This window comes from Peromyscus eremicus, chromosome 22, assembly GCF_949786415.1.
Source record: "Peromyscus eremicus chromosome 22, PerEre_H2_v1, whole genome shotgun sequence".
Lineage (NCBI taxonomy): Eukaryota > Metazoa > Chordata > Mammalia > Rodentia > Cricetidae > Peromyscus > Peromyscus eremicus.
Genome location: NC_081437.1, coordinates 7,648,948 through 8,802,380, shown reverse-complemented (window position 1 = coordinate 8,802,380; position 1,153,433 = coordinate 7,648,948). Strand labels below are relative to the sequence as shown.

At 45.6% G+C, this 1,153,433-nt stretch overlaps 3 protein-coding genes, 2 long non-coding RNA genes, 1 other non-coding gene and 1 pseudogene across 8 annotated transcripts; 3 read left to right on the top strand and 4 right to left on the bottom strand.

The window, feature by feature from the left end:
• Positions 1–219,301: 219,301 nt before the first annotated feature.
• On the bottom strand, positions 219,302–394,454 carry Srbd1 (S1 RNA binding domain 1). The gene is made up of 21 exons (XM_059248492.1): positions 394,406–394,454; positions 388,305–388,384; positions 384,684–384,861; positions 381,471–381,845; positions 373,705–373,871; positions 371,539–371,656; positions 369,954–370,092; positions 366,156–366,252; positions 364,094–364,229; positions 360,452–360,555; positions 352,498–352,605; positions 349,061–349,218; positions 344,439–344,529; positions 343,744–343,851; positions 297,291–297,382; positions 292,805–292,887; positions 243,853–243,959; positions 242,196–242,372; positions 238,599–238,754; positions 223,094–223,278; positions 219,302–220,140 (listed from the first exon to the last, which is right to left on the bottom strand). Exons 2-21 carry the CDS (start codon positions 388,382–388,384, stop codon positions 219,851–219,853), a joined length of 2,949 nt encoding a protein of 982 aa, XP_059104475.1. The 5' UTR covers positions 394,406–394,454; the 3' UTR covers positions 219,302–219,850.
• A 28,487-nt stretch (positions 394,455–422,941) lies between these two features.
• Prkce (protein kinase C epsilon) lies at positions 422,942–935,301 on the top strand. 3 transcript variants are annotated; one of them, XM_059248231.1, is made up of 15 exons: positions 422,942–424,045; positions 614,599–614,662; positions 738,367–738,526; positions 740,455–740,489; positions 741,746–741,831; positions 746,278–746,407; positions 759,473–759,615; positions 762,098–762,194; positions 764,790–764,989; positions 768,007–768,180; positions 837,757–837,911; positions 895,432–895,570; positions 901,453–901,641; positions 907,516–907,662; positions 932,009–935,301. In XM_059248231.1, exons 1-15 carry the CDS (start codon positions 423,698–423,700, stop codon positions 932,156–932,158), a joined length of 2,217 nt encoding a protein of 738 aa, XP_059104214.1. In that variant the 5' UTR covers positions 422,942–423,697; the 3' UTR covers positions 932,159–935,301. The 3 variants fall into 3 exon arrangements, with proteins under 3 accessions (XP_059104214.1, XP_059104216.1, XP_059104215.1); XM_059248233.1 differs by lacking the exon at positions 422,942–424,045 and adding an exon at positions 592,425–592,641; XM_059248232.1 differs by lacking the exon at positions 422,942–424,045 and adding an exon at positions 606,347–606,427.
• On the bottom strand, positions 663,256–663,927 carry LOC131897354 (uncharacterized). Its single transcript, XR_009375659.1, has 2 exons — positions 663,693–663,927; positions 663,256–663,429 (listed from the first exon to the last, which is right to left on the bottom strand). It is a non-coding gene; the product is annotated as an uncharacterized LOC131897354 (long non-coding RNA).
• LOC131897355 (uncharacterized) lies at positions 741,413–752,797 on the bottom strand. Its single transcript, XR_009375660.1, has 3 exons — positions 752,745–752,797; positions 741,921–742,000; positions 741,413–741,804 (listed from the first exon to the last, which is right to left on the bottom strand). It is a non-coding gene; the product is annotated as an uncharacterized LOC131897355 (long non-coding RNA).
• Positions 935,302–1,032,712: 97,411 nt separating the features above from the next.
• Positions 1,032,713–1,115,983, top strand: Epas1 (endothelial PAS domain protein 1). The gene is made up of 16 exons (XM_059248373.1): positions 1,032,713–1,033,311; positions 1,078,258–1,078,448; positions 1,087,193–1,087,344; positions 1,087,768–1,087,852; positions 1,092,582–1,092,700; positions 1,092,819–1,093,024; positions 1,100,542–1,100,648; positions 1,106,005–1,106,152; positions 1,106,732–1,106,946; positions 1,107,970–1,108,157; positions 1,108,857–1,108,967; positions 1,109,914–1,110,419; positions 1,111,223–1,111,349; positions 1,111,512–1,111,629; positions 1,111,834–1,112,007; positions 1,113,810–1,115,983. The coding sequence occupies exons 1-16, from the start codon at positions 1,033,286–1,033,288 to the stop codon at positions 1,113,959–1,113,961; spliced, it is 2,625 nt and encodes an 874-aa protein (XP_059104356.1). The 5' UTR covers positions 1,032,713–1,033,285; the 3' UTR covers positions 1,113,962–1,115,983.
• Positions 1,115,984–1,122,300: 6,317 nt separating this feature from the next.
• LOC131897737 (protein SET-like) lies at positions 1,122,301–1,150,351 on the top strand (annotated as a pseudogene).
• Positions 1,145,605–1,145,677, bottom strand: Trnak-cuu (transfer RNA lysine (anticodon CUU)). Its single transcript has one exon. It is a non-coding gene; the product is annotated as a tRNA-Lys (tRNA).
• Positions 1,150,352–1,153,433: the final 3,082 nt, after the last annotated feature.

The window sequence follows — 1,153,433 nt, the reverse complement described above, 5'->3', positions numbered from 1 at the left end:
ATTTTTGCATCAATAAAATTGTTTCTCCAAAATGTCTCCTTAAAAGGCTCCTGGTGGATCCCGCTAGAACCTTGCTGACCTGCTGAGCCTGCAGTTCATGCTTGTGTGAGAGAAATAGACAGGTTTTAAAACCGCTTGGAGGAAGCGACTCCATTGGAGTGATTGCTTCTAATCGTTCAAGTGTTAACCTGAATTTGAGAACTGAGAGCATTTCTACTGTGAAACAAAGGTCTCTACTGCATCTTCAGGAACAGATACTCAGTCCTTCTGGGAATACTCTTCACGGTCCTTCTTGATCCTCCAGTACGGTTGCAATGGGTGTGACTGAAACATAAAAACTAGCATGTTGCACAAAGCAGCAGCCCCAAACTTGCTTTTGTTTGTTGCTTCAATTACCTCAAAAGTTCAGACAGTACACCACTTAGGAGTTTAGCGCTTAATCGTTTAGGGTATAGCTGATTTTAAGTTGTTTCAGCATAATGCAAAAACATCAGGATACAAAGTGAAAAATTCAGTCTGTCACCCAGCTTCCAGATGTTTGGTGCTGTATAGACAAAACATCAGAATGACTGGCTGGCTTTTTTCTCTCTCCACAACCCAGATGGTGTAGTGCTGGCACTTCAATAAGGAAACATAGTTTCCTTTCTCCAAACATTACATCCTACTGTGGGTATCCCACGCAAGGCATGAATTACACTTTTTCAACTACAGAACGCCAGGCCTTTTGGAATGTAGCAGAGCAATCAGCAAATGAAGTGCTTAAGTACATGTTTTGGTAAACGTTGTCCAAGTCGTAGGTGTGCACTAAGGCCAGGGGGTAGAACAGAATGGGATGCTAAAAAGAAAGGTCTTTGTTCCGTGGGAGAATGGTGCGGCTGACAGGACATGGTTTTCCAAAACTCTAGTCTGTGGGATCCCATAATCTTAAGTGGATAAAGCATAGCACCAGGCAGCAGTTTGTACAGTGTGCATTTGCCCCGAATGGCACGGCACGATGATCATCACTGCACAGTGAAGTCCTCTCTCCTCCACTCTTCTTGGTGGGCCGTTCTCAAACATGTGGATGTGATACAGCATTAAAACCACACAGGAACATGATGTGGATCAAGCAGGTGTAAATAAATCTATGTTTAGAAGTGTGTGGGGGAGTGGGGAGGTGGGAGGTGAGAGAGAGAGAGAGAGAGAGAGAGAGAGAGAGAGAGAGAGAGAGAGAGAACAGTCAAAAAGAGTCCATAAATTTGAAAGAGAGCAAAGGGATGTACGTGGGAGAGGTTGGTTGCGTGGAGGAAAGGGAAGGGAGAATGATGTCATTGTATTTTAATTTCAAAAACTAAAACAAAATGATTAAAGAGCAAAGGCTGCTGAGGGCCCCAGCTCTGGGTGGGAGCAGGGTTTTGTTTGACAAGTCAGCAGTATGGTGACAACCAGATTTCATATAGAGTGTCACTATATTTTACAGCTATTAAGCTTGGGGTTGATGGCAGGCAGCACCATTTTTTTTTTCCTTCCCCCAAAGTCCCAGAGATTTCAGATCATGAGTGGAGTCAGAACTGGTCCAAGCCTCTGCCCTGCTTGAGGAAGAAGGGCCCTACTGGAGAGGCCTTCCATGGAAGCAGCAGATGAAATCAAACCAGAACGGATTCCAGGTCGCTTATCAACCTCACATTCTCTGACTACAGGAGACTATTTAGATAATGAGTGTGATGAATGCTGAAATGTCATAAAACCTACCACTTGACAGTTGCTGAAAGGAAAACATACCGTTTAAGTGGGCCTTCCTACAGCTATGAATTTGGGCCTCGGATAAGAAGATGCAACATTTTATACTGGCCCCAAACCAAGTTTTCAAAAACAGTTTACAGGAATCTAGAAGAATTTCATGGGTACACATAATGAATAGTTAAGAGATTGGAGAGTCAAATGGGGATCTTCAGCACCATATAAAACAGAATCCCATTTGTTTTTTTCTGGATTGCTATAACTGGATATCTTAATGACTTTGTGTGTGTGTGATTCATGAACTCGAATACTAAAACAACAGAACTGGGCTGGTGAGATGGCTCACTGGCTAAAGGGGCTTGCTGCCAAGCCTGACAACCTGAGTTAGATCCCAGAGTCCCAAGATTCTAAGTTGTCCTCTGACCTCCAGATGCCATAGCATCCATTTCTTCCCCCCACCCCCACCCCATACAAAATGTAATAAAAATTTAAAATAAATAAATAAAACTGACAGAGTTGGAACAGACCAAGAGAGCATCCAGATCTCTTTTGCTCTTTTGTGGATAAGTGAATTAGGGACCAAAGCGATGAACTTACATCTCGGCCCTCACAGAAGTTAGAGGAAGCGGACTCATTGAGCTCCAACTGTGACTCACAGAGTCCAAGCCTCTCTCCAGGGCAGCTTGCCTTTGGAATTACAGCATTGCTCTGAGTTATAGACTCCCCGTCACATCCAAGATTCTGACAGCAGTCGCTACAGTTAAAAAGAGCTCCAGAGGATTCGTTTGCTACACATCTAAGAACTATAAAACCAAGCCAGCACGGAGCGGCGTTTCCCCCTCTTTGCCTCTGGAGGAAGACAGACTATTGCAAAAACAGAGCTAATAAAACTGCCTTTTCTCCAGCCGTTCGGCCAGTGGGCCTGATGGTGACAAAAGACAACTTAGCTTTTTATAGGGAACTTACAGTGCTTGGAAGAACGGCATGTGCAGAATGTCGCGTTCATTTTTCTCTGAAGATAACAAGTGACTTTAGTGGGGGGGAGGGGAGGGGGAGAGCTGCAGACACCCACCTCTAGTCATTACTGAAGACGTGAATGTCAATGGTACGCCACCCAATCCAGAGCATCTTCACTTCCAACCCCAGTTGCCTTCGAGAAGTGACAGGATGCGAAGGAAGCCGGAGGGTGAAGGACAGAGGTGGCCAAGTCGGGGAGATACTGTTTTGACAAAAATGTGTACACCCCCAAGTTTGAGCATAGGGTACCTCCACAGGCCTTCATGGTATGAGCCAAGGAAGTGGACTCGACTCGACACACATAGGATGTTACCATACACTTGCATACTCAATCTCCTATTTTATCCAGTGTTTTGTTTTTGTGTGTTGTTTCAAACAGGCTTTCACTATGTAACCCCAGCTGACCTATAACTTGCTATGTGGACCAGGCTGGCCTCAAACTCACAGAGATCCACTTGCCTCTGCCCCCTGAGTGCTGGGATTATAGTTGTGCATCACCATGCCTGGCATATTCAATGCCAATGAGAATGGAGGGACATTACTTTTAGGGGAGGGTGGTAACTGTCCTCCATGGGCCTTTGGCTCAAGCAAGGCAAAGGAATGATTAGAAGAGATAAGAATGAAATCCAGACTTAGCACTTGGAGTTGAGACAAAAGAATAGATGCGTGTTTGATTGGCTTGGAGGGAGGCGGTCCTGGCAAGGGCTTTCCTTCAAGCTAATTCCAGGTCAATGCCCTCTAAGAAGCAGGATCCGGTTAGAATCTGGGGAGGAGGATGCTGGCAGAAGAGATCTGACAAGCTGTATTCTTCATTTGAGATGCTCAGGAGAGTGACCAGAGCTGGGCAAAAGTTAAACCAAACAAAACCCGAGTGCCTACTTACCTCTTTAATTTACTCTCCCAAACAGATCATCATTCGGGCTATTCCCCTGAAGTCAAGCATGAAATCTATTTAGCTGGATAGCTACCCATTTCCTCTGACCTGAGAAAGAGATGCCCTATTCTTTTAGAATCTCCGGAATGCCAGAATCCAGGGAAAACTGAAGCCACATGCTTGGGCCCACAGAGACACCCCACCCCCCACCCCAGAATGCCAAAGGCGCGCAGCACTACACAGAGCGCACATGCAGCAGCACCCAGCCCAGCCCAGGCCAGGCCTGTTGCTGCCCGGTCATCAGCGTGGCTCGCCCACTTCGTTTGAAATGGCTGTGAGTGTCGGAGGACCCTTGAGCTGTCCAGAATTTTCTTTTAATTTCTCTTACACCTAGGGCCTTTTGACAAGTTTGAAAACACATGGACGGTTCCTCAGAATAAAGTGTTTGAAAGGATAAATTAGAGTAAAATAAAGTTACCAATATAATTTTAGAAGAAACTTTACGATTTGATGCCTGTATTATAGTTGCTTCTTTATTAGCACATTAAATATAAAATCTAGCAATGCATCTAACATCTATAATATGGAATCAATGGTCAGTGTGGATAACAATTTAAAATAATGATAATACATTATGAAGGTCTTCAGTTTCTGTTGCTGGTCAAGTCAGGGGTGTTGCTATGTTACAATAGTTTGCTGTTCACATAAGTTAAAAAAATATTAATTTTTAAACAAGGCTTGCAGAAATGAAGATGTGCGTTTTCTACACCTAAACTTTTGGACTTCCACTGATACTTGATGGTTAGAAGAACCCCTTGGAAAGAGGAAGAGCAGCCCTGCTGACTGTGCCTTTGATGGGGGAATATCTTTTTGTATTCTGTGAACATGTGTAGCTCTGACTGGTTGATAAATAAAATGCTGATTGGCCAGTAGCCAGGCAGGAAGTATAGGCAGGATAAGCAGACAAAGAGAATTCTGGGAAGAGGAAGGCTGAGTTAGGAGACACCAGTCCACCATCCAGAGAGCAGCATGTAATGGCACACAGGTAAAGCAACGGAAAATGTGGCGACATATAGATTAACAGAAATGGGCTGAGTTTAAGTGTAAGAGCTAGTTAGTAGCAAGCCTGAGCTAATGGCTGAGCTTAATTATTAGAAGCTTCTGAGTGATTATTTTATAAATGTGGCTTGGCAGGATCCAGAGAAACTTTCTGGCTACTTAGGGGTAGGCAATGAGTTGACATGACTTTTGATTGGATGATACTGGACCCAAATTTGGAGTGTAAATGTTGAGCCTCTGCTATAAGACCTTGTCCTTAAGGTGGAAGTAACTCTATACTGTAATCCTGGAGAGTTCAGAGCTTGACAAGCATTCTCTTACATTAAAGATACTGGAGGGGTGTCAGGATCTCCTGTCCCGCAGGGAGTGGAAACCAGAGCCATGAAGGACTTGATAAGGATGCTTGATAAGGATGAGCTGGTTACCGAATGAGCCCAGAGTGGATTCAGACCCCAAAGTGCACTTTAGATAGATCTAAGGAAGGAGACTGGCCCACTACCCGATAGGCAGGGCCCCTCCCTTAGGAGCAGAGCAGAGCTCCACTCTCCAAGTTCAGAGAAAGAATAGTTCCCCTCCAGAGAAAAGCCCAGCCTCAGCTGCTTTGCAGGGACCCCAAGTGAATGAGCAAGTCCCCGAGGAGAACGGTACAGCCGAAAGAGAGGAGGCAGCATACAGAGGTCGGCTAGAACAGCCTGCAAACGGTACTGCAGGAGCATCCTGAAGGGTAGGCAAGGTGGTAACTGATGGCTGCACCTTATCTCTAATATATCCGACAGAAGAGCCTTTCCCAGAACATTCAGAGCTCTCATAAACAAAAAATAAAAACACAAAGATAAAACTGTAGTCTGAAGCTTATTGATAACCAGAAGACTCACCAAGAGTTTCTTAGAAGCGGATGTCAAAGGCCATCAAACATTTAAAGACGATGAATGTATGTAGTAGTCAGTAAAAGGTCCACTGATACATACATCACACAAGATCTAAATTAAAACAAAAATCATCTGCAATGTGAGTTTAGGAAAGCATGTAGAACCACAAAGTCCCACACATGGTATGTGTGGAAATGTAACTAGACACTAGCATAATATATAAATACACTCATTTTTGTATTATCTCATTCTTGATTATATCACCACGTTGGAAACAAACAACCCAAATTGCAGCATGTTTATACAACAGATTATCGTACAGCACCAAAACCAGAATAAACTGTAACTGCCCAGAGAGTGGATGAACCTCATAAATATATTGCAGAGCAAAAGGAGCCAGACACAGGCGAGCACACCATACGCTTCCAGTCCTGTGAAGGACAAGAACATGCAGGACGAATTTGTGGTGATGGTGGTCTGAACAGGACTTACCTTGGCAGGGTTGGGTATTGATTGGGAGGAGGGGCAAGGGCACCTTCTGTGGTGGTGAATTGTAAATATTATTGACCGTTGGGAAAGCCATTTGCAAGCGCAAGTCCAGTAAAAGCAGCCCATATTGCTATAGGTTCCCTTTCTGCTCACTGCGGTTTTATGTTACAAAGATTACTCTCGGGCCGTATGCATGAAGCGGGCACAAGAGAAAGCTGCAGACGCGTAGATTTCTATAACAGATAGACCTGAGATACAGCTTGTTAAAAATATACAAAGGGCTGGAAATGTACTTTGCAAAAGAGGACAGACAGATGGATAGGAAGCATAGGGAGACCAGTCACTCCAAGGGAATGCAAATTAAAATAAGGACACAATGCTGATACATTCCCATGAGAATGACTGGCTCTAGAGGAGGTGGCCAGCATCCTGGGCAATGGCACTCTCCTCTTGTCCTAGTCAGGGTTTCTAGTGCTGCAATGAAACACCATGACCAAAAGCAAGTTGGGGAGGAAAGGGTTTATTAGGCTGACATTTCAGCATTGCTGTTCATCACTAAAGGAAGTCAGGACAGGAATCCAAACAGGGCAGGATCCTGGATGCAGGAGCTGATGCAGAGGCCATGGAGGGATGCTGCTTACTGGCTTGCTAATCATGGCTAGCGTAGCCCACCTTCTTATAGAACCCAGGACCAACAACCCAGGGATGGCACCACCCACAATTGCTGGGCCTTCCCCATTGATCACTAAATAAGGAAACAAAATGCCTTAGAGCTGGATCTCAAAGAGATACTTCCTCAGCTGAGGCTCCTTCCTCTGATGACTCTAGCTCGTGTCAGGTTGACACACAAAACCACCCAATACATCTATGCTGCTTCTGGGACCACAAAGTGGCCAAAAGCATGGTCAAATTGGGGGCCAGCTGTGTTCACTGAAGCTGAAAGGGTTCCTTTCAGGCTGGGGCTCTTCTAGGCTGGTTTAGGAACCAAATTAAGTAAGAAGAGGGATATTGTCTCATGAGGCTATCCAGCTCAGGAAGCCCTCTTCCAATTGGTTGGGATTTTCCTTGAGTTTCTACATAGTTCTTTACGCAAAGCCCTAGTGTTATCCTGGTTTAATTAGAGGGAAAGAGGAGAGAGAGCTGATACACTGTGGTGACTGCGGCAATAGCAAACTGTGTACTGGAAAGTTTAAAGAGAGTAGATTTTGAATGTCTTTAATCACAACACACACACACACACACACACACACACACACACACACACACAAAGAAAGAAGGAGGGAAAAACCAAAAACAAAAGAAAAGAAAGAGGGCTGGAGAGATGGCTCAGAGGTTAAGAGCACTGGCTGTTCTTCCAGAGGTCATGAGTTCAATTCCCAGCAACCACATGGTGGCTCACAACCATCCATAATGAGATCTGGTGCCCTCTTCTGACCTGCAGGTGTATATGCAGACAGAACACTATACATAATAAATAAATAAATCTTTAAAAAAAAAAGAAAAGAAAAGAAAGATAAGTTTGTGAGGCAGTGTATTTTTTAAATAACTTAATTTGGCCTTTCTACAATGTATACATATATCAAAAGTGTGTGTGTGTGTGTGTGTGTGTGTGTGTGTGTGTGTGTGTGTGATTTTTGTCAGTTAGGACTTTTTTCTTTTTAAAAATAATATAGTCTTTGAAAATTTCACACAGTTATACAATACATTAATGTATTTTTTCCTTTTATTGACAAGAGTCTTTCCTTACATAATATATCCTAATTATGTTCCCCCTCCCTCTACTCCTCCAAGTTTTCTCCACCTTCCCCGTCATCCTGATCCACTCTCTTCCTGTCTCTCATTAAAAAGGAGTAGGATCCTATGGGATAACAACAAAATATAACACGATAAAACAAAAACTATCACATTGGAGTTGGACTAGTCAAACAGAAGGAAAAGAGTCAAGAGAAGGCACAAGAACCAGACAACCCACTCGTTTGCACACTCAGGAATCCCACAAACACTAACCTGGAAGCCATAATATGTGTGCAGAGGACCTGGCACAGACCCATGAAGACCCTGTGCATGCTGCCTCAGTCTCTGTGAGTTCATACGAGCTTTGATCATGTTGATTTAGAGGGCCTTGTTTTCTTGGTGTCCTACATCCCCTCTGGCTCTTACCCTCTTTCTGCCTCCTCTTCCACAAGGCTCCCTAAGCTCTGAGGGGAGGATCTGATTTAGACATCCCATTTAGGATCAAGTGTTGCAAGGTCTCTCACTCTCTGAGCATTGTCCAGTTGAGGGTCTCTGTATTTGTTCCCATCTGCTGCAGAAGAAAGCTTCTCTGATGATGGCTGAGCACTGATCTATGAGTACAACAGAATGTCATCAGGAGTCATTTTATCACTACATTTTTTTTAGATCAGTAGCATTTGGACCCTAGGTCCCTGGTCTATCTTGTCTGTGGCTCTTGGTCACCCAGGCAGTGTCAGGTATGGGTTCCATCTCGTGGAGTGGGCCTTAAGTGATAACAGATACTAGTTGGTTACTCCCACAAACTTGGTACCACCATTGCCCTAGCATGTCTTTCAGGCAGGGCACCATTGTCAATCTGAGGGTTTGTGGCTGGGTCTGTGTTTATGTTTCTCTTTTGAGAGTGTGCAAGGACTTCCTGTACCAAAGACTCTAGAACACAGGGCTGAAGATTCTATGTGGGCACCAGCTCGTCTTCTTCCTGTTCGGCAAGTTGTGTGGGTGTTGTCTTCAGCAAGGAGGCCTTGCTATCAGTTTGTGGAGAGCAAACTACTGTCTTGGCAACAGCCTGGGTTGTTTGGGGATTCCCATGGGACCCCTTTGGCCAACAACTCAATTAGATGTAACCCAATCACGCTACTGGAAGCTTCATTCGGTGATAAGAGGTGTCCAACTGGGGCTCTGTCTTCCCTAATGTTTGGCCATTTCAGTTAGATTGCCTTCATACATGTGTACATTTTAGGAAACTTCTACTTTGTTAAGTTTCCATACTACCCCTCAAATGGCCCTTCATTTTAGCTGTCTCTCCACATATTCCCTCTCTCATTCCTCTCTCCCATTCCCCTCCTCACCTCATGCTCCCATTCCAGCCCTCCATCCGTTCATAAACTACCTATTCTATTTCATTTTCCTACTGAGATCTATCTGTACCCTCTAGTCCCTAACTGTATACCTACCCTCTGTGGTTCTATGAATTTTAGTTTCGTTATCATTGACTTAGCACCTAATTTCCACATATAAGTGAATATATACCATATTTGTCTTTCTGAGTCCAGGATAGCTCACTCATGATGATTTTTTTCTGAACTAAAAATCCATTTACCTGCAAATTTCATGGCATTTTTTAAATGGCTGAGTCATATTCCATTGTGTAAATGTACCACATTTTTTCTTTATCCATTCTTCTGTTGAGGGACAACTAGGTTGTTTTCAATTTCTAGCCATTATGAGTAGAGCAGCGGTAAACATGGTTGAGCAAGTGTCTTGGTGGTAAAATGAATTGTCCTTTGGGTATATGCCCAAAATCCAGTATAGCTGGATGTCTACCTTCCTGAGGAACCACCAAACTGATTTCCATAGTGACTGTACAAGTTGGCATTCCTACCAGCAATGGATGAGTATTCCCCTTACTCCACATCCTCACCAGCATGAGATGTCACTTGTATTATTGACATTACCCACTCTGATGAGTGTAGGATGAAATCTCAAAGTAGTTTTGATGTGCATTTCCCAGATGCCTAAGGATGTTGAACATTTCTTTAAGTGTTTCTCAGATATTTGAGTTTCCTCTATTGAGAATTCTGTTTAGATCCGCACCCCATTCTTAAATTGGATTACTTGTTTTCTTGAAATCCAATTTTTGAGTTCTTTATATATTTTGGATATAGCCCTCCATTGGATGTGTAGTTGGCAAAAAGCTTTTCCCATTCTGTAGCCTACAGTTTTGTCCTAATGATGGTGTCCTTTGCCTTACAGAAGCTTTTCAGTTTCATGAGGAACCATTTATTAATTGTGGATCTTAGTGCCTGAGCTACCAACACTCTTTCAGAAAGTCTTTTCCTGTGCCCAGTAGTTCAATGAGTTCCACACTTTCTCTTCTGTCAGGTTCAGTGTGGTTTTATGTTGAGACCTTAGATTCATATGGACTTTAATTTTGTGCAGGGTGATAAGTATGGATCTATTTGCATTCTTCTGCATGCTGACACCCAGCTTGACCAGCACCCTTTAAGGTGTTTTCTGTTTTCCAGTGTATATTTCTGGCTTCTTTATCAAAAATTAGGTGTCCATAGGTGTGCAGATTTATATCTGGGTCTTCAATTCGATTCCATTGATCGACATGTCTGTTTTTGTGCCAATACCATGTTATTTTTATTACTATAGCTCTGTAGTACAGCTTGAAATTGGGGATATTGATGCCTCCTGCATTTCTTTTACTATTCAGTATTGTTTTAGCTATTCTGTTTTTTTTTTAAATGTTTCTATGTGAAGTTAAAAATTGTCCTTTCAAGATCTATGAAGAATTGTTTTGGAATTTTGATGGAGATTGCACTGAATCTGTAGATTGCTTTTGGTAGGATGGTCATTTTTTACTATATTAAGCCCCAGATCCCTGAGCATGGGAGATCTTTCCATCTTCTCATATCTTCTTCAATTTGTTTCTTCAGAGACTTGAAGATTTTATCAGACAAGTCTTTCACTCACTTGGTTATCATTACCCCAAGATATTTCATATTATTTGAGGCTATTGTGAAAGGTGTGGTTTCTCTGATTTCTTTCTTAGTCCATTTGTCATTTGTATATATGGGGGCTACTAATTTTTGTGAGTTGATTTTGTATCCAGCTACTTTACTCAAAGTGTTTATCAGCTGTAGGCATTTCTTGGAAAAATTTTTAGGGTCCTTTATGTATTCTATCATGTTAGCTGCAAATAAAGATACTTGGACTTTTTCCTTTCCAATTGGTATCCCCTTGATCTCCTTTGGTTGTCTTATTGCTTTAGCTAAGACTTCAAGTACTGTGTTGAATAGATACGGAGAGAGCGGACAGTCTTGTCTTGTCCCTGATTTTAGTGGAATTACTTTGAGTCTTTCTCCATTTAATTTGATGTTGGTTATGCTCTTACTGTAAACTGCCATTATTATGTTGAGGTATGTCTCTTACATACCTGATCTTTCCAGGACTTTTATCATGAAGGGGTGTTGGATTTTCTCAAAGGCCTTTTCTGCATCTCATGAGATGATCACGTGGTTTTTGCCTTTCAGTTGATTTGTATGGTGGATTGATTACATTTATTGGTTTCTGTAGGTTGAACCATCCCTGCATCTCTGGGATGAAGTCTACTTGATCATGTGGATGAATTTTTTTTTGGTGTGTTTTTGGATTTGGCTTGTAAGTATTTTATTTAGAATTTTGCATCTGTGTTTGTCATGATATACACACATATCAAATCTGTGTGTTTGCATGTGTTATTTCTGTCAATTAGGACATTTAATTCCATTTAAAATTTATTTTTTTTATGTGTATGAGTGTTTTGTCTGTATACATGTTTGTGCACCTGGAGCATGCCTGTTGCCCTAGCAGGTTGGAAGAGAGCATGAGAACCCCTGGAATTGGAGTGACAGACAGTTATGAGCCACGATGTGAATGCTGGAAACTGAACCCGGGTCAGCAACAGGTGCTCTTCCTTGCTGAGCCATCATGCTAGCCCCTAGAACATTTTTAAAATGAAGAAGGGAGGGAGGGAGGGAGGGAGGGAGGAAGAAAGAAGGAGTTTGCCATGCCATTTGGAAAATTGAGACAAAAGAAATCCACTGCAGATGATAGCCGAGTTGACCAGGACTCCCTTCCCCAATATCCTGGAAACTATGAAGAGAGTGGGTGTCAGGACGGTGAAAGTTTTCCTGGGTTCCGGGGGAGAAGACCACCTTCTTATACAGCTGTCCAAAGAAGAATCTTTTGAAGAATCTGGCACTCTCAATGGCAAGATTCACAGATGTATCCTTGAACAACATCTTTGGGGCAGCTGCCCATTTCTCCCTGCAAGTAATGGGTCAGTCCTGCAGGGACTGACTTGTGAGCCCAGCAAAAGGGTCAAGAATCCAGTTCTGGAGGGCAGGATGAAGGTGATGGAGGATTAGCAGGGGGAGGCGATAAGTCAAAGAGGAGCCGGTGGGAGTTCAAGGCCCACTTCAGCTGTTGTCTTCCAAGCCCACTATTTAGCAAGGACTGCTAGCCACACCCCGGTGCTTCCCAGGAAAACTGGTGTCAGGATGGGCCAGGCTGCAGTGTGACTCTTGACAAACAGCACACAGCAGAAAGCAGGGCTGGGGTTCGACATCTTTTCCACAGTCTGAGCACGAAACCTCTCTCCCTTAAACGTTGGTGGATTTTTTCTTTCTGGCTCTAGAATTTTCTCAGAAGATGCAAGTAATGAATCTGCTGCCCTACCATTTCCCAGGCTATGGGTAAGAGTGCCAGGTTTCCGTTACCTCGTGTCAGCTCACAGGATCAACATAGGACAGTACAGGATTCTAGCCTTCTTGCAAACAAATGAAAGTTAATTTTAAGAAGATACTCTTGAGCTAGAATTCTATCCCTGTTCTTGCTTCTGTTCCCTTGGCTTTGAGACTTGAGGGGACTGCCTTTCCAACCTCCTGCTCATTGCTAGCATCATCCACAGTTCCCAATTAGATAACTCCTGTGAGTAGAACTGTGTTTATTGTAGCAGGGCTGTGCAGGAACTCATGAGCACTTTCAGCAGAAATGGCCCAAGTCTTGACACAAAACCCCAAGACACCATGAATTCATTCAAAGGACGTGTACTGAGTCTCCACCAGGTGCCTGTCACCATAGAGCTGTGGAGGACACAAAAGAGAAGAGAGGCCGTCGCTGCTGTCCCCAAAGATGCTTGGAACCTTTTTTTTTTTTTCTTTTAACTTCGATTTATTCTTTGTGGCTTTCACATCATGCATCTCTACTCATTCATCTGCTCATTCCTCTGTATCTTCTCTCTGCCCTTGTAAGCATTCTTCCTGGGTCATCATCCTTCTGAAGCCCCCAACTACCTCAGGGACACTGTGGTTGAGCTTTGGATGAACAGGGACACCCAACAGAATATCAGTTCTCTGTACTGTAAGAGTTTTTGTTTGGTGGGGGAAATGGACAAAAAGTCTGCAGTCTGCTGTGGCCAGAGACAGCTGCCCATGAGCTAAGAGACCCAGTCACTGGAGGAAGACCTACGAAGACCTACAGGGGTATTCTGGGTTGTGAGGGTGAAGCGTAAACCTAATTAATTTTATCAATAAAAACCAGGAGTCAGATACAGGGGTAAAACCTGAAAGATCATAGAAGCAAGGGAGTAGCCACAGTCACTTCCTACCTCTCTGGATCCTCTGACCAAAAAGGCCAAGATCCTGTCTCCGCCCCACCTTATCACTTCTTGTTCCTCTCTGTACAGACCTCCAGACCTCTATGGTTAACTAGTGGCTAGCTCTGCCCTCTGACTCCAAACAAGCTTTATTTATCAGAGTACAAATAAAATACCACACAATGTGAGAGTCTGCTTAGGCCCAGATGGGGCTGAGGATCCCCAAAGCAGACATTAAAGAAAAGATGGGATTTGGGGTGAGGTGGGAAGTGTGGGATCTGGGTGACTGAAGGTAAGGAGTTCTTCCCGGGTTATCTCTCACCTTGTCCCACAAAGAAAAACAAAGGACGAGAGTTTGGCTGATGTTGCTCCTAGTGGGTGACAGACAGATGTAGTCACTGTTCCTGGCCAGCTCTGGAACATCTTCCTGTGTGGGGTCTGATTCTTTCTCTCAACAGCCTTGAAAGTAGACAAGGTTAGCCATTTTACAGACAGAAAACCGAGGCCTCGTTGGCACAGGTACACAATGTAATGATGCAGTCTGGAAATGATATGGTCTAGGGGCCTTGACTGGGTTCATGTTCTCTGCCAGGTAAAGAATTAAAAGGCAGACAGGCAAAAAAAAAAAAACAAAACAAAAAACCCAAAAAAACTCAAGTATTAAGATGTTGTAGCAGAGAAATCTCACGCCCCGAGGTCAGAACTAGCAGTTAAGAAAGGCATTTATTGGGAGTGTGGAAACACACACATGCAGCAGACAGAGAGAAAAAGACCCTCTGTGAAAAGGAGGCGGAGCTCGGGAAGCTGAAAATCCAGTCTCTTGTTCTCAAAGCCCCATCCATTAGCAGGTCCTGCTGGCCACACATCACTGCTTCCTCTGAACACTGGTGTCAGGATGGACAGGCTGGGGGGTTTGAAAGCCCCGAAGAGTCTTCCTTCCATACTTTAGGGTTGGTCAGTTTGAAGACAGAGAGGAGGGTTGATTGGTCACGTCAACATGCCAACTGTTGAGAGTTCAGGCCCTGACCTTGGTGAGCCAGTCCATCAGCAGGGTACCTGCTGGTGGGAGACAAAAGTTGCCAGGCTTTTGTCCCAAGTCAGGAGGTTGAAGAAGCTGGCAATCTTGGGAATTGCCACCTTTATTTCTTAGCCATGGCCTCTTTCCCTATATGTCTGTCCACCAGGGAGGCTGTCTAACTCCTGGTCTCTGGGTACTAAGTGGCAGAGGGACAGTTGAAGCCTTGTTCTTCCCACAGGTACAGATTCATATTTGCAAAGCCATGCCACCAATAAGCCCCTCCATCACTGAACCCAGAAGAGAAAGTTTGCGTCAAACATAGCAAACATTACTGAAGATGCCCTGGGTGGGAGGCTTGTGTTCAAGACCTGTCCAAGTGCGCTAAAGAGAAGATGGGGTCAGGGACAGGCTCTGAGCCTTCCTCCATCCCTACATTCATGACACTGTGTGATTCTCTCCCACAGGTAGAATGAGACAGAGGGATTCCTGCTTCTCAGACTGCGCCAGTTTTAGGCACCCAGGAAATAACATAGCTATATATCATATGATTTTCACTGTTGGGGTAAGCTATAGTGGTTCAGTCAGCAACTGTTTTAGGATTTTGGGCCACATGCAAGTCTCTATGACTACTACTTAACTGTTGTTGAGGCGTGAAAGCAGCCACAGATGTGTGGGAATGAGTGGGCGTGGCTGGGTGCCAGCACTAAAACGCCTGTCTCCATGTTCAGATCGCAGAATGTTCTTTTGTTGATTTTTATCAACCTCTAAAAGTGTGAAACATCAGTCTTAGTTTGTGGATCATACAAAACAGGTGTTGGAACCATGAGCTGTGGTTACCTGTCTCCCTGTTGGAGAAGAACAAAGAGATCTCTCAGTCAGTCCCACGCCACATATTGGGTACCCGGAGTTCCTCTACACATACTTTCCCCTTCTGTGTTAAACTGGACTTCCTAGTGTTTTCTTTTAAGAAAGAGGCATTCTGGGAAAGAAAAGCCTATTAAATTCCAACACATCCATCTTGACGTTGGTGAGTTCAAACTTAAATTCCATAGGGCCCACTGCCTTTCATCAGCCCTGCTCACTGTGAAGTTCACTGTTACCAGCCTGGCCAATAAATGAAATTTTAGCAATAGCCTGTAAATACTGATGGAATGGATAAGTGACCTTTCATTCTCACTTGAAACACCAAGGATACCAGCAGCAGAGGCTGGGACCAGGCCTGATAATGAGACCAGAGCAGCAGCAGAAAGACGCTTGTTGGCCTCTAGACCAGGTTGGTGCTCAAGTCCACTCATGCCTTGTGAAGCTGGTGGGCTTGAAACAGGAAGAGCCTGGGGTGTGCCAGTGTCCTGTGGAAACTGGAAGAGGCCCAAAGCCATGCACAGCACCTGGAGAAGTAGCATCAAGGCCCAGTGGACTCAGCTGATCCATTTCAGCGAAGCTGATCCATTTCAGCGAAGCTGATCCATGTAGTTCTTGCCAAGGAAAACATTAGGACTTGACAAGATCTGGCAAGCCCCCGAGACATGAGTTTGTGTGGTGTAAAGTTAGAAGGGCCTTTTGGAAGACAGGGTGAATCTGAACAGACCGTGGAAAAGTGTGCACAGGGTATTAAAAGCTTCTTCTTGTACAGAAGTGCCAAGGGAAGGCTGAAAAAGGGGAAGAAATAGAGACCCCACTTTCTGCCTAGTCCTCCTACACTGGTCCGGGTTTCCTAATCAGGCACGTCATAAAACAGTGTAACACTCGATGATGTGGAATATATTACTAAAAACAATTCAGGTTTGCCTTTGTGATTACAATGAATGTATCAACTAGAATGCTTACTGCATGGACAAGTTTCTGGAGATAAACTAGCCAATCAACGGGGCTCCAGCCTTGCTCTCTTGCTCCGAGTTTTTCTGTACAGAGAAAGATGAACAACTAGTCACTGATTTGGTCTTCATTTCTTGCTTATGGACATTTACATTAGACTCAGTGGATCCCAAAATTGCACATGGAGGTACCAAATCAGTAATTTAATCTCTAGTTAGATACATCAAGCTGGGGTTTTGTGAGATCTCCTTAATGATAGTATGGCGTGTGGGTCCCTGCCATACTTGCCCCAGGAGCCCTAACATTAGCAGGAAGTCCTGAGACAAACTTAGTTTCCATTCAAGTTGGGGTGCTGTACCCGCAGCAGTCGGTGGAGGATCACATCTGGGGCCAATAAGAATTATCTTTAGGGAGGGCTTGAGAAGGATGGAGAAATATACTCTGTCCCTCTCCTGAGTGATACAGTATCACAGCAGCCCAGGACTGAATCCCAGACCTTGATCCTAACCCCCTTTCTGTGTTCAGAAAGTTATTTTATCACCCACGATATGATTTTACCAGTCATAAATCAGGGAGCCATATGCATTTCATTGCTTTGTTGAGGGTTAATTGAAATAAAATGTGTAGTTCAACTATTACATTGTAGTGGTTAGTTGCATTACAGGACACCACACGCCAGTGTCCTGCACTGGAAATGAGTAGTAAGTAGTGTTTGCTGTTATTATATTTCAACTACAGCTTCATAAAACTATTTCTATCTGCTACTTATTAGCAAAACTTCTACTTTCCATTGTCCAGCTTCCTGTTTCCTGACATCCCATTCATTCACTCCTCAAATTAATATATGCAAGTTCTCAGTGGATGCAAACAGGTATCCAGGTGGGTATGGCCCAGAGTGTCATCAAATTGCTTTGAAGTTTTAGCTTTAACCATTCTTGGCAACTTTGCGTTTTATTCCATAAAATGTTTTTGTGAATGAAATCTTAGAAATTTTTCCCCCCACGAATTTCTGAGTAACTTCAAGGCTCTGAGAAGCATTCAGCTCAAACACACATCTCTGCTGGATCCTAGACTGACAGGGCTTCCGTTAAGGGAAGTTAGCAGGTGAGGGAGGGAGGCTTGGCATTCACCCCTCAGGGAGGGCTTTAGGAAGACAGTGAGGTCTGCGCTGGCCCGGCGGGCCTTGAGCACATGGGGAAAAAAGAAAGAGAAATGTCTTGAGTAGAGGTCTGGAGGTGGGATACATAAACGAGGCTCTCAGAGAACCTTGAAGAAACTTGGTTCTAGAAACGATAATCAAGGTTCTTTCTCCCCTGAAAGTCACTGGTCTTCGCATCTTATTCCGTTCCAACCCCAATTCCACAGGAGCCAGATTCGCCATCCCAAGGCCATCAGTCACTTTCAGCAGCCCCAAGTCTCTTCTCACCCTCCTCCCTCATTCCCTACACATTTTCCATCTGGACAGGAGCGCCTGTGTGAGCTTGGCTGGCGCCAGGCACTGCTCACATGCCTCCCTCAGGAGTTATGGTCATTAAGAGATTCTCATAACTTGCACATCGGCTCTAAAGCACCCAGCCTTGCCTGCCTGTCTCAGCGGCCAGCCTTCAGCCTCCACCCTCCCTCATCTCAGACCAGGCACCTTCCTACTGTGGGAACTGCCCTGGCTTCCTTCCTCCTCCTCCTCCTCCTCTCCCTTCCTCTGTGGGCCTTCCTTTCTGGAAGTCTAACAAGGGCTCCGGGCCAAGGGGAAGATGAATTATAATGCTCAATCAGTTCTGCTACATAAAGTGTGAACTGCCTCAGCGTGCTGACCTAACATGCTTCTTACCACTAGGCACGTCCGTTTTCCTTTCTTAATTTTTGCTCTCTTCTTTCAGGCTCACATAGTGACTTTCAGAGTGAAGGAATCCACTAGGAGGGGGACTCTAACCACACACACACCCTAGCCCTGCCCATTTGCTTACCACCACTGAAGAGCTCCAACTTGGGGTTCAGTGGTGCATGGTGGTTCTTTAGGACATGAATTCGCTGGGTACCTAATGGTTGTCCTTTGAGGTTTGTTATGCATTTTAAAGTGATAACCAGAGCCTCTGGGGCTGGGTGCTGAGACGACATGGCCTGTGGATGTCTTACTGTGTATCCTAAAGCAGTAGGTGAGGAAGGGTCTCTTCCCATGGTCTCCCTTCAGTGAAAGTCTCAGTGATGCTTGATAAGAATACTACTGGTTTTCAGCCAGTGTGTTGAGATTTGTCCTCCTCCTCACAGCCTGACATGGCCCGTCAGAAGAGGAGCACTACCTCTGCAGTTTGGAGACAAAGGTTGCTATAGGGCAGTGCATGGTGGTGTTCAGGTAAGCAGTAGATGAACACAGAACAGTCTTAGGCTCCAACCCGATCCAACAAGTACACCCTGAAACAATTTAGCCAAAGGTTTAGCGTATCACAGAATCCTAATAGTTTACCTTTTCCACTTTTCGATTGGTCATCGTGTTCAAATGGTTGAAAGTAAATGCCTCACCTGGAAGCTAAGGAAAAATAGATAGGTGTCTCCATTAAGACAGTGGTAAGTCACATTAGGACATACACTGTTCAAAACTACATGGAGAAACCCTGTCTCGAAAAACAAAACAAAACAAAAATGCTACTTGTTGAGAATTTCATTCAATATATTTTGATCATATTCATTCCCCTCTCCCAAGACATTTTCTTTTCTTAGATGTGGTCCTGATAGAGGATACAAAGAGCACGTGGAATATTTGGGTATATCAGGATATCTCATTATCTGGACATACTCATGTAGCTGTTTCCTTGGTCACTTAGTCCATTCTTTGCTTTCTGAGGCTGTGATGGACATCCCTCATGGTTTTCTTCCCAATCCCAAGTGTCTCAGCAGTCAGAGCTTCTAGGACAGGCAGAGCTTAGGGTTGCTGAAACCGTGGAGACCTTTCTTGGGTTTTGGCCTTCTTGTCCCTTCTCTGACAAACTCACACCACAGCATACACTTAATGTTAATAGGACATAAAGAAAGGCTTCGAAGCTTTCCTTAGGGCTTTGGGGAGGGGGAATGAGATATTTGAAGAGGACAAAAAACAAACAGAGCCTACGGAATTCCTACCTCTTGATAGTAAGGTGAATCAGGGTAGATGGCTCCCATGCTGTGAGCCTTTTTCTTTCCTAAAACACTAACATGCTGCCCACTCCAAGCAGGGGAAAAAACACTCCTGGAGGCCATTTAACCTGAGACCAGGATTCTCTATACATGTGACATATAGTCCAACAGTGTCTACTGTCCAAAACCAAATGATAGCAGTGGTTCTCTTTTAGTTTTAATAAACTTGACTGAACATCAACAACTAATCAAAATACCAACAAGGCAAAATATATAGTTTTGCGGAATCAAACCTTTTAGTGAGGTTGTCTTTTATTTATTCATTTTTAATTATTGTTTTTAATATTTATTATTAATTATTATTTTTAATTACTTTGTGGGGGGGCATGTTTCGAGACAGGGTTTCTCTGTGTAGCCCTGTCTGTTCTGGAACTCACTCTGTAGACCAGACTGGCCTCGAACTCACGGAGATCCACCTGTCTCTGCTTGCTGAGTGCTGGGATTAAAGGCCTGGCTTTTAAATTACTTTTATTCACTCATATATGTGTGCAAGTAGAGGTCAGAGGACAACTGTAGGGAGCTGGTTTCCTCCTTTTATCATGGGGGTCTCAAGGGTCAAATTCAGGTCATCAGCCTGGCAGCAGACACCTTAACCTGCTTACAGCTTGTCTTTAACAGCATCTTTGAGTGTGCAACCACCTTCCACACAGACACCAACATGGAACAACACAATAGGAACATCGATTCAGTCTAATCTGGAGACCAGCGTTGCTGAAAGGCAGCGTATTATGGTGTTACGGACAGGCAGTAGATGGAAAACAGAGAAGCCTGGGCTGTTCATCAGAATGCAGCTGAAGGAAGGCAGTGAGGAGCAATGATGTGAAAAGTCTGACCTGATGACCCAGATCACACAGGAAACCCCAAAGGGAGAAGAAAAGCAAAAGGGGTTCCTTCTCCACCTCCTAGTTTACAGTCCTCTCCGGTGGAGGCATACATCATTATGTAAATAGATGAAGCTTACACATACCATCAAGGAAGCCCCCTGCTGCAAACATCTCCAAAGAGAGAGACAGGAAGAAGAAAGGCAGAGGCAGGAGAAAAGCCAGCCTGCCGCCCAAGAAGCAACATGCCAGCAGACCGGTAACACCACGGAACAGGTGGTGAAACACAGATGAATGGAAATGGGTTAATTTAAGATATAAGAGCTAGCTAGCAAGAGGTCTGCCATAGGCCATACAGCTTGTAAATAATATCAAATCTTTGAATGATTATTTTATAAGCGGCTGTGGGACCTTGGGGCCAGGCAGGACCGGGAAAAACTTCTGGCTACATCAAGGTTTATTAATAAATGCACAAATAGATTTCAACACCACCCCTCAATGATCCACCCCAGTCCTCACAGTTATGGACTCTTTAAAAAGTGCCAGTGGTTTATGAAGACCTTTGTAGCCCGCTAAACAAGGGCTCCTATGTACCCCACCTCAACTCCTCAGTTTTATTTCACTCCCCCCATATCCATCACAAATACCTTACCTCCATTCATTTAAGACTGCCAATCATTTTCCTTTTCTTGAAATTCTATTCACCTTCTACAGCTCGCCACTTCCATGAAACTTTCTCCCATTTCTCCAACACAGACCACATAGTATTTTGTTTGTAGCTGCATCACAGCACAAACTTCCTCAGGAAGCCAGTACCTTTGGGGAGGCCTATACCTCCCAAGAGCCTAACATGCCCTCATACAGTAAGAAATCATAACAACTATTATGTCTGGCAGGCTGACTGCAGGTGATTGTGCCCATGTTTTTTGTATATTAGTTTCTTAGGATTCTAGCCCAGACTCAGCCAGGCCCACTCAAGTGACCCTCCAAAGTCACTCCTCACTGTTTTCCTTCCTTCTGGGGATAGGCCTCTCTGCTTTTTCACAGACGAGGTTAAATCTTTGCTTTTCTCATTAATCTACTAGCTGCTGTTTAATCAAGAAACCTCCCCTCCTATTTTTCAGATACAAACCAATTCTTTGTTTGTTTGTTTGTTTTCGAGACAGGGTTTCTCTGTGTAGCTTTGTGCCTTTCCTGGAACTCACTTGGTAGCCCAGGCTGGCCTTGAACTCACAGAGATCCGCCTGGCTCTGCCTCCCGAGTGCTGGGATTAAAGGCGTGCGCCACCACTGCCCGTCCGCCTCACAAACCAATTCCCGCCGCTAAGGATGGACTTCACCTCGCCTTTGCTCGAAGTGAGTGGTTATCTCATTTCTTGTGTCTCCTTTTCCAAGGACATCCAAAGCCATAGAAGGCGATGCTGGAGTTTGGGAAATGGATAGGACAGTCCCAAGGAGCTGAGAGCCTCCCTTGTGCCTTTGGAGTCATAATTCCAAATTCGGGGAAAGGGAAACACACCACAGCCCTTCCACCAAACCTGGGGCTGGGAGCAGAAACACAAGAAAGGCAGTACACTTGTGTCTTGGCCTGCCCTGATCGCGAGTCAGCTGAGGGGTTTAAACTCTCCCACTCTCACAACTCAATTCAGGTTCCAGTTCTCTGAGAAGGGCAGAACAGGTGTCTCTCCCAACAAAGGGCCATTTATCCACAATGTCCTTACATTCAAAGAGGTGGCCTGAGCCAGCCTCACAATGTCTCAAGGACAAACCCAGCAGCCCCCTTCTGAGTCACCTCCAAACTTGCCCAAACTTGTGCAGATGTGTCCAAAAATAATAAGACTAGCCGGGCTGAGGTGGCACACGCCGGAGGCAGAAGCAGGCGGATCTCTGTGAATTCGAGGCCAGCCTGGTCTCCAAAGCGAGTTCCAGGAAAGGCGCAAAGCTACGCAGAGAAACCCTGTCTAAAAAAAACAAAAAACAAACAAACAAACAAACAAAAAAGATAAGACTAATCCTCAGCCAATTAAAAGTATACTAATGTAACTGCTGCTTGCTTAACCAATTACGTTTGATATGACCTAACTGCTCCTGAAATTCCCCTAGCTGTGATTAAAGAGATCCTGCACGCTCCTCTCGGGTTATCGCCGTTTTGTACAGGTGAAAGACCCACATGCACGCTGGAATATTAATAAACACTCTTTGCTCTTGTATACTATTTGAGTCTGGAGTCATCCTTCAGCATTTCCTCGGACCCTACACAGCATTGGAAGAAACTGCTGAGCCGCACACCTTGTGAGCAGCCATGGAAACAGATGATCCCAACTTGCTTCTTCTCCACAGTCCCCAGACGGCTTGTTGGCCTCGATCCTGCTCCTAGCTTTTAACGAGGGGCCCATCACAGTCCAAAGCACCCAGCAACCATCCACGAACGTTCCTCAAGAGCTCCCAGCAAACAACCTTCCGATAGGAGAGGGCCTCGGGAATCTTGGGGTCCGAGTCCCATACCTGTGCAAGCGCACTGCCCACTTCCGGGCCACGGGCGGAAGTGGAATTAGCATCACCACCTTCATGCGGGTTTCTGTTCATGAGGCTAGCAGTGGCATGAGCCTGGGCGCTGCACGTTCTAGCTGGGGCTTGAAGTGGTTTGCACTGAGAGAGCGGAGTTATGTCATAGCTATTCTCTCTAATCCATATGAGGAGTTTTCTTAAAAAATTTAGCTGTCAGAGGAAGTAAACAAACAAACAATAACAAACAAACAACAACAACAACCACCAAACTTAGGGGCAGCCTTTTTGCTGCCTTCCTGCCAGGGACTGAGGAGTTGGGGCAGCCAGTCCTTTCAGAAGCGCAAGACAGCTGCAACGTTTCAGGTGAAAAGCCAGCTGATTTCCACAGGCCCGGCTGCCAGAGACCACAACAGGGTTCGAACAACGGCTCACTTCATGATCCGTGCAGGTGAGCGTGTGCGCGCATGCGTGCCTGTGCGTGTGCCTGTGCGTGTGCATTCCTCTTGGAAGAAGGTGAAGGCGGGAGGGTGGACATAACGGGAGCTGAAAAGTGTCCTCACGCGGCCAGCCGAGCAGGCAGGGGTGTACTTACAGTGCAGATTAATGAAAACGTTTCGCGGGCAGGAGGGGTTTGATTGCCCCCGCTGCAAAATTGCTTGCAGATTCGAAAACAGCATGTTTCATTTCAAGCCCGTTCTCTCGCCGTACATTAGCACTTGTCAATGTAACCATTAAGCGCAGGCCGTGCAGAAATTTAATTACAAAACCATTTATTTTATTGAAAGAAAAATAAACCCAAGCTACCTCAAATGCATTAGGTGGGTTCAAAACATGTTCAGCTGATAACACCCAAGGGTAGGGAGGCTGCTGCAGGAATAAATGCGTCTTTCATGTGTGCTGAGGACTCGATATTAGAAACAGCTGCCTACAGGTCGCTCTTTATTTACGTTCAATTATGAATTAAGAAACAGCTGATTTAATGAAGGGACTTTTATATCTGAAGTCACTGGGCTGTGGTATCCATTCTCATTCCATTTTTTTTTTTTGCCTCCCTTTTTAATCACTGGAATTAAAAATGTTAATGAGGCGAACAGAACTTTTTTATTGAATGGGTTTCCCCTCCCTAGCCCACCCTCCACCCCCACCTCAGGCTTGTCTTTTGTTCCCTAATGGTGGAAAAATGCAAGGTCTGTGGTATTAAAGGAAGTCACAAAAAATGTGCTAAACACATCAAAAAGTCTCCAATCTGTATCTTATTTATGCCTCCTTCCCCTCGTCCCCACGCACGGCTTCTCCGATGTGCGAAAGCCTGCAGAGTGCAGCTAGCTCTCTGGTGAAATACTAGATTTGGGTCAAGCGGTGGGCTGATGTCACTGCAGAGCGCCTCTCCTCAGCGCTAATGGGCTGCCAATAAAGAGTCTGTTATACTCTCCTGCTGGAAGTGGGGGAAAGAGTTATAGGCTCAGTGGTTTGGACTGATTTGTCGATTTAAAGCCTCCCACCCACCCCCCAACCTCCCACCCCTGTCTGAGATATCTACCCACGATTTTGTAGACATCTCTTCATGCAATCCACTCAAAGGAGGGATCTGGAAAGAGAAGTTCCCTTTATTTTAATTTCCCTGGTGACAATATGAACTTCTAAGATTTCAAGGAGGCATCATTTGCTCATATGTGGGGGAGGGGATTGAGGGGCTTCTACTGAACATTTTTAGTTCTTTTAACTAAACTCATGTACGGCAGCAGACCTTTTTTGACATTGTCCCAGTGATGGTCCAGCATGTGCCCTTACCTCCTAGGAGGGCTTTCTGGTCTGTTTCAGAGAGGGGGCTTGGTCCTCTGGAGCATCCTGGAGAACCACTGCCAGTGTTCAGTGACACCAACATCACAACATTGCACTAAGATGCCTCCCCACTAGGAACAAAGAGACAGTCATTGTCCAGGTGGCTCATAGTGATACCAACTCTCACCTGGACAATTGGCCGCCTCTGGCCCAGCTGGCCTGTTCTGTTCTAAGACCCTAGGAATCTGGGGCAGGACAAAAGCATTTGGAAATAGAGCAACTCACCACTACAGATAGACAGCCCTTAACCAACATATAACCATTTGTTTGGGGGAGGAGTAGGACAGCAAACCAAAGAAGCCCCCAAGTCAAGAGATCTCCATCAAGAAGGCATCACCCTAAAAATAAAGGGGAAAGAACACTGGGGGGGGGGGGGAGCAGTGGTTAACACACTAATACACACCCTAAGCATAGTTAATGCACTGCTATAGACATCCTAAGCATGGTTAATGCACTGCTGTAGACATCCTAAGCATGGTTCATGCACTACTGTAGACATCCTAAGCATGCATGGTTAATGCACTGCTATAGACATCCTAAGCATCATATTCCACTCAGAAAAAGTGCACACCAATTCCACATGGTCCTGCTGATGTCTTTTCCCACTTCAGCTTGAGGTGCTTGAGAAGTGCTTCTGGGGTTACAAATCCTGTTACATGTACATTTTCTATATGTAATATTTCCAGGCCTGGGTTTCAGGTGGGGACATTAAAATATATATCCAAACTTTAGAAATAACATAATAATATTTTTTTAAACTAAGTAATGCAATGGATTATTTAAGAATGACTCTGTTGTTGTTTTGTTTGTTTGTTTTTTGAGACAGGATTTCTCTTTGTAGCCCTGGCTGTTCCAGAACTCATTCTGTAGACCAGGCTGGGACTCCAACTCAGAGATCCACCTGCTTTTGCCTCCCAAGTGCTGGGATTAAAGGCATGCACCACCACCACCCAGCAAAAATGATTCATTTTTTATGGTCTTCATGGGTAAGAAGTCAATTTCCAGGGAACAGAATAGGTTTCTTCTCATAAGAATGTTGTGACAAAGAGAGTGAAGCAGGCAAGTTCTTCCAGAACATTCTGTGGCCCACAAGCAAGAGGAAGGGAAGATGGGATGAGCCTCCATGCACAGGACCTACTGGGGAGTGTGAGAGGAGAGCGTGCCCAGGGAACAGGGAGGTAAACATTTTTTTTTTTTTTTAGAGAGGTAAACAATTTACCTAAAACATCTACCTCACAGTCAAAGACACTCCTTTTCCCTAAGGGGCTTTCGAACCTATAGCCTGGTCATGAGAAGTCCCCCTTTTTCAGGAAGGCTAGTGGCAACAGGGTCAGTCCTTCAAATGGAGCGTTCTCTCTACGATCTTCCATCTCTACTCATCTCTCTTCTTCTGGGATCCACAGAACTGAGCTGATAACATAATTTTAGTATTTGGTTATAGCTGTTTATTGACAGTGGTATCTTGAATATTTTCTACATGCTGGGCACTATGCTTGCATTGAAAGGACAGTCAAGAAGAGGACAGCTTTTTAACTATGTTATATTCAAAATCATGGTATTTTTAATATCTATATATCTTATCACTATAGATGTCTGCTGCACTTAAAACCCAAGTTGTAGCCTTAAGTTTGGATGGAAAATAGAACATAAATACGTTCTTCTAATGAACGGCTGAGTGAGTGAACTGGAAGATTAATCAACAGAAATTATCCTGTCCAAAGACAAGAGACAAAAAAGACTAGGCAAAGAAAAAGAGCAACCTTCCAGCACATGTGGAACAATGTCCAAAGTATATAGTTAATTACAGTTCCAGATGGAAAGGACAGAAATAATGAGGCAGAAATATATTTGAGAAAGTACTGGCTGAAAAGCTTCCATACTGAAAGATGTAAATTACACATCCCAAATCACAGTGAACCCCAAACAGGGAAATTATGAATAAAGCATCAACATCATAATTAAACTATTGAAAACTAGACACAAAAAGAAATCTTTCAAGGAGCAAAAAATAAATAAAATGACACATACAAGGCAATGATGCTTCATAGTTCTGTGGACTTACAGTAGATGTGAAGGAATGACCGTTATACTGTACTGTTCCAGGTTTTACACTCTATGTGATGAGATCCAGTATTAACTAAGAGCACTGGGGAAATCCAAGGATGTTAACTGGAATTACCAGGTCATTTAAAAAGGAATTCGAGATGTTATAGCTAAAAAAAAATTAGGATATAAGTTAAAACAATATAAAATATGTTGAAGCCATCCAAAAGAAGTAAAAAAGGGGTGTGGATAGAGGAACTAAAAGCAGATGAACTAAAAACTGTGCTGCTAAAACTTCAATCGTAAAATCATATGAATAATTACATCAAATGCGGGCTTGGTGTTCTTGTGAGACTCCTCACTGTGGGAGCCAATGTGTCTCTGACTCTTTGGCCTGTTCTTGAAACTCTTTTCCTCTTATTGGGTTGCCTTGTCCAGCCTCGATAGGAGGGCTTTTGCCTTGTCTTGTTGTGTCTTGTTTTGTCCTGTTTGGCTGTCGACTCTTGGAGACCTGCTCTTTTCTGGAGAGGAAACAGAGGGGAAGTGGATCTGGTGGAGAGAGGAATTGGGGGGAGGTCCTAGGAGAAGTGGAGGGAGGGGAGACTGTGGTTGAGATGTATTGTATGAGGGAAGACTCTATTTCAATAATAAAAACAAGAACAAAAAAAAACCCCAAAATATTCAAATAAAGGGACAGATTTGTTTGTTTAGTTATTTATTTATTCTTCTCTCATACAATACATCCTGACCACAACCTGCCCTTCCTCCACTCCTCCCAGTCAGATTTGTTTTTTAAAACACAATCATTAATATACTGACCAAGGGGATTGACTTGAAGAGTCACTTAGCAAGGAAGCATGATCATTCCAAGAGCCCATGTGTCTAAGGGCCTGGTGGTCCAGTCTCACATCTTAGCTACTTGAGAGGCTGAGATGAAAGGACCCCCGAGCACAAGGCTAAGCCTGGGTAACTTAGTGAGATCTTGTCTCAAAATAAAAGTTCAAAGAGGGTTTGGGATATAGCTCAGTGATAGAGGTCTTGCTAGCATATGTGAGGTCCTGGGTTCAATCCCCACTGCCGGGGCTGGGGGATAATGAGCCTCAAAATACATAACCTAAGCAAAAGTTGACAGAATAAAAAGAGAAGCTGAAAATATTTCAAGTCTAAGTAGGATAAAAATGTTGCAAATGATACAACACAGGATAAAAATCCATTGAAGTCATAGAGGATTTCAGCAGCTTCATCCACACCTTACCCCAACTGGTGTCTAGAGAAAATAACCTAAGAACTGGCTAATATGCATTCTTTCCAATTGCACAAATCCATCAAGAGAGATTCTGGACCAGTAGGCTCAAAGGATTGAAACAACAGTGTTATGTATCTGTTATCATAGTGTGCCTGACAGTTTTCTGGGTGCCGGCAGCTTAATGAAAAACAAGAAGACAAGGTCCTCGCTGTTATGATTTATACCCCATCAGGGACAGCAGACAAGAATCAGGCACACAAACAAAAGGCCACAGATTGTTAGTGCTTTGCACGAAATAAACTGAATATTGTGATGGGGAGATTCTCATGTAAGGAGGGTCTGTCGGAATAAAAGAGGGAACAGAAAATATTCCAAGTATAGTGGGATATTTGAACACCCCCTTCTCTCTCAGAAGCTATCTAAGAAAAAATACACACTTGCAAGCAATGTATATGCAAAAGAAAAAATTAGAAGTTATAAAGTATTTAAAACTCAATGGCAGTGAATATACAACAAAAATTGTAAGATGCAGCTAGAACTACTTCAAAGGAATTTTACGGCTTTGAATTTTTATGTTAAAAAAAGAAAGGTGTAAAATTAATGACATTTCACCCCAAACCCAGAGTAAACCCAAGTGGACAAATAAAATAATAAAGGTAAAAACAGTAACAAAATCAATGTAACAAAGAAAATTAACACAAGCTATTGTTCTTTCCAAAGAACTCTACCCTCTTCCTAAAAAGACACATTTGTAACACTCCTCAAAACCAGAGGACACAAATTTAGTAATATCAGAAACGAAGAGGAGTCGTCACTACGGACTTTTACAGATCTTAAAACAATAGAGAACATATGAATACCACAAAGAACTTTATACCAGTAATTTCCACAAAACTTACAAAATGGAGACATTTAAATATATATGTCTAATACTAATACTTGTACAAAATGAAACAGAAAACTTGAATTCTGGACTCTAAACTTTATCAACCATTCAAACAAGAAATAATACCAAGTGTATACAAACTCTCTTTTTAAAAAATGGAGCCAAACAGGATACACTTTGCAATTCGGTTTATGGTACAATCAATATTCTAGCACCTAAATATAACAGAGATGTTATTTTTTAAAAAGAGAGATGTCAAGCTAACCCCTGTCATGAACACAAACAGCAAAACATTAACAGTGTGAGTAGATTAAATCTAGTAATATATTAAAAATAATAATATATCACAATTCAAGAGGGTTTACCCAATGAATGCAAGGTTGGTTTAATATTCAAAAAGCCAACCAAGGTAATTCACTACAGTAACAGAAGGAGAGAGGACCGCCATGCAATCATTTCAACACGCACAGAAAAGCCGTCTGACGAACATGTATTTAAGATAAAAGCAAAGAACTTTAACCTAATGAAGGTAATCTTAAATGATATAACACTGAACACAATTTTCCTTGCAGGCTTGGAAATAAAGCAAGAGGGCTCTCTCATCACACCTCTTCACTCTTGTACTGGGATTCTTAGCCTTTGCTCTAAAAGAGCAGTGGTTCTCAACCTTCCTAATGCTACAACCCTTTAATAGTTTCTCATGTTGGGACCCCCGACCATACAATTATTTTCATCTACTTCATAACTGTAATTTTGCTTTGCTACTGTTATGAATCCTAATGCAAATATCTACTATGTTGTATAGCTGATATTCAACTCCGTAGGGGTCATGACCCTCAGGTTGAGAATCATTTAAAGACCGGAAAGTAAAGGTGTTTTTATTTGTAGATGATATGATTTCTTATGGAGAAACAGCTAAAAATTTTATAAAATCACCACAAGACCTAGGAAATGGTTTTATTAAGGTCCTATGTTACAAGATGAATATAAAAATTAACTATATATTTTATAGATTAGGCAGTAAACATTTAGAAAGTGAGATGTAAAGACTAGCTTGTAAGTGACAAGAATGCTTACGAATTTGACAGGAGGAAGAGTAAGAGACTCTGCTGTCACTCTCTCTGCCTGGAGCATCGTCAAAATTGAAGATGGAGGATAGATGTAAATATAAATGAAGTGTACAGTATGTAGGAGACACAGGGGAAACCTTTTATGAACTTGGCAAAGATTTTGTTCAACTGTGGCACTAAAAACATAATCCATGAAAGAAAAGATAAACTGGCCTTGACCCAAATGAAGCAGGAAGCTGAGCAACATGTCATTAATAGCTTTAAAATTTATGGTCACACAAGTCGCACAGCCAGCGAGGGGCCGAGTCTAAAAGTGAACTGAGAGAAGTCTGTCTCCAGAACCTGCAGTTGCATGCACAATGCTCTAGAATGAATTATGCTCCAGTTGCAAGCTGCCACGCATGGAGCAGACTTCAGTAACACCGCTGCCTTGGGACTAATCAGTCCGGGACGCCTTCAGCTGTCGCCTCCTCCAGGATCTGGGGCAGCCTGAGTGCAGGAGCTTCAGTGACGTCCAGCTTTCAACAAACTCAGCAATGCTTCATCACCAAAGAAAAATGTTATGACGGAGGTTATGACAGGCTGTCTCCCCCGAAGCCTGCTAGCCTAATCTTGATGACTTGTTTCTGCTACAAACAAGGGCTGTCCGTGGGATGATCCTCAAGTGAATACAGTTAGACAAGAGCCTGCCTCCTGGTCAGGGTAGTTCTTGGAGGCTCGGATGGGGTTTGGTTTTGAACTCAGGCAGTGTGGGCCCTGACCAGCTGGATCTGCTCTCCCTCCCTCTTCCCCACCATGTCAAACTCAGGACAAAACTCATAGTAGCTTTCAATTAGATGCTATTCTGAGTATTTCCTATTTGTATTTCTAAACTCCAGACCTCAGATGACAACAATATCTTCTGTGTTCTCTAAGGCAGCACATACAAACCTCCTTAAAATTAAGGCTTTGCCCACTGGCCTCTGTGAGCATCTGTACTCACATATTCATATTTACACAATACGCATAATTTAAAAAAGGAAGGACGGAAAGAATGAGAAGAAGAAGGAAAAAGAAGAAGAGGAGAAGGAGAAAGAGGAGAAGAAGACATTTCATTTGGCTCATGGTCCAAAGGTACAATCCACCATGCTGGGGAGAACTCGGTGATGGGAATGTGAGTCAGCTGGTCATATTTCCTCTAGAGCCCAGAATCAGAGATGAATACTGATGCTCAGCTTGCTTTCACTTTATTTTAAATTACCATTCAGTACAGGACCCTGGCCCGTGGATCTTCCTCAGTTAAACCTTTCTAGAGATGTGCTCATGGACACACCAAGAGCTGCGTCTCTTAAGTGATTCTAGAATTCTAAATCACATCAAGCCGGTAATTAAGATTAAGCATCATATAGTCTATAATGACTGGTTTGTAAGTTAGGATCATTATGCCAAAACGTCGGTTAAAGATGTGCTCGGAGCTAGCCAACATGTGGGTTCAGAGAAACTCTCCTTGAAAAGAGGATGTCTCCATTGGAGGAGTTGGCCAGGCTCAGAGGGAACAGAAGAACTGGGCTAAAGCTCTGAAGTGGTATGTAGCCAAGGTCAAATTCTCTGCCCTTCCCCGCCAAGATACAATCTCACTATGTAGCCCTTAGCTGGCCTGGAAGTTGTCATGGAGACCAGGCTGGCCTTATACTCACAGAGATCCTGCCTGCCTCTGCCTCAGGAGTGTTGGAATTAAAGGCGTATGCTATTTATTTATTTAAAAAAAATTAAGGCTTTGCCTCAGTAGATCTGCCCACACTGGACCACACTGTGACTGGCAAGGCCAGAAGACGTAAGTTCCCAGGCACAGTGTCTCTCTTCCTTCTGAGTCAGATACTCAAGAAGAAGGAGTTCTAATTTGTTCTCTCCTGGGAAGAAAGCCTTGCCTAATTTCTTTTTACTCCTTTGCACATTCATTTGCTTTTGAAAAAGTAAGCAAGAGCATACTGAGTCTGTAGGAATGCCCCTAGGCCAGCTAGAGAACTTGGATTGCCAAGATCAGGCTCATCACTTGCTGCGTGGCATGGTCTGAATAATTGTGCTCCTGCCGGGATCATATGTTGAAATCTCATTTCTTCTCTTCCTTCCCACCTTCTCCCTCCTCTCCTCTTCACGGGGGTAGGTCAGACATGAAGGCAAAGCCTTCATCCAAGGGATTAGTGTTTCTCTAGAATGGGCCTGAGAACGATCCCTTACCTTTTCTACCGTGTGAGGTCACATGGAAAAGGCACAGTCTACGAACCAGGTGGACCCCAGACACCAAATACACCAGTACCTTCATCAGGGACTTTGCAGCCTCCGGGATTATGAGAAATGCTTCTGCTGTTTTTCGTCAACCCAGTTTGTGGTGTTCTGCTGCAATAGCCTGCGCAGACTAAGAAGAGCTCTTAAACAAATTGAGGCCATGGCAAGTTTTGCCTGGGGAAGATGAAATAGCCCAGGCTACCTTCTGCTGCTCAAACTTGCAACCTCCTGAAAATACTGAAAGTGTCTGTTGAATGTCCTCCAAGGTCTCACACATGAGATTTGTGGAAGTTGCTGCTATCCTTCCCAGGCTCTGCAAAGAACCCAATAAATTCACAGCTTCCATCTTGGTATTTGCCCTAGACCACCCTGGGAAAGGATTGCCTGTCTACCTTTTACTCAGCTGTATTTTACTTGCTAACACTCGACTGAACCGTGCACTGGGAAGAGATACTTTTTGCTTCCAGCAGACTTGCTGCCTGCTCAGAGGCAGAAGGCCTGTAGCGAGGCAGGGGGACTGTGTAGTTAAACCTTGGATTGTGCTTCGTACACTATGACCAATGGGTGAGTAGAGTCAGGGCACTGCAGCCTGGAGGAGCTTCACGGAAGGGGCTGGGCCAGGTTTGATGGACAGGAACATAAGGTGAAACCAGACAGTGTGACCCAAACTCAAGGAAGAATACACATGGAAGCCTACAGGTGGTCAGGAGGCAGCTGCCTGGGTTTCAGAGCCTTTCCAGCTACATGCTTCTCTTACTAGTGCCTGGCCAAAAGTTCCACAAAACTTTTCCATCTTGCTGTCAGTCAGGTTGGTGTAGCTCCTCCCACCAAAGGGAGGAGCCAGAGGATTGGACCCCAGTGCACAAGACCGGGGTGGAAACAAAACAAAACAAAAAAACCAACAGTGCTCGAACTTTTCCTTCTGGAAAAGAACACAGCCATCAGCAACCCGGAAATTAATAGGACAGCTGCAGAAACTAGACTAGGTGACCTGCGAAGCATCTCCCATCATCCCCGGGAGAAAGAGCTGGGGCACAGCCTTAAGAACTGGGGTCTGCCTGCTGTTGCTGATGCTAGGGCTAAGCTCCCGGCCTTCTGGCCCATGAAACCACAGTGACACTGATTCCTGTGAGTTCCTGCCACTCTTCTGCCTCAACAAGCCATGAGATCATATTTATTAATGTGTTTGTGGAATAAAATGCCTTAACTATTTGGCAGAAGATAGGGGAACACGGAAGCAGGCTGGCTGGAGCCCTCCTTTGTGATGGGATGCTCTTTACAAGAATTGGGAGGCGGAGGTCCCCTTAGGGTCAGCCTCCAACTCAGGGCAGATGCTCAGAATCTCTACCTGGTAGGTAAATTTCCTCAGCATTGCAGCTGAGCCATGCATGACAAGGACCATGGACGCGTTTGCAGTAACTGTAGAATCAGAGCCACACTACAGGCAAGCTTCCACAAGGGACAGCCAGGAGTTCACTCACAGCTTGGAGCTTCTGCTCAGCATGACTTTGAGGACTGTTAGCTGGGTGGCATTCGGATTTAGGGAACACATTCCAAAGGCAGGAACAGCATTGCAGTCACCTGCCATAGATTCTGAAGGCTCATGGGACATATTACTAACCCATAATGACCAAAAATTCGAGGCCTTTAAAATCTGTCTGCTCACACTAGCTACTCCCTTGCACAACATTCTATAGGTCTCTGCAAGGCCACTGTTACCAGTTCCCCACTGCTATCCACCTGGGCACCTGTCTTCAGCCCTGCCTATTATCTTCAAGACCTATGATGCTTTCCAACTCTACAGGTTCACGATAAGCTGATACTGTGAACCTTGGTAGATTTAACATAAGCAGGGCATGGGCAGGAATACTAAACTAATCAAAATGGAAAAATATGACCTTCCTTGTCCTTTTTTTTATTTTATTGCTTTTTTTTTTAAACTTATAAAAGGGGCTTATTTTTTTTTCAAGGCTTAAGTCTCCCAGTTCTGAGCCTAGCCTGTCATTCACTGATCATCCATCCATCGGCACTCTGTCTCATACATAAGGGCTTCTAATTGTGTCTTAAGTGTGGTTGTGTAACCATTCCGTTTTGATTCTCAATAGATCAGAGTCTTTTTCAAGGCAATCATAAGTCTTGTGCATGGCTAAAGGATATGATGCATGGAAAGCCGTTGGGATAGAGCCTAGCACATAGTAAGAGCTCAATACATGTTAGATATTGCTATCATCATCATCATCATCATCATCATCATCATCCTTTGCATCATGCCAGAGAAGGGATTTTTATTTTCTTCAATTACTGAACACAGGCAATGGATAGGAGCTCCATAAGAACTTGTTAAATTTTATTGCAATAATACAGTGTCAAGCCATCTGAATGGAGGACTGGAAAGTGCCATAGCATAAAGGTTAAAGGCAGAGTGTCACTGTGGCCTGGTGGCACAGGCCTGCAATCCCAGCTACACGGAGGCGGAAACAGGAGGATCTCCAATTCAAGGCTGCTTTGGATAACTTAGACAGACCTTGTCTCAAAATAAAAGAGTTTTCTTTTCTCTCTGTTTTTTAGGCTGGGGATACAGTTGAAGTGTTGGAGCACTCGCCTAGCAGGTGTGAGTTCCTCAGTCCTCACGACTGAACACAAGCAAGTGAGCAAACAGATAAAAAGCAGGGACCCACAGACACCGTATTTGGGGTTCAAATCCTAGCACCGCTGTTTGAACCAGTTGTCCGTCCATCCGTGGGGGACCCTTGCTGCCTTGACTGTTGTGTCTCTCTTGACAGATTTGTGGTGAGAATTAAGGGGGTGGTTACCCGATGCTGCATCCAGCTGTACCTGGGCTGCAGCAAGTCTCACAAAGATACCTTAAATGCAAACGCTACCAAGTAGAACTTGGTAGAAATTTACCTTAAGGAAAAATAAATCCCAACAATATCAAGAAGTCTGGTGTTATGTTTTAATAGACGAAGTTGCCCTTTTTGAGGGGTATCTTTGCAAACAAGCTTCCTGTGTTAATTTTATAGTCTTGCAGCTCTTTTTCCCAACAGATGCAAGACTCACTTTAAGGTCTGGATATTTATAGATATTCAAGCTCTCCCCTCCCTTAGTTGTAGGGAGTTTGTGGGGTGCCTCCCTCATCCTTTTCAGACCAGTGTGAGCCCTGTAGAGGTCAGCGCTCATCACAAGTCTGCTGCCAGCTGGACAGCTCTCAGGGATAGCTACATCCAAAGTCAGTGGCTGTCGAGAATAGAAGCCGATGAACTTACCCCAACTTGGGACAACTCTGCAGATGACTTGGCCCCAGAGTGCCCTATGAGGTCAGCGCAGACCACTGACGGGAGAGCATGCTGACCAGCAGCTCTGTGTGGGACCCCTCCCTCCCAGTTGGGACTGTTAGGGATGTTCCCTCATAAATGTCCTGCACACTAGTCTCCACCCCAGGAAACTCAGCATGGGATACCAACTGGGGAAAATTCATTTCCTTCTACTCATTCTGATTTTTATCTCTAGTGTATACTTACCTGGATTCTGTCTACACCTAACTGTAGTCTGGCTTTCCTGGGACAGTCAGTGACTTTAATTACTAAAATATTCCATTGCCTATAGCAGTGCCGTTTACTTTCAAAATCTCCCAAGTTTGAACAATAAATTACACAGGACACCCTCATGTCCCCAGGCGTCATTGACGGTGAGGAGAAATGAGATCATATTGGCATAATCTGAGTTTCCCCAGTTTGGAACTCTTTAGAAACATAACTTTGAGACCTCAGCATCCTTGAAGGCTTTATGGGCTGGCCCAATCTGCCTTCCTCCCCAGGATATCTGTATGACCTTAGGGAGCCAACCCACTCTCACTTGATCAAACTGTAGCTCAGCCCTGCTCTTAACCTGCTTGGAGCTGTTGCTCATAACCCAGTGTTGATGGCCTCCTCCTCATCCCACACCTCTTTAACTGCACAGTCCTACAGTTCATGGGCATCAGGTGACCTCTAAGTGCATCACCACTGCCACGGGCCCAGACAGCCGAGGGAGGCAGCCTGGATGCTCACCCAGCCTAGGATTTGCCTCTGTATTTCAACTCTTTCTTCAGATATTATAGCTCATGAAATAAAGAAGGACATTCACCGTGTCCAGTACCTTCCCTAGGCAGAAGAGTAGACCCTGTTTGGGTGTAATCTGCCTCAGTTTACCTACAAAGCTCATCCTAAGAGCCTCCAATTATATCAGGAACACTTACATCTACCCATCATAATGGCTCAATTTTTCCCCCAGAAGTTTCCTCATACACTGAGTTGTCACAAACAGATGTAGGGAAATTGTAATGTAACTCCACCTGAGCCAGGTCTGTACACAGGCAGATCTTGCTTGGCACAGAAGTGCAGGGACCATAAAAGTGACTGGGTAATTGAAACCATACAAAGCAACCTTAATAATCAGGAGGGGAAATCACAATTGCCCTGTGACCTTTAAAAGTTTTTGTCAAAACATTAAAAAACCCCTCGCTGTTGGTTATAAATGCAGAGGGAAATGAAAAATTAGTAAAAATAATGATGATTTTATTAGCCTATAACTTAAAACATTAGAAACACTGATAATTAAAGTGTTTTATTTCTGTGTAAAAAGCGTATCAAAGCTAGTTTGAACAACCCTCGCCTTCTTCCCCTCGGTGTACACCACGGTACCGAAAGCAAACATGTCTCTTGCCCCACGGAATGGCCATGCTTTGCTGCAAGTCTGGATCAGCCTCTGAATTCTAGTTTTGGCTCTTGGGTGCCATAAATTCCCCCAAAGGAGTCACTAAACTATAGTCTTCTGCTGGCTTCGCTTTTTTTGGGGACCACTTCATTTTTCTGGGATCTGTGCTTGCCTGTACTCGACACCCACTAATCCACCAATTCTGAAACTATGGAACCAGCTTTGTTTAACAAGGTTCTTCCTCCATCTGCTTATCACCACCATTTTCTTTCAGGGTAGCCACTGATTTCACTGGTCAAACTAATTCGTATGCTAAAATACCCAAAGTAGAAGAAAGCACCCCATTTTGACCTCTGATTTCTACTCCCATGGTGATGTAAACTGAGGGCTGCTGAGGTAACGGCATCTTGTTATAGTTATTGGGCTCTTCAGATGTGGCTGGGACCACACCTTCACGTACGTCTTTTTCGTCCGAATTTTGCTCTGTTATTCCCATTTCCAAGTCTTCTTTTTTGTTTGTTTGTTTTGTTTTTCGAAACAGGGTTTCTCTTTGGAGCCTGTCCTGGATCTCGCTCTGTAGACCAGGCTGGCCTCGAACTCATAGAGATCCGCCTGGCTCTGCCTCCCGAGTGCTGGGACTAACGATGTGCATCACAGCTGCCCGGCTTCCAAGTCTTTTAATCACATCCAATTTCTTTATCAGCAGTCATCAATTTGTTTCTTTGTTGTATACATCATATACATTAAAAAAAAACCTTCATATGCCTTATCACTGGGAGAGACAAGGTGGTCTTACCAGCTCACATTTTGCTGTCTGTACTGGAACTAAGAGATGTGCCGCAACCAATGGCAGACAGACTCAGAAAGAAGTGACAGAATTGGCCAGGCCCTGGTGCGCTGACACCGTTCGCCTCCTGGTCTGCAGGCTGATGGCGAAGCAAACGGTTAACATTTATAACACAGACTTTCTTCGCACGGAGGGATGTGTGTGGGTTTCAGATCGGTGCAGTGTCAGTCCCTGACAACTTGGTTCAAACTGCAGCAGCGCAGGTACGTCATGCAATTGCAGTTAATATACTGCAGTGGCTGCAACCGGAGCAGCTGGTTGGGAGTGATAGTAGTTGGCAAAGCTGAAACGCACGCCTGTCGGTGCTGGCGAAGCAAGGCGTGCTTTATTAATATTATTTACCAAACATCTGGCAGTGTATTCACAGGGCTGCAGCCTCCTTGTGGCTGGACGGATCAGCCCTGCTGATGGAGGGTGAGCAGAAGTTACACATAACAAGGGAGCCCATCCGAGGAGGACATGTAGTTCTCTGAGCGGCTCCGATGAGGAAATCCTCACCAAGCTACTCTACAATAGGTAGCACGAGCCACGAGCAACCCTTTGCTTCCTGGTGCTAGGGTATTGGGGTTGTTTGTTTCTATAACATAATATCCCATTCACTCAATTGATAGGAAATGCTTAGGAGAGACTCCAAAGAGAGCAGGAGAGAGCCTGGTGGGATTCAGAACCCAGACCACCAGAGGTTGTGAGCTGAGAATCCCCAAAGCTCCGAATTAGTGGGAGAGGGCTAGAAAAAGAATTGGAGTCATATTGTTAAAGCAAAAAAAAAAAACCAAAAACCAAAAACCAAAAAAAACAACTTTATGTTAAAATGTTAAAAACAAGAAAAGGTCTAATTACAGAAAATAGTTCATAGTGCAATAAAGTATAAAAAAAAGGAAAGCCTTGTAGCTTCCATCCAAATCGAGAAATAAAGCTCAGCCACCCCAGATGCCCCAGGTGTGCCCTGTTCCTCCACAGCCCTCTTCTCTGTCCACGAGTCACCCCTTAGTGACAATACTTCCCTTCCTTCCTTTACTATTTATTTACTTTTGGTTTCCAAGACAAGGTTTCTCTGTCTAGCCCTGGCTGTTTTGGATCTCGCTCTGTAGACCAGGCTGACCTCGAACTCAGAGAAATCCACCCACTTCTTCCTCCCAAGTGTTAGGATTAAAGGAGTGCGCCACCACGCTCGTCCCCTTCCTTCCTTTATAGTATTTACCAGTTCCCATGCGCACCCTTTAGTGTTGTGGTTTAATTTTCCTTTGCAGGGCCTGTGCATCCCAGGCAAGCACCATATCACTGAACTATACCACCAGACTGTCTTATTAAATTATGCTTTTAGGTTTATTTGTTTCATTATATGTGTATGCATGTTTTGTCTGCAAGTATGTACGTGCACCACGTTGTGGAATATTACTTTAACTATGTAAAGATGTGTTACATTTGCTTATGCTGCATTTGTTTAACAATGTAAAGATGTGTTGCTTTGCCTGCCTGAGGCACCTGATTGGTTTAATAAAAAGCTAAATGGCCAATAGCAAGGCAGAGGAGGGATAGGCAGGGCTGGTGGGTAGAGAGAATAAGTAGTAGTAGGAGGAATTTAGGCTCGAAAAGAGGGAGAAGAGAACGAAAGAGAAAGAGAAGGAGACACCAGCCCATCAGACACAGAAGAAGCAGGAAAAAGTAGGGCCCACGGAATGAAGGAAAGGTAAAAAGCCCTGAGGTAAAACGGAGATGAAGAGAAACAAGTTAAATTATGTTCTGAGAGCTAGTGGGATGAACATAACAAAAGGCCGATCATTCATAATTAATAAGCCTCCGTGTCACGATTTGGGGGCTGGTGGTCCAAGAAAGCCTGCCACAGCATCACCTGTGTTCCTGTAGCCTTCAGAGGTCAGAGAAGGTGTTGGGTCCCCTGGAACTGAATTTATGGATGGTTGTGAACCACCATGTGGGTAGTAGGAACTGATCTTGGGCTGGCTCGCTCTCTCTCTCTCTCTCTTTCTCTCTCTCTCTCTCTCTCTCTCTCTCTCTCTCTCTCTCTCTCTCTCTCTCTCTCTCCTCCCCCCTCCTCTCGGAGTGTGTGTGCCAGTGTAGGTGTGCATATGGAAGCCTGAAGACAGCCTTAGGAGTTGGTACTTATGTGCCATCCATCCACTCTCTTGAGGCAGAGTCTCGTTGGCCTGCAGCTCACCAAGCAGGTCAGGTTGGCTGGTGGTAGAGCCCCAGGGATCCACCTGTCTCCACCTCCCCAGTGCTGAGATTAAAAGTGCAGGCCAACACAGCCTGTTTTTTCTTCCCTCTGGGGAGATTAAACTCACATCCTCATGTTTGCAAGGCTACCACTTTACTACTTACACTATCACCCCAGCCCACCAAGGTTTAGCTATCTCCTTCACCCTACTTCTTTCCTTTGTGTTTGTTTATTTGTGGGTTCATCTGTAAAGATTCCCACCATTAAGATTTCAAAGTTTATATCCCCAGCTGCTATCAGTGTGTTTCCTTTATTTCCTATACATTGCTCACTGGATCTATAGGCTAGGTCCACTTTGGATCTGATTCTTTTGGGCAAGATGATCTCATAAATGATGAGGTACATAATCATCTACAACACACACACACACACACACACACACACACACACACGTATTATCACACTCACTAATATTTAATTCTAAGATTCTGCCCAGATCCACTCATTTCTTGGGCTTTCCAAATGGTGAAATTCTGATTCAAAGCACGTTCTGTTCACTGTTACAGTTAATCCAGGAAAACTGAGGTGAATGCTTGATTTTTCTGCCCTTGAGCTCCAAGCTCTGTCATACTCAGGTAAGTTTCTGAGGCCAGAATTTGGCAAAAATACTTAATCAAGGCCAAGACATTGTCATTAGCCCAACCTTCTTTCTCTACGCCCTCTTATCCTATAGAGATTATGGCAGGCCCTGGGCATCTTCAGTATTTTTCCCCACCCCAGTCCTTATCAGTGTCTGAATAGTAAGGCCCCTTTCTCCAACATCCCCTCACACTATCCTTTCGGGTTGCAAACAAGTCACCTCAAGCTCAAACCCACCCTGCAGGAATGTCTGGCTTGGGCCAGCACAGGGTACTTTTGCTTGCTGCTTCCTTTTGTTTTTAAACTCAATGGGACTGCAGTTAGGTAGGGGCCATATTCTCCAGAGGTAGCTCGGCATCCCCAACCTCTCCCGCATTGTGTCTGCCCTGACCTCTCCAGCCAGCCTTGCACACATTGAAGCCCACATTCCCTTTTCTTTTACTTCATGAGGACAACTCAAGGAAGCATGGTAAAATGAGGCCTAAGATAGTATTTGGTAGGGAGGAGTTTCTAATTTTTGATGGTCTGTTTGCATTACAGGTCAGGCAACAAGGTGAAGAAAGACCCCCGTGGCAGGCTGGAGAAGCACAAGGCCAAGGCCAACAGCTGGAACTAGAGGTGGCTTCCTTACACTTCTTTTTAGAAGAGATTTCTTCTTTCTTTTACCTGAGGCTCTCCAAGAGAAGGAGATACACAGGTGAAGAGATGTGAGGAGAAGGAGGAAGTTGAGCAAGCCAGAGTGGGGTTAGCCATAGGAACATGCTTCCCACTCCTGGAATGAAAACTCAGCCAGCCCCAGAGCCGTTGGCCAGTCATCTGCTTCTCCCAATGACTGTGCTAACCATAGGCAAGCAAACCGTAGCCTAAGTGTTTGCCTAACAGAAAGTTGTGTGGGAAACCTGAGAGAAAAAACAAATTAGAGCAAGCTTGGGAGATGGTCTCAGAAAGAAGACTGAAGCTTTTATTCTCACACTTGACTTCAAAACATATTTCAAAGCTACAGAGACCCAAACGTTATGGTGGTGACACAGGGAGGGTCACACTGGGCTCAGAACAGAGAACCCAGAATGGAATTCACACAGAGACAAACGATCTTCAACAAAGATCCCACTTTGACAAAAGTGACCACTTACCAGAGGGTGTAGGAAAGCCTGGATCGTCACACACACACAAAAAAAATAGTTACAGAACCTTTATGCTATACTGTACACAAAAGCCAACCCAAATGGTTTAAAGCCTTAAACATAGGACCTGAAGCCAAGAATCTGCTGGGAGGAAATGTAAGCCAACAAACAAAAATAACTTCATGACTTTGGACAATGAGGCAATCTGTACAACAGCAGAAAATCTTTTCAAACTGTATATCTAATAAGGGGTTAATTAACCCAAAATATGTAAGGAGGTCCTGTGACTCAACAACATTAATACTATGATTTTGCAAGGAACTTCACTCAATATTTCTCCAAAGAAAACATACAAATAACTACCAGTTATAAGAAAAAAAATCCTGTAATCAGTAGTCATGGGGAAAACCAGGACCACATGAGATATCATGTGATGTCGCCTGTTAAGATAGCTATTGTTTAAAACATACAACCACAGAAATGGAAAATAGCAAATGCTGGTGAAAATGTGGAGCAATCAGAACCCGGAGCCCTCAGGTGGGAATGTAAGCGCAGCTGCTCTAACAAAAGGTATGGCAGCTCCTCAGAAAGTTAAATGAAGGACTACTACAGGGTCCAGCTATCCCCTTCTGTGTGTTTATCCTAAAGAAAGCATGACCTCACAGAAACATCTGCACCCCCATGTTCACGATAGCATTGTTCCCAGAAACAGACAAGAGGTAGAAATAACTCTGGGTCTACAGAGGAATGGACAAAGGAGCTGGTATATATGTATTCAGAATCTGTTCAGTCTCTAGAGAATCACGTCCCATGCTACAATGTGGATGAAGCTTGAAGACTTGAAGACATTGTGCTAAGTGAAATAAGCCAGGCACAGAGAGGAATCTGAGTTAGACATCTAGAAACAAAAAGCAATGGCTAGAGACTAGGAGGTGGATGCCCTAGGGAGCTACTGTTCAGTGAGAGTACATTTCAGTTATGCAACAAGAGAGTTCTAAATAGCTACTGCACAGCAACATATATGGAAGACTGAATTTGTTCAGAAGTTAGATTTCATGTTACTCATTTTACCGAAATAAAAATATATTAATAGAAAAAGATGGTGCTGAAGAAGGCGTACCACCTTGTGTCTCTTGGTGCCATGTTGGGTTCTTAGACAGAGGGACTGTGGCCTATTCTGGATCAGGAATTATCCCAGACTTTTGTAATTACACACAGACCAAAGCGTGGGCCTCCTGTTCCAATAGCCAACATGCTCTTTCCAGTCTGCCAGTAGAGCTGATGGGCTGTGACCAGAAGGTAGATCACAGACATACTGCAGGGGACAAGTGCAGTCTCTAAACTACATAACCAGTCTTTCATTCTTCAGGGATCAGAAACTGGGGCAAAACAGGTCATCAACAGGTAAATAAAAGAAACCCCTAGAAAGAAACCACAGAGGATGTTGCCCATCCTGGCCCCTTCCTGCAGCCACTTTCTGACAGAGCACTCTCACTTCTGGAGGGAACCTGGCCAGGCCCAACTCTCCACTTCGGATCCCTGCTGGGCACATGGGCCCATCCAACCCAACCTGTGCTCTTGGTAAAGCCAAAAATGAGCCATGCCTCAAAGGGTCCCCTGGTGGAAAGGGTCCTCAGCCCTCAGCTCAGGGAGGGCACAAGGTCTCCCCAGCTCTCCTCAACCCTCTTTATCAGGTGGACAAGTGTCTAGGAGACAAACCCAGGGCAGGGACTTGGGACCCAGTCAACACAGTTCCCTCCCTCACAGGAAAGTGCCAGTAGACAACATGTCACCCACTACCCCAGCCTCAGCTGCAGTAGGAGCCAGGAGAAGTGTGGTAAAGCTTTATTTTCTTAGAGGAAGGAAACACACACACACACACACACACACACACACACACACACACACACCCCACACACACGTTGACAAGATTCTGTCGGGAGAACATGGATCATATTCTTGTCATATTCTTTTGCAGCTGTGTGGTCCAGGGTAATCTCTCCAGGCCTCGCTGTTCATTCTGATGACTTGCTATCAGTTGCTCTATGGAACCCTTACAAACCCCATCTCTGAGGCTTATGATTCCCTCAGTGGCCAATACAGGCCAAATCTCCACTCTGCCTAGTGCTATGGAGCATAGGAAAGTGCTGTCAGCAGTGAAGGGCACTACCCTGGAGCTAGGAGTCTGTGTTTGCTTCATAGCTCTGCTCCTCCCATGCCTCAGTCTCCTCGTGTGTGAGAGGCACAAAATTCCTGTCCTGTCTGGTCGAGCTGTGTGCAGATTTAATGAAATGAGTTAGATGCAGGCTCTCAGAGCAAGGCCTGGCATTTGCTAAGTACAGCCACTGTTGGGTCTGTTGATGCTTGGGGTCCCACAGAGCTCTCAAAAGCAATGTCTGAGCTAGCAAAAAGTCCAGGCTGCAGATCCCAAGGATGTTACCTTGGGAAAAGATGCATTTCTGGTCAAGCTGGGGCCAGGAAGAGGTGGACTTGGATGTTCTTGCCCTCACCCTAGAAGCTGAGAACTAGTCCTGCCTTGAAGATTGGACTCTCCGTGTTCCAACTCCAGGGGCTTTGGGAACTGTGTTAGTCCTGAATTGTCACACTCCTCACTTCCCCGGCAGGTCCTGACAGGCCGGATGTGGCCTCATTCTCCAGTGAGCTCATGCCAGGCGCAGCTCGATTACCGTGGGGTCTGTTACAGAACTTCTTACCCTTATCAGCTTCTCACTTTCAGCTGCCAGATGAAGCAGAAGCCTTCCCTTCCTCCTTCATTCCCTCAACCTGGTGTTTGCTTTCAGGGCAGCCTGGCCTGTAGAGGTGACTTATCCATCCCTGTCCTCAGGAAGGCCCTGTCAGACACACCCAGACATCACCGCTTACCGTCATCCCCAAAGGCAGACTCCCACCTCCTCCTCGAATCTCCACAAGAACCCAGCTTAAACAGACACACAGGGAGCTGAGGGGGCTCTGCCTAAGTCTTAAGTGTCCAGCCCAGGCGACAGCAGTGTAAGTCTCTGAAGGAAGTATCTTTTCCTGACTAGCGCAATGGGAAATATTAAAACACACACACACACACACACAAACAAACACAACAACAACAACAAAAAAAAAACAACAAAAGAACCAAAGGAAGTAATAGGAATGAAAAGTCAAAAGCAAAGGTTGCCCTCAAGTTAGAGACATTAGCATTACCAAACTGGCCACCTTCCCTTCTACTCCCCTCCACCATGGTGTGGTCCCCCCTTACCTTGCCCTTCGCACCCTCCTTAGTGGCTTGCTTGGTGCTTCTCCCCAGATGGAGCAGGGGGCCTCAGGTCTTTCCCATCCCTCCAAGCTCAGAAAAACTCCCTTCTGCCAGACCAGTGCCCTAGAGTAGACACAGGGGAAACTTCATCTTTGAATAAACAAATCTCTCTTTCACTCACTGAAGAGCTCCAGAGCGAGGCCTTCCAGGGGGAGGTGACCTCTTGGTAGCTGATCCCTCCCTGTCCCCTCGGTTCGCTGTCCTCATGACACCACTCAGCTTTCTCACTGCCACCAAGTCCCCTTGTCTGCCTTGGTCTCCTGGCCAGGTGTGGGGTGCACCCCTGCTGTCCCCTCTAGCGGAGTCCAGACAGGCTGGAATTCTCCAAAAATAAACTCAGAGAAAAACCAGAGAAAACAAACAACAGACCGGCAGAAGGCTTATCCAGCTTAGGTGCCAAATCCTAAGACAACCAGAGCCGCTCCACCAATGGGCTAGTTCCGGGTCCCTTCTGCCCACTCGTTGCCCCTGCCGGAAAAGACTTCTATGCCATAGTTTGTAGAAATGTCCCAACTCCCTAAGCAGTCTTGAGTGGATATATAAGCAAGGTAGGTGGTATCCAGAGCACAGGAAATAGCTGGCATGTATGTGAGGCAAAGCCAAAGGGTAAAGGACACTGCCCTACTTTGCTTTTTATTACTGGGACCAAAAGCAACTTGGAGGACAGAAGGGTTTTATTTTAGCTTACGACTTCCAGGTCCCAGTCCATCTCATAGGAAAGTCACAGCATGAACTCAAGGCAGAAACTGATGCAGGGGCCATAGAGGAGTGCTGCTTACTAGCTTGCTTCTCCATGGCTTGCTAAGTTTGCTTTCTTATGTACCCCAGGACCACCTGCCCAGAGGTGGCGCAGCCCACAGTGGGCCCAGTCACATCAGAACATGCCCCACAGACTTGCCTACAGGCCAGTCTTACAGAGGTATTTTCTCAGTCGATATTCCCTATTCCAAGATGACTCTAGCTTATGTCAAGGTGACACAAACCTAACCAGCACAGGCCCCGCAGCTGCCTGAAGGGAAAAGAAGGCAGTTGAGTGTAGTCTTTGGAGAGAGACATGTTAGCGGAGGAAGCCAGACTTCAAGCTGAGGCCAGCGGACACCGGGCACAGGGGCCTGGCTACAGCTCTGCTTCTGCCATTCTGGTCCCTCTCCTCTGGGCCTCAGTTTCTCCACTGATGAAGAGAAGAAGTTTGAATAGGTGACCTCCAGTGTTCTCCCTACCTCCCCTGTTCTCTACCTGCTCTATGCTCCACCTTCAATCACCAGTTCTCAGAGGTCAGAAAGTCCAGTCTCGCTGTTCATGGCAGCTCGGTGCATGAATAAGCTCCCAACACAATGGCTAGCCTTCCTGAATGTTGAGCAGGCACCAGAAACCACTGGGGCTGCTTTGGGTGAACTGACACTTCTCCTTCGTGCAACAGCCTGAAACCCAGCAGCCTCACGGCACAGGTGAGAGACTGGGACACCTGGGACAGTGAATGGAAGGACAGGGCCTGAGGCAGTATGTCTCCAGGTCTGGGCTCTGACCTCCCAAGTCAACTATCTAGTCTCTGATGTGTGACTCCAGGATCTGTAAGACACAACAGCCCGAACAAATGCTCATCAGATAAATGCTTTATCAAAGAGATAAAGTGTGGTCTGCACAGCCCATGGAACGCCATTCTGCCTTACAAAGAATAGAAGTTTTGATATAGGGTGTAACACAGATGAATCTTGAGGACATTACTCTTGCTTGAAATGGGCCAGACATGAAAGGATAAATCCTGCATGACTCCACTCTGTGAAATACCTGAATCATCTCAATTCATAAACAGGCTACAGAGCAGTACACACAGCAGGGCAGGGAGGATAGGATGGGACAGTTAGTGATTAGTGGGGACACTGGTTCTGTTTGGGATGACGAAAATGTTCTAGAAGTGGATCATGGTGATGGTTACATGGATAACATTGAAAGACTAGATGCAATTATGAAGCACCTAATAAGACCCTATTATACTGAGTGCTTTGTAGGTCAACTTATTTGACCTTTACCACAGTCCCATGGGGCAGCTGCCCTGTCAATGTACCTACATTTTAGTCAGGAGGACAGAGGCTCAGAGAAGCAAATCTCTCAGGGCTTGCAAACAGTGAGTGGCGGAGCCGATACCTAAGCCCAGGCAACAAGGACAGTGAACCCCCAAGAAGAGGGTGGAGGGAAATTTGAGAAGGCCCAGAGCAAGCTGAGACAAACCAGGCCAGCGCCCACCTCCACCCACCCTTCCCTGTGCCTGCCAGGTACCCCAAATTCCACGTTTGCCCCATCTCACATTTCACCCTGTGTTTATGCCTTCGTTTTACATCTAATCCTAATCAACACCTCCTTCCCCCATTTCCTTGTGTGAACATCATCACCTCTGCCTTCCATCTGTCTTTACCACTCTCCATGCCACCCAGCCTCTCAGGGCACTCTGGTGGGAGCCGGAGTTTGGCGGAGGGTTCGGGATCTGTGAAGGCTCGTTAGTGCTGAGGGAGAGAGGCTTGTCGAGACCTGGAACGAGCAGATTCCACCAAGGTCCTACCAGGACCTGGCTCATTATTGATAGTCCCCTCCAAAGACCCCATGCTTGGCAAATGATTTTATGGGGTACCTTCCAGGCCTTGGTGGGTTCCTAGTCTGTTCCAGTATCAGCTCACCACCCATGAAAGTAAGTCAAGGCAGGGAGTTTTCTTGGCCTCTTTTAAGAGCTGAGGGGCGTAGTGATATTTGCTCCGCCCATGACCTTGGGCTATACGGACCAAAGGAGGTGGTGCTTCCTGCCATTATATGTGACTTCTGATAAGGAGTTGGAGAAGGGGTCACATACATGCCTCTGCTCCCTGCTCCTACCTGCGAGGTGGATTAGCTCTCGGTCAGATCAGAGGATGACTTTTGCTGTCTACTCTGTTCTGTAATCGTGAGTGTATTTCCTCAATTTATATCTTAATAAATTCTATTATTCATTTAATAGACTCACATGGATTGATTGTAATAGAGGGGCATTGACTGGTGTTGAGAGAGGACAAGCACATCCATATCTACGCTCAAATAGAGTGAGTGTCTGCACCTGTCCAGGTGCAGTTTCTGAGACTCTGGACTAGATCTGAAGTCTTTGGAAACTCTTCCTGGAGAACATCACAGGAGAAATCACAAGATGCCACAGTGCTTTCGACCTGTGCCCAACCCGCTCTCCCTGGCCCTGCATCCCCTGGCATTTTGATCCCCAGCACCTGAGCCCAGGTGCTGGCTTTAAGTCTCCAGAAGATTCTCCTGATGAGCTATGACTCCTCTCGCAAGACCCTGAGCAACTGACACCCCCCCCCCAAATGAAGCCCACGGGGGTTGCAACCACAGGCATAGTGGAGGGGAGAGATTTTTAAGTGAACACCCCTTTAATCATATCCAGGAAACATGATCGCTACCAGATGGTGGATTCAAAGCACAGGCCCCCATGCTCCAGGGAGTCACTACTGACTACCAGGGAGGATGCTGGTGTCTGATGCCTGCTACTAGCTGACTGCCAGCTGGGTGATCTTAAGCAACCTGTGGCCGATCTCCCTCACTGAAACTAGAGATGACAAGGATACCCACCTCCGTGTCAACCGAGGCTATATTTTTCTTAGCTTGGCATTTGGTGGCCCTGAAGCTGGGGCCCTGGACTTCTCTGGTTCTGTACCTTATTCATCATGGTGCCAATACATCGGAGAACCAGAACTGGCCCCCGAATTTCCCCATGCATGGTTTTAAACAGCTTGACTGGGACATGACTCATGCCCTGCATAATTTACACCCATTAAAATGTATAGTTCAATGGCATTCAGTGTATTCAGAATCCATCTCCATCATCAATTTTAGAATAGCGTTTTCATAACCCTCCAAATCAAGACACTATTTAGCCCCCTCCTCTTCCACCAGTTTCCCCGCCCATCACCCCTCTAGGCAGCCATGCATCTGTGTCTATGTACTTAATTTAAGCAGAGGCATATAGTGCATGATCATTTGTAATTGCTTTATTTCACATATAATGTGGGGCGTACATTGTTTTCAAGTTTCACCATGGCATAACATGTGTCGGGACATTTATTTTTATCGCTCAACAATTTTCCATAATATAAATATAGCACATTATACATATCAGTTCATCAACTGATGGACTTTTGGGTTAGGACAAATAATGTTATCAATTTTATTTTTGCTTTTGAGACGGAACTCCACCTGGCCTCAGACTCGCTATGTAACCCAGCTTGACCTTGAACTCTCTATCCTCTTGCCACAGCCTCTCAAGTGCTGGGATTACGGGTGTTCAGAATCACACCCAACATTGTGTGCATTTATATTCTTGTTTCTCTCAGGTAGCTACCTAGGGATTGCTGTCAAATAGCATAACTCATGTTTAGATCTTTGAGAAATGTCAGAATGACCTCACCCAACAGCACTATTTGAAATACTCCAGCAGCACATGACGGTTTGATTTCTCAACATTTTGCCAATGTCAGTTATTTTCTGTGTTTTTGATTATGCAGGTATAAAATGATATTTCACTGTAGTTTTGACCTGCATTTTCCTGATGGCTAATGACACTGAATCTCTCATCAATGTTTATTGGCCAGTTGTGGGTCCTCTGACAACACTATCTATTTGGATCTTTTGCTTAATTTTTTACTGTTTTTATTGAGTTAATAGCATTTTTATACATTCTAGATTCATATATTTAGACTAAATATATGATTTGAAAATTTTTCTCCCTTTCACCTTCCAATAGTATCTTTAATTTTTAAAAATTATGTGTATGTGTCTTTGTGTATATGTGTCTACATGACTATGGGTGCCTGCAAAGGCCGGGGGTGGGGGCGGGCAACAGATCTCCTGGAGTTGGATTTCAGGCAGTTGTGAGCCACCCCCCTTGGGTGCTGAGAACCTAACTCCAGTCATCTTCAAGAACAGAAGTGCTCTTAACCACTGAGCCATCGCCCCAGCCTTCAAAATGTTTTAAATTTGATGTCATTATAAGTAACTATCATATGTTTGTTTGTTTGTTTGGAGGTTTTTGTTGTTGTTGTTTGGTTTTTTGAGACAGAGTTTCTCTGTGCAGCTTTGGAGCCTTTCCTGGAACTCACCCTGTAGCCCAGGCTGGACTCAAACTCACAGAGATTGCCTGCCTCTGCCTCCTGAGTGCTGGGATTAAAGGCATGCGTCACCACCACCTGGCTTAGTAACTATTATATGTAATATAGAAGTCAGATACAAGACTATCATAACTTAAAGTAGCATTATTTCATATCTTGAAACCCCAAGAGAACCTGCTAAAAATCTGTTGTAAACAAGAAAATTCAGTAACAAAATTAGCCATAAATAAATGTAAACAATAGCCTTTATGCACACTACAGTGTTGCAAACAATAGCCTTTATGCACACATACAATGTTGTAAACAATGGCCTTTATACACATATACAATGTTGTAAACAATAGCCTTTATGCACACATACAATGTTGTAAACAATGGCCTTTATACACACATACAGTGTTGTAAACAATGGCCTTTATGCACACATACAGTGTTGTAAACAATGGCCTTTATACACATATGCAATGTTGTAAACAATAGCCTTTATGCACATATACAATGTTGTAAACAATGACCTTTATGCACATATACAATGTTGTAAACAATGGCCTTTATGCACATATACAATGTTGTAAACAATGGCCTTTATACACATATACAATGTTTTAAACAATAGCCTTTATATGCATATACAAATAAGAACCAGTTAGAAGGCACAGTAAAGGTCTTAGAATCAATGTTTACTAAAATATAAAATGGCTAGCGATAACCCTGATGATGTGTAAGAAATGTATGAAGAAAACTTCAAAACACTCCCAGGGACAAAGGGAGACTAGAAAAAAGGGAAAAGTATATCATATTTCAGACAGGAAGAGTCTTCATCATGGAAATGTCAATTCAAATCTCTCTGCAGATATCTGTAGGACCCTTTCTGTGGAACTGGAAGAGCTGGTTCTAAAGTTCTATAGAAGCCAGATGTGGTGGTACACAGCTGTGACCCCAGTACTCAGGAGGCAGAGACAGAGGACCACTGCAAGTTCCAGTGAGCTGAGTCTACACAGCGAGTTCCAAGCCAGCCAGAGCTACATGGTGAGACACTGTCTCAAGTAACCAAAACACAAATTAATTAGTTTAAAGAATGTTCATTAAGAAAAACCAACAGTGGGGCTGGAGAGGTGTTTAAGTGGATAGGGGCACTGGCTGTCCTTCCAGAGATCCGCAGAAAAGTGAGAAACCCAGAGCAGAAAGAAGAAAAACAGGGACAGACAGCATACACTACAGGCATCTTAGCATTCGAGTCCACTCTGAGAGGGCCAACCTCTTTTAGCTTATTATTATTTTTTTAAGCACACATTTAAGCAAAGAACCCAGAGGAAGGTTCAAGACAAGCCACCAGACTGATGTGGAATTAAGCCAACCAGCAGCTTCATCTGTGGAAGAAGAAGAGAATTGGTACCCTGGGGACTGGCTGTAGTTTTTGTCACTCTGATGGGAGCAGGACAATTTGCACAAGAGGAAAGCGAGAGGGTGGAGAGATGGCAGGGGTATCAAGAGTGCTTCCTGCTCTTCAGGAGGACCTGAGTTCGGTTCCCAGAACCTCAAGGCAGCTTATAAACAGCTGGAATTCTGGTCCCAGAGGAACAGACACCCTCTTCTGGCTTCTGCAGGCTCACTGTCTGTGTCTCTCTGTCTCTCTCTGTCTCTCTGTCTCTGTCTCTGTCTCTGTCTCTCTCTGTCTCTTACACACACACACACACACACACACACACACACACACACACACACAGAGATAAAAATTAATCATAAAAATGAAGGAGAGAAAATGGAAAAACATTTCTGCTCTACCCAGCCAGGAAAGACTTTTTTGGGAAGGCCAGATAAAGGGTCCCTTGAAGGAAAGGGAAGTGGATGCTTGGCAGAAGCTGTTACAATGTTCTTTTCCCAAAACCCGTGGAAGACGTGGGAGAGAGGCAGGAAGAGTAAGAAAGCAATTAAAATTAGCCTGCATGTACAGACAAGGGAAGAGAAATGCTGGCCCAGGATGGACGAGCCCAGCAGAAGGTTCTGCACCTGCCTGGATAACACAGAGTGCATTGAACAACTGCTCCCAGAGTGGGTGGAGCAGTAGATCTCTACTACAAGGCCCTGTCTGGGAGTTCTGGAGATAACACCCGGGGACCCGGGTCATTCCCTATGATAGGATATATTGGGCATCTGGAGGACTCATGGTCTAACCACTTCCCATCACACTTCACCTAACCTCAGAAATGCAAGTTTGGGGTTGGAAAGAGGGCTCCGTGGTTAAGATTGCAGTCTGTTTTCCCAGAAGACCTGAGTTTGATTCCCAGCATCCACGGCAGGTGGCTTAGAATCCCATGTAACTCAAGTTCCAGTTGATCCAATGCCTCTGAACACCAATGGCACCCGCATGCAAGTGGACAAACCCACACACGTGTACACATAACTTTTAAAAGAGAGAAACATAATGATGGTATTATGTTGGCAGTGGTCGGGCCATGGCGTGTGTGCAGGTCAACTGAAGTCATCACTGACTCCTGCTCTGAGTTCAGCCTCGTGCTGACAGCAATGGTGAGCAGGAACTTAAGCATGAGGGTCACCCTTGCTGCTGGGAAGTTTATATCTGCCAAAGAATTCCATATTGAAAGTTGTATGATGAATATAACTCACCCGAGTCTAGAAATAAATATAAACACGTGAGAAAGAGAGAAGGAAGCAAGAGTTTGGAGGGACAAGGGGGCACCATGGGCAATGTAGAGCTTGGCCCCATTATATACTTCTGAGTGAAGGCACCCTCCCTCCTCCCTGGACCAGGCACTGGAAGGCTAACCCAGAGGCCTAGGACTGGAAAAAGCAGTTGTCTTCTAGAAGCTCAGAGGCGAGGCCTTCAGTGAAATCTTTCTCCAGTCCTATCTTTTCCAATGCTGATTGTTTGAAAAAGGAACAATTTTTTTCCCCTGTGATAACAGCCAAAAACCCAGAAAATAAATCAAAAAAGGAGTGGTAAGGATGGGCCTGGAAATGAAGTTAGAGCAGCTAGGCTGGTTGATGATGGTCGGCATACCACGCCGCTCTCCTCCCAGAGGCTGCTCGGTCTGGGAGGGCGGGATGGCAGAGGCAGCGGCACAAGTGGATCTGGGGACAGAGCTCCGCTCTGACACCCCACCCTTCCCTCTTCCCTCTTCCCACCGGTGCTCCAAAAGCCCTTTTGCAGATGGAGCCTTTCAGTTCCCAGAACCAGTCTGGAGCAACGATTAAAAAACCGCAATTCCAAGAACCCCCTTCCCCTCCTTCTCGGCACTTTGGCAAACACACTGCACTAAGACCCAGTGAATCATTTAAGAGCAACCGTCATGATGCCAGAGACGAACTAAGGACTCTGCTGGGAATGGGGCCAGTCCTCAGAAATGCGGTAGTTTGAGGGAGAAAGATAGGATTCTGGAACATTCTCTTTGGGGGACTTTTCATCCCTGTAGGCGCTCAGGCCTCCCTCCTGCCTTACTGTTCTCTCTTTCATTCCCCTTTTCCTTAGATGAGAACCATTTCCCATTTCCCACATATCATAGAGTTATAATGTCGTATGGAAAAAGAAGTGGAAGCCTTAGAACTTTCTAGAGCCAGATGACCCAGTGTGTCTTCCCTACAACACACACAGCCCCATCAACAGGATGCTCTGGATCTTTTGTCATTTCCATCTTTTATGTTTTTTTTAATTTTATGTGTATGTGTGTATGCATGTGTGTGTATGTATATATATACATGAGCACCACGTGCATGTAAGAGTCCTCAGAGGCCAGAAGAGGTTGTCAGGTCTCCTATAACTGGAGTTACAGGCAGTTGGTAGCTGCCTGAAGTGAATCCTGAGAGCCAAACCCAGGTCCTTGGTGAGAGCAGCCAGTGCTCTTAACTGTTGAGCCATCTCTCCAGCCCCTCGTGGTTCTGTTGTCTATTGAAAAGCTCTCTAAGAATGTAGAGGGGAAGAAAAAGATTTTTTTAAATGATTAGAAAGACTCTAAGTTCATGAAAGAAAATGGGACATCACACTTACTAACTGTGTGTGATTTGAGCAAGAAACTCAAACAGCGAAAGCACTGACTTAAGAGATGGAGGCTAAGGGCAAACGCTTCTGCATCCCACTGTATTAGTTTCCTATTGATGCTATAACAAAGCATCACACACAAACAAGGAATGACAGAAATGTGTTCTCTCACAGTTCTAGAATCTAGAGGAACAAAGTCAACACATCAGCAAGGCTGTTCCCTCCACAAGCTCTGTGGAAGAAGACTTTCTCGTCTGGTGGCCCCAGGCCCTTGTCTTGGGCCACAGGCATCGGGATAACCCCACTCTGTCCCCCATCTTCACCTGGCTTTCTCTGTGTATGTCTCTTTTTCTCTCTCCTTTTTCTTTCTGAGGACACTAGTCATTGGGTTTAGAGCTACTGTAAGCAAGGATGAAAGGATGATTTCAATGCAAGATCTTTTAGCTAATTGCAGCTTCTAACAACATACTTCCAAATAAGGTTACACTATGAAGTCAACATAACCCAGCATTTGCTAGTATGGCTCCAAACGATCAATAATTGTGCATATTTCCTGAGCTCTGACTTCAACTGGTCAGCAAGAGCAGAATACGCTTTCCCTCGGGGGCTCCAGCCCCACGTCTGACTCACAGCAAATACTTGGCGAGTAGCGTCCATCCTATGTGAAATGTGGGGGCCAACACAGTCTTCCTGCAGGTCTGGCCTTCCTGCCTCTTCGTGTTAAGTCAAGTGGTCCTGAACCAACATAGAATACATGACCAGATGTGACCCAAGATCTCCCCAAAGCTATATGAGCACAGGTAATTTCAAGGGAATCTAATTCCAGATGTTTCAAAGTCCATAACTTTCTTTTTTAAAAACATCTGCCTATGAGTACCTCTTAGTGAAGGCTCCTGGATTTTCCTTTCCCTCTTCCCTTTTACAATCCCACTTTACAGAAGAAAGGGATTCCTCTAATCTCTTCTGAGCCTGAATTACCATAGTATATCCATTTCAGGAGATTAAATCCTTCAGAGTACACAACACAGGGGCACTTTAAAACGTATTTCATTTAGTATCAACTCTTCCGCCCCCTGACTATCATGGTCTTCGCTATGGAAGGGTTCCCGAAAGCAGGGTAGAGAGAGGACCAAAAGAATATCTAAAGGTGACATGTTGTCACATTGCTGTATGTAACAAGCCTGTGGCAAGCCTTGGTGCCTCACCATCTACCAGGGGTGGGACTCATAAACAAGACTGTCTCGAGGAAGCATGATGGAGTGCATGGAAGGATGATTCAGCGGCTGAGAACACGTCTTGCTTTTGCAGAGGACCTCAATTCAGTTCCCCGAACCCAGTTCAGGCAGCTCATGACTGCCTGCAACTCCAGCTCCAGAGACTCTGGCATCCTCTTCTGGCCTCCATGAAAACCCCCACACACTTGGTATACACTCACAGACACATACATGTCAATAAAAATAAAAATAAGGTTTTTGTTTTTTGTTTTTTGGTTTTTTTTTTGTTTTGTTTTTTTACAGTGGAGTCTGATCTTTTCTAACTGAAAGACCCTCTGATTTGGCCATTTATCTTGACAGTGGGTTTTGGATTGTCTGAGTCAGATAACGAGGGTGGAAGGCAGATATTCAGGAATGGGAAATGAATGGCATGGAGATGCATGATGTGAAAGACACAAAGGTTGAATAAAAACAAGGTTTAAAAAAGGTAAGCAAGAGCCGGGCGGTGGTGGCACACGCCTTTAATCCCAGCCCTCGGGAGGCAGAGCCAGGCGGATCTCTGTGAGTTTGAGATCAGCCTGGTCTACAGAGCGAGATCCAGGAAAAGCGCAAAGCTACACAGAGAAACCCTGTCTCGAAAAACCAAAAAAAAAAAAAAAAAAAAAAAAAAAAAGCCCAAAAAAAACAAACAAAAAAAAAGGTAAGCAAAATTCCCAAAACAAAGGAGCTTAATTTGTAGTTCCAATAATGTGTATTTGAGTTTTCTCTCTCTCTCTCTCTCTCTCTCTCTCTCTCTCTCTCTCTCTCTCTCTCTCTCTCACACACACACACACACACACACACACACACACTTTAGTTAAAAGAACTCTAGAGCCAGTAAAATGACTCATCAGTTCAAGGAGGGGCTTACCACTAAGCCTTCTGGTCTGAGCTTGATCCCCAGGACGAATAATGAGTGGAAGGAGAGAGAACCAACTCCTGAAAGGTACCCTGTGGCTCCACATGCATGTCATGGCGCATACAGATAGGCAAAATAAATAAACAAATAACAAAAACGTAAAAAAAAAAAAACCACTTTGCATTTGCAAGATATAGTAACAACATTTTGATATTTTTACCCTTTTCCGAGCATATTAGGTAAATAGGATATTTCTATACTAGAATAAAGTGAGTAGATTTAGCTAAGTTGCAGGCAAATCCTTCCTTGAGACTTTTGGATCTAAATGGTGCAATGGCTACAAATAACTTCCTAGCCATCCAACCAATTTTGCCTCAACCAGTCCTTCTAATTGGATCAGCTATAGGTCATTAAAAATTACATTTGGTGTGGTTTTGTTACACAACTGGGGAGGAGTTTAAAGAACTGATCATCACTACTATAACAAAACTTCGTTTACGCCTGTCATAGCTCACAAACACAGTTTCTCAGTCTGTACAGTACTTAGGAGGTGCTAGGACCGAGCCACAGCACTGTCTCAGGCTGACATTAGGCAATACTGAACTGTGGTCAGGACAGCAGACTGACAAAAGAAAGCTTTCCTGTGTAAAAAGCAAATATATTTCAAGAGGCATTCTATTTTAATTATTTGTTTAATCTTCCATTATATTTATAGTATTTTGATCAAATTACAAAAAAAAATAGTCTTATTTGATATTTGGTTTAAAAAAAAAATTAACCCAGAGGGCTATGGAGCACAAAATATTTGTCTAGTTAATTTCACTAAGTACACATATTTGTGTTACAAAGAGTATAAAAACCATAAACATGTTGCAATGACATTGTATGGGGGAGTAGCTATGCAGATTTAGGGACAAAAGGAGCTACTATAAGCTGGAAATGAAAGGACTTGTCCCTGTGTTTAAAGAGGTCGTGGTGGGTTAATATGAAATCTCTGTGGTATTCATAGCCCATTCAAACAGAAGCACTACAGTTTTATTTCACAACTGAATTTTCAATAAACCAGAAATTCCACCTCTTGCAATTACTATTTAAGTTTGTGATGAAAAAACAAAACAAAAACAAAAACCATGCAGCAGTCAGTCTGTGTCTGCGGCTCTTGGCTTTGGCCATGAGCTTTACCCACAACACTCTTCCTCTCCTGCCGCACAATGAGAGGCCAGGGGCCCAACACTGAGGTGACCTAGTGAGACCAGGACTCATGAGCAACGTCAGAGGATGAGAGACATGGCACCCCAGCTTTGACAGTATAGCTCACATCCCATGGTCATCCAAGAACCAGCTACAGCAGGCATCCCCACCCCACCCCACGCCCAGGATAGCTACAAGCAGTGTCCAAACACATGAAAGGTCCCTGTGTTTTTCAGGCCCTAGGCCCCTCTGGTGTCCTCTACCTTTGTCAGTGATGCTGGGATTTCTCAGAGAAGTAGGCTGAGGGGGTGCTGGGCTGGATATAGGCACTACATACCACACCCACCATCTACCCACCCACCTCTCTGTGTTTCCATCCACCTGCCCATCCATCCATTCCCTGCCTGGCTCACCTGGTCCCCCAATAAGCACTGGATATGTATTCTGAAGAGAAAGAGGCAGGACTGAAACTCTCACGTTGCTAGAGGAGACTGTTCCCATCCAGGGTCTAGGAGGGGACCCCAGAGACCACTGCCATCCCTGAGTAAAGGGCGGAAGAGCTGATGCTTGGAAGAACCCAGCTTCCAAGCTATCCCCAATGCTCTGCAGGGCCAGTTACAACAGAAGGAACTACCCATGTGGGTTGCAAGTCTGTGTTAATAAAGCAAGCAGCATTTTAGGGAAAGGCAACCCTGGAAGGCTGCCTGGAAGGGTGATCTTCAACCTACTTTTAAAAAGAGATCTGAGTCTCACCAGGCAGTACTCAGTAACCTTTCCAACATTTACCATCTCTGTGTTAAAGACTTCGAACCTCTAAATGCCAAAGGTCAGCTGGGACAGAGGCTGAAGTCTGGGGAAAGGAGGTGAGAAGAAGGGAACTAGGAAGAGAAGAATACAAGTCCCATCTCAACTCCGGCCCCGCCGGCCTGTTACATTTCACTGCTGCAAACAGGCCTTATGAATGACGACACTCTAGGCTGAAAGGCGGTTCCCTGGGAACAGCATATCAGCTGCCGTCGTAATTACAGACCTGCTCCCTGCCTGCCTCCAATGCCCATCTTTGTCAGCTCTGTGACCAGGCAGAACCTTCCACAGAGACCGATGACATCTGGCTATGAAAAGTGTCAGGGCTGCACAGCTCTGGGCCTCATTTGGCAGCCCTGGCATGGGACCTCACCAACGACCCACAGTCCTTGGTCCCGCCAGAGCTCAGGGGCAGGAGGGCAGAAGGAGATATTGAGGCCTATGGCTCATTCTCCCTTCCTTGGGGAGAGAGTCGTTGATGTCCATCAACTGTCGGATCCGACTGGGCTACTCTCTCCCAGGCACCGTAGGCCGAAGCCTAATTAAGCTGCTCTCTCTAGCCTGCGTCTGTGTCCCGCCTGGGCCACTCCAGAGGGTGGAAAGGGACATCTCTTTAGCAGAACGCAGGCCAGCAGTGAGTGACCACATGGTCCAGCAAATAGCACTCAACACCCAGTCCCCGGACAAGGCTTCCAGGGAAAGGTGAGCAGGCTGTATTTTATCTATCCAGAGACCTGGGAGGTCCCCTAGAAGCCAAGATTTCTGCTGGCCCCAGGGGAATTCAGGAAGAACATTCTATTCACAGGCAGCAGGTGGCTCTGAACTTTCTGAGAAGCCAGTGAAAGTTCTAGATGCTCTCCCAGGAAGTGCACCAAGAAAGGTGCAATATGTGGCCGTTTTTCAGTTTCGGGAGGCCCTCTGGTCTCAGAAGTCCATCATGGAGCCTGGAGGGCAGCTTTGATCTAACAAAGGGCCCTTCAGTGAGGCTGCTGGGGATGAGCAGAGGAAAGAGGCTCAGTGAGTGTGGAGAGAATGAACTACGGCCTTGAGACTAACCAGCCATGGGAGTCTAGCCAGGCCGTGGTCCTACTAATGCTTGCAAACCGCTGTTTCTCCTAGTCTTGGAGATAGCCAGAGGGGGCCAGAGCCCACCTATTATTCAGGCGGAAGAGGTAGCCCCCTGCATAGTGGCCCCCTTTGGTGTCACTGTGTCTGAAACACTACAACCATCACCATGGCACTCCCCAGGGGTTCAGGACAAGTGTGGAGAGAAGACAGAGAATGAAGGTACAGGGAACAGCACAGAGACCTCCCCACTGGGCCTTGCCTCCCCGGAAGCAATGTTCACACTGTGAAGACATGCCATGTCCTCAAGAACTATGTCAGGTCGAAACCCTGCCCTGGGATCACAGAGAAACCCAAGAATATTCTGGAAAGTCTTCTGAGACTTAATGAGAACTGGCAAGCACCCTTAGCTCCCGGGAAGTCTTGCGGAGAGACACGGAGGGACATTCATCGTGTCCCGTCTACAGGTGGTCCATCCAGAGACCTGGGCAAGAAAGTACCCTTTTCCTTATTAACAAGCGAGGAAACTGAGGCAAATGTGTTTAAAGTGGCAGTGCTGGCTGGTCACAGGTTCAACTTCAAGATTGTCAAGTGTCGAGGCTGTGAGCCTCCCTGACGCAATGGAGGGCGTTCAGCTCTGCTTTATTCCAGGGTAGGACCCAGAGCAGGCCTCTGGTCACTTCTGCTGGGCTCAGACTTTGCAGGATTCCAGACGATGTAGGACAGACACCTGCAGGGATGCTGTATCTGAGATCCCAAGAAGTCCAACCGCTGAGGCTTCCAAGGAGTCCACTATCTATAAACTTTATAGTTGAAAAATATATATTCTGGGTAAGTTTTGTTGCCAGCACGCTCATTATCTCAGTAATTTATTTTCTCCTTAGAAAGAATCTATTTGCTTATCTGTTTCTTACAAAACAGGGGTGTTCCCAAAAATGTAACTGTCGCTGGAGCTGCTGAGGCTCAGGAATTCCGCAGCCTAAAGACCTATGTCCTACAGTAGACAACTCTTTATGGGCCTGCAAGGCAGCCAGCTCTGAAGCAAAGATCATTGTTTCTTACATAATAAACAATTTTAATGTTTGTTACATTTTATTCTTGGATGTTGCTCATTCCCTCTCATAAATAAATTTGGGTTTAGCGAGATGTTTTTGAACAAATTATTCTCCTATTGACCCAATTAGACAAGGAAAGACAAGCCAACCGGGGTATCTACATGCACATAAATATTTTTACACACCAAGATGATGAATTTGAAGCCTACTTGGACAGATTTCCAAGATAAAAGCCATTTGGGTAAACTTGAAAGAAAGAACTCTTTTCTCACTTAACAGAAGGTTTTACAGAAAACATTTTTGGCACCTCAAGTTGTCCCCTTGCTAATCAGCTATTATTATAGGGGTTTGCCCCAGCCCGTGTGCCAGAAGTTCTTTGTCTCAGTTACATAAGCAGATTGGTATTTCAAAACCTCATTTTTAAAAGGCATTAGTCACCGCTATAACAAAACACATGCTCTGGACCAATAAAATTCAATGTCAAATAAAAAATACTTGTTTACATGCATTTATATTCGCCTTTATATAAAAGAAACCATGCTCTCCTAAGATGGTCTCCTTAGATCAGCGGGTGCTCTCTGCCACTTCTCTGCTGAATGTGAAACCCACCCATTCCCCTTGCCCCTGGAGAGAAGGGGGGCTTCCTGGAGGGCAGCAGGGTAAACTCAGGAGTGGACAGTTATGACCCGAAGCTTAGCGTTGACTCTCCCTCCCCTCTCTGCTGATGAAGTCAGTGGAACAAAGAGAGAGAGAGACTGCTGGGATGAGACTTACATCTCTGCCCAAGTCTCACTCCCTTGTGGGCTCCTTGCAAGAGGGTCCATCCCTCGATACTAGGAGTGAAATAGTTGCACATAAATCGTTGAGACCCCTATCCTCCATCCACACTCCACCCCTACCCCATCCTATATCCACTCTGAGCCCCTCCCCTTCTGGCTAGAATCGAACTCAGGGCCTCGTGTTTGCTGAGTACACACATACTTTACCCCTGGGCTTCACACTTAGACACCATTCCTGTTCGAATGTCCAGTCCAGAAGAACTCTCCAGCAAAACAATTGATGCAAGGTCATGCCATTTAAAACTTCCAGCATGGTGTAGGGGAGGGCCTCTAGAGACCCCACCCCTAGCTGAGGAGCTATTAGTGGTTGATTGTTGTTGGCACAGAAAGGGCCCCTTTACTTTGTGGTGTGGGCAGGGGAGAGATCCCCCCATCCTGTGCCCCTCATGGGTGGGAGAGATGGTCCTGAGGTCAAAGAGTGGGAGAGCTGTCCCTGCCCCTCACCAGCTGCAACACTCAGGAGAGTGGTCCCTTCACCTCGCCCGGGCAACGCAGTAGAACTGACCCTGATGGTCCAGTGTGGGAGAGCCTACCCCGAGGGCAGGGAAAGCAGGAGAACTGGCCCTACCCCTTGCTCATCCCTGCAAGGGGTGAGCTAGCCAGGACAATGCTGGAGAGCTCACCCTGGTGGTGAGGACAGGAGAAAGCTCGGGCGCTGACCAACCCTGCAACTACCCGGGCCCAAGAACCAGCGTTGTGAGTTGGCCCACCCCAATAGCCACCCCATCTATGATCTGTGGGAGCACATGAGGGGGCTGGTCCCGCAGACCCAAAGCTGCAGGATCTCCATGACACAGGGCAACAACAGGATATCCAAGAGGAGTCCAGTGAGGGCCCAGCATCGAAGGTGTAGCAGAAACCAGAGGCCTCGAACCAGACCAGTGACTCTTCGCAATGAACACTTGCAAGTAAAGATATAGACAAAATGTGCGGGGGTAGGGGGTGGAGGTAGGGGTGGGTGGGGGAGTGGAGGTGGGGGGTGGGGTGGGGTGGGGTGGGGATGGGGTGGGGGAAGGATTCCCCTTTCTTCAGAAGTGTGGTCAAGGGTAGGTCCCTCACACCCCAGTGGGAGACCCCATGCCCATGCACATGTGGGAAGCACTAATTGTCCTCAGTGGGTGAAATAATAAATATGAAAGAAGACATGAGTGGGAAGGGCGATGTGGTGTGTGTGTGTGTGTGTGTGTGTGTGTGTGTGTGTGTGTGTGTGTGGTGTCCTGGGGGGAGTTGGAGGTGAGGGAGTGAGTGGTGGATGTGATCAAGATGTCCTTTTCTCTTGTTTGTTTGTTTGTTTGTTGTTGTTTTCTTGTTTTAATTTCCCTGTTTGTTTTAGAGAAAGAGAGAGATGGTGTGGAGTTGGGTGGGTGGAAAGGCAGAGAGGATCTGGGAGGGGATGGGAAGGGGAAATTCTGTGATCAGAATATACCGTGAGAATTTTCAATAAAAAGATCCATTGTATATATGTATGAAATTTTCAAAGAATAAATGAAAGTTTAAAAAAAGGGAAAGGAAACATTGCACTTTTAACTTTTTACTTCATCCAAAAACTAATGAGACCGCCAGGGTAGAGCACTGCTCACTTTCAGACTCAGGAGCTCCAGCTAGCATCTTCTGGCTCGACTCTCCCTTCCATCCACCTTAAACTTCCCGCTGAGAGTCCTGGGCTCGCAGTCTCTGATTCTCACCCGATACTGGGTTTGACGTCTTTCTCACACGCACACAACATAACACTGTAAACATAAAATTGGATCACTCATGGACTGATAATGCCTAACAACAGTTTCTTGGGGATACTTTTCTGTTTGTCCTATTAAAAAAAATAATTAGGAGCTTAACGTTTTATTCAAGAACAGTTTAAACAATTCATTAGGCTCATTGAGTAGACACTAAAACCTTAAAAAAAATTAATTAATTAAGCTCCCCAGTAACGGACTGCAGCGGCAGAGAAACGCACCCTGGAAGGTATTTTCGTGTGTGCAAACAAGGGTAGCCGCTACTAATTCTTTTCCTTGACTGGAAGCCTAGCGAATTCTAGACAACCAACTTCTCTGTCAGGGTTCAAAAAGTGAATGAAGAAATAAAACTAAACTGACACCATTTTTTACCCATGATGTCATTTTCTGTCTCCCAAAGCCCGTGGGACTGATTTTGATGTCAGGGTGCGTAACTCTGCAGTGACAGTCCCAAACGCATTTGAAGAGGAAAATAACCTTCCAGCTCCACGGCGCTCATTTTCCCCCCGTGCAGACAAATATAGCTTGGGCTGAAATCACTTAGTGTCAATCAAGGTAACCAGATCAGCTCAGCGTTAATAATGAATTTGATCACGTGCCCCCGTGGAGCGAAAAGTGTGAGCTAGCTGAGCGTGGCTTCCAAGTGACACCCACCAGCTCCTATGTCAGAGCACGATTCTTCCAGCCCAGCTGGGAAGCAACAGAGTAATTGAATCTGCCACCCACTCTAATTGCTGAACTGAGAGAATTATCAGGGTTGCCAGAGAAGGGCCTTCGGAGCACTGGGTCCAGGCTTGGTAGGTAGCCTGCAAACTGGGTCATTTTGAGAGGTACACTCAGGGTTTTCAGGGTCTAAAGCTTGGACAAATTGAGATTTCTCTTTCAGGAAAAGAAAAAACCAACCAACCAAACTGCAAAACCGTAAGTGAGAAGCCAGACTTCAAAGGGGCTTCAGGCAGTGAGAAACCTGCAAGCTTAAACTCCCTTAGCATCACTGGGAAGCCACCTCTGGTTGTCATGGAAACCAGGAGTTCATTAGTCTCCTGCCTAGACCTTAGATTCTGGATTGCCCGCTTCCATGGAAGTGTAGTTCTCTCTTGTGGAACTGCTTGTACTTTACTACATTTTCTCAGGTGAAGAAGAATTATACCGTCTTGGATCATAAGTTGAGCTACGGCCTATCCCTCAACATAATGGCCTGTGTTTCTGACAGGCTCCAATCTCCAGTGGGTATGATCCAGTTATCCCTGTGTGACATTGACTTTTAAAAGTTAAGGATGCATTCCAAATACCCAAATTCCAAATATTCTCCTTGTAACCTCCAACATTCTGAAGAGAATGACCGTGGATCCTGTCACCAAAAGCCAAATGACAGAACAACGGAGTCACTGGAGGCCAATAAAACACGCAGCTTTTGGGCAAATCAAATACTATCTGTCCGGTTTAGGATTTATAAGCAAACTAAAATCACTCTCAAAACCAATGAGAGAAAATCAAACAGAATGTGTTTCCTAGGATGTCATATTGGGTCAACATTTCAAAACAGTGTTCAGCTAACAAACTAGAAAGAGAAAAATACATGATCATCTCAACAGAAGCAGAAAAATCATTTCATGAAACGTAACACCCACAGCAGAGCAACTCCTACAAGCTGCAGAGACTTTTCTCCCTGAGACAGAATGGCAGCTAGAAACTTGAGCAAATGTCCCACCCAGAGATGAAATACTGTAATTACTGTTTCTGGTGTTCGCAATGAGAAAGAACATCCATTATAGTGAAGTCATACTGACCTGGATGGGGGTCCTGGACAGCTCAAAGATGAAAAAAAGAAGCAAAAGATCAAAATTTGGAACTAAACTGCTACTATGGGCATGTAATAAAATTATATTCCTAGAAAGCTTGGGAGAAGCATCTGGAATGCACTACGATGGGTAGAGTTTGTTTAGTTAGAAGGTTGAACATGAGGTTAACATGTGAAAACTCCAGCTTGCTTCTCCTCTACAAGTCCTACAAAACATTATGAAAAAGACCCACTTGGGAAAACACGACCACTGCAAAACACCTCAAAATACTCAAGATCCAACTGAAGAAGAAAAATGGTAAAATCTTACCGAAAGATATACAGGAAAGCCCAAGTAAGTAAAGAAAGTATTTGTGTATCCACTTAAAAAGATGCTCACTGTCCTCAAGTCACTCTATGAATTCCATGGGCTCAAGATCAGCTCACAGCTGGACTTTCCAAAGGCCCTATAAACACAGTCTAACATTCCTCTAAGGAGAGGAAAGGCAGACTACCTAAGGACATTTGGGATGAGCTCTGAAAGAGAACATGCTGTTCCCAGTTTCTGAAGCAGACCTGGAGAAGCTGGCTTGAGGGTGAGTGAGAAGGACACACAGAACACACACTTTATGACTTTAAATGACACAAGATGGCATTAAGCATGGAAGCATTTTTGGTGTTCCCTAACTCTACCGTGAGAACGAAGCCTGAGTGCCCGCCATGGTGAACTGCTGCTTCCAGGACATAGGAAGTCCTCAACAGAGTTTTTTTTGCAGCATGGAAGTCCCCAGCCACAAAACTGCCAAACTTCAGGATGATTTTACAAGCCACATTATCCAGACCACGATCAAGTTCAATTTCTGCCACATTGCTATCATGCCCCCCTGCTGCACTAAACACTAAGCAAATGACAATGAGCAGGCACCCCACGCCTGGAGGCACTAAAACCACACAAACAGGCCATATGGGACGCCTGGCTCTCATCACCATTCCAACTCATGTCCATCTTTTGCTGGACTACACGAGAAAAATAAAAGAGCATGTTCTCTCCTTTTGAGCCCGTATTTTCAAAACGTCAGACACAACCATTCATCCACCAAGAGGAGCTGATGCGGGACGAACCTGGCCATTGTCTGTCACAATATCAAAACAAAAACACAATATGGAACAAAACATTGCTATATTGGTATAAGGAGTTAAAAGCAACTCAACAGAATAGAAAGAAGAGCCTAGCAGTAGAGCCATGAAGATACGGGAATGCGTCGTACCACAATCGGAATGTCACATCATTGGGGAAAGGACAGACAATTGTCCATTTGGAGAGATTAAGTCACATCACTACTTTTAATTATTCAAAAATGTAAGTCCCAAAGGACTAAAGCTAAACACACAATGCAGAGCTACAAAACATCCTAGGAACATAGAGAACGTGACTCAGGGAAAACCTTTGTGAAACCAATAAGGAAAAGTGTTTCAATTTTGCCTTGTCACATTTTAAAACTCCGTCAAACAAAATTGCCATAAAAGTATTTGAAGAAATTGAACGGATTAGGAAAAGGTATTTGCGCCATTTCAAACAAAGAGTTGGTATTCAGAACAGCTAAGAAACTCCTTGGAGAAAAAAGAAAAACATAAGTGGTCCAACAGAGAAATGGGTGAAAGATATGAATTGGTCATTTGTATAAGAAATCTTATCCAGAAAAGAAAATAAAGCATGCACATAAAATGAAAATATGAGCTGGGATAGGCTAAATATCAAATATAACTGTCGCTAAAACTCAGGGGAGTTGATCCAGTAACTGAGTGAATTCCCAAAAGAGGTGACTGTGAGAGAGACCCCGCAGAAGTCATACCAGAGGGAAGAGGTCACTTCTACCAGGACGGAAGTCAGACACGGGAAGAGTAGAGAAAAGACCAGTAAGGCTTGAGTGAAGGCTGCAAGTTAAGCTGGCACCCTAACTCTGGAGCGGGCTGCAAAGTCTCTCACACCCGCTTAAAGAGCTGGGTGTTTTCATTCAGGATGCAAAAAGGAATTCCTCGGTGATTTCAAGAGGAGTGGAGATAAAAAGCAGAGCTTCTAACTATTTTAACCCAAGGTCAGACAAGACGGGAGTAAGTGGGAGAGAGCCATGGCTACCAAGGAAGCCACCCTGGCGATCCTCCAGCATGTGTGAGTAGATGGGGCCATGTGCTTGAGTGACCCCTCTGCCAGCCTGAGCCCGTGACTGTGGGGACAAACACTGTGATGTACAAAAAAGCAAAAAAAAAAATCATTTTAAACAATTTCTTTCCCATCTCACCTTAACAGCCGGGAGCCTAAGAAACCAACAGGAAGAGAAGGGAAGGAGACCTTTGGGCAACTCTTCTACTACTCAAATAAGCTCTTAGGGACATCCCTGCTGTGGAGGTTGGAGAGAAACTTCGTTTGCGCCAAGGCCAGGGTCCTCCGTGGGTTGTAGTGGATTCAACCGTAAGACAATTTTCTTGCTAAAACCTTTTCTTTCCAACTACAAGGTCAAAACTATACCAAAGTTAGAGGAGTGAGGTTTTCATCAACAACAACAACAACAAAAAAAATGTCTTTTAAATCGAGGCAGGTGGGGGAGATCTGCAAGCAGAGTTATTTCCCCCACTCTGCAGTACTTTAATTACAGTAACAGTGTGACAATTTCTAACACCTTTCATGTGAAGTGATCAAAAGCCGTTTTATCACACCCGTGCTTTTATTTATATGAAGAAAATCTCTTCAGATTTCAGTGAAGAGGTGAGATTTATTACATATTTGCATCAAAGCTACCAACTCGTGCACCCGACAGCAAGTCATATTTTACCAAAAATGAAGCCTTAAAATTTTACTGTCATGAGGGTCCCAGTCCTCGGCTGTATTTTAGCATTCCTGCCAAGCTTGCCAAGAGGGAACGCGTCTTGAACTTTCCTGACCCGATTGTGTCAAACACATCTTCCATGTGCTCCATACTTTGCCTTGCTTCTTTTTGACAGTCATGTCTGAAGTTTAAGAAATTCTCCACAGGAAAAAAAAAAAAAAAAATCCTCCAAATTCGGCACACGCCTTCTCTCACATCTGGATCGAGGCACAGACTCTGCACCCCCGGCTTGGCTGCCTTTTCCTGAAAAAAAAATGAGGGAATGTATGCCTCCCGACCAGGAGCTCACTCTCCTGGGCCCTGGTCTTTCCTTCCTTCTTATCCTAATTGTTATCTGCCCTTTAGAGCTCTCTTCTCCCTTGTGAGGCTCAGAGTCCTTGAATATACTAGAGTTCTCGGATAGACAGAGAACCCCACAAATATTTCATCAATCAAACTAGTTTGCCCAGCAGGGTTCAGGGGGTGGTGACTTCTCTCTTCAGGTCCCTCCTTATAAAATCAAATGGCGCCAAGGAGAAAGAACAGGGCTATGTTCAATGCTGAGGCCCAGAGGTGAGTGCCATTTTGAAAGCAGCTCAAGCATTTCTGATGTGCAGGTCAGGCTTCCGAATCGCTGGTTCCATGGCCTCTGACGTGGTTCATCCAGACAGTCCACAGCTGACGACTAGTGAGTTACAGGAGTCAACCTCCCTCTCTTCTTTCGGTTGGCTACACGAAGCGTGATGGCTAGTTTTGGAATGGCAAATGTCCAGAGCTCTGGGCAGCTGTCTCTGGGCAGAACGGGAAAGAGCTGTGGTCAACCAGCAATGTCCTCCATGAGCAATGAGAATGGGACTCCCCTCAGCCCGTGCTAAGGCAAGGAGGAGACCCCACAGGGAGAGACTTGGCATTGGTATGGAACAGTCCTGTTGGTTAGCATGGACAGGATTGTTTAAAAGACATCCGTAGATGAATTTCTAAATGGTCTTATTAAATAAAAAACATGGAGCCAGATATAGGGGTGAAGGCCTGAGAGAAATCGGAAATAGGGAAAGCCACAGCTAACCTTACCTCACCAACTCTGCGCTTCCAAATGCTAATTACTTCCTGTCTACCCACGCTTATATGCTTTGCTGTTCTGCCATCTGATTTGCTCTCTCTGTCCAGCTACATCACTTCCTCTTCCTGCCCAGCTCTGTCACTTCCTGTCTGTCTGTACAGACCTCCAGACCTCCATGCTTAACTAGTGTTAAAATTAAGGCGTGTGCCACCACACCTGGCTCTGTTTCCAGTATGGCCTTGAACTTACAGAGATCCAGACAGATCCCTGCCTGCCAAGTGATAGGATTAAAGGTGTGTGCTACCATTGCCTGACTTCTTTGTTTACTTCTAATGGTTGTTTCTATTCCTCTGATCTCCAGGCAAGCTTTATTTATTAAAGCACAAGTAAACTATCACCATATTTCAGCACAAATAAAATATTACCACCAACATCTACTCTTCTCTTTTCCAAATGGTGTTAAGGTGGAAAGTGTGGTTAGCTCTGGAAGACCCAAGATGGTCTCCCCTTCTCATGACTGGCACACTGGTTGTTGGAGTCCAGAGTTAAGGCCCAAGTGGTAGAAGGGTGGAGCTGGGATTGGTTCTCTGGTCTGTCCCTTCAGCAAGTTAGAATTCATCAGTTGATGGTTCAGATGCTTAGAAGGGAAAAAATAAGAGCTTCAGACCTTACAAGGGTCTCTTGCAAAAAGAATTCTTTAAGCCATAGCAAATAAAAATGGCAGCCAGGTTCAATGGGAGAAGTAGGCTTAATTTCTTAAAATGTGTGTGTGTGTGTGTACATGTATGTACATATATGTGTATATGTTTTAATCAATGTATTTATTTTGTGTGTATGTTGGGTGTGAGAGAGCATGCTCACATGCTGTGCCTGAGAGCATGAACGTGGAGATCAGAGGGTCACTTGTGGGAGCTGGCTCTTTCCCATGACCATGGGAGTCCCTGACATTGAACTCAGGATGGCAGGCTTTTGTGGCAAGCCCCCTTACCTGCTGAGCCAGCTTGCAGGCCCCAGGCTCCTCTTGATGGAAGGTCCAACCTACACACTGAGGGCCACAAGGAATGGCTGGCCACCATCTTTGCAGAGAATTTGTCCTACTCTTTATTCAGTCCATCTGACGATCTGTAAAATTGGTCTGAAAACTCCTATTATGAAATAGGTAAAGGGATTGTTTTGACATTCCTGACAGTTCATCCCTAATTTAAATTGTTTATATACCAACATAACTGCGTACACATCCACTCAGTTGTATTCATAAGCGCATATTTATATTCCTGCATTAGTTAATATCTAAATGTTGTTGAATGTGATCATTTGTTAGATTGCTGTCTGTGCTCGAGACTATCAGTAAATGACAACGTTAGAGGGATTTTTATTGTTGTTACCTTTGAGAATGCAACTGGAAGTAGATTGGAAATACAACGAAAATGGCAGTTTCTCTCCACAGCTCTCTCTCCCCTTAAACCAAAGCTGGCAAATAGATAGGCTCCTGGGTCTCATTTTTCATGATGCGGTGCAGAGCAGTGAGGGGCAGAGAGGGAAATTACAAGCCTGGCCCCATGAGGGCCTCCTGGGTGCTGCATATACCAGCTCGCTGGCTTTCTTTTTCTTTCTTTCTTTCTTTCTTTCTTTCTTTCTTTCTTTCTTTCTTTCTTTCTTTCTTTCTTTCTTTCTTTCTTTTCTACTACTTTCCAGACAGAAGCCACCAACCTGGACTCTGTTCTTGAAACAATATCAACAACCATGTGACCGAGTCCACAGCTCAAATGGAGAGACTGATAACCAGTTGAGTTCACTTGTGGAGCTCTGCCATGTCCAGAAGATACTCTTGCTCTGGTCTTCTCTGACCACCGGTCTTACAGTCTTCCCCCATTCTCTTCCTCTATGGTCCCTGAGCCTGGTGTGTGTGGGAGACACAGATGTCTCCCCTGTGACCGAGCACTCCACTGACACTCCGCACTTTGATCAGTTATGAGCTCAGAGGCCCCAGGAGTAGACCCACTGTTACTGTTCTTTTAAATGGACGTAGTATCAAGCTACCATCCAAATTTGTGTCTCTATACCCATAACTCACTTCAGCTCCTCAGATCTTATCAGAGAAGTTTCTGTATCCAGTGAAAGGTGGTTAGCAAAGAAAGGCCTCCGTGTTTTTAAAACCACAAGACAATTCATGTGTTGGTCACCAAGCTATAGTTAGCAGATTGCTTGCCATGTGACGTTTACTGAGGGGAAATGTTGGGAAATATTATTTTAAGGTGTGTTATTGTTGTTTATGTTGCATTTGTTTAACTCTGTGAAGCTGTGTTACTGTGCCTGTCTAAAACATCTGATGGTCTGATAAAGAGCTGATCGGCCAATAGCAAGGCAGGAGAGAGAGAGAGGCGGGGCTGGCAGGCAAGGAGGATATATAGAGGGAGCAATCTGGGAGAAGGAGAAGGAAGTAGCCAGAGAGAGAGAGAGAGAGAGGAGGGGCCAACCACCCAGCCACGGAATAAGAGCAACATTTACAGAAGTGAGAGAATGGTAAATACCCAGAGGCATAAAGGTACCGGGATAATTTAGGTTAAGAAAAACCGGCCAAAAAACAAGCCAAGCTAAGGCTGGGCATTTATAATTAAGAATAAGCCTCTGTGTGTGATTTATTTGAGAGCTGGGTGATGGGTCCCCGAAAAGACTAAAAACAACCAACAACAGGGAAACACCACGAACGAAGTCACAGACATCACGTCACAGACTTGACTCTGTAGATGACGCCAGTTGTTACTCCAGCGTGTGTACTGAGAATGTACTATGTCCCTGACACGGTGTTACATGCTGGGGAAACAGGACAGCAGGATACTTTTCCAGCTCTGTAAGTCTAGGCAGGGGAGGAGGATGTACAATCTACTATATTACGCTACATTCTCCACAGTACGTTCTAACACACAGTAATAAGACATTAGAAATAACAAACAATATTTATGTCACACTTACAAATAAGATAATGTTCCGAAGCTTCAGCTTAGCCTAACTGCTCAGATTAACTCCAGGACACACATTCTTTTGAAAGACCCCCAGCCTCCCCGCCTAACATAGCTTAGCTCGGCTGTTTTTGAATAAAGCCTGAGAGGTACTGAGGAGCTCAGTTAGCCACCTAGCCCCAGAGCGAGGAACTAAAAGGTCAGAAAAAGGTCGGGAAAACACCCTGTACCCTAGACAGAAGCTAGGCGTGGGCGAGCTCGGGGAGAATCCACGAGCTGACCTGGGTTTGAACCTGGCCTCATTTGCATCATCCAATCAGAACTGGCCTCATTTGCATCATCCAATCAAAACCCTGTAACCAGGCTTCTTGTTTCTGTACCCGTGCCCAACCCTATAAAAACCCTCTGCTCCAGCCCGTGGGCGCGCCAGTCCCTTGAGCTTCTTGAGAGACTGTGTCGCCCCAGGTACCCGTGTTCCGGAATAAAGCCTCTTGCAGTTTGCATCTGATTCGTGGTTTCGGTGTGTTCCTTGGGCAAGGGTCTCTCCTGAGGGAAGACTGCCTTCTGGGGGGTCTTTCACTTTTATTATTTCTGCGTTGACAATGGGGAAACTGAGGCACAGAGAATCCAGCCAGATGGCCCAATGCCTGTAGGCTGGGATTGCCACTTTCACGGTCTGGTTCTAGAGGTCATCTTAATAGATACAATATGGCAGAGATGGCAACTTACCAGTGTGGAGGAGCTGAGGACAGGCCTAAGGAAGAGTCCGAGATGTTGTCATTGACAAGGACGAGAAGAAGACACATTGATGAACTGAGGACAGGGCACTCCTGAGGGCAGTGAGGTCAGCTGGGCTGATAGGACTCTAGCGTAGGAGGGTACTGAGATGTGAAAAGCCCAGTGTCTTCTGATGACACCGTAAGGGACAGTCAGCTTCCGCTATTCAGAGACCTTCCCCCTAATTCAGAATTATGTCCCCAGAGCTGACACAAATGGAATTTGGAAATGTGAGATGGGAAATCATGGTCATAAAGTCCCCTTGTGACCGCTTCTATGTTCTGGTTGTCTGAGTCCTCCTGCACCCTCCTATCAACTCCCCCCATGTTTGACAGTAGTGAGATCAGAAGGGTCACTGGGCTGGGGAGATGGCTCAGTCCAAGAAAGGAAAGAGTGCTTGCTGACAAAGCAGAAGGACCTGAGTTCAGATCTCCAGCACCCACACAGAAAGTGAGGCACTCTGGCAAGGCAGAGACAGAATCTCTCAAGTTCGCTGGGCAGTCCTGATGAATTGGTGGGATACAGGTTCAGTGAGAAACCCTGTCTCCTAAAATAAAGTGACGTGCAATAGAGGAAGATGGGCAACATCAATCCCTAGCCTCCATGGTCCTGGGCACGCATGTATATAAACACACTTGTATGCACATTGTGTATTTATAAACATGCGCACACCACAGGGCGGGGGAGGGACGGAAAAAAATCAGAAGGGAGGGAGGGGGAGAGAGAGATTATCTGGTAAATAAACCTGTGGTCCAGATCCAGTGTCTGAAGGAATAACACAGTCTATCCTCATCAGTGAACTCTCAAAGATGTCCCAGTGTCCACCCTGCTAGTCCTGGGTCCACAGTCAGTCAGACTGTCACACAAAAGGACAGTGAAGCACGTTTAGAACCCTGGGGACTCCAAATGAGGCAAACATTCATCTGCCATTCAAATGGCATTGGAGTGAGAGCCACTGTACTTGACATTAAATCTCATCGTCATCTCAAAGTCACCGGTAGGCATTGGTACCATCACCTACGAAAAAAAGGAAGAGTCAAGATGAGCTCCAAAGGGCCCTTGCAGCTGGGACCTCCCACTAGCAAGACCGTCTGCACATAGTGGGTGCCTGTTCTGTTCAAAGCAGGGCTGAGCCGGCAGGCTGTGCTATCAGAGCTGGAAGCTGGGCATCCGGTACCCAGCTCAGGCATGCCTGTATTCCTGTGGAGCGTCTGGCTTCTGTTTAAGCATTTCCGTGCCTCTCTGTAGGGTCTGCTTTGTAGCCTGAAATGAGACACCTGTCTCTCTATTAATATCCTCACACTGTCTGAACGCATTTTCAAAGCTCACAGAGCTGGGCAACCTGTAGGCCTGGCTTTGTTATTGTTGGTTGGAGTCTTGCATATTTGACTTAAAAATTAGCACCGAATGTGGGCTTATCTGACCAGGAAAGCATGACATAGAAGGAATGGGTAAATTTCCTTTGCAAAACAGACAACCTCAAGTGTGTTTTTCAGGCTGGGGATTTGCATCAACTTGAATGAACAGCACCGGTGGTTCTCAGCAGGAAAAATGAGTGGTAATGAGGTCGCAGGGAGGGCAACAAAGGAAAGGGGCATGGGGCAGATGCCACGTCACTTGGGTTCCCTGGTCCCTTCTCATCTCTGCATGATTCTTCAGTTTTTAGATCCTCTTATTTCCTATCTCATTCTATTATCACAGGGCTGGGTAGATGAATGGAGCATGGATCGTTTGGTGTAAGGACAGGAAGCTGAAGAGATGGGAGGGCGGAGCTTCACCACCAGCACCACCAGCACCACCACCACCACCAGCACCACCAGCACCACCACCACCACCACCACCACCACCACCACCACCACCACCACCACCACCACCACCCAAGTGCCTTCATCTCCCTCCTGCTGAAGCCCCTCCCTCCTGCTGAAGCCCCTCTCCCTGATGAAGCCCCTCCCTCCTCATGAAGCCCCTCCCCCTGATGAAGCCCGTCCCTCATGATGAAGCTCCTCCCTCCTGCTGAAGCCTATGCGGGGATTTAAACATGAACTTTCAAGGGCAGGCTGCTTTGCTCATCTATGTGGCCTTGGGGCTTGGCAATGCAAATTCTAAAATATATGTTGTATTTCCTAAACTCTAGCTTGACTAATGAAAGAGACTGGCCTTTGTCAGTTTACTCAAGTAGGGACAGAAAAAAAATGTCAAAGTCGTCCCAGTACCCAAGGGTCCCGTACAGTCTATCTTCTGTTAGGTTACAATTGCTTCCTCCACTCGGGCCACTCTGAACTGCTTCTGTTCCTTGACTATGCCAGACACACTCTTCCTTAGGACCTTAGCACTGATGATTTTCTCTTCCTAAGACACTCTTGCCCCAAGCACTCTGGTCTAACTTTCTCCTTTCCTCAAGTCTTATATGTTTGTCATATTACGAGCATGTCAGCCACCCTCTACTCCAACATTTATAATTTTGCCATCTCTGTTCTACGCAGCGACATTTTGGCCTTTTGTACACTCTCATTATGTTGTATGATTATTATTTATCATCTGTCTATACCTACTAAAAGGTAAGAGTTTTTAATTCACTAATATTTCTCAAGGACTTATCACCATGCCTGACACTTACCAGACAGTAATAAATGTTACTGAGCAAATGGATGGCAGACAGTAATAAATGTTACTGAGTGAATGGATGAGTTGGTGAATGGATGTTAGTGATTGGATGAATGGATGGATGAGAAAGTTTGCAAAGTCACAGCAAACTCTTATTTCATGGAGACATTTTGTTTTGTTTGTTTGTTTATTTGTTTTCTGGCATATCCAAATGTATCCAAAGTAAAGTGAAACCAGATTGCTTATTGCTGCTGGGTCACTGAGATCAGGGACTATGCTGTCTTTGTCCAGGGGAAGAGAAGCTATGGCTTGGGTGAGTGATCCTGCACAGGACCTTTAACTCCAGATGTGGCTCCTAGAAACAGGAACAGAGGGAGGAATGTAAAACAGAAAGGCTTGTTTCTCATGATAGATATTCAGAGGGGCTCCCCCACCCAATCAGAGTGAGGGTGCTATACACAGCAACCCTAGATGTCGAGGAAGAGTCAGGCCATGTGCCCCCAGAGCTGGTAAAGGACCAGCACAAGAGCTGAGTGGGGATGCAGGAGCAATCTAATGAGCAGGTGTCTTAGTCAGGGTTTTTATTGTTATGAAGAGACATCATGACCACGGCAACTCTTATGAAGAAAACATTTAATTGGGGTGGCTAGCTTACAGTTCAGAGGTTCAGTCCAGTATTATCATGATGGGGAGCATGGCAGCATGTAGGCAGACATGGTGCTGCAGAGGTAGCACCTCTACATCTTGTAGGCAACAGGAAGTTGACTGAGACACTGGGCAATATCCTGAGCATAGGAAACCTCAAAGCCCACCCCTACAGCGACACACTTCCTCCAACAAGGCCATACCCACCCCAACAGAGTCACACCTCCTAATAGTACCATTCCCTAGGAGATCATGGGGGCCAATTACATTCAAACCACCACAGCAGGTGTGGCATCTTCTAAACCCAAGGAAGCACTGAACAGGGGATGGTGGGTGGGATAGAAGGAGGGATTCTCAGAAGCTGTGGAGTCTCAACCAGGATGCTGAGGCCAAATGCAGGCAAGCTGGGAACATCTGTGTGGAGCAAAGCCTTGGCTGACGGGAGCCAAAGCTCTTAGGCTGGTCAGCTGGCAGCATCCAAGAGAAAAGTAGAGTCAGAGCCCAGAACCAGGTTAGCACATCCCCAGCAACCAGATGAGCAACAGAGGAAGACTTAACCGAACACCTTCCTTCAACATCTCCTACCTAGGCCTGGACTGGATGGAAACTGAGGAAAAGGAACTGAGGGAGGCAGCCAGATGTGGAGAGAGGAGGACCACAGGGCAGAGCAACTGGGCAGGGCTGACTCAGATATGCAAACACTTCTTCTTGGAGAAGATGGCCAAGTCGGAGTCTTCCTGATTTGGCAAGGCATTGCAGAGAGCCTGGACGCAGGCTCTCTCGGAGCTGCTGATTTAAAGTTGGGTAAGTCATTCCTGTATCAGTTTCCATTTCTTTTCCATCCTGGAGAAACTGAAGGAGAATGCGGGGTGGGTGCAGGGTCAGGGGCGCGCTGAAGCTGATGCATGCCCTGTGGAGACTGCAGCAGACATGCGCACTGCAGCTCCCTCCTGCTCCATTCCCCATCACACTGGTTCGCTGGAACTAAACTTCAAAAATAAAAACGCAGCATCCCCTCCCCTCTCCTTCCATTGAGCTGGGGGGGGGGCGGCATGTGTCCACCCCGCCAGCTGCGGCAAGAGCACCCTGTGTACAGAGATCCTATCAGCCCCCAAGAAAGCAGAAATATTAGACGCAGCTAAATAAGAAAACACAGATTATTGCTGGAGACCCCTAAGGCCTACTTTGTCTCGGCAATAGTTTGTTTTGCTTTTCACAGAATTTATTTTGGCTGCAGCCAGATTGATGGTGATTATATCTGAAATCCCTCCCACATATCTGTCACATAAACACTTGGTTTAATTCAGGTTTGTAAAAATCTACAGGCCAACTGGGAGCCGGCTTTTGGATTAATTAGCAGACATTAATCCTGGGCATCTTGTCACTGAGGTCCAACCTGGTGACTTTCTCAGGAGTTTGAGCCTGTGAGCCGGATCAGGAAAACCAAGGAGAGAATAGAAAGGGAAGAACAAGCCACTCTGTGTCTGGCCTGACTAGGGAAACCAAATCCTGTACGCAGAGTGGACCAAAATCATCCATCCTGATCTAGCCAGAGGAGGGATATTCATAGGCGTTTTGAAGTGGATACAAAATAAACCCCTGCTTCCTGGAAGGTTCTGTTGATACCATCGCTAGATCCAACACCTCCTGGGAGGGGGAAGGGCCTTAGGGGCCAGGGCTGGGAGGGAGGCCCCTGATGGAGCAGTTTGAAGGGAGTTGGGAAACTGGGACCCCTCACAGCAGTGGCTCTGAATACAGCGAGCCCTAGACCCCTCTCCCCCGTGGTTACCCTGGACCTGCCAGCTATGGGCAGGATTTCCTTCTGTCTGAAGAGATCGTGCCCCTCACAGGCTGCACATGCCCAGCAGCTGCTACCTTCCTCCTGCCAGTACTGGCCAAGACAAGAAAGGCTTTCTTTCCTACTGGCTTTCTAATCTCCAGGCCCCCTGACTCCGCAGGCCTGCTCTGGGCATGGTTACTTAGGGCCTCTGGGGCCAAATTCCCGCTTGCTTAGAAAGGGCTCCTTTCTTCTCCCCCGGCCATTTGCTTTCTATTTAGGGCAGGGCTCCTCCACCAAGGGGCTGTGCTGGAAGCCTGTGGGACATCAGCAGAGCTGAAGTGTAGTTCTCAAAGGCTTCATGAACATTCTCTCTGCCGTGCGTGCGTGCGTGCGTGCGTGCGTACACATCTGCTTGTGTACGGTGGCCAACATCGGGGTTTCCCCCCACTGCCTTCCATCCTAGTTTTCTGAGACAGGTTTTCTCACTGAACCCGGAGCTCACCAATTGGCTAGGCTTGCTGGCCAATGAACTCCAATGGTCTCTCTTGCCTCTTCCCAATGCCGGGGTTACTGATGCTTGCTTCTAAGTGCGTTTTGAGCATCTGAACTCAAGTCCTCATATATGTGTGTGCACAGGCACCACACCAGCTCCCCAACTCAATTCATGTCTCCAGCTGAGAATAAAAATTATGGAATGCTGAAGCCACTGGACCATACGTGCATTGTCTCGATTAACCCCAAATCCTAGCTACTGAGCTCTCTGTGGGTCCATTTCACAGAGGAGAACTATTAATGGTGAGGTTGAATGATCTACAGGTTCATCTCGGTCTAGAAGGATCCAAAATAGGAGGTGAGCCCCACCTTTGCTGGGACCTGCTTCGTTACCCCACCCTGCCGCTGCCCCTGCTTTCCCGAAACCTGTCACTCACCCTGTGTCAGTAAGACATCAGACCAGAACCAGGTCCCCAGGCCTCTGTTTCCCTCTGTGTAAAGGAGAAGTGTGCGGCACTGCCCTGGGCCCTGGCTCCTAGGGCTGCATCCCTCGATTCCACCTTCAAACAACCACAAGAACTAGGCCATCCCCAAGTGCTCAACCTGCGGAGGGACCGGAGGCCAGAAACCGCTTCCAGCCGTATCCAGTTACTAACCAAACACTTTTCTTTCTCCCCAGCTGAAACTGAACGTGCCTGTCTGTTGCTTGGAGTTCTTCATGAAGAAAGCTAATTTTTAACCCTTTACCAACGCAGGTTTTTTTTTTTTTTTTTTTTTTTTCCTACAGCATACAAAACACAAGGCACCAATTTGTCTGGCTGACTGTGCACAGACCTCAGCTGGGGCTGCCCCTTGCAAGGAGAGAGGCTTCTGGGAACCCAAGCAGAACACGCCATTTTTTAGCTTAGCCTGCCCTAAATTTTCACTCTGTCCTTTTTCTGTACCAGTCACTTTGGAAGTGTGATTCTTTCACCTCCTCTTCAAACAAAGGGTGCCATTGTTAAGAAGCCGGGCAAGGGGCAGCTAGTTTGGAGGTTAGAAGAGGGCAGGGCAGGGTGGGGAATCAGTGTCAGGGGTCGTCTTGGTGCAAGCATGGGTATTCCCCAAGGTGGACACCCAAGTGTGTAGAGTGCTCCCATCTAAATCTTTCGCAGGGCTGCGTGACCATTAACTCCTTGCCCCCAGACTCTCTTCTAGGGAGGAGACTGGCTTAGCATTTTGTGCTTCTGACCAAAGATTTTTAGAAGCTATCCCCACCATCCAAACCAAACCAAATGAAAAAAAAAGGCAACTTCAGGGGATACTATTGTAGCAACAGTGAGAACCCCAGTTCTCTCCACCCCAGGGTTGAGGACATCAGTGAAAGCGAAAGGGTGTGTCAGAGGCCCAGTTATCAGACCAGATTGCCAGATGCAAGCGCTCTGCCTTCAGCACAGACTTTTTCTATAACGAACCCCACTTTGGGGTCATCCATCATTACATAAGTACACACCTGAGAGATGGGGGACAAGTCCCCATTTTTCTGGCTTTGTAAATATGGAACTCGTGTTTCTCCAATTGGCATTTGCAAAAGAATGATCAGTCGGAGCACCATTCCTTCCACGGCAATTTGAAATAAACTGGTGCGGACCCCTGACCCCACGCCCTACAGAGGAAGCAAGCTTCCCCTGCCCGCGTTGTCTTCCTCTGAATCCTGAGAGGTGCTCCAGCTACAAGATTTCCACCCAGTGAGGGGAGGAGAGGAATGCATAGACTCTAGTTTATTTACCACTCTGCAAATCGGGGGACCAGCAATCCAAGACACAGCACCAAGGTCTCCCTCGACCAACAGAAAGAGCGTGAGTGCGTGAGACCACTGCTGGGAGGCCTCCTCCTGTCACCAGCAGTGGAGACCACAAGCATCTCTGTGTGCAGAGCAAGGAGAAGACTGTCGGAATGAAAAGATTTGAGAAGTCCGCTAGCGCTGCTGTCCTGTCACGTGTTGACGCCTCAGAGACGTGTTCCCTTGAGTTAATGTCTTTTTTTTAATGATTTATTTTTATTTTATGTGCATTGGTGTTTTGCCTGCGTGTATGTCTGTGTGAAGGTATCCGGTCCCCAGGAACTGGAGTTATAGACAGTGGTGAGCTGCCATGTGGGTGCTGGGAATTGAACCTGGGTCCTCTGGAAGAGCAGCCAGTGCTCTATAACCATTGAGCTCTCTCTCCAGCCCTAACTTATTCTTACCAAGGCTGCTCTTTCTGGAACAGATGCCCCAGGTAGGAAAATATTCTTTGGAGTGGATAGCCCATCCAACCCTTCCCACACAAGACCAGAAGGAAGTCTGGCATTGAACAAACATGGCTTTTACTACATGCTGAGCATGATGCTAGATAAGTTGTCTACGACTGTGGAGCCAAAGCAGCCATGGCCTTGGAGTCCATGAGCCTGTAGTCTGTCTCCTAGAGAAGATGTTCATAGTCACTACCACTGTGACAGGACAGAGGGCCTCTGAGAGCCAGGAGCAAGGTCATGAAGACTACCTATCCTGCCTTAGGGAGGTGTGCTGGCTAGTTTTATGTCAACTGGACGTAAAGCTAGAGTTATCAGGAGAGGAAGGAGCCCCATTTTGAGAAATGCCTCAAACTTGAGCCTCAAATTGAGAAAATGCCTCCATAAGATCAGGGTGCAGGCAAGCCTAGGCCATTTTCTTAATTAGTGATAGATGGGGAAGGGCCCAGCCCATGGTGGGTGGCGCCATCCCTGGGTTGGTGGTCCTGGGTTCTATAAGAAAGCAGGCTGAGCATGCCATGAGGAGCAAGCCAGTAAGCAGCACCCCTCCATGGTCTCTGCATCAGCTCCTGCCTCCAGGTTCCTGCCCTGTCTGAGTCCCTGCCATCACTGCTTTTGATGATGAAGTGTTCTATGGAACTGTGAGTGAATAGACCCTTTCCTCACCAGGTTGCTTTTGGTCACAGTGTTTCATCACAGCGATAGCAATCCTAACTAAGACAGGAGAGGAGGCTCAGGCTGACTCCCGAAGGATGAGCTGGGGGGGGGGTGCTCCCCGGAAAGAATGTCATGAGGAAAGGTCATGTGAGGTGAGGCCCCAAAGAGTGTTGAAGGGAACGGGAGTTGCTGGAGCAATGTTGACAGACTGTGATAAATAAGCACCCAAAAGAGACAAAAGAGAGAGCTGCTATGTTAGACACCCCCACCCCACCCCACCCCCGACATACAAGCCCCTCTGGTGGCACAGTCTCCACATCCAAGAGGCAAGTGTGACAGTGACCTGTGGGTAATTCTGCAGAGTAGCTGAAACTACCTGGGTTGGGGACCACCACCCTGAGCTTGGAGCAAGAAGGGGTCCTATGGGACCAGGGTGTCCAATGCTCCCCCGGGGTGGCTCTGTCTTTGGGGCTGCTCCGTAGCTGCCACCTTTACCTGCTGAAGTTTCTGGCTAGAAGCGGCTGCTGCCTTTCATTTGTGGCTGACAGAGAAGCACATACCTGGAATAGCTGGGCTGAGGGCCCCACTCCGGCTCCCCCACCCACCACCTCAGGCAGGCAGCACACTTGCAGTTTGACAGGCCGCTGCAGCCTTCCGCTTAATTATACTGTCACACCGGCTTTCAGAGGTTCCATGGAGAGAGTTTTCTGAACGAAACTTAATTCTCCTCCCAGACCATTCACTGGCTCCACTTGCCCTCCCCTTAACACGCACTCTCTAAAAGCTCAGGAGAAAGTTCTTTTGAGTCAGACTGTTGAAAGAGGGTGACAGGAGGAGCCCCCCCCCCCCAGTCACGACCACCCCCTTGTTGTTCAGTCACTCAAGGCTCAAGTTTCTATTTTCTGGGGCTGTACAAAAGGACAGAGGCGGAGGAGCCACCATTAGCGAAGTTCTGGAGAGAAGCATTTTGGGGCGGTGGGGTAGGGTTGGAGGCCTGCTGATGCGTGGGTCCCTTCTATCTTCAGGCTTCCGAACCCTTACCCATTAATCATCAGGACCCCCAGGCCCCTTAATCTATAGGATGCCTGATGTTTTGAGGGTCCCCTCGAATGTGATCTATTATATGACCTGCTCCAAGTCCACAGACCTCCCCCAGTGCTTCTCTTGATTGCCTAGGCAGTGGTTTAGCTCTGTCACCATTTCTTGAACCCAAACTTGTTTGGGGGGGAGGCCCCATTTACACTCATCCCTTCGCTCCACACTTGCGGTGTGGGACAGCTTTGTTGAAGGTGCCTGCTACTCCCCAGTTTTAATCCCGGGACACTTCCTGAGTCCTCTGGTCCTGCTGCATTTGTTCCTGCCCTCTAGCTCACCCTTATCTTCTCCCCCACCCCCAAGCACATCTTCTCACCCTCCCGCTCCACCTCCCCGCATCCCACCTCCATCTCCACCACCCCCTACCTCCTCCCAGACCTTCCCCAAGGTCACTGCCCACTGTGCTAACCCTCCCTGGACCACTACCCTACAACTGTTCAGGGCTCTGACCTTGACCAAGCCTTCGTTTGTAAAGCATTACTCAGTAGCCGTGGTACCCCTGAAATAAATGCCATTTACCGCTGACAAAAGACACCAGCTCCACGTGTGTAGAGATAAAATATATGTGCGTTCTGGCTCCAAGTCATTGTAAGTAAAAATTACCACAACACAGCTTAGCTATGTGAACTTTTTTTTTTTTCAATCAATACTGCCTCCAGCTAGCAAATGAGGAAGGAAATCACTGGGAAATGCATTATTCATGAGCTCGCCAGAGCGCTGATGACTGGCAGCGATAAGAGCCCCAGCGTGAGCTGAGCGCGGGCTGATAGCTCCCTATCAAGTCAATTTATCCAGCTTGCTTCCTGTTTTCCGAGCAGGAGATCGGCTCTCATCACTCCTCTCTTCTCCTTCATTTAGGAGAGTGGGCCGTGCACCTGTGGGAACTGAACTTGTCTACTGCCGGGGTCACGACACGAGGTGGGGGAGGGGTGGGGAGCAGGATGGAGCTCGGGAAGGAGCCACTGATTTCCTTCAGGGGACGAGCTGATGGGAGCTAATTAGAGCTCTGCCTTGCAGGTCTTTAACTCAGTCTTCTTGTTAGCATGGGAGACGCCCTCTCAGTGTCCGAGAAGTCCCACGAGGAGCTGAACTCTCTGGGTATTCATCAAGACGGAAGGAGCACTTCCCTCCGTGGAATTTTCGGAAAGGGCCCCAGAAGCCTGAATACAGAGCAAAGTTTGGGATGCCTTGTGCACCCGATTCAGCAGCTGCTAGAGGAAAGAGGATGAAATGGGGGGTGGGGGGGAGGAGAGCTGCAGGGCAAGGATTCTTGGGGTTAACCAAGATTTTCTGCTAGCTAAATTACCTGAGGCGGGGGCCCTCTACTCCACCTGGGCTCAGAAGTACCCATTTCCCCATTAAGACAGAAAGTGAGGAGGTCACGGGAAAAGAGACCCGGATTATTTCTGAAGTGCTGGATAACGTACAGTGTAAAGGGGGAAACCGAGGAATAAGAGAATCTGTTGGGTTGAAATTGAATTCTAGATCAGTCTCATGCATAATTTATATACACCTGAGAAATATGTTATGTAAATGAGCCCAGCGTTCCGGAGTCAGTCAACACAACACCGTGTGCGTGCCCAGTGCTTGTGGATCCCAGGACCGAGCACGTAGATCACAGACAGAGATGCTTGGTAGGGCCTTTCTGACTCTGCTAAAACAAACAAACAAAAACAGCCACATCCATGTCTGAGGATCTCATCTGCTCCTGAACTTCTAGCAAGCTGGGTGGTTTGCACTGAGAGTGCGGAATTCATATCAAAGTTCCATAGGTAGGGTTCCAAACCTAGGGGGCTAGATAGGACCACCATCAAAGATCCCACCCTCCATCCTCCTCTGTGGGATTAGAAGAGAGCCAAAGCTGTCCCCTCACTTTTCAGCCCTGGGGAGAGGAAAGGTCTCAGGTGTGGGTGAGTCAGAGCGCTGTCAAGGCAACACGGGGCCAGCAGCAGTGAGTGCAACATGAAAAAAGAAAGAACTCAGTCCAGCCACGGCTGGGGAAACCCCAACTTCTCCACTCTCTCTTTTTCATGCCGGGACTAATGTTTTCACACACAGGCAAGGCTTAGGACAAGGACTGAACTGTAGCATGAATCTTAAAAGTTCTTATTAATAAAATCAAACCCGAGGCTAGTTATTAGGGTCAATGCTGGTAGATCAGAAAGACAGAACAAGCCACAGCTATCTTACCTCGCCGGATCCTCGGCTGGTCTTGTTTCCTCAGACTGGAGGCCTGTGAGTCCTCATCCAGAATGGGTCTCAGCTGAACTTCTGCTCAAAAGCTAAAAGCTTAACCAGCTAAAAGCTTAACCAGCCAAATGCTTCTAGCTTCTGGTCCTCACGCCTTATATACCTTTCTGCTTTCTACCACCACTCCCTGGGATTAAAGGCTTGCTTTCTTGGATTAAAGGCGTGAGTCACCATGCCTGGCTGTATTCTTGAACACATAGATTTCTGCCTCTGGAATGCTAGGATTAAAGGTGTGTGCTACCACTGCCTATCCTTTATGTTTAATATTGTGGCTGCTCTGTCTCTGACCCCAGATAAGTTTATTAGCATGCACAATATTTGGGGGAATACAATACCACACTGAACAGTAGAAATGAGATCCTGTCTACCAAACATAGGAATGGTTGAATCAAGTCCACACTCCTCAAGCTGGACAAGGGTCCTCTTGTTTGATGAGCTACATATCAGCCTGTCATTAATTTACACCACAGCAGTCACCTGAAGAAAGGTCAGTCTTACAGGAGAGGCAGTCCCAAAGAACCAGGACCTCCCCATGGGCAGTGACAGCAGTATCAGAGAGACAAGTAACTTCCGGTCAGCCCATGCCCCGTGTTCTTCCAAAGACACTGTCCTCCAGCCTCTTGCCCAGACTCAGAGCCTGGCGGCATGCCTGACCAAGGCATCTGGGACCCATGACAGTCCACAACCCAGGAAGTCCCTGGAGATGGTTCTGTTGTCTAGTTCCTTTGTGGGTCACAAAGTGGTCTATTTTGTGTTGGAATGAAAAACAAGGACCTCCCCTTCCCTGAGTAGTCCCAGGATACATGTTGTGCTACAAAATAGCATGGGATAACAGAGCTGTTAAAGTTAGCCTAAAATCATCACCACCACCCTAAACCTACACATAGATTTCCCAGGACATTTTTTCCCCTAAGAACTGTGCATCAGCAGGATGCATTAAAAATAATCTCATTTCCAAATAAGGCTGAGAAATTTGTAATATTCCTCTCATGTATTCAGTGCACATTGAGGTATTGAAGGCACCGAGAAGTACTGTAATAAATGAACCTTAACTTTGCTATATCCAGCATCTAATGTTTACTGAAGGATGGACATTTTTTCTCCTCGCAAAGCAATATCTGCAAGACTGAGATTTTAGTTGAACATGTATCAGCCTTCCTTTTAACCACTTGTTCCACTAAACTTCCTTTCCCTCACCTCACCGAGATAAAATTAAGACCCTAAAAATGTTAGTTGAGTGGCACAGATAAACCCCTCAGAACAACTGTTAGAATTCCTAGCCACTCCCCTAGCTACATGACCACGAGTGCGCTGCCCAGTAGCCAGGCAAGATGCTTAGTCATCCTAGGGCCTTACGTCCGACATAATCCATGTGCTGCATGATCAGGTAATCTGCATGCATTGTGATCACGTAATCTATGCACACACGTGGCGTAGCTATGTAAGCCCATATGCACGTGTGTGTGTGTGGCGGGGGGACCTATAAAATCGAGTTCCATCTTCTGTCTCTTCCTGTATGGTTATTCCATAGGTCTATGCACACCCTTTCTATTCCCTTCCCTTAATAAACTCTTACAGTGGGTTTTGTTGTGCCTCATGGTTTCTCTCACATGGTAAACAACACCACTTAATAAATAACATTGTGCCACTTAATAAATAACACCTGCTTGACTTAAGCAGCTTTTAGCTTTGGATCATAGTCCTAATGGCCTCAGTTTGTCCCTTAGCCGTGTACCCTAACCGTTCCATCATAACTTCGCAGGTTTTCTTATTCCTTGGCTTACAGAGGCCTATCTCTACCCAACTCTACCTCATGTGCCTGGGTATGTCCAGCAGAAACGACAGTGTGCCAGTTCCCAGGCTGAGCTTCAAGGGCTGGGTGGCTCCTCTTTCTCTCTTCCTCCTGTGCCGTTGTCCCAAGACCATTCTCGGGCTGGCCCGTTGACAGATGAAGTGATAGGCAGAGCAGAACTGAGTCACCCTTGTTAACTAGAATGAAGCCACCCTGGATCAGCCAGTGACTGTCAGCCCACCACTGGACATATGAATGAGCCTAGGAAAGTGGCTGCTGGCTGACTGAAAGTGAACCCCAAGGGGTGAGCAGTGTGCACTGACTGATGAACGGCCCTTGTCATCACCATGCGGCGTTATGGAGGAGATAGGTAACTGGTATTTCCTAATAGAAATAGCAAGGGCTGGGGAGTTAGATCAGCTGTGTTTAAACCCACCTGCCTCGCCTGTCGACTGCGTGTCCCTGAGTACATCAAGAGACTCCCTTTAGCCTCCGAGCTTTTATCTATTGAATAAGGTGAGCATCAGAACCAACTGAGATAATGCATGAGGGCATCAGAAGAGGGCCTGTCACATAGGAGGTAATTGACTTCCTATTGTCTGGATTGCCATTTAGCTGAGTACAGAGAGTTTTCAGCTATGGCGGCGTTTATTTTGGATTCTTCATTCGTAGATGTGAAGAACCTGCAGTTGGATGCACAGGCCTGGTTGCCAGAGTTCCTTGGAGTCCATGTAAAGGTAGAAGGAGAGGACCAGTCCAACAGAGTTGTCCTCTGGCCTCCGCACAAACACTGTGTCAGCACATGTACCCCATCCTGCCCCCACATCACATATACAAGTAAATAATTACTGTAACTAAAAATAAAAAAGTATAATACATGATTGAGATCAGAGCCCACCCAGATTTACCATGAGAAGAGGCCATCCTGATGCCCCAGTGTCAATATCAATGGTCTTCTGTGTCCTATCTAACAGCCACAGGGTGGTACACCAAATGTGTACCTTTATATCATTTTTCCTTTACCCGAAAGAGTAAGTGTACATTAAATACTGGGATAGACAGCATGACAGTATTACCTATCTTTTCTTGTCACTGTAACAAAATATCCAATGGACAACTTCATAGAGGAAGATTTATCTTGACACACAGTTCGGAGGGATACAGTCCATCATGGCGAGGGAAGGTGTGGTGGCTGCGGGTCCATCCATGGCAGCTAAGTTATGAAATGACTTATCCAGAAGTGGGATGGGCTGAGAATCCCCATGGCCCCCTCCATATGCCTAGTCCACTGTAACCGACCGTAAGAGCCCCACTAGCTGGGGACCAAGAGTTCGAAGCCTGGGGGGACTTTCCACATTTAACTGTAGCAATGATGTCATTGTGAAACAGCATATAATGAAGACATGTACAGCCAAGACAGCTTTCAAAACTGACATGCAATATAATAACTCTACACCATCGATGAATATTCCATTTCCTAAGTCTCTGCGGTGACGGTTGAAGAGAAAACGTAAGTAATATCTTTTTAAAAGCTGCAGGTCTCCAATGACTAAGAGAGAAGCTTCGTTGCCTAAAGGAACAAACAAAAACGAAAGCGTTGTCTGAGAAGTGTCATTTCTGAGGGGTGCCCAAGCCAGGGGGCTCCACTTTACCTGTAGACTCCAGAGAGTCACCATGTCTCCTAAAGCTGCAGAAGTCCAGGTTTTCAGACTGGTGACACTGGCCTCCTTGGTATCCCCCACTCCAGTCTATTTCTTATTCCTGGTGTCAAACAGCCAGACCCTGTCTGGCTTGGGAGAAAGACTTCTGCCTTCCCCTCCGCGGCACTGGAAGCTTGCAGCCCCTCCACAGGCCACTTCCGGTTCCTGAACCTCTCAGTGAAAACAAAGAGGGAGTGTGAAGCAGCCTCTGCCAACCCGTCCATCTGAAGGCGGCCACACGCCATCGCCATCGGCAGGGAGCCCTCGCTCATAGAGGAAGTCATAGGGTCCTAGAGCGGAAGTCCATTTCCAGTGATTACCGCTAGACAAATGGATTTTAAATTACACCCTAAAAGGCTAACAGGCCATTTGTCTTTGCAAGTAATGGCACAGAAATACGGTGCCACTGCTGCCCCCGCCCTGCAAAGGGGAGGGGGTGTGGGGTGCAAAACACCCCAGAGACTGCAGTCAAAAGGAACTTGTTGCTCTTCTGGAGCAAGACTGGGGCGTGAGGTAGGGGCTAAACCTGGAAAAAGAACTAAGGTACCAAAGCTGTGGAGAACTCGAGCCAAACCCTGGGATGGGGCAGAGAGCTGGGCTAAGGAACACTAGAATGTTGAAGAGCAGGCCAGAAAAAGCCATATGGTAACGAAGACTGCCTCCCAAGCAGGTAGGCAACCTGGACTTTAAAAGCCTTAAAGGTTCAACCTTGAGGGCCAAGGACTTCCCGGCTAGCTCCCTGGCCAGCAGAGGGAGCTACCCAGACTCCCAGCTCAGCCTTTCTCCTCATCACACCCGGGAATTGCTACCCTGGCAAGACCAGGCATTAGCTCTGTGGTTTGTTATGAACAGAGAAACACTCAAGAGAGAATTCTAGCATTCCTCCTCCAAGCTCTAAAGCCTTTGTTTGCCTTATTAGTCGAGGTCTGTCAGCTCCTCAAGAGCTGAGAGGTCTAGAAGGTGAAGGGAGCTGTCAGTGCAGGGTTTCCTCGCTGACGGTCTGTCTCAATGCCATTTCAGCACATAGCCGGCATGGAGGCACCAAGTCAGGGCCCATCTTTCAGATCGTGGCCTCCCTGGGGCACAGCAGGTCCGGAGCCCCCAGTCTGCAGCCCAGAGAGTCATTCTGAGGGGGCCTCTGAGAACAAAAGCTGCCGACTTTCAGGGATGAAGTTATCATTGCCTCGTATTGCTGGCTTCACTTACTACCCCCCAGGGGGGTGATGCATAAAATCTTTCCCCTCCTTCTTGCTTCCTTTCCTAGAAGGATCCCACAGGAGCAGTCAACTTCCAGCTGTTCAAGACACTCCATGTGCTAACTTCAAGTCCCTCAAACTGGACTTCCATGGATTCACAGATATGCCCAGTATACAATGGATAACCATTATGTGTGTCAAGAAGAGCTGATGTTAGAGAAGACATAGATACATTTAAAAAAAAAGGGGTGTGTGTGTGTGTGCAAAGTTTTCATGCATTTGCCAACAGAACGCAAGTCCAAGGTAGGCAAATGTTGTGGAAGAAACCAGGTCCCTAGGTTCTTAGGGATCTGGTTCTACACTCGGCAGTTAGGGCCACCTCAGTGAAAGCATAAGACACACTTTACTAACAAGACAAGTGCTAACAGATTTGGGAAGTCTACAGAATAAGTTTCTCAAATTCTTGATAACAATAAGAAAAATGGCATTGATGTGTTTGGCTCCATGGCTAAGCCCTTCACTCGGGTTATCCCCTTAAGCATGGCAACTAGCAACTACCCATTGAGCAAAGACTAATACTATAGGCTCTATCAGAGTTAGTGGGACATGCCCAAGGTTACGTAGCTTCAGAGTGCTGACACTAAGATCCAAAGTCAGTAAATATGACATTTGAACCTGCTTTTTCCGCTGGTCATCTATACAGACTAACATGGAGGAGCTAGGCAAATTATTTCAGAGGTCTTCAGCTACATGCTCTCAGAGCTAATGCACGAGGCACACAATAAGACAAAGAGAAATTATCTCAAATAAAAGTAAATCCAAGATGATTCACTCATAGATATTCATACGGTATTTTTGTTTTTGTTTGTTTGTTGTTTTTCTGAGACAGGGTTTCTCCGTGTAGTTTTGGTGCCTGTCCTGGATCTCGCTCTGTAGACCAGGCTAGCCTTGAACTCACAGAAATCCCCCTGGTTCTGCCTCCCAAGTGCTGGGATCAAAGGCGTGTGCCACCGTCGCCCGGCTCAAATATGGTATTTTTGTAGGTGGAAATTTTGAGCTGAATTTCCCATTAGAATCAAGTTAGGCACAATGGAATCTGAGGAGTGTTCCAGAAGGAAGCCTTGGTATAGGTTCAGAGGGCATGGACCTCAAGGGTTGTGCCATGCTGCCACAGCGCTGTGGCAGGACCCATGTCTATAGAGACAAGTGGCTTCTCGATGGGCAGCCAACGAAGAGATGACAGTCATGTGACAAATGTGGTTTACAATGAGACACACAACTGAAGAGTGGACCCAAGAGAAATCCCGTTTTCCCATCACTTCTAAGGGGCCCTGGACAAAGTGGCTGTAAAAGACAGGAGTCCACTCTCGCCTCCCAAAGCTACTTCCTGGTGCAGTATGCTAGTAAGGCCCTGCCCGCTGAAGCTGTCTTTATATTAAGAAAATAGAGGTTGGTTTGACCCACAGGGTCAAGGGAGAAGGTAACATCCATGCAGGAGGTCTAAGAGAAGAGAAGACAAGAAGAGGATCGTGATACAAGGTCAGGCAGCTTTGGTGGGAAAATGTATATATGTGTTAGGGAGAGACCCCATCGTTCCCATGGTCCATGGACCGCTGTGGACAACAGGCCAAAAGTCCCTGGTTCCATCCCTGAGAACATGGAGCTTCTTATCAGCATTGACCTGAGCTTTCTCCGCTCACCTGTGGCTGAATGCTCACCACCCCCACCAGTAGTCATGTCTACCTTCTTCTGCTCAAAACTCCCTTAAATCCACAGCTCAAAACGAGGCCCCCATAGTCCAGGGTACCACTTAACCAAAAACAACATGAAGAAAGGAAGACTTTTAAAATACTGTAAGCATTGCGATGACTTGGGTGCACCCACCAATCAGAACAGGGCTCCATCACACGCAGTCACTTCTGCCTTTCCATTTCAACCTGAAGTTTGTCCTTCCGTGTTGGACAAAGAGCGTTTCTCAAGCATACCTGCTAAGAACTGCCTGCATTGGCAGCACCAGCCTTTTGGCCCTCAACCCCTCGTCAGATCTCATGTGCTTCTTCCAACTCTTAGGTCCTCTAGCACAGGCCACCAAAGGACATGATCCGGAATCGCTCATTCTCCGTCAGTGTTCACATCCCTCCCAGGATGACCACTGATGTCATGAGGTTCAGCTCCTGCCTGCACTTAAGTGTGCTTTGGACTACTTCAGCCATCAGTTCTCCTGCCCACACCTCTGAGGCTGGGTCAGCAGGAAAGGCAAGCTCTTCTTACAGTCCCACCCAGCAGGGAAGGGCTGAGCACTCTGCAGGTGTTCAAACAAATCAACAGGTGTTTGACTATGAGTTGGGTCCAGACACTGGCAGTCTCCTCTAAAGATGGGGCCTCGGCTTCCTCATCTATATAAGGAGAAGCTGAACTCTAGTCATCTGTCCAGCATTCCACTAGACTCGCCAGGGAACTTAGTCTCAGCAGTGAGGGATGCTCCAGGGATTCTGGTTGGACGCAACATGGATTTTCATCTATTGTTTTCTGTTTCATTTTCTTATCTTAAGCATTCCAAGTGAATTCAATGTGTAGACAAGGCTTGGAACTGCTGGGTAAAATCATCAAAACAGTCCTGTGGGATTTCATGACTCTTGGGTAGAAATGACTAAGATCGCCATCTCCATGAAGTCTCCGAAAGAAAGTCTAGTTTGGAGCCCTGGGACACACGGGCATGTGGGGGCTCCAGAGGAGGCTGTGTTGAAGCTTGTATCAACACTCAGTCCTGGCTGTCACCAGTGCTTGTGGCGGGTGCTCCAGGGCTCTGTCCTGAAGTAAGGCTTGTCTCCAAAGGACTCTCAGACCTAAACGAAAGGGTTAAAGCTTCCCACCAAATCAGTCACTTCCCCACAGCCCACAACACATTACGTGCTCTTTAAAGTGTCAAGGAAAGTTCAGGATGGCTGCTGGCAGGTTGTGCCAAAATTCTTGCCTGAACATATTGGATTATAAAATATGTGGGTATGACAAGCGTATCTGACAGATCGGATGCCTAGTGCTAAGATGATGTTTTAGAAGAAAGACATGTTTTTTCACTGTTGTGGTTTAGGGTTTGGGTTGTTTTGTGTGTTTCCTGAGTGTTTTCATTCTGCGCTCCTTCTTAAAATACTGTCCTGACATTGAGTTGTGACATCAATTAAAAACTAAGCTCATAAAAACCCTAACCCCATGCACAGGGACACATTAAAGACCACTTAAGGAAGCTGGCTCCGGCTCCTTTTCAAAGGCAGCTCCCAGACACCAGACCATGCCGAGTTACAGACCCGCATTATTCCCCGGGTCTAGAGTCTTATTGTAACCCTCACTCATTGTGGGGTTCATAAATGGGGCAAATTCATATTCTCTCTCTCGTTTTTTTTTTTTCTTCTCTCCCCTCCTGCCCTCTCCCCAACATGTTGAAGCAAGCACAGTAATTGCATTACCAGATTTTCAGGGTTAGCTTCAGGTGCCAGGGAAAGAGCGAAGTTTGGGCTCAGATCTGTAATTAGCGTAGGAGGGTAATTAGTGGCGCGCGGCAAGCACCGCCTCTCTCTACAAGGGGCCCTGAAGACAGGTCTATTTGTTCGGTCTCATCAAACAGTTTAACCAAACACCGAGTGCTTTGCTCAGAGGCTTCACAAAACAAATATTTGCTGATTGACTGAGTCATCCAACAACTGGTCAGTTCAGTTAAACCAGCTCTTTGCTGTCTGGTAAGCCAAGGAAAGAAAAATAATTGACCTAAGTTTTGCTTTTCAGATGGCTGGCTGCTATGCTGCGGAGAAGCTCGGGACACACTCTTTGCTTTCCCCTGAATGTCTTTCCGAAGTAAATAGAGTCTAAAAGACAATAGGCTACACAATGGAGTTCAAGAGACAGAGCTACAAGAGCTGTGCATCACTTGGTGGCAGGCACGAAGGCTCACACCCGAAGCAGTGTGTTTCCTGGGCGACTCCCTCATGAAAAGTATGAAGACTGTGTACCCCTGCCGCAGAGCAGCCCCAGACCCTGAGGCTTGCTCTCTGGGTGCCTAGGCAAAGATGCAGTTGCCTCCCAAGTGTGGACAGGATGCCAACATCTGGGTGCAAAAGGGACAGCAAGACTGTGTGCTGTCTGGCCATCTCTGCTGCCTCTGCCACAGTTAGCAGAGTGCCAGGGCCTGCCTGGCTGGAGGCTCCTCTCTACCCTTGGCAGAAATGCCCAGTGGGGAGCAGAGTGTTTCGACACACTTTATTTTCCATTCTGGAGCCACTGACCAAGAATATTTGTCTCTGTTGAGGCCAGAAGAAAGCAACTTGCCCCACAGCAAAGCAGGACTCCAGCTGCATTCAGAACACCTGCCTGGAGGCTCTCTGCCCAGACTGAAGAAAGACAGGGCCACGGCTCTTCATAAAAAGCAACTTAAAGTGGCATGATGTTCAAATCCAGGAGTCCAAAAAAAAAAAAAGGGCAAACAACCCATCACCTGTAAGTGATCCCCTGAGCCGGGCACATTTTTGAGAAATCCATTTCACAAATTTCCTAGTGTTTAACTTGAAGACCATTTGTTAATTGGGTAAACACGGACATGATATTGATGATACTTCCTTAATCCAGGCAGGAAGGAAGTATCTTGTGTCAGGCAACTCCAGGGCCTCTCCAAGTCCTCCTCACCTGAGGGCTGGCTGGGGTGCACCTGGGAGTGACTGGGAGAGGAGGTGACAGCTTAGACAGAAGGTAGAAAAGCCTGGGTCTGTCCAGGGGCTGCTGAGCACCCCACCCCCACCCCCGCCGCCGCTGCCGCTGCCGCCACTGTACCAGCACTCTTGCCTGGGGGTACAAGGACAGCCCACAGAGTCCCTCACATTGGGAGAGAAGCTTGCAGAACCTAGAGGATTTCTCCGATTTCCTGACTAATTAAATCTCCAAGCCTGTCCACTGGGACCAGCTGCGATGATTAATTTTATATGTCAACTTGGCTGGGTATAGTGCTTAGATATTTGGTCTAACTTTCTGGATGTCAGGTGAGATTAACGTTTACATCTGAGTAAGGCAGTATACACTAGAGAACCAGGGCAGCCTTGTCCAATCAGCTGAAGGCCTTAGAGGAGCAAAGATTCATCCTCGCCAAGGGCAAGGAACTCAGCAGGCAGACTTCCTTCAGAGCTGCCAGAACTCTCCCCGAGTCTCCCGCCTCCTGGTCTACTCTGCACACGCAGACTGTTGGCTCTATCTTTTTGGAAAACTATGAGAAATAGTGGGTGTTTCCTATCTCGTTTTACCGATGAGGAAACAGGTTCCTGAAATTGGGTGCCAAGACCGGGCCACTGTGCCACACATTGGTCATTTGGAGACAGCGTGATGAAGGCATCCATACCCAAGATGACATCATCTAAAACCAGAAAAGGCCAGAGCTCAGAGGTCAAGCAACTGTCTTGAGGATGTCCCTCTGTTCTTGGAGACTCTGAGGCCCTTATCTGCTGCCAATCCCTTTTTCCGTGGTGTCTCCCCTGACTGCTAATTGGATTTCTCCTCTCTCCTCATTTTCCTCAGTTCTACTTCCCATTCAAGGGATTGAAATGTTTGGCTGTGTGGAGGTCAGTCTAGAAAACCACAGCTGCTGAAAACCCAGAGCTGTGGAGCCCAAGCTCAACTGATCCATCTACAATTTAAGCCCTGCACCTAAGGCTCGGGGCTCACTGTAGAAGAGGGTGGGGGAAGACTGTGAGAGCCAGAGGAACAGGAAAGTGTGCCCCGAGACTGCACTTCCTAGACATTTCAGACGCTATACACGTAAACATGGCTCATCAACAGAGCTGCCTAAACATGATCTGAACAAGAATAACACCAACAGACATGCCAACATGAAACGGGGAAAAGCTCATGAGGCTTCAACCCTAGACAAAGAACTACAGGCAACTGAGGGATGCTCAGAGTTGGAGAAATAGTCTTCCCAGTGAAGGACACACCAGTTGATTATCCAATACCAAATGATCCCAGTCCTGAAAAAGTCACACAACATAACGTTATATATAAATTATATATATACATAAAACCTGCAGGTTGAATATATGTATATTCATATATATTCAACCTGCTTAGTATATATAATACCATATATATATATATGTGTGTACATACACACACATACATATTTGGGAATACACACACACATATGCACACAGGCGTATAAGAATAAAGAAAAAGAGGGATACATGGGAGGTGTTCAAGGGAGGAAAGGGAAGGATGGAAATGATGTAATTATAATTTTAAAAAATAAAAAAATTATAAATAAATATACAAAGGTAATAAATATAAATTACCTAGCCTCCCCCGACACACACACCAAGAAAAAGGAAGATGTCTGTCTGTGAAGCATCTGGTAGCAGCTTTTTAAACGGCGCATGGCACAATGCTCTCAAACAACAAATGAAGAGAATAGTAAAGCAATTTTCTCAGTGGCTCCCTCCACATATGACCTGGGATCTGTGAACTCTCAGATGCCCCGCAACGGTAAAGGGCTGTCAACCTTGTTATTCAGGTTGTGGAGCTGAGTGACATTGAGAGACACAGTGGACAGGCATAAGAAGCCGATCCCAGAAGGTCCAAGTCTAAAGCTGAGGTGACTCCAAGCTAACAGCAAGTGTAAGTGAGATGATACAAGACTGAAGACCCTGGCATAAGTAAATAAACGTCAATCATCATACCCACTCTCATGCTTCCGATATGAGTGTCCCCAAAGGCTCCTGTACAAAAAGCTTGGTTCCCTGGTGTAGCTAGCAGTGGATCAAACCACTGAAAGGTAGTGGAAACTTCAGGATGTGGGCCTTGCTGGAGGAAGTAAGTCCTTCAGGGGAAACCCTTAAAACATGCCAATAAGAGCTGAGTATTGAGCTGGGGGGGGGGGGAATGAAGATGGAGGGAGTGGTCGGGGGTTGAAGGGTGGCGGTGGTGGTGCACACCTTTAATCCCAGCACTCGGGAGGCAGAGGCAGGTGGATTCCTGTGAGTTCGAGGCCAGCCTGGTCTACAGAGAGAGTTCCAGGGCAGTCAGGGCTACACAGAGAAACCCTGTCTCAAAAAAAGAAAAAGGTGGGGGAAGAGCTGTGTATTGTCCCAGGCCCCCCTCCATGCTTTGTACACTAGGCAGCTGTGCTCCACACGCACTCTCCACACGCACTCTCCACACACACTCTCCACACGCACAGTGATAAGGTCAAACGACCCTACCAAACTTCAGAAACCATGAACCAAAGGAACTCCTCCTCCTTGGGTTGTTGAGGATTTCACGTTGGCAAGGGGATGCCCCGTGATACACTCTCTAAATTAAACCCTTGAGTTTTCTGTAAAACATTATTAATTTAAAAAACTTAAATTTATTATTGGGGTGCATGTGACTGAGTATAGGTGTACACACACACACACACACACACACACACACACACACACACACACACACCATGGCGCACACGTGGAGGTCACAGGACAGCTTTCAGTCTTCTCTTTCCACTGTGGTTCTAGGGGTGGATTAATGTCAACCTAGTGCCACAAGCGGTTTTACCTGCTGAGCCGTCTTGTTGGCCCCAGAATTTTCACAGAAAATAAATGATCTCCTCTTCTCTGTTAAGAAGGACTATTTTTTTTTTCTAGGTAGCCTCCCTGGAGTTGTGAGTAGCAGTCTAGTCATCTTTGTTTTACATCTAGTATCCTCCTATGAGTGAGTACATATCATGTTTGTCTTTCTGAGTCTAAGTTACCTCACTCAGGATGATTTTTTCTAGACATATCCATTTGCCTGAAAACCTCATGATGTCATTGTTTTTCTCTGCTGAGTAGTATTCCATTGTGTATATGTACCACATTTTATTTATCCATTCTTCAGTTGAAAGACATCTAGGTTGTTTCCAGGTTCTGGCTATTACAAACAATGCTGATATGAACATAGCTGAGCAAGTGCCCTTGTGGTATGATTGAGCATTCCTTGGGTATATGCCCAAAGACCCCAAGAAAGACACAGGGATCACCCAATGACAGAGAAATGGATGAGATCTACATGAATAACTTGGACGTGAGTGGGGGTAATGAAGGGCAAGGGTCGAGGGAAAGAGAGCTTGGGGGAGCGGGAGATCCCAGCTGGATCAAGAACAGAGAGGGAGAACAAAGAATAAGAGACCATGATAAATGAAGACCACATGAGAATAGGAAGAAGCAAAGTGCTAGAGAGGCCCACAGAAATCCACAAAGATACCTCCACAATAGACTACTGGCAATGGTCAAGAGACTGACCTACTCTGGTGATGGGATGGCCAAACACCCTAATTGTCATGCTAGAAACCCCATCCAATGACTGAGGGAACTGGATGCAGAGATCCACGGCCAGGCCCCAGGTGGAGCTCCAGAAGTCCAATTGGTGAGAAAGAGGAGGGTTTGCATGAGCAAGAATTGTTGAGACCAAGATTGGAAAAAGCACAGGGACAAGTAGCCAAACGAATGGAAACACATGAACTATGAACCAATGGCTGAGGGGTCCCCAACTGGATCAGGTCCTCTGAATTGGTGAGACAGTTGATTGACTTGATCTGTTTGGGAGGCACCCAAGCAGTGGGACCGGGTCCTGTGCTCAGTGCATGAGTTGGCTGTTTGGAACCCGGGGCCTATGCAGGATCGCTTGGCTCAGCCTGGGAGGAGGGGACTGGACCTGCCTGGACTGAGTCTACCAGGTTGATCTCAGTCCTCAGGGGAGTCTTTGCCCTGGAGGAGATGGGAATGGGGGGTGGGCTGGGGGAAAGGTGGGGGAGGGAGGTGGGAGGGGGGAGAACAAGGGAATTCGTGGCTGATATGTAAAATTAAATTAAATTATAAAATAAAATAAATAAATAAAAATATGTATGTATGTATATATATATATATATATATATATATACATACATACATACACACAAGAACAACAACAACAAAAAAAAGGACTATTTTGGTTGTGAGAAATGAACTCAAGATAAAAGTCTGTAAGTTCGAGTCTCCCGGAAACTCAAGGTGGGAACAGTTGAACTCATGAGGAGACAAGGAAATGGAGGCCATGACAAAGGCAAGGAATGGATTTTCTTCCTCTCCAGTGGCTTTATTCGTGTCTCTCCACGAACTCAGTGCACACAGTAGACCAAGGTCTCCTCTCTTAGCTTCTCCTTTGTTCAAGAGTCTAGCCGAGAACGAGGTTACTAGGTTCTTATTATAGACTTGAAGGTGAACAGTCCTGAGGGTGGATGTTTAAACCAGATGCCATGATCTTATTCAATCATGGTATGGGGGTGACAGCAGTATTACCAATATGGTGGCAGGCAGAGGCCTACCCTTGTGGCCAATGGCTGGAGGATGGAACAGGAATGTCAACCCCCAATTTTCAGAAACACGGCTGTTTCTCACATGTAGCTCTGCTACGGAAATCCCACAGAAGCCCCAGGAAATACATAACTTCCCTCCAAGACCCTAGACCAGGAGTGCCATCTTTCTCTGTTCCCTGGAATGGGCTAAGAACAAAATTAGACAATCAGTGCACTTCACAATAGCCTCCCCAACTCTTCCACACCCACCCCTCCACTCCATGGTGCTGTGCGGCTGCTGAAAGACACTTGGACACGCAGTGCCCCTTAAAAGGTCCATAAGTTGAAAAGTTGGCTCTCAGATAGTGGATCCAGTCATTGAGGGGATCATGAAGGCCTTGATCTATGCAATGGATTCCTCCCTTGATGGATTGAAATCTAGTGGCATCATTGGAAGGTGGTGGGAAATAGGAAGTGGGATCTTGGAAGAAATAGGTCATGGGGGCATGTCTTCTGGGCTGTCTTGTCCTGTGGCTGTCTGTCTTGCTCTCTGCTTTCCGGCTGTCGTGAGGTAAGCAGCCCTGCTCCACTATGCCCTCTCTGTAGTAATGTTCTGCCCCACAACAGGCCCACAGCCAGGCGAGCAAGCAACCATGAACCAAAACCTCTGCAGCTATGAACCAATGTAATGTCTTCTTGTGTTTTTCGTAAGGTTTTTTTCTTTTTTTTTGGGGGGGGGGTTAGTGGTACTAAGGATTGAACCTAGGGCCTCACACTTGCTAGGTCACTGCCCTACCCCCAAGCTGCTTACCCAGCTATTTTCTTTTATTTTGATAGGGTCTTACCAGGTTTCCCAGCTAGCCTTGATCTCATTCTGTAGACCAGCTAGGTTTGATTTAACTGATGAATCTCTTACCACAGTTTTCCCCTTAGAATGACTAGCCTGTACTACGCCCGGCTCCTCCTTTATGAATATAGATATTTCATCACAGCGTTGAGGTAGCACACTATTGCTAATATCAACAAGCAACGTGAGTAAGAAATGAGGACTGGCCGTCTGATGAGCCTGTACAACCCTTTGCTACATAACCCATGCTTTCCCTCTTATGTGCTTCCCACTCTCTGGTCGCCATGCTGACCGAATGACAAGCATCCCCTCCTGCCACCCTATACAAGCTGAGGACAATGACATTCAGAGACGCTAAATGGCTTGCTTTGACTTGCCGGACATCACAGTACTTACATGTCTCTCCTTCAGTTTCCTGAGGTCTGAGATAATATGCACCTGCCTGTGCTCATCCCAGCACTAAAGAAAGGAGCTTGCACAGTGAATATTACGTAATAGCAACCTGATGCTCCCTAGGTTAAACCGGTCCATGGATATCTGGATTTCCACTCAGCCAGCCCTGAGTAACTCACAGGGCCTGATGGGTCATGGGTGAACTATACGATATAGCCTCTCAGGCTCTGGGGTAGCCAGAGTCCTTGGACCAGTAGCTTCCTCCAAGTCTTCCAGAGAAGAAGTGGTCTTGTTTTCCCTAGGATGGGTGCCAAGCAATTAGCATTAAAAAGTAAAGATTCCTCCTCATCAAAAACCCAGAAGGTGGGCTGTACCCTTACCTCAAGCCATGTTGTTCCTCCAAACACAATTCTGTGACATTTGTGAAACTGTTCTTGGCCCCCTGTCTCCAGAGCACAGCTACCCAAGAGTCCTCATGAGCCAGAGGTTTCCTATCTTCAGCTAGAGAACCCCAAGGCTTCCTTCCTCCTTGTCCAGATCGCAGCTCAGGTTGGAGGATGGGGAGATGGATGTTTCCTCTGCTGCAATGATGCTAAGTCAGGAGAGGGCCGAGGCCAACAGCATCTGGCATTCCTCATATGAAACCCAGAGGCTCTAAGCCTGATGCCAGGACTCGGCAATGCCTTTCCTGCCAGGGGATTATGTTCATTTGCACAGGATCTGAGACAGAAATTCCAAAGAGATGATACTGGAAACCGAAGGTCTATATCATATTAATAATACAGACAGGAAGGCTCCCTCGGCAGCTGGTAGCAAACGTATATTAAATAAAGAAAGGAACCTGGCTGTAGCCCAAGACCCAGCAATCCAGCCAGGTCATTTTAGATTACAAATAGGAACAATTAAAGCTTATTGGGTTTATTATAGACTTTGTCTCTGGTTAGCTATTAGGTTTCTGCACTTACATGCTAATTTTTGAGCCAAGGAATCAGAAATCTCCCCAGATTAGGTATCTACCCACAACTCAGCAGGCTGCGCAAATCAAGGAGTATTTACACTTTCCCCGAATGCTCCCTGCCCATGTGGGGTGCAGCACCAAGCGGAAGCCAGTCAAGTGCAGGTCAGGTTACAAGCGCAGAGGAGAAACCTCCGGGCTGGAGTCACAGGGGACTGCAGCTGGGAGACCTGGGAAAGGCAGAATCTGCATTTGAGCCGGTCTCACAGCAGTCTACCTGGCACCTCAGTCCTCACCTTCCCCAATTCCAGTTCCCACATTCCTACACTCACCTTTCCTCAAGCAGCAGACAAGCCAGGGGCTAATGCATGGGCAATCACATGGTGAGGTAATTCGGGCTCTGATGAGGACAAGCGGAACTTGGGATCTTACATCTTTTAGCTAAGATCGGTGATGACCCTGTCTGGGCTCTGGACCCATCTGGGTTCCTCTTCCTGCTGAGGTCATGAGTTGTGTGATTTTTAGTCACTTGGCCTCAGCTGCCTCATCTGTGAAATGGGACTTCCTTCCAGACGGAAGTAACAAGATGGTGTAACTACCTCTTCTGCACATTGCTCACTCTTTCTCGTGTCCACTTTTATTCGGGGACATTTATTTTCCATTCGGGATCTAGGAAGAGAGTGCCTGTGTCTCACAGAGCAGCAGCACACCATTCTCTACCCTCTCCTCCTGGGTCCTCAGAGTGGCCCTCAAAGGGGTCCGGGACAGGCATTTCTAGGCCGTTCACAGAAAGGGAAACTGAGGCTCTGAAGCTGTGCGTTTTCTTTAAAAATACTAGACAAACTGGGCATGGTGGCATCCGCCTTCAATCTCAGCCCAAGGGGGGTGGAGGAAGGCGGATCTTTGTGAGTATGAGCCTGGTCTACATAGTGAGTTCTAGGCCAGCCAGGGACACTGAGTGAGACCCTCTCTAAAACAACAACCCAATTACAACACCAGGCAAATCTGGGCTCCTGATTCCTATCAGAGTTACACACACACACACACACATACACACACAAACTACGTACCGAGACCCACCTCATGCCGGGCCTGGCTGTGAATCTGTCCTATGGCCCATCCCAGGTATGCTTGGGGTTCCTCCGCCCTTCATTTGCCCAGTGAACCCTGGAATTTCTGGAACCAGAGTCCCGAGCTGAAAGGACTTGGCCTCAGGGGCACATCTTGAGGTTTTAGCAAATGTCTCTATATCATATGTCTAAGAAACCAGAACACTGTTCCGTGGGCAGCTCAGCCAAACAGCTGGCTATCATAGCTCCCCTGCAGCCTTAGCTTACGGGCCACACAGAATCCTCAGTCCATTTGATAGTGGAAGAAGTTTGTGGGTCTGTGAAATACCTTTGGTTTCACTGCCCTGTTTGAAAGCCCTTCTACATTTGAGTTCCTGCTAACTCAGCAAGACAAACAGAGTTCAGGTTAGGGCTGGCAGGGAGGAAGACGCTCATGTCCTTAAGTCCAGTTCACTGGCAGCCTAAGTGAACCCTAGTGGGCCCATTCATCTCTATTCTCCCTGTAAGCTCCTCGCTACACACACACACACACACACACACACACTCACACCCATATGTACAAATGCCTACCCCACTATTGAGCAATCCTCACAGTAGTGAGGCCACAGAGGTGCAAGACCTAATGAAGGCCAGCAGCCACATGGTGCTCGGCGCTCTGGACCCCTCCATCTACCCTGGCATCGCTGCCCCAGAAACTCCTCCCTTTGTAGAAGCTCTAATCACTGGCCCTGTGGTAACTGAGCTCAGACACTGGATCGGATGTCTGGAGGTCCCCACAGTAAACTGTAGGTCACATAATTCATCCTGATCCCTCACTCCAGTCTACACTTTATGTGCTTCGGGGGACACATAGCTGATGGCGAGAGAGATAAGTCCCTGCCAGGGGCCTGTGAGGTGAAGGGTTGCTCTAAAATGGAAAAAGCTACTCGGGTCCAAAGAGGAGCAGCTGGTTCAAGGAGGAGAGGGAGCCATTCCAGGGGGCTATACTCTTAAGTCTCGTTTCTCTCCTCTGAACCCCACGAGGAAGACGCACATGGCCCTTCTCTGTCTGTGTTTCAGTCAAGCTCCTCAGAACTGTGCCTGGGAGTCTTGACCCTGAGTCCTCATCTGTGACATGAGAACCACTCTCAACCAAGAAAGAAAACACCGTGTCAGTGTGCATCATGTTTCCGTGGAAACGATGACCCCTGAAGGAGTGAGAGGGTGTGGTTTGTTTGTTTTTTGTTTGTTTTTATCCAGATGACAGTGCACCTACCAAAAAAATGCTTCATTTCATTCCCAGGTGGTGAGATCTACTTAAGAGAGGCGATGGCACAGAAGGATTTTTTTTTAAAACCGAAGATGCATGGTAGTTATTTAAGAAGGCAGAGCCCTGCACAAAGCTGTTGAGAGAGGGCCTGAAACCCTAGCTCCTAGTCTGAGTGAGGAGAAGTCATAATACCTCACCTAAAAAACGAGGGACAAGTCCCTTCCACCCAGATGACACTCCCTGCTTACAACGTCAGAACTCGGGGCTCAACCAGGAGGGTCATCTTCCTTGAGGTGTCCTCCGGCCTCAGGGTGATCTGTCCCTGGGGGTATCACTCACAGTCACCACTGGACTGGGGTTCTTCACTTGCCCAAACCCCTCCTTGGCCACAGGCGCAGCCAGACAAGCTGATGGTAGGGCCGTTGCAGAGCAACATCTAGACACATCACTAAATGTTTCCAGCTGCCCCAAGGACCCTGTACTATATGAGGTGAGACCCTGCAAGGTCTCACCGTGGAGGCGAGGACAGCCAAAGGGCATTCCCTAAGCTTTTTTCTATTGTCCTCCACTTGATGAAAGACTTGTGGTTAAGCCTTTATCTTCCATAAACATTGAAAATGTGGTTACCTTGATTTCCATGTCTCATTTTCATTTTATTAAAAAAATGGCTTCCTCGCAGTAAAACATCCGATACTCTGGATGTTCTGCCGAAAACAGATGTTTCTCCATGTAATAGACGTCGGCGGGCCTCTGTGTGCCCACCCGCCCTCACACTCACACTCAGACACACTTGCACACACGTGTGTCTCATGAAGAGCCAGGGCAGGGCTGGCCCCCAAAGGGCGATAGAATCCGAATAGCCTCAAAGTCACAGGGCTGGAGCGCCTGCAGCCAGGACACCTTTGAGTCAAGAGGCCAGAGGAAACCCAAAAGCGCTAACTGAAGAGGTCAGGAGGCCCGGAGCAGCCGCTGGGGCTCAGGGCTTCTAAGTTCCTGCTCTGAATGTATGTCCTACAGCTTGGTGCCCTCCTGGGTCTTGTCAGGAGGAGGGAGGCACATGTGAACACTCCTCTGCTCTTTCTGCTTCCGGGGGAGACAGGGCAGGGTTTAAAACCAGGCAGGCAGACTAGAATACCATAAAAAGCCCACAACTATTTTCACCAACACTTCATACAGGTCCCTTTGCCCTCCTCTCCTCCCTTCTTTCCATGTCAGTCTTAGGCCGAATAGAGACAAGCTCACAGGGGCCCAGGACCTTTAGGAAAACCACTCCCCCAACACACACACACACACACACACACACACACACACACACACACACACACACACTTCCACCAGCTTTCTACTTCCGGCATTTGGATAGCCTTGTTCACTTATTTCCCCATGAGTTTGGCTCCCCATTCCTTCCGAAGGCTTCCCTAGAACTCGCCAAACCACCCGAAGCCTGTTCCCTTTCTTTATATAGATGGACTTTGATTGACACTCTGAAAAATGAAGAATTATCAAGACCCAAAGGTATCGCTTACCAACTGCCTTGGGTGTTGGGAGAGCTGTTTCTGGCAAGAAGGACCCTCCCTGATGGGGGTGGCTCTTCCACCCACATTGTGCCTGGTCAGGATACCTGGTTCCTCCTCAGCCTGCTTCCCTCTATCACTTACCCTCTCTGTCTCTCGGGGCTCACTTAAGCTGCTCATGTGCTCCCTCGGATCGTGAATGCTTCCTAAAGGCCGACATTCCTTGCAAGGGGTTCCATGAGACCATTTCCCTGGCATAAGCTTTGTTTATGTTCATATAACCTCATTCTCAATAGGATTTGTGGAAGTTTACAGAAGTCCACGTAAGACGGGCAGAGGGCAGTAGGGGAGGGGGGGCTGCTACAGCAAACAAGAGAAAACCAGGCAGAAATATAAGATGAAGCATAAATCCTCACTAAGGAGAACTATAAATTTGACTCTGAGCTTCCAGATGCTCCAGATGGGAAACAATCCAACCAGTTATGGGACTCACTGCATTGCTAAGGTAAAATACAAACCACAGCTCATAAGAATCGTGGCTACTTCCTGAAAGTGCGATTGCAAAGCAGTTCCTCACCTGGATTTGCAAAGGGAACCCAAAGGGTTGTGTTAGGCTGGCGGTTTTCATCTTGAAAGACAAAACCAAAAGACTCAGCTAGATAAGACTTCAGACTAAGTTCATTTTAGCCTGTAAAGAAATGTAATAGACAAGCAAGGTTTCCCGGCTGAAGAGCTCCATACAGTGCTCAGGACGCCAAAGGGTATGTCATCCATACCCCAAGGCCCTCAAATGGCCCAGGCACCCACTAGGCATTGCCTGGCCACTCTTGTGAAATCTTTCCAGAGGCATGAGTCCCCAGAGGGCTGGTTAAGTCAGAGATCCCACAGCCTGAAGCCAAAAGGCTCCTGCAGAATCTTCATGACAGAGAGGGAGTCTGGCGTGTGACCCCAGGTGATCTCCTGTCCAGGCAAGCTTTGGAAAGCAGGCCACACACTAGCACCTCACTCATCTGGCTAGGCTGGGTGGTAAAACTCTGTCCTGGGTACACAGTCTTCATTGAAAGTGGGGCCCCCGGTGAATGGCTCTGACAGGAGGAACAGTTGGGAACAAGAAACCCTCAGCTGTGAGCTACAGGAATTTGCGAGTGGGACAAAGAATGCCCCTGCCTCCTCCCCAGCAACATGTCTTCCACCTCCACACAGGCTACCCTGGCTCATCCTGTCCTCTGGCTGCAGGTGAAGCAGCTCTTGCTGTCTTCCCCTCAAAGGAGCCAGGTATCAATGGCAACCCCACCAGGGAGCGGAGGGAAGGGCGAAGCTCCACAGCCGATTGGCCATCAACAGTGCAAGGCTCCTAGTCCAGCCCACGCCACACTTAAGCCAGCACGGCTCCCACAGACCCTGCTCTGGGCAGATGACCTGCACTCTGCAAAGAGCCTGAGTGACCTGCCGTGCACCAAGCCGTTTGCCAGCTCATCTCATGGATAAGAGCTAGATCCTGGATTCAGACGCTGCCACTCCTACATACAACCTGTGTGTCCTCGGAAAGTTCTCGACTCAGTCAGTCAGTGGCCATTTTCTTCATTTGTAGAATGACCTGGGGCTCCTGTTCAAGGGTTCTGTCAGGCAACATATGCTGCATTGTACAGCAGTAATAAAGAATCCCAAGTGTCCTAAGATTAAAACAAAGGTTTATTGTTTTTATTCAGGCAAAGCCAGATCCTGATCCAGCGGCCTCCCCAAGGCAAGTGTCCTCCGCACGAAACCTCCACAACGTAAGCTGTTGCAAGCATGTGTCTGTCACCCTGTCCACTGCATGCTTCCTGGAGACCGCTCAGTGCTTTAGTCCAGACATATCACTTCCATACATCAGCCATTGGCTAAAACTAACCGCAAGGTCCTGCCTCCAACAAGGGTATATTCAAGGAGAGTTCATAGAAAAGATTTAGCTATCAGGAAGCATTAAACATGGTGATGTTGAATGAGGTAATGAGAATAAAGAAAAATAATAATAATTGGTGTAAACCCATAGCCTGGCTCTTGTCGGAAGCTGGATGAATGTCCATCTCTTGCCTTTTCTTCTGCTCTGGTTCTGGTTAAGAAGCCGTCCCACTTCTTAGCCTGTCGTTTCTTCCACTCAGGTTTTGCCGCCTATAATTTCTCATTTCTTTCTTCTTTTCTGTTTTTGTTTTTGTTTTTGTTTTTTGAGACAGAGTTTCTCTGTGTAGCCCTGGCTGTCCCTGAACTCTCTCTGTAGACCAGGCTGACCTCGAACCTGGAGATCCGCCTGCCTCTGCCTCCCGAGTGCTGAGGTTAAAGGTGTGCGCCACTGCCGCCACCACCAGGCTATCATTTCTCGTTTCTGTGATGCTTAGATGCTTAGTACTGCACCATGAGACTCACATCAGCCCCTTCTAGAACACTGGATGCTTCAATGGCAAGAGGTCAAGGAAGAGCCGTCACCCAGCACACCACCACACACAGCACATTTAGGCTTGTCAGAGAGCGTATTCCAGAGGTTGGCCATCAATGCTTTGTCAGCACCACCATCAATGAGAAGGGAGTACTAAACACAGAGAAAAGAACGTTCCACAGAGAATGAAGCGCTGGATCTCGATTCCAACCCCACTATCTTATACGTGTGAAATGGTGCCAACTCTCCTGCTGAGCTTGCTGGACTCTGGATGGGACCCTGAAGAAGGGCAGGACCCTGGCCCTCTGCACTACGCCATCCTAATACCTATAATGGTTAGGCAGTGTTTTAGGCTTGGGCTAAATGCTGACAGGTGCCAGATCCTTTGGTATGTGTCTCTAGGAAAAACTCACCAGCAGAGTCTTTTGAAGATCTCAAATGATTCTCTCTGCCCCACAGGGTTTCTCCCTTCAGAGGTCTCTCTGTCCCCTACCCCCTAATTCTCATTACATGAATAATGGACATACCAGCAGAGTACACAAACCTATATCTTCCTACCTCCAACTCACTGGAAAGAAGCTCACAGATGCATCTGGGGTCTGCATGGCTTCCCTGGGCTTTCCCACTGCAGCCAGAGCTCTGGGGAACAGCTCATGGCTGCACTAATCATAACGAGGCCCCTTCCATCATTAACCCCCTTTAATGCCAGCTTTTATGTGGGCATCTGGGGATGTGTGTGCTTAAGAGCAATTTGTAATGAAAAAAAAAAAAAAAAAAAAAAAAGACCAACCTGTAGTGGAGCTGGGAAGAGAGGGACCCAGAACACCAGGAAAGACAGGCCTCTTCACAGAGGCCGCCCCGGGCTCTGGGGACAGGGCAGCTGCCCTGGGATGTTTAAGATGCCATTTGATCTCTTGTTACGTCCCACATGGCTTCAATTTCCATGTGCTCTGAAAGAGAATGGAATTACGAGCCAACAGATCCACTATGTCTTTCATTAAGGTTGGGCCCTTAATCTAAAAGGAGAAGGAGAAAGGGGAATTCCACTCATGTAAAACCTACTATGTGCTAGGAACATGCTGAGAGCTTTACCATCTCAAAGAAGCCTCCCGGTAACCCACAGAAGAGCGCTTCATTATCTATTCTATTCTGGCAGATTGTAAAAATTAAAATTAAAAAACAAAACAGCTGCAGTGTTTTGTATCATGTCCCATTAAAAATTGGAGTCAGTTTCTCCATCTTTTGGATCAGGGTTGACCGTCTTTCTCCGGCCGGTGGGACATTCACCAACACCATGCAAGTGGAGTTTTGAACATTTTGCCTGTATAGTAAGTACAAGGTGCCTTCTTACAGAATGAATGGCCAAAGAAAAGACAGTCCAGCTAGTGTAGACGAATTGCTAAATGGTCTTACTAATAAAAAACTCGGAGCCAGAAATTGGGGTTAAAGCCTGAGAGAGATCAGAGGAATAGGAAAAGCCACAGCTAACTTCATCTCACCAACCCCACAGCTTCCAAAAGTGAGCTACTTCCTGTCTACCCACACCTATATGCCTTTCTGTTCTGTTCTCTCATTTGCTCTCTCAGCCCAGCTACGTCACTTCCTCTTCCTGCCCAGCTCTGTCACTTCCTGTCTGTCTGTACAGACCTCCAGACCTTTATGGTTAGTGCTGGGATTAAAAGCGTGTATCACCATGCCTGGCTCTGTTCCCTATAGACGAATTTCTAAATGGCCTTATTAAATAAAAAAACATGGAGCCAAATATAGGCGTGAAAGCCTTAGAGAGATCAGGGAATAGGGAAAGCCACCAGCCAACCTTACCTCACCAACTCTGCAGCTTCCAAATGCGAGTTACTTCCATCTACACACGCCTTTTATTGCCTTGCTGTTCTGTCATCTGATTTGCTCTCTGTCTAACTACATCATTTCCTCTTCCTGGCCAGCTCTGTCACTTCATGTCTGTACAGGCCTCCAGAACTCTATGGTTGGTACTGAGATTAAAGACGAGTGTCACCACGCTTGGCTCTGTTCCCTAGTGTGGCCTTGAACACACAGAGATCCTGCCTGCTGAATGATAGGATTAAGGGCTTGTGCTAACGCTACCTGACTTCTTTATTTACTTAAAATGGCTTGCTATTTCCTCTGATCTCCAGGAAAACTGTATTCATTAGAACACAAATAAAATATCACCACATTTCAGCACAAATAAAATATCACCACAGTTCCCAGTGTGGCCTTGAACTCACAGAGACCCAGACAGATCCCTGCCTCCCAAGTGATAGGATTAAAGGCATGTACTACCATTGCCTGGCTTCTATATAGTGCCTGGCTTTTCCCTCTAATCTCCAGGCAAGTTTTATTGGGAGATACAGTATATTGAGGGACACAATACATCACCACAAGCTAGTCCAACAATCCCAGCTAGGGCCATGGGCATAGGAGTAGGCTATATTGGACCACCAAGCACCATTGATGATACCCAGGCATTACACATTGCCTACTCAACCTACAGAATCAAAGGAAATACTCCATGCTTATTGTCTTAAGCCTGTGTTTGGGGGAGTTCATTCTTCATCACAGGCTGCTTAATGCAACCCTTGTGGTTCAAATAGCCTGAGTCCCTTCTCGCTCCCTCAGTTAGAAAGGCATCAGAATGGGGACTTTAACTTGGGTTACACTCCATGCACTGGACTCCATGTTTCAATCTACAACATGCTGGTAATGGAGGGGATTCCTGGGAGAAAATTCCCCTGGGAAAAAAAAATGCTAACTCTCGAACAACATGGTTACCATTCCATATTGAAGAACACTGGAACTCTCTAGTCCCCTGAAGCCATTGCTGCTTGGGTGGACTTCGCTTCTTACAAAGGGCACAGCACAGATCTACAAACTTTTCCCCAGGTAGACTTTTCATAAACAGAAATGTCTCCATCATTTCTCTTTTAAGAATTCTCTGTCCTTACCTCGGAAAGTTTTTTTTTCAAAGGGCTGTGGCAGCCATTCTGGGTCCTCTGGTCCTCAGACAAGAGACCCAGCTCTGGTCAGGTCTCAAGTAGTTCAGTTAACCTTCAAGTGAGTCTGGGACAGTCCTTGCTTCATAGTTAGATTGAGGAGAATCACTTTGAACGTCTGCATTTACCTCCTGAGGAAACTCTGTCCTTTCCTGACATCATGCCCTAAGAAGAGCCTATAGGAGCTTAGGTTTACCAGACTCAAGGACATCTCAGGCAGCCTTGGCACTCTCAAATGAGCTCCAGACTTAAGGCCGGCATGGCCTTTATCCTGATGCAAGGGTAATTTTAAGCAGAATCTGGAAAAAAAAAAAAAAGTATGTGCCAGGACTTCTGCTCTCCCTTTCAAGCTCCTGATTTCCCTGCTTTTGAATGGGCACTGGCTCTTCTCCCATATCCCTGGCACCCAAGTGCTTTGTGCTCTGAAATCATTTTTCCCTTGGCATATAGACTCTTCTGTTCTCCTCATTGTCTAAATGGGCAAGACCTCCATGGGGGCTTCCTTCAGCTACCTCCATTTTGGGGGTTGGTGAAACAGCCTCTCAACATAGCCCAGGCTGACCCCAAGCTCACAAAGAGAGTGCTGGCTGGGATTACAGGTGTAAGCCAGCATACCCTGCTTTGTTTCGTTTTAATTATTTCTCATCCTCCATTTACACTAATCCATACACAATGTAAAATTGGACTCTAACCATGTCTGGAATGTTAGATATAAACCCTCTCATCCACAGTGAGAAGGAAGATTGTACACTAGAATATTTCATTACTTAAAAGCTGAGGTCTGAACCTGTTTTAAAATGCATAAGGAGAAAGAAATCTTTTGATATGATTAATGGGATACATATGGAGCCTGGGATTTATGCTTGAAAGCAATTGTGCGCAAAGAAATTAGCAGCTACTAATTGCTTTCGGGAGAAAATTGCATCTTATTACAAACTATTGGATTTTTTAAAATGAGCTTCTCCCCAGCAGTGTGAACATCTGGATTCCCAGGAGCCAGAAGCCCTGCCAGAGCCTCCTTCAGTCCAAAGACAGCTTCTGGTTGTCAATAGCTTTGTGTAAGGGGCAGTGCAGACGGAAACTTGTCTGATATTCGATTATGCATCACAGAGTGAGGCCACAGAGGGCCAGTGGGAGCAAGCAGTCCTTTAAAATTGCTACCACCAGCCTGAGCTCAGTGTGGCATTCCAACTCTGTAAAGCCCGGACCTGGCGGCCTCTCTTCTTACCACCTTCTGGTGGACCCCCACCTGGTTCACGGCGAACTCCTCTACCCTGGAACCTCTCTCTCCCCATTCTCCTCTGATCTAATCCCGCAGCCTTCAGAGCCCCCCACAACCCAACCTCTTCCCCACCCGCTCCCTGCAGCTCTCACACAGTAAGGCCTGGGCCCCTCCCCAGCACCAGGGTGGAAGAACTCTGGCTGGATCTCCTTGGGCCCGCCTCCTGCTCACCCTAAGGAAGAAAAGGGTGAGGCTAAAAAATCCTCCAAAGTGAAGACAGCTTCACAGGCAGCACCACATTTGGGATGGCCAGCAGGCACCCCACGCCTCTGACTGACGCGTCAGGTTGAGGACAGTGGGGTGTCCAGAACCCCTCCTGGACTCTGCAGCATAGCAGGAAGCCTTGCCTGTCACCTTCAGTAACACTGAATGGAACATGAGTGGTCTCTGAACTGGGCGGAAGGGCCCAGCCAGCTCCGCAGCCTTGGGTTTACTGAGAGGAGAGAGATTGTGAATTGCAGCCAGGCAGAGCGAGCGGTTCAAGCACAGGAGAAGCGGCAGCCATGAAGGAGGGGTCTTCTGTGTCACAGCACTCCACCTCTCCTCCAAACACAAAGAGGGACAGACACTGCCAGTGGCCAGTGTTCTCGGCCACTTGGGTACCCACCGCTTCTAACTGGGACTCTGCTGGCGCAGAAGAGGGGACTTGCCTTCCCATCCCTTGAAGGACTAGTGGACACCCCCAGTCTCTCTCTTCTGCTCATGGGAAAAGCATGAGTTGTCCACACCGGACCGAAGAGTTCTGCCCTAAAGCATGCACCCCACCAGAAGGGCTGTCACTTGGGCCTTTCACAGTCCTAATTCAGGCCAGTGGACAGAGCTTCCAAGTGCCTGTGGTCACATTCTCTCTTCTTCCTGGAAGTTTATGAGGCCCAGGCCACACACTGGAGGCCCAAGCTGCGGGGGGGCATCCTGGACAATAACTCTAGTCAGCGGGGATCTCCTCCCACCTGCAGAGGAAGGCAGGCTGGACCTCCACAGAGACCCCACCTGAGCCCTGCCTGGGGCACATCTACTCTCAGACAGTCCATGAGGAAATGCAGAGACTGAGGGAAGAGCCCTTTTCCTCCCTGACGTGCTCTGTAGGATAAGTGAGTTCCCCTAGGGGATGTGGACAGTGAACAGTAAGCGGAACTGTAAGGCCCACCCACTATTTTCCACACTCCGGTGTACCTTCTGTGCCCAGTGCCCTACCTGCAAGCCTGAACCCCACAGAGAACGGACCCATTCCCAAGAGCTCAACACACTCAGCCAGAAGCATCCTCTCTACCACGTGCTCCAACACTGATGCTCCCCTAAATGCTGCTGGTACCCCAGTTCTCCTTCTGATCATATCCACAAAGAACCGAATGTGGGTCTCAATGAGAGATCTCTGTGCCCATGACTATTAGGACTGTCATGCACAATACTTCAAGGGTGGCAGCAACCAAGTGCCCTCACCAAATACCAAAAGCGCTGTTACTCTGAGGGTAGACTCCCCAGACTCTGAAACTTGGAGAGATTCATTTTTTGTTGTTGTTTATGAACCACCCAGCATTTTGTAGTTGGTTACAGTGGCCCAAATGGATTAAGATAGGTCTGCATACACAATGGAATATTATACAGCTTTAAAAAGGAGGGGAATTCTGATACTTGCTACAACCCAGATAATCCTTAAGGACATTATGAAAAAAGACAAACATTGTATGATTCCATTTATCTGAGTAAAACTAACAGAAAAAAAGTAGCTGTGCTTTCAGGGAGTAGAGGGTGGAGCTGAGGAAAAGGGAAATCTGGGAGTTCTGTTTAATGATCATGAAATTTCAGTCCTACAAGAATTCCACAGATTGGATGAACAGTACTATAAGCATATCTAACACTACTGAAGTCTACGCTCCAAATGAAGATAAACAATCAATGAACCAATGAGAGCTCTTTAGAGCTGAGTCTCCACACCACTACTTCCTGATGGCCACACCCACAGCTTGTGTTAAAGCCATCCCCAAACATGCCTCAGGCACCATGGTGTGTTCACAGTACACCCAACTGCTACCCAGGATACTGTCTACTAAACACAGCAGCAGGAGCAAGCCCTCAAAATGCTCTCCATCAACTAGGGTAGAGAATGGCTGACCACATCCAGTGTGAGGACATCGAGCACCTGCGGACCCCTCTCCGCTCTACCTTGGAAATCCCCATTTTATGCCTGATTTGACACAGGCTTTTGATTGGAAATGGCTGTTCCACCAAGAGGCCTCCCTTTGGGGTTTGTTTAACTTCAGATAAAGCATGAGTCATATTTAGTTTAATCATGTCCCCAGTATTGCACAGGACAGTGCTACCCTCAAGACATTCCCATGAACTCGAGGATACCGTAGAATACAGACTGAGCTTGTTAACGGACAATGTCGGGTTCAGGAGATAGAGCCTTCTAAGATGCCTTCATTTTGAGGAGCCTCTGATTTCTTACCCACAAATGCAGCAACGGAGGGCACAGAATACAGGTCAGCTGCGGACCCCGAGGCAAAGGGTTCCTACGTCTCTACCTTCAGCTCCTGATTCCTCTCCTACCCGCTAACACTGACCGCTGTGACCCTGACTGTGGTATCACCCACTTCAGCTCAGGAGTCTGAAGCCTTGCTCCTTCCTCAACATTGCCTCCTAGCCAAGTGTTTCCAAAGTGACCACCAGCTTGGGACACTAGCCTGCCCTCCACATCTCTCTTACCTGCTCTCAAGGGTGGGTCCTCTCCCCCTTCCCTAGCGCCATCCTCTGATGCCTCTGGTAACCACCGTGCATCCAAGGCTCTGCCAGAGCACCAGGCTCCCGCCAGTTCAGACTCACCTTGAGTAGCCTCAGGTCCCCCAAACCAGACTTTCTGTCAGAAAAGTAAAAAAGGGAACCCTGTAAACAAGCAGCTGAGATCTTCTCACCAAGTCAGACCCAGCAGACACCTTGTGAGTATCTCCAGCTCCGTGAGATACAGACCAAGGAGGAAAGTCGAGCTGGACCAGGGACCCATGAAGTCAGGGGATGGTATGGAAGAAAGAAAACAGAGTCTGAAATGCAGGAATGTTCTCCAGCTCTGGGAGACAGAACTTGCTGAAGGAGGCATGCCAATGATAGAAAGATAAACACAAGCTCGTCTTACCCTCAAAGCTGAAAACAAAAGAAAAGAAATAGAAACACATCGCACAATCCTCTCTGGTTCTGCTGCTTCTTAAGACAGAGGCGAATAGTGTCTCATTAGCATCCACTCAGATAATAACATACAAGCTGCATGTAGATGGATGGACGTGTGGGGGTGACTGCCTTACTAGAACCCCCTCTTTGCTTGGAGCCAAAACAACAGCTCAGACCTCAGCACTGTTCCTAATCGTGCTCTGACCTTGAGGAGGTGTTGACTCTCCCCCAAACCTCGGTCTCTTGAGCTACCCAATGGCATCCATAACTACCAGCCTCACTAAACAAGAAACGCTGAAACACAGGACAGAGGAAGGAGTTTGTAAGCTAAAGCTGATGTCAGACGCAGAATGACAGAAAGTGCAGCCTTCCCCTCAAACAGTTAACCATAGTCCCATGCCGCCCACTGCAGTAGCCACTAGCCGCTATGATTTTTGAATTCCTGAAATATGACTGATAGAAAATGTTACCTGTGATGAGTATAAAATACACTCTAGGGGGCTGGAGAGATGGCTCAGTCGGTAAGGTTCTTGCCGTGTAAGCATGAGAAGCTGAGTTGGGATCCCTAGCACCCATCTGAAAGGCAGGTGTGGTGGCACACTTCTGTAACCCCAGAGCTGAGGAGGTGGAGACAGTCTGACCACAGGAACGTGTTGGCCAGCAAGTCTAGGCAATGAGCAAGCTCCAGGTTCAATGAGAGACGCCATCTCAAAAAATAAGGTGGCTGGGTAGTGGTGCATGCCTTTAATCCCAGCACTTGGGAGGCAAAGGCAGGCAGATCTCTGGGTTCAAGGCCAGCCTGGTCAACAGAGGGAGTTCCAGTACAGTCAAGGCTACACAGAGATACCCTGTCCCAAAAAATCAGAAAAAAAAAGAGAGAGAGAGAGAGAGAGAGAGAGAGAGAGAGAGATGAAGAGCCATAGAGGAAGACATCTGACAATGTGGGCCTTTGGACTCCACGTGCACAAGCACATGGACACACAGACACACACACACACAGTTATGCTGGGAGTGTGTGCGTTTTAATATAACCACCAAAAGACATAAAGACATCTTGTTTTAAAAGAGTATATAATATTGTACTGAATAAAATATCATTAAAACGTCTCAGGGTTTTTTTTTGTTTTGTTTTTTGTTTTTTTTTTTTGCATCTCTTGGTGTGGCTACTATGACATTTTAAATTGCATATTATGGTATTGTCCCCAGACAGTGTTGGTCTAGATAGATCACAAGACACAGGAAGTCAATAACCATACAACAATAAAGCGTTACAAAGCACAAAGTCAAGAGCGGGTCGCAGCCCTTCATGACTGCTTGCTGGTTGAGATTTGTTGGCACACAAACACTGGTAAGCCTTGAAATGCGAACTCTATGCTCTTGTCTCCCTGAGCCTCTTCTCCTGAGAAGAGCCAGCACACATTCGGAACTCCGAGCAACTCCCAGGAAAACCCAACCCAATGCTTCATCATTTTTACCCCCAAAAGAAGAATGTAAGGTTCAGAGAGGGTTGAGACTCAGCCAAGATCACACAGCATGAGCATTACCCAATGTTCTCCATTGCACCAGTATAGTTTTTAGAGCTTGTCAAAAAGCCCAAATTACACTGGGCATTGGTGACACGTGCCTCTAATCCCAGCATTTGGGAGGCAGAGCCAGGTGGATCTCTGTGAGTTCGAGGCCAGCCTGGTCTACAGAGCGAGATCCACGACAGGCTTCAAAACTACACAGAGAAACCCTGTCTCAAAAAACAAACACAAACAAACAAACAAAAAGCCCCAATTAACTTCCATGCCATTTCTGGGAAGTAACCACATCTACATGAGACAGGTGAGAAACTGAGGCTCTACGTGACAAAAAGACATGATTCGTGACATCTCTGGGGTAGCCGTAACTCTGACCTTTCACCTCCTGCTCTCCTCCCAGGCCAGGTTTCCTCCTCCAGATTGGAAGGACTCGCCCCACCCCTGGTGTGTCCTCCCACCCTTGTTCAGGAAGAACTGCCCATGAGCATTCTTCACCTAATTAAATAATGGAACCACACTGATCCTTTCTTCAAGGTCAAGGGGCACTGTTTCCTCTCTGCCCCAGATTTGCTTGGGAATGTTGATTTTGGAAAATGGAATGAAAAAACACCTCAGCTGCAATTTTCAAAATCAGCTGCAATTTTCAAATCAGAAACAGCCTCCAAATCCTCACTTAGCAGAGAATAAGAGGCCTTGGAAGGATCATAGAGCCTAAGACCGTTTCTCCCGAGAGAGAGAGAGAGAGAGAGAGAGAGAGAGAGAGAGAGAGAGAGAGAGAGAGATCATCAACCCACTTTGTCTGCAGATGGGTACCAGCCAGGTGTCCCAGGATGCAGACGACTGAGGTGAAGTGTTACTTCTCGGTCGTTCCTCGTCTAACATGGGGAGAAGATGTTGGCCAGGCTGCTACTGCCAGGCCAGAGCGCATGGGTACCACACCAGGAACTCAGGGTGGAAAACAATAATCCAAGCCGGTTTCCTTGAGGAACGGTCTGACTGGGGGTCTCAGAAATGTAGTCTATCTCTGGCAGAAAAGTGAGATCATGCCAACCTCTGAGGATGTGTGCCCTGGCCTGGCTGCTCCTTCCTGGGGCTCCCTCAGGCTCTCTGAGCCCAGCTGTTTCAGCAGCCACAGTAACTCCCTTCCTTTCTTGGTTTCTTCTTCAATCCACAGTACAAGCACCCCAGGAGACAGACCAGGCAAATATCACCACATTCATTCTCCAGTTCAGGAAAGCCACTCTTAGGAAAGTTAGTGTCCTGACTGATGTCATCCGGCAATATCAGGGAACAATGTCCCAACCCACCTGCATTCTGCAGTTTAGCTCTGCTCCGTCCTCACAGCTCAGCAGCCATGCATGTGAGGCCACAGTTTTCTGTACCCTCCCCTTCAGCTAGTGCTGGGTACCACTCATGGGGCATCTTACATGTATGACTGTGCCCTGTGTCTCTGATCTCAAGGCCTTTATCTTATCTCCCTCTCACAATACCACCCACAGTGTTGGGCACACAGTAGGTGTTCAGTGACGAACAGGCAGACCAATACAGAGGTAGTGTTACAGAAGAAGGCTGTGTTAGAGAAGGATTTCAAAGACCATCGTCACCATGTCAATCCATAGACACTCTCTCTAGAGGTCTTCCACCAGCAGGGCTAGCCTCACACATTGTCCCTAGCTTTAGGCCTTCCACCCATCTACACACACCTTCCCACGTGGCTACATGGACTGCCTTAATCCCCAACTCCCCTGCCATCCTAGGATTTGATTCTCAGAATGGACAGAAGGTGCAGGGGTCTGTCAGACTGGCCTCGAACTCAGGGATCCACCTGCCTCTGCCTCCCGAGTGCTGAGATTAAAGGCATGTACCACCATGCCCAGCTTCATTAAGCTGTTCTTAACTGAGATGTGTAAGTATAACATACACACCAGATTTCAAAGACCTAGTCCAGAACAAAAGAATTCATTAATTTTGAATATATGTGGAAATGATAATGTTAGACATATTAGGTTAAATAAGTATTATTACTAAAATTCATTTTGCCTACCTTTTACTTTTATTAATAGAGCTATTAGAAATAGTTTAAGGGACACAAGTGACATTTCTTTTCTATCATTCTGACCCCTACAGAGGTCTAATCTGGAAGGGAAAGGATGTGAACAGGTACCTGAGTAAGTCCAATGCATGGGGAGCTGGGCATCATCCTAAACTTCTGTCTTGTGTATCTTCGCTTTTTCCCATAGTGTCCACATTTTATCCCTTAGTCTGTCCAACCCAATTATGATGTTTTAAAAATATTCCCTACCTATAACCAATCCAAGCCCAAGATTTTTATAACACAACACAGGAGCAGCCTTTACCCACATCTGCTTGTCCCCAAACATCCTTTAACAAGATCTGCTTAGCTGCCTGCTGCTTATTTTTCCCAACTGCTGCCTTACTAGCCCTGGTAGAGCATGCTGGTTATAGGGTGGTTCCCAGCAGTGGGAATGCGTGGTTGACTAGTTCTGGTAGGGCATGCTGGTTATAGGGTGGTCCCCAGCAGTGGGAATGCGTGGTTGACTAGCCCTGGTAGAGCATGCTGGTTATAGGGTGGTCCCCAGCAGTGGGAATGCGTGGTTGACTAGCCCTGGTGGAGCACACTGGTTATAGGGTGGTCCCCAACAGTGGGAATGCGTGGTTGACTAGCCCTGGCGGAGCATGCTGGTTATAGGGTGGTCCCCAACAGTGGGAATTCGTGGTTGACTAGCCCTGGTAGGGCATGCTGGTTATAGGGTGGTCCCCAACAGTGGGAATTCGTGGTTGACTAGCCCTGGTAGAGCATGCTGGTTATAGGGTGGTCCCCAACAGTGGGAATTCGTGGTTGACTAGCCCTGGTAGGGCATGCTGGTTATAGGGTGGTCCCCAACAGTGGGAATTCGTGGTTGACTAGCCCTGGTAGAGCATGCTGGTTATAGGGTGGTCCCCAGCAGTGGGAATGCGTGGTTGACTAGCCATGGTGGAGCATGTTGGTTGTAGGGTGGTCCCCAGCAGTGGGAATGCGTGGTTGACTAGCCATGGTAGAGCATGCTGGTTATAGGGTGGTCCCCAGCAGTGGGAATGCGTGGTTGACTAGCCCTGGTAGGGCATGCTGGTTATAGGGTGGTCCCCAACAGTGGGAATTCGTGGTTGACTAGCCCTGGTAGAGCATGCTGGTTATAGGGTGGTCCCCAACAGTGGGAATTCGTGGTTGACTAGCCCTGGTAGGGCATGCTGGTTATAGGGTGGTCCCCAACAGTGGGAATTCGTGGTTGACTAGCCCTGGTAGAGCATGCTGGTTATAGGGTGGTCCCCAGCAGTGGGAATGCGTGGTTGACTAGCCATGGTGGAGCATGTTGGTTGTAGGGTGGTCCCCAGCAGTGGGAATGCGTGGTTGACTAGCCATGGTAGAGCATGCTGGTTATAGGGTGGTCCCCAGCAGTGGGAATGCGTGGTTAACCAGCCATGGTGGAGCATGCTGGTTGTAGGGTGGTCCCCTTTAGTCTTGTGCCAGCGTATTAGTTTCTTTCCTGTTGCTATGATAAAACACCATGCATGAGACAACTTGGGGAAGAGAGAGTTTACTTTGGTTTCTGGTTCCAGAGGGCTAAGAGTCCATGATGGCAGAGCAGAGGTACAGTGGCTGGGGCAAGAAGCTGAGAGGTCGTATCTTCAAACTGCAATCATGAAGCAGAGAGAGCAAACTGAACATAGGAGGTGGATTTTAGCTCTGAAAGCCCAGACTGAGAGAGGTACTTCCTTCTAAACCTCCCCAAACAGCACTACCAACTGGAGACCAGTTATTCAAACACAGGAGCTTATGGGGGCATTCTCATTCACCTCTACAGCTGTAGTTTGTATATTGAATGTCCCTGCAAAGGCTGATGAGTTAGAGGCTTGGTCCTGAGTCTGGTGCTACTAGGAGGTGGTAGAAGTTTTAAGGAAATCTACTGCTGGGGCGGGGTGGGGGTGGGTATCTACAGGTCATTGGGAGCTTGTCCTCGAAGTGGGGGGACATTGGGACCTTAGCCACTTTCTCTTTTCTCTTTTTTTGTTTCCCAACCACGAGGGAAATAGTTTTGTTTCTGCCACATGCTCAAGCATGATGGGCTGCCTCACCCCAGGTCTAAAAGCAAAAGCGCACACCCACCCTGGGTCTGAACCTCCAAAACTGGTCCAAGTAGTCCCTCAACACGCTGATGACCTTGAGTGTTTATTATATTTGAGCTCCCAAACCCAGGCAAACGTGGCACCTACTCCCTCTACCCATATCTCCAATGAACTAGAAACTCAGTCTGAGGCCTGAGACTAGCTTTTAAACTCTAGCAAATTAACTGTCCCGAGAAGATGGGTTAATTGGCCATTTGGAGGATGTGGGTCTATACTTAGACATCTTTAAAAGAGACTTTTCTTTTTCAAGACAGGTCTGTGTGGCTTTGGCTGTCCTGGATCTCGCTCTGTAGATGAGGCTGGGCTTGAACTCACAGAGATCCACCTGCCTCTGATTCCCAAGTGTTGGAATTAAAGGTGTACACCACCACCTCCTCGCCTGAGGGTTTGTGTGTGTGTGTGTGTGTGTGTGTGTGTGTGTGTGTGTGTGTGTGTATGTGTGTATGTGTGTGTATGTGTGTGTGTATGTGCGTGCGTGTGCATGTGCGTGCGTGCGCGCATATGTGTGTGTGTGTGTGTGTGTGTGTGCATTTTGAGATTGGCACCAGGATTTCTAACTTCCCCTCTCCACTCCTGGTATTCAACAACATCCATTTAAAATAAAATCATTCAAATAAGATAACTTCAAAGGTTGACTGACACACTGGGAATTCCTCCACTGCCGGTCAAGGGATTTCTCCTTGTTATACGCTCGGCCTAAATTGAATGACTCTTCTCCATGGTAACGAGCACTTTAGCCTAAGTCTTCTGCCAGGAACTTCTACAAAAGTAGGTATTGACCGAGGCTTGCTCACACCACATCAACTCCTACACCAATGAACAGGGCTGTGAGAGGACCCAGCCAGGGCCAGGAAGTCAGACAGGGCTGTGAAGGCTGTTGTGTACAATAGCCCTGATGCTACTGACATTACCCACTAGGTCCCCCACTAGAAAGAGCTCACAGAAGACAAAGACTTGGTTCCCCAGGTCCTGCAAGCCAGCTGGCCAGGATATAACCTTAGCACTCCATGTTCTGTGCATTCTGGGTGGCCCTGGCTCTGGCCCGTGGCTTCCCAGAGAAGCCTCCTACAGAGCCTCCCATTGTCTCTACTGGTCACTGGTGCTTGTCACAGACTACCTGAAAGGGAATGAGGAGCTTTACTTTTGCAGTGGGGTTGGGTTTCTCTGCCTCTGTCACCACAGGCTGCACTCTTTCCTGACTCTTGGAGTTTCCTTGGGGCTCTGTGTACCATTGTCCAGCATGGCAGCCCCAGCCATCAACAGAGTGATTAGTACTTGAAACAGAAGAGACCTAGAGTTAACAGAGTGATTAGTACTTGAAACAGAGACCTAGAGTTGGGTTCACAGGTCCTCCCTGGACCTCAAGGGGTCCACTGAGAGCAGCTCAGGAAAGCCAGATGCAGCTCTGAAATCAGGCCTGGGAATCTCGGACTCTCCGAATGGAACTACAGTCCACCAGTCCATTGTCACAGCTGCTCCAGGCTCCATGGGTCCTAGGGACTGGTTTTTATTCCATATTAGACACCCCTTAGTGTTCGGACATTTCTCTCTTGGCCTTAATAGTCTCTTTCATCCAGAATGTAAACGGCCAGTTTGTCATAGGGCTGAGCCCTCACTACTGTCCCGAAGCCGCTGAAGGGGTTTTGAGTCTTCATCCTTGAATCCCTTGAGTTTTATTTAAGGACATCAGTGGAGTCAAGTCCCTGTACCTGGGACAGTCTGCCCGGCAGCTGGCTCACTGCTCATACACTCTTTGCCACACTGTCACTGAGTTCTTGAGGTTCCTCCAGAAAGCTAAGAGGCTGGAACTGTATAGGTCTGTTGCTGGTCTGTCTTAGGATTGTTCTCCACCATTCCCAGGGTCTCATAAAGCGCAGTGTGAAAGAGGTCATACACTCTAGGGAGAAAGAACACAGTGAGCTACCGCTTACCTTCTTGGTGGCATCCAGGAGGCAGGGTGCTGTCTCCTCCGCAGATGCCCACCTTGCTTTGTGGGACCATTCCTGGGTGTGTACATGTGTAGCCATAACGGCAGAGGCAGGTTTGAGCTCACAGCATCGATTAAAAAAGACTGCCATGTTCCAAGTATACATGTGGACATTCTGGATAGTTTCTGGGGCAGCCACAGCTGAGTAATTATTAATACATCCAAGAAACATGAATAACGTGGACACTCTGATTTCATTTGAGCAACACTTTGCTCAGTGTGCAGGTGGTACATAGTTTTGGACTTTTTTTTTGTTTTAAACCTATGGTCTCTATGTAATCTTGGCTGTCCTAGAACTCATTTTGTAGACTAGGTTGGCCTCAAAGAATTCACAGGGATCTGCCTGCCTCTGCCTCAAAGTGCTGGGATTAAAGGTATGAGCCACCACACCCCATAGCTTTGGAATTTCTCACCAAGGATTCTGTGTTTTACCTCCTCTTGGGGCTAAACTAAGACAAAAACATTGGGAACCTGGACTTTAGACATCATCTGCAATGTTAAAAGCTGAATACCATTGAACTTAACTGCATTCAATCTTTTGAGAACAGGAATATGCCCATATATCTTGTATCCACTATTTTTCCCTCAGCCAGGTAACTGTAAAAGTTCAATGAAAACTTGCCGGTTAATAACACATCAGCTCTTACATGAATTTATTAGGGATTGACTTGCATGATCTGATACAGGGGTGCCGACAAATAAACACCCATTGGCCATGAGGTGGGCCACATTTGTGCCGCAGGAGCCCAGAACACAAGTCAAACCTATAGCAAGGTGGGCAACAATGCCGTGTGAATGGTCCGTGCGAGCGTGCATGCGCGCGCGCCTGTGTGTGCATGCATGGGTGTGTGTTGGAGGTATAGAAGGGGGGATGTCAGAGGTCCAAACCCAGATATCCTCCATGGCCTGAAGGCTTCTGATTCTGTACTGGAGAACAGATCCAACCATCTATGGATCCAATACCAGAGAGGCCCCTTACCCAAGACAGACCCAGAGATACTATTGTGGCCCCATGAGGGACCAGAAGGCTGCTCAGGGTGGGGCTGCAACACCGTGTAAATTGGATCCCTGGCAAGAGGAATGAGCAGACTAAAGCTCATAAAACACAGGAGACAGTCCAGGTCCGAGTCCTGAGCAGAACCACCCCCCTCGGTGGCCTGATGTTGTGATTGTCCAGAGCCCTCGGTTGAAGCAGATGAGTCTAAACATCCAGCTGGGACTGAGTTTAAGACTCAGGACCTCCCTCCATCCACAGTGTTAGCAGGGAGGTGATGTGGACACGGAGCCAGCATATCCTTCCCACAACCAAATAGAAGTCACTTAGTTAACAGTGCCTGGCCCTGGGACATTGATGTGCCTTCATCCCAAATTCTGAGGATGCCTGGCCCATGCCATCATCCTGCTAATGGGACACACAGACTTTCTACATTCCTGCAGCCTGGTCTCTCGGATGTCCTTGAGTTTTAGGAAGGTTGGCACCACTTTAGAAGTGTGAGTCTGCTGATGTGTGTGGGCACACACCTATCTGAAGCATCAGAAGGGTGTGCGTGTTTATGTTCTTTACTGTCCTCACAGGCCTTTCTACTGAAGTTACATTTTTCTAACGTTTTATTGGAAGTAAAAGAAACATATGAATGTGCAGTGTGGAGTCACCGGCATGTTCAGAATATATGGGGACATTAAAGGCATGGTTAGGATCTTATGACAGCTGCCAAGAATCTTTTTAAGAGTCATAAATGAGATAAAGTAATGAAGACACCATAAAAAAAATCTGGCATAGAGCAGGGACAGGTGTTTCCCCTGTTGGAGCTAATGACCTGAGGGAGTCTGCTGCTGGAATCATGTAGGCCTGGGGCTCAGGGGCTGTAGGGCCACAGAATGCCTCCCTACTGATGTCCATCCCTACCTATACATAATTTCCCAGGATCGTATCCTGGCCTGGAAAGCCTCCTCTCCCGTATTTCCAGCTGTTAGAATCCCTGCCAATCTTCAGCTAGAGCCCTTTCATCCCCAGAAGACTGCCTTACTTCCCCTCCCCTCTCCCTCCTGATGTGCTCCTGGCTCACCCTGTTTCCTACTCCATGCTTTCTACCAGTGGGTCCCTGATTGCTTGGCCAGCAATGGAGCATTCCCTGGCTCCACAGCCAGGAACTCGGCTCCTTCGGGGACATGTCAGTTGCACTCTTATAAGTGCACACTGGGGCTCAGCACTATGGTTTGAATGTCTCTGCCAAGACTCATGTTAAAACTTAATCCCCATTGCAAAGAACTAGGGGGTAAGATGTGTAAGAGTAGATTAAGTCATGGGGGCTCTACTCTCCTGAATGGAGTTCTCCATTTAGGGGTCCATAGACTGATGGATTGGTTATCTTGAGACCACGGAGAACCAAAAGCTAAGTTTGCTTCTGACACCTGGGTGTGCCTCACCTACCATGTGACATCCTGTGCTGTCCTGGGATTCTACAGAATCTTGCTCTTCCACCAGCAAGAATGCCTCGCTGGATGTAGCCTCTCAGTGCGGGACCTCCCAAGCTCAACCACTGTGAATGGAGTAAGCCTTTATTCCCTATAAATTGCCCAGTCTTTGATGTTCAGGTACAGCAATAGGAAATACACCCAGACTCTTCCTGGATGAAGAGGCCAGGTCTTACAGGTACTGCGGCCTCTATCATTATTTATTTACCAACTACCCTCTCTTCCAAAAGCACTCCATTCTGAAACTTGGAGTCAAATTCTTCTTATTCACGACACATCCAGACTGTTATCTCAATGGTGACACCCAAGGGAGCTGAATCACAAAGGCTGTGTGTTACATAGAGAATACCTTACCCATCTGTGTCTTCTCCGCCCACTCGACTTATCCCTGCCACGCCTCATGTTATACTACAGGGAATTGAAGGGGTGGGGGTGGGCAAGCAAGGGAGAAGGGTTGTTTAGTGCCTAGCCTGAAGTCAGCTTCCATGGGGCAACACTCAGATGTCCTAGGAAACCACAGGGACATAACTCCTCCTCAGTACCCTCCCCTTGCCCTGGGGGCTGAGATGGGATTGGAAGCCTGTCTACAATCCCTTCTCCTGCACCAAAAGCTGGTGAGGTAGAGAGGGAGAGTCTCTGAGGCCTGGCGAACATAGAGCCCCTGCTGGACGGATCCAGAAACAGATACAGGGCTAGCCAGTCTGTGGTGAAGACCTCACTGTCTAGACGGCTCCTGCTCCCCTGAGAGAATGTTAGGCCCCAGCTCTCAAGAGCATGAAGACCAAGCCGAAAGTGGTTTTAAAGGCCTCTGGAAGAAGCATGGATTCATGAACGGAAACGTACCTCCGAGTTTTCAACCACAGCTGGAGAACCCACAGGTACCGATGTTTGAGAGGAAGACATTCAATGGTGGGAGCCCTGGAGTAATGCTTAAGACACAGGGCCGCTTCTGCACAGAAGACAGGACAGCTTCCCCCAGCTTTTCTGTCACTGAGGGTACCTGTCTGTGTCTGCCTCGGGGCTGGCCTCTGCCTGATGGTGCCCAATTCAACTCTTCTCAGTGCCCCACAACCGCTGTTCTCCTACTTACACCCTACACCACTTGCTGTGAAGCGCCCTGCAGACCCAAAAGCCTCTCCAAGCTTCTCTCCTCCTCACTGAAGTGTGACAGGAATGGCAGGGGTGATTTCTGATTATCCCGAGGATTTAGCTAGCAGAAATACCCAAGCACTGGCGGCCAGGCGAAAGCTGTGTCCTTATCCTTGAGAGGTCTGGATTTTCCATCCACGATTCCCTTTTAGGTGCAATTGAGGGCCATCAGGGGCCTGGAACCCGTGTGGTAGAAGCCGGGGGGGGGGGGGGGAGCCATAGCCTACCTTGCTGATGCTGGCATCCCAACCCCCATCTCCTGTGCACTAAGGACACACCCAGTAGTGGTGTCTGCATGTTAGACATCTAAGAGTGTCCTGAGATCTGAGCGTGGAACAAGGGCCCACCCTCAGTCTCTGTACATATCTGAGCTTCTCTTTGGTACCCAGGACCACAATACTGCTGTCCCAGGACCACCATTGGCCTGTTTGGGGTGTGCCTTGATGCTTCTGTGACCATCTGGCAGATAGCCTCATAGTTCCCCTGAGTGTGAGAAGCCTGGAGAAACCACTCACCCCTGAAGTCTCTGGCAGACATTGTACAACCAGAGGATGGCAGCACAGCCTATCATAGTTAAGTCCAGCCATGTCAGCATCATGAACTGGCCTGAGATAGGAAAGAGGCAGACATGAAGGTAGGTGGGGAGGGTGGAGAAGGCAGGGCAGCCTAGTCTGGAGACAGCCACCCCAGCCTTTCCACAGTCCACCAACACTTCCATCATTTTGTTCTTCTTCCCTCCTCCCCATCCTTTCTGATTCCTCACCAGCCATCTTCTTGGTTTCCTTCCGGTATCTTTCATTCTGTCTTCATCTTTTAAAATGTCTGAACAATGACAAGGCACCCTCCCAAGATCAGCACTGAGCTGTAATAGCTCCTCTCTTTGAGATCAAGGCTCTGCAGACCCCTGGAGGGTGACTCCTCCCAACAGGTGGCCTCCATTGCATCTGCCCAGACTAAGACAGAAGTCTTCCAAGTCTGCCTTTCATTTGGCTCCTCGTGCACGGAAAACACTAGACCCCTGCAGACGTCTGTCCCATATACCCCAGGGCTTGTTTTTAATGAGCATAGAGCATACTCTGTCTCCAGGAGCAACTACATTATTCTCCCCGCTGGAGCAAGTCCTCAAGAGCCAAGAGAGCAGAATAGAATAATATCAATCTTTTACTTTCTTAGATGAAAAAAGAAAGTAGGACTAGAAAAGGAAGTCTAGATTTATGCAAACTAATTAGGGAGCCAGAACTGAGAGAATACTACCGTATAGTTTGGAAATAATTTTTTCTTACTAAATTTTATTTTAGAATAATTCTAGATTTGTAGACTTTGTGAGAACAGTGAAGAGAGTTCCTATCTACCCTTCACTCAGTTCCCACTGATGTTAACATTTTATGTAAATAGAGTATATATGTCAGAACTCAGAAATTCACGTGGTTATATTTAATTGCAATTAATTAAAATTTATATTTTATTTGTATTGCACTAATGTTTCCACTGAACTTTTCCTCTCTTTTCTCTACGATCCAATTAGCCAAATAAATGGCTTTAGTAATTCAATCTAAGTTGTATGGAGTACTTTAGATGCTGAAGGCCATCATTGAAGAACTATGGTATTGAAATGCAATTTTGTTTTGTTTTTGAGATGTGGTTTCTCTGTGTAACAGCTCTGGCTGTTCTAAAACTCACTTTGTAGACCAGGCTGGCCTGGAACTCACAGAGATCCACCTGCCTCTGCCTCACGTGTGCCGGGACTAAAGATGTGTGCCACCACCACGCATCGAGATGCAATTGTTTTTTTAATCTGAAGAACTTTGTGCCATAGCACTCTGTGGGTGTTTAACCTCAGAGCTTGCTCTCAGACAAGGTGACCGCACTGACAGCCATTTACACTTGTCATGCAAAACAAGCACACATGCTTCCAGGGAGGAAGATGGAAGAGCATTCCTTCCAGACTTGTGTTCCTGGGAAAACAGTGTTACTATGGCTAGCTAACTTACCAACCAGACAACTCTATAGCACCATGTCCTTGTTGGGATGATCCACTTCTCCAGATAAAGAACAGGATATGGTTGATACTTAAAGTGTACCCCACAAAAGACTCATGAGCTGAAGTCTTGGTCCCCAGAGGGTGGGGTGATAGATGATTAAATTGTTAGGCAAATGATTGTTATAAAATAAACTTCTTTATATTTGTGGTGGTTTAAATAATAGCCTCCTATGTTTGAAAACTTAGTTCTAAGTTGGTGGAACTGTTTGGGAAGGATTAGGAGGTGTGACCTTGTTGGAGGAGGTGTATCTCTGGGGGTGGGCTTTGAGATTTCAAAAGCCTCATGCAATACCCATTCTCTCTCTCTCTCTCTCTCTCTCTCTCTCTCTCTCTCTCTCTCTGCCTTGTGGTGTGGATCAAGATGTGAGCTCTCAGCTGTCCATCACTCCACCATCATAGAATCTAATCCTCTGAATCAATTGGCAAAATAAACACTTTCTTTTATAAGTTGCCTTGTGTGTTTTATCACCGCAATAGACAAGTGACTAGGACAGCAGCTGCTTAGGTGTAGGCCACATCAGTCAGAAGAACAGATGAGTGACCTGTCTCCCAGCTGAACAGCTCCACTCCCTAGATTCTGTTCCCAAAGACCCACTCTACCTCCCACCCCTCCCACCTCATCACCAGTCTTGAGGCCAGGCCCTGCCCTCAACCCTGGGGAACTTCTGCTGCTGAGGTACAGGCCATGCCAGTCAGAGGAACAGAGACCCTGCTGCACAAAACTAACCACCAGAAGGCCAGCTCCCAACTTGGACAGCGACTCCCTACTAGATCAGAGGTCACATAGGCTGCCAGAAATCCAGGCCACAAATACTAGAAGACCAAAGAAAAAACAGAAACTATTGAACAAAAAATTCCTCCAACCAAGACAAACTCAGAAATCAGGACCTAGGCCTATAATTATCCCAAACCCAGATACCTAAAAGCCAGTGTAAGAACACAATCAGCAACAGCCAGGGCAATACAACAACATCAGAGCCCAACAATCCCACCACAGCAAGACCAGTGCAGCTGAGGCATAAGAGAACAACCTTAAAAGTATTTTATGAAGATGATAGAGGTCCTTATAGAGGAAATGAAAAAGCTCTTAAAGAAATCGAGGATTTGAAAAATTGGAGACAATGAAAAAATTGGAAGAAATCAATAAATCCCTAAAGGAATGCCAAGTAAAAACAAACAAACAGGTGAAGGAAACTATTCCAGACCTGAAAATAGAAATAGGAGCAATAAAAACAACAATAACACACACTGAGGGAAATCTGGAAATGGAAAATCTGGGTAAGCAAACAGGAACTACAAAAGCAAGCATCCCCAGCAGAATACAAGAGAAGGAAGAGAGAATCTCAAGCATTGAAAATATGATAGAAGAAATAGATTAATCGGTCAATGAAAATATTAAATCTAAAAAACTCCTAACACAGAACATTCAGGAAATCTGGGACACTGTGAAAAGATCAAACTTAAGAATAATAGGAATAGAAAAAGGAGAAGAATCATAGCTCAAAAGCCTAGAAAATATATTTAACAAAATCATAGAAGAAAGATTTCCTGACCTAAAGAAGGACATGCCTATAAAGGTACAAGAAACTTACAGAACATAAAATAGATTGAATCAGAAAAAAAAGTCCCCCAGTCACATAATAATTAAAACACTAAACATACAAAACAAACAAACAAAAAGGATATTAAAAGCTGCAAGGGAAAAAGCCCAAGTAACATATAAAGGCAGACCTATTAGAATTAAACCCGACTTCTCAATGGAGACTCTAAAGGCCAGAAAGGGCCTGGACAGATATTTTGCAGACTCTAAGACCATGGATGTCAGCCCAGACTTCTATACCCAGCAAAACTGTCAATCACAATGAATGGAGAAAACAAGATATTTCACGACAAAGTCAAATTTAAACAATATCTATCCACAAATCTGGCCCTACAGAAAGCACTAGAAGGAAAACTTCAACCCAAGAAAGTTAGCTGCACCCACAAAAACACAGGCAATAGATATTCTCATACTAGCAAAACTCAAAGAGAAACACAGACACACACACTACCATGACCAACACAACCACCAACAAAATAGTAGGAATTAATAATCATTGGTCATTAATATCTCTCAATATCAATGGACTTAATTCCCCAATAAAAAGACACAGGCTAACAGAATGCATACAAAACCAGGATCCATCCTTCTCCTGTGTACAAGAAACACACCTCAACATCAAAGACAGATATTACCTCAGAGTAAAGGGTTGGAAAAAGATTTTCCAAGCAAATGGACCTAAGAGGCAAGCTGATGTAGCTATTCTAACATCTAACAAAATAGACTTCAAACCAAAATTAGTCAAAAGAGATGGAAAAGGACACTTCATATCATCAAAGGAAAAATACACTAAGATGAAGTTTCAGTTCTTAACATCTATTCCCCAAAGGCAAGGGTACCCACATTTGTATAAGAAACATTACTAAAGCTTAACTCACACATCGAACCTCACACATTAATAGTGGGAGACTTCAACATCCCACTCTCACCAGTGGACAGACCATCCGGACAAAAACTAAACAGAGAATGGAGCTAACAGATGTCATGAATCAAATGGACCTAACAGATATCTACAGAACATTTTACCCAAACACAAAAGAATATACCTTCTTCTCAGCGCCTCACAGAACATTCTCCAAATTTGACCAAATACTCAGTCATAAAGCAAGTCTCAACAGACACAAGAAAATTGAAATAACCCCCTGTACCTTATCAGACCACCACAGACTAAACTTGGATTTCAACAACAACAGAAAGCCTACAAATGCATGGAAACTGAGCAACTCCTTGCTGAGCAACTACTGGGTCAAGGCAGAAGTAAAAAGGAAATTGAAGACTTCCTGGAATTCAATGAAAATGAATGCACAGCATACCCAAACTTATGGGACACAATGAAAGCTGTGCTAAGAGGAGAGTACATAGCACTAAGTGCCTTCATAAAGAAATTGCAGAGATCTCATGCTAACTTAACAGCACTCCTGAAAGCTCTAGAACAAAGAGAAGTAAGCACACCCAAGAGGGGTAGACAGCGAGGAAGAATCAAACTGAGGGCTGAAATCAATAAAATAGAAACAAAGAGAACAATACAAAGAATCAATGAAACGAAGAGTTGGTTCTGTGAGAAAATCAACAAGATAGACAAAACCTTATCCAAACTAATTAAAAGACACAGAGAGAGAATATCCAAATTAACAAAACCAGAAACCAAAAGGGGGACATAACAACAGACACTGAGGAAATCTAGAGTCATTAGGTCACACTTCAAAAAACTGTATTCCACAAAATTGGAAAATCTAAAAGAAACAATTTTCTCAATAGATACCATGTACCAAAGTTAAATCAAGATCATACAAACAATTAGGCCTATAAACCCCTAAGGAAATAGAAGCAGTCATTAAAAGTCTCCCAGTCAAAAAAGTCCAGGGCCAGAATGTTTTAGTGCAATATTCTACCAGACTTTCAAAGAAGAGCTAATATCAATCCTCAAATGATTCTACAATATAGAAACAGAAAGAACATTGTCAAATTCATTTTATGAGGCCATAGTCACCCTGATCCCCAAACCACACAAAGATTCAACAAAGAAAGAGAATTACAGACCAATTTCCCTCATGAACATGGATACAAAAATACTCAACAAAATATTCTTAGATTCCAAGAACACATCAAAAACATCATCCACCATGATCAAGTAGGCTTCATCCCAGAGATGCAAGGATAGTACAATATACAAAAAACTGTCAGTACAGTCGACCATATAAACAAACTGAAAGGAAAAAAAAAAACATGATCATTTCATTATATACTGACAAAGCCTTTGACAAAATCCAACACCACTTTATGATAAAAGTCTTGGAGACAATAGGGATACAAGGAACATACCTAAACATAATAAAGACGGTTTACAACAAGCCAACAGCCAACATCAAATTAAATGGAGAGAAACTCAAAGCAATTCACTAAAATCAGGAACAAGACAAGGCTATCCACTGTCCCCATATTTATTCAATATAGTACTCAAATATATTTACTCCCATATTTACTCAATATAGTACTAGAGCAATAAGACAACAAAAGGAGATCAAGGAGATACAAATTGGAAATGAAAAAGTCAAAGTATTGCTATTTGTAGATAATATGACAGTATGCATAAGGGACTCCAAAAATTCTACCAAAGAACTCCTATATCTGACCCGGACTCAAGGGGTCCCGCAGAGATCAGGGAGCCTGTAGGGGATCTGTGGCAGTTTGAAAGAAAATGGCCCTCAAAGAGAGTGGCACTATTAGGAGGCATGGCCTTTTGGAGTAGGTGTGCTCTTGTTGGAGGAAGTGTGTCACTGTGGAGACAGGCTTTGAGGTCTCATATTAGCTCAAGCCATGCCCAGTGAGACAAACCACTTCCTTTTGCCTTTGGATCAAGATGTAAGGACTCTCAGCTCCAGCACCATGTCTACATGCCTTGGTTCCCACCATGATGATAATGGACTAAACCTCTGAACTGTAAGCTAGCCACCCCAATTAAATGTTTTCCTTTATAAGAGTTGTCATGGTCATGATGTTCCATCACAGCAATAGAAACCCTAAGACAGGGTCTGACCTAGGTCCTCTGCATTTATGTTATGGCTGAGGAGCTTGGTGTTCTTGTAGAACTCCTAACAGTGGGCATAGTGGTGGGGGCTGTCTGATTCTTTTGTCTGCTTATGGGACCTTTTTCTTTCTACCGGGTTGCCTTGTCCAGCCTTGACGTGATTGTCTGTGCCTGGTCTTATGGTAGTATGCTTGGTTGATGTCCTTGGAGGCCTGCTGTTTTCTGAGGGAAGATGGAGGGAGGGTAGATCTGGGGGAGAGGGGAGGTGGGGAGAGAAACTGGGGGGAGGGGAGAGAAGGGAAACCATGGTCGGGATGTAATATGTGACAGAAGAATAAAAAACATTTTAACAAACACACAAACAAAAAATAAAAGTAACTAAGACAGTGACTTATTATCAGTAACTGAGTGATTTGCATACTCACTTTATTTCTTATATACCCAGGGCCTCGTTTCTTAAGCGAAAGGGGTCATGAGTAGAGGAAGTTAAGGAAGCCCTGCCTAGGGGGTCAGGGTGGATAGGAAGAAGCAGAGTGCAGAGGCGCTAACATCTGCTCTGTGACTGGCACGTCCTGAGGACTCCCCTTCCGGTCCACACGTGAACAGCTACGTAGTGCGGAAAAGAGCGCTGTGTGGGAAAGAGCAAGGCCAGGGTGGGCTACTCCTCAGTCCAAGGCCCTCTCCACACGAACTGCCTGGTCCAGGAGCCCTAGGCCATGCCCGCTACGTGCCCACGGTGGAGGGGGAGCATGGGAGATGATACCCAGCATGCTCCTCTGTGAAGCCTCCCACTCGGTCCTTCCCAGAGAAGTGACAGCACACCCAGATGTGCTGTGATGTGTCAACACCTTCCACCCCCTCAAACCTTCGCCGGACGACAAAACAAAGAGAAGCCACAGGGCCCGAGTCTCTGGTCCGCTCCTCACAGGAGGCCTGGTTTGTTTGTTTTGCTGAGCTGGCCAGCTGCAAGCCGTTTGGTTTGGGGCTGGGGGATTAGTATTGTTTTTCTTGCAGCATTAGATGAAGTCAGGTGAGAGGAAAGTGTATCGTTCCCCTCCGCCTCCCGCCTCCCCCTCATCCCCTTTCCCTCGCCACCCCGCCACCCTCCCCCGGGGTTGAGGATGTCCGGGACCCGGAGCCTCTTTGGACTCTGCTTAGAATTCCTCTCCTCCAACAAAGGTGGAAGATACTGTTTTTCAAGGGAGGATAATTCCTGGATACAGACAACTAGAAGTTTGGTCTGCTCCACCGGTAAAACAACAACAACAACAACAACAACAACAAAAAAACACTTAGCCTTGGGGCTCTACCCTACCCCAAAATACCCCCACCCGGTCTCCCAGTGGGAATCTTTGCCTCACACTGGGGTGGAGTGGGGGAGGTGTGTTTGGGGGGGGACCAGGCAGAATAGCAGCTCCTCTCTCTGACTGCTGGGCCCCCAGGACTGCCAAAGGCAGATTCTCTGCACAGCCAGGACATTCAGTCAGGTCTTCAAAGATGCTTTGCTCTCAAATCCATGAACTACCCCTACCCCTATACCAGCCCGCCAGTGTGACAAGGTCTGCACTTTTAATTCTAACTTAAATGAGCAGCAATTAAGTTCTGTTTAATGATTCATCCGCGTGGGCTTTTCCTCTTGATTTGATCAAGAGTTCTTTTAGAGTGGAAACATTTTCCACAACCCAGAGAACTGGTTGAAAAAATGATCAGAATGTACCTGCTGAACAATGAGGCTAAATGATGGACAGACAGGTGGATAAATGGACAGCTGACTGGCACATGTCTTTCACTGAAGGCTCTTCACAGCAGGACTACCTCGTCAGCAAATATGTCTTTACCATGTGCTAGCCGGATAGCTTTCGGTCCCTGGAATTCATTCATGAACAAAACAAAAGTCAAAAGTCACTGCCCTCACGGAACTAATAAGCAAGTGTTGGAGGCCCCTAATAATAAACATTTGAAAACAAATAACAACACACACAGGAGGTCAGAGTGGGGTGCGTACCTGTGGAAACAGCAACATGGAACAGGGCGAATGGCTTGAGGTGGGGAGGCAGGTGTGGCAAATAGGGGTGGCAGACATGGCATGACATGGCAGACATGCTCATGGCAACGGGGAACAAAGACTTGAGGGAGGGAGGGAGGGAGAGGATCATGGGAATGTCTGGGGACCATTCAAGGACTGAGGACGATAGTATAACTTGTCAGTTGGAGCATGCCTAGGGTGTTGAGGAGTTTCAAAGGTATCTGTGACTGGGGTGGAGTTGACAGAGGCAGGGTAGGAGATGAGTTTGGAGAGGTAGAGTTGGATGGCCTAGCTAGATGATCCCATAAAGCCTCAGGGAAATGGATAGCGACTAGAGGATGTTGAGAAGAATGGCATGATCTGTTTCTATCTCAAAGGACTCCCTCTAGCTGTCTTATTATTATTATTTTTTTAAATAGACTGCAGAGAGACAAGGGGGGAAGGCTGCTCAACAATCCAGGTGAGGGTGATGCTGTTCCAGCCAGGATGGTAACCACAGGGGTGATGAGCCTGGGTAACTAGGAGACCGGAACTGTACCAAGTGTGATAGAGATGGCTGTGGATGAAGAATCAACCTTCAAGGATGGAGGGAACGAAGAGGGCCAGGAAAAGACAGCCAAGAAACAGCAGTTCCAGAGACTGAGAACAAAGGGACCGTTGTCTTGAGGCCGGGGAAGGAAACGGCAGAGAAGAGAAAATGAAGTGTGTGAGACAGAGCTGAGGGGCTCAGGCACTATCTGTGGACCCAGCAAGATGCACCGTGACCGACGCCTGATGGGAACCGAGACGAAAGGCTGGGAGACTCTGTTCAAGAGAGACTGGAAGGAGACAAGGGGGTAGAAGCAAAACAGAACAATCTAGAGTGGTTTTGTGGCATCAGGAAGCACACAAAAATTTTAGGTAAATTGGGCCCCAGAGAAGGTATTTTTTTAAAACTAGAAGTCACAATTCCATGTGCGTATGCTGTTAGTAAAGAGTAAGGAGGAAGAGAACCGTTGAAGATGGAGGGGATAACAGGGAATATGGCTGGAGTGATGTCCTTGACCAGGCAAGAAGGGAAGAGATGAAAGACAGGTGGAGAGGTTGGCTTTGCAGAGGCGCATACCAAGTTCATCCTTGACACAGTCAAGGAAACGGAGGACCCTAGGACAGTGTAGGGGGGAGGGGGAGGGGGAGGGGGAGGGGAATGGTAGCTTGACCATGAAGAAGGAAAACGAAGCAAGGTTGTCAGCCAGGAGTGGTGGAGGAAGGCATTAGGGTTCTGAAGAGAGAAGTGAAGTATAGTCATTATCTTGGTGAGGGAGAGAGAGACGCGTTCAGGCCATAAGTGTGTGATAACCTGTGAGCATGAAGCAAAGACGAGAACGTTCTGTATCCACACGCCCACCCTCCCACCCCAACAAGCATGGATTAAATGAAACATTGGACTTACCCATGGATGTGGTTTTCCAAGGAGATGAGGGGCCGGAGGCGTCAAAGGACACAAAACGGAGCAGTTATAATGACTGACCGCTGAAGGTGAGTTGAGTTCGAGAACGGAGGGTTTCCGTTTCAGTAAGTGGGAACATGTGAGGTCCTTTGCTTTGCCAAGAGTGAGCTGTGGATGGAAAAAGTCTGAGAGCCTCCTTGCCCGGAGCCATCATTAACTCAGTGGCTCCCTGATGACTTCATGCGAGTGACCTGCCTCCTGAACCTGCTCCCCTAATCAGCTCGCCAAGAGACGGGATGCAGCACATGGGTTGGCAGAGGAACAGAGGTAAGGGGCTGTCATATTTTATTAAACTTGCCATTAGGCCACCTCGGAGCACCCCATTCGAAAAGAAAAAAAAAAAAAAGCTTTCCTGCCTCATCAGCCAGTCTGGCCTCACCAGGAGTAACCCCAGCAGCAGCCTGGACGTTGGCCAGGCCTCTCATTGAGCTGAAGGAGCGCCACCGTGAGGGTGTCCATCCTGCCTTCTTGTAATGGTCGACTGCCCACCCAGTCTGTCAGCCCTACCTCGAAGTTGTGTCCCCTAAGAGATGTCAGAAGCTGCCCTCCACTCTTCCTTACCTACCTGGTCCTCATCAGAGATGGACCTCGGCAGCAAGCCTCATCCTGCCAGGATTTCTTGGCTCAGCCTCATCTACCCACCGGCAGACAAGCTCTAGAATCATGATGATAACAAGAACGGTAAATATCACAGCGAAACTCTGTGAAGGGAAGAACCTGAGATCTTCAGCTACGCTCACAGCTGTACACATAGCAGCCAGTCAGCCTTCTTTTTTCTTTCTTTTCCCCCCGTATATGTGTGTGTATGGGGGGTATATGTATGTGTAAAACATACATATGTGTATGCCCATATGCATGTGGAGGTCAGAAGGTGATTTCAGGTGTCTTCCCCTATCGCTGCCCACCTTAGATATAGAGGCGACATCACTCGCTGAACACAGAGGGCGCTGTTGTGGTTAGACTGGCTGGCCGGCGTGCTCAGGGTATCCTGTTTCCCTGCCTCTTCCCAACCTCACCCAACCGCACTATGTGCTGGGATTACTAGTGGACCTCCACACCTCTGCAGCATTTGTGCTAAGGCTGGAGACCCAAACTCTGGTGCTCACGACTGCATAAGCAAATACTTTACCTGCTGAGCCATTCCCCCAGTCACTTGGGTGTTGAAGTCTTAAGAATGAACGAAAGTCTCTCTTACATATTCATCTCACTGAATTCTCCCAACAACCCTTAGTAAAAGCTGATGCTGTCCTCATATTACAGATGTGGAAACTAGGATAATAAAGAACCACAAAGCGATCACGTGATCAAAACAGAAGCCAACTCTGTCTGCTTCTGGAACCTGCTACCCCATGGGAGGAGCAAAGCCACTCTGGACCCACTAAAGACAGAACCAGAAGCTACAAATCAAAGCCACTCACCAATCAAGCTATGTTTGCGTTTGGTATGACAGATCAGGGAAGCTCTTGGCTACAGGGAATGTCTTTGGATCACCTAGCACTGGTAAGCAGGCCCCGTGGTTGATGTGCCTGGACTTCTCAGATAACTTTGCCTAAGGGATGCCAATTGACAAGCTAGAGCTTTGCAGAAGGGTTCAGAAATTCCTTCCAGCAGGGGCCATCCTTGGGTTCCCCTCACGGCACACTCCCTATGGGTTTAGGTGCTTATTTCTGATACCAAGTAGAGACTCACAAGTTGTCAGCCCAAGTGTCTGCAGTGGGTACTGAACACCGTGTGTTCAGCCACTTTAGAGGACAGTGACTGTCTGGCTAAAGCTAACGACACCTGAAGCAGCTTTTTCTGCATCCACTTCGCTGTTGGTGATGTTGCTTCCCAGAGCGCATTTGACAATGTCTACAGACATTCCTCATTGTCACATCTGGAAGATGTGACTCCTGGTATCTGGAAGGTAGATTCCAGAGGGGTGAAGCATACGACACCATACAAAACAGCCTCTTACACAAAAGAGTTACCTGGCATAAAATGTCATCAGTGTTAAAGCCGCAAAATTCCGTTCTAGATCATGCTCTCAAAATACCCATTACCTCCTCTGGCCCTTCCTTTTTCTCCTCCATTTTACAAGGTGAGATTCTTAGAGCATTCACCTTAGGTTTATTTATTAACAGAAAGCACAAATCTGAGGCCATGGCTTGGAATACAGAGTCTCTTATGAAAAGGTGTGTGTATTGGAAGTCAGTCATAAGCTCATGGATCCAATCATTGAGAAGCGATTCGAGTTGGAGAACTCTGACGTGATTGGTGGATGAATCCATGGGTTCCTAATTCAGTAGGATTTCTGGGAAGTGGAGGAATCTAGGAGAAAGCAGGTCGCTGGGGATCTGCCTCTGTCTGTGCTCCCTTACCTTTCCACTTCCTCACTCTTCTGTCCTATATCCCTGACACCATGATATTCTTCCGCACCTCAGGCAAAAAGCAACGGAGCCAGCTGGTCTTGGACTAAAATGTCTGAAATTGTGAGCCAAAATAAATCATTCCTCTCTTACTTTATATCATATAATTTATCACAGCAATGGCAGGCTAATTAACACACCCAGGCATGTCAGCGTCACTACAGCAGCCCCCGACTGCTTTCCTTGGCAACTGCCACACAAGAGAAATGACCTCTCTCGCCCGTGGCACCGTATGTAGCGCTTTTGTTAGAGTAGCTTGGGCTTCTCCACCTTGCCAAGGCCAGTCTGCATTGTCAAGTTCCTAGAACTGCAGATGCCCCTTTGCTTTTCATGGCCTGGCCTCACCCAGGCAATGGAATCTAGCAGGGCAGCAATGTGGAAGTCTCCAAATGGCTTCTGGAGTCATCAAGCGGTCCCTGCCCTTTGGCTCACTTTCCCAGAACGTCTGGTAACTGTCTGAGATGGTCTTTTATCCTAGGCACAAAGGACGTCAGATGAGAGTAACTCGGTGGAATTTCTTTTCTCCTAATCTTTTTCTTCCTCTTCCTCTCTGCAATAGCCCATGGCATGCAGAGTCATGCCCCACCCCCATGACCAATATCTACATCCCAGTCTCTAAAACTCAGCAATTCCTAGCCCTGGGAAGCAGGCCCAGTGGTTGACAAGCTGGATTCCTGACTCAGGGATGCCAACTGACCGTCTACAGCTTTGGAGAAGGGTTCAGAAATTTCTGCCGTCGGTGGCCACCCGCAGGCTTCCCTCACAGCACATCCCATGTGCTCAGGTACATGACTCAGATACTAAGTCGAGACTTCTAAGTTGTCAGTCATACATTGGCAACAGGAGCAGACACCACCTAAAACACGTGACTATGTTGTGCTACCCAGGAGAAGTATCCCTAGATTGTCCAGATAAGTCCAACGTCATCTCTGAGGTGCCTGTAAGTGGGAGATGGAAGCAGGAGAAAGGGTCAAAGGGCACAGTGTGAGGAAGACTTGACGGGCCGTGGCTGGTTTTGAAGATGAAAGGGGCCACACACTGAGATTTGCAGAGAGCTTCTAGGAACTGGGAAAGACGGAAGGGATTCTTTCCAGAGCTTCTAGAAGGAATCAGTCCCTACTGGCACCTTGACTCTCACGGGTGAGACCCACTCACCTCTGACCTCCACAACTGTAAAATGATGTCTGTTGTTAGGCACCCGATGTAACTCGTTATGGCAGCCATAGGAGAGAAGATTCACCAGATCCCCCACGTGCTTTGTTCTATTTCTCTTCCCGATGTAGCTTCTGGGGTTCTGTTTCTCTGTGAAGGTCTGAGTCAGTGTGGAGGAGACACCTGGGCCAAGCTGGCGTATGTCTGCAGCCTCCACATAAGCCCTACCGTCAGAAAGGAACTAAGACTAGAGAGAAGAAACTTCGCTCCCACTAATCAGAAAAAGGAATGGGGTCCGATGTGTCACAGATCAAGGACCAATTCTTCCTAAGACATGCTTTCCGAAACACATCGCACGGTCCCTGAGGTTCTGTGCCGAGCCGGCCAGTTGGCTCAGGTGGAAGGCTGCTCATCCCAGGGACCATCTACTTCTTCAGGGATGGCCTGCTTCTCAAAGGTGCTCAGTCCAACGCCGAGGGACCCGTCGGTGTGAGCTAAATGGAGGTGGAATTAGCCAACCCTCTAATTCCAAAGTGTTTAGCTTTGGAGCACAAAAAGTTAAACACCTTCTAGCAACACATTGTAAACATGTCAGTGTGTTTAACATGTTAACCGTGCTCTGTTCTCCTGCCCATGTGTTTAGAAAAGAAACAGGTTATGATGTTTAACTAGTAAATGGATGTATGTGCTCATAGCAGCTAACACTTTTTAAACACTTGTGGATGCTTAAAGTTATGATGTGTTTAAGATTCGAACACGTTTGCTTTTCTACACTCTTAATCCAATGAGTGCTGGCTACGCTCTTTGCTACTCACAGGACGCGTCCACCTTGCTAGGGCCAGCGTGCAGCAACTGCCTCCAGCTGCCGATGGCCCCTTCTTTTCTTTCTCTCAGCCTTTACGTCCACACGTGGACCCCTTCTCAGGTGACAACATCAGGGAGGAGAGTGTAAATAATAGTCATTCTTCAGCGGATGTCTAGAACCCTGTTTAAAAGGGCTTTTCCTGGCACCCTCTGTGGGGCCTTTACCAACTCCATTATATGATTCAGGAAATGAAAACCGAAAAGACTTCAAGTCCTGGGCAGGCCACACAAAGTATGTGCAGGAGTCGGGTGGCGGGGTGAGGCCAGGCCTCCAGATGCTATCCAGGCTCTGCACATTGGTCTCCTTGACGTGGTCCTTCCAAATCAGCATCCAGAAAAGGCCATGACGCTAACCTTTGTTCTTCTTCCTGGTATAAGCTCACACAGCAGTCATGGAAGCGGGCAGGAGGCGGTGGGTGCCTATTTCTTCCCTCTGTCCCTCTGTCCCTCTGTCCCTGTACCCCCTCACCTCAGGGCTCTGCCTTCTCTCTGAGGATTCCAGGTATCTCCCCACTTCTCTCCCTTGCCCTGTCTTGTTCATCTCTTCTCCATGCCATGCCCCTGCCTCTAGGCCTGTTGTTACATACTGACCCTAGCCACCTTTGTTTCTTGCTAATGTCTCCAGCCACCCTGGCTTCCTGTCCGTCCCTGATGTTCCCTGCTCTGCGGCACTTAAATTTTGCTGTTCCCGGGGCCTGAAAACCATTCCTTTCTTTATCCTCTCCCACAGGCTGTTTTGAATAGTGGAACCTCGGGAAAGCTTTTGGCCCAGGCCAGATCCCCCCTTTCTGTGGTGTCCTAGCCCAACACCCCCAAAGTCACCCCCTTGTAGCACCTAATTACCATTTATTTAGATTTGTTTTCCACCACCAAGCTCAATTTCCAGCGAGAGCTGGTCTGTGGCTGTCTTGTTCAGTATTGTACCCCAGCACCCAATGCCTGACACATAGTTAGCACCTAATGAACGTGTGTCCAATGGCCAGTGGGACTTCCAGCTATCCTGTTAATCTTGGAGGAGTGGAAAGAAAGGTTGCATTATGTGTTGGGGGCTGTGAGCGTAGATTCCCACCTGGAGCAAGCTGTTTAATTTCTCCAACTCTCAGCCTGGCAGCGGGCCAGGTGGGAGCTAGCTCAACTCAGTCAATGTTTATGAAGCTGGCCAAGGGATGAGGGCTCCACTGGACACTCTGGGGGGGTGGACTGGCCAAGACCGCTGGTCTTGCCCTTCAGGAGCTCATAGCTTAATGTGCAAGATAAAGCTCCAGCATGACTAACCTTAGTCCAAGGCAAACCCAGTAATGCTCCAGAGTAATTGAAAAGGGTGAGAGACTGTGCAGAAGAAAGAAGCCAATTCAAAGTCACGGAGGGGAGCTTCACAGAAGAGGGACACCCAGGCAAGGCTTACAACAGGCGGGACTTCAGCCTGACAAAATGTAGGGGCATGAGAGAAGCCTCTCAGTGATGCAGGGACTAAGGGCAGAGGCAGAGAGGCCTGGAACAGACCTCAGGCACTTGGAGCAGCTTAGAGCCCTCTGGGATAGAAATAGAACATGAGACAGAATGTGTGGCCTGGGGCACCATGGGAGATTCATTCCAAACCCAATGCAGTGGTGGCTAGTGGCAGGCTGTAACCTGGGAGAGAATGGGTGAGAGTCACATGGTAGCGTGTATCCATCACTTTCCTCAGCACTGAAAAATCTATGACCAAAGAAAGCTGAGGTGGGATACAGGCCGTCAGGCAAGGCAGCCTATTACAGTGTCTACAGTCAAGAAACAGATGAAGGCTGATGCTCAGGATCCAAGCCAGATACGTAAATCTAATTAATCTTATCAACAAAAACCAGGATTCAGACATTGGGGTAAAAACCTGAAAGATCAGAGAAGCAGGGGAGCAGCCACCAGTGACTTCTTACCTCTTCTGTTGTTCCTCTGACCCAAAGAGCCGAGATCCACTCTCAGCCCTACCTTACCACTTCCTGTCTCTCTCTCTCTACAGTCCTCCAAACCTCTATGGTTAAGTATTGGCTAGCTCCACCCTCTGACTCAAAGCAAACTTTATTTGTCAGAACACAAACAAAATATCACACAACACCAGCCTGTTGGCTGCTGCTGCCCACATGCGGGGTGGATCTTCCTTACATAGGTAAGCCTATCGGAAAACACCACAGATGCACTTAGAGGTGTGTCTCCTAAGTGATTCCAAATCTGGTCAGGTTGACAATGAAGATCAATACCTTGGGATGGTTGATTCAGTCGGGAGGGGTAATCAGCTAATAAATTATTTGGGTGAGAGGGTAGATGGCAGACAGAAAGGCAAGAGGAAAGCTGGACATGGTAGCATATAGCATACCTCGCAGGACATTGGAATAGACAGAATTCTCGCAAGCAAGCTAGCCTGGCGTATGCAGTGAGAAATAAAATGCAAGATGCTCAAAATTGTCCTCCAACCTCACAAGTGCTATGGCATGTCTGCAGCTACACATTCACACACAAACACACAGGCACACACACACACACACACACACACACACACACACACACACACAGGCATCTAGGAACACATGCACAGGCGTGCACACAGAGACTTTAAAAAAGGAAGGGAGGAGAGGAGTGAAGGGTGAGATCAAGAACTGGTTGAAGTCCTAGAAGCTGATTAGACACAAAGGGAAGCCCGCCCAACAAGAATGCCAAGGCTGCCAGCCTGGGCCATTGGGAACACGATGCTATAACACAAAAAGCAAGGACCATCGGGGCCAGGTACAGCCCAGACAGGCTCACTGCTAAGCACTGATGAAGCCATGACAAACACCTTCACAGGCAACAGGAGATGCGGGCCATGAAACTACAACTCCACACCTAGGACAAACAGAAGGCGCTTACAAAGCAGCAGGCGTTCTGGGACAGAGCAGCCGCTGGATGCAGGGAAGGCGTGGCAGTGTGTATGTGTGTTACTGTAACAGATACAAATTTTAATGTCTAAGTTAAAGATGAGGAAAGCGTGTCTAATCACTTTGTCTCTCTGCTTAGAGATTAGAGTTCCAACGTGCAGAGGCAGCCTGCTCTCCTGGGTGTTGAAACCAACCCATGAGCAAGTCCAGGGCAGTACTAGAATAAGACAGATGGCATTAAGGCCCGGAGGTAGTGACGGAAGGAGCTGAATCATCTCATGGACACAGGACAGGGAGACAGGGGAGGCATGGCTGCTCTCACCCATCCATGTACTTTCTAGGGAAACTGATAGAAAAGTTCCCATTTCTGATGATGACCCTTCTGAAAAAAAAAAAAAAAAGGTTCTCACACCTAAGCCAAATGTGCACACACACACACACACACACACACACACACACACACACACACACTCCCACACTGCTGCTATCTGCAGCCTACCTGCAGAGATGCAGCCTGGACTTCCAGTCTCACAGCCGCCTGTGAGGTTGGCTAACGGGAGTTCCGCGTGGGGACAATATACTCATGACCGGCAAGACTGAGCCCCGGATCCCCTACTAGCAAATCTGTCCAGTGAATTAGTGGACAGAGACCTGGGTCAAAGAGAAGCAACTGGGTTCAGAAAGGGGATATTTCAGGGGTGAATGATCTCAGGTTTTCAAAATCAACCTTTAAAAAACTGACACTAAGAAAAATAAAGAAGGCACTTACTTTCCGACAGTAACAGTCAATGTATTTTTATGACTAGTGATTCTCATTAAAACAGAGAGCCCTGGACAGAGTGTACCACCAACACTTTAGCATATTTGGAAGGGGCTTTCATTTTCCTCGTCCCCAGGAAGTATACAACATCTGTCCTTCACACTCACGGACATCTGGACTAACCTTGGTGGACAGCAGCAAAGCCGTACCTTAAATATGATTTAAATGCCATTTTTTTTTTTAGCTTTGCGTTTCTCTCTCATTCCTTCAGCATTGGGCGGGTGGGAGGCTGGCTCCCTGCAGGTGGCCCCAGAGGCAATTGGCTTTTGAGCGCTCTGTGTATTCTCTGCAGTATTTTGAACCAGGTAACGTCTTGGGAGGTACATTCAAGTGTTTAAACTTTAGATTGAAAATAAATAAATCATTCATTTCCTGAGAACAGCATTACTCCATGTATGGTGTGGGTTCAGATTTCAGCCAATGATGCCCGGCAGCATGGGGCAACTCTCAGCCGGGGAGTCTCAGGGCTGGTGGGAATGCGTGCAAGGCACACGAAGCGTGCAAGGCACACGGGGTAACTTGTGAGTGTAAGTTACCACAGCACACACAGGACAGTCAAGGGCAGTGCAGGGGGAACTCCACCACCGCTCTCAAGGGCACCGTGTCTGTGAGGACACTGTAGGTGTTTAAAACATGTTTACTGCATTTTAATTTATTTGTACTGTGGAAGCTGGCATGCGCACAGCCCAATGGGCATAGAAGTTAGAGGATAACACGTGGGTTCCGGAACGCAAACTTTCGAAGCGTTTGGAGGCTGTCCGCATTCCTTGACTTTTCATCTTCAAAGTCAACAGTTACCATCCTCAAATATTTTTTTCTTCATGTTTGCCTCTGCAGTCACACTGTCCTCTGAAACTCTGACCCTTATGCCTCCATCTAATGAGGACATTGGTGACTGTATGGGGCTCAGGTGGAGAACCCTGGGTACTTTTTGGGCTCCAAACACAGAACTAAATCTAGGTGCAATGCTCTTTTACTATGTGAGGTAACAGCTCACAGGTTCAGACAGACATCTTATTCAGCCTCCAGGAGACCCAGATATCTGCTTATCTCTGCTCCAGGAAATGGCCACAGGCAAAGGACTTTCTCCAAGTAGTGGCCTTCCAAACTGCCTACAGTGATACATCTTTGCGTCTGAACCACGTATGAGAACTGTTGGTGGAGATACTGTACCTAAAGGAAACACATAAATCTGGTCGCGAAAGGGAAATGTGCAAGAAAGTTCTAGAACATTCCATGTATGAAGAACATACAGCCACTGTGAATGCTTGAGACATAACTGCATAGCTAAACTTTATGATCATTTTTAAAGCAAACTGTGCATTTGAAAGATCTTGACCCCGAACCAAACACACTAAAGGGAATTGGACATGTTTACCTCAAATGTGCATGTGGGCTCTTTACTCTTCTCCTGGTGACTACGTGCCTCTTTTTTATAATTATTTTTGTACTTTTTAAACATCTGCAAAGAACCTCTGCCACCAGAAAGCTCTCCTGGTGAAAACCGGGGGGCAGGGGAGGGGGACGACACTGGAGCCAGAGTGACTGGGACATCCCAGGGAATGACTGCCTGTTCCTTGGAGGAGGGACTGTGCCAGCCCTCTGCGAACTCCTGAGGCTGGCCAGCCCTGCTGCCCTGTGCGCTCAGATCCCAGGCTTCCCTTTCTTCTGTGTACCTTCCTCGACAGACAAGTCAGGGCTTCCGCGGAAGGTAGAGAGGCCCACTGGGCCATCTTGGACAATGGGGCTCAAGCTCCAAGATGGGGTCACTGATAGTTACCCAGAGGCTCCTGTTCAAGTCGGCAAGAGATGATGGAGGCAAAGTCTGGACATGAAAAGGTACCCCATCTTCCAGTGTGGCAAGGGGACAGGTGAGAAACCAAATTCCAAGTAGGAGCTCCCCAGCCACGAAGCAGTGTAGGTCTGAGCCCACCCCACTCCTGGGACAAAAATGATTGACAGCTAGTGTGACACACACACACACACACACACACACACACACACACACACACACAAATGGGCCCTTTTGAAGGTGGCCAGCAAGTCAGAACCACGTGAACAGCAGGAGGGAACCTATCATGGAGACATCATCCATCTAGCCCAATAGTTCTGGTTGAAGGACTCCATCTTAATATAAGAAGAAGGAAAAAAGCCACAGAGTAAGAAAAGAGCCATGGGAGGTCAGGGGTGGGGAGGGGGTGTAGTCAAGGGCAGGGGAGGGGTGACCTTGAGGAAAGGACAGAGGAGCACTGTGATATGAGAGTGGAGTGGAGGGATACTAGGGCTGGAATGGTTTAAACAGGGATGGGGGGGGGGCGGTCAACCAAAACTTAGAATATAGGGAAAAGCCAAATAGAAACATACTAAATTATATTGTAACTATGAGATTTAACTGAAAAAAACCTCTCAACAGAGGTACCCAGAATGAATGGACAGTGCTGCTCTCAGGAGCCAGGTGTCTTAAACTAGAATCCCCGTGCCAAGTGTGGGCTAGCTCCTTTTCAGTGATTAGCCAGAGAGCTCCGCTCAGGTGTTTCCAAAACGACGAAGGTTATTGTCATTGCTCCTGCCTGCCCACCAGAACTGGATGGTAAGACCCCGTTGCTGATGACAGGACACCACACACTGGGGGTGAACGTACAGATGAGTCAAGCCGGAACTAAGAACGGGAACCTCCCCGCTGCTGACTGGCACTCATGGTACCGGAAGGTGCTGTGCAGGCTGCAGGGAGGGAAAAGGCATCGACCATCTCCCACAGCAGTGGGTGGTGGGTACTGAGCTGCCAGGCAAGGTGCAAGCAACCCCTTTCTCATTGAATTTGAGACCTTCTCCGCAGGAAGAAACATGCACCTGGTGCTGTACACCGAGTACAGATCTCCAGCTGAGGATGTTGTAAGACCCAAGATGGAACCACTGACGTAAAACTGGATATATACGAGCCCAACTGCCTTCTAAATATTTATGTTCTTAGACTAGCGCAGCTATCTACTCTGGACAGAGAAGCCTCTTTCTGCAATGGATGACAGGAGCTAATATGGGAGACTCCTAACTAGTCAAAGGGCAGAGAATAAATGGCTGCTGAGCTCTCGGTCCTGAACTGGACCCAGGAAACATCAGAGAAAAGGGGCCAGAAGCGTGGCAAGCACTGGAGATTTGTGTGTGTGTGTGTGTGTGTGTGTGTGTGTGTGTGTGTGTGTGTGTGTGTGTTCCTCTGAAACATCTTCTGGCTGTGACACGGCTGGATGAACATGAATGGCTATGTCTACCCACACAAGACTCCTTGCACACCCCCAAAAAAGACACAACTATAAAAGGGGGACAGTTGGGAAGAAGAGAGTCTGTAGGACTGGGAAGTGGATAAGAGAGGGTAACCTGGGTGGGTATGTTTATGATACATTATACACACATATATATGCATATATAATGTATGTGCACATATGAAATTGTCAATAAAAACCTAAATTTTACAAAAAGGGAAAAGGCAATAGTCCTCATGTCCAGATTTATGAGCTCCACTTAGTGGAATACCATCCATCCTCTAACGCTTTTTGAGAGAATGTTTAAGAAAGAGAGAATCCTTACACTGCTGTGTTTTAAAAGCAGGATAAAGGAAACAATATATAAAACTACTCCTATAGTATAATCTAAGCCCACAGCAAATAAGCAAATGTGTAATTAGATGTTCCTAAGGAAAACTATCCTGCTATTATTCTGTTCCCAAAATCATCACACAAAGCTGTTTGTGTTGATGGGACCCCACTGTGTGCACTGACCTCCTTGGCTATCTATGTCTGTGAAGCCAGGGCAGAGTGTGAACAGGTCTGCCTGGCTTCGCAGAGGCCTCGTTCCTAGTGCATCACCAGGTGCCCAGGCATGAATTTAAGCACTGAACATGATTATTTTCAGGCCAGGCTTATGGTTCACTTGTTAATTATTTTTAAAAAATACATTTGGAATCCTTTACCTTCTGGTCACCCCAACTATAAAACAAAACAAAAAACTACCACTGAAATTCATACAGAGCTAGAAGTGTGGTTCAGTGGAAAAGCACTTGCCCAGCATACACCAGGCCCTGGGTTTGATTCCCAGTTCCACAAGGAAAAGACTGCCACATGGAAAGTTCTCACATATTCGTAATCCTCACACCTGTAGACTGTTCCCGAAGGTGCTGGCTGGCAGCCTCTGCCAATGCCCCCGGCTTAGCAGCAATCACCCTGTGGCCATGTGAAACCAGTCCTAGGTGAGGAGGAAGTCCCCAAAGCCCACCTCCTCCGTGGGCTCACCACCATTGTGGGAGAACACAGGCCTGAGCCTTCGCTAAGCCAACAGCTGCTTAAACCGCATCAACCCCATGCTTCAGTTTCAGGAACAGAAGTGGTTGGGTTTTTGCAACCCAGCAAGGCTCCAAGTTGACTGAACTTCTACCTCCATTTACCTCAGGCTTCGGGGGGGCGGGGGGGAGTGGAGGGAGAGCAATACAAAACCACACACCCATCCCTCTGTCCTCGCAGGCCAGCCAACCTCATGCAAGGCTGCTCACCTTCCTTCACACGATGTAGTGAATAAAAAAAGGAACGACCCCCCCCACACACACACTGACCATCTACCTCCCCAGTCACAACCACAGGCAGCATGTGACCTTTCTTCTAAAATCAGAGTCCCATCGAGTGATTCTCTAGCACATCCGGGAGCAGTAATGGGGGCTTTTTTGCCCAGCACACCTGGTTCCTTTCTGGACAAGGCAGAACTTCTAGCAAAGCTTGCATGTCCCAGCGAAATGCTGACGTCACATGATAACTACCTGAAAGGCGACAAGCCTCTCCTGGCCGTGCACGTTTTTATAAGCTTAATTTTAAAGATGTCTCCCTCACTGTCCAGTTAGTTATACTTACTAATTCACTGCTCCATGTCCATTGAGAGCCTTTCTCATGTTAATTGTTACTTGGGTCTCTCAGTCAAACCCAGAACTTGGCAATATGACAGGTTTGGCTAGCCAGCTTGCTCTGGGAGGTCCTTGTCTCTGCTTTCCAAGGCTGGAATTATGGGTGAGACACCACGCCCTCCTGGCGTTTCAGTGGATTTCCGTCCACTAAACTCCAGTCCTCACACTTACGTGGCAAGTACTTTAACCACTGAGCCACCTCCCCAGCCCCCTTTTATCCCTTTGAGACAAGGTCTTACTCTGTAGCCCAGGCTGCCCCACACTCTTCTGCCTCTGTCTCCTGAGTAACTGGCGTTACAGGCCTGCCTCACCACACACATTTGCCATGTATCAATCATAGCCATGCCCACTCTGTCCCCTTCCCCTGCCCACAGCCTGTACTGTGGCTGTGTCCTGCATGGGCATCTGTCTTGGGTCTAGACCTCCATCACAAGCTGTTCCTCTCACCTCCCTATGGTAACTAATGGACTTTGACTGTAGCCTTGATTGATTGGGTGACAGAGTAGCCAGGGTCGGAGGCACCCTAGTGACTCTTTGCACAAGAAAAAGGAGTGCAGGGCACATTCCAACCCTGTCAGCACTGGCTTGGCCCCTTGTGGTGTAAAATCTCACGCCTGGAGCCCCGTGAGCTCCTGGTACCAGCTGCAATTTTATTGGTGGTCTGTGACTTCAAAGGCCTCTCCTTTTGCATGGCTGGCCCAGGCGGTCTGCCTAGCAGAAGGCATGTCTGTGCCAGGGCACTGGGGAATCCCCTGGGAGCTGGACCCAGCTTGCCTTACTGCTTGCTTTCATATCAAAAAAAAAAAAAAAAAAAAAAAAAAAAAAAATCTCTTTCCCGGTTCCCAATGGCCAGGGCACACAGAAGGCAGCTGCCTGCTTAGGAGACCTTTCGTAGACCAGTGTGTCCCAGGTAAGATTCTTCTCATCAGAGATCTGTTCACTGTTGCAACTAGCTAAGACACTTCCCTTTTCACATTAGAGAAAGCCCTTGCAGGGGTGTGGTCTGGGTAACTCTGGAGTCTCACATTCTATCTCATCCATCCATCCTCACAACTGTCGAGAAGTTAAATATGGGGAGCCAGGCGGCAGAATTCTCCACAGAGGGCATCGGTCAATCTATACCGTCCTCTTCCTCTCTGGCTGTTCTGAAACTCAACCAAGGATTGTACTCAAGACACACCTGATGTCTGAATCTCCAATCTGACATGCCCAGCTGTGCTCCTTTTGGGGGAGTCACCCAAGCCCTCTGTACCTCAGTTTCCTCGTGGGGATCAGTTAATATTGGTGAAACACTTCGGTCATCTCTGGTAGCCCAAGTGCCATGGAAGTGTTTGCTGTTATTGTCATGTGTCCACACCTATGTCTCCTCTTGGTTATTTATTCCACATGAGTATGTATGATCCGCCGGCGAATGAGACGGCCATCTTGCAATGTCTCTTCCTTCTTCCCACTTCTCCACAGTACAAACAAGCACACACATGCCAGGTGGGCACGGGCAGTGAGGGCATCCCCGTTCAGTCTTTGCTTACTTGTTCAGTGAACTTGAGCAAGTTTAGTAAGGCCCTGCGATCCGGTTTCCTTCTGTGTAAAGGGAGCTAACAACAACTGGGTTCCTCAAGCCCTGTAGAATTTACATGGGGTTTCAGTAAAGCTACCATGAAATATGATCTGAATGGAGCACCTGGCTTATAGTGGGCATCCAGTAAGTGTTCATTCTCCCCACGGCATGGAATATGATAGCCCAGTAAACACTTGGGAGGTTGGGGTCCTTTCTGAAGGGTACGTGTTCACCAGGGAAGTGACATCAGTGACTAGCTCCACTCTCCATCATTGCCACACCTTCCGGAGTGGCCGCACTCAGAATGCACTAGATAGGTTGATGGCAAGCACAAGATCTCTTCCTTCACACCTGGCAGCATCTGGTACAGCATCTGGTACTGCTCCGTGCAACCCCAAGACACAACCCCACAGAAGCAGCCCTCGGCCATCTGAAATCCTGTCCAAGGGAAGAGTGAGAGAAGCCAAAGGAGGCAGAGCTACCCTCCACTCTGCCCAGAATCTTGCTGGAGATGGAGACTAACAGGAATGGAAACATGACAGAGAGAAAAATCCACAGGATTTTTGAAGTCTGCCCACCTGGGAGTCAAGCCACATTGAAAATCAATAAGGCATTCAAGAATGGGAGCTCAGAGAGCTGATTGGATACCTGTTCGGGCCTCCTTTAAAGTAGGGAAGCCTTTGAAGTTGCAGATGACCAATAAAAATACAGCTGGCATTTACAGCTTCAACCCCTTTCTGCCTTTGCTTTTCCCCACGTTACTAACACTCGGCACGAAGCCACCCCAGGCAAGAATCTTGGCCTGGGACCACAGGGGCCCTGTACATTCTGGAAGCAAGGGCAGGCCATCTCTTTGGCTCCACTGGCCAGGAACTAGACTAGGCACCTTCCCAGGGCAAACCTGTCAGGTTTGGGCCATTAGAGGCAAAGCATTCTAAGTTGTGGCCAAGATGCTCAGGGAAGCAAGCTTTTGTCCTCGTGGGAGACTCCAATGTGCATTCTCAGCCACTGTCTCATTCTGCACTTGCTTAAGGATGGAGCCATGGGGACACAACAAGTAGAGAGAGGAGTCAACAAAAGCAGAGAAAGATACAGTGGACGGAGCTAGACCCTGATCGGCAGACGGACCACCAGGATTAAGGTGCTACTGGAGACTCTCTTCTCTTATTTCCTGACTCCTCCCATTCACAAGACGTTCTGTGAGCTTACTTTTCATTCAGTAAGCACACAACAATCTTTTTTATTTGTATATAACTTTACTTCAAAAAGATATTTTCACATGAAATTCTAAATGCTATGTAAAATTTTAATTTTTTTAAATTGATTCTCTGTGGGTTTCACATCATGCATCCTGATCCCATTCATCTCCCTGTCCCTTATATCCACCGCTCTTGCCACCCCCCAAAACAAAATAAAACTCGAAAGAAAACCAAAACCAAAACCAACCAAACTAACACACACACACATACAAAGTCTCGGCACCGAAGCTGTCGTGTGACAGTGATTCACATCATACACCCTTGAGTCCATACATCTTATAAATGTTCATTGTGATGCATCATTGGTCTGGTTTGAGGCCTCTGGTTTCTGCTCCTCCCTTGATACTGGGGCTCCTCTTCGATTTCCTGTTGTTGCCTTGTGTCATGAGATCCTGCAGCTTTGGGTCTGCTGGTCCGACCCTTTCATGTGCCCCAGCAGTTTATAGATGAGGTGGATATTGGGGTGGGCCAACTCATAGGCCTGGTTCTGGGCCTGGGTTGGTCAGCCTGCCAGCTTTCCTTGGTCAACACCAATAGGGTGGCACTCCAGCATCTCCCTGACTAGCTCACCCACTGCCGCAGGCAGTAAGGAATGGGGTCAGCTCTCCTGTTCTCATGACCTCAGGGCCAGCTCACGTGCACCCACACCACCGGGGCCAGCTCTACTCTTTGGCCCCGGCAGGATGCAGGGTCCGCTCTCCTGAGCACGTAACAGTTTCTTGGAACCAAGAACATGAGACTCAGAGACATAAACCACACGGGTGGAATGTGCAAAAGCAGTCCCAGAATGAATAGATGTTATACTACACAGTATATATAGGCGACGTCAGGGCTAATGAGCAAGCTCAGCTAATGTCAATAAACAGAGAACTATTAGGAAGTTCATTTATCAAGGTCTTGTTTATACTCCTATTTGTCAACCAAATTATTTGTTTGACTTGTGGCCTCCTCGGTGTCTTACGGTCACTTCTGTCATCAGCAGGGCAGAGCTGCCGGAGTTTCGCACATCGGCTTGTGGAGCTGCAGCGGTCAGCACACAGGTTAGCAGAGCTGCGGTGGTCAGCCAACTCGGACGTCTGTCTTCAGTTAACAGCCACTCTGTTATAATCCGATGACTGGCTGGACCCTAATTGATCTGCTAATCACTGCTTCCTGCTTCCAGAGATGCTGACCTCCAAACACCCTCTTGATCTTGGGGGCTGTTCACCAGAAGCAACGGCAGGCTGAAAGAGCCAACAGCAGGGTTATGAGGGGACTAGCAACTTTCTCAGAACGCCAGGGTCCTACCCCGCCGGATTGTGATCTCCGTAATGTCACCTCTCACTCGTCCTCATATGCATACATCTGTACCTCGCCTTTCTCTTTTGACTTACCCTCCCATCCTCCACGCTGAAGGTCAACCTCCTTCAAAAAGCCAGAGCGCCAGGAAGGGTTTGTCGTTCCCCGACCTTCTTGGGTCTTAATGACCATCTTCTCCACTGGCACCTGCTAGGTACGGCTTTGTACACTATTCCAGTCAACGGGACAACAGTGGCTAAGTTCCCAGAGGGCTGCCGATCCTCAATGCCTCATGGTTGGTTCTGTGTTCTAATTCTCAGCCCCGTTCATCCACTAATACACATTCATCTGTACATCTAGGTGTAATGCTGGACCAACAGAGTATGCTACTCAGTGCAAACATGACTGTCATAGGAAGTTGGCCCCCAAGGCATCCCTGCCCGTAAAAAAAAAAAAAAGTAGGGAATGATAATCGCCTTGGTAATAAGTAGGTCTTTCCCTCTCTTTCATCTCCTCAGCTAAACTAACTTCTGGGGTTTCCACCTCTCTGAGCCGGTGCTTCCTGTTCAGGAAATACATGCGAAATGATTTCTCCATTCCAAGTGACAGATCACAGTAGGTTTCTGAGTAGCAGGCAGGGGAGCCCACCTCATAAAAAGTCAACATCCTTCATTACTTTGAAGGGAAAGGGGTGAAGGGCCTTGTGGGGAGTGAGACCAAGGATCTGATTTCTCTAGAATCACTTGCGGTAACATCTATCCTCAGCAGCCACCCTATGGATTCTGACAGATCTCAAAAGAGGAGTCTGGAAAAAGCAAGCAGAATTTCTTACCTTCTGCAAAGGGCTACTGTACAGTCTGTCCCTTTGTAGTTGGGGGAAAAAAAGAAACCGTCAAGCCATCTTGGAAAAATCAGAAAGCAGATGCGTCCGTAATTGAACTTGGCAAGGGCAATAGAAACCTCGTTATGGGTGTTACAGGCACTCGCACCTCAATTAACCTGGGGGGCCGAGGGGCTGTGGGCTGCTTTGCACAGATGTCTGGGGCAAGAGATTTAGGTGCCAGAGACTCTCCACAATCTAAAGGCCCAGGACCCGTGGCCAGCCTTGGTGCAGAATCCCTTCTCCAGGCTTCAGAGACTCCGGTCCAGGAGAGTCCCCTCTCCCGTGAACCCCCCGACTGCCTGGGCCACGAGGCCCACCCCAGAGCCGACCCAGTGCAGCCCGAGGCTGGCTCCGCTCCCACAGCCACGACCTGGGCTGAGTTTTACTATCCGTCATTTACCATTCTGACGGGGAAAACAAATTTAAAACACCTGGAAATTTATGTCTCTGATGGGTCGAGTTGCACTATTCCATTATATTAAATAATCCAGGCTGTGCGCTTCAAAGGAGGCCGGCCTCCTGGAGGCTGCAGGGGCGCAGCGCCTTTGTTAGCTGAGCGGGAGCGGGTGGCAGGCCTCACCTGCGCCTGCGCCGCCGGAGCCCGGAGCAACTGGGTCCAAGTCCCTCCACTAAACAGCCCCCCACTCCCACCCCTGGCTCCGGGTCCCCCCGACTGCGCCTGCACCCTGGCTTGGGCCTGAAAGGCCAGGCTGAGGGCCAGGCTGAACCTGGGCCCAGCCACTTTGTACCTTGCATTCTGTCTGGTACCTGGCTGCTCTTTCCTGGCACCTGAGCACACTGGGGACTCGGGTAGGCAAGACCTGCCATTTGCACGGGCCTGAGTTCAAAGGCTGAGGCCTCAGCTCTCAGGGAGGCGTTTACTAGCCCTGACTTGGAGAAACGGTTTCCTCTCCTGTGTTAACGGGACGTTCGGGGCGGGCAGATGTGTGCATGGCCTGCTCCACTCCCCAGCCACACACCACGGTCTGCACACTAGCCTTCAGACTCACCTAGGGATCAGAGCTGGAGACTCAAGTGAGCTCCCGTGCAGGGGTGGGGTGGGGTGGGGTAGGGTGGGAGGGAGGGGGATGGGAGGTAGGTAGAGGGGTTGGGGAATACGGGAGTATTATTTGTTTTTGTTTTGTTTTCTAGACAGGGTCTCACTTTGTAGCCCTGGCTGTCCTGGAACTCACTCTGTAGACCAGGCTGGCCTCGAACTCACAGAAATCCACCTGCCTCTGCCTCCTGAGTCCTGGGATTAAAGGTGTGCACTGCGACACTCAGCTAACTCCTGTGCATTTGATTTGCTTTCCCGAGGTGAAAATTCTAAGAACTCAGAAAGCCCTGAAAGTGATTTGTCATTTCAGATAATGGCACTGCGGTTCCATCACCGGCAGGTGTAGACAAGTCACAAGAGGGCCAGTCCTGGCTTGGGTGTTGATTGGGCTCACTGGCCACAGCACTATGCAGATAAACTGTCTTCAAGGGAGACTGCGGAGGAGTCAGCACCTGAAGGCCACTCCACCCCTTTGCTCAGGTCTGTAGATTGTAGGAGCCTTTTGAACTCCATGCTACCCGGGACAGCGTCCCTGACAGGAAGCATCCACCTCTACATTCCTCTCTCCACAGTCTCAAGGAAGCCTTGTTGTTTTGAAGCGGTTTGTTCCGGCCACAGGCTTATGAGAAAATATCCCCCAAGTCACTGTATGGACAAAGTGGGATGGACCCTAAGAAGCACCTGGCCGTTCTTCACCAGCAAAGGCGGTGGTTGGAGCCAGAAGAGTCCAGAGAACTACTGACCCAAGCCTACTTGCAGGCAGGAAAGGTCTTCAAACCCCGGGAGAGTGCTGAGCATGGGTAGCCCATGGGTCTGCTCTAATGAATAAGGAGTATCTCTAATTAACCAGACGGTACAGATGTGTGCAGCTGGCAGGCTTAGGACCTTTTCCTATCTTAAGTAAGAATGATAATGCTTGATTATACGATTGTTTCCAATGATCTCACATGGTATGATTCTGCATCACTTTGTGAAACAGGTGGGCAGACATTTGTCCTACTGTTTTTTTAGATCTGGTACCTCGTATACTCTAATGCCAGTGAATCAGTTTTACGTGCCAGGTCTCCATTATCTTCCACAGTCTTATCCTCGCCCAGGCTGTTGTTAAGCAGTTCTTGCCCTGAGTACAAGCAAACCTTTTTATTGTTTGCTTTGTCAGCAACTTTATTTTTATTCAAGGGCAGAGATTGCATTCCCAATTATAAAGATAAAACTCGAGATAGAAGATTATGTTTGAAGTACGATTCCCAACTTTGAAAACATTTAGGCCACACTCACATAGAATAAAATCACCAAAGAAAAACATACCCAACTATTAGACTGCTGTTGCCCCCTAATTATGAGAATGCAGTTGACTTCCACCGTCAACCTTCACCTTTTCGTGTGTTTTAAGACCAAGCGTTAATTTTGGATTTTAAAATAAGATACAATTTTACAAATTGAGTTTTGGCTCAGCACAGCATGCAGGAGTTAAGATTCAGCCTGGCCCCATCTGCATCATTGTGAGTTTCAAAATGGCACCAATCCAGTTGGGGATGGCAATTACCAAGGGAGAGCTTGTGCTTTAGCACCCCAAGGAAAGCCTCAAATTAATGGCTGTTAGCCATCACAATGGCCGATTTCTCAGGGATCACTCCAATTAGGGATCTTCTCCGTGGCTTACAGCACCAGCCCTCTGACTTCAGACAAGGAGCATCTGTGGTACAGCTGGAGCAGCTGGGTTGGAAAGTCAATCACTGCCCAACAACTGTGCAACTGATGGCCCATCAATCAGAAACATAAGGCGTCCGCTCCGTTTATAAAGCACACACATTCGCTTGCAAATCTGCAAATGTGCTCAGCAGCCCCGGCACCTCCAGCCCTGGAGAAACGGCAGTACCCGTCACTGGCTTCTGCCTGTAAAGAATCAGCCTGGCACTCCTATGTGGAATGCTCCCACCTCGAGAGCCGGCCTGGCAAGGCTCCTTGGTCTGTTCACTGCTGGCCCTCAAATCTCCGGCCGTCCCCTTAGGCCGCCTGATACACTCAGACTGGCTTTGAGGGTTTTACAGACCCTGGACACTGGCCTGCTGTCATTCTGTGAGAAGCTGTCCATGCATGGAGAATTTAAGGCCTTGTAAAATGGCTCCCCTGCCTGCCTGTTTCCATTGTCTCTTCTTTTCTTCTAAAAATCCCAACTTTAAAGGGACATCACACACCTGTAATCCCAGCACTTGGAAGCCTGAGGTAGGAGGATGATGGTTTTGAGAGTAGCCAGGGCTACTCAGTGAACTGTCAAGCGAGTGAGAGAGACAGAGATGGAGGGGATCGAATATCTTTTCTCTAGATCATGGTTGAGTGGAGAACAGACTTATCTGTCGTAAACACCCATACATGAACTGATTTTTGGGGTGTATTTATTTTCTCAGACCCATAGAACATTGCTTCACACATTTAGGAAGTCCCTAGTAGGTAGACTTGAATAAAGGCATGAATGAAAGACCTCATCCAACTCTGTCCACTTGGAGAAATACCGCAGCCACCTCTGATCTCTCTGTTCCCTTACTGGCCTCTGAAGAAGGTGGGCAGGCATTAGGCTCTGGCTCCACTGGGCTGGAAAGGTAGCCCAGACCATGTCATATATGTCTCTTAATAATGAGGATGAAAATTATTGTATACTGCTTTGTGATTTCCAAATGATCTTGTTTGATTCTGAAGAAGCCGTGATTAAAGCATCATCATTCCTGAAAAATAAAATGAAGAAACTGGAGAGTAACTAAAGGAAAATAATATTAGATAAATGTTTGTTAGTGGTGTATTTGACAGTATATTAACACTTTTCTAATGTGAAATCATCTGTCCTTTGGGGCAGACTTGAAAAAGTGAAGCGCGCACACACACACACACACACACACACACACACACATACACACACACACACACACACACACGTGCACATACATACACATGCGCGTATGCACACAATGAAATTCATTTTACACAAGACGAGTTAAGACTCAGAAAGGAAAAAGAATCAGAGAAATTGTAGGCATCATAAGTTAATGGTATGTGGTGGATGAACTGGGATTTAAGCTTAAGACATCCAAATAACAAAATCTGAGAACTTTCCAACTGTTGCTTTTGTTTTTAATTGATGTGTAAAAACTACAGATATTTATGGAGTCCACATGACATTTCAGCACACGTGCCCGGTGCATACTGATCAAACCAATGTAATTCTGATCACAGCTCTGTGAGTTAAAGAGACCTACGGGAGACCTGGCAAGATGGCCCGGTGGGTAAAAGTATTTGCCATGCAATGCCGACTACCCCAGTTCAATCCCTGGAACCTGTGGCGGAGGAAGAGAGTCAACTCCCCAGAACTGCCTTCTGACCTCCACACAAGCACTGTGGCATGCACGTGCCCCCACTCACATCACACCCATACAGTGTTTTAACAGTACATTAGTAGAATAGTTGCTACCGTCATGGAAGCTCTTCTGCTTGGTTGATGAGCTGGAGCTCAGTATTTCTTTTAGGTAGCAGCAGACTGGACCAAGAATAGCCCTGTATAACCGAGGCCCAAGTTCAGACTCACTCGTTGGAATGTTTCCCATACACCCAAACTAGTGCACCTCAACCCCAAGGCTAGATTAGAACCTAAGGATTCAGGAGGTGCCAGTCCACACATACCAAATACCAGGCCATCTCTCAGTCCTCAGCCACTCACCCTGGAACTGCAGGCTGGATCTGCTCTAAAGCGGATGCTTCCTGAACCCCATCATTCCCCAGTCACACTGGCTTCAGAGAGGAAAGGCCGAGTTAGCTCTGTTCTTGCTCTTAGCAGCTCTCCCCTCGGCCGCCGGCGGCGGGCAGAAGGGAGGGGGGGGGCTGCCGTGGGTCCCGTTCCCGTTCCGAGAGGCTGCCAGAAAACTCCAGGCAGCAGAAGCAGACGGCCAGATGATAGGACTTCTGGGGAAAAGCATGGGATGAGCTATGCGCAGGGAATTTGGGTGGGTTCGTGGTGTTCAGGAATAATTGTAGAGAGCAAATGTTGAACATTTACATGTGCCAGGTGGAAGAATGCTTGAGCTTTTCCATATGGCACCCTGGGAGGACCACGGGGAGACAGCCTTCAGGTGGGTAAGGGAAGGAGGGGACTCAGAGATGTAGAAGTCTACAGGTGGAGGTCCTCCCCCTGGACAGCCTTTCCAAGTGTGGACAAGTCCTCGTCATGTTGTGAGTAGAATCACGGGACAGGGAGCAAAGGGTAAGATCTGAAGACTTTTGATGTTCCTTCCAACAACGAAGTTTCCAGAATTCTGCTTCTGTTTCAGCCACGTGCCTTTTCTCTCCTGTCCTTCAAACCAAGTACTTGCTGACATTTTCCAGCAACCCTGGGCAATCACCGTGCCTCAGAACTCACTGAAGAGGCGGGGACATGAGAACTCCTTTTCCTGTATCTTTGTGCAAATATTGGAAGCTGTTCTCCAGAACTTTCCGCCAATATGCTGATGTTTGATCATACCTGGAGGCCTCCGTGCTGCAAAAGACAATAACTTTAGCTAAAATATGAGCAAGAATACAAAGATAGAGCCCAATGGCTCAAACCCAGATAAATACCACTGTGAGTACACACTACAAAGAATGATACGCTAGCAAACAGACAACAGATTAGCTCCTGCAGGTCAGCAGGCCCAGAATGTGGTCCACAGAGGCAAAAGATACATCAAGAACCATGGTTTAGAACATCAGGGGCTGCTTGGGGGCTTCCCTACTCAAGAGTGAGGCAGAAAAAAAAAAACCTCACTGAAGAGTATTACTGCAGATTCTACTTTGCCTGGAGAGGTCGGGGAAATAATGTTTCCTGAAGTCAGGACCCAGGCCCAGTTCCCATAGGATCAGGGTAGGAGACCCAAGCCATAAATACTAGGCTTAAGGAGACATTTAGGACAGGGCACAGGACCCCTGCAAAACCGCTCAGTGGAGGTAAGTGCAAGGTTGGAGAGGGAGGGAAGGAGGGAGGGAGGGAAGGAGGGAGGGAGGGAGGGAAGGAGGGAGGGAGGGAATAAGTGGGTGGAGGAGAGGAATTGCATTCAAAATAAGCTTGCCAGCAAAAATTCCAAAATAAGAGGAAAAACTAACCCTCAGAATCTTCCTAAAAAGCCCATAAGGAAAGGAATTTACTTCAAATGAAATAAAAAAAACAATTGAGAATTCAAAGCAATTTGGAATAAATACATTTAGGTCAAGAGGTAAAAGAAAATTAACATTTAAAAACTATGTAACAGGAAGATAAACTAGGATGAGACAGAGAGAGAGAAAAAAAATGAAGAAAACCCAAAGCCTCTAGCTCACAAAATTTTTCAATTGAATAAAATCAATTCTACATGGGATGGGTATAGTTAAAGAGAAAAATGGTCAATTACAGCATGGAAGCAAAACATGTTCTCAAAATTCAGCATGTAACCAGGTATGGTGGCACATGCCTGTAATCCCAGACCTTGGGAGGCAGAAGCAGGCAGAGCTCTGTTAGTTTGAGGCCAGCCTGGTCTATATAGTGAGTCCTAGGCCACCCAGGGCTACATAATGTAAGACCCTGTCTTAAATGATAAGTCAGCATGTAAAGAAAAATAAATTATATATGCAGTTTAAGAGACCTGGAGAATAGATTGGCTAATGCAAACATATTCAGTAGGTTCTCCATGTTACTAAGAAGGAAGGAAGGAAGGAAGGAAGGAAGGAAGGAAGGAAGGAAGGAAGGAAGGAAGGAAGGCAGACTCAGAGGGAGGAGGTTCTAGAAATTTTTGAATACCAAGGAGCTACATCTCATCCGATTGAAAGTAGTCACTGCGTGCCCACAGGATAAGCCTGGACATCACTGTGGAATTGCAGGCCATTGGGCCAAGAGGATTCTAAAGATGTCTTAGACCTTGTTCCGACAGAACTCAGGAAATGACCATTCAATTAAGCCTGTGCCTAGAGGCAAGAATCCCTGGTTACTTTTCTTTTTAAAAAATTTTACATTTTATTTTGTGTGTGTGCATGGGAGGTGTGCATGTGTTATGCATGCATGTGAGCAGAGGACAACTTGCAGGAGTCCCCTTCTACCATGTAGGTCCTGGGGATTGAACTCAGGTCGTCAGGCTTGGCAGCAGGTACATTTACCCACTGTGCCATCTCACAGGCCCTAGAATTTCTTTCATGTGTTCTTAGGGTGAGGGGTATGATTAGACCCAATACCAGGAAGGAATAGGGCCAGCAAGCTGCTGCCACCAGGCTGGGGGTGAGGTGGTGGTCCAGGTGCACAGGGAAGTACACCATCATGACCTAGGTTACCCATCAGGCCAGTAGGCCCTACCTGTGCACCCAATCCCACAAGATCTTTACAGAAACTCCCAGATGCCTGATAACTCTTATTTCCATTTGCAGTGAACACAGATTCCAGACCTTTCTGTTGTCGAGTAAATCCCGACTCCTAAAGAAACAGGTCTTGTGGAAGGCATCCGATTCCTTTTCTTGCCAGGTGCTGTTTTTCTTAACTCTGTAACTTTTCATTTTTCCCACAGTTTGTCACTCTGGAAAGAATGTAGAAATGGGGCTTTTACATGTTCGAGAAAGAGAAACAACGCCTGTTGGAAAAAAACGAACTCTCCAACCTGGAGCCCCAAGAGTGAGTCAAGCTTTCCACGGTATTGAAACCCCTACTTGCAACTTGAGAAGCAAAATTAAGTTGTAATATTCCAGAAAATAGCCAGGGCCATTCAGAATTCTACTCCTGGCGTCTTGGCTGGATCGCAAACCAATGTGGAGGCAAAATTTAATTACCTGTCAGGAACTAAATAAAACGTCGGCTTCATCCAATACTCCCAGTGTGCAGGACGGCTATGAAAACAAGACCAAGGCTCAGTCGATTTGCTGTTTACAGAGGCCTAAAGAGGCACCAAGACACGTGAGCGGGATACCTGGAGCTGGAAGTTTTCACTGTTGTTCAAATGCACTTGCCAACTGTTCCCCATCTACACTCAAAGCCACTGCCTACCCACGAGAGAACTTGCATTTATGTCTTTCAAATATCCCACAATCTTCCTTTTCAGAGGTAAACAATGGCCTCTAAGGTGAGGCCCGGGGCACTAGGTTATATAAACAAGAGAACACCCACCCCTCCAGACAGAATTCTGCTATGTGAGGTCTGGTGTTTAGCATCACATTCCCCGGGCCACTCTAACCCTCAGCAGTAACAACCGCTAGAGGGTCACGGGAGAAAGAATATCTTGGTACCAGTTTGGGAAACAAAGCTAAGTTCACATCCATTGCTTTAGAATTCCATTTCTGTCTGGAATTCTAACTGCCATCGTTTAGAATTCTACCTGCCACCTGGAGGAACCTACCCTGCCCACTCATGGGGCAGTAGTGAGCCTGGGTGTGAATTGATGAATGTAAATATAAAATCTTCCCAACGGGCTCGTGTGTCGAATGCTTGGTCTCCTGTTAGTGGCCCTGTTTTGGGAGGTCGTGAAACCTTAGGAAGTACGGCCTCGCTGGAGGAAGGAGGTCCCAGGCAGTGTGCCTTTGAAGGTTGCACCTTGTCCTTTGTCTCAAACTTCTGATCTTGTGAGGTCAAGACTCTAACCATCATGATGTTCTGCCCAAGCACATAAGGTTGAGGCAGCGTAACCTGAATGAACACTCTGAAACTGTGAACAAAAGTAGATTCTTCTACCCTTACGCCAATTGTCTTAGGAGTTTGTTCATAACAACTAAATCATCACACAGGTACGAAAGACCTGGGTCATGTAGGGAGGTCTTCCCATGCTGATCAGTGTTACTTTTATTGTCTGGTGTCGAGGGTCAGAGGTCAGGAAAGCAACTACCGTTTCCGGAAGGTGGAGCCACACTTGAGAGCAGAAACGACCATTTGCACTGGGGAGGAGCTGCTCTGCACTAGGCAGGAGGCAGCAGCTCCCAGTAGAGCCTGAGCTGTGCACCACCTCCGTGAGGGCCCTGCAGAAAGCGGCCTGGCCCAGAGGTGAGCTTGACAGGGCCCTCTTCAGCTTCAGGAGAACCCAGAAGAGGTTTCAAAAGCAGCAGTTGGTGGGAAAGAAAAGTCCAACTCAAGACTAGGGGAAATAGAGTTTTTCAAAATCTTTTTTTTTCCTTCAGCCTAAAGTCAGCAGTACTTGTTTTCAGAGCTGAGGGGTGGGGGTGGGGGTGGAGGAGTGGGGGGTATATAGAGGGGCAGGGGGTATTGCTGTTACACCTGGACACACTGCTTACCTTCTCTGGGCCTGAGTTTACTTATAAAACAGATTCTGAAAACCATCATGAAAATAACTCTTGAATCATCATAATTTCAACTTCCTACCCAAGAACCTGACCCTCATTAGTCTCTCAATACTGGCTTCTTGGCTCAAGTGAGGATACCCATCAACTTAAAGACCCTGGGAACTCAGCATGAATGTTGGTAACTCAAAGCCAGTTTTCCCCATCTTTCCCCAGTCCTGGTGTCCGAGGGCAGTGTCATCATCCAGGGCAGGGCTCTCAGGATCGGAAGACCCTATGTCCCCTATCCACACTTCCTAACAGGCCCTGCAGGGGCACGACATAGCCTAGCTGAAACTAGACTTGTGACTAGGAACTACACTACCTCTACTGTCCATACATCATTGCAGTGGTTCTACCTACGTCTCCATGCCCCTGCCCTTCACAGACCAGCTCTACGCTTGCTTCTTCTAACCCCTGAAGAAGTACCCTACTCTCCAGTCTTCCTTTCTGCCCACATGCAGAAGACCCAGGTGACCTGAGCGTAGCTGGCCCTGAGCTAAGAATGGAACGAGAGACTCTACAGAGCCTTGCCTGCTTGTTCCGAGAGAGAGCGTAGGAAGACGCCTTTCACTCGTCTTTAAGGATCCGATGATCACGATGATGCCGAATTTCTAAATTGCTCTCCTTGGTGGTTTTTCCTAAACAGTGCTAATAAAATCTTAAACCCACGTGGCAGCCCCATTGCTCATCAACCATCCATTGCCCTCAGGGTGCACCAGTCTGTTTATATTATAAATAAAGACTAAAATATGCAGCTCACTCCACACAGGCTCCTTGGGGTCCATGGGAGGGGAGCCAGCCTCATCCCTGCTGCCTGCTGCCCCCAGTTGGGGGAAAGCCATCCCTACAGAGTCCTTGCCTGAAGGCAGCTCCCTTGGACGTTAACAAACCGCTACAAGGACCTGCGATCCATCCCTGGAATCCTGGTTTAATTATTTAGGAGGAAGAGAGTGTTTGCTTCCCCCAAGCTCTGCAGGCCCCCAGAGCCCATGGAATCATTGTTCAATGCTTATTACGGCTGCAGGCCCCCCCAGGCAAACAGTGTTGCAGAGACCTCATTTCAATATTTACCACTTAGATCACTTAAGGGCTGTCAGCTTTAATAACATTTTATCAATTGGATACTTATATTATTCACGGCTTCATAAAAATAACAAGACCTGCCTTGGCATTTCAATCATACCCCCGCTAATTTCGGTGACTGCTCAGGGATTTCATTTTTATTAACATTTAGATCGGAAGTGGCTGGTTTCCTTCTGAGATGCAGTGTCTGGGGCAGGCAGGCTGTGGGGAGGGAGCTTCCTCGGAGCTCTTGTGGGGAGCTGGGATCAACCAGGACTCTGGACTAGTGCTCAGTGCTTAGGATGACTTGGGAGCCGGTGAAAACGCCCTCTTCCAGACCTTGAGGAACTGGTCCTAGATTCTCTCTTTCCCACTCTTTCTGCAGCACATGTTGTAGGATGCAGTCTAGTTGGCCTGCTTCAACCCTGTCTGTCTACAGGTCCCCTCTGCTTAAGCCCTCCCCTGCTCCCTGAGCACCTGCAGCCAGGTAGATGCTCAGTGTGTAACTGTGTAGTAGTGATGAACCCCTGGCACTCTGCGTCACCCCTAGAGCAGATTCCAACGTCCTCATTTTCCTTGGGCAACGGAGCTCTGGCCTCTCCTGAGGCTGACTCGGAAGCATGGACATGCACCAGACTTCTGCATTTTGCTTTCAGAGAAAGCTGGCGACCCAATACTGGATTCAAAGGCAGTTAGTTGCTGTTGCTGGTGACTGCAGAATGGTATCATCACTTTTGCGCCTTGAACAGCTTGGCCACAGCTCCGGCGATGTCATCCCCTCAGAGGACACCCCACTTTGGGCAGTGGCTACTTCACCTCCCTTGTCTCTCGGCCCCCATCACTCATTCATTTTCTGCTCTCAGACTTGGTGCCTCCTTTCCTCTCCCACAGTGCTCTTCGGCTCTGCCGAGGAGGCAGCCTCTTCTCCCGGCTTGTGATCCCTTCTGCTCCCCCCACCCCACCCCTCAAATCCATTTGCCTCACTGAGTTCTACAGTGAGGTAGGTTCTATGCCCCGGCTTAAACTCCTGGGTACTTTACTCGCTCTCAGCACCGGTTCCGCGTTCTCTATAGAACAAGCCGGTTCCCTGCGGTCGGAGCTTAAGGGAAGTCAGTTCCTCCAAACCGCCCCCAGTGAAGGGTTGACGCATCCCAACAGCTCACAGCACAGCCAGTGCTGGGCAGAGAAGGGACTGGCTTCTCCAGCTCTCCTCTGGGAAGGTGGCTTGTGGCCCTCTCTTACCAGAGTCCCCTGACCCCAGACAGACACTCTACGGCTGCCAGACTCAGTTTACCTCTGTAAGTGGCACTGTCAGTAAATGTGTCTGTTGTTGCTCTGACTTCTGTCTAGTACAGAGATGTCAGGTGCCTCCCCGTGTGCCTGCAGTGAGGCTGCTCTGTGGTAGATTTATCCCCATACCACCCAGGATGCCTAGTTCTGTCCTCCCAAAGGTTACAAATGGCAGGAGTAGTCGCTGGACAGTCCTTCCCTCCTACAGACATGTCTTTTGTTACCAACGAGGAGGTGTCGATCCTTCCCCAGTCAACGGCTTAATTAAGCCCTTGGAGATGAAAGCGTCATTTTGACTTTGGGAGTTGATATTTATAGACGAGCCTCCCTGCTCCCCCATACTGGAGGTGTTAACAACTTGAGGGATAAATCAAATAAAAATTATAAAACTCATTTCTTCACTCTACAAAAATTACCAGCAAACACAGAACTCTCCGGCCTCTGAGTGGCCTCAGGAAGCAGTTTCACCGAAGGCACAGGTTTAGGCATGCAGTGGCTACTTGGGAAGTATTTGCTGAATTCTAAAAAAGTTATTACATTTTATTTATTATATGGGAAAGGGATTGGTTCTCTCCTCCCACCATGTGAGTTCTGGGGATTAAATTCAGGTCATGAGACTTGGCGACAAGCACCTTTCCGGCCTTGCCGGCCCCATGTGTTGAATTTTGCATGGCTTGTTTCTCTGACAGAGGGCATCGTGGGTAAGAGCCTGGATTGGGACGTGACTTGAAGTCACCTTGTCACTCACTGTCATGCCCTTGGGCAGGCTGTTTGGCATCTCTAAGCTTCCGCTTCCACAGCTGTCAGATGGGACAGTGGCACTATCCACCCACCCCTCCCCAAGTCTGTAGCACTCACTGTCGTTGGAACACAGAAGCATATTTGGCATTGGCCACTTTGAGCAGAGTGAGGACTAACAAAAAAAAAAACCTCAGGCCTTCTGTTTCTATAGAGGCCTTTGGTCGCTTTGAAGATAGTCCCTAAATGGCTCAGTTCTGTTAAGATTAAATGTTCAAGGCCCTGGGTTTGATCCCCAGAACGTTACATAAAAAGAACACGTTGAGCCAGGTGGTGGTGGCTCACGTCTATAATCCCAGCACTTGGGAGGCAGAGGCAGGTGAATCTCTGTGAGTTCAAGGCCAGCCTGGGCTACAGAGCAAGTCCAGGACAGGCTCCAAAGCTACAGAGAAACCCTGTCTCAAACCCCCCCCCCAATAAAAAGAACATGTTGAGTTTGAATTGTTTGTAGTAGCACACACCTATAATCCTAGCACTCAGGAGGTTGACTGGAGGATCAGGATTATTCAAGGCCAGCCTGGGCTACATGGTGAGAGCTTATTTAAGGAAGAAAGGAAGGAAAGAAGGAAGGAAAGGAGGGAGGGAGGGAGGGAGGGAGGGAGGAAATATTTGATTACCTCATTTGGGAAATGAAAATCAAAATCAGAATAGGTCAACGATAATAAAGGAAACTGGACAATAACAGTCTCGGCACAGCCATTGAGACACTGGAAGCCTCAGGCATTGCTGGTGGGTATGCTCAGTGGCACAGCTCCTGTGGAAAGGTCTCCTGATTTCCTCACAAAGAAACGTGGAACAGGGCATAGTGCTGCACACCCTTGATCCTGCCTCTGCGAGAACAAGGCGGGGGAACTGTGAGGTCAAGATCAGCCTGGATGTATAGCAAGTTCCTGTCTCAAAAAGCAAACAGTTAACCCTCACAGCGCTCTACATCCGGCGATTCCTCTGGGTGTGTTTTAGCCTGTTCTGACTGGCCTAGCAAAAAACGCCGTAGACTGGGAAAACACATACCATAGTTTGTAGCTCCATTTATATGAAATGTCTAGCAGAGACAAATCCATAGAGAAAGAAAATGGAGTCATGGTCACTATCCTCTTTCCCTACAATTTTAGATCACACCAATGGGCATGAGGTTTCTTTTTTATCTTTCTTCTTCTGAGACAGGGTCTAAGATCAGTCTAGACTATGTAGCTGAGGATGGCCTTGAACCCCAGATCCTCTCCCCTCCATCTCTCATGCTGATGTCACAGGCATGCACTACCATGCCCAGCTTATGTGGTGCTAGGGATTAAACCCAGGCTTTGGGCATGCTAGGGAAAACCACTCTATCAGCCAAGCCGCATGCCTAGCCCCAGACATGGAGTTTCTACTTGGATTGATAAAACTGTTCTGGAATTAGTGGTGAGTTTGTCCATAGAAGGAATTAGACTCAAAGCTGCTGAAATTATAGTCCCTAAAGCAGTGAGTTTTATACTACGTGAAGTGTATCTCAATTTCAAAAAGAATGTATTGTCCTCCCAGTGACCCACACCCAGCCTTCACTCCTGCTATACCCATGTGAGCGTGCTTGGCACAAGGCCCCCTCACCAGCTTGTTGTCTAAGACCAGAACTAAAAAAATCTTTTTAAAGGCAAAGTCTGTGCAGTATAAAACTTTTGCTAATACTTTACAATTTGCAAATCACCTTCTCATTTGGTCCCTGAGACAGCCACGAAGCCATCCATTACTGCCACGATCCTGCAGATGTGGAAGCAAATTTTGAGACGTGAAACCCCGCAGCCAGGATCCCTCAGCTAAGAGGACGAGGTTGCACTGATACTCTGGCCTTCAAACCTTTTACTTTCCCTCCAACCAGACATCAGCTGACCAGTGGAGTTTCACATCATCATAACCAGGAGCCATTTCCAGAGTCCCGAGCCCTTAGTGTCCTCCACATGCACGGCATTCCTGACTCTCTGGGCCTCCAGAGACGTGTCCCGCAGGCCAGAGACACAGTTTCACACACAGAGATTCTGAGAAATGGGTCTTCCGGTTTTCGCTTCCCCTGGAGTTCACCTGCTGCTGACCTTGACATTAACCACGGCAACACAAGGGGACAGGAAGTCCCTGTTTGTTTATGTCCGTCTCTTCCCTTTGACCTGTACGTCTGCTCTACTTAGAAGGCTTCTCGTGAAGGTCTGCACCTTTCACACGTAAAAGTGAATGAATGAGATTCTAGGGGCACCCAACCTGTTGGGTCAAAAAAAAAATAAAATTAAATTAATTAAAGCCAGATGTAAAGAAGCTGAGAAGAGCGAGGAGAGCTAGCTCTCTGATCTGCGTGTTGGGACGCGGGGTGAGAGAAAAGAGGAAGCCAAGGAAGAGCGTGTGTGAAGGAGCCGTGAGATGATCTTAGGCTGCCTGGGGTGGCAAGGACAGAGAAGCAGCAGTGGCCGTCGATTCACCAGGCCACAGGCAGCAGGGTGAGGAGGAAGGGCCATCGTGTGGGCAGTGACAAGTCATCCAGACTTCCTGAGGAGGAGCGCCAAGGTCCAAGTTGTCCGTGTGGAAAGCTGAGACAAACAAACAAAACACCTGCTCGTGGGCCTGAGACACAGTGACTGTGAGCAGCCGGGAGGCATGGAGGTCGCTGTGTGAGGAATGGGCCAGTGGCGTGCACGGAGGAGTTCATACTAAAACTTCTAACTGGGAGGTGTTAGAGAAAGATTAAAATCCAGACACCGCCCCACCCCACCCCCCAGCCCGGTCCGTTATCTGGATAGAAGGTGATCTCCTTTACAGAAATAGTGGCTTTGTATTTATTTGCTTTTTCGGTAGCACCGAATTGTTTCTTGCTAAGACTGAGAGTGACCTTAAAGTCACCAATGCTGTCCTGTGCACCCCAGGCTCCGAAGTGACACCCTTGCCAGACTGTTGTCTTGCCTCTGCCTGAACCCCAGCGGGACAACGTTGTCACCACCAGCTGGCAAAAGCCTGTCTTTTAGGAACCATATCCTTCGATAAATCAGACCTTCGGCTCACTGGTCTCATTCCACTTGGAGGGCTGTTCAGAAACACTCTTGCTCACTCTCCTTGAGGTGGCTTCTGTTTAGTCTTAACTTGTAACCTCAGCCCCTTCTCAATGAGTTCTCTTAGTAGCTCACACAGGACATGGGTCTTGAAGCTCTGAACTGTCCTAGTCATTTGCTATGTGGGCTGTGTATGTGCTGTACCCCTAAATGACACCCTCAGACCCAGCTTAGTCATTTTGTAACCCTTATAAGGTACTTTAAACATACATGTATCTATCTATCTATCTATCTATCTATCTATCTATCTATCTATCTATCTATCTACCTATCTGTGTGTGTGTGTGTGTGTGTGTGTGTGTGTGTGTGAGAGAGAGAGAGAGAGAGAGAGAGAGAGAGAGAGAGAGAGCATGTGGATGTCAGAGGACAGCTTGTAGGAGTCGGTTCTCTCCCTCTATCACATGGGTTCCAGGAACTAAGCTCACATTGTGGCCCTCATGAGGTTCTTTCTAGAGGAGCGAAAGGTTGCATTTCCTCTGAGGAACTTTGTAATGTCCGCTCCTCAGGCTAGCACCAACGCAAAGTCATGGCTTCATGTCCTCCTCACCTTCCAGGTGATCCACCTCTTTGCTCGGTCACGAGGACAGGAGAACAGGGGTAGAGCCCGGAAGTGGATGCATCAGCTGTGACACAGAAGCTCCCGGGAGGAACCCGAGTGTAACAGCGGAATGTAGCAGGCCTGGGCGCTCGCAGTAGTGATCAAGGAAATGGTTCTCCGATGACGACTGCAGGAGGGTGTTGTGGTTCAGACTAAACACTCTTAGCCCAACAGCCTTGGGCACCAGTGGAGCCATTCTCAGAAGCAGGCTTCTGAGAGGTGACTGGATCACGAAGACTCTCATCTCAAGAATGGATTTACCCGTTGATCTGGATGGCTTAATGGGCTGGGTGGTGGTGGTGGTGGTGGTGATGTTATGAGGGGAGGCGTGGTTGGAAAAACTGGGTAATTGAGAGTGTGTCCTTAAAGAGTACAGTTTGTTCCTGGCCTCTTCCCTGTCTCTCTTCTACTGTCGGAGGGAAGCAGCTTACCCCTCCATGCACTTCCAGGCTTAGCGAATCAGGTACTGAAACTTCTAAAACTATTGAGCCATACTAAACCTCTTCTTAACTGATCCCTCTATGACAGCAACAGAGCACTAACACAGGACTCCAGAGATAGACCAGCATCTAAAAAGGGCCACCATGAGACGCACAGACCATGGCATCAGGGAGGCTCTGCAGCAAGTGACCAGCAAGCCTCAGGACCGGGGTCTTTGTCTCGAGACTGGCATTCTGTGAAGACCATCAAAAACAGGACCAAAGGCATAGACAGTTGAGCCTAGCATCTGCATTTGGATAAGGGACTTGGTCCTGGCCAGGGTATATGCCACTCTGAGTGTTGGTAGAGAGTTCTGGGGCACAGGTTCTATGGCGTAAGAGTCTCCTTCCAATATTGCCCTCGTGACCCCTTTGAGTGCTGGTTCCTCATGCAATCAGGACACTCTCCACTCTATCCTTTCATTCTCTTCTTCTTCCCTTCCTCCCGCTCTCCATCCCAACATCTGTAATGGAAAGTCCTCTCCACTATCCTCAACATCTTTACATCTCCTCCTTTTCCTTGACCCAGCTGATTGGTGCTCCGGATACTGCAATCATCTAGACCGGGGATTCCAAGTTGCTGAGACTGTTTCTAGAAAGGAGTTTCATGGTTGATTACCAATGTCACTCCAGGCGTAGGAGGGAGGTGTCACAGAATATTTGTTTACACTGTAAAGATCTGTCTCTGCCTAAGGCACCTTCTGATTGGCTTAATAAAAAGCTAAATGGCCAATAGCTAGGCAGGAGAGATAGGCGAGGTTTCTGGGCAGAGAGAGGAAACTTGAGGTGAATCTAGGCGCCATTGAGACATGGAAAGCGCTGGACACACAGAATGGGAGAAAGGGAAAAGCCACACTGTAGAATGTAGATTAATAAAAATATGGGTTAATTTAAGTACTAAGAGCTAGTAGGACAAGCCTTCATAAAAGTGAAAAAAAAAAAAAAGCCGTAAGTCTTCATGTCATTACTTGTGAGCTGGAGGCCCAAAAGGAAAGTCTGGCTACAGGGAGGATTTCTGCCATGAGTGCTCAGTATTTTCAAACTAGTAGCTAGGGCTGGCATCAGAGGGGGAAGAGTATCCAATGGTACTTGAAGCTGTTGAATTCAAAGTTGGACCAGAGCTGCCTCAGTCCCTTCTGCCAAAGCACAGGATGGGGGCGGGCTGCAATATACCAGGGAGGCGCTGCCAAGCTCGAAGGAAAAGCAGAGCTCAGCTCCAATCTCCATGCTAGTGCAAGGCCCTGGCTGTTTCCACGCTGCACCCGTCCTGGGCTTTCCTCGGTTTAGATGGGAGAGTGACAGATTCAGGAAGGGTTCTGTGGAAGGGACCTTTTTCAGTGTCAAAAGGAGGATGCCACATGTCTTGCACCCCCCCCCAAACCTAACAAATACAGAAAGGGGTAGGAAAAGGTGATACAGGAGTGGATGTAGTTAGTAGAGAGACTGACTTCTATAAGAAGCAACTGGAAAAAAAAAATCTGTGAAATTTCACTGTGTATTTAAAGAGCTCCTGTCACAACTTGGACCTGACCCTGCATAGGAAACCTTGTAATAGAAACTGGCTGGGGCTTGCTATGTGTGTTCTGATTGTAAAAATACCACACCCTTAATGAAGCACTGGAAAGTCCAAGGAGGCCACCCGGATGGACCACGGCCAGGAGGGGGGCAGAGGATCTGGAAAGGACTGGAGCCTATCAAGGCATTTGAGCAGGATTTTATGCAAATATAATCAGCTCCAAAATCAAATCACAATTATTTAACCCATTATCTCTGGCCCTCAGTAATGCCAGCATGTTACCCTCACCAGCCCCTTGCCCTGTCAAGGAGAGGAGAAAATAGGAGTGTTTACTTTTATTATTACACATCCTGTTACAAACCCCACTGTTGCTAAGTAAGTACAGAACCTTTAACTAAAGAAACTAATTGCAAGCCACTTTCAATATCTCGTGTTTTTTAATTTAATGCCCTCGGAGAGACATAATTGGGCTGGAGGGAAGAATTTTCACTGAAGTCATGAATTTGCTATATAAATACAAACAAGAAAGAGAGCTAATACAGTAAGGGAATATGGGATTAATTTTGAAATTGTCTGATTAGTGGATTGCTGCCCATCAATAATTGCCTTAGATTTTCCCAAGGCCCTCTCTTTATTGGAGTTTGGCACCGCATCTGCCCACAGTCTGTCAATCAGCCTGTGCAGCTGGGAGGGTCTGGAGACACCACAATTGGAAGCCTGCTGGGACGCCTTGTTAGACAAAGCAATATATCCCAGACGTGAAAACACTCCATCTCAACTCAGCTGCTAACGTCTTTACGTGCAATCCTCCTAGGCTGGAGCCTGGCCTCCGCGGGACAAGGCCTGACTTTTTTTTAAAGGAAAGGGAAAAAATTGTCACAGTGGCCCATTTACATGTATTTTATGAGCCTGGGCTCTGGTGGAGTCTGAGGTCAGAGACACCCCCTCCTCCCCGCAGCCCGGGTGTTCAACACTGTCATTAAGATGAGCTGGGCAACAGCTGGAATTCCTAAAGTCGCAACAGCTTTGTGGGGGGACGGCTAAATGTGCCTCCTGCATTTAAAAATTAAGAAAGATGATCAGAGGGGTGGGAGCAAGTATGCAGACAGCACGTTTCTAACTTAATTAATGCTGAAAATCTGGAATGTTCTTCCAGCCCCCCAACCCTTTCCTGACTCTCATCCCTAGGCCTGAAGCTCCAATCTTGAAAGACTGATCAGAGAACGGAGAGATGCGTTTGTTGACTGAAGGCACCATAAACATCTCTTCAAACCACACTTGCTCTCTCACACACACACATACAGAGCTGCAGCCTGCCTAATGATATGTTTACGCCATGTCCATTTCCAGAAATATTTACGTCTCTCTATCTTGCCAGCAATCAGTCAAAATATACAAAATGATTCGCATGCGGGGATGCTTCCTTTGGAAGACAAAACATAAGAAGACCAAGATGGCTCAGATCATGCTTGTTTCGGTTTTGTTTTCTTGTTATCTACTGTTTGCCTTCCCTGTTTGGTAAACTGAACATTTGTTTTCGACAGGGAGTTTGTTCTTGCTAAGTAGGAAACACATGATGTGCAGCAGGGTCCCCGTGACAACAGGATGGGTTGATTAAAGCTACTCAAAGGCATCATCCTCTCAAAGTCTGGGTCCCTGCTTTGTCTGGTGGCCAGGACTAGTTTGGGGTAGCATCCTTCCTTCATCCTGTACTGTGGACACCTGCACAGTGGTGGTACCCTACACAGGGTGCCCAGGATCTAGATCTCCTCCAGCCCTGCCCCTGGCTGCTTGCTTTGGATGGACTGAGAGACACCAGGCTAGGCTGTAGGAACGTGGAGCTTATAGAAATCACCTTCCTAGGATTCACAGCTCTGGCACAGCAGAGCAGCTTTCCAACCTCTAATTGACGTTTCCCTCCAAGATGCTCCCAGCACTGGACCAGTTTCTATTGCAACTTGAAGGAAGTGTGTTTCTTCTATGTACGGTCTAGGTCCTCCTTGGGAAGTGGTGATGACTGGCTAAGTCCCTTCCTCCAGGTCCTGAGCAGTTTCCAGGACTCTACAGTGCCTTCTTCCCCAGATGTGCTCCCCCTTTCTCTACTCTGTCTCATCACCCCCGGCACAGGCAAGGTTCCCCCATTGGCCTTGCCCTTCCCTCACCTCCATTGCCTCTTTTCTTTCTTCACCACTGACTGCCTGCCTGTCTGCAAAACCCAGCTTTGATCTGATGGCTTCCAACTGCATTCCCTCCACGGTTCCCAACATCAGCCCTTGTCATCTCCTCTTCCTCCTCCTCCAGTCCTGTATCATTGGTGGTTGTAGATATCAATGCCCACATGGATCTTTCCTTTCACATGTATTGAGAATCTTCTAGTGCTGGGTACCATGCTTGCACAGATCCACATGAGAATATACACACTTATGTCATCAGCTCATATGTCCCCAGTGCCTGACTCTGTCTGAGATACTGAAAGAATGCAGCACATCTTTGCATCATTAAACAACATTCTGCCTGGTACCCAAGAGATACTCGAGGAACAGTTCCTTTGGGTTGTTTTGTTTTTGAGCCATGGTCTTGCCCTAGAGCCTTGGATGGCCCAGAACTCACTAAGTAGACCAAGCAAGCTGGCCTTGAATTTGTGGTGCTCTTTCTGCCTCTACCTCTGGGATTATAGGCTTCTGTCACCAGGCCTGGCCAAGGAGCACATGTTAAATGAGTAAATTAGTGGGTGAATAGATACGTGAATAAGCTCTCAGGAAATGCAACATTGTTCTCACTAGCACATACACAATAATTTTCATGGGTAATTAAAAAAAACCTCTGTGTGTGTGTGTGTGTGTGTGTGTGTGTGTGTGTGTAACAGTGGTTTGCCAAAGCACAGATTAATATCCTAGATCATAAAAAGAATTTTTAGCTCCCATAAATATAGGTTTTTTTTTTTTATTATTCTTTAGGGGCCTGCCACCCAGCTCCCAAATAAATACATGGAGACTTATCTTACTTATGAATGCCCAGCCTTAGTTTGGCTTGTTTCTAGCCAGCTTTTCTAACTTAAATTACCCAGTTTCTCTTTAACTATGTTTTGCCTCTGGGCTTTTTACTTTTAATATATATAGGTGATTTCTATAAGCTCCACATTCCTACAGCCTAACCTGGTGTCTCTCAGTCCATCCAAGGCAAGCAGCCAGGGGCAAGGCTGGAGGAGATCTAGATCCTGGGCACCCTGTGTAGGGTGCCACCACCGCAGGTGTCCACAGTACAGGATGAAGGAAGGATGCTACCCCAAACTAGTCCTGGCCACCAGACAAAGCAGGGACCCAGACTTTGAGAGGATGATGCCTTTGAGTAGCTAACCAACCCATTCTGTTGCCACGGGGACCCTGCTGCACATCATGTGTTTCCTACTTAGCTGGGTGACTGGGTGGCTGGTCCCTGGTGTCCTCCTCTCCTCCTTTTCTCACTCTTGCCTCTCTTCCCTAGATTTCTCCTCCTATTTATTCTCTGCCCTCCAGCCCCACCTATTTCTCTCTCCTGCCTGGCTATTGGCCGTTCGGCTCTTTATTAGACCAAGAGCTATTTTAGGCAGGAAAAATGACACAGCTTTAGAGGGTTAAACAAATGCAGCATGAAAGAATGCAACACATCTTTGCATCGTTAAACTAATATTCCACAGCATAAACAAATGTAACACATCTCAAATGAATATTCCACAGCACATAACAGAATGAAACTCCGGTCTGGTGGGACTAGAAGAGTGTGCTATGGAGGGAGGGTGCTGAACCTGCCTTTCTGATTCTCTTCCTGCAAGTCTGTGATGATTTCAATGAGAATGGCCCCCATGGCTCATATATTTGAATGCTTAGTCACCAGGGAGTAGAACTATTTGGGAAAAATTAAGATTAGTGGGTGTGGCCTTCCTGGAGGAAGTGTGTCAGTGGGGTGGGCTTTGAGGTTTCAAAATCCCATGCCAGGCCTAGTCTGTCTCTCTCTCTCTCTCTCTCTCTCTCTCTCTCTGACTGCTGCCTGTGGATCAGGTTGTAAAACTCTCAGCTACTGCTCCAGAACCATGCCTGCCTGCTTCCTGTCATGATGACAATGGATTCACCCTCTGAAACTGTAAGCAAGGCCCCAATTAAATGCTTTCTTTTTTAAGAATTGCCATGGTCTAGCCGGGCGGTGGTGGCACACGCCTTTAATCCCAGCACTCGGGAGGCAGAGGCAGGCGGATCTCTGTGAGTTCAAGGCCAGCCTGGTCTACAGAGCGAGATCCAGGAAAGGCGCAAAGCTACACAGAGAAACCCTGTCTCGAAAAAACCAAAAAAAAAAAAAAAAAAGAATTGCCATGGTCATGGTGTCTCTTCACAGCACAGAACAGTGATGAAGTCAAGTCCCATCCCTCCTAAAAGCTCTGATCCAGCACTACTTTGGCCTCAGCTTCAATTTCCTACCGCAATGCTGAGGCAGGCTGAACATCCAAACAGGACTTCATTGACAGTCACAGGACCCTGAAGGAAAGGCTTAGTCTATATGGACTGAAGTCCCAGACATTGTATGCAGGACCCAAAAAAGGAAGGAAAGAGCTTTGAGTGTGGCCTTTCTTAGAGACCAGTCTTGTGTACCTTACAAGACAGGTCGCTTTGGGGAAGGTAAGGTTGAGAAAGCAGAAGGAGAATTTTAAAATGGCATTTGGATGTGGTTGCTCATGTCGGTCTTATTCTTGACTCAGGTTGGACACAAATACCACAAGCAAACATTATGCATGGAGGGAAGAACTGCAATCAGGTCTGCCGGACAGGAAGTCTGAGGGGCCTGGAAATATGTTGCATCTCCGTTCCTACAGATCCCGTTGCTCGGAAGTCCCGTTCTCCCGCGGCAGCCAAAAGAAGATGGTGTGCGTCCACTTACTTACATTGCAAACACGTGCTGTGGCTTGTCATAAGACAAATGGTATCACCTTCGGGTCCCCCACGATCATCACTCCAACGTGAGAGTGAGGAGGAAGTCCTGAAACGAAGCTGCTCCCTAACCATACGGCCCAAACCGTGCATGTGACTGATGATAGGGAATAGAGGGTGTGGACCAGAAGAAAGCAAAAGAGCAAGTTCAAGGTAACCGGTTGCATATAAAGAGCCAGGGAGCAGACTGCATATTAGAAACAGTTTCCACTTATCCACGTGGAACCAAACAATCTGTGGCATAAAAGCAGAGTAAGATTTGGCAGGCTCACTGGGAGCCGGTGAAGAGGCACGAGAGGAGAGAATTCCTGAAAGAGACCCTAACTTAATCAATCACTCCAAGCAGGAGGCTGAAATAGATCAAAAGGGCTGTATTGGCCCAGGCATGCACACACCGTATCAATCTCTGGCCCAAGCATGGAGCCTCCAGGCTTTGCCTCACAAGCATGCCCAGAGCAGCCTGATTTTATTTGTAAACGCATGGGGGAAGGCTTGAAACATAATCCCAGGCGAAGCCTATGGGCAAGGGCCATGTGGAGCCAGAGTAAGGCCCAAATGGAAATTCCCTTGGATTTATCGTCCCACTGATTCCATTCCTGTGGTGCACATACTAAATCCATCCCCAAACGGACAAATTAGTGAGGTTCCATCTAAGAGGTGGAAAAAGGCCCAAGGCAAGAAAGCAAGGCCTGTGCCAGTGACAGACAGTGACAGAGGACTTACCTCATTGGCCTATATCTGCACGAACTCAACTCTCAGTGACAGAGACCTTTCTGGTCTCCTAGCTCAGCATTCAAGGGTCTGGCCCAACAGCTAGCCTTGGCTTACCTAACTCCCTGCACATGTAAGCAATGCCATCCACAGCTTTTTAACCTACATAAAGGGGATTCATTTTCCATGTTGCTTATCTTTTCTCACTTTATGCTGTGTACTTTTAAACTTTGGACTCTCCCTTGAAAATATTTTCATATAAACTTTGCATGCTTTGAGGCAACAATCAACTTGAGTTTATGTCTCTCTGCTGCATTCGGAATGACGTAGTAGTTATATCTGGGAAGAACTAAGAATGATTCAAGTCACCCTGACGTTGGGGTGAGAATGAATTTGAGAATGCATTCAGCATCCTCCAATTCCTAAGTAGCAAGCTTATCTTGAATCCACCTTTTCAAAATATTTTTTTTTTCTCTCTTCCCTTTGCTGCCTGGAGTAGGGTGGTCTTGATCTTAGGCTTCAGGCTCATGCTGGCAGTGTGATTTCCAGGACTCTGACGTGTGACGTCAGGTATTCAACAGACCTCGTCCCGGCACTCTTCTCTGACTCAGTCTCCTCTGTTGGGTGGCAGAGGGCATTTCTAGAATCTGGCTATAACAAAATTGAGTTGAGAACATGATTACTTGGGGTTTGGTGAGATCGTTTGCACGATTCACAGTCTCCTGTATGGAAAACTAGCTGCAGTCCTGGAAGAGCAAACGAAAGCCAAGCCCTTCACTGTACTAAAATAATATCAAACAAATCAAATAGTTCATGGGTCCTGGGAAAAAGCTGGATAATCCTAGGAGACATAAAACCAAAGGCAGTCCACCTCGACTGCCTGAGATAATTTCTTTCAATTATTTTGACATCTACTCTAACATTCTCTTGACCTTTATCTCCATGCTTTCAAACAAAATTCTAATGTTTCCTTTTTTTTAAGTAAGAAAGAAAACCAAACTTGTGGTGGATACATAAGTACTTACATAAGTAATCTAGTTACAATATAGGAAAATACCTCAATTTGATTTTGAATATTATAAAATTTAAAAATTAAGATAAGTTGTCATGTAAATATTTTATTATGTGTTTCTTGATTTGTAACGTTAGATACTATCTACTCGATTTCAGCCCATTTATTTCTTCTCTTCCGTTTTCTTTTTGTGGCTATACTGTTTTTGTTTTTGTTGTTGATGTTGTTAAATTGATGAACTTGTATTTTATATGACAGGGTTAATGTTTTTGTAAAGATTAAACATCTAACTTTCTTCTGTATGATTATTTCCAACTAGAAAGCTGATATATTTTCACCATGAAGTGGGTGTAAAAATATTCATAGCAAAGTCACTCATTGCATCCTTTTACTAAAACTCACCCGTGACTGTCAGCAGTGGAGTGCGTAAACTGTGATAAACAATTAGGCACTCTGTGTGTATGATAATGCATGAACTATTGCTGCATGCAACAACATGAATGGATCTGACAAGCATAATATTTAGCAACAGAGATAAGACACAACATAGCATGTGAATCTTACATAAATACATAAAGACACATCTACTGTATTTACTTGGAAACTAGTAGAGTGGATATTCTGAGGGAGGGGCAATTACTATAAAGAAGCCTGAGGAAGGCTTCTGGGTGCTAGAAATATCCTATTTCTGGGTGGGTCCTTTATATATAAGTACATTCATATGCTTTCCCTGTGAAATTTAACAGGATGGATATGTACAACTTCTGTACTTTTCTATGTATATTTTACTTCCATAAAATTTTAAATATAATTATAGAAAGATGTTTACATCTCTGACATTAAATGATATCATTTGACCTCCCAGCATTTAAGCTTTTATCCTATTTAAAACATGTCTTTATCCCTTTTCCCAACCTCTGCTATTTCGTTTCAAAGTATCTTGGTTTATATTTATGGTCTCTGCTCTAATCAGAAACTCAAGTTTGTTTTGATTTATTCCTGCAGTTAAATAGATCATCTTGCTGTGGTAGCTCCCCAGTTTTCTTTAGGTGATGAAAATGCATCTCTTACGCATCAATAAAGTTCAATGACACAGGCATCCTCAAGTGTGTCCCAGATTGTTCAAAACAGTGTGTTGGTTGGTTTTCACTTTAGGAATATTGACCTGCAATAGAAGTCTCAGGTCACACTTTCTTAGGAAGGTGCATTCTATCATCTTTTAGTCACTGTGGGGCGTGTCCCATAAGCCCCATAATTTAGCTTCCCACAAGTAACCTATCTTTACTTGACCACTTCTCCACAGAATTCTCTGAAGTTCAGGAGTTTTTGAGTTTGTATCTCCAAGGGGACTGCTGTGGCTCAGTATTTCTTAGTGCTTTTTCCTCATAAACTTTTAGACATTTAGGATTTTTTTTAGCTGAATTCAATCTTTGAATATTTGTTCTGTCCATTATTCCTGATGCTGTCTTTGAATAGCCTACTTAGTTCATCTCTTTTAACTGCCATCTCTCCCTTAAAGCTTTGCTACTTGGCAATTCGCTCTCATTTCATTTTGCTCTCACTTTTAGCTCTGTTAGTATCTTAATTGAGTATGTACACCCCCGAGCAGAAGCTCCTCTCAGGGATGTGCAAGCATGACTCTTTTTAAGAGGATCGATTTCTAGCCTCTCAATGTTCATACGTTTTCTTTCCAAAAAATTGATCTGACAGGAAACACATCTGAAGTTGAGATGCTCTGTGGGTTATTTTTCCCATCTCTGCTTTCACAGTCACTTACTGTCACCGGTCTTGGCAAAGCCTGCTCTAATGAAGGACCATACCCCACACCAAGTCGGTAAGATTGTCTTTCTTCACCTGTGGCCACTGTGCCTGCTTCTCCCTAGGAAGCTAAGGCCTCTTGGGAAGAGGCCCTTACTTCATGCGGTGACTGGCATGGCACATGGCAGTGCCAACGCTGCCCCTGAGGCCTTGGGCTCTGGGCTCACTGTATCTACCCTGCCCTCACCCTGCACAACTCAGATGAAGATTGAGATCCCCCACTGTCCTTAGAGCAGCTGGTATAAGTGGTGAACCTCTCAGGCCCGACTCATTTCCAAAGGCTCTGGCCCCTCTCAAATTGAGGGCTTTGTCTGCTACCCAGGGGCCGGTGGACCTGCTCCAGCAGCTGATGCTGGCTGGGCCAGCAGCAAATCTTGCTCTTCCATCACTGCAGCCCTGGCTGAGGAGAAAACAAAGGCAAAGAAGGAAGCATCCAAGGACGAGGCCCCAGGCTTTGTTTTCCGTTTCGGTTCTGGCTTTGTCTGATGTTCCCTTTTTACCAAACTTCTCTTGTAATACGGTTGTGAGAAGGCTGAACTCTGAAAAACAGAAGGAAGATGCTCGACACTTCTGCCTGAGTTGGCATATTCTGAATTCACTGGAGAGAGGGGCGGCAGGAAAGACCATGGATTTTGTCTGTGACGCTCTCCTCTTGTAATCCATGACTGTTGCCAAAGACTACATCACCCCAGGAAGAATCTTGTGAAAGCATTCAGGGAATCAATTTATACATGATCCTGCCGGGCACTGGTGGCGCACGCCTTTAGTCCCAGGACTTGGGAGGCAGAGGCAAGCGGATCTCTGTGAGTTCGAGGCTAGCCTGGGCTACAGAGTGAGTTCTAGGAAAGGCGCAAAGCTACACAGAGAAACCCTGTCTCAAAAAACAAACAACAAAAAAAATCACAACATGATCTATCCTGTCTCCATTAATCCAAGAATTTTGAGCATCAAAGTGATGTGTCAGTCTACAAGGTGCCATTTCTGAATCTGAACTTGGAGAAGCTTCCATCTACCCATCCCTGGTCCTTGAAGGTGCATCCCCCACGGTCTTGAGAAGTGAACAAATCTCACACTAACTTCCCAATGCTTGGGGCAGGTCCGTGTTGCCTCTGGAGATAGTAAATACATCTAAATTAGCATTTAATGGTTTCTTGAACTTTTATTCAAACTAATAGGGGAGGAGTTGATCTTTTGTCAATAGATTATGGAACACAATAAGCTCACTGTTCTTTGGGCGTATATACAAATATATAAATCACACGCCACTTAATTATTCTTTTCCACTGTGCACTTAGTAGATATGGATGTTAGTAGTAGTGGTATATTCTAGATTCCACTGTAGATAATGCATAGAGCAACAGTTACTAACTCTTTATAAGTCCTCTGCTTCTTGATGGCCCAGTGATCTCCACAAAGAAGTTGAAAATGCATTCTGGAAGATAGAACAGCTTCCTCTGTACAGGCCTAGGATAAAATGTTCCCTAAACGCACACTAGAACATGATACAAACTTTCTATGGCTGATTTTGCTTAATGAGGGATAACGCCTCCATCTCCATGTTGATACACCTTTCTAATCATGTCAGAATCATAATTATAAACATGCTCCTTTCAAACCATTAAGTGAATTACCAACCGATCTTGTCAAGGTTCAAACTCTCCACTTCTCTTCTTTTTAAGACATTTCAAGCTGTCTTAGGAGGCAGAGATCCAGCCAGATGCTACTTCATTCACAACATTAGGTTAATCTTTCTTGAACTCTGTGAGTGGTAAGAGATTCTTTGGAAAATAGCAAGAATAATTCATAGAGATTTGGTAAGTCTTGAAAAGGTTTGGAAGAGGGGCAAAGTAACCAGAAACTGAAACAACTGGTTGGTTCTAAATCGTGGGAAACACAATATTTTACCAGGTGGGTGGGTTCTAATTCTGGGTTTTTAACAAAATGAAGGTATCAAGTTATCAGTCACAGATACCTAAAATAATTTGTATTATCACTGTATAATTCTGGAATAGGGATGTCCAAATCTTTGGTGGCATTAAAACATTTATGTCTGTCTACTTACTCAAGTTAAAAAGAAAAAAAAAGATCCCCAGCTCTTATATCTATAAAAACCAAAAGAAAAAATAGAATTGATGCTAAGGCTGCCTCAGTGGGTAAATCAGTAATATTTAGCTATTGCTATGTGAAGTAATTGGAAAATGCTTCATCCATTATCACTAAGAGATAATTTTCTAGCCAACTTTTACTTTTAAATATAATCATTATTTAGAACATTTACTTGGCTTAATTGTACACTGCTAATTATTTCAGGAATTGGTTCAAAGGAAAAAGAATACTTAGAGGGCTTATAGATAGAAGGAATTATAAACGACTACATTTTAATTCACATGTGGATTTTGTTGCAGAGAAATATGATAGGGTGAGAAACAGTTTATTTTAAATGTAAAGATGTTGTGCTGGGATAAAATGTCACAGAAGAAGAAAGGAAATGGGCTCCAGGGAAACAGAAATGGTGTGAATGAGGAATCTCCTACAAGAAAGAGCTCATTTGTATATTTTGACATATACCAAAGCATTGTGATAGCTGATATTATTTTTGAGTCAGGCTCTTCCTACATCACCCTGGATAACCTGGAACTCACTCTGTAGACCAGGCTGGCCTGGGACTCACAGAAATCTGTTGTTGTTTTTTGGCTCTTTCCTTGGGGGGCCCGTCACCCAGCTCCCAAATAAATCACACATGGAGGCTTATTCTTAATTATAAATGCCCAGCCTTAGCTTGGCTTAGTTTCTAGCCAGCTTTTCTTAACTTTATATTATCCCATCTACTTTTTGCCTCTGGGCTTTTCCAGTTCTCTTACTTCTGTATCTTACTCTTACTCCATGGCTTGCGGCTGGCCCCTGGAGTCCTCCTGCTTCTCTGGCTGCTAGTTAGATCCTTTTCTCCCAGATTTCTCCTTCTGTATATTCTTTCTGCCTGCCGGCCCCACCTATCCTTTCTCCTGCCTTGCTATTGGCCCTTCAGTTCTTTATTAGACCATCAGGTGTTTTACACAGGCACAGGAACGCAGCTTCACAGCGTTAAACAAATGCAACGTAAGCAAAAGTAACACCCCTTAAAATATTCTACTACAGAGATCTACCTGCCTCCACCTTCAGAGTGTTGGGGTTAAAGGTGTGTGCACCATGCCTGGTGCATTGTGATATTTAGACTGGAACAGAGTCAGAACTTACGCAATTCCAGGTGGCTTTTGGATGTACAGGCCAGCCTTGTAGATATGGTCCTGCAAGGAAGCATCGTAGGTATATGCACACGTGGGAAACAGGATGGCTGTGCAAAAGACCGGAGCACCATTTCATGTGAGCTCTTCCCAGACTGACCTCAAGCTGTCTATCTCAGCTCTGCCTCCTTGGCAAATACCAGTGAATAGTCCTTGGACAATGACAACATTCGCCTGAGTCTCACAGTATATCTATGGTTTTCACGTATTAGTGTCTAAATCGAGAAGTTACCAGACACACGAAGAGAAAGAACCAAATGACCCAAACGGAGGACTACAGAAAGCTGCAGAGCAGACGGTGGAGGACACAGACCTTGGAGTTCTCAGGCACGAATTTAAAATAACAGAGGAAAGAGCATAAGAATCAGCAATGACAAAAGGAATCAGAGGTAAGATCTGGGGCTGAAACACAGCAGCTGACATTACAAATTCACTAGAATTAAAAACTGAAAGGGCATAGCAGAGACAGGGGTCCGCCCACAGGTCATCAAAAGGCGTCCAGAGCGAGGCAACTTTGGAAAAAGGATGGAGTCATGGGTGGGTGCATACAACATGGAAGTTATCAAATTGCATTAAAATGACCAAACTACCCATTCTGAAGGTGTTGCTCCTCATGTGTTGATAATTGCACAATCGGGGCACATCAGACAGTGGGACGACAGTCACTCTAGCATTATGTCACGTCCAGGGAGTAGTGTTCTACCATGTAACAGAGCAACACTTTCCACGTTCTCAGAAACACTTACTGGTTCCTAGAATTCTATGTTCAGCTTAGCAGTAAAGAGAGAGGGTAGACTAGTGATGTTTTCAGACATCTAAATCTCAAAGTATGGACAGCCATTGTGTATGTTTCAAGACATCTTTAGGATGCGTTGTGGTTAAACAACAACAACAACAAAAAGAAACGCAAAAAAAAATGCAACACAAGAAAGAAAACGTCCATTTCAAGGACCAGTTCCACCTACTGTGAGTCTGACTTTAAAAATGTCCACTGTAGGTGCTGAGAAGGGCGCACTTCAACTGGCCCCCAAAGAGTCTGCCTTCCAAAGAAAAGAGTGGATTTTGTCAAGGGTTAGTACGATAAGGGAAAAGATGCTTTAAGAGTATGGTGAATGCTATTACACTATAAAGAATGTATATAATATAAGAACCAAGAGAAAAATAAAAGGCAATTAAAACCCTGAAACACAGGATGATGTATAAGAAAGATGGCCAACTAATACATATTAACTCTCTCAGAGTGTAAGATGGATACAGTGGTGTTTGGAATGTTCTTCTCTTCAACAGTAAGTAACACAGGGTTTTGTTTCATTCACCAAGTTTCCAGTAACTGTATATGAAGCCACAGTTCATCATATTCTCACAGGCTTCAATAATTTAACCAAATGCTATTTTTCCAGTTTTTAAAACTGGAGGGAAAAAAAAACCCACAGAAGACATCTCAGCATTGTAGGGATGGCAGAATAATACCAGATGGTGCTGGGCAGAATTAGAACAAGTGAGCAAAAGAGCCGTAGGTAGGTTCACTTTCTTATTTTGCTGTGCATAAATGTGTGAGTAATTTGTACTCGAAAGGCCAGAACTAGAGGTTTAAATGAGTAGGACGCTAGAAGTAGCCAAGAAGAGAACTAAGTTGTCAGGTCTTCATTCTAAGATGGAGAGCTAAGGCTCCCCCTGACCTCTTGTGTCCTACAATCCATCCAAAACAAGATGGAGACAAATGCCATCAGAAGGAAGGCATGAACCATCTCTAGTCTTGTGCCACAGTGAAAATTAGACTGGCACTCATGTCTGTGGATCCCAGACAAACAGCATTGCCCAATTTTCCAAGTTAGTGACTTAGCCCGAGAAGCAAACGTTCTTTTTCTGAAGAAGGGCTAGGGCTATAATTTCCATTCTGGCTATAGAATTCTCCCTCCTTTGTAAAAATCACAAAGATAGAAGGCCCTTGCAAAGAGATAACCTTTAAGCAAGTAGAGAGTAAGGTTATTGAGTAGTCCAGAAGACCTACCAATTCTTGTAAGTAAAGTGTTGTAAAGTCTGAATGTGTACTTAAGATACATTCCAGCCAACTTACACACAGGGCTTCCCTGTGAGTTAGAGCTTCCTGGGGTTGGGGATTTAGCTCAGTGGTAGAGCGCTTGCCTAGCAAGCACAAGGCCCTGGGTTCGATCCTCAGCTTAAAAAAAAAAAAAAAAGAAAAGAAATTCGAGTTAGAGCTTCCTGTTGGCCCAGAGGGTGTTTAGAGCCCCTGACATACTTCCTATCCACAAGAAAAGCCCTTCAAACTTTTTCTTAAACACACACACACACACACACACACACACACACACACACACACACACGGAAAAAGAAATTAGGAATGGTCTCACAGCACTGTGAATATTATTTAAAAATCTCAGATGGTGAGGCTGGGGGATGCCTGAGTTGGTAAAATGCTTGCAACTCAAGTACGAGGACCTAAGTTCCGATCTCCAGCACCCACACAAAAGCCACATGCAGATGCTGGAAGATGTGCCTGCAAACCCAGAAGCGGGAGGCAGAGACAAGTGATTCCTAGACCCCCATAGTCAACCAGGTTCAGTCAGAGTCCCTGCCTCAGAAACTAAGACAGAAAGGGACCGAGAAAGGAACCTGCTGTTAGCCTCCAGATTCACTTGATACACTCACATGTCCATTTAGGCAAATGTGCACACATTAATACATGTGGACTCACACATAATGCACACAAATTTTTAAATTGTGTGCTTTAAGTGGGTCGATTATATTGCATGCGAATTGTGTTTCCATAAAACCTAAAAAAAAAATAAAATAATAATCAGGAGACAAAATAATTAAAGGGAAAAAATGCAGAATAGATAAGAAAACAAATCCAGCAAATGTCAGGAAAAGACACTGGAATAGCAGTTGAAAATGGTGATCAACCAGCTTTACAGAGATTTGAAGGACACAGAGATGAAGTGGCTTCTGTGGTCACAAGTACAAAGCACAGATAAAAAGACCAAGGAAAGAAACGAAGAGGCCACGAGAAGACAAAACTGAATTGAGTGAATCCGAGAAGCTACGGAAACGTTGTGACATCACAAAAGCGTAAATTATACAAACAACCGTTAGTGTTAAAAGAAGCTAAAGAAATGGAGGGCACTGAGGTAAGTAAAGGAAAAAGGAACGTTTGGAAGAATTCCAGAAGAACATTCATCTGTGTGAGAGACTGATACAGAAGAGTCACAGATGAATTACATTTTTTTTTGAAGACAGCAGAAAAAAATCAAGCACACACACAAAATTCAAAGTATAATTCAAGAAAACCTCCTGAAACAAGACACTTGAATCTATAAATTTCAAAAGCTCATCATCTCCCAGGAAGATCTAGCAAAGGTTAATCAGCACTAGAACATTCTCTAATAAAGTTACTGCACTTCAAAGATATGGTCATTCAGACAGAAAATGAAACCGCTTTGGGGAAAGGCCAAGGGATGAGGTTGGCTTTCAGCTTCATTAAAGCAATATTCTGCATTGTAGAAACTCGCTGTCTTCAAAAACCCCAGGAAAACTATGACTAAAGAATTTTTATTTCCAGCCAAAGTCTAGTTCAAGCATAAAGACAACATGTGGGTGGTTTCAAACACACAAATCTTCAAAGAGTAAATATAGGAATCCTTCCTTTAAAACTTCTTAGATGGGGCTGGAGAGATGGCTCAGCACTTAAGAGCACTCGCTGCTCTTGAAGAGGACTTGGTTCAGAACTCAGTACCCACACGGTGGCTCACAACTGTCTGTTAGTCCAGATCCACCCATTTCTGGCCTCAGGTGTACACTGGTACACCTATAGACATGTTGCCAAAATACTCATATACATAAGATAAAAATCAATCTTTAAAAACAAAACAACTGCTTTAGGCTGCTCTATTCATTGAAAGAAGAGTATAGCATGAAATAATTAAGAGTTTAATAAGTTAGAAAAAATTAGTACCCTACCTAACCTTAAGAACAAAGGATGACTTGGGAAGATAAAAATGACAAAAAGTTAGGAAAGAGGGAAGCTGTAGGATACAGGGTATTCCTAAGGAACACTAAAAAGCACACATCTAGCTGAGCTAATCAAATGATTAAAAAAAGATATGGCAAAATATTAAATATGAATATGGAGGAAAAAAGCATAACTTTGAGAACATTGAATTGTAAGGTAATGTCTTGCTCAACTTTTTGTTTGTTCCTGTATGTCTGTGAGAGACTTGTTCCAGGACCTCTGGGGGAACCAACATGTGTAGGTGCTCAAGTACCTTGTATAAACGTCATAGCATCTGCATCTCACTTATACACACATCCTTTCTTATATAGGAAAATAGTCTTTGGATGTATCCCACAAAGGCCATGCCAACAACTGTTACACTGTATCCATTGAAGAATAATGACAAGCCGGGCTATGGTGGTGCACACCTTTAATCCCAGCACTCAGGAGGCAGAGCCAGGTGGATCTCTGTGAGTTCGAGGCCAGCTTGGGCTACAGAGCGAGATCCAAGGCAGGCACCAAAACTACACAGAGAAACCCTGTCTAGGAAAAAAAAGAAAAGAAAAAAAAAAAAGAATAATGACAGCAAAAAAGTCTGAACATATTTCACACAGATGAAGTATTTTTAAAACATTTTGAATCTGTGGTTGATTGAATCCATAAATGTAAAAGCCTTAGGGATAGAGGGTTGAGTGTATATGTAATAGATAGATAGATGTGGAAATACAAATGACCAAAACTTACTCCATAAGAAGAACCAAATACAAATAGACTAATTTGTAGAAAAATTTTGCAACTGGATCCTATTGAATCTTTTAAAGGAACATATAATATTATTTAAATGGTTCCAGAAAATAGAAAGAAAAGTGCCAAAAATCTTATCAACTCAACCTCAAGCCCAGTAGAGAAAACATTAGTGGGAGATTCCAGTGGAGCCCTACTAAAATACATATCCTGATGAAGCAACACTCGTATAGAGAACTCAAAGATGGCTCAGTGTTAAGAAACCCATCATCACGGTATGACTTGCACATACATATAAGGAGAACTATCACATGGACGGACACTCCTGCCACTGCTGAAACCACATCTAATATTACTTAATACACCTTTTTACTTGAAGAAGATCAGTAAAATACTAATAGACGCGTATTCCTTAACATGGAAAATATACATATTTCATATCAAAATTCATAAAACATACAGTGAAATGCTGAATTCCCACTAAGGTCACAAACCAAACAAGGGTACATGTTACCACTATTACTTAATTTTGTGTGGACAGTACAAGTCAAGATCATTAGAGAAGAGAAAAGAAAAATATATAATAGTAGAAAAGAAAAAGATGAATACGGTTAAAGGTGAGATGAAACTGTGCCAGATAGTTTAGTAAGTCAATTAAAAATACCTATTAACAGCCGGGCGGTGGTGGCACACGCCTTTAATTCCAGCACTTGAGAGGCAGAGGCAGGTGGATCTCTGTGAGTTCGAGGCCAGCCTGGGCTACAAAGTGAGTCCCAGGAAAGGCGCAAGAGAAACCCTGTCTCAAAAAAAAAAATCCATTAACAAAAGTAAGATAATTTAACAAAGTGACTGAGAACAAAACACAAAAAAGTAATAGTTCTTTTTATAAACAATAACCTAGAAATATGATAGAAGAAAAACATGCAATTTATAGTAGCAGGAAACATGATAGAATTCTTAGAGATTAACTTAAAAGGTGTGTGTTATTGTGTTGTTAAATAAGGAAACAATGGTAATATGATGGCAACCCTTTCTAAATAAGTCTACAAACTTTTTAAATTTGAGACTAGCATTCATGATACTGGAAGATATTCCTCACACTAGCAGAAGAGAAAAGTAATCACCAGTATCACACAGCTACAATTCTGTGACCTACAACAGCAACCTGCCTGTGAGGTGTACTGGTACAATCGTGGTACAAATGTTATGGGAGTAACCAACCACTTTTTGCTTGGATCTAAGGCCTACTCCATTAGATGGAACCCATCCCTGACACCACTAAAGTGACCAAGAACCTGAGACTAGACAGACAAGTCATGGGCCTTACAGAAAACATACTATTATTGTGCTAAAGGAACAAAGAAATAAAATGGCTCCTAATGTGTGGGAGCCCACAGAGGCTCCCCAGTAGGGCCTTACTCAAAGTCAGAAAGTCTGAGCTTGCTTTGCCCAGCAGGGCTGCATAATGGGATGATTTGGCTAAAGGCAAGGGTACCAGGTGTTTTAAAAGGTCTACACTTGTTGGTACTTTATACCTCAACCTTGGAAGGGGGAGGTCTTTTGCCCCGCCCCCTGCTGATGTTTAAAAGGCCCATCATGAATAAAGTCTGGCAGCTGGGTATTGACCCAGGGCCCTCCAGAAGCTATCCAGTGTCCCTGTCTTTCTTGTCTTCTCTGCCTGTATTTCTAATACTTTCTCATTCCTCTCTCCTCCCACCAAGAACCCTTTGATGGTCGGAGCTGGACTCTGACACTAACGCATATTGCTATAGCCATAGATCAGTGCATCACTCAATCCTTGTTAGAGAAGCTTCTTCTTGCAGTAGATGGTAATTAACCTAGAGAAATCGAGCCAGAACCAAGCTGAAAACTTCCTTCCCACTGGATAGCTTTCATATTGCCAGAAGGTTCTATGCAGTCCACTTCGTAGAAAAGCTACTGATGGTATTACCTAGCAGTGAACATGCTAGTATGGGCCTGCCTAGTAGTGGACTGCTGCAGTACTGACCTGCTAGGCAAGATGTGCTCACGGGTTCAACAGTGGCACAAAGGTTATGAGGGTTTTCACTTTGGAGTAGATTAAGACCCACTCCATAGGATGGAATTCATTCCTGGTATGTAAAACTGGCCAACAGCCCATGGTTCAGGAGGTCCCAGGCCCTAGGGAGGAGCTTACCATTGTTGTCCTGTTATGTGGACATGTTGTCAAACTGCCTTCTAAATATGTGTGCTTATACATATAAATTAGTGCTGCCTTCAACCTCAGACAGAGAAGGTTCTTCCTGCAGTGGTCAGCAGTTAATGCCAAGACTCCTAACTGGTCACAGTGCTGAGAATAAATGACCACTGAATGTTCAGCCCTAAATAGAACATCTGTATCAATCCCCACCACCTCCAAGGCTCAGGGAACGTTGTGAAGAAGGAACAGAAGGAATATAAGAAGAGCTGGAGGATGGGGAGGAGTTCGTGAATTCACTGCAGCCATGGTGACCTGCTGCAAGACCAAGTCAACAAGATCAGCTGACATTCCAACGGGTGACACTAACAGGACTCAGCAGGTGTCAATGGGAAATGAAAGGAGAGGAGGGATCATGGTGTGAAGAAGGGGACTGCTGGATGAGCCTGAGAGAAGTGGGATGGAGGAAATGAAGGCGTGGAGCTGATCAAGACACGTTGTTTATGTGCGTGAAACTGTCAAAAATAAAAGGTCTTCTATTAAAAATTCTTCATTTTTTTTCTTGCTTTTGTTTTAGCATATCAAATCATCTGTGTCTAGTAATTCTGGTATGCCCAGGCTTCACTGTACGGGTCTTATTCCTGCCTTTATTTTTTCTGTTAGATCTTCCTCACGGTGGCTCTTGGATTGTTTGGGTTTGTTGTTTGTTTTTAAATTCACGACTCTGACGTCATCCCTGGAACTTGGTTGAGTAAATTCTTTCAGATTGTGTTCCTTTCAGCAGGTGTCAAGAGCACAGTTATTTTAAGCCATTTTCTTGGCTTGAGGATTCCGGGGTCACTCAAGGTCATACGAAAACCTGCAGCACAAAATGCCATTTTTGATAGGATGCATTTTTCTTCTTTTTTTTCTTCTTCTTAAAGTTGAATTTTCTAATTTTTACTTTGTTTTTAATTGATAGGATTTAAAACTTTCGATACTACTTGTTGATTTTTGTTATCCTGGATCACCTTTCTGAGCATTCTGCAAGTGAATGTTAACTACCAACCTTTATTCGGTCCTTGGTTCTCTCCGTCTAGACTAACCCCTGCATGCCGTCTCTGGCGTCACAGCTGTCACTGTGCTTAGGGGTGAACACTCTTTGTCCTTTGGTTTGTTTTTGTTTTTATTGCACATAGTGGCAGGCCTAATCCAGATCTTACAAAATTACTCCGGAGAAAAAAATTCACCGACAAAACCTCCTGGGGAGGACATCAATGATGAATGGACTGACCTGGAACAATAGAGTCTATTGAAGCAAGGCAGTCAAACCTGCTTCCTCTGAGGACAGAGTTGATTTGTTTAATTTCTGAAAGGTCACCTGCCCCGGGAAGAGGAAGGGAACTCTACATTCTCTCCATCGGTCTGTAACTTCATCCTGGACAGCTGCAGGGACACGTGCACAGGGAGCCCTGCTTCTTTGCTAGTCACACAGAACCGCTTAGCAGTGTGCTCTCATCATCGTGGCCTGGGATGGATTTTACCTGCTAGGCATCATACTCTCCACAGAGAAAAGCTGCTTTTGAGCCTCTTAAATCACCAGACCAGGCACCATTCCCTTCCTGGGTCCAGGATAGAGTTCTCTTCATCGCAAGTCCTGCTATGTGTAACTAGCCATTCCTGACTCCGAGTCAGTATCTACGCATCCTGATGTTAAAGTTGCAATGGTCTGTTCACCAAAGCAATGGACCTAGAGTATCAGATATATCAAAATGCCTTCTCGTTTCTTTTGTTCCACCAAAAACTTCAGTAGATCATCTTTCCGAGATATAAAGGAAGAGAGGCAGAGATGATAGATACGAAAGTTAATAGAACAAATCCTACAGATAAGTGCTTACATTTCTTTCCTAGTTTCCCTGATGGATATGGAATAATAACTACACCAATGTACAAATGGGTTTGTAACACATATAGTTGTAACCATCATACAATGTAATGGTACGACACAGTAAGACGACAATTGTAGAAAGGGTAGAGTTGTATGAGAGTGATAATGTTTCCACATCTCAATGAGATTAAGTCTGTAATCTGAAGTCCGTTGTGCTAAGTTAAGATGGAGATGGCAAGTGTGGAGAGACACCAAGAATATATAAATCCAAACAAAGATATTCCATGTATCCCAAGGAAAACTACAAGTCAACATCTGTTACAAATACAGATGCAAAATCCCCAACGAGCTACTAGCTAGCCAGAAGCAATAATATATAAAAAGGATCATATATCATATAAGTTTCCCAGGATTTCTGTAACAACATTTCAGAAATGGGTGTTTTAAGGATCAGTTCTGGAAGCTAAATGCCTGCACTGAATAGTTACAGATCTGTTCTAGAACTCTCTCCTGCCACGGTTCTGTGGCACATGCCAGCCTAACTTTATTATTCACACAACATTCTCCCTAGGTCTGTCTTGAAAAATCTTCTCCTTTTAAAAGAACTCCAGTGATGGCGGATTAGGAAGCACTATAATCTAATAGGACCTTATTTTAACTAATTACATCTGCACTGATCTTATTTGTAACTGAGGTCATATTCTGAGGCACTGGGGAGCAGGGCTGCAATATATAAACTTTTAGGGGCACAATTCAAAACCCGTAACATATGCCATGAGCAGTAGAATTAGAGTTGGGCTAGCATTTGAAAATCAATGTAACACTCTGTATTAGAAGCCTAGAGATCAGAACCTGCATTAATCAATCTCAAGATGCAGGAAAAATGCTGAATTCGACATCCCTTACAAAAAAATTTAGGAAAAGAAAGACCTTAAACCTCACAAAGGGTACACACACACACACACACACACACACACACACACACAGGCACACACACACTCATATACACACATACACGTGTATGCATGCACACATGTATGTTTACACACATACACTCCCCCAAACCTCTATAGCTAATATTTTACATAACAATGAAAAAAAAACCTGAACATTTTCTGATGATTATGAACAAGGCAAGAATGACTACTCTTAATTTTTTCTCAACTGCACTAGGCTCTAATAAGATCAACTGGTTCCCCCCAAAATAAACTAAAAAGAATGACTATTTCTACTCAATTAAGGTGTAGGTGTAATCTTATACATAGAGAAATACCAAGAAATCCACCAAAAATAAATGAGCTTATCAAGGTTGTAATATACAAGATCAAGACTATAATAAGTCCATTATATTTCTACATACTTGCAGTGAGTGTACAGAAATAAATATAAGAAACACCCTCGTTTATAATTTCATCACAATGAGTAAAATAGGAAAAAAGTAACAAAGATGCAAAACTTACCCTCTGTAAACAACAAAACCATTTTTTTTTTTGTTTTGTTTTTTTTTTGTTTTTCGATACAGGGTTTCTCTGTGTAGCTTTGCGCCTTTCCTGGAACTCACTTGGTAGCCCAGGCTGGCCTCGAACTCACAGAGATCCTCCTGGCTCTGCCTCCCGAGTGCTGGGATTAAAGGCGTGCGCCACCACCGCCCGGCCAAAACCATTTTTGAAAGGAATTTAACAATAAGTAAATGGAAAGACATCCCATGTTCATGATTGGAAAGCTTAAAATTGCTAAGAGGACAATAGTCCCCAGCTGGTCAACACAAACAACAGAATCCCTACCAAATCTTCAGCAGGTGTTTCTGCAGAAACTGACAAGTTCATCATCACATTTATAAGAAAATGCAAGGATCCTAAAATAGCCAAGATATTCTTGAGAATGAGGAACAAAGAGTACTCATACTTCCCAATTTTGAAATTTGCTCTAAAATACTACAGTACTCAGGGGTATATGCTACTGAGCATCACTTTTCTACAGTGGAGTCACTGGGTGCATCAGCCACACTCCAGCACAGGCCCTATGCCCAAGAACAGTTGGCCAACAGAAAATGGGCTACTGGATGGTATTTTTATGGACGTTTTGTTTCTTTTTGTCTTATTGGTCTTTTTGTTTAGATTTTCATTTCTTTGTGTTTTTGTGGAGTTTTTTGTTTCTTGTTCTTGTTTTGAGAAAGAACATGAAGTTGGGTAGATAGGGAGGTGGGAAGCATCTGGGAGAGTTGGGGGAGAGGAAAACATGATCAAAATATATTGTGTGACAAATTTAATAAAAAATAAAATGTATCAAACAAAATAAGAGGGGGTAGTATATGGTACTGACACAGTCTGTGGATTAGAATTAGAACTGGTCTATAGGATACAGACCGCACACTGTGCTCAACTGATTGTTGATAATGTCCTAAGACAAACAGGGAAGAAATATTTTTTTCAACAAGTAGTGCTGGAGTAACTGGACAGTTGGATACTGACATCCTAAAGAATCAGTTTAGGTCTCTGTCTTCTTCCATACATAAAGAAACACTGTGTTTGTGGACTAGAAACCTGAATGTCTGAGCTAAAATCATTAAAGATTGTTTTTTTGAGACAGGGTTTGACCTGTAGCTTGGCCATGTCTTTTAATTTCACAATCCTACTGCTTCCGTCTCCTGAACATGGGAATAACAGGTATAGATAGCATCACCACACCTGGCATCAAATAATTAAAATCCTAAAATAAAAGAAAAACATGGTCATAAGTCTTTGGGATCTTGGGCTAGGCAATAGTTCATTAAATACAACACCAAAAGCTCAAAGTAACCAAAAATTAAAAAAAAAAAAAACATGAATTAAATATGAAAACGAAAAACACACTTCAGAAAACATCATCAAGAAAGCGAAAGGACAGACAGTTGGTAAAAGCTGTATGTCTGAAGAGAAGCCTTTCTCTAGAATACACGAAGAATGCTTCCAATGTAGAAAGGTATCCTAATTTAAAAGAGTGGCCAGCATCTAAGCAGACATTTCTTCAAAGCAGATAGACGTTCAATCAGAAAGCACACCAAAACATGGACAATGACATTGTCTGTGAGACAAATGTAAGTTAAAATCACAATGCTGAAACTAGTTATCACAAATGTTGATGACGATGTGGGAGATGCAGCCTGTATAAACCGCTGGTAAAAATGGAGGGTGTGCTGGGCATGGTGGCATAAACCTTTAATCCCAGTACCTGGGAAGCAGAGGCAGGGCCAACATGTTCTCTATAGAATGAGTTCCAGGCCAGCCAGGACTGCATAGTGAAACCCCGTCTCATAAAATAATAAAATAAAATAAAATAATGTGACATGTCCAGAATGGCAATGCCACAGAGGCAATAAGTGGATTAGTCATTGCCTGGAGCTGGGATTGATGGTTAGATGCTGAGCAGCTGTTAACGACAGCAAGACCGTGGAGGTGATGAACATTCTGGAGAACTACTGTGGTAACAGTTGCAGAACTCTATGATACACTAAAGGACACCACTCCTGCCTTCTATTATTGTTCTGTTGTGTTGTCTTTTGAAGTGGGTCTTGCTCTATAGTCCAGGCTGGCTTTGAACTCAAGAATCCTCCTGCCTCAGCTTCCCAAGTGATGAGAGTAAAGGCATGTGCCACCATGCCCAGCTTCATTGGTAGGTACCTTTTAAGTGGGTGGATGGTATGTTGTGTATATTTGATCTCAAACTGTTAACTGAAAATAAAGGCCCAGGGTCCAGTTTCTGGAGGTGAAGCGTGGCTGCAGACTGTTTTCTTTGGTCCTGGCCCTATTTGCTGGGGCCAGCAGCCTGTAGTAATGAAGGGTTGGCCAAGGACCAAAGGAACTCTCCTGCTCTGTGCTTTGCTTTGAGCAATTTATTTTGCAATAACCCTTTGTCAAATTAGACGTACACGGTCTAGTTTTGCATATCCTCTCCTAGGGGTTTTGATGTTTTTATCTTGGGGATGGAATAGGACATGGAGAGTGTTTTCCTCTCTGAAAGATGTGGGTTAAGGGCCATTTGTCAGCTTTAGTTTTCTTGGCCCTTGACTCACATCGATTTTCAGCTACAACAGCTTCCAGTATCAATCACACAGGAGCCAAACTCTCCCCGAGCCAAAGTGCTCTCCCTACTGCTCTGAGTTCCTCATTTTCCTTCATGGGTGTGCAGCAGCTGCTCAGAGCTCTCAGAGGGCTGGGGGTGGGGGTGGGGGTGGGAGTGGGGCAAAAGGATCCAAAGGAACAGTGCCCATGGGTGGGCTCTGTGGGCTGGACTACCTGGGACCCGGAGCATGAGTTGCAGTTGAGGTCCACAAGTACAGAATGGGCACAAGGGATGATGGAGGGGAGAGGAGGGAACTGGTGTGGTGAGGTACCATAATCTACAAAAGTTAATTGTGTCGGGGAAGACTGAGTGTCATCAATGTAGCAGAGTTTGTGCTGGTTCTGTTTATGGGGCTTCCCAATGCATGTGGCCTTCCTTCATCACCTCCAGACCTGTCGTGTCAAACGGTTGCTTCATGGGCAGCCTAGATGCTACTGCAGTCACATGGACAGCTGTCTTATCTTAGCCAGGCATGAAGACAGGGAACAAGAACCAGACTCCAGCATGGTCTCCATCACAACCACTGCCAGGAGGATTCCAAGGCTTCCAGTACCCCTCCCTGCTGGTCAAACCCATTCCCTCACTTGCTGTCCACAGAAACCATAAAGGAAAGCCTAGAAATAGATGGGTAACCAGTGTGTGGTCAGGTGAGCACTGACCAGTCAGAAAGATAGTGAGTAAACACCACGATTTTTACATTTACTTCTTCCTTCCCGTTCCGAGTCACCGTCATTTCACATACCTTTTTCCAACACGATGACTAAGACCCTAAGACAGGTCCTGAGACAGGTTCTCCTATGAGACTGTGAGCAGTCCTTTACGTTTGCCTTCTGTTTCCTGGATTCTTCAGTCTTCTCTTCCTTTTCTTGTCCTGGGATGATAATCCTCAAAAATACCTTGGTCACGAGAGATTTCTCTGTGCTCTTTTTTCTACAGAAAGTAAGCTAAGAGAGAGCCCGAGGTGAATGCACCTGGGGGATCCAATGGAAGACGATGGAGAACGTACAGGTTGGTCAAAGCCAGAGGAGGAAGGGATGAGAGGGTCACGATGTCTGGATTAGCATCAATGGTAGAGGACATCCAAGGTCATAAACCCCAAGGAGAATGCAGAGGAAGACATTAACTAATCACTGTTGAGTCACGTAAGTGGCTAGGAAGTGAAGGCTGACTTTGTGGCACAAAGGAGAGCCCCTGATGGTGAGCTTCATTTACGCAGCCTAGGAGGTCAGTAAGACTCTTCTGGCAAGATTTCATCTGGGATGAGATCATCGTCCTTGGGATCTGATGGAGGAGTGGGGAAGAATGGGAAGGGAGGCTGTCCCCAGCTAAAGGAGTGACTCCAAGAAGGCTCCATAACCAGAAGTGCCATAGTTATCTTCCTTGTCTACTGGACTGGATTTAGAAATCACCTGGGAGACACACTTTTGCCAGTTTCTGTGAGGGCATTTTCAGAGGGGTAAAACTGAGAAGGAAAGACCCATCCTGGATGTAGGCAGTCCTGTCTCATGGGTTGAGGTTCCAGAAGCAACAGAAAGGGAAAAAGAAGCAAGTTGAACACCAGCATGCGTTGTTCTCTGACATGTGACTAGCCATCTCACCGTCCAGCCTTTATGCCTTCCCACCATGAAGGACTGTACCCACTTTTAAAGTATGACTCCCCAAACGAATCCTTCCTCACTTAAGCTTTTTGTTAGGCATTCAGTCTCATAAGAAACATAGAGGGTGGTATCATTTTTACTCCTGAAAGATTTCTTCCAGGCTTGACCTTCACTTTTTAAATGTCACAACCCCAAATAAATAACACATCTGTGGTGGTTTGAAAATATTCCCCAAAGGGAGTGGTACTATTAGGAGGTATGGCTTTCTTGGAGAGGGTACGCCCTGTCGGGGCGGGCTTTGAGGTCTCTTTTTTCTCAAGCTTTGCTCAGTGTGACAATCAGTCGACTTCCTGTTGCCTCCAATATGTAGCACTCTCAGCTCCAGCACCACACCTGCCTGCACACTACCATGCTCCCCATCATGATGATAATGGATTAAACCTTTGCATCTGTAAGCAAGCCACCCCAATTAAATATTGCATTTATAAGAGTTGCTATGGTCATGGTGTCTCTTCACAGCAACAACAACCCAGACTAAGATAGCATCATATTCCACATCTTAACCCTACATCAGCACACACACACACACTGTGCACACAGAACTCAGACAGACATTTCACAAAACAGTAGTTATCCTCAACCCTGGACATCTGAATACTCTTATGCTTGGCAGTCCAATACCGTCAGGACAGAGGACCAGTGTTCCCCGGAATTGTTCCCACAGACAATCCTTTTCTTACTGCTGTCACAGAACCTCTAACAGGACAATTAAGGGACAGGAGGTTTGGGTGTTTTGGCTCAGGTTTCACATTTCAACCCATTATGGTAAGGACTGCATTATGGCAGGAAGTAGCCAGCACAGGGCCAGAACCAGGGACAGGTGGAACCTTTAAGAGTCCATTTTTTAAGAACCTATTCTGTCACATAGGCCCCACCTCCTAAAGGCTCTACAGCCTCCTGAAAGAGCATCACCATCTGGGGAACAAGTACTCAGAGGGACATTTGAGACTCCAACCTGGACCCATGATGAGGCAGATATGTGGGTGTTGATATGAAGCTATCATCCATTTTAGAGAGAAAAAGCAGAAGGGTAGAAATAACCCAGCTGAGCAAAACAGCAAAGACACCAATCTATTATAGGAATACACAATAAAAGTTGCTACTTTCTACATTGCGGATGTTTTAATTTCATTATTTTATACCACAGTGTGTTCCTTTTCTTAATCAGGAAAAAGGTCATAAAATTAAGACAAAATGGCCTTGAAGTCTTCAGGTGTGTGTTAGGTAAAATGATAGCATAACTAAGAATTCAGTCATGTGGGTTATTAAAGGAACAATTTACAAATGCGACCAAACAAACATGCTGTGTTCTAGCTTCGTGAATCCCTTGGCAGTGTGAAGCAAACAATTTGAGAAAACTTGTTTCTCTAGCGCTACCTTCTTCACTACTGAGGGAACTGACCCTAGGACACATGTGTCAGGTTATTCAAAGGGACAGACACTGGGTCACAGAGGCATCCAAAGGCAGCTGCCTTGCAGTGATTCCCCTCCTTGCTGTAAGGGGTGGAAAGTTTTGTTTGCTGTGACAGTGTTTAGTCAGCATCAAGCGCACACGCGTTACTTGAACGCTTTGTAAAATACTGCAATAAATCCGGAATTGGACTTTGCCTGATTGCTTGGCTGAAACAGGATTCTCGAATTTTGGTTCTTCGGTGACGTAAAGCTACCACGTATACACCCCGCCCCCATCTCTTCCTCAGCACTGTCTCTCTGGCTGTAAATTTGCCTGCTAGGATCGGGCTGCAGAACATCCCAGGCCTGCTGGATGACAATTCTGTTACAAAAAGTTCAGTGGCATTTCTCTGGGGCATTTAGATGAATGCTTTCCTTACTTCAGTATGAGGCTTTTTCTCCTCCAAGATGCTTGAGATGTGGGCATCACCGTTTTTATCCAGAGGCCTACTCCGGGGCCAGGGAGCAGCATATCTTTTCTGGGGGTGATCTTAACGTCTAAAAAGTAATATAATTAGTGCTGTTAGGACCCAAGTCTGCCAATCCTCTCACCTAAATAAGAAACCCAGCCTGTGAGAGCCACCCTTGCCCTGTAAGATGAGTGAGTGAGAAGAAACCCCATCTTTCTTCCCATGGAACAGACGGCGTTGGCAAGGAGCCTGGTCATTCAGGAGTTCTCCATGATCTGTTAATAAAATCCAACTCATAATTATGGCTGGCTTTAGGCAGGAAGCCAAAACGAGGAGACTGAATCTATTTCTGGTTTTTCCATCCCGTCCTTCTTGCCGTTTCCAATTTGAACGCAAGTGTTAACTCCGAGGTCGGAGTTAGAAATATAGACCTTCCTGTCCCCACCTGAGTACTCTATTAATCCAGAGCTAAGCTTTCTAAAGTCTCCTGGCTTCCAGCACGATGAGAGGACACCAATATCCTACAGGGGCCAGCAGGCTGGCAAACTCCACAGTGCCCACAATATTGAACTTAGTGGATCTGACTGATATTTAAATTCCAGGTCCACTAGGCTGCAGACACACTCCAATGACACTTTCTTCATCCATGGTTCCTGGCACCTGATACTGGACCCCATCACAATGGCCTGGGAAATGTCCTTCTGAGTATAATTTTTAGGTTCACAGATCCACACTTTCCCACACTTTTTTCTTGTATTTTACACAGCTATTCAAAGGTTTTTCAAAGCTCTCATTTGCTTGTAACCTTTAGAAGAAATTTTATTCATTACATCCACCTGGAATGTTTTTATGTGTGATATGACAATATAATTTTGCCCCAATTCAAAATACCACTTGTTCACATAGACTGCATTTATTAATATTGTTTTATTGTGCCGTTTGTCCAGCCCCACTGTTTAAATGGCAGCAGCTTTAGAATATACTTTAATATTAGACATTTTCCTCAAAACTTCCAGTTGAATTATTCTTTTAAAGTATTGTGTGGCTTTTCATATAATCTTCAAAATACATTTAAACAACTAACTAACACACAGGAAAAAAAAAGCTATTTAGAATTTCGGGAAAACGTGTCTGGTTTTTCCATCCCATCCCTTCTTGCCGTTTCCAATTTGAACGCAAGTGTTAACTCCGAGGTCTATATCATCTGCTTTTCACAGGTGCTATTTCTGGAGCACCGGTGTTTTCTAATGTTGAAGAACGATCACTTTGTGTCTGGGTGCTTTGTCTGCAGGTTATGTCTGTGTACCGTGTGTGCTCGTTACCCACAGAGGCCAGTAGGGGGCATCAGATCCTGGAGCTGGAGGTCCAGAAGGCTGTGTGTCACTACGTGGGTCCTCTAGAGGAGCAGTCGGTGTCTCTCCAGCCCAGAACCGGTTTTTTCACAGCACAGCACTTACCACTCAGGAACCGGTAAACCTTAAAGCGGCTGCTCTTCGTTTTTATATCCAGTAGTAAAGTTTTACAATTTTTGTCATCTTTTATGTTGTTAAATATTTGACATTTTACAGTGTATTATTATAAACAGGAATCTTTAGGCCACTGCCTAATTAATTTTATGGTCTTATTAGATGTTCACTCATCCTTTGACTTATGGTGAATGCCTGTTACACGTGGGGCAGTTTTCTTGGTGGAAGGGATACAGCTGGGAAGAGTGACATGTATTAGGGAACACACCTAATTCCCAGTCTAAATGAACGAGTTTTGCCTCCTCTCACATGGTGTGAAGTCCAAATGAGGCAGTCTGGGGCTATTTTGGTTCTCTAAAATGCCAGGATGAAGTCCACCATCCCCACTGAGCTCTTGCCATTGCCTGGCAGCAAGCACAACCAGCACTCCAGGCAGGAGAGCGCTCAGTGGTGGCCCCTGACCTCTTCACCCCTCTACCCTTCCTAGAACCTGCTCAATGGACCGAGTCTGCCTCTACCAACTGGCCAGACCATCTCGATTGGCTACTTCTTTGTTCCTTTCCATCAGTACCCTCCTAGTACAAAAGAAATAAATTCTAGTCTTAGGGGAGATTTGAGAGTTTATGACTGAATGCCATGGATTTCTTGAAGCTCTTTTTTTGCTTTATACTCATTCATTTCACTATTGGTCTCATCCAGTCTCATAACATTAACTAGTTATAGGCTTTCCCAGAGTTCTCCTATGGACTTTAAGACAGTTAAATGTCTGTGATAGTCAGTTTTAACTGTCCACTTGAGTCATTCTAGAATTACCTGGGAAGAGAGGCTCTGTGAAACTGTCTAGATTAGGTTGGTCTGTAGACACGCCTATGAGGGACTTTCTTAACTATGTTAAGAGATGTGGGGGACTTGCCCACTATGGGCAGCACCATCCCCTGGGCTCTGAGTCCTGGACAATATGAATTATGAAGATGAGTTGAGCTAGCATGTATGCATTTATTCATCTTCTGACTACAGACATAATGTGACCAGTTCTCTCCAGCTCCCACCACTGTGACTTCTCTGCCATACCATGATGGACTATAACCTAGAATTGTGAGCCAAATAAGCCCTTTCTCCCTTAAGTTGCTTTTGTTGGAGCATTTTTATCACAACAACAGGCAAAGAAACTAAGACACTACCTAACCTAGCACATCCACTTGGATATACTCTACTGAGCATCTCAAATTTCATGCATGCCAAATGAACTCCTTACTCAAACTGTTCCTCTCACAGATTTCTCCATGTCAGTAGATACCAATTCTTCTTATGACAGAAGCCTTGGAACCATCCTTGACTTTTGTCTGTCTCATCAGGAAATCCTATTTGCTTATTGCCACCTTCCAAAAATAGCCAGAATCTTGTGATTTTTGTGCTATTTCTATCATTTTACCCAAAATTTTAAATTTTCATTTATGTATATCTATATTTGTGTCTGTAAACACCCCATGTGACCACATAGGCCAGAAGAGGGTGCTAGAGCCTTTGGTGCTGAGTTTACAGGGTGTTGGAAACTGAATTTGGGTCCTCTGCAGGATCACTAGGCATCTTCTCCAACCTCTAACAGTCTAAGTCTCCATATTTTATCCCTGCATTCCTTTGCAACCACTAAGATCTTTATCCAGATATCCCTTTCTACACACAAAAAATTGAAAGGTTTTAACTTTAACATAATAAGACTGTACACAGTAAGAATAATTTTCAAGTAAAGATTACATTCACAATATAATGATTCCAGTTCATTTGTGTTTGGCAACTTAAAAGAAAATACTCCAGTATCCATCCTATCTCAATGAATCTAAAGTTTTGTACCTAATTTACTCTCTATCATAACTAAGAAAACTTATTATAACTATCTAGTCTTCAAATCTATCAAAGGTCCCAGAAGGATAATATTATTTGAGTAAACAAAAAGCACATTGCAAACAACTTCCAAAACGCTAGCAATGACAGAGACATCTGGCTGTCTGGACACTCACCCAAAGTTCCTTCTGCAACATTGGGGCATCCATCTTCAGTCTACAGACCCATAGTATCTGGCAGACTTCTCAGTGAAGCAGGAAATTTGAAGGACTATCCTGTCTTGTATTGGTAAAGTTCATCAGTTGCATTTCTCTGTGTCCTGCAGAATATCTGACGGACTCTTCTGTAAAGCAGGAATTTTGAAGGACTGTCCTGCCATGTTTTGGTAAAGTTCAACAGTCACTTTCCTCTGTGTCCTGCATGTCCAGTCTGCACAGCACATTGTCAGCAGTCAAAGGCAAGAACAGTCTCTTTACCTAGTAGCTAACCTTGACACAATGAAAGCAAACTCCGTAAGGAGTTTCTTCAATGCCCATCATCTTCTCTGAAGTAAATTGGTGCTGCCAGGAGCAGATGAGTTTCATTGTCATGAAAAATCCTAAGTTAACAAAACATTTTAAATGCCACATTCTGTTGCTTTGAAGTATTTGAAGACCATCTATCTAAAATGTATCTATTTAACCTAGAAAACATACCTAACATATCTGCAAATTTGATTGTTATGAATGACTAACTACTGACTTATGTTTCTTGATTGTCCTATATAGTTTATAATAATAGCTTTCAAAAACTAGGACTTTACCTTACATTTTAAAATAAACTACATAGGTACAATACCTTAAACAAGAGTAGAAACACATATATAATATGTAATAACAAAAACAACCTTAAATTTGCATTGACATACAAAAACCCTTTAGACAAGAGTAGAAACACATACGGTGTAATAAAAATAACTTTAAATTTGTATCAACATACAAAAATCCTTTAAACAAAAGTAGAAATATACAGTGTGTTTTAACAAATTTTACCTTAAATTTTTATCAATATACAAAAGTCCTTACAAATACAAAATACTTGAGATCAATAGTTGTCCCTTAGTTTATAGTAGATTCAACAATCTACCCTTCTATCCTATCATTCCTATATCCTCTCTCTTTTTTTGTTCAAAGAAATCCCTGAATGTAATAACATTTGCATAATTTCCTCCCTTGCCAATACCAGTAACAATAAACAACCCCAATAAATGATGACAAGCATCAATAACTCACCAAATGACCAAAAACCACCCCACCCCCAACTCTTAGGAATGTGAACATACTGCTTCCTGCTGTCTGTGGACAAAGTATCTTTAGGGTCCCAGAGAGAAAATTTAAGATAATGGCCAAGTCCTGAGAAGACCAGCAGTAATCTTTGCTGATAGATATCACCTTCCAAGATTCAAGAGGTCTCACCTGATCAAACCTGATCCATAGTAACACTGAAGGAATCTACAGCCTCTCATCTCCTGTGAGAACAAAACTGTAAAGCATTTTTGATTTCCATTCGACAAATATATTTTTTGACTTTTTAAAAGTTAAGGCATTCCTAAAAGATTTATTTCAACAGTGCCTCTTTCAGTTTCGGGTCTCTTTGCAGCTGGTCCTTTGCTTTTCAACAATCAAAAAATTCAAAATCAACACAAAAACATATAAGATTCAGACTACCTGTGTATTTCCCATCTTATATGGCTTTTTTCTTTTACTCTCTCTTTAAAGACTTTATGTTATAAACTATTCATGTGTTTTCTATGACTATACTCTTTTTCTTTTGTTTCTTAAGCCTATGCACATTGTTAAACACACTGTAACCTGTTTAGAGGTTTTTCCTTCTAGATCTCTTTTATTGCATATCTTCAGCCTTTTTTGACCATACGAGCAAACCTTAGACTGCTAGCCTATAGTTGGGTTCTCTGCTGGTGGCTCTCAACTGGTTCTGCCTGCTTCTCTGGGTATGAAAACCAAGCATGAAACTTGCAGCCACACTGGAGGTTTGTCTGACCAGGAACTACATTCAGCCTTCCTAGAGCTCTAGAATGCCAATGCTTGCACTATGCCAGGCATTTTTACTTAGTTTATTTATTTATTTATTTATTTATTTATTTATTTATTTATTTATTTATTGTGTGTGTGTGTGTGTGTGTGTGTGTTCCTACTTAAAGTACTAGCTGTTCAAGTTTACTGACCCGCAGAAACTGTCCAGCTGAAACTCTTAAAGAAGACATATCCCCACGTTTTTTCCCCCTTAGTATTCTTAAGCCCTATGTGGAAATACAGCCCATGTTGGAATGCCAAATTGTTATTGGGGATTAAACTTTTTTGGGGGGCCTGCTACCCAGCTCCCAAATAAATCACACACAGAGGCTTATTTTTAATTATGAATGCCTGACCTTAACTTGGGTTAGTTCCTGCCAGCTTTCCTTAACTTATCCCGTCTACCTTTTGTTTCTGGGTTTTCCCCATTCTCTTACTTCTGTAAATCTTACTCTTACTCCATGGCTCACTGTGTAGCTAGGTGGCTGGTCCCTGGAGTCCTCCCCCTTCTCTAGCTGCTAGATCTCCTCACTCCTCCATCTCTTTTTCTCCTCTTCCCAGATTTCTCGCTCTATATATCCTCTCTGCCTGCCAGCCCCACCTATCCTTTCTCCTGCCTTGCTACTGGCCAGTTCTTTATTAGACCATCAGGTGTTTTAGACAGGCACAGTAACACAGCTTCATAGAGTTAAACAAACGTAACAAACAAAAGTAACACACCTTAAAATAATATTTTACAACAAAGTTCCCTTGCCACATAGTAATCAAAACACTAAACATACAGAATAAAGAAAGAATATTAAGAGTTGCAAAGGAAAAATGCCAAGGAACATATAAAGGCAGGCCTATCAGAATTATACCCAACTTCTCAATAGAGACTCAAAAAGCCAGAAGGTTCTGAACAGACATTTTGCAGAGACACTAAGAGACCATGAATGTCAGCCCAGACTACTATATCCAGCAAAACTTTCAATCTCCATAGATGGAGAAAACAAGATATTCCATGACAAAACCAGATTTAAACCTATCCTCAAATCTAGCCCTACAAAAAGTACTAGAACAAAAACTCCAACCCAAGGAAGTTAGCTGCACCCAGGAAAACACAGGTGATAGATAACCTCACACCAGCAAAACCCAAAGAAGGGAAATATACAAACACTGCCCTAACCACCATCAAAACCAAAACATAACAGGAATTAACTATCACTGGTCATTAGTATCTCTTAATATCAACTCACCTATAAAAAGACACAGACTAACAGAATGGATATGAAAACAGGATCCATCCTTCTGCTGCATACAAGAAACACACCTCAGCTTCAAAGGCAGGCATTACCTCAGAGTAAAGAGTTGGGAAAAGATTTCCCAAGCAAGTGGACCTAAGAAGCAAGCTGGTGTAGCTGTCCTAATATCTAACAAAATAGACTTCAAACCAAAATTAATCAAAAAGAATGAAGAAGGACATTTCATAGTCATCACAGGAAAAAATCCATCAAGATGAAGTCTCAATTCTGAACATTTATGCTCCAAATACAAGGGCACCTACATTTGTAAAAGAAACATTGCTCAAGCTTAAATCATACATCAAACCCTACACATTAATAGGGAGAGACTTCAACATCCCACTCTCACCAATGGACAGGTACACCAGACAGAAACTTAACAGAAATAAGGGAACTAACAGATGTCATGACTCAAATGGACTTAACAGATATCTACAGAACATTTCACCCAAACACAAAGGAATATACCTTCTTCTCAGCATCCCATGGAACCTTGTCTAAAATTGACCACATACTTGGTCACAAAGCAAATCTCAACAGATACAAAAAAAAAAAAATTAGAATAACCCTATGTATCTTATCAGAATATCATGGGATAAAGTTAGAATTCAACAACAACATAAACTACAGAAAGCCTACAAATTCATGTAAACTGAACAACTTTTAACTGAATTACCACTGGGTCAAGGAAGAAATAAAGAAAGAAATTAAAGACTTCCTAGAATTCAATGAAAATAAATGCATAACATACCCAACCTTATGGGACGCAGTGAAAGCAGTGCTAAGAGGAAAGTTTATAGCAGCAAGTGCCTGCATAAAGAATTTGGAGAAATCTTCCACTAGTGACTTAGCAGCACACCTGAAAGCTCTAGAACAAACAGAAGCAAACTCACCCAGGAGTAGACTGCAGGAAATAATCAAACTCAGGGTTGAAAGCAATAAAATAGAAACAAAGAGAACAATAAAAAGAATCAATGAAACTAAGAGGAAATCAACAAGATACACAAACTTGTCCAAAATAGCCAAAAGGCACAAAGAGAATATACAAATTAACAAAATCAGAAAGGAAAAGGGGAATACAACAACTAACATTGAGGAAATCCAGAGAACCATCAGGCCATACTTCAAAAACCTGTACTTCACAAAATTTGGAAAATCTAAAAGAAATGGACCAACAGTTAGGGAGCCTCCATGGGACCTACTGAGGCCCACTGCATGTGTGTGGTGAGAGGACCAAGGAAATGCCATGACAGGCTCCTAACAACCCAGTTAAAAACTAGGCCTCAGTTCCAGCTTCCTGAAACTAGACAAGCCATTTCTGAGGAAGCCACGAACAAAGGACAATAAACAGTGCCCTTGACATCAGGGACAAGGGGGACTGCATGTACTAAGCCTGAGCCAGCCCCTTGCATTATCTTAAGACAATGACCAAACAGGAACAGATCCTGGGACTTGTCCAAACATGCCCAAAGATGGAAGAGTTGCAGCCCTAGCCAATCAGAGATGCACTGATGTAACCTCTGCTTGCTTAGCCAATCATAGATAGGATGACCTAGCTGCCTGTAGAATTCCTTTAGCTGTGTATTAAAGGAGCCTGTGAGCTTCTCTGAGGATTGTTGCCATTTTGTCTTTGTGCCGGATATGTGGCTCAAACACACTGTAACCTTTACTCTCAAGACAATAAACACTCTTGTTGATTGCATATGCGGATGGTGGTCTTTTGTGGGACGACTCCAGGATCCTAACATTTGGTGCGTTGACTGGGAACTCCCCCAAAGACTCCCGACATATCGAGCATTTGGAAGCCTGGCCAGCTGGTCTGTCACTGTTAAGCATGTTGTTTCTCTTTTTCTAGGAAGCTCAAGCTAACTGAACCTGGAGGCCGAGGTGTGCCAGGTTGGACGCGCTAACGGCACTCACGCTGTGTGGGTTGAGAGACATCTCTGACCCACCTGGAGGGGACTGGGTCCCTTTGGAGACTCTGGAAATTGAGGTGGGACAAAGCAGGTCACTCCTGCACAGTGGAGTTCGCTTACAGTGAGATAAGCTGTCATCACGATTCTGGTTTCTGTTTCACGCATTGTACCAGTACCTGTTTGTCTGTGTTGTTGTTGTCTGCTTCTGTTTGCTAACCTCCTTGATTCTACTGAAGGAGATGGGGCAAGCAGCCTCTACCCCTACTCCTCTGGGTGTCCTGCTGGACAATCTTAAAGACTTTTGAGCCCAGGCAAATGACTTAGGGCTTGTTGTCTTAAAAACAAAAACAAAAACAAAAAACGAAAAACAAAAGACAAACAAACAAACAAACAAAAAAGATCTCCATTTTTTTTTTCAGGAATGAATGGCCTATGCTCAATGTGGGATGGCTAGAAGGAACTTTTGGCCTCTTGACCATTTATCCAGTCAAGGACATAGTCTATGGGTCACCGAAGCACCCTGATCAGGTTCCCTATGCTACCACCTGGCAATTCCTTATAGAGAAGCCCCCCTAAATTGTCAAAACCCTTTTTTCCTCCCCCAAAGGCAAATTGGCAGTAGTTGTTGAGAAGGAGGAGCCAAAAAGAGAAGGCAAGCCTTCCATGCGTTTGTACTCACTCCTTCCATCTCCAGGCAACCTGGAGGAGTTCTTCTCTGCCCCACCTCCCTACCCCAGGTCAGAACAGGGAGGTGGAGGGGGGGGACCAGAGAGGAGGCCAGAAAGGGAGAAGGGGCAGCGGAAGGGGCAGGGGAAGGATTAAGGAGCCCTCCACACACATGCACCCTCTCCTAGAGAGAGGAGCCACCTGTTGAGGCTGATTCCATGGCCCTCCCATTATGTGCTGTAGGACCACCAGATGCTGAGGGCAGGCCACAGCTGGTCCATTGGCCCTTTGCCACTAGTGACCTTTATAATCGGAAGTTACAAAACCCTAAGTTTTCTGAAAAGCCTGCAAGGCTTATTGATCTGTTAGATTATGCGATTTTTACTCACTGGCTGACATGGGATGACTGTTATCAGTTACTCCAGGTCCTCTTCACTACTGAGAAGAGGGAATAGATTCTGATGGAGGCCCAGAAATTGGTTCCAGGCCCAGATAGAAGGCCAATGTAGACCTCATAAATGCTGCTTTTCCTCTGATGCAACCCATCTGGGACTTCAATATGGAAAAAGGTAGGGAGAGGCTAAAAGTCTACCACTAGACTCTAATGGGGGTGGGGGGTCTCCAGTCAGCCTTGCACAAGGCAGCCCACAAGTTTATTCAAAGTAAGTCAAGTAAGCCAAGGGCCTGAGGAATCTTCCTGGAAAGATTGATAGACACCTACAAGATTTATATACCCTTGGATCCAGAGGCTCCGGAGAACAGATCTGCAGTGAACCTGGCCTTTGTCAACCAGTCAGCACCAGACATCCATTGTAAGTTACAGAGTCTAGAAGGCTTTGGAAGTATGAGGTTGGGTGAACTTATTGCAGTCACAGAAAAAGTGAACAGGGAGACCCCAGAAGATAGGGAAACTAAGGGGCTAAAAACAGCCCTAGGTCAACAGACTCAGGGACTCACCATGAGCCATCAGGTCACCCTGAAGCTAAGAGACAGGCAAGGAAATTGACTTTTGGGGATTCAAAACATGTAAGAAAGGGCCTAAAGACAAGGCTAGGAAATAAGGGCCTACCTTGTAGAAAGACCAATGTGCCTACTGAGAAAAATTGGGTCACTGGAAGAATGAATGCCCTGAACAACAGGGCTCAGAATTGAAGGTAATGGAATTGGAAGAAATGAGTAACTGAAGAGGACAGGGCTCGGAGCCCTTCCCCGAGCCTTGGGTAATCCTAAAGGTGGAGGGGAAACCCATAGTTTTCTGGTGGACACAGGAGCACAACACTCCATCCTAAAACAGCCCGTGAGTCATATGTCACAGAAACAATTATGGGTACAAGGGCCTATTGGGATGAATTGATACTCATGGACTACCCAAAGACTGGCAGACATAGGAAAGGGCCAGGTAATCCATTCTTTCATGGTCATCCCTGAATGTCTATACTCACTGTTAGGAGGAGACTTGCTGACCAAAATGGAGGCCCACATCCAGTTTGATCAAATTGGATCAGTGACTGATCAAAAAGGGGAAGCACTACACATACTCACCATGTCACTCATGGATGAATATAATCTGTTCATGGCCCCCCCCCAAATCAAAAAGACAACAGAGATTTGTTACAACAGTGGCTCTAAGAGGTTCCCCAAGCATGGGCAGAAACTTGGGGATCTGGGCTGGCAGCACACCAGCCTCCTATACTAATACAGCTAAAAGCTGATGCAACACTAACATATGACAGACAATATCCAATGCACAGGGAGGCCAAACAGGGCATCATGCCCCACATTAGGTGCCTCAGAGACCTGGGCATTCTGATCCCCTACCAGTCAGCCTGGAACACACTTCTGCTGCTAGTTGAAAAGCCTAATTCTAATGACTATAGGCCAGTGCAAGACCTTTGAGAGGTTAACAAATTTGCCTGATAGTCTTCAACCCATACACCCTTCTTAGTACCTTATCCCTGGAATGGGTTATCTATACTTGTGTTGGCTCTCAAGGATGCCTTCTTCAGCCTGCCACTGGCTCTAGCTAGTCAGCCCTCATTTGCTTTCAAATGGATGGACCGGAAGATGGATTCAATGGACAGCTGACCTAGACACGACTGCCCCAAGGGTCCAAAAACTCTCCCACCATCTTTAATGAGTCGCTCATGAGGACTTGGGTGAGTACCAACAAGCCCACCCTGATGTCAGCTTACTACAATATGCAGATGGCCTCCTGATAGCGTCTGACAACTTGGAAACCTGCAAAATCACTACTGAGAGGCTGCTCCTGATGTTGGGAGACCTGGGGTATTGTGTTTCCACAAAGAAAGCTCAACTCTGAGGTAACTTACCTGGGATACATACTTAAGGGGGCCAAGAGATGGCTAATGAAAGCAAGAAAAGACACTCTCATAAGAATTCCCAAACTCAGCAACTGCTGAGAGGTGAGAGAATTTCTGGGGTTTGTTGGGTTCTGTAGGCTTTGGATTCCTGGGTTTGCTGAACTGGCACATCCCCCATATGAAGCCACAAGGGGAGGGAAAGCTCCCATTGACTGGACCCCACAGATGGAAAAAGCATTTGATGAAATCAAGGCAGCTCTACTAAATGTACCCACTTTGGCATGACCAGATATCACTAAACCTATATGTGGATGAGAATAAGGGAGTTGCCAAGGAGGTACTGACACAAACCCTTGGTCCACAGAAAAGGCTAGTAGCTTACTTGTCCAAAAGACTGGACCCAATGGCCACTGGGTAGCCACCTTGCCTCCACATTATTGCAGCAACAGCCTTACTAGTTAGACTCAGACAAACTGAACTTGGGACAAATCCTTAAAGCGACTACCCCTATGCTATCAAAGGGGTTCTTAAACACTCTCCTGATAAATGGCTTGCTAACACTTGGCTGACTCATTGTCAGGCTCTTCTCTTAAACCCACTCAGAATCCAGTTCACCAACAGGCCTTGAACCCTGCCACCCTGCTTCTGGACCCAGACCTGGACCAACCTCTCCATGACTGTGTGGACATTCTGAGCCTGGGATCAGACTGGACCTCAAGGATATCCCTCTGACAAGGGCTGAGGTAACATGGTATATAAAGATGGCAGTAGTATCATCAAGGATGGTACCAAGTTTGCAGGGGCAGTGGTTACCACTGAAGATGAAGTCATACGGACAGAGGCCCGACCTCCTGGAACATCAGCTCAGAGGTCTAAGCTAAAAGCTCTGGCTAAGGCGCTACAGCTAGAAAAGGGTAAGAAACTTAACATCTACACTGATAGCTGATATGCATCCGCCACAGTACATGTCCAGGCACCATCACCAGGGAGAGGGGATTGACTGCAGAAGGAAAGACTATTAAAAACAAACAAGAGATTCTCAACCTACTACAGGCTACATAGCTACGCCAAGAAATAGCTGTTATGCACTTCCCAGGACACCAGAAAGAAGAGGACCCCATCTTAAAGGGGAACAGCCAGGCAGACATGGCAATGAAGGAAGCTGTTCTCCAGATGGTAACCATTCTGTGAGCATAACCCAAAAAAGGGTAGCACCCATGTTGCCAGACTTTCCAGCTTATACTAATCAAGAGCCCGAAAGAATTCACTCATGCATCAATGCTTACAAAGAAGAAGGATGATTTAAGATCCCGGAGAAATGAATCATTCTCCCATTTGACATTGCCACCCAACTAGTCTGGCAAATACATCAGAGTACCCATCTAGGAGAAAGGAAAATATAAGACCTTTTCAGGAGAGCCCATCTCAAGGTCTTTGACCTTAGAGCTAAGATAGCAGAAGCTATAGGTCCATGTCCCACTTGTCACCTCATAAATGCAAAGAGTGGGGTAACAAGAACTGGACATTGAGAGAAGGGAACCTGATCAGAAACCAACTGGGAAATCGACTTCACAGAAGTAAAACCAGGTCTATATGGCTAAACATATTTATTAGTCTGCACAGATACCTTTTCAGGATCAACTGAGGCCTTTCCAACCAAACATGAAAAGCTGCAACAGTATTCAAGAAACTACTAGAAGAAGTCATCCCATTGTATGGTCTCCTGGTGCTCTTAGGCTCAGACAATGGGCCTGCATTCATTTCACAAGTAACACAAAAACTAGACAAGGTTATGGGGACTAATTGGAAACTTCATTGTACATACTGTCCCGAGTTCAGGCCAGATAGAAAGGATGAATCTGACTTTAAAAGAGATTAACCCTTGAGACTGGTGGTGACTGGATAACTCTGCTCCCCTTCACTCTTTACTGGGCTTGCAATTCTCCATATACTCTCAGCCTAACCCCATTTGAAATCATATGTCAGCCTCTACCCATTCTGCCTAACCTTAATGAAGAACTGTTAGCTGAATTTGATGTCCAAAAGTTTCTCTCCTCCCTACAAGTTAGAATCTCAGGTGCAGAAACAACTCTGGCTGCAGCTGTGCCTGGTCTATGAAAAAGCGCCACTTCCTGCACCTCATGGGTTCCAGCCTGGAGACTTGATGATCATCAAAAGACACCGGAGAGAAACCTCAGAACCTGGTTGCAATGGACCCTACACCATCATCCTTAAAATGTCCACCGCCGTTAAAGTGGACGGGATCCCTACCTGGATTCACTACTCCCACATGAAACCTGTGAGCCCACATGCTGACCCTGAAAACTATGCTCCAAAGGAAGCCAACCCTGGACTTTGGAGGGCCATCACCCACCCACAGGACCCTCTCAAACTAAAAATCCAGAAAGTCACCGACCCAGCTAAGTAATGACTATGTTCATCCTTCTATCTAGCTTATACTTGCTGGGACTACCACTCTTGGCAACCCAGATGGGACCAAGGGGTTACCACAACCCCAACAAACCCCTCAACAATACCTGGGTTGTCACCCACACAGACTCCAAAGACCTCCCATATGGTTCCCCCAGGGACCTGGTTCCCTGACCTGTATTTTGACTTGGGGAAACTCAAAATAATGGTCAATGATGACTCCATAATACAGAAACACTTTCCCTACTTCTATGTCTGCCCTGGACATGGTAGAAATAAGGCCCAAGAAGAAACCTGTGGAGGGGCATACTACTATTTTTGTGCTTCCTTGAGCTGTATCTCTTCAGGACGTATCTGGTGAAAGGTCCCAAAGAATGGGGACCTTGTCCCAATTAAAAGGGCAGAGCAACAGCCAAAATGTGGCTGAGGAAACTATGGGAGGGGGTTATGCAACCCAGTGAGGATCAGATTTACTGATGCTGGCAGGAAGGCCGAAGGCTGGAGGTCAGGTAAAACTTAGAGGTTAATAATTTATGAACCCCCCAGATACGATGGGGCACTATTTACCATACAACTATTCATTAGTCAGCCCCCCAAAACTGCAGGAATCCCTGGGCCCCAATAAAGTATTAATTCCTGCTAAATCCAAACTTACTTCCACTCCTAAACCAAAAGGCACCAGACCTCTACTATCCACTACTGAAGTCCCTCACACAGATATACCCTCTGGTCCAGGGCCCTTAGGCCTCTTAGCAGCCACCTTCTCAGTCCTAAATGCTTCAAAGCCTAGTCTCGCTGAAAACTGCTGGTTCTGCCTGGACACCGAGCCATCCGATTACAAAAGGGATTGTGGTCATGGGAAACCACACTACTTCCTAGGACACACAAACATGCAGACAGCAACAACTGAATAAGGGGAGGCTCACATTGCCATTAGTGACAAGAAACAGTCTCTCCTTGGGCCAACCTCCACAAGACTATACCCACCTCTGTAATCTAACTCACAATCCAATGAGAACTGGTTTCTTGATTCCACTGACAATACCTGGTGGGCATGTGCCTCTGGTCTGATGCCCTGTGTTAATGCTCAGGTTTTAAGTCAGACTAAAGATGTCTGCATCCTGGTTCAGCTAGTCCCCAGAATAGTCTATTACTCTGATGAAAAGGTCTTCTATCAACTAGAGAGACCACCAAGACAAACAAAATGAGAAGCCATCACAGCCATCTTGGTATCCTCCCTCTTAGGCCTCAGCTTAGCTGGGACCATAGGTACCAGAACTTCAGCATTAGTATTACAACACCAAAATTATAGGATGGCAACAGACACAGATATCGCCACCTTAAAAGCTCTATGACACATTTAGAGGAATCACTCTCCTCTCTAGCTGAGGTAGTCCTCCAAAATAGGAGAGGGCTTGACTATTATTCCTTCAACAGGGCGTCTATACCTATACATGGCCTTAACAATGCTGTTTTTATGTCAACCATTCTGCAGTTATTAGACTCCATGGCCCAGCTCAGAAAAAGATGACAGGACAGACAGTGAGAAAAGGTACAAAAATGTGGGATGGTATGAATCCTTATTCAATTGGTTACCTTGGTTAACCACCCTCTTATCAGCCTTAGCTGGTCCCTTAGTTCATCTTCTTCTGGCCTTAGCTTGCAGACCTCGTATCATTAATGCCTTAATGAGGTTTGTTAAGGAATGGATCTCTATGGTCCAACAGATGGTTTTAAAACAATACAGACCTATCAGTCAAGAAGACACACCTCCAAGATTTGAGATGAAGCACGACTCAAGGGGGGAATGAGAGGGCCAAGCAAACACCTTGACAGGCTCCTAATAACCCAGTTAAAAACTAGGCCTTAGTTCCAGCTTCCTGAAACTAGACAAGCCATTTCTGAGGAAGCCAAGAACAAAGGACAATCAATCAACAATGCCCCTGACTGCATGTACTAGCCTGAGCCAGTCCCCTGCAATATCTTAAGACAATGACCAATAGGAACAGATCCTGGGACTTGTCCAAACATGCCCAAAGATGGAAAAGTTGAAGCCCTAGCCTGGCCTTGCTAGCCCTAGCCAACCAGAGATGTACTAATGTAACCTCTGCTTGCTTAGCCAGTTATAGACAGAATGACCTAACTGCTTCTAGAATTCCTTTTGCTGTGTATTAAAGGAGCCTGTGAGCTTCTCTCAGGGTCATCATTTTGCCTTTGTGTTGGATGTGCGGCCCCAGCATGCTGGAACCTTTATTCTCAAGATAATAAATGCTCTTGCTGATTGCATATGTGGACGGTGGTCTTTTGTGGGACAATTCCAGGACCCTAACATGTGACAGTTGTGTAGCTTGATCTCTTTGTAAGGCTCCTAGCAGTGAGATCAGGACCTGTTCCTGGTGCTTAGCTGGTTTTTAGGAACCTGTTCCCCATGCTGAGTTACCTTGCCCAGCCTTGATGCAGGGGGGAGGTTGGTCATGCCTCAACTTGATGTTCCATGCTTTGTTCAAGCCCATGGGCAACCTGCCTTTTTTTGAATGGAGACAGAGGAGTAGAAGGAGATGGATGGAAGGATGGACGGGGACTGGGAGGAGAGGAGGGAGAGTAAACTGAAGTCAGTATGTAAAATAAATGAAAAAATGTTATTTAAATAAAATAAAATTAAAAGAAAAATAGAAGAAATCCAGAGATCTTCTGTAAACTTCCACATTTATTCCTACCTCTGTGCTCAAATACCCCATCTCCTCTCCTACTAATATAGATGAATTCTGTATGTCTATATTTTTAAAAATTATTTTATTTTTTAATGTTTAAAAGAACTTTGAAATTTAAATATATTTTGATCTTATTCTTCCCTCTTCACTCACCCAACTTTAAGTTCTTTCTCAGAAAAACAAAACCCAATACTGTGGTGATATTGTGTTCCCCAATATATCATGCACCCTAATAAATTTATCTAGGGTCAGAGACCAGAACAGCCACTAGACATAGAGCCAGAAAATGGTGGCACTCACACCTTTAATCCTAGCCTTCTAGAGGCAGAGATCCGTCCAGATCTCTGTGAGTTCAAAGCCATGCTGGAAACAGCCAGGCGTGGTGACTCACACCTTTAATCCCAGGAAGTGATGGCAGAAAGCAGAAAGGTATATAAGGAACTAGAGCTGGTTAAGCTTTTAGGCTTTTGAGCAGCCATTCAGCTGAGTTCTATTTGGATGAGAACTCAGAGGCTTCCAGTCTGAGGAAACAGGATTAGCTGAGGAATTGGCGAGGTGAGGTGGCTGTGGCTTGTTCTGCTTCTCTGATCTTCCAGCATTCACCCCAATATCTGGCATCAGGTTTGATTTTATTAATAAGACTTTCTAACAATTCATGCTATACAACAATAGAACCCCCCAAATCAAGAAAAAAGTACAACCCACATCAAAAAAGCAAAGCAAAAAAACTAACAAAAACCCCTGGAGTCCATTGTCCATTACATGCTGGTCAGCTACTCCTGAACATGAGGCTTGTCCTGGAGTGACTGATAGACTGTGCCATTCTATAGAAGAAAACTGATTTTCCCTCTCTCTTTTTTTTTTGGTTTTTCGAGACAGGGTTTCTCTGTGTAGCTTTGCACCTGTCCTGGATCTCAATCTGTAGACCAGGCTGGCCTCACAGAGATCTGCCTGGCTCTGCCTCCCAAGTGCTGGGATTAAAGGCGTGCGCTACCACCGCCTGGCTCTGATTTTCCCTCTTACTGCAGGTAACAGTCCAGTTGTTACTGTGTCCTTATCTTAAACCATCCCCTGTGAACTGGATTCCATTGGACCCCACTCAGTCAAGGATATCATTCAGTAATTTTCCCGTCTTCTGTATCAAACTCATCTTAATTTTTACACATTATTTCTTTTTTCTAGAAATACATAGAAACTCTCTTGGCTCGTTTTCACCTTCTAGCCATTATACCTTTTCTCCCCCTCCTCTATAGCCAAACTCTGCAAAAGTATTGTTTATAGTCATTGTTTCCAACCTAACTCCAACTCTTAAACCCGTATCAATAAGAGCTGCAATGATGAATGAGATATGGACCTTCTTCTCCTAGGATGGGCTTTGTCGAGTTTCCACCACATCTGAGAGAAAAGGGGCAGAGGATATGCTGACTGCAATGTCCTCTAGGACAATGAATACCAGTCCCCTTCATGTTCATGAAGGCTTAGCCATCAAGGGTTCAGGGCTGCCCTGGTTCGTCCATCCAAAGTGCCTAGAGTGGGAGGCTCCTTCCGGAGAGTATCCTGGGACATGGCTCAGCACTCACTGCCCTGTGAACCTTGGGGAGAATTGAGTAGGAAGACCGACTAAAAATGATAACATTCATTGCCAGGTGAAAACCAGCAAGCAGCAGCAAAGCACCAGGAATGAAAGTCAGGCAAACAGGATTTCAAAGACATCCTTCAAAGGTTCACTAGTTAGAATAGAGAGCTACCAGGCAGAACTGTTATGAGATATACTACTTCCTGACTACTACCACTGGGTGACTGTATGATCTCAAACTGGGCACCCCAAGGGCAAAAAGAACCAAAAAGTCTGCAAGGATAATTAATGGGTGCTTACTCACAAAGAGAGGATTATTTGCCCAAGACAAGTCAATGGGGCCGGCCACACTTTAGTATCATCCTCCACGCACTAGCCACGGAGACGGTCAGGTCCTTGTGCACACAGACCACCACAGCAGCAGTGCTCAGTGTGGGCTCCACTCACCATCGACCCGGAACTGTCATGCAACACTTACCTTTCCCACCGAACAAGAACAGAGTCGGGGTCGCTTCCTTCACTGTTCTGGACACTTCTTATCTGATCTACGCTTAGTCTTTTCCAAGGCCATTTTTATCCTGATTTGAAGTTTAATCCTGACAGTTAAGAAAAGAATATGTGCCGCCGGGCGTTGGTGGCGCACGCCTTTAATCCCAGCACTCGGGAGGCAGAGCCAGGCGGATCTCTGTGAGTTCGAGGCCAGCCTGGACTACAGAGTGAGTTCCAGGAAAGGCGCAAAGCTACACAGAGAAACCCTGTCTCAAAAAACAAACAAACAAAAAAACCAAAAAAAAAAAAAGAAAAAAAAAAAGAAAAGAATATGTGCTGGGCGGTGGTGCACACCTTTAATCCCAGCACTTGGGAGGCAGAGCCAGGCAGATCTCTGTGAGTTCGAGGCCAGCCTGGTCTACAGAGCGAGAGCCAGGGCAGGCACCAAAACTACACAGAGAAACCCTGTCTCGGGGAAAAAAAAAAAAAAAAAGAAAAGAAAAGAATATGCTCTCTGTGATACACTAAGTCAATTAAAGTAATTTTTGAAATTTCCAGAATCTTCCCTCTTCCCCACAAGCTACACAGTTCCACAAACTACATCTTTAATTCAGTGTGTTTTTTAGCATTCACTCAATGAACACAGCAAACCAAGGTCACCAGCCAGTCATTTATTATAGGGGTCAATACACATGTTCTTCTGAAGAACACACTGAATCATTCATTTGATGGTCATAAACACATGATAATCTCTTTTACTGGTATATTTTTGCTTGGTTTGGTAAAGGAAAATAAAAATTATTATAAAATTATGAATTATGTGCAAAAATCCTAATTTAACAACTAATAAGATGGCAGGATTAAAGACTGCTAGTCCTAATGTGTCAACCAACACTATACATTTCAAAGAAAGAAGACACTCCACCCAGGTCCAAGACAGCAGATGCTAGCAGGGAGAAGTGAAGCCACCCGCCACAGACAGTGCGGTCCACGAGGAATTACAAAAGGTAACAAAACCGCTGCCATACAACGCCACGTGAGGACATCATTAGTTGTTTTCAAAGGGGAAGTCAGGATGGTGTGAGGGACACTTCTGCCCAGGACTCCCTCTCATCTGCTGTCAGGCTCCATCAATCAGCTTTGCATGTCCTTGTCCAGCAGTAGAAACGGGGGCACACACTGGTGCTTGGCCTTCGGTGGGGAACTCACAACACCCGAAGGAGGTCGAGCGAGATCCTAGATCGGGGGATGTCAATGTTGAGGACCTTCACCTCCACTCTTTCTCCAGGGCCCAGGCCCAGGCTCCTTCTCTTCTTCGTCTTAGATAGCTTTGCTTCTGTTATGCTTCGTATAGGAATCAACCCCGACTTGCCCACCCCTATATCCACAAAAACCCCAAACAGAGTGGCATTCTCCACTTTGCCGGTGAGAACTGTCCCCACCTGCAGATCTTCCAGACACACTATGCTTCTCTTGAAGTCAGGTTTATCAAAATCTGAGGAAAGAGAGCAAACGTCAGTGTAACCAAGGCACTGTACTTAGAGGACTGATGTTCATGGTGTATTGATTGATACGGATGCCCAGATCAATATTAGTCTTTGAGGGAAGAGACAAAAGGAGCTAAGGACACAGGCCTGTCTTAGAAAAAAAATACATCCTAGGAGAAACAGCTGACACAGACAATTCAAGAACAATTTCTCAGACATTTCCTCTCTCTAAAGTCCGTCTCACTAATGTGAACATGAGCACAGTCTGTAAGGCTTTGGACAGATGATCTCATTTTCTCTCCTGCAAAGGATGATCAGGGTGTACCTTTGCTCAGTGAGCACACTAGACTAAGTCACAAATGCTCAGAAAGGGAGCGCCCTGGAGACAGGAGAGTAGGAGCTAGCTTTCTGTCCCTGGATTCTTAAATTCTTTCAAGGTGGTGGAAGCTCCACTAGCTTTTGGACAAATGTGGGTGAAGTCAAATGTTCTCTCTTTACTTCTTCCCACAAACTGGGAATTCAGAAATCATTTTTTTCTATTTCAACACATTTACTCAATCAGGATGTACAGGCTCTCGATTACCTATGGCCCAGAAACCCTTCTCTCTTCTTCCTTCTCTCTCTTCCTCCAGTTCAGCTGATTGAATATTTACTGCCTTCCATCACTACCTCGTGGCCAGATGCTCAGCCTGATGCTAGATACAGAAAGATGAAGACAGACACCTGGGTCCCATCTCAATCTTTACAGCCCTTTCCTGGCCCACCCACTATATATAGTTCTGTTCACCAGCACTAGCCCTTAAAAAGTGAGACAAACGGTCAACAGTCACTATGGCTCCAGATAGAACACAACATCCAAGGCTTTGAGAGGAAGAGTTGAAGTGCGGCTTGTGAGTTATCCTGGCCTGCATTTCCCCCACGGGCTAGCCCCGTCCCTAGGGTCACAGAGTTGACTCTGAGAACAGAGAACACATTCTGGCTGGGCTCTCCTTCACTGAGCCTCACTCTCCCTCACCCCGTCCCTTCCCCTTCCTCCACAGCTGCTGGCTTCACCCTCATTACTTGTTGAGTTATCCTTTACATTTGTATTAACAACTGGTCACCTTTCTTTTCCTCCCTCAGTCCAACCACCTTAAGATCAGGATCTTTTAGAAATAAGCTCCTCAACTCCTATTAAACAAGAGAGAACCCCATAACCCCTAAACCTCACTGTCCTCCTTAAGCACACCCATGTGGGAACTAACTCTGGGATTTCACCTGATCTGAATTTCAAAGCGGGAAAACTCGGGGAATTCGACCCACACAGGTGAGGCCTCTCAAAGCCAAGTGAAACTAACCCAGGCGCTAGGGCCAGGGCAGGATGGTCCCCAGGCCCAGGAGGCAGGTTTCATGCTTGGAAACTCTCCCCATTTTCCCTGCAGAAGTCGAGCTGCTGCCAATGCCAAGGTCTCCGATCAGCCGCTCAGTCTAACTGCATGAACACTGGAGTCAAGAACCATTCAACATGTTCCCCAAGACAGCCTGGGCCACGGAGAAACCAAAATCCTCCGTTACATGCAAATGTTAACAGCTTGAGAGCCAAGGCAGCACATACAGTCAGGCCAGTGTTACCAGCTCGTTCCTTTTCTGTTTTTTTTTCCCCCCTTCGGAGCTGAGGACCGAACCCAGGGCCTTGCACTTGCTCGGCAAATGCTCTACCACTGAGCTAAATCCCCAACCCCAACCAGCTCGTTCCTAATTAAGGAAACCAACTTGCAAGGAGAACTTCAACAAAAAGGAATTGATTATGCCACTGAAAAAAACTGAAGCCTGATGAGGATAAGGAAAGAATGAGGCCATTAAGACAGGAAATACTTCTGAGAAAATAGAGAAAAGAAACATAATACAAATACCATAATATGGAAATGCTCTCCACCTCCTAAGTATGAGCCATCTGCCTTGGGAACTCGTTCAGTAGTAAAATGACAGTTCTCAACTATCTTGAAAACTGTGACTTAGCCAGGGCAAAAGCTAGTTGCCAAGTTTGCTTACAGAGACCTATTTGCAACTGTACTTGCCTCACGCTTTGTTCTGCCCACCAAGAGGCTAGCCAGGGAAGGCCCTCTGCTCCGCCGGGTTAACCGAGTGCCTCTCTTGGAGGCCCTAGTGTAACTGAGATAATCAACACCATGAGAGAAAACCAAGATGGACAGGAAAAGCCAGTACAGGCCACCTGTAGCTAAAGTATCTTCGTCAATCATCCAGGTGGTGTATAGGCATGTCACCAATCCCACCCTGTGTGAGAGACACTGATCTTAGTGTTGCTGCGAAAGACAGCCATGGAATCCCCATAGAGAGAAGCAGGGTTCTTGGCAGTTTCGTCTATGGGAACAGCCACTTTACATGAAGGACAGCTGGAAGGCTGTGATACCACTGGTCTTCTTCAGGGTTTTATTTTCTCCAGCTGCAGTTCTGTCTCAATGGGCCATCGCTCTCAAAAACTCTGGCTATTCTACTTCCTTCGCCCTCTACCTGCACAGAGAGCCAAGTGCATGCACTCTAAATCAGGAAGACGATCAACACAGAGGTATCATCCTATTTGTTCACTGTGCTCAGGGACACGGAATCCAGAAACGTGGAAGGCTGCAATTCCCGAAGAAGATTCACTTTGTGTGTGAATGGACACGAAGACAGTTTACAGGACACTGGGGAGAGCATGCCTCCGCGCACACAGCAGCACAGCACAGGACACCATCTAGCCTAGGGCACTGGCCGATCAACAGCAGGCAAGGAGTCAGAGGCCTGCTTCCATTTGACTCCATGTATCGCTTCTAGTGACTGCGCAGGACGAAAGCTGACCCTCAGCTCTCTCATGCAGAGGACTGCAGACTCTGTTCTCCTTCAGGCATTCGATGTTGTGAGGATCAAAGGCGATGATGTGAACTACACGAAGGCACGGGCTACCACTCACGTTCAACTTACCTGTTCGGAAGTCAAAGCTTTCGGGCTGGCTCAGACCATCGATGATGACCTGTAAGGTGTGTGCAGTCGTCTGTAACCTTTCTGCCGTTTTCTCTATACCTTCTTTTCCAAGAGATGAATTTATTTTCTGTTGCATTTCAGGCTTTCCAATCTCATGCAGTGTTCCTCCAATGAATGACAAAAACCTTCAGTGGGAAGAGAAGCCCAACATTTATCAGTAATATTACTTTTGACATTTCCTTGCACAGGTCATCTTCAGATTCTCTTACCTCAGGCCACTACATCGATTGATCTTTACTAAGAGTCTATGGTATGTTCTATGCTGTAATAAGTGACTTAGCTGAAGGGCATGTGGGCAGGGGGAGGAGGTGTATTTAAGCTCTCATGCTATTTTCCAAGGGCAGCACCTGCTCAGTGTCGGCCCAGAAAACATTTTACCGTGTGCTGTTCATTACAGTTTAGTGTCATGTGTATTTTCTAGATAAGTCTATCTGTATTTCCCTCATGTTTCCTACAATTAGTTAGGAAAACATTTGAATTTGGATTAACAGTCAAATACAATCTATTGATGATACCACAATCCAACACGGCACGTGTCAGCACTGCCATCTTTTAACAAAACTGCTCATGTTCCAATCCTTGCTCTATGTGTATAGATCTGAATGATGGGAGGGTGACCTGCCAGACTGCAAGTCAATGACACAAATGCCACTGAGCCACACATAAACAAAATTACCTAAAAAGCATGGAGTGTTCAACAGGAAAATAAACACCAGAAGGCAGCTGGGTGTGGGTGCATGCACGGTCAGTAACAGCACGTGCAAGCAGCATCCATGTGAGAACCTGGACACAGCCCACAGCAACAGGACAGAAGGGGGGGGGTGTGAAAGAAAAAAATGATTTTTTTCCAAAAGGAGGCAAGTAAACTAAACCATCAAAGATATAATCTAAAGGTGAATGTTCTTTATATACTTTATATACCACATAGCTGCAATGTTAGCTATCCCCTTGTTTGCACATATACTACCCAATTACTGAGCTGAGGTAAAACCATAACAACACAAAACAAAAACTGATGGTTAAGATGCAGCTCCCTACAGTTTCCCATGAGCTCCAGGCCATGGCTCCCTTTCTTGACATCCCTTGGCTGGGTATGTTTCTCCATCATTAAGTTCCATTTCCTAGGATTAATGGCACTTTACAAATGTCAACGCAGCAATCAGACAGATAGCGACACAAATGCCTCAAATTCTGGCCTCTAAGAATGCCTCTTGAATACAGGAAGGGAAGGAAACTGCTGGCCACTTGTCTCTGCATCTAGCCCACGGGGCAGCAGCTGTACTGTGCAGAACGGGTCACCTGCCATTCCCATCTTTGTGTGCACTGTGCTCAAGCAGTGCAGACCTCTTCAGTGACACTCCGGGGCTGACTATCTCCTATCTGGTGGGAAAGGCCTCTCATGTCGCATTTCACTAGGGTGTCTGTTGGGTTCAAATGTGCAACCCTTCTACATTTCTAGAGCCCTATTTTTTTTTTTTAAAAGATCCTCTAGCATCCAACAAGTTCTCTTGATATATTTTGGTTAGCAGTCTAGGAAGACAAGGAGCGATGCTTATACCCTTCTTTGGACATGAGCATCATCCAGAGGTCTGGGCTATTTACCTACTCAGTCTATGTCTACGGCTTCCCCAGCAGGTGGAGAGGCAGCTGGTGTGTTGTGTTGACTAATGAACAGCAGCACCATGGGCTGGTGACAGGGTCCAGCTGCTGGAGTTCTGTTTGACAAGGCAGATAACACAGGCAGTTTCTTCCCACAGCTAACTCTGGTCTATAACTTTTTCAATAACCCCTGCTCTTTGGACAGTCCTTTCTGGTACTCACCAATTTGGCTTTACTAGTGTGCATCTGATACTACATAGAGCACCTTCCAGGTCCTCAATACTCTGGCTCACACCATTAACCATTTGTTAAGATGCCTAAAATTAGTGGACTTTTGGGATGGATACATATGGCAGAAATCTTCCCAAAACACCCACTCAGCAGGCCACTTGGAGTCTTAAGATTGTATTGTATGTGTGTATGCACATGTGCACACACACACTGGAGAGATAGCAACTGCAACACAATCACAACCATTTAAAAAAAAGCGGCTTATAGTGACTGCGGCCGGAAGAAGAAGATTGGTTGTTTAACCTGGGAGTATATTTCACATATCATTTTCATCCTCCCAGAAGCCTGAGGGCAGTAGCCACTGAAATCAATAAGAAAGCATCACATTTGCTTCCAGCTAATGCTCTGTATCGATCAACACTATTTTTAAACAATGAAGGAACAAAGTTAAGTAGTTCTTGCATTTTGAAAACTTTCTTAAAGTTGACCAGGCCACGCAGAAAAAGCCAACAGAAGGGAGGTAAACTGGGGAGGACTGGAGCCAGCACTGGGGTGGACCTCACCCTGACTGGGTCTCAGATATGCTTGGCTGCCCAGGATAGGAGGAGATACTCCATGCTCAGGAGCTGCTCAGGAAAAGGATTCCACAGATTCCAAATTTCCCTGTGAAACCGAGAACTAAGGCCAACACAAAGCACAAAAGGAAAATGCACACTGTAAGAGGCCTGGAACCAGAATGAGACCATAACGACATATCTAGCAAGCACTGCTAGCTGCACATTCTCATTAGATCCCAGCAATCTTGAAATGCAGAAAACAGAAAGTCAGGGAGGCTTAGTAGGCTGCCATGGCCGTGCAGCTCCTCCTAGTCACTGGAGTCTCATCTCACACACAGGTGTCTGTGCCACTGAGCACACGTGAAAATCACTGTTATATTTGGTAAGACAGAATACAATGTGTTGGGTAATATCACACCGGCACAATTTAATGGCAGATCACTTCTAAACATTAGGCAGTTAACACCGAGTAAATCCCACAAAGAACTTTTTATACACGAGCTTTTAAACGGACAGTTCTCACAAGTCAATGAGTTATTGAAGCCATAGTCTTGTTTTTCCTCCTGTCTCTGGAAGGCTTTTTCCATTTGCTAAGGACTGCTGTTGGAGCTGCTGTTTTTATTTAATATGTAATTTCATCCATCTTACTTAAAGTAAGAAAGTAGCATAAATGCAACAAATAAGCACATCATGTTCTTTTAGCACACATCTGCACAAAGTTAAAACACAGAGCTTGCAGTGGAGACCATGCTTACCCTTCAAACACAAAGCCACACAAGCTAACGCTGCTGAGATTTTCAACAGAAGCTTGCAACAAAGGCCAGGTCTCTCTCCACAAAGAAAAAGAAAAATCTTTGTAAAACTTTTCCCCCAAGAGTAAGAAATTCTCCAGATTCATAAGACTTTGGAAATCGCCATTCAGATTTATGTAATCATTTCCAGCACATGGATTTAGGATTGGAGGAGTTTGTTACATAGAAGCAACATGACACCCTGCGGAGCACACAAGAACCTCAGTGATATCACACCATCACTTTAAAAAGAGCACATATGGTTTACAACCCATTGAGAGACAGAGACAGAGAGACAGAGACAGAGACAGAGAGAGACAGAGAGAGACAGAGAGACAGAGAGAGAGAAAGTGAGAGCCAGTCATGCTACTATAGCAAAGTCCATGGTTTTCAGAGACTTTTAGAGTTGTTTCAGCTCACAGGAATTTTGTCAATCAGTAAAAAACTAAACACAAGAGCAGGAAAGAGAAGGAAACAGAGAGGTGGGTCACAACTGCTGATGTTTGGAGAAATTCCATGTGGGGAGATTTGGCTTCTAGACTGGGGGGGTGTGTTAAATGGTGGGGCACTGACTCAAAGTCCGGCAATGGTTTGCTACTCTACAGACTCCAGATACTTGGAGAGATTCAAATCTATAACTGTAAAGAGGAGAGAAGAAACTTGAACTCAGTGTGGCAAAAGATCAGACCTGCTGGGCCTCTCCCACTGCCTACCCATGCTGGTGGATGCAGGTGAGCTGTGCACAGTGAGTTCAGGCTGGCTCGACGGAGAGCGTGCCAACTTGACCATATCAGACATCTTGTGATGACACCAGCTGACAGCCATGGGGACTGTACTTTCATCACTAAGAACCCTTCAAATTTCTCCTGGGTAAACCAAGACACGGACCTGGGCAGAATCCTTAAAAATCTGTGCTGGTACAAACCCCAGAAGCAGGTGAAAATCCAAGTAAAGTGCATTTATGGAAGGCCCAGAGCTGCCAACTGCTCTACAGAAGCCAGCAGAGTGATAATGGAAATGGTATTTTAGTGGGTTTTCTTAGGATTTACTCAACCACAGAAGGAGTAGAGATAAATATCCTGAAAAATATAATGGGGCTTGCTGTGAAAACTCTCCCACTCTGCCCTGGGAGTGCAGTTTTAGATGGTATGCACTTCCTGGGCCAGAGTGGGATCGCTTTGGAGTCTTTTTGTGGCACCATTTAGAATGTCTTCAGAATGTCTCCTGCATCACTGAGTAGCAGAAAGTCACTGAGAACCAAGAAGCTGCTGCCCTGGACTGAGGAATGCAGGGGTTTTTGAGCACCTGCTCTCACCTCCTGCAGACCAATCAGCCACTTCCTTCTGTTTATGGGCTGGTGAGACAATGCTCGAAGCAGAACTCACTGCATGTCATAGTAGCTACCTGCAGGGAGAACCTGTTCTCATGCCACTGTTTTAGTGAAACTTTACGCGCTTCAGCACTTCAGTCTAGGGAAGGAAGGAACTACTTCCAAAGCAGTGCCAGCTAAGTGTCTTTACATGCCGCCCTGGAAGTCCAAGCATTAGGACAATCATCCATTCAGAGATAGCTGAAGATGACACTCTCAGTTTAACCAAAGCACCGAAGACAGGTGAAGCAACAATCCGTGTCATAAACAGCATTGATCACCTATTCTTGAACAACCCAACACCTTGCTGTGAGCCACACACTGTGTAAGTATCACAGTTTGATTTAAAAGCCACACACGTACAACTGCGCAAGTGCATGCATGTGTGCGTGTGCGCGCGTGTACACACACACACACACACACACACAGAGAGAGAGAGAGAGAGAGAGAGAGAGAGAGAGAGAGAGAGAGAGAGAGAGAGAGAGATTGATTCTCACAATTTTAAAGACACTGGCCCACTTCCCACACACAAGAGAGCCCAGTGGTGGGTTAGGCAGGATGACAACGTCCTGTTTGACCAGCTCCTTCCCAGCGAGCCCAGGCCTTCTCAAATGTACATGCCCTATCTCAAATGATGACGATTTGCTAAAATCAAAGCCTTGTGACAAAGAAATGTGACAAAATGCTGAGGGCAATTAAAAATACACTGGAAAAGCATGCTTAGCTTTGTTCAGTAGACACTGATTTCATGCGGAGAGAGAGATACTACATCAAGGGAACAGAGCCTTGTCCTTGATTAAGCTTGCAGAGGAGCCGGGGAAGAAGAGGCCAGGTGGGACAGTTTCCCGTCTGTCTGCCTGTCCTCTCAGGCAGGACTTTGTGTTCAGACGGGCGCATACTTTCAAAGTGCTCAATAAAACATGCATTTCACTCTCTGGAAAATCTTATTGCAGATGTAGCTTTACAGATAAGAGAATCAAACCCCGAGAGACTGACTAGTACAAAGTCACACAGCTGAGGCCACAGGGCAGGAGCTAAAGTGAAAGTTACAGCCCTTCACATCTTCATTAATATTCAACCCCTTGACTTCAGGGGAGCTTCAGTGCAGACACAAGAGTCAGACTGCAGATAAAAGTTGGCACCCAGAACTACTGCCTGGGAGCAATTGATTATTATTTTTTAAACCAAATTTGAAAGAAAGAAACTTTGGCTCTTTTTGAGTTACTGAGTAAGGGTTGAACAAAATTAAGTTAGTGGTTTCAAAGGCTGCAGCCTCTATATAGTTCAAAAACACTGTGTTTAGAATTAATATAATTTAATTTACTGCCTGTAAAGCCATAATGTGGATTAGTGCCTGTGACTATTTGAAAGAGGAGGTCAAATAAAGCAATAGTATTCAGAAGCACACAGGCGGCTGACAGAAGGAAAAGCTGAAGCCAGCCACTCCAGTGTCACTTGGAGCAAGCCCAAGTGACAGGGACATCTAAGAGACAGCTTTTGTACCACAGGGCCAACTGTCAATGATGGTCCTTTCTGAAAACTAGCAGAAGCTTCCTAACACCCCCCATTTCAGTAAGTCTCTGGCTGCCCTCTGAACGGCTGGGGACACTGTCGTCGCGGGGAAGGGAGGTTAACACAGCTCATTTATGGACACAGAAGCAGAAGACAGTTGACTGGGGGCAGGAAGGCGAGATAACAGAGATGGAATCAATACCTTCCTGAGCGTCAGGCTCCAGACTTGAGCAAGAGGAGACAAGGAGAAGGACAGACAAATACTTGTACAGTGGAAGATTCTAAAGCTAGCACAATTCCACGGCTAGCCTGCAGCTCCCTCTCTTCTCCTCTACACACTGCAGAGAAACCGGCCTTCTCCTCAGTCCCAGGAGCTGGTATTAATATTAATTAACAATGCTAAATGTGCAAATTACATCCAGATCACAGAGGAGAACAAGACACCACCAGCACCAGCACCAGCACCACCACCACCACCGTGGAAGCTCTTGTGACTTCCCCTGCTTTTTTCTATAGCTTAGCTGACAGCACCTTCTTGATGACAGTAAAAATAACAGTGATCACTACAGACACTGCTGTGTTCCAGGAGCGAAGTATATGACATGCATTAACTTACGCAGTCACGTGAGATTGGCGCTACTATTTCACCCATTCAGTAGACAAGAAAACTAAGGCCGGGGATCTGAGGTCAACAGCTGGGGTTTGAACAGGTAGTCTGGCCTTTACTTCCTAGGCCATCCACTAGTTTTGTCAGGAGCCTAATGGGCTGTGTGCTGGAACAGTGTGTATGGTATTTCTACGAGTGTCATGGTCTGCTCATCCATTTCTTCAGCAGGCAGCTTCTCTGCCATCAGTTCCCCCTTTTGTGATGGCACTTTGGATATAACTTTTGAGCATAACTTCCTGGGAACACAGTGAGATATTTAGATTAAGTAAACTGTTATCTATTATTGGCTAGTCTTCAAAGCCCACGTTCTCTGGGGACCCACTGTTTCCATCTTCCCAAGGCTGGAATTACAGGTTGACCATTATGCCCCATCTGGCATTTACTCGGTTCTGGAATCTAAACTCTGGTCCTCACACTTGTGTGTCAAGAACTTTATCCTCTGAGTTATCTCCCAGGACCACCTATTTGCTTTCTCACACACACACACACACACACACACACACACACACACACACACACACACACTGGCTTCACTTCTAGCTGGGCACAACTTAGTCTAAGGTCACAACAACTCTACAGACAGTTTGGAGAGAGCAGCTCAGGCAGCACAGACGGCCCTCACCGAGGATGTTCAGCACTGAGGGTACGCCGTCTGCCTCACTTAAGGCGGGACTTCCAAAGAATGTCCCCAGCTGTCCTGCTGCTAGTCCACTGTGTGCCTCAGATGGAATCATTCTACTTTGGGTCTTAAAAACCTACTACAACTTCTCAATAAATCAAAAGTCAACATGGCTTAGTTTTTGTACAGAAGTACCTCCCCTTCCTACAGAAGTAGGGTGCCATGCTTCTGTGATTATTCTTGTCCTAGATGGAATTTTAAATTCACAGTTGTTGACGCTCTCAAAATACACTTTGCTGCACTGACTGTAAGAGACAGAAACAGGCAGATCTGTGGTAGCAAGGCAGCTTGCACAGCTCCAGGATTTCGGCACTGAGCTGAAAGGAAGTACTCTTTGAAGTCTGCCCACCTGGCACACGACAACGGCACCACCTACCTTCCTCCTGCTACACCAGCTCTTCTGGGAATCAGTCTTCTAAAGCTCTCCCTAATGGCCCAAATGGAAACAGCATACACTATATCAAAATGAGTGCTGAGTGAGTCTTGACATGAAATTTCCTGGCATTTTTCAAGTTAAACTGAGCACAGGAGCGTTGGAGCTTAACTATTGGCAGTGCATCGGATTCTTAACCCAGCAGCCTCTGGGTGAGTGCCAGGTCTCGTGTGATGCAGAGGGCTGAGCAGAACCTGCGGCCAGAGCTCCCTTCTCTCCTAGCTTGAGAAGGGAAATCAGATACGTGCCGGGCTCCTAGACCAACCGAAACGGTAGGACAAAGAGAGGAGGCATGGAGGGGCGGGGACCCTACACAGGCTCTTGCTGGGCCTGCTTCTACTCATAATGCAGCACTGATTTTACTTATGGCTACAGCATCCAACACAATGAAACTACTCACATGTGGATATGTAAGGATTTCTCCACAACAAAAAATGCAGAAAGAAATGGCCCCTGGCTTTCCTCTGCTTGTCCAGTCTGTACACTCTGAGAGGGCACTGGAAGCAGACAGAATGCTCTGTGAAGGTGCATGGGATTCTGTTTGGAGGGCTGAAATCCTTTCGGCACACTGGGATTCTCAAAGAGGTACTTAGTAGGTATGTGGCGAGCAAGAACACCAGGGAAGGCGTTCCCAGTGTGTTCCAACAACAGCTGCACTAGCACACTGATCTCAATCGTTTTAGACTACAGAAAAAAAAAAAATGCTAGAAGCAAAGCTAAACACTTCACCTTGCTCCGGAAAGTTCACTGGTGTGGTTTCTTGTCCTCAGTGTTCTACATAGTTCCCCTTCATTCTCTAGTCTGTCGTTTATTCCTTCAGCGACTCCATCAGTCTTTGCTGGGTGCTGTGGATACAGTGGGAAGCCAGATTCCGAGTCCCTAGTCAACTGGAACTTACAGCCCCCCAAAACTAATCTTTAATTTAATTGCCACCAGCCTAACAAATCTGATGCCAACTTTTCAGATGCATTGTTTATGTTATGGGTTCAAGAACAATTGAACTTTAACTATGCTATTACACTATGAGGTTTTTTGTTTGGTTGGTTGTTTTTTTGCCATCCAAGTCTATTGTGAATATGTAAGATAAAGTGGAGAAAAATACAGTTAAATCAAAAGAAGGTGTTTAATGACAAAATTTAAATCTAATCCTACTTTTCTTGATTTTATGCAAAACGAGTCTTTTTTTAAGACTCCTGACCTCTAAGATTAGTTTAATATATCTTTGTTTTAAAAATTTTTATTTTTACTGGCTTTTTATGTGTGTGTGTGTGTGTGTGTGTGTGTGTGTGTGTGTGTGTGTGTGTGTGTGTATGTGCGCGCGTGGTGCTCACTGAGGCCAAAAGATCCCCTAGAGCTGGAGTTAGGGGTGGCTGTAGCCACCTGATGTGGGTGTTGGGAACTGAGAGTTCTCTGTAAGAGTAACAAGTGCTCTTAATCACTAAGCCATCTCTCCATGTCCTGCTATACTTTTTACTGGTTCCAGTATTTACCACATGAGTTTTGTTGGTGATGATTTTATTCATCATTTGAGACATGTAACACACTGAAATAGGGTGTGTAGAACTAAAATGTGAATAGATGACCTATGTTCTCAGGAAGCCTACCAATGCAGGGGGATAAAACACTCAGATACTGGACTAGAGGGCAATAATTAGTAAGTGGCCATTATGAAGCTCACAAGTATCGCTAACAGTACTTGATAAGAGCTGTCTCACAAGATCGATTTCCAAGGTTTTGTACTGAGAAACTGAAAGGATGAACTGAAATGATCTGACAGGAAGAAGGTTGTGGTTGGATCAGGAGTTCAGGAGAGATCCAGCTTTCCACTTTAAACATGCTAGCTGAGGAGGTAGCTGGGTGCAGTCCGAGCTCTACAAAAGTGGTTTAAAACAAGAGTAAATTTAGGAGCCATGCACAGTGATGATCTCAAAAGCCTTGGGAGTGAAGAGATCATGGGATCACTCTGTAGCTTTTCAGCATCTCCTTTCTCTCTTCTAACAGTGAGCTTCCACTCTGTCCTCCACAAGTATCCCTGGTGTTGATATTGTTCTTGTCACCGATAACTTACGGCTCTATTCTCCAAATCCATAGAGAATGTGCACACGGTTCAGCGTTGTTGCTGCCGCTGCCGCCGCCGCCGCCGCCGCCGCCGCCGCTGCCTGGCTCTTAGCACCATCTCTTGATTTGGACACTGAACTTAGTCTGTCTGATCTCCACGCTTCTTCCTCTGCCCTACAGTCTATTCATTCCTAAGACAGCAGACAACGGCAGCCTTTTCATCTTGTCACTCGCCAGCTTTTAACCCAGCTACGATTCTCCCTAAATATTCAGACCCATTCCTTTTGGTAGCCTCAAGTTGATGGCGTCAAATATGGCAGCACGGGTAAGTGGTTTAAGGACGGTTCTGATAAGCAGGTCACTGGCTGAGAAAGCAATTTCACAAGAGGAATAAGGATAGAAAACTGAAAAGGAATCAGAGGAAGAAGAGTAAGAATTAGAGGCCGACAGTTCTAAGACACTTGGTATGAGAAGCAGGTACAATGGGCAGCAAACATCTCTGTCTCTTCCTGAGAACTTAGAAGATGTTTGCTGCTTTTGGCTCTCAGGAGAGGACACTGGATCATAGCAGTAACAAGTCTGAGCTAAACCAGTAAGCACGGTGGAGAAGACAATAGACACAGGGCAGTCCTAGAATTTCATAGTGCTAAAATTCACCTAGCTGCCCCTTCCTTCCTTCCTTCCTTCCTTCCTTCCTTCCTTCCTTCCTTCCTTCCTTCCTTCCTTCCTTCCTTCCTTCCTTCCGGGGCAGAACAGCAGGACACAGAGACCACTGCAATAGTGGACTATTAAGAGTTAAGAGTCTCCAACAGTGGCATGGAGGAAGTGAAGTGGAAACGGAATCCCAGAGCAGACTTGCTAGGGAAAGACAGGGCAGAAGGAATAAAGAGAAGGGTACAGCTACAAGAGGCTGTGGGGTAGTTTGATGCTCTTCAGTGAGGAAGGAAGTGAAGTCATCCTGGGAGTGGGAGAAGACCCGGAATAAGTTAAAGGAATATAGAAGACAGGGTCCTCAAAGGGCTGGAGGAATGTCGGTTTTCAAGCTCTAGGTTCATGTTTGTCTTCCAGAGTGTGAGTTCTTCCACCATGTTTCATTTAAATCGTTCTCCTGATCTAGCAACAACTCCTTAAACTAGCTGGAACTACATTCTCTGCTCTCCAGCCCGTCCCTCTTTTTGTCCCACCATCTGCATGAACACACGTGACAGCCCTGTCTGGAAATGAGCTCCCCCCGCGGCTCCCGAGGTTAAATCCTATTCTGTTTTAGTGTGTTCCTTTAAGGGTACATTACCTCTACTCATCTTTATGTTCCCTGGGCCCTACCACATTCCAAGTGGTGAAGAAAACCACACCAACAAAACCCATGGAGTAAATATTAGAACCATAAGGAACATCAAAAAATTAAGGAAATACCAGGCTTGCCTGAGATGAGGGTATTAAAAGAAGGGCCATTTTACATAAAAGGAAGAAAAAAATTCAGTTAATCAACATGAAACATTCCTATTTCCAAGCCATAGCATTATGAGCAAATACAAAAGGTAAACAACGGAGACTAGGTTTTCAGCTCACACAATGGGAGACTTCAGTACCCCAAGAACCCGAAAGACAAACAAGAAAGAAGCACACAAATACATAAGGAGAGCACAGCTAGGTCTCTGTACTCTCTGTATAGATGCAGGTGCTGCTGGCGAAGATTCAGTCAACACGGATAAAAAGCATTTGGGAGGCTGAGAGATGGCTCAATGGTTAAGACTCATAGGACTCTACTGCCAGTATGAACTGTCTATGTTGAGTGTCGTCTAGATGAAGTGTGTGAAAGTCAGATATGACTACTACAGCTCAGGCCTGGAAAACACACCAAGAGTAATTAGGTCATTACCCATTTCATCTCCAAAGTTTTAAGGTCAGAGGGGACTTCATGTAAAAGAAATTTCCTATGAAACAGTCTACAACTGCCTTGCTTCTGGGCAAATAGGTCACCCCCAAAGGAAGCAGAGAGAGAAGTGAAGTCACAAGATGGGCATTGATAATCCACAGGTGGAAACTGGTCCCTGTGAAAGCTGGCAGAAATGCCTGCTACCAGGGGAAATGAGGACTGCCCCGGCTTGAATCCTGCTGGCAGCATCACAAGCTAGTACATTACTTGGCAATGTATGTGAAGAGCCACAGAAGCTTTTGAGTCTTTGGCAAAGCAATACTATTTCTACGGCTTCATCACAAGGAACCACTGCTAAGAACTATTATTACTGAATTACAGATACTTACCCACAGAAAAAAGATCTAGATTTTAAATAAAAGGGATATATGCTTACAATAAAAGCAAATCGGAAAATCTTATAAACCACATCACACATAGATTAAAGAAACACAAAATGCACATTGAAAAAGACTGGTTTGTACACTATAACATGCTAATTAGGTTCCCATGAAGATGTCAGAGTTATATGTTGTAAGTATGTGATCTGTTTTTCTTTTTTTTTATTTTTGTTTTTATAGGGATTACAGTAAAGAGATTACATGGATCTTAGAAAAGACTTTGAACTTTGGACTTTTAAACATTGTTGAGACTGTGATAGATAGAATACAGGGACCTTTGAAGTTGGACTAAATTCATACTGCATTAATGTTACAAGTTAACATACTGATAATGTTACAAGCTTATGGGGGCCAGGGAGTGGAATGTGGTAGCCTGAATGTAACTGGCCCCATAATCTCATAGGGAGTGTCACTATTATGAGGTGTGGCATTGATGGAGTAGGTGTGGCCTTGTTGGAGGAAGTGTGTCACTGTGGAGGTGGGCTTTGAGGTCTCCTTTGCTCAAGCTACCCTCACTGTGACGCTCAGTTCACTTCCTGCTGCCTGTGGATCAAAATGTAGAATTCTCAGCTCCTTCTCCAGCACCATGTCTGCCTGCATGCCACCATGTCCACCATATTGATAATGGACTAATAAACCTCTGAACTGTAAGCCACTCCAGTTAAATGTTCTCCTGAATAAGAGTTGCCGTGGTCATGGTATCTCTTCATAGCAACAGAAACCCTAAGACAGCCTCATGCTACTCTTGTGCACTATACTAAACGTTTTGGTCATTGTAACAGGCAAGAAAAAGAACTAAAAACATGAAGATTAAAATTTTAGTCTATTTGCTGATCACCTAATTTATGGACTTTAGAAAACCACACTAATACATGGATTACAGGTCTGCAGGGCAGAATACTACACAAAGATCAACTGCAGCTTCACATGGTGGGAAAGAGAAGCCATAAACTAGAGCTGCATCTATCACATCATTGAAAACACCACACAGTCACACATCACAAGTAACAGTTGTACATAGAAAACTAAAAGCTTTGCTTAGAAAAATGAAAGAAGGCCTAAATAAATAGAAAAACAGAATTAGTTAACTTTTACTTTTTTGTTTGTTGGGACTCACTGAGTACTCCTAGCTGGCCTGGAACTTGATATATAGACCAGGCTGGCCTTGAATTCTCACAGAGATCCACCTTCCTTTGTCTTCTGAGTGCTGGGATTAAAGGTGTGTGCCTGCTCAACCTGTATTATTTTTTAATGGAAATTAACAAGTTAGTTCTAAAAATTATAGAAAAATACAAATAGTCTGGAACACCCACACAGATTTTGTTTGGACTTGCTAATTTAATAACATGAGTTCAATAGTAATCAAGGTAGTATATCTGTGTGGCAGTTTGTCTAGGACACCTGGTGAGCACATCTGCATGGCAGTGTTTCCAGGACACTCAGTGAGCACATCTGCATGGTAGTGTCTAGGACACTTGGTAAGCACATCTGCATGGTAGTGTCTAGGATACTCAGTGAGCACATCTGTGTGGCATTATCTAGGACACTCGGTGAGCACATCTGTGTGGCAGTGTCCAGGACACTTGGTGAGCACATCTGCATGGTAGTGTCTAGGACACTCAGTGAGCACATCTGTGTGGCACTATCTAGGACACTCGGTGAGCACATCTGTGTGGCAGTGTCCAGGACACTCGATGAGCACATCTGTGTGGTAGTGTCCAGGACACTCGGTGAGCACATCTGTGTGGCAGTGTCTAAGACACTCGGTGAGCACATCTGTGTGGCAGTGTCCAGGACACTCGGTGAGCACATCTGTGTGGTAGTGTCCAGGACACTCGGTGAGCACATCTGTGTGGCAGTGATTCTAAGAAGTTCTAAGAGCAGTGAGTTTATTTACACCAAACTCCTGGGAGTTTCAGCAGGACTGGCTTCAAGAGAAGGGAATGTTTGGAGATGGAAGCAATAGTTTTTATTGTAGTTGTTTTTTAATTTTGAAAGAGTTTTGGGTTGCACTGATATAGGTATTTTCCAAAAGTCAGTAAATATACACTTAAAATTTAATTTTATGTTAATTTTACAAGAGAAAACCCTAAGGAATTATTATATTATGCATGAAGAATTTAGTGAAAAGCACACTGCTGTCTGCACTGTTCTTATTTCAGCACCTAAATAGGTTTGTGGATAAACAGATGGATAGATATGGACAGATGTATAGAAAGGCAGCTGCAGAGATATGCTAATATCTAGATGCACATGTAGAGGAATTCTCTGCATGCGCCAATGATTCTCAATAATCAAACATAGGGGTGTGCAGACTGCCGTGGTGTTGGACAAGCTTCTCCTCTCCTTTTCTGAGTTATTCCTGTACCTTTATAATAGCAGATATTGATGAAGGAAGCAAGCCAATGATATTTACCAATGTGAGCAAATACAAATGACTTCAATGCAATCTATAGATGCCAAACTTAAAACAAACTGGTCCTAAATCTACTACTGAATAATCTAGTCAGAACCTTAGAAATTTTTGGTTATGTATCAAGTCACAGGTTTTGAACTAACTGAAAGCTTTAAAGATAACTAAACATGCAACTACAAAAGTTGTTTTGGGATCAATAAAATGGGTCAGTGAGTGAGTCTTGCTGCCGAGCCTGATCAATGACTGTTCTAGTCTCAGGACCCACATGGTAGAAGGGGACAGAGCTGATTCTTCTTGTCAGTTGTCCTCCAACCCCACTCCACACATGTACACACAAACAAATATAATAAAAAATTTAAAGTCAAAGCTTCTCTTGTACTGGAAATAATTTCAGCACTGTTCTCTGTTAGTGTGTCCCCACTAAAAGTACGTTAGACTCTAGTAACCCAAGAGAACATAATTTCTTGGAAAAGCTGGCTGTTTATGATTTCAAAAAAGGCTTTGTCTTTCAAAGAGCACAAGTTATACCAGGTACTAGTCAAGTGAGTCACACTAATTTTCCAAACAAATTGTGGAATGCCATGAAATTTCCACTAGAACCACTTCTCCCCTAGAACCAGGGCTGATGGGCTTGACACAGCTCCAGGAAGAGCAATGAAATAATGTGTGGCCAGCTCAGCAATGAGGAACTGCTGAAAACCGCTCTCATGTTAAGCATAGCCTTGTGTCTCAGCCCCCACTATGCCCATCCAAAGGCCATATGCTGTACAGAACTCACTGTGTACATACAGAGCTCTGGAGCTGGCCTCTGGCTCACCTGACTGCTAGGTCGTAGGATTCCGGATGGATGCAAGTCTGGTCCAGGGGGTTTGGAGTGAGGGTGGCATCTGCTTTGTTCTTCTTTTTGCCCAGCTTCTCACTGGTGAGTGTGGCAGCTCCCTGGCTCTGGCCTGAAGAGTCAGTGGGCTGACTACTGCAGTCGGGAAAAATCAGGATAAAAAGTGAGGAAATGGGGCAGAAAAGTAAAGAAATGTAATTAACCATGCACTTAGTCCTCTGTTATTCAAACCACACACACAGCAACCATTCACTGCACAGAAACTACCACATTTTGCTTAAAATACTATTAATACATTTTCTGTTATGATTCAGTTCACACAACTGGCATTCTTGGGGAAATGAAGAAATAAATAAAATCATCACCATCACAGTAAGATGGCAAAGATGGTTTCTCAGAGCCGATGGAAACTAAGTTCCCAACAGAACCTACTGAATGCAGAATGAGACCACAAAGATAGACTCACATCTGACACACCAACAGGATACTTCAGAATATCTATCTGAAAAAAGACAATAGCTCTCAAGAGAGTAAAATCAAACACAGTATTTAAAGATAAGGCAAGCCAAATCAGACTGGCATTGGATTTCACACTGCAAACAGGAGATGTCAGAATATAGACAAATAACCTTGAAGGTGTAAAGAAAATGCCCTGAATGCAGAGTCAAACCAGCACTCAATAGGAGGACAAACCAAAAACATCTCAACATGTAAAACTTCAGCAAAACCTATACAATAATATGCACTATAGAAACACTGGGAAGTACAGAATCAAAAAGTAACATTAAACAAATGCTTATCAATGTTATTAAAATGTATATATAAAAATCTAAATAACGCTACTGTATGTATGTATGCATGTGTGTGTGTGTGTGCGCGTGCCCGTGGATACATCTCACCATGAAGGACAACAGAGCTAAAGAGAAGCAGGCTGGGAAACTGGGGAGTCCCAAGTTTCTAGCCTTTTTCTGGGGACAGAGCTGCTGATTAAACAGACATGCGACAGGAAAACAAGGAGAGACACAAGGAGAAAGCATGATGGGAAAAAATACGAAGACAGAAGATTCAGTGCAATGAGTGAAAACAACGCATACAAATGCATCAGAGTCAGACTGAGGGAAACCACGAGAGCAGCTACGTGTTTACAAGAAGCACAGCAACAGTTAAATGCCACAGCAGGTACGAAAAGAACACCAAACACACTCTGTAGAGGCAAGCAGAGCAACAATGTGAGCAATCAGAAGATTTCAAGGCAAAGATCACTGAGGTAGCAATGGATAGGATATTCTTGTTAAAGGCATGGGTTGTCTAGAAGATACAACAGTCACAAAAATTTCAAGTACTGATACCAGTGAAAAAATATAAGGCTTTAAAACAACTCAAATGTTTACCAATAAGGCAATGATTACATTAAATTATAGCCCATCTATAACTTAATTAAAATATTACACAGGCCATGTAGAAAATGACAGGAAAAATAATAGAAACCTGTATGTAATACCTGGAAAGAGTTATGAGTAAAACAAAGTTTCAAACAGTTAATAGCATAAGCCTTCTGCTCGTATTTAGCAGTGAACACCACACACAAATGGTGTGGAATTACATTTACAATGTGGAAATACATACAAGAAACACTAACAAGTGAGAAGGCAAGGCACAGCTCACTTCTTTCTTTTAAAATACTATTTGAACTTTCTGACCAAGCTTTCAAAACACAAGCTAACAAAAAAAAGGATTATTTTATCCTCAGCACTTTTCATTTTTGGTTTCTGGGTCTTGTGTGTGTGTTAATGTGTGTGCATGTGGAGGGTTGGCTATCAGGCATCTTCCTCTATTAACCTCCCTCACTTTTCCCCATACAGGTCTCTCACTGGCTCGGCAGGGCTGCCGGCCTGCAGCAGGCACCATGTCCTCTCCCCAACTCCAGCATGGGACTGCAGTGAGTGCAGTCTCCTGGGTGTGGACGGTCTTTTCTTTTTTGGGCTGCCAGCTCACAAAAATGACACAGAGACTTATTACTAAATATGAAAGCTCGGCCTTGGCTTAGGCTCGCTTCTAACTAGCTCTTATAACTTAAACTAACCTATATCTTTTAGTCTGCGTTCTTTTACGTGGCTCAGTTACCTTTACTCTGAACTGCACATCCTGCTTCCTCAATGTCTAGCTCGCAACCCTGCCTTTCTTCTTCCAGGGGTTCTCTCTGCCTGCAAGTCCCACCTACACCTCCTGCCTAGCTTTGGCCATTCAGCTGTTTATTACACCAATCCCAGCAGCACATCTTCATCCAGGGTACAACTGTTCCGCAACACCTGAGGGGCCTTTAACGTGGTGCCAGGGCCTGGAACTCAAGTCCTCGTGCTGGTTCCGCAGCACTTTACACGTTACCAACTGAGCTGCCTTGCCGGCCCCAGCTTCTGGGTTTCATAATCTGCTTGGGAAGAAGTCCTACTATCCCGCTGTTCTGCAAGAGCTCCCATGTCTTCTGATATACATTCAGTTTCCCTCTTTACATGTAACGTTATGATCTACTTGGAATTTGCTGAAAATAAGAGTGAGTTAGGATGCCAGCATCCTCTGCATGCATCAACTTTCTGAATTACATTTTTCTGTGATTTTATATATCCATTTTCTACCAGTACATGAATGTCACCTTATCATAAGCTAAATTCCAATTAGGTTACAGTGGATTTGAGATTACTCTGTTCCACTCACTAATCAAAACCCAACCATTTCCTTATTGTGCTCATGACTGAGCCTTGCAATGCAATCTACCATCATGTGGGGCTGACATTCGCTTAACCTACCCCAGAATGAAACTGTTTCTGCATGGCCTTTACTACAATTTTGTGGAGAGAAAAACTTATGCATCAGTGAAGCAGGAATTTCCAGAGGAACAGAAGCATAAAGGCTATTCATCCCTTCATGTCCATAAAGGCTACCAAGTTTATCCAATTTCTTTGTTTTTGGGCAACTTGGACTAGAAGGGAAGGATTCGATTCAGTCCACACGACTGCTGACGGTGGCCAGTGTGAAGTCAGCAGTGCGGTGTAGATACATCAAGTCTCTACCTCTCCTGCCCCTGCATGCTGCAGTCACGTGGTTCCCTCTCCTTCTCCTGCATGCTGCAGTCATGCAATTGAGCCTTGTTTGTGAACACATTACACCCGCCCTGCCACCAATCTTCTCACACTGGACACTTGCACTGATCCCTGTGCAGCTGGCCCTTTCACTTTGCTCAAATAATTGTCTAATACGTAATGTAACTAAAGCAGCTGCTTGGCCCTCTAGGACAGTGCCAAATCCCTTCATTTTTACAGCACTTAGTTACCATCTGAATCTACTTGTTTGACTAGTTGGCTTATTGTCCTTTCCAAGCATTAAAATATGATGCCCTGAGAACAGGCGATTTTCTGCCTTGTGGACTGCTGTATTCTCAGCCGAGCACCGAGCATCATCAACCCCTGTGGGGTGAGTGAACGGACAATGGGCATCTCGAACTTAGCTGTCAGCAGGCAGGGTAACAATAACAACAGAGCAGGCTGGTGACACCACCAGAGGCGTGAGCTTTACAATCACCTGCAGAATGTTCGGATGTAATCCTGGTTGATTCTGATGAAGCCAGCACACTGCTGGAAGGATTTTGGACCAAGCCCTTTCACCTTCTTCAACTGTTCTCGGTTGATGAAAGGCCCATTCTTCTCTCGCCACTCAATAATATTTTTGGCTCTGTTGGCATTAAGTCCTGCAATATGCCTAAAAAATAAAAAGGTAAAATAAAATAAGAGAAACAAAAGTAAAAAAAAAAAAAAAAAAAAGCTCTCACCTAAAAAGATGATGGCCCAAATCACCAGCCCAGAACATCACCTGCAATGACACCCTACCAGCCATTAGTCAACAGAAGGACAGGGGAGAAAACGCACAGCAGGGACGAGCCCATCGGTGCTCGTGATGCTGGGAACTGAGGCAGCAGCAGAGCGTCTGCTCCTCTGCATGGCTCACAGTCTTTGTATCTCCTGACCCAGCGAAAGCAGAACAATCTCTGCCCAGCTTGGAGAAAGGCGTCATGTAGCAGTCCTTTAGAATCTTCTGGTCTGCTGGGTCCATTGATATACAACACTGAACTACAGAAAGGAACTTCTCTGTGAATGGCATGGTTGGCATAAAGGCGTGAAAACTGTATCAATAAGGAGTTTGCTTGGTTTCGATTAAAAGCTTATTAGTACAGAGGACACTAATTCCACCGCGCAGTTCCAAGCACAGAATTAGGACTTTCATGGCTTTGGCAGGAAAGTGGTATCTTAGAACATGGAAGGTATTTCCCACTCTCACAGTTTTGGTGAGAAGGATCCAGGAACTTCATGGCACACCAGCAGACCTGTACATCCAGAGCAAGAGTGTGAACCAAAATAAGGAAAAGGAGAGAAAGAGGAACTGTTCTCTAACTGCCAGGAAAAGAGCCAGTCAGTATTGACAGGTGACTCGTGACACACCTTGACCCTTCAGAAGCCCTCACCTTTTGGTCACCTTCAGCTTTGACAGGTGCATGTAAGAGACTAGGCTAGTGAAGGGTATCTACTCTGCAGACCACTGCTGTGGGATGTTCTGTATGGCAAATGTGTTGCTCTGATTGGTCAATAAATAAAACACTGATTGGCCAGTGGCTAGGCAGGAAGTATAGGTGGGACAAGGAGGAGAATAAAGCTGGGAAGTGGAAGGCTGAGTCAGAGACACTGCCAGCTGCCACAATGACAAACAGCATGTGAAGATGCCAGTAAGCCACGAGCCACGTGGCAAGGTATAGATTTATAGAAATGGATTAATTTAAGCTGTAAGAACAGTTAGCAAGAAGCCTGCCACGGCCATACAGTTTGTAAGCAATATAAGTCTCTGTGTTTACTTGGTTGGGTCTGAGCGGCTGTGGGACTGGCAGGTGAGAGAGATTTGTCCTGACTGTGGGCCAGGCAGGAAAACTCTAGCTACAGACCACGGCACTTTTCCATGCTAACCCTATTTAAGTTCAATCAGCAGCATTGATATAATCAGTAGTTGCCATGAACCATTTCAGCCGTGCACTACTAAAAATAATAATGTGAACTCTTGCAATTCTTTCCTTAAATGACACCTTCCTCTCTGGTTATTCTACAGGAACATATAAACCTAGAGATTTTCTATGCTGGACAACTTTATACATACGCCCCCTTCTCTTAGTTAGCAAGTTAAATGCTTGTCTCACCGTAACAGAACCTCGGAACAGATGTTGATATCCACCCCTACAAAGCTGACACATTCTTCTACAACACTGTCCAGGGTTGCCTTGAGTAAAGTCTGGGATACATCGTGCTGAAAAGACAAAGACGAAGTAGCAATCAAAATGAAGAAGACGCCATTTGTAGACTGTTTTATTTCTGCCCATATTTATTGATAGTTGACTAACACACACCATGGGAAATCCCTTTATTCCTCTTAAGGACACTGTTAACAGATGTAACAGAGCTGAAATTAAGGAATCTGTTTCCATACATTCTAAACCACGCATACACATTCATATACCACACACAAAGGGAAACAGGAAAAAAAAAAAACCTGATAGACTGAAGGTGTATTTTTGGTAATGATGCTCTTATAGATGCCAGCTTTAAAACTTCAAAATTTAAAAACAAACAAAAACACTTCTGAGTATTCCAACCAGAAAGACTGAAATAAAACTGGTGGAAAATACCAAATATTGGTAAAGGTGTGGACAAAGTATTATTACCAAAAGTGCATTGTGGATCAAATATATAAAGCAAGGCAGTTTTTATGGAGGGTTTATTTTGTGTGGTTTAAATATAACTTTACATAAAACTTAATCAGACATTTACACAATGTAAAAATTGCATTGTTTAGCCAATATAAATTAAACTACAAAGGAGTGAAAAAAATTAACAAAATCCCTAGGAACTGGCCCAAGAAGAAACAGAACACCTGAGCAGACCTATCAAGGGATTCAAACTCTAATTCCTCCAATAAAAAGATCTTGGGTCCAGGTACTTCATTGGTGAATGTGACTAAACATTTCCAAGAATAATTACTGTCAATACTTCTCAAAATCTCCTAAATTACAGGAGGGACAGCTTCTTACCTCATCCTACAAGGCCATTATTAACTTAACCCCAAAACCAGACAAAGACACCACAGGAAAACGCCGCCCCTTATGAAAATAGGTGCACATAATGCTAGCAAACCAAATGAGAAAAATGACAGCAGTTTAACCAGGAACCCTTCTTGTTCAGGGCAGTGAGAGCCAGTGTGCAAACGGTGCAGCTATTGGTTAATGCAATGTTGTGTCAATTAGATGTACATGTCTGAGGTCTTCCTCTGTTGTAGCTCTGTCCTTTTCTTTTCAATACATAGGTATATTGCCCTATAATTGTGGTAGTGACTAGGAATAAAAAAAATAAGGTATTTTTAACTTTTCAAGGAAAAGAAACCCTACTACATGCATACATATAATGCACTCAGTAAGCATGAACTCAAGAACCAGATACACACATTTTTAGATTACAAACCATCCATGACATATTTAAACTTTTAATTTCAAATTCAGAAAGAAGTATCACTGTGTACTGCTAGCTTCAGAGCAGAATGCCATCACCATCTTAAAGAGGGCACCCGGGGCTGCAGCCGCTTCTTGCACTTCCCTCTCAGCTGATGTAGTAATTCTCTGGGCTCCCAGGGTCTTTGAAGGGAATGTGCGAGGTTAGTGGGGGTCCCATCCATGCAGCTCCGAGCAAGCTGTCACCCACACTTAGGGCATCAGGCAAGCTCCTGTAAGTGAGCCTACTTAAATAAACTCACTGTTCACCACACTCAGCCTGGGTGGAAGCATTGCTTTGGTTTGTCGTTGGTGCCCTCTCTGGGGTGAATAAACATTTGCCTCTCCAGAAGAGTCCACACAAGTAAAAAGAGCTTCTTTATAGTCTTCCATCAAATAGACACTCAAGCGTGTTTTCCAAGCAGCAAGAACATTGCCACACATATTCACAACACAACTATTAAAAGCAAGAAATTTATTGGCACAACAAAATTATCTAATGCATAGCCTGCATTCAAGTTTTCTGAAGTATCCTAACCATTCTGTAAAGAACTGTCTTACCAATCCAGAACTCAACTTGGGATCATAAACTAAATTTAGCTGACCTATCTTTACACACTTTGCTAGGCAGCTTCCAAGATGGTTTCTAATGATCCCCAAATCCTATTATTCACGCCATTTCTGTAAGTTTCTATCAAGTACTGGACACATTAATGACGCTTAGGCAGATTAATTACTATTACTACACCAGGTATAATGAGTGTGAACCTAAGAAGTGGATGAACAAAGCTTGAGTGTGTCAATCAGCTGCACAACACTGCCCTCACATATTCAGGACTGGAAAAAGTTCACCAACAGCCTATCTACATTAAATCTTTTCTAATATTTGTGGTTTGGGTACTAAATATACATTATAATGCCTCATCTTATAACAATAGTGTGTTACTCGCCTTTATATCACCGTGCTGTTAAATGCCTGACATAAACAGCTTAGAGAAGGATTTGTTTCAGTTCATGGTTCTCAGTGTGGTGGGGAGGACATGAGAGAGCAAAGCAGTTCACATCACAGCAATCAGAAAGCACAGAGAGATGGAAAGGACCCAGGACAAGATACAGCACCCAATGACCCCCGTGTGCTCCCTACTTCCTCCAGCTAGGTCTTAGGTCCTAGTCTTCAGACCTTCCCAGACAGGGGATGAAGCCTTCACTACATGTGCCTTTTGCTGTGTATTTCATATATAAACCACAGCAGGTGGTAGAGGTTATTACATTGTTTTCAAGACATTTAAAAAAATTAGATTTCATTGTATAGAGTGACATATACATATTCTCAAATATATGTGTGATGGGTAACGTGACCACAATACAAAGTACATTTCCTCTGATGGGTCCAGAGGAATAAAAGCAATAGTCTAAGCCAGCCATACTAGTCCTGTTCTATTTATTTAATGATGCTAAATGAGATGTGAGGGAAAATCTGTTAGGGGCTTAGAATGAGAGGCCACTATTCCTCAAGACAGACCATTAGGAGCTTTGCACCAGGTGATAGGATGGCCTTGAGAGAAGCCAACTCACTGAGGACAGTGTACACAGAGAGACAGGAGCTCCAGAATGAACCGGCTCTGGACTCACTCCTCTGGGTTCCTGGCAACGCTATTTCCTTACTGCTTAATAAAGAATAATAGATTTCCTTACTGTTCAAGCCACTTTGAGCTGAGTCCACTAATGTTTTTCTGACCAAATGCCTTATCTAGGGCTCAGAGTCTAGCAAGAAAGACAGAGGCGATGAGAACAAGAAGCATACTACCAAACACCTTTGAACTTTTACAGTCAGGCATTCCTTAAGGCTTTATAACATCATCTAACTGAATTCTCATAACAATCGACAGAGTGTTTCTATGACTTCACATATTATCTTCACAGTGAGAATCTATTCAGGGAAACAGCAATACGAATTAAGGGTGAGTGTGCTGTTTGCATGTGTACATGTGTACTCAGATGTACAATCTAAGAGTCCCTCCACAGGGGCCTCAGGAAATACATAATAGAAAATAGAAATACACAGCGACATATTACGAGATCTAAAAAAAAAAAAAAATCAACCAACCAAATGAAAACCAGAGTAGACCAACTATTTCACCAAAATACCATCTACAAAAATGTCCATGGCAATACTGGGCTGAAATGTGTCCCTCAGCAGCTCCTTAGGTAAGAATCCGCACAAGCACTGCTGTCCCTGCTCATCATGGGCTTTGCAGATGATTTCCTCCACCTTTCTGCTCAGGAAGGGGTTAACATCCTCCCGTCTGTCTGGGGAGGAGGGAATACTAAAGGTGCCACACTGTGCCCCTGACACCAGCTGAAGCAGAGGTGTCTGCAGCTACCCGCTCTCTCCCAGGCACTGTGCTCGCAGTGCGAGGCGCTGCCAGTGCCGCCAAGTGATGTGCGTGCAAAGTCTCTCGGAGCTCTGCTGAGACTTGCTGAAAGCCGAGGTATGACACATGGCGCTACCTGCACTCACTGGTCCAAGACGTGAGGCCCCCAGGACTGACTGCTAATAATCCCCAAGGACCCGTGCCAGGAAAAATGGGCCATTCTATTTTCAGAAAGAAGTTACCCAACTCTGCATTTTTTTTGGCAAGTTATATGAATTGTATAAACAGACTCCTTCAAATTCAAGGACATACTTTTTGGGCTATTATATTTTTACATAAAATTTATGAGATTTTAAAAGAGGATTATAAATGGTCATTTATGCTAGTCAGCTTTTTTGAGGTCAGAATCCACATTTTTATTATTACTTTACCACAAACTTCTGAAGAATTGTTCATCAAACTGCTTGTTTTATTCTCTCCTGAAGCACCAAAACTATCTCACAATTATGTTTTTAAAAAGCCCTTCCAGATGCAACACTGGAGACTCAGCTTCTAAAGCAACAAAATTTCACTTTATAGGTCCCATGCTAAACTTCAGTTTCATTCCCGTGTGGTTTTCTGGCAAGTATTCTTTTAGTCTTTATTTACTATCGCTCAAGTCCCTTTCTGGCCCTTAAAGATGACCCAAATACAAAATACAGCTAGAAACTAATGTGCAAAACAAAACAATGAAACAATAGCACCATACGAGGAGGAAAAGTCACCCAATTTGAAGCAAGGCAAATTTCCCCCCTTATGTCCTCCTCTTGCATCTACTCTGCTTTGATTGACACATGGCAGTTTGAGAGTCATCCAGGGGAGTGTATGAGTGACCCATGAACGAAAGAAGAGACAGGAGAATGGGAACCATTTGAGAAAACAGAAGGGAAGACAAAGGGTTTTAGAGGCCCTGTGACAGACGGACAGAGAGCCTGGAGCCACTGGGTTCTAGCTCTATCCGATCACACAGAGTTGGTACATGCAACAAGACAAGTGATTTTGCAGAACAAGGACAAGGGCTCTTCATAAGCACATTCCTTAAAACACAGACACTCGACTCCACTGAGAAGTTCTGCGCTTTAAATGAGCCAACTGTTTGGTGAAGGACTCACTGTGCTTGTGGGGCCCTGGGATTAAGATGGCAAAGGGCACTAGTCTTTCAGCACCAGAGGGATTTTCAGGATCTGGAAACAGACTGAAATATGGCCGGTGGTCAGAAGAAGAAAAAACACCACAGAAGGAAGCCTCGGCAAATCCTCCTGGTGAAGCATATGGAAGGGATGCCGGCACCACTAACGTGCTTGCTAACACGGCAGTAAGCATGCAGCTTGCATGAGCTTTTACTATTTAGTGGGAGTCAATTATTCAAGCCAATCTGACAGAAAAATCCTTGGAACTACAACTTATTTGTTCTGCACAAGACAAATTGATTCATTTTAAAAGCCTAACCTTTCAGGGCATCAAATGAGTATCCACAGATGTTCAGGGAGATTCCTTCACTCTGTTTCCAGGACACAATGTACCTTTGGGAATCTCCATTCAGCTCACAAATCTCCAAAGTTTTTCTGTCTGGCATCATGAAATCCTGTCATATATACACCTACTATGTGACAGCTGATATTAGATAACAGGCAAGGCAGGAAGTATATTATCTGAGCGGAGGGCACTCACCAGGAAAACCTACACCTAACATCATAGTTAATGTTAAGAAACTAGGTTTCTTACTAATGTAGGAACAAATCCAATGCCCCTTCTCAACATTATCCTCTAGGACCCAGCTAACAAGAAAAAAATAGGGGTATATTAGAAAGGAAAAAATTAAATTGCCCTTGTTGAAATCACAGGAAAAATGCAGGATACAGGTAGTTTTATTAATATAAAGTTCAGTCACATTTCTATAATCAGTGAATGAATAACACCTGAAATTAAAAAAACATTACCTTTTACTTTAGCAGTCCAGAAACAAAGAATTTACGTTCAAACCTAGCCAAATACTCCCTGCCCTCGTGTGTGTGTGTGTGTGTGTGTGTGTGTGTGTGTGTGTGTGTGTGTGTGTTTTACGTTCAAACCTAGCCAAATACTCCCTGCCCTCTTGTGTGTGTGTGTGTGTGTGTGTGTGTGTGTGTGTGTGTGTGTGTGTGTTCTATGTTCATGGACGGGACAACTCAATATCGTCAAGATGTCAGTTCTTCACATTTTGATTTATAAAATTCAAAGCAATACTAGTCAAAATTGTAGCACATTCCTTTAGGGATACCAAGTTGGCCCTAAAATTTATATAGACAAGACAAGACTCAGAATGGCCAACAGAATACTGAAGGCAAAAGTAAGACTAGAGGATTGCCAAGACCAAACTTGCTATAAAACTTTAGTCATCAAAACCAATGAGGTAGCGGGAAAAACAAACAAACAAACCAACCAACCAGGCTGGAGGAGCAGAAGGCTCAGAAAGAGTCCCATGTAAGTGCATCACACTGATCTTTGACAAAGGAACAGAGGCAACACTGAAGCAAAGAGCATCTCTTCAACAAACTGTTGCTATAGCAACTAGACACAGAAAAATATTAAAAATGTTCTAGGCTCAAAACCAATTCAAAGTGGATTGTGGACCTACACGTGAAATCTGAAACTCTTCAACAATCCCATGGGAGAAATCTACGTGACCTGACTTGCAGTGGAAATAAATACAGTGACAAGCCGACTTTGTTACCTTAAAATCTGTTCTGAAAAGGAACTGTACCAAAAAAAAAAAAAAAAAAAAAAAAAGGGAAGACAGGCCACACACTGTGTGAAAATATTTGAAAAAGTTATATCTAACAACAAAAAGTATAAGAAACTCTTAAGATTCTATAATAATTATTAAAAATGGACAAAAGATACACAGATGCTAAGTAAGCATATGCAAGAAGCTTCACACTGTGTCACTTGGGGAATCCATATTAATAAGGTATGAACATTCAAATATTATATTCCGTGGTCCTTACCCAAATGAATTGAAAACTCACATCATCAACACAGAAAATTTCAGGTTCATCATAATTTCCAAAACTTAGAAGTACCAAGATGCTCTTCAGTGTATGAATGGGTAAGTGGTGGTACACCCAGATGGTAACATATTAATCAGTAATAAAAAGAAATGAGCTAGCAAATCATGAAAAGACATAAACAAATCCCCAAGGTACAAGAAGTGAATCTCAAAAGGTTACCCCACTGTATGACTCCAATTCATGTTCTGGGAAAGGCTGCCTTTAGAAACAATGGAAAAAGTGCTTACGGCTGGCTGAAAGTGGAATGAACTGGCATGGCACAGACAGCTTCTCAGGGTGGTAGAACTATTCTGTAAGACTTTAGAATACTAGATACACGCCATTGCAAATTGTCCAAATTTACAGAATAAATACCCTCAAATATGGACTTTGGTGATAATTTAACAATATGGTTAAATTATCAGTTTATCAGTTGCAATAAATACACTACTATGTATGATGCAGGATGCTAATAGTTTGAGAATATGCACTTCTATGCAGGGGAAAACACATGGGAGCCCTCTGGTTTCTGCTTAGTTTTGTTGTAAACCTAAAACCTCTCAAAATTCCTATCAGATTCTGTCTGATCAACTGCTAAGTTATTTGATCGACAGTTTGCATTGTGTCCACCATATAAAATAAAACAGGTAGGTATATAAAAAGTGCGCCAATATGATCTGTAACAGAGATCATTAGTCATTCAACAGACAACAGCCTAGGATGGAGAGCCCAAATGGCAGATAAGGACTCTAAAGAAGCTTTAAGCTACTAAGAGGCCAATATGATTACCAGCAAACAAACCAACAAAAAGCAAACAAACAGATGAAAAATAGAAGAGAAGAGGGGCATAATTACCACAAGATTGCAAAAATGTATCTGAAGTAAAATAAAACAAATAGAAACCAAGTTATTAAGTTTAAAGGTGGATTGGAGGAGAAATGTACTGCTGAACACATAGATACTAGTTGATAGATACAGTTGATACTATCCTATCGGAAAAACAGGACTCCAAGGAAGGGATGGGGTGGAGACAGCAGAGCCTCAGTGACCTGCAGGACAGAAATGAAATGGAGAAGTGTGTGTCATGGAAACATCAGAACAGAGAGTGTACAGAATAAAAATATGAGCAATCGATAAATTTTTCCAGTCCTTCTGAAAAATATTCTAGAGATTCAAGCAGTATGCTGACCCTCAAGAACGGTAGGACAACTATACCTAGGACTGTCGTAGGCGAACTCCCGAAGAACATACAGGGAGACGGACGGAGAGAGCGGTGCAGAGGAAGGGCGCATTGTACACGGAGGAACAGCGGAGTAATGGCTGAATTATCACAAACAAGAGGGACAAGACACGACATCTTCCAAGGGCAGTATAAGGAAGGAAAACACAAAAACCCTGTCAACTTCAAACTTATCTCTCAAAGATAACGGAAAAATAAAGGTGCTTTCAGACAAATGAGAACTCGCTGCCAGCAGACCTGCAGGACAAAAACACTAATGGGAGGTTTCCTGACTAAAGAAAACTGACAACAGACGGGAAATGGGTGGACACCCATAAAATTAGGAGTTTGTGTGTATTCTAACTTGACCTGAAAGATAAAGGAGCACTTAAAGCAGAAGCGATACATGGTATTTGGAGATGTATGTCACACAGGTGACACATACATACCCATGTCTGTGAAAACACAGGAGGGGCAGTGGGGTAAGCTGGCCACTGCAGACAGTAAGGATACATATTACAACCCCACCATAACCACTGAGGAAAAAACGTAGAGAAATACAGATGAAATCCAATAGAATTCAAAGTCGGAAACCAAAAACTCTTTGACTTTTCTGTCCAAAATAAGCCAGAGAGGAGGAAGAGAGGAGCACTGGGTAGAAGAGAAAACAGAAAGAAAACAACTGTAGACCTTAATTCGAAATATGAACACTCATGCTCTGGTCTAGTGAAATAAATGCTTGAATAAATAACAAATTTGTCTTTCATCATTTAAAATCTTTGTATTTTTAATACACAGGTTATAATTTTAAAATAATTTAAAATAAAGTCAGTAACTGTCTGCTATGTAAGCATGAGGACCCAAATTCAGGTCCCCAGCACCCACAGAAAAAGCCTGGGTAGTGCCGCTCTCTTGCAAGGCCAGCTAGCCTAGCCAAACTGATGAGCTCTGGTTCCATGGGAGAACCAGTCCCAATAAATAAGGTAGAAAGCAACGGAAGGAGACACCTGATGCTGACCTCTGGCCTCCCCTCCTGTGCACAGCACACACACAACTATAAACAAGCACCACTCCAACCTAAGTTTCTAAACTGTGAGCTCAGAGATCTGACTTTCTAAGCTAACAGTTGAGAAGGGAACACTGATACTCAACTCTGTTCTCTTTAGCTCAGGTTTCACAGCTCTCGAACATGTGACTGGGTGTAAAATGGAGAATTCTCTGGGGTTTGTCCGCTGGGCTGACAGTAGATGACCTCTCCAGATACTCCACACCCCTGACTCTGAAGAGAATTTTCTTCTATATAAAGTTGTTCTTTTCAGTGCTAGAATTGTGGTTGTCATAGCCTTCCAGACCCGAGAACTCAAAGCAAAGGAGCAGTTAGGTGGCCCAAGCTGCCTAGTCAGCTGAGGCTTTGCTCCCATCTCGTTTTAATTCCCCATGGTAACAGATTTAAACAAAATGTATAGCTTCTTTAAGAACAGGAAAACAAGAACAGAGTCTTCTCATGTTATACTAACTGTTCAGCACTTACATTTTAACCAACTCAGGCTTTCACTCTGTCCTGCAGCAGGTGCTCTTGTGTCCCCTAGTGGACACAGGATGATACAGGGGAGAAAAGAGAGGGGCAATACTGGCCCAGGAGAGGCCCATAAATCCTAAATGCCTGTCTTGTCCACAGACTTCTCAAACCAACGCTTTGTATGACCTATTTGATCATAACAAGGAAAGCATTAACACATCTGAACTGGACCACACCTACCTGCCCCATGTGTGGCCACCCAGCTAAAACATAATCTTGGCTCATGATATAGGCATGAACAAATGCCCACCAATTAGTGACAGATTTTGACCAGACACAATACAAAGGAGTCGACATTTCCACTGTAAATCTTTATTTTTAGCGATTTATGGCTTAGTCATAAAAGCAAACTTCAGGGGAAAAAAAGAAAGTGAAAAGATTTAGCCACAACAGAGACTTTTTCCTCTAATAAACTAAAAATAAAAGCATGTAGAAACTCTGATCTGAGACTATGGGAGATAGAGGGGAACCTCTGCAGGCACAGACCCTATGACAGCCTGCAGTGGAACTGTCTCCCTAAGGTGGCCATGACTGCAAAGAACCAATGCAAGGTTTTGTTGTTTTTGAATATGGAAATAAGGATCCCTGACAACACCTCTAAGTTCTAAAGTCACATGTTCTTTCCTCAAATGCATGTCCTATACACACAAGCGGCCACACACATCACTTGCTATCAACTGGCTTCTGCCTATTATTACTAAAGATGGCTTACTTTCCCCAGTGAACCCAAAGGCTGCTGTTGCCGGCACCGGACCCACGACAGCACATTTCTACAGAGTTGCAGCATAGACACAGAAGGCAAGGTTCCCTTTGCCTTGTGTATCCCCTTTCTCTAAGCTGACACGGCAGCACGGAGCCCAGGGGCTTCATGTGCTCTACAGTAATTCTGCAGCTCGCCTAGCATTCTGCATTGCTAGGAGTGAACAATGGGCTCCAACACTCTGCCCTCTGGTTTCCTCTGCGGAATGAACATGTCATGCACACACCTATGGGAAGTGGGTACCTGGTACCCACTGAGTGCTGAATCCTGCCATCTTCATCTGTACTTCATCAAGCACTAGATGAGCTGAGGAGGGTTTTCTGTGTTTAGAGAGCCGTGTAGACTACTCCCTGCATCTCCACTCCTAATGCCTTGCTGCCTGCTACCTGGAGAAAGGGGGGCGACTGGGGCAAATTTCTTGCCTTTCAGCCTTTGGATTCTTCTGGCAGGAGTTGAGAATTAAGTTAAAGAAAAAGAGTTGCCTCAAGTAAGAAGAGACACTGGTCCCTAGAACAGCTTGAGGGTATGGCAGTATTATGTCCCAAACGCATACTAGAAAGAAAACTTTTTTTTTTTTTTTCCAAGATAAGGTTTCTCTGTATAACAGTCCTGGCTCTCCTGGATCTCGCTCTATAGACCAGGCTGCCCTTGAACTCACAGAGATCCACCTGCCTCTGCCTCCCGAGTGCTGGGATTAAAGGTGTGCTATACTACCACCTGGCAAGAAAACTCTTTAGCAGGCACAATCAGCAGCAAACTCACAGCAAAGTTTTACAATAAAACCCAAGATGTTCTAACATACTATACTAAGACTGAGTACGGGTCCTTGCATTCCACAGTCACCAGGTCTTTAGAGGAACGGTTTCTGGGTGAGGTTCTAGATTAAAGGGTTCCTGCTAATTCCCACCCCAGTCAGAACAACATCAGGTACTTTCCTGCAAACCCTCTCGTCTTGTTTCCTGGAAAGTCAAGAAAACTAAACACCGTCTTTAAACTCACTTAGCATTTATCATCTTCAACTTCACTAATTTGACACAAATCAAGAGACAAAAGAAACTGGGAGATCTGGAGCAAAAATACATAGAAATACTACGAAGTTCTCACCTGACCAGCTCTCAAGTCAGCCTTCAGAACTCATTCACAGACACCCCTTACCATAGCCAGGGACATTACAACCCATACGAAGTAAAACCGACTCAGCGCCACTGCTAGACAGGTCAACTAGCTGTGGACCCTGACAGACAGCCGGCAGGTGCGGAGATAGTCTGGTTTCTGACATGGAAAGTGGTGCATTTATACCCATTCTTCTGCTGGGCATAGTGTGTCAGGAAGCCAGGGCTGGAGAGTCTGCAGTTCATGCCTACTCTTGACATCAAGCTCCAGTCCAGCAAGAGCAGGGTAAGACCATGTTGTCTTTTCCTCTTTTCCTTCCTTTGACAGTTCATGTCTTACAATTAACCCTTTCCCAGAATTATCTCCATGGGTCATGACATGATCAGGCAAAATCATACCCATTTGTTTGTCCCACAGAGTGATGGCCTGTAGGGGAAGGGCAGAGGTGCTCTAGAATTCAGAAAAGGAATAGAGATGTTCCCACCTCCTCGGAAATAAGGACTGAACACTGTCTTCACGGATCAGCCACGTTAGGCTCAGATACTCATTCACTGCATTCATTCAAACCACCAAGGAGACTATTTTATCAGTGTGAGGCTCAGTTTAGAGCAGATTGTTGTAAGTTTGGTTTTTAAGATGAATTTTTGCGGGTTGATTTCCGGTTTCGTTGGAGAGGCTCCCTTGTTTTCCTGACACCGAGAAGAAACAAAAGGGACAGGAACACAGTGGGCACTCTAACCCGGAAGCACTACTGTCTGGGTCACAGAGGCAGAACTGTCAGGAGCATGTGCTGTTCTGAATGGAAGATCAAGAGATCAGCACAGTTCATTCTAACGGGAAGCAGTAGTAAGCCTCGCTGTCTACAAGCCACACGGAGGACTAGGGCGTCACTTAGAAAGAGAGCATGCCTTGTTTTCACGAGGACCTGAGTTCCATCCCAACACTGCGAAAGGAAAACAAACCAACAAACCCCACATAGTCACAGGCCACCACTAAGGAAACGGAAACTCCCAAGGCAACTTTCAGTGACACACACCGCCTGTAACTGAGTCCTCTTGATTATGAGAAAGAGCCATGGTTTGCTTCTGAGTAGCATGTGGCTGTCATTCCTAGGATGAGGTGACTATGGGGTAAAGACAATGATCTAATGTTGATGAAATAAGCAGTCACCCAGGTGGCGAGGAGTTGTGGGTGGCCTCTAGGAAGAGCTGAGGCTGGGCTCAGGTTTTTAATACAGTGAAGTTTTAAAGGTTTACAGTTTTACTAATTGGGTGGATGTGTTCAACTGGGGGTGGGGGCTGAGTTCTCTTTTAGGCATAAGTCTGGGATGCCTATTAGATCTCAAACTTAGAAGCTATAGGTAGTGGGTATTTAGGTTAGGAGTTCAGAGATGTAAAGGATGGACCACCTGTCCTGCAAATGGGAAGAACATAAGGAAGTCTTAGAAGGAGGCGCAGTATAGCAGGACAAGGGTCCAGAGCATCCAGGGACCAAAGTGGAAATGTACGCTCTGTAAGCGAGAAAGTCACCAAACACCTGAGTGCAACTTGTCCTACAGTTGCTACGTACAAATGATTCTGAAAAGTCCACCTGTGAAAGAAGGGAAGGAGGTGGCATTCTACTGGTTTATAAAGCACAGCCTCCAGAGTTGGTTACACGGCCACTGGCAGCCACTGGACCAGGCGCCCGATCTGTAACGGCAGGTACTCTGTAGGTGACTGTGACAGGGCTGGATTTCCCTACGATCCATCATTCTGCTCAGTTGTTGTTCACATGAGGAGCAGAAGGCAAAGTGCTGCAGGGAACCCACACAAGGCTGCCAAGTTCACCCAAGTCTTCAGACGACCCATTTTAAGTAATAATCTAGAAAACACTAACACTGGTTACTAGTAGATGTGTACAATCTTAGAACACTGTCTGAACTCATCCCCACAATGCTGTGGTGTAGGAAACATTACTTTTCCATGTTATAGAAGGAGCAACTGAGGCACAGGGGGGTTAGGTAAATAGTCTATGTTCACACTGGTAATGTAGCTGAAGACAAAGGCTCCACCTCCGGAGCCCAGGCATTTAAACACGATGTCCCTATACAGGACTCAGAGACCCCAGCTTTTTTGCTTCAGTTACAAAGAAAACTCACTGACTTTACCTAGCTTATAATTTTTAAGTTTTAAAAATAATCATCAGAATACCTTTTTGTTATAATATTTTCTACTCATAAGACTTGCTATGACTAAAGGTTATGATAGATAAACCTTTAAAATTCTGTATTACAAATCTTACCTAAGTGGTAGCTGTGCACAATTTTAGGAGAAAAAGAAAGAGAAATGATTTCTAAAGAAACGACATGGCAACTTGCTTTGACAGGGTACTAGTCTGATCTATCATAAAACTATAATTTACTTTCTCCTGTCTCCTTCCCTCTAATTTTTCTATCCTTCATCACTAAGAAGGATCAACTGTACCATTTTCTCTGACACACTGAAAATAATTATGATTAGCCACCTAAGCAACTCAGCTATGAATGACAGATGTATTTCTTCCTCCAAGGAAACGACTACTTTGGGCCATTTCCATTACTGGTAGGTTCCTTCACAGAGGTGAACATGTACGGATGCACACAGCAGAGCCAGGGAGAAAGAGGAAGAAAAGTGTCTCACAACTGGGGTTTGTTTGTTGGTCTTTCTCTTTCTGAGTAATTACACATCTTGATGAGATTTCTAAATTTGATTTTAAACAACTGCCTTTTAAAAAATGAAAAGGGGATGTGGTGCACACCTTTAATCCCAGAACTCAAGGTAGAGACAGGGAGATCTCTGTGAGTTCAAGGCCATCATGGTTTACAAATCGAGTTCCAGGACAGTCAGGGCTACAAAGTGAGACTCTGTCTAAAAAATAAGACAATACATAATCCAAATAAAAATGGAAAAAACAGAAATTTGTAATATCCAAGGGTCTTTGTAAGATCTCAGATTTTCGGGTTAGTCACAAAGAAGAGAACCTGCACACCACAATCACAGTGTCTTCATGGGGAAGGAACCACACCTTCCATCACAAGAAGAGGAAACACTACACTACTTGGTTTAGTTCAAAAGACAACAGTCTTGTCCTTTATCTAGAAAATAACTGAGGATAAACCAAGGGCAAAGGTGGAAGTCATCAGCTGAAACTCAGCATGAAGTAAATGCCAGCTGATGAGAAAGTTGTCAGTGCTCAATAGAAAAACAGAAAAAAGAACAGTGGGACAAGTTTTTCAACAAGGTAATTTCCCTGTAAATAACTGCCATTTACTGTGTAATTATGACATCCCTGCTATTTTGATGCGAAGACAGTCCTTTTTCTTTTTCTCAAACAAGGGAAAACTTTGGAAATGCATCAGATCTCCACAGCCTCTCTGCCTCAGTTATGTACTCCTGTGTAACAAACCACCGAACGAAGCCCGGCCACTCACAGCAAGCGCTTCCTTTCTCAGGACAGAAGGCTTAGCGGACAGAGCCTCTCAGGAGGGTCCTGTGAGCTTTCCCCCAAGGAGCAGCGACAGTCAGGTGAAAGGTTCCTTGTTAGATGGCTCATTTACATAATTGTGGGCAAGAGGTTCCCCAGAGGCTGCCACCGCCATCCGAGGCACCAGTCCTCACCATGTAGGTCACTGCACGTGACTTGGGAGCCTCCTTCCCAGTGAGGGAGCCATGAGGAAGGACGAAAGCGGTGTTAACTGAGGTCGAGATTATCTTGGATAACTGGGTTTCAGAAACACACTACCACTTCCCAATGAAGTACTGGGTAGAAAGACTGGTACAGTGGAAGAAGAGATAAGATCAGGGTGTGAACACCAGGAGTCAGGGATCTCAGACAAGTATCCTGGCCACTGGAGGCCACCAAAGACTTTGAGATGTTAGTAGTCCATGAAATAAAACACCTAGAACCTGCTGCTGTGTAGCAGACACAAAGCGCAGAAGGTAAGAGAACATTAACTAGTGGTGGACAAGTCACTTAACGAGATTTTAACTTCTTTAGATAAAAGGGATGGGCTTACCAGTCCTCAGATGTCTTTCTCCATGCTAACATCTTACAGTCTGTGATTGTCTCTAAGGAGTGGTGCAGTCATCTGAACTCAAGCAGCTGGAAGACGACAGCACCAGCACTCTTTCACGAGCTATCCCCCACCTTTCCTCTCTCCATTCTGTGCAGAGCCTTGCTAAGCTGCCCAGGCTGGCCTCCAGCTCCTGAGCTGCTTGACTTAGCCGCCAGACAGTTCCTGCCACCCTATTATTACATAAATTAAAATGAAGCCTAGTAAGAAAGAGTAAGTGAAACACTCTTTAACACAGTGTCATCAGCTGTATAATGGGAGAAGAATCATCTCACCCCCACTTAAGGACGTCCTAAGAATCAGCTTCTCTTTTTCACCCTTCATTGTGGTGGCTTCAGTGGCTTCACTGAAGAAACCTGTCATCTTATCAACTTGTATAACAATGCTTTTTTATGTAATGTGAAGTTTGCCCCATGAAATCACCATGCTATTCCACTATCCAGGCAACCCCTCCTGGAAGCCTTGGAAAGAGATAAGCTTGTATGGACAACCGTAAGGCTTGCAATGGCGTGAACTTATACTAAGTTTTTAAATCATGTTTTTCTTTGTTCTCTCCTTTCCTTTTCCTTCTTCCTAAGAACTTTATTTCTCAGGGAAATTTTATGATAGCTTCATTTTTAACTAGTTCTTTTTGTTAGCAGTTTTCAAGAAAAACATCAAAGATTATGCCAATACAAAGACAAAAATATGGTAATTTTTAGAAGTTCTTATCCTCTTTGTTAAAAATAGCAAAAATAAACATGCGCTTGGCATCATATTCAGGGTGATTTCCCTTACGTTTTTCCAAATTTCCTCTGAATGTACTTCTCAGTCTCCCAAGCACACTAACATCTTCTGCCTGAAAGCATAAGCAATTCTTGGTATCAGTAAAAAAAAAAAAAAAAAAAAAAGGTCCTTGCTCTTGCTCTGTGGCTACTCACTGCACAGGAAACACAAACTTCTGACATAAAAAACAAGGCCAGAAATCAATCAGAAAGAATGATGCAAATTTTCTCAAAAATATTGTCAGAGTGGCTGGGAAGATGGCTGTGTCAGAGGTGCAGGCCACAAATCCCCATGACCTGAATTTGATCCCTAGGACCCACACATGGAAAGGGAAAGCTAACTCCTGCAAACTGTGCTCTGACCTCCACATGTGTGTGGATGCAGACACACACATACACACACACACACACACACACACACACACACACACAAATATGTGTGTAATAAATTTTAAAAAATATTGCCAGAGGACAAAGAAAAATAAAAGTAAAAGCACAGAGCAAATTGGCTCTTCGTTCTAGGAACTCAGAGCAAGAGAAAAGTCACCTTGGGCACAAAAGACAGTGCTTCTGTTGCTTTTAACTGATGTTCTAGCAAAACCATCAACGTTTAGGGCTCTAAAGAATGACAATTGTCTTTCAAACAGTTGCAAAAGACTTGACAAACATTTGTTGGAATAAATGGAATGTATCTTGGCTTCTGAGGTCAAAATTTCTGGGACTCAGCTGAACATGATTCTGGCTTAAGACTTCCATGCTTTTCAACACCCCATAAACATGAACATTATTGATGCAGATCTGCCACTTGAAATATTCTACCCATATCCTCTCCAGGAAGGAGTTCTCTTTTTACCCATTAGTCTCTGGTGACATACTTGTGGCACTTACAAATTTAAAAGGCTGTCAGAGTCTAATAATGGAGTCTTGAGGAGAGTCACGTGGGCACAGATCAGAAAGAACTCAAATTAATTTTGGAGGATTTACTGCATAGGTTAGGGGTCACAGGGAGGCGGGTTTCTCTCTATAATGTGAAATTACAGAAGCCATACTTTTTGAGGGTAAAGAGAAACCAGAGGAGGAGTTAGCACTACTTAAGACACAAAACCCAAGTTAGAAAGGCATGAAAGAAACCAATGCATGGACATGAAAAAAGCCACTCACTGTCGGTGACTTAAACCATGCCTGGGCAATACCTGCTTTTAACGATGGCTCTTACCAGGCATCAGACAAAATCCTCAACCACTGAGAAAACTCACCTATAAACCATTTGGGCAAGGACTACATTTCAAGATGGAAGCTCTAGACCTTTCCTCCAGTGAAGCTGAAGAAAACATGCAGGAGAACAAGGACACAAAGTACCAGGGTGTGGCGGTATTGTGTTCCCCAATATACTGTGTACCTTAATAAATTTATCTGGGGTCAGAGAACAGAACAGCCACTATACAGACATAGAGGCCAGAAAATGGTGGCACTCACACCTTTAATCCTAGCATTCTGGAGGCAGAGATCCATCTGGATCTCTGTGAGTTCAAAGCCACACTGGAAACAGTCAGGCACGGTGACTCACGCCTTTAATCCCAGGAACTGATGGCAGAAAGCAGAAAGGTATATAAGGTGTGAGGACCAGGAACTAGAAGCTTTTGACCTGGTTAAGCTTTTAGGCTTTTGAGCAGTTCAGCTGAGATTCATTCTGGATGAGGACTCAGAGGCTTCCAGTCTGAGGAAACAGGATCAGCTGAGGAAATGGCAAGGTGAGGTGGCTGTGGCTTGTTCTGCTTCTCTGATCTTCCAGCATTCACCCCAATATCTGGCCCCGAGTTTGTTTTTATTAATAAGAAATCTTAAGATTGGTGCTACACCAGGGTTTGTTTTCCTCACCCAATCCACTATGGTACACCTGACACTAGAAAATGTCAACAGCACAGGACAAACGTTTGCTTCAGGTCCTCAGCACTAAGTGCCTTAAGAAGGAAGTTGCAGCTTGCACATTCACAGTGGGAACAGAGTTGAGAAGGAGCTTTCTACATCAGGTAGATGCTCTCCAGAGCTCTGGCTTGGGATGTTGTCAGAGGCCATACTGGGTAAGACCGGGGCATTTATTCAAAGTGAGGCTATATAATGGTTGCCTTCCAAGGAGGGTAAGAACCAATAGGCCAAAGACTGATTCCTACTGGGCTGGCTTCACACAGGAGTCCAGCCTTTGTGCAGTGTTGGAATAGTAGCCAAGGAAACATGATGATCCTCATAGGGACCATTCCAGTCCCTGTCTTCTGTACACGGTATTCTCTGTCTATGTGTCAGGAGGACTTTGTTCTCATAAGGGCACTGGTCACCAGATCAGGGCCCATGCTAACGTATTATGGCTTTATTCTAACAAGCTACTTATCAAAGATCCTCTTTCCAACTAAGGCATGAATCTCAGCAGGAACGCTGCTCAACCATGCCACCCACAGGACTTATCCCAAGCAGCACATGAAATATTTATTCCACCTTCCTCCATCTAAGAGGAATGGGGATGCAAGCACATACACACACACTTTTTTTTTTTCCACTAAGGAGGACCTATAAAGCCATCAGAAAAAGTCCTCCTCAATGTGGCAGGTAGACACTTTCCCCTAAAGGTCCTGGTAAAGTAGAGCCTACTAATGAAGTCAGCCCTGCTACATAAATCAGAGCTCCTGTCTGCTTTGGATGACTGTTAATTCTTTGGGAATTTCACATAATGTATTTTGATCATATTCATCTCCTCTCCCCCAACTCCCCCTAGATTCATCCTCATCTTTCTACTTTAACTTTGAGTTTTCATTTTCTTAAAAAAAAAAAAAAAGGAAAGAAAAACAAAGACAAACAAACCATCGAGTCTAATTTGTGGTGTCAAACTACTCATGGGAATGGGGCCTGCCCTGGAGTGTGACCTACCAGCGATTACACTTTAAAGAGAACCAATGCCCTGTCTCCCAGCAGCTACCAAATGCCAACAGCTCCTCAGCTAGTGCTGGGATTTGGTCTGGCCTGAGCGTGCATAGCCCTCATCTATGTTGTCACAGCTGCTGTGAGGTCATATGTACAGCCAGCCTGTTGTGTCCAAATGACACTGTTTCCTGGAAGCCATCTACCATGTCTGGCTCTTGAAATCTTCCAAGAAGATCCCTGAGCCTCTGTAGGGACGGGGAGTGATGCACACACCCTCTTTAGGGTTGAGCCTTTCTCACAGTTCCTTATTCTCCATATGTTGACCAGTTGAGGTTCATGCTACTTACCATCTACAGGAAGAAGTTTCTCCAAAGAGGGATGAGAGATACACTGATCTATGGGTATAGCAGGAGTCATTTTAGTACTACAACTATTCACCAATGACTGGATTTTTAAATTGGAAGAGAACACCAGACTCCCATAAAAAGATGAGAAATATCTTCATTCTAAGAGACATCAAGATAATAGGGAGAAGGGAAAATTAAATATAATATTATAGCTAAAAAATGAGAACATCAAAAAGAGGGAGTAGAACTCAAGAATATATTTTTAAAAATTAGGAATAGGATTACCAAAATAAAGCTATTAGACGAAAAGCTGAAGGGCTCCCTAAGAATATCAATACCACTACCACAAACCAATAGTTAAACATTTATTTGTAAAAAGGAGAGAGACAAAACACATCCATATCCAACTTAGTAGAGTTAGACGATATGAAAACAGTGCCCATAACTACAGCAAAAGATAACTTCCCAGAAAGGACACTGTCAGATTCTGAGAGTCCCCAAAGAAGTATGCATCCCATCAAATGGAAAAAGACAAGGTAATGACAAGGTACAAAGAGCAGCAGCAATGTCTCATTCACGGTGATATGGCTGTGAAGACACACCATGACCAAAGCAGCTCATGGAAGAAAGAGTTTATAGTTTCGGAGGGTAAGTCCATGACCACTGTGGAAGGGAGCATGGCAGCAGGCAGCCATGCTGCTAGAGCGGTAGCTCAGAGTTCACATCTCCATCCACAAGCATGAGGTGGACAGAACACTAACTGGGAATGAATGGCATGAGCATTTGAAACCTCAAAGCCCACCATCCCATGACACACTTCCTCCAAAGTCACACCTTCTAATCCTTCCTGAAAAGTTCCACCAACTGGGGACCAAGTATCCAAATACATGAGCCTATGGGAGCCATTCTAACTCAAACCATCACACCCTGCTCCCTGGCCCCTCATAGGCTTATGGCCACATCATAATGCAAAATGTATTTAGTCCAACTTCAAAGGTCCTCATAGACTTTCAGTCTCAACCCAGTTTACAAGTCCAAAGTCTCTTCTGAAACTCAAGACTGTAAATCTCTGTGACACCAAAAAGTAGATCACACATTTCCAACACACAAGAGCACAGAATATACATTACAATTCTAAAAGGGCACAGTAAGGAACTACTTGACTAAAGCAAGAACAAAACTCAGCAGGGCAAATTCCACGTCTCATGTCTCTGCTCTTTTGTTGACTGTAACACACTTTTCTCTCTTGGGCTGATTGCATTTCCTGTATTCAGTTTTCCTTGGCACTTATCTCACAGCTCTGGCATCTCCAACATCTTGAGATCTCTAACATGATCAGGCTTCACTTTCACAGCTTCACACAATGGCCCCTCTGGGTCTCCAAGCAAGATTCCCCTGCCATCTACCTGGTCTCAATGGCTTTCCTTAACCATGGAGGAAGATTCCACAATCGCTTTCCTCCTGTATCCTACATAACTCCAAAATCAGAACCACACAGCCTATTCAGCCAAGTTCAGCTGTCTCATTGGAATGAAATCTGGCCCCTTCCTGAACTACATTTGCATATAGTTCCCTTTGTTGATGCTCTTTAGGAACAGATAATTCCTTAGCTCTTTTCATATACTGCAGGATTAGCTGGGTGGGGTCTCACTCCAAGATCACCACTCCCTTTTATTGGCATTTGACCTCTTTTTTTTTTTTTTTTTTTTTGGTCAGCACAAGCCTTGACTCCAACATTAAATTTCCTGATGTTCCTTTTTTCCTCAGACTGTTTATTTTACACTTTTTTTGCTCCACTTGCTCATTTTCATTGTAAACCTGCATAGGAGTCATCACTAATTACCAAGTGACATTCAATTTTAGGATATCTTGAAATCTCTGCCAATAAAATTAGTCTAAAACTCTTCAACTTAGCCTCAGGCAGATTCTTAGAACAAGTGCAAAAAGCAGCCAAAACATCCAGACTGGTCTCTAGTCCAGTTGCTAACATTGTTCCCTGTTGTTTGTTTTTGCTCTGTTTGGGGGGTCCAGCACCCAGCTCCCAAATAAATCACACATGGAAGCTTATTATTACTTATGAATGCCTAGCCTTAGCATGGCTTAGTTTCTTGCCAGCTTTTTTTAACTTTAGATTAACCCATCTGTCTTTTGCTTCTGGGCTTTTCCCGTTCTCTTACTTCTGTAAATCTTTTTTTTTTTTTTTTTTTTTTTTTTTTTTTTTTTTTTTGGTTTTTCGAGACAGGGTTTCTCTGTGTAGCTTTGCGCCTTTCCTGGAACTCACTTGGTAGCCCAGGCTGGCCTCGAAATCACAGAGATCCGCCTGGCTCCCAAGTGCTGGGATTAAAGGCGTGCGCCACCACCGCCCGGCTTACTTCTGTAAATCTTACTCTTACTCTGTGGCTTGCTGTGTAGCTGGCTGGCTGGCCCCTGGAGTCCTCCTCCTTTGCTGGCTACTTCCTCCTTTTACTCCATCTCTTTTCTTCTTCCTCCTCCCAGATTTCTCCTTCTATATATTCTCTCTGCCTGCCAGCCCTGCCTATCCTTTCTCCTGCCTTGCTATTGGCTGTTCAGCTATTTATTAGACCATCAGTTATGTTAGACAGGCACAGTAACACAGCTTCACAGAGTTCAACAAATTCAACATAAACAGAAGTAATAAACAAAACACCTTAAAATAATATTCTACTACAGTTCCCATCAAAACCTCCTGAGCCAGGCTTCCATAGTCCTTATTGCTCTCAGTGCTATTGTCTTCCAAGTACCCACATATAGCATTCAACTGCTTTCCTAATCCAAAGTCCTAAAGTCTTCCACATTAATCCAAAAAATAGCATAGTCAGGGCTGTCACAGCAATCGCCCACACCCTGGTACCAGCTCTAGTCTCAGTCATTTTTCCACTGTGAAGAGAAACCATGACCAACACAACTTATAGAAGAATAAGTTTACTGGACCTGTTTACAGTTTAGGGTGAGTCCATGACCATTATGGTAGGGAGCATGGCAGCAGGCGTGGAGCAGTAGCTGAGAGCTCACATATCTATCCAAAAGCATATAGTGTGTGTCGGGGGGAGCACGAGTGAGCTAACTGGGAATGGCATGGGCTTTTGAAACCTAAAGACCAATCCCCCTTCCCTTGGGACATACCTCCTCCAACAAAGCCATACATCCTAATCATTTCCAAACAGTTCTACCAACTGCGGACCAAGTATTCAAATATTTGAGCTTGGGGGGGGCATTCTCATTCAAACCACCACAAGCAACAACAAATTTCAGAAGTTCCAAGTACAGATTACTCTTCAAGGGAAATGCAAATCAAATCACCATGGATATGACTGATGGTAGATAATAGAATGTGTGCAGGAAAATCTCTAAGGAAAAATTATTTTCAATCCGAATGTCTGTATCTAGTGAAACTATCATTCAAGCATGGAAGTAAAATATTTTCAACATGCCAAACATTTACACACCTCCCATAACTCTCCACCAGGGTAGACAGGTGCCGTTTCCTTCTCCCTAATTTCCCATGTACTGAGTGGAATACTTTAATACTCTTGTATTAAACTCTTTATACAGTCTACAGCAGAGATCACTTCAGAGAGCACCCCCTTACCCCACCCCCAACACCACCTTTCCGCATGATTTGTAAATAATTACTTTTAAAAGGGTGTATTACATTTCTGAAATGGGGCTTGGAAAAGAAGTGACTTAGCCTTCATGAGGTTGTTGCAAATTTTGGAACATACTTATGTTTTGTTCCACAGAGAAGCCAATTTTCTCCTTCTAACCAGAATCTACAAAACAGCTTCTTTTGCCAAAAGAAAACCCAACAGGAATACTAAGTATGCATTTTTGATAACAGGCATTAGGCACACAAAGCTTTGGTGGTGGTAATATATCAAAGGATTACCAGAGAGCTTGCTTGCTGTCCAGGTTATGATTCTCAATATACTGCACCATACAAATTTAAAGCTAACATCACTTTATATACAGAGTAAGCACACTGTTCCTTAGTATAGACATAACATGCATATCAGGTTTTTTGCTGTAAAAAGCTTTGTTTCTTCTCTATATCTCAACACACATTGCACAACAGTCAGTTAAAAATTAAGTAACAGGATACTGGCTAATGAGAGTATAAAGAACAATACCAGGAACCTTAGGTATTGTTTTGTTTGCAGTATAACAAACAAGAAGAGCAATTGTGTTTTGTTTGCTTGGTTGGTTTTGTTTTTTCAAGACAGGGTTTTGAAAAACTATGTAGCCCCAGCTGTCCTGGATCTCACTTTTAACTTCTGAGATCGACCTGCCTCTGCCTCCCAAGTGCTGGGATTAAAGTTGTGCACCACCACCACCAAGCAAGGAGCAACTATTTTAAGTGATCTGTTCTAGGAGTATTAGCATCTATCTCTACATGTGAATTAGTTATTAAGCACACAGATTTGGATCCAAGTAGACTCAGCTTCCAATCCTGGCTCTACTATTTAAAAGTGATCTGTCCTAGGAATATTAGCATCTACCTCTACATGTGAATTAGTTATTAAGCACACAGATTTGAATCCAAGTAGACTCAGCTTCCAATCCTGGCTCTACTATTCAATTGAGTCTGCTGGGCTTCAGCTACTTTATCAGAAACTAGGGGAAAACAGAGTACCTACCTCACTGGAATTAGAAATGTTTAAAGTCCTGGGAGGCACAGAGAGACTGCCATTTCAAAGCTGCATTACTTTCATTAATAAGGCTTCACCAATGTTCTGAAATCCTTGATATTAACACAACTGGATATGGACAATTTTATTTCAACTATATAAATTGTTGGGGAGCAAAACTTGGGTAGAACACTAAAATCCAAGAATATTAAAATTCTCATGTTCAATACAAGGAATACAAGTATTCCTTACCTGCAGTTGTGCCCTCCACAGCTTTAGTTTGCTGGTTAATCTTGGCCCAAAATTTAAATGGAAAATTTCAGAAATAAAAGAAAATTCTTCAGTTTCAAATTCTACTCTATCCTGCCTGTCCCTGGACATGGATGGTTCCTTTGTCCAGGCCATCTGTGCTGTATTTACTGCCTGTCTGTTGGGTCATTCAGTGGCTATCTTAGGTATCAGATTGCTTGTCCCAGCACCTCAGTGCTTTTGTTCAGGAAACCCATACTCCACTTAGTAACAGCTAATGTATAAGAGAATTTATGCTAGCAATTTACATGTAACAAAGAGATGATATAAAGTATTTCCTTAAAGTACAAAAATAAATGTGAAATAAAGGATTTAAAGAGAAGAGCATATTCATATATTTTACAGTGTAAAGTTGGTCTGCACAACTATTATTGTTAGTCTCTTACTGTGTTCAATTTAGAATTTAAAATTTTTAACATGGGTGTGGTCAGTATAGAAAAAAATAAGGCACACATACACACATCTATAGGGTCTGCTACTACATATGATCTAAGAATCATCTAGGGTCTTCCCAACCTATCCCTGTGGATAAAAGTGGTAAGAACTACTGTATTCTCAATGAACTTCAACCCTGAACTTGACATAAGAAAAACATTAGCCACTGTATCTTAGACCAACAGTCTCAGAGGCATGCTGTGTAGCCCTTGCTCTTATTCTTATAGGTATGCATGTTTCTTTTCTAAGGGTACACCAGCAATGTTAAGCACTTATAGTAATACAAATTACGTAAGATTTCTGGAGTCAGCTATTCCAATGAAATTTCAGGTAAGCAATCTGAATCGAAAATCTAGGCTTCCAAAGGCAATCAGAAGCTGGACATGGGGGACATGTCTAAAGTCTCAACACCTGGAAGGCCAGACAGGAGGAATGTCTCAAGTTTAAGGCCAGCATGGGCAATAATGCAAAATCTTTTCAAACAAACTAACTAACTAACTAACTAACTAACTAACTAACTAACTAAAAGTATCAGGATTGATAGCGATTATCTTTCCTAGTACTCTTTCTTGACAGAAAACTCAAACTGTCCCATATAGATATTCAACGGAAGCAGCCCTCATGTAACACAACAACAGTACTTGGGAGGGAAAAAGGTTTTATCTACATTTTCTAAAAGATAGCAAAGGGCCATAGAAAAGCACAACAGACACATTTTCATATTAACCTCAGGAGAATGTCACTATATAGAGATCAAATAGAGGAGCAGGGAAAAGCCCTTAGCAGCTAACAGCTTCATGGACTGGCAGTTACAGATAATAAGACACTGAATTAAAAGTTCCTTTGAAGCATAGTTCATGTACTTCACTACCCAGTACACCGTCCTTGAAATTGTCTACTGGTTAAATAAGCAGATGAATAATACTGAACTATATTTGCACAGTATCATATACCAGATAGGTTTGTACAACCACGTGTAACAAACTTTCCCATAAGGAACAAATACATACCATAGGAGGAGTGTAATTCCAAAAGTTTTAGGCCCTTTATACCAGGAAAAGAAAAACCCTTAAAATATTTTTTTAAAATTTTTTTGTGCTCTGTAATGTTAGTTGTAAATTAAGAAGTTCTTCTCAATTAGTATTATATCTAAAAATGCAAACCTGTCCAGGTCCATTAGACGGTCAGGAGGGGGACAAGAAGATGACTATATGTCAATTAAAGCAGCTATGGAACAGAAGGATGCTGGGATGAATATCCATCAAACTCATTTTAGTACACATAAGAAGCATCAGTCTTGGAGGAAAAATAAAAGGCAAAGTGCCCTATCTTGGCCGAGCAGACTATTAAATTCAGATGCAGGGTTCTATTTAGTTTGGACAGGTCCCAGCCACAGAACAAAGTCAGTCTGTCCTAGTGCCATAACTGAATTCTACAAGTTAACAGCTTTTCATGAAAAGCTGCCATTTCAAAATGTCAATCAAATCCCAGCATAAGTGGGAACTCCTGCAGAAATAACCAGCTGCAGGTTTGAAAAACATTTTTCACTGAAAGTGGAAACACAAAAGATATTTGAATGGGATCTCTTTTCATTCCTGTAACAGTAGACAGCCATTTTCACAACATCAAGGACAGAAAGCAGAGGACAAAATTGCAAATAATGTCTTGAAAGGGTTATTTGCAGGGGTGATGACTGATTCAAGTTACAAATGACAGAATTATTGGCAAATGGGTTCTCATTAATATGAAATTGTTTGTTTCTCATTATGTGATCATAGTCTCAGACTGTGTTTTAAATTACACTTGAATGATTATGCCACATAAAATGGACTGTAGACTTAAGTTTTGACATTTATTCTCTACTTGTTTACAGAAATTGATGATGGTATCCCCTGGCTTTCTGGGAGAATAATCTACTAACTGAGGCTTATGAACATATAAAAAACACATTATTTTATTGCTCAGAATTTCAAAGACAATAAAAACATTACAAACCAATACTAAACCTGTCTTCAAGAAAGATCCTCTTGTGGGCAATTATATAATACAGAAAATCTAAAAGACAAGTTCTAAATGCACAACAGGAAATACAGTTAGGTACAAGATCTTCCAATCATGTATCTTCAGAGGTATACAACAATAAAAGATCAATCAGAAAATAATGTTTAGAGTAGGAAAAGAAGCCTAGTGGTAGTGTCTATGCCTTGTTAGTTCAAGCCCTTGATTTGATCTCCAGAACGAACACACACACACACACACACACACACACACACACACACACACACAGAGAGAGAGAGAGAGAGAGAGAGAGAGAGAGAGAGAGAGAGAGAGAGAGAGAGAGAGAGAGAACAGACAGACAGACAGACAGAGGGATATACACGCACATGCAGCACACATGAAGGGAAGAGAGGGAGAGACAGAAGAAAGGGGAAGGGAGGGAGAAGGATTTTTTTTTTAAAAAGAAATTGATAGATTTACAGATCTTCCAAACAAAATCTCTTTGTATCACTCGTCAATATTTTTTTCTTCATTTGCTGGCAGCAATTAGGGCAGTCAGTTCATAGAGATGGGGACCCCTCCAAACACCAATTGAATGGTCAGTCTGTGCAGCAGAGCTGGCCTCAATGTTAATTTTCTTTTATAGACACGAAACAAGACTGGTAGTTTAAAAGCACTACCCTACTGTACACATCCTATTAGGTCCTATTAGAATTCTGCAAGCCCCTGAGTTAACTGTTTTTATTTATTTCCAAGACTTGAGAACCTCTTTGAGCTGTATTTATATATTTAGTACACCCTATATTGGTGTCACTTAAATACAAACACAAAAAGGAAATTAGATTCTGATCTCCAAATAAATACTACAAACTACTGGAACTAAAAGATGCTTTTGAGTGGTATGGCATAATTCAGAGACATTAGAATTTGTCTTTTTTTTTTTTTAAGTTCGATTTTCTATTTTTCACAAATATGAACTTCTACTATACTCTCCACACAAAAAACTGGTCACATTAACCTCAACAGCAGACTTAATTTTAGTAGGCCTAGTCTAATTAACACTCTTATCAACTGGCCAAGTAGGGATTCTTGGGTTTCACACACTTTAGGTACTTCAGAATTTCTCTCGGGTTTATGATCAGGGACAACAGAGCCCCTTAAAAAGCACTTAATATCTACCGTATTAAACATACAACATTGATAAATCTCACTAATCTCCCTTCTTTCCCAAGAGTCACAAGCATAGTCACCATTTCAAAGTCAACAGACATGTTTCTCAACATGGACACCGGCACCTTGACACAATGGAGTCTTCTGAGTTACCTGAAGAACTTTGCACTTACTACTGTCACGTTCACAGATCATCCTATGAGAATATCTAATGTTTATTTCTGAATGCTTTGAATTCCTGTGTGTTCAAACGGCTGTATGAAGTTGCAGATCTTGTTAAAAAATAAAATTTGTCAAGGTGGAGAGCAGGAGCTTGTCACCAGTGTCACCCAAACACAGGCATTGCTGTCGCTGGGATATTACAAATGCAAATGGCTAGCGTGGCATAAACTGTATACTAAGTTTTAGTTAGATGTCTAAAGCTAGCAAACTAGGCATCCATCTGCAGTCCCTGTTTATGGGAGTGAAATATGTAGTCATTTGAAGTTCACAATATGTATACTGTGTTTGTAATAACTGCAGATTTTACAAGCACATTATTCTTTCCATTAGGATTAAAACCTCACCGAATAGCAATTTGTGAAAGAATTCTAGCAGGGCCCAGAGCCCAGAACTCTGACCTCTGATGAGATACTTGGCAGCAACAAACTCTAGATCTAGGCAAAACATCTGGTTTGAGTTAGACTTCCTGAAAAAATAGCCCCTGTACTGGGGAAACTGGTATTCACTCAGCTTTGTATATATACTTTGACTGACTTCGACATTGTTAAGGGGGGAAAAAGAGGAAGAAAAAGAAAAGACTCCACTAGATGCTTGTCAATCATGACCAAGCTCCTTGGTGGCCCCAGCGGAGTGAAGTTCTCTTCCTACAGAATAATCCACTTCATTCCACATCACTCCAGTTATTTTCTACATAACAGCATACACAGTCAATAACAATGTTAAAGTCAGTCCAACTTCGCTGCTAACCAACAATACATTTCTTTAATCAGCACAGGAGAGGAACCGGCGCATAGAATAACCTCCACTCCGTTTATGTGAACAGAGGGAAAAGGCAAAACCCCCACACTCGAGCACTCTATAGATTTCACAAGGATTAAGTTAAAAAAAAAAAAAGGTTCTTAACTAGTGTTCCTTTATCCTAAAATTTACAAACTCAATGTTATTGATGAAGTTTGGAAAGAAGTTCTACTTTGAAAATCTGGTTTATGAAAAATCACAACTCAAAACTTGTTGCTCTAATATTATAGTAGAGAAAAAAGTTCTGCATTACTGGAACACATGAAACAGCCCAGAGACAGGGCATGATCTAAAGGCTCCAGTTCTCCCCCGTTCTGCTGCTCAGTTTTAGGGGAACAAATGTGGCGATTCCCCCACTGCAATGAACAAATTAGTCTACTCCAGGGTCACCCAGGGGCGGTTTTGAAACTGTCCCATCTTTGTACACAAACACAGAGCCTTCTGAAAACATGTTTTTATATATCAGATGGGAGATGCTCCTAAACCACAAATGATGCTGTGGGCGCAAAAGCCTATCTAGGTGAACTAGCCTCTGCACCATAGGTTGGTGGGCAGCCTCAACAGGCACGTGAATATTTCAGCACAGTACTGCCTACCTTGCTGGTGATTTGATTTGAGCATCTAGTAAAAGTCAACGTGTAACCCAATTTGTCCCATTGTCACTGTAGAATCCAGGTCATATAAGACAATCATGGGAACATAATTCAGTCTGAAGGACCTGGGAGAGTTTCGTTCATCTTAGGCGGAGGCAAACTGCCATTTTACCTTCCTATGTATCACCTTAACTCAATGATTACTTCTGTGAGTAGAAGTAAAACCATATTCAAATTTGGTCTTTACCTTCCTATGTATCACCTTAATTCAATGATTACTTCTGTGAGTAGAAGTAAAACCATATTCAAATTTGGTCTTTACCTTCCTATGTATCACCTTAATTCAATGATTACTTCTGTGAGTAGAAGTAAAACCATATTCAATTTTGGTCTTTACCTTCCTACGTATCACCTTAACTCAATGATTACTTCTGTGAGTAGAAGTAAAACCATATTCAAATTTGGTCTTTTGAAAAAACAGCATGGAACAGAAAGCAAATGAACAGTTGTGCAGTTTTCTTTCAGGACAAATTAACTTTTCCACTCAGTGCCATTTGGAAGGGCCCCACTGAAGAGTTACACGTTATAAAACATCACTATCCTTCTCTGGCAAGCACTAAGGGTCTGCAGACTCCCCTCTACCACACTTAAGGGGGCAGCTTCAGAACAGTTATAATTATTTCCACTCTGCTAAAATAAAGTATTCCTGACCAAACTGAAGCCGGATTCTGCTAATGATCTTGAGCATTTGCACGATACTCATTTATCTGTCCGCGTGTGACAAACATTACAATTTTGACACATTTATAACTGTTAGTTACCAATTTACAAAATTTGTATCAGCTCAATGATATGAAAATTTTAAAAATTTATATTTCTATTACAAAGTCTTGCTTTTTTCTATTCTAACTTCAACTAAGGAAAAAAACAGAGAATTTTGCTTCTCTGAATTTTGTTTCTTGAATGTGTAACTTTTACATAAACTTTCTATTTGCCAATGTTAGGTAAATATATGTAGCTCCAATTCAGCACCTCTTACTTCCACACTCTGGAGACCTGTCTGTACACATAATCCCTGGATTGCCTTGTTCATGATAAAATTAATACCCTAAAAATACCCATTTCACTCCAAAAAAGTAAACAAAGGCCAACAAGACAAACTCCTCTCATTTGAATTTAATTTTCTGAGCGTATGCTGTGAAAGCAAAAATGCTTATTAATACTTTCCCACTTCAAAATGAGATAAAGAAAACCTATTTGATTCACTTCAGAATAAGGCCATTGCAGAAACAGCATGAAGAATGCACGCAGTATTACAAAACATGCACACGTAACCACTGCAGGTAGATGGCAGGGAGCGAGAGAGTTTCCGAATAATTATTATCCTTAATGCCCACTTCAGTTGTGTGTGAGAGATCACTTTCCCTCACCAACATGACCATGTAACTGTCTGTTCTTGGGTCAGAGCACAGACATGCCTATGACTTGACATATAAAGAGTTTTCATCATGTCTGAGGATGATAAAGAAGGCAGCCACACTCCTAGTTCTGAAAGAGGAAAATCAATTCCAGAGAAGGGGACTCCACTGTTGCTTCCCTCTAGTGAGAGTAGCAAGCAAACCCTCTCCCTGGACACTCTGCACAGTGCAAAGAGCTAGACAACACTGAGCAGAAGGAATAAGAAACAGAGCTGATTCTGTACTCTCAGGCTTCCTTTATCCTGGAATTAAACAGCCAATTCTCTTTGCAGAAGGCATAGAGAGCACACCACGGTCAACCTCATGCCTTTTTAAAGCTATAGCCACAAAGGCACATTTATGAAATAAGCCCCCACTTGTTAAAACGTAACACTGCCACCATCACTGGAGTTCACCTTAGTGACTTAAATCAACATAAACAGAGTTATAAACACTACATGTTTTATAGAGTTCTATGAACCAGGGGAAAAAGTCACCTTACTAAATAACTTTCTGGCAAATGCAAAAGGAAGCTAAATTTGGTTTGCTCATATTTTCTGAGTTCCCCAAATATAAGCAGCAGTGTGGGGAACTTAATTCCTTTAGCTGGAAGATGTGTACTCATTTCATTTTCCACACTGGCCTTTCTGGGAAGCGGGAGGGAAGGGTCCTAAGCAGGAAAGATGAAAGAAGCAGACGGGCGCAGTGAACAGAGCAACCATGACTTGGTGTGGACGGGCATCTCTCGTGTCCTAAGGAGAGCGTACCAGAGATCTCTCTACCCAGTGAAGCTGGAGGTAGAAAGAGCTGGAAAACAAGCTCTGTGCGATGTAGACACGACAGCCAGCTAGGTGGCCAAAGTGCCCAACAAGTAAGTTCCTAGATCTGCTGTGCTCAGCAAATGACGGCCAAACATTCCCAAACACTGCACTGTCTAATGCTGTCCTGGAAATGTTTGTTCAGAACAGGCTAGTAACTACCATCATATAAACAGCTTTTCAAAGATAGACTTTTCAGATGCGTTAATATACTAGTAGAGAATCTGCAAAGTTTGAATGTAATTTTCGAGTCATCACCTGAATGACATCAACAACAACACTTATTTTAAATAAACCCAAATTATATTCAGTTGAGTAAATTTTAATTTGTTTTCATTTAAGGTCTTCTAAAGTTGAGGCCAGCATGCTGAAGAAAATTATTAAACTACCTAGAACCCTGTGTCAACACATGATGCTACTGGGAATGGTAAGTGAATTAATTTTCCAAGGAAAATTAATTACTTATGACTTACAGTTGTACAAGCAAACAACGTAACTCTGGATTAGGGCACATTCAATTTCTGTTTGTAGTAGCGATTAAATTAATTTCATATAATTCATGGTATGTAATGGAAAGCAGAGCAAAATTGAAATTCTAGACAATGACTGACAGAGAAAAATGTATATATTTATGAATCTGATTCAAAAACAAGGGCCATGGATGTTAATCACCAGATAATAAGTCAGTATTTTTTAATGGCTTGATAATGATGGATTTTTAACACAGTTTTTGAGAAAGTATTACCAAACAGTTAACATCTAATACAGAAAATGAAATAAAAAGGTATAATAATATCCTGTGATATCTCCTAGCACCCTGTCACTCCCCCAAGTAGGCCATTAGAGTCAGGATTTGCACATTTTTTATTTATACCAGATTGATGTTTATCCACCTAAACTTGGAGAAGCCGAAATGAAATACAGCATTAAATGATGTGGGGATGAAGTTCTCAAAATGACAACTGGATTTACTTCCCCTGACATCCAAGCAGTAACGCACCTTTAAACGGATCATCTGTGATTCATTTGCCTGAACCGTGCACCTGAGCACTACCGATGCAGCAGGTCCAGGCTAAGGAGCCCCAGCGTGGGTACAGCTGCATGCAGGAGAAAGCCTGCCCCACCTCCTACTGCTGCGATCACGGCAGGATCAGTCTCTTGGTTTTGGATTCTAACCTAGAGGTACATAGCTAGTGTTTAAGATAAGGACTAAATCCTGATGTTAACTGTAATTAAACAGTTTAAAAGCAGCTAAAAGAAATGTCATTTTCTTGGTGTCATAAAGCTCACAAAATCAGAACGTGTCATATTCTAGTAATGACCCCCAAGTATTAACTGTCACCAGGGACCTGGTGACATCACTTACGGTCTAATTCACATTAACAGCTGCGCTCATTTGGCTAGGCAAGAGAAGAATTTTGACAAATATTTTTAAAGTAAAATATTTTTATGATTCACACTTTTAGAAAAGAGTGAACTTGAGATGATACAATATGAGCATAATGAAAATATGTACTATAAAATATGTATTTCACAATTTGACTTTTCACACATTTTAAACTAATGTGTTCCTTTTCCTAGTCAGTCTCTCACAAAAAGAATGACTATCCACTGTAGCTTTTAAAATGTGTCTTTATACAAAGAATAGTTAATTTCCATAATACCTTTCTGACCAGCGGGAGAATACTCCTGCAGGTATTTTAAACACCATTGCGATTTCAAATGTATCAAGCTAACTGCAGAGCAATGAAAGACACCCTTGAAGAGTATAAGCGGACACACTGCAGCTCGAAGGGTATTTTCTAAAGCGCCTCCTCTCCAAGAGCAACATCTAGTCTAGAGAGGTGACTGAAACTGAGCAGAAACGGTTAGGTTTTATTCTTCAGGAAAATTAAACGGAGCAGCAGCCACTCACCTTCCTGGCCTCTCTTCCTAGAGCACAGAGCCTCCTCACGTCAGATGCGACTCTCAGCAGTGCAGAGCCAAGAGGCTCTTTATAGAACAGCCTGGAAACGTTGTCGACCGTAAGAGGCACATTCAGGTTCTTTCCAACTGGTAAAGCTACCCCGGGGGCTGAACCATCATTGCAGATGCAAAGAACTTTGACTTAACTTCATTCCCGCTCATTCCTGGCTTCACCATCAGAACAGTGTTCTAGGGGAAGATGTCAAAAAGACAGCAGGCAGCAAGCAAAGATGGCCTTCTGGGTCAGAACAAATTTTTCCTACTGTCCGAATGTGTGCAGACTAACTCCATTTGTGTAAGCAGAAACAGAATGCCTTTCAGATGGGCGATGGGTCCTCAAGAAGGTAAGTGTTGGGACCTACTAGCAGCACCCTCAGAAAACATGCATAAAAAGCCCTTCTGCATCCCCTTCGGTTCAAATGTATGCCAGAAGTTTCTTCAGGCACCTTTCTTTTATTACAGCCCACATTCATATTTCAGTAGAATGACTACAAGAGAATCACTAATTTTTTTATCTAAACGGTGACGTTTGGCAAACATTATGTAACCAACTATAAATCTACAACAAGCCTCAAACACTAAAGAGCTAGTAATTACATGATTAGAAACAGCTTGATTATGGGAGAGGCAAGGCAGGCTGTCAACAAACAAACAGCTGCTTTTTATTGCCAAGGCACAAGCGGATCACGGGTCCCAGCGAACTAGGGAGTTTGTTTCTGTGGCAGTGGCTGCGTTTGTTTTCAAGCGTTCTACTCTCTTTCACTCCCACCTCCAGGAGAGTGAGTCAACTTAAACACTGGATTTGAACCACAACAGAAGAATCAAATGTACACGGATAACAAGTAAAGCACTACAGACTTGGATGAAAGTCTCTAGTTAATCACTAACAGAAGTCTCACAGGCATGCTCCAGTTCAACTCCAAACGCCTATCTCTCCCTGTGCAAGACACTCTGCCATTACTACTATTGGTGAGAGGCAGCTCAGGCCTCACTTCCTCATTCCTGGATTATGACCATGCAAGGCTGCCACTCTGGTCCTTTGTTCTGGAAGTCTGTCCTACAGCTTCTGTGGTCCTCCCTTTTGGCAGACAGGAATGAACATGTTTATGTGTGCCAGTATGAGCTGAGTGACCTTGACATTAAATGATTTTATGAATACTTGATAAGCTTAGCATATGAATAAATATGTGGAATAAAATGGACTTCAACAACAACAACAACAACAACAACAACAAAGGCTAAAGAATTCTAAAGTGCATGGAATTTATTTAATGTCTCCTGGGAAACAAAAGCACTTTCATTGCTGAACCTTCAGGCATTTTCAGGTCTACTTTTTCTTTGTCTTTTTAACATTCTTCTAGAAAACATATAGGTATCCTAATTTTCCAACAAAGCATGAAGAAGTGAAATTATTTCCCCAAGGAGACATGGCAAGGTAAAGCCATGATGCCTCTAGGCTGTGTTCTCTCCACTGAACCACATTAAAATGAGGATGGTGCCATGAGAATGTTTATGTAATTTAAGTTTAAGACAGGCTCTGTCTGTGTAAGAATTTTGGCTCTCAGGGAAATTTTGATTAAACACACCCTGAATTGAAGCTATTCAACTGCAAAGATGGGCATAGGTCAATGAACATAGTGCCCCGGATACAATGATTAACCGAGAATTTTAACCTAGAATTCAAATTTCCTTTTACAAACTTAATGATAAATGTAACATTTCCCACAAAACTTTTCCGCCTGTCTCACTCTCAAGTGCAAGGTGACATTTATTTCAGGCCATGCGCACAGAGCAGACTCAGCTGGATATAGTCTGTATTTCACTGTCAGCACCGGGCCGGGGCGGTTAATGCTGCTAACTTTTGTTACCACGTCCACAAATCTGGATATTAAAAACCCAAAAAGCTGCCTAAATTTGTTAACACAAATTTTTAAATTTTTGTAAATTTCAAGTAATAAATGATGGTGGGATCACTTCTTTAAAAAGCCTGTCTGTATTTCAAACCATATGGGGGCGAGGTGCTGGAATGAGGGGGCTAGGGGACAAACTATTCAGGAAGCCGCTTGTAGCCTATCAGAAAGAAGAACTGCAAAGACTCGCATTAAGCAAGCAGACATAGCGGGGCAAAGAGAAGGAAGGAGTGAGGGTGTGCTAGGAATCAAGTCTTCTCCAGGACCCAGGCTTTAGAAACAGCTGTGATATTCTGCACTGAGTGGTGGGGATCTAGAGAAGTAAGACTACCAGACTTCAAAAAAATTCCCAAGAATAACTGTTAAATCTCAATCTTCTACAATGTAGCAAAAAACATTATGAAGAGAAGGCCACTTTTACTAGGTTACATACTGTCCAACACTGACTTCTCCCAGACTATTTGTCCGAAATGGTTGTCTTCTTCTAGCGAGAAGACATACGAGTTGAAGAGAACCAATCAGTATGGCTAAAATAAGTTTGCCTACTATCCAACTTCTTTTAAGATTAAATCTCTATCGTAGCTGGGGCTGTGTCATTACTGACAGACATAGCAGTATGTCAACCTTTGCCCGCCCACATCTGGGTGCACGATCACCAGGACGGCTTGGCTGTGCTGCGTGAGCAGCTCCTGTCCAGGTGCCCGCAGCCTTCCCATCCACGCTTACAGACACTGCAGCCTACACTGCCCTCTATAATCCTCAAACTCCACAAATGATGTTTCTTCTGCCATTGCCAACTCTTCCCAGAAAGTATGTTATGGAGTCATCATTTCTGGAGTAAATTTAGGACTCTGAAGAGAAATGCGGTCTGCTAGCTTCCAAAGACAAGACAAACTAGAAAAGGGATTGTTATTCGTACTTCATGGATACCAGTGATGTCTCAGATATTAAATGCCTTCATTTTTCTTGTCTACAATGCCTGACTGATATATATATAGTCTATAACTGAGTGCTACTGGGCAAATCTGGAAAATGAAAGAGTCTTTCAAACATTGCCCTGGAAAGATGACCTATTTTCACTCACCTTCTAGGCAGGTTCACATCACCAGATTATGCTGGACATGGCTCAGCTCCAAAGAAAACAACCTTTCTTGGCCATTCAATGGCTGTTTATGAGTACACAACAGGAGCTTTATATGCACTGTGAGCTTGTTAGATGCTCAGGTCCTCTTCCGACCTCACTCAGTAGTACACACACCTCTGTGTGGTGTAAGGCTCTCAGCTCCTCCCGCAACCACCCTCCAGCCACAAATACACACTTGTCAGGGGCTCCGGCAGGAGACTTCCACTGTAGTTGTGTGCAGATGCTGAGTAGGAAGGGGAAGACCTCAGATGCCTGACTTACTCCTAACTCCTTCTGATTCTACACAGTTATCTTCATTTATTGAAGCCCAGAGGTGTCAATTTATTCCACCAAGGCCTCTTCTGTGGTACACACAGGGGGCCTGGAAACCGTTAAGATATGCTACCCACTTTTTTAATGGCCCCACACATGGATTCTCGGCCCCACCTTCCCCTGAGGTCATGGGCAAGGACTGTTTGGTTTAGATTTAATAAGTGCTCACAATAAAATGAAGGAAAATTTCAAGTTTAAAATTAGACAAAAATATTACAGAAAAAAAGAATTGTTTTGTAGATAAACTTCATGCTCTGGTGTTGAAAGTTAAGGTCCACAAATCAAACAGCAGACATGTCTGCAGAGCTGGGCTTTTCCACTGCACTCTCAGTGAATCATGCTGCGGTTAGTTGAAAGTGCTGTTCACATAATAAATTAACCACCTCATTTCCTTCATCACCAAAATATACATAGCACCCCCATACAGATTTGTTTTAATAAAAGTAATAAAGCAAGCCCGGAGGTTAGGGCTGTTATGACATAATCACACCTCTGAGATTTAAAAACACTCACTTGCACATCATGCCTCAGAAAGTCTATGCCCCTCCAACAAAACCTAACTGTACTCATACCTTCTGGGCCCATTTACTCCAAATAAATAATCAAACAAAAGAGTTGGACACATCAGGAGAGACTTCTCTTTCATCAACTACACATTTGAAAGCATGCAGGTTTTAGCATACAATTTTAAAACTGTATAACAAACAACTTAGGGTATTTGCTAGTGATTATTACAAAATACATTTCATCCCAGTTAACAGTGTCCTACATCAAGCAGGTGGCACTCTCACCTCCAAGCAAAGGTGTTTCCTAAAGTCAGTTGTTTAAAATGTCAGGCAACGGATGCTTTCCTTCCTGTGGACTGAAAAAGATAATCCTCTACAGTTCCTAGCAAATAAACTTTCTTGCTAGCAAATGCTGTTAAATATTGAGACTAGTTGAGAGGGAAAGAAACTTTCATAAATTCACAGTCTATTTATTGGGAATCCTTTGGATTCCTCTCTGACTACAAGAAAGACACTGCAATGCAACTATCCACAAAAGCTGGATTTGGTAGTGTCGCATGCCGCTGGTGAACTCACACTCTAACTCAGCGTGGCCAGCTCTCCTGCACTGTGTCACACTATAATCACTTTGCAGGCATAGGGTTCACGGTTCCTCTAACCCCTCTACACCCAGGTCTTTTCTATAGGAGCATGGATTTAATGTGTGCTGTCACTATGCTGATGAGACCTTCCTTTGGATGTAAGACGGAATAGAATCTCAAGTTGTTATAATTACTGGTGCTGTCTTTTTAAGGACCATGATTAACAACCCTCAGCATACAAAGTTATGATTAACATTTCTGAATGTACTAGATGCCATAAATTCAAAATATACAGTTTTACATACCCAGTTCAGAAGTGGCCTTTTTCATATTTACACATCTTTTCTCTTCTCAGTCATTAATTAACTAGTATAAATTTATAATCTTATGTACTTGTGTTTCGACTCTCCCTCTAAGGTGCTGGGAACTGAACCCAGGACATTCCACATGTGAGGCATGTATACCACTATACCAATAGCCTCTCAACCACCCCCCTGCCACCCCATGAATATTATTATATTGCAGATAGTTTTTTGCCTAAGTTAAAAATTGCATTCAAGATGCTCCATGGTATGCCAGTAACCCAGATATAATTATATCTCCAAACTCAGCAAAATAGAGTATCTATATAAATACTCAAATTGAGCATTTTTAGAGTAATCTTAAAGCAGTTTAGTGTATGTATACTATTTGTCCATATCCAACCAATTCAAGATACTAAAACTTTCTTAGGCTCAGTTAAGAGAGCCAGTAAATTTCTCTTTTGACAGACAGTTTTGCTTTAAAGTGGAGGTCCTACTGCAGTGAGCCCGCTGGGATGAAGGCACTTCTGATAAACACACTTTAGGTAAAGTCCAGAGAAATACTGACTGGCTGGTTCCTGACACTACAATGGCACTCCTCCCTTCTGTCCCGGTAAGAAGTCCTTCTGTGGAGAGAGATGAGTATTCAGAGGGGAAGAACAAAGAGGGGTGTGTGTGTGTGTGTGTGTGTGTGTGTGTGTGTGTGTAAGAACCTCACGTCCCTCATCAACAGCAACCCTTCCTTCCCCAGTCATTCTCTAAGACACAGAAAACAGAGGAGCTGGGCTGTGCAAACCAGCTCTTCCCTGTCCCAGCAAGAGTCTCTCTGGCTAATTAAGAGCAGAGAAAATCACACCTATCTTAACCTCTCTACCGATCCCTTACTCAGCCTCCACGAACTTGGCCTGATTGGAGGCAATGACGGAACAAAGAAAAACAGAGTGACCGACATAGAGAGCAGAAAAGCTGGGAAGAGGTGGTTTGGGTTCTCTGATGGTGAAGCCTTGGCATCCTGGAAGCTTAGCATGTTTATTATATGGAGTTGAACAGAGGCGAGACTACTGTACACAATGCGATAAAACATCTTCAGAGACATTTTATGACCCCAGGTTACTGGGTAAATGGCAGATTTAGTAAGGGAAGAATTACTTTCTTAAAAGGTTAATTAGTATTGCCTCCATGTACTGAACATGAAATTCTATTATGACAAAGAGACAAAAAATGTGGCATTAGTCATTCATGTCACTACCTCAGCTTTAGGACAAATCACATTTAGAGGCATGTAAACAAAGCTTTCGCAAGGCCAGCCACCTACTATGAACTAAATGCAAAGGCTTGAAATCTTCAGTGGGTAAAAAACAGCAAAACTCAAAATCAGTGTAGACCATATGTGAATGAGACAAAACATCTTCAGGTCATTAAGGTCTTAACAAATAAGGCTCTAAAAAAGGGATATGCCCAATATAACTTACTAAAATGGGGTGTGAGATGGGACGGCTATTTATGAAATATTAAAATTGTGTCTTTAAAGAGTTGACCATAATTATTCAATGAAATGAGTATCAATACTCAAGAGATGAAAGTGCTACGGTTGAAGCACCTGCATGCATGTACATGCACACTCACACCCACACCCGCCCCCCACACCCCGTGACGGTCAACGTTCTGATGGGAAATGGTTCAAGCTACAGAAATAGACCTCTGAAATCAAAGAGATGAACTAACCTGTAAAATGAACAGAAAGGAATTACATTTAAGGGTCAAAATGTAAGATTAAAGGAAAACAAGAGGATACATTTGCCTGAATGGAGTTTGATAAAATGTATCTTGTGTGCACACGTATGTGCGCGTGTGCACCTGTGTGCGTACAAGTGGCTGTGGATAGTAGAACATTTGCCTGGCATGTGGGAGGCCCTGGGTTCAATCCCTCTCATGAGCCACAACCATGAGCTTCTCAAACTCTTCATGTCCATTTCCTTTCTCAGGCTATTCCTCCTTGGATGTGTCTCCTTAATCCCCAACTTCTCCCTCCTCCAAGTCACACTTAAAAAAATACTATAGTTCTGATCTTTAAAAATCTGTAAATGTGTCTCTATCATGTACATTTCTCATTCAGTCCTGAATTAACTGTTGATTTCTTCCTCTAACACTAGTCAAACTATTCTTGTTATGGTCGGCACTGAATTTTCTTTATATTAATCTTACATTTTGAACACTTATTTGCCAATACATAAAAATGTACATATTAATGAGGTACTAGATGATGCCTGATAAATGTATATATTGTGCAATGTTGCATCAGGTTAACTCTACCTGTCTCTTCAAACATCAGTTCTTTATGGTAAAAGCAGTCAGATCCTTGCTTCTCTCCAAAGTGTGCAGTACACTACTGTTACCTGTGGTCTCCCTCTGGGCACCAGAAAGTCTTCCTTAATTTGAATGTAATACTCCTCAGTAAAGCCTCCTTCCATTTTAAACAAGAACCATGAAGATGTATCTTAAGTTAGGACCCTACTTATTTCTTGTGATGCTTCATATAATATCACTGTTTGCTTCCCCCAATGCTTGGCTTGCCTGATGAGAATTCCCGATTACCCTGCTACATTACAGACATTGTAATGTACAGTCAAGACACTAGAAGTCTTAGGAAAATCCTGTTCTGACTCGGCAGCACTCGGGTGGGGCCTGGGAGGCTTTGAGCAGGGTGTCTTGCTATGATCTGGGTGCTTTTTGGAAACATAGAATCTCATTGCCCACCCCAAACCCACTGAACCAGAGTCTGCGTTTGAACAAGTCCTCCACGGGTTACAACCTACCCAAAACACAAAGCATTAGAGACCGACCAGGGCTCCTAAACCTAAGCCCACAAAGCAGGCTGTAAGGCTCTTCCCCCCACATTTCCTATCCTATAGGTCTTGAAAGGACACAAGAATGTGCACTTTAAACCAATCCTATGGCAATCCTGAGCAGCTTCTTGGGATCCCACAGGGTCTGGATACCAGAGTCACAAAAACTGTTGCCATGTGAGGCCCAACCCAGACCAAGCAAAATCAAATCTCTGAGGAGCATGGTCTGAATCGGGTTATTTTTCATTATTTTTCTTTTTTAATCTTTCCTGCTCAACCTTAACATTTATATTTCAGACCATTTCAGAGTAGCTCTATAAAGCTCACAGTATAGGATGAGTAGTCAGATATGAACGTTACTCTGAAGAACATCAGTGGCCCAGTAAATGAATGCTAGAATCTTAACCGTCTGTCTGGGTGAAATCTCTACAAGTTACCAAGGAAGCAAAAGAAATGATGTTTAATAATAAAATTCACAGAAGATGGTGTTTATGAGAAGAACATTTTCTCAAGACAGTATCAAAGCAAGCACTAAAGACTACTGAATTTTGTATAAGATTAGGTCTCAAAGAAAAACATCTATATTAGCATTATGAAAACAAATACAACCTATGGCAGTAATTTTTTTCATTTTTCACTGAAAAATGAAGATTACTTTTCTAATTATATATTTTAAAAATCCTCGCGGGGAGGGGGGTGGCGGCAGCGCACGCCTTTAATCCCAGCACTCAGGGAGACAGAGGCAGGCAGATCTCTGTGAATTCAAGGCCAGCTTGGGCCACAGAGTAAGTTCCAGAACAGGCTCCAAAGCTACAGAGAAACCCTGTCTTGAAAATCCAAATAAATAAATAAAAAAAAAATCCTCTTAACTCTCACATGTATGAGAAATTAAAAACTGACCAAAAGTCAAGTGGCTAGGGCATGTGTAACATTTGACCCAATTTTTCTGCGTATTTTTAATAGTATGAAACACCACTTAACAAATGTTCTAGAGTACAACACAGTGGAAGATCCCTGCTTCCCCTCCATGCTTCATTCAAAGAAGCTGTAAGATTACGCTCCTGTGCGTGTCGTGTCCTTTTATCTCATCTAGCCGGAAATGGCAGTGCTGTTCGTTACATTTTAGCTTCCTGTCAGCTGTGCACTCCGGTGCCCTCCACAGCTTGCACTCTCTCTCTCTCTGTCTCTCTCCCAGTATTCTCTCTCAGTAGGTAGCTCTCACTGGGTCATTTCACTGCATACAACAGCGACCAGTGTCAGTACATTATACTAGTTTCTCTTTCCATTTTCAGACAAAGGGCACATGTCTGTAACAGTGTCTCAAGGAACTCCTTGTGCCCACTCCTTGCACCAACACGAGGGACTTTTCTAGGCTGTGCACTTCTAGCAGCAGTACTGCGGAGTCGCTGATTTCTAACCGCTCTCTAGAGGCTGCACTAATCTACACACCTACAAGGAATGAACAGGATCATCACTGTTCTCCCTGTATGTGGTCTGCCAAATTGTTTTCTGACCCAGAGACATTTTAGATTCTGGTCTAGTTTGATCTTTCCCTTTATGGTCACGTTTTAATATAATGTGACTTTTTTCAATACTCATGTTAACTAGTTTTTAAACACTGAAAATATCTTAAAGTTTTATAACCCATAGTGGATTTAAATGTTAATATATAAAAGTCAGAAGAAGTAGAAACTGGCATAAGTGTGGTTTTACTACCAAAGTTAATGACATGCAAAGGGCAAGCAAATACCAGATAAAGGAAATTAGATATGTTACTGTTAACTCAAAGTATTACTTGTAAGAGGTTATTCAAATAATACTAACACTTTACACCAGGGTACTTGGGTATGCATACATTGCCTGAAAAAAACTGAAGCTAATATTTCAGTGTAGGAAGCTTAATTTACCCAGGTATAAGAAAATTACTAAGGAGATAATTTTTTATGCATGTGAGTGCTATATCTGCATGTATGCCTTTATGCCAGAAGAGGGCATCAGATCCCACCATAGATGGTTGTGAGCCACCATGTAGTTGCTGGGAATTGAACCCAGGACCTCTGGAAGAGCAGCCATCTTAACCGCTAAGCCATCTCTCCAGCCCCAGGAGCTACTTTTTTTAAAAGATTTATTTATTTATTTATTTTATGTATACAGTGTTCTGTCTGCACATATCCTTGCAGGCCAGAAGAGGGCGCCAGATCTCATTACAGATGGTTGTGGGCCACCATGTGGTTGCTGGGAATTGACCTTTGGAAGAACAAGCAGTGCTCTTAACCTCTGAGCCATCTCTCCAGCCCTTCAGGAGCTAATTTTTAAAACTAAAATTTTGAGTAATAATGAACAAATTCTAATAGATGGCTCACACTGTTTGTCAAGGTCACTTACTCCTTTACATTCAGTAAGGTCACAATTGAGAAAGCTCTGACTACTAAGCTCTTTTAAATGTCTTTTGTAACTCTGTAAGCAGGACAGCCTGTGTCCTGCTCTAGCCAAGGGATGAGACTGCAGGAGATTTACCTATGTGTCTACCTTAGTTAGGTTTCTATTGCTGTGATAGAGACAATGACCAAAAGCAACTTGGGGATAAGAGCGTTTATTTGGCTCCGAGGGTACAGTCTATTATTAGGGGAAGCCAAGGCAGGAACCTGGAGGCAGGAACTGAAGCAGAGACCATGGAAGAGTGCTGCTTACTGGCACGCTCCTCGTAGCATACTCAGCCTGCTTTCTTTAGAACCCAGGACCACCTGCCTGTCCAGGGGTGGCCCTGCCTCAGTAAGCTGGGCCCTCCTCTATCAATTATTAATCAAGAACACTTGCCTACAGTCTTGTCTGAGTGAGGCATTTTCTCAGCTGAAGAAACTGAGATAACTAACTCTAGATTTGCATCAAGCTGATATACACCACTCAGCACAGTGCTAATGCCCTGGTTTGGGAAGTGCTCTGTTTCTCCTTTGCCTTAGTGTCAGTGCTAAGAATGATAACAGTGAAGATCTAAGCAAGTCACCCAGATAACTACGGGTAGACTCAGAAGAGTCTCACTCTACAATGACACCTTCCTTACTCAGCAGTTCCAATGTGTTTTAAAATAGCTAAGCAATGACACCAAAAAGAAGAGAAGCCTTACCTCGACAGACCTAATCAAAATCACACCTAGCAGCCCTGCAGGTTACCTGGAAGTGCTGGAATACTTTTTCCATGAAGAGCTGCCTGTTTTGTTTTGATTTATTTGTTTGTTTGTACCCAGAATCGATCCCACAGAGGGGGAGAGGAGAACATGCAAATTGCTACCTGTGAGGTTTTACCAAAAAGACATGTAGTGCCATGCCCAGGTGACTTTCCTTTTACAGTGACTCTTGGTCATCCTCAGGAGTGAGGACTAAGGATGGTTTGCACAACTATGTCATTCTGTAACATCACCAAATGATCTAACAGAAGGGCAAGAAGAGGAAAGAGGGCTGTTCTGAGTCCTTGCTACTTCACTGGTCAGACACTTTACCAAACCAAGTGCTAATGAGTGGGAAAGTGCAAGAACCTAGTCCCAAGAAGAAAGAAGAACCAGAAAATCCAACTTATTTAAACTTAAACTCAGGGTATGACAAGGCCAAGTTAAGCCATCATTCCCCACATCCCACATAGCCCAACCCAGGCAGCCCTGCGTCATCCTGCTCTCGCCTGGGAGTGTTTTCTTGGGAGCAACACCAAGCCACTTTCCAGCAAAGTCTTTAGGGGTCAATCAAGGATATGTTGTCATTCGACCACACTGGCTGCCTTGCTCTCCAGAAATAATGACAGGCATGTGTTTTTAAAATCAACTCTCCTCGTTTTCTCAGACAAGAATTGGAGTGCTGCCGCAAGGATCTTAGCTGCCATTAAACCAAAAGCATTTTAGTTTCCACTGGAATAACACTGTAGTTTCTGCTAGTTCATCTAACTTCTGTGAACACCTTTCATTTTCTCAGTCAGCAATGTTTATCTGGCTGTTCTTGTGTTTTAAGTCAGGATGAAATTTACATCAAAATCACAAAGTGGACCCAAATGAAAAGAAAGTCAGACCTACCATAATTGTACTGAAAATACATTGCATGAAGACTTAACATTACGTGGTCCATAGGCGGGGATTTAGAAATGCATATGTATTTTACAGCAAAATACATGTTCATTACAGACAATTTGAAAATCTCTCATCATCTGCCTGCTAGGTATTGTCTTCTTCCACAGACGTTCACAGCTGCATTTTGAAACTCAGTTTACTGCTGTATTACCAACTCTGTGTAACTTGAAAACATCACATCAAGAGTGAGTCCTCATGTTAATAAATCTTCCTTAAAAACCCGAGTTTTGTTGTTGTTGTAGTTGTTGTTATAGTTGAGACAAGGCCTTGCTATGGCACTTAGGGAAGTTCTGAACTCTTATGAATCATTCCAGTACCTGGACTAATAGGCACTTGCAAGTTTATGTGGTTCAAAAGCCTGAACTTTTAATGGTGACATGCCATGGACAGGCTCTTTAGATATTTTATGTAAATGTTTCAAATAAACCAACATACAAATGTTTATAAATCAGCAAGGAAATAATCCAAACTCTTAGAAGTAAAATAAGTAATTATCATGAATACATATAAAATTATGGCAAATAATTTCCCTAACACATCATCTGGTTTCAAGTTTTTGTGTTAACAAATGACTTGTATGTGTTCTGGGCTATAGCTTCACCAGGCTTTTTATTATTATTATTATTATTATTATTATTATTATTATACTATTATTGTATAATATACTGTTATTTTATTATAATTATACTATTATTCATGCTTAATATCTTTCAGAAATTCCTGAGTTCCACCTACTGATGGGACTCCTTCTTATTTTTGTGGCTACTCACAGCAATATGCATTTCCCTGGGTACAGCCTCACATGCGTGTATCTTTCCTGCTGTCTCATGGAATGTGGGGTGTGGATACCCTGGGAGTGGTAGTGCAGTTAAAGAACGCAGTGGTTCAGTCTAGCATCTCAATCCCTTTCGTTATTTGTTAAACTATGTGCACTCTGAATTAGCATGGCTACTTCTCTTAGACAAGCAGCCCCAACTTGGATATCTCCTAGGCATCTCAAACCAACATGTTCAAGGTGGAACAAATGATCTTTATCCATAAAGTGTCTCTACCAAGGCATAAAACATACAGCAGAACAACTCTTTGAACAATCCTCAGCAATTTCTCTTCCCCTACTCTAAGCAGTCCCTACAAACCAGACTCCTTTCCATGGTAACTGCCATCAGTGCTGTCCAAGCAGCAGCATCTCTCACTTGGGCCGGTTCACAGCTACTTTAATTAGCCTTCCTGCTTTTCCTTGTCTGCTTTCATTCATTCTCACCAGACTCAACAAGTCAATGGTTAAAAATACAAACCATGACATTACCTTGATTAAAACTCTCCTGTGACTTCTCGGTGCTGTTGGAATAAACTCACTAAAGACTACTCCAACCTGGAGGCTAGTCCTCTACAAATGACTAAAGACAGCTTTAATGTCAAAGATTTGGTAGGCTCCCTGGGTTCCATAAATCCGAAACATTTCTTTTCTATGACCTTGAGATGTTCCAAAACTTCATCTGCATACGTTACAAAACACTGGGTTATACGCTCTAGATACCAAGTATTTCTAGTACTCCCTTAATGACTATTGTCTCCAAATGAACAAGCCCAGTTAAACATCTTTTGTTTGTCAAACTTTCATCACTGTGAAAAATACCTGAGCAAAACTGTATTTAAGGAAAGAAAGATTTATTGGGCTCAAGGTTTACGAACTTTCAGTACGTCATGACAGGGAGAGAATGGTGGAGCAATGTGGCCCACCTCATGGGGGCTAGAAAGCAGGGAGAAGCATGCCTGTGCTGTCTGGCCTCCCCCTCCTTTCTCCGTTCATTCGTCTATACTCTAAATCTATTAGGTGGTGTCACCCACAAAAATAACACACCTTTTCTCCCTTATTAGTCCTCTCTGGAAATGTATGCAGACATAGCCCAGTGTATTACGAATCTCAAAGACCTCTCTCAACCCAATCAACAGTAAACAGCACAGGAATATAGTTAGCTCTACCGCCAGCTAGCACAAAATGCTACTACTCTCAGTGGAATCTCAGTGTGTGTGACATGTCAATCCAAACTTTGCCACTGTATGATTCTGGGGCACAGCATTTTGGCTGTGGCATATTGTTACATAAGAGGGTGGATCTGGATGACTTCTAGAGTTTCTCCCATTTCTGGTAGTTCATGACATAATATAATCCTTCTTTAGAAAAGAAATATAATGTAGCACCACTCAAATCCCATGAAAATTAGAGTGGGAAATACTGTATTTCAGATCTAAGAAGTACTTTCTTGCCAGGATTGCGTATATTTCCAGCAATTAAGAAACTGAGGCAGGAGAATTGCCATGACGTTGAGACCATCCTGGGCTACATATTGACTTCCAGGCCAACCAAGGCTACAGTAAAACCCTGTATCAAAAACCAAACTAAACAAGAAGGACTACTTAGGGGGTACAGAGGGACAAAGTCTTGCACATGGGCCAGGCTGGGCTTAAACTCAAGGACTCTTCCTGCCTCAGCCTCCTAAGTAGCTAGGAGTTCAAGTACACATCACATGAACAGTTTAGGAAAGAATTTCAACAAAAAGGAGAATACTTTTGACACGAGTCTCCCGGCCTCCATATACGTAAGCTCTCAATGCCATGCTTATGTCACCATGGCTCCAATTGGTCAAGGGTTACAGCTGTCCTCAATCATTCAGTGCTTACATGCAACCTCAAGAATTGAAAATACAGTATCTACGAAAACCACAATGATGACGGCACTGGAGCAACAGCTAGAGGACTTTAGACTGTTCTGGGTCAAACCCGAAAACTACTAATGACCAAACAGAAATGAATGTAGAAAAGGTCACAGTAAATACCAGAGGCTTCTCCCGGGAGGCCAGAAACAAGCAAGAGTTCATTCTGGTTTAAACAAAGAGCCACACAGCCAATGGCCCACACTCCCTCCATTTTTAGAACAGAGTTGAAAAGACCAGCTCTCCAAATCAAGTACCTAGTTGTAATGTTTTTACACCACCATGCCTAGTCTAATGTTTTCAAAGTCTTTAAATCTGACTACAGCTAATTTTTAAACCTTTAAGTTAATTTAAAAATAATTAAGACAAGAAAAATAAGTATTCTCTCTTTTCCTGATAGCTGCAACTTTTAACTACCTTCCTATCAACTGTACAAATTTTGAAAATGAAAATCTACTTCCAAGTAATGGTTAAATACAGTGCCAGGTTTAAACATGCTCTTTGTATTGATGGATTTCAAAAACTAAATGATCCATATTGCTTTACCTGGTACATTCCAACTCCAATGTGCTTCGGCTCAATTTTCACTAGCTCAGCTAATGGATCTTGAACACGCCTTGCTATGGAAACTGAAAAAACAGAATCAGAAAACAAGTATGACTTAATGTGAAAAGCAGTACTCAGATAATTACTTAAGTTAGTCCCTCATGATACAAACACTTAATCCTATCCCTCTAGTGCCCACCTCCAATTTTATTAAATTTCAAAGTTCTCTCTTTTTTCTATGCAAAAAGGAATGAATGTAATATTTCAGACCTAATTATATCACCAGGACCACAGGCATTATTTATTATTTTTGAGAAAAGGTCTCCTTCTGTGGCCTTGGCTAGCCTGGAACTTACTATGTGGCCATGATAATCCTCCTGCCTCAGCCTTCTAAATGCTGGGATTATAGACATGAGCCACCACACCTGGCTAAGACTCCCAGGCATTATTAAGACACACATAGAAAGGACTACAGATTTAGAAAAATATACAAACCATTTTGCTCCAATTCTCACACAATTATCTTCTCATTCTTTAAATAAAGCATAGGTGGAGTGCTTCTTGCTTTAAAGAATTTGCTTCAAATAACCTTGCATTGTTATCAATAGACATATCTAATATTCTTATTAAAAGTAGACTAGTAGTAATAAATGGATGTTAGAATGTTATAAAAAGACAACCATGTTATGCTGGCTAGTAAATACACTTGGGTGATTTAAATAGGACTGTAGGGTATACAGAGTTTGCTCTGGAATCTACCTACTGGCTCTAATCCACACCATCACAATTCATGAGCAAGAAACCTGGAGGTATGGAAACTTATTGCTGTAGAAGCTTCCTAAAATACTTACATCTAAGAAAGGAATCTAAATGGAGTCACCAGTAATAGAGGAGACAATGTGCTAAGACATCTTTTGTCACTAAGTATAACCTCCAGTGCCAAGAATGGGATTACATCTTGTTGAATCATTGGCCAAAGGGGCCCCATGGACACCTCCAAACATCACAGGCTATTGCCAAAGCTATTGGTTACTCTCCACAACCTCAGGCCCTATTGCTGAAAACAATGTGTTAAATATGTCATCTAACATGGAGAAGTCCAGCTGGTGTCTAACTAAAAGCTTGCCCGCTACTGACCAGTGTTCATGGTACTTGAAGGCACCCTTGCATGCTACTAGAGGAGAAAGGTTATAATCAGTGTCTCTCAGCTACAAACACTGCTACCTAAAACAGCGATGTGACTACAAGGCGTACCAGTGTGATATTGGCACAAGTGATATAGGAGTTACCATAAACCAATCACTCTATGAGTCACCTGAAAGCCTGGTTCCATGAGATGGAACCCACACCTGACACTGCTCAAGTAGTCATGGGCCTTGGGGGAAAACCTACTACTGTTATTCTGCTAAAAGAATATGGTATTTTCTTTACACAGTCATCTGCTAGTGGACATTGGGACAGTTTCCAGCCTTTGGCTATTGTGGTGAGTGCTGCTGAGCACTGGTATGCAAGTACTGGCTTGAAGTCTTTTTTCCATGCCTGAGTACACACCTAGGGGCAGAACTGCCAAATCATGTAGGACTTTGGTTTAAACTGGTCTCATCATTTTTTGGTCTTGGGTTATTTTATTTTATTTTATTTAGTTTTTTGAGACATGGTTTCTCTGTGTAGCTTGGGAGCCTTTCCTAGAATTCACTTTGTAGCCCAGGCTGGCCTCGAACTCACAGAGATTTGCCTGCCTCTGCCCCCTGAGTGCGCCGCCACTGCCCGGCTTTCATCACTTTTTGAAACAGACTTTCAACCAACCCTCTTCCTTTAGACCCCCCTTCACCCTCCCCAACATACTTCCGAAGTGCTCCACAGCAATGCCTGAATCAGTGGTGTGCCACAATCTTCTGGCTAGCTGACTGTGTGGTTCTATTATCTTATCATAAGATTCCACTTGGTCGGACCGGCTGGCTCACTGACGCCTCATCTGTCGGGCTTGAGGTTTCAAACCCTGCTGCTGCTCCCTCGTCTCATTCTTTTAGCCCTTGTTTTTATTGTTTCTGTCTTTTCTTTTCTTTCTTTCTTATTTTTTTTTTTTTAAGGATTTCAGATGTAAGGAAAAAAATGAAGGCAATATTCACTCTCCTGTGTTAACTCAGAAATCTACTAGTTCTATCAATTCAATGTTAACACTTCTTATGTGCAACGTATTTACTGGAGGGGACATACACATTTAATACAAGAACAACTGTTTTCAATAAGCTGATAAGGATGTCATTTTGAAGGTTATTTCAGATATCTTTTAATGCTTATAAAATGTTATAATTCTGTTATATTCTAACACAGAAAATTTATGGAGGATTTATATCAGTCTGTTTTCAGTTGCTATAACAAAATACCTGCCATTAGTTCATTAATTTCAAAACGAGGCTCATTCAAATTCAATTCACAGTTGTAGAGTTAGAAAGCCTAAATGATTTGCCTCATCTATTTGGCTTCTGGTGAGGACTGAATGGATTATGATGTGGAGGAAAGAGAAAAATATCACATGCTGAAGGGGCAAAGAACATGGTGTGGCACTTATGAACACACTCTGACGAAAATGTACTCACTTAGAAGACTGGTGTTTGCCCATTCTGAAGGTGATAGCTTTATGATTCAACCCAGGACTAGGCCCCAATTCTCTAAGGTTCAATCATCTATCAACATTGCCATGCCAGGGACCAAACTTCAATCACACACATCTGGAGAGAAATTATATCTAAAGTATAAAAGTGGTTAAAGGTAAAATCCACACCTAGGTGACGAAATGAAGTAAGAAATCATCCTGGGCACAAATTACCAGGGAACAGCAAGATTTGGGGCAAAAATAAGGCTCGAAAAAGAAGTGGGTCCTAGGAACCAAGCCTGGAGACTCCAAGCTTCTTTGACTGTTTTCCCCATGAACAAACTTTGAGGACTTGAGTGTCCTGAGAATAATTAAGTCTCATCACTTTCCGTGTAGATGCAGGCTGAGATAAAAGGAAGGCGTACCTGCAGTCCGTTACCACTGAAGACACAGCAGGTACGCTCTGACATCAGAGTAATAGGAGTAGGCAGAGCGTTGTCTTTTTCTAACTCTCTCTCTGCGGAGGGCATTGCTGGACACCGTAATCTGGCTTCACTATAATTTTAGCACACCTGTGCACCTGCATGGGCCAGTACTTAGGAAGAAACAGCAGTTTCTTTAGCAGGGGGAAAGCCCAAGGGACTATATCCTCCCAGAAATTATGGCAAAAGTATCCTTTCTAACACTCTGTTGGAAGATAAAGCCAACTTGGAGAGCTCTTTTACTTTTTTATTTTTTAAATAAATAAAACTATCATTTATTCAGAAATTGTACATATAAATATTACAAGCACACTCACAAAATGTATACCCTCTTTAAGCCTTATTTTCTCCTTTTGCAAAGTGTGAAGAATAATCTTGGTAAAGTACCAAATTTGATGTTCCCCACACACTGAGTAAGAGAGATGCGGATCAGCAGCTCCCACACTGATGACTATTCACACTGCTACCATGGCCACCACTAACACTGTTCCAAGGCAAGCAGCAAGTGAAGAAGGCTGGGCTACTGTGATAGGGGAGCCATCACAGAAGAAGCGTGATTTGAGAAGACAGTTTACCCAGGGAACTGTCTCATTTCAACAATTATCTAAAAGAAGCAACAGGGTCTTTCACATTTAAAAAAAGAATTTTTTTTAAGCTTTGGATCAAAGCAAAAATATTTCCAGGTATAGAGTTTAAAAAAAAAAAAAAACAAACCCTAAAGTCAGTGAAAATATTTAAGGACAAAAATTAAAATATTAATTTTTTAAGAAAATAGCATAACTATCCCCCATTACATAGAAAACCACTCTAAAATTTTATTTATATCAACTACTTTCTCAGGATGTCTCAAAGTATTTTAATGTTCAATTACAAAATTTTAGCTATTCCACACTCTAGACATCAAAGCAATCAAGAACAAATAAAAGAAAGGCACACTTTTTAAGGCAGTGCATTATTACCATGACAGCCCCAATCAGAGGCCGAGAGAGAATATCCAGTTGCCAAGCATTTATTTAGCAATAAAACAAAAGTCTATGTACGTTCACACACTGGCAGTGCGTTTTTGTGTTTATGCTACTTACTGCCAAGAAAATGCTATAATGATTATTTTATAAGAATTCTATTTTCCTTATTATTGACCCTGGCATTTAATTTTAATAAGACTTTTATGTTAAACACTCATTAATTCTAGAGTACTGAGAGGTAGTTAAAAACGTAAGAGCACTCTTCCTCGCGTTTTTTTCATAATTCCTGGTATTAGTATAATGCACGCGAATGTGCCAAGTCTTATACATGTGCCAAGTCTTATACTTTTACATTTTCATGGTATGTAAGATATTTAGTTGGTCACATATGCAAATCCAGACTATCATAATCCCATGCCGTGTGACGGAGCATGTCTACTCACCTGCACTTCTCAGGTTGGGGTCCAGCCCGGGCATCTCTTTGTTGGCTTCAGGGCTGACACTGTAGATGGAGGCCCCTGCTTCACTGACAATACTGAAAAGACAGAAAGTGGGGACATTTTTTCCAAACGTTCCATCTGGCCAGAGAAAATAAATGAATGAAACTAGGCATTACAAGAAAATACCAAGGCAAGTTGTTCTCTGCAGAGGTCAACAAAACCCACAGTATCGACTACTCCGCCATATAAAGCAGCAATGAGATATGTTTATCTGCATTTCTGCAGAGCAAGTATACAGGCTTAGGTCTCCTGTGTTTAGGAGGCATTTTTGACTGACATTTATGGATTCCATCTGCGTCAACCGCCCTAAGCATCTTGGGAAGCACACAGTCATAGGTGTGGTAGTTAGGTGTGCACATGGGTGAACATGCAGCAGAGGCCATTGCCATGATGCTGCAGTTGCTATTACCTGGCTCTAGTTAGCAATTTACATGAACAAGGAAGGTCAGTTAGGCTACCATTCCCTTTCAGAAGGGTCCGGAACCATCCCTTCAGGAAACCTGAAGCTTTCCCTTTAGGCAGGAATTCAAGCAGTCAGTTCATTATTTACTTAATCAATGCACCACACAGATCACCCTCTTCCTTTTTCTGGGGCTCCAAGCACTTCATAAACCACAGTGAGAACAATCTCACAGGCACCATTGTTACAGTGGTTGATGGCGTATGGTTCATCAAACATTTTAAAATGAAGTGCTTATTTATGACATAAAAGCTAAGAAACACCATCTACTTTTCAGCACCCAAAAGACCTTCAGCTCTGTCACATGACCATCCAGGTATGGGGATTCAAAGAGAATTATGTGTCTAATTTTTATTCTGGGTTCCTCAAACTCCACTTCAGCCATCTGGGACAAACTCTGATAATGTTTAACATATTGCCCTTTGCTAATAATCAACCCCTAAGAAATCAAATGGAAAACTCCTGACTGAAATGTGACAACTGTAAGTCTCTAACACTTGAGATTATTCTAGAGCTGCAGTTCTCAACCTGTGGGTATCAACCCCTTTAGGGTTAAACTATCCTGACAGCTTGCATATCAGACATTTCCATTACGATTCCTAACAGTAGCAGAATGACAGTTATGCAGTAGCAATGAGATAATTGTATGGTTGGGGGTCAGCACAATGTAAGGAACTGTGTTCAAGGGTCACAGCGTTAGGAAGGTTGAGAATCGCTCACTGCTCTCGATCATCTGAAGACAGGAAATAGGAGCACCGCTGCTGAGAAGCACAGCTGCTCTTCGAAGGGTCCTCAGTGACACCACAATCAGGACAGCATAAGAGGCAGCAAAGCAAACTTCTGCTGAAGTATAAAACCAAGTGCTCCATGGAAATAAGCTCGTGAGTCAGGTCTATTTATAGTCAGGCAATGTGTTCACGGTTACAGCTGATAAACAACTGGACTGGGTTTGTAACCTAACCGCCTGTCCCCAAGTGTGAGCTCTGGACCATCACAACTGAGGAACTGCTAAAGGACTGCACTGCTCTCGTTAACATGAGAGCCCAGTTCTGCCAGCGCCTCTCCTAAGATCCACTTTCCTAACAACAGGTTCCTAAGATCTCACACCCCCCATATCTTCACCTAGGACCCAAAGAGAAACTGAGTTTGTTTCCTTAGAATCTAAAGTATGTCCAAGATATGAAATTCCTTAATTTGAGACCAAGTTTAAACTAAAAGAAAATTGTGCTTTCCCCTCCAACATAAGATCTAGATTATCCTCATCTTCTACGTAATGATCGAGGACAGAACACAGCATTAAATAAATGAAGCGAAGGAAACACAGGCTGGTGAAATGGGTCAGCAGATAAAAGCATGTCACCAAGCTTGACGACCAACCCAAGTTCAATGAATTCAATGCCAGAACTCACCAAGAAAGGGAGTGGAAGCAGAGAACTCTGAAAATTGTCCTCTGTCCTTCACCAGCGAGCCAAGGCACACATGTCTGCATGTTCTCACAAAGTAATAAATACAATCTAAAAATGAAGAACCTCAGTGTGTGGGGAACTTCAGCTTCAGTGCAGCACTTCCCTACCTGGCTTCTGAATGGCCAGAGTGAGAGGTAGGCTTATTTAAAACTACATGTGAAATGCTTGTGTTTATGCATACCGTGCCCTAGGAACATGGGTTGGAGCTTTCACTGCTTATTTAAGGAAATCCACGGTCTCCAAAAGGGTTATGAAACTACCACTGGAGAACACTATCCAGTAACCAGCTATGGAAAGCACCATTTCAACACAACCAACACTAACCTAATGAAGTCCTTTCTAAAAAAATTTATCAATCAACGAAATGCAGCCTGGACCCATTATTAAAAGGAAATAATATTTAAAAAAATCTTTCCACAAATGTACTTTATATTATTTCCAGAAATTTCCAAAGTTATAGCTATTTAAGTGAAGGGAACTTAAATGGTAAATTAAAATTTTAATTAACTGTGGCCTTTAGTAGCTGGGTACCTGAGAATTTGCCAAGTGATTCACTGTCTCTTGGAGGTTATAATTCTCAATAAACTTAGGGGAAACTGTTGCAAAGAAAAACACTCAGATAATAAATATTCCTCCAAATTCCATACTGCCACTTCTTTTAAACAGAGGAATACAAAACAGATGTGACACATTGTACCCAAAGATCTTAGATTAACATTAATATTAAATCAATACAAAATGTAGAAAATTTCATATGCCATACTTACTGAATAGTATGGGCCCAATAAATAGTCAAGTACTAATTATGGGTCAGAAAGCTAAATAATGATGAACAGATAAACCTCAACACTGATTACTCCAATATAAAACATACATGGACCTAAGATGCGTGTATGTCTAAAATCAAAATAAACCAGACCGGTGACAATTTCACCAAGAGAACTTGCTAAGAACAAAACTATAATGCCCCTCTTCCACTTTTTCATTCCTGTTTCAAGTTTAAGGGCAGACACTCAGTAGAATGCATGTCAGATTTATCAGGCATTTTCTGTTTAATGGAAGTCTCCCAGTCAACTCCAGGGAATTATCCCAGTGGTCTGTAAAATTCAGAAATATGAAGAAAACAACATTGAACTTTGTAAAAGCATCATGTGTACGGATGTACTGAGAATTTTATTTAAAAAGTAAATTCCTCTCCAGTATAAACCAGCCTTAATATCATAGCAATCTGATTAGTTTATATAGCTGACCATAAAGCCAACAGGAGTAACCAAAACTTATTATTTGAAGGAATTTTAGGTGAGAAAGTTGCAAATGAGCTAACGCTTTAAGAATCTCAGTATTACGAAGGTCCTTTGAAGTATACAGCTAAGACAAACACATAAATGGAGACATTTGACATCTTGAGCTTGTAATATACAAAGGCATATTTTAGAAGCCGACATGGAGTTCCATTTCCCCCGATCCACATGCTAGTATACTGGTTCTCTAAAATTAAATAGGTAATTTTAGAAACATTTTACCTAAACACTATTTTGGGATCTTCTCTGTCTTTTTACGTTAAAAAAAAAAAAAATCAAGCCACACTTTTATAACCTAAAAAGTCAAACACCTATAATACAGAAACAATTACATACAATTCACTAAAAAATTTCCCCCAAAACTCTCTAAGTAAAAATGCTGTATTTTTTAATTCCTCAAGTAAAAGTCAATGATACTGTTTATATAAAACACCATAAATCAACAGCTGATTCTTTTCTTAAAGAGATACTTCAATTTCAGAATTGAAAAATCTCTCAGCTCTAACACAACAGACTGTATGTTGAGAAAGTCTTGCAAACATTTGTCCTAGTGACTCAGATTATAAAGAGAATGTGGTGCCTTTTGCTTTCTTCTTTAGAGTGAGATCTGCTTCATAAGAAAAGGTTGGTTTGTTAATTTTTCCTGAAGTTACTCACAGTTTTCATATTCATTTGAAAGGCTACACCAAGCTTCAGCATGAATCTCTTCCCCACTTTCCAAATATGAAAATAGCTTTGCTGTTTCCTCTGATTTTCAAATAAATTACTTGCTTCTTTATGTTAGTGGAAGAATTTAATTCAAAAGTAATTTATTTAAATAAAAATGTAGTTACTGAGATTTGAAAAAAAAAAAAAAAGTCAGCCAGAGTATGATTCCTCCACTAATACAGACCGTGTCTCTAAGTGTTCCTAAGACTGTGACTCCTTCTTTTGGTCTACCTAAAATATATGTATCACACCTCTGCTCCGCTGAAAAGTTCGCATTTCACTCAAGTCTTCAAACACTTTTTCTAAATGCAGTTCTTCCAAGACTGGGAACATTCGTAGAGAAACTGAATGAGCCCATGAATCTCAGTCCTCGGAAGCACTAGGTCTCTGACTCTGTGCCTTCTCTTGGGCTCTTTTCCTGATGTTTGTCTGTCTGGTCCAACTCCACTGTGTTAGCTTTATTTTATATTAATTCTATTCTATTTTATTACTATCCCTTTAAAAAAAAAAACACTAACAACATAGTGATTCCTTGCTCTGGCCATGAGGTAGTCTATTATGAAGTAGGAATGGATAGTGGTTTATATTTCAAGGACAGGTAATAAACCCAAAACTCAAGCTCCACAAACAGAAGGGGCTCTAGGATTTAATGCTTAAGACATACAGCCCTGCTTCTTTACTTAGAGGGGCTTACCGTTTCAGAGAGTTACTTAGCTGGGCATGGAAGTACACACCTGTAACTTCACCACAGGGGAGGCTGAGGCAGGAAGATCACAAGTCAGTCTAGGCTGTGAATGGAGGTACTCTGCCCGTGATCAGGAAGGTGATGGGGAAAAACTCAAACATGGGTAAGGACATTTAACTATAAAGCTTGGTGATACAATAAAAACAGGCAAAAGTTACAACCATCCCTTCTTCTTGATTAGCAATTATATTTTTAGAATTCACACGAAATAAATTAAGAAACACAAAAAAATTAATAGCCCTGTTCACAATACAGAAGTGACCAAAAATAAATGAAAATCAAAATATGTATCATTTAAAGGGTTCAATGAATGGAAAATTACGTTGTCAATCAAAATTATTATCTAAAAGATTTTGACTTCAGTAAAATATTCATGATAATTAAATGAAAAACTGACAATAAAACTATATGGCCATAAAAATTTGAGCTTTAAAACAGATGTATAAACAAAAAGAAAAAAATGTCATGTACTATGTGAATAGTATCTAAACAGAAATTATTCCTTTTATTTTCTGTTATAGCCAAGTAATATTTATTTGTAATTTTAAAAAAGCTTAAAATTTAAGTATAATTGCTAACTGATAAGGAATGGCTAATATTTTGAAATGTAACCAAATTTTAAAATATTCTATTTCAACTTAAATCTGGATAGACATATTTTGTTGGTAATGACCTCTGAACATCAGTTTTAGATTATCATAAACATAGTATTTTAATGGCTACATAAAATGAGGGTAACTGAGCAGAAAACTCATGGTATCAGTTTGACACACAGGCTGGATAAGAAGCAAATGCAAGAAGCAAACTTTTACAGGAAGGACAAGTTCCCATCATAACTTATCCTTTGTCATCACCAAGGCTCAAACCTTACAATATTAAACATGGACTCCATTCAGAAGTGTCCCAGGAAGGACAGTGCATGAAGAAAGCACTAAGGGTAGAACAAGAAAGAACAGACACCTCAGCTCCACATTTCACCAGCACAGCGGCCTTTGTCTTTAGGTGTGTAACACTAGCACCACCTGGTGGTCGGCAAGCCAGGAGCAACTCTTCAAGTATTTCCAACAATGATCCTTTTCCTGCGAGCAACATTAGCAATGGTCAGTTACCACGCAGGATCCACAGTGAGTCTGGGTGGATTGAGAGTCTACCACTCCTTAGCCCTCCATGTACTCCCAGGTGGAAATCCTATCAACTGCCTATAGAGCAATTTCAATAGAACTGAGTTCCCCTGACTAATTGCCCTGCAGTGTCTCACAGCACAGGGAATGAAAAGAACACTTTCTAGGCAAAAAGAAGCCTAAGAAGGGCAGCTCAAAATTAACAAGGGCCAAACAGAACTTGAATTTGTAGTTTGAGGTTCCTCATAGCACCAGCAATCAATCTTCTCATGCTATTCACAAACAAAACAGCCCAACAAATAAATTAAATACATTAAAAAAGCTGGACACTGTGCTCAAGCCTGTCATCCCAACACTTGAGAGGTGGGTACAAGAGACACAGGAGTTGACGGTTGGCCTTGTCAGCATGGTGAACCGGAGCCCTGTCTATGGCACGTGAGACTGTCTCTGTAGGGCTTGGAGACATGGTTCAGCGGGTAGGAAGGAGGTCAGTTCCCAGCACCCAATCGGACAGCTCACAATGCTCTCTAACTCTAGCTCCAGGGGATCTGATGTCCTCTTCTGGCTTCACAGCACCTCTCTCCATGGTATAGACACTACACCAACACACATGAATAAATGAATGAATGAATAAAAATAAAATCTATTCTTTAAAAGAATCAAACAAACACACAAACCCTGTATTCGAGCAAGGAATCTGACTCTCCTATACAGCCTCACAGGTTTCTGTTCACATACTGAACTGCAGCGACGTCTCACAATGCCTTGAACATCACACTTACATCTACTGCTGTTCGTGGGTCGAAGACTGATACCATAAGGGAGAGACCTTCAAGTGCTATTCTAGGGGAAGCAAACTGCCAAAGTGAAAGACTAAGGATGTGGAGAGCTTGTCACTATTGCTAAGTTGAGAGCCTCCTCTGAGATACCAGCAGTTGCAGACGGAGAGCAGAAACACCAAGTGCCTCTGTTTCTTCTGCATAGCTTCCACAGTAAGTACAATTCTTTCTCCCACACCTTCATCATCTTTCTTTCCGAAAAGTATTTCACCCCAACCCCCACCTATGTATGAGACCAGTATAAAATTGTTATGAAAAAGTACCTGACACCACTTTGCAAGCCACAAGGCCAGCCACAGGTCCTGCCTGCTGAGGAATGTGGGACAGGAAAAGCAGCTCAGCTCAGTTATCTGTGGAGAAATTCTAGCAGAATGACACAGCTCCAGGGTCATCACTGACACCATACAAAAACTCAGAGGGCAGGAAGCTCTGAAGGCCTGAGGATGCTCTAACTATCATTCAAATGTTCTTGAGCAATACTTTGTGATTTGAAAACATGTCATCCTACGTGCAAGTCCTCACCACACCCAAAAGTATGATGACCCTCCTTTTCTATAGTTAACTCTAAAGGGTAAATTCATATGTACTCAATTTACACCTGCTCATAATAAAAGATTAGCTGCATTTTCTTATTCTGATTGAGTTTAATTTAGAGATGAATCTGAATATTCATTGAGAACGGCAATCAAATGTTTAACTAAGGGTAAAGTCTGCTTCATTCAACCTATTTTTTAATCTTAAATGTATGTCTTGGTTAATTTTTTTTGTTGCTGTGATAAAAGTACCCTGTCAAAAGCAGCTGAGGAGTTTTTTTTTTGGTTCTCAGTTTGGGGGTACAGCCCCCTCACGAAGGGGTAAGTCGCGGCAGGAGGAAGTGGAAGCCGCTTAAGCCATCTATCTGTTGCATTCTATCAGCAGTCTGGAGGCAGAGAAGGATGGATATACACGCCCAGCGGGCTTCTATGTAGTCCAGGACCCAAGCCCAGGGAATGGCTACCCATCGTTAAGTGTGGTTTTCCCAACTCAATTAACCCAGTTAAGATAATCCCTCACAGGCATGGCCAGAGGCTACCCTTGGTAAAATAATCCTTCACAGGCAAGCCCAGAGGCTACCCTTGGTAAAATAATCCCTCACAGGCATGGCCAGAGGCTACCCTTGGTAAAATAATCCTTCACAGGCAAGCCCAGAGGCTACCCTTGGTAAAATAATCCCTCACAGGCAAGCCCAGAGGCTACCCTTGGTAAAATAATCCCTCACAGGCAAGCCCAGAGGCTACCCTTGGTAAAATAATCCCTCACAGGCATGGCCAGAGGCTACCCTTGGTAAAATAATCCCTCACAGGCAAGCCCAGAGGCTACCCTTGGTAAAATAATCCCTCATAAGCATGGCCAGAGGCTACCCTTGGTAAAATAATCCCTCACAGGCATAGCCAGAAGCTACTTTTGATAAAACAATGCCTCACAGGCGTGGCCAGAGGCTCCCCTCCTAGGTGACTCTAGATCAACCTGACAATCAGGATTTGCACAACATCAATGGGAATTTGTCTGCTAATAAGCATGATGAAATCAGATTGCTATAATCATTCTCAACAAAACTTATTCCAAAATGTTCTTTATTGTGTATCCAAATTAAAAAATAGTCAGGATCTTACAAACAGAGAATATAATACTCTATCACTCCAATAAGGGCTCAATAACCTAGTGCTGAGCAGAGAAAGCTCTGGCTGAAACAGTAAAGCAGACCCTAAGCAGATGATTGGGAGAGACACACAGTCAAGAGAGTGAGGAGACTCACGCAGTCTCAGCACCGGGGAGGCTGGGGTGGGCAATCAAGAGTGAGGGGAGGCAGCCTGGGCTACGGCTGAGACTATGTCTGAAAAACAAAACCCACGAAGTGGAGGGCACTGGAAAAGAGAGATTAAAAAGTGAGAGAGAGAAAAGGCAGAGCTGGCAGTGATAACCCAGACCTTCCACTTGCAGTTAATCAAGTCTCAGACAACAAAGGTTTGCACCACACTCTAACACTTTCCTAACTGAACTGGTCACAACCACCCACGATTCCACAGACCAAAGGACCTGAATTTACTATGTCCATGCTCTGGCTCCCACACCTCCTTTGCTCCCCTCTTTTAAAGCTGTTTTATCCCATCCAATACTTCTACTTCCCCACAAAAGGAACCTAAGCCTCCTTTCAGAGAGGTCACATGGCAACTTTCCCAACCCCCAAGAAAGCAAGATTCTAAGGACAAATTCAACCTTCCGCCCGCAGCAGTCTCCACCATCAGAATTCCTTCTGGCTACCCAGCCAATGCTGAAAAGAATCCCCAAAGCACACGCCATGTATGAGATCTCCCCTAGCTCAAACTCTCCGTAAGTGTGGATTCGGAAACACCGCCTGCAGAGTGGAGGAGGAGAGGACGGCAGTTCCGTCCAGCCGGCTGCTCCACTTACTCTTTATCAATATCCAGATCTCCACTCTGCCAGATCACTGCACACTTCTAGCTCTGCTACACTGCACTGTGTAAATATTTAGGAGAAATAATTCCTTTCAAGGATCTAAACTTCCACTGTTGTTATGGCAAATGAACCTGTTTATGCTATGTTCGTTAACTCAGGCAAGCCTAAAAGAGCACAGGAATTGACTAACATGTGGTACACAAACATTACAACCATAAAGCTTCTTGGGGGAACATATCAAGAACATGAAAGAAGTTTATTTTTACTCACATTGCCCTTTAATTTCCTTTAAGACTACTAGAACAGCCCTTAATTTAAATCTTTTTGTGGTTAGAACAGGGTAAACTGAATGCACACAAACTAGACAATACTCTACCCACATCTCCAATGAACTTCTCTAGCTCCTAGAGTAGCAATTCTCAAACTGCAGCCGGCATCAGAATCAGCTGGAAGGCTTGCTTCAACACAGGTGGCTGGACCCTACCCTCAGAGTTTCTGCTTCACAGAAACTGAGAATTTGCACTGCTAACAAGTTCATTGGCAATGCTGGTGCTACTGGTCCTACGTACACAGTTTGGGTTTTATTAAGCATACTAGTTTTCTAATGCTGTGATAAAACACCTCAACCAAGGGCTTATGGTTTCAAGGTTAGGATTCATTACAGCCACATGAAGGCTCAGCAGGAGAAGCAGGAAGCTGAGGACTCACATCTTAAACCACAAACAGAAAGCGGAAAGCAGTGTGCATTGGGAATGGGACATGGGCTTTAAACCTCAAAGTCCACTGTTATTGATACACTTCCTTCAGTAAGGCCACGCTTCCTAAGCCCCCCAAAACAGTACCACCAATTGAGAATCAAGTGTTCAAATGCCAGAGAGTACGGGGGATATTTATTAATTATGCCATCACATTGAAGTATGATTTCCATTTTTCTATCGCAAACAGATCCTCTGTAATTATGTGTGGGTTCCCTTCTCATTTGGAAGCCCCAGGTCCCCATCAATATAACCTCTCTACATGCTTCCTTTTGCACACTTCATATTGATGGAAGCATACAATGCTTGGTCTTCTGTGTCTAGCTTCTTCAGTCTGCATGTTCTAATGCCTTCTCTTATTGCTGAATAATATTTCATTGTTAGAAATACACATTTAGAGTATCTTCTCAACTTTTTACATTTTTTTTTTAATTGAAAGACTGAAGTCATGGGAGCGTTTTTCCCAATCACTCTGAGTTAGACTGTGATTAAGTTAGACTTGAGGTTCAAGGTAATGTGACTTAGGAAGAAGTAGTTTACTCAATTGCGTAGAGCCAGTCATAGTTCACCCCTAAGTTGGCGAGGTCAGAGTAAACTATTACTACTACTGATAATGACAGTAATAAAAACAACAACAATAGCAGCAACAGTCCTCTAAACTTCCACGTTTATGCCAGAGTTCAATTCCTTTCTTCAACCAGGAACCCTAAGGAACACATGAAGTTATTGCTTTTCCTGCCTTAACTTACAAACTCCTCTGTGGTCCTAAAGCGCTGAAGGACAGAAGGAGAACAAGGGGAGAGAACCCGCAAGGACCTGCAGACGTGAAGGGCACCAGGTCCACATGTGACGGTGATGTGACCACAGCGGTAACCGGCTTCTAAAGCTGCAGCTTCCCACTTAGGCTTTTGATAATCACAAGGACTGAGGAAAGGAACTCCTGTCTGAACTCTTACCATTTATCTAATGAAATCCAGAAATGATTATTAAAGCATTTCCTTGTCCAAACAGCATTTTACTGTCATACCAGAGGTCTAACGGAGAATAAGAACATAAACACACCAAGATCTTGGACAAATTCTGTGTAAGCTCTCCCAAAATAAGGGAACTGCACCACTCAGCAATTCATCCACAGACAAATGCCCTCAGCCTCCTTCAGGGAGGGGAGGATGATCAGTTCTATCTGTCTTCATCTTATCTGAAAATCCTGACATTTTCCAGCAAGTACAGGTTCCAAATGGCAGGTGTCAGAACGCCTTAGCGTCACATGTGGAGCTGGAAGGCAGGAGAAGCAGCAGCACGTGGTCATGGCAGAGCCACAGAAGCTGGCTAGAAAGCACATTCTAGAAAGAGCAAAGCTCAGCCATAGTTCCATCAGCCCAGTGCCAGATGTCACTCTCAGAACAGGCCTGTGCTGCCAAGGCTTAGCTGTCCAGAGAAACATTCAACTAAAGGCTCTTATAAGAAGGGGAAAACCACTGAATGCAAAGATATATATGCATGCATATTCTTTCTGTATAACGATTTGGCCCAACTAGATCCTTCTTAGGCAGAGAGGAAAATGGTTGGAGAACTCTTTGTTTAGTCTACAAGTGGGTATTATGTTCTCAAGACCATCCTCTGTTATTCTAAAGTAAATAATATAAATCTTTTACACTTACATAATGCAGTTTGTGTCACTGGACAACAGGAACATGTGAGAAGTATGTCAGTGAGCAACTGTCACTTCCTGAAGATCACAGATCATACCACACCAACTATAATGGCTTTGGCATCACTGGACAATAGGACTTATAGCGCCAAAAGGACTTCAGTAAGCACACGACTACGGACAGCTTTCTGGGAGTACAAGACCCACTCACTCAAACTAACATACATTCATATTCACGGCCATAGAGCAAGTATGCATCATAGACAACCTTATTTTTGAAACAGAACACCAACAAAAAGGAATAAAACCTGCATCATCTGAAACCAAGTGGTAAAACCAAGATTAAGAAAAAAAAAAAAATCCACTCTCTGGATTAGCACTCTTCCACTCAAGTCCACCCTCCCAGCATCTTTCTCCAGAATCTTCCCAAAACATAACTGGCAAGACCTCCACTATGCTTCCCCTCTGAGCTGGACCTCAGAAACTGTAACGGTGGTGGGAGGGTAACAAAAGCTTAAGACCCTGGGAACAGATACATGTTTGCTCAGGGGCGAATTCACCATCAACGCATCAGGTCAAGTCCATCAAACTGAACACACAAGAATACATTCAGCTCAGCAGTACATGGTTAATGATATAACCCATCCATGGAAAAGTAACTTCAGTATAATTTAGGATTTTGCACCCAACTAGAATCTAAAATCAGTGCCCTAAACCCACATGACACACAGCAACGCCTCACATGACAAAGCACAAACAAGAGGCGGGGTCTCCTTGGACTGAGGTCAATGATGCTTTACCATACAGAGGCTCAGTGAAAGGGCATCAGGATTCAGATGCTCTTCTAATGTGCTCATCAACTGCTTCTTTCTTCCCCTCGACACAGCTTTGACCTCCATGACTGCATCACTGACCTTCATGCATCTGCTGTACATTTGGACCTATTTTCCCACAGACACACTCAGTACAGCCTCCATTACTTCGTCTTGCTGTCTAAGCAGCTGGCAAACACGGTTCTTCAACAGCGGGCAGTTACACAAGTATCTCTTGTCATCATACTTTCAGATCTTTTTCTGAGGCTAGTTCAAATCAACGGCAGGGGAGCTGGAGAGAAGTCTAGGTAGGTAACAGCACCTGCTGTGCAAACACAAAGACTCTAGTTCAGACCCCCAGCACCCACGTTAAAATGGCACACACGGCCGCATGTGCCTGCACCGGCGCACTGAGCAGGGTAAAGAAGGGAAGATTGCCGGGAAAGGGGGCTGGGGGCTCCAAAGCCAGAAAGACCTTGCCTCAAGGGAATAAGGTAGACAGTGAAAAAGGAGAACATTCTGCCTCTTCCTCTGGTTTCCACGCAGACATGCAAAAACACACACCCCTGCATATGCATGTACACTACATGTGTACACAAACAAGCACAAGCTTATTCACACGCAAATAAAATACATACCATGAAACAGATAAAAACACCAATTATAATAGAACTGCATTCATATAATGATTAAAGATACTCTCACATGTATATAGTTCAAAAATCAATTTATTAAATAAAATTAAACCTAAATAAACAAAATAAAGGTAACTTTTCTGAATTAATTTAATTTCATGTTCACCATGTACTTTGCAGGTTTATATTTCGAAGTCTGCTGTCTTTTTTCCTATACCCTTTGCTGACTTAATTGATTCCAGACTTCCCAGAATTGCTTGTTTTTCTGTTCTACACATTAAAATGGAAGGTTCTTCTTTTCTTGCTTTCTCATGAACCTGGATAAGAACCAGTTTGTACTCGATACTGGAAGATGAATGTGGGTGGAAAGCTAGGGGGATGCTGCTCGCAGGGATGGCCACTCCTCAAGTCATGCAAATGACACAGGAGGGACACTGTGTTCTAGAGTCAGACTGATGCCCACTCCAATGACACACAGGAGGGACACTGTGTCCTAGAGTCAGACTGATGCCCACTCCAATGAGACAGAGGCAGAACAAAGATGAGCCAGACTCAAACCCAAGCCCGGTGCTGAGACACGGTCACAGTAACAGTCATCAGTTCTCCAGTTTACTTAGAAGAGCAGACAAACTAGGACACTTAACTACTGCGAGGCTAATGGCACTCACAGCCATCTCCTTGATCAAACTAAAGCACAAAACACTGTTTGTTAAAGTCATGGACATTCTCCGAAACAAAAACACACCCACAGACACTCCATTTTCCTTTCAAGCTACCAGCATTTTCTAATGTCCTTTTAGATTTTCCTGACAATCTTAAAACTTTATTTTTTTGGACTTAATTTTTGGCAAATAAAATATTATCTCAATAATTCTCAGTGCTAAGATAAAATCATAAAGTGGCAAGAAAAAAACGGGTGGGGGGCTCTGTCCAATGAAGAGGTAAACATACATCGCTGTGTAAGCTTATGTTTACCTGTCTCTTCTGAGTTTCCTACTCCAAATAGTTAAAATATGGCCAATAGACTGTCACAGAACTTTTATTCATATGTATATATAGCATTACTAGCAGAGAAAAGTATATATTCTGGAAATTAAGAAAAGGTTTTAAAATACTAGAAATTTCAAAAATTAAGGGAGGAAAAGTTACAGCTGCCACTAACATGTACTTAATACGATGTGTAGCAATCAGAGATATAACCTGACCCTCAACAATTTAAACTCAGACTTCCTGAGACCCCAGAGCTGGAGAGCCCGCCAACAGCAACCATGCACAATGGCTGGAAGAACCTGTACCATTATTTTTATTTCCCCTAAATCTGATTTAAGTATGAGTCTTCATTCCAAAGTAAATTTTAAACAACTTGATGTTGTCTCAAAAACATGACATTTTATAACTATGGGCTTCCATTAATGTTTTTGTGCTAGTTTCAAGTTTTCTAACTCAAACTTTTAGAAATTTAAGTAACATAACCTTTTAAAATAATATTAAAACACTTATGGTCATGTTCCAACACAGCTCATTTGCACATTAAAAACAAAAAAATTAGAATACAAACATCCATGAGACACTATGCTAACTCTGACTTTTTTCCTTATAGAATAGTGGCATTTTTGTGAACAATTTTAATGAATGGAATGCTAAATGTAATTGAAAAGTGACTCTATGTGGTGGTTTGAATAGAAATGGCCCCCGTAGATTCATGTGTGTGAATGCTTGACCCAAAGGGAGTGACACTATTAGGAGGTGTGGCTTTGTTGGAATAGGTATGGCTTTGCTGGAGGAAGTGTGTCACTGTGGAGGTGGGCTTTGAGGTCTTATGAGCTCGAGTCTGGCCAATGTGACACAGTTCCTTTCTGCTACCTGAGAATTAAGATACAGAACTCTCAGCTCTTCTCCAGAACCATCTGCTCTCACGATGCCATGTCCTGCAATGATAATAATGGACTAAACCTGTGAAACTGTAAGCCAGCCCATACTAAATGTTTTCCTTTATAATTGCTGCAGTGGTCATGGTGTTTCTTCACAGCAATAGAAGCCCTAACTAAGGCAGTTATAAAAATACAAGTTATTTATACCCCAAGTCTTCATGGGAAAAAAAGGCAATTAATAGTCGTATGCCTGTCACAATGGTAACCAAAGATGTTAGCCCTTCCCCCATACTTACATGGGTGAGAAAAAAAGATAAAGAGAAGGAAAACAGATAGGAGAAATGGAAGGGAGGGAGGGAATGAGAATCCATTAAAAATTTTTAACCTAGAGTGATGGCTCAGTGGTTAAGAGCACTGGCTGCTCTTCCAGAAGACATGCGTTCAATATCCAGCACCCACATGCCAGCTCACCCTCTGTAACTTTAGTTCCAGGGGCTCGAGACCCTCTGCTGGCCTCTGTGGAGACTGCATGCATGTGGTGCACAGATAGGCATGCAAGCAAAACCTCCATATACATAAACTAAACATAAATAATCTTTAAAAAATTAACCATGATATATTCAAATACCAACTAGCAATGTTTTCTAACGGGAAACAGCATGGCATAGAATTTCTATGCTGTAGATACTTCCTATCCTTCTGGGAAGCTTTCATCACAAAGGATTTAATACACTAGCTGTTCCACACATAGTCTAATACCAACAGAAACACGTCCAACGACAGAAGAGAAACTGAGGGAGGCACCTACACAAGAGCCTGCCAAGCAGCTGGGACTCGCCTAGGAAATGCTCGCAGGGACTTCCAAAGGCAGTTCCCACACTGAGTTCACAGTCACAGCTAAAGAAGCCTCCATTTCAGGCACGTGTCTAAATTTGTTCCCTGAATTGTTTCTTGTCAAATTAAAATGTCAAAAATTATTCTATCAAATGTTGTCCCTAAGGAACCCAAGCTCAATCCAAAGAGCAGCTACCAATTAGCAAAGATGGGCTTCTGAAGGGAGGGGGGTGTGCATTTCTATTAGTACGTGAAATTAGCTGGGTCCAAAAAGGAAAGTTTCATCTCAGCAGTTAGTTTAAGTGCTACTGATAGCTATAATCACATGAGGGCTGCAATTCTGACTGAAAGGCTTTTCAAATGAACAAACACAAAGGAAAAGGAGAAACACAAGTGTTTTCATGATGAATGACTGCCTAGGATTACAGAACTGTAAGAAGCCTGGGCTAGAGACCCAAATATGCTGGAGTGTTGGGAACTAACAAACCCAAGTCAAGTGAAGCCTCCTCACTCTTCTGATGAGGTCAGTGCACCTGTCCCTTGGCACAGTAACCAACTGAGTTTCAAGTTAGAGAAGGGCTCTGAGAAGATGAAACCCCACAAGTCATTTTATGTTCTCTGCTGCCTTGCATGAACAAGTCAATCCCTCTAAGAACAGCATTTTCTCTTCACCTTGTCTTACAAAAGCTGCACACTGCTCACACTACAGGGTCGAGGTGTCCACTTGCGAGCAGCCTAAGACACACTCCCTGGCAGTCAACTCACTCACAGGTCAGGGGGAGGTTTTATAGTACACTTATAATTTATCCACACAAGTACTGGAAAAAAATCTACTATTATCCACAATCTCCTCCCAAAAAGTTCTAAAATGTTCTTTTTAAGGCTTGAAAAGGCAAGCAAAGGACAAAAAATAAGACTCTCAGAGTAAGACTTTATACAAAGCATGTCCAAGTGATGCCTAACTTATAGTGTGGCAAAAATCATCTGATGCTATGCCAGATAATCAAAGAGGTCCTCACTGTGGGAAGGGACAAGGTTAATAGCAAAAACTCAAGAGTATACATTCCATGCATATATCCCTTTCATAAAAAGCCCCTTGACTTGAATTATCACACGTCTCTCTGCTGATGCCTTTTAAGGTCTCTTTCTAGGTAGCAGGGTTCCCAGCTCTGTGGCTCAAGTGATGACAAACAGACCATTTCCTATTCAATCGACTTCCCTCATCAAGACTGTGAGAACCCAGTGATGTAAAGAATTATTTTCAACAGCCACCTTCAATTACTAATGTTTGCCCCATCACAGACTTCAAGGCCAATCTCCTTTCATGTTTAAATACCCACACAAGGGATCTTTGAGATGCACAGCATGGCTGTTTCCTCTGCTCTACCTTACCCTGCAAAGAGCCTGAGGTATACTGCCATGGCCGTCTCTAGCAGGGCAGAATGGAGAACACGGCCGTGACAAAGGGGTACTCATGGTTAGGACATGGCTTTCCTAAGTGAATTTTGAAACCCAAAGGCTACTTAAAGAAAAGGGAACAACGTTTCCATGGCATTTACCCCAGTTCTCCAGGTTTCCCACCTTGGAGCATACTTTTTTGGTTTACCTTCATTTGCATGAACTATATGTATTCAGTCCTCCTGCTGAACCTATCCCAGCTGTAGAAACATTCAGTATAGGTTAAGAGAGGAAGAATAGCTACTATCCACTCAGTGACAAGACAATCTGCATCTATACAGGATAATCTCAACAACATGTCAAGTTTTATCTATCCGGTAACAAAAGATACCTTAAAAATGTTCAAGAATAACTTGGTTTTGGGACACCAAATTCGGGGATTTTTAAACTGATATGTACTGAGCTCTTTGCTATTTCTGTAGGACAACTGAGACTTTGGACTCAAATATAAGGCTTCCCTTTTATGTGTGGGGAGGTCCAGGAAAATCTACTCTTCTGAAGAATTTTCATAACCCACATTTCCTTCTCAATGCATTTTATACACAAGCTGGGAGCTCAGCAACTATCTGACTACAAAGTCAAATTTTTACAATGCAAAGGGACCATTGGTAAAGCAACTGCTTGCCTCTCTTTTCATGAGCTTTTAACTTCGGCATGTCTACTGAGAATTTATGCAAGTGAACAATACTTTTCCTTAGGCCTGTATCATATTTATGCTAATCATGGAAACACGAATCCTTCATGTTCTGTTGGGGGAAAGAGAGAGCTTACACCTTAACCTAAATGTAGCTTCTGTCCAGGAAGTGAGAAGCAGTACAAGCCCCCTGCTGGGAAAGACCAGCCAAGCACACAGCAGGGCTCACAAGCTCCCACTGCAGCACACACCTCTCTCAGGAAACACAACCGGAAAGTTAGCAGCCAAGCTCCCCTTCCAGATGCCTTCCTTGCAGGTCACACCACTATTCTGTAATGCTCAACCTCTGTTCCAGCAGAACTGCAGCCACAGGACAACACACCAGATGTGTTGAAGAGACTTCACATCTCTTCCCCTGCATTCTGTATTACATAATAGTGATAGCCCATAGGTAATCTCCAATGACTACTTCTTGACACCGGATAATATCACAGGCTCAAAAATTGTCAGGACAATGACGTGACACACAAACCTATCATACACTGAAGGCGACATTACTCTCTGAAAGATGCACTCACCCAGAATGCACAAAAGACAAAAACAAACCCAAAACTCGACCAGTTAATGAAATAATTAACTTCAAATAGCACTGAGACAAATTAGGTTTGTGTTGAATTCCAAAATGCTAAAGACGAAAGTTTCTGAGGAGGTATTACATTCTACAACCTTGATAATTTTTAAACTATGTGAAAGAGTTTCAGGATCTAAACAAAACCAAAGTCCGTCCGTATGGCCTGATGGCCACATCTCGGATCCCTTCTAGAGAAGGAGAAGATGAACTAGATCTGAAGGCATTCTGGCTCCTTTCTCACACTATAATTGAGGTTAGCAAATTTCTTACTGCCAAGAAACATATGAACTTATCTGCGCCTCATTCAGAGTTTGTTTTTGTGTTCAAAGGCAAAGGCTTTACTGACTCTCAAGTCAGGCATTCTGATCCCCACCACCACATCTGAATGGTGAAGGTGAGAAGAGGCTACAGGGTACAGAGAAACAGCTGGGATGTGGGCCTGGCCTCCAGTCTCCCTTCCTCTAGTTCTTTAATACATAGCAGGCTGCAATTCAGTTTCCTACACACACTCTGGATCGCTGTGAAAATTAAATGAGAAATGGTATATAGGTACTCAGTATGCAGCAGTACACTCATTGGCTATTACAATAAAGTCTGAATTAAAGAAATTACTAAAATCAACCTTTATTCCTCTCTAAGCACATCATGGTATACATGATATATAGATATAGATGGATGGATACACTTGACTTACTATCCAATACAAATGTTCAAGTATAAATGCAACATCATCAACTAGGGGCAAGCTTTCTGACTTTTTTAAAACCATAATAATAATTCCCAAAGAAACAAACCATCTGAAACTCATAGTAGTTTTCCAGGCATGGAGCACATGCCTGCAATCTCAGTGCGCAGAAGAATCACCAGTGTGAGGCCAGTATGGGCCATTTGGAAAGGTTGTCTCCAAATTCCCAGTGTAGGAAGTGAGACCACATTCTACATGTGGTAAACTAGTGCCGAACCAAAGAGCAAGCGCGAGTCGCCGGGGAAAGCAGAGAACGGCATAACGAGCAAGTCTAAACAATCCGGACAGAATCAATCCCCCAATTAAACGGAAATGGCTCTCAACGAGAAACCAATGTGCGAAAGAATTATCTCTCGGTTCATCTATGAGGGGAGAGGGAAAAGATTACTGTACCAATACACTTGTCTCTTAAAGTGAAAAACACAAACAAACAAACAAACACCACTCAGAAACATATGCCAACAGATACTTCAGCTGACTTTCATGGTAAAATGAGGCAGGAAAATAGTTTTCTTTCATGCCTACAATAATCTACGGCTAAGAAGAAAACAAATACGCCACACTTCTAGACTGTTCATGGTGAAAAGAAAATGACTTGGGAAAAGCTGGGATTGCCTCTACCCTGCTGGCTCTATCACTATGGAAACCAGTGAATTGTCCAAGTCTACTCAGACTTTCCAAAGGAAGTATCTGTTTTCATCGCAGTGTCTCTGAGATAAATACTTTCCAAAATGTTCCACATTTTACTTCAAGCACTTTAAAAAGTTATTAGCAACTTCTTTACACCTTACAAATTTTATAGCACTGGCAATTTCTAAAGCATTTTTAATCCAACACTCCAAGTCTGTCTTAGATGATGAATAGCAAGACTCCATTCTTCACCACACATCTTTATTCAAACCTCTAGTCTTTTAATTTTAAAGGGAATTATTTTCCTTGTCAGAAAACACACCGCTAAGCAATATGGCAAACACCTGGACATTAATGGTAGTTCAAGGAAACCAATTTGGATAGAGAAGGAGCAAGTGCAGATAAAGCCATATCCTACTAGACATAAAATGTGGAACCTCGCAGAAGTAGACATTTCCTACTTGCTACCAAGCACCAACAGTTTCTAGAGTCTACTACAATTAGACAACTAAATGATGCACTGGCTAATAAGAATACATGCATACCAATCTTTAAGACCTCCACAGCAAACCTGTCACTAGCCTCTGTCGTGAGGAAATGGAAGCAGTTCAGGTCAGGGAACTGTGAAGGTTACACCAACAGTTACTGACACAGGTACAATTTGCAAGTGTCAATCTGACCCAAGAGCCCGGATTCTTGGCCACTACTTTGAGCTGCTTGTTCTATTGAAATAGAAGATCTTGTGTGACCCACAGACTCCTGAGAAGCACGGATTATTACTTCATTTTACTAACTAGATAACTGAAGTGAGGGGAGATTAAGCATCTTGTCCAAGGTCAGCCAGCTAACAAGGCACAGAGGAGAGGTCCAAACTCAGGGCTGTACAGTGCAGAGGTCTAAGCTTAGACTATGCCATCTCCAAGGAGGCAGGGGCTCTGCACAACAGCCTCTCACCAATGGCGATGCTTACTTCCTGTCTACACCTCATCACTGACATAACAGGTAACTGTAGGGGCCAAAACAAATTCTGTGATGGAAATAATTAAGCAACATCTGAAAGAGCATGGAAATACTGCGGTGTTTCTAACTTATCTCCACAGAAAGGTCACTGCTGACCACTTAAAGAAGATGACTCCTAAAGAGGCAGGCCATACACCTATCTTCTCAGTCACCACACATGCTGGCTGAAGCACGGCCAGTCCCAGAGACACACTCCTGCTAAAGGGAGCGCCTGGGTATACCTGTGGTCTCCACAACCTTGGCCCCGTCCTCCAAGTCAGTTATCTTTTCTACCCCATTAAAACCACTCCTTCCTAGCCAAGCGTGCAGCCTCGACTTTAAACCCAGTGCAAAGATCTCCGATGAGTTCATTTCAAACTATCGGGAACCTATTATGTTCACTTCAAAAACAGGATTTGAGGATAAACTATTGAATATACAGACTACAAGAAGGATTAAAAGGAGAATCATTTACTCTTTAAAAGGGGACAAAATGAACATTCTAAATATATAAATAGGAATACAAGACTATTATTATACAACACTATTATTTTTCCAACAAAATGGGAATAATTAGCAGCTGGTTTTCTTTTGCTTGGTGGCAAAATCATGTGATTAAGCCTCTGTCAAAGAGTCCATATTAAGAAAATTAACCATAAAATAAATATAGTAAAACGCTGCTCCCAAACCCTGAAAATGTTATGTATTACCCATTAGTGACGGAAAAGATGGAGACTGCTAATGTTAAATACAAACACACCTGTACCCCAGAGGCAAATCTGGAATCCTGTAATATACATATTATACCAATGTAATAATGGCAATTACTCCTGGATGGTGGAGGACATATTAGATTTCTCTAGTGTTTGTTGGATTATTACCATTCAAACTACCTGCAGGGACCCATATTTCTTCAAAAGCAACAATAACATTTGTATTTTCTTAGCATGTATAGTACACAGGCATACCAAGATATATTCTAATTTCATCAAAACAAGGGTTGTTTTAAAATGCTAAATATATATGTGAATGTGTGTATATATATACATACATATGCATATATATATATATATATATATATATATATATGCTGAAAGAAATTACAAAGTGGTTCTGAAGGAAAAGGCATTTTACAAATATAAACACAAAACAAAATACCCTAGCACCCACAGCCCTGATTATGTAGAATATTTAGTTATCAAACAGTCAAGTGAGTTACCATGTGTTAGGCACTGCTCTATCCTTGGAGACACAGCAGTGAACATGTGGCCACGTACTCCTTTCATCTATGGAGCTCTTCATATTAACGAGTCTTCACTAGTCCTTAAGTTTACAGAAGTACAAAAGCTAACAGTTAAAGCTGTGTGCAGCCTGGTACTGATGTGCACTGTAGCTGCAGAAAAGCTCAGACTCACAGACAATGAGCTTTCCAGAAAGATGGGTGAATTCAGAAGTAAGTCACGAGTGTCTGTAGCAGGAATCTTAGAGAGTCTTATGAATAAAATCAAACTTGAGGCCAGTTATTGGGGTGAATACTGGAAGGTCAGAGAGACAGAACAAGCCACAGCCACCTCACCTGGCCAACTTCTCAGCTGATCTTGTTTCCTCAGACTGGAAGCCTCTGTGTCCTCATATCCGAATGGCTCTCAGCTGAACTGTGCTGCTAGAAGCCTGAAAGCTTAACCAGCCAAACGCTTCTAGTTTCTGGTCCTCACGCCTTGTAAACCTTTCTGCTTTCTACCACCACTCCCTGGGATTAAAGGCTGCTTTCTGGGATTAAAGGCGTGAGTCACCATGCCTGGTTGTTTCCAATGCGGCCTTGAACTCACAGAGATCCAGAGGGATTTCTGTCTCTGGAATGCTAGGATTAAAGACGTGTGCTAACATTTTCTAGCCTTTGTATCTAGTGGCTGTCTGTTCTCTGACCCCAGATAAATTTATTAGGGTGCACAATATTTTGGGGAACACAATATCACCACAAGTGTCTCCAGCCCACCAACACTCTGCAGTAGTGAATATTACTTAAATGTTTTATTAGATCAGTTCAAACATCATTAGACCATATTTTCCCCATTGCTTTGCCATGGTTATTCCAACTTTTCAATATTAGTTGTTTGACATTTATTTTATTTGTTAACCTGTACTACTTTTGTGAGTGCTTATATTGCTTTCTGATACACTTGCTTAATTTCAATTTCTCTAAGATTCAACTTTTTCCCTTAGTGAGAATTTTCATTGTGAACTGCTGTGGTTAGAGGCCAGTTTAAATAACAAGTAGGTTACAGTAGGGTAACTCAGAGCAGGAAAAGCTGTCCAGTCCCTCAGAGAAGATGAAAGCTACTTCAGAGGCAAGAGGGGCTGCTGCGACAGGCTTTGAGCAAGTCCACAGCTCAGCCTTGCTGCAGTAATTTGTCAGACATCGCCTGCTGACTCAAAGGCAAACTTCACTCTCAACCAAGGCTTTGAATACATATAGAGTTTCAAAAATAATTTGGTCGATCTTACTTTAACATTTTTATTATAAGAGTAATCTATGATAAAAATTTATGTCTAGACGATTCAAAAAGCTCTTGGTGATGAGAAAGTGCAATGACAATTTAATAGGCAGGGTTTTACAGTAGTATAAATATGGTATGTCTTAAATTAATAGCGTCTCAGATTCACTGAAATGCATTCATAAAGTTAGCCTCCAAAATAATCCTATTAGTATCGTTATCGCCCCCATTTTTACAAGTCAGAAAACTGAAGGTTAGATCATTTACCCAGGGACACAAAACTAGCAAAATACCGAGCACACAACTCTAACTCTGCTCTACTTTGACTCTGTTAATTAGCTCAGTCAACACTGCCCCTTCAAAGAGTTTCCTAAATATCTACACAATTATCACCTCTCAGTTTACTTGAACACCGCTGTTTGAGATGATCTCAAGAAAAATGAATCAAAGAACACGAAGAAACCACGTGTGGTGGTGCATGCCTGTTACATCAACATTGGCTGGGGGAGGCTGTAGAGGGTCAGGAGTTCAAGCATAGCCTTGGCTATATGGCAAAGAGGTCAGCACGAGATCCTACCTCAAAAAAAGAAACAGGCAAAACAGTTTTGTACATTAATCTCAAGCTGGAAAGGCAGCCCCTGCAATCAGTTGCTTTAGGAAGGAGAATGGAGAGGCCGGCAGAGGCTCAGAGCCTCAGGTCACATCTCTCATTTCCTTAATCCACAGCACCTTGCTGGGAAGCAGAGGGAAGGAAAAAGTAGCAATCTTCCGCTTAGATTTCTAAAGTGTGCTGCCCTGGCTTTCTTCAGAATCAAACAGGAAAACAGCCTGTTTATGTTGTGGACAGACTGTAAAGCGATAACTTGGAAAGGCACAGACTGTAAAAAATGCCCGGAAAGCCAGGCAATGGTGCGCACGCCTTTAATCCCAGTACTCGGGAGGCCGAGGCAGGCGGATCTCTATGGTCTACAGAATGAGTTCTAGGAAATGTGCAAGCTACACAGAGAAACCCTGTCTCAAAAACAACAACAACAACAAAAATGCCCAGAGAGTTTCCTATATAAAGGAGTCGGCCATAGTCAAAGAACAAAGTCTATTTAAGCACAAATGTCTGTGTGACTTATTTGACTTATGTTAATGAACCAACAAGTTACAAACAGTAAAAGTGAGCTTCTAAAATTTTTAGGTAGCATTGTATCTTTTGTCTCAAGAAGAAACAGCAGATTTGGCTTTATCTACCTACGGGTGGAAGAGGAAGAGGAGGTGGCAGCAGACTAGAAAATCGTAAAAAGAGACAAAGAATTTATCTGGGTTTTGATGCTTGCAAGTGCTGGCGTTTTAGGACTACAAAAGGTATACTTGATTAAGTACAATTTCATGTGTCCCCCACCTCCAAAGATGAAGTCGTTCACACTCTTCTTTCCTTAAGTATAGTGAACATATTTACATTACACTCTTGATCTTATAGCTCCAGTAACAATAGTGTTTGATGGGTCAGAAGAAAATCTGAGGGAGCTGAATAGGTGGCTCAGCAATTCCCAGCATATACTGTTCTTACAAAGGACCAGCGCTCAGCTCCCAGCACTTGAGCTGTCTGCTCACAACCACCTGTAACTCCAGCTCCAGAGGATCCTACTCCTCTGGTCTCCTTGGGGACTGCATTCACATGCATACCCCACCTAGAACACATACACAGAATTTAAAATAGAATAAAATCTCTTTTCAGGCCGGGCGGTGGTGGCGCACGCCTTTAATCCCAGTACTCAGGAGGCAGAGCCAGGCGGATCTCTGTGAGTTCGAGGCCAGCCTGGTCTCCAAAGCGAGTCCCAGGAAAGGCGCAAAGCTACACAGAGAAACCCTGCCTCGAAAAAAACCAAAAAAAATAAAAAATAAAAATAAAAATAAAATCTCTTTTCAACGAAAAATGTGTTAATTCTATTGACGCAATCACACACATTAACTTGAGTTTAAAGAAATACAGAACTGCTTGTTTTGGCTGGGGATATGGCTGAGCAGGTAAAGCACTTGTCGTGTGAGCGTTAGGAGCTGGCCTAGAACACATGTCACACTGAGTAATCCCTAGACCCCTACAACATCGTGGTAGAATCCTTACCTAAATACTTCATATATTTACTCCATTTTACATGTGAAGAAAATGAAATCTGTGGAATGAGATGACCAGATCAAAACCAAAAAGATAGTAAGTGCTAGATTAGGATTCAGACTTAGACAGACTAGGTACAAAAGTTATATCTTTAAATACTTCTTTGTACAAGCTCTTCCTGTCCAAATACAAGGAAAAAGGGTATTTGACAAAAGTCAGAATTTTCTCATGATATATAAATATAATATTATTTATTCATATATATTCATATTATATATTATATAGTATATATTTATATATATATTATATTTATATATTTTCATATATATAAATATACTCACACACACACATATATATATACACATATAAAACTCAACGAAGTATGATGACAAGTGATCTTTTTCAGCCAGATAAAGAGCAAAGCAAAAACCCAAAAGGAACATATTTAATAGTAAAGATTAGAGCCTTTTCCCCTAATATGGAACAAATTGAGAATACCTGTTAATTGCACTGGGGATTCAGGCCAAGGCAATTAGTTAAGAAAAAGAAAGGACATCCACATTGGAAACACTGAAACTCTCTCTGTGGACAGATATCTTGATTGTGCATAAAGCAAAGACAAAGGACGGCTGTGGAGATGGCTCAGTGGGTAAAGTGCCTGCCTTCCACAAGTGTGAGACGAGAACTGTGTCCTCAGCACCCATGTGCGGGGTTCGCCTGTGACCCTAGTGCTTGGAAAGTACAGACATGGGCCCTTTAGAAGAAGCTGGATAGCTAGACTAGTATATCAGTCAGCTCTGAATTCAAGGGAGACCCTACTTCAATACAGAAAGTCAAGAGTGATGGAGAAAATAACACCTGTGGCCTCCACACATTTATGCATACACGTGTGCCCACGCACATTCAAAGGAGCCCCCAATACACACACACACTCACATATATACACATGCAAAAGAAAAATATCAAATTTTTAGAAAAAGGGAATCCGAAGGAATCAAAAAAAACATAACATACATTCATCAAGGCTGCAAGATAATTAATCCATTATAAAATTATAACACCAATTGTATTTCTACATACTCGCAAAGAACAATCCAAAAACAAAATTAAAAACTCATTTACAACAGCAGCAGAAAAATGTTTAGGAATAACTTTAATATAAGAAGTAAAAAACTCATACTCTAAAACTACCAGGCATTATTAACCTAAATTACAGTGGATCTAACCAAATAGAGAAATCTACCATGCTCATGGAGCCTGCAGTGGAGCAAAGCACTCAGCTCCTGAGTCAGGAAACAGAGGACGGAAGAGCTGCAACCCCACAGTCCCTTCAAGGGCATGCCTCTAAGGAGCTGAGGACTCCCACCAGGGCCCCACCTCCTAAAGCTTTCACACTTGCCAAAGTCTCACCCAGGGAACTAGAGCTTTAACTCACCCAAAACTCAGCAGCGGCTGCTTAGAGACAGGAGGAAGAGAGATGGGGATCAGGAGCAGGTGATGGCAAGGGATACAAGGGCTCTTTTTAGGATGATCAAAATGTTTTCTAAATCAACAGTTGTGACAACTACATTATATGGGAATATATTAAAAATTAATGAATTGTATATCTCAAGTGTAAGTATATTGAATTGCACACTTCAAATGGAAGAACTATAAAATGTGTGGTTTTTATCTCAATAAACTATTATTTAGAAAATAAATAACTTGGGCCTTCAAAAAACAAAACCAAAAAACATAACTCAAATCTCCATAAAATAGAAATAAATAGAAAAATACAGATAGTTATTCAGGCAATACCGAAAGTGAAGAAATCACAGACACAGGCATTTATCAAAACAAATGCAAAATAATCTTCACACAGAAAATGCAAGTCCCAGAATAGCACATGGAACAGGGTTCTACTTGTAAAAAGGCGCCATTATGCAAAACAGCAAAGGAACCATGAGCACAGAACTCAAGAGAGGGAGTTCACTGCAGGAAAGATGGGAAATGTGAAGGAAAACAGACAAGGAGCTCTCAATGGGCTGATAGTGTTTTGTCTTAAATCAAGCGTTGGGCACCCAGTTCATTAAACACCACTGCTTCCCTTGTTTTGATTTCTTTTAAGACAGGATACTGAGTAGCTCAGGCTGACCTCAGTTCTGTAGCTGAAAATGACTATGAACTTCTGGCCTTCCTGCTTCCATCTCCCCAGTGATGAGCCTCAGGTGTGTGCCACCACATCCAGTTTATGTGGTATTGGAGAGTCAAACCTGAGCTACATTCCCCAGTCCCTCTATGACATTTTCAAAAACATTTTAAAATGTGTAAACAATACGAGGTTTTAACTTAGAAAGCATACCTGTGTTTTGTATCCATCATAGCCCTCTGAGGATGTCTTCACTAAAAGGGTGTGTTTGTGTGTGTGTGTGTGTGTGTGTGTGTGTGTGTGTGTGTGTAAATACACAATATATGCAGGCAAAAGAGGGAGGTAGTTTAAATGAATTCAAATGAAAGACTGCCAAGTTGGGCAAAGCAGTTACTAGTCTGACAGAATGAATCCAAACGACCCACTGGTTATAAATTATCTCTCATGTAACAGTTACATAACAGGTATAGTATAACGAACATTAGACATGAAGTGTATCAGCAGAAGTATAGACAAAATGTTGGGGAGTTTAACTGCAACCTGAAATACCTAAGAGGGTTTCATGGGGGATAGAATGTGTAAGAAGCTCTGAGGACTCTGGACAGGCTGTGATAGGTTGAGGATGAAAAAAGGTAACTCCAAGGAGGAAACAGTGGGAACAATAATATATACTATACATTTAATAAAAATAATAGCAACTCATAGTTATTGATTGCACACTACATACCAAGAACAATTCTGAGTATTTTTAGTGTCTTACTCAATTTAATCTTCAAAAACAACAGCAAAAAAAACCCTACAAAATAGATAATCTTATTATTTCCACTTCGTAGATGAAGAGAGTCAGAGGTCGAGTGATAAATGGCATCAGAGCAAAGATTATGAAGCAAAGGAAATCCTCACAGGAGACAAGGGGAGACACTGAGGGAAGTGCTTGACATGTGCTGACTTTAACCGTGGGGGAGAGGTGCAAGAGTGCACAGAACACGTGCTAACACGACAAGTCACACTGCTCGGAAGGAGGCCAGCTGAGCTGCAGAGCATGCTGTCTCAGAGGACAGGCACAGGGGCAGGGAACCAGGAAGCTAGAACAGGAGCTGCTGCTGGGCTGAAGTCCTGTGAGCACTCGACACGATTTGATCAACCTTCACTTCCACCAGCCTAGCACACAGACTGAGGTCTCAGTAAGTATTTGCTTAATTGATGAGCAGATGAATTTTGATAGTCGAAAGAGAAGGCAAATGTCTATTCTAACCAGAAGATTCCTGAATGTACTAATGAAGGTGAAAACAACAGTAACACTACAGTGAGATCTTGAACACTCAACTGTGGACAAGAATTCAAAGGAAATCACTTCACTTCTATAAAATGCCAAAAAAGCAAACTTCCAGCAAGATAGGGAATTCAAGAAGACAAATGCATTTCACATTCCCCACTGAGCACAAACCTGTCAGCTCTCACTAAGGAGAGGTAAACCAAGAGAACGTGGGGGAGGCAGGAACATGAAGGAAGATGCGCGCGAGCAAATCAAATCTGAAAGCCCTGTGCGGTCCTGAGAGAGCCGCAGGCTAGCTGTCTTTACCTACTCCTGGGGTCTCCCTGCCAAGATTCAGGAATGAGGAAGATGTCAATCCCTGATCTGAAAAGTTGAGTACGTGTCCCTAAGATAATCTTCATGAGGAAAAAGCATAGTACATGCAACAGGATTCTATCTGTAAAAAGGAGCCATCATGAAAAATAGCAAAGGAATAATTAAGAGAGGGAGAGGGAGAGGGAGAGGGAGAGGGAGAGGGAGGGAGGGAGGGAGGGAGAGAGAGAGAGAGAGAGAGAGAGAGAGAGAGAGAGAGAGAGAGAGGGAATTTGTAGGAAAGATGGGAAACATGAAGGGTCTTTCTGTTCCCAGCTAAACTCTTTAAAATCAAAAACAGTTTTTGGTTCAAATTTTACTTACTGTGTCTCCCACTGAAGTAAAAATCATCTAAACCTGGCATCTCCTAGTGAAAGGAGACAGAAACGGTCTCAAAAGGCTCCAGAGGTACAGAACCCCCAAAAGGAGAAGAGACGAAGACAGCAGGTGTCTGACTTCCTCTTGAACAAGCAGTGAACTCCAACTGAAAAGCAGCCCAGGAGGCTGAAGAGAAGAAGTCACTGAAAGCTGCTACATTTAGAAGCCATGGTTCAGTTGGGGATGGAGCATTCCCTAAGTATTTCCTGTTACTGAAGACACTGCAAAGGCTTCTCTGCATTTACAGAACACCAAGTTCTGGCAATACCAACATCTGAATTTAAGTCAGAAGCACCTTAAACACATTACTGAAAGTGACTTAAAGTGCCACATGGAAAAGGACAATTCCAATGAACGCAGCAGCACAGTTTCAAAATATTGAAATACCTAACTCAAACCTGCAATGCATGAGGGAGGCCTATGAAACCTCTTGTGGTCCTCTGCAGTCCTTAGATTCATGAAACTCACAAGCTGAAGGGAGAAATAAAAGTGATTTAAGGAACCGCACTAATTTTAGGCAAGCAAAGCAAGTAGTTTCGGGTGTGCACTTGACTCGTTCTGCAGCACTGTAGGCAATGACATGGTGGGCCTGCGAGTGACCGAGCAGGACTGACCCACAGGAATGTGGGCAGCAACGGGAAAGGAATCCACAACTGGATAGCAGGGGAAAGGAGGAAGCCAGATGAACGTGAGCATTTATCTCTCCCTCCTGACTGTAGACCCCTCATTACCAGTCACCTTCCATTCCAACCTCCACGCCTTCCAACTGCCACAATGGACCCTCGCTCCTCACACCAGAGTTGAAATAACCCTTCCTCCTTCAGATGCCTCTGTCAGCTATTTAATAACAGTGTAGAGAAATGCAGCTAAGACACCAAGTGGACATACGAATCAGCCAGAAATACACTGATAACTGCCAAGCTGATGGCTCACTCGCAAGTTCAAGTCGCTTACTTTCAAGCGGCTAACAAATACCACTTCCTGATCCATGGTTATTATAGCCCTGCCAATCTAGAATAATTCTGTAATTAATATGTCTGAATAACAACATACCAAACACTAGGATGACTTTATGTGCTTTAACTATGTTGATCACCAATAAGGTAGAATACACAAAAAATCCAGAATCTTAAATAAATAAACAGTAACCAAAAGAAAACAAATACATTCTAAGGAGCACAGATTCATTATCTATGACTATAAGTCAAAACAACTTCTCGTGAGGCATGATTGGGCACAACTACAACGCAACACTCTGGAGGCTGAAGCAACACAATCATGTTTGAGGCCAGCCTACACAGCGAGACCCTGTCTCAAAAAAACGAAAGAACAATATCCTATACAAAACAATTAGCTAGAGGTACAAGGGTTGAAGGGCAATGGGAACAGATAGAAAAAGCTCTATCTTCAGCCTTCATCCTGCTAGCTAACCTTAGCATGCATCTTTTCTTACCCCAGAAGCCATTCTTTTCAAGACAAACGAAGAACCACATATGGAAGATGGCAATGACACCCACCACTTCTACACCGCCTTTATTGGCCCGTGAGCAGGCTGTCCCTCTCCCACTGGCCTTTCTTCAGCAGAGTTTTTGACGGCAAATAAACTGCACACATGCTTGTTGGACTGGCCTATCCGCTTTCATAAAACCCAAGAAGAGACCCAGTGCTCATTTTGTGTTGATCATTACAGACGGTCAAAAATAATCGGCTTTTCTGAAAAAGGGGATTATTAAACTGCTCATGTCACTCAAGTATGGATGTCTTATATTCTATAAGCCAAAAATCTTTGGTCCAATAAACTGCCAAGACTAGGTCTTGATTGAAATTTATTTTCACATCACATATGAAAAAAATAAGCAGATAAGTGCACATAAAATTATAGAATATAAAAATATAGATATTTGGGGTTAGAGAAATGACCCTGCAGTTAAGAAAGCTTTCAGAGGACTTGAGTTCAGTTCCCAGTACCATCAGGCAGCCCACAGTCTCTTACAACCTCACTTCCAGGGGATCTGATGCCTTCTTCCAGCCTTCTCTGGCATCTGCGTGCACATGATACATATAAACTCATATAGGCACATAAAATAAATACATCTTTTACATGTATATATTATATGTACACATACCAATTTTGAAGTATTTTACTTACATACAAATACACATTAATACATACTGTTAACAAGAGATCTTGTTATAATAGATTGTAAAAGACTTACAAGTCAGCATTATGTTGGTATGTTCAAAATAAAAGTTTGAAGGCAAATAAATTTCATTTTCTAAAACAGACCATAATGTCTATTTTCTAGTCTTTGGATGAAGAAAGGCAACAGTAAGGATGAGGAGTATAAATCCTGGGAAACTGGTGAGAGCCTTAGAAGTAAACATCTTTTTCCTAGTTGGGACAAAAAGCCATCAACAGTTGTAAACTGAAACAAAACGAAAACAAGAACCAGTTCAAAACTTAGCTACAAGAAGTTCTACCCTCGGACACTTGACTCCCAAGGGACTCCAGCCTCTAAAAGACGTACCTATGGGAAATATATCCCACAACATACATGCCAGCCTTCTCTGGATCTCACTTCCTCTGTCTTTCAGACTCTGTTTCCCATGAATAAACATTCTGTGAAGTTCAACTGTTCAAACAACACTAGAAAAGATACTGACATCACCTTTTATTTATTGTCACATAAGTCTGAGGACTTTCTTTGGCCACCTTTTCAACCTTCTGCTAACCAAGGTAAGGAACATGCTTGCTCCACTGAATCACAGCAATGTTCTGATGTGAAAACCCTCGCACAGCAGAAAACATAAAATCAGACTGGGAGAAGCACAGCTGGAAAAGCATGCTCTTAGCCTCCCCTTTACTCTCCTGACTCAGTACTGTCCCCACACCACCACCACCACCACCACCACCACCACCATCACCACCACCACCACCACCACCACCCCACCCCCACCTCATCCCCTGACCACTTGAAACAACTGCTTGAAACGTTCTTTAGTGCAGCAAGCAATAGCTTGTAAAAGGACGCAAACCAGCTGAAACATTTGACAGACAATGGTAAATACAGGGAATTCCTATCAACCATTTACTTTAAAAGGAGCTTTGATGTTGGCTATCTTTCATGTACCTCTTTCATGGCACATTAATAAAGAAAACGGAGCTGAAGTAAATCAAGACCCAAGGTCACTGCCGTCTAGAATTACAGCACTGTAGGTACCCGATGAAATGCGGATTAACGCTGCATGAGTAGTGAATAAATAAAAGCACCTCAACTCACCAGTCAGGCAAGCTTTACAAGCGCTTCTGAACTTTCTTCTGCAACTAGACCTGCGACACCTTTAATCCGGAAACCTCATTATCATAATGTGAACCCAAATGTTAGGGTTCCTTCAATATGCAAGTGCCATGAAGCAGAAAAGTAATGGGAATTAAGTTGGGTGTAACCTTAGAAATGTGCGGATGTGGGGAACTTAAAAGTGGTATTTCGCTAAGTTAGGAGTACCTAATACAAAGATTTAGCCACATAAAACACATTAGAATCAAAACCCACCATACCACACCAAAAACCATAAATAAAGTGGATTCAAGAGCTCCTATTTTCAACTCTGAGTTTCTGTTCCCTAAATCTAGAAATCCTATGGCCAAATGAAAAGGATCTTAGCAAACGATTCCTGCAATTTTGAATTATTCTAACACGAGCTGCAAACAGAAAGAACCTAGTGACTCAGTGTGACCCAGACAGGAGCACTAAGAAACAACTTACATGCTTCTGAACGATCAATGGAACACTTCTTTTTCAAAAGTGACAGGAAACTGCAAGGTGTCCAATGTCACAGAAAAGAATACAATATGAATGAGAACAGGCTAAGAGCTTATCTCAAAGTAGAAATGGCTCCATTATTTACCACTGACCCTCACACAGGATTCACAGAGGAACTATGAGCAAACAGCTAAAGCTACTTACTGCATCTGCCCCCTGCTCTGCATGCCTGTGTTCCCTCTGTCACAGAATCCAGCAGAGAATGCACTGGGCTCTACAGAATGGCTGTTAAAAGTCCTGAAAGACAGGCTCTCCATCTCCTAGGATATGGTTCCCAGCACTACCAAGAATATCACCAATGGAAAGGTAATAATTCGACTCTTCTATTTCTGAGACTGCAGAGAAAACTATAAAATAATTGTTGAAAATGAGCACTGTTTCTTCTATAACCTAAAGGTTATCAGAAACAAAACTCCAAGTTCATCACTTATTATAGTCATGTTGAACACTTTGCTGTTTAATTGACATCCACATTCTGTTACAGCATGTACACTTGTCTAAATAGAACATCTGTTTTGGTTACACTACCCTGTATCTTTGGCAAGAACTTACAATAAAACTAACAAAAACAATCAAGAATCTATATTGGAACTGGCAACAAAAGCAGATTTGTAACTAGAAACCTTAAGATGCAAAGTGACCATCCCTGGGCTCCAGGCCAGTTCTAATCTAAGTCAATAAACCAAGATCTCCAGGAAGGGATGCAAGTCAAGGGTGGGCTGGAGCAACTCCTGCAGATACTTAAACTGGACTTCAAGACACAAAAACACATGGGCTACAAAACTGATAAAACACAGATTATTTTGATCAAAAACTGTCAAACTGAATTCAAATCTAAACATTATTTTGAAAAAACTCTCCCTTATTACTTATTCCTTATGCCTCCTTTCCCACTCTACTTTGCTAAGCAGACTATTTAGCTACGTATGTTTAAAAGCATCCTGGTCCTTCAACAAAAGGAACATAGATTTATTTTTAAATTGACTAAATAGCACAAATATTCTAACAAGAAGCCTTATTAAGAAGAGGCCAGTGTTTATGGCAAGTGTGGGAATGGAGAATGCTGAGATGTCAAAGGAAACAAAACTCTGTAGTGTCTTACATCTTCCCAGGCTATGAGTACAGAAAAACGCAGAACTGAAATACCACACCACCTTAACTTGTCATGACTTATAATGACCATGTTGAGACCCATCAAACAATGGAGGCCATCCCAAGTTCCAAGACTAATTCATGCCAGGCATGGTAGTGTATGCCTGTGGTCTCAGCATTAGCAGGGCTAAGGCAAGAGGATCACAAGTTTGAGCCCAGCCTAAGACACACAGTGACGTCATGGGATGTCCTTCTTAATTACAGAGAAAGCTCCCCATGGAAAGCAGGGAAGGGTAATGAGTAATGAAAAGAAGGAAGGCAACCATGTTTCCTCACAGGAAACAGCATCATGGGTTTTACACAGCCAAATACACCTCGGTTGTACAGCAAAGTTCAGTAGTTTGTTAGAAAGCAAATTTCTTTCAACTAAAGCAAGAGGAGAAAGTTCAGATGGTTTATGGTGTTTGAAAAAATTGCCCACAATCAGAAATCAAAGAAACCTTAGAAATTATTTCATCAAAATCTGCACCAAATACCCTTTCACACTGCAAAAGTCATTTATCCGAACGATAGTTCACACAGTAAGACTGTATCTAAAGTCTACGGCCTTTCAAAATTTCAAGTGTTGACTCCAGTCGATCTCAGTGTCCACAGATTTGAAAAGCATGCCTCCACATCTGACTGCAATAACCGGCCCCATGGATGTGGCAAGGCACCGCGGCCCTCACACCAGTCCTTAATCAGCATTCCTTGGGAAGCCACACAGCCACACCTCTAGTTTGTCCACAGGGTCTAGAAAGACCGTTAAAGAGTATGGCGAAGAGAGGAAGTGTCCGCTAAGTCTGCTGTTCAATTTCTAAAGCACGCTGACTACTTCCAAGGTTACTGCACTATGTCTGACAAGAGCACACCCAATAGTCATTCTCAGAACAGCAAAGTAACAGCCGTTTTCTCCAGTTCCCACAACACCTCAGCAACACACTGTGCTTTCACAGTGTAATTCATAAATCCACCCAGAACATCGGGAATGTTTCATCTGCACAAGACGATGATGTCTTGGCCATCGGTGAGGCTTACAGCAATCAGAATTACCTACACGCAGTGGGATCTGCATATTACTCTCTCTCCTTCCAGATAATCATTAAAGCCTTTTATGTTACACTTAGCACATACGAGAGCAAACGTAAAAGCATCTGGGCCTTAAGCCTTAGTCTCTAAGAACAATTTTTGATATCCCCTCTTACACACATCCTTGGCTACTTATACTTTTTTCAGCTCTGTTTATGTCTTTGTAAAAGTCATGCTTGGCAGGAAGTCTGCAGTCAGTACATGTAAATTGGTTTTCACTTTTAGTTTCTATTTTTTTTTTCTTCCTAGTGGCAAAGCCCTGGAAGCCAATGTAGTCTATTCAGAACATGATGGAATATTTGCATAGAAAACAGCATGATTACATACATAAGAGCTAAATCAGATACTAAACACTAGCAGATGTCAAAAGAAAATGTTTGAATGTAAAAGAAAATGTGTTCCAATCTTAGTTTAAGCACAGAAAATTCAAACTCTTTTACAAAAAAAAAAATTACAGCATTCTTAATACACTGCTTAAAGCAATTACCTGATACATTTTAACGGACATAAGACTTGTTCCACGAGCCAATCACCCAAACAGTTTTGGTTTTCTACAATAACGATTTTATATTCTCTTTTGAATAAAATCCTACTCCAGAGTTCATCTCAGTTGGTCTACAAGCAGCCTTTTCTCTTGAAATGAAATCACAATAAACCCTGACGTGTCACTAACCAACGTGTTTAGGAAGTGTTCTGACATGAGGGATCTTACTGAGACAATTCTATCACTAATTTAAATTTCCAGGAACCCTTAGAAAGGGTCGTGGTTTGTGGTGGCACAGGTGCAGCCTAGCTGCCTTGGTCACATACATTGTGTTTTGTGAACTACTGACCTGTTTGCTTTCATAGCGAGCATCTTTTGTCATTTTATAAAGCAGCCCAAATTCTCCTTCTAAAAACTTCCCACCTGCTCATTAAAAAGTGCTGTTGGCCAACTATCCCTCTTAGCAGCCTTCAAGGTTTACAAGCTTTTAAAGAGTTGCTGGATTCCATATAGCAATGATTCTCAAACCTGTCTCACTGTGCCAGTAAAAATAATGAGCACACTGCATATCACAACCCAGTATCTAACCCATACATTCAAGCTAAGGCGTCATGAGATGATATTTGGCCTACTGCATAAGGTACACATTTTCTGTTCTTTTCAACTAAAATGGTTTTTAGCTATCACCAATGGACTGTAATCTACATTATGAAAAACATGGCTCTAGAGAGCTCGTATAATACGGCCAAATAAGAACAGATAAATTCATACATGCCTTCCCTCAGCTTAGGTGGCTTTCTGAAGACCACAAAGAGAGCATCTCCTCTACCTGAAACTTGTACTTCTTGCCCCTCTCTATACTCTTCCCTTGCTTTTAATTCTCCATGTGGAATACATGACTAATTCATGTACCGTGTGTGTGTGTGTGTGTGTGTGTGTGTGTGTGTGTGTGTGTGTATGTATCCATGCATATTTATATGTACGCTTTCCCCTCTAGAATAAAGCTTTCTAGCTTTCTAGATCAGTGGTTTTCAACCTTCCTAATGCTGTGACCCTTTAATACAGCTCATGTGTGGTGACCCCCAACCATAAAATTATTTCATTGCTACTTCATAACTGCAATTTTGCTATTGTTATGAATTGTAATGTAAGTATCTGATGTCCAGGATATCTGATATGTGACTCCCAAAGGGGTCTCGACCCACAGGTTGAGAACCACTGTTCTCGATAGAAGGTTCTTGGTGTTGTTTACTGCTCTCATTCATAGCATACAGAACTGTGCCTGTGAGTCTGGGTGCTGAGTGACATGTCCTGACCCATCATGAAATGTGTTTGTTAGGATAAAAGCTACAAAGCAATCAGAAACATTTGTCCTAAAACATGGCTGTATCTGGGTGTTAGGGAGAGAAACTGTCTTTAGAAGGAGGATGAAATGCTGCAGCTTTGGTTACACCAACATCTCAAGGGGAAGGGCATCCCACTCAACGCACGCCATGCCAGAGGTCTTCGTGCGGACAGTATCTGAGAGTCATCGTTGTTCCCTGGACTACGGAGACCCTTACAAACATGCTTTGGAGAAGCTGACCACTCCTCCAAGGACAAAGGAAGAAAAATATGGCAGAGAGGGCAAGATGAAGAAGAAACAGATTACTGCAAGCACAAGTTTATGAGAGAGGGACTCAAAAAAGAAACGGCTGGGCTCGGGAGACGTTAGGGGCCCTCCCTCCTTTGAGAGGAGGCAAGCAAGAATGATGGAATAAAATGGGCCTGGATGGCAAAGTATGTATGTTAGGCTTTCAAGAGATTCTGTCTAAGAGTCATGAGACACAAAATGATCCAGTAAAAGCAGTCGGAAGCCTGATCCCTAAATGGGTCACAACTGGCCCAATGGAGAAGACACCAAGTTTCCTAGTGGGCGGAATCTAAGCAAACAAGCAAAGAGAAAAATTCTCGAAAATACCTCATGAAAGACCAGTGATTATATTTGATCGACCCAGAGGGCCCAAGCTCCAGATTACAACCACCCCCACTTCCTAAACGCATTTTTTATTTTCCTATCCCTGTAAATTCTGAGGCCATCACTTACAGGGATGAAGCTACTGAGACTGGAACAGAAAAGGAACACCAAGAAAAAGAGGTAAGGCCAAACGCCAATTCCTACACTAGTGTTTTCTGGAGGGAAGCAGACCTGCCATAGAACTAACTCATCAACCATGGAGCTCCAGTGATTATGGTAAAGAACATTTCAGTTGCTGACATGAGGTGGTTCTAATGACTGAGAAAGCCTGAAAAAGCTCTGCTAGGCACCCATTATTCAGCCAGGGATGACCCTGAATTCATTCAGACAAGTTAATAATGATTGGGATTTGGTAGAGGGGCTCCCTCCACACCCCTCCTTGAGTCTAGCTGATTAAACTCAAACTTGGGTTCGAAAATACTTGTAGCATGAGCAAATATATAAATAAAACAGCTAGAAAAATCTAGTAGAATATGAATGCCAATCTCTGAGTAATAGATTACAAAATAGTTTTGTTTTCCTTTGCATTTTCTGAGTTTAAAAAAACAACTTTTATTTGAACATAATTATGAAATGAAAAAATTTTAAACTGCCAGAGAACAAAAGCTATGACTTTTCTTTCTGGGCAGTATGAAAGATTACACACCCGTGTTAACCTGCTACTTAAACTAAAAGTCATAAACAAAATCCACCATCTAAAAGGCATCTATGAGTCAGCATGAAAGGAAGTCTCACACTGAGGAGATGAAGTACATGCAGAAAGGTCTCTTTCTGAAGCTTATGGCTGAGAGCAGGTGCTGAACTGTGAATTTTTTTCTGAAGCTTGTGGCTGAGAGCAGTGCTGAACTGAGTGAATTTCATGTTCTAGCTTCAGGGCTTCACAAACCCCAATAAATAGACAAAATCTGGGGTCCACCAAAGGTGCTAACTAGAGATTTCTCCCCCTAGAAAGCTGGGACCCAAAAGGGTTAAGCCCTTGGTATGATGATAAAACAGAAATTAATTCATTATATCCTGTATCCGAGATCACAGTGAAAACACTGTCTCAAACCTTGTCCCAGACATCACTGAATCTAGAGCCCTAAGTCAGCTCTCCAGTTTGCAGGCTAAATTCATGCTACCTGGGTGGTCAGAAAAAACAAACAAACAAACAACCCTCAAGCTGACCCCAACTAGCATTGTCTACAGGAGTCAACAGAAGCAAATGCAAATCTTTGAAAATACACACAATCAATCCAGGCCTCGGTGAATTCCCACAGAAAAAGCCCCTGGAAACCAGGATTTGCAGTAGAAACTGAACAGCAAAGGAAACAAAGAACCACAAAGAACCAGTAGTTAGGACAGACGGTAGAGACTGACTTACCCTCATACAACTAGGAAACACCACGCTTGCCATGACTAAGGAGACACAGGCAAGCCTAGGAACATGTTCATGAGGAACTAAAACCTGCAAGCAATATCAAGCAGGTGTGAGAAAAGTAGACCATTAGAGAGGAAACCCAGAAGTGAAATGAAAAATTAAAAATCAATTCTTTAAGCACTCAATGACAGATTTAATGACCCTTACTAAAACTAAAATTTCAGCTGGGTGGTGGCGGTGTTCGCCTTTAATGCCAGCACTTAGGAGGCAGTGGCAGGCCAGCCTGGTGTATGGAGTAAGTACCAGGTTGGCCAGGGCTACACAGAGATACTCTATCTTGAAAAACAAACAAACAAATTGATAGATTGAATTTCTGGACTTCATCAAAATTAAACTATTTTGCTATCCCCAAAAGTCTATCGAAAAGGGAAAAAAAGCCAAAATTAACATATATCTTATTAAACATACCTAATAATGGAATTTAATACTATCATTAAGCAACAGGATGTGTGTATACATGTACAAATGTACCTCAATGCACATGTGGAAGCTGGAGAACAAACTGCAGGAATTGGATCTTTCTTTCTACTCCATGGGGCCCAAAGAGCAAACTCAGGTTGCCAGGCTTGGCAGCAAGCACCTTTACCTACTCAATGAGCCAATCCATGGCATCCCAACACCCACACCAAGCTGCTCGAAACTCCCTGTAAGTCCAGTTCCAGAGGATCCAATGCCCCGCTGTAGCCTCCATGGGTACCATCACACATAAGTCACATACACACAGAGAGACACACAAATTAATTTAAAAAAATAAATCTTTAAAATTTAAGTAAGTAAACAAAATTCAAAGTATCAGTAACACAGCTAGACAGATAGGGTTCAGGGAGGCAAAAAAAGAAAAAAGTGTGTAAAGCAGCCTTGACTTGGGAGCAATGGCACAATGAGATATTTCATAATTAAAAAGAAAAAAAAAAAGCTTATTTTCTTCCGATTAGCTCTAATCCTTTGAATGCCCAAATGTGTAATGTTTCTAAACAACAGAGCCCTCGTTGGCCAGTGATTTAGGAAGAGGAGAAATGTAGTGCAGAGAGGACCTAGCACACTGGCTCTGCTGTCCCAGCATTCCTCACTCAGGAACAATGGTGAGGGGCTTCCTCAGATCTTCGTTCCAGCGCTAGAATGTCCTCGGTATGTATCGCAAGTGTATGGAAATGTCTTAAGAACAAATTCATTTTAAAAATCTTTATTCCATTACTAGAACGTGTTCCAAAGAAATAAAGGTATGTGCAAAAACCTAAGCATGAAATACTTGCTTTAGCTTCATTTCAAATGATCATAATTAGAAAACCTCAGCTGTCAAGTAAGGAATGACCACAGTTGGCTGTAGTCACACAAAAGTGCATCGGTAGTGATGTGTAAATGTTGTGGGGCATGCTGACTGGCATAGAAAGATGACAGCATACGGAGAAACAGCACAGGAAACATACAGTGGGCAATCCTTCTCATAACATTAGAAACCACATACATACGAAAAATAGAATCTAAGACATAAATTACATTTTAGGCAATGGATATGAAATCCTACCACACAGTCACATTTGCTAGCTAGTCTGTAGTAACATGTACTTTTAATTTCTTTTTTTTTTTTTTAAATTGACTTTTTCATCTTAAAGTCTTTTATTTATTCCCCAAGTGAGCTAACCTTTTAAGGCCCATCCAATTCCCTATAATTGCTAGAGTTTCTGGAAGGAACACCAACTTACCTCAAGCAAAAAAGTTATGATTCCTTAAATTATGTTTTCCTCCTGTAAAAAGTTGTTAGCCCACTGAAATGAAAAGAAGAGCGCACTTCGGTGCATGTTTCCCACGTCTTCCACCAGGGCTTTCCTCCAGTGTGATCTGGCCACTTCTGTCCCTCACTAAGCAGGCCTAGTCTACATCTAACCTCCAAACCACATCCCCAGACCTGGCTACAGCATCTCTCTTCTCCCTCCCATCACGCACTGTACTTTCTTAATCCATTCCAACTCTGGCTAATAAAAGTGCTCACTGGGAAGCAAGACTAGTTATTTCTTCTTTTTGAGATCCGCCTGCTAACATCCGTGCATACAGTAAAGCTTTTAGGACAGAGACATAAACACCAAGTCAAACAACAGCACAAACTGTTCTGCATTTCTAGACACCAGGCTTGGAGTGACTCATGTATCTGTGATGCTCCAAAAGATACACAATGCTGTGAGTTAGAGCAATCTTCAGCTAAAGCTTGCCAACTGGAGATGAAAATGTAAAACAGCAAACACTAAATATTAGCTCCAGTTAGTTCACAATTCAATTATACAACTCTACCATATCATCATTTTATTCCCAAAATCAACATCTATCTTTAAGAAAATATTAAGTCTATAAAACCCTAAATGCTCAAAAATGTATGTATTTTTTTTCTTGAGACAGGGTTTCTCTGTGTAGCTTTGGAGCCTGTCTTGGATCTCACTCTGTAGCCCAGGCTGGCCTCAAACTCACAGAGATCCGCCTGGCTCAGCCTCCCGAGTGCTGGGATTAAAGGCGTGTGCCACCACCACCACCACCACCACCACCACCACCACCACCACCATCTGGCTAAAAACATAAAATGTTTTGATGCTGACATGACACTTTATGGGACAGGTCCTGGTTAAAGCATAAGCACATTATTTTAGGCTTTGTGTATAAGGTATATGTAGAACATAAAAAAGCCTTGTGTTTGAGTCCTAATCACAAGATATGTCAATATATAGGGATATATCCCAAAATTTTAAAAACATCCAAAATTTAAACACATCTAGTCCCAAGCATTTTAGAAAAGAGATATTTCAACCTATAATAAGTCAATAGTCTTGAGATTTAGCTGATCAAAACAGTTTAATGCTTACTATTAATAAGTATGAATAAAGTCTATAACAGGCTACAGTAGGTAGGTACCTTGCTGCTCGAGCATGAGGACCTGAGTGCAGATCCCTAGCATTCATGTAAAAGCCACGCAGAATGGCACGTGCCTGTAGCCCCAGTGCCAGGCTGGATGGAGACAGGGGAATCCCAGGGATTTGCTACCTGCCGTATCCATCCCAGTGTCTAGCTCCAGGTTTAGTGAGAGTCAAAGTCTCAAAACATGGAGTGGTCAGATAGATGGTTCGGCCGTTAAGAGCACTTGTTGGTCTTGCAGAGGTCAATTCCCAGCACCCACATGGCAGTTCAGAATATCTGTAACTATCTCCGGGGATCCAATGCCCGCCTGTGGTCTCTGTGAGCACTGCAGGCATGGTGGGAGCACACACCAGCAGAACACCACACACAGAGAATTGAATGAAGAGGGAGGGAGGGAGGGAGGGAAGGAGGGAGGGAGGGAGGGAAAAAGGTGGAGAATAAGGGCAAGACCCCTAACACTGACCTATGACATCCACATATGCATGCATGGATGTGTACACACACGTGCATGCACATACACCCCCCCCCCACACACACACACATGAGATTTAGGTTTATCCAGGTAGACCTACAAGTAATGAGCTTAATATGAAGGCGTTAGAACATGATCCCTTGATTTGAGGACATGTCAGCAAAGTAAACACTTGCTGCATACACATGAACACAATGTCTCCCAAGGGCTGAGCCATTTCTACATTGTACCATTGTTATAAAAAGGGAAGCGATATCTTTTGCCAAAAAATATAGCAGTATAACATTAGAAAATAATTATGTGACACTATAACATGAAAGGAAATAAACAGTCAACATTAAAAACAAGTGCCTAGGAGACGTGGTGGTGTGTGCAGCAGAGCTCTGTTCCGTCTGCTGGTCCTTACTCACCACTGTTCACTCCTGCTGAGCAACAAGTCAGTCAGGAAGCCGAGCCACAGCCACGGCTTTTAAAGATACCAGAAAGATGCCCAGGGAACCCGAGGTGGCAATTCACCCTCAGCAGCCTCAATGTGAAGTCCTGGAGAAGCTGTGAGCCAACTTATCAGAGGCACAAAGGAGAAGAATGTGAAAGTGAAAGAAACCAGTGCACATGCCTACCCAGACACCCAGAAGCACTACAAGAAAAACACCTTGTGGGGAAGTGCTGGGGAATGTTATTTTAACTAGGCAAAGATATGCTACATTTGTTTATGTTGCATTTATTTAACAATGGAAGGATGTGTGTTTAAATATATAAAGATGTGCTACATTTGTTGCACCTTGCCTGCCTAAGGCATCTGATTGGTCTAATAAAAAGCTGAACAGCCAATAGCTAGGCAGGAGAGGGGTAGGTGGGGCTGGCGGGCAGAGAGAATAAATAGGAGGAGAAATCTAGGCTCCAGAGGAAAGAGAAAGAGGAGGGAGATGCCCGGGGCCAACCAGCCAGGCAGCCACAAAACAGACAGACAGACAGGGAAGAAGCAGGAAAGTAAGACAGACAGAAGGAAGGAAAGAAAAGTAACAAGCCCTAAGGCACAAGGTAGATGAAGAGAAACAGGTTAATTTAAAAGAGCTAGCCAGAATCAAGCCGACACTAGGCTGAGCATTCATAACTAATAAGGCTCCATGTCATGATCTGGGAGCTGGTTGGTGGCCCAAAAGAAAGCCAGGTACAGTGAAGGTTCCAAGACACAGGACTATATCCAAATGAGAACCCACAAGTGACCACTCATGAATTTTCAGTGACATGTCCAACTTTAAATGTAAGTGACCAATTGAATCCCAGTTAAATTCTGCCACTTGGATCCAGTTTAATTTTCCCCCTTGGGTAGTTACGATTTGAACCCCTGGATGATTTCCCCGGGTACGGAGAAGTATTGGGGTTTACAAAGTGTCAAGGGTGGGGACAGAATACAGGAGAGGAGGTGAGTGGTTACACAGTGTAAGGCAGGATAGAAGTCAGGGCACCTCCTGACTTGTGGCGGCACACTCAGATAAAAAGCACTGGAACGGTGGATAAGGATGTACTAGAGGCTTCACTATGATGTTCTGGAAAGATTCAAAGGCAGATGATAAGGATCTGACAAGATTACAGAAATACAGGAGGGAAAGCACAAAAAATGACAGACAGAGCAAGCACGGAGACAAATGAGAGTCACACGAGGTGAGGAACCAGGTCTCCGCAGACACTTCGAACTGGCCAATGACAACCAACTGAAATCAAAGCTGGTTCTCCTCCAGCACTCACTGTAAATTCTGATTAGACATCTGCAGCACTTAAAGATAGAGGGCTGGCACACAGATTCCACCAGAACACTAGGGAGTAACAGTCACGACAAAGAGAGCTGGCATAATAACCGGAAGATGAGTCAACTACAGGACAGACACCTCACTACCCCATACGAAGATTCAAAACTACCCATGAGTTTCCAGTTTTCTGAAGAGGGATGGCAGAAATGAAGAGGGAGCGGCACACTACAGACGTGTCAGGGCATAGGCATTCTCATACCGTGTAATAGAAGTGCACATTTCTACAGTGTCTCTGGAATACAGCTTGGTACATGAGCAACACCGCAAATCCATGTGCCTCATACTTCTACTAACTTACACATCTCAACTAGTACATATACAAACGGCTTATCATTAATTATGGCTGTTTAAACATCACTGATTTTTACTCCATCAAGTTTAATGAATCCAGATTTGTGTGACCTCGTGGTTCTTAAACATCACTGATTTTTACTCCATCAAGTTTAATGAATCCAGATTTGTGTGACCTCGTGGTTCATTTTGCCTAATACATACTAAAGTTCAATGAAGCAAATTCAGTACATATTCACTACTTTTCTCTTGGCAGTTTTGAGGCAGGGTCTTACAGATACCGTCCTGTATCAGCCTCCCCATGCTGGGATTGCTGGTCTATACCAACATTCCCAAGATGTATAGAAAATCATTACACCTATTCCTGGATATTTATATCAGATTAAGATGAACAGGTAAGAATGAAATGGGCTGTAATAAACAGAACCAGCTACGTCCAGGGGATTCAGTCAGCTTCTCAAAGTCCTGGTGCCCTTTGCAGTTTTCAGAATAAGGAAGACGTGCAGGCTGCCCAAGCCAAGTGAACAGCGGCAGAGGGGAGAGACTCAAAGGCACTTCTCAGTCTGCTTCTTTCCTGAACCACATTCCCACGGCACGCTCACTTCCCCTGGCCTTCTTCCAAGCCTGTTCGTTACCCTGCGTTTACTTCCTGGCTTATTTTGACTGCACTCTCAACACACAGGTTACTAGCCCCTCCGCTCAGCCCTTCTTAAGTGAACCCTAGAATTCTTCTTGTGGGAGGTTTGCTTTTATTTGCTTTGCTGATCCTGTCTGTGCCCTTCTCAACTGTTCTGTTATGGGACTTCTCACCAAGCAGAAGCGAGTGGCCTTAGAGAATGCCTCCTTCAGTACTAGCCACCTCTCTCTCCCAGAACTGAACCTTAGGACTCACTACCCACTGGAAGGGTAGACTTAGCTATCTGAGGCCCAGAGAGAAAGAACAAAACACTGAAAAAGGAAAGCAGAACTCTGAAATACAGGGCCAGGCCTAAGCAGCAGGAGACTAATTCATAGCAACTCCCCAGTCAACTCTCCACCTGTCTGGAATGGGAACGCTTCAGGAAGAGAAATGAGAATGAAGCATCGGAAACACTTCCATCGGCAACAGTTACCACGGCTCTCAGTTCTAGGGGACAATGGTTCAACGTGCTGGCAGAAGGGTAAGCTACCCACGGTCAGCGGTTGCTAACTTGGTACTCCACCATACTCATTAGTTAACACTTAACCAGAGTCCTCATATCAAGAACAGTCTGGGAGACTCCACGGGAGTAAACTGAGCTCTGATAGGCTGAGGCTATGAGAGCTTGCAGGGCCCTGCCCTGTTCTAGTCATTCCTGCAACAGTCCTATTAACAGTAAGAGGCAGTTTGGGAGGCAACAAGACATAGGCTTTCAAAGGAAGGGAAAACACATGACAAGGAGTCTGAGAAGTCCCCACACCCTCCAAGAAGGCAAGTCTCCTACTGTCCTCACCAGTAAACGACATCCAATGGTGCAAAATAATTCCTCATTATCAGGTCAGCAAAGTACGCTTCAGTTTCCCGGCAGGCAGTTCCATTTCCAATCACCACTGTGCTGCAGCTTCAAGGGAGAGACAGAACGAAACCTGAATGAGTTCAAGGCCACTCTGAAACCAACCCAAGAAAGTGTACGGAATGAACAGTGCTCAACACGACTCTTATCCTGCATCTACCTGTGCAACCTCTCCACTGCGCTAGACGAACATATCGCCCTGTGTTTGGGAAGAGGGAAGGAGAGGAACGGTTTACTGTCATCTTAACAACAGACAGGCAGCGGTTTTCTTGTCTACAAAAAGCCAAACTAAACAGAAGTAAACTCATGCTCACTCCAAACCATAATCAAGACATACAACTAAATCATACAATGTTAATTTCTGAAGTTCCTAACTAATACAATATCCCTTCTTCAGGGGAGAAAGTAAGGGAGGGAGGAGGGTGTGGGGAGGATTTCCCAGGTACCCACATCATCACCTCTACTGGAGAGAGGGCAAAGCACTTCCCTACTGTCTCCACGTATGAGTTGTCCACCAAATGGCCCAGCATTGTGCACCAGGTCCTTCTCCCTAGGCATTCCCCTTAACTCCACACTCCAAATTAGGAAGCTCAAAGGGACCTATGATGGCTGAGGCACTAAAGTAATTTTCTTACTTGAAATCCAGCAAAAGCCTCTTGATCTTCTCTGCCTCTCGGAAGCCTTGTCCACAGTGCAAATAAACCACATCAGTATGAAGAATCTGACCTTAAAAGGAGGGTGGGAGGGTTGTAAAAAGACATTTGCAAACTATAACTCACTACTGTTTCTATTAAGCAAGTCTCAACAGAAAATGGAACTGGCTTATCTTTTAAAATAAGGGTCTGTGAAATGTCTCAGAAGGTAAGTATGCTTGCCACCAAGCCTGACACCCTTGGTTGGATCTGGGACCCACACAGTGGAAGAAGAGAAAGGACTGCCTCAAGCTGACTTCTGACCGCCATGAACAAGTGTTGAAGCACACATTCACACAAATTAAAATGTAAAAAAGATCATGACAATGCAGTCTGAATCATTCACATTCACTCTATCAGGCTCTCCTAGGGATTCAAAAAAAGCTGTCACTTCCAAAGTAAAAGAACTCCCCTGTTGCACACAAACTATTTCTAGTTGGATACTCTGCTACAGCACCTACTGACAGAGAACTGACAATACACAGCCTCTACAGACCAGGCTCGGTTACACTATTTTTTTTCTTTTCAGTTGCTGATGGATAAACTTGTTTATTCTATTTCTTTGATCTGTGTATTTAAGAACTTCAGGCTTTTTCTATCTTGCATTATACATAAAGTGTTTTATTTTTAAATAAAAATTTTTAGTTGAAATAAAAAGTTTCTGGGTGATCACTCAATGAACAGAAATAAATGAGCTAACACAATGGGGAGTTAGTAAAAGGGTCATAGGATAGTCACCAAGAAAGTAGAGGGTAAGAAATGAGTAATACGGGCTGGAGAGACGATTCAGTGGTTAAGAGCACTGACTGCTCTTCCAGAGGTCCTGAGTTCAATTCCCAGCAACCACATGGTGGGTGGCTCACAATCGTCAGTAATGGGATCTGGTGCCCTCTTCTGGCCTGCAAGGACACATGTAGGCAGAAGACTGAATACATAATAAATAAATAAAGCTTAAAAAAAGAGAAAGAGAGAAATGAATAATATAATCCAGCACTAAGAAGGCTGAGCTATGGAGACTGCTACAAGCTCCAGGCCAGCTACCCTCACCAAAACTAGTTAATGAAAAAAGGGGGAAGAAGGAAGTGTAACAGAAAGGATCAATGAAATTTCAAGTTAAATATTTGTAAGAAACAATGCTTTCAACAGTAGCAATTAAGAAAAGGAAGATACAAATATATTACAAATAAAGAAGCTACATGACCAGGCTACAACGTTTAAAAAGAAAGGAGACTCAGAGCAAATGAAAAAGAAATTCTGAACCAAACCTTATCAACACAGACTGAGACAACATTTGTGTTTCACATTCTAGGAACAACTAAGCACAATACTGCAAACTCATCTATTGACAGGTCCAGAAGGCAGCATGGCCAAGTTGAAGTTCTCTTGAAAACAAGTGTAATCTTACATGTTCAAAACAAAACAAAATACCCAGCTGGGCCAGAATCCCAGGACTCTGAAAGCTAAGGTAGGAAGGTCTCATCTGGGGTTACATAGAGAGTTTAAGGCTAGCCTGGGCTACACAGTGAAGTCTTGTTTCAAAAATAATAAGGAAAACACCTAAATACTGTAACTTATCACAGTGGTACAGTAAGGGACAACATCTCAGTGGATACAGGAAAAATACTGAGATTGTCAATTCTTCCCACATGTGGGGAAAATTAATAACAGAAATGACAACTAGAAAAACAGAAAGCAAAACCCCACGGCTGTAATTTTCAACAAAGGTAACAATCCCCACAAAACCACACACTCAGGCGGGTGGGAGTGACAGAGCATGGCTAGAAGACCTCCACGAGAGGCATCTGAGGACCGAGCAGAGAGAGCAACAGAGGATGCGGGGGCCCAAGGAGGAGCTCCCATACTGGAGAGCACAAGAGCCAGGCTGACAAGGAGTGGACACCGGCACAGACCCGGTACAAAGGCTGCCCGGTGACATTCTGAAGACAGAAAACCTCCTCCTCCTGGACTCCAGAAGCTAAGGGAAGAGGAAGTATCAGAGTGAAAACAAAGAGCTGGAACCCGATCTACACTGGGCAAGCCAAGCTCAGAATGCAAAGGACTCGCATTGAAGACGAGAATGCAGCAAAGAAGCCCATTCCAGAACCCATCAGGTCCACTCTCCACCCCGCGACAGCTGGCTTTTCTAATGACTTGAGCAAACAGAAGAGAAAGCTGTTGTTGTTTTTCCAAGAAAGTTAGTTTTAAACACCAAGAAGCCTGTCCCGACCCAGCTCACCTTCTTGAAACTACCTGAACTGTAACTTTGTGTAAAACTGAGTGAAACAAAAGGATGATAGACAAAGTGTACACACAAATATTTTTATTTTAAAGCAGAAAATAAAAGTGTAGCATAATATGCCCACAAAACAGAGCAAGACAGATGAAAATGAGATTTAAAAAAATAATATTATAGAAACTGTGAGTGTAATACATAGCAGAATTGTAAAACCACATGAATGAAATAGCAAGAATTCATTTCATGTGGAAGAAAAAGCAAGTTCTGGACTCGGCAGCATATGTACCAACTCTGGACAACATGGAGAAGGCCAGCGGAAGAGAAGAAAGCACTCCAGAAATGGAAACCCAGCCTGAGGCCCACAGAACAGATGTCCTCGGAGAAACAAAGCAAAGAGATATAAAAGACAAAATTAAAAGTGAAGACACTTACCATAGAATTATAATGTATAACTACGTATCAAAGAGAAATTCTAAAACTATAAAAAACTAGATAAAGAACTCAAACAAATGGATTTAACAATAAATTAGAGAAGGCTGGAAGATTACTAATCAGTAGAAAAATAAGTAAAACATTAAAAAAACAGAAGAAAAAATGAGAGATATAATAATAAACTGGCATCTGAAACGGAATTCATGAAGACACTGAATACCACACAAAAACTTTGAAAATCACAGAGAAATGTTAGCACCAGAAGGAAAAGCACATTACTTTTATTTATTTGTATTCATTATTTATTTGTTTGTTTGTTTGTTTTTTGTTTTGTTTTGGTTTGGTTTTTGGTTTTTTGTTTTTTTTTTTCTTTTTGAGACAAGGTTTCTCTGTGTAGCCCTGGCTGTCCTAGAACTCACTCTGTAGACCAGGCTGGCCTTGAACTCACAGAGATCTGCCTGCCTCTGCCTCTGCTGGGCTAGGATATTCCTTTTAACGGGAACACTTATAAGATTCTGTGCTCATTAAAGAGGGTAAAAAGGTATCGGCCAAAAAAAAAAAAAAGGCAACAATATCTTTAACTACCAATTAATCAATCTAGCCATAAAAAAAAATCTTAAATGAAAACAAAAGCAACTTTTCAGACAAAAACTGAGAAAATTTTTTATCAACTAACTCACATCAAAAATGACAACACAGGCCGGGTGGTGGTGGCCCACGCTTTTAATCCCAGCACTTGGGAGGTAGAGCCAGGTGGATCTCTGTGAGTTCAAGGCCAGCCTGGGCTACAGAGTGAGTTTCAGGAAAGGCACAAAGCTGCACAGAGAAACCCTGTCTTGAAAAACCAAAAAAAAAAAAAAAAAAAAGACAACATAGGGCTGGAGAGATGGCTCAGAGGTTAAGAGCACTTGGTGCTCCTCCAGTGGTCCTGAGTTCAATTCCCAGCAACCACGTGGTGGCTCACAACAATCTAAAGTGAGATCTGATGCCCTCTTCTGGTATAAAGTCAACAAAGCACTCATATACATAAAATAAATAAATATTTTTTAAAAAAAGACAACATAGAAGCCAGCATGTGGTGGTGCACACCTTTAATCCCAGCACTCAGGAAGCAGAGGCAGGCAGATCTCTATGAGTTCCAGGACAGCCAGAGTTACACAGTGAAACCCTGCCTCAAGAAAAGAAACATGGAATTTTCAGGCAATATGAAGATGTTCTCAAAAGAGAACACAGAAATGCAGAAAGAAAAGTCACAGGCAGGTAACTATATGGGACAGGAAAAAAAGTTTAACTAAACATTCACAGCTGTAAACATCTGATAATTATGTATATGTATTTACCATGTACACATATGTAATTATCATATGATATACATAATTAGAATATATCATAAAGAACTAAAGTTGATAAGAGCTAAAAGTTCAAGTGTGAGCAGCCGGGGTTCTATATAGCTCAGCTGGGAGAATGCTGGCCTAGCATGCCCTGGGTCTGAAGCCCAGCACCACATGTGCAGGGTATGATGGCCCACCTACAGTCCCACACTCAGGAGGTAGAGGCAGAAGATTCGCGAGTCAGTGTTCTCCTTAGTTACTGAGAGAGTGCAGGGCTAGCCTGGGATATACCAAACTGGCAAAAAAAAAAAAAAAAAAGAAAAAAAGGAGTTCAGGTCTGACCCTAGTTAATGCTCAATATATTTCTCTCCACTAACACACAGGGAAAATGATGGTCTGTGAGAATTCTGATCCAGACATAAGGGAAACACCCTGATTCCCATTGCCCCATGAGAAAACAATTTCTAAGCCTCAAAAACAAACATTATTTCCAAATCTTCACGAAATTTATGAAGTGAAACTTAGGTTCAATCCCCAAAGTCTTCTATTTCAAGCTGAAGACTTACTGGTAGGAGAAATGATGGCCAGTTTGCATCCGTGTTTGTAACCAGGATCCACTCCCATCAAGGTGCGCCCTGGAACAGGACTCGTTAAAAGCAGCTGGCGGAGATTCTGTCCAAACGTCAGCACCGATTGCTTCTCTGCGTCTGATGACAGTTTGGCTCTTAGAAATGCAGGGGGGGGGGGCACAAAAAATACTTAGTTTTTCACTCATCCAAATTTTCATTCCAGAAAAAGAGCACCGTTTGTTTTGTGCAGTGAGTCCTGGGGTAAACATCCATCCCTGAGTTACACTGAGTCTACCTTTCCTAACCATGGCAGCATGACACCATCAACAATTCTGAAACAAACTGTCTGAGCTTCCTCTATCTTCTCTAGCTGCCCTGTCATACACAAGTCATGAGTTAAATATGCATGTACATACATGAAAAAGAGCCTGTAAAGATTTGCAAGTCAAATTAGAGCTTATCAGATGATTAAAAATATAAACAAAACAAGAAGGATAAGGCCTTGAGTGAGTTCCAGGAAAGGCACAAAGCTACACAGAGAAACTCTGTCTTGAAAAACAAAAAACATAGCCGGGCGGTGGTGGCGCACGCCTTTAATCCCAGCACTCGGGAGGCAGAGCCAGGCGGATCTCTGTGAGTTCGAGGCCAGCCTGGGCTACCAAGTGAGTTCCAGGAAAAGGCGCAAAGCTACACAGAGAAACCCTGTCTCGAAAAACCAAAAAAAAAAAAAAAAAAGAAAAACAAAAAACAAAACAAACAAACAAAAAACAAAAAGATTGTTCTCATCTTCTCTAATATTTCACTGTAATTATCTGATTTCTGCAAAACAAGATAAAAAGTATCATTACAAGTATTTCTAAGTCTTCCTTTTGAGCTTCATTTATTGTGAAATCACTGGTTGGCAGTCCTTTCAAGGAGTCAAAATTGGTTTAAGAGATACAAAGGTGAAAGGCCATATGGCTGCCCTGGAGACCACTGCATGATGGAAGAAGCAGAACAAAAAACGGGAAAGACTGAATCACTGGGGATGCTAGGCTTACTAGGGACCTAGCCAGGAGCAGCTCAGGTGAACGAGAGCTACACAAATAAAGGTAGCACAGTAGAGGGATGGCCTGGAGAAGACACTGCACACAACCAAAGTGGCCCAGGAGGTTCACAGCTCTTTGGAGAAAAAGAAAGTGATTTCACACTCTAAGAGAAAAAGAAATAGCAAGGACATAATAACTGAAGAACGAGATAAACCCCATGGCCCCAGGTCACCAGGCTCTTCTGAAGAGTGTCAAGTTTCCCTTGGGCACACAGACCTACATGAGGATCTTCCGTAGACAGACGACTGTGAAGTAATGAGGTAGGATTTTTAGATGGTCATGTGGGGCAGCGAGATGGCTCATTGGGTGAAGTAGCTGCCAAGCAGCCATGAGGGTCTGACTCAGGTCCTCAGCACTCACGTAAAAACCCAGGCATGTTGGCTGAAGACATGCACAGTAACCATAGCCCGGAACAGAAATGAAGTATTAATATAAACAAAACGAACAAAAACCATGGAAATCAATGTTTCTATCTTTAGGATAAATTTCTTCTGAATTAAAGAAACATACTATTTTTCTTCAAAGTCAACAGTAGAGCCATCTCTGCCTACCCTCCTCAGCTGCTGTTCCGTGGGTATTTCTAAGGAGACCCAGCTCTGGGCAATGTCTGCAAACTAACTAGGAACTGAAAGAAACTATATTGCTCTACCACAGGCGTTTTAAAAGGGGAACATGCTCTTGTTTATCCACAATGCAAATCAAAAAAGGACTGTGTCCTACAGAATCCCACACACTGCTTAGTTGAAACAAAATCATTCAAAGCAAAATGTCAAAATACCACTGGATGTTGAATGAAACATGAAAAACACCAGGAAAGAAAAAGAAGTATCACACCGAAATTTCACATAAGATTGTTTTCCCCTTCAAAATAGAATGAATGACTTGCTACATACTCATGGCGACTGAAGTTGGGATTCTAGCACCCACATAACAAGCCAAGTGTCTTGAAATGCCTTCACCCCAGCTACACCCAAGCAAGGTGTAGACAAGTATATCGCTAAGGCCTGCTGGCTTCCAGCCTAGAGCAGACACAAGCCCCAGGTTCAGGGAAAGACCTCCACCTCAAAGGAGCATGTGCAGGTCACAGAGCACACTCACCACCTTCTTCTTGCCACTGTACACGAGCACTGGCCCGTGTACCATGTATATGCACTCACACACACACACAAATAGATAAATGGATAAATAAAAAAAAACAGATCCCTTAAAGTTTATGCCACAGCAGGGAAAGCAAGAGACATTACATCACACAGATGATAAAGAGTTCCAAACAGAACAGTATCTGTAGGGGCCACCTAGGCTACAAAAACACGGAGCAACAGAAACTGAACAGTGGAGCTCATTTTTCTAATGTTCGTTCCCTGCTCTGGACAGTCTGAACTCAAAGACTTAATGTACAAGGGAGGAACAGGAAAACATCAGTCGGCTAGAAAGCCCAGTGAGCTGACCAGACAGCTTCAATACCACCATTCCCAGGGAGCCTGGCTGAAGCTTCAAGAAAAGCGAGGATCTGCCAGGCGGTGGTGGTGCACACCTTTAATTTCAGCACTCGGGAGGCAGAGGCAGGTGCATCTCTGTGAGTTCGAGGCCAGCTTGATCTGTGATTATACAGAGCAAGTCCCAGGACAGGCTCCAAAACTACACAGAGAAACCCTGTCTCGAAGAAAAAAAAAGGAGAAAAGTGATGCTCTACAGTACACATGAAGGACTGCATGAAACTGTGCAGTCTGGAACTTAACTACCAAGACAACAGCTAGGGAAAATCAAGAGAGAAAGTGAGGTCTGCGCCTCGGGCTCTTGCATCTTCTTGGCTATTCACAGAACTCCCATGAGCCCACTGGCAAGGCTCCTTCAGTCTCCTCCTCAGTGCCTGTCATTCTCATGCAGATGATTCCCACTGGAGAGGACCAGGCATAATTGCTTTCTCTCCTCAGAACAGTGAGATTGTCTCACTCTTCACAAGCTCCTTATGCTTTCTTTGGCTCTATTACCTCCAGCAAATGCTTCCAAGTAACCTCTCCATTAACTTCTCAGTTTGTTTTTCCCAAGCCAGATCTCTAATCAATAAAATCAGGTTTGGCTTGGTTGTCAAACTGCAACATCAGCAATGCAGAATTGGAAGGGGTGTCGACATTGTGTTCAGGACTAAAAAGTGTATCACAATGAAGAAGAATGCTGTGAGATCTATGCATGAGAATGAATCTACAAATTAAAACCAAGGCTCACACTGAAGACCTGGTCTGACTAAGTTGTTTGGCTTGGTTCACATTAACAAACATTTCCTCCATACTCCATGAAGACCATACCTAATGGTAAACAGTACACAGAATTAAACAGGATACATACCTGAACTCTCTACAGAGGAGAGGAACAATAAGGCGTTTAAAGGCATCATCCAGTGAATTATGTAAGATCTTCATTAACTCTGGCCGTGCGAAGCCACGTGGCCTCCACCTACACGAAGGAAAAGCTCATGATAAAAGTGAATTGCCAATGAGAGACCATGAAAGGGTACCTTGAAGAGGGGAGTTGGGGAACAGGGAGAGCCTTTATCGAAACCATATAAGGATAATCTGGGAGAGGCTGTCCTGAGGCTGTGTGTTGAAAGGTATCATCTGACATGTGGAGAGGAGCATCTCTTGAGGGGGAGATTGTTGTTTAGTTTGGAAGAGATTGTTTTGGTTTTTTGAGACAGGATCGCTTTGTGTGTAGCACTAGAGGCCCTAGAATTCACTATACAAACTATACTGCCTTCAAATTTGCTGTGACTATCCTCTCCAAATATTACTAGTGAAGGCTAAACTCCTAAGCCATCTGAAAGACACCAAAACATCCTTACAGCACTAGAGACTGAGTTTCACCCGTCCCCAAACCCACATTTGGAAGCCTAGCCCCTCCTGTGAGGCATCTATGGAGGGGGCTACAGAGAGCATCAGCATCAGATAAAGTCGTCCAGTGGAGCCTGCCCTGTCTCCCTATCCACTCTGTGACAGAAGACAGCCCCACGAAGGGCCTGAACTGTTAGCTCCTTAATCCCCGTCTCTAGGGCTCTGAAAAAAGGAACTTTTGCTGCTCACACCATGCCACTCAGTCTCTAGTGTTTTCTTGTAGCAGCTTTTCCCATTTCCTCCCTCTTCTATGAGAGCGAAAGGAGGCGGTACAGAGAACCTGTATGGACCTTGTTTCTAGGCACTTAAACCTTACATATCTCAAACTTAACACAAAGTTACAGGCAGGAGGAAGTATAGGCGGGACAAGGAGGAGAATAAAGAAAGAACAGGAAGGCAGAAGGAGTCACTGCCAGCCGCCACGATGACAAACAGCATGTGAAGATGCCGGTAAGCCACGAGCCACGTGGCAAGGTATAGATTTATGGAAATGGATTAATTTAAGCTATAGGAACAGTTGGCAAGAAACCTGCCACGGCCATACAGTTTGTAAGCAATATAAGTCTCCGTGTTTACTTGGTTGGGTCTGAGCGGCTGCGGGACTTGCAGGTGAGAGAGATTTATCCTGACTGTGTGCCAGGCAGGAAAACTCTAGCTACAGTCTCCTTTTACATTTATTGTGCGATAAACTGGTCAAGATGTTTCTGTCACTTACAGTAGGGTTTATGTGTTTAATAATCCTCACCCTCTTCTTCCCCACCTCTTACATCCTCAGATGAGGGACAGTGGTGAATGCTGTTCAAAAGCTTGACACAATGTAAAAATAAGCACATATGATAACAACAACAATAACAACAAAAACAAAACAAAACCTGCAGTGAATCCTGTTGAAAAATATTTTAAAAAAATAAATTAAATCTTCGATATTTTAGCTCAAAACCCATAAAATCAAAGCTATCCCAAGTCTACAAAGAAAGGAGAGCATTTCCAACTCTGTGGCACCATTATGAAACCTCATCTGGATACTGCTGACAACATGACCTCCTGCCCAGGTCACACTGCCTGCCCTGCAGCATGCATGCACACTGACCTCCAGTCCAGGTCACACTGCCTGCCCTGCAGCAGGCATGCACACTGAATAGAACCAATTAGACACTGGGTAAGAACAGAAAGGCAAGATCAGAGAAGCTATCAGGACAAATCTAGCCCCACAGGCTCCATGTTTCCACACACATCCAGCATTTCTGCATTTCCCTTCAATGCTCTCTTCCGCAGAAGCCATTAGCAAAGTATGAATAATTTTTTAATAAAGCTAATGTACCTTAAGGTAACCTCCTCTCCATAATTTAGGCTGGAAATGAAACTTCAGTGAACACACATTAAAGATCACACAATAGCAAATAACTGAACCCTTCCAAAGGATGTTAGGTCAGCAACATATAGTTTTGTTTTCCAATTTAAACAAATGTGCTTTTAGGCCAGACACATAACACATCATTCTCTCCATCCAAAATCTCTGCTGCTCCCCACAGTCCTCCCTACTTGAGAGGTGGGAAGGAAGTGGGTAAGAATTAGACATACAAGTCCCGTGTTATTTAAACCCACAATGTCCCCAATAGACTCATGTTTCGAGCACTTTTGCTTCCCAGGTTTGGGCACTACTTCAGGAACCTTCAGGAAGTAGGCCTGGCTGGAGAAAGGAGGTCATCTGGTAGACTTCTGACCATTGCATTTCCCGTCCTTGCCTACCCTCTGCTCCCTGGTCTGAGGCCACGAGACTAGCTCTTGCTCCCTGCCATCATAAGCAGTGTCTCTGCCCTGATGGACCAACAGTCCTTGATAACTGACCCCAAAGTAAACCAGTCTCCTCATCAGTTGTTTCTGCCAAGTGTTTTGGTCACGGTGAGACAAAGAGCAGCAAACGTCTATCAAGGAGACAAGTGTTATACCCAGGCATTGTGGTATACACTTGCTATTCCAGCACTTGGGGGCAAGAAGACTAGCGGTTCAAGGACAGCCTCAGCTACATAGTGAGCCCACCTGAACTGCATGTCTCAAAACAAAATAAATAAACACATATACAATGCAAAAGTAGAAATCTAAAAAGACAAACATGTAGAACACCCAAAAGTATGGATAAGGGCAGTACACTGTACTAGCTAAAAGCAAAAACTGAGTTAAGTGGCCTTAACTACACACAAACAAGTTCATAAGGCCAAGGTATTCAAATGATAGCATCAATTTGGGAAGATGAGGCTAAAAATATGGCAGTGGCCAGCTCATGAAGGGTCTCATATGTAATGGCGGTTTTATGTAATGGTCTCATATGTAATGGTCTACATCATGTAATGGCGGTTGGTGAGTAAGGAGAACATAGTTCTGGGTCGAGACACCATGCTAGGAGAACAGTGCTTAGACACTAGAAGACTAACAAAGTGATTTCTTGTTTAATGTAGACAACCATTGTCTAATACCTACAAGGGTGGTTCCCTTTAAGCTCCAAAGTTTTACCACTATTTTCCAAAAAAGCTAGAAATGATTGTTACCTGTCGTCTTAAAGCCACATCCCCTGGTGGAGCATTCAAGCCACAAGATCCTCCCATAGCTTAGATTAGAGTGCTCTGCTCTTCTCCCTGTGAATAGGCTGTGGGAATGTTGATATTGTACATGCATTGCACTGCTTACGCCCGCCCGCTCAGCTCACTTGCAGACCCGTCCTGCAGAGAACAGCTAGCCACATTCCACGCACTGTACAAATTCTTTTCTATTCTCCCACAATTCTACTCCTTCACTGTCTTCCTGGGATCTAGTTACAGCACTGAGAAAACTACAGTCCTGAAATAGTACGGTGAGCTCACAGCCATATTTCTTACGATAGCCCTAGGTAATAAAATATTTGATTATGGGATGCCATTTCAAAAACTAATGGTTATTTTTATAACTCAACAGGTACACACCTCTGAAAAACCTTTGCAAGACTTCACCAACCCCAAATTCCACATTCAATAAAGTCCAGAATGACAAGGGCAATCACAAAACTTCAAAGCCTGCATGGTCCAGAAAGGAAAGATTGGCAATAACTGAAAAGATCCATGCCCTGAACTGCCTGTTTTTGACAAGGAAATTCTTTGTTCAGCCATATACAAAGAAACAGCCTCCACTCTGGCAAAGAAGTATGCTTTCCTCACTTTCCTAGGTAAGATAATGCCAGGCTCTCTCCAGCCAGCCTTCATGGCTCTACATTTACATAACTGGCTACAGGCAGCAGTTTTCCTTAAACCTGTTTCTATAGGAAGAACAGCAGCACAGGTCGGACACTAGAAAACTAGCACAGGTCGGACACTAGAAAACTACAGCTCTGCAAGCTCAGAAAGGAACTGCTGCTATACAATCCAAGTCATGAGCAGGGACCTGCTGAGACCATCCCGCACACATGTTTTTGTTTAAAGAGCAAACAGAAACTTGGATTACTGGACTCTCACATCATCTGACAAGCTCAGAGTTCTCTTCACATTTATCCTCTTACCAGCAACACGTCCAAACGAGGAACTGGGCCCACACCTACATACCATGTTTAGTACTCCTTAAATCCTTGCTATTGTAATTAACTTAGTACCAAAATTTTAGTTAACCCATTCTTACCATAATTATGCAGCACTGAGCATGCTATTGCATGATGCTAGAGTGCCACCATCTAGCTTGTTCAAGTTATGAGAATGCATCAATTCTGCCCAGCCAACCATAAATTCTGCCTCCCGCAGATTGCTCAAATCCATCTACGGTTTCCCACTGCTAGCACCCGAGTCTAAGCTGCCATCATCTCCTGCCTCTGCTCTTGGTTCTTTCTAAGTAATTCTCTACAGCAGTAAATGTTATCACCCAAACTGGCCATGTTAATAGGACAAAAACAATTCTCATTATGTATAGGAAAACTGAACTATCACTGTATTCTACCTGCCCACAATCAAATAAAACTACCTATCAGCAGCAATAGACACTACAGAAGTACACAAACTCCTGAAGACTAAACAATACACTACTGAATAACTCAACCACTGAAGAAATGAAGAAGGCAATAAAAAAAAAAAAATCCTAGCACTGAATGAAAATGAAAACACAACAGATCAAAATCTTCCATGTCTGGATCAAAAGTCTCTGATTAAAGAGATCATGGGCCCTAGAGAGGAACCTACTGTTAAATGGCCACGATGTCAAACTGCCTTCTAACTCTATATATTTAAACTCATGCCTTGCTCCCAACTTTGGTCCGACAAGCTTCTTTTTGCAGAGGGGAGTGGTTAATGCAGAGACTAAGAATGGGTCAAAGTGCCAAGCTAATCAACTGTGACTGCTCAGCTGCAGGTCAACCAACTGTATTGAGTTCCCACCCCCTATTCCAGGCTCAGAGACCATGGCAGAAGAGTGGGCAGAGAGCTGAGTAAAAGCTAGAGATGAGGAGAGCTGTGGAATGCTGACTTCTGAACATGCCATGGCTGCTGCACACATCATCTCACAGCAGCTGTGGTGACCTGCACAAAATCAAGCCAGCCAACATTCTAGCATGAAGTGGGGTGTGGCCCCAACCTTGGAGGAGCTACGGAGGTGGGTGGTGGTAAGGGAGAGGCAGTCACTCCCCTTTGAGGACGTCACTGGTAGGTCATCCACATGCCAATGGACGCTCCTACACTCGTGTTCGTGTGTGAAGCACAAGTGTGGCTCAGAGGGTCACTAATAAGAACAAAGGAGGCCATGAAACTGGGAGGGAGATGGAGGAGGGGCACTAGAGAGAGCTGAAGGAAGATAATGATGGGCGAATATGATCAAAATATATTGTATAAATATAGGAAATTATCAACACATAAAATATTTTTAAAACATAATTACACAGAAAAACATAAGACAGAACATTAAAAGTCTCACATAGAGCTAAGGGGTAAACCATTTACCACCTTCTCAGATATTTTCTTCTACACACATAAGCAGATGACTCATTACCAATGAGGTGCTATTATAAATGGTCACTACAAATCACCTTTGGATTGTTTTGAGTTTGGTTTGGGGGTGGTATTTGGTTTGGTTTGGTTTTGCTTTTTTGACAAGGTCTCACTATATAGCCCAGGCTGGCCACAAACTCACAATGCTTTGGCCTCATCCTCCTGAGTGCTAACAAACTGTCTTTTTAACCTTCTGTTTCTATCTCAATTTTAGCTCCATCTCAGTGTTTTCAAAATAGCTACACAGAATGCTATTGTAAGGGTTCAGCATAACTGCTTATGCAACTTATCTACTAACACAGACCCCTATTTGACTGGATGGCTGCCTTCATAGCATTATTTGAAGATTCAGCAAGCTGTTCCTTAGTGGAATTGGTTTTAAGCAAACTGGCTTCCATCGAACTAACATAAGAATGATGTTGAGGAGAGTGCTAATTCCTAAAGAACATCTGATCTAACTTTTCAGTAGATTTCCCGGCAAGCTCTCCCAAGGGGGCTAGTAATCAGCATATACGAAATCCACAACAGCAGCAATGTGAGTCACTTTATATCTTTGCATTGGCTTTCTCAACCAAATGGTAGCTATAAAATCTGCTGTAGCAATCAAATAGGCTGTTGTGAGGCTCCAAGACATAAAGCAAAATTTAAACTAAAAGTCTTTAAAAACCTATATAAACATAGCTGGTATCTTCAAAGCTTCTATTAACAGATGAGAAGTTTAATTTTTAAAATTAACTTTTTTAACACATCTGGTAAGTTTAATCATTACTGTGCAAAGTATTTTAGATAAATATAGATATTTTAGATAAATTTGTTCAATTATACTGTAATATGATATAAATGACATTAGTGTTTCAATTTTTAGGAGATAAAACACATCAGACATGAATGTATAGGTGACATTTTTGTTAATTTGTTTTTTCACAAAGAAAAACATGCTCTATGAAATATTCAAATGGCATAACAAGATACTTTATATATCACTTAATAATAATGATGGGTTCGGAAGAATATATTAAGTGATGCTGTCACTGTGCAAACCTCACAGAGTGCACCTAAAAGAACCTATATGGATAGGTGATTGCTGGCATACTGTGAATCTATACAGCTTGTCACTACATTATATACTGCATCAAGTATAACAAAATGGGATTTATAGCCCTAAACACACTTACACACAGAACAGGCCCAGTAGCAGTATGGTATGGAGCTATACCATAGAGTGTGCTTGTGCAAGGCACTCACTCACATGGAGCTGGCAGGTCTCTACACTTCTATGGTGAGTCAGTGAGCACGAGTGATGGTATAGGTTAAGGACATGACTCAAGACTTTGAATACTGTGCACTTAGGCTGCACCAAAGTTATTAAATTTTTTTCTTTCTTCAATAAAAGAGTTTGAAATACATCAAAGCCACATGAAAATATTCTCTTTATATTCTCACTCTACAAGTTTTTCTACTTCATAGGTTTCATTTTTAGGGTGTGTTTTTTGTCGTTGTTGTTAAAAACTCACAGATTAGCTCAGGGCTACACTGTGTGAGAACCATCGGTATTGCTGCTTCTACCTCAGCATCTTGTCAGTGGAGGGTCTTCAGTGGCTCTAAGATGTGGGGAGCTGTCACCTGGTATCCCATGATAACAAGGTCTCCCTAAGTGCCTTCCCAAGAGTCTCCCGGGGACTCTAAGGGAGCACTACTGTTGGTGCCGGGATTCACACTTTCAGGCTTTCTGAGAAGCCCATTAGGGCCTACCCAGGCCTCTACAGCACTAGTCACTGGGAGTTTTCTGAGAAGCCAGTAAGGCCAACCCAGGTCTCTAGAGCACTAGTCACTGGGAGTTTTCTGAGAAGCCCATTAGGGCCTACCCAGGCCTCTACAGCACTAGTCACTGGGAGTTTCCTTGGACACTCTTTTCCCTTGTCTTGCAGCTACTTTCATTCTCACTGCTTCGTTAGTTTTGTGTTCAGTGAGCAATAGGGATTTTCAACTCCATGATAATTACAGAACCAAAACATATACAGTTGTCAATGAGCACTTTAGAAAGCACCTGACTACACTGAAGGAAAAGTCCTCTCCTCAGATACAATCATCGTTAATAATCTCTTATCCCCTGCACGGATTATTTTCTAGTTAGGTATATGTCTCAAATATACTTTTTTTAAACATTAATTTATTAGACACACACAGAGGACAACTTCTGAGAATTGGTAATCTCCCGCTAGGGACCAAACTCATTGCAGCAAGTCCCATTACCCACTGGGCAATTTCTCTGCCCCATACTTACTTAATGCAAAATGGAAAAAATATACATTGTTGTCACTTGCTTTTTTAACATAATATACATCTTTTCATATCAATAGACAATAATATCAGTATGGTATTTCAGAAAACAAATTTTATGGATAAACATAAACAGACCTGTTTTGTAAGCACCACCTACAGAATTCATTCTTCACTCCATCAGAAATGTTGACCTTGACTGTCAGTATCTTCAAATTCTCTCCACGGTTAATGGCCAGAATCTGACACAAACACATGGCAAAGACAGATAATCAATGAAACGATGATAAACTTAACCAGTCTATAGTTATCAAACAAATTAAGCACCTATAGACAAAAACAGTATCAATTTTATTTTTTTATTTACAAAGGAACATATGAAAAATAATTTGTACTTTCTTCAAATGGATCAGTTGGAAAAGTGTTTGCTACACAAGCATGAGAACCCAAGTTAAGATCCCTCAAACCCACATAAAGGCAGGGCATAGAGGCTTGTGCCTGTAATGGCAGCACCAGGGTAGCAGAGCTGGGCAAGATTCGGGAGCTTTTTGCCAGCCAGTCTAGCCAAATCCATGTGCTCCATGTCAGTGAGAGACCTTATCTCGAAAGCTAAGAAGAGAGGCTGCAGAGATGGCTCAGTGCCTAAGAGCATCTGCTGCTGTTCCGGAGGATGTGAGTTGGGTCCCCAATACCCACATCAGGCACTTATAACTGCCTCTAACTCCAGCTCCAAGGGATCCTGCTGCCCACATCAAGCAAGCACGCACACACGCACACACGCGCACACACACACACACACACACACACACACACACACACACACACACACATACAGGCACACTCCCTACAATCAATTGATATATTGAATTATGTCAATTGACTAAAAGGAGCTCATGATCATCTCAATAGATTCAGAAATATCTGATAAAATCCAGCAGCCCTTCCTGATGAAAACACTCCAACTGAGAGTTGAACCTATTTTCTTAAACACAGAAATCAGAGATTGAGGCAGAAACTTAAGCTATAGTTCTGTAGTGGGATCTGGCAGAATTACTACAGAAAATAGCAGTAAGGAAGACAGACTAAAATCAGCAAAGGAAGAAGGTCAACAGTGAGAGAAGCACCAGAAAAGAACAAGAGGGACAGGCCTCCTGGAAGAAGGAAGGCCTCCTGGAAGAAGAAGGCAAGGTCTCCTAGAAGAAGGGGGGGGGGGGGAGGAGGAGGGAGGAGGGAGGAGGGAGGGGAAGAGGAAGAAGAGGAAGAAGAGGAAGAAGAGGAAGAAGAGGAAGAAGAAGAAGAAGAAGAAGAAGAAGAAGAAGAAGAAGAAGAAGAAGAAGAAGAAGAAGAAGAAGAAAGGTCTCCTGGAAGAAGAAGGAAGGAAGGGCTCCTGGAAGAAGGCAGGCTGGGGTGTCAGTCCAGGAGCTGAGGACCGATTGGCAGAGGATGACAGCAAGAGGCAGGGCCGACTGACCTAGGGACAGCTGCCCCTTACTGTAGTGCTGCTGGCCCCAGCCTTGCGGCACCTCGTTCATCAGTCTCTGGAGGGGTTAGATGCTGACATATTTACTCAGAAGAGAAAAGGAGGGTTCACTACCTCAGAGACTAGAAACTATCTGTGACCTGGCAGCACCCCTCAGGCACGCAAGAACCTACAAGTTCTTCAAACACAAGAGTGTTTTTCAAACTAACGTTCTAAAACTACTCTGCTTTCTCAGGCTCGAGCACTGTCATCGCCAGAAGCCGGTATCAATCATAAATTTAAATTCATCTACTAACTCAGATATGACATGTACGAAACAAAACATTGCTTAAATACACACATACACACACACACACACACACACACACACACACACACACGGACAAAATATGATACCAAAGTCATTTCTGCAAAATGAATTTTAGTAAATTTATATGGTCACTGGTATATATATATATATATATATATATATATATATATATATATAGAGAGAGAGAGAGAGAGAGAGAGAGAGAGAGAGTGTGTGTGTGTGTGTGTGTGTGTAATAAAGACTGGAAGAAGCCAGGGCCTCCCACACTCTAGGCAACCACTTTTTACCAGAACTATGCCCTTAGCCCTCACTGCAGGTAGTATTACAAATCACTGTTTTATTATCCTGTACTTGTAGTCTATAACTAAATGAAATAGCTACATTGCACCTAAACATTGTAAATTATGTGTTTCATCACCTATGACAAATCCAGTAGACAAAAAAGTAAAATAAGGAACCTTAGACAAAAAGGAACAGGGCTGCAGAGATGGCTCAGGGGCTAAAAGCACTTGCAGCTCTTACAGAGGACCCAGGCTTGGTTCCCAACACCCACATGGAGGTTTACAACCATCTGTAAACTCCAGTTCCAGGGAATCCAGTCTCTTCTTCTGGCCTCTGTGGGCAAACAGGCATGTCATGTGGTGCACATACATACATGCAGGTAAAACAATTATACACATAAAAATTAAAAAGTATTTAAAAACAACAGTGAACTATTTCAAATCTTAAAGGGCAGTGGTCATGTCCTCTCCATACTCCAAAAGCCACTACAACATAAATACTCAAGAAGTATTTGTGGGGTGAATGAGGACTCTTTATGTCATGCTACAATGAGAAAAATGTTGAGTTTCATGTTTACATAACCATATTTTTTGAAAAGTACACTGTGATAATCAAATAATTAATTATCACACAAAAGGTAAAGAATTCTAACGCGTTTCCTTAGCCTCTCTACACAGGCTGCAAAATGTAGATAGGAAAAAAATACATTTTAAAATGATTTAATGAGAACTTTCGCCTTGGGAGAATACTGGCGGTCTTCTAACTCAAACCATCTCCTTGCCTCTCAAAAGAACCATAAAACCAATCAAAAGAATAAATGAAATAATATAGGACATCTTTAGCATTCATAGGGCACAGAGAATTAGACTGGCATCAGATTTCTCAAATCAAAAACAGCATTCAAATTTGGGGATAGCCGGTTCACAACACTGTGAAATCACTAAAGTCATGTACATGGTGAAGAGTGTACATTTTGTACTGTGGACGTTTTACTACAGTTAAATTTTAAAAGAGAAATGAATTATGACTCCCTAGTCAAATAAAATCTATGGGAGTCTGACTCTATTAGACCTGCTCCCCATGAAATATTAGTGTCATTAAGGCTGGAGTGACAAAACACTAAACTATAGCTCAAAGCCATATAAAGAAATAAAGAACACTGGTTATGGTAACTACTTATGTAAATAAATAAGCCTGTGCTATTTTCATTGTAACGCCTCTCCTGCCACTGTGCTATTTAAATTACACTCTGCATAGTATACAGCCTATGACCACATCTAGTAAAATAAATAAATAGATATGTAGGTAGATAAGCTGAAAAATGAAATTAGAAGGCTGAGATATGATGACTACAGTTCATAAAACCAAATGAGACCACATACACTGTATTCTAGCTCAGGCATTGGGCTGCACTTGTCTTAGGAATGACCTGTGCTCACACTTCAGCGCACGGAAAGCAGGGCAGCAGGGCTAACAGACCTCACCAGACAGGAGCAAGTCACCTGGGCTATCACACTGTCAGCTCTAGTGAAAACGTTCAGTGTCACTCACTTCTCAGGGCCTTCAGTTCTCCATTTGTGACGTCAGGAAAACATGACAGTATTTTACAAGTTTTATACAAACTAGTCAATAAAATAACATAAAACATGTAAATTCTTAATGAAGTATTATCATTATTACTACTATCAGAGGCAGTGTTCTTATTTACCTGGTGGTGGTGGATGTTTCTTATGTTGCAGGAAAAGTTCTGGTAAAGTTGAAACTTATCAACATCTTTCTCATTTACTTTTTTTGAGGATACTTTTGCAAGAGATGACTGGATAGAAATGTATCTATTTTGGCACCTGATCAGATACACAAATATCAAAAAACAAACAAACACTTATGTATGCTTTACATTTTACACATTTATATGAAATGAAGGAAAGAAAAAAAGAATTAAACCATTACCAAATGAAATTTAGTGAATGATGCCCAAATAAGAAACTGGCATTACTACCCCATCAAAAGGACTCTTTGCCAGCCAGGCACCTTTAATCTCAACACAGGGGAATTCTATGAGTTAGAGGTCAGCCTGGTCTACATAGCAAGTTCCAGGGCAGCCAGGGCTACATAGGGAAATCCTGTCTCAAAACAAATGGACAATCATACTAATGCAGACCCTGAAAATCAATTTATGCAACAACACAAACCATCCAAAATGCTTGAGTTCAGATAGTCTCTATGAACAGAAAAGACAGAAATGATTGATGAGAATCAAACCAATCATCTAGTCACCCTTCTCTAATCAGTACAGCAGCCACAGTCAATTTAAAGATAAAAAAGAAGGGGCAAAAGGAGTACCAGGACAATTTATAAAACTGGTACACTGGGTTAAGCAGTGGTTCTCAACCTATGGGTCTTGACCCTTTCAGGACTGCATATCAAATATTTACATTATAATTCACAGTAATAGCAAAATTACAGTTATGAAGCAGCAATGAAATAATTTAATGTTTGGGTGTCACCACAACATGAGGAACAGTATTAAAGAATTGAAGCATTAGGAAGACTGAGAACCACTGGGTCAGAGAGTTGGGCCAGTTGTTAAAGGGGAGGCTCACAACCCAAACCACAAATCTGGCACATTAAGGGAGGGAGGAAGGAAGGGAGAGAAGGAGGGAGGGAGGGAGGGGAAAGAAAGTGAAAAAGGAAGGAAGGAGAGAAGGAGAGAGTGAGAGCGAGGCGGGGGGGGGGGGGGGGGGGGGGGAGAGGGAGGAAGGAAGGGAGGGGCTTTAAATGAATGTCTGTCTCTGTACCCATGCCACACCCCTCTGTCTCCATCTCCTTCATCTGCCTCCCCAGAGTTGGGATTAAAGGCTTGTGCCATCACACCTGGCTTAATGTCTCTTTTACATGAGATAGAAACTGTAATCCCAAGTAGGCTCTGACAAAAGCCTATTCTAACCTCATAAAGCTAGACTGTGATGCCACGGCTGTTCTTTCCAAAGCTATGCACTTGGGGTCAGTATTTTCATCCATACCTGGCATCACACATCGCCAAGGCAACCCAACCACAGGCAGAGTGAATGGTTTATCAATTTCACTGGATTTAAACCCACCCAGGAGACTAACGAGGCACACCCAAGACACTGTGAGGGTATTGCCAAAGAGGAAGGACTGGGGGAGATCCACCATGGATGTGCGCAGCACCATCCCATGATGGGGGATGGACTTCACACAGACGGTTGAATAAAAGGGAAAAGAAGAAAGGCAGCCAGCACTGCTATCCCTTGCCCAGGTTTCTGGGCTGCCATCATGTGAACTGCTGGGCTCCACCACGCCCTCTCTTACCATGATGGCCTGAGCCTGCTGAAGCCATGAGCCAAAGTCAACTCTGCTCCATTAAGTTGTTTATGTCAGATATCTCACCACAATGACACAGGACGAACTAACACAACAGGTAAATCCCAGAAATGAATTGTAAACAGAGCACACACAGCAGAAGCAATGCTACCTACTCTGAAGGAACACGAATCCCTCTCGGACACACCGTGTCAAGCACTGGCTTTAAACTGTTCATCCGAGCCTCCGATAGGCCCCTTCCCATAATCCAATTAAAACAACTTTAACTATTTTACATACTAGGACTTTGTCATATGAACAGAGAATTCTAGTTTTTAAAAAAAAGCCTGAAAACCAGTTTCAAATGAACACTGGGTTAACACTAACCATGGGACCTTAACAGCATGAGTCCCACAAAGCAGAAAGCCACCGAAACAATTACTTACAAGTCCCGAATGAAGTCGAGTGTATCTTTGTCTTTAGCAATCATGTCTGCTAAAATATGCTGTATTCCTGTTTCGATATCCTTGAGCTCGGAAAGGCCTTTAGGAGGGTAGAAGGAGACCAGAAGCAGGAAGTATAAGATTGGCTGTAAGGTCTATAATTAGACATATTAAACTAAATTCTAGTTAATATAAAAATCTGAAATTAACAAACTTAGGACAGAAAGGCATCACGGGAGTGACCCAATTCCATCCCCAAAGAAACATGTCTCCAGAAGCAATATGCCAGCCACCCTTTCCTAACACACCATGCACTGGGGCACACAGCTTCGGAACTTTATGAGTTACAAAAATTTACCCTTTCCAGCAATTTTATTAATATTGCTATTTTAGCATGAGGCATTTCCAGGTTGTAAGTGGCCCATTTGAACTTCTCAGTCTCATAAAGACAACACTAGGTATTCATCTTCACAGTGCACCGTCCACAGGCTGTCTGTGAAATGGCTGCAAGCACTTTCCACTCACTAATTCAGACACAGCACAGCCCCTGTGTATCAACTCATACGCTGACAAGAGAGCATTTGCATTGTGTTCTTTCATTCTCGTCTTCATTATTTCATTTGCATTTTGCTTTTGTTGATTTACATCAAGGCTTGAATTACAGAAACACTGAATGTCATATGTATGTTTTTCTGTGAACATAGTTTTCATGAGTAAAAGGTAGAAAAACCAAAGAGAACAGAACAACAAACTTATTCTGGCATAATTAATAAAGATAAAAATATCTATTTGGGGGGTTGGGGATTTAGCTCAGTGGTAGAGCGCTTGCCTAGCAAGCACAAGGCCCTAGGTTCGGTCCTTAGCTCCGAAAATATATATATATTATATTTGGTTATGTTATAATAATTTGTGGTAATACTGAAGTAGTACTTACTGTAAAGAAACATGAATTGAAATTAACAAGAATTCTACTTACATTTTAAAAGAATTTCTATATGAGGAAAAATTCAGTGACAAATTACTTTACAATATGGAAACTTGTATATGCTAAGGATTTAGAATGCTTACAGCACACAGTATGCAGTCATGTGCTACTATTCTCCCTGGATGGAGCTTGAGCTAAGAAAACTACTCACTATGCACTAACACCTGGAGCCCCAAGAACCTCAGAGCATCATCACACAAGCCCCAAGCACCTCAGAGCATCATCACAGAGAAATTGAAGCAGCAGAGCGATAAGTCACTACTGAAAGTGGCCTACAATGAAAACCATTACTGAAGGCAGCGAACAGAAGGAATGGGCAAGTTTGCTACAACAAAGGGACTTTGGAAACCCTCCTCACATGGAAAAACACCATTTGAAAGTCTTACACAGGCAGTGAATCTTTATCATTAAAATTATGCTAGTCTAAGAACTGTCCTTGGGTCAAAATTGCAGATTCTCAGACAATGGTAGCATCAAAGATGATTCTGACAAAAGCTTTTTAAAATCACTGCTAAGGGGAGTCCCTGAGTTACCTCTCTGGAGTAGTGGTTCTCAGAGAGAGGTAGAAATCATCAGCCTTTCGGGCAGCTGTTTCCTATTGCATGCCCGTTTGCTCTAGCCAGAAAGACTGGAAAAGCTGTCTGCACGTTGGAAAAAGCCCCACTCCTGGTTGTTCTACTACAGGCTCCAAGGTGAGCATTTCAGTAAAATCAAGACAAAGAAGGAACAGTGAACCAGAAAATCAAATAATCAAATCTATACAGTGACAGAATCTGGGACATTTTGGAATAGTAATTGTGACTGTAAGAAGAAACTGAAAGCCAGCATTTCTTAATACTTCATCTGTAGTTAGGCCTTCTCACAGCACCAGTACCATCAGGCTCATCAACACAGGGATGCTGGGATCCCAGAACAAAGCCCATCTTCAGTACAGTATAGGTTTTCATTCAGATCGAGTTCTTAGTCTGTAGCAAGTAAGAAATGTCTTCTATTGAGAGAGAAAAAAAAAAGCAAACCAAAATATATGGTTTCTAAAAATATTTCTCTGACGAATAACGGGAATTATTAAAATATTTCTTTAGAAAAAAAACAACACGGTAATAGACTTGAGAGTGACCATGTATATGTGTCATGCATGAAGAGTAAGAGGAAGTGAGAAGGAAGAAACAGTTCAACAAAATTTAAAAAGCAGCCTGTGGTGGTTTTACAGAGAATGTCCCCCGTGGGCTCAGGCATTTGAACACTTGCTGGAAGTAGTGCTCGCTGGGAAAGGCTTCGAGCATTAAAAGCCTCAGCCTACACTCAGTTTGCTCTGTGCTTCACACTTGTGCTTGAGGGTATGAGCTCTCAGCTTACTGCTCCTGGATCCAGTCCTCAGCACCCGGCCCAGAGAGGAAACGGAATCAGACTTTGTAAGAGTGTAACTGAGTAAGGCAAGGCATAGCAAAGGAAAAACTAAAAAACTAAATGTAAATCATTGAAAATATAACTATAAATAAGTATTAAAAATTCAACAAATTTCTAATTTTAATCCACCTCTAAATTCAAATAATCCTTCACATTCCTGTCCTTTCTCAAACATATTAAAATGTATATGCTTCCGTGAACAGATAGTTTATACTTTACAGACATATATACTCAATTTTTAAGATCATAAATTGCCATCCATTGGAATAAGGCTGACACACTGTATTTCTCTATAATTCTGTACACGGTATGAGACTGCCCCCTGTTGACATGTACGTCTCCCAATTTGAAGAATCAACAGAAAGTCAAAGAGAAACTAGAAGTGGGATGGAAAAATACAGGGTAGAGTTGGAGTTAACTTGCAGTTGTACGGGCTAAATGAGCCTGGAAAGCTAACACACAAGCGTAAGGATTTCGTTCATTATATAGCATACTGGAGTTTGGCGAAGAAAATAAATTTTAGGTGCTCTTACCACCAAAAGAAGAAAAAAGTAGCTGTGTGAGACAATACACATATTAATTTGATTTCAGGTCAGTTTTGTTTGACTACAAAAAGTACTTAATTTTGCATATGTATCAAAACACTGTATATCTTAATACATATAATTACTTAAACATAAAAGAATCCATGTTTTTGAGAAATCTGTAATTTCAGTTTGAAGATGAGGCAAGAAAACAGCAAATTCATGTCCAGACTGAAAAGTAAGTCTCCAAAAAACCCAACAGTAATCTTTTAAATCTTTTTCTTGTGCCCCGTCTCATTCTCTCTCACATAAAAAGGCCAGAACACATTTGGAAGCAAATTGTAGAAAAAGTCCCCTTATTACTTAGAAACAGAAATATAAGAGCAGGCTCCAATTTGTACTTTGTGCATGCCAGAAGTATTAAAATTCTTTTTGAAGAGGAGATCTGAGTTACTTGGTTTAAAAAATAAATTAGAAATAAAACAAAGGCTTTGAAAGATAATAGGAGAATATTATAATCTTGGGATATGGAGTGATTTCAATTAACAGTAAAATGTCTAGTTATCTTAAAAGATTAATAAATTAATAATGAAACCAAGACCTTCTATTGACTAAAGAAAGAGCAAGCAGGAACTGGGGAAACGTGTGTGAGAATACACTTGCAAGTGAAGGAAGAAGAGTGCAGAGGCCTGGCAGGCAAATGACCAGAGTGGGGAGGCTGTGAGAAGCAAAGGGTTGGCCAGGACATGTCTGCTAGAATCACCTGCTCTTTACCTGCTGTTAACAGGCAGTCATGTGGTCATTAGTGAAAACATGTTTGACTTTAGTATTTGCATTCTAAACGCTACGCAGCAGCTGGGCTGACATCGTGTCGGAAGCCAGTACCTTGAACATCAGGCCTGATGTAAGACAGCAGGTTGAGCTGCCCTGGATTTTCCAGAAGTTTCCATGCTGCTCCTTCTAGTCCCAACTGTTTTGCTCTTTGGGCTTTGGTGCCTTTGCTCCCCGTTTTATACGGAGCAGACTAGGAAAAAAGGCAGAGAACATATCATAGGAGTCTATTTCAAAGCCAAAATGAAAACGAGGCTGCAGGGCTGGAGGACATGCTAAGAATGAAACAGACATCCTTCTCTCTGCTCTGCCCTCTCCCCTCAGAGATGAACTCATGTTAACTATCTAAGACTATAGAGGTGTGTAGTGGGTAGCTGGTCCAGCTTTGACCTGGAAGTACTACCCCCATTGAGGCTTCCGTAACTGTCACGCCTTATAGGCGGGGCCGAGACAGGAGCCCTTAAGACCCGAGATCTGGATTGGCCAGCGCTCTTGGTTCCCAGATCCTGGACAATGGAGGTAGATTGTGCAGAGTTTTCCAGAGAACACCACTGGACTGCACTACACCTTTCCCGGACCCTGTTACCTATCCCTTCACTTGTAAGTTACCCCACAAAATAAACCTCCCTTTTAACTACATGGAGTTGCCTTAATACTACAACCAATATCGGTGTTATGCATCATATCTTTATCTTTATCTTTATCTTTATAATTTTCTATGTAATCTTTGCTTGGATTTACTCATCTTAAAAGCTCATCATCTGGATGTTGAGTTTCCCTACTCATCACCTCATTCACAAGCCTTCTTCCTTCTGTTCCACATATCATCACCTCCAGATTCTCTTCAGACTTCTCTGATCATTTTTTTCCCACATGTCCTCTAGATTCGGCCTCCTCACTTGAATTTCAAAAGCTGCTGTTTCCCAGTGGTCAACCCTGACATGCTCATCCACAAACCCTTCCTAAAGTGAATTCTTTCAGGCTCACAGCTTCTAACAACCCTACCACAGAATCCATGAGGGACTGGCCTCTGTGAATACCAAGTCCCTTATAAAAAAACGGAGTGGTGCTTCCATACAACCTAGGTACTGCTTCCTGTAAATGTAAATTGCCTCTAGATTACTTATAACTAAGACAATATAAGTGCTATGTAAACACTGGCCAGACTACATTATTTAGGGGAGGGTAATTTTTAAAAGCATGTACCTGTTCAATACAGACAATTTTCTTCAAATATTTTCCACCTGTGGTTGACTAAGCACACAGATGTAAAACCAGCAGGTAACCACATGGCAGCTGTGCCAGCTACAGGCTACAGAATTCATGGCTTGGTCTCCAGCTGCGCCATCCCCTTTGCATTCCACGCTTGTACAATCTACTCTCCTTCCTCACGTGACTAGAAACTCCTTGAGGGCAAGAACTACTTACTACCGTATGTGTAAACCCAAGTTCCTGAGGCACACACAAAAGGGCATTCAGTAAATATGTACTGACTAAAGACAAAAACCCTGATGAATTAAATCCCAGTGGCCAATGGCTTTAGCTTTTTACAGTGTGCTCTTTCTTAGTGATAAAAAGATCCCAAATCATAAACATTCAGGCATTAAGAGATATTACATTAAAAGATAAAGTTCCTTACCACGTGCTCTAGCTCTTCAAATGTTTTACAGTTCAACAAGGCTTTTAGCAAGCACTCAGACAGCTTCCCCTCCTTCTTAATTTTCTGGATTGTACTATGAACCTTCTTTGCAACCGCCCTGGAATTAAAAACTTACATAGTATATGCGACCTACATGTCCAATCTTTCTTCCCAAGGCTATCTCACATTACAGAAAAGGTGTAGGGAAAGTAAACAAATAACACAACACTGCTTTCTCTTTGACGCAGTTGACAGTAACTTCACCCCCAAATACTTGAGGATGCATTTCCAAGAAAGATTAATGTGTAAATCACAATAAACCCATCAGTTTCAGGCAGTTAACCCTGATCTATCACTATGCTCTCCCTCGCAGACCTGAGGCCTTTTAAGGTTTCAGCAACAGTGCTGGTGAAGGCCTGTAGATTCTCACTAGAGTATAGGTAGCTGTCAGGCGCAGTCTCTGAGTTGAAGCAATGTTCCAGGCTCTCCTGGATTTCAAAATCTCTGACTTTAAAATGCTTCCTACCCATTACTTTGTAGTGTCTTCAAGTCTGGGCTCCTGGGATGTCACCTTACAGTTTAACTCTGAGGGCTCCTGGCAGGAATAGCATACAAGTGAGACTGTTCTTCTTACTACATCTCATTGAGAGACAAAAGATTTCAGTGTAGCCTATTACTAACGAAGAAGATGACACTTGTGGTTTCTGATATAGGCATTCTCCTTTTCCCTCTGTAACCAATACGTGTTTTGTGTAGGGATACTCTGAGACCATCTTATTTCTCACTAAACTTCTGATGTGTTCACTGATTTATTTATATCACTACCGACTTTTGGTTTCTTATCTTTTATTTAGTGATTATAACTCACCATTGTGATATATTTACTGCTCAAAGTCAAGCTAACCGGTATATGCTTTTATTTGCCCCTCTTACTCGCTGGGTACTTCTTTACTCTCTACCACAAGCTAGCCCCAGCTCTTCTTTTTTTTTTCCCTCCTAAGCACTGAAATCCTAAGAATGTCACTTGGACATCTGGCTCTTTTGACTATTAGGTATGCTCACTGCTACTGGAGCAATGGTGCTCAGGACGGCCACACTGAGCACACAGAACTGATTTCTAAATACTGTTCTCCACTGGCAAAGAACTGGATTCCATGGAGAAGAGCTGATTCTAGGAATGAATACACAGACGAGGCAAGAGGAAGGGCAGGCCCAGCAGTTCCTCTAATTTTCACTATTTTTTTTTTTCACTGTGAACGTGCAATCCTGCTGTGTATGTCATACTCATAATCTTACATCATTACTTGTTCTGATTTACAAAATCTACCTAGCGGTGGCATTGGTAGCATGAAGAAGCTGAGTATCAACATTCATATATTAATCCAAGGCTCTTGACTTCAAGCTCCTGCTGCCTTGATTTCCCTACAGTGATGGGTTACAGTGATGTAAAACCTGGAACTGAGAACAAAATAAGCCTTTTCTCCCTGAAGTTGCTTTTGTTGGGGTATTTATCACAGCAATAGAAGAAGAAACTAAGGCAATACCTATTTCTAAAAAAATCACTGGCAGTACTGTAGAGTATCATTTTCTTTCATGATCACATGGCTGACTGGCAGCAGCATCGTAAAAGTCACTATAGCATCTTGCCAACTCAGGATTAAAAAAAAAAAAATTCAAAATATTCAAAGTAGAATTTCTATTGAATGCTTATGGTTTTGACAATCATGAAGTTGCAAAATTAAGTCACTCTATTGTAGGTTAAAGACTAACTATACTGGCAAGAACTCTCCATTCGGGGATTCTGGAGTGGTAAGAGGACAGTGCTATGCAAGCTGTTGAAGACTTAGAATAACATGTTTACCTTCCTGTTAGCGGTCCTGATTCTGCCATTATAGCCAATCATTTCAAGGAAAAAAGATGCCGATAACTCCCATAGATATATACGCCCAAGCTAAGCATGTAGCATAGGGATTCCATGGCCTAAGTCAGAACAGACCCGACTTGCTCTGGCAAAAGAGGACTGCATTTAAATGACAGCAATTAATAAAAACAGAGCACTGGGCCCATCCAAATAGTAACTCACTTCCTCTCATTTCCCCTCATGTGCTCAAGTCTCTGTCTCCATGAGATCCACCCATCCCTCCCTCCCTCCCTTGGGTTTCTCACCGTAGCTCTTCTAGGGTTTGGCGAACTTCTCTCAAGGAATCGGCATCGAGGTTATTAATGAGCTCTTTTCGATAGCGTACAATGAAGGGAATTGTGTTGTCATCATTAAAAAGGCGTATGATGTTGGCACAAACCCAAGGTTCAATATTAGTTCTCTCAGATAAAACCTGCAAAGAAAGATAAACAGTGAGGCCTGTATCCCAATACTTGGAAGGCTGAGACAGGAGGACTACCAGGAGTTTGAGGCCAGCCTGGGCTATGAAGTAAGACCCTATCCAAAATCATCATCATCATCATCATCATCATCATCATCATCATCATCATCTGATGAACAAACTCCTGCCAAAATGTATGACAGAACTGTTTTCAAAACAACAGATGCAGTAAATGGCTGAACCCCAGAGACTATGAAGATGTCTCACCTTCTAGGCATCTTAAAAACTGATCCTAAATCTTAGCAGTCATTCTAAGGATGATATCAAATCTCTGGTAAGGATATCAAATTCGTATGTCCAAGCTCAGCTCTTCTCCACATTACCACCAGACCCAGAGCCAATTATTTAAGACAGTCTCCCAGAAACCTAATGGGTATGTCAACCCTGTGTTTGTAAAGTGATCCTCCTCTCAAACTGACACACCCTCCACTATTCCTCACGTGCTATCTACTCAAACACTAAGTCAAACTACAAAAGGCATCCACATCCAAACCGTAAGTCTGATTCATGTAAGACCAGTCAACTCCAATTACACAACATTTCTTTATTCTCTTCCCTTCTCCCACCCCACAGCATAGTCTCATTCCAGCCTATGTCACTGAGACAGCCTTTAACCTCTCTCCCTGCAGGCACTCCAGTCTCATCTATTCCCATTTCCACAAGGAGCACGGGAACACTCCTCTCAAAATGTATACTAGATCATGTCATTTAACTGGTCAAAACCATCACTGATGTCCCAAAGCATCTGGAATCCACTCTACTGTTAGACAGTTAACAGGAATTAGTAGCTTTGGAAGCTACCGAGGGCAGACCCTTCCCTCACGGTTGGCTTTGGACCCACCTCCTGTTTACCTGGTAACCACGACTTTCCCTCTTTAGGTGTCCTGGCCAAAAGAATGGAATGCCTCTGGCCCTGGGAGATATGATATTCTGATCTGATACAGAGATTGTTGCGTTCTATTGTTTCTTCCGTGAGAAGTTAATTTCAGCTGGCTCTGTCACTCACCTGGCAGGAATCTACCCCCCAAACCCCAGAAAAGCTGATTTACCTGAAAACATGGAAAGAGGTGGAGGGAACAATTAATTATTTCCTTGATAAGAACATATATTTACCCTTCTCAAAAGCCCCTATCCTACCAGGCACGGTGGCGTGCACCTTTAATCCCAGCACTCGGGAGGCAGAGGCAGGCGGATCTCTGTGAGTTCAAGGCCAGTCTGGGCTACCAAGTGAGTTCCAGGAAAGGTGCAAAGCTACACAGAGAAACCCTGTCTCGAAAAAAAAAAAACAAAAACAAACAAACAAAAAAAAAAAAACAACAAGAACAAAAAATACAAAACAAAAACAACAACAAGCAAAAAGCTCCTATCCTGATGTAATAACTTCCAGATTTTCACTGTTTACCATTTTTTGAGTTATAAAAAGCATTTCTATGTCTTTTTCAGAAAACTTAAGCCAAAGTATGTTTCCTTGATATGCTGAGCTTTCTCACTTACTCTCTGAGGCTCACCACATCCTTTAGCCATGAGCTGCTTGCCAACCTTCATTGTTGAACATGATGGTTTTCTTAGACTCTAACTCAAAAGCATCTTAGGCCATGCTAATCTGGTGATAGTCAAGAAATTAAAAAAAAAAAAATCCCAGGTGTTGCTGGATATTTGTTTACACTGGGCAAAGATGTGTCTATTTGCCTCACCTGCCTACGGCACCTGATTGGTTTAACAAAAAGCTGAATGACCAATAGCTAGGCAGGAGAGACGAGGTGGGACTTCCAGGCAGAGAGAGGAACTCGGGGTGAATCTAGTCATGAGGATTTTGCCCGTCAGACAAGGGAGGTGGTCATACAAAATGGAGGAGAGGTAGAGCCACATGGCAAAGCATACATTAACAGAGACGAGTTAATTTAAGTTATAAGAGCTAGTTGGGAACAAGCCTGAGCTAAGGCCAAGCTTTCATAATTAATAAGAAGTCCCCATGTCATTATTTGGGGGCTGTCAGTCCAAAGAAAGTCTGACAAGAAAGACCTGCTATACTCAGGACTAAATACAGCTCAGTGGTAAAGTGCCTGCCTAGGATACATAAGGCCCTGGGTGTAATTCTCAGTGGTAAAGTGCCTGCCTAGTATACATAAGGCCCTGGGTGTAATTCTCAGCACTGCAAAAATAAAAATAAAAATAAAAACCAATCCTCTTTCCAAAAAGTTAACTTGGAAAGAAGCCAGTCAACATCTGATCTCTCATGGCTCCAGGTCAGCTGCTGAGTCAACTTGTACCTGCTACACTTGGGAACCCAGGAGCTCTGTGGACTACAGTTCAGTCTATAGTCCCCAAGGGAACAGCATAAGCAGCATCTACAACCTTGGTGAAATGAAAGCTATTGGGTCCCACCTAAAATACACTGAGTCAGAAACTCTAGGGTAAGCCCTAGAAAAATGAGGCAAACACCAACAGAAAGCAGAGAGCAAGCCTGCAGGGTGTGGAGAGCAGGGCAGGGACTGTAGTCTTCACTTTTAAAGTACTCACATTAATTACGTATTTACTTATGTACTCACTTGTTTACGTAAGTAAAGCAGGTATGCGTTTATTAAGGAACAGTGAGAAAGAACTGGGGGGGGGGGGCATGGAGGAATACCCTAACTACTTTAATACTGACCTTTGCTTGTGCTGCTGCTTTATGCTGATACCTGTACTGTATAAGGCTTACTATGTTCTAAATGCTTACATACTCAGCATTAACTCACTTAAAGTATATGAGATAGAACAATATTATTCTCATTTTATACACACAAAAACTTGAGCCCAAGAAGTAAATTGCCCCAAGTCTCACTAGCCATATTCCTCTTCAAAAATTCAAAGTGTGTGCAAAGCAAAGGATTTATCAGGCAAAAGTACAAAGGACTTAAATTGTCTCTGCTCTCCTGAGCACTGCAGCAGGTAAGACAGAATGCCTTTACACTGCCCTCTAGCTGTCAGAAACATCCAGAAAGATGCCTCTTCCCCAAATGTCCCAAGAGCGCTAAAGGGGAAATGCCCATCTCCTCAGTTAAAAAGAGAACATTTGGGCTTCAGCAAATCCACTACAGCTTTAATCACCCAGCAACATCTGCACTTTAAAAGAGTTATCAAATTCAATGGCTCACTAATGAGTAAAAGGGAGAGAATTTTCTATTCAGAATCATTCCCAAGCCAGCAACTTGAACAGCTAGCTCCCTTCTGAAAAGCCGCTGATTCCTACTGCTCACCACCTGACCCAGAGAGTTCATTATGTCACTATGTCACGAATGCTATGTAAGGACGAGAGTGGGAACATCTAACATACACTGCCAGAAATCAGAAGAGAGGTTAGGGGGGGGCAGGGGTTGAAAAGGCATACGAAGAGGGATTCTGTTGTTTACAGTCTGGAAGTAGCTTGGTTAGACTTTTGAACATCCTAGGCAACCTCATATGTATATGGAATACATCCAGGTTTATTCATGTTAAAGCCTAAAACAAATGCCACCAAGTAGATTATAATAATAAAAACACTATCTTAACCTCTCCCGAGAAAATCAGCTCCATCCACCAGCACTACTGCACCTACACAAATGCAGAATGGCAGTGAGGTCGCCAGCTCGGACACTGGTCCCTTTCCACGCCACTTCCTGCCCTACTTTTGTCTTGTCTACGCGCACTTCATCTCTTACCATCTCTTCAAACAAAGGGAAAAGAGCCACAAAAAGGGTTTGCTTGCTTTCCCCCTAATTGAGCGAATGTCACTATGGGCCACAGAGCTGCTGCACCTTCCTAGGCTCGGCCCCGAAACCTGGATACTTACTTTGTGGAAGAAGGTGTGCACATTAAAGACATTTCCTTCGGGTTGATCTTTATGTAACTATTCCAGGCACCTGACCCCTAGTGCACACATAGCTGACTGACTTGGGATAGCTGATTCTGACTTGCATCACCGACTCTCCCCACTTCCATGTTCTGCAACACCTGCACTATTCTCAGCCACATTGGGAAGGTGCAATACAGTTTTAAGACAAACTATTTCCTGTCTCACCCAGGATTTTTTGTTTGTTTGTTGTTAGTGTGGGGAGCTGAGATTTACAAAGCATAGAAAAGGTAGTCAGCATAGAAAATAAGAACTGCCTGGAGAGTTAAAGTTAGGGAAGGGTTCGCTAGGTTAAATTAAAAGAAATAAGGATATAAATTCCCACTTGGTTTCCCAGGTAATTTCTCTACCTGAAATACGACTGACTAACAACACTGCCAACAGGCTGCTCAGCAGAAGTGAGCCAGCTAACAGCACCCTCCAAAATCACAGACATGGAGCTGAGACTCCCTGAGAACAGGCCTTCAGCTAGAAGTGGACATGGGCTCCACCCCAACCAAGAAGCTATCTGCAATTGATAACAACTAGCAAAGGAAAAATTCATTTTCTCCAACAGAGTCTCACTTGGTATATTAACTACATTGCAGGGTAGGTCTCATGCCCAAGAGGAGTAGTTGGCCATCACAAAACTAATTCAATGGTATTTTTGTAGACTTTCTGTCCCATTTTGTTTTGGGCACTTTTTTTTATTGGTCTCATGCATGTAGATTTTGGTTTCTGTTTTTGTGGTTTTGTGTTGGGGATGCGTTTCTTGTTTGTTTTTTAAAGAGAGAGAAAGGGTGAGTTGAGAGGATCTGGGAGAAGTTGTAGGGAAGAGAAAAGAGAGATCAGAATGTATTATATTTAAAATTTGCTTTCAACTAAAAGTAAAATCATTTCCACTTAACAGGAGGGAAAACTGCTTGGAATGTAAAGGAAAAACTAGTATATCTATATCCTCCAAATAGGCCATTGCCGTGAAATGATCCTACGGTCTTAAAACGAGTAGCCGAGTTTCCAGCTGATGCTGGGATGAGCAGTGGATGCTGCTGCTCTGGCTTGTGAGGAAGAGTCCTTCCTGCTTCTTTGCTTCTGCCCCTCACGCTGGCAGCCAGGTACCTGCTCCTCATCATGCTTTCCCTCCTCATTCTCAGCAGTTCATCCTGCCTCTCTCTCCAGCAGAGAGCTTATACTACAAAATGCCTTGTTTAATGCACTCTCACCAGCATTACAGAACTCATTAGCAACCTCAAGTAACCACTGCTAACAGAAAAGATAAAGCTGGTGCTCATGGTGGCTGCCACCTATAATCTCAGCATCAGTAATTTGGGACCAGGGCTACCTAGTTGAGTTCCAGGCCAGCCTGGGCTACGGAGTGAAACCCTGCCTCAAAGAAACAAAAATGGATTTAAAATTAAAAGAATTAAAAGTTCACATTAACACATTTCAGAACCAAATCTCTCAAAATCTGGAATCAACTTTAGTGATATCTGTTAGGAAAAGGATACAACCTATGAACTCCCACACTACGTTAGCTGTCAGTAATTTGTAACTTTCAAATGGGTTCTCTTTAGCTTCACTATACAAACAAGAATTCTCCTGACTATTCTCCTGACTATAACTGATCTTTCAGATTACCCATTTATTTCTTCTAATGCACTATGATAACAAATATATATACTAACGTGCATGGTATGGAGCCTAGCTCATGAAGTCAATTATAAATAAATGGCAAACCTTATTACCTATCAGCGATTACAGACCTGTAAGCAAACACCTGAGATTACAACAGGGTGTGTGTGTGTATAAATTGTCACAAGAGTCCAGTCATCACTGAAATTCACAGCTTTACATTCTTTATGCCTGTCTCTTGCCATACTACCTTAAAGACACCTATCTCACCTGAAGGACATCCTTTTAGGCAGCCTATCACATCATCTTCACAGAATCCAGCCTCCCTCAACACTCTAAATAAATAAATTTAAAATTATAACAGAAAGTAAGTTTTTATGCCTTGTAATCTAGGGAAAACTAGCTAGGATGGGGCTATATTCATCTCTTTTCCCATGACAAAGCTGGGGGGCGGGGAGTGGGAGGACAGAAAGCAAAGTATCCTACAGAAGGCAGCTCTTTACTTGAATGGCTTACTATCAGTCCGAAAGGTCACAGACTTCAAGGACTTTGAAGCCCTCCTTTTTGCCTCCCGAGCACCGTCAACTACCAGAGGTGGCTCGACCTTGGTAAAAGCCATCAGCTGAGCAGTGTTAACCAAGAGCAAGGCAAGGGAGGTGGGGCGTGTCCACGGCCCTGCAGCCCTGGACCAAGGAGGGAGTTTAAAGACGTTCAAGTCGCCGGGCGGTGGTGGCGCATGCCTTTAATCCCAGCACTTGGGAGGCAGAGCCAGGTGGATCTCTGTGAGTTCGAGGTCAGCCTGGACTACCAAGTGAGTTCCAGGAAAGGTGCAAAGCTACACAGAGAAACCCTGTCTCGAAAAACCAAAAAAAAAAAAAAAAAAAAAAAAAAAAAGACGTTCAAGTCTTCAGAATGAATTCGGTGCGGTGGTCTATGACCTGTTCTGTGACAGCATTGCCTAGTAGATCTGAACGAATAATGCCAAGAAGACTTAGAAAGCCATCTACCCTGTTTCTCAATGACTCTAAGCAAGGTGCATTTCAGTAAAAAGACAGAGAAATTGGTAGGGCAACATTCTGGACACCTTAGTGTGCTAAAGAGAAGAAACATGACTAAAAACTACTGGTGACACTCTATAGGTAAAAAAAGTAACATGGCCCAAAACATGTCCCTCTAAAGAACAAGAGTGCTCCACAGCCCCAGTCTTAGACTCCAAAAAGTCCTGGGCTCTACAGCAACTATTTACAGCAAGGAGTCCATTTAGAATGCCCTTAGGACATATAGGGAAATCACCCTCTTCTACTCTGATACGGCCTCAGAATGTGTTGGAGCAGACACGGTTAAGGCTCACTGCTCATGAACCTCCCTTCCAGTCTCCTCTATCATTCCCCAAAACAGCTAAAAAGGAAAGGGAGGCAGAGAGGAAAGGAAAGGAAACCTGGAGAAATCCTCAAGTTAGAATTCTTTTCTTTTTGGCTTTTCAAGACAGGGTTTCTGTGTGTAGCTTTTGGTGCCTGTCCTGGATCTTGCTCTGTAGACCAGGCTGGCCTCGAACTCACAGAGATCTGCCTGGCTCTGCCTCCCAAGTGCTGGGATTAAAGGCGTGTGCCACCGCTGCCCAGCACTCAGGTTAGAATTCTTAAAGAATTTGTCTTTGAAACATTGCTGGACCTTGTTCCTAATATACTGGACGCATGAACAGCCAATGACCTAATCATGTATACTGCTTCTATGGAGAAATACTATCCAAACTCAAAACAAAAATGTAGCAATGAGCCTTTAAGGCCTCCATCTGTTGGTGTGAAATACCTACACCATGATGTGCAAGAACATCCCATGGCAACGGCCTTTCTTGACTGAAGTCACAGTTCTTAGCAGAAGAGCTGCTGCTGATAAGCCAGATTACAAAACAGTACAGCCAAGAACAGAAACAGTGGCCAAAGCTTGATTCCAGAAATCACTGGCAAACTGAAAAAGCGAATTCCAAATGCCAGCACTCCCCTTAATGAGCACAGTCTGTGTGCCAGTCCAGGACTCCCAGCACACAAGTGACGCAAGGCTACACTCACCTGCACTATGTCCCAGTTCATTTCCACCTCCTCTTTAATGCTGTTGGCACCTTCGGCGAACTTGACAGGCCTCCCCTGAGGACACACTTCAGTCTTCACCCTCTTTCGAGGGGACTGACCAAATGTGAAGTCGTCTTCACTTTCTTCCTTCTTGCACACATCTTCACATGTGGTACTTGTTGATGGTGTCTCCATATTGCTATTTCCACCTTCTAAGGGGCTGGGTTGGCTGGTCTCCTCATCAACTTTCAACTTTTTTCTGGCCCTCTGACCTGAGTTTTTTTGTTTTTTTGCTGCAGTTTTCAGAGCCTTTGTCGTATGCAATTTGTGATTTTTCTCTTCCAAATTGGCACCAACAATAGGTACAGGGCTATTCTATGAAATCACAAAAAGAAAGCATGAGAATTACAAGATTAGAAACCAACTGCCCTGGAATATTCTCAGAAGGGAAAAGGAACAAATTATCAATACATATAAAAACAACTGCAAGGAATCTCAAGGGACCTATGTTGAGTTGTGAAAAGCCCATCCCGAAGTTACAAACAAATGAGTACATTTATATAACTTCCAAAGCAGAGCAGAGCTCGTCAGGAGTCAGACCTGAGCGAGTGGATGGAGAGCAGTGATGTAGATACTAAAGGGCAACATAAAGTCTGGGGGCGGTGGTGGCACACACCTTTGACCCCAACACCCGGGAGGCAGAGGCAGGCGGATGTCTGTGGGCTCGAGGCCAGCCTGGTCTACAGAGCGAGATCCAGGACAGCCAGGGCTACACAGAGAAACCCTATCTCAGGAAAGAAAAAGAAAAAAAGAGAAGAAAGGGCACTATGAGAGATCTTTTCAATGGTTATACAAACTCACACATGTAATAAAACTGTACAGTGCTAAATCCAAATACCCACAGAGAAATAAACACATAGGAAACCAGAGAACACTAAATAAACAGAGAATTTTACCAATGTTAATATCCTGGTCATTATACTTTACTATACTAACATAAGACACTAAAATTTACCATTGGGGAAAACTAGATAAAGGGTATATGGAATCCCTCTCTATTGTTTCTCATAATAGCATGTGGATGATTTACAAATAGTTGAATTTCACAAAACAAGTAAATGATAGGTCCACATGTGCCAGAGAAACAAGACTAAGTTATAACCATGGGTTAGAGATGCAGCTCAGTCCTGAGTATGAGCCTGCCTAGCATGCATGCCCAGCATACGCAAAGCCTTGTTTGAGCTCCAGCGCCTCATAAAAACCAGACATGGCAGCCCATGCTTGTCATCCCAGAGCTTAGGAGGTGAGGCAAGAGGAATGGAAGCTCATGGTCATCCTCAGTTATATGGACGGCCTGGGCTACATAAGACCTGACTTAAAAATAAATAAATAGAGTTGGGGATTTAGCTCAGTTGTAGAGCGCTTGCCTAGCAAGCACAAGGCCCTGGGTTCAATCCTCAGCTCCAAAATAAATAAATAAATAAATAAATAAAATAAATTGACTTGTTTAAATAAATCCAGAAACTGACAAATAAACAAACAAATACAATCAAAGTCAACCATCTAGAGGGAGAATAGCATCCACATGCTTGCGAAATTCAGCAGACTACACCTGCCACCTGCTCAGACAGAAAAATGGGAGACCGGAAACGGAGCAGCAGCAGCCAAAGGCAGGAAGTTGTCTTCTCCTTCTGTTTTGTATATTGTTTGAGATGGGGCTGCACATTATAGCCCTGGCTGCCTAGAACTCGTTATGGAGCCCACACTAACTGTGAACTCAGAGCAATTCTCTTGCCTCGGCTTCCCAAGTGCTAGGATAACAGGTGTACAGCACCATGGCCAGCATCCTTTCTCTCTGACAGGAGGCTGCCCAGCAGCCTGCACAGATGCCCGGGAAGCAATCTGTGCCACCACTGCTCCCTGTCGATGTGCCACATTGCCTGACAGCCACCTCAGCACTGGGGGTGGCAGCAATAATGCAAGGGCTGCCCCCAAGGAGCTCACAGTCACGGGCTGGCCTGTCCATCAGTCAAGCGACACAGACGGCACAAACACAACCCACAAGAACATTTCACTCAAGATTTACCTTCTATCAAGGACTTTTCCAGAATTACTGACAGTAAGTACTGAGAACCACAGTAAGGACACTTCTACCCAAGGCCAACCACCACCTGTATACTTGAAAACGCACAGTTTTCTGAGCGCTACACCTGCACTCAAAACGTAATGGATCCAAGCAGAGATAAGAAGATAAAATGACTGAGTCTACAAGTCAGATGAGTTGGCATAACTAAAGAATGCATCTATCATAAAGGAAGTCATCAAAGAAACAGGAAAAAAAAAAACCTACAAAAAACCCAGTATGATCAACTTTCTTGTATCTATAATAAAGCAAAGCAAAGTCAACAAACAGATCCGGAGTGTTTCAGCCCCCCTGATAAGAGCCTGCTGTGAGACGGAAGGCTGCTTCAGACACCTTAACTCCACACAATTAGGACCTGCAAGCGTGACTGTGATGATCGGAGCCGCAACCACAGAGGCAATCAATAAACCGAAATGGACTTGTCTAGGCCCTCTTCCCAGTCCATGCTCATCACGCACGTTTCTAACTGTTTAATTCTCTACTTCAGCCTCCAAGAAGAAAAACGCTGCCTATAAGAGTTTCAAGCACTTTTGATGATTATTCTAAGTATTAATTATTAAACCAGCACTCCATTTATATACATCATTCTTGCAGGCATGGCTGATATAAAAGTTCCCCTGAGAGGCATATCAGCTTTTGAACTGCTGACTTAGAAACCAAGTTGCATCATTCACTAGCTGTGTTCTATGAGTAAGTCAGTTAACATTTCTTGCCTCAGATTTCTTATCTATAAAATCAGGATAGTTACCACAGCCATTCCCAATGGTTGTAAGGATCAAGCAAGATCTTCAGAGTGAAATGCTGAGCATGCTGCCTGGCTAACAATATGCACAGATATTTGCTGACATCACGATCCAAACCAGCACTTCCACACCTAGCCGAGAGTGGAAGTAGCTGAGGAAACAGTTGCTGGAAAGGTAAGTATTCCTGAGACTGTGACGGGGATACCATTGCCCTGAAGTTTTTGTCATTTACATGTTCTGCCCTCCTCCTCTGTGTAAAGAAAAAGGAACAGTACCTCCCATCTGGAAAATACAGTAGCTTTCCCCACATCTAGCAACACCACCTACCAACTCCTCCTTAACAGCCACGTCTTTTGATACATCATCCATCTGAGGGGTGTTCTTCACCCGCGGCCTTTGCTTACGGTTGGATTCCTTGGAAGCAGGCTGCTTACGGTTTCTGGAGACTTTCTTCTGAGGTTCCCAGATACTGTCTTCCTTGTCATCTTCTTCAGAGCCAGATGACCTACAAGTCAATTGACAGGAGAACTTCCAGGAAAAATGGAACCAAGTGACAAAGGTCAAAAGAGGCGTATGTTTCATAAATGATAATTAAAAGTGTGTGAAAGAAAATGGAGTGATATGGGCACAGGCTGTGCACAATTATTGCTAAGAAGTGAACAGTGATCAACGCCCTCTCCCTACCACACACTACCACAAGTCTCTCCACTCTCCTTCCCCCACCTGATAAGCACACACACACCATCATGACACAAAAAATCAACCATTACCTCAAGGCACTTACTGGGTCATGTCGCACCATTGTCAATGTGAGCCTTTCAATCTTAACAGTAAAAAGCACTTAGGTTCCTAAATGCCAATCAAATCCATTTAAAATGTACTAAGTTATTCAACCCAATGAAAGGACTGAGAAATAGCTTTTAAAAACACCCTAAACTGCATAAAAAGCCATCACTAAGACCTTCAGCTAACTATTTTATTGACCCTTTTTCCTTTCACAGAATAGATTTGTGCCCTGAATAGACTGGGTCAGGGACAGCCACACTACTTGTCTAACAAGAATCAAACCCACACCAGGAGCAGAGAAAGCACAGCCCTCCGCCCATCTGGTTCACTCTATTTCTCCCCTAGAGAGGTCAGTATAGGTGGAAAGAATGACCTGAGATTAATCAATGAGGCTGTCTGAGTTCCTGAATGGTCTCAGTTCTGCCTAGAGGCAAGAACCTCACTGGATGAATTCTCACCTAAATTATGTTCCAAGAAAACGTAACGATGGCAGGCCAAAGCACTGGCATCATCAAAGAGTTCTTTTCAGAGGTCGGTAAGCAGCCTGAGACTAAGCAAAACAAAAAATAAGATCCCTCGAACAGTAGAGTCAAGGGGAACTGTCATTTGAAAACCTGTGTTCTGCCAGATAGTTCTCTGAGTACTTGGGAGTCTGAAGGCAGGAGGATCACAAGTTCTGACCATGTTTACCTATACCCTATACACACACACACACACACACACACACACACACGGGGAAGGGGAAGGAAAGAGAAAAGAAGGGAAGGGAAGGAGGAAGAAAGGGAAAGGGAGAGGAGGGAAAGAAAATAAAGGAAGAAGGAGAGAAGGGAGAGGGGAAATAGGAAAAGGCAAGGGGAAGACAAAGGACCCTAGTGTCCCCTCCTACTGTCAACCAAACAGGGCATCTTCTACCCTCCTGTCTAATCACCTATCACGCAGGACCGTGAACTAACCCTATTTCACACAGGCAGGTTGCTAAACGCACATGATTTTTTTTTCATTATTATAAAGAAAACACAAATGCCCCCAATCACTTGTTACACAGGAAGTAGCTCAAGGCAGCGAGTCAATGCTCATCCCCCGTGCCATGAGGGCTGTCACCAGTGGCTGGCACTCACACATCCTGTACAGCAAGCACATCTTTCCCACGCCTCTCCTTAGTCCTCTTGACCTTTTCCTCTCTCCCCAACCTCGAAATGTTGAAATCTCCAGTCTTTAGTCCTCAGCCCTCTCTCTCTCTCTAGTTTGTCTTATCCTAGAGATCATAAAAGGAATCTCAATTTTCTATCTCCAAGTTGACATTTCCCCTTGCACAGTGCAAAATAGAACTCTAACACTCCCCATCCCTCTAGTCTTCTCAGAAAGCCTGTAACCATCACCATGTCCTTTCTCCTCCACCTTCAGGAACATATGCCAAATTAGACCACTTCTCACCACTCCCACGTCTACACCAACCTCCTTGCTTCACCCTAATACCTCCACTCCTGTCCCCCAGTCAGTTACACCAAGAAACCCTAACGGTATTTTACATACAGAAGCCAGATGAGGTCAGATGGCTGCCCACACCCCTCCAGCGGCTTCCTAACTTCCTTCAAACACGGTCCTAGCATCTTCTCATAGACTCTCAGATCCCACCAACTCCAGTCTCATTTCCTATCCCTCTGCCATGATGGCTCCAGACTGACCACACTGCTCTGCTGGTCCCAGACACACCAGCTCACACCTGTCTTGAAGTCTGTATTTGCTGCTTTCTCTGTTTGGAACATAGTCTAAATCTCTACTCCAGTGTGCGCTCCTGTGCTTGTAAGCCTCGGGTCACCACACTGACATAACTTAACAAATAGCTCATTTATCTCTCAGTCTTGGAGGTTCAATTCCAAAATCAGGTGGCCCCACTGCTTGTGCCTCTGCTAACAACAGTAGGTGGCAAACGCAGGAACATGTGCTGAAACACATTCACACCTTGAGGTAAGAACAAAGAGAAGACAGGCCAAGGTGCTATAATTCCCCTGGAGGGCTTGCCTCCAGTGACTTAAGAGCCTCAGACTAGCCCCCAACTCTTAAAAGTGCCTTCTCTAAATACCACTACCCTGGTAGTGACCTTTGTGGGACATTTATCCAAGCCACAGCACCTAGAAAATCTTATATGGATCCTTGGCATATCCTCCAAATAATACCATACTGCTCTATCCAAAATGCTCTCCTACCACAAACACACAGCATGCTCCCTAACCCCTGACCTGCTTTAATTTTACCTTATAATACTATTATACCGTATAATACTTACATGTTTATAATACTATAGTATTATAATGCTATAATACTAACAGTAATCACTTATTTCTTTACAAATGTCAGAGGCATATACTATATGGTACTCTACTGCTGTGGAATAATCCTCTTGTACACTGTAAGGATTTGCCACTCAAATTGGTTTAATAAAAGGCCAATTGGCCAGTAGCTGGGAAGGAAGTATAGGCAGGGCGACCAAACTAAGGACGATGGGAAGAATACCAGCCAGCCAGCCAGTCAGCGAGCAAGCAGGACGTGTAGAAAATGAGGTAACAGGCCATGAGCCACGTGGCAAAGCATAAGTAGAAATATGGGTTAATTTAAATGTAAGAGTTAGCTAGTAACAAGCTTGAGCTATCGGCCAAGGACTTATAATTCCTATTCAGCCTCTGAGTCAGTTATTTGAGACTGGGCAGTCAGGACAGGAAATGCCCAACTACACTCTATAGCAAAGATTCTCAACAGAGGATGATTTGGAGCCCCTGGGACATTTGGCATTATCTAAAGACATTTTTGATTATCGCACCTATTTGGTAAGAGGCCACAGATGCCACTAAGCATCCTACAAAGCACCAGGTAGCCCCTACAACAAAAGATGACCCTACACACAGTGGCAATACTGTAAAAATTATGAGCACTATTCTAAAGCAATGTAAACAACAGCATGCCCTCCTTCAGCCTGGTTCCAGGGTAAATATTATGTAATGTGTTTAGTTAGCTATTTTCTCTCCTGGATCACAGCAGGAGTTCAAATAGCTGCTGTATGGATAAATGACAAGGACACACATTTCTTCAACCCACATGACTTAAATTTCTAAGTGACAGAATAGTCACAATTCCCGTGACAACATATTACACTAATATGCTTACAACTCAGAGAAGAAAGAAAATTCATCTTTGGATTCCACATTCTGAGCCTGTTTTTTTGCTCTTCTTGGCAATGAAGACATCTGGAAGAAATAGAACATGAAGTCAGCATGACATGAATAGTTTTATCACTTCGTTGGGCAACAAAATGATTCTCCATTCAAAACTAACGCTCCAAAAGCTTTGCTATTAGAAATGCCATAGAGGGGAGAAAAACATAAGGTTTATTCACAAACCCAAACACTGGCTTCCCACAGGATGTAGCCTGCTGATCAGGAGAGGACCCAGCAGCCTTCCAATGGCCTCAAATACCTTAGCAGTATGGGGTCATCTTTAAAAAAAAAAGACAAGATTCTACGGGGTAATAAGTTTATTTTAGAATTAAATGAGTATTTCACAAGTATCATTTTATGTTGACACTACCAGTCAACAAATTATAAGTCATCTATTAAAGTATTTGTCAAATATAAGAAATATTTTTTCTCTTCTGTATCTTCTGATGACATTATAGCAGAAGTATCTTCATAAAGTTAGGCGTTAAATGATGTCAATTAACTGAGTAAACAACAAAGTTATTCCTAAAACAAAACAAACATCCTCTTGCAATATAAATGATTAACCACTATGCCACCAAAAATATTACCATATTCAAAGGCTCAGCACACACAAAAAAATTAAGACAAATGACAAGAGACATCACAGAATACAATTAGCAAATACATTTACTTAAACTGATAACATTTATTACCTCCAAAAATGTTTGTCAAGCCATAAAAACTACATTCGACTGGCATGTTTGGAATCTCTGGACCAATGGGATACTGTAAGTCTCTGGTTCTAACACCACTCATAAGAGGAAGTAATACCACAGACAAATACTAAACCAGTTGTCACAAAGAGGAACATGATTTCCCAGCAGCTCCATCCAGTGAGTGCAGAATTATGAGGCAGACTGTGTTAGGAAAGAAACAGAAGGACAGAGGGAAAACAGTCTCCTAGCTGCAGACAGGACACTCTCCCCTCTCGTCCTTTGCTCTCTGTTAGGAATTTCTATGGTTATGGGGTCATCCTACCTCACATAAGTAGTGCTAGCTATTATCACAAGGGAACATGCAAATAGGATTTCTTATGGACAATTTACCACAATAAAAATAAAATGTAAAAAGAGAACTGAACAGGAACGTGGCACACCTTTAATCCTAGCACTAAGGAGGCAGAGGCAGGAGGATCTCTAAGAGTTCCAGGCCAGCCTGGTCTACATAGAGAGTTTCAGGCTAGCCAGGGCTGCACACTAAGATCCCATCAATGAATAAATAAGAATAAATAAGAGGAAGTTGATGGCTGACTAGAGTGCCAATTCAACCCAGGCCAGGGAAGAACATGCATTCATTCATTCACTCTGTAAATGGGAACAAGACAACAAGCTGCTCCTCTGAAGGAAAGCAAGTATTTAACTTCCACACCCTCCTCGGGAGCAAAGATGTCAAATGATTTAAATCACATGAAACAAAGCTTTAAAAGTTCTACAAAAAGCAAAGGTAACTCTTTAGAACGTTGGATAGGATGAGAAAATGCAAATGGCACAGACATACCTCAAAACTCAAAGCCAAAAAGATTTCACAGATTTTACTAGATAAAAATTAAAATCCCAAGCCAGTAACTGGGGCATTTTAGAACCAAACCAAGGTAGCCTTTAGTCTCACCTTTAAAAAAGATTTTTTTTTTAACTTTTTAAAAAGTTAGGAAAGAGCCAGATGGTGGTGGCACAAGCCTTTAATCCCAGCATTTGGGAGGCAGAGGCAGGCGGATCTCTGTGAGTTCGAGGCCAGCCTGGGCTACAGAATGAGATCCAGGACAGGCTCTAAAGCTACACAGAGAAACTCTGTCTTGAAAAACAAAAAGAAAAAGGAAGGAAGGAACAAAGGAAGATAGGAAGGACAAACAGACAACAGAAATGATTGCTGAAATTGTTAGGACCAAGGGTGAGAGATCTGGGACTGGATATCTCTGTTTGACAAAAGGATCTTCCTAGGTGCCCTAGTCCACATGTTACTAGGCAACTGACCCACAAAAAAAAAAAAAAAAAAAGTCTAGAAGTTTATTTTCCAGAACACAGTCGGTAAACTAGAAGACAACAAATGCAACTATTTTCATACAAACCATTCAAATTGAATGCTAAAACCCCCAAGTCACCAACGAGTGATAGGGATGGATATAGGTCAGTTGGGAGAGTGGCAGCTGGGCATGCATGAAGTCCTGGGTTCAATCCCTAGCACTTATAAACCAGACATGACAGGGCAGCTCTTGGGAGGTGGAGGCAGAGGGATAGGGAGCTTAAAGCTGTGCTCAAACCTCTAAATAGTTTCAGAGGCAGTCTGTGGTATAAATCTGGATCATTTATATGTGTATGTGCTGTACATATGCACATGCATGTGCGGGTGCCTGTTCAAAATGACCCTGTCTCAAAAACAAACAAACAAAAAGCCACCAGCTAGATCCTTGTCCTCCATGAAAGACAATGGAAGATGCTTCCCTGGAGAATCTGGTCCCTGCATAAAAATCTAAAGGTGCTGGAAAGAAGAGGCAAGAAAATCAGAGGTCAAGATCAGCCTGTGCTACATGAGACCCTGCTTCAAAAGAAAACAATGGAAAAACAATCTAAACATGCCAAGCTTCCCATCAAGCATCCCTCCCACACTCCAGTCACCTAACAACTATTTTGATCATCCCAATCTACACCACACAGTAATATCAGACCACCTCTATATAAAATTTGGCTTTGTACAGTTTGAGTTATCTCAGTCAACTCAAGTCGATAAACATTAAACAGAAAATTCCAAACACAAATAATCAATAGGTTTCAATTGCACACTATTCTAAAGCAGCAGGATAAAAATCTCCATCCAGCTGGGCAGCAGTGGCACACACCTTTAATCCCAGCACTCGGGAGGCAGAGCCAGGAGAATCTCTGTGAGTTCGAGGCCAGCCTGGTCTACAGAGCGAGATCCAGAACAGGCACCAAAACTACACAGAGAAACCCTGTCTCGAAAAACGAGAAAGCAAAACAAACAAACAAAAAAAAACAAAAAATTCCATCCTATTTTATCCAGCCAAGAGCACAAATTAGCTAGCCCCTCTGACTAGCGGTCATTCTGTACACACATCAGTCACTTAGCAGTCACCTCAACTGTCACATTATCACAGTGCTTGAGTTCAAGTAATCTGTATACTTAAGTGTGGCCCCAAAACATAAATAGCAATGCTAACACTTTTATTACAATATAGTTAAAACTATTTTATCTTGTTAGTAGTTGTTGACCTGTCTGAAGCACAGATAACGCATCACCTAACGGACACATTCTGAGAAACACATCATTGGGCAACTCTGTCACCTGAGCACTACAGTGTACTTAACTAAGACAGCTATATAGGTGAGACAGTCTAGAAGCACTTTCTGTAGCTGTGTGTGTTCTGCTGGCATCCATCCAAACATCATTAATTAGTACAAGACTGTACCTACAGCACCTACTTATTAAAAATCCTAATTCCTCTGTCCAGAGTTTAAGGTTCATATTTACATGGGTTTGGGGAGACAGGCAAGAGGACTGCTCACAGGGGTTGCTGGCCAATCAGTCTAGGCTCCAGCTTCAATGAGAGAACTTGCCTCTGACAGTAAGGTGATTAAATGAAGACATCCTACTTTGCCCTCGGGCTGCCTCGAGCACAGGCACCCGCACATGCATGTGCATATGTACAGCACATACACATATAAATGATCCAGATTTATACCACAGACTGCCTCTGAAACTATTTAGAGGTCTCATAGCTTCCCAAATTTGACACAACCATAAAGGGAGGGACTCTTGACAATTGTTCCCCTTCTAAAACCTGTTCCTACCCTTCTTTCCAATCTCAGTATCTATCCATTTGTTAAGCTAAAATTCTAGAGACTTTTTTTAACAGCTTCCCCAAGGAAGCTAACATAAAATACCCTGCCCATGCTTAAAATGTTCAAATCTGCTAAATTTTGACATATGTACACACATTTCACAATCAAGATGAGTATACCCATCGCTCACCAAAGAGCCACTTGAAAAGCCAAAATGGAGAATCTTTTTTTTCTCCATCTCCAATATATAGTCTATTAGTAAATAACATGAATTCTTCCTCCAAAATAGATCTTATTTCATCGGCATCTCGAGTGAGCCCCTAATCTCTGTCTGTCTTCTATTGCTATAGCAGAGGATGAGACTGGGTAATTAATTAAAACAAGTTTCCTTCTCACAATTCCAGAGACTGGGAAACAGGCCTTCTTTCTGCAGTATCCCAAAACAGAGGGCATCACATGGCTGAGCTTTCTCTGTCTCTGCTTTTTATGCTGGTGTCATCATGGGGGCCCGCCCTTATGACCTCATCTAATCCAAATCACCCTGCAAAGGTTCTACCTCCCGATCTATGAATTTGGAGGTGACATGGGACACAGCCCACAGCAGTCTCTAGCTCTTACCTAGACTGCTGCAGTAACCTCAGCGGCCCGCAAGCTCTTCCCCTCCTGCCCCACCCCCCAATCTCCCTGAGATCATTCCTAAAATGCTCTGAAAACACTCAGCGACTTTCCATCTTGTGCTTCCGCAGAATCAAAACTAAGACGTTCTTCAGGGCTGACACATTCCATTCCTAACCTCATCTACTCCTTCATCTACTTGCTTGCTTCTAATCACCTTCTTTCAGTCCCCGTACAAGCATGAATCTTTACCACATAAGGTCCACTCCACCTGAAATACTCTAATCCTATTCATACCAAACATCTGGCTACTTCTCACCCTGCATTTCTTCTAAAAACCTAAAATGGGTTTTTCTATCCTGTTTTCCCCCTTCTATCCTGTATGCAGTAGTATATAAAACGGGCTAAAAGTACAATATTCTGTTTTCTGTCTGATCCCCTCAATTTAGTAAATTCAGGGGAAAAGGAAATGCTTGCTTTACTTCAGTACCCGAGGGCCCAGAACTTAATAACTGATCTGTAAGTTTTTACTGAATAAATATATGTACAAATATGGTCTCTGTGGAGAAAATAAACACATTTTCTATCACTCTTAGGCAGTGCCATGCATAACATTCACCGCTCTTTGGAAAAGGTGATGACACATTAAGAAGGCCCCCATTCTTTAGTGATTAGGAATATTCCCTCTTCTGAATTATTTTATCTCTGCAGGGATGAGCACATTCCAAGTTAGGGGTTGTTGTGAGGTCACTGAGGAGGAACTATAAACTCTGGAAAGTGAAAATAGTTAGAAACGACCATTCACACACACACACACACACACACACACACACACACACACACACACCACACACACCACTAATATTTAAAAAGGGAAAACAGCATGTAAACTTCTAAGAGAAAAGAGTGAGAACTCAAGAGGCATCTAAATGTTTCCCTGAGGGAACTAACAGAAGTGTTTCAAATATTAGCAGAGATCCTCAAGCAATTTAAAAAAAAAAAAAAAAAGCCAACAACCAAAAACCTAGCAGGAGAGTTGCAGCTAGCCTCGGCGACGAGAAACCCCTGCTGTATTCTTTTATGAATGAGAATCTTGAGACTCAGTGGGATGAAATGGTCCTAGAACTCAGAGCCGCAAGTACCAACACTATCCTCGTTTCTCCTGGCATAGTAAAGACAAGCTGCCATGTGAGACCACCGAGGCAAGCTGCCTAGACATCTCATTCATCCTCAACTTGCTGGGGCGTCTCCGAGGTGCCCAGGGCACTTCTGAAGATGTGATTCCGAGCACCGCGATCTGACAGGGCTTCCTCCCTCACCTCCGACTCCATGGGGTAAAGAAAAAAGTTCGCCCTGGCTTTCTCACGCCTGCCATGCTCTAACAGCTTGTGCAATGAAAGGACGCGCCAGGTGACAGATTTCCCAGGTGTAGATTCTGAGACAGACCGCTGATACTACAAGGTAGCAAAACTTCGTTTTAAAAAATTGTTCCTTCCCAAACGAGCACTCATAATGTTTAAGTGGCTCCTAAAATACCGGGGCCCGGACACAGATTCGAGCGAGACCGAGGCATTACCGCCCGGGAAGACACAAAGCTCACCTTCCGGCCTGGCGAGTCAGTAGACTGGAGTTCTGTCGCAGAATCTTCCGGTTCCCGCCGGAAGTTTTTCAAATGCCGGAAGTCCCGCCTTGCTTTCCCAGAGCGGACTACCGGGGCGGGGCGGGGCAGAATGGGACGGGGCGGGGCAGGATAGAAAGGGGCGGGGCGCAACTTGAGTCTGCGGGGAATTCGAGTACGCCCTTACCCCGGGGACTGGGTAAAGATTTGGCAAACGCGCGCGCCCGCTTCTTTGTTTTCCTTTTTCTGGGCTCTCTTGGACTGCATTATGCTCTTTTCACCCATCCTTAACTTTTGCTTTTTGGGGGTTTTTGTTGTTGTATTGAGGCAGAATCTCACTCTTATAGCCCAGTTCTGTCTGGAGCTCTCCCACCACGTTGCCTCTGCTGGCCTCGAACATGCCTGAGTCCTGTTGTCTCAGCCGCAAAGCCCGACTCATCTTTTTTTTTTTAGTCAGGAATGGTTCGTTTAATTGCATCATTCATCTGTAGTGGGAAATGAAAAGGAGTTAGACAGAGAAACTTTGTCTCAAAAAAGAAAAAAAAAAAGAAACGGAGTTAGGCTCTGTTGTCACTTTAAAACGTTAAGTGACGTCCACAAGGATGTTTATAGCGTATTTCATTATTTTCTAAACTGTGAAATAATAGATTTTGCACCACGCTATGAAATGTCTGCATTTTTCTGCCTTTGGTAAGTCCTCATTCACCCCATGGGGAACCTTACTTAATGAGAGACTTTAGCTGGAGAGTCATCTGCATCTTACTCCCGTCTCAGGCAGTTTGGTATACTGCCAAGTACATCCATTTGGAAGCCGAGCCCTCTGAGAAACTTCCTAGAAGATTTGCACAAATTGCACTTTGCCTCTGGACCTGTTTCCCCAGCCCCTATCTCTATCCAACCTGTTAAAATAACCCAGCGCATGGAAATAATAGTCTCTGGATTGTTAACTTGAGACCAACACAGATCGTTCTCAGAGAGTGGGAAACTCTGCCCTATTTCACACTCAGAGTCCCATGAAAAATGCAGTGACCACAATCCTGATGAACTAGCCTCGGCACGTTCTCCTTTACATTCAATATCCCTGTTTTCCTTGCTCAAAATATAAAAATAGAGCCGGTGATTGAGCTCAGGTGACAGATAAATTTGCTTGCCAAGTAAACCTGATAAGCCAGGATGGATTCCTGGAACCCATATAAAGACAGAACCAACAACACAAAGCTGTCCCCTGACACAAAAACAGCTTCTGCCTTTTAATTAAATTAGGTTTAAATAACTTTTTGTCCACAAGGAGGCAGGTTTTTGTTTTGTTGTCTGTTTTGGTCACATCAAATGCAGAGGCTGTTGCATAGTCCCCAAGTGAATAGACTAGCAGAAGCTATACCCTAAACCACAGAAAGTTCCCATGCTGCTCTCTGGGTTAGGAAGGAGACTAATCTTAAACCCACCGTGATATCCTAAATCCCACCTTTTTTTTTTTAAGTCATTTATAAGAATTCTCTAGCAATTCTTCCTGCCTACCTTGAATACATCTCAAAGTCAGTTCCCAGAGGGAATTACAAATGACGCATCTTTTTCAGTGCCATCATTTTTACCAGCCCCACTAAACTCTAAACTCACAGAAACAACATAAGAAATCAAGTTCTCAATTAGAGAAATGAGACTGTTGTTAGTCTAGATTAGGATTTCATTCATCAAGCAGAGCATGGCCTGGAATCCCAGCATTTGGGAGATAAAGATAGGAGGATCATCCTCAGCTACATAGTTGGAGGCCAGCCTGGGCTACAGAAGATTCTGTCTCAAATAATAATTTCACAGCTCAAAAACCCATGGGTACGATGGGTGGTGGTGGCATACACCTTTAATCCCAGCACTCGGGAGGCAGAGCCAGGCAGATCTCTGTAAGTTTGAGGCCAGCCCAGTCTATAGAGCGAGATCCAGGACAGGCACCAAAATACACAGAGAAACCCTGTCTCAGGGGGAAAAAAAATGGGTGGGCTGACAAGACAGCCCAGGGAGTAAAGGTGCTTGCCACTAACCCTAATGACCCCCAGACTCCACACAGTGAGAAGAGAACCAGCCTCATCAAGTTGTCCTCTGACTTCCACACGTGTGCACCCACACAGACACATAAAAATATATAAGTGAGTAAAATATAATTTAAAAAGAATTTAAGATGGATTTGTTTTAGAAGAGTCTAGAAAATAGCTTTCTTCTACTTATCTCTCATTACCAGGGACTTTGGTAATGAAATGCAAGGTATTGAAATGATCCGGGAGTGGGTCTTGCTGCGGATCCATCCTAAGAGCATATGTTTTGCTAGATAATTTTTGTGATAGGAAGAACAGCAGGGCTCTTTTTAAACTCAGCAAACCAAATTGTGTTAAACCATTGGCCACTAGCTATAAGTTCCTGAGATTTCTTTGGAACATTTTTTTTCTTAACTTCCAGTTTTATGTTGCCTGTTGCAATTAGTTTTAGAAAATCCAAAACTGTCTGCTGAAATCTCAATCTGCTCCTCAGTTCACAGACCTGCAAGATTGCCAGAGAACACACTATTACAGGAAGAAAATGCAGGTGATAAAGTCTTAAATGTACTATTTAGTATTCAGTTTCTTTTGGTGTTGCAATGTGCCAGACACATTTAAGGTAGAGAAGATAGTAAGGATCCAGGTGAATGACTGTTATACAAAGTACATCTCTTTCTTCTGTTTGCTTGTTTGTTTTTTGACACAGGATTTCTCTGTATATCCCTGGCTGTCCTGGAACTTACTTTGTAGACCAGGACCAGGCTGGCCTTGAACTCAGAGATCCACCTGCCTCTGCCTCCCAAGTGCTGGAATTAAAGGCATGGCTCTACAAAGTATTTCTACATGATTCATTCCCTGAAGAAATTTGAAAACAATTCTAGAAACTTGATACAACCCAAGCAAGCCAGCTAGATTCGTGGCTTGAGGTAAGCAGGTAGTAATAGCCACACTACACAATGAGGAGGAGAGTGGGTGTTGACCAGCACATTGTTGAACCTCGACCAACAACAGGATTATTTGCCTTCCACATGGGATACAGAAAAAAAAATTACTCAAGCAATAAAACTGGTAAGGTTTTAGACATCAGACATCTGGGAAGAATAAAAATTGGGGAAGAATCATCTAAAAGTAAAATATGTCTGAGGTGGCTTACTCCAAAGACAAGTAAGACTATCCAAAGGACATTTCCCTTGGAATTTTGCAAGGGAGCCACTCCCACCACAAACTGTCAAGGGAAATTTGTAATCACTTAAGTACAAACCAGGCCCCACCATTAAAGTGTCTTTTCTTGCCCAATCTCTTGTTTACCTTTGGATCTTAAGTACTGAATTCCAAGAAATTCATTGGTTTAGACTCACAGCCTGGGATATTTTGGACACCCACCTGAGACTATGCAATAAAGTTCTGAAATAATTAGAACTTTTTGGCTGATTTATCTGAACGTTACTTATTTTATTATCCCAAAACACACAGCTCACCATCCCATGGTCCTCACTGGTTTGTTACCATTTGTGTGTTGTTGTGTTGTTTGGCAAATCTTTCTCTGGGTTTGATATCACTGGGGAGAACATAATATAATAACAATGTACCATTATTGACTACCCACTTTATGCATAGAACTAACTCTTTTTGCATGTCCCTGTGTATTTAATTCACATAGGAACTAGATGAGATTTTGTAATCCCATTTTTATACAAGAGAAAAAAGACAAACTAAAGAAGGCAAGATAATTCATCTCAGTTCCCATTTTGATACTATGTTGTTGACCCAGGATTCAAACTCATTCATATACTTTGCTTCATACGAAATCCATATGCCACCAGCCTAAAACAAAGGTCTTTTCTGTCTCCACTCTGGGAGCCCCTACAATACTTTGAACCTTTATACAAGTTTCTCCTGGCAAATTTCTCAAAGTTCTAAATTCACTAAATCGTCTGAAAACCAAGTATAGGAACCCAAAAGAGTTCGTTCAGATCCTGATGCTGCCCTGGCTGGTTGAGTTGCAGGGAATAGGTCAATGGCAGAATAGTGAATGGGGTTTGACTTAAGTTTGATCTAGACTAACCATAAGGGAACATATTTGGGTTTTCTATATATCTTAACTAGATTTTAGATATATCTAGTAGTTACTCTATAAATATTGAACCACTAAATAGGTCCTATCTATCTATTTGAAATGTAATAAAATTGTGTTCTCTATTGGCTTCTTGTGAACACAAATTCTTTTATTTATTTATTTGGTATGTATACAGTGTTCCACATGCATGTATGACTACATGCCCGAAGAGAGCACCAGACCTCATTATAGATGGTTGAGAGCCACCATGTGGTTGCTGGGAATTGAACTCATGACCTCTGAAAGAGCAACCAGTGCTTTTAACCTCTGAGCCATCTCTCCAACCAAACACAAAGTCTTAATTTAAGCACAGCTGGTCCACCAACTGAATTCGAAGATACATGGATCTAAAAACTAGGCCTTGATTTTTTTAACACCTGCCCCATTTCCTACCTGTATGGTAACAGATAATGTTTGATAAATAATTCTCAGTAAAATAATAGACCAAACTCTAGACCAGTGTAAAGGAAACCTTCCTCCATACTAGAAACATGGTTGAAACTCCTTCTGCACTTTAAGTAGGACTATCATTTAAAACATACTGTACTTGTGAAAATGCAAACAATTTTGTCCTTAGAGTCAATCACTTAGTATGATGACTGATCTTGCATATCCACCTGACTCAATTAACAGACACTCACTAAATGGAAAGGAGTTATTTCTGTGTGTGAAACTTAGCAGACAAAAAAGATCCTCCATATGATGTGGGTGAGCACTGCCTAATTGTCTGGGGGGTCAAAACAGAACAAAAAGGTGAAGGAAAAAGAAATGCTCTGAGCTGGGCAGCAGTGGCGCATGCCTTTAATCCCTGCACTCGGGAGGCAGAGCCAGGCGGATCTCTGTGAGTTCGAGGCCAGCCTGGTCTACAGAGCGAGATCCAGGACAGGCACCAAAACTACACAGAGAAACTCTGTCTCGAAAAACCAGAAAAAAGAAAGAAAGAAAGGAAGGAAGGAAGAAAAAGAGAGAGAGAGAGAGAGAGAGAGAGAGAGAGAGAGAGAGAGAGAGAGAGAGAGAGATATGCTCTGCTTCCTGTAGCTGGAACATCCCTTTTATCCTGCCCTAGGATGTTATACTCCAGAGTCTATGTCCTTGGAATTGTAGGACTTACATCCTTTTGCTCACCAGCTTCTCAGGTTAGATTCTGAGGCCTTTGGATTTAGAGTGAGCCATACTTCCAGCTTCCCTGGTTGTCTGGATTGTAGATCAACTATTTCAGGACAGCCTCCACAATTGCATGAACCAATTCCTCTAATAAATCCCCTGTCTATCTATCTACCTATTTACATATCTTATCTATATCAATCATTTAGGCTCTGTTTCTCCGGAGAGACCTGGCAACTATAAATTATCATAATGGGAGAATGTTTCAAGTTATACAATGCACAAATTGAAATGGGTCTTATTTCATGAATGTGCATATTAGTTCCCATTTCATCAGGAGCTCTCAGTCTCAGACAGTAAAATAAATTGGCCCAGTGGACTTCTTTGAATAATTCAGCCAGTAATTTAGAGATTTATTGAAAAAAATCTAAGAGATTGGTACACAAAATGGGACTGTCCTCTGTCTCACAAATGAGAAAGGAGTTTCTTGGTACACCATTTTTAAGTTTTGTTAAGTAAACCGGACTGAGAGATGGAGTTCTCAAACTTGGCCTGTGGCCTGTCATGTTACTCTTTCAATCAGACCAGAAGCATCAGTGTAATCCAAAAGTGATAGCCTAACGTTAAGACCAATTTTTAACCTGTGAAAGGGTGTTAGTCTTCCTTAGAAAAGAAGAAAGATTCAAGGGATCAAAATCCTGAGCCTTGATTTAAATATTAAACAAATTTGGAGGAGGCATAAATTAAACCTAAGGAAGTTAATTGTACAGCTTTTTCAAGGAACTGGGATCAAAGGGATTACATATGTTTAAATTTCTCACATGAACTGAGTGATGAGACCTACACATTGAATTATATTATAGAATGTAATTTCTATTTTGAGCCGAAAACTTGGAATTTGCAATGTGTTATCCCACTTCATTTTTTTATATGCCAAAGTATTTTGTACTGGATACAATTAGAAACAAACTAACACTCACCGAGGCTGTGGAGATAGCTCAGCTCATAGGAGCTTACTTACTGCTCTTCCAGAGGGCCTGGGTTCAGTTCCTAGCATCCACCTGGCAGCTCACAAACTGTCTGTAATTCCTGTTCCAGGAGACCCAACATCTCTTCTGATCTCGTGGGCTAATGCTCAATAAAAAGCATAAACAGTAGATAAATTACTGTACCTACTGTGGGGTCCACTGTTCCACTCACCACTTGTCTGGCAAATTCACATGGTAGGAGACATTTGGTTGGTTGCAATTAGACATATTGTACAAGTTCCTCCTGGCAAATTTCTCATTAGGGACTACCTCAAAGGCCTAACTCCTCTAAACAGTCTGAGAACCAAGCATGGAAGCCCAAGAGGGCTCATTCAGATCCTAATGCTGCCATGGCTGGTTGAGTGGCAGAGAATAGGTGAATGGTATAGCATAGTGAATGGGGCTTGACTTACGTTAGTTTTGTCTAGACTAACCATAAGGGGACACATCTGGACTTTCTATATATCTGAACTGGATTTTTAGATATATCTAGTAGTTTGGGCCCAAATTCCAGCTTAGTAAACTTAGTAAATCATTCTGAAAAACATTTACTGAAGGGACTAGAGAGATAGTTCAACGGTTAAGACCCTTGCTACGCTCACCAAGGACCTGAGTTTGGTTCCCTGCACCTACTGTTGGGAAGCTCACAACGACCTGTAACTCCAACTCCAGGGGTGTCTGATGCCCTTTCCTGGTCTCTGTTGGAACTTGCACATGTCTGCATATACATACACAGGGACACACACAAACAGATACATATGTAAAAATAACAAATCGTATTTAAAAGGTTATTTGAAAAATTGAGGAATTCTTATAGTAAAAATTTTAATACTATTCATAAAGTAACTAGAATTTCAATTCAGAAAAGCATTGTTTATCAAATCAGTCTATGTCTAAGTAAATGTGCACTTATTAAGCCAAATTCATTAAGTTATAATTTACATAAAGTAAATCTCAACTTGTTCTTAGACACAGAGTCTTTCTCTGTAGCTCAGCCTGGATTTGAACTTGTGATCTCTCTACCTCAGTGTTTTCTGAGTGCTAAACAGAAGTACATTATCATGCCAGGCTAAAATTCAACTTTTTTATTCTAACAAACACATACAATTGTATAATTATAGTTTTCCTTAGTTATAATAGAGAGCAAATTAGATACAAAACTTTAGACTCACCATGATAAGATAGATAATTAAGTATTTTCTCTAATTTTGCCAAATACAAATGGATTAGATAGTGTTACTGTAATTCTTACTTAATAACTATTTTTGTGAGCTGGAGAGATGGCTCAGAGGTTAAGAGCACTGACTGTTCTTCCAGAGGTCCTGAGTTCAATTCCCAGCACCCACATGGTGGCTCACAACCATCTGTAATGAGATCTGGCTCCCTCTTCTGTATACATAATAAATAAATAAATCTTTTTTCAAAAAAATAACTATTTTTGTTATATATAATCTTACTATGTTGAAGTTGAAACCTTCCTTTTTAATTAGACAAAAAGGGGGGAAATGCTGTAGAATAATCCTCTTGTACACTGTAAAGATTTGTCACTGGAATTGGTTTAATAAAATGCTGATTGGCCCATAGCCAGGCAGGAAATATAGGTGGAGCAACCAAACTGAAAATGCTGGGAAGAGAAAGGGCGGAGTCAGGAATTGCCAGCCACCAGAGACTTCTTACCTCTACAAATCTCAGACTATTCATACTGAATGGTGGTGATCTTGTCTCTACCTGCCTTATATTCCTGTCTCCACCTCCCTGGTGCTGGGATCAAAGATGTGAGCCTCCACTGCCTGACTTTGTTTCTTTTTTCAACCGTATAGCCCAGAGTGGCCTTGACTCCTGATCTTCCTGCTTCCTCTTCCCACATGCCGGATTAAAGGTGTGTGCCACCGCTGCCTGGCCTCTATAGTTAGCTAGTGGCTAGCTCTGCCCTCTGATCTCCAGGCAAGCTTTATTTGTCAGAGCACAAATAAAATATCACACAACAGTATAATGAACAGCATCCTTGGTCAAGTTATGAGACACTACCATCATACCCCTACATACACACACACACACACACACACACACACACACACACACACACACACACTACTCTTTTGTAATTGGGGCCCTCCAGCCAGTGATCAGTGATCTGCTCTCTATTCTTGATCATTTTGCCTTTTCCAGAGTGCTATAGAGTTAGAATCTCATAGGCTAATCATTTCAGGCTCTTTTCTTTCAGTGTGTATAATGCCTTTGGGATTAATGCATTTCACTGCATGTATCAGTAGTTCATTTCCTTTGATAATCAGTTGTATCCCGCTTTGTAGATCACTGTAGTTTATCCATTCATCAGATGGACATTTAAATTGTTTCCACTTCGTGACCATTATAAATAATGCTGCTTGAGCATCCATGTGCATGTGTCTGTGTGGACATATGTATTCATTTCTCTTGAGTAAATAAATATCTAAAAACAGGATTTCTGAGTATGTGGTATACGTGCTTAATTCTATATGAAACTACTAAATTGTTTAGCATGGTAACTGCATGTTTTTCATTCCCACTGGCAATGCATAAGAATTAAGAATGAGGATTGGGGCTTTAGCTCAGTGGTAGAGCGCTTGCCTAGCAAGCACAAGGCCCTGGGTTCAGTCCTCAGCTCTGGAAAAAAAAAAGAATTAAGAATGAGAATGACCCCCATAGACTCATATATTTGAATGCTTGGTTCCCAGTTGGTAGAACTGTTTGGGAAGGATTAAGGAGTGCGACCTTGTTGGAGAAGGTGTGTCATTAGGGTGGGCTTTGAGGTTTCAAAAGCCCATAACAATCCTAATTCTGTGTGTGTGTGTGTGTGTGTGTGTGTGTGTGTGTGTGTGTATTTCTGTCTCTCTCTGTATATCTATCTATCTATCTATCTATCTGCCTCTGTCTCCCTTCTTCCCTCCTTCTCTCTCTCCCTCCCTCCATCCTTCCATCTTACCCTCTTCCCTCAGACTATGGATCAGACGTAAGCTCTGAGCTACTGCTCCAGGAACATGCTTGCCTGCCTACTGTCATACTCATAGACTCTTAACTAACCCTCTGTAAACATCAGCCCAAATGAAATGCTTTCCTTTATAAGTTTCCCTGGCCATGATGTCTCTTCACAGCAATGGAAAAGTAATTAATATAGTCTTGAACTACATCCTTGCCAGAATTTGATATTGTCATGTTTTTGAACATATCTTTTTTTTTTTTTACCATGCCATTAGGTACTTAAAAGTATTGTCTCCTTAGAGTTTTGATTTATATTTGCTGTGGGATAATGCTCTTGTACACTGTGTGGTGATATTTTATTTGTGCTTTAATAAATAAAGCTTGCCTGGAGATCAGAGGAAAAAGTAAGCCATTATAAATAAAGAAGTCAGGCAACAACAACAACAACAACAAAAATTCCTCTTTGTTGATAAAGAAAATTTGAACATAACATAAACCAAGAGTTCTTCAAGAGAGTCACCGACAGGTGGACTCAAAACTGCCAACGTTTTTTACATCTATGACTTTCCCAACACCAGCACCACTGTAGACAATGACCCAATTTCATGGTGAACTATGATAAAAGTACAAGTTTAAAATGCATTAATTTATCAACATAAAGGACTGATTCAAAACAGTGAAAGCTGACCTTAGGAGGTGTGAATTGTAGTCTAAATCTATAATACTATAGATTTTAGCTTATCATCTAAGCTATAAGCCAGGTATGTTTAGACTAGCCCATGATCTGAATACGAAGAAATTCAGATAGTTCACCAGAAAACTGCTATTGGATGCTGAAGCTAGACGTTAGAAGAAGGAGGAATTGCATGTGTGAGGGCCATTTATAACTTCCTACTGTGAGATTTGTCAATTTGGAGACCCCAGGTCTATAGTTCCTGTAACTGTCAGTCTGTTTCCAGAAGTCATAAGCTAATGTTTCTCAGTTTTTATGCACAGAACAACCGTCATTGGAGACTCTTTCATATGGTGATTCCCTGCCCCTGCCTCCCAGCTCTTCATTTTGAATTCTTGCTACCTCCCTGACTCTTTCACTTGTCTGGCCATAAAGAGCTATTTCATGACTTATATCTTCAACAAAGGATGGACAGAAGAACCTCAAGCTGTAATTTGGTTCTTAAATTCCCCTCAAAGTCTACATGGTAAAGGTTTGATCCCCACAGTGGCACTACTGAGAGATGCTGGACCCTTTAGGAGGTGAGGCCTAACCAGAAGTCTTCAGGTCAGCAGCATATGGCCTTGAAAGGGTTGCAGAACCTCTCCCTCTCTCCTTTGCTTGTTGGCCATAGTGTTGATGGTTTTGTTCCACCACACATCCCCATAGAGATGTGCTATCTTACCAGAGGTCAACAGGCAATGGGTTCAATGAGCCATAGGTTAGAACTGTTAACTGTGATCAAAATAGACTATTTATCTTTATTGAGTTGTCCGCAATGTTTGTTACGCTATAGGCCAGGTGAGAACGTTACGGATCACCATGCATATAAGGCCATGTTAGAGTTCTTTGTTTAAACTGGAGCAGACTAGTGCCTCAGAAAAACTCTTGGCACAAAGTTCAGGGGTACAGAATTTTTAAAGCCAAAATGCACAGTGACATTATTGTCAGGTGTAGCTCAGGGGAACCTGGTGACATTTGTTTGTGCTATACATTAAGCAGATATTTTGGTCATGCATTTGGAGCATGGTCAGGATCATGGAAAGTTCCTAATGGGTTGCCAAAGTGTGACTGTTCAGGGTCAGGGACTAAAAAGCACCCAAGCAGACATAAAGTAAAGCTAGGGTAAGATCAGGACAAGATGGCGTGACTTCAGTCACTTCACTTACACTGACAGAAAGCTGGTTAACCCATGGTAGCTGTTGAATGCTTTGTACAAAAACAGCTGAGGTTTTGTTTGTGTGATTGTGTTTTAAGGACTCAGCAACACTTCCAGCAACAGTGAAGTGTAAAAAAAGTCAGCAAACCTCCCTCAAAACCCTGTAGAATGGAAAGAGAAGTCACCAGAAAGGATCATTCAAAGGCCCTTTAATACGGATTATGAATCTTTTCCCCAGCTTATCATTTGATTTTTATTTGTTTGTTTTCCTAGCTATTGGCATCAGCAGCGAAAATTTTCTTATAATCATTTTTCCATCTGAAACAGTTTGTGTTTGTACTGTTGACCTCTGAGATTCATGTCATAGTTTTAAAGGACTTCTCTTCCAGAGAGAAGGCCCCTTAGTCACTGGCAGACAAACCCATGCTAGTCATTATCTTGCATGAGTTTTCTGAGTTGTAGGTCTGGCTTCCTGATGAGATTTGTTAGCATCCCAGTGGGAAATTGGAATAATGTTCCAGTCCCTTGGTTTGGGGAAAATAAAAACCTTTAGTTTTATTAGCAGAATATTTAAAATACTGTTCTCTTGTGACAAGTTCCTCTGCTTGATCTGTCCAGATGTAGGCTGCACAGCTTTCCAAGCATACTGACATCTGTTCCACCCCCAACCCACTCACCCCCACACCAACCATCCTGCCTGAATTCCAGATCCTTTCCATAAAGGTACTTGAATCCAGGGCTCAAGGGCTCACATAGGGCAGACAAGCTTTCTAATGTGGAGCTGTACCCCTGCTACTCAGGGAATATGCCTTTTAATCAGATTCCAATGACTATGATGTGGCCCATTTACCAGACACCGCATTTTCAATCCCTGGCTTAGAGGCCATCTTTTTTTTTTTTTTTTTTAATTTGGTTAAATTTCAGCCAGATCTCCTATAGGAGAGTTTATTAGTCAGAGTCTCAACTACCACACCCAACTATATATTGATTTGTAAGTAATTTTCTACCAGCTACATTTGACTCTGATTTGACATGCCAAGTTGAATCTGGAAGATATTGAGATTGTTAGTGTTGGCGATGATATATTGGCAGAAGTGATGAAATGTGGTTTAGGTTCCATGCATTCCAGATCGGATGACATTCGGGCCCTCATGATCGAGCCAGAGTAAAAACCCCCAGCTAAACCATCTCTGGATTCCTGAGTCTAAGAACAATATGATATATGCTTAGGTCATGAGGGTTTAGGGCAATTTATTTCACAGCAACAGGAGACTAACCCAGGAACACTTGAAGGGACTTTGACAACCACAGTGTGTCCCAAGGACCATCATCAGGTGGGCAATGGAATTGGAAGCCCTGTTGTGTGAGTGTGGTGGTTTGAATGAGAACAGTCCCCATAGGCTCATATATTTGAATGCTTGGTTCCCAGCTGGTGAAACTGTTTGGAAAGGATTAGGAGGTGTGGCCTTGTTGGAGGAAGTGTGTCACTGGGGATGGGCTTTGAGGCTTCAAAAGCTCCCACCATTCCCAGTTAGCTATCTCTGTCCGGTACTTGTGGGAAGAGACATAAGCTCTCAGCTACTGCTCCAGGGCCATGTCTGCCTGCCTGCTGCCATGTTGGTCATGGACTCTAACCCCCTAAATCTGGAAGTCCAGAATAAATTCTCCTATATGTTGCCTTGGTCACGCAGTAGAAAGCTAATTAAGATGGTGGGGAGTGCACTCCAGGTGTCTTGTCTGGGATGAGGGAGTCCAACAAGGTCCCAGTTTGTGCGCGAGAGAGACTTGTAGGCTATGAAGGGCAGACCTCCTGTGTGACCTAGCAGGCAAAATGCTAGGTGGAAGCACGTTCAGACTCTCATTTCAGAGTCATTTTCTAGCAATCATAACTAACCCACATGAGAAGGGCATCCTTAGGGAGAGCTGACAGATGGGTCCTGAAGGAGGGAGGCTCCATGGTGCTCAGCAGTGTTGTTCTAGGAAGTCTGTGTGGAGAAAGAAAAGCTAGCTCCTTCAGGGCATCAGGAGACATTTTTTCCTGTTTGGGATACAGTATCAGGACACACCTACATTTTGGAGTGAATCATAGACGAGCTCTTACCTGAAATGTAAAGAAATGTTCTCTCTACACTAAACTACAAACTACTGACATTTAGGATTTCTGTCCAATATTGAGTTCTGAACAATGAAATGACAGCTGTCATCTTGGAGGAACAACATTTTTTTTTCACAAAGCTGTTATTTACATCTGCACTGGCCTCTGGAGTTTTCTATGCTTTCACAAGCCTCCTCCGGGCTGCGAGCTGCAGTGTGAGTAGGAAGCAGAGATGACTTGCTTCCTTCGGAGGACAGAAACACTGGCTCTCGGGGACATTAAGGGGTTCGCTCCAGTTCACACAGCTGGCAACTTCTCCCTGTTCTAAGAGAAATGTCATAGGGAAATTGAGCTGTAGGTGAGTAGATGGGTGTGGGAGGCAACCAGAGGAGCCTTTGATAGACTTCAAAGCTAATTAGAGCAAACAAACCACTGAAGAGGAAACCAGCCTTAACGTGCATCTCCAGAATCCTTTCCCAAACAGAGCTCTCCACCTGCCTCTTCTCAACCATGCTTAGTAACTCAAGGAACAAGTGGGTGTTTGCTTGATCTGAGGACTGAAGAGTTGGACAGTTTCCTTTCTCGGGTAAAGGACAATTATTGTCTAAAGAAGATGGGAGAGAGTTGGAAGGAAGCATAATCTTCCTAAACTGTGGGATATAAGAGAGAAATAGGTGATAACTAGGAAATTTAGGGATTTAGACATTGTGTTTCTATGGTAATATTCTGTTTGCTTAACTTTTTCCCTTTAAAGCTTAACTGTTGCTCATTGAAAATTTTTTTTGTTGTTGTTCAGAAGGGTTGAGGGAAGGGGGACTCGGGCTTGTTCCCAGTTAATCTACCCCTGAGACCTCCTGGCCCAGCACAAACACGACGGATGTGCCTTTTCTGGGATATTCTGTTTTCTGGACCAGAGGGTGTGGGCTGGGGCCTGGGGGATGTAGGCTACAAAGGGTCAAAAGCAAGAACCTCTGCAAGGTAACTTTGGCTCATACCTGTGCCAGTCACCAGACCTGGGCAGCAACAAACCCAGAACAGAGCGACCAGAAATCCCAGAGGGACCGGAGCGGCTAAAGCTGCCAGTGAGGCATGTGAAGGCTGCTGTCCTCAGCCACCTTTGACCTCATTCTAGGGACTTTTCAGAATTCCAACAGAAGGTAGCAATCCCTAATCTAGAAAACATGGACTCAGATAGAACGACTTGACTCTGTTTCTCATGCTTCGGAACTGTGCGACTGTGTGTAATTCCCGCCCCCACCCCCACCATGAGCCTTTGTTTCCATGTACACAATTACTACTTATTTTAGGTGGTCCCTATGGGATTCAAGTGAGATTTTTCTTATTCAGTTAACGTGGGGCCCAGTTAATCATGAGCTACTTGTAAAAAAGGCATCAATTCTCTGTCCCCAGCTTCCTTTCTCACCTCTTCCAGATTTTCCAGCTACCTGGGTCACCCGGGCAGGTTCAGTCGAGGGGATGAATCTGCCAAATGTGTTCTTCTTCCTATGGAAACCTGGAAGCTCGGAGCAGGGGACTCGTATCCACAACCTCCCTGTGGGTGTGATAAAATACCAGTGATGATGAAAAACTCGTGGGAGTCAGTTCTCTTCTCCCATGTGGGTTCCCAGGACAAATTCTGGCCATCAAGTCCGACAGCAAGCACCCTTATCAACTGAGTCATCCTGACAGCTCAATCTACAGTGTTCTCAAGAGCTCTTGAACCATCACTAAAATGAACTATATCCTAGATCATAAAGTAAACCTCAATTTATGTTTAAAATAATGTATTATATGACCAGGATGTTCGTAACAGAAAGATATCTGCGATGCTTTCCCTCCAAACTTAGAGTTCCAGGTAAGTTGGGGATACAGAGTAAGGGCATCTGTGTGTGAAAGGGGGTGGGGGTGGGGCAGAGCAGGGGAATTGTTGGTTGGGGAGGTCAGGGGTACCATTGGTTGCAGGCTGGAGAGATGGCTCAGAGGTTAAGAGCATGTACTGCTCTTGCAAGGGACAGGAGTTCAATTTTAGGCACCTACATGTGGTGGCTCACAACCGCTTTGTAGCTCTAGCTTCAGTTCCAGGAGGAATCTGACACCTCTGGTCTCCTCCACTCATGTACAGACCTATAATACACACACAAGTACATAATCAATTTTTAAAATCTTAAAACCTCAGCAATTATAACAGTTCGTTTTTTTAAAATCACGGATTATAAAATGTTAACATGTGATTTAAAAAAATCTGTTTTGATTAGGAGTCTACCCAGGTCTCAGCCAATAGTGGTTAGCTATCACTGCCATGAAAGAAGAGTGAAACCTGTATTGAAATGAATGTAAAGTGCTTGCTTCTCCAACCCCATCCCCCATCTATGTGCCCTAATGAATTTGCTGGTGACTTTTTCTTTTCTTTTTTAAGGTTTTATAAAATCTTTATTGACAAGCAATTCACATAGTATACAATTTGCCTGTTTGCACAATTTGATAGACTTTAGTCCAGCATCCTCATAGGCCCAGGACACCATCACCACTTTCTATTTTAGAACATCGCTGTCTTCAGTTTCATACACACATATAATGTATGGTGATTACATTCTGCTTAATTTTTTAAATGAACATAATATTTGCAATTGTAACCTTTTTTTTTTTTTTGGTTTTTCGAGACAGGGTTTCTCTGTGTAGCTTTGAGCCTCTCCTGGAACTCACTTGGTAGCCCAGGCTGTGTAACCATTTTTAAGTTCACAATTCAGTGGTGTGAATTATATCCAAGATATTAAATACACTCATGACATTCATTAATTATACTCATGATATTAATTACATTTGTGGTATTTATTGATTACATTTGCAGTATTCATTCAATAATTATATTTATGATATGATTTATTACACTCATGATATTATATCCTGATACAACTGTCCATTTGTGAGGCTTTACCATCACACAAAACAGAAAATCTGCACTTAGGAAATCATTACTCTATATTCCTTTTTTCTCCATCTTGAGAAGTCTAATCTTTCTGTCTCTATGAATTTGTATGTTCTACATATTTCTTATAATACAATTCTATAGTATTTGTCCCTTTTTTTAATGTAAAAACATTTTATGTACAACTGCAGGAGAAATAATACACAGATAGCTTGAACATAAAAACAGGTTATAATTCAAAAGTCCAGGGTTATTTTAAGCAGGAAAATATTTTCTCTGTAGAAAATAGTAAAAATGATAACATTTCCCAATAAGCCCTTTTAAGCTAAATGATAGCTGAATGATACATATAAATATTGATTAGATTCTGGGATACAGAAGAGACCTATCTTCATCTGTTCAGAGAGCTATGTTTTACTAAGTTGTGTAAGTGAGATTCCTGTTCATCTTCCCCTTCACTGTTTGATTTACGACAGACATTCTTCTATAGGCTAATCCATAATCTAAGACGATTTTAGCCTCCCCTCCTGAAAGTACAGCCTTGCTGTTGATATTTAAGTGGCATGTGCAGACACAGAGGAGAAAGAGAGAAGCATGCATTGTTTTTCTGTTCTTAGAGACAACCCACAGCCACAAGGTAAGTTGAGTGGCATCGGGCTTCATTCTTACAAGGCTGCACTCTGGTTCTGACCAGATAAGTGAGGGGCACATGTCACCAACCTGGGTGGAAGCTTAGGGATGCGAGGTCATGCCCAGGGAGGACACGGACTTGGGCTACAGTTCTGGTATTACCGCTTGTCAGCTCTGGCACCTAAAGCCCGTGACTCAGTTCACTTCTGCTGTGGTCTGTCCTGTGTGAGACAGGTAAATAACCGCTCCTTGGCAGCCATGCTAGGGACCCGCATAAGTAGGGGTTTCTGTTAGGTGAGATGATGGGGGAATTTGACCTCAGCTGCATAGGGAAGCTGGCAAGCCATGTTAGTTCTCATGTTTTAATTTTCGTTATTACACAGGTTCCTTGAATTTTTCCCCTTGCAGCTTCGTGTCTTACTTCAGGGACAAGCAGAGCAGGGGGTGGGGGCTACTCAGACTTGGGCTTGTGGCTGTCCTTAGTAGGATGCTGGGCACAAGGAAAATCCCTTTGTGTTCCATGAGTCACCTTAGGGGAAGAAGTTGCTGGCAGCTGGTGATAAAGGGATTAAGAACAAAATGTTCCCCAGGGAGGGCGTTTCCTAAGAGTTACTTGTTCCTAACCCTAATTCCACATGCCGGTCATTCTGTACAGTCTACACTTGACTATACTGAGGCCCATGAAGTGATGGGTAGTTTACTCAGGGTCCCACAACAAAGTCCCTAAGCATCCAACTGGGCTATGTTGGAGGGACAGGCACTTCAGGCCAGCCATTGGATTGCCCAGGTGACAGTGCTGAGGACTCTCTGTGAGAGACATCAGCTAAGTGGACACTAAGGACCCTCTCTCTTCATCTTTCATCTATCCAATGTTTATTGGGAGCCTAGTGTGTGCTGAAGACACTAGCAATGTCCCAAGGAATCTGACACACGGTCCCCGATTCAGGGAGCTCGCCAGCCATGGCGTAGCATTTCTGTTTTCTGTTGCTTGTAAAGGACTGTCACAGGCTGGGAAGTTGTAGAGCAAAGAGGCTTATTTGGTCTCAGAGTTCTACTCCAGCATCAGGAGAATGGGCTTCTTGATTGGCTGAATCAAGGCTTGAGGTGAAACAGAACTTCACTTGACAAGAGACAGATCAAACCTGTGCGTGTGTGCGTGCGTGTCCTTTTATAAAGACAACAGTACTAAGGTAGTGGCAGTGGGTAAAATGTTTGCTGTAGAAGCATGAGAATTTGAATTCAGATCCCTAGCACCCACATAAAGTCTAGTGTGGTGGTGGGCTCCAGGTTTAGTGAGAGAAAATAAATAAAATAGAGGTTGAGAAAAATATCTGATGTTAACCTCTGGCGTCCTTATGTACACACACACACACACACACACACACACACACACACACACAAGAAAGTGAAAAATTTAAGACACCAGTATCTAATTGGGGAATCTACCCTGACGCCTTGTCTAATCCCAACCACCTCCCTAAATTTTCCATTTCTAAATAGCAGTGCTGAATCAAGTTTCTCTCACCTGGCTAATCCCTCACAATGGGGATTCAACTCTTTACTAGCAATGTTGCTGGGACAAAATGCCTGGCCAAAGCAACTCCAGGAGGGAAGGCTTTATCTTATGATAGGGATACAGTCCCTCACAGCAGCAGGCATATCACATCATGTCCACATTTAAGAAGCAGAGAGAGGGATTCTGATGCTCACTCACTTTAGCCTTTTTCTTTAGTCCGAGACTGGCCTCATGGAATCATGTGGCCCACATTCATGGTGGGGCCCTCCTACTTAGTCAAATCCTTTGGGGAAAAACCTCTCATTCCATATAGTTAGAGGTATGTTTCCATGTTGATTCCAAGGTCAGTAAAGTTGACAATCAAGAATAACCATCACAAACTCCCTTGTGAATTTTGGAAGGGACCAACCATATTTAAGCGGGAATAAGAGAAAGGCCATGGTGGACCCAGGTTTCATGGGAGCTAAAGCTTAAACACTTTTAATAGCCCTTTTGGGAAGGTGAATACAAGAGGGGTAAAAATTAGGAATGGAGGCTGAGTCTCTAAGTCAGTGGTAGAGTACACGTTTAGGATGTTCAGAAAGGAAGGAAGGAAGGAAGGAAGGGAAGGAGGAGGGAGGGGGAGGAAGGGAGAGAGAGGGAAAGGAAAGGAAAAAGCTGTTGATTTGGTGATACATGCTTTTAATTCCATCAATCAGCACTTGAGAGGCTGAGGCAGGAGGATCTCAAGTGGAAGGCCAGCCTGGGCTACATAGTAAAATCCTGTTGCCAAAGAAAAGAAGGGAAGGAAGGAGGGGGAGAGGAAGCAAAGGACAGAAGGCGTAAACAAAGCAGCAAATCGGAAGCCAGGCCTCGGCAAGAGTATGCTCCTCCACAAGAGTATGCTTCTCCGCAAGAGTACGCTTGTGAGGGCAGTGAAGCTTCAGCCATGTTAGTGCTGCTAAAATACTGTTCTAGGGCAAAGCAAACTAGTACGCCAGCCATAACAACCAGTACACCAGCCATGGTAACCAGTACACCAGCCATGGCAACCGGTACACCAGCCATGGCAACCAGTACACCAGCCATGGCAACCGGTACACCAGCCATGGCAACCGGTACACCAGCCATGGCAACAGGTACACCAGCCATGGCAACAGGTACACCAGCCATGGCAACCTGAGGCTCCAGGGCTGCAGCGAGTGGGGATCAACGGAATTTTCAAGGGAGACCCAGTCCAGTGCCTGGGTGGTGAGGCACAATAGAACTGGCCACAGTTTAACTCCAGCATCCACAGGCCAGGTTGCAGTGGAAAGTAAAGAGAAGACCCCAGCAAGGGACCCAGAGTCAGTTCTCACCTTCAGGGCAGTAAGATGTCCCGGGAGACTCTGGATGTCGCTTAGATGAAGTAGACAAACCTGGTCCGAGAGAGAGAGAGACCTCAAGTATCTGGAGGTCTAGGACTTTCACTCACCTGGACATGGGTGATGCCAGCTCTCTGCAAAGACATTAGGTGTTCTTACTGCTGTCATCCTTCTACTGGTTAACACCCTCAGGGCTACCCTTCCTTGATGGCTCTAACTTGTGTCAAGTTTACAGGGGGAAAAAAAACAAAACAAACAAAAAACCCAGCCAACACATTGGATTAAGCCTTTTTTTTTTCTTTTAAATTTTTTAAATTAACTTTTCAGGACCGGCAAGCTGTCCCCAATCCCGATGACAAGAGTTGGAGTGTTGAGCCCCATGTGGTCGAAGGAAGGAAAGAAGCGGCTAGTGAAAGTTGCCCTCTGACTCCAACATCTATGAAATAAATGCCACAACAATTTTTTAAAAGAAAAATTAACTTTTTATGTTAGAATGCACAGTAATAGGTTTATCTTGCCACCTTCATATGCATGTGACACTCAATATTCCCTGTTTACATTTGTGCCCCTTCCCCTTCTAATTCCCTTCTTCCTGTGGTCACTTCCCTGTCAGCTTTCCTGTTTCATGCCACCCACAACCCTATTTCTCACCTCTCAGAAGATCTCTTCCTCCCTTCTCATGAGCCCCCTTGTATTTCTCTCTCTGTCTCTCTCTGTCTCTCTGTCTCTCTGTCTCTCTGTCTGTCTCTCTGTCTCTCTGTCTCTCTCTCTCTCTCACACACACACACACACACACACACACACACACACCCCACACCCCACTGGGTTAACTCTCATTTTTAGTTCTCTGTGCAGTTAGTGGGACGTTTGTCCATCCTCCCGTCCCCAGGCCCGTTTCCCACCTCTCCTCTTCCAGAGGGCCTTTATCTCGGCATTCAGCATCATGCCTGCTGAATAATGATGCACGTAAGAGGAAGGCCAAAAGAGAAAACAAAAGAAACTGGAGAGGAGAAGCCAGGTGGGGGAAAGCGTGGAGGGCTCAGATGTCATGGAAACCAGGGAGGGAGGGGACTCTACATCGTCTACTGCAGAGCACCGCTCTGTCAGGTGCAGACTACAAACCAGGGCTGAGGATGGTGGAAATGGGAGACGGGTCCGGTAAGCACCGTGGGTGGGCTGAGGGCAGGCAGTGCAGAAATGGAGACCTCGAAAATAAGGAACTTAAGGAATGGGAGGAGGAAGGACCGAGGCTGAGCGGTGGCAGGAGAGAAATGTGAAATGAAGAGTTAAAAATATTGTATCCAAAGTAGGCGAAAAATGGGCATGATGGTGCATATCCAATCCGGGCATTTTGGAGGCACAGCAGGAGGAAGATCAGAAGTTCGATCAGCCAGCCTGGAAAACTGAGTCAAGGCAGCCTCTCTAACAGAACGAGACCGCATCTCAGAACAACAGCATATTCTTGACATGGCGACTAATGGGGAAAAGAGAGGGTAATGGCGTACACGTGGCATGAGAGCAGAATTCTCCTAGGACTACGTGGTGCCCATTGCACTCTCCTGGGTTAGGTGCCTCTTCCAAAAGCCCTGGTAGAGATAAAAAGAACTCTTTCCCTTGCCCAGTCACTTTGCAGATGCTCAGCACGAGATGACAGAGCCTCTGGAACCCTCCTTAGACTCCATTCCCCAACCCGTTCATCGCTGGTTTGGACTGTGAACTGGGGTACTCAGCATCTAACAGAGAGAAGCCAGAGCAAACCAGGGCAAAAAGGGATGGTCCTCTCTTCCTCAGCTCAACTCACAGCAGCGACTGTGCCAGCGTCCACCAGAGGGCGCCGTGGGCTCGCAGAGCCGGGCATGGCATGCGGGCGGGAGCTGCCCAGAGGTGCTGCCCAGGCCCTCTCTGATCCCATTGCTGCAGAACAGGCATTTGGAGAAACAATGACGAACCTACAAGAAAGCCATTGATAACACCTTTTTTTTTTCTTTAAATGTTTCTAGAGCAAACATTATCAGTACAAAAATGTCCTTTTGTTTGAAATACAAAGAAGTCCTTTTGTTTGACTCTTGACACCCTAAGAACCCTATCAGTAGCATTATTACAGAAGAATCATTAGGATACTTGGGAGTCCCAAAACGAGTCATGCTTGAGCCTCTGAACTTTTAAACCTTTTTTTTTGGGGGGGGGGAAGTAGCAGATTAAGACAGGCATCAAATAACTCTATCGTGAATAAAGAGGAAAAGGAGAAAGTGGTAGAGAGTTCCAGAAGGGGGCTCCAGCTTCAGCTTGGACAGGGATGCCCTGTCCATGGAGGACCAGGGCCTTTACCAACAGAATGAGTAGACTTAACAGGTTCTGGTAATACATTTTACTGTGCCCGATTCTCATCAGTGATAAGCAGCAATAGTCCCTGCCCTGGAGCCCTTGTTGATCCCGAAAGGTAGATGAGAAAGTGGAAATGGATCGGCTAGATGTCCAGAGTGTGCTTGAGACAGGGAAGCCAGCGGGAGCATCTGCTACGGTTGTCCAGGTATCAGAAGCCATATGCCGACATCATTGTATCTAGAAGTGTTAGGAGTCGAGATGCACAACTATAACAAGGCTATGCCTGGCAGGGCGGTGCATGCCTTGGCTCCCAGTGGTAGGAGTCAGGAGTTGGAGGAACTCTGTGAGTTCCAGACCAGCCAGAGCACAGTGAGACTCTGTCTTGAACACGAGAGAGAGAGAGAGAGAGAGAGAGAGAGAGAGAGAGAGAGAGAGAGAGAGAGAGAGATAGATTGATTTTGGGTTAAGTCCCCCTCCTCCAGTTTTTCAAGACAAGATTTTTCTCCATGTAGCCCTGGAACTCACTCTGTAGACTAGGCTTGTCTCGAACTCACAGAGATCCAACTGCCTCTGCTTCCCGAGTGTTGATATTAAAGGTGTGTGCCACCACTACCTGGCTTGGTTTTAGGCCTTTTGATCACCCAAACAACACAAGCACTCTATTGTCCCTTTGGGCATAAGTATATTGTTATCATAATATATTAAGTACTTTGTTACAAGAATTATATTATACTAGTATAAGGTCAGTTTGATTTAGAATCAATAAATTAAGATAAGCCCAGACCTCGGGTATGCAGAAATATCGCTACTAAGGAATGAAATTAACTGACATTGTCATAATTAAATGATGCTGTACTGGTTCCAGCATGACAATGTTTATTTATTTAGCAGTAAATTTAACTAGGAGGTTTAATACTTGGGTCCAGACCTCTAATTAGTGTTTTTCTTTTGTTGTTGTCTTTTTTTTTTTTCTTTTTTGGCAAGTCTTAGATTCCTCTAGTTCCAGATTCCTAACAATAAAGATAGATAAAGTTCTCTGTCACATCCTGCAGAGAAGCAAACAAGTCCCCTCAGCTCTGTGGCTGTTTCCTTAGTTTGTCTTTGGTTCCAGTGTGGCATTAAGGGTCTTTGGGTCCTGGAGAGTGACCTATGAAGGAAAGAAGGGAGCATGGTGGGGGGACATTGGTTCCCCATGTCACCCATGTCTTCTCTATGTGGTGGCTCAGGTCCACTGGGAACCAGGCAGTCCCAAACTTGCTGTGATCATGGCTGGGACCATGCTCCACCCCCTTTATGGCACTTACCAGCTGAGCTCTTTATCTACCATGGTGGATACAGACTTACTGTACCGATTATTTGAGAGTAATATGGACAGCAGTGTCCAGGGCTACTCACTCAATCCTCCAGAGCCCTGCCTGTGCAGATGGTAGAACTGCCCAGCCCCCTTGCAGTCAGGTGAGAGGGGTCACATTATGTTACTGGTTTTAGCTATCAGCTGGTGAGTAGCAGAGACTCAGTTGTTTCCCAGCACTATTTGCCTATGGAAGACCTCCAGACGGCCCTTGCTCTGTGCCTGTCACCAGCGATGTTCAGTGAGCTTGGGCACAGGGACAAGAGTGATGCTGGTTGGGCAGAGGTCCCACCAACATGCCACATGTCTTGCCACCTGGGGATTGCTGATCATGTTGTGGCAGCCAGCAGCACATCTGAGTTCATCTAAACCAATGACGGCTCCACCCTGACTAATAAACAATTAAATGATCTAGTCATCTCCTTGGCTGAGGAGGAATTAGTCAACAACTCTTTTCTCCGGAGCACCCATCCTAGAAGAGTGTGTGTTTGGGGGGGTGGGAGGGTGGGTGTGTTCTTGAGGACTGAACCCAGGGCTTCCCACACGCAAGACCAGTACTCTACAACTGAGCCACATACCCTGCCCTCCATCCCTGAATCTATTACATAGCAAGTAGTTAGTAAAGACCTTTGGATTCGTGGGTATTTAAAGGTTCTAGACACAGCACAACATAGGAGCACATATACAGGATATTATCTCCATGTGATGTCCTAGATGGTGGGCCGTCATCCCAGGGAACCATGGGAAGCAGGTGTCAGGCTATCACTTCCCTGCATCCATTTTTTAATCTTTATGGGGGTGACCATTAATCTTTATGGGGTGACTATCTCCTTGCAGGTTCAAGGGAAAGTTGGCCTCTGAGTTACAGCAACGGAGTTCAGAGTAGAGTCAGGGCCAAAATTAGCCATGGCAGGCCAGGTAAAAGCCAGCCCACAGAGAGCCTAGGACAGAGTTGGGAGTGTGCAGGAGCTGGGATGGAGCTGGGTTGGCAAGGCCAGGGAAGGCTTCTGTTATTCTGCTGGTGCACATGCTATCTCCCCAGGCTCAGGTGGCTGAATTCTTTTCAGTGGAGCCTGCGAGGGATGGACGATAAGACCCTGATCATGGTGACCTTTTCGAGGCCCATTAAGTGCCTTTAAATGGCAAGACTTGGCCAGCAGCAGGGACACAGATATTAACACATGCCTCTAAGGTTCTGGCCCCTTCTTCCCTGCTGCCTTTAGCAAATCTAAACAGCACCCACAGAAGGTTTTGTTCTTGAGCCGAGTGCAAATCATCTTCAGTTGTGAATCTCTGGTACCCCGTTTTGAGGTGAGTCTGCTGGGACAAAGTTACAGAAGAAAAAAAACATCCATTTGCTCTCCTCTCTGCACCTCCCCACCAGAGTTCTAGGGAGTGAACCCAGGGCCCCCCTGAAACACACTAGAGAAAGGCTCTACCCTTGAGTTATACCCTTGAGTTATATTCAACTGTGTTTTAAAAGAATTTATTCTAGCAACACTTCCCAACCACTAGAATGTTCAGTGTCTCTCTAGGAAGAAGTTCAAAGCCATCTGCGTGCCCTAGGAACTGTTCCTACCCACCTTGCCTCCTGTTCCTACCTGAATAAGCCACGCTAGACACTCCTTCCCGCATGCTTCATGGTCTGTTCTCCTTGCCTCCCATGTCTTTCCCTGTCTGCTGCTGACGGAATTCTGGCTCAAAGGGCCTGGTAGTGATGCTTCCCTCAGCTCCCCCAGGCAAGGGATGCTGCTCCTATTCCTGGAACTGTTGTTACGACATAGACTGTGCCGCCCTGGGCAGGCTTGCTGCACTGTACTATTAGTCCTTTCTCCATGCCCCCAGCTTGATCGTCTTTGTTACATTCTTACATCACTGTTCTTCCTCTCTTCTGCCCTCTCTCAAAGATTATGAAATAACGAGACTATTGTTACAATCTAAAAGGGCATTTTACTCTATATATACAGTTGCCTCCCTGTCTTTTACATTTGTATAAAGAGCCAAGAGAAGGATGAACCACGCAGTAATTATGATCAGAAGTTTACATTCTAAGCCCTAGCTGGCAAGGGCCTGTTTTCCTTTTCATCTGGAGTCTGAAGCGGGTTATTTTAGATGTATCTCCCCTCCAGGTAAATTTAATAATGCTCCCTTATATTGTAGTGGCGCGTGCGTTTGATCACAGCACTTAGGAGGCAGAGGCAGGAAGATCTCCGGGAGTTCCGGGCCAGCCAGAGTGCCAGGCCAGGCAGAGCTACAAAGTGAGATCCTGTTTTGAAATCAGGGTCGGGGGAGGGTTGCTTTGACAAGCTGCTGTCTCACATATTCATAATGTCCCTGGGGAATCTTCCTGTGGCTAAGCTGGAGAGTGGGAAGTTGGGAGATTTGTTAAGAATAAGGATGTAACGAGAGCAACTGCTTTCATGAAGAGCACCGACATTCTCCCTTTTAATATAAAGCTTCATCCAATGTACTACTGTCATTTTCTTTCTTTCTTTCTTTCTTTCTTTTTTTTTCTTTTTGGCCAAGTGTTTTGTATTCCCCATGCAAAAGACCTGTAATTGAAAGCAGACTAATACTGTTTACCCTTGAGAACGGAGAATGGCAGTCTGATTGTGTACATGGATAGTCTCTTAAGAGACAGGCGCTTTTTTTTTCTCCTATAATCTTAACTAGGATGCAGGGTAACAGTATTGGAAGCATGCGGCTTATCTGTTTTAAGGTAATCATAGAGATGGCAAAAGACTCCTATATTTTAAGTCTTTAATATGTTTGCCTGCAGGAAGCAGGGTGTGGGAGGAGAGAAGGGGAGGGGGTAAGTTATATCAAAAGTTCAGAGTCAGTGCTTCTTTAATTCCAAACTTATTTCTTGTTTAATATGCCCAAAAGAAGGGATTTAGGCCAATTCTATTTGCTTGTCAGATAGGGTCTGATGAATAAAATTAGCAAGACAGTGGGAAACACCAACTAGTTAAATCAGAAACACCAACTAACTAGTTAAGCCAGGATCTCTAAGTTTAAGAAATCCTTGACTTGCTGACTGCCTAGCAGGCCCAGGACTAGGGTAGGGCAAATGAAACATTCCATTTAGGTAAAAAGCTTAATGGGTGGCAATAAACTAAGTAAAGCAAACTGTACATTTTGAACTATTTAAAAATGATCTAAAAATGGCATATTCTGTTCATCCTGGAAATTCATATTACCTTTTACTTTGAAAAAAATGACTTAAATACTCTTTTGTTTAATGAGGTTTTTGGTATTCTTTAAGCTTAGAATCGTTTTGTTGTTATTTTTGTTTTTGCTTTTTTTTGTTTTTATAGCACTGGGCCTGCTTCCTAAACACACATTATGAAGATAAAGTCTCATTTACCATTACCTTTTTTTTTAAATACTGACTGTCCTGAAAGGAAGTTTTTAAATTATTATTATTATTAAGTGTTAATGATCTTAAGACCATAATCGTCCCCAAGGCTGCATTTTTAGTACCATCTGTACACCAAGTTATCCCATGCAACAGGACCGTCTCCAACTAATATCAGTAAATGGGGGGGGGGCGTGACTGCACGTTTCGACTTTGGGAGGAGATCTGGATGCCAGTGAAACTCCTGAGCTCTTGGGTGGGGGGCGGGGCGGGGGAGGCGAGGATTGTACTGCACTTGATATGGCGTTCCTGGAGTCTGCCTCTTGCCTCGTCTTTAAGCCACAGGGAATGATAACCCTTTTTCACAGAGGAAAAAGTGGACGGGATGCAGTTTGTACATTTTGGTCTACACTTATCAGAGTTGCCAGATAAACACCCAGCTTTTCACGATCCCTACAAACAGCCGAACTTGCCTTGGCACACGAGTGAGGGCGGAGGTTTTCTTTTTCCACTCACACAGCCCGGAGCTGCTGGACCAGCCCCTTCCCGGGCGCAGGCTGGAAGTTCCCGCTGTTTCGGCTCCCGGGGCCTGGCACACTCCGCCCGGCCCTCCTAGGTTCCCAGTCCCCTCGGCTCAGGGCTGTCTCCCGCCCGCCGCCTTCCCCGGTCCCGATCCCGGGCGGAGGAAATTCTTCCCTAGCAGCCTAGGGCTCGCCTCACGTGACCAGCCGCCGCCGCCGCCGCTTCCAGAGAGAGTTTAAAGGTTACGGAGGAAATTAGCATGGATACAGCCACCGGCCCCCAGGAGGGCGCAGCCGGCTTTCCCGCAGCCCGGACGCCCGCTGTCAGCTCGTGGATCCGAGCCTCGTCCCCTTCAGGGGCACACGCGAGGTCCCGCATGTGTAGGAGGAGTCACTTTGAGAAATAAACAGACACTCGAACCGAGCCGGGCCGGGGTTCTACCAGGCTTCCACTTGTCAACAAGTTCTCGCAATCGGAGCAAGTCCGGGACAGATCCCCAGAGGGGAGAATCTCCCCAAGGAAAAGGAAGAGGCAAATTAGGTTTCAAAACTCACACCCAGCAAAAGAGCTCAACAGTCCGGGTCCCCCCTCCCCCACCGCGGCACAGTAGAGGATCCCCGGACAGCGTGACAGACAGGCCAGCTCTACCGCGGGCGGCTGGTGACCGCCGCGGTCCAGGCAGAGTGGGGAAAGGTGCTGTGTCTTCTGGGACATTGCGACCCCCTCCATTCCTCCAGCCCCGGCTCTAAAAGATAGTGTTGGCAGCAGAGTGCGCGAGAAATGCGCGGCCTCCCCGCTCTCTGGGTGCAGACCCGGCTCTCCCAGTGCGGACCAGAGGCGCACAGATTCGGCCTGCGACACTCGCCCTGGCATCCCAGCGCCGCCACCTTCCTGGGACCCTCGCGGAGTCCTCCCTCAGCTCCCTCGCGCGTCGCCGCCACCGGACCGGGCTGGCCGGCTCGCTGCTGTTTTCTGCTCAGCTCACTTTTCCCGTATTGCTCCCCCAACCGGCAAAACTTTCTATTTCCCCAAACACTGTCGCGCGCGCGCGCGCGCGCGTGCACACACACACACACACACACACACACACACACTCACACAGACTGACGTCTTTTGCGCATTTCCTGCATTAGAGGGAGGGAGAATCGCTCGCACGGCGATCGAGGGAAGGAGATCGCGGGCTGAGCGCTCTGGCGGGCGGCGAGCCGGCGGCAGCCGAGAGCGCGGACGCGGGGAGCGCGGCGGGCGGGCGGGCGCCGGCGGCCGGGAGGAGGGGCCGCGCCGAGTCGCAGTCCCTGCCCCGCCGCCGCGCTGCGCACCGCCGGGTGCCGGCCTGCGCCCCGAGCCCGAGTGGCGGCCACCTCTACCTCCCGAGCCCGCGCGGATGTGAGATCCCGGGAGCCGGGCGCCTCCCGATCGCCGACTGAGGTGCTCCACTGCTTGGCCCCGGAGGCGGCGGCCGGGCTGACTGTGAGGCTTGTGGATTTTTTAAAAATTTGGCTCCGGGGAGGACCATTTCCTCTCGACATGCATCCCTCCGGATAGACTGCACATCCTTCAGTCCACCCTCCGCCCCGCGCTGTCCGAGGCAGGCGCTGGGTGGGCGAAGAGGATCCGGGTTGAAATCTGCGCCCCCGGTTCTCGTCCCCGCCCCGTCCCGCCGCCCCCTCCCCCTCCGGGACTCGAAATTGCCCGGGGATTATGTTTCGGAAAGGTAGGTGAGCGCCGGGCGCGGCGCCTGCTTCTCCGCACACGGACCCGGAGAACCAGCGAGGCAGCCCCCGCGGCTTGCAGCGGAGGCGACAGCTCGTCTCCTCCCGTGGAGGTGTTGCCGGTGGTGGGGGGAGAGACTTGCTCCAAAAACGGACGTCTCCAGCTCTCCCCCCTCCCTGTTTTCCGTTAGGAATCCGGCGAGGAAATACATGCACTCACTGAGAATCGCCGGCGCCAGGGCGCAGCGCCACAAGGTGTAGCGAGAGAGTGGGGTGGGGCGAGAGGGGACCCAGGAGTCCCCCAGGCTCCCAGCGCGCCTGCTGCCTGCTCTTCATTCCTGCCCTCGGGGCGGACAGAGTGACCCCGGCTCCAGTTCCCTGCCCCGACCATGGTAGTGTTCAATGGCCTTCTTAAGATCAAAATCTGCGAGGCCGTGAGCTTGAAGCCCACAGCCTGGTCGCTACGCCATGCAGTGGGACCCCGGCCACAGACTTTCCTTCTGGACCCCTACATTGCTCTCAACGTGGACGACTCGCGCATCGGCCAAACAGCCACCAAGCAGAAGACCAACAGCCCGGCCTGGCATGATGAGTTCGTCACTGATGTGTGCAATGGGCGCAAGATCGAGCTGGCTGTCTTTCACGATGCTCCTATAGGCTACGACGACTTCGTGGCCAACTGCACCATCCAATTCGAGGAGTTGCTGCAGAATGGGAGCCATCACTTCGAGGACTGGGTGAGTCCAGCCCCTCCACGTCCAGGAGCCCGGGGCCCCAGGGAAAGACTTGCTGCCTCAGGATTGGTCATGAGGCTCAAGGATGTGCGTGTGTGTGTGTGTGTGTGTGTGTGTGTGTGTGTGAGTTTCCTTGAAGAGGCATGTTTCATTTCGTAGCTGGAGAGACATACACGTTAGGATAAGAAATACGAGATGTGGCAGGTGGGCACTGCCCCTTGGCCCCTCTGTGCCCTCGGGAAAATGGGCAGTACAGGGGGCTTGCAAGTTGGGAGAGCCCCAGAATGCAGGCGCATAGCTTGGCGGAGGGCACCTGCTACCTTGTGCAAGTGCCAGGTGGGCTGGCTGAGTGATTGTGTGTGGGTGAGTCTCTCCGTCCTTGGAGAGACACGTGGAGCTCAGACTGGAGGTTTCTTGTGCATCCTGGCGTTGTTCTGGGTAGCCCAGGGAGTAGCTTTAGAGATCCCTCCGGTGGAAAGCATCCTTGTTCCTAAATCACTGGTTAGTTCATCTGCTGACGTACAAGAAGGTGTGAGTCCCAGAAACATCAGGCCAGATTGTTTTGCCCATCTCTTTAGAATGCTGTATTTTTTTTTTTAAAGGGTTCTGTTCGTGGTTGTAGGAAGTCAGGACTCTGAATCTTAAGATGACATGCTTCCATGGTTTGTTTGTCAAGACACTGTAGGATCAAACACTATTTCTGAAATTGAGTTAATTGTTAACTGATTACACTGTCAAGTATTAGGAATTTGGGGAAAAAAAGGCCTTGCCAATATACCTTAAACCAAATGCATTCAACCTTGGCACTTGGACAGTTGGAGAAACCAGTCCTCCCCCACCCCCTCTTCTTGGAGGAACAGTGTTAAATTAGGAAACGAATCACTCTGTCTTCAGATTTGTTGCGTGTTTCTATCTGGAGCAAGTGTTGCTATGGGATGAATATATTTTCAAGATTCTTTGGTTTGCACAGAGCTGTCTGTGCTGCCTCCTGAAGAGGTGCAGAAGAATCGCTTTCTGCTGGAAACACAGATAACTTCATGAATATCTCAGGGGTCAGAGGGTGCACATGTCCTTGGCATATCCCTTTACAGCATATTTTTAAACATTTTTTTTCAAGGACAGGGAATTTTAGGGGGAAATAGGGGAAAAACTGCTCTTTTCATGCTCCTGGCTGTGATAGAGCCTTCCGGGAACCATGGTTACTAAAGGGGCTTTTAGGGCAACCCTAGTAAACCACATGAGTTGAGGAGCTCTAAGAGATCCGTGGCTTCCTCTTTAGACAGCAGGCAAACCGTAGAATCCTGAATTCAGCTTTCCTTCCCTTCTGGCCCCCTGTCATTTTACTGTTATCCATGGTGATGCCCAAAGGGGCATGGAGGGATCACTAACTTCAGAAACAGACTTGAGTGTTAAGCATCTGTGGTTTTTCATAAAAAGGGGAAGAACACTTTGACTCCAGTAGCAGGAAGGTGGGGCGTTTTTTTTTTGCAGGAGGCGCTGAGCGGGGGACAAACAGTGGGCTGAGGGCAGTGGAGGTGAACAGCAGGTCCGTGTTTTCCACATGCATGTTCCAGATGGAAGGCTGCTGCAGAGTGTCTCTGGTAACACTGAACTGGGGTCTACTCCAGACGCAGGGCAGAACGGGATGCTACCCTCTCTCCTCAGCTCTTCTAGGGAAGGGTTCAGTCTAGCTCGTTGCTTGATAGCCATTCTCCAATGTTCTTACATTTATGCTGGATTTGGCTCTAGACCAGATCTTCTAGTGCACAGGCAAAATTTCCAGACAAGGACATTGAGTTCCAGAGAAGCTAAGTGGGTACCCAAGGTCGCATGGCAAGCACAGGTGGGTTGGAGGTTGAGTCCTCACCTCCTATTGCTCACTGTTTACCCAGTGGGGAACAGCCTGTCTGGCCTCCCAGGCTATTTATTAGCCCTGCAGATTCATATGCTGTGGCCCTGACATTTTTATTGTGTGCGATAACGTAAAGTGCTTTCAAAATCATTATCTCTTCTGCCTTGTAGCAAGTGTGAATTGGATATGACAGGCATTGGACAGATGAAAAACAAGACCGAGAGCAGCCCAAAGAATGAATCAAACCGTGGAGCTGCTTCTGACTCAGGGATGCTGTGGCTGCTCTCTGAGATGAATATGGGGACCCCAGCAACCCCGTTCACCAGCCTGGAAACAGAGACAGGTGCAAAAGGGCCACCTTCCCCATGTCTGTCACCCAAGACAGACACCCACAGCATCACAGCTGTAGGGAGAATTTCCTGGGCTCAAACCTTTGTGCTCCCCTCCTGGAAGAAATGAAGAGACATGCCCATTTGTAGGTATGGCTCTGAAACCCGGCCTGAAGTAATCGGATGTGCAGAACATCTGGAGAGCACAAAGCGGCTGCTCCTCTCTTTACTGTGGACTATCTCAGCTGGCTCTGTACTCACCTGTCCACTGAGTTCCTCTTATGTGATCAAATCCTGCTAGCGACTCTTAACCATTTTAAGTAACCCAGGGATAAAGAAGAGGCCACAGGTTACGCTCAAGGGGCTTGCATTTCTCTAGGGAAAGGACACTAAACCGCGGCATAGAGACACTTTAGTGGTCATTTGGTTCCAAATGAGTGGTACTAAAGTAGGTTGGAAGTTTAAAACCAGGGTGTGCTAGGAGGGTTGGGAGAATCCAGGAAGGCTCCTGGAAGGAGGCAGCATGCACATTGAGTGTAAAAGTGTAGGTCATGTTCAAAGACATACCTGCAGAGGACACAGTGTGCCAAGCTTGGGCACCGCTGGCAGAAAGGCATGGAGAGCGCCTGTGTTTAGGGCTGTGGAATGCATAAGTATGGCTGAGCTGAGGACAAGGCAGAGCAAAGTTTGCCCAGTTCAAGTCTTTTCATTTGACTACCACCTGAACTATAATTTAATATTAAAAAAAAAACAAGCCTCAAACAATAAAAACCCCAAACTGATTCTTTTCCTTGTGCTAATCTTTTCCCAAGCCCCACTTTGCCTTATAGAATCCCAGGTTTGGATTTGATGGTTGCAGTTTGTTCAGTTTTCTTTGTTAACATTCAGATAAATATGGATGTGAAATAATATAAAGAAAGGAAGCTCATCCCAGTGCCTTTTGACATCCTTAGGGATGTGGGACTGAACACTGAAACTCCAGAGCAGAGGAAGGTTTAGAAGATTGGGATGGATCTTAGAATGTGAACAGCCCAGGCGCAGGGAACTCTCCTCCAGACAGCGAAGAGGACAGACACTCCAGGTTATGATGACAAAGGGGGCTGCTGTCGACACGGCTCAAGGCAAAGAGAAGGGCAGATCTGAGCTAAGTTTTTGACAAACTGGATGAAATGCTACTGACTCAGGTGCGCACAGGAGTCACTAGGGAAAGGTACCAGGAAGGTCGATTATCTGCCCTGCCCCCCCCCCCCCCAGCTCCTGATTCTGTGGCTTGAGGGAATTGTGAGGAATCTGCATTTTTAGTGGTCTGTCTTTTGAGTTGCTTGCTTTGAGAATTATAGCTGGAGTAGGAATTGTGAAGGGCTCCAGATTCTCTCTCTCTCTCTTTCTCTCTCTCTCTCTCTCTCTCTCTCTCTGTGTGTGTGTGTGTGTGTGCATGTGTTTATGGATGTATGTATGGAGGTCAGAGGACAAATTGCAGGAGCTGTGCTCTCCTTCCACCCTGTAAGTTCCAGGGACCACACTTACAGTCAGGTTCGGCAGCAGGCACCTTTCCCATCTGAGCCATCTCCCTTGACCCTACTTTATCTTTTGAAATTGAAGTCTCCTCACTAAACTGAAAGTTTGTTTCCACTGGTCTGGTTAGCTGGCGGGTCGCTGGGATCCACGTGTTCTGCCTCCTAGTGCTGGGGTTACGGACCCCTGAGGCAGAACCAGACTTTTGCGTGGGTCCTCAGGGTTGCGCAACAAGCCCCGTACTGGCTAAGTCATCTCCTAGCCCCATATTTCTTAAAACAAGACTTGTAAGGATAATTGTGTCAACTCTACATATTGGGATTCATGTTTGAGACAGAGGTTGAATGAGGGCTAAATGTGGTGGCTTTGGCTTAGGGGACACAAGCTAGGGAGAAGGCGTTGAGGGCAGCCTGTAAGTGACAGCTGCTGGCCCCTTTGCTCTCTGGGTTTCCTCACTTATTGCTTCAATCATGTACAAACTGAGCTCAGCTCTCTCTTTGACGGGCTGTGCTATGCTGGCAGACATCTTTGGCTTGTGCCACTTACTTGATTTATCTTGTCACAAGTGCATTTATTTATTTATGATGTATTTATTGGTTTTTAGGGACAGGGTTTCTCTGTGTAGCCCTGGCTGTCCTGGAACTCGCTCTGTAGACCAGGCTGGCCTCCAACTCAGAGGTCTACCCATCTGCCTCTGCCTCTCGAGTGTGGGGATTAAAGGTGTGTACCACCACGCCTGGCACAGATGCATTTGTAATAGAGCGGCTATGTCTGAACGTCATCATTCTTTGAGAGGGAGGCAGTTCTCCAGAGTGCCTGTCCTGGTTTGCCTTCTGTTGCTGGGATAAGCCATTCTGACCAAAACCAATTTGGAGAGGAAAGGGTTTATTTGCAGTCCATCAGCGAGGGAAGCCAAGGAAGGAGCCCCAGGTGGGAACCAAAGCAGAAACATGGAGGAACACTGGTCACTGCCTGGCTTCCTCCAGCTTGTACCCAGCTAACTTTCTCATCTAACTCAGGACCACCTGCCCAGGAGTGTGGCACCTCTCATAGTGGGCTGGGTCCTCCTGTTTCAATTAGCGATCATGGAGATACACCACAGATATGCCACAGGCCAATCTGATGGAGAAGAGGTTCCTTCTTCCCGGATATGTCAAAGTGACAGCTGAAGCTCACTGGGACAGCTGTGAAGGGTTCATGCAGGGGCTAGACTGCTTGGGTTTTAAGGCCACCTTTCCCCATGACCTAATTCTTCCATGACCTTTAGCAAGCCATTTAACCTTTCTGAAATTTGGTTTCTTCCTCTGTTGTTTTTTTTTTTAATGGATGATGGTAAAATCATCTGCCTGAAATGGTGGTTGTGGGGGAACTGAGTTTTATACACACAGTGTGCTTGGACCAATGCCTGGCCCTTAGTTATCTACTCAAAGAATGTTTAATAATTGCCCTGTTGAATCCCCCAGCACCGGAAAGGGTAGGCTAGTGGACTGGCTCTGCCCTTGGTCAACAAGAATCACTTCGGGGAGGTTCTTACAGCACCAGTGCCAGGGCCAGCCCCTAGCTGTTCTGATTCTGCTAACCTTGTGGATTCCGGGGCATGGCCCTGTTAAACAGACCTCCTCCTGATGGGGTCCTTGTACATTGCACAAGGACATATCTCTATCCTCTTAGGGAATTTCTGACAATTTTCAGTGGAAAGGCTCGATAATGGGGGCATGGCTAGGCTGGGAACTGTCCATCCAGGATCCCTTTGTATATGCTTTCCCTATTCCTATGATACTTGCCATCCATCTAATTCAATATGGCTTCCCTTGGTATATAGGGTATTGTATAACTATTTTATCAGTTAGTTCTTGGTCTAGGGTTAGCATATCCAGACTCTTGCTTCATGGCAGTCAAACATTAGTTAGTTCTCGTTCTCTCTCTCTCTCTCTCTCTCTCTCTCTCTCTCTCTCTCTCTCTCTCTCTCATATCTTCAACACCTAGCCACTGTAGTGAATAACTGAGACTCTCTTGCTTCCCAGGTCAGTTGCCACTGAGTCATTGAGTTCTCACTGTATTTCCCAGACACTCATTGTGATTTTGAACATGTGACTTAAGCCCTGAACGCCTGTTTCTTGGTTTGTAAAATGGGAAAATGATAATTCTCACCCCTTAAGGTTGTTGTGTGAATGAAGTAAGGAAGTTACATGAAGCTCGCAGAGAAAGATCTGGTCACATTGTGCTTTAGCAATTTTGTTAATATCTGAAGAATTATGGTCATAGATTTAGATGAACATATTAAGATGAACATATGGCCCAGTGAAGGATATTTTTCTCTTTGCTCTGTGAATGTGTTTTCATGAAAAGTCTTAGATAGTCTAGAAATGAATTTAATTTACTTATACTTAACAAATTTTTTCTTTTATTAATTTTTTGAGAATTATATATCCAATGTATTTTGATTATATTCATCTCCACAACTCCTCCCAGATCCAGCCCCCTTTCTTAACCACCCAACTTTGTGTCCTCATTTTTCAAAACTCATCAACTCCAGTCTGTGCTGCCCACCTACTCTTAGGTGTGTGGGGATCTATTGGAGCATGGTGGACCAGCCAGTGGACAGACTCTTAAAAAAAACCCTGATTCTCCTTCCCTCAGCAGTTATCAAATGCCAATCGCTCCTCAGCTTTTGAAAGCAATTTAATTACTTGTGATCAGATTGATTTGGAAAGACCTAGGAAGTATAGCTGTTGTGGACAAAGTTTCATTCCTTACGGAGGATGATTAGTGATCAGAAATAGGAGCATTTACCAGCTGGTGTTGGTTTGACTGTACCAGCCTTATTTAGTTTGAGGATTTAGACATATTTTCAACACTGTTAACTTTAGATCCTATCTCTAGATCATACCGAACTTGCAACTCCATAATTTCTGTGTAGGCTTTTCTTATCTTCAGTGACATTTGATTGTGCATGGCACATCTAAAAATCAGTGCATATGGTATTGTATGCCTAATCCCCGCCCCCAATCCAAGGTAGCTTTTTTCAGCTCAAGTAATGTCAACTCTACCTTTGTAGACCCAGGCCAGCAACCAGGAGGTGCTGTCTTGATGCCTCTCATATCCGTCAACCCCATATCCAGTCTACGGCAGCAGCATCTGCCATGTCTGCCGTGAGACTAGATCCCAAGTGTTACCATTTTCCATGTCTCTCCTGGGCCCGAGTCACTTACGTTGTGTCTGGATTATCTCAGCAGTCCCCTAATTGGTTCCCCCTTGCCTGAACTTTGTCAAAAAAATCCCTCAGGGGGAAAAAAAAAACCCAGTTCCTTCCTGTAAGACAACCCAGCCAGGCCTGTTGCCTACTGCTCTTCACCTTGTTTGTGAGTCGCTGTCACAAGGGCCCAGGGTCGCCTTAGACATACTCACCATGACCCCGCCCCAGTCTTCCTTCATTTCTCTGTCGTTTTTCTAGAGTGTTTCTTCTACAGAAAGCCTCCTGGATCAAACATCTATTCAAATGTAACTTCCCAGTAAAGCTTTTTCTAACTGTCACTCTCTTTCAGGATTTAGGATTTTGCTTTAACATTGGATTATTGTTTTGAGACCGAGCTTTACTATGTCACAAGCCCTCAATTCTTTGGCTTTAACCTTCCAAGTATGGGGATAACAGTCGCCATGCCTGGCTTTCCTGGACATTTTACTGTTTTAGTTTTAAAGGCTTATTAATCTTTAAGGCAGCACACAAAATAATGGGCTTCATCATGACATATATATATATATATATATATATATATATATATATATACACACACATATATGTGTGTGTGTGTGTGTGTGTGATTGTACTTTGATTGTATTTCTCTCCCCATTTCCATTTTATACACCCCTTTACATGGTTTCTTTTTTCCTTGTCTCCTATGCTTCGAATTTTTCTTATTTATCTTGTCTAACGTTAAGACAGAAGTTCTCTTAATACAGAAGTTTGTATTCATTTCCGTCTTTCAGCAACCCAATCAGGGCCTAGTGTATTGGTGAACGCCAATAGAGAAATGCATTCACCTACCATGCCTGGCTCGGCACAGTGGTAGATGGTGGGGTGCTGGTCAGGTGGAAGGAAGGTGTGTGTGGCACCGTTCCTGCCTCTGGGGAGCCTGAGAGCTTGACATGTGCTCGAGAAGACCAGAAGGGCAAGCATTTGAGAGGATTTCTTTTTTCATATCCTTTTTCATTGTTTGAGAATTTCCTAATGCCTATAATGTGGGTTTTTTAAATCAAATTCATCTCTAATTCCCTCCCCTCCAATGATTCTCCCACCCACCCCACCACGTTCCTCTCCCTCTCCCAATTTCACGTTTATTCTGTTTATAAACTCACTCAGTCCACTTAGTGCTGTCTGTTCATGGTTATAGAACCCTCTACTAGCGTATAGACAACCTCTTAGTGGCTGCATCCCTCAGGAAAACTGACTTTCCCTCCCCAGCTGCCATCAATTGCCTCAGCTAGGGGTGGGGTGGGCCTTCATCAGGTCCTCCCCATCATCAGGTCCTCCCCATCATTAGGTCCTCCCCTTCTATGCCAGGCTTTTGTCTTGCTTGACCATTTACAGGTCCCATACACGTAGTCACAGCCACTATTCCGCTGTAGGCGTCTACTCGATTTAAGTATTAGTAGTCATTCCTTCCTCTCTTCCAGAATGGTCCTTGAGCCTTGTAGGGAGAGGGCGTGATGCAGCCGGCCCATTAAGAGCCGAGTTTTCCACAGTCTCACATTATCTGCATGTAGTAGTTTTAGTGTGGATCTCTGTATTGATCTCCATCTACCGCAGAAAGAAGGTTCTCTGGTGAGGGTTGAGAGATGCACTAGCTTCTGGGTTTATACAAACAATCCCTTTGTACAGTTGAAAGAGAGGAGGAAGAATTCTATGGAAGTCTTTGCAGACTCTCTTACAGGAGAATGCGCTATTATTTCCACAGGTCAATTTGCACTATATCAAAGACTTTTCATGAAGTCTGAAGCTTCTAAAAGCAGGGCCTGGGTACCCTCTGGGTACCCAGGGCCTGTACAAGGTGCTGTGGTAAGAGGAAACACAGAAAACCCACTTGTCCTTATTTGCAGAGTTTAAAATCAACTTTAAATTCTTATCGGGGTTTTATCCACAAAAAAACAAAACAAAACAAAAAACCAAAAACCCTTGCAGTTGGCCGTGGCAAGACATGAAATTTGAGACCCCAGCCCCAGAACTCATGGAGCTCACTGAAGCTATGTACCTGCAGCTTCCAGGGGCTTCACACAGGCCCAAAGAACTCCAGAGCAGGCCTGCACTGTTTTACATAAATAAAAGCTTCACTTGGCAAAACACATTTCTCTCCAAGTTCCTCTGGGTATATATGGGCTTGTTAAGTAATTACGATCTATTATAATGTTAATCAGCAGGGCTGCACCTGGTTGAAATTTAGTTTTCTGACAGAAACCATGGGAAATGGCCAAAAGCCTCTGCTGGGCTGAGAGAATCGTGAGGACAGGGACGTACTGTGTCATTGTCACTCACCCATATCCAAACAAAATAGAAACTCCAGAGGGAACAGGTTTGGACTCTATAATACCCTGCCCAGAAGAGAAACTCAAGCCTGCCACCAAACCCCGGTGCTGCAATGACCTCCTGCCTCCCATCTTCCCATCCTATCTTCCTCTCCAAGGAGGTCACCTTTAAGCCAGCTGGGTCGCTGTGTGCCTGTAACCCCAGCCAGCATTTGGGAGGTGGGGGAAGGAGGAGACTCTTTCATGTGGTAGCATAGCAAACACACACTGAGTTTGCCACCTGGGAAGTATTTAAGGCCAGAAATGTAATCAACTCAAGAAGAGTTTGGAAAGAAAAAAATGGTGGGTGAATCTAGGATTTATTATTGGGGCGGGGGTGGGGGGGAGGGAGTACGCTTTGATGTTGCCTACATCCACCTTGAGTAGAGCTGTTGGTTTGCTTCTCAGAGGCTAGCATCCCTTAGTGCCAGTCTCCTTCCCAGGCAGATAGAAGCGTCTTGTGAATGGGAAGTGTCCTTTCTCGCCCATTGATGGCTCCCCAGAGTGTGAGCTGTTCAGGAAGTCTGAGAAACCCACTCACCAGTTAGTCAAATGGACTCTCTGGAAGCTCTCTCTTCCAGGCCTGTCTTGTAGGAGCGCCCGTCTGCCCATCCTGTAATCCAGTCGACTCGTGATGCACACTTAGAAACTCACCAGCTGAGCAGAAAAGGAAGATGGTGGGGGTGGTGGTTTGAAAGAAAATGGCCCCAAAGGGAGTGAGCGGCACTATTAGGAGGTGTGGCCTTGTTGGAGTGGGTGTGGTCTTGTTGGAGGAAGTGTGCCACTGTGGAGATAGGCTTTGAGGTCTCATATATGCTCAAGGTACTGTGCAGTGTCACAGTTCACTTCCTGTTGCCTGCAAGATGTTAAACTCTCAGCTACGTCTCCAGCACCACATCTGCCTGCATGCCACCATGTCCCACCATGATGATAATAGACTGAACCTCTGAAACTGTAAGCCATCACCTCAGTTAAATGCTTTCCTTTGTAAGAGTTGCCATGGTCATGGTGTCTCTTCACAGCAATAGAAACCTTAACTAAGACAATGGGCCACAAAGAAGATGCTGAGCAATGGCCGGAGTGGAGTAGTCATTTATTATTCTGGCTTTCCTTTCATCCACTGGGTGAGTGTTTATTGAATGCCTTCTGTGCTGGGCACCACGTCATGTGAGCAGATAGGAGACACCATGTTTATCAAGGAATATCAGAAATACACTGGTGTGTAAACTCACAACTGAGAGGAAGTGCTTAGTGCGACCTTTGAGAGTGTGGCAACACCTAGACCCACCTCTGCAGGGCTGGATGGGCTGACCTTTTCTTTCTCCCGGGAACTTACTGGCTGAGGAGTCAGATGATGCCTGTCCGTCAGTAGCACTGCGCTTACATTCTACATGTGTGAAGTCAGGGGTTAGCATGGCCAGATGCTCTCTGGGCCCCTGCTGACAATAGTCTTGACTGACCTCTTGAACCCTGCATTTTGGGCTTTGACTTTGCTCAGCCTGCCTCTTGATAATATTTTGTCTCTTTCATTTCCCCAAAGGTGTTTTGCTTACTCTGGAAACTGCCCAGTTTTTCCCCCCCTCTATCGTTCTCCATTGTTGTAAGACCACTACGCTACTTTTCATAGCTTGCTTCTCTATCTAGAGTCCAAGGACCACAAAAAGTGAATGTAAAATGATCTCTCTTTGTGTATTATCAAGCCGTAGAACCATCGGGGATATTCTAAAAGCAAACCAGGAAGCAAGCAGACCTTCTAGAATGTAAGATCTAGGATTCTATGCCATTGCCTTCTGCATTGGTGGTTATTTCAACCATTTCAGGTAGCCGAGAGACTCAGCCATCAGTCATTAGAGATGGAACATAGCATCAACCAGTGTTTGTCAGACTGTCTTTGAAGGGGTAGGAGCTTGTGATGTTTTCAGGTCTCAGTGATCAAAGAGGCTGGGAAATGTTGCAAAGTCAGATGCACCTTAATGTGTCAGAGACTTTAGGGCCCCAACAGGGCTGGGGAGGTGAGATAGCTCAGGGAAGTGCTTGCTGTAAAGGCATTAGAAGCTGATTGGCTCCACTAGCACCGATGTCAAATGCTGGGCCTGGCAGTGCACGCCTGAAGGCCCAGTGCTGGAGAGGGAGAGACACGAAGTCCCTAGGACCTGATGGCCCGCCAGTCTAGCCTAATGGGTGAGTTCCAGGTTCAGTGAAAGACCCTGTCTCGAACAATAAGGTGCAGAGCAATTGAGGAAGACACTTGGCATCAACCTCTGGCCTACACACACGTAACATGTATGTGTGTGTACCTGTGAATACGTGCATGGACACCACACACACACACACACACACACACACACACACACACACACACACACACACAGAGACGAGGACCCAAAGCAAAGGGAATTGTTTACCTCTGCATAGCCAGACATTTTCCCAGATGTATTTTTATCATAAACACTAGTATTTGTGAGACATCAATAATTAGCGCAGTTTATGACATGTATATATATATATATATATATATATATATATATATATATGCATATACCCATAATTAGGAAAAAGTGAACCATATTCAAGTGGACCTCTAGGGAAGTGAAGATCCATGTCCCTTTGTGAAACAGTGAGTTTGAACAATGGTGGAATCTCAAGGAGAATGGTGTGGGTTCTGCTGATTGGCAGAGGCTTCTGGGAAGCGTTTAATCCAGGCCTTGAGGAAAATGGGATCTAGACAGACAGGGAAGTGGGGCCAGAAGACAAGTAGGTTTTAGTATTTTGAGCAAGGGCAGGGTAGTTGGGATTAAAGTAGGATTTCAATGGAAAAAAATCCAATCGGTAATTAAAACATAAAAACACACATACACGGGCAAAACCAAGTTGAAACAGTAAGTAGAATGAGTATTCATCTATTTATCTATCCATCTATCCGGGCAGCTATTCAGTAAATACGTTCTGTGTACCTTCTGTGTTCTGGGAACTTTTCTAGGAGCGAGAGGTTGAAGCGAGTCACTCACTATATGTCAAAGTCTTAGCTATTAAGGAAATCTAGTGTGAGGGCTAACCTCCATCCCCCATGTTGCGTTCTCAGCTTTTTTTTTTTTTTTTTTTTTTTTTTTTTTTTTTTTTTACTTATTGATAACTTGATGGGGATGGAGGACAATTTTTTATCAATGGCACATCTTCCATAAAACTAAAAGTTGGCTGGTTCAAGCTAATGGGTCCAAAGAATGGACTATGGCCTTTTGTGTTGGCCAGTCCTGGATTTGTGCACATTTGGAACCCGGCAAACCCAGTCCCTATCACCAGTTCACTTCAGATACATAGAGACTAGAAAAAGCAGAGAGAGGCAGAACATGCATGTAACATTTCTCTCACAGTGTTACATTCTGACCTACATTACCTCCCGCAGCTGGTGGGCCTAGTGTGGTCATTGAGGTTTGAGGCTCCGCCCCTCACACTCCGTTGTCATCTAGATGTTTGTTTCATTTCTCAGGTTTGAAACATCTGCCTTCATCTTCCTTCTCTGGGTTCCTTATAGAAACCCAACCTCTAGGACAGTACACAGTGATGGCTCTGTCGTTCTGGCCTAAATTCGGGCAGCGCACACCATGCTTCATTTGGAAAGCAAAACTTGGCTTTAGACCCCAGTGCTGGACTTCCTAAGGAGCAAACACTTGAGAGGGTGATGGTACATGCTTCTGACCTCAGCACTTAGGAAGATGAGGTAGGAATGTTGCTGCAAGTTCCAAACCAGTCCAGGCTACAGTGTGAGTTGTCTCAATAAAGAACTCAGCAAATAAAATAAAACAAAATGAAACAAAACACCGTGGTGAAACCTATTACTTAAATGCTAAGCTAAAGAGTTAAAATACAAAACAAATAAATAAACAACACCAAAACATCCAATAGCCAGGCCATACACCTCTGAAGAACTAGACATTTACTTTTAATTAGCTGTTATGATGCTTGATCTTTAAGCTCAGACTTCATTTTAGATAATTGCCTGTAAGTGATGGAAATCAACAAGGCAAGTTGCTTTTCTGACTGTCATTAATGATTGTTCTTAGACGTCTGTATTTCTTCTCTTTTTTAACTATGTGAAGTTCTTTCCTACCTTCCAAGTGTTCAGGGTTTATCAGGACTAGGAGGCTGGGAATAAGAGGCTGGAGAAGGAAGACTAGAGTCATAGGGTTGGAGGAGGAGGGCTGGGGTAGGAGGGCGGGGGTAGGAGAACTGGAATAAGAAGCCTGGCTCTTCTGTTTTTGTGAGATGGAGAAAGTCTTAACTTTTTGAAACTTGTTAATTTATAGAAGGGTTAATAATTGTCTTCTTAGCTATTGTTGTTGTAATAAGAGTTAAATTAGATAAAGTTACATGACCGTACTTGGGCATTTAAGAAATATCTCTATGCCTGCCCTGCTGATGAGTCCCTGAGAACAGCCCATCCTTTGCCTCATAAATATTAAGCCAGCGCTCTACCACCGAGCTGCATCCTCAGTGCCACATCTAGGAGCAGATAAAAACAGTCTGCGATGGTTAATGTTGTCAGCCTGATGGGGTCTGGAATCACGTGGGACACAAACTTCTGGACATAACTGCGAGGGAGTTTCTACCTTAGAAAGGTAAAGAGGTAAAGAGATCCGCCCCTAAATGTCGGCAGCACCGTTCCAGGAGCTGGGGTCCCAGACAGAAGAGAAGGAGAAAGTGGGCTGAGCACCACCAGCCTTACCCCATGCCTCCTCACTATAAATGCCAGGTGGCTGGTTGCCTCAGGTTCCAGCTACCACAGCTTCTCTGCTATGATGACTGTTTCCTCCAACTGTGAGCCAAAGCAAACCCTTCCTTCCTTAAGGTGTTTTTCTCTGGTATTCTCTGGCAGCCATGAGCTCCTTTCTTTGTCTCCTTTGGCTGCCCTGAAATACCCATCTTTTTTTCTTGCAGCCACCCTGAACCCAGATTCCTGATGAAATACAGGATGCTCACTTAATATGAATTTCAGATAAACAGCGAATCATTTTTTTTTTAAACCAAAGATGTGTCCTAAATATTGCGGGTAGCATACTTATACTAAAAAAGGTATCCGTGTTCACCTGGAAATAAAATGTAGCCAGGGTCTTCTATTTTTATAGCAGTGTCCTGAGTCTATCTGTTCCCTACAGTCCTGGCAACTACTTAAGCATGGCCATGAGCAGGAATGGATTGTCATGCTTGGCATCTTGTTCCTCTGAGGACAAAGGAGGGACATTAGCTTTTTGTTAAAATAATTCTAGCAGTAATCAAAATGAAGAGATGTTTTTGATAGGCATCTCCCTTCCATAGTCCGTAAAATCACAGCGGTCATCTCTGCCATCAGATGTGTATTGGTTACTTTTCTTGTGGTTATGGCAAGAGCAACTGTCTTGGTTTCATTTCCTATTGCTGTGTTAAAAAAAAAAATCCCCCGACAAACGCAGCTTAAAGGAGAAAGGGTTTATGTGGTTCACAGTGTCAGGTTACAGTCAAGTCCTGGGAAGGGGCAAGGGGCCGGGGTGTCAAGACTATTGCCATTGGAGGCAGCTAGTTACAATGTATCCACCATCAAGAGCAGAGGGCCTTGCATTAATTCTCTGATTAATGCCTGTATTCAACTCTCTTTCTGCTTTTCAAGTCCTGGCCTAGCCTATGAAATGGTGCAGCCCACACACACTCAAGGTCTTCCTACCTCCAGGGACATAATTAAGATAATTACCATAGACAAGCCCACATTGACACTCTCTTTCCTGGATGACTCTAGATCCTATCAATTTGATAACAGATATCAACCATCAGCAAGGGGGAGCTTCAATTCGTGAATTATCCTGTCATGTGCAATGGGACCCTGCACCTCTCCTTCCACACTGACAGTCCCCAGTGGTGTGCAACGCCTGGTCATGGTGACCCTACTGGCTGTCAGTTTAGAAAGAATACTTTATTGGAGTTCAGGTGACTGAGAACTAAGTCATGGAGAAGCTTTGGAGATTAGTTATTGTATATTTGTTAGTTTACTTCTAAGGAACCCAGGGGACTTGTGTGAGATCTGTGTAGGATTGTGGTAGCATAGACCTTCCCACTCAGCGCAAGGGGTTGTCCTCATCACAGACCCCATTCTCCTTACCTGGCCAGCCCTCCAGGGCCTGTGGGATACACACCATCTTCCTTTCTCTGCTCGGTGGGTGGCCACCCTGACTTCCCAGCAGGAACTTCCCTGCTGAAGCCTGGTCTTTCATGTCCTCCTATTGCTCTGCTTTCTACACCCCCATTCCTAGAGCACCCCTCCCATCTCCCTTTTTCTGGACAGCTCCTGGCTGCAGCTCTTTTGAATCACGGTAGTGTCTATCCACTGTCTGTGCCTCTGTTTGGAAGTCTTCGTGTCTGGTAGTTTACAGTGGGGTGCTTCCTGCCTGCTGTCCAGGAGAGGCAGGGAAGATTTCTGACAGGAAGAGTCCTGCTGTCTGGTGCCATCACTTGGTGTACCACCTTGTGCACAGATGTTGGATTGGTTAGATAAAGATTTTGTGCAGCTGCTTAAGTTATACGCTCTTTAGTTATTCATGCTGAAGTGTTTTTCTTCCTTTCCTAAGAAATTAGAATGTGGTATTAAAATTACATTTGGATGCTTGTAAGCATACACACACCTTAAAATTTGAAAAGGCAAGGGTGATTTCAATCATTTATTTACAATCTAACATCACCCTTAAAGTTGCCACTATAATAATAACATTACTGTTGGCAGTGCTGAGGCTAGAATCCAAGGCCTGTGGATGCTAGGCAAGTGCTTGACCACCAGCCCTCATTTTCCTTCTTAAAGCCGTATTTGGTTTATTAAAAACTGGAGCAGAAGGCCCAGAGTGCCACTTCACTCTGCACACTCTCCTCTACTGTAATTATTAGTGTGTATATATTTTTAAACTTAAACGTTGAGAAGGGCTCAGCAGAGTGCCAAATGCTGAAGCAGGTAACTCCATGGTTACCATAGTGCCAGGGTTTGTATTAGAAGGATTGGAGTTCTAATCTCTGCCTTCTTCCCTGGCCGCTGAACCAGCGACATGACCTATGGACCAATTGCGTAACCTCTTTTATTTCTTCATCTGTAGCACAAAGCCTGTGATATCTAAGTGCGTTGTTTGGAATAAATAGCGTAGTGTATACAAAGTACTTAGAAAATGCTTGTCGGATGATAAGCACACAAAAATGTTGGTTATTAGGACTCTATTGTGAAATGTAAATTTCGACTTCTGTGGTTTGAGACTGATTATGTTGTTAAGGAGGCCATTTGACTGAATTTCTGTGTGCCTGACTATCGCGTGGGTTTAGGGGTGCCTCTCATCTGAGGGCTACTTCTTAGACAGATGGTAGCTCTCGTTATAATGAGTTGCATGGCAAATGGCTGTGGCTTTGCCAAGTTTGCCTTCGCTGCCCGCTTTCAAGCATTTATAGGCCAGTATATAGTCACCGAGTGCGGCGTTCACAGCTCGCTTGTTTATTTTCGCCAGCCTGACTCTGCTGCTCATGAGCTCTGTGACCTCCGGGAGGAGACTTAACCTCTCCGAGCGTCGAGTTCCTCCGTTGCGAAGTGGGATGGCCACATTGGGTCTACTCACATCCCTGGGTTGTAGAGCCTTAAAAAAAGAAAATTGTGTCACACACATCTAAATTCTAATGAGGGGCACTTTGGGACTTGGAGAGAGAAGTGATATATCTTCATCCAAAGTATGTAAGTGAAGGCATGGAGGCAAGAGACTTCCCCGGTTCACCGGCATTTTGGCTTCTTAGCCTGACTGTCCGCATCACGCATAGCATTGCTGGGGGTGAAGATTTAAAATGTACTTCTAGGATGCTGGTGTTGGAGAAGGCACCCTCCTCACCCCTGCAGGAGAACATGGTTTTAGCCTCCTTATCCCTACATGGCTCTTTAAGAGTTTCTCTTTATCACTGCTTATCATGACTGTGTGCAGGCGCCCGTACAGCCCGACTATTTCAGGGGAAGAAGGGAGGAAGACAGATAAGATTCCGAAACAAGCAGGGGTGGGGGTGGGGGTGGAGTCACGTGTCTGTCCCTTGGTGGGGGGATTGGCAGCTTGGGCTGAGGAAGCCTCTGTGCCTAGAGAGCAAGTTAGGCCCCCATGAAGGAGATTTATAGCTCAGATGGGTGCCCTTGAGCCCTGCCTGGTGCTCTGGCCTCATCTCCAGGCTCTGTTCTCTGTAGTGCAAGAGGGCTGGGTCTTGCTCTGTTCTGTTACAGGGATGGCACAGAGGGGACCCCCACAATGGATTATGGGGTCCACATTTGAAAAGACATTATCGGTCACAGGGAGAGCAAGATGTGAGTAGAGGTACTTCTTGTCAAGCAGTAGCTTCAAAACTTAAGATGCTTGTAATAGACACTACCAAGTCCATCTTTAAGTATCGGGGTGCATGTGTACTAGTATGTTTGTGCGCGCGCGCACGCGCGCGCGCGCGTGTGTGCACGCGTGTGCACACTTGCTTGTTTATGTTATACTAATACTCTGTAAGCTATCCATATCCCATTTGTCTTTGCTGGCAAGGTAGCCTTCTTCACAGAAAGGCTGACAATGTACGTACCTCTTTAATGGGATCTGGGTTTTAGGGAACTCAGTATCATTTATTTATTCGTTTCCAAATGTAGTCTTTCTCCTCATTCTCTTGCTGTCACTCTCTCCTGGGGATTGAACCTAGGATCGTGCACATGCTAAGTAGGTTTCTCTGTCACTTCCTGACATTCCAGCTCAAATTTAAATAGATCTCAAATGGCAATTTTAAATATGAAAATAGAATGCTATAGTCATTATTACAATGCCTTGTAGGCAGGTAAATATTGATTTCTAAACCCTGCGGGGTTTTTTTTTGCATGTGTATGTGTGTATGTATTCACATATGTGAGATGTATGTGTATGAGGGGCTGGTGTACATGTCTGTGCAAATGCATGTGGAGACCAGAGGTCAATGCCAGATGTCCTCCCCCACCTTCTATGTTGAAGAAGAGTTCTCTCACTTGAACCTGGAGTTCACCTACTCAGCTAGTCTAGCTAGCCACCTTGCTCTGGAGATCCTTCGTTTCTGCCTCCTAGGTGCTGGGATTACAGGCAGCCACCATACCTGGCTGACATTCACATAGACTCTGGGGATTCGAAGTCTGGTCCTTATACTTGCACAAGTACATTATCCAGCAAGGCATCTCCCAGGTTCTGTTTTCTTATTGTTGGTTCCAATTTAGAAAAAAAAAAAAAAGAACGTGTCCTAGAAGACTTTCTCACCCAGCCTACTTTAAGGTGAGCGAGGTAGAGGTGAGAAAATAAAGAAGAGGGGGTCCTTGCACTCAGCACCTCCATTTTGCAGCTCAAACAGTTCTATAAAGGCTGACATGTTAAGATTGTCCAGGGAGAGACAGAGAAAGGCTTCCCAGAGGGGTTGACATTGACCTTGGTCCTAAAGATCGGGTGGGGATGGATCAGATGTGCATGCATGGGCTCTTACGCTCCTTTGCCTGCCTGCTCTTCAGGACTGGATCTGTTAACAGCTAAGGATGCAGACATGCCCCCAGTGAACCGAAGTCTTCTGTTTTCCAAGAGCCCCCATCTCTTGAAGTCCTTGCGAGTGGCATTCAACATCAGATAGTGGTGTCTCTGGGTTCCTAGTGGAGCCATTGGCATCCAAGGTTAGACAGTTTAGTGTTCATGCCCCATAGTAGATGGTGGGTTTCCCCAGCACTGGCTGCATCCCAGCCAGCCCAGGACAGCTCTGCTTCTTCTGATAATTGTACAGAGACTTCAGAGAATGTGGTGTTTTTTGCCTCATCCATCATGAGACTACACAATGTTTATGCATTTGTTTAACAATATGCGTGTTCTTTTCTTATTTTTTTTCCCTTCAAACTAGTGGGGTAGTTGTCTTAGTCATTATTCTGTTGCTGTGAAGAGATACCATGACCACAGCAACTCTTATAAAGGAAAGCATTACTGGGGGCTGTCTTACAGCTTCAGAGACTTAGTCCATCATCATCATGGCAGGAAGCATGGTAACAGGCAGACATGCACAGTGCTGGAGAAGGAGCTAAGAGCTACACCCTTATTGATAGACAGAGAGATAGAAAGAGAGAAACACTAGCCCGGGTGTGGGCTTATGAAAACCTCAAAGCCCCACTCCCAGTGACACATTTCCTACAACAAGGCCACACCTCCTAATCCTTCTAATCCTGTCAAAGAGTTCCAGTCCCTGGTGACTAAGCAGTCAGATATATGGGTCATTCTTATTCAAACCACCACAGTAGTAAATCTACATTCCTAGTTTGACACTTGAGAACAAGACCCAAGGAAGTGATGGGATGACTTGGTGGCTGAGGCAGATGACCAGCACCCAGATCTTTTGGATTTTAGGATAATAATATGTAGTTAATAGGGGCTATTAGCTGCACATGCCCAGGTAGTCAAGACCTGGCTCCAGAGCTACTGATATCAGAGCTGTTGTGCATGGATTATCATTATTCAGTTATATGTGGAAGCTGTATTCAAAAGGCAGTCTAGTGGTCACAAAGCCTTCTCTCCTTACTTTCTCTTTCCCTTCTTCATTATCCCTCTTATTTCTCTTATGGACAGCCGTGTGTGGGAAATTCCCATGCATCATTTTCCTTCCAACTGAAAATGAAAAAGAACTCCATTGTCTAATATCAGATGTTCATTAACTACTCATTTATAAATGAAACAAATAGCTTGGAAGTTAAGTGGTTTGATCAAAGTAAAAAAAAAAGGATCTAGTAAACGTAGATGTGAATGAACAGGTTTCCTGATCCCTAGTGGGGTGATTGTCATGTTATAATCCATTGTATCCATCACCCATCCATCCATCTGTATCCATCACCCATCCGTTCGTCCTTATCCACCATTCATCCTTCCATCCACCCAAGTTTATTGGTGGTGAGTTAATGCCACTGACCTTTTCCAGAAGGTTTAGTACCCTAGGACTTTCACTTGTTCTTTGAGTCTGTTGCTCAACCGTGGCTGAGGCTGGCCTGAGTGACTACCCTCTGCACTGACCGAACTTGAAACTTGTCTTTTTGGTTGCAGTAACCACTTTGCCTGCCCATGAGTGGTTGGTCTCTCTATGTGAGAAGGGTGGTTAAAGCTAGCTAGGAGAGGATTTGGGTTCGGTGTTGTTTGACTTTCTTAGGTCGGCTTTTCTTTAGTTGGGTCTCTTTTGTCCTCTGTGAAGTATCAGGGTATGTTTGTTTTTTGTGATTCCATCAGTCTATTGGAATGACTTGATTTTTGTTGTTGTTCCTTGTTTGTTTTTTTTTAGACAGGGTCCCTGACTGTCCTGGAACTCACTATGTAGATCAGGCTGGCCTTGAACCCAAAGACCTACCCTTACCTCCCAAGTGCTGGGATTAAAGGCATATGCTACTATGCTTGGTCTTGGCTTGATTTCCTTGGTCTGAGTTGCAACAGTTCCCCTGGATTGGGGTCCCCAGATCGTGTCCCACATAGTCAAAGGGGTTGATGCGACAGACACGGTTAATGCTCAGGTTAGACGGGAAGGTGGTGGGTTGAGAAGCTCAGCACTCTGCAGGACTTTGCACAGCCTGCCTCTGATTTCTGCCTTCCGCAGATGACCGGGATGTGAGCAATGTTTCCAAACTCATCTCATCATGCAGCACTGTTCGGGGACAGCACTTAGAACTCTAGATGTCGTCTGGAAACACTTCCTCACAGTCTTCCTCCTGTCACTAAACGCAAACAGTCCATGCCCAGGGCTGTGGGGGAGGGCAATGTGCTAAGCAAGAAAGACTCAGTATTCTTTTCTGCTAGTGGTTCCCTCCCCTCCTTTTTATCATAAAGGCTAATGCTTGTTCTTTTGTTTGTTTGTTTTTGTTTTGTTTTGTTTGTTTTTTCAAGACAGGGTTTTTCTGTGTAGTTCTGGCTATCTTGGAACTCACTCTATAAACCAGGCTGACCTTGAACTCAGAAATCTACCTGCCTCTGCCTCTCTAGTGCTGGGACTAAAGGCTTGTGCCACCACTGCCCGTCCTGTTTTGTTTTTTAAAGTAGAGTGTGTGGTGGTGGTTGCCTTTAGTGCCAGCACTCAAGAGGCAGAGGCAGGCTGATCTCTGTTGAGTTCAAGGCCATCCTGGTCTACATAACATGATCCAGACTAGCCAAGACTTCATAGTGAGACCCTGTCTCAGAAGAAGAAGAAGAGGAAGAGGAAGAGGAAGAGGAAGAAGAAGAAGAAGAAGAAGAAGAAGAAGAAGAAGAAGAAGAAGAAGAAGAAGAAGAAGAAGAAGAAGAAAGAGGACTCCCATGTCCTGTTGCAGGCACCTGAGCCTAAGGAAAAGAAAGATTAGATTGTATAATTGTTTATATATGAAAATAGTGTGGGAAGAGTCCTGACCAGCAGGACTTAATGATATTCCAGGAGTTCATTCTTGCTGTGTCTATGAGCAGTGACATTTAGAAAGCAAAGCCAGTTCTGCCCTTCTGGAGACTGTTCATATAGAATGACATGGGCCAAGCCAGGCATCGTTCAAGCTCTGCTGTGAAGGTGGATCTCAGCATTTGGTTGCAGAGATGTGGACATGGTCCTTGGGGCTGACTTGGAGACTAACTTTAGATTTTGGTGCTTTGTCGTTTCCTAGGGCTCACCTGGGAGTCCCTCCTTCCTTGCGGCTGGGACATTCACTCACAGTGAGGGGCATGGCTCTGTCCCAGGCTGACATTGACATTATGTGTGTATGGGCGTTTTGCCTGTGTGGATATCTGTGCATCACATGAATGCCTGGTCTTATGGAGGTGCACATCCCCTGGAACTGGAGGTACAGATGGTTATGAGCCACTGTGTAGGTGCTGGGAATTGAACATAGATCCTCTGGAAGAGCAGCCAGTGCTCTTAACTGCTGAGCCATCTCTCCAGCCCCCGAGGCTGGTGTTTTAGAAGTCTTTTGCAGAGCATGTATTCTTTCTCCCAGAGAGTATTGTTGTTACATACCAGTGACAGGTAAAGATTGTTCAGAAGACTCTTGAACCAGGTCCTCACCCGTGACAGGGCTCTGACTGAGACCACATTCTATCAAGTGCTGGAGGGTCTTTACATAAACTCCGAGTGCTGGGTCAGGCTCCAGCTAACTGCTTTATGGACACATTTCTTGATTACATCACATTTCAATCTGAGGGATTAGTGCTTTTTCTACTATAAAGGAAAAACAGGCCGTAAATGACTGAGGAATTTTATGGCTCTGCCCAGAGCTCAGATTGGAAGCCAAGGAAAAAGAAAACTCTAGCTTCCTGATGGAAAATCAAATGGAAAAGAGAAAGCAGCTGTTGAAGCTGGAGGAGCGAGTCCACAGCAGTGCCGGCTCTGCTGGCCTTGACAATTCAGGGTCCCTCCCCCCTCTGCCTCTCCCCCCCTCCCCCATCTCTCCCCACCTCCTTCCCTTCTTTTCTTTCTTTGACCTTTGGCTTTATTTCAAGCCTCATTTTTTTCTTTCTTTTGAAAATTTCATACCTGAGTACTGTATATCATTTCCATTCCCTCTCCAGCTCCTCCCATGCCCCTCCCCAGTTCATGACCTCTTATTCAATTATTATTACATCTATATATATGTGTGTGTGTATATATATAAACACAGCCTGCTGATCTCATCTCATGTTGCTCTTATGTGTTTTTAGGGCTGGTTTCTTGGGATTGGATAAGTTAATCAGGCAGGGACTTGTCCTCAGAGAAGACTGATTCTCTGTCAGCAGATATTAGTAGCCTGTAGCTCTTCACCTAAGGATGGGGCCTTGTGAGATTTCCTCCCACACATGTTGGCATGTCAGCAGGTGTTGTCATTGTGCAAGTCATGTTTAGGTGACTGTATTGTTGAGATGTCATGGGTGCAGCGTCGCCGTAATATGTGGAAGACACTATCTTACAGCAGATGTCTTGGCCCTCAGCCTCTTAGAGTCTGTGCGTCCCTATTCCACAATGTTGCCTGAGCAGTAGGTGTAAGGGTTGGGTTGTTGATGGATCAGCTGGGGCTGGACACCTCATGGTTAGTTGTTCTCTGCTGTTGACCAGTTGGGGCTTTCTGTAATGGCCTCTGCTGCAAAAATAAGGGCCTCTGGTCAAGGGCAGTGCACAAATCTGTGGGTGTCAGGGTAAGTATTCAGAAATTCTATGACTTTAGGGAAATGGCAGTAGTAGATTCCCATCGAAGGTCCTTAACTTCAACAGGCACAGGTAGTTGGCTAGGTCTTCCTGATGACCTCAAAGGTCAAAATAAAGCAGACACTGGGCTTACAGTCTGGGAAATGAGTGAGAGAAGCAATTATCTTTAGTAATAAGATTTTTTTTTTTGTATGTGTGTTAGATTATGGCTTTCATCAATTCAGTCCTCCCACTACCACCACCAGTGCATGTTTGTGTGTACGTGCAGGTGCACACACCTATGCACATGTGTGTGGAGGTCAGAGGTCACCTTCAGGCACCTTTATCATTTCCCACCTTATTATCTTAAATGGGGTCTGTCACTGAACCGGAGCCCCCTTTTCCACCTAGAATGTCTGGCCAGTGGATGCCCAGGATCCACTTGTCTTTGCTCTATTCAGTGCACAAGCATGCACTGCCATACCTGGCTTTTCTGTGTGGGAGTGGAGATCCGAACTCAGGTCCTCATGCTTGCGCAGTGTGTTACCCATGATTCACCTGTCTAGTATTTCGATTTCCACTTGCCTTCAGTCATTTACATACCTGATTTTTAGCCTGGTGCTTTATGTCAGAGAAGGAAAAAGGAAGAAGTTATGATGAGAGTTCCTGAGGTTGGCCAAGCCCAGGGAAGGCAGGCAAATCCTGGGGACTGGACTCCACCGTCAATTACAAATACACAGTGCAGTCCAAAACATTATAAGTTGCAAAACAAATCAGGGCTGGGATGAGCATACATTAAGCAGTCTCCTTGCTAGCAGATGTTTCCTTGGGCCAGGAAACTCCGGGAGTCGCTTGGCATCTCAGCCTGTGCCTTAGTTCTTCTTAGCCCTCTTTTTCTTCCCGTGAATAATATGCTGGTTTTAAGTCTTTACTTGCTTTCTTTATCCCGTCTTTTACTCAAGGGTGGTAAGAGCATTTGTGTCCTCTTTCGGGAGATAAATACAGTCATTTTCACTGCCGTTTATCATTTCAGAACTGGAGTGGATCTAAATGAATCATCCCAGATGCATTTAATAAATGATTCTCCTGGGCATTAGCTAATTTTAAACCGGTCTGACAAGTTTCAAAGTCCGTTTTGGGGAAAACTCAGTGGTGCATATCCAGGTTGGGTTGCCATTTACGCCATCTAACCTTGCTCCTTCCCAGCTGCTGGTCTACTGGGCATGGTTATCACTAATCATCAAAGGTGGGGCAGAGGGGAGGATGGGTCCTGGCTGGGCTGAAGGTTATGCGTGCACCAAGAGTTCAGGCCTGTGCTTATCACCTGCCTGCACTAGGAATTACCTGAGGTGTTTGGAGGGCTGAACTGTAGCTCACAGATGGGTCAAGAATTGGGTAGGATGCAACCCTCCACCAGGAAGCCTCCAGGCTTGCAGCATGGGCGGGCTGGGGAGGCGCAGGCTCTTGGGATGGAAGTAGCTCAACATTGTCCCTCTGCCATCAGTTGCTCCTTCTCCTTCAGGCTGGAGATAGTTCTGTCTCTGGCAGTCGCTTCATGCTGAGCTTCTGCTATGACAACTCTCTGCTTGATGTCAACATCAAGGCGGTGGTGAACGGACATCGGTTGTTTTGTTTTGGAGAAGCTGAGCATCACAGTAGGAGGATCTTCTAAGACCTGAGAAGTTCTGTGAGCCCCAAGATGACTTCAGTCAACCTACCTAATCATTGTCAGTAGAAACCTTTTCTCCAGGTTCCCCCAGGCTCAGGATGAACCCTTAGTTGGTTCTCTATAGGGAACCCGTGGACCTTTGGTGGGTCACCTCTATTAATCTACAGCAGTCTGTTGCTTGCCTACAAAGACATTTAAAAAAAAAAATCAAGACAAGTACAGCCGAACAACCTGAGATATTTTAATAATACCTTCAAAGCATGTGAGCCTGGTCCCCTCTGATCATACGCAGCTCAGAATACATCAGTATGAGGAGGAAAGCTGGACCTGAGGCTAGAGCATAGATAGAGAGTATGGGGGTTCTCCTGTGAGGCAAATTCTGATCCACACCCAGAGGAAAAGCCAGAAGCATGCCAGACATCACCTTTGAAGTGCCTTTTGCAGTTGTTCTCTACCTTTGAGACAGGTTCTCACTCTGAACCTAGAACATGCAGATTCAGCTAGACTAACTGACCCGCAAGCCCTAAGGTATCCTCCCGTTTCTTCCTCTTCAAGCCTGGGATGACAGACGGGCACTACCACTCCTGGCTTTTTAATAATTTCAATATGGGTCCTGGAGAATCGAATTCAGGCCCTTGTTGCTTACGTGGCAACACACACTTTCCCCAACTAAGCCGGCTCCCCAGCTCTCTTTTGCTATTTTTATAAACATGTATCAATTACATGAATCAGTGAGTTCCGTTGTGACATTTTAATACATGTATGTGATGTGCTTGATCTGATTCATTCCCTTTCCCTTTTATTCACTGTTAATGAGACACATTTATTGCTACATTGTGACGAAAGGTTGTTACAATGTAAAGGGCTGTGGACAGCTGAGTCCTGAGTCCACTCGGGTGACAAATCCAGGCAGCACGTCCTTCTGGGGTCAGTTGCTGTTACTGAGGGAAGGAATCGAGCATTCTCAGCTCTTCTTTTTTCTTCCTACTTTCTAGATCATTCCTTCATTCAGCTTATCATTCTGGAACACCCACCATGGGCTATGGTCATGCTAAGTCCTTGGGGACAGGCTAGATATGGGCTTTGTGCATTTATGTTTAAATCAGGGAACAGATAAACGAAGGGACATATCATACAGCGTGGAAGGCACCCCATGATGTCATCAGAGCACCCCAAGGGGCACCAGGCTGGTCTTGTGGGGGGCGGCTTTTGGAGGAGACAGTTTTAAGCACAGATCTGATGGGAAAAGAAATGGGACTGCCATGAAGCGTGGGGGTCGGGAGTGAGTTGGAAGCATGAGAACAAGTCAGATTTTGTCACCTATAATCTGTCCTCCTCCCTCTCCTTTCTGACTTAACCGTGGAATCACAGAGGCCGCTTCAGGTAAACAGCAGTTGGGGAATGTTGGCTTTATACTGAGAGTAATATAGAGGAGCCAGGGAAGGATTTTAAAGCCAAGGAACAGCCCAATTAGCTCCAGATTTTATTAATTTCCTTGGAGACTGGACTAGCGATAGAATTTTTTTTAATATATAAGTTGTGACTATTTAGTTAGTTATTAATACTGTGGTCTAGCTGGAGATGTTGGTATAATTTCAGCACTTTGAAAGAAGGAAGCAAAATAATCAAGATTTCAAAGTCATCCTAGGCCATATAGTAGCTTGAGGCCAGCGTGGGCTACGTTAAACCCTGTCTCCAAATACATGCACACAGTCAGTCTCTCTCACTCCCTCTCCCCTTTCTCCCTGCCTCTGTCTCTCTCTGTCTCTCTATCTCTCTATGCCTCTCCCTCTCTCTCTCTCTCTCTCTCTCTCTCTCTCTCTCTCTCTCTCTCTCTGTCTCTACTGTAGGCAGAGTCTAATTCTACTGACTGGGGCCTGGCTTCTGGAAGGGTGCTGGTTTCTCTGGTCAGTGCTTTAGACATGGTTGGGACAGTCTGTCAGAGACATGGCTGGTTAAGAGGCAGAAAAGGAGACAGCTGGAACATGAGAGAAGGGATGGGAGTTGTGAGGCTTGGGACCTGGTAGAAGTCCGTCAGTAGCTTTTCTGTTCCTTTCTCTGCTTCTACAAGGTCAATGCCAGCTTTCTGTTGTGAGAAGCCCTGGAGTCTTTAAGAACTCAGCCCAACAAGTTGCTAGTCTGTCTGCTCATCAGGAGGTGAGCTCCATTCTTTTGCCCTATTGCAAGGAATTATACCAATTTCTCCCCTTTTTACCTATTCTCTTTTGGAGTTTGAGCTATATGTATGTGTCATGTCAAAACTTAAGGCTTTCTTTTTAAAATCTGCAGGGAAGACTAATAGTGTATCTGTGTTCAGATGTATTCAGAACATATCATGCAATTTGTATGAATTACTACATGACAATTTTTTCTTTTTTCTTTCTTTCTTTCTTTCTTTCTTTCTTTCTTTCTTTCTTTCTTTCTTTCTTTCTTTCTTTCTTTCCTCCCTTCCTTCCTTCTTTCCCTCCCTCCCTCCCTCCCTCCCTCCTTTCTTTCCTTTCTTTCTTTCTTTCTGTCTTTTTTTCTTTCTTTCTTCTTTCTTTCTGAACACACATTCTTAAAGGGTCTCTTAAAAAGCAGTAATAATAGAACAACACAAAGTTAAGACGGCAGATTTTATTTTGGCAGTGGTCCCTGATTGTGATGTAGGGTTTTGCTAACATCACTAAGGGATCAGGGTTAGGACTTTCCCCAATGTTGTAGTGTTCTGCAGACTGCAGATGTTTTGGAACTGATACGGCCAAATGAAAGACGCATTTGCTAGCTAAGGTGACCAGAGAGTTCCCAACTTTTGTCCTGTTTTATGGGCATCAGAATATACATGCGTGAGTCAAGAGTCTTAAAACAAATGTTACGCCTGCATGTTGTTTTCTAGACGAGAGCTAAAATGGCCGAAGAGTCCGTTGTCAGCAGCAGTTGTAGACAATCTTCCTTTGCAAATGGCTGACTGCGAGAGCTGCCGGGAAGTTCCCTGGGTTATCTATACCCTTTACCCCCATCTCCCTGAGCTTTAGCTCAGGCCCAGTGAACTCTGAGAGTTTTGCAAGTACAGCACATTTTTATGTTCTAGAAGATAGGGGAAGAGGAACACGACTTTGGGAATGTGTGAAACTTGAAGCCAGTACAATGAAGAAACACACATGCCTCTTGTTTGTGATCTGTCCCCATCCTGTGATCTCACATTATCAACAAGGCACATCCACAACAAATGGAAAGTTCCCGAGTCTTGAAGTTCATTTTAGAAGAAAGGCGTGCATTGATTTTGAAAGACGAAACCGTGTCATTCTGTTTTTGTTTGTTTGTTTTGTTTTTGTTTTGCTGATGCCTGACTTCTCCATGGCTGACTGGCTATTGTTCAGATTTTCAGAGAGAGAGACAGAGAGAGGACAGAGACGGAGTATGACTTATTTTGGATCTGAAGCAGTTGTGGAAAATTTTGTCCCGGAAGGATAATTTTTCACAAATATGCGAGCAGCAGCAAATGGCAACGTGGCAATGATAAAATCTGCCCGTGGCCTTCTGTAGCCCATCCTACACTGCTGAAGCCAAACGCTACGCACACCTGTCCTTTCCAAAAGAAAAATAAGGCATTGGAAGCCTTATTTATTTCCACGGGGCTGGAGGTTTGAGATCTAGTATTAATACTTGACCTTTCTTTCACATGCATTCACAAACGTTTATATAGCATGCCTACTCTGAGAAAGGTGGGGTTGCAAGGGAGTACCCTGCATTTGGTTTACAGGCAAGTGGGAGAAGGGGACATGTGTGTGCAAATCTGAGTCTGTTTAAGGGTCAAGTAGATGGTGCAGATAGGCAGCAGTCCGGACCTAAGGAGGTTGAGTTCGTAGGTCTATGGATGTGATGGTTTAGGAAGTCTTCTTGCAGTGGTTGAGCTGGAATAATGGAATGGGCTAGAATAGTTCATGGAAGCGGTATAGGTGTATTGCTTACCTGCATAGAGGGTGCTTCTAAGAGTACAGGGCCTTGGATGGCAGATACACGTTAGACCCTTCTGTGGGTGTTTGAATTGACCTCTGTAGGCACTTTGATTTTTCTTTATCTAGTTTCCCTCTGGCTGGGACAGAGAGGGCTGGTTCAGCTCAGCTCTTCCAAGTGTGACCAAAGGACTATGCGGTATGAAGGTGAAGTCCTAGTAGAGCAAAGGACAGGAGGAGTTTTTTTTCCAAATCTAGGCTCAGCCTGTTTTAGACCTTTATTTCATGAGGCATCTCCTGTATAAGGAGAACACTTTGAGAGAGATTAAAAGCTTTGAGAGAGTGGCGGAAAGAGAGACTCAGATAAACAGGGGTGTGCTTGCACGAAAGGTTAGGACATGAGTCTGGGGCTGTCACCCACAGACCAGTACTTATTGCTCTTACAATAATAAAAGTCACCAGGCAAAGCATGGGGATTGCTTTGCTGTTCATGCTATGCAACTTTATGGGGTTTGGATACTTAGATCGGCAGTCATAGGGGAGCCGGCACTAAGGGCTGTTCCCTCCAAGTTAGGAGATCTAGTGTGCCAGAGGTGACAGGATGCTGCTCCATATGTTCCTCTGGCCTCCACTGGGATCTAGGATGGAAAAACAGGGTCACGCTCCTGGTATCTCGCATAGGAGCTAACCTGGGGTGGGATGCTGACTCTTGTCCTTTAGGCTCCAGTCTGTGCCTCTGACTGATGTTTTTATGGTCCTCAGAGTTAAACATTAAAGTTGGACTGTTTACATGGTCGGAACATGGCAAGCCAAACTGGGAAGGAAAGATCAAGGCAGCCCGAGAGAGCAGAGCTGAGCTTGGCCATCGCACGCTTGCATGCACATGCAGACTTGCAGATTGGAGGCATCTTCCTGGCAAATGCTTTTGAGGAGAGCATTGAGAGCTGACAAGTGCAGATAATGTAATCCCGCCCCAGCACCTTCTTTAGCTCAGCCTATGGATAGGAGGAAGACATGGTTTGTCCCAAGGTACTTAGGATGAAAAGCAGGCTAGCCCATCCAGCAATTAGAGGGGCCATAGATCCTCGAAAGTTCTTCTGCAGGCAGCGCATCGGCTCTTCTTTCAGCAGACATTTATTGACTGTGTTCTAGGCCCTGCATTGGCTGTTAAAGCTATAATGACTTCGGTATTGCAGACTCTAAGTGTCCTTTCCAGACAGAACCTTTTCTTCATGGAATCACTCGAGCTCCTCTCCATTTGCCTATCCCTGGGAAGCGACTGTGCTGTCATGGCAAAGGCGGAGGAGCTACCCTGGGCTCTCACCAGATGCTTTGGAAATGGCCATTTGGAAATTGGTCTTCCTAGACGTGTCTATAAATAGTTCTGACGTCTCCAGAGCACACAAGCAGGAATTCATGATGTTCATAAACAGAGGTGCATCGTGTCTATTTTGGTTTTAGTGTTTATGCTGGTGAGGAAAGGCCCCACCAGATTGCTAGAGCGATCCTATCTGGGAGAGTATTCCGGAGTCCATCTGGCTCTGCTAGTTACCTCCTTAGTCTGAGGTGAGGATCAGAACTCAGGTTATTTCTTGGTGTCATACTAGCCAGGGCCACATGAGAAGACACAAAGGGATACTGAGAGCAGGACCCCAAGCACTAAGACTTGGGAGGTCTGTGCTGTCTGTACCCCGGGATCAGCATGGCTGGTGTCCCTGTTTGCATAGTCAGCAGTCCCTACTCTTGAGAGACACAGTGTCTGAGTCATTCATTTCTCCCTGACGGCATACATACTGGCTTCTCTTCCCAGCTGCCCTGCCTTAGCAGTGTGGACACAGAGTCATCCCTCCCAGAAATTCTTCACGGGGAGCAAACTTGGGTTTCATTTGTTTTTACAAAATGTGGATGAGGGCCTTATTAAAATATAGGAGTGTTTCTTTTTTAATTTGAAAAAAATGAATGAATTGATGTGCTGAATTTAAAGTGGCTCCATGAAGTCATCACTGGCATACGACAAACCATATGTTTAGTCACAATTTTTAAGTTTGAACTCGATAACTTGACTGAGAAATTCACTCCACCCCACCCCACCACAATAGGTTCAGTGGTCATGTGCATTGCCTGTCTCACAGATAGTCTGTTACTTGGGTTAGAAGTGGGGCATACCTTGGCTTTCAGATGGCAACCCAATTCTTGGTTTCTTCTGGGGTGAGATGGTTGTTCTAGCATGCAATAATGACTGTTCATTGGTAGACACATGTACAAAACCATGAAGTATTAATGGATGTCTCTCTGTCTGTCTGTCTGTCTATCTATCCATCCACCCACCCACCCATCCATCCATCCATCCATCCATCCATCCATCCATCCATCCATTTATCTAGTAGTGCTGGGACTTGAACCTTGGACCTCCCTCATGCTGGGCAAATACTCTAACACTGAGCTGTATTCCCAGACCTCTTTATTTCTTTGATTTTTTTTTTAAATGAGGGAGAGTTCATCATAGTGTCAGCAACTGTAGGCCCTTGATCCTCTTGACAAACACAGCCAAGATTTGACTTCCTGGGGGTGTTGGCTGGCTTGGGGTGGGGTCAAGAGGCTTGTCAGGGTAAGTGAGTTCATGCGCCAATTACTGCAGACTCTATCACAACAGGATCTCTTTCTCTCGGGAGTCCTCTTTGATTTTCACAGGGCTGAGCAAGTCCTACAAGGTAGCAGAGTGCCAGGGCAGCCCAGCAGAGTTTTAATTGATTCTAATTAGCACCCCTGTGGACTGGAACCATTTTTCCCCAAGCCATCCGCCAAGTGGCTTTAGGAAATGTGCGATGTCTTCCTTTGGACTCACCAAAAGGGTGAAACTGTTTCCAGATTCTGTCTCTGAAGGTCCTGCCTTCCTCTGAAACAGGGAGACAGTGAGATTTAAAAAAAAAAGCAACCCGGGGAAGGTGTCAGGCCACCAGCATCCCACTGAGGGCCTAGGAGTGCAGGGAAAGGATGCCATGGTCTTTGCTCTCATAGACTTCAGTCTCTAGTTGGAAGTAATGAGATGTGGAACACGGACTTGAGTCTCTAGTTGGAAATAATGAGATGTGGAATGTAACCAAGCCATTGCATATCTTTTCTTTTCCTCCCTTTTGAGACAGGATTCCATGTATCCAAAACCAGCTGTGAATTTACTGTGTAGCCAAGAATGACCTTGAACTTCTGATCCTCCTTTCTCCACCTCCCAAATGCTGGGATTACTGCAAACCTGGTTGATTCAATGCCAGAGATTGAACCCAAGGGCTTCTTGTATGCTGAGCAAACATTCTACCCATAGAGCTACATCCCCAGCCCATATTTTTGCTTGATTGAGAGTTTTGAGGTAGGGTATTCTGATAGCCCAGAACTCACTAGATTTGATTGGCTTGGGTTTTCTATCCTTTCACCCAGGCTCTCCAGTGAAGGGATTATGGGAATATGCTACCATTCCTGGTTAAAGTTTTGTTTCTTGAAAGTAATATTTATGGCTATCTTAGAAAGCATCCTTTTTACCTTGAATGAGTTATTAGGCCTAAGATTGTATCCTGATGCCAAGCAAATGCTGTCTAAGTGAACGGTCATCCTCTGACAGTCTTGGGTGTCCCCTCAGTCACACTCCCAGATCCAGTGTCTGCCTTTAGTGGGATGTTCCTGAGTTTCCATCCCTTGTCTGGACACACATATTTTTTCTACTGGTAGCTGGTTCTTGGTCATTTGTGGCAGGGATTGAAAGAATGTAGGGTGCCAAATGCACAATCCACCAGGGCATGATTAGCCTGCAGCCAGAGAGCAGTAGCTCAGGGGATGGGAGTGGGACAGAGGGTGACGAGAAGGGGTGACCTCTTTGTTCCCTGCTATCTGTTTAGTGATGGGCGGTCTCTGTCTGCCTGAGGAACGTGCTCTCGGGAACATCCACAGGGGCCACATAGTGTATGAGCATCAATCAGTGAGTCCCTTTTCAGAACTTTTGTCTTTTTGATTGTAGTGAATAGGAAGGTCGTGGTCCCTGGTGAAGAAAATGAAAGATGGGAGGGGAAAGGCATTGTGAGAGTGGACTGCGGGACGTCTGCATAAGTGCGCGCTTACTCCAGCACCCGGACAGGCTGGAGGCCGGGCTTTAGGAAGCTGGCCTGGACCCTGGCTACCCTTCTCCATGTGAGGCGTCTGATCTGTGTTAATAACCTATTATTTTACTAAAGTGTTGTTGCTTGGCCCTCCTCAATTATTTTCACCGCCCAGTAGTGACAGGTGATGGATGGGCCCAGCCAAGCCGAGGCTTTGGATTTCTCACACCTGAGTGTGTGTGTGTGGGGGGGTTGGGGGGAGGGACGTGGGCTTGCACCTTGGCTCTCTTTTCTTTCCAGTTGGACACTCCATTCAGGTAGTGCATTTGGCAATGCATGCAGGGAGGCCCGTGTGTCCGAGAGGAGGAGGCACAGGACCTGTGTGCCCTGCAAGCCCTTCTGTCATGAGGATAGGATGTGTGGGGCTGGCAGCATGCCTGCAATACGCCATGCAGAGCGACAGAAGGTGGAGTCACAGGTGAGAGGAGGCCAGGAGGCCAGCTGCCTGCCTGGCTCTGGTGCTGCTTCCAGAAACTAGTCCTGGCTCCTCTTCAGTGCCCCTCCCCACCCTGCTCTTGCGGTGGGAAAGTGGGTCAGCAGTGGGGAAGCTGCTGAACTGAGGTGAGAAGGCAGAGGCCCAGGTGACCCCAACTCTGCTGGGGACTCATAGGTAACTCACATGTGGCTAAAGGGAAGAGCTGGGCTTCTTTCTGTGTGCAGAACAAAGGGGATCAGTTCTGTGTTGGGAATGGAAATTATTGTTACAAAGGTGACCAACAGCTATGCCCGGGACCCAGTCAGATCCTGGGTTGTTTAAGGTGACACATGCTTATCATTCCAGCATTTGGGCAGCTGAGGCAGGAGGGTTACCATGAGTTCCAGTCCCACTTGGGCTACACAACTAGACTCTCTCTCAAAAACAAACAAACAAGCAAACAAACAAACAGGAAAAATAAAAGGAATAGGGGTAGGAAATGTTGTCTGGTGGTGGAGTGCTTGCCTAGCATGCTCAAGGCCCTGGGGTCCCCCTTGCTCTAAACTGGCTCCTGTGCATGGGTACCCTCCCTGGATCCCCCTGACTTTTCTTCTAGCCCATTCTTTAGCATATAATTCCTGAAGGCTGAGAGGACAAGACTGCTCTGATTCAAACAATGACCATTGTGCCAGGAGGGAGTGCCAGGGAGTTAATTAAAGCAAACAGAACATCTGCCAGGTTTCCTAGGGCAAGAAAAATAGTTTTCTTTCCCTCTCACGCTCCTGATAACACCCTGCAAAGCGCAGGCATTTCTTTTGTGTCCCTCCAAGTTTGTCATTAGCAAATATCTGTTGAATTTCCATCGTGACCCTAGATACTGATTCGGCACCAGGGATGGAGTGGGGTGGACAGATCCTCGGGGTGGGGCAGAGCTGAGAAAGGAAAGCTGATGTGCACACATAAGAACGGGTCCCAAACCTACCTCTGTGGTGACCGGGTAGGGTGCCACTTACTATGTACCAGTTAGAGGTTAGGGTGCCTGCCTAAAGCAGAAGATCCAAACAGCAGAAAGTTAACGGTGCTGTGTGCCCACTGTTGGCAAAATTTCAGACCGAGCGCGTGGGGAGAGGGAACTAAGGGGAATGAGGACGACATGCCGGAAGCGGTACCTGAGCCATGTGCCCGCATCCTCCAGGTTGTCCTCACCTGTGACTCCACCTCCCGCCAGCATGCTGCCAGCCCCTCACATTACTCACTGATGGAGAGTAGGTGGGATTTATGTGGTGTTCTGTGACTACATTGGGCATTTGGCGCCATGGTTTGTATTCCATCATCTCTGGGGTGTGGCCTTCATCCACAGGGTTCAAGAAGGCTGCCAGAGACTCCAGCCATCACGTAGTCTTCTTGTAAGAGAGCAGAGAGGAAGGCGTTCATGCTTGCTTTTGCTTTTTTTAAAATGTGAGTGGTGGTGATGGTGGTGTGTGTGTGTGTGTGTGTGTGTGTGTGTGTGGTGTTTGTATATGTAGGTGTGTGTGGTATATATATGTGTATGTGGTGTGTGGTGTGTGCATTTGTGTGTGGTGTATGTGTGTGGGATGTGTGTTTGATGTGTGTATGTGTGTGTGTGTGTGTGTGTGTATGTGGTGTGTGGCGTGTGTGTGTGTATGTGTGTGGGGTGCGTATATATATGTGTGTATGGTATGTATGTGGTATGTGTGTATGTATGTGCATGTATGTATGTGTGTATGTATATTCATGTGTGTGTGTGGTGTATGTATGTATGTGTGTATGTATGTGGTGTATGTGTATGTGTGTTTGTGTGTGTGGTGTATGCATGTGTGTGTGGTATGTGTGTATATGTGTATATATGTGTTTGGTGTATGTATGTGTGTGTAATGTATGCATATGTGTGTATGTGTGTGTGGTATGTGTGCATGTGTGTGTGATGTATGTATATGTGTGTATGTGTGTGTGGTATGTGTGTATGTGTGTGGTATGTGTGGTATGTGTGCATGTGTGTGTGATGTATGTATATGTGTGCATGTGTGTGTGGTATGTGTGTATGTGTGTGGTATGTGTGCATGTGTGTGTGATGTATGTATATGTGTGTATGTGTGTGTGGTATGTGTGTATGTGTGTGGTATGTGTGCATGTGTGTGATGTATGTATATGTGTGTATGTGTGTGGTATGTGTGTATGTGTGTGGTATGTGTGTATGTGTTTGTGTATGTGTGTGGTATGTGTGTATGTGTGTGTGATGTATGTATATGTGTGTATGTGGTATGTGTGTATGTGTGTGTGGTATATGTGTATGTGTGTGGTATGTGTGTATGTGGTATGTGTGTATGTGTGTGGTATGTGTGTATGTGTTTGTGTATGTGTGTGTACATGCATACACGCCAGTGCCCTGGCAGCACTTCCAGCACAAACACATGTACATGCATATGGAAGCCAGGGGTTAGTTCAAGTGTCTTCCTCTATTGTACCGTCTTATTGTTCAGGCATGGGTCTGTTACAGGAGAGAACTAGAACTGGAACTCACTGATGCTGTGGTCCCTCTGGCTAGTGAGATCCAGGAATCCCCGTTTCTGCCTTCCCAGTTCTAGGGATCCAGGTGCCACCACCCTGCCCAGCTTTTTACAAGGGTGCTAGGGATTTGAACTCAGGACCCCCTGCATGCATAGCAAGTACTTCACTGAACCATCTTCCCACCCTTTGGACTTGCTTTAATGGAAGGTTTGGAAATATGGTATTTATTCTAGATATTTATGTGCATAGTTAAAAACTGACAGTTATCAGTCATAAAAAGGGGAGGGGTGATAGAAGCTTTGGTGGATGACTAGCAGTCATTTGCCACGTTTGGTGCCCTGCTGTGGGAAGGCTCTGTAGGAGTGTGGAACATGGCTTGGGCCTTCCTGGACTGCCTGAAACCTGCACACTGCAGACAGGACCCCTGTGCTGTCTGTAAGAGAGCCTGTTCAGGACAGACCTGGCAGCTTGGTTACCTCCTACCTACGGGAAGAACCCTGACCATCCGGGAGTCTCAAGGGGCAAGTTATAGTTCACTAGGTTTTGGCCATTATTATTATTTACAAATTTAAGTACAGGGAATTTGGCAGGAAAAACGGAGAGAGTCACACAGGAAGTCTTCAGAATGCACTCTTAGCCTTTTTTTCAAAAAAGTAATTGTTTTTATATTTGACATCCACAAAGCATATGCCTGTCCATGTAATGTGTGGTAAGCTTTTTTGTTTGTTTGTTTTTGTTTTTTGTTTTGTTTTTGTTTTTCCAGCCAAGGTTTCTCTATATAGTTTTGGTGCCTGTCCTGGAGCTTGCCCTGTAGACCAGGTTGGCCTTGAACTCACAGAGATCCGCCTGGCTCTGCCTCCCGAGTGCTGGAATTAAAGGCGTGCGCCGCCCGCCACCCCCCCAACCCCCCCCAACCCCCCCCCCCCCAGTCCCCAGCTGTGGTAAACTTTGAGAGGAAAAGGAGGCTAGTAGAACCCAGAGAAAGCACGGGGGCAGTGCAGAGAGAGGAACCCGTACTGTTTTGTGATTTTCCTGCTTGAGTTCCACTATACCTGGGCTCCAGAGCAGACATCAACACCTGGATTTCCTCCTTTCTCTCCTCTCCTCAGGGTTTGTAGAACACAGAGGCAGAGAGATGATGTGAGGCTTAAGGGTGTGTTGCCACAGACAAGGAGGCATGCTATCATTGCTTCCAGCCGCAGTTCTTGGGGCTGGGGATCTATCTAGCTTCGTCGGGAGAGGGCTGTTGTAGTGTGATGAATCCTAGGCTGGATGACCCCTAGTAATTCATAGACTGGGTGTGGTGGTGCCACGTGTAAGCCCAGTACTCTGAGAGGGGAGGTGGAGCCGGGAAGATTGGGAGTTTTAAGATCAAGACCTTCTGCAGATCTGTAGGGAGTTTGAGGCCAGCTGGGATCACGTGACACACTGTGACACAAACAGCAGCAACAACAATCAATAAGTGAACAAAAGGGGCTGTGAGATGGCCCAGCATCTGGAAGCACTTGCTGGGTGAGCCTGATGACCTGAGTTTGGTCTCTGGAACTCAGTCTAGGCCACTCTAACCACAGGCTCTCCCACCGAGCTGTGTCCCAACAGTGATTGACGTGAAAACACACATGCCCGTTTCTTGCAATCCCACCTCCAAATGCTCTACAAAAATACGTGTGAGGGTGTTAGCAGGTGTCCGAATGGACCTTGTTGCTCTGGGTCGTACTGTTCATTTGGGAGCTGGGAGAAAAGGTTTCTAGACACTTGGGCAGCTCAGATGCGAGCCAGACTGCCTGGAACATGAAAGGCACCCTCACTTTAGGACAATGTCCTAGTATTTCAGGAAAGGGAAGAATCCTCAATCCCAGGAAATTACCCTGTGCCTTGAGACATGCTAGGGTGAAAAGCCTAGAGTTACACTTCACTGAGAGAGTATTGGCTTAGCATGTGGTCAGTCCTGGGTTTGATTCCAAGCACCACCAAAAAAGAAAGAGAGACAGAGAGAGAGACAGAGACAAAGACAAAGACAGAGACAGACAGAGACAGACAGAGAGAGAGAAAGACTAAAAGATGTATCATGATAGGGGCAGTCAGATCGTGGTAGTTCTGCGTGTACATCTTTGTCCTGGCGTCCAGTGCCCTGCTTGGAAACTGGGTGAAGGGGTTGCTGGCAGCCATTACAGCCCCGCCCCTTGGAGATGGAATGCTAACACCCAGATGATATGTACCCCTCCCTTCCCCCTCTCCCCACCAATTTGGGGGACTCTAGCTCTCTCCTTATGGGAATGCCTTCAGGGAAAACCATCTCTGTCATCTGGATCCCAGCAGGTGAGAAGCCCTCTGATTGGGCAGCATTACATTCACACCAACCTCAATTTGACTTGGATAATAATGCAGCCTGTTACTCAGCCCATCCACATAATTATAGGTGAGGAAATTGCTCAGAGAGGTCCCTGAGCAGTTAGAGGCCAGAAGGAAATATTTTCAATTAATTAATGAGTGGGCAGGTTAAAAAGTTTTAATATACATTAAAATTAAAAAAAAAATTCTCCAGAGTGAAATGTCAGAGTTGCTTTCTCTCCAGAAGAGAAGAAAGTAAGTTTGATGTTCAAACTTTGGTTTCTAAGCGCTTTTCTCCTTCAAAATATCATTTTAAAGTATGATTAGGTTTTATTTCTACTTCCCCACTCAACCCCAAAATCAGGTCAAATAAAATAGCTAGTTTATGAACAGTCAAGGATAGAATTTAGCAAAATGAAGAGAATTTAGCTGGGATAAATATCTTACACAGAACAAATAGAGCATCGGTCTGGGTTTGTTGATGGCCAGTGCCGAAACCACCGAACGATTGTGTTGATTTTGTGGGTTTCTTGAAAGAGACCAAGTATTTAGATGCTCCCCGGCTTATGTAACAGTGCAGTGATTGCATTGCTAGGAAGTCAGGAAGAGCAGGGAGCAGAGAACAGGCGAAAAGAAAGCTTCCAAAGGAGGTGGAGGAGCTCACTTTCTCATTGTTTGTTGTGGTAAGTTTATAACTTTACTCGTGGCCGATGCTCCTTGATCCCCGAGCCAATGTGTCATAGCTAAAAGGACTGCTGTGTCAGAAGGTGTCTGAATGGCCTGTGCAGGCACGATTCATGAGAGTCACTGCCTTTTGAGAGCTCACATTTCAAAGCAGATGGAATGGTGTGGGCAAAACCTAAGAACGCAAGGAAGAAAGAACATGGCGTCCTTGCAGGGACCAATGAATGAGCCACGGGTATTCTTTGTCTCAGGGAAACCTCATAAAAGAAATGGGTTAGAGAAGCTGAGGAAGCTGGGGGCCGCTTTCTTGTTTTACAAGAGTCAAGTGTTGGAAGCACAGCCCATGGCCCATTGGGAACAGAGATTAATTCACAAAGAGAGAGATCACTTAGATGTCAAGCGAACGCATGCCATGTAAATGAAACAGAGACCGCGAGGCCTCATCTAGAGAGTGGGTATGCATATGAGAATGTTGTGGAGGGGGAGAGGAACTGAAGGGAAGGAAGGGCCGGCAGGCCTGCCTTCAGCAACCCTTGGCCACTTGTTCTCTTTGGTGTCCTTTTGGTGAATAGAAGGCATTGGAGAGTCAGGGCCTGTCTCCTTGTTAACCATGCTTTGGGAGGTAGTGCTGAACCCGTGACCAAGCGAGCAGCTCTGGTTAAACCCAAGGGTCACAAAACAATGATAAATAGACATGAAAGTGGGGTGGGGACTTGGTGGGAGGAAGGGGCATTGGTAAGGATGGGAGGAGAAGAGAGGGTCCAGGGCTGAGTATGACCAGAATGTATTGTATATATGAAAGGAATTGTCACAGAATGAATTAATTAAAAAGTTTGTAGTATGATTTTTTGTTTTGTTTTTGTCTTCTGAGACAGGATCATATAACATATACATCATATACATATACACACACGTGTCCCAGACTGACTCACTCTCACTCTGTAGTTGAGTGAGATCTTGAACTTCTTGCCTTCACCTCTCAAATGCTGGGGTTGCAGACATAAATCACCATGTCTGGGTAATGTAATAGATTTTCAATTAGGATTTATATTGTTGAATGTATCATCAACTTTGCAATTTCTTAATTATATTTGTATTTTTAGTATTTAAAAAATTAATAAATGAACACAGTAAAGAATTCAATTGTGAACAGGCAAGTGGTTGGAGGTTAGTCCCCTTATCTCAGACTCTTCTTGTGTCCCAAGAAGCTGGTGCCTTCTATATCTCTCCAGAAATATTCTCAGCAGAGTACAAGTGCATCTTTGCTGCTTCTGTTATCTGTAGGTTCTACAAATTGTTATTACACTCATCTTGGTTTACTTTCTTCCCTGTGGTGATTCTACCCAGGGTAGCTATCCGTGCTTCAGTAAGTGGTTTTTTTTTTTTTTTTTTTGGTTTTTTGAGACAGGGTTTCTCTGTGTAGTTTTGCGCCTTTCCTGGATCTCGCTCTGTAGACCATGCTGGCCTCGAACTCAGAAAGATCTGCCTGCCTCTGCCTCCCGAGTGCTGGGATTAAAGGCGTGCGCCACCACCGCCCGGCCAGTAAGTGTTTTAACTGGTGTCTTCATGAATGTTTTGTTTGTTTGCATAGATCTTTCCTTGACTTCCCTTTAGCTCTTCATCTCTATGACTTCCACAGTGAGTTTAGAAAGATGCCAGAGATGACTGAGTGAGAAGAAATGGTTGTCAGAAGCCAGATACATAGCTCCTCTGGAGAGACACAGACCAAGATGTTATCAGTTCCTGACCACACTTAGGTGAGGAGCGAGGCAAGGCTAATTACAAGCCACCATCTGTCAGCAGACGGCTGCTGGAGGACACACACGTCTTCCCTCACGGTGGGGATGTGAGAATGAGAGCTTTCGGTCCGCTGATTTTATGCAGGGGAACCTGCTTAAAGGACTCGATCAAAATGTAGATGAAAAACTCCATGGTGAAAAGACTTTCCTTTTTTAAGGTAGTTTTTAAAAACCCCATGGGTTACAGATGAGCCCTTAAAGAAAAGATTGAGTAAGGAGCTAGAAAGGAAAGAGCATTGGGATTAGGACAGCCGAGGGTGATTGCTCCTCTGAGCTCAGAGGGTTCAAGTAGAGAGACTGGGATGCTTGGGAGATGTGAGGTAGGACATCGGAAGGCCACCAGAACATCATGCTCTTCCCAGGGTTTGGGACCAGCTTGGCACAGACTACACTGGATTTACCCCAAGGGTACCCAGTCAGGACACTTCAAACTTATTTTGGAAAGTGCTTTATGTTTAATAATTACAAACAAACTTCAAGACAGTCATCCCGAGAAAAGCCTGAACTGTGTGGAACTTTCTTCCCTGTGGCCTAGCATTAGTTTTCTTTAAAATTACTCTCATGAAGACTGTGGTATCAGAGATCATGTCTATACTCCATTAAAATTAACGGCATGGGTAGCATCACATTTCAGGGCTAACAGATGAAAGAGGCATTGGGAGCTTGCAGGGGGCTTTGGGGAATCAGGGACTTTGTCCATTACTGGCCAGGCCTGGTGGTTCTATGTTTTTACCCTGTGGAGAAGAATGCCCCATTTGCATTTTTTGTAGCAGGGACAGTCTTTTTGCCACCCTCCGGCTCTGTTTCCTCACAGGAGCGGGCTTGGTGCACCTGTTGCCGGCTGGCTGTGTCCCCAGAGAGACTGTGGATTTTTGCTGTGACTCAGACGTATTATTTATGGCCACTGCACTGGTGGAGACCAACAGACAGATTGACCCAGGCTTAGAAGTGTTTCCTCTCTGTCCATCAAAGGGTTTTCTGGAATGTTCCCCACAAGCTGGTTTTCAGCATGTGAATGAGAGAAGAATGCATGCTCTTCCCAGCCTCCTCTACAGCTGTCTTTCTTACCCGGGCTTTTGGTTCAGATGTTCTCTTGGTTGACTTGACACCAGTTCCGTGTCAGCTCTGGCATCTTGGTGTGGCATCTATGCGCCCTTCCTTTGGCATGCAAAGAAAGACTGCGTCAGCTGTCCGTCTTCTTTCCCCTTCCAGGGAATCTACCTTCTGCTGGCTGGTATTGAAGTCATTAGCTGCGTGAAGCAGTCTTATGCTAACGGGGACAAGGTCAAAGTTTTGCAGGCCAGCCACCTGCTATGTGACACTGTTTCATGAGCTGTTCGGAGGCCAGGTGAGAGAGGTGGGGGCAGGTGACTCAAAAGCGATTCAAGTCCACTTTTCCCGGATACAAAGACTAGCTCTGAGGTTCTGTTAATTGTGTATCAGTAGTCATGCCTTTAAAAAGGCGTATTTTAAGGCCCCACGAAGCTTCACTGGGTAAGGGTACTTGTTGCCAAGCCAGACAGCCTGAGTTTAGTCTCCAGAGCCCATATGGTGGAAAGAGAGAACTGACTTTCAAAACTTCCTTGTCCTTGACCTCCACATGCACACCATGGTGCACACACACACACACACACACACACACACACACACACACAGAGGCATGCACGCACACACTCACATGATGACTATTTTTTTAAAAGATGGCTTAGTTGGGTCTCCTTGTACATGTTTATAATCCGAGCTCTCTGAGCTCTGGACTGAGTTTAAGGCCAACCTAGAGAGCTGAGACACAAAATAAAAAGGGAAAAGAAGCTAGGCAGTGGTACATGCCTTTAATCCTAGCTCTTGAGAGGCCAAGGGAGGCGGATCTCTGTGAGTTCGGGAGCCAGCCTGATCCAGAGCAGTTCTTGGACAGCCTGGGCTACACAAAGAAACTTTGTTTCGAAAAACAAAAAGCCAACCAACCAACCAAAGTGAGAGGAAGGTTGGGAGGTAGAGTGTTTGCCACGTCTGTGTGACTGCGTGAGGCCCTGGGTTCAATCCCCAATATCCACCCTGGGACATACAAAGGATCATTTAAATATGAATGACACATTGAAGGGATAATTTTTATAAAATCTGCACTCATGACAAAAGTCTCTTGGTGCTCCTGGCTCATTTTGTTTACAAATGCACTAAGAAGTTAATTCACTGAGAGTTTCAAGAACTCTGTGGACACGGAGGGGTCACAAAGCAAATGTGAGCAAATTCCTACCTGCATCTGTTCCCCAGGGCGGCCATCCAAAGTGTCAGAAACCGGGCTGTTCCCAGGAACGGAAATGCATTCTGGGAAGCTGCAAGTTCGGAGTGGAGGTATGGGGAGGTCTGTGTCCCTCTGAAACCCGGAAGGGAATCCTTCCTTGTTGATGGTTGCCTCCGGTAGCCCTGGCTTTCCGTGACAAGTGTTAGCCCACCTCACCTCTGGCTCTGTCTTTGCATGGCCGTCTCCCCTCCCCGTGACTGGCTCTTCTTCTAAGGACGGGACAGCTAGTCATTGGATCTCGGGCTTACCCTAATGGCCGCATCTTCACTTTATTATATCTGCCAAGGCCTTGTTTTCACATGGGGTCACAAGCACTGGAATTGAGGACTTCTGTGAAGCGTTTTTTGAGGAGGGTGCAATACAAAATGTATCCCAGAACACTTACTTCCAAGTTAGTAGAGAAACTGATGCAAAAAGATGGATCGTTTTTAAAGAAGCCCAGGGGCAAACACTGTACTGCAGCAAGAGTCCAAGGGAGCGTTTCACATACACGTGTGCCAACAGACGGCACGTCAGCACCAAGCACGCGTCTGTAGTGCGCTGCAGAGTTGTTACGTTACGGAGTTTCTGTTGAGTTATCTCTGGCTTGTGGCCTTGAAGCATGGGTAGAATTTGGGCTATAGAGAAGAGAGCAATGAAGGGCTTTTTAAGTTGATTATGTGCACAGTCGCAAAAGCAGTGTCTATGGTCAGGCCTGGAAATCAAGAGGCTTTAAGAAGAAATAGGGTGTGTGTGGGGAGGACTAGAGACTAGTGTAATTCTTCATGAGGCCTGAGTAGCTCTGGACAGCCTGAACTCATGGACGGTGCGGGGCTGAGAAGTTGGAGATGGGGCATGGAGAAGTGGGGGAGGGGAATGTGTGTGTGTGTGTGTGTGTGTGTGTGTGTGTGTGTGTGTATGTGTGTGTGTGTGTGTGTGTGTGTGTTGCAGGGTGAGGTTGATGTAAGACAACAGTGCGTCACTAGGTGGGAGCTGGTCAGAGGACAGCTCACCCTTATCTCTGGCAGGGCTTCCTGGAAGGATGCTGGGTCCTTCACCTAGGATGAGGAGCTTAGACGGAGGGTGAGTCCGGAAGGGAAGACATTCAGTGTGCTTGCAAATGTGTTGAGATCATTACAGCCCCAGGTAGAGGTGCCCAGTACCAAGTTAGAAACCTGAGCTTGGCATTCTGGAGGAGAGGCCAAAGCTATTGGAATGGCTGCCAGTGTGACACCTGAGCCATCAGGAGTGGCCAAGGTGACCTAGAGAGAAAGTGGACAGAGGCAGGAGAGAGGGTAGGCAAGGCCTAAGCCTGGGGAAATGCAGCCAAATGGACAGGCGTAGGAGATAGTGCATGCTGGACAGACGGGATGGAGGGGAGAGGAACAGGTAGCCTACCTCATTCTAGCTGAGGAGGATGGAAAGTGAGAAGGCTGTCAGAGCTGTCTGAGAGGCCCACCTTGAGAAAACTTGTCCAGTGGAAGAGGTTAAGGGGAGGTGGGATGAAGGTAGTCAGTACTGATTTACTCTTGAGAAATACCACATCGAGAAGCAAGAAGGAACGGGAATCAGGGAAAAGAGACGAAATCCATAAGTCAGATAGACAAAAAAGAGGGTAATTAATTGATGAGGTAACTTCTAGAAAAGATGACATGTGAGACTGATAGCAGCAAGAGAATTTAATGGAGATTTCCAAGGGAATTATAGGGATACTAGATATGGGTCATTGTGTGAAAGAAGTCTGAAGGGTGGAGATTTTAATCCAAAACAATGTCTTGCCGATAGTTCTCTGCTATTCCAGAAGACAGAGGAATGGACTTGTTTACCCATGGAGCAGACATGGGGACTGAGGCTCACTCTCCAGCTCCAGAAGATTTCACAGAAACTTGGGTGTGTCTAGGACTCAGGAGTGTATCTAGGACTCTGCTTTCTGGGTAGGATTTCTGTATCCCAAGTACTAGAGTCTCAAGGAATGTGTCATCTTGGAGACAGACAACCTGGAGGAGGCTGCCCCTGGAAATAACTGGTTTCCTGTATCACCATTCAGGGCAGCACCATACTGTCCCCTTGCCTTTGCTGTCCTGTGTATAAAGTGTGGGGGCAGGAGCATGAGGGTGAGTTCAGGAGTGTTGGGGTGGACCACCTCAACCTCACTCTGTGCTCTAGGGTCCCAAAGCATAATGTCAGTCCAGCTCTATTTTGTATCTGGTAGATAAAAAGAGGAGTGGGTTTTCTGCTTCATGGGATGCACAGCTTGATTTGACCTAGTAGAGGAGAGGAGAGTTCTCTAAGACACACACACACACACACACACACACACACACACACACGTATGTATATATATTTATATATTTGTCTATTTCTTAAAAGAAGATTCAAGTCATTTTGGTAACAGTGGTAGAAAAGGCTGATGGATGGTATGGGTGGGTTTCAATGGGCTGTTAGGACAAGTGATTAAGAAATGGTATCAGGGAACATTGATATTACACCCCCTCCTCCCGAGGCACAGGGATCATTGAAGAAGAGGGAGCAGAAAGATTCTAAGAGCCAAAGGTGGTGGATGACTACAAAAAACAAACAAACAAAAACAAAAAACAAAGCCCAGTATCTTCCAGACACAGGATGGTAGTTACACAATGGTTTTGACAACATGCATAAAATCCATACAGGCTCAACTCAGACGAAAGCCCAGCATTGAAGGGGAGGTGGGCACAAAGTCCCACCCCGAGATGAAGAGCTCTTGGCAATGAATAACTACTAGGAAACGGAGAGTCAGTTTTCTGAAGGATGTAGCCCCTGGTAGATCGTCCATGCTCAAGTGGAAGGGCACACATCCAAGATATATCCACAACAAGTTGGACTTGATGGAGGAGGGGGGGGGACACACATAAAGTTGGATGAGTAGGGAAAGGCGGGTATGGATCTGGGAGGAGTGAATTGGGGGAAAGGGTGAATGTGATATAAACACATTGTGTAAAATTCATTAAGACAGATTAAAAATGAGAGAAAAATAAAAGAAATGGTATGGCAGGTAGGTGGAGGACGTGCAAGCAATGTGCCATGCTGTTGAGACAACCAGACTGGCCAGGTTCAGGGGGATTATATTTTGGTGGTGGTGGTGGGGGTCTGTGACCAGGTGAGGTTCCTGAATTGTTCAGAGATTTGACCATCAGGCTGGATTGTGGGGATTTTTTTTTTCTTGAAAGAGAGCTAGGATCATAGGTGAAGGTTGTCACTTTGGGAAGAGAATAGCCTTTGTAGACCTTCAGTGTGCCTGTGAAGTGCTAATAAGCCCTGTACAAGATGCTCTGACCACGTTCTCTGCCCTTTTGGAACTCACGGAAGAGATGAGGAATTCTTTCTTATAAGAGTTTGTCCATCTTGAAAAGTCAGGGGACTTCCCCCAGAAGCCAAGATCTATTCTTCGAGCCATGCCAAATTCAGGTTATCACAGAGCCTAAAGATTTCTCAGTCCTCCTCCTTTTTCTCTCTTTGCAACTGTGTTCTCCCACCGTGAGCCTCTAACGATCTCGGTAATGTTCCCTTTTGCATTTCTCTCTGTTCCTACAATGCCTGTAATGAAGCCCTCACCACCCCCAGAAAGGACCCAGTCTTGTACTGCAGCGTGAGGGCCGCCTACATCACAGTCCCCCTTCCCATCCCTGCAGGGAAATGGTGTCTCGTGTGAAGCAAACACATCACGGTTTCGCAGAATAACTGCCCACCAAGGAGCTCCGTGTAGAAACCCCGAAATAACAAGAATAGAACATGTGCCATGCTTGTGGGATGTAAGGGCTCCCAGGGAAGAGGTGGGGAGCAAAGAAAAGAAACAAATTTTAATGTCAGGCTGACAAGAGTTTATTATACACATCAGCAGTTAAAATAATTACCTTTTAAAAAATGATTTAAAAAAAAGGCTTTCTGGAGCCCTGTTAAATACCAGCCACAGTTCTTTACACTGGATTTGCTGGGGCCCTGACAGAGACACCTTGTTTTTCCAAATCCCCGTGAAGGTTTTGGCAGGAAGCGGTGGAGGTACACGCGTTTCTCCTTGCCCTTGTACGGCATTTCTGTCGAGGCGCTCTGCGCCTTTGCTCTGATTTCTCCATTTCGCATCTTCATTTTGGTATTCTCCTTCCCTCGGGGCTGTGTGGTGGGCGAAGAAACCAGTCGACAGGCATCATCTTTTCATTTGCTTTGAAACATGCAGGCCTTTCTTAATAAGCAGGAGACATGACAGGAGCCTGTGGGGGCGAGTGGGGGCCTGAGAACCCGGCTTTCCGTTTTTCATCCAGCTGGAAATCTCATGGGAAGCAGAGGAAGATGCTTCCCGGATTGTTCTGCACAGCGAAGTCTGGCCACCATGTGGCTTCTTCCAATATCAGACTATTAGCAGAATATTCAGAATGATTAGAATCATATAATATTCCAATAGAATCAACGATAACCAGCGTATTAGAGTATAAACTTCTAATGTTAGCATAGAAGCGCTAATGGCCTTAACCTGGCAGTTGAGGACCAGGAGGTGAGTGCTTAGGATGCTAGAGCTGGTCATGTGTTTCCTGGCTCCCACCACAGAACTCTTACTCTTTTCCTGGGTGAGATCTCTCCCCCCTCCCCACCTCTCTCCCTCCCTCCCTCCCTCCCTCCCTTCCTCTCTCTGGGACAAAGGTCAATCAACTATGGGTGTCATTCCTCAGTCACCATCCATTCTTGGTTTTTGAGACAAGGTCTTTCACTGGGACCTGGAGCTCTAAATTTAAGCTAGAATGACTGGACAGCCAGCCCCAAGGGATTCCCCAGCCTCTGCCTCCCCAGCACTGGGATTATGAGCATGCACTACCCTACCCACTTTTTTTCAGTGGGTGCTGGGGATTGAAGTCAGGCCCTTATGCTTACATGGCAGACATTGGACCACTAAACGATCTCTCTACCCCTCTTCCATTTCCTTTGTGTTTCCAGCTTCCTTCCCTGCCTTGGATTTATTTTGTACCGGTCAACAAGGCCTATCTTTGGTACAAAGTGAAAGCCAATTCCTTCATGACCACTCTTCCATGAATGACCGTAGTAATACTGGACGTTATCTATCCCTGAGATTGAATTTATCCCAGTATTACAAGTGGATGTTGCTGAGCAAGAAGCCGCCAATAAAACGGACCACTCCGATATTCCGGCAGTGATTACATTCTCCTTACCAAGAGCTAGTGCCCCACCTGTGTGCACCTGCAGCGGTAAGGAGGAGAGCGCCCCCTGTTGGCCTTACCCTGCCCTCCTGGCCGCCCAGGTCTTGTTTGCTCTTCTTCCTGGGGCACTAAAGGGCTCTGGCTCCTCAGACAGCACTGTACTATCGACCTCTTGAAATGGGTTTTTCACTCTGTCTGATTCTTGGCCAAAATGTTGGTAAAAACTATATCTTTCATGTAACCAAAATAAATAAGGACTAAAAACCAATACAACAGAGATAAAAGCCAGAGTAAAAGCTGTTGACCAGAACCTCTCCCTAAGAGGGAAGATGTGGAGGGGTGGAATCCAGCTGGTGCTCTTCACTCACTATGGACCACAAGGCACCATGGAGGTTGCATCTCTGCTTCTTTCCTTTACTTTACCACAGCGGTTCTCGCCCCCCAAAGAGACCATCAGAAAACACAGATATTTACATTGTGATTCATAACAGTAGCAATTAGAGTTACGAAGTAGCAATGAAATAATTTTATGACTGGGGTCACCACACCATGAAGAACTGTATCAAAGGGTTGCATGCAGCATCAGGAAGGTTGAGAACCACTGCTCCAGCATGATGATGACCTCACTCTTTAGGCAGCTTTCCTCATAGGTTCTATCTTTACCTGGATGTCCTAGGAGTTCACCTGCTTCCGTTCTCAGGAGCTGACTGGTAGTTGATCCTTGTTTCAGATCAATCCCTTCCCTTGAGCATCTGATTTCCAGAGTGAATGGTCTACACCAGCTCCATTGACCACCCAGTTCCTAGCAAGCTTTTGTTGCTGAATCAGCACCCAGATGCCCCTGCAGGGAGCTGGAATTTGTCCCTTGATCCTTCCGTTGTATACAGGTTGAGTATTTCTCATCTAAAATGTTTGAGACCCGGAAATGTTTCCAATTCTGGAGCTTGTTAGATTGGAATCTTTGTGTGGGCTGTACAAGGTTAAACATCCCTAATTAAAAACCCCAAACCCTGGCCAGGTGGTGGTGGCCCATGCATTTGATTCCAGCACTCAGAGGCAGAGGCAGGTGGATCTCTGTGAGTCTGAGGCCAGCCTGGTCTACAGAGCGAGTTCCAGGACAGCCAGGACTGTTTCACAGAGAAACCCTGTTTCAAAAAACAAAAATGAAACGAAACACCCCAAGCCCCAAAATGTTCTGAGTTACGCTGATAGGGAAAGAAAAAAAAGATGAATTTCAGAGCATTTTGGGTTTTCAGAGTAGGGATTCTTAACCTGCATGCATTTTTCTTTTACATCTAGAGAAACTGAGCATATTAAAACTCATGTGCACATCCATTCCAGGCAGAGTGAGTAGAAAGCAGCCATTTGACAGGAGAAAGGGGGGAGAGGGAGAGAGCGCTTCCCATTGAGTGGCTGAGCTCCTGTCCCCTCCCTGGAGATTTCCTTTCAATTTCCAGGCAGCTCAGGATGGAGCAGACATCACTTGGTGCTGGCTTGCCTTTCCACAAATGCTCCGTTGGGTGCCACATGCAAACGTCATGCTTGACTGCAGCTTGGGCAACCTATGCTCATTTTGTGGGCAAGCTTCTGGAAAAGTGGCTAAGCGGGGCTAAGTTGTATGACTTACAATTATAGATTTATGCAAAAAGTACCCAGATGAGGAGAGGAGTATATGGAAGGGCTTTGAGGGAGAAAAGAGCAGGGAGAAATGTTGTAATTAAAATACAATCTCACGGGGGCGGGGAGGTAGGGAGAGAACACAGTACCCGGATCAGGTGAATTGGTGGGATTGTTTTCTTCCAGAGTCCCATCATATTTAGAGTTTTATTTTGGCAAAATCAACAGCCTGACTTGGTACAAAATAGGAATCTCCAGTTGGGGGAGTAAGCAAACAGAAAGGACTTGGTGGGTGGGTGGGGGTAGTATGCTTGTAGCCAGAGAGGATGCTTCTCCCTGGGGCGGGGACCTGGGGTGACAGGCTTGAGTTTGCCCAACAGCTCCACTAATGATGTGAATCAACAGCAAGTTAATGGACTTCCCAGATATCTGAAATCTAGCAGCTGCTGCAAACAGCAGTGAGCCCAGGACCAAAAAAAAAAAAAAAAAAAAAAAAAGATAGAGAGAAAGGAAGAGGGGAGAGAAAGGACACACGGGAGGGTGCCAGTTATGTGAGCAAGAAGCCACAGGGGTGAGACTGGGGTTTTGAATCCAGATTCTCAGATCTGGGTATGGCCACAAATACATTTTGGGAGCCCACCTGGACAAGAAGACCATCTGAGAGACAAGCATAGGCGTGGTCCCAGGAGCCTGGTTCTCTTAGAGTTTGGTTGTGTGCATAGGGTTTGGTTGCAGCTCCAGCATGGAGGGTATAGAAGGACTGTGTGGCGGCTTCCCCTTGGCAGGAATCCTCACTTGGGATCTTAGGGAGGCAGCTGTAACAGAGGGTTCAATTCACGTGTACTAAGAGAGGGCAGCGAGTCACACCTTGCCAGCTAATGACCTCACTTTTTATAAGCTGGCCTCCATCTATTCTTACTTGTAATAGACAGCCTACAACTCAAGACAGGTGGCGTGGTTTGCTGTTCCCACAACGTCTCTCCCTTTCCCTTAGAAGCTCTGACTCAAGCCACTCAACTCCCTCCCTTCGCAGCCTTCCTGGCCCCTCCTCACAAGCCCTCCTCCTCAGGAAGGACACCTCTGGGGGCCACAGCAGCCCTTTGCATTTTTATCTTTCTTGAGAGCCTTGGTTCACCATCTCGTCCTTTGAAAAACTTTTTTGGGACAGGGTCTCACCTATAGCCTAGGCTGACCTGGGATTTTCCAAGTAGCCTAGGTTGGCCTCAGATTCATAATCCTTTGCCTCCCGAGTGCTGGGGTTACAGTGATATGCCGCCATGTATTCTATACGATTACTTTCTTGCCTGTCTCTCTTTGGGATTCGGATGCTGGCAAACTCCTTTGGGCCAAAGGGGGCCTCTTTTTCTTCTGTCCAGTGTCCCCATTTGTTGTGGCGACAGTATCAGAACTCAGGAAACGTTGTCTGACAAGGAGGGTGAAGGAGTCACAGTGAGTTATTAAGCGAAGGGAGGAGGAATGGCCAGGTGGCCTTTTTCTCTTCGGCCACACAGGGTCCCTTTGTGTGTCCGAGGGACTATCATGAGGGTGACATACTGGTGAGTTTTCCCAACAGGACCTAGTCTATAGTCATGGCTCGATAGACTGACTGTCTTTGTACACGGGCCAAGCCTGTGTTAGCCGTATGTGGAAATTACTTACAGCTGACCCAAGGCATGTGGCTTTATGGCCCTGAAGGATATTTAGCACAATTAGGCACGTGTGAGTGTGTGTATAGTGTGGTGTTGTGTGACAAAACTTTTTCTGGGGAGGCAAAACACACATATCTACTCACCCCAGAGAGGGAACTATGACATACTGAAGTATGGATAACCACCAAAGTCCAGTTTGGTGAACCAGTGTTATTGGGGTTGCATAGAGGATGAGGAGCAGAAAGGACTCAAAGACGGCTCCATCACCAAGGCCCACCCCAGCACCGGAAACAGCTCACAAAGCTGGGAATCTGGAGCCCACCACACGGCCTGTAGGCAGCTCCACAGATCGGAGAGTGTCCCTTGGCCCAAGTCTCTTCCAGGCCGCTCAGCTGGTTTCTGCTTCTTTCAGGTAGCTGCTCCGATTTCAGAGTCACCTTTACAGCTTGGCTTTGCTGGTCAGTGAGGGATTCTCAGCCTCTTTCTTTCTTCCTCTGGCACGGAAGGGCCTAGAGAATCTGGTCAGTTTCAGGAACTTCCTGAAACTATTTTTAGTTGTTTGCCTTCGGTTTAAGGAGCTTCCTGTAGGATGGAATGTTTCAGTCTTCGAGGAAACTGTTACACATCACAAGGGCTGCTGAAGATGTTACAGGTCTGACCCGGAACCCTCAGGAAGCAGGGGCTTGGCGCTGATTGTTGTTACTGTTGGTTGAATGTGGAGGGTGGGAAGGATACCGTCTCAGCTGCGTGGAAGTACTAGTGTGGCTACCTGTCCTTGGATCTGGAGTGGGAGTGGAGATCCCCCTGATGAGGGATGGAGGCAGGAGGTAGCTAGCTCTCTGGTTCTCCTGTGCCTGTTGGGTAGGGAAGGCAGTGGTCAGGTTGAGCCTGCTGAAGTGGTTAGGCACAGGACGTAAAGTGGATACCTGTAGAAGTGCTGGAGAGATGGCTCAGCAGGTAATGGAACACTTGTTGCTCTTGTAGAAGAACCGGGCTTCAGTTCCCAGCACCCACATGGCAGCTCACAACCATCTGTAACTCCAGCAGTTCTAGGAGATCTGACATTTTCTTCCGGTCCCCCACAGGCTCCAGGCAAGCATACAGTATACATACCTACATGCAGGCACTCACATATATACATTAAATAAATCTTTTTTAAAAAAAATTAAGTGGATACCTGCCATTAACTAGTCATATTGAGGTATGGAATTTGTCTTTTGAACAGCACATGCCTCTGTGTCCTTCCCAGAGCCGGGATCTAAGGGTCCCTGTAATGTCTATGTCTGATGGTGACGGGGCATCTATCCCCAAACAGCCATGTGTGATGACACACACCTGTAATCCTCACACTTGGAAAGTTGAGGCAGGAGTATCGAACATTTGAGGGTAGTTTGGGCTACTAGTAAGATCCTGTTGCAACACATCGGCAGCAGCAAAACCAAGACCAACAAAGAAATAAAAAACCCAGACCCCAGATCAACCACACAGAAGAGAATCCCCGGGGAATGGAAAACTGCAATCATGGTGATGGAGGATACTGGAGAGAGGCAGTACGCAGAGATCCTATAGCAGAGCTCTGACCTGGGCTGGGATGTCTAGGAGACCTTTATCCAGGATGCTTAAGCTGAGGTATGAGGGAGACAATGGGGTCAGTTCAGTGAAGAAGAGGTGTCTGAGGCGGAGGAAACAGCAGGAAGAGTGGGACACTAGTCTCCTTTCATGTGACCAGTTTCTTTGGGTGCTGAGGATCATGTAGAGGACGCTGAAGTTTGCTCTATGATCTTCAATGTCTTTTTTTTAAAGACAGGGTCTCATATATTGCCCAGGCTGACTTTGAACTCATAGGTAGCCCAGGCTGGCCTCAAATTCCAGGTGATCCACCTGCCTTAGTCTTGTTAGTGTTGGGATTACAGGTTTGAGCCAGCATGCCCTGATCTTCTATGACTTTGAACAAAGATTATTCCATAAATGGATGTTGACTTCTGTCCACCCCCCTCAAATGTTACGTTGAAGTCCCAACCTCCTTGGTTTCTTAATACAGGGACTGTATTTGAAAGTAGGATCTCCGCAGATATAGTCAAAAGGAGGTTCTATTAGTGTAAGCGTGAATGCAGTATGATCAACATCTTTTTCAGGAAGTGAAAAGTGAAATGTGGACAGACAGACAGACACAGGGAGAGGATGCTCTATGGCATGGAGGCAGGACGAGAGTGATGCTGCCGTCAGACACCTAGGTGTCTCAGAAGCAAGTAAGAAACTCCTTCAGAGGCTCCTGAGGGAGTGTAGGGTCCTTGGCTTTGGGCTTCTTGCCTCTGGAACTTTCAGAGGACACATTCCTGTTGTTTTGAGCCCCCTAGTCACTGGTTCTTTATGATGGAGAACCTAGGGTACTCAGACACTGCTGAAGGGATAAGCAAATGGTTGTATTGAAGACCAAATGAAGATATTTATACTCAGGACAAGGCCTGGGTCGTAATGGTCACTCTATTAATAGTAACTATTGTCTCATGGGAGGAGAAAACAGGGCAGGTCCTGTTTTTGTGTGGCGTGGGGTTTGTTTTTGTGTTTATTTTTGGAAAACCTGGAAATACTCAAAGGTTACATTGGGCACACACACACACACACACACACACACACACACTCCCAATTAAAAAAAAATGCAGATATGTATAGAAACCTGAAGATACACTAACTGGTGGGTGACTGATCCCAGATCCCTCTTCAAGGGTAGTTTTGATGTCTGGATGGGTTAGCTGAGACCCTAGCAGGTTAGTGCAGGCCTGAGTACAGAGGGGCCTTTGAGAAGGGGCAACGCAGTAGAGAAAGCAGGCTGGTTCCTTCCTCAGTTCCTTTAGGTTTAGATCCAGATGAAAGCAGCTTTTCCACATGGTCCACTGAAGTGCTGGACTAGAGAGGGCTCACCTTTCACCTGAATACTCAGAGACATTGGTAAGTCAAGCCTGTTTCCTTTCTTCTCCCAGTCTATTAAATTTTGGACTCATCATCATCAGGCAAATGTGGAGACAAAGGATACACTTGGAATGGGCATCACCTGCTGAGGATGTGGGGATGTACCAGCCTGCTGAGGCATGTGGGGATGTGCCAGACACTGAGGGGTGAATGTAGGGTTGTGGAGACTAGCCCGGTCTCAGGAGCTAGCAAGGAGGCTTTAGTGCCCGCTAGCCTTGCCTACTATTAGTTCTGGGCCTTGGGTATGGTCACTTGTCTTTCTCTCGGTGCTGAGTTTTCATCTATAAAATAGGGGTGACAAAGAGTCCTTACATGTAGTCATGACTGGACAAGACAGGGTCTGTAACCTGCTCAGGTGGTTATGTGGTCCATAGTAGGGGCTTTGCCCAGAAGAGCAAAACTCATGGATGTGTCTGTCCTGAACCTTCAAGGCTTCACGCTCACTGAAGGCTGGCTTCTGAGGTTAATTAAAGTGTCTGGGTTTGCACCTGCTTCCACACCTGCTTCCATACAGATTTGTTTAATAGCAATTGGACAAGATTTAGCCGTGTTGGTATCCAAATTACAATTATTTCTGTCAGTAGAGCTCCCCCCGCCCCCGATGAAACTCCAGAGAGGGGCAGTGTCTTGTAAATCAGAGATGAGCGTCTGTCGTTGATTGTAGGGCGAGGACCACCTGTCTCTGTCCCGCTTCCTTTTCCCTCAGATGATGTCCCAAAAGGAGCCGTTTGAATACCTTATGTTTGGTGCAGAAAGACCAAACATTGCTGAGAACCTACGTTCGAGAGAAGGGGATTGTTCTGCAGGAAGACCTCTGAGCGCCAGGGCTCCTCAGATCCACTGTGGGGGGACAGTAAACTAGGTGGACAAGGGCCTCCGCTGTGCCCCAAGTTCTATTCGGAAGCATCAAAGGTGGAATTTCTGGGCCTGAATTTCTGTGGTTTTGGCTTGGTTGTTTCTGATAACGGTTATTCTGTCTTATCAATCCGAGTTGGGGGTGTGGTGGTTTCTACCGCATTTGAGTGTCTAATGTACAAATGAAGAAGAGGCTAAGAAGCTTTCTGAAGGCAGAGGCCCTGTGTGGAACCTCAGAAAAACTCCCCTGGGAAGGACACATGGCTCCTTCTGTCCCTGGGACAGCTTCTTCTTTAGACTTTCTTTTATTGTCCTACATAGAAATCTTCATTTTTTTTTTTATGAAAATTCTTTCTTGGAACATTTATTTTGTGTCTTATTTAAAAACAATAATTGGGCTTCTGTTACATTCCTTTGGAAACTATCTGAGCTATGCAGCCTGTTCATTCTCCACCAGCAAAAAGTATTCATTTTCTTTTTTCCATATGCTCGCAGAAGGTAAAGCCCAAACAACTTGTTGTGTATTGCTGGTATTAAAATGACAAATGGGTGTTCAAATATCAAATAGAGAGCAGTACAGATTTGAATTTCACTTGGAGTGGGGGAATTATTTTGGAGAATATTATTATAACAACCATCCATCCATCCACCTACCCACCCATCCACCCATCCATCTACCCATCCACCCATCCACCTATCCATCCATCCACCCACCCACCCACCCGTCCATCATTTACTTAGTGTAAGGTCTTGAGACATATGGGTAGGATACACCTACATAGATGAAGGTCAGGGAAGTCCTGATAGGGAATCTCAAGTAATATGTGTGATCATTGGCATTTTATCTTTATTTCTTCTCTGTCATTGTTTTTCCTGGTTTTCTCTCACCCCCAGTGTGTGTAGCTAGAGATCAGCTTTGTGTGTCATTCTTCAGAAGCCTTCAACCTTGACCCTTGAGGCAAGGTCTCTTACTGGATTGAGTTCACCAAGAGGTCCGTGCTGCCAGTAAGCACCAGAGACCCACTTGTCTGCTTCCTCAGTACTGATGTTAAAAGAATCCGACATTGTGGCCAGGTTTTCTTAATGTGCATTCTGGGGAATTGAACTCAGGTTTGGAGAGTTGTAAGGCAAGCACTTTACTGACTGGTATGCCCCCACATAATCCTCTTCTCTTTTCTTTTGTTCTGGTAGGTCTGAAACTTTTTGTTTCATTTTTCTGTGTTTTGTTTTTTGAGACAGGGTTGCTCTGTGTAACCCTGGCTGCCCTGGAACTCACTTTGTAGACCAGGCTGGCCTCAAACTCACAGAGATCCTCCTGCCTCTGTTTCCCAAATGCTGGGGTTAAAGGTGTACACCATGACTGCCTTGCCTGGTCTGAAACTTTTTAATTCTCCTGCTTCAGCTTCCCAAGTGCTTAGATTACAGAGGTGTGCCACCATACCCATCTTTCATTGTTTTTTTTTGCTGTTGTTGTTTTTGTTTTTTTGAGACAGGGTTTCTCTGTGTAGCTTTGCGCCTTTCCTAGAACTCACTTTGTAGACCAGGCTGGCCTCGATCTCACAGAGATCCACCTGCCTCTGCCTCCCAAGTGCTGGGATTAAAGGCATGTGTCACCACCACCTGGCTTTTTTATTGCTTTTATGACTAAATATAGAAGAAAACATATTCGTACTTCTTTAAGTATATTATATCTCAATGGAACGATCAGCTTAATTTGTAGGAGTTGGACTTTTTGGTTTGTAGATTGGTTTTCATAGTTTCTTTATCTTGTCTTTTCTTTCTCCTCCCTCTCTCCCTCCCTCTCTCCCTTACTTTCTTCTTGAGTAAGGAGTCATGTGCGACTCAGCCTGGCTTTGAATTTTCTATGTAGTCAAAGGTGACCTTGACCTCCCGATCCTTCTGCCTCCACCTCCCATGGGCCGCCACCACTCACAGCGAGTATTCAGTAACTCTGCAACCCTCCCTCTGCAGTGACTGGGCAGTTGGAGAAGGATGAGCAAGACTGCTGTTGTGTTTTGTCAGCCATTCTGGTTAAAGCGTAGTTCAGAGCTCACATCCTAAAGTGGCATTTCTATATGAAATGCGACATGGCAGTGGGGAGAGCTTACATTGCCTAGTATTATGATGGGGTGATGTGGCCTGTATCAGCAGGTTCACTTGAATCCTAGTGTTAACTGCTAGTGACTTCCTGGGTCTCTTATCTCCTATCTGAAAAAGTGAATGTGATGTATCAGTCATGCGTGTAGAGTTTTTATAAGGAAGAAATGCTTGGTGTGGCGCCTGATGTGTGGGCGCCCTGTTAATGTCACTTTCTACCTTCCCCATTTCTTTTCAAAAGTAACAGGCAGTCGGCCTCACCTCAGTGTGATGCCTGCGACAGTTGAGTGCGTGCTGTGGATTGGATCTGTGCCCCATGTGTAAGGAGTCCCCAGTATGGCTGAGTGAGAGGCGGTAGGACCTTGAAGAGGGCAGGCAACATGGTGAGAAATGTTTAAGTGATTGGGTGTGTTGTCCTTTGAAGGGATTAAGGCTGTGATCTTGGGGTTATTTCTTCAGAGAGTGGGTTCTTAGGAAATGGAGTTGTCCCATGAACTTGGCCCCTTTTCTGTATGGCAGTTTTCTTCCTTATGCCGCCAGCTACTCTCACTAGAGGCTGAAGAAACAAGGCCACCCAGCTAACAAAACCGTGAGCTTTGTAAAATACCCAGCCTCAAGTCTTCTGTTTGCTAACAAATGAACTGTTGAGATACCATATCTTAAGACTCAGTTTAATTCTTGTGCTTAATTAAAAGGCTATCAGATTTGCCTTAGGACTACTAAAGATCTAAACAGTGGTCTTGACCTTGCCAGTAGGCTTAGAGTGCTACCTTATGTAACTATCATAATTCTCAGCCTGTCTTTTGCTCCTAATTTACCATCTGTCAGACTGAAGCCTGCTTGGTCACTTCTCCCCCCACCCCCCCAGGCAGCTGTTGAAGTACGGATGAGATAAGAGGGATGAAGTATTTTGCGATGTCTAAATCTTAAAATTGCCAGAGACTTACTATCATCCCCATTTGGAAATGTCAAAAACTAACCCTTCAGTTTCTCCCTTGAGACCATTTTGTAGGTTTGTCTTTAGTACAACACGTTTAATAATTAACATCCTTACCCCTGGATCTGTGGAGCTTAGCTCCAGGTAACACTAGGGGCCTGAGCAATCAATGTACTCTCAGAACATAATTTTATGTCAAGAGAAGCAATAGCCTTTATTTTACCTGCTTAAGACTCTGGTAGCAGAAGAATCTGGCTGAGACTTTCCAAAATAAATTTACCTTTGGGCTGAGTCCAGGAGTGGAAAATTTTAGCCGAAAGTGATACTTTGTCAGAAAAGACAGGAATGACTGGGTATGGGTTTCGGTGCCCATCAGAGAAGGCTGGACGCAACCCCACTGGCCCACCCCGGCCCTTTTTGTTCACAGGCAAAAGCCCAGTAAGTGGGAGGCATGAAAAATTTTGAGGTTTGGCTGTTTTATTCCCACTGTCAGATAAACCTCAAATCTTTGGCTTCTGGAGTGATGGGTGGGCTTGCTTTAGTGTTTTGGATTGATGGCATTTGGCTATGGAATCATTTCCCTCAGCCAAATATCCCTGAATATCCCAACACCATGCCGGTGTAGGTAGCATTCCCAGGAGTAATTCCTATAATCCACAGAGTGTCAAGAAGGTACTTATTTTCAGATCAAAGCCTCTGACCTGATTAAGCCTCTGTCTTGCTTTGGAGCTCAGGAGAATGAAATTTGTCCAGCTCCGTGGCTGCCAGGACTTGGGGCCTTTTTGAAGATGGTTCTGAGCCTGGGTGCTGAGCTGGCCTTTTATACCAGCTCTCAGATGCCGCAGGTTAGATGTCTGTGCCTGGCTCTCTGTCCCCATTCACTCTGTCCCAGAGGTCATTGTGGCACATGAAAGGATCTTTGGTCTTCCAAGTTGGTCTTTAAACATTGATAGGGTTTGAGGACTATAAAGTGTGTCTTTTAGGATTTCACCTGCAGAAACATGTTGGGGTGAAAGCTAAGGGCTTAGGTGGGATGATGGGAAAGTATGGAAGCTGGAGTAGAAAGGCCACAGCCTAGTTGGGAGATAGTGCTTCCCAGCCAGCGAGATAAAGTGTTACAGGGGATGGCCTCAGCCTCTCCGTGGAGAACCTCCTTCCTTCCAACAGAGGAAGCGAATGCACATGGATGGTGAGGAGAGGGCCTGCTTCTCTTCAGCCACATAGGAGCCCCTCCCCCCACCTGTATTTCTAGCCTCACTCTGAAGTTCTGCTCATCATCATTCATGTTCAGGGGTCTTCCAGCAGGGTGTGTCAAACAGCCTTCATTGAGAGAGGCCTGGCTACGTGGGCTCTGGCCTCGCAGGACACAGACAGATCCAGAATGGCCGTTAGCTCTCTTGGTTCTGCTTTTCATTAATTCAGAGTGTGCACCTGTCATGACCTCTCCTGTGCCATCCCAGCAGTATCCTTCCCCTTGTTGGTTTTGAAGAGGAAGTTGAGGTCGGCTCTGTGACCAACTGGCCCACAACAAATTAAATCCCGGCAGAGGGAAAATGGGAAACTGCCTTCTATATGTAAGGACGTTTGAGACTGCCACAGGGAGTGATCACCAGCAGAAAGGAGCTCCATTGGAACTGTGTCTTTCAGTTACCAAGCTGCTTTCTCGTTTCTTGTGCCTATGAGGAAGAATTTGGGGCAGGGACTGGTTAAGTATTTGGTTCACGACCCTCAACTGAGTAAATGATGATGTGCATTAATCAGGCAAACCTTTCCCGGGCCAGTGGGAAATGGAGTCCATTTCCTACTTATATTTGGGAACTAGAACGCTTTTCTTAGGGACAGGGGACCCAGACAGCAGAATTCTGTGACTTTGTAATTATATTCCTTGCATTCCATATCCACATCTGTGAGTGTTAGTCTGGCTTGTGATGGCCCTGTGGGCCACGGTTCGTTATTTCACAGGCTCATAGTGCCTGCCTGGACCATGGGTCCCGGCACCTGCCAGGCCTGTGTCCCAGTGCCCACTTGTTAAGTATGGTTGCAAATACCTGCTCATTGCTGTACAAAGAGGAAGGGTCGTTCTGGTTCACAGTTGAGGAGGCATGAGTCCATGACCAGTTGGCTCTGTTGCTCAGAGTTAGGATATCTTTGCCAGAGTACAAGGCAGGAAAATCTGATCACATTATAGTTGGGAAGCAAAAGAAAAAAAGAGAAGACCAGAGTCCCACAAATCCCCATCAAGACCCTGCCCTCTGTGACCTGCCCACCTCCCACTAGGTCTTCAAGGCCACATCGTTCCCAGTACCATCTCTTGTGGGCTTTTGGAGGGCAGTTAAGAGCCAGGCTAGAGAACCATCTCTGAAATGTGGAGGACTGCTGTGTCCTCCTCTTCCTCTCTTCAAGACTGAGTCCCAGCCAAGAGTGTAATTGTTAGCAAACATCTGAGCTCGCTGGAGAGGCAGGAAGGGTGAGTGGATAATGACACCTTATATCCCCATAGAAAGCTTTATGCTTTCCAGAACCATTTAAACATTGATTATCTCATTCTAACTTCAGAACAGCTTTTATTATCTCCATTTGACAGATGTGGAGGGGGGAGGTTGGCAGAGAGAGAATGTGTCACTTACCCAAGGTCACAGTAGCAAGTTCTCGGTTCTTCTTCTTTCCTGACTGCTGGCCTCTTCTTGGGGGGGAGGCTATGTCTGTTCAAAGGTGTCCCCCCCCCAACCCCCTCTTAGCCTCTGCTTTTCAGGAGCTTGGAGGGGGGAGGGGGGACATTGCCTCTCTGGCTTCTCCTGCCTGTGGGCCACAGTTCGTGACAACAGTGAAAAAAAATGGAAACAGCCCTTGCTTCCTTCCCACACAGGCGAGCTGAAAGTCTGCCTCTGACGTGAGAGCTAGTGGGGTTGGGGAGGTGGCTCTGACTCCCCCCTTTTCCTTGTTTTTTGGCTGCCAAGCTGGGGAGCAGACCTAGAACCCCAGGCCCGATGCTCCAGTGAGCCTGGCTCCAGCCCGTATCCTTCAGCAGTGGTCAAGCCTAGTGGCCTGCAGGTTGCCTTTGAGCCTGTTCTCCGATTCAGCGAACGCAGTGGGCCTTGTCTGTGGCAAGCCGCGTCTAAGAGTGCCAGCTGTGCGGCAGGGGCCTGGGTCCAACTCGCAGTGTGTTTCAAAGAGCGTCTCTGCCACCCTCCCTGCAAACCAGATACTGGACATGACGTGTAGGGCTGTTAGACCCCCTTTGATATTTTCCTGGGTGGAGCTGGTTGCTGACTTATGTGGGGGGCGCCGGTCCAGGACCATCAATGGCATAGAGCAAAGTCACTGTCTTTGACAGCAAAGGGAGCATATGTATCCACTGAAGCCTATCTACATCCTGAAAAGGGAGTTAGAACGTACCATTTTTCTCTCCCCTCCTCTCCCCTCCCCTCCCCTTCCCTCTCTTCTCTCCCCTTACTTCCCTTCCCATTTTTCTTCTTCCTCTCACTCCCATAAGTCCAGGTTGTCTTCACACTTTCCATTCTCCTGCCCAGACTTCTAGTGATGGGGTTTTAGGCACATGACCTGACTTAGACAATACCTCCCTGGGCTGCATGCCCAATGCATGACCACATGGCTACTTTCTGACTAGTGCAAAGGGGATGAAAGGACCCTCCCTCTTAGCCAGTCTACAGAATCTTACTGGGCTAGCATCCTGGGTGCCCTCCCCTTCAGTTGGCTTGAGTCAGCTGTCAGAGTGGTCTTGGACACGGGGTGAAGGTGGCAAAGTCACAGCAGGGGTGAGTCTGGGTCTCCAAGTCTCTGCTCGGATGGAGAGCCTTTCCCACGATGGGAAAAGCCTGTGTTTGTTACTCCAGTAGTTTCAGGGACAGAGATGCTGTCTTGAGCCAGAAACGCGCCGTCAGGGTGGGGTTTGGATACCTTCTTGAGCTGGGTCTTCCGGCTCAGGGCTCTTGCCTGGAGCCCCTTCTGGGTGTTAAAAGTATAAGGGATGAGGCAAGGACTGTGGTCCCTCACTTCTGGAAGGAAATTGTGCTGAGTTCTCTAAGGTCTTCCAGGGCTGGGTGGCTATGGACTGGCACCAGCACACTAGGTTGTCAGGGTGGCAGCCGAGTCTCACACACTGGGCTCTTGGTCTTAGTTCTAAAGTTAAAGCCAGGAGACTGATGTGTTGGACCATGCCCGAGTTCTAGAAGATCTTGGTTCTTGCTGCATTACTCATATCCACCAGCTGATGATCTTGGACAAGGTCCCTCTCTGGCCCTCAGCGTGGTTCCTTTCTTCCCTTGCAGGGTAGGGACTAGGTAGCCTTTGATATTTGTGAGCACGAGTTTTGAAAGCATTAACACAGACTAGCACACTGTGCCTGACAATTTCTGTAGCTCCTGAGGCACCCCTACTACTTTACCCCAGATTCCCAGGCTGGGGCTCTGCCTGAGGATGGCTGCTGGACCATGTGGCTGATGAGCATTTCCTTGTCCCCCCAAAACTCCAAGTCAGCGACTTTCAAGCCTCAACTCTCTCAAAGAAATAATGTCTTGGAAGTAGAAGGTGCTTCTGTTGGTGAAGTATTTGCCACACAAGCTTGGGGACCTGAACTTAATCCCCAACACCCACGTAAAAGCCTAGCATATGCCTATAATCCCAGCGCTGGAGAGGAGGTGCGAGGGAGATTCCTGAACTTGGCTAAATTGTTGAGCTTCAGGCTTAATGAGAGACCCTGTCTCAAAAAATAAATTGAGGGCCGGAGAGATGCCTCAGTGGTTTAGAGCACTTTTTGCCCTTGCAGAGGACCTGGGTTCGATTCCCAGCATCCACGTGCTGGCTCACAAACACTTGTAACTCCTGTTCCTGGGGATCTGACCCTCTTCTCTGACCTCCATGTTTACCAGGCAGGCATGTGGTATGTGCACATACATACAGACAAAACATTCATACACATGAAATAAAGTGAATAAGTCCCAAAAGTAAAGTAAGGTGGGGTGGAGAGTGATTGATGAAGTTATCCAACATCAGCCTCTGATGTCCTTATGCAAGTTCATGCCTACCCACATGTGTACACATGAACACATATGTACACATACCTGTACATGAGTATCTTTACACACCCGCACAATTTAAAAAAACATCTCATACGCAGTTTCTGGCTTTATTAACTGGGATATTTTGACTTCCTCCAGTGGGAAGAGATGGTACATTTGTCCACTGAGCCCATGTATATTATTTAATAAATACATTCAGGGCACCGCCTGGGTCCTGGGCCTTCTGTCTGGATATTGACCCATCATTCCCTGTATCAACTTGATGACGTAGCTGCTGTCTGCACCCTCATGTGCCAGGTGAGAAAACAGCCTGAAGGGATGGCAGAGGAAGGCCTCAGTCTTCCAACCAAGAGGCCAAGCTGGGATTTGACCCCTGAAAGCTCAGCTTCAGAGCCCATGCCTTGAGCCACAGGGATACGGGGCCTGTCCTCTGGGTCCCTTCAAAATCCCCACAGCCTCGTAAACATCCAGCGGATTTTGCTGTGGAATTCTGTCTTTTCAGACTCACACTCTAGACGGCCTGTGCCAGCTGAGCCCTGGCGATTCTTTTAAAAGCTGTTTCTCATGTTTTCCTCTGTAAGAGGCCTGCCCATAGATTAATGATCCTGCTGCCAGGCTCCATGCCAACACTCCTAGTCCCAAGAAGTGGCAACAGAAGGCTCTGGACAGTGTGGCTCCAGCATGGCCCAGAGTCTGCCCGAGCCCACAGCGCTGCTGTCAAGAGGATTTACAGCAGTGTTAACTGACACCTCCTCTTGCCAGGACCTATGAGAATATCAGGGCTTGACTGAGAGGGCCCTGCTGCCCAGCTCCTCCCTTCCTGTTTCAAGGCCTGCAGAACCTCACCTGCCAGGGATCAGGAGTTTCAGAGCCTGGGGCTGGCTTGGGAGCATGGTTCTTTTCTCTCTGTTTCACACCAGGTGAGGAAGTCTGGCTGGGAAGCATCCAGTCTGATAGCCCCCCGTTCGCAAACATTCTCCTCGCTCCCTGGTCCTCCTCACGGTTTCCTTGAATAAAAAGAGCGGGGAGGGCAGGCAGCAGCAGCACACATTCATTCTGCAGCCGCACAGACCAATTAGCAGTTCCCTCACTGTGCAGCTTTGGGCAGGCTACCCATCCGCTCTGTCTGCTTCCTCGTCTATAAAACACAGATTAAGAAAAAATGAAAAGAGTGTCTGCCTCGAGGAAGTACTGTGAGGACCAAAGTTACCATAGTGCTGGCATAACACAAACAAGGGGCCACGGACTTAGTGTCTCAGAACGGGGACTCAGGCCAGACTTCCTGACCGTAAAGCATAGCTCTCCCGCTTACTCCTGGAGTAAGTTCCTTGACATCTCCGTGTCCCAGTCCCCTTTACGTAAAATGAATGGATTCAAAGTCCTCAAGTCATAGGCTCATGTGAGATTTAGATCAGATTTGTGAAGGCCTTGGAGCAATGGTGCCTCAGTACTTGTTTAAAAAAAATACATGAGTGATTAATGCATATTGGCTCTCATTTCAATCATCATTCCGTCATTAATAACTTTATAATAGCTGCAGAACAAACACTGTTGTTTCACTGGGCAGGTGGAAAGTTAAAGAATGGGAAAATCTCCAGTTTAACTCCGTGTTATATGTCTGGATACTGACAACTTCATACTAGTCTCTGTGCCCTTAGGGTAGTGCTGTGTGTGTATATCCCGATGCCTGAATAATATTATGAATTGCTGTGTGTGTGTGTGTGTGTGTGTGTGTAGGGCAGAGATCAATATGGGTCTCTGCCTCTCTCAGTCTTAGTTACCTTTCTGCTGCTGTGACAAAACACCATGATCAAGGCCACTAATACAAGAAAGCATTTAATTTGGTTGTTCACATTTCCAGAGGGTTTGATTCCATGACCATCAAATCATGGTGGCGGGCAGGCAGGCAGGCAGGCATGGTGCTGGAGCAGTAGTTCAGAGCTTATATTTGATCTACAAGCATGAGGCGGAGGGAGCTAACTGGGAATGGCTGAAGCTTTTGAAATTTCAAAGCCCACCCCTAGTGAAACATCCCCTTCAACAAGGCCACACCTCCTAATCCTTCCCAAACAGTCCTACCAAATGGGGATGGAGCTTTCAAGTATATGGGCCTATGGAGGCCATTCTCATTCAAACCACCTAGGTTTTTGAGTCAGGGTCTCTCACTTAATTTGAAATTCATTTATTAGCTAGACTGGTTGGCAAGCAAGCCCTTAGGGTCTTCCTCTCTCCACCTCCCCAGTGCGAGGATTACAGAGACGCACCGCTGTGCTCGGCTTTCCTGTGGATGCCAAGGATCTGCATGAGGGTCTTCACACTTACCCAGAAGCACTGTACTGACTAAGCCATCTCCTCCCAAGACCATTGTTCTGTTATTAAAGACCCTCCCCCAATGGAGGTCTATTTTATGGGTGCCTCTCCTCCTTAGCAGGACCTGTGGAGCCTGTGGCCCAGTGTCCTGGCCATTTCTACCCATTTGCATTCATTCATGACCTGTCACCCCTCCAGAGACACATTGTTCCTACTACTTGGGAATGCGGTTTGCTTCTACTCTGTCTGGAAAGCCAGCTCTGCCCTTACACCCAGCTGTGCTGTCTGCTTTTTACTCGTATCTGCTTGGCTCTATATTTGTGGTAGGGTCCTGGTTTATTGGGAGATTTTTAACATGTCCAAGGCACTTCTCTTTGCTTGATGGGCATGGGTACTGCATCATTTATCTTTGTATCACTCTATGCGTCTCCCTCCCTGAGCCTAGAAGTACATTTGGCATATGACAGATGCTCACAGACTTTGCACGGATGGAGAGTCATGCTAATGACATCACTATCACCTTGCCTGTCATTTTTGTCATGATTTCAAAGCCCTGTCACTCTTTTTTTTTTTTGCTTTGTTTTGTTTTTTTGTTTTTCGAGACAGGGTTTCTCTGTGTAGCTTTGCGCCTTTCCTGGGACTCAGTAGCCCAGGCTGGCCTCGAACTCACAGAGATCCGCCTGGCTCTGCCTCCCGAGTGCTGGGATTAAAGGCGTGCGCCACCACCGCCCGGCCCTCTCACTCTTGATATGCATCCTGGGCCTGGTCTCATAGCTTGCTTGTAGCGTTCTCTCTCATACCCAATCTCATGGCCCCATACCTCTGGTTCCCCATTTGTAGTGATCTAAAGTGATCCTTTTCCACCAGTGTCTTGGAAAGTTGACATGAACATTGTTGTAAGAATGGGTTTGGAATGGATCTCCGGACATGTGGTGGGTACCACTGTTTCCGCACATCTTGCCCTTAGATTCATCAGCCTATCACGTTGCCAGGTGGGAATAGCCATAAGGGGAGCTTATAGTCCGAGGGAGGCTAAGAGCATACATTTCCCCGTGCCTGGCATGGCTTGGCAATGTGGTAACAAACAGCCATAAAGACTCCTGTGTCTTGTTAGCCGTGGGGGTTGTGGGTTCTCCTCCTGTGTTCCTAATTGGGCTCTGGGCTCACTGAGAGCCAGCCAGTGCGGAAACAGGTGATCCTGCTGTAGCAAACTGCAGCCTGAGGACAGAGCAGTGCCACAGCACAGGCTTGTGACTAAAACCCCAACCGGGTCTTCATTCTTTAAAGAGGAACTCATGAATAGTTATAGATGGAAAGATGAAAACTTCCATAAGCAAGAGCTTGCTTGGCAGGCCAGAAAAGGGGAAGGCAGACAAGCCTAAAGCCTTGGTACGGAGTCTTCTGACGACAATGAGACGCGAAGCTAGAACATTCCTGGAGAGGCCAGATTCCTTGGGACTAGGTGAGGGTCCTGCTGACCCCCAATTGCCAGCACCTGTTTCCGGAGCAGGTCTGTGGTTTTAACGGAGGAGGAACTCCAGAGGGATCTTCGTTTACACAAAAGGACTTCAATTCTCTACAGCATGGGTTGTAAACTTGGATCTCTTGAAGGAGGAAAATGTCTCTTGCTTGCTATCCCTGCACTCCCAGGTTGAGAAAAGAGGGGGTGGTGGTGGCCTAGAGCTGCATTCTTCTTACGTTGCCAAGGAAGAAGTAGAGAAATAAATTTACGTCCATTATTATTTCATGAGCAAATGGAACATTTACTTCAATCATTGAATATTCCTTCGCTGAGAGCCGGTGTGCCCCAGTACTATGCTAAGTGGCTGGTTAATGGCAGGCAGGGCAGGCCTGATCCCTGCACATGTATAAAAAGCTCCTTAGGAAAAGCAAGGAGCTCAAATCCAAGTGTGAAGAGGAGGTGTGACTCCTAGTGGCTTGGCTGTCCTGGAAAGGCACAGTGAACTGAAGAAGCAGGAGGAGCTGGAGATGGACAGTGTTCAGAAAGATGTGTGTGCAAGGATCCTGAGGTGGGAAGGAACCTGCACCCTCGGTTTTATGCACACTTAGACTAATGCTTATCTTTTGACCTCTTTCCTGTCCTCGTCTTTCCCGCCTCTATTTTGTCATGACTCAGTAACAGGCTTTCTTGGCTCAAGAGGCACTGTCCTGGACATCGGAAGGGCATGATGGTGTGAGAATACGAGGTTCCAGCTCGCTTTCAATGAATGCCTTCTAGGCTTAGGGACAGTGGGCCACGAGCCTGTCCGGCCCGTCTTGGAATCTCTCTGGCATTCTTGGAGTCTAATTTCTGTTTCTATCAGCACCAAGGTGGAACCGAGGCAGTAGCCACTGACCTGAGGGCACCAGTGACTTTCACATGTGAATAAGGCAGAGGAGACATCGTTGGCCGTGTGGGCATTTGGGTCAGCAGCTAGCCATTGGCCTCTCGCCTCTCAGTGTCTGGACTCCCAGTACCTGTAGTTCACCTCTCTCTGGCCTTTGCTCTTTTCTCTCAGTGATCAGGAACTTCTTCCTGATACAAAATGAGGCTGGGCCTCACAGAGCTTTGCCAAAAGTGACAACTCAAGAGTGCAAGCTGAACAAAGAACTCACTCACTTAGAAGTATTCATTACTGTTGTTGTTATCATCATCATCATCATCATCATTACCACCACCACCATCATCATCATCATCACCAGAATAGGGGCTGGAATCAAGAGCTTCACTGTGTTCTGCAGGCATCCTTCTGCGGACCACCATTGCGATCTGGTGTGGACTCGGATGTCATCTGCTCTGGCTTCTCTTCACGTGTTTGGCCTTCTTATTCCTGCCGTGTTGCTGGTGCCAGACTTAAACTCTTGTTGGGAGGACACTTCTCTTCTCCTGCCCTTCTGATGCCTTGACACCCCTGGCAGGAGCTGATGGACCTGAATCTTGTCACTCACTGCTGGCTTTTGGAGTCGCAGGGGAGCTCAGTCTTTAATGGCATGCTGTTTTCTCTGGTGAATCTTGGCTCTTCCTCTGGGGTGGAATTCCTCCAGCCTCCCTTTCATGTATGACTGTTCTTCATTGTCTTCTGAAAGGCTCCTGCTTGCCCCCTCCCCACCCCTCCCCAAAACTTGGCTTCTGTTCTAGGATTTTTCTACAAGTGCGGTTTCCATAGAAACAGTCTAGTGTATTCTCAAGAGTTGAATCTTGTCAGAAATAAAACCTGAGTGGTGAGGAGACGAAGAAGAGGTGAGCTGGGAAAGGGAGGCCTGTGGACGGGAGGACGCTGGGAGCATTTGGATTTCCTTGTACCACCTCCTCAGGCCTCACATGTCACCATTTTATGGAGTCTTGGGCACCTTACCAGGGTCGCTTGGCTTCTCATTGATAAGGCTCGGGCTTAATTAAGTCTATGTGTGTGTGTGTGTGCGTGCATGTGTGTACATGTGTGGTGTGTGTGCATACACATGTGTTGTACATGTGTGTGTACATGTGTGTGGTGTGTGTGTGTACATGTGTGTGTGAATGTGTGCACTTGTATGTCTTTGCATGTGGAAGCAGGAGGACAGCCTTGGGTGTCTTTCCTCAGGAGCTGTCTGTCTTATTTCTTGAGCTAATGTCTCAGTGGGACCTGACAGCTCACCTCTTAGGAGAGCCTGGCTGACCAGCAAACCTCAGGGAATCGTCTTATGCCTGCCTCCCAGCACTGGTGTTAACAGTGCCTACCACCAGACCTGTCTTGTTTAAAGTGTGGATTCTGGGGAATGAACTCAAGTTCTCTCGAGTGTGTGCTGTAAGCACTCTGTGAGCTGAGCATCCTTCCCTCACCCCCATTCAGGGCCTTTTGGACCCCAGAGCTGGAACCAACCCTTCAGCACCACAGTACTTCACTTCCTGGTTTGAGGCAAATGCTCACCCTGGCTCCTGATGAATGGCAGATTGGAGGGCACCAGCTGTTTGCTTCCCGCTGTGGCCCATGTCACCTTGCTTCTCCCCCCTTGTCCGCCTCCTGACTGCTATTCCAACTGTTCTTGCATCATGGCGTGTTACATACAACCTTGACTGTCTTCTTGGCCAATTCATTTGTTGTGTCTTCCTTTTCCTGTCTGGGGACAGGATGGGACTCCTACCCTATAGGACAAGTGGAATAGTGTTAGCTAGAGACAACCCCAAGTTTGTAAGGTCCCTCATTACCGAACCCCTCCTCCTCTTCTTCACACTCCCATGGTGCCTCTCATCCCCAAACACCCTGGGCATTCCCTCCCAGCTGGGCCCTCAGAGGTCTTTGTTTCCAGTGCTGTGCCGAAGCTCCCAGCTGAGCCTAGGTCTTAAACCACCGTGCCAGTTTTGAACTTCTGAAGGGACTCTGAACTCCTTCAGTTCTTCCGCAACTTTCTACACTCATCTCTTACCTTCTGTTGAACCGCAGCCAACAACACTAGGATCCTTGGCAAGGGCTGTCTCTCCCTTTCAAAGGTCAAGCCTGGTGCCATGGGGACGAACCATGCTGTCTTGAACCTGTTCAGAGCGATTGGATGAGAAGGACATAAATCCTACTGTGTTTGTCTTGGGACAGGCTTGCCCGGCCCAGCATCATGTGACTGCTGGGAAGGAGAAGAAGTTTACTAGTGCCCCTGTGGACTTCTTTTCACAGTGTCCAGGTCTGTGTGTCATCTCACACTGAGTAGCAGGGAGAGTTGGTCCTGGGAGTGAAGGAGCAAGACATAGCCATGTTTTACCCTCTCCCTCTCAATTATAGATCAATCTGTGTTTCATCCATCTTTTCTTTCTGCTTGCCTACCAGTGGGCAGATGTGCCTGAGAACAGACACGTGTGTTGGAGACTTTTGTTTGCATTGGGAAAGCTGCCATTGAGTTCCTCCTAAAACACATTTCCAGACTTAGTGCACATCCGTGGAGCCCGTGGGGCATCCTGTATCCCTTGTGTCGGCTCCTTTGACTGTGAAAAGGAAATCCCGAGGTTTGTGTCTTCACTGGGGATAATGACATTGAAGTCATGGAAGGGGCTGTGTGTGGTGATCACACCTGGCTTCTGCTTCTGTGCTTGGGGATTCACGATGTCAAGGAGATAGCTGAGGCTTCCACTTCCCACTGGCCTGGCCACTTCCTCAAACTCGTTATCACTCATTTAAACACATGAGAGCCAAGCAGCAGGGATGGCATTTGTGGTTGTGAACTGTGGGTAGAGGCTACACAGAAGATGCCCAGTCCAGAATACGAGGTCTTGTTCATTCTCTGGGGACACATTTATGCCCCAGATCCAGGGGGCATCTCTTGATTAAAAGATATGCACAGATACTGGTATATACTCCTCCACCACCCCAAGAAACCAATGACTGCTTTCCCAGAATCCCTTTAGGCCTCATTGCCTTTGTCTTCCAGGATCATCAACCTTGCACACCAAGATGACAGGTTTGCCAGGTTTGCAGCCTCAGCAAAGCTGATGTTTGGGCCAGGTAGTGATTGTGGGGCTACCCTGCAGTGTGTTGAGTAACGTCCTCTACCCATGAGATTCCGGAGCTCTCCCCCGCCTAGTTATAACCAATAGTATCTCCAGACCTTACCGAGTGACTGTAGCCCCAACAAGACTTCTCAGTTTAGGTCCACTTGGTTAGCATACGAGAGAGGCTCCAGTCTTTTGAGAGTGGGTGGGTAATGGCCACTAAGTGCTTGCCTGTCATTTTATGAAGTCAATATATCAGTTCAAATTAGACCATCTGGATTGTAGAAGCTGTTCACTAATCCACTTTGGAAGCAGGCTGTGCAGAAAGCCTGCCTCTAATGCCAGAATCAGACTTAAGGAGATAAGTTTAGTGATTCGGTAGCGTTCTAAGAAATAAATGTAAGTCCCGGGGACTGTTCACGGTTGTTATGTAATGAAAGTCCTGTGCTTCAATGAGTTTACAAACAGTGAGTTTGAAGTCAAACCAATTTCTTTATTTTGAAACTTACTGGGATCTTTGGTATGCTAATGTGGCTTACAAGGCTTCTACAGAATTGATACTTAGTGTTGGTTACTCTAACTTGTGGGATGTCTCTTGATACCATTTTGCAACAACTGTTTTATTAACAGGCTAAGAAAGCCTGGGGCATCCTCACCCTAGGACACTCTGGCCTGTAGGTAGTGTTAGAACAATGTCACTGGATGCTTGAGAAGTTCTTGACTTAGCTAATTGTCTTGTCCTCTCCTATTGAACCCCATCCCAGCCTCAAGCTTCGCTGTGATTATATATTAAAGTGTTTAATCTGATTGGAATCTAGTGTAAGTGATTGATTTTGTTTATCTGGCCACTAACTCATTATGTTCACTTTACAGTTTGGTTCCCAGAGGGCCAACTACAAGTCTGATTTTAAAGTTTAGTAGAAATTACAGTAGAGAGAGGCCCAGAGATACCCTTTCAGCCTGTATCCCCAAGGTGTCTCGAGGACCATGGTAAGGACTGTCTCCAGCTCATTCATTTTCATGGGAGGCAGTGGTGAGCAATGGGCTCTTGGTAAGCCTGGACCCAGCATGGATGGAGAGGTGATAAACCACATTTGGAAGAGAGAGTTGGGATTCTAAGTAGCATCTCAGAGTAGGAAGGATATTTCTGAGCCACATGTGTGTGCCACAGACTACAGATGTCAGATGCGCATGATTTGTAAAGTTTTATCTACCCCCTTTTGCAAACTAGATTAAATAAAACCATGATTTCCCTCTACCCCAAGACAATTAAAATGCCAAGATTGCCTATAGGGAACCCACCCATGGCTTGTTTGCTGGAGTCCCTTTCCGGGGATCATGGAGTCCACACAGAAAGTGCATTCTTTGCCTCCTTTCTGCGTTCATCGATGGCTTTAATGGGCTGTTTGCCAGAGAGACAGACAGGCTGGAGAGGTGTAAAGAATTATATCAAGGTGACCCAGGTTAAGGAATATGGCCTCAAGCCTGGGAGTGGCCGTGTCTGCACCCCTCTGGGAGTTGAGATGGAGCAAGGGAGCTGTGTCAAATGAGGGGCGCCATTATTGTTTCCACCTGTTGACTGGTAAGAGAGCTGTGTGGGGGGTTGGAGGAGTTAGCATTGCCCTTGGTAATGGTTTGGGAAGCAGCATTGGAAACCCCCCCCCTTTTTTCCCTATGGGTAAGAAAAAGAAGAGGAATTAGGATCTTGAGATCATAAAGATGATAAAATATCAGAGACAGAAACCTGTGGTATTTGGCCACATGGTCTCTTAGATGTGTCCCTACACACCGAATCTCAATAATTCTTGTTTTGTTTTGTTTTTTTTTTTTTTCTTTAAGCACCAACTCCTCTCATGGTAGAGCTGGGATTGAATTCAGGTTTTGTGCATGGCAGGCAAATGCCCTAACATTAAGATGCCCCTCTAGTTTATAAATACTAATGGTCACTGATCATTCAAAGCCAGTTAGTCAAGTTGCCCATGCTTTTTCTAACTGTCCCCATAGGAGAGCACCATTTCATTTGTTGAAACTTGATTTACTGATCCATGCATCATTCATTCATGCCTTTAATCATTCCTGGCTATGGTGGCTGTGCCATGGGGAAGAAAATTGGTTATCTTTCTATATGCCATAGCCCCGAATTTACTGTTCGAAACTGTCATCACAGTTCATTCCCAGAAAAAATCCTGAGCTGAGTGCTATTGGAAGAACAGGTAATTGCCTGGGTTTCTCAGGAAGTCAGCCTGCCCTGCCCGACCTTTTTGGAAACAAGGATACCGAGGCTTTATAAGTTGCCAAAGGTCAGAGACAGAGGCATTTTCGCAGTCCTGAATTGCCCCGGGGAAGCATGGCACACCCTCACGGAGCAGTTAAATAACAGCAGGGGTTATGTAACCCAGGATAATAGTGTGGAGAATGTCACCGACATCGCAGACATTTGTGCAGTGACATGCTAGCTGCCATAGAGAAATAGCCGTCGGAGAGTTCGGAAGGTAAAATGCTGGGCCTTCAAGGAATCGCTGTGGGCCCAGTTGGACCAGACTGTAGATAATGGACACAAAATGGTGGGCGGCTCAGATTTAGCTTCTCAAGAAACACAGATGGGATGTGAGAGCATCTTTCGTTTTTATGAGCTGATGGTTCTCAAAATCTTGGGTCTTATGATCAAAATTTAAATTATTTAAGTGTCAACATTTCAGCATTGTTGAAGACACCAGAGTTGTGACAGCTTCAGAGAGTCTGCTTTTGTGGGTGATGGCTGCCAATATTTACACATAAAATGGAAATAGATACATTTTAAAAATTAATGAAAAATAAGCCCATTGTATGTTAACATAGAGAGTGTATTTTCAAGAAACATACATTTTTTTTTCAAGCAAAGTTCACAGAAGCATGGCATTGTTTTTTTATTTTTGAAAACCCCTCTAACGTCTGGCTTATTAAGCCGGATGGATTCATAAGATGGCTTGTGCATTTGGACTGTTGTGATCTATCACCGTTCTTGTAGCCCATGGTGTCCTGATAGTGAAAGAGACAGAAAGAAATCTCTTGGAACTATTGGGAGGATGATTTTAACCTCACGGATCTTTGAAAAGCTCTCAGGGATTCCCTCCACCCACACAGGGTGCTTAATTTTTAACCAAGGCCCAAGAGGGTGTTGAAGTTGGGTGGGAAGTTGGGTCTTGATGGCTCTCCCTCGGGATAGGGAAGAAGACGGACAACAGGCCACAATCGTTCCTCTTCCTGGCCTTGTCTCTTGGGAGTCTTAGAGTCTGAGCATACTGACACCCAGTGACAGATGTGGCTACTTCCGGTTAGAGGTCTAATCCTGGCTCGTGTATGTAACAAAGGCACCTCAGGACTGTCTTCTTCAAGACCCACCATGCATTGCGGCACTAAGTAAAGAGTAGTTTCTCTCTCTCTCTCTCTCTCTCTCTCTCTCTCTCTCTCTCTCTCTCTGTCTCCTGATGGTGGGAAACATATGAGAGGCACTGTCCGCTCTCTTTGAGCCTGGTCCACATGGCTTCCATGTGTGGTTTCTCTGGCCCTGGGGATTCGCAGTAGAAGATGCTGAGAATCCTCCGTTTTAAAAAAAAAAAAAATACAACATTGGAAGTGAGGTCCCTGTGAGAGCCAGAATCCAGTTCTCCTGTGTTTGCAGGACAGTAATTAGAGGGTGCCTGTCTTTCGGGACCTGAGGTTGAAGTGTTAATTTTCAGCCCAGATGTGCTTCTGGGCTTCAGGGGACTTGGGCAAGTGAGTCCTGCTTAGGGCTGTTCACAGGGCCGGTATTCTCCATTTCCTAACCAGTTTGCCCTCTTAATGGCCATGACTCACCGCTCGCTTCTGCCCACTGTGGCTTCTCTGCTACACAGGACAGCTCACTGGTTTTGAGTTTAACATTCCAACACATGTACTTTTAATTTTTTTTCATGTTGTGGTGACATGGCCTGTTCCTTGAGGGGCTCCTTCTTATAGTTCTTGTTTTCCAGAAGCTTAAGCATTCTGGAATCTTCTGTTGCTACTGCCTGGCTTCTGATGTTGAACAGTGTTGGAACCCTAGATCTAAGAGTTTTGATTCTTGATACATTTTTTTTCTAATACAAATATTGCTGCTTTAGAGAGTCAGATACAACCTGGGTGCCTTTGGCCTCTGACATTATTGCCTTATTCGTCTAGATATCAAGAGCGCTCTCTAGGCTGGTTGTTGGAGATACGAAGGGATTAGAATCAATTCTAGATCTGACTTTGCTGCTTGCTACCTGGGTGACCTTCTGCAAGCCACTTAACCTTTCTTGACCTGACTTTTCTTTTGGGAAATGGGATTAGGAACACAAGTCAAGACTAAGTCAAAGTCTACTTGGTTACAGATTGGGCCTGAGCATTCTTCCTAGTCCATGTGCCGTTTGCTGACTAAATTTATGAGTGTTCACATGCAGTCCCTCATCTGCCCAAGTGAAGTGTTTTTTTGTTTGTTTGTTTGTTTGTTTGTTTGTTTGTTTAATGGACAGGCATATAACTTGATTAGGCAAATAGTGCAGTTGTTTTCTGGGAAGAAAACTGTGAGTCCAAGAATGGTTACTTATCCTGTTTAGCTTACAGCTACTTACTCAACATGAGCTACGTCAAGGTGCTTTGAGAGCGGTGGCCAGCCACCTTGGAAGTCTCATGGGAATGAGCTGTGAATTGAGGGTAGAGACACACTATGGCAGAATACTCTGTTTGTCCAGCCAGGGCACATGGCAGGGAGCACCTCACCTCCATCTGAGGCTGTTTTATCAGGGGAAACTGCTGGGAGGATGGGGTTTTGAACTCTGCCTTGAAAGGTCAGAGGATTTGGACTAGAATTCTAGACAGCTTAGAGGCTTTGACCAAGCTTTGATATAACATCTGCCATTCTACCCAGATGTACTGGCTGTCATGAGCCCGGTTGACTCTGATTGCTTGGCTTTGCATTGGTTTCTGCTTCCTGGCTCCACATTTGGGCATGCATTTCCATAGGGTACCGGAAGTCTGGGGAAGCAGGAAGGAAGGAAGCTGCTTTAGGTTTGGCTGGAGAAAGTGGTGTCCTGTCTAAACACCATGCCGTGCTCTCTCTGTTTAGATACATTTGGAGAAAAACGATTTCATATTGTTCTATAAAACCCATAAGAAAGCTATTCTATATGGCTGAAAGGTACTATCAGTTTTAACTTCAAGAACAGAGGTCAAGGTGAGAGAGGGGAGATGAGCATTCTCTCTCTCTCTCTCTCTCTCTCTCTCTCTCTCTCTCTCTCTCTCTCTCTCAATTTTAGGGGGCTTTTAAAAATAAGACTTTAATTGTCTACCTCATTTCTCGATGGCCAGAAACCTTCCCAGGGGCTGGTGTAGCAAAGCAAAGCAATGTAAGCAGTAACATCTGTGGTTAACCACCCCCTTCCCAGCACTCCCACATCAAAGCCCTCCCACACCCGTCACCTAAGCCCTCCAGCCTGTCGCTTCCTTTCGCAAGGGTGAACGTGCTGCAGGATGACATTTTACATTACGCCTGTGTTGGCCACACCACGTTTGAATCTTGGAATCCCCACTCCCAGGCTTCTAGAGTGTTTGAGCTTTGAGGAAATCCTCATTATGAATGTCTCACAAATAGGGAACTGAAAGCGAGGTCGCAAAGGCCAGCTTCCCTTTAGTGGGTCACATAACTTTTCAGAGTGTCAAGTTGGGTTTTCTCAGCTACTCCTTCTTGAGGCTTTGTGCTGGATGCTTCTCATGCATCGTACTGTTTATTGTTCAGAACAACCATGTGAGAACACCATCACCTCTTCCTTATAATGGATGAAGTTGAGTAGTGTTTGGATATTAAGAGGTAATTGTGTGAAGGTGTGGATTCAGGATGCAGTGGCTCCAGAGCGGGACTCCCAGACTGCTGTGCTGTTCCCATTTCCTCTTCAACTTCTGCCTGTATCTCTTTTCTCTTTTCCTTCCAGGGCCCTGACGTTCTCCTTGCAAAGGTAGGATTTTAATGGTGGCTGCCAAGGTGACTCCGGGCTCTGGAATCTATAGAAAGTGCAGGAAAGACTTGTTCTATGGTTCTAGGTCCTTATCCGGGGACCCACAGAGCTGAGGCCACATCACTCACTCAGGAGTCCATGGCTGGTTAATTCAGACAGTTGGGGCAGGGGGAGGTCCAGTGCAGTCTGTCTTTGAATTGACTTCACTCTAAGCAATAGAGTGAAGAGAGCATAGATGGAAGGAAAGGTCACTGAAACCCACCCCCAACTCAAGCATATATCCTCTCAGCAGAAGTCAGTTACTGAAGAGTGGACTCAGCCCACGAGATAGGACAGCTCCTGCAGACGTGATACCACACCAAGGGGCTCCGGCCATCTGTTTCTGTCATGTGCAATGTCTCCCTTTCAGACTGTTTTCATTCTTCCCTCCTCGTAGCAGTAGCTGGAGAATCCTACTCAGGCCTCAGGGTGCTGTGATCACAGGCAGTTTTATATAGTACCTGCCTACTGTGGAATGCATCTGCTTTTGATTATCGGCTTTCACCCTTCATGGGAGCTGAGTTGTCAAGTCTCAGCAGGAAATATTCCAAGGTTCCTCAGTCATCTCCTTGACTGACCTGCGTGCTGACTCCGAACAGGCCAGGGTGGGCCCGGGGAGTTGTTGTTGCTACCCCTCTACAAGAGGAAGTATGTTCTCAGCATCTCACCCAAGGGCTCAGTTTGGCAATGGCTTGAAATCTATGCAGGGTCCAAGTTCTAGACTCATTTGGGGTTTTATGAAAAGCATAGGTCAATATGGAGGAGATCTGGGGGTCACGGGAGAGTTTTTCATGTTAAGTCATAATCTTATTGTTCAGCGCTACTGACAAGAACGGCTGCTGGTGAGTCCATTGGTCAATCCTGAATTAGGATGGACGAGGACAGATGGGAGGCACACGTGAGAAGAACAGTCATGGTGCTGACGGTGCCAGGCCAGAGGAGCTGCTGGGACTTAAGAGCATCAGTGGCTTGACTGTCAAGGGCTCTGCCACTTGTGTTTCTTGATGTGACGTTCCTGCTAAGAACGTTTCCATAGAAACAGAAATAACAGTAAAAAATATCATGTGTCCGTTCAACAAGCAATGGATGAGAGGGAGCTGTCATTTGTAATGTGTGTGCATGCATGTGAGTGATGGTGTATGGTGTGTGTGTGTGTGTGTGTGTGTGTGTGTGTGTGTGTCCCCGTAGACTTATGTGTTTAAGTGAACTAGCTCATTTAGGCATGTGCAGAGGCCAAAGGTTGATACTAGGATGTCTTCATTAGTCACTTCATCTATCTATCTGTCTATCTGTCTATTTATCTATCTATCCATCCATCCATCCATCCATCATCTATCCATCCATCATCTATCTATCTATCTATCCACCTATCTCTCTATCATCTATCTATTACTTATTTGTTTGAGACAAGATCTTGCTGTTTCAGCTAGACTCCCCAGTGAGTAGGCCCCCAGGATACACCTGCTTCTCCCTTCTCAATGCTGGAGTTCGAAACACATACTGCCAGGCTGGCTTTCACAGGAGTGCTGGAGATTTGAACTCAGGCCCTTGCGCTTAGGCAGCACGCATTTTACCCGTGAAGCCATCTTTCCAGCCCTGTAAAGTGGAAATAAATGTTCACATTCATGGAACATAAAGTTTGGAAACCCGGTTTCATGGGTATGAAAGATCATGTGGTGGTCAATGAGAAGTTTTTGAGGTGGAAGAAACAGGGATGTGGAAAGACTAGTGGTGTTACCAGTGATCAGAGTCTGGGCCAGGTGTTTCCAGATGTTTGACATCTTATTCAAGAATGAAATGAAAGCCCACACGGAGTACAAGGTAGTGAGGAAACTTGATTTCAATCAAAGCAGTAGTAACTAGTATAAGGAAGACACTGTCAAGAATGACAGCAGTCCACATGAGGGAACATACTTTAGGACCCCAGAAGACTACCTGGGGTCTCTCTTTATGGAGTAAAGGGAAGAGAGCGGCTTGAGTGATTCTCTGTTTGAATCAATATAGACATATCAGGTTATAGACTCATTTCTCTACTGTGCATAATGCATCTGATTTTAATCATGTGCATTCCCAATTATGTATAAGTATAAGATGGCAAATGGGGGGAATCTCTCTATTGACTTGAAGACACAGTTTTTCCTTATTGCACATGTGCTCCAAACCAGCTCAGGCTGGATTGCCCTTTCTGATATTGTACCTGGACATCAGGAGAGTATGACTGAATAGAATTCGCCTGAGATTATTATTGTTAAGGGAAAGAGAAATGTATTCCAGTATTTGGAGTGGAGTATGCAGATAGCCTAATGCAATGCAGGGGAGATCCTATGTTGCCAGCAGGTTGCTAGGTACATTGTTCGGAGAGGTTGTGTGCATAGCCCAAACCAGGGGGAGTCCAAGTTGCTAAATTAATTCCTATGTTTGCCTGCCTCGGAATCTTGGGTGCTTTCTTACCAGGAAGGACCCTCAGAGAATTGCTGTGGGTTTTCTGTGGGGAGAGTACGGTAGAGACGGGTAAGAAAGAGAGTTTGGGCTAATTGATTTCTGTGAGTAGTTAGCACTTGCCTTCATGTTTTAGAGAGGGGGATGCTATTTCTAACAGTGTCAAGAGACTGAGGTGTGGTTTAACGCTGCAGGACAGTTTCGCCCGTATCGACACATGGTGTTTCCTTATCCTGTTAGGATGGCAATCACGTGTTAAAGATATTGCCTACCTTTTGAAGTTCACTTCCCGGACCAAGAGAATTCAATCCAAAAAGCCAGTTCCCTGTGGCTTTCCCATCAGTGGTTTAGGACCATCACTTCTGTGATCTTTGCAGGGTTGATGCACAAATGTGGGGCCTGGGGGAGATGCCCAAAGGCGTGAGAGGGTAGAGTAAAATGAGTTACACACATTTGTCTGGAAAGATTGTGTTTACTATAGCTCTTTTGGAAACAGAAAGTTAAGTTTTTTTAGTACTTACACGCGTTTTAAGGATGACAGAAAGGTTTAGAGACACTAAGTGTTTTGGTCATGAATATAGCAACACTATACAGGAGGCCTGGGCCTAACAAGGGAGGGTCTTTGAACTCCTGCATTTTTTTTTCTTTTTACTACAACTGGGGACTGCCGTATGTGATGCAAATGAGGCTTTGGTAATGACCTCCCCCTCAACATGGATGCTTTTCCCAGCAGCCTGTCATCACAGTCTTTGAAATTCCACCCTTAAGAGGCCTTTCCTGGAATTCAGATCTTGTTATATGGCGAAGCTTAATGACATGTGTCTCAGAGAAGAGCAACATATCTTACCAGTCATTTGAAGAGCAGCATCCATGAACCTGATGCTAGCTTTATCCTAGACAGACTATTATTGGCGGGGAGGAGAGAATTTAGGGGTTCGAGTGCACCCCAGTGCAGGCAAAGGCTATCATGTGCACATGCTGAGTACAGGTGTATCTCAAGGACTTGAGTTTCCTATCAGTGGGACCCAAAAGCCCTTGTAAATACATCTAGCCAAGCTGATAGGAAGGTATTTGGATGTGTTGAGGCTTTTCATGGGTTGGTAGCAACTTCCAAGCCACTTTATGCTTTGGAGTTCCTGTCTCACAAGCAGAGCACTGCTACATGTCTGAATATAATGCTATTGTTTATTTCACCTGTTACTTAAGCTTTTGGAATTCATTGGTATCTACTTCTTTGAAGAAAGGTTTCAGAGTCAGTCAGTCTGTATGATGTATATTTGTCCCAGACGGCTTGTTTGGGACAATGGTAGTGCTTGTAATGACATTAATACCTTAGATGTCACTTTCTTCTGCTTCTGGAATTCCTGGAGATAGATCTAACAACAAATTTGGTATTTTCCTCTTTATTTGCTTATTTGTCTCTTTCATTGTCGGTCTCAAATAGGATTCTTTATGGTTGTTGTTCTGGACCACAGAACAATAACAACAACATGCTCAACGTTGGTATGTTATATACAGTGTAGGTGAAGAGGGTGGGAGCTAATTCATTCTCATCTGTGGACATCCTGAATCAGGCATGACTACCTTCTTAGAGTCAGAAGGTAACGATTTGAAGGTTCTTCAGTTTTACCACATAGCATGAAGGCAGCCGCGGACGGTAAAAACACATGAATTTATTTTCTGAAACAGGCAGTGGCGGGGGTGGGGGGATTGGCTCCGGGGTCATTCTCACTGTTCCCTATAGCTTAGCTTTTAGGGAGCCCTCTGCCTCCAGAACCTTTCTGAGGATGTACTGGACTGGCTGGCTAGGAGTTCCATCACGACAGAATGTCTGACTTGCTTATACCTTTGCCCTGGTGGCTGGCTTAGTAGGTGCTCAACAAACACTGTTTGTTTATTCACTCACTACTCAGCAAGTGCTTATTGAGGGCCTGTCTGTTCTGGCAGCCATTCTAGGTACTTGGGGATTCATAAGAGCAAAAATAGGGAGAATCATTGTAAAACTTACATTTGAGCAAAGGAAGGCAGATGGTAACTACTAAATCATAATAATTGATAAGATAATAACCAATATGGTCGTATGAGATTCCATGATAAAGGTTATGGGCAAAGAACAACTACTGAGTGTAATGAAGTGTGTTGGTACTCTCTGGGATGGTATGAGATGGGCAGGCACTTTAATCCAGGCTGGTTAGCATCGGCCTCATTGAGAGGCTCAGGTATGAACAAGGAACTGATGGGGGTGATGAGGTCAGCCAAGTAGCTGACCTGAGAAGTTCTTCAGCTCAGCAGCTACACGTCTCAGAGAAGACTTTCTGTCCAGCTAAGTAGCTGGGAGGAATTGCTCAGGACTTAGAGAAGCTCTGCCTGGAGAGCTTGGCTTTCCTTCTGCCCTGCTGAGTCACAAGGCCACCAGGACCTGCTGACTCTTCCTTTTCAGAACAGTGATTTCCCCGGAGCCCACCACAGGGCGTTTGGGAGGCAGAGGTTTCATGAGGGCCTCTTGGGCAGACTTTCCGGAGGGCAGGGACAATCCCATGGTTTCTGTGTACCCTGGTTAGGTGGTACAGTGCGGGATGGATGATTGAAGCTGAGTGACTATGAAGTGGATAAAAAAATGTATCTTCAGGTTGTTAAGCATTCGGCTCTAGTCCAGGCTCATTGAAGAAGAGTCTAGAAAGGAAGTGTGTTCCTCATGTCAAGTGGTTTGAGTGGTGGCAGTCAGCCAGTGACAGAAGAGAAGAGACGACTTTGCGGTGCAGATTGGGCTTGAGACAAGCCTAAGGGAAGACAGGTGCTCAGGGCTGGGAGCCCTGCCTGCCTTTTTGGAACAGCAAGCCTCTTTGCCTGGACTAGCATGTGTCAAGATCACCCTGAAGCCTATGTATTAGATTCTCGGTAAACCACCTACCTCCCCCTGTAGGCCTGGAGGACTCATACTCCAGTGGCTGGGAGCGTATGCTCTACTCAGAGTACACCACTGACCCCTCCTTTTCTGAACTGTTAGACTCAGATGAAAAGAGCCCCAGACTTTGTCCCATCTGAGAGCAGTCAATGCTGGAAGATGACTTTACCGGGGTCAAAAAGTTGACCCCATTCATACCATCTGAGGCAATCCTGCAAGGCCAGCCTTGCCATGGGGCTCCGCCTTGGCTTGGCTGAGACCATCATGATGATGTCTCTCTCTCTCTCCTGTTCCTGCTTCCATCATTCCTTCCATAGGGGCTGATCCTGGGGCAGTACTCAAGAAACCCTTTGTGTCGATCTCCATCACAGTCACCAGTCCAGGTCAGCATCTGCTAGAAAGTGCCGGTGACATGGCCATATTTGTGGAGCCTGGGCCACGATACAATTGCAACACTCTGTGTGGTTCACCATTTCTGTGACATGGCTTCCTGTTTCCCTACCTCCCCGCAGCCAGAGCATTGTTCTCCTTCATGTGGGCTCACCTTTGGCTCTGTTGAGTCCTCAGGGAGTGTCAGTGCCTCATGAACAAGTACCAGGTGTTGTGGTTGCTTCAGGGGGGGCATCCTCTTTCCCGTCACACAGTCAAGCTCCCACAGAACACAGAAGGCCAAAGCCCTTCCTTCTCATTGTTATGGACATTGCCCTCCATGTAGAGGTGGGAAGAAAGAATGAGCCAGTGAGAATTAGAAGGTGGAGAGATCAGAACATGTTGCCTCCGGTGCGGCTGAAATCCACGGGGATAGGGTCAGTTGGGTGGTGGGGGAGGGGAGACCCACACTTGGGTCTTGGAGAATGGAAGTAGCTGGTGCAGGCAAGGGATGGTGGAGCTCCAAGAGGAAGCATGGCTATTCGGAAAGCCAAGAGCCACCTTTTTAGGGGATGGATGGTGGTCATTCATTTACCGCTTCTGCGTGCCGTCAGGGGTCTAACCTGGTCATGAGACTCTACTATGGGGGCCTGGACAGTTCCCCAAGAGCATGGTTCTGCCAGCCCTGCCAACTCAAGACCAAACGTTCCTCCCACACAGCTGTCTTCCACATGAAATCCTGCCGGGGAGGTGGGTGAGCCAGCGAGCCAGCGAGTGAGTGAGCGAGCGAGGGAGAATGAATTACCGTGGCCCACGTCTTGGCTGGCGTACAGGCTGCCTGCCTGCTCCAGCTTTGCCTTCATCTCTTGGAGAAATCAGGAACTCGGAACACTCCTCATGGAATCATCCTGCCCTCCCAACCTGGCCCGCGCCTGGCGGAATGAATGCCTGCCAGGCCCAGAATGCTCTGTGCTTCTCATCAGCACTCACACATGCATCACCTGTCCAAGTTCCACGTGGGCAGCCCAGGGAGACAGGGTGGTAAGCAGTGTCTCCATTCACATGACAGGAGAGCCAGTATGGGGGTGGATTTGTCTTGGAGGCTGGGCTTCTCTGGCTAGTTGCCTAGCAGAGGGCTCTCAGCTCTTCTGTGTCTTTCCTGGGCATCTCTCCCTTTCCCTCTGACACGGAGATGTCCCCTGGGATCTGTCACCCCTGGGCCTTCTCCTGCCCTGCGGATGTCACGTGTATAAATCCAGGACTCAGAATGTGAGGTTCACCCTCATTCCCCCCTCCCCCCCAGCTCTCCTCCAACCTGCCTGAGGAGCACTTGCCTTGCTTCGTTTCTAACGATCCTTTTGCCTCTCTGATCTGCCTCCCTTCTTTCTGGGCTCCAACAGTCTCGCCATCTGCTAAACCGTGTGTGTTTCCAAACGCTTTGTGGACATCATCCCAGCACCCCAAGTTCAACAAGTCTGAGAATGAACTGTGTTAGGCCGCTGCTGACTTGAACTTTCCCTCCCGTCTCCCGCCGCCCCCTGTTCATCTAGCCTCTGCTGTTTGGACTCCTGCAACATTCCTTGGCCCCTGCTCACCGTCCCTTCTTGAAGTTTGTTGTTTCCCAGAAGCCTCAGAGCCTCCTGGTCATAGTCCTCCTGCAGGGTCCTGGAACCTCTTCCTTAGACTTTCAAGAATTTCCTCCTAACTGGCCTTGGGACCACCCATCTACCCCGCCTCCAGCTCATTCTATAACTGTTACAAGGTTTACAGTCTAAATTATGTCAGTTAAAACCATTAATTAGTGCAGTTTTAACTGTGATTTTTCTTTCACTCAAATCTGCAAGATTGTCTCTGATGGAATTTGCTCGGCCATTCTGATTCAATAACCTATAGACAAAATACACCTTGGCCAAAATTGCTTATTTGCTGTTTCCCGTGTAAGCTTTCTTGGCTTCCCCTAAACGTTCCTTTTCCTCTGAATTCTATGCAGTCCAAGCCTTCCTCAGAGGCATGTCTTTGAAGACTCTTTTTCTTTGTTTTCGATTGCCTTGATGAGGAAGACAATATCTTAACCCCTTTATAACTAGTTCTGCCTTGGACCTCTTGAAATTATACTGGATCTTGGGAAGTGTCGAGGTGAGATTTTATGAAAGCCTAAGCTAATACTAATGAATCTGAGATGGCTGGTTATTACATGAGGCCTATGTGTCATGTGTACTTGCCTTTGACTTGGGAGATACTGTAATAAAGATATGGCACCTCTCGCCCTTCCTGGCATATGCAAGGCCCTGGGTATCATGAGAGAAGAATGCAGACAGGGAGGCTGTGGGTGATGGTGCAAGCCCCTTTCCCCAACTGTTTGGGAGGAGGAGGAGGGAGCCCACAAGTTTGAGGCTAGTCTGGACAACAGAGCAAGACCCTGTCTCAACAATAACAGCAGCTCCAGCTGCAGCAGCAGCAGCAGCAGCAGCAGCAGCAATGCATGGCAGCTCCTAAAGCTTCAGGGCTGGGGACCGTGTTTCTAGAGACTTAAAAGAGGTGAACATTTAGTTTCATGCCTGTGCATCACTTATATGGTTTTAAGACAACTGTTATTTTATGACCCTTACGGCACCTCTGAGTAATAAATTGCTTATGTATTGTTTTTATGAATCAAATTAAGGAACCTAATCGGTCATGTAATGGACCGGGGACAGATGGAGGTGGAGTTGGATCAACACGTTCATGTGACGTCATGTTGCTGTCTTGGCCTAGACTGCTGAGTTTTGATTGGTTATATCCTCAAGTGAGACTGACCCAGGTGCAAACAGAAATGACAGTCACAGCTCCGCCCTTACACTTAACTATTAATAGCTTAGGAACACAGAATAATAGAGGAGCCTGTCTTTCCTGATAGCCAGCAGAAGTCAATGGGAATAGCCACCTCTTCATTCACTGTGGTACCCAGGATGCCTGGTGCTCTGGAGCTGAGTATGGCCCTCATTTAACAGAGGAGAGGTCTATAGACCCAGAAGAGCTGAGTAGATATCCAAGATCTTACAGCAGACCAAAGTCCATGCTATTTGAATTACTCTACGTTGTTGTTTTGGACAGTCGGTGTCTTTTTGTATCTAAGTGACGAACCTGTTTATAATGTAGCGACAGCTCTTGGTCCCATTGCAAAGGTTGCAAAGGACATTTCTGTGTTCTTTTTTTCCTCTCCCTGATCCCTTTTAATGGCCTGAAGACTCAGTACCAAGTCCCTTTAAATTCTCTTTCTTTTCATCTTCTTTAAAAACTTGATATGGATCTCAAAAGTACTATGTGAAGTGAAAAAAAGCTACCATTAAAGGCTGCAAGCTCTCAGATCCCATGTTTGTGAAAAGACAGGATTCTAGTGTTGAAGACATGAGTGTCTGCTGGATGGGGTTGGGCCTGAGATCAAAAGAACATGGGGGAATCTTTTGAGATAACCTTTTCTTTCCTATCTTGATTGTGGTAGTCATTATAGACTATTCATATTTATCAAAGTCTTTGGAACTGTACTCTCAAATGGGTCCATTTTATAGTGTGCAATTCATACCTAATGCTAACTACCCACATGCTTAGCTCCTGCTCAGGCCTGAATGACAGTGGGGTTGACAGCTTAATGAATACCAAAACTGTAGGCTGTGATGAGCTAGAGCTTGGAGAAGCCACTGTGATCTAATATTAAAAATAAGAAGCCGAGGAGTATTAGAGCCATTCAAGAATAGATTGCCTTTCCCTGGAAAGTGATGAAGTCATCCTGGATATGAATACATGGGCAGCCCTATCACTGCCACCACCGTCCTGCCAGAGCCAGGACACTGTACCACAACCCCGTCCCCTTATGCTGGACTCCCTGGGAAATGTAGCAGCTGGAATGGATGGAGGCAGAGGGCTCAGGCACAGAACGAGATGGCGGAGCTCAGAGAAATAAAAGATTCTGGAGGAAGTTGTATAGCCTCCACTCCCATAATGCTGTGCAGTCAGTACTTCCCAGCAGCTGAGGGGATGGGAGGAGTCTGGAAAAGTCTGGCATATGTGGAACGCAACATCCCCCTTTGTCATTCTGACCCCTGCTTATTCCTCCACCAGGCCATCTTGTACATATTAGGACAAACTTAGGTGTTCTTTTCCTTCCACCCATTGTTCTGCCCCCCCCCTCTCGAAGTCTCTTTGGGGACTCCCATCTTTCTCGTGCTGGTCTTTGTATTTCCCGTTTTCTCCCACTCGCAGTCCCTTCCAGCTCATTCCAATCTGGGAATCAGGCTTTAGCGTGGAGATCCAGTCATTCACTCCCGCACCCCCAAATGCTACAATTGCTTCCTGTCTGACTCTGCTGCTACCCGGTGTCATCTCTGACACAGCTGCTCCACAAGAAAGCGAAACAGCAGCAGAACAAGAAGATGCCATGTAACACACACATTACATAGCAGTTTCTGCAATGCTGGTCTGCTCAATGCCCGTCTTCACCGCCACAGAACTAGCGGATGCTTTCAGTTGTGCGCATGGCATTTTCTGATTTAAGACACCTGATTAAAAATATATGAATTGCAAACAGTTTTATTCTTTCTGAAATAGGCTTTTAAAACAAAAAGGCATTGTTTACCAATTATTCCAAGGAAACAGGGAAAGTGCTGGGGTAGAATTAAGATGCTGGGAAGCCCGTGTCGGGGATACCAGATATGGTTTCTGAGTATGACAGTAGGGAGTCGCTGATGGAGGCGAGCAGGTTCCTGCTGAATTGCAGGTGAGACTGAAGAGACAGGGGAGGCTTTTAGTCACGCAGCAAGGACTGGAGGTTTTCTTTGAGCTGGGAACTCAGATGGAGCAGCCTATTCTGGCGGAGGGCCAACACCCTAGCTACGTACAGCTCCTGAGAAACATTTCTGAACTCTTGTTTATAGTTGGCTTCCAGCATACACAGATCCGACACTTCTCGGCTTTAAAGCTGCACACAGCGCCCCATCAGTTGTAGGAAGTGAGACAGGGTCTCAAGCCACCTGAGGACAACTTTCTTCAACTCAATGCTGAAAGACTGGGGCCTGGCTACGACAGGCAGGCAGAGGAAGAGGCCCTGAGCAAAGCTAGCAAGGACCTGCTTGAGTGCTGTCTGCTCTCCAGCTTTCGCTGGGTCCCCAGCCAGACCCCACCGATCAGCTGGGAGACCTTGCCAGCGCAGCCCAGCAGATGCAGATGGCATGTGCACATTTTGGGTTTGTGCCCAGGCTTGGCCAGTGCTGTCGACAGGCTGTGGGCTGTGGTCTCACAAGGGCAGGTTCAGGAGGTGGCTCCATGCTAATGTAGCATGTGCTGGATTCCTGGGCATGCAGCCATGACCAAGAAACGGCACAGGGCTTCGCTGCCCCAGCAACCATCCTCCCTCTGGGCCTGCAGAGGGTCTCCTATTTAAAGAGTGTTGAGCTCCAAGCTCTCTGAGAATGCTTGCTTTCTGCTCAAACCACTGCGAACGCTTGAATGTCGTCTTGTGCTCCGAGGGATGTTGGAAAGATGTGCCGTGGTGAGAATGTGCAGGGCTTCCTTCTTTCCTGACTCCAGGTGTCTCCTTCTCAGGGAGTTTCGGTCATGATACCAAAAAGCTCAAACAAGAAAAGCAAGAATGTACAAACGAGACCACATCAAACCAAAAAGCTTTCGCAGAATACACAATAAGGAACTAATACAAAAAGATTCAAGGAATTTATGCAGCCCACTAACAATAAAACAAGCAAACAAACAAAACTCATCCTAAAAATCGTAAATCTGTGGGCTAGAAAGATGCCTCAGCAGTTAAGAACACTGGCTGCTCTTCCAGAGGACCAAGGTTTGATTCCTAGCACCCACATGGTTTGTAATTCCAGTTCTGGGGGATCTGATGCCCTCTTCTGGCCTTCACAGGCACTGAATGCATGAAATACACAAACATACATTCAGGCAAAACACCTGTGCGCATAAAAATAAACAAATCCTTAAAAAAACAAATAAGAAGGGCAAACCTTAGAGCTACATGACCCCCGACCCCTGATCTTTGACCCCTGAAAGGAGGCTGTGTTCACCAAATCTTTCTAACAGGAGTTCATTGATCATCTTGTGCCACCCCACACCAGAGTTTCCATTCAGAGGATCCATGCTCTAGCTGTGGCTCCCACATAGAGTTTTTTTATACCAGAGAAACAAAATGGAGTAAGTCTGTCAAATACATACATACATACATACATCAAAGGACCTGAAAAGACATTTCTCCAAAGAAGCTAAAGAAAGGGTTAACAGGTATCCGAAGTGAAGATTTTTAGTTTCACTAATCATCAGGAAAATGCAAATTAAAATTATGGTGTGTTATCACATCACACCTGTTGGGATGCTGTTAACGAAAAGATGACATGTGCTGGCTGAGATGCAGAGAAAAGGAAGCCTTTCAGGAGTGTTGGTGGGAATGTACTTGGCAGAGCCATTCTAATAGAATGGAAGATCCTCCAAAAGTTTAAAATAGACTGTCCATATGATCCAGTAATCTCACTTCTGGGTATGCAGCCACACGAGATGAAAATCACTACTTCCAAGAGGCATCTGCCCTATTGTGTGGATACACCCCAAGTGTTGATGGATGAAGAAAATGTGGTACATATGTACCATAAAGTATTATTCAGTTTTAGAAAGGAAATCCTGCCATTTGTGGCAAAAGGGACAGACCTGGAGGTTATTAGGCTAAGTAAAAGAAGCTAATCACTGGAACATTAATTCTGCATAATCTCTCGTGTGAAGAATAGAAAAATAACGAACTTGAAGACACTGAGTAGAGTGGTAGTTCTTGGGGCTCAGGGAGTTGAGAATGAGAGATGTTCCTTGAGAACCTGTGATTATAAAATGAGTGAATTCTGGAGACCTAGTAAACAGCATGGCAGTTATATCCAAAAACAGTGGATAGCATGTTTGAAACTTGCTGAGAGAACACACTTTAAGAATTCTGACTGCAAGAAGGGAGCAAGGTCCAGCAGTGTCGTTAGCAGCTTATTGGAGGTGAGCATGTCTAAAGGTGTTGTGTTTGTTTGTTTTGTTTTTTCGAGACAGGGTTTCTCTGTGTAACAGCCCTGGCTGTCCTGGAACTCACTCTGTAGACCAGGCTGGCCTCGAATTCACAGAGATCCGCCTGCCTCTGCCTCCCAAGGGCTGGGATCAAAGGTGTGCACCACCACACCCTGGTAAGTGTGTGTATTTTAAGACATCTTAGTGTATATCCTCCCAGAATATATCACGCTGCACCTGTCAGTCATGCGTCTGTGAGGTTGAAAGGGACAGTTTGGTGGAAGTCCTTCTCCTTGCTGTCTGCCCATCCTTCACACACACACACACACACACACACACACACACACACACACACACATCTGAGAGCCTTCAAGGTCATGCTGGTGCTTTGCCGTCTTTGAAGTTGCTAAGGAGAAGGGAACCAGGAGGAGCCGATGAAGGAAGTTAGCTCATCCCTTCCCACCCAGCCAACTCTGCTTTATCTTTCAGCTCCCGCCCGGCCTGGCCACATCTGTATACATTTATTTATTCCTCACATCCGTGTTGTGGGCGTGGGTACCTCCTCCCTGCTCCAACTGCTTCTTTCAAAACTTTGCCCCCAAGCAGGAGGCTTTTTAGACTGTGTTTAGTCCAAGTAGTTTGAGCCAACACATCCATAGAGCCTGATTCCGGCTCGGGTCGAACAGATGTTTTGTCAGCTTGTGAGCCATAGACGTAGAAAACTGGCTTGGCTAGAATGACCTCATCCCTGGGCCTGGTAAAGGGCGCAGAGACCTGAATGTACAGGAAGAAGCCTGACCCTGGGAGCTGAGTGGATTGTGGATTTGGCTGTTATTGTTTTTAGATAGTGAGTGCAATAAAAATGACATAGGGAGAAGAAGCAGATGGCCCTGGGTTCAAATCCTGAGCCATATGGAAGAGCTCCTCTCCAAGCAACCTTGGGGGACTGCTTGATGTTTCTGAGATTAGATTGTTTGTCTGTGCGAGGGGATAATGATATCACTGGGCGGGTTATGAGAAGGGCCAGACATTATATTCACTGAGTTCAAGCTCAGGACCAGGACCCTAGGTGGCTCTCAGTCAATGGTAGTGATTGTTATTGGGATTCTCTTGTGAACAGTCTGCAAGGATTGTTTTCCAAAAACCTTTCCTAGAGAAGGCAACGTTTTCCTTTCGATTCTGGCCACATATCAGAGTCACGTGAAGGGCTTGAACACTGACTGGCCTGGTTCTTTAATCCTGGCATTTCTCTTTTTGGGCCACGCTGCAGAATCTGTTTCTCCGAGAGCTCCAGGAGATTGCCCTCTGGTTTAACTCAGAGGAATGAGTCGTATTGATCTGAGTTTCAGGCCGCAGTGCGCGGTGCCGTGGAGGGGCAAGGGAAGCCAGGCTTGCAGGGCAGGAGGCTCGTTTTCTGGGAACTTGAGCTCAGTGGTATCTTACCGTAGTTCCTGTCACAGTCATCTTAGAAAGCACTGCATCCTGCATGTCCTCCTTCCTGTAGCAGGGCAGGCAGAAGGCCCTGGGAAGGAGGCCCACAGAATGGATGGGCCGTCCCTCTGCACTGACAGTCCCGTGGAGCTCTCTCTCTCCATCTGCTCCGTGTTCCTTTCTCTTCTCATTCCAGCTCTAACCAGTCTTTCTTCTCTTGCACCCCGCAGGCGTCACTACCAGCCCTGTAGAGATCTGAGCTCTGCACCTGGCTGTGATTTAGGCTGCTTTGTTGTTGAGATGGGAAGATGAGAAGGGGCCGCTTCTCTGTGCTTGTGATGTGCACCCATCTCTGCCCTCCAATGGAGCTGGGCAGGATACTGAAAATGGCCTCGTTTCGCTCATAACGTCAGTCTGTTTGGTCTCTGGCAGCCGGTGGGATGCCAAGGAGGCAGAGAGTTGGGCATGACCCACCTTTTGTGTGTGTCTCCATGGACACAGATAACACGTGCTGCCCAGCCTCAAGCTTCCCCAACGTCTGAACAGCGGTGAGATGGAGAGACCCGAACCCACTTTTGTGGCTCGTGTCTGAGCATAGTGAATTGAGCTCTGTCCACACAAGGCACCACACACCTTCTCCATGGCATTCGGTGCCCTCTTTCTTGCAGCATTATAGAGACAGTTCATCCAGCTCTCACTAGGCTGCATCTTGTCACTCTTTCCTGCCTCCCCCAGTGATTTCTTTTGAAAATAAAATGTTTTATTTTTATTTTGTGTGTGTGTGTTTGGCCTGCCTTTTTGTGTCCAGTGTACCTGGTACCTGTCAAGGCCAAAAGAGGGCGCCAGATCCCCTGGGATTGGAGTTAACGATGGTTGTGAGTTGTCATGTGGGTGCTGGGAATAGGACCTGAGTCCTCTGGAAGAACAGCCAGTGCTTTTAACCACCGGGCTTCCTCTCCAGTCCTTTTCAGTGATTGCTTCACATGCCTCTTCTCCCCGAGGAGGAGGAAGACTTCCTCATTGTCTCAGGAACATGTCATCAAATTCCTTCCCTTAAGCTTCCTCTCCTGGTCCAAGGCCTGGACTGCTCCCCTCTGTCCCTGCCCGAGCTCTTCCACACTCTTCCTACCATCCCATGCTTCTCCTGCTGCCTCCTGAAGTCTCCTGCCTTGCAGCTCACCAACTACATGCTTCTCTGATTCCTCTAGTGCGGACCCATGTTGGATCTGACCCTGCCTCATTTTGCATGAACTCATCTCATTTCCTCTGAGACTGGAACCTCTGGAGGCCAAGACATTTGTTTCTTATTCTCTTACATCTTCATAGCACAAAGCAGGAAGCAGCCGGGTAGCTGTTCTCTCTCTCTCTCTCTCTCTCTCTCTCTCTCTCTCTCTCTCTCTCTCTCTCTCTCTCATTTTAAAACAATTGTGGTAAGATACACACAGTCAAAATCTCACCATGGTGATGAGGGAGACAGAGAGAAAGAGGGACAGAGACAGGAAGAGAAAGAGAGAGAATACATGTGGGTGTTCTTCACCTCCTTTGAGACAGGCTCTCACTGTATCTGGAACTCAATGATTGAGCTGGCTGGCCAGCAAGTCCCATAGAGCCGCTGGTCTCCCTCGGCCTCCCTGGCATTGGGGCTCCAGGGGTGTGCTGCTGTCCCTGGCTGTTTTATGTGAATTCTTAGGGTCCTCACGCTTGTGTGGAAGGATTTTACTCATTGAGCCCTTTCTTCAGACTCTCTCTCTTTTTTAAATAGTAGTTATCGTTTGCATCTCGCTAGTGATTAGTGGTGTTGGGCATCCCTTCATGTGCCTACTAGCCATTTGTATTTTTCCTTTGGAGAAATGTCTGTTCAAATCCTTTGTGGTCTGGGAGATGGCTCAGTGCGGAAAAGGTGCTTGCCACCAATCTCCGAGACCTACATAGTGGAAGGAGAAAGGACAAGCTGTCCTCTGATCCCCATGCCTGCTGTGGACACACACACACACACACACACACACACACACACACACACCAATACTAAAAAATAAAAAATATTCTTTGCTTTCTAAATTAGGCCTTGTTATTTTTGTTATGGTGTTGTAGGTACTCTTTATACAGCCTAGATATTAACACTTCAGCAGAAAGGTGGTTTGCAACAACTTTTGGTGTGGAATTCATTACTAACTATTGACTGAGTGTTACAATGGCAGCTAGTGCTGAAGGTGCCAGCTGGCCAGCCATCTGAACGGGTTGTTTTGTTTTTAAATCTGTAGAGAGGTGTCAGGGTATTTCCCATCCCTAGTATCCTGCAGACTTCACAACAACCCCGTAAGGTATGTGGAATCGCTTCTGTTTTATGGGTGAGAGATGTGGGCTCAGAGAAAGCAAGTGGTTTACTTGAGATTCCCAGAACCCTAGCAAGGGGCAGAGCTCAGGTGTGTGAGACTGTTCTCTGCCTGCTGGACCTGCAGGCTGCATGCGAGGGTGCGGAGGATCTTCACATATGTTGGTATTCCTTACTCTTCTTGTCTGGATTTCCTTAAAGAAACGCCTTGGCCTGGTTAACAGCTGTGGCAGCATCCTTGAGTACAACATGCCCTTTTCTAAGGGTGGATCTCAGCATGACTAGGATACCCGAGGGGCTTTGTTCAGCTTCACAGGGAAGGCCAAAGGCACTGGTGTCTTCATTCTCATGCTCTCTGCTCTCCTGCCTCTAGATCAGGCCTTCCCAGAGAAGCACATCCACATTCGTCAACTTGATTCAACAGAAGTCGGGGCAGGCCAGCCTTCATGCTGGACAAGAGGAGGGGAGGCAGTCCTTGATGAGCAAAACATATTTATGAAAGAAATAGGCTGCGAATCTTACAGTGATCTTTGGGTCATGAGTTGTCCTAGCCCCTGTATCTCCATTTACTGGGGAATTGAATGATCATCTGTGGCATGTGGCTTGGCACAGCATGGATGCCTTCTGATACAAGACATGGCCCAACTACTTGGATGGATGCCTGGCATGAACTAAGGGGCTCTTATTTGCTTTGAAGAGAGATTCCACTAGGCGTGGACATTCGAACACTGTGAATTGCCTATTTTAAAAGTTGTAGTGCGCATCATGATCACTAAATAATGAGTAGCTTTTGAACACTTTCATTTACTTACATTGTGTGTGTGTGTGTGTGTGTGTGTGTGTGTGTGTGTGTGTGTGAATGCCACAAGGTGGGAGGTGTCATGGGTGGTGAGGCAAAGCAGTCCCCCCCCCCAGTCTCAGACTTAGAGAGTTATGGGGTCCAAGACTCGATGTGCTGCCACGCTACCCCACCTTTGCTCTCCCATGCTGCCCTGGGCCTCCTTTTCATTAGAAAACGGGACACAGGTTCATCAAGGACATCAAAAGAGATGCTTTTACCAGCTCCCCCCAAGCATCCTCCCATAGACATTCGCAGAGGTCAAGACTTGTGCGGTAGCGTAAGACCCTTTCTGGGAACAACGCATCTTCCATGTTACAGGAAGCTGTACTTCCATAGCCTGAGTCCTCCTCCTAGCATGGCTGACTTTTCTAGGCTCCCAAGAACACATGATAAATAATATATATTACTTTCAATGACTCCTTTGCCCCTACGCCTAAGGGTTATCAGGCACACACTAGAGATATTTTATAAATCTCACTCTTGTCTGGCCCCGGAATATTTTCATCACCCCAAAAGGAAACCCTGCAGTTCTTAAGCAGCCACTCCCGTCTGTCCCGTGCCCAGGTTCTGAAAAGTGTAATCTGCTTTCTGTCCTGGTTTCTGTTTATGGAGTCTTAGTTTTCTGTAGATGGATATAATCTATAGCCTCACGTGCCATTCATTTAACTACCCCTGGTTTCTCTTTCCCAAGTTTCTTGTTGTTATTATTGTTTTTTTAAACTGGGATGGGGGCAGTACTACAGTCTTGGGAGCTGAGTCCCAAGACGAATCTACCTTTAAGGTCAGAGACAGTGAGCTGGGCAATTAATTACCTGGGAAAATTATGTGCCACCATTGAGCTTTCAGGGTTCATGGAGGCCCTTCTGTGATCTTTCTCCTTCCCATCTTTCATCAGAGTAGGCTTGAATATTGCCACCAGATCCGTGCTGATGAAACCACTCCTTACTTCTAGAAAGATCTGTGACTCTCCATACCTAGAGTAGAGAGCGCTGACTCCTTAGCTTGACATTGAGGTGCTGTACGCCTCTCTTGCCTTCTGCCTTCCTTTCTGGTTCCTCTTCCATTTCCCATCCTGCTCTGCATGTGCGAAGTCCCTGTCCTGTTCAGCTCTCCTGCCTTCCTGTCTCCCTGTCTTTGCTCACATGCTGCTCTCTGTTGGGAACAGACTCCCCACTCAGCCTCACCAGGCACAGCTCTGCTCCTTCCCTTCCCTGAGTCTTTCACCTGTCATAACAGTATCAAAATCGTAAGGTCTTTCCGAGACTTATAAAATACATGCTGGAGACGATACCTCATCCATAATAATATTAACTGAGCTGATGTATGTGGGTGATGTCTGGTAACTGTTCAGTGTGTTATTGCCCTCATATCATATCAGGACCATTTATACACATCTGCTTTTCTAACTAGACTGCAAATTCCTTGAGGGCATCCCATGCCTTTTTAACCTCTATAGAGTCCCATTTATGTCTAGCTTAACACCCTACCTGGGTAAAGTTTTCCTGTTATTTATGAAATGAAAATAAAATGCTATCCACCATTAACCCAGCGTGCTAAGTATGTGAATATAATATATATATTATTAGATTCCATTCTACTTTTTCATTTCACTTACATATGTTGATACCATATATAAAACCTTTACTTGCCATCAGGTACTAATTGGGTTTCTAAACAATTGCTGTGTGCTGCACTGGTCCCTTTAATCAAATCAAAGGGGACAGCTCTCTGAAGGAGGCTCTTCCATAGCACTTAACACTAGGTTGGGGAGACAGAATTTGATTAATTCCTCCCTGATGAATGTAATTGACTTGAAAATTTACCAAAACAACGTTTTTGACAATACAAAGGAGTGAAAATCTCTTGTTATTAACCTCCGGAAGTCCTCCTCGCTCTCCCCTCCAGACCATGGCGAGCATTAAAATGCGCTTCTCTTTTGTCAATAACGAGCGTTTATTGAGTGACTGTTGTGTGCTGTTAGCCCGTTTTCACTCAGATTCTACTCCATTCCTGTTGTGAGGCCGATGGTATTGTCCCCAGGTTATGAAACAGGAAACCGAGGCATGGAAAAGTTAATTCATCCAAAGCCACGAGGCTTGTAATTAGAGCATCTCCCAGCTGAAGGGTCTTAACTCTGTGTTTGGTGGCGTTCCCATTGTCTTCTTTCCCATGTCCACAGAGACAACCCACCTCTACCTCCCTCCGTGGTTCATGGCCCACCCACAACATGGGGACCCAGGGGAGCTGGGATTTCTTGCACCTTAGGACAATTTCAGCTTCGGACAAGCACCTCACCTCTTTGAGGCCATATACTTTTTTTTTTTTTCCATCTGTGAATCTAAGAGCCGGTTTCAGTGATCTCCATTATTCATCCAGTACATTCTGTGATTTTAGGATTTTAACACGAAAGCGAGGGCTGGCTTTTCTGCAGGCCCTTCTCCCTTCCCGCACCTGCAGGCATATTATTTTTCCTAGTGTGCAGGCAAGGCGGTCAAGTCACCCTGACCCAGGAACCTCCCCACCCCCACCTCAGTATGCCTGTGGAAGCTGCCAGCCAGCTGAGGGAGAGTCCTAGTGGGGTGTACTGAGAAGCAAGGGCTTAGTGGGTTATGTAAGCCATTTATGATCCATCGACTTTAATAGTGTTTGTATCCTTTGAACTGCAGGTGGGGGCCCCTCTTGTTTACAGGGCTTCCTCAAGTGGAGGTTCAAGGAGAGGGTCCCAAAGGTTTATGGATGGATGCTCCCAAGAGCATACACATTTAACCAAGGCCGTATCTTTCCCCCTTCTTCCTCCGCCAGCTTTTCTGGCTAAGGCAACGAGTGTAGGACTGAGTTAATCTGAGCCCATATGGGATGTGCCATTTGTATGTCAGGCACTGAGTAATGTCTGGGTCACCTGGCACCAGGGGGCTGTGAGCCCCAAATCACAGGAAAGCTAATTAAGACAGACTTCTGGGCTCTAGCCACCCCAGAGTTTCTGACTCAGGTTTGGGTCAGAGCTTGATATTTACATATCTAACAAGCTCCCTAGAGATTTGGAAGCACAGGCCTAGGAATGATCACATTTGGACAGCCAGGGTGTTAGAGAAGTTCTACAGAGCTCCATTCATCCCCTTTACATCACTGAACTGAGACTACGTGGAAACATTTCTGGCCATGTTTTTAGACGGAATCTACTTACTGGTATCCCAATAAACTGAAGGAATAATTGTATGTCTTTTCCATATATGGTCATAATCATGGCTGTTTGTTATAATTGTGGTTGGCTATGATTTGGGATGCCCTAAGACCACCTTAAAGTTGAGCCAATCTGATTGATTTGTTGTGCACTTTGCATTCACAGGCTTTTCCTTCACAGTCCCCCAGCTCCCCTCCCCACTTGGTGGCAGCTTGCTAGCACCCTTCCCTGCCTAGAGCTTCAATGACGACCTTTTTTTTTAATTTATGTGTCTGGCTGTTTGGGCTGTATGTGTATCCATATACCATGTTCGTGCAGTGTTCACAGAGCATTGAATCCCTGAGGACTGATTTACAGCCAGTCCTAGGGTGCTGGGACTTGAACCTGGGTCCTCTTGAAAAACAGCCAGTCTCCTCTTCACTGCTGATCCACTTTCTTATTAAAATGTGTATGCCTATAAAAATAAGGAGAGCAGAGCCATAAACGCAATATTCCCGTCAACTGGATTTTTAACATGGCTGTTTCTGCATTCTTGCACAAATGTTCCACAGCCATTTCCAGACATCTTGATACTCCCCTCCCAAGTATTTCCCACAACATGGGACACTTTTTTTGCATAACCACAAAGCCATGACCACAACTAACAAATCCAACAAGAGCGTCTAAGTGTTATTTGAATATTTACTATTCAATCCATACCCACATCTCCCCAGTTTAAATTAAAAAAAAAACAACAACAAAAAGCAATTCCAGTTGAGTTGGGAGCAAGATGCACGTACATACACATTGCCTAGGTGTTTTTCCTTGGGAAACTTTGCCTTCAAGGGTAGGAGTGGGGTCTGCAATATTGGGAATAGACATTGCTAGTTACCCAGAGCCAATGAAGTGCCTCTGATCTAGGAGCAGCAACTATGGGATTGGATAATTCTGGGGCAGGTGCTTGAGCTGATTGGAGAGGCAAAGGGGCTGGGCATATGACTTTTCCACCAAAGAGCAGCTCTCCTATATAAGAATGGATGTGTTAGAAGGTATCTGTAGAGTGGCTGTATTGCCTGGAGGAGGGGAGATCTCAGCCCTTGAACCCTTGGCCATAGCTATCAGGCCCCCCCCCCCATTTCTGTTCTCCTTCCATTAAAAACCCAGATCTTGATGAAAGCGCTGTCTTGGGTTTCAGGCTCTGAGAGCACACACTCACCTAGTCCACTTGGGTGGCCTGGTTTTTCTCCAGAAAGGATGATAAATAAGTAGTGATGGCTGTGCCCGCCCCCAGGCCCTGCCCTGCTGCTCATCCTTCACGTAGGTGTTTTGAACATGTTACAGACTCCCTGGTAGCCTCCCACTCCAAATCAAAGGTCTCTTGCTGCCATCTAAATGCCATGGTGTACCCGTGGCTGGAGCTGACTCGGATTGGCAAGAGAAGCTGTCCTGCGTCACACAGCGTCAGCTGTGCCACCATATGGCCTGCGACATGGTACTGTGTGGTGCTGCCAAGGGTAAGCTGGGCTGAGGATTAAGGCACAAAGCTGCCAGGACTTTTCTGGACAGGGTCCTGGTCGCTAGGGAGGGGTTCAAGGGGCTTTTTTTTTTTTTTTAACCACAGGTTCAAAGTGGAGACAGAGGAGGACTCTGGGTGGAGATGCTCTAAGTGGTATGGTGGGGGCCTTGGCAGCAAGGTGGGGGGGCCGGGGTTCAGGCGCTGTCTTCCATGTCTTCCAAGCACTAAGGGCTGGCTGAATAGTCCCCTTGCACTTGCATTTGGGGTCCTCCAATGTCCCGAGAGTGCCAGCTTACTGTGCTGTTTCTCTGTCATTACCTCCTTTGGATTGGAAGATCTTCAGGGATGGTGATGCTGATCATCTTGTAAATCTGGGAGACACTGGCCCTCAATAAATGCAAATATATTCCTGAAATTCAGAAAGGTGAGGGCAAGGGAGTGTGTTTTCAGCGCATTAGGTTACACATATAATAAAAAGATAAATCTGAGGCAGTCCCGAGTGCCGCAGTACATCCGACCTGTTCAAATGGTGCTTCCTGACCGTGCCACCAATGGCTGCTGTTCCGTTGAGAGACAATCACTTATCAGTATCATGTTCCTCATAGTTCTTTGCCCGAATGCCAACTCCTCCGACCATTAGCATTAGCTCAAATTTCTTATGGTCATTATTAGGTTACCTCATGATATTTCTATTGTAAACACATCTTAACTGCTGATCGGGACCTTGAGCCATATAAGTACAGCATTTGCTGATGCTCTCTTCCCATCTTCCCGACACTGGGGTTTATACATTCTAATGGATGCTCAGAACTGCTCATCCTGTGCTTGGTGATACTTCAGAAAAGGCTCAGAATGGTTCTCTTTGGGTTCAATGGAGGGAGCGCTTTGGTGCTGGATTTATTGGGACCATTTTCCTCAAGGTGGTAGGAATGGCTGATTGACTCTGGGATCACAAGGAAGGGTGGAGGATGGATGGGGAGGGGGCTGGAAAGCAGATTTCACGTAGAGAAGGTCAGAGGAGACTCGGTGCTGAGAACCAGGAAGCGGCGAGGCTGAGCAGTTTACAACTACTGACTTCTAGTTGCGTACTAGTCACAGTTGGAGCTGCCAAGGACTGTGGAAACCGACCGCAGGAGAAGGTGGCAACAGAGTCCTTCAAACATCATACTGACTGTGATCTTGGTGAATGAAACTGATGGGAATGAGTCAAACTAAGAAAGATAAACCTTTGCCTATCAAAGGGAGATCCATCTTTCTGTCGAGGCTCTCGGACTTTAGAAGCTCAAGACTCCAGGCACCAAGTGATAAAGCAGAAAGGCAGCAGAGGTTAAAGTGACTGATGCCTTCAGGCTGTTAGTGGTCTAGCAGAACAGGAAATACTGGGGTGGACTCACAAGGAGGGGAAAGTCCAAGGTTTTAGATTTGGACAGTAATGGCTGTACAACCTCCTTAGAAAGTATTTTGATAGCGTCCTAAGAAGCTAGCCCTCAACTGTCCATCTGATCCAGTCACTCTGTTCCTAGCTGTTGACTCAAGATAAACCAAAGGTGGGAACAAGCTTTTCTTAAAATCCCATCACGCCAGCGCTATCCTGACTGTAAGGTCCTCAGAGTCCTCCAAACCAGAAAACTAACTCATGTGCACAATTACTCAGTCTCTAGGGTTGCCCTTCAGAGGACTGTACAGGATTGTCCATAGCAGCTTTACTTGTAGTGACCCAAACTGGAAACGACCAACACTCATCGGGAGAGAATGAGTGAGCAAACTAGCCTGTCCATACAATAAAAATGGATTAGCCATATAAAGAAAAAAAAAAAAACGAATGTATCACAATAGGTATGGTAAATGAAAGAAGCCAGACCCCCCTCCCTCCAAAATAAACAAGACATACTTTGTGATTCCATTAACAAACTATTCTGGAAAACATGAACGAATCTGTAGGGACGACAAGTAACGCAGTGGTAGCTGTGAGACGGGAGTAGTGACAGGGGAGAGGTGACCAGGACCCTTGGGGCTGAAAGAGAGTTCACAGCCTTGAGTATGATGGGGGTGGTGGTGTGAGCATATGCTAAAACTTACTGGGATTACTGTTTAGATGCATTCAATTCATGCCGTCTCTGGTGCATTTCAAAACTGCTAACAATAAAAGTGGTAGTTAGGAGATTCAGTGCAGCTCAATTAAAACAACAAAACAGCCCTTTCTGGAAGCTCCTTGCAGCCGCCCTTTGACGACCCCAGGGCCTTGGTTCCATGACCCCTGAGGGTACCAGAATCTAAGAATGCACAAGTCTCTTGCATGACACGGAGCAGTGTTTGCATAAAACAAGTGTTTATCTTCCCGTATGTTTAAAATCATGTCCTTTCTGCCACATATTCTGCCTCGCCTTGTGTCAAAAGCAGTGGAATCAACTGACCATGGACTGGAACCTTTGAAACCGTGAGCCCGGATAGATCTTGCCTGCTCTTTAAGATGTTAATGCCAGGTGTTCCATCACAGTGATGAAAACCTAGCAACACAGTATAGGTGAAAAACATTTTAAGAATAATTTTGAACTGTGGTTGGTTGAATTTGCCAGCATGGAACCTAAGGGATACACACTGACTTCACGTTCCTACTCCTAAACTATAATTCATTTATTTCAGTGGAAATGAGAAGAAAGGGGAAAAAAAATCAAATAACTTCCTGGAACTAGGGAAGACAGGAAAGGACGACATTAAATCTAAGCTTGCTGAAGGAAGGAGACTGGATGGAGGTGGAGCTGAAGGAACTGGAGGAGGTGCCTCCTCCGAGGGACCAGTTGGAGGAACAGCAAGGGTGAAGGGTGAGAGGTGGCCTTCAGTGAGCAGAGAAGAGGAAGGAAGGGGAAAGACAGACCCACTGAGCGGTGTCAGCGGACAGAGAGGAGGCTGGTGTGGAGAGGGTCATAAGTGCAAATGGACCAGAGCGAAACAAGGCCGGAGTCTGGACAGGCTATGGTCAGGAGAACGGGGCTGCCTGACTGTGTCCCAGGTGCTGCACGTAGGCATCGGGCAACTTTGGGGTAGATCACCTAACGTTTCTGTGTTTCTCTTTTTTCCCACCTATAAAATAGGAATGATAACCATGGCATCTTCATAGCCGTACAGTGAGCAAGTTCTTTGCTTGGCCCTACCTCAGGGCCTGTAAATTCATCACCACACAACCTGGAGCAATCTTTCTTAAGCTGTCCATTGGCTCCTTCCTCTCACACATTTCAGAGCTCTGTTCAAATGATGCCCCATTGTGGAAAGCCTTTGCTGACCACCAAATTGAGAACGGAGGTCCACTCACCTGCTACCACATAGCAACAATGTGCATCCCTTTATTTGTGTGGGGTTCCCCGACTTCTTCCTGCTAGAATGTCATTAGCTTTGGAGACTCCATGCTGATAGGGGAGTCTGTTGTTTAGTCCAGAACACTTTGTGGATTCTCATGGATGCTTAGGACATTTTGCCACGCCTGTGGTGAGCCATGCGACATTCTTGGGCCTCAATCTTTTCCTCTGTATGTCATGGAATCATGTACCTGAAGGCCCTGAGGCTTTTGTGGGGCGTCAGGGAGTGACATGTTGAAACAAGCCAGGGGGTGGGGTGGGGGTGAGGGTTGGTATTAGATCTCACAAGATGGGTGTGTGAGAGTTTCCAAGAAAAAGAGAGGAGGCTGTCTGTGGCTGTGCCTAGTGGAACCTCAGGAGATGTGGCAGCGATGACAGTGGATGAATTCTGTATACAGTCTAGTTCGTTTAAGATCTTCTTGTGTTAGCCTGGAATATTATGGGATTCTAAGGGAGAGAGAGGCTAGTTTCGCTTTACATTGCATTTCTAAGCTAGTGTCTTAGTCCGTTTTCTGTTTCCGTAACAGAACACCTGAGGTTAGATCATGTACAAAGGATCGAAGATCATCTAGCTCAGAGTGTGGAACCTGCAAGTCCAGAAGCATGACCACACGCTCAACCTCTGGTGAGGGCCTGCTCGCTCGCTCGCTCGCTCGCTGCCTGTTAAACATGGCAAGGACTTCATGGGGAGAGGTGGCAAGACAGCAATTGGCCCCTTTCCCTCTTCTGTGAAAGCCGTTAATGCTGATATAGGGGTCAGCCCTCATCTATTCCTAGCTACACCCCGAAGATCCCATGCCCGGAAACCATCAGCACGCTTGGGGATTCCAGTGTTAATACATTGGCGAGGTTACCATCACAGGCGAGGTTACCAACACAGCCGCCGTTGCTCCACTGGTCGCCCCCCCCCCATTTTTAAAAAAAAATTTTTAAGATAGGGTTTCTCTGTGTAGTTTTGGTGCCTGTCCTGGAACTCACTCTGTAGCCCAGGCTGGCCTCGAACTCACAGAGATCTGCCTGGCTCTGCCTCCCGAGTGCTGGGATTAAAGGCGTGCACCACCACCGCCCGGTGTCCCCCTCCCTCCATTCTCAACGATACAACACACACACAACAGCTTTATTGAGGGACAAGTCATGTAAGGTAGAATTCACCTGTTTAAAGTGTGCCATTTGGTGGCTTTAAATGTTGTCACAGTTACGAACCTATCACTCCCGTGTGTACGACTTGTTTATCGCTTCAAGGAGGAGCCCACACCCAGTAGCAATCCTTCATCGTCCATCTCTCCCCACCCCTCGCCATCCTACAGAAATGAAATCCTATCTGGCTTCTTTTGCTTAGTATGTTGTCATATTGTGGGTCAGGAGAGCGTGAGTCCTTTTAGTGGCGGTGCCTTATCCTGCTGCAGTGAAAATAGTGTGCTCTAGTGATCAGTTCATTAACCTCTGGATAATTATTTTCTCACGCTGTTTTGGAGAAGTCCACTAGGAATGTCCACATGTAAGTCTTTGGCCTTTCATAGCGCATGCCTTTGGAGAGGTAACACACGCCGTGCCTCCCACACGCTGCCGACATGAGAAAGCAGTGTATTCTTTAGTTGAAGGTATCTCTGAGCAGGACTTTCCCAGATCTCCTCTCAGCCCTGGAGCACTGCACTTTCTCCGTGCCCCTGTCCCACATTTTGAATCTCTGTTCTACAGGCACGTGGGGAAGGAGACACACCGGGGCAAGACAATGTTGATCTGTGGCAAATGAGTGGGATGTGGCGTCTGTCATTTAATATGTCGAGAGCAGTTCCACGGTGAAGGGCGGCCAGCCCCAGGTTCTGTGCAGAAGGAGCATATTAGGCTGAGGGGGCGGGGAGCCCAAGAGAGGAGCTGACACGTGTGTCAGAAAAGGAGCCAGCCACATGGCTCTGATTTAGCCATGCCAGAGCAGGGCTGGGTGGCTGCTTTGCACCATGAGGCTTCCTGGACTGCCTAGTCCTTGGGGACACTTAATAGGCCCTCCCCTTGAGCTACTGAGGGAACCAGGGCAAGAGGAACTGGGAAGGGTTGGTGGTCCCCCAGTTTCGCAAGCAGTACCACCTCTGCAGGGCTCTTCCTTTTCATGTAAAATGCCAGTTATTCAATTCCAGAACCAAGGCGCCCGCCTCCTTTGATTCAAACATAGAGGCGCCTTGGTTATGATCTCGGGAGTAAGACAGAAATAGTTAGTTGGGCTGGCGAATAACTATGGAGGGCTTCTGTGAGGAGCTTCCTTGAAAGTCTGAGCCCATGCTCCTGCACCGCTTTGAAGAGGAAGGGAAGGATTTCTTTAGGAAATTCTGGGTTAGGCATCCTCACAGTTCCTGTCCAAGGCCACCTAGCAAGTAGCTGCTACTCTTTGAGTCTCTACAGTGGGACTCTTTAGATCTCTTGGAGGTACCGACACCCGGAAGCACCCCTGCAGCACCTTAGGAGGAGCAATAGCTGTGTAGAGATGAGCTGCAGCGGCTGGTATCCAGGAGGGAGGGGTGATCTGGGGAGGTTTCTTGGAAGAGTCAGCATGTGGAAGGTAAATACACTGGGAAGTAGAACGTTTCGCTTTCATGTGGACCATGGCTTCCTTCTGTCTAAGGTTGGGGGCACCTTGCTGCAAGCCACTTTGTACATTAAAGCCAGCACACCTACATAAAAAAATTGAGCCTATAAAAAAATGGATGAAAGAAAGAATGAGAAAAAGCAGCTAATTCCACTGGCCTCATTCAACACTGGATTTTGTCTCCGTGTGTTGGCAGCCGGGATGAAATGGATTCCAAGTTTATTTCACAGATCACCTTATAAGGGGAAACTCTACTACTAAAGAAAGTCAAAATGATTTTTTTTTCTACCATCATTTTCTTGTGTGCGAATTGACTTAAAGGATGTATTGGCCATAAAAGACGCATCAGCAACCAAAGCCCTTAGAAGCATAGAGGCTCAGACACGGAGGAGCGACACACGGAAGCTAATTCAGATGGTTGCTAAGCTGGTGAGGTCTGGAATCTGGGGGCTCTGGCTTGATGGAAAAATGAATCAGAAGAATTTTCTAGAAGAGTACACAGGGGACACATTCCTGTCAGGAACAGACCTGTAAGGAGAGGGAATCTCCGTGGATATGTGACCATAGTGACATTATACCTAGGTAAAGGATGTGGTTCCCTGCTTTGTACTGTGTAATTCCCATGTCTGGATGTTGGATGTGGGATGCTGAGTATCTTGATATTCAAAGGCAAAGAAAGAAACACCTGTCAGATGCCAGAGTTCATCGCTGGCTTTGTCTCTGTCACCAGTGCTGTGTAGAGTGTAAATCTTTGACCTATGTTAATTGAGACACTAAAGCACATGCTCTTGTCCCTAACAACTTTGAAAGCAATTTGAAGTCTAAGCTTGCAAAAAGAGTGATCAAAATACAGAAAGGATTCCACACCAGCGATTCCTCGTACCAATAGCTGTCATTCACAGAACTGACAGCATTTACTCTGTTCCCAAGCACTTCATCAGTGGGATGGCTATGTTGTTCATACAGCTTCCAGAAGCATGTGCTTGTTCTCTGTATTTCTTCACAGGAATGGGGAGGGGGTGTAGATACACTCTGAAGCCCCAGCCCAAGGGAGAATCTAGCAAGGCGTCTCTCCTCTTGGGTCCTGTCCCTCTCTTCTGTCACTCTCCATGGTGGTTGGGATGATGGTCCAAACCTCTCTTGGCCTCCAGCAAGCTCCTGGACTCTTGCATGAGATAAGTACCTCCCTGTCTCATTGCAGACCTTTCCTGCTGGGCTTCAGGCTGCCATGTTCTGCCCCAGGGTCATGGTTTTTGTACCCTTCCTCCTGCAGACAGCTAGGGCTGTCTACAACCCGTAAGTCCTTTCCAAGAATCATAAAAGCCGAGTCCAGGTCTCCCTGTTTTTAAAGCTTGTTTTCCCTTCAGGACCACCCAGCAAGTTCCTGTTTCTCATCTAGGAGATCTGCACATCAGGCATCTGGGGGGGTCAAGGTTAGCTGGGCTTCCAGCGTGCTAGCTGACCTCTCACCTGGCTCCTCAGATTAGTGTGTGCTCCCCACAGTTACACTCCTGGGGAGTAGCTGCCAGATTCTATTGTGTTTTGCCATATCAAAAATACTATACAAATATATTGAGGTTTGAAGTCTCATTAATGGAGGAAAAGAAGAAGAGGAGGAGGAGGAGGATGACTCCGAAGGATTTGAGACTCTTGTCACCTTTGGCCACTAGGCTCAGCCTACGTTTATTTCTGTTGGGAGAGATTGTGTAATCTGGGGGTACTGCCAAATTGGTTCCACTGTGTTGGAAAAGCTGGTGACCAGTTGAATGAGGTTCGGATTTACACCCCAATTCCTGCCTTTGTCCCTAGTCAGTCTAACTCTTTTGCCTCCAGCTGACCTGGGGAATGGGGTTGGATGATCTGAGCAGCTTCAGAGTTGCATTCCCATGGGCTTGGAGGGAATTCACCTCTCATACACCAGGGTTTTCTCTTATCCTCTGTTGCTTTTGTAGGCTCCCACTTGAGTCCTGGCTGTATCTTAGGGCTGACCTGCAAAGGGAAGGAGGGGGCGGTCTCGGAGATTCAGTGTGTGTGGCTGTGCCTTTAGCTAGCACACCTGCATGGATAGTTCTGTCTCTTCTGTCTACCTAATAGATGTCACCGTGGAGCCCTCATTTGATGCCAGGTGCTGTGTTGGGCAATTATTAGGCAGGTCTGCTTATTTAATCTACCCCTCAGCCTACGAGACACCTATCAGTCCAATTTACACAAGAGAAAGTGGCTAGACTATATTGGGGATCCCCTGTACTGTATTGGGGGCTCCCAGGCTATAATGCCAGAGTGGTCTTGGTCTCTTTGAATGGACGTTATTATTATTTTTTTTTAGCCAGAGTAGATCTTAAATGCTTTGCCTTGGGCCGTTCGGCAAAATCTTTGCAGGGACCTCTCCACTGGATAACTGAGGCCAAGTTTATACTGAAGGGAAAGGGCTGAAATGACTTCATAACATTCCTCATCCGCACCAGCCAAACCCAGACCTGCTGCTGTCCAGCAGAGTTCGGGAAATGTGTAGGCTTTGTTAGCCCATAACTCTCTCTCCCGAGAACTTTTCTCCAAACAACTTCAGCCCTTGCTGATTTCTCCTCTTAAAAGTTCTCGGCATGGGATGCTGTAATAACTAGCTCGAAGTTGGTTTTCCAGCTGCCCCTGGTAGACTACCTCCAGCTGCCCCTGGTAGAACACCTCCCCTGGGCTTCTGGTACCAAGGTCCTCCTTTCTTTCTCTTCCTTTCTGCTCAGACTCAGTGAGTCTTGGAGTCAGGAAGGATCCTGGGGAAAGATGTAGTTTAATTCAGTTGGGGAGTGAAGAGCAGGTCTTGGATCTCGTTCATAATACAGAGAAAACTTTGTATACCCGTTGAAAGAGTCTTAAGCTGACGCTGGGCAGATAGCTTAATAGAGCACTTCCCTTTTAAGTGATGAGGGACCGAGTGTGATACCCAGAACCAAAGTTTAAAAAAAAAAATCCAAATAGGACATGGTGATACTTGCTTGCAATCCCAGCCTTTGGGAGGTGGAGACAGGAGGATTCCTGGGCTCACTGGCCAGCCAACCTACCCTATGTGTTGAGTTCCAAGCAGTGAGAGACCCTGTCTCAAAAAAAAAAAAAGGTGCACAGCACTGCAGGAACAACACGTGAGGTGGTCCTGTGGCCTGCACACATGAGCAAGGAGGGATCTAGGCTCCCACAATCCCGTTCAAGGGAATGCCCCCCAGTGACCTCCCAGTGTCCCCACACTAAACCTTTTTCATTCCTAGTGGTGGCACACAGAGGACCAAGCCTTTAGCACACAGGCTGTTAGGAGACTTTCAGAATCTGACTGGAACAGTGAAAATATTGGCTGCACTTAAGTTCCATTCATTTGATACAAGATGGGTGAAACCCTAACTTATCTGAAGACATTCAAACACATGTTTTACTAAAAGCCCCTAAATGAAGGCAGAAGATTTGAGTTCCAAGGAAGACGTGCTTACGGCAGACAATTAAGGCCAAGGTAGGGCCTTAATTAAGGATACATTGATTAAGCAGTTACCTAATTAATCTTCTAACTGGTTTCTTTTGCAACCAGAGTTCAGTCTTTGAGCATGGCCCACGTGTATACAATCTCATGAAAGCTTGTATCTACATCTCCGATATACGGAGGAAAGCTGTAGGAGCGGAGGCTAGAAGGAGGAGTGGGCCAGCCTGAGAATGCCCTTTGATCTCTTAATGCCAGCGAGAAAGTCCCAGGGTGTGACAGCGTGAAAGTGCCAGGGTGACAGCAGATCTTAACTCTAAGTTTCTCTGATTTTTTTTTCCCCTCTCTTTTACAAAGTTGAGAAAATTTCACTGGTGAGTAAGCAATCCAGAAGTAAAGTTAAATAATTACTTCTATGCCAGAAGCTTAACGTAAGGGTCAAGATTGTCTTAGGAGTGGAAGGTAGTATTCAGTGTGTTGGAATAAATGAGGCTATTTTTTTTAAATCAATGTCAAGATCAACACTTAGATAAACACTTACAATTTCTTCCTTTAGATTGTTTGTGATTTGCTTACTTCTTGCCTCGTGATCTGTCTTGAATGCCTGGGAGATGAAGGAACCTCTGGCATCTCTCAGATGTCTGTAGCCATAGGAGCAGACATGATGAGGATCCTGGACCCCACTGGAGCCACACCCTTCTTCCCTGTGGCTCTGGCCTTGGGCCATCCCAAGGGCCCGTCCTTGAAACCCATCCCTCACGGGGCTTGTTTTCTTCAAGCCTGGATGGGAGAAATGCCTTACTCTTCATAGATTCTGGAGCAGTGGGAAATGTGACGAGAAATCCACCCACATGTTTCTAATTCAGTTTTTACTTAATGCTTCACTGTTTTGTTTGCTTTCGTTTTTATTTTTTAAAGAGGGGTGCTGCAGGCTGAGTAAGTCTAGAAAGCAGGCTTCCTGAAGAGATTTTCTTGACAAAAAAAAAAATCGGAATGCCTATTGGAAGGTGCGGCTAGAGAGTATGCATGTTGGGTTATAGACATGAGGTGTGGTGGACCTCAGGGGATGCTTCATCTGGACCTCCTGATGCAGCAGAGCTGAGGGTCACTACCTTTGAACTAGCCTCTTTCTCGAATTCTTTCTTCTCCCCAGAAGGCTGGTATGTGGTGCGGCAACACCTCTCACGGTCTGCTTCTAAAGGTCTTCCTTCAGTAAACAGAGTTCTCTGCAAGAAACTGCCATCCTTGCTCACTTCTTTCTCCCACTTCCCTTTCCCTTTTATTAGGGGGCAGGGGAAGGGTTTACGAAAAAAGGTCAAGTATCTTGGCTGAAGTTCTGATGATGCTGGAAATACAACTTTGGACCATTGACCCCCACATCCCACTCTCAAAGATGAGGCCACCCAGCAGGATCCTGGGCTCCCATACAGCTCTTTCCCAGAACCCGGCTCTTGGCGCAGTTTGCCTTTTAAAACATTAATGCACAGAAGGGGATTTTCCCCTCTTCTGGACGCCTCCCGTCTTCTTCCAGAAGGTTCTACTCAAGTTTGGGAAATGGAATGACATTGGGTAATTGGAAGTTGCTGAAAGAACTAAGAACCTTATTGCAATGAATTTGCAGTTCCAGGGGTTGCTTCCAACCTGAGCCCCCCCCACCCCACCCCACCCCCCGACCCCTACCTCCAGGCAGCAACTGGGAAAGTTAAGTACAGGAGATTGGGAAGATACTCTGGCAAACACAGCAGTTCCCTTGTGGTGCTGGCTGTGCCCCAACTGAACCCATGTTTATGGGGATTTGAAGCCTTGAGCTGCAACAGATAGAAGCGAGGTCTGTAGACCGTTGCCAGTTAAGACCCCCGAGTGTTCCCCCCACTCACAGGCCAGGATAATCAGCCAGAAGAAGGAGAAGCATAGGTTGTTTGCTAGCTGAAAAACACATGTTCTGATTCCAGTCTCGTTCTGAGGGCTGGGCAGAACACCATCAATTCCGAATGAAGACTTGAGCAAGGAGCCACCCTGGGACTGTCTCCTTGGAGCTGTGAGATCAAAATGCATTTTCAAGTTGGTCCCATTCTTCCTTCTGGCCTCCTCTCCTAATGCTTTACTTTGTGTAGGGTCTTGGAATGGTTCTAGAGCATTAACAGAGACTCAGAGAGAGGCAGAAAGGGAAATCTGTTGCAGATCACAGTGCCATAAAGAAAGAACCAGCGACAGCATGGCACAACCCCAATATTAGACTTGGGGATGTCATCGCAGACCCTTGAGTAGCCGAATGGGTCAGGGTACTTTTTGGTTGGAGTGAACAACTTACCTTGGGCTTTTTGAGTCCCACATTGTAGGTGTCTTTTCCACTTCCACTCATATCATGACAGTGTCACGGAAGACGAAACCACAGGACCTGTGGGAAGTGCATGATCGTGTTTACTTTGGTCTTTGGATTTGCTTCCCGTGCACATGTGCTTTTCAATTTAAAAGGAGCTGCATGAATAATTACCGAAATAAGATGGAGATAGGTAACAGTTTTCTCAAGTCATCCTCTCTTTCTGGAAGGAAGGCGGTGAGGATAGGCCCAGGTCCCTAGCTGGAGGCACCCGTGCGCTTTGTAGCTATTTTACACAAGTGAAAAATCTACACAGCAATGTCTCCCTTTAGTCAATCCCTTACTGAGCAATTTCCAGCACTTTCAGAATTCAGAAGAGTGTGTATTTTAGCAAAATGCATTGTCTCAGCATCCTTATTTTGCTTATTCAAAACTTTGGCTCTTTCTTTTCATTCATCCTCAGGGTGTTTAATGTAGGACAAGAACATGCAGTCAACCCGACTCCTGCTGCAGAAAGAACTTATCTGCTGGTGTAGCTCTTGTAATATTGAACTCTATTCCATACAGAATTGATATCCAGAAATGTGCTACAGGGGCACTTTCCACCCTCTAGTCATATCAAAATTTAATTGAGGCTCAGAGGACTGGGCTTACAAAGCATTTGTCTTCACCCTCATCAGGGTGTCTGCGGCTTTGTTGTCATTGTGGCGTGTGGGTCCAGGTGTAGATTCCTTCGACAGACCGTTTTACTGGCAGAAGACTTAAGGCTTTCTTTTTAGGAGAGATTTTTTGTTTTGTTTTGTTTTTTGAGTTAGGGTTTCTCTGTGTAGCTTTGGAGCCTGTCCTGGAACTCACTCTGTAGCCCAAGCTGGCCTTGAACTCACAGAGATCCGCCTGCCTCTGCCTCCCCAGTGCTGGGATTAAAGGCGTGCACCACCACCGCCGCCCGGCTTTAGGAGGGATTTTTGATGTGCAATTTTTGATTGGTTGATTGTTTTGCTCTGTAGCCCAGACTAGTCTGGAACTTTCAACAGTCCTCCTGCCTGTGCCTCCCAAGTGCTGGGATTCCAGGCTTGTGCCATCGTGCCCAGCTAAAGACCTTTCTCACTCTTCAAACATCATAGGATGAAGTATTACCAGCTCATGATGAACTAGCGCATCGTGCCATAGGGAACTTCTGTGGCAAGCATAGATCCAAAGAGCCTGATTCCAAGCAGAGAAGTTAACACGACAAGAGCTGGGGCCCAGGAAGGTTCTGGAGAGGAACTGTTTGTTGGCAATACTGCCAGTGCCCTGGTGAGCGGCGAAATTGTTGGCCAGGCTTTGTGGACAGTTACCCAAACCCAGATGCCCAAGATCACGGAGAAGGAACTTGGAGGAGGCCCAGCTTTCCACACCTTCCTCAGCCAGATGTTTCCCAGTGGGTGGACGTGACCTCACAGTCAGTTCGACAATTCTGGTAGTGGAAGGAAGCGAACACAACAAAAGAGCCTCCTCGGCAAGCTGCTGCGTCCCTAACTCTGCACTTCGGGAAGGCTTTCTTCCTGTGCCCTAGCCTGGTCTGACTCTAATTATCTCCGGTGACATCTGACTGACTCCAAATGACACGGTCTGTGTGTGTCCCATGGGGGATGGTTTGGGAAGGGTCCGCGGAGAACATATCACATTTCATGAGTAGGGCTTTCATGGTACTATCCAAATCAGTTCAGAAATATGAGTTCTCTCTCTCTCTCTCTCTCTCTCTCTCTCTCTCTCTCTCTCTCTCTCTCCTTCCCTCCCTCCCTCCCTCCTCTTTTCTTTCACAGAAGCCTAAGTAATTGATAGTTGGCTATGGGGTAAAGAGGATAAGAAAATTAGCAGGGGGCGTCAGCCTGGGAAGTGACATGAAATAGTTCTTTTTTTTTTTTTCCTCACTCAGAGCCCCATCTGGATAATGGGCCAAACAGATGGATAAGAGAATAGGCGTTGAGCCATTACGTGATGCTTTTCTTTGTGTTTATCCAAGTCTTGTTTCCTTCGTATGCCAGATGAAGGACATCCTATCTCTACCTCTAGTGATCAATCCCTTTTCTGAATATCTACACCAGTCACAGTAATGACCAAGCAGCTAAATACGAACTCCACTCCTGGTTATCCATTGCTGTTTCGCAAACCTAAATACTGTGTCTTCACCGAGGCTATTCGATGTCCAGATTGGACCAGACTTCCTTCTATTTCCGTGTTTCCAGGGTGGAGCTTAGTTCCAGGTATTTATTGATCATCTGATCAGTCTCCCACAGACACATTCCTCTCATCAGAACCTCATTTTAGTGCTTGGGAGATTCTGGGCCACTTTGGCAAGGGAACTGTGAGGACAAGATTTAAGATTTTTTTTTTTTTTTGTCCCATGTATTAGTGAACTGGGCAGTGAATCCAAATCTAAAATTCTCTAATCAGATTAGCCCATTTTTACCCAGCTGGAGACTGGCTGCATTTTGTCTGTATGGGAGCCAGCAGGGCCCAGGCACTGGTTACACTGACTTCCTTCGATCACTGCGGATGGTCTTTTCATTTTTGCCCATCTCTGCCCTAAGCCCAGCTCACCCCAGGGAGTCCCTTCTCCTTCTTCCCCTGGGAACTTTCCTGTCCCTGTTGTGTCTCTCTGCCTTCTCTGTTAGCTGTTAAGGCTTCACAGTCAGACTGTCTCGCCCTGTGGCAGAGTTGGGAGGGGAGTGCGTGTGAGCGTGTGTGCCTGTGCTTAGAGCTATAATGTGTACGCACACACCCATGTGTAGCATATGTATGCAGACTTGTGTGTGTGTGTGTGTCTGTGTGTGTGTGTGTGTGTGTGTCTGTCTGTGTGTGTGTGTGTGTGTGTGTATGCATGACTGGTTGTGCATGTCTGCACCCATGAACAGTTGCTGGTGAGTAGTCTGTGAGGGATGACTCCACCACGTCTGACTGGTGTTCAGCAAAATCTCTTTCAATCCAGCAGTTTACCCCTCACTGACATTATGTTTGTTTGCCCCATGATGTGGTTATTTTCTTTTCACAATGTGTGTTTGTCAGCTTGCTGGCACTATAATGAATTGCTCAAGATAATTAACCTCGGAGAGAAAGGTTTGTTTTGGCAGGTGGTTTGGGGGCTCCCGTCGATGATGAGGCCGATCTCCCATTGCCTCTGGGTCTCTGGTGTAGGTGCTGGATAGCAAGGGTGAGAGTGTGCAGCAGAGCAAACTGCTTATCTCATGGCCAGGAAGCAAGAGAGGATGAAGAAGGGGCTTCGGCCCCACGGTCTACTTCAGAGGCACGCTTTCAGTGACCCCAATACTTCACGGGAGGCTCCCCAGCCCAAAGATTTCACCATCTCCCAATGGCTCCATCCCTCTGAGGGCCATTTCCCATTCAGACCCTAGCCATGGGCTTTTGCTAGTTTGCCTTTAGCCTGAGATTTGTCTAACGTGCATGCGTAGTCTGCTGGGCTTTGCATCTTAGGGTTACAGTGCAGGGGCCAGGCCCAGATGCCGATTAACTTGGCCATTTTTAGAACTTGCTAAGTGCATGCTGGTCTCTAAGTCCTCCAGTTCCAGCTCTGTGGTTAAGAGAGGGGTGGTGGTGGTGTGGGGGCCCTGGGGTGGGGGTGGGGGACTTTCGAGAACAGATCACTCCAACCTGAGACACTCGACTTGGGTTGTCAATCACTCACGTCTGTTCTCTTGGACGCCCAGGTGACGTGCACGCCGTGCAAAGGCGGGAAGGGCTGAGAAGCGCCTCCTAACACGGTGTGCACGCCCTGTGTGAAAGCCCTCCTGCCTCGTATATCTCTCGTCGCTTAGGGGTTTCTGGAGGAGTGGGTGCTATCAGAGCAGTGTGCACCCCAATCCTCTCTCCAGGACTACAGCTGGGTGAGTCGTGTTCTGTTGTCCCCTCCTTCCTGGAGTTGCCTCTCTTCCCTGACCTCAGGCGCAGCAGCGAGGGCCGGCCGAGAATGACTATCCGGATTCATAGGGCAAGTGGGGGAGCCAGGCTTCCTGTGTCTGAAACGCGGCATTGGATGTGGCTTTTTCTATTTTAGGGGTGTGATGTTGCTATTTTGTTTCAGAAAGACAGATTTCGCCTGCCTTTTCACACTCAAGTAAGATTATAGTGCTGGGGCTCAGTTCGGCGAATTCAGATGCATGCCGTTCCTTTTATTGTGTTGCCGGGGCTTGAGAGAGACCCCTGTTTTCCCAACTGCATGAAGATCACTGGAGTTTTATACCTTCCAAGGAGGACCAGGCAGGGCACAGGGCGGTGCCAACCCCCAAAACCACACAAACACCCTGTGATTTAGGCAGGCAGCAATTAAGGTTATCTCTCCATCTTAGGTGGATGATGAAATTGAGACAGGGCCACTGGTGCTCTTGACCTGTAAGCCACCAGTTCCATCCACAGCGTATTACTTCCTCCTTCCTAAAGCTCCAGGCTGCTGCTGCCACTGGGAGACAATGAGGTCCTTAACCAAGGGTGAAAAAGACCAGCTGAATCAAAACAAACCCAGGCTTTCTTTTTACACATTTCTTAGGAAGTCATTAAGGAATCATTGAGCTGATTAATGTGGGTGGAAAATATTTAAGTTTGGCTATTGTTTAAGCTGGCTAGGGTGACTGCATTGGGAACCGGCTTGAACTGTCCCTTCCAAGTGTCCTTTTTAGCTCTGGGGTGCTCACATCAGTGACCTCTAGGTTGAGCAATGATGCCGGGTGTGTGTTTGGGGTATCCCCAGTGAACGATGAACATGGGGTGGGGGGGTTGATGAGTTCACACTTCCCCTGCCAAGCTGTCTTCCTTTCCTGTGTTGGCCCAGATGGTGATGACCTAGGTGGTTTGGGAACTGCAGGAAAACAGAAGGAAGGGCTCTGGAGGAAGGCAGGGCAGCGGGAAGGAGCAGGCGGGATGTGTTTACTTGGGCTGCGAGGGGCCGGCTTTAGGTACATCCTTGTTCTGGCAGAGGCTGCTGGCTGTCTGCTGGGGAAGAGCCTCTCAGACAGCTAATGAGAGGTTCCTCTGACTTGGCACTGCCATTTCCCTCCCCAGTGGGTGGGGACAGGGAACCTGTTGGCCACAGGTTGACCTCTCTCTCACCATGGTCCCATGCACGTGTCTGTGAGATGCAAGCACAACACAACACATGCTCCGCTCTGCTGCCCAGAGAGCCGCTCCTTGTGATGGGGACTGAATCCTGGCCGTCTTGCCCTTCCTTCTCCGGTGTCTTTTCTTAGAACTTTTGTTCCGGTTTCTCACTTGCCTAAGATACAAGGGAGGATGAGTGACGTTATGACATACTCCTGTGTGTGTGTGTGTGTGTGTGTGTGTGTGTGTGTGTGTCTTTCTGTCTGTCTGTCTGTCTGTCTGTCTGCCTGTCTGTGTGTGTGTGGTGTGTGAGGACGGAGTACCTTCCACCAGGGCTGATTGCCTGTGCCTCGCTTGTCCTCTCCAGACTCCCTAGCTAGACAGATTTCCCTAAGGTCCCGAGACCTGCACAGCCCGCTTGGGGCGTTGAAGAGGGAACTGCCGTGTGTGTAGCTGCCTCAGCTTCCTGGGTGACTTGCTTGGTCACTGCCCTGAGGGTCAAACTGTAGTCCCCAATTCTGAATGCACACCGTAGGCTGGTGGGGTGGGGTGAAGGAAGGGCAGCCACCCCTCAGCATTTCGTTCCCTCAAGAGCTGTTGGGGGTATGATTGTCCCCATTCGACAACAGGGCCAGCTGAGCACAGGAGAGGCTGAGTGGCTTGCTTAAGCCAGGAGAAGCAGTTACTGGGTGGCAGAATCAGGCTAGCATCCAGAGACCTGGTACCTAATTCAGTGTTTCTTCTCCACAAAGCCAGAGAACACACTAGAAATACCAAAGGTGGGGGGGGGGCAGGAAGTATTGGGCAAGAACGGAAGAAGTAGTGGAACTGGGGTGGCAATTGTAGAGGGATGTCCAAGAGTCACCATGAGCAAGAAATGCGGGAATGCATTTCCTACCAAAGGCAGATTTTATTACCCCTCCTTACCTTTCTCAAATGGCCTCCTAGTAGGTTGACCTTATTCTGGGCTCTCTGCTTGATGCAGGCTCTTCCCCAGCAAGTCTGCAGCCACTGCCTGATGACCGTGCTTGGAACAGTTAAGTGACAGCAGACAGCTCTCTTATTGGCACATGAGTTGAGCATCTGTCACGTACTCACGTTCCCGTAGGACCGATCTGTGGCTTCCCCAGAATGGGCTTTGGGAGGAGAAGGCCGTGGTGGGGCTTTGGGGGTAGCAGTCTGGAGAATAAGGATGGAGCTGAAGAAGACAAGTGTCTCGACCCCTGACTCCCTGTGTCCCCCCAACTCTCCCCCACCTCACCTTGAACTGGAGAATTACAGTGAGCATAGTTGCTCCAAGGCCTGGACTGAACGCTTCCTTGTTAGGTGTTCAGAGTCTGACACATCTGTGTGGAGTGCTAACAGCTGGCGGCTGTGGCAGTATCCAGGCCGAAAACCGGAAAGGCTTTCTGGGATAGGTGCAGTGTTCTTTCCTGGAAGGCCAGAGCTTTGCAGCCTAGCTCTGCTTTAGATCCACGCTCTCTGTGTTCAGGCTTCCTTGTGCAGGCCACAGGAGACTGCACAGCCCCAGAAGATCTCTCAAGTAAACCTTTGAAGGCCATCATGATCTCAAGAAGATCTGCCCTGGCCCCCAGGACCTTCAGCTCTCCAACTATGCTCTCTGATAGCTGGAGCCAGCTGGAGGCTGTGTCACTGTCCCCAGAAGGACTGCCCAGCTGCTAAGGATGAAGGTTTGTGAGAGTGGGAATTGAGATATCATCCATGCTTGTTCCTCTTGGGCAGTCATGTGACTTTGGGTGAAGATGGAGTCAAGGTTGCAAGAATCACTGCCCATTAAGCTTGACCTTCTGCTCAGCCTCTCCAAAGCAGGCATTGATGCCCCTGGTCCTTCCAGGAGCTGAGGAGAAAAAACTGTCTCCCTTTGTCGATGAACATCCAGCATGGGCAGTCATGAAGTGCCAGGAATGGACCACAGTCTACCCTCCCTCATTGCAAAAGCCTTGCAGCAAATGGAGCATGCTCTGTTGCCTCCCCGGGAGCTAGCTTCTCTGTCCTAGTTTGCTCCTCTGCTGCGATTAAAACACTGAGCAAAAGAAATTTGGGAGAGAAAAAGGTTTATTTGGCTTGTAGCTTCTAGTCCATCATCAAGGGAAGCCATGACAACTCTGGAGGCAGGAGATGAAGCCGACTTCATGGAGGCCTGCTGGTTACTAACTGACTTCCTCTGCTACCTTCCTGAGACAGCTCAGACCTACCTGCCTCGGGATGGCACCACCTAGGAAGATGGGTTCTCCTACATTAATTAGCAATCAAGAAGATGCCTCACGGGCATGCTCACAGGCCAATCTGACGGAGGCAATTCCTCTATTGAGATTCTCCCCAGGTATGTTGAGGTTTGTGTCACACTGACAAAAACTAGTTGTCACGCCCCCATGCCTCTTCCCTCTTCTTACCTGGAAGATCAGGACTTAAACGAATCGACAGCTTGGGTGCTCCTTAATACAGTCCTAGAAGTCTGGAGAAGGACTAGTCCCAAGTGGGCTTTGGTGTTGGAGATGGCGATGTTCCCGAAATGCTGGGGAGAAGACCTAAGTGATTTCACTCCTGTGTGCTCTAAGCAGCCTGCCGGCTCTGCTGTTCGGGCACTCTCCTTACATTGTTGATGGTACCCAACAACAGGCGGATTGCTGGTGCTGCTCATCCAGGGGACCTGTCTGTACTGCTTTGGAGGATGGAGCCCTCTTAGAAAGACCCAGGGCTAGAAGTAACAGCATTTTGTCTGCCTGGGCAGTCCAGGGGGTAGGGTAGGGTCCTTGCCTGGGTTGTATTTCAGTGAGTACCCTTTCCTTGGTTGGGGTTTTGATTGGCTCCTGTGCTTTGAAGCCTCATGGAAGGTGAGTTGGAGTTGTCCTGGCCATGATGAGGGTGGCATTATCGTGGCTATGTAGCTTCTAAGCTTCCCCTTCCGAGGTGTTTCATAAACACTCGTTAGGTTTTTAACACAAGACAGTGCAGAATCCCATGGGAGAAGGGCGGGGAGGGTGAAGGCGAGCTTTGGCATGGCCTTGGTGATTGCGTTCCTAACTTTCCTGTCATCCGCTCTCTTCCCCTCTCTCCTGCGCTTTGTGCCAAAGCACCCCTTCTCTCTTCCACTCACGTGGCTCTCTCTGATCTGGAGAAGGCTGAGTGTTAGGAGTCAGGCATGGCCCTCTCTGTGACCTTACAGAGCAGGCAGTATGAGGAATGGCACCCAGCCAAGGCCGTGTTTCCCAGTCCCAGGCCCAGGGAGACAGTCAGGCCTTGGCTTCTGGAACCATCTGACCTCCAGCTCTGCCTCCCGATCAATGAATCCAGCCAGGATTCCTGGTCACCCTGACTCTGACTCCCTCCCAGAGGGCTTCTCCCAGGTTGCACAGCCCCTAGAGCCTACCCTTTCCCATGGGCCTCTGGGCCCTGGCCCAGCTCCTCCCATTCCTGAAGCTGTCTCCAAGTCCAGGGTATCACATTGACCAGAGGAAGCACAGTGACATGGTCCCAGCAGGGTGTGGTAAGGGAAGTTGTTTTTCCTAACGGTAAACAGGATAGTAAAAGCAACAATGGGAATGGGGACACTTCACGGTTATCCACAAGTGGATCCCTCTGAAGTCAGCGTGGTCTGGTGGGAGCGAGTTCCAGGAGCTCAGCACTGGAGAGCAAATGATGTTTTCAAACCGTCCTATGGGGCAGTCACTTTACCCACTATTCCTTCATATGGCTGTCCTTTGATTCTCATAATTGGAATTTATAACCCCTATTCACACATGAGGAACAAAGGCTTAAGTCACTTGTGGTCCCGTGGTAAAGAAGTATGCTAATCAGGCTGCTGGGGGTATGTCTTGCTACAGAGGTGGCTCTATGGGTATGTGCATGTCTGTCTGTCTGTCTGTCTCTATCTCTGTCTCTCTTTGTCTCTCTCTGTTTCTGCCTGCCTGTCTTTCTCTGTGTGTGTACACGTGTGTGTGTGTGTGTGTGTGTGTGTGTGTGTGTGTGTGTGTCCCCCCACATGGGACAGATGTGTAGACATGGATTCTGTACAGATGTTCACAGCATTTGAGGCTAATGAAATTCCCCTAAGAGCCAGAGTCTCTTCATATATCCCCCCCCCCCCCCCAGTGTGTGTGAGCATTCTGTGTATGTTTCTTTGTTTAGTTTTGTTTTTGAGACAGGGTCTCATGTAGCCTACGCTGACTTCATGAGACTGTGGAGCTAAGGCTGGCTGGGAATGCCAGATCTTCCTGCCTCCTCCTCCTCCTATCTCTGTCTCTCTGTCTTTGTCTCTCTCTGTCTCTGTCTGTCTCTGTGTGTGTGTGCACGTGCGCGCGCGCGCGCGCGCGTGTGTCCCGAATCTCTCTGTGATTGTTATTTCCACATCTCCTTGGAAGGTGGAAAGGGAGGACTGAAATGATTCCAGTTTGGGATGCAGAACATCGAAGGAAGATTTGAATCCAGAGTCTGACCCCTTCTCCCCATTTCCACGTCTTCAGCCCAGTTCTGTCACCTTCATGGATAATGCTGTGACCTCCTAATTGGTCTCTGCTTCTCCCTGTGACCTCTCCCTGTGGCCCCAGCTGCCATGATCTTAGGTTACATTATTTATTAGCTTGGGCTCCTATGGTGTGCCTTCATTGAGAGTAACAAAACAGAACCTTTACAACAGCTTCTAAAGCGGGGCCCGGCTGGGCCGAGGGTTGGGGGCCACTCCCCAACCCTACGGTTTCATCTTGTAGCTTTGTCTTCCAAAGCTGTTCTACTGAATTCTTGTTCTAGGCAGGTTCCTGATTTTAAGGTAGCTCTCCTCTCTCTCAGGGTCCCTCCTACTCTGACTCCTCCCTTCAAGGCTTTGTGCCACTCTCCCCACCCTAAGCCACACCCTGAAAACTCTCCTAAAAACCACAGTGTTCTTCTCCCATTGTAGTCCTCCTCCCAGTGCTTATCACAGTCTAAAACCGCAGTTCTCAACCTGTGGGTCGTGACCCCTTTGGCAACCCTCTGTCTTCAAAAATATTTACATTATGATTCATAACAGAATTGAAATTACAGTTATGAAGTTGCAACAGAAATAATTTTATGGTTGAAGGGGGTCACCACGACATGAGGAACTGCGTTAAATGGTTACAGTGTTAGGAACATTGAGGACCTTCTAAGATATCTTGTAATTTGTTTATTTATGGCTGGCATGCAGGCTCTCCAAGGACAGTGACCTCTCTCGTCCTTGCCCTCCAGTGTAGCCTACACAGAAAGGATCTGGCACATAGCAGACATTTCAAACGTTATCAATAAATGAGTGAAATCACCTATATCCAAGAGGAGGTCAGAACGCAAGCCCCAGGGTTTCAGTCCTGCCTCTCAAGTAAAATCAAAGGTTGACGTGGATGTGGAAAGCAGGAGGACTGTCATGTATTGGGTATGACACTTAGTCTGTCCATCCTCCTTCCCTGGGGAAAAGGCAGCCTCGGAGAAGACATAACAATGGCCCCAGCCATTCAGTGACGGAGCTGGGTTAATCTCAAATCTGTTCTTAAAGCCAATAATTATACCTCCCTGGGGATAAAAAGAGCTGCTAATTCAGGTGTTTGTCCCCTGCCACCGTGCCAGCTGTGTGGAATCCAGGTGGTGATGTTCAGCTCAAGTTTTCAGCCTTGTCCCTCTGCCACAGTACCAGGTGAGCTGGGTCCCTGGTCTGTTCTTTCTTTCCTGGGAGGTTTGGGTGATCATGACAGCATCTACCTGGTCTTTTCCTTCTTAGTCACATCCCTGCCATTTCCTAAGCTTTAGCTTAAGCAATGGCAGAGTTTAACTAGCCGCTGGGGGGTTGGCGGGGTGGGGGTAGAGTGGGGGTAGGTGGGTGTGTGCACTTGCCCGCTACTGAGTTCCAGAGCCTGTTGTAGAATATTATTTTAAGGTGTGTTACTTTTGTTTATGTTGCATTTGTTTAACTCTGTGAGGCTGTGTTACTGTGTCTGTCTAAAACACCTGATGGTCTAATAAAGAACTGGCCAATAGCAAGGCAGGAGAAAAGATAGGCAGGGCTGGCAGGCAGATGTAGTGGGTAGCTGTTCAAACTTTGACTTGGAAGTACTACCCCCATTGAGGCTTCCTGTAACTGTCACGCCTACAAGGCGGGGCCGAGACAGGAGCCCTTAAGACCTGAGATCTGGATGTGCAGGCTGTCTTGGTTTCCTGGATGCTGGATGTAGACCAAGCAGAGTTCTCAGAGAACACCGCTGGACTGCACTTCACCTCTCCCGGATCCTGTAACCTATCCCTTTACCTGTAAGTTATCCCACAAAATAAATCTCCTGAGTCCATTTGGTGGTACTGCTAGGTGGATGGCTTAGTGCTGACCATCAAGCAGGCCTCTTAGAACACTGGGTTCCAAAGACACTTGGGTTCTGGAGATTTCTGTAGGGACAAAGTTAGCCCTTCTGCCTCCCGTGTTCCTTCGGGAATATGTCATATCCCTGCCCATCTCAGGTGCTGAGGGACCCAGGGTCTCTTCCCTCTACAACGTTGGGTTTCTCATGGAACCCAAGTTGAGTCAGTAGCGAGGAGTTGGTACACATTAAAAAGAAGAGATGCTGAAAACACTCTCCCCCAGGGCTAGGATTTTACTAACCAATGGAGTTTTATAGATTTATAATTTAGCCTTCCAGGATTAATTAAACAGTGAATTCCACATATAACAGGGGCTTGAGAGAAGGTCTTGAGACAAGACAATCTGCCGGAACCCCACTTAAACTCTTTATCCCTTTTGAACCATTCTTCAGGCATTCTCCTTGAGGTTAGGGGTGAGGCATTGTTTGAAGCCTTCTGTGCTTTAGCGTGTGTCCTTCATGAATTCAGCATGCTTGTTGACCTAGGAGGGCTGAAATTGCCATTTCCCACGGGACAGAGTGGGTGACCAGGAACATGCACATTAAGGGGTGAGGAAGAGTTCTTTTTTAATTAAAACATTTAAATTTTATACACAAATACTATATTTACATCTTTTCTATTCCTTAATCCTCATCACTCCCAAATTACCTCTCAAATTAATAATTTATTTGTTAATTATATATATATATATATACATATATATATATATATATAAACACATTTGAATACATACACATAACCTACTGAGCCCCTTTGGTGTTGCTGGTGTGTAGATGAGTTTAGAGCTGACCACTTGGGATAGGATGTCTTATCAGGGACAGCCTATGGACATAAGCGATTCTCCCTCTCCTCAGCAGCTATTGGCTGCCTGTCGCTCTTCATTTAGGGGTGGAGCCTTGTGAAATTTCCACTTCCACCCTGGCATATCAACTGGCGGTGTCACCATGAAGCTCTTGCTCAGGTAGACATATTGATGAGGCTTCATGGGTGTAGCCTACCCATCATGTCTAGAGGATGCTCTCTAGCAGGTAAGGGTTCTGGTCCCCTGGCTCTTACCATCTTTCTGCCTCCTGCATGTCCTCTGAGCCTTAGCTTGTAGGGATTGCATTGTTGATGTATTCTTTGGGGCTAGGCACCCCATAGTTACTTACCCTCTGCATTTGAACCTATGTCCCTGTTGCATAAAGAAGCTCCTTTGATAAGGAATGAGAGCTATACTTATCTGTGGGCATGTGGATAAATATTAAAAAGGAAGTTGGAAATTCTACTGGTTTAGGAAAGTGACCATAGTAGGTTCTCCTCTAGGCTGCATGGACTAGCCATGGGTCTTGGGTTGAGTTTGCAGTACCAGTTAAGAAATCCCTCCTATTGAGCATGCCTTTGGTCCCCTGGACAGCTAGCTGTTGGTTCCCCCCAAGATAAAAATGTCACTGTCACATTCTTGATGACATCTTACTGCCTAGTCACTGTTGTGGTTTGTAGGCTTCACAGCTAGGGGGGAATGTCCATTGCTTCTCTCCTTTGACAAACTGCACAGTATTTTCCAATCCTATGCGTGTGACTTCCCTAGGGTGACTTCCCAAACGGGTAAACAGACTGCGTAGACTCTCACTCACACCACCGAATAAGCTTCTTCTCAAAGGGCTTCATTCTTGAACTCAGGATTTGCTGTAGGTGGTCTGCTTGCCAACTTTTTGCTGTTAATCAAGACCTGCCTGTGAGCAATATTAACTCAGATGACTCAATCAAAGCCACACACAAGGCTTCAATGATGACATTCAGCCCCCTGATCCTCCTCTTAATTCTTCTCCCATCTTATTCTGGTTCTATTTAAAGAAGCCCATCTGTGAATTGAGGGCTGGGGAGGAGCTTCCAGAGGAGGCCAACTTCACAGTCTTTTGTTATATATCACTTTTGAACCAGAATTCTCCAAGAAAACTCTTCCCTCTCAATGCTAACTCTCCTTCTGATGTGAATGTCCTCTGCATTCATGTGAAAATTCTCCGTGTGTTAGATAGGATCAAAGAGGCCTCGGGACAGTGTGTCTTAGTTGGGAGAATTCAGCGTCTATGGACTGGATGGGTACCGGGAACTTCTGGGGGATGTGTATTCTGTTTCCTGATCATGGTACTGGCCACACAGGCACCATTTTCTGTGGGCATATTCTACTCTAGTCCAAAGCAAAAAGAGAAAATCCATGAGAGAGTAAGTGCAGATTCAGGGAACTGCTTGCCCGGGGCAGGGCAGACTAAGGACAACACCAAAGAAGCAGGGTGGGTTCTTCAACACTGCCTTCTAGGGTTTTGGTTGGATGCCCAGCTCCTTGGAATTCTTCCTGTTACGCTTCATCACTCACATATGTTTTACAAATATCCTTTTGTACGCATCAACTGTTTAATATTAAGCTATATGAAGGCATAGATGGGAGTTCCTGAAGGATCTGTGGTCAAAAGAGAACAGGGCTTAGACTCGCTTTCCTATTTTACTAGTGCTATGGCTTCTGAAGGAGGAGTCAAAGCTCTCGGAACCTTACCCTGCTTATCTGGGAAATGGGATTGCCACACAGAGTTAGCAACTGAGCTGAGATTTGGAGTGTGTATTTCAAGGTATATGGTTGTGAGCCCGCCAACACAGAGGCCCTTGACTACATTGAAAACGGATGAGGCAGGAATGGGGGCATTAGAACAAACCTCCACGAGGAGGTCAGATGTCACATGGGTGTCGCTACTCCATCAATTTCTCCCCTCTTATGATTAAGTAAGCCCTGGAGGAAATGTCTGAAGAATGTTCCAGGGAAGTGAATGATTCCAAAGTCTCAGAGAAACTCTGGATAGCCCCCTTTGCCTACCTCACTCTTCCTCCACATTGCCACTAAAAACAGCAAATCCCAAGAGATGATGTGACTTGCACAAGGACCCATCTGACGAGTGGCAGAACTGAAGCCAGAATGCATGCCCATAATGTGCCCACTGCATGCCCGACGCATCCTGGGGCCCGGCATGCATGATATCTAATCACTAACAACTCCCCGCAGTAAGTACTTGGTTTTTCAGATAGAGAAACTGAGTCCTAGAGATGTTAAGTAACCCCATTAAGCCCATATAGACTTAAGACTGGCACGCAGGCTCATAGCAGAGCTCTGCGTGCCTCTCACAATGATGGTGCCCTTCCATTCTACAGAAGTTCCGCTGAACATTGCCCTTGCCTCACAGAGCTGTGGGAAATTTGGGGAGGAAAGATAACAACAACCCAACACAGGTATCAAACTAAAGGTGCTGGACACGGGACAGAGTTCTGAGACACGCAAGCAGGTGTGTTCATTTACGCTGTATGGATAGGAGAGAGATGTGGAAGGTGGTTTTGGATATAAATAGTGAAACGGGTAGCCTTTATGCTTCATCTTCTTCACTGGCAACACTGGGGGACGACGGGTCAGGACGGGAGAGGGAGGGGTGTGTTGTGCAGTGTTTTCTGAGGCCCATGGCAGGTAGGAAGAAATGCAGCTTTGGTCTTGAGGCGTTGGGGAGCTGGGAAGAGGCTTTTGAGAGGAGGACATGAAGAAAAAAGTATTGCTTTAGAGAGGTTGAGCCTGACCACACTTGTCATGTTTCTTTGGAGGGTGACCTCCCCAAAGGATGTGCCTGGCAGAGAGTAGGTTCCCGGAGTTTAAAGGAGTCCCTCCCAAGAGCTCCATTTCCAGTAGTCATATGAAGGTTGCTTTTCAGATGTGGGAAGTTGAGCCATGGCTCAGGCTTCTAGAGAGTTCTCACTTCTGGCTGCTGCTTCTTTGAGTCAGGACCTTCACTTTCATCCGGTGGTCCTTCTCCTCTCCTCTCCTTTGGTGTTCAGAATCCAACCCCACCCACTTCAGAGAGACCAAGGATCTCCATAGGACTCCATCCTCAGCACTGTGGCTGTCCTGTTGGTACAATGCCCCAGGCTAACCTCCATCCCACTATTATGGGGTGCTAATGTGTCATCTATTTCAGAGAGACTTTTGTTTGCCCTCTGGGTGGCCTTCCCCTTATTTGCATAATGGCAAGAAAACAATACTGCCACCTAGTGGGAGTTCAAAATGTGACCTTGGGTGCTCCTCCTCCTGACCTCAGTACATACTTGTCTCAACAAATGGATAGTGCTGAGCGCTACCGTATGCGTCTGAGGGGCTGTTTCATGTGCGTGTGACTGAATTTTGGAAACAGGTTCAGAGAATCTACTTCCACTTCCTTGACAATGCCTTACATCAGTCCTGTGATGTAGGGACCTGCATCCCCACTTTACCAGTGGGAGAGCCAAGGCTCAGGGTTAAGTAACTAGAGTGTCATGGAGACCTAACACGTATCCTGCATTCTGGGCTCCCTGAGTGCTATGAGGATTACCCCGATCCGATGACAGAACATTATCAAGTCATGGCCAACTTGCAGTAGAAGGGAGACCCTTGTGCATGGAAGTTGCCGGCAAGACCTCTTGGCTGGGAGGGAGGGTCTGGATCTGGGGTGTGGAAAGTTGCATGGGCAGAAATGCTTGGTAGGTGAAGTGGACTTGGAGGAGGCCCTGGTACAGGTGTGTCTCTGCAAGAAAAGGCCTGTGCTACAACAGGTATCATGGGGGAAAGGACCGGATCAGGAGCTCCTGAAAGCTAGCTGTGGGACTCTAGGGGGGTTATTGTGACCGTTCCTGGGATCCATTGGTAGATAGAGGAAGAAGATGTGCTTGAAATTTAGAGGGTGCAGAATTGACGAAAAAGCAAGCCAGTGAAGGAGGGAGGGAGGGAGGGAGGGAGGGAGGGAGGGAGGGAGGGAGGAAGGGGGAAGGAAAAAGGAAGGAAGGAAAGAGGGAGGGAGGAAGGAAGGAAGGAAGGAAAGAGGGAAGGAGGGAGGGAGGGAGGGAGGGAAGGAAGAAGGAAAAATTCCCTCTGGTTCCACCCTTCACCAGAAAACAGGATGGATGGTTAAAACTTTGGGATATTGATAACCCCTAACCTCAGACTTTTCAACGTTATGATGATATGAAAGTGATGTACATTTGGTAGAAGACCTAGTTTGAATTTTGAACTTTGATCTTCTCCTGGGCTAGCATTATCTCCAATGATCCTGTCTCACAGGGCTAGTCAGGGGCAGCAGTCATAGCTCCCAGTCAGCCTCACATTCATGACAGGAAACAGCCAATATTCAGTGTCTCGTGTGGCTAAGCTGTGATGCTGGGCAGCTTAGGGAAAGCAAATATTTTTTGATTTATGGTATTCAACTCGGGGTGGGATATAACTCTATGATAAGTCAGAGAGCTCTGTAAATGCTCCAGAACTTTCCCTACATTGGTAAAGCTATATAGTTACACATACCTAGTTGTGTGTGTGTGTGTGTGTGTGTGTGTGTGTGTGTGTGTTTACATGGCAGGTGTATAATACACATTATGGATTTTGATGTCTTCTTAAAGTCTCTTAAAACTTACGGCTACACGTCTCTGAGGGGAAATTTCATGTACACCTGACAGAATCTTAGAAACAAGTTCAGAGTCTGCTGACTTTTCCTTAATGATGTCTCACAGCAGTCCAGTGAGGCAGGAACCTAGAATCTAAGTTAGTAATTAATGATATAAGTCAACATATATGTGATTTATTTTGAACAGGATTTTTTTAACACTCTTATAATTTGTCATAAAAAGTCAAATATCAATCCTCTTTTAGCTTAAAAAATACTTTACTATGGACTTTTCTTCTTCTTCTTCTTCTTCTTCTTCTTCTTCTTCTTCTTCTTCTTCTTCTTCTTCTTCTTCTTTCTTCTTCTTCTTCTTTCTTCTTCTTCTTCTTCTTCTTCTTCTTCTTCTTCTTCTTCTTCTTCTTCTTCTTCTTCTTCTTCTCCTTCTTCTCCTTCTTCTCCTTCTTCTCCTTCTTCTCCTTCTTCTCCTTCTTCTCCTTCTTCTCCTTTTCTTCTCCTTCTTCTCCTTCTTCTCCTTCTTCTCCTTCTTCTCCTTCTTCTTCTTCTTCGACTCAAACCCAGGACTTTACACCTGCTAGGCAAAAACTCTACCACTGAGCTACACCCCTAGCCCTTGATTTTTTTTTTTTGAGACAGGTTTTGGCATGTAACCCAAGCTGGCTTCACAGTCAGTTTTCCTGCCACCAACTTCTGAATACTGGAATTACAGGCATGTGTAGCATGAATTATTAGAAGGTCTTATTAATAAAAACAAACCTGGAGCCAGGTATTGGGGTAAACGCTGAAAGATCAGAGACACAGCTAACTTCACCTCACCAGTTCCTCAACTAATCTTGTTTCCTCAAACTGGAAGCCTCTGTGTCCTCATCCAAATGGATCTCAGCTGAACTGCTGCTCAAAGCCTAAAAGTTTAACAGACTCTAATTCCTGGTTTTCATGCCTTCTATACCTTTCTGCTTTCTGCCATCACTTCCTGGGACTAAAGGTGTGTGGCACCGTGCCTGGCTGTTTCCAGTGTGGCTTTGAACTCACAGAGATCCGGATGGATCTCTGCCTCCAGAAGACTAGGATTAAAGGTGTGTGTGCCACCATTTTCTGGCCTCTGTGTCTGTCTGGTGGCTCTTCTGTTCTCTGACCCCAGATAAGTTTATTACAGTGCACAATATATTGGGGAACACAATACCACCACAGGCATGCACCACCATGCCTGGCTTACTATGGAACATTTTGAATATATACAAACAGAAAAGTATAATAAATCCGTTTCCTCAGGCTTCAGCACTTTTCAATATGTGCATGATCTTATTTTATGTTTATTTCTTGCCATTGATTCTCCCAAATGGATTATTTTAAGTGAAGTTCTAAGCAGCCCACATTGCTTCTATAAATATATCTGGATCTACCTCAAAAGATAAGGATGTGTCCAAAAAAGTTACATGAAGCCATTATGGCATCATCACACTTTATAAAGCATGATTTCCTTTGTATCTTCAGTCTTTAATATGTGGTCAAACTTTCCCAATTGTCTTAAAAACTTTGAACATCTATTGTGCTTAAATGATGATTCTTCGTGTTACGTTGGATTGTATTCTCCAAGTCTCATTTTACCCATCCGTTTCTACTTCTTCCCATTCCTTTGGTTTCTCCTTTCTTTTCCTTCCATTGAAGAAGCTAGTCATTTGTAAGGATCCCCACATTTTTCATTTTGCTGATTACATCCTCATGGTGTCTCTGAACCTATTTCTCTGCCCCTGTGTGTCTTATATAGCAGTAGTTAGAGTCAGGACTGGTGCCACTCAGTCTTGATGTCTTAACCGAAAGGCTGGGGCTCCTTGAGTCAGGGCAGGATGGGGCAGTCAGGAAAGGTATCACCAGAAAGCTGTTCTTCCTACTTCTAAGCCCATTCAGCTATGGACACTGCTGGGCCCCTGAGAACAACTTAGCTGTCTCATGTCAGTTTACATGAATGGCCAGAGCACATGACAACCTTTCACCCTAACTCCAGTGGAAGATGACTTAATTTAAAAATCCAATCTCTGACCTGGCATTCAGCACCCCATGGAGACCCTGGGAGCCCAGCTCCAGCTGTGTTTCCCCTGAGAGATCATATTGAGTTTTTCTGTGTCTTTGATTAGCCTCCTTCCACCTTAAAATGGAAATAATGTGCTTGCTGTTTTCTATTGATCCAACACTCATGCCTAGGGCTGCTCACCACTAGCCCATACATAACTTCTGCACTGACATGATAATAAAACAATTAGGACTGGATCTTCTCCAACGTCCCAGCTCAGGTGAACATGTGATTTTCTTTGGACTTTCGGGAATATTAAATATGGTTCTCCCTCATCACTTTCCTGAGCTCATTGGAGGCTAGAGTACCACAGGGCCAGGTGTATTTTTATTAGATGTGTCAATCTCATTGTTGGAAAGGATCACACGTTTTTAACACCCCTCCCTCAAATCCCCTTGCTTAAAGACAATGTTCTCAGACCTAGATGGATGATATCCTTTCTCTGAATCAGCAGTGAATGGAAGTGAGGCTGGGGGCCAGTCTTTGGTCATATCTGTTCTTACATTCCATATGAGGACCCCACAGAGAGAAGGACACAACAGAGCGCGGGTATCTTCCTATAGGCAGCCAGTGAGGTGGCTCGTCCCTTAAATTTGCCTTCTTGTAGTGTTTTCAACTGAGCTGTGGGAGGGATAATGTCTTGACTCAGCTTCACCCAGCCTCCTCTTGTCCCCTGACACTAGCCCATCGAGAAGTCACAGGCTTCGCTGGCCACTTCCTGGCAGCAACATTGATCTTGGAGACTGTACTTAAGGTCTTTCTTAGAGGCAGTGAAATATAATGAAACAAATGCTAGACGGACTTGGGTTCAGATCCCAACCTGATCGCAGTGTGATGCTGGGACCCTGGGCCTCTGGTTCTTTATCTTGTAAATGGGCTGACAGCCCCTACCCAGAACCCGCTTGGTTATTCTCAATGGTGCAACTCTAGCCTGTGGCATGCATGGCATGTGTAATCAATGGTGGCCATTGTGTTTGGGGGAAGACAGTGTTGAATCTGGTCTCCATGGAAGAGGGGATGAGTGAGATTTAGGATAGAAGGCCAGTGTTTGCAGGATAATGCATGCTTTTGTTTGTCCCGTAGGGTAGAGAAAGATGGTTGTTTTTCATGAAGTATTGATTTTTCTTTTTCAGAAGCTATAAACAGCTTTGAGATAATCAACTCTCTGTCGTAGAATCCTTTGAGTGTGTTTTCGGTCCACTATGTTATACATACATGGATATGTACATATGTGTGTATGTGCATGCACACATGTACTTCTGCACCTAGCAAAGGGGAAGAAACTCTGCAAACCTCAGCTGGCATTTGATTTCTGGCAAGCCTTCAAGCAGCCATAGTTTCCTCCTGTCTGAGTCAGGAAAGCAGAGTGGGTGCCCAATGGTTCATGAGAAACATCCCCTCAGATGACCCGTGCAGGTACTTCCTCTTTATTATGTCATTACTTTTTGTCTTGGCGAATTTCGCTCTTACGGTTGCAAGATAATCAATTTATTCTCATATGCCTTCCCCATCCAAATCGGATTACAAATATAAATAGCCGTGTTGCTGGCCCACTGGGCAGCATGCTCTCGAAGGCCAGTGCTTGGCAGCCCTGGTTTCCCCCACCCACCCACCCCAGTCGGGCTGGGGCTGTTTGTTTGTTTTCAGTGGAAGCTCTGAGTGCTGGAATGACTTCCACCTCCTTTACACACAGCCATCTCAAAACCTCCTTTGTTCTCTGGTGGCAAAGGACAAATGCTTGAGGTTTTCATTAGCTGTGGTAAGAATGCCAGTTCCCTTGGAGGCATAGTCCGGAGCTGCTACCCCATGGTTAGTCTTTTAATGTAAAATTTCAAGAACAGCCGTGTTCTTGTGATGCTGTGTCCATACACACACACACACACACACACACACACACACACACACACACACACAAACACATACACACATATTCATACCCCCCACACATACACATACACACAAACACATACACAAACACATACATGTGCATGCATTCACATACACCCTCCCTCCCAAGGCTTCAGCATATTCCTTTGCTGTTGATTCTACTTCTAGAACCAGAGAGCACTGCTGGGTGGTGCTATTGGGAAAGCAGAACGAGGCCTAGGTCAGTAACCGTGGCTTTCTTTGCTCTACCCTGATTATGACCTCACACAGAATTGGCAGCACGCTCTACTTTTAAACTACACTATTCACCTCTGGTTGCAGGGAGGTGGTTTTCTTATTCAATGCTACCTCCAGTGGTGGAAGTACAATAAACTAGAATGCAATTTAGGCTTCATGCTAGCCAGGATCATGGTTTTTGTCTTAGTCTTTTAGATGTGAAGATGCTCAATATCCCACTTTTTACAAATGTTCTCATCATGCACTTCCCTTGGTGTGGGTGATGAGCTACAAGTATTAGTGTTTTTCAGGAGTAGGGGATGCGCAAGCTTTTGAATCCTACTCCAGACTCGTGAGGGCCCAATTGCTACAAATGGGCCTAGGAATCTGAGAGCAGAGTTGCAGAAACAGCATGGGTCTGCAGATGAAATGTCATCCTGTAGCTGGGCACATTGAATCAGCACTCAGGAGGCAGAGGCAGGAGGATCACTATGATATTGAGACCAGTTTGGGCTAGAAAGTAAGTTTCAGACTAGTTTGGGCCACAGAGTGTAACCTTGTATCAAAACAATACCAATCAAAACAATAATGGGAAGTTACTGCTGCTACTGTATTCATTTCTATCTTGCTTTTCAGGCTGTGACTTTGAACTGTGTGAGGATCCAATCAGGAAGCAGTTTTCATTTTCTTTTGCTCAAATATCTGTTCACCAGCTATTATTGTCCTGCTCTCAAAATCTTGTCCTCCACGTCAGGATAATGTTTTGCTTGCCCTCAAGGACCCAAGGCTCTACTTGACAAGGAGATAAGGTGTACTTATAGTAAAAGAAAGAATGGGCACAAAGCGAGGAAGTCCATGTGCAAACGTAAAGCATAAACTTGGTTTGGAGGAGTCGGGGCTTCTGGCATTGGGTAGGTTCCGGAACCGGAAGGTGGCAAGGCTGGAGGCAGACGAGAAAGCAATCTCTGTGGGGAGTCCAGGGTCTGTCGAGGAACACAGCGACTAGCCAAGGAAAAAGGAAGGATTGGGCTGGTTATGAAGGACTATTACTCCAGATTTCCTTTGGAGGAGATTAAACGATAATCAGATTAATTGGGATTTAGTGAGAAGAAAATCGGTAAATGAGCATCCTGTTGGGATTTTTTTTTCCATCCAAACCCAGCTTCCTAATGGGAAAGACAGTGTGGTGGATTGAATGAGAATGGCCCCCATAGGCTCGTATGTTGGAGTATTTGTTCCCCAGTTGGTAGAACTGTGTGGGAAGGATTAAGAGGCGTGTCCTTGTTGGAGGAGGTGTGTTGCTAGGGATGGGATTTGTGGTTTCCAAAGAATTTGAGCATTCCCAATGTGTCTCTCTCTCTGCCTCCTGCTGACAGATCAAGGAGTGAGCTCTCAGCTTTTCCTGCTGCCTTTGCCCTGCTGCCGTCATGGACTCCAACCCTCTGACACCAGGAGCCCGGTTAAATGCTTTCTTTTATAAGTCGCCTATGTCACGGTGTTTTATCACAGCCATTGAAAAGTAGGACAGATAGGCTCTCTGTAAGATGTAATTCCTGGGTGGCCTGAAACTTGCTATGTAGACCAGGCTGGCCTCAAACTCACAGAGATCCATATGCCTTAGCCTCCAGCTGGGATTAAAACTATGCGCCACCATGCCTGGCTATTTAGAAATAATACCTTCCCATTATAAAATTTCAAATACCAAAGTGTTACATGACCAGAACTTTGATTTGTCAACGAGGGAACAAAACATTCTGTGAGCCGAACAGGAAGTTCAAGAGCAGATCAAACCTGACGGGTGTGACTAGCATTCAAAATGGTGGCTGCTCTTCACTGGGAGAGAGCATGCATAGACACAGGAAGGGACCCTGGAGAATGTTCTGGAATGACGACACTGCTCCTTGTGTTTACTTTTACTGAGGTTTGAGTTACATAGGTGCATGCATTTGCCACACTCGGAGAACTGTGTTTAGGTTTTGGGTATTGTATTGCATGTGATTATGCCTCCAAGATGAAGTTCTCTTTCCCTCTTTCTCTCCCAGTCTTCCGGGTAACATCAGGGAGAAATGCTCAGCTTGGGGCTCAGGTACCATTAACCTCTAAGACCTGCTCATTCCCCTTTTCAACAAAAGCGGGCAGCCCCCGAATAATAATATTTTGTTTTTATTGTATCAAAAATATTTATGGCTAGTAATACTAGTTTCCCTAAGTAGTAATGCACTTCCTTTCAAAGAACACTATCTAGGTACAGTGATGTACACCTTTAATCCCAACTCTCCAGAGGCAGGGGCAGGGTGGGTCTGTATGAGCTCAAGGTCAGTCTGGTCTACATGGTTCTAGGCCAACCAGGATGCCCAGTGAGACCTTATATCAAAACGATAAAACAACAACAAAATTTACCACTATTTAAGAAAGAAGAAATAGAAGCCACGGGCATATACTAGCCAAGATTTGAGAAAAGCTGGTAGAGTGAGTGAAAAATACTTTAAGGAAGGTCTATGGAACTCACACATGGCTCACTCAAAGTTGTCTGGACATTATGTGAAGTTCTTCTTGGTTTCATTTCCCCAACACATAAGGACGAATCTCCTCAGAGTCAGTGCATTAAGTGACAGGGTCAGAGGTCAGGGACCTGTGGTGAGGTCTGTGGTGGCCTAGAGCTCAATCAGTCCATTCCAGGAAATGGAGCAGATGCGTGCTTCCACGAGGAAACCAAGCTCTGACCTCTGCCTTCCATGTAGCCATGGACAGCTGGGAGGCAGCCAGTGGTTCCTGCTGGACTGAGGTAGAGACAAAGGATCAGGAGGCAGCCTTGAACCCGGTCCCTTGATCATTTGTGGCAGTGATCCCAATACCTTCTAGGGAGCTGCCGGTGACAGGTAACAGCCAAGCTTGAGGAACATGCATCTCCCAGCTCTCCTGGTCACTGAGGGACGGCTAGACATCTCCTTGTTCCCAGGTATCTGTGCCTTGCACAGACACACTCTGAGATCTTTGTATGGAGCCGGCAATGTTGCAGGGGCCTGGATTGCAGTCTTCTGATGTTTTTTTTTTTTTGTATGTACCGTGTTCCTCTTTGCCTTCTGCGCTGTCTAGCATTTCCTGTTATGCCTAGTGAGGTCACCCAGGAGAATGTGCCCCAAGACTCCAGGAGGAGTTACAGTAACGAAACAGTTCAAGTGACAGTTGCTATGTAGCAGCCTCCGTCACCAGGTTCCAAGAAAACTGTGACATCAGTGAAGTTTGTATTCTCTACCCCAACTTCCGTTTCTGGGCCTGCCCACTCCTTTTCTGGTGTCTGCTTTCAGCCATTTTATCTTTAGACTCCATCTGCACACTGCCTAACTCACTGCAATCAGACAGGCCGACCTGGAGCAGCCCAGGCTCCATTTCTGAGATGTGGGGACAGGCGACAGCCCCCCGAGGCTCAGTTGGGAAAGAGGCTAGCCTGTGTGGGAAGAGGTGGAGTGAGGTGGCGGGTGTCCAAGTGTGTTAGGAAATAGCCTTCCTGGGGGTTCACTGTAGAGTGAGTGGCCCCGCACGCTGTTTGTGTTCTCGAGGTGCTTAGTCCTCTACACAACCTATAGATGAAGCCACTATTTTTAATTAATGGTAATTTACCTAGTTAGCTAGCTAGTTAGTGAGTTTGCAGAACTGAGGAATGAAGCCAGGGCCTTGTGCGTGCTTGGCAAGTACCTTGCCCCGGAACTACAGCTCCAACTCAAGGTAGCCACCATCGGTAGTCCTGTTTTACAGACCGGGGAGACTGTTGACACGCTATAGCTTGTGTAAAATCACACAGAACTAGGACAGTTAGGAGTCGAACCCAGGCCAGCCTGGTTCCGGAGCCTACCGCTTGCCATGAAGCTAGTATTTCTCAAACTCGTCCAGTGAGTCACACAAGACTTTGGTTAAAGTCCAGATTTCCAGCTGAGTGGAATGGCTCACACTGTAATCCCAGACTCAGGAGACTGAGTTGGGAGGAGCAACAGGAGCTACCCCCTCACCTCCAACCCCCCTACCCCACCCCACCCCCACCCCGCTGCTGCCGAGTCTAGATTTCTCAGGTGTTACCACCTGACCGGAAGAACCTTAGGTTTGGGAACTGCTCATGGAGCAGAGACTCGGAGGGACATTTTCCTGCTGGCGGCCATGGGAACAGCTGCACTAGGCCATAAAGTGAGGTGCTGTACCCCAGACTGGGAGAAGCAGGACTTCTATTAAGGTCCTGCTGGGGAGCACTGAGCCTCTGCCATGAGCTCATGAGCCTGGACCACAGCCCGGGCTGAAGGGCTTAGCCCAAATGCAGTTCTGGGCACGGCTTGGTGATTGCACCCAGACTGTTGCTGGAATGGACTCGGAGAAGAAATAGAGTGACCAGGGGAATGAAAACGTTATGAGAGGCAGAGAGGGGAGAGAGCCAAGGCAGAGTGTCCGCTGAAGACTCTAGGCCAGGCATAGTGCTGGGCAAGATGGGCCAGATAGTGGGTCAGAGCCTATTAGGCCTGAGAGGTCAAGTTCAGCACGAGCTATAGGGTCATGTGGTTTCCTACTCGGGTGTTTCATGGGACTTACTGGAGGATCAGCTAACAAGATAGCTGCATAGGAGAGCATTCTTCAATAGGCCGCTGAATGAGGGATGTGGTAGAAATAAACCAGTATCAGAATTTCTCAGGGTTGCAGTGGTGGGGTGGGGGAGGGGAGGGAGACACATAAGGAAATCTTCAGGATGTGCAGCAAACACACACACACACACACACACACACACACACACACACACACACACACACGTTCCTGCCTCTGATTTGGAATCTCAAATTTACTACTAGGGCTTGTGGTATTTTTAGCCTTGTTATCAGGGCACAGAGCGGGTTTTCAAGGGTTGTAGGACGTATCCATTCCAGTGTCCTATGTGACCCAATGGCTGCTCACTGGAACATTTTTGTTCCACCAAACTACAATGAGGGGAAGTAGGGCTGCAGGAAATGGCCACCCTATCAGGGCCTCCATCGTGGCCCAGGGCCCTCCAGGATTGCCCGGGTCCTGACCATTGTGCTATCAACCTCGGGTAACCCTCTGTGGTGGCTGCTGGCTTTCATCTTGGGTAGACTTGCTGTGGGACTGTTGAGTGACTCGTGAAACTCTTGGAAGTTGATTTTTTTGAATGTATGTGCGCACTGTGCTCCAGTATCTTCCACAGGTATTTTCAAGGATGGTGCCTCTCTAGCCAAGCAGCTGGCAGCCTGATTTCATGGTCCCAGTGGTGGTGGTGGTGGTGGTGGTGGTGGTGGAATGGGGAATGTGGTGGCCTAGCTCTGGAGAGATCTGAGGCCCGTAACTCATGGAAAGGCCCGAGGCCAGTACCTCCTTTGCAAAGGAGACAAAGCCAGTGCCTGTCAGGGTCCCTCTAACCCCCACACATGGCCTCTCCTCTCACTTTGGTGATAAAGGGAAAGAGTGGCAGTTTCTGAAAACCATACCTCTGATGAGTCACGAGCCCCAAGGAGTAGGGAGAGTCGCTTGCCTTCTGTTTCATCTGACTTAGCCACACAGTTCCCGTGTGTCCTTTTAATACCCAAGGTGGTCCAGAAAGTGTAATAAAGTCCCTCTGCCCAAGAGTGGAAGCCAATAACAGAACACTGCCTTCCAGTGGGGGGGCAAGTACCAGCTCTGCTCTAGTGGGGTTATGCTCCCTTCCAGCTTTAGGCACCCCTCAACCAATGGGATCAGCATTTCTCTCTTTTCATACCCTCCCTCCACCTTCTTTTCTTGAGGCATGGGATCATCTGATTGATCCAGAGTTCTGAACTTAATGAGCCTGACTTAATACTTGCTGAATTCAATCGTGAGAGTTTATCTGACCCCAGAATCATAAAGGGTTGCATTTTCCTTAAAAGTGGCCGTTTCCAGATTCTAGCTTAATGCATTCAGTCTGCCTTGCTCTCCCTGGCAACTAACTGTCGCTCTCGGAGCTTGAGACCCGGCACTGGATGAAAGTCCTGCTCTACCAAGTACAGATGATGAGACCCCAGAAGGATCTCTGTTCTGTCATCACTAAGATCCAAAGCCGAGTCCATGGTGGTCTGGGGGTTGGGATCTGTAAGTGGCCACATGCACATAGGTGCTTTGCTGAAACTTGGTGCTCAATAAATGTTATTATCACTAGTCACTGGCTGCTTCTCATCATTGTGCTAAACACAAGGGAGATTGCCCCTCCCTCTTTTACACTTCACCTGGCAGGAACACACAAGGGTCTACAGTGCCTGAGTGTGGCTTCCAGCACCAAGCTGGAGTTCATGCCCCACTTTGGCCACTTACCAACTGTGAAACTTGGGGTGATTCGCTTTTTAACTGCTCTGTGCTTGATTTCTTTCTTTGTAAAATGAAGGATAAGAATAGTTCTTTTATTTATGTTTGTTTTTAGAATTCAATGAGAGAATGTTTTTTTATAAACACACTCATCCTGGCATAGCATTGATTAAAAAGCAGGGGGTATGGTTTCTGCATTTGCTTAGATATCCCAGGGAGAGGGGAACAGGCTGAGTAAGGAAGAAGAAAAAAAATGCCTAGCCTCCCCCCCCCCCCCCAACTCTACCCTTGGGAAACCTGAGAGCTGACCTGGGGTCCAGGTGATCACATTTTCTTGCTGTGAGAATTCCCAAGCAACCCAAGCTTTGGTACACCCACTAGACTGGTGTCGTAAGACAGCTGTGAGCTCTGGCCTCCACTTCCTCATTCCTCTCCTACATGTTCACTTTTACCTCTGCACGAGCTGGTGGCAGGCTGTTAGCCAGTTCCTGGTTCCACCTCCTCGATCAAAGCCCAGCACTCTGGTCTGATGGATGCCGCTAGCAGCCATCAACATCATCAGTGATTGTTTACATTTCCTCGCTGATGGATTTGGAACCAGGATCTGGGCTCAGCTGGAACCTGCGCAGATTGTCAAGGACAAGGGCAAGGTCTCCTGCTAACTGGTTAGCTGTCTGACTGGAATGCCTGCCGAGCAGGAGGGATTAGAAGTCATGAATGTGCAGATTGGTGTGGGAGCCTGTTTCAGGGATTGGTTCTGGGTTATTTAGACAGACACTCAGAGAAATGAGTGTAGAGCAAATCCACAGCAAACTCACCTCCCCACGCCAGGATTCTGGTCTTCCTGAGAGCTTGCCTCCTGTGGCTGTGAGTGGCAGCTGAGGGTACTGCTGGAGACACAGAGAGACACAGATGTTTCAGCTTGCTGCAAATGGAATTGGTGAGCAGTCAATGCAAAGTGCTTCCTCAAGAGTATAGCATCATTGATTTATGAATTATGGCCCTTTTAAACTCTCTGCTTGCTTTCTTAGATATCGACGTTTTAAAAAGTGATTTCTCATGTGGGTCTCTTTCAGAAACCGCATACACACACACACACACACACACACACACACACACACACACACACACACGGCACGATATTAACTCTTCTGCCAGAATAAATGGAGTGGAGCACTCTGGGCTGGCATTTCCTTTGAATAATGAATTATGCAGGGAGTGATTTCTGTGTTTGGAAATGGCGAATGTAGTGCCAAGACCCAGCGGAAGGAACTGCATTCTGGGCCGAGATTCTTCTAGGGAGGATCTCACCAGCTGGGATGAAGCAAGGTGCTTGCTCCTTCCCACTCACACTTTTATTCCAATGCACACCTTCTCTGCGGCTCATGGTACCCGGGGAAGAAACTGCACGTCGCTGTCACTGGAAATCCCGGGAAGAACATGAATCTTGCCTGACAGCCTGGTCCCTGAAGGGAGACCGGGGATGGTCTCTGATCGTTCTCTGTTCTTTTCCTTCTGAAGGTCCAACTTCCTCCGTTCACTCCCAGTGCCAGTTTTAGACTGTGACAATACTAGCCCCCCCTTCATTTCTAATTATTTGAAATATTATCTATAACTATAGCCACCATTTATTGATCACCTACGGTATGCTGTGCATTACTGCCTTCTTCCCCTGCCCCTCCCTCCCTCCCTCCCTCCCTCCCTTCCCTTTTCCTTCATCCTTCCCTACTGTTTTTCCAATAGAGAACCTTAAAGTAGAAACCTCAAGATTGTTGTTGTTGGTTTATTGTTTCTAAGCTCCTGCCTTTAATCTCTGTTCTACCCACCTCTACCTACTTGGTGTTATACTGTCTTGGCTTCTCAGTCAAAGAATCTGTCTCTAGTCGGGCGGTGGTGGCGCACGCCTTTAATCCCAGCACTCGGGAGGCAGAGCCAGGCGGAACTCTGTGAGTTCAAGGCCAGCCTGGGCTACCAAGTGAGTTCCAGGAAAGGCGCAAAGCTACACAGAGAAACCCTGTCTCAAAAAACCAAAAAAAAAAAAAAAAAAAAAAGAATCTGTCTCTGTCTTCCTGAGGAGGTGAGGCCAGCACCTTGTCCTGGTTTTCAGGATCCTCCACTGGGAATTCCTGAGACCTCAGCTGATGAGCGGACTGGGTCCTGTTGAGTGGGCCCTGGTCCTCCTTAGCTACGGTGTCCGTTGCCAGGGAGTGCATCTTCCCCTTGGAGTCTCTGCTCTTGGAGCATCTCGGCTCATGGTCCGGACTACACCACTCTTCCCTTCCACCTTCCTCCTCCTCCTCCTCCTCCACGTCCTTATGATGCTCACCCTCAAATCTGAAGCACCTGAACCGTTTGCCCTGCACCCTGCTTGCTGCACGCCCATGTTGTCGTCTCTCCCTGGCCTAGACGTTACATAGTCAGCTACTTTATAGCACACACCGTGACTGCCTGGGCCCTGTGTCCTTCCTTAGGGACCTCTGTCCCTTCTCTTCTCACTCTCTGCTGGTTCTTTCCCAGGTGTCTGAGAGCAGAGTGGAGGTAAGCAGTACCAAAAAGGATGCTGAACATCTGTCTGTGCTTTTACAACCTCAAGCATATGGAGCAATTGAAAATAATGGAAAAGCAAACACTGCTCACCCTGCATCCGTTTCACTCCAGGCCTGCTTACATCTCTCTGACAACAGCCATTAGTCATCTGTCTTTGCCTGTGCTGTGCCTTCCATGTATAGCGTCCTTCCCTGCTCTACTTGCTGGGTTCTAGTTATTTCTTTGATGTTTTCTCTGGGTCCCCAACCAGTGCCAGCTTCTGACTTCTTGTCCTCCTGTAGACTAACAAAATGGCAGGGGTCATTGTTTGGGTGGGAGCTCCCCCTCAGCCCCTGGCACCCTGGCATCCCTATACCCAAAGAGTCTGGAATGTTCTGGTGGAAGATCCACCTCAACTCCCCTCCCCCATCTGTTTCCCCAAACCCACCCCTTCAAAGCCCGCCAAACACAGCTCTGCCCCCAGAGAGGCTCAAGACCACTCCCACAGGGTATATAAGCTGCATCCTGGAAAAATGGGCATGTGGTTCTTCCGGCCTCTCATCCCCTTCTCCTCCGGGGGATTAACCAGGAACACTTTACCCATTAAACCGGACCTTTTCCTGATTTGGTCTGATTTGGATTGCTGCGTTGGCAGAGAGGCCTGTCAGGGTGCAAAAAACTTATCAGTCGTCTCTCGAGCGGAGAAATTAGTAGACCACACAGCCTCTCTCTCTATGCCTCAGTTTCCTGGTGGCTAACCAGAGGATAATGGTTCTTTCTACTTTTTGAGATGTAATGACCACCAAGCGTGTTGATGATCTCTGTTAGGCCAGTAAGCCTTAGTGCAGAGCAAGTGGTACATGTGTGACCAGTAGCTACTGTCCAGACTCATCTTCTTTTATTACTGTTACCAAACTGAAATGGTCATCAAGCTTGAAGTTGTTGACAGGACACTGTCTCCTCTTGACTCAGGCAATGCAGTTCCAGGTAAATTAGCTTAACCTCCTCTGGCCTCAGCTTCACCATCTGTAAAATGGGTTATCGGATAACCCCGCCTCCTCAGGTAGCTGAGAGGATGAAATGAGTACACACAGGCGAAGTCCTGAGGAAAGTGGTCAGTGGTTCTTTGCAGTCACTGAGGGAGGGGGAGCCATGGCTGTTTATGAACAAGCATTTCCCTCAGGGCCGTGGTCAAGGCTGATGGAGCCTGAAGAGGTTTCAGAGGCCAGAAGGGTTCTTCAATTCTACAGCTAAAGATAGCAAGAGAGTACTTACTCAGGAGCATCAACCTCAGCTTAAATGAGGTAGCCTTGCCAGGAGGCAGAGAACAGTGCTTGCCGGGGGTGTTTGATATCTTTATAGATGGCCACTTCTGTGAAATAGGTTGAGCAGGCATCATTATCTTCACTGTCCAGGTGAGCAGTGACTGGGGCACTCAGGTCACCTTAGTCCTATTCCACACACAGCCCAGGGGTTGGGGGAGGGGCCACAAACCTCTAGTGCCTGACTTTGTTCCCCAACTCTGAAGTGGCCACAAATCCTGGCTTGCCTAAGACAGTCCAGAGCACACCAGAAGCCCCAGTATAAAGGTGTATAGCCTACCTGCTCCCTCTCCTGGCTCAGAAGCCATGTTTTACAGGCCACTGTTGTCTCCTAGGCACTAGGCTAAGGTCATGGTTGCCCTCAATTTCCACTTTCTGCAAGCTTGCAGGGCTCACTGAACTTTGGGAAGGAGACAGAGCTACTGAGCCTTTAGGCAGGGCTAGAGGGCCTCACCCGCTGGAAGGCAGCTGTTTGGAATGGCTGACTGCAGTGTGCATCTTTTCAGGGATGGGGTGGCACTTCAGAGCTCTGGTTCGTTCGAAGCCCCTTCCTTCTCACAAAGGTTCCACGGTGGGGGACCTCTGGTGCTTTCTGCATCCATGCTGCTCTTCTCCTGGGAGCTTTACCACGTCTGTCACAGTTATAGCATTAGCTGGATGTTCGCCGCAGGGAGAGGGTGAATGGCTAGTGCTGGCCTCACTGAGTCTCCTGGCTTGCAGGGGACAGAGGCTCACTCTGGTCTACATTTTATCCAGCACTCCTGAGAGGACTTTGCAGGATGCATAATGTGATGGACGGGAGGGGAGGTGCTTGGACTCTTCAGTAGGGAGGGCAGACTTACTGAGTGTGCCTTCTCCAGCTCTGATTTCAAAGAGCGAGGTCACCTGTGCCCCTGAAGCGCAGAGTAGGGTCCAGTGAGGTCAGGCTGGGTGAGGTTACACAAGGCAGATGGTAACAGTAAAAAGTAACTGTAGAAAATTTTCTTAAAAAGGGGAATTTACACGTATAGATCATATAATATGAGCTAGATTTTGCTATGTCCATTTTATAGATGTGACAACTGAGGCTCCCCCAAATTGTCATCTGCTTCATAAGTAGCAGAGCTGTGATTTGAACTGAGAAACTTAGCACTGCCTTCTGCTTCGCCTCCCACCCACGCCCCCTGCACTTGCAGCATCCGTGAAGATCCCTGTACCGTAGGTCCAGATACTGAAAGGTTCTAAGTCAAGGAAACAGGCTGTTCCAACCTGTGTGAGCCTCCTTGCTCGACAGCTCCACCTTTAGGAGGATACAATAAAAAATGTGTAAACCTGGGACTTTGGTGGTTGGAAGCTAGCGAAATATTAAATTCTAGTTGCACATTTGATGGGAATAGATTTTTTTTGGCCAACTTTTGTTGTTTTATTCTGTACTTGACTCTTGAGTTTATTAAGTCAAGAATTTGAAATATTGTTTCAAGTTATGTGTAAGTCAAGCTCAGCAGAAGGCTTCCTTCTTTCATGTATGTTTCCTAGTATGTGTGTGTGTGTGAGAGAGAGGGGGGAGAGGGAGCAAGTGTGAGCTCTGGGGATGGGTACGCAATGCTTGGAGTACACTGGGTGTTAGGCAGGCTCTCTACAGCTAGATCACACCCCTCATATATTTTTTTTCAGTTCTTTAAAAATGTAAGCATTTTTATTCATTATCGATTTTTCTCTTTCTTCATTTTCAATTCCGGTTTGTTGGTTGGTTTTTGTTTTTGAGAAAGGGTCTCACTATATAGCCCAGGGTAGCCTTGAACTCATGACTATCCTTCTGTACCTCCTAAGTGATGGGAATACAGTAATGTACCACCACCACACTGTGCCCTAAATTTTTTTCTTTTCTGGGCTCTGTCATGATTCAACTTACATTCATTATCAGTAAGCTAAAGAATCACCTTATGAAATATAGGTATATTCAAATTATATGAAGTATATTGTTAGGACTAGTGGGATGGTTCAGTGGTTAAGAGTTCTTCCAGAGGACCCAAGTTTGCTTCCCAGCACCCATATTAGGTAGTTCACACTGTGCGTAACCTTAACTCCAGAGGGATCCACCTCCTCTGGTCTCTGCAGGCACCTACACGTGACCACATGCATGCACACATATGTGCATACACATGCACACACATATGCACATAATTAATAAACTGGGTCTGTTACCAGCAGGCTGCAGCCCAGTAAGACTATTGTAAGCCTTTAGTACTTGTGTGTCCATGCTTCTTGGTCACAAGGCAGGGAAACATAAGAAGAGCAGGCTATGTGGGTGATAGCCTTCAAGGTGGCCAAGCTGAGTAGTATTTTCCTATAATCACCCAGGCTGCCCAGCACAGAATAGGTGAAAATGTGGCTGCTGGGGTGGGGTGGGATGAGGCAGGGTGGTATGGGAGCATCAGGCTGCTTGGAACAGGACAGTGTGATAAAGTAGAGCCAGAGAGGTGCTCTGGGTGTTTCCGAGAGACAAGACAGAACAGAGCAAGAGGGATGGAAACACTAGGGGTCCAGTAATTGCAACCCAGCTCTTGGTGCCCAGGCAGAGAAAGCACTTCCTAAAATCCTCAAAGTCAAGGCTCTGACTCCAGAGAGCTCAGATTACTTTATTATTGATGGTGGTCCCAGGCCAGGCCGGAATGGCTGGAGCTCAGCCAGACCCGTAGCACCTGGCAGGTACCGAGGAAGGTTTTAATAGGCATTGGGTACTGGATGGAGCTCAGGCGGTAAGAGCCACACCTGGACTGGGGTTCAAGGGCAGCCTTCATTCCTCAGAAGTAAGGACAGAGAGAACAGGAAGGAGTCACACTCTGTCTCATGGGCAGGAATCACGACCTGCTGGAAGCCCTATGGGGAATTTTAACCTGGGGGCTCAAGTCAGAGGAGCACAAGGAAGCCTTAACATTTAAGTTGTGTGTGTGTGTGTGTGGTGGGGGGGGAACGACTCACGATTGAACTAGCATTAAGGCTGGCTTTTTTTTCCCCCCTTCTGTCAGTCTGCATTGACTGGCTCCCCTGCATCGACACTCTGCCAGGCATTTCCAGGTGGGAATGAGGGACAGCTGCAGCCACCCCCCCGCCACCCCCCACCCCCCGCAACACACAGGCAGAATTCACCATGTGCAGAAAGAAGAGAAGATCATTGTAGTATGTTAGCGCTTAAGGCAATCAAAAATGAGGTTGGGGGGCTGGGGAGGCTGTTTGCTTGGCAAAGCACTTGCTTTGTGAGCACAAGGGCTTGAGTTGGAGCTCCAGCATCCATGTAAGAAGCTGGGCATAGTAACACATGCTTATAACCCCAGAGCTGGGAGCGGGGTGAAGACAGGGGGATCCCTGGAGATCAGAGGCCAACCAGTCTAGTCCAGTAGGCAACCCCCAGGCTAATAAGAGACCTTGTCTCAGATGAGATAGATGATATTTCTGAGGACGAGACCAGAAATTAACCTGTGGCCCCCACATGCATGCATACCCGCACGCATTCACACATGAACATGAGCACACACATACACAGTACGCGCCCAGACAGACATGCACGCACATGTTAAATAACAAAACAAATGTCATGATCTCTAGCTCAGAAAAGGTCTTGTGGGGCTGGAGAGATGGTTCAGTGAGCAAGAGCACTTGCTGTTCTTGCAGAGGACAAGGATTTCGTTCCCACACCCACATGGGCCAACCAACAACCACTGAGAACTCCAGTTCCAGGGCATCTGATGCCAGTCTTCTAGCTGTCTTGGGCCCAGGCATACAGGTAGCACACATACAGACATGCAGACACACAATACACATACAATAAATATAAATAAATCTTTTTTTTTTTTTTTTTTAAAAGAAAGATATCTGAGCCAGTTTTAGAAACTGGGTAAGCATTAGCTTTGGAGTGTCATCCCAGGCTGACGGAACAGCATGAGTAAAATCAAACTGAGTGAGTAGCAGCTGAGCCCTGATTCTAACGCTGGTGCTCTGGAATTCATGAGCTGTCTAGAGTTTTATGGAGAATGGTGTCCTGGCATGCAAGGCTTAAGAGGGCCTAGGCAATGATGGAAAAAGCCTGAAACCAAAGAGTAGCTAGGACAATTTGGATTATTTTACAATGGCCACTTTCGGTGTTTCATTGGAGATTACATGTGAAGATGATCTCGGATTTGAAAAAAAAAAAAAAAAACAAAACTACAGAAAGAAATAATTGAATAGCTGCTCCGGAGTATAGGCAGAAGGGACTGAATTCTACTCCCCGACACCCCGGCCCCATAGGCACTCCATGATGGAGGCCTGCTGGGTCTGTGGGAGTGCAGGAGTGGGGGGGTGGGGCTAGGAGGAGTGGGGTTGGGGTGGATGGAGAATGCTTCCCAGGTTTCCAGCTGGGGTGAGGTTCCAGATGAGAGCATGGGAGCATGGAGAGAGATGAACCTACAGTTTCAGAGCTGGGCAGAACATGCAGTTTCTGCAGCGTGAGAGGCACGAGACAGGGTGTGAGGTTTCCTGGAAAAGGAAGGAAAGTCCGAGGGAGGACATCTCTCTGTCCCACGTGTCTCCTGGCCGGCACCAGTGGGTGAGTTGCTTAGCCTGAGGGAGGCTGTGAAGTCTGAGGGCGATGCCAAGAGCTAGTTCAGAAACCCAAGTCCCAAGCCTGCTGCTTATGTTGTCCCTTGGGTGGGGCCTCTCCTGTACCTCTTCTTCCCCTTCCGGGATGATAGGGTTAATTATATCGCACCCAGGCTGAGAGTAAAAGCGAATATCCTTTCCTCGACCCTAAGCCATGTTTTCACCTCCAGCCTCTAAGAATTCCAGATGCATCTTACAAAGGAAGCCTGGTATACTTAATGGCAGCATTTTTTCTTTCTGTCTTAGTAATACACAAAGTAGTAGTCCACCTTACAGTGATGGGGCCTTGGGTTGGGTGAACCACTGTAATTAACGTGAGTATGTTTTGCAAGTCTCAACAGAGTGGACCATTACAAGGCCTGTGACTACTTGCCTCCCACCGAGGGCGAGGCTTTGTCTTCTGACATAATCCTCACCACAACAAACAAATTAAAATGTATTATGGCACAATTCGAAAAGCAAATGGCCCCAACCCTTCAGGGAATTCAAATTACTTCAGAATGCTCCACTCAACCCCCATTCACAGCCAGGGACTTGACAGAGCTTTAGAAGCAGAAAGGGTTGAATGCACACAGGCCTCCCTTCGTTTCCTCCATGGAATCCAGATATCAATGGACATAGAGCTAGATGCATGTACACTGTAGATACTAGAGCACGCCATAAGTTGTCTAGGGTTGGGTTGGTCTAGGTTCTGTCCTCTGAACTCCGGCAGATTTTTTCCCTAGGATAATCTTGCCTATTACACAACAGTTTTAATCACAGGTTGGAGAGTACATCTCTATTTGGATACAAGGTGATGCTGTTGTCTCATCAACTGTTGACCGAGGAAGCCTTGCATGTGACATCATCCGTGAGGAACCTAGATCGAGACCAGATGGGTAATGGTTTGAGTGATATTAGAAGTTGTAGCTGTGCACATACATGCTTATTTTGAACATCTAAGTTCAATAAAATGTGTCTTGAGAGGTGATGTTAGAATTCCTAACAGTGTCCCAAGATGATTTCAACAGAAATTCAAAGTTTAAAATGGGCTAGACCGTGGTGATCTTGGAGGAACCATTTTTGATAAACAGCATGATCCCTGAAGAGAAGTGTGAGTGTGTAGACACAAGACATCAAGATTTGGTCTATACGCCCAGGGTTTGAATTGAATAAGATGCTCTTCTCATTTAACATTGGCCATATTTCACTGCAAAATCATACATGGAAACTGAGTCCTGGGATACAAATGTTGGATACATGCTTTGGTTTCTGCTTAGCATTACAGGACCTGGCATTGTCCCTAAATACAACTGAAGCTGAGTTTCCTGTGTCCATTTCCCACTGGAATTTTGCCATGTGGACAGTTTGAGCTCCTCTTGGGCGTGGGTCCCCATTAGAAGGGAGCCTATGACATGCTTTTCCCGCTGGTATTGTCACAGATGGTGGAGAGGGGCAGCTAGCATCCCTTTGGCCCTGCTCATCATGTATGGCTTAAGAGAGAGCAGTCTTAGCATGCTTTGAACTTTAATCCCTCCCTGGTCCCCAGCTGTAATTGGCTGCTAATATTTATTGATGGGCTGGAAGTGGCCAGCAAGTGTACTTAGAGCCATAAGGAGGGCTGGCTCCCTTGTTGTGGCTTATGGTCTATTTAGGTCAATGAAACAAATGTTTAGTAAATTGTTCCTGAAATGTTTTAATAACAGAGTTTATCCTACCAAAGTATTGTGTACACTGTAAATTTAGTTAACTTTATAAAATATATTTTTAGGTGGAGGGTCCAATGAAATAGCCTGTCTAAACAGGCCAAGATTCTAGAGACTTGTTTTATGGGCAAAGCTAGGATTTAGACATCCTTGTCTTTGGCCAGCATTGGACCGAGCTTCAGAAGTACTGTTTTGTAACACCGGGTTTCTCCCCTTTCTGTATGCGATGTCTAGCTGCCTAGTCTGCCAGTGGCTGATCCTTCTGTGTCCCCTGTCCTGCAGCACCAGGTCACTGTCCTGTCTAGTGGCTCCATGCCTGACTCTGGAGAGTGCTCTGTGTAAATGCAGCCACTCTTGGAGCAAACAGTTGGATACGCCAAAGCCAAGAGCTAGTGGGGTGTTAGAGGAGCACCCCAACCCTAGCCTGATATCAGCTACTAAACATAACTGTTGGCTATTCTAAAAGTCTTCTAGGGTGAGAGCCTCATGGGGCAAGGCAAGCCAGAAAAAGCTTGTCCTGTTCAGGACCAGTTCCTCCTACATTATGTTGTTGCCTGGGGTGGTTAGGAATAGGACTGAGCCCTGGGGAAGCCTCTGCAGGTTGCTCCTAGAAACCCATGGCTGCTGGATTTTAGAGTAGGTGGGAGGGGAAGGGAACATGGCTCTCCGTGTATCTTTGTATCAGGGGGTGGGCAGAGAGGCAGAGTGGGGAGGGAGAGGGAGGATAGGGAGAGAGAGGAGGAGGAGAAAGAGAGAGAGAGGAGAGAGAGAGGGAGGGAGGAAGAGAGATCTCACTTTTAGTCTTCCTAAGTACCAGGAAATATAGAGGCTGAGGGGCTCAAATCTGTGGATTTGGGCTTCACAATATTTATATGGAAATTAGAGGTACAGGAAGGCCAACCAAGAACCCAACTGGAATATTTAAAAAGCTTTATCTATTCATTTCCTTCAGGCAAACAAATTTGAAGCCTTTTAAAGACATTCACGTACGTTTATCAACTGTTTTTGAGCATTCACTGTGTGTCCTGCTTTACTGAGAAGAGAATGACAATTCTAGGAACTCTTTCTAGAATGAGGCTGTATGTGTGGAAACAAAGGAAAATACCCACACACACCCACAACCCCCCCCCCCCCACACACACACAGTGCACCAACCCAAGTCAGAGGCCCAGTGCTTAGAATAGCTGAGCCAAAAATATCTTGTTCTTGTTCTTTTTAGATACTGTTCTGAACACTAATTTATCTAATCTTCCCAAAACTGTATGCATTAGACATGATTATGATCGTTAATTTTTAGACAGAAGGTAGAGATGTACCAAGGGTAAGTAACTTGCCCACCATCACCCAGCTGGATTCCAAGGCAGGGTGGCATTAGGTTTCTGTTCTCTGATGCTATGCATGAGGCCTGCTATGAAACTTTAAGTCTGGTGAGAGCTAGTTACACAATCAGAGATGCGTCTGCCCTTCTTCATCAAAGTCTGTGTCCCTTCATCCCCACTCACAAAATGTGCAGTGATGTTGTTTACTTGTGCCAACTCTTGACTTTTCTGTTTCCTGGGACCATGACTTCTGGAGAATAAGAGAAAGTCCTGCAACACAGGACCTGTCAATGAAAGATGCTCAAAGAGAGCTGTTGGGAAGCAGGAGTGTGTGTGTGTGTGTGTGTGTGTGTGTGTGTGTGTGTGTGTGTGTGACCGTGACCTTACTGACCCCTGTCACAACTCTGCTGAAGTACAAAGAAAGAAAGGACCATTGTCTTTGTCCGTGCACCTGAACTCTGCTCTAATGAGAAGATGCTTATTGACTTGAACTTCAGGGCTAGCTTGAGATGCAAGCATTTTGGGTTCCATGGAGGTGAGACTGGGACACTTATGCCAACCTGCAAAGCCATATGCACATCCTTGAAGGAGGAGCTCTAGGGGAGTTTGGCTCTGTGGCTCCTGCCCCAGCTCAGTGAGATCATGTATTTGAGAGATCTGATGAGCAAGAACCTAAAGAACAGCACTGTTCTCCTCCATTGTCAGCCCAAGCTCACCTTCACTTTCACTTCCTGCTGCAGTTTGGCTGTGGACATGGAAGACATGCTCCGTTGCTCAGGGCGGATGGTTGTTCTTAGAAGCCACACATCTTCCAAGGCTGATCTCAGGTCTCCTCACTTAGGATGCTCCTAGTCAGGCCAGCCCCTCACGCTTGCTCCCTCTCTGATCTTATGATGGACTTCTTACTGCTGCTCAATGGCCAAGAAGCTAGCCTGGTACCCCAAGTAAATATGATAGATATCTGGCTAGTAAGGAGCGGGTCTCCAGTTCCTTCTCTACTATCGCATTCAATGTGTCTTTGACCAGTGCCAGGGAAGGGCACATGGCAGGCATAGCTTATGTACCTGGTTTGCTGATATTTGTAAGCTTGGAGGCCAGAGAAACAGAACAGTTACAAATCATTAGGGGGATTCTGTTCCTGTCATCTCTGATGGAACATCACGACCAACACTAACAACCGTAAGGAACTGTTATTCCCTGGGTGTCCGACTTTTCACATCATTAGAGAAAACTCAACAGGTGCTGTCAGAGTGTCAATTTAGCAATTATCACTCCTCCCTGGCTTCCTGTTTGCTTACCGTCTGGAGAAGGTGAGGTCTCCAAATGGAGGCAGCCAGCCCTCCCTCCCTCCCTGAGCCAGCTGCCAGGGAGATGCTGGATGGGAGCTCTCACGGTGTGTGTGTGTGTGTGTGTGTGTGTGTGTGTGTGTGTGTCTGTCTCTCTCTCTCTCTCTCTCTCTCTGTGTGTGTGTGTGTGTGTGTGTGTGTTTGTGTGTGTGTGTTGGGGGAGCCCTCACTATATGTGTGTGTGTCTCTGTGTATCTATGTGTATTCTTAGTTGGGAGGAACCCTCACATTGCGTATCTCTGTTGGGGGAGATCTCACTGTGTGTGTGTGTGTGTGTGTGTGTGTGTGTGTGTGTGTGTGTGTGTGTGTTGGGGAGCTGTGAGGATTGTAGATGTACCTACCCTGCCCAGATGAAGAGGTCCTCAGGGCTGCCCAGGTTGCTTTTGTGGTAGATAGAAAAGTGTAATTTTAGGGCTGGGAGCTGTGGAGCTCATTTTGGGATGAGCCATCTGAGGGAAGCATCTTTCATCCATCACTAATTACAAGCAAGGCTGGATGAGATCCTGACTCCCTTGTTCTTAGCTTCATGCTTATTCCTACATGGGCCTGGATGGCATGAGTTGAATGATCATTTAGATGACTCTTTGTCATATCCCCTCCTCATGCCAGACCAGTTCTCCTAAGTGAGTCCTCTACCTGTTTCAGTCTTCCCACAAGCTAGTACTTGGCAGTCCTTAATTGTTCTCTTTGTGATGTGTGTGGGCATGGGGCTGAATAAGCTTCTGGAGGGGAAAGGATTTGGGCTAGATTGCATCTAGGACTAACAGGAAGGACAGGGACCTTCGTCCTTATCTGGAAACTCTAGAGGCATTTACCCAGGTCTCCTGGGATCAAGAAGTGTGTGAGTCCACACGTTTATGTTAGCTGGCCAGTTGAGTGACCTGTCCTGCTTTGTCATCCTAAAGCGGGACTACTGGTAATTAGGTGTCATTCAGAACTGTTTTGGATACGAATGGCCACCTAGAATGTGACCTTGAGAAGCGTTGTGAGCAAAGGCTCTGTGGGGAGGAAGGTACCGTGACTGACTGATGATGTCTTCCAGGAGCACTAGAGTTGCAGCTCTGCACAGATGGACTCGCCACAAAGTCTGTTAGCAACAGTTTCCTTCTGAAGGCATTCCATTGTTAGGTTTGGGGAAATGGAAAAACCCCCAAAGAACAGCATCTTGAAGAAGATAAAAGTCTGGGTGGGAGCCCAGGGAAGCCAAGATGAAGACGGACCGAGATCGTCAGACCAGTGGTGGCCTGAGTCTTTGGTCTGAGTCTCACTGTCCAAGATAGAGGCATCTCTATCCTGGGAAGCGGGCTGGATGAAAGGATTAGTAAATATGTCTTTCGTTTTATGTGTGTGTGTGCCTGAGTGTACATGTATGAACAACATGCATGCAAATCATAGAGGTCAGAAGAGGGTGTTGGATCCCCTGGCACTGAAATTATAGGTGTTGTGATCCACCATGTGAGCCTGGGAACTGAATCCAGGTCCTCTGGAAGAGTAGTAAGCATCCTCAACCCCTGAGCAATCTCTCAATCACCTAGAAAAGAATTATTTTATTTATTTATTATTGTTGTTGTGAGGTGTGTGGTGTGGTGTGTGTGCACACGCACACACACCACACACACACACACACACACACACACACACACACACACACGCTGTGCCCATGTAGAGGTCAGAGGACAACTTTTCAGGAGTTGGTTTTCTCCTTCCACCGTAGGTCTCAGGGGTCAAACTCCTGTCACCACACTCACAAAGACAAAGCAAGCACTTTTACCTACTGGGCTATATTGCCAGCCTGAGAAAAGGATTATTTTTAAAAAATATTTTATTAATATTTTAAAATTCATTAGTATCATTATGTTTGGTTCAAATCCACCTTCCATTCCATTCTTCCTGTATCCCCTTACTACTTTTCCCTTCCAACTTTTTATGCTCTCTTTCTCTATTTAAAAAAAAATACCCTCTGAGTTTATTTAGTGTTAACCCTATGTGCACAGATGTGGGGCGGTGAATGAGAACACAGATAGCCTCCCGAGGCCTGAGTCCCTGAAGAAAACTGACTCCTCTTTACCAAATTGCCATCAACTACAATAGTTTCCCAAGTAGGCGTGGGATTTCATGAGGGATTTCTAATCCCTCTTCCATGCTGGGATTTTGCCTGGCTTGATCTTGTCTTACGTGTGTAGTCCCAGCCTCTGGAGTTCGTGTATGCAACTGTGATGTCACATCTGACAAATACCGTTTCATGGTAGACATCTCCTCCCTCTGGGTCTTACAATATTTCCATCTCCATCTTCCACAATGATCCCTGAGTCTTGGGGTGGGGGGAGGCGGGGCATATGTGATAGAGATGCCCCACTTAAAGCTGAGTACTCCACAGATTCTAATTCTCTACAGGTTGACAGGTTATGAGTCTCTGTATCAATTGCCATTTATGGCAAGAAAAGAAGCTTCTCTGATCAGGGTGGAGAGATGCACTAATCTGTGGGTGTAAATATAAGAAAGGGGGGGCAGTTTATTACTATGCCCATTTAGCAGACTAATAGTACTAGGTTCTCCTCTAAGGCTTGTGACGTAGCCAGCTGGGTTTTTGGCCCCAGACACTGGTTTGTCTTGTGATGCAGGCTTTAAACCTAATCAGAAAGTGGCTACTTCAATAATATTTATGTCACTATTACATCATTAGGCATTATCTTGCCAGGGATTATGTTATTGTATGTCACGGAGCTCACAGCTTGGTAAGACTGTTGGTCAATTTTCTCCCCTTGAAGCATACAAAGAACCTTCCATAACTATTAAAGCTAGCCTGTATGGATGAAGCTTCCAGGTCAGTACTAGCTTGATTTCTCCGTGTCCTGTGATTCAGCTGTGTGGTCCCTTTGTAGAGAGTCTTTTCTGTGTCCCACTCCATCCTGCAACAGGCTTCCAAATAATCACTCAGAGGCTTATATTAATTATAAATGCCTGGCTAGCTCAGTCGGTAGAGTATGAGACTCTTATCCTCAGGGTAGTGGGTTCGAGCCCCACGTTGGGTGCCAGATTTAGCATGAATTCTAATTGTTCTTAATAAAAACCCAGATCCAGATATTGGGGTAAATGCTGAAAGATCAGAGAGACAAAGGAACAAACCATGGCCACCTCTCATCTCACCAACTCCTCAGCTGAAAGGAAGCGAGCTCCTGTCTCTATGAATCCTCAGACTGAAAGGCTGAATTCTGTCTCCACCCACACCTTATATTCCTGTCTACCTCCCTAGTGCTGGGATTAAAGGTGTGAGCAATGGGATCTTACTGCCAAGTTTTGGAGAGTATCCAAGAGCAATGGCAATAGCCCATAATATTTTAGGGGGAGAGTCAATTGGGACCCCACTAACGAACAACTTGCAAAGAAGTAATCCATACCTGGCACTGGGCATTTTATCTGATAGACTATGGTGTCTTGGGGAGGCATTGTCCACCCCCATTATAGGGTATATATATAAATAATATATTATATATAATATATATGTATATGTATTTTAGGAAGGTCATATAGTAGTAGGTTTCCATATGTCATGTTCAAAGGTCTTTAGTATTGGTTATCCTGCCCTATACTCTCTTCTCTGCTTTATCCTTCCTATTCCATTGCCCCCTTCCATACCACTTGTGTTCTTTCCTCCTTCCTTTGAACCCTGACACTCTTACTAGGTTCCTGCCCTCTGTGGGCACTCCAGTTTGAAAGCACACATTTAAAGCTTCAAAGCTAGCATCCACATGTAAGAAAAAACATGCAACATTTGTCTTTCTGGATCTGGATCATTCAGATTGAGTATTCTACTCGATCCATTTACCTGGGAATTTCATGAGCTCATTTTTTTTACAACTGAATAACATTCCATTGTGTATCTGAATCATATTTTCATTATTCATTCTTCAATGGATGGACATCTTGGTTGTTTCCATCCAATGGCTACTGTGAACAGAAGAGCAATGAATATGGATGAGCAAGTATCTCAGTAGTAGGATACAGAGTCCTTGGGACTATGCCCAGGAGTGGTATTGCTGGATCATATGGTAAGTCTATTTCTAGCTTCTTGAGGAACCTCCACACTGATTTCCCCAGTGGCCGCACCAGTTGGCACTCCTACCAGCAGTGACTTAAGTGTTACCCTTCCTCCCTATCCATGCCAGCATTTGCTTTCCTTTGTTTGCCTGACCTTTGCCATTCTGACTGGGGTGAGATGAAATCTCAAAGTAGTTTTAATTTGCATTTCCCTGATGGCTAAAGATGTTGGACACTTGAAAAAAAAAAAACATGCTCGGCCATTTGCAGTTAATCTTGTGAAAACTCTGTTTAGTTTCATGCCCCAGTTTTTGAATTTTTTTTCATGGTGTTGTTTCAGTTCTTTCCATAGTCTAGACACTAACCCTCTCTCAGATGTGTAGCTGGTAAAGATTTTTTCCGTTCTGTAGGACACCTCTTCACTTGAATGATGGTGTCTTTTGCTGTATGGAAGCTTTTTTTATTTCAAGACGTCCCATTTGTCCATTGTTGATCTTAATGCTACAGGGTCCTGTCCAGAAAGTTCTTTCCTGTGTTTATAAGTTAAATCATATTCCCTGCTTCATCCTCTAACAGAGTCAGGTTATTGGCTCTTATATTGAGATCCCTGGTCCATTTGGAGTTATGTTCAGGGTGAGGGATAATAATTGAATTTCAATCTTCTACGTGCAACTGCAATTTGACCAGCACCGTTTATCGAAGATGCTCTCCGAGAAACTTATTATTAAAGGGCATTTTAAAAGTAGTACAGTGACTGCCAAATATGGAAAATAAATGCATGGTTAAGATTTCATTAGTTCATTTATGAATGGGGGACCTGGCTCTAGGAAGAACTGAATGTACATAGGCAGGCCATCAGGACTGTGGAAGCAAGTCAACAATTAGATGCAGAATTGATCAATATCCACAAGCTTCTTCTCCGTTGGACGTGGTTTGTGCTTCTAGAATCTGGACTTGGCCTTGTTTACAGCATTCTTTTCCTCACAGAGCTATAAAATGACCCAAAGAAAGCAAGCGTGGGATAACACAGAGGTTTGCGTTGCATGGAACGCCGTTAACATTTTTGTCCATTTCCAAGTCTCGTAATTTTTGTCTGTGTGATAAGATGCAGTTGAAGATGCACAAAGAGAATACAGCTGCTTGCTCTTAAGGAAAGCCCCTAAAAGTCGTCATGGATGCACTTGATAGACCCTATGGCCAGAAGTTAGTCACATGGCCATCCTAGGTTGTGAGGGCGGTTAGGAAATGTGGCGTGCATGTGTTCTGTTCTGTAGGGGACCATTGACATTGAGTGCATCCAGTAGCCTCTGCCTCAGTCTTCTGTGGTTGATGCAGCCGTGTTTTAGGTTAAAGACAATGAGAGATAACTAGAGTATGTCAGGTGACCCGAAGTAGATCTATACAGTGGAATATGATACAGCCCTTAACATGAAGCAAGGGTGTATGTACTGACAGAAGGCTGTCCAAGATCAGTATGCACCAGAACTCTCACACACAGAGTGTATATAGAAAGCTATTTAAGTTTGAAAAAAAAGGTGAATATGTTTATTAATGTGTAGATTGCCACTGAAAAGGAAAAAAAAAAAGGAATAGTAGTCTCTGGGTAACTGAGGTCCAGAGAAGGGAGGGAGATTGTCTAACCTTGCAGTAAATTTGTTTTATGTTCTCCCTGAATTGTGATCATGCTCATGTGTTCTCAGTTGTTGATCAAGCAAAATAAAATGAAATAAAAGTCACCATCTCTGTGTGACTAAGGAAACTAGGAATTGGCCTGAGTCTGGAGAGAGAGGAGGTACAGGTTCTAAATTGTTCAAAACAGATTGCCCAATTGTGGGGGAGAGGAGTGTGGATTCTTACAATAACAACATATGGGAGGGAATTATTTCCCTGAATTCCCTGAACTCTTCTGTGATTCCTGAATTTCAAACCACATATATCGACGTGTTTTAAACACTTAGTGATATCATTTTAATTTTATTACTCTGTGTGTGTGTGTGTGTGTATGTGTGTATGTGTATGTATAGGCATGTGTGTGTGTTTGTGTGTGCACACATCAAGGCCAAAGGTTGGTATTGAGTGTCTTTTTCAAGTGCTCTCCACTTTGTTTTTTGAGACAGGGTCTCTCGGTGAACCTAGCTGATCAGGAAGCCCCAAGCATCCTCCTGGCTCTGCCTCTCTCTGTGTTGAGATTTCAGATGCGTGCCATCATACGCAGTTCACTTTTATGTGAACTCCTATCCTCGTCCGTGTGCAACAAGCCCTTTACCTACCATACCATTTCTACAAACTCCTTAATAATACCTTTAAACATTAAATACAAAGTTAATCCTGATGGTGACTATTAGAGATAAATTCACACCTCCACACATGGAGCCTCCTTCTGTTTATTTGTTTATTTACCCATTCATTCCTTCGTTCGGCCCTTCATTGGTTCCCATCTGGTGATTCAGCCGTAGGGAAAAAATCTTAAACCAATATGTAGTCATTTCATCTTAGAGTGGGAAGAAAAAGGGCCAGCAGACTGACGGGGCTTTGGTCTTGGCCTCCACCCCAAGCAGCAGTGACTGTTACTGTGTCCTGCGGCCACTGAGTAAGGAGTCCGCATTTGTAAATGAGGTTAACAGCACTTGTCCTACATGCCTTACAGCAGCATTCTCAGGGTGGAGAAGTACTTTCAGGGCTTCCTAAAAGATGCAAAGCATCATTCAGTTACAAAGGGTTGTTTCCACTCTCAGAGAGAAAGGAGGCCCTGGTTTGGGAAACTCTCTCCTGGCCAGCAGAAGGGCAGTTTGAAATGTAAAGAAGAAATTGGAATTGTTGATGTTGACCTGTGAACTGATGAAAACATGATGTAGGGAGCATTGGATATGGTGGACCATACAGGAGGCCAAAGTCTGTGATAGCAAAGAGCTAAAGCCTATGGTTGTGACTGCCCTTTTACCTCCAGGGGGACCTCAGGCATGACCGCACCCCTGTGTGCCTGGAGTCCGCTCCTGGACCACGTGGGCAGTGTTAGTGTTGTGGTGAGGATTCAGTGCGTTAGTGGATGTAAAACATTCACAAGAGCAGCGCCTGGCCTGGAGGTGCTGCCAGGAAGTTATAGTAATGGTGTCTAATCAGTAGGTTGTGGAAGTTAAAGGTGCCATTGACCTTTAAAGCACCCAGCGTGGGAACTGCCACCCAGGTAGGTGGTGTCATAGGAGTCCATGTAGAATTGTTAATGGCATTTTGCTCTGTTCTTGTTTAACCTGCAGTTTAGTGGAGGGGAGAACCCTGGGAAGCCACATGCTCTAGTGAGCCGTAGTGTCCTGATCGAATGCTTCAACATCGAGTGGATGTATTAGAGTTAGGGAGCCTTGTTAGTGTGAGAAGTTTTTAAGCTTGATTAAAAAAATACAGAAAAGACAAGACTGGAAGAAAATGGCCACTGAAATTCCATTTCTAGGATTTCCTGGCTCTGCCGACAGCCTGGGAATGAGCCCTGTTTGCGTTGGGGTTAATATGTGTTTATAATTGAGTTCCAGGATTCAGAACTCCAGGGAATGCTGCATGACCTCACCACTGCATTAATCACCAGCCAGGAAGCCTCACACCTTCCTTCTGTGCTTACCTAACTGGACTCTCCAAGGGCCAGGGATGGGCTCACTGGCTTCTCTTGGCCAAGGCCTTCCTGGCCACGGTTTATAGTTTTGTTTTTGTTATTGTTTTATTTTTTAGGACCTTAAAGTGACTGGGTGAGTGCATTAGCAGGGGAGGGCAGGCCGGGGTTAATGGCTTCGGGCAGATGGCTCTCTATTGAAATTTTCTGGTAAGAAGCAGATGCAGATGCTAATGAAGGGTCATATCTCTGAGCAGCCGTAACATAGAGAGATTCCTTCTGCTTTCTCCTTGCTTTCTAACCCTGTGCCCAGCCTCTTTCTAGATACTATGTGGTCCCTGAGAATATACAGCTGGACGAAACCCCAGGGCCAGCTCTCCTTCACACAAAGAGAAGATAGAGGTCCGCTGAGGGTCAAAGAGGCGACCCTGAGACTCAAGCTCCAATCCTAATTGTCACATATGACAGCTGGGGGAAGAATATAGGCATAATAGGCACTCCATCATGGCCTATCCCCATTCTCCTCTTCAGAATAGAAGTAACCTACGGGCCGTTTATCAGGACCCACGGATAGAACATAAAAGCACCCAAGACCACGGTGTTCTAGAATGCCTGTGTGGGTTGATGGTATCAATGCAAACACAGCTCGGATGGGCTGAGTGTTTGTAAAATCGAAACCTCCAAGAACGTGGAGAGTCAGTTAAAACAAAACAAAACAAAAAAAAAAACAAGGAGCGTCTGTGTGTGTCCAACATGAGTCATAAATAAATTAACGTTTATCAGGCAACAGAGCCTGGGGCAGGGTGATCAGAGACAGCTTGGAGTGAGAATGAGTAAAGGAAAGGGGGTGGGATTGGGGGGGGGTAGATTTCAAGTTAGAGTGGCCTAGAGGGCAACCACCTCCAGCCTCAGCTGGGACCCTAGAAAGACTGTGGGGCCCAGTGAGGAAGAATCTCCAGACTGCCCACACACAAACACACACAAACACACACACACACACACACACACACACACTCTCTCTCTCTCTCTCTCTCTCTCTCTCTCTCTCTCTCTCTCTCTCTCTCTCTCTCACTCACTCTGAGGGGACTAAGGAGTCATTTTCCTAGAGGGCTGTGGCCTTGTTTTGGAATGATTCACACTCCCTGCTCAATGAGGGCCTGTCGGAGGGCACCACTGTCGGGGGACACCCAGGAAGTGCTTCCCCATGACACAGCAACCTGCAATTTCCTCCTAGGACTAGAGGTCAGAATGCTGCATCAGTCCAGATCTGTGTTATTCCAGGTACCACTTCTAGGGGCTGACTGCTCTGTTCCTCCAGGGGGATTTTAGGAATCTTTTGTTCTGGACATGGAGAAGGCAACTAGAACTCTCAAGACAATCTGTGTGCTTCCATGTAGAAGAGGAGGTATGACCATTAGCTTGTTACCACTGGTCTGGGAGGTAATGACAAGCTCCAGTTCTGGGCAGAGTTGCTTGTGGGTGCAAGCCACGCGTGTTGATTCCTTCAGACCCCAGGTGTATTTGGGTGGTGGCTTAGGAGGCAAGAATGGTTGATGCTGTGGGGTCGCTGGAATGTCCTAACCCTGGTGAGCACTTTCTCCTCTACTGGGATGAGGGTAGAGGGAGGGGAACCTCTGTATAACACTTTCATTACAGGCTACTATGATCCCAGTGGGCTTTTAAGAAAAGAGGCCCAACAAGGTATCTCGGGATGGCATACCTACCCAGGTTTGTGAGGCTGGGATGATGAGATGTCTCCCAAAGCAAAGCAATGGGGCATTTCTTAGGGTATCCTCTTAGGTCTGTCAGGCTATAAAGCTCCATATGTTCAGTATGATATGGTTCTAGCTATGCTGGTTCTGAGCAAGTCTGAGGATTGTGCCCACCCCATCTCCCATGTCTTCACCATGGGAGAATTACCCTCTGGTATGATTTGGTCCCCTATCCAGAAGTTCATTGCCATGTAAGAAGGTACTAATTTTATAAGAGGATTATGTAGGAAATCTGATACCCCCTTTGGTTTCTCCTTGGTGGTTCAGGGTCAATAACATGATTTTTATAGTGTTTACCAACGAACGCATTTGGCAAAATGTTGGTCCTAGAAAGCAGCATGCTCTTTGAGCTATGACCATGGCAGGTTGGCTGCGGTTCTAGGATGTTCTGAATCTTCCATTCTCCTCTGTGGCTCTGGTGTGTCCGGCCCTGCCATCCTCTTACTTGACTCATCTTCGTAGTGCACATGTGCATGTTTGCATGTCTGTTCATTCATGTGTGCCCTATGTGTGCCTATGTGTTCCTCTGTGGATGTGAGCATGGGTGCATGTGTGTGTGTGTGTCAGTGGAAGCCAAAGGTTCACATCTCTTTCGATGCTGTCTACCATATTTCGTAGAGAGAGTCTCTCCTTGACCCTCCAGGGAGCTCACTGGTTCCGCTGGCCTGGCTGACCAGGAAACTGTAAGGAGCTAGTGGTTCCTGCCTCCGGAGTGCTGGGGTTGTGGGTGTGCACCGCTGGTCCTGACTCTTTATGTGAGGTGGTGGGTATCTGAACTCAGGTCCTGATGCTGCTCTCATGGCAAGTACTGTACCAACTGAGCCATCTCGTCAACCCTGGTAGTCATTGCTGTTCACTTTTCCTCCTCCTCCCCCCTCCTCCTCCGTGTGTGTGTGTGTGTGTGTGTGTGTGTGTGTGTGTGTGTGTGTGTTTGTGTGTGTGTATTTGTGTGTGTGTGTGTGTGTGTGTGTGTGTGTGTGTGTAATCCCCAAATGCTTTGTGCAATCGTGTCTGGCTCTGCTCCTGCCAGTTCCTGTGTAGGTGGGCTTTGGTCAACCATCCGGTCTCAGTTTCCAGGGACCACCTCTCTGACACACAGTCCCGCTGGGGTTAGAGCTGCCCAGGCCTGAGAAGTAAGGCAAAGCTCCTCTCAGAGCCTCTCATCTGCCCGTTTGCTCTTCCCTTCTGTTGGTCTTTATTCGTCCGTGTGCTGCTGTTACGGTGGGCTGACACTGCATAATAGAGAGGCTTGATTGAGGCCCTTCCTGGTGAGTGCCACTTGAGGATTCTGCTTTGGGGTGCTGTTTACCTTTGCTCTGAGCCCCAAACCAACTCTGTGCAAGGATGGTTGCTTTAAATGACCAAGCTGAGCTCTATTTCTGCACCATATCCTGGAGGACAGTCAGGTTTAAGGATTTGGAGCTATCCTGATGCTCTGGTCCTTGGGAAGTTGATGGATGCCTCTCTTTGGGGATGAGAGCACATGGCTTTCCTCCGGGTCTCCATGTGGGTCACCTGATGGTCAGAGGCATCCTTGCCTCTCTGTGTCTCATGATGAGATGGCAGCAGTCTTGTGCTGTCTGTACTCGACACTTCTGGTCTTGTTTCAATTATTCTTTCTTTCCCTATCTTTGCATTCCTGCCATACTTGGACTCTAATTACTTCCCAGGTGCCAGACCCTTGTCTTTGGACCATTTGCTTTCTGTGATTCTCCCCAACATCCCCTCTCCTTGTCCCCATGGCCAATCTAGCACTCTTCCCTAGCTGGAATGTCAGCCAGATGGTCCCTTCCTGTCTTCCAATGTCCGTCTTCTCTACAAAATATTTCCATCAAAACCCCATTTCCCTGATCCAGAGAGGCAGAGCCAACCCCAGGCATGAGTGAACGGTGGGTTTAATCCCTTCCAGAGATTCTTTCTGAAAAGATGGCTCTCTATGGAGGAGTAGTGTGAGATTCCACAGGGTCGGGGGGCAGTTCTTGCAATCATCTTTCTGAACTTTTGAGACAGTATTTCTGAAAAGCCATAGAAAGCTGGGGCATTTTTTTTTCCCTGTAAAGAAATGACTCAAGCCTGGATACTTAGGAGGCTAAGTTTCAGAGTCTGCCTGATTTACAGAATGACTTCAAAGCTACCATGGGTGCAACTTAGTGAGAATCTGTCTTGAAATTTAAAAAAATAAATAAAAATGAAAAGAGTGTTGGGTAGAGTGCTTACATGTCACAAAAATCAAAAACAAAACAAAACAAACCCAAAAGTCTCAAGTGGGAGACGGCTCATTCAGTTAAGCGTTTGCTCTGCAAACCTGAGAACCCCAGTCCCGATCCCCATCACTCCTGTAAAAAGCCAGGCACAGCCGCACATCTCAGATCCTGGTGCTGAGGACGGAGAGATGGGTGGATCTCTGAAGTTCACTGGCCAGCCAGTGGGTGAGCTCTGGGTTCAGTGAGAAACTCTGTCTCAAAAAATAAGGTAGAGCCGGGTGCTGGTGGCGCACGCCTTTAATCCCAGCACTCGGGAGACAGAGCCAGGTGGATCTCTGTGAGTTCGAGGCCAGCCTGGGCTACCAAGTGAGTTCCAGGAAAGGCGCAAAGCTACACAGAGAAACCTTATCTCGAAAAAACCAAAATAAATAAATAAATAAATAAATAATAAGGTAGAGCATGATTAAAGAAGCCACTAAACATCAACTTCTGGCCTCCACATGCATGTCATATGTGAGCATATGTGTACACGACACACCCATACACATATACACATATAGCACACATATAAGACTCAAGTGATAGGAAATATGCAGAGTGCTAATTCAGGGGCACGCCCCCATAGAGGGAGACTGGCACCCCTCTACATTCCTACTCACAACCCTATAGTCTGTTACAGCAGCAGTAGATAAGCTCTCAATGGGCTTTACAGTTTATGTGGATGTAATGGAGCTTTACAGTTTGCTGACTGCCAAATTTCAAATCCTCCGATAACTTTCAAGCTCCGCCGACATGGAGGATCACCCGGTTTTTATGGCCTGTCTGATGTCATTTTTGCGAACGCAGGAGACGCTGGGAATATAACCCTGCCTTTTAAGGCAGGCCTGGTGTTCCCTCTACCTGCCCTCCCGAGCAGAGAACCCAGAAAGACGTCTCTTGCCTGCTCTTTGAGGTACAGGCATGTTAGAGGCAAGGTGTCTCCATCCATCCTCAGGCTTTCTGGAATTTCTTTCGAAGCCCTGAAGCTGGGCAGAGTTTAAACAGCTTGGTCTTCAGAATGTTACAGGAGAAAAGAGATGGTGTGCTTGGGATTCTGTGGCTTTCTTCCTCCCCTGCAGTAAGAGTTTTAGGATCACTTTGCATAATCACCTGTCCTGTGATTGATTTGTCTTGTACCACAGAGAAATTTTAATTCTGCTTTTGTTTTTTCTCTTTTTCTTTCTTTCTTTCTTTCTTTCTTTCTTTCTTTCTTTCTTTCTTTCTTTCTTTCTTTCTCTCTCTCTTTCCTTTCTTTCTTTTTTCCTTCCTTCCTTCCTTCTCTCTCTCTCTCTCTCTCTCTCTCTCTCTCTCTTTCTTTCTTTTTTTATTAACAGTACATATTTTGTTATGTCGAAATGTTCCTTCCAAACATTTGTGATTAAAGCTGTAAATGAAAATCAGTATCTTGCCACTTTGGAGATTTCTTTCATTTTGACTTCAGAGGGTGGATGGAATGTACACACCCCCCCACCCCCACCCCCACCCTGGATTTGAAAGTTGACTTTCATCTGAGCCATAAGGATAACATGTATGATATTAATACCCCACCAGAAGATTTTGAAAGGAAAGGGTAAATGATTTGAGGTCTCAGTCGTTCCAGATGTAGCTTAGGAAGGGCCAGGCCTCTGTTGAGTGCATCTCTCCAAAGCTGTCGTTAAACGAGACTATCCAAAGGGTTCGTCTGAGGCTTGAGGAGTGAGCCCTCTGCCTTCCTTCCATCCTTTCTTCCTCAATTCTTCCCATCTGCCTTATCTGGTTCCCAGGCCAGCATTTGGAGCTGACAGTTTGAATTCAGAACAGTAAAGCCTCCCAATAAAGCTGCTGGCTCCGGTGGAGAATGACCGCTATAATTTTAATACGAGGAGGTGGAGACCTGGTTTTGATCTTTTTAATGCACTGTTTTCTCCTTTGCTTGGGTTCAGCACTCACCACACATGTTTCCAAAACATGCCTAATGATAAAAACCTGTGTCAACATTCTTGCCTTGGCTACCAAGTATATCCAGTAGCTTGGGAGAAGCCAGGCTGACTGCTGAGGAAGAAATCATGTCAGGCCAGTTGGTGGCCATGGCTTGAATACTGGACCAGGCATTGGATGACTGAGATGCTGAAGGCGCTGGGTGGGGGTAGCGAGGCCGGGCGATTTCATGGAGGTCTGCATTGAGAGTGATGCTTCTCCTGCCCAATCAAAGCAAAGGGGGAGGGGCATGTCATAATAACCAGAGTGAGCTGTACTCTAGGATACATAAACCTATGTACTTTAGGGAAGCCGACTCCTCAGAACCCGGCAACAATGCCTATGAGGTGTGTATTTACAGACAGAGAAAAAAGGCATGGGAACGATAATTGACTTGTTTAAGGTCACAGCTAAGTGGGGCTTGAGCCTGTAGCTCCTCTGCTCCCAAGTCCATGCTGTTATGTTGTGGGTGTGTCTGTTCTCCTGGCCTCGAGAATTCACCTGGCTCAGAGAACTGTCTCCCCACCCCCACGCCTGGTGGGTTCTGGTGAACACCACTTTTATGAGTCAAGTCTGTAGCATGGATCCAAGAGGACACATTGTCCTCAGTGACTCTAGGCACAAAGCTGAGTGGCCAGTGTGTTCCTCCAAGCCTGTGGTTTCAGGGATAGCTCTCTTCTTCCGGCTGGCGCTCTCTCTCTCTCTCTCTCTCTCTCTCTCTCTCTCTCTCTCTCTCTCTCTCTCTCTCTGTCACACTGGCCAGTTGATAGCATGGCTTTTCATGTTCCTGGGTCTGGGACAAGTGTCCAGGTGATGAGAAGGTAGCCCACCTGTGGTACAGACGGGATGTGGGAGGTTAAAGGACTGAGGTGGGATCTGAACGGCACTCCATTGCAAGCCAGGCTGTGAAACTGTTTGACTCAGAGCCTTGAGAGCCGCTGACTAAAGCTTTGAAAGCTGTGGAGATGTGGGATGGAAGGCATCTCATAATTCAGTTTCCCTAGGAAGCTTCAGAATAGCTCTCTGGATTAAATAAGGAACAATGGTAAGGCTACGGGGAGACGGGAACAGGAGGAAGCAATTGCTCAGGATGGGGTTGGGCCGTGTCCTCGTACAGCCTCCATGTAACTGCATGGATCTGGAAGATGGGGTGTTTCTGTGCAGAGTTCTAGTGAGAGTCGTGGAGGTTAGAAGTGATGCCTGGTTTAGGGGTGCAGAGGGAAGCTTGGATGCAGTCCTTTCACCGGTTGAGATGAGCTTGGCAGTAAAGAAGGGTATTAGGTGGGGAAGGGGTGGTAAATGGATAGTCTTGCTATTACATTAATTAATGAATGGGCATTCGTTGACAACTTTTTAAATAACTAGAAGTATTCCATATGCGCTTGGTAGGAAATGGAGTGTCCCCCGGTCCCAGAGAAAAACAGTGCGTGGGGAGGGGTGGGCTTTAGCTGAGGCTCTGCCCACGAAGGACCCTAATTCATAAGGGAAGCAGGTCCCTGAGGGAAGTGGGCCGGAGAGTTTGATGTGGACTTCTTCGAGTGGAGATTTTGTGAGAAACAAACTGTGTTCAGGAAGGGTGCAGTGACAGAGGCCTGGCCTGGTCTGATGGCAATCTGGCTGGAGCAGAAGGGGATGGGAGAGCTGGAAGTTTCTGTGTGGGGGCTGCTCTTTGGAAGGACGTTAAATGCCAGTCAGTGATGTGACTGTGGCAGGAGGAGTGATGGAGCTGAGACTTTGATTTTGTTGCCTGAAGTGAGGCCCTAAAGAGGCATGTTGCCCCTGAACCTATCAGGACCCAAACAGCGCTGTGCTTTCTCAAACTGACAGTTGTGTCTCTTCATCTGTCTGAGTTGTTGACTGTCCTGAGCGGTCTGTTTGACACGGAATTGGTGTAGATCTTCTCACTGCCCCGGCAAGAGTTCACATCTGAGGCAACACAAGTGCTTGGGGGATTCCAGTGGGTCCCATGGACCTTAGTGGCTAAAGCAAGGCAGAAAATCTAGCCTTCTGGCTCTTTCCCTGTGGCAGCAAGCTCAAGTCTTTGTGGGCTCTTTCACTCCTGGAAAGCCTTTTAGGCCTCGTGCCAGACCCTCTTCAGAGGTCACAGAGCCAATGAACTGGGGAGATGGCCTGGTCAGTGCCTGCTGTGTTTTCTTCCCAGGGTCCACATGTATGTCTCCAACCCTAGCAAAGGGAGGATACTGGCAGGTCCCCAAAGCTGGCTGCCACACAGTCTAGTCAATCAATGAGCACCAGGTTCAATGAGAGACCCTGTCTCAAAATATAATATGGAGAGTAAGAGATAAAGACACCCAGTGTCAATCTTTGACCTACGTACATAGGTTCACATGCTCCTGCGTGCATACGTGTGCATACAAATAGCACAAACAAGTGCATACATCAAAGCCATTATGGAGCCAGCACATTTAAATGTGAAGAGGTGAGTGGATCATGCTTGGGGTGGGGGAGGTGGAAGAGGCATCTAAGGAGAGTCTGGGTAACTCACCCTGCAGCACCTCCCCTCCCCCTGCCTCTGTGATAATCTCATAGGGTGCAGGCAAAACATCATTTTGTAGTGTTTAGAAACTGTTGATTGTGGAAAGGAGGTACACCACTTTAAATGTTATTTACATCTAATCCAACATTCTATTCCTTAGCATGGAACACTTAGAAGTTGCAGTGATGATCCCCCAAGTCCCAGATGCTAAAGGGAGCCATAAGAGTATATAGCATCCTGGTATGGAAGTAAGTGATAAATGTTTACTAAACAGCGCTGGGACGCTTCATCCTTTGTAGGCCTCAGGAACTGTGGAGTGGCTAGGGGAGCAGTAGGGTTGGTTAGTCCCTCCACCCCGCGCCCCACCAAATGCTGTCTACGGAGCCTGCCTTTGGATCATTGATACCAGATGTGGTTCAGGTGACATGGTTTAGATGAGAATGATGGAGGAGGCAGGCATTGTCAGGATGGACCCCAGGAAGGAACACACACTTGGATCCCGAGTGGAAGACTGAGTTGGACACTGGTATGAGAGGGTGGGTAAGCTTGATGGAGAACTAGACGTTTGATGAGCACAGGGCACAATGCAAAGGAGATGGGCTACAACATCGTGTCAAGGAACTGAATGTCACCTGTGGTACATTTGAGGGAAGTGAATGGGGCAAGCAGCCTCATGATGGTAGGTATACTGTAGATGGGTAGGGTGTGTTTCTATACCCTGGGTGGATTTGTATTGAGAGAATAAGGGTCCAGTTAGGACCTGTGAGACCAAGGCTGTGAGGAATGATGCTGGGGGTGCATGGAGTCCAAGCTGGCATGATAGCCTATGAAGAGGGGGTGTGAGGGCTTAGTGATTGGGGGGACAGAAGAGGTAGAGTGGGAGAAACCGTAGATGGCTCTAAATGAAGTGGGAGGTTAGGCTATAGAACGCTCTGGCCTTTGTCCGGTGTTCTTCCTGAGTTCCATGTATATGTCTTCAGAATTCTATTATCAGTGGTTGTATAGATCAAATCTGTGCGTAAACAAAGACCCATAGATCTGAGGACACTAAGTGTGCCTGTCATCTCCAGAGGGGAGAAATAGGATCTCAGAGTTTGGGGAAGGCCATGGCATTTTCAGAGTAGCTGGTTTCCAGAGAGTGAAATGTGACCTGACTTCGGAAGTGCTGTGGGCTTGTGGGAAAATTAGGAAGTCGTCCCAACTGTCTGCCTGCAGAGAGCGGCAGCAGGTAAGGACCAGGGACCTGGAAGCGCCAAGCCCTCTGTAGGATCGGAGCTGTCCGTGGATGAGTTGGGCTGTGGGGTGTGGCACACAGCTGCCAGGATCTCCAACACAACATGGAGGCTTTATTCTCTTGATCTGGGTTTGCTTGCCCTGGGATGACTCTGGATGGCAGCGAGCTTTGTGCTGTGGGATCTGCAACCTGGTTAACCGACATGACTTGTCAGTGTGGGTGGTGGTAGGGGTGCATGTGGGGATGCTGTGGGGCAAGAGGTATGAATCTCTGTCGCTCCCTGAGCGTGTTACATAATCAGGGGCCTCATCTTTTTCTGCCTTAGTTAGAAGTGCTTGCCTCTCCATCTTCTCTCATTAAGAGGGTTGTCTCTTAACTCCTTATGTTCGTAATAACTCCCCTATGCAAAATTTAAACTGACATTAATAATTACCCTTATCTCTCATAAAGGACCTGTGATTGATAGGTAATGGCCAAAATAAAACATAGTTACAGATAAGTGATTGTCTTCTTGGGTTGTGCTACTCAGTTCTCGGTGACTGTTACCCCATCCCTCATTGCAGGCTCTTGAAGCTGGAAATTAAGTTGAATGGGACCCTGTCCCTGAGGAGCCCAGGCTCTCTCTGAACTCTTTCTTTGATATGCGACATTATGCCCCAAGCAACTTGGCAAAGAAGGAAGTGGCCTCAGCTATGGCTCTGAGCATTTGGGTAGATTCTCAGGGCCGTGATTCTTATGGTTTGAGAAGGTTGCCCTTGGCAAACACATCCTTCTCGTGGCCTCAAGCAACACACCTGGACCCATGGTGTTTATCATCAGTCACTCCGATCCTCTACTCTTTCTAAATAAAAGCAAACTGGGATGGGCTGGAAAATATTTCACACCAAATGGCAGAGCCAATGAGTTTACTTTCTCAGATGAGTCCTTGAGACTGTTGGATGTGTTCAAGCCAGGAAAGCCGCCATCCATTGATCGGTTAGTGAACTGAACGGGCAGAGAGTCAGTGTGGGGAAGACGGCTCAGTTGGTAAACTGCTTGTCATGAGTTAAGCATGAGGACCTGCATTTAGTTCCCAACACTCATGTAAAAAAGCTGAACATAGAGGTAAACTCCTGTAATCCTGACACTGGGGTGGAAAAAGGAAGATCTTGTCTAGCTGACCCAAGCTCTGGGTTCAATGAAAGATTCTGTCTGTCTGTCTGTCTCTCCCACAGATAGATAGATAGATAGATAGATAGATAGATAGATAGATAGATAGATAGATAGATAGATATAGATTGCTGTGGGATGTTCTGTATGGCAAATATGTTGCTTTGATTGGTTAGTAAATAAAACACTGATTGGCCAGTAGTCAGGCAGGAGGAAGTAAAGGCGGGACAAGGAGGAGAAGAATTCTGGGAAGTAGAAGGCTGAGTCAGAGACACTGCCAGCCGCCACCATGACAAGCAGCATGTGAAGATGCTGGTAAGTCATGAGCCACGTGGCAAGGTATAGATTTATAGAAATGGATTAGTTTAAGATATAAGAACAGTTAGCAAGAAGCCTGGCACAGCCATACAGTTTGTAAGCAATATAAGTCTCTGTGTTTACTTGGTTGGGTCTGAGCGGCTGTGGGACTGGCAGGTGAGAGAGATTTGTCCTGACTGTGGGCCAGGCAGGAAAACTCTAGCTACAATAGATATAGATATAGATATAGATATAGATATAGATATAGATATAGATATAGATATAGATATAGATATAGATATAGATATAGATGGTGGGAAGTGATAAAGATACCCAACACCAATCTCTAGCCTTCATACACATATGTATAGACCCACAAATATGTACACATGCACACATGATACATGTATAGGTCACACACACACACAGTCAGAGAATAACTAGGTCATCTAGGAAGTAGAGTAGTAGACTTTCTTGCATTTAATCAATTGAGTACCAGGGTGTATGTTACCCTCTGAAAAAAACAAATCACCTGATAGTCATAAATCTAGGGAAAGGGGTAAAAAGTGGCAGGCAGCCCTGGCTGCTTAAATGACGCCTTCAGTCTTCCTGGGAGAGCAGCTTTCACTGGCTGGAATGGAGCTCTTCAAATGTAGCATAGCCCTTTCCTTCAGCATTTTGTTAGTCCCCAGGTGTCCCCAGGCCTCCTGGTTCCATGTTTGAGGGCGTGCCCACCTCTGCAGCTGGCAGCGGAAGAGGCATGAAGCTCTGGAAGTTGCCTCCGTCCCTACCCTGGTAAAGACTGTACTCAGCAAATGCCATGCCCCCCGGGGTCACAGTCCCTGGAGTGAGTGGGGTGAGCTTTGCCCTTGCAGAACATGCTTCTTGTGTCATTGGATTTACCTTGGCACTGTGCCCAATGGGTGGCTCCCGTGATGCCCTGGAAGCTGCCAAGCCTCCGCCTAGCTCACTGCTGAGCCTGCATACCTGGCGTTGTGCTGGGCGGAGCCTAGTGGGACACATGGAGACGGCGAGGTGCTCTTGAGGCCGTCAGAGGGATCTGAGATCACTTTCAGCTTCATCAAGACAGTTCTGCTAGCAGCCTCGGTTCCCTTCACCCTTCCCAACTGTGTGAGGTGAATAGTCTCTGTGGTGGAAAAGCGTCTTCCTGAAGGGGTGAAGGACAATTCTTCTCTCCAAAGCACTTACCAACCATCAATCCTGAAAGGACATTAAAATACTTGTCCCCTTCTGCATTGGCCTGAGAGGACCAGGGCCAGGCCTTGGGGGCAGAGGGTCACTCATCTCCTCAGAGAGTATGGGGATGCCCATACTCTGTCTCTCTGTCCCTCTGTCTCTGTCTCTCCGTGAGGCAGCATCGTGTTGGATTGTTGGAAAGGACTCTACTCTTCAATTGAGGCCTTTAGAAAAACATGGGGCACATCTTTGGAGCACAGACCAGTGGCAGTTATTTAAACAGATAATTTCCTCTCTCCTGCGTACCTTTCCCGCTCTCTCCCCATCTTCCTCTTTATAGTTTATGGAAGATTTCAAGCATACTCAAAAGGCAATCAGAAAATAACCAGTGTTTTCTTTTTTTTTCTTTTTTTTCTTTTTTTTTCTTTTTTTCTTTTTTATTTTTATTTATTTATTTATTTATTTATTTATTTATTTATTTATTTATTTTATTTTTTTTTTAACCAGTGTTTTCTTACAACAGGCCTGGGATGTGGAGCCCTTGCAGCAGCCTTCTGGTTCCCTCTCGCAGAAGGTTGGGGGTTTGAGTGGAGGGGGATGGGATGTGCAAATGTGTTAAGACAGTCTCTCCTTGGCAGGAAATATCTGCATGCTAACTTCAAAGCTTAGTTCGGTTTTGGCATTTTTCTTTATCACCACGCAGACTCCACCTTGCCCAGAGGGCCTCAAGTGAGGTCAGTGGTGCATGAGGTCAGTGGTGCATGAGGTCAGTGTTAAGACTGACACCTGCAGAGTGTGTGTGTGTGTGTGTGTGTGTGTGTGTGTGTGTGTGTGCAGATTCTTTTTTTAACCCATCTCTTTGAAAGGCAGAGTAAGCTAAAAGCAAGAAAGCTTTAGTGGAATATATCAGACTATGTATGTTTGGCAGTGGTCGAAGAGGAGGAAGGAGGCGAGTTGGAGTAGTCTCCACCCACAGCGGCAGAGGTCAGCCTTGTAAATGGAGGGCAGATGTTTGCCTTCCTGATCTCCGTGTGTCTGAGGTCCCCAGGACCAGTCCCCGTTCTTCTAGCTTCATGACTCAAAATTCAGATGCACATACTTCATCCAAAACCTATAGGGCCCGAGTTGTAAAGAAGCCAGACTTTATTGAATTTTTAGATTAATTTTGTATGTGTTGTATATGTTACTCCCAAACCCCAATAGGTCCTATTCATGATCATGCAAACGAACATTGATTTAATTGCACAAAAATAATCAACTATTTACATTCAATGGAATAGATGTAGATAAGGAATAGTCTTGTGGGCTGGTGAGAAGGCTGAGTGCGGAAAGGCGTTTGCTGGGCCTGATCCCTTGAGTTCTGTTCCCTCATGATGGAAAGAAAGAGCTAGTTCCTGGAAGTTGTTCTGTGACCTTTACACATGTACCATGGTATATGGGAACATGTATATTCTCTTTCTCTCTCTGACACGCGCACACACACACACACACACACACACACACACACAGAGTAAATTAAAAATTAAAAAATAAATAACCTTGTGTCAGTTTGGGTCAGGTTTTGTTGCCAAATTATTTTGATTCGAATTAAAAAAACAAAACAACAACAAAAAACACTTGAGGCTTTTTGGCCTTCAGGAAGCGTGAGTCTGTAGCTAAGGCAAGCCTTGAACTCCTGATCTTCCTGCTTCTGCTAAGGCTCCAGGTGCACACCAGCATACCTGTGTTCCAAACTGAGCTCTTAAGTGTCGCCCTTTCACCTGACCTTCATATTTGTGTGGTCAGCTGTCCTCAACACTGTGGCCTTCCGTGTGCAAATGCTGGCCTCGGCGTCCACACCCATGCTGCCCTGTCCCCAGGCCTCCGTTCAGGAAAGGGCTCTTCCATGTCTTGCTCAGCCTGGAAGTCTCACACCACACTAATCCTTCAACACATAGGCATGCCCTGATGACTTCCCATCACATCTATCCCATCCCGTCCTTCCCGACCACCACTTCCTCTTGCCTGGGTTATTGTAAGGCCTACCAACATGGCCACCTTGCTGCCCAAGGTCCACCCTCGTTCTCACCACACAGCATAAAGACAAGGTATTTTAAAGTGGGAGTCCCAGCATGCCACTGCTCCACACAAACTCAGCTCTGGCTCCCCAGTGCCCAAGACATGGCACACACCCTCTCCGACCTCAGTTCCTGCTGTTCCCCATAGACAAATATCTTCCTGAGGGCAAAGGCCAAGTCTTCACTCACCTCTGAGCTTTTGCACGGGCTCCTCTCTCTCTCTCTCTCCCAAGATGTGCACAGGCTGACGTTTTCAGTGATGAGGAAGGCTTTCCTCTGAGACCTTGGGTAATTAACTGTCTCCAGACTCAAACTCTGAACTTGCCTTTTTGCAAATAAAGTATAACATACTGGAAGTGAGAGGCACCTAAAGGTTCAGCGTCTGCAATGGGCATTGGCTAGAATGAGATGAACTTCATGTTTAAAATTGTTATTTTCCTTGGATGTCTTTGAAAGATTGAGAATCTCCTTTATGCTTGGCAAGCGCCCCCCCCCCCTCTTAGTTAATTGGTAATTTTCCGTGACCCTAACTTGTCCTGAAAGCCTGGGTATGATTTTTTTTTTTTTATAGCTCTTCTCATGTGCTCTTGGGCCACAGTCTATGGAATAGCGGTCTTATCTGTGTTGGTCCCGATGGCCTGTGGAAATCCGAGAGCCAGCCCAGAGAGAGACCCCTGGAGAAGTATCCTGACAAACAGAGCTTGAGCATGCAAATTTCACAACCCATTTATGTTGTCTGCACTTGGTTTCCCCCTTTAGCTGGCTTGCTGGTGTGAGCTTCAGAGAAGGATGAACAAGTTGTGTGTCTAGCGGTGTTCACCCATTCGTCTGAAAAGCCCCCGTCTTTATAACGGTATATCAAACAAGACCCAGCTGGATAACAAGAGTTGTTCATCTTCAGAAAACAGATAGTCCCGCTTTCATATATAATTTGTACCTGAAATCATATGAGTTCCCTTAGTTATAGAGAAAGCCAGCTGAACATCCCAACATGTCATTATGGGTAAAGATAGGTTCTGCGTCAGAAAATGGAAAACTGTGCCACGCTTTCTTATTTATATCATCCCACAGTTTTCACATAAACGAAAAAGGGTGTTAGAAATTGGCTAGTATCATATCACGGAGTCAAGTGATAAATATCTGACTGAGGGTAAAGCGCCATTGATTTAGACTTGCCTAATAAATTCCACTTTACCTGATGCAGGTCTGAGACCCGTGCTTGGTTTTCTTAGAGCCCTTTTCCTGTTTTATTGAGCATTCAAGACAGTTAACAGGAAAAAAGTATCACAGTGTACGGTTGTAGAAATGAAGATGGCGGCCTTGACTGCCTCCTGAGAGGGACTGGATGGCCACATCATAACAAGGATGTGTGTTCATCATCTGATTAGTGAGGTTTACTGGCTGTGACAGTTTGTTACAGGAAAGGTATAAAATACAGAAACAAGGGGCTGCATTACCCCCACCTCCATGCCCTACCCAGCATGCGTGCAAGCACATGTGCATACACACACACATACACACACACACACACACACACACACACACACACACAAATGGAACAACCTCACCATACAGAGACGGGCCTGTGATCCAAACAAAGGATTTTAAGTTTGGCTCACTTCTTAAAGACCTATTTTTATTTATGTATAAGTCTGTGTTGTGTACGTCTGGTGCCTGCAGAAGGGGGCATTAGCTCCCCTAGAACTGGAGTTACAGGTGGGTGTGAGTCGCACAGTGTGGGTTCTGGAGCCAGGTGTGGGTCCTCTAGAAGGACAGCCACTGCTCTTCACCACTGAGCCCCATCCCTAGCCCCAACCAGCTTACCTTCTGAGTCTTTTCCTTGGTGTGTTTAGACCAGGTCCAGCTGAGGAGCGCGCTGGCCTCTCTCCCACTGGTTAGAAGTGAGCAGTGCTGTTACCACTGACCTGAAATTCAAACTTTTGTGGAGATGTGCCATTTTAAAATCATGCCCCACTTTTAACTTGTATCCCCAAATTAAAGAAATTAAGAATGCTGAGTTTTTGCTTGTTGGCTTTGAGCTGTTTGCTTACAGGCTTGAGCAGATTTCGTAACCTCTTTGTACCTTAGTTTCCTTGTTTGTGAAAAAGGGGGTTTATTTATACTATTCTTAAAAGAATAGTGCGTTTATTTTAACCAAGAAATGTGGGAGAAACTAGGAGAAAAGTAAAAGGTTTACAGACTATTCATGAACACACACACACACACACACACACACATACACACACATACACACACACACATACACACACACACATACACACACACATACACACACACACATACACATACACACACACACATACACACACACACATACACACACACATACACACATACACACACACATACACACACACATACACACATACACACACACATACACACACATACACATACACATACACACACACACATACACACACACACACACACACACACACACAAAATCACATCTTACCCTACTTCTCCATAGATCCTTTTAAAAATTGTGATTATAAGTACATCCCTCACACACTGGTCTTCACAAGATTGGATCGCAGGACATATCTTCCTTTATGAGCTAGTTTTAACATTTAATACCACATTGTGAACAGTTTTCCATGTTATTAAATATAATCTTAAATATTTTTGCATGGTATGTAATGATTTGAATAGTCTACCGTTTATTTAGATAGTTAGCTATTAGCTAAATCATTGCTTTTTAATTTTAAGTTCTTAAAAATGCTGTAATGATCATCTTTGTAGTTAAATCTTTTTGCACATGTGTGGTTGGGATAAATTCCCAAAAGCAGAATTGCAAGGTCAAGAGCTTTTTGTTTTGTTCTGTTCTGTTTTGCTGTTGTTATGTAATGCCAAAATATTCTTTACAAATTTTGCAGCAGTTTACACTCCGTGGGCACACTTTTACACGAGTGTCTCTTTCTCCTTCATTCTTAGCAGCTCTGCATAACATCATTGCAGGTGACATGTTTTGGAAATTTCCATTCAAGGTTTTCTGGAAGCAAGTGTGTTTGTTCCTTTGCCCACTCAAGATTTCATGCACACAACAGAAAAAGGGAAAGAGTAGAGGAATCTGTAACAGCCATGTGGGCAGAAAGAACACACCACCACACTTATCCTAAGTCTCTGGGCGAGGAGACCGCGGGATGCCACCCAGTGGAGCAGACTAGAGGTACTGAGGAGCCTCGGTTCAAAACAGTATAGATCAGGGTTTCGACCCCCACAGGGGTCGCATCAGATATCCTGCATATCAGATATTTACATTACAATTCATAATAGTGCAAAATTACAGTTATGAAGTAGCAATGAAATAATTTTGTGGTTGGGGGGCTCCCCACGACACGAGGAACTGCATTAAAGGGTCGCAGCATTAGGAAGGTTGAAAAACCACTGGCTAGAAAAGGTTCTGCAGCCTAGCATGGAGACTGCTCCTCTATGTTGTTCTAAAGGACTCCAGGCTACAGAATGCTTACCCCAAGGGCAGGAGCAAAAACAAGCACGGACTGAAAGACCTAGCTGTAGAGATGTGCATCCTTTGATCTCAATGCAGAAGGAGCTGGAGCCAGGCTTCAGACCCCTGGGGTGAAAAATTGGAAGGCTTTGTGCAAAAGAAATGGTAGAATGTTTGGGGAAGAGCTAGAAAAATGGTGCAGACGTTACCTTCTTTCCTGAAGAAACCAATTCTCTGCTGTTCCATAGACTGTGGCCGAGAGCACAGGAGAGGAGATGAAAGAGGACCACCTGGGCTTTCAGGACAAGTTAGGGCCTTATACAATTGCCAGTTAACCAAGGGGGAGATGGGCCACTTCCCAAGCATAAAGGAGATTCTCAGGGCTCCCTGCTCTAAGGGGGGCTCCCCTATCTAACCCTAAGGGCAGATGGAAATGGTATTCTTTGAAATGTGCCGTATGTGTGTACTAGAAGAAGAAAAGAGAGCCACATAGGAACAGGAAGGCATATGCATAAACTCTTGTATTATTAGAAGTAAGTTCAGTGAAAGGATTATAAGATAAAGTCAAGGCAATCTAGACTATGGAATAAAAGCATATTTACATGGTCAGACACCTAAAGATCAGTTCTACTGGCCCAACATCCAAGTAGTAGGTGTTTTAGAAAGAGAATGAGCTGGACAGTGGTGGCACATGCCTTTAATCCCAGCACTCGGGAGGCAGAGCCAGGTGAGTTCAAGACCAGCCTAGTCTTACAGAGTGAGATCCAGGACAGGCACCAAAACTACAGAGAGAAACCCTGTCTCGAAAAACAAACAAACAAAAAAAAAGAAGAAAAAAAAAGAGAATGAAAATGAGAAAGAGCCCAGGACAAAGAACTAAAAAATAAATGGAAGAGTAGCTTCCACAAGTTCAGTTTCAGCACAATGATAAAAAAAAAAAAAAAAAAAAATGCCTCCCTGAGACATGCCATTGTGAAATTTAACAACAGCGAGAATGCAAAAGGGCTCCAGACTTCCAGGCTGGAAACCAAAGCAAATGGTGCCTTGTGTGAGCCACGGCAGTCAGGCTGACATCAGAGTCCACTGGCCGTATTGATGTTAAAAGGAAGTTCTGATAGATTATGGCTGTTTTAAACCTAGAACCATCATTCGCTTGTGGGGGCAGGCATGCCGAGCCTTAGGACCCCTGCTTCATACCCACTGCTAATCAGCATTGCAGTCAGAATACACTTTCCTAGCAAAAACCCAGAACAAGAGAGGCTGGACCCTGGCAACAGTGGCTGCCTGAGGGGATGGGAAGCACCATCATCGAGCTCCAGCCGACAGAGCCAGCCATTCAGCCAGATGAGGGAGGGAAGTCACGCTGGGTAGATCCCAAAGAAAAGGATCCTGGGAAACCTTGGGGATCGTAGAAAAGCAACCAGTGAAATGGAAAATGATGACCCCGTTCGCATTTGATGATAAGTATGTTGTCCGCTGAGTAGCACAGGAGTTGCCACTCTTGTACGTGGATAGTATATGAATATAGACACAAATATGTAAGTCTATAGATGAGCGGTTTGTCAAGCCATCATATGTAAATGATATTAGTTTTCAGATTTTAGAACCACGGTATAACAAAGCATGGAACTTAACTGTGGCTAGAGAACAGAATGTCTGCGCCAACAGCCTTGAGGGTCCAGCCGTATAGGTATAAATTATAGGTGTAATTACCAAGGTGTAGGGACAGGGAGGATGGGGAGGGCCAGACACACTGATGTTTTCTGGTTACAATGAACAGGGTCAAGGGATAGTCTGGGGTTGATGTGATGAGAAACTGGCATTTTAGATAGTCTTTTTCCAATCATAGAGAAAAAGAGAGGAGCAAGTGAGGGGTGTGTGTGTGTGTTGTTGTTGTTGTTGTTGTTGTGCCTGAGGATCAAATTAAGAACTCCATATATGCGAAGTGCGCTTCTACCATATAACCAAAGTTGAGCTTGATCAACTGCCTAAGAACTTTCCACAGAACATTCTAGGGCATAGAATGTTCTGTGGAAAGGGACTGAAGAGGAAGGGGATGCTGAACCACGTCCTCATCTATCACAGCTGCAAGGCAGAGAAAACACCTGGGGTAAGAAACCAGGGAACTGAGGCATGAGTCATTTAGAGGCATCGTGGTGGCCAAGAGAAAATCTTCAGTCGGGATTATTAAAACTCAAACCCTCTCGGGAGTGATGGGGCAGAAAACACGCTTCTCATCTCAGGCAGGCAAGTGAATCTTGATTTCTGAAAAGCAAACACATCATCACAGTCAGTTTGGGTTATATTTTAGTTCTAAATAACCCAGAAATACATAGCTCAAGAGAAAACAAAATGGCCAGTTTGGCAAACAAAAGGAAAAAGACCTTACCCTTGTTTTATGTTACTTTGTGTTTTTGAACCAAAGTCATTTCTAAGTCTTTCTGACTCTTACATTTCACGCTTCCACGATCTTTACAAAACCGTTCTTTTGCTCAGAGGACTCATAGGTTCCAACTCTATGAGGGAAAGCAGTAACAAATCAGACTTGCTATCCAGAATATCATCAGACGGGAATGTGCCCAGGGGCACCAATTGCCTGCTGCTGTTGGTAGCCTGCATCCTGTTTGTGCTCACTGTATCGGCTGCTCGGCTGCTCGGCTGCAGTTTCGTGTGCTTTGAGCCCAGGTTTTCCAAGAAGACAATTCAGGGCCTTTGCTTTCATTGTGGTGTCCAAGAAGTCTCACTGTTTTTTGTTTGTTTGTTTGTTTGTTTTTTGTTTTTTGTTGTTAGCTATAAAGCCTGAGCTCAAGGGATGAAGAGATCAAAGCAAGTGCCACACAGCTTCTAACAGGCAGGGTTAGGATTTGAACCCAGGCAGGCTAGTGTCGGTGTCTGTATACTGCCGTACTGCCGTAATGTGAGAAACAGGAAAATAAAGTAAGCATACATCTAAATGTGTAGTCAGACTTTTTAGTCGAGACTATTGGCTCCCCAGTAACAACATGGAGACTTATTGATTATGAAAGCTCAGCTGGTAGCTTAGGCTTGTTTTTAGCTAGCCCTCATAACTTAAATGAACCCATTTCTGTTCATCTATGTGCTGCCCAAGGCTCCTTTACCTCATCTGCGTACAATCCGTCCTGATTTCCTGCTTCCTCCCTGTCTCCTTGAGTCTCTGCCCTTCTTCCTCCCAGCATCCTCCATGCCTGGAAATCCTGCCTAGCTATTGGCTGTTCAGCTTTTTATTAAACCAATCAGAGTGGCACTTCTTCACAGTGTACAAAAAGATTATTCCACAACATAAATGCACCCAGGGAGAGAGACCATTCCCAAACAAAATGCAGGCTCATAGCAAGGAGCTTTGCACTTCAGAGTAACCAGGGGCAGGGATGACATTTTCTGCTCTTTGTTCTGTTTGTATTTACCACGTTCTATTAGGGCATAGAGCTGTGTATTGCCACTTTCTTCCAAGACGGAAACACTGTATCATGAGCATGTACGTCATCGCATGTACTCCCTCTTAAGCTTGGTGGCACCTTCGGATGTTTGCTGGTCTTGGACAGGCTTTTTTGTGCACATAGCCTTTCTTGTTTTCAGCCACCTCTGTTACCAGAAGAAGCTGCTAGCTCGGGGGGACCATCTCTAGGCCACTGGAAAGAGGAAGCAGATGTTAACTTGTGTTTACTGCATATGTGGCATACCGAGAGCTAAGATGTGTCATGCAGGCTTCTGGTCTAGACAACATGAGATTCACAAGGTTGGGCTGCATTTTAGTTGGTTCCCATGACCTGGCTGTGAGCGATGCGAAAAGCAGGGTGCCAACCAGATTTGAGGGACACTTATTAAAGTGTGTCTAGTAACAAAAGCCAGCTGCACCCTGAGGATAAAAGGTTAGAGCAGCCGATGCAGCTAAAAGGACATTTTATTTTTTAAAAAGGTGCTGACTTAAAACTTTATAACAAATGATCCTGGATGAAATTTTAAAGACAAAAGGGTTAGGAATGGAGAAGACAACCTGATTCTGGTTTCCATATCCCTTGGTGACATCTCATGAGGAGGCTTCAACTTCCCATTGACCAAATGTCCTGCTAGTAGGTGGGAAGATGGCTCAGTGGGTAAAGCCCTTGCCTCCTAAGTGTGAGACCCTGAGTTCGGATCCCCAGAATCCACATACAGCCAGGCAAGATAGTACGTTCTGTAAGTCCATTGTTCCTACAGTGAGATCAGAGACTGCAACTGGAGAATCTAAGGGAGCTTGTGGGCCATTTAGCCTGGTGTATGCAGCCGCAAACACCAAGACATCCTGTCTTGAACAAGGTAGAAGGAGGAGACCAACCACCACCATATGTAGCTAGAGTTTTCCTGCCTTGCCCACAGTCAGGACAAATCTCTGTCACCCGCCAGTCCCACAGCCGCTCAGACCCAACCAAGTAAACACAGAGACTTATATTGCTTACAAACTGTATGGCCATGGCAAGCTTCTTGCTAACTGTTCTTATAGCTTAAATTAATCCATTTCCATAAATCTATACCTTGCCACGTGGCTCGTGGCTTACCGGCATCTTCACATGCTGCTTGTCATGGCGGCGGCTGGCAGTGACTCTCTCTGCCTTGCTGTTCCAATTCTCCTCTCTGTTAGTCCCACCTATACTTCCTGCCTGGCCACTGGCCAATCAGTGTTTTATTTATTGACCAATCGAAGCAATTTAACATACAGACCATCCCACAGCAACCATATGCATTTTAAACATGTGTGTGTCTGTACTTACACACTCATAGATATGAAGAGGCTTAAAAATAAATTGAAAAAAAAAACTTAAGAAAAACATCGAAAACAAGAGTCCCCCCAAGAAAGGCTCTAAATCTGGAGTGTTTATGCACACCCACACATGAACACCTTTGTTTTACACAACTTAGCACATAAACACACTGCATCTTGTCGCTTCCACTTCTGAACCCTAGATCTCACCCAGCACATTTAGATCTTTTTCTTACTTTTTTTTTTTTTTTTTACTTGTAGAGTGATATATCAAATGGTGTTTATCTGTTGATTTATTTAGCCTTTTTTGTGTATATTTAGGTCATTCAGGTGACCAAAAATCGGCCCAGAGCATTTGGGCAAAGTCATCTCATTTTATCTGTGAGGAAATGGAGATCCACACACAGAGAAAGAGGTTTAAATAATCCGGTAGACTCTCGAACCTACATGTTGGATGTGTTTTTTTTCTTGCTATTATTATATTTTGATCACAGACCACAGGAGAGGGTGGCTCAGCTGTGTGCCTGTGAATGTGTTCGCAGGCGTGGGTGGTGTGTGAATGTGTGCACCCACGCGGGTAGGTGTACATTATGTTGTGTGACAGATGTGCTCGTGGAAAAACTCTGAATGAGTCTTTTTATTTTTAAAAAATGAAACATGAAATTTTAAATGCTCCGAGGGCGGAAAGATGATTTATTATTTAAAGGAAGCTTGTGGAGGAATCCTTATGTGAAGACTTTTTTTTTCTCCCCTCCTTCTCCTTTATAAAGAACAGCTTCATTGAGAATCCACTCTCCTCCAGCTAAGGACGGCCATTTTGAGTGCCGAGCTTGATGCATTTCCTCAAATGTATGTACTCACCCCTTCACCACTACATTTAACATGGAGGACATTTCCATCTTTCCAAAGGCAGTTGTTGGTCACCTCTACCTCCAGGATGTAGTCACCCTTGTGGTTCTTGTCACTGTAAATTAGTGTTGCTTGTTTCAGGACCTTATATAAATGGAACCATATGGTCTTTGACACAGCATTCATCGTATGAATATTGCTAATGTATTCATTTGTATTGCTACGCAAAATTCCATTGTGTGGATATAGCACGGGTTGCTTGTCCTCATACCTGCTGGGGAGCATGGAGTTGCTTCCAGTTTGGAGCTTAGGTCGTGGGACTGCTGTGGACATTGGTGTGTGGATTGATGTCTTCAAAATCAAGTCACCTCCATCACCTGTGGAGATCCAGTGTTGGTGCATGTTGAAGTAACTTAATAGGACATGCTTTTGTTGAGGCAACATGTGCAAATATCTGTTAGTTCTGGGGCTGTAGCTCAGCTGAAGAGCACTTGTCCAGCATGCCTGAGGCCCTGAGTTCAATCCCAAGCACTGCACAAACAAATGCTGATTAGAAAGACTCTGCCTAGCAGAGATGTACACAAAAGCCTATGTAATATCTGTGTGTGGGAACAGGGTGGGGTGTGTGCACTCAGGTACATCTATGGAAGCCAGAGGAGGATGTTAGGTGTCTCCTTGATCGTCCTTTGTTTTAATTTGGAAACAGGGTCTCCCACTGAACCGGAAGCTTATGGTTTGGGTTAAGCTAGCTGGCCTGTGACTCCAGGGTTTTGCCTGCCTCTGTCCTCCCATACAAGAGTTATAGGCATGCGTGGCTATGCTCAGTTTTTTTCACACAGGTGCTGAGGATTTGAACCCAGGTTCTCATGCTTTCATGACAAATGCTCTTACCCACTAAGCCATCTCCTACCCCCTGTATAATATCTTCACACCGCAGCGAGAGTCATTTGAGAAAAAAAAAAAAAAAAACCCAAAAAACAACCCCTGCCCATTATTTTATGGAAGCAGTTGCTATGGACGCCCATTATCAGAGTGGGACCATGAAAACCATTTCATTCCATGTATCCCACAGCCTCTTGACCAGTCAGTGTGTGCTGCTAATAGAATGGGTACCAGATTCCTCCCCAGATGAAGAGCTGCAGAATTAGCTGCTAGACACCACACCGGCACGTTGGAGTGGCTTCCCATTGCCCACTGCAGTGTTTTGGTGACTTTAATTTTTAGGTTTGAATTTTTTTCCATATCATACTATTTGTCCACAATGCACTAGGGTCAGATTCACTCCCACCCCGATTCCTCTTCACTCTCCTGCCATGTCTTGGTGCTTTGCACCTTCTATAAGATGCTGGCGGCTGGAATGACCCTGCTCTGCCTGGTCTCTTCCATGCCAGGAAGCCCTGAGGCTGTGGTGTACCTGAGTGTGGGAGAGTGGCCCAAACTGAAGGGTACAGACTTCTTCCTTTTATTTTCTCTTTTTCTCTTTCTCTGGTATTAGGGATTAAATCTAGGCCCTCATGAATGTTAAGCAAGCATCTTACCCTTGAGTTATATCTTTTTTTTACTTTGGTGTGTGTTTGTTGTTTTCATGTATGCAAGTATGCATGTGCACATGCACACACACACACGGAGGGGAGAGAGATTGTTGCCATGTGTCTTCCTTCTTCAATCATTTTTCACCTTAATTTTTTGAGGTGGGCCCCTCGCTCAACCTGGAGAGATCCCCCCCGCAATTGGCTGGCTAGTCAATGAGCTCCAGATAGCCCCCATCTCTGCAGCCCCTAGCACTGGGCCTACAGTGCACATGGCTTCTACATGGCTCCTACATGGCTCCTACATGGCTCCTACATGACTCCTACATGACTCCTACATGACTCCTACATGGCCCCTACATGGCCCCTACATGGCTCCTACATGGCTCCTACATGACTCCTACATGGCTCCTACATGGCCCCTACATGGCCCCTACATGGCTCCTACATGACTCCTACATGGCTCCTACATGGCCCCTACATGGCTCCTACATGGCCCCTACGTGGCCCCTACGTGGCTCCTACATGGCCTCTACATGGCTCCTACATGGCTCCTACATGGCTCCTACATGGCTCCTTCATGGCTCCTACATGGCTCCTACATGGCTCCTACATGGCTCCTACATGGCCCCTACATGGCTCCTACATGGCTCCCACATGGCTCCCACATGGCTCCCACATGGATGCTGGGATCTAACCTCATGTCCTCACGCTGACGTAGCAAGCATGTTAGTGACTGAACCATCTCCCCGTTTTTCCTTTTGATTTGGAGTCAGGGTCCTCCTGCAAAGGTGCCAGTGTGTGCCTTCAACCAGTGGTGGCCTAGGCAGGCACTGGATTTATGTTATGGCCTTCTGCCTCAGCCACCTAAGTGCTGAGATTACAGACCACAGCCACTGGGCTCAGCTTCCTTTTCCGGTGGTTCTCCTACCTCCTACGTTATCCCCAACCTTTTCCAAGCAAGAAAGAAAGAGAAATAAGCATCGAATTATGTGAATCCCAGTAGGTGGTACTTGGCCCCTCAGAGCCTCTCTCCCGTCTCTCCTTCCCTCCAAGCTTGGTGCCTGGGGATGGTTAGAAAAGGAAGTGAAAGTCAGGTGGCCTGAGCCAGGCAGGGGGAAGTTTATCTAGAGGTCTCAGGTGAAAGTTGGTCTGTGCTTAGGAGGAAGCTTGACTGAATTTCAGGCTGCCTGGCTCTTGAAACCCTAGACATAGGCACAGATACCTGTGGGTCACTGAAATCCTTGGTCTCCTAGACACAGTCATAGATGCCTGTGGATCATTAAAATCCTTGGTCCCCTAGACACAGGCAGAGATTCCTGGGTCACTGAAGCCCTTGGTCCCCTAGACACAGGCACAGATACCTGGGTCACTGAAATCCTTGGTCTCCTAGACACAGTCATAGATGCCTGTGGATCATTAAAACCCTTGGGCCCCTAGACATAGGCAGAGATACCTGGGTCACTGAAGCCTTTGGTCCACTAGACACAGATACCTGGGTCACTGAAATCCTTGGTCCCCTAGACACAGGCACAGATACCTGGGTCACTGAAGCCCTTGGTTCCCTAGACACAGTCATAGATGCCTGTGGATCATTAAAACCCTTGGGCCCCTAGACACAGGTACTTGGCCTCCTAGACAAAGGCAGAGATACCTGTGGGTCACTAAAACCCTTGGCCTCCTAGACAAAGGCAGAGATACCTGGGTCACTGAAGCCCTTGGCCCCCTAGACACAGGCAAAGATACCTGGGTCACGGAAGCCCTTGGCCCTCTAGACACACTCATAGATAACCTGGGTCACTGAAGCCTGACATATACTTTACAGGTAAGGAAGTTGTTGGCTACTTACCAGTGGAGTTCTGATTCAAAACTAATTGGCCGAGAGTTCCTGATGGGTGGGTGTGGGGTGCTAGAAAGTTCCTTGGCCTAGGAGTTAGGAGCTGAGGGAGGCAAGCTCTTTTTTAGTTACCTATAATAGTTATAGGGCTACATTTCCAGAGACAAGGGATATATGAAGGCCCTGATGTCATGAAGCAGATGTGCCCTCATTGGCATACTGTGGCTACACTGGCCACTCCTCCTCTTTATAACTTCAGCTTTTAAAGTATTTGTTTATTTGCGGTGCAAGAGATTGAACCCAGGCCCTTGTGCACCTAAGCAAACACTCTACTGCTGAGCTTTTCTGAGACAGAGTTTTGTTATGTTTCTCAGGGTTGTCTTGAGCTCATAACCTTCCTGTCTCTACTTTGGGAGAATTGAGATTGCAAGTGTGTGCTACCATATCTGGTTCTTATTCATAGACCAACGCAGTACCTGTTACTGTACAGGTAAATTATGGAGACTAAATAAAATTGACCCATGAAGGCCATTAGAAATAGGCAGGCACCACCCAGAAGTCCATGTAAGTCTTTGCTTTTGAGGTCCTGCTGCTTCAGGAATTTCTGGGTGGTTTGTTCTGTCTCCATGGGCATTTTCCTTCATTGGAATGAATGGCATCTTCACATAGACCTTCCGCTGGGCTCAGTACAGTGCTGAGGATGTGCCTTAGGAAGGTTGGGCCTGGGAAGCCAATGGCCATGGAAAAGGATAATGAGGACATTGGATAGGGCTGGGAGGAGAATACCCTGGATAGGTATCAGAGAAGCCTCTGTGGGCTAGGGGTAGCAGGGCCACAAGTCTGACCTTGGAGTTGAAGAAGAATCAAATCCTTCCATAATTAGGTAGTGTTGGGGGGGGTACCACTGCAGAAAGCACACTGTACCCACCTTTCCTATCTGGAACTGAGACTGTCATTGACTTCGCAAGAGCCTAAGTAAGCCGAGGCATGTGAAGGCATCTGAAGCAAAGTAGATGCCCAGGACTCCTGTGATCATCTCTTCTCCCTGTCTCTCATGGTACCATGGACCTTCTGATGCCTAGGGGATAGCCTTGCCTGCCCCTGGATTTCCCCTAGGATGGGAATAAGACTTAACCTTTTTTGATAGTCACAGTACCACTAAGATGTCATCTGATATCCTGTAATCATATATAGTAATACCGGGGAACACAAAATGTCTTCTATTTATTTGGGGGGTTGTTAGAGTAGGAAGAATTTTGAGCTTAAAAGGAGGGACTTGAAGATTGTGTGTGTGTGTCTTATATATGTATGTATTGCACTCATGTGTGGCATGACACTAATATAGAGAGAGGTCAGAGGAAAGCTTGTGGGAGTTGGTTCTTTCCTCCCACCATCCGGGGATGACACTCAGATCATCCGACTTAGTGGCAAGTCCTCTGCCTGCTGAGCCATCTTGTAGGCTCTGCTTGTTTCGGGCCATCTAGCCACTCAGTTCTCTCTTCTCCACACACTGAGAGTTTCCTGAGTGCCAAGTGCTTTGCATTTCTGTCTCACGGAATTTCCATGACAACCCATTTCACAGATGAAGCCAAGGCTTATGGAGAGGAAATAATTGTCTGAGGTCACTCAGCGGGTAAGAGACAAAACTGGGATTCGGGCCTGGTATGAAGCCAAGGGCTGTGGTCATCTCCCCAACTGCTTCCTTGGCTTCTGGCCCTGGCTAGAGGGGAAGCCAATGGTGATTTAGCTTGAAGGAAGATCATAGTCCAAGAGAAAAGGAAAGTGGCTAGGAGGTCTGTTGGAGAGAGGTAAGAAGTCTAAAAAGATTTTATAAATAAGGCTACATCTGGAGCAAGCAGTTATTCCAGCTGCCTGGTACTGGTACTGATGCCCTCTGACAGACTGCAAGTTGCACACATTGCTTGGGAGCTCACATTGCTTCGTTATCTGGGCGGTGCAACCATGGGCAGAATCGTGATGAAATGAATTTGGCCGTGAAGCCAGACCACTCTCTGCCTCCCTTTGTACTAGGCCGCCCCTCCAGTCACCGACACTGAAGCCCTGCCACCCTGGATGGAATCTCAAAGCCTCCTCATTTGGCTGACTGGGGCTTGGCCGGAGCTTTGCAGCCATCTGCTCATTCTGCAAAGCTTTGTTGCTTTTGGCGTGTTTAACGGCTTCATTTCTATTTTTCGGTCGGGAAATGCAGTTCGCTAGCATTGAGGGAGGGAGCAGTGGGTGCTAAAACGGTTTCTGATAGCTATCTTGAATGTTAATATCCTAATACAGTTTATGGTCAATGACCTGTCCTCCCTGCTCTGAGTCCTCGCTCCCCTTCTGCAGAGATAGGCTCCGTGCCCGCCTTTGGATAGGCCTCGCTGCCCATCTCATTCTCTCGCTGCCCCCCTCCCTGCCTTTCACAGATAGCATTGTGCCTCACCAATACAGTCAGCAGTCGTGGGAAATCTTTGACTTGGAGGATATGAGAAAGTGTTTCGTTTTGTTTGGGGGTTTAGTGGAGATGATCTAATCTCCAAAAGGCAGACATTATTTGAATTCCATTCTCGAGGGTCAAAAAGGCTCCTGATCATTTTGAACTTTGGCAGGGACAGAATTCTGCTTTAGCGCTGTTCAGCAGGGCCCACGACTGGTTTTTCTGTTTGTAATTCCGTGCCAGGGATGGAGTATATTTATGATGGGGCCATACGAGTGGTTGAGAGCTCTGGGGAAACTTTGCTTTACGCACACATTTAAAATCATGAACTCTTGAGGTGGAATGATGTGAAAAAACATCATGTGGGATCCCCAGTTGGGGATGTGGCTCTCATCTGGAGCCCACACTCAGACAAGTGGATCCTGTGGTGTCCCCAAATGTGGCCCAAATCTGCTCACTGCCCTTCTTCACTCTCTGACCGGAGTGCATGAACTTCCTCCAGGGACCTCATCCGTGGGAGATCGCTTGATGCAAATGAAAATGTGAATCAGGTAATCAGCATTCCCAGCCATGAGGGGCTAAGTCTGGCTGTGCAGCAGGGAAACCTTGGCTCTGGAAAGGGTCTGGGTGACCTGGAGAGAGCATCCATTCAACTTGATTTTCTTTGCCTCACGCAGGTGCTCATATTAGATGTTCACTGTGTGGCCGCCTCGGTCTTCCTCTTCCAGTCTTGTGCAATCGCTACTTCATACAAATCACAAGTCTGTTTTCCTCTTTGGGCATGAAGGCTTGAAGGGGTGAAGGATATAGAACATGCTTTAGAATCTAGAGCTGTTTCCCACCTCCATAAATGGGTATTGGGTGTTTTCTGGCCAAGAGAAGTGAGCCGAGGTTGGAAATGTGGCAGGGAAGATAACTACATGGACACTGTGCAACAGTGTAATAAAAAACTGTGATTAGGATGCGACTGGTGTGCTGTGGGGACCCGGAGGAGGGAGGAATGCAGCCTGATGGGAGTATCTGGAAAAGCTTCAGGGAGGAGGCATTCATTGTCCTTGACCTTGAAGGATCAGAAGACGTCCACCGAGCTGCCTCTTCCTAAGAATTACTCGCTAAGCATGCACTGCTCTTTGCTGGGAACAGTGGAAAAATGACAGGAAGGGATGGTGGTTCCTGTCCATAGAAAATGCACAGCTTGTTGGGGAGCGAGCCTGGCACTGCTGAGCCCATTGGAACTCTGTGTATACAGATGGACAGTGGGGGTGGGAGAGCGTCATGGTGTGGACTTGGAGATCCAAGGCTTCCCGAGTTACTACTCTCCCATATGGAAAGCACACTTTCTGCAGCAAGAGTTCCTGCCTTGCAGTGATGTCTTAAGAGGTCCAGTCTGCCGGTTCCCATCCCACTGCCTGGTTTCATCAACCTGGTTCTGTATAGGAGTTAGCTGAGCTCCAGTAGGGGTGGGAGCAAGTTGGGCATGAAAAGAGATGCCGTTGGTAAGGACTTAGAAGTACTGGCTCTCCTTATAAGCCAGCTGGCATCTGCGGATCACAAAACACCCATGTAGCCAACTCATGACCTAAGTCTAAGGGGGTCAGGGTAAAGTAAGGTGCACTTTCTGAGCCGTTGTTTTTGTTGTTTCTTCTCAAACTGCTCTTCTCTATTGCTCTCAGGATCCTTCAATGTTTGCTCACTGTTTATTTTCTCCCTCTTATTAGCCGGGCTCATCACTGTTCTGTTTTCTTAACATTACAGTGAGATTTGAACCACTGAGAACAGGAGTGACGTCGAACACGTCTCTTGTTTTCCTGAGAAGCAGTTATATAGAATAAAGGACACAAGTTCCCGTGGGTGATCTCAGCATCGAATCCCAGCACTGCCACTTAGCTTAGACCTTGGAGCAGTTTCCTTATCTGTAGAACGCGATGACACAAAGCCTTCCAGCCTCCATGCAGTTGACCTGGTAGGCTGGGCGATTCTCAGTTGTGGTGACTGTCTTACACCCTGTGGCTTCCCTGGCATCTCTACCTTCAGATGCCAGTTATGGCATTCTCTCTGCCAGTCATGTCTAGACAGTCATGCCTCTAGAAAGTCATCAAGTGTCCATTGTGAAGCAAGATCCCTCCCAGTTTAAGACCGCTGATGGATGCTCCCTTCTGGGTGTGCTTCGGACCTCATAGTACAGCACGGTAGATGTTTGGTCATTGTTGGATGCTCTTTCATTCCTAATTCACCTCGCTCTTGGCACACCATGGGCTGATGAATGCATGGAGCTGCGACTCTGGGTTACAACAGTTCAGGGTGGGGATGTGGAACCCTCATGCTGCCCAGCCGTGTACTAACAGACCCACTGTCGTTTTCTTACTTGCAGATTGATCTGGAGCCCGAAGGAAAAGTGTATGTGATCATCGATCTCTCGGGGTCATCAGGTGAAGGTAGGAGAGCATGACCTCTCACCCTTGTCCTGTGTGTCAATCCTTGGTCTTCTGGGTCTCCCCCTTCCTGTTGTGGACAGGACATTAGCACAGTGACATTTAATTAGTTGGCATGCTTTAGCAGGAGAAGGTTATTTTGAAGATGCTGTGCCCATGTACCAAAAGGAGCCAGCCATCTGTTCCTGGTGGAGCAGAAGGAGATTTCAGACTTGCTGAGAGGCCAATAGCACAGGCATTTCCAAACGGCGTGTGCAGGCAGGACAGGTGTCGGTGGAGTGGCACCCTCTCCCAGGAGGCTTCTGTGGGCTTTGTGTTGTGTATGTTGAGAAGGAAGTAAAACCAGTTGGTCTAACGGTATTCAGAAATGAAACAAAGAGGGTGGCAGACTTTAGAATCTCATATTTTTGGACCATTGACAGGTTCATTTTACTAGTTATTTAAAAGGCAAATGAAGCCAATGAGATGAGACAACATAGGTTTTCTCTGATATTTATATTTTTCTTCTTTCTCCCTTTTGCATCCTCTTCTTTTGATTCCCCCCGCCCCCTTTGCTCACTTAATATCTTTTGAGTGCAGAAATTGAAGTGTGGTGGAGACTGAGCAGCCAGGGTGGAAGAGAAGACCAGGAAATGCAGCTTTGTTCAGACAGGTGCAAGGCAGTTATGGCGGACTTAAGCCCTAGACAGGGTAGTGAGTAAACAGGACTGAATGCATTGACTGGCCTCGTCTTTCCTCCCCTTCTCCTCTGTCTGTGGGCAGCAAGACAGAAGAGTTGGTGGCAGTGGCCTGGCAGAGTGAATGGAGACAGTAACTGCTTCCCCTTAGAGATGAGGGAAAGAAATGGTGTTTGGGGTCTTATCCCCAAGTGAGAGGTAGATGGACGTTCCTGTCCTTCAGCTCTCCCAGCTGGAAAACTTGGCTATTTCACAGACTCACAATCACACACACATACAGTCTCTAGGTGAAGGTTGTGATTGGAGGAAACTTATGTAAGGTCAAAGGCTGTAAGGCAGTGGTTCTCAACCTGTGGGTCACAACCCGTTGAGTTCGCATATCAGATACCCTGCATATCTGATATTTACATTATGATTTGTAGCAGCAGCAAAATGACAGTCATGAAGAAGTGTAGATGTAATTCTAAACGGTCTTATTAAATAAGAAACACAGAGCCAAATGAAGAGTTAAAAGCCCAGAGATGGAGCAGTAGCCAAGAGCTAAGACCACCTTACCTTACCACTCGCTGCTGTCCTTCCCCTGAGAGAGAGACCTTCTTCCTGTGTCCTGTCTTTTTATTACCTTTCTGTTCCACCTTCTCATTGGCTGTAAACCCAACCACATGACTTCCTCGTCACTGCCTGTCTATACAGACTTCCAGGTCTCTATGGTTGGTACTGAGATTAAAGGTTCGGGTCACCACTTGGCTGTGTCCTTGAACACACAGAGACTCTGCCTAACAGGTGATCGGATTAAGGGCATGTGCTACCACTGCCTAACCTCTATGTTTAATATTGTGGCTGTTCTGTTCTCTGACCCCAGATAAGTTTATTAGGGTGCACAATATTTTGGGGAACACAATATCACCACAAAGAAGCAATGAAATAATTTTATGGCTGGGGGTCACCACAACATGAGGAACTGTATCAAAGGGTCTCAGCATCAGGAAGGTTGAGGACCGCTGCTCTAGGTTGACGTGCGATAGTGGCACCTTATAACTTTGATCTGGCTTATTCATTGTCAGTCTCGGCAGGTATTCAGAATATTTCCATAATCATGTGCATATGGAGACCACGCTAGAGCTGGGTCCTCTTTTAATAGATTTTGATGATTTGGCATAGGTTAAAAGCTTTAAGCATCCTTTCAAAATTGGTTTCTTATATATTCTGCTCTTTATTGCAATTATGTTTGGCATGCCCAACTTCCCTTCTCTGTTGTCAGCCAAGAATAGAATATGCTGTTGAAGAGTTGAGGATTTAACAATATGTAGTATGAAATAGTTAGGACCTACAGAAGTAAAGTAAAATAAACCAGCCAGGTTAAGAAAAGCAACTTATCCCAGCACAGGTGGTAATTACCCAAGATCTCACCTACTCTGAGGGCTGAGGCAGGAAGATGCCTTGAACCCAAGAGGCCTGCACATTCAGGCCTGCAGGTTCAGGCCAGCTTGAAAAATAAGAAAAAAATAATAAAACAAACAAAAGAGTGAAGGCTTGTAGTTGCCTTAAACATTGTTAGCATAGTATGTGAGCCCAGCTTATCAGACATGAGAGTTTACAATAGTGTCCTGATTGTAGATATTGGAAAAAATGTTTGATAAACAAAAATCAATTCCTTTTTATTCCTGTTCTTCCCCTAACCTTAATTAAACATGCATTTCCTGTGCCAAGATGCTGAGTAACCAATGGCAGGCTTGAATTATTTTCTTTCTCCTCAAAAAGATTAACGGCCTGCAAAATTATAAACAACATTTTTTTTTTACATTAGAGAGAAAGGAGATGGACAGTGAGTGAATAAATAAATCAGAAGCAATTGATTTTTTTTCATTTTGCTTCTATGCTTTATTGCATGCAAATACCCGAAGCAATTTTCATCGGGTTAAATTCTGAGTCCATTTTTTAAAAAAATCTCTTTCATCTAAAGAAAACAGAGTTTACTTTAGAAACGCTGACACATGCCAGGATCTGTAAAGTACTAGCATGTGTTGCACTAAAGCAAAGCGGACTCTATTTTCCCTTTGCTGTTCTGGACTTGGGATTCCCTTCTGTGAGAGGTGGGTGGACGCTCGGTAATCTCGCGCTACGCTCTGTTTGTACTATAGTCATCTGTTCTCCAGTCCTGTGCCCCGGGCTGAGAGGGCTCTTGGTCTGGGGGTAGATTTGTTTGTGAGGGTGAAAGAAAGACTCAGAGGAGACTAAACCACAGCTAGTCTGCAAGAGAGAAGTCCCAGAGAATCAATTGTCAAACTACCCTATTGCGCCACAGACGACGGATCCTACTCTCAGGTCCTTGTCCACTCCCTTTCTTGGGTGCAAATGCTAATTGTGTTCTGTGAAACAGTGAGAGGAGAGTAACCAGGCCTAACTGAGGGTTCACTGCTCTATTACTCCACCCCCAGCACCATTTCAGCAACCCTGTCTCCATGCTCCAGCCCCATCAACAGGAAGAAGAAGTCCACAGATGTGGCACACATCTTATAACACACACAGATTCCGAAGAGTGTCTAGAAAGGTGTGGGGGTGACAGTATAAATACACCCCATTCTTCTAGGGTGTTCCAAAGGTTCTTTTTCTTGCTAGCATGCTGTTAGGAAGCTTGGGTGTTTACATCCGCTGGAGCAGGATATAATGTGATTTCTAACTGTCTAATAAAATTCCACTACTTGCACATCCTGTGCAGGTCACCATAATGGGATTTGACTAGTGTGTGCTTTGGCTAAACCAGGGAATCTGACCCCAGATGTAAGGGGTCAGGCCAGATGGCCCTGAAGGTCATTTCCGGTCATGTGATGTTATTCTTCAGTGTAATAGACATTCGTCAGAGCTCATGGCCAAGAATGGGTAATATCTGCAGCTGATAGAAGGAGCGGAAATGGACTTTTGGGGGCATGTGTTGTCATAGATGTTTCACTAATATCACACCGAATTTTGTGCGAGCCCCAGCCTGAGGCATCCCTTAGTTTGGCTTTCATCATGAATAGCAACCATTTGGTTCCCTGGTAAGCCTGGCACTATTGGCTCACCTGGTAATTAGGTCAAAGTATAATTAGCTCAGGGAACAGACGTATAAACAAGTTAACTCTCAAATGTGTAAACAATTGTTTCTTATTATGATCAAAAGTTACCATTTCTGCCTTTGCTGTCATCGGCGTGTGGTTTATTCATTATAATAATATGGCAATGCTTCCTTATTTACAGGCCCTCTGGATGGGAGATGGTTAGGACCTGACCTGTGGGGTCTTCTTCCTCTGTTTTTCATCCATGGGCAGTGTTCATCTCAGATTGTTCAGAGTCTAAACTGCAACATAAATTGTAAGGAGTAGGCCCCATTGGATGTTGGGGTTACAAACCTGTGTCTGCAAAAGTGTACAAAATCTACAATATAAGTTGAGGGACTTTTTTTTCTCCCCTACAAACAGCATACACAGTTGAAACTGGTCCTGATGGAATTGTGTGTTGTGGAAGTGGAAGCTGAGAAGTGTACAGAATCTACAATATAAGTTGAGGGCTTACCCACCCCTCCTTTCTACAGTCACATGATGCTGAAAGTGCCTGGTGTCTTCTGTGGGAAAGCGCATGGCCTTAGGAGTCCATCAGAACTAGCTTAGTTTCAGATTCCTTGCCCAGAAGGTGGGGGTGGGGGCCATGCACTAGGGAATTGTATTTGGACATAGTTTTGGAGATTCCATTCTTGTCACTCGGTGTAAACCTAATCCAAACTGAAGCAACCTGGGGAAAGTGCTACGGAAGGATCGCCATCAGAACACAGCCTGGGGACGGCGTTCATGTATACAAAGATGCTCGGTAAATATTCAGAGCCTGGAGACCCAAGAGCAGGGAGGTGGGTGCAGTTCCTCAGAGTCACCTTGAGAGCAGCAGGCAGGCTCTTCAGAGGAACAATGGGAGGGCAGGTTTCGCCAGGACCAAGAGCAGAGCCAGTGAAGGAGACGACGAACAGAACATGTGGATGTGTGCCAGGTCTAAGAGATTACTTCCTGTAGCATTGAGACCCAGATGTAGTTTACTCCTTCCTCTTCCTTCCTTCCCCTCCCCCAAATGAAGCAGTCCCCAGCCAGACACTCTGGAGCATCCCACAGCCACTGCTTTGTGTCCTGAGTGTGTCAAGGTTAACAGCTTCTCTTGTCGGAGCCCGACTTCTCCTATCACCATTGGGTGCAGAGTGAGGACACATGGCCTCCAGGCTCTCGCTGGCCCTGGGTAAAGCCCTTCATCTGTTTGAAGACAGTTAGTAAATCTCTCTTCTTTGGGGCAGAATCCATCAAATCCTTTGGCCTTTCTGCAGGTATGTTTTTGAAATCTTGCTGCTCTTTGCAGCTTCCTGCTGGGTTTTCCTCTGGCTGCTCAAGGAGACAGATGTGATGAAGCCAGCTTCGCTTGGCTCTGGAAAGACAGCACGTGTGTGGAGATTTTCACTTCACCGAGTGCTTGACGCCTTCACCTTCACATGGAAGTGGGTGCTGAGAGGGCACGTGATACACTTCAGACCACACTACAAGCTCCCTTCCAGTCTTCTGCTCTGTTAGAGCCCCGATAAAGAGTTTTCAACGGGGAAATAGGACCTCCTGATGTTGTTATTATTTTTGTTCGTTCATTTCTTCAGAAAGCTTTTAATAGGAACATAAAGCCAGAGTTCCCAGCTTTTAGTCCAAAGGTGACCCCAGAGTCCCTTTCATAAATACACAGATCTATTTTTTCATTCTCTTAGAAAGCCCCTGATCCCTGTTTCAGGAATGGCTGGAGCCCCCTCTCCAGCTGTCTGTAATGTGGACCCGTAAGCAAGTCCTGGTTTGAAACTAGAGCTAACATAAGCCAAGCAGGACAATGATCTTTCCTACTGCCCTGCTCTTTTTGTTAGAGACACTGAAGCCTTATGTTCATGGCAGGCATTCAAGCCTTTAGATGGCACTTTGGCTCTGCCAGAGGGTAGCATCTCCAGGATCCAAAGTCCTAACTGAAGATTTGGCCTTTTCTAAATTCCATGTTATTTAATCAAGCATGGTTGTCATGTTGTTACATGGGATTCGCTTACTCAAGTGAACGACACCCACCAATGCTTCTCAACAATTGTGCCCAGTTTGGCATGTTGCTAGATTAGGAGGCTGGGAAGTCGAAAATGGAAAAACGATATTCACAAGAATTGGAACATTGCTTTCCATTAGGAATGCACATCTTGCTGGAAGAAGGCATCAAAGAATGGCACATTCACATTGAGTTCAGAACTGGGTGTGGCCAGGGAGGAAACTGGACCGGGAAGAGCATGCATAGCTTCCAGGGAGCACCGGGGCTTGTACTGGAAAGGAGGGCTGGACTGCACTTCAGGGAAGGAGGGGAGAGGCTCCTGTGAGCAGAGGGGTATAGTTGGTTGTTTTTCTTACTCTTCTGGGGGCCCACCACCCAGCTTCCAAATAAATCACAGCGAGGCTTAGTCTTACTTATGAATGCCCAGCCTTAGCTTGACTAATTTTAGCCAACTTTTCTTAAATTATCCTGTCTATCTTTTGCCCCTGAGCCTTTACCTTTCTCTATTTCTGTATACCTTTCTTTCCTTCTTATTCCATGGCTGGTTGTGTAGCTGGGTGGCTGGCACCTGGAGTCTTCCTCCTCCTCCTGCTCCTCGATCTCTCCGCTCAGAGTTCTCCTATTTATTCTCTCTTCCTGCCATCCCCACTCATCCTTTCTTCTGCCTAGCTATTGGCCATTCAGCTCTTTATTAGACCAATCAGGTGTTTTAGGCAGGCACAGTAACACAGCTTCACAGAGTTAAACAAATATAACATAAAAGAGTGCAATACATCTTTGCATCATCAAACAAATATTCCACAGCATAAACAAATGTAACACATCTTAAATTAATATTCCACAACAGAGGGGATCCTGTTATCATTATCCAAGACAGCTTAGAGGCGTTGAATATTTAGGAATGGCAGGATAGATAAGCTAAATTAAGTAGACAGGGTGTGTACTCTCTGGGAACATCCAAACGAAAAGGTAGTTCTCAGTATTGCAGGCAGAAATTGTCATGCTATGCAAGCAAGAAAAATGGAATGTCATAAATGATTAACCCATGTTTGAAAGTTGAAGGCGGTTGTTCTAGACTTAACTTCATGATCAAGGCCTCTTTCTCTCTTAGATCCCCAAAGAGGAAAGGAGTGTTCCATGTCAAATTTAATCACATCCAGAACATTGGATTGGGGTCTATTATAACTACATCACTGAGGTACTTAAAAGACCAAGTCTGAGGAAAGGCATCCCTCTGTGGCCTTTTCAAATTCTCTCTTTCCCCACTTAGCTACCTGTTAAAGTCCTATGCTAATCACTCGAGCATCTTCAGGCTGTCAGTCTCCTCCTCTTCCTCCTCCTCCTCCTCCTCCTCCTCCTCCTCCTCCCTCCCTCCCTCCCTCCCTTCCTCTTTTTCAGGTCTGGAAAATAAATTCCTGGGTCTCATGCATGCTGGACAAGTGTTCCACCGCTGAGCTATGTCCACAGCCTTTCTGAGGTGCCCCAAATTAAGTCTAGACATTCCCATGTTCAGTTTTGAGTATGAAACATCACTTAGGATGTTAACGGGAGTTTTTGTCCTCCCAAAGCCACACCCAGCTGCAAGGTGCTGACCCATCTCTGTGGGATATCCCTTAGGCAATAGGATTCCAGTCATGTTCACCCTGAGTGCTCCCTAGACATCTGTGGATGTGTCAGATTTTCCACAAGTGCACTGAGTCCAGAAAATGAAGAGTAACAGCATTCAGATGTTCAAAAACATTGATCTTAAAATCTGTGCTCTTTACTCCAGACTCTCAACCTGGTATAACTACTTGTGACTTGTGACACCCAGACACACAGATTCTTTACTGTCCAGATTTGGAGGTTCATCTTTGCCCTAATGGAGTCAATGTTTATTCCTAGAAGTGATAATCTGCATGGGTTGAGGACTCAGCTGGAGAGCAGTGAGCCCCGCCCCCATCAAGAAGTTCTTCTATCCCAAAGAGCCTTTGCTGAAATGCTCCATGAGAAATAAGCCAAGAAACCCCCCCATTTCCTTTTAAATGGTCTGTAGGAGCACAGCAGTTCCTCTGAAATGAATCATCCACAGTTAACAGCACCAAGTGCCAGCCACGAGCAGACAAAAAACAGGATTGAACCCGGAGAGACTGGGGGCCACTCACTGAAGCCTCCTTCCTGCCTGCCATTATGTGGGTGTGGATGTGTACGTTCCCTTCACTGTGTGCTTGTTTAACTACTTATTTTGTTGCAGAAGGGATAGTCATAGGGAAGAAATACATGTACAGAAACAGTGGGTTTACCATAGGTCCTTAGTGAAGATGTGGGCCCCCTATTTTCTCCCATGTCCCTTCATCCTGTCTCTGTTGATATGTATCATGTCTGCATCTTATAAAAGAGAGTTTGGGGGAAATCATGTTTGCAGCTCAGATCATATTTGGTTGAAATGGCCCATAATTGAATCATTTACTGTTGTTAATGTCCTCATGACTTGGCTTAAAAGAAAAGGGTATTTCCATTCATCTAACCTAATTTAGAGAGTTGTCTTTCTGTACCAATTATTCTGTTCTTTTATCTACTTGAAACTGGCCAGTGCTGACAGTTTTATTGATGTTCCTTATTACCTAGCTTTGTTGAAACACTCACATTCTCACAATCAAACACATTTGCCATCATTAATCTAGGTATAACGCCAAGGCTTTTTATCTTTCTCTCTTATTGTTAACCTTTGGTGTGGGCTTTTATAGACCAAGGAGCCACGAACACACACACACACACACACACACACACACACACACAATCTCTCTTGAACTCAGTCTTCCTGGTAGTTTTAAAAGAGATCATTTAGTGGAGGCCAAAGCTGTCTGTATCAGGGAAGACATCTCCTTTTGCACTACACATCACCATTATGATCAGTGTCAGGAGCTAGACAGACGGGAAGGCCTGGGGAGTAGGTCTGACCCACAGGCAACCACTTGCTCTATGTTGATTCCAGCAGGGCAGAGGTTTCCAAAGCTAGTGAAGCCACCAGTCTATGGATATGAAGCTTGAGACAAGAAGTCATGGGCACTAAGTGAACACCAGAAACAGCACAGCAGGAAGGCTGCAAGGTAAAGCGGTGACTCCATGGAATCAAACTGCCGAGGGTGTCTTTCACCGCCTGCTCTGTGGGTATGGGCTACTGGGCCCACCTGCCTCTCTGCATGAGGAGTACTGAGTCCCCGCTGAAGGCCCAATCTAAGGAACCTCTAATTTTAATGTGTCCCATTGCCTATTAGAGGGCTCTCTTGAGCAGTAACTGTGTAGACAACATTAATCTGGGGCTCTTGGTGCCTACGTCTGTGATCTGTGTGGATTCAGTGGGTCATCTCTCTCTCTCTCTCTGACAGGGATTTCTGGAGCCTATTATAATCCCTAGCCAGAGACAAGTCACTGTCCCTCTGTATAAGGGAGCAGTCACATTTCCACCTAATTCCTTTTTTATTATTTCTAAATAATTTTTAAATAGCTCATGCACATAAATTATAAACTAGAGAAGAAAATTTTCCTTTCTTTCCAAATTTCCTTGTCCCTTCCCCAGAGACGATCCCTGTTCCCAGTGTATCATTGCAGAGACATTCTGTACACACACACACACACACACACACACACACACACACACACACACACGGGGTGGGGGGACTTGAATGTAATCTTTAAGGGATTTCTGTTTGCATTGCTCACCTCTGTGCCTCTGGACTGAGTAACTGATATCCAATGCACATCTACATGTCTGTATAAATCAGACATTCTTGATATTGAAAATTTTGATGAATCAAACCCTAGCGGATCACCTTTGGGCAGTAGCTCTGTTCCCCCAGTGAAGGAAAGAGAATATCGTAGCCCTTACTACTTTCATTTTAGGCTAGCCTTGTGGATTGAAGGAGATCATCTGAGATCAGCTCTAAGTGGCTGCCATTTCTTGACTATCTGCACAAGGGAGAGCCTTCCGTGGTGGGTGAGAGTCTTACTGGTGGCCTCACTGTGCCCTTTGCTCCAACAGCTGCAAACTTACTATTGTGCTTCTTGGCCTATTCTTTGCCTCTTTCTATGAGAACAGGAGCTCCTGACAGTAGGGAGATGCTCCTTACCTCCGCATTCCTAGGACCTTAGATACCCAAGAGAAGAAAGTCGATGATGCTTTCTTCCAGTGAAGGAAACTGAGGATGAGGGAAATAGAACGGGGAAGAGATGTTCATTCTCAATTGTGCGTGGGAACTGCACAGAACCAACACAGAGCTTGTGGCTGCCAGTGGGTCAGACCTACGTCCCCAGCCTTCCAGTCTGTCTGCCTCCTGACACTAACAGTAATGGAGATGTGTAGTGCAGGGGTAGGGGAGGCGGAGGTGTCTTCCCTGCTCCAGAAGCCCATGGCCCCCACTGGTGAATTCCTTTGAAACTGTGAGGAAGAGTGAGTTCAAGGGAAATTATCTTCACTTTTAGGGTTTGCACAAAAGTGTGTGTGTGTGTGTTATTGAAATCTTCATTTTAATTCCTGCTTCACAGCGAGCTAATTGCATGATTTACCAATACATAAAGCAAATGTCTATTGAGCTGGGCCTAATAGTTCGTACCTTTAATCCTAGTGCTGGGGAGGCAGAGGCAGACAGATGACTGTGAGTTCAAGGCCAGCCTGGTCTACAGAGCAAGTTTCAGGCCAGTCATGCCTACATATTGAAACCTTGTCTCAAACAAAACAAAACAGTTGTATACTCAGAGTCCATTGTCTGCTTGGTACCAAGGCAAGGGCTACAAGACAATAAAAAGGTAGAGGCCTGGGGAATGTCTGACAACAAGCCATGTACCCTTTGTAGGCCTGCTGGTCTCTGTACACAGGGTGAGGATGTGCTGTGCACCTATTTCCTGTATATTTAAGCACACCTTCCTGGAGGAAGGAGGTTAATATGATTCTGGAAGTAAAGGAAACACACAAAATCCAGGAAGTAAACAAAACTTAATCAGGCTCAGAGAGCTTTCAAAACTTACAAAGGTCACAAGGCTTCTCCCCAGTGTTATGTAAGCAGCAACAATGGCTGGGCAGAGAAGACTCTCCTACTTCAGGAGCAGCCTGTACATCATATGGGAGCTCCATGGACACAGCTTTTGTTAGCCTTTGCTAAGCAAAGTGGGACTGCAAGAGAAAGAAAATGTTCAAGGCGGAGTGCTATATGGAGATGGTTATCCAAGTGGATCTGCCATGTGGGTTTTCTCATCCCTGCTTTACATCTAGGGGAAATGAGGCTTATGGGGTTTAAGACTGAATCAGAGATGCTATGAAAATGTAGATTCTGACTCAGTGGGCCTGGGATGGGGCTGGGGATTACGTGGGGTTGACCAGCTCCAGGAGATGCCCATGCTGCTGCAGCCAGACCAAACTTGGAATAGCAAGAGATAGTAGTCCTGGGGTCCCCTCCAAACCATGCTTAGCAGGCAGCCGTCCTTATTGGAAATTTCCCAGTTCCTTTCCACCCAGCCCCCAATAGTTCGCCTGGAAGCCAACCTCTGTGCCTCCTTTTCTAGTCTGTTTCTCCTTTCTTCTGGGGAGGGGGCTCAGAAGGTGCTCAGGATCCGCCAGCAGGCGAGGCAGTGCCCTGGCCTTGCTTTTTAGCCTGACTTTAGTAGCTTGCAGAGGAGCAGAGTGGGCAGTATCGGTGTTCTGCAGGGCAAGGACAAGCACCAGTTTGTAGCGAGAAAACAAAGCCCCGAGGAGCCTTCTGGAAACCACTCATCAGGATATTGGATTTTTTTTGTTTTCATGTTTGTTTTTCTATAAATACCCCAAAGTATCGAGTGGTGCTTGAATTTGATCCCACTGTGCTAATTTTCTCCTGGTTCCTGCGGCTTTAATTAAAGAAAGTCACCCAGGGACCTTGCTAGAACTTACCTCTAGGTTACCCTCCTCTGATAGCAGGCTGTACTGTTTTTCATGGTAGGAGAGAGTTCTGGATTAAGGGCTGGGTACACAGTAGGGGCGTAATTTTTCCTTGTTCATTAGATGGATGTGTGACTACCTGAAAGGAACAGGCAAACGTGTTACTTTAGAAAGGGAACTACTGAGATAAATAAGGTGTTTGCCTGACTTGGCTTTCGATAATCAGTTGTTTCATATTCCATTGTACAATCGGTTTCATAGGTGGGTGTGGGCCTAAGTGTTTAAGCTTCCTTTCTGTGCTATGTACTTACTAGGGGGTCTTGAGGCTACCTCATTGCCTCCTCATACACCAAGTCCCCAATTATGATACCCTGTCCCTCCCTGTCTATTCAGTTTCTTCTCTGTGCTTCTAAGCTCCAATGAGATTGAAAGTTTGCCTCCTCCTGGGAGCCTTCCCACACTGGCCCGTCCCACGTGTGCCTGCTGGTCTTTACATTGTGTGTATTTTTTTTTAATGTCTTATAAGGAGAGTTCAGGTGAGGCCCTGCCTGGCCTGTAAGCCACAGCCACACACCCTGTGCCAGTCTTCCAAAGGGTAGAGAAAATGAGTAGACAAAAGAACAGGAAAGGGGGAACATGGAGTAGTTTTGTCTCCTGAAAATGTAAGCAAAAGAGGAAATGTTAAAACCTGAATCTTGAAGCCAGGTGTGGGTGACATGTGCCTACAATCTCAGCTACTGAGGATTGTAAATCCAAGGTGAGTCTGGGTTCTACAGGGAACTGCTACCTTAAAAGCAACAAATAAACAAAGATCTGAATATCAGTCTTAAAGCACCACCAAAGGTCTTTGAATACCTCTAAATTATATGAACCCCTCCTAGGAAGATTTCATGAGTGAAATAAAGGTCTTTTGGGGTGTCACTGTTTGCTCCTCAAACTCTGTCACATGAATATGATATGGAGCTTGCTAAAGAATGGTCCTGGGTGTGCATGGATGTACAGACCCCTCTGTGTAGCTGGAGTTTTCTTTAGTCCCGCCCAGGCCCACAGCTACTCAGATCCAAATAAACACACAGAGGTTTATATTAATTAAAACTGTATGGCCTAATGGCTCAGGCTTCTTGCTAGCTAGATCTTACATCTTGTCCCACCTATACTTCCTGCCTTGCTCCTGGTCAATCAGTGTAGCTGGAGTTTTCTTGCCTGGCCCACGGTCAGGGCAAATCTCTCTCACCTGCCAGTCCCACAGCCTCAGACCCAACCAAGTAAACACAGAGACTTATATTGCTTACAAACTGTATGGCCGTGGCAGGCTTCTTGCTAACTGTTCTTACAGCTTAAATTAATCCATTTCCATTCATCTATACCTTGCCATGTGGCTCATGGCTTACCGGCATCTTCACAAGCTGTTTCTCATCGTGGCGGCTGGCAGTGTCTCTCTGACTCAGCCTTCCACTTCCCAGCTTTATTCTCCTCCTTGCCCCGCCTATCCTTCCTGCCTAGCCAACGGCCAATCAGTGTTTTATTGATTAATTAGCAACACATTTGCCATACATCCCACAGCAAATCAGCATTTTATTTATTAACCAATCAGAGCAACACATTCACAGCATACCAGAGGGATATCCACAGCACCTCTGTGAGAAGGGAAATGACAGCCAACGCCCTCTTTCAGGAACTAGTCTTCTGTCCTACTTATTCATGTGTGCCACGCAGTAAGGAGATTTCCTCTCAAGCTTAGGAAACTCTTGCCTTGATGCCATGCAAGTAAGAGGAAACCTGGGTTTTCTCAAGAATACGTTACATTTTGGGGAGCAAGATTCTCAGTAGGTGGTGATGTATTGCCCCAAATGGACTAAACACAGGGTGCCTATAGGAGGTAGGATACACAGCTCTTTGTGCACATGAAAAACCTAAACCCCAAGGAGCAACTGCTGGTAGATAAAGCCTTGTCCTTCAAGCAGAACAGCCATTATCAACTTCATCAGAAGCAGCTGTGACTGCTTAGGACTGACCCTTGGGGCGGAGCCTATTGATATCACCTCATAGAAGGAGGACTAAGGAAGGGCTATTAGACCCTCACCTGAGAGCTAAGCAATGTCCTCCTGCATCCCATCTGTATGTAATTCTGCCCTATATAATGTATGTGTTGTATATATTCTATATAGAGTGTATATACATATACATACATATACATACATACGTACATATATATATATATAGTATATTTCAGAATATAGAGTATACAGTAGAAGCTTCATTGACAGGGGCCTCCATCTGTGCCTCTATGCTGGGGTGAGACTGTTCGATGGTGTGGCTATTATGAGTTGCTTATGCTTCTGTAAGCCACTTCTCACCCATGTTCTCTAGATAAGCCAATGAACTCCTTGATTCACCAGATTGGACTGTGATGGAATCAGGCTCTAATCTGTCATGGGTACCCTATCCAGGGTGAGTAGTCAGCTTGTTGGAATCTCCTCAGGAAAAGTTCATGCAACACCAACCAACAGGCGGAGCCTGGCAGGCAGCTGGACTATGCCTTGCCGAAACCTCCTTGGGCACAAGGAGCCCACAGCGGCTTTGTAGGAGGCAGCGCTCCAAGTCTGCACATGATGCTTCTAAAAATACATCTGAAAGCCAGAGGAATGGAAGTTGAATAATTGAGTTAAATGCTGTGATGCAGGATTTCATTACCAGAGAGCTAAAACGCATTAAAGTCCTCTCATTATGTCTCATTGTTTGGACACACTCTTTGGTAATATTTCCAACATTTTGTGCTTTTAAAAATGCGAATACACACACACACACACACACACACACACACACACACACACACATCTATTTACTTAATCATCTTGGGGAGCATGTTAACCTGTTTAGGTGCTGAGAGGGTCCAGCTGGGACCACAAGTTGTCTGGTTAGTTCCTACTGGCCTCAGTTTTCCAAAATACAATATATCCATCTTTCATTGTGAGAATAACAGTCACTTTTTTTCTCACTGTTTTTATTTATTTATTTTTTTTTTTAGAACAAAAAGGGTAGAAAGCAATGTAGTATTTCAGTAAGTGCACAAACATTGTTGGCTAAGCCACACTAAGCCTGTCTGTGTTGACTCTGCCACGCCTGCATGGTCTCAGGCAGTACAGGATCCAGCCATGCTTAGGAGACATTTGTTACGTGGATTAAGGGATGGCTGTGGTCCAAGTGAGATGGTAAGGCTGTGGAGGGGTTGCAGATGCTTGGCAGGTAAAAGCCCTTCGTGAAATGTCTCTGCCTGCTGATGGCTGAGTGTACATTTGGCCCGTGTGCTATTTGAAGGCTAAATGGAATGGAGTCAAGAATTGCCTGTAAGCAGTGGGTTTGGGGTCACTGGGGTTGCTGCCACAGCCACCGGGACTTAGAAGACAGACTTCACCTGCTTAATTATAGATGTCCTTCCAGCTTCTTGACCTCCGCCTGCCTGTAATTACAGCTCGTGAAGCCACTTCACTGGCAGGTTAACCAGAAGCACCTAGGCCTGCCTGCAGAGGAATCTTACCAGGTTTTATTTTTTTTAATTTTGAATCTTTAGAAATTCAAATCAAACCAGGGCCCTTTTAAATCTAACATTCCCTTCCTGTAGTCACAGGCCTCTTTGCTGTAGAAAACAAAACTTTTTTAAAAAAAGGATTTTTTCAATTTGACTTAAGGAGAAAAAAAAAATCCCTTCACAATTTGTTGCTTTTCTGTCAGTTTGTCCGTAACTGAAGTCAGTCCTGCCCTCCTCTCCTTCTGGTATCTTAATTCTAAAATTGCATCGTCCTGTGCATTGTGCGTGTAGAAGACCGAGTTTAAGGAATATTCCACAGCCCACTGTGTAGTGTCCCTGGGCTGATCTTGTTTGAACCTTTCGTCCCTGATTATGATCCTGAATGTTGTGTTAATTATTTCCTTGCAGTTATTTATGATTTACCTGCCTAGACACATATGTTCTTAAACAATAAGTTGTTTATTTTGGCCTTTATTTAAATACTTTGTGACTCACTTAACGTGATGCCTCCCGGGCTCATCCTCATTGGAGTGTGGGACTATCATTGATTTATTTGTTTCTGTGTATTATCATATGACATGACTATGTCAAACTCATTCACACATTCTTCTTTCTGTGGACATCTTAGGTTTTTTCCTGTTAAGGACTACACTATATTTGGGTACGCTTGAATCCATCTGCAGTTTCTTCAGGTTATTTACCAAGGGGCTGAATTGATTGATGGTTCAGTAGATGGCTGTGTGCCATGATAAATTGTTTTTATACCAATTGACACTACTGACAGATGGATTTACAGTATCTACCTGCCTTATATTTTCTTAATAATTAATTATCTGATTAAAAATACTTATTTCTTTTGTGTGTATGAGTATTTTGCCTGCATCTATGTCTGTGTTCCATGTGCATACCTGGTGCCCGTGGAGGTCAGGAGAGGGCATTGGGTCTCCGGGGACTAGAGCTACAGACAGTTAGTTGTATGTTGCACGAAACCTAAATGGTCTTAAAATAAAAACCCAGAGCCAGATATTGGGGTAAATGCTGAAAGATCAGAGGAAACAAGCCACAGCCACTTCTCACCTCGCCAGCTCCTCAAGTCCTCTGACTGAATGCCCCTGAGTCCTCAGCTGAAGGGGCCTTTGAGTTCCTGTCTCCTCACACCTTATAAGCCTTTCTCCACCCAGCCATCTCACTTCCTGTCGCCAGCTTTCTAGTGCTGGGATTAATGGCGTGTGTGCTTCCCAAATACTGGTAGCAACGGCATGAGATCTCAAGTGCTGGGATTAAAGTGTGTGCCACCACTACCTGGCTCTCTTCCTTTTAGACTGGATCAATCTCATGTAGTCCAGTGTGGCCTTGAACTCACGGAGATCCAGACGGCTCTCTGTCTCCCGAGTGCTGGGATTAAAGGTGTTGTGCCACCACTACTAGACCTCTATGTTTAACTCTGTGGCTGGCTCTGTCCTCTGATCTTCAGGCAAGCTTTATTTTTTAGATTACAAATATTACCACAGTTGTGAACCACCATGTGGGTACTGGGAATCAAACCTGGGTCCTCTGGAAGAACAGCCAATGCTCTTAACCACTGAGTCATCTCTGCAGCCCTGTATTATCAGATTTTTAAACTTCCATTATAGTTTTAAATTTTTATTATTTTTTTATACACGAATGAATTTTATTTTGATCAAATTCACCCTTCTCTCTTCCCTCCCAACTTTTCCTATGTCCCTCTCACCATCTCTTTCCAACTTCATATCACACACACACACACACACACACACTCTCACACTCCTAAACAAACACACTGAGTCTAATGCTGCCCGTATGCATGACAGTGTAGTGCATCAGCATGGGGCCCCACCACTAAAGAAAACCAGCTAACTTTCTCTTGCCTGCCAGCTGTCACCTGCACATAGCTTCTCAACTCGGGCTGGGGCCTTGTGAGCTCCTCATCACCCATGCTGGACTGTTGACTAGACTGACCTTGTGCGGGTCACGTGTAGGCACTACCGCTGCTGAGAGTTCATGAGTACATCTGCCTGTCATGTCCAGAAGAGGCTTTTTTATAGCCATCCCCCTGAGCTTCTGCCTCTTCCAAGAATCCTGCCTCCCGTTCTGTGATATTTCCTCAATAAATGGGTGATGGAATGTGATATAGATGACTCTTTGGGAGATGAGCAGTTCACAGTCATTTACTCTCTGTGTAAACCCCCATCCATCAGCTTCTCCGGTAAAGGGTGAGAGCTGGACTGATCTATGGGTACAAGGCTAAATATTTAGAAGGTAGTTGGATACAATATCAGTTTATCAAAATGACGGTAGCGTCTATGGCCTCTCTAGCCATGGATTCTTAGTTTACAGTAGCAGGCATGAATTTCCTCTTGTTGAGCAGACCTTAAATCTAATCAGATAGCCATTGGATGCCCCCAAGACATCTATGCCACTATTATACCAGTGGGCATAGTTTGCTAGGTTAGTTGTTAATGTAGTTTAAAGGGTTCACAGCTGGGTAAGGCTGCTGGCACCTTTTCTCTCCCAGCAGCCTGCACAGGACTTTGCAGCTCTATGCAAGATGGCCATCAGGGAGGAGGCTTCCAGATCATACTGTAACCTTGATGTCCCCAAGTCCTGTGGCCAAAGTGTGAATGTAACTTCTTCTGCAATAGGCTCTTACCCTCAGGTTCTGGAGGACAACCAGGTCAGTGGGAACACTCTGCATTGTTAGGGGGATCTCTTGGATCCCTCCCAGCAACAGCTTGAAAGGAGGTATCCCTAGCCTGGGTCTGAGCTTTTTGTTATAGTGGATCCGTATAGCTCTGTGTGGAAGTAATTCTGTTCACTAATGTAGTTTTCATTGGTTATTTCATGATTAATCGTACTGAGAACCTTCAAAAGTCTGCAGGTTTGGGACCTTCCCTCGGAAGGGCCTGTTTGCTCCTTTCACGTGTGTTTTTGCCTGTCTTTATCATTTATTACTGTTCCAGAGGCGTGTGAGTGGCCAATACCTTGCCTCAGTTCGTGGCTGATTGTTTGGCTCTCACTGTGGTCATCTGATACACAGACATTCAAAGTATGAGGCTTGGGGGATCTTAAACAAAACATTTCACATGTTTGGGCTTCCATACGTGGTTCTGCCTGGGTAGATGAGTCCGTGGATGTCTTACCACTCAGCTGCCCGCGACGGCACAATGAACAGATGTGTAGGACAGCTCATTTGAAAGTAGAGCAGCACCACACACATGTGCAAGAGGGAGACTAGCTTTCTTCCCGCATCGCCACACTGACTCCGTTTTTATACCGAACTCCCTCTGGGAATAGTAGTTAGTCATTGGAGCTGTGATTTTATGTTTTACTTGGTGCTTTATGAAATCATTCTCCCCCTAGAATGTAAGCTCTCAAAGACAAGCATTTTATCTGACTTGTTTATCAGTGTTTCCTAGAAACCTGGCACACAGTAGGTACTCAGCCAGTGTTTGTGTGGTGAGTAATGGAACCCGTTGTGTTAGTAGTGGGCATGTTAGTCCTCTGAAATCATGCAAATGCTGTCTCTAATGGTTGCTCCCCATTCAGCTAACTTGCAGACTTGTGTAGTGTGTCAGTCAGTGTGTCTCTGGCCCTTTCTCTTCCACAGTGGAGGAGAATTGCACCCTTGGGAGCAGAGTGCTCGGTTTTTAGACTCGTAGCTAGGGCCCCCTGATGGGCTGGCACTCCTCTGAGGGCAGATTTCCAGGATGACACCAGCATTTCCCAGGCTATTTTCTTTGCCCTTCTCTATGGTCGCTGTCAAGATTGCTGCTTCTACAAACCCTGTTGGATTTTGCTTTGTTGCTATAGGAACTGGAGGTGGTAGCTGGGGGGAGATGTGTATGTTTGTGAGTCTTGGGGAAAGAGGGTGTTGTGGAGTTGTTGGCCATGGTGGGAACAGCTGAAGGTGGTCACTCCCCGGAAGTGCTTCTAGAGGCCCTGCCCTCTTGAGGGCTCTCTCTCCAGAGAGCTGTGGTTTGGCATGGTGCACACTTGGGGAGCAGGCTCCCTTTTGGAGCTGTGGGGCTCCCTGGTATGCATCCAACCCTTTAGTTGAACATCTGGAAGCTCTGGCCTCTCCCCGTGCCAAAGCCTCTGGGCCCTAGAGACAGGGATCAGTGACCTCTGCTTGGCTGCTCCTTAACCTGTGTCCCAGACAAGTGTTTCTCTGGGAACCCGGAAGGCTGGTCCTCAGTGCCAAAGCTCAATGTGCTGTTACTGTCACACTTTCACTTCTGATTCAAGGGTGGGGACAGAAGAGGGCTTGGAGAGCAGTGAGAAGTCAGCTTTTCAGGAAACCAGCACTGAAATGGGGAGTCTCACTTCTTCCTCTTCCCTGGGAGGACAAACAGCCGGCTGAGCTGCCAATGCTACTGTAAGCTGAGCTTGACATGGGAGGCCTGGGTGTGCTTGAGTCCACACACTAATTTGGGCCTAACCTCTGCAGGCACCCCTGGCAACTTCTGAGAGATTATTCTGAGAAGGTACATGGTGACTATTTTAATGGGCAGGATTTATAGCACCCTGGGTACACTGAAGTCAGTGAGGAGAGCTTGTGCTGTGTAATCGATTGGGAGCAAATATGCCATGTAATGACCTGATCTGGAGTTCAGTTTTATAGGATGCACGGTTAACACTCATCACAACACATGCATGTACATACACACACAACAAAATGGAAAAATACAGTGTAGACATGCCCTCAGCCCACCTCTTAATAATAAATGGCCTCCTTGCACTTGAGCTCAGATCCCTAAGAGCAACTTATTTCCAGTGTCATGAAAATAACATGTCTTTTAGTCGGCGGACCTCTTCCTTGTACACTGTAGGACATTTGAACTGTTGGCAAATATGAAATTATAGTTTCTCTCTTTTGTAGACATTCTAGTTTGTGTTTGGCCCATGGTGAACCTACCCAGGTAGTATGAAGGAAATGGCCAGGTTCAGAACAATAGGATACTGGAGACTAGCTAAGTGCCTGTAGCGGGGGATATTTCATGCCATGCTATAACTGAGTGATAGGAGATCACTGTAAAGTTCTAGTATTTGTATATATTAATGAGGGTAGATGTTAAAAATAAATGGTTAAGTAAAGAAAGAATGATATATGACCACTTGCATAAAAAGATAAAAAGAAATGTGTATACATACATACACACACACACACACACATATATGTATATAATATATAATTGTGTGCATAATTTACCTCAGAATAGTAAGAAGGGGACCAGGAGCTTTTGCTTTCCCTGTATCTTTTTTAGAGTATTTATTTTTAATTATGTGTATGAATGTGTTTCTGTGGGTGGGTATGTGCATATGAGTGCAGGTGCTTGAAGAGTCCAGAAGAGGGCACCAGATCCCTTGGAGCAAGAGTTACAGGTGGTTGTAAGCTTCCTGGTGTGGGTTCTAGGAACTGAGCTTGGGTCCTCTGCAAGAGCAGCAAGTGCTCTTCTGAGTGATTGCTCCGGCTCCCTCTTCCTCCTACATCTTTAAAACTCATGAGTATTATCACCTTGGTTCTGTGCATAGTTAGAATTTGATACTCTATATTCTTCATGTTAACTCTTTAGTCTACCACGATCATTCCGTCTTCTCCCCACAGTCGCCTTCTGGTCTCTCGCCAGGGTAGCCTGGCTTCCTCATAGCTCCACAGATAACCTCATAGCTTTCGGTGACACCTCCTCTCATGCATGAGGCCCGTCTGAGGTGGTTCTGTGACACAGCTCTGTTAGCTGTCCTAGCAGATGTCAGGAGTGTTACAGGGTACCAGGGGACATCAGACATTTCCCTCCTCTGAGCAGCCTGATGGGCGGAGGTCTTTGGGATTTGGTCTTCTGTCCTCTGGACTTCCCCATACCCAAGGCCCCCAGTGATGTGAGCCTTGAACAGGTCAGCCTAGAGACATTGAGAACAGGTTGCAAAGCTCAGGGCTGTGGGGACTGTTAGGACCTAGCACAGGTAGCTATTACCAAAAATCGGCTCCATTCTACCCTAAGGTTGTGTGTGTATAAGTGTGTGTGTGTGGGGGGGGGGTAATGGTTGTGTAATGTGTGTGCCTGTGTGTATCTGGAGGAGTGGGTTGCATACATATGGCACATACGCCAGTATGTGCAGTATCATGTGTGGGGCCTCAAAGCTTGGCTGAAACAGGCAGCATTCACAATGAAAACTCCGAGACCCTCCTGTCTGTTCTGACTGAGGGTCATTTTGAGAATCAGCCTTCCTGGTTCTCTATCCTCCTCTCCGTGTTTGCAGGCACTGGCCCCTCTGTTGGAGCCACACACTTGGAGGAGAGAGCAAGTGGGAGCAGTATGTGTGATTTAGGGGTGTGAGAGCCTAGGAGAATAGGGAGTTGGCCCCAAAATGTCCTGATACTGTGTGTTTAGGACATGTAGAAGATGAGTATGCAGAAGAAAGGTCCTAATAATCTTATTAGCACTTAGCCCTGACTCTACTGTCTAGATTCTAAATTATTTTAGCTGGATGATTATAGCTTTTCAAGAAAGGGGGTGGTGTCTTGCGGCCACCATTTTGTCTATAGAATGTGGCCCTTGATGCGCAAAGAGGGAAAATCACCAGCAACTTCAAAAGGCTTGGGAGACAGAACGGCCTGAAAACATACTAGCTGGTTAACAAAGGCCCAGAGACTACTCCACTATGAATCAGGACCCTAGAGAGGAGTCTGAAAGCTGGATGGTGCCTGCCCCCCTCCATTCCCTTTATCCCATTTGCTGTGCCCTTCAGGGCTGAGCTAACTCAATAGGGCTGGGCTACTGAGCTAAGTCCCAGTGTTCCTGCTCTGTAGGAGCTCACACTTCGATTGTAGCAGGGCATGTGGACAGTAGATGCAGTTAGATGCTCACCCATCACAATTCCTGCACACTCAAAGGATGCACTGGCCACTCTAGCTGTGAATCAGTAAGGCCTAGAGGAAGGGATTCAGGCTGAAGACCTTTCCCGATGGGGAAGGGTATGCGGTCATGGGCATGACTTTATCTGGATGTGTAGGAGCCAGGCTTTGGGGCCAGCTTAAGTGGCAGAGAAGAGCTGTGTACCTGGCAGGGCTGAAGGGGCCTCCTGCTGTGCAATGGCTGAACCATTTCAAAAAGCTGCAGAGGCCTGAAGTTTGACCTTTGCAATGGCCCATTTAGACTGGCCTCTCATTTTTCCAAACATTGTAGAGTCGTGTGGGGGAGAGGAAAACAATTTCTCCCATTATCTGCAGGTTCAGTCACTGAGTCTCGAAGTGAGTGGGCATCAAAGGGGGAAACGGTGAACATATTATTGTGTGCCTGGACATCAGGTGAACTTAGGAAACAGTAAAGGATTTGGGGGGAGCGACGAATGGGCCCTGACAAGAGCAAGTGACAGATTACATGCTTGCTGGGGCTTGGTGTCTCCTGCATCCTCCTTTAACTCTAGTTCAACCTGCCCTGGTGGGTGAGGCTCCTGAAGACAGAGATGTAGCAATTGGGTTTCTTCTGGAGGGCCTGTCCTTCACCTGAAATACACGTTGAACTCTGGGAATCTTCTCCCCGTACATCTCTTCCTCCAATATCCTGAATCTGAAGTCCAGGGTCGCCTGTTTTGAGGTGGCACTTCCTGAATTCCTTCAGTGGCAGCCATAAAACAGCCACTTTTAGGTCGAAGAGGGATCCAAGGCCCTGGTGCAGTTGGCTGGAAGGAGGCCTGGTGAGCATGGTTCTCCCCTGACCAAGCCCCATTCTCTTCTCGGTTCTTGCTTTCCAAGACCTTAGAAGGGGGGCCCTTCCCTATCTGACTGGTTGACCTAACGGGCCGAACTCTCTGATGTTGCCCACAAAGGGTTCTGTATATCATGATAACACAACTTAAATGAATAAGTCCATAGTCTTTCTGCAGCCCTCAGAACAAGTCAGGATCCCCACAGCCCAAGAAGAGCTACCTTGGAGGAGGCTTAGGCGCCACCCGGGTGTAACTTTTCTTCTTGTTCTTTTCTGGCCCCCACAGTTTTCAGAATGAAATACCTGTCACAATAGGCAATTATTTGAAAGAAATGTAAAACCTTGCAGGAGAAATATTTCCAAAGTGTAAACTTAGTTGCCTTTTACAAAGAGAATGTGCTGAACACAACTTAAGCATTGAATATTTGGGTCATTTTTATGGTCATCAGTTACTGTCTGGCATTCTTGTAAAGTGAGGGGTGTGTTGTACGTAGCTGAACCCCAGGACCCCAAGTTGTTTTCTTGTAGTCCTCCCCACCAGTGGCTCTCTAATTGTGTGGCAGCTTGGGGATGCCTTCAGCTTCTCTTTGGAAAGAAAGTGCCTGTCTTTGTAATCACTGCTCGGTGCTCTCACGTGCAGAACTGTGTTCTGGGCCCCAGAGCAGTGGCTCTTGAGCTCCAGCAGCCAGCAGGATCACCTGGAAGGTTGGTAAAGTGCAGCCTGCTGGGAACCACCCAGAACAGACTTTGTGGGTCTGGGACCTTGAGAGAAGAGCAGACTTCTCATTCCTCACAAGCTCAGGCAATCTGAGACCCCAGGACAGGGGAACCAACTTTGAAGAACACTGGTAAACAGGAACATTTCTGAAACTAATGTGCATATGCCTGTCAGTTGTCTACACACACACACACACACACACACACACACACACACACAGAGGTGCATACTCACACAGAAACACATTATCTGGGGAAATTTGTAAAGGAGTATGAGTGATGTAGGGTGTCCAGTTTGACATGTATTAACATCATTGAGTACATTTTGCTTACGGTTTCAGAGGGCTTGGTTCACAGCTGCTTAGCCCCATGTGCTTGGGTAAAACATCATGCTGGCAAGAGCATGGTGTGGAATAGTGCTTTTCACTTCATGACCAACCAGGAAGTGGGTCCTGGAGCATTGTTGTTAAAATGCAGGTCTGGAATCTAAGCCTAGGAGGGGCCCTGAGGTGCTGCCGGGCTAACCAGCTTCCAGGGGATTGTAAGTCCGCTGGGCACTGGAGAGAATGCTTCATGTAGAGAGACTTCAAAGCAGTGGTTCAAACGCTGTCTACATAGCAGATTCAAGATCTTGGTGGAGAAATGAAGAGGAAGAGAAGAATGAGCCTTACCGCCAAATAAATGCATGGAACTCCTCAGGGCAGGGCCTGGAAGTAGGCGGAGCTCCGCACAGGCAGTCTGGGTTGAGAATCCTGTTCTCAAAATTGGGAGTTTGCATATTTGATCGACTGGTGCTGTGGTTGAAACGGCCCCTCCGAAGTTCAGCTGCTACCAACTGATAGCCCCAAAGGTGAAGCCTTTAAAAGGCTGTGAGGACTCCTTGCTCATCCACAGCAATTAAGGTCTTTCTAAAAGAGGCACCAGAGAGCGTTGGGTGGGCTTGCCTCTTCTGGGATGCGCTGTGGTACATCAGTCACCACGGTGCCCCCTCTGAAGCAGGAAACACTACTTTCACAACCATTGAACCCAGTTGGCCCCTGGTCTTGGACTTCCTAGCTTCTAGAATCGTAAGAAAAGACTTTAAAAAGTCACTAAATCCAGAGGGTTTTGTTATAACAGCATCAACGGACTAAGACAACTAATCGTTGATGTCCAACCATGTTTTTGCACTTGAACCATCTGAAAAGCTTTAAGAGGTAAGAGTGGTGTGTGTGTGTGTGTGTGTGTGTGTGTGTGTGTGTGTGTAATTCCTGCATAATAATTGGTTATGGGCTGCGGTGTAGCTTACTAGTAGAGCCCTTCCCTATCATGCTCAAGGACCTAGGTCCGATCCCTGGCACACCCAAACAAAAAAAATTATATCTTTCTCCCCAAGTATCTAGATGGAGTAACTGGGAAAGCACTGGTGTTGGGCTGTGCTGTCCAAAGTGCATGCCGCTAGCCACCTGTGGCGATTGAAGTTTGACTGTAAAAGAGTTTACTGGAAAATCAAGTTCCTCCATGGTACCAGCCACATTCCAAGTGCTTGCTTGCGTGTGGCTCACAGTGTGGATAGAGCGCATTTCTGACACTTGCTGAAAACCGTTAGACAACCCTGGAGCCTGAAACGAGACTAGCCATGAGGAGATGGGTCCCCAGTCCTTCCTTATTTTATAGATTTTTGTGTATTTTTAAAAGTTTCCATCATTAAAAAAAGAAGAAGATGATGATGATGATGATACTCAGGACTCCAACTAAAACAGAATCCTTTAGGGTGGGAAGGAGGCCTGGTGTTGTCTGGGCATGCCTCAGGTGTCGAGCTCGTGCACACAGGGTTGTGCCTTGCTGTGTGCCTATCACTCTGTGGCCTGGGCTTGGCTTTCTCTGGCATGGCTGATGAGGGTGAAGGTGCCTGCCCTGTTTCTCCTGTGCATCAGAAAAAAACCCAGAGAGAAGACAGTAGCTAGAACTCTGAAAAACACCCAGCACGCTACATACGCAAGGGGTTTGTTACTCTTTCTCTTTCTAAGGTCTGGCTTCCATGAGGGCTCAAAGCCTAGTTGCCAGATACAGCTCATAAAAATCCAGGAGGCCCCATTAAATCGGAATTTTCGGCAGAAGATGAATAATTTTTCATGTAAGTATGTTCTAAGCAGTATCTGAGACATACAGTAAAAATTATTGGTATTTTCTCTGGCAGCTCCATGTTGGAGCCTTTTCTCTGGGCTTCTTGTTCTTTGCCGTAGATCTCCAGGGCTGCTGCGTTGGGGTGCGTTTCTCCATTAGCCAGTGCTGTGAAGGATACCAACTCCACAGAGAGGACTGGCATGTGCCTTTAGCACTGCATGGAAGCTCATCATTGGAGCTGACTTCCATATCTAAGGGCTATAGTTTTCCTTGTATACTTTGTCGTTAGATTTACAACTGAGGGCTCTGTGTGTGTGTGTGTGTGTGTGTGTGTGTGTGTGTGTGTGTGTGTGTGTGTGTGTGTTGGGTGAGACAGTTGTGTACCAGTTCCTTGCTAGTATTTTGCCTTCTAAGCAAGCAATGGGCTCTTTATCTTACCCTTGACAGGGAAGGAGTATAATAATAAAGGAAGTCCAGTGTTGGAACCTTCTAGTGAGGGGCTTTTACACCTGTGAGCCCTAGAGACCTAACCAAACACCCGCCATAAGAACTTGAAAGGGGAAAAGACTGATTTTTGCTTGGTTTCAGGAACTGCCCTCTGTCATACCAGAGGAAGGGCATGGCAGAGGTGCACACATCATGGTAGATGAAAACGGAGAACACCATCAGCAATAGGCCAGAGTAAAACACATGAATGCCCCTATCAAGCTCCCCAGACCTTCCTCCAACCAGACCGCAGTGGTGGTTCTCCCGCCGGCTGAGTGTCTATGCAGGTGCTGTCTCCATCGGTGGGTGAAACCACTGACTAGACCAGAGCCCTCAGGATCTAGTCCTCTCTGGAAATGGCCTCACAGACATACCCAGGGTGAACTTTACAGTCGCCTAAGCCTTTCTCCATCTCCTAAAGTTGACCATGGGGACCATCACACTGTCCTGTCTGCCCTCTTTTGAAGGGGTAGACTTTTGGGACCGTCCCCAGTTTCCTGTTGTTTCTGGGGGCTCTTGATGCCACCCCAGTTAAAGGGGGGATATATCCTATAGGATATATCTATCGATATAGTATATCTACGCACACAATGTGTGCCCTACCTATGTGCACACCATCTTCAGATCTCACTTAGATCAGGTGTGCTATGGACCCACGTGACAGCTTTAACTGCTCTCAAGTTCCCATGTTCCACCTGGAGAGGTGCTTCTCAGTCCAAGCTTCATGTTGAAACTGTCTGTCGTGCTAAAGGGAAATTTTAAACGTCCATGCCTATTAGGAGCGCTTGTCGGGAACTCCCATAGTTTTCAAAATTCTCAGCCCAGCTTGGCTGCAGAGCGTCTGTCCTTGGGTCTCAAACACCAGCATTCCCTTTCCTGTGGAGACACAAGGCTTCCTCAATGAGTTAGTTGGTCTTGGGTGCCCCAGTGATCTGACGAAGTGAATTTTTACAAGAAGTGGGCCCAGTTGCTGATGTAATGTCCTGTCTCTCTATCCCAACCTGGGCTTCCTGAACTTTTACCTTTTAAACAAATGGTAGGATTTTGAGCTGTGTGGGTTTGTGTCTGTGGTCAAGGGTAGAAGGAAGGTTTTCATGGTAGGTGACCCAAGTTTTACAGCTGAGTCTAAGCTGATAGAACTCTTTGATCTCTTTCTAGAATATTTGACTAACTACTTCAACTGTAAAAGTCAATCAACAGTAACTCCAGTTCACGAATAGCTTTAGTCTGGTGTAGCTGGTACTGAATGTTAGGTACCGAATGTTAGGTATCGTTGTTCTTGTCATTGTGATCAAGTTACAGGGAATGCCAACCGTCTCCTTAGGGAGAAGAGGATTAGCTGAGGGAGTCAAACACATGGAGTTCTGTGGTCCATTTTGGGCTTCTGCGTGTAATACTGCTAATTGCTGCTAATAACTGTAAAAGCCACACAGGGCTGCTAGTGATGACTTAACACCTTCCTTCTCCTGATTTACCATGTGTTAAACACTTTCTTTGTACCAGACACTGGGCCGGGCCCTTTCTCATAATCACCCCATGTAAGGTAGGGACATTTTACACTTCAGTTGTCCCAAGTGAAGAGAGGTTGAGGCACTCTTCAGGAGCATGCTTAGTAACCTTGTTACCTTTGTTCTACACATAGGCAGTCTCTCGGTGGTCCATGGTGGTCTTCTCTGGTGGGCTCTGCAGCTTTTAGCATCCTTACCCAGGAGGCCAGGTATTTGGATCTACTGTGTACTTCAGGCCCATGGTACCTGCTTCGGAAGGACTCTCTACCTACCTAAGATTTTTCTTATGGGAGTATTAGAGGCTTACTCCATTCTACTGTACTTGGAAATTAGGCCTTAGAGTTGGATGGATAGCCAGGGGCTGGATGAGTAACCAGGGACTGGATGGGTACTTAGCCAGGCTGCTAGAAAAGCAACTGAAAAACACTTGGGGTGAAGGGAGGGAAATGACCCCCAGGACAGGGTCTGATCCTTGTTTCAAGAAGAAAAGTCCTTCGGGATTCCAGTCAGCCATGAGTGTCACACACTGGTATGTCTGGGCTCCCCTAAGATGGCGCTGTCTTAAAAATATAATTGAATAAAACTACTTCCTCTTCTCAATATATTGACACATTTCAACATCAACTCTTAGGCTCAGGCATGTAAATTTCTCTTTAATAAGAAAACATTGCACATGCCATCTTGAGGGGTAGAGTGGTATCTTTCTCTTTATCAGACATGCAGCTCAAAGTTCCTTCCTGCTCCTGTGTTTAGCGTCATGGAAGCAGCTGTGACACAGAACAGGCATGGATATGCCTGGCGTGTAGCTTCTGGACGCGCCCACCCTCTGGCCCTGTCACTTTGGTAGGCTTCTTGAGCTGTTCAAAACTGGCGGTAATGTGCTCGCCTCTCATTGGCTTGTAGTGGTCAGTGAAGGGAGCAGAGTTTGGGTGCCTGGTCCTTGGTGTGACATGGACCCTGGGTTTTTCAAGAGACTAGGACCAGCAACACTTAGAAGTGAGCCTTTGGGCACACAGTAGGGCTGGTTCTCATGGCTGTTCGTAAAAGACACTTGTCAAAGTCAGGCCTGCAAATGATCCATACCTTCAAGGATCCTCTCAGGTCCTGTGGTTTCTTCAGGAAGACTAAAGCGAGTGGCCGAGTTAGTTTACCGTAGGAGACTTCCTCAGTAGGAAGCCTGGGCCTGGCCTGCAGGCTCTGTCCTCTTCCAAGAGCCACTCACATGTGCGTGGCCATCACTTTAGGAGCATTCCCTGCTGGGGACAAATCTAAGGGCAAGCGAACTCACACATGCGTGTGCACCTGCTGCCCGGGCTGCTTATCCGAAATAGCGTTTGAATGGATAAAGCCTTTTACCTGTTGGAGATTAAATGCCCTGGGAAGCCTGTGGTTAGATAATCTAGCACCGAGGAAAAACACTATAAATAATTGCTCCGTTGTTCTGTGCGGCTTCTCTTGATGGGAATGAAAGCTTGCTTTCTCAGCAGCAAAAGCAATAAAAACATCTTAGAGGAGGAGCCGGGGCCTGTGTGCCTCTTCCAGAGGAGATGATTTAGAAGCAGCTCTCTATGGGAGATTAAATAGGATTCAGGTAAACAGCTGAAGGTTTACATGGGATTAAGCTTTAAAAACACCATCCTGGGGGGGGGGGGTAATTCTCCTGCACAGAGATGAGGGAGCAGAAGCAACTCCCACTCTCCAAGCCAGGTCAGTGGCAAGGATTTAAGGGATTAAGAGAGGACTCCCCCGGAGCCAGAGCAGGAGCCTGAGCTGGTACTGAGAGGGAGCTCAGAGATAGAGTCAGGCCTCTTTCCCACCTACTGCATCGCCCCAGGCAACCTGAGGGCCATAGACCACCCAGAGCAAGTACTCCTCCCCTCTGGCTTTATCTGCTTTGTGGACAGCAAGGATAGAGTATGAACAACACAGACACATCTCTACTCCTGAGAAATACTAAAGACACATCGTACTTGGTTGGGAAAATATAAATTCTGAGGAGGAAAAACGAAGGGGAAAAAAAAAAGGTGGGGCAGGATATGAGTGAACTAGGTGGTGGGGGAGGGGCCCAGGAGTTAGGAAAACTGGGGTGTGGGGGAAGTTATAATCCTGCAGGGATGCAAGGCAGCCAGGACAGGGAAGACAGGGGATGCAAAGGCCCTGCATGTAAGAAAGCCAGTGTGGGCAGAGAAGAGAGAGATCTGGGAGTCCCAGGGCAGGAAGGAAGTCTAGGGAGGGAGCCGAGAGCCAGCTCAGTGGGCCTTGTAACATCACACTTAGGAACTGGCCTTGGCTCCAAAGGAAGGTGGGAGCCACTGTTGAGCTCTGGGCAGAGGCATGGCCTGATCTGAGGCTTGATGGGACCCTTCTGGCTTCTTAAGAGTGGGTAGTAAGAGACAGTGGAGGGAGCAGGGGAGGAGCCAGGAGCCACAGCTCTGATCTAGTCCAGTGACGACAGCAGCGGAATCAGGGTCGGGGAGGAAGTATATTTTGGACATCTTTCAACCACATACAGTTGGATTGTGTTGACATGCTCGAAGCGGACTGGGAGATTTAGGGAGAAGTGAAGGATGTCTTCACCGGGTTGCTTCTGAGCACCTGGAAGAATGGAGTTGTGACTGACAGAGGGAAGAGACTTCAAGAGCATGGTATCTAATTTGAGTTCCATTTTGGACGTGTCTGACTTGATGTCTGGGTGCTATTGAGCACGTTCTGGACTTGAGCAGGTGGTTCATGGTGGAACTATTGAGAACTCATAAGCTCACAGGTAGTCTATGGAGCTTCGAGTCTGGAGGGGAGAGCATGCTGCTTGGGACCTGGGGGTGTTCTTGGTGACTGCATCCTGCTAGACTGTCTTCTTCTCAGGGGGAAACTGGAGCATATGAAGTAAGGGTTAGGTTCTTCAGTTAGTTGGAATAGAACCCAGCTCTGCCAGTGCTCACCCAGACACCCACTTCTGTTCCTTTGTTTCTTAAGACAAGGTCTTTCCTGAAGCCCAGGCTGGCCTTGAAACTGCTATCTTCTGTAGAATGCTAGCATCACAATCACGAGACACCCTTCATTATAGTTTTATAATAGCTGTGAAATGGGGAGAGTTCTCTGGGACTCACACATACATTCAACTGTCTTAATATACTGTACCCACTACCTAGCTTTCCAACTCCATTCCCAAATGCCGTTCAAGAATGGTGTGGACGTTAGATAGTCTGCTACTCGCTAGTGAAGAGATAAGACAAAAATTTGAGATGAAGCATTTGAATGGTTGGTGGCCATTTGCCACAGCCACAGCACCCAAGGACAACAATGGTAGCTTCATCTTGATGAGCAATGTAAGATAAAAAGCAGATGATGGCGATCTCATAGGCGGCCCATCTATGGTGTGAGATTCATGGAAGGTGTAGTAGGTCACAAATGATAAACACGGGCCCCCTACAATAGCTGTCTGGAGAGGCTCTGCCCAGTGTGATGCCTTCTGAGGTTAGCCTTTGGGAAACACTTGTTTCCTCCGGAGGCTGGGGTCTTTCTCTTTGCTAAATGGTATCAGCAGTTACTCCCCCTGCCCGAGGATCAGTCTTCCTTCCTCCTTCCATCAGGGGCCTGGGGCATCCTTCTGCCTCACGTGAGACACCCCTCACTTCCTCTCTGAGAGTTATTCTCCCAATCAATCCAGACTATCTTAAAGTATGGTGCCTATGGGGGGTGTGGCTCAATGGCAGAGTACTTGGCTGACATGTACAAGGTTCTAGAATCAATTCCTGGTGGTGATCAAAAAATAAAATTTAAAAAAAAGTAGAAATAAGGGAAAAAATGAAGTGTATGGATTAGAAGTGTTGAACAGGTGACTCCTGAAACAGGTGAGTCTCTCATCCTGGCCTTGTGGGCCAGTGAGGAGATATATTTTCTTTCACCTGGACATAGCTGTCCTAGAAGGGAATTCCAGAGGGGTAAAGATGTTGGACAAACCTCGTCCTCCTCCTCCTTGTCAGTCTTCTTCTCTGTGCATTGGAGCCGCAGTTCCGAGCTCATGGTATTGTTGGGTGAATGGTGGTGAGTGCCCAGTAGAGGACTGGGTGTGGAAGCCTGATCTACACAGTTCTGTAAAGTCACACCATGCAGGTGCCTTCCACTTTGGAGCCCAAACTTACTCTAATCCTGTAACTTTCAACTCCTTGAGAGATTTTGAAGTAGTCTTGGGTCTGCCATCCCTTAGTCAACAAGCTGGATCCCAGATTGCTGGAGCCACTGCCCAAGTTTCCACTGACCTCTCTGGAAGGCTCCATTCCTGTTGATGGTGAGAAGCAGCAGCCCCAGGGGCTTCTGTAACTATTTGGTGTGCCCCAAACTTGCCTGTCCTCTAGCCTCCCACCCTACCATCCACAGGGCCAAATGATGGCGGCAGCACAGCTGGAGAGAGCAGCCAGTTCCCAAGTACGTCCTCCTGACATTTGGGCCATGCTTTGTTTGCCCGACTTGTCACTTGTATCTTAGTAGGTTGCCAGTTGCCACTCTGGCCAGGCTCCCTGCTTCCTTCCCACCCCTTCCCCTCTGTCTCTCTCCTCTGTCTCTCTCTTTGTCTCTGTCTCTGTCTTTCTCTCTGGCTTTAGTTTCAGGAAAAATAACATTGGGGGGGGGAGTGAGGAAGGTGTAGTTATAGGGTGACTCAAATATTTGACTCAGGTGCAGCACTAGGGTTTTTTTGTTTTTTTTTTTTTTAATTAAAATGCCATCTTAACCCCGCCTTCGGGTTCTAAATTCCTGCTGATTAACTGCAGCTGGTGGCTTGTAGTTCCAGCAAGATGCATACCACTGTTTACAGAGAGGATTCTTGCTTTCTGCCTGCTGCTGGCACTGGGTCTCAAATTTCAGAATATGCCACTAAACAGATGGCGGGCGGAGGTACTCGGGAGTGAAATGCCTCATTCTGTTTGGTTCTGGCTTATTTTGGTTTGGAGGCCATAGCTGATGTCCATTTAGCCCATGTTGATATCAGGTTAGCATATCCTGTCTTGTTTCAGATGGAGAACACTATTTTGACTATGAAGGGAGTATATTTGTCTGTGTATAACTGCCACATACTGTATACATGCGCACAGATCTTCAAGTGGGTGCACCTGGTCTCCTTAGGTCCCTTCAACTGCTACAGGAGTGACAGTGAGGATGATGTGGACCCTGGGAACTGGTGGGCATTTTAGGTGGTTCCTCCAGCTGAGCCCAGGACTGGAAATAGCAGGGCAGAGTGTGGAAAGAGAATCAAATGCAGACTTCTTTCCCACTCGGAGAGGCAATTTTACTGTTCAGTTCAAGATTCAACATCAACACCATAGAACTCTATAGCGTATCTAATTTGTCTGCAATTTAATGTATTGATTGAATCAAGTTGTTATGACGCAAAGCCTGCTGATTCAACATTCACAACCGTTCTGAACTCTTCTAGTTGAGGAATAAATAGTTCTGATGCTGCCAATGGAGGATGATGACCTTGAAACCCAGGGACTAGAGAGGTGTGGTCTGGAGCCTCCTGTAGAGGAGAGCTCACACCAGACAACTTGTATCTCAAGCCCTCATGACAGTGATTTGCATTTCTGGGAAGAGGAGTTAGGTAGAAAAAAGGTCCAGTCGGGACTGGAGAGACGGCTCAGTGGGGAAAGTACTTCCTGTATTGGAGTAGCAGAGTTTGGATCCACAGCACCTGCATAAATGCAGGCAAGCCGTGGCCTGCCTGTAATCATCACACTCGGGATGCAGAGGCAAGCTATCTCCCAAGCAAGCTGGCTAGCTAGACTAGCCAATCGATGATGAGCTGCAGATTCGAGTGACAGACTATCTCAATATATAAGTAGAAAAATGGAAGAAGGTACCTGACATCAATCTCTGGCTTCTACCCACGTGTTCACGCATCCCCACTTACACACATGTGCCTATGCATGCAAATATGCATACAGACATGCATGCACCCCCCCCACACACACACACACACAGAAAAGGGGTTAATTTTATTCTTCCTCAGCCAGAACAGAGTGGTGGGAGAAGATGGAAGCTTAAGTGTCTACAGCTGAACTCCAAGCCCCGGACATGTTCATACAGCCAACTTTCGGCCACAAAGAGGCTGTGGAAGTGTCATGGTGGTTGACAATGAATGGCGTATCTTCCCGCAGAAAGCTCTGAGTCTTGTGTATTTCCCATAATGCTGGGTAGATGTTAATAAATAAACAAGTGTTTATTTGAAAGTGTAACAGGCAGGTTTTTATAATTCTAAACCAAGTAGCTTCTGGCATCTGGTAACAGCCCTGGGAATCGGTTTCTGTAAATGCCAAAACTCCCCATCTATTCTCCAGGTTATGGCTTCCCATGTGGGGACTGAGACTCCTCACTCCATCTGCCATCTCTGAGTACCTGCATGCATCAGGAAATGCTGGAACCAACTGTGGTCTGATAACCCCCCCCCCCACGCCTCTCGTTTCCTATTATTTCATTTCCCACCATCTTCCTTGAGTGGCTGGAAGTGCACGGCTCAGCAAATTACTCCCGGGTTTTAAATCATTCAGCATTTCCTCGTCCGCAGAAACATCAGTCTAAATGACTTGATCCAAATTCAAGCTGCCGTCTAACCCAGGCAGTGTTTTCCCAGGTCGTCTCTAACTTCTCCTTAACCTCACAGTTGACATTCTAGCCTCGTCACTGCCCAAATGAGTCACGTTGTTCACTGTGTGTGTTTGAAAGGACTGGCCAAAGCCCGTTGCCCTGCACCTTTATGGACACGATGATGTCTTCTTTCTTCTGGAGTGCTTTCGAACCACTGGGGATAGACTATGGATGCCCCTTTGGCCATTTCTTAAATGGGCTGGTCCAGGCTTGATTTAAGCCACAGTTCACTTTACTCTCTTCTTTTCACCACACTGACCAATCACTAGCTTTTCCAGTGCTAGGCCTGCCTGGGCAGAAGCTATATATCTGCCTAGATAGTTACTTTTGCATGAATCAACAGTCTCTCATTCTTTATAGTTTACCTTCTCTTGTAAACAGTGTATTACTGGATGCTGGAAAACCAATTCTGACTGTGTGTGTGTGTCTCTGTTTCTCTCTGTGTGTCACTCTGTCCTCTCAGTCTCTGTGTGTGTCTGTGTCTGTCTCTCTGTCTCACTCTCTCTCTGTCTCTCTCCGTGTCTGTGTGTCGTCTGTGTGTCTGTCTCTCTCTCTTTCTCTCTGTGTAGGGGGGCAGAAGTCAACATCAGGTAGCTTCCTTACTGGAGCCGATACTCACTGACTCGCTGATTGTCTAGGCTGGCTTCTAGTCCCTGAACTCTCTTGATTTACATGGCCCGCATCCTCACCCCTGCACTAGGGTTACAGACATGTGTGACAGTGCTCAGCTTTTTAAGTGAGTGTTGTGCGACAGGCACTTCAGCAACTGCGCTTTCTCCCCACCTCTAATCTCTGTCATTTAACTAGATTTTCTAGACTATTTATGTTTAATGTAATCACTAACTACATTTGGGGCTAAATTTAGCATTCGTAGGCCTTGACCTATCTTTAGTTTTTTGTTTTGTTTTGTTTTTCCTCCGTAACTTTTGAGCTAAATTAACATGTTTTTCTCCATTTACTGGTTTGGAAAATGGGAATTCTACTTTTCTAGTGACTACCTTGGAAATTTCCACTTAATTATGTCTATTCCTACATGCCAAGTTTTAAAGTTAATCAGAGTTCTTACCCTCTTTCCTGGATAATACAAGGACCCTCAAATAATTTCCATTTATTTTCACTGTGTTTGTTCTGTTGATGAAAATTATAATTGTATTAAGGAAAGCCTTACAAATAGCCATTGTATGCAAGGAAGTTTGTGTGGTTGTATTTACGTACTTACACTTTTTCTCCTTACACTTCAGACTATCCACTTGCAGCCATTTCCTTCTTAAAGTCCACCCATTCGAGATTTCTTACTGAAATGAGCTGATGGAAAAGACTTCACTTACTTGGAAATATTTTTAATCAAAGATCTTTTTATCTTTTTTTTCTTTTCTTGTTACTCCCTTTTTTTTGTAAGCAAATATTGCTGTGGAGTAACACAACCTCCTTGCTCTGGACCACACAGTGGCCCGAGGCCATCACCTTGGGGTATGCTTCACTAGAGAGTTGCTCTGTGGTGTTGGCCCCTATTGACAATGGCAGGGTTGAGGAACAAATCGAGAGAGATCAGAGACTACTCCGGACGGAAATAATGTTGGAAAATTATGAATGCAAAACACTTGGACATTTTTCTTTCCTGAATTCCCTAGCGAGTTGGCTCAATTGGTGAGGACTCCCTGTACCCCGGTTTTACATTCTGTTGATGTGATAAACACCACAACTAAAAGCAGCATGGGGAGGAAAGGGTCTATTTCAGCTTATGGATGCCAGTCCATCCCTGAGCGAAGTCAGATACTTTATCAGGACAGGAATTTCTCTAGTGAGGCAATAGAGGAATGCTGCTTACTGGCTTGGTCCCAAGCTTACCACTTCATAGAGCCTAGACCCACCTACCTAAGGATGGTATCGCCCACAGTGGGCTGGATCCTCCTACATCAATTAGCTGTCAAGAAGATGCCCCATAGACGTGCCCACAGGTCAATCTGATGGAGGCAGTTCTTCCATTGAGGCTTCCTCTTCCCAGGTGGGTCAAGTTGACAACCAAGCTAAGCCTTCACCCTGGGAAATCTACATACAGGCAGCATTGGGTAAGGAGTTAACCCCACCCTACCAGCTGGAATTCATGACTCCACTCACTGCTCTTGGCCAGAACTGAGCTTTTCATTTTAAAAGCTCTCCATGGCACTACTCAAGCAGCTGATTCCAGGACAGCTCTGGCCTCTGTCATCACCTTTGGCAGGACAAGCTTCTGCAGGGAGCAAGCAAGCTCCATTCACAAGGACTGGGCAGTAGTGGAGAAAGCTGGCTACCATTCAGGAAGTATCAACTTAGACTTAACAAGACTTCACAGCAATGTGTGGTGACGAGGCATCATGGCTCAAATATGAGGCTCTTTGGGCTTAGTTGGGTTGAAAAAGAAGCAGAAAATAAAATCCTTCATTTAATTCCTATTTGAATGCATTTTGCAAACTGAAAGCCTCCTCCACTCAGCGTCTTGGGTGTACACGTGTGTGTTTGCTGCATTCCAACCCTACCATTTGGGGACTTCCCTAAACAGATTGCTCACGAATAGAGCCAAGTATGGATTTGGATTTTTGTTGAGATTAACTGGCCATTGCATTTGCATTGATTGAAAGCTGGCATGCTACAAAGCAGTTGGGAGAGGATTCTGAGGCTTCTGGAGGATTCTATAGGGTTGACTCTTGGCTGCCCCTGGGTGTGGGTGAGTATCCCAGTGTTACAGGCCCCACTGCTGGCTCAGCTGTGGGGCCATTGCTCTTGCAGGAGCCAACTGTGAAGTCTAGAGCGCCCCATCCTGCAAGGACCAGGCCCTCATGATTGATTTCCTCTTCCTCACACGTTTGGGTGGGGTTTTGTGAGGTGAAGTGAGAAGAGGTAAGTATAATATGGTTTTTGCCTTTCTAGCCAGTCTCACTTGTGCCTGAAAGCGCCTGTGGAAGATAGCAAGGCCCCTCCCCTCTCTCTACGTCTTGGAAGATTTCCTTCCATCCCTGTCATGTCATGCTTGAAGGAGAAGCTGGGTTGGCCTGTCCAGCCTTCGGCACAGCCATCGTGAGAACAGGGTGTGTGGTCAAGGCCTAGGCAGAGTAGACAGAAGGCTCCCAGCCTCTCCCGCCTGGGTGATGTGCTTGGGGTCTGAGAATCTTTCCCTTGGAGGTTGCTTCCCCTCTTCCAGTTCTCTATAGAGCTGGGGCGGGGGGGGGGGGGGGAGGGCGGCACGCACATGTAGTCTGTTTTGAAAACGCAGCTCAGGTCTATATAAAGCTGCTCTTGGCCTTCTAAGTCTTGTCCCTATTGTTCTAGCAATCATCTCCAGAGTGGGTGGCCTTATGTCCCGCCACTGGGCTGTTCTCCTTGTATCAGGTTCGAGAACATTTGCTTATGCAAATTGTCATAAACCCAGTTCCCACCTCTGTTATCCGGTGCTTACTATGGCTTTGGAAAAGGGATGCATGCCACTTCTAGTGAGCTCACTTGCTGGGGGAATGATTGAAATGACATCCCCATCTTTCTGCTGGATGAATTGATCCCAGCAGTGACCCTCCCAAGGCCCACTGTGTAAAGGCAGGAAGGCTATGAAGAAGGAATCCTGAATCGGGTTTGGCATCTTCTGCTTCTAGGCCTGTGGTCCTAGGCGGGTTGCTTGCCCTCTGGGACCTCTGTTTTTGTATAGTAGAATGAGAACAGTAACTGTCAGAGGGAGGATCCTGCCTCAGTTCCTATGACAGTATGACGAGACTAAATTGAGAGAGCATAGGCCCGATGCTGTATTGGATTCTGTAGCTATGAAGCGTCTTTCCTTACAGCCTGTTGGCGACTGGGCAGGCTGGTAGTGCACCGTCAGAGCTATGGGCCTGTGGGCTCTTGCAGTGATTAAACAAAATTGTGGCTGCATTTTCCAGGTTGAAAGTAACACATACAATCAAAGTTGACAGGGTGGCAGGTGAGGCACACTGCCCAAAGGTGACTCGTTCACCTCTTGACTTTCCAGAAACATCTGTGTGCCTGGGTACATCCGCATGGCCACACAAATCCACACCACTACTTATATAAGCTGCATGTGACCTGTTATATACAGGCTGTACTTTTTCACTAAGAGCCCAAACGGTGAAGATCTACGGTAGCTTGCAGGGTATTGAGCCACACTGAGCAGCGAGATCCTTCCTTTCATCCTCGGTACTCAGGGATGTAAATCTGATGTTGAAAGTGGTGCCTACGGGTCCAAAGCTTTCAGGATTATCTCTTGCACTTTGCAGGATGAACCTCTCCTCAGAATTAGGTTGTTAATACTGTGGTTTTCTACAGGTCCACCCAGTTAAATTTAATCATGCCATGTGACTTCCACATAGAATGATGTGTGTGTGTGTGTGTGTGTGTGTGTGTGTACACATGCATGCACTTGCACACATGTGCACGCGCGCGCACGCACAAAAGGGACCTGACGAAGGTCCCCCCCTTTTTTTAAATCCTCAAGAATACAGCGATGCTCCTGGGAAGGATATGCTTTCAGAGCCCCCCTGCCTATGACATTTATGTTTACAGCTCTTTCTCCAGTGCCCTTGGGGGAAGCAGCTGCTGTTAATCGGGTTGCGGAGCGTGGCTGGGTAGATTATAGAGCACATCTTCCTATTCACACGTCAAGCTGGGCCGCCTTCATCTTGTAGAGTCGGGTCACCTACACGAATCTGTGGGTCTGTTGGATTGCATTTGGTCCAGCTGGCTGTCAAAGCACTGTATTGTCATTTTCTACCCAGATTTCTTTACCGTCATTGATAACAGATGGGATTTAGTTCTCCAGAGAAAGAAGATGCTTCAAATATCTTAAAATGAATATTTTTGGGTCAGAACAACCTTTATCATTTTGTGTTACACAGTGAAATGGCTTTACTTATGGTTTTTTTTTTAAACACACGTCTGTGTGGCTTGGTGTGTGTGTGTGTGTGTGTGTGTGTGTGTGTGTGTGTGTTTAATGTAGATATTTTACTATAGTGTCATGAATAAGACAATTTTTTTTAAAAAGTGGTATTCTGTATGCTCTGAGGATCCTGTAAAGAAACCCATGGAGTTGTGTATATGTTGTTGTCAAAAAGACTGTGTTTGTGTATGTGTTAACCTATCTCTTCTGGCATGTGTAGTCCTGACATATCCTGCGTGGGCTTTGGGGTACCCCTGAGGCATGATCCCCCTGATGGACCCTGGAGTGTTCAGTGAGGTGATTCCTTTCCTGAGCTCCCACAACATTTGCTGATGGAGACCCTTCTCTGCCTTTCCCTATCCTAGCGTCCCTCTATGCAGTGAGTACCTGAGTTCCTCAGGTACTGGAGCCCCGAGTACCTCAGTTCTTAGTCACCTAGGGCTGGCTCTCTTCCAGACTCTCCTGAAGACCCATTTGCTTCACAGCTGTCTGCTGTCTCAGAGTGCACTGTTAGTGAACAGGACTCAGGGACGTGCGAGTAGGGCGTGAACTTCTCATCTCTGCATATCAAACACTAGAGAAACAAGACAGATGCTTCAAAACAAAACTAGCCTCAGAACCCCAATCCTACACAAGCTGGCGTTCAAGAGCCGTACTTCCGTCTTGAAGAGTGCACACAAAGCTTTGAAGGTGAAGCCAGTCTGGAAATGAGTTTTGACAGCACCAGAGAAGAAAAAGGGTTTTCTTCTTAACACCTCTCCAGTGCATGGCTATAATCTAAAGGAAGCATTGCACTTTGAGCATCCGGGGTTTTTATGATGCTTATAAAACTTTGTCTCTAAATGCCAATGTGCTGAAGTTATGAGTATTAAAGATTTACCAGGTACCCTTAAGTGGGTAGAAAAGGGATTCCCCCCTCCTTGTGATTCTGGATACCAGTAATAATATTAGTAGTAATAAATGGTATCCTTCTTTGCAAAGACCTTCCAGGCCTGTTCGTCTCCTGTCTTCCTATGAGACAGATAACGTCACTCTCTCCTTAAGGCAGGAGAGGAAGTGGAATGAAGCCTTTTACATGGGTTGGGACTAGAACTCGGGTGTGTTGCTCTTAGCTGTGGCTTCCGATGTCTGGTGCTGATTGGGGTTCACACTGTGGTAGGTCACAAAGTCCTATTCTCCAAGGAGTTTCAAGTTCATTACTGCTCAGGAGGCAGACAGCTGGCTGACCTGACCCAGCATGCATGTACAGTTGTCAGCGTGGCAGGTTGTACGTGAGCATTTGGGCCCCAGCCAGCCGTACAGGTGGCTTCTCATCTGAACGGAACAGAGCTGTAGTCCGCATTTGGAATCCGGCAGCCATAAAGGCAAGTCTGGGAAGTAAGATCCTCCTTGCTCTGAGCACAGCTTGGGTTGTGGGCTGTGGTTCCAGGATCAGGTGTAGAAAAAAGAGCCTATTCTAGAAAGTTTGAGAAGAAAAGAACTTAGTGTAGGAGACAGGATGTCTTGAGAGATGACGAGGTGTTCTGAACCTTTCTCTGGGTAGAGACGTCAGGAGCAATCATCCTTGAACCATATTAAAGAACTGGACCACAGAGGCACCTGTTTCCAACAGGAAGCCACTTTCTCTGAAGCTGCTTTTCCAGAACCATTTTGCAACTGCGGTAATTAAGATGGTCAGGTAGCCATGACTGGTCCAGACTGTGCCCTCGCTACCAGAGCCAACCCTGCAAACCAATGTCTCAGTCTGGCCTCCTGGCACCCATGAAAGCTGGTCCCTAAGGCCGGGAACAGTGGCTAAGAAAACCATTATACAAAAGCCAGGTCAGCTCCTACTGGAGTGTGCTCTCCCTCCTCAGTTTTCTGAATTTTGCAAACATAAGTCTCATCGGCCAGACTGAAATCATTTCTGGAATGATTGGCTACAAGGGCTCTGAGGGATGGGGTTCTGGCTTTCCATCCCTTTCAGGGCTAGTGTGCATATAAAACGTTGGTAGGTAAAAGTCAGAGTTATCCCTTGTATTTGTGATCAGAAGAAGTAGACCCTTGTTTCCAGGTTTGGCAGAGGAGGCCAGAATTGAAGTTAGCTGGATTATAAAATAATTGTGTGCCTTTTGTGTCTTGTGTGGACAATGCCATCAATGGGTAGCAGAAGGCCATAGGTCTATAATGTGGCTTCCTTCTTAGCTGCTCTGCAACTGCTAAACTGGAGGTACCTTATCCTAAGGGAAGTTCTCAAGAACCCTAGTCTCACTGGCTGCTATGAAGGGAAATCATACATTAAAATGTTCCTATTGCATAGCATGCCAATGTTGTAAACTTCTAGATGGGATACAACTTTCTACCAAACTTGCTTGACCACAGGAAAGTGCCACTGCCTAAGAAAATGCAGAAGTGGTGTTTCCTAGCAATGAGAAATGCTTCTTTGAAGAACAAGTGGCTGGTACTGCGGGGAAGAGGTTCCCATTCCTATAGGGAACTGCCCTTCGACACAGCCTCTGTCTGGAGCCTTTACTAGCACAGCAATGGGCTTTCCTGGAGTGCATGTGGCATCTTCCTCTCATAGAGAAGCCAAGGCATGGAGCCACTGAGCTGGCGGACAAGAAGAGTCTCACAGGAATCCAGTCTGGCCCATGAGTCATCCCCAAGGGCTCCCTGGAGGTGCCTGTGATCACTATTGGAAACTGGAGCAACCACAGGGTGTTTATTGTAGATCATGTCTCATTTGTATTGATTTCTCGCAGAAGCAGATAATATTGCTCGTGGAAAAGAATGGTGGAGTAGGGACCTTGTGGTCGCTAGTGAGTGTCTTGAAGGAAAAAAGGAGCATTTCAGATGCAAATATATGTGGCATCTGCCCAGGAGCAGGGCAAGTGGGAAAGACTGGCTGCATTTCCTAAGGACTTGCAGCTGGGTCAGCAAAGCCCTGTCGGCAGTGAGAGCCAGACCAAGAGTGAAGGTAGGTGGCAGGCAGCCTTTGGAAATCAGTCAATGCGAAGGAGAACAAAAGAGGACACTCTAGACATGCAGAGGCTCTGTAGCGCATCTCCCATGGCTTTGAATTTTCTGCTGTAAATACCTGAGTGTGTGGCGTGTGTGATTCTAAAGTGTTTTGTTGGGTCACAGTGTAAGCATGAGACAGGGCAGCAGCTATGGGAAAGGCTCTGAACTCTGTGCTCACAGGCTTCCTCCCTTACCCTGGGTTCTCAGAAGTCAGCCATACCATTTGGGGACTTACTTTCTCACTAATGGGCAGCTGGGGGTTTCAGAATTGAGCAGACTTTCTGGAAGGTAGACATGGCATATCCATAGCCTTCAGGATGTTTCTAGCCCTTCCTATGTTTATATGTTTTGACTGAACTTGAAGTCATGAGATGGGTAGTAGCTTCCTGTGTATACATAGGTCTACTGCTTGGCATCCTACTTTTCATGAACATCGGATATGCAAAGCACTGCCTGAGCTGGGTGGTGGATAGTCACTGCCTTTCTCCTGATTTTGTGCTCTCTAGGATCAAATCCCTCAGCACAGATGCCCTTACTAGAGGCCTCTTGTTCTCTGTAAGCACTTTAGTAAGTAGAGGGCTAGCATTACTACTAAATCCCGGCTTTTCCTAATAACATGGAGCCGGGCACTTGCTGATCTGTCCCGGAGTGATTACTTATCACAATCACCCGAAATGTGAATCCACCTCGCATGTGTACTAGGACTCTAAAGGATAATCATTTCATTTTGATAGTGAGGGTTTAATCTCTAAGTTTTTAATAGGGAAGCTCTGTATCAATAGTAGAAAGAATTATGTAATCACATCTGCCCATGCCTAGATTAAAGAGTTATCTACTATCTTAGTCAGACTTCTGAGACTGGAACAAATACCTGAGCTAATTCAACTTAACAAGAGGAAAGGTTAATTTGACTCACAGCTTTGGAGGTTTTGGTCGGTGGTCGGTTGACCACATTGCCTTTGGGCCTGAGATGAGGCAGAGCATTGTGGTATCAAGGGTATAGCCAAGACAGCTGCTTACCTCATGGTGGCTGAGAGCAAAAAAAGAGGAAGAGGAGAGGGTTGGTCCGGGCCTCAAATCTTCTGCATGGAAATGACTCAATAACCTTACATTCTTCCTCTGTTCCCTGCTTCCTAAAGGCTCTGCACCTCACAATGGTGTCATGGGTTAGGGGCACTAAGCTTGCAACACACGGGTCTTTGGGAGACATTCAGGATCCAAACTCTAGTATCGGCTCTGGGTAAGTTACAACATCTATAGAACTGTCTTGGTTTTCTGTGCAGTATTGACTCTCGGCCCCACCTCCCAGCATGACACCAAAACCTGTGACTGTTCCTATTCCGTTTGTAAAATGGGAGGATGTTCGCATACAGCCCCTGCTTCCTCCTGTGTGTTTTAAATCCCTAGATCACTTAAATCCAGTGCAGTATAAATGGCATGTAAATGACAGCACTATCAAATGGCTATGTTGTAGATGGTTATATCTACATGGTTATATTATACATGGCTACAACATGTTCATTGGGAAATAGTGGCAGAGCCTGTGTGTTTTCTGTATAGTATGATTTTTGGAACATTTAAGAAATGTGTGTGTGTGTGTGTGTGTTTGTGTGCATGTGTGAAGGAGTGCAGGTGTGCATGTGCTATGGCATGTGTCTGGGTTAGAGGACAGTTTGGGGGCTTTGATTCTCTCCTTGCACTGTGGGATCTGAGGACTCAACTCACCAGATTGGCGTAACTAATGCTTTTACCTGCCAAGCCATCTTTGCAGATGCCCCACCCCACCCCCACCCCCACCCCCACCCCCACAGTGTTTTTGATTTGCAGTAGTTTGAATTTGGGTGTCAGAACCCAAAGACACAAAAGTCCTTGTTATTTTCCTTCCCCGTAGATGACTCTGAGGCCAAAATTATCAAGATGTAGTTATATCCCTCTTTTTCTTTTCTTGTCATTATTTTTACTAAGTTTCCTAGGCACCAAAGAGATGAGGACTTTTGAGGGAGGGATTTGGGGGATTTCCACAGAAGAAATAGATTCAAGTCAGTGTTCAATATGCAGAATACCTCCCCAGCACACTTTACCAGCTCTGTGTTGGGGGCAAAGCATGGAAGAGGCAGGGGATAGCAGAAGATTTGGGTGATAGCAGCTCCAGTCCTGGAATCCCATACAGATCAGTTGATCCTTGGGACTGTTGCCTAACAGGTTGAGTCCAGGCTAGTACTTCACGAGTGTTTGTGTTCATGCAGGCTCCAGTTGCTCAGGAGAGCAAGAGGCTCTGTTGTCTGGGGAGTTGGGGAAGGAGATTGGGAGCAGCATAGGTTGAGTTTGGCATTGGTACCAGTCTGATACCCTTAGGTAATGAAAAGAGATTTGGACAAAAGGAACGTACTGGAAACTCATTGCCTAACTAAAGACTTAATCAGTCTGGAGCACTGACTGGCCTCTGTGGGGCTATGGGAAGATGAGTCCAAATTATACTCATTCACCATGGGCTGCTTCCTATGGGACTAAATTCTAGAACCATCTCTCTGGGACCATCTGACTGCAGGAGGTCCCACACCTGAGCAAAGACTCTAAGTAGGAGAAGGTGTATTAACGTCTCCAGCTTCTCTAGCAACCCTGGCTCTCAAGAGCCCTGGAGCAGGGGTTCTCCTGGAGAGAAAGGGGATCTTGACACCAAGCACCTGAAAAAGTGAGTGTCCCCTCTGAAGACCACTATCATCTTGGGCTGCCTCCTTGGCCATCACAGTCACAGGGCCTCTGCTTTCCATGACAATGTCATTTGCATATGTTGCTCTGATTTTTCTATCACCATGGCAACTGCAGGAGCTCAGGTGCTCTTCACTGTCAGGTGCCTCAGAATCTTGTGTACAGGTTTCCTGCTTCTAGTAGTTCCTAATTCCAGTCCTTTCTGTCCAATCATTGCTGCTGCTGCCGCCGCCGCCGCCGCCGCCTTAACCTAAACCAAAGCATTGTGGTGGCTCACATCTTTGATGTTCTCCCAGAGCATCAAGCCTATGCCCTTTCTTGGCCCTGCCCAGCACATTTTCAACCTTACCACTCACTCCCGAAACTCTCTCCCCAGTTACACGGGCTCACAAACATACTCTGCACCTCTCCACGTATGTGTCTTTCTCTTTGCTAGTTCTGATGTCTCTAATGCCTTCCCTGAGCTCTTGGCCTCATCAAACCTCTGCTCCTCTGAAGTTTGGCTGACCCCTTCAGAGAGAGGGCCACTTCCTTTGAGGCCTGGTGGCACCTGTGTGCATTGATCCCCAGGCCCATTTATGTCTGATGCCTCTTTGTTTTGCTGGATGCACTCAATGGACAGCATGCTGCCATTCTTTGTATTTCTTTTATGCACAACTGCAGTACTGGACACACGGGGGCTTGGGAGATAACCTGGTGCTTTCTTTTTTAAGAGAAAGGAGACAAACAATTAGGAAGAGGGAAATTTTACAGGGCTGTAGTGTAGAATCATCAGTAGAGACCAGGCAACCTGGAGCAGCAAGGAAGGCGGGAAGGATGGATGCGATGTTTTGGGTTTTTTTTTTTTTTCTTTTTCTATTTTAATGATACAAACCAAAAGCAGACTTTGTCTGCTTCCAGGGGGATTTTGAAAGGCTGGGTAGCTTAATGGATCCCCTTGAGTAGCCTGGTACTGAAGATCTTGACTTTCTGAAGACTGACACTCTTAGCTATATAATCAGAGTAGGTACAGCATGAACTTAAGCAACATCGGCTCCTGGATGGGCTATGAGCTTACCAACACTCATGGATTGCAACTGGATCATCCCCACGGCTTGCACCAGGATAGGACGTAGATCTGTGTCATTGCATTCTTTGCATGAAGAGTGAGGAACCTGTAGCAGTCAGCCATGGGACCCTTGGGATTGATGTTGATGGGTAACTTCTCAAGGGCAGTGGCTTAGCCAGTTCACTGGGAAGGTCGGCCTGGGTCTCCTGCCCTGTCTCGGATCTGCTCATGCTGCTCTTTAGAGAAGTGCTGAAAGGCTCAGATTGGGTTCTTCACGGTCCTTGTAGAACTGGGAAGACTATGTCTACAGTAAAGTTCAAGTATGGAACAATGAGGAGAGAGGGCTGGAAGGGTCAGAAGACAAAGTACTCAGCTGAGCAGTAAACACAAAGAGGTGGCTTGCTCCCTTGGAGTGTCTGGAGACTTGGCTATGAAAATGGCTGCTGTCCAGTGGGGTCAGTGTGATAGGAGCTGATAGGTAGATATGGCCTTTCATAATCATCCTCTGTCTTTTTTGTCCCAGCCTGACACATGTCCTTCTACTTCAGACCTTCCCTAGCACCTCCTCTTCTCACCACATGGGTGCCTCTTATTGAGATGTCCATTGATTCCCGTGTCCACTCCTTTGAATTGTAGGTTCTATTTTTAGTGACCAGCCAGGCTTATCACTAGGCCAGGGCCCAGTCTGTTCTTTGTATGTCCAGAGACTCTTTAACATGATGGCAAGCATAAGGTGAGATGCCCTATAAAGAGTGGGCTCTGGTCTATCATCCATGCTCCTCTGCTTCCAGCCAAGGGGCTTCTAACCTCTGCAAGTCTCACTTTACTCAATGGGAAAATGGACATAAATATACTTCAGACCTAGAGCTAATACATGCACATGTGTGTTTCTCTGGACCTAGCATGTGTGCAATAAACACTATCCTTCCAGTACTCTTTATCCCACAGTCATCATCACACAGAATAGATACATAATACATATTGCAAATGCATGCCTAATAGTTCATGCAGATGAACTGTGGCATCAGTTTTTGTAGGTTCCATTCAGAGCTCTGATTTTAGCCAACAAGCACTAGGTACCAGGATTGATGAAAGAGCTTAGAATCTGCCTCATCCCTAGTGAATAAAGAAGTTGGATAAAGCAAGATTAAGAAAATGGCTTACTCTGCTAAGTAGTGAATGCCAAGGAGGAGAAGTTAAAAGTCCAATAAAATTAGCGGGATAAATTTGAGATGGAAGAAATAGATTGAAAGCTCTGGGGATTCTTGTTACATCAATAGTGAAGAGTCTACAGTGGAGCAACCTGCATAGCACCAGGTTCAGGCAATGGCTTTTTGGTAAGTCCCTCCACTTAGCTTTAAGGTGTGGGTAGTGATGCCATTGTGTGGTGTCCCTGTGAGAAAGGGGCCCGATGGTGTATATGGAACTCAACTTTGCCCAGCACAGAGTACTTTCTCCGCATATCCCTTGGAAGCAGCAACAAATATTTACCTTAAAACTGGGCTCATCAGAGGCTGGGGAGGTAGCTTATTTTGCTAAGTGCCTGCCCCATGCAAGCATGGGGACGTGAGTTCAGATCCCCAGCACTCTCACAGAAAGCTGTATGACGTTGCGTGCACCTCTGATCCTAGCGGTGCAGTAGAGACAAGCAGATCCCTGAAGCTCGCTGGCCAGCCAGTTAGCCAAGTCGGCAAGTTTTAGGTTCAGTGAGACCGCTGGTCTAAAGAAACTAAAGGGGTTGGGGATTTAGCTCAGTGGTAGAGTGCTTGCCTAGCAAGCGCAAGGCCATGGGTTCGGTCCTCAGCTCTGAAAAAAAAAAAAAAAAAGAAAGAAAGAAACTAAAGATAGAGAGCAATTAAGATACCCAGTGTCAGCCCTCTGGCCTCCATGTATGTACACATCCACAGGAACAAGTACATGCACCACACACCACATACAAAAAACACACCACATACTTAAAAATTAAAAAAAAAAATGAGTTCATCTGTGCCATCAAAGCATTAGACTCTACCTGGTTAATCCTTGGAGTGTCATGTGACAATTGCTTAGGGAGGGTGTGTGTCGCTGAGGGTGTGTGTTGGACTGTACCTTAAGGGAAAGGGAGAGGCATATAGGTGTCCCTTGAGAAATAAAATGATGAGAGCATGTGTTTGCGGAGTGGGTTCTGTTTCATTTGTCTCTGGTTCCTGGTACTCATTGCTGTCACTTTGGGTACAGGAAGCTACAGCAATGGTGGTTTCCCTTGAGTGCTGAGCCAGATGCTAATAATATTGGCTGGGGTATTTCAGAGATCAAATCGAATGAGACTTTATCTTCAACAAAGTCGGTACTGTAGAGTAGGAAGGCCTGGCTGCCTCTGTGCCCCCTGATGTCATCAGGCTCGCCCTAAGATGGTGGGAATAAATGGTATAGGTGACCAAGACAAGCTAGCCACGTGGTGATTGAAAAGGGAATCTAAGATTATATTCAGAGTTTCAATCCTTTTTCTACTGTAAGACCCCAGGAAAAGCCTAGTCAGTTCTTGACAACTACAGTTTGGTAGGGGAAAGAAGTGAGCGCCGAGTTTATGTAAAACAATCATGTTTTATTCATCGTTTGGTAGAAGTCATTCTTATGGCATGTGAGGTGAATGATGTCAGCTTTTCCATCTCAGCTGGAGCAAATGTTACTGGACTCTTATCCTCTGCTTGGCGCTGGGGAAACCCCGTGGAAGAAGTCCTGGCTCCTCGCCCAGGCACTGGAAATCAAGCAACTTCTTAGACAGCTAAATCCACATGGATGTAGAGGGAATACTATGGTGCCCACAGAGGCTGGAGCTGGGATGTTGAAGGTAGAGAATATGGACAAAGGACTCGAAGGGGCTGGCATTTGAGCTCTAGCTCAAGTTCAGTGTGTGGCTCTGCCTCCACAGGGAAGAGTGCTTCAGTAGGGTGCCGGCCCTGATGGCTGTCGTGATGTGCACAACCTGGGAAAGGCACCCATGAGTGAACTCGTACTGACCTTGGTGCTGCTCTGTTGCAGTGTGAAGAGACCAACGTCCCGGTTCCCACATTGAACCTGGCTGTGTGGCCATTTCCAAGTCACTTAGCCTTGTTTGAGGTGTGTGTCAGTCATGGTTGACTAGTTGTCCTTACTATGTCTAGAGATTGTCTAAGGGAAGACGTTTGGAAGTCATGGACCCGAAGTGGCTGTGGTTGGGAAGGCATTCTGGAACGTTGTGACTCCACCCTGTCTCCCTGACGGCATTGTCTCTGAGTTCCAAAGAATTGTCCTCAGCATGTGCATACTTTTGTCTCCCGAGTTCTTTCTGGACTCTTCCTTCACAGTTTTTGATAAATTATACTTACATATTAGAATCAAGTAATTGGCTCTTTTCAGACAAAAAGCACAATGTGAATATTTTCCTTGTGAAAATGGGAAATTTTAAGTCGTCATACCTACCTCTTAATGAAGAACACAAATACTTTGATATGAGTAAATTACAGAGTAAAAGTCTGCAGTTGGCCAAGACTCAGGACGTGTACAAAATCTGAGTGTTCATAAGTCATCAGAGAGAGACTACATGTGTTTGGGCCTGCTTGGTCAGTGTTCATAGGAAGAGCGTACAGGGCAGACAATCATTAAAAACCATGTCAGGGTTTTATTGCTAAGAGACACCATGACCACGGCAACTCTTACAAAGGAAAACATTGAGGTAGGGTGAGGGCCCAGTGAGTAAAGCCTTGCTGTGCCAGCCTGCCAGCCTGAGTTTGGGACAGTACCATGTATCTAATCCCAGCACTCTTATAGAGAGATAGGAGGTAGAGACAGGACAATGATCCCGAGGCTTACTGGCCAGCTGGCCTGCAGTACACATTGCAACAGCAGAAATAACAAAAGAGACCCTGCCTCAAGCAAGGTAGCTATTGAACTACCTCCAGAAAATTGCCCTCAGACCTTCACTCACACACTGTGGCATCAAGTGGACCTACACTACCACATGCATACACAAACTCTCACACACATCACACCATACATATACACATACACATCAATAGAAAAGAAATATCTAACGTGGTATGAGATATATGCCCCAATCTAGAAATCTGTCCCCTAAGGAGGAAGTGTAGAAATTTGCAGCTCTTTTACTGGCTCATTGTCTGTTGATCTGTGTTATCCTGGCCGGCAGTCCCCTGTCTGATACTTGTAGATGGTGATCCATTCTTTCAGACTTTGGAGGAGCACAGGTGCTAACTGGTCCCGTCTGATCAGTGTGGCACTAGGAAGTTGTATAGGTCAAAGAGATGAATGGCCATGGTCACAGAATGACGCGGAGTGGGGATATTTATGGGAAGCCAGGCACCATTGCTCAAGATACTTGCCGAATGTCCGGAAGCCCATGAGGGGTGTTGCCACACTTAGCCACAACTGCATTCCACTGCAAAGATGGCCTCTGCCTCCAGCCACACAGTCCCCGGATGAGCTAAGAGGAGTCAATGTCAGGTCAGGGTGACAGAACTGGAAGGAACAGTGCAAGGAGGTGTATGATTTCAGAGGACTGTTTCCTTGGCCACCAGAATAACTTCACCTTGGTTGGATTGAAACTCCATCCTGAGAGATTCGGCACTGTGGCTAAGAACTGGCTTCCATCAATAATCACCACCGCTGGGCAGGGTGTGATGAGAGGCACACCAAGGCGAACTGTTTTTAGGATGTATATTGGCCCAATCTCTGTCGTCTTTCGGTGTGTCTGACAGCCATTTCTTACCTAGCATTTACCAATCTTATCTGGCATTTACATGCAATTTATGCAAATGCAATTTATGCAAAGGACATAATTGGGCATGTATATAAAAGTGTGGAGTTTTCTACTGTAGCCCAGAAATGAGAAGTGATGGATAACAGCTTAGATCTCTTTTTAATAATAAAAGAGTTTGGCTAAGTATAATTAGGTACATTTTAAACAGTAAAATATTCCACAGCTATCCTAAACATTGTTGTAGATGTGCATTGAGTGGTTTGAAGACTTATTTTCTAAGTGTGTATGTGTGAGAGAGAGGAGGGTGTGTGTGTGTGTGTGTGTGTGTGTGTGTGTGTGTGTGTGTGTGTATGAGAGAGAGAGAGAGAGAGAGCGCATGATATTCCAGAACTGGAGATCAGATCCCCTGGAGTTAGGGTTGCAAGCTGCCTGGCATGGATGCTGAGAGGGAGAACCAAACCTGCATCCTCCACAAGAGAAGTGCCCTGATCTTAATGGATGAGCCATCTCTCCAGCCCCTATACCTGGTGATTTGAAATAGCCTCCAAAGAAGGCACTCTGAACTCTAAAATGGCATGTAACATCACCAAATGACAAGGAATAGATTCCAAATAGCATGAGCTCATTTCTGTAAAATAAGTGCACAAATAGAAAGCAGGAAGTTATGTTCAAATGATTATTTCTGGATGAGAATATGAGTAACTCTTAAGTTTGTCTTTTATTCTTATCTATACTTATAATAAAAGAAGCATACATTAGTGGTATCTGGATAAATAATAAATTTTCAAAGGTTACCTCTCCCTCCCTTCCTCCCTCCCTTCTTCCCTTTTTCTTTCAGACAGGCACTTGCTCTGTGGCTTTGGCTGGTCTGGAACTCACTGTGTAGACCAGGCTGGCTTCAAACTCACAGAAATCCACCTGCGTCTGTCTCCCAAATGCTGGTAGAAAAGACATGTGCAAAGGTCAGCTTTCTTCCAGTGTCAAAGTTTGCCATTTCTACATGGCAGGTCACCCTCAAACCCCGTAGTTTTAACAAGAAACCTCCCTTCCCTCACGGGTTCTGTGGTTAGGAGCTCAGGAGCTGCTGGCTCAAGCTTGGGGCTCGCTGGGGGTGAAGCCAGTCTTCTAGATGGTAAGATGTGACTGGCTCTGGGAAACTGGAGACTTCCCGAGTCTCACTTGGTTGAGGGCAGGAGGTCTCAGTTGGTGTCCTGTGAGCCTCCATGTGGCCGCTTGACTGTTCTCACATGTAGATACTGGCCTCTACAGAGCCTGATGGAGTCATGGGGCTAGCTTCTGAAATCATACACCATCATTCTACTCATTGTGGGCAAGTTATCAACTTCAGGCTTGACTGAGGAGACAGGTAGACTAGTCTACCGCTAAAAGGAGAAGGGCAGGAAAGACTTATCAGACATATTTTGAAGGAGTCATAAACACATGAAATCCATATTCGGTCACAGCACCTATGGTGCAGATCTAGCCTCTGGGCTCCATCTTTCTTAGCAGGTAATTGGGAACGGTCCCTTAGGATAAGAGTTTTCATTGTGACATTAGCATGTGCTTGGCTGACATAGAGGAATGGGAAGCCACCAGTAGAACGAAGACAGATCTTTGGAGCACTGAGGCTTGATTTTCCTGTGTTTTGCTCATATAGGTCTGTTTGGTTTGTTTACCTACCAGGTTATGTGGAGGATCAAATAAATGCATTGGATAATGCAATGTCAATGGCAGAGCCGCAGAGGAAGCTGCTTGTCATTGTCGTCACCGCTGTCCCTACTCTTGGGAGCACAGTGTAGATGGGGGGGGGGGGGGGAGTGGGCCACAGACACAATGAGGGAGTTGAAGCCTATGATAGGCCGGTTAGTGTTTTCCAAGTCTGATTCTGACACAGGAGTGAAGAATCCAATCTTCACCATAAACTGACCCGGATCCATGACAATACCAGATTTCTGTGCAGAGTCCCCATGCGCCCTGCATCTTCATTAGAGTACTAAAACCCAGACAGTAAAACAAGTCAGGGCGACAAGAACCAGGCAGATAATATTGGTTCAGAGGAGAAGTGTCCTCTCCTAGCTCTGCACAGGCCCCACTCTAGGCCTGGGGAGACAGTTAAGTGGATTAGACTCCTCCTCCCAAGGAGCCCAGCAGGACAGGCTGACTCGCAAGTATTCTGGTGGCCTCGTTCCTGAGCCTGGGTTTGAGCTTCAGGAAATCGTTTTCTCAGCTGGCCTTATTCTCTCAGAGGTCACAAAGCTCTGAAAATTTTATGTCTTTGGAAATTAAATCCTTTTCCCTCCACTGATGTTTATAGGCTCTTGGAGTGTTGGGCAAAGATAAAGCTAGGCAATTGCATTCAGATGGCTGTAATTTCCACTCCCCCTTCCTTCCAGCTCTTAATGGCCCATGCCACAGTTTCCATAGGCCCTTTTATACACTTCCAGAAGCAGAAGGGCCTGAAGTTAGGGGTGCGCAGAGCAGCCTCTGCTGGGGGGTGCCACTTCCTGGCGACCGGGCAGGCCACTTGCAGAAATGGCTGATGCTGGTCTTGTAAGGATGCTGCCCGATGAATTTCTTCTTAGCTTCCTTCACTTATGTTTCCAATGCGAAGCAGCTGGAAATGTTCAGAAGCAGTTCTTGTGCCCTTAAGCCAGACTGGGCTGTGAGAGCTAAATTATTTACTTAACGGTGACCTCTCTCTATGCAGTAACCGAATCAGTTCACTTTCTTATCAGATCCACTGACCTAAATAGGAGCTGTGTTCTTCACATAAAACTCTGCACCCCAAACTCAAAACAAAACCCACCAGAAAATAACAAGTGTTTGCAAGGATGTAGAGAAAGGGAAAGTAGAACTTGGTGCATGGCTAGCAGGCATTGGAAATGCCATAGCTGCTGATGTTTTCTTGATATATAATTTTTTAAAAATTAAAATTTGTGTCCGCAAGGCCACTACTGGGTATGTTCTTCCAAGAACTGAGAGCAGAGATTCAAGGAGATATTTGTACACTGCTCTTGGTGATATTCTCAGTAACCAAAAGTTAAAATAACTCATGTGGTCATTAAGCAGATGAATAGATTGGGTGATATGTATATGTGGTGGGAGATCCAGCTTCCAGAGGGAAGAGATCCTGTCACAAGCTTTGATACATTTGAACCTTGAAGACATACTGCTAAGTGAAATAAGCCAGTCACAAAATGACCAGTACCAGTCCCAAAACAACTAACCCTGTGTGGATCTACTTATGTGAGGTCCTAGAGAAGAGTCAAAGTCACAGAAACAAAAATGGCTGCCAGGTGTGGTGCAGTGTGGAGAAGGTGGAGGTACCATTTAGCTGGTTTGAGCTTGAATTTGGAAAGATGGACAGGATGGCCAGAGGCTAAAAATGTAGATCGTTCTAAAGGTACTGTACAGTATACTTAAAAATGTGAGTACAGAGCTTTATATGATTTCTATTCTAGCATAATAAAATAATGTATTGATAATTGGGCCATGGTCTAGCATTGAGATACAGCATTAATGTCAACTGGTAGCCTGAATGCAAAGCAATTTCTATTATTTTCTACCAACAATTTACAGAAGAAATAAACATTTAACAAAATGACTGAGACAATATGAGGATTGCACAAGGGCTTTGAAAATGATAAAATTGGATAACTACCATTGTAGGATAACTACCATTGTAGGAGAATCATGGGGTATCTGTGAGAGGCTAGGATCCACGAGCTAGGGTGGCCAGGAAAGGATTTTGACAAACTGAGACAAGGGCTAAGCCCTGAGTGAGTAGGAATTATTTGCATATATTTGAATATCATTGAGATTTATGCACTACATTAAAATGGCTATAAGACCTAGAACTTAGTATGGATCGTGCTTGCAGAACAGCAGTGACCATCCTGAGTATTCTAAATTGGTGGCTTAGGATTGAGATGAGCACAAGACATATTGATCTTTTGAATGCTTAATTGTGTCTCACTGGTTACCAAGTCCTGCTTAGGCCTGGCAGTGATTTCACCCACAAAGTATATTAGCCAGTTAATATGTTTCTCATTTAACTTTTTCAGGGACTAAATATGATAATGTTTGCCATAGGCTTTCTTGGAAAGGCTTTGTATGCATTTTGGAAAATGATTATAAAAATCAGTTGAGTGAGTGCTGATTTTTTTCATTTATAAGATCAGTCTGTTTTTCCTGAGATACTCAGGCTATTTATTCAAAGCTCTCAATATGGAGTCGGAAGGTTCTATTATACCTGACTTGAGACAGAAAAAAATATGCTTTTGTGACAATGATGTGTGTACAGAGTTGCTTTGTGTTTAGAGGTCACATTGTGTGTTGTAGACAGTCCCCGTTGTTGCTCAGATTTTCCTTTTAAAGCCAGTCTTGGAGTGAAAAACGAGAACTCCCTGGAGAATTTGGAAATGCATTTGATTGCTAGAAGTCTGTATTACACTGGCCTTGGTTCGCAGTGATGCTCACAGCACTGTCTATAAAAACCCTGAAGTCCAGCCAGGCACATCTCAGAAGAATACAGTGACTTCAGAGTTGGAGTGGGTCATTTCGTAGCATGATTTATTAGAGTACCTGGCCGTCTTTGCATTACGACACTCAAGTGTTGGCCAAGACAAAAGGGAGCATTTGAGTTTCTTGGTTGTAGATTCCATGATGTTTGAGAAGTTTGAATACAAACTAGAAAACCATTTTACTCTTGTTTAAGTCTCTGACTTTCTCAGGTCTTTCCACCTTTGGAATGGAGAGTTTCCCCAGTGGTATAATGACCAAGGTAGGCATTGTGGTCCTGGAAGACTACAGGGTTGACCTTTCTTCTTTCCTAGTACACAAGAGAAACCAGCTCATGGGATCTATTAAAAAGTTTATCCTTGGCTCTATACCTATAATGCGTCGTGCACAGGTGCAGGAATTATATTCCATCTGGAAGCACTTACCCAAGTCCTGCTGGATGCTTAGCTCGTCCTGTGCTAAGGGGCTGTGGTCTAGCTGGAGAACATTGCCCCAAGTAGCTTCAGTTTTGCACAAGGAGCCAAAATGTGGAGAAATGAAATAATCAGACAAGTGCAAACAAGTCAGATCAGGATATTTGAGTTAATGTCCTGAGGGCATGAGAGTGGTTAAATGGAGAAAGTCAGAGAAACTAGGAAGGAAGTGGTCACTGTGGGCTGGAGAGGTAACTGGGGCTCTTGGAGGATGTCATTCTTGGATCTGGTCTTATAGGACTACCCATAACTGAATGAGCCTGTGTCTGGCCTAGGGAACCTTCTGGATACTTCACCTGACTTAAGATAGATGATAGAAAGAAGTACTAATCCAAAGTTGGCCATGTGTGAGAGGTCCTCATACCATTCCCAATGTCCACTGTGTCCTCTGTAGGGCTAATGGGTGTGAGAAACGGGAGAGGCCCGTGGGCTCCATGACAAGTAGGTATGGCTGGTGCTGGGACAAGTAACTCAGAGCTTTCACATCTCCAGACTCCCCGGGCCTTGCATATGGTGACGTTCACAGTGATTTTTACCAGATGGGCACACACAGTCTGCAGTTTCCTGTGTATTCCATCCAATCACAGTGCTATTTTCCAGAAGGTTCCAGAAGGAATAGAGTTCCAAATAACTGCATAGAAAAAAAAATGCTAGCCAAAATGATTTATTTCAGTATGTGTTGTTGGGTTTTTGTTTTGTTTTGTTTTGTTTTTTTGTTTTGTGCAAGTTACTGTCGATCGTCATGTTTTCAGTGTCTGAACCCCCAAAGGAATTGACTGAAAGGACCCAAGAGGAACTTCCTTTGAAGAAACCAGTGAACAAGTTTCCCCTCTGGGGAAACCCAACCTGAAATAAAATACCCCAGGGCCGCTCAGTTTAGAAATTACTCTTGCTGTATTAATAGACACCAAACCTTGGCTTTAAAAAAAGAACAGACTCTTGGTTGTCATTCCATACCTTCTCTAGAGATATGACCTTGCCATCCTGCTGGAACAGAGCCCTGGATGGCCACACCTGGGCCTGTGGTGATGGGCAAGCTCAAAAAAACCCAGCTGCCGATAAAGAATAGGGTGTCCGTTAGCTCTGTGTCACAGACCAAGCCCTCATGGTATGTTACAGCACAGCCATGCCTCCAATACCACGTGGAACCTGTTGACACACAAAAATCTAGGCACCGTTTTGTTTTGTTTTCTGGTATTGCAGTCTAACTGGGCATCTTGTATTTTCCTTTACTCTGTTTGGCAATCTGTTGCAAGTTGTTTAGGAGAGCCTAGATGCTGTGGGATGTTCTGTATGGCAAATGTGTTGCTAATTAGTCAATAAATAAAACACTGATTGGCCATTGGCTAGGCAGGAAGTGTAGGCGGGACAAGGAGGAGAATAAAGTTGGTAAGTGGAAGGCTGAGTCAGAGAGACACTGCCAGCCACCATGATGACAAACAGCATGTGAAGATGCTGGTAAGCCATGAGCCACGTGGCAAGGTATAGATTAATGGAAATGGATTAATTTAAGCTGTAAGAACAGTTAGCAAGAAGCCTGCCACGGCCATACAGTTTGTAAGCAATATAAGTCTCTGTGTTTACTTGGTTGGGTCTGAGCGGCTGTGGGACTGGCAGGTGAGAGAGATTTGCCCTGACTGTGGGCCAGGCAGGAAAACTCTAGCTACACCTAGACACGCAGAAAAGGTAAAATAGCACAGTTGTTCCAAGTCCTGGAGAGTCCAGAACCTCCCCCTTGGAAGGATGGGTTGAAGTATCCTCAAGTGCCTTCCCCACCGCCACTCACCTTTGTCCTAACCTACTTCGTAGTCTAGGGGTTACGGAAGGTGTAGCCTGGCTAACGTTTTGTGCAATTCTCATAAAACAAGGCCAAAAAGTAAGAGCCAAAGTTCTACCAAAAAAGCTTTTCTTTCTTTCTTTCTTTTTTTTTTTTTTAAAGTCTCTTGAAAATGCAAAGTCTGTTTCATGGGAAAAGGCCAGTGGTGGATAAGCCTAGGAGTCTGGCTACCCAAAGACATTGAGCTCCTTGCCTGTGATGACCACCGTGAGGATGTGTATGTGTCCACAGAGGGCAGCTGTCAGTGGGGAAGGAGAGAAGGTGTGGTTTCTTAACTCTTCCTCCTCTGCCCGCTTTGGAGGTTAACTAGGGATCATTTCAAAATAGAGATAATTTCAAAATTCTATCACAAGTCAAACTGGTTGAAAAGCCCGAGTGTCTCCTTGCTAACTCTGGAGGAGATAAGCATTTTGAAAAGGAAGGTATGTGATTGGCAGGGCCCATTGGAGGCTCTCTCAGGAAGTGAAATGTCTTAGGCCGGCGTTTACTGTCAGGGTTTAATGAGGATTACCCAGTGGCCAGGGCCTTGCTGTAAGTTCTCTTTCCTCAGAGATCTTACCAGGGTGGAACGGACTCAGTGGGCCTCTTTCTAGGAAGGTGGCCTGCTGGGTGGCTGCATAGGTGGCCCAAGTCACCTGAACAGCAAGGACCTTTGAGAGTGGCCCTGGACTATAAGTATGTGTTGGCAAGCCTTTGGGGAGCACTCCTCTAGGGAAGTAGGTTTTGGGGGCCTGTATATGAGGCCTGGAGAGTGAGTACAAGGAGACCCTATAGTGTTTTAATTTTTTTTTAAACTTTTATGCATATACTGGCAGTGGGGTATGTGTTACTTTGGCAAGCCTGGGAACACCCAGGCCCTGCTGGCTGTGGCCAATGTTAATTACACCGTTGGTACTTACCTACTGTATCCCATGGCAACAACAGATCCTTGTCAATTCAAAGTGATGCTGGGGGTGGGCAGTGCTGCATGCAGCCTGTCTCACACTGGCTGGGATAAATCCTGAATTGTGTATGCTCCTGATTTATGCCCAGGTTCCAGGATCCCCCTCATTTCTCTCTAACACATACCGCCCGAACCCAGCCATGGAGTCTGGTACTGAGGGGGTGGGGATGTGTGCTCATAAATGCTTTTCAAGAGGTCAAGCTGCACCCTGAATGAGGAGTCCATTAGATTCTGCAATCGATATCCAGCTTCTAAACATTATGTATATTGATGAGCTGATTGCTAGGAGACTTGGGCTGAGGGAATTGGAATCTCTTTTACTAGGCCAAATTGGTTGTTGATGGGGCATAGTGGACTGTGGCTGTAATAATCAGCTGCAAACATCCTGCTGTTTGGTAAAGCACAGTGTACGCGCAGGCAATCTCGTGTACGCGTTTGCCTGCTTTCCTATAAGCTGAGCAGAGCAGGACACCCATTGGCCCCCACAGTGCTTGGAGGGTACGTGGGCCACTGGCCAGGGCCCTGGGGGAAGCCTCTATGGCTGCTAGGATGTGCGCAGAGGGAGACAGAAAGGGAAGGAGACTCTGCAACATGTCTGAGGACAGGGGGCCTACGGAAGGGCAGGTGGGGAGTGGGTCTTGCCCCTGATCTAGGAGCATACATGTGTACTCAAACCGTTTACCTAGCTCTGTTTTCAGGACTTACACGTTGGATACATTGTGGCTTCCAGAGTGGGACATCATCTGGGGGATGAACTTTCATCTAAGAGGCTGGCTGAGGGGAAGCATGTGTTCATAATACAGGAAGGTCATGGTATACAGTAGGGCCTGGGGAAAGGGGCAGTGTTTTCAGTGATGATGTACTTTGATGACCTATACCTCTGCCACCTGCATGTCCCAGGTAAAGAGCCTGACTTGGCATGGTATAGTCTGTCCAAGCCTAGTATAATTCTGAATTAGCTGGACCCACTGCTGACTGCCCTTTGGGTTCCTCCCTGCTGTTTCTCACATGGCTCAAGCCAGGGAGGAATCCTCTAGAACAGTGGTTCTCAACCTGGCGACCCTTTAATACAGTTCCTCATGTTGTGGTGACCCCCAACCATAAAATTATTTTCTTGCTACTTCATAACTGTAATTTTGCTGCTGTTATGAACGGTAATGTGAATATCTGATATGCAACCTCTCTAAGGGGACAAGACCCACAGGTTGAGAACGACTCTTCTAGCCGATAGCTAAGACCATGTAGACATGTGATGCCCAGCTAGCCGAACTACTGGGCATCTTATTTGGGTCATTAATAAGCATGGAGATGCTGAGTATGGAAAGCCCCCAGTCACAAGGCACAGGCAGCCCTTTGTGGGACAAGACACTACCACATGGGAAGAACAGGTTCCTAAAGACAGGGAGTTAGAGACAGTTGGGCTAATTAAGCAGCTACAGATTTCCGGGTTTATAATTGCTCTAAGAGACTCTGAAGATTTAAAACTGCACATTTACTAAATAAAACCAAGGCTTTCGCAGTTAAAGCAAGGCGAGCCCCATTTCCCTGTGTGGTGCTGTGTTGAGCTCAGTGGAATTTGGGGCAGGTGGATGGTGAGGGCTCCTGAAAAATCTGTCCTCTGAACACGCCTCTGGCTACTGTGACTCCGTTTTATCTTCTGCAGGGTTGAGTTGTTTGGGGAGGGGGAGTGTGGAATCTGGAGCACAAAGGTCTTGACCTGGAGCTGCCACCCCAGCCTCTGTCCTGTAGCAGTGCTGGGCTTTGGTATTCCGGTAGCTTCTCACCTATCTGGCTATGTGTGACAGCCCTCCCTGCAGAGGCCTGGGGCCAGCACTAACTGGAGCATCTGTTTTGTTCCCAGAAACTCTCTAGAGACGGGTCACACCCTCCATGCGGCTGGGAGAGTATTTTGCAGGGCCTGTGCCTGCCATCCTTGCCTAGGGAGCTACGATTGAGTTTCCACTTGCTAGGGTCGGTCTAGGGAGAGGGGCTAGACAGTGTCTCCCATAGAACCTGCTTGACTCAGAAGGAGGGCAGTGGGGCTGCACATGTCGCGAATCTGGAAAGGCGAGGGGAGATGCCCTGCACATTGGATTGCCGAAGAGCAGAGCTGAAAGGGTCCGACCTCCAGCAGAATTAGATAAGTGGAGGGGAGATCCTGACGGAAAGGGAGAAGCGAGCCTCAGATGTCACAGACCATCTGACTGAGAATAAGAGGGTGCAAGTGGACTGGCTGTTGGCAAAGGAGAGACACATCGGCCCCCCTATTGAGTGACTCTCTGGGAATTAGAGGCAGGCAAATTGGAGACTGGAAGAGCATTTGAATGGACCCGATGGTGTTTGGAGGCCAAGAGCGTCCCTGAGGCCCTCGCTATGCTCTCTGAAGAGCTTCTGGTGGTAAGTCTCCCATGGAATTGGGAGAAAATTGGGCTCACTGACTTTGTCTCTGAGAGGGAAGAAACTGACAGAACACATTTCTGAGGGCTTCATCTGACACCCCTTTTCCTTGGCGCTAGAGGTGGCCTGAAGGTGTGGCTAATTCCGTCTTCCCCATCAGCTGCCTGGGGTTCCCCACAAAGCTCTTTCCCATTGCTCTGTTTTGTCCAGGGCAAAGAAGGACACAGTGCTGATGTTCTGTGTGCTCCTTCTAAGGTCCAAGAGAGTTGTTGCCTTCCGATAGAATGGCCTTGAGCAAATCTCTTCAGTCTCTGGGTCTTCATTGTTTCACACAGAAATAGGCACCACCATGCTTACTACACAGCCCAGAACCAGCTCAAAGGACTCACGTCTGTTAAGTACGGAGAACTATATCTAGCACATATATTAATAAACAAAATGTTTTGTCTACTGTCTTCTTTCCTGCCTGCCCATTTTCCTCTTCCTACGATTCTGCCTCAGTTTACCCTTTCCAACTCTGAAGGGGCAAAGATAACAGGAAACCTGAGATTTTTCCAAGTGCAGGATGGTCAGAGGTAGAAATCCGGATGTCTGAGCACTCAGCCATGGCTCGTGCAGAAAGGAAAGAACTTGCTATGTCTCCATTCATGTTCCGGCTCCCTCAGTTTCCTAGTCTCACACTAACGGGTCTGCTTCCTGGGTCCTGGATGATGGAAGGGAAATAAACGAATAAAATAATGCCTCAGTGCTGAGAAGAAGTAGGTGCCAAAGAGGCAGCCAGGTCCAGGGCTGTGTGGAGGAAGAGCGTTCTGGAAGCCAGGTATTGCATGAAGTGACTCGTCCTCCCTCTCCCCCTCCCCTCGATGTACCGGGAATGGCACTTTGTGACATGACCCAGGAGCAGAGTTGTCATGGCTCATCAGAGCCAAGGCAGATGGGAGAGTCACCATGAACTCCATCCCTTCTCCCTAGCTCTGGGCTACCAGAGCATCACTGCTTCTCCAGCTGAGATGTGCATCCATGTGACCTTCAGGATGATGCGTTCAGATTCTGATTCTGTGTGAGCGCCCAGCTGCTGTAACCAGCTTCTGTTGTTGCTGATGCTGCTGTCCGTGAGCCTGGCCCAATTCTCCAAGGTCTAGGGGGACAAATTGGGATGGACAATCTATCTTTCCCACTAAGGGTGACGACTCTCCTATGGGTTGTCTCTGCTTTCTTTATCAAGCTCCCAGGTCACTCGGCACCAGCCACGTGGGGGGAAAGGCAGGGTGAAGCTAAGGTCTCACTGGGACAACATTGCTTCGTTTTCTCGGTGTGGGGAGAATTAGCCCCCAGGGTGGGCAGAAACAGAGCAAGAGGAGAGCAGGTGGGCTGTGTGGCAGGATGATTCCTCTCTCTACTCACTCTCATCTGCTCAGGCAGCATCTACTTAGGCTGTGATTTCTGTGTCCAATCGATTGGCCACTCTCTGTACCATGTAAACATGCATGACTGAGCCTTGACCTTGAAGCCAACCAGCCATGGAAACTTCTGTCTCTCACTTGTCTTTTTGAACTCAGAAAAAAGGTCGGTGGGTGAAAAACTGCTTGGATAATGTTATGGTTAGGAACCTACTTCTCTGTATTAAATCCTGCACTTATTAATAATACAACAGTGCCCTCCCATCGTTCCTGGATTATCTGATGTTTTACAAAGCACTTCCACAGTCATTATCTTATTCGATCCTCAAAATACAATTCTGGAGATAAAAAAGAATTGTTCCCAGGAAACTGAGGCTGAGGTTGGTTTATGTGATAGCCAGAGAGCACAAGACAGCGGGCCAGAGACCTGGGGTGCTTGCTCTGTTTTCTTTTTCTTCTTTCTTTCTTTCTTTCTTTCTTTCTTTCTTTCTTTCTTTCTTGCTTGCTTGCTTGCTTGCTTGCTTGCTCTGTTTTTCTTCCTAGAGTTAATATTGACAGCTCTATGGGCTTGTCCACAATGCAGCAATATTTGCCTGGTTCTAGTCATTATGATTTAATAATACAAGAGTCTTTACGTGTGGCCAGTCGATACATAGGTGGGTGTCATGACCAAGATGATTTTGGGGATTGTTCTCTTGCTCCTAAGTGTATGGCTGAGAATGCTTCAATGTTTCAAATGAGGTTAAAATAGCAAAACTAATGAAAATCAGCAAGAACCAGTCTAGGGAAATGAACTAGAAAATGCTTTATTCAGTCTCCTTCCCTCCCTCCCTCCTCCCTCCCTCCCACCCTCCCTCCCTCCACCCCCCCCCGTCTCTCTCTCTCTGTCTCTCTGTCTCTCTCTCTCTGTCTCTCTCTGTCTCTCTCTCTCTGTCTCTCTGTCTCTCTCTCTGTCACACACACACACACACACACACACACACACACACACGCCATGCTCAGGTTTTCCGGTAAGGTTCACTTTCTGTGCTGAGCTAGGCCGTCCAGGGAGGAGTTCCTCTGGCAGTGTTTGTTGGACTTGCTCTGTGAGTGTCATCTCTAGGGCTCTCTACCTGTCTCCCTCCTTTGGAGCAGCTTCCCAAGCTGCTACCTGTGACAAGGTAAGACAGACACATAACCAACCACAACTTAATTTCCCCCAAACCTGATCTAGGCTCTAATTCTACATGCAGCTTGGGGTTGCCATGGAGACAGTCTGCTGCTCTTTCCCTGAAATAGAATCAGAATCACACTTCTGCCTATGTACGAGGTAGGGGTGACAGGCTGGCATTTCTGTAAAAGGCCCTTTCCAGTAAACTTGGCCCCAGCTGAGTGACCAGGAATGTCTGGAGGAGGGCACTGACACTCTCACTTTGTGGCTAGAACCGAAGCAAAACAAGAAGTGTGTTTCTTGTCTTAGTGATTCTGGGGATATCATTGCTAAATTGTTCTTAAGAGATTGTCATGTACAACTGGAAGCTTACCATCATGTGTCTTTGAGGTCATTGCCCTGGCTTTGTGAAGAATCCCACACTAGAAGGAATCAGGAAAGGGTGGCATGCAGTGATGGAGCAGCTGGAATGCCAAGGCAGGGGCCTCCTGTACCCAAAAGATGCTACCCAATGGGGAGACGCATGTGTACAAATACTTCTTCTTTGTCTCTGTGGTGCATTGGAGCGCAACCCGCACAGCAGTAAAAAGGGAACAGCTTCCACGGGTAGGCCAGAGTGCAAATCCTGCTTCATCGGGTTGTAAGCTTGGGTTCTGTCAGTAGGCTTTCCAAGATCTCAAAGCCTGGCTGCTCTGCATGGGGTGCGTGGGATGTATCCCCGCACTGGTTCTATCATACAACAGACTGCAAGATGAAAGCCCCGGGGGAAGTGCTATGGGGTGTCTGTGGCATGTGGAAGGGGGTGGGTCAAAAGTAGAATGGTACTGCCATACTTTTCCAGGGTAGGAGAACTCGGGTGGCCACAGTGAATGGTTTCTACGTGAAGGCACATGTTCAGCCCTGAGAAAATGGTGAAGGAATGGAGAGATTCACTGCCCATCAGCTTTGACAGCCCCAGGGGGCTTCCTTTAAAAGGTTCCATAAAACTGGAATTCAGGGAAGGCACTTACCCATCAACATTAGGAAGAGGTGAATAATTTCTCTTTAAAAAAATAAAGAAAAACCCCACCTCTTTCTCATAAGCACCTTGCCCAGCCTCACCCCTTCATGCAGCCTTGGCACCATTCCACTGGGACTAAGGGAATTCATTGAGGACATGAGTCGTGAAGCAGAGAGTGCCTCCGTAAAGCTCCATGAGCAATTGACCTGCTCAGAAGCATGCCTGATGCTTGCAGAACCATGATGGACCTCTTGGGAAAGTGGGTCATCAACTCTCAAGTGGTTTGTAGCATTCCCTGGAGGCCATGCCGCTGGACTGCATGTGGTCCCCTCTTCCCTCCAAACCCTGGAAGCCACATGAGAAACCATTTGTAACGAGGAGTCTTTCTTAATCCTACCTGCCATGAGTAAATAGCCTACTTTGGCTTCTTCGTTCTCTGGGGCCCTAACATCCGCTAGGCCCGTCGGTAACTGGGTTGCTAATGTTAGTTGGCCTGGAGGAAGGTGAGAGAATCGTGATGCAGGCAGAGCAGCGGATGACTGGTCCTGTGATGCCTCATTACTTTTACATCTTAACTTCTAACTTCCTCTCTCAAACACAAGTGGCAATGATATGGCCGGAGTATGGCTCTGTGGTCCAGCACTTGACTGGCATGTGTGAATCGTTGGGTTCAATTCCCAGCTCTACATTAAAGAATGCGCAGAACCAATAGTAATTCCTTAGAATTCCCATTCATATTTCTGTACCTACCCAGTTAGGATGGTGGTAATAAGTCTTCATAGGAATAGTGTGTGCCCTGGTCTCTGGTAAGTCTTCAGAGAAGAGGTGCTGCCATGGACCTGCTATTGCCCCCACCACCTGCCCAGGGTGGTGGTTTAACTTTAGAGTGGCCAAGAAACCTAGAAGACGGGGGTGGGGGTACAGCCCAGTAGCGGAGTACTTGCCTAGCATGTGTATGAAGCCCTACATTCAATCCCCAGAGTTGCAAAACCAACGAAAATCCCAGAGTCAAGAAACTAGAGGACTTTTGGTTTGCCTCAGGCCTGGGAGGATGTTTTCCAGCTGTGGTGACTGGGCTTAAGGCAGTGTATGTGTTTTGGGGTGTTCCCTTTCCGTCCGTTCCACTAGTGGGTCACAGTAGTCTCAGCAATCAGAATAATGCCAGTAATGGTGGCGAGCACTTTGAGTGTTTTCCTAATCTCACTGGGTCTTTCCAACGCTGGGAAACATAAGCAGAGAGGGTGTCTGCTGGTGTGATAGGTGAGGTCGAGGGTTTGGGTGCTCTGGTTGGGGCCATGTGGCTCATAAGTAATAGACTGTGACCATCCTTCTCCAGGAAATGTCCCCCTGTAGGGACAGGGAATGCACTCCAGGTACAAGCTGGGTAAGAGAGTAAAAGGGAGGTCGAAAAATCACGGGGTCACTCCTTGTAGTTGTGAGTGGAGGAGGGGCGTTTCCTGCCAAGGGATGAGAAGCTGGGGTTCTGCCAGATGCTGAAGGGCCCTGATTGCAGTAGGTTGAGACTCCTGACCCAGCCGTTGTCAGAGAGGAAGGCTTCTGACAGCTCCTGGCAGTAGATAAGAGTTCAGGAGACTGTCAGGAGCCTCTCTGGAGACAGTGGGTGACAGACTTTGCAGGTGGCATGCAGTGGCAGGGAGCTGGAAGTGAGCTGCATCCTTGAAAGTGTCGCTGAAATGGAGGGACTTGTTCTTGACATCTGGCTTCAGCTGAGGAGAAGTGGGAAGCTTCTCGAGGTTTCGAAGACCGAGCTTGGAATAAGGAAAGGCCTTGAATCAGGAGTCCTGAACGTGACAAGGAAGAAGGTTCCCGTGTGGCAAAGGGCTCTCTCTATATACACATTTCCCATCTGCTGCCTGCAGGTCTCTTGGACAGTTCACTCTGGCCCATACCACATCCCAGAAGGAATAGCCAGGAAGAGTTCAAGTCCACATTTTACTGGGCCACTCAGGAGAGTAGAAAAGCATTTGGAACTGGTGCTCAGGGGCCACTCAACTCAGAGAGCTTGACAAGGGCCACCTGCATGTTTGCCTCCTCTTCCAGATCTATAGGAAGGGTGCTGTCACCTTGAAGGTGGAGTGGGAGGAGGTGCAGGCATGTGGCGAGGCGATGTTTCTCAGAAACTCTTCCTTTTGTGCAGCCGAACGGGAATTCTAGTCTCATACATACTCTGTATCTGGCTATCCTTGCTCAGTGGAATCCTGGGATCCCTTCAGTGGGGTGTCTCTCACTTTGCTGCCTATAGTTTGGCCTGATCTCTTCAGCCTCAATTCTCAGTTCCGACTAGAAGACCTACTTCGGCCTCGGTAGAGCAGTTTTGCGGTCTAGCTGCCCCTGCATTCATTACTGAACCCGATCCAGCCTGCTGGGGAGGATATAACCTGCAGACATTGTCCCTGCCATCCAGGTGTTGATGTGTGCTTGGGGAAAGGAGTCAGCTGTGTAAATAGACACAGCACAGTATTAACCTTTCTTCTCTGCAGATCTAGAACATGTGTGACATAGCCAGCCAAAACAATGTCTATTCCTCTGGTGCTAGAAAGACAAAGCCCCCCACCCCCACTTTTTTCCCTTTCCTTCTTCATGCAGAATGTATTGAGATTTAATTTGTGGTCTATTTATCTAATGGAGCCTAATACTTTTTTCCCTGGGTGGGCACCATTAACAAATGCTAAGCGCTGTTAGTGGATACAGCTTTCCTTGTTTGTGTAGCTAAGTATAATTCAAATTCGACTCCTTCCTTTTTTCTTTCTTTTTTTTTTTTTTTTTAAATCCTGGTGTGATTGGACACTTGATGGCCTGGGAATTGAACCCAGGTCCTCTAGAACATCAGTCAGTGCTCTTAACCGCTTCACTAGCTTACAAAGTGACGGAGGTGAATTAACAGGAGGAAGAGGAAGGAAAACCTAGCGGTGGGAACTGACCTTCAGCCTGAAGAGCATCTTGAGGGTGGAAGAATAACAGCAGAATGAGAAGAGAAAGGGAGCAGCGTGGCTGGTGCCCTCTTGGTGCCCTGGGAGCAGTCGGGGAGATCACGTGACTGCATTGCCTGGAAAGAAGGAATCATAGAGGGTCAGGAGAAGTGTGGGAGAGGTGTGATACCATGCAACGTGAGGAGAGGGCCAGAGTTTGGGGGTTCCTTTCGGTTTTGCTCTTAGAAACTGAACAGAGAACCCCACGCTTGCCATGTCAACACCGAGCTGTCGTGGGATGAGACACCCTCATGTCTCCACCTGCCTTCCCAAGCCCACCTTGGCTGGCAGTGATCATCCCTATGCTCTCCACCCAAGCCTGAAGAACAGGGTCCTCCTGCACCATAGAACGCCAGGGCACACTGAGCTCCAGGCAAGTTTCACTGCATTTTTAATTAACAGCCATTTTCTTCAAATAATAATGCAGATGCAAAGGAAGAAAACACCCTTTCAATTGCTAGTGTAATTAGACTACTGAGATTAGCCTGATCTCGCTGCCTCTCCAGAGCTCTCCAAGGGAAGATAATTCATGTACATGGAGGTTTTTCTCCAATGTTTTGCTTCTGAAGGATTGCCTGGCTGCCTACTCATGTTGGTTTTTAATTTTGGCCGCCGGCTCTCAGAATACTTGTTTTCTGGATGAGGCTTCATCCCCTTTCAAAGTTCTGGGGAAATGAGGACCATGTCTCTGTACCTAAGATGGCCAAGCCCCTAGAACACACCTTGTAGGCACATTCTCTGCCTCTGTTTTCTGTTTGCTGGCTTTTTTGGAGGTGGTATAGCTCAGTAGTTCCCAAAGTGACAGTGGGGTGTGAAATGGATTTTAGTGAGTTCAGTCAATTGTTAAAATGTGAAGAAGGAAAAAAAAAAGAGTCAGGAGCTTGACAAGATGGCTTAGCAAGTCAAGGTGCTTGCACATGCCTGACCCAAGGTCAGTTCCTGGAACCCCTGGTGGAAGGAGAGAGAAGCAAATCCTGAAAGTTGTCCTCTGACCTCCACATATAAGTGGTGTACACACAGACACACTGAAGAGAAATAAATGTAAAATAATTTAACATAAAAAACAGAAATTGTACAAGTGCATCATGTATTGGAAACAGCAATTGCTTAGTGGACCTATGGTTTTAGATCTAGAAATACATGTGCATCTTGAGGTTTTTTTTTTTTTTTTGTTTTGTTTTTTGGTTTTTCGAGACAAGGTTTCTCTGTGTAGCTTTGCGCCTTTTCCTGGTACTCACTTGGTAGCCCAGGCTGGCCTCGAACTCACAGAGATCCGCCTGGCTCTGCCTCCCGAGTGCTGGGATTAAAGGCACGCGCCACCACTGCCCGGCGCATCTTGCGTTTTATGCTGTGTTTGATATGCTATGAGTTGGGGTCAAGTACTATGAAAAATAATGTTCATTTTCAGTGCCTCCCTATTTTTCTGATCATTGGAATAATGCAGAGTGCTTCTTCTCCTCCTCCTCCTCTTCCTCCTCTTCCTCCTCTTCCTCCTCTTCCTCCTCTTCCTCCTCCTCCTCCTCTTCCTTCTCCTCTTCCTCCTCCTTTTCCTCTCCTCCTCCTCCTCTTTGTCTTCCTCCTCTTCCTCTCCTCCTCTTCCTTCTCCTCTTCCTCCTCTTCTTCTTCCTCTTCTCCTCCTCCTGCCTGTTTCCAGATGAATTTCTACCCACTGTTATCAATGGTCTGTATTTGAAAACATTTCCAAAGATACCAACCATCAACCACAATTAAGATCTACTGCTGTGATCAGACTCCCACCCCAAAGAGAGAGACTGTTACACTGTTTCTGACAGGTGCTAAACCTTTGGGTGCCAGCATTCTGCCCCTATTCACACCAGAGTGTCCTATGTCCAAAGAGCTGGTTTGGGATCTCCCATCCTCACGGGGCCTCCTGTAGCCCATTGCTCGTGGCATGTATCATCTTAGAAATTTCTGCTGACTGCTCCACCCTTGGCTGGAGCCCTCACCCTTGCAGGCTCTGCTCTGTCTCCTGGAACTCTGCAAATACATCTCTCATGACTTCCACTCTGATAGGAATCAGAGAAGGAGCAGGATGGCTCTTTTCCCTAAAGCTCTCTTCCCTGCCCACCCACTCCCATAGCCAGGCTGTCCTGTGTCTTAAACTGCCCATGTAGGTTATTGTAGCAAGATCCTTCCTTCACATCGTTGAATTGCCCTTTAGTCGAGGAGAGAACCCAGTGTGCCAAGTGCAGGGAACATACTTTAGCTTTGGGCCTTGGCTTCCTCAATTGGAACAGTGAGACAGCTTGGTGCAGTGATCCAGGCTGGGGTTTTACTACCTGAGATGTGAGTATATGACTTTCAAGAGCAAATGATACCCCTCATTTTCATGTTCAAGCCATTGAACATAATCAGATTAGGCATGTTCAAGAGTCCACAGGCTCTGGCTAAGCTGGTCAATGAATCAAGTGTTGCCTTGTTGACCTGACATACATAGGAAGCAATGAAGAGCAGCATGGAGCACTATCTGGGAGCACCCAGCTTTGCAGGGTCATACATGGTTGCTCAATCGGAAACTCTTTGTTGGTCTCCCCTTTCCAAATTTCATGCTTTCTACTCCTCAGCCACTGAAGAAAGTGCTCTTTGGTGGATTTATCATAGTGTGTCTTAGACTGAGGGGATTTCTGGTCTTCTCCCACACCTGAAATTCTGTGCAAAATAATATAAAATAATAGAGGAGGAGGGCACACTGTTCCTTCAGCCCTGGGAGTCTTTATTTATTGTTTTGGGTTTTTTTTGTAGGAATAAATAGATTTTTTAAAGTGTTCAGCCAGCACATCCGCAGTTAGCCTCCAAGCACATCTTAAGATCCACGGCATGAATTTGCAAGAAGAAAGGGTTTAAATATTAATAAGATTGGGAATCAGCTGTTTGCTATGAGCATTTCAGAATTTCTAACGCTCCAGTGAACCCTAAAGAACTCAGCCCCTCTTCGTTAGCTTTGGAGTACCTTGGGCCACCTACAAGCAAACCCTTTCTACCTGAAGAGCCAATACAGGACAAGTGAAAGGCTTGTCTGCAGCTACTGGAGGTACATATAGGGTTCGAGGTCTCCCTGGGGTTGCAGCCATCACAGGCCTGCCCTCTACACATTTTCTGCTCAGCCCTATAGAGGGATGCAGTCATGCCTTGGTTCTGGGGATGCCTTACGTCCACTTGCCTTCCGTTCCAGAAGACACAGGTAGATTAAAGAAACCAGAGAAAGGCCCTGAGGAGATGACTCAGCCAGGATAGTGCTTGCCACGTAAGCAAGAAGGCCTGGCTTTGTTCCCCAGCACTCACACAGAAGCTAGGTGTGGTAGAACTCATCTATAATCCTACTGCTGGGGATACAGACAGACAGATCACCAAGACTTGCATCAAGATGGCCAGGCCAGGATGGAGCTCTTTAGACACAGAAGGATGATGAGGGTCTGGGATGAGGGGGTTTGTGTTGATTTTCTCCATTGCTACTTGTTTTTCTTTTCAGGTTTATGATACAGTGTTCTGATTGTAACAGGAAGGGGGCTTGTCCTGTGCACACTGATAAATTCATGACTGGGCAGTGCATAGCGTCAGTGTTTGTCTGGGACATTTCCTACGTACTCTCAGTTGAGAATTTCTTCTACCGAATTGAGAACTCTGATCTTTCCAGGCTAAGCTTCTAAAAGACCATGTTGTCTAAGCACAGTAAAGCCCCCAAATGGAGGCGCGCAGTGTGGCAGGTGGAATACTCTGTGACCCTAAAGAAGGGCTAGGGGGCACTCTTCTTCCCCAACACAAGAAGAGCCTGTACATCTCGGCTTCAGCTTTCTCTTGGAGAGTGTGTAGAAGCTTTACAACCTCTACAGAACTGTAACTCAGTTCCCTTTTGCTAAACTCTGCCGATTGTATGGAACAGTGTTACTATACCAACAGTTTATTTGAGATGTAGCCTGTATGAGTCACCTCACATGTTGCAAGGACCTTAGGGGACAGCAGAAGCAGAATTACGAAGCACCAGGATGTGTTAAAGAGCCAGGGTGGAGGAAGCTGCTGCCCCGGAGTTCTTGAGGCCGACATGTGCAAACCTGCACGTTCAGCTGACAACCGTGACAGATTACGTAGGATTAAGAACCAGAAAATGGTTCAGACAATAAATGAAATTGGAGGAGAAAAATCACCATATAAATCATTTTTAGGTTTCTATAGTTACTTTAAAGCCAGATGATTCAAATTCAACCCAAATCCCCAAAGCTTTCATGGTCTGTACGTAGTAAAGGAATCTGCCCACCAGCTCAGGACAGAAGACACATGGAAGGACTGCAGACCGGAGGCCTCCGTGGTGGTCCAGTGAGGTTGTGGGTCAGGTGTTCAGGATGCTCTGTGTCCTGCAGAGGCCCAGAAGAGGGTTTGCAGTTCATGGGAAAGGGGCTGGAGGACTGCACAGGAGCAGCCATGCTCTAACTATGGCAGAAGTTGCAAAGTTTTAGCTGTCTCAGGGAGCTTTCTTTTTTTCAAAAGGAACAACAGAGCTGAAAAGCTGGCAAGGCAGTGCCTGTGACGCATGTGCGCTCACAGACACACAGACACACACGCACACACGCACACACGCACGCACGCACGCTACCTGAGAAGAAAGCTTAAAACCCTAACAGTGTTTAGATGGTAGAGTTTTGAATTCTATTTTCTATATTCCTGTTTAACTGGCCAGATTTCTTTAGTGACCTTGCATAGTGCCTCCGATGAAAATGATTTGATATGATATGTAACATCAGGAGACATCACAGGCCCTTAGGCAGATGAAGGCCAAGGAGAGAGAATGGTGTCAACCGTGAGTGGGATGGATCATGGTGAACCTGAGCCTGGGGAAGGCTTTTGCCTGGTGATTCAGACTGGGCCGCAGGAGAGCTGGGACTGGCCAGGGATGGGAGAGGGCGGAATGTATACATTGCTTCAGAGGCAGCAGGGTACTCAGTATGGCCGAGATAACAGTGGTCATGGTGGCCCAAACCGGATGGCCACCCTCTCTGAGAAGATGTCTGGCAGTCAGACCAGGGGCCTAGCCCATGTGGGCTTGATGAAGTTTATGTCACTCGGGTTGCCGTGTGGAGACGGGGCTGGTTTCGTCTTAGCTACACTGAAAAGAGATTAGGGTGGAGAGACGAGGTAGAATTGGACAAAGTCAAGAGGGATGACTTGGACTCTGGATGATGAGGTTCAGCCAGTCTTTGAGGCAGTAGCTGAACTGGGAGCATCGGCTTCAAACTCAGGGAGCATGAGTGGGTAGGCTGGAGGGACCCAGTGACTGGCCAAGCTTCAGAGGTCGCTTCCTTCCCGGAGCTTGTCCTGGCCAACTGTCAGAGGAGACCCAAGAAAGCCAATGTCGCTAAAGGTGTAAGCCTTCACCTGCACAGGCGCACCCACAGCCGTTCAAGTTCATACCTCAGTTTCCCCTGGCGCTTGGAGAGCCGCCTGGCGGTTCTTGTACCTCGTGTCCAGCACCTCTCTGCCCAGGGTGGATAGTACTGTTTGGCTTGTGTGTTGGAGAGCACTGAACATGTGTCCTAAGGTCCGCCGCCACGAGACAAAGCCCCCAAAGAAGCCAAGGGAAGTAGCCCATGAGGTCGCAGCTCATTGTCACATGGTGCCTCTCAAAAGTCCGAGGTTTCTGAGATGGTAAGGTGAAGGCTGAGGGGAAGTAGAGGGACAACCTTGAGACACCTGCCACCTGTGGGAACAGGGTCCCCCTGACCCTTAATGCTGGAGAAGACAATGTGGGGGTCTCTGCAGGGGAAGTGTACATCCATCGTTAGCACCAAGAGGGGGCACTCTGCCAGCCTTCCTTAGCCATGGGAAGAGTGAGGAGAAGCTAGACGCAGAGGAAGTGATTGGCTTGGGATCTGTATTAATTACTTTTCTCATTGCTGCAGCCCAATGTCTGGCAAGGGGAGGAAGGAGGGACCATTTTCTCTGGGATCACAGTTGAAGATGAAGTCCATCATAGCTGGGCAGGGAGCAATAGGAACTAGAGATGCCGGTCACATTGTATCTGTAGGGGTAGGTGGGTGCTGATGCCTAGTTCTTTGACTTTTATTCAGTCCTGGATTCCAGCCCATGGGAAAGTGCTACCCACTTGTAGGGGTAGGTCTTCCCTTGAAAACAAGTCTAGAAACTCCCTTACAGACATGACCAGAGGGCTGTCTCCTAGGTGCTTCTGGGTCTTGTCAAGTCGTCAAGCAGCGTTAACCATCCCAAGACCTGGCAGGTGGCTTCTGCCCTCCCGTCCCTGCCTGTTTCTGACTGATCTTGCAAAGCTCCTGAGGTCCTATTCCGCTGACAAACGTGGCCCCAGCCTGTTCAGACAGAACCTCCCGGATCTTAGAGCTCCTAGTTTCACCCTCAAGTGTGAACCCAGACTTCCCTTGCAGTGTGGAGGCAAGAGCTGAGCCACCTCCCTGGTAAAGTACTGCTTAAGAAAAGAGTATCTGAAGGTCTCACGGGGGAAACCGAGGCATCTGCTTGAGGGGAGAAATTGGGACAATGGATGACGTGCACCCTGGGGCCTCTTAACTTCCTGCTCGATGGTTGTCTGAACGTGGGAATGGAAATGGCCCAGCTGCCTGGGCAACCAGGCTGGTGGTTCCTCAAATGATGAAGCACAGTTACCAGATGACCCAGCAATTCCACTCCCAGGTGGAATCCCAAGGGTGATGAAAATACATGTCCACACAGAAACCGCACATGAGGGTTCGTGGAAGCATTATTCATTCTAGCCAAAAGGCAGAGGCAATCAAAATGTCGGTCGCCTTTTAAGTGGGTGGATAAAATGTGGACTGTTAATGCAAGGGATACAGCTGAGTCATACGGAAGGAGATGCTGACATGGGTGAAGACGTCAAGTAAATGATGTCAGAAACGAACCCCAACGTGTGTCACTCTTCTCACCCTAGGCAGTCCATAGCCACATCAAGTGCGCAGTTCTGGGACACACAGGATCCTGGAATAATAGGGTAGGGTGTTTTTTTTGTTCTTGAGGTAGTAAAGATGTTTCAAACCTGAGTTTGGATTGTCCTCACCTGTGGATATAAAAAATGAACTGTACATTTTTTTTTAGTGGGCGAATTTATACTATATGATTTATTTTTCAAAACTGTTGAAGAAAAAAAAGTCAACCAAGTCATCATCCCTGTTCCTCTTCTCCACCACTCCGGCACGTCCATAGCCTTGGCATTGAGAACTGATGGGGCCTTCGGAGTTTTCCCCTCAGTGTGAGAGGATGTGATGAGACACGTGGGTGTGTCACTCGGCAAACTCGGAGAAAGTCTGGAGATTGTCACTTGCAAACTGTTCACAAAAAGCAGAAAAAACTGCTCAGGTGGTGGTCTTGTGAACCCAAGGAGATGGATGGATCTGGGCCACACGAGCTGTGAGGGAGGTTATGTTCTCTAGAGCAAGGCTCTGGTGGAACTCTTGAGGTGCCTCTGAAGAGGGGCCTGGCCCAGGGATTGTGGGAGAAGTGGGGGCTGCTGAACTCCTGTGGCTTCTGAGAGAGATGCAATGGGTCAGGATACATAAATGGGCTGGGTCTGGTGGTGGGCACCTTTAATCTTAGCACTGGGGAAGCAGAGACAAGCAGTCTCTTGGGAATTCAAGGCCTGGTCTCCATGATGAGTTCCAGGCCATCCAGGGATGTACAGTGAGACTTTATGTTTAAAAACACAAAAGTTATTATGGGGTTGGGGAGATAGCTCTGTAAGGTAGAGCTGCCCTTCCACAGGACTGGGGTTCCATTCCCAGTACCCACATGGCAACTTAACAGTTATCTGTAATGCCAGTCCCAGGAGCTTAACACTCTCTTCCAGTCTCCTCAGGTACCAGGCACACAAGTGGTACACAGACATACATGCAGGCAAAGCACCCATACACTATTTTTTTAAGGGATATTTAATGTGCCAGGTATTTCATACAATATCCTAGAAAATTACTTATCACTGTCACCCTATATTCTTTTTCTTTGCTTTGCTTTTTATTTTTTATTTTGAGACAGAGTCTCACATAGCTACTTCATCCCAGGTATTGGGTTAACAGGTGTGGACCACCATGCCTGGCATCATCCTGGCCTTCTGGATTAGGAAACATAGTCACTGAGCAGACGTATTACCTGCCCAAAGCCACAGAATTGCTAAGTGATGGAGTGTGGTACCCAGAAACCAAAGTTGGTTGACCCTGACACACTGAGATTTTTCTACATGTATCATTATAGAGCACAGGCAAGGAAGACTGGGTTGTCACCTTCCTGTGCAGTTTGGAAAGGAGACATATTATTGGCTTTGTATTGGTGTTTCTTCCTGGTGTGATGCCTGCTAATTTACAAAATGGGCTCAATATATTATATATATATATTGCTTTGGGCTGAATTAATTTGAATGTATAATACATAAAGGCAGTTAAATAGTTTCTAGATTGCTTTGACAGTTAGTTTACTGGTAGGATTGGATTCTAATCATAAGTAATAAATATCCAGATGCTCCCTTACCTGGAGAAGATGAACTGAAATCCAAATGATATTACAGATGAGCAGAGATCTTTGATCTCAAGAACAGGACCTCTCTGCCCAGGAGAGTCCTTCCTCCATGGGACTGTATTTCCTCTAGGGCACCTCATGGTGTGAATATGACTGCTAATGAGCTAAGGTTCCCCTGGGAGGTCAAGTTGGAAGATTAAGGTGGGGAGGCATGAGTGTTGACATCAATTTGAGGTTGTCTCTGACTCCAGAGAATTTCTATAGCCTGGCTAATTCAAATCTATAGAAGTTGGAACTGGAGAGCTAACTTAACAGTTAAGAGTATGTATCACTCTTGCAGGGGCCTGAGTTCAGTCCTAAGCACCAATATTGACTTGCTCACAACCACTTCTAACTCCAGGTCTGGGGGATGTAGTGCTCTCTTCCAGCCTCCATAGGCACCTGCACACACACACATACACACACACACTCACACAGACACACACTCACACACACTTACACAGAGACACACTTTCACACACACTCTCACACACACACAGACATACACACTCACACACATACACACACTCTCACACACACTTACATATACACAGACACACACTCACACACATACATGAGTTTATTAAAAAAATAAAATTAAAAATCAATAAAATTGGCTCAAGACAGACAGCCCTTGGGAGCTGCTGTAAGGTGCTGTGCTGTCTCTGGTGGCCCCCTGACTTGCTGAGAATGGTTTTTCCTATCTACCCTTCGCTCTAACCAGCTTTCAGACAAGAGGTCAGTACCTGGTATAAAGAACAGACTAGTTTCTGGATTCGGTTTTATGCAGGCTGGGAAGCCTTTGACCTGCCACTCTTGAGTGCCTCGGGTGATCTCACTTATTGGTGCTTCTCTGCTGCCCGACTCCTTCAGGGAGAAACCATTGTTTATCATGGTCAACACCAGCTACAGAGACAAAACTTGCTCCAGACACACATTTCCCCATTTGATGCACACAAGAACCTGGAGGGGACAGGTATCCTGGCCATCCTTTTAGATAAAGTCCTCTTTTTTAGGCTCTGGAGCTGGGTAGTGGTCCATTCAAGCAGCCTACAGCCTACATCAGCCTTTCGGAGCTTCTGAGTACCAAAAAAGTCCATTGAATAATGGTTTCAAAATCCCCTGTTAGCCTTCCCATTATCTTGATGCCACATCTTCAGATACATCAATATGCGTGGATAAAATGATGTGACATTTTCACCTAACATATGTATATAATACCCCCCCAATGATTTTCACAGTACTTATAATATCTAACAAATTTAAAAGGCAATATAAACAGTTGTAATGCTACATTGTTTAAGGAATAATGGCAAGAAAAGAAATCTGCATATTGACCACAGATGGAAAATTTAAAGGATATTTTTATTACAGTTGACTCTATGGATGTGGTTGGAAACTCGCGTTAGAGAGCCAACTCTATTGACTGAGACACAGACCTTTTGTTGTCTAAAGCAAAACTCCCTTATGTCTACGGGGCCAAGCTTCAAAAGTAGCAGGAAGAGGAGTGAGAAGCAAGGCCTCCGAGTCCCCATTTTGAATTCCTGGATAGCCTGCCATCCACCTTCCCACTGGCCCTTATCCTTGAACCCTGCCTCCTGGGTGGCTCCAGGAGGTGGGGGCCTGGTCTCTGCCTTGTAGTGGCTCCCAGGGTGCCTGGCTCGTGGGTTCTCACCAGGAGGCAGGAACAGATCTCTCCTAGAGACCTCCATGCTGATCCTCCGGCTGGTGTTGCTAAGCAGCTGACTCTCTGTTGCTTGGAGATTATCATGGGGTTGAGACAGCATGCTGGCGAGTGTGTGTGTGGATCTCAGCTGTGCACGGATGTGCTTGAAAGCCTAAGCACCTCCAGACCTTTCTCTGGAGGCCCCAATGTCCCATTAACCCTTCTAGCTTGAGGGGCTATCCTTTATGTGTTATTTATTAGAAATAACAAATGCACAAAGGACCATGTTCCGGTGTCTCCCCCCCCCCCATTATGGGGGTGTGCGATTCTTTCTTTGGGGTTTATAAGAGGGGAGAAAATACCACAGCCCTTCAGTAAAGCCATCTAAAGCATAGGAACAGAAACAGTCTCGTGCTTGGATGGAAGGAGAAAATGTTGGTTTTAAATTCCCTTAGAATGGCTGTTTGTCTTGGAGAAATAAAGGCGTGAGTGAAGAACAACGTGACATAGTGTTCATGTGGGAGAGACTGTGGCACTGTCCATATTGTAGAAAATGTAAAAGTTAAGAGTCCCTGGCACCCTTAGCCCTTCTTGATATCTGACAACTTTCAGAACTGGACATAGGGGTTCAGGATAATTTGGAGACTCTAACCAGCTATATTGCCCACAGGTGTGTGTGTGTGCCCAGATGTGTGTGCCCATGGAGAAGCCACTAGTCCAGTTCTCTGAAGCTCACGGAGTGAGGCCTGAGGGAGAGATGTGTCTCGTCACAGCAACTAAGGGAGATGAGATCTGTGATTCGCCATGTAGTTGTCTTTCCCCGGTGGTAGAACAGTGGCCAGGGATACTTCTGTCAATCTAGCATGTATGTTCGTGACCTGGCTGTGTTCTCAGCCCTCTCGGATGTGGTGGACACAGGAGTAGGAGAGGCGTAAATTCTGCTACAAGAGAAGTTGAGGCCATGCTTGCTGGTGAAAGAGTGTGTGGGAGTGTGTGACTAAATACTATCTTCTGTGACACCGATGTTGGGGGGGGCAGAGCGGGAAGCTACCCTCACACTTCAAGGGCTGGGAAGCCTCTATGAGGAGGTGGGACGGACCTTGGCCTTGAGGATGGATAGGTATGAGCTGAGGAGGTAGGGGGAAGTTCTTGCCAGAGAGTGCCTAGAAAGCACAGGTGGTGGTGGGGGGCGTGGGACATATCAGGAATGAGGGGAGCTGAGCTGTGTTGCCCTTGGGTGTAACAGCAGAAGAAGAGAGGTCCTTATTGGAAGTTTGAGAAGATGGGAATAAAACAACATTTGCCCTTGACTTTGCTTGGATTCTAGGCTCCTCAGAGATGCTGAGAGAGACAGAGATGGTTGGTACTCCCTCCCTGGACTCTGGTTTCCAAAACAAATAGACCCAATGCTCTTAAGCTGCATGCATCCCCTCCACTCTCCTCTCCCCATGACTTAAGTGTGGCCAGAACTTTTACACAGCCAGGTGTCGTGGTCAACTCTTTTAATCCCAGCACTCCGGAGGCAGAGGCAGGCAGATCTCTGTGAGTTCCAGGCCAGCCTGATCTACGTATCGAGCTCCAGGCTAGCCAGAGCCATACAATAAACAAACACACACACACACACCTTCCACAAAAAAAACCCACCCTAAAACCACAAAACGAGGAAACACAACAAAACCCCCTTTGTAGGTGGTGAATGGGTCATAGAATTGGCTGCTCATACCCACCCTGGCCATGTACCTACAAAGTAATTTGTTTCTTGGTCTTTCTTAGAAGAGGAGAGTTTTGTGTTTTGGTTTGGGAAGAGATAAAGCAAGTACAGTCATGGCTAGAAAAAAAAAAAAAAAGACCTCCTTGTACCAAATAAAAAAAACCTTACTTACCAGACCAGCTGTTTGGAGTAGGAAGGTAAAGGTTGGAAGACAGAGGAGTCCCCTGACCCACTGAGCTGTCCTGCCTCCGGTGTGGGTGTCCTATGGAAGCAGGATAGCTCAGAGATTAGAAATGTAGACTCCATGACAGGCATTCCTGGATCTCCCACTTTCCTACCCTGGGGTCGTAGAGTCGTTATGAACTTACCAAAGAGAATAGTAAGATCCACCTTGCCGCCCCATCGGGTTGTTGAGAAGTGTCACGGGGTGAACACGTATAAAGTGTGTGGAAAGTTGTTTAGCACAACACATGTCCTCAATAAATGCTGGGGCCGCTGCTGTTGCATCCGCCCTCCATGTTACTGAGTACTTTCATGTGCCCTGCTGTTAGCCGAGTTCTACCGGAACGGGTCCATGGGAGACAGACAGGAGACTGTATGCAGAGCTTGGATGAAACCAGATGTGGCAGCGGGTGGGCGTGCCTGAGCTTCCAAAGCCAGGCTGGGCTGTGCAGAAACTGTCAGCTCTCTGGAGGGACTCCAGGCTTATCAACCCACAGGGACAGGGGTGGCCCTTGAGTGTAGAGGATGGGGGAGTCCATCTGAGGTGTGTGGAAGCCTTGGCTGAGTAGCCGGGGTGCATAGACGGACTCCAAGGTAAAAACTGAGGATGCTGAAAAGGGTCAGGATAGAGAGTGATGGACAGAGCGGGCTGCAAGTTTAATGGTACCCAGATTGCTTCCAGAGTAAGCTGGCTAAGCCCTTGAAGTAGAAATAAATATCTGGAGCGTGGTTTGGGGCAGCCCAGGCAGAAGGCTGCTTTTAAGATGTCAAGTTTCTTATTCATGAGCTTTAGCCCTTTTCCTTCTAAGGGGGCTCTATGAGCAAACACATCGTCCTGACACTTCAGCTGTTCTCTTCAAGCAGCTTGCATTTTGATCACAGATTATTACCAGCAAGTCTTTACTATCTATTGAGAGCCGCCCACCTGAGCCCAAGGGACAGTTCGTACAGTTTGAACTCAGGCGATACAGTAGTGACTTTCTGATGATGTGATTAAAAAAAATAATAATAATAACCCTGACAAAAACAACTTAAGGGAGAAAGGGCTAACTCTGGCTCTTCACAGTTCAGGGTAGGGAAGCCTGGTAGCAGGAGCATGAGGCAGCTGGTCACCTTGTGCCCTCGGTCAGGAAGCAGGGAACACGATTGCTGGTGCTCACCTGACTTTTTCCTTCTCATGTCATCCAGGACCCAAATCCAGAAAGGTACCACCTCATGCCTGAGGAATGGATCTTCCCTCCTCCATGGATGTAACCAAGATAATCCCTCATAGGCATGGCTCGGAGCCTGTTGAGTTGACAACCCATATTAACTATTGCAGGCAGCTCACGGGCTGGGCCAGGAAGTTGAACTTCAGAGTTAATCCTGTGGACTTGCTGCTGTCAAGGCCTTCATGAGCTGTCAATCCTGAGCAGGTTCCCAGCAGTGGGTGCCACCTGAACTAGGACTTGAAGGTTTTGCTAGAACAGCTGGAGGCTGAGATAGTCTTTGCTGCCCCAGTTAGGGAGACTGTAAGGATAGGGCTTCAGTTGGGGGAGGGCAGAATGAACTTAGGTGGCTACAATAAAGCTGAGAGAATCCTGTGGCGTAGAATATTACTGCCATCCACTTTAGGATGGGAGTTTTCTAAAGGAATATTGTGCCAGTTTCTTCTATATCCAAGGAAACTGGGGACTTTATATCTCACAGGCTTGTGTGGTATAAATAACTCAAAAATTCTGAAAAAATGACAAGGTTGGCAGGCATGAGTTTTCTGTCTGCTGCTCAGCAGCTGACTGCTAGGGCTTGCAATGATATGCATGGAAACTTGGCTAGCTAATTTTGAATTTTCCTTCCTCTAGGGCCCAAGCCAGGATGATAGGGTCAGGGAAATGAGAAGGAATCCATAATGTTTCAGGGCTGCTACTATACAGCACCACCTAAGTCAAACAAGGCCTCTGTGAGTTTTAATTACAGAAAGGAAGGAGCTAGAAAAGTCTGAGTTGTGTGCACACTCATCTTTTAAGGGTCCTTTGCTATGACGGTGATGGTGCCATTGCAAGGAACTTTGATGATGGCAGTCTTTGTAATGGTGGTGGAGGAACTTTGATGATGGCAGTCTTTGTAATGGTGGTGGTGGAGGAAGTGATGTAGGTGTGGTGGTAGTGATGGTGGAAATCATTGCAGTAATATTGACAGTCATGGTGGGAATTACAATGATGCTGGTAGTGACAGTGGTCTTTGTGGTGATGGTGGTCTTTGTGGTGATGGTGGTCTTTGTGGTGATGGTGGTCTTTGTGGTGATGGTGGTCTTTGTGGTGATGATAATCTTTGTAGTGACGGTGGTCTTTGTGGTGACGGTGGTCTTTGTGGTGATGATAATCTTTGTAGTGATGGTGGTCTTTGTGGTGATGGTGGTCTTTGTGGTGATGATAATCTTTGTAGTGACGGTGGTCTTTGTGGTGATGGTCTTTGTGGTGATGATAATCTTTGTAGTGATGGTGGTCTTTGTAGTGACGGTGGTCTTTGTGGTGATGGTGGTCTTTGTAATAATATAGTGATGATAATCTTTGTGGTGATGGTGGTCTTTGTAGTGACGGTGGTCTTTGTAATAATATAGTGATGATAATCTTTGTGGTGATGGTGGTCTTTGTGGTGATCGTGGTCTTTGTGGTGATGGTAGTCTTTGTGGTGATGGTAATCTTTGTAGTAATGGTGGTCTTTGTGGTGATGGTGTTCTTTTTTTTTTTTTTTTTTTAAATTTATTTATTTATTATGTATACAGCATGTATGACTGCAGGCCAGAAGAGGGCACCAGATCTCATTACAGATGGTTGTGAGCCACCATGTGGTTGCTGGGAATTGAACTCAGGACCTCTGGAAGAGCAGTCAGTGCTCTTAACCACTGAGCCATCTCTCCAGCCCGATGGTGTTCTTTGTAGTAATGGTGGTTTTTGTGGTGATGATCTTTGGTAGTGATGGTGGTCTTTGTGGTGATGGTGGTCTTCATTGTGATGATAATCTTTGTGGTGATGGTGGTCTTCATGGTGATGATAATCTTTGTGGTGATGATAATCTTTGTGGTGATGGTGGTCTTTGTGGTGATGATAATCTTTGTAGTAATGGTGGTCTTTGTAGTGATGGTAGTCATTGTAGTGGTGATGGTGGTGGTGGTGGTGATAAAGAACAGAAAGAGACCTGTGCTTAAATGCTACCAAAAATCTAGTAGCGCTCCCGTGCAGATAGTCATGTGTGATCCTAATTGTCTCCAGTTGAAAGACAGGCTAAGATCTAGAAGTATTTATGCATTGGTGCTTTTTCTCTTTTTACCGCTGTGCCTCTTCTCACTGAGTGACATAGGTGGATATGGCTGCAGATGTTCAGATGAGAAGGGCTCCCTTGGACCCAAAAATAATTCTCTAAGGAGAATTTGGGTATGGGCTCTTGGGCTGAAAAGTAGAGCACAGGACAGAGATGGACATAGAATGTGTTTGTGCACAGGGCAAGGGTGTGGGACTAAAGGAAGTTAAGAGATCATTTGTGAGTTAATGTGTTTAGATGGGTGTCTCTTGGCATTGGAGGCCAGAAAATGTCAGTTACCCTTCTCATTGCTGTAACAAGACACTGGACAGAAGCAACTTAAGAGTTGGGTCATCATGGCAGGGAAGGCATGACAGAGCAGGTACGTGGTGACAGAAGCCTGTGGTGGGACTTCTCTTGTGGTGACCAAAACAGGAAACAAAGAGTGGGGACCAGAAGCAAAGCCAGGTTATAGCTCTCAAAGGTCTGAGCTCAATGATCCACTTCCACTAAGTAGGTTCAGCCCTACCCAAGGTTCTGCAACCTCCCCAAATAGTCAACAACTGGGAACCAAGTTTTCAAACACACAAGCTTGTAGAGGAACATTTTACATTGAAGTCGCAACAAGGGCTGATACACACATACACACACACACACACACACACACACACACACACCTCTGCACATCACGGTGTTGGGCCAGACTCTGCTGATCATTTCCGTATGCATCACCTGGTTGAATCCTCCAGCTTCCCTGGGGAACAGGAGTTAGTACCCCTGCTTTATACAGTCAGAAACTATTGCCTAAGCAGAACTATCTCCTTCAAGGTTGCATAGCAGAGAGATGAACATCCAGGTCTATCTAATCCGAACAGCTGTGACTGTTTCAAACATCCAAAGCAGAACGTAGCCCTCCTGTCCATAGGTGGCAGCACCCATCTGTAATGTTGGCCCAAGGGTATGGCACCTGTCCTGTCTCTTCAGATGAGGAGAGAGGGTGCTGGAGAAGGAGGTTCGCTTTCAGAACTGTGTGTTGGCAGGAAGGCAGTCTCTTGGGGAGAGCTAGTTCTCCTGCCTGCGGTGGACTTGAATGTTGGTCGTCTCATTAAATAGGGAAGCATATAATTGCTAACTGCTGGTGGATGCCAGGGGAAAGGTACCACTTTGTTTTTCCGTTAGACGTAGAGTGACTTCAGATGGTCTTTGAATATCTAGGGTTTTACACGGGTGCCTGCCTTCTGAGGGAGCTTATTGGAGGATTTATTAAGGCAACTCCACGTAGTTAAAAAGGAGGTTTATTTTGGGGGGTAACTTACAGCTAGTAAAGGGGTTGGTTACAGGATCCGGGAGAGGTGAGGAACAGTCCAGCGGGGTTCTCTGGAGAACTCTGCTCAGTCTACCATCCAGCAGCCAGGATCACCAGGAACCAAGAGAGCTACCACACCTGGATCTCCGGTCTTAAGGGCTCCCGTCTCGGCCCCACCTCAGGGGCCAGGCATAGGTAGGCGTGACAGTTACCAGAAGCCTCACTGGGGGTAGTACTTCCAGATCAAAGCTGAAACAGCTACCCACTACAGGAGCTGGTATCCACTGTGTCACCTTCAGGATGGGGGGACAGAGAGGGTGCAGGGCCACCTGGGTGGTGTTAATTGATGGGCTCCAGTGTACTCAGACTGGTGCCCAGAACGTGGGGAAGGCTGTCTACTTCTAAATGTCATTTGAAGGGCTGTAAGGCATTACCCCTACCTATTAATTCCTTGGCTTCTAAGGGTCCTCCCTTTCATCCCTAAAAGCCTTTCTGGCTCTGGTTCTGTAAGTAACAGGTCTTACTTAGAGCAGTGGTTCTCAACCTTCCTAATGCTGCGACCCTTTTATACTGCTCCTCATGTTGTGGTGACCCCCAACCATACAATTATTTTTGTTGCTATGTCAACTTTAATTTTGCTACTGTTATGAATCTTAATGTAAATATTTTTGGAGCTAGAGATTTGTCGGGGGGTGGGGTGGGGTGGGTTATACAAACCACTGTTCTAGACTTGGTCAAAGTACGACAGCTTAAAAACAGTGATCTCTGCAAAGTGAACTTGGGGTATGTGGTCTGGTCATGGGCACAGTGGAGATTCCTAACCTTGGTGATTTAGGCTGAGACAGAATGTTAAGGTTTCCTGGACCCGCCCATATGCTCCCTTTTTAGTCCCTGCAGCATGCAATGTATGGAAGTAATGACAGACAGTTCTAACGCATGGCTGCTGACCCTGAGAAAGGCAAAGTGTTTTCTGTGGAAGAGAAAAGACATCTTGCTCTACCAGCAACTAAACTCTGCTGCAGCCGACAGGACCCCTGGGCACCACAGTGGCCACGGGGTGGGGGTGGGGGGGCTTCTCCAGCAGCGCCCAGTTGCACCTGTCTCAGTTACGCGTCTGGTCCGTGGTCCTCATTGTCGATGGAGCAGCCTTTTCCTAACATGCTACAGTTCAGTTTAGAATTGTGCGTTCTTTGTACTTTCCCCTTTTAGAAGGGATGGATTTAGCCCTGGCACGCCAAATACAAGCCTTCCCTTCATCTCCAGGGCTCTTTCTGTCCACCCCTCCTTGGGCAGGCTATTTACAGACTTGTCATGATCTGCTCGTCATCCTACCACGCGGGTCAGTCCACCAGTGAAACGAAAGGGAAGAAAGGCCCCAAGCCAACGGATTTGGGCAGATGAGCCTTATATAACACGTGCTAAAAATATGCAGCTAATTGGACTGGAAAAGTGAAAAAAATGAGTCGCGCCTTAGTCTGAGACACCAAGGAACAGCCGAGGAGCAATTCCTCCCAGTCAAGATGCCCGCATATAAATAATTTTACTCTTGTGCATCCTCTCCATTTTGTGGGTTTGTAACCGTGCTCAGTTCCCACTTAGTCCCACACCCCCATCCCAGGGACCAAGTTTGGGCAGCAGGAACTGGGACTAAGAAAAGATGTTGGGAGTGGCGTGTCTAGGTGGGTGACTCGGTGGTACACTACTCCTTCCAAAGCCCAGCACTGAGAAAACATGGATTCTCAAATGCTTCTTTTGCTCTGGACATTGGTAACTAACCATCGGCGATTTTTCTGAGAATTGTGTGGAACACTGTCTTTTAGTTCCATGTCTACATGCCCCCCACCCCTAGTCTTACTCCACCAAGCATCTCCTCTCCTCCTATATCTTTCATCTTTTTCTCCTGGTCCCTTCCTTCAGCCTTCCACATGCTCGGTTCTTCCTGATAGTGTTACATTGTATATTAATTGCATTCAGTTGCTACATCTCCATAGAGCATGCACTCGCTGAAGACATGGTCTGGCTTTAATGCAATGTGCTCCTGGATGCCCAGCATAGTGTCTAGACTAAGATGGCTCCAAGTACTTTGCTGTTGGATATATGAACCATTCAGGAAAGCAATGGACAAACAAAAGGTTGAACACTGTCATTTCTGAAAAAAAAAATGTGAGGAAAGTCTATTAGTATCCTTTGGCGGACGGGTGACACTCCCAGTTCAGCTCATCAGTCACCTGATGACTGTGCTGGGTGACACCCCACAAGTGGAGGACCCGTGGAGTCTAAAGATAGCAGAACAGGATGCCATGGGGGCGAGTTTAAATGGGTTGACTTTGGTGCTGGCAAAACACACACGTTAGAGAATCACATGGTGATAATAAGCATGGAGATGCCCGGCTACTGCCTATCAGTTTAAAGATGAAGCGAAAGCTAAGTGTATTTAGAAAATGTGACCAAAATGAGGTGGTTAGTGACAGATCCAGAATAGGGTCTGGTGATTCACTATGGACATGCAATAAATGTCACAATCATAGGGGATGACTCTGGAATCCAGTCCTTCCTGCCATGCATTGTTCCATGAAGCCAGATGGTACCGCCACACTCAGGCAACTCCAATGGGGCTGGGGGGGGGGGCTCCACCTTCCAGTGTAAATGCCTGTTACAGGGTCTGAAGAGGGTCTCACTGTTGCAGGGGCTCATGACTCTGCTACCTCGTGATTGACTGGGACACCGCAGCTAACTCACTGCACTTGGAATCCACTTAATGCAGCTGTTGTACAGTTGGCTTTGTGGGACTCAAAAATCGGTGGTGACAAAAGAGATTGCAGGTGAATGCACAGAGCCGCCTGATGGGTGGTTCATCGGGAGGTGGCTAGAGGGGATATTTGAGGAGCTGAGGCAAGGGGAGGTGTCTATATTTCTCCTGTCCACTGCCCTACTCTGGGTCACATTGCCTACGGGTTTAGCAGAAGGCCAGCACCATACTTGTTCAGATGTTCCTAGGCACAGGTATGTTCCTGATTACCTGTCTTCTTATAACCAGCTGACTTTTGCATCAACTCTGAGATTCCCACAGTCCCCAGGTGGGGATTGCAGAGCTACAGCTAGGACATTATGCAGCTTGCCTAAGATGAAGCATGCTTTAAGCTTTTCTATTTGTTTTATAGTTTTGTGTGTGTGTGTGTGTGTGTGTGTGTGTGTGTGTGTGTGTGTGTGTGTGCATGCGTGCAACCACAGCGGCCAGAAGAGGGAGTTGGATCGCCTGGAGTCATAGTTACAGGTGCTTGTGAGCCACCCAGCATAGGTCCTAGGAGCCTCACTTGTGTCCTCTGGAAGAGCAGCATGGACCCTTCAGTGCTGACTCATCTCTTCAGCCCTGCTTTGATTGATTGGTCTTTATTTTCTTTAGATAGGCTCCGTATGTCAGGCTGGCCTCAAACTCCTGGGCTCGGGTAGTCCTCGTATAGGCACTGTACTTGCTAGTTTGGGATTTTCACTGTTTTGTGACTCCCTGAACTCTTATTGTCACGAAACAAGTGGCTTTGCTATTTATGACATGCCTGGCTTTGTCCTGTGATCTGTACTAGAGAAATCACTGCAGAGTATCTGACTTCCGGGGGCTTAGAGTTCAGGTGAATACAGTCAAACATTCAAAATGTGGCTAGACGCCGGAATAATGAGATGAAGAAAATGCACTACAACCCCATGTAAGTAGCATCAGCTCACTGACCTAAATTTGGCCTTAGTAAGTAGCTCCCCGTGGGCACCTTCTACTCTGCTGGGAACTTCATTCAGTGTTCTGTATCACCATGTTCCATCAGGGTCTAAAGTTCCCCCACACTCTGCGCCCCAAAAGATTCTACAGTGAATACTTACATCATCGTATGCAGGGGACCAACTCTGCTAAGTTTTCATCCAAGTAACCCAGACAGGAAAATGCCCCTAAGTGTGCAACTTGCCCCATCCTCACAGAGTGAGGGTGCCACATGCTGAGCATCCAGATGGAGAAACCGGACAGGACCGGTCCCCAAGATGCTCCCTCCCAGCCCTGCACCCTCCCACCTGCGCGTGCTTGACTTCCTTTCAAACTTGAAACACGTGGGTTCGTGTGGCACACTGTCTTTCACATCTTTCACTCAACACGATGCTTCTGGTCTTGGTGTGTGCTGTGTGGCTTGTTCATTTCCGTTGTTGAGTAGTCTGGTGTTAGACTGTATCGGTCCGTTCTACTCTCAGTGGGGATGTCGTGGTCATCGGTTTAGTGGGCAGTGCAAAATGTAATGCCATGGTGACTATTGTAGTGTGTAGTGTCGGTGTGCAAATGTGCACACTGCTGTTGAGTGTGTACCTAGGAACAGGACTGCTGAGTCGCAAGGTAAATGCTCTGTTCCAAGTGACTGATGGATGGCTCACACTCCCACTACCTGGTATCTGAGACCTGCAGCTGTCACACACCCTTGCCAAACTGGTGTTGCTCATCTCTTTCCCATTTTTAGTTGTTCTGATTAATTTATGTCACATTATTATTATTATTATTATTATTATTATTATTATTATTACTAATTGTGGTAAAAATAGATACTACATTTACCATTTGAACCATTTAAGTGTAGTGATGTTTAAACATTCCTTTTGGGGAACAGTCATCATTACCATCCATCCCGACCGTCTCTCCAGACAGAAACACCCCCGGCTTCAAACACTTACACTCTCCTTTTTCCCCATCTCTCCAGCCCCTGGCTGCCATCATCTGCTTTTGTGGATTGGATCAGAACAGGTAGAGTCATGGTGCTGGTCTCATTGTAATTTGGTTGTTTCATGTTGTGTGGTAGCCTTAGGGTTCTTGCGTGTTCTAATGTGTTTCAGCATTTCCTACTTTTTAGGGCTGAATAATATTCCATCATGCACAGACCACTTTTTGGTTCATCTACTGATGGACCTTTGGTTGTTTCTTCCTTTAGATTACTGAGGTCGATGCTGACTTGAATATTGTGGTACAGCATCTGAGTTCCTATTTTCAGATCTTTCATTGTGTGTGTGTGTGTGTGTGTGTGTGTGTGTGTGTGTGTGTGTGTAGCCTGCTGTTTTTATTTTTTTCCTATTGTGATTTTTTTTTTCATTTTTAATAGGTTTTAAATCTTCACTGGCCTTGAGCTCATTATGTAGCCCAGTCTGGCTGGAACTTGTCATCCTCCTGCCTCAGCTTTCTAAGTACTGAGAGTGCAGGTGTGCCACCATCCCGGCGTCTGCATTCTCTTATCTACTCATCCGGAACTTCATCCGGGCCTCAACTTGTGTTCCCCTGCCAGCTTTACATTTCTCCTGTGTGCTTCCTGTCATGTGTTTGTCATGGGGCTGTCCCTTTGGAAGTGTCTGCTCAAGTCTTTTAGCCCTTGTTCTATGGGTCTGTCTGTCTTCTTCCTGTTGATGCACAGGAAGCCTTCATAGAGTCTAGGTATGGGTCTTTGTTGAACATAGGGATTGGCTTACCTTTTCCCTTCATTAGGATATATTTTTTGATGAGCAAAAGTTTTCAGCTAATGTAGTTGAATTGGTCCTTTTCCTCTGCAGTTTGGACTTTTTAATGTTACAATTAAAATAACATTGTCTGGTGCCTGAAGGCCATAAGGATATTCACCCAGGTTTTCTTTTTTAAAAATGTCTTTCAAGTGATGCTACTGTCCTTCCCCCTAACTTGTCTGTTCAATTGGAAGTAGACTTTTGACCCCCAGGGTAACTGGGCAGTTTATAACATGGGCATAACACTTGGGCCACATTGCACCCTGTTCCCTCTGGGATCCTCAGGGAGCCCTTGCCAGCCCTAGGCTGTAGTGGAGCCGCCTGCACGCTGTCCTTCCATCATCCTGGTTGGGTATTTGTCAACGCCCCTTAGGTTTGTTGCTCTCACTATAATCACATTTTGATTTAACCTTATGTAATAAACTCTGAGTGTGAAAAACGTTTCCATGAAAACGAAGTTTTGTCTGAGGGAGAGAGCAAAAAAAAAAAACCTTGCTAATAAAACTGTTGAATTCTGAGCGAGAGAACAATGCAGTACTAGAAGCATTGATGACAATGTGCGAACGAGTCTGAATTCATGTTGCCTTGTGAGTGTCACCAAGGTTTCGCTCTGCTGCAGAGCGCGAACATTGAAGATCGTAAATGGTCTGTTGTTGATGAGAGACAATGCTGAACTCAAAAACGGAGACCAGGCCTTGAAGACCTTGGCTGTGTGCTATTACCAAATGAGTGTACACATAGGCTTTTGTTTTCAGATCAATGTTGTGAGCTTGAATGTATGTTGTCAGTAAAATATTTAAAATGCTTATTTTCCATGATTCTTTGGACGAATTGGCATTTTATTAACCTAACACTGTTCCACATACTACACATGAGAGAGGCCGAGGGAAGGGAGCTCCTTCCCTCTGGAGGGGGCCTTGAGATATGAATGTCTTTGAAGTACTGTTTCATCTAAAAGTCAAGCAAAATTATTAATACTTCAAAATTCATATACTCCTCCAAGTTTATACATAAAATAGTAATCTCCTCCCCAAATCTTTCAATAAAGTCAGGCTGTAACTGAGTTTGAAATAATAGCTCCATTCACCTGCTGGGTCATCGTGCAGTTGGAAGCCTCGGGAGACTTAAGATGATCCTGCCTTACCTGTGCTTTGGTGCCTGGTCATGCCCAGGATCTGAGTCCTGATATAGTCCCAGGGGGCTCCATATGTGTTGCCGATAAGATTGGTGTGCGATGTAGAAGGCTCTCTCTGTTGGTGAGCTGATAACAACAGTTTGCCAGCCAGCCCACAGTCCTGTATGTGAGGTTTGGTTCTCACTCGAGAAGGAAGAGCCTGAGAGCAAGCCATTCATGCCAAGGACACCTTAGTGACCCACTGAAGAATGAACACTTGCTCCATACCCACCATGGGCCTCCTTTGGGGTTATTCATTTGCTCTTCTAGTGTCAGCTTTAGATGTTGTTTTATTGACAATGGTGTTTGCTTTTTCTGCTCTCCTCCCCTCCCCCTGTATAATAGTTCAGTCACTGTGCCCAGGCAGAGCAGGAATGTACTTAGAAAGCGAGGGGAAACCTTTGGGCCGGCTCTCACCCAGTTTTGAAACGCCCGAGGATGAACTGTCTGAGTCACTCACTGCCTTGGAGGCAGTGAGCCAGGCAAGGACTCATCCAGTAGTGCCCCTGCCCTCCTCTCTGTCTTCCTCCAACTTGTTTCCTGTCAGAGAAACCAGAGCCGAAAACTCAAAGCCAAGATGTTGGCTCTCATGCCCCCTTGTGGCCAGTCGTTTCAGAAATGCAGCCAGGTTTGTAACCTCACCACCACGTGGAGAATACCGCCCAGTGGCCCCAGGAACTCACCTCTTTTCCTCTTTTTGCATCGTCCTTGGATTTTGTGTCTTCTCCCTTCCTCCCCTCTATCCCTTCCCCGCCCCCGACCAGCTTTTCTTTCCTTCCCTTCTCATAGAAAGTTTTCATTAACTGTGTGGCCCAGGTTGACATCACGCTAGAGTCTTCGCGTCTCAGCCTCCCAATAGCTGGGATGAGGGGCACATACCACTTTGCATGCCTTGTTATGATTTCTTAACAGCTAAACATCCCACAGCCATGTACAACCTGGTAGGGGAGGAGTTGCAGATGTTTTCCACTGGGATTGGGAATGCCTTCCCTTCCCCCAGTTCTGACAGACTTCCTCCAAACCACAGCCCATTCTTATCCAGCAGGGCAGGGACCAACCCCACAAGTTCTGCTGATGTCACACATTCATGCTGTAACAGGCATCTACCAAACACCTTCCTAGTTGTAACATGGAATCTCCACACTGAATCCGGAGTCAGATGCCGACATTTGGAATTCCACAGATACTTGGGCCTTCTTATATGGGAGTCTTTGGCAATGACCATAAAAACAAACTTCACATTAAAAAAAATAAAAAGCTGTCCACATTGGCTGGGAAGAAAAGATTTCACTTGTCTGCATACTCCTTTCAAACATTTTACTTTAGTTTATTATCTGTTTTGTTTTTGTTTTTTTTGTGTGTATTTGTGAGTTTTTTGTTTTGTTTGTTTGTTTGTTTGTTTGTTTGTTTGAGATAGAATGTCATCCTATAGCCTAGGCTGTCCTGGAACTCACCATGTAACTCAGACTGGTCTTGAACTCAAAGTCATCCTCCTGCCTCAGCCTCCCAAGTACCAGGATTATAGACACTCATCACCCAACCTGACTTTGGATGAAGTTCTATAATTGGACTTAAATGAAAACACACGTTCAGGTGTTAGAGCAAATCCTGTGGATGTCCCAGCCATAGCAGTGACTGTTGGCTCTCCACAGAAGTCCCTTGCTTCCTGTTTCTTGAAGTTCAAGTCACGCTGCATGTTATGGGTAGGGGCTAAAACCTGATAGGCTCCATGTTTTTGGTAGTTTTGTTTTATTCTTCTGAGGTGCATGTAGCCGAGTTCTCTCTGTGAGCTTCTAAGGAGAGTAGTACCCTGACCCTGGAGGGTAGACGCTGTCTTTTTCTAGACACCAGAGACTGAAGTTCAGAAAGCGAATCTGGGAGGAGGGCACGGATTCTATGGGAAGCGTCCTAGGAATGAAACTCAGAGGGCCCCAGCCCCTCTCCACTTCCACCCCTTCTCAGACATCCTAGGAATGAGGCATGACTGTCTCAGTCTATGCCTAACCTTGGGCTCTGAGGAGGACAGGAGTGTGTACTGCCTAGGACAGAGCTGCCGGGGAAAGACTCAGCCTCTGGTGGAGGTTGTATAAATGCAGGAACACTGGACAGCCTGGTGGGAGGGTTCTGTCTCTCAGTTCAGTGGATCTTGTGGGATTCTGAGACCAAGGACGTCTGTGTAGTTGGTTCACAATGAAGGGGGCCTGCCGAAGGACTGAGGAAGTGTGCAAAAGCCAAGTATGTCAGGTGAATTGGAACCTGTCTTTTATTCACTCCGTAACTGCCTCTGGAGTTTCCTCCTTTGTGTCTGTGACTGACTTTTTGGACATGTCACTTGTTACCCACCAATCGTAGCAGCAGATGTTGTAAACTTGATCTGACTCTGATTTACATTCCTTCCTAATGTGGGGGTTCCTGAATCTGTCTTCTTCACCCAGGCTGCCCTTTCCTGGCTGCCTGGAACCACAAACTCACTACCATGCCTCACTCGGCAGCTTTCAGGACAAAAGGCACAAATATGCAGATGAGCTTACATTGAAGATGCTTGTATTTCCTCAACCAGTTTTCTCTTGCTGGTTTACAAGTGTCCAAAACATTGGCCTGGTCCCTGAAGTTCTAGATTGTGAACCCCTGAGGGCACAAGCCAGGGCTTTTCACTCAGTTGGGTCTGGCAGGCCCCTCTGTGGTCACTCACCGAGCACCATGCCCTAGTGGGCTTGCGTGGCTGGATCCACCCTCTGGACTCTGGTACCACGGGCTCCCTGTGTCCCAGCTCTGACCTCATCCAACCCCACTGCCCTGGTGAGATCTCGCCCAGAGCTCACATGGCAGGAGGAGGAACTGCCAGACCGAAGCGCTTCCCTGTGGTTTCTTCTAGAAAGAAATGCAAAAGCAAAAACCCAAAGCTGTGGGATCCAGACCTCAGACATTAACCCCTCTGAGTCTGCTCATCTGGTCCCTTGGGGCTACCCTCAGGTGATGGGCAGAGTGGGCTTTAGCAAAGACAGTTGACACAAGTGTGAAATGTCATTGGGTGACTCTTTAGTGGTGGCAGACAAGGAGACAGGTGTGTCTTCCTCTGGCTTCATTGCCCTGTAGCTGTGCTGATGTGCAGCCGGGGCTGAGCACTGACCTTAGGTCATCTTCTTGGCTTCCATTTATTTCATGCTGTGTTCTGAAAAGGGGTATCCAGGTACCTGCCTTGACCAGCTTTCCAAGACTTTCAGACCCGTTTCCAAGTCTGTGTCATGAAGAGAAAATACAATGAATTTAAACAGCGTTTTGCTTAAGCGAGCGCAGTGACGGCGTTTTCTAAAGGGAGGCTTGCTATCCATTGCTGTAGGCATCTGCTGCTGCTGTTTCTGAGGTGTGGCTATAGTCCAGCCCCTTACCAAGCGGGCCTGCCAATGGACTGCCAGCAAATACATACAAAACAAAGGCACGTTCTGTTCTGCCCCACATCTGACCTCCCAGAGGCGTCTTATTCAGTTGGCCTAATGTTTTAGAGCTCACCTCAGCATCCACTGCCATCATCTTCTCCTCCAGAACTTTCTGGCCCCTAGAAATTGGTGGCACCAACACAAATGAGGGCTTCTCTGTTGTGCAGAAGACAGGCCTTACTTCCAGTTCGTTGCCTGGCCTTTGCTTCAAGTAAGCCAAGGCTAACCCTCAGCAGCAGTCAGAAGAGAGAGCAGCTTAGGGGAAGTTTGGGGCTTAAAGAGAGCAGTCTGCAAAGTAGAGTTTGTATGCAGCACATGGAAGTCAGGCTCCTGAGAGTGGAGAAAGAAATGATAGGTCTTCTGCCTGTATTTGTTCTTACCTCAGAAACACGAAGACAAAACAATGACTCGGTTTTAATATTTAATGTGTAGATTGCTGGGAATACATGCTTCCAATTTATAAGAAAAATGTCTTGCTGGTATTTGAAATATTTAGAGATCTCTGTCTTAGTAAGTTTAGGTAGGATGGAAAAGAAGAGAGAGAATACCCTGACCAGCCAGAGAGCAAAGATGATAGTTTATGTCCAGGAGCATGTCTACATATCCGTGCATATAAACCCATGCGCCTACACACATTAGGTACAGCACATGTTTGCATATTCACAGGTATTCATGAAGACTTAGATGAGTGCAATAGCCCATACTGACATACCATATGCACATCACACAAACAAGTATGGACACAGCCCTCATACACACCTCATACTCTGGAGCATCCACGCCTTCACTGAATAAACTATGGTGACCGGAAATTTAATAGACACCAAATTCCTAACTGAACAAATGACTTGCAGATTCACCCAAAGCAGAGACACATGCTCCTGTGAAGGTAAAGAGACATAATCCCTCAGCAAATCCTGGAGTAGCCACTTGGAAGCTGGCTTGTCCAGTCCTCATAGCTGGGGTCAGATGAGCCTCGAGAAGTCAAGAGTGCTGTATCAAGACTTTTTCTATATAGTCACCTATTGGATGGATACCATCAATAGTCTACTCCATGGTACAAGGTGATCTTAGGGCAAATGGCAGGGAAAGATGTGCCCAGCCTTGGAAATCCATTGATTGGATTGAAAGATGACAAAGCCCCACGTGAAACTTGTGCAAAAAACGCTGAGCAGCTGGGCGGCTGAGAGGGAGGAGAGACATGAATGGCAGGTAGCTGTAGACTTGTGGGGGAGGCGCCAGGACTTTAGCTGAGCCGTAAGCGACGGGACAGCTGAATTAAAGAGAGTGGGAAGGGGGCATTTAGCCAGCAGAGTTCCATCTCTTGAGAGAGAGAATGAGAGCTTTTAGAGCTCAAGTCACCATCCTATGTAAGCACACAGAGGAGGATCTCCACAGAGGGATTCCAGGTGACAGAAGGTTATTGACTAGACAACTTGGAAGGTCCACTTGAGCCCTGGGATTTGAAGCTGGCCTGACAGCCTACTCTGGCTGGCATTTGCTGGGAGGCAATACATTAACTGAGTGTAGGCAGCCTGTTTGATGGGCTGAGAGGCTCTTGCCACCAGAGGGGTGTGAGCGTGTGTGTGTGCGCGCGTGTGTGTGTGTGTGTGTGTGTGTGTGTGTGTGTGTGTTGTCGTCTGATTAGCAGGAGAGCCAGGCAAGAGGCTCCTACAGGTAGCTGAAATTTCATCTAAGTTGATCCCATCTTTCCAAAGAGCTGTCAAAGCAAGTTCTTGGAAAACAGACCTAAGTGCTCTTAGCATAGTCCAAGAACGTGAACACTCCAGCTTAGAGAAAGATGTATAGGGATCAGGCAATCTTTAATTTTTCCTACTCATCTAAGGCAGTCCCTATAAGACATTCTCTCTCTCTCTCTCTCTCTCTCTCTCTCTCTCTCTCTCTCTCTCTCTCTCGTTTATAGAAATGAATCATTGTGCTAAGTAAGTTTTAAAAAAAAAAAACGGAATAATTATTTTTTGGCCAAAGACAGTACTTATCTATCTGGGTGTTCCTGTGATGCCTTAGAAAATCACAGGTGGAGCAAAACATTAACATCATACTGTCATTTGGTTTGATTTCTAACTGGGGCAAATGAGGGAAATGTGCTAATTCTAAGAAACCTGTTTCTCCCTAGAATCCACTTAGATGAATTGAAATTAGGAAGCTTCTGATATATTTCATTATTGAGTAGTATTGATGGATTTCATGTAGCATGTCATGTATGAGGAACCCTGTGATGAGCCCTTGTGATGTGAAAAGCCTGGGCTGGTCCAGGATACGCACTTAATAAATTACTGGTAGATTGATGATGGCAAAGGAGAATTAGAGCTTGATTACAAACCCACTCTCTCCCGTGCTTTGTTAAATGATGTACTCTTTTCTGGTATGGCAATTGCTTCTTGAGAAAGTCACTTAATCTTGAAACTCCTTTTTTTTTTCAACAGTGAGATGTATTACAATGCATTATACTTATTATAGCCTACAATTAAATCAGTGAGTATATGTATAAACTGAAAACCCCATATTCTTAAACATTACTTAAATAATAGAAGTCATATATGCTTTGGATAAGACATTTCACAGTAGTTGAGAGTGCTTTAAGATATAAGTGCGGCCTAGAGCCCCCAACCTCCTATACCACTCCCCAGAAGTGATCTGTTGCTGACCTTTTATTTTTGTATTTAAACATACTAAACAAATACATGTGGTTTGGCTTATTATTTTTTTAGCTGTTTCAACTTTTCTGGCATGTTCTAAGTTGGTCAATCATCTTAGCCAGAGAGAGCAATTGCATCTTGGAACGTGGACTCTGAAGTGGTGACCTGGCTGGTTTTCAGAAACTGTTATAGGTATCTTACTACTTTTAAATGTTGTAAGAGGGAAATTCCACGACTAAAGGGTACAATTAAATTTACCCTAAACCATACCAACCTAGCATTCATAAGACCTTGGGTTCAGAACCCCGCCTCCCCCCCCTGCCCCACCCCACAACAACTGCCCCAGTCAAACACTAAACCAGAGTAACATTTATTCATCTATTCCTCCATTTAAAAATAGTTTGTGTGTCCTGTGTACAGAGACCTCAGTCAGCCAGTGAGAGAGCAAAGGTCCATAGCAAGAGCTGTATGCAGATAAACCTGTAGGGTACATGTACCAAGAGGACCACAGGCATTCTAGCCAGAGGCTTAGGAAGGGTTCCAAAGGGGTTTGGGGAAGTGTATCACTTCAACTTCAGTCTTGCAGATTAATCAGAATTTGGGCACATAGGATGAAACTGGGTTTCTTACAAAGGCCCAGAATTGTTGACATTGCACAGACCAGGATTTCTTCTTTCCAGAAACTTCTTTTCCCCTTGAAATGTTTTTCATTCCACTATCCAAGATGACTTTGAGGAGGACACAGGAACCTCAATTTCTCAGAAGATGCCAGGGTTTAAGAACCTGTCACTGCGCTGTTTTAGAGTCCTTTCCCTGAGCTCTTGCGTCTCTGCCCTCATCATCATAGCTCCAGGTTTACAGAGCCCTTGGGGCAGCCAGGGAGAAGCTGTGTGCAGTAAACAGAGGGTGTTCTGGAGCCACCGTGCAGTGATTCTGTCCTGGAGACGGAGGTGTCAGAGCCAGAGTGTAAACGCAGGTCCCGAACTGTGTTGTGGTTTATTCAAATACAAAGATCCGGGGTGTTGGCTGAGTTGGGCATGGAAAGGGTCGAGGCATTCTGGGTCTGTATTCTGGTGCTCACTCACCCTGACATCCCTAGAGGCTATCACATGCTTGTGTGTGCCTGGATTCATTAACACGGCAAAGCTTTGCGGGGTCAATCACTTAGTGAATGACTCAGTTCTACCCTTTATTCTGCTTAGGTACTACAGATCCATTTACTGCATTGGGACTTTGTGATTGTTTGTTTGTTTGAGGGAGAGTCTCATACTTTAGCCCAGGCTGGCCTCAAACTCAAAATCATTCTGCCTCAGCCTCCAGGGTATGTACTACCATACCTGGCTATCATAGTTCTCTAATATTAATTAATTAATTAATTAATTAATTGCTTTCTTATTTATGTATATGTTTGTGTACCGCATGTGTGCAAGTGCCCACAGAGACCAGAAGAGGGTGTTAGATCCCCAGAAACTGGAGTTATAGATGGTCGGGGGCTGCACGTCGGTGCTGAGAGTTGAACCTGTGTCCTCTGCAAGAGCAGTAAGTGCTCTTAATTATTGGATCATCTTTTCTAGCCTTGGCTATGGAGTTTTTGGTGCTGCACGTGGTCTCAGGGTGCCAGGACTGTAGAGAGAGGGTCTGTCCACTCTCCTCAGCTGGTGTCACTGACGTTTGACCTTTGAGTGAGTACATGAACGGCAGCTCAAGTCAGAGAGGCGGTAGCTCTGCTTTATGCAGCTGTCAAGAGTCATCTACCCACAAAATTGAGATCTGTGCGTTCTGCCTTATGCATCCTGGCGTTAAACGAAAGACTTCATGCAAGTGACCTCACGCATGAATCCTTGGACATTTAGGTGACTTTTCAGTCTGATGGTCACATGATGGTGACAGAAGTATTCCATAGTGTAGTGGTGACACTTGTTTCCATGCCCCCAGGCTGCTTCTTCAGAGCCCCTTTTCTATCTGTGGATGGAAGAGAACTTCCTGCTCCTCTTCCTCCTCAAATCCTCGCTCTTGCCTGGGACTTTCCTGTGGCTGAAGGACAAAATTAAACTTTCCCTAAAGCATGCCTGTCTGGCCTGCATGGGACCCTGGGTTAGATTCCCCAATCAATACAAACAAACCCTAAGCCAAACTGATATCCATTCATTTATTCCTCCATTAAAAGAAAGATTTTGTACTTCCTGGGTACAGAGCCATCTTAGAGCCAGTGAGAGAGCAGGGGTCATAACAAGAGCTGCATACAGACGCACCTGTAGCTACACTGGCCACTGGATCCTTCCTTTAGGCAGGAAAATGCCTACCACCCCAATGCACTGACTAGGGTGTGTTCTTGGAGGCTTTCAGTCTTCCAGTCAGACCTAAGGGGGGTGACACTACACAATAACCCCAGCCACCACTGGTATCTTCTATGTGCCAGATGTTATGGTAAGTGCTTTCTGTGAGTTATATTTGGGCCTCACATTACCTGTGAGAGGGCTCGGTTTTATTGGACTCTATCTCTATTGGAATGCCTTTAATAAGGCCTCTGTTCCTTAATTGGAAAAAATTGACCTTGAGTGGTGTCCCTGGCTGAGGAAGACTATTTGGTAAAGGACTTCTTCGTGACCTAAACTGATCCCAAATAAATGACCACTTATAGATGCCCTGTATGTACAAGTTACTCTGGGTTTATTAGTGACACTAATTTCCCTTCTGCAAGGACCGGAGTGACTCTGAGCCCCACAGAGGCCTCATGGGGTATAAATAGCTAACTAAATCACAGCCAAGGTGACTAGAGTGTAAAACCACTCTAGAGAAAAAGGATCCCGTATACTTATGTTTTTCTGTGTGTAGGACTTGAGTGACTACCGCACCTCAAAGGTCTCCACCTGCTACCACAATCTGGTACCACTCACTGCAGGATTGTAGGATCCTTGATCAGATCGTTGTGGCTGTGAGTCACACTCAGCCAGCTATAACTAACCATGCTAAATGGCCTACTTGCTTTCCTGCCTGTTTTCTGGCTCACCTTCTTGAATCTAATAAAGTTGTATGGGAATCATTTGAGTTCCGAGTGACCCAAGTCAGAACATTGGAATGTGCTGGCTCAGCAATTCATGGGTTTGGTAGGGAATGCTGGGGTAGCTGAAATGTCTACCCATTTGAAGGGAGAGAGAGGGAGGGTTAGGAGACAGAGCCCTCCAACCCCAAGGACATTGGTCCTCCAGCTCTTCAAAGAAGGTCAAAGATAGTAAGAGCCGTCACACCAGCCAGCTGCCCCTGGTCTTAGTGAGGGTCACGATGGAGCTCTGGGAAGGAGCCATACTTGTTGGACTGCCATGGAGGAAGAGATGATAAAGGTATCAAGGTGATTTGCTGGGCTGATGCTTCCCCTCTGCTTCGTGGGGCTTCTGTGCAAAGAATGTGAATACACGTGAGTATGCTCTTGCCCCCAGAGCAATTCAAGGTGCTCCATCCCCACATGCCTTAGCTATTTCTGCCCCTCAGAGGAGGCTCAACTCCTGTAGGCCAGAAGTGTATGGTGTGGTCTTCAGGTGCTTTCAGCAGCCAAGAATAGCAAGAACCTCTGTCTGATATGAACGTCCGGCAACTTCGTGGGCCCCAGGCTTTGAGGTGGCCGGCTCTGTAAGGGACTTTCAACCACCGAAACCACCTCCAATCATGATCAGGTAGACAGAAAACTCTGAAACACTCTCCGTCACTTAGTATATTTATTTGTACTGTAGAAATTACCATGAAAAGTGTGGTCTGAACATGTAGGGAATGGCATTCAGCAAGGAGAGATGAAGTCGTCTTTAGATGCTGCCAGAGTGGACAAACTTTGAAGACACTGTGCCAGGCGAAAGAAGCCAGTTCCCAGAGACATTTCTATAGCATTGGCATGTCCAAAAGACAGTCAGTCAGAGATTGCTGGGGACGAGGGCTTGGAGGAAGCAGAAGGAGCCTGACAGGGGTTCACTACCACAAAGTGAAAAAAAAATGTTGTGAAATTGTTAGTCAGAGTGGTTGCACAACTCTGTCAATGGCGTACTTCCAATGGTATGACCTATCTGCCTACTGAAGACAGACACTTAGAAAGAAATGCTGCCCCTGTCTTGGAGAGAGAAAAGAGAGAAAGAGAGAAAGACAGAGAAAGGAGGAAATGCTGCAAACCTGAAGGTTCAGAATGTGAAAGAGAAAAAGGAAGTGTTCATAACCTCATGCTAACACAATTGTTTTTGTTTCCATGCATCTGATCCTTGCCTGCCTCTTGATGTGTACGCCGTCGCTGCATGCTTCTGAAGGGTTTCTTTGTCAGGTCTGTTTTGTCACGTGGCCTTTATCATCATCTTTTATACTCTACTAGTTTGCTGCCTGGCCTAATTCCTTTCCAAATGAGGCATTGAAGTTTCCCGGCGTGCCGTGATGGTGTTTCTAGAGAGTGAAAAATCAGGGAAGGTTTCTTGGAAACCAGACCATCATTTACATCCCTTTGCTAACCTGTTTCTTCTAATAACAGTTGGGAGGTGAAAGGTAAACGGGATGCAGGAGGTATTGTGTGTGTATGTTAACCCATCTTTCTGCAGTCATAAAACTCCCTTCAGTATCCCTGCATGCACACACATGCTCAGGCATTGCTCACGTCTGTAGACACCATACATGTAAGTGCCAGGCACTCCAGCTCAAAGCAGCAACGGGTAAGCCTGTAAATCATGCCTGCTTTCAAGGCTTACTATGCAAAGCAATCACATATTAGTGTGAGTGGTGCATATTCAGCACATGGATGTGGCATGTGGACACTCAGAACTTTTATGCATGTTGGAAATTGTTCAAACACAGGTGAAAAGGCAGGAATGATTTAGTGACAAGCTAACCGCCCCTGACTCAGAGTTGACACATGGGAAGCAGTGTTTGCTTTGGGCCTCTTTCATTTGCTTTGTTGAGATGAAATATTGGACAGAGCTGACCTCTCCCAGTGCCTGTGGAGACGGCTCTGCCTTTCTGCTAATGGTGGTAATGAGGCTGACGTCGGTGGTTTTGGTTTTTGTTGTTGTTGTTTTCTGAATCACAGCTATGTGGTTTCCAAAATAACCTGCATAATCTATCTGTAAATCGGTGGGAAATGGTGTACTGTATTATCCTTTGGAAACTTGACTGTTAAAGGCAACCTTGTGTTTAAAGATTTGTCTGTAGTGCTATCAAGCTAGTCCATTCGTGTTGGCTGCTATCCGATATCCCCTCTAGGACACTAGCATGTATTTTTAATCCATTCACTTGTTGATGGATGCCTAAGTTGTTCTAAGTAAGCTTTTTACTGTTCGGAGTCTAAGTGCATACCATTCCCTGCAGATGTGTACTTAGAAACTGCTTATGTGTAGAGAATGAATGTTAGCATAGACAGTTGTTGCCAGATTGCCCTCAACTAGGGGGTGATGGTCCATAGCCCCACTAGCAGTCTACAAAACGATGCTTATATCCTTTGCAACACTCAGTAAAGACGGGGGTGGTGGTGGGGGTGAAGGGGGGTGATTCAGTTTTTGCTGCCCCCCTGAGAGGGCATAACAGGACATCTCATAGTTTGAATTTGTGTTTTTTTGGATTACTAGTAAGATGGAAGTTCATGTTAGGATCACTAATAACTTTATGTTCCCCAAGAAGAAACTGTGCGTATCCTCTGTTTATTTTTGTTTTTCTGTCTCCAGCCTTTATTTTACTGAAATGTAAGAGTATTTGCTACATGCTTGACTAGAGAGTGTTAGTTTATTTTAAGTAGCATCTTAATTTTGAAAGTCCCTTTTTTTAATGATTTATTTTTTTCTTTATGTTCATTGATATTTTGCCTATATGTGTCTGTGGGAGGGTGTCAGATACCTTGGAGCTAGAGTTACAGACAGTTGTGAGTTGCCACGTGGGTGCTGGGAACTGAACCTGGGTCCTCTGGTAGAGTATGTAGACTGAGCTCTCTCTCCAGCCCCAAAATAAAAGTCATAATGGTTCTCTTCTTAAACTTGATTTGAATTTTCCTGTGATGTGACAACCTGTGGACCTGGGCTCCTGTTAGGATCAGTTCAAGTTGTCCCCACGGAGCCGCCTCCTTCTGACCTGTTAATAATTCCTTTTCTTGGTCAAGGTCCTTGAGCCAATTCACACTGCTATAATTACATTAGCTATGAAATGAGTGCTCCTGGCGGAGCAAGTTCCCATTATTCCTCTCTGTCAACAGTTTTTGGGTTTCTTTGTTTGTTTGTTTGTTTGTTTGTTTTTGTCATTTATTTCTATGGGTTTTAAAATGAGCTTTTCTAACTCTGCAAGGAATCCATTGAATTTTGGATTGGAAATGCAGTGATTTTATTTTAATGACTTTTAAAAAAGTGATTATAGATGTATTCAGGGTTTTTGTTTGTTTGTTTGTTTGTTTGAAATCTCTTCCAGAGTTTTATGAAATAAAACACTTTTAAGTAAGAAATCCTTAGGGAATATGCCTCCGGCTGAAGGCGGGGAATCCTAACCAGGTACTTTTCTATTTATTTTGTGTTTGAGGCTGAGTCTCCCTGTATACCTCGGGATGATGTCAAATTCTCAACACTGCTGGCTGAGGCCCAACTGCTCGATGACAGGTGTGCGTGCCACCAGGCCTGGTTTATAAGAATGAATTTGACCAGAGACTGCAACCGTTTGCAGCTTCATCCCCCCACCCCTCTAGTAGAATTAGTATATTAACCAAAAATGAATGCTTAACTTTAAAATTAGAAGTAAAAAGGGAAGGTCAGTGAGTGACAGACAGGGCATTCAGTTATTGTTCCACGGCGGATACCAGCCAACGTCTGGTCTTTGGGCAAGTGCATTGGCTGCGCGTTATTTGAGTATGAAGAGCGGATCTCAAAATTGCTGGCAGACTACTTTGAGTTGCACTTGCTGAGAGCTCATTTATTTCTGCTTCTCACATTCTAATTTTGAGGATTGTTGATAAAGACATCACATTTGCATGAGGCGCTCTGGCTGGCGGAGGAGAGCAGCTGTCAAGGTCATTGCCAGAGTTTATTCTTGACTCTGCTCCAGTTTCCCCAGGAATCACCAGATCTCTTGCTTGATGGTGCCCCAGGCCAAGTGTTTAACAAGCCAGTTCCAACACGTGGAGCAGAAGGATGGTTGAGAGGGGGAGGCGTGTAGGATGCAGATCAACCTTGGGTCTGCCCAGGATCTTTTGTTCAAGCTTCCCTTGACTTGGGGTAAGATGTGTTTGGGGACTGGGAGCAGTGGCTGGTGGATAAGCCTGAGGATTGACATCGCTCAAGAGTTTCTGAGAACCCGGTCCTCTCAGTAAATGTCGGTGGCGTTTGAACTCACAGGCTCGGTCTTCAGCCTTTCTTTGTTGGCTAGATGTGGCTGAGGTTTTCTGCCTGAGGCCATATTCCCTTGACCACGGCTGTCATTGGGATGTGACCTGTTCTGCAGAGGCTCAAGTGTTTAAACCTGTCATCTCCAGTTGGTGGTGGTAGCTGGGGAAGCTGGAGAAGCCTTAGGAGGTGGGGGTCTAACTGGAAGACATAGGTTGCTAACAGGCGAGCATTGAGGGTTATGGCCTGGCTCGATTCTAGCTTTTGTCTTGGCTTTCTGCTGAGCCAGCCACACGTTGCCACACAGTGAGCCTTCCCCACCATGACGGACTACAACCCTCTCAAATTGTGAGCCAAAACCTTCCTCCATAAATTACTTCTTTGAGGTATTTGTTTACAGCATTGAGAGCAGGAACCTGTACAGCTGCCTTGGCAGCCTCAAGTGGAATCGCTTCAGATCCTGTTGTGTTGTGTATCCCTGGCTTTGTGGCTGTGAATTACACTTCTAACATTTTTAGGGTCCGGACTGTGGCTTTGAACCTGTGTCTTTCAAAAGCAGCCATGTTACCTGCGATGGATTTTCTGGGGAGCTGAATAGAATAGCAGAGTTAAGCCTCACCCAGTGAGACTGGCATGTGGCCCGGGCATCTGGTCACTCCAGCTTCCCAGGGGATTCTGATAAGTGACTGAGACTAGGGACTGCTGTAATAGTCAACTTTAACCCAAGGCCCCAGAAGGGACAGGTTGCTCTAGGCAGTAGTTCTGAAAATAACATCCCAAAATTGGTGTTTCCAGATACTGTCCCTGTTCTTGCAAATCTTTGAGCTGATACTTTATCCTTGATTTCTTCACTGAAACTAAGTGATGTTATAGCCCCATGGTCTTGACACCTGCTGCAAGGCTGTCTGGGCCCAGAGGAAAGCCTTTGGACATGGAGCCGCCTTTAAGGGTTGATCACTGATTTGTGCTTTGGTGCCTCTCACTGGGGCCAGGCCAGGCCATGCAGAAACTCAGAAAGCTGGGGTCCTAATCTAGACAGTGGAGCTCTGTGTAGGAGGTGAGTGTCGCCTTTGTGAGGTGCACAGCCTATGCAGTTGTGCATAGGAATTTTAGTTTTCCCGTACCGCCTCTGAGTTTGTGCCAAGCTGGACCAATGCACTGATAGACCGATTCCTAGAACTGTAATGTTTGACAACCTCAGATGATCCAGACTCTCCAAATAATCCTAAAATGCTAGACATAAGAGCGGAAAAGAGATTAGAAATTGCTTACTCTGGTATTTCTTAGACCCAGATGAGCCAAATGAAGTCTAGAGGGAGGAGGGAAGAAATTCAGCCAGGGGTGCAGAGCGAGCGAGCGAGCGAGGGGCGTGGGTCCTCAGCTCACAATGTTCATTTGGTCTCACCCTGCTGACCTTGGCCTTCACCTCTGTGTGCAAGTTACAGCACTACTGTGCTGTTCCCACTCTCTCTCTCTCTTTCTTACTGCCTCCACACGAGAAAGCTCCCTAAAGCTGAAACTAACAAATCACCCCCTTCCTTGGCTGAAAACAAGCACACTGGAGGAGCTTGAACTGCTTGTGAAATGTGTTATGAGGGCCCCAGACTCCCTTGGTAAGAGTTCAAAAATTAAAGCAACCTAAAGAACCCCTATTTTACCCTGAAATTGCTACGTTAAAGTTTAGGTTTACTAAATAGTTGAATTAAGGTATAATTATTAGCATTACCCAACCGTTTAGTCACTCTTGGAAAGCACACACCACAGGACACCCTCCTATAGCACTGAATGTACATTCAAAGGAAGGCGTGATTGACGGAAAGCCCATCGACACTCAGCTCTTTGGGAACATAACTTTTTAGAGAAAGAAACCCAAAAAGTGCTTGGTGTGACTGATATTGTGCCACAAAACACCAAGATCCTATTAGACAACTATGTTCTATTTGCATGGAGCTCAGAAAACAGCTGGGTGGAACCCAGCAAGCCGAAGAAAACTGTAGGCTACAGCCTGAGACGGTCTTTCCCTGTTTCACCAACAAGAGAGTCGAACCCTTTGCTCTTCTGACTTTCCTGAGCATTGTTTGAGGTGACATTCCCCAGACTGCTCTGTACTGGCCCTAAACCAGCTGCTCTGAAATGTCAGCATTTGAGTTAGATTTTTAAGAGAGTCCCAACTCTGAAGCTTCTTCCTCACTGTTAGGTATAAACCTTATATAAAAGGTCTATGCAAATGAGCATCTAACATTCAGGTGGTGGTGGTGGTGGTGGTGGTGGTGGTGGTGGTGGTGGTGGTGGTGGTGGTGGTGGTGTGTGTGTGTGTGTACAGATATGCTTGCCTATGGGTGTGCATGCATGTGAAAGTTGGAGGTTGACTTGGGTGTCTTGCCTATTGCTTTCATGTTTGAGATGGTCCCTCACCGAACCTACAGGTTGCTATTTTGGCTAGGCTTGCTAGCCAGCAAGCTCCCAGCCACTTGTCTCCCCATCCCCTGGCTCTGGGGTTAGAGGTATACAGCACTATGTCCGCCTTTTATGTGCTGAACTCAGGTCCTCTAACATGCCGAGCCGTCTCTCCAGCCCCATACTGGTGATTTGGACAGGACACAGCAGGCAAATCCCAGAACCAACCGGGACAGCACAGAACCATCCCATAACATTTTATACTGTGGAGGGTGAGGTCAAAGTAAGAGTATTGGCCCACTTAGAACCGACACAGGGATCTGGTCAGTGCCATGGCCAGGTGCAGACACTTCAGTGAATTTGAATAGACCATGCTTGAAACGTTTGCCCATATTGTTCTATTATTAATAGAATCTCAGAAGTCAGATATTGGGGTACAAACCTGATAGAGTAAGAAAGCAGCAGAGAAACAACTAGCTGACCCTCTCTCCACTTTCCCAGATCCAAAAGGTTGGGAATCTCTCCAAGCCCCTCCCTGTTTCCTCCTGTGGCTCTCTATCTAGGCCCTCCAAAATCTCTATGACTAATTCCGGTCAGCTAGTCATGGACTCCGCCCCTTGATTCAAGGTTTAACTTTATTAACAGTCTCAGAGTGAGTGTCAGTGCAATCAAATGTCCCCCTAACACATGCTCTCTTTCTTCCCTTATTTTCTCCTTCCCTTTTCCCATCCCTCTCCCTCTACCTGAATATCTACCAGATGTGTCTAGCCCATGGCCTGCCAGCCATATATGCCCCAGAATAGCTACAAATGAGACCAAACACAAAATTGTAGGTTTACTTAAAAAACATTATGAGATTTTTTTTTTTGCAAATTTTAAAACTGTTGCTTGATTCTTGAACTTTGTAGATGACAACATCATACCACAATGTCAAAAGGTTGGACATACTTAACTCCCACACTGTAGATATTACCTAGAATCTCCAACTGAGCCATACCCCTGGAGGAGGAGGAGGAGGAGGAGGAGGAGGAGGAGGAGGAGGAGGAGGAGGAGGAAAGAGAGGAAGGAAAGAGAAGAAGGAAGGAGAAGAATAGGAAGAGAGAGGGGAAGAGAGAGGAATGGAGAGGGAGAAGAAGGGGGAAGGAAGGAAGGAAGGAAGGGAGGAGGAGGAGGAGGAGGAGAAAAACATTAAACCATAACATTTGCTCTGTGTAACAGGCAGTTGCTAGGCCAGGATGTATTGGCTTGATCAATACCTCTATCCCTAAATATCTCTCCTGATCTCTGCTGACAGGAATGGCCCCTCAACAAGGGCTGTACATTAGAGTCCTCTGGAGAGTTTTAACCCAATCCCAGTGCCTGTCTCCACCCCAGGGATTGCCTATTACATTTAAGGAAGCATGTCTAAACATCGTTTTTATACATCACTTTTGACTCTTGGAATGAAATAAATGTACTTGCCATGAAATACTTTCTTATCCTAGGTGAAGGGCAAGGAATATAAGCAGTGACATCACAGAGTCCCTTGAGCCCAAGAAGCCCAGAAATCCCTCCATGAGTTCCAGTTTGGTTCTTGAGTTAAATCCCAGGGGAAGTATTAAGATGCTGTGTGAGGACCAAAGATGTTTCCAGGACCACTGAGATGGAACTCTCTGAAGTTCCATCCCAAGGCAGTAATGGAATGTCACTGTTTTATGGTGAGAATGGCTCCCAAGTGTCTCACTACCGAGACCTAGAAAGAACTCCAACAAGGGCTTTGCCTCAGTGTCCCAAGGTTGGAGAGATACAACTTGTTACCGATAAGTTGGTGTTGATAGAGAGGTGATGGCCTCAGAGAGTTCTGAGAGGCCCGTTCTAGCCATTTGCTCCAAGAAAAAAAGCAAGAAAACTAGTGAACGAAGAAAGGGGATTATTCATGTGGTACAGGCCCACTGGGGAGGTTTTGGGGGTACAGCCGAGAGCTTCCTGTTTAAACAATGAAGCAATAAAAGGAAGGGCAAGACCTATGCACAATTGGAGTGGAGGAGAAGACTCAAGGGGTGTGGTGGGCTTTCCATGCAGCGTGAAGGTCTGAATGTGTGTTCCCGGAGCCCAGTCACAGCTGGATACAGTGGCGTGTAATCTGTAACCCAGCTCTCCGACAGCGGGGTGGGTGAAGAGAGTATAGGAGAATCCTATACAGCTAACTTGACAGATGACCGTAGTGACCAATAGGCCATCTCAAACAAGGTAGCGGCGAGGACCAATACCCGAGGTTGTCCTCTGTCCACCCCCCCTACACACACACACACACACACACACACACACACACACACACACACACACAAATGTAAAAGGAAAAGGGGCATAGTCAAGCAGTGTTGGTCAAACTGGTCTCTTCGAAGCTTGTCTCGTCTGGTTTTGTGAGGTTCTACAAGTTCCAATCATCATCACTGGAGGTGGCCTTCTGGCTCCCACCACAAGGGGACCGTTCTGGCTCAAAGAGGTTGCTCAGTTACCATCTTGGGGCAATTGGTTCCATTCAGTAGATCTGAGGAGGGTAGTCTCATCGCGGAGTGATAGGGCTACAAGGCTTCCTGTTCTGGGAATCTTAGTGACTCCTATGTTGATGCCTTCAGTCTTTGAAGAAGAGAAGAGAGGTTAGGCATATTTAGGGCTAAGCCACCTTGTATCAGCTGCTTTTAGACAGCCTCTCCTTAAGAGATTAACTTGTCTACATGGAGAGCAGAGCAGGAGTGTGACCCAAAGCTTAAGAAAGTAAAGGAGACCAGATAACCAGGTGAAAGCAGAGATGGCCAGGCCCTAGCCTAAGTTTAGTGCTCCTCTGGCCGTCTGCAAGCCCAAGCGAGGCGTCAGTGGTTGGCTGCATCCCTGGCACACAGCAGGTGCTCTGGGGGCGGATGTAGAATCTGGGTGTTCTGTTCACTGGCACTGTTTTCCCCTTTGTGTGTGTTTTTCAGTCAACCATTTGCTACATTCTATTTGTCACCTGCTCACCCTGGAGCTCAGCTCCTTAGCAGATGCAAGAAGCTGACCTCAGGGATTCCTTGCAACACCTAGAGACATTTTACTTGAAATTCTCAGGAAGCCGTCTCCCTGGAGATGTCCTTAGCTACCTTGACTGTGGGACTCTGAGATGATTTCCCATTTTTTAGCAAGGAAATTTCCAATGATTCCAGTTATCCAGGAGACCATGGACAACCCAAGGCAGAGGCCCTTAAACTCTGCTCAGTTCTGGGCCTGTCCACAGGTCCTAAGAGCTTGTTGGGATTACAGATTCTCAGACTCTAAACTAGACCTGCTGAACAGAAACCCTGAGGTGGAGCACCCATCTGCTTTGATAGGCCTGCAATACTCAAGTTCCAGAACCAGAGACCTAGTGGGATATATGTGGGGTGTGTGTGTGTGTGTGTGTGTGTGTGTGTGTGTGTGTGTGTGTGTGACTTCTCCAGTTATATGTGGGTGTCTGTCATATATCCTCTGTCTGTTGAGACACACATTTCATTCTAACTAGAGAGTCTTGAGTGAAAATACCAATTGAGACAATGATCTCAGCCTTCCACCGCTTGTCAGTGCTCCTCTCCCACATGAGAAGAGTTATGGAGCACACAGTGTTTGTGCATCTCCAGTGGTTCTGGGCTGAGAAACAAACAGTTCTCCAACTCATTTCCTGACATAGCTCCATGATGTTACCAAAGCGGGGTGGGGGGATGGGAGGTGGGGGATGAGGGGGTGCTGTACATGCAGGGCAGACCTGAACTAATGGTTTCCCGACACTGGAAACTCAGTACTGAGGCCAAAGGCCTTTCTATGCTGTTAGACATTTCTGAAGAAAAGATAATTCCCTTGCAGCCAAGTAATGCTTTGTCAATATTGAATTGTCCATTTAGTCTTTATTGTGAACATAACCAAAACACATGTAATGAGATGTAGCACGAGCCTGCACACAGTGATGTTAGTTCAGATGACTTCTCTCTCATGCAGCTCTGCTCTGCGGGATTAGACTGAATAGTCTGGCCTCTCTAGTTTAAGCATAAGCATGCACGGAAATAGGAAATACCCATAAAGGGTGAATATTAGCTCGAGACACGTGACCAAGACTTGTAGAAAAGAAAAGAAATGCACAAAATTTGAGTAGGATTAAAAAATAACAGGGAGTGGTAACATTTCCATGTGCTGTGACATGAAAGAGCTCTTACACTTGGAAACAGTCGAATGTCAGGAAGCTTATGCACTTACTGCGCCATTGTGGGTCCTTCGTGGATTATTAAGTTCCTTAGAACCATGGATGGCTTTTATTTTGTGAAAAGCCATTTTAATCACATTGAATGGAAGGCAAAAATACATAGTAATTTTGTGGTATAAGTAGACAGATTGCAATGTTCTCTTACCTATTGTTGTCAATACTTGGGTGTTTTATTCAATTAATGATGATTAGAACTACTGATATGAATGAGGGCATTGGGGTGAGGCTGGGGGAAAAGGATGCAAAAGAAATCTGAAGAGTTATTTTCCTGAAGTAACTAGCTGTCTCTCTGAGCAAAGAACAGCAAGCATTTGATGTAGCTCATTAAATGTTTAATGGGTGAATGTCAAAATGAACAGTAAAGACTCCTGGCACTATGCAAGTATGAAGAAGAGAGAATCCCTGTGGTCCGCTCTGATGAGAAAAATTCTCATGCAAGAGAGATCTGTTAAAGGATAGGAACAATTTCAAATGGGGAAGAGAGAGAGCGAGCCCTGTGTAGAGAGGGAGGAAGCACACTGTGATGAGACACTGGAAGGGGGCATGGAGCACCAAGGCTTCCAAAGATGGTACTGAGGGAGACATGTGTGAGTGAGGGATGAGCAGGAACTGCAGGAGGAAAAGTCAGTTAGGGAGGGAAGTAGACCAGCTCCTGCTGCTCCTGAGGACAGTCTAGTCTGCTGAGCCGAGTCCTCAGCAGCGGCGACAGTCTATTTCAATGCTTTGGATGTTCCTTTTATACCGTCCCCCAGCAGCTCTTCCCATCAGGAGCAGCTCCCGACACAGACAGGACTGAAAATGGAAGGGGGCCCTCCTTCCTTCCTTGTTTTCTCTTTTCTTCCTTCTTTCAAAATGGACTGTTTAATTGGCATACGGTGAAATTCACCCTTTCTGGCAAATGAGTTCTGTGTTTTGACAAACATGTGCAGTCATGTAAGCTACAGTCAAAACATGGAATACTTTGAGCACCCCCCACCCAATTATCCTTTTGTCTTTTCTGTTTCATAGTCAAACCCTCTGCCCGCCATCAGCTCCTGGTAGGCTTATCAATGGCCATAACTTTACTTTCTCCAGACTAGGACTCAGAAGTGTGTGTGTACCTTTTGACTCCCCACATTAGCATTGGCGATTCATCCACACTTTCCTATCTGCTCCTAATTTGTCCCTTTCTGCTTCTGGGTTGAATTCCAATGCATGAATGTGCATCAGCCCTTCAGTGAGGGATAGTTGGTCTTTCCTTTCTCAGTGATTGTAGATGGAGCTGCTGCAAACATCTGCATATAGACTTGGGGGTGAAGGCAACTTTCCGTGTTATTTGAATAAATGTGCAGAAGTAAGATTGCTTATTGGATTTTAGGAGATACTTTCCAAAGTGAAAAGAACCATTTTGTATCCTGACAGGCAAGAAGAGATTGAGAATCATCCCCCTAGAACTTCTGGTCAAGACATGTCAAGTTTAGTAGTTCTGTGTGGAAATTAACCAGAGTTCTCCTTGACCACAGATAAGGGAAACAGATTTTGAGTTTTTAAAGGCACCAAGGTTCTTGGTGCAGGAGGAAGAGGGTCACCCTGCACTTCTGGGCGGGCAGCAAGGAGCTAAAGAAGTTTCTTCGAACATATCCTTGACTGGGCTGCTTGCCAGAGACCACGGCAGCTCCAGCGTGGAGGGGGAGGCACGGCGTCGCCACCTTGTTTTCTCAGGTGATTAGAAAGGACCCAAGGGTGTTGCCCACATGAGCTCCTGCTGTTTCAACCCCTCAGCAGGTCCAATGTTGCAGTCATAGGATTTGATCTGAGCTTGGCACGTTAGCTGCAGAGGACACTGTGTGTCATGTGTAACAGAAACAGTAACTTCAATCCTCAAAGCCTCAAGACTGAGGGCTGGCTGTCCTGCAGAAGGGAACAGACTCTCCTCATGACTCCCCTGTCGTCTGCCAGCCTGGCGTGCCACCATGGCTGTGTCTGTGTAGTCTTGAGCTGGGTTCACTGTGCGAGGCTCTGCTGGAAGGCATGGGCACATTTGCTCAGAGGCATCACGGGCTTGCTCCGTGGCTCAACCGTTACCTTACCTTCTCTCTCCTCTTCTCTTCCTCCAACTCCTTATCTTACCATTCTTCTATTACGTTTTATTTTCTTCCTTTATTCCTCTGGCTTCTAAGATTACACTTCCTTCTTAGGTCGGTCAATAAACCCCACCCTGTCTGCTTCCTGGGAACCCTGCCTCCACACCAATTTTGAAGAAGCCACACTTTTCTTTTTTTAACTGGGGGTGGGGTGGGAATGGGGTGGGAGTTCAGGGAAGACAACGTCACTGTTTATCTCAGGCTAGCCTTGAGAGCTCACAGTGATTCCCCTGTCTCAGCTCACATGCCATTATGCCCAACTATGATTTTTTTTTTTTTAAATTTTAAAATTAGTGGAAGTTCAAAATTGTCTCAGCAAAGAAGTAACTCAAGGAAAACCAAAAAGTTAATTCCTTGTGGTTTGGGGAGTTGAGGCCAGTACTTAATTTTTAAAAAGCTCTGCGGACCCACAGGAGGGTAAGAAGGGTCTACCTGGATGTGAGAGGGAGTGAGTTTTAGTTCACTCTCCTTCAGCTTTCTCTGAACTGTGCATGTTGCAACTGGATCCTTGGAATGGCGGGCATTAGCCACGCTGGGGGGTGGGGGCTTCTCCATAAGTAACTGTTGTAGTACCCATGACTCTGAAAGGCTTGGGAGTTGAGGAAGGGGACACATCTAAGGAAGTTGTCTCTTCCACAGCTGCCAACTAACCCCTGGGGACAAGTAGACTCCAGCTAAGACTTCTGGCACTGCATCCCTCGGGTGGGTTTTAACACCACATTTTATGAGCGTGAGCAACAGGCAGGAACCGACCCTGTGGTAAAACCTCCACAGTGCTCAGGTATGCAGCCTTGGATGAGTTCCCTGTGACTCATCCTGGACCTCACTGGCACAGCAGGGACTGGGGCCCCTCCCTTGGCAGATGTCCAACTTGGTCAACTTCCCAGGCTGGGAGCCTGGGGATGTTTTGATTCTTTGTGTCCTTCCTGAGGATAATGACTTTTCTTGGATACCAGAAGTTCCACTGTGACTCTGGCTTGCAACTGAACAGGTAAAAGAAGGAGTACAGACAGAGGGCAAACCAACGTCCTGCTTGAGTGATCGCTCGCTCTCTCTCTCTCTCTCTCTCTCTCTCTCTCTCTGCCGCACTTGGCACTGTTCACGATGCGCATAGCAACCATAGGCCTGTAGGGCTGGGGTACGTCTGCCTCGTTTCCCCACTGTCCAACAGTTTACACCTGCTGTCCCTTTTGCTGCATCAACGTTCAGTGTCTTCAGGCATTGGGTTTGACCCCCATGGAGAGCATGCACCAACTACAGCTCCCTTTCCATGGCTGGATGGAACTTAAGCTCTGCTGTGAACATAGCAAAGGTCATTCAGAAAGGAAGAAGAAAAGGGTTTGGGTTGAATCCGAGACGCTGCTCTTGGAACACCACCAGCGCTCGCTCTTCTGGTTAGATTCCACTCCCAGTGAAACAGGCAGAGTGTCCCCAGCCATCACTTGCAGACCTCCTGATGAATGCTGTGACTGGAAGGACACAGAGCTATCTCTCCCAAGAAATCAACCACTGCTTCCTCTTTCCTGTTTTGAACATGAAGGCTTTTTTTTTTTAAATGTATTGTGTGAGTACAATATGTAGGGCATAGTCTTTGGCATCCCATAAATATTTACTTAATATTTAAAACTCTCTGTCATGAAGCATTTGTTCACATGAAAAGAGCATCATCCGTTTTCCTCATGGAAAACAAGAGGGACCACTGCTCTCGTGCTTCAGGGCTTCATTTTGTTCTGTATTTTTTTTTCATCAGAGTGATGTTGGAGTTTTGTTTTAGCCTAGCAAGTCCATATACCCCAAACCAGGGAACTACAGAAAGACAAATGAACTCCTCTAGAGGATGAGCTCTGGCATTCCTCAGCCCCCAGCATGACTTGGTACCCATTCCTTGACATCTGACAAGGACAACTTAGTGAAGTTTTGTTGAGCTCAAAGTTTAAAAGAGAAACAGCCATGGTGGTGGGAAGGCATGGCAGTTGGAAACGTGAGATGATTACGTCACATCCACACTTAAGAATCAGCTGAATGCCTGTGCTCAGCTCATGTTCTTTTTATTTAATCTTGGACCCCAGCCTATGGGATGGCATCATCTAGATTCAGGGTGGGTCATCCCCCCTCAGGTAAACCTCACTGGAGATACCCTCACAGATACATATAGAGATGTGTCTCCCAGGTGACTCCAGATCCAATGAGGTTGATGAGATGAAGCATCACAGCCCTGCTCCTTCCAGCCCAGTGTCTGAGCTGGTGGTGGTGTCTCCCTCTCTTGGTAGGTAAAAAAAAAGGAAACCTAAAAAGAGTCATGATTTGTATAGAAATTTCAAGTTTGCAGCAAAGACAAGAATCTGGCCTATCCCCTGAAATCTACTTTAGTTATACTGCAAGAGGGGAGCCAATGGAGAGAACTCAGGAATAGACTTGCTTGAAGAATGGCTCCTGTGTGCCTCAGGGATAATCCTGTAGTGAGCAATAACAGCAGTGCCCTGTGTTGTTGATTCGGGCAAGAGTCGACCCTTGAATTGGGCAGTCCCTCCCACACACAGCCTGGAAGCACCCTGGAATCCATAGCCTGACACAGTGAATTTCCTGCTGGGGTTTCATAAAGTGAAAAACATCTCTAGAAGACCAATGTTGAGGATGCCATGACCTGACCTGAGAGGCACTATTCAGTTCTGTCTGCTTCTGTGTGGAAAGAGATGTGGCTGGTTAGTGAGAGGACAATGGAGAAGTGACTCCTTCAATGACCCGCCTGCCACAAAGAACAGTATAGTGTTTGGTGGCATGACTGCCTCTTCATGAGTCTCCAAGTATTCTTAAAGTCTTATCTTGGAGGAAAGGTCATCCCTCTCACCAAGGAAAAGGAACCAAGTAAATTTATTTGCACAGAGTAATAGCTGCGCAGTGCATAATCCTTTTTTAGTTCTTGGTATCACCTGCTTGCAGCCTCTTATAGATGGTTCTTCATGTCGGGGCTACATATTATTTGCTGGTGTAAAAGGTTCCAGGAGTTTGAAATTTATGGACTAATTAGAGGATGTAAAACAAGCCTGGAATGTACTGAGGTTTGGGGTTCTAGCAGATCTCACCACAGCTCAGCTTGTGCCTTTTGTGGGTTCTTGTTTTATCACACCAGTCTGGTTCTCTACTTCCACAGACAGTTTCACAAAACAGTCTTGTTAAGTGCTAGCTTTCCCCTAATTTTTGAGGACCCTTTCTATTGTTGTTTGTTTTTTTTTTTTCTCTTATGGGGGCCTGCCACCCAACTCCCAAATAAATCACATACAGAAGTTTATTCTTAATTATAAATGTCCAGCCTTAGCTTGGCTTGTTTCTTGAAAGCTTTTCTTAACTTCAAATTATCCCAACTGTCTTTGGCCTTGGAGCTTTTATCTTTCTCTATTCCTGTATACCTTTTCTTTCCTTCTTACTCCGTGTCTGGCTGTGTAGCTGGTGGCTGGCCCCTGATGTCCTCCTCCTCCTCTAGCTACTTCTCTCCTCCCAGATTTCTCCTTCTATTTATTCTGCCTGCCAGCCCTACCTATCCTTTCTCCTGCCTTGCTATCAGCTCTTTATTAGACCATCAGGTGTTTTAGGCAGCACAGTAACACAGCTTCACAGTGTTAAACAAATGCAACATGAACGAAAGTAACACACCTTTAAATTCTGTTCTACAACACCTTTCTGCTGTGTGGCATATATAGTCATAAATGAGACATCTGATAACTGCCTGTGTCCTCTAGGGACAGTCACACCAGCTGAGTATGGCACAGTGTATCCAGAGACAACAGTGAACATTGTCCAGAGAGCTAAAGGTGTTAAGGGACACCTTGTGTAACTTGTCAGTTTCCCAGGCTAGAAGCCTGGGGATGTTTTTATTTTGTGTGTCACTCCTGAGCATATTGACTTTTTCTGGATACCAGAAATTCCTCTGTGACTCTGGCTGGTAACTGAACAGGTATGGAACTGTTAACAGAAGGAAGCCGACTTCCTGTTTGACTTTGCCCTCTTGTGGCCAGGTTTAGTAGTGCACACCTGTGATCTACTCTGGAAGTGAAGGCTGAAGGATCATGCATTCAAAGCCACCCTGGACTACAGAGCAAATTCCAGAACTGCCATGAGCTGCATAGCAAGACCCTCCCTATGAGTTAGTGAGTAGATGGAGCAAAGGATGGATAAATGGATGGATATCAAATTTGTTCTCTCCCCTACTCTCTCTCCAGGTCCCTTTCTTCTGTTCACGTCAGGGAGGCCACCGAGCACTAGGGAACCATTGCATTACTTGGTGATTTAGGCATAGAAAAAAAAACTCTGAAGGGGTACCAGAGAACAATTTTTTAAAAAATATCATCCAGTTATTTCTCCTTGTTGACCAATGTAGCTGTGTGGTAGGGGACATCTGTAGTTCATGATTAGATAGCTTTTGTTAGTATTCATTTACTTCAGAGCTAATTCCTAGGGAACTGCCAGGTCAAATCTCTTTGTGGATCTGTTTTTTGTATATTCTAATATTGCTTTCTGAAAATGTATGTCATCTGCCATTCCTAGCTGTAAATGAATAAATCAGTTTCCTCCTAGCTTGCCGGTAACAAATAATAGCATTTTGAAATAAAGTTGTTTGCTTTATTAGGCATGAAATGATATATCTGTGGTATAGCAATAACATTCTGTTTTGCATTTTAAAAATTCCTAATAAAAGTGTGTGTTTGGTTTCTCCTGCAAATGTTTTACGTTTACATTTTGAGAATTTCGCACGGGAATTCTGTATTAACATCCTCTCCAGCCCTCCTCCTTCCCACTCCGACTCCTCTCATGTTCCCTCTCAAGGCTGCAAACTCTTCTTCTTCAATTATTAATACCACACACCGGATGTGTGTATAGTATTAGAGCCGACCCTGTGGGGTTGGATCACCTATCAAGGAGCTTGTCCCTGGAGCAGACTGATTCTCCATCACATAGCAGCCATTATTACGGCAGCTCTCCATCTAGGGGTGAGGCCTTGTGAGATTTTTCCCCTGTCCGTATTAGAACGTCAGCTGGTGGTGTCGTTGTACAGGTCTTGTTTAGATAACTAGATTGACCATCTTGCTACGATTTCATGAGTGCAGCTGCCTATAATGTGTTGGAGACACTGTCTCACAGCAGACTCACTGGCTCAAAAAACAAAAACAAAAAAGGGAAAATGTCTTTTCTTTCCCCTTGGGAAATAAAGGCTGACATATTTAGGAATGAAGTATCGCTGTGTTTACAACTTCTAAATGGTTCAGCGGATTATATGTGCTGTATATCATAGTACACCACTATATTAATTATGTACACTGTAAGATGTAATATTAATATAGTATATACAAATGCATGTGTATACTTCTCTTATATACCTGACATATATCACACACATACAGACACACATATACAAAATACATCTGTTTTATGAGACTTTTCCTGGAGAGGCATAAACAACATCTATTCACCCCAGATAGAGATCCAACCACAGACCAAAGTAAGGAGTGCTTAATGAAGTATGGTGACGGGTTACTTACAAGAGTAGAAATCACTTAGAAACAGTTCCGTCACCAAAGCCCACCACAGCATAGGTCATGGCTCACAAAAACTGGAACCCTGAAACTCACTTCATAACTTACAGGCAGCCTGAGAAGTTAGAGAGCGCCTTTTGCAGGCAGCTCAGTTGGTCTGAAAATCCTTTCAGGCAGCTGGTCTGGTATGAAGACATCTCTCACTTCCATAAGCTTGGGGAAGGATGACCTTCGTGTATTTGCTCAGTTTCAGGAACTTTCTGAAGCTTTTGAATTGTTTATTTCCTTAACAAGCTTCCCTGCAGGATGGAATGTTTCACCTCCCCTTAGAACATCCTGCATGGGGTGTGTGTGTGTGTGTGTGTGTGTGTGTGTGTGTGTGTGTGAGAGAGAGAGAGAGAGAGAGAGAGAGAGAGAGAGAGAGAGAGAGAGAAAGAGAAAGAGAGAGAGAATATAGAATATCTCACTATGTAGCCTTGGCTTGTTAGAAGTTCATTGTGTAGCTATATAGACCAGGCTGGCCTTGAACTCATAAAGATCCTCCTGCCTCAGCCTCCTAAGTGAATGAGCAAACACATCTGGCTAAACATCCTGCATCTCAATGGGCTTCCCTTCCAAATAGAAGGTTTCTCTCAGAGAAAAGTGATACACCACCCCTACCATGGGAGCTATAGTTTATTTTTTATTTATTTTTGTGATAACCCTTAATATAAGATCCACACTCTTGGCAAGTGTTTCAGTATATAATACAATATTGTGAACAAGAGGACCATACTGTTGAGCAGACATCGAGAACCTAACCTGCCTTGAACCTTGGTAGCACTAATACCGCCCTGATTCGGCTTCCTTCCAGGCTCAGGAAAACCCCATTTCTACTCTCCGCTTCTCTAAGTTTGACTACTGTGTTTGTGGTGTCATGGAGTATGTGTTCTGTGATTGTCTTGTTTCGCTTAGCGTGGTCTCCTCTGTGCCTTTTGTCTCGAATGGCAGAGTTTCCTTCTCTGCATGATCCTATAAACCCGCCTTAATGGGTTTACCACATTTCTCCATAGCTGCTCAATCATCAGTGGACATGTAGGTTGCATCTTGTCTTGGCTATTGCAGACAATGCTTACATCAACCTTGAGAGAGCAGACATCGCTTCCAAATCCTGATTTCAGTTCTCTGGGGCGTAGATCCAGAGCTGGGGGTACTGGGTCGGCCAGCAGTTGTTTTCAAGTTCTGGAGGAATTTCCTTACTGTTTTCTGTAGTTGCTGCCCCAATTTACAGCCCTACCAGGAGTGCAGAGAGTTTCTTTTCTTCTTCTGTGACCTTGCCAACACTATTGATTTGGAATTTTTTAATTTGTTTGTTTGTAACCATCTTAAAGCAGATCTGATATAACTGTGGTTTTAACATGCACGGCTCTGATATTTGGTGATAATAGACTTCTTATTTTGTATAGCTACTGGGCAGTTGTATGACTTCTTTGGAGAACTGTTTGTGCAGTTCCCCTGCCTGGTTTTAGACTGAGTTATTTGGCTTTTGCTACTGAGTTGTAGGCGTTCCTTCTAGAATTTGGACATTCGTAGTTTATCAGGTCTGTATTTTGTGGTTATTTTTTTTCCCTGTTCTGCAGGTTACCTTTTCATTCAGCTGATGGTTTCTTTTTCTGTGAGGTTTTCTAGTATCATATAGCCCCAATTGTCTATTTTTTCTCTTTTTGGCTTTTTGGTGTCATATCCAAGAAATCGCTGCCCAGATCAAATGCTAAGAAGCTTTCCCTCATGTTTTCTATATTTGTATTAATTCCTTAGAAATTTCATATAATATATTTTGGTCATATTCACTCCCACCCCTCCCCCTTAACTCCTTCCAGATCTACCCCCTTCTCACCGACACCCCCAACTTTGTGTTCTCTGTTTTGTTTTAATAGCTCATCAAGTCCAATGTATGCTGTCCACATACTTCTGAATGTGAGGCCATCCACTGGAGTATGGTTAACCTACCAGGTCCACACCCTCAAATAAAACTGCACCCCTCCCCCAGAAACCATCAACTGTCCATAGATCTAAAGCTAGGAGTAAGGGCTCTTTGCCCTCTTCCTTCTCCACCCTAGAATATGTAGTGGCTTGATCTTGTGCAGCTTTGATGCAAACAATCACAGCTGCCCTGAGTTGGAGTGCCACAGTTCTGTCATGCCCAGAAGACACTGTTGTCCCTTGTTATCCCCAAGCTCGGGCTCTTACAGTAGTCTTTCTGTCCCTTCTTCTGCAATGGCTCACTGAGCTTTGAGGGGAGAGTAATACAGATGTCCCATCTAAGGCTGAGCATGCCACTGACAGTGTTTCCTTCTCTGTGTGACGTGATCAAGCTATGTTCGTGTATTTACCACATGACTCTTCAGTTGCTCAATCAGTGGACATGTAGGTCAAGTCTGAGTCTTGGCTATTGTAGGCAGTTCTACAGCAAACCCGGAAGAGCAGACATCGCTTCAGAATCCTGACTTCAGTTCTCCGGGGTGTAGATCCAGAGCTGGGGGTGCTGGGTCATCCAGCAGTTCTCTTTTTAAGGTTTTGGGGGGATTTCCTTACTACTTCAGACAACACAAAAGTTAGCCATCAGCTCAGTTCTAGGAGGACGCCTCCAGCGTGGCTCTAGCTTGATGTCTTGCAAGGAAGGTGTACAATGTCTTCAGCCAGAGAGTCCTATCAACACATGAGCAACCAAGAAGAAAAGCCACAGCCTCTGACCTCCCTGACCAACAACTCTTGAACTCATAAACTCTCTGATACTGGAATTTTTGTTTAATAACCCGTAGTTTTAGGAGGAGCATTGTCTAGCCATTCATAACACATGCCCCCCGCCCCCAGCATCAACTTTTTTAATTGGCTTACAAAATAGTAGGTTTTCACATGGCTTTGTTGTACATCCTTCATGCTGGTTAACTCTTGGACCCTCTTCCCTCGCCCCCACCCTCACACTTGACTCTCAGCTTAAGCTTCTCCCCCCACTTTGCCCCCTCTGCTTTAATATAGCCTATGTTCTACCGTCCCTCCTCTCGGAGGACGTCCCCGATCTGCAACGGCATCTTTCTAGTTTTCTGATTTCTACAGGTACTCCAAGTTGAACGGGGTCTCACTTTGTAGCCCAGGCTGGCCTTGAACTTATGTCAATCTCTTGCCTCAGCCTCCTGGGTGGTAGGTAGGATTACAGGCATGAGCCTCCCAGGCCTGTTATCTCCCCATACATTGGCATAAAACCTAGCTTAAAAGGCAAGGCAGATATGCTCAGAGGCTGAAGTAATAGAAATATTTGAGCAAGTTCCATTCAGACAGACCCTAGTGTTCAGGGGTGACTCTTGGCTGTCATCCTGACCTGCAGAAACACTTCCCTTCCACTTAACCTGCATGACTATAACATCCTTTCAGGACCCATGACCCCTCCCAGGGGGTATCTGAAAATAAACACAATTGACTTCGTTGGTTGCCATATTGCCCCCTCTAAATCAGAGCAAACACAGTTTGGGACATTTGGTTGAACTACCGATCATCTCTGCCGGAAGCTGAGTAGTAAAGCTCACAGGGATAGTCTGTCACAGTTAGGAGAGTTTCTTTGAGAAAATGAGATTGGACTTCTCACCATTTTAACTGAAAAACCGCGTTCTCCTGGATGCAAACAACTGGTAGACTTGCAAATCTGATTGCATCTTAAATGTATTATGAGCTGATTTATGACTTTAGTATATTCTGTGGTCAGTTTTATGAAAGTGAAGAGTTGTGGGTTTTGTTTGTTTTGTTGTTGCTTGTTTTGTTTTAGCAGAAATAGTCTCCATCCTGTGATGCAGGATTGGGGTTAGGTTATGTAGATCAGGTTTGTAACAAGTAATTCCTGCCACATAGATTGGATTTTTAGTTATTTACTTTCTTCTTATAAAAGGGATGCTCATGGCTAGTGAGATGCCTCCATGAGTAAAGGAGCCTGATGCCAAGAGTTCTATCCCCAGGCCCCGTGTGGTGGAAGGAGAGAACCAACTCCTAAAAGTTACCCTCCGATCTCCACATGTACACTGTGACTATGCATGCACATGTGTGTACATGCTCATGCATGCACATGTGCACAGAGATCTCTGTGTTAAGTCACCAGGGTTGTTGCTGTGAGATTTGGTCAGTGGGCTAAGGACCCTGCATGTAGCAGGGTGGGAAATGACAGTCTCTCTATACTCAGGAGGGAGTTGGTGTCATCGGGGACATTTTGAAACAATAGTCACTAGTTAGCAAGGAATCCCAGGGAAGCTGAAGAGCAAGAGGTAGAAGTGTGACAGGCAGACCTCCATCTTCATCATCTAGGGATGTGTTAGTTCTGCAGCCTGGGAGTCTTAAAACCAGCTCCCAGTAAGCAGCAGCCAGGGCCGCCTGGGTGCTGCAGCTCCCTCAGCACACCGGGGTGTTGTTCTCCAGGATGATCATTTCCCTCCTCTGTCTACAGTGGCCCAACTAGATGCTCTTCTGTTGGTGCTCCCGAGCTTTGGAGAAGCCCTCTGCTTTCACAGCGTTACTCCTCCTTTTGACCTTTGAGAAGGGGCGACTGGTCTCATCTGAGGATGAGGGAGAAGGAAGAAGTTAGGTTTATTAGACAGCTATGACTCAGAGCCAGGCAGTGACTAGGGCTTCCCAGCACCAACCTTCCATCCACCCCTTGTGCTCAGCGGTGTGGCCCCCATTTATTGAAAGAGGTGCCTGCAGAGACCCGTGGCAATAGATCTGACTCTTATCTGTCCAAGTTCACAACCACCTGAAAGTTTGCTAAGATTTGAACGTGAAACACTTTGACCCCCTTGATCCTCAAAATGTGTAGGTTGAGCAAAGAGGGCATCAAGGAATGGGACAGATGGGAAAAGGGTCTGGATTGGGATGGATTCTGAGGATGCAAGCAGACATGAGAAGATGTACGAATCTGTCCCCACCCCACCCCAGGATGCTCACTTCTTCTAGCCGAGCACTGAAATGCCTCAGAACCCTCAGCCCCTCTGCCTCCCACCCAACTCACCCCTACCTGAAGGTCGGTGTTGAGGTGCACTAACCCACATGGTCTCCTTTCTGCTTGTGTCTTTCTGCAGCACCTAAAGACAATGAAGAACGAGTGTTCAGGGAGCGTATGCGGCCAAGGAAGCGGCAAGGGGCCGTCAGACGCAGGGTCCACCAGGTCAATGGCCACAAGTTCATGGCCACCTACCTTCGGCAGCCCACCTACTGCTCCCACTGCCGAGATTTCATCTGGTAAGTTCCTCCATCCGAAATCTTATTATAGCTTCTCTGTGGTGAGAAGGATTAGGCGTGGGATGGGAGATGATAAACCTCAATCAAAAGTGCTGATGTGAATGAAAGAGGTTTTCTTCTGGGCATGGTGGTGCACGGCTTTGATCCCAGCACTCGAGAAGCAGAAACAGGGGGATCTATGAACTCTGGACCAGCCTGGTCTACATTAGCAGTTCCAGGTCATGGAGAGCTACACAGTGTGACCAGAGGAATCTATGAACTCTGGACGAGCCTGGTCTACATTAGCAGTTCCAGGTCATGGAGAGCTACACAGTGTGACCAGAGGAATCTATGAACTCCAGACCAGCCTGGTCTACATTAGCAGTTCCAGGTCATGGAGAGCTACACAGTGTGACCAGAGGGAGATGGGGGGGGGGGGGGAAGGAGAGAGAGGAAGGAAAGGAAAGAGAAGAGGGAGAGAGGAGAGAGATTTTTCCCATGAAAGCAAATAATAAATGAAGTAATGTTCTTTGAGACAGAAGCATTGTATTTCAATTTGAAACAAAGGAGAAATTCCTCTAATAAAAGTCCAAGTGTGCTGTATATTATTAGTCTTAGGCGCCCCATCTGTAGTAATTTTACCATCTTTTTTTAGAACTCTGATTTTAAAGTTTAAAAGACAGAGCTCAGCAAGGAAAGAGTATTGCTTTCCTTGAGTCTCATCCCAGTGTGAAGCTGACATCATCAGCCTTGAAGAATTTGACAATAACGGTAAAGGTTTCCTTAATAAAGCAGCTGGCATAAGGGTCTGAGGTTTAAGTGTTTCACAGGAGTTAGATTCTGATAAAAAATGAATTTTACTATGCATCTTAAAGAATAAGAAGAAGCAGACTTTCTGGCATATTCTCGGAGGTCTTTGAAGCTGGAATAGAAATCAATGTACTTGGATACAGTGAGGAGAGCCAATGGGGCCAAGTTCCCATATGAACATCTGCATCGGGCTTCTGAGGGACCGTTGGGTTCTAGAAGGCATTGGGGTTACTCTTCCTTACAAAGCAAGTCACTGAGGTTGGCATGGCCACTTGCAGTGACGTAGCTTAGACAAACCCACCTGAAGCAGAAGCAGTTGTCCTGCCGAGATTTCATCTGGTAAGCCACCCCAGATGGCTTCTTGCCGTGTCTCAGCTCTGTCGTTCCTGTTTGGGTTATGAGGTGAGTGGCTGGTCTTACTGGCTGAATCGCCCTCTTAGCCTGTTGGGAATACCCCAAGCTCTAGTTCCCAGGAACGGCCCAAATGACTTGTGGCTCCTTCTTCTGGCCTGAGGACTGTAGGGCACTCTGCAACATGTCCGTATATCCACACAGGAGTCTCAGTGTGAACCTAGCCAGCACACCTGTGAGTTCTAGGTACACTGAGGACAGGGACATGGCTGGCTGGGTTCCAGGCTAACTAACCTTGCCAGGGGAACTTTGCTGTGGCTGTGGAAGGAACCTCTGACTAATGACTAATTGAACCATTTGGAGTCCTCAGTCCTAACTGTAGACTGCCCATAATTCTTGACAGGCTTTGGGATGCTGAGGGTATATGCCAGTCAATGGCAGGCCTTATCTACCATCACAGAGCCCACAAGGAGAAAAATGTTTTAATTGACTGGCCTCTGTCCCGAGCAAGCAGGCTCATTTGTAGATTTCTAGAACACTGCTACCCCCACTGGTATGAGTGTTTGTACAAGAAACCAAATCCCAATGCAGGCAGGCCTTGTCCCTGCCCTACAAGTGAGGCTGTCCCTGTGGCCTTCTGGAAGGCATTTTTAACCCTCCAAGTGGCAGTGAAGTCACACCACTCAGCAGACTCCACAGGACTCAGTACAACATGGATAGTGCCCAGAACTGGGTGGCTTTATGTGTTTATTCTCTGACCTAGTAAAATTCCATCTTCTTCCTTTCAGGGGTGTCATAGGAAAACAGGGATACCAGTGTCAAGGTAAGTGGCATTTTATGAACTTAGCTTTTGGAACCTGTGATTAGAGTAAGATTATAACCCCTTCTAGAAGGTTCTTGCTAGGTTAGGCCGAGTCTTTGGACAGTTCCAGTTGTTCGCCCTCTCTAACAAGTGTGACCCCTCTACTTTGTCACTGCCTGGCCATCACTCCTACATACATGTACCACAGAAGCACTGCCCATCTCTTGGCACCCAGTGAGTGCCCGCCCGCGCCCCCCCCCCCCAGCATTTTGGCTGCAGTAGGAGAAGATGATAATGCTTTGATTTTTTTTTCCTAGTAGATGTAACACTTCAATTAGAGGCTCGCTGGAGTCTGCTGTCTTGCTTGGGTCTAAGTGTTCTCCCTGTTCCCTCTTCTCAGGCTCTCTGAAGGCACTCTCTTGCTGGCTTTTTACTAGCCCCGTGTGGCTCTTGCTGATTCTCTTTGTGTGATTTCGACTCTGGAGTCATTATTAAACCCTTACAGATCACTTGAGGTGTTGACAATTGCATTTCTCTAGTTAATTGGCTACAAACGTAGTGTCAGGTTGTACTGGTAGACGGAGGTGAAACGTGGTCATTTCGAGAGTTCCCTCTGGTAAGAGCAGGGAGGCTATGCTGTCTCCCTTAAGAGGCTAACTTCAAGCAGACCTTGGGGATGGTTCTGCTAATGGTTGCTATGATTTGGGACAGTATGTGTGCAGACAGTTACCCCCTTAACTACTGATGGCCCGTTACCTCCTTAACACCGCCCCATGACCTTGCAGTTAGAACTAAGGGCCATGTTTTGTGGACTTACTAAATTCGATGGAAATTTTTAAGTTTGGCACTTGGTGATCATAAAGCAGACATTTTTTAAGCCTAAGAACTCCCGTATGATATGCTCCAGTCCTGACCCCAAATAAGTAGTCATTGTGACATGGTCCTGAGTGGAAAATGGGGGGCAGTACAGAACCTTTAATAGAGAGGGCTTCGTGGAGAGCTGGGCAGAAGGGTGGTCCCTGACCTTGGCGGATAACAGCTGGAAAGCTGAGCAGCCTTCTCAAAGCTCCCAGCACCCTTTGAACATCACTTCCATTCCTTCTTTGGGGCATTTAGGAAGCCCCGTGGTCCTGTTGGGGAGTGTTTTGAAACACTGTATTATAGGCTTGACGAGAGGGTTAGATTAGATTAGGACATTGTCTCCACCAAGACCTGATTAAATCTCGGGTGCAATCTTGCTTCCTCACTCGGGCTTCCCATGTCTTTATCGTTTGCAGTTTGCACTTGTGTCGTCCACAAACGATGTCATGAGCTCATTATTACGAAGTGTGCCGGGCTAAAGAAACAGGAAATCCCTGATGAGGTAAATATTTACAACACTGGGATTCTGTGCTTTCTCCCTTACCAGCCTCTCCCTTCCCTGCCTTTGATGTGGTCCCAAGGAAACCTTACCACTGTGAGATCCTGCGGTCATCTTCATTGTACTGAGCAAAACTGAAGGGTGGCCACTGCCTGCCAGCTTGAAACACCATCTATTGAGTAAACACAACTTCTAAGTCGATTTTACCAGAGTGAAGTAGGAGCCCAGAGCCTAAGATCATGAGGGAAATGTGGAAATTTACTTATTTATTTATTCATTATGTATTTTCAAGACAGGGTCTTACTATGTAGCTCCGGCTGTCCTGGAACTCACTATGTAGACTAGGCTGGTCTCGAACTCACAGAAATCTACCTGCCTCTTCCTCCAGAGTGCTGTGGTTAAAGGCATATACTACTATTCCTGGCTTTGAAATGTGGAGTCTTGTTTCATTACGTCATTGGGACACAGCAATGGCGCAGTGATGTGTCCCATGTGCAGGTAATAAACAAAGAGACGCAACACATAGTCGGAGCTGTACCTTAAGGAGGTAATCAATTGGAAACAGAGTGGAATGAACAGCCCAAGAAGTACTTAGGAGAGAGAATGGAATAATGTCACTGCGTCCCTACCACACCCTCACTCAGAAGCACTTTAACATACATTATTTAACCCCATAGCAACTTTAAGGAAGTCTTCATCTTAGCACAGAGAGACTAGGAGCACCAAAGTGGCCATAAAACCTAGCCAAGACACTTAGCTACTATGAGAAAGAGCCGTGTTCTAACTCAGGTGGTCTGTCTTAGAGTGTGAGCCTTGACTCCCTGTCTCTTAAGCTTAGAAATCAATGTCAGACTGACTTTTCTCCCCAGTGCTATGGGGATGTGAAATTCCACAAGGGAGCCAGTTTTCCCTCTAAGAACCGGGATAGTGGTACCACCGGTAAGCTCGAAGACCTTTCTGAGGGAGATGGCAGGTGTGATGCTAAGAACAGAGGTGGTCCATGTCTGGACAGTGAATTTCAAAGGTCTGCTTTCAATTCCAGGTGCAAGAAGTACTGCATAACCACAAGTCACTAGAATCAGGCCAGAGGAACCCCGGGAGGACTGGGCACTCCAGTTTAAAATGAAGTAATCTTATAATCTGAGTTCTCCAAAGTGACTTACAGAGTCCTTCTACCCACTTCCTAAAAACTGTCAGCCAAAGAAGGAGTTCCGCATCTGGGGCACTTCTCACCTCTGCGTCTGCTCTTGCTTTTGGGCTTGCCTCTGCAAGCAGCAAGGAGCAGGGCTTAAACGGAGCCGTCTGTGCTCCTAAGGATAAACTGAGACCAAATCCCCACAGCTGTTTGCAGGAGGTCTGCTGTCCTAGTTGAATGTGACAAACCGGGGACCAGGGATTGGACTATAGCTTAGTTGGTAGAATGTTGGTCTAGCATGCAGAAGGGCCCAGGTTCAATCCCCGGCATCACATCTACCAAACATGGTGCACACCTGTAATCCCAGCACTAGGAAGAGGCAGTCAGGAGGACAGAAGTTCAGGGTCGTTCTTGGCTGCATGGCGAGTTCAAGGCCAGCCTGAGATACGTGAGACCCTGTTCTAAGGAAGGAAAAATAAAGTCCAACCCAGCAGCTGGCTCTCTTGACCCTTGACCTAGGATAATAACCTACAGGACATTGTCACTGCCCTTACTTTCACAAGATGATGGAGAGGGAGATAGTACATTTTCTGCTCGACTTCCTTCCTGAGGACATTCCGTTGACTATTTACTGGGCACTTCCTGTGTGGCAGGCATTGTGCCCCGGCCAGTGGAAGCAAAGAGCACATAAACCCAGACTTTATGGTTCTCACAGGTCTCATCATCTGGGAACCTCAGGTTTCTGAAGCCTTCCTTCACTTCCTGGAAGGGAAATGTCCCATAAGACTCTGGGCTTTGCAGAGTAGCGAGCTGAGATTGGAAGCACACAGTTCCCCTGTAATCTGGGATGTGATGCTTCCTTCTGTCTTTGCTGACAGATTGAGCAGTGATGTCTCCAATGAGGCATGCTCTTAAATGTGGCCTATGTCCCCAGAGACGAATGGCCAGGGTCCAAGAATGGGGTGTCTTAGTATGGTGGAGTGGATTGCTCATCCTGGCATCCCCATCACTGTCTCGTGCATCTTGAGGCTAACATCCTCTTGGGGCCATTGAGTACCTCTCTGTTGGGTGACTAGTCTTTGAGTCCATCCCTCTGAGTCTCTGTCTTTAGCGTAAGGAATGTGCATGCACACATCTGCATGCTCACCACACTAACACTTGCAGCCCCAAACGCTGCAGTTCCCGTGTCCTTTGCTAAAACGCGCTCTATGTTAATAGCAAGCTGGAAGCCAGCTTGGGCCACATAGGAAGACTCCGTCTCAAACCAAAACAAACGGCTCTGATGATGGACTTCTTGGACCTTTTCTTTCCCACCATGAGCAGCTGCTTGTCTCGTGTCTAACAGTCTGCATGCCCCTTGTTGTGGTAAACAAGAATACCCTGTCTTTGTGTCCACCTTCCTTTCATTTCCTTTAATCTTGCAGTTCTCTCTCTGCTCTGTTCCTCCTCTGTTTTCTCTGAGAATCCTGCTCATGTGTACTCCACAGTAGGAGTGAGTGTGTGTGTGTGTGTGTGTGTGTGTGTGTGTGTGTGTGAGTGTGTGTGTGTATGTGTGTGTGTGTGTGTGTGTGTGTGTTGTCTTTGTGTTTTGTCTTCTGGTGTGATCTTGCATATATCTCTCATCATCATCTCACTGTTCTCTGTACCTTGGAGTCTTTGTTAATCCCAACTGAGATTCCTACAGCTGTCTCCAAGCCCATAATGGCCACCTGATCACCTGGGCCCAGCTTCCCTACCTCTTCACCTTAGTCTGTCATATGTCACCAGTTATTCCTGGTAGGTTGCTTCTCTTCTCATTATGTGTCCACCGTGTTTTCAGAACTGTAGGAATTTGAGTGGGTACAGTGACCTCATCCCTCCTTAGGAGTCAGAAAGAGAAGTGTCTGGTTGACACATGACACTGTGATAACTGTAAGGTGAATGGGCACAGTTGTTCTCAATAAACCTAGAGAACTTGTACTCTGACAGGACTCTAGTGGATGGCCCATGTGAAGGAGATATTAGTAGCATTCTGGCTCCGTGGGAGGACTGGCCATTTCTGGGAGTTGAGTAACAGTGAATTCCACAGGCATGGCTTGCAATTCACACCTTAATCGGTGTCTGTACCCAGCTCTCATTACTCCTGAGTCCTCCAAGGGGACCTTTCCGCTCCACATTCAGCTGATGATCCAAGGTACACTACACACTGTCCCCTCCCTGATTCTTAGAGTCGGAGCAGCATCTTTCTTCTCAAAGTTTCCTGCTCTGTCTGGGGAAGGCCAGTTCATGTGGCTGCTTCCCCAGGCAGGCAAGGAATAGCTCTAGAAGGTTCTGAGAAGACCCAGGAAAGTAGACTATGCCGATTGGTGACTCTTGGCTGTGTAGAACCCTTCATGTCCCCATCTCTTCTCCATTATTTCACTGACCCCTCCCTCCTATGACAGGTGGGGCAGGGAGAATGGCTTTATTTTCCAGATGAGAAATCTGAGGTCCCGGGAAACCTGAGTGAGGCCTCAGTAGAGGCTTGTTGGTGGAGCTCAGCCCACATACCCAGCACCTCAGTTTCTGCCTACACTCTCCCTGTCTATCCCTCTCACTAATGGCCAAGTAGCAGCAGGGTAGATTAGAGCCCTGAGCCCTGGGGACAGAAGCCTGTCTTTGCATCTGTTGGACTTATAGGCGTGTTTCTGAATCCCACACTGCTTTCATTTCCTAGTCAGTGAAGGTGAGGAAATGTAGCCCACTCCATATGGTGGTGGTAGAGTTGAAGGCAATGGTGCCCAACTGTGGCCACCACTCTATCAGGCATCTTCATCTTCCATACCGTGCTGCGGTCACGAGTTACTTTATGGGATGGTCAGCTACTGGAGGCTTCTCTCTCCCCAGCTAGACCTCTGTGCACAAAGCAGTGATGACAGCACACAATGACGTCTTGTGAGTGACTTCAGTGTGAGGTGCTCACTGCAAAATGTGTGTTGTGGTTGTGTAGAGGGCTGATGTCTTGGAGGGGCATGCGTGGGAAGCAGTCTCCTCTTGCCTGTGAATTAGGACAACTTTGAAAGTGAAAGCTGGGCTGGAGGAGAGGTTCCCTTCAGGGACCTGAAATGACATGTGCCTTCAGAGAATGGGATTCTCTAAGAATCCATCTAGGAATCCAGGAAGCAGCCAGCTTCCTTGAGGAGCTGCGTGCTGATGCTGCGTCTTCCTGGTGCTGATGCTGTGTCTTCAAGGATGCTGATGCTGTGTCTTCCTGGGGGCTGATGCTGTCTGTGTCTTCCTGAGCACTGATGCTGTGTTTTCCTGAGTGCTGATGCTGTGTCTTCCTATCCCTGCAGGTGGGCTCCCAACGGTTCAGTGTCAACATGCCCCACAAGTTCGGGATCCACAACTACAAGGTCCCCACGTTCTGTGACCACTGTGGGTCCCTGCTCTGGGGCCTCTTGCGGCAGGGCCTGCAGTGTAAAGGTGAGTCTCTTCCTGACTCCCAGCCCAGAACCCACATGCCCCCTTTTGTTTCCTTTTTGTAGAAACATTGTGTCCATATAGCATTACTTTCTAAAGCGGATTCCAGATTTGGCTGTAGCGTTAACCCTTGATAAGCCATTGTCCCCTGGCTGTGTCTCTTTAAGACCTCTCTTTGAAGAGAGGGGCCATGAATGTGGAGGAAACATGACAAGGGAGATGTGGCTGGGCCTCGTAAAGTGGCTAGCAACCTGGGAAAAACAAAATGGAAGATTTAAAGGGAAGAGGCAGTGGACCAGAAGGGAGGACATATTTTTAGAGTTGGATTCTTGAAGGAACCGGTATAAATTGGTTTTCTCTCTCCAGCCTTTGTTCCGAGTTGACTCTTAGAGAAAATCATGCTAGGTCATTGTCATCTAAGATGACTGACTTAGAGAAAATCATACTAGGTCATTGTCACCTAAGATGACTGACTGATCGTCTATGGGTTGTACACAGATGGCCACATCTGCATGGCAGAAACCGAGGCTCAGAAATGAAGTACCCTGTACACAGCCCACAGCTTATTAACAGAACTGGACCCTTGACCTTGGCATGTCAGATTCCTCTCTCTGTTCCTGCTACGCCAACTGAAAACTCTCTGTTCCACTGAGTGTGCTGGGTGGCCCCAGTGCTAACACATGAGTGTGAGAAGTGGGAACATATTCAGAGTCTAGTTGTAAATGGTCTGGTGTACCCACAGTGCTAAACAACCATGAACAAAGCAAGCCATTTTCACAGAGAGTATTTTTAAATTACGTTTTATTTTTGTCTTGATTATATTAATAAATAATAACCATTTTTTTAAAAAAGTATAAAGAAATAGAGTATGGACACACTGATCATTGAAGGGATTTCACTGAGACTTTATGGACATTGTAAATCATGGTTGCAGTAGAACTAATGAAGAGAAGAACAAGACATTAAGGACTAATTGGTTGTCTAGAGTGACCAGAACAGCTGGGAGAATAAGGGAACAGTCTCTAGAATGGGAGCTATGGGAAAGGGGTCAGGGCTGGGGACAAAATGATCGATTTGAGCTGGGCCTGGGTTGTCCTTGAGCAGGGCCCTGGAATGTGGAGTTACCTCATTGCTGGCCATTATCGTTGAAACCCAGTGAGTGGATGGGGATTGACTTAGCATTTCCAGTGATCAGTAGAAGTAGCTATAGAGACGATGTCATCCTCTGGCTAAGGACCTCAGGTGTGAGGAGAGGAGTCAAGGATGGACCTTTCAGGGCCTGGGGCGGTGGATTCTAGCAGAAGCCTGCAAAGGCAACAGGAAGGAAGGACCGCAAAGATTGGAGGGAAAGTAGCAAAAATTGGAGGGAGACGCAGACAGCCCCCCACACTAGGAGAAAGCTGGGAGAATAAAAATGAATGTCAAGATTGTATCTAAGGTCAGACATGAAACATGAGCTCCTAATGAGAAGGCTTCTGTCCACCACAGGAGGGACAGTGGATTGGTACCTCAAGTGCAATGGGCCAAAGGGAGAGCATAGGGCCAATGTTTTCAGAATGGCTTACAGCCACTGAGAGACTGAGGAGACAGAAAAGAGAAAAGACTTTCAGTAAAGTCAGTGACCCATGTGGGCCCCCGTGGAGCCCGGTGTAGTTGGAATTTTCTTTGGGTCGCCAACCAGCTCCCAAATAAAGACACAGAGACTTATTATTAGCTATGAAAGCTCAGCCTTTAGCTCTTATAACTCAATTTAACCTGTTTCTATTCATCTACACTTTGCCTCAGGGCTTTTTACCTTTCTCTCATTCTGTGTGTCCTGCTTTCCTATTTCCTCCGAGTCTGTCGATCTGGCTGGCCCTTGGCTCTCCCTCTCTCCCTCTGTCTCCCTCTGCCTCTGTTTAGCTTAGATTCCTCCTCCTACTTCTTTCTGCCCGGAAGCCCCACTTATACTGCCTGCCTAGCTATTGGATGTTTAGCTTTTTATTAGACCAATCAGATGCCTTAGGCAGGCAAGGTAAACAAATGCAACACATCTTTACATAGTTAAACAAATAGTCTGTAAACAAATGCAACACATCTTTACATAGTTAAACAAATAGTCTGTAAACAAATGCAACACATCTTTACATAGTTAAACTAATATTCCACAACAGCCTGGTCCTGCTTCTTGCTCTAGTCATGGCTTTGCCCTGCTCTCCTCCTCAGCAGGCTCCGCCAGGTTTTCACAGTTGTAGGCATGCTGGTGAGCTATCCTAGGCTAGAGCTCAGCTCCTCTGCCCCATATGGTCCATCTGCAGCTCTGTAGACTCAGCTCTGGTACCATTTCCATTCTTGGGAACAGGTTCCAGTGTTTTCAGTAAAACAGGGTTGTTAAGAATGTGTCTAAACGGACAGTCCCATGTCATTGTCCTGGTCACACTGCGCCTGTAACTTGAGACTATCTGAGCCACATGAGTGCAAGCATTGTCCATTTGCTCTTTCAGGGACCATCCCTTTGTCCGTTGGGGCTGGGAGGAGAGTACAGTTAACATCTTGCATCACTTAAGTGGCAGGGATTTGGCTAAGAAATGCTATTAAGAGGCCGTGTTACTGCTGTGCAAGCATCCCTGCACATGCTGGCAGACTGCGATGGTTATAATGCACCTAAGTGACGTCACCTTCCAGGATCACCATTGTCTATGTTGTGTGTGGTCAAACAGTAAAGGGAATGTTATGCCCTATGTAACTGGGCTTCTGTTGAATGACAGAGGAGCGGAGAACTGATTTGGGCAGTGAACACCTGGGCTTACAGCCAGGAACCTGTCAGGGGTTGGCCTCTGGCCTTTGGACTGTCTTTTCCCTGCCCTTACCACGGAGGGACCAGGCTCACACAACTACTGGGCAGTTGAGCCCCTCAAGTGAGGACAGGAAATGCTGACTCTAAGCAGGCAGATGGAAGGGTTCGTTCCTTTCTTGGCTTACCACTCTAGGCTGAGCACAGTCTGAGGCCCTTGGCTCTCACTCTTGCTCCATAGAGCACAGCAGCCATCAGCAGCAGCCTAGGAATGGGCCACTGAGGTTCGTGTGTCACCTGATGTGTACCACTCATCTTTAGGCCACTTAAACCCTTCCATTCTCCAATCCCCTTCTGCCTAAGTACCCCCACTTCAGTACAGCCATCCCGAAGTCAGAAGATGCCAAGAGACAGTTTGCTGGGGAAGCCAGACCTCCTTCACAGGTTGCAGTCTGGCTTGTAGGGCTCTGCCAAAGCCCTGTGCTTCATCATGGCTTCAAGGGTCCTCTCACTATATCCCAGCTGTGCACCAAGGCAAGAGGACTGTGTACTTTGGGAAGGCCTGGCTTTGAGATTCTTCCCTGGCCACAGCCTCCCTCTCTGAGATCCATCTTGGTAACTGCTGTGGTCCCAGGCTGTTTGCCTGGATTAAGGCACATGGTGTCTGCAGAAGGACGATAGAGATTAGCAGAATTTGGGGGAAGTTATGGTTGGTAGAGACTGCAGGCTGCGGGTTGGGAGAGGCCCTCATGGTCCTGGTTGGTTGCTGCCTGGTTGGGGGACCACATGCCGGTCACCATCTGTCCTTCTGCCTTCTGAAGGTAATAGAAAGAGTAAATGCAGCCGCATGCCTCAGAGGACAGCTGTGCAGAGCCACACAGATAGACAGGTCACCCCTCCTCCCTTTCCCTCTCCCTCCTGTCCTTCTCCCTTCTCCCCTTCTCTCTCCTCCTCTTCTTCCTCCTCCCTCTCTTCCTCCTCTTCCCTCTCCTCCTCTTCCATCTCTGCCTCCATCTTTTTCTGAGACAAGGTCTCAGTAGTAGCTCAGACTAGCCTGGAACATGCAATCCTCCTGCCTCCGCTCCTGAGTGCTGGGATTACAGGCATGTGCCACCGTGCCTACCTCTGCTTTCGTTTTATACAAAAGCACTTGGGATATTTAAAGCATAAAAGAACTTTCACCCTCATCAGTTTCAAAATTCAGGCCTTTGTTATTTTTTTTTTTTAACAATTGGACCCCTTGTCATAGCCTGTTTTCATTTTTGTTTTTAGAATTAAATGCACACCGGTAATATAAAGATACATCCTCACTGTGAACGATTCATGCAAGACTTACGAGGAAATGTGTGTATATAAAATAGTGTGCTTTCTGTTGTCTTTAGACTTCCACCTGAGACTTTACTGCTATTCAAACATTTGCTTTAGGCCTTCCCAAGCCTTTCTATATGAATTTGTGCTTCCCGGCAAGAGCCAACTCACCCCAACAGAAAGCACTTTTGCAGCCCACACGGGCCCAGTTACCTCCTGGGCTGTGGCTCTGGCATGAACCCCCAGAAGGTCAGCTTGCTCTAAAAGGATAGTAACTGGCCTATCCCTTCTTATTGTGAGCCTAGCTCTAATATCAGCCCAGGAAAAGGTGAAAACAGAAAGAAAATGCCCCCAATTGCAAAGCATAATACAGAGGATGCAGGCTCCATGTGCCCAAATCCCAGGCTAGTCTAAGATGGCCCTGCTGCTGTGACCCCATCTGCACAGAGTAGGTGCTCAACTCACCAGGGATGAAAACTAAGGAACAGAACAAGAATGGCTCTTTAAAATAAATAAATAAGAGCTCTACCTGGGCAAAGTGACTCTATTTCTCTTGGGCACATTTTCATCTCCAAGAAGCCAGTACAAGTGAATGTTACCAGGCAGTTCAGAGCTATGAGTCGGGAGGAGTTCGGGGCTATGGCATTGTCTGGTATTTCCTCATAGTGCCCCCCAACCCGTGTGTGTGTGTGTGTGTGTGTGTGTGTGTGTGTGTGTGTGTGTGTGATGTAGATGGCCCATTAGACCACTTTGTGTGAGTGTAGCTCAGCTTTCTTTTGTTCCAAGCTGGCACATCCATGTCACTTTTTGGTCTGCTGCCTCCTGGTGTCATCCCAGCCTCCAGGAGCCGGTGTTCCCACTGTGGATACCTCAGTCACCCACTGTCCCCGTGCCTAAGCAGCTTTGTTCCAGGCACTAGGCTTTTCAAAGCCCTTTCTCTTCCACTTCCTCAAATTGTCTGAGTTGACTGACATGTGATTTTGTCAAAAGAAAAGCAGAGTCTTCTTTACAGACTCCAGTTCACTAACCTGGCAACCCAAATTCACCCCGGGGAAGGACTGATCTGGCATTTCAACACCAGGGGGCGCCAGTGGTTAAACTGTGCTGAACAAGTTCATTGCTTTTGGTCAAGGGAATGCTGTCCAGGGTTGTTGGGTAGGACAGGAGAGGTGAATGTTGCTGAGGGGCGAGGAGTGGAAAGCCAGGCAGAGCAGTGTTATGGCTTGGACTGGGTGATCCACCTGAGGATGCTCAGGCCTCCTTAGTGCTGTCTGGTCCAAACCAAAGGGCTGTGGTAGGCTTCTCTTCCTCCACCATCACCTCCACCACCACCTTGTCCCCACATTGCCTTCATCCTGGGACATCCGTTCAGCTGGAGGTTCTGTGCTCTGCCCACACCAGGCCAATGATCACGCGCTGTTGGGCAAGCAGGAGGCCCAGCCCCACCTGCTTGACTTCATTCTAGAAACAGTTTCTTTATTTTTAATTGCTTTACAGACCTTAGATTTTTAGGGAAGTTTGAGTTTCATAGCCAACCTGGGCAGAAGGGTAAAGATTCCTCATAGAGCCTTGTCCCCACACATGCATAGGCCCGCGGAGAGTGCTCCACACCAGAATGGTCCATTAGTTAAAACTAGTGAGCCTACACCAACATGCCATTATCATGTAAAGTGCACAGTTTACATTAGAGATTATGGTGGGCATCGGGAGATCTGTGAGACTGGACAAACATAATGTGACATGCGTCCAACATGGTAGCCTAGGAGGCAAGAGAAGGGCATCACTGTCCTCTGTGTCCTGCCCACTCTCCCTTCCCGGTTAACCCTTACGTTACTGCTGTAGTTTTGCCTTTTGCAGAGTTCTGTATGACTGGCGTGGTGCAGTGCAGCCTTTGAACTCCATGCTTTCATTTAGTAACATGTGTTTAATATTCTTCCATGTTAGTCCATGGTTTGAAGTCTTTCTTTTTAGGGCCAGTCAGTAGTCGAGTGTCTGGATATACCAAAGGCTGTTTGTCCACCTTTGGAAGCACCTCTCGAAGGCATACACATTTGGAAGATTAGAAGTATAGCTGCCCAAAACACCTATGAGTGTAGGTGGATTTTTCTGTCTTGCCTACCAGGTCCCAATTAACCCACATGGAGACTTCTTATTAATTATGGAAGCTCAGCCAATAGCTTAGGCTTTTTTCTAACTATCTCTCATAACTTAAATCAACCCGTTTCTATTAATTAGCTTTCTGCCTCATGGCTTTATTACCTTTACTCTGTACTGCCCATGCTGCTTCCTCTGAGTTCTGGCGTCTCCTAGAGATCCCACCCTTCTTCCCAGCATCCTTTGTGCCTGGAAAATCCTGCCTCGCTATTGGCTGTTCAGCTTTTTATTAAACCAATAAGAAGGCTCCTTGGCAAAGGCCCACCTTTACAGTGTACAAAAAGATTATTCTACAACACATGAGCAGGTTTTTGATGTGTGCATAACTTTTCAACTCATTTTGGTATAATGAGTGACAGATGTGTCGTTGATAGCTCAGCAGGTTTTTACCATATAATCTGTCTAAATAACTGAAATGGCTATGCCATCCTCTCCCTACCCCTCAACTACCAATGAATGGGTGCTTTCATGTCTCACATCTTCACCAGTATTTGATGTTGTCAGTGTTTTGGATTTTGTCCATTTTAATATTAATAGGATGGTGTAGTGGTATCTAATTGTGTGTGTGTGTGTGTGTGTGTGTGTGTGTGTGTGTGTGTGTGTGTTGCACGCACATGAGTATGTGGGTATGCATGCCTGTGCACACATGTGGGAGTGAAAACAGGACTTCAGGCATCTTCTCTTATCACTTGCTACCAAATTACCTTGAGATAGGGTCCCTCTCTGAACTGGAAGCTCACCATTCTGTCTAAACACGCTCTCGGGATCCACTAGTCTCTGCTCCTCAATGCTGAGTGTACTGGAAAATGTAGCCATGCCCAGATTTTTACTTGGCGGCTAGGACTTGAACTCAGGTCTGCATGCTTGGAGAGAAAGTTCTCTTACCCACTGAATCATCTCCCCATCCCGTCTGTGCAGCTAGTTTTATGTCAACTTGATACACGGCAGAGTCATCAGAGAAGAGGGAGCTTCAATTGAGAAAATGCCTCCATCAGATCTGGCTAAAGGCAAGCCTGGAGGACATTTTCTTAATTAGTGATTGATGTGGGAGGGCTCAGCCCATTGTGGGTAAGGCCAGGCTGGGCTGGTGGTCCTGAGTTCTATAAGAAAGCAGGCTGAGCAAGCCATGATGAGCAAGCCAGTAAGCAGCACCCCTCTGCGGCCTCTGCATCAGTTTCTGCCTCCCGGCTTCTGTCCTACGTGAGTTCCTATCCTGACTTCCTTCCATGATGAACTGTGTTGTGGAAATGTAAGCCAAAGAAACCCTTCCTGTCTGAGTTGCTTTGGTCATGGTGGGTTATCACAGTAATAGAAACCCTAACTAGGGCACCATCTAAGTGAATTAGTGATTCCCTAATGATACACAGCATGTACAATATCCTCATACATTTGCCATCTCAATATCTTAGGTGAGGTTTCTGCTCCACATATTTTGCCCATTTTTTAATTGAGTTGTTGGGTTTTAGGTGTTGCCTATTTTGGATCCTAGTCCTTAATGAGGTACACAGTTTGCAAATATGTTTCTCCAATCTGTGGCTTATCTTCTCCTTCGCTTGATGGTGTCTTTTGTAGAGCAGAGGTCCTGGATTTTAAGGAAGTCTAGATTACCACTAGTTTCTTTGATAGATCAGGTCTTTGACATCCAAAAAGAATAAGTCCATACCCAAGGCCGCCCAGATGCTTCTCCCCTTTTATTTTCTGGGAGCTACATAGTTTTGCATCTTCTCTTTTGGCCTATGATCCATGTTGAGCTCACTCTTCTGAAGAGTGTAAGCTCTGTGGCTGAGTGGAGGGTTTTATTTATTTATTTTGTTTTTGCATGTACATGCTATCTGTCCCAGCACCATTTGTAGAAAGAGCTATCTTTACTCCTTTATTTTGCCTTTGTTCCTTGGTCAGCTATTGAATTGTTGTGTTTTTGTGGGCCCCTTTCTGGGTCTCGGTTCTGTTCTCATGGCCACTTTCTTCGTTGGTTAATTCCATACAGTCCTGATTACAATAGCTTTATAATAAGCCTTAGAATTAGTATCTGTCCTCTGACTTTGTTCTTGGCCAGCATTAGGGTGACTGCTTTGGGCTCTTTTGCCTTTCTAGAATCAGTTTGTTGGAACTGCATCGAGTTTATAAGCCAAGTTCAGAAAAGCTGAGGTTACCTTTTCTATGGCTGTGATAAGACATGGTAACCAAGGCCACTGATAAAAGAACGCATTTAATTGGGCTCATGTCACAAAGGGTTAGAGTCCATGATGGCAGAGTGAAGGCATGGTGGCAGAAACAGCTGAGAGCTCACATTTTGATCCATAAACAGGAAGCAGAGGGAACACTGGGAATGTCTTTTCAAACCTCAAAGCCCACCCCCAGTGACACACCTTCTTCAACAAGGCCAATCCTTCCCAAACAGTTCCACTAACTGGAGACCCAAGTATTTAAATGTGAGCCTATGAGGGACATTCTCATTCACACCACCAATGCTTCCAATCCATAAACATGGAATGAATCTCTAGAAATTTAATCTTTTTGGTTTTTTTAATCCTAATTTCATAGTTTTCCTCAGATGAACCTTATGTATTTTGTTAGATTTTCATATAAGTATTTCATTTGGGAGTGCTAGTTTTAAGTAGCAATGGTTTTAGTTTTAAAATCCATTTATTCATTGCTGGTATATAGAGAATTGATTGGCTTTTTTGTATTAACACTGTATCCTGAACCTTATTATTACCAATTAGTGGCTGAAGGAGAGTTTTGTCTGCATATCTCTTTCTTCCTTTCTTCCACTCTCCCTCCTCTTCCTGTTTGCCTTCTTCCTGCTCTCCCCACGTCTTTTCTCTTCTCTCTCCACCAGTTTCTAGTCTTTCATGTTTTCTACAGACACATTTGCATCTACAGACGGGAGTTTGGTTTCCTCTCTTTGGCGTGCATGCCTTTTTTGCCCCGTGTTTGTCCTACTCTCTCAGTTAGGTAAAATCCTGAAGAATGTTGGCATGGGTTAGAAAGAAGAGGTCTTGTTCCAGATGTTGGACCTGCTTTGCATACCTGGAATAATCCCACAAGATCATGGCATTTAGTTCTGCTAGATGTAATTCATTGTTAGATTAATTTTGCTATTGTTTTGTCAAGGGTTATTGTCAATTATTAATTTATTTATTATTTATTTATTTATCTATTTATTTAAATTTTGAGAGTGTTTGCATGGAAGATCTTGCTTTGTACTTTTCCCACTGCCTTTTCTTGTTTTGCTATTAGGGCTCCAAAATGAGTTAGGACAGATCTCCTCTGCCTCTGTTTTCTAAAAGAGACTTTGGAGAACTGAATTTTCTTCCTTCAAAAGGTCACTTCCTTGACCAGTGAGTCCATTTGGGCCCAGTGCTTTGGTGGATCATGTGTTTCAGTCTGCTAGTTTTCATTTCAGATGTGTTAAGGTTTGTGGGGGCTGGAGGTGTAGCTCAGTGACAGAGCACTTGCCTATAATGCAAAGAGTCCAACAACAACAATTATGTTTTTTTTCTTCTCTCTTCCCTCCTCCCTGGAGAGAGGCTCAAAGATTTTCTACAAGAAGCCACTTTTTCTCAGTTGACTTTGCATTTTCAATTCAATTGATTTTCATCTAATTTTTTTTTTTTTTTTTTGTTTTGTTTTGTTTTGTTTTTCGAGACAGGGTTTCTCCGTGTAGCTTTGCGCCTTTCCTGGAACTCACTTGGTAGCCCAGGCTGGCCTCAAACTCACAGAGATCCGCCTGGCTCTGCCTCCTGAGTGCTGGGATTAAAGGCGTGCGCCACCACCGCCCGGCCAATTTTCATCTAATTTTTATCTTCTCCTTAGTCTGGATTTTATTTGTATTTTTTTCTAGTTTCTTAAACAAAAGCTTAGATGACTGGTTTTATGGTCTTTTTCTTTTCTAATACATATACAGTTGGTGCTATTAATTTCCCTATAAGCACTGCTTTGGATGCATCTCATTCATTCTGATGAGCTGTACTTTCCACTTCAATCAGTTCTCTCTTGGGAGTCTTCCTCGTTAGTTGGCAGTGTGTTGCTTGTGATTCTCCAGTTCTCTTTCTGTAACTGACTTCTGGTTCCACTCCACTGTGGTCTAAAATCAGACATTGTATAAATGCTATAAAGATTTTTGGAATAAAATTTAAAAGTATACCTTAACCATCCTGCAATGTGAACTCCAATGATTTAGAGCTCATACTCTGACCAAGATTGCCCCCAGTCCAACCCAGTGTCTGCTTCTTAGTGTTGTATTTTCTTGATGGTTTTACTCCCTTAGAATTTCAGCTTCTGTATAGAAGTCAGGGACCTCTCATTTTCCTCCACAGCAAGGTAACAGTGTGTGTGCACTGCTCTGATGACACAGTTCCTCTTTTCTTGACATTTTTGTTGTGAGCCTAGCCTTTAATGGCAGAACCATCTCTCTGGCCTGCTTTCCCATTTTTTTTTTTTTTGGTTTTTCAAGACAGGGTTTCTCTGTGTAGCTTTGCACCTTTCCTGGAACTTGCTTTGGAGACCAGGCTGGCCTTGAACTCACAGAGATCCACCTGCCTCTGCCTCCCGAGTGCTGAGATTAAAGGCGTGTGCCACCACCACTGCCCGGCTGCTTTCCCATTCTTAAGGTTGTAGTTTGTTGTGATGCTCACCCTTGTCCTGGACCTCATCCATCCAACCATTGTGGAGAATTCTTGGCAGAAGCCCTGATTTTCGTAGTACAGCTGTTTCGGGTTCTTGACGTGGTAGTGCAGAGACAGGTGATTTATCGGGAACAGGGTAGATAGCTGGGCGATGGCCCCAACTTCCATGGATCCAAACTCCAAACACTTCAACTCTAGCCTCAGACCCATTGTAGGCATGGTCTAGCCCTGGCCCTAAAGCCTGCTGTCCATCTGGCAGTGCTGGACCATTCCTGACTTCACTGGCCTGGCATATAGCAAGCTTGCAGTCCCAGAGCTGGAGTATAGTGATGAACGTCTCTGACTAGCTACCTCCCATGCCGGAGCTCCTGGACCCAACTGCAACCACATATACCTCATCTGCTAGTCTGTTGCATGCCGGGATGCAGAGTCACATCTTCCAAAACAGTTTGCTTTAAGGCATTTTATGGCCGAGCGTGCAGTGTGTAAACTGAACACTCATGTGTGCTTGAAGAGTGTGTGTCTTTCTGATGGGTGAAGTAGTCAATGGAATCGATTATATCCAGGTGATCTGGTGTCTTTGCAGCGTTCAGCTATGTCCTTGATGAGATTCTGTCTTCAAGCCTGCTCCTCTCTGGAAGCAGAGTATTGAAGTCTCCAGATCTAATAGCAGGAGCATCAATTTTTCATTTCATTTACTGGCTCTGTTTTGATATTCTCTTGCTAGGTGCATACATATTAGGGATTATTCTAACTACTTGGTGAGCTGACTCATTGAGTCACTGTGCACTGCCTCTCATTTACTACAATGACTTTCCTTGTTCCAAGCATTGTCTGTACTTTGTACATTGTTAATGCACTGTGGTACAAGGAAGCATGTCGGCTCCAAATCCCTCCTGGAAATGGCAGGAGATATGACCAAGAGTCTGCATGGATGCTGGGAACTGCAAATAGTGCTAGGCTCTATATATGCTGTGTTCTTCCCATAGTGAACCTATGACAGAGTTCCATGTATAAATTGGGCACAATAAAGGTTAATAACAATGACCAGTAGTAGAACAGAACCCTTGTCACAGTGAGCTGTCAAGTGACAGCGTCACTTCCTTGGCTGTTTGGGGGCATTGTTGGGTAAAATAAGCGCTGTATCTCCCCAAGGCCCATGTGTCAGGTTTGGGCCACAGTTTGGTCTGGAAGGTAGAGGAAACCTTTAGGAGACATGTCTCCTTAAACTGCTCCCCCCTCCCTCCATCCAAGATGGAACCAGCGTTCTATGCATGGGTTAGTAGGTAACCATTCTACCTTTGAGCTATACCCTAAGCTTCTCTTAAAGCTTATTAGCTGTAGTTCACTGGTTTGATAATTCCAACATCCTTGCCATGTCAAGAGTCTAGATCTGTTGTTCCATCTCTTCCAACTATTTTACATGTTTTATTATGTCATATTTTTTTCTTGATAACCAGATATTATATCCTCGGTCAAAGGAGAGGCAGCAAATGCTCCATGACATAGTGTCTTATAGATAGCCGGTACCTGTGGAGTGCAAACCCCCAGTGCTCCCAGGCTCCTTTGGCCTCAGAGGGATGGCTAGAGTGGTCTGGACTTAATGTTTCCCCAAGGTTAATGAGGATCTGATAAAACCCAGCAATAAAACTCAAACTCATGGCAGGCCTGGGTAAGACAAGCAGAAATGATCTGGCCTGCTTCAGGCTTGTTTGTTTGCCTCTGGCCCTGTTGGAAGTTGGCTGAGTGTCTCCTATGATTACCAGGGAGCTCCCTGTATCATGTGACCCATAACAGAGCAGTGTGTAGACCACATATGTGGCATCCATTTGGGCCTAGAATCGAGCTTAGGTCAGTGAAAACAAGTTGGCTCTTACAGAGGTGGTATCCTATTCCCCTGAAGGAAATGTAAATGTGACCTCTGCTTGCTCTTATTTTATATATGTAGGAAAAGCACGGGAGGAGGGGGGAGGGGGGGGGAGGCAACTAGAAACATCTTCCAGACATTCTCTGCATGATAGCTGATGGGTGATTGTAGTTCTCTGTATTGGGATGGGGGATGGTTTTTATTTATCTCTTTTATTTTTCTTCATTTTCCAACCTCTGTCAGATGAGCATGCATCACATTTGGTGATGGTCATTGGGTGAGGGTCCCATTTTAGGCATGAGTATTGGATGTCTGTCCTTCCTCTTCCCTCACAGTCTGCAAAATGAATGTTCACCGTCGATGTGAGACCAACGTGGCTCCCAACTGCGGGGTGGATGCCAGAGGGATTGCCAAAGTGCTGGCTGACCTCGGCGTTACTCCAGACAAAATCACCAACAGCGGCCAGAGGAGGAAAAAGGTAGGGACCACTGTTTCTGGAGCTTTCTCCGGGCCTGCTTCTGAGAGTATTCTAGAAGGAGGGTGAGAGATTCCTAAGTTTAGTCTTCTTACTCAAATAATCATAATAGCATGTGTTTGTAGACAAAAATAAAGAGGCCAGGTAACATGGAAGTCTCTTTATGCCTCTCAGTGGGAAGAAGGGGGCGACAGAGCAAGCCTTAAGAGTTAGGTGCGGGTTAGGGGAAGCTTAGCAGTAATTTGGTTTTCTTCATGTCTATGAAACCCTGGGTTCAATTCTCAGTAACACAACGGAATAAAAAGTTCACCAGAGAAAACAAGCTTTGAGCTGAGGACCTTGAAGTCCCTTCTAGAAAAAGCATGACACTCTAGACCAGCAGTTCTCAACTTTCCTGGTGCTGCGACCCTTTAATACATTCCTCGTGTTATGGTGACCCCCCCCATCATAAAATTATTTTCGATGCTACTTTATAATTGTAACGTTGCTATTGTTGTGAATCGGAATGTAAGTATCTATGTTTTCTGATGGTCTTAGGAGACCCCTGTGAAAGGGTTGTTTGATGTCTCCCACCCCAGGGCCAGTTCCTTCAGACAGCAAGTCATGGTTTGTGCCAGCTCTTGCACTGAGCTGACTAGGAAATACTTAAGGACACTTGGCCTTTCCTTAGCCACCAAAACCCTATATATCCAGATGGCATTCCACGTCACTTGGAATAGTTGCATGTTCTACTGTGTTGTTTTGGCAAATCAGGGCCTGTGGAGGTAAACAGAGCTAAAGGCATCTCTAGTGGGCTCTGCTTCAGCAGTGACACCTGGTCTAGAAAACCTAAGAGCCTTTGGAAAATAGGTTCTAAGACAAGCAGAGCCACGGTATCCATCCAGTTGATGCTGATGTGGGTGGGTTGGGTGTGGCCCCAGCTGCCAGGCGTTGAACGTCTCCAAGCCCTTTTCTAGAAGAGTAAATCTTTCTGTAGGGGCCTCACACCCTTCATTCCTGTGTTCTCTCTACACGTGGCCTGAAGTACCCTCCAAGGAGCCTACACTTCTCACTCTTCTTGTTGTCAAACCTGCCCGTGTCTTTTCCCTGGTGCCCCCAGAAGAGCCTGTTCCCACTGATGAGAAGGACCAGATAACTTGCATGTTTTTAACTATCTCTTCCCAACAAGCAAAGCTGTTTTGTAAACCCTACAAACACTATCCTGTCCCTGTTAACCATGAGGCCTTATACATTGGGTGACTTCTTTAGGTTCTATGAGTTGTGTTGGGAAAAACAAAATAAGACTTTGTTTGGTGCCCCAAGGCACTGGATTTGCAAAGCAAAGTAACACTAGCCAACAATACTAGGGCCTCCTGAAGAGGTAGGCTGAGAAGGGACTATGGTGCCAATGTCCCATTGATTAGCACCAGAGAGATGTCAGGAGATTGGCTTTCCCCTGCTGGAAGTATGGCTGTCTTTCACTCTCAGAAGAGGTTTAAAGGGAAATGCTGTGCCCTGTTCTTTTGTGCATTCACACAGACTGTGGGGGTGACGAGATGCCGTCTACTGCCTTGCATTTACAGAATTGAGTTCATGAACTCCTGATGAAAAGGGCCAGCATGGAAAAATGTAGGATCTGGCAGAGAGAAGGCCAAGGGACTGTCATCCAGCTATAGTCACTGAGGTGACAGTCCTGATACAAAGCTGGAGGAGCCAACTGGTGATTTAAGATGTATGACGGATAAGGGAGATGTATTCTTGGTCAGGAGCTAAACGGTCTTTGCAGGAGTCTCAGATCTTTTGCTAAAAATGATCCTCGGGAAGACCAAGAGAAGAGGGATCAGAGACCCCTGAGATCTCCAAGTCCATATGGGCACTTAAGTTGCACATGCCAGCGCTATTCCAGGAAACAAATGTCACTGGTTACCTTCCACTAAAATGTGCCAATACCTGAGAGTATTTACACTGAGCATCTGTCATGTGTATTACTTCGTGACGGCCACTAGGAGCAGTGAGAGTCCTGGAAAGTCTGTCTGAGTAGAGAACCCTACATACACAGTCTGTACCTGCAGATGCTATTATTGACATCATGCTGAATAAGATCGTGAATAAACACCAAGCAGGTGGTAGAGCCAGTCAGTATCCCACTGCATTGGTGAGATAACTTGAGTTGTATAGATAGGGATGAGGGAGATAGATAACTTGAGTTGTTAGGGTAGGGATGGGGAGAGGGGTGTGTGTGTGGAGGGGGGTTGTAACTGAAAGAATGGAGCAGGGCTTTGCTTTAAAAGGTCACCTGTCTTTGGAGAGGATAAATATTGAGATGGTAGAAATCTTTCGTGTTTTGTTTTCCGTTGAATTGGCCCGGGAAACCTTAAGCACCTGCTCTCAGTTTGATGGATGTTGCTGTGTTTCTCTTGACGGTTCTCTGTATCACCGGTGCCTCCATGCGTTTGACATCACCAGCCTCCTTTCTGATGACTCGCCCATCTTCTGTCCTTTCTAGCTCGTTGCTGGTGCTGAATCGCCTCAGCCGGCTTCTGGAAACTCTCCGTCTGCAGATGATCGATCCAAGTCAGCGCCCACCTCCCCTTGTGACCAGGGTGAGACTCTCAGATTTGCCCTTTACCTCTTGTCTCTGTGGCCTGTTAATCAACACAGCCAGTGGCCTATGAGGTCCGTACACATTGCTTCCATGTTGATATGGTAGTTGCTCTTGTATGCTACAAGGCTTTCTTGAGGGCACTAGCTGGAAGTGATGGTCACCGCTGTTCCCTGCAGCCTAGGATTAGAGGGAGGCATGTGTAATGATACGGGGTGTTGCTCCCTCACTTCTCTTCTTGGTTTCAAGTGTAGAGAGGAAGAGAAGTCCTCCTTTGCCCATCACTCTGGTCTTCTCTCTGGACCTAGATGTGTTCCATATACTTGCTTCGCAATCCTTCCCTTAACTCTCTTCATGGTACCCCAAGACTTGAGATCATGCTGAGTTATGGGAGATGTCTCTTCTCCCATTCTTCGGATGAACAAATGGGAATGGAAAGATGAAATCTGAGAAGCAGGGAGGAGTGAGTACTAGGCCTGACTACTCTGGGTCTACTCTGGATGTCTTTCCTTCTGACTAAATGTGCTTCAGACAGTAAGTTCTGCGGGCATAATGAGCATAGGAATGAGTTTACGGGCTCTGAGAGGTGAGAACTAAGCAAGGACTCCTGTCTGATTCCTCCCCTCCTGGTGACAGATGGGTCCCCAAACATCGACCTGCAGAGCAGGAATGACCTCGCAGCATGGTGGTCCTCAGTTGTCAATAGCTCTTCTGATCTTGTTTCTACTATTTCACTCACACCGTCTCTATCCTGATGCTCAGCTCAGGTAACTGGCTGGGAAGTGGAAAGTCGGGGTTGAAAATGCTTGTCCTGAGGTCAAGAGCTAAGCTGGCAGCCAGGCCAGGCCAGGCCAGGCCAGGCCAGGCCAGGCCAGTGCCTCTCCTCATGCCATGAAATCCTCACTGGAGGTCATTACTGTGGCAGGAGAGAGCAGAAGAGTTTCAGTGGCCATTTGCCAGTCTTGAGACTGTAGAATAATCGACCTCAGCTCACCTTCCTGTGCCTTTGACTGGCTTTCTGTGTCTTTACTTCATTCCAAAAGAGATTTCACCCATCCCTAAGTAACCAGCTTACAGAGTCTGTCCTGGGCCAGTGAGGCATATGCAGTTTTCCCCTTTTCATATGGAATGTCCTGGAACTTCAAAGATGCAGGGTCCTACATTCAAATGATCCAAGTAGAGTGAACCACCCATGGTCACACTCACCTGTGACTTCCAGGCCTGTCTCTTGCTTTCTGCTGTCTTTCTGCACCTCCTGGGGCCTTTATTCAGATAGACCAGATACCAGATACCAGGCCAGGCAGGTACCATGTTTCCCAGCCCGATATGAGAACTAATGGATAGGAAACGTTCTTAGTAATATAGCTACCACAAAACGGAGCTGAGTCAGGCGCTGTCTCTCCTCCATTGTAAGATATTTTCCTCAAGCTTTTGGGGGTGGGGCGGGTCTTAGGTCATCTGGGTTCTGCCTTTCAAGATGCTCTTAGCAACTGAAGCCCAATGCGACAAAAAGTCATACTTTGGAGTAGAGAGGTAGGTAGGTAGGCAGCTGCTGAAGTCTGTCATGATAAGGTTATCTGTAGACTTGGATGGTGTCCTTTCCACCCCAGTATGAGTTCACTCCAGATCCCCTTCATGGGCCCTTGTGACGAAAGTCCTTCTGGACAGGAGGCAAAGAGCTTCCTATCCAGAGGTGCTGCTCACTCATCTGTCTTCATCCCAAGGGATAAACACTCTGCTCCCGTCTGTAACCCCTGTTACTCATGAGAATCTTTTGCGATAGCGTCATGTCAAGATCCCCATTCTGCACAGATGAGTGCTCGCTTTGGTGAATGAATGTCTAACTATAATAGGCCTTCTTCAAACAGAAAAGGTCAAAGGGCCTCCCAACACTGTCATCCCCAGGTAATTTAGGTCACATACTCCAGAAGGCTGCAAGACCATCTCATAGTTATGAAAATAGACTGTAGAATTCCTCCCTATCAAAGATAAATTGGTGACATGTCATGGTAGGAAGCTATTCTTTTGTTAATGATAAGCCTGTAGCTCACTCTCTGAGGTAGCTTTGTATGGGATAAAGCTTTGTGTGGGATAAAGAGTAAAGCCAGCATCAAGGCCAAGTAAAGACCTTTAGAAGACAAAGGCTTCCTAGTCCCTGTGAGTGAATGATTCTGTCACCAGTGATGACTGTGAGTGTGGCTTCTAAGTGTTTGTTCTAATCTTCAAAGGAAACTTGAAGGGAAGGGAGCCTGTCGCCTCTGAGTCTGCAGAGTTCCGGGAAAGACATGAATTCTCACCACACCTCGAATCATGGTCAAGGTTGCTAGGAGGCCTTCAGAGGCCTTTGGTGGCAGTGAACCCTGCCAGTTCAGGAACTATGTCTTCCTCCCTCCTCACTACAGACTGATGTCTTGTGCATTAGGCACCAAAGGAAGCATGTTAGACAGATAAAGCAGCCTACAGAAGGATGTCCCTAGATCTGTCACTAGGAACAGCTGAAGAGGGCTGAGAGCTCATGGATTCTGAATATTAAGTCTTAAGGTAAAGGGCGCATGAGGGGCCTTCTAATCTAGTATCTTTTTCCTCTTGGCCCTAGAACTAAAAGAACTTGAAAACAACATCCGGAAGGCCTTGTCGTTTGACAACCGAGGAGAGGAGCACAGAGCATCATCATCTACCGATGGCCAGCTGGCAAGCTCCGGCGAGAACGGTGAAGTCCGGCAAGGCCAGGCCAAGCGCTTGGGCCTGGATGAGTTCAACTTCATCAAGGTGTTGGGCAAAGGCAGCTTTGGCAAGGTCGGTGGCTCACATGTGTAGTGGTGCTGGTTTCTTGTGGGCAGTCTGGCCTGTTCTGGTCACCTTTTCCTTCCTTATGGGGTGAGAACGGGCTAATGCCTGGCTGATGGGGGTCCCAGTTCTGCGCTTCAGTTGGTTGTGGGAATTCAGTTGTTCTCATTTGTCCAATGGGGAGAGGAGTGGAGCCGAGGAGGGAGCACACTGTCAGTCAATCCCCTCTGCAGGTTTCTTCCTTGTGCAGAGAGCTGTCTGAAATTCTGCTCGCCTCAGGAGGAAGTCTGTGAGCATGCGTGAACTCTGAGCCCGTGTCCTCTGTGAACTTCAGGTTCAGAGCAAACCTTACCATGTAGGACTTTGGAAGCTGAATGTCCTTTAGCTGATTTTCCTGGTGCTTACTAAACGTCCTGCTCTTCCTCTCTGTGACAGAAGAGCTGGATAATCCTGTAGTGGATCTGGGGCCCCTGTCTTGAGGACATTTTCCCCCTGCTCTCGACTGCATAAACACCAGGTGGGGCCTGTGCCCTTCAGTGAGCTCAGCGATGGGTTTGAGGAGATGCAAAGATTTGATTTTAGAGAGACAAAAAGACAAAGAGTCCAGGAAACTGGGGGAGCATGTCAGACTTCTGTCTGCCCCTTGTCTTCCTCCTTCAAGCTGTGCCTTGGGGTTCATGGGAATTGCCTTTTGGGGACCTCATGAAACAGAGACCCTATTTGGGGACCAAGCAGCTCTAGGAGTTACATGCTCTCATATGTCCTGGGCTCTGGGAAGCTGTGCCCATGAGTCAGTCTGCTAGCTGAGCTGAAGGCCTAGGCCACCATTCCAGAGCAGTTCTGAGGGAAGGCTCTGTGAAGCCCCCAGGCACAGGGCCTGCTCTGCAGGCCCTCACCTGCCCCTATCTGTCCTGAGATCAACTGGCAGGGAGGTAACTGGAACTGACTCAGAGGGCAACTGCTGAAGCAATTGCATTCTTTAAAAATAGCTAAATAAAAAACAGACCCCAGGCCTCTGGTTTAGGCACGACTCTGGCTTAGGCTGTGAGCAGGGCTGGATTTGAGTTTGAGCAAGATTCTAGGGAAAAGTGCATGCTCAGAGCTTCCCAGTTAATGACGTAGGTGGAATAGGAGTTCTGAGCACTTAGCTAGTAGTTTCTTAGGCAAACTCACAGCCATTATAGTAAGGTTTGAGTCAGTTTTACAGGCTGTATTTTGTGGGTGACAGAATCTTGAACCTCTCCAGTTCCTTGGGTTGTGGTCATTTCCCTTTGACAACAATACTGGAATAGTAAACTTCAGAGTCACCCAAAAGGAGAAAAGACCCATGACTGGGGTAGGTAAATGAAAATACCCACTGATAGGCAAAGGTCAAGAACATAGACCTGGCCGTCAGCTGTGAGGGGAAGAAATTGTGTTTTCACTTGCAGAGCTGTGGAAAGACCCCATAATGGCAAACACAGGGTGTAGATGTAATTCTGAACGGTCTTATTAAATAAGAAACACAGAGCCAAATAAAGAGTTAAAAGCCCAGAGATCGGTAGCCAAGAGCTAAGACCACCTTATTTTACCACTCACTGCTGTTGCTTCCCCTGAGAGAGAGAGAGAGAGAGAGAGAGAGAGAGAGCCCTTCTTCCTGTGTCCTGTCTTTTTATTGCCTTTCTCTTCTGCCTTCTCATTGGTTCTAAACCCAACCACATGACTTCCTCATCACTGCCTGTCTGTACAGATCTCCAGGTCTCTATGGTTGGTACTGAGATTAAAGGCGTGTGTCACCATGCTGGCTGTGTCCTTGAACACACAGAGATTCTGCCTGCCATGTGATTGGATTAAGGGCGTGTGCTACCACTACCAGACTTCTGCTTAATGGCTTGCACTTAGCTCTGATCTCCGGGCAACTTTATTAACATACAAATAAAATCACATTTCAGCACAAATAAAATATCACCATAACAGGGCAGGTTTAAGTACACAAATGTTCAGGAACAAAAATTACAGACTTCCATGAAGGAGGCATGGAAGCCTGTGCAGAAAACTGGAGGTTTGTCTTTATGTATCATATATGTACTGACTTAGGAGAAATAACACAAGCCAGTGAGTAACTAAGCAGAAGAGAAAAGCAATTCTCTCCCAAAGCAACTAATTAGAAAATAAATATTCCAGAAAGTTCAGCTGAAAGTTGAAAATGGAATCAAGATTATATCTCCCACTTGTTAAGTAAGAAAAAGCAAACGAACAAAAAAAGTTGTAAGTGAATGTGGCCTGTGCTCATACTAAATCTATGTTACACACTAAAATGCTATACTGTGTGTATGAACACAGCCCCCTTGAAAGTCAGGAAATGGGTTAAATGTTTAATGAGAATTGCTATTTCAAGGATATAAAGCCAAGGAAAAATTTAAATTGTGTCCAAAAGCACTCAGTGCAACTTATATAGAACTTAATTTGGTATAACTTAAATTTCCAATAGGAAGGAGATATTGGAATAAATTACAGTGTTTTTACTTTATCAGCAATCAGGATAATGATAGTGACCTTATAAGAAAATACGGAGAAAATATTGCTTCTTCTGAAAGCCCTGTATTCATTTGTAGCATGGTAGGGTACACCTATAATATCAACACTTGGGAGACTGAAGCGGAAGTGTCATGAGTTCAAGACCAGACCAGCCTATATAGTGTGGACTGTCAAAAAAAAAGGAAGAAATTGAAAAAGAAAAAAGTGAGAGGAGAGGGATAGAGGGCAGAAAGAGATACATTTGTTCTCCGGTAATTACAGCATCACTGATGTAGATGAAGATACGAATAATGATGTAACCTAAGCACCATGCCAGAGATTAAAAAGAAGAGAAAAGAAAAACTTTAGTAGCTGAATTAGGCAGGGTAGATTCCCTAAACATTTCAAACGTTAATTTCCGAAACATCCTCATTCAAAATGAAAGGAAAAACGCAAGCAGCATGTAGGTGTTTGACATTGTTTGAGTCCGTGTGTGCGTAGACTGACCAGATGGTTCAAACTGATTGCAGGTCATGCTGGCGGAACTCAAGGGCAAAGATGAAGTGTACGCTGTGAAGGTCTTAAAGAAGGACGTCATCCTCCAGGATGACGACGTGGACTGCACAATGACGGAGAAGAGGATTTTGGCTCTGGCACGCAAACACCCTTACCTAACCCAACTCTATTGCTGCTTCCAGACCAAGGTATGCTTGCGAAGGGGGCTGATCTCGGGTAGTATTGTGGAATGTAACACATAGTCTCTCGACCTTGTCGGATACCAATTTTTGACCATCTACATGCTTCTCTATAAGGCAGAGTAGATTTTATCTTTGTGGAAATAGGGACACGTTTGGACGTGGTCTTCTTTGAGAGTACCCTTGTACAGGGATGAGCAGAGCAATGGTGCACTTTGCAAATTGTAGCTACACAAAGCAAAATAGTGGTGTATACTCTGCTCCGTCTCCTAACTTTTATCAACAGTCAAATCACTTCTAGGTTGTTTTCAGCTCAAAAGAAAATGAGCAAAAGCTACCCTAATCCTTCTAACTTGTGTGATGTCATTAGAGATGCAAAATCTAAACATGCTTGGAATTCCACAGTGAAATTCAAGCATTTTGAAATTTACCGCATAGGTGCCTGCCCACCAGCAGGTGGCAGTAAAGGGACAAGGATCTGTAAGAGCATCCTTGGAGGCCCCCTCATCTGATGTGGCACTATTCTTAGAGGGGGGAAAAGCACATTTTCTTCATAAAATTCTTACTTTATTTTTCTTTTGGGGGGGCATGTGTGGGAGAAAGTCTTCTAGGATGCATTATGAATTTGTAGTGTTTGTCTTTAGAAGACAAAGACAGCTTGAATCTAGACCCCTATCTGTTCCTGCCTGGAGCCTAGATAGTAAACAGTCATATTCTGGATGAGCACCGGGGTGCTGGAGCTGTGTGTGCATTTGTGCATGCGTGTGTGCATGCGTGTGTGTGTGTGTGTGTGTGTGTGTGTGTGTGTGCATGCACTTGCACACATGTGAGATGTCTGGCTCTTAGGCATACTCTCCACCATTTTGGGCTGAGTGTCATTCTCCCTGCTTAGAATGAAGCGAATTCCTCATCTTGTCACTCAGGAACCTTTTATTCCAACTATATTGAGTGTTTCCTATATGCTAGGTCCTGAAGAGCCAGATCCCATTTCTCAGAAACCTGGTCTCTTTGGTTCAGTTCCCCCAAGGCTGGTTCTGAGAGCCCTGCTTATCTCAGGAGCTTTAAGAATGAAGGCCCCTGCTTCTGTTCAGCAGTCTTAGTACACATTTATCAGAGTCCCCCGAGAGTCCTGCAGTGGGAAAAGGCGGACTGACTCAGTTTAATCCACTATAGCTCAACTTACTTGGTCCCCACCACCCCGCAAGCGACACCTAGTCCACGTTGAGCAACGCTGATCTAGGGGGAATTTCCCTCTCCTCTGATCTCTTCAGAAATGAGAAACACCTGAAAATGCCCAGCCATCCTGTGGCTTCTCCTTCAGAGACACCAGGATTGTTTTCTCTGGGAAGCTGTCTTCAGAGAGCCCCATTTCATAAGACTCTGTTCCTTTCCTGAGCAAGCCTAGGAACGGCTGGCTAAGCCCCACTTTTCTCTGAAATGCATATTGTGCAATTCCAAACGGGCGGGTGTGAGTTCATGTGTGTTTACAAATGCAGAGTCCAGCGGGACGTAAGAAGCCCAGAGATGGGGCCACCTTGCTTTTTTTTTTTTTTTTTCCACTAGAACTTAGCTGTTGTTTTTGTTTTTGAGATGGTACCTGAGTTCACACAGGCCCGAAACTTGTGATGATCCTGTTTCCACCTCTTAAACAGCAGCATTCCAGGACGAGCCTCCATGTCTGACTCCTTTTAGAACTTCATTCAAGATTCAAGAGAAATGTATCAGGTCCCATATGTCTTTATTGTCCATGGTACTTATACTACATGGGCTCACATCCAATATGTGCTACTGTCACAATCAGATACTTGAAAGTTTTTTGAGTTTTGTCTTAAAAACAATAACAACAATAAAACCCACTTAGTCTACTTTTCTATTTGTACCACTGAGAAAATTGTTTCAGAGAACAATAGTCTTTTTTTTTTTAATGTATTTGGAGGGGGGTAGTAGGAATTGAACTTAGAGTCTCATGCATGTTAGGCAAGAACCCTGCCTCTGGGATATGAAGAAGAGATTTTACTTTCCACAGGCAGTAAGTACATGCTGGCAGTCAAACCTGGTACCTCATCTGGCCTCTGGGATTGCTACTCCAGTGGGGCCTTGATCTGATGTGACTGTCTCTGCCAGCTAAGTGCCCCACCAATCTCTACAGGCTCATGTCTGACTGAGGTGGCTGTGTAGGGAGGGAGCCACATTACCTCTCTTTCTATGAACTCAAAAGGTCCAGGTGCCGAAAAGAGCTGGGTCTAGCCATGAAGGCTCTGTGGGTCTCCTGTATATGGTGATTCTTGGAGAAACACAGTTGGGGGCCTCTTGATAGGTAAATGAGAAAGGGTGATCATATCTTCAGTGCCACTGTATTCTACAGAAAACTCACACTGAAGATTGCCAAAGCCAAGGTTTCTCTTTGGAATACAAACTGGTATTGAAGAACACCACGACTTTTACTTATGGCAGAAAAAATGAACTAACATGGTTTTGAGGGTCTAGGTGGCAGAGAGAAAAGACTTCTCTGCATGTCAGAGATACACTAATCCTCAGGCCAGTGTCAGGTAGTTACAGAAACAAGCTGGCACCTCTTTTAAACAGCATGTCTGTATTCTATCTTTCTTAATAAATTATAATTTACTCTTACTACAGGACATTGATTTACTAATAAAAGGAACTTTATGAAGAATCATTTTATAGACCCTGTCTTTACAGTAGAGTTTTATTGCTGTGAAGAAACACCATGACCATGGCAACTCTTACAAAGGAAAACTTTTAATTGGGGCTGGCTTATAATTCAGAGTGTAATCCATTGTCGTCATGGTAGGAAGCATGGCAGCACACAGGCAGACATGGTGCTGGAAGCTGAGAGTTCTGCATCTGGATCTGTAGGCAGCAGGAAGAGTCAGTGAACCGCTAGGCTTAGCTTGAACTTCTGAAACCTCAAAGCCCAGTCCCCAGTGACACACTTCCTCCAACAAGGCCACACCTACTCCAACAGAGCCACACCTCCAGTGAGTCTATGGGGGCTATTTTCATTCAGACCTCTACAGACCCCAAATTTAACTTTGAAAAACTGACTTGCAGGCTGGAGAGATGACTCTGTGGTTAAGAGCCCTGGCTGGTCTTCCAGAGGACCTGGGTTCAATTCCCAGCAACCACAAGGTGGCTCATAGATATCTAAAATGGGATCTGATGCCCCCTGCAGGCATACGTGCAGACAGAACACTCATACATAAATTTTTAAAAAACAAAACCAAACCCTGACTTCTCCTTTACCAACCAATAGTCATGGTTTTAAAGAATGGCTACTAGCCTCCTGATTGAAGTAGATGGGAACACAGATTCTCATGAGGAAGGGTGACTGGGTCCAGGAATGAGGACTTACATCCACTTCTACAGTAAATTAGCACTAAGTAATCCTGTTCTGGATGGACACTCAAACCAAGAGGACTCAGAGCTGCTGTTCTTCGGGGTCTAATGGAGAAGAGGTGCTTTTGAAGAGTGAGACTTGGGCAGGGCAGGGAGCTGAAAGGGCAGTCATGATCCATGGTCAGTTTCCAATCTTGCTTGCGTGTTGTTTTTCCTGAAAAAGTCCAGTTCCTCGGCCCCTAGGTGAGCCTCAGTGTGGGGAGCTGAATAAGAATGATCCCTCCAGGCTCAGACATTTGAATGCTTGGTCTCAAGTTAGTGGCACTATTTGAGGAAGCTTAGGGGGTGTGAGAGGTGTGGCTTTGTTGGGGAGACTGTGTCACTGGGGGCGGGCTTTGGGGTTTAGAAGCCTCTCGCCATGTGCTCTCTCTGCTTCTGGCTTGCAGTTCAAGATCTGATCCCTCAGCTTGCTGTCCCTGCCGCCATGTCTTTGCTAAGCCATCATGGAATTTAACCTTCTGGAACCATAGTGCAAATAAACTCTTTGTTCTCGGGCTGCCTTTGTCATGGTGTTTTATCGTAGCAATAGAAAATTCACTAACAGATTCAGGGTTTAGTATAGAGGAAGACAAGGTTCTCCTGGAAACGGCTTTGAGAACTTCCTGGTAGATGATGCACGGCTTTAAGCTGTGTGCTGTGTACAGGTTGGCTGGCTGGCTTGGAAGAGTGTAGAGTAAGGGCCTGTGTCTTATTTGGCAGCCAGGAATGATGGCTGTGCAGACCTCTTGGCATTAACCATGATGGTTCAGTCAAATCTGGCGGCTGCAGCCCACTGAATGACCACGCTGAATTCAAATAGTGGCTCGAGAGTTTTCTATACTAAGCCACTCTGTTCTCGGTAAGCGTACTGCAGCTGTCTTCCGTAGGCTTTGGAAGCTAAGAAGCAAGTGACTCCAGCATTCCAGGGCTAGTGAGGATGGGCAGATAGGCTAGTCAGTAAGGCCACGAGTTACATTTCCATCAAATTCAGATTTGAGCTTCTGCTATATTGTGTGCCTTTTGGGTTTCGAGGGAGGCTGCAAATCTGAACCTTGAAATAGGGCTAACATCTAAAAGATGATGGGTGCCAAGAGATGGCCTCCAAGTTCTTTCTAGATGTCATGTTGACATTTTCCCCACACTGGACTTCACAGCTCCTGTGTCCTGCTTCTTCCTGGAAAGGAGGCCCAGGGAAAGAGGTGAAGTTGGGGGGTCAGGTGTATACGGAGAAAATAAGGAAAATAAATTCTTGCAAAGTCAGAGGCTGACGGGAAAGAGACAGCGGTGCTGTGAGCCTTCTTTAGGGGCCTGAGGTGTCCTCCTAGGCGCTAAAGACATGGCCTGCTCCAGGTTAGAGCTTGGCGGAGAAGCCGCTTTTTCAGAAATTGCCTGTCCCGTTGGCTGCTAGGGCTCAGAGAGCCCTAAGAGAGAGATTGGTTTTGATTTTGTGGTAAACAGAAAATGAAAATTTCCAGGCCCTTTTAGATTCTGTATGTTTCTATTTCATGCTCGCCATTGCCAAACCACCCTTTGCAATTGGCTCCCACAAAACCTGACTGGGACAACTTCACCCGTGGTCTTGCCTCTTTAAGGCTTGCAGCTCTGCACACTGTACCCGTCCCCCACCCTCTGGCATTTCCTGCCAGGCCTGGGAAGGCAAATCCTGGAGGACTTTGCCATGAAGGAAACAGGGCTGAGCTCCTACAGGATCTCTGTTGGCCAGCCTCCCTCCAGCCCTGGGGAACGTGCAGCATGGAAAATCCTTAAAAAGCAACTGGAGATGTTTTTCAAGTGTGATTTAATCATCTCTGTGGGCATGGGGAGAGCTACCCAGAGCAAGTGTTGACAACAGAGGAGAGAATTTGTAGTTTCAAGGGACTCTAATGTTTGCTTTGACTTTTTACAGACTAGCAAACCCTAAAGGAAAAAAAAAAAAAAGGTGGAAGGCATACAAAAGGGTTGGCAGAGTCTTGAAAAGAGATGGCAAATCTAATAAATAGACAAACCTAAGAGAGCTGAGAAAGTGTGGCCCCCGGTCCTGTGAGACCACGTGACGTGGGAGGTGGCAGGGCCTAGGAGGAGCTGGAGGGGTTTTGACCCCTTTGGTGGCTGTCTCTGGGGGAAAAAAAAAAAAACCGAGACTGTTCAATACCATGAGTTGTTTTTGGATTAGCAGCCCTCAGGGAATCAATTGGCTTGCCAGTAGAAGACTCTAGGTTGTGATAAGGTTGGTAATCTTTAACAGGTTTAGGTGAAGTGAGTCTGTGTGGATGCTTCCTTTGGGCTTTGTGTGATTAAGACTCTAGGAAACACATCTCCCTTGATGGCACTGGGCAGCCATGCCATTTCTCCTGCTTGGCCAGTTCACACATTCAGGGGGCCTGTGGCCTGTAATGGACTGAGGACTTAAGGGAACTCTCATAGGAGGGTTGGTGTTTAAGGTCATTGAGTGATAATCTCTGCTCCCCTGAGGAGCACTGAGGGATGAGTCTGTGGAGGGTTAGAGTGGGACTGCTCCAGCAAGTAGACGGGACAACACAATTCCATACCAAGTAAGCCTGTCTTAGGGTTTCTATTGCTGTGAAGAGACACCATGTTCATGGCAACTCTTATAAAGGAAACACATTTAATTGGGGTGGCTTACATTTTCAAAGGTTTAATCCATAATCATCATGGTGCAGCATGGTGGTGTACAGGCAGACATGGTGCTGGTAGTGGACCTGAGAGTCCTACATCTTGACTTGCAGGCACCAGGAAGTGGTCTGTCTCACTGGGTGTGGCTTGAGCATACAAGAGACCTCAAAGCTGACCTCCACAGTGACACACTTCCTCCAACAAGGCCACATCTCCTAATAGTGCCATTCCCATTGGGTGACATTTTCTTTCAAGCCACCACAAAGCCTGGTGAAGAAGGCTGTTGCTCAGGTCTTGAAGCAAGGGCTCATTCTGTGATGAAACACAAGGTTATAGAATGCACTTTGCTCCTGTGTCCCCACCCCAGGACAGACATGGTGAAGTTCTACCTCTTAATCTAGAGGCTGTTATATCAGGTAACTTCTTTGCATGTAAGGAAGTCTTACATCTGAATTGAAGAGTTGCCTTCAAAGGCTTCCAGTTAACTTATCTTGCATCTTCTTCATATGTTACGGTAAAGTAAGTTTAATCATCCTTCTTTTTTATTTCCACACTTCATTGCGATAAAATGATCATAAAATTTATCATCTTTGGCACAGACCTATAAACCTGATACTTAGAGGCTGAGGCAAGAGGATAGAAAGTTTGAGGCCAACCTCTGCTATATAACAAGATTGACTCAAAGAAAGAAAGATCAAACAAACAATCTACCACCCCCCCAAACCAACCAACCAACCAACCAAACATCAACAAATAACTTTGGGGAAAGGGTGATATGCACTTTTCTGCACTGTGTGTGGGAGTCCTCACTTGCGTGTGAACATGTAAAGCCAGAGATAAACTTGAAATATGTTGCATCATGTTCCATTTTTGGAACAAGGTCTTGGTCACTGAACCTGGAGCATGTTGTTTGGCTAGACTAGCTGGCCAGCAAGGTAGGCTTTGCCTGACTCTGCTTCATCCAGAATGGGCTAGGGTGGGAGCTTCACATTCTTCTATTCGGTTATAGTGTATTTAGCACCTACTATGTGCCATGTTGTGAGGCACCACATTCCCTGTCACAGCATGTAGTGGTGGCCAGGAGAGGTCATGGTCTTACCTCGTGGGAGCATGCTCACTGTGCCACAGTGTGGAAAGTGCTGGCTTCATTCTAGTTCCCAAACACAGGGCTTTGTTTTGGTTTTGGTTTTTGAAATAGGACCTTACCATGTAGCCCTGGGTGGCCCCGAACTCACTACATAGACCATGTTATATTCAAAATTATAGAGATCCACTTGTCTCAGCCTCCTGAGTGCTGAGGTTGAAGGTATGCCTCACTCTGCCAAGCTCAAGAATATTTGTTCTTTGTAGAAATTTTGGAAAATTCAAAAAGGGCAAAAAAGAATAATTCAAATGACTATTACTAAAATGATTATGTGTGTTTTCTGATTTTTTTTAAAAGAAATATATACTTGATACACACGTTCCTAAAATTGGCATTGGTCATACAGAATTCCTACTCCCCTTGCTTTCGGTAATTTTCTAGATAATTTCCAGGCTTCTAGAATATGTCTAGACTATGTAAAGACCCCAGTAGAGAAATTTTGCATTGGAGGTTGGTCACAAAGGCTTAGCTTCTGGCAGCAATGATCAGAACCTAGGGGGAAGATTCTGACTCTCTCCTGCAGTGAGAGATCCTGCACTGATCATCTTTGCCTGGTGAGGGCTGGCCCAGGCCTCTCAGAAACAGAACCACCTGCTCTGTACTTCTCACATTCTATGATGTAATCTAGATGGCAGCTTATAAATAACCCATGGATACTGACATAATGCAGACTAAGAGTTAAATGCCTTTAACACATATGTGTGTGTGTCCTAAGTGGGTGTGTTTGGTGTGTTTTCTGCCACAAGGGGATATGCTTACTCATTCTTCTAAGCTATTTGTTTATTCTAATGGTGCTAATTTTCAAACTAGGTTTTGTAGAGGAGCCTCAGTTGAGGTGGTGTGTGTGTGCTCATACAGCCACCATGCATGTTGTGGCAGGGTGGCCTTTATAGTCCACTTTTTCCATGAGGCAGAGAAGCCCCACTTTGTCCTGCTTCACACATTAACATTCCAAGCAAGACAGAGCTGGGATTCAGGTCACAGTACCTACTTTGCATAGATGACAGTGCCTCCTGGGGGAGAAGAGGGCCCTTGTGGGGAAAGCTAGGGAAGGAATGGACTCTGCCTAGTTGGTAGGGGTAGGGAGAGACAGAGAGTTTTATGGAGCAAGAGATTTTACAGGAATAGACCCTGAATGCCACAATGTGCAGGAATAGCAGACTCCGTACTGGGAAGCTGTGAGAAAGACAACTTCATGGGAGAGATTCTGGCTAAGTGCTACAACTACTAACAATGCCAGGCAAAGGTCCAGACTCACGCTGGCAGAGACCTCCTCAAAGATGTTCCAGGGAATGGTGACTTGGAAAGCACATCTCGTGCAACTCCGTGTAGCATGAATTGAAGACAATGAAAGGCAGGGTCAGCAGAGGAGGTTGTTTGACAACCCAGGAAACCAGAGGCCGTGAGAGGTCTTGAAGGATGAATTGGCTTAGGCTACTCCATTTCCCCCCTGTATCTAGAAGGTCAGCCTACTTGTGAATAAGGGGTAATATTCTACTGACTAGAACTTTTAACCAGGGAGTTCTGAGCTAATGGGAGATGAGAACGTAGGCTACTTCCAGTTGTGGTAAGTGATGGGCACACTTCTAAGAGGTCAGTTGCTTAATTCCTAATCCCAATGAAAAGTTTCATGTAGAAATCTAAAACTAGACCATAAACAAACCCAGTTTCCTCATGGTTGACGTCAGCTCTCTCAATCTCTCCCCAGCACCCCCATCGATTGGATTTCAGGATTTACCTCTTTTTTTAGAGTGTCTATTTTTAGATCGGTATTGAATTTTGATAGTGGTGTGATGTTTTCCACAGAGAGAATCACATGGGCCATTCCATGGAGAAGTTTCTGCCTCGTCTATTGAAATTTCTCAGCTGAAGCAATGGCTTTTCCTCATATAACCTGGACTTTTTGTTCCAGTGGGCTCTGATATTTCAGATAACCCCATGGGCCCTTCCTGCTCTAGCTTTGAAGATCTTGCCAGGTGGTAGGTACAGCCCACTAGGCCATTTGAGTTCATAGTGCCCTATTGATTTGTAGGGACTATGGTATATCAGACAGAGAGCACTATGTATCAAGAAGGCAGTGGTGGCACATGCCTTTAATCCCAGCCTTTAGTAGGCAGAGTCAGGCAAATCTTTGAGTTCGAGGCCAGCCTTGTCTACAGAGTTAGTTCCAGGACAGCCAAGTCTACACACAGAAACCCTGTCTCAAACAACAACAACATCAAAAATGAATGCCCATTCTTACTCTGACTTCTGCCTATGAGGCTTGCCCGGAGACGCTTCTGTGGCCACTGATTTCCTCGTTCATAATCACAGATGGCAAAAGACACAAGGGAGCTCGGAATATGTGAATTGTAAGATCCTATCCAAATCTGACACAAGGGTTTATGAATGTGAAATCACCAGGAACCCATAGTAAGGTCGCTCTATCTAGTCTTACAGGTTGCTAAGGCATGAATGGGATGAAGACATTGATAAGATCATCAGTGGACAGGGCTTCTGTTTACTGGTTGTTGTTTTTTTTTTTCAAAGCTCAATTCATTCAGTAAAATATCCTACCTTGGTGAAGGCCTGTCTGTCTACAAGACCTTTTTTTTTTTTTTTTTTTTTTAAATCACAGTTCCAACTCAAACATGCTTCAGCAACTAAGAATCCTATGTATGAAGCTCTATGACAGAGAACTATAGTTGTCTAATTGAAGCATAGCACGGTTTCTAACATGCAATGGATGAAAAAAAATCCCCTGGTTTCTGTTAAGAGTCCCAGTGTCCTTGGTGTAGACCGATCCCAAGTGGACTCGGAACTCTGCTGTGTGTTTGACTGCCACACGTCTCCTTGGTGTGTTTGTCTTCATCGGACAAACATTCATGAAGCAGAACTGAGAAGTGACGGTTAGAAGACCTAACCCCTGGGCATGCCAATTTCCTAAAGAGGGAAGACGGACTCCTCATCTCCCAGCCTGAGCCCACATTGTTGTTGACAATAGCTTTGGCCCAGGCCCTAGCCTACCTGTCCTGTAACACATGATGAGCAGGACATCAAGCAAGAAATGACCGAGCCACTTCTTCCCCGAAGCTGATCCAGGTAGAGGACACATCGTTTTTGTTTCTTAACCATAAGCTCGTATGCGCCTAGGAATTAAGGAACTTTTCCTTTGGATTTTTCAGCCCGTGGTTTGCATTGAACCAAGTCACCCGATCAGGGGCTTCTCACAGCTCCTTTGAAAGCATTTGCCCTTTTCCCAGATCCCAGGAATTTCTCACTGGAGCCTCTCTGTTTCCTGTCCCCAAGGAAGGCCACATTTGGGACTATCTCACCGATACAGAACTAGTTAATATTACTATTGAGATATGAAGTATTTTGCCAGAGGCTCCTCTATTGAAGGATCAGTCCTCAGTGCATCAAGTTCAGAGGGGAGGCGAATGGATCCTGAGGGCTCCAGATGCAATTTGATAGGCCGTTGGCATGAGGTAAGCCTCCACTCTGCCATCGGCTCTTACAGGGATGCTGCACACCTCAGGCCCAGAAGCAATAGAGCCAGGTGAGCATGGGCTGAAATCTTTCCTCCTCTGAGTTGATTTTCTTGGGCATTTTGTCATAGATGGTTACTGGTTCTAGTCAAGAATATCATGACAAATTGTTCACTGAAGGCCATTAGCTTTCATGAAAGGAGAGAGGGGTTCTTCTAGGCGGTTCTAGTTCTTTCCCGTTCCACTGCAGGGCCAGCCTTGGCTCGGTGATGATAGAATCATCAACAACACGCAGAGTACTCCGAAATGCCAGGGTCAGTTTCAAGCAATTCAAATACTACTAGCTTAGTCTTAGCCCCCACCCTGTGAAGTAGGCTTATTATCCCGAGATACCATGCAGCAGAAAGTGGTAGAGTCTGAATTCAAACCCAGTTAGTTGGCTTCCAGAAACTTCATTTTATCTGACCTCCCAAAAGAGGCTAGAGTCCTGAGGATTAACAGAAACTAGAATCCCAAGAGGCCAATAAGGAACTAAAATGGCAGCTGGTTTATTTATAGTGGGGTGGCCAGACTCCGTATGTCTGTAGCCCAGGGGATTCTGGGATAACTTTTTCAGGGCTGGTATCTTGGGCAATCAGTGTTGAAGTTGGGAAGCAAGAGCATAAGCAGACTCTCTCTTCCTGGAATGAGGATGTCATTGGCAGAGCCAATAGGAAGTTGCGTCCCACCCCCCCCACCCCCACCCGCACTGGAACATTTTGTTTTCACCATGGTGTTCTAAGGGGAACACGAAGCTGGATCCCAGGGAAAAAGAATTTTCTCCATTGGCCCTTAGTTTGGATGGATGTAAAAATGAATTCCTTTGCTGGGTCAGTACTATATCTGTGTGGGATTCATCAGCAATGTGTAATCCACTTTAGGACATTTGTGTGGGGGTTGCTAGAGAGCTAAGCTCCTTACCTGATAGGCTGTTAGTGCTGGACGGGCTAGCTTGGGGCTGGATTTGAGCCTTACAAGTTTGCTGTTCTCTCCTGCCCTCCAAAAGGAGTGTGGAAGGCACGGTGCACTAAGAGTGTGAGCATCTTTATTCTTGGTGATCTGCCACCACTTAAGTAGCCCAGTCTAATTTTGTGTTGTTTGAGGGCAGCAGCTTACATCCAATTTATTTTTATCGTGCTCTAATTTATGCAGATTTTCTAAGCTAACCAGTGTTATCACTAAAAACATACTGTCACCACCAAACAAAATAGTATATTGTTGAAACACTTCTACAGTCTTATTTATCCAGTTTTATTCTTTTGAGGAAGTTTATTAGTGATCTCAGAAGCCACATTAATCTGGAAAAAAAAAGTAGTCCAGTATCATGGGAACTAGATGAAGCCTATGCTGTAGGCACTGGGTAAATACAGGAAGTTGGTATCTGGTAGATGCAAAAGTTAGAAACAATTAGCTTCCCAAACTCTTAGAGGTGTTGGGTAGGTAGGTGCTTCTGGTTGGAAAGTTGTTCTTGTTTAGGAGTTTTGTTTGTTTTAGTTTTTCTGTTGTTTTGATTGGAGTGTTTCTGTTGGTTTGTTTTATTAAAATAGATGCTTGTTAATGTAGCCCAGACTAGCCTCAGACTCGCTATGTAGTCCAAAGTGACCTTGAATTCATGATTCTCCTGCTGCAGCTTCCCAAGTTTGGGGATTAAACATCCCACTTGGAAGAAAACTTGAAAATCAAATTTGAACTTGTAAAAAAAACTAATAAACTTAGGAGTGGATGTTCATTTTTTTCCAAAGTCAGTTCCCATCATAAAAAACTGCACAAGGGCTGGGCGGTGGTGGCGCACGCCTTTAATCCCAGCACTCGGGAGGCAGAGGCAGGCGGATCTCTGTGAGTTCGAGGCCAGCCTGGTCTACAGAGTGAGTTCCAGGAAAGGTGCAAAGCTACACAGAGAAACCCTGTCTCGAAAAACTAAAAAAAAAAAAAAAAAAAAAAAAACCAACTTCACAAGGTATAAAGGTGTGTTCAATGGACTAACTGAAACCGGATGTGTTAAAAGATGCCAGAGAGGAAGTGTTCTGCTTCAGTATACACCAGCTAATTTTTTTTCCTAACACCTGCTGAATCTTTGATTCAGTATCAGGATAATCTGGGGATACAAAAAGATGTAATTCTTGTCCAAGGAGTTTCTGGCCTACCTAGGAAGGAAAGAGTAACGTGGGTGAGCCAGGGAGTGAAAGGGAGCCTGGCTGAAAACAAGCCCCATAGAAGTCATCCTAGAAAATCAGAGAGAGAGAGAGGAGCAAGCTGAGGACATAGGCACATTCCTACAAGTCAGAGAAAACTGACCTCTCAGGGACACAGTCCCTTCAGTGTAAGGACTTCGTCTTACCACAGGACTAAGAACCTTGGTCCCCCACCACCACCAGCCCTCAAGAACTCAGCGCTGAGAGCCCATTTAATGGAGACAGACTTGGTGTGCTATGTCATTGTACAAAAAGAATAAAACAGGTGAACAGATCTGCCTATTTACATGTAGGTCAGATCCTACCGTCCACCTGCTTGCCCCAGTGCTCTTAAAGTACAGCTTGAAAACCACAAAAATCTGAAGGATAAAAATAGCCCAGGGCTGTGGGAACCAGCGAGAGCCTGCACCCCAGGCTTTGGGTAAACCCTGAAGTAGATGTCAGAGATGGAAGCAGAGTTGTCCTTACTCAAGATGACAAAGAGGTGCTTGCATTTAAAAACTGATAGTGTGTACCTGTAATCCGGGAAGATTGGAGTCTGTTCGGCTCTATGAGAAAGTGATAATCCCAGAACTTCGAGGACACTAAGGTTGGTATGAAAGTCAGATAACCAGTGGGCAAGCATCATGGAGTCAGAAGCCCGCTGGATTCTAGCCGTGTTTATGCAGGGAGGGTTAGGTTGAAAAGTCTTGTTTTAGAGCCAGAAAGATATAGTCAAACAATGTATTTAGCAGTTTGTATTGTGAACATTATAGGCACCTTTGCATTTTCATCTGTAAATTATAGCATGAATTGTTAAATAGACTTTAAAGCCGTAATTGTTGGGTGTCCCTTCCAAATGCTGGCCTGTGTTCTATGGACATGCCCCAGGTTGTACCACTCCATCACAATATCTCCTTTCCCCGGTGTCTCCAAAGTAGCTAATATAAATTGTGTGTGTGTGTGTGTGTGTGTGTGTGTGTGTGTGTGTGTGTGTGTGAGACTTCAAGGAGCTGACATTTTTACTATACTTACCATGTGTCTGTCATTTTCCAAAGCTCATTATAGCCATTGACAAATCCTTCCAGTGGCTGTAGGAGACAGGTGTCCTAAACCACGCCTCCTCAAACACCAGACATCTAACCAGGGACAGAACTCTGATTTGAGCCGAAGTGGTCTCTGCTCCATTTTCCCAGCTGTTCCCACTCCAGGGCACTGCCTCAGCTGATCCATTCTTGGCTTTAGAGGCATGATTTCATCTCTTCCTCACAGTCAGTCCTATCTCCCCTCCTTTTGCGGACAGTTACACTGAGGTAGGAGTGGATGTTTCAACATGACTCCATAACAGAGGGAGCCATAAGAGTGCCATGGAGACATCCAGTGAAGACCCCATGTGTTCACTGACCTTGATCCTTCCTCCTCCCACCGGGCCTCCTTCCTTCCCACCAATGCCAGGATGCCAGGGTAGAGGAGTGGGCCCTGTGACAGGAGGCAGGAGCAGGGCTGAGACTGCCCAGGAGCAAGCCTGCTCATGTATACTCATTGCAAAAACGTCATGGAAAGCGTGGCTTATTCTTTGTGTATGTGTGTGTGTGGGGGGGGCGCTTTTCTTACAATGCTGGCTGGCTCCTGAGCCTTCAAGTAAACAGCTACATCATCCTGTACAGAGCCAGGAAAAGGAAGCTTCAAAAAAATACCAAACTCCTGAAGCATAAAAAAAAAAAAAAAAAAGTAAGTGGAGGAAGTGATGTTTAAGGGAATTTTCTGGGGTCCCTATATTAGAAGGCCTTGCAACTAATGACCCCCTTCCCAAGATATATGTCTGAGTAAATATTTCCCATGCTGCACCTTCTCCTAAATGTCCTCCCTGTGACATAAAGAGGGAAGTACACCCCCAAAGTAAAACTAGAAGACCCTGTGACCCTGTTAAGCTGCTTCTACTTAGGGAGTTGTGAAAATGTGTTCATGTAGCCCAGTGGTGATGGCACATGCCTTTAATCCCAGCTAGCCTTTAATGGAGGCTAGCCTGGTCAACAAAGTGAGTTCCAGGACAGCCAGGGCCACACAGAGAAATCATGTTTCAAACAAATAATAATAATAATAATAATAATAATAATAATAATAATAATAATAATGTTTGCATGTGCGAAACTGTGATGGTAGCCTAGCCTACTGCCTCCTAAGAGCCTTACATCCTAGAGTGACAGTGGTCTCACTGGTGGGCTTCCTCCTCTAAGAAGAGGGACAGAATTCTAGACATCCCTAGCACATGGAGAAGACAGCACCAGATAAGCTTCAGGATGCACACACACCCAGGCTTCCGGGGAGGGGGGGGGGGACCTGCTGAAAATCCAGCTCATTCCCTCACCAGGCCGTCAGCTGACCTTGTCCACAGCCTGTGTCCTTTAAGCCCACAGCAGGGGTCTCAAGAGGGTTTTTCTGGCTTGCTAGCTGGGCTTAAGCATTTCCTGTCATCCCAGAATACCTCAGGGCAGTGGCATTTGACAGTGTTTGTGGGAGCGGGGGAGGGGAGAAGATACACGATTTTCAAAATGAGTTGGATATTCCAACCACCGACCGTGGGAATTCCCCGGGTCTGCCCCTTCTCCCATTGCTGGTATTACCAAAAAACTCTTGCATCCCTGAGTGTGATGCACTAGATGGGAGCAGCTATACTGTGGGTCTGAAATTAACATCCCCTGGGGTCATTGCCATGGGACTGTCTCAGGGCAAATTATAATTATGCCCAACCAAAAGGAATTCTCTCTCAAAACAACGGCTCTTTCCTCCTGAGTCCATTGCCTCTCCTTGCCCGTCTGATGCAGAATACTTTTTCTCTTGCTATCCTGGTTGGTTTTGTCCTTTGCAGAATCTGCACAGTTTTCTTTCTGAAAACAGTCTTCGATGTGCATGCCCTCTTCTGATTGGTGCGAACTTGGGGGTTTGCTTTGCACAGTCCAGAATGCACTGAATTACCCAGAGTGCATCCTAAGTTTAAGCACCCGCTGGGTGAATGAGGTTGCAAGCTCCATGCAAATGGGAATGCATGCTTAAATGGGCTTTCCTCAAATCCCATTCTGGGTAGTAACAGAAATAGCAGATTTTAGGAGGTAGCCATTTAGATTTTCACTTGAAATCAGCCATCCATGGAAGAAGTTTTCAAACCTGATCAAAATGGTTTGCCTCCTTTGGCTACCATGTTCTGCAAGTTGGAATACTACTCATAGCCTGTAAAGTAAGGTGCCAGTCTCTCCTGGATCTTAACCTGCTCTCTCTCTCTGCAATCTCAGTCTTCGCTTCCTGGAAATTCCAGCCTGTAAACTCCTGCCCATTCCTGTTAGTGCGAATGGTCCAGCCCTGTCTATCTCGTTATGCTGGTGTCCCCCACTCTTCTTCCATCCAGACCCTCCTGTCCATCCCAAACTCTCCTGTTTGTATATCCCTCTTCTCACTAGTACCCAGCGTGTGCCACGCACCTGGCTTTTTAGATTGGTGTGCACAAACAGAGCTTGATAGTGCATGCATGCCTTTAATCCCAACATTCAGGAGACAACGGGAAGCAGATCTCTGTGAGTTCAAGGACTGCCTAGTCTACATAGTGAGTTCCAGGACAGCTATGGCTACATAATAAGGCCCTGTTTAAAAACAACAATAACAAAATAAATAGATTTATGTGTGCAGCTCTCTTTCCCCAACTCAGTTCTAAGCATCCAAAGACAGATATTATTTTTTAGAAACTCTTCTCCTATATGTTCAGGAACCTCACTTAACCATCTCACATTACTCTGTGAGGGTGTACACATCTCACAGCAGTGATGTGAGTGACGGCCATACCTACTGGAAATCCTTTTTGGAATTAAAATTTCCTGAAGGTTGGCTCCCATCTCAGCACATGCTTGTAGAATCCTGACCTCATCCCTCCTACTGAATTGGGATGAACATGGAAGAGAACCCAAGTGTGTTTAACTTCCAGCAGAGATTAATACTGACAAACCCTGGCTTCTCCCTCTACAGAGCGGAGTTAACAGTAACACTGTCTCCAAGTGATGATGATGAGAACAGCAGTAACACATGTCATCTTTAATACAGAACTTGGCATGTAGCACCCATGCAGCCTTCAAAGTGTGTTCCCTAGTTCTTTGCATGTTACCATCTCACGTCATCTCCACGATACCTGTGCAATGAGCAAGATGTGTGTCTCTCCTCTTCCTGAGACTGTTAATTTTGAGAAAAGAGGAAGGGGCACCCCTGGAATGAGCTCCCCAGCTCCCTGCCACTTCCTGAGAAAACCAGCACCCCTTTCCTAAAATGGCATGGGTTTGCCAGAGTACTTATCCACCTCTTCACTCCTGCCTTCCAGAACCTTTCTCCCTGCTTGCCTCCTGCCGTGCATGTTGTCAGAAGACTACCATCTATTTTCTTGCCTCTCAAGTCACCTCAGAAAGTTGCCAGATGACTTGGGCATTTTTATTGGCTAAGCTTAAAAAATACTCAGGCAATGATGATGTGTTGATGGTTGGAGTCATATTGGCTGGAGTAAGAAAGTCGGATTGGCCGATTTATGAAAGGACTCGTAACTCTAGAAGGTCCTAATCAGGAAGCTGAGAAAGGAACGAAGCATATTAATCCTTCCCACAGCCTCGCTCATTAAGAATGACTCTTAATTAGTCACGGATAAAGTTTCTCTTTCAAGGCGTGTGCTTTTGGAGACCATACATTTCCCATTTCCCAACTTAGCGTCCACATCTGCAGCCCGCCAGTGTTTGGGAGCTTTGAGAGAAGAGCTCTTTGCCAAAGAATCCATCATGCACTGGAAACAGGAGAGTATGGGCTGAAGTAGCTGTCACTCACTAGTGCAACTTCAAAGGCCAAGGCTTCATTTATAGAACTGGAGCCACCTTCTTAGAAGGGGCAGAACCATCTCATTCTTGACCATCAGGGAGCCAAGGGGTCAAAGGAGGATTTACAAAGATTGGCCATTTCTGGGAGGGTGGGACATGAGAAGGGTGAACCAGACATTCTTCTTGGGCTTAGGCTTATCATTTTCATCAACAGTAATGACAAAACATCACAGATGGTTCCTTGGAGAGCAAACTCGGGGTCTGTCTCTGTCCTTCTCATGGGGTGTGGTGATGAGAAGATCGCCAAGATGAGGGTGTTCTACCAGAGAGTCTCACACTCTGTCTGACAGCCGTGGAGGGTAGCTTTTGTTACCTATGAAAATCATGCCAGCCCTTAGGGCAGAATTCTCCAAAGGAAGTTGTCCAAGAAGATGGGTTACATGGCAAAGTAGAAGTTGCACTCTTAGAGACAATGATGAAATGGGGCTGGAGAACTTTCAATATTTAAATGTGAGGGAGGTGTTAGCCATGCCTTGAGAAGTACTGCATGGTAGTTAGTCACCTTCTTATTGGACAGAGTTAGCTCTGCCGGGGGCCGGTGTGTACGTGGAAGACGGAGGTCAACCTCACATGTCATTCTTCAGGTGCCATCTACCTTGCTTTCCGAGACAGTCCCTTACTATGACCCAAGGCTCACTGATGGGCTGACTAGCCATCAATCCCCGGGGACCCACCTGCCTTTGCTTCCCAGCACCGGGATTGCAAAGGCCGTGGCACCTAATTGTTTACACGGGTTGCTGGGGATTGATCTCAGGTCCTAATGCTTCCATGGCAATACTTTGTTGACTGAGCCATTTTCCCCACCTCAAGAGAGTTAGCTTTAAGATGAACCAGCAAGTGACTGCCCTGGGTTCTACTTTCGGACTGATAAGACTAGGGGAGTATTCCTCTGGTCTGAGATTTACACATCAAGGCAGTAGGCAGGACAGGATGTGACAAGATCTGCTGCTACGCTATTGGAGTTCTAAGATGTCTGGTGAGTCAGGGCCACCTGGGCATAGGAGGTGGCACTTCAGCTGAGCTGGATGGAGTCTGAAAAGCCATAGAATTCCTGCCCGTGACTCAGAAGGGAAAGGGAACCCTCCTGAGAGGACATCTGGGGAGTCACCAGTGTGAGGACAGCCTTGAGCTTGGGAATTCCTCAGCCTAAAGACTGTTTCAATTTAGAGAGAGCCATAGCCTCAGAGGGTGTTGTCTAGGGCTCCCTAAAATCTCATATTAATGTATCTAGAATGGCCACCAAGTCTCAGCAGATGGTTCAAACTCATCAGCAAGTAAGGACTTAGTTCAAATCATTCTGGAGATGACAGTCAACACTTCTGCTTTTAGAAATTTCACTTTGAAAAAAAAAACTTGCCGGGCGGTGGTGGCACACGCCTTTAATCCCAGCACTCGGGAGGCAGAGCCAGGCAGATCTCTGTGAGTTCGAGGCCAGCCTGGGCTACCAAGTGAGTTCCAGGAAAGGCACAAAGCTACACAGAGAAACCCCGTCTCGAAAAACCAAAAAAAAAAAAAAGAAGAAAAAAAAAACAACAAAAAACTTAGTGTCTTGAGCATCCTGAGATAAAAACTAGTCTATGAGGGTGCAGACTCTGGGTATATATACTTTAATGCTTCTCTAAGTGCATTGTGGGTTTTTTAAAGCACAGTGTGACCCTTAGATGGGAGGTATTGCCTATTCTGTAGGGTTGGAATGCGAATGAGATGAAGTAGCTTGAGTTCAGCACTTCCCCACCAGCATCAGGCCCGTAGTAAACAGCCTGTATGTGATGGCAGTGATGAGGCTTTCGGCGTGCTTCGGGGACTGCATACCATGCATCGTGTTCTCTCTTAGACTGTCTTCACATTCTGACTCTCAATTGTGAGATTGTATATAGATTTCTGGTCACCTCTCCACTGAAACACAAGAAATACTGGCATTGCTACTATTTTTTCAGAGCCCACACTAGGGCTTCTCAGGGGGAAGCCTAGCACCCTGGACAGAACCCAGATGATGATTCTAGTATAGGAGCTAGACATAACATATGTAAATATATACACAGAGATACATATGTGAGCATTCACACACACACACACACACACACACACACACACACACACACACACACACATACACACGTGCATTAGATATGTATTCACCATAATACTATGTGGTTTGCTACAAAGGAACTATAATAATAAATATTCATTTTTTTAAATTTTTTTTTGCTTGTTTTTTTTCGAGACAGGGTTTCTCTGTGTAGTTTTGGTGCCTGTCCTGGATCTCACTCTGTGGCCCAGGCTGGCCTCGAACTCATAGAGATCCGCCTGGCTCTCCCTCCCGAGTGCTGGGATTAAAGGTGCAAGCCACCACCGCCCGGCCTAATAGCAGATATTCATTCAGCACATGCTTACCATGTGTCTGCTACACGTAAACACTGTTCTGTTAAGGATGCAGCAGTGAACAAAAATAACCAGAAAACTGCCCGTTTAGAGCACACATGCAATCTCGCAAAGGCATTGAACAGATTTCAAAAATCCATAGCATCAAGTGTGATAACAAATGAGACTCACAAAGCATGGGAAAGGGAATGTGCTGAGAAAGGTGATGGGATGTGTGTGTGTGTGTGTGTGTGTGTGTGTGTGTCCTAAGGAAAGCACAGAAGTCTCATAGCTGACAGTAACATATGAGCAGACCCGTGATGGAAGTGCAAGGAGTGACCCATTCAGACACCTAGAGGGAAGGAGGGTTCTAAGCGTGCACAGCCTGGGCAAAGGTCCATAGCAGACACGTTCCTGGCTGTACAGTCCAGTGCGGAGGCCATTGTGGCTGGAAAGGAGAATGAGCTAAGGGAGGGTCACCTTGGCTGGTTATTTTGGAAAATGACACAATTGAATGAAAACTGAGGTGACTGGGAGGGCAGGTAGGTGCCATGCGAAGGCGCCCCCGCAGTCGGATTAAGGATTAAGACATGATGGATTTCTCTTCCAGCTGGTGTGGTTATGGAAGGTCTCCTACAAGAGGCCCTGTGGATGCTTTATGATTTCCCTGACAGAGAAATGGCCACAAAGCCTGGAGGGGAGTTTGTGCTGTCGCCTAGAAGAAAAGACAGAGGCCAGGGCAGTGTTTAGACAGTCTCAGTGGCAGACAGAGAGAGTTCCCCAAAGTCAAGGGAAATCCGCTGCCCCGCTTCAGTGCTGCCAAGGCCCAGGCCCTGGACTCCATGCTTCCGCTTGCTGACTTTCATACTCCTTCCCTTGATGAGTGCCACTGTTTCAGGGCCACAAGCCAGGTTCCCTCCAAGCCACAGACACACTCCCAGAAAGAAACCTCCTCAGGACTTGCCGGGACCCCTCAGCTGGGAGTGGGGGATGAGGAGGTGGGGGGCCTTTTTCTAATGGAAAGTACGCCTGGGTTTCTGAGCCAGGAAGGCAGCTAGGGCTTGAAGATAAGGAGAGCCCAGGCTCCAAGCCAGACCCATGGGCAAGCAACCCTGAGTCTCGCTTTCTCCTTACATCACTCATTAGCCTGAGTGTGAGAATAGCAGGGAGGTGTTGTTACCCAGTGACAAGGCAGAAAGGGATTATCAGCTAATGTGTTTTGGTTTAGTGATGCATTGTTACATAAAATACTCAGGAAGGGTTGAATATCCCCTAGACTAATGCTCCTGTTCCTGGGTTGGTAACAGTATAGCTAGGATTGTTTTACTCAATTGCCGTGTTTTTGTTTTTTGTTGAGTATTTTTCTACCTTGTTTGGAAAAAAAAAAAACAATAAAAAACAAAAAAACAAAACAAAAAAAAAAACCGAGTCATTATCAAGCCAGCAATCACATTTTAGAAAGATATGGCTTCAGAGGGCAGGATTTTGTGTGTCTGTTGTTCCTTCCCAGGCCACCATTTAGCCTACAGAAACTGCTCCAGGTGACGTCTAGATTCCTGGAGCTCTGAGGAGGCCTTTGGGAGTCACAGAAAGGATCATAAAGATTGTGGCCCCGAACCAAAAAGGGAAAAGGTCACCGGCTGCAAAGACATATATGTGTATGCCCCACTGCCAAAACATAGGGACCTGTTGAAGGAAGGTCTGGAGAGACGGCTCAGCAGTTAAAAGCACCTGCTGCTCATGCAGAGGACCCAGGTGCAGTTCCTAGTCGTCATATAGCCACTGAGGACTGGCTGAAACTTCCGTTCAGGGAGATCTGACGCTTCTTCTTGCATCTGTGGGGAGTGGGTGCACTTGGCGCATAGACATGCATGCCGGCAAAGCACCCACACACATAAAATAAAAATAAAGAAATGTTATGAAAAAAATGGAAGTGGAGGGAGGGTTGGGCGAATGACCTTTTTAAAGGGTTATTTTAAAGTGGGATGCAGGAGTGTACTCAGGGGCCCTGAGTAATGGCTGAACACCAATCTTGCCTCACCTCAACCGGGAATGCAGAGAGAGAAAACAATTGAATATGGCAGAGGCAGCCAGGGCCCGTTCATATTTATCCTCTCTATAAGCCTTTTATGCTGTTGGTATAATCTGGAGGGGAACAAAACCAAATGGTTGCATAGCACTGAAATTTCTAATTCTTAGAGAAAAGTGGAGGTGAATGCCAAGTTGTTGACATTCCCGGACAAGAGAGCCAATGTCGGGTCTTGGCAGAGTAGGTAGGGGAATTTTCTGAGTGTGGTATTTGAATAAAGACATCTAAACCAGGGGGGAAAATGTTTCTCCAGATCTTATCATTGTACAATGAAGACTTGTATAAAAACTGTCTGTCCCCACCACATGTTTACTTACCAGTGGGAAGGATATCTCTCAGGGCCAAAAGTTCAAACTGCTGTGCGCTCTCAAGTGGTGTGTGAACTTAAAGTGAACTAGTTTCAAAAGAGGCTCCGAAAACCAAGTGGCAAAAGGTCTTGACTCTGAAATAGTCCCCTGTCCTTGCTAGGGTCCTGCGTGAAAAGATTTGGAATATCTAGAGAGATGAAGTGAATCATAGTGACACCTCCACCAGCTTACACGCACATGTGCACACACAGGCACACACACGTGCATGCACACACACATAGTGTGTATCCAGATATTACTTCTAATACTCTTGTTGTGTGCATCAAGCTTCCAGGCTTAATAATAAGACAGATTTCCCCTACCGGCGTCAAACGGGAATGTCGGAAATCGGTGATTTATTTCATTTTGGTTGTTGTTTGTTTTAGAGATTCAACCCCAGGGCCTCACACACACGGGGCACAAACACTACCCTTTGCCATCCACCTGTCCTTTTTACCTCCTTTGTGTTTTAAGACAGAATCTGTCTGAGTTTCCAGGCCAGCCCTGAACTAGTTGTATAACTCAAGCAAACCTTGAACTTGTGATCCTCCTGCCTCAGCCATCCAAGTAGCTAGCTGAGAGGACATGCTTGAGCCTCCCCGCCTAGCTCTTGAGATTTGTAGATGCTGGTTTGCTTTGACCATTACGACTTACTGCCATAACAGAAAGCCGTGGTTCTCTTCAAGTTGGGCACCAGACCTTGCTAAGCATCGTATGAAGTTCCTGCACAGTTTCTGGATTTTAGTACTTACCAGGAAATGTTCACTGAGTGCAATATCTGTTTTCTTGGGCATCCAAAATCCCCTGAGATGCAGTCTGTTGTAGAGGGAAGAGTGTACCTTCAAATGGTTGTTGTGGTTTCGACCCAGCCCTGATTTAACTGGCTGTATCATGTTGGTCAAGCTATAAACATGTCTGGATTTCAGCTTCTTTGTCTCCAGAATGAAGACAGGGGTAGCCTCTAGTCATCTAGGGGGATTCAATAGGTAGCTACCGTGTGAAGCTCTTAGGCGTCCTGGCACTTGTAATTCATCACGCCTTGGATTCCCGTTTGTGTCTGCTTCCTCCTGCTCCTCCTGCTTCCTTCCCAGCTTGTCTGTCTCACCCCTTCCTGCCGAGGCAGCAGTACCAGGGACTTAGGATCAGCTCACAGGTCTTCCTTTTCTTTGCATTGTGACACTTGGCCCAGCTGGGTTTCAGCTCCCCACACTGGCACTCCAGAACCTTTTGGAAAACATACCTGGGGCTGTGTTGGTTTTGGTGCAGCACTCTTGCCCCAACGGAAAAGTCACAACACATGACAGAATCCACTAACAAGAATTTTATCAAGACAAAGAGAGAAGGATAGATGTGATCAGGCCTGTGGAAAGACACGTGGGAAAAAGAGACCAGGGGAACATGGCGCCACCTTATAAAGGCCAGGTTGTACCTGCGCACACAGTCCACGAGCAGAGATCATGCACGACTCTGCGAGCTCATAACCATGGGGCATGGGTCACTAGGCAGAGTCATCTAAGTGTCTCACCGGGCATGTGCTACCATGGGGCATGGTTGGAATTCCTATCAGGCTGAACCTAGGGCTGTCCCTGACTGTTTATAGGTCCAAGCCATTAAACAGACAAATAAACAAAAACCCAAACCTACTTCATCGCCAGGGTCTAAGTGAGAGTTCTAGATTGGCTTTGACCTTCTCCTCTGGAGCCTCCTCTGGGGTTGTCCTTTCAAGGGTTTGCCTGTTGTTTCTTTGAGAAATAGAGAAGACAGTATGGAGATCTGGTGGCCGTGCCTCTGAGGCCTGCTCAGCTGCATGCAGAACTTGGCTTCCGCCATGGCTGTCTTCTTCACAGACACACAGGGAATGACTGGGTCAGCACCACGTTCTGTCATTGCTGGACTTCTGGTGAATCCCTCAGACTTAGTTCCTATTCAGAGGGGTTGTTGTGTTTCCCACCTATGGGCAGATCTTGGAGGGGGAAATGTTGGGGTTGAGGGAATGTCTTAGAAAATTCTGACGTCTGAGTCTAGTATATAGATCTGTTCTCTGTGACCAGAAGTCCCTTGAAGGCAGGATCTCCACATCGCCAAGGCTGTACTCTTTTATCTGTCTCACAATAGGTGCCTGGGGAATCATCAGTTCACTGAACTGAACTGGGCCTTGCTGGTTAACTATGGCTTTAGCTGATGGAACTGGAGAGCCAAAGGCATTCCTGGGGGGAGGGTGAGCATGAAAGGGGGTGGGGGCAGGAACTGGGAAGGGTAAATAGCAATCAGGCTACAGTTTAATGACACACAAGAGTAATTGAAGGACAGACAGATGGCAGACGTCTTGGAATATCTTAGGACAGTGTGGTCTAGTCTGAGCTCCGTTAGACCGCGCCCGGCTCGTTTGAAGATCTGGTTCCTTCATACTATATTCAAAGTCATGCAAAGCAGTATCCCTGAGCCTGGGGCTGGCCAGCCTGCTTGCGTAGGTGTCAGGAGCCCCGCTCAGGACTTCAGGGGACATTTAGCAGAGAGTCCACCCTGAAGCCACCTTTGACTGTAAGTTACACTCCTAAGGGGATGATGCCCCGGTCTTCAGTTCAGAATTTCAGAATGAATGTAGACGAGTTGGGTAAAAATAATGGAAGGAGATCTGTTTCATGCCAAAGAGGAGTAAAGACTGGGCAGACAGTGTGAAGGACTTATTCAGACTTTGCTCCTCCCACATTTCCTAACCATATCTTCTGTACTCACAAAGCTGCTCATTTCCCAAAAGCTTGCAAATTGACTAATCTTGATTTCAATTCAGACCCTGCCCCATATCTAGTCATAGCCAAAACCACCATGTATGTGTACCAGGAATTGAGGCATTGGGAGTTACTTGGGGGTGTTTATTTCCAGTAGTCAAAACCAAATCATTCCATTTAGCTGACATATCCTGACTTGGTGAAAATGATTTCTGTCTGCAAACAAAGGGTAGGAGATATTCATTTCCTAAGTAGTTTGTGTCCCGTAGGTCATCAAGTTCATAGCAGGGATGTGGCCTCAGCTTTTCTGCTGATACCAGTTGTCAGGCCAGAGGACTTAGACAAGCAACAGCAATTATTCTTGCTCTCAAAGCACTGAGTATATATATGACTTTACCATTCAGATTGTTAAAGCGACCAGGCTGTGGGGATGCGCGCCTTTAATCACAACACTCTGGAGGCAGAAGCAGGTAGATCTCTGAGTTCAAGGCCAGCCTGATCTATAGAGAAAGTTCCAGGATAGCCAGGACTACATAGAGAAACTCTGTCCCCCCCAAAAAAATACAAAAAAAAAACCCAAAAAACAAATAAGCAAAAAGAATGTTAAAGCAGTATTGAAACAAAATTATTTTCACGTAGAGTTGAGTTCATTGATCTTTCCATCCATGCTGCTTTTGCTCTCTTAATTCAGGCATTCAGAACCACTTGTACCCCCTCGGGCCTACCTTGGGATTTAAAGAAAGAAAAACACATGTATGTTTCCTGACCTAACTAACCTTCCATCCATGCTGGCTTCTGGAAGGATGATAGGAAACATTCTAGTGTAAGAAGGGAGTTTTAGTATTTTGCTGGACCCTTGGGAACCTCTGCCCGTGGTCCTGGAGAAGCTTCACAGTCATTGGTCCACACCATCATAGAGGCATTGACGTAGGCTTTGATTCCTAAGGAAACTGCCAAGTCACAAAGAAAAGCTTGAAAACAAACTATTAGAAACCAACAGCACTGAAGGGTTTTCTCCTGGATACTCTTCCTTCTGCATCTTGATACAATGTAGAGTAATAGACTGTGCATTGTTTAAAGGTCAAATTCTGTGACCTGGAAAAATTCGCCCCATGGAACTACACTGTACTACCAATAATTTGATGTTTTTAAAAAAAAAAAAAAAAAAAGCCAGCCGGTGTTTTGATGTCTCTGCATGAGTAGTCTGCTTTTTCTGGACATGAGGCATAACGTGAGTGTTTCTTTGCAGTGGTTTCTCTTGTAGTTTTCCCAACACATGCCCTCTGAACCTCCGGTTCTAATGTCGTTGGATGTGGCAGTCTCCTTTGAAGAATCCTCTCTGTATTTTTCTAATTTAGTGCTGCAGATTAAAACTAGGGCCTTGGGCAGCATGGGCACCATCACAGCTATGTCCCCAGGCCTCTTTTCACGTTTTAATTTTGAGACAGTGGGTGAGATGAAGCTGGCCTCGAACTTCACATCCTCCTCTTCACTTTCCCCGGGGGCTGGAATCCAGGTCTACACCACCAGGCCTGCTTTTTTTTTTTTTTAATTTTGTTAAAAAATACATGATTATATACTGGCCTGGCGGCTCATACCTGTGTTCTCAGCACTTAAGAACCTGAGGCAGAAGGATTACCATGAGTTTAAGTCCAACCTGAGCTATACAGCGAGTTCTAAGCTAGCCTGAGCTGCAAAGTGAGACCCTGCTTGTGAAAAGTAAAAAAAAAAAAAAAAAAATTAAAAATATGCAAAGTATATGACTATGGTTAAACTCTAAAAGTTGACTACAGGGAAAAAAAACAGTTTGTGTTAGTATTGCAGGCAAATAGTAGGTTAATAGAAATAAAAAAATAAAGTAAATTTGCGATTTCATTGAAGACTAAATACTTGTTGGTCTGGCTGTTAGCTTTTGAGAGGGTCTTGTAAGTTGCCACATCTGGTCTTGAACTTGTCAACTCAAAAGATCCTCTACCCTCAGCCTCCCACATCCTGGGGAAGACGGGCATGTGCCAGCATGCAGGCTGTTGCTGGTTTTCTGTAGTGCATAGATTTCCCCCTTCTGATAAAGGTGGGAACCTCCATGGCTGACCCGTATTGTCTCTGAGAGTTCTCTCTTCGTGTCCCCTCTCCCCAGGGTCTTCATCCCCAAAGCATTAGGCCATCACCATTTATTCTTACCAAGTTCTGTTTACTGCATCATCACACAGAGACCTCAGCAGGAAGGGCAAAAACCAACAGCAGATCAGAGTATGGGATTCTAAAACGGGCCCAGCCATGGGGGAGACTGACCAGCTGGGCCTGAGCAGTGTGTGTGGTCACCTGCGTCCTGCCCCCTTGTCTCTGGTCGGGGGCCCTGTTTATTTATTGCATCTGCTGGTCTTGGAATCTGTTTCATTTCAGTGGAGGGCATGGGACTGAGCAATATTCTGCTAAGTAGAAAGAATGGGAGAAGACATCTCACCTGGACCTTCTCCACAGGAGGGTTACACCTAGTATACTAAATGCTACCAGAAATGGTGGAGCCATGTTTCTCCAAGCCAGCTTCTCTCCTCCTTCAGACCAGCAACGTGCCTCAGCCTGACTGTGAGCTTCCTTGTGGACATCTTGCCCTAGACCCTGGCCTGGTTAGTGCTTGGATTCTCAGGCCTCCTTTTCAGCCCTTTTCTTCTGTCCTCTGTGTATAATTGTGTATGTGTGTTTGTGTGTGTGCCTGTGCACATACATGTATGCATGGGGACACTAGAGGACAACTGTGGGTGTCATTCCCCAGGCACCATCTACTTTAAAAAAAAATTGAGACATGTAACTCACCAAGTGGGCTTTGCCGGCTGGCCACTGAGCCCCAGGATCTACCTGTCTCCACCTCCCCAGTGCTGGGATGACAAGCATGTTATCTTGTCCATCTTTTTTACCTGAGTCCTATAGGTTGAACTCAGTTCCTGGTGCTTGCACAAGCACCTTTCTGACTAAGCCATCTCTCTGCTCTCTGCTATACTTTTAGAAGAACAACAGAGTTGCAAAAATGGCGTGGCTTCTCCCCAGTACATGCCTTTGCAAGCCTCTGTGAATTGTGGCAGGTTCCAGAGAGACACCCACCACCACCACCACACCTCTGACTTCTAACTTCACTTAAAACTCTCAGTACAATGGTCACATCCGAATTCAACACTTGCCCAGGGAACACTCTGGGACCTTGCGTGGAACAGCTCTGCAAAGGTGTTGTGTGAATATAGGATTATTAGTAATGCTTTGCCAAGGTCGCGTTCAATCAGTGTTGGAGCTGCACTTTTACTGACCCAAAGCCCTCTTTCATCAGAATTATGTCCTTAATCTGTTCTAGGACCATTGCCATAATCTTATCACTCTAATTATAGCCCCCAAAAATGTGAAATGTTATATAACTCAGAGCTTGTCTGGACTTCTTATAGGCATGCTTATATGGCAAGAAAAACAACTTTTAGGCCAACTGAAGGGGGTAAGAGTCATACATGCAGTAATGATTCCAAGGGTTTGTTTTTTTAATGTTATAAATGCCCTGTTGATGTTTTTAAAAATATATTGCATTACAATAAAACAAAAACCTTAAAGGACAGTTACATAGTGTGCCCTAGAGATAAACTGGTCAAAAGTCAGGTGATGCCTATAAAGTATTATGGGAAATAAATACCCAGCAAGATTTTTTCATTGTTGATTAAAAGCAAAGCATGTCGGATTGTGTTTCGATGTGGCAGGGATGTGGTGGAGTTTGGGGTGACTCAGATGACATACTAGAAGAGGAACAGTGAGGAGGCAGCTGTTGTTTCTCATTGTGCCCCTCCATCTCCACTATGGAGCTCCAGATGCAGAGACTCAGAAATGAGTTTCCCCATGTCCATAAATCATTATACCTCAGGGCTGGAGAAAAGGCTCAGCACTCAAGATGGCATACTGCTTTCGCAGAGGACCCAGGCTGGGTTCCCAGCGCCCCGTATAATGCCTTAAAACCATCTGTAATTCCAATTCCTTCAGATCTTGTGCCGCGTCTGGCTGCCTCGGGCTCCTGCATGCACCTGGTGTACATACATGCCCTCGGGCATGCACATACATAATGCATAAAATAACTGTCTTCTAAATCTAAAAAGTGCCTTAGTGGAAAGACCAAGAATGTAGACATACCTTGAGTACACAGTATTGAATGAATAATTGAGGAAGTCTGGCCTTAACTCTGTCTTCTTGTTTGATAGGGAAGGATTAGGTGCATGAAATGATTAAAGGGTGCTTGAAGTCTCCACTGTATGATTTATAGTGAAAGTTTCTGTCGTCAGTGTAGAGTGGTCCAGGAGGCCTGGATGAAACCTTGAAGACAGATATAAGCAGGGATGGGGGGTGGAGGGTGGGGATGGGAGTGGGCTAGTGGGGGAGTAGAGGAGTTTTGGGATGAGAGAAGGGAGTGGGGACACACTCCTGACCCCAAGCACTTCCAGAGGCAGCTTGAGACCAGATAATTAGAAGTTCTGGATTCCGTTGTGAAACAAGGCCACCTCACCCACGTATTGGAGCTACCTGATTCCTGTGCTTTGTGAGCGAGTCCAAACTGGTCAGCAGCACCAGAGTTCCGCGTCTCAGGTAGCTGATGGCCCTGCGGATGTGCACTCTAGACTGTGTGGCAACAGTGAGTGGGCTCGTCACTCTCTGCAGTTTCAAGGACCTTTCCCTCCACAGTGCTCAGGCAGAGGCTCCATTGGGTTTTCCAGTCAGCCTTCATTACTGAACCTTCTGTGGGGTCTCGGAAAAGATGAGCAGTGGCCTTAAGGGAACTGAACTCGGGCTTTAGGGATTTGGATTTTAAAACGATCGCTTAGTGTTTCTCTTTTCTTTTCCTACTAGAGGCATTCATATAATGAATGTTGTTGTATTTAGTGGTAATACGGTTCCGTGTTTTCATATTCTGGATTTTGAGTGAGCATGTTATCATTGTTTGTATCATTTAGTGTTCTAAGGGCAAACTCCAGTAGGAACTCCATGAGCCCACAGCTCTTGGTACCAATAGCAATGCTGTGAGGTTACCACAAGCAAAGATTTGTGCTAATTTATAACTTTTATGACATTTGTTGATTTGGCTGGGGGTGCACATGCCACAGCGTAGATGTGGAGGTCAGAGGACAACTTTCAGAGGTGAATTCCTGCCTTCCACCTTGTGTGTCTCAGGGGTAGAGCTCACAACAAGGACCTTTACATACGGAGCCATCTCACCAGCCCCAATGTATGCTCATTTGTTTTTTAAATGTCAGCAAATCCATGAACTAGGATAGAAGCACTGGATTTCCATCTGCTTTGAAGTGAAAGTGATCCTGGGGTTGGGGATGTGCTTAGTGTCCAGGGACGTCGGCTTCTTCTCTCCATGCATCATAGTGTGTTAGAACGTGAGTATTGAGCAGCAAGAGAGCCTCCATGGGAAGCAAAGACAATGCCTTAGAAACAAGCCAGAGTCACCACAGACGTCCTCAGCTGCCAAGGATGATGGCATCTGGGGTTGAAGGAAATCTCCCTTCTGATGGAGAGGCCAGTGTCCTGACCACCTACCGAGCAAGTTGTGTCTGGGATTCATCCTGGTGGGGGTACTCACAGAGCAAGCCAGTTCCCAGAGGATCAGTTGCCATTCTTTTCCAACTGCCATTTTGCAGCCATCAAACATGGGTTCTGGAGTGTCTGGAGGCTCTGGACCCGCGGACACAAGTCCTTTCCCTCAGCATGTGGCATACATGTCCGGTTCCACAGGACAGCGATTCTCCAAGAACGGCTCTTGGAACCTTTGCCTCTTAGCTGGGTGTGGTGCCATGCTTCTGTAGTCCTGGCAGCGGGGAGGGTGTGGCAGAAGAATTGCTTGAATACTAGGGTTCAAAGCCAGCCTGGGAAACAGCATGATCCCATTTTGGAAGAAAAAAAAAATTGGTGGAGTAAGAGTGAGCACACACATTTCCATTAAAATGATCCCCTCAAGTAGAACTCTGAGACCCAGGTGATTTGGAGCATTCTTCTGAATATTCAAGTTGAGACTCTCAACTTTCAGGTTTCTTTAATATATATATATATATATATATATATATATATATATATATATATATATATATAACCTTTGGAAAGTGGAAAGATACTAAGATTATAGCAGTCTTTTCATTTGCATTTAGGAATCTTCTTAAGAACAGCATCTTGGGACACTTTGATAACCAGCATTCCTAGGACAGGATTTAATAGCTTGCTCCACCCTCTGTTTCCTGCTACCAGCTTCGTGGGGCTTGAATGGTGCTTTCTCTGAAAACCAACCAGTTCACACAGCTCTTGTGAGCTCACCACCTCAGCTCAGTGTGAGGAAGGGCTCCGGGCTGCTTTGCCTGCACTTCCCCTGCGGCGAATTCTTTTTTCAGGCCAGGAGAGATGGAGCTGATCCTCAAAAACTGCTGAGGAAGGACTCCTGTGACATTTTTCTTTAGGGAGACATCCTTCCCAACCTTCTTTACCCCTAGTCGGAGGAGTTTCAAGGCAGAGGGTTAGGAGCGGGCTGGGCCAGGTACGGGGACTGGCTACAGTGTTCAACGAAAGTGGGCCACTTTGTCCCGTAACCTCCTCGCTAAACACTAAGCTGCTTCCAAGTAGCTGTTGGAAAGAGCCTAGAATTCTTAATTCCATTTGGCTAAGGAAACACTGGGGTACTTGAACCTCTTGTTAAGGGTTGATAAGCACAGCTGATAGCTGGCAACGTGGCTGTTTGAGTTGGGAGGGAGATGCTTGCCTCGGAAGACACTGTCTGGGAAATCCTCCTCTCTGCCTGCCTGCCTGCCAGGCTTGCCGGGCTCATGGCACCGTGTGGTGGACAAGAGGGGCGCATGTCGGCTCGTCCAGTGTGATTTGCCAGTGAGAGGTCGGTCGTGCTAAAATTCAGAGTCGTGGGTCACATGCTGGATGTTAAATGTTTGAAAAGCTGAGTGTTTCACAACCCTGAATTGAACCAGGACAGACTCTGGGAAATGTTGACTGTTCTAATCAAGGTGGTTCCCTATGCCCTCCCCTTGTGTACTGAGATAAGTAATTTATTTTTGAGTGAGAATGCTAAGCAACAATACAGGGGCGTTTTCTTTCCACTGGAGTGTGTGTCTTGGCCTGAAATATATTCCATCAAAGTAGCCCCATTAATGGCTAACCATTGATCTACCTACAGGAAGTTTTTTTGTCAGGTACCAAGAAGACCTTGGAAAATGGAAGCTGACCTTTCAAATACAATTCTCTCTTGCCTTGACAAGAACCAGCCGATTGGCCCAGTAAATGAAAGAAATACTTTGGGAATTAGAAAAGTAACATACATGCAAATTGTCATCAAGAGTCTTAAGTCCGTATCTTTCTTTTATGTGTATGTGATGCACCTGTGTACATGTTTGTGTACGTACATGTGTGTAGAGGTCAAAGTTCAATGCTGGGTATCTTTCTCCATCTTGGTTTTGTTGTTGTTGTTGTTGTTTGTTTGTTTTAACAGTTCAGTCTCTCACTGAACCTGGAACTCATGGATTCAGAAAGACAGGATGGCCAGGAAGCTCCTGGGATCCTCTTGTCTCTGTCTCCCCAGCATGCCTAGCTTCCTCTGTGGGTGCTGGGGGTCTAAATGCATGCACAGCGAGCACCTTCCCTACTGAATCGTCTCACTGGTTCCAAGTCAATGTCTTTTAACACGCCTCCTGTCACCGCCTCTGCTTCTCGGCACAGAAGCAGCTATGCCATGGTTGAGGTCTTTCCCATTGGCCTCGATGACTTGTTGCCCTAACACTTGGTTCTTCTCTGAGGGGAGTCAGATGATGGGCAGATCATGGCTAACAGTGATAAGCCCTGTGTGAGGGTTCTGTCAGCTCTCAATCTGGCCAAGGAAAAGTACCTAGCCAGTGTGTGACATGACCTCTGTCTTTGGGAAGTGTGTTGTGCTTTTAACGTAAAAGGCCCTGAGCAGTGTACCAAGAAACTTCTCTACCTGAAGAAGTATGTACAGGACCCATCTCACTCTGTCTCTGTGTCTCCGTCTCTGTGTCTCTGTCTCTCTCACCTCTCCTCTTCTCTCTTCTCCCCATCTTCCTTTCCTTCCCTCCCTTTCTCCTTCTTTCCTTCTCCCCTCCTCCCCAAGGTCTCTCTATGTATGTAGCCCAGGCTAGCCTTCATCATGTGTTCTTCCTACCTCAGCCTTCCTGGTACTAAAAATTGAAGATGTGTCCCATGGACCAATAGGATGGAGATGTGTATTACCATGTGTACCACAATGGGCTTGCTCTTTCTTTTTCCATTCCAGAAATAATGAACTCTTTACTCTTGAACCTTCCTGTGGCACAAATCCTGGGGTGTAGAGTTGGGCCAGACCTTGCTTGCAGTGAGTCTCCTGTGCTGATATCCCACCTACGTAGGAGATGTTCCATAAAGGGTCAATTGGAGTTTAGTTGTCTCCTCTTGGGAGTTCGAAGGGCAGAGGAAGAAATAAGGCCCCCCTTTTTCTCATCTGGACTGTTTGAGGCAAGATTTTCCAAACTCACCCTTCCTAGGCTTTCCCATACTTCATCTCCTGCCCTATTTGGTAATCTCAGTGGCTTGGGCACGTCTACTGAGATGCCACTAACACTATATACCACAGGTTGCAAAGAAGCCTCCCACCCCTCTACCAGGTTCTCTCCAGTCCCATGGTGCACAGGGCCCTGTGTCTCTTAGGCCTACAAATCCTTTAAGCCCCTATTCACTTAAATGGACCACGTTAGGGCAGCAGGAAATGGGGCAGCATGTGTCAGATTGATGCAAAGCCATACATCCGCGTGAGCCTACCCAGCCATCTGTGAGCCTAGACCAGAGTCCAGCTTTTAGGCAGCCAACTGACTTGTGTCTGAATTGTTCTTGCAAGGACCTCTGTTCAGGGACTTGTGGTACCTTGCGTGGGACCTTCTGTTGTTGTTATGGTTCTAGGGTAGTGGTCTTCTTACAGGAGTCCATGTTCCAGGGGTACAGAACTCCCCCTGCTTTCCCACTGTAAAACCACCTGAGTTCTACCTGTTCCAGACATAAGAGTCCTACTCTGATACTTATTAGCCTTTAATGAAATCCAATATTAAGATTTGCAACAGGATTTTGTTTTTTTGTTTTGAGAAAGGATTTCTCAGCCCAATCTGGCCTTGAACCTGCAATCCTCCTGTCTCATCTTCCTGAGTTCTGGGATTAGAGAAGGTATGTATCCCCACACGCAGCGAGGTCTACAATAGATTATATGTGATTACTATTTTCCCATATAACTATATGACTCTTGGGACAAAGACCAGGGTAGGTCTTTCTCTCTAAATAACCAGCACAGTGCTGTCTACATAGGTTCCCTGAGAAATGCCTGAAGCCATTATCATGACCAATGCAGAAGGATGGAGGAGAATCCCACTGCCTACTGCCCGGTGGGGAGACTGGATGCCCATGCAGCACTGGGGGCATGTCCTCCATTGGCCTCTCACTCTACTCTCATGGCCCTGTCCATGGTGTGACCGAGGCCATGCTCCTCCCCAGATCTGTAAAGTCATTTCCCTTAAATCGTGTTTGCCTTTCACAAGAAAAGAACCAACGTAAGAAAGCTTGGCAGAGGCACTACCACCAAGACTCAAGCCCTGGTAATTTCTTCTGGGCCCTTTGTGATTGTAGAGTTTATGAAATTGAAGTAAACACTCTTCTTTAATCCCCAAGCCGTGAGAAGCCGGCCGAGGGTTTATTTGCCAAGCCGTCTCTGCATGCCTGTGCCCTGGCACACCTAGTCTCCAGTATTCTGCTCATTAGGAGGTGTCCAATTTCGGCAATCACCTTGTGGTTGAAGAAGTTTAAACCTTGTGGGGTGCAGTGTAGGGGAAACATTATGTCTAGTGTTCTGGATTCTTTTCCTACCTTCCCTGTGCGCACTCTCTCCTTGCCCCTCCCCTGGGAGCTGGATAGATTATGTAATGTTAGGTGTGACCCCAGGGTGGGGGAAGAAAGGGCTTGTTTCCTTCTCATTCCCCACATTGTCCCTTTTAGTTCCAAAGGTGACTACTTGTGACTTTCTTTCTTTCTTTTTTTCTTTAGTTCTTTCGTTCATTCTTTCTTTCTTCCTTCCTTCCTTCTTTTCTCTGTCATGTCTCTCCTTACAAAGTTAGATACTTCCCTGCCTCCCTCCTTCCCTCCCTCCCTCTTCCTTCCTTCCTTCCTTCCTTCCTTCCTTCCTTCCTTCCTTCCTTCCTTCCTTCCTTCCTTCCTCTGTCATGTCCCTCCTTACAAAGTTAGATACATTTCCAACTCCTTTCTTTGTGTCTAAGCCTTACTCTTTCATAAAAGCAAACATGAACATGGTCTTTCTCAAAGCTCACTGAGCAAAAGCATCCATGCCCTCATCTGAAGAATCTGTGACATCCTGATCCATGGTCCACTTCCTCTCACCTCCACCTCATGCCCAGCAGGATAGGGAAGGGGAAGTTTGCAGGGATGATCTATGTATCATTGAAGGGTGGGGAATTTCACTTTCTCCATGGCTACCCAGCTCTGCTAGGCAAGCTCACTGTTAATACTGATAAGTTTCTAGATTCTTCCATAAGAGCTAAGCTGATACTAAATATTCCCTGCAACTATACTTGTCCTGCCACCTGCAACTTTCCTTTCATGTCGTTTAATACTCAAGGTTGACCTTCCCAAGAAGGGCAATTCATGTGGCTTACAGGTAAGTGGAGAACACCCATAGGATAGTCTGAGGCAGAGGGATCCTGAGCTGGTCAAGGAGCCCAGGAGTTCTGTGAATGATGACATGGAGGATCCTGGGTGTGAAGCTGCACCCCACCATGCTTCCTCCAGGTGCTGGTTGACAGGCACCTCGGGCCTTTGGGGAGGAAACTGGCACATAGCATTTCAATTTCTTAAGAGTTCTGCTGGCTTCCTGGGGGACTCTCTCTCACTCAACACACATTGTTTCTCCATTCCCCTCTTTGCCTCCACTTTACTGAAGTCAAGTGAGAAGCAAAGAGTGGTATGTTTCAGTGTCATCCAATGTTGTGTTGTTTTGGATGTAGTCCCCTCTCCTAGTGGTTCAACCTACCTGTTTAAATCATTTTCAAAATGTTAAAGTGGTCAGACTCCATGATCCTATGTGCTGGAAATACTCAGGTAATATCAAAACAGGATTCTCCTAGAACTAATAAATGAATAAAGCAAGGCTGCAAGAAACAAGAAAAATATACAAAAATTAATCCCCTTTCAATATACAAGAAATGAGTGATACAGAAGTCAAATTAAGAAAGAAATCACATTCATAATGACATCAAAAAGATTTAAAACACTTAGAAGTAAATTTACTGAAAGAAATGGAAGACGGGTATGCAAAAAAATGCAAAACATTCCTGAGGGAAACTAAGGAAGTACTCAATAAAGAAATACTCTACACTTACAGAATTGAAGATTCTGGCAGTTCTCCCCAAATTGATCTGTACAACACAATCCCCACTGGTGAAAAATCTCAATGGGTTTTTCTGTAGAAATTGACAGGCAGCTCTTAAAATTCGTATGGAAACAGAAAAGATTCAGAAGGGGCAAAACCGTCTGGAAAGAGAACAAAGTAGAACTTATATTTCCTGATTTCAAAATGTACTAAAAAGCCATGGTAACAAACATAGTGTGGTAGTAGAGTCAGGACTGGTTACATGGAACAGTGGAACAGAGTTGAGCCCTTGGATTTGCTGTGATTGATTTTCTCCTAGTGTCAAAACCATCCACAAGCCATGGGACTGTCGTGTTTTCTTTCCTCTTACACTACAACCCAAAATTAACTCCATGGACAACATGCCTAAAAGGAAGAGCCTTACATATGACTTCTCACCTAGTTAACAAGGGGGAGAATATTGAAGGCTGCCAGCAATATACAAAGTGTATGGTTGTCTTTTTGTCAAGAACCTCAGTGATTGAGGAAAAAATGGACATGACAAGGGGTAAAGTATAAATGTGAAAAGTATCCCTCAGAGAGGAAGCTGTTTGGACTGCATCTTAGAGAACAGGGCTAGGAAGACAACTGGGCTACTACAGTGCTCTCTGATTTCTTAATGTCCCTTCCTCACAGCACTGCTTTCAATGTAGCCCATAGATTTCGATATGATGTCTTTTCATTTTCATTTGTGCCTAGGATTTGTTTTTATTTCCTTCTTGATTTCCTCAAGGACCCAGTCCTTATTCAGAAGTCTACTGGTCAATCTCCATGAGTTTGTGTATGGTCTAGAATCTCTCCTGCTATTGGTCGGTAATCTTATTTCACCAGGATCAGGTGGGATGCAACGGATCACTTCATCTTTCCTGTATTTGTTGGAACTTGCTTTGTGTCCTGACATGACAGTCTATTTTGGAGAAAGCTTAATGGGCTGCCAAGGAGAGTGTTCTGCACTCCGAAGCATTTGGAGGAATGTTCTGTGGGCATCTATTAAGTCCATTTGATCCATGATGCCATTCTAATGTTTCTAACTCTTGTGGGACACTCTGTCAAGGAGTGAGACTGGCATATTGAAGTCTCCTACTGCTATTGTGCTGAGCTTAATCTGTGGCTTTACATCTAATAGTACTTATTTTTATGAAATTAGTTGCAGCTGTGCTGTTGTTGTATATAGTTAGCATTGCAATGGCCTCTTGATGGATTCTTCCCCTAGTCTGTGTCAATTAGCCTTTAGCTTTTTCCTCACGAGTTTTTGGTTGATGACTATTTTGTCAGATAACAGAGCAGTAAAACCTGCTTATTTCCTAGGTCCATTTGCTTAAAATACCTTCCCACATCATCATCTGAGGTCGTTAGTGTATGCCGTTTGTGGTGAGGTGAGTTTCTGGGAGGCAACAAATGGATTCCTGCTTTTTTTTTTTTAATCCAACCTAGTAGTTTGTGTCTTTTGGTTGGGGGATGAGACCATCAATATTCTGAGCTATTATTGAAGTTGTTTATTGATTCCTGCCATTTTGTTGGCTTTGCAGTGTTTGGAGTTTTTTTTCCCCCTTCTTCCTCTCTTGCTATTATTCTAGTGTGGTTTATTATTTCCTGTGGCCTCATGGGTGGATTTGTTTTCCTCTTCAGTCTGAAGGATTCCTTCATGTATCTTCTATACAGCTGGCTTAGTCGTCACAAATTCTTTTAAGCCTATTTTTATCATGGAAAGTTTTTATTTTTCCTTCAATTATAATCAAGACCTTTACTGGGTATAGTAGCCTGGGTTAGCAATTAACTGTCTTTCTGACCTGGAAATACATTTGTCCAGGCTTTTCTGGTTTTTAAAGTTTCAGTTGAATAATCTATTATTATTCTCATAGCCCTGCATTTGTATATGACTTGGTGTTTCTCTCTTACTGCTTTCAATATACTTCCTTCATTCTGTAGTTAGTGTTGTCCTTCATTCTGTACAGTTAGCGTTGTCCGTCATTCTGTACAGTTAGTGTTGTAATTATAATATGGGAAGGGGAATTCTCTTCTGCTCTTGTCTGCATGGCATCTCTTTTGCTAACTCTGGGAAATTTTCTGTTATGATTCTTACAAGGATGTTACCTATGCTTCCATATTCAGTTAACTATATGGCTATATAAGATACACTCTATCTATTATTCATAGATTTCATGGTGGTACATATGTCTGTCTCTCCCACCACTGTTTTCTCACTACTTCAGCCTTCTCCTTTGGTTGCTCCAGTTCTTCCACCTGGTCTCCAAGCTCAGACACTCCGGCTGCTCCTTGGGACTTCCAGGAGACTGTAAGTCCTCTCTGGGTAGCTCCCTCAGACCTTGCACTCCACCTTCCCCTCTTCTGGTCCTGTGATGGCCAGGTGTGTGTGAAGAGCACCACTTCCCTTGGAGTTTCCGCTGTCTCCTGGATAGCTGATGTTGCTGTTTTGTTGAAGACAGGGTCTTACCATGTAGCCCTGGCTGGTCTGCCACTCATTATACAGACCAGGCTGGCCTGGAACTCACAGAGATCTGCCTGCCTCTGCCTTCTGGGATTAAAGGCCTGTGCCACCATTCCAGGCCCTGGGTAGCCTCATTAGGCAGGTAGGCCTGCCTGGCGAGGACTTCCAGCTGGCCTGTGGTTCTCAGCTTTCTTTCCTGTTTCCATGCAGGGCTCTTCATTGGCTTCCTAAGTGTGTAATAGTCCTTGTCCCTTGCAGGGTAAGTGCTTGCTGTGTGTAATCATTACTGCTTTCTCTCACCAAGGGTCTCACCAAGTGGTGAGGCTGCTGGTCGGCCATCTTACCCAGAGGTCTCCAGGCATCAATGTCTTATCGCTTGTGTTTAACAATGAGCAAACTGAAGCCCAGAGACATTACCTGTTCATTCAAGGCTGCATAACAGTTTGAATCTCTTGAGTTTTTTTCCATCATGTACCTGCCTCATCCTTTGCCAGTTGAGAGTAGGTACCCTTGTGTGAGAAGTGGTAGGTAAAGGACAATTATGGAGAACAAAATAAGTCTTCGATCCTTAGGGAAACCCATCCCCAATTTAAAATCCCTGTGATTTCAAATGCACACAGAATACTGGGTTTGAGTATGTCCCTTCGAAATCTGCCAGCTTAGTTTCAATCAGAGTTAAAATTCTGGGCTAGGGGTGTATTTAGCCCAGTGGTTATATTAGCTTATTCAGCTCACACACTTGCCTTGCATGTGTGAGGCCTACGATCCGTCCCTCCCCTGGTCCCAGTTGCTCCCTGGAGCTGTCGTTTCTTTTACACAGCTACTAAATAGAAAATTCTTTTGGAGCATCCCTCAGGATTGGCTTTGCTGTGACTTGCTCTCTTAGGCCTTAGCTTGCTCATCTATAAAATGGAAATAAGCTATTTATAGAAGTGACCCAGGCATGCCAAGTTAGCAAGAGGCCCAACCTGCTGCGTGCTGGACCAGTGTCTGGAAGTCATCATTACACGGGCTGTTGCCGTGGGCCATCCTTGCTATTAATATCCCTGGGTCCTGGCCTTTCATCTTTGCTCTCTCTCCCCCACTGCATCACTTCCCAGTCAGACTTTTATGTGGGATGTATGTCTTCCTTATAGAGACTTTCCGTTCGGATCTTGACTTCCTATATGTCATCCACAGCGTTTGTGTGGTCCTTGGGCCCTTTCCTCCTTCCTCTCTCCAAAGGTATTATGCTAAGACAAAAATTGGCAGCAATTCCTGAGTTTAAGTGTAGGTGGTTTTTGGTTTTGTTTTTTGTTTTGTTTTTATCACTTCTTGAATCTGTTCATTGAGAGCCTTCTTCCAGCCAGACACGGTACCTCCCAACTATAATCCCAGCACTTAGGAGCCTGAGGCAGGAGGATTGCTATGAGTTCTCCATCATCCTAAACTATAGAGTGAGTCTCTGTCTTAAAAACAGGAAAAGGGTGATGAAGGGGAGAAAGGAGGAAGTGGGGAGGGGATCTGGGTGGGAGGATGAGAGGGGCTAGTTCTGAAGAAGGGATGCTGGGGCAGGCACCGGGTGCAGGGGCTTCAGAGCTGGGACTTTGGAATTACGTCACCCAGTTCAGGGTCTTAGCTGGCCCCACCTCTGAGCCTCAGCATCCCCACCCCTTAAGAAGAGATGTTTATCTCTTTATTTTTAAGATTTATTGTTTATTTATGTGTGTCTGTGTCTGGGTCTGTGTGTTTGTGTTAATGGATGTTCATGTGAGTGCCACAGAAGCCAGAAGAGATCACTAGAACCACCCCCCCACCCCACCCCCCCACCCCCCACCCCCCCACCCTCTGCCGCAGCCAGCATTATAGGGAGCCAGGAACTGAACTCCTGTCTCCTGAAAGAACAAGTATTCTTTAGTTAACTCTTAACTGTTGCGCCATCTCCCCAGCCCTGTACATCATCTTTCATGTGTTGCCTATGAGGACCAAGACACAGAAGTCACAGTGACATTATGTCCCCCACCACACACACACAAATCCACTTCATTTGGGGCCATATGAAATGGGAAATTTGTTACAGCTATCTTGGGGACATAAGAGTGTTCTCTCCACCAAGTTCCCCCGAATTCCAAGCTCCTTGTATTGTAGTTTCAAATTATTGTTGTAGGGCACCGCAAACCAGAGCAAGCCTTGGAACAAGGAAACGAAGACTCCCGTTAAAGCCTTTGCTGGCTGCATGACCCTATGATCTGGCATTTTGTTCTGCTTGAGTTTATGTTTCTTCCTCGAACTCAAGCTCTCAGGAGTTTCATTTGCTCTGCCACAAAACGAGAACCAGTACACGGCCACCTGTCACCCTTGCCAAGGTTCTGTGGGAATCTGATAAACGGCCACCCGTGGAAAGATCAGAGCGTAAGTGCCACAGTTGGGATTGTCCAGTGGTTCCTTTTGCACTAACTGAAATGCAGACACAGGAAAAGAGCCCCAGCAACAGTGACAGGAAATGCAAAATGTTGACGCTGGCCCAACCCAAGTCCCTTTTCTCAGTTTGTAGCAGAGAAAGAGCAGGTGAATGGCTCTTTGCTTATTGATCTGGAGGGAACCTTAGGGAGCCACAGGGAGGCAGACAAGGCGGGCAGGAGGGCCGGGTGGGCTGCTTCTGGCTTCTCTCCTGGTAGGTTACAAATGTCCAGGATGTAGTGGCTCATGGCAGATCAGACAAGAGATACTCAGTGGCCCCACCAGCCAGCCCACCTGCCCTTAGACACCTGGGGCCATCCGGGCACTCTCTGGGTAGGAGTGGAATGAAGGGTTCCCAGAAGATCCGAGTCATTGTTTAGGAAGCTAGATATTTGTTTGGTCAAACCAAACTTCAACCAAAAATGCCAGATGGTCCGAATTTTAAGTGCCAGAAACCCAACTTGGAGACAAGAGGTAGTAGGAAAGAGGTGGAGAGAATTATTAGAAATGAAAAAAAAATCAGTAAAGATGTTCATAAAGACTACTCACCAAGGCAACTGAGCACAATACCACCACATCTGGTTTTCTAGATGTCCCTAATTCTGTGGGTTAAGTCACACTGAATACCCCTCAGGCACTTAAAATGATAGGCATAAATAAAGTCTTATTCTCAAGTGCAGACTCTGTTTTCTTGTGGCCAGGAGAATATTCTTCTGCACCTGCCCAGAAGCAGGGGCCTCAGCCTGGGGCACTTATTGTCACCCAGGGATGAGCCTTGTCATGCACCTTATTTAAGGAACCAGTGTCAACATGACAAGCCAACAGAGCACAGAGTGTCCCACAGTCTGGTTGAGAAAACACATCTTTAAGGCCACTTGGGACTCCAGGAGGTCAGGATTCATAGGGCCTTTGAAGAGATAAGCGATTTCGTTAAGTTCCCAAGCAAATCTGAGAGGCAGTTCATCCTTGGCCATGTACCTCCAAGCCTATCCCTTTTGGCATTCTCAAACACCTGTGTTTGGTCTGGGCTGCCTGCCCACTGCTTGTGTTTACTACCTTAAGGCAACATCTGAATTATTTTTAAAGTAAAAATGCAAGAGTTGTTGAATATTCAGAGCACAGGCAGGAGAGTTTCTGATTGCTCTGTGATTTTCCTTACTGCTTTCTGCTCAGGGCCACATATTTGCAATATTACCATACAAAGGAGGCAGCCATTCAAAGTGGATAAACTGAGTTTACTTTGTTATTACTCTGGCTTTTGTTTTTGTTTTGAGAGAGTCTTGCTCTGTAGTCCTGGATGGCTGGAAACTCACAGTGTAGACCAGACTGGCTTTGAACTAATAAGAGATCAACCTGCCTCTACCTCTGCCTCCTGAGTGCTGGGATTAAATGTATTGTGCCATTACCGACCAACCTATTCTGTATTTTATTAAGGAACATGAGAGCATTTCTTTGGCTCTGAATTACTGGAAGTTGAGGGAAGATCCATTTGGTCTAATATATATTTTCTCTGGAGAACATAGTCTTTCATTACAGAAATGCATTTTCAGTCTCCCAGAACTGACATTAACAAAATAGATGACCGGGGTAGCCAGTTCACCTACGATTGTGACATGTGAAGTCACGCAGGCCGGCCCTTCATGAGCATTGCTATACTGGAACATCATGGCTGCCCAACCTTTGGTGCCACCAAAGGATGAGCTTTGCCATGTCCCAGGTCACCACACACTCACTGACATGCCCCAGGTCACCACACACTCACAGACATGTCCCAGGTGACCACACACTCACTGACATGCACCAGGTCACCACACACTCACTGACATGCCCCAGGTCACCACACACTCACAGACATGTCCCAGGTCACCACACACTCACAGACATGTCCCGGGTGACCACACACTCACTGACATGCCCCGGGTGACCACACACTCACTGACATGTCCCGGGTGACCACACACTCACAGACATGTCCCGGGTCACCACACACTCACAGACATGCCCCGGGTGACCACACACTCACTGACATGCCCCGGGTGACCACACACTCACTGACATGCCCCGGGTGACCACACACTCACAGACATGCCCCGGGTGACCACACACTGACATGCCCCGGGTGACCACACACTCACAGACATGCCCCGGGTGACCACACACTCACAGACATGCCCCGGGTGACCACACACTCACAGACATGCCCCGGGTGACCACACACTCACTGACATGCCCCGGGTGACCACACACTCACTGACATGCCCCGGGTGACCACACACTCACAGACATGCCCCGGGTGACCACACACTCACAGACATGCCCCGGGTGACCACACACTCACTGACATGTCCCGGGTGACCACACACTCACAGACATGTCCCGGGTGACCACACACTCACAGACATGCCCCGGGTGACCACACACTCACTGACATGCCCCGGGTGACCCCACACTCACTGACATGCCCCGGGTGACCACACACTCACTGACATGCCCCGGGTGACCACACACTCACTGACATGCCCCGGGTGACCCCACACTCACTGACATGCCCCGGGTCACCCCACACTCACTGACATGTCCCGGGTGACCACACACTCACTGACATGCCCCGGGTGACCCCACACTCACTGACATGTCCCGGGTGACCCCACACTCACTGACATGTCCCGGGTGACCACACACTCACTGACATGCCCCGGGTGACCCCACACTCACTGACATGTCCCGGGTGACCCCACACTCACTGACATGTCCCAGGTGACCACATACTCACAGACATGTCCCAGGTGACCACATACTCACTGACATGCCCCAGGTGACCCCACACTCACTGACACAGTGACATTTTGAGGAAGATGGGCAAAGCCAGTGAAGGTCAATGGTACCCACTTACGTTAGGCACACAAAGAGGCATCACTGCCCATGTCCCTGGAGGCCAGTGTGGCGGACGATTAAGAACCAGATGAACCCCTTGTACCCAGCACACTCCCCTCCACCCTCCTCATTGGTATCTGCATTCGTGTTCATCCCAGGGATCCAAGGACGTATGGGTTGCCCTGTCAATCTTGTAGTCAAACTGAAGGGTTTTTTTCCCTGTAATTATTTCCTCTTTATTCTATTTTTTAATTTAAAATTATCTCTGATTCCATGGAAAACCAGTTCGCCGTGGTTAGCCCAGTGTCTTAGGGCCATGTTTTCAGTCAGTTTATGGAAATGGAATCATTCCTTAAAATGGTTCCTGCAGAAGAGCTGGAGTGGAGCTCAGTAGTGGAGCACATGCTTAATGTGGGCAAGGTCCTAGGTTCGATTTCCAGGGGGATTAATTTTGGGGATGGGGTACATCACTTGTCCAACATGCCTGAGGGCCTGGGTTTGATTCTCAATATGACCTAGATGGATAGATAGATAGATAGATAGATAGATAGATAGATAGGTAGGTAGGTAGGTAGGTAGGTAGATAGATAGATAGATAGATAGATAGATAGATAGATAGATAGATAGATAAGAGTGCTGATGAGATTCTCAACATCTGACATTATGAAAAGGAATGCCTGTTTCCAATGGTAGCTGGGCCTGAGGGTGCCTCCTTGGCATCCATCAGGATTCATGAAGCAGAGTTTTTAGATCCTTTCGGTTGTTGGGGAAAATGAGAACTGGCCATCAGTTTCCTGGATCTCAGCACAGCACTGGCTTTCCTAGGTGTCCTGTAAGCACTTTGCCTTCATACATTCATCAGCTGAATATTCCTTGACATCCTGCTAAGGAGTAAAGTGCTGCTGAGTGCTGGGGATGCAGGATGAGTAAGCTAGACAATGACTCCTGCTGAGGACAAGATGAAAGGCGGGGTGTAAGAGCCAGGGAGCCTGTTGTGGTCTCCCTGTGGGCATTTCCTGGCACAGGGATGGTCTTGCCTCATCCAGTCAAGCCTCTTCCTGCAAACGAGTTCTCTTTGGCAAGCCGTGGCAGGCTATGTATCATGAGTGTCCCACTGGGTTCCTAAAACTGTGCCTGGGAATTAGGAACTGGACACAAACTGAGAACTAAGGGGTAAGTGGGGAATCTGGACAGGGTGATGCCTGGAATTCTTTGAGACATCCATACAGCAATGTTTTCGTTAGTGGGAGATTACTTTTCTCCTCCCATCCCCAACTACGGTTCCTTTCATTTCCTGTATTCTTTTCGCTAAGTTAAAAGAGAAAGGATAAAATGCACATTTTCTGCACTTAAACAAAAACACACAGATATTCAAGCAGTTTCTCCATTTTACTAAATAAAGTCTTAGCCATCACGTTAAGAATGTCCAATGGAGAAAGTGATCATTTCTCTATGGACATTGCCAAGTATCTTGCAGTTAACCATTTCAGCCACTAGATGGCGACCGTAATTGGAAAGGCAAGCGGTTCCGTGTGACTCCTCCAAGGCCAGGAAGAGGAGCAGGGAAACCTAAAATGGTTTAACTTTGCAAGGTGAGCAAGCCTGTGCCGTTCTAGAAGGAGACTTTGGAGCTTCTGGTTTCCAATATTGGAAAATAATTGTTTTCATGTACAAAACTCTAAAGTTAGACTGGAAAAAAAATAGACAAAGTCATGAGTAGGGCTATCTCTTTTAAAAACTAGATCCATGGAAGGCTGCATGTGTTTGTTCCTACTTGATATTGTCTGTTTTTACACCTAAAATGAAGACAAGTGAAATAATTTCTGAATTAGGTTGGGCTCTGAGGCTGCTGTCTAAACCCCGCCTAGTGGGGGAAATAGCTCATCATTGGAAAGAGCTCTCTGGGGCTCTGTGAAACAGGCCAAGTGTGTTTGTTTTTCTGTCCTTTTAAATAGAAGTCAAGCATGCTCACAGGACAGAGATCTCAGCCACTGTGACCATCTGAGACAAGGGCAGGAAAGGCCTTGTCTGTGAGTGTTCGGTTCCACTCTGTTTCCTTCTTCGGTGGTCCTCATTTTGCCGAAAACGGGAGCAGTATTTTCCTGTCAAACTCCTCACCCAAGAGGAGGGCGGGACATTCCTTTTTAATGACTCCACAGAATGCCCCTCCCTCTACGAGTAACTGTCCCGAGCTTGGGTCCTCAACTTCTCCACTCGCTAATAGTGTTTTATTGTCCATGAAAAGCTGTAGCTGCCATTGAAATACACAGTCTCATTCCCTCGGCAGCTGAAGCTGCCTGAATCCAGTTGCACGGGCTTCCCTTAGCAAGGCAGTCCTTGCTCCTCATTGGTAGCCACCCATTAATCAGATTTCTTTGTGCTGGCACTTTCTTTAATTTGTGGTATTTGGTGATATCGAAGGGCAGTCCTAGCAAACAAAGGCTTAAACCTAGCCCAAGGGATTCAGATTAGCATCAGTGTCCACACCTGAAGCTGAATCCGCCTGAATGCTATCTCCTTTCTAGATTAGATAGAAGAATTAGGGAGACATTTTCCTCCCGCTGTTTATGCTCGGTCTTGATGACAGTTCCAACAATGGGAACTAGAAAATGCCACATTGTTGGCCTAAAACTGGTAACATAAATTAGTTCAGAAGGCAGGGCTATGTTTATAATTTTCATAGGTTATCTCTTATTTATTGTTTGATAATGCCGTACAGTAAACAAAATAGCTTAATCATCTCTATCACCAGTGTCTCCCTCCCACTCCCCATAAGCACCCCAATAATTCCTCTCTGCACTTAATGTATCCCCTCTCCTTTTTAAAGATTTATTTATTTTATGTTATGTGTATGATTATTTTGCCTGCATCTATGACTGTGTGCTGCTACATGTATGCCTGGTGCCTGCAGAGGTCAGAGTAGGGGGTGGGATCCCCCGGAAATGGAGTTACAGATGATTGTGGAGCACCAAGTGTGTTCTGGGAAATGAACCCAGGTCCTCTGCAAGAGCAACAAGTGCTCTTAACCACTGGGAAATCTCTCCAGCTCCTCCTCTCCTTTTTTTGTTACTGTAATCCACTAATTCTGGCACTTTCTGTGGGTTCCTCAGTGATACAGTTTTCTACTTTTCCTCACGTGTGTCTCTGTCATGGCATGGGCTGTGGACATTGCCATTGCCCGTGGTTATGGGAACAAGGACTGGGACCAGGACATTGATGCTGCTCCCAAGACCTTCATCTCTACAGTTCACTTTTGAAACCAGAATATGAAGGGAAAATGATGGCTACTTTCTAAATTGCAAGACCATGCTTGAAGTTATGTGACCCTTAGACATTCTTGACCTTTCCACATTTTCTATCTAAATTCTGCCTAACTTCAGAGCTGGAATTAGGTGATATATGATAATAATTCTTCAAGCTGTTCTTATTCAAATAGGTTAAAAAATGGAGGAGAATGGTAATATGGACCCTAAATGATACAGAGCTAAGAGATAACCAGTGAGCTGGGGCTGTTGTGATGGGGCAGTGGGGGGGGGGGGGGTAACGTGTTCTTAACCCCTGAACCATCTCTCCAGCCCTTAAGGGATCAGAAACATTTTAGAAAGGGGGGGAGCGAGGGAGGGAGGAAGGGAGGGAAGGAGGGAGAGAGGGGGCGGAGGGGAGGGAGGAGAGGAGAGGAGAGAAGAAACTACTTTCCAGTAAGAAAGTTATCATAAAATAGCTGTATTGTGTTTCCAATCCACAGGTGATCATAGACATTTTGAGTCCTGTTGCTGATTCCAGGAAAACAGTCTCCCAAGTTTAGAAACTAGAACAGGCCAATTAATTGATGCTTTGGCCCCGCTGTCTGTCTGTCTGTCCCGAGAGCTTACTTGCCCTTGCCTTATGCAGGTGGAGCTGGTGGCCCTGAGTATGCCTTTCGAGACAGTTGCCTTCTTCCTTGCCCGCCTGTCTGCAGAGGTCCAGTGTCCCTCCAGAGTCGGCTGGTGCACAGAGCTCCAAGGCCCAGGTTCCGTTTGGACCTTGGCCTTTCTCTGAGAGAGAATAGAGTAGGAAGCTGTGACCTAGAGGGAGCTCATAGAAGGGAGGAGGAGCTTCAGGGCTATGGGATGATGTGACAGCTCCTTTAGCATCGGGTGAAGGCGAAGGACCTGTGGACTTCCTTTCCTTTGTCTTAAAGAATCTCTTTCCCTTTGCTAGCACACCCATGAGAAGGCCAGCTTAGCTACAGTCATCTCCAACAACGAAGGACTAGGAGCTACCTATCCCATGCCTTTCTTTCCCTTTCTTTCTTTCTCCTCAATTTATGAATGGGAATAGATAAGGGAGGGTGGGACTGGCTAAGGCACTGCCCTTCGACTTTGTAGTTAACAGGGGGAAGAAGCCAAGGAACCATCGACTTCAGTTAAGAGTGCTAGATGTACCGCGCCATCCAGCAACCTTATATTACCCGTTACATTTTGTTCAAATGGACTGGGAGAATAAATTATCTCCAGTGCTCAGGGCGCCGTTTATGAACTCATCTGTCTGTCCCGCTAATAAATTCCCCATTTGGATGACCAGAGCCCAGCAGAAGTTTCTCCCTGTGCTGGTAAGCTGCAGGCTGTTGTTGTCACTGGCTGACCTTTGGTTATAAGCCCGTGGGAACCACGTCCCAGGCTTCATTGACGGGGTGGAATAGTTAGTTCTGTGGCCAGTTCTGTCCCAGGGTTAGCGGGAAGCGCCTGGTGATTATTGTTTTGGTTGGTGCTTCTATTTTGACCAAGTTGGCAAAGTTTTATCTCATCTGAACAGAGATATATGACAGAAGACAGCTCCTAATGGTCGATTCGAGTTCTGTGAACATTCACAGAAATGGCATGGCTTCAGGAGTTAGAACGACTATACGCTGCTGCCAGGTAGACAGTCTACATGATAAAAAAGAAGATGACTAATTTTTTTTTAATTACCTTGCTTGCAAAATAGGTGGGCATTACTGAAGTGCTCAAGAATGTGGGGTGTTAAATTATTTAAAAACGTTTGCATTTGAATTGGCTATTAATTGTCCAAGCATATATTTCTTTCGAAAGATAATTTTCCAGTTGGTCCTTAATACCATCATATTAAGAGGGGCAGCGTGTAGCACAGTGGCAAGGTGTGTAAGTATCGCGAGTGAAGGCCTAGGTTCAAGAGGAGCATGCCATCGTATCGTGCTTGAATAAGTGCCAACTGACTGGTGTGCACTGTGTCCCGAGTCTCTGTCCATCAGAACGATTCGGTTCCCATGGTTTGCTGTAGTGGAAGAAGAGGGGTATTAAAAACCACCAGTTTAAAATGCAGAGAAACAGCCTGAGATGGCATCAGAGAGTCCTCCCTGCCAGACTGAGGGTAGACCGAGCCCACGGCAGTGAGTTTTGCGTGTTGGCCTGGGCCTTGCTGCCTGGCAATCTTGTTTGTCCATTCTGCCTGGTCTGCGTATTCAGATTGGGTGCAGCCTACATAGAGGATGTGAAGGGTAGACATGCCTTGATGCTCTGAGAGGAAGAAGGGGAAGAGGCAGGCTGTGCTTTGGAGGCATAATGTTAGCACCTAGCAGATGCTCACACAATACCTGCTGAAGACTGATTGGTAGTCACAAGCCTCTGTCAACACTTCCAGTTCGTGTAAAGCAGATCTTGGAGATCCAAGGTAGAGGAATTGCTCATCTCTCAGCAACCGGTCAACTTGACAATTATTTAGCTGTCCTCCTGACATGGCAGACCACCAGTGTAACTCCAGGTAAAGGGAACAGTAAAAGTCACACACACCTGGAAATAAGTCAGCTTCTCATGCGCTTACTTGGTTTCCTGCCATTAAATGCTCTTAGGCCAGTATTGCAAAGGAACACACACTTCTTACGTAAGCCTGTGCTCGAGGGGAGAGTTTCCATACCATCTTAACGAACCTATCCTTAACTGAAGAAAAATGCCACCGACAATTGAAAAGCCTGTAGTGGTTTGCCTCCCCCTTTACACTATTGATGGGTGAGTAGTGTGTTGCTGTGTGTTGCTGCTTGTTACTGGGTGTTGCTGTGTATTTCTGTGTGTTGTTGTGTGTTGCTGGGACGAAAAGCAGCTAGGGGAGGAAAGGGTTTAATTCAGGTTATAGGTGACAGCCCTCACTCAGGGAGCCAAGGCGGGAGCTCAGAGCAGGAAGAACATAGAAATAGGGAATGGGGCAGAGACCACGGAAGAATGCCACTTATTTGCATGCTTCCTTACTCTCCTTCCGTGGCCTTTCATATACAGTTCAAGCCTGCCTGCCTAGGGATGGTACCACTCCCAGTGGGCTGGGCCCTCTTACATCAATTAGCAATCAAGAAAAGGCCCTCCAGATGTGCCCACAGGGCAGTCTGATGGGGCAATTCCTTTTGAGGTTCCCTCTTCCCCCCATGTATCAAGTTGATAGTAAAACTAACCATGGCAGGATCGGCCATTGGGATTTTTTTTTTTTTTAAAGAAGGGTCATGCAAGAGTATAAAAGTTAGTCCAAATTAAGAATGAAGAGAAGTCATTTGTTTGGGTGACCCACTTGAGGAATGAGTCATTTAAACTATAAGCCTGCCCGTTCTGCTAGAAAAGGCTTCAGAAAGTCACATTGGGGGCTCTCAGTCAAGATCTTGAAATGATGCTGCACTGGGCATCTTGCAAATGGTGTTCACTCACATTGGTAACTCAGTATCAGCTACTATACTATCATAAAGATATGGTAAACATGTCCATTGGTAACTCTAATGGGTAGTTGTTTATAGGTTGATTATTATAGGCAAGGACTTAAGAACTGAGAAAAACCCACTTGGGAAGGGCAACCACCAGGTTGAGTAGTCATGCCTGATATCAGAATATAAGGCCTGACATAAGGTTGGCAGGCACAGGGTGGACTTCAGAGTCAGATTGGCAGTCAGTTTATTAAAGGGATCTCCATTAATTCACAAAAGTGAAAGTTGTCTCAGGGCTGCCGTCAGCCTGAAACCGACATCACCAAGAAGGATGGAGAGTACCCAGCTTGTGGAAGGAAGGGCTTGGAGCGCTTTCTGGGAGCCATTAGAAGCACCCACAGGAGGCAGAGGTTGTGATGGGGTGGGCTGTCAGTTCCAGTCAGGAGTTCTGAGGCATCAAACTGAAAATTTGAAATTAATTTTTTTAGGGTAACATACAAAGTAATGAATGACATTATGGCATCTTTATATATTTCTATCATTATGCTGTTTTTATTCATTCCCCTCCCCCGCTCTCCCCTCCTTGCCTCTTCCCCCAGACTGCAGTTTAGATTACTGTCAGACTTGGGGAGGGCGGGTACTAACTAACCTATGCCATTTAAAGTGGGAGCCCTACTTGAGAACACTGCATTGGCTGGGAGCTGGTTAGAGAGGCAGGATATCAGGGTTCAGTCTAGACATACAGACTGGGGATTTGGATATAGTTTCCAGGAATCTGGTTCTGGAAAGTTCCCATTTGCGTTTTCTACGTACTAGAGTTTGGAAAGCACCGAGGTTGATAAATTGGGCTTTGTTCTCAATGATAATGGAGATGGCGACCTTGCAGGGAAGTCTCCTTGGGAGATCATCTGTCTGCGTTTCCATTCACCTGCTCGTCACCACATGCCACAGGAGAGCCCCCATACCGCCCATCACCTACTGTGGAAGGAGCCCTTTAGCTTTTGACAGACCTAATCTCTAAGCTGAGCAGGGGCCCTGGGTGGATTGGGAAGGGCCGTGCATTTGTGGTGAACTTCCACAAGGAAGAGCTTGGGGTTTTGTTGTTGTTTTGTTTTGTGTTTAGTATGTGTTTGGGAGAAAAATATTGAAATCAAACAAAAATGGACACCTACTATGATGCTTACAATGCAAACCATAAAACTTACTCATGTATTTTATGGCCTCTTAAAATCTATTTTTACTGTTTTGGAAGCATTTCACTCCATCTAACATTTGCCATAAGATTTAGACTTTTCTGGGCATCCATGATACCTCTATAAAAATAACAGAAGCAGAGTAAAATAGTGTTGAGCCCTAGACACGTACTCTTGACCCTTCAGCCCAGGCATGTTAATTCTGGATATTTAAATGTGACCTTTCTTGACAGTCTTGTTGAATGGCATTGAAGGTGACTCCTAGTGTGAGGGAAAGAGCTATGGCTTTGAAACAGAGAGACCTGCCCTCAAATTCCGGCTGAACCTATCCATTAACTTAGCTAGGCCTATCCACTAACTCCTCCCTTTCTTGAGGTCAAATGGTAAAATGTAGATCTTAACACCTGCTTGCTCCAGTCTGACATCTCTGGAAAAGTAGTTCAGGCTTGGCAGATGTTAATCTTTGCTTATTAACCATCTTCCCATTTGCCTTAGGTTAGAATTTCTAAGATAGGGAAGAAAAAGAGTCTAAGAAGGCTTGGTGCCAAACAAGGAGGTCTTTCCCTTGTTGGCAAGCTTCATGACATGCGGGAATGTCTGTGTCTTGGTGGTTTGCTGCAAATGGACTTGCTAGACCTAATCATTTTAACTCCATTGCATTCTTAAGCCCCATCGCTCCTCTGGAGTCTTTCCTAGTAACTAGTAAAGTATTGTCTTTAGTGTGGACTCTTACTATACTGGAGCCTCTCATTCTTCCAAGTAGCTTTTTAAAAGCCCTCCTTAAATACAAGCTAATTGACTTGAACTTTATCTATCCCCGAGCCCCGTGCAACTACAGAATGACAGATTGGCAGTGAGATTTCAGAACTCATGGGGTTTTTTTTGTTGTTGTTGTTGTTCTGTTTTTAATGAGCCAGGCACCTATCATAAAGATGACCTATGTTAATGTTCTCGTTCAGTACCTACTGTTGAATCTCTGTTTCACACGTGGGGAAATCAGTACTGTAGTCTGCCAAGTTCATCATGTAGTCAGGATGTAGCTAAGTATGCCTTGAACCCCAGCAGTCTGTAGCCAGAAGTGGATTGGGTCACTGCACCATATAGGCAGAGGTGAGGGTGGGGGAAAACTGTCAGGGGTTAAAAAAAAAAAAAAAAAGGTGGACACCGGTGGGGAGAAGGCTACCAACAGGTATGGATTATGGTCAGATCCTAGGCTGGTCAATTTAAGTTTCCATTCCCTCCCCTAAACTCATGGCGCTAACAAATAAATCTGCTAGAGAATGGATTTCTTTCTACACCGAGAGAGGCCACCGTCCTACCTGAATTGGCAGCCTGGAGTCCACATCAAAGCTTTACTCCCATCCCCATCCTGAAACTCACCTGCTATGTCTGCACCACCCCTCTCCAGATAGCTAAGAACAAAAGGCCTGTGAACAAATTAAACACAGGCTGTTTTTATTCTGTGTCTGCAAGCACCCATGCCTGCGTAATGCAGACACGTGACTCTCGCCGGAGTCCATTCTCATATATTTCAAATAAACACATATGGGAATCCAGTACCTCCTTCTGCTAGTACAAGAACCGGTCCGCGACTCTTGCAGAAGTCCTGTGCTATGACACTAAATATTTACAGCTTGGTCTTAATGCGTTGCTCACTGTTCAGAGCAAACCTGAGTGGAAATGAGCGGATCAAAGCCCTTCATCACCGAAAAGCTCCAGTTCACGCTCTGCCAGCCAGCTAATGAAAACATTAGCGAGATGTTATGGAAATGTTCTTCTGCACGCACACAGACACCAGCCTTGCCCCTTGAGTTCTAAAACAATGCCACGAAGTCTTCGGAATCCTCAGGCTTGAGTTCTGTGTGTGTACATTCATGGGTTAGGTCCAAGCTGCCAATTCCTCACATTAGCACATTTTCATTTCATCTCCATTCGAGCAGACACAGCATGAAGGGGGACTGAGCGGAGTGGAGATGTCAGGTTCAGTTTCTTGCCTTCGGTGAAGTGGTTTCTTTGGTTTGAGGCAGCCATGCACATGAATCCAGCAACGCTGTCTGTGGTGCTAAAGGGGGAGGGTCTGGAGGATGAGAAGAACAGTTAACATCAAACCACAATTATGGAGCCCTGGGAGGAACTTCGGGCCTTTGGTTTGATTCTTATGACTGTCTAGTTGTATAAACACAATACACAATGGTATCAGTTACACAGTCAGTGCTTTATTAAGGCTGGAGTGGATTGGGTGAGCCCAGTACAATGTTAAGCACTGTGGCGGATGTTACTGGAGCTCCAGGGTCAAAGCTTGGACTTCTGGCAGTGGTATTCAGCCACCGGTCCCCAGTACACCTATTAAAGAGACATGTTACAATAAGAAAACAGAATCAGGAGATGTATGCAATATGGCTACAGAGGGAAGAGGAACAAATAAAGGGTCCATGACCCCTCCAAGTCTGTGTTCAAGGGTACTGACGTGGGATTTAGGTTTAGAAAGACGGTAGCAGGTATGTGTTGGCAGTCCTGGTGGAGGTGTGATCCTGCCTACCATTGCCTTATAAGGTGGTCTGATAAGTAGTCAGACTTGTGTGGAATCCCATTCAGCCTTTCACCATTTCCCAGCATGGGATTTTTGGGGTTTACTGTTTCCTTGTCTGATGGCATAAGTGTCTGGATGGGACACAACCAGGTGCAGGCCACAGAGCCCTGGCAATTCTAGGAGACAGCCTTTACTGTAGAAACTGTCCGTGTGAGGGTGGTGCCTTGTCTGACACTGTGTTGGGTTAGAAGAATACTGCATACCTCTGTCTAAGACTTTATCTTCTAGTTGAATTCCCTAACATGAGATTATCAGAGCAAACAGAATAAAATGAAGTGGAATCACCAAGTCTTGACGTTAGAAGGTTTCCTGGCACCTGCTTAGTCGACTGACTACCAGCCATTGCTATTCACAAGGAGCTACCTGGGGGCAATGAGCATCAATGCATATTCCAGAGGCCACCACAGAGTCGGGCACTCAGAGAAGTCTGGTCTGGTAACCTGTATACTGGAAAATGCTTCCAAGGCACTCTGACACTCAGCCAGGTCGTCTAGTCCAGCCTCACCATGAACAGCGGGTATCTCTGTGAGTAGCCCTGAAGTACGGTCAGTCCGACTGAGGCCAGAACCCTTTCTGTTGGAAGGAGCTTGGGTACAGAACAAAGCGGTAGGACTCGGGGTGGACAGAGTGTTGGCACTGTAAGGAGACTTTGGTCTGTGGTAACAAAAGAGGCTGCTCATTGGTCTCAGCATGGCTCAGTCACAGACAGAAGCTCCTTGCCGCACGAAGTCTTTCCAGTGATTTAAGAGTTCCCCTTCAGTGGGCCCTTTTGTCTGATGGTCCGTGTGTTTATTCAGTTCAGACGGTCAACCTCTAAAACAGAACTCAGTGGAGCTTACCCTTGCCACATTGCTCCTTGCAAGGCGTGACCTCTCTTCACCCTCCCATTTGCCTTTCCCTGCATGAACCCAAGTCTGTCAGGGTCAGACATGGTACCCAGAATGGACACCACACTGACCCCTGCTCTGAGCAGCAGAATCCGACAGGGACAGCAGGAAGAGTCTGCCTTCATGTCTGTGACCTGCTTCTGTGGAGACTTGTCTGAAAGTACTCAAAGGCCAAGCTGCTGACGACAGGATGTTCTCTGGCAGGTCAGGGATGGAAAGGGTTGGCATGGTTCGACTGACCAGATGTGAGCTAGTGCCTGGTGAGTGCATACTGTTAGAGGGGAGAGACATCTACATCTGCCGTATGGCATTCTAAGTCAAGAAACAACATTTTATAGAATACTCAGATAAGAGCTGTATGGACCACACTCTGTGTGTGTGTGTGTGTGTGTGTGTGTGTGTGTGTGTGTGTGTGTGTGTGTGTGTGTTGGTGTGTGTGGCCTTTAAGATGAGCAGGTAATTGCTGTGTCATTGTTCTCATAGGTACAATTAACCTGTCACACTGATGACTGTCACACTAAGCCAGGGAAACGTGAGGAGTCTGCTTTCCCGCTCCTCTTCAGCACACCTACTACCACCCAAGCAGGCTATAGTCCCTCCCCACAACTGAAGGGAAAGATTGATGTGCCACCTTTATTTGGGGTCCGCTTTCCAACCTTGCCTGTCTGTGAAAGCAGCTGCAAGCCACTGAATGCTAAGCTCTAAACAGGACATCTCCGGCATCCCTTGCAAGACTCCGGGAACATCACGGAAAGTGGGGCAGAAAAATTTCCTAAGATGGAGAGGAAGGGGGAGCGTTACAGAAGGCAGAATGCTGTCTTCTGGGCCTGATGGGGCCATTGTCCCCTTGAACTCTGAGCAGCTCTGCTTAACCTGCACAAGATGGGTCTCATCAGCATCCTGTCGTGGAGCGGGGAGTGGCTTGCAATGCCACGCCCCTCCTTAAGGATTTCTAGGCAGTTCATGGTTTGTGAGGAAGACAGACATTTTTTTTAGTGGCGTACCCATTGGTAAGTTGCCCAGATGTCCTGTAAGTAACCCCTCACCCAAGTTCTGGTAAATGACCTTACTGGCAGCACAAAGGGGAACTATTTGGGAAGAGGAAAGAGGACCAGTAAGAGTGGGAAGGGGTAGTAGGAAGTGAATATGATTAAAATACATTATACACAAGTATGAAAATGTCATAATCAAATCCATTACATATCTGCTCATTTTAAAGGTGCAGACTTTATAGAAGGGGAAATGGGCACAAGAACTTCTGTAGTCTTAGGAAGAAAAGGGAAAGGAAAGAACTGTTGGGGTGTTGAGGGCTGTTTATGAGGTCAACTACCCAGGTGGCTGGTCAGTACTTCTATACCAAGAGATAGCAAGTGTTTTTGGTTGGTTGGTTTTTGGTTTTTTTTGGTGGCCTTTCTCTGAGCAGATAGGTCACTTTAACATAGATACAGGGTCTTCTAAACCTCTGGGTTAGCTAGCAGTGTTTCAATCTAGATAGCTAAGCAAGCCAGCAGGAGGACAAAGGATTAAGATAGAGAAAGCCGTAACAATAGGCAATAGCAATAAAGTGGGGCAGAACTGATCCAGCCCCAAAGCTGCAGCTGTATTGACAGTGGTGTTCAGCTGGTAAGCCTCCTAGGACTCCAGCACGACTTCTCTGAGAGTTACATCTGCTGGTGACAGAGATAAGATACATCTGAGTTTCTGGGACTATAGTATCAGCCTCCTGACCAGCTCTAATTCCGTGTGGGGAGCATCTCCAGCATCACTGAGCTGGAGGCTGGGGACACTCATTCGGTACTGTGGTATTGCTACTCAACCTTGAGGTTCTACAGATACAGATTCATAAGAGGGGGTGCCGTGAGTACCAGCTCTGGTCACTTATGTCCTGTTGGAACACAGGAAGGCATAGGTGAACAGATGAGTTGGATGCAGGATTGTTGGGAGATAGCCTAAGCCCATGGGCAGAGTGTTGGTAAAGGAGAAGCCTGTTGTTGGAACTTGGCTAAACTGAGGAAATGAAGCTAGAACGTTTTTGTTCTTATGTCAAGGAAACCTTCTTAAGAGCATCCCATAATTGCTTCACTTTGACTTCAAACAGTTGATGACTGGCTCCGTTGGGCTCCAGTACAGCAACTCCCTTTTTCTCTTTTTCTGCTTAAATGATTTCTTGGTGGACATCAAAGAAATAGTTGGTCTGTGTCACCATCTTGTGCAGCATGTACAGACCAGATTGTAGGGCTCCAGTCTTACTGCAAAGCATGAAACTTCTGCAAGATGACCAGGTCTCCTCGTTGGGGACGTGACTGGAGGAGCGTGTGGTAGACTCGCTGCTTTCCTGGAGTCCAAGTGAGTAGCTGGAGACAGAGGATGTCGGCCCGATGCCATGCTTCACAAGTGCCAATTACTGGAGAAGGCCTCCAGTGGGGTGGAACCAGGAGGAAGCCAGGATGCTGGGAGGAGGCAGTTCAGCTGGGGCATGATGCTCACCAAACAATGGAGGAAAAGAAAGCGCTTCCGTGAATCAGCACCACAGTGTCCTTCATGGATGGAAGGGTTTCTGTCTAACCTCTATCTGTTGTCCAAAGAGGAAGCTGGGGACAAGGACACTCCCTTCCTGCCTGACTATGGCAGCATCCTCGCTTCTGGAAGGGATCCCTCCAGTGCCTCGCACTGCTGAGGTGTTTGTAGTTGGGCCCGGTTCATGTGTACCATCATAGCCTCGGGGAAGAGCTGTTTCTATGGGTGCTGATGGTCCCTGTGGAGGAAAGAGTCCTCTGCTGAGGGGCACTGCAACACGCTCCTCTCCCCACCTTCTACACCCAGATAGAAGCATTGGAGGGTAGAGGACAGTGATTTAAGGTTGGTCCTGGGGCTAAATGTGGTGCTATCCGAAGGAAAAAAAATGCTTGTTTGAGTTTTATTAGGTGAATCAATTTGACCCAACTCTAGGTCCCTTTGAACTTGACCTTGAGCCAACCTGTTTAGGGTAAATAATTAGAGCTTCAAACAATTGGAAACAAACATCTTATTATATCTACCATGTTTGAACCTTCTCAACTGGTAGACTGTAATGTGAGTTTTTGCCATTTAACCAAATCTAATTGAGTGAAAGTTAATAATAATAATAATTGTAAAATGATCTCCTCTTTACTGGAAGAAGGGTTGGTTCCACTCTCTTTAATACAGATGGTTGTGATGAGAAGCAGTCTTCTTGTCTATGTCCAGGGAAATATTATTTGCCTTTAAAAAGAAGTCTTTCCATTCAAAAACATGGATGAAATTGGGAGAAGTTATGAAAGTCTAATAAGGTAAGTATAGAAGAAAAACACTAAATGATACCACTTAGGTGATAAATCCAAACTATTCAGGATGATAAAAGTGGAGAAAATGATGGTGGATGCCAGGGACCAGAAGAGACAGAATCGGGAGTTAGTTTCAGCAATGTAAGGTGATTACATTCCAGAGTTTTTCTGTATAGCCTGTTCCCTACAAATACTATATTGGACACTTAAGATTTTCCGGAAAGAGTGGTTCCTGTGCTTACACACACACACACACACACACACACACACACACACACACACCCCAAAAAAACCATAAAGGCAGACATACACACACATGAAAAGACCATAAAGACACACACATACACACATACACACACACACACACTCACACACACACACACACACACACACACACACAAGTTAATATGACATTTAAGATAGTGGAGGTGGGAAAAAGATGGGAGTAATTCTCTTTTGTGCAGACGGGATCTCATGTGGCTCAGACTTGCTTAAACTCCCAGTGTGGCCAAGGGTGATTTGAACCCTGATCCCCCTGCCTCCATCTCACAGATGTGTATCACCAAACTTACCTAAAGGTGGAACAACTCTAAGCTTCTAATGCACGGCTTCCAAGATGACCTTCCTTAAAAATCAGCTATAATTGTGAAACTTTACAACTTAAAAGCTTTTTAGAATTCCAATTTTCCCACTTGTGTATTAGAACCCTCCCCCTGCCCTACCAGCAGTCTGTCTCTACCTTGGTGTCCTGGATTTACGCACGGTTTCCCTAGGAGGCAGGCTTCTTGGGTGTTTAGGGGTGCTTTGGTTCTTATTGTACAGCAGGCTTGTACTACCCTCTGGTTCCCACATGTTTCTACTCACCTCCATCCTCAGGGCTGCCCTCTCACCTCCAGGCTTTCTCATCTCCTGCCTCACATTGTTCAACATGGGACTGGTCTTTCCTCCAGGTCAGGTGACTCTGAACCAGATCCCATAGCAATGGCCAGTTCCATCAGTACACTTGTGTTTTGGAGAATAGGTAGACCAACTTGTCACGTGACTGTTTCCCACAGTGACCTATACATGGTAAGGCCTGAGTGACAAGTATCTGAAGATTCAGGCCAGATCCTGGAGAATTCAGTACAGAGTCATCCAGTGTCTGGGACTGCCCTCTGTGGTTTCTTGTGTTGCATTCCTAGCTCCTAGATACCAAAGTCGTAACTTATGTAACTTCCTGCTTCCCCCCCCCGACACCTAACTTCAGGCTGAGTACTCAAGAAAGACCTTCCAAGTTGATGCCTTAGGTCAGTAGTTCTCAACCTTCTTAATGCTGTGATCCTTTAACATGGTTCCTCATGTTGTGGTGACCCCCAAACATAAAGTTATTTTCATTGTTACTTCATAACTGTAATTCTGCTACTGTTATGAATCATAATGTAAATATCTGTGTTTTCTAATGATTTTAGGTGACTCCTGTGAAAGGATTGGTTGACCCCCAAGGGGTCACGACCCACAGTTAGAGAACTACTGTCTTAGATGATGTGGACTTGAAGGAGGGTAGGGAGAAGTTGTTTGGAAAGATGCAATAAAGGGCTGGGGTGTCACTCAATAGTAGAACACTCGCTCAGCATGCATAAGCCCATGGTTTGTATCCCCAGCACTGGGTGGGGATGCTTATAAGATGAGGACCTGTGACTCCCTTGGGTACACTGGAGAAACCATTTATGTCATCACAGGTCCATCAAAGGCAGACTGTTCCAAGTCTGGTCTCCTGTTGTGCCTTCGTGTGCAATCAAAATGAGATAGAATCTTTGTCCTTATAAACATCTAACAAATGGTGGAGAATGTATGTCCAAACAAACCCACTTGGCAGGACACGGGGTGCTGTTGAGGGGAAGCCTCTGTCTTATCTATCATACCTTGAAGGGTACACAGGCCTTGAGGCTGGGGTTGCCTTCCAAGGCAAGAAGGTGGGCGAATTGGAAAAAAGAAGCCAGTGGGAATTTCAAAGCCATGATGTGGTCCTTCCAACTGGTTGGTTATTCTTTCCCTGTTCTTACCCTAAATGGCCATGACACATAATCTCTTTGCAATTTTTATTATTTTACTTGCTATCACAAGACCGTAACATTTTAGAGAGTCGAGGGAGATTAAGGGAGGTGGTGTAGAATAGGCTTTTCAAACCTTTGATTACCTCAGAAAACATATTTGCTTACTTTACCAGGAAGTTGGTTTTTGGTTTTGTTTTCCATGGGTGCCAAGAGGGGATTAATGAGTAGCCGCTGGCTTTGCCAGCTTTTCTTTTGATTTCAGTTTATATAATTAAGTAGTTCCCAGAATGACTTGAGGTTCTGCATCTGCATCAAAACACCCTTCTCCAAAGTGTCAGAGGTCAGCAGCGATCCAGGCTGAATAGAGGGTGGGGAAGGAAAAAGCTTACCTGGCTTTCAAGCATCCCTAATGTGTAAAAAGGTCAGTGGTTATGCTTTGGGGGAGTGCATAGGAGCTGTGTGAGGAAGAAAGCAGATCCAAAGGAGGGTGTATTCTGAGCCATTCTGATCAGAAATAACATGGGAACACCTGGTTCCTTTGGAATTTCTAACCATGAGGGCATATGGTGGGCACTCAAGAATGGGCAGTGGTGGTAGCACATGCCTTTCATCCCAGCACTCAGGAGGCAGAAGCAGGTGGATCTCTGTGAGTTTTGGGCTGTCTACAGAGTGAGTTGCAGGACAGGCAGGAATACACAGAGGGACCCTATCTTGGAAAAAAAAAAAAAGCAAGCACTCAGCGTAGATGCACTAGGAACCTACTATGTGTGAGACTTAGTCCCAGTTGATGGAGAGAATAGGAAACAAAACTCAGGCTTGGGTGGCATTGAACTTCCGATCTTCCTGCCTGCGCCTCCTGAATGCTGCTTGTGCAGTACTGGGTCTAGAACTCAGAGTGTCCTGCATGCTAAGCAAGCACCCCACCAACTAAGCTACATCCCTAGATCTGTAGCACTTTTTTTTTGCTTTTTAAGAGAATTACAAAAATTTCTCTTTGGGACCTCTCTTTCCCTTAAAAAGAAAAAATTTATAAGAACCAGTCCAGAACTACCCACGGCCTCTGCCTTCCTGGAGCACAGAGACTGCCTTAGTTAGGGTTCTCTCATTGTGATAAAACATGACCAAAAACAACTTAGGAGGGAAAAGGGTTATTTTTACTTACAGCTGATAAGTCCATCACTGAGGGATGCTAAGGCAGGAACTCAAGGCAGGAACCTGGAGGCAGGAACTAAAGCAGACACCATGGAGGAGTTTCTGCTTCCTGCTTGCTCCTTGTGGATTTCCTGGTCTGCTTCTTCCAGCACCTGGCACTGCCAGCCTAGGGTTAGTACAGTGCCCGAAGTGAGCTGGAGTAGCCTGCCGCCCCAACTATCATCAGTGAAGAACGTGTACCAGAGGCTTGCCCACAGGCCGACGGTGAGGGCATTTTCTCAATTGAGGTTCCCTCTTCTAAAATGTAATCGCTTGTGTCAAGTTGATATAAATCCAGGCAGCACATAGATCCCGGGGAAATGATAGTCCCACAAATACAGTGTCCCCTGAGCTGAATGCTATGACAGGGGACATGATCCACGACAGAGGGGCTAGGTCTTGTCAGGAACGCCAGGGACAGCTTCCTCCAAGAGAAGATGGCTGCACTGAAATCTCTGTGATAAGGAGATGGGGGAACGCATTGTGGGAGAGAGGGGAAAAGGGGACGGACATTGTCCAAACAGCAAGAACATGAATCGAGGTTCTAGGGCAGAAGGAATAAGGGACAGCCAGAAGGCGTTTGACTCAGAAGATCATATGAGTCCTACAGTGTGGTAAGGTGTTTTTACCTGTCCTAAGAGGAACACAAGCCTTTAGAAGCGTTAAGGACGGCTTGGCGGGTTACTCCGTGGATAAAAGCACTCGGCCGTGCAAGTGTAAGGGCCCGAGTTTGAATCCCCAACACCCATGTAAAATTCTGGGCGTGTCTGCACATTCCTGTAACTCTAGTATTGGTGGGCAGAGAGGGGCAGCTCCTGACACGACCTTGGCCAGATCGCTTGCCTCTTGAACCAGGACAAGCTGACTTCCGGTTCAGTGAGAGACAGTCTCTAGGCAAGAAGATCAGAGTGATACAAGAGGATGCTTGATATCTTGCACTGGCCTCTACACATGTGTACATGGCTCCACATACCCACACACTCATGTGCATGTACAGTATACATACAACACCACACACACACACACACACACACACACACACACACACACACACGTATTAACAACGGTAGGGTGAGAGGAGGAATGTGGAAGAGTATCATCAGATTTCCATCTCAGCAGAGCCCCTCTCCCTACAGAATGACCAACATCAGGACGGGAAACTGAGATACATGTAGCAACATTCCTAACAAAGCAGAACTCTACACAAGAGATAAAAAGCTGCTTGAGTCAGAGAGGTGGGCGTGGCAGTGGTAAGGACCAAAGAGAAGTGGGCAGGTGGGGGAAATGTAAAGGTTCAATAGGAAGAGCAACAGGGCTGGGGGGGGGGAGAGGGGGGTGAAGAGGGAGGGTTAAAGGTGACTGCTGCTGCGGTTCTAACTTGAGAAACTGGCTGAAGGTGAAGACTGGACCTCAGACAGGAAGCTCCATGTGAGGACCAGCTTGCCGAGGAAGACGATGGGGTCCGTTTTGACATGTTGGCTTTGAGTGCCTGGAAGGCATCTGGAGGGGGATCAGAAGCAGATAGGTGGGTCTGGAGCTTACAGAAGACGTCCGGGCAGGAGGGGTGAGCATATGACTCATTCGTGCCGAGAGCCATGGAAGCTGTGGGTGTGCATAGATCAGCTCACACCACCAGGAGGCCCAGCGTCCAGCCGTGTGGGCTCAGCACTTCATGGTTGTAGAAAGGCGTCTACGAAGAGGCAGAGACACAGAACAGAGAGAACAGAGGAAAGGAGGTAGACTCCACAGGAGGAGGCCAGCCTGAGGACCCAAGGAAGAAATATTTGTTGGGAGAGAAGGTGATCGGGGAAGATGATGGAAAAGAGATATGCAGCGATAACAGCGATTAGTATTGCCAATAACAATAGGCCTGGCTAATCCTCATGGATCACCAACTAGGAACGGGGCATTTTACCATGTAATTGAGGGTTAGAGATGTAGCTTGCCTAGCGTGCTCAAGACTCTGGAGTTTGAGCACCAGGTACTGCAGAACAAAATATAAAGCATAGTTCTCTAAGGTAGATCCTGTCTCCTCATTTTTGCAGGTCAGAAAGAGATGACGTTCTTTGGCTGAGGTCAGGAGGCCAGTGAGGGATACAGTTGTAGTGGGCACTCCCCTTTGTCATGCGACAGCCTCTGTCCTGAGGACTACATGGCTAATGTTAGGATAGACTGCAAGAGGAGTGAGCGAGTTTTCCCTGTAGAGATTTAGGTTTTTCAAATCCTCCACTGTGACCACAGCCCAAGCTCAGGGTTGGTGACTGTGGACTGGACATAGTGGTTGTTGTTTCTGATGGAATTGTTCAACTCATGGGACAGTATGAACAAGCAATGTGTCTGTGCTTGCCTGAAGAAAGACTGGTCCCATGGTCTCTAGGGTAGAGGTTCTCCAAGTGTGGTCCCTGGACCAGCATCATCTCTTGAGAACTTGTTAGAGATGTCGATGCCCAGGCTGCAAATTAGAAACAGTGTGGGCTGCAAGGATCCCTGCTCTCCTGAGCCTCTGCGTGATCTTGATGCTAAGGAGGTTTGTTCTTGGGGGGATCCCTTTTTTTCCTTTAAATTAAGTTTTAATGTACAAAGTAATAGGCTTCCTGAAGGCATTTTTATACATATATCATTGTATTTTACTCATATTTAGCCTTTATTTCCCATTATCCCCTCTTGTTAGTCCTTTCCTTCCCCTTGTTGGACCATCTTTTGCTTTAATTTTACACACGAGTGTGCATGCATGCACACGTGCGCACACACACAGAGCTAAATCTAGATTCCACATATAGGCAAGAACATTTAACGTTTGTCTTTTTTCTCCTGCTGTTTTAGTTTTATTTCTGTGGCTGTGATAAAACGTCCTAAGAAAAAGCAACTTGGGGAAGAAAGAGGCTGATTTGGCTTCCAAGGCCACGATACAGTCCATCAGAGCAGGGAATGCATAGTGGCGGGAGCGTGAAGCAGTCAGTGGCATCCACACTCAAGAGCAGAGAGAGAGAAACGCTTGTGGGCTTACTGCCCAGCCTGTCTTCTCTACTCTTCTACAGACCAGGACCCCGAACCAGAGAATGGTGCTGCACATGCTCAGTCTGAGTCTTCCCACATCTCTTCAGGCCATCAGTGAAGGGTTTAAACTTTCCCACTTTTACAACTGAATTTAGGTTTCAGTTCTCTGGGAGAGGCAAACAGGTATCTCTCCCAACAAAGGGTCATTTATCAGCAAATTACATTCAGGGATAAGGGAGAGAGCACGAAAAAGGTCTGAGTCAGCTGCACAAAGTCGCAAGGACAGTTCCTTCAACCCCCTTAAAACTTACCCAAGTATGTCCAAAGATAAAACCGCAGCCAATTAAAACTATACTCATGGACCTGCTGCTTGTTTAACCAATTATGTTGAAGATGACCCAGCTGTTCCTGAAATTCCTCTAGCTGTGACTAAAAGGAGCCTGCACGCCCCCCCCCCCATGGTTGTCGCCATTTTGTACAGGTGAACAACTCCGCATATCCTGGCTGCTTCTACAGAACAAACGCTCTTTGCTTTTATACTATTTGAGTCTGGGGTCTTCCTTCAGTGTTTTCTCGGACCCTACCCAGTCTGAATCTTCCCACATTGCTAAGGCCATCAGGACAGCTCCCCAGAGATGTGCTCGCGTGTTAGCCTGATCTAGACCGTCCTTCATTGAGAGTCTCTTGCCAGGTGATTCTAGACGGCGCCATGTTGACGTAAGCTAACTTTCACACCCACCCATTACTCTCTCTTGCGCCTCCCCGCCTTCCTTTGCATCCTTTCTTCCTTCCACAGAGTCCCTCTCCTGCTTCTGTGCCATATGCCCTTTTCATCCATTTTCCTCCAAATGACACGATTTCATTCTCCTTGGAGGCTGAAACAATCGTGCGCATGCTCCCCATTTTCTTCATTCTGCTGTTGATGGACACGTAGGCTGCCTCTGAGTCTTTGCGGTAACGAGTAGGGCAACAATATACCTGGATGTGCCAGCTCTCTCTGGTATATGGGTGCAGCATCCTCCAGGAACACACCTGGAGTGATCTGGCTGGGTCTTTCTGTTGTTCGATTCTCAGTTCTTCGAACAGCCTCCCTCCCGACTTCCACAGTGGCCGCACCGGTTTGCATCCCCAACCAGCAGTGTGCCCACCATTCTCTCATCCATACCAGTGGCTGTGGTGATGGGTACAGTTTGGTCTCTTGACGACAGCCATTCTGACCGGGGTTAGGTGGGATCTCAGTGTTGTTTTAATTTACATCTTAGAGGGAATCCTCGGCAAGAAAAAAGAGAACTAACTTAGAATCCTTAAGTCTTACTCTTGTAAAAATATCTTGACAGAAACCAGATGGGTGAGAGTCTGTGGTTCCCCACCCTGGGCAGACACCAGGATCACCTGGGGATTTAACAGGGACTGGTCTGGTCCCATCCTTAGAGTTGCTGACTCCTTTGGGTGGGATTTGGCCTGAGCGCTATTGGTCTTGAGGATATTAATGGGAAGGAATGCTTAGATCAGTAGTTCTCAACCTTCCTAATGCTGCGACCCTTTAATACGGTTCTTGTGTGGTGGTGACCCTCCAACCATAAAATTATTTCATTGCTACTTCATGACTGTAATTTTGCTACTGTTACTAATTGTAATATAAACATCTGCTATGTGACCCCTGCGAAAGGGTCATTCGATCCCCGAAGGGGTTGTGACCCACAAATTGAGAATCACTAGCTTAGATGAACAATCAGCAAGGCAACGTGAACTTCTGAGGACAAGTTGATGCTCTAGGGAAAAACAAAAACAAGGAAGGCCTTGGAGGGTGTCTTAGTTAGGGTTTCTGTTGCTATGAAGAGACACTATGACCATGGCAACCCTTATAAAGGAAAATGTTTCACTGAGGTGGCAGCTTACAGTTCAGAGGTTCAGTCCGTTATCATCATGTCAGGGAGCATGATGGCATGCAGGAAGACATGGTGCTGGCCACATCTTGATCAGAAGGCAACAGGAAGTGGACTGTCTGTCACACCAAGTAAAGCTTGAGCAAAAGAGACCTCAATGCCCACCCCCACTCTCACAGTGTGACACTTCCTCCAACAAGGTCACACCTCCTAAGAGTGCCACTCCCTTTGGGGGCCATTTTCTTTCAAACCACCACAGAGAGGAACTTTGAGACAAATGGAAGAGAAATTCTATCTTGGGTCCTCTTTGAATACCAATAAAGCAGCAGCCCACGGAAGAGATTAGTGTACACTTTCTACCAAAGAAATGGTAAGAGTGAAGTAGCTGTGCTTCATGAATGAAGAGCTATTTGTGGTTGGTTTTACTGTCTTAAGGGAAAATGATATTCTCTAGGGAGCTTCTTTTAGAATACATTTCTATGCTAAGAATGTAATCCGGGGGCTGAGGAAGTAGTTTAGCTGGTAGACTGATCCCAAGCACAACATAAAAGAAGCATGGCAACACACACCTCTAATCTCAGCATCAGGAGGTGGAGGCAGGAGGATCTAAGTTCAAGATCATTCTTGGCTACATAGCGAATTCTGGTCCAGCCTGGGCTACATGAAACATGAGAATGAGAGAAGAGAAAGACGGAGGGTTATTGTGGAGAGCAAGGCACCTTGTGTCTCTTTGGCCTCTCAGCCCTCCATTGGCTTTGCTCTCCCTCTGGTCTGGTCACCTGTCTGTCCCTAAGCATGTTCACTCTGTTCCCGAGGTGAGGTATCTGTCCCTGACTCAGTCTAGGAAGGTCTATCTCCTTCTGGATCCCTCCCTAGCTTCCTGGTCTGGATAGCAGCCTGTATCATCACCTTGCTCAATTCCCTTTGCTTTTTTTATTCCCACTGTATCCATGTCCCATCTCCACCCTTGACTGTAGGCCACCAGAAGGCTACCACAGCTTATATCTGCTTCTCTGATGCCCTGAACAACATCCCACATGCTAGCTGCTTAGGACATGGTGAACTGTGCCAATGGACTCAGGCTTCTTTCTCCTCAAGTTATCATAGATACAGAGAAGGAGGGACTACCCTGAGTGGTGGGGAACTGTGGCTTGGCTCTCGAGGGGCTGCGTTTGAGGGAAGGAAGCCTAGAGCAATGGTTTTCAACCTGTGGGTAGCAACCCCTTTGGGGTAGAGCAACCCCTTCACAGGGGTCACCTAAGACTATTGGAAAACACAGATTTTTACATTACAATTCATAACAAAAGCAAAGTTACAGCTATGAAGTAGCAACAAAATTGTTTTATGGTTGGGGGTCACCACAACATGAGGAACTGTGTTGTGTTAAAGGGTCTCAGCCTCAGGAAGGTTGAGAACCTCTGATGCAGGGGCTTTCTGCAGCCTTTGTTTTGTGGCTCTACCACTCCACTCTGTGTCTCTGATTGCTACCTCCTCCTGCCCCCTTTTCAGATTTCTCCCTGCTTCCCTCCTGTAGAGATACCCGTTTGCCATGAAGGCCACACTGCTGATCCGGCACAGCCATGGCTGCCTTAGTCCACCTGCAAAATCCTTCTGTATCTAGAAAACACCATTCCCACATTTCATGTGTAGGACCAGGATTTCTCTGAGAGAATCATTCTTCAGTCTACCCTGTACACCCCGATACCTTGTATTTCCAGAGAGGGGAGACTTGTCCAGGGCCACACCTCATGGCATGGTCAAAATAAAAATTCAGTTCTCTTTTTTTTTTTTTTTTAATCAATCTCAGGCTGATATCACAAAAGAAAGATAGGAGTGGTGTGTGTGTGTGTGTGTGTGTGTGTGTGTGAGAGAGAGAGAGAGAGAGAGAGAGAGAGAGAGAGAGAGAGAGAGAGAGAGAGAGAGAGAGAGAGGAGAGAGGAAAGTCAGATGGACTTGAACTTCGGATCCTACTGCCTCTCTGCAGCCCTGAAAGTTGAGACTGCAGCCTTGCACCCTACATGCAGTTTATGTGCTGCTGGGGATGTGACCCAGGGCTTCTTGGATGCTAGGCAAGCCCTGTACCAACTGAGCCATGTCCCCATCCCTGAAGACAGAATTTTACATGACACTTGACCCCCTGCCTCAAGCATTTCCTCCCTTGGTCTGCCTCTGTAGCACTCCATCAGCCTTCACCTGCCACAAGGCCTCCTTTGCCCCCTTGAGTCCTGGTGACCCGTAGGGATCACCAGACGATAGCTAGTCCCAACTAGGTGCTGCACTGATTTGGCTTAAGTGGCGTTTTCTTGTCTCCTTCTAGGACCGCCTCTTCTTCGTCATGGAGTACGTCAACGGTGGAGACCTCATGTTCCAGATTCAGCGGTCCCGAAAATTTGACGAGCCCCGTTCCCGGTTCTATGCTGCCGAGGTCACGTCTGCTCTCATGTTCCTCCACCAGCACGGCGTGATCTATAGGTAGCCTCTTCTCTCTTCCCCCTTCTAAGAACAGAAGCAAAGACTCTCTAGACACTTGCACTCCCTCCCGTCCTTGCCCAGCTGGTCTCCCAGCAGCTAGCTGGCTTTGGCTTAGCTGTTTGTTCCAGTTTGCATGCAGAGGACTGGGGTGGAGGGTGGGGTGGGGGTGGGGGTGCTGCTTATCACTATGAATGTTGATATTTGAAAGGCCCCAGGAGATCTGACCAACTGTTTGTGCCCGTTTTGATTTAATGCTCAAGCGTGACATTTCGAGTCTTGACGCTGTGATCTTGAGGCAAGCTTCACCCCTCCGGTCTCCTCCACCCTCTTCCTCGAACATCAGGGCATTCTCTTCTTGTCTTCTTCCTCCTGTGCCACGAATTTCCCCCACTTCCTGATCTCTCGGCCTTTCCTGAGTTTGTTTGGCTTGGCTGTCTCCAGTCCATAGACTCTGGGAAGGAGGAGTCTTGTGGAGGTCTGGAGGTTTATGCTCCGGGGTAGGGGTGCGGAGTGGGAACTAGACATTATCCAACAGGAAGTGACTTTTTTCAGATTGTCCAGTCCTTTATTTATTGCTGGTAGCCCAGTCCCCTTCTAGCATACCACACACACACACACACACACACACACACACACACACACACACGTTTTCCAGTAAAAAAAGCAAAGCAAAACTCTTTTTCTGTGAGGTCAGGAATTCGGGGGGGGGGGAGGAGTAAATATTTAAAATTAGCAACAAGGATACTAAAGCTCTGAAGGTTTTTTTTCAGTGACGATCCATTTCTTTCCTCGGTCTTTGCTTCCTCCCTTGCTAAATCTTGGGTGGTAGAGGAGCTGCTTTGGCTGAGGCCAGAGTTAGGCTCTCCCCTCAGTATGCCTGACCCGTTCTGGGAGCAATGGCTGGACTCTGTTCTCTGAAAGGTTCTGGTCAAGCTCACCCCAGGCTTCCCTTCCTTCTGCCATTCTCCAGCTTCATAAAGCCGGGGTGGGAATAGGGGTGGGAATAGGGGTGGGGTGGGAGTATTCAATGCTTCCCTGCAGACCATACTCTAGAGCAGCAGTCCTCAACCTTCCTAATGTTGCCACCCTTTAATACAGTTCTTCATGTTGTGGTGACCCCCCAACCATAAAATTATTTTCATTGTTTTTTCATAACTGTAATTTTGCTACTGTTATGAATTGATTGTAATGTAAATATCTGATATTCAGGATATCTGATATGTGACCCCTGTGAAAGGGTCATCCAAAGCCCACCCCACCCTCAAAGGAGCCGTGGCCCACAGGTTGAGAACCACTGAATAGCCTGTCCTTTGGGGATCCATGTCTGTGTTTCATGTTGCTGTCTGGCCCCTACCCCACAACCTTGGAGTCTAGGAACATCCCCTACTCATTATTCTCAATCATGTCTGCTGCTCAGCGTCTCACCGCCATGCTGTGGTGGAGGTGGCAGCTAAGTCAACTTCCTATCTGAAGTCCGGATCCTTCTAAGATCATGTGCTGATTGACGGAATTTTGTTCTCAAAACTTTAGCGTTGATGGGGCTTGCTTGAGGCCAGCTGGAGAGAAGGGTTTACCTTCTCAGACCCTCCAACCTCAGAGGAGGACTAGAGCCTCTTCTCAAGGGCTCGTGGGCCACCTAAGGTGACAACCCCTTTGATAAACTCAGAGGCAAGTTTGAGTATGAGATCTTTATGTCTACCTTGGACATCGGTGGACATGAGCCCGAGATTTTTAGAACAGCTTGGACAGGACAGTCTATTAAAAAACAATGCCACGCCTCTGCCACACGGTGTGTCATCACCAGTGACATCAGATTGTCTTTTTTGTGTTGTGTTGTTGTTTAGAAGTAACTCACAAGTTTACCAGCTTGGTGGGGGAAGGGAAGGGAACATACAGAATGTGGTTCCCTGGGGGTCACCTTCAGTTCCGTTGGATGCACCTACCACTGGTCACGTGTACAAGGCTTAGACTAGTAGTTCTCAACTTGTGGGTCACAGGGGTCACATGTCAGCTATCCTGTATATCAGATATTTACAATTCATAACAGTAGCAAGATTACAGTTATGGAGTAGCAACAAAATGATTTTATGGTTGGGGGTCACCACAACATGAGGAACTCTGCTAAAGGGTTGCAGCATTAGGAAGGTTGAGAACCACTAGTTTAGACCATTGTGTGGACACTTCACTAAAGTGCAAGCGCTTCTAAGGGCCATTTTTTTTGTCTTAAACCTGTAGTACTTTTTAAATTCTTACACTATATGTTCTTGTGCACAGTTCATACTCACGTTGACATTTATAATCTGTTCCTCGGGTAACTGCCTATCTTCTTCACTGTTCTGTTGCTGTGAAGAGGCACCATGACCATGGCAGTTCTTACAAAAAAACAGCATGTAACTGGGGTCTTGCTTACAGTTTCAGAGACTTAGTCCATTATCATCATGGTGGAGAGCATGGTGGCACACATGGCATGGGAGCTGTAGCTGAGAGCTTTACATCCTCATCTGCAGGAAGGCAGAGAGAGAGAAACAGACAGACAGACAGACAGACAGACTAGGTGGGGTGGGGTGGCTTGGACACCTCGCCAGCAACACTTCCTCCGACAAAGGCACACCTACTCCAACAAGGCCACACCTCCTAACCCTTCCCAACACTTCACCAACTGGACACTAAGCACGCAAATTTATGAGCCTGTGGGGGCTGTTATCATCCAAACCAGCACACGTGGGAACTACAGCTCTAGAGAAACTCCCTTCTGCCTTCAGGATAAGGACCTGTACCCCAGCTTCGCTCAGCCGTCCTCCCTTCCAGCCTGCTGCGGTTTTATGCTTCTAAACAAGATAGTATCTCTCCAAGTGATGTGTTTGGCAGATCCCTGTGCTGCTGACCTTGTCCCTGTCTCTCGGAGGTGCACACGAGAGAGTGTTTACGTGGGGTGGCACAGGACAGCGCTCTTCTCATCAATGGTATTCAATGCATGCTTTCTGCTCCGGCATGTTCTGTTCTAGAACTGTCCAGTCTGGGACTTGCTGCTCCATAAGGCTGTAGTTCCCGAAAGTCTCTGTTTGAAGCATTCCTGACGTACGCTTTTTTTTTTTTTTTGTAACTCTGAAGGCCACCTCATTCCTTTCTATGTCTTATAGTACAGATTCAGGAGGACCAGGGGATCGGTATGTCCCATGTTGCCTTTATCCCAAGCTGCCAGCAGAACAGCTGTCAAGGGTTTGAGTCTGAGGTTGACACAGAGAGGCTGTGAGTGTGCGTCCTTGTCTTCTTTCTCCTGCCAGTTCTGATGCTGAACAGCCGTGTACTGTGGGTGATATGGTGGTGGTGGGAAACAGCGATCTCTATGGCAGATAGGCAAGGCCAGGCTGCATGGATTTCACTGTTAAAGTTACGATGGTTTTCCATCTTTCCCACTGGAATTTTTATGTACACTAAATAGCGAATCGGCTAGGATTCAGTAAGTAAGGGAAGGGGTCACTTCTCTAGCCAGTGGCTCGGACTTAAAGCCCAAGCTGATAGGCACAGCTGCCTTTTCCTCTAGTCCCTCTTAGACACAGGCCCTCTACCCCAGGGGACACAGGGCACTCCCCAGGTTTAAACAGTGAGATAGTGTAAAACTTAAAGGTTTTTTAAATCACATGTGAATACAGATAAAGCAGCAGACAACTCCGTAAGATGTTTAGACAAATAAGTTTCTTTCTACTCTCCTTCCAAAAAAAATCTTCTACTGTCAACTTCCATCGTTTTTACTGCATTCCTCTGTACTTCTGGATGGGATTATCTTATTGTCCCTGGGCTGTGTTTTAGGTGTTATCTATTGACTTGCCACTATGTAAGAAGACTTCAGTCTTCCTTGTTGACCACCATCTGATCCCACCACCCTATCGCATACACCTTTCCCAACCCAGCCTCCTCTCACTATAGTTGACCGTATCGTGATTAAGTGACTATACATTACTTACTTTGTTAGGACTGTTGAAATGCCTTTTGGGACTGAGTCATGTGGTATACTAGAATTACTTTTCCTCTGCTGCATGTAATTTGGGTTTGCTTTCCCTGGAGTTAATAATTATGCCTTTGTGTTTTATGCACACCTTGTTGACTCAACCCCAAACTCTCCACAAATGCCCACATCATCCCGTAAGACATCCATTTGCAGTTCGTGTTACCTGTTTCATATTCTTGGGTGACTTTCTCTCATTGCCTTCTAAACTACTCCAGCGTGAAGAGCTGCCCACTGTGCCAGCTGTGAGCTGCCAGCCCTGTTCTCTGTTATCCGATTCATCTTTTTCTGGCTTCTCTTTCCCATATCCATATCCTTTTCTCTCTTTTTAAAAATATTTTGTTTATTCTTTGAAAATATCATACATGTATATAATATAGATTCCCACCATTTATTGAAGCACCAAACTGAGTAGTTTTCTAGAACTATATTGTTTTAGTTTCCTTTCTGCTTCTGTGAAAAATAGCTCGGGGAGGGAAGAGTTTATTTTGCTTTATACTTCCAGCATATGTCCATCATTAAGAGAAGTCAGGACAGAAACTCAAGTCAGGACCCATGGAAAAATGCCACTTCCTGGCTCCCTCTCTGACTTTCTCATAGACTCATGCTTAGCTGGCTTTCTCCTATAGGCTAAGACCATCCGCCTAGGGACAGTGCTGCCCACAGTGGGATGAGCCCACCCACATCAATTAGTTATCAAGATAAGTCCCCACAGACATGTCCAGAGGTCAATCTGATTGACTCAATCCCTTGAGGTGTCTCCTCTCAGATGACTATACAATTTGTCAGACTGCCAGTCAAGACTAATCACAGGGGAAGTGAAGCATTGAGACCCCCCCCTTATGCCTGAAACCATCCTGTCTTTACCTTCAAATGATGAAGGCTGAAAGCAGTTTTCACTCAAAATTGAAGAGACTCCTCTGGTATTGACTAATTCAGTTACCTGTGGTGTCATCTTGACTCTCGATCCTTGTTTGAACCTATTTTTTTTTTCCCCAGAGATGTGTTAAAGTCTTTCTGCCTCCATTATTTCAGAATTACCTAGTGATATGGTATAGGTCTGTTTTGATCTGTTGTGCAAGACACTGATAGATCTTTTCAGTTTGGAAAATCAAACCCTTCGGTTCTGGAAGCTGCAGTGTTAACTTCTGCGGACTTCCTTCCCTTCTGTTATCTTTCTCTAAAATTACCTTTTGGTGTTAATGGGACTAGTCAAGTTGGGCTCACTGTAGACTAATCTGGACGACTGCTTAGTCAGGAAAATTCTATAGATATTTTTAGCCCCTCCCCCTGTGGTCATATTGCCTTGAGAAGACTCTTGTCCCTATAGGGAAGTGTGAATATACAATGTATATCCCATTATGACTACTTGACTAGCCTTTGGAACTGAATGATGCAGCTTGCTTGGTCAGAGCCAAGTGACGGGACATGGCTGGAAGACCAGCTTCAGGTCTCTGTCTAGTTCCCTCATCATCGCTGTCTTGGTACCCACCCTCCGAGTCTGGCAACACTCTGGTTCCCTTCTCCAGAAAGTAAGTCGCTGAGTGTAGGTGACGGGATAGTGCCAGGCATGCCTGGCCAACTGGATTCATAACTACACCTCAACTAACTCTCATCTCTCCATCTCCATCTCCCTGGAAACAACTTACTGTTTATTCCTGAGCTCCAGAGGAGGGTTGAAATTTTGCAGGATAAATTTAATTTTTCTTGATTTTTCTCTCATTGCTGACTCAGGACTCAGCATTTTTTTTTTTTTTTTTTTTTTTTTGGCCAGATAAATCAATTCCCATACTCCCATGTGCTTTGCACTTCCAATAGTGTATGGTTATTGCTTCTTCTGTTACTTCCCCCATCTGTGTGAACAGTTTGGGGAAAGACAGAAAAATAGTAATAGGTACCCTATCTGCCATCTTTATGCAGAGGTCGGTAGCTATGACAACAATAATAACCACAGCACCACCAGGGATGCCCTAAGGTTGCTATGGTTACTCTCCACAATATTTGTGATGTTTCCTAAGAAAGCTCTCTTACCAGATCCCACCACCTTCTCCGCCACTGTCAGGTCACCCTGTCCCTGCTACAGCCTGTCTCGGTTTCACATGGGAAGCAGAGTTCTATTTTAGAGACGACACTGAGTTTGGGGTCAGAGAACTGGAGCTGAAGGCCGGGTCAGCCTCATCTTTGTTGTGACTTCCTAGCCAGAATAATCAGACTGGTGGTTTTTTCTGTTTTGTTTTGTTTTCACCATGCCATGGGAATTATAGCAGAAACCAATTTGGGCTGTTTTAAAAATGACATGAGAAAACATCCGCAGAAGGGCTGTGTGCAGTCCCGGGCACCTGGAAGGTTCTGTAAATGTTGGTTGGATAGATGGGGAATATTGGGTTTTAGAGTCAGAGAGTGTCTGGGACAACCCCCTCTCCCCCCCGCATCCAAATTCATATATTGAAGTTTTAATCTCCAACACATCAGAATATGACTCTATTTGAAAATAGAGTCTTAAAAAAAAGGTAATTGCAGTTAAGTCAGGATGGATTCCAATGCAAGACAACTGTGACCTATAGAAGAAATGGAAACTAAGACCTAGAAAAGTCCAGAGAAAGGACCATGAGAAGACATTTGGAGAAGATGGCCGTCTTCGAGCCAAGGAGAACATCCTCAGAAGAAACCCACCTGCCAGCATCTTCGCCTTGGATGTCTGATTGTCACAGCTGAGAGAAGTTAATTCCTGCCGTTTAAGTTGTCCAGTTTGTGGCGACTCTCACAAATACAGAGGAGCTGGGGTCAAGAACCTAGATCGCCACTCACGTACAGCCTCGTCTAACTGAGCCACAGCCTCATAGGTCAAATGTGCTAATAGTAAAATCAGAAGAGCAAGATGGCAAGACCTGTGGGATTGGCATGGGTTGTTTAATAAGCTTGTGGACAGAAACGTGCCTGTGGAGGCGGTTTGGGGGATCAGCCAATGAGCCGTCTGTGATGAAGGCAATGTTACAAGCCCCTATTGGGTGAATAGGCTGGTAGGCATGTGAGTTCTGTTGGGTTAAAGACCCATCCAAGCAAAGCCTCAAACTCAGCACCATGGGTATTTCAGAGACAGGAGCCTTTATTTGATTCTAATCCATTCCGGTTAGAGCAGTGGTTCTCAATCTTCCTAATGCCACGACCCTTTAAGTACATTTCCTCACGTTGTGCTGATCCCCAACCATACAATCAGTTTCATTGCTACTTCATAACTTTTGTCATTTTGCTACCGTCGTGAATCATAACATAAATATCTGATATGCAGGATATCTGACATGTGACCCGTGTGAAAAGGTTGTTTGACCCCCCCCAAAAGGGGTTGTGACCCACAGGTTTAGAACCACTGTATTGGAGCCACAAGACAGAAAAGTACGGTCATTACTTAGTATGTACCGTGATATGCTTCTGGGATCACTGCAGATACTAAAATCCAGAGCAACTCAAGCATCACATGCAAAATGGAGTCTATTGGCAAATAACTCGCATGCTTGCTCTGTTAACCCCGCCATTCCTTACTACCTAAAACACTACCAGGGCTGTGTGAATGGTTGTTATGGTGCACTGTTTAGGGAACAGCAGGAATAAAAGCGTATGTTTGGAGCAGATGCAGTTTTTAAAACCTGTTTTGCCTGTGAGGTTGGGCATTTCCACGGATGTAGGAGTTGGGGATATGTTTGGAAGCTGACTGTGCTGATCTCTGCCCTGACTCTAGGCAGAGAGTGGGAAGAGCCAAAAATGCCTGCTAATGGGGAAAACCTCACAGTCTGCCATCGGTATCTCAGTTTTCTCTTGGGCTCTCTTTGCCACATTCATGAGCCACAACTGCACGCCCATCCCTGAGACCCTCAGCAATGTGCACTTTAGTCGCGAGACCCTGCAATTCCCCCGCCAGGCTGACTACTGAAAACGCATCCCCTAATAAAGGCATGCTAAATATTCTCCCATAATCTTGAGAGAGAGACAGCTATGGTTTTATGGGTCCAGATTTATTTCAGGGTGAGGCCGTCTTTTGCCCTGAACTGATTTCTCATCAGCGTTTCCTACTGGTAATAGCATGTGGCGAAGTCACTGTGACATGAGGGGCAGGGGGACAGAAGGGGAGCAGACAGTTGGTTGGAACCAAAGCTGTATTTACATTCCTCTGAGGAAGCCAGGATACTGCTAACCAGATCAGAAATGGGATTCTGAATTTCGTTGACATTGGAGATTCAGAACAAACAGGAAGTGTAGAACCAGAGGGAATTTCCTCCTCAGTGGTCTTGTCAGTGTTTGAGCTAGGACTGTACGTTCAGAGACAGAATGGTCAGGGATTCCTACGTGTACATGGGACCTGGTACCTAGCAGAGTGGAGAGCCCAGTGTCAGGGTTAGGAACACAACTCACACTATACACTCTGCATCTTTAACCTTCGGTTTCTCCATCTGTGAAGTCAAGGTGTTAACTCCCCCCACAGAGAGACCATGAGGATCACATGAGTTAATGCGTGTGAAACATTATCATCCTGTCTGGCATGAAGCATCACACACTCACTAAGTTAGTGGCTGACAGGATGATAATGTTTACTAAGTTAGTTAGTAAAATTCACATTGTTCTCAAAAGTTTCACCGTTCATGTGGCCTGCCAGTTGGCAGACTGACGGAAACATCTCATCTGGTTAAGTCTTCCAAACAAAGACGTCTCTGAGACACTGAGGTGTTGGACCTCCCCTGTGAAGGGGAATTAGATAGCTGCATGTTTCTTTATGAGCACGCAAGGCTCCATAGAAGCCGAAATCTTGGAACGAAGTGTCACCGTGGTGGATTCAAGCGGAGGCGAGATTCTCCAAGCTTGAGTCATACGATTTTGTTTCTTTAAGGCCCTTGGCTAATGATTGAGCTACTAAAAATGGGAATTGTCTTAGCAAACAATCAGCCACTTTGCGCTGGTAGACAACGTCTTGTGTAAAAGTCAGAGGTGGTTCAGGGGCCCTCCCCATTGGCTGTGTTTGTTTTGAGGTGACTTGGGTCACAGGAGGGGTAGAGAAGGAAGCAGAAATGGCACCACCATGAGCAGAGACCATAGGGGCCACACTAGTTGGCTTGGCCTCTCTCTATGGTCATGGGCTGTCATTTGTGTACCCTGTGACCTTTGCCTCCGAGTCTCCTCTATTGTCCTCCGCCCAGTTGCTCTTTATAAGGCCAGAAACTGGGGCACTTGGTCATTGAGAAGCATAGAAGGACTGTGTTGTCTCAAGATAATGTCTGGAGGTTCTAGGGCCTCTCACACAGTAGCAGCCACAACCTGGGCTCCTGTTGGCTTCGTCACTGAGACTTGGCCGCTGGGACTTGCACACAAGTCTCTTTCTGTCACAAGATGATCCCTATCTGTCTTCCTAGCTGCTTCTCCCAATGACCTCCTCTCTGAGTCACCTCTTGAGCTTAGCAAGTATGTTTTTGACTGGCCTGTGACATCGCCAGCCATGATTTACACTTACTCCTTCCCGAACAGTAACTGTCCCCACACAGCTGGTCTCCTCTGAGCTTTTATTTAAGAACATCAGAACTTTAAGACTATAGTGGGTTTTGTTCGCTTAGCTGGTTCCTTCTCATCCTCTAAATGGTAGCGCATTTCCCCTGGCCTTTTCCAGCACGCTTGGCTGCTGCTTCTTCGCTTTACCTTGCATCTGCTACAGTATATTAAAGTGGGTCTCCCACTGAATTGTCTATTTCTTGGTTCAATGAACCTATAGGTATCCCGTGGATTATAATAGATTGATGGTTTCCCCCAATGAACCACAATCTCTTAATGCATACATTTAATTTACGAAAAGAAAACCAAGCAAAGACATCTACCCTCAAGGAGAATGGAGATGGGGGGGGGGGACCTCACTGAACATATTTGGCCATAGGATAAAAATTTTTCATGGCTTCTTGCTGGACCAACCTTTCCCTGGACTCTCTTAGAGCGCACAGCCCTGTGCCACATGTCCTTTTGTCCCTCACTGTGTCTAATTGAGGCATTGCTGCTGGACAAAGAACACCAGGGTAGAACCCAGACCGGAAACTAGTATAGCTCTGTCTCAGCTGGACGGCCTTGAACAAATGACTTTCCTTCAAAGGGCCTCAGTTTCCCTACCCATATAATGATGGCCAGACAGGATGAGCTAGCTTTGTGATCCAAAGACTGACAATGTCTTGACTGTAACCCAAAGGCAGATTACAAAGTTGTCTTCATTATCTCTGTGAGGTCCTGGTAAGTATTGGTATCGAAGGTAGCTCTTGGGAGGGTTTAAAGACCATAGCCATGATTCCTATAGTTCCTTAGAACATGTCACTTCATTGGCAGGTGATACCAGTGATGGGTTCACACACAAACACACACACCCAATTTGTCCACAGTGCTCCCTTATTAACAAAACAAATAGTTTTCAAGGCGCTGATGTAGCCATTTAAGTATTTACTCCTGTGACGAGCACACTACCTTAAGGAGCTACAACTGGCGTGTATGCAAGAACGTCTAGCCAAGGGCAGAGATGCATGCTGGTGAAGTGTTGGTCCTATTAGGGCTGAGGCCCTCACAGACACCTGCCTGTCGGAAGCAGGGATGCCACTTGCCCCTTTGCTGGGAGTATGCTCATCTGCGGTCTCTTGAAGGAGAAGGTTGTTGAGAAGCCACCACGAAAATGCCTGTGTTGTCCTGACATCAGGTTAACAATGGTTGTTAAGGCACTCTGGTAATGCTAGGTGTGCTCCAGGATGCTCTGCTCAGGACAGGAGACATCCAGTCTCTGCCCTCTTGGCCCGTGGGTGGGAACAGCAGACAATGAAACAAGCCATAACAATAAAAACTGATAAGGGTTATGAGAGGGAAATGCATGGGACTGCCCAAGAAACACAGTGAGGTCCCTGGGCCGGCCTAGAGATAGTCGGCGAAGAAGGGCTTTGGGGAAGAAGCAGCATCTCCCAGAGAGGCTTGAAGGGGGTAGGCAGGAGGTGGCCAGAGGAAAAGGATGTGGAGGGTGTGGAAGGGTAGAGGGCAGGGTGTACAAAGGGTTCATAAAGGGGGGCGGGATGGGAGGACCCCCAAACAGACCCGTGGGCCTGAAAAGCTAATATATACTGGAACTCAAAGCCCAAAAGGCAGCTTGGTGAAGAGTGAGGTGAGACCTGGGAAACAAGGGACTCTTGATGGAGGGGCTTTGGGATGAAGGTCGCAGCATGGTCTTGGGGTGTGTTGTATGTGGTAACTAAATGATAGGCATGCTATTTCCTAGAATTTTAGAGATGGAAGAAAATTTGAGAGGCAACTGCTCCCTTTCATTTTTTTTTTTTTTTATAGATGAACAAATTGAAACTCAGATTTGTCCAAGGCCACTCTGTCTCTTAGTGACGAAGTTAGAACTTTGCATCAGGACTCCAGGGTTCTGATGTGTGCTGATAAACTAGCTCCCAGCAAAACAAAACAAACCAGATTTGCCGCATTTTCCTATTTCTGAGGAATATATGTTCTCCCCGGGGCCAGTTTCCAACTATAAGTATTTTAACAACCAGCTCACCAGATTCCTGAAAAAATGTTGTAATATGCTCCAGTGAACTGATAAATGCCACGACAGGACCCGGGGAGGAGACAATCCTGTGACCTCTCTCTCTGTCCCCAGCTCAGTGTCAGCCATTACAGAGTAATTATATCCTAACAGTCAGTGAAGCATTGTAGATGAAGTTCCCCGACCTACCAGACAGCCATCCTTAGTCATTTGCTAGCATGCTACTTGAGTACATTTTCTACTGGCCAATAGGAAGAAATTTCCCCAGAAAACAGACAGTGCTGTCCTATATTGTCACCTCACAGCTCTGGACTTCATTTTCAAGACCTTGAGTATTCAGTACATTTAGAACAGCATTCATTTTAAGAGCAACTGGTGTTTTATTATTTATTACTTGTTTTAACTTTTTAATTTTGGCTGGAGAGATGGTTCCATCAGTAGTGTCACTTCTTTGCAAGCACAAGGGCCTGGGGTTGGTCCCTAGAACCCACATAAAAAAAGGAAGCTGCTGGGCATAGTAGCATGTACTTGTAACCCGGGCACTGAAGAGGCAGAGACAAGCAGATCCCCAGGTGCATAGCCAACTGGTTTAGCCTCACGTCGAGTTTCAGGTCAGTGAGAAATCTCATCTCAAAAATGGGCAATGAGGAGGAGGAAAAAGCAGCACCTGAGAAATATTGACGAGCCTTGTGTACACAACATGTCTCATGCACTAAACTCATGCACATGTCCATGTCAGTTTGATTGGATTGAGAGAACCCTCAGAGATGAATGCAGCAGACCCCTGGCTGTGTCTGTGAGGACATTTCCAGAGATAATTAGACCATGAGGGCTGTGACCTAATCAGAAGTTTAACCCCTTGGTGGATTGAAGACTTGAATAGACATTTGAAAGGTGATGCAGCTGTGAGAAGTGAGGCCTGGTTGGAAAAGCAAAGTCATTGGGGGCATTTCTTTGAAGGATGCCAAGAGGCCCAGACCCTTTCCCTATCTTTCTCTCTCTACTTCCTGGCCACCAGGAACTGAGCAGTCTCGGCCACATGATATTCTACCCCACCTGAGGTCCAAAGGAACAGATCCAGCCACCACTGAGCCCAAGTCCCTGAAAACATCCCTCCTCTGAAACTGCTTTTTCACGGATGTTTGTCAAGGCAACAAAAAAGACTTAAGACAGCATCTAAAGTAGTGTGGTATTTTGTCATAACTAACAGGCTAGTACTGATACTTTATTCAAATCCCCACATTTACATAAAATGCCTTTCTGTTTGCTTGCCCCCAGGATCCCATCCAGAGTAGCACATCACAGGACATTCAGCGGGCCCTGTGTTCTTAGGCTCCTTGACTATGACAGTTTTCAGACTTCCTTTCTTGTGACAATCTTGACAATATGGGGGATGCTAGTCAGCATTCTGCTCACTGGCTCTCTGCTGGAAATTGTCCGGTGGTTTTCTCACAGGTAGACTGTAACTGTAGCTTTTGGAGAGCAGCTATAAACGTATCTACATTTCTACGTATAAAATGTCTGTCTGCGTTAAGCTAAATATAAGTTTATACAATATCTCCAGTTCTAATCTACTACCCATGCACGGGTCATTCTATCTAGCTACCCTTATCTGGAAGCTCCCACTCAGACAGTTAAATAATAAAACCTGTAAAGACTGCAGAATGCCCGGGTCTAAATGGACCATATACTGCATTCTCTCCACCAAAGGCTGGGAGATCATTGCAGACAATGGGGTGGGGTGGGGTGGAGTCAGAAGCAGTGGTTGATTACAATTACACCATTTCTCCTGGACTCAGCAAGGAAGCTGCACATGTACCTCACAGTGGTTCTAGCAGCCCAAGCCAGACCAAATCCCAGTGTGAAGAGGGAGGCCGGGCACATACTACTACCACTAGGCAAGGAGTTAGTGGCAGGCCGGGCACATACTACTACTACCACTAGGCAAGGAGTTAATGGCAATTTGTAGCTTCTAGGAAAGGAAGGGTCAGTTTCCTCTAGAAGTACAGCCACTGGTAAGAGGACTGGGTTCCAGTGGAAGGCTACACATCCAAGAATATCTGGGCAACACAAAGTGACATTGAGGGGACAAATGGGGGGCCACACAGTGTTAGATGGGGAGGGAAGAGGGGGATCTGGAAAGAGTTGGAGTAGGGAAGGTGACAGTAATTAAAAAACACAAAAATTCTCAAAGGGGAAAAATGTTTAAAGCTAAGAAAAGAGTAAAACTGGCTCACACCGTCTGCTGTCCATTTACTTGTTCATTCCCAGTATTTATCTGAATGTGTTAGTTACTCTGAGCACCGTAACCGAGTGCCTGGCAGAGACAACTTCAGGGAGAGAAGTTGCATTTTTGTTCACAGTTTCTAAAGGATTTCAATCCACCATGGCAGAGAAGGACGGCGGCAGGAGTTTGTACTGGTGGCTGTTCACGTGGAGGCAGACAGGAAATGGAGACTGGGGCTAGAGCCAGGGCCAGAATAACCTTCTGAAGCCCACTTCTAATGACCTACTTCAGCCAACTGGTCCCCACCTCCTGAAGACTCCATAACCTTCATAATGGCACCATAGACTGAAGACCAGGGTCTCAAAACGTGAGCCTATCAGGGCCGTTCCAGATTCAAACCATGACATGTATAATGATACCAGAACTGATAACCCAAATGGATGTGGGAAACAGCTTTTTCTCCTTGCATACTAAATTGGTGCTACTATATCAGAACATCACAGACTAGGTGACTTAAAACACAGAATTAATATTTTCTGGGATCAAGAGACTGACAAGGTTGGTTTTCTCTGAGGGCCAAAAGGACAAGATAACCAACCCCTTCCCATTCCACCCTCACCCCCATGCTTAGTCCTGTGGTTGTCTTTCCGGTACACAAATATTTAGTATCTTGGTCCACGTGTCCTGTTTTTAGAAGGAAAACAATCAGATTAAAGTTCACTTGGATGGCCGTAATTTAATTAAATGATTTCTTTAAAGGCTTTGTCTTCCAATGCAGTTGTAGTCTGATACACTAAGGGTTAGGGCTTCCATGAATGAATTTTAGGGACATGATTTGGCTGATAATAAGTATTTTAGGGACATGATTCAGCTGAAACCAAGTGCGGAGCTTATGTATACTTCATTTTTATATTGTTTTACAGATTAACTAAGTACAGTAATTTCCTGTACTTAGTTAATATCTTGCCTCCCTTGTGACCTTTGATGAATTTACTGTGTGTATTTACAATACAGATTATTTTGTCACACTTTGCATTCCAGCCTGGGATTCCCGAACTTCCTCAATGAGTTCAAATTTGTGTGCATTGAGGCTCAGTATTGGTACTGTGAAATTCTGTGTCTTTTGCCTTTGAACATAAACTTTGGGAAAATTCTTAAATATCAGAATATATCTGCTGATATATCTTAATTAGATTTATGGTATTTATGTTCAAATTGTGTTGAGTCTATAGACTGAATTAGAGAGAATTGACTCATAATATGGTACCTTACAACCATGAATTTGGAATACCTGTCCACATAGATAGCCCTTGATTTCTTTCATCAGAAGTCTGTAGTTTTTTGTACAGAAGCTATTCATAGATTTTGATAGATTGGCAGTCAATATTTAATCTATATGTACTATTAAAATGATACTTCTTATATGAAAGTATACAAGAAATCAGTTGACTTTTATGTGTTAACCTTCTACTGGTTTATCAATTCCAGAAAGTTTTGATCAGTTATTTCAGATTTTCCATATAGATAACTCTAAACTCTATAATCTCTAAGTTCTGTTGATTCCTTCACACTCAGTATACTTTTTGTTTGCTTGTTTGTTTTTCAAGACAGGGTTTTTCCATGTAGTTTTGGTGCCTGTCCTGGATCTCACTCTGTAGACCAGGCTGACCTTGAACTCACAGAGATCCACCTGGCTCTGCCTTCCGAGTGCTGGGATTAAAGGCATGCACCACTGCTGCCGGGCTGCACTCAGTATACTTTTAATTTCATTTCTAGTTTTATCACAATGACAAGGGTTAATGGGAAAGAAAGTTCTCATGATTTTAGTGGAAAAGTAGCCTAGTTTTTTTTTTTTTTTTTTTTTTTTTGTTGTTGTTGTTTTTACCATTAAGCAGATATACAGGGAGTTTTTTTGAAGTTGTTCTCTGTCAAGTTCAGGACATTCTTTTCCATTTCTAGTTTGCTGAGAGTTTTTATCATGAATAGGTATTCAGTTTTGCTGGATGCTTTTGCTTTATCAGTTGATACACAGTGATTTCTGGAGGTTGAACCAGCCTTGCATACTTAAACTAAATCCTTCTTGGTTGTGGTATTGGCTCCTTCTTGTACACTGCTGTGTTTGCTAACTGTAGTTTTACTTAGGGCAATGTGTTTGTCTGGTTCTAAAGTAGGGTCACATTGGCATGCTAGAATGAGTTAGGAAGGTTATAAAAGACTGATTCAGCTGAGTATGGTAGCATAAGCCTCAAAGGGCTGAGGAAGGAGACTTCCTGTGAGTTCAAGACAAGCCTGGGCTACAGAGCGAGTATCAGGCCGGCCAGCACTACATTGACTATGTTGCAAGACTTTATCTCACAAAAACAAAACAAAAACAAATAAATAAAAATACAAATTTTAAACAGAGGCCCAGTCACATAATGTTTTTCCCTACATAAGACATAGTACTTTGTTTCTTTCAAGACATTAGCCCATTTCATGAATTATCAAATGAACAAAATGTGAACATAGAATTATCCCTAGTGTTCCTTTATTTGAGTGTTCACATGCTCAATAGTCGTGTCATCTTTGAATTTCTCTTTTTCCCTAAAAAAATCAAATGTACTTTATGTTTGAAGAAGTAATTAAATGTAATCAAGCACAAAAATCACCTGAGAAAATAAGCTCAATTAATTGAATCAAATACCGATAGCTGTTATTTACACCTAGACACCTACTCACCCTGCTGTGAGACTCTGGTAGGCTGGTTGTACTCACAAGGGTGCAACCCCTTCATTACCCTACCTCCACTAGAAGGGACAGTTTTCCAGAAGTCTCCTGACGTTCTGCAGTAAGGGCTGGTGTGTGGGGCCAGCTGCACAGGGACCTTCACCTGAGGCCCGGGGGTCAGCTGCCCCCTTCCCAGCCTGTCCACTGGGCAGTTCCTTTACCACTTGTCAGTCAACAGCCCCTCTCAAATTCGTCTTCCACGATTTTGGCTTTCTTGAGCCTTTTCAAGAGCCTTGTGCCATTAAAAAAGTTCCTCCGTGTCCTCGCCATTGATAGCTGGGCAAAACTCCCAGCAATCCCAGCAAAGTCAGCCTCCCTCGGCCTGAGGATGAGTCTGCACCCATGCCTTATGTAAGCCTGGAAGGCTTTCATGCCCTCTCAGATTCTGTTCTGTCAGCCAGGGCCACAGCCAGGAATCTCGGCAGAAGTCTACTGTATTTCTTGGGAGGCTCATCTCCTGTAGAGGGCGTTTCTGGCTGATGGCCAGAAGGTTGATGTAGGCCTCCTCCATAGGCAGCAGGAACACCAGAGCTCTGCCTCAGTGGCCAATGTGTGCAGCTTCAGTGATGCACAGAGATGCTGGGGAGAGAGGGTGGGGCAGTGTCCCTGGAGCAATAGATAAACAGAGTCAGGCCCACAGCTCAGAGATCACTGGGCCACCAGTCAGTGAGCTGAGGAGAGCTGCAATAAAACAGACCCTGCAGATAGGACAGTGAGGGGTGACATGTGTGTGGGCTCTAACACCTGACCAAAGCTAGGCTCCCTCAGGCCAGGCAGCAGGGTCACAGAAGAATCAATGAAAAGCAGAAAGAAGAAAAAGCACCCTGGGATGACAGGTGTCAGTGAGAGCATCCCTTGGGGTTTGAATTCAGACTTTGACATTTAAAAGCATGTGAGAAGTATAGTACTGTTTTCTTAGAGTGGTTTTGCTCTTTTCCATTCCGACATTCTGTAGTCTGCACTTGTTCAAGAACTTTCATAGTGGGAATTTTCTTGTCCTTATTTATTTATCCCTCCATTGCCCCTTTGCCCACTCCTTTTGCAGACAGTGTCTCAACAACCTAAGCTAACAAACTCATGATGACCCTCCTCAGCTCAGCCTCCCGAATACTGGGATTTCAGGTCTGAGCCACCTCTTCCAACTGTCCGGAAGTGACTACCAGAAAACACACCATTATGAACACGTCAAAAGTGACTGGACCATTTGCCTACTTCTGCAGTTTAATGCTTTAGGGGCTGGAGTGGTAATTCTGTTGGTAGAGTGCTTGCTTAGCATGCGTGAAACCCCAAGTTCAGTTCCCAGCAACACTTAAACCAAGTGGGGTGGTTCATGCCTGTCACCTCAGCATGCACGATCAGAAGTTCAAGATCACCTTTGGCTACATGAGACTCTTGTCTCAAAATTTTTTAACTACATTCAAATGATGTTCAGAATTTCACTGTGCATGTTCCTCTCTCTCCAAATTCCTATCTTGCTCAGCTCAATCTATAAACAGAGAAAAAAAATTACCTTGTATACCTGGCATTGCTTTTGGAGGGTCACCCAGCAAAACTCAGTTTACTTCGGGAATATCAATTCCCCAGACCATCATGTCAGTGCATACCAAGATCCTGGCCTGCAGCTTGTGGAACTCCATGAATATTTTACTGCTAGAAGGTCATGTGTTTCTCCTGCTTACGATTCCAAAGGAAATGGAGCAGCTGCTGGGGTTTCTCATCTGCCTTACACACCTCTACTCTCAAATCTGGGGCCAATGCAGAAGCTCTGCTCTAAGGCAAGCTCAGCTCTCCAGGAACGAGTATTCCTGATGTCCCATGGTGGCCCTTCAAGTCAACCAGTCAAGTGCTCGATCCAGACCCAAAGGGGATAGATACATCCAGCCCCCATGAATGCATTTCCCTCGTTTTTAGAAAAAACTTAAACACCGCAGTTTAGAAGTTTGTCTCAAGCAGCGTGGTGGGTCATGTCTGTAATCTTGGGGCTGGGGAAGGGGTTGTTAGACCTCAGAGGATCCACCTTTCTATTTCTTTTTCTTTTTTTTTTTTTTTTAGATTTTATTTATTTATTATGTATACAGCATATATGACTGCAGGCCAGAAGAGGGCGCCAGATCTCATTACAGATGGTTGTGAGCCGCCATGTGGTTGCTGGGAATTGAACTTAGGACCTCTGGAAGAGCAGTCAGTGCTCTTAACCTCTGAGCCATCTTCCAGCCCCCACCTTTCTATTTCTAATACTAATAATTTATGCCTTTTCTCTCTCTTCTTTTTCTTTCTTGGTTAGCCAACTAGAGGTATATTAAAATAAAATGGACATTTTAATTAGTTCTTTGAGAGTTTCATACAACATATTTTGATCACATTCACCCCCACACAACTCTTCTCAGATCCACTTCCCCTCTTCCCTTCCCACCAAACTTTGGTTTTGTTTTGGTTTTTTTTGTTTTTGTTTTTGTTTTTATCATCATTCAAGACTGATTTGTGCTGTCCCAATGGGGTCTTCCGCTGAAAAGCGGTCAACTGACCAGGGACTACACTCAGAGAGAACATGCTCTCTCTCTTTCCCAGCAGTTAACCATTGTCAATTGCTCCACAGCTAGGGTTGTGCACCCAACTGCCTTCTCCGTGGTCTGGGTTAGGCTTGTGCGGGTCTCAGGCTGGGTTAGGCTTGTGCGGGGTTTCAGGCTGGCTGTCACAGCTTGTGAGTTGATTGGTGCCTCTGCCCTGCTGCATCCAGAAGATACTCCTCCCCTTGTAGTCATCCGCTGCCTCTGGCGCTAGCTCTCTTTCCGGCCCCTGGTCCGCATTGATCCCTGAACCTGGGCCAGGGGAGGTGGAGTCTGTGTTCCTTTTAGGGCTGAGCACCCTCTAGTCTCTCAGTCTCTGAGAAGCAGGTTCTGATCTTACTGGTTTTCTCTGGTATTTTCCTGTTCGTCATTTCAGTGATTGATGCCCTAATTTCTGTTTGTCTGTTTCTGTTTGCTTTAACTTTAAAAATGTTGTTCTTTTTTTCTGAAAACCTAGCTTATACATTTTTAAGTCTTATTTTTTAATATGTCCTGTTATATAACGTATAAATTTCTCTTTAAACAGCCAATTTTAGTTAGCTAAATTTTCACTTTTATTTAGTTAAAATTAAAATTTTTTTTCTTGAGATTTTGACTCATGTATACTTTATAAGTAAGTATATTACTTAGAATTTTTTCATCTATTTATGTTGCTAACATTTAATTGTATTCCAGTATGATTTTATTCTTCATTAGTTTTATTGCTTTTAAATAACATGTAGGCCTCTGTGACCTAGAAAATGATATAGCATGATGAATGTCCCATGCACACTTAAGGATTTATAGTCTACTTTTGTTAGATAGAATAACTCATCAATATCAATTCGATCAAGTAAATTTATAAAGCTATCCACCCAGTTCTAACGGTATTGGTTTTCTGTGGATATGAATTGTCACTACAGGAGGGGATTTATTTTTTCATTTTTCAGTTCAGTCAGCTTTTCTTAGCAGTTCATGGGGATGCCATTCACGAACTTTATGATCGATCCATTAACACAGTGGTTTCTGGTATATTCAGAAAGCTGTATAATTATCACTATAATTACTTAGAGCATTCTTGTTATAGCCATGAAGGAAATTCCATTCCTTTAAGTCACCATTCTCCATCCTTTCCATGACCTTGGAAGCTCCTTCTCTACTTTCTTTATAAATGTTCCTATTCTGAACATCTCATGTACATGGGATCATACCATCTGCGATCTTTAGTGACTGTTAATTAACCTGGTGCTTCAAAATCCATCTTGTCGCATGTATCAGTAATTCATCCCATATTGTGGCCATCCTTTCACTGTGTGGCTATGCTATACTTTTTTATTTATTAATTACTTAATGATCACTTGAATCACTTCTACCGCTAGTATAAATATTAATGTACAATTTTTGAGTAAACGTGCATTTTTCTTCCTCTTGGATGTGTACCTATGAGTGACTTGCTAAGTCAAATGTTTAGTTGTTTGAGAAATTGCCTGACTGTTTTCCTGAGTAGCTATACTATGTTAGATGTCTACCAACAACAACGAGGGATCTAGTTCCTGCAGATTAGCACCCACACTTGGTATCATCCATCCTGCTTATTAAGTGGATGCTGTACATGTCCCACTGTGGTTTCCAGTTCTTCTAGTGTTGGCCTTTATCTGTTTCGACTCTCTGTTGTTGGATACATAGCTGCTTAGCATTTTTGAAAGAACTGACCACTGTATTAGTCAAGGTTCTCTAGAGAAACAGAACTAATAGAAAGAATCTACGTACATATAAGTGAGATTTACTAGAGTGGGTTACAGGCTGTGGTCCTGACTATTCCCAAAATGGCTGTCTCCTTAGGAAAAGTCCAAGAATCCAATAGTTGTTCAGTCCATGGGGCTTCAGTATATATACCAGAATCCCAAAGAAGTAGGCTCTAATGCCAGTAAAAGAATGGACTTGCCAGCGAGAACAAGAACAAGCAGGCCAAGAGCAAAAGCTTCCTTCCTTCTTCCTTGTCCTTTATGTAGGCTGCCACCAGAAGGTGTGGCCCAGATTTAAGGGTGGGTCTTCCCACGTCTAATGATTCAACCAAGAAAAATTCCTCACAGATAGACCCAGCCACTTGGACTTTAGTTAACTCCAGATGTTGTCAAGTTGACAACCAAGAAAAGCCATCACAACCTAATGTGATTAAATTCATTAATCACAATGATGTTCTTCCTGACCCCTTGTTTTTTTTATTAACATGTACTAATGTATACATTAATGGGATTCAATGTGGTACTTTAATATATGTATATAGAATGTGCTGCTCAAATCCAGCCTTCTTTTATCTTCTCTCCTCAGCTTACCAGTACCACTATTCTACATTCAACTTCCTTTTTTTAAATTTAAAAATTTCCCAGGTGGAAGAGAAACCAGGCATTGCTAACACTTTTTTATCTGGCTTACTTCCTTTGACATAGTGTCCTCTGGTTATATCTTAAGTCTGCTTAAGATCAGTATCCCTGTCTTCTTTCAGGAAAAAAAATGCAGTTTCCAGTTTCCACAGATTATATGGCTTTCTTTTTTATTAGTTTGTTTTTCTCTTTCCTTTTATATGAACCTTCATGTTAAAATTGGTTTCTTGTAGACTACACACACACACAGAGAGAGAGTGAGAGAGACTCTGCCATTTATAATTGTAAAATGCATGTAATTTCAAATCTGTTAAAATGTGAAAACAGCCGGGCGGTGGTGGCGCACGCCTTTAATCCCAGCACTCGGGAGGCAGAGGCAGGCGGATCTCTGTGAGTTCGAGGCCAGCCTGGGCTACCAAGTGAGTTCCAGGAAAGGCGCAAAGCTACACAGAGGAACCCTGTCTCGAAAAACCAAAAAAAAAAAAAAATGTGAAAACAACTTGTGTCCTAGAATCTGTGACATGATCAGCGCTCTGCCCCTCCCTGGCCCCAGGAGGTTCTGAGGATTAAGGAAGACAACGCATTTAAATGCTTAGTACATTATTTGGGTTGGTAGTAAGCACCAGCAATTAGCCATGATGAAGATTACTATCTTCATGGAGCTCATAACTGACTTACACATTCCATCCCATCTCTGCGTAAAGGTTGGGAGTAATTACCCTAAATGCATAGCAGTATAGTTGTAAACTGACTTTTTGCAGTCACTATGAGCATTCTCCTTTTGTGTTTGTCCTATAGTCTGTCATTAAATACAAAACTTGACTCTGGAGTCAAGTAGCCTTTGTGTTTAAATAGCAGGCTGTCACTCATTGACCTTGTGAAGGCCTCTTTGTCTCTCTAAGTTGGAGTTCCTCACCTGTAAGATGTTTATACTGGTACTTTTCTCATAGAATGTGATCAGGATCCAGTAGGTGCTCGAGGCATGGATTTTATTGCTACCACTGGTCATCCAATATCCCCTCCAGACAGAATGCTCCCTGTACTCAGTTCTTCTTCCTAGGCTTCTTATAGGAACACTTTGGGCCTTATGAAGAGGCTACATATAATGACTTAAACATGAGCAGAGAAAATGCCCTGAACCACACCAGCAGATTTCTACAGTTAAGTCTCCCAGCCACAAACTTGGGCATGGGAAAGGATGGCATTGTATTCCAGTATATGTCATGTAGGAGGCTCCCTCCCAGCATGGGTGGGGGGCAGTAATTCCTCCGAGTGACAGTGGTAATGGGGGGCATGACAGTAAGTGTCCTTTCTTAGCCGCTATAAACCAGTGGATCCAGAACACTCTCCACACCTTGTCCATCTCAGCCTTGGCTGTTAGGGATGCCTGAGCTGGATGACCATGTTTTCTGTCCTTTTCACCTCAGAAATATTCTAGAGACTGCTCCTTTTCATTTACTTGTTTATTTCCCTCTTTAGATCCATTTTCTGGATCTATAGCTTTGGCTTAATGGGAGGAAAGCATTGTCTTTCTTCTGCAGGTGTTTTTTATGTCAGAACAACTGCCAGTCTGAGCCTTTGGACCCAGACGAGCAGGGAAAAGGCACTGACAGAAAAATCCGGAACTATTTGGCTCCAGTTCACAGGAACAGTGGGTACCCTGTGAGGAAGCGTCCGAGTTTCCTGTGGTCAGGGGGCTTTGTTGTAAATTCTCTGAGTCAAGGCTGTGATTTTCCCAGTGACTGGACATTGTTCAGCCAGCATGTTAGAAACATGGCCCTTCTGGAAGCCAAGGCTTCTGGGAGAATCAAAATGTTCTCTTCTTTCCAGGAGTTCCATGGTCATGCCTTATGAGTCACTGAGAATTCTAGTATACTTTTATCAGCTCAGAATATGCGTGTGTGCATGTGGATATGGATTATATGGGCTATATGTATGTATGTATATATATATATATATGGAGAAAGAATGATGGCAATGTGCATTTTACATATTTCATACATATGTATTTATATAGAGAGAAAATTGTAACAATTTGCTAGATTACTAAAGCCTAGAAGGCAGACTTTGGAGAAAAATACTTGAATATATATATATATATATATATATATATATATATATATATATATATTTCAATGTATATATATGTGTATTTCAATACATATAGGAATACACACACACACACATATATGAGTGTGTGTGTGTGTGTGTGTGTGTGTGTGTGTGTGTGTAATTTCTAGATCCCATTTCCTAAGATCATGTGTCACGGGGGATCCCCAGGACCCCTGGCCTGACTAGACTGCAATCCCTCCAAGGCTTCTGGCCTGCTCTTAGTGGTCCTCCTCGGGCATCATGCTGCTGGGACTTAGCTCCACCTGATTTGCCTCCCCGGAGAAAGCCGGTTCAGCTTCGGTCCCAGGCACTGGCAGCTTCTCCATGGAAAGAGTAGAAGAGAGATGAGCTATCCCCGGCGCTGAGCTATTAAAGCCCAACCAATTTGTCTGAGCCCCACTGTCCACTGAGCCTCCCCATCTGTTAGCCTCTGCTTCCCCTCCTGCCAGGCTCCTGAGAACTAGTCACCATGGCTGAGAGTCCAAAAAGCCAACTCTTACACAAAGAAATGTTTATCCCTTAAAGCCCAGTGGAAAATTTCTACCCAGCCAAGTGTTGCCCTGAGATTTATACACCCCACCAATCACAGGGCGGGAAGAACGGACTGAGGAATGCAAAGCCCCCAGAAGCCCATTTTCCTGCAGGTTACCCAGGATTCTCTAGCCCGGGAGGGAGCCATTTATCATCTAAGTGACGCTTGCGTGCAGGACGCTCAATTGTGGAATTATCTCTGTGCATCGCTGTTCACTCCAAAGCTGGCGTGTTCTCTGTGCCCGGCTGAATAATAAAACAGATTGGAGCAGGAGTCAGGTCTAATTAGAACCTCTTTGGAACCGGACCCATCTGCTCGCCTCTCTGTAGCCAGCGCCCATCCTGAAGGATGCTCTGCGGAACTCAGCTCAGAGGATGTTGCCACACCTTGCCTTCTTCTCTTTTATCCCTTACTTTATCATCTTTGTTTTCTTTTCCATAAAGAACAAACAAAATTCCTCAACATTCAGAACTTGTGGCTCCGAGTCAACCCAAGGCCAAAAGCTTTAGAGGGACAGGGACTTGCTTTGTAATTTCACAAGAGTAGGGGGATCCGAATGCAATTTCCTCCAAAGGTCAGTGAACCCGTGCATAGTAGCTTTGGGGATTTCCCAATGTGGCTAGGGATCTAGTGCTTGCTCGGTCTCAAAATATTTCACCTCATGTGTTGAGTTTCCAGCTAAATTGTCCATCCTTGCATATCAAAGGCCATGAATTCTTCTCTCAGGTGCACTGATGTGCCTGGCTTAGAGCTGTGCAGAGTAACTTGGACAATTGATGCGTATTACCTACCTGACAATCCTAGATGCTTTGAGGAACTTCTCTGTGAGTAGTGCGCACAGGTAGGCAAAAACTGTAGCAACTCTAATCCACAGGATTATTATCTACGGCATCACTATGGCCAATGAGCTGTTGGATAACCATGACCTGATTGTTTTCATTCTAATTTCAAATAAAATTGGAGGATTGAGAAAGATGAAAAAGAGCTTGGTGAAACACTGAGGTAGCCTGGTCCTGCTGGCACCTTGGAACATTTCTGAAATGAGAAAGTGGAGTACTGCTTACTGGCTTGCTTCTCATAGCTTGCTCAGCCTGCTTGCTTATAGAACCCAGGACCACCAGCCCAGGGAGGGCCCCACCACCATGGGCTGGGCCCTCCCCCATGGATCACTAATTGAGAAAATGCCTTATATCTGGGCCTCATGGATGCATTTCCTCAACCACAGCTCCTTCCTCTCTGATGACTTTAGTGTGTGTCAGGTTGACACACAAACCCAGTATACACACCCTGCATCCACACACAGCGGCATGCTCTTTCTCCTTCCTGATCTTCCATTTTCCCACTTAAAAACTGGGGTCAGGGGGTGTCAAGGCGGTTCATCAATTAAAAGCACTTGGTGCTCTTTGAGGACCCAGTATCAGTTTCCAGCACCCACATAACAGATCAGTTCCGGGGGATCTGATACCCTCTTCCGCCCTCCTCTAACACCAACCACACATGGGGTACATAGACATGCATGCAGGCAAAATGCTCATACACATAACAGATCATTCAAAGTTAAAATACAATTTAAAAATTCGGATAGCAGCATTACCTTTGTGCTTTGTGGTCACGGTGACTGTTGACAGAAGAATGCTTGGGAAAAACACACAGAGGTCGGTGATTATTATCCCTTTAAATACCTTGAATGGAGTCAGGTTACAGATAGGCACTTGAGGGTTCTAAAGGTGATGCCAAGGGTGCCAGGTTTGAGCTCGATGTCCATTCACCTGTGTTTGAAGAGTAGCGTCACCTGAAGTAACTGCAGAAGGGCTAAAAAACCATTTCTAATTCTTGATCCTGTAAAGCGATGCCAGGCTGGCTGGCGTCCACTCTCTCCTCTAAGGTCAGTGCCAACTCTAATGGTCTGTGAAACTGTGATGCTGAATTACACAGAACAAGGGGATTAATGTGAACACCCAGAACGAAAATATTAGTAAGCAGCGTGGAGAATCGAAGAATACGTTATGGGATCCGGGACATCTCAGAGGATCAGCCGAGGGGACAGTTCTGTGTCGTCAGCACCCGTGGAGGCTCCTCTGTGGTTCTGTCATTTAAGAAGATAAAGTAACAGCTCCTGTGAATCCGGCAAGCATGGCTCAGAGGAGTTCACATAGGAGAATGCATATATGGGTGGTTGTGGGTCAAGGTGGAGAAAGAGACTTCCCAAAGTGGCCGAAGATCTGCTCACCCTTGTGTAGTGCCCTCAGATGAGTAAAGACGGTTTTCATAGTTTCTCAGAAAAGCCCAGAGCGATGGGACCACAGCATCGGCTAAAATGCAGTGCGATCTGGGACTGTAAGCCAAGTGTTGAATGTTACTGTAAAAATGCAGAGACAGAGCCTGTGAGATACTCGGCAGGTAGAGATGTCTTCTACACACACTGAAATAAATGTAAATAAGTAGTTTAAAAAAGATTTATCTTTAATTATGTGTATGGGGGGGGGGTATGTGCATGTGAATGTAGGCGTCTATAAAGGCTGGATGCCCTAGAGTTAGAGTTATAGGTAGTTGTAAGTCATCTGATATGTGTGAAAGAGTACACACTCTTAGCTCTGGAACACTCCCCTCCTGTGTGTGTGTGTGTGTGTGTGTGTGTGTGTGTGTGTGTGTGTGTGTGGTGCCCAAAGAGGTCAGAAGAAGGCATCAGATCCCAGAGAGCTGGAGTTCCTGTCTCTATGAGATACCCTCTGCTGGTGCTGGGATCCAAACTCTGGTCCTCTAATAGAGCAGTACATGCTCGTAACCATGGAGCCATCTCTCCAGCCCCCTAGTAAATACATCTTTTTAAAGAAAAGAGTATATAACATGACAGATAGAGAGGGGGGGGGGACTATTAGTAGCTGGCTTCAACAAAGAGACTCCGAATAGGAGGCTCTGGAGAAAGAACAAGAGAAGTCGCATTAGCTAGACACAGAAGGGACGGCCCAGGGGAGAACACCTTGCCCTTCTTAGGGAGACAGATAGCTAGGCATGAAAACTCTGGTATCTGAGGCTTAGGAATCAGCCCGGGCACTGACCGGGGAGCCTGGGAACCTCTCCTGTAGTGGGATTTGATCCAAGATCCTCTCCTTCAGGCAACCTGCAGCAGATGGAGCAAATGCTCCTTCTTGGGATGCTGGCTATGAGATGGGACAGGAGCAGGGGAGGAAGTACCAGATCCGCTCTCCCAGGAGAGCAAGCAGCCCTCCAAGGTTTTCCTGTCTCTGGCTTGAAACCCTGCAGTCGACACGATAAAATTAGCAGAGCTAAGTAGGCAGATTTGTGGGTTTAGAGGCATAATTGGTCCTGTTTTTCTCCAGGCTTGACCTAACTGGAGTTCACTGGGTATGTAATGGAAAAAAAACAACCAGCTTGATATAAAAATGCAGGAAATGCCTTCAATCGTGGTTGATTACAGCAGCAGCTTTCCTTCTGTTATTTTTGTAGAGGAAAAAAAAAAAAAAGAAAGAAAAACAAGGCTCACCCCCCACCCCGCCCCCGCCCCCACCCCTCCCTAAGCTGTAGAAACAAGTTGGACTGTTAGTTCTTTTTAGGGCATTCTTTATTCTGGCTGCATGTTGTCACTTAATCTCTACAAATGAGAAAGGGAAGGAAGGCATTAAAATTTTCATCAGTAAAATTTCTGTGAGTGTCACACACAGCCACTAGTTCAAAGTTTGGTTGCTCGGCCCTGGGGGTTCATGAAATCCAAATTCTATCAATCTCTGATCTGTCTGGGATAGGTTCGGGGTTTTTAGCATGGTGCTTCCTTATGTCATAGTGCTGGGAGAGGGAATGCTGCTCACGATTGCTTAGCAAACGAAGCCACACCTGCGAAGAGGCCCTTTCAAACCTGACTGAAAAACATGTTGATTGTTCTCACAGAAGAAAATGGTTGATTCAGGCTGGGGGTGTAGCTCGGGTGGTAGGGTGCTTGTCTAGCACAAAGCTATTTGGTCCCCAGCACTGTTTTTTATGATCTTGTAATCCCAGCACTTGAGAGGTAGAGGCAGGAAAATCACAAGTTCTAGATCATCCTTGGATACATAAGAAGTCCAAGGACAGCCTGGGCTTATGACACCCTGTGTAAGAGTCAAGGGGTGGGGGAGAAAGAAAGAGATAGAAAGAAGAAAAGAGAAGAGAAGAGCTAGATTCCCCGCCAAAGGGGAAGCAGCAGGGATTGATGAGAACACATCGCCCGGTCTGTTGGTAACACTTATTTAGCACATCCTAACGCTGACTTCAGGACTGTTTCTGTTGCTGTAATGTAGACAGAGTTGTCAGTGTTTATAATGATGTATCTTTTAGAATGTCTTATTTGGACATACTGGGTTCTCCAGGTTCCCACTTGGTAGGTACCCTGGGAATTTGCAGGTCAGGGGCACCCCACAGGAGATGCTATGGTCCACGTGTGAGGCCCTGAGTCTCCTTTGTTCATAAAATTCCAAGAGATGCTGGCAGGACAGCAAAAGACTTAGGAAACTCAATTCCCCACCTCAGGTAGAGAGCAGAATTTACTGAAGTACCTGCCCTGCTTTGGAGAAAATACGCTCAATTCACTGTAGACCCTCACTGGCTAGTTTCTTCACCTCTTGGTAAGAACAGGCCATCCTTGCAGGTCCCCTAGCAGAGAGGTGCTCAGACATTAGGGATGACAGTTGGCAATGTCTGGAGACACTTGGGTCATTGGAACCTGGTAGAGATGGGAGGGAGGATGAACACTCAAGAGGATGGAGGCCAAGGATGCTTCTGATTATTCTGCCGTGCACAGGATGGCCACTACAACAGAGGGCTATCAACACGAGCTATCAGAAAGTAGTACCAAGGCAGAAAACTCTTCTCCAGCTCCCAAGTTCTATGACCATGTGATGCTCCAGGCTTTGGGAGCCAGTGTGTTAAAAGGCCTCTTATTTGTTGCCATGGACCTTCAGTGGAACACAGCCAGATATGTAAGTTGGCACATCCTTCAGGGTCTAGTCAGGTGGATGAAGGCTTTCTGAACCTTCAAGTTCAGAGAAGGCAGAAATGTCCACCTGTCATTTCCTCTCCTTTCTTCAGGTGACAAGTTCTTATGATTTAGTTTCTCTGAGTGTATTGAACTTGCTTTCAAAGATGGTACCACCATCTTTGAAAAATCATTAGACTATAAAAACTGGAATAGCTGATGTTCTTGATTAGCATATTAATATTAGCATATCACCAGCAGTTTCCCACCACTTAGGGTCTGTGACTATGTCATGCTTCTCCTGTGTCCAGAAGACAGCTAAACCCCAACTTAGCCAGAGATGAAAGGCTACCATCTAAGTCAGCCCAGTGTTACTGGGAACCACTGGGATCCATTGCCACAAAGGAAAACCGTCTCAGCACATAAAGTTTGCTACAAACAAACATATTTTAAAGTCATTTTATCTCCAAAACTTGATTTAGCCAGAGTATCTTCCCCACCCTTTCAGCATCTTTTATGAGGCATTTAGACCAGTCAGTGGTTCCGTGTTCTTGGGTTTAAAGGATTAAGAATACACAGGTAGACGGCTTTCATTTTCACCTTGGCGTGTTCACTGTAGACATTGCGTTGTTTATGACCTGTTGGAGCCAGACTGCCTTGAACGATTTATGGCATAAGATCAGTCTGAAGAAGACTGTCCCCACGCTCTGGAACAGGCTCCACCCTGCACTGACAGGAGTCTTTCATTCGGTCCCCTCTGACAGCAGGCCACCCAGAACAATCCCTCCCAATCTTTGATACCCACCAGCAGATTCTTGCCACCTCCTGCCTGGTGTATACAGCCCCACACAGGAGGCCTGAAATGTTACAGGTACCCACAGGGAATTTATAAGACCTTGTAGAGTCTTGATTTACAAGGGAATGTCTGAGAACACATTGGCCAGTTGATTGATAGAAAATCCTGGATTGATGCTCATTCTTACTATTTCTCATTCATTTTTTTATATATTTTTATGTATGGAGACAGATCTTGCTAGGTAACTCTGACTGGCCTGTAACTCAGAGATCTGCCCACCTCTGCCAACCAGTGTTGGTATGATAGTCATGTACCACCATGCCTGGCACGCATATATTCACCATTTGCTTTTAATTTAAGAGAATTGAGATGTATTTATTTTTATTTTATGTATGTGGGTGTATATGGTATATATTTCTGTGCACCACATGCATGCGGCACTTGAGGAGGCCATAAAAGGGTGGTGGAGCCCCTGGAACTGGAGTTCCAGACAGTTGCCACCGTGTACTGGGAATTGAACATGGGTCCTCTGGATGAGCAGGCACTCTTAACCACTGAGCCAACTCTCTAGCCCACCACTTGTAATAAAATAAAATCATTTAGCAGCAGACCTTCAGAGCATGTCAGTACACACATATGATATGGAAGTAGATAGCATGCATAGCTTCAGGGGCTCCTACACCTAAATATATCTCCAGATGATACATCGGAGCTTGATTCTGTGATTTTTTTCCCAAGTATATCATTTTTTTTAATTTTATGTTTATTGGTGTTTTGCCTGCATGTATATCTGTGTGAGGCTGTCAGAAGTCCTAGAACTGGAGTTACAGACAGCTGTGAGCTGCCATGTGGGTGCTGGGAATTGAACCTGGGTCCTTTGGAAGAGTAGCCAGTGCTCTTAACCGCTGAGCTATCTTTCCAGCAGCTGATTGTGTTTTCTTTAGCCCTGCACTAACGAGAACTTACCTCCATTGCTAACTAGAAGCATCCTTGCCAAACCAATTATTCTTCACGGAAAACTGGGTTCTGTCCTCCCTAGTAAAATCTGAGGAAAGGATCTAGAACACTTCCCCAGACTACCTCGCCATTGGTCATTCTAACAGTCCTGCTGCCCAGTGGTTGTGGTTCCTCAACCACTCTCTGGCATGTACACTTAAAGTTTAAAAAAGCAAGTTGACTCAAGTTCACAGGCAAAAAAAAAAAAAAAAAGTACAAGGAAAGGAAAGGCTTTACAAAGGGAAACACTTCAGGCTCTCTGTTTTCTTTTTTCTGTCTGTACACGACTGAAAGGAAACACAGCAAGAAAAGATAAGCAGCTTGCACTCTTTCATGTCTGAAGCTGTTGCCTCCAACTGAGGAACAGTAACTGGCATTGCTGAGACCAAAGTGAGGATCCAGGAGAAGATGAGGATGGAAGAGTAGAGGAAGGGTGTCCCGAGCAGTACACCAAATTGAGGAATGCCTGAGCTGAGCAGACAGATGCTTTTATCTGTTTACAGCTGCTGGACCCCGTAGGTCAACAGCAAACAGATGGTTTATCGGTTCTAATTTATCTTAGTCACTCTTCAAGACGCTTAGGTATTTAGTGGAGAGGAGTGTGCCTTTCCAAACCCTGAGTTGCAGATAGTTAATGAAAAAAACAGCTCTTTATAATATACATTACTAATGGAAGGGAAACACACCCAAAGCGGGACTAAGTAACTCCACCCAACTGTGTTTCGCTTTGTTTATTTTGGTCCTGTGTTGTTTGTGTGATGTTAGGGTTTGAGTCCGGAGTCTTGTACATGCTAGGCTCAAGTGCTCTACACTAAGCCGCACCCCAGCCCTTAGCAGTGACATTAAACTGTTGGTCTGTTAATAAAGAGACACTATTGTCGAATGGATGACACTATTGTTATTTTCATTTAAGTGTCATGTCTTGAGACATATTGACTACCATCAGAAAATTATCTGTAGGCATTTTCTTTTCAGAAAGCATTCTTTTTCTCTCATGTGTATGGGTGTTTTGCCTACATGTATGCCTGTGCACCATACATGCTCAGTATCTGTGGAGGCCAAAAGATGGCATTGGATCCTCTGGAAATGGACAGAGGCTTGTTTAAGTCACTGTGTGGGTGCTGGGAACCAAGAGCAACCTGTGTTCTTAACCACTCAGTCACTTCTCCAGACCCTGGAGATCTCCTGTTAAAGAATAGTCAATGATATTTATATAAACACTGAGACTCTCTTCCCCCATGAAATCTCACTTGCTCAGTTCGCTGGGCTCCACACTGTAACTTTATGCTTATTCTCTGGAATTAGAGACCTGTATCTATGTTGAAAAATGATCTCATAAATCCATGGCCTTTTGAGTTGGGGCTCTCTTGTTCCCAACCCATTATCTATGGATCTCCATTGACAGACTCTCCAGGTTCTCAACCTTCCTAACGCTGCGACCCTTTAATGCAGTTCCTCATGTGGTGGTGATGCCCCCAGCCCTAAAATTATTTCATTGTTACTTCATAGCTGTAATTTTGCCACTGTTATGAATCGTAATGTAACTATCTGATATTTGACCTACCAAGGGGTCAAGACCCACAGGTTGAGAACTGCTGCTTTAGAGGCTGGGGATGTGTTTCAGAACTTTAGGAGGTTCCACTCTGAGAAGCCCAAGCATAGGGCGTAATGTAGATGATGATGAACTGTGGTTACAGGTTACCGGATGACCCTACACAATCGAGATGTTTCCTCCGTGAAGAGCAGAGGCTCATGAGGCCCCACCCCTCCCTGAGGAACTCTGGGCACTCAGCAGTTGCTGAGGAGAGGATGGACATTTTCCTCAATGATGTAGCCACTGGAAGGTGTCCATGCGCCTGTAAATAGTTCTTCATCTATGCTTCTATAAACAACCCCCAGATATACTCATTCTTCACACACACACGTAAAAGACATGAAAGAAGTTGAAAAGAGAGAAAAGTCCCAGTGGGAGTAACAAGAGATGGTGATGGAGAGCAAATATGATCAAAATACATTATTCACATGTATGAAAATGTCGTAATGAAACTCATTATCATGGATAATCGATATATGCAAATGAAAACACTGGTTGTCCTGGAACTTGCTCTGTAGCCCAGGCTGGCCACAAACTCACAGAGATCCACCTGCCTCCACCTCCCAAGTGCTGGAATTAAAGGCAGGCGCCACCATGGCCCAGCTGCAAATGAAATTTTTAAAAAAGAAAATATTTTCCATTAGTAACTTCCACTTGATTGATGAATGTGGTGCATTTTATAAGGAAATTGGTATGGGATCAACAAGAGTGCTCAGCAGATAGAGACACTTCCTGCCAAGCCCAAAGACCTGAATTCAAATCCCTAAAAACCCACACAATGGAAGGAAAGAACTAACTTAGGAAAGTTGTCCTCTGACCTCCACACCCACACCCACACAATACACAAATAAGTAAGTACATAGGAAATGTAAGCTAGCTTCTTTATATAAGTTTGTGCTTACCTGCAGAAAGAAATGCCTCGTTGGCTATGGTGAATAAAGACCCTTGGTAACTGTCTGTGTGCATGTCTTGTTTGTTTCAGCCACTAACTGCCTTAGGGTTTCTAGTGCTGCGAAAACACCATGGCCGAAAGCAAGTTGGGGAGAAAAGGGTTTATTTGGCTTATACTTCAGCATTGCTGTTCATCACTGAAGGAAGTCAGGACAGAAACTCACACAGGTCAGGATCCTGGAGGCAAGAGCTGATGCAGAGGCCATGGAGGCGTACTACTTACTGGCTTGTTCCCCATGGCTTGCTCAACCTGCTTTCTTATAGAACCTAGGACCACTAGCCTAGGGATGGCACCACCCACCATGGGCTGGGCCCTCCCCTGTTGATCACTAATTGAGAAAATGCCTCTGGATCTGGATCTCATGAAGGCATTTCCTCAGCTGGGGCTCCTTCCTCTCTGATGACTCCAGCTTGTGTCAAGTTGACACACAACCAGCCAGTTCATTGCCTAAGACTTGCTCCCTGTAGCAGTTTCTCGGGTTCGTCTTCACTGCCTTGCTTAGTTTTATGTCTGTATCTAGACTTTAAAATAATAGGAATTTGAGTAAAAGATGACTTAATGGTTAAGAGCCCTGGATGCTCTTCCAGAGGATACAGGTTTGATTCCCATCACCCAAATAGTGGCTCACAATCCACTGTAGCTCCAGTCTCAGGAGATCCAATGCCCTCTTCTGGCCTCCATGGGTACCAGGCATACAAGTAATGCATAGACATACAGGCAAAACACCAATACGCACATAATAAAATAATTTTTTAGTTACAAAAATATGAATTTCACTGATTGCAATTGCATCTATCTAAATATCCATAGAAATCTCTTTGGGAAGAGTCTTTGGGACCCCTGTGACAGCTCATCCAGTATGTAGAACTCAGCAATCCAAAACCAGCTAGAAAAAAGGTATAGCTTCCGTTATGTGATTGGCAAAGGGGATTAAGTTTGGTGTCTAATATACTTTTCTCTAGAAGGTTCTTTCAAACAAGCTGATGTTAGTGACTGTGGACATTCTAGATGAGAGATCAGGATATGGAACCAGAGTTTGGCTGTGGCACACAAACCATGAGAAGGAGGTGAGCAGGAGGAAGATCCAAGATTATCTCTATGTCATAGGAGGAAAACAAATTAGTTACTTCATTAAGATGAATGACACTGATTTTCAGTGTCGTGGGTAATTTCTTTCCCCCGAAACCATTACTGCCAACAAACCAACCTTTAACAGTAGAGAGATGATTATGTGAGTAATGACCGCCCCCCCCCCCACACACACACACACACTCCAGGAAAGCAACTGTTAAGCTTATGGCATGAATCACTCATAACTCACTTTAGGATCAAACAAGCATGAAAGTCAGAGTCCGTTCTACACCACGTGATGGCTGCCACCATGAAATGGAGTGGATTGAAATCCAGTTGTGCTTACTGTGTGTGTAAGTGGAGAGCTTGTTCTAAATGATTAGAAATGACTCAAGACAGTTCATCTGGACAGATTTAGGCAGCAGACGTGGCAGTGCCAAGCTAAACACTATTAACCCAGCAGGTTGGTGCTTGTCGTGTGTGCTCCAGGCAGTATTGCTTCGTAAGCTTGGCATCGAAGTTTGAGCGCAGGCAACATTAAGTTTCCAGAAGAGAAATTGTGCAATGGGTCTTTCTTTAGTAAATACTTCACGGTGCCTGCTGTCTTGGAAATGGACCCTGTTCTGCCCAGAAGAGCTCTCTGGGTCTCTTCTTGGTTCTTGTTCATTCTTAGAGACTAAATATTTACTAAGAGCTTACTGTGCTGTGGAGGGGTGCTCTCGGGACAGAATGGTAAGCTTGTGCTCCCTTACCCCTTCTTTGAGGGCCGCAGTGCCCAGTAAGGACCTTCTCATTTCCCTGTGATGAGTTCTGTGGCAGGGCAGGTCAGGTGACTTGGACCCATTGGACCAGAGAAGCATTGGACCTCACTGTGGGAAGTCCACACATGCTTCCTGCAGGAAGTGATGAACACTTGCATTTGTATCTTTTGACACTTATTCAAGTCCATATGTCTCATTTAATAAAGCACTTCTCCTGGAAATGCTTCTTTCTTTATTTTTCTTGTGTTCTGCTTCTAAAGGTATAGTGCAGATGTGCCCGATGAAAGTATGTGACAAAATGGAGTGACCGCCTCTCTTCCCATGAGCATTCATAAGGGAGGGTAGAGATGCCTGGGAGTGAGTGTTGGGAGACCAGAGGCATGGAGGCAGAGAAAGGGCACCACAGAGCATAGGCCGGGGTACCCAAAGAAGGGCTACACGGATAAGGAAGCACCGCAGTGATTTGGTTTTTGACACACTTGTTCCGGGTGTTGCTGAGCTCAAAATTTAGAGTCAGAGTCAGAGCTATTTTAAGTTCCCAGACCTTTAGCCTCAGAGTTGAGGAGCAAATAGAAAAAGAAAATCTCAAGGGTCAGAAAGCCTGCAGACCTGGACCTTTGTGGATCTTCTGCTATTTCAATTTCGATTCTTTATTTAGCTTTCAGGTTTATGCGTCTCGGCGTCATTGATCTTTGCCCTTGAGCAATTCATCTTTGATGTTTTGTCCACAGATGACTGGAATCCGGGATTCTCAGAATCTTTTTTAAGACAGCCTGTTGTGTGACAACTTCTCTGCATCTTAATAATAAACTCAGTATTTTCTTTTCTTTTTGAAGTTGGAGAAGAAACAACTGTTTAGATTCTAATTTTTAAACAAATATAGGTGAGCATCATTGTGCCCTCTTCCTAAGCTTGATTCCTATCAGTTTCTAGACCAGTGGTTCTCAACCTTCAGAATGCTGCGACCCTTTAATACAGTTCCTCACATTGTGGTGACCTCCAACCATAAAATTATTTTTGTTGCTACTTCATGACTATAATTTTACTACTGTTATGAATCGTAATGTAAATATCTGTGTTTTCTAATGATCTTGGATAACCCCTGTGAAAGGGTCATTCAATCCCTCCCCTCCCTTCCCTGCCACACACACACACACACACACACACACACACACACACGCACGCACGCACGCACGCACACGCACACGCACACACACGCACACACACAAGGGGTCATGTTGAAAACACTCTTCTGGGTGTTTATTATAAGTTGAATGACTTATCCCTCCCTCCTCTCAGTAGAGAAGTCAAATGCTTTGGCAGTGTTGATCATGTTGGCCATTGACTGCTTATATTAGGCTCTGCCCTTACATAGAGCCATGAACACACAGTTACCTGTGCTGTGGGAATGATGGCCATCGGGTCCTCTCCAATCTCAAATCCATGATTCTGGGTCCTTAGATGGTTCCTATTTTATAGCCTTGGGTAGTAAGACGTAGCCACCATGGGCAGCACACTAGCGTAGAAATCAAGGGGATTTCAGATTGGCCCGAGTCAAGGGATTTGGTCAGGTTCTTCATAGTAAGCATAATTACAACTCACTTGCATAGCAAAGTAGTTTTCTGGAGCTTTTCCATGAGGCAGCTTCAAGATACATCAGGAAAGCTGGAAAATCAGTGGGAAATGAGTCAGAACAAGGAGATTAAGCACAGCCATATGTCTTAGACATGGATTTGGGAATCGTGGCCTGGGCAGTCCGCTGCCTCTGTACCTCCCTTCACACCATGGCTTCAGAAACTGTAGAGTATCAAAGTGATCCGGCCCTAGCATGCCCTTTGCTTCCACAGCTCTCCCATAGAGGTGAACCCCAGCCTATGATAAAGTCTGCTAATGCAGCAAATGAAGGCAAAACCGTGTCAGTAGGCACAGCCATCATCCTACAGTTTCCAGGCTGCTCCGCTGATGCCTCCTTTCCATTCTTTGTTTGGGTTTTGGCTTTTGGTTTGGGGGTTGTTGCTTGACTTGTAATGTAGTTAGTCTACAAAATGGGCAGACATTTAAGTCTGCCTGTGTAACACACAATCAGTATTTTCACGTGTTAGAGAAGAACAAGAAAACAGACTTCATGAATGTTATTTGGAAACTGCTTATGAAAGAGAACTGAACTTCATATTTGCCAAGCACCACTCTGTGCCAGGAATGGTTCCAAACCTTCCCATCTTATCTCATTTGGGCATCACAGGAAGCTTTTGAAGTGAATATTGTTATCCGCATTTCATAGATCAGGAACCCGAGGCTCTGTGAGATTAAGTAACTGTTGCCGTATGTCATTAATGGCAGAATCAGAGCGATCTTCAAACTCAGCTCTGTGATGTGTAATGTTCTCCTGCTCAGTCTTGGTCAGCTTTGGCTTTGTAACCCTTCAGTGGCATCTGGGGCACCCCCATCCCAGGTCTTTGCGGCAGTTTTCTAGGTACCCCCCTATCCTGATTGAGCACTAGGAAGACAGTCAAACACCACCAAGCTGACCTGAGTTCGATACCTGGGCTCTACGTGGCAGAAGGAGAAGACCAACTCTTGAGGTTGACTTCTGGCCTCCTGTGCATGCTGGGGTACATGTGCTCACTGCTCACACAATAAGCAAATGAGTAAATGTAACAAATTCAGGACTGGAGAAGCGCACACTTCTGAGCTAAAAGCTTCAGAGACGACCAGGAGAGCAACTGAGCAATCAGTACCTCGGGAGCTGCTCCTGGAATCCGGCATCGTGGACCAGGGGAGCAGACAGGGACTGTAGCACAAGCAGCAGCTCTCTCTGATCTCTTCCACCACCCAGCCCAGGCCCACATGAAGGATGGGCTCTATACTTTATTTTGTGGGGGTCCCGGCCCCTATGTTAGCTTTGGGGACTTTGGGGGATGGTGTCCACCTTCGTAAAGTCTGGTTAGTTACTTCTAAAATGCGAGTGATGATAGGACCCATGTCAATTAAATGAGCTCACTAGTAAATGCTCAGCAAATGCCACCGTTGAGTGTCGTGTCCGGTGGCTTTCTCCTCCTTTTGACACTACTCCTTGACATTACGTTATGTACTGTAGCAGCGATCTTTTCCATCCTAACATGTACACGCCAGGAGGACAGAGACCTTTTCTCCATGGGGCCAAGAGCAAGTGTGTCACATGGTGGTTGCTCTGCAAATTCATGACTGTATGACTGAAGGGCTCCTTCTGTATGAGAGGAAGCAGGCAAACCTGTCACTCAGGGACAGCCTCTGTCCTAAACCTCCTGAGTCCTCCTGGCTCTGTCCGAAGTGGGATTGCAGCCAGCCTCGGCTTCTTCTTGGAGACCACCCTGGTCCCTGCCTGCCCCTGCCCCTGCCCCTCACCCCAGCCTCTCCAGAGCCTGGGGCAGACTCCACAGATTGGCAGCTGTGGAACTCAATGTTGTAAGACTCACCTGGAGTTGCTGCCTTTTGGATTTATTATTTTAATTGTTTTACAGTTCGTACTTGCGCCTGCAGTGATTTTCCATTAAATCAGAACATTTATGTTTCTAAAAGGAGCAGGTATGGTTGTGGGTGTTTATCTTAATAGCTAATCTCTGGCAATATACCTTCAATGCCAGTCATCACAGATTGGAAAATTAATGTCTACCTGTGTAAGCTTCGTTATGGACTGTTAATGCGTGAAAACGGTGAATCTGTTTTAGCCTGATGAGAAGACAAACTTTGGTATGTCTACTTTTGAATTTTCAGGAGTAATTGCTTTTGCTGTTGTTCCCATAAACCACTGGGTTGGCTAAAAAAACGCAAAATTGGGAAGGGTCCAACAACAAGAAGTATAGTAAGTCACTGATAAAGACTTGTTAATTTTTAAATAATGTGTACACTGTATGTACATGTATTACGTAGAATAAATATGAGAATATATAAATTTGAATAATTGTTACATATTAATTGTACTCTATATTACACATATAATTTATTGTGTAAATATATATATACACACACGAGAACTTACAGCTACTAAACTATTATACATGTATATGCTATACAAAATTGCAGTATATCTTATTGAAAATATACTTTATTTTATGTATGCCTTATTATACAAAGAATAAAGTGAAGCTATATCCTATACAACAAAGTTTCAGTTTCAGACTGTACGTACAATGGTAAACCCATTGGAGTGTGTCATCTACTAATGTGGTAGCCACCTTAGTTTTGTATTAAGTACAATCAATGATGTTTACGCGAAAATGAAATTGCCTAATGGCACGCTTCTCCAAACATGTTCCATCATTGAGCAACACATAACTGTATATCTGACTAATAAATGAGACAGAGATTGAGAGTTGTGTGTTGTCCAGGCTTATTCTCATACCACGTAAATGCCTGCTTTATTGCACAATGATGTAAATTATTGTGTTTAAAAGTAACATATAACTCTCACTCTCTCGGATCTGTACCTCGACATTTATTAATCATACTGTATATTACATATCTCATATTTATATATAACATGCTATATAAATAATTACTATTATACATGTATATGGCAAGGGGCTACGTTATAACATACTCAGTTAAAGATCTAGCTTGCTGTCACTTAAGATTCATGGACTAGGAGCTGCCTTCACTCGTTTAAACCGAAAGAGTTCCCCACTGAGCAATGGCGGGACTGTGTTAGGAAACAGGATGGTGTGGGGAAGTGGTTAGCATCGGGCCACTATTTTGTAAGGGTTAAATCAGAGGGGACTTCCTTAGTAGCTAAGACTGGCTTATTTAAGGATGTGGCTATAATCAATCGCCCTTCCCTCACCATCCCCTACTCCCTCACCCTCCTCCACTCCACCCCCAGGTCACGATTTGGTGATGTGGACCTTTTTGATTTGGTCTGTAAATATGGGGGATAGTCTGGGCTGTCCAGCCTGCAGCTCATGGGCCAAGTACAGCCTAAGATATAAAACCTAACACAAAATCAGAAACTTAAAAACACTGAGACTTTTATTGCATATTTTGGTTGTTATTAATTTGATTGTGCAGTTCTTGAATGTAAACTTTGTAGATGACAGTGTGTGACCAGAGAAGCCAAAAGTTGGTCGTCCTTGTAAGAGGACTCCTGTGAACCTCATTCTACGAACACACACGCTAATGGTTAACATGCGGTAAAGAGAGCTACCGAGAGAGGGGCTGAGAGAGCCACCTGTGGCCTGGGCACATCCTTAGCACATTCACCTCCTCCTTAGTTTCCAGGGAAGTGTCCCTTTGGGTCATAACACTTCACAGGACTTTTTTATTTTAGGATAGAATGTTAAAGGACTTTCTTGTCAAAGCTCTGAGCCCACCAACAGTCACGTAAGTCACTTGGTTTTCTTGCTGAGAAATATCCTTTTCACAAATCCTACCACTTTTCTCTATTTGCTTTGACTTACCTCCTACACACTAGCTTCATTTTAAAAAACTGAGAGCTAGAGAGATGGTTCCATAGTTAAGCATACTTACTGTCTTCCAGAGGATCTGGGTTCGATTCCCAGAACCCATGTGGCAGCTCCTAACCCTCTGTGACTCTAGTTCCAGGGGATCTGACACCCTCATCTTGCCTCTGTAGGGCACCAGGCACACATGTGGTACCCAGACATACATGCAAGCAAAACACTCAGACACAGAAAATAAAATAAACCCTTTGAAAAAATCAGAATCATGTACTCCATGCAGACAGGATTTGTACTCAACCCTCAAAGTTGCTGAGAATGGCAAAACCATACTTTATAAATATTGGGTCATGTAGTCCTCTGAGTACACCACACCCTCATCACATTTCTAGGACCTAAAGGATGCTTGTTTAAAAACTTGAGGTCAGTTTTTCCCAAAGTAGATAAATCCCTTTCTCCACGCAACATAACTCACTAATATCTCACACATACCTGTCCTAGTAGTGTGAGTGAGGATCATTCATCTCTCACTGCTCACAGCTTTTTTCTCCATATCTGCTGGGATGGTTACTGAGAAAATCCAAACACTGCTCTGAGGAGGCTATAGAGTTTTTTAAAAAAGGGGGGTGGGTGGGCATGAGTAGTAGCCTGTAAGATACGGGTACCGCAGTGGCCACCAGGCCTGCCCTGAGGAAGCAAGGCTCTGTGATTCCTTCCAGCTCCACAGGGCACCTGGGGAAGTCACATTTGAAGTCCTGTGTGTCCACTTGAGTCCAATTCTGCAGAACTGACACGAGCCATCCAGAAGGTCCCACAGTTTGGAGAGGGATGGATTTTAATGAGAAGATAGTAAAAAACAAAGGCCCAGTGTTCAGATGCCCCCTGAGAGTGGTCAGCCAGATGGAAGCCTGAGTCTTGGTTGGGTGAAGGAGGCCCCAGAGCACAACTTCTCAGGGCCATCCTGGAGTAGATAGCGGTGGAGGAAAGCCAGCAGGGTATGGAGAACACAGCCAGTGGGAAGCCTCTGGATGAGGAGTAGTCCCTCAGGGTGCTGTACTACTGCTGCCCCCTTGTATGAGAGATGCAGGAGTCACTTGGGGCCACCTGCAGTCACTGCTTTCTTTTTCCCTGGGAAATTCTGGAAATCCCACCCCCATTTCTACATTCTGAGGTCCACAACTCCCTTCGTTCCTAAGGCTATGCCCCGCACCATTCTTGGTATATAAAAATCTCTATTGGTCTGGAAAGACATTCCTTCAATATATAACTTCTACCACCATGAACTAAGTTGTAGGATTTTGCTTTGTGTCTGAAGGGCTGTGGATCGAACTTGGGGCCTCAGGCATGCAGTCAAGTATTCTGCTACTGAGATTTACCCCTAGTTTATTTATTATTTCTAATTTGAACTCTCAAGGCTTGGAAAGAGGAACAAAAAATTAAATCACTTTAAGGCAGTGGTTCTCAGCCTGTGGGTCACGACCCTTTTGGCAAAGCTCTATCTCCAAAAATGTTTACATTATGATTCATAACAGTAGCAAAGTTACAGCCATGAAGTAGCATGGAAAATAATTGTATGGTTGGGGGTCAGCACACCATGAGGAAACTGTATGAAAGGGTCGCAGCATTAGGAAGGTTGAGGACCACTGCTTTAAGGACAAATGTCTTTTCTCCCTGGACCACAGCTCGCTACAGAGACTCTGACCTCTCCAGCTTGAGGGACACTGTCACTGACCATGTCCTCTTGGTTACTCTTCTGCCTCAGGACTCCCTGGTGACACAGTCTCCCTCCCTTGCTGCTCTGTCGCGGACACTAGTGGCTCAGTACTGTGTGTGCCCCCCACGTCCGTTCCAGCCCTCTTGTCAAACCGCTCACCTTCCTCCTGAATCTCCCACAAGTTCGCCTTCCCTACAAACCTTCCCATGGGGCCAGCGAATCCCACACCCTATAAGAAGTGTCTGAGGTGCCTTGAGACTTGGGGATACAGGTAGAACTGTTGGTCTGCCCTTGACCTCACTGCAAAGCCTGTAGCTCTCTGGCACACAATGAGCACCAAGTCAAGTCATCAAATGTAACAGCTGCAAGTTTGATTAACTCCCTCAGATTGCATCCTTGATGAAGATGAGAAGAACTCTTAGCCTGCCTCATCCTCTCAAGATGTATCCTCCTCCCTAGCCCACATGTAGGTGTGATAGTAGCACTGTGCCCCTCCTTGTTGGCACACACACACACACACACACACACACACACACACACACACACACACACAACTTCTGATCAGCTGAAACACAATGCACAGTCCAAAGGCAAATACCTCCCAAAGCCAAATTAAACAAATACAAATGTGAGCCTTCTTTCCTTAAGAATAATAAAATCTGTTTTCTGTCCCTTCAGAGGTCAGTCCATTTTCAGCTCCCTGGCCTTTCAGGAGACCTCTGATATCCTCCAAGTAGCTTGGGTGACCTCGTGCTTGCAAGAGGACGTGCCTTCCCAACACCCACCCCCAACTTGTGCAGACTTACATTTGTGTTTCCTCAGCTCTTTATGGAGGTCGGGTGACCTACAAGTGCTGACCGTCCTCCTAGCACGTGGGTCGTTATGTGGCAGGACATGGAAGATGGACACGAGGACCTTGAAGGGTCATTTTCTGGCTTTCCTGTCTGGGAATGCTGGCCCTGCACTGGGTCCTGCAGACCACTTCCCCCAGAATCCAGGCATGGCCCTGGAAAGGTTGCTCTCAGTCCTTCTGCTGGCATGGATCTTTCTGTGGTGACAGAGTGTTGGCTGGACCAAGAACTACACATCTCTGGGACCTAAAAAAGGCAAAATTATAAGCTGCTTCCTTCTAAGGGCAGTAGGCTCCCCTGCTTGTCCTCTGCTGTGGGACTCGTCACCCTCAGTGCTCTGCCTTGGTTCCGGGTCTCCCTCTACATCCCAGGATCCACCCTCAGGGCAAGACTATGTCTTCTCCCTTGGTATGTCCAATGTCCAGCATAAGACAGACTCTAGTGAAACTCAGCAACCATTATGGAGCTCGTACAGGGTCTGGTCAGTGAGGGATAGCGTATTCACTGTAGTTATACCATTAACTGGCTAGCTACTGAAGTGGCCTTAATTTCGTGCCAATATTTAATGAACATTAGGTACCAGATACTTTGCAAGGCTTTGGGGACTGAGCTGTGACCACAAAGACGAGGTCCTTGTTCTCACAGAGTTCATGGGAGGGAAACCAGCATATAAGCAAGCCGAAGAGTGACGGACTGTGACCATTTCTGTGAAGGGAGTAGTCAAGGTGCTGTGGCTCTAACTGTAGTGAGCCCTGGGGATGGAGTTGAAAAAGAAGGCAATAGCCAACAGCATCCATACAAAGAAGAGCCCGGACAGAGCCTCCTCTCTGGGGAGAAGGAATGCTGATGTGGCAAAGGTCCCCAAGGCAGGGAACAGCGGCTGAGAATGAGGAGCTGTCTTAAGACCCACGTGGTTAGAAAATGGCACCAAGTAAAAGGGAGAAAAAGAGAGCCAGTGTAAAAACCTTGAATTCCATAGTGCTTGGAGGCTGCTGGACATTTCCAGAGGAGCCCTGGTTGCATAGAGCTCTTCCTGAGTATAAGAGGAAGAATAGGGTAGAGGATACAGGAGAACATCAGATGGGCTGCCTCCAGTGGTCTGGGCCTTACGTTAATAGTTCCCGATGATAATGTGTTTAAGCAGTTATATGAGTTGTTTAGAAACATGGCTGCCATGGATGTGATCTGAGAAATCTCCTCTCTACTTATGTCTTCCTGTATCCATTTGACCTACCACTGTGGAGATGCTAGGAAGCACCAGGCACTGTGGCAGCTCGGAGGCTCCTTCCCCGTGGAGTGGTTCATTATGCATGAAAGACACAAAGTAAGACCAATGCTAGGATATCAGGGATATTTCCAGTTTGGATCTCAAGGAGACATAGTAGAGTGTGAGGCCATGGGACCAGATTGATGAAGGTGACAGAGGGTCCCTTACAGCATCCAGTGCCCTGGGTTCTTGGGACACTACTGGAGAAAACAAGCAGGACACAACTTGATCTGATTTACATTTTGTATAAAAAAATGTGTACTGGCAAAGATTTGCTCCCAAGTGGAGATTCCAGCATTTGGTATGCAGCAATCAGATTTGAAAGTTCAAGCCTCATGGGCTCTAGCTTCTGGCACATCCTAACATTATAGACTGGAGGAGTCTTCAGGGTGTAGCTCATCTAGCTGTCTCATCTCATCTCATCTCATATTTGATAACAGTAACACAGCAAAGCAAATTGTTTGCAGTCACCTGCGTCCTTGGATATGGTCTATACATTGAACCCCAGGTAGTTATTTTGATGAGTATGGTAGTTTGAATGGAATTGGCCCTCATAATCTTACAGGGAGTGGCACTACTGGGAGATGTGGCCTTGTGGAAGGAAGTGTGTCATGGTGGGGGCAGGCTTTGAGGTCTCCTATGCTCAAAATACCTCCCAGTGTCTCGGTTCACTTCCTGTTGCCTGCACAAGATGTAGAACTCTCAGCTACCTCTCCAGCACCATGTCTGTCTGCACGCCTCCATGTCCCACCAGGATGATAATGGACTAAACCTCGGAGCTATAAGCTACCCAATTAAATGCTTTCCTTTATAAGAGTTGCCATAGTCATGCTGTCTCTTCACAGCAATAGAAACCCTAACTAAGATAATGAGTGATGTGATTAATGATGAGGGATGGGATACTAGATATGTGTTTATGATGGGCCTCGGAGCCTATCCCAATGCCAGGGGACACAAATAAATACACATTTACCATCAGCAAGGGTCAGTACAGTATCCAACAAGATGAAAGTGAAGCTTTGCTTTCCTTGCTATAAACTTTTTAAAAAGATGTACTTTTGCCTATGTGCATATATATGTATGTGTAGTCGCACATGAGTGCAGGTGTCCAAGGAGGTTAGAAGATGGGGTCAGATCCTCTGGAACTGAAGTTATGGGCAGTTGGGAGCCACCTGCTGTGAATACTGAGAATCCAGCTTGGGTACTCTACAAGAGAAGTGTGGGCTCTTACCCGCTGAGCCATCTATCTGGCTCCTTGCTATCGATTTTTAAGAAGCAGTTGGCTAACCACACAATCAGATAAGTTACTCTACAGTGATTCCAGGCCTTCATTCCCAGGTACATCCCTAAGTTATTTGTCTTGGCTGTAAACCAGCATGCTGTTTGACACCTTAGTTAGGATTTCAGCTGTCAGTATGGTAGCTGAAGGTCTGCTCTCTCCAGATAAGCCTATGCAGTGAAAATGCCCTTGTCTGGCCTATCAGTTACATCCTATAAATATGTCTCCCATGAGTCAGAAGCAGACACCCAGGGGTCGTGGTGGTGCTCTCTGTCCCACAAAAGGGCAAAGTGTGGACACGCTGTCTTTTCCTCAGGCAACATAGCTAAGTGGTTAAGCACATGGAAGTGATTTCCTGCCACCTGTGTGTTAGGGATCAGTTCAAAAAATCTCTTTAGACCCTTTTTTTTCCCTCATCTACTAAAATGCTGAAAAGAGTCTTTCCTGGAGGGTATGGTAGTACACACATCTAGTCCCAGCCACTGGGAAGGGTGAGGTAGGAAAAACTCAGGAGTCAGTCTGAGATGAGCCTGGGCAGTACATCAAAATAATAATAATAATAATAATAATAATAATAATAATAATAATAATAATAACAACAACAACAACAAAAGCAATAATCCTTTAGGTTCACAAGGTGGGAATAAATGAAATAATAGATGTTAAAGACTTAACACTGAGCATGAGATAAAAAGCATTTGGAGAAAAATCTCTTGAAAAGGCCATTCTCAGGGCCCGGAAATAGCTTAGTGGTTAAGAGCATTGGCTGCTCTTGCAGAAAATCGGGATTTGATTCCCAGCAGCTGCAAAGTAGCTCATGGCCATCTGTAACTCCGGTTCCATAGGATCCAGTGCGCACTTCTGGCCTCTGTAAGTACCAGGCACACATGTGGTGTACATAGATCCATGCAGGCAAAACACTCAAACATAGAAAATATGAATCTTATTTTATTTTTTGGTTTTTCGAGACAGGGTTTCTTTGTGTAGCTTTGCGCCTTTCCTGGAACTCACTTGGTAGCCCAGGCTGGCCTCGAACTCACAGAATCTGCCTGCCTCTGTCTCCCAAGTGCTGGGATTAAAGGCATGCGCCACCACTGGCAAAAACAGTGGAGGCTAGAGAGATGGCTCAGTTGGTAAAGTGAGTTTGGTACTCCCATAATCCATGTAAAACAGTGGGTGTGTGGTGCCACAGACATACAACCCTGTCACTGCGAGGACCACAGGATCCCTGTGGCTTGCTGACTCTAAATACAGTGAGAGATCCTGTCTCAAAGTTATTAGGGGGAAAGTGATCGAAGAAGCAACCAACCCAATGTTGACCTCTAACCTTTACACTCATAAGCACCCATGTGCACATGCACCCCCTCAACACACACACAAGGCAATTATTTAGACTCTAAGTGATTGAATTTTCCTATGAAAAGGTATAAACATAAATTAAAAAGTATCTATTTTTATTTTATGTGCATAAGTGTTTTGGCTGCATGTGTGTCTTTGTGAAGGTGTCGGAACTCCTGGAGCTGGTGTTACAGACAGTGACGAGCTGTCATGTGGGTGCTGGGGATGGAATACTAAATCATTTTTCTCGGGCTTCATACTGAAATATGCCTTTATTTATGGTGATAGATAGACCTCACTTGCCTCTCTGCTTGTCCTCATGTGGCCTTTGAGAGGTTGATCGTTCTTGAAAGAGAGGGCGCCTCAGAGGATGCAGGGCATAGGATGCCAGCCAGCCATCAGTGTTTGCTACAGTAGCCGAGGGGCATTTAACCCAAGGGCCATTTGACAGTACCGGAGAAGACTGCCTTTCTCTTGAGCATATTGCAAAAATATGAAGGTGTTGGTTAACTTGTGCCAGAAGCATTTCCATTCCCATCTGATTAACCACAGTCAGCCCAAAATAAGAACCTTCTTCATCAGCCCCCTCTAGGGTCTGCTCTCTGATGATCCAGATTCTTGGCATCCCTGAAGTCATTTTTTTCTGATCTCTTATCTCAAGTAATTGCAAGAATTCCCTGTCATCTGTGTGGCATTGGGGCCCGAGATCTGTGGAATGAACACTCTCGGGGACTGGAGCATTCAAACGCCTCCAGCTCTCTGCTTTCCGGATTTCAAGTCAAGCAAAAACATTTTCCCCATTTTGTTTCCTGCCCTGTTGAGTCTCATGTGCTAACCATTTACTAAGTGCCGTGTGATGTATGTAAGGAATATGGCCTAGCTTTTATGCTTGGGGAAGTTACCGTCAGATTAGAAGAACAGTGTCCCAAATGGGAAATGTGACAACCTAGGCGCGTTGTGAAGAGAAACCTGGGGTTCCACTGACTCTCTGCACTTCTGGACCTAACTCACTTCTCAGCTTTGACTTACATCCACCCCTTACCACGACCTAGAGATTCCTAGGTGACACTGTGTGGTAGACATTCCCAAAGACAATCCTGGGCTGAGAAGTTCACTCTCGTCACCCCTGGTTATTAACACCCAGGCAGCTCCACCCCTAGGTCTACCCCACCACACGCATTTACTCTCTTTCCAACAGACACAGAGACAGGGGGCCCTGGGGCATGCTGGGATTGTTCTCACAGAGCTAGGTGGGAAAATCCCCCCTCATCTTGGTGACTTATGCACAATAGGATTTTATCAATACTTTCTTTCAAAAATAAAAGTCACTGTGAATCCGTCTTATCTAGTTAAGAAGCAGCAGTGTTAGGAGTCACATCCAGAACTGTCTCCCTTCATACTTAATCATCAGAAACAGAGAGGTCGGGGCCATTTAGCATCTCACCTCACTGCATGGAGGACTAAGACCTTCTATTCATAAACTATCACACAGGTATTGGATTCTCGTCTAGCCACACCCTGGGGGAGGTAAGTCACAAGTCTTCCTTAAATCATCCTTAGAGCATCCTAGTGCTCTTTGCAGCTGGTTCTTGTCATGTGAAAAGCATTCACCTGCAGCTGTAACTCACAGGTGGAGAGTACTTAGCCTGCAAAACGTCCTAGGTTCTGCTCCTAACATCATAGAGAAGAATCAAAACAAAACACAACACTAACATATGGGGCTATCAGATGGCCCAGTGAGGAAGAGCACACACATCTCTTGCAGAGGACCCGACTTCAATTCCTGGTACTCACATCACGTGGCTCACAGTCAACTGTATTTCCAACTCTAATGGATCCAAATACCTCTTTCTGGCTCTACAGGCATACACTCACATGCAGAAAACCACACAGAGATATACACATATATACAGAATCAAAAACCTTTAAAAACATTTCTAAAGCATACTATTTTTTTTTTTTTTTTTAGACAGTCTCATTATGAAGTCCTGGCTGGCATGGAATTCACTAACGTAGACCAGGCTAGACATAAACTCACAGAAATCTGCCTGCTTCTGCCTCCCAAGTGTTGGGATTAAAGGCTTGTGCCACCACCATGCACCTGGCTAAAGCATATTTTTGTTAAAGGTACAGTTTGACCTTGCTTGTCTCATCACCAAGACAGATGCTTTTCTTTGATTATCTATTTTTATTTTATGTGGGTAGGTGTTTTGCCTGTACGTGTGGAGGTGTCAGAACCCCTGGAGCTGGAGGTACAGACAGGTGTGAGCTGCCACATGGGTGCTGGGAATTAAACCCCAGGTCCTCTGGAAGAGCAGCCAGTGCTCTTAACCACTGAGCCATCTCTCCAGCCCTCAGGACAGATTCCTGATGCTAAGAGATTCATATACTGACTTTCAGCATACCAGCCTTTATCTACCTCACAGCAAGCTTGTTTGAGGGGCCCCTCCCCCTTTCTCCCACTTTACTAAAATAACAAGCATAGTTTTAGAAGTCAGGCTCCTCTCCCCCATACACACACACACACACACACACACACACACACACACACACACACCAAAACTAACTGCTAGACTTTGTTTTGTTTTTCTCATCAGATGGGCTTTATAGGGTTTTTCAGTACATGGTTTGGGAATTGCCTTTCTCAACATCCTTTGGTTTTCTGGAAGAGGTCTGTGCTCCTGCCCCAGGGGAGCCTTGGTTCTGCCAGCCTGTCTCTAACTCAGTCTGTCCCTGACAGCGGCTGTGACCTCTCAGGCCCTGGGCTTCCCTTTTCCCCACAGTCTCCTTTTCCCAGACCAAAGGAATTTGGCTCTTAGTATCATACAGAAAACCTAACTTGTCTTTCACTTCCTGTAAAGGTGATCACAGACAAGTTACCCCTTTCTGAGCCTCAGTTTCCCCATCCGTTTTCAAAGGTGGGTTGATGATGCCAACTATTACTAGGGATTATTTCAGCTAGGATTCCTGTATCCCAGTAATAAAACAGATACTCCCGGCCAATCCACCTCATCCCTTTCCCTTTGGATTAATGAGCTGAGCCCGGCCATCTCGGAGTCATGGCTTGATCATAATCACTATGACTTCCATTAGAATGATGGTTGTCAGCGAGAGGCCCTACCAGGGACATCTGGCATGTCTGGAGACATTTTTGGCTATGCTAGGTAGAGAAAATTACTAATAACATCTAACACCAGGACCAGAGATGGCACTAAACATCCTGCAACTCCCAGGATAGCCAGCACAACAGAGAAATTCCTCCCCAATGTGTGACAAGGCTGAGAAATCCTGGACCGGATTGGGACCGAGGTCCCGCTCTTACCGTTTTTTTGTCCACAGCCAATATCCTTATGGCTCTCTGACCAGCTAGGGAAAGGAGTGTGCTTCCTGGGAAGTTCTCACAGGTCTTCAGTCTAGTGTAGAGAAAAGTAAAGCCACTTGGAGGGCCCAAGGCTGTGTTCAGGGAGTCTGCCTGAGGGACACTTCTGAGAGTGACCCTCCTAGAATCAGAGGTGCTGAAGGTGCTCAGGACCAACAGTATTTGTTTTCACTTTGAATATGTGTGTGCCATGTGTGTCCAGATGCCCAAGGAAGCCAGAAGTGGAAGTCAGGTTTCCTGGAGCTAGATAGGATTTACGGGCAGTTGGGAACTGCCTGATGTGGGATCTGAACTTGAATCCTCCAAAGGAACAAGTACTCTTAACTGCTGAGCCATCTTTCCGGCCCTAGGATCACCCAGATTTATTTAGTGTTTTTCCTGGGATTCTAGCCAATATAGAGTCAGACAAGAGATATGAACCAAAAACCTAAATACTGAGAAGGAAGAGATGACCTGATTCTTAATGGTAGACTATTTGAAAAGTCCAGAAGAATGGGCTGGAAGACTTCTTAACAAAAACTAAGAGAACTCAGTATAATGGCAGGATGTGACAGAGAGATGCAGGGGACAGAGTTGCCTCTCTGTGGAAAGACTGAGAATATGAAACAATAGCGTACATTCTTTAGAGTAAGTTTGGGGTACAGTCAGCATAGCAACACCACACAGTAGTGCTTTCCATCAGATCCAGGGTTCCGTCTTTGTCGTTGGGGAGTCACCGACCATTCCTAAGGCTTGATCCTTGTCTTTATGGTTAAAAGTGGCTGCTAGCACCATGCAGGACAGCCTCCCACAGGACCAGAGAGAGGAAGGGTAAAGAAAAGGTTCTGCGCATGTGATTGGCTAGAACTTAGTCACCTATCCACGCCCAGCTCCAAGGGAGGCTTTGAATTCTAGTTCATAATTATATAGCTTTAAAAAAAATCATTCTCTAACTAAGGAAGCAAGGGTATATTGGGATAATTAGCAACCTGCCACAAAATGTAGCAAGAAATGCCCAAGATCTATATGAGAGAATCACTAAAATCCTCCTAAAGGGCACAAATAAGACTTGAACAAATGGAAAGACAAACAGAGGTATTGGCCAGGAAGATCCAACATCATAAAGTATCAATTCTCCCCAAGTTAATTTATAACTTTGAACATGTTCCCAATAAAAACAGAACCAGGATTTAAAAAAAAAAACTAAACAGACAATTCTAAAGTTCATATGGAAAAACAAACAAGACTCTGAGAGCTAAGAAATTCTGAAAGTGGAGACCAGCCACACCGAGTATTAGATATATAATAAATCTAGAGTAATTAAAAGTGTGCTGTAGAAAAATGTTACTGGGCAAAGAGTACGGCAAACCCTCCATTTGCATGTGGTGATTGGCCATGAGTATCTGCAAAGAGTGGAATTCCATTCAGTGAGGGAAAGAGGACTGTTAAACATTGGGATTGCTTCCAGGTTCCTAGAAACAAGGAGAGTTGGAGATGTGTCTCAGACTTTTGTCAGAATAAATAAATGCACCAAAGATGTATGTTTATAAAAGAAAAGTAAAATAAATAGGAGAAACATTGACAGAATACAGATATTACTTACGGGGAAGAAAAACATTCAAATTAAGACACAGAATCCAAAACCCATAAAACTAAATATCCACTCAGTTATGTAAAAAATAAATGCTATTAGTAAAAACTCCATGAGCCACATCCAAAGTCAAGTAATAATCTGAGGAAAGGTGTTTGCAGATTGTATTCTACACCAAGTCTGTGTCCTAATGGGAAATAGCTCCTGAGAATCAGCAAAAAATGCCACAGTGAAAAAAAGTATGTGCCTGTGAGTGCATACACACACACACACACACACACACACACACACACACACACTCACTCACTTATAGTTCCCTCTTAAACATATGAAAGCAAATGCTCAAACTTCTACAGAAATGTAAGATACTGTTTAAATGTAGTAAGATACAATTTAAACCTAGCATACAACTGCAGCTTGGTAGCATAGCATTGTTGGTAAGAATGTCGAGAGGTAAGCACTGTCGTCTATGCCAATGGGAGGTTAGATGTTTTGGCCTCTAATGGGGCAGCTTGGTGATATCAGCCCAAACCCACATTCTTGCTTCAAATTCAGAAACATCTAGGAAGTGCATACAGTTCCTTGACATAGATATAAAATGTCACATGCATGAGACTGTTCCCAGCAACACTGTGGGCACTAGCATAGTGTTAGGAGTGTCTTAAAGTCCCTCGATAAAAACAATAGAGCACTATACTACCATAAACAAAGAATGAAGAAGCTTTCTAATGAGTCGAATGGAAAGATCTCTAATACATGCCAAGTTAAAGAAGATATTCTTTGGGAAAGTGCCCCTTTTGTTCAAAGTGGGCAAAATGAACATATATTCACATTTTCTTATTTATGTATAAAGCATGACCAACAGGGTATGCAAGAAATGAACACAAACTAATTACCTGTCAGAAAGGAAAGGGTGACTGGGGAATCTGTGCCAAAAGAGGGACTATTTCTGTCTGCCCTAGCGCATTTCAGGTTTCTGTTTTTTGGGACACATGGTATATGATCTACTAAAAAGGCAAACATGAAATGAATTAGATTAGCAATAAATTGAGTAAGTAAAGATTATCATATTGGTTCATCTGTAGGGAAAGGGTGGTACTAAATGTTTTATTCTAAAACAATGACTTTAATCCTTTAAAAATAAAAAATAAAAAAAAGACCAATGAAAAAGTCCCAGACTATGGATGTGCCCTTGTGTTTGGGGACTAAGAAGATGGGGTCCGTACCTGGGCAATTGTCTTTCTGCAAAGCTATCAGTCATGTTTGCTAAACACTTGCTCCATGTTAGGCTAGGTACTGAGTGCCTGGGAATTCTCCAGGAGGAAAGACTCCCCTTTGCCTTTCCAACCCCTCCCCTGCCCTCTAGCTGGACCTCTGAGAAGGCAGAGCTAGGCACCACTCCTCCCAATCCTTCCTCTTAGAGAGGCCTACAACTCCTGTTGGGTCAGCGGCACTAAAAACAGCAGGTGAGAGGCTCCTGGGCAGGACTGGGGAAGTGGAAAGCAGTCACTGAGGTGGCCATTGCTGGAGAGAAGAAGGGAAGAAACAGGGACCACGTTGTCCTCCACTGCTCCCTTCCAGCATCCATCTCCTCTCCTCCTCATGGGGAAGGACATCCTCTTTCTTCCCTTAGCTGGCATGGCCTGGCTTCCCTGGGGATCCCATCTGCTAAAGCCCCACCCCAACACACACACACACACACACACACACACACACACACACACACACACACACACACTGCTTCCCCTGACAACCCCGCACCAGACAAGCTTTTCCCAGAGGGATGAACACTTTGTGATGAGACTGAAGACCTCCAGAGGAATGGTGTTCTATTAGCAGCCAGCCTGGTTCCCAGGGGTCTTCTAAACCTTCTGTCCCAAGAGGAAAGACTAGAAGTCACTAAGAGTCTTCAAAAACTCAAATGTATGAACAGGAGTAGGAGGAAGTGGCCAGAGGTAGGATGCATACATCAGTGGCTACAGGGTGGGAGTGTTTTGGCTAGGGCCAATTCAGGTCATAGCCAAGGGCGCCCATAGGACTTGCTCATATCCGACAGCAGCTGGGTCAACTTCTTCCCCAGGGAGAAGAGAGGGGCAGGAAGCAGAGGCCAGGGAGGAGTGGACTAGAGAAAGAAAATCAGGCTTCGGGAAAGAAACGAGGGGCTGCCCCTAACTAGCCAGAAACCCGTGAGAGGAGGGTGGGGCTTGGTGAGTACCTAAATTGTTCCACATGGCAACCTGAGGCACATCGGAGCCAGACTCAGGCTGGCTTGGAACCTTCAGACTCCTGCACATGACACACTGCTATGCCTGTAGACCAGCGCCTCCCTCAACCCACATCCGAGAAGCTGCTTCCTGCAGATAAGAATGAATGCAGAAGCCAGGCAGTGATGGCACATGCCTTCAATCCCAGCACTCAAGAGGCAGAGGCAGGAGGATCTCAGAGTTCCAGGACAGCCAGGCCTACAAGAATTAACACAGAGGCCCACTACTGGACAATATGCAGAGAGTGGGAGATGGTGGAGCACTCAGTCCTAAGTGAGATGTCATCATCAGCCCCTCACCCCTACCCCTCAGGGCTCAGGGATCCATGTGAAAAAGGTGGAAAGATTGTAAGAGCCGGAGGTGATGGGTTATTTCAAAATAACAGTGTCTTCTGGACACATCAGGACTGATGCACAGATGGAGTCACAGAGACTGTGGCAGCGTGCACAGGACCACACAGGTCTCAGCACAGAGAGGAGGAAGTGGACTCAAGGTCCCACTCCCAACCAAGAAGCTATCTGAAATGGATACCCCCTGGCAGAGAGAAAGTCAGTTTTCTCTCCCGCGTGTCGCTGGGTATATCAACCATTCTCCAGGGCAGGCCCCGTGCCCGGAAGTAGTTGGCCAACATGAAAGGAATTTAATGCTATTTCTGATTTGTTTTATTTGGGCGTTGTTGTTTTTTGTTTTAGTTTTTTGTTTTGTTTTTTGTCTTACTGTAGTTTTGCTCAGTGGTTTTGATTTTCATGTTTTTGTTTTTAAGTGAGAGATGCTACAGTTGGGTGGGTAAGGAGGTGGAAGTGGTTGAGGGAGGAAAAAAAATGATCAAAATATAATGTATGAAAAAAGCGTAGTTAAAAGAATTATAAGTACCTTCTATGGCACAACAAAGGCTTTATTTAACTGGTGCTTTGAGTGCAGGCATGGGGCGGGTGGGGGAGGGCGGGATGAGGGGGGGTGTGTTTTATATAGTTAAGGTGGTAGCTGGCCCTAAAAGGGCCAGAAGGGCAGAGGAGAGTAGCACAGAGCCAAGGGAGCAGCTTTTGGAGCAGGAGACCCTGGTCACCTAAAGAGATCACTTACCCACCCCTCCACTTCCACCCTCCCCCCTGCCTTTGGTTTTGTACTTCTACAAGGGTAGAAAATGCTTAGCATGCTCTTCAGAACTAGCGTTCCAAGCAAGAATGCTCTACTTGGAAATCCAGAGGTGGGTGGGTAAACGTAGTCTCGAACAGAAACGTTATTTTTACTGGTTTTACAGTCCTTGCTGTCGTCATCTTTGTGGCATCCAGGTAGACCTTGTAGAGGCAACTGGGGGTACCACAGCATGGAGGCATATTTGCCTCCACCGGGGGCCCCACATTCCACGTAATGAAACTTCTGGAAGACCTTCCAGGTCCCTCCAACTCGAATGTTCCAGGAAGGAAGTTCATCAAATAAAGACTTTTCACCTGTCACACACTTCATCCCATTAGTCCTTCAAACAGGCATACAAACAGTGTGTGATCCCAACGGGACAGATAGGGGACCCGGCCAGCAAGGGGACTGTAACAGGGCTATGCCACAGCCAGTGATAAAACCCTGGCTGCCTGGATCCCAGCCCGACACTCAACCCTGCCTTCCCACCCCAGCCAGAGCTGAGCCCTCACTCAGTGCCAGGGTCCGGGTCAGGACCCAGCCCCAGCGGCCCAGCTGGTTGGGCTCACTGTTCAGTAATTGGGGAGCTTTCGCTTAGAGAAGCACTTTCTATGTGCTTTCTACTTTCTCAAGGAATCCCAGCTGTAAGCAGAAACAACAGGGTCACAGAAACAACACAGGCAGGACCAGAAGCACTTCCTGCCCCACCCCCACTCCAGTCTGGGTCCCATGGGATGCCTGGAGCTCAAGTTCAGATGCCAGCAGGCACATGAGCATGGCCCTTCCTGACCTCTGCTTGTAGGGGAAGAGGCCGCCATTTCATGGCCCACCTCATCAGCCCAGAGTAGCTGCTAAGAGAGACACAGAGTGGGAACCTCCAACCACATATATAGATTCTTCTATGAGGCCAGACACCAGGGGTGGTGGGAAAATTCTTATCTAGGACTCTCGGTTTTAGATAAGAAATCTCAGAACCCTGGAGTGTTACAATGGGCCACAAGGGAGCCATCGTGATTGAGGACAGCCTGCTCCTATGACTCTTACCTCTCCTACACAAAAACATCTGGATCTAGGTTATTTCCCTCACCTGCAACCCACAGAGGACTGGTCTTGCTCAGGCACCATGCTCCTGCAGGCAGGCCTCAATCCCCCTCAGCATGGATTTCAAATCCCTCTTCCTGACACCCCAGGCTCTCTGAGGTTGGCTCTAACACACCTGTCTTATCTCGCTCTTCTCAGGAACCCTGCTCTCTGGTCTCCCCACCTTTACCTCTACCTCCCTTGGTTTCTCTCTTTGTGGTCTGTCCAAATGCTAGCTTCCATCCACCCCTGAAGACCACTGTTCCTTGGTTCTTTTCTTTCTTTCTTTCTTTCTTTCTTTCTTTCTTTCTTTCTTTCTTTCTTTCTTTCTTTCTCTCTTTCTCTCTCTTTCTCTCTCTCTCTTTCTTTCTTTCTTTTTTTTAAGACAGGGTTTCTCTGTGTAGTTTTGGTGCCTGTCCTAGATCTCGCTCTGTAAACCAGGCTGGCCTCGAGCTCACAGAGACCCGCCTGGCTCTGCCTCCCAAGTGCTGGGATTAAAGGCGTGCACCACTGCCCACCGGCCTGGCTCTTTTCATTGCCTATGCCAGTCTCCCATCATTGCCCCCTCTGAAATCCAGCAGCTCAGACTCTTGTGGTTTTCTCTGATTCAGTGATATTGTATATGTCACCCTATATTCCCCAAGCTAGTTAACTTGTGAAGGATGTGGAGAGGGGGTCTACTCCTTTCTCACAGCAGGGTCTAAATGACAGGAGTCTTAACTTTAATGCAACCAGGAGGCTATAGAGGATCTATCTTTTGTGGAGGAGTTGTAAGTACTGTTGAAGGTTGACTAACGGGAGATGCCCCTAGACTAAGGTTAGTCTGAGGCAGGTCAGAACCTCCCCTAAGACTCCCTTGAATGGCGATTTCCCTAGGGTGTGTGCATCTCTCCAACTCAGGAAGACTCCATTGTGTGTGTGAGGCTAATCATGTGGCCTTGACCTGTCTTACAGGGATTTGAAACTGGACAACATCCTTCTAGATGCAGAAGGTCACTGCAAGCTGGCCGATTTTGGGATGTGCAAGGAAGGGATTCTGAACGGCGTGACAACTACCACCTTCTGTGGGACTCCGGACTATATAGCCCCCGAGGTAAGCCTCGTGTGCGGAGTTAGCTTTTCTCTCTCAGTGTCAGGGCCGAAGCAACAATCCAATGCCATGCATCTGGGGGTCGCCCAAGGGTGCTAAGAGAAGACTCCAAAAAAGCAGGATGGATTCTAGGAGTAAGAAACAGGAAGGGAAATGGTTTAGTGATTTTTCTGGAAGGATGAGGTGGTAGGTAGCGAGGACAAGATAGGTGAATTGAGAATGACAAGCTAGTCCCCATGCTTGGGTGAGTCCTTGCTAAGCATCATGCATCCATCCTAGTTCAGAACTACCACCAGAGCGAGAACTAAGAGAAGCTGGTTGACTTACAAGAGAGTTTTTACTTCTTCCTAATCAGAACAGTGAAATTCACTGAAAAGGCAGCAAGTGGCTTCACTGGGTGTAATATTCATAGCAAAACCAGGAATGCTTTGCCGTTTGCACTGAGGTAGCAAGTCTACCAAGTAGGTACGTGTGTGGAGCAAGAGGGCAGTGTGAGCAAAGGTCAGAGATGTCCACTGTGAGCCTCACCAGGGGGTTGCCTTGTGTGAAAGTTGAGGGAATAGTGTGCTCACCATGAGGTGTCTGTGTGGCCTGTGTCCTTCTAGAGCAGTCTGACCCAAACCGAGAGATACTTAGCAGAGGTGATTCATACTTAGCCAGTTAGCCCCACAGACAATTAAATCTATTTGATGGTTTTGAGACACATAAGATGGGAGAGAGGTACCAATCCCGTTAAGCATTTTCTATGTGGGGGAAGCTTCCTTCCACGGGGCATTATTTGAGCATCTGCCAGACAAAGCTATGTGGGGATGGAGAGTTGACTGAGACTCTGATTGCTCTTCTAAAGGAGAGTCTAGACAGAGTGACTGACGCACGTGTAATCAACACATGTGTAATCAGAACAAAGGTACCTAAAACAGGAGAACGCCTCGAGGATACGAGAAGACTTCATGGAGCATCTGAAATTGAGAAATTGACTTGCAGAGAATACATTTTAGGTTTCCTTTAACCATAGGGATGAGGAGAGCATTGTTGGAAACAGCAGGAAGGGTCAGAGTGGGAACCATGTAGAGAAGGAAGGGCCACGTCTCCAGGCTGTGAATCCTCTCAAGGCAGGGTCTATGTTTTCACTCCGGGTCCGGGTACTCTCAGGGTCTTGCACACAGGTTCTAAACGATAGTCTTTTGAATGCATGCATGAATGAATGTGACATTCAGCCTGAGCAAAAGCCAAGGGACGACAATATCTTGACCATTTTCAGGAGATTTAAGTAGCATAACTAGAGAGCTGGTGAGGTGACGCAGCAAGAACAATCACTTGTAGCCCAAGTTCAATCCCTAGAACACACTGGAAGGTAGACTGGGAGAAGCAATCACTGTAAGTCATCTTCTGACCTCCACCATGACGTGTGACCTCTGCGCGCACACGCACACGCACGCACACACACTGCTCTAATCAGTATAACAAAAATTTTAAAATAGTATAGATAGAGCAAATGGCTTATTAGAGCTTGTAATGATGAACAAAATTGGATGAAAGGAGCCAGGAATATGACCTCAATCCCACAGGATCTATGAACCTCCTAACTAAGGGTGCCCTTGGAGGAGAGACTTCCTCACATCCATCTCAGGAAGAAGGCAGGCCACCAAGGCACACATCAACAGGCTGAGCCTAGCCTTCACAGTGCACACCTAGCAACCACATAAACCAATCGTGACTGTGCGAGACTGCCGCCCCTGCGTGCAGGAGGTGGAAGCATGAGACTCCGAGGTTCAAGGTCATCCTCAGCTGCATGGGAAGCCTGAGGCTACCCTGAGCTTCCTGAGACACTGTGTCACAAGATATTTAAAAGATTCCCATCTCAGTGAACTTGAACCGGACAGCTGGAGAATGTAACTGTTTACATGGCATATTTCTCTCTGGGTCCTGAGAGTGATACTGTTAGATATTGTTTCCCTGTCTGTGTCTCCTGGAGTTGGCGCTGCCTTTTCAGAACACTTCACGGTCTCCCATTTGCTAATTGTGGACATAGAACACCTGTAGGGTTCACGCATCCAAAGGGTTGTGGGACCCGCTTTAATGACCTCGTGGAATTTGAGCCCATATGTCTTTGATCTGAAATTCTTATACTTCCTCTTTCGAATACTCATATAAAAATGTTTTAAGTGCACAAAGAAGGATTCACCCTGTGGTGTTATATATATATATATATATATATATCCACTTATACTTTGATTACATCTCGATATATCCAGTGAATGTCTGGTGAGGTTTTTCTTTAAGAAAAACGGCCACTGCCTTTGATTCCTTGTGCTGGTGTTGAACCTCTAGTTTTAGAATTTATTCTCAATGCCGTATGAATTGATAGAGTTTCTGCAAAAAACAAACAACATAAACAGGTAGGGTAAAGGACAGACCATCAACAATGTGTTCACAGATCAGACATCACGAGTGCGGCCAGGGAGAGCTCGGGAGTGAGGCTTGTGGGTTTGGCATCTCGGTGCTCCTAGGAGATTTCAGCCTCTCTGTTAATGTGTTCCCTGAGCAAGAATAGCAGCAAGGCCGCTGCAAGGAGAAATAAAGGTGAGGAGGGAGTCTCCCCTGGGACTCCCTGACTCATCTTCTACGTTCATTCTCTACCTCGAGAAGTTTCCATTCCTGTTCCTCTCTGAGCCAATGCCACAAGGGTCAAAGAGTTGACGATAGTTAAGGATCCCACCCAGGAAAAAGATACACTTCACAGTGAAGGAGAAGGCCGGTCAGCCTCCATGTAAAGTCGTGCACGAGCAGGACTCTTGGGTGTGCTTAGCACAAGGCTCCATAGCTCTTCCTGCCCACTCTTGTCGTTGCGCCCATTATACAGAATTGTTAGTGCATTGGAAACAGCACATAAATGTTGGTCTTCCGGCAGGCAAATGACAGCTGATGAAGGTATGACCGCCTTGTCAAGGGCTTGTGGGAGGATGGAATGAAGTTATGCTCCCTGGCCAAATGTAGCGCCCTCCCTTGGTCTCTTCACCGTTGGGTTATATCATGGGGTATGAGAAACAGTCCAGAGAGTTGAGTCCAGACCTGCCCAGGATGTCCCCATGTACCCTTGAGAAGTCTTTTGAAACCTTGGGTTCCTGTCTTTCCCATGGGAATCCTAATGCCTGCCCTGCCCATCTCACCCGGCTGCTTTAAGACTCTAATGGGATTAAAGGTGGGAGTGCTTCAGAAGGCATACACCTTTATTCAAGTAGGAGAGGCTAGCTCTGAAACCAGAGCTCCCTTCTAAGGGATCAGCTCTGCCAAACCCTTTCTCCCCACCCCACCCCCCACCCCCAACACACACCCCTCTGGCACCTTTCAAACCCTCATCATTATCCACACCTGGCCCCTGCTCCTCAGGAAATGGCTGTCAGCTCTGGGTCCCATCTGGTTCCATCAGGCCTTATTCTCTCTTGCCTTAACCTTTGACCCTCTCAAGGGGCTGGCTTCCTTACCAGGTACCCTCCCATGGGTGTGCAAAGCTCTAGCCTCCTTCCCAGCTGGCAAGATGATCAAGCCAAGGATAATTGGGGCTGAGCCTAAGAGGAGTTTTACAAAAAATTCTACCAAAAACAAGGCTCCAAGGGAACCTGGAAAGGCTGAATAAGGCCACCCTGCCATTTCCACAGCATTGCCCAGTCTGAGCATAGCCAAGCTACCAAACCACAGAGGTGCAGAAGCCAGTCAGCCACCCCAAAATCGTTAAAGTGGTCACTTTATCAGCTAGAGCCCCTGAGCTTCAGAGGGGGTGCGCTGGGTAAGATGCACACAGTGTACGGTGGTAGGTGTGAAGTGGTAGCTGTGTCTTGAGTGTAGGTGTGAAGTGGTAGCTGTGTCTTGAGTGTAGGTGTGAAGTGGTAGCTGTGTCTTGAGTGTAGGTGTGAAGTGGTAGCTGTGTCTTGAGTGTAGGTGTGAAGTGGTAGCTGTGTCTTGAGTGTATGAATGGGCTGGCCACAGGAGCAGGCTCTGTGGAAGGTGTGAAGTGGTAGCTGTGTCTTGAGTGTAGGTGTGAAGTGGTAGCTGTGTCTTGAGTGTAGGTGTGAAGTGGTAGCTGTGTCTTGAGTGTAGGTGTGAAGTGGTAGCTGTGTCTTGAGTGTATGAATGGGCTGGCCACAGGAGCAGGCTCTGTGGAAGGTGTGAAGTGATAGCTGTGTCTTGAGTGTAGGTGTGAAGTGGTAGCTGTGTCTTGAGTGTAGGTGTGAAGTGGTAGCTGTGTCTTGAGTATATGAATGGGCTGGCCACAAGAGCAGACTCTGGAAAATGGTGGGAAATAACTTTCTGGTACTTTCCAGATGTTCCAGGGAGAAAGCTGGCTGTGAAAAAAAAAATGACTAAAACTGAAATACTATAAGGGAAGTGCCCACAAACCTTAGGAACAGGCAAGGCCTTAGGATGTGAGAGGACAGGAGAATGCTAGGGACATCTGAAAAGGCATTCTGGAGGAGACATGGCACAGGTGTGACCTTGAAGGACAAGAAGCCAGTGGCACCACTGAGACTTGGTAAGCCAGGCTGACCACTAGCTCTTAGGAGGGTGAGGGAAGACTCCGCTTTGGCTGGGGCCCCGGTCCAGTGCAGCCTGTAGTTCTGAGTTTACAGATAGCCTGCCCTGACCACTGGTTCAAAAGACTCTACGTGCTGAGGAAACAGATAAAATACTGTTGAGGTAGCTGCAGCTTCTCACAGTCATCTTCATCCCAAAGACTTCATCCCTAGACTATGTGTGGACTCAGGGTCCTTCGATGCATCTTCTGAATTCTTTCTGTTTAATTTGGGACTGCTCCAGAAAGCTGGTTAGCATGTCCTCCATGGGTTCATCCTAAGTCTTCTCTGACTCTACCCATTTGGCCAGATAAACAGTGGTGGGGAGGAGGGGGCGTTGCCAAGGCTGGGTGGCCATTGTCAAAGATAAAATTCAAAGACAGTCATAGAACTTATTGAACTTGGACTTTGCCCATGGGGATAACATTCGTTCATGAGGTTGGCCCGAGGACAGGCCCTGGGATCTATAGGGTCTACTAAATGAGAAGTTCATTGGTGAGACTTGGGGAACCAGGAGGAATGATGGAAACAGGTCTTTACGGTCTTAGACAAGAGCTTAGTGGTTCTTTCTGGGTAGGACGGGTGGGCTGCAGGAGATGTCTTTTTTGTTATTTCCTTCCCTGGTGTACAAGGCTCCGATAAGCTTAGTGCTGTCGCCACTTAAGAAATAGCAGCTTTCTGGTTCAAGCCAAGCATGGTGGTGCCCGCCTTTAATCCCAGCACTCAAGAGGCAGAGGCAGGCAGATCTCTGTGAGTTCGAGGCCAGCCTGGTCTACAAAGTAAGACTCTAGCTCAAGGGACAATAAAGAAAAAGTAAAAAGATTCTGGACTCCTTCCCATTTGGGCAGTCAGCATCTACCCGCCTCTGCCCTCCCCTCCAGCTGCGTGTGACAAGGGGGACCTGAGCTTGCTGAATGTCCCTCTCAGCATTACCTTTTGAAGTTCACATCCTGCTCCCTAACCCGGAGCTCAGTGTCAAACTGTGCTCTCTCCTTTTGAAAGTGGCCCCGAGTGCAACTCGGGAGCTTTAGCTGGCGTTCAAACAAAGGAACTGACTTTCGTTTCCACCAGAGGTTAGATGGTAGATGCTGACTGTGGAGAGGGGATTGTTGGCTTCCCACGTTCAATCCTCCCCGGAGATGCTGAGGTAGGCCTCCCTCTCAGAAAGCACAGCTCTGCTCTATGGTGGAACAAGTCGGAAGCGAAGGTGTGGGTGTGAAGGTGCAGACCTTCCCGTGAGAGTTGGTGGCAGGGGTGTTGCTTGGGGTAAGGCTCTTAAATGGCCCTGACTGACACTACCTGTTTCCTGAACAGATCCTGCAGGAGTTGGAGTACGGTCCCTCGGTGGACTGGTGGGCCCTGGGGGTGCTGATGTATGAGATGATGGCTGGGCAGCCCCCCTTTGAAGCCGACAATGAGGACGACTTGTTTGAATCCATCCTTCACGATGATGTGCTCTACCCTGTCTGGCTCAGCAAGGAGGCCGTCAGCATCCTGAAAGCTGTGAGTCACTCACTGTTTCTCACTTGTGGCTCTGCTCCCTACAGGTGTTCTCCCCACCTCTTCCTCTCCCGCCCCCTCTGGGGTGTGTGTGTGTGTGTGTGTGTGTGTGTGTGTGTGTGTGTGTGTGTGTGTCTGTCTGTCTCTGTGTCTGTGTGTGTCTGTGTCTGCATATGCTCACCAGTCAGTTTGTCCAAGATCACAGTACTGAGCCAAGGCAGAGCCATGTGACCGCCCAGGAGCCTTGGCTTCCGGTCCTGCCTTCTCTTCCCCATCAGAACACCCCAGAGTTGAGAGTTTAGAAGTTGAACAGTCACATTCACAAAACCAGCCGTGTTCTGTGGGTCCTGGACTCACAGTCTTCACTTTATTCTCTAGATTTGATGACGAAGGTTGGCCGTCTCTCGGACAGATAGGGAATTCGCAGCACTGGTCGTAACTGATAGAAGTCATGACATGTCTGGACTTGGAAGCATTTTGCAGGAGTCTGGAGTCACACACCTTCCCCCGCCTCACTCCTCTCGTTCCTCCACCTTCCATGGCTCCCATGTTTGAAGACTGGCTGCTTAGCTGAGCCCCTTCCTTAAAGCCCCTTTTGTGGTTTCTCGGTGGCATTTACCCTGGGCAGCCTCTCTTCTCTGTCCCCTTTGCTGCCTCTTCTGCCTCTCACTGGACGAGTGCCCTGCTGTGTGGGAGGCTTGCTCTACCCCGCCCTCACACCTTTAAAAAATGGAAACTTCCTGAAAACGCCTCCATTCATCCTCATAGCGTTTTGTGCCTTCCAATAAACTGTGGAGGACTTGGGAATGTGGCTCAGCTGTAGAGTGCTCGCCTAGCATGCATGAAGCCCCGGGTTCAATCCCCCAGCAGTGCATAATTTAGTCAGAGTAGCACATGCTTGTCATACCTGCCCTGGGGAAGTTGAGGGAGGAGAATGAAAGAATTCAAGGCCGTTCTTCTGCTACATAGTGAGGTGGAGGCCAGCCTGGACTACATGAGACCTTGTCTCAAAAACAACGCACAGCATCAGTGAGAGCGTTTAGCAGATAAAAGCACTTGGGGTCCAAGGATGATGATGTGAGTTCAGTCCACGGAAGCCATGTAAAAAAAGCCCCATGCAGTGATGCAAATCTACTGTCCTCACATGGCCACTGTGAGCTGGAAGCTGCAAACAGCCAGGAGCACACAGGCCAGGCAGCCTGGAGCACACAGCATGTCACAAACAAGAGATCCTGCTTCATCCCAGGGGAAGGGAAGAACTGACTTGTAGCAGGAGTCTTAACAGTTCTTATTAATAAAATCAAACCTGAGGCCAGTTATTGGGGTGAACACTGGAAGATCAGAGAGACAGAACAAGCCACAGCTAACCTCACCTCGCCAGTTCCTCAGCTGGTCCTGTTTCCTCAGAATGGAAGCTTCTGTGTCCTCATCTCAATGGCTCTCAGCTGAACTGATGCTCGAAAGCCTGAAGCTTAACCAGCTAAAAGCTTCTAGTTTCTGGTCCTCATGCCTTATATACCTTTCTGCTTTCTACCATCACTCCCTGGGATTAAAGGCTCACTTCCTGGGATTAAAGGCGTGAGTCACCATGCTTGGCTATGTCCTTGAACACATGGATCTCTGCCTCTGGAATGCTAGGATTAAAGGCGTGTGCTACCACTGCCTATCCTCTATGTTTAATATTGTGGCTGTTCTGTCTCTGACCCCAGATAAGTTTATTAGCATGCACAATATTCTGGGGAACACAATACCACCACACTAACTCCTTCCCGAAAGTTGTTCTCTGACCTCCACATGCGCACCATAGCATTCATGGGCCACACTCACCGCCCCCCACCCCATAAGTAAATCAATTAATTAAAAAAATTATACATCCGTAGTCTGTTTCCTCCCACAAGAATGGAAACCCTCCAGCAGGGCAGGGATGTTGTCAGTTTCTCTCGCAGACATCCCTGGGAGCTGCAAGCAACTCCTGGGGCATCCTAGGTGCTGCCTACAGTGTCTGTTGCCACCTGGAAGGTGACTGCTCCTAGAACTCTGTGTTGTTCTCTTTGCCCCAGTTTACAAGATGAAGTGCCTTTGGTATACAAGAAGGTGATGTGGCAGGTGACTTGGAGTTTGCTTGAGAGCCACACCTGTCTGGGGAGTGTCCACTCCCTGCCTCCAGCTGAGCACAGGCCTATAGCAGTGAGGACTTCCTTCACCAGACCTGCCTTTCCAAGAGGAAGCTAGAAACCAGCTTGTAGCACCCCTCTCCATGTGAACTGATCCGAACCCCTTCCCTTAAGAAGAATGTGCAGCCAGGCGGTGGTGGCGCACGCCTTTAATCCCAGCACTCGGGAGGTGGAAGCAAGCGGATCTCTGTGAGTTTCGAGGTCACCCTGGTCTACAGAGTGAGTTCCAGGACAGTCAGGACTATTATATAGAGAAACCTTGTCTCAGAAAGAAGGAGGAGGAGGAAGAAGAGGAGGGAAGAGAGGGAGGAGGAGAAATAGGAAGAAGAAGAAGAAGAAGAAGAAGCAGAAGAAGAAGAAGAAGAAGAAGAAGAAGAAGAAGAAGAAGAAGAAGAAGAAGAAGAAGAAGAAGAAGAAGGAGAAGAAGAAGAAGAAGAAGAAGAAGAAGAAGAAGAAGAAGAAGAAGAAGAAGAAGAAGAAGAAGAAGAAGAAGAAGAAGAAGAAAGGTGGTGGTGGTGTAGGCCAAAGCAAAACCTATAAGGGTCTCCCCTTGGGTACCACACTTAGATCCATCCCCTTGATGTTTCCTTGCTAGGGTTCTCACTGACCCCTGTTCGGTTATTTTATGAGTAGAATAAAGCCACTACCCAGTCCTGGGCTCTGTCTCTGCTCTGTCCCTCCCCAGCCCTGTGCTCTCAATTATTTGAATAACTGAAACACACAACGAGTCCTTTAAAAATGCCAAAAGTGCAACATGGGATGCTGTCAGTGGCCCTTATTTTGTCCCCATTTCCATCTGCCTGTTGCCCACTCTCTGTACCTTGGGGGTGACTCGGGTATGGAGTTTTATGCAACCTTCCAGAATTTCCCTAGGTGTAAACCAAGAAGATACAGACTCAGATTCTCACTGCTTCACCTTTCGTTGTCGGAACAGAACTTAGAAGGCCCCTACATATATCATCCCATTCTCGAAGAAGGGACTATGGCTTCTTCCACAGAGTGCTAGGTCTTCCTGTCTCTGCACTTAGAAGAGCCCTTGGGGCAGCTGTTGAGTGGGTTCCCCACCAAGGACCATCCCGGAGTGATTAGCTAGGGTGGAGATGGGAGCCTTCCGTTCTAATTCTTAGATCCCCACCTGGCCCCAGGCAGCTGATCTCCAGCCCTGGAGAGAGCAGGACTGTACCTGGCAGACACCAGCTCAGTCCCCTTCTGAGAGTCCTCTGCCCACATAGCAGCCAAATGTATGCTCTCTCTCTCTCTCTCTCTCTCTCTCTCTCTCTCTCTCTCTCTCTCTCTCTCTCTTCCTTCCACTCTCCCTCTCTCTTTGGATGGCCCAAACAGCACCATGGTTTTGACACTTTCCCTCTAGACACATATCCAGCAATGTCTGGAGATACTGGAGTTGACACAATCAGGGGAGCATGGTGGGCGCTGATGTGTAAAGACAGACTGAGATGTATCTGAGATGCTGCGGAACAGCCTACAGTTCACAGGAAAGCCCCACAGCCAAGAATGTCAGTATCATTGAGTAGGAAAACTGTTGACACTTGGGGCTGGAGAGGTGGCTCGGTGGTTAAGAGCATGTGCTGCTGTTACAGAGGACCCGGTTTGACTCCGGGCACCCATGTTGTGCAGTTGATGTTCACCAATCTAGCTCCAGGAGATTGATTCTTTCTTCTGAACTTTCTACACTGCATTCACACCTGCACATCCTCACACATATATACCTACATGTAATTTATATACCTACACATAATTTAAAAGTTAAAAAATAAATTTTGAAAAAAAAAAAAAGAAAACCCTCTGGCCCAAGGAGTTACCTCAGGGCCTCATCCTGAGGCATATCTTTCCTCTGCCAGAAGAGGGAGGTGGAGCAGTCTATGAAAGAGAGGAGTCCTCTACTTTTCCTTGGAACCCCTGTCCCCTTAGGTTGTCACTCAATGTTTCTAGCCCACATTTTCTAAGACTCTATCCTTCGAGCCAAGTCTTTGAAGGAGGTTACCCATGTGGAGGTGGTTCGGCATCTAGAGAAGGCCATTAGTATCACAAAGCAGAGAACAAGCCGTTCAACAGTAAGCAGCCATCTTAACGCGGCCTGTACCCCGCACCATTCCCTAAGACTCAGCCGTCAGCCTCCTACCCAACCTTCAAAGTTGACTGAGCACCCTGTAGGAGGCGGGAACAGAGCCTGTACTAGGTGAATGTGTCACAGAGCTCGTTAAGGGAAAGTGACCTTTAGGCAGCTTATAATTTAGATCCACAAGAAACATGGTGCTCCAGCTAGCTGCAGAGGGATGGGCATCTTGATAGCGTCTTAGGGAATGCCGAGGCACTGCAGGGGGACACTGGAGAGCAGGCAGGACTCAACTGAGATGTCACGGTGTGCCAAACAAAAGTATAGGCCAGTGTGGGACAGCGGAGGTCATCGAGTGGGAGTGACTTTCTGGGCACGTAGGTGAAGGAGAGGAAGTCCGTGAGTCCTCCACAGAGTTCATGAGTCCTCCACAGAGTTGAGGCCTCTCAGCACTTCTCCCCATCTTCTCTGTGGCTTCCTGTCTGAGAGAGTTCAGTGTGTGCCCATATGGTTTGGGTTCGAGGACAACAGAGGGGCATGGTAGCCTCTAACCCTAGCCCTTTCCGGTTTAAGAAGCGCTCTCTTGCTGGTGAGCCTTGCAGTTCCACCATAGTCTGTCATCTCGGGTTCCTCTGTCACTGACCTTTGCCCTATAAAACATTGTTCTTGATCTCTAGCACACTCATCATACACACACCTACCTTTATTTTTGGTGCCTGTCAACAAAAGAATTTTATACTGGTTTTCAGCTATTTGGCTGAAATTATGTTTATTCCCAGGATGGACTAGTTTGGGAGAAATGAGCTCATCATGCAGAACATGGAAGCCTGTCACTGTGCGCTTACTTATTATGCACACTGAAAGTGATGATTTTTATCTTTAACTTACATGGGCATTTTTAAAAAGTGTGTGTGTGTGTGTGTGTGTGTGTGTGTGTGTGTGTGTGTGTGTGTACATGCCCATGCACATGTGCGCCATGTTGTATACGTAGAGGTCAGAGAACCATTTTCGGGCTTTGCTTCTCTCTACACCACGTGGGTCCCAGTGATCCAACTCAGATTGTCAGGTTTGGTAAAAGCAAGTGCCTTTATTCACTGGCCATCTTGCTGGCCCCTACATGGGCATTTTTCTATAGCAATTGCAAATTCAAACTAAAGCACATGAGGAGGGTTGGGAAAGGGAAGAGATGGGAGGTACCCTTGATCATTTGCCTGTATTTGCATATGTTTGCATACATTTGCATACCTACTCATCTTTCCTTATCTCCTTGCTGTGAGTGACTTACCAGATCTCAGTCTCTGCTGAAAAGACTTGAGCATCTGATGCAATCTGAGAATAGGAGTTAGGTCCTGATCTTAACTTGGTACCTTGCTAGCTGTGCATCATTAGCCCAGTTTACTAACCTCTATGTGCCTTAAGTTCCTCCCTTATAAAGTAGAAATAGCCATAGTACCTCATGAGAAGATGAATCCATATCGGTCCGATGTTCAGAATGCTGTCTGGCACGTGCTACATCATGTTCAAGAGTAGACCACACCGAGAGTGAGGCCCTTAGTGTGCAAACCCAGATCCTCATGACCCGTGCCCGGGAACCTCCATCAGTAATTCTCTTGTGCCTTCCTCCCACAGTTCATGACCAAGAACCCCCACAAGCGCCTGGGCTGTGTGGCAGCCCAGAACGGGGAAGACGCCATCAAGCAACACCCATTCTTCAAGGAGATTGACTGGGTTCTGCTGGAGCAGAAGAAAGTCAAGCCCCCCTTCAAGCCGAGAATTGTAAGTGGGGCTCCCAGCCCTTCCCCTCCGTGGTCAGCCGGCACTTGTGTACCAGTCCATGTGGGTCAAGAGCAGCCTGGGGTGTGGCTGAAAGCCCAGGGAGGGGTCTCCCCAAAGAGAGTCCGAGGCCCTAGACACTGACTGTCAAAGTAGGGCACCTGCAGCCCCCTGCTCTTGTTGCCTCAAGCTTCGTTTGTTTATTTTGATCAGTTATAATGATGCTAATTTTCCACATGACATAGAGATGATGGGGTGTTTTGAGAGAGAAATGGGGTTGTGCTTTGAAGGCATCCATGTAAAAAGGAAAATATTAGCTTAAATGCTTGTTATGGTCTTTCTATGGCGGAGCGTGAAGTGAGATTCGGTGACTGTTCCAAGAAAGGCTGACCCAAAGTCCTGCGGGGAGGGTAGCCTACGTCCTGGGTCCATCACAGTCCTATCTTTCATATGTTCCTGCCCTCCACCTGCTCCAAGGCATAGCATGTGCTGCCCTCCATGTGCAGGACCAAGCACAGGGGAGGGGTAGAGAGTGAAGGGGTGTGACACTCAGAAGATGCACAGAGGACTGCAGTAAAGGCTTGGCTGGGAACCACAGGCCAAGTCCTACAGGCTGACCTACTATGGAAGTGTTCAAAGAGCAGGCAACATAATCCCGAGGGAGAGGTATCTTGGTTCCAGTATGTCCCGAGGTAGTGAGTCCTTCCGACTGAGAATCTGGGCAGCTGGCTTCAAGCACCTGGGAGCTGAACGGGAGGCTTTCTTAGACAAGATCCTAGTCCTGAGAGGCTGGAAGAAGACTTGAGATCATCAACCAGCCGTGGGTCACCATGTTCTGTCAGAGGAGACTGTCTTCCCCAGCTACAAGGACAGAAAAGACCCTCAAGTATTCCGTGGGTCCCCAGAGAGGAATTAATCTTAGAATATACTGGAAGTTATGGTGGTTGCCAGGTGATGCGTATGCTCCAGACCATAGACAGGGTCAAAAGTGACAGGCTGCTATGACGTAGTGCTAAGGCTTGCTACCATTCCTGCTTCTCTTTCTGCCTTGGTCTGTGTGATTCTTGAGGGACACACAGCTTGGGACAGGCCAGGTTTGGGGTCCACTTCTCGCTGTGAACCTCTCCTCCACTTTATCCTATCTCACCACAGCTTTGCCCCCCCCCCCACCCCAGCCCACCACATGCCAAGCCCATGCTGTGGGTTTCGTACATAGGGAAGGTTAGAGGTTGTGGCTGTTAGGGCTGACAGAGCTCACTGCATGTGCCAGCCCGCCCGACGGCTCGGCCTGGGGCCACTAGAAGTAGTCCCAAAGGACAAGAGTAACTGGATACCTGAGAGAATGTGTGGAGCACAGGTCACCAGAGGCTGAGAAGAAATGGAAGAGTCAAGCCTGAGGAGTGAATTATAATTTCCATGTAATCTAACTTAATCCCTAGAGAAATGAGGAGCAGAACTATACCAGTTCAGGCCCAGCAAACAAGAACCCAGAGAAGACCAGGGGCCAGTCAGACATCATTGCCATCCGTAAAATGGCTTGAACTTACGTTGAGACACTAAGTCTCAGTGAGCCACATCCAGCCAGACTCAGGGAGGATCACCAGACCCAGAAAGGCAGGATGAGGAACAGGCACAGCCTCTCAAGTGCATGGTGAAGAGGCCCCAAAGGAGTCCATAGTCCCCTGGGCCTGTGAAGGGGAGCAAAGGAAGCTGGTGTAGAGAAACTTCTAGAAGGAGGGAAAGGAGGGAGAACTCGAGCCGCAATTGACAAAGGGTGTTTTCATGAACGGAGCCACTGAGACTAGGCTCTCCCTGGGGTCTAGTAGATGATGGGGTGAAAAGAAGTGACCACAGACCTTTCCTAGGACTTTTTACTCAAATCCGAGGGAGGCTCTGGGCTTTAAGCAGTGGTGAGGAATTCAAGTTCCTAAAGCAGCTCTTAAAGCCCCATCAGTCCAGGACGTCCGTGCTGGGTTTCCAGTCTTTAGACTGGGATGAGGTCTCAGTGTTCTTGTCCTTGTGTGGCTTCCATGGGTCCCATCACAAGACGTTCCGAGAGGAACCACGCCTTGATCCGTGGCTGCCCCACCCCCAGGGCAAGAGCAGAATGACAGGAGGGCCATGAAGACCAGTGTGGGGTGACTGTGGGCCGGGGATCTGGGACAGAACGGACAGAACCCAGATACTAAGGAAAGGGGAAAGAGTGGGGACAAATGGAGGTAGGCTACCCTGTGTCCCGCTCCACCAATGAGCAGATTTCACCTGGGCTCAGGCAGGCAGAGAGTCCCTTCAGGTTGTCCCTATGCAGGTGTGAAGCTGTTCCCATAGGTAAGGAGTCCCCAGGAACCAGAAAGAGGAAGTACTCCCCTGGGTCTGGGATCAGATGGGATTCCACATTCCCTTGAACCCCAGTGCACAGGAGACAAGGACTTCCCTTACTTCAGCCTCTGGGAAACCTCCCCCTGGGACTAGAAACGGGGCCCTGCTTGATTCCTGTGCTGGGGAACTCACATGGGCTCCTGGTGGCTTTCTTTGCCTGTGAGAGTGTGTCCAAAAGAAAGGGCTGGGCCGTGTAGGACTTCCAACATCCATCTTAGTTTCCTAAAGCTGGTCTCACCCATTTCCATGGAAACTGTCTGTGTACAGGTTCCCACTGGGACCCAGACTACCATGCTGGAGAGCCAAGGAAGAAGGTTCCTTAGGCTGGTTTGTTTTACCTGAGATGAGAAAATCAGGACATCAGGGATGAAGGAGATGGGGAGGAAATAAGATTGTGCAAGAAGTGTTTCTGGTTATACTTTGACAGAATCCTGCGGATCGTTCAGAGTTACCAGTCCCAGGCATTCAGGAACTTGATCAAGATGTTTAAATATTTGATCAAGTTTCTCTCCTTGAGATCTGAGGTATCTCTCCTAAGCATCAAATGTATGAGTGAAAAGAAAGGAGAGGGAGGAAGAGAGATGCTAAAGCTCATTCCTGCGACATGGAAATCGGCGTTAGTCTGTGCGGCCTGTGGGCGCCGGTCTAGCAGAAGAAGATGCTGAATTAAATTAAAACCATTCCATGTATCAGCTGGGAAAACCTCGCAGGCCCAGGGTGGGAACTCAGGGGTTTTTATGAGGCACCATCGTTGAGCCGACGAGCATGGGGTGTCTGCCTAGACCAGGGTATCTGCCGAGACCAGGCAGCAGCGGGGAGCAGGCCAGCTGTGAGCGCAGCTTTGTGCGAGCGCAGCCCTAGGCAAATGCAGTCACTCGTAAGTCACTGGGAAGAGAGCTGCTGCAGCTCATTGCCACAGAGTTCTCCTCCTACTCGTGGGTCGGAGGTTCCGGCACGAGACGGGCTTTCTTTGGCGTGGGTGGCTTACACGTTGAGGACGTGTCATTCGAGAGCTCAGGCAGGCGGGGTTTTGACAGCTGAAGGGAGGCCAGTTCCACACTGAGAAGAAGCGAGGAATACAAGGGACTGTCAGCCAGGACGCTGTGAAGGTCTTGGCTCCTGGCTTACAGACAGATGTCACATGAAGGGATAGATACCGTGTGAAGGAAAAGATAAAATCTGTGAGCGGACAGCACCAGCCTTGTGGGTGTTGCGAGCACAAAGAGACATTGGGCACAAGCTTAAACAGGTTCAGAGACGCTCCCCCTGCCCGCCACCCATACTAGATTAACCTTAAGAGAAGTGTGGTCAAGTGCTGGGGTGCACGAAAGAGCCTGGATTTCTTCTCTTTGGAATGAACGCCACTCATCCTCCAGCTATGCCCTGTTGGCCTCATACCAGAATGCCACCATTCCCTAGAAACCTTCTCAGTAACCATTACCTCAGTTCCCTTACTGGCCACCAGGGCTGAGTTACCTGGCAGGTGACCTGCCTGGTGGGTTCAGGGACGAATCAGTTTCGTTGGGCCCAAGAGTGGCCATAGCATCCAGCCTAGTGTTTTGAGGAGAGCCACAGTGTAGTCTTTTGTGTTCCCAGAACTCTTAAGTCTCCTCAAACCCATCATACCAGGCAAACCCGCCTCTGCCGTGGCTGGCTCACCTGGAGACTGGGGCCTGCTCACACCCACAGGGGCTGAGGCTACATCAGAACCGCTTCCGACCTCACTCCCCTCCCACCCCCTCCACAGGAAGCCTCCTGCCTCAGAAGATAGCACCAAAGAGATTGTTGAGATTGGAGGCTGGAATTTGGCCTCTGGTCAGTTTCCATCACATCCCTCCGCTGGCTGCTGACCCCGCGGGCTCTGCCTTCCTGATATGTTTGCTAAGCTGAGATTCCTGTGCCCCTGGCGCCTACGCCTCCCTGTGTCACCCTTGCTCTGATTCCCCAGAGGTTAGGAGAGCCTCCAGGTTTCCAGCCTCCAGGGTGTCACCCCTTTGTGTCAGCCCCCATTCAGTGGCCTCCGCTTCCGCATGGAAAGTTTCTCCTCGTGTGCCTTCTCAACTTCTATATATCCTCCCTCCTCGTGTCCCCTGTGTGTTCCTCCTGTTCCAGCTCTATGCACCCGTACACTGAATTGATTTTATACAAACGATGTGCCATCAACACCAAAACAAAAAGCTCTGTGGACATATACTCTAATCAACAAAAAGCCAGCAAAGCTTCTTATACTAGTGATAATAGCCAAGCATGAACACTGTCTCTTTGGAGGCTTCCTTCCAAGATGGTGGCCCTGTCTAATCACTAATAAGTCTCTCTCACTTAGCTTTTGTGCTCTTGGTAGGCTTATCGTTTGGGGGGGACTGGACGGGGGAAGAGATGTGTTTGGTATGGCTGACATTGCAGGTCGTGGGGCTAGTCAGCTCACTTCTGGTCCCCATTGGGTGCACCCCAAAGCATTAGACTCCCGGGGCTTCGGCACTGGAATGGGAGCAAGCCAGTTAAGAGGGAGAGAGCTGCCTCCCCGGAGTCCTTGCTGTCCTCCGTGAATGCCGAAGGCAATGAGAGAAATGCTGGCCGAGTAAACTTCTCTTTGTGTACGTGTTCTCTCTTTTCAAGTTTGCTTCAGTGTGAATGTCCCTCTGTCAGGTAAGGCTTCCAGAGTGGGGAGTCTCTCCAGGTAGGTGAGCCCACAGGCCCAATGACATAGAGGTCCCTTTCAACCTCATGATCCGTCTCCATTCAGCCATCCATGCTGCATGGCAGGACCCCGATGGAAGCCCCCCCTGCATGCTCCTGCATGACTGGGCTGTGCTGAGAGAAAACCTGGGAAGTGGGCTCGAGAACTCACACCCTCACTTACTTAGCAGCCCCAGGAGGAGCCCTGCTGGGCAGGCATCCCCTCACCCTAATGCTAGTCCACCTGCCCAGGGACCCCAGGGACCCCAATAGCATGGGCAATAATGCAGAGGCCAATGAGACACCATCATCATCCTCCATCCTGGTGGATCAGGACCAGAGCTTTGCATGGTCCTTCACTAAAGACACCTCCAAGAAAACATCCATGTCAGAGTGAGATCCCTTGGCCCCTAAGAGGCTATTGACTCTTACAAAGAGCCACAGTGGCTCTGGCCCAGGTCTAGAGGCCATGGGAAAAGTCCACATCCCTGTTTTGGGTAGCTTGCTTAAGTGATGGCACGATACAGTGGACAAGGGACTGGCTTTGATCATAGACTGGGGTTGACTATGATTGCTGTCACGGATAGCCTTGGGATCATGAGATGTCACTTCACCCTGACCCTCAGACCTTCTTATTTGTAAAACGGAGACTAGTTCTCTCACAGAATTGAAAACAGGACCAGTAGCAAGCCTAAGATGCTTTGTGTGCTCCTAGCTTCTTGGGAAGCTTAGTTCCTTTCTCTCCCTTCATGGCTCCTTCCCATAGTCTGAAGGCCTTCTTCCTCTCTCACCAAGGCTCCAGGATCCAAGAGTTAAGGGTTACAAGAAGTCACATGATGTTTGGGCTTAGAAATCAGACACAACCATGGCCTTCCACTTTGGCCAATGGGATCTTAGAATGCTGAGCACTGTCTGCTACCCAGCAAACAGGATAGTGAGAGAGACCAGGAGCCTAAGGCTGGGAGAAGCTGGATAACACTCCTGCCACACAGAGGTCAAGAGAGCTCAGATTATGGGACGGCATCACCACTCAGGGCAGCAGCTATTAGAAAGCAAGATGATATCTGAGGACTGGGAAAAACACCACTCAGGAGTCTATGCAGATCCTGCTGGGCTTCATTCTGGTGCAGTCATTGATGCTACAAGAGGGTGACCCAGCAGATGGGGGATTCTCAAGTTTTTAATCCCTTGCAATAGTACCAAAGATTCCTTCATGTATAGTCACTTTGTTTTTAGAAGAGCTATGTAGCCCAGACTGGGCTGGAAGTAGCTGTGTAACCTAGGCTGTCTTCAAACTCCTAATCCCCCTCCCTCAACCTCCCAAGTACTAGGGTTAGAGGCATGGACCACCACATCTGGCCCAAGTCACCTCTCTTTGCTCTGTGAACTGCTCACCACATCGATTCGCTCTGCCTTCATTCTCAGTGGTGTTTTGTCTGAATGCAACTGTGTGACTTCCAGTGTCCTAGCTTTGGCATGGTAGCTGTCATCAATGGGCACCATTCCAGGGCACCCTCCAGATGTCCCTTAGCCCAACAGTTATAGAGGTGAAACCCAGACCAGCCATTTTTGCCATCTGAGAATTCTGATTACAGCAGTATTCCTGTGGATTGTGGTGGAAGACTAGGCAGTACTTCACGTTAGTCCTCATAAGCATCCTACAAAAGGGTCAGAGTCTGTCTACTTAGTTCTGGACTCAACTGGGCATTTCTCTAGGCTCATGGGTTTTCCTTTATGGCTTGATGGCGGTTGGGTTGGGTTGTACCTTCATGAGTTCATCGACATAGTCTTTATTGAATTCAATGTCCACCTTACCCCGTCAACACTTGAACATATACGTACACCCCACACCTATCTGTTGGGAGCATGGGAGGCTCTGTGAGGCGAAATGTGATGGAAGGGGAGAGAGGCAGGAGGAATCGGGGTCAGCTGGCTGGTGAAGCCAGGTCTGGGCAGAGAAGGATGAAGTTGGTGAAGGAGAGAGAAGCATCTGTGAAAAGATTGCTTCCGACCTCTGCTGACCAACAGGATGAATGGAGCCTGTACTTGGTCCTTTCTCTCTAGTCCTGGAGGAGGACATTGACGACAGCAAGGCAAAAATCTTTCTACCAACACTCTATGAGCAGTACCTAGACAAAGATGGAGTGTAGGAAGAAACTGATTGGAATAGTGATTAAAAGATCCAGGACGTCACTGACCCAGCTGAGGAGAGGAGCAGTATGTCTTGCTGTTCACAGTTACAGGATGGAGAGAAAGACAGCATGACGGAGAGGCCCCCAGCAGACAGGCTGGGATCCAGGTCCTCCATGATCCCAAGAGTCTTGTCAGGCCATGGCCCTCCCTCTGTCTTCCAGACAGGGACACCTTGCTGAAGGAGCAGGGTCCTCCTGCCTTTGTCTTTCAGAGAGCTCTGAAGGGTTGTCCTGTCACCAGGAGTGCAGAGACATGCTTAGAGGCTGGCTCAGGAGTAACAAAGGAAAATTAGAAACAGCCTCGGTCCTTCCCAAGGAGGGGCTCAGTCCTGCAGCCTTTAAGGCTGCCAGCCCGCCTTCGCTCTCTGCAGGGTACAGGTATATAGGCAAACTGTGCATGCTCATGGGGTCCCCTGCCTGCGCCAACCTCAAAGTTTAGGCCTCGAATCTCCAGAGAATTGTCAGTCATGACAGAAAGAAGCCCCCCAAACCTACTGTTGTTTATGGGGTATGGATGCCCTGTTTCCTCCTATTGTTTGTGCTGAGAATGTAGAAGGAGCAAGTGGCAGGCTTGGATGGAACCTAAAGGTAATATTTAGCTGGGTGTGGTGGGCGCATACCCTTGATCCAGCCCTCAGGGAGGCAGAGGCAGGCATATCTCTGTGAGTTTGTGGCCAGCCTGGTCTGCAAAGTGAGTTCCAGAAGACCCAGGGCTGTTACACAGAGAAACAATGTCCCCAGGGGCAGAGGAGGGGAGTAATATTCAAGTATGACTGTAGAATTCTGGGATTTGACCAATGTACCTCAGGTTTGTCGTCTATGATGACTTCACATCAACCTTTATCTCGTCAAAGCAAACGGGCTTGACCACAGGCATGCTAGCCATCTTCTAGCCTTGTTTTTCTGGATTCTTATTTTGGAGACATACTCCACCTTGAAGGGTTTCCATGGAGCACAGAGTGTCGTTTAGGCATGTGAGTCCCGATGAGTCGGGGTTGCTAATGGCTGGGCCAGTGAAGCATGAAACCTCTGCCTTGCACAGAGACAAGCCCTACAGAGCACGCTTGTCAACTGAGACAACCCGCAGAGTGAGCTACACCTTTTCTGGAGACTGTAGCTAGCTCACTCCTCATCCCACTGCAGTCATCTCCCCCAGCATTTGGCAACAACGGAGCTTGAAGTCTCCCCAGAGAAGCATGAGAGACTTGGGTCCGAGGTACTGGGCTGGGCCCAAATATCCAGAATAGAGTCACCCCCAAATATGGGACTCCAGAATTACACACTCATTCTATATCACAGGCAGTGGGCTAAGGAGAAGACACTAGACCCCTGGGTGCCGGCCCCTGCTGTCTGTGTCACCCTGAACGAGTTACTAGGGTTCTCTACTCACTTCCTGTGAAATAAGGGGTTTGAGTATCCCCAAGGTTCCTTGCAGACCTCCATGTCAACATGCTTCATGAGGGAAGGAATCTGTGAGACCCTAAAATTTCTCACAATAAAATGTCCATGGACTATACTATTTTGATGAATTCTAAAAATACCTGTACACATACATATGTATCTGCCCATACTGTGAGTACAAGGAACACCTCTATCCTCTCCAGTGCCTGGTTCCCTTAGCTCCAAAAAAATCTTGATTTACTCTCTCTAACAGAGATTCTATCCTTTTCTTTTAGAGCAAGTGTTTATGTGCAGTGGTGGCTGGTGTGTGTGTGTGTGTGTGTGTGTGTGTGTGTGTGTGTGTGTATGCGCGCAGCCAGAAATGACATGCAGTGTTATTCCTCAGGCCTTGTCCACCTAGTTTTTTGATACAAGGATGCTTCGTTGACCTGGAGCTCTCAGATTAAGCTGGACCAGTTGGACAATGAGGCGGTGCCATCTACCTGCCTCTGCCTTCTCGGTGCTTGGATTACAAGTGTGCCCATACCCAGCTTTCTCTGGTGCCATTTCCAGGGATCAAATTCGGGTCGTCATGCTCACATAGCAGTGTTTGACCAACTGAGCCATCCCCATCTCCTCGGCTCTTGATCTCCCTCTTGTAACTGCTGTTTCAACTTGTTTTCTCAGGCTTCACACAAATGCCACCACACAGTGTGTGTCTGTTGCTTCTTTGTGTTGCATCTTTCAGCACCATGCCTTTAAGGGTAGGGCTCGTATTGATTATGGAAAATTCCAATCGTGCGCTAATGTAGAGACAAGGATCAAGTGCACCGCCTTAGACCTGTGAGCCAAGGTCAACAATTATTTCTACTAAGGGGGTTTTACTGCTTTGTTCAGGGATACAACCCGCCCCCCATACTTATATTCAGGCATTCCTGAATATAGCCAGCATTTGGTCTGGTCCTCCGGTATTTGGTCCTTCTGATGTATAGCAAGTGTTGGTCAGTTTGGGGATGAGTGAATGCACTCTGTACATCCTAGAGATCTCTGAAGTACTTGTCCAGATAGTATTTCTCTCCCAGATTCATCTCTCAATTCTCTCCTCACCTTTTATGGCCCAAGACCCATGCCAGTCTATGCCTGGAAGTGTAAAGTAATTAGAACCTATATTAGGAAACCTAAAATTGCTGTTGAATCAGGAGAGAAAGTGGGTGATCTCACCTTGACGTACTCGAATGTTTACAGTTCCTGTTTCAAAGCCAGCAGGCAGCATAATAATAAATCCGAGGCCAAGAGAACTGATCTCCATCCAGCACAATTTCATAAATAAGGCGGAGGGGGAGGCTGGTGAGTAGAGAACCTCAGACTTAGCCAGGACCAGACGACTTCAGCTCTTAGCAGCGACATTCTATTGAAACATCCGTAGTAAGTAGCAAAGGTCGCCACAGTTAGCTCAGGTTTGCCACGGTTTGCTGCCTGCTTCCAGCTGGAGACCCGGGCTTCTGATGCATCACTTCAGATGTTGTTGCTGCGTGCCCAGCCATGTGCAGCCTACACACTGCAGAGCCCTGCTCAGTGGCCTTGTGCCCAAGAAGCAGCAGCAGACAGGGTGGTAACCCCTCTTACAGCTTTTCGTCCATGTTTTCCATACCACGCTCAGTCTCTTGGCCGCCCAGGACCTTCCTGCCAAACTTCAAGATCCAGCCAGTAGTACACTGTCAAATCAATTCTGAGGGGGGAAAAAATCTGAAAAGGCATAGGTTAGAATGGGGTAGAAAAGAATAGAATAGACAGAACATTGGAATAGAATACAGAACACATCCCTGATAGTACATGTAAACTATGGTTTGCTGAATCTTGGAGTGATAGCATGAAGTGATATGTACTGGAATATATATAAAAAGCCCCAAATTTCTAAGGGCTATAAATTAGGTGCACACTGCCCCCATAAAGTGTAAGAAATGACCCCAAAATCATTTTTAAATGTTTATTTTATTGTGTGTGTGTCTGTATGCCTAACTCTATGTATGTACACCACATGCGTGCAAAAGCTCACAGAGGTCAGACCTCATGGAACTGGAGTTCCAGAGGGTTGTGAGTTGCCATGTGGGTGCTGGGAACCAAACCCAGATCCTCTGCAAGAGCATTAAGTTCTCTTAATCACTGAGCTTTCTCTCCAACCCCAAGACTCAAATCTTAATAGTTATGGGGGCTGAACGAACTGAGCTATGTGAGATGAATGCGTTGTTTTTTTTTTTTAATGCAGCCACACACAGCAGGCAGAAATCATGGGACTGGTAGGTTCGGCTAGGCAAAGCTCTTCTAGCCAGTCCATAGATCACCACATCTATGCCTCCTGGCAGGTCTTACTAGGAGGCAGGATAGCTCATGCCAGGGAACCCAACCCCAAGCAGAACAAGCTAAACACAAGTCCTGACTCACTGCTTGCTGAGGTCACCGTGAGCAAGTCACTTACTGCCTACAAGCCTGGCTGCCATCTTCATAGTAGGATATGGCAGCGTTCACCTCCCCTTAGAGTGGGTACAGGCTTCCTGTGTCAGGCACTAAGGCACTCCATGCAGGGGTCACATCTAGCCAGGTCCGTAGCTCTGAGCTTTGTTCCTTTTTTTCCCACATGAAGAAACTGAGGCTGTCCCGGGCACCACGGTAGAGAGAAACACTAGACAGATACCCAACCCACATGGAGCTCTAGGCTATGGAAGACAGCCACTGGCTGAGCCATCAGTTAGCCCCAACGGCCAAGGAGGAGGAGTTCCAGGCAGGGAGGAAGGGAAGGGCGAGTGTGAGGCAGGACCAGTGGCTGTTGGGATGGTTCCCCAAAAAGGGCATTCCTTTCCTACAGGGCACCAAAAGACCCCTGCACTTTGGACTGGTACACAGCACTGTGAAGGGGATTGACCCTCTCTGTCCTCAGTTCTGCTCTTGAAGGGTGATTCAGCCTCCCAACCAGAAAAAAAGGGGTCCCGGTGCTCTCTGGGGGCTCTGTAGAGTTCATTCAAAGGGGAGTTTGTACAGCTCTGGGTGCTGTTAGCTTTCCTGGGGCACCATGGCTCACAGGCCAGTTGTGAATTCTAAACCTAGCTGTGTTCGTGTGCACTCTAGTAAGGCAGTGTGGGACTCAGGGGGCACCGCATGACTCTTAGCTGGAATGTAGTAGGCTTTATACTTCTGTTGCCAGGTTCTATAGCCAAACGGCCCAAGCCAAGGTCTTCTCATGGATGCCAGGCAGGCCTAGGTTGTGGGCACTGCCCACAAAGCCTCTTTTCCAAGAATAGGCAAAAGGTGTGCCTGGAGCTAATGGTTTCTGTTGGCTCCACATGGTCTTTTTTCCAGGAGGAGGCCCCCTTGTTATTTACAGCCTCCCCTATGGGGCATAATATAGTCATTGAAGCCTGAGGGGATCCTCGTGTCCTGGGAACCTTCACAGGGCTCTTCCCTGTGTGTGTTATTCAGAGAGAGCTGTGGTACCACAGAAAGTCAGCCCTTATAAGGGCATGCTTCAATCAGTGATGCTCATGGCAGTACTGAGGATGAGCCCAGAACCTTGCGTGTAAGACAAGTGTTCTACCGCTGAACTGTACCTCAACTCTAAACCAGTGTACCACCCCATCAAAAACCCAACACAGTACATTCTCACCAGGAAAACCTAAATTTGCCACTACATAGGACACAGCTGTATCGTGTTGTATGTTCCCGAGACTCTGAATTCCCACCTCAAATCAACAACCTCTCCAGGTGTGAGATTCTGACGTCGGAATCCGAATAAAGTTTTATTGGGATGCTCCCCAGGGTCATTCATTTGCATCATGTCCGTAATGCCTTTGTGCTACAGGAGTGGAGTCATGGTATGGTTGCGACAGAGACCACGTGGCTCACAGAGCCTAACATGTTTATTTATCTGGCTGGCCTTTTAGAAAACTTGTCAACGTATTGTTGTGACAAAACGCCTGACCTAAGAGCTTAAGAAAGACAAGGTTTCCTGGGCTCACCATTAGAGAGGACTCAGACCACCATGACTGGGAAGGCATGGTGATGGGAACAGATGAAGGGCATGCTTACCTGGCTCCCTCCTTTTCCCCAGCACAAGAGATGATGCCACCCACGTTCCGGGTGGGTCTTCCCCTCCTCGGTTACCATTCTCTGGGCAAACACCCTCACAGATATGCTCAGAGGCCTCCGAGTGTCCACTGACGTGCACAGAGAGGACTGTCCCAGTCTGGACCCCAGATTCAGAAGCCCCCTTTTACACTCTACATTCGCTTAGAACGATCAAGCCATAGAATGTGGACGACGGTGAAAGTCCTTGGAAAATAGCCTTCAACCTCCTCATCTAACCAGTCACAGATGACAAGGAACGTGATCCCTGCTTCTGTGGGAGCAGAAGCCACTGAGGAGCTGTGCGTTGGGTCCCACCCCCTTCCTTCTGGAAGCTTCCAAACCAGCACTATAGTTTTGTTTTGTCTCTTGTCTTTTTTTTTTTTTAAAGAGCATGCCAACAAGCGTTTGAGGTTTTGTGACCACCTGCCCTTCCTGTGACAGCAGTCGATGGTTGTCTGTGAGGCCCAGCTAATGCAGAAACAGTCACTGGCTGAGCGCTCTTGCTTTTGGAAACAGTTGTTAGGTGTGAGGAGAGGAGTGGGTCATGCTGGGGTTCTAGAGCTGCCTTGCGCCTTCTTTTTCTAAAGGAACCCTGCAAATGAGATTTCTTTATTTAAAAAAAAAAAAAAAAATGAACAGTTTAGCAAGCAATAGCTAGGAGGCGGGGAGGAGTGAATTCCATCCAACAGCTGACCTGACAGAACTCAGCTGTGGTCAGTTGTTCAGAATGGCCGGCGGGCTGAGGCCATTTGGTTCATTTTCAGATGACATTGGTAGCCAGGTGTAGTGACTTCCACCCGTAATCCCAACACTTGGGAGGTGGAGGTAGGGAGGATCGGAAGTCCAAGGTCAGCCTCGGCTACCAAAGACCCTGTCTGCGAAAATAAAGAAGTAAAAATTAATTAATTAGTTGATAGATTACAATGGGCTGGGAGATGTCTCGTCATCTGAAAGTGTGGAGTCCACAAGCATGATGAGCCCGTGTGAAAAGCTGAATGCAGTGGCACACCCCTACAATCCCAGCACCCCTAAAGTGAGATGAGAGTTGGAGGCAGGAGGCTCAGCCGGAAGCTCCTGGACCAACAGCCTGGAGTGCAGAGCACAGAGGCAGAAACGAGACTCTGCCTCACCAGGGAGAAGACCAGGACCTACACCAGGAAGTTGTTGTCAGACCTCCACCTATGTGCACACACATGTGCGAGAACACACAGATACCAGATTAAAAAGAAAACTGTAATGCACGCGTGTTATATATAAATGCATATATCTACACGTGTATCTATCATATACTTGCATATAAATATATGTATATGAATATCCCCAGGCATGGTGGGGAATGCCTATAATCCTAACGCTAAAGAGACGGAGGATGACTGAGTTCTAGGCCAGTCAGGCTATAGAGTAAGACCCTGTCTCAAAAAGGAAGTGTGGGTGTGTGGGTGTGGAGAGAGAGAGAGAGAGAGAGAGAGAGAGAGAGAGAGAGAGAGAGAGAGAGAGAGAGAATGCACGCACACATGCTCAAAATGCCCCCACAGAAGTAGGTAGAGAGTAGAGCTTCCAGATTGTGGTGGGTCATGTGGGGTCCCCCATCTTTGGCTCCTGTGGTTTCCATCAAACACCTCCCCCAGGCCCCCTTTTCCCTCTTTAGACTGGGGAGGGACCAGGAACCTGAGGGAGGGTTCTGAATTTAGCTGCTGTAAAGCTCATCATTCATGTTTTAAAGGGAAATTGGTATTAGCTTTCTTCTGTCTGAGGTTCAAGCAACTTTATGAGATAAGAGTAGCGGTCACAACTCCAGGACGATGGCCCGTTTGGTTAGGAGACTGGATCATTGTCGAAGACTGAATTGGCTAATTCAGAACATCAGATTAAAGAGGAGAAGAATGCCAGTGGGGCATTGAAACGACCTCAGGACCTGAGTCTCTGTCCCTGGCAGGTGGCATCAGGACCAGAGGCACATGTCCCCGGTGTGTCTGGCTCTGCCGCTCTCAGTGCCTCAGGCTCCCAGCACTCCATGTGTGTGTGTGTGTGTGTGTGTGTGTGTTCTTCATAGAAAGCAGCAACTATGGTGTCACAGGAAGCAGTGCTCAAAGCAAAATCTGGCTTCTGCCGTTTGCTTTTCTCCATGGTGCCTTGTTTCAGAAAGTGTAAGGATGGCCCACTGGGATGTACAGTGTACATATCACTACTGTGGATTTTATATCAGGGAACATGGTGGGGGCGGGGGGGGGGCGCCGGGAGGGGGTGGGAGTGAGGCACAAAAGGAAGGGCCTGTCTTGTTTTCTCTTTTCTCATTTCTGTTTGCTTATTTTGGGGGTTGTAACTTTATATTTCTCCCTCCAAACCCTCCCATATACCCCTCCCCACTCTCCTTCAAATTTGGTCATCAATTGTTATTGCATGCACATATGTATTTGTGTATACATATATATTCCTAAATATAGCCGGTTAAAGGTTCTTTTGAGTGGGCACACATTTGGCTCGTTGCTGTAAGTGAAGGCAAGTCACTTCTAGATTTAGTGGGCATGGGAGATAAAAGGACAGTGCTGCTGAGAAGTGACACCAGACAGAAGCCTCTCCCCGGATAACCAGATGGATAATGCCGTTTGTTCCGTCCTGACGGCGTTGACCTGTGTTTGAGAAGGACCGTGCTAATAATTTACTTTGTTCCATGGCATTGAGTGTTCCCACTTGAGTGTGTGTATTCAGTCTCTTGATCCTTATAGCAAACGCGTGGGGAGCAGTGCTGATGTCCCTGTTTTGTGAGCAAATGAGGACACAGAGATGACATAATTTGCCCAAGCCTAGACATGTTGGTAATTGGAGAATCCAGAATAAAATCTAGGGGGCTAGATGGCTCAGCAGTTAAGAGCACTGGCTGCTTTTCCAGAGGTTCAAGTCCCAGCCACCCACATGGCAACTTACAACCATGCAAATAGAATCTAGATTAGGGGTTCTCAACCTTTGTCCCTTTAATGCAGTTCTTCATGTGGTGGTGACCCCCATGTGTGTGTGCTGAGTGTGTTTTATCTCGTTGCTACTTCATAGCTGTAATTTTGCTACTGTTAGGAATCATAACGTATAGATCTGATATGTGACCCTGTGGGGGCCGCGACCCACAGGTTGAGACCACTGATGTAGGTGGTTGGGCAGTGGGCGTGAAGGCTAGCCACTGAGAATCCTACCTCTCAAAAGTGACTTAGAAAGAAGCCAATGGGATTCACTGGTAGGCTTTCAGATGTCTCCATTGTATTTTATTTTATTTTAAAGGAATATCAAGTATGAATGGAAGGGAGGAACCTGAAAAGAATGCCCACAGTTAGCATGAACTTCAAGGAGCTAAATCCAGAACTGTAGACTCCCGAACAAGCTTTGCGATATCAAAAAGTCTGTTTTGAAACTGCTAAGAAAAAGAAACTGGCCTACCTCTCCATAGGTAGCCTCAACCAGGCTGTGCATCTGAATTACTCAGAGCTTTCAAAGCGCAGAGGCTGATCTCCACACTGCAGAGCCGAGTTCCTGAGGTCTGGGGCAGGGCCTAGGTTTCTATATAGCTGTCTTTGCTTTTGATAGACCAAGAGCCTCTATTCAACAGAGACCAGGCTGTGCGGGAGCTGGGTGGTAGAACACTTGCTGAGCATGCGTGAAGTGAAGGGTTCTATCCCCAGCACCCTCCTATATACACACACAACACACATGCAAACCACACACACACACACACACACTCATTACATACATACTCACCACACCTACATGCACCATATACACACCACACACACATACACACACTCAGCACACACACCCCCCAACACATACACACTTAGCACACACACATATACTCACTACACCTACACACATACACTACACACACACCACGCACAAAACACACACATACAAATACAACACACACAACACATAGACCACACACACACACTCAGTACACATACACACACCACACCTACACATATACATCACACACACAACACATACACACATGCACATACACCCCCCCACACACACCCCACACAGAACACATAAAACACACTTGCACACACCACGTACATACACCACACACAACATACACACTCAGCACACAACATATACACACCACACGCACACATAGACACATCACACACTACACATACACACACTATACACATACAACACACACACTCAGCACACACACATACTCACCACACCTACACACATACACCACACACACATAACACACATATATGTGCACCACAGATGCAAACTCAGCGCGTGCGCATACACACACACACACACACACACACACACACAAAGGACAAAGCTAAATGAAGCAAGGCCATGATTATGCGTGCAATGAATTTTCCCCCAAAGAGAAACATATTCAAAATACAGAGATTAGGGCAAGAACCGCTTAGAGGGAACTGAAGCCAGGAGAAAGGAATCAGTTAGTTTTCATGAAGCTATTAGTCATCCCAGTAGCTCATGCCCAGGCCGGACCTCAGACCAGTCAAGCAGACTCTGGATGTAAGCATGGACTGTATCGGTTAAGGCCCTCCCCGGTGACTCCTGTGTGGATCTGGAATTGAACCGCTGCTCTAGTCCCTGTTGCTGAAGGTTCTGCTGTGTCTGCCCCGGCTTGTGCTGATGTGAACATGAAAAAACAGACCAGCAAAGCCAAACAGTTGGAGACAGGCACAGGGTCCCCTACATTCCGGAATAGTATTTAGGAAAATATGGGGTTATTTCTAGATGGATGCAATTTTTACTATTTTACATGTATTGCTTATGTGTATGGGGGCATGCACTTGGAGGTCAGAGGACAATTTCAGAAGCTGGTTCCCTCTTTCCACCATGTAGGTCCTGGGGATCCCAGGTCTTCAGGTTTGGCAGCAAGTGTCTACCCACTGATCCTCCTTAGCAGCCCTGAGCTGGGTATTCTCAAAGCAGGTCTACACATTTTCATGAGCATTCATTTGTGGATGTTTAGAGAGAGAACAGTAGATCACATGGAGCAGCTCACATCAGGTATGTGGAGAAGTGCTCTAAGTGTGTGTATTCCTCCATTGAACGAGGTCCCAATATCACCCTGGTAGACAAGATTTTTAGAAGTGAATGCTAAGCCGGAAGTGGTGATGCACATGCCTTTAGTCCCAGCACTCAGGAGCTAGAGGCAGGCAGGTCTCTGAGTTGAAGTCTAGCCTGGTCTACAAAGCGAGTTCCAGGACAGCCAGGGCTACATAGAGAAACCCTGCCTCAAAAACAAACAAACAAACAAACAAACAAATAAATAAATAAATAAATAAATAAATAAATAAATAAATAAATAGAGGAGAAGCCGTAAAGGATTATGTTTAGAGAAATTTCTAACTTGAGAGTTGACTTGAAATTCTGTTCCAACTGTCACTTTAGCTACTCGGAGCTCTGGAATCAAACCACTTCATTTCACATACCAGCATGTTTACAGATGTCCTATTGGTGGGCATGTGTTTATAGTGAGCGTGCGTGTCAAAAGAGCCAGTTAACAGATGTTGAGAAAGCACTTCCCTGATTGAAATTCCTGTTTTGTTTTTTTGTTTTTTTACTTTGGAACGTTCTATGAAAGGGAAAACAGAGTGAAACTTAAGGATATTGACATTTTTAAAGCAGAGGGATTAGATAGATGAAATAAAAGTTATTTCAAGTTCATAAACATGAAGTCTCCTCTGTCACCCACTTTTCAGTGGGTACTTCAAGGACTGTCAAAGAAGGATGTGACCCATCAAATGCCACCAATGCCACCTGCAAAAGGCAGTCCCGTGGGGACTTGGGAAGAGAGGGAGGTGAGAAATGCTGGTGTTGAGGGAGACTTGAAGAACCTAACAGAGGCCATCACAGGCATCGTGTACCCATATTTCTAGTCACAGACGTGAGGCGCAGTTTCCTGGCTCCACCACTGTGCTATGTTGTCGCTGTCACTCACACCAAGCAAAAGAGCATGTGAGGGACCGGCAGGACAGACACTTGAGGGCCAGCCCCATGACACAGTCATCAGCTAATCTGGACATCAGAGTAGGACAGAGGCAGATGTCACAGAGGTGAACAGCACAGCTCCTCCAAGAGCTGGCATTATGAGCTCAGTGTGAGAGAGCTCTGAGAGAGTCGCCCTTGCCAGACAAAAAGTAGCCGGAGCTCATCTTGGTGCTGGCTGGGGTCTACCATGCTACCCAACGGTCCTGCTGGCCTGAAGGATAAGTCAGGTTCCTGGGGCTTTGTTTCTTGGGTGGAGTCTCTCAGATGTGGGGCGCTATGAAACTGCTCCCCCCAAATTCTTCCTCCATCCCCCATGTAGATGCCAGAAACATGCCTCTTCCTTGGACTCGGGTTTGGCTCTCCTGAGCCTCAGCTTGCATTACTGAAGAAATGCCAGAGGAAGTAGGAATTGTTTCCCCTAGCATTGACCTCTAACATCCATCCCCATCAAGGCTCTAAACACATTTGCCTTGATGGAATTTCCCCAAGCCCCAGCTGGTTACCATTCCTGTCTTATAACAACAATTAGAGAGCTAACTCTGTGCCTGGAGCACTAGGACTAGAGAACCCATCAGTTAGGCCTAACTCCCACTCATGGGACCCTGGGGCTCGGTCCTTGTCTGGGCTATCCCAACTGCACACTCCTCATGAGTCAGACATTAGCTTCCACCCCACTCCCGCCTCCGCTTCCCCAATGAACAAACCCCTCTGGCAGAGTGGCAGCCGCTGGCCCTAAATCCAGGTCACTTTGCTGGTTTAGATGCAGTAGCAGCAGGAGAGGCTCATTCATTTCTTCCAGCAGATGCCCATGGATGTCAATCAATGACAGGCATCGTGCTGAGGGTGGAATGGTGAGTTCAAGCCCATCCCTGCTTGTAATAGGATTCGTAGGGAGGCCCATGGTGTGTAAAAATGCAGAAGTGGTAGGGCATCCACCAAAGGCTCCTCTCAGACCACTTGAGGGGGACAAGCAAGGCTTCCTGAAGGAAGGACATTCACAGAGATGGGAGAGAGAAACAGAAGACGACCTACAGGCAAGGAAGAGAGGTATACACCAGACAGAAGGCAAGCTGTGCAAAGGACAGAGGCATGAAGAAGCCCTGTGAGTGTGGAGCATCCTATGGGTCAGCAGTGTCCAGAGGTGATATCAGGATGCACAGGGACAGGATCCCAAAGAGCAAGCATAGGAACTTGGGATTTGGTTCTCAAAGTAGTGAGGCACCATAGAAGAATCTAGATCAGTAAAGAAAGTGCTGGAAGGCCCCAAGGTAGCACTGGCTTAGGGTTTGGAGGCATAGGGAGAAATGCAGGATTGTCCCCTAGCTTCCAAGACGCTCATCGGTGACATACTGCATGGACACACCTGAGAGGTGTGTGATATGGGCCATGGCCCACAGTGCCCACAGCTACCAGATGCCCACTCAATACACCTGGCAGCCTATAGGGCATTGTCACCACCACAATTTCACAGACAGAAAGACAGTACCCACGGAGCTTAACATCAATGTCCTGTAAGCAGGGAAGGACAGTATCAGGGACAGTGGCCTTTGTTTTTCTCCATGCTTCTTTGCCTGAGTGTTACACAGAGATCGTAGGAAAGGCTGTATAGAAGAGGAAGGTCTGTGGAGTCCGAATGATGTTCTGTGTGTCCAGTGTCACTTCTGGGACTGCACAGTATGAGCACTGGGAAGGCGTATGGACTGACCAAGGACAGAGTAGGCAATATCTCTGAAAGTCTGAGTTTGAACTGGAGTTGAGTCGTGGGTATACTGTGAAGCAAGCAGAAGTATTGGAAAGAATAGAATTAGTGAGTGAAGGAGACCGTGTCGGCCCTTTCTGATTTGGGGGATGCTATGCTGCCTGTATGCCAGTGAGAGAGGGTGCTTTGAAAAACATCCCAAGCCTCCCATCTCCAACAGTCAGGAATGGCATCCCATTGGGGCTATTTAAATTGGAAATGGGTAACTAATGTGCACCTGAAATGTCTCCAAGGGAAAGAGGGCCAGGAGCCAAGTTGTGCAAGGAGCTGTGACCAGTCTGTAGAGGTCAGCAAGAACAGCATCCTCTGGCACGGAGATGTGACTCGATAGCAGAATGCCTGCCTGTCCTGTGCAAGACATGGGTTACCCAGCAGTATTCCTAGATGACTTGTAGGAGGGGGAAATGGCGTGCTCTCTGGAATGCACTCGTGTGATTCTGGAATTCCCCTGAGAAACCCAGAACTGAGCTAAATTACTCTCCAAGCCAGCTCGTGATTCAATCATCTCTAGATATAGCCCCAGAGCCCTGCTCTCCAAGCACAGAACCCGTGAGCTGTGAAGCTTGGACACATCGTAGGCTGTAGCTCCATTGCTGTGCCCAGCTGACCTCAAGAAAGCAAACCAGTTTCCATGACTAAGGAGCGCTAATCTGTCACTAATGACTGGCTGACAAAATATGAGCAATTAAGTCAACAAGAACAACCAATGCCAAAGAGTGTAGGGTTTTCTGAGGTTCTTTATGTGCACCCTGCCCTCCTTGGTGGCTAGTTGAAAGGGAGGACCAGGAAGGAGGTGTCCCTGACCTGAATCCCAGCGTATCCTTAACTGTGTTCCAAATGGATCTTTCCTACTGTTCTATTCTATGGATCCTTCACCCTCCCTGGAACCTTTCACTCCAGCCCCGGAGTATGTGCTGCTTGTTTTCCCTTTGGACAGTGCCTGGTGCTTTACAAGTTGTTCCTACTCTCTTCTCTCCACCTCTAACTCCCTCTGGCCAGCCTTCACTCAGCACAGCCCCCGCCATCCTTTAGCTCTACAACCCCTCCCTCCTTCCACAGAGAGCCCCCAAAAGAGCTGCTGCCACACTCTTTCCGCAGCCACCGCCGCCCCACGGCCAGTTTGCATCACCCTAGGGACCACCCTTGTCCCTCTCTGAAGCAGTTCTTTGCTCAGGACCTCCCTTTCCTCTGGCTCTGCTACCCCAGAAGGAGAACAGCCAGTCCTGCCCAGGCCAGCCTTCCTGTCGGAGAAGACCACACTGTGTCTAAGTTCCCCTGCTGAAGGGACCACAGACATCCCCAGTGACAGATCCTGTTTCTGGACATTTCTTGCATTCTCTTTGTCTTCTCTCTCCTCCTTCACAGTCTCTGAGACCTGAACTCTGCAGCTCAAGGCTAAAGAGACAGCGTCAGTCAGGACTCCTTGTACTAAGGACAGAGAAGAGTAGCTCATTCCTGCTCCTTCCTGCCCATCATTCTGTTTAATCTTAGTCACTGGGATGGCTCCTCTGCCAGCCTCCCCATGCTCTATACCCTCTCACTATGATTCCCAAACTCCTTATTTGCCTGTGCCAGGCCCTTTCCACTTTTTTTTTTTAAAAAAAGCCTATTGAATTCTTCTAAAAACTGTCTCCTGGTTGGACTTGACCTTTGTCATGTACGCCATCCCATTCTACAGGGTTCACATCTCCGTAAGTTCTACTTGGGGAGGAGGCATCATGCTGAGACCTGGATATGGGTCTGGCTCTCTCCCAGTTGGGGAACCCCAGCCAAGCCACCAAACCTCTCTGAGTCACAGTTTCCTCCGCTGTAAAACTGGAATCAAAATACTCGCCTAGTCCAAGGATCAAATGAGTGAATGAATGTGAAGATGTTGTTGAGAAGCTCTGGAATAGTTTCTCCCAAATTCCCTGTAGAATTTTCCTCTAGGGAAAGGTTTGAATACGTTATTCAGGAGCTTGGGATGGAAAGTTTCTTGTCAAGTCTGAGGAAGTCAAGCCTAAGCAAAATGGACCAGGTTTCTTTCTTCTAGAATTTCCCAGAGATTTGAATTTGTTCACATGCATGGCAACTGTCCAAAAACAAACACAACATATAACCTTGCCTCAAAGGTACTTCTTTTCACAGACTACTTATTATTACCTTTCAGGTTACAACTTTCCATTGAGAATAGCATATTTCATTATTAGTCTTCCTTTAAATAATGACTCTGACCTTTCTATAAAGAGTATCTCATCATCTAGGTCACTAACCAGTTGACCAGTGTACCAACTGACCAGTGTACCAGTTAACCAGTGTCCAAAAAGGCACTGTTAGTGGGCCTCCAACCTCCCCTGTATCCCATACTCTGCTGAGTACTGCGGGATTGGCATTGAAGGCCTCTGTGGTCAGACTCCAGCCTTACCTCCGGACCATCCCTCACCGGGCTCTGGCCCAGGCAGCGTGGTAGACCCACTGTCCTGTGCATACATGTTGTATGTTCTTGATCCCTGCTTTATCCCACCTTCTCCCTATGCATACATGTTGTATGTTCTTGATCCCTGCTTTATCCCACCTTCTCCTCACATCTATACCACCACATTCTAAACCATTCTTCAGGTCTTAGCCAAACCCCGACTTCTCTGTGGAAGTTCTTTCCAGCTAAAACAGCACATCCCAGACAGGCACATTGGCCCTCTTACTCATCTGTAAGCCCTTTAAGGTAGGGTATAGTTGACACTTCCTGATCCTCTCCCCCAACCAGAATATGTGGGTTCATTGAATGCCGCCCTCTACCCAAGCCCTAGAAGCCAGGAACACACAGGTTTCCTCTGGGAACTTGAAAGACTAGCTGGCTTGTCCTTGTGAGCTGGGGCATCAATCATCGTAGGTTTTCTGACTTAATTTTGTAGATGCTTATTTACTGTGGCAGAACTGCCATCAACCTAAAGTTGACCAAGAGGAGGTCCTTATGGTCTAGAGCAGTGGTTCTCAACCTTCCTGCGCTGCGACCCTTTAATACAGTTCCTCATGTGGTGGTGACCCCTCCAACCATAACATTATTTTTGTTGCTACTTCATCACAGTAAATTTTGTTGCTACTGTTATGAATCCTCATGTAAATATCTGCGTTTCTCAGTGGTCTTAGGTGACCCCTATGAATGGGTTGTGCCACCTCCCTCTAGATGTTGTGACCCACAGGTTAAGGACCACTGGCTTAGACAAAAGTATGAAAACACAGCAAGCCTGTGTGTCGAGTCAACATTGTAATAACGGCCAAGCCAGGGGATCATAAAGTCAGGCAATAATGAGAGCGTCCCTGTGTCCTGCTGGTGGCCCTTCCTTCTACTCAGAGAGGTCATCTGACGCAGAGATGGCAGGACTGTCCGGTCCATCTCTGCGGGAAGAAAAAGCACTGGAGTCTTTGGGCACATGGATTTAAGTTTGTCCCCTGGGTACAACAAGGACTGTCTTCATGGAGATTGACAGTTACGGCAGATGCCTCTAGGGGATATGAGAAGGAAGCTGTGCACCCCACTCCACACACACACACACACACACACACACACACACACACGCACACTCAGCCTGTGGGAATCCCACTTCCCTGCTTTTCCATCATACTCACGCACCCTCTTCCTTCTCACCTGAACTCATTCTTGCTCTCCTCTTCACCTCTGGGTCCTGGGGCCATCCATTGATACCTCATTGGAACCGCCCTGTATCTGCTCCCAGTAGTTAGAGGCTCGCTTTGGCGAGAGGCTGGTCACCTCAATGCCCAGTCTCCAGGTGGGAGAGTCTGGGGAGGGGGCCCCTCAAAAGGGAAGTCAAGCCTCAACTCAGCACCTTCTCTTTTCTCTCCACAGAAAACCAAAAGAGATGTCAATAATTTCGACCAAGACTTTACCCGGGAAGAGCCGGTACTTACACTTGTGGATGACGCAATAGTGAAGCAGATTAACCAAGAGGAATTCAAAGGCTTCTCCTACTTTGGTGAAGACCTCATGATGCCCTGAGAAGCTGCCTCCGGTGGAGTTAGCTGACGCTGCAGGAGGGTGCTGAGAAAATCCCGTGTTGCAGAGGCTCAGAAGGTCTCGAACTCTTCCTCCTTCCCAGAGCCCCAGTCCCGTGTCCACTCTATTTATTGCAATCCCTCCTCCCAGGCCATGTCCTTCCCCACCCTCCCAGTGACTAGAAGGCACTCTTGGGTCTAGACTCAACCAGGAACACAGATGATTTGAGTTGTGTCTGCTCTGTGGGTAGCTGTGCGCAGTGCTGGATTTGGATTGTCCGTCCATCGGCAACGCTGAAGCAACTTCAGTTCTTTTATCACAAAGGAATCAAACAAACCCAACACGAAGACTCCGGCTCTGCCACTGGCTATGGAACCCTGACTCCGCTCTTTTCTCATTCCTCCTGTTCCCCAGCCTGCCATCCCTGCCCTTCTACCTAGGACAAGAGACTGGTGCCTTTTTCCTGTGAGGGCAGGTGCCCCAAGGCATGCCCTTGATGAGAGGAGCCTGGGGATGCTCAGACTGGCCGAGTGTGTGTCAGTTTGCTCTGGAATTGCACATTCCTGCTTGCTTTGGTTTTAGCTTTTTTTGAGCATGCCAAAGTTGTGTACGTTTGTATCTCATGGAAGAAATCATTTTGATTTTGAACGCTTAACATTTAAAAAAAAAAAAAAACTGTTACCAGGTTCACTTTCTAATTGGCCAAAAGATAGACATCCCAGTGTGAATGCAGGTAGATATTAAAGGGCTAATATACAGTGAGAATCCAGTCGTCCAAAGTTTGTTATTGATGCTTTAGTGACACATGAGGGCTACTGCAGAGAGAGCAAAGGAAACTCTGGCTTCTCCTCACGACCATTCTCCCTGAGCACAAAGGCCACCAGAGCAACAGCCAAGACCCTGGGGTTCCAGAAAAACTCAGCTCCCAAGTTCTCTCTCCAAGTTGTTTTTCCCCCCAAGTTCCCAGCATAAACTCTATTTTCTGTGCACTTCTACAAAATGGTAGTGCCACTGTGTTGTGGTTTGAGACATTCAGTATCTGCTTGGGAATGCAAGGAAGGAAACTCAGCGTGGGTCAGGAAGAAGGTGTCAGGAGACTGATGAGCAGATGATTTGAAGACTGACGAGGTATTGGGATGTGGCCAGAGTTTTGGTGACATGCGATGGCAACTCACGTGGACTCTATTTAACGGACTGATGTTACCTCCTGTAGATACGCTGACAGTGTTAGTCTTTGACTCCCAAGGGTTCTCTGTGACTTTGTGTATATGTTCCCTGAAGGTCATTTGATTACCTATTTTATTGAACTGATTTAGCAGGGAATGGAATCCATTCCAGCTGTTGCACGTGGATTTCCCAGCTGCCCCTAATTATATATACTTGTGAGTGGCTAAGTGGCACCAACGAAGCTTTTGGCCTTTTGTACATTTGAAGTTTGTTTTGTTTTTTTTGTTTTTTTTGTTTTGTTTTTCTTTTTTTGTATATAGTATTTGCTGCAAGGCCTGTGGAATTAATTCATTGAATATAGAGGTATCAACTGCTGCATGTTCAGGCATATTATAAAACTTTAGTCGATGAAAGAATAACTATAATAATGTCCAGGTGCAATCCTCTTATCAGCTATTGGTTCAAGTTACTGAGAGAGAGGTATGTTTCTTTCTAGGGAGGCCTGGGGTCCTTTATATTGTTTATTTCCTTTGGGGTTGAAGATGTAACCATATGATGAGCTATATGAAATTCACAGCAGGTTCTCCTGTGCTCCTTCACGTCCTGATAGAGATGGCCGATGGAGAGGAATGTTCTCCATAGTGGTTGCCAAGCTTGGACAGTGACTATTTTGAGCCCATACTAAGTGTGTCCCTATTTGCATCTGGCTGGTCACAGCCTTTGTTACTGATGATGACCTTCAGTTCTCGTTTGCTTTTTTTTTTTTTAAATGAAAAACTCAGGTGTAACTGTGATCTGTTCTTATGATGATTGCAAATATTAAATACTATGCTGTATCAATCTGTATGTTTGGCATACCAGGGAAGTGATGAAGAACATTAGGTTAATTTAATTTATCTTCAGTGACTTGACATGCTGGGGGAAGACTATCTTTTGGAGTGGCTAACAAGCACAGAAACATCTTCATGGTGGTATCATCTCATTGCTTAGAAAAACATGATAATACGCCCGTCATACTCAGATATAATCAATCTCTTTCTCTCTCTCTCTCTCTCTCTCTCTCTCTCTCTCTCTCTCTCTCTCTCTCTCTCTCTCTCTCCACTGTTGTGAGTGTTGGACAGCCAGTATCAAGTGGCTGTTTCCCAGGGCTTGATGGTATTCACGTGACGGCGGGGGCTAGGCCCTTCTTCCCGGCCAACTGGCAACTGTGGCTGGGAAATCAAACCATACACTCCACCAGCAAGCAGTAGGCAGTCAGCCCCCTGGCTCCCTTTTGGTGCCCATAGCAGGCTGCCTAGGATGCCTCTGGCCAATGCTGTTCTCACACTGGCAGATTTGAATGCAATGGAGACCTTACACTTGTGTGTGTTGCTTGGGTGTATACTGAGTCCTTTCAGCAGGGACTTAGCGGAGGGAATGTGGCTTGGTGGTAGAACTCTTGCCTGGTTGGTGTAGAGCCCTGTGCTCAGGCTCCAGTATCACACACAGAGCAAAGTTGAGGATGGCCACACTGATACATTTCTGCCAGTTCCTTGTCTTTTCAACTCTCACTCTCTTTTAGAGAAAAAAAAAAGAGTGCAAAAAAATGCCAAAAGCCTACATGAAGGATAGTATTTCCTCCATTCCTCTCCTTTATGGACTTTGTGAAGTAGAAACATATTTTTTTTCCTCCAAAGGTGAAAACACAATTCATTCTTGCTTTAAAAAATAAAAGAAGGCTAAAAAAAATTACCTCTTTTTAAATTATGTGCAAAATAATTCTGGCTAAATAGAAAACATACTCAATTTTAGGGGTTTTATTTTGTATTGTGAGGCTTTCTTTGTACACTTTTTTTTTCCTTTCTGGATGTGATTTTAATCTCTTGCCATCCATTAGTGTAATTTCATTGTAAACATTATTGTGCCAAATGTACTGTATTCAAAAGGATGTGAATGTGTGTTGTTCCAGAACGTAATAAATATGATGACGTTAAATCTTACTTCTCCATCCCAATAAGATGTCTCTCTCCTTGTACATTAGAGACCAAGGCTTCTGGGATTAGCTGTTCCTCAGCTGTTAGAGAGCATGCCTGTCATGAACAATGTCCTACATTCAATCCCAGCACCCACAAAACTCAGTGCAGAGACACACACCTGAAACCTCAGCACTTGGGTGGCAGAGGCAGTGTGATCAGAAGTCCAAGGTCATCCTCGGCTACATAATGGAATCAGGGCCAGGCTAGATAGGCTACAAGAGACCTTGGCTCAAAACAAACAAAAATTCTCGAATCTAACCAACCCCAGTATTGTGGGGCACAGCTATAATCCAGCACTAAGAAGGCAGAGGCAGGGGGATAATGAGTTCAAGGTCAGCCTGGACTACATAGGGAAACTTTCAAAATTAGAACAATCGCACAGGTAAGAGCAATGTCTCAGTGCGTAAAGACACTTGCTACAGAAGCCTGATGACCTGAATTCAGTCTCTGGAACCCATGTGAACATGGAGAGAAATGACTCCACAGGTCACCTTCTGGCCTCCACGTGTGTGCCTTGGCATCCATGCCCACCACACACATCACATACAACGATAATTTTATTTTATTAGGGGTGCATGGGGGGGACGGACAGAAGCCATGTGTGTGGAGGTTAGAGGCCGACTTTGTGGAGTGAATTCTCTTCTACCTTTATGTGGGTTTTGGACTTGAGCTCAACTCATCGGGCTTACCTGGCAGGCGATTTACCATTTGAGCTATCTCACCTGCCCTAAAATCCTTTTAAGTTTAAAACAAAACCCCTCAAGTCTAAAACCCACATGGTTTTCAGCTTTTGATTTTTTTCCTTGGCAGTTACATAAGGCTGCAAATGATTATTTGCTCACTCTCCTGGCACACTCCTGCTTCTAACCAAAAAGATAAAGAAGGCCTGTGCTAATCAGATGTGTCCCTGGTACCTGGGCTTGGGGGTGGGCATCTTTCCCATACTCAAGCTCTGGGAGGCTGGCAATGAAGCCATGGGCACCAAGATTGAGTTCCTGGGCCTAAGGATGTACCTCAGTTGGTGACGTGCTCACCCAGCTTCCATGAAGCTTTGGGTTCAGACAGTAGGAGCCCATGAACTGGGTGTGGTGACATATACCTAAAATCTTAGAACTTTGGAGGTGGAGACAGAAGACCAGAAAGAAGTTCAAGGTCATCCTTGGCTATATAGCAAGTTGGAGGCCAGCTTGGACTACATGAGTACTTGGCTCAAAAAAAAGCAAAGCAAAACAACAAACAGACAAACAGAACATCGGCTGACAGAGACTTACAACCAAAGATCATGCAGACCTTCTCAGAATTCTGCCTCTGGCTGCTGCTCCCAATTCTGAGGGCTAGGACATTACATATAAGCTGGGAATCACTCAGGCTCACCTACAGATAGACTGGTTGAGGGGGCTCTTTGCTTCCATCTACACCCCAAGCCAACATGTGTCTCTGGCCGTGCTAGTGACTCAAGGCATTCCCACTTCTCTGTTTAGCCCTTTTCCCACTGTTTCATGCCCATAGGTCTGCCTCTACAAAGTGGGGTTTGGGGTGATGGAAGTGGTTGTTAGCTTTGTTTGGTAGTGCTAGGGATCGAATCTAGGCCCTCACACATGCCCGGCAAATATTCTACCTTGACCTACATCCTAGCCCTGAAGAACATTTGTTGCCAATCTGTTCCCCTTTCAGGCCACAAAACACTTTTTATGTTTCAAGACAGGGTTTCTCTGTGTAACAGCCTTGGCTGGCCTTGAACTCACAGAGATCCACCTGCCTCTGCCTCCGGAGTGCTGGGATTAAAAGGCATGTGCCACCATCACCCAGCCATGAAATACTTTGATATGTTGTATTTTGCAGGGTTGGAGAAAGGGCCCAGGAACCTTAACAGTACTCTACCATGAACCCCAGATCACCTTTCCAAAAAGCTCCGGGAACTTTGGTGTGTAATCCTAAAAGGCCTTCCCTGTGTTTATTCCTCTCAACAACATGGTTTGCTTATCTAAAGATATGAGTAGGGTCTTCAGACCCACCCCAGGAGAAGGGATTGCTTATCACCTCATTTTCCTCTCTGACTCAGTCAAATGTTTCCATGTAAGTGACCACCCAAGGGGAAGCAAGCTTGCAATCAACATATCTATCTTATCATGAGTTCAAACAAACAAAATAGGAGAAATAGTCAACTCTTACACCAGAGGTTGTCTCCAGCTTGGGAGGTGAAGGAAAGACAACCGGGAGATGTGAGTTAAGGTCTCAGGTAAATCAAATGTGGTGGCCTAGGTCTATAATTCCAGCAATAGGGATGCTGAAGCAAGGGCATTACAGTGAATTTGAGGCCAACCTGGCATGCAGATTAAGACTCTATCTCAACAAACAAATGGTAACATATACCTATGGGTGGAGATGGGAAGGTTGGGGGTTCTAGGTCATTCTCAGCTACTTAGCAAGTTCAAGACTAGCCAGGACTGAAACAAGACTCTGTCTCAAAACAGATTATGGTCTAGAGTCTCTTGCAGTCTCTCTGTCCATGGGTCAGACAAGTGTGCAGCAGGTGTCTGGAGGCAGTGGGTGTCCAGATCTGTCTGGAGGCTGGAAACTACTTCAGGAATCAATTCCCATTTGGAGACTTGGAGCATGAGATGGGAAGGAGTCTCCTCTGGCTCCAGTCTGGGTGGAGTCCTGGCGACCAGCTTGAGGGAAGTCCAGCTCTGGGCAAAGGCCTCAGACGTGGGAGAGGTTGGTCTCCAGTGGGGGGAGGGGGGGGTCCATCACACCTGGGTCTTGAGTGCAGTCACGTGTCTTTATCTTCCTTTGAGTTCTCCAGTCTGTTGAGTTCTCCAGTGTCCTGTGAGCTAAACGTAGCTTCAGGTATGCTGAGGCTCAGCCAGCAGCACGAGGCAGGGCTAGAGACAACTTCCTCAGGGGAAATGTTGGCTCATGAGTTAGCATAAAGGACATAAGAAGGACGACACTGATAGTACGGGAAGTAAATAGATTGGCAAAGATACTGAAAACAAGTCTCCACATTAAAAACAAAAGAGAGTTCCAGGTTATAAGGTTCTCCTCGGCTTCCTCCCTCAGCCCTAGGATTGTTTCAGTGAGTGGGACAATCTCTGAGTGTGCCCAACCCACCTCCTCGATGAAGTCTGTGTATCTGGAGAGTTCAGTCCATTCTCTGCTCTCCTTAAGTGGAGAGATGGAAAGTCCCTGAGGGTTGAGATATGCCCAGCCTCAGTTCAAGGACCAGGAGGGGAGTGGATCTGTGCAGGCCTGCTCTCAGGCCCTCTGCACACTGGAACAGGCTGCTTTGAAGGACTCTGTACAATCCTCATCGATACCTCTTCTCAAGATTATTAAGCCTGGCAGTGGTGTGCACGCCTTTAATCCCAGCACTCGGGAGGCAGAGCCAGGCGGATCTCTGTGAGTTCGAGGCCATCCTGGGCTACCAAGTGAGTTCCAGGAAAGGCACAAAGCTACACAGAGAAACCCTGTCTTGAAAAACCAAAAAAAAAAAAAAAAGATTATTAATAACTTTAGTTAACATTTATTTATTGCCACATACTATACATGCCATAAAGAAACCCTTTAAAACGTCATGAAAATCTGGGCATGGTGTTGTACATTTATAATCCCGGGACTAGGGAAGCAGAGGCAGGGGTTTCAGGAGTTCAAGGTCAGGCTCAGATACATACAAAGTTTGAGGCCAGCTCGAACTACATGAATCCTGTTCCAAATAAAGGAAGGAAAGAAGGGAGGGAGGGAGGGAGGGAGGAAGGAAGAAATAAGCCAGGCAGTGGTGGTACATGCCTTTAATTCCAGCACTCAGGAGGCAGAGGCTGGTGGATCTCTGAGTTTGAGGCCAACCTTGTCTACAAAGCAAGTTCCTGGACAGCCAGGGCTACACAGACGAACCTTGACTTGAAATAATGCCCTGCAAAAAAAGAAAGAAAGAAATCATGTAAAGCTGGAAATGGAGGTTCATAGGTTACATAATTTGCTTAGTCCTTACAACTCTATTCACCAAGCTGTTGTATTCTACAGGTCAGAAATTTCCCAATTCTTAGATTTAGTGATGTTTTAAATAATTTAAGACTCCAGATTCGTTGGTGAGGTGTGCCGAAGTGGATTGTGGGTAATAGGGTCGTTTAATAACGGGGAAGGCTGGGAGAGGAGGACAAAGGAAATATCTCACAATCACAGACTTTAGAGGGAAGGGGCCCCTGAATTCAGCAGCTTGGGCAGGGACTAGATAAGATGTAAGGTGGGGCTGATCTCTCCACTGGGGCAGCCTCTGTGTCTAACAAATGATAGGCCACATCAAGTTTACTTCAAAAACCACACCAAGGCAGATAGGGGTAGATCTGGGAAGTGATAGGGAGAAGAATGAGAGGTAAATATGATCCAAATACATTGCATGCATGTATAAAATCTTCAAAGAATTAATGAGAATATTATATATTTTAAAATGTATAGAGTGGATTCTGGCCAGGGAAGCGGGTAGGTTAACTGCAGATCTTCACTTCCCCTTCAACAACCCCCAAAACAATCCCCCAGTCTTATCCCCAGCTCTGTAGCAGACCACCCACTGCAGCCCCCTGCCCCCTATCTCCAGTGGATCACAGTGATCTGCCCCTTCTAACCTCCCTCCCCCCAACTCAATGCTTTTTCGTAGCCCTCAACTGCTGTGGAACAACCCTTTTCTACACTATGACTATGTATTACTCTCGTTGGTTAATAAAGAGCTGACAGGCCCATAGCTGGGCAGGAAGTTAAGTGGGAAAGCCAAACTGAGAATGATGGGAAGAAGGAGGGCAGAGTTGAGGGAGACACCAGCCAGCTGCTGCCGGGCAAGCAGGACATGTAGAAAATGGGGTAACAAGCCACGAGCCATGTGGCAAAGTGTAAATAGGAATATGGGTTCATTTAAGTGTAAGGGTTAGCTAGTAATAAGCCCGAGCATGTAAAGTAATACTCAGCCTCTGAGTGGGTTATTTGAGTGGTCAGGAAACGTCTGCTTACACCCAACTCCAGAAGGCATTCCCTGGGAACCCGCAAGCCACTTTGACCAGGAAAATCTGTAGGCTAACTGTAGATTTTTACCTCTTCCCCTGCGCCTCCAAATCCAGCCCCCCAATCGCATCTCCATCTTTGTGGCAGACCTTCTGCTATGACCTCTCTACACTCCCCGCCCCATTCCCAGGGGACTAAGCAGATCCTGGTGGAGCATCCTGCTCTCCTCCCTCCTCTGGCCCCCCTCACTCCCTCTCCTAACCCAACCCCATTTCTAACGGTCAGCTCCCAATACCTAGAAACACATTCTACCTGGAACCCCCAGTGGCCACGGCTATCGGGATCCCAGAAGAACGTCCTGCCAGGAGACACACAGCCACCACCCACTCCTAGGAAGCAGAGGGGGAAACAGAAACCCAGGAACAAAGCATCTGCCCAATAAAGACAAGACCCGACATCAGCACCTAGAATCACAACCTTCCCAAACACAGATGCCTGGACACCAGAGTAAAATCACAATCAATAACAGACAGAGCGATGCGTCCCCAATAGAGCCCAGCAGCGGCTCCACCGCAGCAGGCCCTGAGGGTCACAACATAGCTGAAGGGAAGACAAAGACCTTAAAATAGCCTTTATGAATAGGATGGATGTCCTTAAAGAGGAAATGAATGAATCTCTTAGATAAATCTATGAAAACACAAACAAACCGTGGAAGAAAATGGAAAAAAAAAAAAGGCCCAAGACCTGAAAGTGGAAATAGAATCAGTAAAGAAACCCAAACTGAGGGAAATCTAGAAGTATTTAGGAACTCAGATAGGAGCCTCAAAGGTAAGCCTCACCAAAGAATGCAAGAGACAGAAGAGAGAATCTCAGGTGCTGAAGACACCATAGAAGAAATGGATACCTTGGTCAAAGAAAATCTTAAAACTGAAAAAAAATCTGGCACAAAAATTCCAGGAAATCTGAGACACTATGAAAAGACCAAACCTAAGAAATAATGGGAATACAGAAAGGAGAAGAAACTCAGGTCAAAGGCCCAGAAAATATTTCAACAAAATCCTGGAAGAAAATGTTCCTCATCTCCAGAAGGAGATGCCTACCAAGGTACAAGAAGCTTACAAAACACCAAACACACTGGGCCAGAAAAGAAAACCCCCCTCGGTACATAATAATCAAAACACTAAACATACAGAACCAAGGAAGAATATTAAAATCTGTCAGGGGAAAAGAACAAGTAACATCTAAAGGCAGGTCTATTATAACCGACTTCTCAACAAAGACCCTGAAAGCCGAAGGACCTGGACAGATTGCTACAGACTCTAAGAGACCACAGACGCCAACCTAAACTACTGTATCAATCATAATAGATGGAGAAAACCAAATTTAAGCAATATCTGTCTATAAATCCATCACTACAGCCCTACAGAAGGTGCTACAAGGAAAATTCAACCCTAAAGAAGTTTGCCACACCCAGGAAAACACGGGGAATAAATAATCCCAAAGCAGCAAATCAAAAGAGGGAAAATGTGTGAGCATGCACACCATACCAAAATAATAAGAATCAATGGACACTACTCATTGATATCTCTCAGTAACATTGGTCTCATTTCCCCCAATAAAAAGACGCAGACTTACAGAATAGATGTGAAAACCGGATCCATCCTGCTGTATCCAAAAAACATAACAAGGATAGACATCATCATCTCAGGGTAAAAGACTGGAAAAAGATATTCCTAGCAAATGGATCTAAGAATCAAGCTGGTGTAGCCCTTTTAATGTCTGACAAAATAGACTCCAAACCAAAATTCATCAGAAGAGATAGGGAAGGACACTACATACTCATCAAAGGAAAAATCCACCAAGAGGACATTGCAATTCTTAACATCTGTTCAATACCCGACTCCAGACAGGACAGTTAGACAAAAATTAAATAGAGAAATGCTAGAGCTAATTGAGGTTATAAACCAATAGACCTAAGAGATATTTATAGAACATTTCACCCAAACACAAAAGAACATACCTTATTCCCAGACCTCATGGGACTTTCTCCAAAATTGACCACATACTCAAACACACAGCGAGTGTCAGCATACACAAGAAAACTGAAGTAACCCCCTGCATCCTATGAGACCACCATAGATTAAAGCTGGACATCAGCAATAGAAACAGCAGGAAGCTGCCAGAATGACGGAAACTGAACAGCTCTCCACTGATTAGATAAAATGGTATGAGAAAGAAATTCAAGACATTTTAGGATTGAATGAAAATGGATACACAACCTCCCCAAACTTACCGGACACAAGGCAGTTCCAAGAGGCAAGTTCACAGCACCAAGTGTCTACATTTAAAAAACGATGAGCTGTCATCCTAGTAACTACACAGCACTCCTGAAAGCTCCAGCACAAAAAGCAGAAATCACATTGAAAAAAAGTGCAGTGCATGTCAGGAAGTAATCAAACTGAGTGCTGACATCAATAAAGCAGAAACAAACCAAAAAATAAGACAAAGAAGAGTTGGTTCTTCGAGAGAATCAGTCAGAGTGATTGACAAACCCTTATGCAATTTAACTAGTTATTTTCTTGGTATCTGTGGTCAGTTTTGGAGAAAGTCCCGTGAGGTCCTGAGAAGAAGGTATATGCTTTTGTGTTTGGGTGAGATGTTCTATAAGTATCTGTTGGAACCACTGGTTTATAAAGTCAGTTAGCTCCAGAATTCCTGTTTAGTTTTTGTTCACATTACCTGTCTGGAGTAGGGTATTGAAGTCTCTCACGGTCAGCTTATAAGGGTCACTATGTGATTTCAGGCAGTTAATGTGAATAAGGCAGAGAGAGAATATTCAAATTAACAAAATTAGAAATAAAAAAGGGGAACATGACAACAGACACTGAGGAAATCCAGAGAATCACAGGGATATACTTTAAAAACCCGAACCTCACCAAATTGGAAAATCTAAAGGAAATGGATAGTTTTCTTGATACATACAACTTACTAAAGTTAAATAAAGATCAGATAAGCGGGCTGGAGAGATGGCTCAGAGGTTAAGAGCACTGACTGCTCTTCCAGAGGTCCTGAGTTCAATTCCCAGCAACCACATGGTGGCTCACAACCATCTGTAATGAGATCTGGTGCCCTCTTCTGGCCTGCAGTCATACATGTATACATAATAAATAAATAAATCTTTTTTTAAAAAAGATCAGATAAGCAATTTAAACAGACCTATAACCCCTTGTGAAGTAGAAGCAGCTATTAGAGGTCTCCAAACCAAAAAAAGCCGAGGGTCAGATGGTTTTAGTATAGATCTCTATCAGATTTCCAATGCCAATACTCCTCAGATTATTTCACAAAATAGAAACGTAATGAACATTACCCAATTCATTTTACAAGGCCACAGTTACCCTAATACTCAAAACCACGTAGAGATCCAATAAAGAAAGAGAATTAAAGACCAATTTCCATTTTGAACATTGATGTAAAAAAAAAACTCAATGCAATACTTGCAAACTGAATCCAAGAACACATCAAAAAGATTAACCACCACAATCAAGTAGGCTTCATCTCAGAGATGCAGGGATGGTTCAATGTACAAAAATCAATAAATGTAATTTACCACATAAACTAAAAGACAGAAACCACATGGTCATCTTATTAGATGCAGAAAAGGCCTTTGAAGAAAATCCAACACCTATGATGATAAAAATTCTGGAAAGATTAGGGATACAAGAGACATATGTCAACATACTAAAGATGGTTTGTAAGTCCATACCAACATCAGCGTAAATAGAGCAATTCCACTAAAATCAGGAACAAAACAAGGTTGTCCACTCTCTCCATACTTACTTAATATTACTACTTAAAGTCTCAACTAGAGCAATATTTATATTATTATATTATGTTTATTATATTATATTTTTACCCCTTAGAAGCCTGTTTGTTTTCTAAAGAGAGACAGAAGGGAGTGGATCCAGACAGAAGGGGAGGTGGGGAAGAACTGGGAGGAATAGAGGGAGGGGAAACCATAATCAGGATATGTTATGTGAGAAAAGAATCTATTTTCAGTGAAAGAGAATATTTATAGAATGTATTTACACACAAAACTATCCATCTCCTTATTCTGTCTTTGGCCAGTTTGCGTCAGACACTGCTCCACACTGTCACGTGCTGGAGCCTGAGCTGTTACGGAGACGCGTTTCTGTTTGTTATGAGACTGAGATCTGTGACTTTACCACAGAAACTAAGTTGGGGATAAGTCCGTATGAAGCAGAGTTGAGGTTCATTAAGAAGAGGTTTCAACATTAGTGGAGGGGTACGTACAAGTGTGGGTATGGAGTTTCTCATGAGAACCACAGTTAAGTGGTTCCACAGGAGCCACAGATAGGATTTCTGTAGTGTTGTTAACGCCACGGAGTGAGAATTGGATCATTACCACAATCTTGAGCCAAATTTGAAGCAAGCTGTAGTTAATACTGGCCAGGATGATGGACTCTGGCCAGGTCCATTCCGGGGTTCCCAGAAAATGGCAATGGAGTTACATTTTGCCAAGGCGTATAAAGGCAAGTCTACCCACAAGTCCGTGTATTTCCCACCAGGTCCAATCAGAGGCAAGCGTACATCCCAATTTATTTCCTGCCTAAATACCTCTGCCCACATGTGATCAAGCACATCCCGGTGTAGTTGGGTCACACAAACTTGTTTAGGGGAGCGAAAACATGTGGCTTTACATAAATAACAGCCTCCAACATCGCTGAGAAAGCATCTGTCCTTGGGCAAGGGGCTTGCAGGTTAGAGGTGCTTTCGCTTTATGGTTCTCTTAGGCACAGTAATTAAAACTTAAAACATAACTTTGGCTGTCACAGTGTCTGAAGTTAAATCGAAAAGGTTACTAAAGGACTTTTTTTTCTTCTTTGCTAAGTGAGGTCGTTCCTGAGGCCCCACAAGATGAGATTACAGCTGATAATGTAAAAAGCCCTAAATCACAAAGATTGCACCAGAAGACTGAGACATATTTTCGCTATGAATGAAGTTTTATTTTGTTTATGAGAGTCCCAGGAAATGGAAGGTTAGTATCTGAGACTGGAGTAAGGCCATCTTAAGCACAATTTATTTGAAATGTCTCTACATAAAGGGAATATTGTCTCTATATAAGCAACCTTTACAGAAAACATTGGTAATTGTGATGAAATTTTTAACTCTCTGTTGGCAAGATATTTAACCAGACTCCAGGGTGGGGCCCCTCCTCCTTCCATGTTCTTTCATTTTCTCTATCTTTCTTTGAATTCATTACTTCAATTCATTCATTTACATGTTCATTCTCTTCTAAACTTGCATGGACTTCTAGCTACTTTGTGTTAGCCAGTAATCTAGGTCAATGGTTCTCAACCTGTGGTTCACGACCCCTTTGGAGGTCAAATGGCCCTGTTGCTCAAATTCTAAAAGGTCTTACTAATAAAAAATAAAATGTTGAAAGAGCAGAGAGACAAAGGAACAAGCCACTGGCACGTCTTACATCTAGGGCTCCTCAGCCTCATAAGGCCTCTAGCCCAAAGGGGTTCTTCAGCCAAAATGCCTCTAGTTCCTGTCTCCTCACACTTTATATACCTTTCTCTGCCCAGCCATCGCTTCCTGGGGTTAAAGGCGTGTGTGCTTCCCAAGCAAAGGCCTGAGATCTCAAGTACTGGGAGTAAAGGTGTGCGCCATCACTGCCTGGCTCTGTTTCTCTCCTAGACTGAGTCAATCTCATGTAGTCCAGGGTGGCTTTGAACTCACAGAGATCCAGACAGATCTCTGCCTCCCGAGTGCTAGGATTAAAGGTATGAGACACCACTACTTGGTGGCTTGTTCTGTTCTCTGATCTTCAGGTAAATTTTATTAGGGTACACAATATATCACCACATGGCCCTTTCACAGAGGTTGCTGAAGACCATCAGAAAACACAAATATTTACATTACAATCCACAACAGTAGTAAAATTACAGTTAAGAAGTAGCAATGAAAATAATTTTATGGTTGGGAGTCACCACAACATGAGGAATTGTATTAAAGGGTCACAGCATCAGGAAGGTTGAGGACCACTGGTCTGTGTATTAGTGGCAATCTTTGCCCTTACAGGCTTACATGGGGGTGGTGTGACAACAGACTAAATCAAGTGACAAACATGATCATTAAGTAAATTATATAAATAAAAAAATTATATAAATAAAAAATATATATAAATAAAAAATAATAAATAATGATGTCATGTTAGAAAATCCAAACTGTCCTTAATGTTTAAACAATAGTATAAATAGCCCACTTAAATACTTTTAGGCTATAAATCAAACTATTTGTTAAACAAAATGTGTCTTAGCTTTGTCCCTTGAAAAATACTCGTTCATAACAACTTAGAATACCAGACTCGAAGTTTGAATACATACCGAGATCCCTGTAAGTACCAGTTCCCAGGGATGCAGCTGACCTTGGCGAGAGGTCCCTCCTTCCTACCTCCAGCTATGACTCACACACTGAGATAATGCAGTCACCACATCCAGTGTCCATTTAAGCCCTTGGTCAGAGGTGTGAGGCTGGGGGTTGGATTACCCTGAGAAAGGCAAAATCTATGGAGGCGAATACAGCAGCCTCTGGGGCCTGAAAACATGGACCCTCACGTCCTGGTCCAAACTCTTCCTCCACTATCTAGGACTACACAAAGAAAGCAGCCTGCTTGGAGAGAGGAAAGTCAAGCCTGAAGGATCCTGGGTGTGGGATGAAGTGGATGCCATTTGCCTAAGGCTATATGAGATTACATCTGTAATTAAGAGAATGACCGAATGAAGGAACCAAAGGCTTTCCCCAGCCAGTGGGAGCAACTTAGGTGTGACAATGAACTAGGGACTGCTGATATTTCCTCAGCCTTTGCTATTCATGAATGTCTAGACTGACCCCATAAATAACTTGGCTATTAGAAATATGCCGTAATAAGCATGCGTCCTTAGCTATCTCAGTTGTATGCTTAGATCCTTCAGGTAAATAATGCAGGAGTTTTACAATGTAATATAAAAAAATATTTACAATGGTGTACGGCATCTCTCCTTTTCTCCTGTGTGCTGCTAGTTTTATATCAACCTGACACAAACTAGAGACATTGGAGAAGAGGGAACCTCAACTGAGAAAATGCCTTCATAACATCAGGCTGTAGGCAAGCCTGTAGGGCATTCCCTTAACTAGTGATTAATGGGGGAGGGCCCAGTCCATGGTGGGTCCTGGGGGATGTCTTTCTATATGCTGTGAATATATGTTGTTCCCATTGGTTAATAAATAAGCTGCTTTGGCCTATGGCAAGGCAGCTTAGAGGCAGGTAGGAAATTCAAGGAGAGAGACAGGAAAGAGAAAGATTGAGTCTGGAGAGACACCAGACTGTCACCCAAGGAGCAACATGCCAGCAGATCGGTAAAGCCACAGAACACGTGGCAAAACATAGATTAATAGAAATGGGTTAATTTAAGATATAAGAGCTAGCTAGCAAGAGGCCTGCCATAGGCCATACAATTTGTAAATAATATTAAGCCTCTGAGTGATTATTTTATAAGCAGCTGCAGGACTGCAGGTCAAGAGGGGACCAGAGAAAACTTTTGACTACAGGTGGGTAGTGCCATCCCTGGGCTGGCGGTCCTGGGTTCTGTAAGAAAGCAAGTTGAGCAAGCCATGGGCAGCAAGCCAGTAAGCAGCACCCTTCCATGGCCTCGGCATCAGCTCCTGCCTCCAGGTTTCTGCCCTGACTTCCTTCAATGATGGACATGATGTAAAAGTGTAAGCCAAATAAACCTTTCCTCCCCATGCTGCTTTTAGTCATGGTATCTCATCACAGTATAGTAACCCTGACAAAGACACACACACACACCCTTTTTTTTTGAGACAGCATCTTTCTAGGGACCTCTGACTGTCCTGGAACTCTCTGCATAGACCAGGCTGCCTCTTCTTTTAGGGACCTCCATGCTGATGTCCTGTGAGAACTGACTTACATTCTCACCCACAGTAGATAAGTTTCCTTCTCCTTCATCATGCCAGCATTGGGTGTTTGCTTCCTGTGGTTGGATTTTTTTCTTGGGGGCAGGCAGGGACAGGGGAGGTGCTGGATTTGCTATGTAGCTTCCTGCCTCAGCCTCCCTAGGGCTGCCTGCTGCTGCCTCCTTGTTTGTTTTCCATTGATAGTCATTCTTATTAGGACAAGCTGGCGACTCAGTGGAGTTTTATTTTGCATTTCCTTCACAATTAAGGAGGATATATTTTTTCCCCTATTTATTGAGCATTTGTATTTTTTCCCATTTATTTATTAGTGTGTGTGTGTGTGTCTGTCTGTCTGTCTGTGTCTGTCCATAGTATGTATATAGAAGGCAGTGAACAACTTTCAGAAACTGGTTCTCTTTCTACCATGTGGGGCCTGGGTATTGAACTGAGATTCATCGGGCTTGACAGCAAGCTCCTTTACCTACTAAGCCATATCACCAGTCCCATTTGTACTTCTGAGAAATGCCCATTCAGTTCATTTATCCATCTATTCGTTAGTTTGTTTGGTGTTTAAGTTTTTAAGGTCTTCATAAATGATATATACTTGTCCTTTGTCAAATATACAGTTGGCAGAGATTTTTTCTCCCTTTCTATAGACTGTCTCCTCGCTCCAGCAACTGCTTCCTTTGCTGCATTAGAGTCTTGGTATTTCATGCAATCTCACTTTTCAGTTCTTGCCATTGCTTTCTGAGTTATTTCAGTTCTATGCAGACAGTCCTCGCCTGTGCCTATACCTTAAAGCGCTTTTCCTCCTGCAGTTTCAATATGTCAGGCTTTGGAGTAAGGTCTTTCATTCATTTTGAATGGGTTTTCGTCTGGAGTGGGTGTCTGGGTCTGCTCTTCTACGCGGCTAGTGGCTATTTCCAGGACCATCTGTTGAAGCGGCTGTCATTCTCCAGCACGTGCGTTTTGATAACCTTTGGCAGCAATCAGGTGGCTGTAGCCGTGTGGGTTCATTTCTGGGTCTTTCTATGCCACTGTTCCACGTGTGCCAGGCAGGTTTTATGTCCGTGATTTTGTAGCATAATTTGAAATTAATGATTATAACACCTCCTAGCATTCCTCTTTTATGCGTCCATATGAATTTTAGAATTGATTTCCTCGTTGTTTCTTTTTTTTCCCCTTTCTACTTTTCTGAGCTACCTTGTTTTTCTTTATTTGAGATTTTTTTAAATTTAATTTTATGTTATGAATGTCTGACTGTATGCCTGTGTACCGCACGCTGTCGGTACCTGTGGAAGCCAGAAAGGAGTGCTGAATTCCCCGGAACTGGCATCACAGTTGTGAGCCAATGGTGTGGATGCCAGGCACTGAACCTGGGTCCTCTGGAAAAGTAGTCAGTGCTCTCACGCACTGAGTCAGCTTTTCCAGCCTATAGCCTGTTTTTCTGAAGGAGCTTCCTTACAACCATATGTTAATCCAGGGCCATGGGGCCCAGGCTGTGTCACTGCCTGTGTCTACATAGGCACTAGCAAATGTTGACATTGTTTCCAGATTTACCAAACCTAGCTCGCTCTCATTTTATTGCTCTCTGTGAAAGAAAGGTTGAAAAAAAAAAAAAGAGGGAGCTGGAGAGAAGGAAGGACTCGCAAAGGAGGTGAAAGATGAGGGGAGCAGAGCCCTGGCCACAGGTAGGCTGTTGACTGCTCCGATGAGCCCAGGACCTCAGCAAAGTCACTGACCCAGTCCCTGCAGCCGCTAGGTAGCTCTGAGGAGGTTCCTCTTCAAAGGAAGGGTAAGAAGCCAACCAGAGCGCTGTCACTGAGAGGCAAGGTCAATGATACAAAAGACACTGAGCACAGGGGGAGTCCCAGCAGAGGCTCAACGGGTGCTTCCTCCTCCGCCTCCTTCATGGTCTTCCCTCTTGGCCAAGGCTGGTGCCTCTCAACTCAGGGCTATGCCAGGAGGATTAGGAGTAGTCCTCCTCTGACCAGCCAACACCCCCTTCAAATCCCTGAGCCTTGCTTTCCACTCCCTCATTCCCTGAGTGTTTTACCTGCGTTCTCAGAGGGAGCTTGGGGCAAGGAATTGCCTGGGGAAGACAAAGGTGGCTGAAGGCAGGTGGGTGGGGCCAACGGGAAGCTCCACCCTCTGACTCCGCTTTCCGCTGCTGACTACCCCAGGAGGCAAGAGCTGAGCTGGTACTGAGTGGAGGGCAGAACTGGAGGCCTCAGTGAAGCTGCAGGGGTGGGAAAGTAGGCAGGAGGACCCAGTGGGGGGTCAATCGCCCCAGCTAGGAGTGTTGATTTGGGCAGCCTGGGATCCCACTGGGAGCTTGGAAACACATCCTTTTACATCCCTCCTATGGTGCTGGCTCCTGTTTCATCTGGGAAGAGATAGAGACCCTCTTCTGACTCCCGTTGTAGGCTCTGAGAGGGCAGAAACTATCCAAGCAACACAACCAGTGTGGTGGTAATGGGGCACAGGTCTGTGTACTTAATCACTTAAATCTGGAGCTGGTTGGGGCTGAAGCTGCAGCCTCTTCCATGTGTTTCTAGTTCAAATCTCAGTGCAAGCTTAGGGATCCTTTGCTTCATCTCTGCAGAGGAGTGCAGTGAATTATATGAAGTTGAGCCTTAGACTTGTGCTATCTCTTACACAGAAGCGGAGCCAGAAAACAAGGCATCCAGGGTTCTTCTCTCTCCTTTCCCAACCTTCTTCCCATGCCACCACGGAGGAGGGTCCTGAGAGCTGGTCCTCAAGTCCCACAAAGCCTGCATCCTCTGCCCAGACACCACACCCACCACTAAAAATGAAAAAAAGAAAGAAAGAAACCATCCCCATGGACTATTCCAAGCAGGAAGCCCTTTCCAGTTCACTGGAAAACAGGAAATGCCTCCAAAGGTCTGAAGCCTTTTTAGTGGCTGCGCCCTTCATGCGGGGTCTGTGTCCCCAGCCAGCTGCTGTAGACAATCTGGAAGCAGAGCCACCCCAACCCCCAGCCCTGAGAGTATGGGATCCTTGGTATCACTCTTGAGTTCCCTGTCCTTCCGGGAGTCTGATCATCACCCCGCTCAGCATGTTGGATAGTCTGGAGAGGGCGAGGTTGCTCTGGGTTCCAGAAATGCTACACAAAGCACCAAATAAGCCAGTCCGCTTTGCAAGAATCCAAACACTGGTGTGAATGCAAACTTCACTGGGTCAGACTGAGCTCTGTATGGGACCCAAGATGGGCTGACCCCCATCAGAGGCTGACCCCCCCCCAATCAGAGGCTGACCCCTAGCACTTTCTGTGGTTGGCTTCTCCTCTCTGCAGATTGACCCTCTCTTTTTGACCTTGTAGAAAACTAACCTTTTCTAGCAGCCTAACACTGGCCAGAGGCCAAAGCTCAGAGGCTTGATGGCCTCTTCAGCTGTTCTCTGTCCTTCTACGGAGCACCAAGGGGTGTGAGCCCAATGCAGTCCTCACAGCCCCCACAGCCCAGGGGAGTTGGTTAGCAGGCGGGGGAAGTCTGAGGCCCTGCACAGTGTCAACTCTGCTGACTGACTGTCACCACAGCCGGTCATTGTCCTTAGTGGACACACCAGGAGTGGAGAAGCAGAGGTAGCGGTGCTTAGTTTGGTGCTGGAACTGGGAGGACTTGGGAGAAGGGAAACTCAGTCTTCTGCGTGGCAGATGGGGTTAAAGGAATGCCTCGTATTTGAAAGTCATTTCCCTGGTTCTACCACGTACTGTGGGACCCTGGGTGGTACTACTGATCCTTCATCCTGCCTCATGAAAAAAAGAGCGGGCACCAGCAATTCAGGGTCCTTGGAGGGCAGATATACTGTGAACATACATGCAGGCTAGGCCAAGCAGAGGAGCTGCAGGTTTACAGGTTAGTTCCCTGACTGACACCAGGCATGGGGGAGGATCAGCTGAGGGAAGAGGCCGTGATCCAGGCACGCATCCCCCTGGACACTGCTTTCTGGCTTATTAACTGCACAAGACTTGCAAGCCCTGCCGTGAGGGAGCAGCAGGCCTTGTCCTGCCCAGATGCTGGCTGTGCACCTTTACCTGCCCCGGTCACCTTCCTTTCCTGTAACTGCTGACAGGAGGACCTGAAAGAAGCAGATGCCTACTGGATAAAACCTACTGGGGAAGGTAAAGTTAGAACCAGAGGAACAACCCTCCAAGTGAGATCGGAGGATGCCTAGCATCCTTCAGATGCCTTCTAGAGTACTGTGAAATCACCCCCAAAAGTACCATCTTCAAACAAGAATTATGGGTCCCGCAGTATCCCAGTAACTCAGGACTTGGTGGCTTTGCGGAGGTCACAAGTCTCTCATGGGCTCTGATCAAGGTGTGGTCTGGGCTTTGGGATCATTAGAAAACTCAGCCAGGGAAAGATCTGGAAAAATGACACGTGGTCCCCAAGTCACTGTCCTCAGTGGAACGTGCCAAGAGGGGAAAGCCAGGACTGCTACTGTGTGTGCTGGGGGTTCAAACTCGCAATTCTCCTGTTGCTGGAGTCAGCTGACCAGAGAGGCCTCAGTTCATGCCAGGGGCATCTTTGGATCCTTCTCAGCGGGGCTTCTCTACAGTGCAGCTTAGAACAGGCTAGCCCAGTCTGAGCTAAAGGGCAGAAAAGGCACACTGAGAGTGACTTAATCTTCAAACTGACATCCCATCAAGTAAGTCACTCCACCTTTGGGGAGGGAATTTCTGGGAGATAATTTGGAGGAATCCGGGAGGGCCTCTCTTTCTCAACTTTGTCTCATCTCTATGACACTGGACTTTTTTTTTTTTAAATATGTCAGCCAAAGTACATCATTGAAACTTTAGGGGAGAAGCATGTGAACCTAGCTGTCTTCCTTAAACTGCTCTCTAAAGAGATTTATAGAAATGTACAAGGGGCTGCTGGAGAGATGGTTCAGTGGTTAAGAGCAAGTGAGGGGAGGTTCCAGACTCCAGCTTTTGCTGTCTTGACTCCCCCCCCCAACACACACACACAGCGTCTCTTAGCAGGTTTGCATTGTCTGTATTCATGTGCTTATCCTCAACATCTGTTGGTACATTCAGGAGTGCGCATGTACATTCATGGGATGTGTTGTATGTATGCATGTGTGTGCTTCTTTAGGCACATGTACGTCTGGAATCCCTGGGAGTGGGCCGGGATGACTGGCAGGTCTAGGGGTGTTGGTGCAGACCACAAACACCTCTGTGACTGTGTACCCTTAAGATCCCCTCAGCCGGTTGCTCTCAGCACAAATACCAGATATTTTCATCTTCTATGGGAACTTCCTGTTCGGCTTCCTGTTGATCTTGGATTTTTTTTTTTTTTTTTAAGGATGTAATTCTTTATTTTGCTTTTTAGTTTGCCCAGTGAGGCGCTGCAGTTCCTAATTACCTCTGAGAAAAGGAGAAAAAAGAAAACACGGGATCAACTTGCTGGCTGGAACCAAGGGCAATATAGGCATTGTCCTGAACACCTTCAAAGGTCCCTGCCTGCTGTGTGCTGGTGGGAGGTGTGGGGAGAGAGGACACCTCGGGACAGGGCAGATTTCTCCAGGGATCATGGAGGGCCTCAGCTCAGGAGAGAGCGACCTCAGCCCAGCCCTAGGCATTCTCCAGCATGGCCCCAGCTTCATCCCTCAAGGCAGACCCCTTCCTCTGAATAGGAGTTCATCGGGGGCCTGCTCCCTGCTGACCTCCTGCTGGTCTCCTCTTTTTTTCCCATCCACCCTCCATGTATCCATTATTGTTCTTTCAAGTCACTAAAGATCTGTAGAGGCCTTCTTGTTACCCATGATGCCCTTTAGTTCCTCATGGGCTCTTTCTCTGCACTGTCTGTGTCCTTCTCAGATCCTGGGACTGTGGTAAAGCCTTTTTTATTATTATTATTTTTTGTTAATTTCCTTCCTGCTCCAGGCTCCCTCCTGCTGAGCCATGAATATACCCCCTTCTTCTCCCCAACGTCTTTAGATGCTCCAAGAAGACAGATCCTGTTCCTTCTCCCCTTGGTCTCACCTGTAGGACGAGGACCAAGAACAGTGCAACCCAGATAACTCCTTAGCAGTTTCAGCTCCGGCTGTCAGGAGCTGACCACCCTTTTCCTACATCCTTCCCCAGCCCAGCAGGGAGACCTTTGCACTATAATGAAGCGCAAACTTTCACCCACCGGACCCTGGAAGGTGGGGTTTGAGGCAGCCTGGGGTGAGCAAGTCCAGGGGACTTCACTCCAGTCTTGCTTAAGGCTGAACTCTACCATACTATGAAAGAAGAGAGCCCAGCAGAAAAGGAAAGCAGGTTCCTTCCCTCCAACTGCTGGTGGCCCAAGGGGGACCTTCCCTTCCCCTCCCCAACCTTGTACAAATGTAAGGTAGCATTATGATTTCCAAATAAGGCTAAGTGTGAAAGAACTCTGGCTCCACCCCTTGCCCGATGAGGTCAGACTCAGGACCAAGGCTTAAAGGTGATTTCTGGACGGAGAAATATGACTGTGTCTTCCTACGGGCAGGATGTTCCCCAGGTTTTAACTGAGTTACCGACATGGTGGGTGTCCAATAAATATTTGAAGGACTAAATGAGACACAGGGACACTCAGTGCGAGAGCACAGGACCGAGGATCACCACAGGCCAGGAGTCAGTAACCACCAGGCCATTTACAGGAGTGAGGAGATGTAGTCCGAGGCAGCCATTTCCCTAAACTCCCCTTTCTCAGCCCAAGCCCTAGGGGCTCCTTGAAGTTAATGTTTGTGTGATTGGGATTGCTTCTCTGGGCCCAGCCCAAACAAGGAGCATTCTTGGAATCTATTAAGGTAGTGGCAGGTTCAAGAGTTCAGGCCACCAGTCAAGGGTTGAAGAAGACCATGTCTTCAACCTTATCTCTACCTAACACCTTTACACCCAGCCTGTGCACACACCTTTTCCCCACAGGCTGGGGTCCTCTGACCCTCTGCAACCTGGATGAGATTTTGGACTGTCAGCTTATTGATTCACATACCCCTTCAGGGTCTTTTCCTTCCTCCCCTAGTGGCCTTTGTCTGGAAACATCCCCACCTGGAAACTTCTCTCCAGAATGGAGGCAGGAACCCTCCTGACCAGGCCGTCATCAGGCATTTCATTCACGTTGATAAAAGTTGTCTTGTCCTGTCACGGAAGCACCAAGAAAAGTATTTAAGATGGTTATTTGAAACATTTTCTCTGAGCTCCTCCCAAGAAACTCCACTTCCTTCACTGTAAACTTTTGTCTTCCTAGGTCTTACCACTGTGGTTTTCGCTGCGGTGAGGGTGAGTACTTAGTCCCCTTTGGGCATCTGGGACCCTCAACCCACCATCAGCAAGCTCCCTGGCGGCTTCCACCAGCCCTTCCATGACAGGCAGGTTGGCCCTGGGTCTCCGTCTGTTCTCCTCACCCTCCAGGACCCTCCCTTCCTGTGACTCTCGACCCACTTTGCTGTATGGTTCGAACTTTCTATGCCTCTTCCTCTCAGCACTTGCCCGTCTAGTCCTTAGCTTATTGCTTCTCTCCCCTGAATTCTCTCCACTGAGACTCTACCACCCACATGGTCACCCCACCTAACTGGTCTTCCAGGTCCCTGCCCACCATGCCTCTGACTTTTCTTCTACCTCCAGGGTTCCCACACCCCATTCCTATTTAATCTTGGAGTCTTCCAGCATGTGACTTTTGTATACCCCAGTTCTCAGCTTCCATTGTGTGGGCCCCCATCATTTTTCGGTGCGCCATCTCCCTCTTAAGCCAGCTTAGAATCCACCATCATCATAAAACTCTCTTCAAGCATGCTCAGCTCTCTTGCAACTCAGGGTTCCTCATCTAGCAAAATCCTAAACAAGATTTAAGCACAGTTTGATAGTGCTCGTCAAATTCAGGGTCACAGGGTTCTCCTTTATACTCATGGCCACCAAACACAGTAGAACTTCACTTTTCCTGGCAGTCACAGGATGGTCCTCAGCTTCCTGTCTTCCTCCAGAGCAGGATTAGTCAGTCCCTTACCCTCTGGCCAAAAGTCTGACAGCTTCTCACCCAGATCCCACCCACTTTTAACTCATGACCCTGTCTCATGCTTCTTGAGAAAAATGAAGACTGAATTTCTCATTTCACACATCTCCAAAGCTTATTTCATAAGGGTAACTCGGGCAATACGTTAAACATACACACAATGACAGTGCATAAATTAAAAAATGTTTAGAAAAAAAAAGCTTGCCACAAAGGAAACCCTGGCCTGTGAGTGGCACTAAGTTCTGTCTTTCATCAAATGAATAAATTGTCAGAATCTTTTTTTTTTTTTTTGAGATGGTGGCCTCAGATTGTTGCCTAAATTGGTCTTTAAATTGGGAAATCCTCCTGACTCAGCCTCCCTGGCAGCTTGGACTCTAGTTGTTTACCACAGAGCCCAGCTTAAATGGATGTAATCTGTTCTGTTTTGTTTTGTTTTGAAGATAGGGTTTCTCTGTGTAGTCCTGGCTGTCCTGGAACTCACTCTCTAGACCAGGCTGGCCTTGAACTCATAGAGATCAGGCAGCCTTTGCCTCCCAACTGCTGGGGTTAAAGGTATGTGCCACCACCACCCAGCTCAAATTGATGTAATCTTATTACATAAACTTTCACAGAAAACAAAAAGAACATATAATGATCTCATTTATGAAACTAACAAAAATCTCAGTGAATGGAAAAAGAAAATTACAGGTTCGTTTCATTCAAGAAATACAAATGCAAAACTCCTAAACAAACTTTTAAAAATTGAATTCAGGTATATATGCATACATATGCATAAATGGATATACGTATGTACAGAGACCTGATTGTGTTATTGTGTGGATGAATAGATAGATCATTTATCTTGTTTTGTTTTTGAAACAGGATCTGTTATGGAGCACAAGCTGGTCTCAAACAAATGATCCTTCTGCTTCTGCTTTTTGAGTGCTATTATTAAAGGTGTGGGCCATCACACCTGAGTCTGCAGGCTTGTATTTAAGTTTTTGTTTTATTTTGCTTCTATGTGACAGGGATCTCAAGTAGCCCAGGATGGCCCTGAAGTAGCTTTATGGTTTAGGATTATAAGTGTGCATCACCATGCCTGCTTAAAAAGGGTTAGCAGTTTAGGATTCTGTTAGTAAGAAGAGGTCTGATTAGTATAAGGTTTCTCAACCGGGATACATTTACACGTGGGGCTGGATGAGTCTGACTGTGGAGGATTGGTTTGTTTATTATAGACTGCTTAGTGACATCACTAGCCCGCATGCACTGGCTCTCTCGACTCCATTTGTGACAAGTGACATTGTCCGCAGACATTGCCAAGTGATCCTTTGGACAAAACAACGTTCTACAGTCAATCAATATAACTCCCCGTATTAATAGTGGCACAATAAGATCCAGGCAGTGGTTTCTGAAGACACAAAAGAATGTGAGACCCTCACTCTATTCTCTAAGACGAAGAAGGAGGCTTAGACAAAGATATCTTAATATAGATAGACCCAGGCCAGTTTCAAGCTTCCAGAAACAACCCATTGGTGAAAACAACACCAAGTGAGCCAGACAGAGGCCAGCCTGGGCAATGTGAGCCGCTGTTTAAAAAAGTTAAAAAAGAATGAAAAAGTTACTACCAACAATAATATTCTTTTACAGAAAACAGGAATAAATAAATACAATACCAAGAAAACTATAAAACATTAAGAGACACTAAAGAATATTCAAAAATGAAAACATTCAGCACATTCATAGATGGAAGCAGTTAACTCATCCAAAGATGTAGCAAAATCTGAGCCAATCTGATTTTTTCCCCCCTTTAGGAAACAGCTTAATCTGTTTGTGTGGCTGACCACAAAAATGGTGTCTCTTATTGTCCCAATGCTGACTTCATGTTTAGGTCTCCATGTTGACCATTCTGGGTTAATTAGTTCGCTCTGGCGTGCAGAGCACTTCTGGACGTCATCCTTAGCTGCCTTTCGTGTCAGGGGAATCCTGTGCTCTCTCTCTCTCTCTCTCTCTCTCTAGGGCATTCAAATATCTGTTCCATTTCCTTTTTCCTTTTCAATCCCAGGTATTTCAAAGTGTACACATAGTAACCTGCTTCGCCTTTTGAAGGTCTCCGCAATTCTCTGAACACCTTCTGCCTTACTTCATTCATTCACCCACCCATCCATTCATTCATTTATTTGTGTGTATCTGTGGGGTGGGGGTGAGGTGGGTGAGATCAGCTTGCAGGAGTCAGTTCTCTCCTTCCATCATGGGGGTCCTGGGGATTGAACTTAGATCATCATCAGGCTTGGTGGCAAGTGCCTGTTCCCACGGAGCCGTCTTGCCAGCCAGCCCTTTGGTTCACTTTGTGGCACGTTTTTAAAATTCCTTAGAAGCCCGTGGATTATTTCCCGGCATGGCTGTTTCGGCTTACTCCATTCCCTCTGTGTTTTCCTGTACTCTCTTCTCTTTCCCGAATGGTGTCAGTTCGAGTTCACTGCCTGTATGACCTCACCATCCGTTTTTGATGGCTTATCATTTCATCCCTGCATGCTGCTGCTTCTTCTTTGTAGTCTTTTGTCAAAGAAACGATTGCTTTGTTGGGTATTAATTTTTAAGAAGCAGTGATACGCTTTCCTAGACTCTGCATCTTTTCCTGGGCCTTATGTCCCGAGTGAGCGCTCCGGAATGCTGTCCTCTACAGACCAGTACATTCCTGGACCAGCTCTTCACCAAGCTGTTTCACGGAGGAGTTACTTTGACTGATATTTTCTGCATTATGCTACCCGAGGCTCTTTCTCGGTTCTCTGCTTGCTTTTTTGTTTTGTTTTGCTTTGTTTTTCTTCCTCCATACCTTACAGTCCTCACCCAGAGCCGCCTTTCCTGGGGCTTCTGTCTTATTTCTCCCAAGTGTTTTTCAGAGCCTGCATGTGTGTTAGGCATAGCAGAATGGGACTGAGCACCAGGGGTGTGTGCTCAGGCAGAATTCTCTGAGCGCCACTGCCCCCGAACTGCAGACATTATTACCCAATGCTCTCTTATGCTTTTCCGTCATGAGCTCCCTGGTCACAGACTCTGCTTTCTTCAAATTCCAGAGATCTTTCTCTATGCAAAAAATGGGATTTTTTCAAAGGTTGCTTTTGTTCTGTTTGTTTTGTTTAACGTGTAGTTTGCCTGCGTGTGTATGTGTGTACCATGTGTGCCTCATGCATGTGAGAAGAAGAAGACACTCCAGCAGTGGCTCTCAACCTCTGGGTCGCAACCCCTCTTTGGGTGTCAAATGACCCTTTCATGGGGGTCACCTAAGATCCTCAGAAAACACAGATATTTAGATTATGGTTCAGAACAGTAGCAAAATTACAGTTATGAAGTAGCAACGAAAATAATTGTATGGTTGGGGGTCAGCACACATGGGGAACTGTGTTAAAGGGTCGCAGCATCAGGAAGGTTGGGAACCCCTGCTCTAGAGTACTGGGGCTAGAGAACCCAGTGTGGCCTGGAGCAGAACGCACCAAGTAGCCCAGGTAGGTCTTGAACTGCCAGCAATCTTCCAGCTTCAGCCTCCGTTTGGAGAGCTTGGATTACAGGCATGTGCCACTACCCCAGCTTCCTCTTCACTATGACAGCCGGTAATTTTAGTATGTCTTCTCAGAAACGTTTTGTTTTATCTAGCTTATACTTAGGATGCAATTCTGTCCAATATTTTGATCACCATTTCATTGTTCAAAACCTTTCAACTATTATCTCTCAAATACCATTTCTCCGTTATCCCTCCTTTCTACCTTACCTAAATTCCTTTAGGACTGTTCAGGTGAATCTCAATTTATACTGCATCTTTTTTTGTTTCGTTTTATTTTTCGAGACAAGGTTTCTCCTTGTAGCCCTGGCCGACCTGGAACTCTTTCTGTAGACCAGGCTGGCCTTGAATGCAGAGATCTGCCTGCCTCTGCCTCCCATGTGCTGGGATTAGAGGTGAGCTGTTCAGCTGTAACTGCATGTAGTTATTGCTCTTTAGCGGTTTTTTTTTTAACTCTTTGCACACAAAAAAGTGTCACAAAGTGAATTTTCACAATACTTTCCAATAGTCCACTAATTGCCTCTTTATCTGCCTCTGAAGTGGGCCTTCTGTGTTTTTAATTTGATTGTTATACATTTTTAATAATTTCTAATGTTTCTAATATTGACAAGTGCTTATCTGAATTTTTGGAGTTAGGTTACTATATTTCAGAGCCTTTTTCCTGTTTGGAAAATAACAGTGCATATTATATAACACATATTAAATAAAACAGTGAGTTCTGGAGTGGTACATCTTGATTATATTGACTGAGATTACAGTGAAAATATAAAATTTAAAACCAGGATGTATAGTTTCATATTAGTTCAAGTTTTTCACCTCCCACCACCAAATAAATTCAATTTAAATCATATTTCACCACCAAACGAATTATAAAGAAAATTTTGGTATTTGGAATTTTAGAGTTTCAGAACTTGGGGTGGAGCTATAAATACTTACTATGTCTTTCCTTTTTGGGGACAGGGTCTCACTATGTAGCCTTGGCTATCATGGAACTCACTATGTAGACCAGGCTGGCCTCAGACTCATAGAAATAAGCTGGAGTCTGCCTCCTGAGTGCTGGGATTAAAGGCACGTACCACCATGCCTAGCTCATTTTATTTTTTAATAGCTACCCACAACTGGCTTATATTTGTCTATATTTTTTGTCACTAATGAAAGCCATGTCTCATTTAGTTGCTTGAACATCCTGAAGTTCTTATTCCAAAGCATTTATCAGATCGTCTTAGAAAACAAACAGAAAGAAACAAAACGTAGTTTGGAAAAAAATACAAAGAGACTGTGAGAAGAAAACACGAGAAAGTAAAAAAACAGAGAGTACGATATTCTCAGATAAGAGAGTTTGCAATCTCAACAAAACAAAACTAGCAGTACCAAGTCCTGCTTGCTTGCTCATGCCTATTCTCCCAGCACTCCGGGGGGGGGGGGGGGGGGGATAGAAAGGGTGGGGGGAGGGAGGGGAGAGGAGGGGGAGGCAAGAGGAGCATGATTCAGAAGCACAAGCAGGGGTCTAGGAACTTCTGTTTTGTTTTACAAAGGAGAGGAATATTTGAAGTCTATGCAGTATTTTGTTCTCTCTCTCTCTCTCTCTCTCTCTCTCTCTCTCTCTCTCTCTCTCTCTCTCTCTCTCTCTGGTTTAATACTTGGTTTATATTTTTTCTGCAACAGTATTTCACTATGTAGCCCTGCCTGGTCTGGTGTTCACTATGTAGACTAGGGTGGCTTCAAACTCTTAAGCAATTCTCCTGTTTTACTGTCCCAAGTCCTGGAATTTCTGACATGTACTGCAGTGCCTAGCTTGTGAGGGGCCTAGTAGGGGCAGTAAATAAAGAACCAAAGCCAGTCTTTAATCCCAGCACTCGGGAGGCAGAGGCAGGCAGATCTCTGAGTTCAAGGCCAGTCTGGTCTGCAGAGTGAGTTCCAGGACTATACAGAGAAACCTTGTCTCAGAAAACCAAAATAAACAAAGAAATAAATAAATTGATAAATAAATAAATACCCAGTAGCATAGAAGTGCAAAAGAATGTCTTTAAAAAAACCTCTATTTCTTCAAATCCTGCTTTTCATCTATTCCACATCCTTTCTTCTGATAGCCTGTTTGTGTGTACGGTGGATATTTGTCAATGTGTCTTATTTTTTTACACTTGTTTCTGTTTTCCCCCATTCATCTCTTACTTTCTGGACTTCAGCTCAGGTTTAAAAAAAACAAAAATCATTGGGTTTCCTGAATTCATCTTGTCTGTGTCTACTGTTGCTTAACCTCACAATGAACAGACTGATATTTCCTCATGAGGAACTGATCTCTTCCTCAACAGGCAGTCACCAAAGCTGTTATTTGTTCTAATTGATTACAACTTAGTTTAGTAACCATACCTCTGAATGGCCACCAATGAGACTGGCTTAAGAATCCACGATTCAGTGCCGAAGGTCAATCATTTCCTAAACACTTCTACCTCTAAAGATAAAAATCTGCTGTCTTATATCTTTCCCTCCCATTCTCAGATCTTGCATCCTCCAAGAGCAGCACACATATTCACCTCTTTGCAATTGCCTAAGTATCAGCTTCTTCCTGTTTTCATTTCAGGCAGTTATTAATTTCAGAAACGCATTAAGCAGTTTTTAGAATGCTGGTTGTTTTTTCTAGCTGTCTCAACTTTGTTGAAGCTTATCATCATTTACCATCTAGCTACTGTCCCTCTATACTGATATTGTATGAATCATACCTATTTAGGAATTCTTGTCTGCTAACACCATTGGTTACATCTTCCCTAGGTCTACTTACTGCCTTTTTCAAAACTCCTGATCAGTATCGTCTCTTCCTCATTTTCTTGAGTGGTTACTAACACTTCACTGAAGGCTGGAATTTATGGCAAACATAGTTTAGAGACTGAGTTGTTTTCTCTAAAGCAGGGAGCAACAAATTACAGCCCATAATTCAGAATTGCTGTCTCTCTCCCCCACCCCCCTTCAGGTTTTTCAAGACAGTTTCTCTGTGAAGCAGTCCTGGCTGTCCTGGAACTCACTCTGTAGACCAGGCTGGCCTTGAACTCACAGAGATCCACCTGCCTCTGCCTCCAAAGCACTGGGATTAAAGGTGTGCTCCACCACCGCCCAGCTTGCTATCTGCTTTTAAGACAAAGCTATATTGGAGCACAGCCATGGTGTTCATTTCCATATGCCTATGGCTTGCCTGCCATATTGGCAGAGTTTAATCATTTTCATAGAACCATACAAAACTCCAAATATGTACTGTCTTAGTTAGGGTTCTACTGCTGTAAAGAGACACCATGACTACAGCAACTCTTATAAAGAAAAGCATTTAATTGGGGCTGGCTTACAGTTTCAGAGATTTAGTCCATTATCATCATGGCCGGAAGCACGGTGGCACACAGGCAGACATGGTGGTGGAGAAGGAGCTGAGAGTTCTACATCTGGATCAGTTAGACAGCAGGAAGTAAACAAAGCCTCCAACAAAGCCACACCTACTCTAACAAGGCCACACCTACTCCAACAAGGCCACACCTACTCCAACAAGGCCACACCCCCTAATACTACCACTCCCTATGGGCCTATGGGAGCCATTTTTATTCAGACCACCACACGTACTTCCTGATTCTTTACAGAAATATTTTTCAACCTCTGGGACAACTCTGAGTCTTAATTGTTTTCTCTTTTTTTTTCTGTCTTCTTCATTTTCCATCATTACTATCTTTAATTCTTTTTACCTCTATATCTTCAGTGCTACCTGATTTCCCTGTGTTCAACAAGCATTTTGTTAGATCAAATAAATAATAGAAATTATCATCTGTACATCCAGATTATCCTTCCCTGTGATAATCTGGTCCTGATTAAACACATGGAATTAAATGTGGGATTATATTGCATTAGAGATTCTGGCCCTACAACAAGGTAGACACAGTGTGATGTCAGATAAGCTTGACTAAAACAGGTCACAGGGGAGAGCGAGTTCCATGCCAGCAAAAAGAGGGACCCCATCAGGTAAGCCCATGGGACAATCCCAGCTTCATTGTCTACAGGGAAGGGATGACCCTCCACATTGACAGTGTCAGCCATGACACAGGCCCCCCCCAGCCTCTGTTAAAGCTGAGGAGAGTGGCTGGCTCCTCATCGCTCAGTTTGAAATCAAGACCCAAGGGGTTTCAATTGTGTGTGTGCGGTTGTCACAGCTTTAGAAATCTCTGCGGATTCTTCTGGATACGGAACTGTATCAGAGCCTCAGCTTTGCGACAACCTTACTCATCTTGGGTTCTCCAGGACTGAAAGGTCCTCTGGGTTGGTGTGATATCTATCTAGAGACCTGGAGAGTCTATAGACGGTGACATTGACATCGTTAGAACAGCAGCACTGCATTCTTTTGTCCTGGGGCGAGAGATGGGTGACACTCAACCTGATTAGTCACTGGTTGTATTTTAGTCCAGGCTTGCTCATGAGCCTTTCAATCTGATGTTGGAGACACAGGGCTTCCCCAGCTCCTCATCCACTATCTCTCCTGCATGGCCTTCCCAGCATCTGTAAATGTTAAATCTACCAGTGAAGACCCGGTCTTTATCATCTTTGGGGAGTAAACCCTCCTTAGGCTAAGATCTTTGTGGCAAGTGACTATAAGTGTCCAGTTTCAGATCCTTGGGGGTCTTAAGATGGACATCCTTCAGCGGTTTTCTCTCAAAGACGATGTAGCACAACTTGCTGACAGTGAAGAGGTTCTTCCTCTTTGTACCCTCCCCTGGACGGTCTGTATGTCAAGTGTGTTGCTGATTGGTCAGTAAATAAATCACTGATTGGCCATTAGCTCAGGCCTGTTATTGTCTAGCTCTTACTCTTATATTTAGCCCATTTCTATTAATCTTTACTTTGCCACGTGGCTTGTGGCTTACCGGTACTTTACATCTTCCTTGTCCTGATGGCGGCTGGCAGTGTCTCTCTCTCAGCCTTCCACTTCCCAGAATTCTTTTCCTTGTCCCGCCTATACTTCCTGCCTAGCCAATGGCCAATCAGTGATTTATTTACTGACCAATCAGCAACACACTTGACATACAGACCATCCCACAGCACTTCCCCTTTTTCTTTTCTTAAAAAGGAAGGTTTTAACTTTAATATAGTAAAATTACATATAACAAAACAATTATCAAGCAAGAATTACAGTTACAATATTAAAGAAGAGATCCTATCTATCTTATATTTGTAAGTTTAAGGTTTTATATCTAACTTATCTTTTATTATAACTAAGGAAAATTGTAAGTATCTAGTCTTTAACCACATCAAAGACCTCAGAAGGATATACTACTACCTGAGAAATGGAGAAGGATATAAGCAACTTTTAGGAGTCTTGTAGGGTAGACAGAGACAGCTGGCAGCTTGGACAGTCATTCAAAGTTCTCTTGTAAAGTTGGGGCATCTGTCTTCAGCCCACAGGCCTAGAGTCTCTTATTCACTTTTCTCTGTGTCCTGTAGAATGTCTGGCAGTTTTCTCTGCAAAGCAGGAACCTGAAGGACCATTTTGTCAAGCAAAGTTCAGTGGTTACCTTTGTATGGGTCCTGCATGTCCAGTTGATCAGGCAGTCCAGGCAAGAACAGTTTCTTGCCCAAATGGCTATTTTTGTCAAGGTGAAGATAAACTCCGTATGGAGTGTCTTCGATGCCCATCCTCCTCTCTGAAGTAAATCGGTGCTGTCAGGAGCAGACATGTCTCACTGTCCAGAAAGTCTAAATTTTTAAAACATTTTAAATGCCATATTCTGTAGGTCTTTGAAGTGTTTGAAGACTACCTATCTATCTGAAATATAACTATGTATACCTAGAAGATTTAACTAACATGGCTACAAATATGATTATCATAGATGACTAATTATTAATCTATTTTTTAATTATCCATTATAATTTTAAATGAGTTACATAAACATAATACCTCAAACAAGAATAGAAATATATATACAGTATAACAAAATTAAGTTTAAATTTGTATCAATAAACTAAAATCTATAGCAATGTAAAACATTTTAAACAAGTTACTCTTTAAAAGTAGGTTCATTAATCTACTTTCATCCTATCATATCTAAACTACCCCCCTTTTTGTTTTAGAAAGAGATTGTATTTATAATCAACCTGATTTAAATAAAAATATTGTTTTTTTTCTGTCCCACACCAGAGGGCTCTTCTGATTTGGGACACAAGAATCTCTTAACCATTTTTTTTTTTTTGAGCAATATGTCTGGGTTTAGAGGGGGAGTGAGCCAATTCCATCTCTAAAGCCAGCTTGGTATATTTGGGAATTTGGGCGTAGCTTTTTTTACTACTTCCTGCTGGAGGGGGGCGCTGTATCTTATGGGGACACGAAGAAAATTTTAGGATCATGGAGTAGTCCATGAGGCTGTATCGTCTGAGCCAGTTGCCTTGAAACCATTCTGGATGTTGAATCATCTGGGCCATGGTGTCACTGGAGACCTTTCAGGGGGTCTTGGCTGGTCAAACCTGATGTATCTTAATCTGGAACAAATCCATAGTCTCTGGCTTTCTGTGGAAACAAGAGCAGAGACTCTTTTCCAAAGCAACATATCCTTATATCCAAATTTTGAAGTCAAGGTACCTTTAAAATATACATTTTGGCATAACTCAACAGCTTTTACAATCAAATGTTTTTCTGCAGTTACGAATATCAAAGAGAACATAATCCAGATTCTCTGTGTGGTAGTCATCTTTACGTGGCTTTTTTTTTATATTAGCTTGAGCCTATTGCTTTAAAGTGCAGCCTTCTAAGCCTGAAACGGCGCAGTGGCTGCTGACTCCGCCCACTTCAGCTTCCCAACATGGCGGCGGTCCGCTTTCCGCCAGCTCTGGGAGCCATAACTCTCAGAAATAGTGGGTCTACACTTTTACCAAAGTAGCGTGTAGCCCAGAAACCTCTTTTTTTGTTTTGTACTAGCAAAGGCTAAATTCACCACACAGTTTAATGTGCTACTTGCAGAGGCCTCATTCCCGCCATACTGCAGGTCGAGCATGCACGCCAGGAACCCGCCAGTAGCTCAAACCGGCAGCTGCCGCTCATTTGAGAGAGACAATTAGGAAGCTGTTTTTAGGTCCGTTTTAGAATCTTTTTTCTAAGTTTTTAGGTGGAAACTCTTGCCCCACGTTGGGCGCCATTTGTTGCTGGAGAATTTCTCTCCAGCTCCCGCCACCAAGTCCGGCCAGTCTCAGAGCCCACTTATAAAATAAACACACAGACTCTTACATTATTTAAACTGCTTGGCCATTAGCTCAGGCCTGTTATTGTCTAGCTCTTACTCTTATATTTAGCCCATTTCTATTAATCTTTACTTTGCCACGTGGCTTGTGGCTTACCGGTACTTTACATCTTCCTTGTCCTGATGGCGGCTGGCAGTGTCTCTCTCTCAGCCTTCCACTTCCCAGAATTCTTTTCCTTGTCCCGCCTATACTTCCTGCCTAGCCAATGGCCAATCAGTGATTTATTTACTGACCAATCAGCAACACACTTGACATACAGACCATCCCACAGCACTGGACCTTCTCAAGGCAGGCTTCTCCAACTTCATTCTCCTTCCAAAAGGTGTATGCACAGTCAATGTGGTCATGGCCTGTATCAGTGGCCACTCAAACAGCCTCTTAGACTTTTCTGGTGTGAGATTTCCAGGTGTCCAGGCCTACAACAAGTATCTTGGCTCCATGAAGGCATCCATGGTTGTTACAAGAACAATGCTGGATGAGTAGATAAACATCCATCTGCTTCCTTTCCTTAAGATTTATATCCTTGCATGATTTAGTATCCAAACTGAAAAAGAAAAAAGTCTTTTTTTTCTCCCAAAATTGTACATGTCCTATCTGATACTGCTTCGTAATCTTTTTTACTTTTATTTTTTTTTTGTCTGTGCACTACATATGTGAATTGCCTGAAGAGTCCAGAAGAGTTTGTTGGATCTCCTGGAACTGGAGTTGAAAGCATTTGTGAGCCACCATGCTGGTGCTGAGAATCGAACCCTGGTCCTCTAGAAGAGAAGAGCAGCCAGTGCTTTTAACTGCTGAGCCCTCTCTCCACTCCCCTACTTTATAATCTAAAAGGGGACAATTAAAGAAAAGGATGAGGAAACTTTCAGGACAGCAGAACAAAGAGATGCTGAGATGATGAATAGAAACACAAAGATTATAAAATTAAAGAACCAGGGCCAGATGATCCAACATCCAGTATTTGAAGGCTACAGAAAGAATATACATTATTTAACAAATTACCACAAAACAAATTATGCCCAGACTCAGAAGCTTAAAACACTAGTAAACATTCACACCATTCTTCCTGTGGCTGTGAGTTTGGGAATGACTTAGCTGAGTAGTTCTAATTCAAGATGCTTTGTGAGGGTCAACTAGGTATGGGACAGGGATACAGTTTGTCTTTTTAAGACTTGATTATCATTAGAGAATTCATTTCCAGTAGTTCCCAGGACTAGCCAGATTGTTGATAGTAGAAGGCCTCCGTTCCTTACCATGTGGGCTATGAAATGGCTTGAGTATCTTCATGACACAGGGGGCTCCTTCCCTAAAGCAAGAGATCAAGAGAACAGCAACAAAAGCCTAAAATACCCTTGATGACGTCATCTGCCATCACTTCCACCACTTACTGTAAGAGGTAAAAGAAATAATAGAAGAAAATTTCCTAGAGGAGAAGTTATTAGATTCCAGATTAAAGGGTTCTTCAAGTTTCAATCACAGTGGATAAAATAGACCGTCATCCAGTGTAAAACTTCAGAACATTTCAAACTAAGAAGGAAATTTCATAAGATTCTAAGAAGCAACATAAAAGATGTCACACGCAAACATGTAGAATGACTGTGGCATTATGTCTCTTAATGGCAAGATTATATGACATATAATGCCATGTATAATGGATGAGGACATAATATAGTATAACAAAGTAAAAGGTCTAAAGAAAGAAATTATTTAAGCCTATAATTTTATTCCCAAGAAGAATCATTATTAAATGTTAGTTTAAAAAAAAAACAAAGTTTAAAAATTCCTTTTTCAGAAATCCTGGGGAAATGGGGTCCAGGAAATAAGGAATTCAATACAAGGAAGAGAAAAAGGTCACCAGAACGATGGAGACAGGGTTGCCCAAGACAACAGCAACATGCCAAGTGTAGAGTTCAAACAGAACGGACTTGACAAGGTCGGGAGACTCAGGAGGCTGCTCCACGCAGAGCTTCCATGGAGAGAACATCTGATGGACCTGAACACATCCAGAGGAGTTTTACACAACCCACGCTGGGATTTGAAATAGAATCAGTGACGAATTCTCCTGTAAGTGTGAAGGGAGATTCCCTCTCTGCTCTCTGAAGTTTATTTCCTGGAGGAAAGAGACAAAGATTAACTAGAGAGAATGACATATAAATTTAGATGATGCAAAAAGAGTGCATCACACCCCTGTGATGAGCTGCTGCTCTTTAATGTTATCCAGACAAGTTTTGTTCTTCCGTGGATGAGTGAGAGAATGTGGAGAGTTTGCGGGGCTTGGGAACGATGGCTAGAGGAGTGAACCGCTCTGCCATTTCCTTGGGATTTGATTGGGCTCCAGGGGGAGAAATTATTTGCAGTTCCACCAGGTGTGGTTAGATTCCTCGTTTGGTTGTCTTCTCTGAGACAGATGACAGCACCTCAGACTGCTGGTGAAGGACAGTTGTGTTCCCATGTGCAGCTTGGTCTTCATGAGGATGAGGGAATGCGGAAGAAAACCTTCACGTTTACATCGTTACACAGCATGCTCTGCCCCAGCAAAGAAACAAAACAAAACAAAATCCCTCATACATTGTCAATATCATTCCAAGAAATAAGACAATGGAAAAAAATAAACTGAGTACCAGTTCCAGAAGGAAAACGACACTGGAGGAACTACAAAACAATCAAAGCTTGCTACATACCTCCACCGGGACCAGTGTTTACAAAGTCACACACACAAAATCCCAGACTATTATTGATCTAGGTACATTACGGGAAGACTGGAAGACTGGGGAACAAAAAGTGTGTGCCTGCGTGATGAGGCCGGTGATAAAAAGTTAGCTGTAATCTGCACTTTCCACAGTGGGAAGTCAATGGACATTATCTACAACAGGAAAGCCCACGAGCAGAAACATCATCAGATCATGTTGAGATGTGAAGGAAAAAGCATTGTGAGCAACTTGAAGTCTTTGCATCTGGTCGCCTTTACCAAGCAGTAATCAGAGGAGGGCACAAAAGAAATGTCGCTCTCGTTTGTAGTAAGCCTTCTGAAACTTCACTGTTCCGCCTTAGAGTCATATACATTTCCATGCAAATAAAGCTAAAACCTAGTAAACCCAAGAAAAAGGACAGAGTAGGGGGTAGCCAATTGTGTTGAACACTGAGAAACAGTTCAAAAAGATAAGAACAGAGTAGGAGATATCACACAGTGGCAGAGCCTGTGGTAAGTATGTGTGAGACTCTGGGTTCCATCCAGGGTCTTTCTCTCCCTTCTCTCTCTCCCTCTCCCACACCTGTCTATCTCTCTGTCTCTGTCTCTGTCTCTCTGTCTCTCTGTCTCTCTGTCTCTCTCTCTCTCACACACACACACACAAGAGAAAAAGAAAGAAACCAACATATAGCTCATTAAACTTGACAACCCATAATAGACACCATAGGGAAGGAATATAGTCGTCAATAGACACAGGAAGATGATCTACTTCCTTAATAACTAAAGACATTCAAATTAAAGAAATGTCCCAAGGCTATATATTGGCAACTGAAAAAAACACACAACGTTGGAGGATATTGGCAAGCTCAGACTTGGCAATGACCATGTGGATTAGGCAAACACTGAAGGCTAGCTTGGACTGCCTATGAAGGCACACCGAGTGCCTGCCTTCTGTGTAAGCCACTCTTTCGTTATTCTAACGGTATACTCATGAAAGTGTCTGTCCATGTTGAGAGCACTCCTTGGAAATAACACAAATGTCTCAGGACCAAACTAGCTAACGATGCTGCCTTCTAATGGAATTCCAAGTGCTGCCAAGATCTGAGTCCTCGGATGGGGGAGAGGACAAGATATCTGAAATTACCTTTCAAAAAAAGGTTTTTGAGGGGTGTGTGTGTGTGTGTGTGTGTGTGTGTGTGTGTGTGTGTGTGTGTGCTGGGAGGGGGTGAGCATGAGGAAGCCAGAGGTCAACATCAAATATCTTTTTCAGTTACTCTCCTTTGGGGGGTTGCGGGGGGGGGGGGGGGTCAGGGATGAGAACTCTCCCTGAGCCCGGAGTTTGCTGATTAGGCTAAACTGGCTGGCTAACAAGTCCCTCCTCCTTTGTCCCCCGACTCCAGCACTAGGGATATGGAGGTGTACCACCCAGCTTGTTTTGTTTGCTTTTTGCATGCATTCTGGGATCAAACTCCTGTCCTCATGCTTGTGTGGGAAGCGTTTTGCTCATCCTGACAGTATTTATAACATGACACTGTCCGTGCAGCCAATGGAGACAAGTGTCATCCATAACAATCAGGCACCTACTTGGTGGCCAATAGAAAGTCTTAACTAACTTCCCTATGGAGCTGTAAGGCCAAGCAGTGACGTTTCACAGCAAAATATAAACTAATAAAATGCACTGGGCAGGGAAGCTCAGCTCGGTGGTTTAGAATCTGGATTTCATATTGCTTTGTTGTTTCTATTGATCAACTTAGTCTTTATTACATGTGATCAACTTTGATTTAGAAAAGCTATAAATACAAGAGTCTACTTTATGTGTTTTGTAGATTTTACATACTGAATAATTTTAAATAAGCTTTCTTTAAAAGTTATATAATTCATTGGCTTAAAAAATAATCTAGAACATAATATCCTCCATTTCCTTCCCCAGCTGTCCTGTGCTTTCCTGACCCAAGAAGGCATCAGCTGACCTTTAAGGAGTCAGTGTACTCGGGTGCCAGTCCTGGCTCTGCTCCTCACGGACGGGTGACCTTGAACACAGCCCTTAGACTCTGACACTGTCTCCTAGTCATCCCACTGGGGCACAGACCTTTCCTGCATATCCCACGGGGACCACGAGGACAAATGAGGTAACAGTGGTAGAAAGCCTTAGCCAATGAAAGGCCTTTTATTTTGCAAAGGAAGATCCTTCCAGAAGTTGAAGCATTCGGTCCTCTGGTCTCCATGGCTACATTTCCCCCAGTAAGCCTCCAGTGCCTTTTTAGACAAGGCATTGTACCAGGGGCTCCTGGCCCACACTGACTCAGTGTGCTGGCTGGTCAATTTGACACAAGCTAGAGTTTTCTGAAAGGAGGGAATCTCAATTGAGAAAATGTCTCCATAATATCCAGCTATAAGTCATTTTCTTAATTAGTGATCAATTGGGGAGGGCCCAGCCCATTGCGCCATCCCTGGGCTGGTGGTCCTGGGTTCTATAAGAAAGCAGGTTGAGCAAGCCATGAGAAGCAAGCCAGAAAGTAGCATCATCCCTCTATGACTTCTGCATCAGCTCCTGCCTCCAGGCTCCTGCCCTGTTTGAGTTCCTAGCCTTTCTTCAATAAAGAACAGTGATATAGAAGTGTAAGCCAAATAAAGCCTTTCCTTCTCAATTTGTCTTTTGGTCAAGGTGTTTTGTCACAGCAATAGAAACCCTGACTAAGACACTCAGTCTCTCCTTCCAGGAGCTCAAGAGAGGTACAGTCAAACATGAGAGAGATGGTAGAATTGCTGTAGACAAAGAGTGCTGAGACTCAGAGGAATCGTAAAAAAGGTGAAGAGACACCGTGATGACCACAGCAACCCTCATAAAGGAAAGCATTTAATTGGGGCTGGCATGTAGCTTCAGAGGTTTAGAGTCCATCATCCCCATGGTAGAAGGCATGGCAGCATGTAGGCAGACATGATGCTGGAGAAGGAGCTGAGAGTTCTACATCCAGATCCATAGGCCATAAAAAGAGAGAAAGCCACTGAGTCTGGCTTGGGTCCTTAAAGCCTCAAAGCCCATCCCCAGTGGCACACTTCCTCCAACAAGGCCACGCCTCCTAATCCCTCCCAAGTAGTACCACTTCCTGATAACTACGCATTCAAACATATGAGCCTATGGGGACCGTTCTTATGTAAACCACCACAGGTGGCATTTGTGTTGCCTCACCGAACTTACTAGAAAATTTTTCCATGTAGAGTACTAAGAGATGTCTTGGTTGAGTTTAAATTGCCATCAGTTCCTCATCTGTCTTCCTTCTTCAAACCTTACCTGAGCCACATGGGAGTGGAGCATTAGAAACTTCCTCTCAGCTGCTTGTCCTACCAGAAAGCATTTGTGGAAAGTTATTAACTCCAGATTCCCAAGTTGTCCTCCCAGCAATATGTACAAGATGCATGGGATGACATGCATCCTGGTATACACAAGACTGAGTAAGTTTTTAGATTTATTCAGAGATGACATTAGGGGAAGTTCCTGGGTGTTTTATATGGCCACCAGCCAGTACCAAGCCACGACAAACATTTTCTTTCTTTGTACGAAAATATTTTTCCTCTTATATTGTGACTAAGAAAACAGTCTCTAGCCAATCAGTAGCAGAGCCAGGAATGTACCCTGGGTGGTGTGCTTGCATGCCCATTCAAATTGGCTTTCACTAAAACCATGGAGAACGGATGGGAGTGAACTTATCTGAATGTAAGAGGATGGGTTTGGGGATTGGAAGGCTTTGGGGGACACCACCACTCCCTCATTTTGAATTTGTGGAAGAGGTCGGGGTCCTGACAGGTAGTGGAACAGACATTTTGAGGTAGGGCAGCTGCTTCCCTGAACTGGGGTTTCATTCAGATCTGCCCTTCTGCACTTAGGGTTAGAACGTTCTAGAGAGCTAACCGGAAGGAGATCCCTTTCCTTCTGTGACTGTCCTCACCAGGTGACCAGGTACATGCGGTCTACACTGGCCGCCTTTTGTCTTCTTATTCCAGTTCTCTATCTAGCCCCTCACCAATCCGTCCATCTGGTGTTCCTGTATGGTCATCGTGTGTGTGTGTGTGTGTGTGTGTGTGTGTGTGTGTGTCCACTCTCCTTACTTCTTTCACACTTACCCAGCCTCACCACAAACACACATTCACTTAGGATTCACTGCTCTTGCTGTGAGGTTGTTTAATTAGTTCTGTGAAAAAAGTGAGTTGCATTCACGTCGACATGTGATACCGTCTGTCTCTTTCATGATAGACACGGGTATGCATAGTACCTTGTGTTTTCCTTTCCTTTCTATGGGGGGTGATGATATAAGCATCTTTTCTTGGGTTTTTGTTTTCTTTTCCGGGTATCTTATTTGGAAAAGCAGCTCCTTAAATACTGTGCCCATTTTTATTGGATTATTTTATCACTGAGTTGTAATAACTCTTTCTCTATTCTGGATAAAAAGTCCTTTGCCAAAGCTATTGGGGAAGAACATAGTGGGGTCCTATGACCTGAGATCGAATCATGGGACCCAAATGGTAGGCAGAGAGAACCAACTCCCAGATGTCCTCTGACCTCTGAAAATTGGGGCATGTGTGCGCCAGGGCCAAATACAAATAAATCCAATTATGTCTTTTTTTTTAAGTAGGTGATTTGAATTGTGCATGCCAAGAAGAAGCAAAGTCATCTTAGTTGGATTGTTTGATTAAATAATTGTTAACTGTTTAATAATTGGAAACTTTTTATTTTCTGCCCGTAGGTTGGAGCAAAGATCTGTCTTCAGACTTTAGGTGTACACACCACTTATGCACGCTGCAAACCAGCCCTTTGTGTCCGGAAGGAGCTCTTCCCTGGTAAGTCTGCCATTTTTCTGCATCTTGGATTAAATTTAGGGATGACCCCATTGGTATCCAGAGGCCTGGGGAAAGGGCTGGAGAGATGAGAGGACCCCATGACATGATGAGTCTGTGGGATGATCCTAGGCATGAGCTGGGATTTATGACATTGTTTACTGCTCTCTAGCCTTTTTGTTTAGAACAAGCTCTTTAGCCTGTTACAGTTTAATGTATAATGTCCCTAAAAACCTCTGTGTGGAAGGAAGGCTTGATCCTGCAGCAATGTTCAACATTCATCAAAGCAATGATCCATGGGCCAAAAGAAACCTTTCTTCTTTTAAGTTGTCCACCCCTCAGGTGTTTTGTTACAGTACCAGAAATGTAAAACAGATACTCTTATATAGCCCCCATCCACATTGCCTCCCTAGCTGCCTTAGAATGTCCCATATTTGGATTGAATTGTGTTCCAGGATGGATACCTAACCCCTGGTCCTGTGAATGTGACTTTATCTGAAAATTACCACAGTCAGATGAGGTCACTAGCATTGCCTCAATCTTAAAGATGGGAGAGACTGGAGTTGGGACTGAAGTTCAGGGATAGAGTGCTACATGTATGCACTCAGTTTCCAGTGCTGAGAAAAGGAAAGGGGTGGGTGCAGGAGGAAGGAGGAATGCAGGGGAGAGGGGAAGAGAGGGAGAGAGAAGAGTGGTAGGACCCAGATGCAGACATAGGAACATGCACGGTAAGTTTGAGGTCAACCTAGGCTGTGTGAGAACCTTCCTCAAAACAAAGCACAGTGGTTGGTTTTGAGAGCCAAAGAAAGTGTGGATAACTTTACAGGCCCCCTCCCCCCCCGCCCCTCCCCGAGCCAGTATGGCCTAATATATTTCAGAACGATGGTTGCCTTTCCTTGGATTCAAGACTATTGCCTTGCAATTTCAGAGAGAGAAAATCTTGATGTCTGAGGTCAGTACCACCTGGCTTACCACCAGCCTTATATAAACGATGATCTATAATCTGCATGGTGCTCACCAGCATCCTGCTTTAAGAGGCCCTCTAAGGTCTTAAGGCCTGGGGGGGGGGGGGCTGTCTCTACAGTACCTAGCTCTAGCTTGTAAGTTTTATGCATGCTCTGGAGGTGGGGATACAGAAAGGAGCAACAAGGAGGTATAAGAAGACATCTGATAGGGCTGGAGAGATAGCTCAGTGGTTAAGAGCACTGGCTGCTATTCCAGAGGTCCTGAGTTCAATTCCCAGCAACCACATGGTGGCTCACAACCATCTGTAATGAGATCTGACATGCAGGCAGAACACTGTATACATAATAAATAAAAAAATCTTTAAAAAAGAAAGAAGATATCTGATGAGTTTTATCTTTCCCTCTCAGCTTCAGCATGGGCCCCTGTGTCCAGCTTCTTTCTCCTCTGCCCATCATGGACTTGCCTATGTCATTTTGCAGTATCTCTGCAGGCCTCAGGAAGGACAGTACATGGAGAGAGGAGAGCAGAGTCCTGCATAGTTAGCTGGAGAAAGGCCTGGCCTTCAGGACACAAGGTCTACTGCCCCGGGCTGCTGGACCTTGGTGAGGTCAGGGCTTCCCCTCCCCCACCCGCCCCATTCTGCCAACTGAGAGAGATAATAGCACCTGCCACCCAGGGTGAGCTGCTCGGAGCTCACAGCTCAGCTGCTCCCATAGTGCCAAGAGGGGGAAAGGTCTTGGCAAGATGGAAGCTGAAAACAGCCAGGAGAGTGCTGGAGGGACACATGGTAGGGCGAAGGACAGTGGCGCTCACCAAGTGAACTCACTAAGCGCTCAAGACCTGGCTTGCTGACTCTTCTTGTGGGCTTCTCATGGACAGCTGCTGTGGCAGAGCGAGGGGCAGACTGACAGACAGACAACCAGTCCTCAGCTCCAAACCAGAGGGCCTATGGGTAGCCTGGGAGGGCCTCTGCACCTGCCCAGTGTTGACTTGGGGTTTCTATTGCTGTGTAGCAGCCATGACCCAAAGAAGCTGGAGAAGCAAAGGACTTTTTTTTTTTTGCTTATACTTTCACATCACAGTCCACCATTGAAGGAAGTCAGGGCAGAAGCTCAAGGCAGGAGCTGAAGCAGAAACCATGGAGGAGTGCTGCTTACGGGCTTGCTCTCTATGGCTTGCTCGCTCTGCTTTCTTATAGCACCTAGGACCACCAGCCCAGGGGTGGTCCCACCCCCCCCATCAATCATCCATCAAGAAGCTGACCTACAAACTTGCCTACTCACCAGTCTTATGGAAATATTTCCAAGTGAGCTTTCTCTTTCCAAATGACTCTAGCTTGGGTTGAGTTGACATCAAACTAGCCAGCACACACGTGTGTGAGGTAGGATGCAAGTGGGGGAGGAGCCCTGGGATGGCAGGGGAAGCTCACTTCAACAATCTGGCTCTGTACATAGTTGTGTGTCTGCATGTCCCACTGTATGGGCATATGTGCAGTTTGGTGTCTGTGTCCAGCCATGAGCACCTGTGCAGGACTGAGTATCTGTTAAGACACTGGTTCTCAACCTCTGGGTTTTGACCCCTTTGGGGTTCAAATGACCCTTTCACAGGAGTCGCCTAAGATGATCAGAAAACACAGAGACTTACATTATGATTCATAACAGTAGCAAAATTACAGTTATGAAGTAGCAAAGAAAATAATTTTATGGTGGGGGTCACCACAACATGAGGAACTGTATTAGAGGGATGTAGCATTAGGAAGGTTGAGAACTACTGTGTTAAGTGGAAATAGTGTGCTCTGCCTTCCTTCGGGCTGGAGGCACAGTGATTATGCTGTGGAGTGTGGATAGGATGCCTAAAGGGCACAAAAGCAATTCTCAGTATGAACAGGCTAGCGTCTTAGCCTGGCACTCAGTTCATCCACAGCTTGCAGTATGGAGTCTCCAAGTGCCTTCTCTACTCTTGCTGGGCACATCTATGTGGCCATGTGACTTTGGGCTGGTTACTTCCTTTCTGTGTCTTATTCTATCAAATATCCACTGAGCAGGGCACATCCATGTGGCCATGTGACTTTGGGCTGGTTACTTCCTTTCTGTGCCTTATTCTATCAAATATCCAATGAGCTCTCATGGCAGTTTGTAGACAGTAGAGTACATATCTAAGGTTCACTTCGTGCTGGGTCTCTGACTTTGGGCCTTCTGGGCCTTTCTTCTTGCTGTCCTTGGTAGGAAAGTAGCCGGCTTCAGTAGATCTGGGCAGCCATTGCCTAGCTATACCAAGGGGCCTCACTGGACTGGGGACATCCCCTGGGTGAAAGCAATAAATCAGTGACTCATCCCTCTCCTGGAGCTGCATTCTAGCCAGCCCTAGTCCTCTGCCTCCAGAGCCCTGGGCTTAGCTAGCCAGGGAAGAGAAGAAAGTGGGAGGGAGGAGAGAGGGCCTCATCCATTCATCCTCTTTTTGGAGCTATCCACAGAACTATGTGGTTCTTCCAGTAGAGCCAGAAATCCCATTCACACTGAGGCCTGGAGTAGGTGGAGCCAACCCCATGGGGCAGCCGGGGGCCCCAGGTGTATGACCATAGCCTAGAGTCTGGCCTGTAATGTGTCAGCCCACCTAACAATAGCTGCCCTGAGGCCTGGCTTCTGAGAAGCCTAGCCTTTGAGAGACCTAGAGTTAGCTGCTGGGGAACCTTATTTTCTCCAGTTCAGCACATAGCCAAAGACATGGCAAACAACAGGAGCCAAGGAGGAAATCGTGACCCTACATCACTCTCGGCCCACAGATGGGGCAGGGCTGGGGTTAGCCGGGATAGAGAGCAGGACGTGAAGACAGGACAGAGCAGACGCCGAGCAAAGCTGGAGGACCTAGAAGGTGGTCCTCAAAGAGTCACGGGTGCTCAAGGTGATGGTGCTTTGGACACTATGCCATGCCTAGGCTGTGAGGGGGGAGGGGAGGCTACAAAGCATCAGTCACGGGTACAGAGTCTCCATTTTTACAAGATGGGAGGCTACAGAGGTGGCTATTGAGGATGGTTGACAAAAACGTGAATACAGTCTACCGAGCTGTACACACGAGATGGTTACAATGGCCAACTTTATGTTTTGTGGGTTTGAAGTGAGTATAACCTCATGGTCTTCTTGTCTTCATCACCAAGTCAACTCAGAACTGGTTTCCCGGCCCTTTCTTTCCTTGTCTTCTCCAGTTCAAAAGTGCCCACATCTCTGAATAGCCAGCACTGTCTTAGATCTGCAGGTGGGCTCCACACACTCGGGTCTCAGCACAGTCTTCATTGTTCAAACCCAGAATGCTTCACACAGTCACATGTCATGCTCGCAGGTCTCATCTCTTCTGTCTCGTTCTGGTTTTAGCACATTCCCTGCTGACAGGGGCAGTATTGAGTGTATTCCCACACTGTGTTAGTCAGCCTTCTTTGGCTATGACAAAGTGATACTGCACGATGGCAGGGAGTGTGTGGTGTGTGGTCAGACAAAGGGTATCCTCCTAGGGATTGAACTCAAATCCTCCGCCTAACCCAATGAGCCATCTTCTGTCCTAGTATGAACTCTTTTTTTCTTTCTTTCTTTCTTTCTTTCTTTCTTTCTTTCTCTCTCTCTCTCTCTCTCTCTCTCTCTCTCTCTCTCTCTCTCTCTCTCTTTCTTTCTTTCTTTCTTTTTTTTTCTGGATTCTTTTACTTTGCTTCATTATTTTGAGGTTCACCAGTGTTGTGTTTACGTCTCATGACTGGGTGGTATTCCACTGTAGATGTGTGTGACTATTTGATATCTATTCTCTTGATAGACCTGGTGTTGATGGCAGTTGGGGCTCTTACAAATGTAGCCACTGTGAACATCTTTGTGCACACATACGATTTCATTCCTCTGTGGTGAAGAGGTTAGCAGTGGAGGGGATGATTTATATGGTAAGGTCGGTTCAGCCTTCTGGGACACTCACTGCCAAACTCTCTGGCAAAGTAATTGTTCTAGTTTACAGTTCTTCCAGGAGCCAAGACAATCTGCTTGTCTCACCTCCCCACCAACACTTGCCACATCAGTTTTTAACTTTAGACACACTGAAATTAAAACCCACACTGTGGGTTTTTAGTGTGGCTTTAATTTCCTTTTCACTACTGAATAATGGCTTTAATTTCTTTTCATGTGCTTATGGGGCACCCATATAATTGTCTTTAGTGGTATCTGTTGACATTTCTTTCTCTTTTTGCCCATTTTCAATTAGACTGTGCATTTACTACTTATAGGGTTTTTTTAATTATTGTATTTACTTTATTTGTTCTCTCTCTCTCTCTCTCTCTCTCTCTCTCTCTCTCTCTCTGTGTGTGTGTGTGTGTGTGTGTGTGTGTGTGTGTGTGCATTTAGAGTGTGAATATAGAAGTCAGAGGACAATTTTGAGGAATCAGTTCTCTCCTTCTATGACCTGGGCATTGAATCAGGTCAAAGGGCTTAGTGGTAGGTACCCTTACCTGCTGAGCCATCTTGCCAACCTGATATTTCTTTAATTTATAGGTCAGACTGGAAAGACTTGCTATCTCTAGGATAATCAGCTTCTCTGATTCTATTTATGATTTCAAAATATTGATTAGTAACATTCTCATTCTTTAGTGTCTTTTGTTGGATTTATTCTTACAGATGCATAGTCATTAATGATATGTAAATGAGATCTCTTCAATTGCATTTTCCAGTTATTTGCTGCTGGTATAAGAAGCATCACTTGGGCTGGGTGTGGCGTTGCACACCTTTAATCCCATGGATGCAGGTGCAGGAAGATCTCTGTGAGTTTGAGACCAATCTAGTCTATATAATGAGTTCCAGGACAGCCAGAGTTGCATAGAAAGACTTTGTCTCAAAAAACAAACAGAAAAAGCATCACTGATTTTCACTCACTAATTTTGTAACCAGGCACCTTAATGAACTTTCTAGGCTTTTAGAATATTTGATACTTTAAAATTTCACTCCATTGTAGATGAATTTGGTTTTTGCTAATCTCTCTCTCAGCCTGAATTTTTTCTATCTGAGATTGATCCTTCAATTTTTTCAGAAAACTTATCTGTATTATTTTATGTTTTCTTTCTTTTTTTTCCAGTTTGATTTCTCTTCTGATAACTCTAGTTATCCAGATATTTAGCATTTCTAATATAAAACCTTATCTCCTATTTTTCATTCCTTTTTCTGCTTGAGTGTTTCTCAATTTCATCTTCTGGTTTATCATTTCTTGGTATGACCATTCTATTACTTATCCAACTCCTGCGGAAGTAATAGAAACAATACAAGCATATAACTACACTTTTTTTCTTGGTTCCTCCTCTCTAAGGTTTTCCAGTGGCTTACCATTTGAGCTAGGGCTTATATATTTGGTGGTGGTGGTTGGGTGTTGGCTGCTGTGTTGGGAAGTAAAAATGGAGTGAGGAAGCCAGACCATAGACCTTGCAGGTTCCAAAAGACTCAAGCAATGTGAATGAATAAACCTTAAATGGAGCAGGCTCCAGGTACCTGAAAACCACAATCCCCACCCAAGGACAATTTAGTTTTTAGTCATAGCACAAGCAATACCTAGAACCCTCAATATTTATTTATCATTTATTTATTTTGTGCTTAGGATAAAACTTAGAGCCTTGGACGTGGTAGATAAGTGCTCTACCACTGAGCTATATCCTCAGCCTTCTTCATTTTTTTATTTTTAGAAAGGATCTTACTGAATTGAACACACCTTGGTATGCAGCATGGACAGGTTTTGAATTTACTATCCTCTAGGATTACAGGACTGTGCCACCAGGCTGTGCTCATCATGTTATTCTTAAATTCTCATAAAAATGTTTCATTTCTAATTGCTATCAGAAGGAAGAAATTAACATAATAGCAGTAGATATGTAATATCAAATCCAATCTAGATGATGGTCATCTTCATATCAACACAGCCATAAAATAGTTTGAGCACAAGACCAAGAAAGTACTATACTATCCATAAAATGCAGTCAGTCACTGCTTACTCTACGGCATCACCTTGGGTCTGGTCTTCATTCCCTTGATGCCCCAGAGAGAGAAACTCTATTTGGACACTCACCTGAGAAGAGAATGCCTCAGCCTTCAAAGCCAGAAGGAAATAGGTAGGAAAGAAAGGTAGTTAGTTGATCTCCGTCCATTTTACCTACACTGGCTTAGCCATACCTCTGATGCATCATAAATATGAGGCCAGGTCCCCTCTGATGCAAGAAAATGGTCATGGAAAGCAAGAGCAGAATGCTTGGGGGCTGGAAGCTGGAGTGATTTTAGTTCCAGACCATGGTCCCACTTCCCACATAAGCAAAAGTCATGCCTATCAGCTTGGGATGTCCTCACAGTTGTTCACCTCATGGTTCCCCCTGGGTCAGTCTTGGGAGAAAAAGGCTAGAAAGATACAAATCGCACCTTGAGATTCCTGTCTCAACAGCCTTTGGACCTGCCCCCTAGGCGTCCAGATTCTTCACTTGGCTCGTTTAGGAGAAAGGACCATGTGTTTATCTCTGCTCCATTATTAATTTCACCCCTGCACTCCTCCCAGCTCTCCCCTAAGGAGAAGTGGCAGCCTAAATGTTGGGTAATGACAATCACTGATTTGGTCTCATGGGAATGTCGGCAGGAGTGTTGGGCTGTGTCTTTCTATGACTAGCTCCCTGGGCAAGGGTTACCAACCTTACTCTACAGACCTCTTTGTATGGCTCTTTTCTGCCCTTGGTTTCTTTCCAGCCGGAAGCTGATGTGCTCATAAACCTCGGATTAGATATAGGGACGGGTAGGCAGCCTCGTTGTGGAGTCTACATCATACTTCAGCCCACCTTTGCCCAAGGCCTGCACTTGTCGGTGCAGTTTTGATTCCTGTTGGACTCCTGTTCTATGAGGCTGAAAGACAGGCAGAAATTATCGGCAGGATGGGAATCCATCCTTCCAGGATTCCAGAACCACACCATCCATTACTAATGGCACTTCTTAACCTTTGACAGTAAAGGTTCACCAGCCCGCTTGTCAACTGGCTCCCATCCTCCCATTCCATCTTCTTGCTCTGCCCCTGCAGCTTGTAGAATTCCTAAATAATGCTGTCTTGTCTACCACATTTAGCATAATGCTTGGCACTTGGCACATACAAACATGCACACGTGTGTATACACTCACACACACATGCACGCCCACCCACACATGCACACACACAGACACACAGACACACATGCACACATGGTGCAAATGTTAAATGTATATCATCACCCCCTTTCTCTGCATGGAACACTGAGGCATGGAGTCATTTGCCCAAAGCCACATAGCTCATGTTAGTTCCATGACTGCCATCAGGCTGGCCTGAGTCCCAGGCCCTGCTTCACCGTACAGAGCAAGGCAGAGTGACTTTCCTTGGCATGGCTCCACTCACATACAGAAAGGGAAACTTGACTTTACAAGAAAGCTCTGCTGGCAGCCTGTCCATCTCCCCTGCTTATCTGCTGTCTATCTTGCTTACCAATGGCAAGACTGTGAGCATAGTTCTTACTAAATGAAGCATGAGATGAAATCATTTCTCTAAAGCCTGTTACCTGTCCATTTCCTCAGGGCAGTTCTTTATTAAGTAATTTCTCACATTTTCCGAGTGAGTCAGTCAGGGTGATGGGTGATGAGCCAGGGAAGAGAGAGAGAAGGAGATGGAGAGGGCCAAGAAAGGCTGACTTCATCACTGGGAAGGAAAGCTCAGTACCCAGGGCAGGGGCTTGAGAGTCCATGGAGCTGAGTGTGAAGGCCCTCTTCTCCAGAGAGCTCTGGGGAGTCCCACCAATGCTCTCACTAGATGTGTGCCTTTCTGGGCTATTCCCTCAGCAATGTGGCTGCTCTCTGTTGGGACGGAATCCTCAGCGGTCTGGGTAGGAAGGTGGAAGGTTTAGAAAAGAAGGTAAGGGCAGGTAATACTAGAGGCTGTGCTGCATCTAGGGTAGAGTAATAAGGCACTGGGCCCCTGAGAAAGAGAAAACTTTCCCAAGCAGACAAGTCTGAAAGGGCAGCAAGGCCTACAGAGCTGAAAATGGCCATGGTCCCATCACCATTGCTGTCAAGAAACAAGCAGTGAGAAACCCAGAGTAGGCCATTGAAGAAAATCTGTGAAGAAAGAGAAATAGCAAGCCTAACCCAAGATGCTAGGCTGAGTGTCATCCGACTCTCATGTCTTGGAGGTCACTTATGCAATAATGACTCTCTCAGCTCCTTGAAAACCAAGTAGATCCCTTGCCTGGTCTGAGTTTCCTGATGATGCTCTCTAGACAGACCTCTGAGGAGATCTGTCTTGCTTCCATGTGGAAAGCACATGTAGGGCTCTTAGGGATGACTTCATCCTGAACTCGGTGTAGATGAAACATCTTCTGCTAATAAATAACTCAGAGTTCAGAGCCTGATGGCCACCCAGGTCGCCTGCTGCGATTGTGATTGTGGATCTTGCATCTGGATACCTGTACCCTAATCCCAGCTTCCTGTCTGTCTTTGGTCAGGTCTCCAACATCCAAAGCCTCAGCTTTAAAATGAGGAACACCGTGGAAATCACACTCACCTCCTAGACACCCCAGAGTAGGGTGGGAAGAGCATGAAGTCCCCCTGCAGAACAGGCATTGGGACCCATGTGGATGTTGCTCTGTCACTGAGAAGACAAGGCTGTGAGACTCCGGAGCACGTACACGTTTTATGGTGAAGAGGTATCTTTCTTAGATTTAGCTTACAACATGTCATTTGGGAAGATGATGCAGGAAGATCACAATTTCAAGATTGGGCTGAGCACAATGAGTGAGATCCTGACTTGAAAAGAGAAATATCGTTCACTTAATAGAGAAGATCATCCTAGATTAGCCATACAGCTTGTATGCAGCCTGTGCTCACACCCTGGGAAGTTCCCTAGGGCATCCAATTAGGGCTGTAGAATAATTAATGTAGCCACAGACAAAAGGACAAGAGACATACAAGGGTAACTCCAGGCCAGCAAGGGAGCAGGTGTGAGATCTCTGGCCCTAGGATGCTAACTGTGTAGGACTTCTCACCAGGTCTCCTACTCTTTCCCACCACCCTGTGCGGCAGTGGCCTCATTCTCCTGTTTTATTTCAAAATCCCTTGAAGTCATTGTCTCCACTCTGGCTCCTGCATGGAGGGGTTCCTCTCTTTGTTTCTTAAACCTGCTCTAGTTGGTCCTCTGGCCCAGCTTTCCTTCTTGCCAGAGCCACCAGTGGTGCATGTGGCCAATTCTAGACCTACTCTACTTTCTCAAAACACAGGGCCCAGTCAGTATCCCAAGAGAGTTCCTCCGAGTTCCTGGCCTCGCTCCTGGTTTCTCCTACAGCTCCACTGGCTACTCTGTCAAGCCTCCCTTGTAGCTTCTACTTCATATTCTCGGTCCTTGAATATTAGAGGATGCCACGGTTCAGCTTTAGATCTTTCTCTTGTTCATCCACACTCACTCTCTGATAGACCTTATCCAATCCCAACTTTTGCTACATAGAGGATGATGATCCCAAATGTCTGTGTAAGTCCAGGCCTTTCTCCTGAATGCCACTCATAATTCAACTCTTGCTTGAAATCTCCCTTTGGATGGCATTTCCAACTAAATTTATCCAAAAAGGAAAAAAAAATCTCTATTTATTTCCTGCTTCTTCCTCTCCTGTAGTTCCCCATTTTAGCAACCTTTTCAATTACTCAAGCAAAGCCTGTTGTCATTCTTAATTTATCTTGTAGTCATCCATAATGCCCTTAATTCATCCCCCTGCCCTGGTAATCATCAGCAACTCTTGTCAACTCACACAGCCCACTCCCAAATCACCTGGATTATACTCAGAGGCCATCAGCAGCGTCTCCATGCACTGTTCCATCCAGATCCTGTCCCCCATCACACCAGCAGCCTGGGTCTTCCTGAAACAAAAGTAGATTGTGCCGCCCATTGGTCAAAGCCTGCAGAATACACAGCTCAAAGTGAAAACCCTGATATGAACTATAGACCTCAGCTGATGCCACGGTTTGAGTGAGCGGTGTCTCCCACAGGCTCCTGTACTTGAACACTTAGTCCCAGTGGATGGCACTGTTTGAGGGGGTCATTGGACCTTCAGGATGTGGAAATTCACTGGAGGAAGTACGTCACTGGGGGTGGGCCTGGAGAGTTTGTAGCCTGGCTCCACTTCCAGTGCTTTCTCTGTTTCCCTTGTGCTATTGAAATGTCATCTACAAAAGTTGTGTGGGTGAAGAGGGTCAAGGTACAGGACATGCTTGAAAGAAGCTGTCTTTATCAAACCCATCACTGTGCACAATCTTATACCAGTAAAAGTCATCTGTTAAACAATAACAACAAAGGTATTCCTATCACTCCTCTGTTCTAAACTCAGGTGACACCAGTCTCACCTGGGACCTCATCTCCCAGCCTCTCCCTGCCCTGTGTGCACCAGCTACATGTCTTTGCTCTGCCTCAACACAAGTAAATTCCCGGCTTCCCCCTCCCAGAACTTTGTGTTTCCTCTTCCTGTGGTTTGGAAACCTCCTCCTCAGTGTTTCCTTGGTTTGCTTCCTGCTGCCTCAGCTCTCACCGGAAGTCCAGTTTGTCCATTGTGCATGATGAAACATGGTGCCACCTGTTACCATCTGTCTTCGTTAGGGTTTTTATTGATGTGAAGAAACCCCATGACCACGGCAACTCTTATAATGGAAAACATTAAATTGGGGCTCACTTATAGTTTCAGAGGTTCAGTCCATTTTATCATGGAGGGGAGCACGGTGGCATGCAGGCAGACATGGTGCTGGAGAAGTAGCTGAGAGTCCTACATTTGCAGGCAACAGGAAGTTGACTCAGTGTCACACTGAGGGAAGCTTGAGCAAAAGAGAAACTTCAAAGCCCACCCCCACAGTGACACACTTCCTCCAACAAAGCCACACCTCCTAATGGTACTCCCTTTGGGGACCATTTTCTTTCAAACTACCACACTATCTCTCCTTTTCTGATGCTATGCTCTTCTCTCTGGGAAGTTTGAATACCACTGTGTTTCTTTTCCTATCTATGGGTCATTTTTTTTTCTATAACTGTATTTCCCCTCAAATTTAAAAACAAAACAAAATAACAACAACAACAAAAACATAACTGAAGCTCAGAACTGGACCACCTTGGCTCTGTCGTCCTGTCCCCTTCTGGTCCAGAGTGTTTCCATCTTTTCATGGCAGCCTCCTTTCACATCAACTGGTAGACTCAATAAACGTACAACTCAGCATAGCCTTGGCGATTTGGGTATCATCTAGAGAACCAGCTTTGCCTGTCCACCATAGCCACGCTGGCCACTCTATCTCTTTCCCCGGACATGTACAGAGTCCCCGTCTTTCTTATACAGGGTCACCTGCTTGCCTGACTCCCTACAGGAAGCTCCAGTTTCAGGCACATTGGCTGCCTTTGCAGTGTGGATGTCTACTCAGTAAACATGGGAGACTTGAATCTGTCTCCTTGCCTCCCTCTGTTCTACATGTGGCTTTTTTTGTTGATTGTGATGTCTTCCTCTGGTAGAGTAGGAACACCCTAATTGCCTAATGCCGTGGTTCTCAACTTTCCTAATGCTGCGAATGACTTTATTGCTACTTCATAATTGTAATTTTGCTACTGCTATGAATCATAATGTACATATCTGATATGCATTGATCTGATGTCTGATAAGTGACCTCTGTGAAAGAATCATTTGACCCCAAAGGGATCATGATCCACAGGTTGAGAACCGCTGGCCTAATACACTGTCTTTGGTGCCTAAACAGTACCTGGTTAATATTTGTTAACTTAATGAATTTTAAAAAATGACCAAAGGTTCAACACGGTGGAAGGAGGGTGCCCCGGGCACCCTAATAGCTGGCTGTGACAGAAGAACCGCTGTCTGTTGCTAAGGGGATGCATAAATACCATGTCGTGACAGCTGTGTTGTTCCTAAACCAAGTATTTTCTGCTGGTGGCTTAGCCTCCCTGAGATGCGCACTTCAGTGCATCTGAGGTTGTTTCCTGTTCTTCCTGTCTCTATGTCCTTCCCCAAAAACCCCATTCTGGAGTTAACCCAAAGAACTCTTCTCGGGTTTGCAAAGAGAAGGCACCAACACACAGAGACTTCCATCCTCGGGCCCAAGACTGAAAATGGAGCATGTTGCTCATAATTTTTTGCCTACTTGTTTTCCTGACCAATCTCAACTTGTCCCAGGTTTCAGAAAACTCAAAACCAACACATGATAATGTTGTCTCCAGATCTTTGCTGTTATAAATAATATCTCTGCTGACTTTGTCCATCCTGTTCCTGGCTGTGGCCCCTGCTATGCACAAGTGTAAAGCTTATCTTTGACATACTAAATTAGTCCTCGGAACAAGAAGGATTGCCTACTGCTAATTGCATCTGAATGTTTTTATTAGTAGCACTCTTTAAATTACACTTAACAAGGGCAAATAAAGATGGCCCAGTGGATAAAAGGCACCTGTCGTCAAGCCTAAGGCCTTGAGTTCAGTCCCCAGGACTCAGAGAACTGACTCCTGCAAGCTGTTTTCAGATTTGTACACACAACATGGTACAAACACTAACCCCCATACACACACACACATACACACACACACACACACACACACACACACACTAATCAGGGTTTTGTTTGTTTGTTTTTCCAGACAGGGTCTTACTGTGTAGCCCCTAAATATCCTTGAACTCGCTCTATTTACCAGGCTGGCATGGAACTCGCAGAGATCTGCCTGCCTCTGTCTCTGTGCTGGGATTAAAGGTGTGCACCACCACGCCTGCCTTAATTTATCAGTTTAATTACTCTTAACAGCAGAGAGTTTCTCTCAATCCTGGCTGGAATCTTGGGAGTGACATGTTAAGAAAATACGGTTGAGGGTCAAGCATGTAGCTAATTTGGTAGAGTTCTTCTTGCCTAGTGTGTGGGAAGCCCTGGGTTCAATCTTAGCATAGAATAAAATGGGTATGATGGTGCACCTCTGTGAGCTCAGCACTTGGGAGGTAGAGGCAGGAGGCTCAGATGTTTAAGATCCTCTGTTACATGGCAAGTTTGGGGCCAGCCTGGGCTACATGCGATACTGTCTCAAAAGTATCTTATCTGGCTCAACTTGAGGCCAATGATATCCAAATCTCCATGGGTGCTGCTGGGCATCAGTCGATTCTGTTGACAAGTTTCCTGGCTGTTTCCAGCGTTCAGGTAGGATGGAGAGAGAACTTGTCCCAAAAAAGCCCTGAAACGATCTTTGCTAACTGTGTCTACTATTAAAAGTCATTTCCCTACGAGTCAGCATCCAAGAATCTAAAGGAAAGATTTTTGTCATTCTTGGGAATGTGATGGCCTCTGTTCTAATCAATGCATTGTCTGCAAAGGGATGAACTAAGCCACACTGAAGTGTAAATGACAGATAAGCCTTCCAATGAGACACTCTAGTCCTGAGCAGGAGGGGCCGAGGGGCCTTCTGCATCCATGCCCCACATCCCAGGGTCTGTTTCATTCCTACAAGGCAGTCTCGGGCTTCCAGGGGAAAAACAGGGAGATCCAGGGCCACAGCGAGATCTGGCTTCTGAGCAAGGCAGTGTCCCTTTAATTGGCTGATGGGGTTGGGCAGCATCTGAGAGCAGGACCTTTGAAATATTTATCTGCTTGTTATTTACCAGGGCAGGGTGGGGAGAAGGAGGAGGAGGGAGAAGAGGTCCTGGGAACTATGCCCAGAGCCAGAGAAAGCACGGGAAAACTAGGCTGAATTTGTTTGAATAACTTTTACTGTACTCTTTTTTTCTTACAATAAAAGAGACAAATGTTTGTTAGAGAAAACTCAAACTACACAAAACGTGTAAAGAAAAAAATTAACTGTCTGTGTTTCCACCACCTAGTGTTAACAGGCTGCCATGAATTCATGTCCCTCTCCTAATCATGTACACATGCACCTGTATAATCATAGGCCGTGTTGCATCCTCTGCCTTTTCCGTGAATGGTCTATTATAAGCACATTCCCATGTCACTCAAAGTCAGTTGTTTTGTGTGTTTGTTTTTATTTTGAGAGACAGAGTCTCACTATGGAAGCCCTGGATGACTCGGAGCTCACTACGTGCATCAGGCTGGCCTTGAACTCACAAAGATTTGGTTATATCTGCTTCCTGGGTGCTAGGATTATTTACATTTACTATTTTTAAAAAATAATTTATTTATTTTTATTTCATGGGAATTCATGTTTTGCCTGCATGTCTATTTGTGTGAAGGTGTGGGATCCCCTGGAACTGGAGTTACAGACAGTTGTAAGCTGCCGTGTGGGTACTGGGAATTGAACCCTGGTCCTCTGGAAGAGCAGCAAGTGCTCTTAACTACTGAGCCATCTCTCTAGCCTATATTTATTATTTTTAAATGTGTGTGTGTGTGTGTGTGTGTGTGTGTGTGTGTGTGTGTGTGTATACACGCAGGAGTGGTATGCCCACAGAGCCTAGCAGAGGGTGTTAGATCCCCTGGAGCTGGAGTTACAGTTGGTTGTGAGATCTCTGACATGGTGCCTGGGGAACTGAACTCAGTTCCTCTGCAGGAGCAATTCATGCTCTTAATCACTGATCCATCTTTCCAGCCCCATCGAAGTTCTTTTAAAACATGACTTGGAATGGCTCCATGATAGTCTCTTATTTTTTTTTATCTCATAATTAAGGTAATTCATTTTCTATTATTGGATATTTAGGTTATTTCCAAACTGCCATTTTTATGAAGAATACTGGGGCTAGAATTTGTCCACAAATCTTCTCATATTTGTAATTAAAATTTAGTTTATCTATGAAGTTGACATAGTACAAAGGAAAGGTGGACTTGGTTGTGTTTATCTGCTTGCTTGCTTGCTTTGGTGGTTTTTAAAAGTTAAGGTAAAATTCATGTAATGTAAAATTCATCATTTAAAATTTTTTTTATTTTTTTTGTTGTTGTTGTTTGCTTGTTTTTTGTTTTTTTTTTGTTTTTTTTTTTTTTTGAGACAGGGTTTCTCTGAAGCTTTGGAGCCTATCCTGGAACTCACTCTGTAGACCAGGCTGGCTTCAAACTCAAAGAGATCTGCCTTGCCCACCTTGCTCTGCCTCCTGAGTGCTGGGATTAAAGGCTTGTACTGCCGCCACCACCACCTAGATTCAAGTTCTTTGTGATGTTTATTACAGTCGTGATGTTTCTCAAAGATCACTGCCATTTGAGTCTGGTCATTGTCCTCACCCCAAGGGGAACTCTAGTCAGGAAGCAGTCAGCCCCCATCCCTCCCCTGGCGCTGGTAATACTTTTCCTTTCTGTAATAAATTCCTTGGAGAAACAATGGAAAAGAGGACAGATTGATTTCGACTCATTGTTTCAGAGGTTTCAATCCACATCAGTGGGGATTGATTGTTTTGGGCCTGAGGTGCAGCATCTGGCTCAGAGTGTGTGATAGAGCAGAACTCACCTCATAGCCTGAGGAAAGTAGAGAGACAGAGGAGTGCTGTGGGATGGTCTGTATGTCAAATGTGTTGCTGATTGGTCAATAAATAAATCACTGATTGGCCAGTGGCCAGGCAGGAAGTATAGGCGGGACTAACAGAGAGGAGAATTGAGAGAACAGGAAGCTGGGTGAGGGAGACACTGCCAGCCGCCACCATGACAAGCCGCATGTGAAGATGCCGGTAAGCCACGGGCCATGTGGCAAGGTATAGATTAATAGAAATGGAATAATTTAAGCTGTAAGAACAGTTAGCAAGAAGCCTGCCACGGCCATACAGTTTGTAACCAATATAAGTCTCTGTGTTTATTTGGTTGGGTCTGAGTGGCTGTGGGACTGGCGGGTGTCAGAGATTTGTCCTGACTGTGGGCCAGTCAGGAAAACTTAAGCTACAGAGGAGGGCCCAGGACAAACTAAAGTCCCCAGGGACATGTCCCTAGTGGCATGTTTCTGGTAACTAGGCCTCACTTCTAGAAGTTTCCATGGCTAACAATGCCATGTGACTATGGATTAAGAATCCATCAAAAGGAGTAATTCTGAGTCCTCAGAGTCTGATTACGTCCTAGAAATCATCTGGGCAGATACGTTATAACCAAACCAAAGCAAGCCTTCTTCCAACCCTTTCAATATTGGCTCATTTTTTTTTAAGACTCTAAAGCTTGTGTGTTACATTTCTATGGCCAACACACACTTTATTTTGATTTTCCATAACTTTATTATGCTCAAGACTTTCAAACCTAGGAAAGTTGAAAAAGAATAGGATGAATACCCTTAGCTCCTTTACTACGCCCGCTGTTGGCTGCAATTTACACATGTACATAGTCTCTTAAATGATCTCTTACATGATTTACACATTCTCTTCTCCCTCCCTCTACAGTCATGCTTTCTGTTTGATTAAATGGATTGAAAAATCAACACCATGATCTTCCACTCCTTGGTACTTCAGCCTATCTCCTCAGAACAAGGAAATACTTCTGCAGGACCATGATATTCTAATTATGTTAGAAAGACTAGATGTGATATTAAATATATTTGAGTTATCTCTCTCTCTCTCTGTTTTGTTTGTTTGTTTGTTTGTTTGTTTTTCGAGACAGGGTTACTGTGTGAAACAGTCCTGACTGTCCCGCAACTCACTCTGTAGACCAGGCTGGCCTCAAACTCATGGAGATCCACCTGCTTCTGCCTCCCAAGCCTTGTGATTAAAGGTGTGCGCCACCACCACCCGACTTGTGTGTTCTCAAAACACATGTAGATATGCCAGATATGTTAGATGTGACCGTATCAAAACTAACCACTTCCTGCTCTCCCCGTCTGGGACTTGGTGTGTACCGTTCGTTCTTGTGCTAAGACACACCAAGATGGACATCCTGCTTCATCTGTGCTCTAGGTGTGTGGCTATAGGAAGTTTCATAAAACTTCAGCATAAGATTATTCCTGTGCAAAACCTGAGCTTTTGACCGTTTAAATGAGCTGCACCATGGGAACAGGTATAGCAAACAGAAGGTGTTCAGTAGTTTAGCATGGTGCAGCTGAAACAGACATTAGGGAATAACTTGGATGAGTCCACTGGACAGAAGAGAAAACTGAAGTCCAGGATGAGAAGTGGGGGCCTGCCATTGTTGTAGCTACATTTGAGCTCCTGTTTTTGCATGCATGTTGGAAGTATGCTGCTGTTATCTGAGATGTCCAACTTATACAGCTGCAGTGAGTGTATGGTTAATTAGTATGCCTACATGCTCTGGATTGGCAATCCTCTGATTTCTGTGACAAATACGGTCCTCACTTCCAATGGTCACAGATGATAGCCTCCAGGTGCAAAGACCAGCAGCAGGTATAGGCACCCAAGTTCCAATGTATCTGGCCTTAGGAACCTAGACAGCTGCTTATTCTGATATCACTGTCACTTTTGTGTTCTCAAAACACCTGCAAAGATGCCAAATAAACCAGAGGTGACAGTCTCAAAACATCACTCCGAGGACTACTTCTTGGTTACAAAGGGAAACGGGGTCACTTGACAGCGGAGATTGCCAGTGGAAACCACCTGGACTCGGCGTCACCCATCACTGAGTAAACCGATCACGTTTGTCTCCCACAGTACTGCACCGAAGGGCACGACTTCAGCTCTCCAGTGTTTGTGCCGAAAACATCCTCAGAAAAATCCAGACTCCGTCTTCAATCCAGATTCTTCTAAACTGTGGACGCTGTGAAAGATAAAGAAGGTAGGTGACCCACAGCTCTTGAAGGATGCTAGAGAGCTTGACCGCTAATTATAATACGTGATTAATTTGTGGATTAAAGAAAGGAAATGTACGGACATGGAGAGGTGGCTCTTTGGTTAAGAGCACCTACTACTCTGGCAGAAGACCAAGGTGGTTCCCAGCACTCACATGGCTCTTCACAACCTACTGTAACTCCAGGTCTAGGGAATCCAATATCCTCTTCTGGCCTGCATGGGCCCCCTCATAATTATTGTTTAATTACGTGTATGTGCGTGAGCCTGGGTACATATGCAGGCTCACACACATACACGTAATTAAACAATAAAAATACTTTTAAAAAAGTTTCAGAGGCCGGGTGGTGGTGGCGCACGCCTTTAATCCCAGCACTCGGGAGGCAGAGCCAGGCAGATCTCTGTGAGTTCGAGGCCAGCCTGGGCTACCAAGTGAGTCCCAGGAAAGGCGCAAAGCTGCACAGAGAAACCCTGTCTCGAAAAACCAAAAAAAAAAAAAAAAAGTTTCAGAGAAAAGGTATAACTGAGGAAGTGTGAGTATTGCCTGCATATTAAATACCATCTTGTCATGTTTAGTTTTTCAGACAGGATTTCTGTGGTCTTGCGAAAGTGTATCCCTGTTCCAAAATGACAGGCTGCAGTACTGAGGGATGGAAGATCATGGTGTTGATATTTTCAATCCATTTAACCAAAAAAAAAAAAAGTGTAAGTGTGTGTGTGTGTGTGTGTGTGTGTGTGTGTGTGTGTGTGTCAGGGCAGGGGCGGGGGGCCGGTAATATGTAAAACGCCAGGCAAAGGTGGGGTCAGTAAAGGTTGTGGGGATAGTCTCCCTAGTTTTTCAACTTTCCAAAGTCTGAAAATTTTGAATGTAGTAAAGTTGTGAAAAATAAAAGTAAGTTGCATGTAGGCCGTAGAAATGTAGCACTTAAGTTTTATAGTGTTTAGATTTTTTTTGAATCAGTATTGAAATGTTGGAAAATTTTCGCTTAGAAACGTAATTCTCAACTTTTTAAAGAAAACTACCAGACTGGGCCACATGACACCCACGATTTTGGGCACAGTGGCACTTGGTGTGCTGTGTGGATTCTGCCTAGGAGAGGATCCCTGTGCTTCCCCAGGATGACTGCTTAGGTCCTTCCACTCATGGATGTGGGAGCAACTAACCAGGAAAGCCTTGATGCAGGAGGACTTTCTTTTACTTCAAACTCCATATCGGGAGTAGAAGGTTCTGGATGAAAATTCCTCAGAAACTTACAGAGTAGGCTGGGTTATCTGCACAGCCAGCTAGCCAGCGTGTCCAAATAATTGGAGCACATTACTCCTTCACACAGGTGAGTCAGAAGAGTTGGGCTCTGCTGAGTGGTGGTGGCACATGCCTTTAATCCCAGCACTCAGGAGGCAGAGGCAGGCAGATCTTTGTGAGTTCGAGGCCAGCCTGGTCTACAGAGCAAGTTCCAGGACAGCTAGGGCTCCACAGAGAAACCCTGGGAAAACAAAACAAAACAAACAAACAAAAATAATTGGGCTGCACCTCATCTTAGTCCTGCCTTTACCAGATGGGGGGTTTCTGGCGATCACAGACTGCACATAAGCCTTATGCTCTTTGCAGAGAATGGTGTTTGCCAAGATGCGTGTCATTGACAATAGGCATGCAAATAACGTTCTAGTAATCTTGACCACATTGATGTATGACCAACCATAATAACTATGCCTAAAAAAAATTTTTGCCTCAGAAGTCTGTGAGATACTTGTGGCCAATCCATGGTACTCATCATCTTGGCCAACCAATTATGCATATCTCTCTCCAGACTAGGGCAAGGGAAACACTTCACACTTACTTGACCCAAATGAGTCTAACTAGGAGACACAGACACACCTCACATGACATCATTGTAAATAGGATAATGTCTTTGTCATTGGTGTAGAAACAAAACCCCAATTCTAGTCTTGGCTTTAGCCGTGACTCAGTCTCCAAGGCTGGGTGAGGCCCGTATTCCATCTGAACCTCATTGATCAATTGTGGATAATTGTCTGCAGCCATACCTAGTTTATAAGGATGTTGTTGATATATGTGGGGAGGCTTAGAAAACATGAAGAAATACTGAAAGACTACTGTCATCTAGTCAATTATTGCTATTTATCATAGTCACCTTGCCTTCCTTCAGACTTCTCCTTGCCCCTCATTCAGTTTTTAGAGCTCCCAAAACGGCTTACCTAGGAGACTCTTGCCCTACCGCACCCATGGCTGAGACCTGGCACTTGAGCTGTGAACTTCCACAGGACCAAGGATATGTGTCTTAGCTTGACCTCTAGCGCTGTGAAAAACACCATGAGCAAAAGCAACTTGGGCAGGAACGAGGTTTATTTCAGCTGACACTTTCTAGTCCATCGTGAAGGGAACTCGAGGCAGGAACTGAAGCACAGACCTCGGGGAACGCTGCTTACTGGCTTGCTCCCCATGACTTGCTCAGTCTGTTCTCTTATACCACCCGGAATCACCTGCCCAAGGGTGGCACTACCCCGATCGAGATGGACCCTCCCACACCAATTCTTAATCAAGAGAATGCCTTACAGACTTGTGTAAGAATTGTCCGTTGGAATTCCTCTTCCCAGATACCCCCAGCTTTGGTTACGTTGACAAGCAGCTAACAGGACAATGGGCATTCCCTCGATAGCCCTGGAAAGATACTAGGAGGCTCTTCCCTGGGTCTGGTGTTGGTGGAGTAAACGGTGAGTGCCTGTGGATGGATCCCTGCGGAGGAGGCCTAGTGGGTGGGAAGATGGCCGGACCTGTGTGAGCCGTGTTATTCTGTGGAGAAAGATGGTCCCGGGAGTGAGCAGGAAGGGCCTGGGTCAGGGACTGATGGGAAGGAGCTCCGCTTGTGCTGTTTTCCCCTCACCCACCACCGGAGATCTAAGAGCCGCTGAGGCATGAACCCCACACTTGACCTGCCCTCTGATGAGAGGGGCCTCCACAATCACTACTTCTGGCTTCACCAAGTGAAATGAGGAAAGGACACCTCAACACTTCCTGCTTTCCCTTTGGGGGCCTCTTTTGTGTTTCTTTGGTGTGGGGATGATGTGGGCAGGAGGGGCCCAGGGCTCTGCTTTGGAACAGAGTATCAGCTAACTCGACTCAGCTTGAGCAGCACAGATGGATGACAAGGAAGTGGCCCACCTCCCCGAATGCAGCAGCCTCCATCCTGAACAGCCAAGTGAATGTTCTAGAGACTGAGAAAAGGCCAGGTACAGCACTAGGCGATTGAAGTAGAAGTTAAAACAAAACAAAAAGTAACAAGCAAAGTGGCGAGAAAATGGCCAGGTAACTGGGAAGTACCACGGGGCTGAGGCAGCCCTGGGCGTGGAGGAAGTTGGGATGGGGACACCCCTGACTGGAAAGACACTCACAGGAGAGGGAAGGGCACCTGAAAATCAGCCACTTTGTTAAAAACAATTTTCACGTGAGTGTGTGTGTGTGCTAAGAACAGTAAACATTTCAGAGATTACCACTGTGATCCCGATCTGAATGCTAAACAAGAAAGAGTCGGAAAGATACAGTGGAAACAATACAAGGTGTAGAGGTAAACACCCAGGATGACGAAAGGCGTCTTTCTCACATTGTTACAGTCCCTCCCTCGTGAAGACCCGGGAGGTTCCCTTGTCCCTTAACAGTTCCCAAGCATCTGTTTTGACCTCCAACTTGTGTGGTGGATCATGTTCATCTTCTATTAGCCGTTTCCTTCGCTCAAGAATGACTCGTTCGGTGTATGTAATGAGTGCTCTGGGTTCTGTTCTAGGGGTTATGGACGTACAGAGAGCAAAGCAGATTAAACAATGCCCTAGAGGGCTTTTAGCACATAAAGAAATAAAACTTGCTGTATCTCGAAAAAACATCAGATGCTGCAATACACTAACCACAGAGAAAGCAACATAGAAGAGATCAGGCAACGTGAGGTGAGAAGTGATTGCCTGAGAAGACTGAGCAAGCCAGGCATGTGAAGTTCTGGACTGAGTAGACCAGACAATAGAGACTGTGAATGCAGAGCCCTACAGCAAGAGGTCCCAGTGGAGCTCAGGGGCCATGTGGCCGAGTGGGATATGCTTCAGGATTTCAGGGACCATTGAAAGTCTACTGGCCTCTGTTTTGAATGAGATAGACATAGTTTTCAATAGGGAGAATGACATGGTCTGAGCTCACTTTCATCAGATTGTGTACATTGACGAGATACTGTATGGGGCAGAGGGAGAAATGGCAGCAGATGGGCCAGAGTGGCCAGGGTGTACATAGGTGTGACACAAGGGTGGCTTCTGCTGTGTCTCAACTCAGAGCCCACAGGTCATGCTAATGAGTGGAATGTGGATATGAGAGAAAGAGACCCAGAATGACCCCCAGGCTTTGGGACAGGTCATCACTGCCAGAGGGGAAGATGAGAAGTGCTAATGGTATTTGGGAAAGAGCAGAAACCCGGCTTGAGGGGTTTTGAATTTAGAAATCTCTTAGTCATATCCATGTAGAGGTGTTGGGTGGGCAGCTGTGTCTGAGCAAGGCATTTGGGGAAAAAGGCCACGCTATCAATTGGAGTATAAATCATCATCGTCATCACATAAAATCACCAATTTTATACTAGTTGCATATAAGTCTGTCTAGGTCAGCGTAGTGTCTTACTCGTCTTTGAAGTCCCACACAGCTCAGGAGGGGCTTGCTTACACTGATGGAGACTCATTCACCTTTATAGAGCATGTAGACACAGCTATAAAAATAAACTCAGAATTTATTTTGTTGTGACAACAATAGCGTGCCTTCCCCCTCCCTCCAGCACACACTATCACGCAAGGATGATGGCCAAAAAACAACCCCACAGATCCAGAAGTGGCCTGGATCAGAGCACTCACTCTGCTGCCTATAGTAGCTGAATTCTCCTGGGTCATCTTGAGTAGGTTACTTAACCTCTCCCAGCGGCTTCCCCTATCTGTAAAATGGGAGTGCGCTTAACAACCAGTTCCAAGTGCCTTTTTGAAGCAGAATGGTGGTTGTGTGTGCAAAATGTACAAACCCCCTTATAAAGGTAATGTGATCAGGTTGGGAATCATCAGAGATAGGAATGATGAGCATCCGCCCCTGAGCTTAGCTCTTGGTCTATCAGAAGGACTTCCAGTCCAACGTATATGCCAGCAACTGGGATTCTGTATGCACCGACTGGGCTAGCCTCTACCTGCCTGGGACTTCCCCACTGTTAAACAGCTCAGGTCACCACACCATCCTATGCACATCACCCAGGCACTCTGCTCAACCTCTTCAGCCCTGACCAAGTTCCTCCCTAGTTACCCCTACAGCAATGGCTTCCAAAGCGTCAGGAGTTTGTATGGCAATGCAATAAAACTAGAAATACTTAAAGATTTACTCATTTATTATTAATAATGTTTATTATTAATGTGAAATATAGAGACAAGATTTTCAACACCATTAGTCACTGGTAACAATTCTAGAACCACAATGAGACACCACTGTATACTCGTTAGACTGGCTTAAAGCGGCACAAAGCTTGGAGCAGCAAATAGCCCTGTAACAGTGTTATCAGTGAGCCTGCATGCATGCATGCAAATAGCAGCGCAGCTTTTGCGTTCTAGTTTTGAAGTCTCATGCAAACATGCACTCATCATAGGATGTGGTGATCTTATTCGAGGGTATGTTCCTAGAGGGATGAAAACTCATATTCACATTAAAACCTGTGTCCGAGGGCTGGAGAGATGATGACTCAGCAGTTAAGAGTGTGTTTGCTCTGCCAGGGTCCTGAGCTTGGTTCCCAGCACCCAGATTTGGTGGTTCACAACCATCTGTAGTTCCAGCCCCAGGGGATTCAGTTCCCTTTTCGGACTCTGAAGGCACCAGCACTCATGTGCATATACCCATACTATATGGACACACACAAAAACATATAATTAAAAATAAAGTAAATCTTAAAAAAAAAAAAGAAAGAAAGAAACTATGTCTGAATGCTTTTGGTAGCTTTATTTATAATTGCCCAAACTAGAAGAAATCATGTCTACTCACATCCATTGAGTTGGCAAAGGTCCTAATCTGTATGACCGATGATGGAATACTACCCAGCCATAGAAGGGACAAAAATAACAGCCGGGGTGAATCCTAAATGTATTTTCCAAGTGAGGTCGTCTGAAGCCAAGAGGCTCATATTGTATGGGTCTATTTACTTGACATTCCGGAAGAGGAACATCCAGAGGAGCAGGGAAGAGGTCAGTGGGTGCCAGATATTAGGAGGAGTCAATCAGCAAAAGGCAGCATAAAGGTGAACAGACTGCTCTGCCCTATGTCTAGTGACTGATAGACGCTCCATGTGTTGGTTAAAACCCAAAGAATAAATAAACATGAAAGGATGTCAGTTTAAAAAGAAAATTAGAATGTGGGCTGAAACTCAAAACAGGACAGAAACTATAACAAACGAACCCAACTATATCATGAATAAGCAGTGTCACCACCACATGGAAGGGCGTGGTGAAGAAAGAGCCCCCTTGACATGCCATCCCTATGCTCTGGTGGTATGCCAGGGACGGGAACTGGAGTTAGGCTGTGAACAAACAGTGTCGTTAATACATTGGTGTCTCACAGATACAGGTGTTGGCAGTTCTGAAAACGGACACCCCGATTGAACAGTAAGTTAATGCAGACGGGGAGAGCCAGTCTCTCGCTCTCCGAGGAAGAAGTAACCGGCGGTAAGGAGAGGGGCAGCCAGAACAGACTCTATTGTGTGGGATCCGGAGGTATCAGCATGAAGTCATGTTTGTTTGTGGTAAAATGCACAATGTCAGGCTGATCATTTTAATCTTTTTAATTGTACAATTCAGTAACATTCAGCCTATTCAGCACATTCACGATGTTAGGCAACCATTTCTAGAATTTTTCATCATCCCCAACACACTCTGTAACAAAGGAACGGTAACTCCCTACTCCTTGACCCTCACTCACCACTATTCTACTTTTTGTCTCTGTGAAAGTGTCTTTTTGTCATTTTTTTTAAATATTTTTTGAAATTACAGTATGATTACATTATTTCCTTACTTCTTTTTCCTCCCTCCAACCCCTTATTCTCTGAAATTCACGTCCTCTTTTTCTTCAGTGGTGGTTACAAGTGTGTGTGTGTGTGTGTGTGTGTGTGTGTGTGTGTGTGTGTGTGTGTTCCTAAATACATAAATACAACTGGTTTTGGCTGTATAATGTTATTTGAGTATCTGTATTATAATCTCAGTGCTGACTACTTGGTGTTGGATCACTAGTGGGAGGGAGGATCTTTTCTGGGAAGATCATTTCTCCCTTGCTCAGCATTCCCCAATGGCCTGTAGTTCCTTGTCTAGGGTTGATGCCTGTGAGCTACCCACTTCTCTGTTGCCGTGTCTGTTGGTGGCTTCCTTGTTCAGGTCTCGTGTAGGCAGCCATGTGGATGAGACTTCAATAGCTTCTCTGACATTTTTAGACACACACTCACACAGCAAACGTCCTGTTCCTCTGGCTCCCCAGGATCGTCCCTCTCTCCCTCTTCTGAAGTGATCCCTGAGCCTTGGGTGTAGGAAATATGTTGTAGATGTACCGGTTGGGACCGGGCACCACAAGATCTCTTGTTCTCTGCATTTTGATCTCTTGGGGTTTTCTGTAACCGTCTCCACCTGGCTAGATCCTGGCAATGGGTGTGTACGATCTGGCTGGGCAGAAGGGTTGGATGTGGCATAGTGACTGTGTCTTTTCGTGCAAATGGAATTGCAAGATTGTTTTTCTTCTGTGCCTTGCCTGCCTGCTTACGTCACTCTTTGGGTTTATCCATGTCATCACGTGATCAGAATTTGCTCATTTTTTGAGACTAACACTAAGATGTGTGACTGTATCCGTGTGTTTATCTCTTTGCCTATGATGGACACATACAGTCAAAAAATTGAACAAATAAATGAGGGAGGGTTGGTTCAGTGGGTAAGAGCACTTACTGCATAAGCCTTAGGATTCAAGTTCAAACTCCCAGAACCCACATAAGAAGTCAGGAGTGATCCCAAGCACTTACAATGTCGATGCTGTGGGGGGAGACAGGAAGACTGCTGGTTGCTGTGAATAGATGATGGGAGGACTGCCGAGCAGCACAGATGTTATTAATAGCACTGAACTGTACCCCCAAACTGTGTGATTAAGACAGTGTATTTCATGTTATGAGTATCTTACCCCCCCCCCTTTTTAAAGGCTGCAAAAATTGACATGTGAGCCTGTTCTCTCTTCCTTGGGCAAGTTTCTTGCAGATTAAACTTTTTCCAAACAAGTGGTCAGGCCTGGGTCATACCTCACTTTGTAAGGCAGCACCAGGCTGGGTATTAGGTTAAACACAATTCATAGATAGAGATCAATTCACAATGAGAAAGGTCAGGGTGCAGATCAGGAAAACATGCATTTGTTCATTGAGAGAAGCTAGTAGCCAGGTTTCATTGAAGATTATCTTAATCTCCAAGAGACCAGACAAGACTTCCTTTAGATCTCTGAGGCTTGGTAACTCAGGATGGGGAGTAACCAGGGAGATAGATGATCTTCGCCATCCCTGCCTGCCTAGGGACCCAGCCTGAAAATGTGTGTCCCTTGTCTCTGTGAGCTCTTCCTGTAAGGTTTAAGCTTAACCTATCTGCATACACAGGATTATGTGTGGCAGTCTACAGGCCCACATTTCAAAGGCTTAACACCTCAGAGGCTGAGCCATGTCACATGTCCGGGAGTAACTTAAAACATGGGAGGAATTACGTTGTCCCTTTACATTCCTGGGTCTATTTCCAGGATTTCAACCAAATGTGGAATGGGAGTATTGTAGTAGGCGGGGAGGTAGGCTGGGCTGCATCTACTCTAAGCTTGTGCAGACTTCTTGTCATATGATAAAACAGTACAGAGTAGCAGCTACTGGTATAGCATTACATTTTAAGAAATCTAGAGATGAGTTCAAGTAAAGGGGAAGAATGGTGAATATAGATTATAAGTAAATACTGGGACGTTCTGTATAAGGGACTGATTATTCTTAGATTTTTGTATCCAAGGGGATTCTGTGGCCAATCCCCCTTGAATAGTAAGAGATGATTGCATGATCTTCCTGCAGGATGAGTGCTGTCGGTTACTAGTGAACAGTGAACGCTGGTAGTCTACTTCCTTGTCTCTCCCAGCCTTCATGGACACTCCCCACACACACACACCCAGCTCCCCCCACCACACCCCTGCACACACACTCACATGCATTCAGTCCCCAGAAGGCAGGTAAAACTGGAGGATGGATAAGCTAGTCCCAGACACTTCGTCCAACACACACACACACACACACACACACACACACACACACACACCACACGGATACTTCTCCCACTGGGAGAACCTCTGCTGCCTGAAAGTAAGGACTCAAAACCAGGGAGCAGTTTGCCTGGGTGTAGAAGTCTCCCTGCAACCTTGGAATCTGTTTGTCTCCCTGTTGCTCTGTGCATTTCAGGCTGGATTTTCTCACTTAACATCCATCCTTCTTCTCCAAGTGAGGAACGCATCCAGGCTGCCTGCCGGGGCCCCTGTGACTCACTGGCTTCCCAGCAGCTAATCAACAGCTGGTGGTGAATGATCCCTGGGCTGTTTCCCCTCTACCACTACTCGGAATCAGCAGCAGCAATCCTGGAAGATGAGGAAAACATTATCAATAACAGGCATTTTTAAAACAGGCATTTTGCTGTTTCGCTTGTGGTTGATTGGCTGTTTAGTTTTATTTGTCTGTCTGAGACAGGAGCTCATGAAGTCCAGGCTGGCCTTAGTATCTAACTGTAACTAGCCTTGAACCCCTGATTTTTCCACCACCTCCAAAGTACTGGGTTATAGTTCTATGCTCCTCTCCCGGCTTTGTTTGACTGTGTCCTGTTGTACTGTTTTGGTGTGGTTTTGTGAGACAGGGTCCCACTTTGTAGCCCAGTGATGTGGAAAGTCAGTGTATAACCCAGGCTGGCCTCAACTGGTGGCAATCTTCCTGCCTTGGCCCCAGAGTGTTGAGATTGGGGGCCAAGAACCACAATGCCTGAATGGTTTACACATTTTTAAAAAAGCACCAGAGGCTGGGGAGACAGCTCAGCTGATAAGGATGAACAACTATGAGGACCTGAGTTCGAATCCCCAGCACCCATGTCAAAAAGCGAGACACAGTGGTGCATGACTACAATCCCAGCGCCAGGGAGTCAAAGACAGGAGGAGTGTCTCGTGTTCGCCAGGCTAGCCAAACTAATGAGCTCCAGGTTCAGTGAGAGGGATGATAGAGGAAGACGCCCAGCATCAACCTTTGCCTTCGATGTGTGCATTTACATGCACAGACCTAAAAGGTGCACACCCAACACACACAGTTGTTTGTTTTTTAACACCAGCTGGAGCTGATGAAGCAGGCCTATAATCCCAGCCAATCAAGGAGTTGAGGCAGAAGGATTGAAAGTTCAAGGTCTGCCTGGGTAAATTAGGGAGACCTTGTCTCAAAAAGTAAAATAGAGGTTGGGGATATGTGCATCCGTGAAGCCCTAGGTTCGATCCCCATGCTGGGGAGAAGGGGAGTAACAGCAGGAGTAAGATTTACTTTTTGAATAATGTAGTGAAATCTTTATTTAAAATCAGTTTCTTAGCAACAGTTAAAGAATGATGTAGGGTAGCGAGCCGGTGTCCACAGGTGTGCATAACTCCTGAGATTTGACTGCATTGGGCCTTTTACTAGTTTACCAAACTGTTCTCTTTCTACACAAATTCACAGCATTCTTAAAATAGTCCATTCTCATTGTGTGTTTACAAGGCTAAATTGTTTGTATAAAAGTCTGACTTACACCCAACTTCTCAGAAGCATTGTTCCCGCAGAAAGCAAAGTCTTGCTCTGTGAAGGTTTCTCAGCAAACTCCTACAACTGTAGACAATATGGAAATGGAGGGTCTTGGATATAACAATTGGACTACTTATGACTCACCCAAGACTTGCTTCCCTTTGGGGTTAGGGAGTTTCTGGCTAGGAGGAAATAGATGAATTCATACATTTGTTCAACAAATATTTATTTGGCTAAGTAGCTTTGTAAGCCCTGAGCACCCTTCTACATACTGTAGAAGACGAAAGGGAAGTGAAATACTCATTACACCCTGCCCAAAGCATCTCCCTGGAGAAATGTCTTCCTGCCCCTAGACCTGGTGAGGAACCAGACCCAGAGAAAGGAGAGCTCAGGCCCCTGCTTTCACTTTCTCAGGTCCTCTCTAGATTTGCTCTACTGGGCGAATTCCTGGGCAATGGAAGCTGCCCAGGTTGTCCTTGCCTTGTGAACAACTGCCCCCCTTGTCTCACCCATACACCCTTGATGTCACCCTCCACAGACAAGAGTGACTTCCAACCATGACTTCCCAAGACCCAGCCTTGCCAAAGAACAGGTTGTGGCCCCAAATGAGACAAGTCAGTTCAGCGCACAGAGCGTCCCAGCTCAGATTTCTCTGTTTGCAGAAGTTAATCCTTTGTTATTGTTCAACATTACCATATTATTAAATCGGGGCGGACCCTAACTGGCATGTGAGTGCTGGTGGAGATGATGGATTTCCAGGGTTGGCCATAATTCCTTGGTTTGCCTGGGTGTGGTGGTAGCAGCAGTTAGCTTGGGGCCATTGTCAGGACCTGGGAGGTCTGGTCAGCCCCACAGTCAGGCAAATAAGTGGGAGTGTGATGGTGAAGGACACCTGCTGGGAAAAATTGGCGCCTTCTCTAGAGTCCAAAGGCATGTTGGTCCCGAAGAGAAAATGATTCTAACAGGAATGGGAGAATACCAATGAAAACACTTCTCTAAACCTGATGTGTTTGGTTTCTAGGCCTTTTCGGAAGAGCAGTATCACAAACGTGTTGAGAAGACCCTAGTTCCTCTGATAGCAGATCTGAGGCCCCCCACAGCTTCAGCAAGAAAACCTGTGCTGTACCGACCTGGGGCCCCAGTGAGAAAGCACACACAAGTAGGGTACCAGCATCCTCCAAATCCTTCAGAGTCCCTGGGCACAGCAGAGGAGCTGATTGAGGGACCTATGTTGAACTATTGTTTTCCGGGGGGTGGGGGCGGGATTACTGCCATAAGCACAAACACATTTACAGGATGGGGTTTGAAAATGTGATCTACCGAACACAATGCCCCGTGGCTGCCGGACAGGGTGACATTAAGGTAGATGGTGGCTTTAATTTTGTTTTCCTGCACGCAGCGTCTCTTGTCGGGGCCCATTATTATAACACCCTCTCTTCAGCTGTCTCCCTGTAGAAATATTGCTTCCTCCCTCTGTATGCACTTTATTCGTTTCTCAGTTCTAGGCAGCACAGTATGAGCTTCTGCAGTTGAGAAGGTCAAAGGCAGGGATCTTGCAGTTCTTGTATTTCCCAGACTATCTTGGCACGGGTAACCGAACAGATCCTGAAAACGCGTTGTGGAATTGAATTGAAAACTTCCTCCCCGCCTGCCAGAGACCCTTGACAGCTGCTCGAATCACCTCTTCCCAGCTCCCTTCAGCCGATGCCTAACCCAAGTTCTCTACCCCACATTTCAACCAATGCCATTTGCGAAATAAATTGTAGAGAGAGGGGTGGTCTCTTCCCACCCTTTGTCTTTCATGAAGAGGCAATCTTCTGTGTCCGCCTGGCTGGACACCTAGTCCCCCATCACTTCTCTCTCACCCAGGTGAACTGTGGGGATCGTCCACCCCAACAGTTTGGGGGGCAGCATAGGGCCAAGTGGATTTGTCAAGCAGCTTGCACCCTTGAGGCTCTGCCAGGCTCTCTAAAGGACCTACCCCAGCGGAGGGACCTATGGCTGGCTGTTTGTTGAGGTTGCTCCCCTCGAGAAGGACCTCGGCAGAACGCCTTTGTTTTCAGGGGCTCTGTCCCGTAGGAGAGCTGATTTTTCACTCCATTTGTTGATTCTGTATTTCAAAACTCAGGTGGAGAAAACAGGAAGTATATATTGATTTAATTCCTGATAGACATGGGAAAAACTAGGAAACAAAACAATTGTATGAACTATCTTATGGCCAAAGGCACATGGTAGGTTGTTTTCCCAGGACCCAGAACCATGTTTTACATTGCAGCCATGGTGGGTTGGGTTTCCAGGACCCAGAACTATGTTTTAGAGAACAGCCATCCAGGTCTCTAAATGTCCTGGCTCTTACTCTCCCTCCCCAAGGCCTGTTGACATGTAAGGAGCTGGAGCTGGGCCCTGGGAGTTACACAGTATGGGATTGCCACTGTGAAAGACCCAATGTAATTGCCCAGGGCCAAAATGAGTCAGCAAGCAATCCAGAGTGAAACATGTTAGTGGCAAGGCTGCGCTTCCTGTGCCCACAGCCTCTGGAGGAAGATTCTGGCTGAGTGGCAGGTGTGCAGGAACCCCCGGGACCTGGGTTAGCTCTGGGTGAGCTCATTCTTCTCCTGTGATTAAATAACCCCAGCGTATCCACAGACAGATGCTGTTCGAGGCTACCCCCTAAAGTGCTGCACAGAGGAGGGACATCTGAATGTGAAGAAGATGTATGGAAAGGGTTTGGGCTCAAACCAAACGTTTAGTGTATGTATTTCCTATTGTGTTTCGAGACAGGCTCTCATTTTGTAGCCCAGGATGACCTGGAACTAATTCTATAACACAAGCTTGCCTCAAACTCATAGCAATCCTCCTGCCTCAGCTTCCTGAGGGCTGGGATTATAAACTTGCACCACCATGCCTGGCTTTTGAGCCAATTGTAAAGGATTTTTTTTTATTAGCATATATCCATCTCCCCCTTTTGGTGATGGGAATATAAGACTCAAACTCGGGGTCTTGCACATGGTGGACAAACTAGGAAAGTATTCTACCTCTTAACCATACCCCAAGCTCTTAGCTTTCTAATGCCCTGAGGCGAAAACCAGGGACAGTTTTCACAGAGAGCTATTCCTGTAAAGAAATCCTAGGATTTTTGATCCCAAGGTGAGCCTACAACTAAATCGTTCTGGAAGGCCACTCTATCTTCAACAAACTCTATGGTCCCAGTTGACCAGGAAGTACCTAGTTCAGGTGATTTTTATGACTTAGCTGGCCATAAGCTGTCACTGCCCTAGACAGGAGTTTGATCATTTACCAATCTTTATAGGATAGTCCTTTAACCAAAACAATCCCAACCAATTCTCAGTTCTCTGAGGTAGCAGAAGGATTGAGTTCAGGCGCTCTCTCTCTCTCTCTCTCTCTCTCTCTCTCTCTCTCTCTCTCTCTCTCTCTCTCTCTCCTATATATAAGGGTTTTCTATATCCAAAGTAGCCTCAAACTCACTATGTAGCTAAAGCTTGAACTCTCTTCTTTCCACCAGCACTCCTAAACTCTAGGATTACAGGCATGGACCACTGTGCCCTACTACACCACAGTGAGCATCAAACCCAGGAATGTGTGTGTACTATGAAGAACTCTATCACCCGAGCTACATCCTCAATATCTATTTCAACTCTCTTTAAGGTATAAAAATATACTTAGGATTTTCATTCTCATTAGCTAGATCTGTCCAGTAAGAGACAAGGGGACTTATGGGAAGAACGTGGGCATTTGGTCTGGAGAAAAAAAAAAAACCTCTTGGTATGGGAATGGACAGAGATGTTGAACACATTTCAGGCAGCAGAACTGTGTGAAGTGATTTGGAGGGGTGGGGGTGGAGGGCGGTATGATGAGCTCCTGCCATGGAAACATTCAAAGAAAGACAGCAGATGTATAGTCAGGGGACACAGAAGAGCTGCCCGTGTCACTCTGGATGGTTGGTTCCCAAGAAAATGCCAACCTATGATAGACTGAAAGTGTATGCTCCCTCCAAACTTATATGTTAAAGTCCTAACCTCCAATTTCAGGGCACTAGGGGGCAGGGCTTTGGGGTATAGTATAGTACAGTTTAGAATAGTAAAATGAGGTCATGAGAGTGGAGTCGCCATGGTGAGATTAATGTCCCCCCCTTAAAGAAGAGAAGCACAAATTCTACAGACGATACCACCAGTCTGTGGCACTTTGGTCACAGTAACTTGAGTTGAGGTAGGCACCATCCAAGAGCTGTCGACTGAATGGCGGTTAAAGAGATGGAGCTGAGTCTCCACGGGTCTAACATCTTGCAGTAGCCCTTGCAGGAGATGCTGTGGGTACAGAAAAGGAAAGAAAGGTCTGGGCGTGGTGGGGCACACCTGTCACCCTGGCTCTAGAGAGGTACACACCAGAGGACCAGGGTTTAAAGCCCGTCTTGGCTACTCAGGAAGTTTGAGACCAGCCCTGGCTAAGAGAAACACTAGCAAAAAAGAAATGAAGAAAGGGAGGGATGGTGGGTGTGGGGAGAGAGGGCGAGAAAGAGAAGGAAGGAGAGAGAGGAAACAGACAGGAAGGAGAAAAGGGGGGAAGTGAGGGGAGGGAGAGGAAAGCAGAAAGGAGAGGGGGATGGAGGGGAGAGAGGGGAGGGAGGAGGATGAGAGGAGGGAGGGAGAGCGAGAGCGAGAGCGAGAGCGAGAGCGAGAGCGAGAGCGAGAGAGAGAGAGAGAGAGAGAGAGAGAGAGAGAGAGAGAGAGAGAGAGAGAGCTGCTCTCCTAACTTCTCAAAAGCAGGAAAAAATATGTATAGCTTTTATTGGCTATAGGAAAAGGGGAATCTGGCAAATTTGTGTTTCCCTGAGACCCAGGAGGAACCAGACAAGCAGGATGGAGGGAATCCATGAGTTCATGAGAATGTTCTTGAAGGCCCCAGCCCCACTAACTGGAGATTGCCCAGGACAGACCTGAGAAACCCTGAAAGGACCTTGGCTGGGTCCGCATGGTCAGACAGTGCCTGGGGTTTGTTCTTTACCGCCTCCTTCATGAGCCAACATCAGAGGTCCAGATCGGAGGTATAAAACAAACTCCGCAGGAAGCCAAGTAGCCAAGGCTGGCCCTTTGCATGGAAAAGCATGCAGTACATCTGTTGGTGAGTCTCCAGAGACATTAGAAAACTCCTTTCGTGAGCTGGTGAGATGCCTCGGGGGCTTATTGGTTAACAGCCTAGACTACTGTAGAAGAGCGAAATTCAGTTCCCAGAACCCGAGCCTGTAACTCTTTGTCCAGGGGAGCAAATGCCTCTGGCCTCTGTGGGTACCTGCACTTACGTGTGTGCACATACCTCCACATAGACACGCTCACATACACATAGTTTAAAATAACGCAAATGACTCTTGCTGGTTGCAGTCGTGCATGCCTTTAATCACAGGTTAAAATAAAAGTGGGAGGGCGGGGAGAAAGGAAGAAAACTCTACTGCTCCCCCGCTCCCCCCAGCAGATAGCATGGCACCTTGCTCTCCCAGATGGTTAAGGAACACTGCCAAAAGCTCAAATCCAGGACGTTAGGTCAGCAAACCTCCAAGGAGTCGTCATGGAAAAGAAAATTTGAATCTGGCTACTCTCCATTTCACTTTTTTAAAAGATTGATTCTTTTTAATTATGAGAATGTTCCTGTGGGTCTCGGGTGTGAGTACCGCTATCTGCGGGGGCCAGACACTTCGGATCCCGGGAGCTGGAGCTAACCGGAGGCTGGGAGCGGCCCAGGGCATGCTGGGAACTGGACTCAGGTCTTCTACGAGAGCAATATATGTTCTGAACAGCGGAGCCATTTCTCCAGCCTTTTATTTCACTTTTAATCTTCAAGTACTTTTTAAAGTTACAGGAAAGTGGAAAAAATAATTTAAAGAACACCCTTACTTTTACCACCTAAAGTTTCAGCCAAGATTTCACTTTGTCTCCTATCATTTTATTGTACACAAAGTCTGGCGGGTTGGTGCCTTTGTTATTGTGCCCCTATAACTATCCCAACAGGCAGGTGTGACTTTTTTTTTTTCTTCATCTAAGTATAAATTAAACCTAAAACTATGAATCAATGCAGGAACACCAGGATATTTCCAGTGTCAAGGGCCCTGCTCAGAAGATCTCTGGTGTCTGGGCAGACGGTTTGGCAGGGAGTATTGCAGCTGGTACAAAGCAGCCAAGGGCCCCCAGTGACCCCATCTGGGTCTCCTCGGGTGGGACAAGAGCAGGCCCTCAAAGGCCGCTTCCTAGAAAGCCCCGCCCAGGCTTCCTCCTCAGCTTGGCCCTTCCTGCAAGCCATTGTCGCATTGGGAGGACCAAGCCAGCGGACCTTGCAGGGAGGCATTTCCGGGAGGCACTGAGCAGGCAGCCTGGCAGGGCGGGGCCCACTGAGGGAGGAAGTGCTTGCCGAGGAGTGGCACGTCGCCCTGGGCTATGCCAAGTGCCCTGCTGGGCATGGGGAGGGAACTGTGCCACCACTGGGACCCAAAACAGACCCTGAAGGCTTAGAGAGAGCTGGGGCATTTTTTTCACTGCCTTGATTCCCACAAGTGAGGACAGTATTTCTTACCTCGTATGCATCTTCTTAGGGCTCTGTGTTGAGAAAAAAATAACCACTGCATTCATTCATTCAATCATTCACTCTATCCACAAACAGTTGCTGAGCTTCATCTGCCTGTTGGGGACCAAACAAGGACTGGGGAGTAGGGAATGAGGAATATACATATATACATCCACGCTCTGCTGAAGCTGCCATTGTAGCAGACAGACTGACAAAGACTAGCGGACAGTGTTGTGTGATACTTTGTTTGTGTTCAGACAAATAAAGCTTTCTCGGAGTCAGAGGGCGGGGCTAGCCACTAGTTAACCATAGAGGTCATGCACACAGTAGGTGATGAGCAGTGCCTGGGGATGGGTAAGTGGGGAGCAGACAACTCCCTAGGAGAAGCATTCCAGGTGGAGAGAGGAGAAGGGACATCACCCAGCTTGGGGAGCCTGCCTGGCAGGATGTGAGTGGACAGCTGTGCAACAGACCACCCCCCCAACCCCTGCCCTCCCAGTCATGGGGAACAGCCATATCTGTGTTCCAGTGGTTCATGATTGCCGGGATACATTGTATCCACTTCATGATGCCTGCTGACATCCACATCACTTGGACCCGATTTACCTCTCCAGTTGTGTTCCAGTCTAGGGTCTGCAGCTCAACCGGGGGTGGGAGTGAGGGTGGGGGGTGGGCTCAGGGCTCAGTAGATACGCAGTGCTTCAGACCCAGGTCATCTCCTGGAGTGCAAAACCTCTTCATCCCACATGTGTCCCCATCCCCCGCCCCCCAGCTCACTCTTCCTCTGATATTCTGTACCACATCACATTCCCTTTAGCCACGCCCCCCTGGACCACTCTAGCTCTGTCTTCTGCTGATATGACATTTGGTGCAGAAATCCACTGGTGTCTGGCCATACTAGAGGATGCACTGGCAGACCCCATTGGCTCTGACTGGCTATGCTTCCCCCCCCCCCCCCGCCCCAAAGAGTTCTCAGTAGCCAGTACCTGCCTGGTACAGAGTAGATCTCAATAATGGAATGCAGAATGATGGGGCGAGCGGTGCTTGACTTCTCTGGTCCCCAGAGAGGGCTTTGGAAACCTTCAATGGGCAGCATCTACCATGCTTCTATAACTATTTAACAAACTCTATTCACAGCTGTGGACTCCTAGGATACAGACTTCCTGTGACCAAGGGGCTGGTGTTGGGGAAAGAGTCTCGTTTTCATTAGAGAAAATGGCTGGCTCAAGAGGCATTGTGTCCAAGAGAATAGGAACAGCCACCCCTCTCCCTGACTCCACCCCTGCCCTGGGTGCCAGTCTGGGCTGGCTACACAACTCCTGGAAACCCTGGTCATCAATGTGCTTCCTTTCTGTCCCCGAGGGACCTGAGCACTCCTGGGGTTGTGGCGCCTGTAAAACAGAGGCCAAATTCTTATAAACATGTGCTGGGCCGGCTGGTTGGCTACCACTTGCTGCCCCCCTCCCCCACCCAACATCACCTGGCCTTCCCTTGGAAGGTCCTTGCCACTGTCCTTGTCTTCTGATTCCTGTCCGAACAGTCCTCATCCATGTCACCTTGTCGTGTCACCTGGATGGAATGGAATGTCCCTGACTCACGGCTTAGAGTGACTTTTTGAAGCTCCCATTTCAGGTCACCTCTTTACTCAGAAACCTGTAAGGGCTTGCCCAAAGGACAAGGTCCAAACACTCAAGACTGGAATTCCAGGTTCTCTGCAAACTGACCCTAAATCCCTGGTGTATGTGTCTCCTGTCTCCCTGCTCCCCGTTGCCAATCTCTTCCTAGCAATGGGTCAGTTCTGAGCCTTACCTATCCCGAGTTAGTTTACTAGTGGAAAGAGTCCAGATCCTCACTGCTGGGCTCCATTTCTTCTCACTTGTTTCATATTTGGCTCCCATATCCTGGTGTTCCAAAACCCGCCTTTTGAACGAGAGATAGCCAATAAGTGCAAATCGAGAGCTCAGAGCCTTGATATGTTTGTTCTCCAGAGAAAGAACATTTCAAAGGTGTCCAGAAGGAAGATCATTTACCACCATTGAGCCCAGACAGTAGGGTGTCAGTTATCAGTGGAGAAAGAATGGCTGGTATAGGAACCATCTCCTTGCCTTCCTCTGGGTATATTCTTGTCAGTTCTAGACTAGGGGACAGCCAGAAGAGAAAGAAACCATTCACAAAAATAAAAACAACTTACTGCTTACTCTTCCAAGGCCACGCAAACCTCAGGTCCTTGACTGTTGCCCTGAGAAGAAAACCTATATATGAGTTATCAGGTGGAGGGAAGAAGCTGTCGCTCTCGTTAGCAAGGCTGCCCAGGGCTTCTGCTGCTACCTTGCTCTGATGGAAGTAGCTCATCAGTCTCTCGGGGGCAAGATGCCTGCTGGGAGGTAAATGTTACTCCCGAGACTGAGGTAGAGATAAACTGTCAAGGAGATGTGAGTTTTGAGTAAAGAAAGTAGGTGTGGGGGCAGATGGGATAAAGCTGCATTTCTTGAGCAGCTGTTATGTTATGTTATGCCAGGCACCAGGCCAGGCACATCTGCATCTATGACATCATCTGATTGTCCCACCAACCCTGGGAGTCAGTTTTACTGGCTGGCAACATTCCCAAACACGGAAGTTTATTCACTTTTTTTTTTCTTTTGCAGTTCTGGCCATAAAGTTATCAGTGGTCATTACAGGCACGGTATATGAAAATAATAAAAAGTCTATGCGAGGAAACAAAGAGCATATATAGTCCCCGTGGTCATGGCACAACACTGTAGCCCTCAAGTGTGTTGTAAATTCCAAGTTTTGACATTCATTTTAAACATATGTATTATCGCATGGTGTGCAGAACGTTGTACTTGCTTGGTGGCCTTTACAACAAAAATGTTTTCATGCCATTAAAAATTCTACAAAAGTCATCTTTTGTGCCTTCCCAGTATCCTATGTAAATACAACTAGTTTCCACGTCAGTCCCCAGCATCTGGACATCTGTTTTTCTTTCTCTCCAAATGATGAATAATAGTTCAATAGCATCGTTGCACCAATATCTTTTGCGAAATTTCTTTTCTTTTTTTAGTTATTTTTATGTAACTTTAAAACAAAAAGATTTGGAAGAAGGAGAGATTATTGAAAATGTTCTGTTTCAAGGCTTCCCGGATCAAATGATTCCAGTTCTTGGAGGCAAGGGAAGATCTGGGGTCAGAAGATCAGGGCAGAGGTTCAATCCTTCCCAAGGCATGGGCCATCACAGCTTCCATGCTCTCACCTGCCAGATGGGGACAGAGATGATATTTCATCTTACTGATTCAGATTAAATGGAAAAATCTAGAAGAAATGGTTCTGGATGATCTCACCCAAAAGAAGCGACAATTGTTTGTGGGGACATGCTTCCCCTGATTTGAGCATTACACAACCTATACATATGCTTAAAGCACACAGGGACATCCACCAATATGGACAGTTGTGCTGAGTTTCTGATTACGGGGTCAGTTGGTCCAATTCTGATTTTAAATAGTTTGTTTCTAATTTTAAAAGTAATGCTTACTTATTGTGGAAAACTTTAGAAAATATGAATAAGGAGAAAACCATATCCTTTCTCAAATTACTATTATTAATGTTTACGATTGGGAGTATTTTTCAGTTCTCTCTCTCTCTCTCTCTCTCTCTCTCTCTCTCTCTCTCTCTCTCTCTCTCTCTCTCTCTCTCTCACTGTGTGTGTATGTGTGTATCTGTATGAGTATGGTATATGTGCGTTTGTATGTACCCATCCATGCATAAGCAGAAACCAGAATAGGGTGTTGGATGTCTTGCTTTATCACTTTCCACATTATTCCCTTGAGAAGGGTCTCTCACGGAACCCACATGGAGCTAGGCTGGCCCTACGGATCCTCCTGTCTCCAACCCCCACAGCCTAGTTCTGGATGTGAGTGCTGGGATTCAAACTGGGGTCTTTGTGCACAAAAAACAGTCTACCACACTGAACTACCTCTCTAGGCCCTTCACTTTCTTCTCTAAGGCATCTGGATGCCAGTATAAAAAATATAGCTGTACAAAATTGAAACTTGTGTTATTTATAATGTAACATCTCATTTTTCTGCAAGCATTGTATTATAACCATTATATCCTTAATTTTCTTTGAAAATATCTTAATAGCTATGTGATTTCAAGTCAAGCATTATTAACAAGTTAAGCATTCTTTTACTCATGACCAATTAGATTTTCATTTCTAAACATTTCCTATTAATAACTCCATGATGAACATCTGAACATCTGTGAATATTAATCTTTGACCTCATCTCCGATTACATCCTTCAAACAGATCCTTAAAAGTGAAATTACTAGGTCAAAGTGTATGTGCATTGTTAAAGCTCTTGGTACATATTGCCAAACTTTGTTCTCAGAAACATTCTGAGGACAGAGGAAGATGGAAGCAGCCCCTGTCTGATCCTGATTATTAAAGACTGAAATCTGTTCTAGCAGCTGGGCAGTGGTGGCACATGCCTTTAATCCCAGCACTGGGGATTGAATTCTACATAGTGAATTCCAGGGCAGCCAAAACTACACAGAGAAACCCTGTCTTGAAAAACCAAAAATCAAAACAAAACGGAAAAACAAAAAAAACTGCTCTAGCGTTGCATAGGCAAAGTGTGCTTGTTTTCTTTTTTTTTTTTTTTTTTTTTTTTTTTTTTTTTTTTTTTTTTTTTTGGTTTTTCGAGACAGGGTTTCTCTGTGTAGCTTTGCGCCTTTCCTGGGACTCACTTGGTAGTCCAGGCTGGCCTCGAACTCACAGAGATCCGCCTGGCTCTGCCTCCCGAGTGCTGGGATTAAAGGCGTGCGCCACCACCGCCCGGCGCTTGTTTTCTTTTTGTCCTGATGCCACCAGTTGAACCCAGGGCCTCATTTATGCCAAGGACACATTCTATCACTAAGCTACATCCCTGGCCCCGAGTTATACTTCTAGCCATTTTATGTATATACATACCTACTGTTATTGTCATTAAGCATATTTGAAATGTGGTTGCTTGTTCTTTTTTAAAATATACCTCTGTATTAATTTATGTGTATGGATGTTTGTGTGTATGGATGTCTGTGCACCATGTACATGCCTGGTACCCATGCAGGCAAGAAGAGGGCACTGGATCCCCTGGGACTGGAACTACATATAGTCATGACCCACTGTGGGTGTTGGGAATTGAACCTAGGTCCTCTGGAAGAGCATCCAGTGTTCTTAACTGCTGAGCCATTTCTCCAGCCCCCTAATTACTTGTTTTATTATCTTTGGGAATTATCTGTTATAGACTCCTAACTACTTGTTTTTGTCTTAGAATATTCTCATTGTTTTAGATGACCTCTTTATGTATATTTTAAGTGTTTCGGTCCTATCCCAATTATATTCATTCTTGAGGATTTTTCCAAATAAAGAAGATCTCTCAAAAGAGGAGGAAGAAGGAGAAATCGTCTTTTTTATAGACAAAGAAGCCCCAACTTAATGCAGGACATGGATTATTTAAAGTCAGTTAACTGGCAAATGTCTAGCTTGGATTTGAACTTCAGTATAACTTGTTCCAGAGCTCTTAATTAGAAAAAGAAGATAGGGAAGGAGAGGTAAGTAATAGTAGCTGTGGAAGTCTTGATGGGGAGTATTGTTTGGTAGGACCACTAAAGGTCAACTGTCAGAGGGATTGACATTTACGGAGGAGAAGTTACAGAGGAGCCAGGAAGGAGTCTGGTCCTTGCCAGCTGTGTATCTTTCTAATCATTGCCTCTGGGCTCAGGAATGGTTTCCTTGCACCCTTTTCCTTCAGCGACCCTTCAGAGAATGGCCTCCAGCCATGTGCTGGAAAGCTCTTCAAATCTGTGGTGCACACAGCAGGGCAAGCATTCATTTGCCCTCTGTTGTATATTTCCAAATCTTTGAGTGACTCCTTCTTAGCTCTTGTGTCCTCTTTAGACAGGGCTTCAGAGGCAGCATCATCACCCAAATACAGACTCTATGGATTTCTCTGTTTGTTTGGTTGGGTTCTTCGCTTGTTTGTTGTTTGTTTGTTTGTTTGTTTTGAGACAGGGTTTCTCTGTGTAGCCTTGGCTGTCCTGGAACTCATTCTGTAGACCAGACTGGCCTCGAACTCAGAAATCCGCCTGCCTCTGCCTTCCGAGCGCTGGGATTAAAGGTATGTGCCACCACTGCCCTGCAGATTTCTTTGATCATCTTGTCTTACCCAATCACATTTATTCCTCCCTGAAGTTCTACTGATTTTTGCTGACTGATAGGAAAATAAGAGGGAGAGAGAAGGAAAGAGAGACTGGGTTGCGGATGTCAGGATGGGTACATGGGGCCTCCTGATGAGTCCACAAGCTCCTTGACCTCTCTGAAGTCCCCCACCCCTGACTTTCTAGAGTCAGGGAGGCTGGGAGAGCCAGGATCAGAAGGAGGAAGAAGAGGGGCCACTTGTCCTCTGCTTTCTCCTTTCTTTCTCCTAGCTTTACCTGGATCTAGCTGTAGGGAGTTCAAAACCGGGTGAAGGTACAGATCTGTGGAAGCCAGGCTGACAGCCTCAGGAGGCGGCAGAGGTCACAGGGACGAAGAGAACTATGAGGTTCTGCAGCACAGAGGGAAACTTGACCAAAGATCAAATGGAAACGACTCAGGGAAAAGAAGGAAGTGGGCTAGCAAGATGGCTCGGCATGCATAAAACGCTTGCCGCACAAGCCTAATAATCCGAGTTCGAGTCCCAGGTCCCATACTGGAAGGAAAAAAAAGACTCCTGAAAGTTGTCTTCTGACCTCTACACATGTGCTGTGGCGCACACGCCCCTGCACACAATACACATCACACACAGCCACAGTAATAAAAAATAAAAATTAAAAATGTAAAGACAGAAAAGAGGAAGAAGCAACAGAAACTTTAAATATGTAGGATATTTTTTAAAGTGTTATATTTCTTATTTGTTTGGGGGTTTTGTTCTTTTTTTTTGGTGGGGGGGTTGTTTGTTTGTTTGTTTGTTTGAGACAGGGTTTCTCTGGGTAGCCCTGGCTATCCAGGAACTCATTCTGTAGACCAGGCTGGCCTCGAACTCACAGAGATCCACCTGCCTCTGCCTCCCAAGTGCTGGGATTAAAGGTGTGCGCCACCACCGCCCAGCTCATTTTTAAGGCTTAATAACTTGAAAAGACAATTTTCTAAGCAATAACAAAAAACAATGGCGGGGTTTACACTCCTGTAACGCATATTTGACAACAGTAGAATAAAGGACTGGAGCAGTAAAGGGGGATTGTGTTACTTAGGTTTTTGTGGATGTGTGGTGTTTGCTGTTTGCACATGTGTGTGCATGTACCCTTCCTGTGTGGACATGGAAGTCAGAGGAGGACATTGTGTGTCCTGCTCTACCATGCTCCACCTTATTCCTTTGAGACAGGGTCTCCCAGTGTACATAGAGCAAGTCTGATGGCCAGCCAGTCCCAGCCAGTCTCCTGTCTTCACTACTGACAGCCCCGGGGTTGCAGACATGTACATGGCTTTGTCCACCTTTTTACATGGGTAATGGGATCTGAACTCAGATCTTGTGGTTGATATATTGTGCACCCCAATAAACTTATCTGGGGGTCAGAGAACAGAACAGCCATAATATTAAACTTAGAGGTTAGGCAGTGGTAGCACACGCCTTTAATCCTAGCATTCCAGAGGCAGAGATCCATCTGGATCTCTGTGAGTTCAAAGCCACACTGGAAACAGCCTGGCATGGTAACACATGCCTTTAATCCCAGGAAGTGATGGCAGGAAGCAGAAAGGTACATAAGGCGTGAGGACCAGGAACTAGAGCCTGGTTAAGCTTTTAGGCTTTTAGTAGCAGTTCAGCTGAGATCCATTCAGATGAGGACTCAGAGGCTTCCAGTCTGAGGAAACAGGATCAGCTGAGGAATTAGCGAGGTGAGGTTAGCTGTGGCTTGTTCTGTCTCTCTGATCTTCCAGTGTTCACCCCAATACCTGGCTCCAGTTTTGCTTTTATTAATAAGACCTCTAAGATCCGTGCTACAAGATCTTCAAACTTGTGTAACAACCACTCCTATCCACTCTACCCTGGTTTAGTAAATTCAAGATAAATAATAAATTAAAGCTATATATTGTGATCCAAGAACAAACACTTAAAAAATAGAGATTTAGATAAAAGGTGAATATAGAAAGCAATTACTAACTAAAACTTGATTGAACCAAGAGAAGGCAAGACAAGGGGTCAGAGACCCAATGGGATAAATAGAAAATAAGTTATCCCATTTATTAATTATAACATTATCCCAAAAGGAAAGAAATAAAGTCTGGCTCTGTGATTGGCCCTCCGAGCTAAGGGGACTGTACTTAGGGGTTCAGGTTGGCCATTCAGATTAGAGTATCAAGTTAAGGGAATGGCTAGACACAGGGTTCAAGTCAAAAGAGATGTTGATTCTGGCAGGCCAACGTATGGTGATGCTGAGTTGGAGACAGAATCAGCTTCAGGAGAGATGGCAAGGTTTGGCTTGTCAGTCCAGTGTCCAGGGAGGGAGGTGAGCAGGCTCAGGAGCCTTCGATTGGACAGGGACGGGCCGACAACACCATGCAGTCTTCCGTCTTCTGTAGGGCCCACTCAACTCCTAAGTTAGGCACAGTGCTTCCCACTGCTAACCAGCCTCTTTGTTCTGGATCTCCGGCCAAGGTCAGGCTAATTCCAGGACTTTGTCTCTCTTACTCTGAAGAATGCCTTGTAACATCCATTTCTTCAAAAAGCCCTCCCCGCTTACCCCGTCTCTGCAGTTCCTATTCTAGATCCTGGGGATTCTACAGGAACAAAACAGTCTCCATGACCATGAGGAGCTGATGATCTGCTGGTTAAAGACAGGCAACTCGTGTTCAGCCAGTAAGTGGTCTCAGAAAGCAAAAGCTGGGCAGTTGAGAAAGACTGATCTGGAGGTCTGGGGTTTGAGGAGCAGGAAGGGGTTGAAGAACAAGCGGTGGGAAGGAGAGCCTAGGTAACACAGGCTTGAGAAAGGGCATGCTGTGGGAGGGGATAGGACAGGAGCCAGATGCCTGAGCCAGGTAAGCCCCCTGGATTGGATGTATCTCAGGTGGGAAGCCAATGGAGGCTTGCACTGTGGAGAATAGCCTGTAGCACTAACAAGAGAGAAGCAAATAGAAGAAAACAATGGTCTGAGAGATAAGAGCCCTGGATTCCTCAATACACTTTGTGAACTGAGATGTTTAGATGCGTCAGTCACTTAATCTATCTGTGTGGTTATCTGGTTGTAAACGGCCATTGGAAATATCTATACTATTTATGACATAGAGGCTCGGTGGGAATCGGTGATAGGATGTTTAAAAAGTTACTTGTGCAGAACAAAGGGCCATACAAGAGCAACGGGCTGTGCTTATCTGTCCTCCTCCACACGCTGGACACTTGCTAATCCAATTGGCTAACCGGGATCTGTAAGATAAAGTGAGTGAATTCCCACTGTGAACGCTGTGGCTTTTCAGACATCACTCACACTGTGGTTAGTTAACTGATTTGGTTAATGAGGCCAAAGTCAACGATGGGACCCCAGCACCTACCAGAATCCTCCCCTCAGTTTCCAAACCAACCATGCCTTTGAATAGGGTGTTGTTGCTCATCAGTGACCTCACTGCAAGAATGGAGATAATCCCGCCCCGTCCCTCACCATGGAGACCACCACCCCTAGGTCAAGAAACAAGGGCTGTGTCCGACACCAGAGATTTGCTTCATGCTACCCCACTGCCTCTCTTCTCGGAAGCAATTAGTGGGGGCCGGGAGTGGGTATGGGGTCATCAGAAACCCCTCAGGAGTGTTATTGTTTTTGCCGAAGGCCAATTAGTCCTGCTGTCAGAGGATTGAGAAATAAAGCCTGGAGCATGTCAGGAAAGGCCACAGTGATTAGTGGTAACCCTCCAGCAACATCACCTATGCCCAACCTCAGTCCTGCAGGCCAGATCTCAGTAAAGAGATTTTTGTTTAAACACATATACCTATATCTACACATACGAAATAACTAGACATTTAAAAAAAAAATAAGAAAACAGACATTGGTATGAGGACATGGGGCAATGGTAGAAGACTCGCCTTGTGTGCCACAAAGTAAAATTTAAAAAGTGAGAAGCCAGATACCTTCTATAAGGATGCTTCAGGTAGGGGTGTAGTTTATTTTGAACAAATCACTGCGGACTCTCACAGCATCCTCAGTTGTATCTCCAGTTGACAGACAAGGAAATTGCTATTAAGAGAAGTTGGCCGAGTCAGCCCAAGTCAGTGTTAACTCTGAGATGGCTCTCCAGTCTTCAGACTCCTGTTCTAAAATATCTGCTACACCACTCTAGCTCTCTTTTTTTACGAAGGCCAGTGCTCCCCACATCCTAGGAACCTCTCAGGCCAGTGATAATTGAGGACAAACTGAGCTCTTGGGACTGATTGACCACTCTGTCCTTCAGAAGACAAAGGAGCAATCAGCCCAAGATGCCTTGAAGTCCTGTGTGTGAGAGATCTGGTGGAGCAAGGGAGGCATGGGTCTATAAGAGGGTGGGGATGGTCACAGAGGAAGAAGACCTGACTGAGTGAGGCAGAGCCAAGGGCTGTAGGGTGCAGCGGGAAGATGGATGGTACCACTGATTCAGTCGCCATCTCCTGGAAGCCAAGTGGCCTGATTTCTTTGTCTCCTGGCTCTTGATCTGTCTGGAGCATGGTAGAAGTGGAGGTCGGGGCCACTGGACGTACCCAACACAAGCCCCCAAGAGGTCAGTTCTGTTCAGGCGATTGAGGCACAAGCCGCAGGCCCCCCTGTCCATTTCTTCTCCAGAGCTGAAGCTTGGAAAGTGACTGAGGCTGGCTAGGGCCTGTGTGGAAACAGCGGAGTCCGCAGAAGAGGTTTCTTTCCAGGTGAGAAGAGGTCCCTGCAGCGAAGAGGAAACCACAGGAGCGTAGATAGTGGAAATATTGCACAGTATACTACGCTGTGGTATATACTATGGTGGGCTGGGCCCACAGTTCCACTGGGGTGATAGAGTGACTGGGTGTGGGGCAGGCAGGGAAGGAGAGAGAGCAGAAAAACCTGCCGTTCCTGTCAGGTTAGCCATCTGCCCGCATCTCCGTCAACTCTACTTTAAAAACATAACCAGAGGCTTACCATGAAAGAGCCGGGAAGAGAAGTCCTTCCCAGTACTTAGAAAATCCTTTTAAATTTTAATAAAAACTGATTTTAAATTATCTTAAAAAAAAAAAAGAAGACTAAGTTTGGGCTTTTGTTTGTTTGTTTGTTTTTGTTTTTCTGAGACATGGTTTCTCGTATCCCAGGTTGGCCTTGAACTTGCTAAATAGTTGATGACTTTGTCCTTCTGATCCAACAGCCTTCACCTCCCTAGCGCTGAGGTTACAGGTGTGCACCACCACACCTGATCTTATGCTGGAGATCGCACTGAAGGCCTTGCGTATTGTAGGTCAGTACTCTACCTCCCAAGCTACGTGCTCAGCCCCCAAAATTAAGATTTTTTTTTTTATTTTTTTTATTTTTATTTTTTTTTTTGGTTTTTTGAGACAGGGTTTCTCTGTATAGCTTTGCGCCTTTCCTGGAACTCACTTGGTAGTCCAGGCTGGCCTCGAACTCACAGAGATCCACCTGGCTCTGCCTTCCGAGTGCTGGGATTAAAGGTGTGCGCCACCACCGCCCGGCTGATTTTATTTTTATTTATGTACTTATCTTGGGTATTTTTGTTTGTTTGTTTGCTTGCTTGTTTTCAAATAGGGTCTCATTATGTAGCCTTTGCTGGCCAGGAAATCATTATGTAAACCAGGCTGGCCTAGAACTCGCAGACATCTATCTGCCTTAGCCTCTCAAGTGCTGGGATTAAAGGCCTGCACAACCATGCCTGGCCTGCAAACTAAGTCTTTAAATGTATTAAACTTGTGTTATTTCAGTATATAAGACTGGCTTTTGGCCGGGTGGTGGTGGTGGCATATGCCTTTAATCCCAGAATTTGGGAAGCAGAGGCAGGCAGATCTCTGTGAGTTTGAGGCCAGCCTGGTTTACAGAGTAAGTTCCAGGACAGCCAGGGCTACACAGAGAAACCCTGTCTTGAAGAGAAAAAAAAAAAAAAGAGAGAGAGAGAGAGAGAGAGAGAGAGAGAGAAAGGGGCTGGGAGGAAAAAAAAAAACCAGACTGGCTTTTTTTCAGTTCCCTCCCAGAGTCCTTTATCTTCTTCATACTCTGCCTTTGAAAACTCATTATGGGAGCTGAAGAATGCAATCCCCACCTGGAGAAGGGAGGGAGCATTGAACCAGGAGGATCACCATGAGATGAGCCTACACTACAGGACTCTGTCTCGAAAAAGACAAAGAAAAAGGAAATTATGGTGTAAGAACCGCTGGGACATAGACCATCATAACCATATTTGAGTTATATTTTAAAGTGCCTTTGGGCTATGACACTTGACCGTGTCTCTAAGTCCGTGAGGTAGAATCTTCTCTTTCAGACGAGGAAGCTGGGGCTTGGACGTGGTTGTGGCAACTTAAACCTGAGCTACCCTAAAAAGGGGAGCCCAGAACTTGGGCTGCAGGCTTCCAGCGGCAAGCCCCCTGAACTTCTAGGCCAAAGCAGGATGATGGGTGTGGAAACCGCCTTTAGCTGCGCGGCCAGCCCAGCAGCACACGGCGCCTTGACCTTCGCAGACTTGAATCCTTCCCGTCTGGGCTCTCAAACTTGTGCTCTCCGCTTTTTCCAGCCTGTCATTTCCTCCTCCACCGCACAAGGAAGAGGGACTTCCTTCACGGTAGCAGAAAAACTGATTTAGGAACAATAGGGGAAGGGGACTCTCCCGGCTCCTTCTCTGCCACATTTTTCCAGCAGCCCCCGACACCACACCTACCGGAGAGCCGCCCTGAGGTCCAACCTAGAGCCAAGGTATCGGTGCTAGCCCAAGTGACTTAAGGCCACAAAGGCTGGCTCAGAACATGGCACCTAGCTGTCCCCCCCCCGTCCCCCCCCCCACCGCCTCTTCATACACAGGAGCCTCATGAACCCTGCTGTCTCCCACAGGGAAATAGCACTGGACAATGCCTCCTTATCTAAGCCATCAGCAGGGTTATAACCAGTGTGCTCACTGACACCTTTAACCTCAGTAGAAGTTTCTGGAGACAAAAAGATATTCACTAGGAAGGAGGAACAGGGAAAGAGAATTAAAAGGGGAGAGGAGAGGAAAGTGGGAGGGGAGGGAACACACAGAGAGCACAGGTCAGGGGGTGTGTATTCCAGGTAGGATGTTTAATTAAAACTTATAAGGTTCCAGGATTCCTCCGATACCTCCTCTCCAAGGCTTTGAGCTGTCATACATACCTACAAACAATCTCCTGGAGACACTTTGATTTGCCTTTGACCCATTTAACATCCCTAAGATGGTACAGCCGAGTACCTGGACCTCAGCGCCACATGTACCCTGGGTGGCAAAAGGTGTTGCTTTGCTCAGAGTACTTGGCTCTCAGAGGGTCTGGAGCTCATAGCAATTTCCCTCTGGTGTGAATGCCTATTGTGCAAAATGCCAGTAGAAAAAGAATGGAATGGGGTTTTTAAAAATTGTGCTGAACAACAACAAAAAAATAATATAAACTTTTCTCTTGAAGGACTTGAAGTAGGTTCCTGGTTAACTGCGCAAGGAGCTGCGTGGGCCAAGGTCTCCTGCAGACTAGCTGCTGCTTGCTGAAAGAATGCTCAGTCACTGCTACGCTTAGCTGTCATTCCTGCCTCAGTGGTCACTAAATTACCAGGAACAGAATCCAAGATGGGAAAGCTGGAATGCCAGGTCTGAAAGGTGAGGGTCCTAGCCAGCTCACATGGAGCAGAAGAGCAGCCACAGCCCACTCTACACATCTGGTAGCCACCTAAATGTCCCCAGCACTGTAGAAACCAGCAAAAGCTGGAAATCCAAGATGGATGATAACTAGCACTCAGCCAAAGGTTTGATGGCCTCTGTAGGGCTGGTCCTTGGCTTTGGGTCTGGAAGAAAAGACCCAGTTGCTAACTGCTACCCAGAATGCTCTGCTTCAGCTTCTCTTATTAGGAAACTCCTGGTCACCCTTCAAGATCCAGTCACAATGTTACCTTTTCTAAAGACTTCCCCTAGTTTCTCCCTCTTCTATTTCGTTTCCCAGCCTGAGCTCTTAGAACAGCAGGCTTTTTAACTCCGAGGTGTGGTATTTCACCTGTCTGGACATCCCTTTCCAATAGCAAACTGTGAGGTTTAGTAGGTAGGACATGTTGTTCATCTCTCGGAGGTGAATATCAACCATGTGATGAGCATGGGCTAAATGCTCAGGTGCTGTCACAGAATGAGTGGATGAGATAAATTACTTAAGCCAAGTCACAAAAATGCAGTCGAATGGGATATTACCTCAACAGAATTTAAAGGGGGAAGCTTGGAATACGGTATTTTATTAATTTTTGAATGAAGTGTGTATTTTTAATAGGTATAATTAGCTTGAATCACCTATGGGTTATTTTTCCAATACTTTTGTAATTATGGCTCTAATTATTCTTTAAAACCTTGCCATACAAGTTTCACTCTGTAAGCTATAGATAGACCATGAACTCTGGACTGTCTATCCTGGAGTTACCTGCTTTGAGTGTTACCTCTAACATGTTTTTAGGCCAGAAAGCATCTTGCCTCGATAAATGACTATCTAAGCAGGACCCACATGAATCTGGCCAAAATAGAAATAATTAGAAGAACTAACCTAGAATGATGTAAAATCAGCAATTAACGCAGAGCATGCCCTAATATCTAAAGGTTTTGAAACATGCCCGTCTCTCCGTACTCCCGTTCAGATAGGACGCTGAGCACATTGGGCATAGCTGGCCTTAAACCCCCACCCCCACCCCGTTCATGTACTAGAACCTTCAACCCTCTGAGGAGACAAACAGAAAATTCTCAGGGTTGAAAATCTTAAGTATTTACAGACACATTCTCCACATTGTGTTCCTGGTTTTCTTCAAAGGGCAAAGACAGAGGTATGCACTCTGTTTGTGTGGGAGCTTATTTCTTGGTGTGGCACCTGCAGAGGTTCATGAGCATGAGTGGGCATGTGTATACAACTGATTTTAGGAGCATGCTGTGTGTGCTTCAGGAATTGCCCTTTTTCTTTTTCCTCGAACAGGACACCTCCACGTCACCAAGGCCCAGTTTTGCACCCATTGTGATGCCGATGCCGGGGCTCTTATGCAAGCCACTGGAGACTGTGAAGGGAAAAAGGTTTTTCACTCTGTATGTCATTTATCATGTGCTCATTTCTTGCCAGGTACCCTGATGGCCATTGAGGATGCCAATATACATTGCCACCTAGTGTCTCTATCCCTGTTTCAGCCTGCCCTAGCCCTGAGGTGAAATGGGGGCAAGGAAGAAAGATCTCCCTCCCTCCCTCCCTCCCTCCCTCCTCCTTTCCTTTTTACCCCACCCCCTTCTTTTTGAGCACAGAAACAATCTCTCTCTCTCTCTGGTTTCCTCTGGCCACAGCAGGTGCGTCTCTCTTTGGTACCCATATGTTATCCTTGCAAGCACCGGACTTGTCCCTTCCTGCTGAAATTCTTGTGGATCCAGAAGGGATTTCTCCCTCAGCTGCCCCTGGTGATTTTCCCTCAGCTTCTGCCTCCACATAGTCAGCCTTTTCTTCTGAGAACTTCTCAAGGACATTCATGCAGACAGCCTCTCATTAAATATTCCAGGTGAAATTCATCTTGTGAATTCCATATCTGGCCCTGAATATCCTACTTCATATGAGACCTTTCCATTGCTACTCTGACTTCTCCTCCAGAATAAAAGATAGACTTATGCACCCACCCACTTACCCAGATATTATCTCCAAAGATCATACACTTCAAATCCATCACTAACGACTGCTCGATGCAGGGGGTCACAAGACCTATTCACATTGCCATGGACTACTCAGTTGTACCAATCTGGCTTCAGAGCTTTCTAGAAAGTTTAATGAGGCCTTTATTGAAGCTGCCTAGAAACTCCACTTCTCCCTCTGTCTAGTCTTATTTCCTCTGTTATCTCACAAAAGTGTCATGCAAGAGCATGTCCTAAATAGACCTCCCATGAACTCTCATCTTGCCCCTTAGACAGATTCCAGGGAATCCAACCTATTCTGTTGCTGTGACACAAGGAACTGGAAATCACTTCTACATGTGGATATAGCCAGCTTTTCTGCACTCCCTGCATCCCCCAAGCTCCAGAAATTTCCATGAGCTCCCTATGTGGTCTCCATGTTCTCCCTTGGGTGGACCATTATGCTCACAACTGCACCTGGAAATCACGCACTCCCTTTAGGTAGACAGTGGCTAGGAAAAACTCTCAAAACCATTCTCCAAAGCTTTCTTGTGTTCTTCATTTTGGAAATGGGGGCAGTGGGCAGCCAGTGTCTGGGACCTTGGTTTCAACAGAGATCAAAGAGGCCCGCTTTAACTTCCTGTTCTAGGTCAAGGCTACTCTAACTAGCTGAGGGGTCATTCTAACCCCTACTCTGTGCCATTTGGGGTCATCCAGGCTCCAGGGCAGGGATGGTTGGGCCCAGCAGCATCATTTTTAGTGACAAGAGAAGTTTCACTTACGTTCATGCTTTTTCCAAGGTGGGGCTAGCATTTCTTTCCTACTGGCCATTCTTCTCACATGAGTGTTACTTTATCACCTCAGATGGCACACCCACCAACCTGTTGCCTGGCCAGTTCAGGCTAAGCTTCTCTGGGACCTAGGAGTGGACACAGCTTGGATTCTAGATTTTTCTACCTTTCATTCTCGTTCACTCTATCCCTACCTGCCTACTCCCCGACAACCAAATTCTTACATACCTATTGTTATGAGAGTTAGAGTATGGTTTTGTGCTCAATTTTCATATTTAAGAGACTCTCCAGAGTATATTCATTATTGGTCTAGCTTGCCCTTTTTTTTTGCCATGATAAACACCATGACCAAAAGCAACTTTGGAGGACAGGGTTTATCTGGATTATGCGTAAACCAGATTACAGCCCATCACAGAGGGATGCCAAGGCGAGAATTCAATCAGGGCAGGAACCTGGAGGCAGGAAATGAAGCAGAGACCATGGAGGAATGCTGATTACTGACTTGCTCTCCAGGGATTGCTTATCTCACTTTTTTTATATAGCCCAGGACCACCAGCTCAGGGACGGTACCACCCACAGTGGGCTAGGCAATCTCATCATCATTAATTAAGAAAATCCCCTACAGACCTGCCTAAAGAGCACTCTGATGGAAGTATTTTTCTCAGCAGAGCTTTCCTCTTCCCAAATGACTCTAGCTTGTGTCAAGTTGGCAAATAATAATAATAATAATAATAATAATAATAATAATAATAGTAATAATAATAACTAACCAGTACAATTATATTCATTCACCAATTTAAAAACCATTTGGAGGAAGCAAAAGGTATTATTATCACTTAAAAGTTGTCTGCTGGTTTCAAAAGTCTTAAAAGGTGAGCCAATGTACATTCATAACCTGAGACAGGCAGTGTTGTACAAATGGGCTGGGTCCACCGGGAGGCAGGGACCGAGGCTGACGAATTATGTTTTCCATGGAGTAGCACAGCCGCGTAGCCGTGGATCAATGATTCCTTCGTTGGCTAAATGATGCAGGGAGAAACACATACAACTTCTTACTGCTACAACCTTATTCCTAGACCCAGCAACAGAAGCCACTGACCTCTAAGTCACCGGCAATCCAGGTGTGAAGGAGCCTCAGTGGGATTGGTTGTAACCAAACAGCTCTGTCAGGAGTCACTTAGACAGTCGAGTTGAAAAAACTGTTTGACCCCTTCCTCAAAATAAAATCACAGAACCTCTTTAGAAAGACAACAAATCCTGAGTATATGGGCCAAAAGTCAGAATGTTTAATAGCATGTGTCTATGAAACCATCTCAGGATGTTGGCCAGGAGCCACACACCCGAGGATGATTTTCTGGTACTAGAGTTCAGGGTTAGAGTGTGAATGTAGAAAATAGGTTCTGTGAAGTCACAGAATGGGTTGGCTTTGTTTGGAATGGAGCTGTGTGTGTGTGTGTGTGTGTGTGTGTGTGTGCTGGGAGGGGGTGAGCATGAGGAAGCCAGAGGTCAACATCAAATATTTTTTTCAGTTACTCTCCTGGGGGCGTGGTCAGGGATGAGAACTCTCTCTGAGCCCGGAGTTTGCTGATTAGGCTAAACTGGCTGGCTAACAAGGCTCTGGGGTCCCTCCTCCTATGTCCTCCCATTCCAGCACTAGGGTTATGGAGGTGTACCACCCAGCTTGTTTTGTTTGCTGTGTGTGCCTCTATGAGTAAAAGTAAAAACTTTTCTTGTTATTGTGACGTGATAACTGACCAGAGCAATTTAAGAGAGGGTGGGTGTCCTTTGACTCACAGTTTGAGGGGACCGGCCATCATGTTGGGGACAGTGTAGCTGTGAGAATGGCTGTAGGTGTGACTTCACGAGGCGGCTTGTCACATCGTGTCCATCTTCATCTAGGAAGCAAAGAGAGATGAATGCTGGTGTTCAGATCACTTCCTCTTTTCCACTCGGTCTTGGATCCCAGTTCGTAGCATCTGGAAACACCCTCATAGACAAGCCCAGAGTTGTGTTGGCAAAGAAATTCTAAATCCAATCAAGCTGACAACCGCAGATTAACTCTTGGGGGTGAGTCAGAAAGGTTTTTCAAGGAGGAGGATAGCCCTCCTCTCTGCTACCTCCCATGTTCTTGACAATTCCAAGCCAACTAAATGGTCAGCCTGCCATCAGAGGGCTGTCACATGAGACAGTATACACACAGGACAGTGGTAAGTGCCGGTGTTTGTGACTTCGAGTGTCTCCTTCAATTTCTGAGTCCCAGGGGGCTACTCTCGTCTCTTCTTGATCCCATTGTGACAAGGATCTGAAAGTTTGTCAAACACTAAAGCAATAGCCCAGCCTTCCACGGTCGCTTCTGCTAAGTCCTACCCACTCCAACCTGATTACAAACCGTATCCTGGGTGGAGTCTGTCACTCTGACACGATGGCCGAGGCATCCTCGCATCTTCCTACTACATCCCAAATACCTGCTTTCTAGGTTAGCCTTTATCAACAGCTCATCCTTCTAATGTGATACTCTAAAAGGAGAGAGGGAACCAAAGGCCCAGTCTCATCCCTTATTAAAACAAGTCAACAGTCCCTTGATGCCATAGCTGTTGACTCCAAGCAGTGCAACAGGGAGCCAAGAGACAGGTGGGGGTACTTCCTAAGAGACAGGCCATTTGTGTCCCTTTTAAGCAGTTTGGGAGCTTTACCTCAGGATGTCTTCTGCTCTGTGGCCTAACATCAATGCCTCTAGAGACACTTCTCCAAAGCCACTCCCCTACACCTACCATCTATTTTCAGAGCTTGTCCCCTTTAGTGTAGCTAGAGTTTTCCTGTGTGGCTCGCAGTCAGGACAAATCTCTGTCACCCGCCAGTCCCACAGCCGCTCAGACCCAACCAAGTAAACACAGAGACTTAAATTGCTTACAAACTGTATGTCCGTGGCAGGCTTCTTGCTAACTGTTCTTACAGCTTAAATTAATCCATTTCTATAAATCTATACCTTGCCACGTGGCTCGTGGCTTACCAGCATCTTCATATGCTGCTTGTCATGGCGGTGGCTGGCAGTGACTCCCTCAGCCTTCCACTTCCCAGAATTCTCCTCTCTCCTTGTCCTGCCTATACTTTCTGCCTGGCCACTGGCCAATCAGTGTTTTATTTATACAGAATGATATCCACAGCACTTTAGTTTTCCACGGACACTAAAACTGCAAAGAATGCCGTGTCTAGCTTATACCCTCAGCTCCTTACAGAGGTTGACTGAATTCTGGAAGACATCTTAAGAGGCTTTAGGTTGGCCAGATGGCTCTGCTCTAAGCAAGTCTGGGTCCTTCTATGAATCACACAGGGACATTTTATTTATAGGTTAAAACCCCAGTTAGAGAGAGGGGATGCTAGTGTAGGGAAGGGGCTATACTGATGTGGTTGCTGTGTTCTTGAGTGATCCCTTACTTTTGGAGTGTCCGTGTCCTAGGAATTGAACCCAGGGCCTGACACATGCTTGCACCTCTGGGCCCTACCTTTCCTCTTAAAAACAAAAATCTCCCAAACAAATTTCATAACCTCAGCCCTGCTGAAATGTTCCCTGCGGGCTAGAGGTATTGCTCAGTCACCTGTCAAGCACAGCTCAGGATTTGGGAGCTCTGGTGGAAAACAATGTTAGGGGCCCTGATACTGCCAAAGTGCTAGAGTTGTTTTTTTTTTTTTTGTTTGTTTTTTTTAATTGATGTTTGGTTTTTCACCCTTCCTCCATTCCAGTCTCAAGTGAAGTAAATATGCTTATAGTTTATTATGACCATGTCTATCGATTTGAATTTCTCATTAAGACAAATAAATATGTCCACTAGAGTTGTCTGGATGGAGAAGAGCCGTAGGAAATCACCCACCAGCTTCATAGAGTGAAACAGATGGTCTTTGAAATCACAGTCAGGTGTATCATTGATTTCCAAGTTCTCAAGGAAAGTGTCTCTCATTTCTGATTTTTCTACCCTCCCCATTCTTTCGGACACCTTCCCAAGACTCCTGAAAAGTGCCCCTCTTCCTGTGTGCCTATGCCCATAAGATCTGCCCCCGCCCCAACACATACACCCCGTTTCTGCTTATAATTTTACTAGGAAATGTTGGTGAAAGACCAGGGCAGGATTTGGGTCCCAGGGCGGCTCAATTTGCAGGTGCTTGCTTTCTCGGGAATTCACACATGCGAACCCCATGGGCCTTTCCCCAAGTCTTCAAAAATCAGTGGCTTCCCTTGTTCCCTGCTGGATCACCTAGGTAGGAAATGGAACGTGTCAGGGCAGGGGTATCTCACAGGTGGAAAAGGCCAAAGAGCTCTCTGCCTGATGATGCAGGACTTTAGAACACCACTTCCTGCAGTTCCATAACCCTGGAGCCTTAGAAGGCGGGCCGATCCAGTGACTTAGGGATGTGCCTTCAACTCTCACCCTTGAGATCACACTAGGGAACCCACGGTGATGCTGGGGTATTTATTGAGAGCTGGCAGCGGCAGGCAGGAGGGCTCCAAGACCCCCCTCTCTGGCCTGTGTAGTAACCTAACAGCCTACCGCGAGCACCTCAAACAACCCATAAACCAGTTGAGGAAAAGACACCAGCAGGAGCAACCCTAGATCATTTTTGTCACATTTTTCTCCCACGCTTCCCCCCCACACACACACACACCACCCCCCCACCCCACCCGCTGCCTCTCTGGATTCAGAAGTCAAGGTCAGCTGCGCTTCGCCAAAAAAAAAATAAAATAAAAATAAAGCGCACGGGCAAGGCAGGCAAGCAGTACTGCGGTCGGAGTCCTGGGAATTATTCCCACCGGCCGGAGGGAGCCACGCAGCTGGGCCAGGGACGCGTTGCAGCACCCGGGAGTGGCGCTGCACGCCCTAGCCGCGCGTGGGACCCCTGACCCCGCGGTCCTGCCCTGGTTCTCAGGGAAATGCGCCGCTGAGAGGACGCTGGAGCGAAAGCACACTCCGGCTCGGGTAGCAGACTCCCGTGACTACTCAGCCCGGCGCTAACTGAGCCTCCGCGCTCCGAGTCCCACTTAGCTCCCCGCCACCCAGCAGACCATCAAAACAAGTCGCTGATCTGCGGAAGGAGAAGAGGCAGGGCTGGGCGAGCGCCGCAGGAGCGCAGCCCGGGAGAAAGGGGCGGGCCGGGGTCAAGGCAGAGCCTGTGGCCGCGCCTCCCCATTGGCCGGGACGCGGTGGGAAGCCCAGACAGGCAGCTAGCGGGCGGGGGCGGAGCTTGTCTGTCGCCCCGCCCCGTCCCCGCCCCCGGCCCGCCCCCGGCCCACTGTGGGACTCCCGCGCCCCTCGCGCCCTCCCGCGGGCGGGCCGTCCGAGTTTTTAAAGTGGGCTGGCAGCTGAGGGAGCCGGACATTCGAGAGCGGCCGGTGCACAGCTTCGGAGTCCCCAGCGTTCCGCTCCAGCTCTCCTGAGGCGGCCGTACAATCCTCGGCAGTGTCCTGAGACTGTATGGTCATCTCAGCGGCCGCGCTCGCCTGGCCCCGGATTCCTTCCACCTGGCGCTGGTCGAGCCACTATTTTCGTTTGTTTGTTTTTTGGTTGGTTTTGTTTCGTGCAATCCCAGACAACTGACTCTGCTTCGGGGATAAACGGAACTTCTGGTCCCTTGTCGCGGCTCTCTCCTTTTGGCGTCTTACCACCTCCTCCCATTCCTTTTCCCCGGCCCCGCCCCCTCCTGCAGGTTCCTCCCCGTCACCCCTCTCCTCCCTCCTCCTCCTCCTCCGCACCTAGCCAGCCGTCCGCAAACTTCCACCTGATTGTGCGGGGACACTCGGACCTGCGAGCACTAAAGACCTCTCACACCTGCCGGGGCGACAGAGAGCCGCCGAGGGCCGCAGCAGAAGGCAGCGGCTGCAGCCCCTACCGCTGCCGCCCTAAAGAACCCAGGTGCTCCGGGTCTCGGAGGGACGCGGCGACAATGACAGCTGACAAGGAGAAGAAAAGGTAAGCGGGCGTCCGAGCCGGCGACCGACTCGGTCCCGGGCAGTGGCGGAACTGCGCGAGGCGAGCGCGACCCCGGGCAGTTGCTGGAGGGGTGCGAGAGGTCTCGGAGGCCGGAGGACCGCTCTTGGGGAGGAGTAGGGGGGTTGAGTGAGCGAGCAGGTGCGGGCTTTAGGGACGCGGAGTTGCGGCTTCGCAATCGAGTCGCGAACCCCATAGTTCCGAGACCTTGAGACCCAGAGAGATGGCCCTGGAGGTCAGGGGTGCTTCCGTGGCGCCTTCCAAAGCCTGTGGTGCCCAGAGCACCAGGCTTCCCCAGCCAGGGGTTTGAAATGTTTCTTGGGCTGATGCCCTCGACTTTCTCAGGCTTTACCTGCTGGAGCAGCAGACACGCCTTTCTTTTCCTACGCCCCTCCAAGGTCCTTCCGAGAGCGCTCCCAGGCGAGCTCTGCGCCCCAAACTAGCATGGGACGGAGGGCAAAGCGCAACTCGGGGGCGCGCCCTGGCCCGAGGAGCCGGAACATGGCCAAGTGTCCTGCTCCGGACCGCACTCAAGTTTGTAGAACCCCCCCTTCCCTCGCCCTGCACCGCGACTCAGCCAGAGAGTGGGTAGTGACCTGGATTGCCCTGCGGGGGCAGGTGTCTTAGTGTGCAGGGAGAGGACGACGACGACACCGGGCCTTTCCGAGTGTCTGACTCTTAAGAAGACAGAGAAGGGCAGCCACGAAGGCCTGCCCTCGCGAACCTGTGGGCACTGGGTGAGAGGCAACTCCGGCCAGCTCGCGCTGCCCTGGAGCCTCCTTCAATCTGCGCCGCTGGATCTGGCGGCACTGGGCTCTCTCAGAGCCTGGGTGGGAGCGCACCAAGCGGCCTCGCAGACCTGGGTACACCCTCGCCTCCTACAAAAGTTTGTGGCTGGTCGCCTGGCCCTCTGCTCCTGTTTCGATCGGTGCGAGCCTTGGGCTAGAGCGTCCAGCACTGCGCTCCGCTCCGCTGCGACTTAGCTAGGGTGGCCGGAATCGAACGCGGGACGGCAGAGTGGCGCGAGCCGCGGGAGATGAGCAGTCAGGCTGGAAAGGACTGCGTTGAGGACTCAGCCCCAGAGCAGACTGGCTTTTGTTTGGACTTCCACTTAGGGACCCGAGCCAGGAACAGTGTATCCTCTGGTCGAAAGCGACGGCTCCCACCTCAGGGCACCGATAAGGATTTGATAAACACGAGCGAATCGCACCCGTCCTGGCCGGGCGCCCGCGCCCTGAGCTGGCGGATCTCTAGGGGTGGGGAAGGTATTGAGTCCGGTTCTAGATTCCCTATTGTCACCCACCAAACAGCTCTGGGGTGCTGTGTCCTTTGAAGGTAGAGAAGCAAGGGGAAAGATTCGAGCTGTAAAGCCAAACAGAATGCAATTATAAACAATCAAAACCGCGAAGTTAGACAGCCCAGGGCCGCCAGGGGAACGTACAGCGTTTTCTTACTGCGGTGCCTATGGGTGACTGTCGCATTTACAGAGATGAGGCCTGATGGCAATCAGTGTGAAGTGTCATCTTGCTCTTAGGTCTACCAATCGTTGGGAGAAACAGGGAAGAGAGGGGAAAGCGATTCCATAGCCAGTTTACAGAGCCTCCTTAGGAGAGGGCTGTCAGAGTATGGGAGCCGCAGTAGGAGCGGGAAGAAGTTGTGTAATGATACCACAAACTATCGATGACAGCGGCCGCTTTAAGAACCAGTGAAACACCTCCTGGCCTGCGAACCTCCTGAGGAGGCCAGCTGCGGGTGGTGCAGCGCCCTAGTGGTAGCCCAGCAGGGATTTTGTGTGTGTGTTAAGGAAAGGCAGGACCAGCCTTGTGGAATTCCCTCACCGCCCAAGGTCTGTTAGGCTAATAGTTTTGAGACTTGGGTTGTGTTGGGTGTTTTCTTGGAGCATTAAGATGTAGTTAAAAATTGTGAAGCGGGGCATTGAAAGCTGGTATCTCTTAAGTGGCTGCCCCAAGCTTCCCAGAACACCTCACGAAATTGATGTGAGCTGCAGGGCTTCTGGATTAGTGATTCCATCCACTAGTGGTTCTGAAAGATTTGTACTTTTATTGGTTTAAGAGCTGCTTCTTCTCCAGAACATAATTGAACATTTGTATTTTTTCATTCTAGAAACAGCCCCTCAAGAAGCCAGAAGGATTGTTTTATTCCCAAACATCCCTGTGTGGGTGGATGTATTAATCCATAATAATTAAGAGCCGGCCTTTTAATTGTTGGTTGGCTAACAGGCTTTAGGGGGAACCATGCTCAACAATCTTGAGTTTAGATGAAGCAGAGGTCTCATCCATCTGCCAAGGTTCCTGATTCTAGGAAGAGCCAAGTGTGGATGGTCTCAAGTGGAAATTTGCAGAGCAGAGAAATTAAGATAAATGCAAGTGAGGTCTTTGGATGGTCAGGAATCCGAGTCCAGGCCCTAAGCCAGACTCTGCTCCAAGTACCTTTCAGGCGTGCTCTTCTGGGGCTTGATGCCAGGGCAAGGGTGCACAAGGACTTGGAAACAGTTCCAAACTGCGGCTTGCTTCTCATGCTGGTGGGAAAATGAAACCAACGTCTATCAGTTTTCCAAGTCAAGGCGACAGTGCTGGATGGCTTTCTCAAGTGGAAGCTTATTTTCTAATCAGAGTTCCTTCAGCACTTGTCAGCATTTTTCATTGAATTACCAGACCTATAGAATGCTAGAGACTTGTGTGGAACACTATCCGTCTGGGCACTTAAACTGTACTTCATACAGCTTTCACAGTTTTTAGAAAGTGTCATCACTTCGGGTTTGTTTTTGTTGTTTGCTTTTTGTTTTATTGTGGGGACTTTTAAGATTATTTTATAAACACGCATGGAAGCCATAAAAATATTTTCTCTTTCTGGATAAGGCCCAGGGGAAGGGAAATGGCTCCTCTCCTCACCAGGAAGATTAGTGCTGATAAGAAGCAGAATGTTAGCTCCTTACAGTCAGTCAGTTTCGGCCAGCAGAGCCCCCAGCCCTGACATGCTTCTAGCCACTGGGGGTTTCCAAAGACTTAGTGCAGGTCACCACCACTACCACCAGACCTCTGAACCTCCAAAATGGGAGATTTACTTTCCTAGATAATCGCAAGAGCCTTCCAGCCATGGCAGAAATGATGCCAACCAGTCAGTCGGCACTGCTCTCTGTGTCTCCAAACTTAGGGAAGTGTAAATCCGTTGCTTGAGTAGCTTTCCTTTGTTTCAAGTAGAAAGGAAAACAAAACAAAACAAAACAAAACAAAACAAAACAAAAAAACCCAAACAAACAAAAAACAAAAACAAAACTACTGCTCTGGTAGACCTCATTGAGCAAAACCAATGCAAGGACCCTCCTCCGTTCCTGGATGTAGCTAGTTGCTTTGTGAAGTAGAGAACATTCCAGAGCTACCAGATTGTTGTATGGTGAGATTAGGCGTTTTCTCCAGGATGAAAGTCAGGAGATGAAAACAGTCTACTTTATTTACATTGTAAATCAGTTTCTCTGTCACTGCCTCTCTGCCTGCGTGTGGTGTGTGTGTGTGTGTGTGTGTGTGTGTGTGTGTGTGTGTGTCCTGGACTTCAGACCAATGCATTTGAAAGTCCTTGTTGTGATTAATTCTTTCAACATTTAGGCTTTTCCTCTTTTGAGGAAATCTTTTCTATTCAGCATTATTTGCTTTTTTTTTTTTTAATCTCCCCCACTTCTGCCCTATATCAATAGAATAGTTTCCCTTTTCGTTTTACCCCGAGGGAGCTTTCCTTAGTTTTGAGTCCTGACCAAGCTAAGGAAAGTTGTGTAGTGTATACCTACTGAACTTTTACCCGGATGCTGAGTCAGTACTGTCCGTTCTCTCCCAGGACCTAACTATCCTTTACCTGTATTTCCCACTCCAGCCTCGTGTTGTCGATTCTCATGATGATTCATACACGATATTAACCAGTAAGGTAACAACGGGCACAGAGCAAACACTCCTAGTCTAAAAAAAAAATTGCTGAAAACTAAGAAATGGGGAATATGTTCTGTACTTTCAATTGCTTGGTCTGTACTGGGGGGGCGGGTGTAAGAGAACCACCCAAGAAATCTTAGGTGCAGCACCCATATTATTTTTCTTTTGTAGGGTTCAAATATTTGAAACTAAAGAAAAGAAGCTCTTGAGTGGCATTTCACTTGGTAACCACACACATTGGTGTCTAGATGCATTGGTGTGAGTGGGGAAGCTGGTTCCCAGTGTTCCTGAAATAATAAAGGATAGATGCTGGACACCAGTGTAAACTAGATCCCAGAGATAGTCCAGTGGGGATAATGTAAGTACAACATGGAGGCTTCAAGGGAGTTCTCCATCATGAATTTTGGTACCATAGACAAAATGGCTACCGAATTGAACTCATGTGCACACTTGTTTTGGGTGAAGGATATGTAGGGAGAACTCTTGTAGGCCTCCACAGCGACAACTAGGGGTTTCTGCTTCCATTGAGGACAGCAATGGAGTTGACTGTGACTCCATGAAGGCTGGAAAGGGAGTGGGCTCTTTTCCCTACACTTTGTAAATTGGCCTCCAGTGTAGTAGTCAATCTCTAAAATTCTATTAAGTGCATGTTTTGTTTTGTTTTGTTTTGTTTTGTTTTGTTTTGTTTTGTTTTGTTTTGTTTTGTTTTGTTTTGTTTTAAAAAAACAACTCCATCTCCCCTCCCTGTGAGGATTGAATCCAGAACTTTGTACATGCTGGGCAAGCCTTCTCTACCACTGAGCTATACTGCTATCCCTTGCTCAGCTCCTAGCAGCCTTTTGAAGGTGCTGTGATCAGGAAGAGGCAAGGCCTTCTTCCTGGCTCTCTTGTTTAGCAGCCTAGAGCTACCCTGAGTTTTAGGATCTTTTGGTGGAGGCTTCAGACTGCCTAGGTACATTTCCGTGCCAGTGTCTTTCCTTATCCCGTGGAGTACTTATGGAAAGAAACTGACATTCACATTTTCTCTTACTCCCCGATCTTTGGAGATTCTTTCGTACTCTAGAAATGGATGTGATCTTAGGAGAAATGAGCCCATATACGCAGGAACGACAGACAAAAAGCTGAGCTCTGAGCCTCCCTGAGCCAGTGCTGGCCTCAGAACTTTACGTGGATTAGCTTTCTTCATCCTGGTAACAACCCTGTGAGATAAGCCCTGTCATTATCCCCACCTCATCGATGGGAACTCCAGTAAGGCTGCTGCCCAGCGTCCTAGGCAGTGTAGTAGAGCTGAGACTCTGCTTGGCAAACTGTCTCCAGAGTCCACAGTTTTAGCAATTGTTCCATGCCTCCTGGCCTTGCCTAAGAGGCCTATAAAGCACTTAATACCATGTCTGAATGTGGTAAGCACTCTATAAATGATAACTTCTTCTGTTGTTGTGTTTATAATTATTATAATGACTTTCTCTCTTGTGACTCATCCTGTGTATCAAACCTCACACACAGGCAGGAACTGAAGATCCAAAGGGTATTCCTGGAACTCTTGGAATTTCTTATTTTTTTTTTTTATAGATATTTTCTCCCCTTCAGCTCGAGCAGGAGACAGTTCTCCACTGCCCCTAGAAGTTCAAAGCTTTCCACCCACCCTTTGCTGGTGGCAAGACTTCAATAACTCCTCAGTCTTCGGACTCCATTGTGCAGAGGGACCTGTTAGGCTCTCTTCCTCTGTGGCTTCTGAAGAACCATCTACAAATCAAGATGAACAGGACTTCCTCTGACTCTTTGATCTTTTGAAATTGCAAGCACAGGAAGGAAAGAATGGATGGGGGGATAAAGAATGGTTATGATTGTTGTGATCATATTTTGTATTTTTATAGAACCCTATCTCTGGTAAGCACCACCGGCCCCTGTAACTAAGAACCTTGAGGTCTTTTGGAGTTTCCTTGCCACAAACCATGATTGCATCAGAACATATCACAACAGAAAGAGAAGCTACCGCCGTATTAGCAGTTGTGGGTCAGGGTGTGTGTGTGGTGGGGGGCATCTGTGGATATATGCAGCTAGCAAGACTTGCAGTTTTCAAGTAGAGTTAGTGTGCAATTTGATGTCATTGGTCTTGTTAGTTGAAAGACACAGAACCGATCTGAAAGCATGCAATTGAGAAAAATGTCGGGGTCCTTTGAGATCCCCCAAACCAAAGAGATAAGTGTGACAGTGACCAGAATGTTATTATGAGCGTCTGAGTGGCCTTTCTTTTCCTAATCACTCAATAAATACTGCTTTGCTTATGGCCTCAGGCTGTTTCCAAGGGCCACCATTACATCCTCAAGGCTCCTGTAATACAGTGTCACCTACCACTGAGCACAAAATTCTTTAAGGCTATAAGTAATATGTACACCAGATCCTAGGAAGCAGACACTTTCTCATACAAAATGAGGTTTCAGAAAGAATAGCTTGCTGGTAAGTAAAACAACCACATTAAAGTGTGTGTGTGTGTGTGTGTGTGTGTGTGCACACGCACACACGTGCACCTGTGCACACACATGCATGCATGTTAGAGAGCTGGCTCAACACTTGAGAGCACTTACTGATCTTTCAGAAGACCTGGTTTTGGCTCCCAGCACCTATGTGCTCATAACTGCCTCTTAAGTCCAGCTCCTGGGGGATCTAAACACCCAGATACAGTCACTTCTGTCACCTGCACACACTCCCCCCACCATAATTAAAAACAATATGTGTGTGTGTGTGTGTGTGTGTGTGTGTGTGTGTGTGTGTATCCATCTATCATTTTCTTAACTCTACAAATTCATGGAAATGAACCGTTAGAACTTCCCCCTGCTCCCCCCAGTGACTCACTGCATTCTTCACTCACTGTCACTCTTCTAGTAACAACTTTCAATTGAAAAAAAAAAAATTAAATGTCATAGGTAAGTGCGAAGGATCAGAAGACTCGTGATTCCCACCTGGGTAGACAATGTAACTAACCATGTAGATACAAACAGGGTTCTACCATGCTGCCCTATTGACCATGATGTTCATGAGCAGGGGTTCTCAACCTGTGGGTCTCGACCCCCGGGAGTGGTGTCAAATGACCTTTTCATAGGGTCGCCTAAGACCATCAGAAGACATAGATATTTACATTGCAGTTTGTAACAGTAGCAAAATTACAGTTATAAAGTAACAACAAAAATAATTTTATGGCTTGGGGGTCACCACAACCTACGGAACTGTATGAAAGGGGCACAGCATCAGGAAGGTTGAGAACCACTGTTTTAGAGATTGAGCCTTACTGCCCTGTTGGCTACCCCCAAATGCCCGGGTATGGCCACTGTCACTCTCATATGTAAATAAGTAATTTCAATGGCCTCTTTTGGTCTCCTGTTGGTTTGAAGTGCATAGTTAGTTGGCCTCTAACTGTGGGAAGTCAGTAGTTTGCTAAGAATAAGAGGAAACATAGAGTCCATCTGAGAAAGTTCAGAATGTTTTGTAAGTCCTTTAAAATACGTCAGCTACAGTATATGATTTGGGACTGGTAATAATTTAAACCACCATGCTGTGTGTCTAGCTATGTAGTGTTCTGTCTTTTGATGGCCTATTACTCTTAACAAATATATATATATACTTTACTCGTGATTAAAAACACCCAGACTGTCATCACTGTGTGTATGTGTGTGTGCGGGGGGTGGGGTGGGGGGGCTAGTCAGGAACTCAAAGGAGCAAATCAAACTGCTGCACTAACTCCTCTCATTACTAATGAGTAATTACAGCAAATATTTACAGGCCTCCTTCCTACCTTTACGACTTCCTGTTGCTGAAGCACTTTGGAGTGTTGGGAAAGATTGTTCTGGAAAACACGTCATACATGGCTGCAGGAAAAGAGTGCCTTTAAGCATACACACACACACACACACACACACACACACACACACACACACACACAGAGTCACTTAGCTTTGTTTATGAATTCTACGTGGGAATAACAGCATTATACCTCATGGAGCTGAGAAGCTTACATTTTTCAAAACAAAGTTTTAAAAATCAATTCTCAACTCCTAGGCGAATGAGAAAAGCAGATTCTGTGATGTTTGTAGAGCAACCTAGAAATAAGACTGTGCATGTTTATAAAGTAAAACTTTGGGTTGAAGCGTAGCCATTACATAAATACTTTTATAACCATGCAACCTCTGCATTTTTTTTTTTAATGAAACTATGGCCCCACAGTGCTTTCTGAATGAAAGTAGTAGGGCTTAATAGAGTAAATCAAGATATATAAAATATGCCACACGGGCAATTCCCTAAGTTCCAGAAGTTCTCATAGTTCTCATTTCCTATATATTTAGTTTTTAAACAATCAGTCCAGTGAAATAGCTTTCTGAGCAAGTTTCTGCGAGCCACTGTACCCTTGGGTTTCTCTCTGGTGTGCCCAAGAGTTCTCAGATGCTATTTTAGAATGGCAGCCTTCACTCCAGCCCTGGCTAAGGTCGATGGAGCTAATTTTGGTGTCTAGGGTAAAGGGAGAGAGAAAAATCATATGCAGAGCCAAAAGGCTTTCTTGTCCTGGGCTCAGAGCAGTGTGGTGTTACCAGACACATCACATTTCACCTTTAGAACCTTTATTTGTGTACTTGCCCAACAAATGTTTACCTAGATATTAAGATAAGGAAAATATTAAGGTCACATTTCACTGGTGACAAGGGAGCGTCTATAATTGTAACCGTATCACCGTGTAGCAGGAGTCTCTTTTATTCTATACCCAGGACTTAAGGGAATTAATGGTGGGTGGGGCATAGAAGCCAAGGCCCTTCTCAGCTTCTCTTTCTGGCTCTATTGCTGGCACTATGCTTTTTTGGCTCAGTCAATGTGCCCCACCCATTTGGTGAAGTCTTTTGTGGTGGTCAAGGAGCCAGAGGGAATCCTGGTACACTCTGTGGCCCCACTCTGGAATCATCTGGCATTCTATGGAAATTGGTTACCCATGCATTTACTTAGGAAAGGCCCTGGCACTTGCATGTTTTTCCTAGGCTCTCAAGACGAGTTTACATGGTGCCAGTACTGCCCTGTTTCAGGCCTTCTCTGTTGTCCTGGGAGCACAGCAAATTCTCCTTGTGGCAAGGGAGTTCTATGCAGACTTGGGTGTTCTCCAAGGATTCGCTAGATACCCAGATCCTAAATGAAGAGGTCGGAATTTGACCCAAAGTCTTTTCCAAGGGGAACCTATGTGACAGTTGGCTTTGCTGACAATGAAGGACCCGCCCCAGGTCTTCCGCTTGCTCCACTCACTATTGCCCATGATGCCTCCTGAGTTCCAGTCATAAGCCTCTTTCCTCTGCCACGAAGGCATGCGGTCGTACTCATCCCTGCCTGATTCTTTACATTAGTCCACTCCTGGTTGGCTTTCCTCTCTTTCTGCCCAGATGGCTCATACTTTTCCTACCATGAACCCAAGCTCTCTTCCTTTCATAGAATGCCATAGTCATTTCCTCTCTGCCACTTCCCCCTCCGTTTGCGCTTATGTTTGCCAAAGAGGCGATTATATTTCCTTGTTATCTAATGACATTTCATTTGTTCTTGCCTTTCCAAGAAGATGACCCATTGCTCAAGAGCAGGGATGTCTGATTTTCTGATGTGGCCTATAAACCTCGATCCTTTTCCTTTCTCTCTAAAATCGTGTTCCATTTTTTAAAAAAAATTACAGAATTGATTTGTTGTGGACTCTTGGGTTACTTACAAAGTCCATTTCTTGGGCTCAGCTATCTCCATCCACACAACTTTCCTTCACCTGTTTTTGCTTAGAAAGAACAGAAAAGAAAATAATGGGGGGTGGGCATAGACCAGATGAACATTATTAGCTATCAAATGCGAGAGTCGGACAGGAAATATGTCAATGGCTCGCATCAAGGATGTACAATATTCTAAGGCAAATACCAGCTAAATAGCAGAATTCCCCAGCCTAACTCAGAAGTTAACCAGTTGCCTGGATGGAAAGTTGTGCAGATAGATACCAGCTCTCAGAGAGATTCTTCCCTGGAAAGCCTTCTCCAGTCAGCAGCACACTGGAGCCCTGTATCAATTTGGTCTTGAGTCTGAATTTTTTAATTTGCATAATGATTTTAAAGCTTGCTTTCTTACCTCCATTTTAGGTGATCTGTAGTTGTGTGTAGAGGGAATTCGGGAATATGGGGACCTTCGTGGAGAGAGATGGAAAAACACAGGCTCAAATCAGCTTAACCCATCTTTATTTGATAATCAACCTGCAGGTGATGAGGTTTGTGGTAACGGTGGCCTTGTGCTGAGCCAATGTGTTTCCAGGTTATCTACTAATCTGGGGACTGTGCTGCACAGAAAGATCACAATGAGGCATTTGACCGGCTCTGGCCTCTTCAAATGACTTGTGTGGCAGTTGACATGGGTGAGTATCCTAGCTGCATCTTTAGGATGTTGCCATCTAGTTATGGGGTAAAAAGCTGGTCCAGACGAAGCATTGAGCCAGAAGCAGAAGATGGATGGGAACTGAGAGCTCTGTGTGGTGCAAAGTTAAAAAGGACAGAACAGTCTGAGAGAAGAGCGTTAATTAAGACCTCAGTCTTGAAGATTAGGATTCGGGTTTGCACAGGCAGTGACCATAGGCTGCTTCTCTGGAGATGGACTTGGAAGGAGCCGATGGCAAGGCAGAAGTACACAGGCCAGGGCTGGCAAGTGCCCTTCAGGCGCTGAATGCTAGCTCTCGTGATAGAAGAGATGGGACCTGGGCAATTTGGGGACAGGCCTTCTCAAGTCAGTGGATGGAATCTTTGCCCTTCCTCTTTGGGGACAGTAGCTGTTCAGAGCACTGTCCTTCTCCTTGTCCCAGGGGCCTAGCTAGAGTATGAGCCCCTAGGAGTGACCAAAGGCAGCCTTGGTGGTCCTCCACAACAGTGACCTGAAGCATAGCACCCATGGGTCTTACGAAATTGGCTATCGTTTAGGTACATGGTCCTTTTTTGCTTGCACAGCTACTTGGGAGTGATAGGTGCTAGAGATCAGAATGGGAACCAGAAGGGGGATGGCTTGCTGTGACCCTAAAACGGCAGTGCCCTGCATCCTCATATTCTCGCTCTGATGGCACAGCTTTTGTCCCCTTGGGGGATTTGGTGAGGCCATTCATCCCATCCCTTCTTGCCCTGTCTCATTAAAGAAAGATAAGACATCCCTTCAGAACCTACCACGTGAGGGAGTTCGACAGCCAGGGCCAAGTCAGTCTCTGCTAGTAGCTCTTCACATTCTGCCCAGAGTGCTCTGGCCAAGTGGCTCTGTGACCTTCTCCTTGTCTGTTACATAGCCACACCACTCCCTAAAACCCAGCTCTGATGTTCTGGGTCTGCTTGTGCCAGAAGTGTTGGGGAAAAGAGAATCGTCTTTCGGAGTCACCTGGGTAGGACAGTGGGAGCCCTTTCCTCTCCGCAAGCAGGTGTAACCTTTTCCCTGGAGGAATTTAGAAACACTTAAGGTCACAGCTGAACATTTGTGGGCCAGGAGTCAGTCAAAGATCCCAAATCCCCGGATGAGGTCCCACTCCAGGGACAGCAGAGGCCAGCAGCTCTGATCCTAGTTACATTAGCTTACCCTGCCCAATGGTGCTTCAAGGGAAGCTATAGCTCCTGAATGCATTTAGCTTAAAATGTAACCTCACAATGACAACCGTAGGTCTCAACTCAGTTCTTTTCTGTCCCCTGTGGTTGGTAATTGGTTGCAGAATGGAGAAGCCGCTGCTCAGTCCTGGCAGGTTGGTTAAGCCGGTGGTTTGCTCTACTGTGCCCGCTGTATGAGCATCATACCTGAGCCCAGAGAAGGGTCTTCTGGAGCCAGGGAGCCTGAGTCACCTTGCCAGAACCAGAAAGAGACAGGAGGCAATGGAGCTTTGCAGCCCAGCACAGACTGGTCCTTATCCAAAGGCTAACCGAGACCTTGGGCGTTCCTCTGGAAGCCTCTGGGAAGCCCTAAGAAATCCCAAGACCATAGAGTGGCATGTGCTCAGATCTTGCCACACTATGTGAGTCTAGCAACTCCATTCCCGTCGCTCCTTCCAGGCAGCAGGAAGGAAAAAAGGAAGCCGCCTTAGCCAGGTTCACCTGTGACTAGACATCTACCAACCTGTGAATGCCTCCATGTCTACTCATCTGTGTTTATTTTCTAAATGTGTTTTTTTTTTTTCATGTTTAAAAAAATGTATGTGCGTGCACAAGTGTTTGTATGCATGCAGGTACCTGCAAAGACCAGAAGAGGGAGTTGGATTCCCTGGAGCTGGAATTACAAGTGGTTGCAAGCCACCAGGCACGGGTGCTTGGAACTGGGGCTCTGCAAGAGTAGTACGTGCTCTTAACTACTAAGTCATCTCACTAGTCTCCGTGTTCATTTTCTTTTCCAAAGTAAAAGGTCCTTTAAAAACAAAAACAAAAAACAACAACAAAAAAATCTTTGTTTCTCCGGAACTTAAAGCGGGTTCTGTCTGGTCTTGGTCAGTGAAATGCTAGGGTCTAGGTATATATATCTCAAGCTAGTGTTGTCTCCGTGTTCTCTAGCTAGCTCGAGGCTGTGGGGAGAGCCAGAGGACTAGAGGAGCCAGGCAGTTGTCTGGGTGTCTGAGCATGGATCTTTCAACCCTCAGCCATCACTTAAGCACATTAGAAACTGTATTCCATCTAGCTCAACAGGTGCCTTGTGGCTCTAGCCACCTGCAGTTCCTTGTATGGGTACAAATATCACAGCAAGGGTGGTGACCTCACCTTAATTCTCCTTGAGTTAGGTCTCTAGGGCCCTTGTTTATTTTAGGGAGTGACAAGCTTCACCCACTTGAATTCCTTGGCCTCCAAATAGCGTCCGAATGACCACAAGCATTCTGTGTTTCTTCGTTTTTGTTTTGCCAAACAGATTCTAAATGCTCTTGGGGCCACCTTCTCTTGTTTTATGTCCCTGGCAAAGCCTGCCTCCCCAGGAAGTTCAAAGACACTTTCAGGAGTCTTTAGGAGTCTGAAAGACTGCTCTGTATTGCTCTCTGGTTTTGCGTGACCTAGGATGGAGATTTCACCCCTCTGGGTGTTTCCCATGAGTACTAGATGTATGTGCAGGTCTTTCTGAATACCATTAAGGGATTAAAACCAGTTAATGTTTTAATAAGACCACACATTTTAAAAGTATACTTAAAAGCTCACTTTGTAAGATTATCTCAATGGAAAGAACTTTGAAAAGTATAAAGTACAAACCTTCAAGGCATTGTAATTAAAAAGCACTGCAATATAATCATTAGGCATATTATTACCTCTTAAAGTGAACGGACTGTAGTTGGAAGGAAGCCTCGGGAGAGTCTAAAATGGAGACTCTGGTCTCCAGGCTCCTGAGTGTCCCTCTGTCTGGACTTTTGGGGCCTGTGGGCTGTTGCCAATCATGACATTGAGTTCAGTGATATTTTTGTCCATACCCTGAGAGTGAGGAAACCAGATTAATACCAAGGGACTGCAGAAAGTCCTGGCAAGTATCAGATCATACCCCCTCCATGCCTGGTTTGTTTCCCCTCAGCTGCAGAAAAGGAGAGGTCACAGGCCAGTGTTCCTGTCAAGGATGAGGGTTCCTTCCATGCAGCACACCGAATCTGTAGACTCCAGGGCTGCTGGTGCCATAGACACTCAAGTTCTTCTTGTTGCTTTATGCCAAAGAGAGTCAATGACAATCTAGAAACAGAGATGAGTATGGGTAATTGAAAGAGACCTTGGTCTCCTGAGTTGCTAGAAGTGAGCAGGAAGGTTTGGATGCAGAGGCCTGGCTGTGCCACACACTGACCATGAGACTTGGCAGGTCACTCAGCTCTGGCCCATCATCATCTGTATCATGTCTGAACCACATACCTCTGCGCTTGCTCTTTCCTTCAGCCACACCCGGGAGACTGGCCAGCGGACTTCAAGCCTTAGGTCTCAGCTTAAACATCGCCTCCTCAGGGAAGCCTTTCTTGACCTCCTTCACTTGACCTCTAGCCCTGTCCTATTTCTTTTTTGAACACTTCCCACATGTTGTAATTTACGTATTTGCTTATATCTGTCATGGCCCTCCCCTGCCGGGGTTAAACTGTGAAGGAGCAGGCTCCACACATACCTCAGTCCTCAGTGTTTAAGGACAGAGCCTGCGCACATCGGTGTTTCTTAAATATTCACTCAGTGAAATAACTGCTCTGATATTGCTGGAGCGTTGCAGTTGTTTAGTGTTTAATGTTTTCCTAAAGTTGATTTTGTTTTGTTTTCTGAGGTGGGGTCTTGCTGTGTAGCCCATGCTGGCTTCCCATGTGCTGGGATTACACGGATGCTACCACACTTGGCCCTTTCCAAAGTTCTTGGTGTGAACTTAAAGAACTGTCACTTTTAGCATGTAGATGAGGTCATTGAGACCCAAGAGTATAATGACCATGGTAGGAACTGGCAGCACACAGATTCCTAGTCCTAGACTATTTGCAAAGACCCATGCTGCCTCTCTTGGCACCTTAATTTTCTGTTGTGGCGATGTTATTGTTTGTCATATTTGGCAATGTTTACACCGGACAAGTAGGGGCCATTGTGTGCTGGTAGCGTCTGGGAATGCACAGCAGAGTCCCAGGGGAATGGCCACTGCCGTTCTTACCACAATTAGAAATCGTCAGGCCAGGAGCAGCAGTGGGGTGTGTGCTGCCCCTACACAGCAGGTTCTATGTCTCTACAGGGTGGGGGTGGCACCACAGCCCCATGAATGCCCACTGTGGCCCTCCCACTCACATTGAAGTATGGAGTTTCTCCAGGAAGGAGATGTGCTATGTTTAGTGAGTTTTCTGAGAAGAGATGGGTACTAGCCAGCTAGATGCCCATCCCTGGCCTCAATTTCTCCACCTTCAAAATGAAGCAGTAAATGGGAACCAGAGCAGATAACCTCATAGTTCTCTAGGGTTCTAGCTCCGCTCTGAAGGGGATTTCTAGTGGTCTGGCCTCCTGTTTCCAGGGAAGTTGAGGGTTATGGGCAGGGGCTGAAGAAGTCTTTCTATCTCTTATAACTCTTTCTCTCCAAAAAATATTCCATTTGATCAGGAGTTGCTGTTGGGCCTGGCTCAGGCCGTCTCTGTGAGTCCAACAGGACTAACACCCTACCAAAAAAGCTGACTGTAATATGAAAGAGGGTCCCCAAAAGGAGACATCTGGGTGACCAGGAGGGGCCATGTCTCCATCTCCTGATGATCCAGGCTTCTGGGGTGAGAGAGAACACTTAGATTGGAAAATGGGTGCTCTGACACCCTCACTCTACAGTGGTGGGTCACTACCTCTGTGCCTCAGTTTACACATCTGTCAGGCAACTGTCCTATTCCCAACCGTTTGGATCAGAGCTTTAAAAATATAAACTGCTGCAAAGGAAGGGGTCATCGCTACTATGATTCCTGTATGTGAGTATATATGGCGTGCTCAGGCCTGCTGACAACATGAATTGATTGACACCAGCAGCCTGAAAATACTGTGTCCATCAGCCCTCACTTCCCTGAGGGGGAAGTGAGCTAGAAAGCCAGTGAGGCCTTGAGAGAAAGAGGCTTAAATTATTGAATGAAGTCACGCTGTGCTGGGTGAGGGGGTAATCACGCTCTAGGACAGAGGTGAGTCACAGTGCAAGAGTGTTGGGGAGTCACCTTGAACTTGGGCCAAAAAAGTGGAAATATTGAGACTTGAGTTTATCTGCCTTCTATCAGGTACATCAAGTTCTGGATGGCCACCCACTGGCCAGAGACATGATGTGGACAGCTCTGCTTTGCTGCCCTGGGAAGGCTTTCTGCTGGCTTCAGCCCCGCTGAGCAAAGTCCGCTTGCTCGCTGGAGTTCACACAGACTCCTTGCCAGGCCTGCCCAGAATCCTGTCTCCTCTGACTTCCTGTGTTCTTGCATAATATTTCCTTGCCTCTTGAATGGCTGGCCCCAGCGCGGGGGCAGCTCGCTGGCCCTGCTGGATGGAGAGTAGATGTGGAGGGCGGATGGGTGGTATCTGGATCTAACCTATGGGTGCTCTGGGTCCTGTTAGTTGAGGGCCATGGATACAGAGCCCCTCCAACTGTTTGATGGAAGATTTTACCAGGAAGGGAGTCAGGGGAACACTGCAGACGTATACACACCCTCTCTTGCACATGCACATACCCCTGTCTTATATTCATGAATCATCTCGCCTGTAAAATTGTTAAAGTAGTTAAATTGTTTTCTTCTGATCATAAAAAAATATGAATTATTCCCATACAAGCCATACAAGAAGCCTTAAGGTGAAAATCACCAAAGTTCTACCACCCCACTATAACAAGCTCCGTTATCAGAGAGAATACAGCTTCTCCTTTGTCAGGAACACTGACTGGCACACGGGCTATGGGACATCGGTATTATTAGCTGTATTAAGTTTCGCTCAGAGGTGCATCTTCATGAGACTCCTATTTGGTGTGTTTCCAGGCTCAAAAAGCAAGTGGTAACCAGCCCAACAATTATTCTCAAACCTGAAAAGCAACGTCCCTCCTGAAGTTCTGACCACTATGCTGCTGTCCCAGAAGTAACTGCAAAATAGAAGCGTACGAGCCTGTGTAGGCCTTTCTGTAGGCTTAGAATAACTCACATGATCACACGGGAGGAGGCTGTGCCGGATGACAGCCCCAAGGGCTGGGCCAGGTCTCACTTTGGGGAAAACGATCTTTCAGTAGGACCGCGTGTGTGCGTTAAGCAAGGAGCCCACTAGCTGGAAGAACAAGTTTTGCTTTGGTGGCTTCCCTGTGCCCAAGATTTTAAAGAAGCTCCCTGTCAATTTTCCTTGGCGATCACCCTCCTGAAAATTTGTAACACAATCCATGTCTTTAAAGAAGTGACCTTTCCTTGTCCAGTGTTGTTATGATAGTATGAGAACATGGAAGCATTTGATTATTAAAAACAAAAACAAGCTGTAGATACAGGGTTTCTACTTTGCTTCAGAAAACTGTACTTTCTTAAGGGTGGTGATGAGCATTTGCACTCCACATGCTGAAAGGGTAACAGATCCCCACGGTAAGCATCAGAGCAGTGAACGCCCAGGTACTGGGTTTGGGTGTCTATAGCATTTGCCTGTTTGGATTGTCCTTCAAACTGGATTAACATCTCCCAACTTGGTACTGGAGATTGCACCCAGGGCCTCACGAACTGCTAGGAAAGTGCTCTGCCACTGAGCCACATCCCCTGCCGTGTGTGTGTGTGTGTGTGTGTGTGTGTGTGTGTGTGTGTGTGTGTGTGTGTGTGCGCGCTAAAAGTTACAGTTCGAGACTGGGCTTAATTACTTGCCGTTGGGAATTGCTTGTAAGGTTTGCTTTTGAGTCAAGACAAGTTGTTTCCTAAACTCTCTGGCTTAAACTTTTTACCTAAATCAAAAAGCTGGAGAATGTCTCTCAGCTTAAGCACATTTACTTTAAACCTCTCAGGCAGCTTTTTAAACAAAAACTTGCTACAAAACTTGGCCGCGGTAGACTGCAAGGATTCACCTCATTTTGTTGATAGTCGCCGGCAAATGATCTATTGTAACAATTTGCATAATTACAGTCTCTCCTTCAACTTATTCACCCTGCACTCCCTATTCTAGATTTACTGGCCAGACTGTTATTACATCAAATTCCTTGATGCTGTATTCCTGAGGAATGATGGGACTAAGAGTTAAAGAGAGGAATTAATGATCTTTGTCTGCTTTTCAAAATCTTTGGCATGGACTAATTTAGCGAGTGAGTTTTGAGACTGCTTGCTCTCTTTACTCGGTCGGTACCTGATTTTGTTGGATTCCAGGTCGCGCCTGCGCATTTGGGAGGCAGGGAGGGACACGACGCCTGAACCGGCAGTCAGAATTATGAAACAGGACTTTGTTAAAATTGATAGGTCTGTACAATGAACGTGCGGCAGCTGTTGGCATGGCAACTCCTACGTGGCAAAGTGCACGGAGCTCGCAGATGACTTTAGCAGTCCTCCGTGTTAATTTGATAAATGGCTTTTTTAATAGTAGTTTGTGGGCTAATGGAAAGGTTGAAGCAAAGCCTCATTAATGGAAGGGAGGATGGGGAGTTTGAAGCCACTGGGTGAAGCTGGAGCGCCACAGCCAAGTTTCCGTTTTCAGCTAAGTGTCTCTTTTCACGGGAGATGAGCTTCCAGTGTGGCAAACCCAAGTACAGTAGGAAGCTAGCTGCCTAGGCGTCAGCCCTAATTTTCAGTTTTAGGCATGGAGAGGTTTCAGGGTCCTTCTTGTTCAACACGTTGACTTTGGGTGGAAGTTTATCTCAAGGAACTGTAAGATCTTTGCATTGTGTTTTCGTTTGCCTTAGTGGCGATGGGGCAGGGGCCGTTATAGTGGCTGACATGGCTGGCGTATTTTAGTCATGTTTGGTTGGTGAGTTTTTGGTTGGTTGTTTGGATTCTGAGAGGGGTTGTTTGTTTGTTTTTGTTTCTGGTTTGTTTGTTGACACAGGGTCTCGAGCAACCCAGGCTGGCTTCAAGTGCCCTATACAGCTGAGGATGACCTTGAACTTCTGATCCTTCTGCCTCCAACTCCAGAGTGCTGGGATGATAGTACCTAGCTTGTGTGGTACAGGGGACTGAATCCAGGGCTTCCTGCATACTAGGCAGGTACTCTATCAATTAGCTTCGTCCTTTCCTGATATCAGCCATTTTTAATTGTACAATTCAGTGGTATTAACCACACACACTTTGCTATGTTGCCGTCACCACTGTCCATCTCAAGGACCCTTTCCTCATCCCACTTTGAAACTCTGAATTCATTAAACAGTAGTTCTCTACTCCTGCTCAAACCTGCCCGTGGTAACTACCATTCTACTTTCTCTGTGGCTATGGAAGTTCAAAGGTACCTCATATAAGTGAAAATATAAATTATCCTTTTGGGTCTTGATTTTTTTTCTCACAACTTTAGCAACTTTTCGTTTTGTCCATATTATAGCAATGATCAAAACTTCATTCCCTTTTAAAACTGGTAATACATTGTATGTATGTACTGCGTGTTATTTATCTACTGATCATTAACGGGGCATTTTGGTTGTCTCCCTCTTGGGCAGTTGTGAGCAGTGCTCTGTGGGTGTGGGTTTACCAACCTCTGCTCGAGTCCCTGTTTTTAGTTTTTTAGGGCATATTAACTTAGAAATGAAACTGCTGGGTCATACAGCAACTTAATTATTTAATCTTTGAGGCACTACCATACTGTCTTCTGTAGAAACTGTACTATCTTGCATTCCAAGCAATGCTCCAGGGTTCTAGCTTCTTCGTATTTCCCACCAATTAAATTCTGGTTTTTAGTTGGTGCAAAGTGGTTTCTCATTTTTCCTAATGATTACCAATGTATTTGTCATTATAGCCGTGTGGCCCTGGCACCCCTACACATGTGGCTTGGGTGGGACTGGACACCACTGACCCATTGTTTATGCCTATGAGGCAAATGAGGCTTTTCAAGGTAATGTTGGGGGCAGGGAGTGAAGGGTGTAGGGAGGGAAGGAGAGCCCATGTGATCTCCATCTCTGGTTCAGGCGCCTCTGGGGACCTACTGTGAAGCAGATGAAACGATTTGAAATTGAGGCCTGTGAGACTTACATGGCAGACACTCTCCGAATAAGTTTTAACTCAAGCAAGCATGCGGTAGGCTGGCTTTACCCTGGTAATTCCTCCTGGTTTAGCGTTTCAGGTAGGAGTGAGTATTCCTCTTCCCAGGGAACAAGCATTGTTACCATCTGTTATAGGAGCCTGGACTCATTTTCTTTACTCTTCTTGGGGAAAAAAAAATCACCCAGACATCTTGCGAAGCCCTTGCTTAGGACTTTGAACCATTCTGCTATCAAGTTTTTCTACTTGAAGCAATATATAAGTCTGTCCTCTTCCCCACTCCTGGGATGTTAAATTGGCAGCCTAGATTTAGAATTTGTGGGATACCTGCTGTGAACCTGAAAGAACTTCTAGCCATTTGTAATGGATGGAAACCTAGCCTCTGTCCTTAGAGGAAGTACTACAGGACTTCTAACTAAAGATCTCTTCCTTAAACAGAATTCAGCACAGGAGCACACATGCAAGCCATATGGGGGTCATCTAAACTCAGAGTGCAGGCTGGGGAGATGGCTTAGTGGTTAAGAGCACTCGTGAAAGCAAGAGGATCCGAGTTTGAATCACCAGCACCCATGTAAAAGCTTGGCCCTGCATGTCTGTGACCCCTAAGCACGGGAAGGCAGAGACTGGCAGATTCTGGGAGTTCATTGGCCAGTTGGCCTAGCCAAAAAGGCTAGCTTCAGATTCTTTGAGAGGTGCTGTCTCAAAACATAAAATGAAGAGTGACAGAGAAAGATCAGAGCCCATGTGCATTCACATGCACACGTGCACACATGCACACACACACACACATACACATACACACACACACACACACACACACACACACACACACACACACACACACACTCCAAAACACCTCTGGGTGCTGGATGTCCTCGGAGTTTCTCATTGAAGAAGTCTGAGGTTTTTGCCTGTCTGTCAAATTCCCAGGAGACTTTGACATTGCTGGTGCTCAGTCCAGACTTGGAGAACTGATGCTTTACATTGACACTGAGAAATGAGGAACAAGACAGAGAGAGGCCAGATGACTGGCATCTCAAACACTATAGGGGGTAGAACTTGAACTTGATATGGGTGGGACTCTAAAGCACCTGCTGGAGCATCCCTCTGCCACTATTCCAAGATACACAGTATTAACCTATCGTAGCAAAAGGTGACCTCGCAGGCCTGCTGCTCACAGCCATACCCACTCGTCATTGGAGCTGCCATTTGCTACAACAGCCAATGATGACTGAACAGAAGACTTCATCTAGGCTCTAGTCGGAGGTGCTTAGGAGGGAAGTGTTTGGTAGCTTGGAAATGTGAGGGACATAGCATCCTCAAATTGTGCTAGGCCTGAACAGACCACAGTGAGAGTCTGGGACTCAGGCAACACAGGGCGTTCACAAGAGTGAAGACACAGATGAAGTCACTAAAGACAGTTTTGTTGTGGTGGTTTGTTTTGCTTTGTTTTTTATGTTTTCAATTTTTTTTTCTTAACTCATGTCTCCTATGTTCCAAACATCCCATTATTTGGCACTCAATATAGTGACAGATATTAAAATCATACTCAATGAATACTTGCTAAGAAAGGTAAACATAGTCAGTGCCAGAGGCAACTATGTGTAAATATGATGAAATCTTCAACCAAAGAGCAGGAGGGATAAACAAGATCAAACAAGAGGAGAGCACCTTGAATTTATGAGACATATTTGGCCCTAAAGTCATCCTCGGGTTTGTGTCTTGTCTGTGTTCCTAAAAAATAAAATAAATGTAGACATACATACACGCAATGCATATGCATAGACACAATAAAAATCTTAGAAGACATTTTAAAAAATTCATGAATTGTAGTGGCCGTTGCCACTTTCTGTCCCTAGGACGCTCACTACGTGTTTTCCACAAGGAGAGGATGAAGCCAAAGTGGGGGTTTTGTGTACCTCAGTAGTCTCCTAAGCAATAGCCGCGATTCTTCTGGCTTCAGAAATAACCTAACGCCATCTTTCAGATGTTTGTGCCAACCCACACGATGCCTGTTCCTCATTACCACCAACAACAAATATTTAGTCTGTGACCATTGTGTATATGGGGTGATCTCTTGTCTCAGGAACTGTTTATAAGCAGCTTAGAAGCAAGGGGAGGGCTAGGGTGTATAGCTCGGTCAGAGTGTTTGCTCAGCATGCACAGGGCCCTGAGTTTGATCTTTAGCATGAGGTCAGGGTGAAAGGAGCCAGGCAGGGCAAGATAAACTCTGCTTTTGATGGTGATGGTTTTGTGCGTGTGTGTGTGTGTGTGTGTGTGTGTGTGTGTGTGTGTGTGTGTTTCTCTCCCTGCATCACTTACTTAGTGAGGCACAAGTATAGTAAATATTATATGTCAATATTCACTCTATGAAATATTATCTCTAAGTGTAAATTTAATTTATGGAAAGATAAAACATCCATGTCTACTGGGGAGGAGAGGTGTCTGCAAATAGACGGTTGTAGGTGAACCAGAATGCTTTCAGGAGCACAGATGCCCTACTTTGGCTATATGTCCTGTGGTGGAGAAGAATGAGAAAAACTAGTTAGAATGAAAAATGGACATCCTTGGGCAACTCCAAGATGCCATGGGTTTTCCACATCAAATTGTATTTCATATTTAAAAATTGTTTTGTATGCTGGGGATCCAATGTAGGGCTTCACACATACTAAGCAAGTCTTTTTCCACTGACATCCATCTGCCCGTCACGATATGTTTTTAAAGTCACACACTAAAAACACTTACATAAGTGGGTATCTGGCTGCAGCTTGTAAAAGACTTCACAAGAGTGCCACAGTCCATAATTCGGGGCTGTTTTGTTAAATGTCAAAACTACAGAAACCTAAAGCCGATTAATATTTCTGCTTTACGCTGCAAATGGGTTGGGCTAAAGCCAGGCTCACAACCTTCCCTGGTCTTATTTTGCCTCCTATAGGGTACCTTTGGGTACAGGCCGTTGCTATAGTGTTGGATTAAGCAGAGAGGGTCCTTATTAGGGAGGTATGTTCAGGGGCTCATTGAAAGAGGAGGAATAGAGTATAATTTGGGGTGGGCTAAACTTTCCTAATTGAGCGGGGAGATTTCCTAAGGTCAGGTCTTTGTCAGAGCCCCCTTCTACTTAAAAGCCCACCTAAGCCTCCTAAGACCCATTGGATCCAATGCTCTCTGATGGGCAATGGTTCTGTATGCTTAGGTCGGAAACTTAGAGATAGGGGTTATGGAAACCATTACTGAGTTACATCAGAATGTTAATATCCTGTGGAGGTTTTTAGGTCATTACCTTTGGAGGGAAAGCTATTTTGTTGTCCATTGGAGATGGGAGGAGAGCACAAGGCAAATTCTGCTGATGTGGGTGTTCGCTTGGGGCCAAGGGACAGGGAGAGGCACCAAGGGTGTGCTTCCTTTATGGCAAAAGCCTACTGGCCTCTGTTTAAGAATATCCTGTAGGCAGGTGAAGGGTGCCGTGACTCATTTTGTGCTGACTTCCTCTTGGTTCAGCTGAGCATAGCAAGTCAGATCAGAGGAGGTAGGCTATCTGGGACTGGTCAGCCTTTCTAGTGGTCATCAGCAAGACTCTGGCCTGGGTGCTGGTGGCACCAGATGGAGGATGAGTTCCATAAGCCATTTTCTCTATACTTTCCAAGTTATATAAAACTCCATTGTGTTGGCTTATATTAATGTACACTGTAAAGATGTGTCTTGGCCTAAGGTGCCTTCTGATTGGTTTAATAAAGAGCTGACTATCCAATAACTAGGCCGAAGAGGATAGGCAAGATTTCCTGGGAAAGAGAGGAAGAGGAGGAGGAAGTGTGTGGATTTAGCCAGCCGACTTGGAGCAAGTCAGATGTGCCGTACTAAGAAGAAGTAACCGAGCCACATGACAAAACATAGATTAAAAAAAATATGAGTTAATTATGTTATAAGAGCTACTTGGGGAAAAGCCTAAGCTAAAGCCAAGCTTTCACAATTAATAATAAGTCTCCGGGTCATCATTTGCAGGCTGGCGGTCCGAAGATAGTTCAACAAGAAAGCTTGCTACGCCATTGGGCTATGCACTCCCACTTCAAGTGTGCCTTATGTCCATCCGTGTCTGGTGTGTGCTTGGAAATTTCAGTGAAAAAAAATTGAAATTCTACCGCTGTAATTTTTTTTCAGAATTCACGCTAGATCTTTTTGTTTTCAAAACAGAGATCAAAGAGGTAGAAGCAGAAACCCAAGATGTTTAAGGTTAGTGAAAGCCACCCCCTGCACATCATTTAAATCCTAAAGAGATAATCTCCCAGGCTACTGTGATTAGTCCCTACAGAGAAAACTGGCTATTCTTCCCTAGGGAGAGTCTGGCTTAACATAGGTGCTGTTTTGGCTGTCTGACAACAGAGGGATAATCAAGATGAAAAGGAAATGATCCTGTGCAGGGCTAGTTCCTCCAGGCACCCCCCCTACCCCCCACCCCCACCCCCTTGAGAGCAGTCTCCTCTCCTTGGTGGATTTCGGAACCACTGGAATCTTGTCTTGTTGTCCACCAGCAGGGAACCAACTTTTACTCCGAGGAGGAGCTGGGGAAGTAAGAATGATGCTTTTCCTTGTTGGCTTCCAGGCCCAGGTGTGTATGATCAAGAGTGACAGCTTCTGGGAACAGCTCCACTTGAGGCTGAGGGCTGACATGAGTGTGCAGAATGACCGACCGTGAATGGGTGCAGAAAGGAGTGGCTGCATCACCTGCCTGGGGGATGAGCCACCCACGTGACTTCATGGTTGTGCAAGAATTGGGCAACATTTGGCCAGGGTGGAGAGATCTTGGCAAAGGCGTTTTCACTCCTAATAGATTCCTATCTCCTCCATGGGGGATAAACAAGTATTAGGAGATCTGTACAACATCTTAGACAACATGGATTGCCTTCTCAAAAACCAGTGGAGTTTTATTTACTAAGCACCCGTGATAGGGGGAGCACTGGGCTGAAGACCTCAGAAGATTAAAGATGGCATCCCCTGTCCTTCCTGTGGCAGTTGTGGGGAAGTGGAGGGTGGGTAGAATGAGACCAGGTAGGAGAGAGTCAATGCCAACATATGGATATGGGACAGATGGCTTTAGAACTTTGGGAGAGGAGTCACAGGGCAGAGTGATGTTAGGCTTGCATGTTTTAGAGATGGAGTACCTGGGTTCAAGTCTTGGGTCTGCCTCTTAGCTGAGGTGTCTTGGGAAAGTAGTGTTTAAACTACAACCTGGAGGCCATTGTTGTACTTGAATCAGAGGGTAGTGGCTTAGTCATCATAAAGGTTGGTCCTAGCTCCAAGACACCAGAGGAAGAGCTGTATTAACCTTGAGTTTTTTGCTTAACCAGTCTTCAGGTCTGTTTCCTCATCTATACAGTAAAGGGATAAGATCAGATAAATGGTAACATTTTGTTTACTCTAAAATGAGACAATTCTATGGTTGAATAAATATTAAGTGTCTGTTGTATGTTCCAGTACTGAACTGGGCATGCTTGAATAGTAAAAGTAGACAATAGGGGTCCCTGTCCTTAAGATCTTGTCTACATGAGGAAAGGGCACTAATACACAGAACATTTGAGAACATTAATAATTAAAAGCTTGGAGACATAGCTGAATAAACAATTCAGCTGTCAAGAGCACTGGCCGCTCTCTGAGAGGACTGGAGTTCGATTTCCAGCACCCACATGCTAAGTCACAGCTGTCTTTAAGTCCAGTTTTGAGGGATCTGATGCTGGCCTCTATAAGCACGAGGTGTGCTTGTGGTGCATATACATACAGGCAGGCAAAAAGATCAATACACATAAAACAAAAGTAAATAAAATACCCAAATACTTGAGGCATGAATCTGAAGACTATTGCAGTAAGAAAGTTCAGAGTGAGGAGACTCAACAGCAACTATCCAACTTGTGTGTCACAGCCCAGAATTCTGACACTCGAAACATTGGCATTAATATCAAAACTGTGGAAAAACAGCCACCTATTTGGAACCTAGAAAGACCCAATTTTGTAATAGCAGTATAGACTGAAAGTATAAAGTGGTCCAAACTGGTTCCTTATATGTTCTTGGATGTTCATTCTATAGAACAGTGTATCTGGCCCAAGATAGGCACAGAAGAATTCACTTTCCAATGGCTGGGAAAATCCAGGGCTCTACATTTTTCAGATTCAACAACAGGTAGTGTTCTCAGCCCCGCCTCTAGAGGGCAGTGCACAGACAATACCCGTCTCATCATAGTTTGGAGAAGCGCTTCCTCTGGCCCTATGCTTCCTGGGCCAGATTTTTCTAAGATGAATTCTTCCAGTGCCTAAGCTTTTCCTGTCTTGGAGGAGGGGAGTATAGACAGTCCCTCCCCTGTAGTGTCTACATCTATGGTTTGAGGAAACCCACTCGAGTTGGTTTCATAACAAACCAAACCATAGTTCCTCAGAGTTCATATGCAAATTGGTTGACCCGGGCAACATGGGAATGGATCGTTTGCAGACTCTTAATGGCTAGAATAGTGGAATAAAAGATAGGTCAGGTCATCTCGGTTAGAGAATTGGGAAGGGTAAGCAAGAAACGAGCAGGTCTTGATGAGTGAGAAGAGGCCATGTTGGGAGATAGATAGGTGGAGGCCTCAACTACCTCCCATGCCGCACTCCCCTGTTCCCAACACACACACACACACACACACACACACACACACACACACACACACACACACGCTGCTCCCCGCTAGCCAAGCATAGCAAGTAGTCGATGCATTTGGATCTGGTGTTTTATTCTCGGGGGAAATACGATGGAAACAGCGGATGAGGTGGGTGAACTCCCTGGTCTTGCCCTCTCACTGGTAATTCCCGCTCATTGCCCGAGAAGTCAGAGATGGCCTTGCTCCATGCTTCAGTTCAGCAGACCACAGCTTTCTACTGAGTCTCTTTCCTGGTAGAGACCCCAGAAATCCTGGTGCGATGTGGCACAAGGATATGCCACCCTTGCCATGAGAATACCCCTTCATGCAGGTGCCCAAAGCAGTAGGCAGGGTAGAGGGAGTCTTGGGGTTCAGAGAGGGACAGTGATTTGCTGCTGAAGCCCTCTGTTCTGGACAGAAACCCGCCTTCCAGGAGGCCTCCTTAAGAACTGCTCTCCCAAATGTCAGCCTTGTCTCATTCCCGTCCCCTCCCCTTTTTGTTCATAAAAAAGTTATTTTCTTCCAAATAAGCAACCTCCAAATATATGAAATAAACATTATTTCTAATGAGCCTCTGGGAAAGTGCTCACCTTTGAACTCAGCTGAGGATTATGGAGGAAAGAAAAAGTCGGAGGAACTTGATAGAGCATTAGAACTTCCTGGGTTTTTAAGCTGGGTTATGTATTACATTTCTTTTCCTTAATAAGGACGGGTCCAGAACTCTGTCCGTGATAATTAGGCCATGTCCGAAAGTAGAGACCTAGGATTGGTTACTGACCCTAGTTTAGGGATTATTATCTGGGTGCTAGGCAACAATAGGGTAGGAGGCCCTGTTTCTAGAATGTTCTTTCTTTCCAAGGACTCAGAATCTTTTCTGATGGTCCCTGTGGGGAGTCTGAGACGGGGAGACCTAGGAAGGAACAGGATGATGCTTACGGGATTCTCGCAGCTAAAGGGGAGCAACTGAGGGATTGTCCCACCGAGACAAGCTCATTGGCCCAGAGACCTCACCTCTTCGAATAACAGAAAGCATGTTCTGAAAGACATACCCTCAGCCTGGGTTGCCTCTGCCTGCTTGTCTGGAGTACTACACGTCTGAGTCTTCCCCAGCCTCCTCCTCAGAGACAAGAAGTTCACTTCCAGCCATTGGCATAAGTCATTCCCAGAATGACTTGAATCTGACTAAGGATGTATCGCTATAACTCCAGCAAATCCCGATTAAGGTCTCCGAACATTCATGCCCTGTAGCAGGAAGTGTTCTTTCATTTTCTTAGCATATCCTCCATGCTTTCATTTGAATGCTTTTTTTACTCACGCCTGAGTCGAATAAGCTGTGTCACATCCTACTGTCCTCCAGGACCTGAGCATGACTGGAGTCCCCTAGAGAACAGAGATCAAAAGGCTTTCCAAAATCTAGGAACATGATGGCCTTTGCTGAGCTGCACTTACCACTTCATGGCATGGGCTGTCTTTTTATTTGTAATGTTTCCTCCCTTCAATGCTTGCACACGAAGTAAGGCCTGCATAGATTTCTTCCCTGGATGGAAACGATCCCATGCGTACCTAGTCTTCCTCCTGCCAAGCACCTGTTCAGCAGAGCCCAGCCTCTACAGCGAGGCATCCTGCCGCGGGCAGTTTCTCCAATGGATCTGAGGTTTGCCGGGGGTTCTCTAGAATTGGCAACTTAGCTGTGAGCTCAGAAATTTTGGCTCTGGCAAGGCTGGGTCTTTGCAGTAAAATGGGCTCAGTGCCCATGGAGATAATCTCCTCTTGTAATATCCACACAATCATCTCATTGTCGAATCGCAAGGAATGCAGGAACAGAAGATGTGCCTGCCACAATAGGGCTGCCCGTGGCTCAGTGAGCCACTCTGCTCCCAGCTGAGGGCACCTGGGGACACCTCAGAGCTTCAATCCCATCACCCTGAACATCGTCTGACTCATAAGGTGTGGGCTTACGTAGGAGCCCACACCTACCACCGGACCCTCCCCAGGCCTGACAGTGCCCTGTACTCCGGCTAACTCCTGTTTGCTCTTTGAAACTCAAAAGAGAAAATCCCCTGTAGCAACTTCCCCTTCTGGTTATATGCCCCCTTTTTGTCCCCAGAGCACTTGCTGCTGACTTTTGCGAGAGCCGCAGGAGCTCCAACACTTTGGAGTGCTCCCTAGGCATCAGATGCTGTTCTGAGAATGTTACACGTCCATGTCATTTCTTCCTCTCCAGCGCTCAATGGAGCAGAGGCCTGTCAGGAAAGCTAAAGTAACTTGCCCTAGTTCAGAGCAAGTGCCCGGGGCCCTCAGGCCCAGGCTGCCCCGCTGTCCGCTTGTCTGGCTCCCGCACTAGGCTTTGTCCTCTTAAAGGCCCACATTACCACCTAGTAGTTGGGCACTTGTGGATGCTCAGTAAGCCAAAGCTCACCACTCACCAACACCTGGTGGGATTTAAATTCCAAAGAGCCATGTGGTTTACAAAGCCCCAGAAATGCAAAGGAGCCCTTAGCTTTTCATGGTAGCAAAGTCGGGGTGATGTTTTTCTGTTGTTGTTATTTATTTTTTAATTACATTAAGGGAGAGAGAGAGAGGGGGGGAGAGGGGAGAGAGAGAGAGAGAGAGAGAGAGAGAGAGAGAGAGAGAACCACTGCACATCCGTTTAAGTCAGAGGACAATGACAGGAGTCATTTTTCTCTTCCACCCTGTGGGTCCCAGGGAACAAACTCCTCCAGTCTTCAGATTGGTAGTGAGTGCCTTTGCCTGCTGGTCCAGGGATGGTGCTTTAGGGCTCTGGTTGCTTCAAAACTCTTTTTCTGGGCAGTGTAGACAGAGCTGTGGGGTTTGGCAGACGGCCGTGGTGGAAAGGACAATGTTTTTGTCAGAACATTGGGGGCCATTAGAAGTTATTTCAACGAAGTCAAAGCTTCATCTGACATCTTAAAAATAATTAAGGAAAGCGAGCAGGAGAGCAGGAAAGAGGATTTCGTCGGTGGTGCCAGGCGGGCGAGCCTTGCCTTCCACCCATTAACAGGTCTTGGAAGATCTCATAGACATAGCTAAGTGACAACTCAGGCGACCCTCTGGGGTCACACAGCCCCCCTCCACTCAGGTCTCCCCACGCTCAGGGTCATTTTCCAAATGGTTTGGTGGGACACAGTGCTGCCTCTGAGGCTGCAGGTTCTCCGTGGGTTTTACAGCCTCTCTCTGCTGTTTCCCACACAGCAGAACTGTTCAAGTGGCCGGTCACTGTGTCGTTACTGTCTCTTCCTGAGGCAGGGAGGATTACAGGCCTAGAAATCTGTTCCTGCTTCGGTAGCTCTGGGAAGAGGTGCAGGCCCCCCCCAACTGCTTGGCCTGGGGACAAGATCTCATGGGAAGCCCGTTGCCTGTCACCTGTCAGCATTAATAGGCACAAACAGTGTTGCATAGAAAAAAAAAAAAATACCAACTTGTTTTCTTTTTGACTGCTGGGCTAGATAATGATGTCAAAATGAGATTATCCCTAATAAACGTGATTTGCAGAGGTTGTTGACCACCCCAGTAGCAGAGACTTGCATTAGCAGGTAGACAGATAAGGGAAGCAGCTGGCAACACCACCTCCTCCCGGGGGCACGTGTGTCTAGGTCTGGTATGAACTGAAGGCTGGGGGTGGAGGGTATATATATTTTTAAGGAGAGTCAGGCTAATAGAATTTGTTTTAAGTGTTGCCTATTCCTTAAAACTACTTAATGATTTTTGAGGTTGTCACTGAGGGGGTTTTTTTGTTGTTGTTGTTCTTTTTTGTTTTTTATGTTTTTTCTAGACAGGGTTTCTCTGTGTAGCTTTGCACCTTTCCTGGAACTCGCTTTGTAGACCAGGCTGGCCTCGAACTCACAGAGATCCTCCTGCCTCTGCCTCCCGAGTGCTGGGATTAGAGGCGTGCACCACCAACGCCCGGCTGTCACTGAGTTTTATACGTGCTTGTTTTGGTGGTGCTTCTTAGAGTCGGGGGTTGTGTTTAGTCGCTTGTGAGATGTTGACTTGTCCTCTTTTCTCACCTCCATGTTACACCACTAAAAGAAGGTGGGAACTCTGGCCAAGTCCCAGCATCCTCTCTGCCAGAAATGACTCTGAGGAGGGAGGGCACCTACACATGTGATATAAAGGCTCTGGACAACGGACGATGCTGAGTGATAGACTGTTCTGTTATGTCAAGGAACTGGGTTCTTAGGAAAGGGCTGGGGAGAGGGCAGCCCCTGTCTGGGCTTGTTGCCCTGCACCAGTGGGCGCTGATTGGCAGTTGGCTCACTGAAACACCCAGATGTAGGTAGCGGGCACAGGCAACCAACCACCTCTGTGTGAAGATATCCCCAGGATATGTGGATCAGTTAGTTCCCTGGGGACAGTGAGTCCTTGGGTGTTAAATAACCTGGCCATGAATATAGCCACCATTATTTCCCTTTACCCATACATTTGGGGGGGGGGGTGGGCAGGAAGTACCGAAGCGTTAAAACTCTGCCTTACTGTTCCCATGACTGGAGGAGTGTGGCTTGTCTACAACCTCATACCAGCTGACCATACCATATCTGAAAGAGCTACCTGATGCTAATTGTTGTCAGGGGGAGGTATATGATTCACAAGCTTGCTGTTTTGCCTGTCTCTCGGGGGGGGGGGGGGACCCAGAGATAAGGAATAACAAAAGGGCCAGTACCTCACAGTTAAGTGACACCATCAAACTTCAGTGCTCAGGCCAGGGCTAGGGAGGAAGCATCCATGTGGACAGGGTGGAGGGCCAAGAGAGCCTCTGCAGGGCAGCAGGCTTGGCTGGACCTTAAAGCAGAGGACTTAGAAGGTCAGATGGAAGGAGACCCTCTCAACTGAAGCAGAACAGCCGGGAACCTGGCTTGATGGCGGAAGAGGGTGGCACTTGGGGGATTCACCGCAGTCTGGCTGGGACAGGCACTGGGGCTCAGATGAGGGGACCCGAGTCTAGAGAATGAGGCTGGGGCTAGGAGGCCTCCAAGGGCATTCTGAGTGTGTTCCCCATGAGGGCAGTTGTGACCCTCTTCTTGTCCTAATGAAGGAAACAGCATTTGGGGAGTGGCTTGGGAGAAAGGGTACCAGGCTCCTGAGCTGTGCTCTCTGAGGTCCGATGGCAATTACGTTCTTCTTGATCCATAATAAACAGGTGAGGGCCAAAGAGACACGTCAGGAAGGCAGGGGTGGATGTCTGTGGAAATCACACCACGCAGGGGTATAGCCTGGGTAAGATAGTGTGTTCCATCCCATGGGTAGCAGACACGATGTCCTCATTAATTCAGCAAGAATGCCTTGCCACGGTCTCTGTGGACCCAGCCAGATTCCAGCCCGTGGCAGCCCAGCCATGACTGCTTCTAAAAAAGATTTTAAAGATCTTCTAACAAAGATTCATTTCTCCTGACCTTGGTGTCAAGAGAGTGTCTCATATGTACTGTCCCGTGTGACCAAAGCATGATCAACAAAATGAACAGGATCGAGGCGGGCTGCCGCCGCCTCTTACGGCAGCCTCAGATCGCTTGCTTGGCAATGTCCGTACATGTCAGTGTGCGGTGCCCACTCTGACTGGCCACCTTACCCCAGCCAGTTTGCTGTCCCCTGGCCACTGGCCGCTACTCTTTCCTCAGCAGTATCCCTGTCCTTTTTTCCCGTCTTCCTTCCCTCTCAGCGCCACCTTCCAATTCTGTCTCCAGCCTTTGAGACTTTCTCCCCTCGCACTCCGCTGGTGTTGACTGAAGAGTAAGCCAGCCCTCCAGAGTCTTAACCCCTCACTTCTCTGCAGGCTCCCCGATGTCAGAGGAGTCATCTCCACATGTCACTCTATTGCTCCGAGACCCAGCCTGTGAGGAGGGAGTCAAGTCTGTGGGAAGAGTGGAGGGATAAACCCCTCCTGGGGAAGACAGCCTGCTTTCCCAGGTGGCTCAGGGTTACCACTTGAGGGGAAGCCTTTTTGGCATTTCCCGTGGCTTTGGATGACTTCTTTGCAAAGGAATGGAGTAAAGCTTCCTAAATATGCACAGTTAGTCAATTCTCATAGGAACGAGAAGGGACAAATTTGGGAGAAAACAAGTGTCTGCAGTGTGGCCATGAATCAAACCCAGAATGCCAGGCATGTGACCATGGAAATAGGCCACAAACCAGAGCTCTTTACAATAGGACCAGATTCTCCATCAGCTCATTCTCTTTCTTTTCTTTTTTTAAAAATAGGCTCTTCTGTAGCCCAGGTTAGCCTTGAATTTGGTATATCATTGAGGATGGCCTTGAACTCCTGATCCTCTTGTCTCCACCTGCTAAGTGCTGGGATTACAGACATGCATTACCACGCCTCGTTTACATGGTGCTGGGGATCTGACTCAGGGCTCCATGTACATTAGACAAGCACGCTACCAACTGAGCTATATCCTCAGCCCTTTGGATATTTTTTAATAGTGTGTGGAGAAGTGGAGACGTAGACTGGAGAGTGGACGTCCTGCAGGGTCTGTCTCCATGTCTTCACTTGTTTCCAATCACCTCAGGTGCCACAAGCTCTGGCATTGCGTTGGATGAGCATGCGGCCAAGTGTCAGTCCTGAGGAAGAGGCCAAACACTCCGATGTTTTTTTCTTTTTAAAATTCAAGTGTCTGAAGTAAAGAGAGGATTGACCGACCCCTGTAATTATAATCTGTATTTGAGAAGAGTTACCACCAGCAGCCATCTATTCCACTGAGGACTCCTCCCCCTTCCACGCCCCGCCCCTTCTTCTTCATTTAGAACATTCAAATGTCTAGCACTTGTAGGGGGATTTCTGCCCCCTCCTTCCTGCATATACCCACTGCGTGCCCCAGAGGCAACCCAGCTCTGTTTTCTCATGACACAGTGATTATTTTTGGCATTGCACATATTTTCTCTAATGTTATTATTACCTCCTCCACCCTTCTCGTTGCCTTTTGAGGAGCACTCAGTTTTTTGGCAATTCCATGTAAAATCAGAGAGTTAATTTTAGTTCGGTGGTGAAGATGGGGTGGGGAGAGAGGGGGGTGTCTTCTCCTTTTGTACCATTGCAGCACCCTACCCCCACCCTAGAAAGAGCTGAGGTTCTCCATGCCTGCTCATGAAAGAACTTGCTTGCTTTCTCTGGCTCTGTGCTAGCCATTCATCCACTGCTGGGCCTGGCCTTGAGGATACCGCTCTCCAGAGGTGACGCTGGGGGCTGCTCCTCGGGGCTGGCATCTTAATGACTTGACTTGGCGGCCTGAGAACAGCCTCATTCAGAGTGAGTTCACTCCCTGTGCAGTTGGCCTGCTCAGCCTCTGCCCATAGAGTTCTCTTGTTTAAGCTACAGGAGGAAATGGAGATTTCCAAGTGGGAAGCAGCCTTCCCAGGGCTTTAACTCTTCCCTGCAGGGAAGGGGAGCTGCAGAGAGCAAAAGAAAACCCTAGCTGGCCCAGCTGCAGTTCCCCGGGAGAGAGGAGGGAGTGTGGCTGGGGGCTAAGGCTGGAGGCCAACACATCTGGGATCGCTTTCCCTTTCCTCGGGGAGGTGGAAAGGAAGAGAGTGAAGGGCACATCTGAACCGCCCTTACATCATAGCAGATATTTACCCAGTTTGCCCAGAGCTAAGGTCCTACGGAGAACATTCAGAAGTAGAAGGTGGCGTGTCTCTGCCTCCACAGTCCTTAACAGCTGCAGGGCCTTTGCACAGAAAAGCCAGCAGGACAGGGCATTCGCTAATGGGGGCAAGAAGTACCCGAGGGAGCTGGGACCAAGGACGCTGCTGGGGGAGACAAGGCGTGGAATTTTAGGAAAGCGGAGATGAAATGGTAGTCAGAGTAGAGTGACATCAAACCAGCTTAGGGACATTTCATAAAGAAATGTGCAAAGTGAATGGGATTCTCTCTGACAGCGAAGGTCCAATCCATTAGATACTAAGTACCCTTGGCCAAGGATGGCATCCAGGCAGCAGACACACTCCACTGTATTTTTGGCCTCAAGATGGTAAGGGTCCTGGGAGTCTTTCTATGGAAGTGTGTGAGATTGAGCAGCATCTGCATCAACCAAGATGGTGCTAGAAATGTAGCCCCTCATGCCCTGGCCCAGACCGCCTGAACCGAGCAGTGGGCTGGATCCAGGTCCCCAGTGTTCTGTGTGTGCAGAGTAGGTGACATCATAGGCCCATGTCAGCATCTCTCGTTCACACCCCAGTATTTCTTCAGAGAGAATAGATCATGTGCACGCGCGCGCGCGCGCACACACACACACACACACACACACACACACACACACTCACTTTTACCTTTGACATCTCCGCACTAATAACTGTTGCTGGGTGGAAACGTCTTGCTCCAATCACGTACTGGATTAGGATTCTTAGGAAGAATTTAGAACAGTGAGCAACTTTGAGGAATTTACACAGCAGGAATCACTGAGGTGGTTTTTATGTCTTCAGTTAGTACTGCTTGTGCTTTAGAGGACTCTGAGAGAACCAAGGGTGGGGGCCCTTCCCAGAAGAACGTGTCTACATGGGCTGAAATAAAAGGAAGAACAGTACAGGGCTGACTGTGCGGTGTGGAATCTCAGAGCAGGGTGATGTAGAAAGGTCAGGCAGGGTAGGCGGGGCCTTCTTGGGAAAAAAAATGGACTCTTTGTGGAGTGAACCGAGGAGCAGCTCAACACAGATAGGCTAAGACGGGGAAGAGGAAACATTCTGGAAGGCTATGGGGAGTGTCAGTGGCTACAGCTAAATCATAGGGGTCATAGGGAGCTGGTCAGCTGTTCCTCACGCCACAGAGCCTTGCTTCATGGTAGGGAGTCCATTTTACACATGGATCATCCTTTCCTTGCCTCTTCTGCTGTTCAATGTTGTCAGCTCTCCTAGCTGAAAGCAGAGCTGTAGGAACAGGCTGCCCATGTGGTGTGGTTTGAGCCAAACCACAAATTGTACTGTTGGGTGCTTGTGGGATCCAAAAGAAGAAGGCTGTGAGGACACAGAAGCCCCAAGGAAAAGCCCTGGAACCCATCTGGCAACAGCTTAGGGCGTGGGGCTTATGCCCAGACCTAGGGAAGAGGCCCGAAACAAATAGTCTAGGGAGAAAGAAATGCTCACCAGTGACATCCCGTGCACCTGCCAAACACCGTCCCCACATCGCTCGCTCTGTCCCTACTCATCCCCTTTCCTCCTCTCCCTCCTTCCTCTTTCCATTTTTCCCTTTATCTTTTTGTCTTTAGACAGAGCTCTCCAAACAAACATAAACTTTCCCTCCAGGGCATGTTTGCCCCTTGAAGTAATGGCCTAGAGCAGGAGGTGACCCTGTTGTCCCCTTTTGCTGCTTCCTAAACTAGAGGATATGTTTTCAATGGCTCGTCAAATTCAGTATCCTTAGAGGGCTGTACCCTCCATGTGCCCAGCTCAGTAAAGCCTTCTGAGCTACAAGAGAAGAGGGGCCTGCTGACTGGCATTTGGGAAGGATGGCCCAATTACAAACCAGTGTGGTATGGGGGGCCCATTGACACAGAGTGAGTGCTGAGCATGCTGGCCTCGATCTCTGGGGGCTGCTTCTTCATGGCATGTCCCCCGAGGCCATCCTCACCTCGTGAGACTCGAGGATGATATCAGAGGCAGCAGGATGAGGGATCGTTATTAAGTGGGAAATATGACCTGTGGTTACTTGCTAGCTGCACCTACAGCAGCGTATCAGTCTGCGGATACTGATTAATCCCATAGCTAGAGTCTGCACAGTGGCGGGGGTCCGGCAGTACTGGGCATCGGAGGCCAACCAAGAGCAACGCCTGGACAGATAAATGCCCCACTGCTGCTCGCTCTCTCTTCTCTCGTGGGTAAACTTCTAAAAGTCCTCTCCGGACCTCACTGTGCAGGAAGTGGGAAGAGGAGTTGCTGCCCCTCAAGGTGGCCATCATCTCAGGACTGGATTTAAGGCAGCCTCCCACTTCTGTGCCATTGGTCATATCTCTTCAGCCTTTTCAACCTAGGTCTAAGGAAAGGAGGAGGCCTAAGAGAATGGGGAGCCTGCCCGAGGGGGGGTGGGGTGGATGCAAGCACAGTTGTTTTTTTGTTGTTGTTGTTGTTTTTGTTTGTTTGTTTGTTTGTTAATTTTTTTCTGTTGCTGTCTTCCTCTGCAACCACTCAGGAATGAAGGCTTTAGTCCCGAGGCAGCTGATGTTGCCACATCTGTCTACTCAGCTGTGAGGTGGCTTATGGACATAGAGTCGGCAGGGAGTTGGATACCTGTCATTTTTATTATAAAAAAATAAGTTACAAAGCAATACTTGGTGCATAGGCACACGTCATAGTGTTATTTATAATACCTAAGTGTTGGGACCCCTACCTAAGCGACAGGAAGGGAGTCATGCAAAGTACTGGGATCTCTGCTCACACAGTATGCTGGTGCTGGCTTTTAGGAATGTTTGGAAAGAATTCTGAGCATTACACAGAATGTTAAGGAAAAAGGTCAGGGGGGAAATCCATACAGCCAATGAGAGCCCTTCCTGTAGACATTTGTGTGTTTTCTAAGTTACCTGTACCAAGTATGCACTGGCCTCACCTCCAGGTTACAGGAGATGCATGATGAAGTTCTCCTTCCACGTGGGGTGCACGCCTAGAGCTGGCTGGCGACAGACCCTTCCTGAATCCGTGAAAATATATCTGAGGCGGTTCATCCACTCACTCCCGCCCATTTCCATCTTCTGAGCCTCAGTTTTCCTCCTCTCTAAAATGGAAGTCCTGAGAGCAGTGGCTTCTTGCCTACAATGTAAGATTTACTTCCTTGTAGATTCAACACAAAGTGCCGTTGAAGCTGTCACGTGTGATTCAAGTGTAAAGCCATGTTGTTCGCTGGTGTGTTAGTGGTTACCTAGTGTCATAGGCTATTCAGACGGCTGAAACAAAAACCATAGACTGGGAACTTTCAAACAGCGGAGACTGATTGCTCCTTGGGAGCTGGGCAGCCAAGATCAAGGTGTGAGCAGACCCTGTGTTTGCCGAGGACCCACCTTCTTTGTGGCTACATCATGGAAGGTTCCGGGGAGCCATTTGGACCTGTTTATAAGGGTATTAATCTCATCCTCAGGGCTCCACCCTCAAATTGGAGGCAAGGATTTCGACATGCACTTTGGAGACATAAAATTCGGATCAGGGCACTTGGGAGCGTGAGGCCAGCCCTACGGCCGTTTGTCACAGGACTCCTGTCCTTGTCCAGCTTTCCCAGCAGGGCTGGGGACTCCACATGTCCTAAGGTGATGGAAGGAGCTGGGTGTCTGGGTCCCCAGATGGGCTGTGCAGTAATTGAATCTGCTACTGTCTTCTGCAAAGCTGCCTGGGGCAGGGGAGACTGTGTGATAAGCATCTCCAGTCGCCCCGTGTGGAATTGACCATTAAAGGGCCAAGTGAGGTGAGCTCCGGACATTACTGTCAGCTCTGAATGCAGTCCAGGCCTGCTGCTCCAGGGACGCTGACCCTCCGAGAGGGTCAGGCAGCTGGGAGCTAAACTCCCCACGAGAGAGGAGGTTGGGCTGGAAGACAATTATCTAGACTTTTCCTTCAGAAAAAGACGGGGCCGTGAAAGCTTCGCCCTCACTTCAGCCACCCCAGCAATCACTCTGTGTTGTTAGTCTTGTCTTCCAGAATAGAGGCCATCCTCTTCACAGAAGGTCTGTTTGTCTGAGTGCACTGATAACGCTTCGTCTTGTTCAGGTCTCAGTTCTTCCTGAGTTCGTAACTCGGTATTTTCCATTTCGAACTTTTCCCTCTCTTTGTAATAGATGCCGATCACTATTGCCATTGTTTGGACAAATATCAGAATGCTCCCAGAAAGTGGACCATTAGAACATTGTCCCCATAGAACACATTCTCGCTAGCCTTTAGAATTACCCTCCGAGAAATTTTTGTGAGTCGCCTTGTTCTTTTGAGTACCTCCAGCTGGGCAAAACCTTATCAGCTGAGAGCACATTTTATTCTTTCCAAGAACTATGAGCTGGCCACAGCCTGGTCTGGTGACTAAAAGGGTGGATAAGTTGGGGAAGATAGTCAGGGGTTTAGAATGACATCAACACTATTAAATGTTGTAACTGATATTCTTGTGTCAGCTCCAATATTAATTCCAAAATGACCTTCCAAAATACTTAAAGCAGTGGCCACCTCGCCAGAATAAGCCCGAGCCTTCTCCTGAAGCGACTCTTGTAATGGTCACCACCTTTTGGTATGACAGTGCAAATCTCTGTATCATTATTTTGATCTCTTCCAATAGCTATAGCATCTAGTAGATCGATGGCCCCATCAGCTCCCGGATATTATCTGTTTAGCTTATGATAGTGACTTCAAATTTGCTAGATGTGATGATTATGAACACCATGTAAGGTAGAGGGGAAGGGTGTGGCTAGGTCTCAGATGTAGCCCTGGGCTTCAAGACCCCTGTGATGAATGCTAATGGCCCAGATATCTGTATCGATAAGAACTCCAGGTGATTCTGATACAAGCTAACATTGAAAATGACTGTTTTGCCAAACTGACATCAGTAACAACAATCTAATGTAAATGGGATCAAATGAAATCATTTAGAAAAAGCACTGTACTCCAGAGCTCCATAAACACCATTTTCTCTGCTTCCTACATGTTTGAGAAAAAAGGGTAAATTGTTTACATTTCCAAGACATCCATGACTCCAGAACAACATATGTAATACACACACAAATCAACATAAGGGACCTTTAAACACTGACCGCTTTGTAATGGTGGTTCTTGGCCCTGCTACATAAGAACAGAAAGGAGCTGGGGTCACGATGCCCCGTTTGTACCTCACACACATCGAATCCAAGTCTCTGGAGCCAGGACCCCAGGATTCATTTTTAAGGCTCTTCCAGTGAACAGCCAAGATAAAGAACCCCAGAGGCTTTGTTTCTGTACTGATTTCATCTGTGAAGTAATTAACTGCTAAGCTCGAGGTCCAAGTGGCTCTTGATCCCCCCTAGGACCTGTGAACTTGGTATTTTCTTTTAAAAGAATATTTATTTATTTATCTTTATGTGTATGGATGTTTCATCTGCCTGTATGACTGTGCGTGTTGTACATTGCAGTGTCCACAAAGGAAAGTGTCGGATCCTCTAGGACTGGAGCTATAGATGGTCGTGAGTCACCATGTGGGTGCTGGGAATTGAACCCGGGCCCTTTAGAAGGGCAGTCAGTGCTCTTAACCTCTGAGCCATCTCTCCAGCTTGAACCTGGTGTTTCTCCCACCAGGCAGTTCTTGTACATCAGCTTCACAAACTCATCGAAGAGTCCACCTCCTTCCCAGTTTCATTGGACCCCTTCTTCCTGCATTGACATCCCGCTGGGATTTAGCATTAGTTTAGAACTTTTGGTCAAAGCAACACTTTGACCCAGGCTGGTTTAATGAGCCTCGTCCTTCTCCCTGACCTACTGAAGTTCACTTGACTTCTCGGCTACCTGACCTTATAGGGTAATGGACATATGGCTTAGATACCTGATGACTCCAGTCCCAGTAAAAGTTAGGAGTCTAAAGCTAACTGAGCAACCAACTTCCTGGTGGTGTTGGAGACAGCTAGGCTCCCCTTCAGGCTCTGGTCACTTGGAGGTCAGAAACAAGGTTCATCAGGGCCAAGAGTAGGTCACTGTGGATGAATGCATCCGGCATCCCCTGCCACACTTACAGCATCGTGTGTTCTGACTAAAGGTTGTTTTGCCTGATTGAGTGGTAGTGTCTGCATTTATCACTTGGTATTCCAAGGTTCCATATCCTCTAATTCAACTAACCAGATCTAGAATATTTAGAAAGAAATTATGTATGTGCTGATAATGTATAGTCTTTTTGTTTTCTTATTATCATTCCCTAAATAATACAGTATAATAACTACTTAACATAATGTTCACAGTCTGAGGACTTTGATGTCTGTGAGGGGTCCCAAAGCCAGCCATCCACTAGCAAAGGGACAGTTGCACCCATACCTATCTATTGACCAATCAATGCTTCTGGACAGTCAATTATGTTTTACTTCTTGCCTGCTGCTTAGTCCTGAAGTGCTTACTTCCTTTACTTGGGATTAAATCTTTCAGAATCATGTGTGCCCCCCCCCGCACCCCCGGGAGAGCGACTGACTATAAATGAATGTGCAAGGGGCAGAGAAGCTCCTGCAAATCAGAAGCGGCTCCCACCCCTGGCTGCAGTGTGGTAGGGAGTGTACCGGACTGCTTGCTGCAGCCCTGGACTCCCGTGCGACAGCACCTCATTGTGAGCCAGCTCTCCAGCAATGGGGACTCCTTGTGCTCCGCCTTCCTACTCCCCCCAGTTTCAACTGCAATACTGGTTCTCCTCCGAGGGTTCCAGGATTTCCCTAAGGTTCTTGGGTGCTGATTCAAAGACAGAGCTATCCGAGCTCCATGGAGTCTTTGCCACTGTGTCTTTTATAAGTCTCAACCCTCTTCTTCTCATAGTGTGGATGAGGATCTGCTTTGTAGGGAAGTCTGGAATAACACTGGGCATGTCAGAATGGTTCAATAATTCCCTTGTTGCCAGGGGAAAACATTGGGGGCCGGGGTGTTGGCTAGGATGGAGACAAATGATTTAGTCTCTCTAGCTCCTGTCTTTAAGGGTTATTGTGAAGCTCAAAGGAGATTACATGTATTTCTTTTAGAAAATAGTTTCTAAACTCCTAAGTTGTTGTAAGGGTGTAGTCATTATCCTTCTAGATTAGCTGGAATCCTGCCTCTCTGAGTCCCTGTCCTTGCTGTTAACATATTTGACCCTATTTATTTTTCTAGTTGATAATGACAAGTGTAGCTGTTGCCCCCTAACTAGACTGCTTACTCCCGGAGAGTGAGGCTTGTGGGCTCCTTCACTCTCTAGTGACCACAGGAGCCAGCCTGGGGCCCAGCAGGCACATCTTGGTGTGTGTAAGGACAGGAGGCAGAGGGGCATTTAGGTAGTGTGTGTCATACACCACATGCTATACAGGGCCTCCTTGTGGGAACAGGAGAGTCCCCAAGGATGGGAGGAGAAACTTCGGAGGAAAAAAAAGCAGTGTGGTGTAAGAAACTCTTAAGTCATTTCTAATTATCTAAATATTCAGGGTATGATAACTTTTTCAGAGAAGACAGTGGATTCTAACATATAAATTTCAGGATTGTCACTCAATAAAGAAAAACAAACTGTGATCGATCATTGTTGAGCCCATCTTGGAAGAAAAGTATTTCAGAAAATGAAACACTTTGTCAGCCTAGGAAGATGCCCAAATGTGACATGCAGGACGGGCCAGGATCAGCTTGCATGACGTAGCCCTGCACCCCAGACAGCCTGCTAGGTGAGAAAGGACAGATGTTATGGCAGAGTCCAAATGTAACTGATGCTCATGGTAGTCGGATGAATCTTCAAACTGCCGTGATACTTTTCTTTGCCAGAGAACCTTCTAGAGCGTCCACACTTACCTCATTTTATCCTGACAAGACATGGAGTCTTCTTCCTGTTTTACAGGTGAAGGGAGCAGAGCCCAGAGAATGTATTTTCTTCTCCAAAGTTAGATGAGTGTACTGTGGCCAATGGACAAGCTTGGGCTTCTGGTACCTGTACCTTCATGTTAATTATTCCAGTTTTTCAGGGTTGTTAATTAAATGATTTCAGTGTTACACGTTTTTGTCTATTTTTCTAAGAGTCAACATTAGACATCTCTGGACTATGTCAAGGTCAACTAGGGGATCTAATTAAAAATCAAGCTAGTTCTAGAGTGAAACTGTAAAAACAAGGTAGCTAAAATGGAGTGCACAACTTTTAAACCAAGGGCCTGCCACAGGTTCTCAGCCTTTCTTCTTCTAAACGGTTAAGATGTGGAAGTTTCCTCTTTCTTGCTAAGGAGGGGTACTGTTCTCCTGCAGATGAACACTGAGTACTAGGGGTGGGGGGTAAGATTTTAGCCCTAGCTCTAGGCAAGCAACTTAACCTGGTTGGTTCTCAGTTTCCAGGTCTCTGAAATGGGGACATGGGTACCACCTGCCTGCTCTCCTCACATGGTTGCAATGATAAAATTAGACAGCCTGCCTGCTCCCTAATTGGAACCCCTCCAAGGGCTTATGTAGGTTCTGGCTTTAAGACCTTGGGAAAATGGCGTAGTATGTTCTGAGCCTCAGTTTCCCTGTCTGCAAATTGCACAATGTCTACTGAGCTCTCATGAAGAAGACTACAATGGGGTGGTGTGTACAGTTCTTGGTGCAGTGGCTGAACACATGCCGTATTAGTGTGTGTGTGTGTGTGTGTGGTTGAAGGAATGTGGTACAACTCAAATCCCTAATGCCAAGCAGAACCCTGTCTCTAGGTAGCCTCTTCCCCACAGCTCTTCCTCAGCCCTGGAGCTCTTCTTCTCTAAGGTAGGAGTCTTGACAAGGTGAGGGGCTTTGTCCATGAAGGTGTTGCTGCTAATCCATAGCCTGTGATGATGATTGCTCCACCCCCAGCATGGCTGCTTTAGATATTTCTAATGACTAGGTCATGTGTTGACCCAGCTGTTGTCAGGAAGTGTGAGGGTTGGTGCTGAAGAGTGAAATTCAGCATCTCCTGCCTGGATCTCATGACCCAGAGCTGTAGTGTTCCAGTGTAGGTACCCATCCTGCCTGCCTTTCCTAAACCAAAAAGCCTGTGAGCACTCAACACATCCCACCCTGGTGAACTGAGGATAAAGATGCAAAATCTGGGGACCAGTCAAGTCTGGTAGAAGATGCGAAATCTCCCAAAGGGCAGGTTCCTAGCGGGTGAGATGGATGGGGTACAGAGGTGTGGGATTCCTGAGAGCTGAAAGCCAGGAAGAGTGGAGGAAGAGAGGGATAGATGAGGGAGACAGACAGGGGAGAGAGGACAAGGAAACCCAAGTCCCTCATTTCACAGTTTCTCACAAGGCTGACCGTCAGAGTGCTGTGTGGTTCTCCCTGCAGTCTGGTATCCAGTGGGTAATCCATAATCCATCCAAGGAGCTGTGTCTGCCAACGAAGTATGCTGTGAAGTCAAAACAGGGCTTCTGCCTCAAATCCGCAAGGGGGTGGGAGGCACGCCAGCATTCCAGGAATCCCCAAATAGTGATTTTTTGTCCAGATAACAAGAGGCTCAAAGCCTAACAAAAGGAAAGCAGCCCCTGGGTTTGGCAACCTCAGAAGGCAAGGTAGAATGAGCCAGGCTGGAGCTGATTAGATCAAGCCCTGAAAGCCACAAAACACATTGAACATCTTCTACAGAAACAAAAAACAAACCAATTTCTTTATTATACAATATGTGTTATTTATAGAAACACAAGAAAACATAGATAATCACTCAGTAGGCCAGGGACCGGGGGCGTAATGGGGGGTTGGGGCTCCCTAACTCCATTACTTTGCAGCTCTTAACAGTCATTAATGACTAAGTGCCTGGATTCTGGGATTGCCCTGCCCAGGGCAGAGTTCAATTCTCCACTTATCAGCTGGCAGCCACAGGTGAATTATTTAGCCTCTGTGGGCCTGTTTTCTCATCTGGAAATCAGGGATGCTAATAATTTCTACTCTCGCAGCAAGCTGTGAAATTTAAAGAGGCTAACACCGTACCGTCTAAAATCGTAGCTGAACTATATCAAACAGTATAATTGTGAGACCGTGCCCGTTGTAAGAATGTTTATTATTTACTGTATTTCTAGCTGTATGACATAAAAGAAAAATGTTACATGTAATGCGTGCATTTTTCTGAGGACACACTCTATGCTGTTGATATGATAGGTCATGTTCTTATGGACAGATTGTCTTTTTTTAAAAATACTATTAAGCTAATGCTGATTGCTTATAGTGGGATGTGCCTGGAGCTAAGGTTTCACATAAATGATCATATTAAGTCCTCACAGTAACAGTCAGGTGGGTACCACTGAGGGGATGCTAAATGCCTTGAAGCTTACAGAGTCAGCTAGCAGAGAAGTTAAGACTTCTGGCCCGTGGGTTCTGACTCGCCCATGTTAGTGCTTGACGTGAGTTTCGTAAGACAATCCCGGTATCTTTAGACCTCCTGAGAGAGGTGGGTTTGAGTGTGGGTGTGGGTCTTCCTCTTTCGTCCTGCAACAAAGAGGAAAATGAGCAGGAGTCGGTCTGGTGGCCCAGGCCAGCGGGGTTTGTACACGCTGCCTTTTTTCACGCCTCATAGGCACACACGTTGGGAATGCAAAGTGAGGCGTGTCTGCCTCGTGCTCTCCTTGGGTCTTGCTGGCGTTTTCAGTCTCTGCTCTGGCATCTCTCTCACATCTGAATCAGGATCAGGGTCTAGAACTGGGCTTCGTTTTCACCGAGTACATCTTACCTAGAAAAAGGACAGCCTTGTTCTCCAGGGCTTTGGACAACACCATCTGTGCCACTGACCATCGTTTCTGCATCCTTCCCTTTCCATCATTGGAATTTTGACCCCTGTGCCCAAGGTCTGTTAATTAATTTAATCATCAAGTCTTCGTTGAAACTCTACCTGCGTGAAGCCCAGTTCTGGCCCCCACAGGGATGTAGGGGAAGAAAGCCATTTGAGGAGACACCAACACACACACAAGCAGAGCCAGTAACAAAAAGCAGCTTGCTCGTGGTTCCTCTGGGCTGAGCCCCGATTGGCTCAGTGGGAGAACTGACATTACCGTGGATAGGGGCATGAGCGTGACTCTACCAGGAGTGTGAGAGGATGCCAGGGATGTTCCGGGCACTGACCCCTTGTTTCTTCATTTAGGAGCAGCTCGGAGCTGAGGAAGGAGAAATCCCGAGATGCCGCAAGGTGCCGGCGCAGCAAGGAGACGGAGGTCTTCTATGAACTGGCTCACGAGTTGCCCCTGCCTCACAGTGTGAGCTCCCACCTGGATAAAGCCTCCATCATGCGACTAGCTATCAGCTTCCTGCGAACACACAAGCTCCTGTCCTCAGGTAAGACTGGCGGGTCCTGTCTGGGGCTGGCATGTCCCTAGGCCTCACTCCCAGACCTAGTGCTCTACAAACATCCACCCACAGAAAGACCAACAAGGGGCCTTCAGTTTTACATGTATTTGTGTGTGAGCGTATGTATGTGGGTGCATATGGAGGTCAGAGGACACCTTTGGAGAGTCCGTTCTGTTCTCTTCTTCCATCATCTGGGTTCTGGGGCTTGAACTCAGGGTGTCGGGCTTGGCAGCAAGCACCTCTACCCACTGAGCCATCACACTGGCCCTGTTCCTTCATTTTAGCCATCTCCTGTCCGTCAACAGTCTCATTATGAGTACACCCAGGGGAAGAGGTCAAGGGCGGGACCGAGGGAAGAGTATGAGCACCCAAAGCAAGAGAGGAAAGGAGCTGGGAGAGCAGGCCACAGCTGCTAGAAACCCAGCTCTGCTACATCTGGCTTTGGTCCCTGTTCCCCACTATGTTGATTCTGCAGGAAACCCTTCATCCTTGTTGTCCTGACACATCTCTAGGACATCGGTGGCAGGGGTGGGCCTCATCCATCTATCCCCTCCTACTAACCAGTTAGGCAGGCCATTTGATCTCTCGGAAGAAACCTTGGTTTCCTTGCCTATACGCTGGAATTATCCATGCTTACTGCCCAGGGAGGGCTGTAGGAATTAATGGAGACAGTGGCTTAGCTGTGCCCATTCCTGCTGAGATAGCCCCTTGGTGGATGACAGCCTCAGGCATCACCTGCCTCAGCCAGCCCATGTAGTCTCCTTTCCCTAGAATCTCTGCAACAGCAGTCCATAAAAAAAAAAAAAAAAAAAAAAAAAATTATTTTTCCTTTCTCAGAGTGACATTCTTCAAAACCTATTTCCTGTTAGGCCCCCACCAGTAAGAGGCAGCCTGGAATTTCCACTTTCAGATCCTCTGTGCAATCTCGTTGAGTTTATCCATTCTGTAAGGAGACTGGGCAGCGTGTAGCAGCCGGACTGGCACTACGGTTGGGCAATGTCTCAGGGCACGAGCGAGTGAGGCCGTCAAGGAGGCAAAGAGATCCTGCAGTTTCTTTTCAGTTTTCCAAAGTGAGTGTGGCCTCCGGAGATAGGCTCCTTCTGCCATCCTGTAAGGACAGAACTATTTTAGGAAAGAGCCCCCCTCACAGAGGGAATCCAGAGTGAGGCAGGGAAGCCAGACCGGCCGGTGCTATTCTGGGCTCTGTGCACAGGAAGGATACACGGGAAAGACCTTTGGAGGAGAGGATGACTGCTCGGGGGCCCAGAGGCTGGAGGCTAAATCTGTGCCTCGAGTGACTGCACTGTCGCAGAGACAGCAGATACTGGGGGTGAGCGAGGGCAGGGATGCTGCACAGGCCGCGGAACAAGAGAGAAGCACGGGTTAAGGCCCCATAAAGCTTGGATTGCCAAATAAAAGGCAGACTGCTGGAGACTCCATCCCAGGTCACGTGCATGCCTTTCTTCTTACACAGAGGTTTGTCCCGTTGGAGCAGTGAGAAAGACAGATGTAGGTGATTTGTAGGATTCTGCGAAGCTGCCCAGGCAAAGATGTTGAGAAGAGCCAGTGAGCCAATGTCCAAGGGAAGCAGCTTGGAGACTGACCAGGACTAGTCACGAGCATTGGGGTGGACAGGAGGTTCTCAGAGCCGGGGCTGTGTCCTGCTCTTGGAGCAGGAACACGTTGTCTGCGAACGCCCACACAGACACTGTGTGTCTTCCTCGGTGGTTGCGAGGTTGACTCGCTGAGGTCTTGGGTAGGGTTGGATCTTCTGAGCATATCTGTCTTCACTTATCTTGTACAACCCCTCCCACACTCCGCATGCTGCATGAAGTCATAGATCCAGGACCAGACATCACACCTCCCAGGAACTCTGAGCGTTGACCACAAGGACTGCCTACCTTCTAGACAGCCCAAGCACGGACAGGCCAGAGCCCTTGGCACATCAGCTCTAGGGCTCTCTGTCCCAAAGAAAGAAAAGTCAGAAAATGATAATTTAAAAAAAGTTTCTACTTCTGGTCATCTGGTCCTGGTGTCCTTGAAAGAGAAGGTCTCATAAAATACACCCCCAGGGAAGGAAGTGACGGCTTAGCTCTCCTTTCTCTCTATCATTTCTCAGAGGCTCCTACCAGGCATTCTCTGGACCAGTTGTAGAAATTTTCAGAACCAACCTTTCTCCTCCCCACCCTCCCTTTGGTTGTAGAGTGTGCACACACACTCTTGCAGAAGACAGAGGAGGACGCTGGGGCCTTGCTCGGCTGCTTCCACCTCATTTCTTTGAGACAGGGTCTCTCCTTCAACCCAAAGCTTGCTCTTTTGGCTAGGCTGGTAGGCCAGCAAACTCCCAGAATCTACCCATCTCTGCCCCTCAACTCTGGGGTCCTGGGCACACACAGCCAAGCTCAGCTTCTACAGGAACACTGGGGAATCAAACTCAGCCCTTCATGCTTGTACAGCTAGTGTTTTACACACTTAACTGCTTCCCTGGGGTCCTCTTTTTCTTTTCTTCTAATTCATTGTTTTGTTTTTGTTTTTTATTATTTAAGACAGGGTTCCTCAGTAGTAGTTCTAGCTGTCCTGGAACTCGCTTTGTGAACCAGGCTGGCCTTGAACTGTCTCTGCCTCCCGGGTGCTGGGATCAAAGTTATATGCTGCCCATGCCCAGCTAAATAATTGTTTTAAAATTTTACTTATTTGTGTGTGTGTGTGTGTGTGTGTGTGTGTGTGTGTGTGTAGGTCAGAGGACAACTTTTGGGAGTTGGTTCTCTCTCCCCACCATGGACTCTAGGGATCCAACTCACACTGCAGAGCCATCTTGTCAACCCTGAGTCCTAAGTTTTTATGTTTTGTTCTGTTTTGGTTTTTGTACATGACTAAAAGATGACAGGATCTTTGAGCCGATATCCTCCCGAATTTGGAGTATTAGTGTGGCTGCCATCTCTCCCTGCAACTTTGTACACATCTTTCTCTGCCTCGGCCTTGGTTTCTTTATAGCACAGAGGGAATGATGATATTCACCCGCAACAGTGTTGGATGATATGAAAGACCTTAGTCACTAGCCCTCTGTGAAAGTTATAGTTTAGAAATAATTTCAATAAATTGGAGAAATGTAAAAGAAAAACCAGGGTGAAACTAATGTCCTGGGACCCACCCTTCAGCAGTCCCCATGTTACAGCACACACTTTCCCAAGTCAAAACAAAGTGCAAACTCCTCTGTGTAAGTTGAGGTTGTATGCCTCAGAGTTCAAACGGCTGAAACATACCAGACTTGGCTTTAGGATTTCTTCTTTACTTAGTACCACACTTCCCTTTGATTCTCACAGTAGGCTGTTGTGTGTGGGAATGTTGGAGAGGAAGCTTCAACACTGAGAAATCCAGGCTGTGAGTCGGGCCGCGGTTGAGATTCGTATCACAGGAAGCCGACTGGAACAATGGCTTTATGATACCCTCTTCCACACTGGGCTGGGGACAGAACATATTCTGGCGGGAACATGAGTGCAAATATCACTTGATTGTCTTAAATTCTCTTCCAAGATGAGCCCAGCACTCTGGGACTGAAGGAGAGTCACTTCTGCATCCCAGGAGTTTTAGGTCAACAGTAAATGTGCAAAATTGGGCTTTTCACTCTAAAACTGATCTGAGGCCTCCCCAGATTCATACCTGGTAAAATTCAAATTCTCTCTATTGTAGCATTGGCCATGAACACAAAGCCAGGTTTCTAGAGATTAATGTCAGGTTCATTTTTTGATTCCTGGCATTTGCGTAGTGAAGACACAGTCTTCACAGGAGATGATGGTGTCGCGATCCCCCCAGATTGCTCAGGGAAAGATGGTAATGCTATTTTAAAGTTTCCACCACGACCTTTCCGCCAGGAAAAGTGGGACAAATGGCACAAACTTATGGCAGCTGATGTGGTTTCTGTACCCGCTTATGCCTCATGGTCAGACCTATTTTCCCTGGTTTCCATCCCACTTGTTTTGCTGTCGCACCCCCTCGCCCCACCTATACTCCAAATCAAGGCCTTTTTCTGTCCTGTTTGGAAGCAAGCAGTAAGATGATTCATGCCAGGATGTTAATGGTTGAGAGAGCCAGCAGCCCTTTCAAGAAATACTACCCTTGTTCACAACATTCTCTTAAAGCGAACGGTCTGGTCAGTCAATAGATATCAACTGAATGTAGCCCCACATGGCATTTTATGGAGGCTAGCATGGAGAAGGAAGATGGGATGAACAGATATGGAAAGAACAACAACAACAAAAAAGAATAAAGAAAGAGAAAGGGAAAAAATAAAGAAATCAGGTGAAATCTATTCCCAGCCCAAAGTGTGAGATCGCCCAAGCCTGCCCACAGTGGGGTATCAGGTGCATACAGTAAGTGGCTCACACTCAGGTCCTTATGGCTTGTGTGGAACTCGGTCTGCAGTCAGTGTCCCTGGAGGGCATGAGGTCTGTGGCGGTGCTGGGAGCGGAGGAACTGCCTAAGCAAAGCCATTGAAAGGAAAGACCCTGCAGAGATAACTAAGCGCCAAGCACCCCTGGAGCAGCAGGAAGCTTGTATCTGACCTTGTTAGGACCGCTCAAGCAGTCCCAGAATTTCTTGAAGAAGGAAATGCTGAGACGAATAACCCTGGTGGAGTAAGACTGTAGCCAGCATCCTGGCCAGCCTCACCGTTGGCACAGCTGGACCTCAGAGACCCGGTCAGAAGCTGCCCGCTCTGCCACCTGCCAGTTTACCCAAAGCAGCCGGCTCCCACCATCCTGGTGTGCCACCCAACATGGGTGGTGCTGCCTTGAAGGATGTGAGCGGTGCTCCGGAAAAGGTGCTCCCAAACCTCCTCAGCTGCACATATCCTGGCTGTGGGGAGTCATCAAAGTCTGTTTACTGGCGCTATTTTTAGCATTAAAGAATCTTGTGCTCCCTAGCTGACTGTGCCCCTTCTCAGCAGAGGCAGCTGGTCTATATACCACAGTCCTTCTTGGAGATTTGAACCCTGACAGGTCTTGGGAAGCAAGTGACCAGGATGTCGAACCCAAGCTAATGAAAAGATCCAGCCAGTACCTTAGTGAGCACCTGCTTCATTCTCCCCGAGAAGAGTTTAGACTCCTCTCAGCAGATGGCTTCCCTGGAAGTCTTGATCCCTGAAGGAATAGGATTGCCTTCATTCTTTAGTGTCCCCAGTTCTCTGCAGGACAGGACTGAGTGTGTCATGGGTGGCATTGGTGAACCGATTACTTTTCTCCAGCCCAGGACTCTTAGTGACTGTAATGATCGCCTCTTTTCCCACGCCCAGTGCAGGGTCAGATATTGATATCTAGGGGGAGGCCTGATGTACGCAGCGGTAAGGCACAGCAGTGTTCAGTAGAGATGTGACATGAGGCTCAGGGCTCTGGGTACAGGAGCCGGGACATCTACCTCCCTCGTCCAGGCTGGAAGTGGCTTGGCTAAGTTCCTTCAGAAACTCTCAGGGGGATAAGCAGGTGCTGTAAGAGCAAATAGTTCCATTGAAGGAAGAGGCCACGCCTGAGCCTGGCTGCTCCAGGGTCCCAGGGAAAGAGGGGGGGAGGGCTGCTGGTGTCCTTGACCCTGTAGACATTGTGACTTCAGTCTCAAGATGTTCTGTGTCTCGTCGTGGCCCCAGAGCACCCTTCTCCCTCCTTTTCCTCCAAAGGCTGGTCAACCCGCCACTGGAGCCAATTTCGCCACCTCCTGGAAGGAAGCAGACTGGACACTGTGGAAAGCCGCTTGGCTGTGCTGGGCCTGTTAGAAACAGGCAACTTAAAGCAGAACGATTTTCCCTGGGCCTAGTTAACCCAAATAGGCTGTCTTGGGATTACTCCAGATTTTGAAGTCAGTGTTACCACTGAGATCAAAGAAGCTGAGGAGAAAATAACTTCTCGGTAGGCTTCAGGGCTGGTCTCTGCTTGTCTGGAGAAAGTGGCCATCTAGTTAGTGTAACCCAAATGCAGCTGAAACCTTCTCCTTGCCCATTTCCTAGATCAGATACCCCTGCCCAGACTGGCTGGTTCTCTACACAGGGGCTAGTAATATAACCTGGAGTTGAGATAGTCTGCAGCATGTGGTTCCTGGAGCAGCAGCTTTGACACCCTTTGAACATGGTGAACGGAGGAAGAAGAAGAGGAGGAGGGGGAGAAGGAGGAAGAGAAGGAGGGAGAGGAGGGGGAAAAGGGGGAGGAGGAGAAGAAGAGGAAGAACAGGAAGGAGGAGGGGGAGGAGGAGGAGGAGGAGAAAAGCACACTCCTAGCTCCTCTGAATTATGAAGGAAGCCCGAAAGTATACCCCTCCCCCACCATCCTGAATGGGGTGTAGTCTTCTTCTCATACTGGCAAGGGTCTTGGGCTTGGCTTAATTTTTCAGCAAGCGTTTCCACATTTTTCCTTTGCACAAAACGCCATAAATTGCATAGCAGTCCTGGGCCCAGAAGTTCTTTCTTAACCTCCGCGGGGTCCTGACGTACCCACCGAGTTTGCCCTCCCTCCTACCACCCCTGTTTAAGCATGGATGCTCCCCGGGAGTGCCAACATCGGCAGCTGCTTCGCTTCCTCCTCCATAATGAGCTCATCCTCATTAGTCCAGAAGACTGGTTAGCTGCCAAAGAGCATCGGACGGAGCCCCTAGGAGGGTATCCGGCGTGGCATAGGTAGGTGGTAGAAAGCTCCAGCCGCTTGAACTAGGTTTGAAGAGAAGGCATTGCCTTCCTTGTGACTCATCCTGTTGGTAAACTAAAGGAAGGTTACCAGGAGACTAGTCCCATTCTATTCCTCTGCAGAAATGGCAGGGTCCGGGACTCCCGGCATGGTCTCTGATCCTGGGCCCTGCAAAGTAGCTGGTCCCCAGCAGTCCCACCAAAGACCCTTCATGGGAGTGTCTGCTCGTCTGGGGCTGTTCTGCTGATGCTCACATTTGAGGGTTCACAGAAAGGAAGAAAGGAGAACTGAACAAGCTCGGTGTCCTCGCTTCTGCGAGGGTCTTTGATCTTGACTGCACAGCGTAAGTGATGTCACTTGTCAAGTGGCCAGTCTGTCTAATGGCACTTTATGCTCCCCTGAGGAGTCTCCATTTGAAAGGTTCCTTTTACGTCAGTGTATCCTACCCCCGAAACCTCTCGTTCTGTAGGTCAGGCCAGGCTCTCTTGAACTGATGCGTGTGTTAGATGAATACATATTTTGTTGTTGTTGTTGTTGTTTCTATTTTTTGAGACAAGGTCATATTACGTAGCTCCGGCTAGCCTTAAACTCACCATGTAGACCAGACTGGCCTCAGATTCAGAGATCCACCTGCTTCTGCCTCCTGAGAGCTGGGATTCAAGGCCTGCGCTACCACAACCTGGTCGAATGCAGATTTTCAAAGCACACATACATTTGGCATTAACTAATGAACTAGAAGAAGGAACAGTCTGTATTCTGAGGATAACGGCCAAGGGCTGGGGCCTGAGAGTTCTTTTTGTCTGGACAAGAGCAGAGCCTAGATTTTGCAGCTAGCAAAGGTGTGCTTGGCAGTCCAGGGTGTGCAGAGTGCATGGTTTAGGGTAGGTCTATCCCCACGTTACCCCCAGCATCTGCCTCTTTAATCTGCCACTTGCCCTCTCACTGTTTTGTGCCTCTAAGTTTCATTTTCTATAAACTACTCTGTATGCTATTCCCAGACTAATGCCCTCAATGGTGCTTTAAGATGCCACCTCTGCTCCTTGGGCTGGAAGAGGAGGTCCTTCAGAACACTGGGCGTTCTTTACTTGTCGAGTCTCTGACATCCAGGTGGGCTCTTCTCAGTCCTGGGAGGAAGCCTGCCTCATGCGTTTTGGAATGGCAGCCCAATCCTGTCCCGACTGACAAGCCTCTCTTTGTATCTTACAGTGAACTCTGTTTCAGGAGTCTTCTCAATCCTGCTTCTTTGGAAAGACTCATCTCTCATCACTGCCAAATCACTCTCCTCCTCTGACTCCGGGAGCACTTGCTCTCTGCACCCCCACTTGGGTGCCTCACTGTAGTATGTGTGAGTGTTTATTTAGATTTGTGAGGTGTGCGCTACGACTTCTCCACCTTGGCTCTGAACAATTCGAGGACAGTGGCGATGTCTTAGAGGGAGCAGATGGGGAAAGAGGTCACAATTGTTGAAACTAAGGAGATGGAAATCACTCTTCGGGCTTTGCTGAGGAAGACGCTGATGTTCAAACAGTTGTTACTCAAAGTCATAGCCCAGTGGGAGACAGAGCTAGGAATAGATACGCTATTTGACTCCAAAGCCTGCAAGATGACTGAATGTGGCCACTGCATCCAGCCCCCGGGGCTTGCTAACTTTCTAGACTTCACAGTCTTTGGCAAATGGCTTAACTCTTGTAAGTCTAGCTCTGGAAAATGAGACTAAGGAATGGTCCCTACTTCGTGAGTCATTATAACACCTATGTTTAGTACCGTGTCTGCCTGTGGTTGTTGCTCCACATATATTAGCAGCTAAAATATCTCTAGTTTCTCCCACCACCATTACTACTGTGTTACCATGACAACCATGCTATCCCCAAAGCATCATTAGTGTGTTCTGGGTGTTTCATCTAGTGTCCACTCATCAGGCATGTGGCAGACACTAAAGTTGGCAGTATGCATTTCCCAAGAAGTCCACCTTGTGCCCTAAAACCATGCCTGGCAGTACTCTGTCCCTTCAGTGGTGTCTGTTTTAAGACCACACTCATGAAACATTGTCTGTCCCTCTCTTTCCAGTCTGCTCTGAGAATGAATCCGAAGCTGAGGCTGACCAGCAGATGGATAACTTGTACCTGAAAGCCTTGGAGGGTTTCATCGCCGTGGTGACCCAAGATGGTGATATGATCTTTCTGTCGGAAAACATCAGCAAGTTCATGGGACTGACCCAGGTGACCTCCTCCTCTGCCTCCTTCAAAAGGGACAAATGACTTCATTTGGGGGATGAAAACTAATGGGCAGGTCCTGGCCACCATCTCTCTTGATGGCTCCTTACATGTGCCCATCCTGATGATTACAATCCTTGAGCCACAAGCCGTAGGAACACGCTCCTGATGGCATGGGGCTTGACATTGCTGGTGACCATCCTAGCAGGTCCTGCAGCTAGATTAACATGGCAGCCCTTGGGAACCAAGTCCCTGTCGATATCAATAGCACTAGGCTGCATCTGTAAGCCCATGGACCTGATATTGGCCAGAGACTGTCAGTGACCACTCAATTCATTCTCCTCCCTGTCTCCAAATCTAGAAGTCCTCCCAGCTCCCTCTCAGAGTCATTGTTAGGAGTGACGAAGTCCAACCTTGCTTCTAAAACAGGTGGAGCTAACAGGACACAGCATCTTTGACTTCACACATCCTTGTGACCATGAGGAGATCCGCGAGAACCTGACTCTCAAAAATGGTAACGTGTTCTTCTGTGTTTCCATTCTCCTTGTGATCCCCTCCCCCAAGCCGACTTATATAGGCCAGATGGATTATGGTAGGTGCTGGGAAAACCAACCTCCATAAGCTCCAGTTGGACTAGCTCTTGGGTGGATATGCAGCCTTGGAGTTGAGATTATATGACCCAGGACTCAGAAAAGCTCCCGGGGACCATACATGACAGCTGATGTCATACTACCAGGGTACTCCTTCAGGTCAGGGTGCCATCTCTAGGAGGTTTCATCACCTGAGACAAATTATCTCTGCCAAGTGACGCCACCCAAACCAATAACTTCATCTACGCCAGATTATTTATGGGAAATGCTATGGATGTCTTTTGTTGTATATCAAACCAACCAAAACACAGGCTTAAGCAATCTCCCAAGTTCCTGTGGGTTCTGTGGGCAGGGCAGGTCTCTTGCTTTATATGACATCAGCTGGATTGCAGTCACCAGAGGCTAGACTAGGCTGACATGATCAACATGGCTCACCTGTGGCTTGTAGCTGGGACACAAGTGACCACAGCTCACGCTATAGAGCTTCATAGTAGCCTTCTTCATAAGGGGACTCCAGAACAGCCATCTTATATGGCAGCTCAGGACCATGTAGATTTTTCTCTCTGCAAACTGCAGCAGTAGAAGTGGACAGACCTTCCCAGACCTGAGTCCTGAAACTGGGACATCATCACTTCTATTCCTATTTTGCTGGTTGATGCAAGGTTCAAGCCTACCCTGGCTGGGTGTGTCTCAGGAGGCACGGCCCTTAGGATCACCACTGAAGACTAGCTCTTACAGGAGCCATGTAGTGAATGGAGCCTGTGGTGATGAGACACGGCACAGAAAGGTTTGATGGGGAAGGTTTTAAACCCTCTGTTGTACTGAACTCTATGGGTATCTAGCCAGTGAGTGCCAGTGGGTCTGAGAGTCTGCAAAGGCAGAAGGCACTTGGCTTCATCTCTAAGAACATTCAACAAAAAGGCATGAATGGGGATCTTCAGAAGCACTAAAACTTTGGGGCTGGAGAGATGGCTCAGTGGTTAAGAGCACAGACTGCTCTTCCAGAGGACCTGAGCATGCCTCCCAGCTCCCACAACCCATGGCTCACAACCACCTGGAACTCCAGCTCCAGGAGGTCAAGCGCCCTCTTCTGGCTGCTGTTGGGCACTTGCACAAATGTGCACACAAACACATGGATAAAAATACAGTACAATCTTTCAAAACTAAATAAAATGAGCCATAGCTGTAGGCAGCAGTAGCGCCCAGTGACTGCCCAAGATCCTCTCTGAACCCGAGAACCTATCACTGGGCTGGACAGACTGCCCATCAAGATATCACCCTTCTCATCTCTCACCTGTCACTACCATGGGGCGTGTGCTCATCCAACCTGAATAACAAAGGCAGGTACCACACCTGCAGGGTTTTCTCATCACATGCATGCTGCAAAAGCTGACATTTCACGGGCTTACCTCTGCTCTTGGTACAGAGTATTGCAATCCTCACTTGGGCTTAAAAAGCCTTGTAAAATTATAACCACCTCCCTTTCCAGTGCTGCCCCGACCTTTCACCTGGATCATTGCTTCCTGTCTGAAGGCCTTCCCCTACTGGATCCCAGAGGACACAGGCTGGGGACCACCATGAGTTTATTTAATGTCTTGTCTGTGCTGCTGAGAAATTCTAGACTATATAGAATGATTGGTTCTCTATGGTGAAGGTGCTACCATACTGACATTTTCTTTCCCGCTTCCCTCCCTCCTCCCCTCCCTCCCTCCTTCTCTTTCTCTTTCTGAGGTAGGATCTTGCAGAATAGCCCAGGCTGGCCTAAAACTTGTAATCCTCCCTCCCAAATCCTGGGATTACAGACATACACTAACACACATGGGTTTCAGGAGCACTTTTTTTTAAAAAAAAAAAAACAAAAAAAACATTGATTCATTGTGGATTTCACATCATGCATTCTGGTATCGCCCCATCACTGCCCCCTTCCACCTCAAATCAAAACTAAATTTAAAAGAAAATCCAAAACCCAACCCAAACCAAACAAAAACAGAAAGAAGAAGAATCTTGTCCTGGAAGCTGTAGTGTGGACCATTGAGACACACAGTTTACCCTTTAGTCCACTCGTTTTCACCTGCAAGCGTTCAGAAGCACTTTCTAAAGAGGTGTCTCTGTGGTGATATATTGTGTACCCTAATAAAATTTGCCTGAAGATCAGAGGACAGAGCAAGCCACTAGATTAAACATAGATGCCAGGCAGTGGTGGCACATACCTTTAATCCTAGAACTCGGGAGGCAGAGATCCATCTGGATTTCTGTGAGTTCAGAGTCACCTTGGACTACATGAGATTAATTCCAGTCTAGGAGAGAAACAGAGCCAGGCAGTGGTGGCACATATCTTTAATTCCAATTCTTGGGAGTCACACACCTTTAATCCCAGCACTTGAGATCTCACACCTTTAATCCCAGTATTTGGGAAGCACACATGCCATTAATCCCAGCACTAGGAAGGAAGTGATGGCTGGGTGGAGAGAGGTATATAAGGCATGAGGAGACAGGAACTGAAGGCTTTTCAGGCTGAGGGATCCTAGAGGTAAGACATGGCAGTGGCTTGTTCCTTTGTCTCTGATCTATCAGCATTTACCCTAATATCAGGCTCCGTTTTTTTTTTTTTTTTTTTTTTTTTTTTTTTATTAAAAGACCATTTAGCAATTCATGTTACATGTCTCTCACTGTTTCTTCACTTAAGAATGAACTCACTGGCCCCTGGGCTCTTTCTTGGCCTCAGTTCAATACTGACTGAAATCTGTTTGATTCTGTGAGCTGAACGAAGTATCTCACTCCTGTGCTGCTCATGACCTTTTCAAATCCATGGCCAAGTCCAGCGTTTTCTAGCTTCCAGATGCGCTGGCTCACAGCTAAGCGCCCTCTGCTCAGCTGAGTAGAATTTTACGTCTTTTGATTCACGAATGGGAGTTGGGATCAATCAAACCCAGTGAATCAACAAATCCTCATGGATCATTTCAGTCTGCATAGACTAGACTCATGGTCTAAAAACAAAGGGTCAGGGTGGATTCCTGGAGGAGGAAAGGATCGGGAGACAGGCTGTGGAATGCTTTGCTGGTGAGGTCGAAGGCCTCAACCATTTGCCCTGCAGACAGTTGGGAGCTACTGAAAATGTTTAAGCTGAGGTGGTATTATCAAACCAGAACGGGGAGACGCTGAAGGTTAGAGAATTAGGAGCCCACACTAGCAACCTAGACAAATAGCCACAAATGAATCTCTGGTCCCCTCATCCCTAACTCCGGGGGCTCCCCCAGTACAGTTACAATTCATCATATGCAAACCCCACTTAAAAACTAAAATTATAAGAAGCATAATTATGGGAGAAATGGTTTATCAGAACAACATTCAGTCTATCACTTAGTGGGTTTCCCCCAAAATATTTAAATTCAGTTCAAGGATCCCAATTCTTTGGTTACACAGCTCTTCTAGACTGTGTCCGTCAAAGAAATCAAGGTTCTTCAGAGGTGTGAGTGCAGATGTTGGCAGCTTCTCTTAGAAAGAGCAGTGTGGCTATCTGAAGGAAGTCTCTAGATTGCTCTGCGATGCTGGGCTTGTGAAGGCCCAGCATGGAGCTGGCGGTAAAGACACAATTTAGACACACCTGGCCTTGTATGTACCACTCTGCAGAACAAGAAGCAGAAAAACTGGGCAGGCATTGGAGACTTGTATGGAAGGAAAGACGCTGCATGTTCTTTGTCTCAGTGATTTATTTAATCCTGGATGAAAGGTGATCTAATTGATCTTTGTCAAGAACATCTTTCAGATAGACTTGTCTACCCAGTTCCATTTAAAAGAAGGTGTGTGTGTGTGTGTGTGTGTGTGTGTGTGTGTGTGTGTGTGTGTGTTCACCTCCCTCCCCTCCCCTCCTTGACACATGACACCTTAAGGAGAAAACTGATGGTACATTATCCAGAACATAGTGGTTCCGGGATGCAGAGAGGATATAGATGGTCCACGTTCCTGGGAGATGGGTTAGAAAGAGCACACAGGAGTGTCCAAGGATAAGTCTAACTGGAAGGAATATTCTAACTGGACAGATTCATGTCCTTGGAGTAACCATGGTCTCCCTCAGACTTCCCACTGGAGGACCCGGCCTGCCCCATGAGAGGCCGCTGAGAGCTGTGGTCCAAGCCTGATGCTCTCAAGTGACAACACTGAGGGCACTAAGGGCCTGCCTGCTAAGTGCAGTGGGTACCAGATGATGGTGCAGCCCCTGCCTTCGGACCTTGGTGCTCCTGGGGATTCAGTAACACAGGAGCTTCTACTCAGCCTTCCTCAGGCCCGGCGCCTCTCCAAGATGGGCATCTGGTTTCTTCAGGAGAGCAGCTCTGCCTTCCAGTGGCCCCTCTATCCACTTTGAGTCTCCACAGACCTGGTGCTAGCCCATGGCACCTGAGTGGAAGTGGCCATCACTAGAAGTTTTGTAAAAAGCTTCCTTGACATATTTCCTCTAGTTCTGACCATAAGCGAGACAGGGCTTAAGGTGCATGTGGCAGCTGAGGTACCATTACTCTTTAGGCTGAAGGACTCTGTGCCCATGGCAGACTGCAAGCACTAGACGGCAAACCGCTAGGAAACACAGACACAAGTTGCCTAGAAACATTGTGATTTGGACTAACTCAACTGATTCCCACACCCTTGCCCACTCAGGCTCTGGTTTTGGGAAGAAAAGCAAAGATATGTCTACTGAGCGTGACTTCTTCATGAGGATGAAGTGCACCGTCACCAACAGAGGCCGGACTGTCAACCTCAAGTCAGCCACCTGGAAGGTAGGCTGTTAGCTATGGGTTCGAGTCTCACGTGTGAGGTGAGAACCGGGGGCACCTAAAGCCCTGGCCCTGCTTTCGGCATTCTCAGACTTTCCTGACTGCTGTCATTTGTCCCCAGGTCTTGCACTGCACTGGTCAAGTGAGGGTCTACAACAACTGCCCCCCTCACAGCAGCCTCTGTGGCTACAAGGAGCCATTGCTGTCCTGCCTCATCATCATGTGTGAGCCAATCCAGCACCCATCCCACATGGACATCCCCTTGGACAGCAAGACGTTCCTGAGCCGCCACAGCATGGACATGAAGTTCACCTACTGTGATGACAGGTGAAGTGTTGACAATATGTGGCATGAACAAGGACCAGGGTGGGTCTTAACCTGAGCATGTCTGTGTATGAGAGTGTACCGTCAGTACAGGGATGGGACTGGGACCTAAGTGTTGGATTGCCGGTTGCAAGTTTCTAGACTTACGTCAATTTACCAGTTCTGCTCAGAGGTCCCGAGCATCATAGTTTGAAGTCTCCCATTGACACAGCCTCTGGGTCTGTCTGCAGAGCTGTTCTGGGGTGATTATTGTCATTATTATGGTATGTGCAATTTATTCACTTATGTATCTAGGGTCTGAAGAAACTTTCAAGGGCTGTTTCTTGCCCCATATGACAAGAGTCTAGAAGAAATTTTATAAGTATTCTGATTCAAAGACTAGCCAGAAGAGTAGGGTTCTGGCCTGGATCCTGACCTACACTAGTTGGCTTTCTCCAGTTCTTTTCCATGACTGGCAGGTTTCACTCAGCCTTTGCCCCTGGTATGTATAGACTCATTCTAAGCAGCTGGCCTCCTTATGAAGACTTTGAAGTGAGCTAGACTGGACTTTAATCCCTAATTTCAAGGCAATTGGACATTGTTGTGGTTTGAATGGGCTTAGGCAAAAGCGCTAGCCTTGGGTTAAAGGGGAAAGTACAAGAAACGGGTCCCCAAAGGGACTGAAGGCACCCTGTACACAGAGAGGGGGAGAGGCACCATGGTGACTTCTTCAGCTTGGTTGGGGACTGACAGGCACAGTGGATCCTCCCTTGAAGGATCCTGTGATTTAGGGCTTTGTGACTCATCGTGTAGAGAGAGATGCTGCTTGTGACGTCTAGGGACACACTGTATCTTCAGCATAACCTTGCCTTTCAAGGAAGCCGATGGCGTGCTGGAGAGACGATTGCAGAGGGATGCACACACACACAGTGTGCGGTGCCACAGGGTGTTTAACCGATTAGCGGATTAGGTAACCAGGGGACAGGCATGCCGGCTGACGAAGGGACTGTTTTAAGTGTTTAATCCCTCAGTGTTATTTCTCGATTGCTTTGGGCTGGGGGGGAGGGGCTAGTTCTGTTTTCACTGTGTAGGAATGGGGAGCAGTGGGTGGGTATGCGTATACACACTAACATACCCTTCTGGAAGATATGCTGCAAACCCAGCACCTACATGTGATGGTGAGTGCAGGGCAGGGCTCCGCCATTTTACCCAGTGAATGCTCCTGGTTTAGTGACATCTGGCACAAAGGAGATGGTTTTCCCCAGGGAAAGCTAGAAAGGATCTGGAGAAAGGCAGGCAGTTTGAATCCACAGTCACATTGGAGGCAGTTGACTATTTTCCTTGGATTGTTTGTGTCTATGGACTTCATATAGCTAATAAAAGAAAAAGGGGGATCATAGGAAGGGAAGAGAGGAAGGGAACGGCAGCCCAGGAGGTTGCTGTTCACGGTTGAGCTCCCAGATTTCCACAATCAATCCATTTCAAACAGCTGCTTCTGGTGCACTTGTGGTTCAAAACACAGTTACGGTCCCTTAGTGGGGAGAGAGGGTGCCTGATGTTCTCTAAAAGTTATTTGAGACAGTAAATACTTTAAAAACCCTCCAATAACTTCTGCCATTCCCAGTTATGCACAGGACACAGTCATGACCCAGACAGTATTGCTTATCTGAAAAGCTTGGAACTAAACATGTTTCAGAATTTGAGAATTTGGGAGAAATGTTGTATACAGACTTTCCAAAGTCAACCTGGAAATTCAGAATCCAAAATGCTCTAGAACCCGAAACTGTTCAGATGCCATGTCAGCGCATTTGAGCATCCGCTTTTCAGATGAAGGGTGCTCAGCCTGTTTACCACTGACGGCTGTCGCCCGGACAATGGGATGTAAAGTTGCTTAGCCAGGTTGAGGAAAAAGTCTTTCCCTCCAGCACCCACCCTCCCAAGGATGGCCAGCGATTTGCAACAGTCTTCCTGCCCCAGCATCCTGAGTGCTAAGGATGCTCTTCTCTACTGAGCACTCAAACATAGGAGTTATTAGTCTGTTTCTTAAAATACCATGTATCGAAACTATTATATCAGAGAAGGAAGAAAGGGTGGCTAAGAGTTCTGAGCTTGAGATACAAGCAGCTTAACAAAACCACAGTGAATTTGTAGTACAAAACAGAACATGCCATTCATCCAAGGAAGACCAAAGTCATTGGCAAATCCTTTAAAGGGGCTGGGATTTTAAATTCATGTGGAGATGCCATCTAGTGGCCAAGTAGAAGAACAGCAAAGAAAGCCAACTCAAGAAGCAATGTGCTCAGCAGTTAATAGCGCATACTGCTCTTGCAGAGAAACTGAATATTGGGTCCATCTGTCCCCCAACCCCCACCCTGACATACATATAATTACAACTACTTGTAACTCTGCTTACAGGGGAATCCAACCTCTGGCATCTGTATTCACATGTATACACACACACACACACACACACACACACACACACACACACACACAAAGTAAACCTTTGGAAGAAAGATTTATGGTGAAGTCATTTTAGTCAAAGAGCCCAGGAACAATAAGATGACTGAAGTGAGGGGAGAGTTGAGGCTCGTGAAAAGAATACCCATAAAGTAACTGGTGAGATGTTTCAGCAGAGAGAGGCTCCTGCTGCCAAGCCAGAGAGCCCGAGTTCGACCCCCAGAATAACCCACATGGCGGAAGGACAGATCCAATGTTCACAAGTGCTCTTCTGGCCTCCACACACATGCCATGGCATGCACACCCATACACGTACACACATACACACAAATAAATGCAGTTTTAAGGAGGAAATGATAAAGAATCAAAAGGTGTGAGACACGGATGTGTGAAGACAGCCCCGAGGTGTTTTAAGCTCAAGAATAAAACAGACTGGCTTCAAGCAAATTAGTTGTAAGATATTATGTTCTTTATCGCACATTGGCGATGTTTGATAAACTTGTTGCTGCTTTTTCTATAGGACGGTATTGTCTTAAGTTCAGGGTTTTCTTTTGCAAAAACTGTGCACGGATTCTGGTGTATACATAATAGATTCTAAGTACTTTTGCAGGCCTGTCCCTCTCGTGTTATCATGTGCTTCTTTAGATCTAAAGTTAGGCTCTAATGTGCTCTGTGTCCTTGTACCTGCTCAGCTGACAGTGTTCTGGAATTAGCCCTAACTGTGTTTGAATGTGTAAAAATACTCATGTGTTATCCTGCCTCATCTAGACTGCTGGAAATGGTCTGCAAATTCTCTCTGGAGTTTATCTCAGAGTTTCCTAGATCTCACAGCTCGAACCATTCCATGATCTACTTCTCACATTTCTCTCATACTGTTTGTAGGGTTTTGTCTACTGAACCTGCATGCAGGGCAGGACTGGTCTAGAAGAGAGAGCAGGCTACCTTCCGCTGTATAACTTCACCCTACAAACAGACAACACGGCTCACACAGAGAAGAGAAATAGATTTTCCATTAACCACAGAGCTCACTGGATAGACTTCATATAACTGGGCAGTACTTTAAGTGACGTGCAAGGTTTAAGGGCTGTTACTTAATGCAAACACAATACAATATACAAATAGAATCTATATAAAAGTGTATTGGAATGAATAGGTCTTGAAGTCTGAGTAGTGAATGATCTAGATATCATTAAAGAAATGCATTGCCAATGCTTATAAACATACAGAAAGTAAAATGAATGTCTCAGGGTTGTGAAAGTGTAGAAGGAAAATGCAGACTTGAGTGGAAGCATTTATTAGTGGGAGCATTCTTGGGAAAACAAGCAGGTGGTCCAAAGGTGCTCAGGAATTTCATCATCATAAAGAGTTCCAATACTCCGTAGACATCTCGTTTACATGATTAATTTGCTTAGCAAACCCTTTACCTCTATAGGGAACAGGGGTAAATAGCACCCAGGTCTTCCTGGTCTCCAGGCAGTGGCATCTGAAACCAGCGAGCTCTGTCCCGCTCATGAACAACCTATGGTGGTTAACAGCCGGGACAAATAAAGTGAGCCCGTGAGGCATGTGGCTGGTTTCTCCTGCCTCTTGAGGGGACGACACTCAGAAAATAATTCTCTTCCTAGCCTTGTTCTGGTAGGCCATTCTGTACAGCACTTCTAGACATGTATTTTTAACACACCATGCCTTATTTGTGTGCGTCTGTGTGTACTTTTATGTATGATTCGCTTGCCTGAGGTCATGCTTCTAAGGTCAGAGGTCAACATTGGGTCTCTCTCTCTCTCTCTCCTCTCTCTCTCTCTCTCTCTCTCTCATTCTCCACCTTGGGTTTTGAAATGCTCTCGCAGTGAGCCAGGACTTATGGTTTTGGCTAGACTGGCTGGCCGGTAAGCTGCCAGGATCTGTCTATTCTACCACCACACCACCTCCTACCCCAGCACCAGGGTTACAGACATGTTCTGCCTTGTAACAGCTTTTTACACAGGGGCTAGGGACCTGAATAAGTCATAGCACACTTTACAGGTGCATCTCACTTGGAAAGTCGAAGCCCTCGATGGTCCACATACTTTCTCGGTGTAACACTGACTTCAGAACCAAGTAACCTTTTCACTACACATTGCCTATTTCCTCTTTTTCTTCCTCTCCAGCCTCCTTGTAGCTGCCTGGCCTTGTCTCTGCTCCCTTCATCTTTGGTCCACTACTTTTTCTGCTCATCGTTAAAGAATACACTCTGTCCTCAGCTTCGGGATCTGATGAATTCAAACTTTACCCATTTCCCTCTCCTCTCAGAGCAGCCCTGAGTTGACTCTCAAGTTCGTAGGTGACCCCGACTGATTCTTCTCCCAGTGAGTCAAGGCTCTCTAATTAGGAAGAAAGAAGTGGTTCCTCCGCCCTGATGGAGAGAGCAGATGCCACTCTTATCTATCAGAGCCCGCTCTTGTGCAGCCGGGGAAATGAGCTGGGAAGGTCCCAGGGGCCATCCCAGCGACCCTATAAACAAGTTCAGTTCCTTAACCTCTCTGTGGCGTCGCTGTGCCTGTGCTTGGGGGCAAATGGCCATTAGCTCCAAGTTGGGGCTTCCTGGCTTTGTGAAGTCTTGACGACCCAAATGTTCTGCGATTGTGTTTGGGCTGTGTGTATTTCCCAGTTTTTACAGTAGTCTGTTTAAAGGAACGAAGAGGGATATTAAATATTTATTTTGGCTGACAAGATAAATGAAAGCTGCTAGTGGGAAGATAACTGGCAAGTCTGAAATCCAGGTTTGTTTGTCTTCCAGAACTTTCCCATTGTGTGCCTTTGAATGGATGATACAGTAATTATGAAGCTAATTATAATATTTACTTGGAGCATTTTGATGGAAAGATCCTAATCATGAAAGGAAATGGGATTCCTTCAGGAGAGAGAATTATCTCTTTCTTAGAAGGCCAGTGGATTCAGTGTTAAGGGTTTCTAGAAAATTCTACATCTGCGCAGTCAGACTGGCCAATCAGTGACCCTATAAGTGGTTACCCTGTTGTCACTACAGTTCTGATTCCCAGGCAAAGTTTAAAATGTATTTGACTTACCGAGAATGCCATATGGTGGGGTTCACAGACAACACTCTTCTCTCCTCATCCTCCCCCAACTGCATCTGGGCTTAAGTGCCTTTGGGTGCCCACTCCAGGGTCAAGGCTACTAGTAACATGTCCATGGTCAGTGAGCCTGGAGACCAAGCGGGGACGAATCGTCCTGCTGTGAAGATGGCGGCTGACACACATATTCAGCCAGCCTCTCGTAGGGAAACCACGGGGCTGAGTGAGCTGCACTTGAGCCTTTTGCTCGGTGGAGCTAACCTTTGTTTGACACAACTTGGACCTCCAGCATTGTATCTAGTCAGACAACTTACCTCTTCTCTGCTCACGCAATAGCAGGCACCATGCAGAATGGAAGGATAGGGTGAAGATTATGGCGAGCTGCTAGAGGTACTTGTGTGTGTGTCCATGCATGTGCACACACATATAAACATGTGTGCAATGAGGTGGCCAGTCATGCTTTAGGAAGGAAAGGAGGTAGCAGTGACCAGGTTCCTTAATGGTCTTGGACTGGCAGGCCTCAGTTGTACCTTAGCTACAAAGAGGCCATCGGTTCAGTGCTTACTTAGCACTCCCTGTGCTAAGAGGAGAAAGCACAGGCTGTAGGAGACACATGCATCCTCCCTAGAGCCACTGCACATGGTCTTTGGGACTCTGCAGGGCCTAAAGGAATTGGAGAAGGCTCTATGGAGAAAGAGAGGCCTCAGGCAGACCCTGCAAGAGTTAAGGCTTTCAGACAGTTGGAAGAGAGGAGGCCAGGACAGAGGGTACACGGCACACTGCAAGTGAGCTGAAAAGTTGCTTGGAAACCAAGACTGGACTCTGGAGAGACCCAGAACCCGGTCAGTTTTCCCTAGCGCAGAGAGGAGGAGGCCTAAAATGACCCTTCAGAAGGATGGAGTGTGAGAGCCACATGCATGTCACCCGTGTGGATGGAAAGAATACGGAACAGCAAAGTGAGCACATGTGACTTTTGTTTTCCTTTCCTTGTAATTAGCCTCTGCCCAGGGGACACAGGACACAAGTGTGTCCTAAGGAATGTGCTCCCAAGTAGGACTATCTTAATGAGACCCTATCATCAGCTCTGACTTGTGATATGCTGGGTAAACGGGACAATGCACTCAGGAGAGAAAATGTATACTGTGTCAAAGATGGAGAAATAGGACACAGGCATGACCTGTGACAGAGACAGTTGCCAGTACAGTGGTTCTAGGGCAGGCTTTTGTTCATTCAACTATCTCCACACAGAAGGCTTCAGTGCTTCTCCATGGCTCTCCATATTTGCTAGCTCCCACCAAAACCAGACACCATGCGGAATGAACACATCCCCGCTCGGTGCAGTCCTGCCCTGTTCCGGCCTTGCTGCCTGTTCACCTGCGAGGACTGGTTTTATGTTTCTTCCCCTGAGCAACCTCTGTCCTCTCCTCTCCTGGAGATGAGGAGAGATGAGCAGAGCAGCCACTGGAGACATACCTAGGGTCCCAGATGGCACCTGAGAAGCATCAGGGGGCGACACTATAGCACAGGTACTCTCCCTGCCTGGCTCCTCCTTGCCAAGCTGTCTCCTCACCTGGACCACAGGATTCCCGTTTAAATGCTCCCCAACTTCTGCTAGAATGTGCTTGAGCTGGGAGTCAGGAGGCCTCAGCTCTTGTTCCTGTTCTGACCTGGGGACCTGCACAGAGATCAAACCAACTCTGGGCCCTCCTGGATCTCCACGCATTCATCTGCATGAACCGGGAGGTGGAGCTGTGTGGCCCCTTCCTGACCCCAGGACTTCTTAGATAGTAGGCTGTGTGTGCTGTGGAGTCTACTGAGCTAGGACTTCAGGAAGGGCAGGAGGTGTGGGGTGGGGATGACCCCCAGTTGCAGGCCCAGTGTGATGGGGTTTTGCTTGAATAAATAATGGTATGACCAGGACTTTCTCGATTGAGCTTCTGGAGCCCCTGATTGCATACTCTCCAAGTTCATCTGGTCTTTCCTCCTCACCTTGGTTTCTTTTTAATTCAGAATCATGGAACTGATCGGTTACCACCCTGAGGAGCTACTTGGCCGCTCTGCCTACGAGTTCTACCACGCCCTGGACTCGGAGAACATGACCAAAAGTCACCAGAACTGTGAGTTCCTAGAGTACCCTTGTGTCCTTGTCATCTGCCCTTGAGGAGTATGACTAGCAAGGCATAGCCTTGATTACCTCCTTCCCAGAGTCGCCATCTTGGGTGGCAGATAAGGTAGATACCTTCAAGATGGTCTGAGAATCCCAGCCGCCACCAGCCTGTCAACGCTTTTATGCAAATTAAGGAAAGACTCCAGGCTCCTCTCAGGCAGTCAGCATTCTGTATGACCCTGAGGGGCAGCCCTGAAGAACATCATCTACAAGTCAGTGTATAACCAGCTTGGGCCTGGGCTAGAGCAGCAAGTACCTCAGCAGAGAAGAGGGGTCTGAGAGAGTTCAGAAGAAAGTGGGCTTGCTCTGGATCTGTTGTAAGGGCAGAGGAGGAGAGGGCTAAACAGAGAAGGTGTTAAGGGAGAGGGCTGTCCAGCCAGCGGAGTGTAAGCATGCAGGGAAAGTCTGCATGGTGAAGGGACTCTGGAATGGAGGCGTCCAGCAGACCCTCTGTCATGGAAACATTCTGTGTCTTCATAGACCACACATGACCTAGGTGGTACTTGAAATGTAGCTAATGCAAGGAGATGCTTTTACTAAGTTTGATTTCTCAAGAATTTAAGTAGCTTTACTTGGCATGTGACCACCTTCTTGGACAGGGTGGTTCTGTAATGGTCCCTCGGCCTGCTTCCCCATGTTGTCTTCTCATTTCTAGATGCTCCAGGGTAGTTTCTCTGAATCCATAAATCTCATCACCATGTAAGAACCTGTACTTGGTCCTCTGAGGACTAGGGATTGGTAGACTTGATCTCTTCCCTAAGGGGTCTTGTTGTGGAGGAAAAAGGAGGCTGAGCTCCCCGAAGCTGGGTGACTTTTAACCTTAGCATCTCTCACGGTGTCGGGGAGGGGGGGGGCATTACAAGCACCAAGTGAACGATAATCTCATAGATATTTGGGAGAGAGAGCATCCAGCATTGACACTAGTCCAGACAGGGTTGATAAGAGGGTGGAATAGGAGGAGTCAAATGGGCAAAACCCCGAGAAGCTTCCTGGCAGCCATACTGACAGCACAGGAAACGGAAGTGTGGCTTTCAGTTCCTAGTCCCGAGTCTGTCTCCCGTTCCTCTGTCTCACTGTTGGGACAGCTAGAGCTCAGATCCGCTAACTGAGCAGCAATTCCACAAGCTGGGTACAGCATGCTTTCCTCCCTGTGGCCTTTGAGTTTCGTCTGATCTAATAATACAGCAGGGACCATTATGGTACCACAGACAAGTCTCCCACTGTGATCTCAGGAAAAAAAAATACCCAAAGACAACAGCCTCGATCCAGCCCCACTCAGGGACCCAGGGATGGCAGAGAGAGACCAGGGTGCTCCCGGATGCCATCACTGTGGCCCAGCTAGAGATTGCAGCCTTCTCTTGGAGGGACCAATGCTTTTGTGTTTCCCAGGGGTTCCCCACTCCCATGGCAGGTTGGTAGAAACACACAGCTGTACTGCCCAGCTCTGGCCCAGCTCAGCAGCTAGTGCCTCGGGATCTAGCTTCCTTCCTTTCTTGGCCTTCTAAGCCAAGGGGTCCATCAACTCAGGGAGGCAAGGGTTTTCCTTTTAAGTATCTGGGAATTCTGGGATTGGACAGGACTGTACTTTGTCTTCTGGGGAGGGGTGAACAGAAGAAGCACAGTCAGTGGGAATGGCCATATGGAAATGCTCCTCCCCCTTTAGAGCTCCTTGATCTATAAAAAGAGCTAGCAACAAAAATGTTGGCCCTATCAGTTTTGAGGCTGACTTCTGGGGGAAATACGTTGGAAAAACTTTTTGGTTGGATGTTGTTTTTACTTACTCCATATATTTAATTCCCCAGCACACTTAAAGAAAACTCACAGTTCAAATATAAAGTACAGACTTGGGGTTGGTTGGTTGGTTGGTTGGTTGGTTGGTTGGTTGGTTGGTTGGTTTTATTGTTGTTTCCTGGTGGCGTTAAGTAAAGCTGCCCTGAGCACAGAGGCCTCTGCTTAGCCAATGGTTGTGCATCAAGCCAAGGTTACCTGGGCTGGAAACAGGGTCAGTGTCAGTTGTGAGAGGGGTCTCCGCCCCACCTCCCCCTGCAAATACAGTTGGACTATAGATCGGCACTCATCCCCCGGTCAAGGTGGAGGCTCCTGGTTAGAAGCGCGTCAAAGTTACATGTCTCCAATTCACCCCCGTGTGTCTCAGCCTGTACGTGTTTCCCATCAAAATGCCTGGAGAAGCTCAGTCCTCAACCAGATTTAGATAATTGAAAGTCATCATTTCCAAATGGATTACTAATTTATACGCTGTTACTCTCAAAGGAGGGGGGGGGTGGATTCTCTTTGTTGTGCTCTTAGGAAAACAAGATTAAAGGCCATAAAAAGCCTATCTCCCTACCAAGTAGCAGGCCCCTCACCAAGGCTGGCATTAATGAGATGATTAGAATGCTGGTGTGAATTAGATTCTACTGATAGAGCAGGCCCCTGCCTGCAATTATCAGGAGTGCAGTCACAACCTCTGCTTGGTGAACTGTTTCATCAAAAAGACTAAGAGCCTTGAATGTAGTTTGCATTAAGAACTGTCTAAACGAGTTAACTCCAGATTTGAAATCGTGCAAGAATCGTTTCCCTGCAGCTAGGTGATCTCCAGAGAAAGGGGCAGCAGAGAAGACCAAAGTTCCTTCTTGGCCCAAGGAACCCATGATGGTTTAACAAAGTGGCCGTAGCAGATTTTGCCTTCTCACTTGTTTGTGAGCTCAACATACGTAGTCAGGGAGGATTGATTGTCCCGGGAATCAAAAGACCTACTATCGAAACGCTGTTACTATTGTCCTGTGCAGTGTGAATCGAGTCACAGCCTTCCTGGCCTGAGTCTCCTCATGTTAAAGGGTGGTGTTGCTCCTCCCTACGGTACAATATTCCATTGAAAAGATTAGATTAGGATGACACAACCTTTACTTTGAAAAATAGTTTGGCTGCTTCTGATAATAAAAACCTGGTCATAGCATTTCCTCTAAAAGTTTCACTTCTAGCTACATTCCTGTGAGAAATGAAACTAAGTTCAAACAAAGATCCGGACACAGAGGTCTATTGCAGTTTTATTCACAACAACTGAAAACTCAAACATCCAGACGAAGGGATAAACTAGTTGTGGTATGCCCATACAGTGAGCTACTACTCCCCCATGAAAAGGGGAGGAGACACAAGAAACACCGGCAGCGATGGAAACCTCAAGAACCCACTGATCAAGTATAATGAAGTCAGGCACTTGAAATAAACTTGAATGACCCTATAAAAAGTCTACAGTGGTTGTCTGGACTCTGAGGTTGGAACTAGGATTAGTTAGGCATCTAGGCATTGGCGCTGGGGGAGATGAAGTGCTTTGTGCCTTTGCTGAGGTGATAGCTACATTGTGATGGTATTTATATTTGCACTATATGTTTAACATGGGTACATGTCCATGGAAGGTAAATGAAAATCCAGTAAAGCTTGTTAGGGAAAGGCAAATAAAGTTGACAATGAGACTCTAACTTAGACTCTTGAATCTGAGACTGTCGTGCAAGTCAGCAATAATGTTTAGCGAAAGGAAATCTGTGAGGGCTTCAGTCGCTGCAGATGTGAAATGGGTGTTTTACCTGATCTCCCCAGGTGCACTATGTACCGGGCCCAGAGCTCATTGTCACAAGGACTTGAATTCATCTCACGAGGCAGCTATGGGCTCTGCGGAGGAATGCATACGTGTAACTCTCAGCCATTCCTGCCCCTCACTGGTGCTGGTTAAGATTTTCAAGAGGTTGAGAAGGGCCGAGACACAGATTATGATCAGCATGACTATGCACGAGGCCGTGTCCCTCTACCATGCAGGACTGATGGATAGGAAGATGGCCCATGAGCTGACCAGGAAACCCGGGGAGACTGTCTAAGGGGGCCTGGATGTTTTCTCATAGATCCCCCAAAGACAGTGCCTGTAAACAGAATGAGTAATACAACCAGGACAGTATCTACGCACTGGACATTAATAGCGTGGGGACGAGGAGACTTCTAAACATCTGTGTAGCTGACGAGGCGGGCAAGTCCATTTGATCCTCAGCACAAACAGCAGTAGCATCCTGGACGGTTAATAATGACAATGATGGACATTACTAGTCACAATACCACAGTTTGCAGAGGAGGAAACCACACCAGGATTGTTCCTTCCCCAAACTCCCCATGCCAGCAAGCCCATCAGACCTCTCCCCAGTTCTCTGTGACCTGTGCGCTCCTGGGCTTGAGCTCCCAACAATGAACTTCCAAAAGATCGGAGCAGATAGTTTAAAAAGCGAACAGACATTTCTGAAGTCAGCAGACACTAGGGGACAGGAGCTTTTAATCTCTCTCTCTCTCTTTCTCTAACAAAAATGGAAAATGCATTTGGAAATGGGGAAGAGGACAGTCTGGGGTGTTTTTAGACAGTGATAACACATGTGGAATGAACTCTTAGAATAATCTAGAAGAGGAAAGAACTCTAAGCCAGCAGTCTCGGTGGGTAGTTGGGAGACAAGTTTAAAGAACTTCTCGTGGCTAAGGAGGCTGTGAGGAGGCTACTGGTCCTGGGTTACAGGCCTTTCTTGACCCTGGCTGACACTATCTCCGCCCCCTAAGTGACAGACCTAACAGATGACCTTGAAAGTTCAAAGGTCACAATTTAAAAAAAAAAAAAAAACAGACCTCAGCTGAGTCTCATGGTACAACCCTGAGTCCCAGTTATTTTGGAGGCTTAGGCAAAAGAAATGCTAAGTTTAAGGCCTGCCTGGGCTACAGAGTGAGTTGGAGGCCAGCCTGACCAATTACGGAGACCTTGAGTCAAAATGAAAACGGACAGTTGGGGATGTAACTCCATGGTAGAGCACTTGCCTAGCATGTGTATGAGACCCGCTGTCCATCCTTCACAGTCGGGGAATGGCGACGGGTCTGCATCCCTGCAGTGGACCTTTCTCCAAGATGCATTCTAGCCGCTACCGCCTGCAGAGGGTGATTGAAGCCTGTGAAAAAGCAGGGTGCTGCTCTTGGTTATGTTCCCACTGAGCTGCCTGGGAATCTGATAATGAGGGTTTTGAGGGGGCATGGCAGAGCTGTAGAGTAGGTCATTCCCGCACTGGGCAGGCAGACCGCCTATTCCCCTTTTTAAAATCAAGAGTTGGCTGAAATGACCTCCGACCTCCCTCCTAGCTCTCTCTTTCCAGTGCCTGGTGTCCATCTGGCAGCTCTGTCCGTCCCGCACTCCCCCCCCCCTCCACAGGTGATACTTCCTGTGGGGTCTGAATGTGTGCTGCACATGCTCCTCCACCTCTCTCATCTCGGCCCCCTTTCTTCCCTAGTGTGCACCAAGGGGCAGGTGGTGTCTGGCCAGTACCGGATGCTAGCCAAGCATGGAGGATACGTGTGGCTGGAGACCCAGGGGACAGTCATCTACAACCCCCGCAACCTGCAGCCCCAGTGTATCATGTGTGTCAACTACGTCCTGAGGTGAGGAGGGGAGGGGGCGGGGCACCCAGCCTCTCCGTGCCCTGGGCACTACCTCCAAAAGCTGTTGGCCGTGGGTGGGAATCCTTCTGTGAGGGGTTTTCATTGAGATCTGAGGAGCAGAGTCCTGGAGGGTTCTCATCTACCTTTCGCCTTGTCTGTTATGGTGCCATGCCTCTGACTTGTGTTAAGGGGAGAAGATTGTATACAGCAGTTGCTTAGTATCGTGTGAATGGGAAACCAGAGCTGCTCGGAGGCTATGTCTCCCCCCTAACCCCCCCCAAGAACACGACAGGGAGCCATAGCTATTATGAAGGAAATTGACAGAGCATCCCGGCCTCTTGTACACCAGCAGCTCAACGCACAGTGTAGCCATCTGAAACAGCCGTAGGTAGAGGTTACTCTCGTGTCTCTGCTTCCACGGCTCACAGACTTTGATCCTTTCCAAAATGTCAACGGTATCCCTGCCCACCTCTTTTGGTCTGAGAGGTTTACCTATTGGACTTTCTGTGTCTGGGGGAGCCAAAGGCTTTGGGAAAAAAAAAAATGCAGAAACTCTGAACAGCTCTCTCATGCCATTAGTGAGATTGAGAAGAACGATGTGGTGTTCTCCATGGACCAGACTGAATCCCTGTTCAAGCCCCACCTGATGGCCATGAACAGCATCTTTGACAGCAGTGATGACGTAGCCGTATCTGAGAAGAGTAACTACCTGTTCACCAAGCTGAAGGAGGAGCCCGAGGAGCTTGCCCAGCTGGCCCCCACTGCAGGAGATGCCATTATTTCTCTGGATTTTGGTGAGCACTTCCTAGCCCTAGCTGAACCCTGACCCCTCTGAGACTGGGAACAGTTCTTCTTAGGACAGGCCTCCGCAGACACACCTTCTCTAAACCAGAGCTACACTTGATCCTTGCCCAGGTGCCAATCACGTGTTCACGGTCAGGCTCTGCCAGGCACAAAAGGACCCCAAACTCCCTGGCCACTGAGTTATATGCCCTCATGAAGGGGTAAAAGGAGGTGGACAATGAGATGGGTCCATTCTCCACCTGTGGGAGTCTGAGTTGAGGGAGAGAGGCTTTTCTGGGCCTGTCTCGAGAGATGGTAGATCCCCTCACGTATCTCAAAGTACACGCCCTTATTTAAGTGGAAGGCTAAGGAATAAAGCCAAAAACACCAGTGAGGACATCCAGGCCCAGGATGAAGCCCTCAAGGCTGTCTGTGTTAGAACGTTCTCCTGTCTCACTGGAAGAGAAGTCACTGTGGTCCAGGCAGAGTCCTCAGCTATTCTGACTTCTTGGAGTGTACGTGGAAAGGCCTCTTCCAGGTCACACCATACCCCATGTCTCCCCCGGCCCCCAGCCCAACTGTGACTGCTGGTCTTTGCCGTTTCTCGTCCCCTGTGATATGTGCGATTCAGAGGCCACAGGAAAACTGATGTCTCAGAGAATGATAAAGGGCAATGAGCCCTTGCATGAGACACCTTGCAGCCCCTAGCTTCATGATGGCACTAAGACAAATGGCCCCGTCAGTCTCTGGTAACTTCATCTACATTCTGGAGTGTTCTGAGGGATCCGCTGCTTCTAGTAAGTTTAGTCGACTCTGAAAGCCAAATGCTGTTGGGACCTGGTCTCATTATAAGGAGTCCCCATATTGAATCGCAGCTCTGGTCAAAGGCTCTTTGGTCCTAGCTAGGCTCCAGGGTACTGAGGGTGTCCATCCCAGGCCCACTTTCAGGACCTTTGTGAAACTTCTGGGCTCCTTCCTCCCTGGGAAGAACCTAGACCTGGTGACTCTTCACCAAGCATGTCTTGTCTTTACAGGAAACCAGAACTTTGATGAGTCATCAGCCTACAGCAAGGCCGTCCTGCCCCCAGGCCAGCCTTGGGCTGCAGAGCTGAGCCACGGTGCCCAGAGTGAGTCTGGGAGCCTGCCAGCCTTCACTGTGCCCCAGGCAGGCTCCCCAGGGAACACCACCCCCAGTGCCACAAGCAGCAGTAGCTGCTCCACGGTGAGCCCCACCCTCGGGGGAGCACACAGAGCGGGCGGGCCCCTCATGCTCTGCTGCCAGATCCCTGAAAAGACATTCTGAGACTTATTGTCCCCGTGAAGTTATTGCAGTGCCCCCTAAGAATGCTGGGAGGCCTATCTTCCAGGGACCATAGAGCTGACCGCTGGCTCTTAGTCCTTGTCCCCCAGCCCTGTCGAAGTAGCGATGCCTGAAATGGCAGTGAGAACCGAGTTTGGTCTCTGTGCAGACAGAAGGCTTCAGTCACAGAGCCCTGTTGGCCACAGCCTCTAGCCAATGTGCACGGCAAGACACCCCTAGGACAGTGGTTCATGACCCCTGGGGTTGAGTGACCCTTTCACAGGGGTCCCTAACACCACCAGGAAACACAAATACTTACATTACAATTCAGAACAGTAGCAAAATTACAGTTATGAAGTAGCCGCGAAAATAATTTTATTATTTATCTGTTAGGAAGGTTGAGAACCCCTGCTCTAGGAAGTGAGGCAAACCGTCTCCTTACGGGGAGACCAAGGTTCAGAGAGGCTGACGAATGGATCTACTTCACACAGCTTGTAAATAGTAGCCCCCTTCATTCCTTGTGGAACGCAGCCGAATGAGTCGGGAAACACGCTTGTCCGTTTACTTCTGGGGAGACAAGCACCGTGTTCTTGACTCAGTCCTCTCCTTCTCGGTCTCCAGCCCAGCAGTCCTGAAGACTATTACTCATCTCTGGAGGATCACCTGAAGATTGAAGTGATCGAGAAACTCTTTGCCATGGACACGGAGGCGAAGGACCAGTGCAGCACCCAGGTAAGCCCCGTGTGGATGATGAAGGCTCCTGCGTCCCTGGGCAGAGGTCCCGGGGTGCTGAACAAAGCTTCGGGGACAGGGAGCTTACGACCAGCCCTCCTCCCGCTTTTTCACGCCACCAAACCTCTACGGAGGCACGTCCAAATTCTTCAATCGATGCATTTTAAAAAGTCATTTCACTTTAAATGATTGACAAAAATGCTCCTGCGTTGTATATTCAATGACAATTTATTGCACAGGGCCACATGCCCTTGCACACATTGTAAGTGGATGAGGTGGGTGGATGTGGTGACGGCCAGCGCCCCAGGGGCAATCCTCATACCCCAGTCTGTCTCAGACCGAGTTCTCCATCCAGGCTTCTACCTGGCTCCTCAGTGTGTGCCGTCGCCCTGGCCTGCAATTTTTTTTTTCATCATTTCTGTGCATCTCTCTTTTCCTGGGTCCAAGCAAGCAGTGTTGCTTCAGTACCGTTCTCTGGGTTACTAGTTACAGAGGTCTGTCTGCAGTGAGGGGTCCGTCACTAACTGTAGCCACAGCTATGTCTCTGTTTATGAGTGTTCTAGTGTGACAATGGGAACCCGATGACGCAGGTCTCTGAGAACGGCAGTCCCTTTACAGGCCTGGGAGGGAGGGGAAGAGAAGCTGCCTTCATCTCAGGAGCTCAAGTGTAGCGAGAATAGGATGAAGGAGCAGCCTATGCCATGGAGGCATGGAGCTTGCCTGACTGGAAGAGAATGGAGCAAGAGGGCATTGCAGGTCAGGGGTGGAAGCTTAGAGCACAGAGTGAAGGGATAAGTGCATGGACAGAAAGTCTTGTGCCCTCGATGGCAAATCCGAGAGTTTCCAGTACATGTGTTTGGACGGAGGAGTGACCCTTTGAAAAGGCCTGGGAAGGGCATGGGCTGGGCCAGCCACGGCAATACAGCTTTGCTCTGTATCTCCTCAGACGGATTTCAATGAGCTGGACTTGGAGACTCTAGCACCCTACATCCCGATGGATGGGGAGGACTTCCAGCTAAGCCCCATCTGCCCGGAGGAGCCCCACATGCCAGAGAGCCCCCAGCCCAATGCCCAGCATTGCTTCAGTACCATGACCAGCATCTTCCAGCCGCTAGCCCTGGGGACCACCCCCAGCCCCTTCTTCCTGGGCAAGTACCCCCAGCAGGTGGAAAGCAGGAAGCCGGAGCCGGAGCACTGGCCCATGTCCTCCATCTTCTTTGACGCTGGGAACAAAGGGTCCCTGCCTCCATGCTGTGGCCAGGCCAGCACTCCACTCTCTTCGATGGGAGGCAGATCCAACACTCAGTGGCCTCCAGACCCACCATTACATTTCAGGCCCACCAAGTGGCCTGCTGGAGATCAGAACAGTGAATCCTTGGGGGCTCTGCCACTGGGGCCATCACAGGTGGAGCCGCCCAACACCTCACCCCACGTCTCCATGTTCAAGATGAGGTCAGTGACAGATGCCAGGCTGGAGGGGTCTTACTGGGCAGGGAGAAGGTATAAGTACACACCCACCAGTGGGTGCTCTGGAGCCCCACCTAGGCTTCCCGCCCTCACTCTGCAGGCACAGGCACTCTACCTACCTAGTTAGAGAACTGATACTTGCAGGCCAGACCCCCAGAATACAGGAGGAAGGGCTCACTGAGTATCTCAAACCTGCTGTCTACCTTTTGATCACCCCAAGGGTACTTTACTCGCCTTAGGGTTCATCTTTGGGCACAGATAGGTATTTGAGTGACAGTTTCTCCATTCTCTCCATAATCCCGTGCTTTCCACCGGCCCAGGCTTCTACCCGAGAGCCTCTGTGGGATACATGCAGATGCCAACATTCCCTATCTCACCACACCACACCACACCAGGTGCTCACGGGTCTAAGTCCCAGAAGCTGGGGGGTGTCGTCTGTAGTGTGTGCCCTTCGTAAAGCACCCAGATGGTCCTCTGGGTGGGAGGCACTGAGCAGAAATCCTTGTAGAGACTGATGTCATCTAGCGGGACAGTCACCGATGAGGGCAGGACTGCCCGAGAGTAGCTGAGGTAATAGACAGGTGTGTGAAGGGAGGCACAGGTGCCTGAATGCTTTGGCATCTCACCAGGTAGAGGAACAGAAGGCAGAGCCACAGCTGTTCAGGCCCTTTGGCACTCCATATTCCATGTCCATAAATTGCCTTCGTCCTAAGTATTGGTCCTGTGAAGACACCAGGTGGAAGGCCATAGACTCCCTTACACCTGCTCTCTTTTCCTGGGCTTGGCAGGTCTGCCAAGGACTTCGGGGCTCGCGGCCCATACATGATGAGCCCCGCCATGATAGCCCTCTCCAACAAGCTGAAGCTGAAGCGCCAGCTGGAACGTGAGGAGCACGCCTTCCAAGACGCGAGCGGGGTAAGCCGCCTCCTGGGCGGGAAGCGAGGCTAGGGCAGAGATGCAAAAAGCTCATGCCAGTGGTGAGCACCTCCCTGTGTCTGCGTCTGCTGGGTTTGTGGGGTGCCCCCACCCCACCCCACCCCCCAGCCCTCTGCCTCCAACCGCACCTCACATCTGCAGGGGGACCCTCCGGGCACCAGCAGCAGTTCACATTTGATGTGGAAACGTATGAAGAGCCTCATGGGTGGGACCTGTCCTTTGACGCCTGACAAGACCATCAGCGCAAGCATGGCCCCTGGTGAGCAGGCCTAACCAGGGGTCTAGAGGGTTGAGGGTCAGAGCCCGCTCCCTGAACCTTGTTAGAACGGGCCATGTCCATGCCACGAGGGGGCTCCAGGTTCTGCGGCCTCTACATGGCCTCTGAAAAGAAAAAGCAGGCTGAGAGCTACCATCTGTCCTATCAGACGGCACCATATTCACTCTCTGGCTTGGATCCTTCCAGATGAATTCGCTCAAAACTCCATGAGAGGCCTGGGCCAACCACTGAGACACCTGCCACCCCCGCAGCCACCATCTGCTGTGAGCCCAGGGGAGAATGTCAAGCGTGGGCTCCCGCCACAGTGCTATGCCTCCCAGTTCCAGGACTACAGTCCTCCAGGAGCCCAAAAGGGGTCAGGTGAGTGTTCGGGAGCTTGTACCATACCCAGGGTCTGATGCACACAGGTGGCCTGACTGGACAGGAAGCTGGGAAGCAGCCACTCACAGCAGCTCTGCATGGATGACGGGCCTCCTTCGGAGCCTCTGCTCAGGCAACTAGTTACAGTGCATCCAGACAGGCTGTATGAGGATGGATTAGCCAGGACCTGCGTGGTACCAGGCCCAGGAAGTGTTGACAATGACTTCAAAGAATCTCTTGAAGGCCCCCCTCAATGAGAATCTGAACTGAGAGAGAGAGAGAGAGAGAGAGAGAGAGAGAGAGAGAGAGAGAGAGAAGAGAGAAGAGAGAAAAGAGAGAAAAGAGAGAAAAGAAAGAAAAAGAAAGAAAAAGAAAGAAAAAGAAAGAAAAAGAAAGAAAAAGAAAGAAAGAAAGAAAGAAAGAAAGAAAGAAAGAAAGAAAGAAAGAAAGAAAGAAAGAAAGAGCTCTCTCAGATATGCATGGCCCCAGAGAGAGGGCAGAGCTACAGTTACTTCTGACCAACTCAGGCTAGGGAAGCTTTGGGAGAGGGAAGCGGCTGGGACGGTGAGGAGCCCCGGGGCTGTGATGGACTTCTGAGGAAGACAGTTGATGTGGAGTGGGGTCTGCAGTGGGGTCTGCAGAGACAAGCTTGCTGCTGTGGAAAGGCAGGCTGAAAGGCTTTAGAAGGAACCCTCCAATAAGCAGGTCACTTGCAGGCTCTTGGCGTACATCTGTCTTTTTTTTTTTTTTTTTTTTTTTTTTTTTTTTTTTTTTTTTTTTTTTTTTTTTTTTTTGGTTTTTCGAGACAGGGTTTCTCTGTGTAGCTTTGCGCCTTTCCTGGAACTCACTTGGTAGTCCAGGCTGGCCTCGAACTCACAGAGATCCGCCTGGCTCTGCCTCCCGAGTGCTGGGATTAAAGGCGTGCGCCACCACCGCCCGGCGTACGTCTGTCTTTACCTTAGCTCCTCATTGCTGAAGTGTACACAACATCTCTCTGAAAGCATGCACAGAGACTCACTGACAGCAGGGTAGCTTGGTGATCTGGAAAGTTCAGCTGTTCCCACTGAAACCCTGATGTGTTCCCACAGAGGCCCCTCTTTGGCACATACAGTTTGTGGCTTTGGGGTGGGGGGTCGGGTGGGGGAATGCCAGAACCTTGTCTACAGTCGTGTAGTTGGGTTCTCAGTCTGTGGAACCCCAGAAGCCCTGGGCTTGATACCCCAGTCCCACTGTTTACCAGCAGGTGGGCAGGCAAGCCCAAAAGTTGAAAGGAGAGAACCGTGCGTCACTCACCCCCTGGTATACACTCACCCCCTGGTATACATCTGGTCAGCAGTAGTCAGCACATGACAGGTTCCCCTGGCAGTTGAAACCAAAGCAAAAATAATTTCAACTTAGATCACTTTCTGACCATGACTGAAAGAAGAGGTGAAATTAACAGGGGGTGAGGCCTCTCTTCATAGGAATGCAGGCAAGAAGGGGAAGCAGGTGGACCCCAGGAGGGAGAGGCCACCGGGATGTTGCCCTGTACCAAAGCTACGAGACCCCTGTCGCTGCTAGCACCTACTTTGGATCTCAGCACCTCTGAGACATGTTCTCTTCTGGCTCTGTCCTCTGAATGGGGAGTGGAGCCCAGGGCAAGATGGCCTTGGTACCTGACGTTCCTGGCCTGGCATGGAGACGCTGTTCTTGCCATGCGGGCCCTTCTCCCTGATTGTCTCCAGTGGGGGAGGTACTGTGCCAGTGCTTGGGTCAGGCTTTTAAAGTCCCCTCCCCACCCCCACCCCCACCCCCTCTTGCAGGCATGGCGAGTCGCCTGCTGGGGCCATCGTTCGAGCCTTACCTGTTGCCGGAACTGACCCGATATGACTGTGAGGTGAATGTCCCTGTGCCGGGAAGTTCCACACTCCTGCAAGGGAGAGACCTTCTCAGAGCTCTGGACCAGGCCACCTGAGCCAGGGCCTCTGGCCGGGCACGTTCCTGCCTCGCCGTCTTGTCTGCCAGCTCCACCTTCTGTCTGTGTTGCAATTAGGTATCTCTAACACCAGCACACTTCTTAAGAGATGTACTGACCTGGCCGATCTGCCCAGGTCACCAAGCAGTGGCCTTTACCTGACATGCTCACTTTATTATCCATGTTTTCAAAATACGTAGTCGTTTTTTTTCCATCGATGAAAACGTTCTGAAATTTGATAAGATTTCCCCCTCCCTTCCTTGAGTGATTTCTAATTTATATCCCCCCAAGGTTTCTCTCTCACATTCAGTATCCGCACTAACAAGCATCGGTGGATGTTGGCTCTCCTTAGGGGAAGCCTGGGCTTCGTTCAGCTGAAGTGGTTTGGTGGTGGTTGTTGCCAAAGAGAAAAGGAATTTGCTTTCCAAGCTCCACTGTGGATTCTCTGTTTCCCTATCTCTGTGTCTCTCTCTCTCACACATACCTAATCACCACCATATTGTAAAATTTAGTGTGATTTTTAAAAAGCAACTCTTTGCTCTGATTTTGATATGACTTATGGGGCAAAAAAAAATAAGCAATGTGAAAGGTAAACTCCAGGGTTACCTGTGAAGCCACGCGGTGGTTTTCCTGAACCGTTTGGTGGCGTCCCCCATCACACCCCAGGTTCAGGGGATTTTTTTATTATTATTACTCAAAAGCAAAACTGAGGGGTTTTTTTTAAAGGAAAATTTATATCTGGGTTTAGTGTTTATCATATATATGGGGTACTTTATAATATCTAAAAACTTAGAAATGGAATCCTGCTCACAAAATCACTTTTAAGATCTTTTTAGGGCTGTTGGTTTTATTTTTCTCAGTGTTCTGGACACTGTAGAACTGTGTTGTACTCCCACATGCCTGCACTAACACCGCTACAGATCTTTTTTTCCTCTCTCTCTCTCTCTGGTGACTTTTTGCTTTTGTGACATGCCATGGGTGTGGCAAACAATCCCGGGAGTGGAGTCATTAAGGCAGAGCATGGCAAGCTGTCTTCTCTCCTCGTGTTCTCTGTGTATTCTGTACGTATGCGTGTGACCGCTGCCACGAGGCCTCCGATGGCACGTGTCGGGGATGGGAAGGAAGCGCTTTTCCTGTTTTCAGGTCCTGCTCCTAGCCCTTTAAGCACACTGAGTTATGTGACTCTGCCTGTCTCCCTCATGCGGCACATTTGGGTATTTCCACAGCTACCATGAGATGGTTTGAATGGGGATTCACAAATAATACAGCCACCCAGTCCTTGGAGCTAAACTAGGAGCCGGTGCCAGGTCTGACCAGCCCTGCACCCCGCCACACCCGCAGCTTGCGGGGCAGATGGCCCTGCCAAGCCTAGGTGTAGTGCCCCACTGCGGGCGAGCAGCAGGCAGGCAGACCTCTGGGGACAGCCTCTCGCAGAGGTCTCAGTCACATGAAGTGACGTAAACAGGTAGGAAGCACTGAAAATAGTATTCCCGGAGCACTTTGTAACTCACTGGGGAAGAGGGAGGCCACCTTTGGGGTGTGTGATACCAATCAACATAAGATGTTGTTCACTTGGGTACAATAAAACTTTAAATACACACAAAGCCCATTAGGCCAGAACACAGTAAGCCTAAAGAGCCTTACTGCCCAAACCAAAAATTAACTTTCAAAGTCAATCTACCTAAAATGACCTAGGCATGGTGTTGTCCAAGTCGCACGTTGGTGCATGGTGTGGCCTGACGCACGGTGATGGAACTTGAAGGGTTATTGACATGTAACTGCTGGTATTTGATTTCTTGTGTTGTCGCCTCAGCATTAAGGGCATTTTCCCTTTGCAGTTTAACTAAAAACACTCTGAGAAATATTCCGAGCTTCATATTAACCTTCCCTGTCAATGTAACAACTTCATGAACATTATTGCATTGTCAAATTCCTACTGATGACATTATAACTGTACGGGAGCTTAACTTTATAAGGAAATGTATTTTGACACTGATATCTTATTAAAGTATTCTGATCCAATTCCTGCTGGTGCCTCTCATTTCCTGTGCATTTATCGTGGGCTGTGCCAATGGAAAACGACTCTCTTACTCACTGCCACACAGAAAATGAACATTGGAACCCAACTGGACCAGATGATTGACGGCAGCCAACGGGAAGTCTGATAACCGAAGGGAAACATTTGCACCTGGCTAGTGCCTAAGTCCAGAAGTCATACGCTGTCTTCTGCGTGTCTGCAGATACTGGTGTGTCTCTGCAGAGACCTATGGGCCCTTTTCTCTGTAGGCTAGAAAAGAAGGGAGGAAGCTGTGGTCTCTACCTTCAGAAATCCACAGGAGGCACTGAGGAGCGTGCTGGTCCTTGTGTCTTCACACTGGACATCCAGCAGAGGTTCCGAGAAGGGCATCTTGGGCCAAGGTCAGAGAGGACTCCACTTCAGCGTGAGGTCAAGGTCTTCCTAGGCAGATTGTAGGATAAAAGAGAAAAAGACGACCTCAGCCAGAGACAGAACATAGCAGAAGGCCAGCACTAGGCATGGACCCGATGGGTTCCCTATTCCAAATGTGACCTGTCAAAATCACTCTTCTGGTGATCCAACAGGCATTTTTCTGGAGTGATGGGGGAGGGACGGGAGAAGGCCAGCAGCATCCCAGTTTTTATAGACAGTCCTATGACCAGCCTTCCCAGCATCCCCTTGTACACCTGATGTTTTGGGTTCGTTATTACCTTGGTAGCTTCCAAAAGCCTAAGGGATGCTGCACATATGCATCTTGCGGATGAGACCAGGACTCAGAGACTTTCACATATACCCACTCATTTCTAGGAGACATACAGCTCAAGTCTAGTGCTGCTCTCCTCTCGTGCCCCAAAGCTGGCTATGAGATATATCTTACGCTAGAGCCCATTTACGTTTTCAAATAGAAAAGTCCTGTCTGAGCTGGAGAGCTGGCTCAGTGGTTAAGAGCATTTGCTCTTGCAGGAAGTCCTGGGTTGGATTCCCAACATCCACGTGGTGGCTCACAACTATCTGTAATTCCAGTCCCAGGGGATCTGATGCCCACTTCCGACCTCCACAGGCACCAGATAGGCACATGGTACACATAAGTACATGCACACAAAACACATAACACATTAAATAATAAAAAAAATCTAAAAAGAAATTTTAAAAAATAAATGACACCCCAGTCAGTCTTAGTTTTACTCTAGAGTTTCTGGGTTTTTTTTGCTTCTGGTCCCCTTTTCATCCTGATTGGGTTTCTGGACCTTGAGTTGGATTATCTGGACCCTGCCAGGCTCTTCCTCCTCTTCCTCCACCATCTCAGGCTTCCTGCAAACATCACTTGTTCTTTTCCTAAGCACTTCTTCACCTTGAGGACCAGATCAACTCAGAGCATGAGCAAATTCAGGACTCAAGCCTGCAGGAACACTCTCGTGGTCCCCAGGGACTTCAGTGAGCCTGAGGGGCCTATAAGGCCGTTCTGGGGCAAAGCATTTGGCCTTAACCATACACCCAAAGCTGGGGTTGACCCTCCAGGCCCTGGTGGAGTGGGGACAGTGTCCAACACCTCTGACTTCCAACTCCAGCAAGCAAAGAATGTCATTGTTTCTGGTGGGTCAGTAGGAATGTAGGCGGTGACGCATGCCTTTAATCCCAGCACTCAGGAGGCAGAGGCAGGCGAATCTCTGTGAGTTCGAGGCCAGCCTGGTCTACAAAGCGAGTTCCAGGAAAGGCTCAAAGCTACACAGAGAAACACTGTCTCAAAAAAACCAAAAAAAAAAAAAAAAAAAAATGGAAGACTGATGTGATGCTTCCCGGTTTCATATTGTGGGTTAGGAGCAGGTCTATGCCTGCATGTGATGCACACAGCCCCAGGACCAGGCTCCTATACAGAGGTGACAGCTGTTGAGCCCCTTGAGTACCTCCTGCATGTAGGTGTGTTCTTTCTCAGTGGTGCATGCCATCTTGGCATCGCTCTAGCTGCTAGCCTCCAGATTAGAACTCTCTCTGGGAGGGAAAGTCAGACCTAAGGTTGGAGCACCAAGAGATTCTACTTGTCCTGTAGAGTTTGGCCAGCCCCACCCCCTTCAATGCAGGACAGACTGGTCAAATGCTGACCTGTGGTTTGGCTGAAGATGTGATGTAGACTCATTTCCTTTATGGTGTTTAAGTTTCAACCATCTCCTGCCTTTTTCCCATTGCCTGCCCATCCTGTGCTTTTGTGAAAAAAGAACGTATACGTTGTAGAAGAGTGGTCAGCTTAACCTGTTCTTTCTTCCCTGAGGCCGGGGTACTGCAGGGTCATGAGATGGGACTGTGTTAACCCAGATTGGCTGTGGATGCTGACAGGAGCCCAGAGAGGCTTGAACCCAACCGCATTCTCTAAGTTATCAACTTCTATATTTTGTTATTAATATATTCTATGTTAAGGTTAAGACTGAATCCCAGGGAAGCAAAGCCTGTAAGTGACTTGCTTACAGGCATATAGAGATTGAAAGGCAGAGCTGAGCCCAGGCTAGCATCATAGGGGCAGGGACCAATTTCTTAGACTATAGACAGGACCTCCCACACATTACCTATTCCCCAGTACGGTCTCCTAAGTCTCCAGCCTCTTCCTGTTCATCTACAAAGGGTACTTTCCAGTTCTATAATGATCAAAATGTCAACTCTGCTTCTTCAAAATGCTCCTTCAAACCCAGTGACCCCTAAGGAAACTGCTTGGCCTCTCTGTAACCTCAGTGAAGTCTCAATTCCTTCTCTTACAGACCGAACCCCCTTTGGCCTCACAGGCCAGGGCTGGTGATATACACTTCGGGGACACAATAGGTAGTTGGTGCTTAAGTCCATGAGATGGGATAAACAATGGTTATGAGAGTAGACAAAGGAATGTAGAGGTCTTCCAGACAGGGCCCAGGGCACTGAAATGAGTGGAACTAAGAAGGAATAGTGAGCAACAAGACTCCCCAAGAGCCACCAGGGAAACAGCCCATGAGTATACTAAAAGCCAAGGCAATGGTGCTTCACCAGAGGGGAACACTGAACTGGGTGGACCTCACACCAGGATGATGGGGGTCAGATAAGGAGAACAAATGGCCTCTAGAACTTGCTACCATGCAGGTCATTGTTGACCTTCAGGGAACAGTTTGGGTGGGGAGCTGAGGACAGAGCAGCTGAGTGAGCAAGCTGGAGTGGGTGGGGATGCAAGGTTGGCAGTACTATACAGCTCTCCCAAGGAGTTCCCTGGGAGACTTCTTGGGAAGGGATGCAGGGGAAAGGGTGGGGCTGGAAGGAGAGGTACATCACAGGAATGAGTGGGCTTTCATTTTTAATATTAAATAAACTTATAGTTTTACCATTATAGAGAAGTCCTAGGAGTGTTATATTTTCTTGCCCTCTGCTCCCCATTTGTTAACATTACTACTATGTGTGTGTGTGTGTGTGTGTGTGTGTGTGTGTGTGTGTGTCATAATTGATGAGCCAATATCGGTACATTATTTAAAGTTTGCACTTTATGGATGCGAGAGATAACTAAGAAGTTAAGAGCACTGGCTGCTTTTTCAAAGGACCCAGGTTCAATTCCCAGCACCTACATGGTGGCTTATAACTCTAACTCTTTTCCCATATGATCTGACACCCTCTTCTGGCTTCCACAGGGACTAGGCACGCATGTGGTGCACATACATACATGCAAGCAGAACACCCATACCCATAAAATAAGCAAATAAAATTTTAAAATATTGACAGTAAAGTTTGTACTTTTATTTCTTTAGTTTTAAATCTAACTTCTTCTTGCCCTTCCCTCTTTTTTTTTTTCTTTTTTTCTGTTTTAGTATTCCATCCAAGGCACATTCCATTGAGCAAGCCTGTATCCTATACCTTCTCATAAACTTTGCTGTGTTTTTGGTGACCCTAGCAGTTTTGGGGACACATGCTTTGCAGAACATCCTTTAATTCAGATCTCTCTCTTGTTCTTCTAGTGGTGGGCATCAGGAGGGGGACCTCAGAGGCTAAGTGCCATTCTTATCACCTTGTGTCAAGGGTCCATGTCATCACCACGACTTATCATAGGTGATGTGAACCTCAGCTGAGGTCATGTTCATTAGCTCTCCCGAGAGTAAACTTGTTGGTTTTTCTGGGGGTGTTGTGCTGATGATCTATACTAGGAAATGTTTACATGGCGGGGATGGAGGGAACACTTGATAAAGGCAGAACAGAGAAGAAATATTTGCAAGAGCCAAGATGGAGGAAAGATGGGTTGGGTGCTGAGAGAAGCCGGTGTACCATGGAATGCAGGGGGATGGCTCTGGATAGAGGCCAGGGCAGCGCGTCACTCTGACAGAGGGACATCAGAGAATGGAATGGGGACACAATCAGGCGGAATTAGTGATGTGAAGAGGATGAGGTAGCTCCGGTCTGGCTGCTTCCACCTCCAGGGAGCAAAGCAGGAGCTGAGGGAGAGTGAGGCAGTCTCGAGTTTGAAGAGATACAAGTGTGAGATAGTCGTATTAGAAGCTTGGGTTGACGGCCAACATCTGGAGTGTAAGGCAGTGTCATGGTCACCTGCGGACCTATTATCACTGTTAATGTGTCTTCCTCCAAGTACATCTTCCTGTTCTACTGAAAACAGAGCGGACAAGGACTCGAGTCTGCCAGGGTGAGGGCTCAGCCGGGAGGGTGCAGGAGAGGGACTTAAGAATGTTGCAGAGAGGGCCTGTGAGATGGCTCAGTGGGAAAAGGCACTTTGTGGCCAAGCCTGGCAGCCTAAGTGAGTTCTGTCTTGGGGATCCAGGTCGATCCTCAGGCCCCACATGGTGGGAGGAGAGAAGTGAGTTCTGTAGTTGTCCTCCTGACCCCCACAGGCGCACCACAGCATGGTAACCCCTGCCTTTCCATCACACACAAAATAAATAATTTTTTTCAAGTAAATGTTCCAATAAGAATGTATTCCAATGGACTCTGAAATCCAAGTTGTGTGATGGGAAAAAAAAAAAAACCACCCAATTAAGAGGTGATGGCCAGTGAAAACCAATGGTGGGATTAGTAAACTGTAGAATTCTTGGGTCAATTAACAGTCAGAGAGAGGGAACCAAGCAGAGGAAAGGTGATTTCACACATATTAACAGCAGGATACTTATTCTAAAGAGGTGGAAACGCTACATTCATACAAATTCTGCACATGGATGTCTAAGCAGCATTTTTCATAATCCCCAAGGAGTCAAACAAGCCAGCACTTTAACAGGAGAACATGCAGATCACAGCAGCTGTGGCGCAGCCATACAGTGGAATGGATGCTCCGAGCACTAAGGGGGAGCGTGCTGGACTCCAGCAACAGCATGGGGACCCCAAAGGGGTTAAGAACAGGGAAAGAAGATGGCCGGAACAGTGCATTCACCCACATTCCATGTCAGCCACACTCTGAACGGCTAAATAAAGAAATAAAAATAAAATTGAAATGGAGACCAGGTCTTTGCCAGAGCACAGGGGTGAGGAACAGTTTGAACTTAAAGGGGCAATATGAGAGAGTTCTTTGATACGTTGAAATTATTTTATGTACATCTGTGATGATTGTAAGGATTTATGCGCGCACACGCGCGCGCACACACACACACACCAGAAAGGGATTTTATAATGTGTGAACTTAAAAAACCGAGATCGAGATTTGAAGTTTCACAAGTGGCTGAAATAAATGGAGGAGCAGATCTGAGGGAGGCTTGCCCAGGTGCAGGGGACAGTAGAGGTGGGAGCCAGGGAGGGTGGAGGCCAGGGCTGGCTGCTCTGAGGAGAAACCACTAGTGAGGAGCTCTGGAGACTGCAGTGTAAGGACCTGGAGAGTGGAGGGCAGGGGGAGGGGGAGGGGGGGAGCAGTCGTGTAGGACCATGGGGACATGGACCAAGTGGTGGCCGGTGGCCGCAAGGCTTGGTCTGTACTGACTTCTGAGATAAAGATCCTTGAGGAACATTGTGAATCATTGCGGTGGTCTCTCAGAGGCTCAAGTCCGGGACAGACCTCTCCTGAAAGGTCAACCTTCAGATCCTGGGTATCTGTGGAAATTTCCATGCCTCCTTCATGTCCTATAGCATGTAGGAGCCATCATACACGTGCACTCTGCGCACGTGGGTTTGTGTTTACCTTGTATTCTAGAAGCATAAGAGTTTCCAAGGTAGCTTGCCCCCTCTCTGTCTGATCTGGGCTTAACCCCTAGGAGGGGGCCCAGTATGTGAACACAGAGAAAAAGGACACCCTTGCAGCTGGGAGACCCATTTGGCTCCAGACAAAGGACACTTCCCCAACCCTCATTAGCCTGGGTGAGGCGAGGGCAGCTGAGCGTGAACATTGACAATGGTTCAGGAGCCTCATGAAGGGCCGAGGCAGGGCTCCAACATTCAACGCTGGAGGGTGAGGATGACTCAGATTGGGGTGGATTGGCAGGAGCAGGTTTGGGAACGCCAGAATCTGTGCGTCCCTTCCTGCTGCTCGAATCCCAGAGCATTGGCTGCACCGGCCAGGGTGGCTTCCAGCTGAGGGGGACTCTGATGGAACACTCAGAGCCACTCTGGGATGAGCCCAGGTGGTGGGGCTGGTGATGGGCACTTCCTAGCTAAGTGTGGGGGTGGGGTGGGGGTTACAAAAGCTGGCAGGAGAGCAGGACTCATTTATTTAATAAGACAACAACAACGTGACCCTGCTCGCCATTAATGAAACTCAGGACTGAGCCAAAAGGAACTGGCACTCCTACAGCATTATGGGTAGCTAGGTAGCCACCCCTACATATCATATCCCTCTCTGGGCACCATACTTTAACAGAGCTATAGAAAAACAAGGTTGGTTCAAAGGAAGATGACCCAAATGGCATCAACGATGTCACCAAAATTTATTAAAACAGATAAGGAAGTTTTTCCAGAGAAATTAAGAGTCAAGGAAGTCACCTGGAGAGACTCGGGAAATGGGGTCCTTCCAGGTACTCCACAGGATGGACACAGGCCTCCAGATGAGGGGCAGGGCTCTGCCTCTGCACCCGCGTCCAGAACCTCGTTTGTGTTCGTGTCTTCTCAGTATGACAGAGAATGCACAGCAGAGACAGGAAGAACGTGATGTCCTACAGAGATGTGAGATGGGGAAGGTTAAGAACTGCCCCTTCAACCCCTCCTGGGGTCTTTGTGCAGGCTGTGCTGGCCACCAGAGATGTGCTGGCCACCAGAGATGATGTGCTGGCTCTGGAGATCCAGAAGGAAGAGGGGAATGAACGGTCCTGCGCCGGAAGTGGAAGCAGAAGAAACTCTGAAAATGATGTTCACTGGAGACTTTTTTTCTTTTTCTTTTTTTGTTTTGTTTTGTTTTTGTTGTTTTTGTTTTTTGAAACAGGGTTTCTCTGTGTAGTTTTGGTGCCTGTCCTGGATCTCGCTCTGTAGCCCAGGCTGGCCTCGAACTCACAGAGATCTTCCTGCCTCTGCCTCCCGAGTGCTGGGATTAAAGGCGTGCGCCGCTGCTGCTGCTGCTGCTGCTGCTGCTGCTGCTGCTGCTGCCGCCGCCGCCGCCGCCGCCGCCGCCGCCGCCGCCGCCGCCGCCACCACCACCTGGCTCATTAGAGATTTTTGAAGTGTTTTTCTTCGTTACTATGGATTTGGACTGTGTGCTCTCTAAGAAGTGCTTTTTTTAAAACCAATCTGTGGAGATACTATGGAATTACACTTCAATTCAGTGACTAAAACAACAAGTCATATTAAGTCATGACCCTGAGAGCCCTGAGGAGCGCCACCTCACACCTGGTGGGTCCCTCCTCTGAGGTCAGCAGACTAGTTCCCTAGGACAAGCATGTGATGCAATATTTAACTTACATCAAGAGATAACACGTAAAGAAAGCGCACCATTGGCAGACGTCCAGTTGACAAAGCAGATGCCTCCTGAAGGCGGACAGGTGACAGAGTCCGTGAGAGAAGTCTGATTAGTCACATCACTCCCTTCTTGTCATCCTCGGGGTACGTGTCCTTTCTACATTCAGGGGTAGGTCTGGATCTTGAGGAGCCAGTTAATAGCATGTACCTCCATGACAAAAAATGACAAAATGCCTCAATGGGTTTTCCATTCAAAGTTCTCTAACTGGATTTAACTGTGGGACAAGCCTCAAAAAACAAACAAACAAACAAAAAACCCAAACAAACAAAAACAAAAAACAAAAAACCCAAAGAGGGAAATTCTTCAGACTAACCCCACCACTGTTTCTCAGAGTGTCAGTCTCTCCCAAAACAAATATGTGAAAATGGTCTCTACCAAGGACAGCCAGAGGACAACCAAGGACAGTGTTGCTTCTTAGGATGCAACACCAGAAACGAAGATATTTGGAGAAACCGAGGAAACCTGAATGACGTAAGGGCTTTTGTTCCAAATAACGTGTCATTTCATTCCAAATAATTGGTTCATTGGTTTTTATTTTGTTTTTTTTTTTAAAAAAAATGTATCCTAGTAATGGAAAGTGTTGAGAGGAAGAGCCGCGGACGAGTCTAATCATTCATCGTTATCTTTGCAAAGAACTCGTCCAAAAGAAAAATTTGTTTTTAAAATGATCCCTGGTAGCCGAGCGGTGGTGGCGCACGCCTTTGATCCCAGCACTCGGGAGGCAGAGCCGGGCGGATGTCAGTGAGTTCGAGGCCAGCCTGGTCTACAGCGTGAGTTCCAGGAAAGGCACAAAGCTACACAGAGAAACCCTGTCTTGAAAAACCAAAAAAAAAAAAAAAAGATCCCTGGTAAATATATATACAAAAATATAAGAAGGAATGCAAAGCATAAGTATGCAAATGAGCAAATCCAAGTGAATATTAACTGTTAACAATATTAATTCAAAAATAGCTACATCAAAGAGGGGATGTAAGTGAGCACGTCTAAGTGGAAGTAAACTGTGGGGAAAGATAGCTCAGTGGTTAAGAGCACTGGCTATTCTTGCAGAGGACCAGGGTTCGAGTCCCAGCACCCACTTGGTGGCTGGTAACCATATGTAATTCTTGGTTCTGGGAATCTGGTGCCTTCTTTTGATTTCTGCGGGCACTAGGCACACAGGTGGTACATATACATACATGTGGGCACAGTATACACGTAAACATTAAATAAAGAAATCTAAAACAGCAATAACCTTGTAGTTTAAAGTAAATGTAAGGTTGATATGTAGAAAATCATAGCACAAAGGTGGAGAGAAGTGGAATAAAGTGGGGTACAGCCTTCGAATGATCTAGAAAGTAGTAAATATACCCATGTGTCAGGCCTTCAAAGGTGATGGGTGTAGATTGCAATCACGTTGGTTGCAATCACAGAAGAATTCTAAAGTAATATATGACAAGATAACTAGGGACATTTAAATTATATATTTAAAAGCATATGATTTTTTTTCAGAAGAATAGGAAGAGAAAAACTACCTGAGATAATGGGATAAATAGAAGCTAACCGATAAGATGATAGATTCAATTTAATGTATTAGTAGTTACATAAAACATAAGCAAGCTAACTATCACCATTAAGTGGCACACATCACACCAAGTTAAGAAAATAAGAAGAGTTTACACTAGGGGCACACTAGTGCCTGGGACCCACACACCAGTGCCTGGGACCCACACACCAGTGCCTGAGACCCACACCAGTGCCTAGCAGGGAGACAGTAAAGTAGAAACACCAAGAGCTATGCACGTGAGCCAATGGTTCACAGCAATGCAAGGGTCTACGCAATAGTAAGTTGCAATCATGCCATATCAGCCTGTTGATTTTTCTCAATAGTAAAGTGCAATCATGCTACACCTGCTGTTGATTTTTCTATTTGCAGTAATGTGGGTTCAAACTCAAGGCCTTGCAACATACTACACATGCTTTCTCTTAATAAAACTATATGTATATGTGCCTGATAAACTACTAAGAAAAATAGAAAACCTACGATCCTAATAGATTATATATCACATGTCTCTCCATGACTGGTTGAGAAAGCAGGAAAGAAATGAGGGTCAAGAAAGTGGAGACATCCATACAAGTTGGGGGTGCTGTTCTCAAAACCAGTATCTTGTTAGACACTTCTCCTGAATACATAAAAGATACTTATACACCATCAACTAGAAAGAAAATAGCCCAGTTGAAAAAACAGTCAAGAGACTTGAATAGACATTTTTCTGAAGAGAATCGACACAGAATCAACCAACTTTAGTCACTAGTCACTGTCATTGTCAGGAAATACACATAAAAACCACAATGGGGTACCAGCCACATACCACTAAGACGAGTGGATAACGCTGTGGGTGGGCTATGAAATGGTACCGGCTGCTGGAAACCTCTAGAAACTCTTCTAACCAGAGCCACCATACAATCCTACAGCTCTGCTCCAAGGCATGAATCTAAGAGAATTAAAACACATTTTCACACAGAAAGGTTGAACTCAAATGTGTGTAGCTGCGTTATTCATAAGTGTCCAAAGTCGAAATGGCTGAAATAGCCACCAGCTGATGAATAAATAAGATGCATGGGGTATTCCATACCAGGGAATATTATCAACTATAGAAAAGCAATGAGGTGCTGAAGCATGGGGGGACCCGGAAGAACCTCAAAATACGCTGAGTGGGAGATGCTGAGCAGAGGGCCATGTATTTCATGACTGCGCTCAGATGAAATGTTCAGAATAAGTAACTATGGAGACAAAAAGTAAATCCGTGGCCCCCAAGGGCTAAAGGAAGGGGACATGGTGATGGTTTCCCCTTGGAATTTCGGAAATGTTGTGGAATTAGGCATGGTTTCACAATTATGTTAATACACTAAAAACCACTGAAATGTACATTTTAAAGGATAACTATTGTGGCATGTGGATTTTTATCCCTATGAAAGTCAAATAATATAACAAGTTAAAGTATGAGAAACAAGAGCTACTTGAAATATTCTTTGCCCAACAACTACAAAATAAGCATTTTGAGGGGCACATGGTAATTTCCTATGGCAACAATACCAGCACTAAGAAAGCTGTAACGCATTTCAAAAGTTTAAAATTACTCAGAAGCTATTTCCTGACCACAGTGAAATTATGATGCAAATCAATAACCACATGTAAGTTTAAGAATCACTAAGTATTGAAGTAGCCTATGGATCATAAGAAAGAAGAGAGAGTGGGGAGAGAGAGAAGAGGGACATAGGGGAGCCACTGGGAGCTGGAGCTGAATGGTGGGGTACTTGCCCACTATGCTCAGGTGTCTAGAGGTTCAGTCCTCAGCACCACCAGAAAATAAAAACAGGTAAGTAAGTAAACAGAGCTCATACCTGAGATCTCAGCACTCTATAGAGGTTGAGGCAGGAAGAGTGTGCCCTGTGGAGTAAGGCTATCTCAAGAAAAGCAAAAGAAAACTGGAATATATCTTAAGTATTACTGGAAAACAATGGATTGAAGTTTCTGGGACCCAGGTACAGCTGCCCTTAAAGAGAAACATAGAGCCCAAGCCTTCAATGTGACTGGTAGAATTAAGGGCCGCCTGAAAACCAATCACATACATATTGGTAATGAGAAGTTGGAAAGCTGAGCCTGGCATTGTAATCTCAGCACTCAGGAGGCTAAGGCAGGTGGTTCACTAGGAATTGCCAGGCCAGCCAGGGCTACTCAGCAGAGCCCTGCCTCAAAATAAAAACAAAAGTTAACAAGCAAACAGCACTTAAACACAGCAGGAAAAAAAAAGAAATAAGAAAATCAGCAAAGTCAGAGTTAGTTCTTTGAAGATAGTAAGCAGCTAGCAAGATTGATCAGGAAGAGTCAGTACAAATTAATAACAGAAATTAAAATGTAAAGTTAATATAATCAATGTTGGGTCACTACACTATGTAAAATATACTCTTTGAAAAAAATCAAATTAACCAAGAGTAAGAAGAATGTACATGAATTCTCCATTTATTTATTTATTCACTTATTTGTGTGTGTGTGTGTGTGTGTGTGTGTGTGAGTTTATATGCACCACATGTTAGCAGGTGCCCACTGAGGCCACAGAGAGCATCAGATTCCTGGAACTAGAATTATTGGGTGGTTGTAAGTTCCGTTGTGATGGGTGCTGGGAACTGAGTTCTGATCCTCTGTAAGAACACTACAGGCTCTTAGCCACTGAGCCACATCTCCAGTTCCAGCAAATTTAATTGAAATAAAAGTTTCCCATGAGGAAAACTTCAGTTCCAAATGTCTTCAGCATTGAGTTCTCCCAGCTATTTGGGGGACACCACTCTATCTCAAATACGCTTAGAGAATAAAAAGGGAGAAATGCTCTGGAGACATTGAAGAGCCGGAGCTCATCAAGCACAGAGCAGGAGAGACACCTTACAGACGTCAGTATCACGTCCACATCAGTTCAAGTATCTTAGATAAAATGGCGACGGTGCATTGTGAACAAGCTGGGGTTATCACAGGAACGCCAAGTTATTTACCACACAACTATGGGTTGATGTGTTTACTGTATTAAGAGAACGAGGAAAAACTTTTGACAACAGGCATAGGGAAAATGTTTAGCAAACTTAGAATGCATTATTTTTAATTAGAGGCTCACTTCTCCAATCTGATTAAAATTTGCACCAAAGCTCACATTTAACTGTGAAAAATAAATCAACAAAATGGAAAACTTTCCCCAGAGAAACAAAACAGACACTAACCCATATCACTTCAGCTTTAAGTGAGACAGGAACAGTCAAGGTCATTTTCTCCTGCTGCCCTGCTCTCACACTTCTGACACACTCCAGGAAGGGTTTTCCCCACACACCAACCAAACAATTCCCCAGAAGATACCACTCAATTCATTTCTGACACTCTGGGCTGGAGATAGCATCGGGTCCCACCTATCGGTCCCACAAGAAATGCCTCCGCTTCCGATGCCAGCAGCAAGTCACAGACACCACTTCTAGATGGCTAGCACAGTCCACAGAAGTCAGAGAAGCTACGGGTGAGCAGCCAGATGCACAGCGAGGCAGGGGGTAGAGCTTCCCCACCCCTTTAGGGACCTCAGCATGTTCCTGGAACATGTTCAGCTGTCTGGAAGCTCCCTGAAACCTATCCTTTTGGAGTTTCGTGGAAGCTTCATTACTTTGTCATTATTAAGTTATTGACTGTAACATCAACCTTCTGTGTTTCTCCCTTCACGAGAGTTTAGGGGATAAATGTCCTTACTAACTAATCCTGCCTTAGTCTTTCTGGGGATCAATCCCAATCCTCAAATTATCTAGGGTCCTCCAGGTAACCAATCATCTTAGCATACAATAGCTTCTCATCATTCTGAAAATTCCAAGGGTTTTGCAAGTTGTTAGAAAAGAGGGTTGTAAGGCCGGGCGGTGGTGGCGCACGCCTTTAATCCCAGCACTCGGGAGGCGGAACCAGGCGGATCTCTGTGAGTTCAAGGCCAGTCTGATCTACAGAGTGAGTTCCAGGCACCAAAACTACACAGAGAAACCCTGTCTCGAAAAAAAAAACAGAAAAGAGGATAAGGATTCAATGTATGTTTGATAATATTATAGACATTATACTAAAGGATCTAAGCAATGCTATAGTAAAAGAAAAATGCATGAGATTATAAATGGAAAAATATCATTATTTACAACTTATATGATTGTGTACATACAAAATGCAAAAGGACCTGCAGATCAATCACTATGGTTAATTAGTAAATTTAGATAAATCAGTGATTCAACTATGACACACAAAATTTACTGCATTTTATACACAGCAACTAGTAATTGAAAAGTTCCATTTTAAATGAGTTATAATACACTAATCAATGAAAAAGCAAGAAAACAGTGAAAGGCTCTACAAGAAAGCTAAATAAAGAGCTTTAAAAATACTAAGAAAAACAAAATAAAGAGCTCTCTCATGTTCATAGACTAACATATTTTGAGATGTCAGTTATCCTCAAATCCAGGCATTAAGTACAGCTCCACTCATACTACTAGTTTAGTTGTGTGTGTGTGTGTGTGTGTGTGTGTGTGTGTGCACATGCACACGTGTTAGTAATCCAAAAAAAAACTTGATCTAAGAATTTTGTGTAAATACAGCAGAGAGCATCAGAAAGGACACTGAGGAGGAACAAAGCTGTTGAATTTATACTGCCGTGTGTTAAGCTTCCTTTCGGGCTAAGGAGATTGCTCAGGGGGTAAACTGCTTGATGTGAAAGCTCAGGACCTGAGTTTGAATCCCCAGAAGCCATATAAACCCGGACACAGCAGCACATATCAGCAATCCCCATGCTTGTACTGAGAAACGGAAGACGTGGGAGAATCCCCAGCAGCTGTTAGCCTGGCGAACTCAGCCGTGAACAACAAAAACATTCTGCCTCAAATAAGGTGGAAGGTGAGAACTGACACCTCTCATACATGCCAAACTCACATATATGCACACACTGTATAACACACACACACACACACACACACACACACACACACACACACATACACACCTACTTAAAGTCACAGTAATTCTGACAGTATGGCATTGTGTAAGGAAAAAAAGTGAGCCAATAGAATGGAACCAAACAGTCCAAAAATGACCTATTCCTATCCAGACATTCTCTACGACAAGGGTGATGCTGTAGAGTGACGTGGGAAGGGTTGCCATACAGAACACCAGCCTTAGCTCTTCACTCTACAAATGAAACATTCATATTCACAGAGGGGAAAATGTAAAAGATACAGCTTCCAAAAGATGAGCATGATATGTTCAGGACCAGCAAGCAGATGAGGCTCCTTGGACATGAAAAGACCATCCCCAGGATGAGCCATGGCATGTATTTACTTACATACAACAAAGGCTTCACCCAGGATACGTAATTCCTCATATCAGCCCATCAAAAAAAAAAAATACCCAACAGAAAAATAAGCACAAGACTTAAATGTGTCACGACACTTTTTATAGCTGCCAGGATTAATAGCACTCGCCTTCAATCCCAGCACTTGGGAAGCAGAGGCAGTCAGATCTCTGTGAGTTCAAAGCCAGCCTGGTCTACAGAGTTCCAGGACAGCCAGAACTACATAGCTAGACCCTGACTTGAAAAAGAACAACAACAACAATGTTTTTATGGACAATTGGAGCAGAGAGTGATGTTTAAGCTCAGTGTCGCTAACGGAATGAGAAACCACTTTCCAGGATGGCTGAAGCTGGAAACGGTCACCAGCACCAAGTCCTACAGAAGATGTAGTGGAGTTCCCCTTCATCACCAGTAAAGGGATCAATTGGTGGGACCAGTTAAGGCAGCTTAATTTAATTTAGTCCCCCACCTCTGTGTGTGTGTGTGTGTGTGTGTGTGTGTGTGTGTGTGTGTGTGTGTGTGTATGCACATGCCCATGCATGCACCTCTGGATATCAGAGCTCAGTATCAGGCGTTTTCTTTAGCACCTTGTTTATTTTGGGGCAAGGTCTCTCACTGACCCTGGAGCTCACTGATTAGGAGAGGGTGGCTGGCCAGTGAGCCCCTGGGATCCTCCCCCATCTCTTTCTCTTAGCACTGGGATTCCAGACACGTGCCACCATGGCCAGTCTTTTGCATGGATGCTTGGGATCTGAACCCAGTTCTCTGTGTGTGTACAGCAAGCATTTTACCCACAGAGTCATCTTACCAGTCCCTAAGCATGGTCTCTCCCATCCAAGTACTAACCAGGCCCAGCCATGACTCCTTCTGAGATCAGACAAGATCAGGCATGATCTGGGTGCTATGGCTGTAGACCCAAGCAGGTGCTCTTACCTGGTTCTCATACTTCTAGATATATGCATGAGAAATGGATACATTGTTCATGCTTTTTTTAAAAAAAAAAAAAGGCTTAAGAACATCTATAGCAGAAAGGAAAAGGGGGAACACATCAAGACAGAGGTGAGTAGCTTGAGATTTTCTGAATAGGACTCCAGAAGCTCAGGAAATTAGTGAAAGAACTGACAAATATTCAGGAGACAAAGGCAGGTGGAGCTCCGTGAGTTCAAGGCCAGGCTGGACTATAGAGCAAGTTCCAGGACAGCCAGGTCTACATAGTAAGACTCTGTCTTAAATAGATAGATGATGATTGATTGATAGATAGATAGATAGACAGACAGACAGACAGACAGGACGGTATAAAATTTAAAAGTTTCTGCACATCAAAGAAAATTATCAACACAATAAAAAGACAGCCCACAGAATGGGAGAAAATCTTTGGCAACTGAGACCTGAGGGAGATTAATACCTAGAATCTATAAAGAACTCCAAAACTTAAACACCAAAGGAACTCATTCAATCAATATATGGGCAAATGAGTTGCACAGACCATTTTTAAAAGAAGAAATATAAACAACCAATAAATATATGAAAAGGGTTCAACTTCCTTAGCTATCAGAAAAAATGCAAATTAAACTACATTGAGATTCTACTTCAGTCAGTGTCTTAGGTTTTCTACTGCTGTGAGGAAACACCATGACCAAAGAAACTGGGGGAGGAAAGGGTTTGTTTGGCTTACACTTCCACATTACTGTTCATCACTGGAGGAAGTCAGGACAGGAACTCAAACAGAACAGGAACCTGGAGGCAGGAGCAGATGCGGAGGCCATGGAGGGGTGCTGCTTACTGGCTTGCTCCTCATGGCTTGCTCAGCCTGCTTTCTTATAGAACCCAGGACCACCAGCCCAGGGATGGCACCACCTACAATGAGCTGGGCCCTCCCATATTAATCACTAATTGAGAAAATTCCCTTCAACTGGATCTTATGGAAGCATTCTCTCAGTTGAGGTTCCCTCCTTTTGGATAACTCCAGCTTGGGTCAAGTTGACCTAAAACTAACCAGAACAACTGACCCCTTGTCAACTTGACACACAAACTCATCAAGCCACAACCCTTCCTTTCTTATCTGTCCCCAAGATCTCCCATTAAAATCATTAAATAACTTTAAAAGTCCCACAGTCTTTACCAATTCAAAGACATTAAAAGTTCAGACCCTTTAAAATAGCCAATCTCTTTTAAAACTCCAAAGTCTCTTTTAAAACCCCAAATCTCTTTTAAAATTCAGTCCCTCAACTCCTGTAAAGTAAAAAATAAGTTAAATACTTCCTTACATCAATAGGGAAATACCAGGACACAGGCACAATCAGATCAAAGCAATGTCCAATGTCTGGGATTCACTCACCATCTTCTGGGCTCTTCCAGAGGGCTTGGGTCACTTCTCCGGTCAGCCCTCTGCAGCACACACAGCTTGTCTTCTAGGCTCCAGCTGGCCCCTCTCCACTACTGCTGCTGTTCTTGGTGGTCATCGCATGGTGCTGGCATCTCCAAAATGCTGGGTCTATGCTGCAGCTGGGCTACACTTTCACCAATAGGCTCTTCTAGGCTCTCTTCATGGTGCCAAGCCTCAACTTCCCTGCATGGCCCTTCAATCCTGGGCCTTCAACTGCTACTGAGGCTGCCCCTTCACCAATGGCCTCTCCTGGCCTCTCACAGTGCCAAGCCTCAGCTGCTTTCCATGGCCCCTTCATGCCTTCAAAACCAGTACCACCTGGATGACTTGCCAAGTTTTGCTACCCACATGAGGTACAACCTTGGCTGCCTCTGGAACACAGCTTCTATGTGCTGACTCTCAGGAAACACTTCCCAGAAGACTTCACCTCAGTGAAGCTGGTCTCTTCTTAATCACCGCTAATTTTCAGCTCCAGCCGACCAGCATCAATTGTCCCAGTAATATAAAAGTTTTATGTTGGTGGTTCTGGTCTCTTGTTAATCACAGCTGATTCTTCAGCCCCAGCTGACCAGAACCACCGATTCTCCACACAAATGGCCTGGAAGAGTCTTTGCTTCCCTCTGAAACTTCACAGGCCAGGCCTCCATCATCCACACTGCTGTCAACATTTTTATCTTCAAAGCTGCAACAAAACATCCCACTGAGCTCTCAATACTCAGTGGTTCTTCTAGCCCCAAGTTTCCAAGACCTTTCACAATCCTCCTCAAAACATGGCCAGGTCTGTCACAGCAACACCCCACCATGCTGGTACCAACTTGTCTTAGTGAAGGTTACTATTGCTGTGATGAAACACCATGACCAAAGAAACTCAGAGAGGAAAGGGCTTATTTGGCTTACACTTCCACATCACTGTCCATCATTGAAGGAAGTCAGGACAGGAACTCAAACAGGGCAGGCACCTGGAGGCAGGAGCTGATGCAGAGGCCATGGAGGGGTGCTGCTTACTGGCTTGCTCATCATGGCTTGCTTAGCCTGCTTTCTTAGAGAACCTAGGACCACCAACCCACGGATGGCACCACCCACAATGGGCTGGGCCCTCCCCCATCAACCACTAAAATTAAGAAAATGCCTTATATCATACACAGTCAGGATGGTTGTCAAGAGAAAAGTGACATTAAGTGATGGAAATCACTGCTGGTGGGAGTGTGCATTGGCTATGCTATAGAAACCAGTATGGAGCATATATGCTGATATTTACACCCATATATATCAGCATACCACAGAGATACATGCATATCCACATGTACTACATACAACAGCCAAGATAGATGACTTTCAACGGGGGAATGAATAAAATGTCACACCACACACACACACCACACAGACCACAAACACACATCACACACACACCACAAACACACACACTGGGGTATTATTCAACCTTAAAGAAGAATACAATTATGTCATGTGCAGGGAACTAGATGAAAGGAGATCATCTTGTCAAGCGAAAGCAACCAGACTCAAGACAGTAAATCCTACATTTTCTCTCATGTCTACAATAGGGAATATTCTACGTGTGTACACAAGCACACATGTATGACATGAAATTAGAAGGGGGCACTTGGGACAAAAGGGCTATGAACAGGAAGGGGAAAGAGCAAGGGCAGGCAGAGGACGAGCAGAAAGACAAGGACTACGTCTTTCTCTTGTGTGTGGCATCTAGGTGCATATCTGGGTGGCATGAGAGCAGAAGGGGACCAACTTCAGGGACTGTCGTAGGTGGGGGGGAACAGCAGAGAGGAAGAGAGAGGACAGTGGAGGGGCGAACACAGCAAAGTCCAACAACGCACCCGGGCGAAAACATCACGATGAAACCCAGTGTTTCAGATCCTAACTTAAATTGGTTAACAAAAAACGGCCTTCATGGCAGCATTATTTCCAGTGACTCCGAACTGAAAGCAACCTGTCTGTGTACAGCAGGCTGCGCCCCAGCAGTGGGGATGTACGGCAGGCCATCGGCAAGAACACCAATGATTTCCAAACCGCTCAGCGTTACGGGTCATATGAATGAAACCTAGAAGTTCAGTGCAGCTGAAACCAGCCTACGGCGTTAAAAATCAGTGCATCGCCATCTTTGAGCAGGAGGGTGATGATAACAAAAAGGGACAGGAAGGGGCTCCTGAGACACCATTCATACTCCGTAACTTGAACTAGCGGCTTTGTGTTGCACATTGGGAAAATTCACCTACCCCAAAACTTCTGATTTGGGTGCTTTTGTGCAAGGATTTTATACCTCAATAAAATTTTATCAGCTGGGAAATCGGATACACAGGCAGACAGGCACTCTATGTTGTTGGTGGAAGTGTACATTGTGAATACTTCCAGAAGACAATTTGGTCACATCTGTACTAACTGAAACGCCAGATTGATAGACAGACAGACAGATGACAGCTAGCTAGATCTGTAGAACTCAGGGATGGATATGTCACTAGGAAGGAGGACAAATGAGATCAGGGAAGATGACTTACAGAGGCCCATGGGACACATTCCTTAGTAACCTGAAGAGATCAAACAAATTTGTATAGGGTTGTTCTGACTGATCCACACCAGACAGACCTAGGTGTCTAAGAGAATATTCCAGAGTCCTTTCTGAGCTTCAGGTCCTCTGGAAGAGCAGCCAGTGCTCTTAACCACTGAGCCATATCTCCAGCCCTGGGATTAACTCTTAAGGGACAGTGGTATGTCTTTGTTCTTACCGGAAAGCCTCTTGGTAAATAGCAATCTTACAGTTTCCCTAGCCACTCAGAAAACCATGTCTCCACCCAGGACCAGGGATTCAGATCTTATTCCTTTCACCAAATATCATGCAACGAAGCAGATTTTAAAGAGAGAAAAAGAAAATAAAAGATGAGTTTGTGAATAGTCACGCTTCACCGGGGCAAATAGCCTTCCCTGGCAGGCCTCAACAAAGCCTTCCCCCTTTTGTCTAAGTGATAACTGTCCTTTAATATGGTGCCTTCACATTTTAAATGGGGACAAATGTCATGCTTTCTCCCTTCTTCACATGGCATCTCAAATTCTGAGCAGGAGCAATTAGGACATTCCCCTCTACCACACTATTTGGCACCTGCAGAATCACTGTGTTACAAGGAACGCAGAGGGTGGGGCTTGAATCTGATGGGGGGAGGCGGTCCATCCTCAGTGATCTTCATGTCCGCTAATTTCCAACTAACTGCCTCCGGGGAGCTGGGAGGCAGATGCTGGGGGCCACAGTGGGACAGAAAACTGAAATGAAGAGTTGCACCCCAATCTTGTTAGAATCCCTGAGTTTGGAGGACAAAGTAGTTCCTGGCTTCCTTTCCTCCTCTGCATCACAGACATGACAACCCAACTCCCAGAGTTTGGGCACTGCTGGGATCCTGAACCCATGCCTGACACAAAGAAGGGACTCTGTAGATGAATTGCTAAACAGTCTTATTAACAAAAAAAAACACAGAGCCAGAAATTTGGATTAAAGCTAAGAGATCAGAGGAATAGGACAAGCCACAAGCCAACCTCACCTCACCGACACCTTGCTACCAAAGAGAGCTACTTCCTGTACTCCCATGCCTATATTCCTTTCTGTTCTGCTAACTTATTTCCTCTCTTTGCCCAGCTACATCACTTCCTCTTCCTGCCCAGCTCTGTCACTTCCTGTCTGTCTATACAGACCTCTAGAACTTTATGGTTAACTAGTGCTGGGATTAAAGGCGTGTGCCACCACACCTGGCTCTATTCCCAGTGTGGCCTTGAATTCACAGAGATCCAGACAGATCCCTGCCTCCTGAGTGATAGGATTAAAGGCATGTGCTACTGTTGCCTGACTTCTATGTTTAATATAGTGGCTGGCTTTTTCCTCCAAGCCTCAGATAAACTTTATTGGGGGACATGGATAAAATATCCTCACAGATGCTCCATTGTCATTTTTACTGATACCCCAAAGCCAGCCTGTTAGACCAACAGGTGTCTGTTCTGCATACTTTGGGAACGTTGTGGCATCTTCAAAATGTCTTGCCTGGGTGTGCTTCCTGTATTGTGTATATAGGTTCCTGTCCACTCCTGGTGGACAAGACAGCTATCAGCTCTGGGTTCGGACTCTTCATTATTTTTTATGTGGTTTGATAACCATGATCCTTTGCTGAAGTTTTAGAGGGAGAAGACATGCTCTAAAGAGAGGCTTGTGTCCCTTTGGTTGTTTGTCTATTATTTATTTTTCACTCACAAAAATCTGTGTGTTTAATAGAAATCCAGAGTTCAGAACTGAAGCTGACCTCCGATGACAGGGATTGGAGGCTTCCGCTCTACACCTGCCAAAGGGATGGAGTTGCAAAGAATACTGCCAAAGCCAGAATGTTTGTTTCAGAATGTTACATTCGTGAAACCTGATTTATCTTACTTCCGGGCGAGAGGCTGAACAGGAGCCGTGTCTGCATGGCCCAGTGAAGGAGAAGAGTCAGTATGAGAACAGACAGAATATTCTAAGGACAGAGAGAGGAAGAATTTTGGAAATCCACAAAAGTGCTAATAGAATAATAGAAAGATGCTAAACGTGGGCAGCAGACACATCTGTGGGTGGGGAAGCAGAAGCCACATCAGTAGGTGGGGTTTTCTGTCCTGCCAGCCCAGTCCCAAATAACCACACAGAGACTTCTTACTAATTAGAAATGCTCAGCTGATAGCTTAGGGTTGTTACTAACTAGCTCTTACATCATAAATTAACCCATATTTCTTATCTACACTCCACCAGGTAGCGGTACCTCTTTTCAATATGGCATGTTCATCCTCTGCTTCCTCTGCATCTCCCTGGTGACTCCGCCTTTCTTCTTCCCAGCATTCACTCAGTCTGGCTCTCCCGCCTAAACTCTTCCTGTCTGGCTATTGGCCAGTTGGCTCTTTATTACACCAATGAGAGTAACACATCTTCAGAGCATACAAAAGGATTACTCCACAGCACACATCTGTAAGAGGTAAGAGGTAGGTAGACCCTTAGAATAAGACAGATAAGGACAAGGGTGATGGCCACCATGGAAATGTGTCCTTCTATTACATGAGCCAAGGACCAGGAACAATCTACAGTCAGGAACCAAACACAGATACTCTGATCCTGACAAAAACCCATGGTTGTAAGTAGTTCATTTCCCCTTGCTTCCCAGGCCTTGAGACAATGAAAGGCCCATTTTCTCAGCTCCCTTCCCCCACACCCACTGTAACATCAAGAGATGAAAAGAGAAGGAAGCCGGGCGGTGGTGGCTCACGCCTTTAATCCCAGCACTCGGGAGGCAGAGGCAGGCGGATCTCTGTGAGTTCAAGGCCAGCCTGGTCTCCAAAGCGAGTTCCAGGAAAGGCGCAAAGCTACACAGAGAAACCCTGTCTCGAAAAACCAAAAAAAAAAAAAAAAAAAAAAAAAAAGAAAAGAGAAGGAAGAGTCACAGACCTAACTGAGAATTCTATTCTGTTTGGCGAACCTGTTCCTCATTGGTACTTACCTTCTCACCTAATTTGCATATAAACAAACCAATGAGATCCATTTCCTCACTTAAGCCCTAAAAACTCTGAGACATGGTCTTTTCATTGACAATCTATCTTGAGGTCCCTCTAGGTCGCCAAGAGCTTGGTTTTGCTGTATGAAATCTCTGCTTTCCTCACTCTTTTGTTGTCATAACAACGTAAGAATCTGGCAGAGAAAGAAAATCTGTAGCATGTCTAAGAGAATATAGATGTAGTTCAGTTGGTTGGGTGTTTGCCTAGCATTCATGAAGCCCTGGGTTCAATTCCTACTACCCCGAAAGCCAGGCATGGTGGCCAATCTCCACGCTTGGAAGGTAGAGGCAGAAGGACCAGAATCCCAATGTCATTCTCAGCTACACTGCAAGTCTGAAGCCGACTTAGCATACACGAGGCTCTGAAAAAACAAAAACAGACATGCAAAGGGAAGCCAGGAGACTCTGATAGAGAGACTCAGATTCATGCTCATATCCTCGGTCCAAGCACACAAGTCCGACGAGCCTCACATTCAGTGTTTTGATTCCTCTAACAAGTGCTGACTCACCTGAAGAATGGGTCAGCAGTGTAGAAAGAAGCCCTGTTTTGTCTCTCCGCATGACTTGGAGGGCAATGGTGGGGTGCTATCTTGACAGTGAATTTGTTAATTAAAACTGAGCTATCCTGGGGACTGAAGAACGGGGTGCAATCACCAGCTAAGGAGACTGGATTTAACGTGCCACAGTCCTCAAGGTGAGGCACAGCCTGAGAGGCGGTTATGGGGGGTGGAGAAGGAGTGGTGGTGGGGGGGAGCAGATGTTAGCACACCAAAACATGCAGGGGACAGAGGCCCCGCTCAGATAGTGAAGTGTTTGGGAAAGGTGACTGCCTTCCGTGGCTGGGAGCTGACATCATCAGATAAGATAAATTGCAGTTTGATCGCCCTGAATCTGAGGCCAGCAAGTAGATGGAACTATGGAGCCACGTATCTGCCATTCATTACTGGAGAGTCCAAGGATTCTGAAGCTCCTGCAGACTACTTGACATCTACAGCTGCATTCCTCTAGCAAGATGGGCAACACTTTAGACCAGTGGTTCTCAACCCATGGATCGCAATTCCTTTGGGAGTCGAATATCAGATACCCTGCCTATCAGATATTTACATTATAATTCATAACAGCAGCAAAATTACAGTTATGAAGTAGTAGTGAAATAATTTTGTGGGGAGGGGAGTTCCCACAACATGAGGTACTGTATTAAAGGGTCACAGCATTAGGAAGTTTGAGAACCACTGTGCTAGAGGAATTGGAAAGGGTGAAGGCAGGTCCTCTGCCTACACAGATCAAAGTTCTGTGGTTGCTTCTCACACTCCCAACACATTTGTGAGGCACCCCCAGCTAAAACATTAGCTACCAAAGAAGGTATACTCTCGAGAGTCTTGAATGGCAAGAGAACCTGCCCATCATCCAGGATGCAAAGCTGGACCTGGTAAAGAGACCACCTCTCATATGCAAAGCAGGGAATCAGGTAGAGGCCCATAGTCTGCTCTCCAGAGCCTGGACTCTTGCTTCCTAATCGCCAGCTGTTGGTCCTTCATATTGCCAAGTGTCAGCATCTGTCCCAGAGGGCTGAAAAGACCTGGGTAACACACAGGTTTGGTGCTGGTAGACCCTGGGAAATGAGCTCTATGGGCAGGGTAGGCATTTTCTTGCCTCCTTATAAAAGTACCCTGGAAAATCCACAAACATCCCAAGAGCACCTGCTTTGTGCCTAACCCCAGAAGGCTAAGAAATTTGGGCAGTGAATTTCTCCAAACTCATTTCTCTGCCAAGCACCAGGATGAATAGCCCTACGATGCCAGAGAAAACAAAGCCAGGAGTTCTCAGATTCCCGATTTAAAACATACGAGCAAGAGAAACAAACCCATGATATAAATAACAAATCGACCAGCCCTTACTCTCTAGCCAAATATTGTCTGTTCCTTTTCAACTTGAGCTAAAATACTTACTCTTGGGCGGAAAAGACTTGTGGATAGTGTCCAAAAGCTGTTCTAGGTCATATACTGCCATTAAAATTACGAGTTTTCAAACAAAAGCTGCAAATTTGGAATGGCTTTCTGAGACCAAATGTTATTTTGACATTCCATTAAATGAATTAATTAGATCAGCACCTCAATTCATTGTGGTGGAGAGTTGTGTTGGTATTTTTTATAGACTTGTATCTACATAATTATAATTAACAGAAGTTATTTATGCTTAGGTCCTATAATAGCTGGCATAAATAGACAAGGCTATGATACAGTCAAATAAATCCAGATAATATGGTTGATACATTATCCTGGTATTCTACAAAACATTGACTGGATTCATCTCCTAGGAAGTTGTCTATATTTAGGCACAGTTTTAAAGTTGCCAGCTAAATAATTTGGGTTCTGTCTTTGTTTTTTGAAATAGGGTCTTACTGCATGGCACTGGCTGCTCTGGAACCCAATTTGTAGACCAGGCTGGCCTTGACCTCACAGAGATCCATCTGCCTGTGTCTCCCAGTGCTGGGATTAAAGATGTGTGCCACCATGCCTGGCCCTCAACTAAATAATTTAAATAGCCTTGTTCTTTGGTTGTGGCCATCATTGTGCAGTCTTTCCAGTTCATAGCTGATTCCTGCTCAGAACCCAGTGTTGAGAACTTTGTTTGCAATAGTTCTTCTTGGTTTCTCCTTGGGAGTGGCTGTGGTCTGGGATGGAAAAGGCTCAGGCTGGAGCCTACCTGAGCCTCCTACAAAACATTACACTAGGAAGGGCTGCCTGTAGGTGGAAGTTGCTGTCCCACCAGCAACTCTCAAATAAACATACACAGGCTTATATTAATTACAAATGATTGCCCAACAGCTCAGGCTTGTTACTAGTTAACTCTTACATTTTCAAGTAACCCATATTTTTATCTAAGCTTTGCCATGTGGCTTGGTACTTTTTCTCAGTACGGCATGTCCATCTTGTTTCTCTCTGCATCTCTGGCAACTCCAGACTCCGCCCTTCTTCTTCCCATCACTCTCAGTTTGGCTCTCCCACCTAACTTTATCCTGTTCAGCTATTGGCCAATCAGCTTCTATTAACCAATAAGAGTAATATATATTCACGGTGTACAGAAGGATTGTTCCACAGCAACTGCCTTGCATAAAAACCGACTTCTATTTTAGAAGCAACACTCAAAGGGTCAAACTTGTTGATGACCCAAGAGAGTTTCAAAAGGGCACAAGGCAGTGAGGTTGGACCCTGCCTGTAAAGAGGATAAGGGTAAGAGGAGATTAGATTCTGAGCATTGCTGTGGCTGTTGACCTCCATCTGGAAAACAGGTTAATGCGGACCAGAGCTTGCAGAAGCTTGTTCACAAAAACCCTACTTACCATATTCCATCTGAGTTACCTACCACAAAGTGGTTAACTCAGACTCTGGGACAGTCAGGATTTGCATCCCAGCTCCGTCCCCTACTAACTGTGCTGCACTGGGCAGTTTTCCAGATGGAGGTCAACTGCAGCAAAGTATGCAGAACTCAGCCCGTTCTCTAATTGCTCCCTAGTTTTTTGTTAGTATAGAGGGTTTCACCTTGGGAAGAGGTTTTGCCTGTGACAGTCCTCAAAAGGCCCCATGCTCCTCCTAACTAAAGGAAACCTTGATACTATCAGACTACTTTAAAGTCATTTAATTACAGCCTAGGCTAAAATTCCAGAACATTTGTAGGAACCAAAAGTAGCTGGGTGGTTGTACCAGGCTTTTTCTTCTTTTGGTGGTGGGGGACCACCAACCAGCCCCCAAATCATGACACAGACTTCTTATTAGTTATGAATGCTCAGCCTAGCTTATTCTCATTTCTGGCTAGCTCTTAAATTAACCTGTTTCTCTTTATCTACCTTTTGCCTCAGGGCTTTTTACTTTTCTTTCCTTCTGTATATCTTACGTTCAGTGCTTCTCATGTCTGACTGCCTGGCTTCTTGCCCTGGGCATGTCCCTCTCCTTCTCATTCTCTTCTCTCTCTCTTTTCTCCTCTTTCTCCTATTTATTCCCTCTGACCACCAGCCCTGCCTATCCTTTCTCTGCCTAGCCATTGGCCATTCAGCTCTTTCTTAGACCAATCAGGTGCCTTAGGCAGGCAAGGTGAAACAAATGCAATACATCTTTACATAATTAAACACACATCAATACATTGTTAAACAAATGCAGCATAACCAAATGTATCACACCTTTACACAGTTAAAGTAATATTCCACAGCATAAACAAATGTATCACACTTTTACACAATTAAAGTAATATTCCACAGCATAAACAAATATAACACATCTTTACATAGTTAAAGTAATATTCTACAACAGGTGGTGGTGGCATATTCCATTAATCCCAGCACTTGGGAGGCAGAGGCAGGCCAATCTCTGACTTCAGAGGCCAGCCTGGTCACAGAGCGAGTTCCAGGACAGCCAAGGCTACACAGAGAAACCCTGTCTTGAAAAACCAAAAGTATACAGCACCTAAAAAAAGATAAAATTCATAATGTCTAGAGTTTGAAGTTTTTAAAGATTACATGCAAAAAAGAGGAAAATATAAAACAAGGAATAAACTAAATAGAAACATACATAAAATGCAAGCAAAACTATTAAAACAATGAACATAACCATATACATCCAAGAAGCTGAAAGGAAGTCCAAATATGTTAAGAAGAGATAGTAAAGTGTAGAAAAGACTCAAGTCAAACTCTAAATATAAAAACCTCAATGTCCAAAAATAAACACTAGACAGGATAAACAGGTGCGGTGCGACTTCTCCTGGGGAGTCTAATTCCATTTATCCCAGAGAGCACATTGACAGACTACACAAACAATTCCATCCACATCTAGCTTGGTGAATGGCCTGAGAGGGCTCACTTGCAGGAGAATGGGTGGTGGTTGGGGGTTACTAAAATGAGGGATGATGACTCATGAAGCCTGTATCCCTGCAGATGCTGGGGCAACTTGCGGGCAGTTGTACCATTCAAGAGTCTCCTGGAGGAAAGGCCTTGTGAGTCTCTTGTGAGTTTTGTGACCCTGATGGCCCTCCCTCATCCCTCCAAGAGGAAGAGTTTCAATCCAAAGGAAAACAGTTTCACAAACGGAAATGATGACATAGCCACAGAAATGTCTGAAATGAGATGGAAAAGATGGGAGGCAGGGATTAAGGGACACAAAGTAGTTAAGACTGAAGAATCAAATTTAGTAGGGTATTTCTTGCACAACCTGGTGACCACAGCTATTAATCAAGTATTTCAGCATCATTAAAACTGATTTCTAATAATCTCACCACACATCCTAAAGACAAACTGTGTAGATAATAGACATACTAACTAGCATGACTAATTTTTCTATAATGGACACACAGATTAGATCAAAATATCACACTGCAAATACATATATACAAAACAATTACCTGTTTTAGGCTGTCTTGTTAGGTTTTATATTATTGTGATAAAACTCCATGAACAAAATCAATTTGAGAAGAAAGGGGTATATTTCATGTTGTAGCTTACAGTCCATTGGGAGGAGAAGTCAGGGCAGGAACTCAAGGCAGGAACCTGGAGGCAGGAGCTGATGCAGACATCATGGAGGAGTGCTGCTTACTGGCTGGCTCTTACGGCTTGTCCAGCCTGCTTTCTTATAGAACCCAGGACCACCAGCTCAGGGGTAGCTCCACCCACAATGGGCTGAGCCCTCCCTCCCTTCCACATCAATAATAAATCAAGAAAATGCTCTGGAGCAGTAGTTGTCAACCTGTGGATTACAACCTCTTTGGGGTTGAATGTCCCTTTCACAGGGGTCGTCTAAGACCAACAGAAAACACATATATTTATTTACATTACAATTCATAACAGTAGCAAAATCACAGTTATAAAGTAGCAAGGAAATAATTTCATGGTTCAGGGTCATTACAATATGAGAACTGTATTAAAGGGTCATAGCATTAGGAAGGCTGAGAACCACCGCTCTAAGGGACTTGCCTACAGTCAATGTGATAGAGATAATTTCTCAGTTCAAGTTCTTCCCAGATGACTCCAGCTTGTGTTAAGTAGACCAAACAAACAAACAAAAAAAGACATAAGCTTTAAAAAAAAAAAAAACTTTCAAGGCCATGGGAGAAAAAAAAAATGTCAGCAAAGTAAGTAAACAAAGCAAATTTATTTGGAGGAAAGAGAACAAAAATACTATTGAGAAGGTAGTAGCCAAAACATTCCCAAAATGATATAAACTGTAAGTCTACAGACACCAGAGTTTCAACAAAGCCCAAGCAAAATAAACATTATGAGTAGAGAGAAGGGAGGGGACTCAGCAGGAGAAGCACTAGCCAAGCCCAAGTATGAGGACCAGAGTTCAGATCCCCAACCCACACAGGAATACCTGGTGGGTGTGGCCATCTGCTTGTAATCCAAGGGCATAGGGGTGGGGAGGCAGAATCCCTGGGGCAAGTGGGCTGGCTAAATGGGCCAATTCTGTGAGCTCTGGGTTCGAGCGAAAGGCCTTGCCTCAGCATGCTAAATGGAAGTAACACCTGACATCAGCCTCTGACCTACACACACACACACACACACACAGAGTGTGTGCACACACACACAAGCCCATGCCCACACATTGTAGTGGGTAGCCATTCCAGCTTTGTTCTGGAAGTTCCAACCCCCATTGAGACTTCGGCAACTGTCACGCCTACAAGGCGGGGCCAAGGGAGGCGCCTGGGGACCCGAGATCCGGATCGGCGAACGCTCTCTTGGTTCCAGGACGCTGGATGGTGGAGGTAGACAGAGGAGAGCTCCAGAGAACACCGCTGGACTGTGATACACCTTCCCCAGACCCCGCGACCTACCTATCCCTTAATTTGTAAGTTACGCCATTAAATAAATCTCCTTTTAACTACGTGGAGTGGCCTAAATAATTCCACCAATATCTGGCGCCCAACGTGGGGCCCGAACCCACGACCCTGGGATTAAGAGTCCCATGCTCTACCGACTGAGCTAGCCGGGCTTCTAGACATTTCCATTTGGAAGTTTGTCTTCTTGGCACAAAATGGCCTACTGGGCAAAGAACTGCCCTTGCCTCGACAGCTGACAGTACAAATGCAATGCTATCCTTTCTGGACAAGCGGGACACAAGGAAAGCGACCACTGTACTCTGCCAAGACAGGGTAAGATGGTCTTTCAGAATTCCTGCTTCTGAAAATGGTCTGTCAGATACTTTAGGCCTGTAGCCAATTTGAATGCACCAACAATGCTGAGAAACATTAGGTGATTGTCCAGGCTGCCAGCTGTCTCGGTCTACTCTCGCAAGATTCCCGAAAGTTGCTTGCATCCATCTACCATTTCTCAGGTACCATTATATTCCTTCTCAGGTCTTTGATGGGATTGAAGACTAGCAGTTATAGTTACAACTTAGTAGATAGAACATATTAAGTATTAGATTCAGGTTCTTTAGGGTAGGACACCTTTTGGAATGATCTTTGTAACATGCCATTTATCTATGCTCTATACTTCTCTGGATTTTAATATGTGTTTCTTGCTTGATATTGTTTGCATTGGTTGTAGTTCCATCTTATCTAGGTCATTATCCCTCATTATTCCTGGACAATATTTGATAACCATTCCTTTGTATATAGTCTTGTATTAGGTTAGAACCTTCTTATTTAGACAAAAAGGGGGAGATGTAGTGGGTAGCCATTCCAGCTTTGTTCTGGAAGTTCCAACCCCCATTGAGACTTCGGCAACTGTCACGCCTACAAGGCGGGGCCAAGGGAGGCGCCTGGGGACCCGAGATCCGGATCGGCGAACGCTCTCTTGGTTCCAGGACGCTGGATGGTGGAGGTAGACAGAGGAGAGCTCCAGAGAACACCGCTGGACTGTGATACACCTTCCCCAGACCCCGCGACCTACCTATCCCTTAATTTGTAAGTTACGCCATTAAATAAATCTCCTTTTAACTACGTGGAGTGGCCTAAATAATTCCACCAATAACACATACATGCACACCCTACACACATATATAGGTCAAAACGAATGGCACCAAAAAACAGAGAGTGACTGATTTACATAAAACCAGAAACAAAGAGAACATCTTAAAATAAGACAAAGAAAACATACACCACAGTAATTTTCACTGATAGAGTGTCATCTTAGAATTAAAATGTTTTCTGTATGACAAGAACTTCAAGTCTTTAAAGAAGTAAATTGGAGAAGATATAAGAAAATGGAAAGATCCTCCATGCTCATGCATCAGTAGGATTAACATAGAAAAAAATGGCCATCTTACCAAAAGCAATCTACAGATTTAACACAATCCCCATTAAAATCCCAACAAAATTCTTTACAGACCTAGAAAGAACAATACTCAACTTCATATGGAAAAACAAAACACTCAGGATAGCTAAAAAAAAATCCTGTACAATAAAAGAACTTCCAGAGGTATAGACATCCCTGATTTCAAGCTCTACTACAGAGCTATAGTAATAAAATCCACATGGTATTGGCATAAAAATAGATGGGTGGATCAATAGAATTGAATTGAAGACCCCAATGTAAATCCACATACTTATGGACATCTGATTTTTGATAAAGAAGTCAGAATTATACAATGGAAAATAGAAAACATCTTCAACAAATGGTGCTGTCATAACTGGATGTCAGTATGTAGAAGAATGCAAATAGATCCATATCTATCACTATTGGTGAAATTATTAAGGCCACTCCACGTAGTTAAAAGGAAGATTTATTTAGTGAGTAACTTACAAATGAAGGGATAGGTAGGTCGCGGGGTCTGGGGAAGGTATATCGAAGTCCAGCAGTGTTCTCTGGAGCTTTTCTCAGTCAACCTCCACCGTCCAGGGTCCAGGAACTGAGAGAGCATTGCCCATCCCGATCTCGGGTCTCCAGGGTCCTCCCTTGGCCCCACCTTGTAGGCGTGACAGTTGCCGAAGCCTCAATGGGGGTTGGAACTTCCAGATTAAAGCTGAAATGGCTACCCACTACATCTCCCCCTTTTTATCTAAATAAGAAGGTTCTAGCCAGGCGGTGGTGGTGCACGCCTTTAATCCCAGCACTCGGGAGGCAGAGCCAGGTGGATCTCTGTGAGTTCGAGGCCAGCCTGGGCTACCAAGTGAGTTCCAGGAAAGGCGCAAAGCTACACAGAGAAACCCTGTCTTGAAAAACCAAAAAAAAAAAAAAAAAAAAAAAAGAAGGTTCTAACCTAATACAAGATTATATACAAAGGAATGGTTATCAAATATTGGCCAGGAATAATGAGGGATAATGACCTAGATAAGATGGAACTACAACCAATGCAAACAATGTCAAGCAAGAAACACATACTAAAATCCAGAGAAGTATAGAGCATAGGTAAATGGCATGTTACAACTATAGAGATGACAAGCATAGGTGACTATAAATCTGTAAGTCTTATCTACCGAAATAACCTAAGGACTAAGGTTTCATGTAAACAAGGTAAACAGTCTATAAGCAAATGTATGGTAAAGAAAGATTACTTTAAAATTGTGACAATACACAAGATATTTATAACAGAGGTAGGAATATATAGTGTAATATGTAATATGACAATAATCTTAAATATATATATCAATATATCGAATATCCTAAACAGAAGTAGAACATACATAAAGTATGACAGATATAAATTTACATTTGCATCAATATACAAATATTTTAAATAAGAGTAGAAATATATGTACATTATAACAAATATAGTTCTGTATTTGTATCAATATACAAATTATCTTAAACAGGAATATAAAAATAGTTTACATTTGTATCAACATATAAGAATCCATAACAGTGTAAATTACAGTGCAAATTATCTAAAGCTGCTATTTTACTAAATTTGTTTACAAGTATATACAATAATCCTCCCTTGGCCCCACCTTGTAGGTGTGACAGTTGCTGAAGCCTCAGTGGGGGTTGGAACTTCCAGATTAAAGCTGGAATGGCTACCCACTACATATCACCTTGATCCAAGTGGATCAAAAACCTCAACATAAATCCAGATACACTGAACCTGATAGAAGAGAAAGTGTGAAATGCCCTTAATGCATTGGCACAGGAGACAACTTCCTGAACAGAATACCAGTAGTGCAGGCACTAAGGTTGACAATAAATGGGACCCCATGAAACTGAAAAGCTTCTATAAGGCAAAGGACATTATCAATAAGACAAAATGGCAGCCTACAGAATGGGAAAAGAACTTCACCAACCTTACATCTGACAAAGGGCTAATTTCCAAAATATATATTGAACTCAAGAAACTAGGCATCAAAAAAACAAATAATCCAATTAAAAAATGGGGTTCAGATCTAAACAGAGAATTCTCAACAGAAGAATCTCAAATGGCCAAGAAACAGTTAAAGAAATGTTCATCATTCTTGACCATCAGGGAAACGACTCTGAGATTCTATCATACACCTGTCAGAATGACGAAGATCAATAACACAAGTGACAGCTCATGCTGGAGAGGATGTGGAGCAAGGGGAGCACTCCTCCACTGCTGGTGGCAGTTGCAAACTTCTACAACTACATTAGAAATCAATATAGTGGTTTCTCAAAAAAATAGGAATCAATCTATCACAAGACCCAGCTATACTACTATTGGACATATACCCAAAGGATGCTCAATCACACCACAAGGACACTTGCTCAACTATGTTCATAGTGGCTTTATTTGTAATTGCCAGAGCCTGGAAACAACCTAGATGTCCCTCAACTGGAGAATGGATAAAGAAAATGTGGTACATTTACACAATGGAGTATTACTCAGCTATTAAAAACAATGACATCATGAAATTTGCAGGCAAATAGATGGAACTAGGAAAAAATCATCCCCACATTAGGCAGAGCTCGGAGAATCCTGCTGAGAGGTGGGAAGGATTGTACAAGCCAGAGAGGTCAAGGACATCACAAGAAAACCAACAGAATCAACTAACCTGAGACCATAGGACCTCACAGAGACTGAACTGACAACCAGGGAGCCTTCATGGGAGTTCCTAGGCCTTCTACATATATAGGACAGTTGTGTAGTTTGGTCCACTTGTGGGACTCCTAACAGTTGGAGCAGGGGCCATCACTAATGTTTTGGGAAGAAAGACGAAGAGGCTCTCCATTATTTGATTAGAGCTGAAGTGACAGAATTGGAAGACATTAAATTGGGTCATAGAATAGATTTTTATTTTGATGAAAATCCTTACTTTGAAAATAAAGTTCCCTCCAAAGAATTTCATCTGAGTGAAGCTGGTGACCCATCTTCAAATCCACTGAAATCAAATGGAAATCTGGAAAGAATTTGATGAAACATTCAAGTCAAACGCAGATTAAGGCCCAGGAAGAAGCAGCATGAAGAGCCAGAGAGCTTCTTTACCAGTTTATTGACCATTCTGATGCAGGTGCAGATGAGTTAGGAGAGGACATCAAAGATGGTATTTGGCCAAATCTCTTACTATTGGTTCCTGATATGGATGATAAAGAAGGAGAGATGGAAGATGATGATGATGATGGTGGTGGTGGTGGTGGTGGTGGTGGTGGTGGTGGTGGTGGTGGTGGTGGTGGTGAAAAAGAAGAAGAGGAAGGATTGAAAGATATTGATGAAGAAGAGGATGAGGATGAAGGTGAAGAAGATGCAGATGATGATGAAGATGAGGATGACTAGCACAGACGACTGATGGATTCCAGCCTTCTTTTTTATTTTCTCTTTTTTAATTTTCTCCAGTCCCTGGGAGCAAATTGCAGTCACCCTTCCTAATCTCTCTTGTGCTTAGTTGCCCTGATTTTGAGGTCTCTCTCTTCTCAGCACCATGGTTCTCAACTTATTTTGGAGGAAATGCCTTGAGCAAGATACAAGGGGAAAGGAATCTCTACTTTTCTGTTCTAAATTCATTTTTATCCTTTTCTTGTATCAAACTGTGGAGTCAAGACCATCACCATGTTCTGTTGGAAAGAAGAAAAACTCTCAGGCTCCCTTGGCTCTGCTGGAGTGTGAGGGTGGAGGGTGCCAGGCCCCTGAGGAATTCTAGCATGGAGTTCTAGCTTTTCCCTTTCTCTGTATAATGGGCTCAGAGATTACACTGTGTCTCTATGTGAATATAGTTAGCATTTACCAACATGTGTCTGTCTACTTTCTCTTGTTTAATAAAAAGGGTAAGGAGGAGGTATAGAAGGCCATCAAAGGGTTAGTGTGAGGTGTCTGGGGGGTGTTAAGTGGACATTTTTGACAACATGGCTTCTCCTTTGGCATGTTTAATTGTGATGTTTAATGGACATCCTTGCAGGTTAAGTTGACACTTTTAAAATAAACTTCTCTCCTAATGATGACCTGAGCCCTGCCACTCAATGGGAGAATTAGCAGCTCCTCTAGGGTTTTATTTGGAGTTGACATTCTTTCTATGTTGTAGCTTTATTTTTATTTTTATTTTATTTTATTTTCACTGGGAGGAAAAAGCTGCTCATTTTAAATGTTGAAGTGTACAAGTTGCTTTGTTACAATAAACCAGTGTGTACACAAATGACTGGATGCTTCTCTGTCAGAGCAGATGCTCAACATGACCTTCTACATTTGACCTGCATAATGACATCATGTCAAACTTCGTCTCCCTAACTTCATATGTTTTTGATAGGCACTTTGCAGGATGACCTCAGGGCTATGCAGATAGAGTTAGAGGGATTTGAATTGTGTCTTAATGTCTCCATAACTGAGAGATATGGGTACAGTTTGCTGCCATGGACTTTTACCCTTGATTTTTATCTCAATTAGGCACTTTTTTAAAATGGGCCTTTAGTTACCAGGATATCACAACAGCACCTGCTCCCACCCTGTCACAGACCTGTTACTCTAATGCCATCCATTCAAAAGACAGCTGCTGTCATGTCTTCATTGGCAGCATGAACTGGCCAAGAAAGTGGGCTGTCAGAGTCAGCAGTCCATGGGGTGGTCGGGAGTGCTGTGTCCTGGGTCTGTAGCAGAAGCTCTCAGATGTGACTCTGTGAATCTGAGTGGGTGAAGAGCTCTGTCTGCTCAATGCCATTGGGCAAAGAATAATGTTTGGGACATTATCTGATGCATAAACTTTCTAACGCTGTAAAGTAGAGCTAAAATTAAATGTCACTTTTTCAGAGATGATTGATGGACAGCCTGGTCAAAATTCAAAGCTTTTTGATATATGAAACTTCATAAATGGAGCTATTCCATCAATGGACAACATATAACCAAAATCTGTGTAGATGGATAGTGTGTGATTTCTGGACAGAACTCTGTTTAATAAATAAATAAATACATCACTGTATCATCAGGAATCTTGCTCCAATAAAGAAACATAAAGATGTAAAAAAAAAGAAAAATTAGAAAAAGAACATGATGGACATACATGCAAAAATCCTCCAGAAAATGTTAGCTAACCAAATTCAACTGAACGTGTAAAATACAATTCATCAGAATCATGTATAATTAACCCCTCAGTGTGATGTAAAGATGGGACATGTATATAAATCAACAAATGTGATATGTTATATCAACAAAGTGAAACCTAAAAATGAATGATGATCTCAATGGTGTAGAAGAAGAATTTGACAATATTCATAACCTGTTCATGACAAAAAGGTCTCAACAAACTAGGTACAGAAGGGATGATGCTCAACACAGTGCAACCCTCCAGCTCACATCAAACTCATGGGCGAAAGTTTAAAAAAGAAATGAAAGAAGAGAGATGCAAAGGACGCCGTTGCAATACACCACAGCATGCTTGAAACAAGGACCGAAAACTATGTGCATGCTTCTGAAGGAGGATTCAAGAGCAAAAAGGCCAGAAAATAATGTTTACAGTCTGTTCTCTGACTGCTCCAGATCACAGCACCGTCTCTATCATAGTACCTAAGCATTGTAAAGTGTGAAAACAATAGACCTTAACAACAGCCATAGGGATCTGGATGCTGTTTTACAGTGATAAGGATTTTTTTTTTTTTTAATGAAATTCTGTGGTGCATTTCTTTTTTTTTTTTTTTTTTTTTTGGTTTTTCGAGACAGGGTTTCTCTGTGTAGCTTTGCGCCTTTCCTGGGACTCACTTGGTAGCCCAGGCTGGCCTCGAACTCACAGAGATCCGCCTGGCTCTGCCTCCCGAGTGCTGAGATTAAAGGCGTGCGCCACCACCGCCCGGCTGTGGTGCATTTCTTTAGAAACAGTTTGCATTATGCAACTCTATCCTGTGTGTCATGTATGTAAAGTTTGCGACCAGGTCAAAGCAATGCCCTGACAATTCAACTGCAATGACCTCAGCAGCTGGTGTTTCCAACAACGTTGAGAACTACCTAGACTCTGGAGGGGACATCTAATCTGACTTTACTGTCAATCAAATACAAACCCTCTGCAAATCTTGATTTTTAAAAACATATTAACTTTAGTTAAAAGACAAAAATGCAAGTTTTCATTAAGACATTACATTGATTGTTTTCAGCAACCTGCTCCCCCTCAGTAGATTATTGATCCATATGTAGGATACTCAGAAGTGCCTAATATAAACAATCCATGATGTTTTAATGTTAGCCATATAAAAATCACAGTTTTACATATTATCTTCTTGTTATATATATTTTACTTGTGAGATAAAATACACCACATTATTTAACAGTTTCTTAATTTGACTTACGACTATATATACACAAATGCAATCAGTTCATGTTTTTTGGCATAGAACTTGGGGTAGGCCTCTACATACAGGGAGAATAAATATAACCAAATACT

Bases quoted from the DNA above. Each gene is read 5' to 3' on its own strand.
- Srbd1 (XM_059248492.1), bottom strand. From the start codon at position 388,384: ATGTCTTCATTGCCAAGAAGAGCAAAAAAACAGGCTCAGAATGTGGAA. The intron at 373,872-381,470 runs GTGAGTGTAGCC...CTTTCTTTGCAG, and splicing joins TGAACTGGGACATAGTGCAG to GTTTTATCTGAGAGAACTAA. The intron at 223,279-238,598 runs GTGAGCCAGAGG...TTCCCACTGAAG, and splicing joins TCCTACGACCTAGCAGTCAG to GTTTTTGTCATTCATTGGAG.
- Epas1 (XM_059248373.1), top strand. From the start codon at position 1,033,286: ATGACAGCTGACAAGGAGAAGAAAAG. The intron at 1,092,701-1,092,818 runs GTAGGCTGTTAG...ATTTGTCCCCAG, and splicing joins TCAAGTCAGCCACCTGGAAG to GTCTTGCACTGCACTGGTCA. The intron at 1,111,630-1,111,833 runs GTGAGCAGGCCT...GGATCCTTCCAG, and splicing joins CAGCGCAAGCATGGCCCCTG to ATGAATTCGCTCAAAACTCC.
- Prkce (XM_059248231.1), top strand. From the start codon at position 423,698: ATGGTAGTGTTCAATGGCCTTCTTAAGATCAAAATCTGCGAGGCCGTG. The intron at 746,408-759,472 runs GTGAGTCTCTTC...CTTCCCTCACAG, and splicing joins GCAGGGCCTGCAGTGTAAAG to TCTGCAAAATGAATGTTCAC. The intron at 759,616-762,097 runs GTAGGGACCACT...TGTCCTTTCTAG, and splicing joins GCGGCCAGAGGAGGAAAAAG to CTCGTTGCTGGTGCTGAATC.